Raw genomic sequence first — 1,090,252 nt, forward strand, 5'->3', positions numbered from 1 at the left:
ATAGATGGATCCTGAATTAAGTAGCACCAGGATAGCATCAGATATAAAATATATAGTCTTTCCATGGGCTTTTTCAGATTTAATCTGCGAGGTCCTGGGCTCATTTTTATGTTTCTTCATATGCCCCATTTTCTTACTAATCATCCTACCTAATTACCTACCTGGAATTTACAGGGAATTATCTAAAAAGGACTAACCATTCCGGGGGCTGTTGTGTTTCAGGCCACTAGAGCTCTCTGGGAAGTGACATTGTGCAATCCCAGGAAATCCCTCTGACTCCACTTTGTTCCAGTTTCCAAGATGGGACAGGCTGTGCAGATCTGAGGTATTTCAGAGAAACCAAATTTAATCCTCTCTACCGAGGTTAATTGATCAATATTTAGTCACCAAATTTATTAGTGGTTTAATTAATAAAATACATGTATTTTTTTTCCTTAAAAGTGCCTTGATATTTCAGTCTGATAATTATTAATTCATTCAAAATTGATGATCTGAACGTACAAAGAGACTCATCTATAAAAGGAATAAATAACTCTCTTTCTTCCTGGACTTTTTCAACATCAACTATCTATTATCTCCTTATCTATTCAATAAAAATAGTGCTTTTTTTTGGTATGAAACTCTTTTTTCCTCCCTTTTCTTTTTCTTTTATTTTGTAAAACAACAAAGAAGAACGTGGTGATTTTTCTCTTTGCTTTGGTTTGACAATAGAGACGTTTTCATTAGGCATAAAATGAACGACCTTTTTATACCTCTGAGACACTGCTGGTAATGTCACCCATAATATCTGGCTTGCCTTGGGTTGGAATATCACTTTCAGACAACTGCTACTAAGGATGGGAAGATGGAAGTTGCAATTGTGTATTACATCAATTGCACATTCCTCCAATGTCTATTCCAGTTCTGATTTCTATGCCCTGAGACATTTTCTCTAAGTATTCTCAGATTGGAGGGCAAAAGAATTATGTAGTTTTATCTTTTTAAAATGCCAGGCTATCATACTCACACTTATCTGCAATCTTGAAACCCAAAGTAGACTTCCCAAAAGGTCTATCTTTGATACATTCCCGATTTCCTCGATATTATACGTCAATTGTGTTCCATTTTGATATTTATATAAAATATTATCTTTAAATAAAAGTATTCCACTTTGACATTTATATAAAATGTTATCTTTAAATAGCAGAATAGAGATAATATCTATAGTGTAGAACTAGTTTATTGGTCTGTAAGTATTATATCAGTATAATTCTATTATGGAAAATATTCATACTACAAACTGAAATAAAATAGGTTTCAAAAAAATTAAAATCATTATAAAAATGAAAACTAGAGAGCATAATCCTACTATTATACTTTTCCAAGTACTTTGTTCAATGCCATAAGCTTATTATCACTGCGGTTCTACTTAAGAGTTGGGGACAGCTGGCACGAATTTTCTCAGACAGATCTATTTTCAGAGTACAGATATAACACTGCTATAATTGGAAGATGACTAGTATTCTCACTGTGAATGTATCTGAAGTCACTTTCTGCAAACACCAGATGTACATGATTCAGAAAGGGGTGGGCTTTTCCTAGAAGCTCACGAACCATTTCAAAGGATGTCAGTGTCCTGCTTCTCCAAGAGTATCTTTGTAAGATATTTTATTGGAGGACAGATAAATACATAATCTTTTCACTTTCTATTCTTTAATTGCAAGTACATAGATACAAAAATTGTTTTTCATTATCTCCTATAATTCTAAAAGTTAATCACAACTTTAATTTTTCCGACAGCACAAAACAATGTACCCTTAGCTCGCTCTAAGGCAGCTAGAGAATTCTCTGAAATACAATTGTTGCTTATATGACATTATCAGCAATAATTCTATGTTCTATAATGACAATTATATGATATTAATATAGCTGTCATATAACTTCTGCTAAAAGTCTTGAATGTAATGAAGATTACTAGTTTTAAAGATCTCAAAGACAAGCACATTAACTAATGTATTACTTTACTGGAGATTGATTTCTTTTATGTGTATGAGACTACTTAGTTTAACCTACATTGTTAGTACAAATATATTATTTCTGCTTCTCTCAGTACTGTATTCCACGGATGGTCCATGATTAGGATTTAGGAGTTATGTTTGCCCTAAAATCATTAGAATAACTAATTAAAGCTATATAAACTGTCTTGCCTTAAGAACTTATTTTAGATCAAGCTAAATTGAATTCTTGAATGGGGTTTTCATCTTTACATGCAATAAATAGTACATGTTCACATATGGAGGAGAACAATTCATGCGTTTGCTTCCATCCTCCGGAATGACACAAACTGGTCCGTATCTCTTTTCTAATTCCAGTAAATTTCATAGTTCCCAACACAGCAGACTTTACCAAGCTGGTATTGAAGAAGCTTAGGACGGGGAGCAGAAAAGTTGCATAATCAGCTATGCCAAGGTTGTGGTTCTCCACCTCCATATGCACCTTTTTTAAATTGTCTCGTAGCTTCCAGAGGACACTTGAATGTAGATAATTATTCATAATTGTGTGTCAAAAATATATGAACTATAAACACTAATATGCATGTGAATAGCAGTGTACCATAAATTTTAAATTCACGAAATAATGATGGGAACAAAAAGAATATTGGTCTTGGACCTATACCAAGAACTGACATTCGCAAGCCTACAAATAGCTGAAATGGAACAAGATTTTGGAGGGCTGTAGGTTGTAAGATAAAGCTCTGTTAAAAATTTCCATCATTTTATATATACCTAGGTATTTGTTATTGCATATTTCTGTTTTTCTCTCATCGGTCTTAAAATTTTTTTGTCGTTCTTTATTTTGTTCCTAAGTTGGTTATAATACAGGAATAAGGTATGATTTAAATTGTACGCCTTCTCTCTATTACTATATCAAACCCAGCCAGGTGCCGAGACCCTCCCATTTGTTTTCTTTAGGGCAGGTGCCCTGAAGTGTTGGAGGTTATGCACTTTCTCCCAATCCAGCAGAGTCTGGATGGCTGTGTGTGTGTGTGTGCGTGCTTGTACACAATCTTCTGAGACTTGTGCACGCTATTTGTGGGGCACATGTGAGGTGCCAGATCAACAGGGAGAGGGGTGTGCAAAGTGTTGGTGGGCTAGCTAGGAGCCACCTCAGGGGATGTGCCTTGCAAGATTCATGACGGGGGGCTTCTTGGTGGTCTGTGAGGTGGTTAGTAGAATCTGAGTGCTCCATTTGTTTTTTTTTTTTTCTTAATTGTACATTTATTTCTTTACTTTTCAATATATTAAAATTTTAAATGCAATTTATTTTATTTTTAAATTATTTATATCTTTCAGTTACAGTTGACATTCGGTGTTATTTTATATTAGTTTCAGGTGTAGAGCATGGTGGTGCGATATTTACCTAATTTATGAGGCTACTCACTTCGGTTGCTATGTGCCCCGTTCCTTTCCCCTGTTCCTTTTTATCTCCAGACTCTTCCTGTTGTGGTCCTGATGGGGTGGAAAGAAGTGGGCCTCTGGGCGGTGTCCTGCACAGCTGGAAAGCCAGGTGCTTGTAACGCTCTCGCTTTGCCCTGTGGGAGGAATCTCTTGCCAAAGGGCTCTGTCTTGGCATTGAGCTGTGCAGCTCTGGAAGAGGGGTGACACTGGTAAAAGGAAACTGGTATTCTTACCCTCTTGGATGTGTCTATTTTCAGGTATGTTTTGTTCCAATAGGGTTGTGGAACCTCTTTACTGGACTCCCAAGCTTTACAAAGGGCCTCTCGTCTGTGGGTGGTTGTCAAAATTAGTAATTCTGTAGGGACAGAGGGCTTGTCATGCAGGGCGGCCTGTGAGGTCTCTGGTCCCGCAAACCCACACAAGAACGCAGAATATGATGAGGCAAAAAAGGAACACCCACGGAGCCATAGATGGGGGGTCATACCACTATATTCTTGCTGGTGGCACTATAGTCTCACTGGAGGCTGGATCCACACTGTCTGCAGCCTGCCATCCTAACTGCAATCCGCGCTTGCCAGCCCAGCCGCCATCTTCTTGCTAGCCCCCATTTTCTGCTAGCGTAGCCACAGCAGTTATATTAGTGGCCAATGGCTCACTGGTTACAGCTGACGGCCAGCTAGCCACAGCTGATGGCCAGCCAATCACAGCTGATGGCCATTTACTACCTGAGCCAGCACCTTTCCATGTGAGGCCGAGAGCCTGGAAACTGCACTCCTGGCTCTGTCCCCACAGGGCTGCAAACTCCTCTTCTACCATCTTGCTGACATCACTCTTTGAAATACCACAGCGAGTTTCAAATGTAAAACTCAGCCAGCCACTTCCAGAAGCAGAGTCATGCAAGGAAGTGGCCCTTCAGCCTGACTCTCACCAGAGCTCTGAGTCAATCACGCAGAAACAGGAGCAATCAGAAGGTTTATTTGAATAAGTTCTTAAAATCAATCAGCACTTATGTGTGGTTGCATCCTTCAATTATTACTTCATGAACAGTTGTTTTTACATTTTATAGAGGTGAATTATCTATGTTATAAAGTCATAATTTGCTAATAATTATTACACCCAAGGAACCAAGCAGTAGCCACCTGTATCAAATACACAGTTAACCACATTTTTTTTTTTTTTTTTTTGCAAAATAAGAGTGAACAGAGGGTAGAAATTATTGAATAGCATAGAGATTAGTTTAAGTTCTGGGGGGCAGGAATGTAAGGCAGATGTTAATAAGATAAATGGAGTTGTACTTTTCTGAGTATCTACTGTGTGTCAAATAATGTGCCTGAACAAAAAGACCATATTCTTGCTCTCCGGTAACGGACAACCAAGCTGGCACATAACATTCAGAAACAGTATTCTTCTATTTATATGCTTACTCTAATACGTAACAAACAGGAATTAATTTCGTTACTGGACATATTTCTAAACACTGAAAGTGAGTTCTCAAGACTTGTGAGCTATATTAAATACAGATATAAGTATAGTAATGTTTCATTATAGAAAGATAAAATTCCTATCTGTGTAACACTTTATATAGGCAAATGAAAGGAAATATAAGTTTGCACAGTTAGGAGACATTTTAATATCCAAAGCTATTAAAAACCTGAAAATATCAATATGTCTAAAAGGATTTTAATAAATTCATGGATATTAGTTCCTAAAAGGTAATTTCAAGAAAACATTTTAGTACACATTTCTTTTTAAACTTTAATCTGCAAAAGCAGTTTTTGTTGTCCTTTAACTAAATGTCCTTTGATGATTCTAAATCTGACATGAAATATATTGATGAAAGATAAAGGAACTACCAGCCATGCTTATATTCTTAGAACAGTTTTCTTGTAAACAGATAATTTTGATTGCAGAAAAAAATTATTTTAAACCACACAGAAAAAAATACTTTCAACATTTTTTATTTCTTATAGGTCATTAGACAAAAATCTATTTATCAGTTTTAGCGAGTTAAGGACACGTGAAGATTTAACCATCTATTGAATTTTTTTTATTTGTGTTTAAATTACTGAAGTAATAGAAAAGACATTTTAATTGAAAAGTACATTATAATACATGGACATAACAGTTAAAGCTAAATCTACTCTTTTTCCTAGAGATTACTTCTGCTTTTATATGACACTCCAGAACATTTTATGCATTTATACACAAATGAATTTATACATAGGATATTTTGTGTGTAAATGTTGTGTATGCTTTACATAAATGATATATTTTAGGTGTTATTTAGCAACTTGCCTTTTGTGTTTTACTGAAAAATATATTAATTCTCTCTCCAAGTTGGTATCTATAGAATTAACTCATATTTTAATGTATTCAATGACAGGCAAATGCTAAAACTGGAGTCTTTACTCTTTTTCTAGATCCTTTCTTTAAATCTATGTAGCTACTGATAATAATTTAGGGTAGGCCACCTCTTTTTATTTTTATTTTTTAAAAGAAAACCTCACTTAGCACTGAGTATTGATTTTTCTCGTATTTTAAGGCTGTATTTGACAAGTCAACAATGAGCCATTCTTCATCTTTTAAAGGCATTACTTTATATTCGGAAAAACAAAATGAAAATGTTTCCAATAATTAATGATGTAAGGTGGGAGTAACATTTCTCTAGAGTAAAAGCAGAAAAGTGTTTAGGTTCTTACAACTGTGCTGTTGCCAGTTAGAAAAAAGCAGAAATCGTTTTTATACATCCACTAAACTTTTATCTCTTTGTCAAAGTCCCATCTTCTTAGAGTACAAATAAGGGAGTTCTTTGCAAGGAGCACAACTAAAATTTCACACAAACACAGAGAGTGATTTGGTTGCCTGTTATTTTACGTAATTTCATCTGAGCAGTGGGACAGAGTGGCCTCCAAAGCAGTGCCAGTTCTGGTCATCTATAAAAGGTACTGTCAAAGGTACCACTTTTCTTATCTCTTTCTCTCGTGTGCTCATGCCTTTTCACTCCCTCTCTCCCCCACGCCCACTCTCTCTCCCCCTCTATGAACTTTCTGAGTGTACGATTATAGAAATTACTGACAGAGTAAGCACTTCAAAGAATAAAATTGTGGTGCATTTTCTAGTTTACTACATGCCTCTGCACTTAGCCATTAAAGCAGATGGTTACTTGGAAATGTGATGGCGATCCCTTAGTAAATCATTTATTTAACTGTTTATCAGCTCCATTCTGCTCACTTTTGAACTTTGTGGAGTAACAATAGCTAGCATCAATTTAGAGTTCTCTATGTGCCAACTGTTGTCTCAGTAACCCCATGACTAGGTCCCAATATCCATAAATTATTGATTAAATAAATGAAGCAAACATTGGTTAAATAGCTAAACATTGGTCACATAGCTAATAAGTGATAAAACTAGTAGTTAAATTCATATTGTTTTTCTCAGAGACCACATTCTAAAACTTTGCATTTTATTACTTTACATTGGATATAACTAATGGAGTTAATTTCATAGAGACATTCCTTGGAAATCTGGATGTATAAATCTACCTTTTTTCTTCATGGGAGGACAATTTAATACAGGTTTAAATTTTTATGGAAATAGTCTCCCAGACTCTTGCCAGTTTAACAACCTAGGAAAGTCTTTCTCAAAGATCTGGGAGCCATTTCTCTGAAATGTAATCATCTGGGAAAATAGAGTCCCCTAACTTTGTGACAATTAGCAAACACAGATATCCTCACATGGAATACTATCCTGCAGTACTTTCCCATTAGCTCACCTCAGTATTTAAAATCTTCCTGCCTTTTCTTTCAGCAGCGCTAAATTCAGTCTCTCTCCCCTGTTGCAATAGTCTTGGCACATTGCAATAGTCTTAAATAAAGTCTTTCTTGCCTGTTTAACTCCATCTTATATAAGGTCCTTGACATCCGAGAACTTTCTTTTTGATAGAGAAGCTGGAACAAAATAAGGGTTCAAGTTGTCTGCTCTTTTCTGTCATCCAATGAGGAATCCATGAAATATTAGCAAATCCACTGGCCCCATGCAGAATGCATCTTGGCCTATATTTCTAGTACTAAAAATCCACCAAATTTTTATTATTTATTATTTTTTAATAACCTTTTTGTGTGTTTTTTTAAAAAGATTTTATTGGGGAAGGGGAACAGGACTTTATTGGGGACCAGAGTGTACTTCCAGGACTTTTTTCCAAGTCAAGTTGTTGTTCTTTCAATCTTAGTTGTGGAGGGCGCAGCTCAGCTCCAGGTCCAGTTACCGTTGCTAGAGATACAGGGAGTGCAGCTCACCATCCCTTGTGGGAGGTGAACCAGCAACCTTGTGGTTGAGAGCCCACTGGCCCATGTGGGGATCGAACCGGCAGCCTTCGGAGTTAGGAGCATGGAGCTCCAACCACCAGAGCCACTGGGCTGGCCCTATCCATCAAATTTTTAAATTCAAGGCTGGTGGAGGTACTAAACAGGTGCCTATTAAAACGAGTGTGGTATGACTTGCAACAGAATCACAGGTTTCAGGTCTATGAAATATTCTACTCTCCGAATTTCCCTTTTCTCTGCAGATGAATAGGGTACAAAACGTAGTCAACTGCCTTCCTGTGTAATATCCATTAATTGTTCATGCTGCCTGTCTTATAGGTTTTTGTGTCGTGAACTTTCTAGATTCCATATAGTTTCCCTAAAAATTGGAGTGAGGATGATATAATAGCCTTGTGCTGTAGATTATAGGTGGTGATAATAAAAGCTACCATAAATTAAAGACTCTTTCTGTGCCAGTCAAATGCTAAGTACTTTACAGATATTAACACATTTCATTTTCATCAAACCATGTGAAATAGACATGATCATTGTCCCCATTTTACAGATGAGAAAATGAGGTAGTAGAAGATGATTAACCTGCTTAGAATTACACAGTTAGAAAGTGGTCTTTTGGTGTTCACCAAGGTCTTTCTACAGAGGGTGCCAAAAAAATGTATACACTTATTAAGGAAGGAAAAAGCTGTATTAAAATTGTAATACTCAACATATACCAATAACAAAAGATGAATATAAGTCATGTGTATACACTTTTATGGGGGGCACCCCTTGTGTATCCATTGCTCTTGCAAAGAACCACTTCATTTCAAACCCTACTTGCCAGTTATTAAAGTTTCCTTGGGAGGTATTTAATCCTCTCAGTCTCATTTCTTTATCTTTAAATGTACTTTAAAAATATAGGATTTTTTTAAACTTAAAATATTTTATGCATGTTGTTAAGCTTTTAGTACTATAAGCCACCCAAATAAGAATCAATGTTATCATTTAACTTTTTAGTATTTTGGTTTATTTAGCACATTTATTCCAAAGTGCTATAATGTTTTCCCATACAACATTATAGGTCCAAGAGCTGTACACTGGGCCATGATCGTTCGCCTGACTTTCACTAACCAGAACAGGCTTTAGCACACCCAATATATAAATAAATCTTTTAATATTTGAGTTAAAGGAAGCTGAGTAATTTTTAAAATAAATTAATTTTTCTGAGAAGGTAGTCATGAGATAGTTAAGGTAGGTCAGGTGAAGGCTGAGAGGGTGCAGAGAGGAGATTGGGACCGAAAATCAGACGTAATCTAGTAGGTGACAAAATACAGCGAACCGTGTTTGTGGTCCCTGTTCCTGAATGCAAACGGCAAACTGCCTACCTTCATCAGGGATTTCCTTCTGATGTCGCTGAATTCCCATTGTTGGGTTTGAAGTCAGCTCAAACGGGAAGCTTCCGATACTTTAAGAACTACGAAAAAGTTTGTTTTCTTAAGAAGCACATGTCAAGCCTTTTGCTGATATGTGAATTCCAGTTTTTCAAAGCACACTTTAACTCTTCCTGTCTCCGTGTAGTCATTCCAGGGGAAATACTTCTGGTTTTCAGTGGAGGCTAAAAGGACATTCTGAAAGAATGGGGACAATGTTATTTCAAATAACATGAATATTATATCAGGACAGTTTTGCATAAAATGAGTTTTTCTCAAAGCTTTCTTTTCATTTGCTTAGGAATTAAATATATGCTTGACTTCACCCCACCTCCCCCTTTTTATTAACATCTGCAAGCGACTTCAATAATTAAATGTCCTTTCTTTGATTCTGTCATGTAGGAGATACTTGAAACTCAGCTGCAGTTAAATAGCACTCAATTTGCCTTGTGTCTGAGCATTGAAAGAAGTGGGTTATCACTGATCTAGTACAGCTATGTTCTTGTCTGTTATCCAAAAAATATTGTACAGAAAATTGTTTGAAAATGTCTTTAAATACCTTCAAAACATACATACAGCTGTTTAAAATAAACCTTTTATATACACACACGTAACGAAAGCAAGTAAAGAAAGTGAGGACAGCATCCATTCTATTCTTAACATCCTCTTCTGCCCACATATATACTCTATCTGACCTTGGCTTTGGTCTTAAAACATTAACTTAATGTTTGTACACACATATACATAATTTATATATACTTATATACATATATGTGCACATTTGTATATATATATGTGTGTGTTTATATATGATTTCTATACACATACATGGTTGTATATGTATATCTAATTTTTTAAGGTATAACTAAAAATGATTCCTTTTATTCACAAAAGTAACACATGTTTTAATGTAAATTCAGAAAAACAGTGTAATTTGTTAGTTAACAATACATTCTTTGGATTCTGGCTGCCCTCACACAGAGTTTCGCCTCTGATTTACACTAGCTGTGTGACTTTTAGAGTCACTTAACCCCTCTCAGTCTTAGTTCCCTCGTTAAAATGCAAATAACAACAGAACCTATCAAATATGGTTGTTGGGAAGATTAACTGAGACATTGTAATCAGATTACCAAAAAAATTATAGTATTTGATACATGTTAACTGTTTTAAAAAAAAAAATCACCCTTGATCCCATATTCAAGGGCAGCCACTGTTAATATCTGAGAATAGATATAGGTATAGCTTTGAATACAAATACAGGTATAGTGATAGATTGTTTCAATTGTATTTCCTTAGATTTCGTATTTGTCTCTTTGGCATCCATTCGTCACAGGGACAATTATATTAACTGTATTTTCTTCTTGCCTGTATTCTGATGATCTGGCATTTGTGGCCTTCCTGACTGGGGGGAGACTGCTCCCCCCAGGGCCAGCCAATTCTTAGAAAGATAGCAAAGGTCTAAACCCTCTGGCGTGTGTTGCATATGCACTCCAACCAATAATTGGATGTTTGGCCCCACGTTCATAATACCTTCAATACCTGTCTTCATGCCAGTTCAATTGGAATTTGAGCATCCGAGGCCATTTTCCAGCAGGCTTGTGTACACATGAGTGTGTGCTTTGCAATAAAGTCCCTTAGAAACTTAGGCTGCTTTGGGACTATTTACATCTGGATAATTTTGCAAGGGGTGGAGGGGGGTGGGGTAACAAGACCAGGCTTGTTGTAGGGATAGGCTTTGAAGATAGAAACAGGCCTTAGAGACATAAAATTTCATTTTTGATACAGGCTTCGTTCTTTATTATTATTATTATTCTTTTGTATGTTATAACAGCAGATATTTAACTTAGTGCTATTGCAGAAAGAAGTCCATACAGCATCATTTGTTTTGGAGAGGATCTCCCATAATACTCTGCACGACGATCTGGATAGGAAATTTATTTGGGCATTTTGACACATGTCACCTCAATGAATATACTCAATGAGCATGTGTCTGCCATCCCCTTCAGGTCCTACCACTGAGGAAGCAATCAGTGGTGCCTGGAAGCTGATGGAAGGCTAAGTTCCCAAAGAACCGTGAGATTGTAAGTCGTTTGTGCAGGCATGATTACTTGGAGCTGGTGACAGGGGAAGGACAGACACATTTTTACTTGTACAACTAGGATTTAAATAGGCCATAGTCTTTCTTTGGAGTTCATGAAAGAAAGTCTCTTTATTTTTCTTATTTTGGAATTCCTTCAACGAGTCCAGTAACAAGCAACTCATAGGAGTAGAATCAGGAATTTTGACTTGACAGCGTTTTAAAGATTCATACTTTTGTTTGTGTTGTCTCTATATTTGTCATCTACTTCTCCTCCATTCATTAAATGTGATCACTTGGTATTGCCAAGAAGGGGACAAAGTTGTAATTCAAAATACCTTGCGGAGAGATCAACCAGGATGATGTCCCTGGGGTTAGGTTTTTCTCACCGGTAACAGAGAGGTTTTAGCAAAGTACAAAAAGAAAGCAATTTCCTGTTATTTATTAACGTCCTTCTTCCACAAAATGTTTGAGGCGGCAGGCACAAGAACACAGACCCTGAAATATAACTACATAGGAATACAGAATCAGACTGAGGGCAGAACTAGCGATCTGGGAAAGAAGCACGTACATGCCAGCCATAAATTTCATAGGCTGCTGCAGCGAAGTTCAAATTTATTTTTGAAAAATGGATATACTATTATTTAAATAATTCACATTATCATAGACGAAGAAACCTACCAGTTTATCAGATGTCATAAATTATTGTAAAAGTACTGAGTCAGTTAAAAAAAAAAAGTAAGCCTCTGGCTGGGTGTTGGATTGACAAGATGGCATGAACAGTGCAGAACCTTCTGGAATGCACGACTCGAAGGTTTTGTCAGTAGGCTGGCACATAAACCAAGACAAGTTTTCACACATATCACTGATGCATTTTGGTTTTGTTCTTAATGAACATAATAATAGCACAATACCACCATCAAAAATACCCCTTTTTAACAATTAGTATTCTAACATATTGTTCTAAGCACTTTACATTTTTTAAATTTGTTAAACTCTCTCTCATAACCCTTGGATATAAGTATTGTTAGAGTCCTCATTTTATAGGTAAGGAAACGAAGCACAGAGAGGTTGCATTTCAGGAGAGATCACTCAGTTACTGACAGAGTTGAGATCTCAGTTAATATTTATTGCATCCATAATTTATAGAACCACTCTCCTGAAGATGTTTGACTTTTACAGAATGGAGAATAAAAGTGAAGATGAAAATGCATGTTATTGTTCATGTTACCTCTTGCTACTTCGTAAAACAAAATCTGAGTGAAGAAAGGTAAAGCTCACGTTAAGTTTAGGTGCCAGGGAGCACAGCTGGTTAAAGCATCACCTCAAAAATGGAGGGCTGTGTTGTGGGGTCCACATTTGTTTGGACCAGTTAGCTTTGTTTTATTTTCCAAACTGCCCAAGAAGGGGATTGCATAGAGTTAGTAAATGCCAGTGCAGATAGAGCCATCCCCAGCAAAGGAAATGTAACTTGAACTTCATGCCTCTGTATAAGTAAGGAACATCTTTCTCATGGATAAAGTGGCACATGCTAACTTTAAGTTTGTGTCTTTAGTGTAATTGCCCCATCTTTTGTCCACAGGTAAGCATTAGCTTTGTTACAATAGTGCTGAGACAGTGGGCTTGAAGCAAGTTGTAATAAGGGACAAGAAAATGTGTTTGTATCAGAATATTAAGGATCATTCTATTAATTAGCTTCCAGGTGGATCTTTAAATTTAAGAGAGATCCATAATACAGAGCATTGAGATTTCTGCTTCATTAAGTAAAAAGATTTGCCCGTCTGAGAAATGAGATTGTGAGTCAACTCACTTACCACTCTGCCAATAAGCAGATTATATAAATTATACATAATGCCTCACATTTAGTTTTCAACTTTCATTTTTCTTTTAATACTCTCCTATTTAAAAGGTACATGAGTTTATGGAATATAATATCACTAATAAATACTCATGATTTTGTCTTTTTGTCCTGTAATTTAAAAAGCAAGTGACATCTGGTAAGAAATTTTATAAATTGTGTATTTTTAGTACAACACTTTTTTTTAAGTGGTGAAAGAGGAGTTTATTAGAAGAGATAGTACACTTCAAAGAAATAGAAGTGGACCCGAGCAGTAGAGAATGGCTCAAGGGCCCAAGGTGGCATCATTAGGAGAAAAGTACACTCCAAAGAGTTTGAAGTGGGCCGAGGAAAGGAAGAAGCTCAAAAGGCCTACAACACTTAAGTCTTGTTTTTTATTTCACAGAAAAATAGTAGGTACTATGATGAATTAAAAGTATAAAATGGATAAAGTTTGGGGGAAAAGAAGATGCAAGTATTCCTCTGGAAAATGTTAACGTGTTGCTATAATTGAGCCCACAATTTGCCTCTTATCTCCTGTAGCTAAAGCAAAAATGGAAATGTAATTGCTTATAGAACTTATCTTCTTGTTTCCATAGCAACTTATGTATATCTCCAGCATTGAACTTATTGCATTGTTCTAAAATTAACGTTCTTAGAGTCTGTCTACCACTAGATTGAGTTCCTTGAGGTCAGAGACTTGGCTTACACAAAATAGTTTCTTAAAAAACACCCTGCATTTCCCCCACCCGCCAAAACTAGGGCCCTTTGTCCAGAAAGAGAAACAATCCAAGTTTTCACAGCAACACAGATTTTTCATGTACTAAAAATGAAGGGAAATTTCTTGCTTGGGATCTTATAAAAGGTCCATTGGGTGATACATCAAACAGTGTCCTCAACACGTTTTCTAGCAAATGCAGACGTGAAATGCAATTCTTTCCCATGGTGAAATCTGATATAATCTGAGGCGCTAACATTAAAACTTCCATCACCGTAGTGATTTTACAAGAAGCACGCTTAGAAGCTGCACACATGCAGGTGTCTGGCAGTCTTACGAGTTAATTCACAGCTGAAACAATGTATACCTAGAACTGTGGGTTATGAATTTGCAGTTGTGTGCCATGAACCGCGAGGGTGTTGCAGGAGAAAAAAAAACTGTGCTTCAAAGGATTCTGATGCTCACTGAGCTTTGGAACCCACTACTTTGATTATTTCCTAATTATATATTCTTTCTGCAAAACTGTTAGTGTCACAACCTCCACTGGTTCAGAGACAAGCTAATGTTTTGTGTTGAAGGAAGTTCACTGATAAATGAATAGCAGTGTATCGGTATGAGACCAGATATAAAGCAGGTATTAGTGGATATGTAGAGGGTCTATATGATCAACTGAATCAGTAAGTGAACATAAATCAACAATCTAGCTTATAGAAGATGTTTCATAGATATTTGTTGAGTTATTAATTATTTTACAAGTATGACTCAGAAGTGTGATTTCAAAATTTGCTCTACACGGTCATGCTATGCACACAGTACCATTACTTATTTGGGTTTTCATGATTTAATGGAGATGGGATAAATTAGGAATGGTTAGCATAGAACAATGGAAAAATAGGAAGGGATAGAAAGTAGGGACTCACTATGTGACTTTAAAAGAGTTCAGTGTGTCTGGTGAGTTCGAAGGCCAAGCATCATGTGCTCTAAATGTGGACACTTGTTACCAGGGGGAGAGGCGGTCCCTAGTTTGCTGGAGCTCATAGTCCAGGGTGAGTGAGTTAGGTAGGAAGGCGCAAGGATTGATTCAATCACTTCCTATTTACCCCATTGTTGAGGGAGGGATTCCTACACTCAACTTATGGGGATGGCTGACGCTAAACAGATGACGTCCACAGCTGTTTCTTAACCACATCTATTCATGGCCTGAGGAAGAGGGTCACCCGATGCCAGGCAGGGCCACAGTGGGGTTGCACTTGGGAACATAGAGAACAACCAGGCACTGTAGGGGGCAGGCTTGATAGCCTCAGGAAGGTGGGGAGACCATTGTTTCCTCAGGAGGATGTGATTGGCTTGTTTGAATAATTTCGTGGCTGGCTGGGATCTGAAACCTGCCTCTCCGAGATTAAGCAGGAGTGGCTTCAAGTCCTTTTGGGAGGAGGGCTGTTTTGCTGGGAAGCCTTGTATGGGGAGCAGAGTGAGGAGGCGAACTTGTGGTCAGGCCATTCAAAGCCCTCCCAATTTCACCAGATAGCAAAACAACACTTAATCTTGAACCTTAGTTTTAGGCTTTACAAACACCCCCTGATGATATAAACATTATCAAAGAATGAACACTTTATTCCACCTTTTTACCAATAAAGGAAACTGTCCTTTATCCTTTGGACAGAGGTGAGGTGAAGGGGAATAAAAATACCCTGGGACCTTTTCCTCTTGGCACTCCACACCCAGTAGACACAATGGACAGGCATGGGCCTTGCAGAGTAGGTTGATGGACAAAACAGGCAAGACATTTCCTGTGATACTTTCCTTGACTGCTATGTCATCCCCTTTGTTCTCATAGACAAGGGAGCCCAACTGGAAGAGTGACAACAGAATTCAGCTTTCTTTTTGTTGTGGAGTTTAGACGATAGCTGTAGGTCCAATTTCAGCAAAACCGAGAAGGAGGAGGAAGTAATCTTTAGCTTTCTTCAGCGTCCCATCTCTGGGCCCCTTTCACCTGTGGACATCTTCTTGAACTGTTTTCCTCCATTTTCATGCTATTTCTCTGGTTTACTTTGGCACCCTAGAAGGGCTAGCTTTAATCAGATGATTGTCCTTCCTCCAAATGCTGGTCCACTCTTTATGTTCCTCAGAATTGTGTTTTCTCAGGGTCAGTATCTTCCATTTATGTGCTGTGGTTGAAGGAGAGTTAGACTGTGAACAAACAGATCTGGACTCTGTTACCAGATCTGCTGTTAACTGTGTGAACTTAAGTAGCTTCCTTTATTTCTCTGGCCATGAGAAATATGTCAAAATAATTAGCCTGACTGTGATCTTTAAGGTACCTTTTAGTTCTTTCATCTCATGCCTTTGAATCTGCATGTCAGCTCCTGGACCTCAGTCCTGGTTTAAAAAAATGAAAAAGAAGCTGGCTCTTGTTCTATAAGAGTGAGCACAAGAGGCTTCCCTCCTGAGATGGGGCGTTATTCCAGTTTTGAAGTTCATGTGCTTGTGGGTAGATCTGCTTCTGATGACTAACTGGCCCTCATTTTGGGTTGCATTACTGATTTTTCTGTTGTGCCTTGGACAGATGCCAGGCTTTGGTGTTTCTTTTGGAATTGTCTTCTTCCCCACCCCTGCCCAGTAAAAAAATAAAATAAAATAAAATAAAAAAGATCTTGCCTCCTGGCTCAGGATTTTTTGGCACTCAGGTTAGGAAGGGCAACTATATTAACTGGTTGCTAGGAGGAAAGCCTCTAATTAAACCTTGTGGATTAATAGATCTTGAGTCAGATATAATTTGGAGTCACATTCCATAGGTGATTGCCTGCTTTGCTCACTAATAAATTCATTTGTACTGGCAGTCATTGTGGGGGAACCAGTTTTCTTTCTTTTTCTGCTCAATCACCATTCAATAAAGATTCCACTAAATAGTCCTGCTTGGACTAATAAAAACCATCTCTGGTGTCTTTTATCAGTGGTGGCTGAATTTTTTAAAATTAAAGTTTATTGGGGTGACAATCTATGTAAAGTTACATAGATTTCAGGTGTACAATTCTGTATTACATCATCTATAAATCCCATTGTGGGTGGCTGAATTTTACTCAGGCTTTGTGTCAAAGTAGATGGTTTCAAATGGGCTTGTACTTCTAAAGGAACTAGTCTAATTTTTTAAAAATCTTTCATTCATCTAGAGAGGAAGCTGAGCAAGGAAAAAACTAAACATGATTAAATAAATTCTCATGGGAAGCAATTTTTTAAACCACTTTTGATAGACTGTTGAGATTTCATTGTATGTTTATTTAATACTAGCTCATTAATATTGGTACATTGGAATTGTTAATTGTGTGTAAACAATTTAGTTTAAGATTTATCACTATTATTTTTCATTATTTATGAATTTAACAATGATTTAATACGATTAATGAAATAATATCATGATTTGATAATCATTTTCATTATTATTTATTATTTAAGCCCTCAATAGAAAAATTAATCATTGACTTTGAAGATTTTGAAGGTCCTTCTTTAAAATTTAAATCTAAGAAATGAACTAAGTTTTAATTTTCAAGGAAAATGAAAAGTTCTAGAAATACAGATCATTATTCTGTTCAGTACGATTCACAACTTCCTGTTCTGAGAGCGTTGTTTGAGCAGTTGGAGTACTTATTAAGACTCAGGTGAACCACAGGCAGGCGGTATTACAGGTATTAATGTCACTCAGAGTTTCACGTGAGATTCTAACTTGCCTATCTGACTTTGGATTGACCAGTGGCAAATGTACACGCATTTTGATTTCAGAACTATTCAGAATAATCAAACTCATGCTTTTCAAGGGAAGAACTAGACTCTTTCCCAGGTGCATTACAATTCCATTGCTAGTCTGCATTCTTGCTGAGTTAGCCCGGGGAAGTAATGGCTCTGCTTTCCTCTGACTCTTGACTGTGAATATATAACACCACTGTTCCCAGGCTCCAGCACAGTTATGTGGAGCTGGAGCTTTGCAGTTGGAACAGATGAGCATGAAGTCAGCCTTCTCTATGTGCTATGTGCTTTTAGAAATTCTGCTTGACTCAAGTTCTAGATATCTCACAAGCAAACCAAGGATAATAACACAGATCTGTATCATAAGGTTGCTGTGTAGGATAAATAAGACAAAGTGCCGTGTCTAGCATCTGCTAGGGCCTCCACAAACGGTAGTGAAGATTGTTTTAGTCCTAGAAATTCTGACGATGGTGCTCTTCCAAATGGAAAATGCAGTCTAATTATACTGTACAATCAGAATGATCCCAGCCGGCTGGGAAGCAATAATCTTAGCATGAAACCCTGCAGAATTAATCATCATTGCTAGATGGTTTTCGCCAATATTAGAAATTTGATCCCCACAATCACCTGGGGAGCATCTGAAACAAAGTCTGAGGTTAGAGACTCACAAGGCAGATTTTGAAAATGCCAAGTTATAAATTATAATGTTATAAATGTATAAAGATGAGAATATAAACAAATTTGAAAATACAACTATGTTTACTCCCTTGGCCTTCAGAATGTTTTATTGTAATTTAACCAACTGTGCTCCTAACAACAAAACAAGCTACTTTGCAGAAAGGGTGCTGGTTATGTTACTCTTTTTCTAAATGATACTATGATGTATGCAATATTAGGAAACGAAGAACCCACAATAAATATAAACATTCATATCCATTCAACAGACCATGATAAGAGCCATAGCCTTGTTAGACCCCTTTTAAATTACTATTTAAATATTAATTTCTGAGAAGCTGACTGTTAGTCTTTTTAAATCCAATGATATCCCATGGATAAAGCATCTACAATAAACTATTTGTCCATAAAAATATTAAGATGGTGACACAATGAAATAAAACACATTGCCAACTCTAGGTTATCCAAAATCTATTTTCTTTCTTCAAACTTTCCCTTAAAGAACTATTTTCTTGAACCAATAATTAGAGTACTTGAATGGATAGTGAATTTTTGCACGATACATAAATGTAAGAGTTATGCTGGGAAACATAATTTGGATGTGGAAGTATCAGCATTTTTAAGGATATTTCTGGCTCTCGGACAAATGCTATATAAAATAGTTTACAGCAAAATTATGCAGACATATTTGTTGCCGTCCCTGTTGCCGTCCCTTGTAGTCATAGAAATTTCATGTTCTTGTGGCTATCTTATACCTATACATTTTTATCTTTTGAAATTTAGGTTCCTGTCTTTTAAAAAAAAAAATCAATACAATCAGTGGCTAAAAATGCAGTGTTGAAGATCGTGATTTTTTCAGTAAGTGCCAATATCTGCATATTTCAAATGAAATCTTTAGTTCTAATTTCAAGGTATATCTGTATTTATATGCATATATAGGACTAAATCATATATATAACTAATATATATATAAATTATATATGATTCATATGTTCCTATACTATAGATATTTATTTATAATTTAGTTTCCAAAGTAAAAGGATTCTTAAGCATTAGAAAGCTTCAAATAGTTAATACATTTCATACTTGCTTATTATTTAATTTAGTAAAATGCTGTCCTTATATCTTTGAAATGTTAACTTGATTTGTGTCTAGGAATCACTAAAACTAAATCACTGACAAAATTATTAAAGAATGTGTATCACTCTATCATGGCTAACATGTAGGGAAATCATCATGGTCATCAGCTAGTGGTCAAAGTGTAGGCTAGTAAAACTTTTCTCAAAAGCAGTATAGCAGTATATATAAAAAATGTTAAATGGGTGCACTCCCTGTGATTCTTTTTAAAGATGTATTCCAGCAAAGAGTGTTGTTGGGTCAGATAGTGATATACACAAAGTAGTCCACCCTAGTATATCACTGGTTGTGCAACAAAAATTTGGAAAGATTCAAAAATATCAAAATGCTTACTTTATTTAATAGAATAATTCAAGGAAATACTATTGGCCACTTAAAGTCTAAATAGATGTATATTATTGACCTAAAAATGCTTACTGTGTGTGTGTGTATATATATATATATATATATATATATATATATATATATGATTTTATTGGGGAAGGGGAACAGGACTTTATTGGGGAACAGTGTGTACTTCCAGGCCTTTTTTTTTCCAAGTCAAGTTGTTGTCCTTTCAATCTTAGTTGTGGAGGGTGCTGTTCAGCTTCAAGTTGTCCTTTCCATCTTAGTTTTGGAGGGCGCAGCTCAGCTCCAGATCCAGTTGCTGTTGCTAGTTGCAGGGGGTGCAGCCCACCATCTCTTGCAGAAGTCAAGGAATCCAACTGGCAACCTTGTGGTTGAGAGCCCACTGGCCCATGTGGGAATCGAACCGGCAGCCTTCGAACCGGAGTGAGGAGCATGGAGCTCCAACCGCCTGAGCCACTGGGCCGGCCCTCACTGTATATTTTTAAGTAAAAAAAAAAAAAAATCAGGTTGCAAGCAGATTGTGTAACATGATTTCATTCTAAAAATTATTATTTTAATATTATTGTAATACATGGAGTGACAAGTTATTTCTTTGTGGTAGGGTTGGCTATAAACAATTAAGTTAAGTATAATGAGAAATACTCTAATTCCTATAGTGGACAATATACATCTCTATCAATCGTGATTGATCTTACTTTAAATTCATAATTTCCCGCTCAAATAGGCCCTATCATTCCCCCCCACACACACAAATAGGCCCTACCATTCTACTTGCCACTCAATTCACTCTCCCACTTTACTATAAAATTTTTGTATTGCATTGTTCTCATCAAACCTTCAACAGCTCCTCTGTCCTTCCCTGTCCCCCTTCTCTGCTGATAACCTTTGTTAGTTCATTAGAAAATATAAGCAACTGGAAAAGAACTTCCACCTGCTCCCTCCTTCAAATCCTCCATCATTACCTGCATCTGTACTTGTACACGCTGCCTCGTCTCCTATTTCAATGGATACACCATGTGTGCTGCTACCTAAGGCCAACTTCTCTGGGGTCTGTTTTGTAGCTTGTGACCTCCTTCAACATCAATTTTTCCATCAGGATTCGACGTGCTGTGTGATAGTTCATTGATCGCAGATCACTTTGCTGTGACCATCACACTTTCTGTCACGCTTGACAGTGAAGCTTCCTCAAATTGTCATCTATACTCATCATCCCCTCTTCTCCTTTGTTCTCTGGAACTCTCTTGAATCAGGCTTTTATCCCCATAGCCATGCTTGCCAAGGTCACCAATGACTCCCCTCTACCCCATGGACATTTTTCAGTCTTCATCTTTCTTTCTTAGCAGTGTTTGATACATACATCATTCCCTTTGAAACGCTTTCTTCATTTGACTTCCTGTACACTGCTCTTTTTTTGGGTTCCCTCCTATTTCACTGACAGCCCCCACTTAGTTACTATTACTAGATCTCATCTTCCTGCCTTTTAAATTTTGTAATTCTACAAGGATCAGTACTCACTTTTCTTTTCTTGTCTGGCCACAATTACTCTTAGATGATCTCACTCATATTATATTTAATTTAATATATATATATATATATATATATATATATATATATATATATACACTAAATTTATATTTAATTTAATTTATTCGTATTATATTTAATTTAATATATATGTGTATATATATGCATATGTACATTAAAGTTTCTGAGTAGATATTTTTAAAAATATGCCTAGAACATTAATAGAAATGTGGTGGGTGCTCAGTAATTATTTTTAAACAAAATTGACTAATATTATTAACTAAACATTTGAAGAATCACATTAAAACATACTAATATAACTAGAGAGCTATGAAAACAAGTGGTCTTGGACATGTCTAGAAGACAAACAGCAATAATTGTAAAGTTCCATAGCGTATTTTGAGCAGAGATCATACTTGGAAGACCCTAGCTGTACCATTCCACACATTTCTGGTGAGCTAGAGTTCATGCACTCAAAGATTCCTTGGGAGAAAAGTTTGGATCGGAGTCATGAATATAAGTTTATATACTTTAATGTGAAGAAAAGCAAACTTTGTTTTTCACTTTTCTGTGTAACTTACTATTGTCATTCTGGAAATATTTAGAGTTATTTTTGACCACCCCATCAACTCAATACATTCGCCAAAAAACTTTTAGTAAATAAATATTGCTTCAAGCAATCATATATTAATGGATGTGTTTACCTTTGAGCTGTGATGAATGTGAAGGGCTTATGATCTGGGCTGGTTGTCAGATGATTGATACTTTTGTTTGGGAGAAAATACAAATTTTTAAGGACAATAACACACCATCATTTGCAGTAGTACATCAATTTGAAATGCTGAAATCACTTGGAGGAATAGGTAAGCAATGCTAACTTAAATATAAAAACAGAATTGTGGAGAAGATGTGATTCAGTGGAAATTTATATTCATCATCATGAGCTAAAATTTACATGAGACAGAGACTAGAGGGATTGTGCAGCATCTGTTATATCCTGATTCCTATTTCTACATATTTGGCAACTAAGAAACTCTAAGTTAAACACGCCCTGGGAAAGTTTTGATTATTTTTATCATGTTTTTGGCTCACCAGTGTCTCAAAAGTAAACCTGGGAAAGTTCTGAGTGGTTTTATCTGGATTAGAACCCCAAATTCTTGATTATCTGCATAGGTCATCTTATTTTGTCCCTTTATGCCTTGTACATAATTCCGTGGTTCAACCACTGATGATTGTTCTTTAGCATAATTCAGAACTGTGCTCAGTTAATCTCTAAACATTAGCTAGGTCTGAGATCGTGAGCAACTTATTTCACTTCAGTGGAACTAAGTTTCCTTATGTGCAAAATGTGTATGAAAGTACGGGAGAGTTGTTTTCAGGGATGAAATGAGATTAATATAGTAAATGTTGAAATGGAATTAATGATGTTTTGCTTGACTTGAAGTAACTTGATATTTTGTATATGAGTCATAATAGATTTTCAATAAAAGAGTTAATTTATTTTCCTCAGAGTCCCTCATGGAACCAGAGATTCCAAGGCTAACAGCTGCTATCTAATTTTGCCCTTGGAGCTAAAATATTTTTTTTATTATTTTTTAAAAAATGTTCAAAACATACAAATTGGGTTTGAGTATAAGATGATAGAAAGCTATTTGGACCGATTTTTGCCTTTTCTAACTGCCTATGAAATGCTTAGGAAAGCACAAAAAGAGATCCAAGGAAACTTTTGCTTTCTACTATGATGGAATAATTGGTACTGGGTTAGCCCTATTGTCACAATTTCTATAAAACGGGGGAAACTGGAGGCTTTGGGCAATAGACAAAACAAGACTGTGATACCTGAGTGAAGAGAAAATCACCAAGTGAGTTCCATGATCAACCCGGATCTCTGTCCTAGGGTATCTTCCAAATGCAGTCCAGGGAGCTAGAACCGGAGCAGAATGCCCTTCTGACCTCGAAAAATCAGATTACTTGGCTGCTGAAGTGGGTGGGATCGATGGACTAGGGTACCAGAGACGAGTGATCTCCACTGAGGAGAGGACCCGGAAGTCTGTATGTAGGTTGGTTGACTTATAAATCCTTACTTGAAAGTTAGACAGTGCAAGAGCGATAAAGCCTACCAAGAAAGGGTTGCTACAGGCAGAGAGGCAAAAGGCGAGCCGGGAAGATCTGCAAAAATCAGTGAGCCAATATTTTCCAAAAGACCAGTGCGTGATGATACAGAATCATCCATGGGTAAAATGTCCGTTCCCTGTGCAGGATAGACCACTGGAATTTTATGTTATAGAGCATGAAAGGTTCTTTCACAGGGTTTCAGATTAAACATTACAAATACCCTTTAAGATAACTCCACCTTTGTCAAGTTTTGGGTAGTGGCAAAGAGGAATATCCACAATTATCGATAAGGGCTTTTTCTAACGACAAATTTGTGGACACCACAATTTCTTCATGTTGTAACAGGCTGGCTGCAGATGCAGGTATAGAATCCAGATGTCTTTTACGAAGCTAGACACAAAAATGTGAAGCTATTTTAAAAATTATTTTCAACAACAATATGTTATTTGTATAACATAAAATCCTTTTATGACTATGAGTTTGGTTTTATATTGAAAAAGTGCAATAGGCAAGTGCTTTAGTCTCATATTACATTGTGCCAAATGGATGAAACAAAATGACTAGAAGTTGATCTAAACTGGGCAATCACGGCTGGTTTTCTAATTTAACTCTGTGTGTTTCCACACAGCGCAAGCAGGCATATAACAAACAACTGACTGGAGGAAGGAAATGGATAATGTGTTCATTATATATTTATGTGATTTCATAAATATACAGTGAAAGCTTTCGAGTGCTAAGAACATTCATTAAATTTGATGACATATTAAGCCGCATATATAAAATCTTGAAAAGCTGAAATTATAAAGCCCAAAGTTACATATATCAATAGTACCACATTAGGTGTTTTAATATCCTATATGTAATTTGTGTTATTTATATGTAATGGACTCAGAAGTTTTTAAAGAAATAATAAACAAATTATCTTTTTTAAAGAATCTATGTGAAGCCATCTCTAGGATAGAAATATTTTGGGGTGTTTGTCTACCAGTTAGTTTATTGCATCTTAGCTCCAAATGCAAACTTTTTTTACCTGCTCTGTGATAAAGGCTAGACTTTCTTTAATTATTTCTCCTTTACAGTGAGAACAATGTCAACTTTCCTTAGTAGAGGTCAGTGGAGAGACTTTGCAGGAAGGAGTTTCTTTTGCTGGTACCAGTAGCTATACACTTGATCTACAGTGGGATTGGGAAGATACCTGCTGTGGCTGTTGCCTAAGCCATGTACCCACATGTGTGGTCCTTTAGTGACTTTGCAGCCAAGACCTAGCTTAATCACCTCCCTGCCCCCCTCAACACAGACAGCATGTGCTGCAGGCCTCCCACGTGCACTGACACATCTAACCCCTTTGCACAACCATGAGCCGAGGCTCACCTATACCAAGAAAGCTACTACAGACCAGCTCCGGCTCAGGCCACCTGGCAAACCTCTGTGTCAGTCAGTGGGCTGCAGCCACACCTTTCCAATAAAATTGGATCCCCATCTCTGGGAAGAGGGCCTCCTTTCACGATTTTCCTCCTTGGGTATATTCCCTTAGCTTTTGCATACTATACAAAGTTCTCTTACATTTAATAGTTACTCTTTTATCATAGTTTAATAATTCTTTACATTTAACCTTCCCTGTTTAAGGTCACCATGTGGTTTCTCTTCCCAGACTGGTACCTGTGGCTTCCTTGGTTATAGTATAATATTCAGTGGACTTTGTGCTGTGTTACTTTAACCACCAGCTTTTAAAAAACACCTTTATTGAGGTATAATTGACATATAAACATTTTAAGGTGTATAACTTGATGCTTCAATATGTATACATTGTGAAATGGTCATGACAATCAAGCTAATTATTATATCCATCACCTCCACATAGTTACTATTTCCTTTTTCTGTGTGATGAGAACATTTAATTTAAGATCTACCCTCTTAGCACATTTCAAGTTTACAATACAGTATTATTAACAATAGTCACCAGGCTGTACATTAGATCTCAAGAATTTACCCTCCATAACTGAAACTTTGTATCCTTTGACAAGCATCACCCTATTTCCCCTTCCTCCAAGTCCTTGGCAACCAGCATTCTATTCTCTATATGAGTTTCACTATTTTAGATTCTGCACATAAGTGAGATTATGCAGTATTTGTCTTTTTAAAGTTAGAGGCGAAAATGACCACTGTAATCATACATGATCACAAGATATATTTTGAATTAATTAACTCTTGAAGTTTATTTTCTTCTACCCCCTAACTTTCAAGTGGCTCCAATTTAATAATTTGCTTAGTTGGCAGGAATCTCAATTTTCACCTCCCACTATTTCCTACTCCAAATGTTGTGTTTAGGGTTCCTGGGGGAGGAATGGGCTGCATAGTGAAGGCTCTTATGGGAGGAGAGCTTTTACTCTTTTCTAATAAGGTTTTATTTCAATATTTTCATGACCTGTATGACATTTCAGAATTGGTTGAATATAAGCCCCTATTATTTTCAGTATTGTTCCTATAAAGAAATATGTGAATTTGGAACAAGCAGCAGGAAAGACGCTGAAGTTTAAATTTATTAAGATAAACCTCAAATTTGTGGTCAAATAATATCCAAGAAAGCCTAATGAGCAGTAAATGAAGGAAAAGAAAATATCTGTCCAAATGAACAAAATCTTATCCCATTGCCATTTTGAAATTATAAGAAATATTTTCTAAAATTTAGACATTATAAATAATCTGAGAAGCTAACATGTTTTCTAGTAAAATATTTTTAACTATCTCACAAGAACACAGAAAACCCTGACCTATACAACCAGGGTCTTTATTTATCCTTCTGAAAACGCCAAACCTCAAGTCCTTAGGATATAGTACTCAAGCAACTAAAAGAAAGAACAGCTGTGTTGTTTAGTAGAAAAACATTGGTGCTTGTAAGAGAAAAGTTACTGCTGATTTGCTGTCATTAATTCCGAAATTTCTTTGTCTAAAGACAGGAAGTAGAAAATAATTGATTGCATCATTTAGAATAAGATTCACAATCACCCATTATTATATCTTCAGATTGGATTACAGAGAGTCAGAAAGCTGATTCATAGGGAGAAACCCATAAATGACACAAACCTCTCTAACAGAGGAAAACATCAGTCTCCTCTCTTTCAATATTCAGATATTGCCCTTTGATGGAAGTGAAGATTCTTGTAAGTTAATAAAAAGTAAACAAACTTATTCTATTCGTGAGGTTTTCACTGAGTGCTTGAGATGAACTAAAGGATACTTTGTCACTGACATAAAACAACAAATAAATCATACACCCAGAAATAAAATGTACCTTCAAATAGTGTTATCTATCACACATATTGTTTCAGAAATCAAGATTGATGTTGGAAAATGTCAGCAGGCAGTGAGAAATGTACATGTTTTTGGAACAGACTATTACCCTTATGTTCTGCATTATTAACTCATATGTGCTATTTCCTGGAATTGTATAAATACTGTGTATTTGTTGCCTTGTGAATGAGGTGTCATCATGTGGTGTTCCATGAAATTCAATCTTACAGCCATCAGTTTCACCGCAGTTAGAGTAATAAAATAGTTTCTGCTACTTCTCACCCTACTGCTTTATTCAAGTGCATTACCAAAGGGTGATATGCCCCATTTATGAATTAATCCATTATAGAAGAAGCCATTAGCCATAGAGAAAAAATGTGTACAATCTTAGCATAGCCCCATTCATTCACTTCATGGGTTTTTAGGTAAACATCAAGCTGTTTGTTTCCCTTATACAAATAATTGTGAAGTTGAGAGAGGCAAGATTTTTTTTTTGTTACTACTGACACTTTCACAGAGTTGTCAATTTCTTAAACTTGCAGCACGTCCTACCTTCAAGGTAAACAATTCTGGCATTCACAGTGGCTTAAAAGAATGAATGGCTGACTTCATATAAATCAGAACCCTGGTCACCCATTCTTATACATATAACCATTACTTTCCTATGACACCACTGCTGTCAAAGACATTGGAAATATGTCCCCCTTTACGAATGTGGATTTTACAGTGCTTTGGAATTAAGCAGACTAGGATTTTAATCCAAGGCCTGCCACTTACGTGAATAGCCTCATTTTCTTTGAGCCTCATCTGTAAAGTGGAGAAAATGGCACGACTCCTACAGGGCTATTTTGAAGGCTAAATGAAATCCCAGGGCATGTGAAAGATACTCTCCTCCAAGCAGTGATGGGAAATTAGACAATGTGCATGTTTATTGGTTATATCACAATGCATGCATTATCTCTGAAGCAGTGAACTATAGCCAGTTGCCACAGGCCCTCTCTCCCATTCTTGTACTTAGTAGCACAAGTGTTTAGCATAAGTACTTAGTGTATTATGATCATTAGGATAATATAACTAGGAAAGTAAAGACAGGAAAGTGAGTTCCTACTGTGTGCCAGGCATTGTTTAAGGCTCTTTCTATTGAGTGCTCTTGTAATGAGCTTTCTGACTGTGCTGCAGAGACAGCACTGGCAATAGTTAATGCAATTTACTATCAAGAGAACTCCAACTGTTCAAGAGGGAGAGCTGCTTTTTATATCTTTATGGTCTTCAGCTTGTCTACATATGATATATGCCCAGAAAAGAGCCTGAAAAAGTCCTGGGGGTAAGAGGGATGGCAAATTTCTGGCTGGGCTCTCCTCTCCTCTAGAGAAACTTACAAATAGAGAAGAACCAAGGTGTAATGACCATGTGTGTGGGGTCAATGACCATGCATAACTCAGGTAAAGTTTGGCACAACCCCAGTGACATTTCTATCTCCTAATATTTGGGGGATCTTTTCATTGTTCATCTACCTTCTTGCCCTTGAATATCACATTTATATCATTGGCATGTATTCAAACATAATAATTACTTTGTGTCAAATTAGTGGAAAGGTTTATTTTTGGATAAAAATAACTATAAATCTTCCCACACTGTCTAATGTGCAAGGTGTGATAAAAAACTATGGTGAATGTTTAAATAAAAAATTTTTTTTGGCTTAAACAACAGAAATTTCTTTTCTTTTTTTAAAAAATTAAAAATTTGGGGGTGACAAAGGTTAGTAAAATTACATAGGTTTCAAATGTATAATTCTGTAACACATCATCTATATATCACATTGTATAAATATATGATGATGGAATGAGAAGTGACTCTTTCCATCACCATATATTTGACTCCATTTACCCTTTTCTATCACCTGCTCCTTACAGTAAAAGACACATTTCCATTAATCGCTGCAAAATACTGCCCCTCACTTTGAACACACTTATCCCATCGTTCTTGCCACTTTCTGAGGAAGTTCTGGAAGTGCTCTTTTGTGAGTGTCTCTAGTTGTGCTGTCCTGGCTGCCTCAATGTCCTGAATCGATTCAACATTTTCCTTTCATGGTCATTTTGACTTCGGGCAAGAGCCAGAAGTCACACGGTGCCAGATCCGGTGAATAATGTGGATGAGGACACACCATAATGTTTTTATTTGACAGAAATTGCCGTACCAGAAGTGATGTGTGGCATGGAGAGTTGTCATGATGGAGGATGAAGTAAAGACACATATGAAAGAGGACTTCCAGAACTGCTTCAGAAAGTGGTGCAAATGATGGGATAAGTGTGTTTGAAGTGAGGGTCACTATTTTGAGACGGATTAATGGCAATGTATCTTTTAATGTAATACTTTTCTTTTTTTAAAGTTTAAACATTCACCGTATTTCTTGATCACACCACATAGTTACAGAATAGTATACAAATATATATTTTTCCACATTGAATTCTGTTTCTTGGTTTCTATTACAAAAGGAATCTAAAATATAAGATGGCATTCTCATACGTTACATTGTATGACCACTACTGCTAACTGTTATTTACTAATAAATAATTGCTATTTACTAACAATATAGTTATTTAAAGAATTGATGGTTTAGTTTAAATTGTTGCATATGTTCACTAGAATGTGAAATAATAAATATGAATGTCTCCAGCAACACATAGGACAGAGCTAAAATGGCCTCTGTCCCATTACAAATAATAAAATGTTGAAGAAAAAAAAAAAATATATATATATAAAACCCCAAATACTTAAAATGTATAGATAAGTTGTAAAGAAAAAAAACAAGTTTTGAGTGCTAGAAATAGATAAGACACTCAACATCGAGTCATTTTATGTGAAATTTAGTTTTGAGGTTAAGTTTTTGTTTTCTAACTTTTTGGTCTGAACTAGGATTTTGAAAATTCTATCATGACTATCTACCTCACAAAAGTATAATTATATCTTTAAAAAATCTAATAAGTAGATTTTTAAATCTGATAAAATAGATTTAACAAGAAAAAGACAAGAACAAAAAAACAGAAATTACCTTTTTTCAGTTTCTTATTTTTAATGAGCTGTCTTAAATTTTTGTCTTAATCAAAAAATTCATTTATAATTTGCATTAGAATAATGCATTAAAATATTTAATTAAGTAATATATTTGAGTAGAAAATACTCAGAAAAAAATGTAGGAATTCAAATAACACAAAATAAATCCTTAGAATACATAAAATTAACTTTAATGGCAAAATTCAAATAGGCAAAGAAGTTAAATTGCCATATTTTTCAATTCACCATGAGTAAACTTAAGAATAGTTGAAAATGTAAAACTCAGAGACTACTTCATTTATAAGATTTTGTATCAAAAGGTAAACTTCATAAATAAAATATTATAATTTTTACATGAGGAATTTTCTCAATTTGATTTCTAAAATTATACAAGTAAATCATGCTTGTTTTTGTAATTCAACAAATATGGGAATATATAAAAATAGTAATCTCTCACTAATTTTGTCTTTTTTTTAATTAAAGTTTATTGGGGTGACAATTTCTAGTAAAGTTACATAGATTTCAGGTGTACAATTCTGTATTACATCATCTATAAATCCCATTGTGTGTTCACCACCCAGAGTCAGTTCTCCTTCCATCACCATATATTTGATCCCCTTTACCCTCAACGACCACCCTCCTTCCCCTTTACCCTCTGGTAACCACTAAACTATTGTCTGTGTCTATGAGTTTTTGTTTCTCATTTGTTTGTCTTGTTCTTTTGTTGTTTTTGGTTCATATACCACATATCATTGAAATCATATGGTTCTCTACTTTTTCTGTCTAACTTATTTCGCATAGCATTATAATCTCAAGATCCATCCATGTTGTCACAAATGGTCGTATTTCATATTTTCTTACCGCCGGATAGTATTCCATTGTGTATATATACCACAATTTCTTTATCCATTCATCTATCGAAGGACATTTTGGTTGTTTCCATGTCTTGACCATCGTAAACAAAGCTGCAATGAACTTTGGAGCACACGGTTCTTTATGGATAAATGTTTTCAGATTTTTTAGGTAGATACCCAGGAGAGGGATTGCTGGGTCATCCGGTAATTCTATTCGTAATTTTTTGAGGAACCTCCACACTGCCTTCCATAGCGCCTGCAACAGTCTGCATCCCAACAACAGTGTATAAGGGTTCCTTTTTCTCCATAGCCTCTCCAACACTTTTTACTATTTGTCTTGTTGGTGATAGCCATTCTGACTGGGGTGAGGAGATATCTCATTGTGGTTTTGATTTGCATTTCTCTGATGATTAGTGATGTTGAGCATTTTTTCATATGTTTATTTGCCATTTGTATGTCCTCTTTGGAGAAATATCTCTTTAGGTCCTCTGCCCATTTTTCAATTGGGATGTTTGTTTTGTTGTTGTTGAGTTGCATGAGTTTCTTGTGTATTTTGGGTATTAGCCCCTCATCGAAGGTACTGGTTGCAAAAATCTTCTCCCATTCAGTTGGCTGCTTCTTTAGTTTGTCAATGGTTTCTTTTGCTGTGCAGAAGCTTTTAAGTTTCATATAGTCCCATTCATTTATTTCAGCTTTTACTTCCCTTGCCTTTGGAGTCAAATTCATAAAATGCTCTTTGAACCCAAGGTCCATAAGTTAAGTATCTCTGTTTTCTTCTATGCAGTTTATTGTTTCAGGTCTTGTGCTTAAGTCTTTGATCCATTTTGAATTAATTTTGGTACATAGTGACAGATAGCAGTCCAGTTTCATTATTTTGCACGTGGCTTTCCAATTCTCCCAGCACCATATATTGAAGAGACTGTCTTTTCTCCATTTTATGTTTTTTGCTTCTTTGTCAAAAATTATCTGTCCATATTTATGTAGTTTTATTTCTGAGTTCTCAATTCTATTTCATTGGTCTATGTGTCTGTTTTTCTGCCAATACCATGCTGTTTTGATTATTGTTGCCCTGTAGTACAAGCTAAAGTCTTTCATTTCTTTTCTTTTTCTTTCTTTCTTTTAGAAAATCTTACTGGAAATATTTAATCTGCAAATTAATTTTGTCCTTTCATTTATATGTATTAACCAGAGTGATACATGATATATTTTCAAATTATTCCTTTAAAAATTATATAATATTCAATAATATAGAGCTACAGTAATTCTTTAACCATTTAAAAACTGATGGATAATCAGGCTGTTTCTCATTTCTTGCCACTAGAAAAATTTGTAATAAACGCCTTTATAGATTGTGCACGAGTGGAAAAGCACGGTGTCTCTAGATATTCTTAACTACAAATATCCCTTAGGACAAAGAGAATGAAAGAACAGAGAAGATTAATTCTAACTATTAAAACCAGAACAGACATGAACAAAAATAATCTCACTTTGAGAATCAAAATAAAACAAAAACAAAACAAAACTCTGCAGAATAGAAATAATCATAGTAATTACATACATTTTAATTGCATAGGGTCAGGTAGTATGCTATTTCCTAAAAATTGTAGATATGGGTAACAGCTAGAAAGAAAAATTTGTCTAATTGGAGATAAAAATTGTGGCATGAAAAGAAAGAACAGAAATTTTTATTATACATCTATTATGCACCAGACACTTGCACTTATGTGAAATTAGACTTCATAATGACCTAGAAAGGGTGGTATGGATAGTCCATTCTGGAGATGGGAAAATTACTCTAGGGCAGCTTTCCGATATCACACAGGCTGTGAGTATAGTAGAGGTAAGGTTAAAACCCAGTTCTGTCTGACTCCTAAGCCTTCTTCTTCCAAGAACGTGAGAGATCATTTGTAAAGGCCAATAGGATTTATTTAAGATTTAGAGTTTTACATTAAGATGGAATGAACATACATCTCAGTTGCCCAGGACAGTTTGGATTTATGCCTGTTGTAATTTTAAATAGTATTATTTTCATTCTCAAAGTCCTTAAATGAAAAGTGGTCTATTTGCCTTACCTAAGGAGGACCATCCCAGGTAAAATACCGGAATGAGAGAGAGGCCACTCACCTGGTGGGAGAGGGAAGAGAGCTCTGGATGTGACCACAGAGGAAGTAAGAAGTACTAAGCATGGAAGACGTACAGATTCTCTTCCACGTCACCAAGAGTGGCTCTTGCCTGAGCCTTTGGTTGGAAACTGCTCTTACTTAAGTCTGGGAAGGACAAATTGATTATCTCAGTTCTGAGGTCTCTAGACTGAGGCTGCATGAGTGCGGCTCTCAGGAGTCCAGTAGTAAGAGGGCAGCATGCACACAGAGAATTGTAATAGACCATAGGATTTATTTTCTTAGAGACATAAAGTAAGTATAATTGGATTTCAGCGAAAAAAGGGAGAATGTGTAGGTCATAGCTACCAAAAGACTTAGGGATTAAGGTAGAATTTTTGCTGAATATTAACAGTTCGGCAGGGTTTTGAAGTTAGGAGAAAGAATGAGAAAAAGAACACCAATCAAAGGCGGGGAGAGGGAGGATTAGATTTCTAACACCTGCATCAAAAAAATGAGCATTATGAACAAACTGAGGATTCCTGGACAGGGATAAAAAAGGACTTCTCTTGTGGGAATCCTGGATCCATCATATTGCTTTTCCCTAAATTTCACCTCCTCCAGATTGCAAAAACATGTGTCGCCCGACTCATTATAAATCTAATAGAGTGATCCAATTTGCTTAATACACTGCAAGAGGGAAAAGTATCATTTGACGATCAAATAGTTAAAAAATTCTTTTGCTTTTTGGGCTGGTAAACGAAGTGAAAGAAACTGATTCTGCTCAGTTAACTCCTTGAGTTTCATCATGCATAGGTTTCCTACACCTGATTGTAAGTACAATAGTGCCCTCTACATCCTATTCTCTGTACAGTTTTCCTGTGTTGAAAAACAAAATGTTCAAGAAGACAAAACTCTATCCTCTGATTTATGATTTGTATTCTCACGATAAATACAATGAGAAAAAATTATTCCTATAATCTTTAAACTACGTAATTCTCAATATTTTCCATTTTTAAAATAGCAATATCTTCTAGTCTTCTAAGAAGAGCAATGCCAGAGATAGGTCAGTGGAAAATTTTTGAAGCTTATATATTGTATTTTTGTATTATTTATGATATTTTCAAAGCCATATTTGAAAGATCAGAAATTTTAGAATTTCTTTATTGAAAAATGGGATCCCTAAAATTTGTCACTGCTTGAAAGTAATGGAACTCGATTTTTTGGCCTGCTCCCATATTAAAATATTTGTCTTTGAAATCAAGTAACTGTTGAGTTGCCAACTATTAATTGTTAGTATTCTTTACTTAATATCTTGATACATTTAGAAACTATACCCTTTTCTAAATGATTTTTCCTAATAAAAGTAACACAGCAGTTCCATTTTTATTAACACATATCCTCTTTTAACTCGATTTTTAAGGATTTTGATGTGTGGTGAAGAGGCTTGTTTAGTAGGACCAATTCAGCTAGTTCTAACTTGGTGCATTTTCACTGTGGCCTAATTTACGTATGTCCACAGAGATTAGATATGGAACTTCGTGATTAGAGATACTACTTCATAGCTAAACCTGTTGCGTCCTAAAGAAGCAGTTCAGGAATGAAAATGTTTTTAAGAAAAAGCAAACAAATAATTTATTCCAGATCATTTCTAGACACTTAATACATGCAACCACTTCTCTGGGAATTGGAGGCAGGGAAGTGAATAACTGAGAACATCGCAACACTCATTGGGAGATTAGAGGAAGGTGTCCAAACGATAATGCAATCAAGAATCACATTATTTTAGCACTTCCAGATGGTTCTGAGTACTCTGAGGCATTAAAGCATGTGACATGAGAGAGAGTTATGGGTTGAAATGTTGAGTGGATACTTCACATTGGGTGGTCTCAGGAGCCTTACCTGAAAAGGTGAGGAGGCATAATTATTTAGGACTACACCAAAGCCCATTAGCTACCATCACTAATGTGAGAAATTACATTAGAGGCAAATTCTTATTCTCTACTCTACAGGATAAATGCAAGGAAAAGGCAGGAACTGATATGGGGAAAGCTTGGGATTATAACTGGGTGTCATTTTTGATATTGTGCCATCAGATTTAACATTTGGCACCTAGATGAGGATCTAACAGAGAGAGAGACAGTGAGAGAGAGAGAGAGAGAGAGAGAGAGAGAGAGAGAGAGAGAGAGACCCAGCTATCATTTACCTGCTTTTGAAAAGTTGACTAAGTCCTCTGAAAGTAAATAATAACCAGATTTCTCACATCAGAATCACAATATAACATATATTACAAATATAACACATTTGTTTATATATTATGATCATAATATAACATACATAACATAATATAACATAGTTTTGTCAGATGTAAATCAAACTCTGAATACTTCTACTGGCCATGAAAGATTATCAAGGATTTGACTTATTCTCCACCTGTAAATTAAAGTCATGACACAATATGTGAAACAATAGTGCATGTCTAACAAAAGGAAGTTCAAGACTGTTACCCCTGAGAAAAGAAAAATAGCCATGTGAGCCTTATGATATCTTCAGTTTCCTGCTTAGAGGCAATCTGAATTTCAGGCATAGAAAGAGGATACTTAAAAATTTAAAAAAAAAAAAAAAAAATTACCCAGAAACTTCATCTGCATAAATGCCTGAAGACATCATCTTCAAAGTGCTAAAAAAAAATGCTGCCAGCTCATAATTCTGTGTTTCAAAAACCATCCATTAAAATGAAGGGAAAGTAGAGCTGAACCTCACTACATAAAATGTTAAGAGAAGTATTTTCAGGCAGACGGAAAATAATAATAGGTAAAAGTTTAGATCTACACATGGAATGAAGGGCTCTGAGAATGGTAAATATGTGGGTAAAACTAAAATAATTTTTCTCCCTTTTCAGTTTCTTTAAAAGACAGTTGACTGTTAAAACAGCCACCCCCCCAAAAAAAAACCTCAAAAAAAATCAGAAGTACTTTTAGATTTTTAACCCACGTTGAAGAAAAGTGTTAAACAATAATAGCATGAAAGACAAAAATAGAAGTATCTTGTATAATTTGAAGATAGACAGTGATAAGTTAAAGATAGATGTTGTAAATCCTAAAACAACTATTTAAAAAAATGAAACAAAGACATATAGGTAATGAGCCAAAATAATCCAAAAGGCAGAATAAGTGGGACAAAAAACAAAAAACAAAAACAAACAAACAAACAAACAAAAAACCCACCGAAAATAGAAGCAGAGAAGAGATGGGATAAATATAAATCAAATAGCAAGATATAGATTTTGAGCCATACACATAAGAAATTATATTAAGTGTAAAATGTTTAAACAACATAGAACAGGCAACTGGATAACAAAGCAAAAAGCACTATAGGTTAGAAGTGGAACAAAAAGATATTCCTCGCAAACCCTAATCAAAAGAAAGCTGAAGTAGCTAGCTATATTAATATTAGACTAAGTATATTCCACAACAGTGAAGATCATCCAGGATAAAAAGGAACATTTCATAATGATAAAGCAGCAACTCAGTACGAAGACAGAAAAATCTTAAATGTACATGCACCTAACAACAGAACTTTGAGGTACATGAAGCAGAAACATATGTGAGTAGAACTAAGAGGAAAAATAAATGAATCCACAATTACAATTAGAGAATTTAACTCTGATTTGTCAGTATGAAAAAGAACAGTGAAAAAAAGTAGGCCGTGAAAGAGACATAGAAGACATGAGTAACACTGAACCACTTTGAACTAATTGATTTTTATAAAACATTCCATTGAGCCAAGAACAATACAACTTCATTTCAAATAATCATGGAACATTCATCAAGATAAGCATTATACTGAGCCATAAAATAAGTCTAAAAAAATTTAAAAGGTTTGAAATCATACAGAGTGTATTTCTGACTATGATGGCATTAAGTAAGAAATAATTTAAAAAAATATACCTGGAAGTTTCCTCCAAATTTCTAAATTAAGTAACACACTTCCACTGAGAAAGCACAAGAAAAAATTTGAACCAAATAAAAATGAAAACACATCATATCAAAATTTGTGAAATGCAGCTAAAGTGACACTTATAGCGGTATTTATAGTTTTGAAATCTTATGGTAGAAAAGAAGAAAGATGTAAAGCAAATAATCTAAGTTTCTATTTTAAGAAGCTAAAATAAAGGATAAATTAAACTCAAAGTAGAAGGAAAGAAACCTTAATAAGGATAAAAGCAGAAATCAATGAAATAGAAAACAGAAAACAATAAGGAAAATCAATGACATCAATATCTGATTATTTGACAAGCTCAATAAAATATTAAGCTTTGGCTAGACTGATCAAGACAAAAAGAGAAAGATACAAATAACAAATACTAGGAAAAATTGAAGAAATTACTATAGATCCTGTTGATATCTACGGGATGGTAGGGAAATATGAAAATATGATAATAAGTTTCAAAACTTAGATGAAATGAAAATATTTCTTGAAAGATGAGAATTATCAATTTATTGAAAGTTGCTTCAGAAGAAATAGAATATCTGCCTAGTCCTGTATCTATTAAAGAAGTTGAACTCATAAGAAAACTCCAAACTTAGATGGCTTCATGCAGGAACTCTGTCAAACATACAAGGATATTCTGGATGTTTTGTCCAGAGAAAAAAAACGGATAAATCTCAAAAACATTATGCTGAATGAAAGACGTCAGACACAAAAGCATGCATATCCCGTGATTCCATCTCTATGAGATTCTGGAAAATACAACTGTGATCTATTTTAGTAAAAATATTTTAGTAAAAAGGTGTCGTATTTTAGTAAAAATATGACATGTTTAAATTTTATTTGAATCATGACGAGTTCCAAGATATTAAAACTCCTGATTTATCTGAGAGACCTTAGTGAGGGTAGGAGGAGAGAGCACACAAAAGATTTAAATATTTCCCATCCAAACAATCACCAGGAATTTCATAAAAGTTTAGAATTAGAATTTTTTAGCAATCTTTCAATTATCCATTTTGGGGGTGTAAAAGAATCCTTAACTAGATTATTAAAATCACATGTACATGGTTTCCTGAGGTCTTTGATTTATATTGAATTTGTGTGTTTTATGTAAAGTCTGATACCATAACATAGGTAAAGCTAGACAATCTAAGTAAAAAATTGAATGTGTACTATTTAGTCTTCTTGCTTCATCTAACATTTATGCTTAGCTTCAAAATAGTTTTTTATTTTTTTAACATTATTATAATGTTAAAAAACATTAAAATAATGTTGGAGTATAAAAACATTATTATAATGTTAAAAAACATTAAAATAATGTTGGAGTATAAAAACCCAATTAAAATTACTTGCTGTTGACCACACACACTCACTGGTCAGGTGGTTAGGAATGTTCTGTGGCTTAGTTGTAGACAGTTGCCTGATACCGGCAAAGTTTCTAAGTAAAGCAAATGGCTGCTTACAAATACAAAACTGCCAGATTCATGGTTTATATTCTAAGGCAATAGAAAGCTAAATTAAGCCATAGCGTTTATAACACATGTCGAAATGAAAGGTTTATAAAACTCAAGGCACAATCCTTTCATGAAAACCAATAATTTATTCTATTGTTTTCTAAGCTAATAAGAAAATGGAAGCTATTCTCCGACATAACTGTAACTCATCATGTGGACACTGGAAGTTTCAAAGGGAAGATGGATCCAGAATTTTCACCTTTACAGAGAGGATGAAGTTATCTGGATACTAGAGAAACTAACAAGGTAGATTCTGGTTTAAGAGAAAATGCATTGTTTGACATCGATATTTCAGAGGAGATGCTCTGTCACTGATAGAATAATTAAGTGAGACTTGATCTTATGGCAAAATATATTACTTATTTATACTAAAGATGAAGGCTATAAAATTTTAAGTTGAAAAACTTGCTGAGCTGATGTAAGTGATCTAGTCAAATATTCCAGTTTATTCTGTTCTATTCTCCTTTTTTCATTCCCTGAGACAAGGCTTCAAAAACTAATGGAATATAACGCCAATTATAATTACAGGATAACAATGCCAATTATATCTTTCAACTGGAAGACATCCTACTTCCTTTTCATTTGTTAAATTTATAAAAGAACAAACTTGTATAGTTCAAATAATGCTTGAACAGTAATAATTGAATTTCATGCTCCATCAGCCAGTCAAATTTAAGGATATTCCCAATTATTGTCCCCAGAGCACAAAGTGTGGATGTCATTATATTCAACATAGAACAATATCCTTTAGAGCTGCTGATCTTCTGAGCTTTGAGAGACTGAATAAGGACAAATACCTTTCAGAACAACTAAGCCTTGTGATGTAACAATAGTTGCTGGTAGAATGAAAGCATGTCCGCAATTCATCCTTCCCACACAAGATCTGAAAACCTTAAGATAAATACCTATATATTTTTAGCATAACAGGAAACTGGAGGTAAAATGGTTATGCTTCAACTCAACTCTCTGACCTTCCAGGTTGGTGTGTGTGTGTGTGTGTGTGTGTGTGTGTGTGTGAGGTCATTTCAGCTTTAGTCATCTTCTTGGTTCTCATGGTCAGAGAATCGATTACCTTGGAGCAGACAAAACAGGCTGCAGGCCATCCCACTGTACAACAGGAAGGGAGCAAGTCAAGGTCAGAGGGGAGTAAAGACTCAAGCTTTGGTGAGCACTGACTGGGATCTACAGGCTAGATTCTTGCAAATAGAATGGGACAGTTTAAATGACTAATCCCAAGGGGGTATTGCAGAAGCTCCCTCCCCACCCAGACAAGCTTTTATACTCATAAGACCCAGGAGACGGTGTGTCTTAGAGCCAGATAAATGCAGATAGCCCCGATCCACATTCCTATTTCCCCATCTCCAACCAAAACACTGCAGCCAATACCCTTCTTTATAACTTAACTTCAAAATATAGTTAAATGTTACCCTTACTTGTGAAAGTGTTCCCAATTCCCTCAAGCAGAGTTGGCCATTGTCCCTCCATGCTCTGATACTACGTGATATACACCTCTCTTACATCTACTTTGAATATTGCATGCAAATTATTTGATCATAGACTAGTTTTCCTTGCTAGAATGTATGCACATTTTAGAGAAGTCTAGAAGATGTTTTTCATCCTTATTCTTGTGACTAAGGATTTTTCCTGACCCGTAGTAGACAGTATTTATTTCTTGCACTGATTTTTTTGTTTTGTTTTGTTTTACTTTTAAGAGTGTTTCACATATGTTATTCACAATTCTGTGTGGTTTTCTGAGAAAATATTACGAAAGCAATCTTACTAACCAGAAAGTTGACTATATAAAAATTGTGATTTGCACAACCCAGCTCTTAAAACATCTCAGGCCCTTCGAGTGAGCTCACATTGAGTTCTGGCCTCTCTCTCCAACTGCAATAGTCTTGAAGAAAGTCTTCCTTACTGTTAAATTTCTCCAGTGCAATTTTTGCTTTGATAATATTCAACTTGCTTCAAGGCTGTTTGAAAGAAAGGGAAACTTTATTTATAATTCTCATAGAGGCACTTTAAGTCTTTATTAGATGTTATTATAAAGCATTTCACACTGAGAAAAAAAAATTTAAAAAAATGAAAGAAAACTGAGATTTCAAATGGGCTTTCCAGACTAAAATCTCAAAGATTTTGCAAAACCCCATGGGTCTCTGTGGTTTCAATTGCTCATGTACGCACACAGCTTTACAATTATTTAGCATTTGTTGCTTTGGCTCTGATTGTAATTCTATTTTCATATCCTCTTGTCTGAAAGTCTGGATTCTATTGCTGCCACACCTTATAGTATTTATCTTTGGTGTGTGTTTTGTTTTCATAAAATGCTGTTAGCTAAGTAAATACATTTCTTATATTGAAAGACTTACATTGTTTCATAAAACATTTCCTCATGGGTATCACTGATACACCCTAGCTGTTTGAGTTCCTTTAAGATATTACAGTTAGCTATTTTTTTTACCAACCATGAGGAGCCAAGTTTTGTTATGAATATGCCTCTATTTAAGAGAAGATGCGTTTAAGCTTATAGAGAAATGGGAGTCTGATGGCTTTTATCTTTGCTGGGAGAGGAGGTATGGTAGCAGTTGGGGTAAAGTTTTGAGGAAGGTTTATTGAGTGAGAGAGACCAGAAAACAATAAGAAGTTGAGAATAAGAGTAAAGTAATGAACCATGGGGACGCGCTGGCTAGGGAAAGGACTGAGGTAGGAAGACGTTAATGGGAAGGTAAAACAGGTGCTGGGGTCCTAGAGACCTCAGGGTTTAGGATTGATTAATTTGAAAAATAAAAACCCAAGGGATGATGCTTTTTCTGACTTTTATTATTAGCTAAATCTATCAGTGTTTTGTCTTCTTCAAACATCATTTAAACTCACTAGATAAGGAAGTTGCTTGTTCTTTTATGGAGGTTAGTACAATCACCCAGTATACAAGGCCTGAAAATTAAGTTCGCGAACTTGTTGCAATGATGTTGCTAACCTTTTTTTGATATCAGAGGGATTCTTCATTATGAATTTGTACTAACTGGACAAACAGTTAACCAAGTTTATTATTTGAAAGTGCTAAAAAGTCTGCATGAAAAAGTTATACGTCCTGAACTTTTCACCAACAATTCATGGCTCTTACATCACAACAAGGTACCAGCTCACAGGGCACTGTCTCTAAGGGAGTTTTTAGCCAGTAAACAAATAACTGTATTGGAACACCCTTCCTACTCACCTGATCTGGCCCCCAATGACTTCTTTCTTTATCAGGAGATAAAGGAAATATTGAAAGGAAGACATTTTGATGACATTCAGGACATCAAGGGTAATATGATGACAGCTCTGATGGCCATTCCAGAAAAAGAGTCCCAAAATTGCTTTGCAGGGTGGACTAGGCATTGGCATTGGTGCATAGCTTCCCAAGGGGAGTACTTCAAAGGTGACCGTAGTGATATTCAGCAATGAGGTATGTAGCATTTTTTCTGGGATGAGTTCGTAAACTTAATTTTCCATTCTCGCATTCTTTTATACCAGGTGTGGTTTATGTACAGTGTAAAGCATACCTACTCACTATCTTATGATGTTTTGAAAGATGTTGCCCCTGGATTTAAGAATATATTACTTATTTTGAAGGAACATAACCAAGGGTTAAAATGTCCATGACTAATAAAATGAGGATTCTTGCTTAGGATTCATAGATTGCAGAGTTCATCTAGAAGTGAAAGGCAGAAAAATAATCTGGGGAGAAATATCTAGAAAAGGAAGATGTTAGAGGTGTTGGGGAAATAAATCTCACCTACAAAGGCACCAAAGTAAATGAAATGAGAACTGAAGAGAGTGACCACAATTATGGCTGGGCTATAAATGTCTATTTTAAGTCTGCTTCATGTAGTTTAAAATGGTTATCAAGTTCCCTACATCATAAATTAGTACAGTACTATTATTAAAGCCTGTTAAAATTCATAGCCTTTAAAGCAAGAAAAGTAACAGGTGAATGTATTAAATATTCAAGTGTCAAGTGATGCATTTTGTAATAAGGGAATAAAAAAGCCTTTATTTTCCAAAAGTGCAGCTAATGTGTCATGTGATACAAAGGTCATAGTGATTATTCATCACTCCTACCATCTTCATCCATTGTTCACCTCCGCTACTGCTCACGTGATGGAAATCATAAAACTCTGTCATGAAATGTGGCTCCTCCCTCAACCTACTAATTCAGCAACTCCACTTCTGCTCCAACTATTCCATAATGAAAAAGAAAAAAACATTATTTTGATGATTTAAAAAATAGAATTAGCGGGGAGGGGGGTTGTCACTGTGTGAGAGGGATAGAAATGATAAATGTCTAACTATTGCATTGTTTCGTGCACCTGAAACTAATTTTTAAAATGTTATATAAAAAAAATGGAATTAAATACATTGTGCATGCTCACGCTCTCTCCAGAGTGTTTCTATCTCAAAGAGTTTCACTGTTGTATTTTCCATCTTCCTTCAACTTTCCTTCTCCCTTGCCTTTTCTTTGACACCTTTCTTTAGTGGGTTTAAGATTTCACCAGGACCCGTCCACATGACCATAATGAGCAGAGGGGAATTTCAGTGTGAACTAGCGTAGTAATAATAGTAAAAGGAAAAAGGGGGTATGGGCGTTAGAAGAATGTAAAAATAGTTTACAGAGCAGAAGGAAACATTTCAGAAAAAAGGGCCACTCTAGAGACATTCAAGAATCTGAACCAGAGGTTGACTGGATCCAGGACTTGCTCCTTCTGCTTCAGTTTTCTATTTTCTTATTTATCAGCTCCAGGTTCATATTCACTCCACCTTCATTCACTGCTTCATGTGGCAGAGGACACAGCTACCAGCAGCCTGGGGTCAGACAGATATCGTAGTAAAGATAGGTCTTTAGCACCTACTTCAATTACAAAATTCTTGGGGAAGGTATCTGCCTGTTCTGGCTTGGGTTATATGCTCAATCGTGGATGAGCGACAATGGACATAGGTGTGTGATTGACTGGGCCCTCCAGGATCTATGTGTTCGGCATGAAGAGGAGCAAAATACACCACCTCTTTGGCATATTGATTATTTTGAACTGCTTACTTTAAAGAAATAGCAGACACAGGAGGAAATGTGTCCTCTGGAAATGGAGAGGTTACCCTTTTGTGGGAGACCTTTACATTTACAATTACAAGGGACATCTCCATTTGAAAGGGTGTCTCCCTCTCCATAGTAGGAAGTGGAAGATGACTAAATCTCTAGAAACTCTTATCATAGTGGAGAAGGCTATGACTTAAAACTGTGTAACAACTATACCTTTGTTTACGGTGCTTTTCCTGGTCATCTATAACTGACTCCCACTCTGCAACATCTTTTGTCTGTAGCTGGAGATGGTATTTAAGGTGGTGGTTTGGGTCACTTTGGGAGTTAGTTACTCAGTTTTTTCTCAGTATGTTCCATGTCTACAGGAGGTATATGAGGTCTGACAATTAAGTTTGCAAACTTGTTTCAACGATGTTGCTAACTCAGGGGAGTACTTCCAAGGTGACTTAGTGATATTCAGCAATGAGGTATGTTGCTCTTTTTCTAGAATGAATTTGTGAACTTAAGTGTCTAACCCTTGGTCATGTTATTACACTTCTGTTTTTCTCCTGTTAATCTGTCTCTTATTACAGGGAGAATCAAGAAGGGTAGAAGGAAAATTATTTTTCCTCTCCTCCAGAAACGTTATAGTTACTCAATAAATGTGTTTTTTTTGTGTGTTTTTTTTTGTATAAATCAATGAATGAATGTAACACTCACTTGGCTGTGGTATGTAGGGTTAGGAGAAAAATGTGATTACAGAGAAGAAATTCAATAGGAACCTACTGATATTGTTAGCAGCTTGGAAGATGAATGAGGCAAAGACATAATTAAAAAATTGACTCCCCAAAGTGGACCCTGACGTGATATATGCTGTAGATGATGCAATTCTACATCATATCTCTAACAGTTCATCTTTCTATATAGCTTAGTATTTAGTAAGTAGGACTTTGATATAATAAAAGACTATGCTTAGCATTTATCCCAAGATTTAAACACATAGGTTTTATGTTTTTCCTTTTGAAATAGGAAATAAGGTATTGCATAAATTCTTATGCAATAATGATAAATAAAATATGAAGATGGTTTTCTTGATGCTTGACTTTCCTTGTATAAAGTTTACCTTTTGATCCTCACACCAGGAGATTTGAGCTGAGCTGATTGAACTTAGACTAAGGTTGTTTAATTCACTCCAGTTAACACAAAATAGCCATCTACTAAATTCTCAGCTTTGCACCACGTCAGTACAGACAAAGCTGAGTAAGACAATGCCAGTTTACTTCAAAGAACAGATAATCTAATTAATAGAGTAGAATGTATGTAAATTATCACATTGAAAGCTATATAATAAGCACTCTCAGGTTAAAAACCCAGAATTAAACTTGAAATATTCTGTCAATTCTGAGGAAATAAAAATTATTTCATCTTATGGTATAGAGAAAGAGTTAAGAATGAGTTAATAGATGAATGGAACTCTATCTATTCATCTATTCTATTCTAATAGAACACTCTCATGAAAACTAGAGAGATGAGAGGTAAAGCCTTTGCTCTTTTCTGGTTAATCATTGCCATCTCTGACAGTTTTGAAGTGCTCTAATGTATAAACAAGAATCAAGCTAATGTCTCATTTTCAAGTTGTGTTCAGTTATGTGAATCTCCAGCTTTCATTTTGCTTTTAGTAGCATAGCAGTGTCCAGTGATTATAATGGGAGAGCATTTCTTCAACTAGTCAAATGTCACTCATTTAAAGGAGCAAAATTTTTGCATAGTACACCTTCTATAAAAGATCTAAATAGATAAATAATTCAGGGAATATTTATGAGTTTACTCATTTGTTTTGCAAGTCCTTTTTTATCTATTGGTGAATTAACGTGCAAATTAAATATTTATAAGCCAATTTGTGTTATTGGTTGATTTTATGATATCCAGGTGTTATTTTTTTCCTCTTTGTATTCAGTAATGATTATCTGACATTCAAATGCAAACACTAGGTATAGTGTCATGCACGTATATCATTAAAAAATGAATAATAAGTCTCCATACGAAAAAGAATTTAACATATTGCTTCCTATTAAATAAGACAATACCACTGGGAATCCTATTTTCTACCTCAGAACAATTTTGTATCTATAACGTCTATATTTATGAAGGCAGCATTTTATAATGTGACAGTATTAAAACTTTTTGGCCTTGGGAATCTTTTTACATTCTTCAAAATTATTGAACACCTCAAATAACTCATTTTATGTGGGTTATATCTAAGAATTTTGGCTGTATTAAAATGTTATAAGTTAAAATTGGTAAATTTAAAAATATCAATTTATTTAAAAATAACAACTATAAACCAATTACATAAAGAACATGGTTTTTATTAAAAAAATAATTCTATTTTCCCAAACCGAAATAAAAATTGTACTACTGCTCACTAGTCAATCTACCGCAGACCGGCTTCTATTCTTAATATTTAGTTGCAACTTTTTATTTTTATTTTTTTAAGCAAACACAACAATTGGTCTCTATACTGACAAGTTTAACAGGCATTTCTTGTCTCTATGTCCCTATATTATGGGTTTTCTGTGTTGTATCTGAGGAGAAAAATAGTTGTTTTTTTCCTTTAAACAACAAATTGTTTTTTTTAATAATTTAGAACTAAGAAAAATTACCTGACAACTTTACCCACATACTTATCAATTCCAACATCCTCCATTCCTTTGAGTAAAGCTGCATTTTAAAAAACATTTTTATTAATTTTTTTTAGCCCAAAGAACGTCCTTCTATGTGTCTTGTGGTGCTGTCGGCAAATTCACTTTTGTCTGTGGTATAGAATTCTAATTTTCTGTGTTTGTTTCCTTTCAGCACTTGAAAGAAATCTTTTCATTGCCTTCTGACTTACACTATTTCTGATGGAAAGTCCTTAGTCACTATCAACTTTAATCCCTTGTACAGAATGCATCCTTTTTTCTGGCTGCTGTAAAAGTTTTTAAAAATTGCTTTCAGCAATTTGTGGTATGTGTCATAGTGTGGTTTTCTGTTTATTCACCTGGGACTTTGTTGAGTTTTCTGGGCTCTGTGGATTTATAGTTTTCATCAAATTTGGAATTTTTTTAGCTATTATTTCTTCAAAATTTTTCTGTTGCTCTTTTCCTTCTGGAACTCCAATTAAGGGTATACCGTGTTTCCCCAAAAATAAGACCTAGCTGGACCACCAGCTCTAATGCATCTTTTGGAGCAAAAATTAATATATGACCCAATATTATTTATATTATATTATATTATATTACATTACATTACATTATATACCAGGTCTTATAGTAAAATAAGAGTGGGTCTTATATTAATTTTTGCTCCAAAAGATGCATTAGAGCTGGTGGTCCAGCTAGGTCTTATTTTTGGGGAAACACCATATTAAACAGAACTATTTTGCTGCACATATCAGTAGGTTCTGGTCTTATTTTTTTTTATCCCGTACTTCAGTTTGGGTGGTTTTATTGACCCTTCTTCAAATTTATTAGTCTTATTATTTTATTTTTTTTCCCTATGACCTCTAATCTTTTACAAGGCCAATCTGGAGATCTTTTCAGTTCAGATATTTTATTTTATCAGTCTTGGAATTTCTATTTAGTTTAGTTTTATTGTTTCCATTTTAAAATTGTGTTCATATTGTCTTTAAATCCTTGAACATAGTTGTTGTAATAGATGTTTTAGAAGTCCTTATCTTAATTAATTCCATCATTTTAGTTAATCCCATCATCTCTGTTATTTCTGGTTCTGTTTCTATTTACTCCTTTTTTTTTTCCTGGTTGAGAATCACATTTCCTCCCCTCCCCCACCACTTCTTTGTATATTTTGTAATTTTTGTTGAATGCTGAACATTGTGAATTTTATGTTATCTTGTATATAGACATTGTCATCCTTCAATGTGTTGAGTTTTGTTTTGGTAGGTTGTTAACTTACTTGTGTATCAGCTTTATCTTTTCAAGTCTTGTTCATAAGCATTGTTAGGTCTAGAGCATCCTTTTTTCTAGGACTATGTTTTTCATGTAAGTAAATCCTAATTTTTGTCCAATTTAATGGACAAAACTTTTATAATATTAATTATTAAATAATAATGTATTAATTTCAATTGATATGTCAACTACTAAAATTTTAAGAATATGTTAGTCATATTTTATACGATATTCCTTGATTACTTTTGAAATGAATAATTTTTTATTTGCCTAATAGTCATTTAAAATTTTTTCTTCTATTTCTTGTTTGTAGGCTTCATAGTACCATCAAGCTTTGGTGATTTGGCTAGACTGGGAGAGACTGATTAATTCCAGATTATATGACCTGGTCACAACCTTACTTCATAAAATACCAAGAAAGTGTTTGGTTTGATAACCAACCATTACATATATATTTCATTCAGTTACTGGATTCAGTTGCCTCATTATAACAACTTTTTGTAATGAACTAGATACTACTTAGCTGTTTTCTGGTTTACATAACTGGGGCAAGCTGAGGTTTGCCTTGATTTTTCAAAGCTTCAGGCAGCCAACTAGCACTGACGTAGCTGTGGTTCAGGCCAGGTTACATTAAAACCTGAGAAATTCAACTTGGAACTATTTGTCTTTATTAGTCCATATTCTAAAATCATTCTCCACAAGGCAGACTTTGAGAAAATGTGGCAACTTTTGAGAAAAGAAAGAAATTTTATGTCCCAACAAGCAGAATGGAGAGTGATGAATGGCAGTTCAATACCATCAATGTAGAGAGCCCTTAAGAAATGTGGCCACACGCCCCCATCACTGAAATCATCGATGTTGAAAGCAAAGAGTTAGTTCTGCTTTACATATTAATATATTGTGTTTAAGTAAAAACACACGCTGCCTGTAAACAATCTAAATATTGATAACATGACAGAATCTATTTAGAAAGTCACTAGGTGGGAAGGAATAGTTGGTACGTTGTGTTTAAGCAAAATGAAGAGATTGAGGTCGATCTGGGATCAAATCTTCGCACTGGTGGTTGCTTAGTTGTACTTCGTAGGGTAAATTCTAACTTTTCTGTAAAGTAGTTTCTGCACTATAGATATTTTGTTAGAATTATATAGCAGAATGATACAAATGGTGATTTACAAAAACAAAACAAAACAAAATGCCTCTTTTTTATAAACGTTAAAAGATCAAGCTAAGAAAAGAAAGAAGTCCTGTGGTCTAGACACAAACACTACAAAAGGCAGCATAGTTACAAATATGTTATGTGATTACGATCTTTTCTCCTTTCAATATGTGTAACCAATAAGTTTGCAAGTGCTTATATCTGGGAAAATTAAAGTAAAATGAAAGATGAAAGTATCACGTGAATGTACAGACCAGATATTCCTACATAGCACGAGCTATTTTCTCTGCACTTTGTGTATTTAGAAGATCGTCTTTCATGGTATTGTTAAAAAACAATTTCTCAAAGATGAAAAGAAATTCTCCCAGAAGAGATCAGTGGCTTATGAAAACAGAGGAAGTCAAACCTTACCAAGTAAACACATATCAATTCTGGGGGTTTATCGAGTTACCGTATCATTTTTGTTCCACACGTTTAGTTATTTACTCTACCTTCAAATTTATCTTTCTGTGTGAACCCAGATAATCAGAAATTATGTGGAAAGAAAAGGTGATAATATGACCCAGGTGAAAGGGATGATTTAATTCTTTGGATTTTACAGTGTGAATAAGCATCATATAGTTGTACCCAAAATTGAATGATGTTAGGCCCTGTGAAAGTATATAAGGAATTTAATGTTATTTTTTCCCTTTCTTCAAAGTTCATATAATCTAAGAGCTAGAGTATCAACAAAGGTGAAGTTAAAAAGTAATAAATCATTAGATAATAATAGCCACAATCCTACACGTTTAACAACCTAGTGAAATTCCACACAGCCTTTATATCATGCTCTAAATAGAATTTTTCAAATCTACCAGTTAATAAATGTACAATGTGGGCAAGGTACATAAACTGTGCTTCCCTTATTTGAAAAATAGTGCTAGAGTAGTATCTGCACTTGGCATAGATTATTAATTTTTTCCAATATCCATCTCCTCATCTTTGTTTTAGTAATGGAAAACCACCCCTCTCCTGCTCTGCTCTTCCCTGCCTTAACCACAAAGTGTTAAGAAAGATGTCCACCCAGCAGGAGACTATAGTTTTTATCCTAGCCCAGCAGCTCTGTTTGGCCATGGCAGCTATGTCTGGCCACAAGACTATATTCTGGCCAATAGGATGCACACAAGTTCTAGGTCACATCTTAAATGTAGTAGGCTGACTTCTCTCATTTCTCTTTTCCTCCACTACTTACTCTAGCATTCACATACAGTGCTAGTGAGCTAGCTTTGTGGATAACGAATGAAAACAATCTTGATCCATGCGATCCAGTTTCATGGCTGTTGGCTACGTGTGGCTAATGAACGCTTGAAATGTGGTTAGTATGACGGAAGAAACTAATTTTTAATTGTATTTAGTTTTAATTAATCCAATTTGAAAAGAAAATGACACTTAGTTTAGCTGTTGGGAAACTTGTAAGTATGTTTCACACATTCACAAGTTGATCTATTTTTTCAACTGAAAAAATTATGAAATCTAGATGTGGGTCAAGTATTACCAGTGAAATTTAGCATCCTGAATGAGATGCTTATATTTTGGCTATGTTCGGTTAAATTCAATGTATTATTAAAGTTAATGTCACCCATTACTTTTTCAAAATGTGATTAGTAGAAAATTTTGAATTACACATAGGACTCACATATATTTCTGTCAGGTAGCACTGATCTAGGGAATGGAAGAGACACAAGATTAGAAGAAACCCAGGTCTTTGGATGACTTCGTGGAGCAGAACAGTGTGACTGCCCTGAACCACCTCCTACTTCTATGTAGGAGAGAAACACGTCTTCTAATTGGTTGAAGGTACTCTTATTTGGTTTCTATAATATTAAAGCAGCCGTACACTATTTTATTTAATAAACTAGTTCATGGAGCTGTTGGGAGGATTAAAGGAGTTAATGTTCATCAAGTGTTTAACATAGAGCATGCCACATACTAACGACTCAATGCTTGTAAGTTATTATTCCTATTACATCTCTCAATTGTAATGAAATTTTCTACCCTTGTAATTCTATATCATTTTATATATCTGTATAATATAGTGCCATCATCTTTCAATTTCATGCGTTTAAGTTGGAATTCTCTTTGAAGAATTTATCGGAAAGCTTATGTTCCTGTTCCACAATCTCTGTTAATCTCCTAGGTGATAAAGAACTGTTGCTCAAAGCTTAACTAACACACTGTGTACTTTCAACCACTGTCCCTTCACCTGTTTCTACACCCATAAGGAAACCACCATCGTGCTACTCCACAGCTCAAACCCTTCTCCGTTTTCTGTCGCTCTAAGGATAAACACCAAACACATTCATGTGTCCTTCCCACCTCCCAGGATAACGTCTCCCTGTTGGTTTTCCGGAATGTTCCATACTCTCACTTTCTCTTATTTTCTCAATTGGAATCACAAGATCTTGTGCGTTTGATTGATTCTTCCTTGAATATGCTTCTCCTCCCTCATAACCTACTTGGATGCTACTTATCCTTCATATTTCAGTTCATATATTAAGCTCTTTAGAGAGCTTCAGATGGTCTTCCAGACTGTGTTAGTCTCCTGCTGAATGCTCTCAAAACACCTTGCGGGCACCCTCCCACACCACTCTGTCCCATGTGTCTACTAGGATCTAGGATCATAATCTTATTTGAAATGTAGCATTTTTCACAGTATGAAAATATGACTCTTTTTTTCCTTTCCATTACTCTCTTTTCTGCTAAGTTGTAACTTCCTCAAGGGCAATGCTGACTGCATGTTTTGTACCTCCCCTCTTACATCAAGACAACTTCTAAAAAATGCATTAAATTGACAAATAGACTGTACAAGAATTGACAAATATTTGGTGTAAGAATTCAGAGGAAAGTAAAGATTGCTTCAACTTAGTAGTGGAGGTAAGGAAATATTTATGGAGCTACTAAGACGTGACTAAGATGTTCTGAGGTGGAAGTCAGGGTAGGGGGTTATAAGAGAGTGGACTCTAGAGTCAGAAAGGCTGGGATTCGATCCTGGATCTGCCACTTACTAGCTGTGTGACCCTAGGGAAATAATGTGACTTCTCTGTGCTTTAGCTTCTTCACCTGTAAAATGGAGATAGTAAATAGCTGTGTTATAAAGTTGCAGGGAGAATGAAATGAGTTAATATGAATCTAGCCTAGAAGAGTGCTTGGCACATGGTAAGTACTCAACAAATACTCCTAGTGGTAAAATGTGGGCTTTGGACTGGAAGAAAGTAGGAAGGAAGGCTCTTAAAACAGATGAAATTTCACAAGATATAATGCAGGGAAGTAAGAAAAAGTAAAGTGTACGGGAGAGAATGAGTGAATGTACTTTTGAGTGCAGAGAGGTCCTGTAGATGGTAGTAGGAGGTAAGGCAAGGGAAGGGTCAACTTAAGGACTATAATATAGTGGATGGGAATTCATTACAAATTTTTGGTCAAAGCAGTGGCATTCTCAAAATTATTTTTTGTTTATTTTTGTTTTGTCTGTAGGGGTTGCCAGAGAAAAGAATGATATAAAGAATTCATAGATTGTTATAAGCACATTAGAAGCATTGTCTCTTTTGTTATCATAGACCCATGAGTAGGTGTTATTACAATGCCCACTTTATCGCTGGGGGAACTGAAGTAAAGGGAAACGTGAAACAAAAAAGACAATAATGCTCCCTATTCGTAGGACTTCTATGAGGATACAACATATAAAAAATATTTAACACTATGAAATGCAGTGAGGATTCAATGAAAGAAATCTATAGATTGTATTGTTAGTGTTATTATCAATCCTAGGAGGAGACTAGTATCCTCCTGTCCCCTTTTTCAGTCCTATCTTATGCAGTATAATGTAAGAAAGCTTTCACATGCTTTCTAGAGAAAAATTGTGTTTGAATTTCAATTTATGTGTTTTACAAATGTATAAATTAGGCTAACGTGAAAATTTTTTTTAAAAGCATGAATTTCCACTAGGGCTGGAGAGCGTCAGTTTCATGCTCAGCATGTCTATAAATAAAGACTTAATTGTTAGGAGTTAGGACATGATGGGAAAACAAATGGAATGATAGTTAGAGAGCACTTTATGGCTTGAAACCCGTTTCCTCAGAAGTGGGATTGTTTGAGTCCTTTTGAATAGAGTGCTCGTGGTTGTCATGTGTGAGAAAGGGGTGGCCTGAGGATGACAATGAAGAGAGGGAGGTAGGGAGTTTTGTAGGATGAGCTCTGTATGTGATGGTTGTCTCAGCGCAGCAGTGGAAGAATGTGGGTGGGCGTATTTATGGAGGAGAGTAGGTGCCCAGGAGTCATGAGAAGATTTCATCTTTTTCTGGCTGAGGACAATGGGACAATCTTCTTTGTGGATGTAGTGACACTATTAGAGCAAAGAAACTCTACAGATCATTGAAGGAAATGGAAAAACAACTGTGGGCTCTTTGGAGCTTGACTTTTCTATTTTCCCACTGCTGTGTCACTTCCACAATCATCAGTCAACTCCACTGGAAAGCAATACAAAGAGGAGAAAGGAAAGGAACAAATGGTTGTCAAATCATCAAATATTTATATTTTTGTTTGTTACAGGCTTTGAGTGAACACCTTAATGGGGACAAAGTTGTAATAACTGGCCTAAATTAGGCTGGAAGTTGTTGATGGCTTTTGATAATCCACAACGTTTTTTCTGTTATTATTAGAGTGAAGTAAGAATAGAGGCCAGTGTATTCCCAGGTGATTTTGTTATGTGAATCATCAGTCTTTTCACGCTCTTTCATTAACATGCTTAACTTGCTTAATATAAACAAATAATGTTGATCAGCAAACGGTTCAATAGCTATAATCCCAAGGCATAAATTGACATTTGATAAATTCTTGAGAAAATGTGTACCTGGAAATGGGGCTCAGAAGTGATGGTCATTATGTATTTTTGGGTTATTTTATATCTTACTCAATCCAAAAAGCAAAAATTAATTCCTGTGTTACAAGACTGTGAATTATACTGTTAATATGCCTATGCATTTTTTTTTTTTCATTTCTACTCTAGAATGTTACTATTAAGTACCTAACACTTCACCCTGCAGATGAAAATTGTAATTGTCAGAGGGAAAGTTGAAACCCATTGTTTTTTTTACATTAAATCTTACTTTTAAAAAGCACTGATGTTTCAACCCAGATACATTACAATCATCTGTTAGTTAAGTCTCTAAACAAATAAAGGCATTGCATCCCTGCCCTTTTTACAAATAATGGAATTGTTTAAATTTCTGTGTCATCAAACAAGTACTTTAAAAAAGTCTATATTGTAAATTAGAGCAGTCACACATCTTTGATGATCAAGTTCTTTTCCATCACATAAAAACACAATCTAGCTTCAGGTATTCTTTTAAAGCAGATACTATTTTTTCACAGTACATGGATTTCAAGAAGTATGGATATAGCCTGCAAGTAAGTTGAAATTTTGTGAGAAGAAATGGGAATTAAATGGGAGTTATTATTAGCTAAGAGAGTGGGCTTTTGAGTGTTACCTGTCAAGCACTACAGACTGTCAAACAAATCTTGCTTATTTTATGATTACTAATCATTAACATTATTTTGATAGAAGCGTATCAGCAATCTTTGTCTTACTTATGTGTTTAAAACAACAATTTTGTTATTAAATACAAATTTAACATAGTTTTAGGTGGTAGAGTCGATGTAGAGGACTACTAATGGAATATAATTCTTATGTCAATATATCAAATCTTACAGTTTCTACATAATTCATTTATAAAGTTTCTGTAATACTGTTTCATGTATAGGAATTTTTTTTTTAATTTCACTTTTTTGTGTGTGATTTTTGTTTTCACTAATTATTTAAAAAGAGAGATGCTTTTAAACCTGTAGTCCCTTTAGGATTTATTTTTTTATAAATTATTACTCATTGTTTACAGCAGTGAAACTTAATCAAAAGCAGTTTTCCTATAGGAAAAAAATTGCACAAAGAATAATGTACTATATGTCTACTGGGTCAAAACATTCATGGGAATTTGTTTTTAAGTACACTGCATTCTTTGCAAATCTCACCTTTTTGTAATTTATATAGTGTTTTCTTATGTACAATTTTTCATGTAGGATTTAATTCTTTATGGAAAAAACTGCAATAAAACATTCTTATCTGTCAAACACAAACACTTAAAAGTGTTTGAATGTTGTAGCAATGCTTAAAAATTAAACCAAAGTAATCTTGGTACAGTCTTAACAAAAGCAATCTGTAATGCATAGGAAAATAGCTCACTTTATTTTAAGAAAAATCCATTACAACCGGAAACAATTAATACTACTAAGCTTATAAAATCTAAACTACAAAAGTTAGCCATAAATCATTTTCTGATTGCTTCATGTTTTCTCTATATAACTGTAAGTAAGTACTTTGATTTTATGAATTATAGTTTGTATTACCTTTCCCCCCTCCCACATTAGGCAAAACATTAAAAGATATTTATGAATGACTTGTTTGTTCGATTAGATGTTTGGTTTAATGTTTTTATGGAAGAAGACCTCAGGACTTTCTATTTTCAAATATTAATTTTTAAAAAAGAAGTTATCTTTGGTCTTTAGATTCAAACAGAAGTCTATAAATTCTAGTTTCACCATATAAAGCCATTTATTGTTAAAAATAATAGTATCTACATCATGACCCTATGTTATAATGATTGAATAAAATAATACATGTGAGATACTAGAACAGTGCCTGGGCCACAGTATGTGCTCAGAAAGTGTTAATTAGTATGATTATGTAACTTCTTTAAAACTGTTTCTTTATCTACTTACTGGGGAAAATGTCCTAATGTTGTAGGATTATTGTGAGGATTAAAATGTGTGCAAGTCCTGACCACTGTGCTGTACACCTAAAGCTGAAGCTGAATAATATTGCATGTCAACTATAATTTAATATATGTGTAGTCACGGGACATGGAGTACAGCATAGGGAACAGAGACAATGGAATTGTAATAGAGATATATGATGTCAGAGGGGCAATAGATTGGGGGAGCGGGGTTAACCCCCCCCAATCTATTGCCCCTTTGACATCATATATATCTATTACACTTTATGAGGGGTGAAATGTCTAACTATGATATTGATTTATACACCTGAAACTAATTAAAAAAAGGGAAGTTAAAAAAGAAATGTGTGCAAGGCACTTAGAGCTCTTAATATAGAGTAGACATTGTTATATATAGGTAAATGTTAATAGCAGGATCTTACTATGTAGTAAGCATTGTTATTTATAGTTAAAGACGATAAGTCTTAACTAGTACTAAATTCCGAATCCTGTACACTAAACTGATATAAAACTAACAATCAAGAATTATATCATGTGCTCTCTATGTGGTTATAAATAATTATAAATAATCACATAATTTCAGTAGAATTAGTGTTTCTCTCCACTTAAACCTATCCACCAGGGATCACATGTGAATTTAAATAAGAATTTCATAACTTTACTAACCATTGTCACCTTAATAAACTTTAATTAAAAATAAAAAGAATTTCAATCATTATGAATTCCTTGGAGGCATTATTTGATTACAGATAAAAGTAGTAAGTTCATCTTACCAGTATGTTTTAATATTCACAAAATATTTTCTTCTTTCAACTTATATAAGGAACAAAGAAGAAAACAATCTGTTTATATTTTTCAATCAACTGAGAAAGACGTTAAAAAAGATGCTTACAGGGAAAATTTATCAACTAACTTATCAAATGCTTCTGCTTCAGGTATGGATGTCATTAGCAAATGTTGATTTATCCTTTAAAAAATTCTGTCATCTACATATTTATTGAAGCAATTATAATTTCCTTAAGATCTGATCCTTTGACTTACTTTTAAAAGACAATTACCAGCTCGTTTTTGAAACAGGCAATCAAATAAGGTCTGTCTGGGACATCTTGAAGGGTGGATTGTCAATGGCATTAATCTAAAATGATTTGTTTTTGGTGAAAATTGTTATCCAATGGGATTTTAAAAGAAGGTGATGAAAAGGACTTGGACAAATGCTACTGCGCTTGCTATCTGTCCCGGCTTTTTAATATCTTTAATTTCCAGTGATTAAAACTCTATCCCATGGTCATTTTCTTTGGCGTTCTAGTTATTGATCTTGCTGTTTATTTTTCCTCTAGATTTAACAAAATGTTTTCTGCTACAAGTGGTAAATATTCTTCTGCAATACTTCAAATAAACCTCTGATGGTAAGAGTACAATACTGGACTTTCATCATCCTCATCAACTTCTTGACGGTTTGGATGGATTTAACTTAGAGCTGTCTGACCTCTCTGACTCTGGAGTAGTTACTGGTTGATTGCACAGACACCTCAAAATACGGTGTTAAAACAGGTGATTTTCAAATTGGTGTGCCTAAACTAAAGACTTAATAAATAATTTTGAGTTTACATTTCTGTTGAAAAATGGTTCATTTTTATTCATTTAAATTATCCAGTGCATTTTAAAATTGGTGTGATCATACATAATTTGCTTACTAATTAACAAAAAAATAAATTAAATTATTTTGGTTTGGGGAGATATCCATCAGTCAGGAAGATCTACATGGTAGCAGCTATGCCCACCTGTTTCTACATAGGACAGTTGCTCAGTAATGTTTACTAAATGAAATAATTACTTGAGTTATGTTTGATCCATGAATACCTGTTAACTGAGAAGTTGCTATCAAATTTAACCACTTTTTAGCCCTGAGTTTTCATCTTGGCCCATTCACCATTTTGTCCTTTTTCCAGGACATCTTCCCTTTTTAAACCAGCTCTCCAGTGGGCTAGATGTTGTTAGACTTGCAGGGGAATGGTTGACAGCCGCTGCAAATACTAACATGTGAGTACCCTTCTGGGACAAAGGAATGTGAGATTATTAGACACATGTTAAGCGAGAGGGGAGATGTCGATTGTGGAAGTTACATTTTGCTGGATATGATGTTTGCTGTATCAAAACCACGAATTTGTACCCCGAGAGAAATGCAAAAAAGCTTCTACCTGTTCCCTGGGTGACATATTTGTGGCTTACCTCGTCCTTTGGACAGGCTCTAGAAACTTTCAGGATCCGAATTCCCTGGTAGGTAGTACCATCACTTGGTTAGGCTGAATTATTAGGGCGCTGACTAGGAGTCCAGTTCTAGGATTAGAATCATTTCAACAGGACACAGAAAAGCCCACAGCGCATAGCAGTCTAAAAGACACTCAAGTGTATGAAAAGTTTTCTGAATATAAATTAGAACCTCAATCTGATAGAAGGTGAAGAAAGGAATCTTTTAAGAAAAGTCACATCCAATTCCAGTGTGATTCTTTTCAAGTCTTGACCTTTGTCACAGTAAAACTTTTGGTCATACGGAAATTAGCTACATAGCTGCAGTGTTTTAAAGTCAAGTTAATTTTACGGCAATAATTTTCATCGTAAAAAGGGATCGGGAAGTGATTAGAAAGGAAATTGAAAGAAACAGTCTGTGTCAGATGTTAATATAATTTAACTAGCAATCAAAAGAGAGAGCTAGTAGAAATTTAAACTTTAAAACCAAGAACTAAACATTTATGAGGAGAGACTGCTTTGCTATGTGGAAAAATGAAGTTTATTTTAACTGTTTGGTTATCACTGGGATTTTAATGATGCATAGTTCATAGCAGTAATCAGCATTTTATAGATGGGAAATGCAAATAGAAAGGCCTACGTAGTTTGTAGCTATTTTTAATTTTTATTGCCTGACTATGGCCCTTCATTTAAACATGCATAGAGCAATACTTTACTTTTAAAAAACTATATCTTATAAGACAATATGATGTATACTGTATGTTATACAAATTGTTACATAAAAATCAATTTATAAATCTTACTCCATTGTTTGGAATCCCATTGTTATGAGACTTATCCTCTGTGTGAGGAACCGATTGATTCTTGGTTTAAACAGAGAAAGAGCAGAAAGAACACACGGGCGATGCAAAGAGAAAGGATTTGAGAGAGGTTCTTTAACTTTGAAGTTTCCTCATTTTTGCCATATTTGAGAGTATGGGAAAGAATGTGATGTGGAAATAAAGAGAACCAGATCCAAGTCCTAATTCTACCGCTCTAAGGTGCCGTGAAGTTCAGTGAGTCTCTGTTGTCTGAAAATAAGAATGCCTGCTCCGTGGAACTGAAATAGGATCAAAAAGTTAGTGTGTGTAGAAGCTGAAACTGACACGGCACGTTCTGGCAGAAATGAGCCTTGTTGAAACAGAAGTGTCTATGGCATGCTTCTTACTTTGTTCCTCTTAGAACTAGAATCTTCGTTCAAATAGGCAATGGTTTTTCTTAGTGTGGGTCTCTGTTTATGTTACTACCTTATTAGGGCATGCCATCTCAAGGATCTGGGCTGAGGAAGAAGGAAGGGCGTCAGGACAGGGCAGGAGGGTGATATGGGAGCTATTACAGACCCCTTTAGTATAACAAGAGTGTTGCCCTCTGTAAGTGACTGCTTCTAAGGTCAGTCCATCTGTAGGGAGGAAGAGGAAGGATTTATGCCCAACCAGGTCTCCTATGGCCAAAGAATTGCACTGTGGTATATTAACTTCCTCATACGCAATGTTGGGACTTTGAGCTGATTCTATCACTTATCATGTCTAGCCAGAAGGAAGCCCCCAGGTTGGAGGTCAATGACTGCAGTGTAGGTGGGGGGTAATTTTCTGTCAGGTTGTGGGAATATCTGAGTGAAAGATCATGGTGGTGGCTGGACCTGAATGCTATCCGGAGGCCTTAGAGACAGAGCAAGCTGAGGGCATCTGAAGTGGCACATAAATGGTACCTGATACCATTTACATAAGAACACTTAAAGAAGTCCTTAAGAAATTTTCTGAGAACAAATAAAAAGGTTTCTTGAAATAACTGAACCCACTCACTCTTTGATTTCAGAACCCATTGTAAATACGTCATTGTTTGTTATATGTGGTATATATAGAGAAAAGCTCACAGTCTCCTTTCTATTCCCAATTTCTTCCTGTGAAACCAACTCTGACCTCACAGTGTCACCTAGAGAAGAGACCCCATAATGGTCCTCTCTGAATTCCTTTCCGTGGCTCCCACATTGTTCTTCTCTTGATCCATCTACTTGCGTCAAGCTGTTATTGAAAATATAAGTTTTTAGTCTTTTTTGGTTGTGTTTGCTTAAAGCACAATCTTAAGGTAGAAAACATTTATCAATAAATTTTTAGAAAAGGCTTTTTCTACCTCTTTCATGTTCTGCAAAACATTGTCTGTAGCTCTACACATGTGTCTATGTAACTTGCCCACTGGGAAGTCAGACAACTAAGTTCCTGAGCTTTCCACCATGTGTTTACATGGCTTATATGTTTTCATGATAGTAAGTGGGCAGTTTCTGGTTCTAGCAGTATTGTGTGTGTGTTGAGTAGATGGGAGCTGCTTTCAAATTTACTTTTGTTGGAAAAGAAATCCTCAGCTACTGCACAAAACAGTGGAAGCCATGCGATTTTCTTTGTAGAAATAATTCACTCTTAATCTGGAAGGAGCAATTTGAGTATATAATATTTAACTATTTCTTGCACAATCTATAAAATACAAAAATCTGCATAATCTTATCTCACACATGATTTTATTTATCTTCTTTCATATAATCCACAGAATTTCTGTATATGTATTATAGGTTTACATATGAAATAGCCCCAGTATTTACTGTCGTGGAGACAATCCTTCTCAAGAAAATGTATGAAATTATTGCCTAGGTAGAAACAGAAGCAGATGGAATATTTTCACCTGGTAAGAAAAAGCAAGAAATCATTTCTAGAAGCTAAATGAAATATATATTAGGAGACATTCAGAATATATATCAACGAATACTATTCTTTTTGAGAGAGAAATGTTCATAAGCCTTTGTGTTGGTTATAATTACAAAGCTTCCAGAAATCTAAAAGTTATGAATTGTGTTATTTGATCTTCCCTCAACACTTTTAAGGAAGGATATTTTAAAAATAACATCAGTGATTTGGCACCACTTTTCTTTCAGAAAACTCTCAAATTATCAAGACATTTCTGATTTTTGAAATTAGGTTAACAGTTACTATTTCTCTTCCATAAGTGGGAGTATATCAAACCTCCATGGCATATTAGTAGCCCATTATAAACAATATCCAGCAATCAAAACAAAGGACATGACTGCATTGCCATGCATTGTATTATTTGTTTCGGAACAAGAAAGTATCAAGCATAGATTTTTCCAAATTTTAAGAATCTCTTAAGATAAACTGATAAAGTAATTGAAAGACTGAGAACATTGCCTTCATCTTTACGTTAAATATATTCAGTCATCTCTGTCATTTACATATTGATATTGGAAAGTGAAAAAAACAACTTTCTAGTCAATATAGGCTCTATAGATAGCAATACACATAAGTCAGGATTAAAATTTAATTTCAACATATGAGAAACTAACAGAAAAAATAGGATTAAAATATAAAACATTCTTCTATCTTTACCAAAAATATCAAGCCATAAAAATTTTACAGATGTACTGGTTCTCTTTAATATTGAATGAAGAGAAAAAGAATGTGATCAATATACATTTTTTGGGGGGCGGCCGGATGGCTTAGTTGGTTAGAGTGCGAACTCTGAACAACAGGGTTGCCAATTCGATTCCCACATGGGCCAGTGAGCTGCGCCCTCCACAACTAGATTGAAGGACAATGGCTTGGAGCTTGGAGCTGATGGGCCCTGGAGAAACACACTGAACACACTCTTCCCCAATATTCCCCAATTAAAAAAAAAAAAAAAAAAATATATATATATATATATATATATATATATATATATATATATATATATTTGTTGTTGTTGTTATTGCTTTTTTTCCACTTAGGACCAAACGCATGAGTTGAAAAGACAGCTCAAGTTTGATAGACTAAGTCGTCAACCAAGTGTTTCTGATGCTGACAATGTAGTCACTGACATCTCCTTTAGGTTTTTTTTTTTTTTTTTTTTTTTTTTTTTTAAAAAGGAAATGTAGTTTTATTAAATTCCTAAAATGCTCAGCTATAAATGTTATTTACATAGTCATAATAATGTAAACAATTAATTAAATCTTAAAACGATTTTTTTTACTGTAAATTTCAAATTTTATTTTATTTTATTATTTTTTTCAAATTTATTTATTTATTTTTTAATTAGTTTCAGGTGCACAAGACAAAGCAAAACTTAGACGTTTATCATTTATATCCCTCACACTGTGTGAACCCCCCTCCCCCCATCCACTATCCCTCTGTACGTTCCCCAAATTAATTTTCAAACCCCCATGACCATCTTGTGGTTACCGACTATTTTTCAAAACCTCTCACCTTCCCCTTATCCCCACCCCCCCGCCCCTCTAGCAACCCTCTGTTTTTCCTCCATGTTTCCAAAACTGTCTCTGATTAGTTCATTCACTTATTCTTTTCTTTAGATTTCGCATATAAGTGAGATCATATGGTATTTGTCTTTCTCTTTCTGACTTATTTCACTTAACATAATGTTCTCTAGGTCCATCCATGTTGTTGCAAATGGTAAGATTTCTTTCTTCTTTATGGCTGCGTAATACTCCATTGTATAAATGTACCACAGTTTCTTAATCCAGTCATCTACTGATGGGCATTTCGGTTGTTTCCAGGTCTTGGCTATTGTGTGCTCCAATTTTGTTCACAGCAACAAAACTTCTTTAAAAGAAATCAATTCATTCCTCTAATAAATCTGGTCACTTTTTCCTTTTTTAACACACAACATTTGTGATCTTAGAGTGTAATAGTAGTCCTAGTTTGAGAATTCTATCTAAAAGTACCTGGAAACACAGGGTTTTCTTTAAAGTATCCCTGTGCTTGTAATACGCTTCCACTGCCAAGCTCAAATTGGCGTTTTATACGCATATTATCAAGTTGGAGACCTCTGCTGTGTATGTTATGTAATTTACTATAAAACTTAATATAACAAGATGCTTATTTACAAATATCATTTTGATCATTTGACATATATTTTTTAAATATACTGAGTAAATGAACTGAAATTCCATGATATACATTTTTTTAAAATTGCTTCCTATTTAACTTGTGTATTCTCCATGGAAATGAAAGCATGATTAGGACTTTAAATTTGTATATTCTTTTTCTATCTATCTATCATCTCTATCTATCTATCATCTCTATCTATCTATCATCTATCTATCTATCTATCTATCTATCTATCTTGTCTTTCCTGGCAACTGAAAATAACCCAGGCCAAGTTTATCTTTTGAATGGCTACTATCTTACTGATATTTACATTAGGGAGAATGATACAAGGAAATAGCAGTTACCTTGAAGGCAAGAAATCAAAGTTTAAAGTCAGAATTAAGAATTGTAGGCATCAAAATCAATGCATTTCTCTAGGCCTTGCTCTTGAAAAAAACAAAAACAAAAACTGTAATGCAAGAATCACAGCTTTCCTGAAAGGTAAGGATTTACCTGGAGGATGTTAGCACTACATGTGTAAATGACATGACTTACTGTATATACAGAGAACTAGAATATTCATATTCCCACTGCATGTGAAGCATTGTGTTCTGTGACAGTGCCTTCCAAAAAGAGGTGTTATAACCTTCTTCATTTCAACAAATGTCACGGTGACAATCTGGAAATATGCCTTGAGATCTGTACTTGTACATATACGAGTACACATGCGTAAACCTATTCAAAGTATGTGTATATGCCCCCAAATGCACTAGTGTAAATGATGATTCAATGCAGAAAAATTAATGCCTTTCTTATTTTCATTTTTGCTCAAGGGTCATTATTTAGTAAAAATAGCTGCAGCAATCCTTGGTATTGGAACCAATAATGTAGTTGAAGTGAAATGTGATAAAAAGTATGTTTCTTAATATATTCTCAATATATTTTAATAAAAATTAAAATAAAAACACATTTGATAAAGATGTTTTTAAGAGATGTCTACGCAAAAAAGTTCTACGCTTCATAGATTAAAATCCTGTTTTCCTATTATTTCAACTTTTAGCAAGAATACTCTCCCAGATTAGTTTCAATAAATTTTAACTAAAAGTTATTGTGAAAGAAGCACCAAATTTATACTATCCTATTGTTAAAATTTCTTTACTAAAATAATCTCATAGAAGTGGGATTGCCACCTGTTTCCTATTTTAAGTATGTTGAATTATCAATATATTGATGCTTCGAAATAAAGAAGTCAACTGCATTAGAAGTCTAAAAAGTGAAAATATATTTCCATATGTCTTGAATCTTACTTCTCAGAACTAAAAAATATTATAAATATTACATATATTTTGGAAGATCATTTTTATGCATATCAATTCTGTGTGGTATCTGTAACTTGCTTTCTTAATTTTCATTTGCCCTTCAAACATTTTTGAGTTAATTGACAGCCTTATTATATATAACATGAAAGCTAAATATTATCAATAGTTTTACACTTGAAATTTCTGATAGACAAAAATGATGTTTCGTTGTTTGAAGCAATGGAAATCTTCTAATGTACCGACCAGCTAATTGTACTCGTATGTTATCATGAATATACTCTTTGCTCTTTGCTCATTTTTTATTGGTATTTTATTTTATTGGCTTATAAGAAATTTTTACATATTTAGAAAGTTTGAAATATAAAATATATGAGTATAAACTATCTTACAAATACATTTTATAAATGTATTATTCAATACAGTGTTTATCTCAAGCTGTTTGATTTTCTATGTATATATAGTCCTTGCACATTTCCTGACAATCCCTCTCCCAGGTATCTTACATCTTTTTTACTATTATGAATAGGATATATTGTATTATTCACAATGATTAGTTTTTAAAAATAGGAACATGAATTACTTTTGTAATCACTCAATTGCTCAACATCTTATTTTCAAGTTTTTCAATAATCAATTTTAGGTATTTCAGGTGTACAGCCATATGTACTCCAATTAAGTTTTTCCCGTATTTTACTGTCTATCTACTCCTATCTATCTATCTATCTATCTATCTATCTATCTATCTATCTATCTATCTATCTTTCTATCTAATCTGTTTAACAAATAGATTATTTCTTTAGGAAAAAAATACTACACTATTTATGGTAGTGAGCATCCTTACTTTATTCCTGACTTTAACAGGAATGTGTCTAGTGAATCACCAATAGGCATGGTAGGTTTTAATCTGATAGCTGTAGAGAATAGAAAAATATTGACTATCTTTTTTTTTTCCTCAGAAATTTTTGTGAAGAAACATGAGGCCACCTGAATTCATGGCACCCTATTTCCCCTCCTCCTCAACTTGGATACCTGATTTTTCTACCTTGATGTCAAGAGGTCTTTATAATTAAAGTTTAGTAACAAGAAAGAAAGAAAGAAAGAAAGAGAGAAAGAAAGAGAGAAAGAAAGAGAGAAAGAAAGAGAGAAAGAAAAAGAGGAAGGAAGAGAGGAAGGAAGAGAGGAAGGAAGAGAGGAAGGAAGAGAGGAAGGAAGAGAGGAAGGAAGAGAGGAAGGAAGAGAGGAAGGAAGAGAGGAAGGAAGAGAGGAAGGAAGAGAGGAAGGAAGGAAGGAAGGAAGGAAGGAAGGAAGGAAGGAAGGAAGGAAGGAAGGAAAGCAGAGAGAAAGAGGGGAAGGGAGGGAAGGTAAGAAAGATTATCATTTTGTATCTTTCTCAGAAAGACCAGAATCTTCTGATTAGTAAATAATGCAAATTTTAAGATGACTGAGTAGTATAGTAAACATTCTTTAACTAAAACAATGTGATAATTAACATCGGTTTTAGGGAACTGAACATTTACCTAATGCCTGTTCATACAGCTATAAATAGCTTTGGGAGTTACTAAAAATGAATTTTTAAAAAATCTTGCACATCGTTTGTTCTTCTAGTTGGTAGAATTGGTATGTTTATTCAGTCATAATAAGTCAGTGTGGATTTGTATTTTTAAGGGAAAAGATGATTCCAGCTGAGGTACAGAAAAATACATTACAAGCTAAAAAAAAGGTGTGTTGTAGTTTCATATTTAGCGTGCAAATGCATCTTTATTATTTTTTTTACTTATTTTCATTAGTGGAAAACAACTAATAAGATTTTATTGATTATTTTACTTCTAAAAGAAGTAAATGTAGAAAGTAAATGTAGAAACTAAATGTAGAAAGTTTTTAAATAATATTAAAGTGAAATAATTAGGTAATGTTGCAGTATATTTTAATAATTTTGTTTTAGTTAAATATCAAAAGAAAAGTTACCAGGATATTTCTTAACTAAAGGAATTTGGTCATCTCTAATTTTGTGGTGTTCTTTTCCGAAAATAAACTCACAGAGTCGTAATAATAAATGAAACTCAGAAGCAGTGATATTAGTTTATTGTATGATGAAGCTTCTTTCTCCAATCCTGTAAGTACCTGTAAGTACCTGAAATTGTCAGGTCCTTAATGCCCTTAATCAGAGTTATCCAGCTTCCTGATGTACAGAAATGTAACGGTTAAGTAACAATATTAGCATTCCTCTGGGCTTCATGAGATTGTAAGAATGACTCAGCTTTTGTCATCACCTGGCCCAAACTCCTTTTTGTTTCATTACCACAGTGGGCAGCAGTGTTTGGGGCCTTTGACCCTCTCCGTGACGCACAGATATTCGTGACACGCACAGACTCTGGAAGCATGTGGACGTAAGTCACATCCGTTAGTCTGGCTCCTAATTTCCCTTAAAAATATGTATCCTATGAACACTCCTTAACATCTCTGAATTAGCATTACAGACAAGAACATTTCTCCGTCACCTAATTTTTATAATAAATAAATATAGAGAAAGAATAGTCTTATTTACGTAAAATTTTTTCATGGACTTAATACAGTATCATGGAAAGAAATACAGATGTATCAAGTGATTTTAAAAAGTCAAAACCTCTATCAATATTCAACCAAAAATGTAGAAAATCAAGTTCAAGGGATAATTAAACCCGATTTGAAATCAAACAATTTAGCCCATTACTCTAATATATGTTACTTGATTAATACCTGTTAAGGAAATCAAAACTTTTGATGCTATTAATTTAGTACGATAACTTTGGGTAAAAAATTCTTTGGCTTTAATTAGAGTTGGACAAATTTAAAGTTATATTGTATGTAGAGATTTTAATTACTATTGCCAAATTTGATGCCAACTTTTTTTTATCTTGTCTCTGAAAATTATACAGAAGGTATCTGTTTGAATTAATTAGGAACCGAAAACTTAATTGTGTCATGAATAGACAATGAGAATTCATAGGCGGAGATTTTAAAATGCATTATTCTTAAAAGTAGGATAATTATAGCCAAGTTTATAATTATCTAGCATAGCAATTAAATCTTCATCAACTTCGGAAATAAATTTAACTTAGGAAAAAGTAGTCGATGCTATTTAAAGAGAAATCATGTAAGAACACATGTCCTTTGTATCTGTTGTAGGCAGCGTGGGGAGGTGGATTGCTGCTGTCTAGAAAACATGCCTATAAACTCAGTGGCATTGAAAGGTGAGACCTGGGCCATTGCTTATGAAAGCAAAAGAACCTGTTTAGGCTTCTCTTCCGTTAATTAGAGCTGTTTTGTCCCCTAGAGTCAAGTCTGTGACCTGGAATCCACATAAACTCATGGGTGTCCCCCTTCAGAGCTCTGCTATCCTGAGTCAGGAAAAAGTAAGTGATTTCTATGTTTAAGTAGCGACATGCTGGATGTCTTGGTAATAACGAGCTTCACTGTGAATGTTTAAAACCAAAATAATGATGGCCTCATTGAATTAACATAGTGCAATACAATTTGCCCTACTGAGGAAAACTGACCTTCACCCTTGATCTCTCAGTGGCGGCCATTGGGTACAAAATCGAATGACTATAGAACTCAGGCAGTAAGTAACTCTGTGTAGACAAGATCTGGGGTGAGACAATGGACAGAATGAGGCCTGTGGAAAACCTGATCATTCATGTCTCACTTATTAAAAACACACGAAACAAACAAGCCCTCTCTTACGGGGTCACATCTGGCCTACTGACCAATTTGTCATCTCAGAGTGTAGGGCCAAAATTAGGACTCATTTTAAGTGTGGTTAACTATGAGTAACTGTCATATAGTTTTAGCATAGAAAGTACAAATCGATGGTTGTATGAAATTCTTTTCCACTTATATGTATGTATTTTATTTCCATCATGAGTAAATATGATGCTATATAACCCTACGATCTCCTACAAGGAAAGATACAATTATAAAGTTCAACTTGAGAATTCTTGTGTCTTCTTAGTTGTCAGAGATGCAAACACATTTTATGTAGCTATCATTTACAGCTTAGTTTTTGTTCTCTCTTACAAGTATTCCAAAGGGTTAGGATACAAAAATAAAGTGGCTGTCTTACTATTATAAACTTCCTTAGCTGGCCCTCCTGCTTACTCTTGAGTACTTAGTGCCCACGTCATCATCACCTCCTCAGTCTGAGAGAATCTTTATTCTCTTCCAGTTAAGGTCGTTCTCATCAACTCTGGCTAGAACCATTAGCTCCGCTTCAGAATTTGCTCCTTTGGCCTTATGACAGTAGCGTCCCTTCAGTATTCCATCAATAACATGGCAGGTGCCGTGTGTTGGAACCTGCATGTTAACAGGCTAATCCTTCCTCTCCACTGATGTGTGTCCAGCACCCAGACATTATAATGTGGCTGTGCTATTTTTTTTTTTTTTTTTATGAAGCGTTTGAGTTTGTTCTCTGTCCCCTGTGCTAACAGGTCTATATTCAACTTTCAGATTTCGGACACCTTTATGTTTAGGGCTCAAATACAAATTTGCTGCAGTCTCCCCTGATTTCTTCATCCATAATGAGTATGTTGAAATAGTACATTTCATTCTACCTAATGACTTATCATTTGTTTTTCAAAGAAATGAAAGCTTTTTGTTTTGTACTTCTTTTTGTCTTTTTCCTAAAGATGAACAGATGGTCAATGGAAATAGAGAAGAATCTCTAAAACACTAAGCTTTTACTATTTTTAAGGTCATCTTTGGAAAACAAGCTTATTTTGGTGTGGCCTTATATTAACTGGAGCATGTGACTCTTATCTATTAAGCCATTTTGATACCCAAGGTTGCATATAGCCCATTTTGACTCATGTCTTAGTGAGCAGTGCAAACCGAGGAAATTCAGTATCTAATGAACATGTTTTCTGATGATGAAAAGGCGATAATAAGTACATACATTTTGCTAAAATAAACTGATTTTAAATATCCTTTATTTAATTGTGCAAAGAGAAAATACTGTGTGTTTTTGGAATGAAATGCTAATCATATCAATCTCTGTCATCCAGAAGTACCTTTTCATAATGTAAAACTTAAACACATTCAGTGGCTTCTTACTGCTTTTAGGTTGGGGATTAAAATCTTCAACCTGGTCTACAAGGTGGGGAAGGTGTGGGTGGGTGTGTAGTTTCTGCATTCTCACTCCATCTTGTGCGTCCTTTTGTTTTTTGCCATTCATACCTGCGGACATTTTAGTTCCAAGAAGGTGTAGAGCAGCTCCCTCCCTTATGACCTTGCATTTGCTTCTCCTTCTGCGGATCAATGTCTGGTTCTACTTTCACTCCCACAATACCCTCCCCCCAACATTTTTCTTGTTTAGCTCCTACTGACATCAAGAATGACTTTTACCCAGAAGACTTCCTTGACCTTCAGACTAGGTGAAATCCTTGACCTTGAGAACAGAATATGCTCTTATAGCACCATCAAATTCCTTCATAGCATGTCTCACAGTACAATTTTACATTCACATATGCCATATTTTGTTTAGTGTCTAGCCCTGACCTTACCCACCCAACGTCCTGCAACAGATTGTAAACACAATGAGGGCAGAGCTCTTCCACTGTTTTTCTTACCGCAAGTCCACTGTCCCAGCACAATGTATGACAGACTGTAGGTACTATAAATATTTGTTACCTTAATGCCTAACTGTAGCTTAATCATCACATCAGAAATGATAGATAGTAGTCATATTGATTGTACTGTTGTAAAATATTTTAAGCAGTCTCCAACTCTTAGCTAACAAAAGATTAAAAGGGGAGTTTGAGGTAGACTGAAGAGAAAATATTTACATGTGTAAATAGGGCACTCAAGGCACATATACATGAAGTATTCTCCTTTTTAAGGTATCATTTTTATTCCATTTCCCCTACGACATAATCTGGTCCTCCTCCTAGATCCATAAACCTATCCTAAAATGATTGTGAGTTTTCTTGCTTCGAAAGTTGGATTTCCACAAACTCTTAAGAAAAATTGCTGGTTTGTTAGCTCTCGAATTCATCACTGTATAGATATATGATCTTGAAAATTACATAAGATATAAAAGTTTTAGTTTCTTCCATTTGTAAAACTGATCAAATAATAGTACCTGTGCTATGAGGTTTCTGTGAGAATCAAATGATATGTATTTGTGAAATGTCCAGCATATAATAAACACAATGTATTGTTACTTGCTTCTTATAGAAAAAGTTATGCTTGGTATATAGTTAAGCTCTACCCTGTCAATGCACACATTTAGCGTTCATTAGCTAAAGCAACACACCCTTTGAGAAAAGGGTCTCTAACTGAGTGATGAAAAACGTTTCTTTTCTCTAGTGATTATTTATCAACCACCTAAAGCAAATTTTCTCTTCTCCAATAAGGAGGAATGTTTTTTAAATCAACTATATGAGAGGAAATGGCTAGGAAAGCACACAATGAAATAAATTGATTATTTTATTCTTTACCTATTGTGGCTATCAGAGCAGTTTATTTGACTGGTCCCCAAACTGTTTATTCATGTTAGAGTTTAGTCAAAGCAAACACTTCTCATTAGCTTCAATACACGATAGTCACGTAATTTGAAAAGAACAGCAAAACTTCAAGGCTTTTAAGAAAAATTAAAGAAAAATAAAGTAGCCATTTAAATATAACACCTGCTGTTCCAGCTAAATTCAAACAATTATTGAATATAGTAAAATTCTAAGAAAGTAACATATTTTTATATAAAATAAACAAAATCCTATTTAAATGTACATGTCAAGGAGAAACGTGAATTGAAGCAAAAAATTGTGGTTTCTTCTTCAAATGTGTATGACTTACATATTAGATACACTATTCCTCTTTTAGGGTCTTCTGGAAGCATGCAACCAGATGCAAGCTGGATATCTTTTCCAGCCAGATAAACTCTACAGTATTGACTTTGACACTGGAAATAAAACTATTCAGTGCGGCCGACACGTTGACGACTTTAAGCCATGGTTAATGTGGAAAACAAAGGTAGGAATTGCCATCTCTTTTATTAGGTCCTATTTATTTAGATACAAAATATAGACTATTGTATTTTTTTTTAGCGTTCTACTACCCCCAAATTATAGCCTCATTATTTCCTAAATAGCTCTCAAAGAAAATGCAGTATTTTTAATTGCAAACAATGTGCATACACACACACACACACACACAGTAATTAAAACAAAAATTTCATGATAAAAACCTCATAACATATGAAATTCTCTAATACTTCCTACTTTACTCTATCTCATTTAAAGAAGAGCTGGTTGTGATCCACTGAATTAGTTCAACTATCCATTAAGGTGCTATGACCAGCAGATCAAAAGATACAGATAAGCTCATTTGGCCTGAATTAAGCCAGAACCTCAGAGAGCTGTGTACCTGAACTACTTTGTTTGGCCTTGGGTAAAACTGACTGGACTGATGAATTTTAAGTATTTGTATTTATTGATTTTATCCTTACAGCAAACATAAGGTTTCTGGGTTAGAGGAAGATCAATTATCTACTTACAGAATATCTCAGTATCAATTTCCCACATCACATTTCTCCCTTGGGTAAACATGACAAGGACACGTCATAGCATTCTACATATGCAAAGGGGATTTATACTATAGGAGAAGGAAATAGGACACTGGAATCTTATATACGAGCTGGGCCGAGAGAGAGAGAGAGAGAGAGAGAGAGAGAGAGAGAGAGAGAGAGAGAGAGAGAGAGAAGAGGTTTCTACCCAGAATGAAAGCATTTGACTCCTGGGGAGATAAGAAAGATTTCATTACCCTTTTGATGAAAGCAGATGGTTATACTACGCAGGAGGCCAGCAGCAAGTCTAATACCTCTAGAATGTGAAAAATAAATGGATATGGTAAAAAAAAAAAAAAAAAAAAGGACACATTTTTCGCCTTTAAGTTCCAAGACTCTTTGCCATTCATTCAAGTTTGACAGTAATTTTGCTCAGCAAGCTCTCATCCAGAAATATGAAAATATTTTCCTTACTTTGACGGAAGTGCTTCTAGGTTTTATTTCATTGACTGTTCCATGTTGAGGGACATGATGAAGACAAGCCCTAAAGAGTGAGCTAAGTTACTATGGGCATGTCCTTGAGAACCTTGTCCACTCCGTACACTTCCCACCCTGTGAATCTCAAGGGGCTTCCCTCAGGTGTCGGTGCCAGAGTAGGGACACTTCTCCAGAATGATTGGTTAGCTTTTTGTTGGATGGATATGGAACTCCTAGCACAAAATGCAAATGGTAAAATATGTTCTTTAACATGAATCACAGAGGCAAATTCATGATTCTTCTTTAGTGTATAGGATATTGGCACACATTTTCTCTTCTAACTTTATCTTTTATCAACTACTCTTTCCTAACCTTACTGTCACCCTGTTCTAATATAGGCTTTAAAAAACACTTCTAATAGTGTAAATACATTGATAACTCACCTTAAATTCTTTTTGGTAGTAAGGCATTGAAATAAAGACAACATCAACTCTATAAAATGGACCTACCATTCATTGAATGTCTATCGGGTTAGGAATCTTTATATGTTCTCTAGCTTATGTTTCCCAACAATTGTTTTGGGTAGGTATTATTATGCCTATTAAATAGGTAAAGAAACAGTAGCTTGTTGAGGGATGAAAACTAACTCTAAGAAGCAGACTTGGCCACTCACCTAAATCTAAAATCCATTTTGTTTCTATAAGTCCATATTGTTTTTCTTAATATAATTCATGGCACAACAGGAATGCCAAAAATTCACACAGGGTGATGATGAGAAAGCAGGCTCATCATCTTTTGCATATGGATAATATTTCATAAAAACAGGGCCTAAACAGATGTTATATATAAGCAGGGCCATTCCTGGGGCTAGGGGACAAAAACTCAGTGTAATGGGAATGCTTTTCCCACTAAAGAACGTTCCTATACACCAGAAATTACGTTCAGGTAAATATCCATGGCAGGCTTGAACAAGAGGAGTTAACTTGCAAGTTTGTAGTATGATGTATAGTGATTAAATATTTAAACATTTCATATGTGGGCCTCCATCAGTACTGTTGAGAAACTAATAGGCATTAGGAACAAAGTCTAGAGACAAATGAAAAAAATTATATTTTTCCTTATTTACTATAATTATACAATGAATAATTCATGGATGGCAGAAAGAGGAGTCATCATTAACGAAATTCACATTTCTTACAAACAAAATTAATTACATAAAATACTGTGATAGGTTACAAAATAATTAAGGAGAAAATCATAACATTAGATTCTACAAATTTTGATTATATATGCAAAAACAAATATAAGGCAAAAGTTTCCTTGTAGATGAATTTTCTACATGGGTTGGGCTGGCTTTGGATTCATAAAATGAATGTTTTGGCCATGAAAATGCTATAGGGAGCTTAATTGTCCAAGAGTCCCATCTGCTTCTCTTAAATTCATAATTACATTTGCCTCGAGGCTATGCTTCAGAAAGTTTTCTCCCAGCCAGTGGTTGAGCATGGAGGGATTCTAAGGCATCCTATTCCTGAGACACAGGAGACTCTTCTGATTGCTGACTTGGTGTGAAGATTCCCCAATGACTTTTCTGAGTCTTCCTTGGACCTCATGGTGGTCTAGGATGCTTCTATTCCATCTTCCTTCTTCCCCTTCACTTAGGGTCACACTATTCACAGTCTGATAGCTCTCCCTGTCTAACTGCTCTTCCCACTGTCTTTCATGCAGGTACTTCCACTAATAAAACCCTTCCACCTTTAATCCCATCTTGGTGTCTGATTTTTGGAGGATCGGGGCTAACAGAGTCCAATAAAGTTTAGAATAAAAGTACAATTGTCTTTACTATTCAATCTTTGTACTTTTCCAAGAACCTTAATTATGCATTCACAATAAGGACAGATGTCCTGATATTTTAAATTGCCAACTTAATATGCATGAATGCCACCAAAAATTCTATATGGAAGATTTGTAGAGAGTAATAAGCTCTATGGCTACCACTTCCGTGATCCTTAGCCCCACTTTGTTAGAATTAAGAATAAGAATATTCTTTATCGGTAATTTCAATTAAGTTTTCTGTAAGATTTTCTTGTTTTTTACAACTTATAGCTTCCCCTGAACCAGATTACCCTTAAAGAAAAATATTTGGCATAGTATAAAGTGATAAAGTGCTTATCTCAATAAATGAATGCATTGATATTTAATCATTCCTATTCTTAAGCATATTGAAGACTAACAATGCTTTTTCCAAACCAATATTTGTTTAAAATTGTGAGAGTTGACAGATCTGATCATATGTTTATATAATGAAAACTTTTTTCACGTTTTGATTCATATATGTATTTCCTGTGGTGAAACATAAGGCATTGAAAAAGGATAAAGAACAAAGGAGTACTAGGGGTAAGTATTTATAATTTTAAATAGGATGATAATTGTCAATAAATAGGTTATACTTGAGCAGAAACTGAAGAACATGAAGAAGGGGACATGCTGATATTTAGTTAGAGGGAAGTGCAGTTAGAGGGAAACTCAATTTAAAAGCTTTGAGATGGAAGCATGTCTGTTGTGAAGACACTACAAGGAGATCAATGCAGTTACTTGTAGAGTGGAGTGAGCTGGTTAAAACATGGAAATACTGTGAGAAAGGATATGAAAGCATTCCTCAGTTATTAATGTTTCCTAGAATCATTGCCTTTTGTCTCAGTTGGAAACAAGTTCTGATTTAAACAGAAAGTAAGGCCTCTTGGGGCTCTTAACATTTGGCTTATTGAGTTGTAGATACAACATTTTACCTTGTACTTGCATTGAGTGTCACTGAACTCATATATATTATAGGTCCAGTGGAATTCTATGCTCATTGTCGACTGCAAATGCTCTGTGTGCATGGAGTGGCCAAGAATGGAAGACATGTATGTTGCATCGCTTTAGCTGACATGCATGATCCATTATCCCATTAGATTTTATTTACAACATGCAAGTCCAAGATAAATTTAGCATTACATTAAGTATGAAACCCTTCTGAGTATGGGGCCCTATATGACTGTACAGGTTGTAGGCCCGTGAAGCCAGGTTTGATCACAAAGGCTTAAGTAGAGAGTTAATTGAGAATACACTGAAGTACCACCTCATATGTAAAGGCTCTACATTACGCAAGCCTAGAATGACTGTGAATGCATACCCTCACCATGGACATAGATGTGTGGAAAAAACAAAGAGATCATTTAGGAAGCAATTTCAATACAGCAGGAGAGAATGATTGGACTAGCATAGTGGCTGTGAATAGGTTAAGATATATTAGATATGAATTACATTTTGAAAGTAAATCCAATACAATTTGCTGAAATATCAGATGTGGAATGTGAGAAAAGGAGGAAGGTCAAGGCTAAGAAAAGTTTAATGTTTTTGGGCCTTAGCGAGAACGATAAAACTGATATATTATTGAGATTGGGAAGACTGGGAAAAACAAGTCTATACAGAAAAATCAGGAGGCCAGTTTTGGACATATCATTTTGAGATTTTGTTTTTTGTCATCTAAGTGGAGATTTGAGTAGATAGTTGAATATATGAGTCTGAGCTTCAGAGATGAGATCTCAGATGGAAATATAAGTGAGAGTGTCATCAACCTAAAATGCATACTTTTTTGAGCCACAAGACAACAGAAATCACCCAGGGAAAGAAGGCAAATGGAGACAAAGACTGGCCAATTTTTCTGTGCCTCAGTTACCCACCTTATCGGGTTCTTTTAAGCGTAAATTAAACCAAGTGTATAAAGCTAATATTTTAACAGTAACAATTGTTGAACTTCTGCTATATATACCAGGTATGTAGTGTTAAAATATTCTGTGCATTATATAAATTTAAAAATTTGTTCCACATACTAGACAGGTAAAAAATTCATATCAAAATATCCAGTAAACATTTGTCTAGGCAATGGAAGCTTAGAAAGGTTAAATAATTTGCCTCAAGTTCTACAGACAGTAGGGAGTAAAAGCAGTTTGAGGAGATAGAAATAAAAATGATAATAGATAACAGCTACTAGTAGTAAGATAATGTCATATTATTTATTAAAATAAGTACATTTAAATAAAGTTTAGGAATTCCTTCAATGTAATTTAAAGGAACTTACTTTAATGGAGATTTTAATTTTATTTGCTCAAATTATAGGGAACCTGAGGTTTTGAAGCACAGATTGACAGACATATGGAACGTGCAAAATACTGCTATAGTGTTTTAAAGGAAAAAGATAACTTTAAGCTTGTGTGTGATACAGAGGCAAGGACTTTTAGTTTTTTGTTACTGTTATTGTTTTCTTTATGACATAATTGTTTTTCTGAGTATTAATACCTGAATCTATTACCTATCTAATATTTTGAGATAATTTAAAAAGTATGCTTAACAGTTATCATGAATATTTTATCTAAATGCAATTATTTTAGATTATAAAACATTTTTAATTTAAGTTCTTTGCCTTATAAGCCAAGGGTCCAAAAGACTTAATTGGATGATTATATTCAACCTTTTAATTTTTAAGACAATGAAAACATTTGGCTATAATTGCTTTTTTGATTTCTCTGGCACTGAATCAAGAGTAATTTAATTGTTCTTAGATTTAGGTTTTGGCAATGTTAAAATATACAGTTGGATTTCTAGACAGTTGATGATATGACTCTGGCAGGCTTTACATTATATGATAATCTTTGGTAAATCGTTATTATGGCACTAAGTATTAATAGATATTAATGAAAAATAGTGAGATTGTTGCTAACATTATACCCATCTTACTCTTCAAGGCCCAGTAAGTATCAAATGCATGCATTAAATCATACTAATAAAAGTACCTATTAGGATATAAAGATGCTTTATCGCTCTTCTAAATTGTCTCCTTCTGACTATATTGTTATCTTAGTTTTTGTGAGTCTCCCTCAGTCTTAAGTGGAAACTAGATGAGAAGGAGTTTGTTTGTTTTTAATACTATATACATTCTCTGATAGTTAATTTTCCTCTCTGAAATGAGCTTTTATAATTTAAGTGAAATTTCTTATATATCTTTTTAAAAACATATTATTTTAATTTATTTTTTATTAAATTTATTGAGGTGACATTGGTTAATGAAATTATATAGATTTCAAGTGTATGATGCTATAATACATCATCTATATATACATACATATTTCATTTGCGTGTTTACCACCCCAAACCAAATCTCCTTTCATCACCATATATTTGACGCCCTTTATGTATGTGAGAGAATTGAATTCATCGTGAAAGCCTAGAGTAGATCAATTCTGTCCTTTGAAGATTTTGGAAATGTAAACCCTCCTATCTATAGCCCCAGCCATTACTTTAGTGAAGTTCTCTCCATTTTCCCCTGAATTACGATAATATTTTATTTACTAATATTCTTCTCTCTTCAATTGTTCTGTCCTCTAATCAATCATCCATACTCAACCTAATATAATCTTACACAAATATAAAACCAGAACCAACCTTATTTGTTTAAATATTTTGAGGAATGGTGGTGGGATGATTGGCTAAAGATGCTTTGAAGGAATTGATAGACCAGAGCATGGGGAAGGTGACCTACAGAGATAGGAAAATTGTTAAGAAATATAATAGGAGAGGTATTGGAGAAAGACAGAAGAGCCTGTGCTAGACTGGGCACTTGGTGAGGACAGCGACTATTTCTTTTATCTCTGTGTCCAGTGCCTGTCATGTATTAGGCCTATTTTTAAAATATATTAAACATTAAATTAATTAACATACTTCTGAAATAATTAAGGAATTAGGTAGAGCTTTAATGATACTTGTAAAATTTTAATCTTTGATCTAGCCAGAATTCACCAATATCTGCTTCTGGTACTTTCCACCAAGACTTAAACATATCCCAAAAGATTTTGCAAGAGATCAAGAACTCCAAAAAGTAAGTTTGTAAGTGTGTGTGTGTGTGTGTGTGTGTGTGGTGTTTTTAATTTTAATATTGCCCTTTAAATAATGTGTCTGGTTAGTTTGATTGGTCAGTAGATAGTGTTCATGTGGTCCTAAGCCACTGTTTTAGTACTTGTATGGAGCAGAGTGAAATCTCAGGATTTCAGTCATTTTGCACATTAATCCAGTCATCCTTTATATAACAGAACCATATTTATTGGGTTTTTTAATATGAAATCAGCTGAGTTTCCTACCCTTTGTTAATTCATTCGTCAGTTAATATTTACCAGTTGTTCCAGAGGTATAAAATGAATAAGATAGACTCTTAGTTCTAAGTTGACTAGAAGGCTTAGTGGGAGAGAAGACAGCTATAAATAATTTCAATTCCTAAGAGCAATAGCGGAGATACTTAGAGAAGTGTTATCAAACTTGAAATATTTATCATAAGGTTATCGAAGCAAAAATATGACAGACATTTTATTACAGATCAATGAACAACCCTGAAAAAAAAATCCAAAGGAATGTCATCTTTACCTTAATAATTATATTAAAATAAGGAGGATCACCACCAATGTATGATCTTTATCACATATATTTATTGTAAGTTTTTAACCTATCTTAAGCACGCATCGTATGTATACATTTTATAATATTGCCGTCACTTTGAGTTATGCCAGCATCACAACCACTTATCGCAGGCAATGTGAGAAACCCTAAGATAAGTTGAACAGAAACCATCTGATATCAGTGTTTAAGGACATCAGCTTTATATATCATCAGAAAATTTCACGAGGCACATGTTTATAGACTTAGCAGCTGGCTCCAGGAGGAACCAACTCCTCCACCAGAGAGCAGTCCCTTTTAGGGCTCTGCAAGGAGGCGAGGGGGCTCGGAAACAATTTAAAAAAATATTTCAGGCAGTAAAATATCCTGTGTATTTGTCCTGTTGTGGTCCTGTTAGGGAAGGACATTAAACAAAATGTCTGGCCATTAAAAGAGAATATATATATATGTATATTTGCTTCTGCATTGCCATTATGTAAGAAGTTAAGTAACGGGTGGCATCTGTGACATTTTAAAGGTAAATTGTGTGTAGAAGCAGAAGTTTAGAGAAGAGGGGCATGTTAAGGAGTTATCGAATGCGCTCCTCTGGCTTTCCCGCATGTCTCTTTGCCCTATAATAATGGCCCAAGAATGTGCTAACATGATCCACTGTCATGTGTGGGGTGTTGCTTTAGGAGCTGTCCAAGGCAAACAGGCAGAATATGTCTCTGAATTTTACAAAGAAACTATGTTTTATTGCCAAACAGTGACCTTGTAGAAAAACTCAAGATGTATTATTTCAAATAATGAAAATTATAATACCAAAGTATGCTATTTTTTCCACTCCCTATTTCATTGTATCTCTTTTCCAGAACTTCTATTTGAATTGCCATATAAATATAAGCAAAATGTCACATGACTTTCATTAATGCCTCTTAGCACACTTGCATATTTTACGAGTTGGTTAATTGTGAATCGTGGAGTAATGAGAGCTACAGTACAAAGATAGAGCATTCTGCTTTATCTCCCTGCACTAAGCCGTTTCTTAAAAATTATCCCTGGCTGTTTTAAATTGCCTGCAATTTACTTCAAGTTAATGATGGTTATGTAGCCATCTAGAATATTTACTTGTACAATTTCCTTTTAATAATATTTGCGTTTACACACAGATCGCTCCAAAGATTAAAGCACAAATGAGGAAGGCACAGCCATGATAAGCTACCAGCCGTGTGGGGGCAAAGTAAGTTTTTTTCAAATGGTCTTTTCCAATCTTGCCACAAGACAAACAGCTGTTGACCATTTTGTTGATAAAATTGAAAGGGTTGGGAAGGATTTATGATACTAACATATGTAGTTGTGTACCAAATATAAACACTAAATAAAAATATATCTACTGCTGAAGATAAGAAAGGAATAATATAGATGATATCCTCTCTTTTAGAATTTTTGATTCTCTCTTATCCTATGCTATCAAAGATGATGAAAGGGAGTCATTCTTTGAAAATAGATAGATAGATAGATTCAAGTTAGTTCATGTATTTGTATAAAAATATTGTAAATCTGTTAAATGTGAGGTACTTTTCTTGGTGTGTTTAGAGTGCATAAGTAAATATGAAAGACAAAAATCTCTCCTCTTGTAAAGAAAGGAGAATTTCCATTGTGGACATTTAATAAATTAACACATATTTACATTCTTGAATTAATTGAATTAAAACATATGGAATTGAAATAATTTTCAGTATCATATAGTAGTTTTCGGTCTTAGAAATGAAAATATATAAGATGTTTTTCTTTTTCAAACAAAAATGAATAAAATGTTCTGTATTTTGGAGCAGAGAGCGAGAAAAAGGAATGCCAGAGCCTAACATATTAGTCTTTTGATCCTGGAATTTTTATTTAGAAGGGACTATGGCTTCTACCATGCTGCTATGCAATGATTAAATTCATTTTTTTCCCTCTGAAACACCATTTTTAATGTCTCCAAAAATCAAAAGCAGCTACCTCCATTTACAAGTCTCCAAAAGTGTATTAGCTGTATTTCACAAAATGGAGTCGGGTGGCTCCACATTGATGAAATAATTCACGTTTTTCAGCGCCATGTTTGAGGTAATCATGGCTAACATGAACTGAGCACTTGCCGTGTATCAGATCGTATGCTTAGCATCTTAACCTGTGTGTTCTCAGTTTGTTCTCTTTTAATACTATGAGTTAAATGATTTATTGTCTCCATTTCATGAGACTACAATTTAAAGAGTTTAAATAATGTGTCTGATATCATGCTGCTGATAAGTAATAAAACCCAAATTTGAAGCCAGCCAGGTCTCTTCTCAAGTGTGTATGACAAAGATCTGCCAAATGCCCTAGCACAATTCACATACACTACGCATCAGTGGAGCCATTGTCAAATCACTTGCCTTAAGCAGGTGCCTTTCCTCTTCTCTGAAATGGGAATCAGAGTGGTGCCTATTCTGCAGGGTTGCGTGAGAATAAAATAAAATTGTTAAATATTTTTGAAAATTTGAACCATTCAGCGTGTGTTAGTTTTTTCTTTTCACAATGTATGCATACAGGTGCACCAAATCATCATGATGTACACTTTAAATATCTTACAATTTCACAGGTCAATTCATTATCACTCAATAAAGCTAAAAAAAAGACATTTTCTCAATGTGAAAAAATCAAATGATTCTGTTCTGTCAAGGGAAGCTGGAAGTAGAGAGAAATATAGGATTGGATTTAGAGAAAAGTATGAAGAGGGAAATAATTTAGTATTTGTATATGTAACTCCTCCTTTATAGCCTATGAACAATTCACTTCGAAAGAGGACAGACAAAGAGGAAGGTAGACCCAATGAGAGACCTACAGTCTTGGCTCTGTACAGACTCAGTGCATAATTAATGTTAATTTTGAATATTTAATTTTTTTACTATGTCAAATAGAACCAGGGATTTAAAAATATATACTAAGTAAAAAAGTTCCATAACTTTGGTTTTATCTGTATTAATCATTCAGGGTACAACCGAATATCATCATGGTTCTTCATTACAGAGGACTTGTACTTTCCTGTTCTCCAAGCTTTGTTGCATTCATTCAAGTTTAATGTGTGAATTCTATATTTTAGAAATAAAAAAACCCCATGAATTGGCATATTCTTTTCAATTGTTCTTCTACCAAATACATAAGACATTTCATGACCAGAGTTATTATGCTACAGACTTTGATAGCCTGTCTTTGTGAAATATAGGGAACAGCAGTTGAATTATCTAAGTGTAATGTATGCCTACATAAGAATTACTGCTTTAGTGAGGAACGTGATCTGGTTTGTCAGACTTAGGAACATAAATCTGTTTTTTCCCTATGCATTATGCATGATAGCCCATCATTACATAAAGGCTATCAAAGACAGATTAAACATTTCCTTATCGAAAAGTACACCTCAAGTTTCTTTGTCCCTATATTCATAATTTTAGGTATTGGTTTTATTTCTTAATAGACACTTTGAAATAAGAACATACCAAATCATGATACTATCTTAATATGTATATTATGTGGGTTATATAAACTAGTTAAAAGAATACTTTCTTCCAATATAAATTCTATATATTAAGCAAGTATATTTTTTAGAGTTTCTAGACATTTACAATCTGATTTATTCACTAGTGTCCTGTTAATAAGAAGGAATCTCTAAGAATTGTTCTCGCTATTATTTTGAGGTATATAGTATTTTCTATATATTTTCTATGTGGATGCCTACTTTACCTGTGGTTGAAAATTTATGACATTTAAAGACAGAATAATATCCATTTACCTATATCACCCCCGCCCCAATGTGGATTTTTTTTTTTAAGTTCATGCCAGTCAAAATTATTTTAACCACAGAACAGTGAACCCTTCCCATGTTCCCACAGCTGTGTTCTCTCAACCAAGGCTCTGTCACTGACCTTGTATCACACGGAATAATGCGTGAGTTTGCCTTCCATAACTTATGGGAATTCTATAACAACAGGTCCTTTCTGGCTGCTAAGAGACAGTTTAATCTAAAAGTCTTACAGGGATATTACTAAGTTCATTTTTTTTCTTTCGAACTGTTTCCAAACATAACACAAAATATTTTTACCGCAATGAAGAACATGCATTTAACCAACAGAGATAATTACCAGAGAGATTGTGTCTCCAGAACTCAGGGTACAGCAGGGTGAACCAAAAGAAGAAAACAATGTATTTTTTTAAATTTTATTTTCAATATAAAGTGCTAGTATAGAATTATGCACAACATATAGAGGGAATGTGAAACATGTATCTATATCCAAATGGTGTTCTGAAATATTTAGAATTTTTCCAGGCAGATAATGTGGAACGATGATAATCAAAGTTACGTGGAAACTGAGAAATGATTTAAATAAACAGTTTGATGTTGCTGGAGTAGAGTGTTAGGAACAGAGTTTTGTTTTAAGTGGCTAGAGAATTAGAAAGCCTTAAATTTAGTATTTCAATAATGTGAAAGTATTAAAGTGAATTTCATAGGGGGTAATATAATGAGACTGGTATTGAAGACGGGAAGAAAAAGACGTTGATTCTGACGGCAGTTTCCAGGATGGATTAGAGCAGGAGGAAAGCTTGAGCTCAGAACATTAGTTTTAGAGGCCATTGCAATATTCCAGGAAAGGATAAGGGCCTAGCAGTGCCAGGTAATAGAGAATCAAGAGCTATTTAGGCAGTAAAATTGCCAAAATGCACTGGGAAGATATAGTGCAGAGAGCCTGACATTTCTAGCTTGAGAGACAGTTAGATCTTACTGGCACAGAAATCCAAAAGGGGAGCCATTAGCACAATGCCACTGGTCTGTTTAGCTTGCATATCATAAGTAAACTGGAATTTATAAATTTATGGGGCATAGCGCTCTGGAAAATATCTCACAAGCTATGTAACTATCTGAGTATAAAGTAGAGATGTTTCATGATCGAATAAGCTCCCTTCTGCGTCATTAATGTAGCATCACACATTGCTTAGGGACTTCATATGTTAACATAGGTCATAGAGCATCCTGAACCAGCAAGAAAGGACCTGGGAACAAATTGGCAATTCCACTCAATACCTCTCTGTACTTTGTGCTTTACAATTGCTTATATCCTTGAAATTCTTAGTAAAGCTTAGTACTGGACCAGAAATCTGGTTCATTTCAGTTGATTTGACAGCCAGCCTTTGCATTGTCTCAATGTTTATCTGACCAGGAGACTGAGAAGATAGGTTTAAAGAGTGGTCTGAGTTAACCCCTTAAATATTTTCAGTGCAGCCCTGCAGTGCAGGTGCGGGCATGGAATGTGGAAAAGCTATCGTGGCACTGGGTTGACGCTAGCAGTCTGTCTCTTGCTGAGCCATGTTGCCCTCTAGCCTTGGATTCTTCACGTTTCTGTCTTAGCTCAGTTGGTCCCTAAACTCCATTTGATTGAAGAGTCAGTTTTTTGTTTGTTTGTTTCTCAAATGTCTGGTTTTGATATTAGTGCTTCATCTAGGGCACAGCTTTTAATGTTCATTTTGCCCAACCAGCCCCTTGCTTTTCCCCATGGGCTGCTCATCAGACCCTTAACCCCCAGCCCACATCAGGAGTTAAAATTATCAGCCCCAGTTGGGGGTGAGGCCTCACTTGTCACCTTCATCATTTGCTGCAATTTGAATGGTATCCAACTCTTTCCATCAAAAGTGCACCTACTCTACAAAGTTCAACCCAAAGCACCACCTTCTGGATTCTTTTTCCTAATCCAAACCCCTAGTATGGGATGTGGGTACAAATTCAATAAACATTTTACAAGAATATTGACATTTATTCCTCCAGTCTAATATGAGATTTCTTATCTCTAGGTCCCCGTGATAATTTTCCCTTCACAAACACAGTAATTAACGGACGTTAAATTTTTCTGATCTTAAAAAAAAATAAAAAAATTTTTCTGATCTTCATTCCCACTAGAAAAAAATCTTTGCAAGAAGCTTGATAAAGTTATGATAATGGCTATGCTGATCTGTTATTTAAACTTATATGGGAATAATAGATATCCCATTAAGCTGCATCTATATATTCTCAAACTAAACAACCATTTATAGAGAACACAAGGGTATGCCTTAAAATCTGTAGTTCACTGGATATTTAACAGTCTTATCATCACTCAACTTTTGCTTCATATTCCAAAATTTCCTGTTAAAATAACTTTTACTTTTCTTAAAGAAGTAGCTTTGGTACATCTAGTTGCAAACCTTACCATGTTTTTAATTATAAAATAATTAAATTAGCTTTGGTCAATAAATTCTACCAGTACTTTATGAGGCTACAGTCCTTGAAAAAGCTATGAATATTTTTGCTATTTTTACTTTGATAAAAACAAATAATCTAATTGGGTTCTACAACCTCCTAAGTTTACATCACCAGTAAACTGCATTACAAAAATCCTATTTAATCATTTGTTGAAAATGTGAGACTAACTAATAATACACTTCATCTTTGACAGCTATTTTCGAGTTTAAAATCACCTTGGCATAATTAATTTATTTTTGCTGATTCTGTTTTCTAAAGTAGGTATAGTTGCAAACTCGGTGAAAATAAAAAGTATAATGAAGGGGTTAAGAGCATGGATACTGGCCCCAGGCTTCCTAGGACCAGTGCCAGCTCCGCGCCTCACTAGCAAAGCAAATAAGGCAAGTTCCCTATCTCTCTGCATTCACTTTCCCGTTTTCTATAATGAATAATCATAGTACTTCCTCACTGGTAAATAGATATGTTTGTATCCATTAAGTTCTTTAAACAGTGCCTGGAATGTAGTAAGCTCTCAATGCATGTTAATATTATTATTTTTTAAATTTTTATTAAATTTATTGGGGTGACATTGGTTTGTAAAGTTATATAGGTTTCAAGTGTACATTTCTGTAATACATCATCTATATATCGCATTGTGTGAGCACCACTCAGAGTCAGTTCTCCTTCTATCATCATATATTTGACCCCCTTTACCCTCTTCTATTACCCACCCCCTGACCCTCTGGTAACGACTAAATTGTTGTCTGTGTCTATGGTTTCTGTTTGTTTGTTGCCTTCAGTTTTATGTCCCACATATGAGTGAAATCATATGGTTCTTGACTTTTTCTGTCTGACTTATTTCACTTAGCCTGATAATTTCAAGGTCCATCCACGTTGTCGCAAATGGCAGTATTTCATCCTTTCTTATGGCTGAGTAATAGTCCATTGTACACATGTTAATATTATTAATGCAACAATCACAGACTTTCAAAGTGGTTTTTGAGCTCCCTGTTCAAAACTCATATTCTTTCCAGTTTGTCACTCTGCTCTTCCATGTATAAAGACTGTGGTAAAGTCATGAAGCAGACGAAGTAGGCCATCATGGGTCCTGGAAGTCTGGGTAGAAATGTGGCAGGTGGCAGTGTCAAGAAAGTATGATCCTGAACTATTTTAAAAAGAAAGATGTAAAGATTTTGAATTACTTATGTGGAAAATATTTCAAATAATGTAACGAAACCAAAAAAATTGAAAAATTTCAATTGTATTCTGGCTCTATAACTTTAATTCCTAAGCACAAAAAACATTACCTTTCTGATAAAATGACCAGACTTTATCAGAAAATGTAACATTAATCTAGAAGGAAGAGACATGTCCTTATCAGGTAAAGAAGTTTTATATAAAGTTTAGCCATGAATTATCTTTGATCCATGGTCAGTTTGTATATATGTCTCTCATGTTGGCCTGCCCCATGAGCTCAGCGTCTACCAGTCTGAGATAACAGGAAGAATACAGGTTATTTTTGAGGCTCCTAGTACCTATGTTTACCAATATAAAGAGATAAATGGAGAAATTTATGAGAGACTTGGGGATTTTAGAGATAGCAATCAACACATTTGGATCAAAACAATAAATGCTAACGTTTGCTGAGGTGGGTCCTGTATTCCCAGGCAGATTGAATAAATCTTGGCTGCAGAGATCTCGCATGTATTTGGAGCTTGTACTTGGAACTGACCCATGATTTCAGATTTTCTCTTGGCAACCCTGCAATCCTGTTGGGGAGCATTTTACCACTGTGGTCCCTTTGGAATTTCCCATGACCCATTTAATATTTCACAGATAGTTAACACTATTTCCAATTCTCAGCTTTCTTATTTCCATTCATCAAGTCATTTAAAGGTAAATAGAAATAGATGTGAAGCCATACCCAAATTATCTTTAGTTTAGTCAGGAGCGAGAGGTATGACATAATTCAAAGTTTATGTTAATTCCCTTTGCTCAGATCACATATCTCAGGGAATCACTGGCATAATTAAAAGTGCAAAAATCTCATTCAACACAGTTCATTTGAGCACATGCACTCTATTTCAGTGATTTATGGAGAACTCTGAAAATCAACATTACTCAGCCCCTCTCAAGTCCTATGGATTGATCCTTGTATAATTACAGCAATTGCATTCAGTAACTGTGTTATAAATTAAAATTTCCTGTGAACAGATGATATATTATCATAATTCAACTGTGTTGGATTCTTGTTACAATGACTCAGTATTGAAAAATAAATGCCTCCAGGAAACGAGATGACAAAAATATGAAAATGCCAACTGTATGGGGTTGTTTTATAGCTTTGTTAAATTTGGCCTCTACTTTTTCCTTGATTTCCAAAATTTAAAACATTTCTGTGACTCCCCCCTCCCCCCGCCTTATATAAGAGGAACAACTTTGCATCACTTTGCTTTTATTTTTTTGCATACCTATCACTCCCTAATTTCAAGGCCACTAAAAGTGGAGACTTCCTGAGTGTTGTGAGGCAGGGCTCAGGCCAGGTAGGACATGTGATATGGCAGGGGCCGCGAGGGGCTGGATTATTAGGTGATTGATTCACACATTCACCTCTCCTCACAATAGTGCACACACCAAATGGGATCACGTACCAGTTAAAGACACTTTTGTGGGACTTGGCTAAATGTTGCTACTTATTGGTGACCTGTAGAATTTGTTATGAAAATCACAGTTATTTCTGTTTCCTAGGAATGGTATATGCTTCGTAGATGTACATGCTCTAAAATTGGCATAGGAAAACTCTACATCAAAGTATCGCAGCCATTCTGTTCACATTGAATACTGTTTATTTATTGCTTTCTTAATTGCTTAAAAATAATTGTTTGTATTATTTTAGCCCCAACAAAAACTTGGGATTCAGAGCTACAGAAGGCAATAGCTATTTAAAAGAAGACTGAAGATTTGAAAGTATTTAAAGACAGTATGTAATCAAAATACAAAAATCAACTTCATTTCTATTCACTAGCAATGAACAACCTGAAAATGAAATTAAGAAAATAATTCCATTTACAATAGCATCAAAAATAATAAAAATCGTTGGGAATAAACTTAACAAAAGGAATGCAAGACAAGTCTACTGAAAAATGTAAGGCATCGTAGAGAGAAATTAGACACCTAAAAGAAATAAAACCATGTTGATGATCAAAGTTTCCTTAATGGCAGTTATAATATCGGTAAAAGAGTAATGCTCCCTCAATCTGTAGATAGAACACAGACCCCATCAAAATCCCAGATGTGATTTTTTGCAAAAGTTGACAAACTGATCCTAAAATTCATATGGAAAAGCAAGGAACCCAGAACAGCTCAGGCAATTCTGAAAAGGAACTAGTGTCAAAAGTATTATCATGCCACGGTCCTTCTGAATTTTGGGGCTTAACCATATTTGTGACAGTTCTTTCACCAGGTGAATTCATTGCCGTGGCTTGTAACATGGGTAGACTGTGTATACTTTGTTCTGTGGGCAGAAACTTCAAGATGAGAAAAATGTTAGAATCCAAAAATTCATGATGGATTTATCCAAGAAGTAATATGAATTTTAGATGCTATTTCCATTGTGTTTGGGACAAAGATGTCTATAGGTGCTTCTATTGCTAAAAAGCAAAATTTTAAATTTTCTATTGATTGGTGTTCCTTATAGTAGAATCACTAATGATAAGCTATATGGTCACAAATAATAGACTTGAGCATGTTCAATAAACATAAATCAAGAAGAGAAATGTTACAAATAGAATTAAAAGAGCCTACATTTTACAACTAGTGCCACATGAAAATTTCTACTTTGGCAGAAGATCTGAAATATGAAAATAACGAGTCACAAAAATTTGGGGGAAATTAGTGTTTAATAGGATCCCATTAAATAGGCTTCTGACTGATTCTTCTCAGGCAAGGGAAAATAGAGAAGTTTGTGTCAGAGTTTCTCTCCTTAATTTCAAATGACTGACCACTCAGTGGGTCTTCTACATTTGTTGCCATGACAACAGATGTGTGGAAATAGAGAGACTATTGATTATGGCTCTTTAGAAACTCAGTCACATGTTTGATAGGATGATATAGCTCATAAAAAATGACAGTGCCATATATTGCTCCTTAGGCTCAGTGAGTTCTCCTTTAGTGCAAGCTGTCCTCCTAACCACCCCATCAATTTTTATGATATCAAACCCTGGTGAGTCATTTGCTCTCGATCCAGTGATCCTCATAGGCTATCGTTTCTTCAGACCACATAAATTTCCCCAATGTTCTCCACTGAAGAAGCTGCTGCTGTGCTCGGTACACATGATTACCAGTTTGATCGTTTTCCTGAAGCTTGTTTGTCTGCAGCAGAAGAGAAAGCTCTTGCTTACCTGACCTGTAGAGACAATCAACTGAGCTATGACTCCTGACTCTGTCTTTACGTATATGTCCCCACTGCAGCCGTTGATGACTCACAGGAAAATGTTTCCCAAAGAATAAGGTTTCCTTTAATCATAGATACTTCTTATATTCAGTACACTATTAGCACCATACGGACGGACTAGGTCTGGAATACCATTTCGTAATCAGTGCTAATGACATGAGTGTCAAGAATACAATTAATGTATGTTCACTGATTGATAACACTGAATACGTTACCTGCAAAGGATATGCTTAGAAAGCTGGCTCTCTCATTGGACAGTAACGCAGTCTGGGGCAGGGATAATGTCTTATTCTATTCTTGGCAAATAACAGGAGTATAGTGATGCCTAGTAGATTGAGGAGTGTCTGCACTCAGCTGTACGAAGGCAATACTTCAGGGTTTTGATAATACTATAGAATGGTGGAACTTAGAATTGTTGCTCGCTATAGTCTTCATGTAACATGTGTTGTTTTTCATCCCCTGTTCACAGTAGAGAAACGGTAGAGAAGCAGTTTAGAATAATTAAATACAAAGAGCATATACTACCTAAAACTGCACCTACATAAAAATTACATAAAATCAGGAGTGAATTCTTTCATTAATGGGACACAATCCTAAACAAGTCATGCAATATCCTGAATTCCAGGGGTTTAGGTGGGTGTATCATGAGGAAGCAAAATCAGACGTTATCTGATTACCTTCCACACATTATCTTGCAAAGGATTTTATGGTATTCTCCTTAATCACTAAGCAGTTTTCTGCACTGCGCTATTAGAGAAAGATTACTTGGCTGGAATTCAGTGCGTTAGGTGTTCAAACCTTTTTTTGTCTCTAATAGTTCTTTAACTCTGGGTCATGACTCCTGTATGTTGGCCCAATCTAGTGGTTTGCCAAGGGAACTTCTTTAAAAAATACAAATGCATAGACCTACCTCAGTCAAATTAAATCAGAATTTCTGAGGTTGTGATCAGAATATTGTTTTGTTTATTTTTTCAAAAGCATCCCTAGGGATTCTAAAATGCAGTTAAAGTTGAATCGCTGGCTTATAAGCCAATAAATTTAAATAGAAACGTCTGACCTCACTGAATTCTATCTCCAGAATGGCCTTCAAGAAATTGCTTAGTTTCTTGAGAGAATACATTTACCCATTTTCTGTATACGATATCTTGCCCTACCGCAACATTTGATGAAAGATCAAATATATTTACCCTGAGCCTAAATAAAGTATGCAATTGACCAAAAGAGCTCATTATCTGAGAATTTAATATGTTAATGCAGTCATGTGCTGGATAATGCTTCATTCACAGATCTTTTCTAGACCTACATCCTAGATTTGTTATATTTCTCTGTATTCGCCCTCTGGAGCCTCTCCCTAGATATAGGTGTCTCTATCCCTCTTCTGACTTAGTTACGGGACCCTGAGAACTATACTTCTTCAAGGAGACAGCTGCTCCTTTAATCTCATTCCTTTGAGCTATTTTGACCAGTTGAAAGAATTTACTGGGAGCTACCTTAATCCCATTTTTGATTTCAAACTAAATACAGTTCGAGGAACTTGTTAGGATAATGTCCTTCTATTTTCAAAGTGTAAATAATGAGTTTAAACTGGAGACACCTGAAATGTGTATAATCTGTATCTAATGGTCAAAACTCTAATATCAGGCCTTGAAAAAAGAAATATTTACATGAGATTTTGACCTCAAAATATACTGGACTTCTGCGTTGTTCAAAGAGTTAAATATTATTTTTTAAAAAACTGAAATTCTCTTGCCAAATGAAGTATCTTCTAGATATTTTAAGTAAGTAAAGCAAACCTCTAATAAATGATCCATAAAAACATAGAAATACAAGTTAATACTGGAGAAGAAGCGGGGCTTCAAATGTAGATTCTAGAGAGATTTAAAAAATCATAATAATATTCAAAGACAAACGAATGCTAGTAATTTTGAAAGACATATTACCATCATTTTCTCAAGCAGAAATAGAAAAAGAGACGAAAGTGAAAACATTAAAGGAATCTATTCAGTAATGTTGTTGCACTATGACTAGAGACGTACATCAGGCTCTGGTCATTTTGTAGATGGGTTTTACATATCCTCAAGGAACAGAGAGTCCCAACTTTGTACAAACTATTTTATCAGACAATGAGGAAAAAGAGAGATTCCCCAATCCATGTGTGTTGCTATTTCACACATTTGTTTTAATAAAACCAGAATTGAACAGTATGGTAAAATTACATTGTATACTAAACTCCTTTGTGAACACTAAGGTATATATCCTGAATGAAATACCATCTATGATATTTAGCAGTGTATGCTCAGCCAAAAGAAGACTCAATATCTTAATAAAACGAAAGACTCTTAATCTTTAAATGCAAAGCAGTTTCCATCAAATTCTCAACAGGTGTTTTCTGTTTATTCTTCAAATCCTCACAGTCTGATTTCAAACTTCTTCTAAAGCAGTACAGAGCCAAGAATAGCCACGTCCGTTTGAAGTACAAGCATAAGGAAGGAGAATTCGCTTTACAGAATGCAAACCTTTCTGCAAAGCTCGAGTAAGTCAGACAGTGGGGTACTGGAGTAGAATGATACATCACAAGATGACTAGAATTAAAAGTGAGAATTCATACCTATGTAATAAAAAAGTAAAAATGTGGACAAGCATGATATACACCAATTTTAGGATTAATAATTTCCTTCTTGAAAGGGAAGGAGAGGCATGAGATGGGAAATAATTCAAATGGTGTTTCAACAAAATACGGAAAGTCACATTTCTTTAAGTATTTATAAGCAAAAATGAAAAAAAATTGTTTATCTGAATGATGGATAAATGGATATTTGTAAAAATATCTTCTATGGGATTGAAATATTTCATAATTAAAAAGCAAATTACAAACTCATTTTGGTAAAGTTGAGGAAGTTAAACTGACAGTCAGAAAACTTGAATTTTAGTCCCTTCGCAGCCTTTAATTATCTATTTCTTGTCTAGCTGTCAGTTTTTTTTTCATTTATAAAATAAAGCCATCCAAATTGATATGTGGTTTAAGGGCACAGTCTGTGCCTTTACACACCAAATGGTAATGTCCCTGGCTGCTCCAAACCATGTCATTCTCAGGAATTTCAATGTGCTTTGAATTTCAGCTGGTTTATCAGTTAGCCTATGTCTGTCCAATAGGTGACTAGTTCTTAACCCCTCCTGTATATTCCTCTGAGGAGACAATCATGATGATATCATCAATGTAATGTACTAATTGACTCTTAATGTTTATCATTTCCAAGTCCATCCTTACTTAATCATGGCAAATGTCTATAAATTCAAAGACCCCTGTGGGAAAACAGTAAATGTATACTGGGTTCCATCCAAAAAAAGAATGCAAACTGAGCCTGGCTGGGCTCCGGCTTTGTATTAAAAAGAAGATCATAGCCAGGTCTATTAAGGAGTACGGCCCTGTTGATTTCTCTCACTTCCTGTACACTTTCCCATGTTCCACACAGCTGAAGCAATCAAAGACACCACCTCACATAATCCTCCATCCTCTTAATCCCCGGAGTATCTGCTTTACATGCTGACCAGACAGACAGTTCACAGGAGATTTAGTAAGAAACAAAACTCCTGCTTCACTTACTGTCTTAACAAGAGTACTGCTCTCTTGCTGTCCTCCAGGCAATTCTACAAGCTGACATTTAGCGTGGTCAGTTAAAACGGGGCACAAGGCCGGTGTAGACAATATTCCGTGAGAAAGGTAAGGGCCACATGACCACTCACTCACTCATGCATTTGGGGAAAGGCAGTGCACTTCAGAATATTTTTGCAGTTACACTTTCCAATTTGTAACCCAATCGACACCTTAATATTCTCTCCAACACAGAATCTCCATACTCTCCCTCCCACGTCGGTTATTGGGCCTCTCGGAATGCCGTCTCTGCCCCTCAAAGGATTATTGGGCCTTGGGCACCCATACCTGGCAAAACTAAAGCATTTTGTGTGTGTTGCTCCCTGGCTGCTTCATGCAAAGTGTTACATCAGACCTCAGATTCCCCACCTGGGGCAGGGTGGTTAGACGAGCAGACGTGGGCCCTCAGGCTTTTTCATATCCCATCGCTTTAACTGAGAGGGTAAATAAACTCAGCTAGGTGACTGGAGTTGCAATTGAGCTTGTCAGGCTTGGTTTTATTTGTTATCATGGCAGCTCTATCTCAGTTTTTCACTTAGTCCTAGGGCACGTGTCCTTCATTTTGTAGCTTGGTCCTTTGTCCTAAAACTTGGCCTTTCTGGCATCTCAACCGAGTGCTCAAGGCCGTCAGCAAGGTCTCGGCACTGAGCCTGGACTGGGGCTTCTTGTTGCAGTTAGTCCCATGGCAGCTGCTCTCTGCCAAGTCTCACCGAGTCTTCGTGGGCTCCTGTGTAACTCAGCTCGGGAGAAACCACGGGGAGTCCACACGCGAGCTTCTCCAACCTCCCTCGGCACAGAGCTCTCTGCTCTGCTACACGGTGGGTGACTCCCAGCTGCTTCAGTCCAGAACTTCAGCTGTGCCTTCACCTTGTGCTGCAGCTCCTGACACGGCAGCAGGTAAGCACTCCCGGCGGGAAGGGTGATGGAGGCGCTCTTTGGTTCTCTTCTCTCAAGGACCATGGTCTCACACTGCTGTGGTCAACGCCAGGGAGCCGTTGCCTCCGACGCTGCCCAGTGTTGTGGTTACTCTTGACTGGAGGACAAGCACAGTACCAATTACTCTGGCTGGCCCGACAGTGGACGCCTGACTGTCTTTTTTCTGGGACGATTTTTTAAAAATAAGCAAATCTGTATGTTTTCATGAAAGTACCAGCAGATGTCAGCAAAAGGCAAGGCAGTGATACATGAATTTTGTATTGGAATGGTAAATGTTTAATTTTCAGAGTCAGAATTTGGTCAAACATCTCAATTTTCTAAATGTTATGACTCTGCTTATAATTTTCTTTTCTTTTGTTGGTCGGGGTGTGGTGGAGAGGAGGGTGGATTGGTGGTGATGCCAAGAGGAATCTGATCTTCCAGGTAGCAGCAGATCTATCAATCACTCGATTGTTCTGACCTATTATATGACCCAGAATTCAAACTCAGAGGGTAGTCACAAAGAAATCTTCCGTTTTGAAGGGGCCAGTACCCCATGACATCATATGCCTGACCAAGTGAGCCTTATATGCCCCTGGATTTAATTAAACTTACAATAGGTTCCTTCCCCACTCAGCCCTGACCTTCCTTTGCTTAGGGTATTTACTTTAGACAACTTGGAAATTCTTTCTCTGTCGCTTTAAGATACACAGCTTTTTAAACCTTCTTGCCAGTTTTAGAACCCAAGACCATCTTTCTCAAGGACCTGGGATCCAGGCCTTTGAAATGTAAATATCAGGTAAGACAGTGCCTCTATCTCCCAGGTTCTGTGGGCGAGCAGGACCCTAACTTTGGTGGGCACCTGGCTCCAAGTTGTAAAACTACCTCCCGTCATGAAGATATAAGAATAGTTATCTTTCCCTTGGATCAGGCCAGTTAGCAAACACAGATGCCCTGCGTTCATCTCCCCACTGCAGTTCTTATAGAACTTTATTTCAGCTGAGTTCTGGCCTCTCTCTCCTACTGGAATAGCCTTGAATAATGTCTTCCTTACGTGATTCACTTTGGTGAAATTTATGCTTTGACATACCAAACCAGAATTTATTTAAAGATCTCTAAGTTATTTTTGCATTTGTAAAAAATATGGTATTCAGTATATTTAATATTATGTGCACATTCAAACGTAGGCTCAGGATTTTTTTATTTTTCTTTTGGCTCAAGATTTTTGAATGTGAAGTACTTATGTGTGAGAGAAAGTATGCGTTTTTGTTCCTACAAAAAAAAATTCATATAACCGTAATGATGGTTATACATATCTGTGAACATACTAAAAACCATTGAATTGTACCTTTTAAATGGGTGAATTGTATGCATGGTATGTGAATTATATTTCAGTAAAGCTGTTATAAAAATATAGAATGGCAGGAAGCTTCTAGAATCATAATGTTTGTCAGCTAAATTGAAGGCTAAAAAAGACAAGATAAGAACTCTTCTAGTGTTAATAAAATTCATAGTGTGTGTTGCTATTTCACACATTAATGAATTCCTTGTCTTTTAGGTGTTTCAAATGCTTTAGAAACATTGTTCAGATAATTATGCAACTCATAAAACAGTGATCACCGTGAAATTCCAAGAAAACTGAATTGAATCACTTGATTATGCATGCTAAGGCAGGAAGCTTACTAAGCATTCCTTTAAAGCACAGTGCATTTTTAAGAACTACAAAAAAAATCATAGTTTTAGCAGCTTTTCCAAAAGATCCTTGAACTAATATATATACACATACATATATGTACATATATGTATGTGTATATATACATATATATAATCTCCATATATATATAATTTTATTATTAATAGATGTGCATGCTGAAATATTTAGGAGTAAATGTCATAATAGCTTTATTTTCAATAGTTTTATCAGAAAATGTGTATATATATAAATATATATGTTTCTTTATTTTATATATGTATATGTTTACTCCTAATATATGTAAATATATATCAAGTAATGGAAACATGACAAAATGATAACAATTGATTATTCTATGTAAGGGTGTCATGTGTTCATAGTACTATACTTTCTTCTTTACAGTAGGTTTGAAAAATTTCAAAATTAAGATGAATGGGAAAAACAAGAATCTTGAACTGATTCTTGATGACCTCGAAAGCCTCAACTAAAAGACAGAGCTTGTGTGACTGAATTAAAGAGATGTTCCATTTTAAATATAAAGACATGGATAGGTTGAAAGTTTTTTACAAAAAAGAGGGGAGAAGTGAAAAATGATAAATTGGTCATTCACAAGGAAAACGTAACTTTCCTCGATGTGTATTCATCTAACAGTGGACCTTCAAAATACAATCAAACCTGATAAGATTTGAAGAAAAATTAAACCCATATACAATGATGCAATTAGAGTCTAAAATTTCAATTTCCTCTCAGTAATTTATAGGACAAGTAGACACTATCAATAAGGATCAGGAAGACTTAAGCACATTACCACCAATTTGATTTAAATTACATTAGTGGGATCCTCCATGCCAGAAGAAGATACGTGGATGGCAAATAGACACATGAAAAGATATCACCATCTTTAGTCATTTGGAAAATGCAAATTAAGGCATGACGGAAAACCACTACACACGTATTAGAATAACACACACAAAAAACTGACAATACCTAGTGCTAATGAAGACATCAAAGAACAAGAACTCTCAAAGGTTGCAAAGAAAGGTAGACACAAAGGCATAAAAAGTTGAACAATCACTTTAACAAACATTTTGGCAGTGTTTTCTGTTTGTAAATATGAAATATGATGTACCACTTCTACCTTTAGATGTCTATTCAAATCAAATGAGAATGTAGGCCCACAAAAAGCATCTTTGCAAATGTTTATAACAGCTTTATTCATATAATATTTTCAATAAACTGTCCACCAAGTGATGACTGGATAAATAAATTGTGATACATCTATATAATGGAATACCATTTAACAATGAAAATAAAAACCATCGATACATGCAGCAGGGTAAATGCGCCCGTTAAGCATTATCATAAGTGAAAGAAGCCATGCACAAAAGGCGACATGCTATTTGATTCTATTTATATGACATTTTCGAAAAGGAAAACAAAAATTGATAGGAACAAAAACCATAGCTGTGATTGTCAGGGCCTGGGGGACAAGCAGAGGGCACTGACTGAGGGGTGAAAGGAAAATTTGGGATAATACAAGTATTCTATTCCTCAGTTGTGATGGTGGTTATATCGTTCGATACACTTGTTTAAAACTGATAGAAATATATAAGGGCGAGTTGCACTTTGTATGAATTATATCTCAAAAAAACCTGAGTTGTAAAAAATAATGAAGAGAAACACTCAGAAGAGTGGGGGTTACCCCTTCTCCATTGCTGAATCTTCATGGAGGGGTCTGAGGATGCTACATGGCAGTCCAGCTGGGTACATCTGTCCTCCCCACAGAGCAGTGAAATCCATTCCCTGAGAGACAAAGAAGAAAAGAGTCCACAATACAGGTTCCACTGACATAGTCTCGAAAGCCCTGCTCAAGCCAGAGCGAATAGCAGTTTTCCACGTTTCCCATTGTTTTACTTTTTAACAAGATGTCATCTTTTCTCCAGAGTCTTTCAGACTTGCTTCATATTCTAGTCTATTTCCAAATGGAGGTCATACCCCACTTGTTGATGTCTTTGATTATAGAAATAGTTTTGTGTATGTAAAATTAAAGGGAAGAGAAATCGTTTTCTATTTATAAAAATTTCTACGGAAACAGAAGACCATGGGTTTTTGTGTACTATTTAATCAAAATTCTAATAACTGAAATAGTATTCAAAGGGTTGACATTTCTAGCCACAGAATTTAATTTCTCACGTTAATAAAATTAGAATATTAATACACTCCTTGCAGTGTTCTCTTACGATAATTAACTGATATTATGGATGTAAATTATCTGTGACTCAGAGAAATTAAGCAATTTACCCTGCATAAATGACAAATGAGGAATCTGGTACTAATTATTTGTAGACCTCGTGAGATATATGTAGGCAGGGGCTTAGATAGCATGGCTGTTAGGAGCTGATGTGTTTATAGGTTCAGTTGAAAATGTTATTTTACTGTGACTTCACATGTGATAATTTGCTATAATCCCTTTACTACTTTCCTAATATAAAACACAGATGATAATATGTGTGTGTGTGTGTGTGAGAAACTTTCCTTGCATTTATTTAATTTCTCCACCAGATGGCAATATTAGTCCACAGGCTATCAAATATTCTTGTAACAGTTCTTGTAAATTTTAACATCCTTTATTTGTGTGGAGTGAAGTAAAACTATCCCTTAACCACATTTGTACCCATATATTTGATGTTTCTTTTACCGTTTTCAAGTGAAACATGACTGAAAATTCCAACATGTTAAGTTGTTTTAGCCACGTTACCGTGGGTGAGGGATGATCGTAAGCCACTTGAAGTTCACAAGAGCGGCACCAGGGACCAGGAAAGAGTTTCGCAGTTTGGTCACCCCCAGCTCCCTGGGGAGAACTAAGAACACCGTGCACAGCCACTTAGGAGAAGCACTGGGATGGGTCACAAGGGACAGAGCAGGAGTGAGTTCTGGACAAGTCTTTCTGGTAGTTTCTGTGGGAGAGAAAGGGCGGGGCAGGACCCGCAGGTTTAGGATTGGCTAATTTGAATAATGTGCCAGCCTCTGGGGCACAGGGGCCAGCCCCAGTTGGTTGTCTGATACCTGGCCCTGGGGCCATAAGGGAGGTGGTTGAGGGGTGTGGACTTAACCTACAGGAAGGAGAACTGACTCACCTCTAGGCAGAAATCAAAACAGGGTCAAGACCACACACACACACACACACACACACACACACACACACACACACATTCTATAAGCAGCCTTTAAATTGTGTGGCAAATCTATCCATATTTCACAGGTGAAAGTCATGCAGACCTTTCTATCTTGCTGAAACTTGAGACTTTCTCCATTCATCCCTAAGTAACGTTCATGAAGGAATTCTGGCTGAGACTGTGCAGTCCCCTCTGTCCGGCAGTACAGTGGGAATGAGAGGGTTAGCCTGGGGAGTTTCCAGCCCCTGGGGTTGGCTTTGTTCCCATTTAGTGTGGGTCTTATGTTCCTTGTGTACAAAATTGAAAGGTTCAACTAAATAGCAAAGTCATGATGTCCGATGCGTAGAACTTTAAAGAAGAGCCCGAAAGAATGGTGTGGAAAACTCCACAAGTTATAACTGGTGGAAATCAATTAAATAACCATGTCATACATGATAAAAAGCAAATATTGTGGACCCAGCTAGCGAAATGACTAAACAAGGTAGCAGGGACATAAAAATTCAAACAAAGGATAAGTTCAGGCCCACGGGACACATAATAAAATGTGAAAATGGAAAGCCCAGAAGCAGTAGCCTAAGTCTCTATCAAAACCCTCAGGCTTCCTCCCCTCCTCCCCCCCAAATCAGAAATGGCCCCTACCCCAGAAAAAAACTGAATAATCTCCTGACAAGAAGGTCCTTCCTGAAAGTTCTCCACTCTGGCCATCACTGTGGTAAAGAGGTCCTAAGGAGGAGCAGCTTGTGAATCCGGCCACCCAAGATCTCTCAGGGATTTTGACCAGAGAAGCTCTTTCCACAGCAACTCTTCCACAGAAACAGCACTCATGGGTTTGCCTGAAGCATATCAATCAGGCAGACTGATTGGCCAATTCAATATGAGTTGAAAAGAAAGAATAGAGGCTACATTTTGGAGACAGTATTGTACTGGGAGATATTAGCAAAACAGAACTAGCATCCTCACAGCTTACAAATAGGAAGGTCGTCCAGAGCAGCAAAATAAGTCCAAGTAGAATGAATTGCACGACCATTTCCAGGAAACAGGTTAACTAGTAGCCTGAGAAAGTACATTAAAATATGCAAAATGCCCAGCTTTTCTACTGTTACTATAATTTTCATATTCCTTCCCTTTTAACTAGTTTGGGATGACAATAAAATTGGAATTTATTCTTCTCTAAATTGACATCTCATGTTTTCCAAATAGCATAACTGATTTGGGGATAAATTGTGTAGACTGGTGTTTCAACATCTATTTACATACAGCCCTCCCAAGCTTTCAAATAGAGCTAACTGAAATAGTTTTGAAACCCTCATTTTTCATATTGCATCTTAAAACCACTCTCCACCAACTCTCTACCTGCTTAGTTATCTCTATTAAAATGTATTACATTTTATTACAGATGTTGTTATGACCATGGTCTCCACTAGGCTATCAACACTTAATATACGGTCTTTTTATCATTTGATATATCTTAAGGCCTAGCATATTACATGGCATACATTGGGTAATTAATATGTTGAATGGATTAATAAATATGTAAATTTTTATATTCTAGGGAAATAAATGAGTATTGGGTAAAATATCGAGATAGAATTATCACTGAAAAACAATAAAAAGGACGCTGATCATTGCAATGCCCTGTCCTGGAATTTCAAAACCAACTGGTAGTAGAGAATAGAATGATTACTGCTCAAGAGAAGTCATGAATAGGTAGTTATAAATATTAAACAATAGAAGTTCTTTTTATCTAATTTTGGGAACTGTAAAAGCATTGCACTGAGAATAAAGCATAATTAATTGTCTTATGAGAAATAAACATAAGAGGAATCTTAGTGGAGTTCCCAAAACTCCAGGGAGAAAAAGATCTATAAAGAATATGTAGGGAAGAATTCAGTGATGGCATCTTTTTTGTACATTTAATTTTGTGTAGATTTCTACCTTATTTCTAGTATTTTTTTTTACGTTCACTTTTTAATTATGTCTCAGAATTTCCAGGTAAATATTGAATTTTTAAAGTCACTTAAAATAGTTTACCATGATTATATTCATAGATTTTGGTTCTGATTAGAATTTTTATTTTACCTTTTATATTTAGTGATCTTGTGATTTGAAATCACATAGAATGTATTTTCCTGGCACGACTGAGTCTACACTGACAATGCTTTCATAATGAGTATGGGAAAATATTCTAGACGCAGGCACACGATCTTACTTCAGTTGTAATTATCCAAATGGCAAAGAAAATTGTATATACATCTCAAACTATCTGTTAGCTTTCTGAGACAAGGATGTTTGTCTATTTTGTTCAATTCTTATCTGCACTGCTCAGAATTGTGTATGGCACTATTCGATCTTTAATACCTTTATTTTGTTGAATGCATTAGAACCAATTTTATTTGTGTATAGATTGCTGTTTTGAAGGAAGCAAAAAAACAAAAAAAACAAGGTTGAGTCACAGGAAATTTTCAAGAGCAAAATACATGCAGCTTCAGTTACATACAACAATAGTGTTTGGAGAGTGAAGACTATAGACTTCGGAAGTGGCAGTTGAAGACAGAAATGATTCTCAGATACGGTCTGCTCTAATAAAGAACAAAGATAACTGGCGCAGAATTTGTTAAGGACAGATTTGCTCAAACAGTTGAACATCAGTTCCTTTAGAAAAACCACTTGGCTGTTTGCTTCCTTTTTGTTTACCCATTGCCTGGAACAGTGGTACATGTGCAATAATGATGAGTGACTCAGAGGAGATTAAGGATGGATGCTTGAGAGGTTGCACATACATTTCAAATAGATGGCCCTTCACTTCTAAGTCTTATGCTGAGAGAAGAAGACGCTACTTGAAAACAAAGGATTGAGTTCATTGTTTGAAACTCACTGGCAACGTAGTAAAAGAACAGGACAGTAATGAAAGGGAGAGGAAAGTTTTGTTTGTCAATGAGCATATTTTAAAAATAATAACGGACCCATCAAGGGTATCTGACAATTGGAAATATCCAAGAAAGACTAGGATAGATTGTATATATTTCTAACTCATGTCACAAATTCCTTGGATTTCTTGAATCACCTATGATGATATTTTATATTTCATTCAGTATATCTTAATTGTCTGTCATTTCCATTTCTTCTAGATCTGGATATTTCTGTACTAGTGGTTCCTTCCCCCAATATCGTGACTGTTCTTTTCTAAGGCCAAGGTCAAGTTATACATGCATTTTTTTTTTAAAAGACAGTAGTTCTGTAGTTGCAGAGTAATTACTTTTCCAACTTCCATAGTAAATTTTCTTTTAAAACACTGTCTACAGTGTGAAATTGAGTAGACATCGGATGAAGCTCAACCCATTTATTTCTCCCCTCAAAAAATCATTAAGTTTGAGTCACACTGAAAGCTGTACTGACATTAAATAATGCATTCTATTGCTTTAAATTGCTTTTCTACCTACACATTATCCAGGTACAAAAACACCTCACAATCTTCCACATTTTCAGCTTGTGTATTTTAAAACACACACACACACACACACACACACACACACACACACTCTTTCACCACTTCATTATTAATAGATAATAGCAACACAAAGCAGAGAACAAATTGATTTACATTTTTGGCTTCTTAGGTTACAATAAGTAATTTTTGTGAACAGGGATGTTATTGACAATTGGGTTATTTGAGTGTTATTTAATTTGGGACTAATTCCCACAAACGTGCTTGCTACATTATACTTTATTTTGCCTTTTATAAAATTATTTTAATTATTCAGAAAATGTTAGCATAATGGTTGACTTTTAATTAGCATAGTCCAAGAAGAGAATTTAATCCAAGCAGGGATAGAAGAGTATTGATTTTCTGTCTTCTATGTCACAGGGTTAAGTATAATGTAGGTGCTGTTTATATTAATATAGATTCCTAGCAATAGCATTGAAATCTGTCACTATTATTGATTCCTGTTTTAAATAGCCAATGCCCATTGATTTGAGCAGAAAAATTATTGGGATGGATTTAGCACTTGCTTGATATGACTTATAGTCAATACCTGAGCTATTGAACAGGCATTCATAATATTGCACTTTATGCACACCCATCAAAGTACACAGCATGCAGAAAGATACAGTGGATGGGATATCAGAAATGGCTGGTAGATCAGCTGTCCGTGCTGGTTATTTTCCGATGGTTTTCCAGAGGGGCTGGAGGGAAGTTGTGCATACGTGTGTGGGTGTCTTGCAAGGTGTATATAGCAGAAGCTATGGTATCTGAAATATTATCAGGGAAGTATCTAGAATTTGTAAGAAAATTCCCAAGACACTAAGCGCATTAGAGTATAAGGGACTTTCTGGAGTCTTAGAGACAACCATAGAAGTAATGACAGTGTAGGCAGTAATGAGCATATGGCTAAGTTTGAAAATTCAACATATAAGGATCCGAAAGCTTATGAGATGGTAAGAGTCTAGTTCCTATTTCTCAGCAAATATTAGATTTTTATGAATTATTCTGAAATTACCTCATGTTTCCTAGGAGTTCAGATCTTGAAAGCAGAGATACCCTACATCTGGAACTCTCAAAAACTGCTCACTCAGAGTTACCCATGCTTTAGCTAGACCTTTAAATTCACTTAACACTAACCTCAACTCAGACTTTTCGATTTAGCCCTTGTCTTGCATCCCACTAACGTATTGCATTCTGTACTCTGGGAACTAACTAATTGTTTTGGCTTCTTCCTGTTTTCTGTTTTAACCCTGCCGATTTTACATAGCTTCTGCTGGGATGGCCTGTCTGTTGCCCACGTGAACCTGATTTTACAACTTCCTGAGATTTTCCCAGGGCAGAGAAGATAACATACGTCCCTTCTTCAAGAAGCGCACCTAAAGGTGGTTAAGAGGCAATCAGTGAACTTCATGTATCATGTTTTTATTCCCATAGCTCTTATGTTTCTTCTTGATTCTTGAAGGAAGTGTAATTGGGAAGGAAAACTACCTAACCTTGAGCAAGTCACTTTGTCTTCTAAGATTCATATCTCTAATTTGCATAATGATGATCTTAATTTAAATTTTCTACTCTGTGGAACTTCTGGTTAACTATATTGGTAGTTCAAACAAAATTGCATTGTGAACTGGGATTTCCAGGCCTGTGGTTGGAGGCAGTTTGGTGTCTGTGAAACGCTTAGGTAACTGGTTGATAAATAGTTGCCTTTGGCTGAGTGTTAATGCATCGTGTTCTCAAATATTTAAGATTAATAAATTTGGTTGTTCTTGGATAAATTTCACTCTGTGCATTCCAAATATAATAATCTTCCTGGTTTCACCCTTTAAAAAATGATCCTTCCTTTAAAAAAAACATGTGGGGACATTGATCAAAAGCTAGTCTCTGGAGTGAGGCAGCCCTGATTTAACCCTGGATTCCACCACTCAGTGACTGTGATCTATGGCAATCACTCAATTTTTCTAAGGATATTTCCTCATCTGTTAAATGAGAACAATGAAAAAATGTGAGGCTCAAGAATTTTTACATATTAAGTGTGTCACATAGTACATGTGAAATACTCATAGTCATTTGCCGTCACTCTTACCAGTATTATTATCATTACTATTACTACTAGCTACCAAGTGCCACCAAATTGTGGTTCAACATTAGTACTAAGTTGGCCACATATCTTTGCAATTTGATGGGTATTTCTGAACTCAAGTGTGTACATTCATGTCCCAAATGGCTCTGCCTGCCTTATTTTCAGAATAGGAAGGGATAAGGTCTATATGGGGCATAAAGCTAAACATATCTCCATAAGAGCATAAGAGCAAAATAAAAAAGACCTAGAAAACGACTGTAAAGTTTTGTAGGAGTCATAGAATAAGAATGTAGTCATTTTCTATGGCTGCATTGTCCCGTATTTCACAGCTTAAAACAACCACCATTTATTATCGCCCAGTTACTGTAGGTCAGAAACCCAGGCAACACAAAACTGGCTCTCCTGCTCAGGGTTTCAAGGGCCGAATCAAAGTTTTGGCCAGGGCTGTGATATCGCCTGGAACTCTGGGTTCTCTCCCAAGTGCGTTTAGGCTATTGGCAGAATTCAGTTCTTTATGGTGCAGAAGGTCTCCGTTTTCTTATGGTTGTCAGTTGTTGTTCTCCAACAGGACAGGCCCTGGGAGCCCCCTAGTGGAGCCTTCCAGAGGCAGTTCACAAGGTCGTGCTTTCTTGAAGGCCCACAGGAGCGTCTGCCTCTGTGTCTTACCTCTTTCAAGCACTCACCTGTTTAGGTCCCATCGAGGATAATCTCTTTTGATGAACTCAAGTCAACTGATTAGGAACTTTAATTCCATCTGCAAAATCTCTTTTGCCCTATAACTTATATTATCAAGGGAGTGATGTCTCATCATATTCCCAGTACCTGGGAATAATGGAGGGGAGGGCACAATCCCTTCCCCCCTATTTGCATGCAAGGGGAGGGGATTATGCAGCCAATGGGAATCTTGGGGGCTATCATAATTTACAAAGTTATAAATCAAGCTTACGAACCCGTAAGTCAAATATATTTGTTGATTAAATATTGATTCAAGAAATTTCTTATAGTCCATGTGACATTTAAAATGGTTTAATATTTGTTACTAAAAACAAGAATAAAAAAGAACTGGATGTCCGAAAAAGGAAAACTCCACTGTGTGTAGTAGCTCTTTTGAATATTTTATCTAACCAGCCGTCACTGAAGAACAACAGCCATTATAAGACTGTGAGATAGTAAACAAAAACTTTGCCCAATTTTTGGCGGGCCTCTATGTCCCTTGGAAGTATGCTACTGCAAAATTTGATGTCTTTATTAACATTTCTCCTAAGTGTCAGAGTGAGAGATTCAGTAGGATGTGTAGAAGAGTAAAATGGTTTTCAACCCAACAAGTGGCCCTCAGAAACGGTATTTACACCTATCTAAAAACAATAAATCTTTTTAACCTCTTTAGAAAAAAAAAATTCTGGTCATTTATTTAAGGCAAGTTTGTAATATATAAGCAAAATTTAGTTTGTATAAACACACCTATTTCTGCGGCATAATCAGCTTATATAAGTCATTAATTAGAGGGATGGATAAAATACCCAAACCTCAGATTTTATCCAAGAATACATGTACCATTACTGTTGTGCTGCTGACCTGTGGACGCTCAGTCATCCATCTCTGCCAGATACAAGAGGGTCCCCAATTCCATCAAGCTACTACAAAGTCAGTTCTCGGCTTCACTTAATGTGTGCTAATCATCCTGTGTAGACTCATCTTCTCCCATCTGGATCTCAAGGGAATTTGATAACTGCCTTAGTTTTTCTTGGTGAGAGAAAGGCACTTCACAGCCTCATGTAACGGGAAGCAGTGCATTAACACTTCTGGATGCTCATCACTTGGCAGCATTTTTCTCTTGGGCTATGAGGCAAGTACCCTGCAGTACCAGTGTGCTGATTATGGGTTTGCTGATGGTGCTGCATTGCTAGACACAAAGTTTCATGTAAGACATCAGGTCAGACAGCTTCCTTTCTGCGCTTTAGCAATTCTATTTTTTGTTTCAAGACCATTCATGTAATGAGAACTTATTTCAAGCAGCATTTTAGAAGAAAAACAAAACAAAACATGAAGTGCATTGTAAATAGCATTTAATTTCCTGCAGAGGAATAATAGCTCAAAATGGTAATTATCTAAATACTGAAAGAATCCAGCAATCATTAAACAGGTTTCAATCTTTTGACATGAAATACATGGACATGATCTAAATGACGTTAGAAATAATGAAAATTTTTATACTGGCATAACATTTTTGTTGTATCAATATTTCAAAGTTTCACAAAATATTACAAAAATCAAAATAACAAACTATGAACAATTAAGCTTGAAAATCATGAAAAGAATTATTACATAGCCACAACGATGGGGATTAAAATGAAGGTCATTTTACATATTTTTCACACAACATCCTTTGTTCTCTGGGCTTCGTACAACATCAGAATCAAAGTTTGAGAACATTTCTGATCGTTGCCAAGAATTGCTTTAGGATTTCCAATTCTCTTGCTCCTTTTATTTTAAGCAAGTAAAGAGAATGGGTTCTATTTCCCAAATGCTAAAAATAGTTCTCAACTACACGTACTCTACAGTGTTTACAACAAAATATCTAGTCTCTTTATCAAATACACAAATATTTAGTTTAATGTGGTGTTTCCAATTCAATTAAGAGTTTCCTGCAGGAGTAAACTGTCTTAGGAGTCAATTCTAATGCTTGCCCATTGTGTATTTTTGGTCTCAATATGTACCACATGGCAAGTCCTTTAAGCCTGAAATGCAATCATTCTGCAGGAAATTTATGTTGCACGTACTATTTGGGTCATATTCGTCTTGCTGTTGTATCACAAAAATGCTTTCAGAGTCTGATGAAATCTATGTGGATCTATGGATCATTCCCCTTGATAATGTACCATAAATGACAAAAATAATACATGCAACGTCAGCGGATCTGTTTCCTTTTAACTGAGTCCATTCACTTCAATTAAGGAGCACCAGTTTATTTTCCCCCGTGTATAGCAAATGTGAATTTAGCGTAAGCAAACAGGGAAAACAAGTGAAGTGTTAAGGTTGAAGTGTGATGACGGCTTCACCTGACTGCACCTCAGTCTGCTCTTTGGCAAAATGAGGTAACTGAATAACATGATCTTGGAATCCATTCCACCTCTGACATTCCACAATTATAAACAAAAAGTACAATGATGTTGATAATAACTTCTGTAGAGCAGATCCTAACTGCAACAGTTCCTCCAGAATTTGTTTACTACATTAGGCATCTGTGTGTGGTTTCACTTAAAGAATATATATATATTATATGTGTATATATATATATATATATAGTATATGGATGTGTGTGTCCTGTCCAATATGGTCGCCATTGGCCACATGAGGCTAATTAGCACTTAAAATGTGGCCAGTGTGACTGAGGAACTAAAGTTTAGTTTTATTTCATTTTAATTTAAATAGCCACCTGTGGCTAGTTTCTAAGATGTTGGATAGGACAACTATAGAAATTTCTGAACTAAATAAATTGGCCTCACTTTCTCATTACTAGCAATCTTTTGTTTTTTTAATTTTAGTCCCCCATTTATTTTGTATTTATTTTTATTTTTGATTGAGATAAACTGACATCTAACATTATATAAGTTTCAGGTATACACATAATGATTTAATATTTGTATATATTGTGAAAGGATCACCACAACATAAAATGAACAAGTCCTGAGGATGTAATATACAGCATGGTGACTATAGTTAATACTGGATGGTATATTTGAAAGTTGCTAAGATAGTAGATCTTAAAAGTTCTCATCATTAGCAATCTTTAAAGACCAGTTGATGCGTAATTAAAGTGATTATTTTAGAAGCAATTCAAGCATCAAATAAATAATTACACTGGGTGACTGAATTCTGTTTCGTAGTTAAAATTCAGAAATTCTTTTGCTTAGATTTTGAAATAGGCACGGACTGTAACTCAGACAAATCTGGTTTGAATTCCAGCTCTGCAGCCTAGTGGCTGAGTGTCATACCTGACAGCTAAGTTGCTAACACCTGGAACCCTCAGTGACCCACCTGTAACCTTTATTTCGGTGACGTGAGGACAATAATTCCAACCTCATAGGATTGCTGTGAGGATTAAAGAAAAGAATATGTATGAATTGTATAATGTAGTGCCTAGCTCATGAAATTGATTTTCTACAAATGTTATTTCACCTCTCTATATGGTTATATAACATGCCACTGAGACATGTTTAATTCATCTTTTGAAATGTACAAGTAAAATATGTCTTTAGTATTGAGGATGGGAAAAAACAACTATGCTACAGATGCTGTTAAAGTACAGTTTTACTTCTCCAAATGTGACTTTTAATTTGATGGCTAACTGTCCACCTATATACAAAGATTGGGGAAACAAAGATGGAGAATAAAGACTTACCATTATAGCTTAATATCACTAGTACAGTTTTGAATCGTGCAAACAATCCCACCACCACTAGCAATACCATTACCATCAATTCCACAATGTACTTGTCTTTGGCTTTGAAGACCTGAGTAGGTGTCAATGTGGATACACAATTCCTTCCTTAATTTGCATTCTTCTTTAGCAGGAATATATCAACTTTAGAAGAGGAGGACTGATTTCTGAGGAAGAGTGTTCAGGTGAACAGTGCTATGGTAGCCCCTGCCCAGAATCAACCCTAGGAGGACAGTCCCACTTTCTCTTTTTAAGTCAAAACAGATGTTTCTTGGATAAATTTCTGAGTAAGGAACACCAAAAGGAGACTCTTGTTTTCTGTTACCAAATAAATTTAGTGCTCTAAACATGACCTGATACCCACAAACTTGAGACTTGGACACAAATTTCCAGGTCATGTGTATTTTCCCCTTATTCTTGACAGTAAATTCCTGTTCACAGATTTCTGCCCTAAATGTGCTTCCGAGTTCTTCAGTTCTTTAGAAATTTTAGTCTAGGTGACACATTCCTACATACATGAAAAACCTGAATTTCCTTGTAGCTGAAAAATCAGAAGCCTAAGATGTAATTTTGTTTTATAGCATCTAATAATATACTTCTTTCCTTGGAAAGGATTGTTATTTCTATATTTTGGGGGGATAACTTCAAAACCTAAGTACTAACTTCTCCCTTGGGACTCTCTTTGAGAGTCCCAAATAAAACAGATTTGTTCAATGAATCTCAACAGCCTCACAAGACATTTTACTAGGTCAACAACAACAACAAAAATATGCTTGAGGGACTGTGCTTTTCAGAAGACTAATGAGGGTCTGAACTTATTTCACCACTAAAGATATATTAGTAATTAATGGCCTATTTATTGACACAGACCTTCATTGACATTTGGGACGGTGTGCCTAAACAACAGTTCCAATTGACTTCAAAATACAAAATGGCCTCACAGTGAATTACTGAATTATAAGTCTCACCTCCTCCACCAAGATGAATTTTATGTGACCATCTGGGCATCTTCTGAGGAGACTTGACCTACAGGGAACCTCCCTGTCTAATTCTGATGCTCTGCAAAACTGCATAATGCAAAGCCCTGTGCTTATTCTAAAAATAGTGAGTATAATTAGTCTTACAAATCAGTGTTTCCACTCATCAGGATGATAAAGTAACTTGTTAAATAGCATGCTTAATTTACATATCCAAGCGTCAACAAAGGGCTTCATCTACCATTTATTTGATTATATCCTTTTAGGAGAAAAAAAAATGTAGGTCATTGGCCGGCTGCCACTCTCCAAAATATAGGATGTAATTAGAACCATGCTGTTGTCATGTTTTCATAGCAAAATACAATGTGCTTTCAGAACAAATATGCCATTATCTTATCTGGGACTCTTTTATTCATAATTATTATGATATTTATGCCTATGGGTTAAATTCATAAAAATGGATTTCACATGTAATATCTTGTGATTAATTTAACAAATTTTTAGAACTAAAATAAATATTATGTATACATATGTGTATGTGTAAATCCTTTATTTTTTGTATAGTACTGTTTAACAATAAATGTTATTTTTAACATAATTAATGCCAGTGACATATCCCTAACGAATATTTTCAGTGATATGAAACAATAGTAATTTTCAAAAAATTACTGATACTGGAATTGTACCATTATTAAAATATTTAGAGGGCAACAGCCAAAATCTACTAATCTTATGAGAAAAGATGAAAAATTTTAAGAGAGGAACAAACTTATATGCCTAATACTTCTGTATTTCTACATTCATCTTTGGATGTGGGTTACTATTTTTTTATTCCATTTTAAAACAAAGTTCTATAGCATTTGTTTATTCCCCTAATGAAAAAGTAGTATTAATCTGTTTAGTTTTCAGTTATCATATCATTCTCAGTTGACTCAAAGCTTCCCCAAACCAAAAAACGTTTCGTGTCTTTAAAAATATGGCAGTTTTCCAGTAATAAATATGTTTGTTGAGGAACTGGAATACTTGAAATCACTGACACTAGTGCACTCTTTCCTTGTTGACAGACTTACTTGGGAAGAAATTCATTATAAGGAATTAGCTTTAGTAGCATGACCTTAGAGTCAAGGATGATAATTCTTTGACATCAGGATAAAGGGCATCATAATGTGGATGCTATTTGTAATGGAAACTGTGAATTTAATTACATTTAAAATCAATGAATGTTTGTTGAATAGATGCATTGAGCTGGCCTACGGTGATTTAGATATGACACTAAAGGTTGAAAAACCAGTGATGAATAAGACCAAAATGGTCACTCTTCTTGCAAAGCTTACATTTTAACAAGGAAAAGAGAGGACCAAAAGTTCATAAATAATTTACTCAAGGGAAATGAGGTACTTTGAAAATATCTAGTAGGATGAGCTGGGATTGTCCAGAGGTCTTTTAAGTTTTCTCTGAGTGTATTGAATATAAGCTAAAACCTGGAATGTTAGTAGAAGTTTAAGAAATAAACTTATTTTACTGTTGTTTCCCTTGGTTTAGTTAATTTTAAAAGTGTTTTACATTTAATGTTGTATTATTTATATATTGTATCTCCTTTATCCATGCATCAGTCCATGAATTACTCAGCCATATAAAAAGGTGAAATCCTGCTCTTTGTGACCTGGAATGACCTTGAGGGTATCAGGCTAAGTTAAATAAGTCAGATGGAAAAAGACAAATACTGTGTGATTTCACTCATATGTGGAATATAAACAAAAATAAAATAAACCTACAGAGGCAGGCAACAGATTGGGGGTTGTCAGAGGGGGAGGAGAGTGGAGGGAGGGCAAAATGGGTAAATGGGGTCAACTGTATGGTCACGGATGGAAACTAGACTTTTGGTGGTGAGTGCGATGTAGTACGTACAGATGTCGAATTATAATGCTGCACACCCAAAACTTATATAATGTTATAAGCCAATGTTACCTGTTTTTAAAAAGTTGCATTACTTTATGTTTAAATTACTATGTAGCTTACTTTTGTAAAATAATATATGACACAAATATTATTCCTATTTTACAGGTTCAGAGAACTTCAATTACTTTTCATAGATCACATAGGTAGGAATTGCAGTAAACAGGCTCAAGGAAATGAGGACCAATTATCCATTTCTACCTAACAGTCAGCTACATGTATGGAATTTTCACTATGTGAATGGTTCTGTAATAAGCTTGATAAGAAATTAGACATGAGTTACCAATATATTATGTACATTATTCTAATTATTATGATTATCCTTATAATTATGTTAATTCATTTTCCCAACAATCAGATTGTGCCTTGTATGTGGTAGGCTTTGAGCACACCAAGAATCTAAGCCCACAAGAAGCCCCACCACTCAGAAAGTCAGATACATAATAATTATATACATAGTTCAGGAACGAACAAAAGCTTTGTAATCTCATTTGATCCTGAAAAGAAAATAACGTAAATTGGAGAGGTATTTTTGTCACATTAATTTTAAAAGGAAAAGTTTAACTTCCCTATTGCCATGCATTTTGTAAATTATAGAAGTGGACTCCATGGACAAAGATTATAGGAACACACAAAGCCAGATGAAAACTATTGGAATTAGGTCCAAAGTCAGAATAAAATATAGAATTTCCCCATGGATAATGGTCCCTAATGCAGTTTCTCCCAATTTGCTACTAGAAAAACAATTAAGAAATGGAGAAGAGATGATCATTAATCTAAGAGTGGCAATTAGCTATTACCAACATCTGGGGTTGGAGGAGAAATTCATTAATTATGAGATGTGTGGATCCCAATTAACAATCGTAATCAGAAGTTATTCATTCATTATTAAATGTTTACCGTGAGCCAGACATTTTGTTCTTCCTTGAAAGAGATAGTATTATAATTTACTTTTTATCCCTACTGTTCCGAATCTGGTGATCACTTCTTTAGGTATATAAATGTTGAATAACTATTGTCTACATCTGAAATGAATATAATATTGTACGTTATCTATATTTTAATAAAACTCTTTTTTAAAGAGATAATGTCTCTTGTCATGCGGGGACTCAGCTCCCACTCCCTGTACAAGAACACAGGACATGGTGAGGCCAAAAAGGAACACCAACAGAGCCATAGGTAGGGGAGTCACACCACTATATTCTTGCTGGCGGCTGGGTTGGACATACAGGAAGCAGGCTCCACACAATGCGCAATCCGCTGTCCACTTCTCTGCCAACCCACCAACCCCCTAGCGTAGCCACGGCAGTTATATTAGTGGCCAATGGCTAACCGGTAACAGCTGATGGCCAAATAGTCACAGCTGATGGCCATCTACTACCCAAGCCAGCAGCTTTCCACGTGAGGCTGAGAGTCTGGACACTGTTCTCTGAGACTCTGTCCCCACACCCTGCTGAGCAGAAAACTGGGCAGTTAGTCCTTTCTGAGCTGCTAATATGAACACAGTCATTTTCGACTTCCCAGAGACTGGCAGAACCCCAAAACCAGAAGGGCAAAGAGTATTAATGTGCCTCCATTACACTGTGGGAGGGTGGGGGGTGGGGGGCAAGGAATGGGCACTAGTCAGCCCCAACTTGGAAGTGCCAGAAAGAAAGAGAGTGGAAGTAGAATAAAGAGCTGGGCAATCTTTGGTTTGTTTTTAACTCTACTGTTTCATATCATCTCAAAAACGAACAGTTAAATAGGAGATAACATTTCTGCCCAGCAATGTTTATCAAATTACATGCTTGCTTATCTACTTCAGCCTTGTAAATGATAAACTAGGGCCACCTAGCCCGGTACTACCATTTACAAATAAAAAGTCAACTAGGTTCACATCCCTCTTTCTGTTACAAAATTCGCTCAATTCCAGCCACACCCACGTGGCTATGAGCAGGGCTAAGGGGCGTTTATGTACCACGTCTCTGCAGATTGCTTCTTACTTTAGAATCAGTAAGCGCATACATAAAAATACCCTTCAGTTCTGCTGCTGCTTAAGAGGCAGAAAGCTTCAAGAGAATATCATTTCCCAAGTAGTAATGGAAGAAAAGGGACAGATAATCTACAAAATCATGTTTTTATTGAGCTAGTCAGAGTTAGTCCCAAGTCAAGTAAACTGAACCCCAGAGAGAATCAATCCCTTCAGTGAGAGATGGGGGAACAAGAACTGTTTATTTCAGAGAATAGAAGAAAGATGTGAATGGCATACAAACAAGTGAGAACAAATTGGCTAAAATGGTAACGCATTATGAAAGAAAAACGTGGGCTAGCATTGTTAGAATAGCTAGAACCCCAAGGTGTGTGTGTGTTTTGTTTGTTTGTCATTTACAGTTTCTTTCGCACAGCTCTCTAATAAGTGAATAATTTCCAGTAGGAGACTGGAGAGACCCCCTTGGGTGGTGCAGGTACGGAGGGGGTGACTGACTGCCGGTGGGGCATAGACTCAGAGCTCTACTCAATTCCCTTGATTATTCTTTACAATGAAGCAAAACCTTTAAAACCCTGGGACATCAGCAGCAATCACTCAGCCCCGAGGGTCTAGTTGAAAATTAATTCTGAGAAAGGAATAGGAGCAAAACCCCCTGCGTCTTTGGATGAGTGGAGAAAGCCCTGTTACTCAGGCTATAGGTGAAGATCAATGGTGTTTGGAGAAAAAGCTGCACCTGGGAGGGGGACGGAGCACCACCACGTGGTCAGGATTCTGCATCCATTTCAAGCAGGGCTCTGCTACCATTGGAGGAGGAGCATGAGACCCTCTCCTGCCCGAGACAAATCATAGATGTTTGTCTGAGCATGCAAAGAAAACCTCATCCCCACGGGTGGCGTCCACAGGGCCTGCCTAAGGTGGAGGCTGACCAAGGCAACAGACAGCCCAACGTGGCGCCACAACAAAGCTAGCTCTACGTGACAATGCTCCCTCTGGGAAGAAAGAAGCAAGAGCACGCCCAGAACCCGTGGCCCAGGTGTGCAGGGATGGCTGAAGGCTGAGGGTGGAGCAGGAAAACTGAGATAGACCCTCTATCATTCACCATGCCCCGCTCTAAGCACAGGTAAGAAGAGCTTGCAGCCTGTGGTGCATGAACTATCACTATCAACAAAGAACCCAAACCCAGATCAACTCCTGCTTGCTGAGTCGGATCTCTGTATGCAATCCCTTTCTGGCTGATTTGAGTATCTGCTGTTTTCAATACTTTTGGTTTTCAGCAGTTTGCCGAGGTGTTCTTGTTTTGTTTTGTTTTTAATTATGCTTAGAATTTGCTGAGATTCTTGGAGCTGTGGATCAATATTTTCCCTCAAGTTTAGAAAGTCTTCAACCATTTTATTTTCAAAAATATACACATGTATTCTCCGTGTAACTTATTTTGTCTCTTTTTCTTCTGGAAATGCAATTATAAGAATGTTGGACTGAAAAGTACTACACAACAGATATGAGATGCTTTTTTTTCTGTGCTTTTAAACTTTCTTTAAGTTTAGATTGACCTTCAAGTACTGATTTGTAAATAGTCTTCTGTTTAATCCACCAGATAAATTCATATTTGGTATATTTTTCATTTCTACCATTTCCATATGGTTCTTTTTTTAGAGTTGCCACACTTCTTCTCTAATTACTGTTTCTCTCTCTTTTTAAAAATGATTGGGAATATTGGGGAACAGTATTTTTTTCCAGGACCCATCAGCAAGTCATGTTGTTGTTTCTTGGTTTTTTTCTTTCAATCTAGTTGTGGAGGACCCAGCTCAGCTCCAAGTCATGTCGTTGTTTTTCAATCTAGTTGTCGTTGTTTTTCAATCTAGTTGTGGAGTTGTTTTCAATTCAGTTTTGGAGGGCACAGCTCAGTGGGTCATGCGGGAATCGAACCGGGGACCTGGGTGTTATGAGCACTGTGCTCTAATCAACTGAGCCAACCAGCCGCCCTAACTAATTACTCTCTTCGTGTATGTTATCTACTTCTTCCAAAAGATCCTTTGGAACTTTTTATCATAATTGTTTAAAGTCACTGCCATGATTTCAACAACTGCGCCATGTTTGAGTTTCCCTCTATAGACAATTCCTTGTCTGTGTGTCACATTTTCTAATTTCTTGGAAGTGTGTTTTGTGACTATATGCCAGCATTTTCATACAAAAAATGTGGATAATAAATCAAAGGATAGTTACTTTTGTCAAGCTACGGGGACTGAGTGAAAGGTTAATCTGATCTGCAGTCTACCTGGGTCTGGACTTTGCTGATTACATTGAGTTTGATTCAGTTCACCACCGACTTCAGCTATTTTGATAGTTGGGTGGAGACCTTCTGTCATCAGCGCATGGGGTAAGAACTGGTGGGATTACGCAATCTTGCTTGTGCTTCAGAGCTGAACCATCAGAGATTTTTTCCGACTTTACAGGTTGGCTGCTAAGTGTCTGGGAAGTTCTCTTTGCTCTCCAGTCCTTCTTGATTTCTGTGCCTTCAAGAGACATCTAATTAGTTCATTTGTTTATTCTTTACTTTAGATTCCACATATAAGTGAGATCATATGGTATTTGTCTTTCTCTGTCTGACTTATTTCAATTAACATAATATTCTCTAGGTCCATCCATGTTGTTGCAAATGGTAATATCTCCTTCTTCTTTATGGCTGCGTAATACTTCATTGTATAAATGTACCACAATTTCTTAATCCAGTCGTCTACCGATGGGCATTTCGGTTGTTTCCAAGTTTTGGCTATTGTTTATAGTGCTGCAATAAACATAGGAGTGCATAAATTTTTTTGAATTCGAGTTTTGGATTTCTCCGGATAGATACCTAGGAGTGGAATTGCTGGGTCATAAGGTAGTTCACTTGTCTCATTAAGGAGACCACCTCAGGGAAGATGTAGATGCCTGATCACTGCACTGTACACCTGAAGCTGAAGCTGAACAATAATGAATGTCAACCATAATTTTACATGTGTGTGTATATATATATATATATATATATATATATATATATATATATATACACACTTACAAGAAGCGGAGTACAGCATTAGGAATAGAGACAGTGGAAATGTAATGGCTGTGTGCGATGTCAGAGGGGTAGTAGATGGGGGAGGGGAGTTGCCACTGTGTGAGGGATATAAATGATAAATGTCTAACTATTACATTGTTTTGTGCACCTGAAACTAATAAAAAAATAAAATAAATTTAAAAATATATTTAAAAATATAAAAAAATAATAAAAAATACTGAAAAAAGAGACATCTACATTCCTGTTGTCCCTTTCTTCAGAAGGATGCCTCCTCCACTCTGGGATGGCTCTGAATGTCTCAGAATTTCTCTCAGATCCACTCCTGTGCCTCCAGGTCTTGATTTCTGGAATACTGGAGTGTTGCTAGGGGCTTTCTCGCAGTTTTCTTACCCCATCTCCAGACCTTGGTGATTAAAAGCCCTTATTCCTTTAGGTGGCCCCCTCAGTCTGCATATTCAAATTTCAGGTTTTGGTAGTTGAAAATCTGAGGAGACGGGGAGGATACTTTCTGAACATTCCTTCTGCATTCTTTTCATAACCCAATGCCCCGAGAATCTTTGATAGATTCCTGTTGGCTCTCCTGCCCTCCCACTACTCTCTCAAGGTGAGTGCTTTGCACTGGGGAGGCCACGTGCCCTAGGAAGAATCTTTCTCAGTCATCCTTCCATGTCCCAGCCTTTGACACACAACTCCCAAATATCTGGTGAAGACATACGGGAAAATGTTGGCGTTTGAGTGCAGACTCGCTCTGTGCTGGACATCTTTGTAATTCTAACCTCGCTTGCCAGCCCACATGCTGATGTTAAAAGTTTGGCTGTTTTCACCTTACCATCATCTATGGCAGATTCCTCTTCCACCCACTCTTTAGCCAGGGATAAGGTCAGTCATGGGTCTTACCTCTCCTGTAAAGGACTTGTCACTTTTTGCAATTTAATCTTTTAGGTTTCTTTGAGGCCTCGGCAAATGGTTGCTTCTGTTTCTTGTGCTTGCTATTGTACTCTGAATAGCTTCTTCTAACTAGATTTTTATACTCCATAGGCATTTACTAGAAAGTAACATTCAGTTATTATTACATGGTGACCCTTAAATTACTCTCCACCCCGTACCATCATATGCAATTACTACACGTCATATGCAATTACAACACACTCCAGCCACATTCTAATACCCTGTTAAAAATTGTTTTTTTCTTCATAGTCTTCTCACTGCATGAAATTATGTTATTTGCACATTTGCTTACTTGATTATTATCTAAGTTTACCCTTCAGAGTATAATCTTCATGAGGGCAGGATTGTTTCTGTTGACAGCTCTATTCCAGTGCTCGGGAGAGTGACTGACATAGGGTAGATGCCCAGTAAATAGGTTTTGAATAAATGAATGAATGAGTTGTGGGGGAGGAGTTTGTTTGCTTTGCGTGACTATGCAAAAGACCCACATCTTGAGATATGCTTGGAATTAGAACTGCTATTTCCCTTATTAAGTTGTGAGGCTGAGCTATGAGTGGTGTGCAGTAAAAATCACCCAACTCTAAAAGTCATCATCAACACAAATGAGGTTCTTAAACATATCACTGCTGCTCTCCTTGCTTCACTTGGCCAGTTGTGAACAAAAGCTGGAAATGACCGAGTTGGTACTGGTATTCAAATAAAGAAAACTGCAAACACAATTAAGAGATAAAAATATTTATCACATCTAGAATCCAACAAATATGATGGAAGGAGTTAAATGTAAAAAGAAGAGAAGAAAACAAAAACAAAAGCCTGAAAATTAATAGACGAAAATGTCGGGAAATTAACCTTATCACACGGAGACATTTCACACATAAAATGAGTGAGAACTTATTTTTAAAAAGATTTGGTTATATGAAAAATAAACCTTTTGAACGGGATCATCATAACCAAACTTAAAAGTAACCAGTTATTAGGAAAAATAATTCAATATACAAGACAACGAGTTACCCTCTTAACATACTTTATTAATAACAGTAAAAAAAAATGACACTTCGAATAGAAAATGAGAAATGGACATGAATGACCACAATTAAAACAAATAAAGGATAACAAGATTGTTAGTCACTAGTCAGTTAGCTAGTAAATAAAAAGGGCATCGAAGTGTATTATTTTATACCTTTGAAGTTGGCATTAAAAATTTATGCCAGCCAGTGTCATCACGTTTGCAAAGATATATTATATACTGTTAGTTGATCTGTAAACTGACTGGAAGTCCAAGATCAAGTTGTCAACAGATTTGTTTTCTCCTGAGTCCTCTCTCCTTGGTTTGCTGACAGCTCCCTTTTCACTGTGTCCTCACATGGCCTAGCGTTTTGTCATGTTTGCACACTCCTCGTGTCTCTTCCTCTTCTTATAAAAACACCAGTACTATTGGATTTGGGTCCCACTCAATGACCTCATCTAAAATTAATTACCCCCTCAAAAGCCCTGTCTCCAAATACAGTCTCATTGGTGGTTACAACTTCAATGTATTAATTTTGGGAGGGACATGATTCAATCCATAACAAATAACTTTTATTTTACTGGTCATTTGGATCTTAGAAGTGCTACTTCAAGTGTTTTGCCATTTTCCTACTTGGTTTTCTGCTTTTCTCTTATCAGTTGATAGTTCTTTATACATTCTGCATATTTGTACTTTGTTACAGATATGTGTCGTAAGTATCTTTTCTTTGTCTGTGGCTTGCCTTTCATTCCTGAATGCTGTCTTTTAATAAACAGACATTTTTAATTTTAATGTAGTCAAATTTATCAATGTTTTCCTATACATTTGCTATTTAAGAAATATTTGCATATGAAGTGAAAGACAATTTTCTTCTGTTTCTTCTAAAAGCTTTATTGTTTTATCTTCCTCATTTACATCTGCAGTCCATTTCGAATTGATTTATGTATATAATGTGAGGGAGGTATCAACAATAATATTTTCTATGTGCATATCCGTTTGATCCAACAACATTTTTGAAAATGCTTGTATTTTGCTTATTTCTTTGCAGTGTCAAATTTGTCAAAAATCAGATAACTATCTGTTTGGGTCTGTTTCTGGACTCCAATTCTCTTGGTTTCAAGGTTTCTTATTTATCTCTGTTTTAATAAATAATTTAAAATACATAAATTGAATGACACACTTAAATGTTAACAATATTTTAGAAATTTTCATTGCTTCACATTTTTTTGTTTCAGTTTTTCTATACTAATCACATACTACTAGTAATAGGGAAATCAATACTAAAAATATTATAAAATGTAAATTATTTCTTTCTTAGCATAAAAATACTATGTTTTAATACAAATATTCTCTTAAAGGATGCCATTATTAATTCCTGAAATGTGAATTCAGAATGGAATTTAATATTTACTCAGAGTTTGGTTATTGAAATATACCCTCCCCACACACACCTATATATGCATATACAACATGGTGGTGTAAGATAAACATGCTTATAGTTGTGGTGATTACATGTTAGGAGGTCCCCAAGACCACCCTCAAATTTAGTAATTCACTAGAAAGACTCACAGAACTCAGCAAAGGTGTTATACTCATGGTTACAGTTTATTACAAGAAAAGGATACATGGTAAGATCCATTGGGAAAACGTACATAAGAGCAGAGTCCAGCAGAGATCAGGTGTAGGCATTTTCATGTCCTCTCTCAGTAGAGTCACGTGGGCAGTGCTCATTTCTCCTAGTAATAATGTGTATCAATATTGCCACATCAGCTCCCTTCCAGGGATGCTCACCTGATCCTTACTGCTCAGAAATTTTATTGGAGGCTGGTTCCAATGACATGGCTGACTGCCCATGGGACTGACCAGCCCTTCAGGAAGTCAATCTGAAACCATGTGGCCCACCATAAATCACATCGTTAGCATAGATTATTTAGTATAGCCCACGGCCGCCTCCAGGTAAACAAAGATACACTTTTCGGGAAGGACATTTTAAGGATTTAGTGGTAACATTCCAGGAGCTGGGGGCAAAGGGCCAAAACCTTATTTTGGGCAAGGTTAATCTTTTAGTGCACAGTTCTATATAGGCATTTAATCAGGTTATACCAATTGTGTATCACATAGATATGCATGTTTATTTCTCCATCTTTTTGTGTGTGCTGATTCAATGATCTATAATAAACCCAAAAAGAGAAAATTACAGAAATAGGACAAATTTACAGAATGCTCGTAACTTCCTGATTTTTGGAATAAATTACCATTTAATTTCCTCATTCTTTTTATTTTTCTGCATTAGTTTCAAGCTTTCAATTAATCAAATGAAATTTTAACAAAATATAATTTTATTAGTGGAAATCTTGAAACCACTGCAGCAAAATACATTGGCAATCAACATTTAAGGGAAATTTTGCAGTATAAATAGTAACAAATGATGCTTGGAATTTATTTAGACATAGGTTACTTATATGAAGAATCCAGCAAAGATAGCCATTATCTTTCCTACTTTTTCCATTTGCATTAGAACTATTATTTATGACAATTAGAAGATAATGCATTTTAAATATATACAAATCATAAAAGATAATAAAATCTTTAATGTTGATGTCATTACCACTCATAATCCCTAATTTACTTATACATAAAGTTATTAGTAGTGTTAAAAACAAAATTCGATCAAGTAAATTTGAAGACCTATATGGCTTTAAGTGATTCATGAATCGGGCAGCGTGCCATCTAGCAAGAAGGGTGCTCAAAGGGGGTTGTACAGAATGGAAGGTTTTTATAGGAAGAAGGGTGTGATGAGGAGTTAGTAGCAAAATAAAAGAAAGGATTATTTTTAGACAGGACATCTGTTTGGAGGGGAAGGGATAAGCAAGGGTTTTACCATGCAGATTACCTCTTCTTCCTTTGGGTGATGGAGAGGGCCCACATGACAGTGCACCTCATTGGTGCTGACCAGACAATTCCAGTCTTGTTGAGCAAGATTTTTCTGGGAAGGTTTAAACTACAGTCAGGTATTAAGTCTAGTTTGGAATAATGGGCTTTAGCACAAGGGATGTCATTTTGGGCCTTGGTTTTCTGTTTGACAGTAGCTATTTTGGAATTTGATCTAATTTATCAATCATAAAGCACATTTTCTCAACTGTGAGCATTTTCCTATTATTTACATTTTATTTTATACATTTAAATCAGTGGAAAGAACTCTGAAATGAGAAGTAACCAGATTAACAGACAAAAAACTGTATCAAAGATTAGGGGATGTTGTTAGGATATTTAACAAAACCATTTCTAGGTTGCTTTGTCTTTCCCCAAATGTACTAGCCTACTTTGTGTGTAAATGTATAATGTCTCCTATGGCTATAGTATCATTCAAAATTCGTGAACAAATTTCAGGGTATAGTTTCACTGAATAAGAACTGTCAAGTCATTGTTTGCCTTCCAATTTCTTCAGTTAATGGAAAGAAATGATTAACAGATATTGCTTCCTACATTGGATGATAAACCTAATCTAAAAAAAACGAAAAAAAAAACAACCTCTTATGAACAGGTGTAAAGGTTAGGGAACCAAGAGTAAAATCAATAAAAGGCAAGAAGTATAGTTAGAGACATCACGATTAGTTGAAAAAAATCCTTCTAATGAATCTAGAACTGAAAACAGAGAGGAAGGATTATCCCTGGAATGCTTTTCTGAAGTAGAGGCTGAAACAATTTGCATGATAATTCTATCTAGGTTCTGAGCTGATTCAATCTACTTCAGTTATTTAATTTGTAAATATCCTACACCTCACCCATCCTTCTAAGAATAGCCTTCACCCTCCTGAGTAGCAGCACTATGGACTTAGAATTAACAGGTATTTAAGCGTATTATCACTAAAGCATGTATTACCTTTGGTTGAATAATCTGGAAAAAACAGTAATTTGAAAAACAAATTCCATTATCTACATAATACAAAATGTAAAAATTTATTTTATTTTTAAACAACAAAAATGGATATATCATCAATGAAAGATTGGTTGGGTAAAAGTCTTCTATGTGCAGGTAAGGGGACTGTCTCCTTGGAACTTAGAAGTACCAAATTTGCTACTTGTCATTAATCAGACAAATTCCAGTTGTGTTTAGAAGAAGTGTCAAGACATCTTCTTTATCAAAATATGGATATCTTGACTGCTGCTTGACTAAAAGGAGCCATAACCTAGGGTTTGTGAGAGTTTTTGCTATTTTAGACTTTTCATTATAATGGTACTTACTGCTATTGGTTTTTATTTGCATTAATTATGTTTATGTATGCAGAAGGTAATGTTCTTTGTGATATAAAAAGGAATCAATTGATGAGTCTGAGTCTACTGGTAGGGAGTAGTCTGAGATCAGTAATTATAACATTAACAAATGTGGAATGGATCACCTGAACATAAGCAAACATAAAACACCAGTAAAACCTCATTAATTGGTCAGACCCTTCAGAATTTATCATTATTTTAATGGAATGCATTAATGAGTACTTCTGATGAATAAATTCTTTCTTTACAGAGCTAAGTGTATAAACTAAATACTTGAGGGAATATTCTGTTTACAAGACCTTAGACACACTAATTTACATAAGTGGTACACTTAATTAGTTCATCCACAAGAATTTTTATTTTAAAGTTTATTGGGGTGACAATTGTTAGTAAAGTTACATAGATTTCAGGTGTACAATTCTGTAATACATTATCTATATCTCACATTGTGTGTTCACCACCCAGAGTCAGTTTTCTTTCCATCACCATATATTAGACCCCATTTACCCTCTTCTAGAGCCCTTCTCCCCCTTTACCCTCTGGTATCCTCTAAACTATTGTCTATGAGTTTTTATTCCTTCATTTGTTTGTCTTGTTCTTTTGTTGTTTTCAGTTTTATATACTACATATCAGTGAAATCATATGGTTCTCTACTTTTTCTGTCTGACTTATTTCACTTAGCATTATAATCGCAAGATCCATCCATGTTGTCACAAATGGTACTATTTCATCTTTTCTTACCGCCGAATAGTATTCCATTGTGTATATATACCACAGCTTCTTTATCCATTCATCTATCGAAGGACATTTTGGTTGTTTCCATGTCTTGGCCACTGTAAATAAAGCTGCAATGAACATTGGAGCACACATGTCTTTATGGATAAATGTTTTCAGAAGGAATTGTTTTTTTTTAATGAGAAGTTGTAACTTATTTCTTGTCCCTGAAAATGCTCAGATTTTTCCAATATTAAAATAACTACCCCTATTCTTATGATATCCTCTTGGATGTATCTTATTTCAATTTATTTTTAATTGGAAACTTTTTGAACTTCATAGTTTTGCTATTCGTTCTTCCATTAGACAACCACTACAACCCCATACAAGATGCACAGCATTTCATCTGGGACATTATCTAAAGGAAAAGAATTGACGAAGCCAAGAGAGTGAGGCAGAAAGATCAAGCAAATTACAAGTGGGGACTAGGCTCTTATGGGACCTCCTAAGAAGTAAGCAAGATCCTTCACTGAAGTATTTATCCAAAGTACAGGAGACAGGAGGAGTGTTATCCAACACCTCACACCTTAGTATTTGAAGGTTTCCCTGGGGGCCTATTCAGTCCCTTGTACATTTGAGCAGCATATGAAAGTAGCCTGAAGAAATCCTCCCCAGAACTTTAGTGAAGGCGAAGTTTAAAGGCAGAAAATGAAGACATGTATTACCCAATTGAGGTTATCACACTATCCAAATACAGGGAGGTGAAATACACTTACCGTGTTTCTCCGAAAATAAGACCTAACTGGAAAATAAGCCCTAGCATGATTTTTCAGGAGGACATCCCCTGAACATAAGCCCTAATGCATCTTTTGGAGCAAACAATATAAGACCCAGTCTTATTTTTGGGGGAACACAGTAGACCTGCCCATGGTATCCATGGCTAAAATTTGAAATTAGATCAAGGGGATGTGAGTAAGGCTGAAGGTGTTTCTGCTACAGTCCAAGTTAAAAATCCAAGAAATTCATGAAACCCATATGTTATAAGCTTCACAACACATTGTTATTGTTTTTGTATTAAAAAGTTAATCATATCTTAAAGGTATTTGAATAATATTTGTTTTCTTTTAATAGCCACCAATTTCCAGCTCTCTTCATTCCTTTGTGTAGATCTAGGTTTCCATTTGGTATCTTTTTCTCCTTCCTGTAAAACTTCCTTTACATTTTTCTAGTGCAAGTGTTTTTAGTGCTGAAGTCTTTCAGCTTTTGTATGCCTAAGAAAATCTTTATTTCAGTTTCATTTTTGAGATATCTTGGCTGAGTATAGAATTCTAGGGCGACGATTTTTCTCTTTCAGTACTTGATAGATGGTACACCACTCTGTCCTGGATTGCATCGTTTCCAACCAGATGTCCAGATGTCTTCATTCATTCTGATCTTTTTTTTTTTTTCCTGTACATATGTGTCATTTAATTTTTTCTTCTTTTTATCTCATCTTAAGCAATTTCATTATGATGTGCCTTGATATACTTGCCTTCAAGTTCATGTGCTTAGGGGACACTGAACTCCTTGGAAATGTGGATTTACAACTTTTATAAAATTTTAAAGAAAATTAGCTATTATCTTTTCAAATATATTTTCTCCCACTTCTTTGAATCTCCCAACTACATGTATAATAATAGCAATCATAAGGCTCATCTTATTTGTTTCCCTTCTCTTGGTGATCACTGTCCTTTGCTGACCAATGTTTAGTGTCTTGAAATTATCTTTGTTTCCATATTTTGTCTTGCTTCTTAGTTGTTTCCCATGAGATGGTTTATAAAGTTTCAGTTAGTCCATCTTAGTCAGAAAAGGAACATCTCTTGTCAGTGTTTTTAATTTTAGCCTTTCTAGTGCCTGTCAAATGTCTCATTATAATTTTAATGTATATTTTCCTGATGTCTAATGATTTTCAACACTTTTTATTGGCCATTTCTATGTTATCCCTTGTAAAATAGTTGTTTTTGCCCTGCACTTTTTTCAATGGCAGCATCTGGATTAGAGTGTAATCTATATTGCAGTGGATTTAGAGTTCATGTTTTACTATTTACCAAAAAGGTAAGCTCTTTTGCAACAACATAATTATATTTATTCCTAGCTGTTAATTCTAATGTAACATATTTTAAGTCTACACAACATGTAGTGTTATACTTTGGACATGAAAGATATAGCTGTCTTTTGGGAAAAGTTTAAGGAAGAGAAAAATAGTATATTTACTTACATAGTCAACATTTTTAATGCTTTTAATTCCTTCTTGCAGATATAAGTTTATTTCAGGTGTCATTTTCTTTTATCCTGAAAAGTCTTTATTTAGAATTTTTTGTGTGCAATTCTCCCAATTTTAATTACTTGTAAATATCTTTAAACTACCCTTATTCTAGGAAGATTTTTTTTCATTAGATATAGAATTGTGGTTTGACAACTTTCAGCACTCAATTCAAAAGAAGACAGAAGAAGAAGAAAAGTATCAAAACAAAAAAAGACAGATATAAAACAAATAGCAAGATGGTACACTTAAACTCAACCATACTAATAATCATATTAAATGTATATCATCTCAACACCAAAATTTAAAAGATAAGAGATTTTCAGATTGAATAAAAAAACTATATGCTCCCTTCAAGAAACCCACTTTAAATATAAAAACATAAATAGATCAAAGGTATATTAATAGGAAAAGATATATACCATGATAGCACTAATCAAAAGTTCGGACTGATAAAGGGGTAAATTTATCAAATGAATATAACAATAATAAATATTTATACATCTAATAAAAGAGTTATAAAATTTAAAAAGAAACAACTGATAAGAGATTCCAATACCCATATCTCAATAATTGATGAACAAATTAGACAGAAAATCAGTTAGTATACAAAGACTTTATATGGCATTATCAAGCTATTGTAATAGACATTTATGTAACACTCTTCCCAATGACAGCAGAATGTACATTCTTTTCGAGTGCACATGAAATGCTAACAAAGATTGACCATATTCTGGGTGTAAAACAAGACTCAATAGACTTAAATTGATTCAAATAGTACAAAGTATGTTCTCAGTTCAAATGGAATTTAATTTGAAATCAATTCTATAAAGATACATAGAAAACCAAATATTTAGAAGCTAACTAGCATACCTCTTTGGTTCAAAGAAATAATCAAAAGGGAAATTTGAAACTTTTAAATTGATGAAAATGAAAAGATAATATGTCAAATTTGTGGATGCCACTGTTCAGAGAGAAATTAAAAGCACAAAATATTTATATTTTATATTCAAAAGAAGAAGGAAATAATACATATTACAATAGAAATCAATGAAATAGAAAACATAAAACCAATTGAGAAAAATCAATGAAATATAAGCTGGTTCACTGAAAATATCAATGAAATTAATAAACCTCTAGAGGGGCTGAGCCAAGAGAGAAAACCCAAACCAGAGATTGAGAAAGAGGTCATTATAAATGCTACAGATAATCAAAAGCAAAATAAGGGCATAGTAAGGGCAACTTTATGTCCAGTTAGGTAAAATGGACAACTTCCTTAAAATGCAGAAAGTACCAAAGTTTATTTGTTAGTTTGTTTTAAAAGAAATACAGGGGCCAGCCCAGTGGCTCAGGCGATTGGAGCTCCATGCTCCTAACTCCGAAGGCTGCCAGTTAGATTCCCACATGGGCCAGTGGGCTCTCAACCAGAAGGTTGGTGGTTCAACCCCTCGAGTCCCGCAAGGGATGGTGGGCTCCGCCCCCTGCAACTAAGATTGAACACAGCACCTTGAGCTGAGCTGCCTCCCGGATGGCTCAGTTGGTTGGAGGGCATCCTCTCAACCACAAGGTTGCCAGTTCGATTCCTCGAGTCCCTCAAGGGATGGTGGGCTGCGCCCCCTGCAAGCAGCAATGTCAACTGGACCTGGAGCTGAGCTGCGCCCTCCACCACTAAGACTGAAAGGACAACTTGAAGCTGAACGGCACCCTCCACAACTAAGATTGAAAGGACAATAACTTGACTTGGAAAAAAGTCCTGGAAGTACACACTGTTCTCCAATAAAGTCCTGTTCCCCTTCCCCAATAAAATCTTAAAAAAAAAAAAAAAAAGAAAGAAAGACAGAAAGCATGTGCAGAATGGTGAAGTAAGAACCTGTAAAATTCTGTTCATCCATGAAAGCAATGAAATCACTGGAGAAAATTTCAAACTAAACTTTTTCACAACTCTGAAAATTAACCAGAGCCTTTCAACAATCTGACCAACAAATATTAAAGAAAACTGTTGAATTAATTAAATAATTATAAATCTGATTAACACAAAATAAGAACCTGTGTTAGATAATATTCTGCTTGCATGCTTATCAGTATGAGACCTAAACAATATTCCAATGTAACTTAACCCAGCATGTAATTTATAAGCAAATATTATAGGAAAGATCCTGTACTAAGTACTGGGAGTAAGAGTGATAAACAAACAATAATCATGAGCATGTATGTCCTACCAGATCACATCTGTATGTTTTGTGATCAGAAGCTGACTACATAATAAGGGCTGAAGTCCTAGCTGGAGTCATAAATTGTTTGTAATTCCAGTATAAAATAAATTGATTTGAAAGTCCTATAAGCTTCATGAAAAGTTGACATTTGAAATGGACACTGAGAGATGTAAAACATTCTGATAGGAAAGATCAGAAGGGAGGAGGAAGTATGTTCGACCTGCGAGATCAGCACAAGGGATTATAGCTCCATGAATTAAGCATAAGTATTGAGTAATAATAACCATACGCCAGGTACTATGCTGATCGTTAAAAAATATTGTGAGGAATAAATCACAATCCTTATTTTTCATGGCACTTACCATCTACATAAACGAGTAAGGAGATGATATAGTATTGCATGGCAAATGCAATTAAATGGGTATGAACATGTCAAAAGTATCTCATCCGGCTTGAGTGTGGGAGTGGGGGAAAACATGAGGGGGAAGGATTTAGGGGCCCCTTCCACGAGGAGCCAATATCTAAAGTGAGATCCAGAGGGTAAATGAAAATTAGCTAGGTGCCTGCTTGAGGGTCATGAATGCAGGGTGGGGGGTGACAAACAGCAGGGGCTGTAGGTAGTTAAGAATGTCTGGAGCAGGATCCAGCAGAAGTTGTGGCTGTAGTAAGACAGGCTGCTGACAAGTACTGTGGTCAAATCCTTTAAGGTCTTGTGAGCAGTACTGAAAAATATGTCTTCTTTTCTTGAAGATGATGGGGAACCATTAAAGAGTTCATAAGGAGTAGTGACGGTAGGGACTTGTTTAGAATTCTGGTTGTAGTTTGGAGAATGGATTAGATGGACCCGACTGGAGGTGGAGAGGCCATTTAGGAAACTGCAGATACCTAAGAGCAAGAGGGTAGTGACTTTTCCCAAGGGGGTGCCCAAAGGGATAGAGAATGGTGAAGGAATTCTGCAGAAATTAAAGTATAATTAAAGTGAACGTAATAACGGCTTATGTGGGAGATGAGAGAGTGGGAGAAGTTAAAAATGATTCAAGGTTACCGAGTTGGGTGATATTTTGTATGAAAGACAATACAATCTGTGGCAAGTGTTTTATGCTTGCCTCTACCTTAACCACAGGATTTTTATCTCTGAGAAGCTAGAGAAAAGGACATACTTCTTTCAAGGCAAGCTGAAATTAGAATTGTTTTCACTTTTCCTTAGCATAATTAAGCAATAGAGGAGTCAAGCAAGTAATCATAGTTTAACACACCATATAATTTAGTGTAACAGGTCACGGAGAAGGTAGGTCACCAGTGGTTAATGATGCTTTAGGGAATAGTTTTGTTGCTGAACTGGTGGTACCCCAGACAGCTTGTCCATCAGAAAGGTTTGGCTCCCAAAAGAGGATGGACCATGGGATGACTGACAGACAGATGATGCCTCATGGGACACTCCACCTTTCTCAACAACTTTCAGCTACCTTCTTGGCTATGTCAGACATTTAGTGCCCTATGTCAGGTTATTTTGATTTTGCAATTTGGATGTCCAAACCAATTATCATTTATTTCTGGGAAGTCCACGTGTCTAATCCTTTCACTGGCTTATCCACAAGAACAGGCTTGTCCTATAATAGTGAGACCGGGCTATTGAACTCTCCAGAATCATGTCTTGAATGTGAGTTTAAATATTAATGTGTTACCCAAGTTATATACAGATGAAGAGGATGTAGCAGCAAGTTCAAGAGTTTGCCATAGGAAGACTGTTCAGCCTGAGTTTTTTACACCAGTGACTAAGTGGAGAGTGGCAACATGAGTTGACAGTGAATGCAGGAGCAAAAACAAGTTTGGAGAGTGGGAATGAAGAAGGTGAAAATGGAATTCAGTGTCAGTCGTATTGATTCTTAGTCCCTGTTGGGCAGCCAAGTAATAATATTTTGCAAATGGATGGGTAGATAAATGTATAGATAGATAGATAGACAGACAGACAGACAGACAGACAGACAGACAGACAGATAGATAGAAGATAGGAGAGCCATCAGCATTTAGAAGGTAATTAAGTAATGGTAGTAACCCTATCTGTCCACCAATGAACATAGCATATGTGGAATGAAAATGGAGGTAACCGGGCTAGCTGGGGGAGGTTGGTCATGATCACTTCTGAGAGTCATTAAAATGTCTTGTAAATTTTAAACTAGTTTCAGATTCTGTAAAATCAAACCAACCATAAAAATTATAAGATAATGCATTTTAAAATTATCAGATTATGTAATTTTAAAAAGCATGTTCAAATTCAGACTAATTCCAGACAAGTTAGGAAAAGAAATTCATTTGGTCAATTTGTAGTAATGTTTTTTTTTCAAATTATTTTATTGTATACTATCAGATATTGGAATACAAACTAACTGGTAATAAATATTGTTTAGAATAGCAGAACAAATAGAACCTTATTGCAAAGGCCATATAATGAAGGGCATCCACTTTCATCCTAATAGTGTAATGATATACATAATGTATCTATTATTGGGTAAAATAGTCTCCAAACTTTAATTTATTTAGGAAATTCTGTTTTTTTAAAATAAAAAGTTTAACTCACGTCAAATGATTTAAACATCTGAAAAAGGAATTTTATTTTACACACCTTTAACCTGTAGTTTAGCAAGCAATATTTACATAAAAGTGTTATTTCCAGAGGAATCCATTATTTAAGTTCATGAATTTGTACATCTTATGGGAGGATTAGATAAAAACAATATGTGGCAATACCTGCTTCAGAAAGAATGACATATTTAGATCTGGGGAACAAGATTTCAAATGCAATACAAACATCTATGAATTTTTCTCAAACAGATGTATTTAAAATATTCATCTTTTTTTTGTGTGAAATCAAACAGGATCTAAGAAAAATCAGAACCTAAATGTACAGAGGAAGTTGCAGTTGTACCTAAGAGAAATTATTAATTACCATTAGACAGTTTTTTGACAAACATGCAGAGTAAAATATTTAAAACTTTTCTTGGATTTTTGTTCGTATGATCAACTTATATTCAAAACATAATTCTAAAGTCATCCATAGAGTTGCCAGAATAATGTGTGTATATTTTAAATTATAAAATGTAGGTTATAAAACGAATGTCTATTAGGATGTAATCAAAGGCGAATTTTCCTTTTTTGGGGGGGATTTTGGGAGGCAGTGAGAGTATGATATTTTAATACCATTCCTAGTGAGAGACTGAGCTAGATCAATATAGTCAAAAGCAAGTTTTTGACTGTGGATACAGAAAGCTTCTTAATGCTTATGGAATTCTATTTTTTTAGTTTTATACAATAGGAATGCCACTTTCATTGGCAAAATCAGCTACAAAACATGTTAAAAGACATGGCTCCTGATTTTAAAGAGCTTTTTTGTTACAATATGTGTAACTTCCAAAGTGCTGCCCATTGAAGATAGGACCCCTCATCAGTCAATAGTAGCTAAACAAAGAAATCGTCTGAAGATTAAATGACAACATGTTTGTAAGACAAGTTTTACTTGATAATAACCGAGGCTGCGCTGAGTTGCAATGATTTTAGAAGCCTCTTCACAAGAACCACTTAGGAGTAGCCAGGTACTGTCTAGTAGAAATACGTCAGCCAAATACTTGATTTAAAATTTTTCTAGTTGCTACATTGAAAGATAAAAAGAAACCAGAGAAATTAATTTTAGCACTATGTTTCATTAAATTCAATATCCAAAGTGTTATCATTTCAACTTGTAATCAACGTACAAATGATTAATTTACTATTTTACACTCATGATTTTACTGTTTCGACACCTGGGATGTATTTTAGGCGTACTGACATCTTGATTCACAGTAGGCACATTGCATGTTCTCAATAGCCATATGTGGCCAGTGGCTAAATAATGGAGAGTGCAGACTTAGATACGGAGAAGCACTAGCATTACCTGTCCTGTGGCAAGGTCAACGCACCAATATGGTCCTCAACACGTTCATTCTTCTGTCCCTCCTGGTACCCCCACACCTCTTCTCTTCCCTCTCCCATCCTGCGCACCAGTCATTCCACAATATTTATTGAGCATCTACTATACACCAAACACAAAGTGCTCTAGTCACTGAAGAGACAACAAAAAATAATGCAAACAAATTTTCTGCACCATCATGCTTACTTTCTACTGATTATATTGTTTTAGTTCTGATCAGTGTTTGTCAGAGAAGCAGAGCTACTGATTACGACACAGAGTAAGCTATTTGTTATAAAGATTAGAACTTACACAATGGTGGCAACTAGCTAAGAAGCTGACATAAAGCAGTTGTTTCTGCATCTACTGTTTGGCCTGACTTCAGCAGAGCTGGCAGACAGGAAGATGGGTGTAAACTGGGGCAGCACATGGGAAAACTGGAGCCCACAAAGAAAATATGGAATCATGAGGTCTACTTGGAACCCACATCTGTCTCTCACTGCTTTCAATCATGCTACCATGGGTGACAGATAAACCAGCACCGTTTACCTCAGAGCAGCATGTGCACTTGACTCAGGAAGCCCAGAATCCAAAAGAAGAAATCGGGCAGGTGCAGGAGGGCCTTGGGGCCAGCTGCTGTCCCACACCTGCAAGGTGACGGAGCACCCCAGCAGTGGTGTGAGTAAACCGCAGCGGCCCCTGCCTCACACCGACCGCACAAATGGCCTCTTTCACTTCTGCCTTCTAGTTTTCACACAGGTTCCCCTTGTGGCCTACTTTCACCTGAAATCATAAAGAAAAGGGAATACTGTGAAAAAGGGGTCCAACATAGCTAATTGGACACAGTACAAATCCATTACAATGTCTACCTCATGGGGAGTCCCACCATCTTCCTTATAAATATTTGCATGGGATTTTTTTCTCTATTTTATCCTTTCTGTTGTCTCAAAAATGTTTAAATTTTGAATGTCTGAAGAAAATGTCAGAAAAATAAGCATTTTGAGAAAACAAGACTTATGTACAGTAGTTTGTGTATTTTCTATAATAATTTACATACCCAAGAGTATTAAAAATAGTAATAGGACTTTGTCTAAACTGAGACCCAGAAAAGGAGCTGTTCTATAAAAGGAAACAATCCAGATATCGAGGTTACTCCATTAAACACATAAAAATTAATCGTTGTTTAATGAGGGTGTCAATTTTAGTAGTCAATTCTGTACTATAGTCATTGATGCCCTCAAGAGATCATATAGTCATTTGCCCTGACCAGTCAATAATGATGGAGTATGTCAAAGAAGGTGAAATTATTCAATTAAAAAATTATTTGTACACAGCTGCTTAGAAACTGAAAAGAGGAATAGCAAATAGGTAATACCTAAGGTGGCCGAGAAGTAGTTTTAACATTTTAAGAAATGGCACATTTGCTGATCTCTGCTTTTCTACAATACATGAAAAACTGAAAACAAGAATGGATATCTAAAAACAAGAGCTACGCTCAATTAATTAAATTTACAATTTCAATGTTCATTCACACCTTGCTGATGTGCTGGTTCATCTTTCGGGTGTGAGGCAGCAGCCATATTACATACATTCATATAAATCCACATGCACACATACACACATATACATGCATATAATACACACATACACAATACATACATGCAACACACATACACACATGCATATACACATGTATGCAAACACATTCATGCACACACATACCTACATACATACATCTTGAAGGAGTCGAAAGAGATATGACAATTAAGTGCAATGCATGAATGTGGATCAGACATTTTGCAAAAAAAGACAAAACTAGACAATTGGCAAAACTTAAATGAGGTATGTGGATGAAGGGAATATAGCTTTTCTGAAAAAATTATAATACTTTCAAAATAAAAAGTTAAGAAAATTTTTAAGACATTTTATACAGAATAAAATAGTCTTAATACTTTGAATACTGTAATTTGGGATAGGCAAATATACCCAACTTAGTGTGTTTTGAAATACAGTTTCCTATTTTACTATGTAATTACATGTTCTAATTATACAACGAATTCCTGTAAGCATACTTAAATAATTAAATGATATAATTACAGAGAGTAATTGCATAATTATTGTAATGACATAATTATAGTAACTACTCAATTGCTAAACAGTCAATGCACAAGTAAAACAACCAAATTAATTGCTTTCAATAAAATGTCTCCAAAAAAATCCATTTTGAATTTTAAATATTTCATCCACAGTTTAAGTATAGCATATTTTAAAATTATAATATATACATATAAACTTTAAAATGCACTTGGTTTTTCATTTTTAGTCACCATTTAAAAAATACAGGCCTATTGAAGAAAAATATTTTACATTATTTTTATTAAGTGTTTAAATGAATAGAATCCTGAAATTTATTAAACTGTCCAATCTAATATTTTCTAATATTTATTTCTAAGTATTTGAGTGGAAGGATGGAAAATGTTTTTGAAAGGAAACAATTTTTTTCTGTTGGTTCTTAACAATGAATTCTCCATGTAATCGGAGATTCATAAATATTTTTTACTAATCTCGGGGCAAATAGGACATTCATAGTGTGTTTGCCAAAGTGGATCCTAACTCTCATATTAGATAATTTATTATATAAATCACCAAGATGAATGTTCTCAAGAAGATGCCTGGACATGACATGCTGGGATGAATTTTTGATTTGGATTAACATCTGAGTGTATGTGTAACCGACCAATAATTTGGCTCTTATTTTACTTTTATTAATACATTATTTTGTTTAGTTTGTCAGTGCCTTCCTTTGCATGCACTTCTGGAAAAGTGTTTTGCACAGTTAACTTTAGACCAGCAAGTACTAAATATATTCATAAGAATCCCAGCTTCCTTTCTTTTTTTATTATTTTGTCTTGCAAGTTTGTGCCTTTCTCCTGAACTTATTAAGACACTTTTTCTCTAGCATTTGTTTTACTTTTAGGAAAATAAATGGTTTTGTTTGTTATGTCACTTTGATGTGGATTTAGGGCATCTTTTGTGGGAGTAAGTCCTCTTTCTACGCTGTTTCTGTCTGATCCTGCTACTCTATTTTCAGAGGTCAACATGGATGATGTCTGTTAAGGTATGCCACTCCATCTTTGTGCCGTAATTCACAGACATTCTTCCAGGGCTCTTGAAAATCATAACAATTTCCTTATATCCTATTTCTGTAGAGTTTAACATGATGTGTAAACCTAGTTACTTGAACATTCAAATTGGTCTAATAAGTTAGGTGAGTCTTCCTAAATTGTGATTCTCAGGTAACCTGTCTGGATTTGAAATGAAGATTCAGACTGTTGACTTAAAATGCAGACCCCTGGCCTCAGCTCAGGCCTGTGGAAGCACGTGGCCACAGGGAATGCTCCTTTAAAAACAAAAGTAAAAATAAATCCCATGTGACTCTTAACTACAAGACACGTTGAAATTATTCATTTAGATGGATTTTACAATATAAATGTTACCTAATGAAGCCCATCTATGTGTATTTGCCAAAGTTATTCAGTGAAAGAAATTGTTCTGAAGATTCCAGAATCCTCTTTCTTATACAAAGACAGTTACTTTCTCCATCATGATTTTCAGACCAAAAAAAAAAAAAATTACCATGCAAGGTGAAAACTGATATAATAGAGATATTAAGGGTGTGCTCTTAACCCAACCAAAATACTAAGTGACCGCCGGGCTGGGACCATGATTTCTAGTATATCATATATATTGTTGAAACAATACGAGTACACAACCTATTGTATTAATACTATCGTACCCGTTTTTATAATATAACCCCAAAGAAAATACTCTAGTTGACATTTTTCTTCCATGCCATAGTATTGTTTAGTATTTAGAAAAAGAATGGATACAACCTGCCAACTTGCATCTTGACAATAAATTTTGAAACAAAATAAGCAATCATGTCAATGATGCTTTTAATAACTACTCATGCTACAACAGAGCGTTCCAAATTATCATGAAGTAAGCACTTCATTTACATTTAACTAGGCATGGATTGTATACTAATTAAACCATCACGGTGAGGGATACATCATGTGTTAAAAATACACAGACAGTTCTTAATTGAGATTCTTACACAGGCTTTAAGAGGGGGAATAAAGATTGCATTTCAATTTTAAATTGTTTTGTTAAGATGTGTGGTATAATAGATTAAAAAGACAAGACTTCAGATCAGGGCTTGACAAACCACCACCAAATCCAGTCTACTACCTGTTTATGCAAGTACAGTTCTATTGGAACACAGGCACACCTACCCTGTTACTCGGTATCTGCGGCTGCTTTTACACTGTGAGAGCCAAGTTGAGTAGTTGCAACAGAGACTGAATAACCTGTAAAACCTAAAGTAATTGCTGGCTGGTTCTTTATAGAAAAAGCTTGCTGACAGCTGCTTTTGATGGATTCAGACCCCATTCTGTGATATCTTGTATGTTCTTGGATAGGTTATTAATAACTTTCATTGTTCCCATTTTTCTAACGAACAAAATGGGAAGGAAATAACCTAATGTCTGTTAAGTTTTTGTTATATATGAGGCATTCAAACTATTCTTAAAGTAGTATTTTGCTTACACATTCACTATGGTTTTCTTTTTGTTTTCCTACTTATTTGCCACAACTCAGATTTCACCTATTAAAATTATTAAATATTGTGTAACTATGCCACTTAGGTCATGATTACATTTTTAAAAATAATTTATAACAGGTGCTGAGTTAGAGCCTGAGGATACAACTATGAACAAAACAAACAAACAAAAGAAACATGGCCCCTGTTTTAATGGAACTTGCAGCCTTATAGAAAACAAAGGCAATTTAAATAAGCAACTACATCACAGCCTGTTAACTGCAATGACTGACAACAGACAGATGCAATAGGAGAATCAGATAATGTGGCACTGTGTTAGTGTGCTCGAGCTGCCATAACAAAGTACCACAGACCCAGTGGCTTAAACAATAAAAATTAGTTTTCTTACAGTTCTGGAGACTAGAAGTCTGAAATCAAGGTGTCAACAGGGTTGGTTCTTTCTGAGGGCTGTGAGCAAAAGATCTGCTCCAGGTCTCTTCTTGGCTTACAGTGGCCGTCTTCTCTCTGTGTCTTCACATCGTCTTTCCTGTTATGTGTCTGTGTCCCAATTTCCTCTCCCTATAAGGACACCAGTTATATTGGATTAGATCCTCCCCTAATGACTTGATTTGAACTTAAGAAAGACCCTGTATGCAGAGCTATAAAGACCCTATCTTCAAGTATGGTCCTATTCTGAGGTATGAGGAGGGCATAGAACTTTAATATAGGGATTTTTGATAGTGTTTTTAGCTTTTCTATATCCATATAGGTTTTTATGGCTATTTATTCTATCAATTTCTTAGAGACGGGTATTGAAATCTTCGATTATTATTGTGGATCAGTCTATTTCTCTTTTCAGTTCTATCAGTTTTCGCCTCACAGTCTTTTGCAAATAAAACTCAAAGCCAAGTATTACTATTGCAGAGTTGTTTAGTGAATGTTTACCTACACTTAGGAAATGTTCTGAAATATAGTCTGAATGAAAGCAACTACTCGGATAGCATGCGTTTCCTTGACAGGTACTGACATATTTCTAAGATGCTAGGTGAAACTCCAAATTCTGTTTTTTAATTGGCATGCAGTATACAATTTTAAAAAATCCATCTTCAGTTAAATGGATACATACTGGCGGTGCCAAAAACATGTTTACAAGTGGACACTTTGGTCAACATTGCTTAAGCTGTAGTTCGCCATAAGCAGAAGTGTCTGGACGCTGATGGTAACCACTTTGAGCACCTCTTGTAATTGCAGAAGTCAAATGTGATTTGTATCTTTTGTTATTGGTATATATTGAGTATTACAATTTTAATACAGGTTTTTCCTTTCTTAAAATGTGTATCCATTGTTTTGGCACCTCTGTACTTGGCAGTGAATCTAATACATGTCTCTGTGCTGTCCTACTACTTATTTCCTCTGATTGTTGTCCATTTCTACTCCTGAACTGCACATCAAGAAACTGATATTTTAAAATAAGCATTCTTTTGTATTTCATTTCTTTCATGGTTAATTTAGTTACACTGTTTTTAATGGAAAGAATTAAATCATCTATCCCCTAAAGAGCTCAGCTAAGTATAAAACCTTGTTATTTGACTCGATGAAAATCCAAGTCCTAGTGTCACATGAATGAAAGTTTCCCCTCTCTTATGCTTTGAAAGCTTCAGTTGTAACTAATGGACTTTATAAAAATAGAACATATGTTGTAAAATATCAAATTACTGAGTATCTTTGGAATATGTGTACTTTCTGTTTCCTAAGGTCATTTAGTACTTTAAATATTTGTTGCCACTTCCTTTTCCCCTAAGACGAATCGTTATCAACTTTTATACTACTAAAACAAATTAAGCATCGAGGGATTTTTTTTAAAGTGCTATGCAGTGAGGTGGTCAAACAATCTATTTGTACCTTTGTTTTGGGACATGACAGTACAGTGTTATTCACGTTCATTTAAACATTCCTAGTGCGCATAAATATAAACCCCCATGGTGTCTTAAAATATTTTGGCTTTTATCATGTCATAGCTTATTTTATTTACTCTCAGACCATAAACATGTATGAAAATTATAGCTTTCTAAATTTAAGTTAATTTGACACAAAAATGATTATAAAAATGTTTGTGAATTTCCTTATTCCATTACACATTTATAAAAAGTATAATTTAAAGAATACCAGATGGCTAAAAAAGTTATGTAGTGCTATCATATTGCATGATTTTATTGTATTTAAAGTCAATTAAACATAAGCCATTTTAACCATAGTATTAGTTACTGCACTCCTATACTATGATTGTTTTTAAGAAAAACATCATACAATTTTTCAATTAGAAGGTCAAAGATTGCAGTCTATGAATGCAAACAGTTTGCTCCACTCTGTTGCAAAGGCAAACACATGAGAAATGGAAACATGAACCGTAATCCACTGAGAAGTCTGTTATTTTCCATATTTTAATCCAGTAAAGCTAGTGATTTATAACTAGTGAGTGGGAATGGGTGGAAGTACACATATGAGAAATAATATTCATGTGAAACTGGGAATTGCTTTTCTCATGGAGCTAAATGGCAAGATTTCTGTTGTTTTGTTTTTTTAACTTACCTGGCTTTTTAGAAGATAGATGGTATAATTATTTGTTACTAAAATATCATAGAATTCTGCCAATAATAAAAGAAACAAAACAAATTTAACAATAACCGAGCTTTTCAGTTACGTTTTAAAAATTGGATTCGTAGTATTTTGTTATGTCTTCTGGTGGTATTTACTTAATATCTTTGTGTCATACATGAAACAAATGCATACATTTTAAAGGAACTAAACCGGTAACCATGTCTTTAAACTGATGGCCACGCCTGTTGGGATATCTGTCTCCTTTTGGCCTATCTTCATTGACAAAAAGAAACTCTTGGCACCAGAGAGTGGATTCTGCATATGACTAACTGATACTTAGGTGTCTCAGTTTTGAAGTCAGACAGCAAAGATATGGTTGGTCATCAAATTTAACCTCCATTTCAAGCAAAACAATCCAAGATTATTCTTAGTATATCCATGGAGAACGAAAATAATCAATCCTGGCTTATTTGAAATTTTTAATGGCATTTGCCAGAAGTCACAAAGTGGAAATCAGAGGGCTTCTCGGTAATATATAATAACTTGTTTCCCCAAAAATAAGACCTAGCCGGACAATCAGCTCTAATGTGTCTTTTGGAGCAAAAATTAATATAAGGTCTTATTTTACTAGTATAATAGAAGACTGGGTCTTATATGATATAATATAATGTGCTATATAATATAATACCAGGTCTTATATTAATTTTTGTTCCAAAAGACACATTAGAGCTGATTGTCCAGCTAGGTCTTATTTTTGGGGAAACACGGTATGTATCTTTTAAAAATATAATGTCAGGGATATCATGGTAAAATTGGTACTCACTCATTCTCACTAATTCTGGAGACGGCATATAGTAACAAACCTTTTGTACACAAGTTTGGTAAAATCAAACAATAATTCAAGCATGCTTGTAGCTAGTGATATCTTATCTTACATGTGACAATGAATGCCAAGCAACTAAGAATCTACACACATTATGTTGGTGTCTTAGTTCAGGCTGCTCTAACAGAATACCAGGGATGGGGTGACTTAAACAAAAAAAAACACATCTATTTATGACAGTTCTCAAGGATGGAAGTTCAAGATCAAGGTACCAGCAGATTGGATGTCTGGTGAGGGCTCTCTTCCTGATTTGCAGAAGGCTGCCTTCTTCCTGTCTCCTCTCATGATGTCTCTCCATCATGTGATGGAGTCTCACCCTTCTCATAGGGCACCAATTCTATCATAGAGACACCACTCTTTATTTCACCATAATTACCTTCTAATGGCCTCCCCCTTCCAAATACAGTCAGCCATATTGAAGATCAGGACTTCAACATATGAATTTTGAGGGGACACATACCTAACAGTTGGCTAGAGCCATACTACCTAAAATATTGTCCTTAAAGATTTAGGAACTATTTTGAAATTTTGGCAATGTACGTGATATATTCAAATTTGAGGAAATTCTATGTAGCCAATAAACACAATAATTAAAAAGATTTTGGAATATTATCAGTAAATAATAACTTTGAAAAAAATGATGTTTTATGAACTCTGGCTAAGACTGGATATGAAGTATATGAGGATATGGGCAGGAATTTAAAAGGTAGAAAAAATAAACTATTTATGAAGATACACTTGTGGGTAATATTTTTCTTTTTAAGAATTCATTTATTATTTTTAAACCATTGCTCCTCAAGCTTTAATGAGCAGATGAGTCATCTGGGGATTTGCTAAAATGTAAATTCTGACTCAGTAGGTGTGGGTAGAATAAGAGATTCTTGCATTTTACAAGCCCTCAAGTGATGTCTGTGCTGCTGATCTGAGTATGACACTTTCTGTAGCAAAGGTCTCTGTTAGCCAGTCAGGTGGAAATTGGGAGAAAAAAGGTGAAGCATTAATTTCTTATCCCGCAAAGACTCCACTCAGTTTTCCACTTGCAGAAAAATTGTTCTTTTGGCCACGATCTTGGGAAAAGTAGGCAGACAGTGAGGTAGTCTTTTCCTAATGATGACTAAAAGGTATGTTCTGTCAAGAATTTTGCCCATCTTGCTCCGCACGGTATCCCTGAGGCCTAAAAATGGTTTTGGCAGTGACAAGTGCTCAGTAGTAGTTGTCCATAAACAATGAACAAAGAGAAGTGGTTGATTTTCTTTGAATCTTAAACTTCTTTCTGGTACTGCAGTAGCAACTCCCCCTCATTCCCTCCGTGGCGGCCATTCCCCCATTTCTTTTGGCTGGGATCGCTAACAGACGCCTTTTTTTTTTCTTTTTCTTGTTTTTTTTTTTTTTTTTTTAGTTAAAGATGGTGTGAATGATAGTCTTTCCCCTCTTTCCTGATTTTTGCTTTTCCTATAAACCTTGCAAACAGAACTAGCACTGAAACCGGCTTTTACTTAATTGATACACAGTGTTTTCAAAGGGAAAGGAGGCCGCCTTTATTCTATGTTACCTGGTGGCAGGGACCTTGCCATTCTTGTTCGCTGCAGTATTCTCAGTTCATAAAATATTTCTTTCCCCTAGTTAGAATTCAATAAATATTTTTGGAATCAACAAGTGAATGAATTAAATACCAATTTGCCTTTAATTTTTTAAAATTTTGTTCATGATGAATTTTTGCATTAATTTTGATTTTTAAAAATATAACCTTAAATATTATTTATTATGATTGCTGAGTGTATGTGTGTGTGTGTGTGTGTGTGTGTGTGTGTGTGTCCTTAAATGTTGGGGCCTCCCTTGCCTCCCTCTAATTCTGCGTGCACCAAAAGACAGCATCTGCTATTAAAATGTTGCATTCTTTCTAAAGAAGCTTTTTGCAGTGATAAGTCAAAATGAAAGCATTTAGTGGAATAAATGTTTAGTTTCTGAAGGTGTTTGATAAGAATTGAGATTTCAATTTGTCACTTTGAACATGAGACAATATGTACCCTATTTTAGTAGCAAGAATGAGACAAAAACGGAGGTGGGAATAATAATTCAATAATGCCTTGCAGCTTTGAGGGGCAGATGGTACCGTTTCATCTGAATAGAGAAGTGCGGCAGGTTCCAAAGAACCTCAGCCCCGGGGCAGACAGGACCTGGTTCCCACTCTGGGGGCGACGCCCCTCCGTCCCAGCACTGCGCATGTGAACTTTCAAGAGTTCATTAATAATCTGTGAGGTGGGAAAACAAAATGAAGAATGATTGTTTCTACTGTGGTTTTCATGAGAAAATTTTGGGAGGGGGCTGCTTAAATGTACTTGATGAATCCGAAGGTGCAAACTAACTCTTAGATCTGGGAATTTCCACATCCCTCCAGCTTCCTTAGTCATTGCGCTTTCTCTCCAGTTTTTATCCCAGTAGCTCCTCCCTACACTCTGTAGGCTGATTTTCTCCTTAAATTTTCCCCTGTGGTAGACAGCTGTGTTACTTACAGTTAGGCGATGTGCAGAAGGATGCCTGGATTGCAAAGCCCAAATCCTGACCCCCAATTCTGCTAGAGTAAAGCTTTGTCATACTCAGGACTCAAATAACTTCAATGATTGCACAAAACTTTCTAAGCTCTACAAAACTTAGACAAAAACTCACAAGGCAATTAGATACCATACCTAATCCCAGTTTACTGATATAAACGTATGTCAGAGGTGTGAATGGGTGTGCATACCTGTCTAGTGCTGGCATGGAAGCTCTCAGGGAACACTTTTTCATAATTTAAAATCAAGAAAATTGTTGCTAGACTGTCAGCTAGATGTTATTCAGTATCAATTAATATGTTCCATGTTACGCTTTCTAATGCTATTTAGCATACATTTGTACATCACGAAGAACATTACCTATGATCGTACATCTGCCATTTAAAGTAGTTTTACATTACATAGTCCCTATGCTGAAAGTAAACATATTGATTCAAAATCGGGCTGGGGAGAGCTATCAAGTCATATTTGGATGTTAGGACATAGGTCCCATGCAAGAAATTTCCAGATGACTTCTTCATATACATTCATAGTGGCCCAAACACCTGGAGGAAAGGTCTCAATAACTTAGGGGTAGCCCTTAGACACACACACACACACACACACACACACACACACACACACACGTGCTCTGGGACCTGTAACTACCTCTGTATGTGTAATTGATTTTCATTATCCATGGTAGTTATGTTGTGTAAAGTCGCTGAGAAAAATGAATTAGTGAACACTGAACCATTACTCTCAGAGAAAACACCTATGAACTTCTGGTCCCAACATTATCACTGACCCACCAATACATGGCCTCGTTTAACGTGGGTTTCTGCTTAGAGACACCTTATTTAACACATACATTTGATTCATTAGCATTGAACTCATGGCCAACAGCACTGCACCTCTTGCCTGGAGGAAGCTCGTCTAACACGTTATTTTCTCCATCAGGCACATCACAGTCTTCTTGAGCTTAGGAACACTGGGTACACGACTTGTAGGGGTCATTTTAAATAGCGAAATTGCAAACAAAAAGGACAAAATCAGGAAAAACATAGCACTTAATAGATCATGAAAAGGACACTTGTTTATAGTGTTAAAGCTGAACTAAGGCAGAGTTGTCTTGTTTGACTTCAGCTGGGAACAGATATGTCAGGAGAATCAAGTCTTGTGCTGCTCTGTGTATATCTGCATATCCATAAATGACCACAAAAGCACCCCGGGCACATTTGCAAACACAATCTCTGAATAATGAGGATCGACTGCACATATTTATATGCATGTCCTATGATTAACTATCGATTGATATTGATATATTCTTCTTGGAGACCACCACTGATAGTCTTTAAAGAACAATCTAACTGCTCCCATGGATTCTAGAGGAAAGGTGCCAAATCTCCAAAATCAGTGGAAGAAAGTCAACCCTTCAGGAGAAGCAGCCATGCTAGTTTAACCAATGCCGACAGCAAACGCTTATGTTTGCAGAGATATAAATTGTGTAGGATGAGTTGAAAGGAACCTTAAAATGATCTAATTATTTTTTTAAAAATAGGAAAAGAGAAGCCCGAGATCACATGGTCAGTTCCCAGCAGAAAAACTGCCTGAGCTTCTAAAGCTCTGTCTTCTGAGTCTTGGGATTTTCATGCCAACAGCTTGTTGCTCAGCAACACAGACATATTCCCTGAGTGTCATGGAGAGATGTATGGACCATTAAAAAATCTGTGCTAGCAGTAACAGTGAGATGTAAACACTCTGTATTTGGCTGGTTTAATTCTCTAATGTGACATCCATTAGCAAGTAACAAACTTACTAACAAAAGTGGTAAAAAGTGAGGTTTACTTTTTGGCTATTTTAAAAAAGAGCTCTATAACTAGCAAATCATTTGCAAATGCAGGGATTCTATTTTGTATATCCACCAACTTATAATTAATTGATAAATTAAGTATGATCTTTTTTCTTTTTTTTTTTACACAGAGGAATAGTGTGATCATATCAGAGCAAATGAACACAAGCTTTTGTAATGTCACTTTTGTTTTTTCTTGGCACCCTAGGAGCCAGATTCTTTGTAACTTTCATCAGAGCTATTTGGAGTAACAGCATTTCTGATAAGAGTATAAATAACCAAGATTAATTGATCATATGGAGCAGGGACAATAATAAATTATGAATTACCTCATCAATTTGGATAAACAGCCGTCTTCAGACTTGGCCCTCATTTCAGTAAAAAATTAAGCCATTTCTTTTTCCTGTCTTTCCTCCTATCATGAAAATAATTCAATGTTTCATAAACTCTTACTAAAATGGGAGGCATAGATGTCACCAGTCCGAAACAATGTGGCAAATCATATTTGTCCGCAGCTAATTACTACAGCATTCCAAGCTGGATCCTTTAGTGTTCAAAGGAAATAACAGTAAGAAGTGCTTTTCTGGCCCAGAGCTGTTCCCACATGTCAAAAATCTGGATGCCACGAGCCCAGATGAAAACAATACGGAATCATTTCTTTTGACTTCCCTAAGGACAAAATATTTGCATCTCTTAAAATAGCCATGTCTCCAAATTGCACATCAACAGGAAACTGACTTTTCACATCCCCAAATACTGTAACTCAATTCGTCATCCTTTAGTTCTACAATGCAGAGCATCTGTATAGCATCCCCTATATTATCAAGCAATTATAACTCCTCCCTTTGAAAATTTCTGTAGTTCATTTATTCATGTGGCTTCTTCCTAAACAGACAGTAAAAGTCATGAGCACCCAAACAGGAAAAGGTGGCAGAAGGCTCTTCTGCTTTCCTTCTTTCCATAGGTGTGGTCATGTTGCTCCTAACCATTTGGGAGTTAAATTTGACTTTTTTCTAAATCCTAAAATCAGGGCTAGCTTCCACTTCTCACAATCAATCCGAGATTCTTCGTCAGTCTAAGCAGCTTAGATAAATTGTTAGCGCTGGATGTTTTAGCAGCTGTATATGTGGAAGAGAAGGACCACATTTCCTACTCACATGTCCAATGTATTCCTGCCTTTCTATAGTAAAAAAGTATCCTTGGTATCACTGATCTTTCCTTGCAATATTGCTTTCCTGTCTGTTTATCTTTTCCTAATAACAAATAACCTTCATTAGATTTATCTGGTGAAATTTAGCAATATTATCTTTAATACGTACAATAGAGATGGTAAACTTAATTTGTATCCTAATTTAAAGGGGAAAAAACCCAGTTAAACAAACAAAGCAACTCATGTCAACTAGAGTTACTCACATTTTCATGGAAGTTTTGTGAAATCAGGATCCATATGGAAAGTGACTTCTAAAACTCTTCATGATGATGATGACAGGTCCTTTTCTAACCATATTTTAAATTACTGAAATGTCTCAAAATTCCTGTTTAGATAATACTTCTAGAAAATATTATGATATAAATGTAAGGCATACTGTTTTTTAGTATGAACTCTTCTACTTTTAAAAAAGGTATTCAGGGTCTAGAAGGAATCAATACTTCCACTAAGAAGCACTCTAGTATGAATATATGATTATTTTATATTATTTTGTCTTATGCAGAGGCCTAAAGGAGAAAAAAATCAACAAACGACGTAAAGCAATGATATTGCAAAGGTCTTTTATTGAGTGTCAGAGGGACTTAGAGTCTGTTATTAGTTTTCCTGGTGTGTTCTGTCAACCAACCATCCACCATCAACACCCCACCTCTCCCCAAATCACCAGAAAAATCTGTTGAACTAGCAAAGCTAGGTTTACTAGGTTTGCTTCAGTAAGCGAGTATACTATCTCAACAGTCTGGAAGTCTCCCAGGAAGGGGACAGTGAGAGAGAGTATTTTCAAGGTTATAGGTCCAGGCTAGGTGATTTCAACGTGGGTCACGTCCTGCAAGGCAGAGAACTGGTGGGGATTGGTCAGTTTATGACATAAGGGCTTTGCATTTTAGGCACAAAAAAGTATGTATTGTGGAGTAACCGTTAATCTTGAGAAGCAAGTCACTTTAGTTGGCTTACAGTCTTATCATCCAAGAATATATATTTTCTGAAGAAAGGATTTAGGTTGTTTTGCCTAGTCCCAGTATTGCTTAGCACAAAGTCAGAAAAGTATGTACTGTCCCAGAATTTCTTAGGCCAGGAACAGAAAAGTCTATTGGTTCTCAGAATTGCTTAGCATCATACACACACACACACACACACACACACACACACACACACACACGTTAGTTTCAATTCTCAATTCTGCCTCTAAAACTTATTCTTCAGTAAAATTCTCCCATTATACAGATTCAAAAGCGGCAACAACAACTTGATGTCCACCTAATTAAGCTATTGGACTAATGTCACAGAACACCAAAGTCAGTGCTGAGCCATAATTCCTAATTCCCAGTGCACTGTTCTTTCCATTACTTTTACATAGAAGAATTGAGTTTTATTCTAATTTTAATTAAAAATCTACTCTAATTATAACTAAAATACAGCCGGCAATTATAATTTCGGCTGAAAAATAAATATCCACTTGTTTTTCCAGAGGCTGAGGCTGGAATTCCTCATTCTGAATATTTGCTAGGAGAACTTAAGCAATTATTGTGAAGGATTTCAGATAATTCTGCAAAAATTTCAAAGAAAAAAAATGAAGCCATAAAACTGTGTGGACTTATACATACAAAGGTACACATGGTTGAGGGAATACTGTAACAGGGAAGACAGTGGTGTGTATAATAACCTAATAAATGAAACTTTTCTAGGCTAGACCCTAAATCCAGACTCATCATTAGTCTCTAATGGGTCTCCGTGAGAATTAGAAATAGCTCTCTCCTTCAGGTAGACTCAACCCACCAAGTCTCTGATACTGCTGGCAGAAGGTAAATACTTGCAACTAGTTTGGAAAGCATGTTGGCAAAATCCGATGGTGATAACATGTACATAATCCCCCCATCTAGCATTTCTAAGATTCAATTCTACCACGTGTTCCCAGAGAAATGTATTAAGTTGTTAATTGGAGGACTGTTTGTAAAAATAAGAATTTTGAAGCATTATTTATTAATTGAATAGATATATTTTAAAACATTCAAACATTACTTGAATGAAAAGCAACTAAAATGAATTAGTTATATTTCCATATGCTAACATTTAATTTAAGGGTAAGTAAAAATGCAAATCAAGTAACATTTTAGAGACAAAATGTTTGTTGCTATTTATCATTAATGTGTTTTTTATATTCATACATATTCAGTATGAATATATAAAGATGTAGTAAAGTATAAAAATATATACTGATTAGTGGTTACTTTCTGATTAATGACTATATCTTAGCTGTAATGAAGCTGAATACGTTTGAGAAGAATTGAAAATGTACTTCAGGAACTATGACTTATTCTTTTATTTTGAAAATATTTGAAGCCAATACAGCATAATATTACTGTTTTGTTAAATGTGGTAGTCCATGAATGTTTGTCATATTGCTTCTTTATTTTCTGTACATTTTTTTGTAACAGAGAATTTTATATACAGTGTTTGACATAGTTTATTTTTCTAAAATGTATAGCAGCTCTTCCAGGCCTCCTTTAGAACGAGGAACAAAATCTAGGCCCTGTAATGTCAGATTTTCTGTGATCCTCAGTTTTACTTCAATTCCCTCCTAACATGTACTTCTTGTTCATTCACCATCAAGATGTCCAGAGTTTCATTAGAAATAGCTTTATTTAATTTAGCTCCTTCACTCCCAAGTAATAGCTCTCATATGCAATTTCCAGGCAGATGAAAATACCAGCTAATGAGAAACTGATGTCCAAGAAGAAAGTAGCTTCACTTACTTTCTCTTTCACTTAGAATATCCTCATTTTAATTTATAATAAAATACTTTGTGAAGGCACCATAATGTTGAAATGTAGCTATGGTTGTGAGAAGCTAATGGTCAGTTCGAATATAAAGGAATAGCTAATAGAATAAATTTTAACAAATATTTTAGCATAGAATGATATGAATTATAATAGGTATTGTTGATTGATTTTGCTATCGCTAGGTAGGGTGCAAAATAATTTACAATGCAGCTCTCACATGTGAGAGACTGAATATGCAAATGGTCAATGGCTAGACCACATAAAGATAGCAATCTGAACCCCAGTCTGAAGCAATGAGTCCGGGAAGTCAAACCATAATCTCTAGCAATCTGTCCCAAACAGTCAAGACTTCATCAACAACTGCCATCTTATCTCCTACTTTTTACCTCTCCTTCCAGTTTAAAAACAATTGGAGAAAGGCAATATGCTCCCCTCATCACACAGAACACCCCACTTCCTATTAGTCTGCCTCCCGCTTCCCCAGCCAGCAATACCCAATCCAGTCATATCTAAAATCTTCCCTTCTTCCATGATAAAGCTTTTCCATTCTTCTGCCTGCCTTTGAATCTCCGCCAAATCCAAGGGATGGTGGCTGACTCCCTTGCTGTAGCGACCTCTGCATAAATAGCCTTTGCTTGTTCTCACTTGGGTAGGCTTCATTGATTTCCTTATGTATGTGTATTATCAAATGTACTCCCCTTGAGAGCCCATTATAAAGAAAGGCATTCTTACTCCTCTGTGAGGAAAATGAGTCAAAGGAAAGTGTATGTAACTTGCCAAAGGTAACACACAAACATTAACTATTGAGCTGTGAGTTGAACCTATAAAGTACGACTCCAGAGCCTGTACTCTTAATACTATGAAGACTGTATTAAGGTGTCTTTATTAATATAAAATTAACTGTGTGTCTGTCAGGAAGGGGGAAAGCAGTGCTACAGTGATGCACTCATCTAAAGTCTAGACAGTTGAACATAACAAAGGATTAGTCTTTGCTCATGCTCCCCAATGTCTTTCCATCTGAAACCAGGCTGATCACATGGCCATCATGGTCAAGGGAAAGAGGAAGCAAGGCCAAACATGCTGGTTATTCAGGCTTCCACCAGGAGGTAACGCTGTCACTGGCCCAAGCATGTCACATAGTCACCTATTTTTAAGGTGCAGGAAATACAGTCTTTGCATGTACGTGGAAGAGGAATGATTGATTCAGCTACTGAACAAAATAATGTAACGTCTTTGTTGCTTAAATCCCTTTATCAGGTGATAAGTGAAAAGGTCTCTGATCCATCTTCAAAGTAGAGGTCACTTCATGGTAAAAATACAAACATTATCTCTGTCTTTAATTCTTAGTGTACTTAAGCCTCAATCTATGAGGAGATTTTCAGTAAAGTAGATTTGAGTGATTTATAGAGACAGTTTGATACTTGGATGAGAATAGACCTACTAATATATATCAACACCATAGAAATCCACGTGATGATTATAAACCTCACAACATGTTTGTGTACTTCCGTCCTTGGCTGGTCCTTGACTTAGTGGCGTCTGATGTATCAATATCACAATGAAGGAGGGACATGGAATTCCTCCTGGCGCTTCTTTTAATTTGGGTGACTTGGTTTAGAAAATTATTTTATCATTTTCTCAAATAAATAGTATAGGTCACTGAAGAAGAAAATGTTGATAAAATATTAAGTAAAGAAAAAAATTTTATACATGAAAACACTACCCAGAAGTAGTATCTATTAATATTGTCTATTTTCTGTGTGAACTTTAGACTTTTTCTACCCTGTATCAGTGCAATGCTTGTCATATAGTAGGCCTTGAATAGATTTCGAATGTATGAACAAATGAATAGCATATTAACATTTAAATATATTCATTTAAATAAAAATGGGAAGTTGTTCTTTTAAACATTATTCCTTTCTAAAATGGAGCTGTAAGTTTTAAAATGTGTTACAAAAAATAGACAATGAGTTGCTCTTAAAAACAAGCAAAAGATTGTTCTTTAGGCAATTTAATTTGGTATATTACATCAGCGATTTGAATATTTATAATGGTTAGTTATATATCAAAGCTTCTAAGTAGTCGTATATTAAAAAAAAAACCTGCTTAATGTTGGTGAACTCAGGATTTCCCAATCTTATTGAACAGATTTTTTTTTGCATATCAGCTTATTCTAGAAATACATATAATTTCCTTTCTTACATTCCCATCATAAAAATCTTGTCCTGCCCATGACCTTGAAATAGGCAATTTATGACTTCTTTGACTTCTTGTATCCTGCAGCTACCGCTTATTGGATTAATTATGAATTTCTGATTTAAAATAGACAAATCAGACACTGTTAAAAAATATGAGAATTTGGACATTGACATTCATTTGAAAAACAAGTGGAAAAACTTGGGGGCTGAAGTCAGTTTTTAAGGAGAACATGTAAGTAGGTAAATGAACTGAAAAACTGATATATATATATATATATATATATATATATATATATATATTTGATATATATTGAGCAGTGAGTATATATATATATATATATACTCACTGCTCAATATATATATATATATATATATATATATATATATATATATATATATATATATGGAGAGAGAGAGAGAGAAATGGAGAGTAGTTACTTGACAACAACCCAGTTCCCCTGAGCCTAATATTACATTCACAATTGAATTCTAAAGATTCCCTTACATCTTCACATTAAACATCATTTTTCAGTCAAGCTTATTTTCATCAGTAGTTAAACACAACTACTGCCATCATTCTTAATGAGTGAATAATGCATATTCCACTTGGAAGTACCATACTTTGGTTAAGCCAGCTCATACATTTGAACATTCAGATAGTTTTCTCACATACCTCATTCTGGACCAGTTCGGGTGAAAAAAGACCTAAACCTCTATGTCGCTCCCTTTTTCTCCTCTCTACTCCAATCAAGATGGAGCAGTTTGAGCCCTGCTGCCTTTTGTCCCTGGTCCCCTATGCAGCAAGCCTCAAGCACGAGTTGTCATGGGAAAATAACGCGTTACGGATTACCTGTGTTATCTGTAACTGCTGCGCTGAGTTCTGAAATGCTAAAGAAAATCCCCAGTCTCTTGACAGAGCTGGTTTCCAAGCTCATTGTCATGCTTCCAATTTAAACAAACAAACAAAATCTCATTTGATAGTCAGAGCTGAAAAGTGACTTCCTTGTTTTAGAGAGTATTCACTGAAACCTAGAAAGTAATTTCTTCAAAGGGGATAGAGGGTCGGGAGAAGGAAGCCTGTAAAACAATATTTACATGATATGGAAATGTATCTGGAAATGGTTTTTAAGTACTGTTTTCTGTTGTACATAATTTTAAAAAGTTTTTATAGGTTGTGTCTAAACATATTTAGACAAAAACACAAAACAAGTATGAACAAAATGCAAAGTAAGAATAAGAAACTAGAAAGTACCAACACAAAGCAGGCACACAGCCAAATAAAGAATATGTGTAAAACAGTAGAAGAATCTGTAGGAAAAATAAAATGAAACTTTGTGGGAGAAATACTGTACCGTCAGCCCTGTTACCAAGGGTCTGAATATTTAAGACACTGGCATACCGCTTTACAAGTGTTTTTTAAATGTAGAAAGAATAACTTAATGGGACTTGATATTCTTTATAACAGAATAGAGATATAGGTCCAAATGCTTTGTCAGCCTGAAAATCTTCAGAGAGAAGCCAAGAAAGGTTTTTAAAGCAAGGAACGTAACCCCAGGTTACAGTTACATTGTCTTCCGGTAAGATGTGTGCATGCTTGTGGAAAGCAGCATTTTATCTTCTACCATCATGAAAGTGTCAAGAGACTTGTGTTAAAAAATGCTGAAGCCCTGGCAGGCACAAGAATGAGATCCTTAAAGTCTCACGCTACTGTTGTATTTGCTTCTTTCAGCCTTTCATGTGCAGCTCCCAGAACGTTTTTTTTTCTCTCAGTATTTTGTAACCTGTTTTTGTGTCAACGTGAGCTAGTAACTCCTATGAATAAAGTTAGATTCAAAATAAATTTAACCTCATGCATCCCCTTGATGCTAGAGCTTGTTTATAACTTGGCCAGTCCTCTTTTCTGCTGTTTAGCTCTTTTCTTTTTTCTTTTCTTTTATTAAATTTATTGGGGTGACAATTGTTAGTAAAATTACATAGATTTCAGGTGTACAATTCTGTATTACATCATCTATAAATCCCATTGTATGTTCATCACCCAGAGTCAGTTCTCCTTCCATTACCATATATTTGATCCCCCTTACCCTCATCTCCCACCCCCCACCCCCACCCCCCTTACCCTCTGGTAACCACTAAACTATTATCTGTGTCTATGACTGTTTAGCTCTTTACAAACACAGGGGCAGGTGAAACCCTAAAAAGGTGACGGTTTGCCAGAATAATAAATTATCTTATGTCACGTGTGCCTGATTCCACAGAAATCATTGCACTGAAGTACGCTGAGTTAAAGAACCACGAGGCAGGTGCTTAACTTTATTACTGATGTACTGGGCCGCTCCAGCCTCTTTAGTACTTTAGCCAAATTACTTATTCATTCATTCTTTCATTTGTTTGTTCATTATTCGTTCACTTATTTATTTAATTTTATTTTCTGAGGAGAGTTGGAAACTATCACTATCTTCTTTCTCAGCTAAACTTCTAAGGCAGGTGAAGGTCTCCAGCATTACAGATAATCAGGGATGGCAGTCTCCAGATTCTGAAATTTGGAATTGAAAATATGTTCCTTACATATTTACTGAATTGGCCATGAGCTTACCTCTCTTCTGGAAACCCTGTAACTTATTTACAACTGAAATATACTTAACGTTTTAATGTAAGACTCGCTGACGCATATCAGTTTCAACCCCAGGAGGACATGTTGTAGGATGCTATATAAATATTAGCTTTTCATTCATAGTTTTAAGTGGCACAGTGTCTAGCTCATATACTATATTCAAGAATAGTAAGAATGCCCTTGCTGGATTAGAATTTAAGTACAATTTAAAGCCTGGGTATGACATTTCAAGGAATGTCCATATTTTAAAGCATCTGTAATCCATTTTGGAATCCAAAGCATTTTGGAATCCAAAATAAACTATTCTCAGCGCTAATAATTAAACTGCCGGAGGACACATTCTGAGCATTATTCCGTTTCTAAACTTCCTGATTCAAGTACGAAAGAGGAAATAGCTGAAGGGGACAAAGGCTCATGATTGTTTTGTATCCGTGATCGTGATTATTTCCCCCAAATTCAAAATGTTGTAAGAATGATAGAATGTGTGGTAATTCTAATTCCAATAGATCTGTGGAAAAGATTCAAGGTTGACACTAAACTTGGGGGAATATTTTAGAAGTTGCGTGAAAGAGATGAGAAATATAGGCATGAAGTTGGATTTACGGACCTCTAAATTCCTTTATCAAATCTAAAATTTGAATCAGCATTATTGTTTTGGTTTTTGACCCAGAATATGAATTACATTAACTTAACCATTAACATTTATGCTATAGGTGAACCTAAATGTGGGGATCAAATAATGCAAGTACAGTATTAAAGAAAAATAAAACCCACAGCTGTCTTCAAATGCAAGTTTTTAGGACACTAAGATTGATGGATTAGAGTTCACCTCTATAGGTAAATTTTAATATGGTTTTATTTTCTAGCTGAGTTGAATTAGATACCAAAAATACTAATGCATTGTTGATGTACTTTTAAGTAAAATTTAACTTTCCATATTAAAAATGTAAAATGTATTCAGGGTTCAGAATCATTTATTTAAAATATCTTGGTATACTTTAAAATACTCTTTCCACCTGTTCAGTTTCCACCTGTCCACATGTTAATACACCATTTAATTGATATAAATTATTGTCCTAATTTTTTTTACCTTTTTTATTTTTGGTTATCCTACAATTACACTTGGTTTTCCACGACAATAAAATCTCAGTTTAATTTTGAGCTCACATTCTCAGAAATATATTAAATTCAAGTGAGTTGAAGGATAATCTAAAAAGTAAGCATACCTCAGGTCATTGAGGTTTTTCTATGTTAGCTCCTAGGTGTTTTACAGTTTTGCATTTTACATTTAGGTCTGTGATCCATTTTGAGTTAATTTTTGTAAAGGGAGTAAGATCTGTGTCTACACTGATTTTTTTTTTGTTTTTTTGCATGTGATTGTCCAGGTGTTCCAGTGCCGTTTGTTGAAGAGACTATATTTGCTCCATTGTATTTTATTGCCTCTGTACCTGTGTCAAAGATCAGCTGACTATATTTACGCATATGTGGGTCTAGTTCTGGGCCCTCTATTCTGTTCCATTGGTCATTACATACATTTTTCTGCCAATACATGCTACCTTGACTACTACAGCTTTATCAACAGTCTTTAGTTGAGTAGTGCAAAAATCCCATCAATAACATTTTCCAATGAAAGAATACCTATATGCCATTTTTTATTGCTTGGAAGAATCAATATTATAAAGTTGCCTATTCTTATCAAATGAAACCACAGAGTCACTGCCATCTTGATTATATTCCCAACAGCTTTTTATGAAATTGATAATTTGGATAAAAATGAAAATTCAAGAATATGGACCTAGAATATCTTAACAAGCTTTGAGAAGAGAGAAGATGGTATGCCTCAAGGTACCATGTATAATGCAGACATTATAAAGCTATAGCAATTAAGGCAGGGTAATATTGGCAAACTGACTCACAAGCAGATCTTGGCATGTATGCACACTTGGCTTTGGGAAAAAGTGACTGTTAAATAGTGGAGAAAATGAATTTTTCCAATAAATGGTGCTGAGTCACTTAGATAAGCCAAATGGGAACAAAATTAATCTTGATCTCTACAGTACTCTCAAAATGCAGTTCAAGGTGGTTTATTGATCAGAATGTGAAAGCTACAACGATAGAGCTTTTAGAGGAAAAAAGGAGACTATCTATCATCATAGTTTTGGAGTAAGGAAAAAGTTCATAAACAATTAATCAACAAATTAGACAACATACGAGACAAAAGATTTACATTCAGAAGACACCGAAAACCTACAAACAATAAGAAAAATACAGAAAACAACTTTTTAATAAGTAGGCATTAGACTGGGTGAGATTAATAAAGGATATACACATGCCAATAATTAGGTGAGACGTGCCCAACAAATTATTTTTGTATATTGACCTCGTATTAAGCAAACTTGCTAACTATGCTTATAAATTAAAATAATTTTCTGTAGTTTCGTTTCTTCTATCCTGTTTTCTTCAAACATAATCATGATGTTTTATGGTACTTTCATTGCTTTCTTTTAAAATTTATTTACGATTATTGCATCCTTTTTTAATTGCCTTATTGGACTTGCTAGGAGCTTAAGTATAATATTTAATAGAAGTGGTGATAGTGGGCCTTTTTGTCTCATTTTTAACCACAAGGGTAAGGGCTTTCCATATATCACCACCAAGAATGATTGTTGTAGCTTTTCCTTATAAAATTAAGGAAGACCCCTTTCATTCATGATTTGCTAGTGGATATTCTTAAATCATAAATTGGTGTTGAAAATGTCCTGTGCTTTTTTTGCCATCTATAGAATTGTTAATATACTTCTCCACTTTAAATTAATGTGATGAATTGCATTAATTGATTTTTGAATGATAAGCTACATTTCCTTTCCTGGAATAAATTCACTTGTTTGTGATATATTATACTGGTGTATGTAACAGATTTGATTTGCTAATGTTGTTTTTAGAATTTTTGCATCTACATTCATATTGTGGATCAAAAAAACATCCTGGATCAAAAAAAATATGGGGAAAAGAATGAGAATAATTATTAGGAGCTCAACACCACCACTAAAAATGAATTATAAGTTCATGTCCTACCAATTTTTCTCTAATGATTTCATCTCTAAGTGAAGGAGACATCATCAATATATAAATAAGTGTAGATAGAAAGAACTCTTCAATGTAATACTATCTAGATGACTCTTCCTCCCTTATGAGCAATATGCCCATGGAGCCAAACAGCCTGTCAAGTATTGGGGTCCTCGTGAGGTTTTCTTTTTTTTTTTTTTTTTTCCCTTGTCACTTTTGTGGAATCAATTGTTTTGCTATGGTGTTTGACCATAGGGTCCTAGGTCTTTGTATCAATTGTTTACAGAGATGAGAAAAAAATCAGTTCTTACAGTTTCATTATGTATTAGAGGCATGACAAACTTCATAACATTAACCAGTGCATAGAGTCCAGTTGACTTTTCCTTCTCTCAGTAGCTTTTAAGAAACTACGTGCTACTAAACTACCTAAATACCTATACGATCTTATTACCTCTTCATATGCCTGAAACCACACTGAATTTTTTCTTACTACATTCTTACCATGATTTCTCTTTTGTCCGTGCTATTTCCTCCACTCTGAAATGCCTATCCTATTCACTGAATGTCTATATTTACCTGTCATTTAAGGTCTAGCCATTCCAGGAAGCCTCCTCTAGCGGGGAGTTTCTATGCCTTTGAATATCCATAAGGATTAATTGTCCATGTAGCCAGCACAGTGCTAGATCCTGGGCTGAATGCTCACAACACAGGAAATTTCCCCATCCCCATAGAGTTTGTCATAAAGCAAATACTAAACAAGTTAGTATATCGTTAATCACTTTCAGAACACTAGACATGAGTATTGTGATATTTACTTTGATTACTACTTTAACATGTGGAGATTTTGATTGTTTTCACTTTAAGGTTATCCTAAAGAATTAACCTCTATTACAAATGTGAAATTTTTCTGATAATCTTTTGTTTTTATTTATATACTTTATCATTCGTTAAAAAAAAAAAAAATTGTGCTTTTTGTACATCTACTATTACTTTTCTGCGTTATTTTCTTCCAAGCTATACTTTCCATGTTTGAGTGTACATATTGGGGATGGCACACTTTAAAAATGCTTTCTCAGTATTTACCTCATTTTATCACCTTAAATTATTCATACAGTTCTTTCGATTTTGTTTTCCCATAAGTGCTTCATATATCTCATCAATAGTTGTGTTTCCAGTGATATTTAAATTTTAGAGTTTTTTTTTTTTTTCATTTTAAATCTGGTGTTTATATATTTACCTACTAATTCTTCGATTATCTAAAAAATAAATATGGTTTTATACTATCATCTAACGTTATAGAATATTCCATTTTTTGTGAGTTGAGAAATTTTATCTGCTACAAATCCAATGTTTGTGGTATTTCTATTTTAAAAAATGTCTTTTATTAGTGTCACATTATTATTCTGTTAAATTGATTTTTTTCTACATCTTTGTCAATACGTTTTTTTCTCAAGTCAAAATTTCATATTGCAGATGGATTTTTGAACAAAGCAAATAACTTTTCTTTTTGCCTCAGTGACTTAATTTTTATCATGTTGTTAATATGAATTAGAGAATGATTTTCTGTGCGGAAAGCTAACTATTCGGAACAATGAAGAAAAGCAGGGTAGGTCATTGAAGTAGCTAGAGTCTCAGAAAGGCACGTGGATGGGGATTTAATGCTACGAAGAAAAAATTTAAAATTAATCAAATATGCTAGAGCATTGCCACTTTTTATCAGAGAAAGAAATCGTATAAGAAAAATGCAGTGAAGAAAACTAAATAGCTCAGTCATTTGCTTGGAAATTTATTATTCATGTGGAGAACGGTAATTTTTAAGTGAGAATGTGTATCGCAAAGCACTTCCTTTTAAATGCATCCCCACAGTGTTTAATATTTACTCGGATTAATAAACAAAGTAGATTGAAAAGAAAAGTAGCAGCAATTGCTCAGCTGCTATAGTTATATGAGATAAAGAGAAGAGATTATTTAACTAGAACAAATACAATAACAATAAAATGGTCATAGAATTAAACTAAAAATGCCTTTGTACACAATGTCTTATATGAACAAAGATTATAGAAGAGAGAGAAAATGCAAAGGTAATCTAAAGAGTAATTGAAAAAGGCTATTTAAAAATATTTTTCTAATTAAATAATTACATCAGAAATATTTTTCCTGAACCCAAGAAATAAATGTGGGTAAACAGGATGATTTCTTGAATGCATAGCACTGTTGACATTTGGGATTAGTTCATTCTTTGTTGTGGGGACCGCCCTGTGCGTTGAAGGATGCTTAGCAGCATCCTAGGCTCTACCCGTTACATGGTAGTAGCATCCCCAGCCCCCTGAGTTGTGATAACCAGGTATCTCCAGATGTTGCCAAATATTTCCACGGATAGGGCTGGGGGAGATAATGTAGCTCATGGTTGAGAACCATTGTTTCAATGCAATATTCAAATTTTTAAAAATCGAAACAAACCAGCTTCCTTAGCCCCTGTATTTCTACCTTAAACAAACAAACAACTCAGATATTGTCTCTGGTTTTAAAGCCTACAGGGGAGATAATCAGCGTTTACCTGTGGCACAGGTATTGAATGCTGGCATCCAAGTGTTAGCCATTCAATGCATATTTTACAAAGGAGAGAGTTATGAGAGCAAAGACTGTGCTGTTTGTCTATAACAGCTGCAGCAAGAGAAATGTCTCAGCAATCCAGTTGTAAGGAAATCTGTCTGCTTAGGTTACTCCTATTATCTTGTTTAAAAAGTCCCTATTGAAAACAGCAGTCCACAAAAAAGGTTAAGACAAAAATGAAAAAGTCTACTGGTAAAGGTTCCTGGAACTTTTGAACACTGGCGACTATAGCCCTCTTTGTGATTTTGTCTGCCTAGCTCTCATCTCGCCACTCTGCCTTCTCCTTCTGAGGGTGAGACAGGTTAGTTAGCATATTGTTAGGTAGACAGGAAGGTCCCTGGTGGAATAAACAAAAGACAGCCATATCCTAAAACTCCAGATTCTGAAGTAACTCATTCACCCCAGGACAAAATGTAATGGTGCCTTGAGGTTAATAAATTATCTCATAAAACCCTTTTGGCCAAACAAATGGAACAGATCTGACAGATCGGAATGGGTTCATTACTCCCTTTAGGGGGGGCAGGCAGAACAAACCTGATAGACAAATTCCGTTAGAAGGCGCCAGCTCCCTTCTCCAGCCAGGCAAGGGAAGATATAAAAATAAGAGCTTTTGCCTCAGTCATGGGGCACCCCAGTCGGGACCCCCCTCTCTCGTTCCGAGAGCTGTGACTCTTTACCTTTAATAAACTATCCTCTTTTACAACTTCTCACCTCTCCTTGATCCATGCTTCCATTCTTCGGTTTCACGAGACACAATCCCGGCACTCACAGGAAATTTTCTTCATCAGGGGTGGGATCTTCCAATTATGCTGGTTTCTATCTTGTCCTAGAACCAGCTGATTCTTGTTAAGAATCAGTTCAGATGTTGCAATAAAATAGGTTCGTCCTGTTCTGTCTAACCCCTCTTCTAAGTGGCCTGAACTAAATGTGTAGGGCAGTTGTTTCTCTAGACTTTTATGATCAGTCATGTACCAATATAAATTTTAAGAGCTTTTTATTCAACCTAGTATATAGTTATTTATAAACTATATACCAATATTGTTTTACTAATATAATATGCACATCATAAAGCATACAAAAATAGATATTAATAAGGGATATAATGACTGTAGTACTTTATAAGATATATTTTAATTTTTAATGGTACCAAATTTTTTGATCTCACTAAAAACGTTATTTATCCTAGTTCAGTGAAAGCAATGTGATTCAATATTTATCTTTGGAAAATCTTATTTAAATACTTTGAGGTACAGCAATTCAAATATCTAGTTTGAAGTTCAGTTTATTTAATATATGATTCATCATGACCAACTTTGAAAAAGATATTTTGCAATGGCATAATTTATAAAATAGAAAATACATACTTGGGACAAGTTTGCCATTATCAATAGTGAGTATAATTGGAAATAACATTCCTAATATTTTGAATTTTGGGCTAGTTTTGTCAAAGCTGATTAGTTTGCGATTATTACCGAGTACTGTGACTGAGGAAGAGTTTATACTAGAAGTAAAATTGACATCTCTGAGGAATCACATTATCAGTATTATTTTAAGTTCTTATTTTCTTTTCAAGGATGTATTTAAGCCACTTCATTTTCTGAGGATTAGTTTCAGTGAAAACTAGACAATATAATCCATAAATCCACTTACTTGGCAACAAATACATTTTAATGCTTTGCAAATTATGGAATACCGAGGAGGGCATTGTTGCATATATCTCTGAATTGTGGAACCTGTGCTCTTCCTTGAAGATACCACATACACTCCAGTTGATGTTGGAGTGCATGAAAATCAGTCTACATATTAAATATTAGCAAAATCCAGCTGTCATGTTAGATTGAAATGAATGGAGATGGAAGCGAGGCATGTCCTTCCTGCACATCTATGGAGAGGTGTGTCTTTTCCTTAGAGTTGTACATCCTCTGTAAGCCTACTGAATTATGGATTGTTCTCTTCCTAAGCTTTTCAGTTGTAACTTTACTCCTTTAATGCAATACAGCTATTTTCTATATTCCGTAAGCAATTAAATTGTTTTTTTATTGTCACTCAGCAAGGTCTTCTGTGGCCCATATTCCAAACAGGAAGCATACAAAGGTGGAACAAGACTCCATACTGACATAACATTTTGGCTGTTAACTAGACACTCAGAAGTCAAGGGTGGAAATGTTCTCTTGCTATGAATGAACTCAGCAGTTTGTCAAGATTCTTAGGGCCTGGAATTATAAAATTATTTTGTTGATGAACAATATAAGTATTTTAACAGCAATTACATACTTGAACAATTCAGAAGAATGTGCTGTAAATTACACTATTTTACGTCCTCAAGAAAATGGCAAAATCTATGTGTTCTGCTAAATCTTTCTTTCTGTTTTCCAGCATCATAGTCAATGACCATTAGGAAACATCAGTCTGAAGACAACTGATTCTACATTTACAAGTCCAAAAATTGCCGAGGTATTTAACCCCTGACTCAGTTAAACTCAATCCATATATGTTTCTACATTCATAGAAGTGTATACATCAGAAGCTTTGTTATGTTAGAGAGAAAGGGTTACAAATGAAGGAAAACACAATTACTCAAATTAAAAAGGGACAAACACATATGGAAGCAACGCACACAGAAAATAAGATTCATAAAGTTCTCACAGAACTATGTTCTTGAGACCATCTGTTTATTCCACTGTAAAGAAATAACAATGTATACAAGATTTTATTCTTATAATTAATGCGAGCTTGAATTGTAAAGCTAGAAGTTCTAGATGATAATTCATAGTATTTTGGGGAATGAATTAATATTTTTATATTTTTGTACAGTTGTCTTTGCTCAGAAGTCTTACTGATATGTTATAGAACTTGTCTAATTTTTTTTCCATTCAAATAATTTCTTTTTAGAGAAACCATATTAAAAACAAAAAATCGCTGTGTTTTTATAGACATCTATATTGAATTCTGCTCCATTTTATAATGCCTGTTCACTTCTCACCATTATCAATCTAACTTAGGCTCATCATTAATATGGGTTTTGATGAGGCAAAAAGAGTTAATAAAAGTAGTTCCGAAGGGGGCCTGCATCCTCTCCCCAGGAACTGTCTAGACTCATCCCCTAGAGATCAATCAAGCTGTCCAAACACCCGTAAAAAGAAGAGATAAGACCCTATGAGATTTAGCTGGTTTCTAACACATGCACAAACTGCTGGGGCCTGGGCGTTATGGGAACTCCAGCCTCATTATAACACAATTAACATAAGAACGTTAAGGCTTGTTCCCCACCTCAACTCTCGTCCTCCTGTGGGTTTTTCTGTATGCATTCTGGGTAAGAGCATGGCAGAAACAAACTAGTCATATAACCAACATATGTCAATCAAATGATTGACATATATGTCTATATGTCACATCTCCTGCTATAAACAAATTTACATACCCTTTCCTATGTAAGAAAAATCTAACCTAAAGGTAGGTGCAGTTGTCTACTCTAAGACTCTACCCTGGCAACTTCTATGCTGGCACCTTTCTTCTTGAATAAAACTTTCCTTGCTCTCCCACTTTTCTGAGTCTGTGAATACTTTCACTTTTTGTGAAAGACCAAGGGTTAATTCCAGTGACAAAACAGGTTTCATACTTCTCTGGGAACACTTTCATGGGTCATACCTTGCTCTCGCTATTAACAGTTTTAGGTGTTCCTTCTTTAGAAACCCTTTCAGCCCTGGGTCTGTCCCAGGCTTGTATTTCTGACCAGTAAGTATCATGCTGAGCTGTACTGGAGCTTGAGGCAAAAGGGAAAATCAGTAATAGTGATTTGTTTTATTTAAAATTTTGATATTTTCTTCATCATGGAAGTTTTGCATCCATTTTGATTTTTAAATTATTACATTAAAATACGATTTATTTTGACTACATTACACCCCCTTTAATTTCATGCTGGAGGTGAGTGTTTCACGAGCCTTTCTGGTCCCAGCCCTGCCTTTTACAATGCGCTGCTCTCATCTTGTCTCCCTTGTATAGACTGTGCACTTGCTAAAAGCAATGGCCAAGTGTTTCCATCTTTGAATCCCCAGTACCTGGCACAGCACTAGCATTTTATGAGTGTACGATAAACACTGACTGAATATAGAGTAGATATACATATACATGCATATCTTTAAGCCCTATGTGTGCTTTCAAAAAATTACTCTTCGTGAGTCCACTTGGTTTCAAATCTAATTTTTAAAAACCAGGAAAGACAGTCATCAGCTGTTCTTGACTTTCAGGAATAGCATTAATTCTAATATTTCTTTTTAAAATTCCATTTGCTATGACATCACACCCAAACCACATTGATTTCCGTTGTTGCAGAAAATTGTAAACTTTTCCCATAACTCATATTATTTTTAGCATTTTGCTAGCTTTTTGTCTGATTTAATTGAGTTTTATTTTAAATGCATTTCTGCCAAGGGTCATTAGAGCTTGATATACATTTCATAAAGGTGTGCATGAGGGCATGGATTTGGGCCACAGGCAGGAGGGGGAATGATGGCCTTGTAAAGAGGTAGCAAGGTGACAGTTAATGGGAAAGTTGTGCTAGAATCAGAAAAGACTTGGATTAAACTGGCATCTGAAAATGAAGGGATCAGTAGCATAAACAGGAATAAAATAGGTACACTTGTGATTGGAATTTTTCATTTTATTATTCTAGGTACTAATATAAGAAGGCTTAATATTTATTTTGGAAGAATTCTATGTTTTAGCATATAGCTTATAGTATAAAGCCTATACTCGTTAACAAAGGTGGTGAGTATAATTTTCCAAATCGAATATTTTGGTAAAAAATTTGGTTAAATAGGTCTCTACTAATAAATTTATTCCCTAGGATAGTTTAATAGATGATGAAATCATGTTCTCAGCTGCCCTTCCTTTGAGTTTGACTCCAGGATAGAGAATCTAGTAGTTTAATGATACTCTAACGTTTGTGCACATGAAATGAAACTAAGAAAGAGTAAATGCAGTTGCAGACCAAATCTTATATTTTTTAAGATAAATAAACACAATAGTTCTGAGTATTCTTTTTTTTTTTTTTTTTTTTTTTTTTAGTTTCAGGTGTACAAAACAATGTAATAGACATTTATCATTTATATCCCTCACACTGTGATAACTCCCCTCCCCCAATCTATTACACCTCTGACATCGCATACAGCCATTATATTTCCACTGTCTCTATTCCTAACGGTGTACTACACTTCTTGTAACCATATATATATATATATATATATATATATATGTATATATGGTTATAGTTGACATTCATTATTGTTCCGCTTCAGCTTCAGGTGTACAGTGCAGTGATCAGGCATCTACATCATCCCTGAAGCGGTCTCCTAAATAAGACAAGTATCCATCAGATACCCTACAAAATCTTTACAATATTATTGATTACATTCCTCAAATTGACTTTCGTATCCCTGTGGCCATCTTGTGGTTACCGATTGTGCTTTCTAATCCCCTCATCTTGTCCCTCATCCCCATCTCCGCCCTTCCATGTAGCAACCCTTAGTTTTTCCTCTATGTCTCTGAGACTGTTTCTGATTAGTTCATTCATTTTTATGCATGTGTCTGTCCAGGTTTCCCAGCACCATTTATTGAATAGACTGTCTTTACCCCACCATACATTCTTGCTTCCATTGTCATAGATTAAATGGCCATATAGGTATGGATTTATTTCTGGACTCTCTATTCTGTTCCATTGATCTATGTGTCTGTTTTTATGCCAGTACCATGATGTTTTGATTACTGTAGCCTTGTAGTATAATTTCATGTCAGGTATCGTTATACCTCCTACTGTGTTCTTATTTCTCAAGATTGCCGAGCCTATCTGGGGTCTTTTATGGTTCCATATAAATTTCAGGATTATATGTTCCATTTCTGTGAAAAATGTCCTTGGTAGTTTGATAGGAATTGCATTGAATCTGTATATTGCCTTAGGCGGTATGGACATTTTAAAGATATTAATTCTTCCTATCCAGGAGCATGGCATGTGTTTCCATCTATTTGTATCTCCTTTAATTTCTCTCTTCAGTGTCTTATAATTTTCTGAGTACAGATCTTTTATTTCTTTGGTTTAATTTATCCTAGGTAATTTATAGTTTTTGAAGCAATTGTAAATGGGACTGTTTTCTTAATTTCTCCTTCTGATATTTTATTATTGGTATATACAAATGCAACTTATTTCTGAATATTAATTTTGTATCCTGCTACTTTACTAAATTCATTTATCAGTTCTAATAATTTTCTGGTGGAGTCTTTAAGGTTCTCTATATATGTCATCTGCATATAATGACAATTTTACTTCCTCCTTATCAATTTGGATGCCTTTTATGTCTTTTTCTTGTCTGATTGCTGTGACTAGAACTTCCAGCACTATGTTGAATAGAAATGGAGAAAGTGGGCAACCTTGCCTTGTTCCTGATCTTAAGGGGAAAGGTTTTAGCCTTTCCCCATTGAGAATGATGTTAGTTGTGGGTTTATCACATATGCCCAAATATTATGTTGAGATATTCCCTCTATTCCCACTTTCTTAAGGGTTTTTATCATAAATGGCTGCTAGATTTTATCAAATGCTTTTTCTGCATCTATTGATGTGATCACGTGATTTTTATTTTTCATTTTGTTAATGTGGTGTATCACATTAATTGATTTGCAGATGTTAAACCACCCTTGCATACCAGGGATGAATCCCACTTGATCATGGTGTATGATCTTTTTAATGTATTGCTGAATTCTGATCGCTAATATTTTGTTGAGGATGTTTACATCTATGCTCATTAGATATTGGCCTACAGTTTTCTTTTTTTGTAATGTCTTTGATTTTGAGATCAGAGTGATAGTGGCCCTCGTAAAAAGTGTTTGGGAGCCTTCCGTCCTCCTGGATTTTTTGGAATAGTTTGAGAATAGGTGATAATTCTTTTTGAATGTTTTGTAAAATTCACCTGTAAAGCTATCTGGTCCAGGGTTTTTGTTTATTGGGAGCTTGTTGATTACTGATTCAATTTCCCTGGTGGTAATCAGTCTATTCAGGTTTTCCGTTTCTTCTTGAGTTAGCCTTGGAATGTTGTATGCTTCTAGAAAATTGTCCATTTCTTCCAGATTGTCTAATTTGTTGGCATATAGTTGCTCATAGTAATTTCTTAAAATTTTTTGTATTTCTGTGGTGTCTGTTGTCACTTCTTCTCTTTCATTTCTTATTTAATTAATTTGGGTCCTCTCTCTCTCTTTTCTTTGATGAGTCTGGCTAAAGGTTTTTCAATTTTGTTTATTTTCTCTAAAAACCAGCTGTTGGATTCATTGATCTTTTGTATTATTATTATTTTTTTTATCTCTATTTCATTTATTTCCACTCTAGTCTTTTATTATCTCCTTCCTTGTACTCCCTTTGGGCTTATTTTGCTGTTCTTTTTCCAGATCCCTTAAGTATGAAGATAAACTGTTGATTAGTGATGTTTCTTGTTTCTTTAGGTAGGCCTGCAATGCTATGAATTTCCCTCTTAGGACTGCTTTCGCATCCCATAGATTTTGGGTCGTCGTGTTTTCATTTTCGTTTGTCTCGAGATCTCTTTTGATTTCTTCCTTGATCTCATTGTTGATCCACTCATTATTTAGTAACATATTATTCAGCCTCCATGTATTTGTGTGTCTTCCAGTTTTTTTCCTATAGTTGATTTCTAATTTCATAGCACTGTGGTCAGAGAAAACAATTGGTATGATTTCAATTTTCTTAAATTTATCAAGACTTGTTTTGTTGCCTAACATGTGGTCTATCTTGGAAAATGTTTCATGTGCGCTTAAGAAGAATGTGTATTTGTAGCTTTGGGGTGAAATGCTCTGAAAATATTGATTAAATCCAAGTGGTCCAATGTGTCATGTAAGGCTGTTGTTTCCATATTGATTTTCTGTCTGGAAGACCTGTCCCTTGTTGTCAGAGGTGTGTTGAAGTCCCCTACTATGATAGTGTTACTGTTGATCTCTGTCTTTATGTCAGTCAATATCTGTTTTATATATTTAGGTGCTCCTGTGTTGGGTGCATAGATGTTTACTAGGCTTATGTCCTCTAGTTGGATCAATCCCTTTATTATTATATAGTACCCATCTTTGTCTTTTAATGTGTTCTTCATTTTAAAGTCTATTTTGTCAGATATAAGTATTGCAACTCCATCTTTTTTCTCATTTCCATTTGCATGAAATATCTTATTCCAACCGTTCACTTTCAGCCTGTGTGTATCTTTTGATCTGAGGTAAGTCTCTTGTAAACAGCATATGCAAGGGTCTTGCTTTCTTATCCACTCAGCCACCCTATGTCTTTTGATTGGAGCATTTAATCCATTTACATTTAAAGTGATTATTGATAGGTACACAGTTATTGCCTTTTTTTTATTTGTAGTTAGATTATTTTCATCTTTCTTCTGCTTGTAGAAGCCCTTTTAATATTTCCTGCAATGCTGGCTTGGTGGTAACAAATTTCTTTAGCTTATTATTTTCTGGTAAGCTCTTTATCTCTCCTTCAATTTTAAATGATAGCCTTGCTGGATAAAGCAATCTAGGTTGTAGGCCTTTGTTTTTCATTACTTTGAGTACCTCTTGCCATCCTCTCCTGGCCTGCAAAGTTTCTGTAGAAAAGTCATTTGATAGTCTTTTAGGAGTTCCCTTGTACGTAACCTGCTGTCTTTCTCTTGCTATTTTTAGGATTCTCTCTTTGTCTTTAACCTTTGCCATTTTAACTATAATGTGTCTTGGTGTGGGCCTGTTGGGTTTATCCTGGTTGGAACTCTCTGCACTTCCTGGGCTTGTATGTCGGTTTCCTTCACCAGGTTAGGGAAGTTTTCGGTCATTATTACTTCAAATATGTTCTCAATCCCTTGCTTCTTCTCTTCACCTTCTGGTATTCCTATGATGCGCATGTTGTTCCACTTGATGTTATCCCAAGGTCTCTTAAACCATCTTCATTGTTTTTTATTCTTTTTTCTTTCTGTTGTTCTGTTTGGGTGATCTCTGCTAACTTGTCTTCTAAGTTGCTGATTTGATCCTCTGCTTCATCTAACCTGCTGGTAATTCCTTCAAGTGTGTTCTTTATTTCAGTTATTGTGTTCTTCAGTTCTAACTGGTTGTTCACTATGATTTCTCTATTCTTCTTTATGTTGTCACTAAGCTCCTTAAACATTCTTATCATCAGTGTTCTGAACTCTGTCTCTGATAGGTTGGTTACCTCTATTTCATTTGGTTCCAATTCTGGAGGTTTCTTCTGTTCTTTTATTTGGGACATGTTTCTTTGTTTCCCCATTCTGGCTGACTCTCTGTGTTTGCTTCGATGTATTAAGTAGATCCCCTAGGGTTCTTGGTTTTTGCTGTGTTATCTTATGTAATATGTGTCCTTTATATTTGACTTGCACCACTTCCCTGTTCTCCTGTGCATGAGCTCCAAAGGTGACCTTTGTGTTGTGTATATTGTCCTGTTAAAGTTGAGCTTTAATTGCTTTTGTCTTGTCAGTAGGTGGGATTGACTCCTAGGCTAACTAGTTATGAGACCTGGCTCTGCCCACAGTGGATGATCTGCTGCGTGAGGGTTGACCGCTCAAATGAGGCTTTGCCCCTATGGGCTCTTGTGCCTGTAGAGAATTCCCTCTGGTTATGTCACTTGTAGGGAAAAGCCGGTAATACTCTGGTTTGGTCTGGAGTTGGCCTCTGGGTGTGTTGAATCTTGTGCCTCTTGGGCTGGGCCCTGGTGTAGGGTGATTTCAGAAGAAAGCAAATCACCAAGTACGACAACAACAACAAAGAAAAAGCTAAATATACTCACATGTAAGAAACAACCAATAACCCACACTCAACACAGGCAAAATTATCAAAAATACAAAAATAAAACAAAGCTAAAAAAGCAGTGCCAGTCTTGGCTTAAGCCCACCAAGTAATCTCCAGGTTGTCCCCTGCTGTACCAAAGAGTCCTCTGAGTCTTGTGTAGGCAAAGCCAGCCACCTGGTGCCCAGAGTGACCCTGGCACTGCAGTTCTAGATGAGTGGGGCTATGGGGTGTGGATGGTAGTTTTTACAAAGTCAGTGCAGTTTCTGCTCTTGCCTGCACATGTGCGCACTGAGAGTAGTACTGCCAGCCCTGTGCCCAGGTCTCCTGAGTCTTATGACACTTCTTCTGTTTGTGTGTGTGTGTGTGTGTTTGTGTGTAGAGGGCGCGAGATTCCTGAGCTGCTGAAAGCCCAGTGCTGCCTCTACCACCTGCTGCTGACCCCTGGGTATGTCTCCACAGTTGTAATTGCCCTGCCCTAGGCAGGCCAGAAAGGGTGGGGGCTTCTCTCTCCCCCCAGCAGTGTCACACTCTTCCCAGCCTCTTCCCTGGGTGACAGCAGCTGCAAACCGGGTCTTCCCAGATCCTGAGTGCTACTGCTCCTCTGTAGTCTGACAGTGCTCCTCAGTTCAGGGGCCAGCTTGAGTCTCCGGAAGACCGGGGATAGGATTGGTCTTCCTGGGGGAAAGGCAGCAGATCCTGGCTGCTTCATCCCTGAGGTCCTAGAACTGTACTGCTCAGCAGGACACGAACCCCAGCCAAGTTCAGATGCTGCAAGGATGCAGGCAATCATTTCATTTAGAAAGGACAGTAAGGTTTCGGTATCATTGACAGATTTCCTAAGGGTTTCAGCCATAGCAGAGGTGGTGAAAACAGATTTTTATAAAACTCAAATCAAGTAAATTAAATTGTGAGTACATTGTCTTTCTCTAGAGGCCAAGGATATGTCCCAGGGAAGAGAGATGGAGCAAGAACCTTAGCCTCATAAGCAACAACCGTCTGCCCCAGGACAGCCGGAGGACACTGAGCACAAGTATCAGAGGGAGCTGGATAAAACTTTAGGTGTTTTCCTGTCGTCTGGATGATAATTGTTGCATTTTGATGACAGCATGAGCAGCTTGACACTGCTGAGCTGTGTTGGGACATAAGTACCAGGCAATGCAGGAATCCTCCTCAAATACAAAGCCAAAGAACAAAACCTTCCAACTTTCTCTTCAAAACAATAAGGTATGGTGCTTAATGGAAACTCTGAGGTTTAGAACAAAATGATACTAAGTCCTAAATGTGAGTGAATTCTATCAATTATTAAATACAGAGAATGAGCAAAGACATACATACATAGTACATACATACATTCATACAATCAGTTATGGTTTAATCCAAAAGATTGTAGAAATCAACTAATTCAGTTCCCCTATTCATCAGTAAGAGGTTTATTTTATCTACTAAATATGATATTATTTATGCAATCTGCTTTACTAGATATTATGTGAGTAGTACCAGCGATGCTTTGAGAATAATAACATGTGCATTGTGGTGTTTCTTAAACAGAATGAAATGAATGGATGAGACATTGGGCGTTAGAGGTTGTACCATCTCCCAAATCCCATGGCCTCCGTTCAGCCCTGTAGCTTCCTTAATCTTCCATCTTGTATTGAACCACAAGAACACATTTCAAACACGAATGTTAGATGGCTTATGGTTGATCCTCAATAGAGTCAGAAGATCCAAAAGAATCTGTCAGCACCTCAAGACTTTATTAGAGTCTTTAGCTGTCACTCAATTTAAAAGTAAATAAAAGGCCACATAATAGACATTTCTGCTTAATCAAATGATAAATATAATAAATTTGCAACACATTGTTTAGCCTACTTTTTGTTTTTATATCATCATTATTATCTAGCGAAGAAAAGAGAGACCTAGAGAGCAGGTGAAACACAAAGGAGCCTTCAAAACTCGATTTTCCAACATCACTAAGGTGAGTTGAATCTCCCCGTAAAGTAATGAAGGTCAGCACCATCCTGAAAGTTCAGATTTTTTCCCCTGTGCTTCTTTGAGCTTCTATTATCAAGGCTGCCAGTTAGAATGTAAACCATGGTTAGTTATTTCAACATAAAAACAGATACTTGCATCTTTGAGGCTTAGGGCTAAATAACACTACTGTGCTAAATAACAAAGATGAGAAAAAAAACAAAAAGCAAAAGTTTATTTATCGCCACTGCTGCCACTAAGGTGTCATTAATATTGAAAGGCCCAATATCAATAATAAAAATGTCTTCAGCATTGGTCCCTAGACTGCCCGGGAAAACTGGCTTTCTGCAATTAAAGTATCATGTGAGAGAAAAAACAAAGCAGGACTCTACAGTGTCATTGGAAGAGTACACGTAATAAATGTGAGGAAACAGAAGATCCTAAGCATAAGAGTATGTGATTTACAATCCTGATGCTATGACGAGCATACTTCTGACCTCAGTATGTCATTATGGTTTTAATCTTGCCAAATCCATTTGTTTCATCAGTTGAGTGACTGCAGAAACTTCTTCCTTCTTCTCTTTCATGTGCAGTCTATATCCAATTCAATTTTACTGAGCACCCAGGGTACATATAAGAAGAGATTTACATTGACTCTAGATTTAATGAACTCTGAAGTCACCCAAATAATGGCAGCAGTCATCATGTGACTATTAGATTATGTTAGCCAAGGATAGTGTTTGATATATATTGACCAGACAGAAGTTTTTGAGTATTGAAGTGAAGGTACACTGGAAAATTAATACTAGTCACTTTAGGTCTAATCCTAATTTGTTCCATATTTCTATGTACAGGAAATTTGGATTTTTCTAAAGCCATCTTAGATAAAGTTTCTCATATTTTAAGAAGATAGAAGAAAAGAATTCTTGACTAGATATTTTATAATAGTTAAAAAGTTGTTCTCTACTTTATAAAATGTTTGAAAGAAATGACTAAGGTCTAATATCAGATATGATTTTCTATTTATATGGAAAAGAAACCAGTGATCATAGTCAAAGAAATAAAGGTGAGAGAAAAACCTTTAAATGGCTAGGTTTGCTTTAATTCTTTTTTTATCAGACTCTTTATTTCTTTTATTGATTTCTAAATTCAACTTTGGTTGGCTTTCTAACTTATCTATTGACTATAGTAGCTCTCTTACAACTCTGATCATAAGGTCAAACCATTTATATAATATTAACAAATGACATAGTCACATTTTACCCAAGTATCAGTTAAGTATATAATTAGGATCTCTTCATCAGAAATGAGCATGTACTATTTCCTGCAGTTGATTGTGTGAAGATTACCTACCAAATTCAAATTAAGGAATATGTAACAGAACTGAAACATAGCTCCTTTTAGCCATATATGATTCTTCCAATTACATATTGTGTGTAAGATATCACCCCAAACCTAAGTGGCTTAAAAAAGCTTTTATTATTCCCACATATTTGCATTTGGGCTATCTCTACTCAACTTTGCAATAGCTGGGATGACTCAAGGCCTGGAGCCTTACAGCTTTTATAAGCTTGCTCACTCATGCTTACAGCATGGGTTACAAAGGTTCAACAGCTGGTTGATAAAACAACAGAGCTTATAACATTTTAGAAGTTGTATTGTGAATGCTGTCAACCATTTGTTTTCTTGAACAAAGAGAGAGCATGAAACTGAGAGTATATACACCCACAGGGCAGAGGGCATAATTTGAAAACCCTAATTGAAGGTGCTAACTACTAGTGTTCTCTCCCTCCCCCACTTTTTCAGCATATAATTCAGTAAAATCTATTTTAATAGAAATGCTTCATCAAAAAGTCAGTAATGATTAGAAAGGAAACAATATAGGATAGAAAAATAAATATAATTCAGAAAGTAGGATAAAAGATACATAATACATAAAATGAGGATAAACATATATCAGAAAAATTGCCCCAGGGTTTAGAAGAAAATATTAAGGTATTTCCATAACTCATAGATTTCTTAGAAAAAAGAAAACTGAATTAGCTCAAAAAATAGATATAAAATAAAAAGACAGGAGATAGAATGTGAGTGCTGAACTTAGAAAATAAATGGAAAAATGTTACACCATTACTCAAATTAATGCTACCTTAACAGCAACAAAAAAAAAGTTCAATTGATAATGGTGAAAGTATAGATGAGGCTAGAAGGGTAGATGTGAAATAAATCACACAATTAAATTAAATGGAAATTAAAAAGATAACAGTGAAATGATAACAAAAATGAAATATATGAAAGGTGAAGAATAGGACATATGCATAATTTATACTGCTAAAGAAAATATAAGTAAACATAATTTTTTTTTAAAGGCAATTCTTGAAGTATAGGAAAACTAGAATTTTCAGGAAAGAGCATGATGCGTTTGAGGAAGAAGATGATATGAAATAATTACTACCAATATATATTATAGTGAAATTAAAGGAAAAAATCTTTGAAGATAAAGAAGGATCCAAAGGGCATCCAAAAAATAAATCATGTAACTTATCCAAAGGGAAATATCACATTCCAAATAGCACATTTTAATATTGAATCATATGTCCAAAGAAACAAAAGTATAATTTAGAAGTTTCATACTTAGTCATAAGCCCATTCAAATATTCTGACACATTCAAGAATTTGAAGAATAAAACAATTGTAAAGTTTATTAATAGGAAACAATAAACACCTTACCTAAATAAAAGTGACCAACAAAAAATGGATTCAGACAAAATAAGTAAAAATAAAAATAAGTAAATGGATAGAAGCCTTGACTTAGGACACAGAAATCTGTGAAGTGATTAGTTCTGTTTTAATTACAAGTTAAAGCCAGATAATTCATAAAATCATTAACTTCTCTTGAAACTCATGAAAGGCAGAGGTCTCAGGGTAACCAACTAGTTGTCAACCTAAAGAAAGATAAGGGCTCCTAAGGAGAGATGGAAGTGAGCTCTAAGTAACCTAGGGCAGAGCACAGAAAGAAGATGTACTGCCACACAAAATGGTAAAAATAATTCACCTACATTTTTCAATAAATTGCTAAAGGCCAAATGTAGGCTCCTATGAGAGTATAGATGTACTGGGAGCTACAGACACAAGGGAGTTTGCACCTGCTAGCAAATCCTTTTCCATGGATTTATTTCACCAGGTGCTGAAGAGAAAGAGGGATGGAGAATGTCACCCACAGGTGCAGGCTTTGGGGAATAGGACAGATATCTTTACCGGAAAACCTGTATCCTTCTCCCCAATGGAACAGGAAACTAAAGCCACTGAGGAAGGAAGGCAAACCCTGTTGTCCTCAGGGCACACATGAAGATCTACCACTGCAGCTGTGGGAATGAAAAGGAAAAAAAAGAAAAAAGAAAAACAAACAAAAAAAAAACCTCTGTGCTAGGCAAAGGGCAGAAAAATGTCCTGGACTCAAAACTTAGAGAATCCTTCTCATTGTGAGAGGGGTGGAATCACTGAGAAAGCCTTACCCTGAGGACCAGAGAACTAAGGCTGAACTGGAAAAACAGAGCACTTTCCCTTATGCGTTCATACTGTTGTATTAATTCTTCAATACCTAGATCAAATATCCCCAGGTTTTACTCCCTTCTAATTTCCTACCACCATAATCATTATTCGTTTATTCAACAAATATTTGAGAATCTGCTATATGTCATCAGACACAGGGTTGTAACAGTGAACAAAATAGAGAAACACTTTGCCTTCGAAGTGTTTGTATAGGGGATACAGAAATCACCAAACGAATTTATAATGCCCAGCAGTCAAGAAAATGGGGCTGTAAGAGGTTAAAGCGATAGGGAGAGTAAACTTATATGGGGTAATCAGGAAGTCCTCACTGAGGGATGACTTTGAAGCTGAATTCCAAAACCAGCCAGAGAGAAAGTGTGGAAGTTATCTGGGGAGAGAGCTCATTCCTGATAGAGTTTCCACCTTGAGATTGAAGAAAGTTCTTTCTACATAGCTCCTCCCTGAGTTAACAAATGATTAGTTTTGATTCTCCTGGGAGTACCACCTATGTCCTTTATCCAACCCACTTATGAAACTGGTTTTGGATCAACAAGAACCTCTGCTATGATGTCAGGACTATAGATTAGCTGACCCAGATGGCCAGCTATTTCCATGTAACAATTTTCATCTTGATACAATTTCCAAAGCAAAAATTGAAAGTTAAATGGAAACTAAAACTCATTCTGTTCTTAAAGAATTTCTGAATTTTTGGTTTGGAAGGCACCATGATTCTCTTGAAGGGGTCTACATTTCAGCAAATTCCAGTAGATTAGGGTCCCACCGTTAGTCTTCTGCTAAACCAATGGCAATCTCTCCCTTAATCCCCATTGCTCAGAGGTAACCAGTTGATCAAATAATCTAGTGTCCTAGTTAGACAACATAGGTGAAGAGGACAATATATTCCCGTATCATTAGTCAATTTCCTCATCTTCTAATAGACTGTTATCAGATGAAACCTATTTCGTGGAAGGTTTATTATTTCAACCTTCCACCATCCATAGGACTAATAATCAGACTCTGACAAATGTAAAGTTAATTCAAAATACAACAGATTCTGTGAATTTTTTTCCTCCCTTAAATTAGGGATTCACATTGCTTACTAGAAAGAGAAAAGAAGGTACCAGAGAGAAAAAAAGAATAATTTCATATATTAATGTCTGATACTTTACAGAATCAGGATTCTCAATGCATATTACAAAGGGAGGTCAGATAGTTTAGCTTTGATACAAGAAACCATTTTAAAATTCTAATTAGATGAACAAAGAATATGGTTTTTTAAAATTAAATTCTGAAATCACTTCAGTTTAAAATTTCCTTTCTGTTAAAAAACACACACACACATATGCAGTGTGCTAATACCGATACTTTTTTATCTACTATGTTCCAAACAACTGCAGATTAAAAGAATGAAATTTCATCATAATAGGGAAATTTAATGGGTTCTCATAAACAATTAAAAAGATTATTTGCATATTTTTAGCCTATTGGAGGAAAAACTACCAAGCACGAAAGGTTTAGCAATAATCACATGCTGAGAAGGAGTGGAAAGAGAAACACTAAGTGCCTGTCTTTCTTCCTGAAGCCATGGACAGCATTTCAGGAGGCTGATTGCATGCACTTGGAGTGACCTGGTTTACAGTCCTTTGCACTTAGGCAGGTGTTTATTACAGGTGCTCCATCTTTTGTATTTTTATCCCTCTAAGAACAAATAGGAATATAGACAAGACCCGTGCCTGATTATGTTCACTGTAGTTTATATTACAGCAGTGGGAGGAGGGAAGTTATACCCAAAGCAAAGCTTGAGAAACATTTGACAAGCTCTCTTTGGAGAGTCTATTTCATGGCATTTACTCTTTGTCACCCAGTTTCTGGTATACAGAGCCATCAAAATCATCTGTCCCTGAAGTCAAGGCAGCAACGGCAAGGAGTCAGAAAAAACAACTTTAGATTCAGAAATGATCAGCCACTTACTACCAAGTGACACTGACCAACTGATTTTTCATCCGTGTATCTGTAGATTACAAATGTGCAAGTTCACAATAACATCTACTTTTTGGGGTTATTGCGATGATCAGGGAAAATGCCTTTTTTGCCTATATATAGAAGGTACTCAGTGCTTGGCAGCTCGGGAATAAAACACTTAAATAATACTAAACATCCATTAGCAGACAAGCTAATTAATGGGGAGTATCTAAAGTATTTAGATACTCAAGTGAGTATCTGAAGTATTTAGATACTCAAGTGAGTATCTAAAATGTGGGAAACCATGTAGTCAGTAGAGTCGTCTTTGAGTCTGAAGACAAGCAATGATTTCTGTGACCCTGTACCTTCCATCTGCACCTTTATAGAACCCTGACACTGGAATATACTTCTTTCAATAAGGAACAGACAGACTGAAAACCCTGGCATGCTCCCAGTGGCATTTGATTTTGCTGCCTATCCCACAGCATTCCCTCAGCTCATTTTTATTTCAACCACAGCTCTGGTGGGCTATGTTGACTCATGCTGATGTCGTCCCACTTGAAAGGCAGCTGCACATCTCTGTTGCTGTTTGTTTGTTTGTTTTGCCTCAGAGCTTTCCCTGGAGCCACAATAGCCCTCTCAGACTACACAGGCACAGCAGCTAAGGGCAAGATGGGATGAGTGGGTGGGTACAGTCCATTGCCTCAGGCAATTTTCAACCAACAAGAGTAGAAGTCAGAGGGTTAATTGCCCAGACTCCTGTCCCATGGAAGGAACATTTTGGAAGGCATTCTTCATGCTTTGCAGAGGTCCCATCTGAATTGAGCCCCTGAGGCCTGCAGCAGGGATCTCTGTAGTGCATAATTGACTTTTCATTCTTTTCCTTCCTTTCTCCCCTACCTCCTCTGTACTCCCTGGCATCATCAGCTGAAGAAAATTCCTGTTTTAGGCTCTGTTTTCAGGGGTGCCCAAACTAAGACACTTTCCAAAATGGGATAGATATCAGGTGTAATTTAGACCTGGACACATTCAAAAGGCACACACCTTGTAACTCTGATGTATTATAATTTGAATAAAAAAGCAGGTATCACATTTTGGAAGTAAAATCATACAACTCAATTATGTAGTACCTCATATTCACTTTACTTGGTCTTATGTAGATAGAGGTAATTAACTCAAAAGATAGGAGAGATTAAAATCCAAAAAACAATCTTAGTTGAAGATGCTTTTGACAGTTTTTTTAGCTAATGCACTCAAGGATGAACTTTATATTTCATCCTTGGAAATGGAAAAAAATAATCTGTGAACATCTATACCATGAGTACCAGACTTTTTAACATTTTATTATGAAAAAAATTCCCAGATATACAGAATATAATGAATAATATAACAAATCCCCTTTACTATAACCCAGTTTTAATAATTGTCAACATTTTACTACTCTTATTTTATATATAGCTCCACTTTTTTCTTGAGTATTTTAAAGCACTTCTAAGATACAATTTCACTCACAAATAGTTCGGTATGCATCTCTGCCAAATAAGGGCATTATTTTACATAACCACAATGCCATTTTGTGAAACAAAATTAACATAAATAGCTTAATATAATTTAATATCCAGTACTTTTGAAATTCTCCGCTTGTCTCAAAAATGTCTTTTTATAGTTAACTCATTTAAATCAAGATCCTAAAAACATTTTAAATTTTTTTTGTTTACAAGATCCAAAGAAAGGTGATGTCATAAAAATGATGGTGTGAGGTGAGCCTCTTGAAATCTCCCCTGGAATTTACAAGAGATTGAACAAATGTAACTCCACAAAGGACTCCCTGCGCAGCAGACAGGCAAGACTAAGGGGCAATACTGAAATCACCTAAAGGTGCGCAAAGTGTGCGAGTGGGGGAGGAGGGAAGGAAGAAATGCAGAGACAGGATGTGGGGGCGCAGGATGCAGACCTAGTTCGGTGCTCCGAGCTCGCTGCATTCCGGAACTATCGCAGCTGCAGGAGAGGGAAGAACAAGGGCTCTGAATCTGGTGCAGGAAGAGCTTTGGAACTTCAGAAGCTCTCCACATACCCCATGGAGGTGGGGCCGTATGACCAAGGCAAACTGTTTACAGAGGAGAAGCCCATCTCCCAGGGAATCCCCCCCTTGTGTGAGAAGCCGGAATAGTGCAGAGAAAACATAAAACTACAGTGTAAGAGAGAATAAAAGGCTGCAGTCGGAGAGAAAATAAAACACTCTACCAACATCTACAGGAAAACAAAAGAAAGACCTCTTCCTATCAACCTGTTGCAGAACCCACTCCTGTAGATGTTTAGGAAGAGAAATAATAAATCATTAATTGCCATGAATAACCAAGGCAACAAGATAGCTCAGAAAGAAAATGAAAAGTCTCCAGAAAATGAACTTAAACATATGGAAATATGTGACTTAAATGACACAGAATTCAAGATAGCAGTTCTGAAAAAACTCAACGAGATGCAAGAAAACACAGACAGGGGATTTAATGAACTCAGAAACACAATCAAAGAACAAAATGAACATTTTACCAGAGATTGAAATTTTAAAAAAGAACCAAATAGAATTTCTGGAGATTAAGAACTCAATAAAAGAAATGAAGAATGAAATAGCCAGCTTAGGTAGTAAAGTTGAGCGGATGGAGGAAAGAATCAGTGACATCGAAGATAGAAACTTAGAAATGACACGGATGGAAGAAGAAAGAGACTTGAGACTTAATAGAAATGAAAGAACTCTACAAGAACTTTCTGACTCTATCAGGAAGAGCAATATAAGAATAATGGGCATACCAGAAGGAGAAGAAAGAGAGAAGGGAACAGAGAGTATATTCAAACAAATAGTCGATGAGAACTTCCCAAACTTGTGGAAAGAACTGGGTCCTCGAATCCAAGAAGCAAATAGAACACCTAATTATCTCAACCCTAACAGGCATTCTCCAAGGCACATTGTATTGAAGCTGTCAAAAATCAACAACAAAGAAAAAATCCTCAAGGCAGCCAGGGAAAAGAAGACGGTAACCTACAAAGGAAAGCCCATTAGAATATCATCAGATTTTTCAGCAGAAACTCTATAAGCCATGAGGGAGTGGAACCAAATATTCAAATTATTGAAGGAGAGAAATTATGAGCCAAGAATACTATGTCCAGCAAAGATATCTTTTAGATATGAAGGAGGAATAAAGACCTTTCAAAACATACAGAAGCCGAGGGAATTTTCTAACACACGACCTGCATTACAAGAAATACTAAAGGAGGCTATTCAACCACCATCAAAAGGGACAATTTGTGGCAACCAAAACATAATAGGGAGGAGAGTAAAGGCCTGAACTGGAATATGGGAATGGAGAAAGTAAGCATGATGAAGAAAATGGAATACTCTAAATATCAAACTTTCTTTTACATAAACTTAATGGTAACCACTTAAAAAAAAAATCCAGAACTGAAATATATAATGCAATAAAAAAAGAAACAGAAGGAAAAATCATAGAATACCACCACACGGAAATAATAGACAACAACAAAAAGGCAAAGAAACAATGGAGACACAGTATTACCAGAAAACTAAAGACAGAATGATAGAAAATCCTCATATATCAATAATCACCCTAAATGTAAATGGACTGAACGCACCAATAAAAAGGAACAGAGTAACAGATTGGATCAATAAACTAAACTCAACCATTTCTGCCTCCAAGAGACACATCTCAGCTACAAGGACAAACATAGATTCAAAGTGAAGGGGTGGAAATTGACATTCCAAGCAAATGGTATCCAGAGAAAATCAGGTGTAGCCATACTGATGTCAGATGAAACAAACTTCAGGATAAAAAAGATAACAAGAGACAAAGATGGACATTTCGTAATGATAAAGGTGACTATACAACAAGAAGACACAACAGTCATCAATAATTATGCCCCCAATGAAGGGGCACCGAAATATACCAAGCAACTACTAACAGAACTAAAGGGAGAAATTGACCAAAACACAATTATAGCAGGGGACCTAAATACATCATTGACAGTTATGGATAGATCATCTAAACAGAAAATAAATAACGAAATAGCAGCCTTAAATGACACATTAGATGAAATGGACATAATTGACATTTATAGAGCACTTCATCCTAAAACATTAGACTATTTTTTTCTAGTGTACATGGAACATTCTCAAGGATAGACCATATATTGGGACATAAAATTAGCCTCAGAAAGTTAAGAAGATTGAAATCATACCAAGCATATTCTATGATCACAAGGCTTTGAAATTGGATATCAACTGCAAAAAGAAAGCGGGAAAAAACACAAATATATGGAGATTAAACAACATACTTTTAAAGGATGACTGAATCAAAGAAGAAATAAGAGGAGAGATCAAAAGATGCATAGAAACAAATGAGAATGAAAATACATCCTACCAAAATTTTTGGGATGCAGTGAAAGCAGTTTTAAGAGGGAAATTTATATCATTACAAGCCTATCTCAAGAAACAAGAAAAATCCCAGATAAATAACCTCACATTACACATTAAAGAACTAGAAAAAGAAGAAGAAATGAAACCCAAGGTCAGCAGAAGAAAGGAAATAATAAAAGTCAGAGCAGAACTAAATGAAGTAGAGAACAAAAAGACAATAGAAAAAATTAATGTGACAAAGAGCTGGTTCTTTGAAAAGATTAATAAAATTGAGAAATCCTTGGGTAAACTAAGGTAAAAAGAAAAAAGACACTGATCAACAAAATCAGAAACGAAAGAAGGGAAGCTATCATGGATGACACAGAAATACAAAGGATCATCGAAAAACACTATGAAGGACTATATACCACAAAATTCAATAATCTAGAAGAAATGGACCAGTTTTTAGAAACACATAAGCTTCCTAGGCTGAATCATGAAGAATCGAAAAATCTAAATAGACTGATCACCAGTAAGGAAATTGAATCAGTCATCCAAAACTTTCCCAAAAGCAAAAGTCTAGGACCAGATGGCTTCACTAGTGAATTCTACCAAACCTTCAAAGAGGATCTAATACTTGTCCTACTCAAACTCTTCCAAAAAATTGAAGAAGAGAAAATACTCCCTAACTCATTTTATGAGGCCAACATTACCCTGATACCAAAACCTGGTAAGGATAACACACACACAAAAATTTACAGACCAATATCTCTGATGTATACAGATGCAAAAATCCTAAACAAAATTCTAGCAAATCAAATGCAACATGCATTAAAAAGATTATACATCACGACTGAGTGGGATTCATCCCAGGGGCATAAGGATGGTTCAACATATGCAAATCCATCAATGTGATACATCACATAAACAAAATGAAGCACAAAAACATATGATTATATCAATTGATGCAGAAAAAGCGTTTGACAATATACAACATCCATTTATGATTAAAACACTTAATAAAATAGGTGTAGAAGGAAAATACCTTAACATAATAAAGGCCATATATGACAATCCCTCAGCTAATATCATAATTAACAGTGAAAAACTGAAGCCCTTTGCTCTACATTCAGGAACATGACAGCACGGTACCCTATCACCTCTGCTTTTCAACATAGTGTTGGAAGTCCTCGCCACAGCACTCAGGCAAGAGAAAGAAATGAAAGGCATCCAAATTGGGAATGAAGGAGTAAAATTGTTACTCTTTGCAGATGACATGATGCTATATATAGAAAACTTTAAAGACTTCACCAAAAAGCTATTAGAAACAATAAACGAATACAGTAAAGTTGCTGGCTACAAAATCAACGTACAAAAGTCCATTGCATTCCTATGTACTAACAATAAAATCTCAGAAAAAGAAATGAACAAACAATTCCTTTGCAATTGCATTTTTAAAAGAAATTGAAGAAGACACAAAGAAATGGAAAGACATTCCGTGCTCATGGATTGGAAGAATCAACATAGTTAAAATGGCCGTATTACCCAAAGCAATATACAGATTTAATGCAATCCCCATCAAAACTCCAATGGCATTTTTTAAAGAAGTAGAACAAAAAATCATCAGATTTGTATGGAACCAAAAAAGACCCCAAATCAATCCTAAGAAATCAAGCCAAAGCGATCCTAAGAAAAAAGAACAATGCTGGAGGTATCACACTCCCTGACTTTAGCTTGTACTACAGGGCAACAATAATCAAATCATGGTATTGGCAGAAAAACAGACACATAGACCAATGGAATAGAATTGAGAACGCAGAAATAATCCCACATAAATATGGACAGATAATTTTTGACAAAGAAGCAAAAAACATACAATGGAGAAAAGACAGCCTCTTCAACAAATGGTGCTGGGAGAATTGGAAAGCCACGTGCAAAATAATGAAACTGGACTGCTATCTGTCACCATGTACCAAAATTAATTCAAAATGGATCAAAGACTTAAGCATAAGACCTGAAACAAAAAACTGCATAGAAGAAAACATAGGTACTAAACTTACGGACCTTGGGTTCAAAGAACATTTTATGAATTTGACTCCAAAGGCAAGGGAAGTAAAAGCTAAAATAAATGAATGGGACTATATCAAACTTAAAAGCTTCTGCACAGCAAAAGAAACCATCGACAAACTAAAGAGGCAACCAACTGAATGGGAGAAGATTTTTGCAAACAGCACCTCCGATAAGGGTCTAATATCCGAAATATACAAGGAACTCATACAACTCAACAAAAACCCCAAAACAACCCAATTGAAAAATAGGCAGAATACCTAAAGAGACATTTCTCCAAAGAGGACATACAAATGGCAAATAGACATATGAAAAAATGCTCAACATCACTAGTCATGAAAGAAATGCAAATAAAAACCACAATGAGATATCAACTCACTCCAGTCAGAATGGCTATCATCAACAAGACAAATAGTAACAAGTGTTGGAAGGCTGTGGAGACAAAGGAACCCTCAGACACTGTTGGGAATGCAGATTGGTGCAGCTACTATGGAAGGCATTGTGGAGGTTCCTCTGAAAATTAAGAACAGAGTTGCCAGAGGACCCAGCAATTCCTCTCCTGGGTATCTATCCAAAAAATCTGAAAACATTTATCCATAAAGACAAGTGTGCTCCAATGTTCACTGCAGTTTTATTTACAGTGGCCAAGACATGGAAACAACCAAAATGTCCTTCAATAGATTAATGGATAAAGACGTTGTGGTATATATACACAATGGAATACTTTTTGGCAGTAAGAAAAGATGAAATAGTACCATTTGTGACAATATAGATGGATCTTGAGATTATAATGCTAAATGAAATAAGTCGGACAGAAAAAGTAGAGAACCATATGATTTCACTGATATGTGGTATATAAACCGAAAACAACAAAAGAGCAGGGCAAACAACTGAAAGAACAGAAACTCATAGACATAGACAATAGTTTAGGGGTTACCAGAGGGTAAGGAGGAGGTGGGAGTGGGGCTCTAGAAGAGGGTAAATGGCGTCTAATATATGGTGATGAAAAGAGAACTGACTCTGGGTGGTGAACACACAATGTGGAATATAGATAATGTATTACAGAATTGTACACCTGAAATTTGTGTAACTTTACTAACAATTGTTGCCCCAATAAACTTTAAAGAAAAAAAAAGATTAAAAAAAAGGGTTATACCTCTTAAATATCTCATTGTGGTTCCTTTTCCACACTTAAGAAAATAACTTTGATAAAGTCCAATTTATCATTTTTCTTCTTTAGCTATAATGCTTTTAATCCTATTTTAAAAAAACTATTGCCTATTCTATTACAAAGTATTCTCTTATATTTTCTTACAGCTTTATAATTTTAGATTTATATGTATGATCTATCTCGAATTATTTGTTTCTTGTGTATGGTGTGAGATTGGAGTCAAAGTTCTTTTTCGTATAGATAAAAAGTTTCTCCAAAACCATTGGTGGAAAGTACTATCCTTTCTTCCACTGAATTAACTTGCTGCCATTATGAACACTTTGACTGCATATATGTGGATCTATTTCTGAACTCTCTATTCTGTTTCATTTAGCTATTTATCTCCACATACACAGTATTTAAACTGTCTTGGTTACTGTTACTTTATATTGATTCCTATAATCAAGTTGATCAGTTCCTCAAATTTTTATCTTCTTTATCGATGTAGTATTTTTGCTTTTTTAGGTCCTTTGCACATACATATAAATTATAGAATCAGCTTATTAATTTCTACATAATAGTCCACAAGATTTTTTATTGGTGTTGTAGTGAATACATACAGATCAGTTTAGGTAGAATTGATGTCTGAATATTAATATTGAATCTTTCAATCCATGAACATGGTATATCACTTTACTTAGGCTGTTTTTTACTTATTTCAACAATGTTTTGTAGTTTTCAGTGTTTGGGTCTTACACATATTTCATTAGTTTTATTGTTAAATAGTTAATGGTTTTCCATACTAATTATAAATAATATATTGATTGTATTTTTCAATTTTTGCTCATGTATAAAACTACAACTGATGTTTGTATAGTGGGTTAATGTACTGTAAGCTTGCCGAATTCACTTTTTAATTCTAGCAGAGCTTTGTTTTGTTTTTGCACATTGCTTAGGATTTTCCAAAATAAACAATCATGCCATATGAATTTTCATTGTTCTCAGATGTTATTAATAGAAATGAGCAAAGAATGAAACAATCATGTTATTGATTAATTGTTGTAAAATAACTAAAGAATGTGAAGCATATACTTTTCCAAAGGTGTTTCTCATTCACAGCACTACACAGATATTGTCAGAGTCTAAGTACAGAATAAAATGATATTTCATTGGCTTAGTGCTATTATCAGTAGGTTAACTCTCACCCTGTGGGGAGCCATGGTTGCAGTTAACTTTAAAGCCTTAACAGAATGGCTCAGTTTATACTTAACCTATTTCCTCCCACTGAGGCAATTGTCTCTGCCTGCATCTGGAGAGAGCTTGCATGCTGCTCAGGAATGTGGTGGGAGTGGCCAGTTCCCAGAACAGAAGGCTGATGCCTATCAGAGCTATTGATAAGATAATTACATTTGGGAGTTTCAGTAAATTTTGTGTCTCCTGTGTTAAAGTTAAAGATTCACTGTTAACTAGGTAATGCATTTTTGTACTTGTTAAACTGCACGTCCACAGAAGGTATAAATTCTGGGGACAGAATAAACTCAGCGTCTCCAGGAACACTGGGGTCCGCGATCGCCATCATCAAAGTGTGAGTGCCTTCTTTCATTCCCACTCCCCTTGTCAGGAACCGTTCGACTCGTGGCGGCTGGCCCGCTACACACCCCAATTTTAATTGCTTTGGATGGTATTTTAATCTTTTGTATTTTCTGTTTTATGCCCAAAGAAATACCTAAAAATATTATTATGATTACTAGCCAAGAAAAGAAAAAGTGATAAGGACTTGTCGTGCAGGTGTGTAACAAGCAAAGAACGTCCCCACCATGCCGTACCTGCATGTGTTGGCACAATGTCGTAGCATATGCTATGCATGACTATAGTTGTCAGTCATTTCAACAGAGCTTTTTGCAGGGACAGGAACAGAATACCTGATCTGAAATTGTCAACAGCTAGTAGAGGAAGTTTCTCATCAGTTGCCAATTCAGATAAGTATTGGGAAATAGAAAATTGATCCTGTAGAGACTATAAAATTTGCTCCTTGCAAGCCATTGGGATGATGTTGATGAGACTCTCTTTAAGCTTGTCATAAATCCCAGCTATCTAACCTTTAAGTCAAAGAAATGCACACTCCCTGTGATCACTCAGGTCAAGCTGTTCCTCTCATGAAGCACATCTCCAGATAAATCTTCCTGGTGTCAAGTTCTGTCTTGATTACCAGATAAGCCTAGTCACAATGTGTCCTCTGTGGCCAATGGCCTAGCAAAAAGTATATATGATATTCACTATTAATCTTCCTGTCATTTGAAAAGATGACATTGATGTAGCATTGGGGAATTAGGCTCCAGAAAGGAAAACAAAGACAACATTTCAAACATTTCAGAATGCTCTAAATTTTGTTTCTTGGTGATATCATTTCCAACTATTCTCAATTTGCAGGTACTCACAAGAGAGGGATACATCAAAGAATGCACATTTTCCTATGCTAAATTATGAATGACAAGCACAATATCTACTGTCCACTTGACGTGGAGAGATATATGAGCAAATAATTTCTAAAAATGAGAAAAGAATATCCATTTATTCCAGTTCTAGAGGAAATAAAATAAGGCATGAATTTTGTACATTATTTTTTATACAGTATTACAATTACCATCATCAATAATGGTAAAGCAAACCAAGAGATACTAAATTGTTTTCTTTCTCTCAGGAGGAACACTTTTTGCACTGCTTGTCACATGTAATAAACAACAGATGTATGGTGAATGGAAAAATGATTAATAGCTGGGCTAATATGGAATAGACATAGAGTCTGCCCCTCATATTTTGCCCTTTTATTTGAGAGATGAGGCTTATCTAAATTATGAAGACTAATAAATAGAATGAATACTCATCTACACACTGCCCATCTTAAGAAACAGAACATAACTAATAATTTAGTTATGTTCCTGTGAGCTCTTTGTGATTCCATTACTTTGTGATGCCTTGTCTCTCTTCCTGAATTGCAGGTTTGTCTTTGTCTTGCTATAGACTTATTTATCTATTCCTAAAAATGTGTTTTTCAATTTTGTTTACATTCCCACCAGAAGTATACATTTCTTGGCTCCACGTACTTAGGTATCGTCAGCCTTTTAAAATCTTGCCTACCTTACTATTGGTGGGATTGCAAATTGATACAGCCACCATGGAAAACAGTATGGAGGTTCCTCAAAAATTAAAAATAGAACTACTATACGACCCAGCAATTCCACTTCTGGGTATTTATCTGAAGAAATCCAAAACACTAACTGGAAAACATATATGCACCCTTATGTTCATTGCAGCACTATTTTCAATAGCCAAGATATGTAAGCCACCTAGGTGTCCAACAACAGACGATTGGATAAAGAAGATGTGGTGCATATATACAATGGAACATTACTCAGGTTTAAAAAAATGAAATCTTACCATTTGTGACAACATGGATGGACCTAGCAGGTATTATGCTGAGTGAAATAAGTCAGACAGAGACAAATACCATATCACCTCACTTATATGTAGACTCTAAAGAATAAAACAAACAACAAAACAGAAACAGACTCATAGATACAGAGAGCAAACAGATGGGAAGGATGTTGGGGGGCAGGGTGAAAAAAGTGAAGGGATTAAAAAGTACAAATTGGCATTTACAAAACAGTCACAGGGATGTAAAGTATAGTATAGAGAATATAGTTAATAATATGGTAATAACTATGTATAGCGCCAGATGGGTACTGGGTTAATCAGGGGGATCACTGCATAAATTACATAAATGTCTTACCACTATGCTGTACACCTGAGACTAATATAAAATAATATTGAATGTGAACTATAATTGAAAAATAAAAACAAATAAAATAAAATTGTGTTATTAGTTCCTGAGAGAACAGTGATAAAAATCTCCTACTATAATATAACTGTGGGATTTTCTATTTCCCCTTTTAGTTCTATCAATTTCTGTTTCACATATTTTGACTCTTTCTAGGCTCATAATATTTATAATTATTATGCTTTCTTGATGAATGATCCTTTCTATTATTATAAAAGAGCCCTTTTTACATCAGTAATATGCGTTACCATTAAGTCTATTTTATCATATAATAGCCTTCTTCTGCTATTTTTCTGGTATAACTTCTTGCATGCAGTTGCTTTTAAACTCACTGTCTTTTGGTAGTCTTTTGTGGAAAGCATATTGAGAGGCTTGCTTTTTTTCATTTACTCAATCAATCTTTGTCTTTTAACAGGAGTGTTTAGACTATTAATATTTAATATGATTATTGATGTGGATGGATTTAGGTCCACCATTTCATTATTTGTTTTCTGTTTGACTCCTCTGTTTTTTCGTTCCTCTGTTTCTGATTTCCTGATTTGTTTCAGATTACTGGGATTCTTTTTTTTGTTTGTGTTTCCTTTTAATTTATGTATTGACTCTTGGGCTGTATTCATTTGTATATTTTTTTTAGTGTTTGCTCTAGGGATTAAGATTTGCAAATCACTACATCCACATCTACTTAAACAACTATTCTTTACATAATAAATGCAAAAATAACAAAATATTAGCAAATCCAATCTAGCAATACATAAAAAGTATCACATAAGCTTTATCCCAGGAAATCAATTAGTTTAACATTTGAAAAATCCATAAATATAATTTACCATATTAACAAATTAAAAAATGGAAACCATGTGATCATCTCAAACTACACATAAAATACATTTGATAAAATTCGAACACATTTGGGGTAAAAGCTCCCAAAAGATTACTAACAGAAGAAAATATTCTCAAACAAATGAAGTTTGTGTACAAAAAGACCTACAGCAAAAATCATACTTAAAAGATAAATACAAGAAGTTTTTCCCCAGATGTAGAAACAACAAAAAATGATGCCAATACTCACCGTTTTTATTGGTCATTTTACTGGAAATTCTAGACATTGCATCGAGGCAAGAAAATGAAATAAACTGCATGATGATCTGAAAACAAGATGTGAAAGTATGAGTATTTTAAGGTGGCATAGTATAGAAATTCCTAAAGAACCTATAAAATAAATAAGAACTTATAGATTTAGCAAGGTTATAAGACACACAGTAAATACACAAAGTTAATTTAATTTTATACTAGGGACAATTAAATTAGAAATTTAAAAAATTTAATTACATTTATAATAGCACCAAAATCATAAATACTTATGGATATGTACAAGACCTCTACAATAAACACCATAAGGCATTCTAACAGAAAATTGAAGACATAACTAAAGGAAGAGCTATGTTATGATCACGGATTGTAAGACACAATATTGTTAAGAAGGGAATTTGTCCAAATGATTTATAGATGCAATCCCAATCAAAACTCCAGCTTGCTTGTTCATAAAACTTGACAAACTTATTCAGAATTACATGAAATGCAAAGGAAGTAGAATAGCTAGAGTAACTTTAAAAAAGAGCAAGAGTTGTAGTACATATGCTATCTGATTTAAGACTTACTGTTACGTTACATAATCAGGACAATGTGGAATTGGCAAAAAATATATATAAATAGATTAATGGAACACAATAGAAAGCCCAGAAATAGAACAACACAGTTATGGATAATTGATTTTTTTACAAAGTTCCCAGGACACTGATGTAGAAAGAAACTTTTTTTCACTAATATTACTGGAACAAATATATATCTATATGGAAAAAATGAGCATCAATATTTACCTTATACCAGATCTATGTAACTATTAACTTGAAACATAAATCTAAATGTAAAAGCTAATCATACGAAACTTCCTAAAGATAACATAGGAGAAAATATTTGGCAATATTGAATTAAGCAATGTTTCCTTATATAGGACACAAAAAGCACAGATCATTTAAAATTTGATAAAAATTATACTTTATCAAAATTATATTATTTTTCTCTTCAAAAGACAATATTACCAAACCCAAAGTGGTCAGTTTCAGAAGGAAAAGAAATTCAAAATATATGTTTCTTACAAAGAACTTGTATTCAAAATATAAAATAATTCTTACAACTCAATATTAAGAAGAAAAATCACTCAAGAGCTAATAAGGAAAAGATGCAAACAGCTCTTTAACAAGGTATAAAAATAACCAATAAGCACATGAAAAGATGCTCAAAATTATTAGTCAACAGGGAAATGCAAATAAAAAGCACAATGAAATATCACTACCTACTCCCTAGAACGGTCAATTTCTTCCCTCCCTCCCTCCCTCCCTCCCTCCCTTCCTTTTTGAGAGACTTAAATGTCCAATCGCTGGCAATCATGTAGAGCTACTAGAACATGCTACACTGCTGGCAGAAATGTAACATGCACTACCACTTTGTAAAATCATTGGTCACATTCTTAAAAAGATAAGCTTATTCATATAATTACCATATGCCATTCTCTAATGCATTACACAGGAAAAAAGAAGTGAGATACCTAAAAAGTACAAAATCATTTATACAAAATTCTACAAAATAAAAACTAATCTATAATGACAAATTGTGGATCAATTGTTGTTGTGTGGGTCTAGGAACAAAGAATGAGTTGTACTCCTGAGGATGATGGGATATCTTCACTATGTTGATTGAGGCAATGGTTTCCTGGATGTATACCCCCATCAGAGCTTACCAAATTACATGTTGTTAATAGCTGTAGTTTATTTTATATAAATGACCCCTCAATGAAGTTAATATAAGTATAATATGTACGTAAACCCAAAACAACTTTATAAATTAGTGATTAAAAATACAAATCTCACATTTCAGTAACTTTTGGTAGCATTAATTCTTTAACAATGGAGTAATTAGGCAGGATTTGCCCTTATCTACTTTTCCAGACTGTCTTAATTTGTTTATAATGCAACAGGACATGCCATAAGTAAGCACAATTCTTTAACCTTTGGTGAAGCTATTGCCTGCACTGGAATCTTCCTTTCTCTGAATTCCCTTAGAACACCCACTCATCCTTTAGGACCTGGCTATTCAGGATCCTCTTTTTAATTTTTTTCCTTTGTACATATTGGATGTTAACACCTTCTGCCTATAGATCTCTTTGATTTTTTGTGTGTCCCTCTCTCATAGAATTACATTTTTTCTTTGCATTATTCCAGAGGTATAATTGTGTGAATACCAACCTTCTTTACTAGACTCAAAGCTCATCAACATCTGACTAAGTGCCATGGGCTCTGAAACAGGCCTAGAACCTAAGGACAAGATATTAAATGTACACAAAATTGAAGTTAAACTTAGCAAGGTTGAAATTTAGCTAATTTAAAAATAGGACATATTTTCCTATTATAAGCTTCGTAGCTTATGCTGCCAAGTTACAGAAAAAACATTCATCAAGAAGGATTCTTTGGAGAGAAACTTCAAGTTCAAGTTACCTGTGATAAACATAAGATTTTTTTCTTCACTCAATTAAGGGGAAAGTTTCTTAGCTTTGGTCTAACAATTTAAATCATTTTTGAATAAATGTCTTTCCAAAAGAGGAACTATTTCTTTTTAAATTCTATACAGAGACATTCAGTCTTCTTAGAATTTCTGGGAAGAATTTTTGAAATTTCAGAAAAACTTTTCAAATATCTCAATTGTTTTTGGAATGTGTGGATGCCATTTTCAAAACCAAATTGCACCGGACCAATTTAAACATGGAAGGAAAAACTTTTTTCCAGGTTATTGCTATGGCAGAGAGAGAGAGACCAAAACTCAGTCTGAGCTTTCAAGACTTGGGATATGGAGATCCTAAGCGATTTGTGTTTGCTAAGTAGCTTTTCCCAAAGGAAAAGTAAACTTTCATGTCTTCATGACAAGAGGATGTTTTAAACTTAAAGCAAGTTGCCCAGGAAAGGAAGTTAGGCTCCGACCCTCCCACACACACTGGGGGATGGAACAATATCTTCCTTGGTGATTCCATTTCAAAGGGATGGCCCCAGTCCTTGAGAAAGACAGTCCTGGGTTGTAAAAGTGGCAAGAGGAGTTTTAAAGATTTGCATCTCAAAGGGCAAATTAAGGTTTTACAATGATAAGTTTTCTAAAAAGTTTTCTAATGCTCTGAGAAAAGAGAGCAGAGGGACCTCTGTGGTTCGGTCATCTACCTGGATTCTTGTAGGGGCCCAGGTGAAAGGGAGGTCAGGGGCCTGGAAACAGGAAGAAGCTTGTCTCAAGTACAGTCAACTTCAAGGAAATGTTAATGCCATCTTGATAGCCTTCTTTGGCTAACAATTTCATGTTCCTGACACAACACTGTGGAGCTTGTCCTTAAAGAGAGAATTGGTCCCTTGACCCGAGGCTCTAAGGGTATGCCATTTTGCTCTCTGCCAAGCTGAGTGTGGATGATAATATAGTTTTTTCCCCCCAATATTTCAAGGTCAGAGCAAGGACAAGGTCGCTTCAAGTGGCCTACTATATAGTTCTACACATACTACTTTAAGAGGAATAATTTTTTCCTAATTGATCAAGAAAATGCATCTTTCCTCCAATAGTAATGAAAATAGAATGGAGGACGCTTGCTGTACTCTAATTTAGGTCTTTACCATACTGTTTGCTGAAAATAATCCAGCATACATATTGTTAGGTCAGCTGCGGGCATGGTCAAAGCGGCCAGGAGCCAAAAATACCCCTCTGCCAAGTCAGACCCCTCCTCGCATGATAGAAACTGGGGCCCCTGGCATTTCCCAGAAAAGGCAGCAGACCGCTGGTGCGATAAACAACTCCGGATACAGCCGCTGGTGCCGGATCTGCGCTGGGGGGTGGGGGTGGGGGCTGCTCATCTGCCACCTCACTCAGCCAACCCCCACCCCAAAAATCGCATATATGCCTCCCTCCCTCTATCCTGGGTGTGACTTCACTGGCCCCGTCTGCGGACCAGTGAACCTCGCCCGATGGCGCAGAATAAAGCGCTCACTTAGCTCAACCCGCCTGACTCTCTCAGTCTCATCTCCCCACAAGCCTTACACACATTATTCTGGGAGCAGAGAGGTTGAATTTAATCAGTGTCTTTTGTTTTCTCGCTATTTGCTTTGATTGCTCTAGTTTAGCTGTTGGGCTCTGTTGAGTCATTATCTGTTCCTCCCCCTCCTTCCTTACTTCTCTTTGTTTCATTAGCATCTTTATTTTTTAATTTCTTTATTGTTTGAGTTGTGATGCTCAGTGTTTAAATGATCGCTTTGTGTCTAAATTCTTTTTTCATCAGAAAACTTTCATTTCAAACTAAAGTAGTTTGAACAAATCTGATGTCAACGTTAGAATTGTATTTCTTTATACATTTGTGAGTTAGCAGCATATGTATCTAAAGTAGCATAGTTCCCTGTAGATAGGATATGATGAATTGACTGCATTCATAGAACTATTTAATGGCCTCATTCTGTCCACACTCTTTGTAGTGTGATTTTGCTGCTACCCTCATCATCAAGTAGAATGTATTTCTTTCCTAATAAATGAAGCAGAAGCTTTTTTTCTGTTCCAAGCCTAGGAACTCTAGTGCATGCCTGCATCTCCCAGGAGAACAAGCCTGGATGAGCTCAGGGAGGATTAGAGACTGCACTGAGGAGCAACGAGTATTCTCATTCGAGGTTATCTTAAGGCAGCCAGCCCCCAGCCAGCCCCCAATGACTGCAGGCACATGCAAGTCTACTCAAATCAGCCACACCGGCCCATATCAGCAGATCCCCTGATTAATTCATAGACTCAGAGCAAAAATAAATGTGTATGTTTCCTACCACCAAGATATTGTGGTTTTGTTATTTGAAGGATATTAAGTAACTGACACATCAACTTTCTTTTTCCCTTTATGGTACACATTTTCTCCCACCTAATTATTTCAAACACCTATTGAGTGCCGTACTATATACTAAGGTACAAGAGTAAGTACTAAAGGCACAGAAATAAATGTTAACAACTCTTCTCTCACTTGATATGGTCACGCGAAAGACACAGGGGGAAACCAGACGACACTAGAGCATGACGTCTTCCATCAGAGAAGGACAGGAGCCCCCTCGGGGTATTTAACTCAAACAACACCAAGTGGTCTTCCTGGCAGTGACTGACGGGTGTGGGACCTGGAATGAGGGTGAGTAAGAGCTAGGTGGGTTAAGAAGATGTGACAGAAAAATATTCTAAGGAGCAGCAAATTATTGTCTGACTCACGAGAGAGCAAAGGGTATTGCAAAAATGGCAAGTACTTAAAAATAATGACATATGTGGGTTTAGCAGAGATGATTTGGGGAATTTAAGCAAAAAACATGTTACAGCATAAATACTCTAGTGTTCCGAAAGTTTGATCTTTATCCTGAATATTATAGAAAAGAATGAAGAATATTAACAATTAGTTGATGTAGTTATTCCAAGCAATTCAGGAGGTCTTTATGGCAGCCATGAAGGGGAAGGAAGTGGAAGAGGAAGAGGAGGAAGAAGAAGTATCAACATTGTATATGTAGAAGGAAAACCAGAAATTAAGCTAACAAATAGCATCTATTACACAGCTTGGCACCCTGTGGGAACTTCCAAAAGTTTCTGAGGGAGTAACTGAGTGACCAATGAAAGAACGAAAGAGGACCATGGTAGAAACTTTGAACTCAGAAATGTTTGGGGACTAAATGTATGCCATAAATTATGAATACATTTTAATCTCTTAATTATATCTTAATTATTGAATGTTTCTCAAAAGGAAGTAAATGGCAACTATATCCACAAAACCTCCTCTTCCTTCAGGAGATACCGTGTTTCCCCGAGAATAAGACCGGGTCTTATATTAAGTTTTGCTTCAAAAGATGCGTTAGGGCTTATGTTCAGGGATGTCATCCTGAAAAATCATGCTAGGGCTTATTTTCTGGGGTAGGTCTTATTTTTGGGGAAACATGGTAGAATCTTTCTCTACGCCTTCAACCTGGACAGCCCGTGTGACTTGATTTAACTGAAAAAAAGGCAACTAAGGATAAACTATGCATCTTCTGCGCCCAACATCAAGAGGTTTTAGGAGACTTCTTAGTCTTGCGACTCTGAGGCCACCATATGTTCAAGTCTCGGCAAGCCTGCTGGGGGCTATGAGATCACGTGGAATAACATTTCCTTCTACTTAACATCCCTTTTGATCCACTAGCCTCAGTCAGCCAGGGAGCTGGCCATAAGTACATTAGTGATCCCAGCTGAGACCAGGTGAAGGGCCTTCCAGCTAACCTAAACCAAAGTGCATCCCCAATGGAAATATATGGCTATTGTTTGAAGTAACAGTGTCTATGCTCTTCTTCTTTTTTCTCTTCTTTTCTTTTCTTTTAAAGCTGTAAACTTAAAAAAAATCTTTTCCTGGAAACTACTAAAAAATCTTTTCCTGGAAAGATGATCCCAGAATATCCCGGCTTCCAGTTGGAAGCAAGATATTGCTATTGTTCATGCTCTACATTCTGCAATAGTTTCTGCATATTGAATTTGTAACATATGAATATAAAAGCAAAGGAAATGAAGCTGGGTGGAAAGAAAATGATGACTCTCTACTTAACTAAACTAGGTAGAGATAAAATTGATAACCTTTATGGTTTGAATTCATAAGCCTATTTTACCCTCAATTTAGTTTTATGTCTTCAAAAGCTTCTGTCCAATTTTACAGATTTCATAAAAGAAATAATTTTCTTTTGAAATTTCAGAATTGCTTTTTGGTTCAATTAAACCTTGATGCCAGGGCAACTGAAGCTGTTACCAGTTGACTGTCCTGCGTATCTTGGCCAAGTGAATACGCTCTGCATTTTCCCTTTTTCTGCCTTGGATGAATTATTCATTGATTTAACTCACATTTCCAGAAACACAGGTGGAAAATGGTCTTAAAAATGTGCCTTTTAATAGAGTGTTCTATTTTTTTTCTCATTAAAGGTCTTTGTATAGTTAACTATCGCTTCTAATCAACCACCACTATGCCCTGGTGACTCATTCTCACCTGAGGTTCTTTTACTGTCCTATAATATTCTTTTTTCTATACCTGAAGTACCTGTGCAATCCTCATATTTAAGATCATATTTTTTATGCTCTTTCCTCTGGCAAATGAAAAGCATAAAATACAATACCTAGGACTGAGACAAATGCTCAGTTCCTTTCCTTTCTTTCTTTCCTACCACCTCTCTTCTTTTCTTCTGCTCTTTCCCAATTCCTTTCTTTCTTCTTTCATTTTTCAGAATACTCAATTATTATTTGCTATACTGTTTATCAGTTTGGCTTTGTATCCAATTTATTCCAGAACTTCCATCTCTTTTCGATGTTTCATGTTTTGAGTCCATAAAAATACTGTTTCTTTTCTTAAATTAAATGCATAGCAGCAAAAAGAAGCAATTTTAAAGTCATACATTTTGTATTTAAACCAGACTTCACTACTTTCTTACAAAGAAATGAGTCAAGTAACCTAAATGATTCTCACTATCTTCACTATAAAATAAGATAAATAACCCTATTTTAGAAGAGTGGCATGAGAATAACATTAATTGTGTATATTTAAAAAACACACAGGTGGTACTTTAAAACACTGTATAATTGCATGAGAATGTCAAAGGAGTAAAACAACAAATACTAAGTTCCTTAAATGAACTGAAGTAGAGAAAGGCTCTTCTTGGACTTAAAATTTTAAATGACCCTTGAAGGATTATAAAAATGCTATTTTTAAAAAAGAAGGGCTCTTCTAGGAAGAAACTTACCAAATACCTGGGTTCCTAATGTTAATTACTGTGGTCTTCTGAATACTTAAAATGGAAACTTTTGCATTTTTATGATTAATCTATATCTCATATTCCAAGACTGAGATCGTATGTATTATATATACACGCTTAAGTAAGTAGCAGCAAAGGCTATTCTCTTTAATTATGATATTTTAACTTTCATAAGTGAAGCATTCTCCTTATATAGAAAGAATATATATGTTTCTATTTCCATTTTCACAGCTTTTCTTCCATTTCCATTTACTTTTAGCCACCTTTTCACTTCACAAACTTGGCACATATCTTATGCAAGAAAGCATAAAGCATTATCTAAAGTACAAAGTCATATATATTGCACACAGAGGCTGAGTCAACAAAAAGATTAACTTGCCTTTTATCAACCCCATCCTCCATTTTTCTATTTGCGACATTTCTTTCTGTGTTCCTTGGTTACTGGGAAACACATCGTCAGTAAATTATAAGAAAAGAATGCATCACCGCATAAAGTATGTGTAATTAGGTGAAATTAAGATTCAACCTAACCCTCCCCTATTGGTTGTGTTACTTTAGATATTATTTATTATAAAGATAAGAGATACAGTTTATTTTCAAACTTGTAGCCTTAAACGTGGTTAGATGGTAGAATCACCTGGTTCGTATTTTCTATTCATGGCCTCTAGAGGGCAGCATTCATTCTTTCAATGCTATAAAACATTAATAACAATTTTATCTATATCTATCTATCTATCTATCTATCTATCATCTATCATCTCCCCTTGAGTTTATTATCTGTTTCTGGTTAGGGACAAGGAGTCCTCCACTAACAAAGAGGACTCGTAAGAAAGATAGAAATACTCTGTCTATTACCTCTTAAAAATTTTATTAGGGCCGGCCGGGTGGCTCAGGCGGTTGGAGCTCCGTGCTCCTAACTCCGAAGGCTACCGGTTCAATTCCCACATGGGCCAGTGGGCTCTCAACCACAAGGTTGCCGGTTGGAGTCCCACAAGGGATGGTGGGCAGCGCCCCCTGCAACTAACAATGGCAACTGGACCTGGAGCTGAGCTGCACCTTCCACAACTAAGACTGAAAGGACAACAACTTGACTTGGAAAAAAAAAAAAATCCCGGAAGTACACACTGTTCCCCAGTAAAGTCCTGTTCCCCTTCCCCAATAAAGTCTTAAAAAAAAAAAAAAAAAAAATTATTAGATACTTTTCTTACAGAATCCTTTCCAAGCAGAATCCTTACCTCTGAACCTTTCAATAATACTAAATATCAACTATGAATGATTTTACTTTCATAAGAAAAAATCCGTTTGATTTGATAAATAATTGAGCATTCAAATAAATGTGGAAAATTACCCTATTCCCTTCAAAAACAAGAAAAGAAGCATAGAAAGAATAAGCGACTTGTACCAAGACAAACAATGAGTTTTTATAAGAATACAGAGTGACACGGTGGCACATCCTGAGCAAGACGCAAGTCTCCTGACACGGCAAGGAAAACTGGGATGCGCCCTCTGTAGAAGGCTTTCTTGTTATACATTTACTTGCTTAGATCTTCCGTAAGTCAAGACCAATAAGTAACTAGTATTTATAAGCTGCTGGTGTGATTCTAACTATAGAAGAAGTGTCTGATATGTAATCATTTGGGAGTGAAGGGAGATAAATGTATGTTGTCCAACTAATGGAACTTTCAGTGACCTCCCTCTGATGAGCTGTTCGGTGAACAATTCAGAGAGAAGGTGAAGAAAGTTTTATTCCAATTTATTCTCTCTTAATTCTACATTTTGGTTTGTCATCAACCAAGAAACAAGATGGAACAAAATGATCATTTTCACAGAGACATTTCAGTTAATGGTAGAAGAAAATAAAGACATCAACCTTGAATTTAGCGTTAAAAATTTGAAGCAACTAGGGGAGATCCTGGTTAGAGAGAGAGCAGAGATCATGAATGGGACCATGGAGAAGGTAAAATATAGGCATGGTATTCATAATTATATATAAAATTGCAGTGATTAAATTTATTCCCTATACAATTAAAGAAAAATAAAGTTGTTACTGATGTTTAAAAATTCAAGGAATGGAAATGTATTATTTTGATATGCTATGGTTGCCCACTTACATTTTTTTCTGCTTATTTGCAAGACCTGGTCCCATAAACTTTCACAATGAGACTTATATTTTATGAAAGGGGAGCCCAGGTTTCTAAAATCTACTCACAAGAAAATTAATACTTGGGGGAAAGTGCAAACTGATTAAAAGATCTTCCGAACAAATCATGACATTTTTCTTTCTGGCCTTAGTAAATAGGAATGAAGCTGTATCTATGGGATTCTTCTTTAACATGGGCACTGTAATTTACACGCAAAATCAATTCAGGTGGAGCTATTCGGGGAGCCTAAGTGTAACAGGATCGCCATTTGTCAGAGATTATGACTCTAGCAGCCTCCCTGGGAGAGGCATAAATTTACCCTGAAATAACACACTGCATAATAAGAACTGGGAGCTTGTCTCTAATCCACACAAGCCTCACACCTGCTCAGAGGGACCTTCCCACCATGCGGAGCAAGCCAACCTGCTCATTCATGTGGCAACCCAAGCCCTTAGTTAGAAACTACTGGAGCAAAACCAGACCAGCAAATCACCCACTAACATGCTGTCTTTAAAGCATAGAGGGGATAGATCTGTTTTGTTTGGAAACCTAAATATTTTAAGAAGTACAGAATGGTTAAGTGGGAAGACACCAAACACTGGAGTCAAATAACCTCAGTTAAAAATCCCAATAGTTTGGCTGACTTACTAGTTATGAAGATCAGTGTTCTCCTATTGCTGTGCGGGGTGTCATGCAGAGTCTCTGGTCCTGCTCCCCGCATAAGAACGCAGGACATGGTGAGGCCCAAAAGGAACACCCACGGAGCCGTAGGTAGGGGAGTCATACCACTTTATTCTCGCTGGCAGCCGGGTTGGAGACACAGGAAGCAGGAGCGGCACGATTCGCAGCCCGCGGTTGGCTTCTCTGCCAACCAACCTCACTTGCTAACTGCAATCTGCCGTACTAACCGCAATCCGCCTCTCTGCAATCCGCAATCTACACTCCCTGATCCGCAATCCACGCTTGTTAGTTTAGCCACGGCAGTTATATCAGTGGCTAATGGCTAATTGGTAACAGCTGATGGCCAACTAGTCACAGCTGATGGCCATCTTCTACCCTAGTCAGGAACTTTCCATGTGAGTCCGAGAGCCTGGAAACTGCTCTCCTGGCTCTGTCCCCACACCTATCAAAACTGGGTATAATAAAGCTGTCCTCATAGGGTTATTGTAAAGAACATAACTGCTTTAGGGAAAGTGTCTAGTAGAGGGCATGCACACGTTGAGCATTTCTTTCTGTGTTGGAATCAAGAGACCTTTTATATAGTACAACTACAGATACTGTCCTTCACGTCAGGTGACAGAGAACCCCATGAGCAGTGTCCACCCCATGCTCTGAGCAGTAGCACTGACCCTCTCCTGTCATGTGTCCCTGCCAACAGTTAATTTATGGATTGTGGTTGATAAAGCCTGGGTGAAATAGGGTGATTGTGCCCATGGGACTGTAAGAGCTAAGTGACCTTCATGGGGTCACACTCAGTACCAAGTTCCAAATAACACCTTTCTATTTAACTAGTTCTTGAGCTGCATGTAAGGAAACTTTAAGGCAAAGATATCTCTTTAAAGGTAGGAGCAAACCTTGTTGTTGAGCACTGTTTTGCTTAATTGCATTATTAAGCCTTGGCACCTTTACCCATTTATAGTTTCACTGCCATTTTGTCATTTAGGAAGAGTGCTATGGGGGAGCATACTAATTTACCAAGCCTACACTAACAGTTGGTAAACATGGTTTTGCTAAAACTTAAATGAAAAGCTAAACTCAGAAATTTAATCCAAATAATGAGGTGCCAATTATTTTCAGGGTCTTAGAGCTCCCCCTTTTGGTTGTAAATTGCTGTTTGCAGATAGCAACTAGTCAGTCATTTCAATCATAAAGCCTCTTATTATGTAAAATGGTTTTAATCATTAAAAGTGTTTTGAGTTTCAGAAAGCCAGACAGCACTAAAATACCTAATAATACACTCTAAGTCAGTTACAATGAATTTCAACTTTGTCTGGTCCCAAAGAGAAAATTGACTAAAATATTTTTGGTGGATGAGTATCAGTGGGTTTCCATTGCATAGATTATTTCCAACAGAGATAAGCATATGGTTAAGCAGAAAAAAGAACTGACTGATTTGATTAAAAGTTTTTTCTTAGAAAACTATAAATAGAGATCATGTAGAGAAACATGGCAAGACTTTTCAGGACACTCTCATTTATAGGACATATATAAGAATATATATATATATATGTGTGTGTATATAATTAAATATATGTATATATAACTATATATAGTTAATAGTTAATAGTTATATATATATTATATATACATATACATATATTTAATTATATATACATAGCTATATATCAATGGAACCCTCATAAAGGACCTCTCATAAAGGAATAACTAATATTATAAAATATTTGACCCCCATTAAAGTACTTTCCTTAAATAATAGTTGTTTTCTTTGAAAAAATACCTTTCTTTTTTATTATTTACCTAAAAAAGCCCACAAATCAGCAGTAAATAGGATCATAATAAACATAATTTTTAAACAAGGAAACATGAATTGCTTAGAGAAGATGCCCTCATCCTAGGGAAAAAAACAATAGGGACATTTTCTAGGATTAGTTTTAGCTTTTACACAAACTCGCTAGTTCAAGAACAGAGAAGGATCCAAGGCTGCTTAGAGTATCTCCATATTCTGTTCATCCCGCCACATGGGTCAAGACTGTCAATATACACAGCAACAGATTGTCATGGTTTAGGCTATTTAACTGCAGCCATATAAAAAACATGTTTTGCTTATTAAACAGGTTAAAGACAAGAATATTATTGGACAACAAAGATCCCTTCCTCAAGAGAGAAAGGAGATCAAATATGAAGCATAAGAACATTAAGAGAACATCAGGGTCCACCTCCGTAACTAATTCTTCTGGGCTGGATGCTAAGTACCTTGCGAGGATCCATTCCATAATTCCATTATTCATTGCATGTCTATTGAGAACCAACTAGGGGGCACTCTTCTAGGTGCTGAGAATGCGACAGTGAGCAAAAGTCAATGTCCTATAACACAGTGATTAGGCATGAACCTTACCAAGTTGCCCACCCCATGAAGTCCAGTACCCATCTCATCACCATGTTGTACACCTGAAACTGACGGCCTATGTCACCTGTAATTGAAAAAGAAATACAAAGAAAGATCCATGTCCTCATGGACTTACTCTAATTACTATAAAAATAAGACAATAGACAAACGAATGAATTATGTCATAATTATAGCATGTAACAGTAACCACTGTGAGAAAAAAAATAAAGTACCATAATGGTAAAGAGAGTGGTGAGGTTGCTATTTTAGACAGGATGGACAGAGAAAGCCTCTCTAAGAAGGTGAACTTTGACTAGACAAAGAAAATAAGAAAATCAACTAAATAGATATCCAGGGGAAGGACAGTCCAAGCCTGGAATGGCAAACTCAATGGTCCCAACGTGGCATATCCTTGACACTTCAGAAGACCAGTGTGGCTTGGCATAGAATGATTAAGGGGAAGGACATAGGACATGACATAGAAGAGAGATGAATGGGACAAGTTGTGCAGGGACTTGGATTTTATTTTGTGATGGGAAAACATTTGTGGATTTTTTCACAGGGGAGCAACATAATGACATATTATAAAGCATCACTCTGCTGTGGTTTTAAATTTAAAGAAAGATTAACGAGCAAAGGTTGTCACTTTTCTTCAGCCAAGTTTATCTAGAAAGGTGCAGGGAGTAGGCTGATTTAGATTTAATTATGGCTGGTATTTTACCAGGCACAGAAACCTAGGGACAAGAGAGTTGATTTTAGGAGTGCTTTGTTTTTTTTATTATTGTGATTAAAATATACATAACATTCAATTTATCATTGTAACCTTTTTTTTAAGCACACAGTTCAGTGGCATTAAGAATATTCACAATTGTGCAGCCATCTCCACCACTAACTGACAGAACTTTCTCATTTGCACAAACTGAAACTCTGTACCCATTAAACAATAACCCTCCTTATTCCCCACTCCTGCCAGGTCCTGGTAACCATCTTTCTACTTTCTGTCTCCATGAATTGGTTACTCTAAGATCCTCATATAAGTGGAATCATACAATATTTTTTCCTTTTGTATCTGGTTTATTTCACGTAACATAATGTCTTCAAGGTTCATCAATGTTGTGGTGTATGTCAGAATTTCATTCCTTTCTAGGGTTGAATAATATTCTATTGTGTGTATATACAACATTTATTTATCCATTCATCTGTGAATGGACATTTGGCTTGTGTTCACCTTTTGGCTATTGAGAATAATGCTGGTGTTAACATGGATGTACAAATACCTGTTTGAATCCCTACTTTCACTTCTTTTGAGTATACACCCAGAAGTGAAATTGTTGAATCATATGGTAATTCTAAACTTAATTTTTTGAGAAACCACTATACTCTTTTCCACAGTTGCTGTACCATTGTACATTTCCACCCCCTGTACAAGGGTTCCAATTTCTCCACATTCTCACCAACATTTGTCATTTTCTGTTTGTTTTAATAGACATTCTAATGAGTATAAAGTGGTATCTTATTATGGTTTTGATTTGCATCTCCTGAATGATTAGATCCTTAAGGTGTAAAATTAGGTTATTTATTTGAGAGCCTTCTTTTTAATGCATTTACAGCTATAAATTTCCTTCTTAGTAGTGCTTTTATTGCAATCTATATGTTTTGGTATGCTGCGTTTTCACTTTCTTTTCTATCAAGATATTTTTTAACTTTCCCTTGAGATTTCTTCTTTGATGCATTGGTTGTTTAAATGTGTTATTTAATTTCCTCATATTTGTGAAATTTTCAGTTTTTCTTACACTATTTTTATTTTCATTCATTGTGATCAAAAAAGATACTTCACATCATTTCAATTAAAAATTTTATTAAAAACCTTTTTTGTGGCCAAACATATGGTCTGTACTAGGAAATGTTCCATGTACTTGAGCAAAATGTGTATTCTGTTGCTGTTAGGTAGAGTGTTCTGTATGTGTCTGTTAGGTCCCATTGGTAAATAGTGTTGTTCAAGTCCTCTATTTCTTCTTGTTACACTAGAAGTAATTTCAATTATAGACCATAAAATACAAGCTGGATAAGAAGGGACACAAAGATATGGGAAAGTTGAAATAATAAAATATGACCATGAAATGGTAGAAAAATTATTACAATCTAGAGATACGAAATAAAAAGATAGCAGGTGATGTCTGGAAAGCAGAATGGCTGAAGTTGAGATCACTGAGGTGTAATTGCTGATCCAGTGTAGTGCTTGACCATGTGAGATAGTTAGGGAGACAATGGGGAGAAAAGGAGAAGGTCAAAGAACTCAGGAGCGTTTAGTTTGGATTGATGATCTAAACAACTATTAAATTACTCAGAATCAGGACTAGAAAAATGGTGAGAAGATGAGCAATGAGCCAGGTACTAATGTCTTTTAAGGGAAGAGGGAGAATAGTGAAAAAAATAGAGCATCGTACCAAGATTGAGGAGTGGGTAAAGAAATCTGATCCCATAGGCTTCAAGGGAATTTGTTTATAGAATGATCTGGACATGACAATGAGATGCTCCTGTCTGGGATCCATGGTATAAGATGTACTTAAGAGAAAAGTGTCATTATTTGAGAGAGTTGCAGGAGTAATTATATCCCTAGAAAAGAAACAGCTTTCAGTTATAGCAAAAGCTTTCAGTACAGAGATTGAGGAAATAGGATGTTACTGATGAGTTGACTGTGAGTTGCTGAGCATACAGTGGAAGGATTTCCATGGGTCCCAGGAAGGGTGAGATAGGAATAGATGAAGTGATGTATGGGGACCACATGGGGGTTAGAATAGGAATGAGGAGGAATACTCAGAAAGCATATGTTTCTTGTTGAATAGAGGCAAACAGAAAAGTAGGATATATTGTGAGTATTCTACTAATGAATGCACATAATCTATTCTCTCATAGGCCCATTCCTTAGGGACAATGGTCTGCAATTTTATTTTCCTGTTAACATGTTTGGTTTCATCTTAGGATAACAATGGACTGCAGGGGAGATGGTGAAACATTTGCTCAGACAGGTGTATTCTCACCAGAAGCAAGTTCTCGTAAACCTTTCGGACCTGTGTTGAGTGAGGATCTCCATAAGACAGATTCCTAAAAGAAAAACTATTGGGTCTTGACATATGAACACTTTTAAAAGTGTGACTACTGTTTATGTAAAGATGATATCTGCTCTTAAAAACATTACTTAATACAGCTAAGGTAAAAACACAGAAAATACCACACAAATACCACCATTCATAAAATAAATACCTTACATAATATATAATTTTTAAGGATAGGTCTATGTATATGCAGTTAGAAAAAGAATTAGATATGTGTTTTAAAAACATTGTAATGATTCCTTACAGATTACATCTTAGTTTATAAAACCCAAATTTAAATTCATCAAATATCAGACAATAAAAGGAGTGTGAAATAAAGAAGAATAAACTAGAGCTTTTGATAAAAGTTTTTACACAGAAAATAAATAATTTCCTAAAACATTTAAGGTAATGAAAAATGATTATGAAAAACATTGCAAAGTTGGAGTTACCATTTTTTAAGTACACGTTTGAATTTCATTTATTCCCCACAAAGAATGATGGGAAATTTTACTGTTTCATTTTTTTCTCCTCAATTTCCTCAAATCTCTTAATTTTTACTAGATTAATTTTCATATTCTGATTTGTAACATTTACAGTTGACCCTCTGTACCAGCGGGTTTTGCATCCTCATCTTTAGCCAATCATGGAGCGAAAATATTTTTTAAAATTATGTTGTTACTGACATGTACTATGTATTTAGATCTATGATGCCTGTGTCTGTACTGAACTTGTACAGACTTTTTTCTTGTCATTACTACTTAAGCAATACAGTGTAACAACTATTTATAGAGCATTTGCATTGTATTAAGTATTATGAGTAATCTAGAGATGATTTAAAGTGTACGGGAGGATGTGTGGAGGGTATTTGCAAATATTAAATCACTTCATATAAGAGACTTGAGCATCCAAAGATTTTGTAACCCTGAGGGGTCCTGGAATCAATCCCCTGATGATACAGAGGGACCACTGTATATTATATATTCAGTTAACACCTTTCACAGAGTTATTTCCTCTTACTTCCATATTTAAATGGATTTATTGCTAATTACCTCTGCCATTTTATGTTTCACTTTGGCTGTGATTTTGTTTCATAAATTCTCTACACCGGTCTATACAGTCATAAGAACTAGAAAGAAAATGTACCCTGTTATAATATTCTTCTACATTCTTCATGAGTCCAGAATCACTCAACAAAAACAACTAACTACAAATTATTGAATTATGCATCAAACACTATGCTAGAAAATAAGATGGATTCCCTCCTCCAGGGAGTTTATTATCTATTACCTTGCTATGTCTACATCAAGACCCCCAACATGTCACAATATGGTGTGAATGGTGCCCCTTAAGTGTTGGGCAATACGGACTAAGCACGAGAGTTAGTACAACCAAAAGTAAATAGGTTCAAGTATTACTTGAGGTGGCCAATTTGATAAAGAGGAAAAAGCTCTGTTTTACAGCTTTTTCTATCAATCATGATTTTTCCCTAATAATAAATGAACAATTGTATATATAATTGGAGGTTTTAGGGGTATATATTTTTCTACAGAAATACCATTCTAACAAGCTTGCATCTGGTATGGGAAACAGAATCAAAAGCAAAGATGTCAGGTAAGGGGGTTGCCATCAAGAACCTACAGCCAATTTGTGATCCATCGCCTCGAAAACAGGACTTATTAGAATTTGAAAGATACATGTTTTCAACGTAATTTTTTTCTTCACTATTATTTTGGTCCTCAATAGAAAGATGAAAGCCTACCACTTAGAAAATATTTGTCTTAATGATTGCTTGTCTGCATGAAAACTTAACATACTGGATTTTAAAATTACTCAAGTTGCTCACTAAAATTAGCTAACTTTATTTCTGTATAAATATAATATGCCTATAGTTTTGAATAAGTGTATCCGTCTAATAACACTAATTACAGAATTATTACAATCTTGTCTGCCAAGAAAATGAAGGAAATTGTACACGAACTACTTTAAATGGACATATTAATGAACAAATTTTTTTTCTATCAATCATGATTTTTCCCTAATGCACTACGCAATTTGTGACTCCATTCATTCCTTTGAATTGTTTTGCTATCACTGGTATATTCAAATTTGCCAGACATTTGACTCTGGTTAGGGAGAAAGAATAGTGTTTCACATATTGAATGTCTACTAATGAAAATGCATTGAAAAAGTCATTAGTAATGAACGTATTGAAGTTATACAATGGCAGAAAGAGGCAATACAGTCAGTCAAAGGGGTAAAGCATTATTTCTGTTTACACACCAAGATCATAATGATCATTGAATACAAATAAAATGTAACAGGTAATTCCTATGGTGTGGATAGTGAGCATAGCCCTGTGTCCAGGCATGCAAAGTGTGAACTCATCTTCTGGGGCCATCCTTTGCAGGACTGCCATCATTTGCTTGGCTCACACACTCCCTTCAAAATAAAATCAGGGCAGTTTTATTTCTGGACAATGCAATTCTCATCAGTTGCAAATTCTTTAACTACACTGAATTAGTAAGAGTTTTAAAAAAGAAGGGGAAAATGGATAGGCCCCCAACGTTCTGCAACGTGCATACGGTGATAAGTGACACCTCAAGGGCCTCTTCCCTCTGTGTCCTCAGTTTTATTCTCTTCATCTCCTTACGTCTTGTCCCTGTTTACCTCTTTGTTGTTTTTCACCCACAAGACCTTGTGAGCTCCTCGAAGGCAGGACGTGCTTTAGTCATCATAGTAATCGCTCTAGTGCCCAGGTCGAGTGCCAAGAGTAGGTAGTGAAAAAATCCTGGTTACTTTGCTCTCGGGGATTCCTCTGTTCTCTGTTGATATGGTTTCTTCCCTATAGCCATGGGTTCTACCAGGAGCCTGCCTTCTACACCGATAAATATCTTTTATTCTTACAGTGTTTCATGTACTAGCGGATGTCTGACGTCAAGCTGCCATCCTCTCTCCAGGGTCCGTGGCGGCTTCATATGAACCTGGAGGTGTTTCCTGCTGAGCTTCTGGTGCAGTACCCACAGCTCCAGTGTGTCTTTGCTCATCTCTTCTTTGTTCTGAGGGCTGTGATTTTGCTACCGGGTAGGATTATTGTGACTTTTGGACTTTCTGTTGGATTTGTACAACTGGAGATACCTATTTGAAAGGGTTTTTCTACTTGAAAGTGTCCCATAGGAAAAAGCAAAGCCTGTTAATATTTCAGAGCTTTCCTGTTCTTGAGCCAATTAGCTCATAACTGTGGGGCTATATGAAATAGTCCAGCAGACTTAAATTATCTCCAATAATTCACATGGATTTAACATAAAACCGTACCCTAGAAATCCATAAGCAGCCCAAATAAAATACTTCTCCAGGTCTTTCTAAGCCCCACCTCTTTCAGGAGTCCAGAGAAAACTGGATGAGAGAGCTGCCTGCAGCAGGGTGAGCACAGAGGGAAAATGCTACCTGATGTGCGTAAAGGGAAGGAAAACATTGGCTCCTTATTGGACCATGATTTGGGCTGCTTCTCTGGCTGTACCACCATCATGCTGGACAGTACACACTGTTTTTAAGTGACTAGAATGTGAAAGTCTCTTCTATGTTTGGGAAAATCCCACTACGTGCCTTTTTGTGAGAAAGGAACCACTTCCAACAATAAAAGATGAAAATGCTTCTTTCTTGCCCTCGCTGACTCCTTGCAGCTGGGTACAAGCGTATGATCTTGGTCCAACCAGCTGGATGCTTTCTTAGCAGATTTTGAATTTGTTGCTAGTAATGAAATAACTACGGGTGATAGCTTAGTTATCTTTTGCTGCATAACAAACTACACCATAACTTCGTGGCTTAAAAGAATATTTGTGGTGACCAGAGTTACCCTGGGGGGAGGGAGGGAGAAGAGGGTCCAGGGGGGTCAAATATATGGTGATGGAAGAAGAACTGACTGTGGGTGGTAAACACACAATGCAATGTATAGATGATGCGGTCTAGAATTGTACATTTGAAACTTACATAATTTTACTAACCAATGCTGCCTCAATAAATTAATAAAAACTAAAAAAAAAGTTGTTATCTGAGTTTCTATGGGTCTGTACTCCAGGCACAGTTGAGCTGGGTCTCCTGCTTCAGCATCTCCCTTGAGGCTGCAATCAGGACATGGGCGGGGCTACAGCCCTGTCAAAGCTAAAATGGGGAGGTCCCATGTCTAAGTAATTCATACAGCCGTTGGCAGGGTGTGGGTCCTCACGGACTGTTGGACTGCGGATGTCAGTTCCTCAGTGCCTGTTCGCTGGGGGCCACTTTCATTTCCTTGCCACCTAGGCTTCTTCGGGGGGCAGCTTACCACATGGCGACTTACTTCATCAGAGCAAGCAGACAGGAAGCAGAGAGAGAGAGAGAGACACAGAACGCAAGCAAGACAGAAGTCCCATCTTTAATGACTTAGTCACAGAAGTAACATCCAATCACTTTTGCCACATTCTGTTCATTAGAAGCAAGTGACTTGGTTCTGCTCACACTGGGGGGAGGGTGGGACATGAGGACGTGAGTACCAGGAGACGCATCCTTTCAGGACCACCTGCCACAAAAGTATGGAATCCATTCTAGAGAGAGTGCCAGCAATCGCCACACCCAGCTTTAAAAGCCCAAAAGTACAGAAGCTCCGGCAGCAGTGATAATGGCAATTTTGTTCTGCGAAACCATTTCTGGGATGTGATTTTAAGTATTATTCCTGGCTGAGTAGCTTTCAATCCTGATTCTAGGGCTTTCTGAAAAATTCTGTGAACTCCTGCATGTCCTTGAATACGGCTTTCATCTAAAGTAGCCCATTTGTTTCTGCTGCTTGTAACTAAGGAGATTCACTGCGGGGGTGAAGCAAGGAAACCCCAGAATGGGGACACAGTCTTTGTCTTGCTCCCCTCCTTCCAACGGTACATGCCTGGCGGATAGTAGGCATTCCGTACATATTTAATAAATTATTGAATAAGTGAAAAGACATCAAGTCCAGAGGGCAAGTTGCATCTAAAAATAGGATCAGAGGTTCAAGCAGAGGATTGAATGTGGTTTAGGAGTTGGTCAGGGAAAGTAAGTCAGAGTGAACACCATGAAAAAGAGCCTGCTAGATAGAGGTCCCTTTAAGTGATTCATGGTGTGTGGCAGACCTGCTCTAAGCAGCTGAGTAAGTTTGGACAGTTTCCTATAAAACTGCAGGATGCCAGCAAAGGCAAAATTCTATGGAACGAAAAATACTCGGGCAGATCATCAAAAGAGTACATTGAATGAGAAGAGAAATGACAAGCAGATTGCAGCAAAAGTCACCCATTGAGAAGGGGTCTCAGAGATGATAAGAATCTTCTCCACAGACTGGACACAGATAACCTTTGAGCAGTCTCAAAGCTCTCCACATTTCATTCTTAATAATGAGGTAATGAGGTTGTCGTGGTTTGGGTTCTCCTAAGCAGATGCTGAGAAAAGAATTCAAATAAAAGTAGTGATCCCTGGACACACCACAGAGGAAGGGGGAAGTGAGTCAGGGAAAGGAAGCAGGCAGTTAGTCACTGTGTGGGAAACTGACGCTTCATCTCAGAAGGGAGTTCTGGAAGCCAGAGGAGAACAGACATCAGCGTTATTCCACTGGAGGGGTGACTGAGTTGGGATCTACACTAACCCCTGTTGGTCATTGTCTGAAGGTTGTCCCTGAGGACACGAAACAGGTTCAGGTGGCCAGAGAGGGCTCCAGGCAATGACTGCCATGGCTCACACATGAGTGAAGTGTGTGAGGCATGCCGAGCAGTTATCTTATCGTGCAGGAACCTTGAGAGTTAAAACACTGTTCATTTTGCAGATGAGGAAAACTGTGGCTCAAAAAATAGTCTGCTGGTGCTCAGTTTTCTCTAATTCTAAAGGCTTTATGGAAATAAAGTGGTACATCTTGACATAATGGTGACGGACACAGAGAAAAGGATAAAAAAAAATGCCATCAGCATGTCACACGTGCAGAACAATACCATAAATGCAGAAAGAACAAAAAAGCACTTCAGTGCACCAAGTACATATTTTGTCTCTCTGAGAATGTCTGATACAGCCAAGGACTGAGTACAGAAAAATTCATCTCTGGATTCCAGTGGTCTTAATCATTTGCATTTTTGCATTTCTTCTCCTCATAGGCAATCGTTCTTTCTGTTGCCAGAACGAGGGGGAAAAAAAGAAAAAAGAAAATACGGCTTAGTTGTGAGATATTTATTGGGGGAAGATGAAAATTGAATTTATAGTAGAATCTTTACTGGGTTGAATAGCATCCCTCAAAAACGCATGTATACTCAGAACCTCAGAACGTGGCCTTATTTGAATATAGGATTTGTACAGATGTAATTATTTAAGATAAGGGCCCATACTGAGCTAAGATGGGCCCTAAGGCAATGACTACTTTCCTTATATGAAGTCCAGGTGAAGACACGTAGGGACAAAGACCAAATGGACATAGAGCAGAGACTGGAATGCTACAGCTACAAACCAAGGGACACCATGTATTGGCCAGGAGCCACCACCATCTAGAAAGAAGCATGGCAAGATTCTCCCCTAGAGCCTTCAGAGGGAACATGCACCTGCCAACACCTTACTTTCAGACTTGTAGCCTCCAGAACCCTCTGTGGGAGAATAAATTTCAGTTGTTTGAAGCCACCTAGTTTGAGGTAATTTGTTACAGCAGCCCTAAGAAACCAACACAAGGGTGTTATGGGATTAATTGTGTCCTCCAAATTTCATGTGGAAGTTCTAACGTCCAGTGCCTCAGAATGGGACTGCATTTGGAGATGGGGTCTTTAAAGTGGTGAAGTAAAATGAGGTCATGTGGATGGGCCGTAATCCAATGGGACCGGTGTGCTTATAAGAAAAGGAGATTAGGACAGATGACGCACAGATGGAGGGATGACCATGTGAGGACACAGGGAGAAGTCAGCCATCTGCAAACCAAGGAGAGAGGGCTCAGAAGGTACCAAACCTACTAAAACCTTAATCTTGAGCTTCAAGCCTTCAGACTTGTGAGAAAATAAATTTCTGTTGTTTTAAGCCTTGCTCCACCACTGTCTGTAGTACTTTGTGATGGCAGCCTTAGGAAACGAATACAGGGGTGTGGGGTAAGGGAAAGATGAAAACACACTTCCACTTTTATCCTGACTACACCCCCTACTCATCCAATTTAGAGGTAGAAGACAATTCTGTGTGTGGCTTAGGGATCCTCTGAAGGAAAAGGAAGAGACTGAAACATGAAGAGTTTCCGATAGGTGGTGGGCATGAATTGTGCACTGGCAGCTCTGTGCTGTAGGCAAATTGTCTAGAGAGGGGGCAACTTTGAGTCTGGAGGGTCTTTTGTGTCCCCTTGGAGTGTTTATGTAACCATCTTTGGCCAATGTTTGCTTGCTTGCTTCCTTCCTTCTTTCTTTCCCTCCTTCTTTCCTTCCTTCCGCCCTCCCTTCCTCCCTCCTTCCCTCCCTCCCTCCCATCCTTCCTTTCTTTCTTTCTTGTCTAGGGGTATTATTTACATAGGACACAACTCTGATTTTAAAGAGAAAGAGGAGCAGCGATGTAATCAGTGGCTAGAAATAAGGAGATGGAAGCTTCCAGTAGACATACACTTGGGAATTTATGTGTTTAAGATTCTTGTAGTTCTCCCAATACAGAGCACTAGAATTTGATAAAAGACAGACATCCAAGAGAAACATTCAGTCTAGTAATAAACAATGCACATTAGGTTGATACCTCCCTTGCAATATAACTTTCCTGTACTTGAATCTCACTTACACAGTATAAGATTTAAGAAAGACTAATCCTCTGGAATTTCTATATTTCCAAACCAGACAGCTGTTGAAGCATAGAGGTTTTGCGACAGAAATTATTGTGCAGGACAAAAATATTACAGGGTTTTTTATGTTTTGTTTTGTTTTTAGAAATAAAGATATTACTATTAAAGAATAGTGAAATGTCTATATGCTATATATATTTTAAATTAAATGTGTCAGAATGTGTTGAAAGAAACAATGTTATGATGTGATTTTTTGGTTTGGATAAAAATGTGTCTCTATTTCAGGCACTACATAACATCTTCATACTTTCATATATAACAGAATTTTATTTGTTCAACAGACGATACAAGCTGCAAATGAAAATGACATTTCTCAATTTTTTCTGGATGAGAGACTTGTATTAGAGTTCCTTCCGGCAGCTTTGAGTGTATTAAGGACAAAAATATTTCAATTTAGAAAAAAACACCCACATATTTTTGGTTCTTTAAAAAGAAAGATAGTCCTAGAGAAAAAAAGTTGTGTTTTTTTTTTCTTTCTTGTTTAAGTAAACTCTTTACCCCAATTTTTTGGGCTTTAAAATGTCCTTAACAGCTACGCTTCCACTATTATATTTCTCCCAGGTAATGGCCAACTTATATGAGGATAAAATCAAAGTAAAGGTAATTTATTATCCACTAAAATTTTCATCTTCTGTCAGCATCCAAAATATGAGATCGTATACATGAGCTCAAATACAAATTATACAGATTAATTTTATTAAAACGCAGCAAGAAGCAGAATTTCCCCCCAATACAATAAATCTTTCAGATGGATTAGAGACCGTAAATTTAAACCTGTGATGTTATCTTGCCCTCTTAAAAATGGTTATAAAACTTATAGTTAATAGAGTTGTTCATAAACATTCCCATTTCTTCCTTCTAAAACCACAACGTAATATATTTTTTTCTTCAGAATCTCAGGAGTTAAAGAGTATAAAATATCAAACTAAAAGAAACTCATGATTAGAAATTATTTATGATTTCTAATCATAAATTTATGTAACAGTACATATGCTGTTACAAGTATGTTAAGAAAATTATATTTTCGAAAGCTTTCTAAGTAAGTCTTATAAAGCAGAACCTAAGTTTTAACAATTAAGATAAAAATGACAGCCTGCTAGCTCTCTCTATAATCACCAGAGACTCAGGCACCCTTCGGAGCTCACAACAGAAATTCTGTCAGCTCAGAAGCTGGCTGGGTAGCCCTTTCTTTGTTCTTTCCTCAGATGCAACATATATATATATATATATATATATATATATATATATATATATATATATATATATATTTTTTTTTTTTTTTTTTAATTGGGGAATATTGAGGAACAGTGTGTTTTTCCAGGACCCATCAGTCGTTGTCCTTCAATCTAGTTGTGGAGGGTGCAGCTCAGCTCCAAGTCTAGTCGCCATTTTAAATTTTTACTTGCAGGGTCGAACCGGCAACCTTGTTGTTAAGAGCTCATGCTCTAATTATCTGAGCCATCGGCCACCCTCTCAGATGCAATCTTGCAAGTGTCTTTTCACTTCATTATACCCAGAGTGTTGAGGCAAACAGGAGATTCTCAAGGGGCACACCAACCACCTGTAAAGGAGGACCTCTGTGCTAAGGTCTGGTCCTGTTGGTTTTCTCACAGCAGGCTTATGGTGGTGTCTCCAGTTTATTTGCTTTTTAATCCTAGTTAATGTTAAGAATAAATCCTCTAGGACTAGAAATTGTGACCTCTTTTGGCTTTCTTTGCTCAGCTATAATGCAGTGCTGCCATATACTTAAATTTGTGCACATTTAAGTTTTCTAGAGTTCTGCTTTTTATCTTCACTACTGGACAATCTTTACCCAATGTCCTTCTCAAGGCATTTTGAGAGAATTTTAGAGTCAGCCCCTCTATGCCTTTATGCTACCTGTTCAGAAACAAGTTATTTCGGTTTACTGTAGGTTCTTTCATTTATAGTCAATATAGAGAAGGTTTTTCTTGAGTTTTCTAATAATCAAAGCTGTACATTTTGGCCACATTACCTCCAATTTTTTCAAACTTCTGAAAGTCTTCATATAAAATAATAATAATAATAATAATGATAATAATAATAATAACAACAATAACAAAAATCACGGTATGTTCTAATCAGAAGTGGAATTACATAGGGTTCTAGAAATAGCCAACATTAAGTGTGGCTTTAAATTCTTCAGGCATACTGTTTTTAATATGTAAACAGGAATAAAAATGATAATGACATTCATAAACTGAAACAGAGGTCTCTGATAACAACCTTCCAGGAATGCCCACAGCCCTATGTGCTGCCAGACCCTCCAGCAGGGGTCACAGGTCACAGGAAAACCACCTCTGCTTAGATCACTGCAGCTTCCGGTTCCCATGGCAACTGCTCATCTCCTCCACTTGTCCTTTCTCTCATTACTTCCTTGAGGCCTCTTTCCTTAGCATATTAACTAACTAGTTGATATTTCTTGAATCATTCACTCCTTCCTTTACTTCTTACTAAAGAGATCCTAAGTACCAAATATAGTACAATAACACTAATAGTAAAAATGATAACTTATTTTCAAGAGTTTCCCCTCAATGTCAGCATTCTAGTAGGTCCCTGAACCTAAATATGAACTAAACAGTAAGGGTGCTATAGATGGTGATTGAAATAAAATAACAGACCCACTATATTGGACTGGATGCACAAACTGGAACAGGCTATTCCTGACTTAGGCACATTCTCATCTGCTGAAAGGCTTAGAGTTATATCACAGCTTCATTAAGATCACAATATAATTTCTCTTTTATTTGTGCAAAGCTTATTTTGTGACCCCATAGTCACTGTCTCTCTATTAACATAATAATAAAAATTAAAATATTATATTGCACTAAAAGGTAAATGTCAAAGAAAAAAATGTGGGACACAACTATTATGCAAACAGCATGGAGGTTCCTGAAAAAATTAAAAATAGAACCAATATGATCTGGGCATTCCCACTTCTGGGAATATATGCAAAGAAAATGAAATTAGTATCTTGAAGAGATATCTGCACTCCCATGTTCATTGCAGCATTACTGACAATAGCCAAAATATAGAAACAAACTAAGTATCCATCTACAGATGAATGGATAAAGAAAATGTGACATATATATAATACATATATATTATATATAATATATATTATATATATATATATATATATATATATATATATATATGTATCTCAACTACAAAAAGTAGGAAATACTTCCATGTGCAACAAACTAGAAGACCTTATGCTAAGTGAAATAAGACAGACCAGAAAGACAAATACTGTATGATCTCACTTATATGCAGAATCTAAAAAAGTCAAACTCATAGAAACAGAGAGTAGATTGGTGATTGCCAGGGCCTGGGGGGATGAGAGAAATGGGGAAATGTTGGTCAAAGAATACCAACTTTCAGCTATTAAGATGTATAAATTCTGGGGATCTAATGTACAGCATGATGACTATACTTAATAATACTGTATTTCATACTTGAAATTTGCTGAGAGAATAGATCTTGTCTTTCACCAGAAAAAAAAAAAAGTATATGAGGGGATGGATGTGTTAATTAGCTTGATTGTGATTTTGGTACACATTGTGATTATTTCACAATACATATGTATATCAAATCATCATATTTTACATCTTACATATATGCAAATTTTATTTGTCAATTATACCTCAATAAAGCTGAAGAAACAAGAAGATGATGTGGGAAATGCTAGAAAATATCATGGCTTCATTCCTTTTACTGTAAATACATCTATAAGCATCCTTGTCAGCAAATCAGCAGAGGGACAAAAATGGGAACAATGAGCTTAGCATAGATTTGGACATGAGGCCAGATGAGGCAGAAAAACATTTGCAGATCAAATGGGACTTGCATGGCTTGGCAAGTTCTACTGGGTTAAATGTGGGAGCAGTCAGATCAAAGTCAGACATCGAAGACTATCCCATGATCTGTGTGATTTTGTTAGTTGTGTATGCTCAGTTCCATACAGTACAATATTCACTTTCTTTATGTGCTTTCATTTAGTACAAATATACTACTATAATTTCACAATAACTTGACCACAAATTTTACATGATCAGGTTATTTTGCACTTCACTTATCAAATTATGGAGAGCTGTTTCTGTATTCCCATGGAAATTTTGTCGCCAGAAGATTCTCATGTGGGACCCTTCTGACATCATCAGACATATTATATTAGTCTAAATCAATGATTCATACCAGCACATGAAGTTTTTGTAAATACAGGGTAGGATTGTTTGGAAGCTTCCAGAAGCCACTTTGGGGAAAGACCCTTCTCTTCACAGGATTCTCAATCTAAGTGTAACATCTCCTCCAATGGGGAAACATCCAGGCTGTGGAGGCACAAGGAGAGAAAACAAACACAAGCTCTTTCCTTTGCAAAGATAATAAAAGTGAAACTCTTAAAAGGTAGGCTTTATGTCAAATGGCAGCCAACATTATTCATAATTTCATTACGGAACTCCTGATTTCATGTAAGAGTACTTTAAAGAAGCTTCTCTTCAGAAACCTGATAATTATATTTGTTTTTCTTTAAATGTGCACAAGCATGGGAGCCATGTATGGAGTGTATTAGGCCACGCTCACTTTCTGTCAATTCTAGGAATCCAAGATTAGCCATGCGCAGTTCATACTGGCATTGCCAAAAGACAAAATGTCACAAAGAAAAGGGAGAAATACTCCTTTCCTTTAAAATTTAAGTCATGTGAGATGTAAAATATCACAGTACTACAGAGAAAAAAACCAGAAAAGTTCCCAGAATCAATCAGCAAAAGATAATTGTGTTATTAAGAAACGATTTGACTGTGTATAGATGAAAAGCCATATTTTGTTCAATCTATAAAAGCTTTAGAGCGTATCTGAAACATCTAAATTACTTTTATTAATATATACATATACAGAGAGGGTGCTAAAACATATGTACAAATTTTAAAAAAGGAAAAAACTGTATTAAAATTGTAATACTCAATATATACCGATAACAAAAGATGAATACAAGTCATGTGTACACATTTTTGGCCCATTTTGGTACGTAGTAATTTGGGGAAGAATGCTAGATTAATTGCCTAATGAAGTAAGTGAATCCCATGAGCATCCTGTGCAAATCATTTTGTAAAAGGTCATTTTTATTACCGTTTCCCCGAAAATAAGACTAACTGAAAAATAAGCCCTAGCATGATTTTTCAGGACGACATCCCCTGAACATAAGCCCTAATGTGTCTTTTGGAGCAAAACTTAATATAAGACCCGGTCTTATTTTTGGGGAAACACGGTAGCAACAGTGGTCAAATCAAATATGTAACTTCTGGAATAATGTGGCACATAATGCGCTGATACCTTCAAACACTATGGATAGTAAACCCAACAAAACCTTATTTTAGGAGGGTAAGTATGAATTAAATTAATCTGAGTTATTTTGTATTTACTCAGAATTAACTTACTCCACAAACACTCACTGATGACCTACTGTGTGCTGAGCACTGGAAAGGATATAGTCACCTCTGTTGCTTATTCTGGCCTTTGCAGGCATGGAGGACATGGACACATAAGGTGCTCAATAAATGACTGCTATTCTCCCAGATGAAATACTGTGGACCACATACCAGGTACAAGTTACTGCTTGAGGTCTTGAGAATACAATGGTGGACAACACCTTAGCATCAGCTTCCTTCCCTATTAAATGAGTAAAGTACTACTTCTGTCATAGCGCTGTACAGAAGGTCATGTAGGATATTATACATTAAATATTTAGCACAGGTCCTGGGTTGAGAAGATTAGGTTAGGGTAATATACATCAAACACTTAGCGCAATTCCTAGAACCCAGTAAGAGGTAGAAATCAATAATTATCTTTCAAGACAAACTGGCAAAGTGTGACCAGGATGAAAATGAATGCCAGTCATTTTGTATCTATGTCATATACTGGGCAGGTTTGAACATCAGGTGTCTAGACTTTTAAAAGCTCAGGGCCCTTAGGAACTGGAGGAAGAAGTTAGTACCAAACAGAGGTGAAGGCACATTGGAAGACAACGATTGCCCCTAGGAAAGCAGATGGATTGTTCTGGCCAGAAAACAAGGGTTCTGGGCCAATTTCAGAAGGGTTTAGTGTCGAGAAGTCCAGTGAGGCCAGCATCCATAGTTGCACAGCACCGGGAGACCATGGAGTTCATGAGGACAGTTATAGGGTCAACTACTGCCAATTGATCCAAATGCTGTTGGCCCAAGAATCCGTTTACCTAATAACAAATTGACCCACATATTCATTATCACATTTTATGTTTGATATATTAAATATTTTTAAGTATTCTTGCTTTGTTATTACTTTATTTTTTGCTTTCCGTAGCTATAAAATGAACGTAATACATTAAAAATAATCTAAAAACCTATGAGACTATTTTAAATATTTTACTGTGGTAAATAATATTACAGTGCCTAACTTTGGATATAAAATTGCCTTTATTGCACTTTGTATAGTTTTTAAATGCTGATAAAGGCGATTAGTAGATCAATAGTTAGGAAGGTGTTTAAAATTTTTAATTCAACATTGTTTATTAAAATAATTGTACAATTTACATTCCCGTAACTAGAATATAGTATTATCTATTTAACAAAATTTGGATTAGATTGCTTAATATTACTTCAAACAGGTCTTGTTAATTTGATTTCCTTATTATTAAGTAAATGAATATTTTATTTACTTTAGTACTAAACATAGTTTCTTATTTATGAATTGACTGTCCATATCATTGAATCCTTTTTCAGCCTAAAGGACCTTATTGTTTTAGTATAATTGGGACAGACTCTTTTTATAGTGAAAAATCTTGTATTTGTTGCAGTTCCTCCAACTCATTTTTATCTTTTGCTTTTAATTATGTATTTTTGCCTTTTGAAACAAAAAAAAATCGCACCTAAATTTTAAATTATGCAACAGAACTGTCCAATTCTTTTATGTCTATATTGCTTTTAAACTAAGAAAGTCTTTCATTTAGAGATTTGACAAATACTATTGATACATGATTCCCTTTTTCTATAATTTAATTTTTCTTTTTTTTTTTTTTTTACAGTTTAGTGAATCTGAAACTTATTTCTTAGTGTGGTATGAGGTGAAGTTTCTAATTTCTGGCTTGGTATTTATAGATAAAGGACCTTAATTTATAATTCTAAATTGTTTTCTCTTTTTAATCCCTAGAGTCTTCACTTTCCCCATGGCCAAGTACAAAAAGAGATAAACGTTTACAGGCAGGTGTGAAATACTGTGATTGTTGTTTCTCTAATTAACATGGAGTGAGAATCTATGAAAAAGAATGACTTCTCTGAATATCTCCACATTCTGGTTAATAACTTGACTTATGCTTGTTTGTATCAAATGAAGGCATAAATTATGTAAATAGATCGATCAAAACATACATAAAATATTCATAATTAGGCAAAATTGAAAACAAATGTAAAGGAACATAGAAACTCAAATTTTGCTGGAATTTGTCATCTCAGAAAGGAAAATAAGAATGTGTAATTTTTAAATTATTAGGAAAACTGGAAACATAAATATTTTTAAGGAAAATGGTGCATGAAATGTTAGGCGTGAGCTGTCTATATTTGGCTAGAGTTGAGGCATTTGACGGTGATGGAGCAGGAAATGACCTTAACAAATGGCATCAACATGGGTTAAGCGGAGCTAGAAATAACAGGTGTCTGTTACTACTCTTTGGAGAGTTGACAAGACTGCAGTTTTAGGCAGAATAATCCATCAGAACTAATGAGGAAGGACTCATGTAAGAGTGCACATCCAAAAGGGACACCAAAAGGGTTTACGGAGAAAACACAGAAGGCCAGTGTCATAACTGTAAACATGTTAGTCTCCTAAGATCTTTCTCCAGTGGCCTTTGCTTGTATCTTTTGGCAGAAAAGTAAATTGGTGGTGAGAGGAGGGAAGCGCATGGTAGAACTGCACAGCCAAGACAAGCGTATTATTCCCAGGTCACTGACTAGAAGGAGAAGAAAGAGGAAGGGACGAGATTAGTATGGTTAGGAGAATTTATCTAGCTTTCAAAAAATGTTTTTGTTCATCTGCTTGTTTCTTTGCTTTCTTGCTTGTATATTTCTTGTTTGTTTCTTTTGCTTACTTGCTTGTCTATTTGTTTATGTGGGTCTATGTACCTACCAAATATTACGCTCAGAACCAAAGATAAGTAAGTCCAAATGGTCTGAAACTACATCCATCCACCAAATATTCACTGAGGTCCTACGATGGGCCATCACCTACTTTAAAAGTTTGAAATACATGCAGGAGCAAAACAGATATGGTCTCTGCCTTTATAGAAACTCTTATCTCTTTCTCTTGAAATATTTAAAGCATAGAAAACCGAATAGTATGTCACACATTCCTGTATCTTCTCAAGATTTAACAAATGTTATCATTTTACATATTTGCTTCAAAACTTTTATTTAAAGAAAGAAAATCATGTAGCTACAGTTAGAACTGCTTTGACTTCTAATTTCATTTCCTTCCCTCTTTTCAAGGACGTAATTAATTGTCCTGAAATTGGCATTCTTCCTCTTCTTTTCAAATACATATATTACCACATACATATCTCTTACATACATGTACCACATACATATTAAACATATGTAGTATAATTTCATATTTTAAAAATGTTGAAATGATGTTTTAGTATAAATGATAATATGTTTTTATACTTCACATCAGGTTTTTGAGATAATTCACTTAATATTGATTGAGTACCTACTATGCTTCAGGCATTGTTCTAAGTGATAGAATAAAGCAGTGAACAAAATAACCTAAAATGTCTGCCCTTATGAAGCTTATATGCTAGAGGGTGAACAGACAATGAACAGCAAAATATGAAATACTCTCTACAGACCGCTGTTATGGACTGAATTGCTCCCCCACCCCCCAATTCATATGTTGAAGGCCTAACCTACAATGTGCCTCAATTTGGAAAAAAGGCCTATGAGGAGGTATTAAAACTTAAATGAGGTCAGAAGGGAGAGGCCTTAATCTGATAGGGCTGGTGTCCTTATAAGAGGAGGTAGAGACACCATAAATTTTTCTTTCTTGTCATGCAGGCGGGGAGTAAAGGCCACGTGAGGACACAGTGAGAAGGTGCCATCTGCAAGCCAGGAAGAGAGCCCACCAGGAACCAAATCTACCAGCACTTCACTCAGGATCTTCTACCTCCAGAACTGTGATAAAATAATTGTGTGTTATTTAAGCCACCCAGAGTGTGGCGCTTTGTTATGGCAACGCAAGCAGACCAATCCAGCTGCTGTCTATTAAGTACTAACAAGAAAAATCTAAGTAGGAAAAGGGGAGATGAAGTAATGAAGGTCAGATTGAAAGCTGAAACTGAGTGTCCAGGAAGGTCCTAACTGAGAAGTTACCTTCGAGGAATGATCTGAAGAAAGTGAAGGAGACGTCATTTGCCTGAAGAAAACACGAACTGCCAAGTGCCAAGACTCTGAAGGAGAAGAGAGCCTGGTGTGTGCCAGGAGCTGTGAGAAAGTCTGGATGGCTGGAGTGGAGGGGGAGAGGGAGAGTGAGGAGGAGACGAGGGCAGAAGGTAATAGAGGCCAGATCATGCAGGAACCATGGGGGAGTGTGTAAGCAGAGGAATCGTGGGGTCTGACATTCATTTTAACAAATCGCTTTGAACAGTCCTGTCGAGAAAAGATGGAAAGAGGCCAAGGGCAGAAGCAGGCAAATCTCTTATAAAATGCATTTCAGTAGCAAGAGCAAAAGATGATGGGGATTTCAATCAGGCAGGTGGTAGGGGGGGTGAGGAGAAGTAATGAGATTAGAGAAACATTTTGAAGGCTCGGAGCAACTGTAAGAATTGCTTGCCAGTACTGAGGTAAGGAAGACTGCCTGAGGAGCAGACTTGAGGTCCCAGGACCCTAAGTCTAAGAAGCTAAGATGAAATGTTGACTATATGGGCTGTGAGATACAGAAATCTGGACTCCAGGGTTGAGATCTGGAGATATGACTTTGAAGTCATTAGTACAAGGATGGTAGTTAGAGCCATAAAAATGGATGAAATCACTTAAAGAATAAGTTTGACAGAAAAGAGAAATCCAAGGAGAAGTTATAGAGAATTTCAAGCCACCAGAAGGGAGACAGAAGGAGTGGCCAGAAATTTAGGAGGAAGATCATGTGTTACAGTCTGGATGCTAAATGGAGAAAATGCTTCAGAGAGGTCATCAAATGGGTCATATGTATCAATGTTATATATATGTATGTAGATCAAGGTATTCATTTATTTCCTGTATAGCTTTCTGTGATACAAATATAAATGCATTTTATTTATGCATTCCTGCAATAATAGTTTGGTTATTTATGATCTTTCACTTTTATCAGTAACGTAGCAATGACCAACACTGTCCATTGATGATAGTTGCTTTAAGGTATTTCCAGAAAAGCTGGGTTGTAGAATATGCACCCTCAACTTTTCTAGATATTGCCAAATTGTTTTTCAAAGTGACTGTGCCAATAAATGCTCACACCGGTAATGTCTGAGAGCTTACACATTTGCTCACCCATGGTGCTGTTCAATTTCTTTTTGACACATAGATGTGAAGTAATATTATGTTGTTTGAATTGGCATTTGCCCAATAGTACTACTGAAAAATGTCTTATGTGAAATGCCTATTCATAGCCTTTGCCCATTTTTCAACTGGGTGGGTTTTCAACCTTACTAATTTGCAGGCACTCCTTATGCAAAGTAACACCAACCCTTTGCTGGTTAAACACACTGCAAGTGAATGCTTCCTCCAATATATGGCTTATCTTTTAAATTTTTTTATAGTACCTTTAGTTATACATTTTGTAAAAATTTTAATGTATACAGCATAGTTGGTAGGAACTAGCTTTAGAAAGAGAAGATGAAAAACTTACAGATAAGTTTTAAATTTAAAGACAGAAAGTATAGTGACTTTTCCACCTGATAAGCTATTACATCAAGTAATCAATCAATTAATCAATCTAGTTAATTAATTAGTCAATCAAAAGAACATGTCAACCAGCCATATTTTGAAAGTGGAAGGCTAGTTGGCAGGGTTCTCTTGTGGAAAGAGAAAATCAAGTAACTACCTATGGAACTGAAAGAATTCTGAGCCTCGCAGAGAATGCAGTTGAGATGGAAATATGACTCTACAGTAGTTCCTGTCTATGTATTTGTTTGATTTTCTCAGGTTGGGTTTAGCATCTCAAGTGAAGGCACAGAGGTAGCACACACTAAGATTTTTCTAGCACTGAGGTTTTCTAGGTGTCTCTGAATAACAGAGGCCCCCCAAAAAACAAAGAGGTTTACATGAAGGTGGAGATGATTTAGAAGTTGCATGAAAGAATGAGGTACTGCTGCCCTCATCTCCCTATCCCGAGGAACACAGGGTGCTATAAACTGAAATATACCCCCCCCCATTCCTATGGTGAAGCTTGAGCCCCCAGTGCGACTATATTTGGAGAAAGGGCCAACAAGGAGGTAATTAAGATTAAATGATGTCATACGGATGGGGTCCTGATACAATAGGATCAGTGTCCTAATAAGAAGAGACACCAAAGAGTTATCTTTCCCTCCTCCTCTCCCTCTCTCTGTCTCTATCTCGGTCTCTCTCTCCCTCTGTCTCTCTTTCTCTCTCCCTCTCTGTCTCCACCATATGAGGACACAGCGAGAAGGTGGCCAACTTCAATCGAACAATAGAGCCCTCTCTAGACACTAACCCCACTGCGCCCTTGATGTGGGACGTCCAGTCTCCAGAACTGTGAGAAAGTAAATTCCTGTTGTTTAAGCCACCCAGCCTGTGGTATTTCGTTATGGCAGCCTAAGGGAAAATGAGCCGCTGCCATTTGAGAGGCCTCAGCAAGAACTGTACATAAAAGGAATAGTAAGGTTTCAGTGAAGGCAGAGAGAGAAGACATTCTCCATAAAAAGCTGAAGACCATAGGTCAGTTTGTTTCCCAGGAAACGGAAACTCAAATGAACATGGTTTTCTTTACTCCATAAGGGTGCCACACAATTACTGTTTTCATTTTTATTTTGAATTTTGGAACTTCATATTATTACAATATAATTTTTTATATTTAGAATAGAAATATTTTTTTAAATTTCGTGCTTGGAATTTTTGTATTTATTTTTTCCACTGGTTTATTTTTATGATTTTCATATTATTTTTCTAAATGACAAGATGTGAGAGAGTTTCTGGCTGCTATTTTCAAGCATGTAACATGCCAGGGGTGCTGAAAAAATGTATACACATTTTAAGAGATGTTATCTATGTATCAACGTTGCTCAAGCAGTAGTTGGTTGAAAGCAGGTGTCTGGACACTGATGGTAACCACTTCGAGCACATCTTGTAATTGAGGCCGTCAAATGTGACTTGTTATCAGTATATATTGTTATCAGTATATATTGAGTATTACAATTTTAATACAGTTTTTTCCTTTCTTAAAATGTGTATACATATTTTGGGCACCCTCTGTATTGTGGGAATCATTTTCTTTTTCAATTCCAATGAGTAAAAAACATAATTCAATAAAAATTTTACCACTTTTGTTTGTTTGTTTTCGTTACTAATTTTTGACAGACAGGAGGGCTATTAATGTGTTACATAGTAACTTTTATGTGATGACTATCACTTATGGATGTGGTAATGAGTATATCCCAAGGAAAATTTGCAGACTTTTCATTTTAGGCACTTTAACTTGTGTTCCAATATAAGTATTCCTTTTGCTTCTGTTTTTACCAATTGTGTTATAGGCACAAAATAAACATATACAACAAATAATAAAATTAATATAAAATTCAAAGCCATGGCGACTACTACATTAGCTATCAGTGTTCCAGTGAGGGACAATTAGAGCTGTGCTTATGCTGTGCTGGTCTACACTGGCTGCCAAGAACGCTAACTCATTACATACTTAGTGGTTTTCAAACTGTGTTTAAAAGAGAAAGTAATTGTTGGGATTAGTTGGCATCCAAACAGATATTGAAACAGATGACACTAACATCTTCATGTAAAGCTGACCTCGAGAACAACTTTTCAATGTGCTGAGGTCACAAACTAGCCTTATTCAAACATTTACATATTTAAATTTTCATCAGCATTCCCCTTGTTCCTGATGACAGCAGTGGTATCACACGGTATTTGTTGGTGTTAGCTTTATGTTTCTTTTACCCTGAGCCATGCTGTTCTACAACCCTGTTCACCTCTTCATAAATAAAGGAACGTCCATTGTTTTTAACTGTCATTATAACAGTACAGTTTGGAGAGGGCATTTAAGATTCCTAGAGCAGGAACATATATACAATCTCTGAGCATGTATCAGGAATATTTCACTTTGCTAGTGATTTTAGAACAAGAAAGTCTCAGTGTTACCTCATCCTGCAATGACAACTAATGAGCTCCCTGGCTATAAAAGTATAGTAAGACCTAACAATTTTATGTAGAGATGTTCTTCTCATTTAGAAGTTTGGCTTTTACTATCACAGTGTAAACCTATCCTCTATGATAAGTCCAGTTGCTCTTGAGAAATTGAATATTTCTCTGTATGCCTTGCAAATACTTTATCAAAATCAGGAGTACAATAATGATCTGGCAATAAATCTATTTTCATGTGCTGTTTATTTCATATTATGCAAACTTTTAAGAACTTTGAAGACTAAATAAAGATTTAAAAAATAATTTAGGGCAGAGTGAGAAAGAATAGCAAATAGGTTAAATAAATCCCATGTGCAATTTTTGAATTCAAAAATTTTGCATGTTTTTCAAAAGTCTGAATTGGTTTTTTCAGAGTAAAGAAGACAGACAAAATATTGAGTTGTGTATCCACAAGGAGATCAAATGGATAGAAAACGACTGAGTTTCATTTTCAGTACATGTTTTTTCCTTATATCCTTATTTGGAGCCTTTTTCTTGTTCTCTGTCAATGAAATATTAGTGTTACCGGCTCTTTATCAGCAGCATAAATTCCTTTCTATTCCATTTTGTTTGTGTTGCATTACAGGTTTCAGGAAGGTGTTTTGGCTCCTACAAAAGGCCTGTCAAAAGCCACGAAGGCAAAAAAGAATGTGGAAATTGCGGGCAGGAGACCAGGGCCAAGTTTGTTAAGAGAACATTTGCATCTGGCTGAGTGGATGACCTTTGGAGTGGATGTAGCTGGTGAACCTTGGGTCTACTGAGCAGATGTTCCCTCTCTAGAGATTTAAAAGACCTCTCCCCCCCCCCACCCCCTCCACCCACATTGCTCAGAAAATGAAGATGGAGACTATCAGAAGACAGGACAAATAAGCTTTTATGTTTTTTCCACTGCCTTTATTCACATTTTAAACACACTAGAAGACCGAATAGACATGCCCTTTTATTTCACCACCCCACACAGAACTGAAATAAATTCTGGCTCCATATAACTAACTTAGCTGTTAGAATCTGTTTAGTCACTTCACTCAGTAATTATAACCTGAAGGGTATTCCTTTCAGTTAAGAAAGTTCAAATACTAATTTCAATTTTAAAACTGATAATGATCTCCCAGTTAATATTATCATTGCAGAAAGTTATAAAGATATATTCTAGCAGTGCCCAATTAGATAATGTGCTTAATTAATGAGCATGCTTAAATGATTATGTTTTTAATACATGCAAAAAGTAGTGTTCCCACTGTCGGTCTTTAATTCCTAATTGTTTTGGCACCATCAGCAGTACATTTCTAGAACATTCTATCCCAAGTTAAAACGATCTATTTGATTTTTATGTAATTGAGGAGAAATTGACATTATTGTTTCCCATAAATATATTTTTGTGTGAATTTTCTTTTTCTGACGTGAAAGTCAAACTTTTTTTTTAAAGGAGGGTGCAGCTCACAGCTGTCCATGCAGGGATCGAATTGGCAACCTTGGTGTTATTAGCACAACGCTCTAATCAACTAGGCTAACCAGCCACGCCAAAGTCAAACATTTTTAATAATTTCAAGTTATTTTAAAAATATTTAAATATCCTATTCACTGGGAAGTGATGTTTTATTATCCTAAGAAAACAAATTGGATGTATGTATGCTTCTGTGTTTTTCAAGGCCAGGAAAGAAAAGAAGGACAGTGGTATGACCCCCCCAAAACCATAGAACATAGGCAAATACAACTACCTACAAACATATTTGTAAGTTATCAGTTGATTCATGAACAAAAATGTTGACTGATTCTGTGACAGATAAATTTGTCATGTGAGAAAAATCATAGGGAAGATGCCTGGGTACATTTTGAGCTTTCTCTTGTATTTTAGAGATCTTCTTCAAGTACTGGGAGAATTATTATGTGGCAAAATTAGACATTCATTCAAACCTCATGAATATATTCCATTTTTGGTATGGCAAATTTTTTTACATTGAAAGATGAATGAAAACGTTTGAAGAACACCTAGAAAAACTATCTATGTCCCTTGTGTTTCTTTTTTAATTGTGTTCTTACATAAGTCATTTCCTGAGATTATAAAGAAAAAGTTGGGCTTATCATGGAAAGACTTTAACCTGCATCACCAGAGCATTTAGTATATTTTATACTAAATAGAAATATCATCTCCAAAACATACGAGGTGTGATAAAAAAATACAGTGAGTGTTTAAATTAAAATAATATATTACAGTAAGACACATTGCCATTAATCTCCCTCAAAATATTCCCCCTCACTTTGAACATGCTTATCCCATCGTTCTTGCCACTTTCTGAAGCAGTTCTGGAAGTCCTCTTTTGTGAGCGTCTTTACTTCATCCTCTATCATGACAATACTCCATGTCACACATCGCTTCTGGCACGGCAATTTCTGTCACATAGAAACATTACAGTGTGTCCTCATCCACCATATTCACTGGATCTGGCACTGTGTGACTTCTGGTTTTTCCCCATAGTTAAAATGACCATGAAAGGAAAACGTTTTGAATAGATTCAGGACATTGATGTAGCCATGACAGAGCAAGTAAAGACATGAGGACTATTCAGAAAGTGGCAAGAATGATGGGATATTGTGTTTGAAGTGAGGGGGAGTATTTTTAGGGTGATTAATGGCAAAGTGTCCTTTACTGTAATACATTTTTTTAAAAAACATTCATCGTATTATGTGATTACACGTCCATATGATTAGACAATCATTTAGTAGCTCCAGGTTAACACTGGGTCTAATATTCCAAGCTCAGCTTTTCACAATCTACTACTAAGAGAAGAGAACTGGGAAAGCATGGAAAGCAATTATTTAAAACATTGCACTGTTGCCAGGACTTTGGAGCTCTGCTCCATACTCTTCTGGTGGCTCACCTTCCATTTAACCCAACTGATGGAGCACCCATGCTCTGTTGCCCCATCATCGTTTCCAGACTTACTCCCCTTCAGTAACACAAGTGCTTTGGCAAGCAGAAAGTCAGGAATTTGTCTTTATTCTGTACGGGTATAGCTATTGCTCTCTACCCATCAGCACGTTTCCTTCTATTCTCAGTGGAAGAGTAACACTTTTAGAGAAAAATGTTTTATGGAGTAGGCATAGGAAATAACACCGCGTACTGCATTTTGACAATTTGGTGGTGATCAGAATTGAAAAAACCCTAAGAGTGTCTCCTGGGTTTTATTTTTTTCTTCTTTTCCAGTTCGGAGTGAAAGAGGTTTAGAAAATGGAAATTGACAATCTCATCATCGTCCAGTAGAGTTACACTTTATAAAAGCCTAATAATAGACATTAAAAATCAGGCGAAGAGCTGTGCATATTAACTAGATACCTGGCCAAACCTCTGCAAGGGTATTTCCATCCAGCACTGAGATGTCTAGATAATGCAACCAAAGGCAAAACACATCCTTTGCCCACTGGCAAATGGTGAGCCCTGACAAAAGGCATCTATCTGAGGATGAGAAAATAAAACAGTAACAACAAAATAACAATAAAGGGATCTGTGTAAAGACACAGCAGGAAAAAATAAAAATGGAAAAGGAAACCTGTCATTTCAAAAGCTGAGAAAATGACACCAGGAACCAGAAATAATAATAATAAAAAGAAATTGCAATAGCTTTTTAGTCATTGTATGATTCAAAACAATACAGAGCCTATGATGTAGGTATGACAGACATAAAGAACAGGCTAATGTGGATAGAAGACAAGATAAAATGAAGAGGGAGGTGGCTGAGAAAAAAAAGACTAGCAAAAAAAATGCAATGAAAGAATTAAATATTAGATATTCAAATTGATTAAAAAATAAAATTAACGATAAAGTGAAAATCTCAATTATTGTTCCAGAATGAAAAAATGGCCAAGAAATTGAGTGAGGACCAAAGTAAGAAATCAGTGAGGTCCAAAGTAAGATGGAGGCAGAAAGAAAGAAAGATGATAGATGTCAAGAACAAATTATGGAAGAATAATAATATTAGATATTGTAAGGGAAAAACAATTTGAACATAAGTAAAATTTAAAATGAATAAGCAAAGAAAAATTTGATAATAAGTCAACTGAAAAATCACACCATGTTATAAATAAAGTAATTGAATAGTCCCATCCTTAGACATCCTTGGCAGAAGATGTTAATTAAAAGGTTAAAGAAAATATTGAAAGAACACCCAGAAAAACTGGCTGCCTTTATATTGTTCCTCTGCCTTACTAAGCGCCAGAAAACTTTGGCATAATATCTATGTTTTAAAAGGAAGAGGCTTTAACTAAAAAATTTCTTAACTAGCTAAACTGTCTTTCATTTGTGAAGCCAAGAAAAAATCATTCACTTACAAGCAAAATTTTCAAAGTATACTAATTATCTGCTCATCTTGGGAAAAAAATGATATAAAGTTATATTTCAGATGGTATTAAAATCAGAATTAAGAATTTAAGAAGGTAGAAATAGTGGTTGACACGGTAGAGACAAATTTGCATTTATTTTCTCCTTCTAGGAAATATACCAAGAGGAACTTATCTGTAATATGGGCAAAGATTTAAGCATGAAGAAACACATTATAGTACAATTCTAGCATAACTGTAAAAAAATTCCTAAATATTCAAAAATAGACTACCATGCAAGAATGCAACAAGTTAAGTTTATGGTACATTTTAATGATATGGGTTAATTGTATAATGAAATATTTATGTAAAGACTAGAGTATAAAATAATTAAGTCTATGAGTTAACAATGTAAAGAAAAAGCACATGTGACTTTTATCTATAACATTTTTATAGCTTTAAAAGAGCTGAAGTAAATATTAGAAAATATTAACTTCAGAAAACATTGGGTATATAAGTGTTTCTTTTTTTACTTCACTCTGTAAGTTTAGAACTTTTTTTAAAAAAAGCATAGAATAAAGATTATAATAAAAATTTCCAAATGAAAAAAATTCACCCATCAATCTTCAGAATTAAGAGCTTTTCAAAAAATTCTTACACCCACGAATAATTAGTTAAATGAAACTTAACCTCCCTATCGATTTTCTCATCCATAAAATAAAAGTTAACATTCCTGCTTCCCAGAGTTATTATGAGGATTATGTAATAAAATGCTCTGCAGCGATACATCTCCGTAAGAAGAATATATTTTGAATCACTATTGTTTTGGAAGACGGCTGACTTTGAAATTATTAGATTGGTTTGGTTTGTGGATGAGAGGCACAGCAATTGTTCTTGTAGTTATAATTGGAGTTAAAGTGCTAAGCGAAGCTCCCTTTAATATGGGGTGTTGTCCATTTCTCTTGGAACACAGGGTAAACCAGTGTCAATGTCATTCTGTGACTTTGGCAAAATTAAAGAGAACAATACAGGCAGAAGGAGAAATTTTGCTTTAGACAGGATATCCTGATTTATTCAGTAAGTCGGTACAAGGTTAAGTACAAAAACACCCATAAAAGCGAGTGGGTATAAAGGGTGTTTGAATTCATCTAAGGGGCAAGTGGTTGCAGCCAGAGGCAACAAGTCTCGGCCTGTCTAGTCATGTGATTCCACCCCTTTCTTCCTTAGTACACAGCTGCACTACATCTCCCAACGTTTCTTACAGTAGATTTGCCCTTGGGTCTGAGCTCTAGCCTGTGGCGTACAAGCAGAAGTTGTGTGCACTGCAAAGTGACGTGCTTGACCTATGAAACCTCCCATGAAAACCTTCATTCTGTTCTTCCTTGCACTCGATACAGATATCCATGGTGATAGCCTGGGCTCTGAGCATCGCACAAGCGAGAAATGTCTACCAATTTCTCCTGAGTACTCACTTTGGGTTTTTCATGAGTACAAAACAAATTTTGAGCGTGTTTACCCACTAGATTTTTGCATTGTACGTGATAGTGATTAGCAGTGTCCTAACTAATAGAGGTTTGCTCATACTACGGAGCAGCAAGTTAAAGATATAAAAATTGAGTTCCCCAAACCGGAGAGTAGGAGGGTAGAGGTGAAAAACCATGGGAGCCCTCCTAAGGGCTTTCAGATTTTGACTGAAGGCAGCAGAGTTTCAGTGAGGTCCTAGGGCACAGCAGGCATGGAACAGAGATTTGTTGATTTTAAGTGCCATACATTGATTTTAATATTACACAGAAACATGCCTAACTGAAAATCAAGGGGAGTGTTACGTAATATCTTATTACCATTAGCATACAAATATATCCTATGCCCCTATCACTTGAAAAACAGAACAGAACAAATGATAAAATGTTCTTCCCTCGATCCATATCTTTGTTTTAGCTGCCCTTCAATTTCTCTGCTCTTCTCTTCAGCCAAACCTCCGGAAGGAAGAAATGGCCCACGTGTGCCATCTCCCATCATTTCTCAAGAAGCCTACATCATATTCCCATGTGGTGTCTGCTGCCACCTTTCCAAAGGTCCTGCCGATGTGACCAAGACTTTCCCAAAGGAAAATCCAGTGAAATCTTTTCAGTCCTCATCAAACTAAAACTTCCATCAGGTTTCAGTAGAAATGATGGCTTGCTTTCTACTTAAAACCGTTTGTTGCCTTTCACTGAGCTCAGTTTAGAATCTAAGAATTTTTATCATGACCCAGGCGTTTCTGTGTAAGCTGCCCATTGCCTGCCTGATGTTATCCCTAGGCAATGTAATGGTTTAAAGCACAGGGAGTTTTACATTTATATCCTTGTTGAAATCTGTTTCAATTTTGACCTCTGCAAGTTCCTTACTTTCTCTCGGCCTCTGTTTGCTTACTGTGTGAAAGGGAGGTGTCATACTGCCTACATTACACAACTGTGTGAGGAACAAATAAGATGCAAATGAGTAAGAAGTGGTTAGAACCACGCCTGCCATAGGAAAAGCCCTACCCTTACTGTTATTCGTTCATGCTTCACACCCGTTAGGCATCTTCCCTCCACACTGCATTTCTCTCTGTATCTTGAGCCAATTTTGATTTCCGCTGTCTCCACCCTCACACCTTCCATACACTTTTTCCCTCCTGCAACGCTTATTCCCACAATCTTCCTGACTGGTTTCTTTTCATCCTTCCACTTGGAGAGGCTTGTTTTACCACCGTATCTAAAATTGCTCCTCATTTTCCTTTTTGAATGATGCCCCATTCTTTTTCTTCATGGTACACATAACAACTTGTAATTGTTTTGAAACACGCACACCCACATACTTAGTTTTCTGTCTAATTGAACTGTAGACTTCATGCTGGTCACCACGTAGGTTTTGTTCACTGAGGACCTACCACAGTGCCTGGGACATATTATTTTGTGAATAATTGTGCCCTGAGGGAATGGATACATGAATGAATGTAAGTGCTTCTTGGACTGGGTTCCAACCATCCCAGGTGGTGAGCAGGCCTGCCTCATATGGGGGCAACAGGTAGAAAGTGCTGTGGGCAAGGAGACAGAAAAGGCAGTGCCTACAGAATGGGAAACATTTCCTATTTAGAGATGATTATTTTTGTAGTAATCAAGAGCTAATTCATGTTCACATAATACGATATTTTTATGTAGCAGAAAGTGTGTATATGCACAAGATTAAATTCATAAGTCTTCACAGAATCTTTGTTAGATCTAGAAATGGTTTTTGTTTCAAATGATACAAGCTCATTAAAGGCAAATCTTAAATGGTGCCTACAACCAGGCACTGAATAAAGTAGATGCTCAATAAATACTGATTAATGACTAAATTAGTTAATAGTTCCCTTGAAGTGGTTGGGTAGTTGTAATTGCCTATTCGACTCTAAGTGACTTGCTTCTAATTCCATATTTGATTTGAGCAATCCTGCCAAGAGATAAATTGGCTGTAATCTCTGGCTAAGCTAAGCTTGCTTTAATATTTTTGGCTTTGCCCCAAAATATTTACAGTTTTTCTTTTTACCTTCAGTGATTTACTATACAACCATGGTTCACCGAGGTTAAAAGCAGCAACCTTAGTACATATACAGAGTTGCTGTCAGTGTCTGGAGCAAACTTGCTCATTGCAAGGATATGGCAAAGAATTTCCAAGCATAAATTATATGCCTCCTTCCACTTTCATTTATAACGCCCCCCCCCTTTTTTAATGAGAGCATACTCTATACCGGAAATGACCTTCAGAGAAGACTTTAGGGGTGTCATGGAGAAAGGCATGAGAAATGTGCCTCCATATAACACAAGAGCCTTGTTCTTGTTAGTGATTTGCTTGCTACAGATGCCTCTGGACTTGCTCTGTGAATTGTTTGAGTCTGCAGGACTTCGAAAGAGAAAAGCCCAGTGTTTCTGGTATAGAACATAAAAAATTAAGTAGTAGTGTTATTACCATTATTGATTAAAGTGATGTTAGGAAATCCTCTCCCAAAGCATATGCATCCATCTTCAAGAGTAGGACGGGAATTGTAGGACGAAGACTCACCTTTACAATGCAAGTTCCTTGAAGGGAGGGATTACATTTCAACTCCATGAAATACCAAGAGGTTTGGTTCTCCTAGGAACATGCGCATTTAGAGCTCAAGGATGATGAATACTATCTTTTTATGTGTTTCTTTCTTTTTCTGTCTCCTTTTACAATCTTTCCTCTACCTACTTGCTCACTCAACAGGTTCCCAGGGCCCTGTTCTCTCTCTCTCTGTCAAAAGTCTGAACATTGTATCTGGCAGACCCTAAAAACATATCTTTCCTATTTCCCCACCTTTTATCTCTGGATTCTTCCATCTGTTAAATAATAATAGGTGACAAATCAGTCAATCAGCTCTCTCTGTTATGAGTCCCAATCCTCGAGAAGGAGGGGGAGAAAGAAAGATTCTTAACGTCAAATCTTCCTTTTGCTCTCCTATCCCTTAATTTCTTTTAATTTTTGTTAATACTAACAGCTTTAGTTTCGAGTGTCCCACAGTAGCAATTCAACCCTTGTTTTCTAAAACAGATTAGAAAACTATAATTTTCTACTGAATTCTTTCTATCTCAAAACTCTTGTTTTAATCTATTCATTGCTTAGCTCTCTCCTCATTTCCATTTACTTTCTAATTAACCGCATCCAATTTCTTGTTTTCCAACTGCTGATACAAAACTACGCAGTTTGAATTTTGTTAGGTGGTAAAACATCTCCATTCATTCACTCACTCATTTATTCATTCAATACATATTTATTGGGGTTCAGTAGAGTTGGTTCCTGGGGATGTCAGAATCCTTGCCCCCACTCTTGTGAATGAAGAGGTACATGAAATATATATATAGTATTAATAGTTATTTGCTTAAATCCACACATGAAGTCTGAATGTGTATTAAACCTCATAGGTGTTTGAACATTTGCAATATCAAGTTGAGTCATATTGTTGAACTGTTGTCCAACTTGCTTGTGTTACAAAGAGAAGTGGGTTTTCTGGGTGTGTGTTTTGTTTTTTCCCAGTACTAATACACACAGAGACATAAGAAAGGCAGCGACTCTGAATTTTCTGCATCATGAAGACGAGATCCTGTATCTAGCACTAACATAAAATTTGCGGGTACATTAGTGGATTTAAGTTTAGGATTCCAAACAAAAATCTCCACTATTGATATTCTTATGACCCAGAATGAATCTTGGGTGAAAAAGAGTTACCAAGGTCCCTGGCAGCTTATGAAACCACTCCTTGGAGGTCTAGAATGAAACACAGGACTCTGATGTAAAGTCTGGGTACATCTCATGCCCGGTCTCCTGCTGACAGTAACAGCAAACCTGGGAGGCACGGACTACTCTGATAGAAGGAGCCAGATTCATTCCAAGGGTCGGGCCACCAAACTCGTGGAAGCCATCACAGAGCACGGCAGGAAGTGACTGCAAGCTGATGGTAAGTGTGCTTTTCTAGGCATGTGGAAGGGGTTTCATACTGCAGGTGCAATTACCACTTAGCAAAGAATCAGCACCCTCTTACTGAAATTAGAACACAAAATGAGTCAGGCTGGTGGAAAAATTGCAGTACGTGGCCCTGCTGTGTTACTGACCTATATTCACTTTCTAAACTTTGTATGAAGCTCTGTATCTGCAGCTAGCAATTTAGTGGAGGGTGGAAGGAAAGTAATGCATTCAAGGGAGAAACAAGGAGAATTCAGACGTCAAAAAGCCAGCTTAGGGTAGTGCAAGTAACCTCCACCTTCTAACTTTATGAATAACATCTCTGGGAGGAGCCAGGAGTGAGAAGATATGGAGAAGGCACTGGAACCCTGGGTAAGATGGTGAGAAAGGCAGAGCGGGGCACATTGAGGAGATGTAATGCCATTAAAAACGGGTAGGCAGACATCCAGATGTCCAAAGCAGAAAAGGGAAATGCCAGGTCTCAAGAATGCTTTTCATAGATGATATAATTTTAAGGTTTTACTGGTGAGATTTAGAATAAGGTTATGAGTTCAAGAAATTTCTACTTTTCTTAGACTGGTCTTCATCTGAATCACGCTGTAAGTGAAAAGAAGCAGCAAAATTGATTCCAACAGAAGTATAAAACGACCTTTAGCTGGGAGAAATGATTAAAGTGATATAAGACTTGTCTAGATATTACATTTGTTTCTTCTATATGGCATTACGTTTTGTTTTTATAGATTTTTTTAGGGGGGGTGTAGGGACCTTGTAAGTTATGAACATGGGCACAAAGTAAATGTAAAGGAAAAAGGAAAATACTGAAATGTAAAGGTACCCAAGTTCAGGTCTAATTGGAAGTAGTTAAAAAAAAAATTACCTCCATAAGAAAAGAAAAATTAGAGTACGAATTTTTCTTAATTAAAAATAATTGCTATTAACAGATTGATACTGGATCTAATAATAGTCTAGTTTTCAGAGCTTGGAATCTGATTAAATTTTACATATTACACTCATTCAATTCAACTCGATTCAATAAATATTTACTAAGTACCATTATAGACACCAGGAATGGACAGACAGCATTTTAAAGGGCTTTTTAAAAATGTCAGTATCTTCTGGTCCTAAAACGTGAAAAACTCTGTGAGAGCAAGGGCACGGTGAAAGATGTGAGTACAAGGGTTGTGTTCAAGGGACTGTGTTGTGACAACAATTGGAAGAGTTGATTTTCATAACACATTTGTAGGAGACCGAGTGGTCAGCATTGACTGAAGAAACCTAGGCCTGAGGAAGTAAGTCTACATGCACCAAGAAGGTCGTGTTGAGAAGTAAAGCATGGGAAACACTGGAAAAATCCTCCAGACTTTAGGAGCAGGGGAGCTGAGAGAAACATTGTAACATTTGAAAGAGATGAGGCAGAGTTGCTAACTTGGCAGCCAAATTTAGGGACCTTGAAGAAGGAAAGGTCTGCAGGAAAGATGGAGCAACACCTGTGGTTAGCTCTTTCAGGACACAAGGCGGTGAGGTTTGGAAGAACTAGAAGAGGACAGAAGCGTGATTAGCTGCGTGTGTGTGTGTGTGTGTGTGTGTGTGTGTGTGTGTGTGTGTGTGGTGTGCTTATGCTCCGTTTATTGTTTCTTTCTATTTAAGGTTGACATTTGGGTACAGAGAGGATGAAGCCCACAGAGTAGGAGATATACTGGAAATGGAAATAAAAGTGCAAACAGTTGCAGTCGTAAGATCCTGGAGAGGCAAAGATGCAATGGTGGCAGGAGCAGGAGCTGAAACCTCCATGGCGTGTCTGCAGTCAGCAGGGCAAGAGTGATCGTTCTTCAGACTGAAGGCGTAATCCTTCCTGTCCTCCTGGGAAGGGGTGGTGAGCGGGTTGGTGAACGTGCAGGACGGAGAGGAGTCCGACAGGAAATAGAGATGGTAAGTACAAGGGAAAATGTGGACTACAGCGGAGTTAACGGGGTTCACGTGTGATGATCTGCATTCTTTCTCGATAAAGCGGGAGGCAGGGATGTCAAAACCGAATTTCTAATTGTAGCCTAGAACAAAGGATCAATTTAATCTAACTAATCCAGAGAGAAGCTAGTTAGATTAATACTAGATTTGTTTTCATCATTATTTATAACACTGCTTTCTTCTTTGGGACATTTCATAAACTACATTAGGTCTTAAAGTCTCCCTCAGCCTTATAATATCATTCATGTTTCCATTATTATTTCAGAGAGTGAATGAGTACTTTACATGGAAAAATACATTTGATTTAATTTTTCAATAAAATGCATGTTCAAGGTGTGGGAGAAAATGAATGAAGCTAATGCTTATTTCCTAAGTTCAGTAGGAGAGATGAGATTCCCGACTAAATCAAAATGACAAATTACAATGAGAAACACATTAACTTATTGTTGGAGAACACTCAATTGTTTTTTTTAAAAATAGGATATTTTGATTAATAGCATATTATTTGTTCTACTACCCAAAAATCAAATGGAAGCTTTCTACTCATAGAAACTTGTCTGTCAGGAAGTTTAACTTGCCAAGTAATAGTTCTCAACTTTTGTACTGTGCACATGCAAGTAGCAATTTCACAGAATAATCTTATTTTTATGTTTTAGGTAAGATCGTACTTCCGTTTAAAATAATACCAAATAGCGGCATTTCTTCCCAAACTGTCATTACCAAGTAAAAATTCTAATTTTTTAGAAGAGTAAAGTCATCTCTGAAGTACTTCAAACAATTTACAGCTGATTTAAACAATTCAAATATTTATTCTTAAAAGATTTAGAGGGAGACAATTCTCTGCTATCCTTACGTAATAATAAGCAAAGAGATAGCAATATAGACTAAGTAGTTTTCTCAAGGTTATGATTATTTAACAATAGATAAAACTCTGTAACTTTCTGTAACTCCTCATTGAGTCCTGTATCCTTCCATCTGTGGGTACATAGTGCTTCTTGCTTCCAGAATTATGGTGAAGTCTAAGCATACGAGGAAATGTCTTCTTGGGGGATTTTGTAATGGTGTTTACATGGCATGGGCTTATGGGCTAACTGAAATAGACCATCATCCATATATGGCGCTATTTGACAACTGAGATTTGGAGGAAAGGGGCCAGAGGTGGGGACAGAAAGGAAGCTGGAAAATCATGACAGCATGTGCTCTAGAAATTAATGAGCATCTACGTTTTTGTTCAGTCTTAGATTTGTGCTGAAATTTTTTTGAAGATTTTTAAATAGAATTTTCTGCTGTTAGACTCAAACATAAATAAATAACAAAGCAACACTGCAGGCCCCTTCTAACTACCATGTGAAGACACAGCGAGAAGTCAGCAGTCTGCAATCTGGAAAGCTTTTCACCAGAATCTGACCAGCCTAGCACCCTGATCCTGGACTTCCAGCCTCCAGAACTCTGAGAAATACATTTTTATTATTTGTAGGCTTAAAAAAAGGAAAGCAATGCTTCACCTCAGAGAAGCAGCATGAGTTGCTTTCAGAGGTTATAGGAGCTCTAACTCAGCCTAAGCCAAAGACTTGGGCCTCCATCTGTCTGTACTGAGAATAGCAGCAGTGAGCTGAGAGGTGATGATGTGTGGTCAAGACTCTTTGCTTAGGTGTCAGTTTGCTGGGGCTGCAGTAACAAGTACCACAAACCAAGTGGCTTACAACAAGTCTTTATGGTCTCACAGTACTAAAAGCTAGAAGTCTGAGGTCAAAGGGTTGGCAGGGTTGGTTCCTTCTGAGGGTTGTGAGGGAAGGTTCTGTTCTAGTCTCTCTCCTTGGCTTGTAGGTGGCTGTGTCCTTCTGTGTCTCTTCACATTGTCTTCTCTCTATGAGTGTTTCTGTGTCCACATTTTCTTCTTTTAAAGGGACACCAGTCATATTGGGTTAGGGCCCACCCTAATGACCTCACTTTAACTTGATGACCTCTGTAATGACTCTATCTCCAAATAAAATGACATTCTGATATTAGGACCTCAACATATGACTTTGGGTGTTGGGAGAAACAATTCAACCCATAGCAACATGGCAATACCAGAAATACTGGCTTAAGTCTATTATTTAAAGTTATCAAAGTGGTTTGAGAAAGAACCAAAAATACTAACAGTGTGTGTGTGTGTGTGTGTGTGTGTGTGAAATGGTGATAAATTTGTATCTAGTAAAATACTGTAAAAGAAGATGACAACATAAATGACAACATAAGCCCCTTATTTGGAACAACAAATATAGCCAAAAGAAGAACTAAGCCTGGAAAACATTAAAAGTGGTTTCCTCTGAGGTCTTAGGGCAGAGGCAAGGGCAGGTGTCAATAACTTATTTTCATTATAGAGCCTGTTAAATTATTTCATGTTTAAAAAAGAAGCATATGTATTTTGACAATTTTCAATTTAAAAAATAAAGGTTTAAATTCCTTATAATGAGATTAATTGGCAATCATAAGAAAATAAGAATCGTCTTGGAAGATCAAGTAAGATGCTTTCACCTGCTAAGAGATTGTATGATGACCCCATGCAGGTAACGTGGCGATTGATAGTGAAAGAGGGGACCTCATAGGACTAGGGAATAGAGCTGCCTTTTTTCACCTCAGAGGTAGCACTAGGAGGAAAGCAGCGTGAGACAGAGCATAAAACTAAAAATACAGTTTCAGGATTAGAGGAGAGAGAATGAGGCTGGGAGTACCCTTGATTTTTTTTCTCAGACACATCACTCACTCCTTTTATGGTTTTGAATAAGAACACTTAACCTTTCTATCTCACAGCACATATATTTTATTGCCTGTAAAATGGAAGAAATAATCTTACTTTTCTTGATTTATCATTTGTTTTTCAACCATTTTATTTTTAAATAGTCTTTTTTCTTATTTGTGTATATATATTATATATATACACTTATTTTGTCAGGTGTAATAAAATTTTATTGCCATACTGTAAAAAATTCTCCTTCAAAGAACTTCTAAATATCAGGGAAAAACCCTGCTTCTGACTCTACACAGCAACATTTCTGTCATCTGAGTTGTGAATAAGAAGTGAAATCCCACAGCCCACGAGTAGGACTTCTAAAGCAACTTATTGGTTCTGGATATGGAAATGTTGCTAAGAGAATAATTTGCAATGACCCTAACTCTAACTGCTAATCAATTTAAGCGAGCTCCATATTGACTATGGAAAAAAACAAACAAACAATCACGTCTAAGCCCAATGAGACTCTACAAAGCCCATTCCTGCAGAGAGCCCAGAAATTGACTTGGAGAGCTCTTTTCAAACTGTAATGAGCCACCTGCCTCCAGCTATAAAACCCAGAGGAAGGATGGAAATTTGCTGAACAACAAGACGCCATTTTTAGCACTGTGCAGCAGGGTCTCTGAGGAGAAGAAATCTTTCGTATAATGTCACCAGCGTCTCAAGGAAAATGAGGTTATGTGTTGGGTTAGTTTATGTTCCATCATTGTTTTAAGTGTAATCATTTACTTTTTTTTATTGCCCTGTCAACTTAAACAAATGAAAAATGAAGGTGCAAATTTTCCTTTTTGTGAAACAGTCGTTAATTGTTTACTAAAAGTTAGTTACCATAGTAGGTATTATAGACTAAAGAAAAAAAGGTGGGGTTGGGGAGCAGTTAAGATATGGGAATCCTCGAAGTGAAAGGACTCTCCAGGCCAAGAAAACCATCATCATGGATCATTGGGAGAGATAAAAGGGTCAAATACACTATCTATTTTATGGACATATGTATTGAGGATTGTGTTTTGTTTTGCTAAACATAAAAGCAGTTTTCTGAACAAACTGCGAGAAGCCCTTTGGAAAGGGGAAGACAGAAAGCAAAATGTCTTTGCCTTTAATGTAAAGAACGACCTCCCCTTTTTTTCTACAATAAAACTACACTAGCCTTTTGCTATCACGATGCCATTTTTGTATTATTTAGTTTTCTTAATTCTCTCCATTCTCAGCATGATAAGATACCGACATGTTTCTCCTTAATAAGGGGAGACACCTTTCCATTTTAAGAAATATAGATAACTCTCATCGATTTGGGGGAAAATAGGAAAAGAAAGCAAAAGTGATTTTCAAAAGCTCAATTTTTATGGAGTGCGATGACTTTAAAGTATCTCATGGTAAAGGTAACGTGCATTGATTTCTTTGTCCTGGAGCTACCAATGCCACTGAAAACCCCTGCTCACCGTTTTATTGAGTAAGCTTACTTAAGGGACTTTTATTGTTGTTAGCTTATTGTTGTTGTTGCTGTTTGTTTTCAGCGAAGGAGTAACGTATTCTTTGGGAAGATAACTCAGGTAATGATGAGAAATTGATGGCAGTAAAACTCTTAGGAAATGGGATAGCTAGGCAACGTGACCTAGATAAGTGATAGGTATGATAAGATAGGAACAAATATAATATGCCTTCCAGGGTAAAAAATCAACAGAACCATGTTTTATTTATACCATTTCACATTCTAAAGCAGTAAGGCAAGCTGTGTCCCATACATTGAAGTGTTATTAATAATACAAGCTGGTTGAATAAGTGAATGCACACCCTTGGAAGAGAAAATGCTTTCGGACATGAATGAAGGAGTTAAAATTTATAGTATGTGGGGAGTGAGCCACAATGTGGCAATGATAAAGCTACAGTTTTTAGCCTTAGTGGCTGTTGGTATTGGGGTAGATCTAGGTCAGAGAAATGACACATTTATTATTGAGACTTGTTTTCATCTGTTTCATAATTGTTGATCATCTTGAGTGAGATACACAATTCTGGGAGCACAGGAACGTAGCACAGAAAGAGCAGACTACAGAGATGTGATGACTGAAGAATGGATATAGTTAAACCTGGTACTATAGAGACCCAATCCTGAGATTCACTGGGGAAAGAGTGCAGAGAGAAAAGAGGAGTGAAAGGAAGGGAAGGGCAGAAGCTTGAAGAACAACGTTTATACTGGATGAGAGTTATATGACTATCCAGCGACAATGGTACAAACAATTCTTTTTAACAGATATTATTTAAAAAACTGTCCCTCTCAGACACATGCAAAAAAATGAAGCTGGACCACCTCCTTACACCATATACAAGAAAACATTCAAAATGGATTAAAGACTTAAATGTAAGCTCTGAAAACCATAAAACGCCTAGAAGAAAATACAGGAAGAAACTTTACAGACATTACCCAGAGTAAGATTTTTACTTGGGCAAGGGAAATAAGAGAAAGAAATAAACATGTGAGATTACATCAAACTAAAAAGTTTTTTTCACAGCAAAGGAAACCATCAATAAAACAAAAAGGGATCTTACTGAATGGGAGAAGATATTTGCCAATGATATACCCGATAAGGGGTTAATATCCGAAATTTATAAAAACTCACTCAACTCAACTCCCAAAAAAACAAACAACCCAATTGAAAAATGAGCAGAGGACATAAAGAGACATTTTTCTAAAGAGGACATACAGATGGCAAACAGACATAAGAAAAAATGCTCAACCTCACTAATCATTAGAGAAATGCAAATAAAAACCACAATGAGATACCACCTCACCCCAGTCAAAATGGCTATCATCAATAAATCAACAAACAACAAGTGTTGGCGCGGGTGTGGAGAAAAGGGAACCCTTGTGCACTGTTGGTGGGATTACAGATTGGTGCAGCCACTATGGAAAACAGTATGGAGGTATCTCAAAAATCTGAAAATGGAACTACCTTATGATCCAGCAATTCCACTCCTATGTGTGTATCTGGAGAAATCCAAAACTCTAATTCGAAAAAACTTATGCATCTCTATGCTTATTGCAGCACTATACGCAATAGCTAAGACATGTGAACAAGCCAAATGCCTATCGGTAGATGACAGGATTAAGAAACTGGTACATTTATACAATAGAGTATTATGCAGCCATAAAGAAGAATGAAATCTTACCATTTGTAACAATATGGATGGACCTAGAGAACATTATGCTAAGTGAAATAAGTCAGACAGAGAAAGTCAAATACCATATGATCTCACTATTATGTGGAATCTAAAGAAAAGAATAAATGAATGAACTAATCAGAAACAATCTCATAGAGGGAAAACTGAGGGTTGCTAGATGGGGGGGATAAAGGGGAAGGTGAGGGGATTAGAAAGCACAATCGGTAACCACAAGATGGCCACGGGGATACGAAAGTCAATTTGAGGAATGTAATCAATAATGTTGTAAAGATTTTGTAGGGTATCTGATGGACACTTGTCTCATTAGGGAGACCACCTCAGGGATGATGTAGATGCCTGATCACTGCACTGTACACCTGAAGCTGAAGCTGAACAATAATGAATATCACTATATATATATATACACACACATATATATATATATATATATATACACACACACAAGAAGTGGAGTTCAGCGTTAGAAATAGAGACAGTGGAAATGTGATGGCTCTGTGTGATGTCAGAGCGGTAGTGGATGGGGAGAGGGGGGTTATCACTGTGTGTGAGGGATATAAATGATAAATGTTTGACTATTACATTGTTTTGTACACCTGAAACTAATAAAAATAAAATAAAAAAACAAAAAACTATCCCTCTAACATGAAACTACTAAATTGGTAACCCTTCCCCTCCTTTTCTTCCACAAAAGATTTCACTTGTCCTACTGTTTTGAAAAAATAAAATAGAAATTTATTTTTGAAGATGATGACCCATTTTAAAGGGAAAACATTAATGAAATCCTAATTGTAACGGAATGATTTTCTAAAAGTAATATTTATCCCAAATGCCCTTTCTTTGTGAAAATTATTGAACTATATTGGTGTATGTACTCATTTTACACAGCGTAACTTATTTTCTTATAAATTATGTTAAAATTTGAATCCTAAACTATTAGTGGCCATACAAATCTTAGATTTCTTTAAAGGTCCAAACCACTTTTTCTAACAGAAAGCTAAAATAATAATATAATATATATCTATATTGTATTAATATAAATAATACATATATTAGTTTAGGAGATTATTTAAATTAAAGCGTTTGAAATTTTATGAATTAACTTGATACATATGAAGAAAAAATGATGATACAACTTAAATCTGTAACGTTCATCATTTTATTTTCACACACATTGAAAGGTCAACAGTTAAAAATATAAAATAGGTTGAACAGGGAGGAGATTTTGAAGAAACTTACGCAATGAAAGGTGAAATCACTTGGGAAATGCAGTACTCCAGTTAGAAAAGGCCAGCCATTATTGAATGATAGCAGACACACCCATGAGGTAATGAACACTCGCAGGCGAGCCAATCCCATTGACTAACGTGATGTAATCGGGCTCCATGATTTTACAAACAGCTTGGCTCTGGCTCTTCCAGCTGACTAAACCTCTTATCATTCTGAGCTCTGCTTGGTCACTGTTGCTATCATACCTTGTATGCTTCTGTCTCAAAATGTGTATTTTTTATTATAAGCAGGCAATTATCTCCATCGTTTCAAGTGTCTATAGAAGGCCTTGTCCAGGGACACATGTAATAAGTGCAGGATAAATGAAAAGGAGGAGAAATGATGGAGAAACTGTAGAGTCTTACTCTTAACCAAAAAAAATAAATAAATAAAAAAAAAAATTAATTAGTTAAAAAAATACAAAGTTAAATAAGAATCTTAGAACATTAAAGCATAAGATTTGAGAGATTGTATAATAAACACTCCACCTCTGCCAATATATGTTTATAGCTGAAATTTCAGACAGGCTGAGGCTTGCTAAAGCCACCAACCCAGTCAAAGGCAGAACCAACTTGGCACTCTTTGTGTGTGTGTGTGTGTGTGTGTGTGTGTGTGTGTGTGTGTGTTGGGGGGAGGCAGTATTTTGGGGTCGGTGAAAAAGTAAGGGAGGGGCTGGAGGAATGGAGGAGATACAAGCTACGTAGCCCGACATTCAAATTAAAAAACCAAAAAAGAAAATCCAAAGACTCAATTCTCTCAATGCTTCAAGTGTTTTGATGTTAAGCTTGCTCCTATCTCCACTGAATTTCATTCCTCACAAGTAACAGACTAATCACAGCAGTATTCAGTTCTGTGCAATTTATCGTCCTGCCTGATGTTAGGATGCTAAACTGGGTAGGAAAAAACAGCAGAATATTCAAAGTTTTCTTGAAACAAAAGAATAAAGTCCACACTTTCTTTTTTTGGCATGAGAACACTCAGTTGAGATAGCACCATCTTCTCTATGACACACTGTGAATTTGCAGAAGGAGGGAGAAGATTTGGAGCAGGCGACAAGCTCCAGGGAGAAATAAGCCATTAGAGCGCAGGAGCCCATTTTCAGGTAAATGACCTTGCTAATGAAGGGAAGTGACACCGGAATGCCAGCACTGACTTAAACAGAATTCTCCAAAAATTCACTCTAAATTTAACTTTCTATATAAAGCCTTCCTCAAAGTTTTCCATCACCTATTAAAACATTTTAATGCATATCATATTGAGATGGAAGGAGGCCATTATCGTGAACTGCCACTGTGTAGGGAATTTGCATTCATAGCTAAAAGGGTATCAGTCTCTTGCTCCTTAGCAACTGAGAGTGATTTCTTACAAATTTATTTTTCCCGCTTTAAAATGACCTTGTTCTTTTCCTTCCTAATTAATAATCCCAGGGGAGGTTGGTCTGAGAAAATGGTTATAAAATAATGCTAGTCTCATGATTGTGTTTATTGTCAAACTAACATTCAGAAAGAGATGATTGCAACATTCCCTCTCACTCTCTAGGCTTTCTGAATAGGTGGTATTGAGTTTTGGAGATAACCTTGTCCTAACAAAAATTAGATAATAATAAAACACATTTGTGGAGCTCTTGCAATGTGCCAGGTGCTATTACAAATACTGCACATGTGTTAACTCATTTATGCCTCGTAACAATCCTGTGAGGCCAGTGCTAATATTATTCCCATTCTATATATGAGAAAACTGAGGCAGAGAGAGAGTGAAAACTTGTCTGGGGTCACATGACTACTAAGTGGTAGAACTAGGATTAAAATGAGGCAATTCGACCATTCCTCGCTTATGAGCCAGAGGTTTCTACTCCTGAACAAAACCTCGGTTCCACGGTCCAACTTGGCATTATTCGCCCCTGGGTAACTATGAGATTATATCAGCTCAGAATTTAGCAGCGTAATGCAATTTGTGAATTCTTAAATCCTGGAACATTAGAGTTCAAATGTACTCTCGGAATCTTGTATTCCAAGGCCCCGTTTCCATCTGAAGATCCTGAGAACAGTGACGAAGCCAGCCCACGAAAGAACTGAAACTCGTATACAGAACTAGAAGTTGTACTCAGATGCTCTAAACACCGTTAGTCCTCACTCTTTGATCCTGCATTGAATCTCTGAGTACTTGAGAGTTGGTTCCCTTATCACATACTCGGAAAACTTATTTGTGCTGGTACAAATAATACCCATAAATGTTAGCTACCAGACACCAAGGCCTGTCTGAGCCTCTGAGCTACCTGCGGACACGGTGGGGTTGGCTGAGTCTACTGTGGTTGCATGACAGTCCAGCTTCTCTGTCTGCCAATCCTGCTTCCTTTCCTTTCCTTCCCCCACAGGCGTGAATCCTAAAAGCTCCCCCCAGCAAACTCTCTGCAGGCTAAGCTCCATCTCAGTCTGCTTTTAGGGCCACTAGACAGGTGACATTTAACTATGTGTTTCATTGGAATTAAGCAAGAAACAAGAACAGGTCTATTTATAGTTGCAATAATCAAGAATACAAATGTGTATAAATATGTATAATATATGTTTATATTTTGTTTATATTTGTCTCAAATGTAAACAGAGAGAGACAGAGAGAGAGAGAGAGAAAGAGAGAAAGAGAGAAAGAGAGAGAGAGAGAGAGAGAGAGAGAGAGAGAGAGAGAGAGAGAGAGAGCATCAGCTACCTCTGTCTCTGATTCGCCCCTTGCCCAAGGTAGCAGATGCTCAGGACCAGAGCATCCTTCCTTGGAATGGACATGCTTGGCAATGGTGTTTTATGTTCATTGTTATTAGATCAGGATCTGCTATTGCTGGGCTTCCATGTTTCGTTACTTCAACTGTCCTTTGAATGGAAATTGTGGGGGACCTGGTCCAGTTTGAAACGTCATGTGAGCTGTATTTGTTTCCTGGGCTGCGGTAACACTGTACCACAGACTGGGTGGCTTACAACAGACATGTATTCTCTTACAGTCTGGAGGCTCTAAGTCTGAAATCAAGGTGTCAGCAGGACACACTCCCACCGAAAGCTCTCAGGGAGAATCCTTCCTTGTCCCTTCCAGCTTCTGGTGGCTCCAGGCATTCCCTGGCCTGTGGCTGCATCGCCCAGGTCTCTGCCTCCATCTTCACATGCCTTCTTCCCTGTGGGGCTGTGTCTCTGGGTCCTTTTCCTTATAACGACACCAGTCATTTGATTTAGGACCCACCCTAAATTCAGAGTGATTTTATCTTGAGATTCTTAATTACGTCTTCTTCCAAATAGTGACATTTGGAAGTTCTGGGTGGACATGAATTTTGGGGGGTATTATTTAATCCACTATACTAATGAAGAAAAAAACAAGTTATTCCCACAGCAGCCCCTCTTTCTGGCCCCTGGCTCTTTTTCAGTAATCTCACCTGCCTCTGTTCCTGTTGAGATCACAGTCAGTTTCCCACAAGAGTCTCTTCTCTGATATTGTCACATCAGAATTTGGGATTTAGTTATCATTAATTTATGTACTCATGGAGAAGTATCAGTCAGGGTTCTGCCAGAGAAACAGAACCAGTAGGCTGACAAGTATGACATAAAGAAATTTATTTCAAGGAATTGGTTTACATGATTATGGAGGTTGGAAAGTCTGACATGTATAGGGTAGGCCAGCAGGCTGGAAACTCTCAGACAGGAGTTGGTGCCGCAGCTCACAGGCATGATTTCTTAATCAGGGGAACCTCAGCTTTGCTCTTAAGGCCTTCACCGGGTTGGATGGGGCCCAGCCAGATAATCAAGTGAAATCTCCTCTCCTTACAGTCAGCTGCTTGTAGACACTGATCACAGGTACAAAATGCCTTCACAGTAACGCGGTGATGTTGGGTTGAGTGGGTACTACAGCTTAGTCAAGTTGACTGCTCAAACCACAGGAGGGCTGGGCTAACACTGTTTCAACTACTTTATCTGACTCTGGAAGGACCCTATTTGGCAATAGTAGGAATTCACGGGTTTGTCTGCTAGGTTATTATGGACTCTGTGCAAAACTGTTTTACTCATTGTGAATTTTTTTTTTAATTAAAATTTGTCCTATTTGAACTCTAACATTGTGTTTTGTTTTGATTTTTTATAGAGCAAGTGAACATAAAACTATTTTATAGAGGACAATCTACAAAACATAGGCTGAGAACTATTGTATCTTTATCCTAATGAAGGTTAGCTATACATAAAGAAATAGATTCTTCATTTGGCTACTTATCTAAGGCCCCAAAATGATGAACCGGAGCCCTTGGATTTGAACTCACGCCTGCCTGACAGCAGAGCTTATTCTTCCTTCGTATCACTTAAGCCAATAAGCAGAAAGGCCAGGGTTAGATCTGTTACTGCTGTCCAGTGTGAGTTCATTTTACCACATTAATGGAGTTCAATAATCATGAAACAGAGGCAAAATAACAGTGCCACATATGAGGGAGGGTAGACGATATAATCTCAAAGTTATTTTTTAGCGGCAAAATGCTATATTACATTCTAAGCCTTGCGTTCTTCAAATCTAGGCCAAAGCACATCTATTTAGGTTGACATAGGCTGGTGTGTCTTGTGTGATAACTGATAATAGCAAGAGAGAAGAATTACGTTCTGTATGAAAATCCATTCACCTACCCAGCTTACATGAGCTCAAAATTAGTCTTATTATGATTGTTAAATATTTACATGCATAATTCAATAAGGGGCTCAATCTTCTTTTATAATAAAGCTGTATTCTAAATTTTTTAGGAGTGGAATAAAACTGTCTTACAAACAAAGACATCAGGTCATCATGACTCAGGTCCTGAGAATTTCTAGACATGTACGCTTTTTTATTTGACATGTAAAAAAACTTTGTATTCTTCAACAGGTTTGCACAAGAAAAACATATTAAGAACTTCAGCCTACTGTGATGTATCTTTCATGGTCAGGTAGCTTTGTGAAGCAAACTGAAGTCGACTCTTATCAGCGTGGACATATTTTCATAATTCTCATTTTGTGTCTATTGTTCCTTGTTAATCTCCAGAGTTCTAAAATTTGACAGCAGCTACCTGAATAATCATATGAGTTGTTATCACAAGGAATACTGCTTACAATTTAGTGTAATTGTTTAGCTCTATCAGTTTCTATGAAGCCAATGGGATTTTAAGTGACCAGCAGGCATGGGTTATAGAAATTAGGGATTCTCCCAAATTTCCTTCTGTTCCTCTCTAGTCTGCAGAACTTAGCTAATTTTCATATTTGAAATTGGTCTCCATTGTTAAACAGTCATGTATGTCTAAGAATATTCAATGGCGTTTGCTTTCCTGATACACTTCATCCACAGTCCATTCAATCCGGTTTGTCCTAAAGGCTCAGGTCCCTACATTGCAAAGTACTGATGTCAGCCATGCCACCACTAAGGGTCATGAATAGGAATAGACATGCACATTGTAACTGGGTGTGACAAATCCAGAGGCAAAGCTTAAAGCTTATCTGAGTGAATAGTATCAGTAAGCATACTGCATGTTTTTAAATAAACTCATTTGAATAAGAAGTGATTCAGTGCAGTTGTTATAGACTCAACTGTTTCCTCAAAATTCATAGATTGAAGCTACAATCCCCAATGTGACTATATTTTGAGACAGGGTCTTTAAAGAGACAGTTAAGATTAAATGAGGTCATACGAGGTCAGACAACTAAGTTCGTGAATTCATCCTAGAAAAAATGCTTCATAGTTCATTGCTGAATATCACTAGTCACTTTTGAAATACTCCCCTTGGAAAGCTATGCACCGACGCCAGTGACTAGTCCACCCTTTTGGAAGCAATTTTGGAAGTCTTTCTGGAATGGCCATCAGAGCTGTTGTAGTATTACCCTCGATGTCCTGAATGTCATCAAAATGTCTTCCGTTCAATATTTCCTTTATCTTCGGGTAAAGAAAGAAGTCATTGGGGGCCAGATCAGGTGAGTAGGGAGGGTTTTCCAACACAGTTATTTGCTTACTGGCTAAAAACTCCCTCATAGACAGTGCCCTGTGAGCTGGTGCATTGTCGTGATGCAAGAGCCATGAATTGTTGGTGAAAAGTTCAGGTGATCTAAGTTTTACACGCAGGCTTTTCAGCACTTCCAAATAGTAAACTTGGTAACTGTTTGTCCAGTTGGTACAAATTCATAATGAATAATCCCTCTGATATCAAAAAAGGTTAGCAACATCGGCGCAACAAGTTCGCGGACTTAATTGTCCGATCTGGTATAGCTGGACCTAATCCAATATGATTAAGGTCCTTATACAGGGACGTGAGCACACAGAGAAATGGCCATGTGGGGACACAGTGGGAAGGCAGCCATCCACAAGCCACAGAGAGAGGTCTCAGGGGAAACCAACCCCACCAACACCCTGATTTTGGGCTTCCAGTCTCCAGAACTGTGAGAAAATAAGCCTAAGAACTTTCTCTGGGTGTTGAAGATGCTCTGGCCGTGTGTGCAACAGGCCAGAATGGGCAGATTAAGCTTCCATTGTCCACAGCCATGATCTGCTGTGGGCTTTTGTGGGCTTCTTTCAATTCTCTTCTCACTTTCCTACTCCCCTACCAGTGTTCCCTGGGACCATCCCTCAAATAAACTATTTCTACTAAATATTTGCCTCAGTTTCATCTCTAAGGGAGCCCAAACTAAGAGATGATTGCGGTGATGCTTAAATGAAGTTCTACCTGGAAAGTATCTATACAATTCAATGGTAGGCTCAATTGTCTTTTACAATAAAGCTCTAGTCTAAGATAATTTTCTTAGGAGAGGAGTAAAACTATGTCTTAGAAACAAAAACAGTAGTTGATGCTCAAGAGCAGTGACTCAATAAACATAGATTATTATAACGCATGGGCCTCCCCCAGGGAGATGACTTGGACTCTTTGCTCTTCTAGCCTCCATTCTATACTAAATTCAGAATTTAATAAGCATCTTTTTCCTCTGACCATATCTTAATGACAGCCGTCAGGGCTCAGCCGTCAGAAGAGCTCCTAAAGATGAACCAAGGAGCAAAAACATAGTATCCAAGGACTTCACGTGCTTCCCCACAGCAGCTGGAACCAGTTGCTGGAGTAGCTCATGCTGAGACCTTCCGATGGCCTGTGAACTGACTCCTCCAGTTCAAAAGGTTCCCATTTCACCAACACGGGATGTCTACTTTTCTGTGGCGTTGAGAACGCAATGTGATTGGACTGGGGACTTCTGAAGGACAGTATCACTCTGCATCAGAAACCTCTAAAATAATGATTATGCGTAACAACTTGTATAGTTGCTGGGCGTTGTACAAAGAACACAGAGCAGAGAGTCCAGACCCCTGGATTTTAGCCCTGTTACCAATTAGGTCTACCTTTGGTAAGTCATTGAATTTTCTCTGCATCTCAGATGACTCATGTGAACATCAATGCATACATTTAGGTTGTCGCAAAGGTTTCTTGAAGACCTAAAAGCTTATGTTTTTTTAAATGAATGAAGTTTTATGATACATTAATCTGCACGTAAAAAGAGCTGGTTCAGACTGGGAGTGGGAAATAACTATGAGACAACTCTAATTCTATCTTACAAATTTCAAGTTCAGTTTGTAAAGAACTCATACAACTAGGAAGTACATAGGGTTCCACACAAGCAAAACATTCTAGATTATTATATGTGTCACTTGAAATGGTGACTTTTAACAGTCTGATAGTGTCATTCAGAGGCCTAACCTGTGCCAGCTGCAAGCAGTGAGTCACTTGTGAAGAGCCCTGAGAGCTGTCCATGAAACGAGCCATGTGCCATGGTACCAAATACGATACGTTGTATGGATTATTTGACCAAAAATCAATAATCTGCTCTTTTCCGTGCTAGTGCATTGAAATACAAAAAGTGAAACTGACATGAAATCAAAATCAAACAGACTCACCTATTTCTGTTGACCTAGATAATTAAAGAACAGAATTGACCCAAGAGCATATAAGATGAGGAGTAAATGGGTTTTTAAAGATTTTTTTCAGCATTTCAAAAAACTTCATGTGTCTTTTCGTATGCCCTCTCTTCAGCTAGCTAGTGCAAACTTACTAGGAGCTTGTTCTAATCACCCAAACTTGACACCTTAGTGCTAGCTAGGCCAACTCCAGGGCCTGCAGGGAATATATGCACAAAAGATAAATTGAAAACGGGGGCATCCCATCCAAGGGGGACTGCTCACATCCTCCCTCACCAACAACAAAAAACTGACACATTTTGCACCCACACATGGTGTATTTTGTGTTCCGCTTTAGCATATTCTACTTTTTTCCTTTCAACCTCCCATGCTGATCTATTCCGTCACCAAAGCATGTTGCTTCTCATTTCTGACGTCTCTCGTGAACCTTTTCCTTTCTGTTTTACAGCCGTCGCCTTAATTAAGCCCTCGTCTCTCAGACTTCCACAACATTGTCCTAGGTGAAATTTTGTTTGTACTAATTTTCCTCCTTGAACAATCCAAGAACGTATCATCTGTTTAATGTTAAAATTACTCTTCCACTATAGGCTTCTGCTAAAAATGTGCTGAAGCTCTCCACCTCCAATAGGTTCCACTCCAGACTTGTTACTAGAGTATCAAGGTCAGTTGTTACCAGGAAGTAAACGACTTTCCAGTTTTATATCCAACTCCTCCTTATACTGTCCCTCCCAACCAAATAAACTAGTTTTTTTGGGGTAACACCGGGCTTCCCATCATTATGGTTTGGCTTATATTATTGAACTCTGCTCATCGTGCTTTTTCAGTCCCTCTACTTCATTTATTTAGCTCTTCCCAGACTGCAAATGTCCAACTCATAGAAAATATCCTTTTCCAGAAAATTCTCCCTTTATCCCATGACTCAAAATATATGTTCCCTTATGTGACATGTTGTGTCATGCATTACCCTTCACTATCATTAATTATTGATAATAATGATAATAAATAGTAACTATCTGCCATATTTATTAAATGAATTACCTTTCTGTATATGTTTTATATTATTCTTTCTATACATTATGATCTCTGACACTAGATTCCATTATATTTCCAAGTTAGAGAGAAAAATTTATCAATACACTTTTATAAATCTAGTTAAAATTTTTATTAAATCTCTGTTAGCACTATTATTAGGGATTGTTGGAAGTTGTGTTGTAGTAGACTGGTCACCTCACAGATCTCTGTTAACCAGATACATACAGGTATGTGTCAGAAATTAAAAGTGGAATATTTTGTAAACAACTTGTTTAATATGTATTTACAGATAAATAAATTCTACTTATTGAAATATAAAATGCATAATTAATCAATTTTTATTATAATAAATAAAACTATTATCTTATTTTGGATAATGGAAAGGTTCTAAAATTTATTGTGGTGATGCTTGCACAACTCAATTTAGTAAAAATATGCATTTAACACAGGTGAATTTTATGAGATCTATGATAATACCTCAACAAAGTGTTCAAATTGTAGTATCATAAATATTTTAATATATAGTTTCCTAAATACATGTGTTTAAATTATAATAAAATTCATCCACCAACACTGACCATTCACCCAATTTTCAGCTTATCACCCTCTTGAAATATTTGTCTGAATTACACAGTGAATGTTATACCCATTGCCATTATTTTCTTTCCTTCACATTTAACAGGGTTTAAGAACTATGTACAAAATGTATGTAGACCCCGCCAAATATCAATTTATCATATTTTCTGCCATGACCATATTGAAAGGCACTGTGAGGAAAATTAGAACAAACTCATTTTTATATGTTACACACACACCTACACGTGCACACACTTTAACACTAAGATCTTATAACCTTTACTAGGTCTTCCTTTAAATGTGCTGTGAAGAGATCACAGCAATTTCAGACAGAGTGAAGACAAATCTAAGTCCTCTTTTGACAAACAGCCATATTACATAGCAGTATCATTCAGAATGCCACCCAATTAACACTGAGTATTTCCCTCAGTCAACACATCTTAACTTAATTCCCTTCTAATTGAACTTCCTCTGTTCCAATATTGGCACCTTGGAAGTCATTATCACTCTGCCTCTGTGACTGGCTTCTGGTACAAGCCTGTTCAGAACCCTTCCATTCCTCCTCCCAAAGTGTGGCGTCACCAACGATGTCTCCTAAAGCTTAGACTATATCAGTGTATTCCACAATATCACATCATGTCATTATATAGTCAATATGGTAATTTACTGAAAGCAAACGTTTTAATGTAACTAAGTAAAACAAATACATCTGTACACACAAAGTCAGTTTTCATCAACACTCTGTAAGACTACAGCCTGACTCATCTAGTCAAGTAATTTCTCTGGTTTCAGCTTCATTTATCCCCTTTGGGGCTTATAACTTGCAATTTTTTATGTATCTCTTCCTTAATTTAACATTTCCCCCTATTCATAACATTTTAAGTTTCAGTGCTTGAGTGAAGGTGGTGCAATGAAAAAACGCAAATGATGAATTCAAAAGTTGGGTTTGCTTCTCTAACAACCTGGGCTTGAAACCTCAGACTCATGACCTGACTTTTACTTTCCTTGACCATCCAGAATGATCAGCTTCCCTTGCCTGTACAGTAGTACCTCAGTTTTTGAACGTCTCTGTTGACGAACATTTCGGTTTACAAACGCCATAAACCTGGAAGTAAATGCTTTGGTTTTCGAACACGCCTTGGAAGTCGAACATGTCACGTGGCTTCCGCTGAGTGCAAGATCCTGAGGCCTAGCTGTCAGCTGTTTTTAAACGTTTCAGATCTCAAACGGTCTTCCAGAACGGATTATGTTCGAAAACCAAGGTACCACTGTATATCTTCTTGCACAGACTAATTTGGAATTGGGATGGGGGAGTGGTGGAAGGACGAGTAAAAGAGAAGAAGTCCTAAAAAAACTGAGGACCACTATTCTACTTCCATTTCACTTAGCTTTCCTTTCATCATCTGGCATTTTGATCAGGTCTTCACATTGGGTGGTAGCAGGGAAATAATTATTCTAGATCTAATCAAAGATGGAGCTGTTGGGGCTTATAGTTAGTGTTCTTTAAAATTATGGCAGCAGACCAGGGGCTGCATTATGCCTCCAAAGAACTTGATTACAGGTGTTCGATCATACCTCAGATAAGAAAAGATGTTTAATGTTTTAAATTCATAACCATTGTTGAAGAAGTGCTGCAGAAATTTCAACAGAAAAAAAAGTACACTTGTAATAAAATAAACAATATATGTAACTTACAGTAATATGCATAACATAAAAACGGCATTATGTAATCTATGTGCAGGGAACTTTGGGTATATGACATATCGTTTTTCAAATCATAAGATGTATTGATGAAGCACAGCAAAATTGTCTCTTAAAATTATTAAGCTATATTAAAGATTTTCTATCAAATTATAAAACACATAATAAAGACAGATAGTTCTATTCTTATGACAAGGAACAAATATTTTGTACTGCTGTATTCTTTAAATATGTCACATTGTTTTAAAAAGAAAAGCATTCTACAAATTACAATGGCATTCATATCTAAACCCACTGAAAATTGCAGTTTGATTATCTAAAGAAATCAAGTACAAATGATAAAATGAATATACTTGTGTTTAATTGGAATATTGTGAAGGTTAATGAAATCAAACAACCTTGAAGGATGTAGGATATAGTTAATATACCACATTGAATTTTTGGATTAATATTAAAACAAAACAGCCTGATTCATTTCTGTTTATTCCAGTATTCAAACCAAGTGAAACTTCTGGGAATTATTAGAGAGACAAATTAAAACAACAGATGGACTTGCAGTTGCCTGCATAAGAATGTTTTTTCACAAAGCCTCTTGACAATTTCAGTGATTCTAAGGTGTTCTATTTCATTTCAAATAAAGAACGCGACATTTTCCCTTCTTATTAGGTTGTCAGTCTCTGAGGGCCCCAAAGAAATTATTTGAAAATATCATGAAAGCATTTTCTTAGGCCTTTTATAAGACACATCTGGTAACATATGTATAAGACTCACTATTTTTTAATGATAGAAAGAAGAAAAAATGTAAGCAGTTTCTATCTCCCAAAGTATGAATGTTTATTTTGAGTAATATAGGGCAGTAATTATTTTTATGGAATGTAATTTTGACATGGCTTTTAAAAAGAAAATACCCAATTTTGTATCATATCTTTATTTAACAGAATTAAAAATGTTATTCTTATTTTTATGGGTCACTGAATTAAATCAGTCAGTCAAACAGTGGCTATAGTAGTAATTGACTTTGTAAATATTTTGCTCTTAGAGACTCAGGTTTATAGACATGTCATTTTGTTCTGTATAGTCATTGAAGATGGTTTGGATAAATAAACATTTAAGTCATTCACTAACCTAACTTTTATAAGAAAATTTCAATTTTTGATAGAAGATTCATGCAGACATCACAATATATAATGGGGGCCTCTAGTGGGGAAAATGTCTGATTTCAAAGCATTTAATTGTATCGATTACACAAAAAGTCTATGTAAAGAAGACTATACGCTTATAAAATAAATTCTCAAAATGGGCCCCAGGGATTTCTGATTCCAGTAATTGCAGACTGACTATTTGCAGACCAACTCTTTTTTGAGAACAAGATAACCTGTTTTTTTTCATTTGTTATTTTTGTTTTTTAATCAGTCTGAAAGCTTCAGAGAGGTAAGAAGGGGCTTAAGGAATCACAATCCCCAAAGGAATGAAAGCACCCCAAGAAACAAGTCCAACATTAATCCCCACCTTTCTCTTTGAAGTGTATGTTGATTCTCAAGAAGTCATAGAGGTTGAGAAGCTGAGCTGAGCTGCTGGCAATGTTATGTGACTGGAAGCAAACAAAAATTTGAGTATATGGCCCACAAAGAGAAGGGAATCTGGTAAACACTCTAGACTCTCATTTGGAACTAATGAAGGACTCTATCATAATAATGTAAACAACTGGATTAGTTCTCACACAGACTGAAATCTGGCTTGAAATCAGTTCAATTCTTGATTGGATTAGGGAATCTGTTCCTAGCCTAAACGTTTACTAGAAGCAAAACTAAATACCCTCTAGACAAATATAACATCATTGTTTCTAAATGTTTTAAAAAGTTATATAGAGCATTCAGTAAAAATCCACAAAGCATTCCATGAGATAAAATAACAGAATGAACACAAAAAAGAAAAGGAAAACATAATAGGAACAAACACAAGAAAATCTACTGTGTTTCCCCCAAAATAAGACCTAGCCGGACCATCAGCTCTAATGTGTCTTTTGGAGCAAAAATTAATATAATTTATATTAAAATAAGACCGGGTATAATATAATACAATGTAATACAATACAATACAATACAATACAATACAATACAATACAATACAATACAATACAATACAATACATACCGGGTATAAAATAATACCAGGTCTAATATAATATATTATAATATAATAGCAGGTCTTACATTAATTTTTGCTCCAAAAGACGCATTAGAGCTGATGGTCCAGCTAGGTCTTATTTTCAGGGAAACATGGTATATATTTATCAGACATAGACTTTAAAATAACTATTACTAATATGTTAAAATATAGATGACATAATGGGAAATCTTATCAGAGAACTGGAAAAAATAAAAAGAATCAAATGGAAATTCTACGAAAACTAAAATAACCTAAATGAAGAATTAGTAGATGGGTTTAACATCAGATTAGACAAATCAGAGAGAGGATTAGTGAACTAGAAGCTAAGTCAATAAAAGATATAAATGAAACACAGAAAGTATAAAGGATGAGATGTCAAGAACACAGTAAAAAGGTCCATAGTGTGTGTAATTGGAGGAAATGAAGAAGCAAAGAAAATGGGGCAGAAGCAATATTTGAGGAGAGAATGATGGGGAAATTTTTGACACCAATGAAAGTTAGAACTCCACTAAGCTAAGAAGTTCTCTGTACAGAATCATATAAAATAAAGTACCAGAACTAATCTATTCTGTTAGAAGTCAAGATAGTAATTACTTTGGGAGAATAGAAACTAAAAGAATATAAGGGAGGCTTATGATTTGGGCAAAATTGTTTTTCTTGATTGGGGTGGATCTAGATGCAATGGTGTATTCAGTTTGTGAAAATTCATTGTAATGCACATTGAAAATATGTGCACTTTAAAGCAAAAAATGTATATTATAATAGTAATAATAAGTTAGCCTATAGAAAATCTGAACAGCACAATTATAAATTCAATCCAGATGTCAATTTTGACATATGTAAAACAAGATAGAGAACACATATTATTTTCAAGTACTCATATGATATTTAACCAAAATTGACCTAATCCAACTTTACCTAGTCATTTTATAAATGAGGAAATTGAACTGATTATCTCTGATGTAAGAGAAATGAAGTAAGTAGTTCAAGGTTATAATGATACACTATCGTGTTCGAATTTTTATCAGAACATAGATCTGGAATCTAGTCCTCTGGAGCAGCCTCCTCAACTTAAATGAGCAAGACCAAAAATATATTCTAATAAATGCTTTGTAACTTGATCTCCTGAATGCCTAGACAAGGAGCAGCTGCTATGAAGTTTGTACCATAGGCATAAAGAGAGAACTCTATTGAGTGTCACTTTCTAGTCTAATTAGTGGTAGAATGGTGTTAGACTGTAAGCAAATTCACTGTCATAAATACATTGAGGGGGGCTTTTGACTTATATTTGACATGACTAAGGTATAATGACCCCAAACATAGCTACAATAAGCAACTGTAATTTGCTCCTGCTTACTCGGGAGAGCATGCATGGTGAGGATGACTCCTCTAAACTTTACACCTCAAGCTACTATAATCAAGTGGAATCTGACAGTAACTAGGTTTTCCTGAGTATTTATTGGATGAAAGTGCCCCTTTGCCCTGAGTTTCTGTGCAAATAGAACAGACATAGAACAAACACTACACATTTTGGTAAAGGCTCTACATATAAAATATTAATATTAGTCCTAGCTGAGAGTAATAGTGACCCTTCTATGCAATTAGTCAATAAGCTGCCATTTACTGGATGCCCTCTATGTGCCAGACACTGTGTTAGATAATTTACATGTTATATTTAATCTTCACAAGAAAATTTCAAGGTGGGCTTTAGTCTCCCTTTTTAATTGATGGAGAACCTAGAATTTTGAGGGTTTAAGTAATTTTCCCACTGTCAACAAATTGAGTTGTGTTCATATCATGTCTATCAATCCTCAATGTCTACTCTCAGTCTATTCTATACTGCAGTCTGACACAGAAAAATAATTATTCCAGGGGAGACTACTACTGTGAAGGTAGAGAAGCATGTGGAATACAGAAGAGCAACAGCAGATAATGCAGAACCAGAGTATTGATAAGAGAAAAGCCCAAAACAAAAGCAGAGCAGACATGGGTCTGAGAGGGACTGAACATGAGTTAGAGAGACAAACCTGCATTATTTATACTTTGTACTGAATGTCTGAGTATCGATATGTGATGTGTGACAGGTGTTTAAGAAAGATTGTGCATCTTTTAAATTAACTGTTTAGTACACTGTGTTTTGTTTATTTCATAGTATGGTTATGGTTGTTTTCAATTAATCCTCTTATTCATTAATCCCCTAAGTCAGTAATTCTCAAACTTTGGCATGCATCAGAGTCACCTGAGGGAGCTTGTGAAGCATGGATCGTTGGGTCCCACCTCCAGAGTGTCTGATCTAGTATGTCTGGGTGATATTCAAAATTTTCCTCTTCCAACAAGTTTTGAGGTGATATTAATGACCTAGTCCAGGGACCACATTTGAGAAACAATGCATAAGGAATTGCTATAGGATAAACTGAAAATTTCAGGTAGGGATAAACAAATAAAGCAAGTGGTTAATAAAAATAAGACAATAATAACTGAGAAATTTTTCTTTTTCGGGCACTATGGTCAATACTTGATATCGATGGCCTCATTTAACTTCCATGACAACCCTCTGAAGTAGGTACTGTTGGTTTTCCATTTTATAGATGAGAAAATAGAAGTAGAAAAAGGATAGAAAACTTGCCCAAGGTCACACTACTGGAACCACTGGAACCCAACTGGTCTGACTCCAAAAGAAGACCCAAATCTACGCTCACATGGTTCTCAAATATTAGTGTGCAAAAGAGATCATCCAAAGCATTTTATAAAAATTCAGAGTCTTGGGTTCCATATCCTGAGATGCTGACTCATCATCTTTATAATGAAGCCCAGGAAACTGCCAACACATTGCTAACCAGCAACACAGTTTTAGATCTCGAATAAGCAGTAAAACATTCTGGTCCCAGAGCAGTCAGGCCAGGTAATCAGTAGAATTCATTTTATTATGTTGCAGAGTAAGGGTTTACTCTTGTCTGTGGGTGTTGGACACTCTTCAGAACTTTTTCATCTGTGTAGAGTATTAAATAAAGTTAGAATTTTAGCTTATTATTTATCTATAAATTTAACAATTCCATAAAGATCTAAATCGTGTGGGCCGTTATCTTTGGTAATTGTACCAGTTCACACTTCTATCTTCTTGATCACTTGCCTATGAAGAATCCCACAAGCATTGCGATCTAAGTGTTGTTTGCTTACTTTAATGAGCTTTGGAGGTTGTAATTCAGTAGGACCAGGGTGAGGTTCAAACGGTTATGCTTTTAAATGCATTCTAGGTGACTCATACCATCAGCCAGGCATGGAAACCACTGTTCCAGAGCATTTTCTGATTAGAGTTCCTTCCAATTGTAAAGGGCTGAATTACAGATAGCAAATTGTGCCTTTTGTTCAGCTGTTTTTGAGTATGTATTCTGCTTGAGCCCTTTCATTTTGTCGCCTTAAGGAGTCACAGATGGTGTTTCTGTCAGTCATTTCGGTCCAGCCAAAGACTAGCTTGAGAGACGGGGGAGAGGCTGAGCAGCAGAGGGGTTCTCACTCTTCTGACCCCTGATTCTGGTGCTCAGTTGGAAAAGTCACAAGTCATTACTTCACTGATTTTCTCAGGCAGTCAAATAATTTCAAGTAGAAAACCCACTCAACCGGTTTATATAAGTAGCAAGACTGTGAATATAGTTGTTGGAGCTGAAAAAAGGCCATCTGTTCATTCACCTATTATGTGCTGCATACCTAGTAAGTGCCAGGCACTATTTCCAGCATTGGTGACCTTGCAGGAAACCAGAAGACAATGCCTCTACCCTTGTGGTGCCTTAAACTGATTAGGTGACTTGGAAAATAAACAGCTAAAGCAATAAATAACCAAGCTTCCCAAAGTGATAAGCATTATACAAAAAATAAAACAACAATCTGAAAGATAATGACTGAGGATGACATGGTGCCCCTTAGATAAGATGGCTATGGAAAAACCCTGGGATGAGATGTCATTTGAGCAAAATTTTAAATGATGAAAAGTAGTTAGCCACGGGAAGAAGAAGAATGAGAGATAGAGGAAAGAACTTACAGACTATTTCTGAGATTGGAATGGCCTGCAGCATCCCAGGAACAGAAAGATGAATTGGCTGAAAAGTAAGAAAGGGCCAGATCATGGAGCATTTTTGGCAATTGACACAGGTCACTTGCATGAAGAACTGAATAAATACAAATGAAAATAATATTCCTATGTAGAAAGACTAAAAACCACACGGGGCAAAACTTTTCCCAAGAAATAAAAAGAAATTTTTTGTAACTTAATAAAGGCATTCTAAAATTGATATGGAAAAGTCAACAACAAATTAAAAGGAAGATCAATGATAGAGAAGTAGTCCTTCTGTGTTTTAAAACATCAAGCTTCAATAATTTGGAAAGTATCCTCAGGGATAATGTAGATGCCTGATCACTACACTGTACACCTGAAGCTGAAGCTGAACAATAATGACTGTCAACTATAATTATATATATATATATATATATATATATATATATATATATATATATATATATACATACATATATATATATATACACACACACATATATATGTATATATATATGTGTGTGTATATGTATATATATGTATGTATATGTATGTACTTACAAGAAGCAGAGCACAGCATTAGGAATAGAGACAACGGAAATATAATGGCTGTGTGCGATGTCAGAGGGATAGTGGATGGGGGGAGGCGGTTGTCACTGTGTGAGGGATATAAATAATAAATGTCTAACTATTATGTTGTTTTGTGCACCTGAAACGATTAATTAAAAAATGTTAAAAAAATAATAATTTAAAAAGTATTGTACTGGAACATGAATAATTTTTCAGCCATTATACTGAGTTATCAACAGAGCAGAATAAGAAGTCAAAAAATAGATGCAAATAGATACAGAGTTTTAGAATATGATAAAGATGACATTTTAAATCAGTAGGAAACAGATATATATCAATAAATTGTGGTAAGACAACTGGATAACCATCTAGAAAACAAAATATAGTTAAATCCACACCTTGTCCATAGTCAGGGGTAAATTAATATCAAATGAAAAAAAAGTTTATATTAATATGGAAATGCAAAATGGTACAGCTACTTTAGAAAACAGTTTTGCAATCCCTTATAAATATAGGTATACTTTACCATATGATGTGGCTGTTCTATTCCTATTCTCAAGAGAAATGAAAACATGTCCAGAAAAACAAACAGACATGGATATTGTATTGGATTTATTTATATTCACCAAAAACAGGAAACAACCAAAATGTCCTTCCATTGGTGAACGGATAAGCAACTTGTAGTGTGGCCATACTATATACGAACACTGCACAACAATTGCGGTATATAAATCCAATAGAAAACTATACAACTATTAAAAACATATAAATAATAGTTACAAGTATCAAAGCACATAAATATCACATACATGTAATAAATGTAAGTATCACATATATCGAACAAAAAGTTAATTGCAATAGGATACATGAATATGTGATATCTATAAATATTGAATTACGGATATCCACCACATATATTTTTAAAGATATATACATATGTGGAGAGGTCTAAAGAGATGCATAGTCTTGATAAATATCAAGTTGAAGTTCGGTGGATATATCTGGTGTGCAAGGAAATGAACAGAATAAGAGTTGAATACCTGGGGAGCTGAGACTCTATGGGTAACGTTGTTTATGTTGGGTAGTGGGTACATGAATGTTTGTTATTATACCCTTTATATCTTTTTGCGCATCTGAAATAAAATGTAAAAACAACATTAAAAATAAAATATTTGTTGAGGTTTTCCTTCAGAGGGATAGCTGCTTTAGGAGGCAAATAGGAATAATAATCACACCTGCAGCCCCATTACATCATGGGGATTAAATTCATTAATAGAGTAAATGTTCTTAGAGTGGAACTCAGTACATTCCAGTGTGCTAACTATACTAATATTGTAAGTGCTGAATAAATGTTTTCTTCTCCTCCTCCTTCTCCTCCTTATTGTTATTATTATATTCATAATTACTACTGAAATGGGGTTCATGTGAACAAAATGTCTGATCTTAGGAAACACGGATTGCTCTAAGAGCTGAGGAAAAAGCAGATCATATGCATATTAAAAAAACTGGTTCTTAAAAGGTTTATAAGGAAACATGATTAAGAAAACAATAGTAATACGCTATAGTAACTATTTATAGTTATTTGATTGGCACACTAAACACAATCTTCTGTGGAAGAAATCTCCTATGATGTAAATCTTGACTGAATTTGTCTCCTTGGAAGCCCAAAATAACCAGAACCTTCCTCTCCCTGCACTGCGACACCTATACTAGGCAGAAGACCCAACTTTTGCCAGTGGGAAGCTTCCATTTAGCACTTTGAAATTTGAGTGAATAAAAGAATTACAGCAAAGGGTAGCAAACCAGCAGAACTGGGGACTGATACACCAAAATAAGCAATAAAACTCACTAAAAAGTCAACAGATGTTTCACATGGATTTCAAAACTAGATCCTATAACTACTATTGTTTATTGATAGAGTCATCCATTTACTATGTAAATGTTAGGAAGCTGAGGATTAATTAAATGGATGTCCTACCATGAAAAAATTCAAAGTCTAGTCAGGAATAAAGTTATATAAATACAGTAAGAACAATGGCAGTGACAGCAACCACCATCACCTGACAGTGCGGTGTGACAAGTGCTATCCTGGAGGCATGTATCAGATTTGTACAACAGCATAAAGAAGAAATTGAGTCCATCTGCCTGTAAGGGATTGGGGAGAGGCAGAAATGGCTTCATCAGAGCACTGGAAATCGGATAGGAACTCACTCCACGGTCGCAAGAAGAAAGTCATTTCAGGAAGAATATTAGATGCAGAAGCTTGTAGCCATGAAAAAACCTCACAGTTAAGGAAATGTGAGTAGTTTTCCCAGCAGCCAGCACAGTACTTTTACATGAAACCTATTCAAATGTTAGGTTAATACATGACAGAGTGAATGCACGCATGAATAAAGCTAAGCTTTGGGCAAAGTTTTGGTAGTGAATAATTTACCACTTGATTTGTTAACCCATGAGCTTGAATGAGTTGAATTTCCTTCTCAGCTAAGCTTTTGAGAAAGTACAAAACTATTTTTTTAGCTGTCTGAGCAATCCATTAATGACGTTTTTACTTATGTTTTATTGCCAATTAAAATATAGACCCACAATCTTAAGTTTAAAAAAATAATTTTCATGAAATTAGTAGAAAATAAGCAGTTTAAATACCATATTAGGTTAACTTATTACGTTCTATCATTTTAAAACCTCACTAATTATAAATTTAATAATTCGCATAATATTATATTAAAAGGTAATATTATGTACAAAAAGTCATTTCTCTTTGGAGGAACAAAATGGTAAATATTAAAATACATAGTTTTTAAATTACTCTTTGACATAGTGGCTAGGAATACACAGGGAAATGATAGAATTTGTCAAATGCCCTCAAGATTTTTATGTTTTGTTTGTAAAATAAAAATCTTTTAAAAGTAAATGCATCCAAATTTTATAGGAATAATTAAATTAAAATATACCATCTAACATTTATTTTTAAAGTCTCCTAAATGGACTCAGTGAAGACAGATTAACTGGGTTTTGACCAGCTGCCTCGGTGAATATTTTCATACAGCCAGGTCTGGTAACACTTCAACTCCATTGAAACTTATGTGATCTAATATAAACTATTGAATCTATTAATTTGATTCTTAAATTTAAACCCAATTACAAAAGCATTCATAGTTTCTTATTTTCCTATTATTAAGTTATTGCTAAACTTTAGTGAGCATGTGTATGTCCCTATTTTGTTTGTTATTTAACATTGATCTTACCATCAGAAGAAAGAAGAATCAATGACACCTTATGACTAAACATAGTACAAGAGTTTTAAAACACATTCAAATGCTTTATAGTCTTCATAATGCAATGAGGTAAATATTGTCTAACTTCACTTATTAGCCTCATATCTGAATTCCCAGTCTTTCCTTTACGATTGGAGCCTTTCCTTCAGCTTAAAATATACTCTACCTTTCTTGTCACTTCACCTCTTCCATTTCTTAATGTTTCTAAATTCAGTTTTACACCCGATCCCATGTCATATTTTGTACATATGCAACTTCAGGCATCAACTGAATTTCAATGGTGGCCTGATCTAATGAGACTTTCACTGTCCTATGGGTAGCTGGCAGGCTCAGGGGTTCAAAAGATTAAAGAGTTGAGTGGTCTCTCTCTCTCTCTCTCTGTCTCTCTCTCTGAATCTTCCAATGCTGGCTATGGTTATGGGTTTTTATGCTTTTATTTACCTTTAAATCACTTATAAGCAAACACACTTTGTTCCTGAGATAATTTTTTTCTACCTCCATGATTTTACACTCTGCTTTTTCTCCTCACATTTTACAACACATCTGCCCTTGTTATGCTAATGGTAATTCTTTTGCGCAGTATTTTCAACAGATTGATTGAAAATGTTCTTGCTGGAGCCATGTGACGTGAAAGACCGTATCATCCAACAATGTCATTTCTCCTTGGGTGGGCAAATTTGTTAATGACCTCTCCTGATTTTATGTCTGCCGATATCAAGTACCACTTACCACCCTGCATGGGACAGAGACCTTACTGGTGCTGTTCACATGGGCACAAAGCCCACCCACCTCAATGATCTAAAACTGCATTATCTGTCTGCTTCCTAGGGTGGCCATAGTAAACTCGTGCTTATAAACCTGAGCTTCCACAATGCCCTTTATGTTTTTGACTCAGGTATTGACCTTACATTGTTTTAAACTCAGGAACATCTGAAGGAGGAAGATTGTGATAGCTTATCCAACATTTAAAGTCTTATATTTTTCAAAAGAAATATCAGGTTATCTATTCTGACATATTGCCCTGTTTTCCACATTCTGTTTTCATGTGAGAGCAAAACACACAGATGCACACAAAAGAATAATTGTTGGATGTGGTAGTTCTGGTATTTTTCTGGCCATTTCAGTATTAAATGCTTAGACGTAAATGAAGCTTTGAAGTTCAGATGATATACCCTAAAGTTGGCTCTGTTTACAACACTTAGTATTTACGGACAGTTTTAATCTAATGGTTTAAGCTGTGTTACAGTAGATTTCTCAGAGCTTGATGGCCATGTAGCTAATTGAAGTTACAGAGCTAATGCACTGACCCATTCACACAATGATTATCCAAGATTTACGGCTGTCACAGAGCAGCAAAAACATGCCAATTTACTCTAGAAATTTGAAACACATGGAAATGCGAAATGGTTCAATAGGAGACCATTACTGCTGTCTTAATTTCTTGCCTCTTTCCATAGCAGTACACAAAAATGATCAATACACATTTTCTCATTTATTTTTAAAAAACAGCTTTTCAAATTCCGTTAACAATGCACTCTCCATTTTCTTTTCAATTCCTGAATACGCCACAGAAATACAGAATTTCAAAGGCAGACTATCATTTATTTTCCAAGTTTGATTCCTTTAATTATTCTACACAGGATGGTCATTTTCAAGATAGACAAAAATAAGGAGAAACTGCAGTTTAAGTGATAGACTATAATGTAGGAATAAGTCTTACTAGGAGAGAGCTTCAGGTTGTAAATTACTGGATTGTAAACCACGAAGGGAATGTAAACCCATTCCTTGATCATAAACTAAGTTCCGCTTTCTCATAAATTTCTGGTAAATTAAGTGTAGTAACATATGTAAAACTGTTCTGAACATGAGAGAAAAAAAATGACTATTTACGGAATTAAATTCTTAGTTGATGACTGTAAAACATTAGGGATGTCAAGTATAGGTATAACATTTGCATAAATATATCATTTTGGATTAAATGAAACGCATATGATCACCTTACATTCCTAACATCTGATATGATGGCTATTATGTGGCAAAGCCAATCTCAGAAGAAGGAATGCAGTTGGTGAGGCTAAAGAAGGAAGGGGAGGCAGGGTTCCCACCCTGCTGCAGTGGCCAAAAGGACAAGTTACACAGATGAGTCACAGAGGCTGAGGCCACAGTAGCACCTACTCTCCCGGCATGCATAGTAAGTTCAGTGACCTGCTGAATACATGGGAGGCGCCCAGAGAGCCAAATGAACTCCTGGACTACAGTCAGAGTTGGCCCGGGGAAAGCAAAGAACGAGGGAAGCAAATGAAGTTCTCTCAACGCTCTGATGTAATGCCAGAAATTGTGTGGCTAAATAAAACCAAGGAAACCTGTGTTCGATGACTGTATACTGTAAGAGTTCTAGGCTTGATGCCTTTGTGATGAACTTGGCTTTCATATCTATTACTAAATGCTTGGGCTACCAGGCTCAAATGTAATTAAACTTAAAATCAGACTTTGATCCTGCAACATGTAGTGCAGTTTCCAAGACCTGAATTGCAGGCATTACTGTAAAATTGAAGTGCAGTGTTAATTACTTGTATATTACGTGGTTAAAAAGCATCACCGTTGAGATTCTGCTTTTATCACCGAGGCCCTAGTTGACACTCAGATGGCAGAGAGATAACTATTACCCAGGGTGAATTTAAAACTGATTTAATAACCTGCCTATGTGAGCTCTCAGCCCACAGTCCGTGCTGCTTGTTTGCATTTCTGTCATCTCCTCTTAATGTCGGTTTTTATACTGAATCACATGTGGTAATATTTTAGTTGTTTCAGTTTCTATTGACATGAGCTGAAAAATGATGCTCTGGTCGCAATAAACTCAAGAATTAGAACTGTCACTTATTGTGTAAAATTGTGTTTTGAATGATAGTGAGATCTCTATAGGAGAATTACATAAAAGAGACGCATGTGACTCTGTAAGAACGTCCTCAAGGTGAAATTTCAGGTTTCTGGGCCTGGGATGTGGAAAGGAATGGGTGATTGAGGGGAGTCATAGGCAGAGATCCCAGCAGGTGTGTGTGAGTGTGTGTGTGTGTGTGTGTGTGTGTGTGTGTGATCATTTGGTGGATGTTGTTGACTTTGGAAATAATACCCCAAGGCAATATGGGGCCATTTCAATTAGGTATAAATATGGCTATAATTAGGTCAATTAAGGAGCATTATTGGAAAGGAGGAATACTTTTGCATCAAGGATGTTATCTAACCAAGGAATTGTCAGTCAGAGAAAGTAGTGACCGTCTAGAGTGAATAATTAATTAGAGTTAATTCAGAAAGATGCACTTTAAGGAGAAAGTGGTATTTTATATTCTTTGTGCTATAAATATACTCTAAAAGCTGTGTGAGCCATTTCATCCTAATCTTATTTTTATCTGTTTGGTAAACAAATAAATCAACTTGTTATTGATTAAACTATAAGGCGCCAGAATCCTTCACCATTATTAATTAATCCAGTTTGCCATGCATCTTAGTCTTTGCTGCCGAACTATAGGGATCTTCTTATTCCAGAAAGCCGAAAAAAATCTGGGTGCTGAGCTAAAGTGACTAAGCTGCAATTTTTAAGATGGCTTCCTGCTCTTACGTATGACATCTGGGTATTACTCTTATTCATCCTCAATTGCTTATGTTTAGAATTACCATTAGATATTCCCATGTTATTTAGACCTTGATACTTCTGGGGAGAAAAAACGAGGAAAGAACTCCATAAATATATTCTTTCTCCCATATATGAAAGAATGACAACACTTGAATAAAATTCTTAACTGAAACCCTGCTGTTCCAGCCCCATGTAAGCAACACCCTTCTTGGCACACAGGAAATGTGCAGCAAATACTGTTCGATTAAATATGAGATGGAGTGAAAAGAGCACAGTGTCAAACAGACCTGGCCTCACATATTTTAGCTATATGACTTTAAGCCAGGTATTTAACCTCTCTGGGCTTGAAATTCATCCTCTTTTAATAATACCTACCTGACAAGGCTGCTGTGAAAATGAAATAAGACGACATAAATAAAGCCCATAGGATATTGCCCCCGACATAGTAAGGGTTCAATAAATATTAATTCCTTTCATCAGATGTCTTTGCTGTGCTGCACATATTGGTAAGTGAGCAGCTGCATCTCCGCCAGCATGACAGTTCTGGAATGGTTTAACCTCACTTATCTAATTGAAGGTAAATATGTGTGTTATAAAAAGAACTATGTTGTAACATTACAATAAAAATGGTAGATGGGTATATATGGAATAAATTCAGTGAAGCATCACTAATATAAACTTGCTTGATCGAGAATGGAAGTGAAATAGAAAGGAGTAGTGTCCAAGACTTGGGCTGCTATTTTCAGATACATATTTCTGGATAAATACATTGCCTAGGGTGGTGTCACACGGCACAATTGGTCATAAGGAACAGAGCTGACTCAAGCTAGCTAAAGCAAAGGAAGGCTGTATTTTAAGGTGACAGTGCGGTCCTAGGGAATTCATGCACAGGAATTCAGGTGACCCACCAGAGGCCCTGGACCTGTTAAGAAATAGGCCATTCACATCGCCTGTCTCTCTCATTCTATAGTCATCTTGCCCTTTGCGACCTAGCTTTTCCTCCCTGGACTTACTCATTCCTCACCCTGGGCAGCTCCCATCCCAACTTTCCATGACTTCCTTTTCTCACTTATCCAGCAGTGACTGGCTGAAGTGGCGGGGTGTCAATTCCAGGGTTTCGGGGTGCATCTGACTGTTCCCAAGACCACACAGCCGGGAAGTGGCAGAGCTGGGTCTCTAACACCAGGAGTCTAACTTCAGAGTCTGTGCTTTGAACAGCTATGCTAGTCCACCTCTCCATGCAATTGCTTTCACTACCCATAAACAAATTTGATTGTAGAGCTTGGGGCGCTGTAATAAAAAGCAACATTTCTAGGATTCCAAGGACAGAACTGTGTTTTCCTGACTCCAGGTCCTCAGGAGTAACAACCAGCAACTCAAAGCAGCTCGATAGAACAAGACAGAGCCCCCCTTTTCATGTGTTATCAATGGAAGGGAGTTACAGCCTGCATGTCACCAACAGTTGGTACAAAACCGGGGAGGAATGCACTCTTTTTGTCACTCGTTCATCAACAAATTTATCTTAGAGAACGCCATTTTTTTGGGGTGAATCACCTGAGGCAAACCACAGTTTTTCCTGCAAAGCTATAATAGATTTTAACACTATTAATATGGAGAGGTGAAAGGGAGTATTACCTATCAATCTTATCAGAATTCCAAGTCAATGCCTAACAGTAGCATGAAAATGTTGGCAGAGGTATCACTCACTTGTACACAATCTGCTTGGCCAATATTGATACAATAAGGAGGCTTACTATCCTCACGCAAACTATACGGTCTGATTACCTCTTTTCTGTCAAAATGTATTCCTCACGGACTGCTACTGCAAATGGTACTTTTAAATAAGAAAAACTCTTCAGGATACAGCAAACATCAAATCAATTTTATTGTACACATAAAACATAATTTTTAGTATCTCAGGTAATTATCTTGATAGAATATTAGTATAATAAGTGCACTGTGTAAAACAAAGGGAATGTTTATACTTGCTAATGATTTCTCCATAAGCCCTGCGTGTGTGACAAAATATTTTTAAAAGGCATGGTTAAAAATGTATCTTAGCAATCTTCGAGAGGCATGTTATAAGACTCCCGCTAACAGTTGTGTCTGTGACAGTAAAGAAAAATAAACTTCCAAATATTCATGGGCATGTTTGCTCACTTTCCAAACCTAGCGTGCAATTGCTGTATGTTGGAAAATCAAGTACCTGGAAAGTGGAGTAATTGACTGACTGTGATGAGGGCTGCACCAAAGTTTCTGAAGCCTTCTTGAGGCGCCACAACAAAACACATATAACAATGGCTGGTCACAACGCTAACACTGACAATTAAGTTTCATGAACTAACTGAGATTTGCAACCTTCTGGTTTCAATTTTACAGTTCAGTTCTGCCAGATGGAGTAGGGAGAAAATAACATGCATAATTAAAATCAATGAAGTTATATCAACCCCAAACACCAAAATACTAATAAAAAAAAAAGCAAACAAGCAAGAGAAAGGAATCCACATCATATGTTTTTTTTACATCTGTAGCCAAAGTTAAAAATCTACAAGTCAGAACTTGGAAACGTTAAAGAATAAATCTTAGCTATGATGCAAAAAGCTTTAAATATTTCAAATATATCACTTGGATCAGGATACTATATAAAAATAATATATAAGAATATGAACGATATCTGTTAAGGAAAGAATCACATATTATCTGGATTATAAGAAGGTAAGTAGTCATGTGGCTGTTTAAAATAATAATAAGAGGAGTTTCCAATGATAAAATTGAAATAGGTTAAAAAAGTGTGCTCATAGGACAAGAACAAACATACTGGTCAGTAGAAAGAAGAGATAGTAACACAGTGGCTAGAACTAGTAGGCCCTCAATGATCTGTACAATTAGTGGATTACTGACCTCATTAAAAAGCCTACTTTGAAACAGCATTTAATCTCTAATAAAGCATCATGAAGTAATGGGTAACAGACAAATAGATAGCTATTGGGAAGTGTGGGGAATCAAATTATCACATTATTTCTTGAAGTATGTCAGACAATAAATTAAGTTCAGATGAGGGAAATAAATCTATAAATTCCATTGACTTGGAATTGTGATAAGATTAAATATTTCTCAACAGAATAGGACTTATTATTATTATTTTAAGTTAAGAAGGGGACATACATGTTACTCAGCCTACTGATTGCACATACAATTTTAATGTTCTCCCCTGAAATTCCATTGAAATCAGAAAATATTAAAACAACAACAACAACAACAACAAAAAAACTCTTAATCAGACAAGTGTCAGACACTGATAAAATAGTAACAAATTTGTGGAAAATATGCCACTAATGAAAATAGGTGAACTGGCAACAACAGCTGAGGAAATCTCAAACTGATATCCAAGTGAGTCTGAAAGTAAAGACCCAGGTATAATAATCCTGAGAAAAGAAAATATGCTACATTTATTTGTAAACATTAAAGAAACCAACACCATTGAGGAAAAGATGACAGTAGGAATGAGAATAAAGCTAAGAAAAAGATATGAAAGATGAAAATCTTTACTTTATATAATTAACAACTTCAGTAAGTCAACAAATTACACAACACATGTACGAGGTGTGATCAAACAATACAGTGAATGTTTAAATTTAAAAAAGTATTACAGTAAAAGACAAATTGCCATTAATCTCCCTCAAAACACTCCCCTTCTCTTTGGACACACTTATCCCATCATTCTTGCCACTTTCTGAAGCAGTTCTGGAAGTCCTCTTTTGTAAGTGTCTTTAGTTGTGCTACCGTGGCTGGCTGCCTTGATGTCCTTAATCGATTCAAAATGTTTACCTTTCATGGGTATTTTGATTTTGGGGAAGAGCAAGAAGTCCTTGTACGGTCCCAGATCCGGTGAATAAGGTGGATGAGGGCACACTGTAACGTTTTTATCCGACAGAAATTGCCATACCAAAAATGACTTTCCCTTCATAACCACAAGATGAATATAAATAATATACCACTTACTAATATTTTCTAATATAAAGTTTCCATTCAACTTCCCCCATCATTCCAATAATATTATTTCTATTTTTGAAATCTAGCCCGTAAGAAATCACATATTCATCATATGATGTTTTTAATCACATTTAATTTAGTTCAATCTCCTACCATTTTTGTCTGTCTGAGAGATTGATATTCGTGAAGAGTGAAAGTCATTAGTCTTGAAGAATGTTCCACAATCTAAACTTGTCTGATTGTTTTCTTATGATTAAGTTCACGTTACATGTTTCTGACAAGGATTCTATGTAGGTGATGTATTTCCTATTGCATCATGTATAGACAGTATTTTGTCCCATTAGTGGTGATTTAATGTTTAATCGTTTCCTTATGGTTGTGTCCACATCATTTCTCCATTGCACAAGGGCCCTTTCCCTTGGTCATTAATAAGCAGTCTATGCAGTGATGTCGTCAGACAACATGCAAAATCCTGTTCCCCAAAAACATTTTGCCAATGGTTTTACACTTGTTGAAAATCCTCAATGAATCAATTATTATGCTGGATATTTGCAAAAATCATAATTTTATAATTTTTATTGATTTTACATTTATTATCTGAAATATTTCTGTAAAGAGATTTCCTTTTCCCTTCTTTTAAATTATAACTATGGATTACTGACTTATTAAAATTCATTGTGCTAAAATCCATTATAGTCATTACTATGTTCATGTTCAAACTGTCCACAATTGGGCTGTTTGGAGCCTTTTGGATTGAGTTCTGGGTTCTGTCGTTTGGGCATGGACTCATCATTTTCCTGCCATTATAATGCAACAAGTTCATGTTCTTGTCCTTTCTATGTCTACACCTGGGAACAAATATTTCTTCAAGGAGTCCCAAGTTCAGTTAGTGAGGTGGATATTTAGAAACCACATTCAGGGAGCGAGGTGGGCTCATTGTTAGATGGATGTTATCTGAGTGCTTCTGGGCCTTTCAGTGGCCATAGCTAAATATTATGATTTCATTCAGGAACTTCCAATTTAAATCCAACTCTATAGTTTTTAACTTGCCCATCATTCCACAATTTTATCTCTTTCCTAAAACATACTCAAATTTACTCATTTGCTTTATCCCACAATACCCACAAAATAATTTGACATTTACTATATTAACACTGCTAGCAACAATAAACAGACTGAATAAAGTCAAATATCTTTTTGTGGGTTTTGCTATTGTTAATTATTACTATTCTTAAAAAAATCCTCATTGAAGTATTCAGATGAGTGTATTCAAAAGCCACTTGAAATAATTGTTTTGTTTCTGTGTGACAATGTGAACTCTGTTTATGTCTTTTGCCAATTCTTAATCAACTTTTAATCTTGTCACCCTTTTTTACTCATTTTAAGAGATCATCCCTTTATCTGTGATGTGTTGCAATGAAAACTCCAAGATAATTTCTTGCAAAGACTCTGTAACCTTCTGAAATCTACCCTACTTATATCTCTTTCTCTAGCTCTTTCTTTCTCCTCAGCCTTACCTAAATGAGGGTCCCTTTCTTCAGGACTTTCTCTGGTAAAGAACAGACACACTTCCAGGGCAGAAAATAGGTCTATAACAGTTAAGTCAAAACCCTGATAAAGAAACAGGCAAAAACTACAAATTATGGGTGTTTCTAAACCTCAAGAAGACAGGCAGAAATTTGTGGCAGAATTCAGCATTTCGTCAGATTTTTTTAGTCCTGAACTATATAGATCTGTACCGAAGCCAGGTTATTTGTTTCCCCTCAGATGAGGAACATTGTTTAAAAGTAACAAGATAAGAAAGAGAAGATTCAAATGATCCATATATGTAAAAACAATTGCCTTGAGAGAGCAAGAAAAATAACACATTTATAATATAAGAAAATTGCAGATGTCTCTTTTTTGAAGGTAATTGGACAAAGATCTAAAATTATAAACAAAATAAAGAAAACATTAGAGTTTAGGAAACTTTTGAACAGTATTGTGGAATAGACTTAGCTAACGTAAAAGGAGACCTATCCTTTCATTATAAATATGCTCAAAATTGAATTAGAGATTAAGTGAACAAATTGAAACGAAAAATCACCAGGTAGAAAATATCCAGGATGTAGGTGGATATTTCCAATTTCCAGAGAGTCTTAAAACATTGACAAATATGAATTAATACAACTTAAGGCTATTTAGATAAAGTAACCAAGATTTCTGTCCGTAAGGATACTGTAAATATTGTAAACAGAGGAGCCACTGGAAAAACCAAAGTCCCATATTGGGTAAGAAACATAAGAACTCCAAACCTACCAACCATGTAACTGTAAGGGATATAACAGTACTTCAATAACAGCCTGTCCTTTCTTGCCTCTCAATTATAAAATAATAGACATCATTACAGCTTTATTATATATATGGTTTACACAGTATCTACCATTAAGCCAACTATGACTATAAAACATCAGATCCATCAGAGAAAAATATTTGAAAATACTTGAAAAACAATAAGGCAAACTGACTTATAATTACAACAGGAAAAGAGAGGGTAACAAGGGTGAGAGAGAGAAGTTGTGTCTTACAGTAACAATGACTATTCGTACCAGATTGTGAAAAAGACTAAAAAAGATGAGCTTCATGGTGTGTACACTAGGCTGTAAAAAGCTTGAGGTCAAATGGACTTTACTCGCTTTGCTTACCAGAGCTACTCAAGTAATAAAAATTTCTAACAACCCCTAAATTCTTTTCCAAATCCCAATCTGTAACTTTTATTTTAGGATTCTTAGAAGACTATCCATTTGTCCACCATGACACACTTCCTCTAGATTTAATAGAATAGGAATGACATAACAAATGGAACTTCTAGGTAAAACATTTCAGAAAGATTATTTTAGCAGTTTTTATAAATGTTCTTACACATGTTCATAGTATAACTGATGTAGACTTCTGAATACCTGCACTATTTATGAATCAAGAAATTACCAAGGAATTAACTGTTGTCATAGCACCTCTATGGGCAACAGAATCTGTAAACATAGGCACTCTACTCATTGTAGCAGAGTCATTGACTGTCCCTAGAGGATCGCTACAGTGGGTTGAATAGTGCCCCCCTCCAAATTTCATGTCCATCCGGAACTTCAGGATGTGACCTTATTTGGAAATGGGGTCAAGGCAGAAGTAATTCTTTAAGGTGACGGCACACTGGAGTAGAGCGGATCCTTAGTTCAAACTGATTCCTTAGAAGAAGAGAGGACAGACAGACACACAAAGAGGGGAAGACCATGTGAAGAAGAAGTGGAGACTGGAATGATCCATCTACAAACCAAAGAATGCCAAAGAACGCTGGCCACCACCAAATACCAGGTGAAAGGTGAAACGGAGCCGGGTATCCCTCAGAGCCTCTAGAAGGAATCAACCTTGCCGACACCTTGATTTTGTAGTGAACTGTGATACAATACGTTGATTTGTTTTAAGCCACTACGTTGGAGGTAATTTGTTAGGACAGTCCTAAGAAACTAGTATAATTATAAATCCTTCTTTTCGTGTGTGGATGAAAATTGAGACTTTGTTCACTAGCAGGCCAAGGCAAGAATCCTTGCCTCAGAGCAATTACAGGCCTCAAATAAATTAGTCAAAACATCTTCTGATCTTGTACATGGATCATTAAATCTCATGTTATTACACAGAGTGAACACCTATTGCTAAAAGAAACTACCAACATTTTTCTACGACTGGATTACTTATTATGAATTATTGCTCTGTTATTCTTCTCACAACACCATTCACTTATGTAACATTCTTAAAGCAGCAACTCTATAGAACGTACTCAATTTAGCAGAATTTTTTGTTTTGTTCTGTTTTTTGTTTTTATTTTGTGCCTATTCTAGGCATGGACAGTAACAGTTATTTTGGAAACTCTTATACCAAATCCTGACTTAATGTTTTTTGTTCATGGGTTTTATCTTAAAAATGAAAAATAATACCAGGCTGGTAAGCAATATCTAGCCTTTTATAAATTCTTTAAAAAAAAAAAAGTCTTTTATTTTGTTTTTAACTGGAAGCCAAATAAATTGAAATGGCAAACCTGTGGTCCTTTCTAAGGCATGTCAAGTATACCAATAGCTGGTATGTTTTTACAATAATGCACTCCTTTGAGATGTTATAGAAACAAAGAGGTCTCTCAATCTCCTCAGCTACTCTACAAAAACATTAAACAAATGTGAAATATGTGAAGCCTTGATGCCCCTCAAAACAATTACTGTCATTAAGCAAAGGCTCACTATGGATACTATGAAAATATTTTTAAAACACCTCAGAAATACTTTAGAAAAACTATAAAAATGCTTTAGCAGATTATCCCACGAAAGAAGCTGTTTTGACTTTTTTCAGAGTATAATAACCAATAATAATAATAACAGTTCCATAGAGAAATTAAAATACGATTTTAGGGGCTTAATTCTGATTCAAGGAAGGGAAGTTAAACACATGCATAAAACCTAATTCATTCTCATTCATTTATTTTCTCTATCTCTATCTCTATCCCTATCTCTGTCTATCTCTCCTGTTAGCTACAGAAGAAAACTGGAGAGTTTATGATGAAACTTGAGTTCAGCAGCACCAAATCAGGGAAGCTCAACTGCAGTGTTTCCAATTCATGGTAATAATAGCCCAGCAAGAGACCGTGACTGGCTTTGCGGCATGTATGGAAAATGTCTATGCTATCCAGGGTGTTTAGAAGGAACAATCTGATGCTGGTCAAAGCTCATCAATGATCCAAATGTCCTCTTTACGCTCAGAAAAGTTGTACGGGGAAAACAAGTTCCCTTCAACGTCCAATGTTTCCTTTTAGGATTCATAACCCACAGAGTAGGCTACAGTTAAAGAAGCAATGCCTTCCTAATCAGAGGATCAATTATTAGTTTAAGGAGAAACTGAAGTGCAGACCTACCAGGGAAATATCATTGACATAAAACCCACTGGAAAGGATCCAAATCTCATAAAAAGAAACACACTGGGGACATGAAGAAAACCTTGAACAGCTCCTTTTAGAAAATATTCAGGGATTCTCATTAGAAAACATTTTCAACCAGCTAGGGTTGAAAAGGAACACAGAGAGTCATTACTTCAACTCACTTGGCAAACTAAAGACCTTTGGAAAATGTCGTTCTTTAATTCAGAAACAACTGCAATAAGCAACTCAATCCAAATAGACATACTGATCAGTCTATTCCAGAACTGACGCTTCCGGAAGTGCCCTGAATGTCACTGTTGTGAATTACAATGAGATAGTTAAAATGCAACTATCCATTGGGATTCGTTTCATAAAAATAACATTGAAGATGAGTGAGAATTACTGTTTCAGTGTGAAAAATAAACTCTTGTCAGCCAAAGCATGGCAACAGTATGTTTTTAAAAAATCCATCTTGAGTATGTAATTTTCCAGTAAAATATGACAGATGGGCCTTGCTCAAATAAATGATTGCACTTGGTAAGATAACAGTTGAAATTCTGTTTCTCCTGGTGCGGTCGCATGGTCCTGCATCTCCACATATCAAAGGATTTCACCTTCGGAGGACATGAGGATGGATCGACTAACCGTCATTATGTCCCCAAGAAATACACAGCACTACTGAAGACTTTATATGATGCATAAAGCCATTAAGATGAGGTTTACACTAGTCACAGACAGACATTTCTAGGTCAGGCCCAAATTTCCATTGTCAAGCCTTACCAGGTACAGGACGAAGCTGTAAGAAATAAGATGCACATGGCGAAAAGGGGAAAGCCAGAGATTTCAATCCATTCTTTCTGCCCTCTCCCTCTCTCCCCTTCAAGTTTGGTTCCTTATCAGCTTGTGAAAAGCTGCTGAAAAGTAACAGAGATTTTGCTGTCAGGTCTGAACTGCAGGGGTGGAATTGGCAGAGTAGTAAAACCAAAAAGATTGAGCAAATAAAAGATAATATAGATTGTCTCCTGTTGTGTCTGTTTTCAAATTGCTGTGTTTAAATGAACTTCTTTTTTAGCAAACTGTCTTTAGTCTCTCTTTTCCTGACCTCCAGTGACCTTTCACTGATTCTTTATCTCCTTTGTGTTTCAAAGAATCTGCAACTTTGAGCTTTCTCTCAAAAGCTTCATGTGAATACACATAACATAGTTTTTTGTTTTGTTTTGTTTTTTGTTTTTTTTGGATAAACAGTTTGATCAGGATCTTTGGACTATTTGGGCAAACAAAATGTAATTCTACATTATACCCTCATTTGGTGAACTTATTAAAATAAAAATAATGAAGAAAGGGGGATTAAAAGGCAAACTGTAAATCTAGTGCATTTCATCTCTAGAAGAGGGTTGATAATACTGGAATAAGACTGGCTTTCCACGTGGTCTGTAAAATCAATTTCAGCTTGTTACAGTCACTTTTGAGATAGCAACAGGACTCTTTCCCACATTTGTATGATAAGGAACAATGTGCCTTCAAAGAGAAAAGCGACACTTAGAGAAGAGGAAATGCTCGACTCCAGTAAAGCCTCTTTAAATCAAATAGCATGGAAATCCAAATATTTGTCTGTTTTGAACAATGAAAAATGATAATATCGTATAGTTCAACCTAATAGGTGTCTCTGAGACTAGGCCGGAAAACGTGACTAATCTATTGTTCCACTCGACTATGGCAGGTACCGCTTTCTGTGACTCAATCTTCTCTTCAACTGGATTGTCAATAAAAGAGCTACATTAACCATTTAGCAAGGCTAGTGGCCGAAGAATTACAATAACCTTTGGGGCTCCCATTTTTGGAACTTTTGTTTCTGTATATACACCTTGACTCATCTCGTAATTATTTCTGTATAAAATACTTCAAACAGAGAAAGTACACGTAACCATTATCCAATAACTGCCAGTAAGTTAGCATTTGTTATCTGATTTGAGGAGATAAAAATATCGGAGATATGTTTGAAGCCTTCGTCACATCGTTTCCCTCTCCCCTTTGTTTCATTCTTAGTATTAACCACTAACATGAAAGTGATGGGCATCTTTTTTGACCATTATCTTGCAACGTTTACATTTATACAATGATACTGCTTTGCATGTTTTAATATTATACATAACTGGTATCCTGCATGAACTCTACTATGACTTACTTAGGAGTTCAAGAAATATTCACATGGGAATGAGATTTTTGTCACTCCTCCAGTCTCAATGCTGTCTCATTCGAGAACCCAGAGTCCCTCTGGGACACGCAAGGCCTAAATAGGAGTTTGAGCTAACTGTCCAGTCTCCTTCCTTCCATCGTCTCTCTTACTCACTGCACTCTAGTTGGGCTAGCCTACTGACTTGTGTACTATCTGTTTCCTCGCCTGGAATGCTTTTAAAATGGGTTTATAGCACTTTTCAATCCTGGTCATACAACTGAATCATTTCATTGACTGACTGACTGACTGACATTGCATCCCCGCAAGAATATAAGACCCCTGGAAGAAGAGACTTCTCTGGAGAAAGGGGTGTCACTGTTCTGTATCTAGAGTCTAGAACAAGGCCTGGCTCAATAATATGGAATGAATAAATGATATATAAGGTAAGACTCTATATTACTGTTTTTATAACCACAGTCAATCGTTTTAGCATCATTTATTAAATAATTGGTCCCTGCTTACTGATTTATTTCCATATGCATGGGGTTATGTTTCTAAGCTCTCTGTTTTTCATCGATTATCTATTTTTTATTCTTGCACAAAATTTATACTACTTTAATAGCTTCAGCTTAGTGTTTGGAAGGGCAGTTCCCCTCCTGCTCAAACAGACCTAATTCTTTTTCAAAATTGCCTTTTGCTATTTTTACCTCCTTACTTAGAATTTTTATTACAGTTGCATTGAATTTATGGAATAATTTTGGAAGAATTGACATAACAAAGATATTGAATAATTGCATTAATAAATAAGCATGTCTCTTTTATTTAGGTCATTTATGTGCTTTAATAATTTTAAAACTTTTTTTTCTATACAGACTATATTAGTTTCCTGTGGCTGCCGTAAATATCACTACAAATTCTCTGGCTTAAAACAACAGAAATGTATTCTCTAACAGGTCTGGAGGTCCGAAGTTCAAAACCAATATTTCTGCAGGGCTGTACAACCTCTCGAGGCTCTAGGGGAGAATCTATCAAGTTCCTTCAGTTTTTCAGCTTCCGGAGGTTGTAGGAATTCCTTGATTTGTGGCCTTGTGGCCACAACAAGGCCACAACACTGCAACCCCTGCCTTTGTGGTCACATTGCCTCCTCCTCTGTGTGTCTCTTAGAAAGACACTTACCACTGGATGTTAGGGCCCCCTGGTTAACTCAGGATGATCTCTTCCTCTCAAAATGCTTAATGATTACATCCCAAAGACCCTTTTTCCAAATAAGGTAACACTCATGTGTTCCAGAGACTTGACATTTGACATGGATATCATTATTTTGGGGGAGCGTGGCATATATGTATATATGTACACATGAGTTCAGACAATTAAGTTCGCGAACTCATCCTAGAAAAAGTGCTACACACCTCATTGCTGAATATCACTATAGTCACCTTCGAAGTACTCCCCTTGGGAAGCTGTGCACCGACGCCAGCACCTAGTCCACCCTTCAAAGCAATTTTGGAACTCTTTTTCTGGAATGGCCATAAGAGCTGTTGTCGTATGTATTCTTCTAATTAGATGACTTCTATTGTTTATCTTCATGTTCACCAATTCATTTTTCTGCCATCTCAAATCTGCTATTGGACCGTTCCAGTAAATTTTTATTATGATTATTAGTCTTTTAGATTCTAGTGTTACCTTTTGGTTCTTTTTTAATAGTTGTTGTTTCTCTATTGAGATTCAATATTTGTTAAGTCATTGTCATCTTTATCCTGCTAATTCTTTGAACACAGTTTTCTTTAGTTCTTTAAACATAATTTAAACAAAGGTTACTTTGGAGTCTGTCTAAGTGTAACATCTGGGCCCACTCCAAACTAAGTTCTCTTGACCACTTTTCTTCTTGAGTATGGATTACAATTCCCTGTTTCTTTGCATGTTGCATATAACTTCTGCATTAATACTGGCCAGTATATATAAGACCTTTTATCAATTCTAGATTCCAATATATATTTCAGAGTTTTTGTCTTATTATTTTTTTTATATAACATGTTTAGATTTCAACTTTGGAACGTGCTTTCCATGTAGCGGTTCACCTGCTGAGGACTCCACTCAGTTGTTTTCGTATTTTTAATTTTAGACGGGCCTTCTAGTGGTTTGCCCTATATCTGCACAGCTTCGCGGTCAATCAGCGATTTGGGCAGAAGTTGTGCTCAAACACCTGAGTCGGTCAAGTTTCCACCCGCTGCTGGTCTGTCTGAGCCGGATTGGGGAGTACCTTAACGACTGAGCTGTTTTTCAAGTCTCTCTGGCTTTTAATTTCTGACAGGCTCTCTTGGGTCTCTCTGCTTACGTAGTTTCCTAGAAGGGCAGGGGTATGTGCGGAGCTAATAATCCAGCTCATCTATGCCTGTCTCATCTCCAGGAGCTCTCTGTTAAATTCCTCATTGTTCTGTTACTCATCCCAACCAAGAGTACCACCTTAGGCCAACCAAGCTGCAGGGCTCCTCATTTCTTTCCTGTGTGTCAGATTTAGCCAACAATGTTACAGCGTTTGGCCTTCCATCCCAGATGAAATCCACCCTCTCTAGAAGCAAAGCTGCTGGTTTTTGCATCCAGACACATGCTGGTAAAACCATGATTCTCACCAGGTGGGCTATGGTTAGGGGATGGAAAGCACCAAACAAGGAATCCACAGACTCCCAGTGTTCTTCCCCAAAGAGCCAGCTGTCTTTAAAAAAACTAAACACATCAGTTTTTTTGTCTACCTTTGGTCAATCTCCAGAGCCCTGATATAGTTGCTTTTGACAAATTTACCAATTTTATATTTATTTTGAGGGGAAATAATTTTCTGACTTTTTCACACATCATAGTTGGTAATCACAGACAGTGGTATAATTTTAAATTATTTCTGATGCTCAATTCTACAAATTAACATATAGATGTAAAAATATTTCTATTTATTACAGATAAATATACCTACATATATAATCATATGCATCATACACACACATAATGAGAGTTCTGTATCGCTATTTAATATACAAGAAAATGGAGCTCACAAAAAGTGTGCTGTACATTATATGTGACTAAGTTGAGGAAGTAGTGGAGACAAATGTGAAGTAAGGTCTCCTGAATCCAAATGCTATGGTTTTTACAACACAGCACACTCCTTTAACTCAGAATCCCAATTAGAGACACGCCTGAAACCAAGGACTTACTGTGTTTAAATGGAGTAGATGGAGCTACTCAACCAGTAAACAAAAATTTTACCTTTTACATTGCCAACCTAACTGCTATGACCCAAGGACAAACATAGAACCCTGTGTAGGAAAGGGTAAATCTCTCTTTTTCATTGGCGTTTACTGATATGCTCATAACCAGCTTGCTTCATCTGTTCTCTCTCTTTCCTTCCATTATACCTCCAAAACATCAAAGCCATATGCAAATTCAAAACTAAGTCTTCATAAGGAAAAGTTCAGTACTAATTCAGGAAAAAGGAAAAATAAAGTTAAACTTACTTTACACCAGTGGCTTCACTAGTAATTACTAAAGATAAACTTGCCAATAGATTCCATAGTTCAACAAAAATACTGGATGGATAGGTGGGTGGGTGGGCGGATGGACAGACAGACAGATATAGAGTGAGCCATACTACAGATCAGTCACTGGTCTACATTCAATCAGAACTGTTTATAGTGAAACTAAGTCCCTGGTTTGATGGCGTTTTGTCTCCTGGAAGTATTAGAACTGTGGAACAGTCAACTTTTTAATTTTTCTTATATTATCTAACATCATTTTGGGCTGTAAATATAGTCTTTTGGCGAATCTTTCAGCCATCTTCATTTTTAGAAAGGCATAAAGAAATAATGCTCAGAAATAATTCCAAGTTCTGTACAGGAGTGAAAAACTAGAGATCACAAAATTTAATCATGCTATTCCATATCCTTCTTGTTTATTTAATAAAAGATCTTGATATCTCAAGGCTATGGGGTATATAAATATGAAATAATTACATAAAAATTTTACTGTCAATACCATATATGAACATTTGCACAACTACATGTTACTTGAACATAAAATCATTCAATGGGAAGGAGAGAGATGGAAATTTTATATAAATATGTACATCTTAATATAGGGTAGGAATACAGTCGATAAAATGCTGCACTAGACATTTATGTTTATTTTCATACCCTTTGCTAAGCACTCCCTTGTTATAGTGAGTTGTCAGTCTTTCGGAATATTTTTTAAGGACCTATTGCCATAACAACTAAGAAATTAGGAAACATGTGCCAGTAATGTCGCATAAGGAATGCATGTTTCACCATTAGAGTACAGGATGAAAGGCTTCAAGAATGAGAGTGTCAGACAGGCTTACGGATTGGGAGAGAAGAAAGAGATGATTTGGAGAAAGTTCAGTCCCCGGACTGCCTTGGGCTTGAAGCATCCTGAGGAGCCCACTCCATCCCTGAGGACTTGCTTCTCCACATCCAACCCTGCGCTCATTGGCATTGACTTGAACACCTGTTCCTGAGGAGGAACAGTAGATGAGAGCTGTGCAGGCATCTTCTGTCTAATTTGGCATCAGACAGGCAAGCTGCAGAGTGAGTGCTGATGTCAGTTTAGGGGTGAGCTGAGTCCTGGATTAACATCCTTGCTCCAAAATTAACATCTTTTGATGTATTTTTACCGCTCATTAGAAAAGAAGTATTCTCCATGGCTCTTGTTGTAAACTGTGACAAAGGTGCAAATTATGAAACCTTGTGGGATTCCAAGGCAATGTGAGCTCCATCTGTAATACATTGTGCTGATACAGGAAATAGGTGGAAGCAGCACGTGGCGGGGGACACACACTGTCCTCCATACATGCTGGCTGCTTCTCTCACCACCAATAACCCATTTTTAGGCTGTATGTTTTCTTCAAGCACAGCCCACAGTAAATCTTGTACTAAAGAAAGTATTATTCTGCTCTGACTGCTCCACATCGTCAATCTCTAATGAACTACTGACGTGAACACTGTGTGAGTCGTCTCACGTGGAGGGTGAGAAACATGTCCCTTTATGAACTTCCATGACGGTTATTATGACTTAGAATTTGCCATTAATTTTCAGATTGTTTTTAATTTATAGGACAGTTGACAAAAAATTGTCTTAAGTACTGAAATTGTTTGGTCTGAGCGTTTCTTTGTACCTTTTAGTTGGTAACTATAATTTTCAGCATGAATTGTGTCTCTCATTTGCATTAGAAATATTTTTAAATTTTTTAGTTCATCAAACATTTTTTCATCATTTATCAGAATGATAGAGTTACTTGGGTACATTCATACCAGCGTGTGTTTATATGCATGTGTATAACATAATGTAATACATAAATAACGTATTAGATAACATGTGTTAGGTAGATGCAGGAATTTGGGTTTTTTCAGTTTGACTGAAAACAATAAGAGTAAATTATAAGAACTTTTAGAATAGGGTTAGAGTTGGATTTTGTTGTTGTTGTTAATTTTTTTTTACTTAGCTAGTACCCAGTACAGTTTCTGCATAAGGTCAACCCCCAATAAATACTGATATAAATAATGATGAATAAGCACATAGACATATACATATTCACCACAGAGAGAGATGTAAAGTGTATTTCACCATGACTTTAGACATTTGAGAACACATATTTTATTATTCTAATTTAGAAAAGAACATTCCAGTTCTAACAAAATATGTGGTTTTTTTTTTCCTTTTTCTTTTTTTTTTGTAATTTAGATCACAGCAGCAAAAAGCATACTTGAAGTTACTGAAAACAATCCATTATCAGGTACTTAAACCTACTTTAAAATTATTTTAGGTAAGGACCTAAAATTTAAAATTATTTTAGGTAAGGACCTAAAATAAAATCTCATTTTAGGTAAGGACCGTATTTCATACTTATTCATGGATGGATGAAAATGTGATAGAAACAGTGAGCTAGAAGTAGAGTATTCTTATTGATATCTTTCCTGATATAAAGGATTTTTGACCAGATTTAAAAAACCCAGCTTGCAAACATCCTTCAGCCATCAGAAGAGTTGGAAAACCTCCCGAGAGCATGAGGTTAATTCCTATGATGCCAGTCCTCTAATAAGAAAGTATAACACAACAGGTTATTTTTCTTTCTTCCTTCATTCATTCACCCATTGAATCATTCATTCATTCACCCATTGAATCATTCATGTATTCATTCTTTCTTTAGACATTAGTGGTTTAATAATTAATTTATTTAACACACATTTGTTGAGTATTTACTATTATAAGCACCAAAGATTCAGAAGTAGATGAAATAGAGTCCTTGCCCTTCAGGAGCTTATAGTTAGTATAAATTATTATAAACATGTAATGATAACTCCAAATGCAAACGTAACTATAATGATATGCAACAATCTAATTTCAAACCCAATAAGGAAACCAAACCGGCTTTGTGGGGAGGAGCTGAGAGGTGGTGGTGAGGGAATCCTTCCTTAAGATTATTCAACTGTATTTAAGGGGCACAGTCTCTTTCAAAGAGGCCATTTAAGCAGAGGAAAAAACCAACCCTGTTTTGTTGAAGAGATCACATATCTTTTCCAAATCCCAGTTTCCACAGCAGTAAACTGCCAAAGTTGGACCTGATTCTGAATTTGCTTCTATTACAACATCCTATCGCACTAGAACAGCAGGCAAGGAGAAAAATCCCATCACCAATCCATGTCTGACAGTCCTCAAGTTTTCACTACAGTTTTGCAGCCACAGGTGGCTGGAGCAGTTGCCCTCTCGAAGCTGGAGTACCCAAGGTATTTAGGAAATTTTAAAGAGGTAGCACACTGTTTGGACACACACTTGTCAAATAATTATCACAACAATCACAGCCCAATCCAAATGAAGGAGGTGGGAAATAATCAAAATGCGTGCAGAGGAAAACCTTGCACAGAGGGAGAAGGTTAGCCTGACAGCGAGCGTGTCTCTCATGGTGTAGCCAGAAGCGTGAGCCAACTCTACAGGTGCACATGGTGGGAGCCGCTGGGGACGGAACCAGGAGGGGGTATGATGACAGCTCCAAATCAATGTGAGCCTCAGCCCACAGCCTACTTATCCATCTATTAGGCGGTGGCATATCCTTTTCATTAGTGATGTGTCAGAGCCCAAGCTACTCTCTCCCAGAGCCACTGTAGGAGTGCCAACAGAGAGAAGAAAATGAGGAGACAGAGAAGTTAACAAAGCTTATGCTCCTTGAATTGGAACCTCAATCTTTCTCTCTTCTGCACATTGGTTCAATACTAATGTGAGGAATTAAGTATATGTATGTGTATTACCTATCAATCACTTATCTGTCTGTCCATCCATCCATCCATCCATCCCTCCATCCATCCATCTATCTAGTCTTTATAAAACCTTATAGAAAATTAAGCAATCTTTCAAGATCAGGAGATATTTTTTAAACTTCCTTTTTACCACTGGTGCTTTTTAAGAGGTTCATTCTGTACTGCACTGAAATAGTCTTATTTGGCTCCAAATCAAGTTGCAAAATCACCACGTTTAATAACATTAAAACTAAGCTAATTTTGAGTGCACAATGAATCAGGGTGATGTCACATAGCTCATTTCAATAAAGCAACTGAGGGCAAACTGAGGTGCATGAAATCACAGAATTATGTGTTTTAGTTCATTAATACTTGCACTTTCTGGAATGCTAAGGATAGATACCAGAAACACTTTTCTTTCTTTTCTTTTCTTCTTTTCTTTTTTTTGCAAATTAGAATGATTATATTTTTTAAGTAGGGCTGGACAGAGAACAGAGTGCAGGTGGCTGAGCTGTCTCCTCTGTTAGCGGTTTCTCATCTGTGATGATAATAATAAAATCTCATTTAATCTGTAAATCTTTAATCATTCATTTATTCATTCATTCACTTGGTCATTCATTTAACAAATTGCTACTGAGGGCTTTCTGTGTTTTAAACATGATTTGAATCATTGAGCATTCAAGCATAAAGACAAAGCTCCTTGCTTTGAGGACTTTATCATCTAATGGGGAAAACAGACACATTTTCATACAGTATAATATGATAAATGCAAAAATGGAGATACTTATAAGTTTCAATGAAAGCAAGAGGAGGGAGCACCTGGGACTGGGGTGGGGTGGGGACAGGTCAAGGAAAACACTGAGAGGAAGTTTCACTTGGAGTAATACTTCGATGGGGATGTTTCCAGATGGATTCACCTAAGAAATGGGACTTGCATGTCTGATCGAGGGATCAACGAGGTGCAAAGGAATGGCAGAATGAGAGCAAGGTCAAAATCAGAGAAGTACAAATTGTTTGATATAAATGAGAGAGGAGAGGGGACTGATTAAATAGGTATGACACAAAGATTGAGGGACTTCTGTGTCTTGGTAAAGAGTTTACATGTATGTTATAGACTATAGGAAGCCATTGGATAATTTTGAGAAAAGGAAAATACATTATTAAGTTTAATTTTAGGAAAACTGTTATACTAGTTTCCTAAGATTGTTGTGACAAAATACCACCAACTTAGTGGCTTAAAACAACAGAAACTTAATTTCTCATAGTTTAGGAAGTCAGAAGTCTCAGATCAAGGTGTCAGCAAACTGGTTCCTTCTTAGAGGTTCAGAGAGAGAATCTCTTCCATGTATCTCTCCTAGTTTCTGGGGGTTGGCCAGCAATTCTTGCCACTCCTTGACTTGTGTCATTATAACTTCTTATAGGGGCACCCCAGTGATATTGCATTAGGGCCCACCCTAATGACCTCCTCTTAACTTGATTACATGTGCAAAGACCCTATTTCCTAATAAGCTCACATTCACAGGTCCTGGGGGTGAGGATTTGCACATGTTTTGGGGGGTGGGTGTGACCCAGTTCAACCCACAACAACCACTACTGCAGCTAGAAGACGGAGGATAGAGGTAAGATTAGAGTCAGTCATTAAGGAGGCTATTGTAATAGTCTGAATAGTGCCACTGAGAGCCTCAACCAGAGATGGGGAGATAAACCCGACAGCGATTACTCCTAGTTGGACTGGAGCCAAAAATAAATACTTGCCTTATAAACACCCATTTCTAAAAATCCTCTGTATTTACTACTTTACTTATAATTGGGATTTTCCATTAAAAGATTCTCTCAGTTATTGATTTTAGAGAAAGCATCACAATTCTGAAAGATTGCATGATTCTCACATTCCTTTAAGCCACTTTCCTTAAAAGGCACCCTCCTGATTTGAGTTGTCTTTCACCTTTCCTATCATCCCTACAGGTTCCTCATCTTGAATTATTTCTTCTCTCACAATGAAGTACATCAAGTCAACAGGGAAATTTGTTAAAATGCACAGTTTTGTCCCATGTCCAAATATTCTACATCATGAATTCTAGAGCGGCAATCAGGAAATGGCCTTATCATTAAAATGCACAATGGGTCCTAGTCGGACTTAAAGGACGAGTTCACATCCTTCCAGGATTAGGACGCCTCTCCAGCATGGCTCTTATTTTGCAAGCTCAAGAATTATTATTTTTACTAAACATAAGGACACTGAGTAATGTCATTCATTATTAAGGAATTTAGCCGGTATCAATTCAGAGATATCATTCAGTTCTACTGGGCTCTTATCCTCTAGTCTCTACAATAAAATACTTTTCTTGATGACATGAAATAGGTGTGTTTTGTCCTGTGCAAACCCCTCAGGAAAAGAGCTGTTCATCATTGTGCTATGTGCGCCTACGAGTAGTTTCTGTATCACAATACGCAAATCTTTCTTCTACGTAAAGTGTATCTATCAAGCTCAACATTTAAGATACTTAGTTGTAAATTGTAGTTGTCATTGATAAGTAAAACAGGGTGAAGAATAAGAGAGATTTTGTAGAATTAGAAAATAAATTAGTAATAGGTACAGATTTACGGGGTCAGATGTGCTTTAAGTGTTTCCACAATCAACAGCAATCTACCATTTCATCAACCAGCGTCCTAAATATGCATAGACCATACAGTTTTAGTTTTAAAAAAAGGAGAAGGGCTACACAGTAAATAGGAAGTTAACCTAATTTACAGCAGTTTATAATCTTATTAGTGATAGATTTTTTTGTAAACTTTACTGTGGTTAATGCAAATCTTTCTTATGGGATGCAGGCAATAGTGAGGCCGGAATTCAGAAAGGCTATTCACCTTACTGTAAATTTCTCAAATTTATGAACTTGCCATGTCCTTTTCTGTTCAACAAATATTTATTATTTGCACAATCAAGAAACCAAGATAGTTCAAGTCTTGTCATACTCAAATACTTAGTATACTGCTAGCGTCTAAGTTTTGACTATTTCATTATTTATTCACTGATCTGACAAATCGTTTTGAGGGCCCACTATATACTGCTTCTTTTGTTTGCCACTGTCATCTAATTGGAGATCTAAATAAATTTATGTCTTTATTTATATTCATGTATACCTACAACTGTAATGTATTAGTCTGCCAGTTCTGCGATAATGCTGAGTAAACAAAATTCTCAGAAACTCAACCTTTCTCTCCTTTCTCGTGGGTCTTCAGTCGAGCTACGAAAGCTTTATGTTGAGCTATGTTTCAAACGTGCTCTAGAGTCTCATTCTTCAACCAGTGGCTACTCAGAACATGCTTTTCTCTTGGCAGAGGAGACGCACAGGAAACCAAACTAGAACGTGTGAGCCCGTGTAAAACCTCTGCCCTCTTTCATTCCATTGGGAAAGATAAGTCACATGGTTAAGCCCCACATCAATACAGTGGAAGAGTATCCAGCAGTTCTAGGGGGAGGCACACTATGACACAGGACAAATGAGGATGAGAAACCATCGACGATCTATTTTTGTAGATGCCGGAAAATATTTAGATGCATTCCTAATCTTTCTACCTTCCTTTCAGCACCCCATCACCAGCCTCATTCCCTTCATGACCTCTACCCAAATCTCTGGTTGCCTCTCGAGCATGCGACACACACCACAACCTTATTTCTCATTTTCATACGCAGTACGTCCAGCCGTCTCAATCTTGCCTCTATACCATCCCACTGGCTGGTCTATATCACTCACTTCAGGCCATTTCAAGTAACTTTTAGCAATTTAGGTAAGTTCAGTAGTTTCAGGTCTTACCACCCAAATCTCCACTCATAGCTTTCCTCAAATATCACTGGAGTCCCAAACACCATTCTTCAACACTTAGCATCTGCTGTATACTGAATTATGTCCCCTACAAATTCATATGTTGAAGATCTATCCCCCAAAGTGACTACATGACAGACCCCATAACTAGGTAATTAAAGTTAAATGAGGCAATAAGGTGGGGCCCTAACCCAATGACTGGTGCCCATATAAGAACAGGAAGAGTTACCCCTTCTCTCTCTCCCTCTTTCCCCCTCTCTCAGTATCTTTTTCTTCCTCTCCCCCCTCCCCTCTCTCTCTCTCTCTGTCTCCACATACATACACCAAGGAAACACCAGGTGAGGATCTAGCAGGAAAGCAGCTGTCTGCGAGCCAGGAAGAGAGCCCTCACTGGGAATCAAATCAGCTGGTATCTTGATTTAGACTTTCCAGCCTCCAGAACTGTGAGAAAATACATTTTTGTTGACTAAGTCATCCTGTGTGTGGTACTTTGTATGGCTGCCCAAGCTGACTAAAGCAGGATCTGATTTTCGTTGTCTTCATGTCCTTTGTGAGCTTTCCTAGAATGCGCACAAGGCCAGGCCTGTTATGTAACCCACTTCTACTCATATCTAAATCCACCGTGTAACCTTTGCTTACCACTTCTAGAAGAGACTACATGTATGTAGGTTGTGTATACACTCACAATTTAAACATCTGTATAATTGTATTCTACTATTGTATGCTTCTATATGTCTACATACAGCCATTGTTGTCTAGAGTCAATAAACTTCTAAAGCTCAGTAATGAAAGCAACTATGGCTCTTACTAGACTTTAGACAATTTCTATGTATAATATTACATCTCTTTTTATCTTCACAACAAACTCACCAGGTAGGTTTTATTATATTACAGCCTTGAAAACTGAGGATCATATCTTGCTTGGGTTGTAATTCCTGCTGGAGCCAGGATCTGAATCTAGACTACTCTTTCAAAGTTAAGGGTAATGATTATCTAAATCCCAGTGCTCATTTGCTAGCAGCCGGTGGGTATGAAAACACATATTCTTATTCGTTTGGGGATGACAGAAATTATGACTGAGAAAGTATTGACTGGTCAGTTAATCTTGTGACAATTACATGCAGATTCAAAACAATGGTATGTTTGTATCTCTCAGTTGTATATTTGAAAAATTCCCAATATTCCTATAGCTTTACAAATATAGACATATAATTACTTTATTGATGCAAATTAAAATATCAATGAAGTTCATGTCTTATAACAGTATGTTTCAGGATACCTGAATATTGAATTCCTTTTTGCTGTTTGACAATGACCTTAATCTTGACAGAGATCTGCCTTCAAGCATTACAAGGGTCTGTTAAAACTGGCATTTAAAGAACAGATTTATTGTTTGCTGATGAGATATTTCCTTTTATGTGAGTGCAGTGCCTAGTTGTTCGTTTTTGACTTTTTGTCTAAGGTCAAATGTAGGATCAATTTAAAATTTTATAAGTCCCTGTCTAAAACTCTGTCCTACCATAACCATGATGATCTACAAGGCTGCTTCCATCTTTCATTTCAATATATGAAAGTTCTATTAGAATTTTAGGTGACAAATTGCTTGCAGCATGAAGCTGCAAAAAACAAATTAGAGAACTCCATAGCACTGCTGCTAGGGCATTTTCACTACCTATCAAATGGCAGAGTTTAAAATCAATTGGATTGTATAAAATTCATTTTTCAGCTCCAGCTCATGTTTCTCCTTTCCATGAAAAATAAGAAAATTGAATGCAACATGGATATGAAACAAGACTAGAAATAAAAAAATTAAAGTATTGAAGAATTGAAGACCTCATCTTTAAGATCTAAAATGTCAGAAATTTCTTAGCGCCATAGTTTCTGCCACTGTTACAAATGTGAGAAACACTTCCATTTTAGAAATGGGATGAAAGTTTACGGGAAAAAAGGTGAGTCATATTTTCCCAGTATAAAAACTAAGTTCAATTATAAGTAATATACATTTCACAGCAGCATTAATTCTTTGTAAGCAAAAGGTTTTCTTTCCCTTTTCTATTTTTTTCCACTGACTTACTTCCTAAAGATTAAGTACCTGACCATTTACTCTTTTTATTCTTCCTACCCACCCCCCCTACCTCATCGTTAATTTTATGCACTTTCAAAACTTCAACTCTAACATCTTCATGGATTATCCACACAACTCCAGCTCTAACTTCCCTCCCTATTATTAGCCTCATTTCTCTAAGTACCGACCTGCTCAGGTTCATGATATCCTGGATCCCTATGACACCTTAAGTTCAACATATCTAACATCAATATAATTCTGTCGCATAAGTATTCCTCCAAGAGACCCAATGCTACTCTGTTGTGCTATTATACCTCCAGTCTCCCGATAACAACTAGGGGTCATGCCTGACTCCATTTTGTTCCCTCCCTGAATTAAGTATACGCTTTATTGATCTTTTATAGTGTAAAGTTCCTCTCTCTTTCTTTTGTTTCAAATGCCATTCTCTTTTTTTAGACTTTCAATATTTCTTACACAGATTATTCTCATCATTTTTCTTTATACCTCACTTTTACCCTCTCCAACCCATCATACTTATTAATCATTTCTCTTGCTGCAAAAAACAAAACAAAACAAACAAACTGTGTGTGTGATATTGTTCCCATTGCTCTCTTGATCAACAGTCATTAATGTTTCCACACTTCTTAGATGATAAAGCTAATTATACTAATTACCTGGTCTACAATTCTCTTAAAAACACATTTCCTAGTATCTTTCCAACCTTTTCTCTCACTACTTCCCTATGCAATACCATTAGTTGATTCATTGTTTCCTGGACATGCCATACAGCAATAACCTCCCTTGTGCTGTTTCCACTTCCTTAAATTATTTTTCCTAATTTTTCCTAAGTCTCCAGCTCCTGAAACCCTTTACAATGGCCTCTCTAAACCCTTCTGTGATTCCTTATTCTCAATTTCTAAACCACTTACTGTCACATGTCTTCAGCACATAAAAGATCAATAACCATATACCTGATTGTCTCTCCATGAGTATTGTAATGGAAGAAAGACCTCTTTTATTTTTCTATTCCCTAACATGATATTCTGTGTTCTACATACAGTAGTCTTAATAAACATTTCCTTAGTTTTGTTGAAGATGATTATGAGAATGATATTGACTATGTACGTACATGGCTGTCATTAGAAACAATATCATGGTATGTAGTCTTGGGCCCTCCCATGTTCGTGTTCATCATATTTGACTTAAACCTGAGTTGAACTTTGCAAAATTTAAGATTTAGATAATCAGAGAAAAGGAGGAAAGAAGAAAGAATATTCCTAGGAAATAAACCAGCACCTACAAAGGCATGGTTGGACATTGGTTGGTGAATGGAAAATGAGCATGATCTGAGTAGAGAATATAGTTCACTTAGGAGTCTGGCCAGATTGGAATTAAGTAATAAATACAATAATAAGTATAAATGTCCAAGACTGGAAATACCTCAAATGTCCATCAAGCCAAAAAATAATGATATGCTCATAAAACGGAACACTATACAGCCATGTTTAAGAATAAACAGAATGTAAATAAATCTCACACACAAAATTGTACACCTCATGTTACTTCATTTATGTTAAGTTAAAAAAATAGAAAACATTAATCTATTGCTAGAAGATAGAAGAATCGTTACCTTCAGAGCACAATGACTGGGAGGAAGCATTAAAAAAAAATCTGCTGATATTCTGGAAATAGTCTATGTTTTGATCTATGTAGTGATCATATAGTTTAAACAAATGTAAAAACATTGAGCTATCCACTTAAGATTTTTTTCTCTTTACTGTTCAGTTATAATTTAATAAAAAAGCAAAAAGAGAGAATGTAGTGAAAAAGTAAGTTCTACGCCAATAAACTATTAGTGCCATTTCTTCTTATTTTAAACAGAATTCAGACATTATCAGAAAAAAAAAAAATAACTTCAACTATAGCTCTTTGTAGATTCCATGCATTCAAATGAACTTCAGGGTGAATATTCCATTGTGAGGCTGGAGTTCAAGGTGAACTTGTCTTTCCCTGAATTTTTCTACCAGGAACATTTAAAACAATGTGATCCAGAAACATAAGCCTCAGGAAATTTAATCATGCACTAGTTACGGTAAAATAGGATCATGAATGTTCCAGTGAATTAAATCTTTGATGATATAAACTCATTATACCCCCTCCTCATCATCATAGCACTGGATAAATGGTAGCTATTATTTCCTGCCAAATACTGTACTACATAAATGAATACATTATCTCACTTACCTCTCACCACTACTCTGTAAGTTTGGTACTACGACATCTCTATTTTAAAGATGAGGTAAATGAAATTGAGAAGTCAATTTATACAAATAGTATAATACAATAGTAAATGGCAGAGTCAAAATTCAAAACAGGTTTACCTGAAGTCAAAGCTTGTGTCCCGTTAATTACTACACTTGGAAATTAAAAGTCAATGTAGATGGAAGTACTTTGGGAATAAATGTTGGAATAATAGTGCTTTATATTTCTCTCCTACCTCTGTCCTTTCCCACATAAGGAAATAAAAAATAAAAATATAGAATTAAACTTCATCTATATTTATACACGTTAATGCGTAATAGTTAAAAAACAGAAATTTAACCACAGATCTTTAATGAAAGGAAATTTAAACAATGAACTTCTGAAAATTGCCCACTAAAGGAAAATTTAAACAGCAAACTTTAGAAAGAAGAAACAGCTCATCGCACCCCCACCCAAACAAAAGGTGAGCAGAGAAATTGTTTATAATGTGATTAAATATTTAAAACATTTATCAGAGAAAATAATAAAAAATGTTGAATTTAAGGGTAAAAAAAGATAAATAAAGATCTTGGACAACAATTTTACATAAGATGAGGGTGACTAGATTTAAAACATTCTATAGTCATAATATTGTTGGGAGGGGAGAGTACAATATTTAATATCATTAGAAATATGAAGTATTATAATTTAAGAGGATAAACTAAAAGAGTAGAGTAAGAGTGTATAACTTCCAAAGTAAAGGGAGAAAATAAATCACAGGAAGAAAAAAGAAAAAAGAAAAGGTTTAGGAAAAATAGAATCAATAGGAAATACAAAATGACAGGAGAAATATGGAGCCAAATACATCAACATTCATAATAAATATAAATGGACTGAAATTATTGATTGGAAGGACCAGATTATCACGATGGCAAAGACTAAAATATTCACCCAAATCCGCCTTCCTTTCTTCTTGGGTACAAAAGGCTCCACATCCCAGAAGTTTTCATTGATTATGTGTTATTATTGATTATGTTCTAGCTAATGAAATGTGAGCACAAGTGCCTCTGCCAGGCCTTCCCCACAAAAATCTCCCACACAGGTATTTCCACATTCTTTCATCTTCCATTATCTAACACAGGATAAAAAGGCCCTACAGAATGGCATGTGGAACAGAGTCAGGACTATTACATGGGAAATAAATAAACTTATATTGTATCCATTACAGATTTTTTACAGCAATCTAGGCCATCCTAATTGACAAAGTCAAATTGGATTAAAAAGCAAAATTCAATTATACATCTCTTAAAAGAGACACATCGAAAACATAAGGTACACAGAAGTGTTTGAAAGGAAAAGTATAGAAAAAGATGTGTCAGGCAAATATTGAAAAAGGAGAAAGCTGATAGAACTATACTAACATAAGAAAGAATGGCAAAGAGCAGTACTATAGATAAAAGCTATTGCTACAAATGATAAATGTTTCATTTCTTGAAAAAGACACAAAAGATCAAATTTTTATGTGGTCAATAAGTTAGATTAAATAAAATAAAACTTGTCAAAATTATAGGGACAAATTAATAAATTCCCAATTATAGTGGAAGATTTAAAACATATTTTAACAATTGATAAAAATCACCAAGTTTATAGAAGATTGTAACAGCACAATTATTAATATACCTAAAATCTAAGAGCTGAAAAATAAAAACTGTAACTATATTGCAAGCACACACAAAATCTTTATAAAAATGGGATTTTAATATGCTTTTAACATCCTTCAATATGCTGTTGAATTTGGTTCGACAGTATTTTCTTGAAGATTTTTTGCACTTACAGTCATAAGAAATAATGGTCTGTAGTTTTCTTGTGGTGTCTTTGGCTTTGGTATGAGCATAACGCTGGTCTCAAATAATAAGTTAGGAAGTGTTACCTCCTCTTAAGTCTCTGGGAAGAGTTTGAGAAGGATTGGTGTTGCTTACATGACCGGTAGAATTCACCAGTGAAGTGATCATATATAGGCCTTTTAATTGTTGGGAGGTTTCTCATTATTGATTCAATTTCTTTACTTATTATAGATTTGTTCAGATTTTCTATGTACTCTTGAGTCAGTTTTGGTAGTTTGTGTTTTGGGGATTTTATCTATGTTATCTAATTTGTCGGCATAAAACTGTTTGTAGTATTCTTATATAATCATTTGTTTTTTAAATTTTCTGTCAGGTCAGTTGTAATGTCCCTACTTTCATTCATGATTTTAATAATTACAGTCTTCTCTCTTTTTTTCCTGGTCACTCTTGCTAAATTTTATCAATTTTATCACTCTTCAATAAAGTCTTGAATCTTGTTTTTTCTAGTCTCTATTTTGTTTATCACACTGTAATCTTTATTATTTCCTTCCTTTTGCTGGCCTTTGGTTTAGCTTACTTTTCCGTTTCTAGCTCTCTAAAGTGAAAATTGTTTTGATTTGAGATCTTTCTTGGTTTTCCTTGTAAGCTTTTACAGGTATAACCACCCCTGCACCTCAGCACTGGTTTTTCTGCATTCTATAAGTTGTCACGTGTTTTCTTTTGATTTTCATTCCTCTCAAAATATTTACTAATTTCCTTTGTGATTCCTTGTCTTTGACCCATTAGTTGTTTAAGATTGTGTTAATTCCCACATATTTGTGAATTTGCCAGTTTTTCTTGTTATTGATTTCTACTTTCATGCCATTGCGGTTGAAGAAGATACTTTGGGTAATTTTAGTCTTGTTAAATTTACTGAGACGTGTTTTGTGGCCTAACATACAGTCTGTCCTAGAGAATATAAGCACTGAGAAATCTACGTGCACACAAGAAAAACGTGCGTTCAGCTGTTTTGTGGTAGCGTTTTCTATATATGTCTATGAGGTTTTAGTTGATTTACATAGTCATCCAAGGCATCTATTCCTTTATTGTCCTCTGTCTAGTTGTCTATCCATTATTGAAAGTGGGGTACTTTCAATTGAAAGTGGGGTATTACTGTAGAACTTTCTACTATTCCCTTCAATTCTGTCAATGTTTTCTTTGTATATTTTAGGGCGCTCTCATGCTATGTTATATTAGGTATATGCCAGTCTCTGCAAACTGGTTCTATGTTGGAGGCACTCTTTCGAAGCTTAGCCAGGTTGTTAATAACTCTGCGTTAGCCTTTACTTTCAGCTTGTGATGAGACCAGAGCTCAGCCAGAGGTCAAAGCTCACGGTCTTATCATGTCTTTTCTGTGCATGCATCCTGCCCTGAGCACATTATGTGGCTTTCTAACTTTCTGGTATAAGCAAGTGCTTTTCAGTGCCTTAATTTCTCAAAGGAACTCTCTCCCTAGCTTTTCCTTCCAGCATGTCTATTGTTTAACTGTAATCTTTTGCCCCAGGCAACAGCAGGTTGTGTATTGTCTTGCAATGTTTACAAAGAATACCCTCTGCATTGCTGCTCTTCTGCTTGGAAAGGATTCCAAGTTAAGTAAAACATAAGCAAGTGCCTGGCCTCAGTTCTTTAGATAGCCCCAGAAAGGTCAAAATAGAGGAACATTGTTCTTTGAGAATAAGATCTGTCTGATCCCTTCTGAACGGGGAATCATGACCCCACACTGGGAATGCAAGCTGCCATATTCAAGATCAGTTCCAGGCTGGGGATGAGTGTTGGACAGGCTAACTAAAAATACTGCAAAGCTTTCCTACTGTTTTTAAATTGCCTTTTTCTTGATTTGGCCTTTGCTTGGTTGCCGCAAACCTCTGTTTTCCAGCATTCTGACAAAGTTGATTCTCATACTTTTTGCTCAGTTTCTCAGTGTTGCTCTAGAGGGATATACCCTTGGAATTACCTACTCTGCTATTTTCACCCACATCCCAGAAGTATTATTTTGAATGCAGTACTTTCATGGAAATATCGAAGTTCCTCTACAATGAGAGAGTTTTTTAGTACACCCGGAAATGAATATCATGCTATTTTCCAATTCCATGTATTTATATATAAAAACCTTTATTGTGTATCTGCCATTATAGAAATATTTGCCAAATTATTCAAGCAGAAGAGTGGAATAAGAAGGTAACTAACTAGCTGTCCTGCTATCCAAAGTGAAGCAGTCTAATATATTGGAAACAACACTGACCTGAAAAACCAGAAACGCTGTTTGCAGTTGGAGCTCACAGTTCGATGAGCCGTGTGGTTCTAAGTCAGCCCTTGTCTTTCTAGATTCATCACCTGTAAAATGAAGTTATTGGATTAGCTGAAATGCAAAGTCTTTATTGGCCCTAAGTTTCTATTGAGTGTCAGAAGAGAGGATATAATTCATAGTTTTTAGCTGAAAATGCTTCCAACATATGATTTATTTGCGTGAAAACAGAGCAAACTTACATATAAACACAATGCAGCCATTTGGGGAGAAAAATTCACTCCATGTCATCTGAAGCCTGCTTCAGAAATGGAGTCGCATGCTTAATGTTGTCTTGAGTCCATTCAGCATAGTTTCTAATAGTTTGCAATAAATATTTAATTTGCAGTGTCAATATTAATTAAGACAAGTCAAATTTTGCACTTGCAAATATAAAAAAATACCAATAGCGAACTTTGGAAGATTTAAAGAGGTCAGTAATTTCTTACAGCTAGAACATCGAAACGTGTAAAGTGGCCTAATTAAAATATATTGACATACAATTGAAAAAGTCAGCAAATGCCTAATCACTTTCAAATTTTTCTTATTTGAAATTGAACATTTTATTCAGTTTCCAGAAGATCAAAATGATGCTTCTTAGATTTCTATTGACCTGTAAAACCTCATGTTTTTCTTTGATACTTATATTTTATCAGATAAACATGTGTAGACTCAGAAACTGAGATCTGATTCCAAAATGTTCCCGAAAGAAATGGGAGCTACAAGTAAAGTAATATTGAAGTTATAGAACTTAATAAGGATAATGCTTATTTTCAGAACATTTTCTGAAAATACTTGGCTCTTATATAGGTAAGATTGCACCTAAAGAGACATTCTTAAGGGAAATAGTTAAGAATTTGCATTCCGCATCAGTTTTGCTCATACTTGATATTAAAAATAAATAGCATCAAAATGTGTCCATCTATCTGTTACCATTTTAATACAAAATGAGTAGTTGATTAGTCACTGCCCATTTACCAAATTTGAGGCTTCTTTAAAGCACTAAATGGCTTCTAGCTGATTTAAATAATACGATTGTGCACAAAAGGTAATGATAGAGCTGGCTAAAATAAGAGCAATCACTTTTGTTAGAATTCCCACTATTGACAGGTCGTGTACTAAGTACCATAGGTATATTTTTACTGAAACCGCACAGAAACCAGCAAAGTGCGTAGTGTCATCAGCATTTTATAAATGAAGAAACTAAGGTTCCAAGTGGCCAATGGCATTGTATAAACTGTGGCAAATAGCACACAGTTTGATAGGAATAGGAGGGTAAAATGCAGAGAACCAGTTTGTAACCCAGACCACACTGGCTGCTGGACTTTTCAAAGTGACTTTTTCTTGGAGCCCCAGTTCAGTTTCTCCATCTACAAAGTGAGAGCAGCAGCATTTATATAGTAGAGTTGTTCTAAAAAGTAACTAAAATTTCCATGAATTAGTCTGATACATAAGAAGGACTTAGAAAATGATAGTAATTACTATCGGGGCAGCAGAGAGAGCCTTGAAACCCAGGTCTATTTACCCCCAAAGCTTTTCTTCCATATCCCATTTGCCTTTTCATTTATAAACACAACAAAACAAATGAACACAAGGCCCACTTTTGCTACACCACTACAAGGTCACACAGGTGACAGAGAGATCATTAGGCTTGCCTTTGGCAAACGTGTCCTCTTTTCTTCTGTGGGTCCTAAAGGACTAAAATAACTAAAATAACGCTTGAAAACTCAATTTCTCCCAAACACCAATCCTTGTTCTATAAAAAGAGGCTATAATAGGATTTTCCTTGGCCACCTAACAAGGTTATTTAGGCATGAAATAAATTTAAGAAATGTTAAAACATAGGTATATTATAAAATTATGGCAGATAGTATATAAAATAAGGAATAATTATAATTACATTATATAATTATATGATTATTATGTTTTCAGTTTATAAGAATCTCACAAATTTAACTTCAAATTTGACTGACTAAATATGAACTAATCAAATAAGAGAACCAAAACAGAAAGCATTTATTTCACTAAGTGACCGTGTTTAAGTATACTTAACTGGAGACAGTAATAGCAGCATGTATTAAGTATGTACATGTACAGGTTCTGTTCTAAAGTTTTTATTTGTATTTGTTCATTTACTCCTATGCACATATCCTTCTGTTCACTATTCTCTTATAAAATATTAATGAAAATTGGTAAGAACTGTATATTGTAGCTGCATTAATTATGCTGTTGCATTTAGGTAATTTAAGGAACCAAGAGTTGAGTCTGATTTATTAGTCATATTGAGGTTACTTTATAATTTGACTTCAGAGGGGTACTTTTCTTTATATGAGCCAAGATCCTTTTCACTCTCATTCTAGAGTCTGTCAAGATAGATGCTGACAGGTCACAGAAAGGCTTTTCCAAACGTACGAAGCATCCAGTTGGGAGCTCAGCCAACGTTCCCATTGAGGATTTATTTTAATAACAACCGTCTGGCTGAATGACAGTGAAGGCCTCATCACAGCTATATTTGTCTTCAGGACCCCAATCACAGCTTAAAATTTTGAGTCACTTTAAAAATATTAAGTTCTCCAATTTGATCAAAACTTATCAAATTTGATAGCCAAGTTTTAACGTTGGCTATCAAACATGGTTTTTATAAGTTCTAAGGCAGCTTGGAAAAATTATAAATGTACTTTTCCATAATTATAGAGGATAGACTTACTTATTCATATTTATACAAGTTCTTGAAGGTCATATGGCCAGAATTTAATCTGCTCTGATTCAAGGACAGGGTATGATTTACTAAATTTTTAATGGGGGGAAAATCATGGGAATCTTTCCTCATGATGCCAACTAAGGCTATACTATCTTCATTTTTGCTGTATTAATTTCCTCTTATTCTTATTTGTTCTTTCATTCATATTTTGGATTTTCATTATGTGCAAGATCCATGCAAAGATCTAAATGTTGAGAGGTTCAGAATAAAAACAATTCCTTGCCCTGCCTCTTCAAAATGTGGTGAGGCATGGAAACACGTGGCTGCAGTACTCACTGGTTTCCTTTATGATGTGATTTTGCAGTTCTTCAATATGAGTGCAATGTTCAGAATTCTAACGAACTAAAAACCATGGCATATTGATATTTAATTGTTTTGCCTAATTAATAAAATACATCACTCCTATGGCTCTTAACATTTTCTCATGTCTTTGATACTTACTTATTTACATATGTTAGTTCATCTATTAAACTGCAAGCACAAGCTGATCCATTTTTGTATTTCCTAAAACAATTACCCCAATGTGCATTGGAAACACTAAAAAATGATTACTCGATGGAAGGACAAAACAAAAAAAGAAAATGACTGAATTTCAGGTTAAATTTATTGCTACTAATAGATTATTCCTTATGCCTACTATTTACTGCTTCAAAGATCATTCATTTTTTAAAGTACATAAATTGAGATTCTAATTTAATAAATTTTCTTAACATCAGGATCTAAGTATTAAATATTTTCCTAGCTTGAGTTTACAATGCAATTATGACCAATTGATCAAAAATACATATATTGCAAATTTGGAAAAATAAATATTCTTAAGAGTAAAAATTTATTGACAATGCATCTACTTATGAGATGAATGGGAGAGTTATAGTATTTAGATAATAGGAGACTTTCTTTAATATTTTTAGTTGTGCTTTTGTTTGGTATCTTGTTACTCTGAAGCAACATGCCCTAAGACTCAGAATGGATAGCAGTTATGTCTTTCTTTTGTTTTGTTTTTCTGTTTCATTTTTTCTCCCACAAACTCATTTTATTTAAGGCTAATGAGTTCTTAAAAATAATTTCATACAAAGAAAGCTAATAAAAATCGTTGTGAGAATAATTGTTTTAGATGGGACAAACATGGTAAACAATAATACATAAATCTGGTTGACTCTGAAGGTAAAAATCAGAGATCTTTTCATTTAAATTAAAAAGTAGATTTTTTTCCAAAGCCAATTCATTTATTTTTCTCATTCTTTCATAAAATTAGAATTAATTTTTCCTTTGGTTAACAAGCAAAATATTACCCTGGAAATAATGACCCTCTAAAACATTCATAGGTGCACCTGCTTTCTCTTTTTGACGAAAGGAAATGTGGAATTATTTTGTAGCACATTTTTTATTTGATAGTTTCCATATAATGGCATGCTGTAGAGGTAGTTACAAAAACATGCAGTAGAAATATCTTTGGGATGATGCTATGACTTAGTAAATACTGCGTTTGTTCAAGGTAGTCATGTGAAGCAAGCCCAGTATCATAGTATCACATTTTCTGATGTTAGAAGTTAGACATAATTTTAATAACTATTTGGGGCAAAATTATTGTGCCTCAAACTCTTTTTTCATTTGTATGTAGTACAGCATTTATTTTTTCCTAGTTTTATTGAGATATAATTTGCATATAACATTGCATAAGTTTAAGGTGTATAACATGATGATTTGATACACTTATATACTGTGAAATGCTTTCCATAGTAGGGATAGTTAACACCTGAATCCCCTCACATAATTACTATTTCTTTTCTTTTGTGGTGAGAACATTTAAGGTCTACTCTCTTAGCCGCTTTCAAGTACACAACACGGTAATGTTAACTATACTCACCATGCTGTACATTAGATACCCAGAACTTATTCATCTTATAACCACAAGTTTGTGCCCTTTGACCAACATCACCCTATTTCCTCCACATTCCTGTCAAGCACCCTTCTACTCTGTTTCTATGAGTTCAGTTTTTTGTAGATTCCACATATAAGATATTTCACACAGTATTTGTTTTTCTCTGTCTGACATTTCACTTAGCATAATGCCTTCAAAGTCCATTCATGTTGACACAAATGGCAGGGTTTTCTTCATTCTCCTGATTGAAAAACATCCGTGTGTGTGTGTGTGTGTGTGTGTGTGTGTCACGTTTTCTTTATCCAATTATCCACAGATGGACACGTAGGTTGCTTCCATGTCTTGGCTACTGTGAATAATGCTGAAATGAACATGGGGGTACAGACCTGATTTCATTTCCTTTGCATATGTACCCAGAAATGGGATTGCTGGGTCATTGTTAGTTCTATTTTTCATTTTTCAAGGAACCGCCATACTGTTTTCCATAATGGTGGTATCAATTTACATTCCTACCAAAAGGGTACAAGGTTCCCTTTTCTCCAAATCCTAGCCAACACTTGTTTATCTCTTGTTTTCTAACAGATGAGAGATTACATCTCATTGTGGTTTCATGTGAATTTTCTTGATTAGTGATGCTGAGCATCTACTCATGTATGTTGACCATCTGTATGTCTTCTTTGGGAAAGTGTCTATTCAGTTCCTCTGCCCACATTTTAAATTGGATTGTTGGGTTTTTGTTGTTGTTGTTGTTATTGAGTTGTATGAGTTCTTTATATATTTTGGATATTAACTCTTTATCAGCTATACGATTCCCATATTTTCTCCCGTTCTGTAGGTTGCCTTTTCATTTTGTTCGTTATTCCTTTTGCTGTGTAGAAGCTTTTTAGTTTAAAGTCTTGAAGACTTGTGCTGTTGACTTCAAATCTGAAGTAAGAGTCACCTCCGCCAGTCTTTGTTGACTGAATTCTAGACAGAAACACCTTCCATCCACTCGGCTAGCAATTCTGAGGCTTTCTCAGACCTTCTAGGAATAAGCTTGCTCTATACGTCTTGCTCCCTCCTATGGTAGTATTTTAAGCTTGGATGCTTTCTCTTGATTTTGCAAAACACCAGGCCATATGCCCTTTTGCTTCCTCAATGGGAAAACCAAAGCTCAAGTCTGTGGTCTCTCCCTGGACCCCCGAGTCGGCTGGCTTTGTGAGCATGTTTACTAGGCCTCACCCAAAGCTTGCTAGGGCCACCATCAGGCATGCGCAGAGGGAGCTGGCCACGGGGTAGGAGGGTAGTGTGGATATGGGTGTGGTACACAGAGCTTTGGGAGTGCCCGTGTGCCATTTGGGGGACCCACAGGTGAGGCATCCCCAGCAACTTGCTGGTGGTCTTCTTGATAGAATGTGTGACACAGCTAGTAGGACCCCTTTTGTGCCCCTTGCGAGTCCTATCTGCCATGTTCCCAGCCTCTTCCTGTCCCCCAGGCATGCAGCTCAGGACTCAGGACTCTGAGTGAGGTGAGACAGGATGGGCATCTTTGCCCTCATCCTGCACAGGTGAGCTGCAAGGTGCTCACTCACGTGCCCTCAGTTTCCCTGTGGGAAAAATCATAGGCCAAGAATGGCTCTCTAGTACTGAGCTGTGCCGCCTTGGGAAGGGTGATGCACATGAAGTGAGTTGGCTCCTTTTACCCCTCCAAAGTGTCCAAATTCATATTTATTTTTGCTTCCACGGTGTGCTAAAATGTCTCTTCTGGAAATCTGGACTTCCACAAAGGATCTCTCTTCTGTGGGTTGTTGTCCAAGACATTGTTCTCCAGGGTCTCCCAGACTGTGGCCCCGGGGCCAGAGCTGGTTTGTAGCTACTGCAGAGTCCATAGCTGTACCCATGGTTACCAAACACAGGGTTGGGCGAGACTTCTCCCAGGTCCCTTGGTGTGTGGCGCTGGGTCGCACAGCTCCCAGGAAGGCACTTTTGTCCCTGGGAGGATGCCACATTGCTGAGGGGGATACAAGCAAGGAACATCTTATTTGGCCATGTCACTGTATGAAAGCTCATTTATTTCTTCAAGAGACATGGCTCATACAAATACGGACAAAAGAATGATTTGTGTGCAAGTGGAGAACATGTCACAGAGGGTGGAGTGGGTGCTCAGATAAGGGTCTCATGAAGGTTGAGCCTCATGGTTGTGGTTCCTCAGCTTTACAAGATCAGGGATGAAAGAAGCCAATGAATGAGGCATTCTGCTGTGTGATTTGGTAACTTACATCATTTCATCCTTCACAACAAACCTGTAAGGGAGACGTTATCTCAGTGTGTGCAGATTAAGAATCTGAGATTCCTGTACCTGGCCTGTTGCCCAGATTATGCAGTTAGGGGAATGGACGATTTGGGAGAGAAACGTGGGCATATCTGACACTAAAGCCACTGGTTTTTGTTTTGGTTTTTGAAAAGCTGTATGTGTATGATTTGTCTGGGGTAGAATGTGCTCCAGGGAATGGATGTCTTTTGCCTATTAAGAAGGGAAAAAAAGGACAATCACGTAGACAAACACCATTCTGAGCGTGTGGATTCCTGTTCCTGGACTTCTGTACCTAGTGGTCGCAGTCTCTTTTCTGGTGATCAGCTCTGGGCCGCTGACGTTGGGACTTTATAGCAGCTATTCTGCATCTGGGTTTTCCAGTTGCATACAGATTCATCAGCCTCCCATGCTGACTGGAGTTTTGAACCACATCGAAAGAAGGCACACATTTTACTTCCTAATATTTAAAATCCGAGGAAGTATATTTAACCTTTCTCTCTACTTTTATTTGTGGAATGTCACAAATGCCATCAGAGAAGCTTCAGTGAAAACATCCAAGATCAGAAGAATTATTTCTACAGAATGGGCAGAAACTTAATTTGTAGCTATTTCTTAGCAATTTAAAAGGAGATTTTCTAATTTAAACCGTAAGAAAAATTGGATGCAGAGAATTATAGTCCACGACATCTTGACAGCCTTTGACAAGCATTTTCCCCATCTAGTACAGAACCTTAGCTTTTAAAGTAGAGAAATAGAGTTTTTGAAAAGCACTGTGATGTCCAACATAGAGAGAACTAATAGGAAACTTCATTGAAAGATTTTGTGCCAATTCATACTTCATCTCAACACCCAGAGGAAAAAGAAAAAGAAGATACAACCATCAAAATTATGCACATGGGTGCCCTCTTAACCCCAAGCAGTGGAACCAGAAAGGAAGACCAACAGTTGCAACGATTGAAGAGTGACAAAGATGCATCTTAAAATTAACAGACATCTACTATGGTTTGCCTTTTTCTACTAAAGTCTAACCTCTGTGTTGCTGCTTTCTCACTTCTTTAAATAGCACTTGCAGTGAGTGATAATATAACAAGACAGGGCACAGTGCGAACAGCCAACAAGAGAATCATTTAAACAAACGGATTTGTAAAACATGATTGTTTTAAGCCTGTCCGTGTCAGGACTGCAATTTGAATTAAACATAAGGTGACTCCTTTCACTGAATCAATAAGTGCAAATAGCATTGCACGCAACCATGTTTTAGTTCACAGACAAAAATGGTTCTTAACAACCTTCTGAAGGCTACGCTTCAGCCACCTGCTGTTAAAGTTGTTTGCTTTTTTTTTTTTTTTTTTTCAAAAATGTGTTCTTTTGCAACATTAAAACAGGCAGACTTGCAGTCAGCTCACTTGGGGATGGAGTCCAGGGATGTTGGAAAGGCACTTTTCTTAATGAACGCCGTAACTTCCTGTCCCCTGCCTACAGGCAAGCCAGAACAGTAAGAGTACAGGGGTTTTTCCCGAAGCTATTTGCCTCAACTTCTTACTAGCATCAGCTCACTTGCAATCAGAGGCAATTTCTGCCACTTCTGCAGCCTTCTCATGTGGTCCGTGTGAGTTTAGGACTTCTACAACAGTTGTGTTTTTTGGCACGAATACATTCCATAGTAATCCTGGTTAGTGAGTAATTAAGGACCTGGATGACATTTACTGTTGATTGTGGTTTTGTGACACAATAAGCAGTTAGAGAACCACTCTAAGCTGTGCCCAGATCCTGACCCATGGAAACTGAAATAGTACATATGTGTTGCTCTAAGTCACTAAGATTTTGGCAATTATGCAGCAATAGAAAACAAACACGATTTTATACAGGTGCCTAACTATCCTTATATGGTCCATCTTCACCTGTATCTCCCCTCCCCTCCACACTCACATTCATACAATAGAACTCAATTTAAATGCCTACAAGATATTTTCAAAGGGAGTTATTTTAATAAGTGCTGGAAACTTTGGAAGGCATCAGCCACAACATGCAAGACTTAAGAAGAAATACTACATGAGCTTTAAGAGGTCCTCCCATATTCAAAGAAAACAGTAAAAGAAAACTTTCAGCTTTTCTTCCATTGAAGGAAGTGCACTGAAACTGGAAAGAAGGAAAGAAGATGTAAACATATCTCTTAATTTGAATGACAAGTGCTGAAAGGAAGGCAGAATATGGGGGCGAGGGAGTGTTATTTTGTCACAACAGTAGCCAGTGGGGACACCAAACTTGGGAATAATAGGTCTTCTCTGGCTTACTCCTCAGACTGCAGAGATACTAATAATACACAGTAAATTAAAAATTATATCAATAAAACAGGAAGGCAATAAGCAGTTAAACTAATGTCATCTTTAAAAGATAGTAACAGTAATGCTAACATTATTATCTTAAAAAGGCTGTGATACGTTTAACTATGGGAATTAAATACTGCATCTCATTTGTTGCAGTGATGTTTAATAAACAAAGATAAGAAATGGAAAAATTAAAAATATGATGAAAATGTTCTAAATAATTAGATAGTGTTAAGTGAAGGAAAACACAGTTTACATAGCATAATACATAAATCTAAGAAATCAACTGTAGATACATATTAAAGTGAAAAAATAAATAAGATGACAGAATAAAATTAAATGTATTAATTATGACAGTAATCCTGAGTAGCTAAACAGGTTATCTTATATAATAAACAGAAACATTACGAGATTATGATAAACAAGTAATTAATCAAGTCCAATTGCATGGGATCTAAAAGAGATGTCTAAAACAAATGATACAGAAAGTTTGAAAATAAGGTAACTACCGTAGATATTAGATAAAAATCAAAAATAAACTAGAAGTTGCTACATTACTTCTAACAAAGAAAAATCTAGCTCCAGACTGTTTCACTAGTATATTCTGCCAGACATTTAAGAAAGAAATAATCCAATTCTACACAAACTCTTCAGGAAAATATGAGAGGGAGTACTTACCAATTCATTTTATGAGGTAAAAATTACCCTGATCCCTACAAAGCCACTGCAAGAAAACTACACACTAATATCCCTCATGGAAACAGACATACAATTTCCACAAAATATCAGTAAATTGTTTCTAGCAATATAAGATGTTGGGATATAAATGAAAAACTTTAAGTAGAATTGAACTTTGTTAAATTGAAAAGTTGGTTTTTGTGAATATATCCCAAAGCTGATTATTTGGGAGATAAATAATAAAAGAGAAAAAAACAGGCAAAAATAGAGAGAAAAGTCATAACTTGAAAATTAATGTTATCAATGAGGAAATAAACATAAATTTGCTGAAATAATTTATGTCTTCATATATATAGTCACATGAATATATTGATAAAATTCATGACATACAATCAAAATTAAATCAACAGCAATTAGAAACACAAATAGGAAACTAACCATGCTAGATATAAAAGAAGTTAAGTGATCAAAAAACTCTCTCTAAAATAGTATTAATATCAATTTTAAAACAAGTTATTGTTAATCTCCATATAATCTCAACATAACTGTTTCATAAGACGAAAATACTGGAAGTTTCAAATCATTGTTAAAATCAAATATGACCAGTATATCAGAAATTTATAACTCGGAAAATATAGAAAACTGCAGACCATTCTGATGTCAGTAAAAGTAAAATCCGAGCAGCATTTAACTAAGAATATGACTATATGGGCCCATGACCAAAACCCTTTAGCAATGCAAGGATAGTTTGAATTTATTACATCATTAGGTAAAGTAGAAAATAACGTTTTCTTTTAAGGAACATTGGAAATAATCTTGATGAAGTAGAAGTAAAAAGACTGGATCCTAGGAAAATTCCCAATACTACCTCAGTTCATTTGAAGAGTAAATGTGTAAGTTTAGCTAAAAAAAAAAAAAAAAAAAAAGTGTATGAAGTCCATTTAAAGTAGAATTTATAACATCAGGAATTAAATATTTTTGTTATTTAATTATAAAGCTATGATAATTAAAATAGTGATGCATTTATTTGTGAAAACCAAATTAAAGAAAACAAATTTTATAAAAGGATTTTATAGCTGGAAAAATGAATAGGAACCATTTTATATATGTGTGTGTGTGTGTATATATATATATAGATATATAGATATATATATATATACACACACATATACACATATGGAACTATAGGTTTATTTAATAAATAAATAAATATACAACTACATGAATAAAATAATACAGTCTTGAGCTCTGCTTAATATTTGAAAAAAAGAGTAATAATTCCTGATATTAAATGTTAAAAGTAAAATATGAAACCATAAACGAATATATACATGGCCTTTTAACCAAATTTAAAGGCCGAACATAATTTATAACAGAAAATAGGCTTGAATTTTAGAACCTTTTACTCAAATGTATTGAATACCTAAAAAAATAAACAAATCATAATTTGATATAAATATTTACATCCTACGAGAAATATGGCAAAATGGAGCTCACTCAAGTGAAAAGAAACAAAACATGAATCCCAAAAGTGGGAAAACACTTCGCAAATCTATTTACAGGACATTCACAAAAGAAGAAATACAAACTATAAATTAATATTTGAAGAACATTTATGCTCAGTAGCATTCAAAGTGATGGGAAATCAGACAGCTTCTTGCATATTTATAAGAGTGATAACTCTCCATACTTCCACCATCCTCTCCTCTCACAAATTGCAGACATTATTACTATTTGCTTGTGACTAAATGTTTAATATATGTAGCTGCGATATTTGCACATGGCTTTTTGAAAATCTAAAAGTTACATGTATTGCACCTTCCTTTATTCCTTTCAAAAACAATAGTATCAGTAATAATTACTTATGTAAAGTTTAAAACAGAGAACAACATAACATAAAATTTTATAATAGAAAGTGATTCTGTGTATATTTTCCTGATGATTTTGTGAGATCTACTGAATATCTATCTGGAGGTATGTATGTACTTTGAAATGTGTTTTAAAATGTGTTTTTATATATTTTTCTGCAATTATCATATGCATTAAAAGAAAGTATCAATTTCAACTTAATCAGGGCCCCATGATCATGACTTGACATGATCACACGATGAATTAAGAAATATTTCTGTTACTACTATTTTTAAAAAAAACACCCTGCTAAATACCCATTAAGCATTGCCCAAACCAAACCATTACTTTTACATGCCATAAATATGTTTACATGTGAATTTGACTTTATATGTCAGTTTTTTTAAAAAAAGAAGACATTTGTCCCCACTGAACAAAGGAAAACACAATCATCACCAGAATAGAACCACTGCTTATTGTGTTCAGATGAACCAGAATCTGGTTCTACTTACTACAGATTGGTGCTAAACACTTTTCTGAACCCCTCACACTCTTATGCTTAATCTGAGACCATCAGCCAACATGACCAAGTCAAATGAAATGGCTGTTTGAATATTAGCATCGAGAAGAAATAGACTGATTCAAGAATATAGCATTTAAAGATTGTTTTCAAATAGTGTTTGTGCCATCTGGAAGAATTTCCCATGTCCACCAATCTAAAGTGAAGTAGTCCAACAGGAATTCTGTCACATACTTTGACTGTATTCATAACTTTACTATTGAATATTTTCTTATTATCTATTGAACTGAATATAAACTTCAAAAGGAAGCTTATTAACGTCCTGTTTGACACTAAACAGCGCTTAGCACACGACTAGGGCTCAATCATTATCTATTCAATAAGTGAATTTCAGTTATGGTATGGAAAAAATATCTACTTATATATGACATACCACAGATAGATCAGAGCATTGGAAAATTGAGCCAGTATGATACAGGTTACAAATTGGAATTTAATAGATTGTCAGGCTGAATGCAGCTCAAACTGCTGGCTAAGTTGTTTCACTCGCTTTCCGTTTAACTGAATGGAAGACACTTCAGCTATTTATTGTTACACTTAATAAGGTACAGGCCACACTGTCAGCACACCAGATCCAAACCTGGTTCTGTCAATAAAAAGTTAATGTCTTTGAAAACAAATCTTCACTTCCTATAGTTTCTACTTCCTCCTCAAAAAATTCCAGTGAAATATAATTGTCTTTCTTAACTTGCAATGCTCCACAAAACAACATCCCCTGACAAAATAACTGGGAAACCCATACCATAAAGCTTCCTATTAGAGATACTCAAGTCATATTTAACATATTAAAGGTCTTGAGAAACCCAGAATAAGGTCACTTTTAATTTTTGTTAACCTCCAATTATCCAAAATTATTTAAACATTCAACCTTTTAGTTTTCTTTGGAAGACCTCTTAAACCCTCCAGAGAGCTGGTCAACACTCTTTGGTAGTTCTGGACTAGACAGGTTTTTTTATTCTTTCAAAGACTTTTTCCATACAATCTGATAAATATATGTCACAGGCAGGTCAGAAGCATTTAAAAATTTTGACAAGATAAGTAGTTTTATTTGTATTAATTAATAATGCAAAGAACTAAATAGCATATGTAATAAAGATATTTGTCTTTGTACAAATGTCATTGAAATACTTTCGAAATATTAAAGTATATTATTCCATAAGGAAAAATTTCAATAAATTTCATGGGAAGTAAAACAGCCCCAAATTTACAACTAATATGAAACAAGACTATAAATTAGTGACAAAAATTTAGAAGAGGAAAACTCTTTGACCTGAAATTTGGGGGGATATCCTCTTTAAAAACTCTTGATTCAAAAAAGAAAACAAAATAAAAATTACATAATATTGGAAATGGCTAAAATTGTGCACACAAGAAAACACAAAGTAATTAAGAAAATGCGTGGGGGGGAAAAGGAATTAAATATTCCACACAAAGAAGTCTGAAAAAGAATAAGCACATTAAACCAAAAGAAAGTGAGTGGCAGGACAGAAGTAATAAATATGTAGGCAAAAAAAATAAATAATTTTAATGATCTATTCAGAATATTTTTATTTGGAAAAAAAATCAATAAATAGATAAGCTTAATTTAAAAATCTAGGAAAACGTAAAAAAAAAAACCCACAAAATTAAAATTGGAAATGAGAATAGATAAAAAGGAATAGAATAGATAAAGAGGAAATTAAGATAACCACTGGAGACTGTCTCAACGCTGGAAATACATTTTTAAACCTGAACAAAGTGAATGTCTAAAAAATATAAGCTATTAGAAAAAGAGTGCGAATGATCAGATTAAAACAACAGATGTCTTTTGTTCAAAATTCTAGGTTCACAGGCATAGTCTAGATTTCCTGATATAACTTGGGTGATGCTCAAAGTTTTAAAAATTTAGAAAATAACAGAAAATAAACTATGAGCTCATTCATGCTGGTTCAATTGGTTAGTTTACCAATATAAAACACAGTCACATCAAAATGCATTTTAAAGCCATGATTTAACTATCCTTAGCTAATTGTGTTGAGCCTACAAAAGCAAGCAAGGGACGTAGGACAGAAATAACTTGAAAGTCATAATATTGGGGAATTAGTGGTGCCTTAATTAAAGGATGAAATGCCGCTTATAAGACTCCTATTGTCAGTCTCCTGACTTCGCCATGCTGTTCCTCTGTCTCCATTGCTCTACAGCCAGTACCTACCCCTTTGCACTGTCATTATGCCTTTCGATGGATGTCTTAAGTCACTGTCCCTTGAAGTCAGTGATTATCTTATTTTACTCTGCATTTCAGGGCCCTGCCACAAAGTTCGGCTCATAGTAAGGATTCAGATTATTGAATTCATTCATTCATTCATTCATTCATTCATTCATTCATTCATTCAATCAACAAATATTTTTTGAGTTTTGACTGGTTAATAAAAGAACTGTTCGTACGATCCTCAAGCCATGCATTTCTGTGCAGCTGCCCTGCCTTCAAAGCCTTGTGATCAGTGTGTTCTTTGTTGCAGATCTCCTTGTGTCAAGTGACAAAAACTTGGCGAAGCATGGTCACTCTGTAGCTTAGATCATTTGGGGAAGGATGTCCATTGAGATGCCAAAACAATCAGAAGAATATCACATCTAGAGTGAATTGTTGGTCATATGAAAGCAAGGGGTCAGTGACAGAGTGGATCACAAGACGAATGCTAGGGAGAGGAGCCTGGTCTAGCCCATTGACAAAATCTCCTCCAAGAAATGGCCAATACATCTGGAGGTAACAATAGTATGGCCTCAGAAAGAATCTCCTCAAGATTGGAGATGCTTGTTTCTTCAGCATACGGTTTCTCTTTTTGCATGATAACTAATATCTCTTTTAAAAATAAAACCCTTCTCCGTATGGCTCACTCAGTCCATCAGGAAGAGAGATGTTCTTAAGTCTAAATGACTTTCTCAAGAGAGGAGTCTCCGAGGGGGTAACCGGTGCAATGATAACATAACTCCCTCAGCCCTTCAGATACCATTTCCACGGCCCAAAGATTGGGAACAATATGAAGGTCTTACCTAGATTGTGCACAGACTCAATAAGTTGCTCCAAGTCTGCAGCGTAAATGATGAAGAATACCACTGATGCTTCAAATTTCCTTATCCAATTGGTCCAATGTCCTTCCTAACTGGGGATTCTCTGTGAGAGAGCTCCATATGATTCATTAGGAAAAGACAAAAAGCTACAGAAAACATTCTTTCCCCAGTCCTGCTTTAAGATGCAGCCGTGCCCAGTGACTCACTGTTATTCTAAGTGAAAGAACAGGGAAGCCATCAGTCTACTGGAGCCCCCATCTGAACACAATGCATTTCCCCAAAGATCTAGCTAATGCTCCCTTACCATTCCTTTCATCTTCCTTTTATTCTTCGATTCCTGCCATCCTTGAGTTTATCAGAAAGTCCCTTATGCAAAATTTTTAAAAAATATATAATACTCTTATTATTTTATTCAACGCACCCTAAAATAATCCTTGAGACACAAAATTCATTTTTAAAAGTAAAAAAAATATAATGTAAATATAGAATTATATTACAGTTGAGCAGTCACTGTTCTGGCATGAAAAAAGTACTCACTAAATGTTTGTTGAATGAATGAATATTAATTTGTTGGGAAATCAGCTGAGCTTTTCATATAGCCTTTAAAAAGTAAACAAAAATAAATGTCTCTAAACTTACTTGATATTTAAATGTTATATCTGTTTGTTTGCACGGCAAAAAAGAATATAATGATTGTGACATCTGTCATCCCCAAATGAGGTAGATTTGTAGGGCACGTTGCCCAGAAACGACTTTATTTCATTTTGGAAATTAATCCCAAGGTAGCTGCCACCAGGAGTCACCATTTACTTGATCATCGTGGTCTCATTTTCCTGATGGGACGTGAGATGAGGTTATCTCTAAGGAGATGCTCAATCATAACATCCTATAAAACTATTTGGCATACGCCTTTATAATGAAAGTCAAATACTTGTTACGTTACATTAACTTTTTTTATACTACCACGTAATCTAGTGTGAGTGGGGTAAGAGCTTTTTCTGTACACTGACACCTAAAGCATTTGACTAACCCTTGGCTCACTAAGGAAATACATGTAATATGCATTCAACGAATACGCGTATCTGTTGACAAAAAGGAGGAAAGAGGAAGGAAAGAGAAGAGGAGGAATGGAATAAAGTAAAAGCAAACTTTCTCTCTGAACTTGAAACATCTCCTACGCACCTAAACTGTAAGGGCACACTAAATTATGGTGGGTCCCTGGAAACTAACAACCTTTGCAGTTTGTTTTCACTGGCACAGAAGAACACCTGCGCTCTTCATTCTAGTATATCTTTTCTCTCTTTAAATTATGGGGGTGATGTTTTCTTTCCAATACTGGTTCTCCCCTGTGCTCTTAAGTACTGCAGTTATTCAGCATAATTGACTACGTGACAACTTGAGATAGAAGTAATGTTAGGTCAGCAATCTAAGTCACATATCAAACTAAGATGGTATTATGGGACAAATCACATTTTAATCAGTCGGAGCTTAGATAAATGCAGGAATATTGATAGCATTTATGATTTGCCCAACAGCCTGTGGTGTGACAGAGCAATAGCATTTTGAAATATAGTCAGTGGATGTTAATTAACAGTAAATCATAATGGAACTCCTGTAGTATTACACGATGTCCGTGTGAATTCTCAAATAATTTATAATGCTTGATGTGATCCCACAGCAGGTGACAAGAAGTATGATTATTTGAAGCTCTGCTTGATATGCAGCATAAAATTTACTTTGCAGGCGATGGGCTATGTTGCTGATACACACCTCTTATAGGAGTGCTCCTTCTATGCAGGTGTTTCCATTCTTCCAGAATCAAGACATGGCGTCAAGTGCTCAAATGAAACATAATTGTACAGCGATTAAACATCATCTTTCAGGAAATACATAAATACATTTATTTCCAGGAAATAATAAGTGGAAAGTCGTTTCTTAATTACTAGTTCATAGCTGCCTGGTCTCACACGCCATGCTTTTGAATCCCTAACACTCTAATCTTAGACTAATTGCATCCTTGACATCTAATTGTTCTGTTCCAACTCTGACAGCCACACTGTGTTTTCAACTGCTTTTGGGGTGTTTTTTGGGGGAGAGGGGGTGTAAGAGAGGAAAGAAGAGACTTGTAATAGCAGACTGAAAATTTTAAGGACACTTAGCCCCACTTCCAAAATGTCTCAAAGCCTTTACATTTCAAGCGTACGTAGAAGAAGCATGCCACATGTTAATGATACGTTTCCTCCACGTTATTAAAATGCTCCCACCAGTGTTGTGTTAGGTGACTGATAAATGAGTCAAAAACCGCTAAAAAATGCTAATTGGATTCGACTGGCCTTTTTTCCCTCTAATTTGTACCCACAAATGAACTTTTGTTAATCTACTTGTAAATATCAGTTGCAAAAATATGAGAAGCAAATGAACAGTCTTCAAGCAAATGATGCATACTTCTTTCCAGAACCATCTTTCCATTTTCTTGTCCACTTACCCATACATTGAAATTGGCACTAGAGAGTGAAATGCAGAGAATTTCAGCTGGTGTGATTTGCCTCTTTCTATGCAAAACCAACAGACCCTTAGCCTGTGGGGGAAAAGAGACAAATTTCTTCCTTTTGAAAATATCATAGAAGCAGCTGCTCCTCAGCTATTTTGAGTGGCTTTTCTGAGAACAGCTTGTAACTGCAATATTGTATATGGTGCATGGTTGGCAACAGCCTGGCTGTGGGAGGGTAATAAGTAAAACCTAAAACCAGTGCAAGCTCTAGTAACTGACAAATGGGCATCTGGGTTGATGGAGACAAAAGCCACGCCCCCAAATGGAAGAAATGGATGGCAAGGCCCAATTATCACAATGGCGACATTGTTAGCCTTTTTATGTATCTAAATCAAGCTCAACACTGTCAGTCTGTTAACAGAATTTTAAGTGAGAAATGACAGAAATTAGTGGTGAAGACAACCAAAAGAATCTAAAATAATAAAGGAAGATAAATAAATTCTAATGTAAATGAAATTCCACACTGCCCTAAGGCAATAGGTAAAAACAACCTCCTGCCTTCGCACTGGGTCCGGTGACCACTGGCACAGCAGGAGCCCATTGGCTTGCACATCTGAGCTCTGGCTAAAGGCTAAAGGGTTTTTAGGTTCCTGCTCTGGGTTATTGTTACTAATCCCTGTGTGCGTCAAGGAAACATGATTAGCCTATGGATCCTGAGACAGAAACCAGTGTCATCAGAAGAGCATCAGTATCTGAAATCCAGCTGAGAAAACAGAGCCTCTCAGAACCCATGTTCTTAGTAATCAGGCAGGTTCAAAGCAGCAGTTACTTTGAGGCTTCTACAAAACATGCTCATGACAACCTTATGTAGTATTCCCCAAATGCTATAGGCTTTTATTCAGACACCTATTCTCTCGATCGTAGGTACTTATAATCTCAACATCTCAAATCTAGCTCTGACCTGGATCCTCCAATAAAGAGGTTTTTGTGTTCATAATAGGTTCACCTCCTTTTGTTTCAAATATTTAGACATAAACAACTCTTCTGACTGACTCATACAGGAACTCTATTTTTGATATTTGTTTCTGATTAACTCCTTACCCCCGCCCTGAACTGTAGCTTTCACCACATGTACATATTTAATTTTTAAAAAATCATAGACTGATGAGTCATATGAGGCAAATAGAAAGTTCCAGTTTTCTGAATATTTTGATACATAAAAGATACCCCCAAATCATGCATTACTAACACTAGAAGAATTGTTCTCAGTGACACTGTCATGACCTCTAGTGCTCTGGAAATCTGCGATGGTGTTTTGGTTATCACAATGATCAGTCTCTCCTGAACTTTAATGACTCAGGGTCAGGGATACCAGGTGTCCTGAGTGCACTTACAGTTTGATACAATTGAAGAATTGCTCTGAATTCTGTGAGACTTTCAGATATCCCATAGGACATTCTTCGACATGAAGTCCCAGTTTATAACTTCCTAAATCTATAGCATAACTCTGTTTTAAGTATACACATAAGATATTTTTTGCATGGGCTTGCTATACATTGACTATTCTAGGAACGCAGGTACTGTGTAAATGAAAGAAGACTGTACTTTCTTTGGACTTTTACCAGGAGTTGATTACCAGTTTGTAAAACCACAACATCACGGGGATGTCATTCATGTAATGTGAGTTGCAATACACTGCCCCCCAGATTACCTCTGCAGCGATCACACTCATGGCAATGCCACACGTAGGTGTGAATGGGGACCACTTCATTAGCTCTCGCACTGTAGTCATGACTAAATATTTGCATCTTGGAAATACAGATTTCCTTTCCCTAAAAGGAACCTCACTAGACTGATTGTAGGTGTGTCCCTAATTGCCATTTACTTCATTTGAATGAAGCTTTTCTTATGGTAGCGTAATTGCCACAAGGCACAGGGTCTCTTTCTTGGACCACCATGAGCGAAGCACGTACGTGCAACTTGGACCAGAAGCCTTAACTCTCTCCACTGGGTTCAATGTCTACTGTGTGCTTTGCCGCTCTGACTCCTGTAGTCAAGTTCTGCCACTTTTCTCTTGTGTTTTATTCTCTCTTCTTTAGGTGTGACTGGCAATTTTTCTGGAATTCAGTCATTTAACTCTCTATGTCCACTCGCTAAGCTTGGCACGTCCCCCCTTCCAGTCCCAGGCAGAACAGGCAGACCTCATTATGTTGCACTCATTTTGTGCTTCACAAGGATTGTGTTTCTTACAAACTGAAGGTTTGTGACAATCCTGCAGGAGCAAGTCTACTGCAGCCATTTTTCCAACAGGCTCACATAATGGTTAGCTTTTCTTAGCAATAAAATATTTTTAATTAAGGTGCTCGTATGTACATTTTTTAGACCTAATGCTATTTCACACTTAATAGATTACAGTGTAGTGAAAACATAACGTTTATATGTATTGGGAAACTGAAGAATTTATGTGACTTTCTTTATTGTGATATTCACTTTTTCACAATGGTCTGGAACAAAACCTGCAATATCTCCAAGGTATGCTTGTATATAATTCTTGCTCTTAGATGATAAAATTATCCAAATCAGAATAAAATATTATTCTTTTTCTTCAATGTGGTGGATAGATATATAAAAACTCAGAAGTCTTACCCTTATAGCAAGTAAGTTCCTATTGTAGAAATGTATATATTATATATCATAGTCATTAAAACCAGTCAATTGCTTTCCCTTTCTCTAACTCAATTGGTTCTAAGTAACTTGCTATATTTGACTTTCTACATAGAATTTCCTACAGAGGTGAAACTGAATTGATGAATGGGCACAAGTTTCTGATACTCTTTGCACTTATATTAACCATTACAAATCAATAAATTGACATTCTTATTTCTATGTAAATCTTTTGTGAGTTTAGTTGCCCTATTCCATTCCCTGGGTCCAATTAATTCTGGGTACGCTAGCAAAATAATTCATGGATAAGCAAAATTGAGAACCAGACCACAGATCAAGTATTCACCTTCATAATTATGTAAACAGCTAATTTCCAAAGGAAGAACATCCAACGACACAGAGACAATACGCTGTAATGGAGGAAACTTAAAATGCCAACTTCAGAGTAAGAAATACCTGGAATTGAATCCATGCTTAGCTATTTATTACTGTATGACATTGAAGAATTACATGTTCTTGAGATAGTCCCCAACACTTCTTTTAAATGCTTAACACACACACACTTGCCCCCAACACACATTAACTTGGGATTTGCTGTTTTCAATTATTAGGTGGAACATGCAACCTGCTGTTTGCACTAATAAGAAGGGGCTTTGTTAGAAATTACCCTGGTTCTTAGAACTAAGGGAATGTCTAAGTAAAGGATATAGAACAAGGGCTTATTCTTTGGATGTTATTCTACCAGTTCCCATGCTGCCCTGGGATGCCAGCCACTATTATGATGGAGAGAACCAATCCTAGATATTTCCTTATGTTTGAAGTATAGCCAGTAGCTGACTTCACTGCTGCTCCCTGCTTTTTGCTTTCTAGCAGGGAAATAGTTGTATGACATGCTAAGATGTACCCATGAATATGGCATCCACAGGACATTTGAGTAGCAGCCACTATCCTCCCTGAGTTTAGCAGAGACTATAAGAGTGACCCATATGAAAACATCCACCATGCCTACAGGGGTCACAAGAGCTAGGGACCAGTGCTTTATATTTTAGCTGATTGCCAGTGAACCTGGCAGATTCTATCTTGTCATGGTGGGCACTACCGAGGCCAGATGCTGGACCATGGATGGCATGACAAGATGAGAATGCCAGGTGACACTCGAAGCCTACCAAGCCACCACAAGCCAAGAAAAATCTCTGCTTGAAACATACGAGGTATGATCACAAAATATGATGAATGCTGCATCTGAGTGCCATCCAACAGAAAGGCAGGGACCTTCAATATGGGAAGCGGTACATTAAACCTTAGTGACAGTGTGTGACAAGTTTCAACTTGTTCAGTGCAGTCAGTTGGGTGTGAGCTACGGTTGAGAGAAAGTGTGCTTTAAAGTGTGCCGTAAATCATCCTCCATCATGACAACGCTCCGTGTTACACATGGCTTCTGGTATATAACAGTTTCTGTCAAATAAAAACATTATTGTGTGTCCTCATCCACCTTATTCACTGGATCTGGCACCGTGTGACTTCTGGCTCTTCCCCAAAGTCAAAATGATTCAGGATATCGAGGCAGCCACAACAGCACAACTAAAGACAGTCATGAAAGAGGACTTCCAGAACTGTTTCACAAAATGGCAAAAACGATGGGATATGTATGTTCAAAGTGAGGGGGAATATTTTGAGGAAGATTAATAGCAATATGTGTTTTACTGTAACAAATTTTTTTAAAAAAAATTTAAACCTTCACTGTGGTTTTTGATCATACCCTGTATGTTATAGTTTTAGTTAAAAATAAAGCTTTTTCATTGTTGAAGTAATAGACAGTTGGAATTGTTGTGTTTGCTTTGGGCAAACCCATAGATCTCGGAGTGAAAGGAATTGATCCAACACTGTCAATACTTTCAGGGCTGCAATTCTTACAGGAATCCCTCTAAGACTCATTAATTAAAACAGGTATAATATTAGCTACCTGATTGTGAGAAGTTGGACATAAAATACATAAGGAATATGCACATAACAGGAATTTCAGACATGATCATTTTTAAACTCATTATAAATTAGAAACAGGTCAGGACTTTCCACCATAGTTGGGGGAAAACTATGACTCATCCCAACAAACACGTACTGAAGAATAAAACTCACTTTTTTGGTCACAGTTTCATTGTGGGAACTTTCCAGAGACTATTCACATAAGGCGTCTTGTAAAGCGTAGCAATATTCTACATTCAGAAATGCAAGTATGCTATCTTATCTGCCAGATTTTAAGAAAACTTCCAAAGAATGAACGGCAAAGGAGTCCTTGTGTTCAACCTGGGCTAGCACAATGGAATTGATGACATTCTGTGGCACTACTGGTGGTGTGCTGTTGAATCAGCATATACGGGGCCATCATTTCACAGGTTTGCGAGACTGAGGATGTTGAAGGGAATGTGCACTTTGGCCTCCGTGGCGTTAGCAATTGTGAGGAAAAGGAGGCAGTCACAAGAGTATGTGAATGTTGTGCATGTCACTCAACTAGTTTCATGACCTTCAGCATGTGAAGGAGGGAAAAGTCTTGAGTGAGCAAATCCTGAGCATATGCATACTGAATCCATGCAAAGGAATAAATGTCGGTTGCTTTGCTGTGGTTGTTTTAGGATGTGCTGTCATTAGAAATATGGGGGTGAGGGGAAATCCTGCAGTGTGCATTCTCTGAGGAAACAGCACAACACTCTAGCCAGAACTATAATATGATACCCATCAATCTGCGAAACATTTATGTTGTGCTATATTTAAAGGTAAAGAACCTTGAAAGAGAAAAAAAATGCCCTTGAAGGAAGGATTTTAGGATAAGGCATCATCTTTTGGTGAGAAACAAAATATAAGAGAACTCATCTCATAGTATATACACTCTGTAGTTTTTAAAGAGAAAAAGAAAGAAACTAGACTTTTTATCTACTGTTTCAACTCCAAAGGGGAATTCCCACTTTCAGCAATGTTGGAAATCTGACAGGCTGACATGCATAATGAAACAGAGTCAAACCTATAAGGGAATACGGTAATTAATACTGAGAGAATGGGAAGAAAATCACATATTTTGTTTCCAGAAAAAAGAGTACAATGTCAGAATAAGAGCCATTCAAACAGATAAATATTATGAGATAAAATCTAATGAGAGGCAGATATAAGGAATCAAGTAAGAAAGTACATTTGGAGATGCATGTTTCTTTGGAATTATAAATATATCAAATAATTATCAGGAGAAGCCTAAAAAAGAAAAAAATATTTGAACTGTTCCTTCAGAAATATTACATAAAATAACTGTAATAGTATGTAGTGTCATGAAATAAGCTAATCACCTGTTTTTGTTAATGGATTTTATTTTTTAGAGTAGTTTTAGGCTGAAAGCAAAGCTGAGTGGAAGGTACAGAGATTTCCCATCTACCCCCACACCCACATAGCCTCCTCCATTATTAATGAGTTTTGAAATGTGTATGTGGGGGTGGTGGTGTAATCATTATTACTAAAAGAGAAGTCACGGGTGTCCACAACACTTGGAAATACGAGAAATCCACTAATCAATGGGGTTAGCCATTGTATGAAATAACACGAGGTTTTCTGAAAACATGTCATAGAGAAGTCTATGAAAATACAAAATAAAACAGGATAATAACCAAAGCATACTGTGATCACAACTAAGGGACCTGGAAAAAATTCCCTTCACTTTTTATGTAGTCTTGCCTCCTACAACGGATAGGATATGACTTCATGAAATTTAGAAAAAGAGGGTGCCACAGAAAAAGGATTGATCAATCTGCCTCTGACACAAACTGAGGGAAGTCCCCCCAAACCGGGGGACTCAGGCATTTGATGAGTAAACACATTTCTCAAACCCATTACGTACTCCAAGTAACTTCTTTTGGCTCCAGGTTTAGCATATACACCTCTGTCTACAACTGACTTCTTATATAGACTGGGAGGGAATAAACAGACAATTCCACAACAAACAACTTTTGAGATCACCTATATTAACGTTAATTATTTGAATTCTGGTTAAAAAATAAATTGACCTTTTTCACCCAAATTCTAAGTGAACGTTATCTGTAGTCATAATAACATTAGACTTTAGGTACGCATTTGAAAACATTTTATAAGGGGGGTGGGGGATAGGAGATGAGGGTAAGGGGGATCAAATATATGGTGATGGAAGGAGAACTGACTCTGGGTGGTGAACACACAATGGGATTTATAGATGATGTAATACAGAACTGTACACCTGAAAACTATGTAATTTTACTAACAATTGTCACCCCAATAAATTAAAAAAAACATTTTAATTAAAGGATAAGTTCTTTTTTAATATCTGCCATTGATAAAGTATTGTTAGCTGACTAGTCTCTGTAATTTTTTTAAACCAAATACCTTAGAGGTGTTCTAAAATAAAGCAAGTCCTTAATGTGTATATTTACTATTATAAAGCAGTCAACATAAGGAAAATTAAGATGAGTGTGACATTTTTTTGACATCCACACATTTATAATTATGTGAAAAGTTAAAAAACAAAAACAATGTGTGTTTTACAAGAAATTAAAGTAGCAACAAAAGGAGTGAAAGAAGTACCTGATGAAATGATAAGTTAACTAAGTGGTATAAGACATGAAGTAAGATTGAAGTTCAGATTGAACTTGGAGAGGCCAAGAGGAGACAAAAAATTCTTAAAAAAATATATATATATACTGGGGGTGACAAAAAAATGTATACAAGTTAACACTGGTCAATGTTTCTCAAGCAGTGGTTTGCCATAATCAGAAGTGTCTGGACGCTGATAGTAACCACTTTGAACACCTCTTGCAATTGCAGAAGTCAGACGTGACTTGTATTCATCTTTGGTGATTGGTACATTTTGAGTATTACAATTTTAATAGTTTTCCTCTCTTAAAATGTGTATACATTTTTTTGGCACCCTCTGTATTTATGTTATGTAAAGCAAAACAACATGAAAAATAAACAAATAAAAACAAACCCCAATAATGCTGTTCTTTCTAAAGAGTGGCTCCTATTTAGTTTGAAAATTTTTATTTAAAAATATTCAAAGTTTATTTTTAAAAGGCTACATTTCTCTTCATGCTGAGCTTTACAAGAAAAACACTGCTAAATATTTATATTAGTTTTATGATTTGCAAAGCTCTTATACATGTGTTTTCTCATCCAATTCGCACAACAGTTCTGTGGATTAAGTATTAGTTTCCTCATTTATAAATTGGAATGAGGAGGCACACAGCAGTTAAATGCTTTTTTTTACCTATATTTAGTATATCGTAAAATCATACTTAAAATAAGGGTTTTTCAACCCTAAAACCAGTGTTCAATATAGTTTTTTTTGTTTGTTTCTTTTCCTCTGTTGCATATTTAAAAGAAAACAAAACATTATTGACAATTCCTATGGAAATTACTCATTGAATAGTCTAAGGTTTAGTCCTACTATTATGGCTAAGGACTTAGAGATTTGAGACTGTCTTTTATGCATATAAAAGCATTTTCTGTGTAGAAAATCCCAGTGATTCTACTAAAAGACTTAGAACTAAACTATGAGTTTAACAAGGTCATATACAAGGTCAAATACAATAACTGTATTGCCTACTAGTGCGGCTGGACCGCTTGGGGGTTTCTGCTAAACGCACTGGTTGTTTCACCTGGTCTTTCAACTTCACCTTATCAGAACCTATCATCGCCCAGGTTTGGGATCTCTCAGAATTGTTCAATTTAGGGTTTCTAGGTTTCCTCTCCGCTTTCTGAATGTGCAGCTTAATATTCAACAAAAAAACTCAAAGTAACCCTTGAAGATTCTGGAAGCATTTTCCTGAGTAGCTTTTTCCTGTCTGATATTCTGCACATTTTTCAGGCCATTTCAGCCATCCCAAACTTCTGTCTCAGTCTCCACAACTCATCAAATCTCAGGGCTCTGCTTAAGATACCCAACCCTGAAATGAAATTCAGTAAATGCTTCAAAATAGAAAGCTGGGATGATAGTATGGCTCACTTCATTTTCCCCCCTTCTCTTAGGGATTACGATTATTCACTTCTTGCTGTCCAGTGTTCTAAGCAGTTATTTCTTATTTTGTCCAGTTTCCTAGTTGTTTATGGCAGGGGGGAAAATCCACTCCTGATTTCTTCATCATGGCCAGAAGCCAAAGTAGAAACTTTAAATAGCTTATTAAACAGACCCATTGCACTTTGGTGCAATATTTACATTAATAGTAAAACACAATATAAGATTTCAATGACATTTAATGGCCATGGTTATTATTGTTCATTTTCCGTTCTTATTGGACTACTGGAATGGAAAGCTTGAGATACTGACTCTGCTGATTCGTTTACCCTAAGGCCTTCCAAGCAGTGAAACCAAAAAAATGGTACACATAAACATATGCATAGCTTGGGTATTTTAACATCTTTTTATACTGAAACAGTTTCAAATGAACAGAAACTACAGGAGGGTAGTACAAAGAACACCTGTTTATCTGTATTCGTTTTCTATGCTGTGTGACCAATTACTACAAATTTAGCAGGTTAAAACAGCGTATATGTGTTAGCTCACAATTTATGTGAGTCGCGGGACCAGGTATAGCTTAGCTGGATATTCTGCTCGGTCTCTTAATCAAGGTGTCAGTCAGGTAGTGCTCCTTTCTGGAGTTTGGGGTCATCTTCCAGCCTCATGTGGTTGTTGGCGGAATTCAGTTTCTTGCAGCTGAAGGAGTAAGGTCCCCCTTTTCTCGCTGAAGATCACTGTCAGCTGGCAGAGGTCACTTGCCACTCCTTGCTGGGTGGCCTCCTCACAGACCTTCTCACAACACAGCAGCTGACTTCTTCAGAGCTGGCGGAAGGGTATCTCTGACATTTAGACTCTGGTATGTTTAGATCAAACCCACTTAAGATAATCTCCCTTTTGATGAACTTAAGACAATTGATTTGAGATCTTAATTGCATCTGTGACGGTCCACCTTTGCCAGATAATTTAATCACGGGGCAACACCCTCCTAGTCACAGGTCCCACCTACACTCAAGAAGAGGGGTTTATATAGGATACATGCGATGGCAGGTGGGACTTTTCAGTCATTTCAGAATCTAGCTAACATAGTACCCTTTACACAGCCCCCCTATTTTAACATTTGCCACATTCACATCTGCTTTCACTCTCTGTGTGGACGCGTATACATATGTGTGCATGTGTGTAAATACACACCACGTGAGAGTGTGTTGCACATATCTTGTCCCTTTACCACAGAAAGCTTTAGCGTATATTGACTAACAGTAATATTCTCCTACATAACTATAGTACACTTTTCAATCATAGGAAATTTAATATTGATATGTAATTTATAATTTTCATATAATCTACAATTCATATTCCAATTCCAATCAACTGCTTCAATAATATATTTTATTTTTGCAGTAAGAATGTAGTCCAGAATTATCACTGAATTTAGTTGTTCTGTTTAGTTTCCCTGTACCTGAAACAGTTCCTGGGCCTTTCTTTGTCTTTCAAGCCATTATTTTTGAAGCATAGAGCACAGTTTTTCTCCAGAACAGGGGTTGACAAACTACATCCTATAAGCTAAATCCAGCCCTTGACCATTTTATGTACAGCCATAGAACTAATAATGGTTTCTATATTTTAAAGGGTTTTAGAACAAAACACAGAAACTGTGATAAAAACTGTATGTGACCATCCTCCCCACCAAAACCTACAATATTTTGTACTGGGCTTTTTATAAAAACAATTGGTGAATACCTGTTCTAGAATATATCTCACTTTGGGTTCTTTGATTTCCTTATGATATGATTATATGATGTATTGTCTGGAATACTATCTAATTGATGTTGTTTTTAATTTATCATATCTGGAGGCACATGGCATCTATTTACCCCTTATTGGTGCTATTAATTTTGATCTTTTGATTAATCTGATCTTTTGATTAAGCTGTAGAGCTACCATTTTGTTTTTGGGTAATTAACAAGTAATTTGTGGGGCAATACTCTAAGTCTATGAAAATATTATCAAAACTTATCCTTAGACATAGCATCTACTGACAATTCCTATCTGAATCAATTTTTACTATGATGGTTGTAAAATGGTGATTTTTCTGACTCCATCATTCTGTCTACATTTGTTAGTTGGAATTCTATCCATAAAGAAGCACTTTACTTTTCCCTTATTTATGTGCTCAGTTAGTTATTTGCTTATCTATTATCAGCATAGACTCACGGGTCTTATTTTACTGAATTGGCTGTACTCTCTGAGTGCCCTTATTTATTTTGGTGTTCAAATTTTCCTGAAATTTTCAAGTGAGAAAGCCTTCAACATGGCTCCTGTCTTCTTCTGACATGTCCCCATCATTGTTTGGAGTATTTCCCTATTTTCTCACACAAGATAGATTTTCTCTGTTCCAGCTCTGAAATCAGCCCTATCTCCAAGGAACTTAGCTTCCTTCTAGTGGGGAATGAGATGCAGAATTCAAGTTATGAGTGCAGGTCATTACTGAGCTGTCAGTGTTTCTCGAACACAACAGGCCACGGTTTGATAGAGGGAGGGGAAAGTGAGAGCACTGAGGCGTGGGTTACTGTAAAAGTTCGCAGGTCACCTAGAATAATGAAGTGCAAAGATTCTCAGGATACAGGCCACATCATATTCTGGGTGTTTTGATACCAAAAGTGAATGAGGGAGCATAACAAAGACATAGATCTTCCATTTCACCATCTTTCATTCAGTTGAGAAATATTTTGATGTCTACCCTCATGATGTCTAAATTTGAAGGAAATGCAAATTCTAAAAAAACTAATGTGTAGAAAGAAATTTTATAGAATGCTTTTTACATGAACAAAATAAATTATTTACGTGACTCAAACATATTTTATACTTGGGATGCTTTCTGTTCCTTGCAATTAGCCATGATGTTAAGAAATCATATATTTCATTAAAAGAAGACATAAAATCTCTAAAAGGGCAACATTATAGAAAGCTGGGAGAATAAAATCAAGAATGCACAGAGAGAGTCAAATAAGTTAATGTATCAGAATTTTTCTCACTGTGACCCGGAAGTTACTACAATCAACCAATGTCAGCTACGGGTGGCAGCAGGAAGGCTCAGAATGTGAAGGACGTAATGGCAGCCTATGGCTTCAGGGCTGCCATGATTTTGAGGCTGCTTTGCCATTTACATCTGCTTGTGGCTTTGGGGGAGTTATTTAGCTTCTTTGAGTCTCAGTTTTATCCTGTTTAACATATAAATTTAGCATAAGGATTAAACGAGATTATGAATCTCAAGCATCTTGTACACAGAAGCCACTCCGAACTACTGTTGATAGTGGCTGATATGCTGGCTGGGGATATGTGACTTTGTAGCTTTAATTTTTAAAATAATAGTACAACAAGTAATTGATAGGATTTGATGCTTAACTAAGAAATCTTTAAGTATGATAATGATATTGCCAGTTGACTGTTAGTTCCAATCAAGACTTTCAAGGCATAGACAGAGCTGATGTTTGTATACAAACACTCAGAAGTGTGACCGAATCTGTGAGTGAACAGCTGATACAATAGCAACCACTAACATGTCCAATCTGGGAAAATCTTTCCAACTACTGCAGATGTTCTCAGATCAAATATGATTTCTATGAAAAATTGTGTGAAAGAGTAAAAAATGAGGCATAAAAAGGAAGCTAATATATTTGCACCATTATTTATGACAGAATCAAGAGATTATCTGAGAATCTGATAACTTCAAATATCAGAGAAAAACATGCCTAATTGGACTGAATAAATGTTGGTATCGAAACTATAGGAATTGCTACGAAGAAAATCTGTGACATTACAATGACTGTCAACACCATCTCACACTGAAGTAATCTCACTCAGATACAAAGAAGCATTTTGTAAAGGAAAAAAAAAAAGTAAAACTTGGTTGTTGCAATGCTAATTAAAGTACCTTAGTGTTAAGGAAATGATCATTAGTTTAAATGAAACCCTGCCACTGCTTCGTATCATTTTCATGAATACAAATATACAATCCCAGGATTGTAGCAAGATAATTAAAACATTTAATTTTTAGTCAACATTTGCTTAAACCTGATGCCTCGAAAAGCTTGATGATGTTTAAGTCTCACTAACAGTTGAGAAATACAGACGCTGTTCAAAAAGTCCTTGCCAGCTGGTATCAGTTGTGCTGACTTAATCAACAAGCACGTTATTTGGTGACAGCAGAAGGAAAAGCGTATGAGTTATGGTAGAAGTTAAAAATCAGTATTTTCAAAGGTACTTTCATCATTTCTGCTTTAATAATAGTATCAACGTGCCTTGCCAGGAGGGAAGACTGAAATGGAATATTTACCCAGGGAGGACGGCTCACCAGGCAGCTGAGGCACATTCATAGTCGCGGTGATTTACCCACAAACAGTCATAGACCTTCTCAAATGTTCAAGCTCCAGTTAAAAAAATTCACTGGGCACGGTTAGAGGCTGCATTAAAGTTTTTAAAAAGGGTTTATGGTATGATGGGAGAGAGGAACTTTTTATTTAAATGAATATTCATTTCTCAAAGATTTTTAAAGCGCTGGACTAAAATTTAGCAAGTTTCTCCACAATTTAGGTTTGATCTGAAGTAATGACAAGTGAAACCAGGCTGACTCATGTTTCATAACACTTCTCCATCTGTCCCTTTCGTTTAGGCCCGACTGCCTATCGCCTAGGCTGACACCTGGATGCCTGCAACTGTGGGCGACGAACTTGGCAGTCATCGCACGTGGTTTTTGAAGACAAAGACACAGGTGAACCATTTCCGGTGGAAATATAATGTGAAGACAGGAGCTGACCCAGAAGTGAACCTCAAGGATTGCAGTATTTTTCCTAGAGAGGATGATGTTAGGACAGGAACCTGGGAAGGAATAGCCGAAAAAGTAGGTAGAAAGCCAGGAGACAGGTGGAAAACAGGCTGCAACGTCACAAACAAAATTTTCAGAAATATCCATAGGACTTGATAACATAGATATCTTTAGTTAAATTTGCAAGAATAGTTCTGGTGAAGTGTTGGAGGCAGAAGGCAGATTGAAGTGTTTGAAAAGTGAAATCTTCATGAGAAAATTAAGAATGTATATGCATACAGCTCCCTTCAGGGGACAACATGGAAAGAGAGGTCCAAACAAGTAGAAGTGCAGTGTCAGATATTAGGACACGTCGAAACGATGAGGGAAAGTCTAGGTCAGGGTTAGCTTTTACATAAGCACTAGATGCAATACATTAAAGGAGGCTGCAGAAACCCCACTAAGAAACTCAGGCTTTATTTTGTGGGTGACGTGGTGTCTTCTGTGTCCTCCTTTCCGCCTCCTGCAACACCCTCGTCATGTTGATGGTGTACTGGTAACTGCTCAGGCGGCCTCCCTCTGGGGTCTCGGTGACACAAAGCATGGTTATGAGTACATAATTAAGCAGAGTGTGTTGCTGACTATAAAATGTATACTTCAGAGTATCAGAGGTCAAAACACAACGTAAACACTTTAGTATAGTTAAGGTTCTAGGCATGTGGAGAATGTTTTGGAATTTCACATAATTTTCCCTTCTTGTGGAGGTTTGTTTTGCTCTTTGACTTTACGGTGGGGGTTTTGTTTTCCTCTGCCAATTATTCCACATAAAACAGTTCCGTGAAGCTCGTTACCCATCTGAAAAGGAAAATGTATACAGCCAAAGCAGTGAAGTTATTCTAGCCTTTATCAGGCTTTTAGAAATCCATAATGACTTTTTATGCCAAGCTTTTAAAGAGAAAACTCTTGATTTCCATACTAAGAACAAATTATGGAGGATTGTGCAAAGAAGCCATGCTGAATTGGGGGGGGGGGAGAATGTTATTTAGGTTACTTAAGAGAAAGGTCTAACCCTGGGATTATAAGTGGAGAGAAGGGGCAGGAACGTTTGAGAAGGAAGAGTCATGGTCACCAATAGGAATTGAGAGACCAGTTGAGATGAAATAAAAACATCCAGATAAGTTTAGGTGAATCTGAGGACATCAGACTGATGTCTCTTTTATGCAGGTCTAGCCTAGTAGGTCTTTCAGAGGAGTTTGAAATCTGAAGCATGACACACAACATGCTATGGATATGACCGAGGAGAAATGGCTGATTAAGGTTCTCAGTGGGTGAGGCTGGAAGCAGCCGTACCTCTCTGGCTTTGTGCAAGAGCAGTGATCTGACCCCAGGGTATGCTTGCCACTGAGAGTTCACATGTATTTCCCAAGGGTAATAGTTTCTGATGGTTTAAGTAAAATTAATTTCCAGATGCTCAACTTCCAAATGTACTCCTTCCCAAACTGTACTTGCCTGAGAACTCACAAAGAACTCATCCCTTACAGTCCTTTCTCCATTTTATAAAACAAGGTTATAGTCTTTTTAGCAGCTTGCCCCAATTGTAAATACTTATAGGACACAAAACAAAGAGACAATTTGAATGACTGGTATTCCTGCTGAGAAAGTAAATGCCTCTAATAAGTGGGTTATAAAAATTATTTTGTAAATCAAATGGTTATCCAGTCTTTATGTTCAAAACCTCAGGTAGGGTCCATAGAGCTGTCACTGTTAAATCATTAAAAACACTCTTGATTATGGGCCACTGTGAAATGTGGCATATAACCAGGGAAAACAAAACAACCGAATGGCATTGCTATAATTAAACCAGTCATTCCCATACACTTATGTATGGGGATAAGATTTCTGAACCCTTACATCTGTAAAACAATTTTTAAATTTATAGACTTATTAGTCTTGTTTCACTCAATAGTATACAACATTCATCCTTAAATTCCTAAAATAATTGGAAAAAAATCTTCATCTCTCTTATAAAATAGATATTCAATAAAACTTTACTCTTCTATTTATATTCATTAAATTGTGTAGTATGTTGGGTTCTTTGGATTAACTAGGTACTACTAATAATGGGATTGATGAATACGAAGAAAACTTTTATTATTATTATTATTAATAATATGGTCATAGAAACCAAAAAGGAATTTAATCTTATTTATAGAAAAGTATGGTGGAGTGAATCGTTAGATTTTACTGCACTAATGCTGCATAAAAAGCACACCAAACCTCAGTATCCTACTGCGATACGGCGATAAGCATACTGTTCATTTATTTGGAGCAGCTGGATGTTGGCTGGTGACTGTTTATCTTGAGTTGGTCTTGCTCACACATCTGAGTTGTCTGACTGTTGACTGATCTATGGGAAACTCAACTCTGCTTCAGGAGTCTTTCATCCTCCAGCAGACTCACTGACAAAAGCGTAAGAGAGAGGGCAAGCCCAATCGCTCAAGAGCTTCCCAAGCCTCTACTTACATCACATTTCCCAACATCTCATTGGCCGACGCAAGTCACAGTGAATTCCAGAGTCAACTTGGGAAGATACACAGTACAAAGTTACATGCGAAGGATGGTTGGCGCATTGGAACCAGTTCTGCAACCTACACAGGGTGATAATTAAAAGACTTTCAAGCACTAAAATATGTAAGAACAAATTCTGAAGGGGAAGTGAAATACAAATATAAACTGTAGAGCTAAAGGACCAAGATAGAATTTGTGACTTTTAAAAAAAGAGCTTGTTCAATGTTTTTTAATATGTATGATGGTATCAAATCATTATGAATTCAATTACATTGGAAAGGTTTTTTTCAAGTGATGCAGCAGTTCTATTTTAAAATGTCAATATTTACAACACACTAAACTTATATCCGTTGCAACTATTTAAATTTATGATGAAACTAAACTAAAAATGTGTGAATAGTGACTGAATAGATTTTCAAAATTATTTTAGGGAGTATATAAGCGAAATAGATTGAATTCTACTGATAATGAATTTCCAGAACCCAAAGGAGGTGTTGAATTTGTTAAAAACTGCTCTGTGAACTGGAAGACGCCTGAGTCAGATCAAAGCTTATCACATTTGGGAACCTCACAACAAGAGGCAATGACAGCAGCAAGGCCCAACCGTATTTTTTGTTTAAGACTTGGATATAAGATCTCTGTGTCATATAGAGCGTCCCTAAATGAAATCAAAAAATTCTAGGCCTTGTGGTATATCTAGAAATCCAATACCAGAAATTCCTTAATTCGACCTCACGCCTGGGTACACAACGCAAAAGATCATTTACAAGATCAAGGATTGAGATAGGAAGCGGATTGCACGGCTTCAAAGATTGATAAAAGAGAAAATATACACATAAGGAAGTCTCATCACAGAATCATACTTTATTAAAGATTAAGAACTGTATAACTAGTATCATTCGCCAAATCATATAGCAAACTTCAGGCCAGTTCACTTCGTCAAAACAGAAAAACAACAATATATAGTGCCAGGTGGGTACTAGACTAATTGGGGGGATCACTGCATAAGTTATATAAATGCCTATCCACTATACTACACACCTGAAATGAATATAAAATAATATTGAATGTCAACTATAACTGAAAAAAAATAAATAAATAATTTTAAAAAACCACACAGTACAGAAAGGCATTGAGCGAACAAGCCAGGTCACATTACAGTGGATCCAATAAGGACCCAGGACAATGGCTAGAAACCAGAGGGAGTAGTTTCTCCGGCAGAGGGGAGCATGAAGACCAGATACAAAGCCAGTCTTCCCGCGCCAGGAGGCTGTAGTAGATTGTCCCTGCACCCAGGCAGGGTCTTGGCAAGGAGGCGGGGCCAGGGAGATTCCTTGAGAAATAGGCTACCTTCTGAGTTATGACCCACAAAAGACTATTAAAGGAGAAGAGACTGAGATGTTTTAATTAAAAAGATGAAGAGGTTTCTGACAACCAAATGAATGTGTGCTTGAGAGCAAGATGTAATCCGCTATAGGAAAATTCATATTTTGTACATCTAAATTATAGTGTCCTTACGTTGACTTGGATACAAATAACAATAAAATTGGTGAATACAGAGACCTATGTATATTATAAAATGCCAAGCAAAATTTAAATAGTCTATTTTAAATAATAATTTAGAGAATTTAAGATTACTTGTATAGTATTTTCTTTCATATCTATTAAACCAATTCAGTCTTTGATACAAAAAAAGGGACTATGTGGACTAACTCAAAGAAAATGTATCAATGTAAGGTAATTTAGGAAAAAAATACAGATTTAGGGGTAAAAACCATCCACTCAGATAAGAAATTTCTTATCAAGTCATTATAATCTATATTGTCTAGGCTGTGGATTTCTTTCATCTACTCATTTTATGAATGCCTCGTGTCTCGCTTTGATGGAAAAACTAAATTACACAAGTATCAAGATTTAGTCCTGCCTGAAGCAAGCAAATTAACAAAATGATTTCTTAATTTTCCTTCTAAGTCCTATGATTTAATGAGGCTGTGCAAAAGAGGACTAAATGTGTGGAACTGCTGTCAACATTGAGTGTTTTCCTTTAGAGATATGGGTGGCTTCAAAGCCTTGATAGTAAGGGAAATGTGACCTTTTATCGAAGGACTGAGACTCATTACATGTATTCATGAGGTATTTACCAAAACCCATTAAAGCAATTGCTTAGGCCTCTCTGTTGTGAGATCAGAAAAACAGGACAGAGTATTTGGTAGGACTGGCTTCAAGAAGAGACCCAGGAATAGATATGCAGGGATACATGGCTACTGGGTGTGTCAGCCGCAATCCAGTCAAGAGAGAAATCGTAACAGCTGTTGTAATAGAGAAGATCTAATATACTGAATAAGGTTGGTATAAAAAATTGTTAACTATGTTAGCTGAAAGGGCAAAACCAAACCAAAACCCTGAGACGCGATGGAGGTAGCACCTGCAGGAAACAGCTACCACACCCTCGCTGAGAAGATACCTGGGAGAGGGTCTCCAGAGCGTTAAAGATCAAACCTTTCAAGGGCTGTCAGGTACAGGTGTCTCTGAGGCTAGTTTTGCAAGTGTTACATAAATTCCAAAATGGAGTTAATTGTTGTTTCCCCAAAGAACTCTTGCTGTTGGAGTGAAGAAACAAGACTGGGGGAATTGGGAAGATGTTGTTTAAGGATACAAACTTGCAACTGGGAGATAAATAAGGCCTTGGACCTAATGCACAGCATAGTGGTTACAGATGACAATACTAGGTTATAAACTTCAAAGTTGTTATTAGACTAGGTCTTAATCATTCCCATTACAAAAAAAGAAATGATAATTATGAGATGATAAGGTGTTAGCTCACTCTACAGAGATAGTCATGTGGCACTACATCAATGTATTGAAATCAACACGTTGTGTACCTTAAATATACACAATGTTATATGTCAATTATATCTCAGAAAAAGTACATTAAAAAGAAGAAAGAGGAAACAAAATAAAACAAGTCCCTTTTTCCTTCTCTAGTTTTGCAGTCTCCCTCTAGCACTGTTCTTCACAGTCCTGCAAGGACTGCAAAGCATAAATGTGGTTTTCAGAGTCACAGCTCCAGCAAGATGAAGCTGAGTACAGAAGTGTGAGTTTGGAGCTAAAATAAAAACCAATAGGTTAATAATTGGAAAAGGCCAAAAAAGATTTTGTCAAATCTGTAGAAAACAAATCTATGGAAGTGTACATCCAAAAGGCAAACACAAAAACATCCGAAAATGACTGAAATAGTAAATCCCTAACATTTGTATGACAATATCTTTGTAAAGAATATATGATGTTGGCTTCTAAAAATGGGACATGCTGCTGCTGATCAAATATAATATCCTACATTTAATCAGAAAAAAGATGCCTATGCGCAGGGGTGAAAATTTAAATGCTTTGGGCTCAAAACTTACTTGGGGCCCAGACTCGCTCTTTTGGAGGGCAGAAGTAAGAGTGATGCTGACAGCACTTCAGCCTTGGCTCTCTGAGATGGTCCAGCTCAGGAGGCATTTCGTTAGCACTAAGAGGCAGCACAGACAGAAAATCGTTCTGATTGTTCAGGTCGGACCTACCGAGCAAAACCACCCTCACTGAGCCTCTCAGAAGCCGACAACCCAGCCCCAACACTTCATGCAAGTGTAGGACTCCTGCAGAGCTGTGCTGCCAACTCATCGGTGATTGCTCTCCTTAGAAATACCGCGGTGCCCACAGGGTACACAGGGAGTAGGAACACACGAGACTGTGTGCTGTGTATGTTTTCCAGCTGATGACTCTCTTTCACTTTTCTCTATTGTTCACGCCACAAACCACATGCCCAATAAGGTTACAATCAAAATGAAGATCCAAACAATGAATAAGAACATTGCTCTAAGAAGACGCAAAGACATTCTTTCCAGACTTCCGAAGATATTGAAAGTTAAAGCATTAAATCTTCCTCAACTCATAGACCTACAGTAGGACAGAATTATAGAATCCCAATTCAGGGACCCTTAATCCACAGTAATTTTTACTACATAATGTCACATCCTTAATATCAACATAAACAACGTTAGTGGTACCATAATGCACACTGCTAATGAACTGGAATTATTTCTTAGAATAAGGCACAAACCAAATTGCATGTTGTCAAGACACGGGCCATTTCCATTTGTCCCCATACCCAGAGGCCAAAGAAAGCTGGCTAAGAATTAGACCAGATCAGTTGTTGCCATTCTCAATACCACATGCTTCACTCTGATTCAATTAATAAAAATTGACTTAAAGAAGGAATATTATTAAGTGCCATTTTCAGGGTACACAGGGAGTAGGAGAACTTTTACTTCATTTAATAAAACTATCATCAGATTCTAAAGTGCCAGGCACCTGGGACATGGTCCCTATTACCAAGGAATTCACATTTTAATTGAGTCGTCACATCCGATAAAGATGATCTGTAAAGTATCAATGGTTATATCAAGATGGACACAAAATGCCATGAAATGACAGAGGACACGAGAAAATTGTGCCATCCTTAGACAGAGACTAATTCATCTTCTACTTTTTTCCACTTGTAATACATGCCACATCGATGTTTATCCCCATAGTTAGACACCATAAAACAACTCCAAAATTATTAGGGACATTTTTCTTTAGTTCAATAACAGCTACTGTAGTTTCTAAGAAAAGCAGCGGGCTTTCATAAACAGACTAAGGTTCATATACAAGTCTTGGAATTAGTTTGGGTGAACAACTTACAATAGAGCAGCCTTTACAGGGCTTTCTCCAAAGTATTTAGAAGTACAAAATATACTGCAGCCAGATCAGCGTGTTTTTGTGTGTGTCAGAGAAGAATCAATGTGCACTTCTAAGGCCTGAGCAAAATGCAGTGACATGACCAGTTACAAGAGAAAGAGGCTCACACAAAGAAAATAAGGGAGAAAATGAGAACAAGTGACCTGTCAGGAAAACCCTATATACTATTGTTTTTCATCTACATGCCAGAGATCTAGGAGTCATGCTAAAAAGCAAATGCATGGTAGGGAAAAAAATTAAAAATATACAAAATAGTTATAGAAATTAACAATCAATTTAAGTAATCTCTAAGCCCCATTAAATAGATATTCTCAGTATAGGACAATTAAGTTGTCTGACAATTAAATTCGCGAACTTGTTGCAAAACTGTTGCTAACCTTTTTTGATATCAGAGGGATCATTCATTATGAATTTGTACCAACTGGAAAGTTAACCAAATTTACTACTTGGAAGTGCTGAAATGTCTGTGTGAAAAAGTCAGATGACCTGAACTTCTCACCAACAATTCCTGGCTCTTGCATCACGACAATGCACCAGCTCACACGGCACTGTCTGTGAGGGAGTTTTTACCAGTAAACAAATAACTGTATTGGAACACCCTCGCTACTCACCTGATCTGGCCCCCAGTGGCTTCTTTGTTTCCCGAAGATAAAGGAAATACTGAAAGGCAGACATTTTGATGACATTCAGGACATCAAGGGTAATATGAAGACAGCTCTGAGGGCCATTCCAGAAAAAGAGTTCCAAAACTGCTTTGAACTAGGCACTGGTATTGGTGTATACCTTCCCAAGGGGAGTGCTCCAAAGGTGACCATAGTGACATTGAGCAATGAGGTATGTAGCCCTTTTTCTAGGATGAGTTTGTGAACTTAATTATCTCACCTCATATACTCAAAATTACAATAGTCTTCATTGCTTCTAGATCTCTCTCATCTATGTCTCTATCTCTCACTCTCTCCTATCACTCAAAGTGAACCATTTTAACGCAAAGTACAGAGCAGCCTGAAGTACAATTCTGCAGTTTGAAATGCCAGAGTAGCAACAGGAATAAGGCTATTCCTGTTCTACACCAGCATATCAGACCTGAGCCTCTGATTTTCAAGAATCAGAAACAGGATTATTTCCACCAGGTTACATCTGAGCAAGAAGGACATCAACAGATTCCAAAGAGAGACACCCTGATAATTTAAGATCTGTCGGTGAGTCAGACCCTAATTACATATTCACAAACACACCAGGTTGAATCCTGGGCAATTGCTTTCTTGATTCCTGCTTTCAATAAGCTCTTAAAGAATTCATTTATCACTTGGGCCATTTGGTGATAAATGGAGTTCGTTCAGTGCATCCTCTAATTAATTAGTTTGCTTTCCGTGCTATTAATGGAGCACAAGTACACCCATTAGCCCTTGGGGATTCTCTTGCACGCAGCCTTGGAAAAAGCCACGTTTTGCAGCCCAGGACGGTGCTAACTCTCGGTAATGCTGTTTGGGCTTCAATAGGAAGTGGAAGACCTTCCAGGCAATCAAGTTTTCCTCTAATTCAAAAGGGAAAATAAATATCCACAGGATTGTGCTTCTCTTGAAATGGCTTATAGTTTCACTGCAATTTCTACCCAACGAAACGTGCATTTTGTCAGGCTGAGGTTCAGCCGTTAGGTTGCTAATTAAGTTACCAAGCGCTGTGTGCAGCTTAATTTGGCAACAAGCTATCCTACAGACTGTTCAATAGGAAAAGCAGCATTTCTGTAATGATTCTGTTTTTAAGCTTGGAATTAAGTTAAAACTACAATGATCCCTATGAAGGGACATACAATGCAAGTGTTCAAAATACAGAAAAGGAGAATATACTGTTTCGCACGTTGGATACTCATACCTTTTATCTGCAGATTTACTGCTCAGCCTAGCTGAAATAGGGGTAGCTACCTGTGTACATTTTTAATTCATTAGAATTCAAATAAAATGTGTTTCTCTGCCCAGCTTCCTTCTTGTAGCTGTCATTTCACCCAACTGCAAATTGACTTTTAATAATGAATTTCCATTGCAGTGGGCTAATTGTAGGTGTGATTTATCCTCTTTTTATCCTCTGTTGATTTATCTCTCCTTAAGTTTCTAGTGGCTAAAAACTAATTCACTGGTGTATTTATTCAATAAATATTTATTGAACATGTATTGTGTGCCAGACATTGCACTAGGTTCTAAGGACTCAGAGGGGGGAAAAATATGCCTAAAATGGCATCTAGATAGACATTCCAAAAGAATAATCATGTTTATTCCATCAAAGAAAACCACAGTTTGGGAAGGAATGTACTGGACTAAGATCTTGGAGACCAGCATTTAGGTGTTTGGTATATAAATATACCTAAACTCAGTCACCAACCAAAGAAAGAAAATAAAACAGGCAAGTTGTCTAATCTCTATGGGCCTCATTAGTTTCTTTATAAAGGGGAGGACTGGTCCATTTGTTAAAGTCTCTTATAGATTTATTTTTCCTTTATAAAATTTCTTTTATTGAGGTAAAATTGGTATATACCATTATATATGTTTCAGGTGTACAATATTATACTTTGACAGGTGTATACACTAGAAGTGATCACCGCCAAAAGTCTAGTTACCATCCATCACCATACAGTTGACGCCTTTTGCCTACTTTGCCCACCCCTATAACCCCTTTCCCTCTGATAAGCACCAGTCTCAGCAGAGTTCTTGAATAAGCCAAATTCTCTCAGGACCTATCCTCAAACAAATACTATTTCCTCAACCTAGAGTTCCTTTCTCCTTCCTGTCTGCATTTGTGTATATTAAAAGACTACTCAATAAAGTCTGTAGTCTACTTAATTGTATTGTATCAATGTCAATTTCCTAGTTTTGATTAATGTACTAGTTATATAAGATGGCATCATTGGGAGAAGCTGGGTGATGAGTACATGGGATCTCTCCACACTAATTTTGCAACTCCTTAAGTGTCTGCAATTATTTAAAAATAAAAATAAAAATAATTTTTTTTTAAAAAATCACCATCTACCTCAAAAAGGAAATCAAAACTGAAATCAATCTATTCTCCCCTTCCCTCTAGTGTAACATTCTGACAACATTATAGTTACAAGTCTACCTGCCTCTCTTGATTTTAAACTGAGAGAACTGCAGCATATTTATCTTTGTATCCTCCACAGACCTTAGAATATTTGCTTTTCTAACCCAGGTTCACTCAATTATAAATTCAACAAACCCAGGTTCAAAATACTGGTTAAAAACGTTTCCTTACATCTCTTATCTCATCAGGGAAGCTCTGCCTTACATCCTGTCTTCCCCTTAGTGGCATTCAACAGAATCTGTATGCAGAACATGTGTAGCTATACTGTTCACATACTCATTTTCTCAAGGTGCCTACCAGTAAAATGTGCCTGGTAGAAACACTCACCTGGATACCAAGGACAAAGAGAGCTAATTAACCAGTGATGGCAGAGTATACTACATAAATAATGGAGCATGATAGAAATAGGGGTTATGTTGTGTAAACAGGTCCTGCAATATCCTGCTCTGGATTTGGATTTCAAATAGAAGACAATTAATATAAACTACACTTCTATTTAGTTCTGAATGTGTTTCTCTAAGACTTTTTGAGACCTGTGATTCCAACATTAAAACATACATACACAGAGGTGACATCATAGGAATGGCGTCAGCGGGGCACACTTTTTGAGTTCTCCTCCGGATCTTATCACAAACGGGACATTTATAACCCATCAAAGGACTCTCCGCTTATAACAAACAGCTAAGAGACTCGTGCAAGGGTTACTTGAAGGTGGGCAAATTGGGCGAGCAGGGGAAGAGGGAAGGGAGCGGAGTGGAAACGCGGCCGCATCTGTGGCTATGGAAACACCGACGGCATCTGCAGCTGCAGAGACGCAGGGGATCCCAGGACGGAACAGAGAACACAAAAGCCAGGAGGTAGGCTCTTTCCCTGTGTCCCACAGATGATCTCTCCCACCGAAGGGGCAGCCAGTTGGGCCCTAGGTCAGACAAAGGACACAAACTCCATACAAAGGACACAAACTCCATACCTGGACCCCTCTCCCCGCTCTTCCGATCCTACCCCCGTCCTTCCAGAGATTTAAACTGGCCCTGAACTGAGGAATAGTGTCAGACTATAGAGGAGCCTTAGTGCTCAGGCTCTGGCAAGACTGGCGGGAGGCTCTGACCCAGGGAAGAGGCTGGGAAGAGTGTGATTTTTGCTGGGATAGGAGAGAAGAGACTCCTCCACCCCCAGCCGCCACCTTTTCTGGCTTGTGGGAAGAGTGTGACATGGCTGGGCTGGGAGAGAGAAGACCCCTCCATCCCCAGCCCCCACCTTTTCTGGCCTGCCTAGGGCGGGGCAATTACAACTGCGGAGGCCCTCCCAGGGATCAGCAGTAAGCGGCAGACGCAGCTCTGGGCTTTCAGCAGCTCAGAAATTTCCCGCTCGCCACACACACACACACACACACACACACACACACACACACTCACGGAAGAAGTGCCCTAAGACTCAGGAGAACTGGATTCAGGGCTGGTGGTGCTACTCTCAGTGCACATATGTGCAGGCAAGGGCAGAAACTGCACTGACTTTGTAAAAACTACCATCCAGACCCCTCCGCCCCACACATCTAAATCTGCAGTCCCAGCGTCACTCCGGGTACCAGCTGACCGGTTCTGCCTGCACTATACACAAAGGACTCTTTGGTACAGCAGAGGACAACCTGGAGATTACTTGGTGGGCTTAAGCCAAGACTGATCAGGGGCTAACATCACAAATTTATAAAAAACTCACTAAATTCAACTCCAAAAAAACAAACAACCCAATTAAAAAATGGGCAGAGGACATGAAGAGACATTTTTCTAAAAAGGACATACAGATGGCAAACAGACATATGAAAAAATGCTCAAACTCACTAATCATTAGAGAAATGCAAATAAAAACCACAATGAGATACCACCTCACCCCAGTCAAAATGGCTATCATCAATAAATCAACAAACAACAAGTGCTGGCGCGGATGTGGAGAAAAGGCAACCTTGTGCATTGTTGGTGGGATTGCAGATTGGTACAGCCACTATGGAAAACAGTGTGGAGGTATCTCAAAATTCTGAAAATCGTACTACCTTATGATACAGCAATTCCACTCCTAGGTATCTATCCGGAAAAATCCAAAACTATAATTCAAAAAACTTTATGCACGCCTATGTTTATTGCAGCACTATACACAATAGCCAAGACATGGAAACAACCGAAATGCCCATTGATAGATGACTGGATTAAGAAACTGTGGTACATTTATACAATGGAGTATTACTCAGCCATAAAGAAGAAAGAAATCTTACCATTTGCAACAACATGGATGGACCTAGAGAACATTATATTAAGTGAAATAAGTCAGACAGAGAAAGACAAATACCATATGATCTCACTTATATGTGGAATCTAAAGAAAAGAATAAGTGAATGAACTAATCAGAAACAGTTTTGGAGACATAGAGGAAAACTGAGGGTTGCTACATGGGAGGGGGGTGGAGATAAGGGGGAAGGTGAGGGGATTAGAAAACAGTCAGTAACCACAAGATGGCCACGGGGTTTTGAAAATTAATTTGGGGAATGTAATCAATAATGTTGTAAAGATTTTGTAGGGTATCCGATGGACACTTGTCTCATTGGGGAGACCACCTCAGGGATCATGTAGATGCCTGATCACTGCACTATACACCTGAAGCTGAAACTGAACAATAATGTCAACTACAAGTTTGTATGTATATGTACGTATATATAGATGTATGTATACATGTGTATATGTATGTACTTACAAGAAGCGGAGTACAGCATTAGGAATAGAGACAGTGGAAGTGTAATGGCTGTGTGCGATGTCAGAGGATGGGGGGAGGGGGTTCACACAGTGTGAGGGATATAAATGATAAATGTCTAAGTATTACTTTGTCTTGTGCACCTGAAACTAACAAAAAACAATAACATACATACACAATGTGCATACCTGGAGATTAGTATCAGGAGGGGTCTAAAGGTCATTGCTACCCCCCTATGCCTTCTACTTGTAAAAGTTGGTAGCAGTTGGGTTCAGCCATCTGCAGCTGCTAAGATAAAGGCAGCTGTACCTATATATCTTACTACTTGCTAAATATAGGTGATTGCAAATTATTAAAACGTTAATTTCGGTAAAATTAAAATGGAATTAAACAACTAAGTCAATGGCAACAACTGTTTGAGAACACACGTAAACTTTTGAAAGAAAGAAAAATAAATTTCCAGAAGAAAAAATTGTAAAAGGTAATAGAATTTTTAAAATTGTTACACTGTATAATTTAAACTGGTATTAATACTTGATCTTGCCTATAGAAATAATTGATGAATGTCTTGAAATGTTCCAAGCATGTATAAAGGGATAGAATATAATTTCTAATGGTTATTCATTTCCACAAAAACCTTATTGAGTGTAAATATAAATTCTTCATCAAAAATTTAAATAAAAGCTATAAAAATATTTTAATATTTATGTACTTTACTTGACTGACAGTTAAATTTTGTAGTTGTTCTGTATGCACAATCTTTCCTCTATTTGCAATTGATCTGACTATACATGTATATATGTGGATATATATATACATAAATATACATATATATATAATTTTCTCATCTGACAAATTGAACCAATGTGACAAATGTGGCCAAGCAAGTGAACGTAATTAAGTTCATCAATTTCCTTTTAATTTTGAGCTACTTTGGAGACCTTAATAAAATAAGGAGCTACCATACTGGATGTACTACTAAAACACAAATGTGGATTGTTTTGTAAATTAAGATTGATATTACTCATACCAGAAAGCTAAAGAACTAAAACAGAATGTCTTTATATCAATATCAATAGATCACAGATGACACAGTATAATCTCTACCACTGCAAGTAGCTATTTATATAGAAGTCATGGGTTGTCTGAAAAGCTGCTGTTAAAGTCACAAGCTATGTGTTGCTATGGTAGGCAGGTTAATAGCCACCCCCTAAAAGATGTCCATGCCCCAGAACCTGTGACTACATTATGTTATATGGCAAAGGGGAATTATAATGGCAGATAGAATTAAGGTTGCTAATGAGCTGACTGAAAAATAGAAAGATTCTGCAGGATTATCTGGGTGGGCCCAATAAAATCAAAAGGGTCCTTAAAAATAGAAGAGGTAGACAGAAGAGTCAGTGTAAGTGCTATGTAATAATGTGAGAAAAAGTTAATCAGCCATTGCTGGTTTTAAAGATGGAGGAAGGGGCTACAATCCGAGGAACGCAGGTGCCTTCCAGAAGGTGGAGAAGCAACACAGTGGGCTGTCCCTAAAGCCTTTGGAAGGAACACTGCTTTGCTGACACCCTGAGGCCAGCCCAGTGAGACTCCTTTCAGACTTCTGACCTCTAGAACTCTACGATAATAGATCTGTGTGGTTTTGAACCACTAAGTTTGTGGTGATTTGTTATAACAGCAATAAAAAAAACTAATACAACTTTGCTTCCAGTTCAGAAACTGGAAACTCTTCAGAAACTCTTCTCCATGTAAGGAGCTTAGAAGGTGCCGTAACAGCCTCACAAGTGAAAAGCTGAACAGATCGAAATACAGTCACGCAGCACACAATGACATTTCAGTCAACAATGGGACACATACACGCAGTGGTCCCATAAGACTATAATGGAGCTGAATTTCCTGTAAGAAATGGAAGGATATGTAGTTCGGAGGAATTCTTTTCATTGACGGGAGTGATATCTATAGGGCTTGGCAATCGATTCCTTCTCACAGCACCTCAGTTTGAGTGCAGAGATTATAATCCAACCAGTCAGGCCCTCATGTTTCAGCATGGTGGGGCCTGTCCCTCAAGCCCTACATGCTCAGAGGGCGCCACAGCCCTCCCAGGTCTAGCTCGATGGTCTTCACAGTACACTGCCATAAATTGTTTGTTACAGACCTAAGATCCTGTACAAGGACACAAGTCCCCAGGAGTCACCTTAACAAGTATGAAGTGCCACTGCCCCTTTAGTGAAAGCTCTCTGTGGCCACTTTTCACTCCCTCCTGAAAATCATTATTAACGATGGTCGACTTACCCAGCCAGTTACTTCTTAATATTTCCAATCAGTCCAGCCCATATCCCTGTTCAGGGAGCAGCACTGACAGCTTCCATATTTCTGATCCTATCGGAAGGAAGCAGGGACAGGGCTTTGGGGACAGTGCTTATAAAGTCTGCAGTAGTGCACACAAGTGTCCTGGGCCTTCACATTCACTCACCACTCACTCACTGACTCACCCAGAGCAACTTCCAGTCCTGCAAGCTCCATTTACTGTTATAGGTATGCCATTTTTATCTTTTATGCTGTATTTTTACTGTACCTTTTCTATGTTTAGATACACAAATACTTACCGTGTGTCCCTGAAAATAAGACCTAGCCAGACAATCAGCTCTAATACATCTTTTGGAGCAAAAATTAATATAAGACCTGGTAATATATTATATTTATATATTATATTATATTATATTATTATATTATTTTGACTCGGTCTTATATTATAGTGAAATAAGACCGGGTCTTATATTAATTTTTGCTCCAAAAGACGCATTAGAGCTGATTGTCCGGCTAGGTCTTATTTTCAGGGACCCATGGTAATTCCTTTTTCTTTTCTCATTACACTGTCTAGGATTGCCATTAGAAGTTGTGATGGGACCATTTTGTCTCATTCTTGATTTTAACAATAACGCTTTTGACAGTTACAAATTGAGACTGATGTTTGCTCTTGTTTATTATAGATAGTATTTACCGGGTTAGGGAAGTTCCCTTCTATTTTTAATTGACTAAAAGTTTTGTGTTGAATGAGCAATTTTATCAGATGTTTTTTCCATCTAATGGGATGATTACATAGCTTTTCCATTTTAATTGATTAATGTGATAACATTCATGGATTTTCTAATACACACTATTCTTGTGTATCTGAGTAACTCATTTATTCATGATATATTGTTTTTATATATACTTGCATTTAATCTGATATTTTAAGATTTTTTTTGTGCCTATAAATTAAAAAGTGAAATGGACTGAGCTTCTCCATTTTTATACCTTTTTTTGTTTTGTTTTGGGATAAAGCTTGTACTGGCCTCCTTGAATGAGTTGAGAACTGTTTCTTCTTTTTCTATTATGGAACTTGGGAGAAAAATAAATACACATAGATGTATGCATTCTTATTTTTAGAATTGAACAGGGAATCTCTTCTAGTCATTACCTTGGGGAAGAAGGATAAAGATTTAGGGAATAAAGAGATGATGAGGGGGAAGGAGACGTCTATTTTCATTGTAATCTCCCCAGGCTGTTTGGTTTATTCATCACATTCATATATTATATTATATCTTAAGGAAAAAATATTGAAGAATGCAGTTATTCACCACAAATATAAAGTAAGCGCATCCCATCAACCTCTTTATAGCAGTACTGGAGGCAGCCTGCAGGGTACACATACAGAGGCCAAGTTAGATGCCTGGCACTGGCTCAGCAGTTCAGATTTTAACTGCATCTCTCCTGTGTCTTATCTCCACATAGAGATGTTTGGTGTTTGCTGCCCTGCTTCCAGTGCTCACCGGCCTGATAACCAACTCCAGTTTCTATCTGGAGCACTGAGAGGGGAAGCACTGAGAGGGGAAGAGGAACCCCAAACTCTTCCACTCTCAGTGCTTATGACCACGGGGGGCTCCATGCTGGCTTTGGGGATGGTTCACATGGCTCAGTCCCAAGGCAACCAGCAAACCACATGCAGCTGTCTGATGACCTCTGCCTACCCAATCCCATTGAGTCTCAATATTCCTATTGGGAATGATGGGCCAAAGAAACTCTAGTGTCTCCTGGGTGTACAGAACGTAAGGCCTGGAACCACTCCATGTATTTTGCTACCATAAGAGTAGCACACTCTTGGGTGCATACGGCGAGACAGCTGGGAGACGTGCAGAAAGGAGGAGCCAGGGCCCTGGTGACATGACTGAAGTCTCTGAATTAATCTGTCTCTGAAGCTCCAGGCCTACCCATTGACTATTCCATTACTTGAATAAACAAGTCTATTTTCTGTTTAAGTCAGGGTGCATTGTCCTTATTTACTCACTACACAAAGTTCCTTAACTGTCAGCACCGTCCTATGTCATAGGGGGAATTTGCCAACCTATTTCCATGCCTGGGAGAAAGAAAAGTACAAGCAAAACAGTGCTTACACACTCAGGAAGAAATATTTACCACAAATTAAATGCCTGTACTCCAGAAATCGTGGCCTTTTCAAATTGGTTATATCGCTTTAATGACTGCATCTAGATTGTAAACTGCTGAGACACGTGGGCTCCTACGCGGTAGAGACAAGAGAGCCAACTAGAAAGTTCCGGACACCTGTTGGAATCTTGAAACTCCCTTGGGGATTAGTCAACCATCTTTGGAACTTAGTTTCCTCCACTCTGGATTGAGCATAACGCGTTTCCTCGCAGGGTCTTTGTATGAGATCAGAATGGCCTGACATACACAAGGTGTTCAGTAAGTCACAGAACACTGTGGTATTCGTTTCATTAACAGAAGCAGTATGTTTTACCTCAAAAAATCACTATGTGAACTGAAACGGTCTGAGGCTTTACTCGTCTGGGGTAGTTTATGTTACAAGTTGGACTTCATTATTTTATTTTTCATTTGGTGTTTTTCCCCTTCTACATTTCCTTCCTCTTCTAGAATAGAGACCCGAGAAGTATGTCTCATATGCACTTGTCATCCTGTGAGGCTGCTGCTTGGGCTCCCTCACTCCCACTGCTGGGACCCCTGCTTCCCCTGAGGGCTCCTTCACTTCGGTCCCTGCTTACACACTGCCACCAGGCACGTCTGAGCGCCCTTGTGGCCCTCTCCGGGGTGGTGTGGGTGACAGAACTGTTCTCTTCCTCTGGGTCATCACCCCATTATTTGCTTTGTTCATCTGTTGGCCTCCACTGCTGTTTGTGAGGTTTGGTTCATAGCCCTTCCAGCGCCTGTTAGAAGTATCACCCTTGCCACGTCTCACATCTGTTTCCAGCTGCCTTGCCTTTGTGCCACAGCCGACGCTCTGTTCCTGTTGCCCACCCCCACGCTGATTAATTCTATTCCATAGCACTGGATAAAACCCACAATGCCATCTTCTCTAAGCCTCTACTCCACGTTTCAATTCATGATATATCAGTATGCAATCTTAACAAAAGAAGCTTACCTAGTCTCAATCACTAAAACAGCTCTAGGAAATATTTCTCTGTTTGTGTATTTCCATTCGGCATTACAGCTTTCTCCTCTAATATAGCAGGTGGTTATAAAGTAGTGGGTACAAATGTGGTCCAATTTATTTTTTCATGCAATAAGTATGGATTTAATGTTTTATTATAAATTGCTGCTAGTGTAAAAATTTACTTCTTATAATAGCATACTTTATTATTTCCGAAGTTGTCACAGTGATCTTTTTTATTTTATATAGTTGATAACTTTATTTTGCAATTGACAGAAATAATTTCAAACTAGGATATGCCATCTCCACAAAGCAAATAAATTGTATTTTCATGCGAGTAAAGAGAAAAATAGGCCTCAGATAAAAGTGGAATAATAGAAAGGATCATGTTTCAATTTTATAGTCTTTCTGTCCATGAGACAACATTTGACTTGTAACCTTCCTTTTATGCTCACCATCTGCATACTGCTATGATACAGGAAATGTGAGCTGAGTCCAGGTCGTTTGGACCTATAATTTTCACCACGAACATAACATCTGAATAAAATGAGCCTGGTCTGGGGCAGTGGACTAGAAGTCATAATTTCTATCTCCCAGTCCCTATTCATTTGTTATGTCCTTGAGCAAATCATTTAACCTTTCTATGCCTCAGACTTCTCTAGTAAATAAGATAATACCTATTCCATCACAGGCATTTGTGGAAAAAAAAAAATCAGAATTAAGACTGTCTGGCTTTTTACATAAAAGGGCTTTAGAAAAAAAAGGATTCCTGGGCAGTAATTTGCGTACTGGTTCTGTCTTCTTCAGCCACCACCTTTATACATGCAGATTTGTTGTTAACCTCCAGCGAGGGAGACAGACACAGGTAGCAGGGGGCCAGACTAGCATAATAATAACAACACAGCAAGTACTACTGCATGTCAGGCGCTGCTCCAAGTGATTTATATACATTACCTCTATTAATCCTCGCACTAACTATAGGAGGCAGACACTCTTGGTAGTTCCGGTGAGGGCAGTGAGTTTGGCAGTGGAGGAAAAGCAGGCCACGGGAGGCTAGACAGACTGCCCAGGGCTACGCAGCCGGCATGGATGCAGCCATGTCAATCTCTGTGGTCTGACCCAGAGGCCAGGTAGTTAGCTACCCTCCTGGGGGCACAGCCACCCTCACTTTGCTGTCATGCCTCCCAGGATCACAATAGGCCTGTGCTCACCTGGGGCTGGATGGGCTCTGTTTGCCTGAAAAACTGAGAACCAAGCAGGGGGAAAACTCACCCCAACGGAAGAGATGACCAAGGTGCACAGATTTGCATGAACACTGTCAATACTGGAAGAGACAGATGAGTTTGTGTTTTACTTCATGATGTTTACAACTTGGAATGTTCTTTAGACAGACTAGCCACTCGATTAGTCAATGGATAATTATTGAGCACCTACTATGTTCCAGGTACCATGTTGCTGCCGATGAAGCCATCAGTGAAAAAGAACTAGAGAGTGCCTGTCTTCAAAACAAGTCCTTCCTACCGGGGCTGGTGAGAACGGAATACACAAGTAATAAACAAGCAAACAAATCAATAACTAGCATCATATCAGATATTAAAAATTGTATGACAAAGACACACAAAAAAAACTTTTTCCTGAATCCTAAGGACAGCATAGAAGAATAAAATTAAAGGGACTGATTTTTAGAAAGCCATTAAATACCATTAGAATCAGAGTTTGTCATTTTTGTACTAGTGGTACGAATGAGAGTTACGATGGAGGCAGCAGAAACACAGGAGCCTAAACCACAAATTGGACCAGCCTTCATGTTTTCATCTATACTGGAGAGTAGGCACTGTTCTTTATCCTCACAGAAAGATGGGCAAAGAACAAGAATAAAGAATTTACCAAGAAAAGTACATGTAATAGTATACATGAAACAACAGAAACATGAAAATAGATCTCACTGTAATTAAAGGACTGAAAATTAAATTGCAATCAGGTTCTCTTTTAATTAAGTTGGAATGAATTTTTAAAAAATATATCTAGTGTCAGAAAGAGATGTGGGAAACTATAAATTATTTTACTTAATAACAACTTTTTGAGTGCTTACTGTGTCCTAGGTATTTTGCGAGGCACTAGCGAAATACACATTTATTTAACAAACATTTACAGAGCATGCTGTGTATGAAATGCTTTGCTGAGGACTGGGGTTTCCTGGTGGGCAGGACAGATATGGTTCCTGTCCTCTTGGAGTTTACATGCTAGCAGAGGAAAGAGACAGCAAATCACATGCTTAAAATAGTGACAATTGCCATAAAGGAGACAGTGTGGGTCCTACAGGAGTTAATAATATTAAAACTAATCTAGTTAGGGCAGGAGAATTTTTCTTTGAAAAATTGACATTTGATCTGAACCCCAAAAGATGAGTAGAAATTAGCAGGACAAAGAAGGGGAAGTACTTTCCAGGCAAAATCACAAATGAACAAAAGCGGGAGGCGAGGTGGATCAAGTGTGTTTGAAACACTAAAAGAAAAACCAGTGTGGCTGTTGTAGGTGAGTAAGAAGGAAACAGCAGGGGTGAGGTGGAGAGGTGAAAACGGAGTGGACTGTGAGGATGATGAGAAGCCACGACAGAAATGGTAGACAAGTGACATGACCAGACATAGTGGTGAAAACATAGACCAGGCTGTGCCTTCAAAGAGCCAACACTGTAGTGGGGGAGACAGGTATTTTCAGATGTAATTGGGGGAAGTACAAATCGGTATAAAAATTTTGTTGGTCACTCAGGCAATATCTCTAAATCTAAAATACATTTGCAGGTAGCAACCCTTCATATTCCATAGAAATCCTTGCATTTGTACAACGATGTTAATATTGTTGAAAATTAGAATCAGTCTAAGTATCTACTAAAAAGATATCAAACTGATACTACATAATATACCCATAAAATGAAATATAATGAAGCTATTAGAAAAGAATAAGATGAATCTGCATATATTATTACCCAGTAAAGATGTTTTTAAAACCACAACATTAGGGGTTATAGGTATAGTTCTGTCCTAATTCTCTTAAATTAACAAATATATATATATATATATATATATATATATATATATATATATATATATATATATGGCTTTATACTATAAACACTCCTATTTTGCACGATTTCATTATAATAATTATTCATTAAAATGTAATATTTGTCAGTAAATATACTCAAATATATAATAAATGTATAGGAGATATTTTAAGGGAGTATGCATTTTTAATAATAAAAGAATAGAAAAAGATATTTTGGAAAGCATAAATAAGACAAATGGACAGACACAAAGTTAGATGCTTGACATTTTTGGTCAGAATGCTCCTCCATTAAAAATTAATGCCAACCATTAAATAACATAACCAACTCAAGTTTACATGGGTAGATAAATTCCATTTCCAACTTTTAAATTTGTAATTGCTTATTTTATTAGCATTTTCAATTACCAATATAGTATGAAACATTTGCAAGTAGTAATGTTTCTATTTGTTTTAGACCCTCTAAGCCTTAGAACAATGATTGGTTCATTGTAAACATCCAAGATATGATTGTTCAATCTGTAAAGACTCTTCTAAAAGCTGACTTCTGCTCCCTTAAACTCCGGAAATCAGCCTAGAAAACTGAAAAATGGCGGAGGCCATATGAGAAAGGCAATTCCTTGTTCAAGAACCCCAATTTGCCATCTAAAGAGAACATTCAAACTGACTGCTAACAAAAATGATCATAGCTGCAACTCAATCTGATCTGAAATGGTATTTCTCCTGACACTGCAGAAGACTTCCTTTAAGGATAATGTCACAGCCGAATAAAATCTCATCAAAGACCTCTAATGCCTATTAAAATCATTTTAAATGCTCTCAGCTGAAAAGCCAGCAAATCATCATTTAATTATGCAGGATTTCTGATTGCTTGTCATCAATCCTTTTCTCATTCAGCTCTTCACCCCTTGTGCATCGACTCTACGGAGAGTCCCCGTCAATCTGAATAGCAGCTTTTTGTTACAGACGATGTGAGCAGGTGAAAGAGGGGAAACGGTTAGTCAGAGTCTGAAAAAATTAGACAGTGAGCAGGTCTTTTTTTTTAAATTCCTATAATGTTGCCTCATTCACCAACTTGTTTATCTGATGGATTTACAAATTTTAGATCTCACTTTTTAACTGGTAACAAATGTTAATATATTTCAGGTAATGAGACTTACAAAATAGTTATATGTTTTGGAATTAAAAGGTAATGTCCCATAGATTACTGATTAAAAGGGATTTAGAAATACATTGAAAAACAATTTTATAGTCTTCGTTGCATCGAATGGAATGAGAAGTCACTTTAGACATATTTCACAGGAAACATGCTTTATGTTTCAACATGAAAAATAGCAACTTCACTATAGAACAATAACATAACTTATTCTATGGGGATAACACTGACTTATATGATTTCAGACGTTCCTATCAATGTCACATGAAAGCCATTATGTCAACACTCATCCACTCTGGTTTCATTCTTTCAGGTTCTATAAGGATTCCTAATTTCAACAGTCTTAGCATATTGAGATTAAATAATTCAGAAAGGCAAAAAATATATATTTAAATTGCTTTAAACCCACCCAAAGCATAATTGCTCTTTAGACTGGAAAAGGAACAAAAGATGCACATAAATCCTCATTTTCATTTTTCTGTTTCTGTGATATGGGGCATGTCTCCTCCCATAAAACAATGAAGGACAACAATGGACAAGCCCATTCAGATAACTTTTCAAGGAAACACATTAGCTCTGTTTTCAGGAACGTTCCATTGGAAGTCATTGACAATTGATATTTGACAACCTGAAAGCACTTCCTGATTTGGAGCAGGTGCAGGCTTCAATTGGCATGCTCCACCGACGGAACAAGGAAGCCCTCCTGGATGTGATTACACTTATTATTTGGTGATTGCTACTTCCTGATCAGGGATACATTCAGTCATAGAAAAGTACTATAGAATTACCCATGGATTATGTATGAAGTTGGTGGGGGAAGGGAAAGAGCACAAGAGAAGGCTCTCCAATATTTTCAGTTGATGCAGGGTGAATGACAGCTCCAGGTGGAATTCTGTACAACAGACGACCATGATTAATACATTGTGTTTATTTAAAAGAAAATGGGGACATGGAGAATAGCAGAATATTTTTGAAGACACTGTTTGTGGTAAGGATAAACTGGTATAAAATATGAGGCCCTCATTATTTGAAAATGAATCGTTTAAAGGATGAGACGCTGATAGGACTCCAGTAAGAATAGTACTCAATTTTGCTATGAACCTGAAACTGCTCTAAAATGTAAAGTCTGTCTTCACAAATTAATTCATTAAAATGGTGCAAAAAAGGTCAAATTATAAAACAAGATGCACATGTGACCCCACTGTAAATACACACACATGCACACACAAAAAAGAAAATCAAATTACCGACACCAAAATATAATGCAGAGGTGATAGGATTAGGGGTGAATTTTATTTTCTTCTTTTCCTAATTTTCCAGAATACTTTCCTTATATTTTTTAAAATAGGAAATGTATCCAAAAAGTGCATGGTCCCCAAACTCTGTAATTCATGTTCTTCTTGATGCCTCAGAGCTGTGAAATGTCATGTGTCTATGCATTCCTTCGTCCTGTCCCTGGTTCTCCTTTCTTGCTGGTCCCCACTGCTTCTTTAGTATGACTCAGAACCAATATAGTGAGCATTTAAATGTTTACAGAACCACCTAATACTTTCTTGTTTCCAGAACCCAAAAGAACCAGAGAAATTTCTAGAATTATGGGGAAGGGATAAGAAGTGTGGCAGGTCACTAAGTAAGGGGCAGTTCATTATCTTTCATTTCAGTCATGTGGCATTTCCTGAAACAGCAATTTACTTTTTGCATGGCGCTATTAGATGAATGTCATCATTTACAAGTGACATCACACATTGATTTGGAGAACTACGCTGTTAGCCTCAGGCCTTCATCAAACAGTGGGTCTGCATTATTCTCCTCCTCTTCAACCAGTGGCATATTTATAACATCTTACTTTTGCAAATGGCTGTTCTTTCCCTTTTATGAGCATAAACACAAGCCAATATATATTATGGTGCTTTGATGACAACACATAATGTATTTGTCCTTGAACTTCTTTTACCTTTTTGGCCAATACAGAGAAATCGCAACTATTTTATCTAGTGAATTGAGGACTTTTGTTTCATTTCATTTTTATTTTGTACTAAATAGTATCAAATGACCTGAGTCTATAGCTACATTTTGCATGTAGAATACCTTTCCCTCATATTCAGAGCTTCTCAAGTGCCTGCCACAGCAACGACCGACCAGTAAATCTAGATCAAAACTACCAACTATTTCTGCAAAGTCTTAAGATTTCTGCCACAGTCTCTATCCCATTACTGTGAAGGAAAGTCCACACGCACCTTCTCTGTGAAGGAAAGTCCACACGCACCTTCTCGGTGTTTAACTCCCTCCACCAGCGTCCCTTTCCACCCAATCACCCCACTGCTGCAGAATTAGGGATGCCTGCTCTGTAACAGCCAGACTGTCTACTTTGTCATCACCATGACATCCACACTCCATCCTATTTACTCTTGGACAGGTCCTTTCTGGAAGTCCCCTGACCCTCTCTTTGCATGATGTTGAGGAAGTGCTCCTGCGGGGATGGCAATGAAGCTGAGCCTTGATCTTAACTCCTAAGTATATATGTTGCTCCCCTTCCCAAAACTCAACAGGGCGAAGACAAAGATTAAGCTAGAGGCAATCTGGTAATTGAGTTTTCACATTTTGAGAAATGCATGAGAAGGAGCAACATTAATATAAGATCTTTGAAAAACATACAATAGGGAATTCTAAATCATAAACCACTTTGCTTTCTCTGACATGTGTACCTCAAAGTATTAAAACCCCCTAAATTGACCTTACAGACTAAATGCAGGCCTCATTTTTCTTTTCATGAAATAACTGTACACCAAGAAATTTCTTTGTGGTATGTTTCAACAGATATTTAATAGGAATATACAATTATTTATAAGGACTAGTTGATGCATAGCCAGGGGACAATATCCAGACCTCTAGTTTGAAGATGGAATACATTAAATAAACAGTGAACTGCATTATTCTCCAACCAATTGGAGGGTGAATTAAAGTCCAGTCGAGTCCCCTTTTGTGCTTTCTGCTAGGGTACCAGTTGCATAAGACTTTATGATGTGGCCTAACCAACTGGGGAACCCATGTGCACTTGGTGGCTGTGCTATCAGAAGAGTGAACCTATTTCAGGTACTTTTATTTAAATGTAATTAAATGGATTCGAGGACTAAGAGTTTTCTATTAAAAATATTGGAAAAAGCTACCTTTTATCTTTGAAATGAACTGTAGGTGTCTGTGCACAACCACACAAACACAGCCCACAAGAATATACAGAGGTATTTATAATGAATATGCAGGTTTGGTGTTAGCTTATAACCTTTCCTGTAGTTTTTCCTATCCTGGTATTTGCAACGCCCATAGTCAAGTGGAGATAGGGTAGATTTCAGTCATTTTTTCCCCCAATTCTACACTAATAACAATAATAATAATAATACATATTGATCACTTACTATATGCCACATACTATTCTAAGCTGTAAGTATCTATTAAGAACTAAGTATTCTAAGACCTAAGTATGAGGCTTTCTACTCATTTAATTCTCACATTAATTCCCCATTTTACAGATAAGGAAACTGAGGCACTTACTCTAAATCTTCTTGGAGACCCAGAAACTTGTAGATGCCCACAGTAAATTCATGGGGTCTCTTTCAGGCCTACTTATTTCTAGACAAGATCTTGTAGTCTTTACTTCGGCTGCCTTGCCATGCGCGTGCCGGGGGAATTCTGACAGAAAATTACTGCACCCTCTGGCTTCATCTGGAAACAGTTCACACAGCTCTGTCTAACCCTCCCCACCCACCCACTCACCATCAACATGCATATATTAATTACTCAATAAATGTGGGCTGAACAAGTAAAAACAATTGACTAAATATAGATTAATACAGGGTGGGATTCAAATTTCTGAATCCAAACTTCAGTTTTCTATGTCTGGAAACCATAGAATACTAAAAAGGGGTGATAGTAAGGTCACCACTGAGAAAGCAAGTGTTTGAGAAGCAAATTTACCCGTGCCTCATTTTTTCCAGAGTTCAACTCATTAATCAGTATCAATGATTTATCGCCTAATAATAATGGAAGCAAATCTAACCATTATATTATAATTTTCAAGGATCATCAGTAACCCAACACTCAGTTTCTATAATTGCTATCACTGAGACTAAGAAGATCGTTCTGAATGTTTTATGATTATAATCGACTTTTATTGAATTGATTCCTAATTATGTGACCATGTTTATTTTTATTCAGTATGTCACTATACAGTTTACATAAGCAAATAAAAACTATGTTAGCAGTAAAGTCCCTCAGATGTCACTTTTTAAATAAAATAAGAGGTATGTATAAGCTGATCACTTAAAGTACTGCTAACTTTGGAACTAGACTTGATTTCACCTAGGAAGAAAAAAGAGAAGTTCATATAAGCCAATATAAAGTTAAGTAGCAAACTTTACTATTCTCAAATGCTGATATTAAATGTGCAACCTGGTCACAGCACAATTCTTAAAGTCTGGAAAGGCAAAAAGAAAAGGTTGCTTATATCCTAGGCAGATATATTCAATCCAAAATAAAATAAGTACACCACTTTCTCTAACAAAAATATAAGTGAATGTGTCCAACTTCTCTACCCAAATGATATTCTGTGGGACTCTAATGGTATCACGAGTTCTGTTAATATCTATGGTATGTTTCATTCAATGTCTGTGCATGCAAGTGGTACAGAAAAATGATGAAACACATTAGCAAACAATATGGAGAAGTATCTCGAGAACTATAACATAGCTACTGTTTTACGGCAATGATCTTGCTTCTGGGGGAACCAATATTAAGAAAGTAATTATACAAAAAAAAAGAAAGCTGCATAAAGTGCCAATTACAGTGTTGTCTGCAATGTTGAAAGAAATCGCAATGTTCTATGGTTGATGAACAGTTCAATCAATTCTGGCATAGTAGTAGCTCAGTTGATGTAATAGTATCACTTACCCATTATAATTGTATAATTATAAAATCCATGTAAAAACAGGAAACTTTAATAATCAATGTTAATTGAAAAAATGCAAAATACACAATAGGATTATAGTAATGTTTAAAAAAAACTTAAATCCAGAAAAATTGTGAGGAAGATTCTATATAAATAGTACATTTGGTTAAAGCAATGAGAATAATGTTTCATTTTTTTCACAAAATAATCCTTTACTTCACTAATTTTCCATATGATCAAAAAGTAAAGAAAAATAGAGTATAAATTCCAGATAAATGTAAAATTAATTTGAAACAAAAATGTCATAATTTTTCATAAGCAAAAGGTAGAGCAAGGAGTAGTGATTTTCTTTTAGGCTCAGTTCAACCAGATAACCTAGAGTTATCTTGCAAACTATTTGTACAAATAGAAAAACAGAAAGATGGCCTGCTGCATATTCTCACCTGTTAAGAAGATTGATCAGGATATCACTATGTACTTTGCAAACCATCGATAGTAATATTTAACTTGGAATAACACAATTTGCCACAAAACACATTAAAATGCCAGCATTTTACTGAAGTGTGGCACTGGACATTTCATTATCTTTCACACAACTTACTCTAAACGCGTCTCTTAAGTTCCTTACATTTGCTTTATCACATGTGACTATAAGACATCCTTCCATTTCGTGGCAAATGCCAAGAATGAATCATTACTAACACTGTAGCAAATACCTAAAGGCCACTGTGAGTTTATAGTTATAATAAAATGTTTTATCTCATGTAGAATTTGAGCACTTTCTGGTGTCCCTCTAATACTAAAGTGATAATTGCGCCATTGGGCTGTTTTATGAGGCATTTGTTCACTTCCAGAGTAGATAAACCAGAAGAATGAAGATTAGAAATTTCATCCTAATGGTAGAACTGGGTTATGACTTAGGAGTAGCCTGCCAAAGAGTATTTGACAGAATGCTTTGCCTAGATTTCTTTTCTGTGTGTTTTTACTGGCCACTACATTAAAAATTACAGTACAATTACTGCAAAATTAATATTGCTTAAAAAATACAAGAAGAAATTTCCAGTTGAAAAATGAATCCCAAGTAAATTGTAAAATATGAATATATAGCTTAACTGATACTGTGTATCAAATTTAACAATGTTAAATCATGGATTTCTTTCCCTTTGTAGGTTTAATTGTGTCCCTTTGTAGCCCCTGCTTAATCAATTACAGGAAATACCAAATCATCCTGACTTCTTCGTAGAATTAGCAGCAACTAGATTGAACAATTGGTATAAAACACGTATCAACATTCTGAGTCTGTTGGGTTGTCAGAATTTCACGTGAACCGGCTCTTCACTGAAATGTTCACAATTCTCAGATGGAAATTTTCGAGAACAGCAAGCTGAAGACACCATGTGAGTCAGAACTACTTTCTGTATCACCTTTTTATTTTGGAATTGTTTCAGATTTACAAAGAGAATACAGAAAGTTCCTGCATGCCCCTCACCCAAATGCTTCTGTTGTTAACACCTGACCATATACATTTGTCAAAACTGAGAAACCCACATCAGTTCATTGTTATTCACTGAACTGCAGACTCGGTCTGGATGTCACCAGTTCTCCTAATGACGGTATTCTCTGTTCCAGGAACCGATCCAGTGCACCACATTGCATTTAGTGCAATTACTTTTATGTAGGAAAAAAAGAGGTGCATATAAATTATTTAATTAGAAAATAACATTCTCACATCACCATTTTTCCTTCCTCGTTTCGCCTTTTCCCAATTAAACCTGTTGTAAACTCACAGTATGAAATATCAACCACAAACTGAAAAGTATAAAAAACATATATAGGTTTTTAAAAAAATACACACCGTGTTTCCCTGAAAATAAGACCTACCCAGAAAATAAGCCCTCACATGATTTTTCAGGATGACATGCCTTGAATTTATATAAACAAAACTTAATATAAGACCCTGTCTTATTTTCAGGGAAACACGGTAGATGTTTGTATAGCCCATGTGTACTGCCCAGAACACCAGGGCCAATTTCATTACTGTATTTTATTTCACCAAATAAAAATTGCTAAGTTCCAGAGTACAGAACTAACTGGCATATCCTGTTACCTCCTTAATTAGCACTTCCCTGCACTTTCCCCAACACACTCCCAGCTTATATCCATTTCAATGTAGGAAAAAGCCGGTTGGATTTTTATAGTCAAGAGAGCGCAGTGATGTCTAATCAACGTCTTTTGCCGTACTGTAGTTTACATCCTTCCAACATTGCAGGTAAACATGTGCTTCCTGGGGCTGAAAGCTGCTGAAGGGCCACCTTGGGAGGTGAGGGTTACTGCCCAGGCCTCTTGATAACCTTTAACAGAAAACAATAGCTCGGCCTCAGATCAAATTGTTCCAGGTATTTTTCCTGATTCCCAGGAGCCATTCCCCTATTCCTGAAGCTTTCGATTTAGGAGCCACATAGCCACTCCACAAGGCAGCAGACATTGAAAGAGCACGGTCTTAGAATCATTCTGAATTCAGGCTCTGAGGACCTCGAGGTTCTGTCCTTTAGTCACTGGACTCATTCATCTTTCCCAACCCAGGCATAGGAACCCCCTCCAAGGCAGTTTCTATTGCCTGCTTTTTTTTTTTTTTTCCCATGTGAGTCAGTGTTTCTTTTCTTGTCTCCTAGTTTTTGCTGAAAACTCGACACATTAGATACTACGGTATAGAGACTCTGGGTGCTGACCCAGCTTCTCAGACGTGTTATTGCAGGCGCTGTTGGTTGGTTGGGATAAATCTCTGAAGCCCATTTCCCCAGCCGCATCCAGCCTCCAGGATCCTGGCTCACCAGTGTTTCCCTTGTTTTCTCCTTTTGCCAAGCTTCCTAGTGTTCTCCCCTGGGTCCGCACAAGTCACTTTTTGGTCTAAGTTGGGGCTTACGTCCTCTTAGCCAGGTAGGTTGTTAGCTTTTCCCATTGGATATGTGTGTAGTGTAGAGATTGCTGTTCTAATTCACAGACTTGTGATTTTGACTGATGCTTAGCCAGGGACGAGTAGCTCAGAGGTTCTCTCCCCAGTCGTTACTTTGAGAGAGCAGCCTTGAGCATGCACGCTGTGCTCCAGGCCACCAAGGATGAGTGTCATTTTATCTGTAAGCCTAGCTCCTTAGAAGTCATCCAGGGGCCAGAGTCGCTTGTTTTTCAGCCACTGTTTGGTCTGAGTTGTTCGTAAGTCACTTGAGCCACAAAGGCTCAAGGCCCTTTGTTGATGGGCCTGTGAGGAACGAGAGGAATGCTTTCAGTTCTGCCTCCCTTTCCACTCTGATTGCTCCTGATTGCAGCCCAGCGTCTATGCCCAGCCTTCCGGACCCATGGGGCTGAGTGGTATCCCAAAGGGATCTTATTCTGGTTCTCTCTGTTAACTTGCTGGGTGGTCTGCCCCTTCACTTGTTGCTACAAGTAGCATGGAGCTACCAGCCCCCCTTAACTGCTCACCACCAAGTTCTCCACCATTTTTTCAAATTGCCCTTCGGCATGAACTTCTCTGTGCTCTATTCAAAGTCAAGTCAGTGTCCTCAGGCAGAGTTGTGGGATCTCGGTCCTACGGCCTGCTTCTCTCCCCAGGGAGAGCCCCCACGACACTGTGCCACTTTGGGGGCGCAGGGATGCCAGGCAGATTCTCAGGGTAACACCTCCCTTATACAGGTGGTCCCAGCAGTGGGAGGATGGTAGCCGCTGACTTCTCACCCCTCCCAGAACGGAACCTCCAATTTATGAGCAAGCTGGAGTGGGGCACCTGGAGCCCAGTATGGCCTGGGGTAGAGCTCCCACCCTTGCAGTGAGGGCGGGGCGGGTGGCAGCAGGGAGCCCAGCGCTCTTGGCCATGCTTGCTTAGAACAGCTTCCATAGCATGGAGCGGGGGGAACAGGTGGGGAGATGAGTGATAGTGATGGCCTACCCTCCTGGGATTAAACTGTGGACTTAGACTGTGAGTTAGGGGAGAGACAGTCTCCATCTTCTTGGCCACACACTCCAGAGGAGAGCAGCCAGGACAGGAAGTGCAGGGAGGGGGAAGGTGAAGGGCAGCCCGACCTTGCTCAAAAGCAACAGTTAGTTCATTTTTTTGAACAAATATGTCTCCATTTGCTGTATGCCCTTATGCATTTTTCCAAAGACTTTAAATGGTCTTTGCTCTTGTTTTCGTTGTTGTTGCTTAATTATTTTCATGTTAAATGAGTCCACTGAGATCCTTACACTCTGGCTGTCCTCGTATTATACGCTGTTTTGATGGTCCATACCGCAATTTTATTTTTCTCTTTGGCAAGAGTTATATGAGAAATAACTGTGCGCTTTGTTTTGTTTTTAAACTTCCAAAAGATTGGGCTTTTATTGCTTCACCTTTTAATTTCACATATTGTTATTAATACTCCATTCTATTTTACTGTTATTTAAAACCATGTGTTTTTTTCTGAAATTAACTTTAGGTCTTCTCTGTCATCTAGTATATGATTATATTTGCTGTATTTGGAGGCGGGGGTTGGGGGGGCGGTGAGGAAGATGAAAGTGAAAAACAAGTTGTCCAAGAAAGAAAAAGAACATCCAAGTTGGAAGACACTCACTGATAAATTGGCTTTCGTGCTAACCGCAGGTTTCATCACAAACTAAATTTAAGAAAATTTTAACAAGGGCTTTGCTTTGCTAACAAAGCCTCACCAAGAAGCAGGTCATCTCTGAATGACACAACATCAATTTTGTAGAATTTATGGTGTGTTAAATAGTGAAAGATAATTTTCTTTCTAGCCTTCATTATTACAACACTGAAGCACAAACCCATGGAAGAAGATCAGAAGAAAGGAAAAGCCATGCATTGATATGTAACTTTTTTGTACCAGTTGAATTATCACCGCTGATGATACAAATGTGCTTGAGCTGTCATGTATTATTATTGTCTTATAATACACCAAAGGATATTACTGTGCAATGTGAACTGGTATTAGAATATCCATTATATCAAGGGAGTCGTAGAGCAAGGTAGTTACAATGGTGTTAATAAGCATATTATTATGTATATACAGCTTTTCATTCAAAGAAGACAAAGCAGAAGGAGTCATCTCACAGAGCACTAAAAAATTGTTTATCCTTCCTTCATTTAGCGCATTACGAAACTGCGTGGCCTTTCCTGTGTTTAGAATTATTGTGCTCTTGAGAAGAACCGGGTAGGAGAGATTGGCAGTGTTTTCCTCTGACGGGGTAACCAGGGTCCACTGTTCCACATTATTGTTAAAGATGAAAAATCCTTTGAACCAGAAGCTCCATTGACCAAATTGCCAAGGAAATAAGTTTCTCTTGAGCCAAACAAAGGCATATCCCTGAGAGCGGGAAGGAAGGGTAACCTAGTAATTGACAAAGTACTCCTGGGTGTGAAGGGAGAATGCTCAGGATTATCTTTTATTGCTCATCTAAGACAGAGCTGAAGGAAAATGATTGTCATTTTGTTTCATAGATCTCAAAATGAGAACAATGAAAGCTTAAGTACTTGCTAATTCATATAGTGAATATGGAAAAGAAAAAATCTGAAATAAAATCGGCAGCTACAAAACCGAGCAGAGTAACAGCGGTTCAGAGCTTAGGTTTGGGGGGTTTAACTGTGTCAGTAACATGACTTCATCCCTCATTCACAGCGAGCTAGCATAGGAAGGTTAAGGAAACATCCTCATGCCAATTTCTTTGAACAATTCTGGGAAAACGGCAAGTACTCAATGAATCCTATCTGTCAGCATACCATTGTCATTGTTACTACAACACTTGATCAACTACTACTAAGACCTCGCTTTCATTAATTAATCAACCTAATTTTTTTAACCAAAAGGTGGAAAACATGAAGCGAATGTCTGCCTAATAGAACTACATGTAGGGAAAGATTTTCAAACTCATATTAGAGCAGAACAATCATTACATCTATCGAGGAATCTCTCAGGGTAATCATCTTGGAATCCATAAGTCAGTCTAAACTTAAACACATAGCCGTACAAAATACCAATGATACATTGAAATTAACTGTGTCTTAAAATTAAACAGTCCCTGGTATATCTGACCTCCCTCAGAGAGCATCAATAGCAAAGGAGGAAGAAGGGAGAATCCTCCTTTCTTGGTTGAGGTTTTTCTCCTTATTCATAAAATACAATAATAACCAAGGCCTCAAAAACATATTTAAAAATATTATCATGCAATACTCTAGAGTTGCCTATAGAAATATAAGCAAACAAGTATAGAAAAAGTCATGTAGGGATAAGTCTACCTGTCCTTAAACAAAAAGATTATACATTCCACATAACTTTCTTCTTTCTACCTGGTTCTGTCAAGTGTTATACACCATCCTTCACCACCCTCCAATCCACTTAAAAAAAACATGGTGCTACATCGAAAGTAAGTCACAAATTATACAAATATTATATGTTCCAGAATTCCTATGGAACTCTATGACTTGGTCTTTTTGTTCTGGCATTATCATTCTTGGGCTTCTGAGGGATTAATCTTAAGGCCATCTGGATCTTTGTTAAATCCCTCTCAAGACCTTCAGAGTCCAAAGGGCCTGAATGTAATCCAGGTCTCAGGTATTCCCTCAGATAGGGTCACCTGAGCTAAGCTGATTAGGCCATATCCTTTGGGATCAGAACTGCACAAGTACGGAGACCACCAAATGAAAACCAGGAACAAGAAGCTGGAGATGAGCCAAGGGGCTGAGCAAGGAGGTGCAGGTGGCCCACCCAGAATGAAGCTGCATCCATGGACGTCAAGAACATCATAGGTGGAGGGTCAAGGGGAGAACTGCTGAAGGTCCCATGAGAATGCCCCACCAGAGAAAAAAGCCAGTCCTAATGTTTTAGGACCAGAGAGTGAGAAGCCAGATTGCCAAGGAATTGCTTCACCAAAGACCTCCCCACTTCTTCTGTCCTGTTCTTCCCTTCCCATTTGCCAGTCCCAGAGGGAATGGAACCTGAAGAAGCCAGAATGGGGAGGCAACGATGAGAATCATACAAGCCAATCAGCCCCACTACAAGCTTCCAACCTGAAACAGGCATGGATGAGGGAGGAGAAAAGATTTTGATGCCATATCAAGCTTGGAATTTTGAAAAAGATCAAGGACTGAACATTTTAATTACATAATTATGATTATGTTTATGACTGAATATTAATCAAGATCTCTCTGTTACCTTCTACAAAGGAGGAAAGTCATCAGTCTGTAGGAGCATTTAGTAAAGGGCCGGGGAAGAATACCCCCATTTATTAAAAGTCAAGGAGCAACTAGAGACAAGAATTAAGTTGTATTTTGATTAAGTCATGGGTCATATCTGTACAACAACTAGATCTACGTAGGTCAATGTATTACTGTTATCTTTGGTGGAGAGTGGAGTTGTGGGCAAAGCTGGAGCTCACTACTCCCTACACGCCCTCTCTCTCACCTCTCTTTGCCCCTGAGCACCACCCATTAACTCCACATGGTTTTTCAGAGCACAGCTTGAAGCTAGTACTCTGGGTAGCTCCAGTGAACCTCTCTTTTCACCTTATGCAGATGCCTTCTAAAATCCCATCAGTGCAATTTACATCTATCTATAAGTCTATCACTTCCAAATATCTAGATCTTTCTTCTAAATTTAGAAATCTAGCTAATTGCCTGTTGCTAATCTTCACCTGGATATACAATCAGCATCTCAGATTCATTATGTCCTCTTGAATTCCTTTTTAAATTTGTGTCACCCAGTTTCCTGTGAGTCATCCTAGAATGTGGGATATACTGTCTCTTTGAACTCTTCTTACACAATCCAATTCAGCAGTAAATTTAAAAAATTTTCTTCTCTAGATGTTTCTGAAATCTATTCTTTCTTTTCCAGATCCACAGTTTACATTAGGTAATAATCAATTTTTTCGTAAACTTAAAATACCTCCAATAGATGTTCTATCTGGCTGCCAGGATATGTCTAAGATAAAACGCTCGTATCACCGGTGAAATTACCTACAAGCACCAGTTACAATGAACTGTTTTAAGTTCCTATAACAGTATTTCTCCATCTAAAGCATGCAGTGAAATCACCTGGAATCTGGTTACAATGGCAGATTTCCAAGTTGGCATCTAGTGACTTAGATCTAGGAATGCTGATGTGATGTCTGAAACTGCATGTCTAACATCTGTCACGAGTGGTCCTGATGCAACTGTTCTGAGGACCGACTATGTAAACCAATGTTTTAGACATGTATGAGTGTGTGTGTGTGTGCTTAAGAAAGCCATACTTTATCATGTTGCTTTCATGCATTCTTGAATGCCTTTCCTGAGTCCATCCTTTAAGACATGAAGGTCATTTACTTCCTGAAGATATTACTAATTCCTCTTCAATGTGCTTTAAATGAATCTATTATCAGAATATTTTGTTCATCTTTTCATTACGGCATTCATCCCTTGTATTATGTTATTTATTTACATACCTTGTTTCCAACTAGCCTGAACTTTTTGGAGACCATAACTCTACCTTATTCATTTAAATGTCTCTGGACAAAGCACAGTACATGGTATATGAGACATTAACATAATAACTATTCAATGAACAAATTAGCAAATGACCTTTTCCTTCTTGGGGTCTTTGAGATTCAGGACAAGGAAATTTACATTCAGTACTGTTTCTTCTAACTGACTCTTCCCTTTTAGCATTTTGTTTCCATTTGCTAATACTCTTGATCACCATGTTAAAGTGTGAAGACAAGAACATCGCTTGTTGTCAGGAGACCGCAGCAAGCTACTGGGATCTGAGAAGTCCCTAATAAGATCAACCATACAGGGAAGAAACAGGATATTGAATTGACAATGCACTTGAAACATCTAGCCCACGCAATAAGAACTAGCTCTGATAAGGTAACCAGCAAGCAGGGGGCTTTCTTTCTTTGTCTAGTCTGCATTCATATACTCTGAGCACAATATCTATTTATAACCATATCTGTACTCATCCTCAGAATTTGATATGGATTTTTGAAGGACGAGTTGAGAAGGGCTGAAGTAAGAACGATGAGTCAACGTAAACATCAACTGCACACAAGAATAACTACAGTGCACAGTTCTAATATCTGTCTAAAATGCTTCTTACTGAAGAGCAGATTGATGATAGAAAGTGGGCAGGGTCAGGAAACTATCCTTTCTGTTTGCTGTGTTCTGAATTGCTCTCCCTTTAGAATCTAAGTCCTATTGGTCCTCCACACACTTTTTTGTTTCACACGGTTTTGTGCAGGGATAATTGCTTCCTTATGCCAAGCTCCTTATTACAGAGAATTCTTATTCTGTGAGTAATTGCCTCACGTTAACATTTTCGGTGCATGTTTTCATTAATTGTATTTTAAAGAGTTTGCCTTCTATGCTGGCTGAGTACCTGCCACCATATACTTTTAGCTCAGTCGTGACATCTTTTTCTGTTTGCTTTGCCCTGGAACTCAACACCTTATCTGTGCGTGTCTTGTCATAAACCTCTTTCCCATGCTCTGTGCTCTACCCACACAATAGAGAGAAGAAGTCACTTTCTTTTTGTCAGGAAACCTAACTTCCATCGATATCAGACACATGGACACCATGGCACTTCTTGTAAAAGTCTATTAAATGAGAATTTCATGCCCATTAAATATGCAAACTGCATCAGGCCCAGCAGATCTACTAATTTGATGTTTGCCTTTTGAGATTAGCTAGCTGACTTAATAGTTCTGACACCATAATTTGGAAGCGTTAACCAGTGAAAGGAGCTTACATGTAATTCGCTGTAAACCGGGGCCCTAGCAGCAGAATTTGGGGACACTACATGACCACAGCTGCCCCTTTTAGAAGGCAAATCTGGCAGTGGTAGATAGACGGGTTCAAAACGAGAAGACCCTCAAGGTAAAAAAAAGACCAGTTTTAAAGCCTGCAGCCAGAAAGAATGGCGATGGCCGTGGTGTTCGCAGATGTGTGAGTCACAGGACATGAACCTCCGCCTGTAACACTCCTCGGCTAGCACGATTTACAATGGTGTATTGAGTTCTCATGCTAGTCGTCACGGCGATGCAGAATTCAGAAAGCCCAGCCAAGCACAGCCTCCATTCTCGCTCTGGCCATGCTCCTATGATCTCACTTTAGGCTTCTCTTTAGAAGAGCACACGCACAGTAATTCAAATCAGCAGGTAATCTGCATGTAGACTACCACATCTAAATCGGAGATCTAAGATGATTTCTTTTCTAAAAGGGCAAAAAGGAAAGCTCCACAGTGCCGCCCGTCCTGTTAATGAGCATGAAATCACAGCTCCAGGTTCGGTAAAACTCATTTAGATGTGTCAGCAACAGCCAGAGCGGTATTAAAGGTCTAAACCAGGGACAATAATTAAGAAGGCTCAATGCCAATGCCTTTTCATCTTTAACTGCTGCTTACGGTTCGTACACAACAAATACTTAAAGGTCATCAGAACGCGTTTTATAATGACTGCATATTTATATTCCCCAAATTTTTCCTCAATAACAAAGGTAGTGATAATGTGCTGAAAAGAACTGGATTTGGCTGTGGGGGACAGTCATAGCCAGGGATAGAAAGAAAGCGAAAGCCCAAATGCAGGCCACACAGCAGAATATATACTCTGAAAATCTCTGAGAATCACCCCCCACAAGGGGCAGTTTACACATCATTTAGAGGAAATGTTCTTAATAACAGGAATCAGGTGACAGTGTTTATTTATATCCCACTTTAGTCATTTTCTAGCTGTGGAGACTTGGAAAGCTACATATCCTCTCAGAGTCTTGTTTTTCTCCTCTATAAAATGGGGGTGGAGTAACATCCAGTTATCTTTTCCCTAGGATTTATCTCCTAGGCTTATTATGTTGATCAAATGAATTAACTCATGTGAAAGTGTTTTAAAGCATTACGGACTACCCTAACAGATAACATGCGAGCTTTAAACCTTCTCTCACTTTCATTTTCTTCCTCATAAAAAATGATTTCTATTCCACAGTAGGGGATACCTTGGAGAGTCTTTCTTCAGTAGGAGAGGACTTGGGCCGGTTCATCCATGCCCGTTGTGATGACTGAAGAACATCCGTGAAATTATCTGTGTGGACAGAGTTATCGGTAACTAGTCACTGATGGTTAAAGTTACTGCTGAGCTAGGTGTGCAGTTACTCACCACGAAACCAGGAAAGCTGGCACTGCCATCCCCGCCTCACCCAGGTTCATGAAAAGGTGGGTGGCTTTTGCCTATTGTGCAGCCAACATAATCTTCTATGAACTGAGTCTATGAGTATTCGCTTCCAACCATCTACTATTTGTCACCTGGGCTACTGCTTCATCCGTGTGCTTTACGGGGATGGTGGCCATTCCTCGGCCACCATCCAAAGACATATTTTCAAAACCTACGTCCCCGAGCACCTTCCACTCACACTACTCCAGGAATACCCTTCAGCCCCATAGCATCATCGTCCCCTTCCCTTCCACCTCCTGCACCTCATCTCCTTCAGTGCTCCCCTTCTTTCATCTGGCATTATGGCCAGTGGCCTTGCTTTTCCTTCCACGTGATGAGCAAGCTCCAGCTGAAGGGCCTTTGCTCTTGCCAGCCCTTTTTTCTGAAATACCCTTTCCCGATTTCAGTCCAAGAGTCAGCGCCCCCCCCCCAAGATGGCTGCCCTAACTCTCGGGGTCTGAAGTCGCACTTGCCGCCTGCTGCTCCCCCTCAATTCACCCTGTCTATTCCTTTTATAGAAATGACCCAAATCACCAGGAACTGAATATACTTGTTTTTCTTCCTCCCTCACTGAAGCGTAAGTCTCACGAGGGCAGGCGCCTTGCCTCCTGATTCACTATGGGGTAGAAACATGACTGGCATAGAACAGGCGTGTGGCAACTATTTGCTGAAGGAGTGAGTTCTAAAATAAGAAGTAAATGAGAAATGTTTTCTTAACATTGCAGCATGTTGAAAAATGTTTTTCTTTTTAACATTTGAACAGTGTTGGTTAAAAATAAGACCCCCTTCTGCAAGGAAGATCTGAGAAAAGATTAAGACAGCTGACTACTATGAAGTTATATTTTTGTGTCTCATATATAGATGTCTATGTAAAAGAAATAGAACTGAGTGAAATAAGAAAAACTATTAAGTGAAATGATTCCTAATTTGACGCTGGAATAAGATTCTAAATCTGCAAACAACGACTGCCACCACTACCACTAATGCGTAGAAAGGGTACTAATAACAGTCCTGCCACAAGTAAATCGTAGCTATTATTAAATCGCCATCATCAGTAGTCGTACTGCCACTCCTACAGGTGAATAGTAACCAAATACTTAATATGTGGAAAGCATTTGGCACACATTTTATAGGTATTATCTCATTAAAACAACAGAACAATTCAAAGAGGTAGGTGTTTCACAGAAAGAACGTAAGTGACTTCTTCCCTTGGTCAGTAAGTGGCAGCACGAGGACTCCGATCTGACTCCTGCGTATTAAGGATAAGTACCTACCCTGCTGAGAAGTCCCCGTGTGTGTAGAAAAGCATTAGAGCTGCATTTGGTTCTCCCAGAATGTAAAACAAAGGTCTGGTTTTCAATCTCCAGACATGTGTACAACATAATGACTTTATATATAAGTTCTCTCAGCATCTGTGAAATAATGACTGGAAAGTGTGGTCCCTTTAGGTAAAGAAATGGGCAGACCACAAATAAAATTGTGCCCTCTGCTACCAAAGGACAGTTTCAGTTCCCTGAACATAATGTGTCTAGGTTAAAAATAAGTTTCACTTCATTTTGACACCAAAAATAGTATTGAATGAAAAAATCACCTCCCAATAACGTTCTTACTATAATTACATTATTTTAGGAAGGAATTGTACCTTTCCCTTGATACACAGCTGTATTTTCTTACATTGCAGTGAAAATCTTAACAAAAATATTAGAAAATTCTGGCTTTAAAAGGAGGTAGTAAGAGTTCCCAAATAACCTGAAACTTGCCTTGTGGTTATTTTATTGGGTCCTGGAGACTTTGGGATTTTCTACCTCTTGTTGCAGTATTAACATGCACATTTGGCTCTCTCCTACTAAAGAAGATGCTGAGCCTCTGAAAGTTAGGCATCTTTGGCGAGAGGACTTGTGATTTCCATCACAGTGCCCTATTCATGGATTTTCACAGCCGTACGACTCACCACAGAAGTATATTCTGATGGGGTGATCAAGTGAATATTAAAGAATCTAGATTTTCAAAAACTATTTCAAGAACAAACACACGAAAAGTGGCCACATCGTAAACATACCGCTTGATGGGTATTTCATAAAGTAAATATATATACCTATTGGTATCCAGATGAAGAAGCAGAACTTTATCTGTACCCCGGAAGTCCCCTTAGTGCACCCTTCCAGTTTCTCTACTTCTCAAGAGTAACCACTCTTCTGACTTCTAACATCTTGGATTAGTCTTTCCCCCCCCCTTTTTTTTTTTTTGAGCTTTGTATGGAATACATATTCTTTTGTGTTGGGCTCTCACTATAGAGATTAATCCATGCATTGTTGCGTATACTTGTAGTTTAGAACACCAGATTCTTGAAAGCTCAAAACAAGGATTCTACAGATGACTCATTTCACTGTCATAAACTCAGTTGGTGATTTTCAGTCAAGATCTATACCACTCCCCCTCCCACTATAGATTAATAACTTCTCCTGCCCTTGCTGACCCGAAACATGAGAGATTTTTCAATGTATATTAAATTAAGATTTAGGACACTTTGTGTCCCCTCAAAATCCGTATGTTAAAATCCTAACTTCCAATGTAATGGTATGAGGAGGTAGGGCCTTTGGGAGGTGATTAGATCGTGAGGGCAGAGTCCTCACGAATGGGTTTTTACAGAAGTGCCCTTATAGAAGACATCCTAGAGAGCTTCTTCACCCTTCCACCTTGTGAGGATCCAGGGTGAAGACAGCCATTTGCAAACTAGGGAACGGGGCCCTCACCAGAACCTACCCATGCTGGCAACCTGCTATCAATCTTCTAGCCTCCAGAACTGTGAGAAATAAATCTCTGTTGTTTATAAACCACCTAGTGTGTGTTATTATGTTATAGCAGCCCAAACTAAGACAATGGTAAAAAATGTTCTTGGGCCTGTATTCTTATCTTTTGCTCTTCCAGCAAACAACTGACAAGAAAAGACATAGACCAAATATTGGCCTTTACTAGAGATCCCTCTTATGTTTCTCTATTTTCAAGGGTTGCTAACAACAGAAACATGTGTAATCTCCCCTTAAATGTCAATAATCTTTGTGTCACAGATGGAACTATTGTATTTTCCCTGAGTCTTACTGTAAGTCCTTTGCTGATATATAAATCTAAGGTCCTTTGACGGTATCAGAAATGCACATTATGACCCTGCGTGACCCATTTCTACATGCGGATCTCTGTTTGAGCTGAAATGTACCAGGGATCCGGGCAGGAGCAACACACTCAACCAGGGCACATTGGAGTGATTTCACAGCTGCGATGCTCATGAGCACAATTTACTCCACTACGGCTGGCGTTAATCTAATCTCAAAATCCTTGTTCCAGTTCAGCCTATTTGCGAAAGCATCACAATTCCAAGATTTGCTTTTTAGCCAATTTGTCCCACTTAGTGAAAAACCATATCCCCTTTGGGGGGATCTGTTCCACCTGAAATTTAGAAGTCATGCTCATCTAAAGGCCTTTATTTTGGAAGGTTCTAAGCCTATCTGCAGATTTGCAAATATATGCAGAGGATTTGGGCAGCTCTTTCAACTAGGCAGAAGCTGTATTTTGGAAATAAATATAGAAGCCTTCACAAATGTTCACTGTCCCTTGATATAAACAAGTGGAAAATGATTGTTCTTTGAAAAGTAATATTCTGATGTAGATTTTTACTGTGACTTGTGAGAAACAGACAGACCTTTTGGCAATACAAAAGAGGTTGCATTTCCATAGTGCTTCCAGCAAATTCTTGAGAATGAAAAATCACCACAAGAATATAAAACATGTAGACCACAGACTTATCATAAGCACTGCAATGAAACTGACTGCTCAGCAATCCACATAAAAAAGTAAAATATGCAGAGTGCATTTCAGAGAAACATCTTCGGTCATGCCTCCCAACGGCCAAATGAACCAGACTGTTTGACATCTTCCATACACGTTCCATGTCGGGTTTTTCCCAGTAGCTACATTTGTTCCTACCCTCTTCACTAGGAGCCCATATCCTACCCCTGATTTAAGAAATATCTCCTATTCCGTACACTTCTTCTGAATCTTATTAAGTGAACACATTATTAAGCAAACTTTCTTCTCAATAATTATAACAATAACTGCTATGCTCTGAATATTTGTGTCCCCTCAGATTTCATGTGTTAAAATCCTAATGCCCAATGTGATGGTGTTAAGAGGTGGGATCTTTGAGGTGCTTAGGTCATGGCAGTGGAGCCTTCATGAATGAGACAAATGCTGTCACCAAAGAGACCCCACAAAGTTCCCTAGCCCCTTCCTCCATGTGAAGACACAAGGAGAAGCCGGACCTGGAAGAGGGCCCTCACCCAACCACGCTGGCATCCTCCTCTCAGACTCCCAGCCTCCAGAAGGGTGAGACATAGATTTCTGTTGTTTATAAGCTACCCCGTCTGTAGAATTTTGTTATAGCAGCCCGAACAGACTAAGACAATAATTAAAACAGCAGCACCAACACTAGAGGCTTCCATTTTTTTGAACTCCTGGTATTTTATGTTACCTATGGTCATTCTCACAATCCCCGAGTTTATGACCCTCACGTCACAGGAAAGGAAAATGAAGCCATGAAAGGTTAAGTAACTTGACTTAGGTCAAGATAACTTACAGCAGAGTATGGTCTACGTGACTCCAGTTCATTTTAGGTTGCTGCATTGACTCTGTATAGATGTCTGAAGAAAAGAGGCAACGTCTCCAGATGTGCCTCGGTAAGGAAGGCCCTTCTTAACTTGGAAACATCAAGTAGATTTTCCTCCTTTCATCTTATTCAAACTGGTTCTTCTTTTAAAAAAGAAATATTGCAAATTGTATACACTGATTCCATTAACTAAATAGTTTAACATTATATCTTGTAAGTAGGTGTTGCATGTTGTCCATCAGTTGTTATTCATGCAGACATGATTTGATCAGTGTCACACGACTGCTATATTTAATGTCTTCCTCAGTTCCTCTCTTGTCCTGTTTTGTCACGTGCTTATAGTTGTGAATGCATGTAGGTGATCCTTTTCTACAATGGTTTAACATCTAATAATTTATTTTTTATCCAAGCTTTGTTTTTCTTTGCTAAATACTTTATCGAGTTCTGTTATCTCTCTATCAATGTTTTTACTATGTTTTTATTTTTCCCCCTACACATTTCTCTCTACTGTCATGCACATTTTTCTAATCTTTTTTCCCTAGGAGAAAGAGGCACTTCTGCTGTTGCCTCGCTGCTCTTGATGTCTTGACTGGGTCTTCACACACTCCTCCCCATTTCCAATGGTTTGTGCTTGGAACGGGTTCAGCTGCAGCTGCCCATCACCGGGTTTCCTCTGGTGACCACTTTCCCCAGTTCTTTTTCAATCCATTAGTTGACTTCAGGGAGCGACATTAAAAGCATTCCCTTGGAGTGTGGAACGGTTTTGAGGTTCACCTTTTAACCACCTCTCCAAACAATATAATTTTCTATTCATTTTCTCTCCAGAAATCAAGTTACTTTAGAAAAAAAACAACTGGTTTTCTGTCAGAGGACTTTAACCATTCTTTCCAAAAATGAAACAAACCCAGATTTTAATTTGTGTCCTAATTTTCTTACTGTAACGATTATTATGCCTCCAATGATTCCCAAACTGTCCCTGAAATGTGTTGGTGACTTATTTCTAAGGAAGTAGCATTTGGTCTTTAATTCTTTGCTACTTAATCATATGTTATGGAAAGTCACAGTAAATGATTGAATTGGTCAAGTTAGCCAAAATTAAAGTAGGTCAATTTTTTTTTTCTGAGTTGTTAGGAAATTGCAAAGTTGCTGATCTAAATAAATGGACTGAATGTTAAGTTTATTTGAAATGCATTACACATTAAGCATCCATAAGCACAACCTGATTTATTATGACATCACCAATATTCTAAATGGAAAATTAGCTTAGATATTCAAGGACTTGCAACATAAAACTGTGATATGATAATACGCAGAATTAAAGAGCAAACTAAATAAAATGAAAGAGCAAGTTTGACCTCTAATTCAGGTAGTAGATTATTCAAGTATGTGCTGTTAGGATAAACCACACCAAACAAGGTTAAAGGAGATAATAATAGATCTTATAATCTGGATCTTGGTTAGGTAGAGAGGCGCCATTATCACAGACAGAACTTCAATGTTTCAGATGATTAAAAACAATTTTGAGGCTCAATGAACAACGTGAATAACTCCACAGAAGGGAATATTATTTTGAATACAATAAAGGATTCAATGAATTGTTCAATGGTTTTGAACAAAACACCATTTTTGATGACTAGTGGAGCATGAGTTATTTGTGAAAGAGAAAAACTTTACCTAATTCATCCAAAATATCATGTTCCCTAGACATGTATTGCTTCATATCACTTTAAAGCAAAGAAAGTACTATTTGAAAAACCCTGGTGCTTGAAAATTGCCATTCAACTTGTTAGGATGACTGTCATGTGGGAGACCCTGCTCGCTGCGCCATTTGTCGTGCAGGAGACCCTGCTGGGTCTCTGCTCCCACTCCCCACACAAGAACGCAGGATATGGTGAGGCCAAAAAGGAACACCCACGGAGCCATAGATAGGGGAGTCATACTAGTATATTCTCGCTGGCGGCTGGATCCACACTGTCCGCAACCCGCCATCCTAACTGCAATCCGCGCTTGCCAGCCCAGCCGCCATCTTCTTGCTAGCCCCCATTTTCTTCTCTTCCTCTGCTAGCGTAGCCACAGCAGTTATATTAGTGGCCAATGGCTCACTGGTTACAGCTGACGGCCAACTAGCCACAGCTGATGGCCATGCAATCACAGTTGATGGCCATTTACTACCTGAGCCAGCACCTGTCTATGTGAGGCTGAGAGCCTGGAAACTACTTTCTGGGGCTCTGCCCCCACAATGACCAATGTTATTACTGAAAAAAAAAATCAAAAAGCAAAAAACCAAGCTTCCTGAAAACGGGTTCACACTGAGAAGACAATGATGCAGAATTTTGAAATCAGTTGCTTCGACCTCAGACAGTCTACAGTAGAGAGAAATTTTTTTCTCCATTTGGAAATTGTTAATTTTCTTAATGATGATTTAACAATCAACACCGTATTCTGTGAGTAGTAAGTGTTTAATGCAAGGCTTTGTATGGCTTGACTTTTCTCAGCTGCACTGTATTACACCTGAGTCGTTTGAATTGCAGCTGGGAAAGAAGAAATCAGTTGGTTTCCTCAATTAATTTTGCATGTGCATGGCTTCCCAAGAAAAACTAATGCTCTTCCAGCTTATCTAAATAAAGGCCCGTCAACATGGCCCATTGTGCTCAACACTGCATGCTGAGAAAAATAGAACTTGTGAGTCTTAACAAATAAGAAAACCCTGTCCAACAGTTGTCTGGTAGTTTCAAAAGAATGTTTCTGAGATATTCAAAAGCCCCATGACATAGTCTAAGAAATTTGATGGACCCATTCACTGCATCAGTGGAACAGTGGATCCCACCTCAGCTGCTACAACTATGTGGTTTACAAATTCTTTCTTAAAAACTATATTTTGAAAACCTAAAGGTCTGGAACAAACATAAAATTAAAAAAAATATATATTCCGAGCTGAGAAAATTTCCCTTTCTAAACAAACATTGGGAGAATAAGACAACATTTTAAATAACTGGGAGGATGCAATTAATTTTTTTAAATGTGATTAACCAAAATCTCCTGCATATGTAAACATCAGATGCTACTGTGGAAGTTCGCTACTAACAGGAAAATTGTTATTATATCCACATCAAAGAGAAAAGCTGTAAATAAAATTTCTTGCTAAAATTACTTGAATTTCAATCTGATTGTCACTTTTTACTACACATTAAAAAATAAAACTAGCATTTTGCCAGTGCTTAGACTCACTTCACCATAAGGTATTTTGCAATAAAAGAAAAAATATATTTTACAGTGATACAATTTTGTTGACTGGCCAAATAATTCTCCAGGTAACCCACCAAAAGAAAACAGTTTATTCAGGCAAGGAAAAAGAAACGGAACCACCAAGGAGTCAAGCACCCTGGCAGCCTTACCGCCTTCCCGCCGCCCACGTGGAAAAAGGAACCCAGTTCCCAACATGGCTGCTTCTTTTACTCGCTTCCCTCTCCCAGAAGTTACCATAGAGTTCAACAGGAAGTCAAGACTAGAGAGTTAACAAAGGGCCTAGCTCCACTCATAGTCCTCCCAGCTCTATGGTTAAGAATCTTAAGATGCCAGTTCACTTTTATCAATTTGTTGAAAAATATTATTTTCGCCATTTAAAAATAATAATCCCATGCAATCTATTTTTTCACTAATTTTCCAAAGTCAACAAGCAAGTCTAGAACCGGTTAGAGAAAGAAAAAAAGAAAGTTTCTCAAAAAATAACCTCTTCCATGTACTGATAACCATTTTTCTTTCCGAGTACATTTGTCAAATGATGATGTAGTCCCTTTGTAGTACAGAGGGTCCCCGGCTTATAATGGTTTGACTTACAATTTTTTGACTTAGGATGGTGCAAAAGAAATATGTATTCAGTAGAAACCGTATTTCAAATTTTAAATTTTGAATTTTTCCCCAGCTAACAATATGCAGTACAGTACTCTCTTGTGATGCTGGCAGTGGCAGTGAGCCAAAGCTCCCAGTCAGGCACAAGGGTAAACACTGATACTCTACAGGATACTATGTTGCCAGCATTTTTTGGAACTGTGTTTTGTGTTTTCCCATCCCACCATGTCTATAAAACGCCCATCTGTGTCTCCTGCTTTTGGTGAGAAGAAGAGGAAGGCAATTAACTCTTGAGATGAAACTCAGAATAATTGCCCAGCTGTAGGCTAATGTAAGTGCTATGGGCACATTTAAGGTAGACGAGGCTAAGCTATGATATATGGCAGGTTATGTAGTAAGTGCATTTTTGACATGATATTTTAAATTTACAATGGGTTTATCAGGACGTAACCCCATTGTAAGTCGAGGAGCATCTGTAAATTACATTTGTAACACCCTGTTCAGTTGGTATTTATTTCAGTGCCCTTATCTTTATAATTATATTGTATTATTGAATGATACTATGGTGTTTTCTAATATGTTCTTACTTTTATAAAACTCTAAAAGACCTCCAAATACAGTAACTATGTCTTGTTAAAAATATATAAAAATGTAATTTGCTATAAACAAATAGACTATATTACCTATTGTTTGAAAACCTAAATGAGAGATAAAGAAAGCAAGTACTCTTTTTAAGTGTTAGACGCTCATAAAATTGTTGTCTGAATTAAATGAAATGATATAAAGCACTTAGCATAGTCCCAGAAATATAGTAAATATTCAAGATATTAGAGTTTCCCTCATTCTTCTTTTCTATCTGGGCAGAAATCATCTCTCTTTCGTATGTGCTGACATTCTGGTACTTCAAACATTGCATGACACATAGAATGTACTGAACAAATATTTGTTGAGTCAGCAGTAAATACCAGTTATCTAAACCTCTAGGGATACAGACAGGAAAGAAAAACAATGTCTGCCTTCCGTGAGCCTTGCTTCTTGCCATATTTTGGGTGTGGAAATACAATGAGGCACAAATACAAGAGTCAAAGTATTAATGGATCATGTTTTAGTTCAAGTTTGAAGACAGGAGAAATCAAAGTCCCAGCTGGAAGGCAGTGAGACAGGAGGAGTTCACTTTACTTAAGGGAAGGTCTGCCTTTTTGTTCTATTCAGGCTTTCAAATTGATTGCATGAGACCACTCACATTAGGAAGGGCAATTTGCTTTCTTCAGTCTACTGATTCAAATATTCAAATGTGAATGTCATCCAGAAACACTCTCACAGACACACCCTGATTAATGTTTAACCAAGTATCTGGCACTCCTTGGCCTAGCCAAGGTGAAACATAAAATTAACCATTACAAGCAACTCTTTTTTCTACTTCTCAAGTCTTATTCTTCAGCTCTTCCCCTACGATCTCACTTCTATATCAATCAGGTCACTGAATTTCAAGGATGGAGGCTCCAGAATTCCTTTTTGTCTCCATTTCAGATCTGAAGCTAATAAAGTTTTCACTGTGTCTAGTTGAACGCATGGGAGACATTCAGGATGGTGTTTTTTAAACGTCATTTCTGGTCTTTAAATAATTTTATATGAACTAGATTAAAATAATTGCCCTCAGATATCAAACACCAGATTAAAATATGCTGATGATCTATTGCTAGGGGCCTACATGTCTCAACACAAGACTTGCATCAATGGAGGAGAAAAAAGTTGGGCAAATTCTCAGGGAAGCTCTGGTAGTCATATGTACTGGTACCCATCCAGCTCTAATTCACTGTCTTACACCGGCCTTCACTCACATCCCTACTGAAGGGGTAAGCTTGGGTCACCATTTATATTCCACATGAATATCTGTAATTCATCCTTTCTCCTGTACTTATACAAGCACAGCTCACTGAATCAAGGAGATTCAATCCACTGGTTTGTCATAACCAATCATATTCTTTCTTGAGATTTTAACTAAGAAAGTACAGAAAGCTGTGGTTCTTGAAAGGAACACCCTTGAAGACTGGGATCCAAGTGGTTTTTCATGATCGATAGCAAAAAAGTGGCAATGTGTCCCCAGGAAGAAGTTCACCTCCTTAAGTTAGCTTGCAGGGCCTTCTAAGATCTGTTCTCTGCCAAACTAGTCTTGGTAGTTCAGACCAGTACTAGCACCCTTGCTATGTGCTCACCTAGCATACATCCCCTGTAAACATGTATTACCTCTTTAGTGAATTATTTAATGTTTTTATTCTTTCTTGTTCATGATTTAATCCCCATCAAGCAACCAACTGAAAGCAATAGCGGTGGTCTACAAATATTTGGTCAATGGATAAATGAGTGAATAAATAAGAAATGAATACTAAGCTGATTGACAGAGGTGACAAAAGAAGAAATTGAATGAAATGTGGACCCATACGTATCAGCTTGATTCTTGAGCTTCCTGGTTCCCTGGGCACCAGTGTCTAGTGAGCCTAATGTATTTCATCTGATTGAGATGGTGTTCTGTACTTATTAAACAACAAGGCCTTCTCTACTAGTTTGGGTTTGTTTCTGTGCTTTAAACCAACATTCCTTGGCCAAGATATTAGGTTAACCAGGAGGCAGAGTTTACAAAGAGTGGCCAATTATTACATATCCCTCATTTTTCCCCTAAAAGGAAAAAATAAAAAGTTAGAAAGGACCAAAGGTCGGCAGGCAAATACTTGGAAAATCTGACATGTGTGAAAGGTGATTGAATTTTTTCTCCCTCCAACAAGAATACTATCTGGATAATACATGTTAAACAAATAAGCACACAAAAAAGAGATGAACCTCTGAAAACGTACTTATTACTTTTAATTATATACTCGTTTCAAGGCAGCCATGAAACACTTTCTCAATAAGAAGTCACAAGATTCAAGACACAGTGAAGAATGAGTTTAGAAAATGTTATGCCAGAAATATTCTTTGCCTGATGTGGATTTACCAAAAGCAGTCATTTATACAGACAAATCTTTCCTTTTTTACTATACAGTACTTTTTTGAGGAGACAGAGCTCAAATCGAAAAGGAAGAGCATTGGCATAACATAGGAACAACTGGTGATCTTCACAAATATAGGAAAATGGGGTCAGAATCAGAAAATGAGAAGCAACAAGAAACAGAAAATCCTTCCCTGCTCTGCTTCTACATAGACCCTTAAAATGTGATAAAATAATATAATAAGGGTGAAAAAAATCTGACAATATAGCTTCCTGGAGGTGAATTAAAAATTCCCCGACGCTATTCTAATTCAGAATATATGCAAAGCAGTAATCCATTGAGAAAATCAGTTTTAGTCCAATATGTCAAGTTAATTTTAATTAGAATGTTTTTTTCTTTACTTTCAAAGGACAGATACATTTTCTGCTAGCATATGTATATCCTTTTTTTAAACAATAACAAATGTATACTTAGAGAGCTCTAGAAGAAGCAAACTGTAAAAAACCTATTCAAAGAATATCTACTCTCACATTGACCGAAGATAACAATATTGGCAAGGATAACAATATAATTTTCTGGAGTATAATACGAAACATGTTATACAAATATATCACTTACATGTGTTTACTGTGCCCTATTAGTCTGCATTATACTGCCTTAAATACCTAAGCATCTTAAAAACCTATTATGGAAGTGCCTTAATGCAGTATCTAAATGCATCGGTCCCATTATTAATTGTTTTCATACTTTATTTGCAACAAATAAGCATATATGCTATGTAAAATACTTAGGTTACCCTTCACATAATTTTATTAAGATCATTCGCAATGAAATGTAGTGTATTGAGTTTCAAAAGCTGTTAGGAAAATATTCATAGGCACTAGAGGCATTAGATTATTTCTTTCCTTTAGCATTATCTTATGCACTGTTAAGATGAAGAGATATTAGAATTGCTACTCCCAGTGTATTAGGTTTAAATATTACAGTGAAAGATCTGAGGTCTAACACATTCTGGGAAATCCATAAATCCTGCTCTAACAGTAAGTTGGTACATTAGGGAACTATAAATGCATGATTTTATAGTATGTGGAGTATTCAAATGAGAAATAGATCAAGCTTACATAGGTCCATTCATATGAGAAGCTCAGTAGACATAAAAATATTTGGAGCCATATCCTTCCTGTGTATAGGATACTCACTAAACACCAATGAAAACTTTAGAAATTGCATTATCTGTGTGGGATTATTAGGATGTCACTTAACACATTGCAGCCATAATATTCCAAGAGAGTTCTCTGATGTACTGAAACAGTGCATGCATCTTTTACATGTATTTTTGTTCTATTTGTTTGTTTTGTTTTAATTCAAGTGTGTTGAGGTAACGATTGTTAGTAAAGTTACATACATTTCAGGTGTACAATTCTGTAATACATCATCTATATATCACATGGTGTGTTCACCACCCAGAGTCAGTTCTCCTTCCATCACCATATATTTGACTCCCTTTACCCTCTATTTCCATCCCTCCTCCCCCTTAACCTCTAGTAACCACTGAACTATTGTCTGTGTCTATGAGTTTTTGTTTCTTCATGTGTTTGCCTTGTTCTTTTGTTGTTTTCAGTTTTATATACCACATATCAGTGAAATCATATGGTTATTGACTTTTTCTGTCTGACTCATTTTGCTTAGCATAATATTCTCAAGATCCATCCATGTCATCGCAAATGGTACTATTCATCTTTTCTTACTGCCTAATAGTATTCCATTATGTATATATACCACAACTTCTTTATCCAGTCATCTATCGAAGGACACTTTGGTTGTTTCCATGTCTTGGTGAACATAAATAAAGCAGCAATGAACTCTGGAGCACATATATCTTTATGGATAAATGCTTTCAGAATTTTTGGGTAGATAATCAGGAGAGGGATTGCTGGTTCATACGGTAATTTTTTTGAGGAACCTCCACACCACCTTCCATAGCAGCTGCACCAATCTGCATTCCCAATAACAGTGTATGAGGGTTTCTTTTTCTCCACAGCCTCTCCAACACTTGTTACTATTTGTCTTGTTGATGATAGCCATTCTAACTGGGGTGAGGTGATATCTCATTGTGGTGTTATTTGCATTTCTCTGAGATTAGTGTGTTGAACATTTTTTCATATGTCTATTGGTCATCTGTATGTCCTCTTTGTAGAAATGGCTATTTAGGTCCTCTGCCCATTTTTTAATTGGGTTGTTTGTTTTGTTATTGATTAGTTGTATGAGTTCCTTATATATTTTGGACATTAGCCCGTTATCGGAGGCATTATTTGCAAAAATCTTCTCCCATTCATTGGTTGCTTCTTTATTTTGTCAACGGTTTCTTTTGCTGTGTAGAAGCTTTTTAGTTTGATATAGTCCCATTCGTTTATTTCAGCTTTCACTTTCCTTGCCTTTGAAGTCAAAAATTCATAAAATGCTCTTTGAACCTGAGGTCCATAAGTTTCGTACCTATGTTTTTGCAGTTTATTGTTTCAGGTCTTATGCTTAAGTCTTTGATCCATTTTGAATGAATTTTGGTACATAGTGACAGATAGTAGTCTATTTTCATTCTTTTGCATGTGGCTTTCCAATTTTCCCAGCACCATTTATTGAAGAGGCTGTCTTTTCTCCACTGTATGTTTTTGGCTTCTTTGTCAAAAATTATCTGTATATATTTATATGGCTTCATTTCTGGGTTCTCAATTCTATTCCATTCATCTGTGTGTCTGTTTTCCTGCCAATACCATGCTGTTTTGATTAGTGTTGCCCTGCAGTATAAGCTGAAGTCAGGGAGTGTGATACTGCCAGCATTGGTCTTTTTTTTTTTTTTTTTTAGGATTGCTTTGGCTATTTGAGGTCTTCTGTGGTTCCATACAAATCTGATGATTTTTGCTCCTCTTCTTTAAAAAATGCCATTGGAATTTTGATAGGGATTGCATTAAATTTGCATATTGCTTTGGGTAATATTTTAACTATGATGATTCTTCCAATCCATGAACATAGAATGTCTTTTCTTTTTTTGTGTGTCTTCAATATTTTTAAAAATGTGTTATAGTTTTCAGTATATAGGTCTGTCACATCCTTGGTTAACTTTATTCCTAGGTATTTTATTCTTTTTGTTGTAATTGCAAAAGGAATTGTTTCTTTTATTTCTTTTTCTGAGATTTCATTGTTAGTATATAGGAATGTAATGGACTTTTGTACATTGATTTTGTAGCTGGCAACTTAACTATATTCGCTTATTGTTTCTAATAGCTTTTTGGTGGAGTCTTTAGGGTTTTCTATATATAGCATCATGTCATCTGCAAAGAGTGATAATTTAACTTCTTCATTCCCAATTTGGATGCCTTTTCTTTCTCTTGCCTGATTGCTCTGGCAAGGACTTCCAACACTATGTTGAAAAGCAGAGGCGATAGGGGACAGCCCTGTCGTGTTCCTGAACGTAGAGGACAGAGCTTCAGTTTTTCACCATTAATTATGATATTAGCTGAGGATTTGACATATATGGCATTTATTATGTTGAGGTATTTTCCTTCTATACCCATTTTTTGAAGTGTTTTAATCATAAATGGATATTGTATCTTGTCAAACGTTTTTTCTGCCTGTTAATATAATCATATGATTTTTGTCCTTTATTTTGTTTATGTGATGTATCACATTGATTGATTTCCATATGTTGAACCATCCTTGTGCCCCTGGGATGAACCCCACTTGGTCGTGATGTATAATCTTTTTAATGCATTGCTGCATTCGATTTGCTAGAATTTTGTTTAGGATTTTTGCATCTGTATTCATCAGAAATATTGGTCTGTGGTTTTCTTTTTTTGTGTTATCCTTACCAGATTTTGGTATCAGGGTAATGTTGGCCTCATAAAATGAGTTAGGGAGTATTGTCTTTTCTTCAATTTTTTGGAAGACTTTGAGTTGGACAAGTACATATTAGATCCTCTTTGAATGTTTGGAGAATTCACTAGTGAAGCAATCTGGTCCCCGACTTTTGCTTTTGAGAATGTTTTGGATGACTGGTTGAATTTCCTTACTGGTGATAGGTCTATTTAGATTTTCCAAGTCTTCGTGATTCAGCCTAGGAAGGCTACATGTTTCTAAGAACTTGTCTAATTCTTCTAGGTTATTGAATTTGGTGGCACATAGTCCTTCATAGTATTCTTGGATGATCCTTTGTATTTCTGTGGCATCCGTGATAATTTCCCCTCTTTCATTTCTGATTTTGTTTATTTGTGTCTTTTCTCTTTTTATTTTAGTGAGTCTAGCCAGGGATATGTCAATTTTATTAATCTTTTCAAAGACCCAGCTCTTTGTTGCATTAATTTTTTCTATTGTCTTTCTGTTCTCATTTCTGCTCTGATTTTTATTATTTCCTTCCTTCTGCTGACTTTGGGTTTCATTTGTTCTCCTTTTTCTAGTTCTTGAAGGTATAATATGAGGTTATTTATCTGGGATTTTTCTTCTTTCTTGAGATAGGCTTGTAATGATATAAATTTCCCTTTTAAAACTGCTTTCACTGCATCCAAAAATTTTGGTAGGATGTATTTTCATTTCCATTTATTTCTATGTATTTTTTTATCTCTCCTCTTATTTCTTCTTTGCCTCAGTCATTCTTTAAAAATATGTGGTTTAATTTCCACATATTTGTGTTTTTTATGGCTTTCTTTTTGCAGTTGATATCCAATTTCAAAGCCTTGTGATCAGAGAATATGCTTGGTATGATTTCAATCTTCTTAAATGTGCTGAGGTTAGTTTTATATCCCAATATATGGTCAATCCTTCAAAATGTTCCATGTACACTAAAAAAGAATGCGTAGTCTGATGTTTGAGGATGAAGTGCTCTATAAATGTCAATTATATTCATTTCATCTAATGTGTTATTTAGGGCTGATATTTCTTCATTTATTTTCTGTTTGGATGATCTATCCATAGCTGTCAATGATGTATTTAGGTCCCCTAACTATAATTTTGTTTTGGTCAATTTCTCCCTATAGTTCTGTTAGTTGCTCTGCATATTTCAGTGTTCCCTGATTGGGGATGGTCTGATTTTAAAGAAAGGAATGTTTTATAAACCATGAGAATCTAATCAACCCCTTATCTAAATAACTTTTACATTATCCAAAGCCTCTTCCAGAGTGGTATTAACAGTACTAGTCTTATTGTCAATTATTCTCTATTGAATTAACATTGATTAATTAGTTTAAATTTTATATTTCAGTTATTCAAATACAGTCTCCATTTGTCTTTGTCTCTAAAATGATGCAAAACCTGAGGACACATTTTTTAAGAGTATCATTAAAAGTTACTAGTACATGATTATATAAATTTCTTGTTTCAGAAGTCATACTTAACAAAGAGTCATTTCTGGAGAATTTGCATTTTCCTTAATATATTTGTAGTGAGAAATTTATTTGCCTGCAATGGTATTGGCTAAAGTGAAGTAGTAAACTAGGCCTGGCACACAACAGGACTCTCAGGGAAACTGACGAGGCTGAAAAACTCATTTAACTAACAAATATCCCTAAGCACATAAAAAATAATTCTTAGAAACATTAGTCTTGACAAGAATGCAGTACTTATTTATCCCGTAAGAATACGACCAGGATTTTTTTTTTTTTTTTACTCAAATTCAACAATTGTATGGACTTGGCTTTAAATATATTTCAAAAGAGAACACAAAGCAAAAGAATAGACTTTCTACTGTCGTGTGTGTTCATTCACAATAGTCGTAAACTTATTCGAAATCATCAGTTTGGATAACAAGTAACTGAAGTCTGCAATGACTCTCTTTTTACCACACTCACACGTTTTTAATTGAAGCAACTATGATTCAAAAAAAGAAGAATTTTTGTGGAAAGTATAAGGGGATGAAAATTTCTAGAGAGAATGTAGGAACAGACACAGGTAAACTTTATAAAGCATCTCAAAACTCATGAAAATTTTTTTCTTTGCCCTTGAGTATTTTGGGAGATTTACCACTTCAATACTAAATGTGATATATAAGTTTATCTCAGTTCATACTATTTATTGCTTAAAGTCTAATAGAAAATACTGGCAAATTTGCTCCCTAACACCTAAAAATGTATTTTAAATTATCTTAAAATTGCATTTTACAAAGTAGATTTTGTTTTCTACAAAGTAGCCTAGAATCTTTATCCAAAGCTTATTTTGCAGCAGTTAAAAAAGCAAAATTTCATTTCTGTTACATACCAAAAAATAATATTGATATATAACTATGTAATAGTTATATACTTACATATAACTATAAATAAATATATCTATAAACTATATAATAGTTATATATTATATTAATATATAACCACAAATATAACATTCAGAAATACATTCTTTTGCTAAGTTTCATAATTTCAGGAAACACAGAAAACTTTTACTAAGCTTGGTCTTATGAAACAAAATAGATAAAATTTTAAAGTTGGAACATCCTAAAAGCCTCAGTTCACATATATTATATTTTAAAATATGCTCAAGCTCAGAGAAAGTCCATACTTGATGAGAGTCACACAGATTGTGGCATATCTAGGTGATGTCAAATCATCCACTCATTTGCTTGTCAACTGTGACATAAATCAGACACTGCTACAGATACTGATCTCATGGAATGTACATTCTAACAAGGCGAGACAGAAAATAAAAGAGAGACAAAAAGAAAACGTAAATACAAACTATGTTAAGTAGCCACAAGAACTATGGGAAAAAATGAAAAAGTGAAACATAAGTTGAAAGAGGAATGAAGAGAAAAGAAGTTTGTCATCATAAATGTTGATCAGTACAGACAGCATTGGAAGGATGAGATTTAAGCAAAGAGTAGGAGGAGGTGAGGGAACTATCAGAGGAACAAATGCTACAGGCAGAAGAAACACCAGTTCTAATGATTCCAGGCGGAAGGAGGCCTGGGGGTTTGTGCAACCACAAGGAAACCAGGAAGGATGGAGCAGAGAGAGAGAAAGTAGAAGATGAGGTCTGAGAGGCTGGTTGGGTCCATATCAGATGGGGCCCTACTCCAGTGAGGTAGAAAGCTGTCGGAGGAAATAGAGCAGGGAAGTGACTTGATATGAATTTCATTTAAACGGGATCCCTGTGGCTGGTGTATTGAGAAGAACTTCAAGAGAGGCAAGGGAAAGCGCAGTAAGATCAGTTGGGAGATAACTGCTGTGGTCCAGGTCAAGCATTATGGCAATTTGAACCTAGCTGGTAGCTATGGAGATGGTGACACGTGGTTGTATTGTTCCTAAAATGGGTGGCGCCAGTGTGAAGGGAGAAGGTTAAAAATCCTGTTCGGGGCACATTAAGGTTGCTGCATCTGTGGACTACGTGGATGCCCGATAGGCTGTCAGATGTATAAGAAATCTGGGTTGGAGACATAAACTTGCGAGTTCTTAGTGTAGAGGTGGTATTGAAAACCATGGTACTGGACAGGTTGCATCCAGGAGATGAGCGTACAGAGGAGAGAAGGAGCCCGAGAACAAGTTCCAATGCATTTGTGTTAAGCATCTTTCATACCCTGGACCACATCCTCTCTGCCCACCTCTTTTTCCAGTCATTGCTGCAGCTGCTGGCCACACAGGAGCAGCCCAGTGGCACTGACTTCATCTCAGCTGCACTGTGTATCTTTTGGGTTTTTTCTCTGGAATTGCTCTGTGGAGCCTGGGAGCCTGTGATACCTTGGTTGGCCATTCCAGTGTATGATCACACCAGAAAGTTTGAGGCAGTGAATAGCCATGGGGGAAAACCTTGGCCAGTGGGATACATAAACATTCCCTTCAACAGCCCCTTAATTGGACTCTCACTAGGTTAATTTTATATGGTTTCTCAGAAAGCTATAGAAAGATCGAGTTCCAGCTATCCACAACAGTGATAATCAACTCAATACATCACATTTCACTTGCCTTCCCCTCCTTCCCTGATTCATGCTTTTCAGTCTACCTTCTCATTCTCTTTGTAATCACTTGATAAAATTAACTACTTGCAAGCAAGTCTGTGTTTCAGGCTTTGTTTTGGGGTGGGGGTGGGGGAGACTTAAGCTAAGGCAGCACTCTGTTAAGGGCTTGTGGAAAAGATGGAGAACTAACAAAGGAAAGTGAGAAGAGGCAACTAGTGAGGTAGGAGGAAAACCAAGCGAGCATAGTGTCCAGAAAGCAACATGAAAACAGTGTAAGAGGAGGAGAGGTCACCACTATGTCAGATACTGTTTCGTGTTCAAGGAAGACGAGGAATTAGGACTGACCATTGGATTCAGCAGCACAGATGACATCAGAGATGTTGACATGAGTAATTCCAGTGAATAAAAGTGGACGCAAAAGCCTGAATAGTGAGGACTTAGAAGAGAATGACAGGAGAGAAACTATAGACAGTTGGTAACATCAGTAGGTAGCTGGCAGGTTTAGTGGCTTCAGGAAGGTTGGTTTGTTCATTTGTTTGTTTGTTTGTTTGTTTGTTTTTGTTTGTTGTTTAAAGAGGGGACAAATAAGAGTGGGTTTGTGTGCTATCTGGCATGATCCAGTGAAGAGTGAAAAGTTAATGATGAAAGAGGGAGAGGGGAGCAAGGAGGCTAGAATGGAGCTATCAAATTCCTGGGCGGTGGGACTGGCTTCAAATAGAAGAATCTGTGAGAATTTGGGAGAAAACAAAATTTGTGGGGCAGATGCTAGTCAGTGAGGAAATGCGAGGGTTGGCAAATGTGGAAGTTTTCTTCTGATTGATTTTGTTTCCTCAGTGAAAACAGGAAGGAAAATGATCAGTGTAGAATGAGAGAGGAGGAAGAGTGTTGAGGAATTTGAGGAGAAAGACGATATAAAATGGAAATTGATGAGACACGTACACAGTCAATGGGTTGTTCTTCTAATTTATAGGGAGGAATTTCTTTGTATTATACCAGGTGTCTCCCAGATAGAGAGACACCCCCCAACACACATTTTCATGATGAGTCAAGTTCTGTCCAACATTACTGCTAGTTCTATGCATTAATAATGCAATGGGGAATGTCAGAAAGGCATCTTAGAACTTAAATTGGGAAATACGTGAAATGCTGTTTAGATAGTAAGACGCCTTTTGTAAATAAATAATTCTAGGTACAGCACAGGAAAGTCTCTCATCTTCATTTGTTTCAAAATCTCTCTGCCGCTTTCTTTGATATGCCCAACTGAATACGCTCTGTAGGTTGAAGACGGCAGCCCTGGCTGAACTACTTAACATGCACAGACAGGCCACTTGACGAGGTAGAGCGCGCCTCCACTGCCGGCCCTCTGCCTCGCCTCCTGTTTTTGGAGGAGTCCTCTCACCCCCACTGCGGGGTCCATGCCTCATGCCTGCACATCATTATACAAACTCACTTTCAGTTCCTTCATTCACACTGAGGTGCAAATAACTAATAGAGCCCTGTGCCACCATCCACGGTGTTATCTGCTTTGTAATGAAACAATGGAAGAATTTGGGACACCAGTCAACAGAGAGTCGTGGTTTGAGGGCCCGCTAGAGCTCCTAACATTACACTATGCAAAGCATTGTTCACTTGGATCACCCTACCCAGGTAAAATGCCTTTTATCTCCCTGTACAAAACTAGTCATCCTCTACACTTATACACAACTCCAGTGATCTATAGAGTTTTCCTATCGAGATATACAGCTGCTCAGTGCAATACTCCCTCTAAGAAATATGTATGGTGGTGTCAGGATCCCAGTGTGGTCTAAGGCAGTGATTCAATTCTCGAGGTGCAGACGGCTATCCCCGAGGAGAAACTCGTGCTTTTGGAGACATGACCGGTTTTTACAAGGTGGTTAAATATAACGAGTTCAAGCGATTACGGGTGAGCCATTAAGACCCTGATGTGAAACAGGTGCCTTGTGTTCTTCCCCTTTTATGACACAATCATGTTGGCATGAGAAACAGAAAAGGAGCCCTTTTCTGTCCCCTCAACGTCTATAGAATTGAAATTCTTCCTGCAGTTTAAAACAATGTTAGTTACAAGCTTCTATTTCAAGAAGGAAGACTGGGCACAGGAGTTTGATTCTCAAATTATTGAAGACCTTCCAAAATAAAAGAAAGTATAAATAAATAATAAAATAAACCTATAACTGCTAAGAAAATACAAGAGGTGTGGTCACCCATGGAGGAGAGATTGCCATAAATTTCCAGAAGAAAGAATATGGACAGAAAAATGTTGGCAGATAAAAAAGGCAAAGAATTCTGTAACCCATAATATACTACAAGAAGGCCACCTGGAATGTGAAGATAAACCCCCTGCTGGGCAGAATCCTGATGGCAGAATATTAAGCTCAGAGGTAAGCTCAACAGGTAAGCTTAGCCTCTGAGGTGAAAAGCGGAGCCCCAGATAGTGCGGGGAGGTGAAGAGGGACAAGGAGGGGGACTCATTGAAAGTCTGTTCATGCAGGAAGATGAGCAAGAACAAGTGAGAGCAAGAACAAGGGGAGTTGAAAGTATGTAATAAAAATATTGGAAAGAATTCAAAACTATTTATCGTCAGAGGTATGGTTAATTATGGTATGGTTCATTTTGAAATAGCGATGGTTGCCAACAGCAAAACAAATGCTTATACAATATAGTAAAAAGAAAAAAAAGTGATCCTCAACTTTATATGGAGAGGCAAAAGATACAGAATAGTCAACACAGTTTTGAAGAACAAAGTTAGAGGACTGACACTTCAAGACTCACTAGGAAGCTACAATAATCGAGACAGCCTGGTACTCGTGAAAGAACAGACAAATAGAACAAGGGAAAGAATAGAGAACCTAGAAATAGATGCACATAAATATAGCCAACTGATCTTTGACAAAGATGCAAAGGCAATACAACGTCTTTTCAACAAATGAAGCTTGAACAAGTGGACATCCACATGCAAACAAAGGAATCTAAACACAGATCTTACACTCCTCACAAAATTAACTCAAAATGGGGAGGAGACCTAAGTGTATAACATAAAACTGTAAAATTCCTAGAAGATAGCACAGGAAAAAAATCTATGTGACCTTAGGTATAATGATTTTTTTAGATACAACACCAAAGACATGATCCGTGACAAAAAGGAATTGATGAGCTGGACCTCAGGAAAGTTAAAAATGTCTGGTGTGCAATAGACAATATCAAGAGAGTGAACAGACCAGCCACAGACTAGGAGAAAATATTTTCAAAAGACACATCTGATAAAGGACTATTTTCCAAAATATACAAAGCATTCTTAAAATTCAACAATAAGAAAACAAACCACCTGATTTAAAAAATGGACCAAAGATCCTAACAGACACCTCATTAAGAAGATGTACAGATGGCAAACAAGCACATGAAAAGAATCTCTATGCCATATATCCTCAGGGAAATGCTAATTAAAACAATGAGGTACCACTCCACACCTATTAGAATGACCAAAATCCAAAACACTGACAATAGTAAATGCTGGTAGGGATGTGCTCATACATTACTGGTCGAAATGCAAAGTGGTTCAGTCACTTTGGAAGACACTTTGGTGATTACTCACAAAATTAAACATACTCTTAGTATATGATCCATCAATTGCACTCCTTGGCATTTACCCAAAGGAGTTGAAAACATGTCCATGAGAAAACCTGCACACCAGTTTTTATAGCAGCTTTATTCATAATTGCTAAAATTTGGAAGCAACCAAAGTGTCCTTCAGTAGGTAAATGGGTAAACTGTGGTATATCCAGGCAATGAAATATAATTCAGCACTAAAAAGAAATAAGATGTGAAGCCGAAAGACATGGAGGAACCTTAAATGCATATTATTAAGTGAAAGAAGCCAGTCTGAATAGACTACACATTGTAGGATTCCAACTATATGACATTCTGGAAAAGGCAAAACTATGGAGACGGTAAAGATCAGTGGTTGCCAGGGGTAAGTGGGACAACCCCTTACTTAGATTAATTTTTTCCTTGACATATTTTCCTTGATATTCCCCCTGTGAACAGGTAGAAAACCGAGGACTTTTTAGGACCGTGAAAATATTCTGTATGATATTATCAAGGTGAATACATGTCATTATACATTTGTCCAAATCCACTGAATGTAAAACACCAAGGGTGAACCCTAATGTAAGCTACAGATTTGGGGTGATAATGATGTGTCGATGGAGGTCCATCAACTGTACTGTGTGGACCACTCTGGTGGGGCTGTTGACAGTGGGGGAGGCTATACGGGTATATTGTGATTCACTTTATGGCGCATCACAGATGTTGGGTATTTTTTACAAATTGAAGGCCAGACCCTGCTCCAGCCAAAAAGGATAAGACCTGTTTTATTGCGGTGGTCAGGAACCAAACCCACAGTATCTCCAAGGTCTGCCTGTACATATGTGGGGACAGGGGTATCTGGAAAGTATTAAATTAAAATGAAAACACAGTTAAATCTGAATTGTGTTAAAATGATGTTTAATTCTTGCTCATTGCCCAAGTTACCATTGCAGATGAGCAGAGGTACTCATCGCGGAGACTAGATGACTAAAATGACTAGAAATGGAGACTAGAAATGACTAAACTAGAATAATATGAAGTTAGTCAATACTGTGAAAGATGCCATTAGACCAATGTTTTCCTATGTCGTTGATGCAAGTGTGCCTTGGTAAAAAGCAATCTGTCTCAGAGACGCAGGCTGAGAGAACAGCCACCATCTGTGCAGAAAGAGAGAGAAAGCTCTAGAGAATCGCATGTCAGCAAGCAAATGTCCCAGCCAGGAAGTGACGCATGACTTCCACTCAGAACTCACTGTTCTGAACCAGCTACACAGCTTCATCCAACTGAACCAGGCAGCAAGGATAACCCTGCCCTGACCCCGGGGGCTGAGAACGAAGGACTACCTCAGATTTGTACATTGATACGCAGGAGCTTCCAATTTACTTGGCTAAACAGAAAATATGAAGGAACAAATGTATCTAAGTAAACTTTCATGGACCTTACCATTAGACTCATTGGGTATAATCCCTCCTCTCTTCTCCTTTCCTCTCCTCTGTTCTCCTTTTTCTCTCCCCCACCCCCTTCTTTCCTCCCATTTCTTCCTCCGTCCCTTTCTTCCTCCCTTTCTACCATACTTCTTACTGGTAGCATATAACCAGAAGATACGATTGTTTATGTAACAGAAGCCTTGGCCTTATTAATTGATTGAATTTTATGTTGACCCTATTTAGTGATTCTTCTCACTGTCACCTGAGCTGCCTTCCGTCATTCATCAGTAGAGGGAATGAGAACTGAATGTCACTACTGATAGTGGAATGACATCCTCAATGTGTAGTTAAAGAGCTCGTGGTTGTTATGTGACATTTAAGAAAAAATTTAAATATATTTTTTGTTTTAAATTTAAAAGATATATTATCAGACATGACAAAGATGTCCCTACCTCCTATCTTCTGTCTCTATCTTTCATTCTACAAAGTACTGCAAAATTAATCTTCTTAAAGTGCAGTTCTGATCATGTCATCACGGCACTGAAACTATTTCAACCAATCCATATTCCCTGCAGAATAAATCTGATTTCTTTTTAAACAGGAAAGATAGATAAATATTTATTGTGGCAAAATATCAGAAGACCTGAAGTAGCAATAGGGTTGGAAAATAATATGATGGTGATTCTTTCTTTTAAATTTATTTTTCAGTCACAGTTGACAATCTATATTAGTTTCCGGTGGACAGCACAGTGACTAGATGTTGATACACCTTACATTGTGGCCTACATGGCTACCAGCAATCCCAAGTATATACCCTTTTCTCCAGAAATGGCACATGCAGTTCACTCCTCAATTCTGGCCCTGGGCGGTCCGCCCCTGTGTGCCTTTGGGCCACAGCCTGTTTCCCTGCACCTAGCCTGGTCCCCGGAGGAAGACACCCCAGCACTCACTGCTGTGACTCGAGTGCTGTGGAGGGAGGCATTGACGAAGACTGGGGTTTGCTGATAGGTGGCGTGTGGCGTGAGCCAGCCAGGCTCTGTACAGACAAGCCTGGGACGAGGGGCCCCTGTCACCCAGGCCCCCAGCTGTTTCTCATCCCAGGCCTCCCAGGGGAGCCCCTAGAACTTTCCTATGCCAGATCGGGCTCCCTCTGGGAAGAGTGTCAGTGGTGGCAGCAGCACCGTGAGCCTGACTCCACCATGCTCAGTGCACCCCAGCCCCTCCTCTCCCTGCCCCTCGTTCAGGAGCTCCACTGACACCCTCCCACACACCCAAGCCGGGTGGTCACACCGCACACCCTGCAGGCTCCAATCCCACCCTGTTTGCCTTCCTGGGAAACGCCACACTCCACCTAGTGCACAGGCCAGATGTCTCTTTGGACACTTGTTCACTACCTGACAGTATTTTAGGTGCCAAATTAGGCAAGGCCAGTTTACATTACAGAAATGGCAATTTCATTTACTCTCTGAAATTATCAATAAAAAATGGTATTTAAAAACTTCTCCCCACAGGACCCTAGTTACTGTACAATATTTCTTGCTTTACTCCAGTTTCACTGATGTAAAGAATTAATGAGGCACAGCTCACAGATTGATGTTCCTATTTATTAGTTTTTGTTCTTTTGCTAAACATGCCCAGTGTAATCTTTGATAATCACTCAAGTTATTGAAGAGAAGTTTGAACAGCCTTAATATTTGCTTATTAATCTGTGACAAACCATAAAATTTGACATTTTCACCATGACTACCTCGTGAAATGTTTCCACTTTGTCTCTGATCAAGGTAGCAACACACTTGTAATGCCAACAACTTTTAGAAGTGTTTTCTTGGGGTGATGTTTCTATATGAACATCACCTTTGTTTTCACTTGAGATATCCAAACGACACGGAAAATGTTCTTTGACAACATAATCATACCTCAGCTTTGATTTGAGGAATTATGTCTAATGCCTATTTAATCCTGTCCTGCTAATATAAAACACCAACATATCTGACACCTACTAGTACCAGCAAGAATCTTCTAGAGATAATGTCTATGCTGGAGATCCAAACTATGTCTCCAACTGAAGCTAAAACTTCCTTTAAAATTAACAATATAGCAGTGGCTTGAGAATATAAATCCTCAATTTGATAGAGCCTGGCTGTACTTTGGCTATTGTGAATTTTACCCGAGGAAGATCAGGGTTGCTGAACACCCAAGCAACTTCTTCCATACAGTGTTAAGACCACAAGTTAGGTAAAAACTGTTATTTAGATGGCAGTCTTTTCACTCATCCATCCACCTGAGACAATCCTATGTGTTAACAAGTTACTAAAAGAAAATAGTAAAACTTTGCTAGAAGATTCACTACTTAGACCTCATTCTACACTTTAGTGACTCTACTTTGATTTTAATGGTTAATTTTTATTTCATATTCTTTATGTTGTGACCTTATTATCACAGGATGATGACCTCTGAAACCTTTGTGATGTAAGACAGGAAAGCTCTGAGCCCAATAACAAAGCTCCTGAGTTAGAGGTTCTCAACAATGAACCGCTGAGTTAGAACTGGCTCACGTTGATGCATATATACTCCCAAGAGCTTTCATGTTTCTTTCATTTTCTCATTGTAAATATCCAACTCATGTGCCACCTCCTCTCGAAGCGTCCACCCAGAGGATGTATCGACAATGTACAAATGAAAAATTAACAAGCAATTCAAGGCAGACTATGGCTTGTACTTAAATGTTCGTTGATCACATCTGCAACAAAGGCAGCCCAATCCAACTTTCACTTGTTCTGTCTCAGCACGCTATCATTAGTCTCTACCCCATACAGAGATTTGGTTTTTTTATAACACCTTAACATTCCATGAACTAAACTTATTAATTCATATTTTATCTACTCCCATTAGACTGTAAGCTTCAGGGGGATAAAGCTCTTTCTGGAGGCCCTTTCCACTGGAAGAGGAAACACAGTCATGGATACATTCTCAGTGCCCAGGACAAAGTGTGGCACAAATGGAGAGCTCAATAAATATTTGTTGAGTGAGTCAATGTATAAGTGATGAATGGAAAAATAAGAGAGTATCTATGATGTCACTGACTAAACTCAGTTATTATGAGGAGAAATAATGCCTCATGTCTTCATATCCCCAAAGCACCAACAACAATGCCGAACCTAACTTTGCTAACACACTAGAGTTTCTTTACATCTCCAATATACTCCACCCCTTTCCTTGGACAACATTTAGAGAAGTATCACACCTCAAAAGATAGATACCCTGCCCATACACATGCAGAGCCTCCCTATTTTTAGTATCATCCTTTAATATCTTCTTTTCTAGTTTCCTAAGGTAGAAGTTAGATCATTGGTTTTAGATCTTCCTTTTTCCTAATATACGCATTCATTGCTATAAATTTCCCTCTAAACACTACTTTTGCTGCATCCCTCAAACTTTGATAAGTAGTGTTTTCATTTTCATTTAGAATCAAAATGGTACATTTGTTACAGTTGATGAACCTATATTGAAAAATTATTAGTAGGCAAAGTCATAGTTTACATTAGATTTCACTCTTGGTGCTGTTAAATTCTACAGGTTTGGACAAATTTAATGACATCTGTCTACCTTTATATTATACAGAGTAGTTTCACTGCCCTAAAAATCCTTGTGCTCTGTCTATTCATCTTTCCTTCCTCTCCAATCTCTAGAAACCACTGACTTTTTACTATCTCTATAGTTTTGCCTTTTCCAAAATGTCATTTGGTTAGATGATAGAGTATGTAGCCTTTTCAGATTGGCGTTTTTCAACAAATTCCCGTTCTTCATTGGTGGTATATAGAAAAATAGTTGACTTTTGTATAGTAACCTTGTATCCTACAATTTTGCTATAATTTATTGTTAGTCCTAGGAGGGTTTTTGTCAATTCTTTTGGATTTTCACATAGACAATCATGTCATCTGTGAAAGACAGTTTTGTTTCTTCCTTCCTGATCAATATACATTTTGTTTCCTTTTCTTATCTTACTGCATGAGATAGAACTTGCAGTATGAATTTGGAAAAGGATGGTGGTGTTCTGATCTTAGCGGAAAAGTTTTCAGTTTCTCACCATTAAACATGATGTTAGTTGTAGATTTTCTGAAGACGAGTTTTGAAGTCTACAATTATAAAAGGAGGTTCATCTATTTCTTTTGCAGTTATCTCAGTTTTTGCCTCACATATTTTGGTATATATTTCAAAGTGGTTTCTTCCCCCTCCCCCTACCAGAAGGGCAAGGGATGTTTCTTCAGTATTTACAGTGAGGACATGATGGAGCTCAGGGAGATAAAATCATAAAAGTATGGGGGCCCTACGACTTGTTCCCTCTAGAGTTTATACAGCTCAGACTTGTTCACACTAAGCCTCCAGCAGTTCATCAATTACAGTTCAGGCTTTCCTATTTTCCTACCCCAGCAGTTGTTTCCATGGAGGTTTCTACAGAAGAGTTTCTGCTCCAATAAGTTGTAATTATCTGTATTAGCCTTTCTGTATCTCTAATTTTGGTAGCAGCAATTGTCTTATGACCTAATTTGCACTATACATATAAAAAGAATTGACGGTTTTTCAGTTTTTTCAGCTTTATCCTTGTTGTTAGTCAAATTCTGTTCTCCGATCTACCTTGAATGTTTATCTTCAATTACCAGTGTTTAGAAAACAACACAAATTTTGTGTTCTAGAGTTCTTCAGGTTCTTAACCATTTTAGAGTCACAAACTGTTGAGAATATGACAACCTACAGAACTGAATTCTAGAATAATGAATAAACAACAAACAACGGCAAAAACAACAAAACAATATAGTTTCAGAGCAGTTTATGGGTCAAAGGTTTAAGCATCCTGCTCTAGAGTTTTCTGGCCATCAAGCATTGTTATATTAGTCTCAGATAACATACCTTTACCTAAGTGTATTATGCGGGAAAATATGGATTTTCCAAGTATTTGTAAGTACTTGTTCCCACCCTTATCCTGGAGTTATTACATTACTCTTCCCTCCCTTACCCCTTCCAGATCCTCTACACATCCTTTTAAGGTGAATCCAGTCATATCTATTTCCCTCAACAAAAATCCAAGGCTACATCTTCTAAAGTCTCTGCCATCTCTACAAATATCACACTCCACAAAAAGCAGAACCCAAAGGGAGAAGAAGAAAAGAGGAGGAAAAAACTCCAACATATACTATCTGTAGAAACCTACTCCAACAGCAGAACATTCAAGAACTAATAAGAATTAGGAGCCACTGGCATCCGAGACTTTCTCATTTTGAGACGCATCTTATTTTCACTTGTAATAACAGCAGTTCTGTTTATTTACAACAGCAAGAATGATAAAATAGATTCATACTGTTGATCTGACTAGCACACTAAAAAGGCAAATGCCTACTGGAGTTTTGTGGTTTTGTTTTTGTTTTTAAAATCTTCGTCTGCATCAGTTCCATATTGAGACAAAATATATTGAAACACTGTTATTTCTTTTTCCTCTACAAGTGGGAAGGAACTGAAGTCTGTCACTATGTATTAACCAGATAACATTACTAACGCCCTAATGCTAAGGATGACGTTTTGGCTTCTTTTATTCAGTCATCATACATAATGTACACGCAGATCTTAAAATTCACTTTAAGAGGAACTTTTGCAATACTGAAAGGATTTTCTAAAAGGAAAGATATATCTATGTAAAAATTCCCAGTCCAGTTGCCCCACATGCTTAAAAAATGAGAGATTAAATTGCTAGATCTTTATTGAAAGAAAATGCATTTTTCCTTCTTTGTCTGCTTTTACTAAAAACAAGCTTTCTCTAAGCAATGGTTATCATAAGATGGGTGAACACATCTGTGCTTCACGGCTTATGATGCCCCAGGGTATGTTTATCTCCACTCTGCTTTTATGGCTCACAGCACTCCAGGGTGCAGAAAGCTCCTAATGGCTCTAGAAAGCACAGCCAGTAATTTTTTACCACTTAAGTCAGTTACTATCCCAGATGATGATTACAAGTTGGATGGGATTCTGTGCTTCCTCTATATTGCTTACCCCAAATTGTTTAATAATTGTATGTGGTATTACAGTTCTGAGAGATATATATTCTGACCAGATGACAATTTTTATATCAGTGAATATACCTAAATGTTGATATTTCATATTCAAATTTCATAGTTCACTCATTGTAAGTTGAGTGCCAAAATATGACAAAAAGTAATAAAAAGCAACACTTCTCTCAAGATCTCAGTGGAAATGGCAATGATGCTTAAAGTGTAACAACAACAAAAAGGCACTGTTAAGATAAAAGGGAAAACACCTGCTCAAATTAGTGTTTGAGATTGACAGCAAGACAAATTATTTCTTTTGTGTTTCAATTTCATTATATAATTCTATGGTACAACTTCAGTGGACCATCTCATGAGCTTTCTTATATAAAATTATATTTAACATATGTACACATGTTACATACATTTGTATATAATATATATATATATATATATATATATATATATATATATATATATGTTACACACATAAGCAGATATATTATTTTCTAGGCAGTAGTTAGAGTTTAACAATAATAGAGCAATAGTACACTATAATGGCAACTTATACAACCAAAGGATTTATTATATGGCTACAGATTTAGGTGTGTCACAAAATTTATTTTCAGTGAAATTGGTGTCCCCAAAGCCCTCGAGATAACCAACTTGAAACCTTAAACTTCAGTGATTAAAGCTTTAAGGTATTTACATTTTTCTTCTAATTTATAACGTAAAAAAAAGTTATCCAACTTTTCCAAAATCTCTATCTTTTCTTCCAAGGTAACTGAATTAACAATTTATTCAACTTCACATTATTTAAGCTAAGAAAATTATCTATTATAACAAATGCCTAGCCTGCATACTTACTATCATTAATAAGTACACATTGGTGCCCAATACATGTAAATTATATGCTAATGGACACATTTATGCTAAAGGATAAATTTCTAAAATATTAAACACCTGCAATTTAAATGGCCATTGAGTCTAAAACTTGAGTTTCTCAGTCACTTTCTTATTACTCATAGTGCACACTGTAGGAATACGAATAGGTCTGAGTAGTTGTGAATTTCCAGTATGATAGACAGGATTTTTAGAGAATCAACTCTGTGGCCAGTTTAGAGTCAAATATGGTAATGTACTCATCAAAACCAGAACAATGTTAGACTTTTCTGAAATTCAACACAGCATCCAGTATTGGACATGTATTGACGTAAATATATAATTTTTAATCTGATTGGTTGACGAATTACTTGCATAATGGAATTGACTATGGTTGAGAAAAAGTTAGCAAAGAAATGATTACCAACAAATGAAGAGTGAATTTAACTGTTTTAAACCATTACGGTTTGATGGCTGAAAAGACAGGTGTCCTTAGAATCCATGCTGTGTCTAGAGCTTTGCAGGCCAAAGAAGCAAAAATAGGAAAATAGGAGAATATGAATAATCAAAGAGAGACTGAAGATCATTATTAACTCACATTTGGAAACAATTTCATGGAAGGACCCCAGAATAATAATATCCAACATCATATTCACCTAAGTACGTCCTTTATCTAATACACAGACCATGTAAGAACTAAGAAGGTACACATTTTCCCAAAAAGAAAAAAAATATCTAAAATAAAAAGCTTACCTGCCTATCTCATTGCTGGTAATCAGGTAAAGAAGGAAATTCTTGGCAGCCTTCAGATATTTTAGAATTTGAAGCAAAGCTGGGATGACCTATTTAAACCCTGTATGTAGGTGACAATTACTCAGATTTAATTTATATATAGTTCTTGTTATCTATCTCCATGAGTGTTGACTGTTTTCTCCCTCTTCTATCAGTGTTATTCTTTTTTCCCAGACATACACGCCAGTGCTCCTTCATTTGACAAATACTAAATTTCAAAAAGACGGTAAGTCAGCACAAAAGGAAGAAACAAACAAACCCAACAACTGCACAATGCTTGAACTCAAAGACTATTCTTATAAGGAGAAAAGTGAATAGTTGCTGCTAGAAAGAGAAAAAAAAAAAGAAAAAAGAAGAAAATTGAGTCAGATCGTTGGTAGCACTGATACGTTTTCCACTTTGCCAACATATAATCTTACGAGGGTCACACTGCCCTGTGGGTCAGACCCAGTGGGAACACAGCCCGAGGGGGTGCATTTTGCCTCCGCTTCAGGAAGACTATACTAGCACAAGCAGACTGAGACCCCAAGCGAAGCCTGTTCTTTCCCTGGGGCTTTAATATCCCCGGGCCAACAGCCAAGTGGCTATCTGCAAGTGATATAAGGATGGGTAAAGTGCTCATTAAGAATTTGTCTGAACTGTTTCTTCCCAAACAGTGCACAAGAGAATTTCTCAATAGTACAGAGCCATACACGCGTTATGTATCAATAGAGTCCAAGTCGCTTAGTGGCACTTTTGCTAGAGCACTTCCCTTTATGATCAATAAATTTCACAGAAGTGGGTATTTTCACTTAGGGGACTTTTCCCAGGGAGAGAAACTCTATTTTTATCAGCTCCTTTTATGTATGTACATAAAGAGAGATGTTTGTGAGTCTATAAAAATTACCCTTGATCTTGGCCGATAGACTGTGTCCCCCTCAGAGTGAACAGGCTTTCAAGTGGGTGACTTTGCATTGCAAATGAATGACAATCTGTACGCCAAATTCCCTCCCCAGCCACAAAAGTAACAGGATGAGAATTGTCTTTCTGGAAAAGGATTTCAAAACAGGTCAGTTCTCATTTACTCCTCAGCGGGGGCTGCTAAAACACTAGAGAAAGTAAGAAGACGTAGCCATTAAACAGCAGACAAAACAATACGTACATCAATCAAGAGCTAGCAATAGGCTCTGAAATGTTATTTATTACCTGTTTTCATCACATATGCATTACTCCAATGATCGGCATATTATGAAGACAGGCATTTTAGAGACAAATTATAGGACGGACTAAAAAAGATTGCTATCACCTTGGCTGAGAAGGGTAGTTTAATTTTTTTAAATCATATAATTGTTATGGAAAGAATCTGTATAAATCAAGCATTTCAGAGAGACAAGATTTGTATCCGTCATGGCAACCCTCTCCAACTTTTCACACAAAACCATGTAAAGATGCATAATAAACTTTAGACAGCCACAGTGAAAAGCATGCTTTGTTAGGGAAGTTCCGCTCTATTTACTTGGATGATATTGGTGTGAATAGATTAAAAGTACCAATATGAAAGAGACTCTCATCCCTGTTTTCAAAAGTATTTTTAGGTTGGCACCTGGAGGGTTGCAGCAGTTCTTGAAAAGTCAATACAGAAACCTAGTGCAAGTTCTTCTTGCCCTTCATTAGAGAAATTGACAGCTGAGAGGACCCCTCTGGTCATCTGACGCCTGTGCAAGTCATGTTAACAGAGAGTTCTCACCAGAGGCAGCCACAGGCAGCAGAGCCTGAAATTCTCAGTGCCACTTGTAAGTGATGCGTTCTGTCGATACTCTTCTGTCCGTTTAAATTGTTACAGTAAACCTCACAATTTGTCCCATGTCTTCTGTTCTACAACCACTTCTGTGTTCAACGTTTTACATGGCAAATTACATGCTTTTGTGTGGGCCAAGTACATGGTCCTATTCAGAATCCTAATATTGATATGCATTTTGTTCCACCAGCTAATGGGTAGAACTAGTTGTTGAGAATTAACAGATTCCATGCCTTGGATTTGGATCTTACACTCCTGATCAGTCATGCAGTGTTTGATCTCTGAGTGAGCAGACTATACCCAGATAGAGGATAATATGCCTAAGATAGGAAGACAATGGAACAGCTATCAAGACTTCCAATGGGGCATTTTTGATAGAGGAAGGAGGCAGGTGCTGGAAGAGATTTTAGGACTGAACAAAAATCAAGACAAGCAATAAAGAGAATTAGCACTGGAACCTCCAGCAACCAAAGGAAGTGTGACAAAAGAATGAGAGAAGACTATGAAAAAAACAACAAGCAAGGAAGAGGCTCATTCAGAAGGCTTTTAAAAAATGGCACACTATTTTGTATATATGTGAAACAAGGAAAGCAGCAATTTTAGCAAAAATAAGTCAGCAGTTTTTCTTTCTTGCTATTATTATTTAGTAGACATGATTTATTTTGTAATTCTAGGTATTTTGAGTCTCCAAGGGTCTAGATGATCGTAGTAAGGCTCACATACTGTGACATAGCTACAGTTACAGGGAAATAATTGAGATACATATGAGGCAACTAGAGTAGTCGGGACTCCATCTTACTCCCCATTTTATAGTGAATGATCTCTAGACTGGTCAAAACCCGTTTGCTTATTCTTTGTGATGTTGTTTGTGTTATATTTCCCTCATAGTTTTTTTGTTACTTAATTAAGCCTTCCATAAAGCCCAAAGTAAATTGGAAAGATCACTAAAATTGGGTCATTAAGGTAACTTCTACGTAGAAGCAATCTGCCAGAATTGTGAAGAAAAAGCCCAACTCGAAGATAAAAATAAAAAGGAGAGGGAAATTGATGTTCCGTTCTTGGGGAAAAGAAAGTCCCCTTCCCCTACAAGGAAAGAGAAAAGATGGTGAAACAGAGGTAAAGTAAAAGATGTCTAGCTATTCAGAAGGCTGAGGGAGGATTAATATAAAATTAAAGGACCTATTCATAAGTTATCCATGGAGTCCAGAGGGTTCAAAACAATTATATTGACATACATAACCACATTCCAAGCACCCTTGTGACACAGAATAATTGAACATGCATTTAAAGAATGGCATAGGTAAGTACATACTGTGACATAGCTACAGTTACAGGGAAATAATTGAGATACATATGAGGCAACTAGAGTAGTCAGGACTCCATCTTACTCCCATTTTATAGTCAACTGCACAATACAAACAGCTAGCATTATCTCCCCAAGCAAAACTCCAAAGGCTATTCTCTGAAGAAATTAAAATCAACATTGGGCGAAAGTCATCGTGTTGAGCATCCTTTCCCCCTTCCCTCTCCCACTGAATAAAATGCTGTTGATGTTGACTTTGGGTTGGGAAACGGGGTCTACAGCCTGTCACATAGCTCGACCTACCAAAGTGTCCCTATACAGAGCTCCATTGAGAAAACATCTAGAAAAGCACCTTATCTTCTTGGCAGCATAGAAAACCTATATACTTCTTAAGCATGAATGCGGAAATAGGAAATGCCAGGTATGTGAAGAAAACTAGCAGCAAACAAAAGAAACAACAAAATAAACAAACATTTTAAATGGTTTTACAGAAGGTTAAGAAAATAGGAAAGGATTCGGAGAACTTTGAATGTGTTCAGAGTGATCAGAGAAAAGTATTACATTTATAAAACAAAAATAAAGCTATGAATAAGGAATAATCAGAAAAAAGATTCCAGAGATTAAACATATTGCAAAATTGAAGAATGACTGGGAAATAAGGTTGAGAATATCTCCCAGAATATAAAGCACAAAAGCATAAAGGATCAGAAAATATGAGAGAGGAGATGAAGAATTGAAGGTACATCCCGCTAGAAAGAATTCTGGAAGAAGACAGCAAGAAAGTGAAGAAGGGTGGATGTCAAAATAATAATAGAAAAGAATTTCCCAGAGCTGAAGGAGGACACATCATCAGATTGAAGGCAAATAGAAACAGAGTCACCAAACAGATAAAAATAGGCCCATGCTCAGTACATAAAAATTGCAAAACGTTAAGAATAAAAAGAAGATCCTAAAAGCTTCTTTATAGAATAAACTAATTGCCTTCAGAAGAAAACAGACAATCTGGCATCAGCTATCTAATCAGCTCACTGGATACAAGATAACATTGGAACAGCAACGCCTGGAAAACAACACAGAGGTTCCTCAAAAAATTATAAACAGATCTACCATACGATCCAGTAATTGCACATCTGAGTATTACACCCAAAGGATATGAAAACAAGATATCGAAAAATACCTTCACTCCCATGTTTATTGCAGCATTATTCGTAATCACCAACATATGAAAACAGCCTAAGTGGGATAATGACGATGTGTTGCATATTCACAACAGAATGTTATTCAGCCAAGAGAAAGAAGGAAATCCTGCCATTTGTGACAACATGGATGGATCCAGAGGACATTTTGCTAAGTGAGATAAGTCAGACAAAGAAAGACAAATAATGTATGGTACCACTTATCTATGAAATTTAAAGAAGACAAACTCTTAAAAACAGAGAGTAAAATAATGGTCACCAGGGGCTGCAATGTGCTGCACAAAGAAAATACATGCATTAAATAAGTTTCCTTCAGGCAAGTGCTGTTGGTCATAAATTCGATGTTAATGAATTAGCATTGTTGATTATATTGTTAATAATCAATAAATGTTTTATATAACATTTATTATTTATATATTAAAAGGGGTCTTCAAACAGAAATACATATAAAATGAGGTTATGTATTGATCAGTTTATTTTAAAAAAAATGGTTGTGACCACATGAACCTAATCTCATATTTCCTCCAGTAGCAATGGTTCAGTATTCACTAATTCAGTGCTCATGGCAGCCTTATAGAACATAACTACTGAGAATAATGAGGATCCATTAAGATAGATGATAGATGACTAATAGATAGATAGATATAAATAATTGACTATATAAATAAATATATATAAACACACAGCAAGCAGAACAAAAAGTAAGTGACAGCTGTTGAAACCGGAAGAAAGGTATATGGGAATTCCTCTTCCTATTCTTTCAACTTTTCCTTAAGTGTGAAGTGCTAACCAAAATAAAAATTTGTCAAAATGCATAATGGATAATAAATTATTATAAGATGCTCTTGCTTACAATAGATACAAATTACTTTCTTTTTTTTTTTCCCCTGGACGTCTGAAATCATATGGGAATGCAGTCATCTGTGTGGTATGCCATGGACAGTTAAGGAGAGACAGATACTGGTTTAATAAATTCCAGGCACCAGAAGAAATGGGCTGTTTGTGCAGGGAAGATGAAGAAACCACAAGACACAAAGAGAAGCGATGACTTTTTTAGTTGGCTATTGGAGCTCAGGGAATATGCAGCATGAACAGGACACAGTACGACACTGGCCCTGAAGAAACTGTGCTTCTATTGGAGACCTCGAAGGGCCAGGAGAGACTGTCACAGGGAAAAGGCCCACGTTCTTAGGAATGATGACAGCCAGTCTGGAATTCTCTGTAGCGTACACGTAAAGTTAGCTTTGCCCTACTGAAGTGTTCAAACTGGCTTAGACTGAGGACGCCCTATTATGCTGAAAGGAGCTCTCTTTGCTCATTGCTCCTCTCATTCCTGGTGGCAACCGTTCAAGTACTGATTGCAAATAGGCTGCGAATTTGACTTTTAATTAAAATATGTTCCTTATATCACGGAGCCATTAGCTCCTGACATTAGATTCTACCACTCATTTCTAATATTAATGGATCTTGGCTCTTAATACTTTTAGTTATAATTTTAACATTAAGGCTCATATTTTCCAACCTATCCTTAAAAAACTTAGCTTTACAGTTACACACACACATATGTATATAGTTCCTATGATGTCAAAAATTTGACTTAAAAAAAGAAACCCAATACTGCTATCGTTTCCATTTATTGTTTTCACTTTAATTGATTATTTTAATAAATATAGCTCAGGTCATTTCACACATATTGATTTTACTAATTCTTAAAGGTAAAATAAAAAACTAAAATAATAAAAATGTATAAAGTCATTCATTCAACTTAAATGAAAAGATAACTGTTTTCTTGAGACCACGGTGTTAATATTGTAATTGAATGAAAGACTTAGGACTCGATTCAACTCAACAAATGTTTTTGACACTTGCTAGGTCCATACTGGAAGGTCCCTGTCTTCAAGGAGCTCACAAAAGATATACAAATACTGTTTCCCCGAAAATAAGACCAGGTCTTATATTAATTTTTGCTCCAAAGGACGCATTAGGGCTTATGTTCAGGGGATGTCATCCTGAAAAATCATGCTAGGGCTTATTTTCCGGTTAGGTCTTATTTTTGGGGAAACACGGTATATAAATAATCACACACACACAACTGTAATCAATTAGGTTGTAATTGACAGAGGCTGTAGTGAATACTGGGGGAAAACACTAATATTTACTGATCACCTATAACATGCTTACCACTCTGCTAGATCCTTTCATCTTTACAAAAACCTCATGATGTCATGTTTTACGGATATATTTTGAGACTCAGAGAAGTGAAATCATCGGCTCATGTAAATGGCAGAGCTAAGATTCAAACCCCTATTTCCAATGTCTGTTCATATCTTTGTTTTACTTTATTTTTAAAAATATGCCATAAAAGTACAGATGAAGGAGTAATCATTCTACTATGACTTAAGGAAGGCTTTCAGAAAGAAGTGGTGTGGAGGCTTGTCTTTAAAAATCATTGTAAGGTCAGTGACTATGGAGATATTAGATATGTATTCCTGAGGTAGAATCAACTCACCAGTATGGATTTGGTGGACTATGGGTAATTCTAAGCTAATTCTGAGGTTTCTAGTTCCAGTGATATCATTCATCAAAGCAACAATCACAAAATGCAAACAGGTTTGTGGCGAAAGATAGTTCACAGAAATGACTGTTTCACAGCCAATTATAACATCAAGACATTATCTTTACCTGACATTAATGGTCAAGGAGAAGATAATTGGGCAGAGGAGGAAAAGAGAAAAATATGTTTTTGTCGGCTGAAATACGTGTAGACCCTTGGGAAAATCTGAAAACTCTATAATGAAATGTTTTACAGTTAAGGTGAAAAAAGCAGTTTTCAACAACACAATTATTTAGCCAAAATTGTTTTCATTTTTCTTCCTTTTTCCCACTCCATACTGGCAATTAATTAACCCCTTTTGAAGTTGCAATCTTTACAAACCACAAGAAAACATAGTGGAAAACACTGTGATCCAAATAACAAATTAATGTGCCCTCAGATTTCAAACCCGTTATTGTTTAGGATGTCTAAAGTTGTCCCACTGGGGTGTTGAGAATTTTGTAGATACTCCCAAAACAACCCCTTCTGACCCTGAGTTAACTGTCAATCTCCTGAGGCTGGCTCTAGCCAAGGAGAACTGTGGGTGACATGGAAACAAAAGCTCTCAACCAGGGTTAATACACCAGCGTCTGGGAAACTGGGATCCAATATGTTTACAGGTGTCTTCCCACCCCCCACTGTTTTGACAGCCTCCCATTTGATTAGAGGGTAACCAACGGGGAGAAAGTTTAAAAAAGAAAAAAAGGGAACATGAAATTTACTAAGGCAAAAAGAATATAAAATTACTATTCTAAGTCAGCCTCATGTTTTATTCAGACTGTCATTCTTTAACCTGGAGAAGTAACAAGTAACATTGGAGGAGGGGGATATACTATTGTCCTCCCCACAAAAGAACAATCTTATGCCATCAGGTGAAGAATGCTAAACATCGCTCGTCTGTCTTTCTGAAGATTCTAGAAGCCTCTACTGCCTTTTGAAGTAATAAATTCTGTGGCTTTCCTGCCCACTATGTAAAGCAGTATTTTCTTGTCATTGTCTAAAATTCACTCTTCTAGGTTTCAAGAAATGCCTCTTAGATTTAATATTCCAGGAACTATCAAAGCCTGCATTCACCTGACACTTGGACTTCAAATGAACTTTCCACCTACATCAATTCAGGTTTGACTCTTAATTATTTTACTTTCAGGAATGACTCTACAATTTACCAGGTATGTGACCTTGAGCTAGCTACAATAACTTATCTGTGTCTCAGTCCCTTCATCTTTAAAAACATTTTAGTAGCATCTATCTCCAAGGATTATTACAAAAATTAAATTATTCAATGTATAGAAAGACTTTAGACTAGTGCCTGATTTCTATGGTCAGTGTTCAATAATTCCTAACTAATATTTCTATCATATATATGGACAATGTCTTAACACACTGAACAGTTAATGATGCTTACCTCTAGGGTGAAAAAATAGAAGAATTGGGAGGGAATATGAGAAGAATGAACTTCAACTTACATCTAGCCAATAACAATAATAACATTTTATATTTATATAGCACTTACCATTTATCAGGCACTGTTTAAAGAGTTTCGCATACAGTAAACCATTTGGTTCTATAACTCTATAAGGTATGTGCTGATATTGTCATCACCACTTTACAGATGATGCAACTGAGGCAGAGGCAACTTAATAACTTGCCCAACGTCACACAGCTAAGTGGCAAAGTTGCAATTATCCCAGGAGGTCTGCAGATAGATTCCACAGACTTAACTACTATTTAATACTGCATCTCATTACAGTCGCTGAATAAGTATTAGTTATTATTTCGTTAGTCTTATTATAAATGTTCCTACTTCCGTTTTTGTTGACCCTGATCCTTTTAGAAAAATCCGGCTCAGGAGAATGATAGGTGAGACAATGAGGCTGGGTATATCATTCGATAATATCATGAGCGTCGAGAGGGCAGGAAGCCAGGTCTCCTCACTCAACAGCGTCAGTTAAATTGAGGGCAGAGGGTTGGATATGGACAGGAAGTCAGACTAAGTTTAGCTCTCATTTTGACTGAGTGTGTATTCACTCTCTCAGTGACAAAATAGTCGTGAGAATCCTCTTTTCAACAAACTGCTCTGCAGCCCTCAGGTGTATCTATGGAGAATAAGGTGTGATGGGGAGAAATACAAAGAATATGTGGGTCAGGGCAGCGGAGTGGTTGAATGGGAGACATCAGTGGCAAAGCAAGAATCCTTTTGTGAACCCTGAAAATGATCTAAAGTATTTTAAGGTAGCACATGAAAAGTACTACCGAAGTTGGATGAAGAGGTGGGACAGTGCAGGGGTGGCAAATGATGGCCTGTAGGCCAGCTACAGCCTGACACCTATTTTTGTGTAGCCCTAGGCACTAAGTAAGAATGATCTTTACTTTTTTGAATGGTTGGAAAAAAAATATATAAGAATACATTTTGTAACACATGAAAATTATATAAAATTCAAATTTCAGTTTCCATACATAACATCTTATTGGGACACGCTCCCCGCCCCCCCACCGGCCCATTTGTTTATGTTTTGTCTGCGTCGGCTTTCTCTCTACGACAGCACAGTGGAGAAGCTCCAATAGCGACCGTAGGGCCCACAAGTCAAAATGTGTCCTCTCTGGCCCTTGACAGAAAAATTTGGTCAACCTCTGACATAGCACAGTGGAAAATAACTTAGTTTCTGCCAAAAAATATTAGTTAATGGCATGTGGATAAAAATTGCTACATTTCTGTTGTCTCAGGTGTTCACACCAGGAAAATGAGAGCACTGGCCTCAGTCACAGTGGTTCTCAAACTAACCCCTCAGGAACACTGGGGTTGGCCAGGAGTGCTCATTGAAGAAGAAGGCAACAGGGAACAGGGAGGACCTTTGCCCTCCCTATGATCCCCCTTATTCAACCAGAACCGTGACTCTTGTTATCTGACTTTCTAAAGAACATTTTAAGAATGGTCTGCAGTGCCAAAAATAAAAACCAAATCTGACTACCACTGAAAAGGCCTCTCTGTGGGTTAGGCCTCATTCTTCCCGTCAGCTTCCCTATCTTGTGCCCATTCTCATGGCAGGTGTAGCTCTCTGGGTTTCCACTTGTCCAGGCCTGGCCTGGATCAGAGCAGGCGGGTTCACTTCCTCCACTGTAAAGTCTGTATGGTCACGAGTGAAAACTTTTAAGTCCTTTTATTCAAAGCTTTGGGTCTATACACTAAGGGTACAATTTTGCTCCTTGGAAATACCCAGAATAAGCTCTTGTCTAGGTTATTCTGGGCTTTAAAGTTTCTAAACACATTAGCAAGAAACACTGGATAGTTTCTGAGATAGGAGGGAAGAACAGGGAAGGGGACGAAACAAAGGAATTTGCCCCTGAATTTCAATCCCTTTCAGCAAGAAAGAATTGAGCTACCTCAAAAGTGAAAGATTTCATGACAAAGTTGGTTGGGAAGAGAAATGCACGCATGACACTGAATAACCATCTCACCCCTCCCCTTTTCTTTTCCTTTTCGTTGATCTGATAGAACCATAAAGTGGCTGGTTGTTTGCTTCACTGCCATGATGCTAGCTTTTCACAAATTCCGTTTGTTTCTGGGGGACATTAAAGAATGGAGCAGCCTCTGGCAGATGGATACGCTTTTGCTGGCTGACAAAAGAGTTTAAGATACATTTCTTTCCCCTCTTAGAAATTTTGCATTTAGGAATTCTGTATATGTTAGTTTTACAGTCTGACTTCTACTTGGAGACGGCAAAAACGCAACTTTATGGTTCAAAGAGAAACACTTAACATAGCTTATAAGAAACGTTTAGGTCTTCTCCAACATCAAATAACTCTTCAAATACTACAGCTTGGTAAGCTAAGTGTAAATGAAGTGGAAACACACTCAAAACATACCTGAATTTAAAAATTAAAAAAAGACCCTAGGTTAAAAAAAATAATAATAAAAAGGTATCACAATCTTGCAAAACCCAATTCATTTAGAAAGTTATTAGAAACATTTTGCTAAACACACCACAACTAGTACTTCTTGTCCCTTTGGAATGCGGCGGGGGGGGGGGGGTGTCTAAATGTGGAGAAAACATAATAGTTTGGATGCCATCGTTTCAAATTGAAATAGTCTGCTGTGCTTCCACGGGCTGCTCTGACCTGGTAAACACTGGCCGTGGCAGAAGCAGCTGCATTGCACTGGGGTGTGAAATTATCCCTAAGCATATGTGATGGAGCAGTGAAGTTTATTCATTGTCATCACAGAAGTAATTGCAAGGACAAAATAGCAACTGAACAGACCTGGTGTCATTTGGACACAACAAGAATTCCTTGTTTCGCTTTTTGGAAATATATATTGTGCAACAGTATTTACAATGGAGTTTTTCTATTAAAATTTTTTATCAAAGATGTAGAGCTTTAAGAGTGTTTAGAATATACTTTCAATTTCACTCCTCTCTTACCACGTTTCTCATCCTTTGTCTCTAAAAATTGACCCGGGTGTTCCCATCTCAGGGGCTATCAGCAGACATCACTTAAGCATTCTTCAGAGAATGGCTTTACAGTCAACAGACTTGGGGCATAATTTAAAAGCAGACGGAAGTCAGCTACGCAGATTTTAACAAACGGTTATGCAACTCCTACCATTGTAATTCCACCAAGAGGCAGAGTTCAGGGTCCGAGAATGCTGCAAGTGTGGGGTTGACCTGGAGTTCAACACGGAAATTAGAACAATGGATTAACCCCTTGAACGGAAATTACCCTTATCTACAAAGCAAGAATAACCATAGAGAAGTGTCTCAGACAGTTGGAACAGCCTTTTTTCCCTGTAGTGAGTTTCCTATTTAATAAGTCCTTGAAAAATACAAGTAGGAGGAAGCCAAAGTTGAGAAAGGAGCCTTCGCTCTGACCCAGTCTCTGGTTTTCTTTTCTCACCTTCGATAATGATCACGCCCTGGTCCTCTTGACTGTGAAGTGTTTAACCTGCTTTTATTTTGTGCTACATTTTTCTCTTGACACTTTCATTTAAATGTATGTAAATATATGTAAAGTGACTATCCCAAAGCTCAGTGCAATGACTCTATGTGCTGATCCCCGCACCCCACAGAGCCTGAGATAGAAACAGCATTTCTCCCATTTTGGAGGAAAGAGGCCCTGCAAGGCTAATCAACTTAAGTGGCCCAACCCATGTTGGAACCAAATCTGACTTCAAAGCCTGCATAAATTCTTCTAAAACAGTGGGTTACACATAACCCTGAGAACTACTGAGGGGCTTCAGAATTCTCTGTATTTTTCAGGGTTTTTATGATTTTAAAAAAAAAGAAGTGGTGGAAAATTTGCAATTCTCCCTACATACTCAATCAATTTACGTATGTTTTGAATTTGTGATGACTGTCTTATACGTTAATATGAGCATACTGGCATGTTGTATATCACCCAGCTGACAAAGTAAAACGAAACATTGCCACAGTTTCAGGGTCCACATCTACATTCCCGTCTTACTCCTTCAATCTCATTCTCCATGTAGTGACAACGTTCAAGAAAACAACAATGTGTATCCCCTAAACACAATTCTCCAAGGACTTCTCATTGCCATTCAAAGAAAATCCAAACTCCTTGCCTCGTTTTATGAGACACATGACACGGCCCCTGCCTACTTCTCCAGCCTGGTCTTCCATCTCTTAACCCCTCACTGCGCCCCCACTCAGTAAGCTCCAGGAGGCTAGGGCCTTCCCCTGGATTTTTGTTTTTCTCCCATACCTGTAACAGTGCCCCAAAAAACATAACACACAACAAATACTTTAGAGTAAATGGATGCTTATGTTGGCCCGAGGTAATACCACTCTAATTGCTGAGAGCTTAAGGAAAGAAAACAACAACAAAAACCAAAAAATAGGCCGACCTAATAAGTAAATGATGTAATAAATCAAGAAAGGCCAACTCGTGGTACATTACACTGCCTGAATGAACATTTCTCAGGAATCTAAATTAAAAAGGGTGGATTATGTGAGTCATGCCACTCAGTGCTCTGACATGCTGAAGACAGATCCTGCCATAATCACTATGCAAGTATTGCTTTAATTCCTCAAAATGGCATCATCAATCACATCAAGTTCAACTTGCTCATTTGAATTTGTTTTTATACTTTCATTTAACTCAAATTCAAATTATATTATATTAAAATTTTATAATTTTCTATTGTCACATACATTTATGCTTATTTATATGTATTGTATATGCATTTATATATTTTAATATTTATATATAAATATAAATTATAATCTATTTGTAAATTAGAGACTCATCAGTTACATAAGCATAATGAGCTTCCACCCAGTTTCTGACAATGTAAACGAGCATTATTCCACCAGTAACTTAAATGGATCCATATATTACTCAAGTCTGGGAAACTGTTTTATTCCATGCTGTCTCCCATTTCACATCTCTAAAATATCCTTTGAAATCAATTAGTTTTTAATTAAATATTAAGTTTGAATTGTGATTAAAGTATCCAGCATATAAATTGTGACAGAAAGGACTTGAGTGTCTCAAAGAGTTTATGCTCATACTTCAAATAATTTATGATAAAAATCCTAGCTGGGAGAAAGTTTGCACAATGGATTAAATCAGTGCTTTCAAAGTGTGGTCGTAAATCTAGAAGCATCAGCATCTCCTGGGAACTTGCCAGAAATGTACATTCCTGGGCTCCATCCCAGACCTACTGCACCCAGAAACCTAAGTGTGGGAGCCAGTTGGCTGTTTCCTGGCAAGTCACCCCTCCACCCCCCAACCCTGGTGGTTCTGATGTCCCCTAATCTTCACATCACTGGGAGAGATAATGACCCTGATAATATTAAGAATTTAGCTTTAGGCCAGAGAAACAGCTTTCCCCGGAAAAAAAAGCTTACTTATTAATAGGTTTTTTTATTTTAATTTATAAAATGTGTTTCCCTTTCATGTGCATCATATCTTTCTAGTGGGTTTTCTCTTTCGTTTTTCTTCTTTTCTTGAGGCCTCTAAGGTCAATGCCAGTTAAACACACAAAACACCTTTTAGATAAACAGGCCATGTTTACAAGATTCCAAATCACGCAGTAATCTTGATCACTGCATGCAGTTAAACACAAAAGTGAAAAAGGAAGCCCCTCGGTCTTCCCAGTTGCCTCTGACGCAGCGTAAGGAGAGAGTAAGCCTCACACATGATTCCAAGTCAGATGGTCACACTCGGCAAAGCCATCAGACGCGAGGTCTGGGAAGAGTCCCAGAAGCTCGCGTGCGGCTCAGGAGTCTGCATTTGAGTCTCATGCTCGAGCCACGTCCATGCTGCCATCGTCCTTTGTCAGCTGTGCCCCCTAGAACTCTGAGGCCTGTGATTCTCATGGAAGAAGCATCTTTAAAGCCAGGATGCTTCCAGAGGGAACGAGCTGCCTTAAGCTGGCAAACCCATTTATCTTGAATTTGTCTGTGGGAGAAATGGAAATGCAGTTCCCTTGAGAAAGATCAGAAAAAGGCCATTATCCCTCTTAAAAATACCATTTCAAATAATAAATTGTTTCCTCACAAACAAATTTCATTGGCCCTGGAGCATGTTTCCCTATTGTTTAAAACAACAACAGAGAGTCTCCTCACTAAAGAAAGTCTGCACGTGACCCAATGAGCACTCCAGGAAAACAAAGTAACCTGGTGGTTCATCTCAGAGGCTGGGTCCCTCAGCGGCAGGGGGCTTGGCACTGAGGACCGCTTTTCACACCAGGTCCCCTGACAAAATTAGCAGCTGGGAGAGAAAAGCGGTTCCTGTGGTGCCCGAGACCCAACACAGATAGGAATCCAAAGCAGCCTCTCAAGGCAGCTGCTTCTGGGAGGAAGTCTTTACAGAAAGGGAAGGAAGTGGAAGAGAAGAAAAGGAAATTAGATCTGAAAGGAAGAGTGTCTCCGAGAGACACTCTATACTGAGTGATATGCGTCCTTTTCTTGGCTGTAACCTGTCTAACTACATAAAAAGCCCCTACGTCCTCTAATTCCAAGGAGAATTGATGAATACGGATGCTGGAGAGCAGCCCTCTGACCAATCTTCTCTGAGCCGCAGCAGTTGGAAGAATCAGCATCTACTTATTGAAACTGTGGTAAACGTGTTTATCTCTGCTAAGATCCCTCTTTTCTTTCTCTATTTCTAAGACAACTTATCCTAGAACCATAAATTCATTTCAGGATTCATGAATTCAAAACCTATTATAAGTTCAAAAGGTTTTCTTTGAACCAAAATCTATAAAAGGTTCAATACTGGGAGAAAACCTATATTCTTTACTAAGACAAAATGTTATAAGAAACAAGATCATTGCTGGCTGTATTTGTAGTGGGTAAGGTATAGTTCAAGGTGACCATATAAGAAGTAAAAACAAAATAGCCAACCATGTCTTAAAGGGTCCAAATGTTCAACACACATTTTAAGGGGAAAAAAAAAAATTCTGTCTTTTGATGGTTTACATATAAATTCAGAAAAAAATGTTCTCTAAGAATCCTCAAATCTGAAAATCACTTTTTGGCACTTATTTCACCCATTTGGAGCCATCCTCTGAAAGTCAAAGTAGCATTCTAAGAAAGAGCATTGGTCTGAGTTTGAGTAAGCAACAGTATCGCTCAAGCCCAACTGAACTGACTGATATTTATTTACTTAGTGCTTCCTATGTGCCACTTCTAGGTTCTTAGCCAACAGAAAGGAACAGCCAAGAAGTTAGTATAGCTGGAGGTGAGCAGTGTGGGGAGGAGAAGACAGACAGCTAAGGCAGAGCCAGGCCACACTGCACCCTGAGGCCATAGCAGGCAAGATAAGGTCTCTGAGGGTATTCCATCAGGGCAGAGACAAGCTGTGCTGCAGGTGTCAGCAGGGCCCCACTGCCTGCTCTGCGGAGGGGCAGCCAGGCAGGTTAGGAGTCTGCTGCACTCATCTAGGTGAGTGATAATGTTGTTATGAAAGAGGGTGAGTGGTCACTTACACACTTTGGATCTACTTTGAACGTAGAGCAAGTAGAGTTTGCTGACGGGTTCAATAATGGGTGTGAGAGGGAAAATAAAGAAGGCCAAGATTTGGGGCCTGAGCAAGTGGAAAAACAAAGCAGTCATTAAGTGAAACTGTGGAAAGAGCAGGTTGGGGTCAAGAAAAAAAGTGAACTATCAAGAGCCCAGCTTTGACAGATTAAGCTTAATACCTGTTAGATATGCTACCAGACATAGGAAAGAGAAGATGTCGGGACTAAGTCTACAGGGACTGCATCAATAGAGATCAGGATAATGAGAAGGGGGAGGGAGACAGGGAGGGAATAAAGGGGGAGGGGGAGGGGGAGGGGGAGGGGGAGAGGGAGAGAGAGAGAGAGAGAGAGAGAGAGAGAGAGAGAGAGAGAGAGAGAGAGAGAGAGAGAGAGAAGAACAGTTGAAGAAATATGTTAAAAAATTAGGAGTGATTTTTTTTTGGAAGCCAAGTTAAAGAAGTGTTTCAAGAAGAGAGTACTGCACTGTGTGAAATGCTTCTGATTTCACATCAGATGGAGACTGAAATTCAAGCATTGGATTTAGCAACGTGAAGACCGTCTAACAATGATCTTCAAAGGTCAACCCTTGAGAAGAGTGGTTTCAATGAGGTGGTAGAATGGGGTCCTGACTCTAATGGTTTCAAGAGAGAAGAGAGAAATTGGAGTCAACAAAAGTGTAGAATCTCATTCAAGTTTTGCCATAAAAGGAAAGAGTGAAATGGGGGTAAGTAGCTAGAGAGGAAAGTAGGGTCTAGGGAGAATTTAAAACTTTGTTTTTAAGATTGGAGAGATAACAGCATGTGGTAGACTGTTGGAAAGTATTCAACGGGGGGGGGGGGCAAATTACTGACACAGGAGAGAGGAAAGAAAATTGCTCGAGGGATATCTTTGAATAGACATGGGAGGATGGTACTTAGTGCACAGGAAGGGAAGCCTTAGCTGGGAACCACTCACTCTTATAGGATTGGCAGAGAACGTAGAGTATATTTACTTTACCGGGGGTGCCAAAAAAAGTACACATTTTAAGAGATGTTATCTATGTATTACTTTTCGAAGTTGAACTGAATTATCAATGTGTAGTATGACGTTTGCTCAAAAGATGGCGTTAATCAAATAAATGCTAGAGTCATTCATTGTATTACAATTTTAGTACAGTTTTTTCCTTTCTTAAAATGTATATACATTTTTTTAGCACCCTCTACATTGTTACAAAGTGAACAAGGGAGAAAGAGGACAGGATGTGATTTAGTCCTCTAGCAGAGTGAAAGAATGAAAGAAGTAGAGAAATACACCATCGACTGCCAGACACCATTCAGGATCAACTGAGGTCACTGGATTGCGAGCACGGTGTGTGATTGTCTCCTACAATGTCTGCCTGCCTATGTGCTGGGGCAGAAGAGGGGAAGAGTTAGGATTAGCCAAGGGAATTGACCAAACAGGTGAGGGTAGTGCAAGGGAGGCAAGAGTGTGTGCAAGAGAGTGGTTACAGACACTGAGCATAGAATTTGCAACAGGTAAAGAAGGACGCGAAGTAATGAGGTGGGTAAAGGATTGTGAAAAGGAGGGTAGGACAGATAGATTGCAGACGGGAGTAGATGCTTTAAGGGGGGATAATGTATAGATATGAAATTCAAACGTGCATGTTTATAGGGAGGACATATGGTCTTGGAATGTCAGTAGGAATCAAAGAGGACACCCACCTTACCTTCAGACATAGCGGCGTACGGTATTTGGGAAAGAAAGCACCTGCCCACCCCTTGAGAGGGCTTCATGGTAAATCACGAGGGAAGAGCCAGGTTTCCATTAAAACATGAGGGTGAAGGAAACAATCACAGCAGACATGGAGGATATTGGGGATGGTCAGAAGGCAATTGTGAAAGGGGTTTAGCAGGTAGAGACAGATGGAGAGGGGGTTAGGGAAGCTGGTACTTGGAGTCATGTGGATATTAGGTATTAGGGGTGCGAAATGACCTCAGGGGTCGGGACCTCGCTGAATGTGAACCAGCCATGGGGAGATTAGCTCATAGGACCCCTACCCTCCCCTCTGTTGAGGACGTGGGGGGTGGGGAACCTGAGAAGAACAGCATGGCCAAGAGCAGTGTGTTATGGAGTCTACCTGATCCCGAAGAGGTGATGTGACCCCCTAGTGGGCATGTGATATGCTAATGACAAACCTAGTTCTAGTTACTGAAAATAATAAAACACTTTTTAAATGTTTATTTTTCATGTCTTCGCCTGAAAATAATAACACACTTTATTAAAACTATTCTAAAAATCAAATTTGCCTGAGCTGTGTGAACTGTCATTAGTTTAACTTTGGCTCCAACTGGTTTAGATGGACCTCTTTTATAAAAAGAATATTCCATTTACTGTGTCATTCTTTACCCCTATCTCTTGCGCTTTATGAATTTATTGTATTCATAGACCTGTCAACATTAGCTGCCTGAGTATTAGCAATTTATTCAAGTGAGGAATTGGCGGTATTCAGGAAAAGCATTCATGCCACATTGGCCAACCGCATGCAGTTTTCCTTGGTTTCTTCACATCTCCTTTTTGATGCTCCTTTCTCACGTCCTGGCTCCTGCTGTCCCGTGTGCACATACTTCGTTCCCTTTACCGTCTACTCCTGCAGTTCCCCCCTTTCTGCCTGCTCAGTCCCCTGCATCTCCTGCTCGACAGAATAATTTCAGTTAGGTGTTAGGAGACTTTAAATCACATTAGAGTAATTAGCTCTAAGCAATGAGTGATACAAAGGTACAATGGGTACTTTCATCAAAAGAGAGAAAAAGAGCTCGTTTACTCAAATACACTTTTACGAGATAAAAGTATGTATGTCATTTAATTGAGGAGTTATAAGGAAGGGCTACTTCATCTGCTCTGAACTAGAACTCTTCCTGTTTTCATGACTCACCCTCGTGTGTCCATCACAGCGTATACACCACACATACAGAAAATCAGGAGCCGTGACACGCCCATGAACACCCCAAACCAGGAGTTACAATATGCTATTCCATTTCTAAAACACTATTTCCTGTAAGTAGAACAACCATCCGCTGTTAGTTTTTTATTTTTCAGAGCTGCTTTTTATTACTGGGAAGAACACTTTTCTTTTTTTCTTTAAAGAAAGTACCATCAAACATTTGGCCGTATTAATCTCCCATCTGTAAAACATACTTTACTTGGATTATCAGCAGGGTATGCGTCCTCTCTGAATTTGTTTTCTGGGGAATGGGAATTTATTCAAGTAAATTAATTTGCAAACAGATACAGCTATTGCTGGATGAATGGATTTTCTCTTGGCACTTTGAGGTGTACCTCTGCGGGTATCTGGGCTATTGGCACTCACTGAGGTTCTCAGAGTGTCTGCCAGAACCATTCCTTTAATGCCGTACGAAAATATATGTGACGATTTTGCAGCTCAGAACACAACTTGGCCCTCTAGCTTCCAGTTCTATTTGAGTATTTAAATGAATTCTGGAAACGCTAAGATTCATAAATGTGACCATTCAGTTGCTCTTTTTTTTTTAACTTGTTAATATAATACTTTCACCATTTCCATTCCGTGCTTTAAATATTCTCAGGGTTCTATCTCAGGAAAACAAAACCTCTCGAGATTCAGCAATCCACGACAATCCATGCAGAGTTGGCCAATTCTGGAAATTCTTCAAACTAGAGAAATTCAGAAAACACTTCACTATCATATCCTATTGCTCTGAACACAATAAAACGAAGTGTTAGTAGATAGGCTTCCCACAGCCAAGTCTAAATAAATGGCTAGGCAGAGCCTTGATATAGCAGTATCACTTAAAAAAATAAAAAATAAACAGATGTAAGGCTTCATGGCAGTAATTTGCTTTGGGTTTTTTGTTGTTTGTTTATTTGTGTGTTTGTTTATTTTTAATTGTATCCTTCGTGCTTAATGGAGAAACAAAATGCAAGCAAAGGGACCTGAGGTAATATTAACAAATGTGTATTAATCAATCCACATAGAGAACTGTGGTAGAAAATAAGATGTCCCAGAAAGCCTCCCACTGTGGTGTAAAATTCTCTCTCACAAAATGTTCCATGAAGTCAATAATATTATGACTCCTTGAGCATCAACTCTCTGAGCACACTCAGATTTGGGATAACGTCGATCATGGTTAATCCGTGTAAACAAGAGCCAATAAAGATCCAGCAAGAACAGTCCTTAGTTTACACGATGAAGGCTGAAAATAAGGACTTTGGTGCCTGTTTCCTGAAACTGATTTTACAAGCATCCCGGAACGGCCTTGGGTGCTCAACCATTCTGGGTCTCAGTTTCACCATCTGTAAAAGGAGGAGGCTGGAAACAAATGGACTTGATGTTGTAATTTTATGCTTCAGAGTTCTTCTCTAATATTTGATTTTCAGTTTAACTCCTTGTAAGAAGTTCCCTTAAATACCCTAAATTAAAATTTAAATGTGATAATTAATTCACAAATTGTTTTATTTTCCTAAAGCAAATGTGCCTGTGTCTCTGAGCTGAGTATCAAAGGCCTACAGAAAGTATATTTTACCAAAGGAATGTTCTCTCCCTGGGACTTTCATAGTTCAGGAAGAGGTCATCTTTATGCAAAGAGTTCCTGGAGGGGAAGAAAGGCAGACACTCCTGAGTAATCAGAATAAGTGGAAAGAACCGAGAGCAAGTTGAATACAGAAAGGCCCACTCACAGCAGAAGGCAAATTTGCTTTCCCCATTAACTGAAAAACCTGTTAGAGATTTTTCAGGCAGGAGGGAAAAGAAATGTAGGGAAAGGAAATTGTTTTTCCTGGTTTTCCATCTGCCGGACTCCTGTGCATGGGAAGAAAAATCATTGAGAGGAAAATGCTAGACTCTAAATAGAAGTAGCATTGACTTTGCGCCTGCCCTTTTCCTATGTGTAATTTTCCTGTACTCTTTAAGAATAAGAGTATTCTTGCCTCTTTTTATAGTTTATAGGGGCGAAAAAAAAAACAGAACTCCAGGGAACTTAGAATTAGAACTGGTGCTGGTTTGTCCCCTACGAGGAGAAGTCTCAGGTGCCTATAAAGTAGCTGAGTGGCAAAACTGACCATCGCTATTCTCTTCTTACTGGTTGGTTCCAACATAATATTTCAAATGGCCCCTCAGGGGGAAAAAGAAGCTGAAGGAGGCTGTAAATCAATATGAACTGCAACTCTTTAACAGTCAGAGTTTCTGTGATAGTTAATGTCCCCTCCTTGTGGGAGAGCAGCTACTCAGATTCTTGTTATTAAAGGAAAAACTGTAATACTCTCCACAAAATGGATCTATTAGTCAATAGCCAGATGATTTGTCTGTGTTTACTTTGGTCATGTTCTATGCCTCCCCCAAACTGAGAATTACTCTTAGGATTCTAAATTCTTCTTCTTTAATTATTTTTTTTTTTTAAGTAAAGGTAAGTTTGTTGTTACTCTGTAAACCATGGGTGGGGTGTGTTCATGTGTGAGTGAATCTCCCAACATTTATTTCACACACACACACACACACAAAAAAAATCTTCACTTGTGTTTTTGTGTCTTAATTCTGAATACAATTTGTAAAACGGCTGGGAACGTTGACCTTGTCTAATGTGTATATACCCAGAAAAAAAGAAGCCTCAGTAAGGTGTTACCTGTATTTTACCTGGTTTTTCCCATTTTGAGCAGCAGACCTTTGACTCCAACAGGCAAGGAAGCTCTACACCTGTGCTGTGAGATTCAGTAGCCACTGGCCACATGAGACCATTTTGATTTACACTCATAAAAATTAAATAAAATAAAAAATGCAGTTCTGCAGTAGCCCTAGCCACATTTCAGTGGTTCAGGAGACACATGTGGTTAGTGGCTGCCACACTGCAAAACACAGATAAAGGACATTTCCCTCATTGCAGAGGGTTCTACTGGACAGCGCTGGTCCACACAACGTGTATCTATGCATCGTGCTGCTGCCTAGAGAGGTTTTGAAACCAAGCCTTCTAGAAAGTTAAAATATTTTGGAGAAAATTACTGATTTCCCTCTCTGCAAAACAATTAACGTATGGTTTATTTGAGAGGCAGTCCTTGTTTTTGAGTAAAACCACCATTTGACACCTTATGCAATGGTATCTTCTAACTGCCTTTCCTGGGTTGAACTGTTTTTCATATGGCTGCTGGCTCGTGAGTATTCACTTAGCTTTTCCTGCCTGCCCATAGTTTAGGTCACCCTCTATCTCTACAGTGGTTTGGGCGATCATTTCAATATTCCGCTAACTGGTACTCTAACATTTTATTTAAGATGATGAGAAAATACAATGGTAGTATACACCCCAAGATGTGCTTGTTGCATAGCTGTTCCACAAGTAGGACAACAAGGAAGTTAGATGTACCCAGAGGGGTAGCCTCCAGCTCAAATTGTAAGTTTTTTTCAGGACAGAATGATGTAATTGGGTACGTCCAAAGGGGCGTACAGGTGGATGGTATGGGACGAAGACAGGGCAAGCTCAGTGGCATAACTCAGTAAAGGTGACTCTGGGATCCTGGCAGTAGCTCTGCAACTCAGCTCCTTTCATCATGTGACACCACTAACCACTATGGCTGCACAAGAACAGTCAGAGGACCTCTTGGCTTACGAATCTTTGAAGCGCGTTCCAACATCCAGAACTCGTGCACGAGGTGCAAGAAAACTTGGAAGTCTAGATATTCTCACTGCCTGTGAAGAGGAAATGTGCATGACAACATGTCCCACTGTTTCTGCCACAGTCTGCCCTATGACAAATACCCAGGCATCTTCATTTGATTTCCCACATATGGAACTCAGTCACCCGCTCCCCAAAGGAGAAAACCCATCTCTCCTCGCATCCTGCTTAGGGTCCAGGATCTCAGAACACATGGCATCAGCCTCCAGATGGTCTAGATGTGGGACCTCTCAACATGGTAATCTTTGGGTTAACAATGGAAGGTTTACGCTGCCTCGATACGAGTATTCTCCCAACATAAAATACTGGGGCAAGGACAGAATTCATCATTCAGAGGAGAAGGATGCAGACAGGAAGCAGTCACTGCTTCATAGTAATTGTGATACCCCTCTGGCAGAATTTCTGAAGTCTGCCCCTCAAACACGGAACAGGACAGGTTCCTAACGTAAGTCCCGATCCTGCTTTCCAGGGGAACATCCTGGGCTACTGTAGCTTCTGGCTCACATTTCAAGAGGCTCTTCCTTAGTCATTATCTTCCTTGGCAATATCTGAAATATGAGGGAGATGGGAGGGAAAACATATTCTACTTAGGGGCCATTCACAGCCTGTCTCTCGCTCATGGAAGGGTGAAGGCCCAACAGTTGTTTTAAGTGTTGAACAAAGGTTTCCTTCATAAAGACTCATGGATTCTTTGCCAGTATAATTCTCTTGGTAGTAACTTAGAAGGCTTCCCATCTATTTGCCTCCAGCCTGTTCCGTGTGCCAGGATCTATAACCCTAATTAGTTCCCGATGTAATGGTGACTACCCTGAGGTCACATGAAACAATAATTTTAAAAAAAAAGGCCACATCTTAACCTGACCTTTTCCCTCAGTCACTGGATTCAACTGAGAAGATTTACGGGAACTTTGTCACTCAAAGCCTTTTTAAAAATCTCTAGAAGCAATAGGTTTTCCCAAAATTCAAGGCCCTGAAACTCTCGAAGCTCTATCTTTTTGTGTATGCTTACCAACCATGTAATTCTCCTGAATACCCTGCCAATTCAGCTAATGCACAACTGTACAACTTGTCGGCATTTGCAAGGACATACTATGACAATTCTGTTTTCCGGATTCTTCCCCGAGAGCTATAAGCTGAGAAGGTGCCAAGCCTACTTCTCGCTATATAGTAGATGACAATATCTAAAATATCTCCCATAGCATGTGACACTATCTTTGCAGCCTCCCATATCTGTTTCTTTACTGCTTGTCATCCAATTGCTAAGCAACCGCTAAAGATTTCAGGTCATTGTTACAGTAGAACCTTATTTCCGGTATCAGACTTTTATCAGTAGGGCTTGATCAAGTTCACAGAAACCTTTCTGGGAGTTTCAGGTAAGAACAGTGTCATTATAACACTGAAAAGCGGGTGAAATGCAGATCGGAGGCCAGCTAAGGCACCTGGGCAGGTGTCACCAACTGTGAATACCATCTTCACAGGACTGAGCTGGAACCTACTCCCAGGATGCACTGCGCCCCAGGCCCTGCATTCTGCTCTGTGCTGCACAGCTAGCCAGTCCTCACGTCTGCTCTCGCTGAAGATCAATCAGATCTGACAGGGCTGTTTAATGCTGCAGCTCTGTCTCTTTCCCCAGATTTCTCTGCCTGCGGTCTTCTCTCATCCGCATTACTCTGCAAGCTCAGCATTCCCCTGAACTGGTGGCTTCTGGTCCTGAGGAAGGACCCCCATTCAAGCAGAATCATGGCACGTCTTGTAGGCACATCACTAGTGGAAAATGTTATATGGGTCACGATTTCAGAAATGGACAGAAGAAAGGGATAAGTTCCCCTTCCTGATGACAGAAATTGTGACTTCAGCGGAAAAAAAACAAACTATTTTCTTCACATTCAATATGGCTCCTGCTGGATTGTGGCTGTTTAGAGTTCACAGCAATACAAGCTCCAGAAAGTCTAGTACTTTCTAGAGAAAAGGGACTTATGAATAGAATAGAAAGCTGATGACCCAGGCTTTCCTCTATTCCAGCCCCTCTATGCCTTTTACAGAAGATTGAGCAAGAAAGAGTGAAATACTATAGGGGTCTTCTTAAAAAATTTATTTTTAAAAAATGCCATGAAAGGACACCATACAATCTTTGGTTCCCATATCTTAGGAAGGTAATAAAATACCCAACCCTTTGTTCTACCATGACAGAGTCTTTAGAAGTTGTGGTTAAAATTCAAGTATTAGGTTGGTGCAACAGTAATTGAGGTTTTGCAATTTTAACCTTTCAAACCGCAATTACTTTTGCACCAACCTAATATATTTCAATCATAAGCTTTCCTTTGCCATCTTCCTCTGTACAAAGCTATAACCTTTCTGTTCGTGCACAAACAAAAAAAGGAGCATCATAATCATTTTACAGGCAGCCAAAATTTTACTAGGAAAATAAAAGACATGGCATGAACAATGAAACATCACGGGGGACACCTAATGGTAGTTGACGACCTGCCAGAAGACAGAAGAGACATTGTCCAAGATAGAATTAAAAACCAGCAAATAGGCTGATCCGCCACAGTAACTGCTCAAGCTTCCCAGAAATAAATCTTAATTAACACACAATTGTTGTTTTTGATTTTTGTTTTTTCCAGAAGTAAATATGAGAGAGGGTGTTTATAACATTTCTGCCTTTTAAAAGAACATTGATTACCCTCCCTCCTCAAAATGCAAACCAACAAAATTTTAAGCATGAAAATAAGAAAAGGGATTCCAAACAATGAAGGGCACAGTGAAAAAGAATGAGTTTTTTTTTCCTTTTGCCCTCTTCTAGAATATGAGAGCAGAGACACACTCAATGAAATTAGGCAGTCAATTTAGATCTAATAATAGGTAATAATACTTCATTAGCTGGGTAGATGGAATTCTCTGCACCAAGAGGTCATGAGATGATTACAGTGGCTGGATTTTTTAAAAGACTGGATCATTTTATGTCATTAATAACTTCCTGAGTTTGGGAAATAAAGATAATGAAAAAAGGTAATCTGACCACTTGCATCAGGGTACAAACCAGTTGCTTCAGTCGGTATTTGAAGGAACTGCTTCCCTCTTTTACAGGACACTTTATAATTGAACGAACATATCACATTTCTATATCTTCCTTTGAACCATGGGATTTTAAGTCATTTCTGGAGAGAAGATTCTAGGCCCACTGATTCCATGTTCAAATGCATAGAGCATATCACTGTAGGCCACAAACTTGGGATTTACTCTTAAATGATGTAAACCAGACATTTTTAAAATTGTCTGAAATCACTGGGCGTCTTCTTCATTTATCATCGGCCTTCCAGTCGTGAACAGAGCAATGGAGCCATAGCTGGAAATGTGCAGTCACTGAGGCAAAAATCTCAAAGATACAATCAGCCTCCTTCATATGCAGCAGCAGTACGTTGAATAAGTGGGGGACAATGGATGCTTCTTTTGAATCTGTATTTACATAAATGCAAACCGTGCAGGGTGCAGTGCAAATGAAGCAGCACAGCCTGTCCTCGCGGAGCTTAGAGCACAAGGGAGAAGGCAGATACACACTTTTAAATGCCCAAAATGAAGTGTTTCTTATTTTCTCGTCTTAGTGAAGTGAACGACTAATTCAGATGTGGTTGCTAACCCAGTCCCCTCTGCAACAACTGTGAGGGAGGGATAATTGTTCTGATCACCCAGTCTTTGTTGGAACCTGAGTTCATCACATTAAACATCAATGAATTATAATGCTGAGACTAATACTATCCTCTGGCTACCGAGGAAATCCTTTTACCTAGCAAGCTAGGTACTTCAAAATGCTTCTATAAGCAGCAGATACTTTTTACTTGTGTTGATAATCGCATACAATCTTGTCCCACTGCATATGCAGAAAATAGTAGAGCAGTTTGCGTAGTTAGATCCTAAATCCATTCTTTTTTTTACTCACTAAATAAGCAAGCATTTATACTTAAGAAGAGTAAGGACCAGGGCAGGAGGTAAGGCCAGAAATGGAACCAGGTTGTGAAAACATAAGAGAAATAAATAGAGTGTTGAAGGCTTTATGCCAAGCCACAGGGTTTAGAATTTACCCTACAGGTAATAGGTAGCACTGAAGGTTCTGAGCTGGGCAATAGCATCATTAAATATGAACCCCAGAATCTCACTCTGATGGGAGATCTATCCGAGAGGGAAAGCAAAAAGATTCGTTGAAAAACTATTTCAGGGCCTAGGAAAAATGATGAGGATCGGAAATATAGTAATGTCAACGCAAGAATAAACAGAAGGTAATGTCTTCAAGACTGACTTGAGTCATGTCACCTTCAGAATGTTGGAACTAAGTGAACACAGGGAGGGGGTTAAAAAGAAGAGATGCTTAGAGCAAGTCCAAGGGATCAGACCATGCCATGATCTGAGACATGAAGATGGTTCTTTAATCTATTGATATGTCACAATTCCCTGTGGAGTTTTATAAAAGTACGACGCCCCTGACCCAACCCCAGCTATTATGAAATGACAGGACTGGAGTTGAAGCCAGGCACTTGCATTGTTTTACAAGCCCCACAGGTGAGGCTGCCGGGCTGAGAAGCACCGTCTCAGGGAATATAGGAAACCTCAGGTTTGGCCAGTGGAGGAGAAAGATAACTTTCCTTTCAAACAGAGTGCAATTCAGTCACTAGTGGAAATGACAGACCCTAAGTGGGGGGGACTGGGTCTCTTCTACGTTATGTGCCCAGCCCATGCCCGGCACACAAGGGCATCCCGTAAGTGTTTATTTAATTGAAGGAATAAATACCAGTGGGCAAAGACGTGGGAATGGATGTTCAAGTAAATGACACACTGCGACACAACGTATCACAATGGGATGTAGACGGGCTTTGCAAGCAGGACAGGACTCCAAATTCCAGCTCTGCTACTCACTGGCTATGTGGCGCTGAATAAGACACTCAAGTCTCTGACATTCAGTTTCCTAAACTTTGAAATGGAGAGACTAGCACCGCATTTTCAATGCTTTCAGAAAGAACTAAGTTAATGTACATGAATATATGTTATACAATATATATTATGAACATATATGTATAGCTATATAATGCAATCAAGATAAATCACCTTAGGTTGAGTATGTCCTCAATAAATGGTCATTATTTATACACAGATCGTTATCCCTATATGGACTCTGAAGTGAGTGAGATCTTCTAGAAAGGTTTGTAAGTCAAAGAAGAGGGACAGTAACATAACCTGTAAGTACATGAACAATAAAAGGGAAGATAGGAAAACAAATGAAAATAGTAAGAGGTGGTGATAAGAGAGGAAAATCCAGACAAGCAGAGTTTCAGGAAGGAAAGAGTGAAACCAACAGTGCCAAGCCTCAGCGGAGAAGCCAACGGTATTGGCTGAAAAAGGACCGCTGGATCTGGCATCTACGTGAGTTGCATAACTACAGTTACACTGGAGTTAATTGGGCTGGATTGAGAAATACATATGAGCTGAAGCAGTACAGACAGTGACGTGGTCTGCTCTCTCAGAAATGTAATGCTCAAGAAGATATTGAGAGTAATAGTTAAGAGCTGAGGATACACTGCTAGGTCTTAAGCACACACAAAATATATTGTTGGGTTTTTTTGAGGCCAGGTTATCTGTTTCCTCCCCAGTACGTGGAATACTGCCTGCCACATATTAGTTCTATTGAGTGTAGTTCTTGAGCGGGTGAATGAGTAAGATATCCAGGTGAGAGGGAGACAGAAAGGTATTATAGGCTTAGGAAGGAACTTAGCTACAAAGGATGGCCCAGGAGTCTTGGAGGACAGAGGAGGGAACATGAAGGTCAGAAGCAGTTCCAGTGTCATCTCTTGCCACCGTGCTGGGTTCATTTTTGCTTTTAGAGAGTTTGCCTAGGACTTCCACCCCAGAATAAACCCATGATCCCAGGGCAGCCTCTTTATGGACCAAGAGAAAAAAACACCTTTATGTTGCCTCATTCCACAACCTCCTTGTTTGCTGATCTTCCCACCTTCCTCCCCGTGGCCATTTGCACGCTCCCTGATGGATTAAGTGCAGATGGGGGCCTCCAGCTCCAGAGGGAAGCTTGTTCACCTCTTATGCCCCTAGCACTTAACACAGAAGCCTAAGTAATCAAGACCCAAAGAAGAAATGCCACATCCCAGTGCTGTTACCTCAGAAAAGAGCCATCAAGACCATGGATAATGTCAGCAAAGGCAGAGTCTAGCTCTCATCATGTCACAATTCCTAAACCTGGAGACTTATCTGTCCACTGATGGCAGGGGACAAACACTTTAAGCGTAAATACAGAAGGAGACAGAAGGCTCCCAAAGATACTTTTATAATGGAAACAATGTATATACAGAAATTAGAATGCACACACACACACAACATGCATACACATGCGTGAACACACACAGCATGCAAGCACACAAACTTGCCCCAAACCACCATCTCCTCCCACCAGGCTTCACCTGCATGGCCTTCTCAGACGCCCACCTGGTGGAGAAGCATCTGCTCCATTACTGTTTGCTTTTTCAATTTCCCGTTGGCTCAGGGTCTCAGCATAGATAATACAGCTGATGAATTGATTTAAGTTTGATAATAATCGCCATCAAGTGAAGTGATTGGTTCTTCCAGGGAACACATTTAAAGTAAACGAGGTTGCCGGTCACACAGAAATTGGGAGAACCCAGTCAGGAATTCCAAACACTTAAGAGTGAGAAGACGCCCGGGGCAGGAAGACTGGGCACATGCCAAAGACATGGCTATGGCACCCGCTGCTCTCTACAGATGAACCAGGGAACGTGAACACTTTGTTTGACCGTTATAAGCATTCTGCCATGAATTTAGGAGACATGAGAAAAGAAAACTTGACCCACTCCTACTAATCTGAAAAATCTTTTTCCTGAGAGAAAATTACAGGAAGAATTACTCCCCTGGGGTTTTATCAAGTCTCTCGTGGTTCCTCTCTGTTCTCATCAGTCTCTGGCGAGAGAGAGAAGAAAAGGCAAGTATTTGAAAGCGAAGCATGCTGGATATGAATCTGCAAAATACTGAGATGTTTCTTTAGTATGTTGAATTCTCTCAGTCTTCTTTCAAACTGTTTTGCTGCTAGCCGGAAGATTTTTTTCGGGGAAATGTATTCAGAATTGGGTGGGCACCAGAGATAAAATGGTAGCACCAAAACAAAGCGTTTTAAGCAGAAAAAGAAAAAGTGAAACAATAGAAGGCTTTGAACTGTTTGCACAGCTGCAGGAAACACGTTCACAAAACAGCCTGGCCATCGGTAAATGAGTTATGAGACCATGTTTGGCTTTGTGTGTAATGAAGTAGCTCTTTAATGTTAAAACATAAAAATGAACATTTTAAGACTTTCATTTTAACACAATCAATGATCCGTTTCTGCAGGACCTTCCCTGCCCCGGGAGAGCCTTAAAAGTTTGGATGGATATCACAGAACCAACTAGCTAGAAAGGTCACCTTTTGCCTTTTCCAACCCTCTTTAGTATTCACTGCTCTGTCTTTTCTTTCCATTGGGGAACTTATATTTAGCCAAAAGTTCTAGTCTTCAGAAATTTTACCCCAATTAATCTCACAAATTCATTTTCCTGAACCCTCAAGGTTTCTGCAAATAGACATATGGACATCACTTTAATATCACAGGAACCTGTTAAAAGCAACCTGTTAAAACTTTTCTTCCTGTTTCTACATGACACAAAACAAGCAGTTTTACTGTAAGAAAGTTGGAACAATGTCTGCATGTAAATATACATGTCCCATTGCATTCCGCAAGCCAGGCACAGAGAGAGCAAAGCAGGCCAGTGTGGTTATTTGATCTCAATTGAAGCTTAAACTTATCCTTATATGTCAACCTATTAATTAATTGTTCACTAAGTCATGAAGCCATTTTAAAATAAAACGAGTTTGTAAGAATATATCTAATATGTTGAAAAGTGAAAAGCTTACGATAACTAATTCTAAAAGGCAGGTCTACACAGTCAAGAAAAACAGAATATTTACCAAAGAGCAGGTGATTGCACTTGTACACACAAAACTCACTCTCACACATACACGTGTGTATATATACATATACAGAGGGTGCCAAAAAGATGTGTACACATTTTAAGAAAGGAAAACCGTATTAAAATTGTAATAATATATACCGATAACAAAAGATGAATACAAGTCACGTTTGACTTCTGCAATTATAGGAGGTCCTCAAAATGGTTCCCATCAGCGTCTAGACACTTCTGATTACAGCAAAATACTGCTTGAGCAACGTTGACCAAAGTGTCCATTTGTATACATTTTTTTTGGCACCCCAGTATAAATGTGTGTGTATTGTTTCTCCAAACACAGAGATCAAATACATATTCTTTAGCTTTCTTTAGTTCTCGCCATGCCAGTAATGCTTAAGGTTGTCAGGGCAGACCATAGCCCAAGAAGTAGATTCAGGTCGTTGTCCACCAAAAGCATTAAGGTACTCAGAAAAGGTCAGAGAAGAGTCCTCTCGGGGAGCACTCCAGCAAGTGTTCAGGGTCACTCAGCTTCACGGCTAAGAGACAAGGTACCCACTTCCATAGAAAAGAAGTGCCGAGCCCCACTTTGAGCTCCCTGACCGCACAGAACCAAAACCTGGCCTCGGGCAGCCTTCAGTGCGCGGCCATCAGAACAACTGCGTCCTGCTTGCTGATCCCCCTTCTGGGGGGTTTCTCAGCATTCAAGGCCATGGCTTCCTTTTTCATTTTTCTTCCAGGTTAGTCCAAAACCGACGCTCATTAAACTAGCCTGTGTGCTTGTTTCAGCAGGAGGACTCCAGCGGAGAGCCTCGGGCCTCAGTGGCTGAGGAGATTGAGATCTGCGCCTCATATGTCAGGTCTACCAAACACTGACTCTGTGGCCTCATGTGAGTTGCTTGACTTCTGACCCTTATGATCTCATTTTTAAAATGGGGATGATAATAATTGCACAGTTGTTTGAAAGATTAATTTATATACGAGGTCTGACAATTAAGTTCGTGCACTTGTTACAACAATGTTACTAACCTTTTTTTGATATCAGAGAGATTATTTATTATGAATTTGTACCAACTGGACAAACAGTTAACCCAGTTTACAATTTGGAAGTGCTGAAAAGGCTGCATGAAAAAGTTAGACGTCCTGAACTTTTCGCCAACAATTCATGGCTCTTGCATCACGACAGTGCACCAGCTCACACAGCGCTGTCTGTGAGGGAGTTTTTAGCCAGTAAACAAATCACTGTATTGGGACACCCTCCCTACTCTCCTGATCTGGCCTCCAATGACTTTTTACCCGAAGATAAAGGAAATACTGAAAGGAAGACATTTTGATGACATTCAGGACATCAAGGGTAATGTGACGACAGCTCTGATGGCCATTCCAGAAAAAGAGTTCCAAAATTGCTTTGAAGGGTGAAGCTGGCATCAGTGCATAGCTTCCCAAGGGGAGTACTTCAAAGGTGACCATTGTAATATTTAGCAATGAGGTATGCAGCACTTTTTCTCAGATGAGTTCACGAACTTAATTGTCCAACATGTCTATGCATGTAGCTTACATGTATAGTCGGACATGTAATCTACATGTATGCTCTTGCCTGGAATAAAACTCAATAAATGGTAGCTATTATTATAATAATAGGTTGCCCATTTATTATCTGATGAGATTTTCCATATCAGCCTTAGACTGATTTAAAACCAGGTTAAATCAATGCTCCCATAGTAAAAAAGATCTTGATACCTGAAAGATCTCTAGAAGCAATTACCCTAAACATTCTTATTCCTTTTCAAATTGCCTCTAAGAGAAAGAAAGAAAAGGTTGGGTGACTAAGCACCACAGATTAAAACAGGGGATTGCAAAGTAGGACCTACGGACCAAATGTTCCCTGTACTTGTTTTTGTAAACAAAGTTTTACAGGAACAGTCTCACCAATTCATTCAGGCACTGGCGATGGCTGCTGTGGCACACGATGGCAGAGCCTGTATAGCCTGCAAAGTCTGAAATATTCCCTCTCTGGCCTTTTACAGAACAAGTTTGCCAACCCCTGATTTAGAACATTTATTTAAAATCCTTCTTTAGAGAAAAGAAAAACTTCTATTACGTTTTGGCCACATCTGAAATTGTAACACTTTACCAATACGGAAGTCACTTGCTGGTGTTAACGCTCAGACAGGCATTTGTGGATGGATTGGAAAGTGAAGGTCTCCAGAGGAGTCCAGAAAAGACAAAACATCTGGCAGCAAAATGATCATGTGGGAGGAAGGGAGAGAAAAAGATGGTTACTTTGATGTAATAGAAACCTAGTGCTGTTCCCCTGGAAACTTAACTGCTCCAAACAGGGCAAAGGACTAGGGTGAGACTAAGACGCTCATCTCAGGCACAAAACGTAAGGAGGGGCCAAAATCCTGACTCAAGATAAATAAAATTTTACAGATTTTTAAAACTCAAAATTAATCCAAATAAATCCATGATGAACAAAAGATCAGAATGTTAAACAAAGCAAGGTCGGTATTACAGATTTTTTCTGTTGCCTCAGGCTCTAACATGGCACCACACGGCATTGGACCAGCTTGATGCACTTGTAGCTGAGTGGGCCAACGTCTTGTAAAGCAGGATTCTAAAAGGATGAGCCATAAAACAACCAGAGCCATTTGGGCACAGGTCTTTAGATATTGTAGGCAACACAATTCCTGACCCAACCAAAATGCAACTTGTTTATCTCCCACCATCCTTACAAGCTTTATTCAATGTAACCTTCGGCTGCCCCAGGATGCAAATCTCAGCAGACTTGTGACTTTTCTGCTCATTCTTAAGTATCAGATAGCCCTAAGATCTTCTCGGAACACAGTCTCATTCAGAAATGAGAATGACCAGTCTCACTTAAGAAAAAACAACAAAAAAACACACACTAATTAATTAATTAATTAAAGGGCAACAACCCTCTCTTGGCAATTCACCCTGCCTTGGGCTAGAAGTCTGAGAAATCAAGGCTTTCCCTTCTTGATTTCTCTGCCTCGTGACTCTGTAATCCCCCTCTCCAATCATCCCTGTTTGCTAGTCTGTTTCTTATCCCTACAATGAGGTGCTGGAAGTAGGAAGAGCTGGAAAGACTCTACTGATACCACTGAACACAGGCTCTGTGCAACCTTGGCCTTGCAGGTTTAACGGAGATACTGTTGTATCAGTGCAGGCTCTACGAATATTTCCTCCTTGGTCTCTCTGACCTCACTTCCCTTCACCTGGGTCAATGCTGAGAGCCAATTTGTGACTTCTTCCTCAGCCCCAAAGGATCCAGCACTGATTTCCAGGTTCCCGCTGTTGGGGGCCCTCTGTCTCTCCAACTGGTACTATGTTACTGGGCCCACGGCAAACCCACCCATGCTTCTCTTAACCCACATTTGGCCCATGAGAAACACCTCCTCACCTGTTGCCTTAACAGACACCAAGAAAGCAGGGAACCCAAGGCAGCCACCTCTTTCCTTCAGGCATAGGAGTAACAGCCCAACCGTGCACGTGTCCAAGCCAGAGGTTCCATGGGAGCCCCCTCCTTAGACAGGGGGTGAGGCCCAGCATCAGAGCAGTGACTGGACAAGCAATCCCTTCACAAGTCCTTTCCTCCTTCCACTCTGACCTGTGTTCACATCCTGAATCTGGTCGAGGGATCCAAGAGTCATGGAACAAGTTCTGTACAATTCCCCTTGGAAAGTCTCTATCTGGAGGGGGAGTCTGCTGCCCACTTTGATATTGTACTGGCAACCCGGTAAAAACTGAGGCAGTCAGTTCCACTTTAACATCCGATTTTCCCATGTTACAAAGAAATCCCAACAAATTCAGCTGATCCCCTAGGTTTGATCACTGCAAGACCAGAAATTTGAATTCATAAGGGAAGAAGACTGTGTTTTTCTAAAATCCAAATAAATTCATTTGTTTTCCATGAATCACATATGAACCTGTGACCAAAAAAAAAAAGTATGCGTCCTGCAGCATTTGAGGGATTTCTAGAGGTGCCGGGAGAGAAAATCTGCTCGTTTGGTGGCTTTCCATGAGACTAATTGCCTGGGGAATTGATTTAATAACGCAATGACAGCAGGCTGTGCTCGATATATCGCACTTTTAGTGCAGTTGGGGAAACCGGAGCAGCAGCTTTTGCTCGCTTCTCAGCTTAAGGAATTAAATTTTTCCTCAGTTGGCAACATTAATGATCAGAGTATTTTGTTACAGAACTTTGGAATTTAATCTACCCATATGGATCTTTTGGAGGTGCTTTTCCGAGTGCTTTAAATCTTGATTCCTAAATGCATCTTCAAATAACAGATGTTAAAACATGTACGATACGTATAGAACTTCCACCTGCCTGCACGTTGACAGCCCTGCGTACATTTACTAATGCCACTTCCATGCCTTCTAGACCTACATTCTCCGTATACTTACTTCCCATGTCATTAGGCTTCAGTCAAGCCTGTTCGGAACTGGCCCTCAAACAGATACTCCACGAAAACACTATGCAAAGGAATGCGTGGGACTCGCACATTTGCTTCTAACTCGTTTTCCTATTAAATGCTTTGGTGTGATTTGTGTCCCTTTCTTGATCACGGGGGAGCTTTTGAGGAGTTTCTCATGTGAAGTTTTCAGGGTCCATATCATTCATTGTCTACCTTTTATGATTATCATAATTAAAGAGAAACTATTCAGCCATGAGTGACATAATCAAAGGGATGAAAATGAAAGTGGTAAGAGTGAGAAATGCATTGTGACTTTTACTCCAGTTCCTTCCCTTTGATCCCTTCACACCACTTTCTCTCCCAAACTAGTCGTCTCCATCACTGGAAGGAGCGGTGACATAACTCAGTGCCCTGCACCATGATCTCACAGCCTCCTCTAAATATCCGGGTCCGCAGCCCAGACTTTCCTAGGTAACTCTTACATTGTGGTCTCCACCTGTCTGCCTGGAGCTATAGAGAATTCCATACGGAATAAGCATCGTCCAGCCTAATGTGCCCAACACATAATCCAGGAACATCCTGGAAATTCCACTCATTCTGCAATGACACTCAAATATAAAAGCTTTGCTGCTGTTACATCTTGGTCTCCATTTCCTTAGTCAGACGTGTTTCTGATAGCTGTTTTGTTATTTCTGCCATCTTTTAATTTCAAATATAAACGAAAACAATCTGGAAGGCAAGGACAGTAAAAGCCTTGTTAAGAAAAACAAAATCCACTTTCAATACCTAGGTGGCTTTGTTAAATCAGGAACCCTTCTGAAACAGCTGTATGGCCATCTTCCATCCTTCCATCTCTATCTTGTTTGCTCAACAAACATGACCTCCCAGGAGTTAGTGAGAGATCTCTAGGAGCTCAGAAGGGTCCCAAAAGTGACGAAAGAAAAAAAATAGGATATGAAGATCCCGTCACAGTCTTTCTACCCCATATCCTAAAATTAGTATTACTAACTTCCTGATTTTAAGTTAAAACCCTTGGGGGCATCAAAATTTACCTATTTCATCCTCAACTTTCTGTGAACTTGACTCGGTGACTGTCGTGCGGGATGGCCTGCGGGGTCTCTGGTCCCGCTCCCCACATAACGCAGGATATGGTGAGGCCAAAAAGGAACACCCACGGAGCCATAGGTAGGGGAGTCATACCACTACGGTCTCACTGGAGGCTGGGTTCACTGGACGTGCGACCTGCTGTCCCTTTTGTCTGCAACCCACCGACGACTCTCTTTCACTCTCCTCCCCTCTCCTCTCCTCGGCTCTCCTTCGTAGCCGAGGCAGTTATATTAGCGGCTAATTGGCTAACTGGCTACAGCTGACGGCCAATCAGCCACAGCTGACGGCCATCTACTACCCGAGCCAGCACCCCTCCACGTGAGGCCGAGAGCCTGTAAACTACTTTCTGGGGCTCTGTCCCCACAGTGACAATGTTCAGAAACCACAGAATAGCTGGGAAAAGGGAACCAGAACAGCAACAAAGACTTCTAGATACCAGATGTTTGACGCCGCGCTGACCAAGCAGCCAGGAGATTTCTGAATTCCATCCATGTGCTTTTAACTCATGCACTCTCACACCTGACCCCTGTTTTCAGGTGCTCAGAAACATAATTCTTTGAGATAAAGTAATTCAAGCTGTACTCCTGACATACTGTCTTTCCTTCCCCAGTCATCACTTCTCAGTGAACTAAAACACATGTATACTCTTCTGAAAGGAATTTTCCCCAAAAATTATTATATTATTTACAAAATAGGTACAGGATACAAATGCTCTTTTGACTGAAGAGCTACATAACAGAGGAAAAAAGTAAACCCTTTATTCTTTGGAATTTTCCCCTCAGGATTCCCAGTCCTGGTTTCCTGCGTCTGTCCTCACATTTACCCCACATGAAGCAGGTTGTGAAAGCAGCTTCTTGAGAGGATGTGGGTGTGGACAGAAGATTCCCTGGGCTTACTTGTCAGCTCTGCAGTCTCCTATGAGCTGTGTGACTGACACAGGTGGGAAATTGCTGCATTACATCAAGCTGTTAACTCTGCAGCTTAGTGTTAATCCAGGACTCACTGAAATTTTCCCTATAACCTCTGGGTGCTAAGCTTACTGGTAGGGGATGGCTCCTTCCCCTCCAACATTCAGGACCTGGATGTCTGCACCACGAGTTTCACCCACAACTCACGGACTCCTGGCCATGATTACTTTTATGTGTTAAGCCTGCTAAATTCTAATGCTCTTAACTCCACAGCTGTCTCCCCCAAACTATTAGGTAATCAACCCAAATGCCAGCTGTCCAGGATTTACTAAAGCCGTCGTCAGAAATGATGCTTTGAGGGAAAAGAAACAGTAGAGAGCACTGATCTCGCAAATGATTAAACTAGCTTTCTGGTATTATTTTTTATTAGTCTTGTCTTCATTACTTTTGTCACGTTTTCACTGAAGATAAGCATAAAAAGCGGGATATTTTTCATTCTAGGCCTTATGGTTTCACATGAATAAGTTGCTCAGTTGAAGGAACGTAATCACAGTGATAAAGGCAACAGTACAAATAGAGGGATCTGTTCTCTAGTCAGAAACAAAAAAAAAAAAAAAGAAAAAGAAAAGCTTATTGGATGATGTCAGCCTAAGATTTTTGAGAAGTAACAGATCTTTATGGATCAGTTGGTGGCAGGGGAGTGAAAACGTCTGTGTGTGTGTGTGTGTGTGTGTGTGTGTGTGTGTGTGTGAGAGATGCAACAGAAATGCTGTTTCCCTTCTTTCTTTTATGAATTCATGGCAATGACCTTAGAGCAGAAATATCGTATCGGAAGTCATTGCTGGAGGACTGGCTGAGACGGCACGATTGATCAGCACTCCATCCACCCTCGTCTCCTTCCAGACCAGATCTAACAAGGTGCTTCTTCCCTTTCTCATGCCTTTTAATTTTGCTCAGTTATATTACTGGCCATGTGGCTGAATAGATTTATTTATTCACTTGATGATTTCTTCTTCCGTTTTTTTTTTTTTTTTCCCATCCTCTCAATCCAACACACTTTTAACATCATTTTAAACAGAGCCACTTTGGGGTGTAACACGCATAAAACACTCAACATAAGTAATGTCCTGGTTGACTAATTCTATCCAAGTAGCTGAACACGGACATTTGCTCAGCCACAGTGTGGATGAGGGTTCTCACAGGTAAGTGCATATAAACAGCACCTGAGTGTGAGCTTGGGGGAGGGCTCTGGACATCGCACTGTGCTCAAGAATTCACTGTACGAGTAAAAGTTGTGGGTAGGTGTGCCAAGGGGATCCACAGAGTCAATTCCAGGGCCTGAGAACCCACTGATGGAAGCAGCGATGCTTTCGTCACGATTAGACCACCAGGAAAATGTTTATCTTCTCTAGGGCTGCTACAGAGAATTTACTAAAATTGCCCAGGAATATCTACCCAATACCATTTTTGAAAAAGCTCTGCCCTCCCCCCCTTCTGAGACCCACTCTCACTCCTACTCACCAGCAGCTACACATTCGCAACATTATCAATAGAGAGTTCATTGCCAAGGCTGCGGGTAGTGAGGAAGGAGGGATGAAGGCAGTCCTCCCTTCTGGGGTACAACAGCACGCAACCTCGTTACACCGAGTTGTACCTCGGATTTCACTTCCTTCCAGAAGCCACGTTAGTGCTGATGGGTACACGTAGTCAAAACAGTACTCCTGGTATAATACGTCCAATAAACTGTGAGTGACACAGATTTGCTGGCTCAAGTGCAATTTTAACCTTCAATAATTTTATTGTTTTCAATAGGAAACCAGGTTGCCGGTTCTAAATAAAGCTTTTGGGGAGGAAAGGAAAAAGCATTTGTTGACTGACTACATTTCGGGCACTGTACTTAAAAATGGCCTTAAATACAAGTGTTATTAGTCTCAATTCGTAAATAAGAAAATTGAGCCTCAGAAAGGCTAAGTGAATTGCCCAATTTATCATCTCTAAGTGCTGGAGTAGAGATTCAAATACAACCGTGTCTGTCTACAAACCACATTACTTTCCAAGTCCCCTGACTGATAATTTCAGAATCCAACTGGTTCACAGATTGGAAATGGCCAATAAAAGAAGTGTGATCATGGCTTTATTTCGCCATTAACAAAAATTAAAGCAAAAAGAACATATCCATAATCCTGCCAACAGAATAAGTCAACTTTTTTCCTTTTCCTATACTCCTTTCGGGCTTGTTTGTGTTCAAATGTTGACGCAGCAGCTCAAAAGCCACAAGACCTTTGGCAAATTATGTAATTTCTTGATACCTCGGAGTCTCCACATCTGTGAAAACGAAGGCGACGACAGTACCTTCACCATAGTATTGCTATGAGCATTCACTTAGGTAATGTGTGCATCCTGCCTGGGATGGTCCCTGGCATATGACGTGAATTCAGGTAGGTAACGCTATTATTACTGTGATCATGGCAGAGATTTACAGCAACGTAGCTACCTTCTCTCAGTCAGCTTAATTCTAGGACTGACCTATTTTCCTGTGAGCTTCCTCCAAATCAGTAGCAAGAAGAAAAATGTAAACTTGACAATTAATAAGAAGTTTATGCCTAGTCAGTCAGTATCTTCCAGGTAAGTCTTCTTAGATTTCCCTCACGCATACCTCCATCACCCACTGCTCCCCAATATGGTGTTTGAGGTATGGGGGCACTCACATGCCCGTGGGGCACTCTAGACTTGAGCCCACATGGTGACTTCTGCATCACTGCTGGTCTCTGCAGAAGGAAGGCAGATCTGCTTTATTCCTTGGGTCCTGTATTAGTTTCCTATCACTGCTGTAACAAATGACCACAAATTCAGCGGCTTAAAACAATGCAACTATATTAGTGTATAGTTCTGGAGGCTAGAGGTCCTAAAGTCAAGGTTTGTGTTCCTTCTGGAAGGTCTAGAGGAGAACCCATTTCCTTGCCTTTTGTAGCTTCTAGAAGCTACCAACATGCCATGGCTTGTGGCTGCATCACTTTGGCTTCTGTTTCCACCATCATGTCGCCTTCTCTGGCTCTGCTATTCCTACCCACCTTTTTCACCTTTACAAGGGCCGCTGTGATTACATAGGACTCACAGGAGAATTTCCATCTCAAGTCCCTTAACTTGTCACACCTGCAACGTCTTTTTTGCTAAGTTAGCATATTTCCAGGTTCCAGGAATTGGGATATGACATCTTTAGGAGGATTCTGCATAACAGAGGCCCCCGACATTGCTGTCCACTAAGCGGTGCATGTGTGACTGTTCATTTGCCTCAGACTGAGTATGACAACGCACCCCTATTCCTGATACCACCTTGGGGCTCACGCCCCTTGGTCTCGGTCACAGCTCGGACGTAGTTCCTGGGAGAACTGAACCTCCCCTGTCAAGATCATCTCTGCCTCAAGACAAACCTTTCATAAAGGACTCTCATCTCAGCTACTTTCTTATTCCCTCACAGTGCCTCCTGCACATTCTCTCACTTGTGGACCCGTTCCATGCCAGGGGGAGCGAGTGATGGCTTAGCAGCTCCAACAATCAAGTGTCTCTCCGCCAAAGCTCACTGTGCTCCGACTTTCATCCTGCTGGGTCTTCATCATGAGGCTACAAAGGTACTCATGCATGGCAGACCTGCCCTTTTTCCACCGGAAAGTGGGACACAAATGGCTCTTTGCTTTTGGCTTCCCCATCATTGCATCTAATAGTATCTACTTTCTCCAAGCTTTCAGCTGGGGGGAGTAAAGCGGGGAGACAATGACAGGGTGGCCTCATTTTTCACTTCCCTTAACTCCCTCTCTGTCTCCAACTAACCACACTCACAACAGTGGGAGGGGCAGGGAACTGGTTTCCTTCCCCTGTCCTCCATGTCATTTCCTTTCCTTTCTGAGGAGGCATTTGCCCTGCCTTGTGTCCTAGAGCCAAAACGGTGGGGGGATAAAATCTATTGATAATGAAAAACCATAAAACAGTATGTTTGTCACAGGGACCATTTCATATTCTGTTTGCATTATTTGCTTTACCATACCGGCATTTTTTAGTTGACTAAACAATCCTTATAATTATTATTTGTAATGACTACATAATATTCCTTCACAGAAACATTTTAAAGCATTATAGTAGGGTGAGGCATATGAAAGTTATGCAGTTATCATTTTCTCTCTGAGTTTTTTTTCCTTAGGATAAATAACCTTTATCTGGAATCACTGCATCAAGAGCATAAAAGTTTACAATTCTTAAACTATATTTTCATAATGATTTCTATAAAAGTTATTCTCATTTACACTGAGAGCTGAAATATGGGCACATGCACATTTCACAGCATGTTTTTCAGCATATAGTATTATGATTTTTCTTTCAATGTTGGGATGATAATAACAACAACAACAAATAAGCATATTGAGCCTTATTTTCAGCCAGGTGGTATTTCAGCAAATTTCACATACCATTAATATAGGCATAAAAATACATTAGATGCTCATAGTATCCCTGTGACATATTTTTACCCTATTTAACAGATGGAAAACCTGAAGTACGGAAATCAAGTGATTTTCCAGGTTCGCACAGCTACACTATGAGGTAATTTCAAATGATGCTTTAAGTTTAATTTCTTTGTAGCTTAGTTGGATATTTTTTCATATGCATGCTAACTAATTATATCTCTTCTTAATTAATTCTTAGGGGAGTTTCACTGTTTTTTTAATAAAAAAAAGTATGAGCTTTTTATATAATATATGCTAAGCTTTTAACTACTTTTTAATATTATTTTCACAGTCTATTATTAATAACTTTTTATGTGTTTATTCTACCTGCTATCCTAAAAACATTATTATTCATATAACCTTTTCCTGGTGCTTTGTTTAAAGGAAAGAATGAATATACGGGGAAATCTCGTAGACCGGTTTCTAAAAAAATTAAATTAAATTAAAAATAGCCTCCTGGGACTTCCTAATACTCAAAATTACACATAATATCTAAAAGGACATTTCATCACATATAATATTAACTTTAATTTATATCACCTGGCACGCGATGAGCCATATTTCTTTCGGAGGCTAAGCTCTTGCCAGGTTCTAAATTAGGCCCCTTCTGGAAGCTATGTTAACTCCTTTAGGACAGAACTACACAGTGGGACAGACACTGCACTGGGAATGGCTGGGAAGTGGCATGTGCTGGAGAGAGCAAGACCTCAGTCAGGGGAAGCCATGGGCACAGTTGCTGGATGCCTGCCATGCAGACAGGTTGCCTGCCCCTGGGCGGAAGGCAGGGGCTGCTCTCAGTTCAGCTGTGACTGGCAGTACAGTTGGCTGACCCGTTGACTCATCAACACAGTACATACCTGAGAGCTAAACGGAGATAGGAAGCTTAACAAAGTCCTGATCTGTTCTTGGCAGGATGATAAAATGTGTAAAGCTTGTTTATTCTATGACAAAGCATCTCTTAGTTTTCTTTGCTCCGTCCTATTCCATCACTGTCAAATTTCTACTATAGCCACATTCCTACCTAACTCATCAAATTCAGACTCCACAATTGATTCTAGAATAATTTACCCAATCAAAATATTAAGCACCTATTATGTGCTAGCAGTTGAAACTACAATAGTGGTCAAGACACAGCCCCTGCTCTGAAGGAGCTTACTGGACACCTTAGTGTGAATTCAGTCTATGTGCTGGCTTTCCAAGAATATTTGGAATTAAGCCTTATTTCTTGTAAACTGGATTTCATGTATCAGTAATTAGATGCTGGTAATAATTTAAGTGACAAAAGAGACTTCCTGGTGCCCTCTCAAATCTCACTCCCCTCCCTCCTCTCTCTCTCTCTCTCTCTCTCTCTCTCTCTCTCTCCCCCCCCCACCGCCCCATTGTATATCCATAGACACATTCTCAATATCTATATAGAGACTTCACAACGCCAATGTTTTCTTATTTGCTGTACAAGGGAAAGTATATCGAGTGTCAAATTCACCATACTACTTATCCAATGAAGAAATCAATAATAAAGTGCTTTTCCAATGTAAAACAGGAGTGGCATAAAAATGAGGAATATCTAAATGAAAACAGAGACAGAACAACATTGTGGGAAATAATATATTTTGAAACTGTATGCACACAGTGAACAACTTAATGATGACTACAGATCGTGCCAACCTTTATCTGTGGAAGGGCGCAGTTCTCACAGCCACGTCATGTAGATGAATTATCACTGCTCACTGGTGAAAGCAAACGTGTCGGTGTCACTGTGGGCACTAATCGTCGTATAATATCACTCGGCTTTTATTAGAATATTTGTGCTGAGACAGTTGGGGAATTTAAAAAGATGTCCTTTATATGCATCAAAGAACCTTTTTATTACAAGGGAAATGAAAAAGAAAGAAGCAATAAAAATACGAAGAACATGAAAGAGGACAGTAGGGAAAGAGACAAAAAGTAGGAGAGAAACAGATAATAAAACTCTACTGAGTGGTTGGCAATACTAGGTTTTTTCACATGAATTACCTCATTTCATATTTGTTTTTTACCCATGAAATAAGCATTTCTTATTGGATTAACCTCTGTGTTAGTCAAAGAAACCAAAACAATAGAATATATGTATGTATATATGTAATTATAGAGAGAGGCAGAGACAGAGACAGAGATAGACAAAAAGACACAGAGAGAGAGAGAGAGAGAGAGAGAGAGAGAGAGAGAGAGAGAGAGAGAGAGAGAGATTTATTAAAGAATTGGTTCACGTGGTTGTGCCAAGTCTGAAATCTGAAGGGCATGCCAGCCAGCTGGAAAACCCAGTGTGTGGATATTGTCTGAAGTATTAAGTCTACAGGCTGGAAACTCTGATAGAATTCCTATGTTGCAGTCTGGAGGTGAAATTCCTTCCTCTTCTGAGGACATCAGTCTTTTCTCTTAAGGCGTTCAACAGATTGGCTAAGGCCCACCCACATTAAGGAAGGTCATCTGCTTTACTCAGAGTACACAGTTGAGATGTTAACCGCATCTTAAAAATACCTTTACAGCAGCATCTCAACTGGTGTCAGACCAAACAGCTGGGTATCAATGCCCCGCCAAATTGACAAATAAATTAACCATTACCTCTTTATTTCTAGAAATGGGAAAATGGAGGCTCAGAGATGTTAATAACTTCTCTAGGGGCACACAAGAATTGTAGCTTATGGGAAAGGAATGGTGCATAAGCCTTGGAAAAATGTCTATGAATGCATTCCCGCTCCAGAAATTACCAGCTGTGGCAACTTGGGCAATGAACACACACCTGTGCCTTAGTTGCTCCATTTGTAAAAAGGATTATTGGTCATATTTTCCACGGTAGTTTTAAGGACTCAAGATAACGTGTTTGGCTAATATGCATGGAATACAAACAGGCCTGCGACACACATGTGCTTCTCCTTTACCATCAGGACACAGCCCGAGTCAAATTCAAGGTCGGCTAGCTTCAAGCTAATATGCTAGTTAATAAAACCCATGTCCCAATGGGAATTTTTTCACATAGAGCTATTTGTCTCACATAGAGCTATCACATGCATAGCTTTATGCTATGGCTTTAACAAACATTGGAATATGTGATCCACTGGCACCTGAAGCCTTCCATCAGGTTCTGAGAAGAGCAGAAGGGCAGAGGGCAGAAAACATAATTCTAAAAAAATCAGTACGACAAGGTCAGTACCCTCAGAGGAGTACACAGTCTACTCTGGAAAACAGACATGTTTGCATCACAGAGAGTCCGGAACCGAGCAGCTCGCAGGGCACACTGGAGCCCTGTTCTTAGAGCAGATGCCACACTCAAGTATCCCCTCATCGGAGTGATTGACGCCAATACAACGGAACAATGGGTTCAGCACCATTTCCAATATTTTTGCGGAAGCACAGACTCTGCAGGGATATAAGGACCATCTCAGTAAGGTAACTACCACGTACATGGCATATGAAACTGTTAGGCCATATATACGTTCGTGACACAATACCAATAACCTGAAGGAATTACAAAGGTTAACGATCAGCTTGCTGTAGCATCACTGCCTGCTTTTTACTTTGGACTGTTAAACAGCAAACACTAATTACCAGTCATTATCTGTGCTGTTGGGATGATTATTAGAGAAAGCATACTTTTCGGTGTATATCATTCAGTACCAAGGTACAACTCTGCAATAAGCAATCTATATTTTTCACTCTTTTTTTATTGGTTTCAGGTGTACGAAACAACATAGTGATTGGACATTTATATACCTCACCAAGTGACAAGCCCATTACCATATCATCTCACTTATAGGTGGAATCTAAAGAACAAAATCAATAAAACAGAAACAGACTCTTAGGTGCACAGAACAAACTGACAGTTACTAGATGGGAGGAGAGTTGGGGAGCTGGGTGAGAAAGGCGAATGGATTAAGGAGTACAAATTGGTTGTTATAAGAGTCACGGAGGTGTGAAATACAGTATGGGGGATGTAGTCAATAACATTGTAAAAACTAGGTATGGGGTCAGGGGGTAGTAGGCTTATTGGGGGGTATCACTTTGCAAATGATATAAATATCTTTTTCATTCTTTTGTTTAAAATAATGCGTATCATAGCAGTGCCTTTCCTCCTTTATGTTTTGATCCACCACATGCACAAGAGAAGAGAGGGAAAAAGCCAGTTAAGTACAAATTTACAAAACTCCCTTTTCAAAATTCCCTCCGAATGACAACACAGTACTCTCTTCTGCATTGTAAACACCTTCCTACATCTCAGAGGTGATCAACATATTAACTAATAATCTTAATTCCCAGGCGCTGAGATACAAAGTAGAATTTAATTCACCAAATGCTTATGTTCCCCTGGAGCCTAAAACTGTAATTTATTGTAAGTAAATAACTATTTCAATGCAGTCTGTGGCTCCCCACTCTTGCCTACTCCGTTATCACCCACCACCCCTCTAGTGAACTCATATTTTAGGAGATTATTTAATTATTTCCTCTTCTACAAAGTCTTTCCTGTCAGCTCCCCCTGTATCCAACCAAATGGTAGTATTAATTTCTCTCTCCTGTGTACCCCTGTGCCATTTTAACAGGGTATGACACTTTATAGCACTCTTGTTATGTGGCTGATTCCTAGCAGACTGTATCCTTCTTGGAGCCAGGGACTGTATTTTATCCATCTTCTATTCCCAATGCCTAGAGTATACCTGGAATACATTAAACAATTAATAATATTTGATGAATAAATGAATGAAAGAGAATATCATCATTGCTCTCGAAAGTGCTTTGAGCTATAATTTTTGCACTGGAGAATTTGTCGCAATGAATGTGAGTCTTGGAATCAGAACATTAGAAACAGAAGGGATTTCAAGAGCCATCCAGTGCCTTGTTTTACAAATAAACAAAGCTTGTCTCACAAAGATTACTTTTCTAAGGTGACACAGATTGTAGGCGCCAGTGCTAAGATCAGCATTTACATCTCCAAACAAATTGTCAGATGTTCTTGACCTGTCCATCATGCAGTTCCTCTTGAAAACAAAGTAAAATGCATTTCCTTTCAAATATATTGTATATTGATATATCTATTAATTCACAATGGCCTCTTCTGACTTATTCACAAGCAGTGAGCTTGTTATTATAGTATTAATTCTGCTTTTCCCAAAGATTGTCACTTTCTTAAAAAGACTCCTGTGACATAGCTTCTTCAAAAGATATATTCTGATTTTAGGGTTGCTGTTTTTAAATACAAATATGGAGTAAATACATGAAACGTCATTTTTCTAGGTAATAAGTAATATATACACATTACATACACACACACATTTACACACACACACATTTTACCAACGTAGGGCTTTAAAAAAAAGACCACTAGTACCTCGCCTGTGGTGCTCACTTTACACTGTACACTTAGGGGAACCCTTTGTTACTCTCAGCCTCAATCATGAAAATAACGATTTCAATGAAGAAAACTTATCTGCCAGAGGGTAAGGGGGGGTGGGGTGGGGGGGGGATCGAATATATGGTGATGGAAGGAGAACTGACTCTGGGTGATGAACACACAATGGGATTTATAGATGATGTAATACAGAATTGTACACCTGAAATCTATGTAATCTTACTAACAATTGTCACCCCAATAAATTTAATTAAAAAAAAAGAAAAAGAAAACTTATCTGCACAAGTAGAAGTTTGTCCAGTTTTTGAAAATGGAGTCTTTTATGATTTAATAGCTAAAAGAATCATCTATAGGTCTACTAATTCCACTCAGGATTTGAATCATATGTGTGCTGCTGAGAGCCAAAAGCGGCACACAGGTTCACCTCAGCAAGAACAGTCAGAGATCTCGAGATTATCAACAATGGGACGCCAACAGGATTCTTGCTTTTAAGGTGTTTAAGGCACCTTTTAAAATCTGAATGACCCATTTCAAGAGAATACTTCAATTGTTTTGTTTATATTTCCACATTTGCTGAGGTTTAACAATTTATGTTAAGTCAGCTTACAAATGACAAGCAACAGTTGGCCTTCAAATGACAAATTAAGATGCAGTTTGGAGTTGTTAGAATGTCAGTCATTTTGACAGATAAATTTCAGTGCTGAGTTAAGTTTTAAATTTCCTATCAATCTGACTGCCAGCTGGAGTGTTTAATGTAGTCTCCAATTCTCTAAAACAGCCGTTTTCAACAGAGGATCAAAAATGCTGTGTGGCTAGTAATGGTCGGCATACCCGCCTTAGATTTTCCTTTGGATCACATGTCCTTTCATAAGAATAGCTGACCTTCCTTTCACTGAGTTCAACAGAACATTTTCACTCTGAACACCAACCGCTAAGAAAGCACTGACATAAAATTGTACAGTGTAGCCAGAAGCTAAAAGACAAAAGGAACCGTAAAAATGATCCAACACAATCGCAAACATATCACACGGAGAAGTGAACTGACAGATCGCTAGTTAGTGCCAGAACGAGATCAAAGCCCAACGTTCCAAATTCTCATCCCCTCATGTTTCCTACTCACATCTTTTTCAACATCCATGCCGTCATATGACAATTCTTTCCTTAAAAAGTCTTAGGTGTAATTGCTCTTTAATGATTTAGTAGCATCTGTTTTAAGTGAAGGAAACAGCTACATCATGGACCCCAACATAGAATTCAGACATGTGACCCCATGCCATGTTTTGTGAAAGACTTCTGTCAAAACAGTCCCAAGACTGATAAGTCTTGGAAAGCAAAGCCAGAATAGATTTTACTTTTTGACATATTTGATGACATCCATGTGTTTGTCACTCACAGTAAGGGAGACTGTTGAAGTGGCATAACCCTTGGAAGAACTAGAAGGCAGGGTAGTGGCCATGAAATGAATTCCTGTCAAAAACAGATCTCGATCATCTAAACATTAATGTGCTTGTTTATAAAGCAACTAGAAGATAGCCTGTAAGTATGACTAGGAGAAAGAGAGGCAAAAGTCACCATCTATGTCATCTGTGTCTTATTTTGGGCTTCAGAAAAATTAAAATGCTCAGCAGAAATGTAGAACTATATAGTACTTATGTATGTAAAGTTAACCTCAAGTTATTTTACGGGGGGAAAGGGGAAATTTGAGCAAACATTTTGCACAGGTAATTTACAGAATACACCCAATTAGAGGATAACCGTAAGAAGACATGCTCAGTCTCATGAGCAATCAGGCAAAAGCAAAATAACCAAAATAATATGCACTTTCTCATCCATCTTACTGCAAAAATTAAAGATGGACAATAATTGCTGTTGAACACTGTATGGGAAATCTGGCTTTAACTTTTGGAGAGGCTGAACATGTAAATACGTAGGTAGAGCTCTTGGAGAACAATTCATTACCATCAGCCCCAATGTTAAAATGTACATGACCTTCTGAGCAAGCAATTACACTTCCAGGAATCTCTCCTTCAGAAATACTCACACGTGTACAAAGCTAGGTCTTTGAGAATGGTCGGTACAGCACTGTTAAAGTAAAACTGTAAAAATACTCTAAATGTTTACCGATAAATGCATCACTGGGCACACCCACGGAATACCAGGAAGTCAGTACCAGGACTGAGGAGGGCACATGGGCAGATGTGGAGAGACCAAAAAGGCAGGCTAAGCAAAAACAGCAAGTCACAAAATAGAATCCCATTTACATATTTTTTAAAACTGCACCTGTATGATCACATCTGTGACTTCAAAATAGTGTGTCTATGAATACAAGTGTATAGCGAAGGTCCTAGAACTATATACAACCAAGTATTAACAGTAATGGCTTTCTGATGAAGGAAATAGGTGTTGAATGTGGAAAAAGAACATTTACTTTTACTATCATATAAAAATAAATTGCTCTAATTTTTTTTACAACAAGCATTTGTTTATTTATTACTTTTATAAATATATATGTATATACACATACACTTAAACTGTATTAATCACGTCCTGATTCTGCCAATTAAGTTATCAGTAATTAGCACACAATTATTCCTATGTAACAAGGAGTGTCCAATTGTCAGAGGGTGCTTAAACAACTTTTCTAACAAGAAATATATATATTAGGTTGGTGCAAAAGTAATTGTGGTTTTTTTCAATTATTTTTAACCTTTTAAACCACAATTACTTTTGCACCAACTTAATATATATACTATATACATAATATATGTTATATGTATATATTATATCAATTTGTTTATATAAATTAGACTCATAACTTATATAAAGGATTTGTGAAGTATAGGGAAGTTTCTATTTAAATCTTATCATCATGACTAAAAGTTCCAAATTATTAGAGCCAAGATTAATGGGAATTTACTGAAATGATATAATTTGTACTTCTAGATATTGGTGAAACATAAGACTTCACCTCAGCCCACTTAAAATATTCACAGCTATGAAGGTTCCTCTAATATGAATTAAGCACATTCTGATTTTTAAAGTTATTTGATTCTCTTGGGACTTTTTTGTAATGTCCTAGATCAAGAAGTAGTCAGACTCTTGATAGCTGACCTTTAATTATTAACCAAAAAAGACTAAAAACATTTAACCTAGTAAGAAAGAAAAAGAACAATATAAATCAAACTAAATATAGAGAAAAGTCTTATAATTCTAAAATAGTATCCAAAATTAAGAAAAATTTTAAATCTGTTTTATTCATTATGTAACGAAACCTGGCTCTTGTGAAAGAGTAAACGCACAGACAAACAATAGATGTGATAAAGCGACAGGTAAAAGTAACATATTTGCAATGGATGAGAAAAAAGATAAATAGTAATCATATGTGAAAATGAGCACAAAATTAGGAAAAGATAAATAACCTAATAGCTTTTAACTGGAATTTTTAATGTGAGTTCATTTTTGGCCTAGAACAAAGTCATCCTCTCCCCGCACTGTCCCTCTGCTCTCCCTTGTTTTACAGCTGTCCATCTTCTTGGCCCCTAAAACAACTGAAGTTCGTAATCCTGAGCAAAGAATATGTACAGGTAATTTTTTAGAAGACAAATATGAAACATAAATAAATTTTAAAAACATATATTACTTGTTACTCAACAATTTGGCAAAAACAAAATTACTGACATTAACTGACGTTGGCATGGTTGTGAAAAATAGGGAATTCTTTACTTTGTTATACCAGTATTCTCTTTTTGGAGGACACCAAGTCAGCATTTATTAAAAATTTTACATGTACATCCCCTTTGACCCAGAGAGTCCACATTTAGATATTTACCCCTAGGAAACATACAAATTCACAATGATATCAATCGAAAAATTACTTGATGACAGTTAAAGATGGGAAATAACTTTCACGTCCACCGAGAAAAGAGTGGTTAGATAAGTTCTATAAAAATGAAACACTGAGTACTGTTCAATCATGAAATAGGATTAACTAGATCTATATTACTGTATGGGGAAAAGAAGTTGCAAAAAATATGCACAGTACAATCTTACTCTAAGAAAACAAACCTAGACAACTCTGTTACAAACACCATAGCGATCAGCTGGCGAATCACAGGCCCTAATTCTGCTGGCCAAGTTAATTTGCCAAATATGAACAAATGACCAGGCTCCTCCAAGTACCTTCCTTTTATGCAAATAAAAGGGCTCTTTAAAAACTACAACCCACTGGACATATGAAAAGTGACTATTCAATTGGCCACAAGGGGAAAAAAAATGAAAACCACAATACAGTACCATTACACACACAGGAGAATGGCTAACATGAAAAAGAGGAGTAATTTTTAAATGTTGGTGAGGATGTTAAACAATCACACATGATGGTGGAATAAAATTGATTCAACAACTTCGGAAACTTGTGTGACAGTGTCTACCAAAGCTAATCACTTACACGTCTTCTGATCAGCATACATCCAACCAAAAGGAGCCCTCTTCCAAAAACATGCACTAGAATACTTATAGCAGCACTGTCACAATAGCTCCCGACTGGAAGCTATCCAAATGTGCATTTGCCAAGGGTATAGCATATAGTGTTCAAAAGGAAATCTATAGATTTTAAATATTAAGTCGTTTTGATGACCATAGGAAACAAAAATTAAAAGGTTATGTGTTTATTTCATTCTGTGGTCGACTTATGTAAAGATAGCTACATAGCAGACAGATACACTTTAAGGAAATCCAGAATCATAGTAATAAATAATTAATAATGGAGGATTCTAGGAGCAAAGCATATAAAAATCACTTCCCTCCCCCTTCATTTTCCATTTCTTTTCATCTTTTTGTTGTATGTTCTCCATACAAGATGGCAGAGACATTCTAAGAACTTTGTTGCCTGTCAACAATATCATGCATCAATGGGCAGACTCAGAGTTTTCCAATGTCTAAAGGAAATAATACGGATGAAGTAATCAGAGAAGTTCTTGGCGCACATAAATATATAAAGCATTAGTTGCTCTTCTCTTTCCTATGCTAAGATATGGTTCAAATAAGAATTTTTGGATGGTTCCATTAGATTAGTATTATCTTATCTAACCCAGTTTCATCAGCCACTGAAGGATGTACTCAGCAAGCTGTTTGCTTTCTGCCCCCAGAGGATTTGTCTCACCTTGTTATTCCACAAATTAGCCTCACCTGCAGACTTCCAGTAACGTACAGGAAACACCTGTTTTTTCTGTGATGTTTGCACTGCTAGAGAACACTGAGAAGGAGCAGGGAACAGATTAGGGAAGTGGCTTTATGCAATCTACATGTACTATTTTGTGACTTAATCCTAAATAAAGCAACCCATTTAATCTCACACTGCATGATGATAATAACCGTCTTTATTTTACAATAGGAAATGAATATTGCATTAATTATTGTTACTTAATCATTTTAGGATACTATAAATGTTTCAGTAAAAACTGCTATGCTGATCAAAATATTTCCTGTTTCATTAAAACTATGAATTCCCCCTCCCGACTGTAAAATGAGCAATAAAGTTTGACAGGATGGCACAATCAAGACTGCCTATTGGATTAGGGTGATTTTTCTCAAAATGTGTTATACGAACGTATTAAATATTTGATGGTTAATAAAAGCAAAATAACATCCCTTTCCACTAAGCTGCTTCAAATATCAATTACATAAAAAAAGATTTGCTAAGCTAATGATTTTCTAAGTAGCCACAAATGCTTTAATTCTGATGCGTTCTTCTTTGTTCCTCAGAATGAATGTGAGTTGTTGTTTCTCATATTTGGTGGCATCACTTTTTTATAGCAAGAATTTGCTTAACAAGCCTTTTTGTTCTGTCGTGAGTTCATTCTGATGCTTCTAACAATCAGTTATCAGCGAACACTCCCCTCGGACAGGAAAGCAGTGACACGAAACCAGGACTCCTTGTACCTGTCCATTCTAATTATGTGAACTCTGGGCTGGTTTGTCTTAATCATATTTGAGGACGTCACGGTATTTGTAAAGAATATAGCTCCTAGTCTACTGTTGCCTGCCAATGTCACATTCCCTGAAGGACTCACTTCTCCTGGTGCCCACACCCTTGTGCAATCCCCTCCCTCAATGATTCGGGGATCGGCTATGTGACCTGAGGCCAATGGCACATTAGCAGGGGCAATGCAAGCAGCTGGATAAGTGCTTGTGCATTTAGTTAACTTTAGGGCCTCAGCTGCCAATTGGAGAGATCACAGGAAGAAGAACTAAGGTGCCTTGGCTCACAGCCCCAAGCAACGGTCAGATGTGTAAGGGAAGCCATTCAGAAGAAGCCAGCCTACCTGCTACATAACCACAAATGCATAAATGAGTCCAGGCAACACCACACAGAGCAGAGATGAAACCATCCCAGCTGAGCTGTGCCCCAATTGCTGACCTGCAGAACTGGGAGCAAATACCGTGTTTCCCCGAAAATAAGCCCTAACCGGAAAATAAGCCCTAGCATGATTTTTCAGGATGACATCCCCTGAACATAAGCCCTAATGCGTCTTTTGGAGAAAAAATTAATATAAGACCCAGTCTTATTTTCAGGGAAACACGGTAGATGGTTCTTGGTTCAAACCATTAAAGGTTACTTAGCATCCACTCAGTCTTTCCCTATTCCCGTGATCCAGGACAGGGACATGAGACTGATAAGCAAGGCTCAGTCATGTGCAAGAAGACAATTTCTGGAGGAAACTTTCAGGACAGAAACAAGGGGTGTTTTATCTGACCAGGATAGAGCAAACAGTGGGTGGCGGGCAGCTCACTTGGGGCCGGGCCAGTCTGGCTAAATGACGACTGGTATACTAACCACTGAACACCTGTCAATATGTCAGCCACCTGAAATTAAGTCTAACTCAGTGGGGATGACACCAATTTGTTTTCATTGTTTCTACCAGCTGAATCAGCTCTCAAAATAGAAATCAGGCTTGAAATGATAGTTATTCTTCCTTGTACCCTTGGTTTATAGGATACTTGTACAATTAAACGTGTTTATCAATGCCTGATTGCTATAAAAAAAACAAAAAAAACAGTTATGGGAGGACATACAATTCTTCGTAATCCCCATTACGCCAGCATATAGTTGATCAATTACTGACGTTATTCACTGACCCTGACAGTGTGCTATCTTTTCTCTTCATTAATCCACACACTTCGCAATTATTTACTGAGTGTCTGTCCTGTGCCCAGCACTGAGCTAGATACTGACAGACAATATAAGCAAGGTTTCTTCTCCCAGAGGAGACAAACAGAATAACCCCAAAGAACATTTAAAGAACAAGATAACGAAAAATCATGACAAGCGTTCTGAAAGAATGAACAAAGTGATTTTAAAAGGGAAAGTGCTTAGACAGAAACAGGGCTTCTTTAGATAGGGTGGTGTCAACAGAGACCCGTCTGAGGACAGGGTAGTTAAGATCTGAAGAATGACAGGGGGTCATCAAGGAGTGGTCATCACAGATCACAATGGGTCTAAACGTTTCTGTGACAATAACTACAGATCGAATGTGGCCTGACTTTTACATACTGTCAGCCAACAGTGAACTTGGCAGGGAAAGGCATTATCCTATTGCTATAATCAATGCACTTTGGCGATTTATTGAAAAATATTTGTTATTATGTAGATCAAATTAACTGGTTGGGATTTTTTTTTTTTTCACTTTTCAACGAGTTGTGATGAAGTTTTACAAAAATACAAGTCTATCTTAATGTTGCTATGTTACTTCTACTCAGCTGTCTATTCAAATGTTATTTATGATAAAACCAGGCCTGAGCTCTAAATCAGTTTGCTTGCATGGGTCCTTCTAATGACTTTGAGTTGATAATATATAGAGATGTCTATTGTACTGTACCATTTTGCAGGAAAAAAAAAATCAAGTACATTATGAAATGCCAATTCCAGAATGAGGATTGGCGTAGGTTTGTTTTGAAGATAAAAAGAAGAGTCTAGAGCTCTGGGCTTCTAACATTCAAACTCATTAACTGGAACCTTTTCCGCGTACTCTTCTTAAAAGTTTTAGTTTCACCCTAGAGAAGGATGTTATATTTATATTTTGGATGTCAGAGAGAATTCTTATATAAATTTTTGGCTGAACAAGGTTGATAGAAAAGAAACATCTCAAGCATAAAAATAGTGTGTGGTGTAAAAGTGAGCCGTGTACAGTAATAGCTATTTCACACTTTCAGCAAGTTGATTCCAGCATGGTTTGCAATTATAGGAACAGAGAGAGGTAAGCCAATTAGTGATTGAGTCCCTATGTTTTTCTTTAAGGAAAGCCATCGATCTCTGCCTCAGAAAGTTCTTTTTATACAGTCACATGTGGGTGACAAACTAGCAGGTGACAGACCACCTGCGGGGTCCTCGTTTCAGCTTTGGTCTTTGAAATGAAAATAATCCTACTTTTATTTACAGGGAGTTTTGAGTCTTCCCAATACTCTGGAACAAGACTACAGTGCCCAAGTGAACCATATTTAATTACCTATGGCTAATTATTTGTGTATCACTCAAATGTATTTAATAGCACCATTTCAAAGCCATGCGGGAGGGCTTCTAACTGGGTCCCTTTAAGTCTGTGGCTGGAGTTATGTGTACTGTTGCCTTCAAAATGCTGATGCGAGGAGAAAAATCTGATAAGAAGGTTTAAGAAGAAACATATTTGGCCACGATGAGCTTAATAAGAGATTACCTCTGCTTTAACATTGAAGGTACTTTTATTCTAATGTAGTTAATTTGAGACCTTATGGATTTCTAGTCCAAGGATGCATTCATTATCTTAAAAATAAGATAGATTAACATATTTATACATTCTGCAATTTGAATTAAAATAGAATTTTCTTATACGCAATATGTTAATGCACTTGATTTTTAATCCTTTTTTCTATTATATTACTAAAACTTCTCACTAATACTAAAGGCATAGCAATTATTCATTAGGGTGTCCTTGGAAGTAGAGTTAGGGTTGGGATCTCTGACTACTATGCCTGTTGATCAAGGCAAGATTGTACACGAGCCCCGTTACTTACCCTGGTATTAAGAGTCAGTAGGAGAAGGCAAAGAGAAAAGACCCCTTGCACTACCGCTGTCGCACTTTCCCCAGAGTCTCACTTTTGCTGCCTGCTGAGCCCTGCAATGGTGACAGCAATCTCTCCCAGCAGGAGGAGGCCCAGGTCATTGTCCCACCCCGGCTGCATGGGACCTTAAGAGAACATACCAATTGCCAAAGAGGCATTTTATAATGACCCAGGGCTTGTACCATCATTGCTGCTCCCACAGAAATTTCCACTCATTTCTTTTATGGCCCAGAGTTGCTTCTTCAGTGTTCTCATTAGGGAAGTGCAATGAAAGGGAAGGAGTCCTCCTGCAGGTCAGACTGGGCCACTAACACCCCTTCTTATTTGGTATCTTTTATTCAGCTGGATGGGATTGAAACACAAGCCAGAGGCCTTCCTGTTCCTCCTCTCAAGGGAGGAGATGGGTGTCATGACATAAAAGCCTTCTCAGCATCTGGCAAGGCTGTTATTCTAATTATCCTCACCCTCCCTGGAACCAACAAGATGGACACTCCAGTCCCACAGATATTTAGAAACGTTTCTTGAAAGAAAATTTTTAATCTGCTTCTCAGGCTCTTCCTAAGCTTACGTGCCCTCCAAACCAAGTTTCCTTTGTTTAGTTCCATCTCCATTTTTCATGGAATCAAGTTTATTAAGCAAGTTATGGTGTGGCTGAGAGGTAGCACCTTCACCCATGAGATATAATGTCATCTCTGTAAAATATGTCAATATGTCCCATCCTAGAATACCACAAACCCTCCCCCCTTTTCTAGTCACTTTCTTGTTCCCACATAGAAGTGAATGTTCAATAAAATAAATCTTCTTCGACCTGTTCTCACAAATACTAGTAAGTGTCAGAAATTGGCAGAAGCCTCTAACAGGTAATATTTTCATAACAGATTTCTTCTTCTTCCCCCTACTCCAAACCTACATCCTTCTTCACCTCAGTGGTCTTTTCTTCCCTCTACTTGTTCACACCGAAAACTTTATTCTTGTCTTTCACATTGCATGTCAACCCACTAGCAAATCCTATCGCAGTAGTTCTCCCTTATCTATGGTTTCACTTTTGGTCAACCATGGTCCGAAAATATTAAATGGAAAATTCCATAAATAAACAGTTCGTAAGTTTTAAATTGTGCACTGTGCTGAATAGTGTGATGAAATCTCATGCCCTCCCACTCTATCCCACCCAGGATGTGTCTCATTCCTTTGTCCAGCATATGCTCCCCGCCCATTACTCATTTACTAGCCATCTCAGCTATCAGATCGACTATCAAGGTATGGCAGTGCTTGCGTTCGTGTCACCCTTATTGTAACTTAAAACCACGTCACAATTACTATGCAATTCGTCTCACTTCATCTCATCACGTAGGCGCTGTATCATCTCACATCATCACAAGAAGGGTGAGTATAGTACAATGCAATATTTTGAGAGAGAGACACCACATTCACATAAGTTTTATTATAGTATATTGTTATAATTGTTCTACTTTAGTATTAACTATTATTGTTAATCTCTTACTGTGCATAAGTTATAAATTAAACTTTATCTTAGGTATGTATGGACGCATAGGAAAAAACAGTCTCCGTGGAGTTTGGTACCACCTGTGGTTGCAGGCATCCACTGGGATCTTGGAATGCATCCCCCAGGGATAACGGGGGACAAGAATACTCCACCTTCAACGTGCAGCCCAAATCCAGCCACTTCTCCACCTCCACTGCCACCCCACTAAAGAGCCTCCATCCTTCTACCCTCAGTGCTCTACACACACACACGAGAATAATCTATTTAAACTGTCAAGTCACATCATCCCTTCTCTCAGATCCTTCATGTATCTTCCTATTTCACTAAACTAAAATCCCAAGTCCCTACAGTTTCTTACAGCATTCTTGAATGCCTTTCGGGTCTCATTTCCTAAATTCTCGCCCTCTCTCTCTCCTGTCCTGTCACAATTCCTGTCACATTCCGCTAACACTACGTGCCTCTGTCTGGAAGGCTCACCCCTCACCAGACGTCCACCAGAAAGCTAACCCTCACTGCTTCATGGCACTGACTGAATGTCATTTTCTAAGGGAAGCCTATTCATAACGCCTTCTTCTACACTGCAAATGGCCCCAGCCCCTCGCTCTGCCATCCTCCTCCCTCCTACCCCACTCTTTTTCTTCTCCAAACGCCTATTTCTTTTGACCATATTTAGTGTTTGTCACGTTGCACTAGAACAACAGTGCAGGGGACAGGGATCTTGACTGTGGGCACACGAGCGATGCCTGACACACAGCAGGCATCTCACAAAGGTCTACTGACTGAACTGTCCCCGTATGTGGCTGCATCCTAGCTTGAGAAGTGTCACCTAAGTCCCTGGGTGGAGTCTGTGTCTCCTGAGCAACTGCAGGCTGGGGTGACTGCAGCCTTCAACATGTCCACTGGAAGTTAGGACAGGGTCGCACAAATTGAGCGCCGTCTTTTCAGAGTTCACGGGAGATGTCAAAAAACATATAAATAACACCCATAAGACTTGGAAACACCTGCAATCTCAGAAGTACACACAATCAGTTTAGCAGCCTGCAATCTGAGCAGAGTTCTATTAACTAAAGTCTAGACCGAAAAATCTCGCATTTCTGTTTGGTGACAATGCCCATGAGAGATGAGTCACCTCTGCAGAACATTCTATTCGTGCACGTGGGATAAGGCACAGTTCCTTGCCTCGTGGCGTTACTCTAGTACGGCTTGCTCCTCTGTCCTGGAATTCACTGGGGGAAACGAGAGATGTCTCTGCGCAGAATTATTCTCCCTCCTGTCGCCAGGGTAACCCACAATATAACATGTGACCCTCTAAATTCCAGGCCCTCCTATTCTCTGTGAAACTAATCTGTTCTCTTCTGTCAGGACCTCTCTACCAGCATACAAAGTCTGACCGACTCTGCCATTCGCGTAAGTGTAACTCTTGTTCAGAAGTGTTTTCAGCTTGTAATTTCCAATTACTAGAGGGGACTCACCCCTTTACATCCACATTTGAGTGGAATCCCTCTCCACAGTCTTCAGAACTTGGCATTCCACTCTTACTTCCTTCTAAATTTGCGCCCTAAGGAACCATGAGAAAACTGGGATACTCCAGCTGTTCTCCCAAACTCTACTTCCCTCAGCTTCAAAAGTCACTGGAACATGAGCAACTTTTCCCATTTATGAAAATGGGAACATAAATATTGTTAGCTTAACCTCTTGTCCAGCTGCACTGGTATCTGACCCTACTTCCTTTGGGGTTTAGGCCACTCAGATGTTACCGTACCCTTCAGATCAGCATTGTAAACTTTAAATCATTCAAGTTCGAGGAGGAAGAGCCCTATTTTCTGAATTTGAACGTCTCCTAACTCAGCTTTCACTTTCCCACGGTTTCTGTGTTAAATTCAGTAATTTTTTTTTTTTTTAGTAGTATTTTTTTTAATGATCTGGTTTCCCCCTGAATTCCCAGAGATTTCCTTTCAAATTCCAAGCAACAGTTTTGTGTTCATAAGCAAACAACCACACTCAGAGGTCAAGAAAGCTTTTACAGTGCCCTCTGGTTCTAGGAACTGGGTTTGCTCAGCAGCATGGAACCCCAAACTTTGGTTCTTTAAAGACCACTTTAGACTGTAAATTGTAAAAATTGTAAATAAGTCAAGAAAATTCCCTTTATAACTAAATTCCCCTATGGTTGACACTCTGGATTCCCAAATTTGGGTTCCGATAATAAAAGCTGAAAAACATGCCCACCTCTGACCTTTGGCTAAAAGTCAGGAAAACAGAAAAGATAATCCAGGTTAAAGGAGGAATACCAGTCAGTAAGTCCAAATATATGCACAGTGGACGTTTCTTGGTTTGGGTGTGAGCCCGCTCTGGACTTGAAAAGAAATTTCCATCCTGGCCAACACTAGACTCTTCCTTGTTCTATGCGGGTTGTTAGCCAGCAGACATGCAGCTGCTCTTGCAGACTCTGTCCTGGCACAGACCTGAATTTCTGTCCCTGCCAACAGGAGCTTCTCCCTATCCTTTTCCAGCACAGGCACCGCGATCCCTCCAAGGGGAACATTGTCCATAAGATTTACGGCTGTTCCTGCAGTTTGAAGTTCCCAAGATTGCTATGCATGCATTTGCCTTACTCTGTCAACTTGTGGCACTCATTTGAATCTCTGACTCTCTTACCTGCTCCAAACTGTCGTGGGCTTGTGCAGAGGGCATGCAGGATACTGACCCTGTTTATTGCCACTCATCTGTGACCCCAGAATCAATGTACAGAGCAAGCTGGTTTAAACCAGAAGTGAACCATGAGACTTCTTGACCCTTTACGTTTAAAGCGTAGACAAGAAATAAGCAAGGTCGTCACTTTGATCTCTTCCTAGATCTTATTGGCGTTCCTAGCCTTTTGCATCTCATTATTCTGGTAGTGAGAGACATAGATACACTAGCATAAGCAGAGTCAAGTTTATCACAAATTAATCCAATTAAGCGGCTCCTTGGAGCCTCACTTATGTAAGGGTAAAGCTAGATTTCAGACATAGAATAAGGTAACCATAAACATCCCCAAGAAGGCAGATTGTTGTCCATGAAATTGTTTCCATTTCACTCCTTAAGTAGAGTTTATGTTAATTCTGCATATATGCATTATATATTTCTGAGGGGAATACAGATCCATCTCTGAGTGGACAAAGCTACAATATGAAGTTAGCAACATAGTTGAAAATTTGTACAACGTACAGTGAAAACTTACAACCTTAACCTTTTCTCTGTGTTAACTGATTTCCAGTTTGTTCTCTAAAATGTGTCAAAAATCCATAGAAAATAATTACAGTATTTACAAGTAAATACAGTTAAGGTGCTATATTTTACTTAAAATAAATGATTACTTTAAAGTATAAAATTGTCCTATTGTTATTCCTTCTTGAAAAACACAAAAATATGGAAAAATGTACATCTGCTTTCCTAAACTCCCTTTCTGGAACACTGAGCTGGTGGGGTGAAGTCGAACGCCGCAGTCCGCGGCATGGGAACATCATTTGGCTACCGACGAACATCGCAGCACAAATGTTAAGACTAGCGAGAAGAGACAAAAATATAGTATGATCGTGACTTCCTTGAGCATCATACTTACATGCCTTTCAGCTACCGACGTGGAACATCTTCCCACTCTCTCCGCAGGCCTTGGCTACTCAAACCGTGACTTGTTTGTTTAGTCATCTTTATCATTCCTCTCCTCATCCCCAAACCTGAATCTCCATGTGTGTTTATTATTATGTTTAATAGCATCTCTGTGCATCTACTCCATTGCCCACACTAGAAACATCAAAACCTTGATTTCTCCCATTCAACAGTTTCAGCTTTGATCAAACAATTATTTTCTGAGCGCTATGTTAGATGCAAAGACATATATATATATATATATATATATATATATATATATATATATATGAAAAAGAACTTTCCAGAATAACACAATCAATTATTATAACACAACTGAGACAAGGTACTATGGGAGCACAGAGGGAAAATGGCTTAACTCTGCCAAAAAGAACAAGAAAGACTTCTCAGAAGAGGTGACATTTTAGGTGGTTCCAGAATGCGGAGTTCAACCTACAGCTAGGGGATACTTGCCATCATTGACAGAAGCAAGTATCTGGCAAACGCATAGAAGCGTAAAACAGTACGAGACATTGGGGGAACTATATCAGCTTGATTCTGGCATAAGTCACAGTGGTGAAAAAGTGGTAGATGTGGAAAAGGTAGGCGGCAGAGAACGGCGTTGGGTACTATATAGTGAATTTAAATTTGATCTTACTGGGACTGAATAGTTTTAATGAAATCTTTAATAATAAAGTGACTGAAATAATATGCTCTATAAAAATCACTCTGGTCTTATTATGGAAGGTAGAGTAGGTTGGTAGAGACGAGAGGCAGGGCCTGAATTAAGGCAGTGGGAATGGGAAGCCATTCTGAATTGTAGGAGGGGTGCCATAGTCCAGGGGCAACTGGTGCAACTAATTCTCCCCTGAGAATACATCACCACTGAGGAAAGCAGGAAAGAACGGTCACCCTACCACCAAGCAAAGACTGAAGAATATAAATTGATCTGATGGCTCACATTCCTCTAAAAGTCCATCACAGACCTTCTTCCCACCATAAATCTGCCAACCTTCGTTACTCTGTAGACTTCAGCTCTGACCTCCCTCCCATAGTACAGATGGAAGAACTGCCCCCAACTCCTCGAAAGAGAAAAATCCCTCCTTGTCCTCTAGATCCCACCCTCTCCCACCAATCCATGAACTTCTATAGTTTCATCTTTCACAACTGCATCCTCAGTTTTTTCCCATCTATCAGATCATTGTTTTCAACCTACGAACATGTTGCAAAATCTTTTTTTTTTTTTAATTTTTTACATATATTTTTGTCTAAATCGCCCTCCAGGTATGTCAATCTTCTACTTTTCTTCCCCCAAAGACTTCTTTTAAAAAGGTTTGGGTGGTGAACACATAATGTGATTTATAGATGATGTAATACAGAACTGTACACCTGAGATCTACGTAACTTCACTAACTGTAGTCACCCCAATAACCTTTAATTTTAAAAAAATAAAAAGATAAAAAATAAAAAGGTTGTTACACTGTTGTGTCTAATTCATCTCACACTTCTTAAAATTCTGAAGTAGGTCAATAAATAAAACATGATCTTTTACCAGTGCCCGTCCGACCCTCAGTCCTTGGGTCTCACCCCTCCCAATTGCTTAAGTGTGTCAGATACTCTAAAGCCTCCATGGTATTGTTTGTTTTGTTATGTCAGCACAGAAGGTCTTTTTCAACTTTCTTTTCCCATGAAAATATCACTAGTCATTTAAATTGTAATTTACAAACCCACTATTCCATAACATCTTTCTCAGTCTCTTCAGTCAGATTAGTAATTTTTCTCTTCACTTCCAGTATTTATCTCTGTTTTTACATCCTTATCTACTCTGCCTGGAATTACAGTTAATAATTCAAGGTTCAAGGACATGTTTCATAATTTATAATTCAAGGTCATATGTCTGACACCCAAAACAAATTATTAGCTTTGTAAAAGGAGGACATATATCTTCAAATTCCCCACAGTAGAATCTAGCATGGTGCCCAGATTATAACAAGTGATTGTTTACCTAAATAACTGATTAAATATATTAAGAGTGAATCAATAGAAGGATGAAGATACATAAATTAATAAATAAAATTGTTTTTGCTCAGACTCCTGGATTTAATACACTAGATTTTCTATATTAAAATTGTTTTCTTCCAAAGGGTCCTAGACATTCAATATGTCAAAACACCTGATCAAAGTGTATCAACTCCTTATTAACCAGATACTACTGGCTAAGACTGAGCATAAAAAGAGAGGCTGAATATAAAATGTTATTCTCTGAGGAAAAAAAGAAAGAGATTGATTTCCAAATAATCAACTAATTCCCCAAAAGTTTTAACTCAGCAGTTTTAAGTCCAGCAGGTCACTAACAGGTCACTAACATAATAATTCAGTCAATTCAGTGATATCTGGTACATTTAAATATAATACTTATTTCTCAAGATTGATTTTATTTTATAAGTTTAAGTGGTATATAAGTTAGCTTTTAATGCCTAACAAACCAAAGCCCAGTGGCTTAAAAAAGTCAATTGTCTATTTATTAACAGTTCATGATTCTGTGAGTTGGCAATCTGAGCTGGGCTCAGCTGGGTGGTTCTTCTGGTTTAGGCTGGGCTTAGTCACGTGCCTACATTCAGCAACCAAGTCAACTAAAGACTGATTGGTCTAGGGAGGCCTCCACCAGGAAGATTCGTGTCTGAGCCTCACCTGCAGAAAATTGGCCTAGGCTTATTCACAGAGAATCTGGGTAAGGAATGAACAGAGAAATTGAAGTTTGCAAAGTCTCCTGAGGCCTAAATACAGAGATAATACATCACTTCTGCCACAAAGGAATCACAAAATCATCCCAGTGTCTAGGAGAGAGGGCATAGACTCTAACTCTAACAGAGGGTACTGCAAAATCACGTTGCAAGGGGTGTGAATGAACATAGGGAAGGGTAAAGGCTTACGGTCATTTGTATCCAATCTACCACTAATAGGCAAAATAAGTATATAATGCACATTTAATATGAGAGTGTCCTTGACTTCAGTAAAATATAGTCTCGTGTGGGAGATAGACAGATATTCGCCAGGCAATAATGTAATAAACGGGGTATACTGTTTCTTCTGCTTGGAACACTCTTTTGTCTATTCTCATAGTACCCCTTACGATCTCAAATAAACCTCACACCCTCTGGAAAGCCATGACAGGGAACAATCTTGTCCTGGCAGTCCACGTTGGCTAACTGGCTATTTCCCATGTGACAAACTTTTTTTATCTGTGTCCATATTGAATTGTCACTTAGAAGGCGTGGTGCATTGAAAGGCCATTCTATTGCCAGAAATCAGTTGTAAAACATGATAACAGAAAGAAAATGAAAGCGTAAAATGTTCTTCATCCTTTACGTCATGTATTACATCATGAGAATTTTCACATTTGTGTCACTTGGGGTTATCACTGTTAGGGAACAGATAGAAGGCATACAGGGGGATGTTCCCCAATCAGATTTGCATATTTGAAAAATCACTTGTACTGTATTATATGCAGAGATCCATTTAGAAGCTAATACTATAATCTCCGTGAGAAATTATGGGGATACTTAAGGCCGAAAGAAATTGCAAATTTTGAGATCTATGTATGATGCTGAATCCACGCAACAGGCCTGGATGACTGAAGGTTGGGACTAAGCAAAAAGCAGCAATGGCGATGCCCTGCTTCCTAGCTTAGGACACTGGGACGAGTTCGGCCCCTCAATGGAAGGGGATTTAAAAAGACATGTCACTTGAGAGAATATAATAAAGTCTTTCAGAAGGGTTAACTTTCAGATTTGGGCACTGGATACGGGCTAATGAATCTATAGACAAAGTGTGGCTTATTATCATCACCACGATCCTTTATTGGTGAACAAGGGTCCTAAACCCTTTGGGGTACAAGACCTTTATGGAACTTGATGAAAACTACAGACTTTATCACCAGAAAAGACAAAATATCATGAACCACACAATTTAATAAGTTCACTAGCCCCCTATACCCTGGACCAATGGATCCTATGGCAAAATTACCTGTTCAGTAAATTAGATGTGTGAACAACAATCCAGGCTGGAGCCCCTCACAAGAAGAGGACACACATGAGTGAAATGTGAGTAAATTGACCCTATTCAGCCTAGTAGTTTTATCATCTAACAGAATTTTTAAAAACTAAAAATATCCGAACTTATGCTTAATGTTTTCTCATTTACTTCATTTTGGTTAACATTTATAGTGAGAATTTGACTCAGAGATTTTTGTTTAAATGATATTTGCCCAAATGCATCTGTCGAAGTGAGCCTCTGATTCCATCTGCATGCTTAATTGCCCCCAGGCTCCCCTCCACACTGAAAAAGCATTTTGGGGTCTGTAGATTGTCCATGCATTGAAGAGTTACACAGGGGTGAAAAAGGTGCTAGCAAACAGGGCAATTTATTCTCTTAGCTTGAATAAGAATGCTAAGGTTAAAGTAGTAGGATTTAACTCTAAAAATTCAACATCTTATTTAGCATATTAAATCCCTTCAATTATGTATTGCATGAATAAAATAATTACTTTTCATGTTCATGATTTGGATTCCCACCAAAGCACAGCATTATAATACTAATAATTTTAAGTTGGACATCAAGAACAAACCAGCCTTGGAAAAATAATACAATTAATGAAATGTAGAGCCACTCTCTGACAAACAATACCTGGTCCCAAAGTGAACAATACCCTGGGTATGTTCAAGCAGAACTCACATGAAGTCGATATTGATAATCAGGCCATTAAGCAGGTAACCTGAATAGTGAAACTGCAGCTTCTATAGTGCCAAAGACACTGGGGTAGCTCAGTTCAATATTTTCTAAACCAGATCACAGATGGGAGCTTCAATGATTGAATCAATGTGTTGGAGGAAGAGCATCCCATTTTAAAATTATTGCTTTATCCTACATACTTACAATGCTTTTCCTTTTCTGTATATAAACTACCATGATGCCGTATCGCAATGATTTAGTCAAGAACAAAGAATGTTCAAATCCCTCCCTTCTGAATTTCTATGTAACGAATAATGAAAATACAGTCATTTTTGTTTGATAGCTATTTCATGTTCTGTTGAATGATCTATAAGGGAATTACTATATTTATGGTCTTATTTTTTTTCCAAAAGAAATTGCTCTTCTAGAGTATATTGTTATATAGTAAAGGATTTTATTATTGGATTTTCTTTTTTCGACAGAACTGATTTCTTTATTGACTCTAGAAGTGAAAACAAGTAAGTAGAATCTGGTATAAAAGGAATATTTGTCCATATGGTTATATCATTTTGTATAATCTGAACTCAACTGGAATACTAATAGCTTTTGGCTTCTCATACAGATGTAAAGGCACATTTACAAATGGAAAAGTCAAACAGGTATATAAATCCACTCCAAGAGTCACTTGAATCTTTGAAGAAATTATGCAAAGAAAAACCAAACAAGAGATATGTGCTTGGCACAATTAGCAACATTCTGGCTTGGAGAGAATTACAATATAGTACAAGGAACTAGATTCAGCACCGTTCCCGTCTGCTTTTGTCATATGGCTTAGGACTAAAGATAATAAATGATATGGCAGAGACACTGGTTGGCTAGAAAACGATCCAGAGGATCCAAAGACCTCTGTTCATTTCTGGACACAGAGGGAATGCCAAGATTTCTAACAAACATGTATATTTGGTCATGAGGAAAACAGGTTTGGAGACTATAGATGTCTCAGTTTATCTGTATGATCAGTATGAGAAAAACAAAGGACATTAGTTGTGCAATGGAATTTGGAGGGACATGTCCAACCTGATGAAAACCAATCCCACTCCCCGGCTCCCAGTTTGAAATGAGTCTGGTCTGCTTGTCTATTTGGCACAATCCACTATTTCCTGAGATTGGTGATGATAAATCTATTTGTAATCCTGTGAACTCTTTCCTGCATTTTGACAGGCAAGCTTTGAGTTATTTGAGGTGATGAGGGTAATGATTTACCACTGACATTTCACTGTCTGTTAAAGAAAAAAATGGCACTGTACTTACATGAAGCAGACATGAAAAAGGTGCAGCTTGTCGAAGACTGACAGAAGAGGTCTCATAATAAATTAAAGATGAGGCCAAGATGCGTTGTATTGTGACTGTATGTTATACGTATTAGTATTGGTATCACTACAAGATTTCTTTGTCTTTGAACTATAATAGGCTCTTATAATTCTGAGACATGTCAACCTGCACTGTCATATGTTTTCCTCATAATGACAGTTATTAGCAAATATTAAAAGGTTCATTTACAATTTTGACATGACGCTGTAACACATGAATTTTGAGTCACACACCTGTTCTCTCAGAAAAATTAAAGCCATTTTTGAGTAGATATGCCCCTGCTTAAGTACACAGACAGATTCTTTTAAAAAAAAAAAAATAAAAACTTCAGTAAAATTTCAGAGGGGTACCAAGTTAGATGAAAGAGAAATGGGAGGAAATACATTTTACTGAACCAAATAACAAAACATGTTTTGTGTTTGTTGGGTTATATTGAGGGACCTTCCGTATTCACCAATAACTGGTCTTGTTGATTTAAATGATGACTCTGAAAACAGGCAAGAATATAACTTCCTTATTCTAATAAAAGCATAATAAATATTAATCAACAGCAGTCTCAGATAGAATCAGTACTCAGAGAATTCACTCCCTCTGAAAAGCTATTCACTATCAAGGTTAATTCTGGGGACAAAGGAGTATTTGAAAAGCAATACAAAGCCATACCCCTCTCAAACACACACCTCTACTTGAAAGATGCTAGTGTACTCAGATCCAATCATCCCCAACAGCCACGGTTCCTTACAGTACCAGAAAACATAAAACTAATACAAATATATTTGCCTCCCCAAAGCTTAGAAACCATGGTATCTACTTGAACTCCACTATACTATTGAAACAATGTCTGAGGACAACCTGGAACAAGAAAACTAAACCTTCATTAAAAATTCATAAGCTGTATTATTCCGTTGCCTTCTTCATTCTCCCTTTAATTGGTTCCTTCTATGCCCTGGGCTCTCAGAATACAAAAGGATCACAGCATGGAGTTTCTCACACCCCCATGCCCTCCTATCTTTTGTTTTTCCATGACTGCCAATATTGCCAAGTATTAACAATGTTTCAAAGAGCCCATGTTTTCTAAACCCGTATGTTAGTAGAGTTAGATTCATACAGGAAAGATGCAGAAAGAAATAGAAGTTACTTTTTAAAAAATAAACTGTTGACGTAATAAATGAAAGAACCAGCTAGAAGAATGTTTTGCAATAGTATGAGCACTCAAGCCTATTTTACCCTGAGTAGAAAATATCCAATGATTAATAAAGTAAGTACAGATGCTAAGGGTTCACCTGCTTTTGCTTTTCTGTGTCCATATGAATTCACTTTAAATAATAAATCGCCTTTTGGCCTCTGTGTTATTAATACTCCTTCTTTTTTGGTGTGAATCTAGGCCATACAAGGAGGAAAAAGAAGGAAATGAAGAGGAAAGAGAAAGGAAAGGTTGTATCAAGGACACATTTCCATACTACCAAAGCTATCAATTATTTCGAGGGACTTTAGACCAAACAGCGGTGAATATAAGAGACAATAAGTCTGTCCAGATGATCCACAAAGTCCCAGGAACTAGCTGTAGGCTCTAAAAAAAATGGTTGTTTTTAAAAAAAAAAGATTAGCATGGACTCCCGTGCATACCAGTCATGATGACTTTTTGACATAATGATATCCTCAGATAGAAAACACATAGATTTGGAGTCATGCAACTCTGTCCTAGAGATAACCCAAATGTTTTAGAACAGAGAAATCACCATCTCTTTACGTTATTATCATAACTTAAAATAATGTGGAAGACAGTTTGTTTGTACGAGATCACGTAGGTCTCAATATTTGAAAGTAACTATTTCCATTCATGAACCAAATTGTAAATAGCATTACAATTTTATTTGAGTGTTGACCTTGCCAATCAAAACCTGTCCCGGATGTGCCCAGATGTGGCACTGAGTTCCCAGTAAACTCCCCTTCTGCTTTGGCTTTGAGGTTTACCAACAGAAACCTGTAAGAGTCCTTCCGGGGATTCTGCTGGCTCCATCAGCCCCGAAGCCTAAGCAAGCCAACTCCTAACTAAGCTCAGTAAATGCGCAGACAGTACATTTCATGGGCAGAAACAACAATCAGGTTTCAGATGCTAGAAAAGGGTCCTGAATCTTCCCTTTACTTCAGAAAACAATCTGCATGAAGGACAGGATCCACAGAGAGCATTCTAGGGCTCAGATTGAACATCTCTAAAGTAAAACTATCTGGATCCTCTGTCTTTCCCCCCCACTGATTTACTCTGGTTTGTACCACCACCCATCAAATCAGAGGAGTATGCAATACTATACATATTGGGAACATGGGGGAATGAGGACCAGAATCCACAGCCCCGTCAAACTTTTTAGTCAACTTTTAATTCAGTCTTTTCAACCGCATAGCACTTTTCATCATTTGGGAGATTTTCAGCTTTGCTCGCCAACCTTCAGAGCACCTCTAGAGCTTTCTTGACTGTTTCTTTTTCTTTCAACTCCTACAAAGTATATTCTTTTCCTCTCAAGCAATAAAGTCATTTTTCCCTCTCCACTGAGAAGTTTTTTTCTCAGTCTTTATAATCACAATGAGAGAATTTTCTCTACTGCTTACTTGAATTCTACTTCTTCGTCTTCTTATGATACAATAGCGGCACTAACCTTTAGAATAAAAACAGTTCAGAGTGGGCCCATCTCTTTTGATCTGGAAGTTTCTTTCAGGCCAATATGATCTAGAGGTCTTGAAATAGGAATAAGCAGCATGAAAATCAGGACTTTTACTTGATCAGATATGAAGCTCCTTGCCCACTTAAGTTTTCCCATAATCAGTTTCAAATACCGACTCTCATAAAGAGCATTACAAGCAGCCAGTTCTGCACATTCCCAGAGTTGCTGCATCGCCCTGTGGTTGAGTACCTAATTTAGGAATTGTATCCAACCACAGCAGACTGTAGAGAAAACACTCCCATCAAACAGGAAGAACATTCTAGGGCCACTTTTCACAAATAAGGTTAAGACACCACTGTTTTAATTTTCAAAAGGAGTCTTACTTCTCCTTCTTACCAAGCAAACATATATACATATATATCATTTTAGACAGTTCTTCAATAGAGCAGTAAGGATTGATGTCTTTTTTCCGGTTGACGGCTTCATAGATTAACTGCCTGGCCCAAATGTCTTGTTGAAAAGGTTAATATAACCTGCTCCATCATCATGACCACTCATGGAGCTTCCGTACCTATTTCACTCGATATCCGAGAAAGGAATCACACTACTTATTTCTGTAATTCAGTAACTTCAAATATATAGGCTACTCTCTCCTCCCGCCCAGAGACAATTTGGGGTGATTACTAAGACTTACTCACATACACTACATGAAACTAAATGTTACTGCATATCACAGTCAGGGACGGTGAGACTATAAAAGTCTATGCCCACACCAGGAGAGACGTTACAGAAATCGAGTCTAAAACTACTGACCCAAAGGACTTGCATGAATTTGTGATTTACTGAAAATCACAAAAATGATAGTGTAAGTCAGGAATGTATTACAGGAATTTTACTGTTGTCATATAACGAGTGTTGATATAAGTAAACACATTTGAGATGCATCAAAATATTTTCATTTTATTTCATTTATTCCCCCTGAAAGTTAGACAAAGATCAACGGTGATAACAGGAGCTACCTATCTGTCTATCTATCCATCCATCCTGGGTCAAAATTTTTTAAAAATAAAAACTTTGGTGTTTTTTGTTTGTTTGTTTTTGTTTTTGTTTTTCTTGTAGTTCTCCTTCCAGAGCTCTTCAAATGCCTGCTTCTGTCTGCACTGGTGGCTCTTAGCCCTGTTGCACTGTAGTATTCCTAGGATTTCCCTTTATGGTACTGACATCCTTGGATGTCCCTTCATTGCTCTCCTGTGTTGGGTCCCCTTTTCATTTATCCTCTCACTTTCTTAGTTTATTCCTTATTCTGCTGAAGTATATCCTCCAATAACTTTTTAAGAATGTGCATGCTAAAGTTACAGGCTTTGATTTTTCCCCATGCTTGAAAACTTCCAAATTCTTTCAATTATCTTTGATGATAATTAAAAACAATTTTCACTGTGAATCCAGTAACAACTGTTCCATTATTCTTGCTTCCAATTTCGGTGTTAAGAGATCCTGTTCTATTCAGATCCTTTTTATGTGGACTATCTTTCCTCCTTCTGCAAGATTAAAGATTTTCTCTTTATCTCTTAAGAGACTAAAATTTCATGATAATGTGGTTGAATGTTGGCTTTTGTTTTCAGTGTGCCAGATCTGTCATTTAGAGACTTATGTCCTTCACTTCCGGAAAATTTTTCTTGTATTATTTTTGCCATAACTTCTTTCTCTGCTTTTACTGTTCTTTGTTTCTATAGTCCAATTAGTAAGACTGAACCCCCCAAACTTCTCTTCTGGTGTTTAGTCTCCTCTGTCTTTTTGGATTTTTTGAAATATTTCTTTGACCTTATCGTCTAACTCTTTTAATTTTAGCTATTCTTTGCTTTTAATTTCCAAGAGCTCTTTTTGGTCGCTTGAATGTATCTATTTCATAACATTTTCATTTTGTTTGCTAATTTAGTATGTTTCATTTATCCAACTTAGAATATTCCTTAAAGATAATTTTAGCTGTTTTTTCTTATTCTCTACATTGTCGCTGCTTCTTACAAATTCCTAGTTTTTCCATGTAGGTAGGAAGCTTTCTTCAAAAGTCCTGTGATTATTGGTCATTCATTAATTTTTAACCTGAAGAACTAATAAACACATTAAATAGACACTGAAGGGGTTGGGGGAGGAATTTCACTGCAGGGATTGTAAAGTTTGTTTTTCCACTAAAGGGACATCCATAGTACAGTATCTGGGGGTCTATTTTCAGGGGTCTGTCAGTTCTCTGAGGATAAAATCTCCATTTTGCTGTCCAATGAGGATATATATGCCTAGCTACAAGAATCCTGCAAGCAAGCCTACAAAAGCCCCCACCATTGGCTAATTCTTAGGTCCCAAGGTTCTGCAAGGGAAATCAGCTGTCTTCTTATTAATATCTCCCTCTAAAACCCAAAGCATTGCTTCCTCTATTTTGCTCATCAGCTACTACTTCTACATGTGATTTCCATGTTTAAAAAAGAAAACTGTTGAGACCCTTGTCTGTTGTTATCTTCCTTTTCACTCCATAGGTCCTATTGGACTTGTAACTTTTTATCTCTTCACTGTCATTTAATTAAATAAGTGTGTATGAGCAATTGACCATATGTACTTACCCAAAAGAAATACTGTGGTTTTAATATGTTCAAATATTTTCTAAAGATATTCACTCTTTTTTAACTGGAATCCTGAAATCTCAGGTTAAAAGGGAGGGAGACAGAAAGAGAATGTATTTTAGCTTAGAGCAAATTTAACTAATGTAACTTACTGCTTGTTCTGTGCCCGAATGAAAAATTAAAATGTAAAGATAGCCCACTGAGTTAAAAACATTTAATTTTGTATCAGATAAAAACACAACCATCCTGAATCATTATAGCACTTTCTCAAGCAAGATGACATAATTAACACACATAAGATACACATATAAAAATGTATAAAATCATGTGGTTATAGCAGTGAAGTTGTAGAAACAGAAAGTTGGACAATGCATTACGGTATATGCACAAGATGGAACACTATATAGCCACTGAGATGGGCAAAATGTTTAAACATTGCTCTTCCAAGACAATGTTAAGAAAATAAAAATGCAAGCTACAGAGTGGGAGAAAATATTTGCAACACATATATGATAAGAGTCTTGTACCCCAAAATAACAATAACTATTACAATTCAATCAGAAAATAAGTGGCTCTATTAAAAGTGATCAAAATATTTTAACAAACACTTTGCCAAAGGAGATATACAAACGACAAATAAGCATAGGTAAAGACTTCTGTCATTAGTATTTACTAGGGAAATGCGAATTAAAGCCTCAAGAGTATATCACAATATGTCTGGACAAATTGAATGGACAAATTACAAAGACTGATAATACTAGTGGCAAGGCTGTCATAAACTACTGGTAGGAACACAAAATGACACAGACACTTTGGCAAACATGGGGGAGGTTTTTTTGTTGTTGTTTTTTTGTAATGTTAAATATATAACTACGGTAAGACCCAATAGTCCTGCTCCTAAGTATTTATGAAAAACAAAGAAAAAATTGTCCGCAGAGGATTTGTACTCCAATATTCATAGAAGCTTTATTCATAATACCTGAAAACTGGCAACAACCCAAATATCCTACACCTGGTGAATGAAAGCAAAGTGTGGCCTATTTATACACTGGAATACTGCTCATCAATTCAAAAGGGATACTACTGGTACATGCAACACCGTGGATTAATCTCAGAATCATTATGCAAAATGGAAGACGTCAGACACAATAGACATCTTGCATGATTCCATTTACATGAAATTTTTTTTACAAAGCAAAACTATAATGACAGAAAGTTGGTCAGTGGTTATAAGAGGCTGGGGTAGGAAGAAAGAGTTCGCACAAGAAAATTTGGGGAAAGGGTTAGTGGAAATGTTTTATATTATAAATGTGGTAGTGGTGACAAGCCTATAACTAGTTGTCAAAACTCATCAAATTATATACTTAAAATCGGAGAATGTTACAAGGTGTGATCAAAAAATATGGCGAATGTTTAAATTAAAAAAAAATTTATTACAGTAGAAGACACATTGCCATTAACCCCCCTCAAAATACTCGCCCTCACTTCGAACACACTTATCCCATCATTCTTGCCACTTTCTGAAGCAGTTCTGGAAGTCCTCTTTTGTGAGTGTCTTTAGTTGCACTGTCGTGGCTGCCTCGATGTCCTGAATCAATTCAAAACATTTACATTTCACAGTCATTTTGTCTTTGGGGAAGAGCCAGAAGTCACCCCATCCCAGATCTGCTGAATAAGGTGGATGAGGACACACTATAATTTTTTTTTATTTGACGGAAATTGCCATACCAGAAGCGATGTGTGACATGGAGAATTGTCATGATGGAGTATGAAGTAGACACTCACAAAAAACTTAACACCTTCACTTCCAGAACTGCTTCAGAAAGTGGCAAGAATGATGGGATAAGTAAGTGTGTTTGAAGCGAAGGGGAGTATTTTAAGGGGGATTAATGACAATGTATCTTTTACCGTATAACTTTTTTAATTTAAATATTTACCATATCTTTTGATCATACCTCACATAATATGCTAATTATTCTTCAACAAAGATGATAAAAAATATAATGCAGGTCTTATAATATATGGCCATGGAAAGTCATTTAAAATATATTAACAAAGTAAATGGATTTATCATTGGACTGTCAAGAAATGGGTACTTTTGTCACACGGTTTAAAAGAAGAATTCCACTTGATGCTGGAAGAACTGAAAGGCCAACTAAGGAAAGATAATCAAACCAGACAATAGCAACATCTGAAAGTCATTACCACACCTAAGGCTGGGAGAGATTTGAATAATAGAGATGATAGATAGATAGATAGATAGATAGATAGATAGATAGATAGATAGATTATCAGATCTTAGGAGGAGGGCCATCCAAGAGGAGCCAGAATAATGGCAGGGTTTGCCCAATGAGAACACCACAGTGGATGGTGGTCTCTAAAGGGATCTGGAACTACTGGCAGAGATGATGACCCTTTGACAGGGAAATATGGCAAGAAATAGCCTAAGTCTCTCCTTCCTCTACCTGCCCACAGGACCTTCCTTTGGGTAACACTAGCAGAAGCCATTTGTCAAGAAAACCAAAGAAACAGAGTTTGCAGGGTGGGGGAGGGGGCACCTATCTTACACGATAGAGCAGAGAAAGGATGGTTTGGACATACATAGCAAAGACTGCAAAAGTATGGTCACAGCCATAATTACCTCTGGTAGAATTACGGCAGTGCTTTGAAAAGGAAAGTGCTAATTCCTTTCTTACAGTTTTTTGGTTTTCTTTTTTAATATACACTTTTTCACAGTCAATAATGAACAAAGTTAAAATTGAATCAAGTTTAAAGAATCTCTGTATTTTGACGGGATCAAAAGGGTTGCAAAAAAAAGCATCCAAAGTTTTCCATAAATTTTATGTTCTCCTCTTTAAAAATGTAGAGAAGATGAAGTTTCTGGGTTCTGCTTATACTTGACTCTAGTCGGTGAAGGCGTTAAGTCTTCAGTCATCCCTCCTTAATGACGTTATATGCAATGTTGTCTTAAAACGTTCCAGCAGAGCTTGGCATATGCAGCTTTTCCATCCAGCCAGCTGGAAAGACCACCATTCCAGAAGAGAGCCAGAAAAAGCTGCAAACATGAGCAGGGGAATCACATGGGCAATTCACCCAGAGGCCAGATGCCTTTCACAGTTTAACCGAAGACACCAGGTAAAGATGATTAATTGGGGGTCAACCAGACTTCATGAAACATATTTGGGTAATTTTTGCAGAGATTTCTGAAAACGATCTTCCCAATTTCACAAGAAATGACAATTGTTCTGAGTATAAAATACATGTTAAATGAGATCACAGTATTATTTTTAAATCCCAGCGCATCAAAGTTCAACCACAGAAATAGAATCAGTAAGAGTACAGATAGATAGATAGATAGATAGATAGATAGATAGATAGATAGATGATAGATAGATAGATCGATAGATAGATAGATAGATAGACAGACATATCTACATACATGTATGTATACACACACACACACACACACACACACACACACACACACACACTACAGATAGAGAGATTTATTACAAGGAATTGGCTTACAAGATTGTAGAGGCTGGCTAAGCATTTCCGAAATCTGTAGGCAGGCAGTCAGGAATGCAAGAGCACACGCAAGCTGGAAACCCACAGGCGCAGGCTGACGCTGCTGTCAGAAACAGGAAGGAAAGGCAGAGCCAGCAAAGGGAGAGGAATTGTTGACCCAGCTGCTGTTGGGAATCTCTTTTGTCATAAAGAGTCCAGTCCCTTTTAAGGACTTACCTGATTGGGTCTGACCTATCAAGCATAATCGCCGTAGTTTAAGGTCAATTCATTAGGGACTTTCATTACCGCTGCTAAATCCCTTTACACAGGCTCCTAGATTAGTGTTTGAATAACTGGAAGAAAATGTGTGTGTATGCAACAACATGGCTGCTGCCCTCTCCTTTGTTCCTATTGGTTTAGCCTAGATAAGTTGACACATCAAAAAACTATCCCACTCAGAACCACATGTTTAGGAATACATGCGTTACCATTTATCACCATTTTAAGACTCTAAATATCTCCCTACTACCAGAAAGTATCTGTCTTCTTAATTGTAAGTTCCAGTGGGGTCTGGTAGGTGCTCAATAAATATCGAATAAATGATATTTTCTTCTATAGGTGCTACAAAGTCAAAATACATGTTAAGTCCACTAATTTGAAATTCATCTTATTTTGAAAACAAAGTAAAAATTACACTATACAGATATGAAAAGAGATAGTGGCATAAAGAATGACATTCGGATAGCCCAGAAGACTTCTCTGGCCTTCCCGCCTCATCCCATCCCCTCCTGTTTCACCCCCTAAGGCTAACTGCACCCCATCCAGCATGGCTGACAGCACTGTGCTCTGTGTAGGCTCTAGAGTGCTAGCTTGAGTTTTACAGGCAGATGACTCATTAGTAAGCTTGTAGCTTTGCCTTCATTCCTTTCAGGACAGGAAATCTTTCCGTAAAAAGGGGTGAGCTGTCTCTAAACTTACTCTTACTGTAACTTTTATCAAGCTCCGTTATAATTGGCCATTTACTTGTGTATCTCATCTTCCTCTATTGTTCATTCCTTGTCAAGCCCAAGAGCCAAGTTCCTGGAACATACAGGGAGCTCACTGAATGAGTGCTATACAATGAACAAAGAATGAACTGTGCCCTTGCCTTAAATTCCTGAAGAACACTAGATTCTTGAAATTAATAAGTTTCTGAGTAAACCCTTTCCTTTTCACCTCGGTCCCAGCAATAATCCTAAAATAGGGGGACAAAAATAAAACTCAATTGTCAATGGATATGTTATTGTCCAGTAATAGATCTGCTATTTCTCCAACGATTATGTATATTCCTGGGAATTTGTTTTAAATGTTTTAAATTAAAACGTTCTCATCTTGACGAGCTCTGCAGACTCGGTGTGGAGAAGTTCAGTGCTGATCAATGGAGGTATTTAAGTCTGGGGGAACACGGTCAAATAAATAAACTCCAGGACAGACTCAGTAAGCACCCTCATATATCAAGGACGATCTCTTGAGAACTCACGCCTGGATTATGAGAGGTTTCATGCTTGTATTCCCCGTCATACACTCGATTTTCTCTCAGGAGAGCAATTGGAAAAAAAAAAAAAAAAATCTCAGGGACAGAAAAAACAACCTATAATCTATTTCAGCTTCTTAGTGAGAAGCACAAGCTAGCAAGGTTTATTCTGCCAATAAACTACTGCCAGCATAAAGCCAGGAAGCTGCCACTTTCAGCATGCCAGTTCAATGCATTTTGCCCTAGAACATTTTTAGACTAACCAAGTGAATATTTTATTAGAATTCCCAAATAGGATCACTTCTGGCCAGTTTGTTATAAAAGCTTAAGTTTCCAGTCACTAATTTATAAATGAGCCATAGAATGCTAAATGTGTATGTCTCCTCTTTGGCTGAATTTTGGGGTATCTCGTACATGCGTTAAGTAGTGAAAGCTGCTAAAGTCACAGGTGGAACATTTTAACAAACAGACATGTTATTAATTTCATAATTAAGGGATCAAAATGCCCTCTTAGGCTAACCACTGGTGAAAAGCTTGCCTGTATGCTCAGACCCTAGCGCTAAGCTCTCTCGGCTCCCTGCTCCCACCTGCACTGCTGGTCCAGACTTCAGCCTCAGTCATGGGAGATGGGACACTGAATACGCAAAGCGAAAGCTGACAGAGGGGAGACTTCTAACACAGTCGCCCATTCTTTGAACCTTGTGGAAAGACCGGAGGTGGCCCTTTATCCTCCACCTAAGAACAGTGATTGTGAAGAAGCCCAATGCAGCTTACAAACAACCCAAAAGAGTAGCTATCACTCCATCACAACAGTACAACCAAGTACAGTGGTTATCGGCTGCTGTGTAACAAATTACCACAGCCAATCAGATGGTACATTTTCTTTATGATCTACATAGAGTCTCATCTCCTCCATGAAACCTTCCCAGCCTTCCAGAAATCTAACACTGTGTTATATGGCATCTAAGATTATTGCTTAATTGTTTCCCCATAGAGTTCTCATTTCCCAAAACTAATTATAAGCTCCCTGAGGACATGGTACATAGCATCTAATCCTTCTGTGTCTCCCAAAGCCCAGGGAAGATAGTATCTTCCTAGAGTATAAGCTCCAGTATAGGTATTAAGAAGTCACTTTAAAACTGATGACTTGATTTTACTTAGAATTAGAACTATGCTGAGGGTGTGAGAAGACAGATTTTAAAAGTAAAGGGATCTCGTGGAGAAACAAATGACCAACACAAAGGGTTTGTATGGATCTCTTGTTTTACCGCCACCGTTTAGCAGTTCTGAAACTGTCAAATGTGGTACGACATGGTACTGAGAACAAAGCAGTCTTCTGGGAATCATTTCCTTTGGCACCTGGGGGAAGAAATAATTTCCAAGGAAGTTCAAGGTCTAGTTTCTAGGTGTTAATTCGTTTTGTGACTTTGTACAAATCCTTCAGTCCTTTAGGCTTTATGCCTCTGCTGTTGAAAAAAGAGAGGCTGTCCTGGATGATTTGTCTGTCCCATACAACAGTACATTTCCAAGCTAAGGATTCCTAACCTCCTCACAGTTTGGAAACTTGTACCTGAAGGGCAATTAGGGTGCTTTATGGGAGATGGCACGCAGACCCCTGATGAGGGTTCCCCCCTATACTTCCCGTTCTGCTGGGCGTTATACTTCACATGACTGCCCACAGAGGCAACGAGATGCTCTTCATTAGCTTCCTGAGAACCTGAGGACCACACTGAAACTGGGAAAGCTTCTCTTCGCTTTCAATAGCCTGAATAGTTTTTCCTTCCTATTCTAAATACATCTGCATAGGGAAATTTCAGTATTTAAATGGGTGTGCCTCAACTCTAAGCATACCATTTGCTTAAGCTAGAAAATGCAAACAAATAATGAGAAAAATCCCAGGAAATAGTGACGTTTTAAGGGAATGAGAAACAACACCAAATTGAAAAAAAAAAAAAAAAAAGATTAGAGGCATTATTTACCATCCCACACAGGTCTATACCTCCCTGCTTTGAAAAATGTTCCAGAAAGATCCTTCTGTTCTTGTCTTTGCCTCTTTTCCAATCTTGGAGCAGTTCATCTGACATTCGACGGTGTTATAAAGTGTCACAATTTAACTGATAAACACCTGTGTCAAACAGAAAGATCTGCGACCATCACTTAGAATCGAGAACTTAGGGGAGAATTTTAGAGATTACCAAATAAGTCTCGGGGGGACATGTGGTGCAGTGAATCCTTAAATTTAAAGTGAAAGAGCAAGAAGCATTTTATTATGCCTCTTCACTTTTAAACCCCTGAAGAGAGATTAGTGACAAAGTAAATACACATAAAATATATGTGTATCTTTACTATCTAGAATGCAGTTGTGATAGGGGACAAGTTCTTAAAATTCCATTATGACATAAAGTAGCTTTGAAGTTGCCTCTGGTTGGCATCAGTAGCTCACGGCATAAAAAGCCAAGGACTCGCAGGGCAGCCGGTGACTGGCCTATAAAAGAAAGGAGCATCTTCTGCTGGGAAAACAAACACTCGATAAGTAGAATGTTGACTTGGTCCTGTGAATGGCCTCAAGCTTCGTCTATTTATAAAAGAGAGGCTATTTTAGAACAAGTCATACATGAGCTAGTTGCAAGGATGCGGGTGGAGATGGAAACGGATAATCTCCCTGAACATCTGTCATGATTACACATAAAACCTTACTACAAAGTCAAATGCAATCTGTTTGGTACTTTGCACTGTTAAACCTCAGCCATGTGAGTGAGCATTTGCAGTCACGGCTATGTGTTTTATCTGCTTTTATGACGCCTATCACCATAGACCCAGGCAATCAAGGGAGGCATAACCTACATCATCAACAGGTCAATAGAGAAGATGCATTTGACCCTTTCAGTCAGAGAACGAGGCATGCATTATCATATGCTGTCTTGTTCTTTTCTAAAAGGAATCAGGCAGGGAAGTAAACATGCTCGCCCTTATAGCAGCTGCCAATTTACTATGCCTTTCTCAATTGATGAAGCCACAGGCCACCGTGACTGGGAATCTTGTCAGCAAAGACGGCAATGGAAGAGCGGCTGCGGCAGCCTCCGCAAACACCACAGCACAGAAGGGAACGCATTTCCCCCACAGAGTCGGCACGTTTGGTGCTAACTCAGACCCCAGCACGGCTCCTCCAGACTTGGCTGCCTACTGCACAGTAGGGCCTTTGGTAATTTATTTAGATGCATATTGCTCTTATTTTCTTGGCACTGTCATGTGAGAGGATGTTCTTTTAGAGGATTTGGGGGTGGGGGTGGGAGTGCCCAGCACTGTCTGGCTTTATCCTCTCCTTTGAAGTCGCTGCCAGGGCAGAGCCCTTGGTCATCTCACCCCTCTCCACAGAACAACATCATCTATGCTGGAGATGGTACTTGCAAGCCTCCCATTCGTATCAGAACTTTAAAATGGAAGGCGGTACCCAGTGAAATCTCTGGGTATCATTTATCACCATTCAGACATGAAAAACCGAGTAATGATTTTATTTTCTTAAAGCGTTTGCTAGCCAGGTTTTTTCAAACAATAAATGTGCCTGATTTCAAAATAATTCTCCAGAAGCAAAAACCCACAGACATTTGAAAGGAAACAACACTGTGATTCTTTTCTTAGACAAAGACACCCTTATAACAATGAGTTTTAAATGGGCGCCACCTCCACACTTGTAAACAGACGTCCCTTTGGGGATCATGACAGCTTGCCATTGTTTGCAGTCGGTATATTACCCTTTGTTAATCCATTGAAAGACATTCAACAAATACCTGTTACAAAGACTTACTTCCCTTATGATTTTTATTCTTTCATTACATGATGCCACAGCTTAACCCTATAGGTAGTGTTAAAATTCAACTGTGCTTCTTATCCTGTATTCTTATATATTCAAAATGATAATGGTTTATATTTAAAGTATGGCAAATATTTTAGTACATCACAAACTGTCAATGTCTACATTTTGATAATACTCTTGGACTAGGACACGAAAGAAAGACATATATGTGTGGTTGACAGCAAAATTGAATGAGAAGTGTCAATACTATGATTCAGTGACATAGAGTTGGAAGGGACCAGCTAATTCCTAATTCCTTCATTTCCCCCACAAGACACGGGAAAGAAAGTTGAAATAAACTGGCCAGAATTACATAATTAGTCTTCTGAATTTGGCCAGTATTTTATACAACACTGAACCACGATGGATGGCAGAGCCAGAACGAAATGTACCTGTTACATTGACTCCTAACTGGAAAATTTTAATCCTAGCCCATTATATCCCCCTCATCTCCATTGTTGCTCTCAAACTTCACACTCTTTTGTTTTTCTTCATTGGTCTTATCAGGATGGGAAATGATATTACATATATTCAGTTGCCTGCTCAATGTCCACTGCAACAAAAGTGCTATGGTGGCATGAATCATGCCTTCCTAAGTCTCTGCTCTATTTCCATCACTGAGAAGAATGCCTGACACATAAAAGGCACACAATAAACACTTGAAACACTGATTAATCAACCCACGGCTGAGATTTTGGAAGGCCAACTTGCATTTCATTGACACCAGAAATCACACAGCAGCCCCTATGAGGAAGTGCACACGCTCTTAATACCATCACCTTGATGGTCTTCAAAGTCTAGCTTTTTGTCCACACTGATCTAAGCTCGACTCCGCCCAAACTTCTGCCCCTGCTACGCTATTGAAACTGGGTACTCAGAAGTTTCCCCGAACATTCTAATAGCCAGTCACCTTGTCTCCTCTTAGTTCTCTTTTGCTCTCTCTCACAGCATTTGTCATGTCGGAAATTTTCTGTGCCTTGGCTCCTCTCTTTTCTGAGTGACTTCTGCTTTGATTTTCATGAAACAAAGCCAGTTTTCTTCTCCTTTTGACTCTGCCAGTTAGAGTTACCACCAGTTCTCACTGCTTCACTCTTCCCTCTGTGCACATAACCCACGATCTCAGTTTCCAGTCCTATCTTCTGCTGTAAGATCTAGAGACTTGTCTCTGAACTTGTACACGATCTTTCTTCTCACACATACTGCTGTTACATCAAACTCACTGTGTCTAAAACTAACCATCACTGACATGTACTTATATGGAAATTCATATATCTTTTCCTCCCAAGCAGATAAAAGGATAGGGGAATTATACCTGTTTGGATTCCTATATCAACAGACAAACCTAGTGTCTTGGGCTTTCTAAGTCCTTAATAAATATCTGTGCTTCGCAAATACCAAGCATGGTCACTACTATGGTAGAATCGTGTCTCCCAAAAAAGAGATACTAAAATCCTAAATCCCAGGACCTCAGAATGTGACCTTATTTGGAAATAGTGCTGTTGCAAATGCAATTAGTTAAGATGAGGTCCTACTGAGGTAGGGTGGGCCCTTAACCCAACATCACCGGTGTTTCTATTAGAAGACGAGAGAGACACACAGGCTGAAGAACACCGGTGACGGTGGAGGCAGAGACCGGAGTGATGCATCTACCAGCCAAGGAATGCCAAGGAGTGCCAGCAAATACCAGAGCCAGAAAAGACAAGGAAGGGGCCTCCTCTGTGGGTCTCATCCGGAGTACGGCCCTTGGATTCAGATTTCTAGCCCCCAGAACTGTGAGAAAATACAATTGTGTTGTTTTGAGCCATGCAGTTTGTGGTACTTTCTACAGCAGCACTGGGAAACCAATACATGATTGAGAGGAAGGTTTTGGGATCAGACAACTCTGAAGTCAATCCCAGCTCTACCATTTAATTATGTGACTTTGGGAAACATCAATTTCTCTTGTGTCTCAATTTTTTTACCTGTAAAACGAGGATTTTTGTAAGAGTTACATTTGTAATGTATATTACAAACTTGACACAGAACTTAGCACAGAGTACGTGCTCAAAATTAATATATGGTTTGCCCTTTGCATTTTGAAATGAGCCTTTTACTTACAGTAATGAGTGTACCCATTCAACAAATATTTATTGAATGTCTTTTTGAGTGAGGCATTGCTCTAGGCATTTGGGATACAGAAATAAAAAACAACAACAGAAAGACACTTCTTCAAGGAGCTTACCTATAATAAGCCTATGTTTTTCTCTTAATGAATGGATGATGAACTAAAACTGTCACTACATGTTACACTAAATTCTGCTTCACAGAATTGTTATAAGAAAAAAATGAGTGGATTTGGCCATTAAGCTACAGTAGATCCTTTTCAAGGTATCAAAGTACTACGAGCCATCATTACGTGATACCTTTCTTGCCATGGTATAAAGCAATATAAACCAATATTATCATTCCATTTAAGATATATAGGGGGAAAGTTTTATTACTTTTCTTAATGGCAACTCCACATTTTAATGAGACGTTATATGGAAACAATTAAATTTAGCATATACAAAAATTTAAAAGGTTAAACTGTGATATGTAAAGACATTTCCAAGTAAATTTTCACCATTGAAATGGAAAAAAATATCTTCAATGTATTTTTCAATTGCAAAAAACTCTCATGCAGTTATAATGATTTTTATCATTTTCTAAAATGTATTTAAATGCATGAGGGGAATGAAAAAAATTTTAACTAAGTGCTGCTGAAAATGTAAAGCAGTGTAAGTAACAAAACAATAACAAAAGAGTTCTTAAGTTTTATTATATTAAGAAAGAATGGGGGCGACCGGATGGCTCAGTTGGTTAGAGCGCGAGCCCTTAACAACAAGGTTGCCGGTTCAATTCCCAAATGGGATGGTGGGATGTACCCCCTGCAACTAAAGATTCAAAACGGCGACTGGACTTGGAGCTGATGGGTCCTGGAAAAACACATTGTTCCTCAATAATGCCCCCTCAAAACAGAATGGAGAGGATCAGCATACAGGCACACCTCATTGTATCATGCTTTGCTTTATCGCGCTTCACAGATACTGTGTTTTTCACAGATTGAGGGTTTGTGGCAACCCTGCACTGAGCAAGTCTATTGGTACCATTTCTCCAACAGCATTTGCTCACTTGATATCTAAGTCACGTTTTGGTAATTTTCGCAATGTATTAAACGTTTTTATTATTATTATATTTGCTATGGTGATCTGTGATCAGTGGTCTTTGATGTTACTATTGTAATTGTTTGGGGGTGCCACAAACTGCTGTCATATAAGACAGTGGTATCTTAACAGATAAATGTGGTGTGGGTTCTGACGGCTCCACCCACTGGCTGTTCCCCCATCTGTCTCCCTCTCCTTGGGCCTCTCTAACTCCTGAGACACAACAATCTTGAAATCAGGCCAATTGCTGTAATAATCCTACAATGGCCCCTATGTGTTCAAGTGAAAGGAAGAGTCACACGTCTCTCACTTTAAAACAAAAGCTAAATATGATGACGCTAATGAGGAAGGCATGTCAGAAGCATACATAGGCTGGGACCTACGGAGCTAGGCCTCTTGTGTCAATCAGTTAGCCAAGTTCTGAATGAAAGGAAAAGTGCTAGAAGAAAGTTAAAAGTGTTATTCCAGTGAATGCATGAATGATAAGAAAGCAAGACAGACTATTGCTGATATGGAGAAAGTTTTAGGGGTCAGGATAGAAGATCAAAGCAGCCACCACATTCCCTTAGGCCAAAGCCTCATCCAGAGCAAGGCCCTAACTCTCTTCAATTCTGTGAAGGTGAGGAAGGTACAGAAGAAAGGTTTGAAGCTAGCAGAGGTTGGTTCATGCCACCTCCATAACATGAAAGTCAAGGTGAAGCAGCAAGTGCTGACGGAGAAGCTGTGGCAAATTATCCAGAAGATCTAGCTAAGATAATTAATGAAGGTGGTTACAACTAAACAACAGACTTTCAATGTAGAAAAACAGCCTTACCTTGGAAGATGTCATTGAGGACTTTCACAGCTAGAAAGGGGAAGTCAATGCCTGACTTCAAAGCTTCGAAAGAAAAACAAGTTCTTTTGTTAGGGGCTAATGCAGCTGGTGACTTTAAGCTGAGACCAGAGCTACTCGGCCTGTGCTCTCTAAATGGAACAACAAAGCCTGGGTGACAGCACGTCTGTGTACAACATGGTTTACTGAATATTTTAAGCCCACTGTTGAGACCTACTGCTCAGGAAAAGATTCCTTTCAAAACATTACTGCTCACAGACAATGCATCTGGTCACCCAAGAGCTCTGATGGAGATGTACAATGAGATTAATGTTGTTTTCACGCCTGCCAACAGAACATCCATCTGCAGCCCATGGATCAAAGAGTCATTTCGACTTTCAAGTCTTATTATTTAAGAAATACATTTTGTAAGGCTACAGCTGCCACAGACAGTGATTCCTCTGATGGATCTGGGCAAAGCAGAGTGAAAACCTTTTGAAAAGGATTCACCATTCTGGGTGATATTTAAGAACATTTGTGATTCATGGAAAGAGGTCAAAATATCAATGTTAACAGGAGTTTGGAAGAACTTGATTCCAACTATCATGTATGAATTTGAGGGGTTCAGGATTTCAGTGGAGTAAGTAACTGCAGACATGGTGGAAACAGCAAGAGAATTACAATTAGAAGTAGATCCTGAAGATATGACTGAATTACTGCCATCTCATGGTAAAACTGTGACGGATGAGAAGTTGCTGCTTATGGATGAGCAAAGAAAGTTGTTTCTTGAGATGGAATCTACTACTGGTAAAGATGCTGTGAAAATTGTTGCAATGACGACAAAGAATTTATAACATTACATAAACTTAGTTGATAAAGCAGCAGCGGGATTGACTCCAATTTTGAATGAAGTGCTACTGTGAGTAAAATGCTATCAAACAGCATCACATGCTACAGAGAAATCATTCAAGGAAGTAAGAGTCAATAGATGTGCAAACTTCACTGTTATTTTCTTTTAAGAAATTGCCACCGACATCCCAGCCTTCAGCAACCACTACCCTAATCAGTCAGCAGCCACCAACATTGAGGACAAGACCCTCCATCACCAAAGAGATTACAAGTCCTAAAGGCTCAGGTGACGGTTAGCATTTTTTAGCAGTAAAGTATGTTTTCATTCAGGTATGTACACTTTTTAGACATAATGCTATTGCTCTCTTAATAGACTATAGTATAGGGTAGACATAAGTTTTACATGCACTGGAAAACCAAAAATGGGTGTGACTTGCTTTATTGCAATATTCCCTTTATTGTGGTGTTCTGGACTTAAGCCTGCAGTATCTCCGAGCTGTGCCTGTAATTTTTTATCTCAAAGTCAAGGAATCACTTTATAGATATTTGCTATATTTACCAACAGGAAGGATGTCAGACTGCAGATATGTGGTTGGGGTGTCTTAGGAAGCATTCCCAGTGTGGCTTCTCTCTCTTGTCCCACATTTCTCTGCCTCTGACGGGTCTCTAGGGCTTTGCTGTAGGGTAGCATAACCACGGTTATGCAGGGTTTTACAGTAGGGTAGCATAACCACGCCCACGTGTGGCCAGTGAGCACGTGAAATGTGACCCGTCCAGGCTGAGATGTGCTAAGAGGGCAAAATGCACACCAAAATTTGAAGACTTAATATGAAAAAGGAACATACAATATATCAACTATACTTTAGATTGATTACAATTTGAAATAATATTTTGTCCATGTTGGGTTAAATAAAATATATTGTAAAACTTCAATTCACCTGTTTTTTTTCCTTTTATAATGTGTCTACTAGGAATTTAAACTTCCGTACGTGGTTCACATCTATAGCTCACATTATATTTCTATTGGACAGTGCTGCTCATGTTAGGGACTCACAGTTGTGGGAATGGCATGGGCTTGTTGTAGTAAATATCAGGAATCAAGTGATTAATTAATTTCTATGACTAGCTGATTGATCTAAGCTTTCCTGGGTATGAGCGTTATTCATGCTATTAACCAACTATGGACCAATGTCCTCCACATCGCAGGAAATACAGCAACACATTTGCATTCTGACATTGTAAGCCCACCATTACTGAGTAACTAACCTGCCCTCACTAGTCCCACAAACAGAACTCAGGAAAGATCTCTAATAGGCCTGGCTTAAGTCAGGTGCCCAGCATGAGGCCAATCAACTGCAGCCAAGTGGGTGGGACCTATAGGAAAATGCAACTCTGTGCTAACCATGGGGTTGGAGTGAAGGAGGAGAGTTCCCATAAGAAGGGTGATAATGCCCCTAGAAGTAAAGATACAGGGTGAGGGGTTTAACAGATATCCATCATAGCATGAACGTGTGGACAACATAACAGAGAAATCCTTCCATTGTGCTTCTGCTTGTGAAAGGCACATATTGCTGCTTTGACCCAATATCCCTTCCTTTGCAGAACAAAGTTGTTCTATTTGGAGTATTGTCCTATTCTAAGTTGTTCTAATGATGACATCAGTAGCAGTTCATACCCCCCACCCCTACCCAATGGACAGTGGGGAAGTGCATTTGAATCAGACTTACTCAAGCATGGTGTCACATTCCCCAGGGCACGACTACTGTCCTAAAGGTGAGCACATGACTAAAGGAAGACCAATCACATTCCTTCTGAAACTGGAAGGTTAAAATTTAATTTCCACTGTGATTGACAAAGGAAAAGAATGGGACCTGAGACAATTGAGGGATATTTTCCCAGGGTGCACAAAGGAAGACCAGCATCAATAATACAGAACAAAGACAACACAGAGGGAAGCAAAGCTGATAGAGAGGGAGAGAAAAGGAAAACAAGAGAAAGAACGGAAGAAAACTGTGTGAGCCCTGGAAGCCGGCCATGCCTAAAGCCTAAGCAATCATGGATTTCCCAGTTGTGTGAACCACTACATTCCTTATTTGCTTGAGCTTCCTTTGAATCTAGATTAGACCTTTTGCATCAGAAAGAGTCTATGCTGATTATCTCAATGATCAAATCAATTAGATTTCACTTTGCATCTTGGTGTTAGTGCTAAGCTATCCTGAAAATTACAGAAAGCTTAAAATAAATCAGGAGTCATTAAATACAGACAAATTCTATATACGGCCAGCAAGCTTAAATGAGACCTTCCTTCCCTTGAGATAAGCACACTGCATATAAGCCAGTGTGCCTCATTTGTGGCGTGCCCACGCATCTACACAGCACTCAAAAACGTGATGGCATTTATTCATTTACTTGTCCATCTCCACTATTGGACTTTAAGCCTCTTGAGGGCAAGACATACTTAATTTATCTTTCTTTGATGACAGCCTCGCATGGTGCTAGGCAGTGAATGCTTGTAGAAAAATAGAAAGGAATTAAAATGGACAGAGAAAAGATACTGTACACAGCATATGCAAGCACTTGTTTAAATTATGCTTTCACAGGTATAAGACAATTTTTTGTTGTTTTTTTGTTTAACTATTGGTTTGTACCATAATATACCAATGGAGGGTTGGTCTGCTCCTAATGAAAGAATAATATAATAATCATAACTATAATACCACCTAACATTTTCTGTGTGATTTCTGTATTCCAGACACTCTACTAATTGCTTATATCTTTTCTGCTCAAAATGCTGAGTTTGGCAATAAGAAGATGAAAATGCTTTAGAATGCTTTATGCTATGGCATTTTATAGTACTTGATAGTTTTCAGAATACTTCCACATATATTTTCTTGCTTGCAATTCTTTGAAACCCAGTGAGGTATGCGCAGATGGGAAAAAATATTAATATCTGGCAATTCATATGAAAAAGGCCTCAAGAAGTTAGAAGTCTTTTCTTAAGTAACCATATGAGTAAATCAGAGTAAGAATCCAGGTCTCAGGACTCCGTACTAGTACTTGCTTTGCAATAGAAAGAGCATTTAACATCATTTCAAATTAACCTAAAAGAGTCAGACACCTGGAGAATCTGTGAATCATAAGATAATGGTTTCATTGGTGCCCCTTACTTCCCATTTCCCAGGCATTTTCAAGCTTAATTTCTGCATTAAAATTCTCCTCCTCTGACTCCCTCCCTTCCTCTTTTCTCTTAATAAATCCACTTACTGGAATGAAACCAAGTACCATGATTGCAACTACTGGAAGGTTTTGCTTGCCAATAGGAAGTTACAAACCTTTCTCTAAAAGTAATGCCTGCTTCTTCTAAATAAAAGACAATGAACCATGGCAGGGAAAACTCCTTGCCTCATAATTCAAAGAAAATCTTTCCTTGATATCCTTGCTGGGGGGGGGGGGGGGACTGGTTCTGATTGCAACAAATAACATACATGCTCATTCTGGCCTCAATATACTAAGTAGGAGAAGCTATAGTATAAGGACAAACTGTGCCTTCTCATTGCTGCCCTCATTTAATTCTTCAGATTAGGTACATTTTCACCTACCTAGTGGACGCATCTTAAAATTTCACACATATGCACAGCACACACACACACACACAGAGAGAGAGAGAGAGAGAGAGAGAGAGAGAGAGAGAGAGAGAGAGAGAGAGAGAAAATCGAATATGTAATTTGCAGTTAGTTTTATGTTGAAACTGGAATTCTATAAAACAGTGGGACTTGATTTCATTCTTTATGATTTTTATGATTTTTTTCATTTTTTATGATTTTCTTTCATTTTTTAATGATAAATTTGAGAGTCTTTATATAGCTGTGATAACTTGCCAGTCCAAATATTTCACTCAAGGGCAGAAAAAAGAGAGGTAGCACTTGAAGAACTCTACAATAATTTCAGAAGATCTATATTCATTTTTCCCCCCAAAATTGTAAAAGAATGGGAATTCCATTTTAGCCTGGTAGGAAAAGAAAGCATAAGAGTAAATTCTGGGAACAACTAATTTTTTTGTTATCTTTCTATAAAGAACATTCAGACTGTCAGTCAAGGAATATTAATTGAGTCCTACTACATGCCAGGCCCTGTGCCTAGGGCTAGATTTATCATGGTGAATACAAGACACCTCCCTGCCTCCTGGTGTATCATTTAGCTATTCATTCAACAAACATTTATTGAACATCTTATATGTTCCAGGTACTACATGCAAAAATGCAGCTAAAATCCACACTTGCATGGAACTGACATCCCAGTGGTGAAAAGAGTTAACAGGCAAATAAATTTTAAAATAGACTATTTACATTCAGAAACTGGTACTGGTTTTGATGAAAATATGAAATTCAGAGTGCTGTGAGGAGAGAATTCTATTTTAGATACAGTGATCAGCAGGAACCCTTTAATGGGCAATGCTTAAGGGGAACCTTGAAAATGTGAAGAAGCAAATCACGTGCAGATCTGGAAGGAGAGCGTCGGAGGCAGAGGCCACTGTGCACAGGGCCGTTTGACTCAAGTGCACGGAGCAAGAACAGTGGGAGGGATAACATTGGACCAAAGGGCAGGGGCTGAGGAGACAGTGGAACTAACAAGAATTTGGGGCTTTTTTCGAAGTATGATGCATAAGAAAAGCAACATGCTTGAAAAAGCCCACTCCAGGTACTGTGTAAAGAAGAATCTGTAGGTTTGGGAAGTGGAAGCAGAAGGAGCAATTTGAGGCTCTGCAGTAATCTAAGTGAGGGGTAACAGTGGCTTTGACTGGAGTAGTCATGGCAGAGACAGTGACCGTAATACTAATACAAATACCGTAACACGTCATTCACTATTCTACTGGACTTACATTTATTTCTTAATGTATTTGGACTTCCGTGTTCAATATTTGGATCATTAGACAATAACCCTGTGAGATAGGTACTGCAATTATGCCCACTTTACAGTTATAGAGAACAGAGCAGAGTTAATTTAAGTAGCTTACTCAAGACTACACAGATAATAACTGACGGGGGATGTAAAAGTTTAGCACCTGAAAGTTAGAGGGAATAAACCACACATAAGACCACCTTCGCTTCTGAGAGCAACTGCAAGTGCAAAGCTACCCAAGACCAACTTGTGGTTCCGTAAGTCATAGGACTCACAGACTTCACTGAAAGTTGTTATGCTCATGGTTATGGTTTATTACAGGGAAGGGATACAGATCAAAATCAATCAAGGGAAAATGCATATAGGGTGAAGTCCAAGACAGTACCAAACATGGTACCAGATGTCATCTCCTGTGGAGTCAAGACAGCATTAACTTGTTGGCAACCATGTGTGAAAATACACACACAGTATTGCCAACCAAAGCAGCTCACTTGAGCCTCAATGTGCAGAGTTTTAATTGCCACTCCAATCCGTTGACATGACTGATTTCCCAAGTGGTTGGTCTCTGTCCCTAGTCTCTCTGGAGGTCTACTAAGACTGCATGACTGAAACTCCCACTGTCCCCTCCCCCAAATCACATGATTGGTCCTTTTCTTGTGGCAGACCCCATGCTAAAGCATATTGTTAGACTATCCCGACCCAAGGTTCACAGGCAAAGAAAGACACTCCTATACAGCATGGCATACCAAGGGCTTAGAGATTAGCTCCCAGAAATTGAAGGCAAAGGCCAAACCTATGTTTCGGCAGGCTGGATTCTGCACTACACAGGGGAAGACATGGATGAGGGGGGAAACGAAGAGTTCTTTTTCAGCCATGTTAAATTTGAGGTATTCATTTTATATCAAACTAAAGATGTTGAGTAACAGTTATATAAACATACCTAGGGATCAAGCAGGAGAAGACTGGACTGGAAATTCAAGTTTACATACTGTAGCCTATAGATTATACATGGTATTCAAATGCCATGGCATGGAATCAGATGAATTAAAAGAAATTTTAGAGAAATGACAAGAAATGAGGGCTGAGCCTTGGAACACAGCCAAATATGGGAAAAGAAAGAAGATCTACATAGTAAAGGAGCTTGAGAAGGAATGACCACTAAGGCGGGAGAAAAATGAGGAAAATAAAGCAGAAAGTGCATCCCAAAAGTGAGGGTTATGTAGGAAAATAATCCCATATTTTGGAAATATATGTTGGCGTATTTATAGATAAAGTAACCCAATATCTTCAATTTTCAAATGTTTCAGTAAAAATTAAAAGATAAAAATATATTTATGCAGCAAAATATGTTGAAATTATTGAATCCAGGTACAAAGTGTACAGGGGGAGGTTCATTGTATTATTTCCTCAACATTTGGTATTTTTGATATTTTTTTCATAATAAAATGTCAGATGTGAAAAGAGAGGGTGGTAATGACCAGTGCCCAAATGTTCCTGAGAAATCCAGAAGGCAGGGGCAGACAACAGACTCTTGGCATCTGGAATTTGAACTTCTGGATGTGGTCAAGGTAGAAGAGAGAGAATGGGAGGCGAGGAACATGCAAGGAGGCTTTCTGTGAAGGAAAGCTGAGAAATTGGGCAAGGGCTGAAATAATGAAGCAAGGACCCTAATCCAGTGGTGGAAACTGAATGGGGACAAGGGTGCAAAGGAGCTGATGTTTGAGCTGTTTGCCAGGATTGGGAGGCTTTCGTCACAGTGAAAAAAAAGGAGAGGAATTCCAGGCAAGAACAACATGTGGAAAGGCATGAGGGTGTGAGAAAGGTGTCAGACTACAGTAGTTTGAATGTCTACGGTTAAGCTAGGACAGAAGCTGGAAAGATAAGTAAAGGTGACCCCAAAAAACAGCCAGAGTTCCTCCAAGAAGAGTCTGAAGTTCCCTAAATTGAGAATACCCTCAATGGGGGCAATGGTTAAAAATGCAGATTTACACACTCAACCTATTAGGTCAGAATCCCTGGGGGTGGGACTCAAGTTGGGAACTGGAAAAGGAGGACTTGTGTGTGTGTGTGTGTGTGTGTGTGTGTGCGCGCGCGCGCGCGCACACGCGCGCGAGAGAGAGAGAGAGAGAGAGAGAGAGAGAGAGAGAGAGAGAGAGAGAGAGAGAGAGAGAGAGAGAGAGAGAAGGTCTTCTCCTAGCATCACATGTCCTTTCTTTCGTCTCTACCATATCTATAGTTTTCTTCTCTTTCTTCTCCCCACCCCCCACCCCTGTTGCCTGTTTCCTCACAGCTTCTGCTCCCAGAACTTTGGTTTACTTGCAGCTTCATCTTGCATGTTTTGGCACAAACTTCCACCATAAACTGACATCTCCATCATGATATCTCTACACCTTTTAGTTCCTATTACGGACAGAGAAATAGATGGGGAAAGAATGAGGAAAGGGGGAGGCAGAGAGACCAACTGTTGCCCAGAGCAGGCCACAGGTCCACTCTAGCTTCAGTAAGCAGTGACCAGGGGCCTGTCACATACACTGGGGGGAGGGGGCACGTTCTCCATGGCAGTGCTACTCAAAATGCCAATCCACGGTGAGAAAGGAGCTTGTGCCGGAGTGTAAATCAATACCCTGCTTCCTTCATCAATAAAGTCTTGCTATGGAAAAACAAACAAACAAAAACAGTCAGCTGAACTAAACAGAGTGCTTAGTGACACAGTTCATTTACACCTTGGCACCAGCTCTGCATCTTATGGAGCCCCCGGAACAGCTCAGAGACCTCAGTAGATCACACATGGAGGAACGCTGCTCTAAAGGGAGCTGTGGATATAACAGGCATTTAAAATAACACAGGATACAATATATGTTGATGGCAGTGATCAATAACCAGCAACAATGTCCTCCTAGCCAACCCCTGAGAAAAGCATTCCAACGAATACACGAAAGTGGAAGACAGACTTCACCCCAAAGCATTAGACCATAGTTCTGAAGATAATGAGAAATAAGCTTAAAATGTAATTCACCACTGAAAAGCACTTGGACTACTAGTAGGGAAGATGCATGTTTTTATAAAGAAAGGAGCATTGGAGGGAGGTCTTTACAGCCGACTTTTCTTCCTCCCCACCAGGTACTGTCACCAGAGTGACCTGAGAAGCATGAAAGTCAGAGAACATTTTTTTGAAACTCTCTTCAAGGCTGTTAGGAGGTATAAATACACACCTTGAGTAAAATAAATGTATGCACCTTGAGAAGGTAATAAATCACTTGTAGCTTTATTGCTGTCAGTCACTGGTTCTTCAAGGGCAAGCTGCACTTGATTCTGACTTGTTCTTTGCTTCACTGGTCAGCAACTTCTCTTAGAAGTTACAAGTCTGCACTGTTGACGACTCGGGGATTTTATTTTTTTAAATCATATAGAAATATGTCAGAGAGAGAAAGATAAATACCGTATGATTCCACCTCTATGTGGAATCTAACCAACAAAATAAATGAACAAACAAAACAGAAACAAACCCTTAGATAGATAGATAGAGAGAATAAACTGATGGTCGCCAAATGGGAGAAGAGTTGGGGAGCTGGGTGATACAGGTGAAGGGATTAAGTATAAATTGCCAATTATAAAAATAGTCATGGGGATGTAAAGTCTGGCGTAGGGAATAGAGTCAATAATATTGTACTAACTCTATCTGGCATTAGATGGGTACCAGGCTTGTTGGGGTGATCGCTTCGTAAGGTCTAACCACCATGTTGTACACCTGAAACTAATATAATATTGTATGTCAACTGTAACTGGAAAATCAATTAATTTTTTAAAAGTCATAATGTCATTTAAATATTATCTCATGGCCATATTGGTAGGCAATTCAATTCTACAAACTTCAACTGAACACTTACTCTGTGCTGGGAACTGCTGCCTATCTGCTCTGGGGGGAATGCAGAGAGGAATAAAATGTCATCCAAGAAGTCATAGGAGCCCTTGGGGGAGACCAGTATGTGTACACCTAACTGGAAATTAAGTGAGGCTCCCATTAGTGCTATAATTGGGCAAGAAAAGGGAATGATTAATTCTGACTATGGGGATGCAAGAAGACTTCACAGAAGTCCTTGAAGGATAAGTAGACTTTCAAGAGGAAAGTAAAGAACATCCCAGGAATAGGAAAATAATTGGCCTTGAAAGAGTGAGGATCATTCTGGAAACTTCTAGTAATCTTCTAAGACTAGTCCATAAAATGTGCAGGGGAATGGGCAGACAAAGGGAATAAATAAGGGCATGCAGGCTTACAAATGCAAGTTGTGCTCATGGAGCTGTGAGCAGTGCGAGGTTACAAGATCACAGAGGTCGTAAGAAGAATGGCAGGCACTGAGGCTGGGAAGCCACTTGGACTAATTACGGAAGGTTGTGAATATCATGCTGAGGAATTTAGAGCAAGGAAGAAATGACACAAGATTCATGGCATTGTAAAACCACCGCTATGGTAGATTATAATATTTGAAATGTTTCATTCCCTCCTTCTCTTATAATAATTTTCCCTGCACCACTGCCTGTGGCCTCAGTCATGTGACTGGCTTTGGCTAATGAAGTAGTGTGTGGGCAGACACACGCTTGATCATACTCAAGTGAACCTTTTGAGGGGCATTGACGGTTTCTGCCAGACTATTTACTATTGGTCCTCTGCCTCGGAAAGAGTCTGCCTCATTAGCCTGAGTCTTAGAATAGAAAGAATCATGGAACAGAACTCAACTTCTGTAACCACACACTGGATAGGTCTAATTCCAGCTGACTGGCAGCCACTAACATAGGTAAGCAAAAAAAAGACCAAACAAAACAAGCATCTGCTGTTGAAATCCACTGAGATTCCAAGACTTTTTGTTACACAGTATGAGGTAAAAGGGGACTAATTCACCTTTCTAAAATAAAACTTGGTATTTTTATTATAAAAAATACTGAAATTTTTAAAGAAAAATAAAATTACCTATAATCACAATCTCCAGAGAAAAATCACAGATAGCATTTTGATCATACCTTGCACTAAAGAGTCATATGTCCAAATAGGAAAAGCAGAATAATGAAGTTTTTAGAAGCAAACACAAGAAAGTATCTTCACTACCTTGCAGTAAGCAAAGATTTTCTTAAACAGGACACAAAATGTGCTAAATTAAAAGATGGTAAAATTGGACTACACTAAAACAAAAGACACCATCAAAAGAGTGAAAAAGCAAGTCACAGCAGAGTGGAACATCATCATATGTGCAAGCTCTACATCCAATCAATGGCTCATTTTCAACGTATTCACACCAACAGAAAAATGGTCAATACACTTAAACTGGCGCTTCAACCAATAATAGTTTACTTCCTGTTCTGGGTTGGTTACACTGGTGTGTTAACTTTGTGCAAATTACTGAAGCTATATGCTTATTATGATTGTGTTTGTGTGTGTATATATGATGTATGTCATACCATAATACAAATATACACTAAAAATGAGAGTATCCAAATTCTTAGGTTTAGATTTAAAATCTTAATAAGCACCTTCTCAATTAAAAGAGGCAGAAGCCTTTGAAAGTATTAATGGCAGTTTCTTCAAGAAATTCTCCGGTACACAACATACTCTGCTACAAACTGGTAGAGATTCCTGCAACACTTCCTAACTGGCAACATAATACTGGTTGTCAGAAATCTTGACACCTTACCTAACTGATTTTAATGAACATAATTTTTGGGTCTGTATCACCCTTAAAATCTTGTTATGACTAAGACTAATCCTGCACAATTCTCCAGTCAGATATTAACAAATAAGAAAAATAAATTTCCTTTTCATGTGTCTCATCCTTCCATTAAGTACCATAGAAATCATATTTCAATCAATACAGCTGATCTTTTCAAATTAAATTATCTTCTTTTAGACAGCCAAATAAAAGATGTTTTGAATAGATGAAGCAATTTGGTTTATTTTACATTTTTGTAATGAATTCTACTTAAATGCAATTCCTTTGCCAATTAAATTATGTCACTAGTTGTTACTAGTTGTTAATCTCTGGTTTTAAAAAAAATGAAAACTACAATTCAAAGTGTTATTCCAAGACTTTATGACTTAATATTTTAAAAAATAAAAACTTTTCAGAAAATAAAAAACATTTTTGATATATACTATTCAGGCTGCTACAAATTAATTCTTACACTATTTCACTCATTCGTTACTGTCTACTTTCACATCACTGGAGATACTGTAAGTGTTAGTCACAGAATGATTCATTTATTCAAAAAATATTTATTCAGTGCCCACTCTGTGCCAGCTCAGATCTCAGAGTTGGGAGCCTAGAGGTAAACAGAGAGATAAGGTCCCTTTTCAAAGAGTTTACGTTTTACATGAGGCATATCATTAGGAAACGTGGAAAGAGGGAAACAGGATGTGTGAGGGAGGGCCTGAGAGGGGCTAAATTAAACTGCCTGGACAGAGGAGGTCCACTGAGGAACTGGGATCTGAATCACAGACGCAGCTCTATTAATTTGCTAGAGCTGCTATGGCGAAGTCCCACTAACTGGGTGGCTTAAACAACAACAATGGATTACCCCACAGTTCTAGAGCCTAGAAATCAGAAATCAAGGTGTCGGCAGGGTTGGTTCCTTCTGAGGCTGTGAGGGAGTGTGTTCCGTATCTGTCCCCTGGCTTCTGGTGGCTTGCTGACTATATTTGGTTTTCCTTGGCTCTTAGAAGCATCACCCCAATCTCTGCCTTCATCTTCACATGCCATTCTCCCTGTGTGCATGTCTGCCTCCGTTTGCAAATTTCCTGCCAAATTTCCTGGATGTCCAGCCTCTAGAAGAGTGAGACACTACAATTCTGTGCTTTAAGCCTTCCAGTTGGTGGCATTCCGTGACGCAGCTCTAGCACATTAACATGCAGAACAAAACCAATGTTCACAATATTGTGTCATTTTCATTCCTAGTTTAGGGATTGCTGATGAAAACTTTAAATATATTACCATCTCAGAAATGTCTAAAAGTTACTGTCTAGAAGCAATTTCTCTGAAGAGTAAATAAAAAATTCTTTTGAAGAAATAGCCTCTATATTTTAGGTTCCTCAAATAAATAAATACTTGTGATTGTGTGGATGGTAAGATCATCTATGTTCAACTTGTATTCAGATACTTTGATATCAATGTAGACACATTCTGATTGCATATTTTATAATTAGCCAAAGTTAGTGGAATCACTTCATTTCATGTATTTGCCAATTGCAAATTTGGATATTGAATAAAATTGTTATTCTTCATCTAAGGCTTTTTATACTAAATAGACATATCCCATTGGCCACATAAAAGCCATGAACAGTTTTTAATACCTCACTGCCAAAATAGTAGTAAAAGAAGCCAGTGGTGGCACTGTCGTCTGTCAATTGAAAAGCCAAATTCTCTTCCTTATCTCTGAAACCCAACTCTACTTATCACTATAGAAAGTTCACAAACAAGGTTGAATTAAGAGGTTATTAGTGCTATTTTCCTTGGAGCAGACAGCAGTCAGAAGGCAAGGTAGACTCATGACCACCCTTTAGCCTGTAATCAGGAGATCCTGGATCTGATTCATTAATAACAAAATGATTATTCTTTCCAACAAGCTACATGATGCTTTGTGTCAACCAAGGTGGAGATTTGCCTCAGACACTGGCCCTAGGGCTCTCGAAAGCCAGGTGAAAAAATGACAACAGCATAAGAAGTGCCAGAGAATTTCCCCTTTAGACTGCCCGATCAATATGTCTGTCACCTGAGTTATTCTAAAAAATGAAGGCTCATGAACCTTAGGTAACATAATTACCTCTCACACCATTCCGCTGACTTACAGTGGCCACGACTTAATTGCCTTTAGGGTTTGAACATCTTTGTCTCTGAATGGAAGGAGCAGGTAGGTCTCTCTCTTCATTTCTGACTAAAATTCTTTTGTCTTCTGCTCTCTGTGACAAAGGCTGCTCTTCTGAGATGAATAGCTGAAGACAGAGCAACAAATTAATACAAATGAAGTCATTCCTGAGTGACTCCATCTGCTTTAGAAATAAGGCTCGGACAATAATGTGGCCAAGATCCAGATAATTAGGCTGGACTCCAAATGAAGGCACACAGGTAACTTATAGCTTCATTAACTCTCTTCAAGAAGGCAGACATCCAAAAACTAACCTTAATAGAGGTGCCATATGATTCATTGACAATCTGTTTGATATTAAAAAATGAACTTTGTTTTTGCAACGTTGCATGAACAGTAGGCAAAGAACCTATGCAACTCAAACTACCACAGACCAAAGTATGGTTTAGCATCCTAGATGCCACTCTGGAAATTTAGAGAACAGAGACCTTAATTTTTGTTTACAGAATTGAATCAAAAGAAATTAATAATCGAGCAACTAAGGAAGGCACATAAGGTGTCTGCAAGTGCCTTTTCTCTGTAATCAACAGGAAAATTATTAGCTAATAACAAATGTTATTCATCTTCATAATGGCTAAATGACAGCCTGTTTAAAAATAACAAATGACTATACTCCTCATTGAAAATTACAGAGTGAGCGCCGTGACCTTCAGGTATTTTAAGCAAACAAGTCCTCTTTTCAAAGACTTCAGAAGTACTTTAATTGATAATGATGAGATGTTTTATATTTACCAAGGGACGCTAAACCTTTTAAGATGCTATTTAAGTTGACATAATTTTATACAGCCCCCTGAGTTACAAGAGACCCTGAAGGTCTTACACTGATTTTTTTTCATAAGCAAGATATTAATGAACCACAAATGTAATTAACTATACACAGAAATGTTATATAGAAATGTTTCCTCTATATTCTTTCTGATTTTTCTATTGCACAACAGACGAGTGTCAAGTCACAGGCCCCAAAATAAATACATACATACATACATACATACATACATACATACATACAAGGTTCTATAACTAGAGTTTTAAAGATTTGCCTGATTTCCTTTGAAGTACAAGCATTACATGTCTCTAGTTATTGAAGACACAGGGATCCCATTGAAAGCTCTCCCTGGCTTCTGATAGTTTTGACAATCGCACCAAGGCATAATCTACAAATGCCTCTTACGATATTGTACATTTTCAGCTTCACACATCTCCCAACCAGCACTTTCAGCGACATTACATGATCAGTTGCTCCAGTGTGACATAGCAGCTGTGACATGCAGAGACCAGTTGGAGAAACACTGGAGGATACATAACCGGCAGCCTTCCCGACACATAACTGAGTACACAGCCATTGGGCCTGCTGCCATTGTTTCAACATCATGGGCCAGAAGGGACTGTATACCACCAGCACTAGTTGGAGACTTTTTCATTTCCCAGAGTCCTGTCAGAATAGTGGTCCCCCAAAGATGTCCAAGTCCTACTCCCTGAAACCTGTGACTATGTTACCATAACGGCAGAACAGGTATTGCAGGTGTGATTAAGTGAAGGATCCTGTCTGACTTATTTCACTTGGCATAATAATCTCAAGATCCATCCATGTTGTCACAAATGGTACTATTTCCCCTTTTCTTATGGCAGAATAGTATTCCATTGTGTATATATACCACAATTTATTTACCCATTCATCTATCGAAGGACACTTTGGTTGTTTCCACATCAGACAGAAAAAGTCGAGAACCATATGATTTCGCTGATATGTAGGATATAAAACTGAAAGCAACAAAAGAACAAGGCAGACAAATGAAGAAACAAAAACTCATAGACAAAGACAATAGTTTAGGCATTACCAGAGGGTAAGGGGAACAGGGTTAAATATATGGTGATGAAAGGAGAACTGACTCTGGATGGTGAACACACAATGTGATATACAGATGATGTGTAACAGAATTGTACACCTGACACCTATGTAACTTTACTAACAATTGTCACCCCAATAAACTTTAATTAAAAAAAAATACCATTAAGGATCATGAGATGGGAGGAGGTTGAAGTGCTGTGCTTTGAGATGGAAGAAGGGACCTGGAGCCAAGGAATGCAGACAGCCCCTCAGTGCTGGAGAAGGCAAGGAGACAGATTCTGCCCTGAAGCCTCCAAAAGGAACACAGCCCTGCTGACATCCTGACTTGAAGCCTGTTGAAACTGATTTTGGACTTTCAACCTCCAGAAATGTAAGCTACTAAATGTGTGTTGTTTTAAGCCACTAAGGTGGTGGGAATTTGCTGCAGCAGCCATTGGAGACTAATACACCTTTGGAATCAGAACCTAAAAGCTGGCCAGTGGCCGGTGCTCCTGACAATAAGCTATTCCTCCTTCTCAGTAAGGAAACCATCGCCACATATGCAGGTAAAGCAAAGGCAGAATTCCATGCAGGAATTTTTTTTTTTTTTAAGCAAAACATTAAGCCAGTCGTTTCTTTTCTATTTCAGATGTGTAATTTGAAGGGTCACCAAACTTTGCTTTGGATGCTGGCGCCACTTATACATGTATTATAAGAAAGAAGGATTTTCTCCAATCACAGGCAAGATATTTTATACTTTAAGCCACCATCTCCTCTTTTGTAAACTGACAGATTCAACTAAATATTCTCCAATTACATCCTAGCGTACCCCAGAATCTTCTGCTAATTTCTAAATTGTGCAGATATGTTTTACTTTTACTTCACAAGGAAGTAGGTTTTCTTTGTGCTTTATTTGATGACTATCCTGGTTATTTCACCTCGGGTCCCATTTCCTCCAAAGGGAAATTTTTGCTGCAAATCAGCAAAGGTTATTTATCATCGACCTGCCTTTTCTCTGGGACTGAGTACATACATTGATTTTGTAACACAGTTATCAAATTATCTTCATAAATCAGCTAACAGCCGAACAAACAATGTCACAAACAAAAAACTAAAAAAAAAAAAAAATCTTGGTCTTCAAAGGAAGAGGTGTGCCTTTATTTCCAAAAAGCTATGCAATGTATACCAACCACCATAACTAAAAGCATCTTTAAATAAAAGTCCTTGTCACAAAGAAACCAAAACTCATAGACACAGACAACAGTTTAGTAGTTACCAGTGGCTACGAGGGAGAGGAGATGGTAGAAGAGGGTGAAGGGGATCAAATATATGGTGAGGGAAGGAGACTGACTCTGGGTGGTGAACACACAATGTGATATACAGATAATGTATTATAGAAATGTACACCTGAAATCTATATAATTTTACTAACCAATGTCACCCAATTAAATTTAACCTAAAAAAAACAAAAAATAAAAATATGAAAAAATAAAAGTCCTTGTCCTGTATTCTCAGGACAAACTGGGAGCCTGTCATCTTCAAGCCTGTGACTTTTCTAAATGAATTTATGTAAACGGGAGATGTGGAAGGAGTGTTTTCTGATAAAGCCTGAGGCTCATAGTTTAAGTTAACGAGACATGGCAAGAGCAGGTGGGTAATTCGATGTTCACACACTGTAATGGGCCAAAGGCTAATTACTATTCACTGTAAAATGAACATAAAAGTAGCAATTATGCCTTCATCCTAGTGGATGTGATGTATTAAAAGCTATCAGCTTCACCTTCTGTAATAACAGCTTTTGTCTGTTTGTACCAGGATGTGCGAAAATAAGACGGAAATGGAAAGGGGTGGGGGTGGGGTGGCTCTGTGACTTTCTACAAGAACAAACATTGGATTCTCACTGTCCCTCCTTCTGTGCTCAAGACACAGAGGACAGATGAAGCCCTGTGGCTTAGAAACATCCTGTGTAAATATGATGCTTTTCTTCCCTGGCTGTGAAATGCTGCCAAATTAACTGTTCACAGAAAGACCTGCCCTTGCCAGCTCCTCAGGCCACCTGTGAACCCCAGATAAATGCTGAGTTCACAAGGGGAAAGTCTCAACCACCAAGTTCAAACTGTCAAAGTTAAGAGTACGGCTGAGTAGCGCTGGCAGGCTGAGCGGAGCGTCCGTCAGCTTCGTCTTTGCTGAAACATCCAACAAATGGGGTTAAGTGATCTCCTTGTTATATAACTATTGAAAACCTGTGAGAAATACATGTAGAAGATATAAAAAAGAAAGATAAAGAATAAGGTTCAAAGGTGCCAATATTGTAGAATACTTCACATTTGATACTAGAATGAAAAGCTTAATCTTCTGACAGAAAAGAAAACCCTGATCTCCTAAGTAGAGGGAAAACGATGATGAACATCTGAACGTGAATCACAAAGGGAATTCTTATTTCCAGCTCAGGGAAATGAAAACCAACTTTGACCTTGTCTGCCAGCAGCCTACCACTGGAAGACTTCTGAGAAATACCTATTTAGTGAGTTTGTAAGGAGATGTGAAAGGACTGCTCTATGCAGCCTGGAGACCACTCCCATCCTCCACTCTGTCTCAGCTTATTCTGTGATTAAGCCTCTGCTTTTCACCCGCAGCCCATCACTGGGTTCCAGAGAACCTCATACACCAGCACCGCTGGGAGGGAGGGACCTGCCAGCTCCTTGTCATCCCCAGCGTGACCTCAGGCTTGAGTGCTGCCCCCTGAGTAGCTCAGGCACACCTAGCCTGGGCAAGATATCTTACATTTTAAGTTCAAAGCCTCCCCATGTGCCAGAGGGCTGGGTACGCAGCAGATATCAGTGCCGCACATGAAATGCCAACTCATTTACGATTTGGGAAATACACATATTATGGTATAGACTACTCGACCTATGTACGCAGTCAATGCAATGCTTTTCATGTAGCCCCAAAGCTGGAATGCCCCAAACAATGTGAAGATGATTTTACAGGAAAACAAAGCCTTATTCTGGAATTAAAACATGTGAGCCTAGAGCAAAGATTCCGCCCAGATTATTTTTATCTTTGCTTCCATCTACACTTCTCTGGGACTCCATTTTCATGGCCAAATTATAAAAGAAAAGTCCGACTGCAGTTTGGACTGCAGTTGGCCCCTACTGAGGGAGACGTAGATTGACAGATCTTACTCTCAAAGCTTGCAGGGACTTCAGAACAGCTCCTTACAACCTTGGTTTTGACTTAAAATGTCCACTCGCAGAGATAACGTGGGCAGAGGGCTGAGTGAGTTTTGAGTAAGAAAAATATCAATGCCAACTGTATCTGACCCACCTGGACTTAATGAGTTCTGCCCAGCAGGCCTCCTTGCCAAGAGGTGTTCCAAGCCGTTATGCAGCTGAGTCCCAAGTCTATCCTCAGGATGGACAGAGTTAGAAAATGTGGCGATTCTGGAAGCTTCTCACACATACACCGAAACCCCCACTATTTTCATTTTGTCACAAGCAAGACAAGTTGAGAGGGTTGTGAATACATCTATGGCACAAATTATACCCCAATGTTCTAATGCATTCCACTCTATGAGTGTTGCAATCCAATATTGATTTTATTTAGAGCAAAAAGAATCGTTTGATGACAGAATTTAAATTTATACTACATAAAAATTCAATTTTTTAGAAAAGCTTTACTTCCAGATATATTACAACTACTCTGCAGCTACCGACTTTCTTAACTCCTTCGTGGCAATGATCTGACTCCCGGATGCAGTTGATGACTACTTTCCATTCTTTAAAACAATGCTTTTCCTCATCAAGATCAAGCTGGAGACCACCCAGTATCTCCTGACTTCTCAGGTCTAATTATGCCGCGTGGTTTTTCTTTTATCTGTCTGCTTTAAAATGTGTCTGAAACTGGTTTTACTGCATTTGTGTTCCCATCAGTCTTAGCTTGCATCCTGATTTTATTTACCCTTGTCTGCTCAAGGAGATTACTAATGTTACTGATGTGTTTTTAATGTAAATATTCTCCCTTTGTCATGAAAAGGGAAAATTACAAAGATGTCAAGTAATACTGAATGTAAATCAGCCTTGCACCTCAGCTAATGCTGAGTTTCTGTCACTTACTAAATAACCTGGGATCAGAGTAGGATGAATGCTCACAGTGCACTGCAGATCGCTAGTGGGAGGCAGGACAATAAAGCAAAGACTACAAAACACTAATGACGCTTCTGGGTGTTGGTATAGCTTGCTTTCCATGGGATTCATGGAATCTAAATTCTGTCTTTTCGCTACTGACATGGCTATGGACCATGAAAACACAAACACTGGTAACTTAAAAAAAAAAAAATTTTTTTTTGGAAATTAAGTAGATGACCCAGATGTTAGCTGTGATTCTGAGCCTTGCATTTTCACCTTATTCCCAGAAATGTAAAGGCACTGAAGGGTACTCGTTCCTTCTTGGCCAGCCATCACGAGCAACTAAAAGCTGGTGAGGGGCAGACAGATGCTGAGGGTAAAAAGACGCAGGCCGGTCAGAAGTTAAAGGCCAGGGGAAATATGTCCTAAACCAGGGGTCAGCAAGGAATCAGAAACTATTGTGTGCAACCTGCGAAGTCCAAAAATTGACTATGTGGACTCTGCCTAAACCCTGTTCTAAACACTCAATCGCAAACACGGAAACTAGTTTCCGTGTATCCTCCAGGCTGCAGGGAACTGGGGACATTCTGCAGAGTCCAAGCCTGGGTGTGTGTACATGCCTTAGTGGGGAACCCAAAAGCAGATATTGAGAGGACAGTGTACGTACAGGCGTTATCTTAAGGAATGTCCCAGGAAAAGCCAGTAAGGGAGGGGGAAGCAGGACAGGGCAGGGAAAAGGAAGGAAAGCAAACGGGAGATTTCAGGCCCAGCCTCAGCATCACCCTTAGGAAGCTCAGGGGTGTCAGTTACACTTCAGGGCTGGCCCCATGTCCAGGTAAAGGAGACGGGCTTCCATACTTATGCACCAATTCCTGTGTGAGGGTGGGGGGTTGGGGGTGCTGTCTGAGTGTGCAGGAAAAGCAGCTCCATGTCACCAAGGGCAGGGCTCTGACGACATGTGTGAGTCATCAAAGGGCAGCACGTGGGACCTGGACAATGGCCATGGGAGCCCAGGGAACCTGAAAAGGCAACTGAGGATCTGGCCGGGGCACGGATCCCGCCCGACACCAGCTGTGTGTGCAGCGGCGCATGCTGGGATGTGACACAGAAGAGTCAGTGTTCAGTGGCCAAGGATTCTCTCAATGACTGCGCTTCTCAAGCTCCTTTAGGGGCCTCTGTGCCATCTTGTCACAGCGGAGCACCTCTGTCCCCAGCCTGAAGCACAATGATAATACAAATGAATGGTCAATATTTACTGAGCACTGTCAAAATGTGCTGAACTCTTTGGGTGCGTCATTTTATCTGAGCCCCATAAAAGCCCTGCAAGGTCGGCAACATTGTCCCTTTTTTTCAGGAGGAGGAGTACAGGGCTCAAAAGGGTCAGCGAAATGGCCCAGAGATGCTCAGAAGGGAAGTAGGAGACATGAGATTCGGACCCAAGTCAGTGTGACTCTAAAGCCCTTAGTCTTTCCCCTCTCTGCCTCTTAAGCTACTTAAAAGGGAGAATATGTCTCTCCCTAGAACAGCCAAAAACAAATCTCAACAAGTAAGCAACTCTGTGATATATTACATGTGAAAATCTCACAGAATAAAAGCACAAGGAGAGAGGAAATGGGGGGGGGGGGGGGAGAGGGAGAGGGAGAGAGAGAGAGAGAGAGAGAGAGAGAGAGAGAGAGAGAGAGAGAGAGAGAGAGAGAGAGAGAGAGAGAGAACGAACACTGGTTACACCATTTCATTCAAGAGGGTGTCTGGGCAACTGGAATGGGGTGACCTTACTGTAGTTTAGGGTTTTCAAACTATTTTTAACAAACAAAACTTATGTCTTAAATAATTCATCTTGCAGATTTGTACCAGATCCTAAGGTAAAAGGCCTGTGTGTATTTTAGAGCATGGTTCTCAAACTTAAATGTACTGCAGAATTACCTGGGGAGTGAATTTCAATGCACATTCTCAGAGAGTCTGAGATTCTGAGATTCTGTTTCAATGTTTCAATGTGTCTAGGTGAGGCCCAGGCACCTGAATTTCTTACAGAAATTTCCAAGCAGATGGTCCATAGATTGCATTTTGAGAAACATTGCTTCAGAGAAATGGGCAAGAATAACAAAAGGAACCCACTCTACCCAGGATTCTCTGCCTAGCATGGTATTATGGTAATTTCATAGATAGAGACAGAGATAGAGATATATACATAGTTATCCAGTCTGACCAGGCAGGTATGACAAGAGTTTTTTCTTACACATGAGTTAGCCATATGTGACATCTTTGTATGAAATCTAGATTTGAAAATTAAAGTTGTGAACTTCTGATATCAAGTATAATGGCCTAGATCCAGATATATTTTTGAATATAAATATGTGCACCAATCCAGTGTGATTCCCCCCCGCCCCCCAAGAAATTCCAAAATGAGTAGGAGGAAGAACAATTTGGTGCTGGCCAAGTTCTATTCTGGGGTAATTAAAACCTGCCTACTTGAAATTCTTTTTGTAAATTTCAGTAGCGACACACTGCTTCCTCACTTCCGGTTCCCAAGGGCCACAGAGCGTGTCATGGTTAGCTGACCCGCCCAGGTGATGCTCTGCGGCTAATGCAGGGGTGGCCATGTATAAATTCAAATGTGAATTAGATGAGCCAATAATATCAATGTACTATATAGAAATATATTCAGGTAACACGTCCATGTTTGGCTTGGATTCCAGGATCTTTAAAAAAGCGTATTTCTACTGTTATTATATTCAGATCTTGTGAGGATAGCTTGATATAGCCAAGTACATTCATACTAAATTAAAATACATGATTTATTGAGTGCATCTCATTATCTAGATAAATAGCAACTTGTCATAGAAAGGGCAATCTTGTGCTGTTGTTTTTTTTCTTCCCAGATGATTCCACGGTGGCCTTAGAACGTTTATTCAGAATAAGAGGCTTATGTCCCTTTTCTTTCTAAGGACTTTCAAATACTTTGCACACAATAATGATTGACTCTGACAATGCTCTTAATAAGATTTAAGTGGATGAGAGCAAAATAAGTGTGTGTGTGGGAGAGAGAGAGAGAGAGAGAGAGAGAGAGAGAGAGAGAGAGAGAGAGAGAGAGAGAGAGAGACTGACTGACTACATGGTCCACATGAAGAGGAAAGAAAAACTGCCACCAGATGGCAAGTGGGTCAATAGCCGCTTGCAGCTGTTAGAAGCAAAAGCATTCACTATGATTTCTGATATTGTATTTCTGCCTAAAAATGGCGTTAAAGCTTCTTTTGACTGGCTTTAGCTTTTGTCATGCAGGAAGGAACCGTTTGGCAGAAGGAGAACCCATAGAAGAAACAGAAGGCAGGATCCCAGAGGGACTAAACGGGTCTGCCCAATGAGAAATCAAACAAAGGCAATAGATTTAGATTGCTGATTTTGAAATGCTACAGAAGGCTATCATGTATTCTAGAATAAAAATTCACAAAACCTTCAAGACAGAAGCAGATTTTGTTTCCACTGGTTCAACTTATTCCACATGTTAGCAACAGGCTTATTTCAACCAACACACTCAACCAATATGTGACTCTCCAGAAAACAGCCTATTGCTCTCCTGAGCCCTATGTAAACCTAAGCTTTTCAGAAATCTGACCAAGGATATTTTTTAAGCAACTCCGATGTTTAAAAATCTAAGCATACTTAATATCAAAATAGACTATTCTAATCTAAATGTAGATAAACATAAGACCAAAAGAAAAGTACATTTAGAACTCAAAGAATACAAAAATAACGTTAAAAATACAAAGAATACCTTAAGTATCTCATTTTATTCATTATTTGCAGAGTTTTGCATTTTAGAGAAATCAGTATTTTTACAAGAAATAACGCCATCGAATCCTAGCAAATCCTAAGTGTTAAGAAAATAAAAAGGTTGAATAGAGGACTTCTGGTTGAGAAATAGGCAGCTTTTTATTTGAAAATTCTCAGTGATGTCTTGGTTGATTGAAATTGGTAATCAAGGTAAAAGATGTATGATTCAAGCAATTACCGAGCAAATATAGTTTCTTATTTTCAAGACACACCGTGGATGCCTAAGCAGGATTTTGATGAACATTCTGAAATACTTACACCTTAGATGTTCTCATTTACTGTTTCTTCTTTCTTCCTTCCTTTCTGTTTTCCTTTCTCTATTACATGATTAGCTAGTTATAACTATAATACCATGTCCCCAATTTTGTACTACTCCTGGCACATATTAGGTCACCAATAAGCCTTTGGTGCATGAGTAACAGGTGAATGAATAGATGGTGGATGATAGGATAAATAAGTAAACAGATAAATAAATAGGTGCTGTCTCAGGTCAGGTGTGGTGGGATAGACTCTGAGAAGAAGACCTGTGTGGAGATTTATTGGGGATCCCCACTCATAAAGGAGTGGGAGGGGCGGCCGGTTAGCTCAGTTGGTTAGAGCATGGTGCTAATAACACCAAGGTTGCTGGTTTGATCCCCACATGGGGATAAATAAATAAATAAATACATACATAAATAAGTGGGAAGAATGGGGTAGGAGGGGGAGGAGAGAAATGGTGATCCATCTCAACAGAGGTCTCCTCAGTAGATCCACTACGAGCTCCGGAGCAGGGACAGCCCTTCAGAGTTGTCCCACCTGGAGGCAAAGGGTGTGGGCCTTTACACCTTGCACCCACCGAGAGGGGAGGGGGCACTACTTCAGATAAGGCAGGTCTTTCCGTGGAGGATGGATCCCAGAGAAGGACTCAGCTGACAGGAGGACAGGGTGGTGCCCCACGGCACCCCCAGAGCAACCCTACTTCGGTTTTTCCCAAGTGGCCTTAAAAGTTACCAGGGGAGGCACAAATGAATACCCTAGAGTTAGCTGCATGTTTAATTTTCCAGGAGCGACTGAATGTTGGCTTTTGAATTAGGCAGTTTCCAGGATACAGTATCATGGAGAACACACATTTACGTTTCAGAGTGAAGACTTAGCTTTTATTCCCAGTTCTGTCACTTACAATTCATGTGACCTTGAGAAGTTATAAAAACTTCCATAGTCATGGTTTCCACAATATATAAAATCAAGATAACTTGGGAAGGTTTGTGAGAATTGAATAGGGCAACATATGCAAAATACTTATAATCGTGCTTATATAATATTTACAAATGTTAGTGCAACTGCTTACACCATCATCTATCAAAACGCCTCTGTTTCATGAACAGGAAACCACTAATTTACTATCATCCCAGACAGAAGCCTGTTTTATTATATAATTGAGATTTATTGTATCATTGTCTCCAAGGAATATATACAGGCTATATATATAAAACACCAGGTAGATACAAGGAGACGATGGATACAATGTCTATTTTAAAATAACTTGCTAGAAACTGTATGTTATTTAATGACATACTTCATCTCATTCCAAAATATTTGGGGTGGACTTCAGGAAAGCCATACCATAAATACATGTATACATTCATGCAAGCAAACTTACATATATTGGGAACAGATGACACATAAATTAGGATGGCAAATACGGACAGAATAAGAAAACTACAGATAAAAGACTATAAAATCTTTTAGCTGAGCCACAAATTACATGTAATTTTATAGAACAAGAAACTGAAGTATAGAGAAATTAAATGACTGACATATGATCCAGCTACTAAAGTTTTACATTCATGATTCTTTCCGTTTATCTCTAATTGTTTAAAGGGGAGCAGGGACTTGCTGTGTACTTGAACTTGTGCAGATAAAAAGTCCAGGGAGTAGTTTTAGGCATGAGTGGATCCACAGCTTCATACCATGTCATCAGGACTTGGTATTTTTCCATCTTTCAGTTCTGTTTTCCCCTGTTTAGGCCATATTGGCAGTCTCTTCACTCGTGGTAACAAAATGGCTACCAGCAGCCCAAAAGTCATACCTCACCACTTTAAATAAAACAGAAAAGAGTTGATGCCTCTCTTGTTTCTCTGGAAGTACTGAGATTAGTTCTAATTGAGACATATCTCCATCCTTGAATGAGATATTATAGTAAGTTGGATGAAATATTCTAATTGGCCAAAACTCTCTTCACATGGAAAGATAGAATCAGCTCCATTCTAACCACATCAGCTAAGGGTAGAGTTGCCTAATGGATACTTAATAATTAGATATGCTTCATACTTGCAATGGATATGATTTCCAGAAGTGGGGGAATAGGTACATAAAATCTACAGACACTCACTTTTTTTTTTTTAGATTTTATTGGGGAAGGGGAACAAGACTTCATTGGGGAACAGTGTGTACTTCCAGGACTTTTTTCCAAGTCAAGTTGTTGTCCTTTCAATCTTAGTTGTGGAGGGTGCTGTTCAGTGTCAAGTTGTTGTCCTTTCAGTCTTAGTTATGGAGGGTGCAGCTCAGCTCCAGGTCCTGTTGTCGTTGCTAGTTGCAGGGGGTGCAGCCTTGAGGGAATCGAACAGGCAACCTTGTGGTTGAGAGCCCTCGCTCCAACAAACTGAGCCATCCAGGAGGCAGCTCAGCTCAAGGTGCTGTGTTCAATCTTAGTTGCAGGGGGTGCTGCCCACCATCCCTTGTGGGACTCAAGGAATTGAACTGGCAACCTTGTGGTTGAGAGCCCACTGGCCCATGTGGGAATCGAACCGGCAGCCTTTGGAGTTAGGAGCATGGAGCTCTAACCGCCTGAGCCACCGGGCCGGCCCCCAGACACTCACTTTTTAAAAAGAGTAAATGCTGAAGCTTGATCTCTACCTCAGATTTATCTGACTTCCAATTTTATAATCAGGTTTAATCACATTCCTACATCAAATTCAATAGCAGTTTCAATAGTTAGGTTTTAAGCATAGAGTCCTGAAAAACTCAGATAGGACCCCAAAATGGAACTCAGTAAAAGCAACTGTGTGACCTATACATGCAACTTTCTGAAATAAGTTCAATCTTAAGTCATGGATGTAGTAAGTGCGTGCCCTTTAAAAAAATGTCCTCAAAGGCCGGTACTCTACATCATGGATCCAGGATCACAATCCAATTCTGTATACCTGAGAGCCAATGAATACAAAACAAAGAACAGTATCACTCTCCACTTGACTTTGATAATAGCTTGGCGATTTAAGGTTCTAGCTTTGCCAGAGGCCTGGATGAAGCAGCTCTATGCTGGTGACCAAAAGCAGATCCACAAACTCTCATAGGCAAACTCTAAAAGAGTAAGATAGAAGTTCATGAAAGGACACAGGAATCTTACCCAGCCTCCCACCTGCCTGGATGGACAAGAAGTACCTACAGGCAAATCCGAATGTTTCTCTAGAAACAGTTCTACATCCACCCTGCTTCTGAGGTGAATAAGCCCTCAAAATTCAGAATGTGGCAGATGATTTTAGTCTGCAAAGGAAACTGTGTCTTGTAACCCCATATAATTGTGGGAATAATGAGGACAGCACAAATTAGTCCGATTAGTAACTTTCTTCCCCACATCACTGGTTGTCACTGATGATTTGAAGACATGGTTCTTCACTGTTCCCAGAGTCTAAAGATGATGCACCACCAGAAAGCAAGCACCCTTACTGCAAATTATTTAAACCATATATAAATATATATATCATACATTATATACATCATATATAAAACATACCTATATAGTAAAAATATACAATGTTTTAATCATAAATGTATAATTGTAATTTTTAAACTGTGCTTTATAAATCATTACAGTTTTAAGTAATCAAACAGTAGTAAATATCTACCAACGACCTTGAATCTTATATCTCTCTACAAACCCTAGGTTCAGATGGACACTCAAAAGCTATTGCAGGCTAAAAGTAAGAGACTGCATCTTCAGCTGCCAGGGGCTCCCTAGGTTTAGTTCACTCCAGCACGAAGCTGTACCCCTCCAAAACAGGAAACAGACAGATATTTTTATAACTTGTATTCCTAAAGGTCTAACACACCCAATATCTCCTAAGATAATCAACAGAGAGAATGGAGAATGGAGTGGGGGAAGGAGGGACAGAAAGAAATTCCACAGATCCATATTAGGTTAGATCTTGTACCAATCACTTTATTATAACTACACTATTCCTAGAGACACCTGTGGTGATGGGAGTTTGTCCCAATACAAAAATCTTCTCAGCACCTAAAAAAAATCCATCATTCACTATTTGTGAGCACATTAATTTAGCCCAGATATGAGCCTGCATGAATTATACCTGAAGTTCTCATTAGGAATCTTTTTAACAGGGAAATAATGTCTCATCGTATATAACTCTGTGGGAAAATTAAAGTCCTTTGAGCTACTCGGTACGCAAAGGCAGCCCCAGCCTACGCCATGAAGGCCTGATTTACGGATGACACTTCTCCCTGCACTTCAATTCTCCTAATCACTACAAAGTCCACAGGAGCCTAAAGTGACTGAAGTCTAGATTTTTAGTCCAACACCATCATGGTCTGTTCATCAACCTTTTAATGGAAATTATTATATGTGGGAAAACATTATCCCTGAATGGGTTCCATGTTCCTGTGTGTCAAGTGATAAATCTGATGGCTAACATCTTTCCTTTTCAGGTGATATTTACTTGACATAACATTAAAATGCAAAAGTGATACCATTGCAGAAATGTCATAATCAGGATATATATTCATTTTCATTCAAACTAACTTCAATCCTGGAATTCTGTGAAAATCTAAAATATGATGAAAGATTTACTTTTAAAGTTGCTAAAAAGAATGAAAACTAATAAAATAAACTTAACAAATGCCAACAATTTTGCTTAAATCTTTAGGCTATCAGAGATTTTTTTTCCTCTGTAAAATTGCCTATTTTATAACATTTTATAGTCAAATACAGATAGATAATTCACATTGGACTATAATAAAATTCTTCTGAAAATACTTTTGAATCCACTATCATCTCAAATAAGCTATTAATGTCACCACTGAGAATTCTAAAATAAATTATCACAAAAGATCAAATCAGTGTAAATGTCTTTTATCCTTCAGATAATCTAGCTAGCCACATTTTTTTTTTTCCTGTTTTAAAATGTAATAATAATTAAAGCTTGGTAGAGTTCCCCAATTTCCAAATTGATACTTCAAAGAATGCCATAAAGGTTTAATATTATTGGCAATAGAAAAAGAAATTGATGGTATTATTTATGATTAGTCTCTTTATCAAATAAGTCAAATATAAATGTTATAGGTTTGTGAATTCATTATATCCCTCGGTCTGTTAGCTTTAAAATGTCTTTTATAGGTAGATGGTGATCACTTGCTCATTTCTAACAGCCAAACAAAACAGTCATCTGATTATTTGCTTAATTTAGAAGCACCTAACTCACAAACGGCGGAATTGTATTTCAAAAGAATGATTGTAAACTCCTGACTTAAGCATGAAAGCAGAGGATAGAACAGTGGTTATGAGAGTGGATTAAGAAGCCACACTTGTTGGATTTGAATCCCATCATGGCCGCCGATAAGATGTTACCTTTAAAAGGTTCAACCTTTAAAAAATTATTTAACCTCTTGGCCTCAGTTTCCTCATTGTAACATGGGATAACAGAACCTGCTCCACAGAGTTGCAAGGATGAAATGAGCTTGTGTATGTAATGTTTTTAGAAAATCACTTTGTGATCAGTAAATGTCAGCTACTGTGCATACTCTTTAATACAAAAAAAATAAAAATCTATTCTACTTCAATGCATCTGACTGGAAAAGTCAGACTAAAAACTACACATGAAATCATTGACTTTATTCTAAATGTATGCAACATTGTTGCCTAATATTCAATAGGAACCAATCAAGAATGACTCAATTCTGAATTTATTCTGAGGCGGTTTCCAGGTCCCAGTAACGAGGAACATGTCAAATACATTATGTGTAAGATTCAGTCTTGTCCCCATTTAAGTAATTGAGCTTCTGTCTTCTTCCCAAGTGTGAGTTCTTGGCTTCATTCAGGTCTGGAAGGCCCTGTGTCCCGCCAGGCCTCCCACAGAGGACAGCCATAACGCTCATCAGCCCCAGCTCACTTTTAACTCCTTCCTGATATTCTCTGCTGATTTCTCCTGGCATTAACTTACGACTTCAACCATCAAATGTTAATACAGCATGTATTATGTGAAAGAGACTGGTTTAGACTCGGTGGTACTCAATGGTAAAGAAGCCTACGCAAGGGCCCAACCTTTTCCCGTGGGGCTGTGCCCTCCTAATTAGATACCTACTGGGTACTACTGCCAGATCTTCCTACTCTGATGGGCTGCGTCGAGCCCTTTCTTGCTTGCTTCTGAGATCTGTCTTCATCTGTCCAACTGATTTGCTGCAATTTCTCTAAGAAGCCAAAGCCCCCTTCGATGCCCAGGATGACCAGCAATAGACTCCATGGGAAATCAATATACCTGAGAGGTCAAAGGAGACTTCGATTCTGCACCCAGGCTTCTCAGACTTCCTGGAGTTTGGGACCAGGGCATCACCTGCTTAAACAGGAATGTAATCTGCCCTCTGGCCTGCGGGCACCAAATCGCCCCAAACCTCTGCCTGCATCCTACGTTCCTCCTCTACTCTGCATACCTGGATACTGATTACTCATAACGGAGCCATCACCCATCTGCCTTCCCCTGAATCCCAAACCCAATGAGGTCCCCATGATTCCAAGGCCATCACTATAACCCAGGATCGTCTGTACCCACAACGACATGTCTGATGAAGTTGGTCACCTTTGTCCTGAGCTCAACTCTACAGACCACACAGGGATTCAGAAGAAGGGGCCCAGATCAAAAAAAACCATGCATTTTGTGGCAGTCACACCAACAAAAGAGTCTTTCCTTTAGGGAGCCCTTGTTTCCTGTGGCCCACACAACCCAGCAGAGAAATGCTGTGCATCCCACAGGCAGTGAGCATGGGAGAGGGGGTGCAACATGCGGGGATCAGCTTTTACTGGAAACACAAAGCACAGGGCAATGGGATCATGCAATTCATGCGTAACCTCCCTCAGTCCTCCCAACACTCTGAATTACACAGATCAAGCCGCATTTTATTGAGGAAATAAGCCACTGGTCAAAGCTACATAGATCCTGAATAGCACAGCTGGCTTGCTCCTTCCACAATATACGACCATCTCCCAGGAAGAGCACAACCATGGGGACTCTATGGGGCATCGTTATGCAGCGACGATGAGTCAGTGATTAACTCCAGGATGAAACCAGAGGGAGCTCTGACAGCTGCATGGGAAAAGAAAATAAAGAAAAAAAACTAGGCGGTTCTGGCAACAGGGACCTCAAGAGTCCTTATCAGCTTCTGCCTGAGTCAGGCAGAAATCATGACCCACATTGGTCCTATCTGACGAGAAAGAACAGAAATAACAACTCCCAGGTTCTGCTCTGCTCCTCCGTGAACGCACACAAGTCTTGGAAGCAGTTTCCTCCTACTCCCACCGCAGCACTGGCCCTCGGTTCTCCTTCCAAAAGGAGTGCCTCTTCAACTTTGTGTGCACTTATCAGTTTAATAGTCAGCAAGTGTTTTAAGCCATGAGATGGGTAAACAAGGCTAGTCCCCTGCCCCCAGTGAGCACAACAAGCAGTTGAACACCTAAGCTCGGCATCATTCGAAAGCTCTTAGAAAAGGTGTGAGCCCCGTGGCATCAGAGAGGGATGACAGTTGGGCTGCAGAAGGTTTCACTGAGGAGGTAACATCCCAGCACTCTGTAAAGGATAAGCGATGTGGCCGATTGTTAATTTGGTCTTTTGATGGAGTTTACGATTCTGGTGATCAGAGAGAAATCCCAAGCAAAATGGCAAAGTTTTCTTTATGAATGTTTATAACATACTTCTTATCTTGAACTGAATGGAGCTGTTAGTGTTTTTCTTCTGGCATTTTTCATGAGCACTCAATCTTATCCCAAACTCTGAAATATACTCATCAAAACCTGTAACTCTGGCTAAGGTAGCATTTGGAATATCAGCCTCAACAGCCCACACAAATTTAATCTAGGCTCCAGCTTGGCATACTACTACTTAATTCCAAAGCATATTTATTTTCATAGAGTTTCCAACTTAAAAAAAAAAAAAACCTAGTTAGGGCAGTTTTATGTAGCATACTCAAATAAAAAAAAAATGTCTTTTATCTGGGTTTGAAACTTAAAAACAGACTGGCAAATATTTTCCGGCTAAAAGATAACATTCCAAGTGTCAGGACAATAAATGCAAAAGCTTGAACACTACAACCTATGTGATTAACCCTGAGTCCTTAAGAGGGTCTTGGAATGGCAGCTGTGGGGTCTGTATTATCTGCAGATCCCGGAGGTAGAAAGCAGACTTCAGAGTGCTGAAGACGGAACGATTACATTTTGAAATCACCGTGGAGCTTTCCTGGAAGGCAAAGTAAATTCTTCCATGAAGAGAATATATGCAGATTTAGCTAGTTTCCAAATGGAAAGATGAGCTGCAGAGTTTTATACCATTTGGAGGTTATATTTGCCCAGTGGGAAGACCAGTTAAAGGAGAATTACAGTAGTTTAGGCTTGAAAAAAGAGAAAGAAAGGGAAAGCAATGAATCAACCCTCTTAGATTTTGAGCAGTGCTTTTAGGCTTAATGTTACAGTACATTCTTTTCCCCCCAGAGGAAAAGAAAGATTTTAAATTATATTATTATTGTGATTCATAAATAAGAGTATGGCTCTGAGTTATTTTAATCTGACACCGATGCTACCTGCAATTACAGTTTTCCATTGCAGCAGAAGGGGGTACTACAAGAGGTAAGAAAAAGCAGGCAGGCATAATGTTAATTAACTTGTGTTTTGATTAAGTCTATTTTAAAAAGGAATTAATAAGAACAAAATTAATCTGATCAGTAATGATCCTGATATTCTGTATGATGTCCTGTCTACTTAAAGACAATATTAATACTATTTGATGTGTATGTTACATGGTGTCTAATAATCTCATTACCAGATTAAAAGTTCCCTAGGGCCAGCATGGTCTTGCATTTGTGGTTGTTGTTGGGTTTGTTTGTTTGTTGTTTTTCTTTTTACTTGATAGCATTTGTTTGGAAAGAAACAAGTAAACAACTTGATGGTCTCAACAAAGTCGAGAGTTAGTAACTTTAGGGTCTGACCCCACATTCGGGACAAAGGTTCTAATCAAGCCAGAGATTTCCAAGTAAAGTCAAATTCAACACAGTTTTTCAAAGTTTGAGGACTGTTCCTGTTCCTTTGCTTAGCATCCTGGTTGACTGGTTGTAAAGTTAGAAACCAATTTTTATAGACACTGAAGATGCAGTTATAAAACCAAAGTGAACTCTTATCTTGAAATCTATCCCGCATGGGTCGGGTAGTTTGGCTTTCAGGGTTTGTGCAAAGTTAACATCATAAGGTACTTTTAAGTACACTCTGTAACCAGCCTGTTCAAATTCCAAAAACTTCCATATCTAGATTACTTAATACGCTTTTGTGGATCATTTTTATCAATTCTCCAAAGAAATAAATGCTATCAGTTATCAGAAGGGTGACTCATCCTCCATAATGTAAATTTGATCAATCTTTGAATCTATTTCAATAACTGGAAGATTAAACGTACACAGTTCATCAGTTTCGTCAGCATGGTGGATATTATTTCAAGGAAGAGGGGTAATAATAGAGGTATGCCCACACTCACTCCTGTCAGAGTAGAGAAAGAAGGGAAGAGATTACTCAAAGTCAGATTAGGAGACTTCACTCTCATGGTAACCACCACTGATGTCATTACAAAAAAAACCAGGATTATCCAGAAGTAAATGTGTCACCAAAAAAGCATTAATTACCTTTGCTGAAACAGACCCCTTGTTTAGTGCACGTACTGTGGATGAAATAAACCTCTTTAGACAATGAGGAATGTAAGAAATCACATTCTAAAAACATGGTTTGAAACTAAAATATCTGTCCTGGTCTCAAATGGACTATGTCCCTGTTCTATTTGGCTAAGAATCCCCAGTGTCTAGCCCAGCACAAGTAGACATAAAATAAATGTTTATAAATAAACGAATGAACTACTGAAATAGGCCAAATGGGTCTAATTATCTAAAAGCAAATAAGAGTTATACAATTAGAAAACAACTTACAAAAGCCTGGGATGTTTTTATTTCTAGTTGTTTCACTTTATTCTATGGCCCTTCATTCATTTTTGAACTGCTCTAGTCTGTAATTTCTCCTTCTGGAAAATAGTTGGCAAATCCATTATAGCAGAGATACCCATGACCAAAAAACCCTCCAAAAAACACAGGTTCTGTACCTACTAAAGACCACACCCCGAAACCTGGGAAAGGTGTTCCAGTAGACAGATATCACAACTGTGAATATGGCTGAATACCAAAATACTAAGCCACAAAAGAACATTTTTAAAAGAAAAAGCTTTTAACAGTTTTAATTACATATATACCTTGTTTATTTTATTTTACTTCCCTAAACAACCCCTCCATATGAGGGCCCACAAAGAGCATATCCAGTGTCTTTGGAAAGGCCAGCATCCCAACAGCCTCACAGTCTGGATTTACTAGACAGTCTTTTCCCCTGAGGCCTTGCCATCGCCTCACAGTCCTATCATGACGTGAATTCTACTCTTACGACTCACAGCTATTTCTCATTCGCCCACTTTCGGGGAAACTCTCCCTTCTTCTCTCCCTCCCCCCAGAAGAATGCCCCGTCGATGTTCCTTCTCTGAGATAAACAGTAGTATTTCTTCAGAGAGCTTTGGCTTCTAAAACAATAAGAATTGCCCTTGGTTTCAAGCAATTCCTTCTTTCTGCCCACCTACTTTAAACTCTTCCTGAGGGAAAGAATTGCAAGGTCTGGATACCTGCTTGGAAAAGTAGGAAGGAAAAATGTAGTAAGAAAATAAGTAAATTAATAAATATCGTGGGAACAGCCACAGCGTGCCTATTTCTCTCATCTCTGCAACACCTACCTCTGTTCACCCAAATCAACTTTCCATTCATTCATGTATTAAGTACTTCCGGTATACTCAGCGCTGGGAAGCGGCCCATACGTGCTTCAGGCCATCGTGGTTCCTGCTCTCGGATTCTAGCGTCGGGTGGAAGACAGAGACAGGTCAATGGGCAAACAGAAGACAATGTGAAAGTGTCGTGATGGGAAACATACAGGGAACTGTCAGGGCCACAGAGGGGACACTGAAGCCAAGGTGTAGGGACGGGGACCAAAGGACGCTTCCCAAAGGCAGTGACATGTAAGAAAGCCCTGAAGGAACACGTCATGGAAAGGAAGGCAGGAAGAGAGAGGAGGGCAGAGGCAATGAAGACGGGAGATTTCGGGTTTTAAAAGAGGTCTGTGTACAGTTCAGAAGTAAAGAAAGAGGAGCCAGATATTAATATTTAGAAATCAGTTCAATGGGTCTGGAGAAGAGAAACCAGGAGACACGGTTGTAGAGGAAGCAGCGCCTGTGGCCAAGTGAAAACATTTGGGCTTCCTACTTCAGGAGGCAAAGGAGCTCTTAGGGGCTATGAACAGAGAGGGAAAGCCTCATCTACGATGTGGGGGACGCCCTGCAGAGGCACAATAGAATCGGGAGTCCACAAAGAAGGCAGTTACAGCTGTCCAGGTGACAGATGATGAGGCATAAAGTTGAGAAGTGACAGTACAGATGGTGTGGAGGAGGGGGGTCTGAGAGAAATGGAAGAGAGAACTGACAGGTCTGGGAGCCTGGAAGTTTGGGCAAAGGGGAGTGGGGTCAGGATTAATCCACCTTTAATAACTATTCACTGAGCACCTACTATGTGCTAAACACTGTCCTATGTGCCAAGAATACAGGGATAACCAGAAGAGTCATACTACCTCACTAAGGTGTTAAAAGTATTCAGAGAGTTACATACTAAATCTGTGACTACGAAAGAATTTATAACCAAAATTCATATCAAGAGCTATGAGGGAAAACTAAAGAACATGGTAAGAGACCACAATGGGGGATGGTTTAGACTGGAAAATTAAAGAAGACTTCTCTGAAAGGGAACCTTTAAGCTGAGCCCTAAAGGACTGAGCCAACTGACAAGCAGGAGGAAGAATGCCCACGGCGAAAGAAATAATGTGGAGAGAAGCAAGAGTACTGAGATACACTCAGAAGGAGAATCGAGACACCTGGTGACAGATGGCACGTGGGACTGAGGGAGAAGGGAGCCTAAGGGATGATGACCAGCTTTCAGGCGTGAACAATAATCACGTTGTGATTAGCTCTTTCCTCACCATCTCTGTTTTGATAACAAACAGCCCAAATGCCAGGCATCAGCCATTGCTTCTGCTCGAGGCCATTCTCTGCCCTGTGAAGCAGCCCCTTGTCTTCAGATAGGTTGGCCACACTCAGAGTCAGGAAAAAACGGGTATGGGATCTCTTGTGCTCACATGGGGGACTCATCCTGTCTTTTCAGCTTTCCTCCTGAGTTTGGCCATGTCACACGCAAGGACCGACACCTTCACCCCAGCTCTAGACACTTCTTAGCCCTACCTGGGAATGATTCTGACTAATTGGTAATGGCCAATAAGATATTAGCCCTTTCAAATCAGTGATTTACACTTCAAAGGGAATATTCATGCCCTAACCTATGGATTTTCACACATTTTAAACAGTAGGATCCTTTTTATCAAACTTACAAACTTATTTCTGACAAAGCTCAACCTAGAGAACAGATGAAAAGGGAGCTACTGTGATGGCCCCAGGGTTGCAGCTTCCTGAGCCCCACCCACTCTGCTCTCGCCCCCCTCCCCGCCCCAAAGCGATCCCTGTGGAACCTGAAGGTTTTGCCTCCATTCAAAGTTAAGTTGGGAAAATCAGCAGGAAAGTTTGGGATCCAGCAAAAAACCAGAATTTCTCAAATTCTAACATGAAAGTTAGAAAGGAATAAAAGAAAAGGAAACCCGATGATTCCTATGACCCTTTTCTCGTTATGAAAATAGTATTTTAAATATTCATTTTATTTTCATGTGCTAAATGACAAACAAAGGAGACAGGGTATCATTCAGGGTTTGACAAGAAGCAGATGGGCCTCGAATTAGGTCATCGAAGGACAATTTAATAGACGACTGGGTACAGAGGTGTGATGGGCCACAAAAGGTAACAGGGAATCTCATGAGACCGAGCCTAAGTTGTGAAGAGAGGCCCCCAACAAGAACAGGGTCCTCAGTGAGGGAACAGCCAGCATTGGAGGCCCTCGGGGAGAGAGCCGAGGAAAATACTGCAACCACACTCAGGTTTCCTTCTGCCCTCCGGTCACCAGAAGCCAGAAGGCAAGAAAGCCTGAGACAGCCCCTCAGAGCTACCTGAGGAAGGGCAGAAAGGGGATCTGGAACAACAAACAGCAAACACGCAGCACAGATAGTTGGCCTGATCTGTAGGTAAATGAACGTTTTAATGTAATTTTCATACTTGGATTACAGTAAAATGTAAGATCACTTAGCACATGACACAATGTAAAATGGCAATTTATGTGAGGTTAAGTTCAGGGAAATGATAGAAGCTCCTAAGTGCTCAAAATAACACCTCGGATATCACAGGACAATGATTTGGGTTTTCAAGTAGTTTTCCCTGGGGTGTCTAGCAAAAATTTGTTTGACCTTTAGTTAAAGACCATCCATCTCAGGCAGAAGATTGATTATATCTGCGCTGAAAGGTGATTCTGAAGACAGTTTACCGCCACAAGGGCTACAAAGGAGCTTTTCCTTCAGGTTTTTCTTCAAGTGACTTGGTGAAAATATTCAGGTGACAGCAACATGGCCAAATGGCTCCAAACCTCCCCCTCCAAATTGTGAGGGCCTTAGTACTTAAGCTGCTTTGTGAATGCCTTTATGCAGCCAGTATCTTCCAGAGCCAGCACGGACAGACACATGGAATTGGCATACTGACCAAGCACATTGGTGGACACAATTAAAATACAACTTATTTTTTTCTTTGCCAAAGTTCCTTTGGATTTGCTCAGTGGGGTGATCCTCACCAGCCCTGGAGGAAAAATCGAGAGGACCAGAATTTTTGATACATGCCGAGGTAGTAGGCAGTGGACCATCTCTGAATCCTTTCTCGCCTCATTTTCACCCCACTCACCACGGTTTAGATGGGGGGTCGGGGAGGGTATAAGGAAGGGATTGAACAGGAGAGGCTTACTGGCTGAAGACTACTTCTGTGATAAATGGCCTTTGAGCTCACTGTCGCCAACAGCCATTTGAAGGTCACTCTTCCTCCCATGGGAGCTTTCAAGGGATTCTTGAGATGGTCCTAGCTAGGCCCCTCTGACCAAGGCTGTCTGTCCTGGAGTCTGGTCCGCTGTGCTAACAGGCTCTGGTCGCTGGCATCCCCCCATTCACAGTGCTCTTTCAGGGCCTGCAAAGGCTTCCACTCTCCTTCCACACACCCACGGGGAGGGCTCAGGGAACACTTCCGGGGTGGAGGTACTGAATCCCCAGGACAGCCCTCTCCCCACACTCTCTTACCGTCACCTTCCCCTCCCTTCCCTCTCTCCCTCCTCCGCCCTCTCCCCTTCCCTTCTTCCTCTACTCATTTTCGACCCTTCTTACACATATACCACATTCCACTCTGCCTTTGGTTTCTCAAATCTGAGTCTGGCACCAGGCTCCAGTGTCGCCAGCTCCAGGAAACTGGGCTTTTCAAGACGTCCCTGCGCTCCACTTAGGATAGGAGGCAGCACTGTCACAGATCGTAACAGCTCTCCAAAGAGATCCACTCAGAAATCCTCCTCTCCACACTCTCCACCCATAAGTGTCTTCCTCGTGGAGTTCTCAGTCACTGACACTGAAATTTCCTCTTGGAATTGAGCACTCCGCTTTCAAATTTCACATCAATTCTATTTTGGCGTCCTGGACAAAACTTAGCAGTTAACAGACTATGATACATTCTTATGTACATTCATGTTTTCATCTCTATTCTATTTTACACTTTTTATTTTCACAGCTTTAGGGATTAGATAGTTCAACACTGGGACTCCTCAAACTATGAACAATCACTGTCTGCGCAGGTTTTTGTACAGTAAACAGGAGCAAGGCTAAAACATGCCACCTATTTACCTATCGTTTCCGACCCAAGGAATCTGAAGAGGGCTGCAAATAACGTGATGACATGATGTTAATGGATAAAATGAGAAGGTAAGCATTCACAAGTCATTATTCTGTACCACTGGTTCTTTCACATGTGTAAAAATCACATGGAGGCCATTAAAATTAAGATTCCAGGGCTTCTTTCCAAACAGCTACATTTTAAGAAAGTGATTCCGATGTGTGAGTTCAAAGACACATTTGAGGGCCAGCCCGGTGGCTCAGGCAGTTGGAGCTCCGTGCTCCTAACTACGAAGTCTGCCAGTTCGATTCCCACATGGGTCAGTGGGCTCTCAACCACAAGGTTGCCGGTTGGACTCCTCGAGTCCCGCAAGGGATGGTGGGCAGCACCCCCTGCAACTAAAGATTGAACACGGCACCTTGAGCTGAGTTGCTGCTGAGCTCCCGGATGGCTCAGTCGGTTGGAGCACGTCCTCTCAACCACAGGGTTGCCCGCAGAGGATGGTGGGCTGCGCCCCCTGCAACTAGTAACGGCAACTGGACCTGTAGCTGAGCTGCGACCTCCACAACTAACACTGAAAGGACAACAACTTGACTTGGGAAAAAAAAAAAAAGTCCTGGAAGTACACACTGTTCCCAATAAAATCCTGCTCCCCTTCCCCAATAAAATCTTTAAAAAGAAAAAGAAAATCACACAAAGCGAATTAAAAAAAAAAAATTAAAAAGGACACATTTGAGAAACTCTGTTATGTGCCCTGGTAAAGGGAAAAACAGACTCATTGGTGCCTGTGGGCATGACACATGGACACTGTGCTTCCATGCCCCTAAAAAGAGCCCTCTTACCTGCCTGTCAGTGTCCAGACCACTCAGTTGAGAGTTATTTAAAGCTTCAATCACAAAAATCATTTAAAAGATCTAAACTTTTCTGTAATTTAAAATATGATATATATTTCTTCACCAATCTTTTTTATGGGGTTAAGCCTTTTATGTTTATTTATTTGTTTACTTATCTATTTATTCATTCATTTATTTATTTGAGTATGATTCTTTTGATAGATGTTCTAACAGACCATTCTTCCCTAAACCACACCCCTAATGAATTCCCTGCAATTCCCAGTTATGGTTTGTTTAAAGTCAGAACCTAAACACAAAATGAATGCACAATCCTTCTGGATTTCCATTATTTCCGTCTAGTGCTTTATAGTTATATCCTGCACACCGAGTTTTACAGCACCATACATTAGCTACCCACCCCATGCCTCTACAAAACATTCTACTTAGTTTTCATAAAGACATAATCCCAAATCTCACTTTTTTATTGAATTCATATGACATTGGTTGATATAGGTGCAACTAGGTTAAATGATTGCAATACAAGAACAGCTGGCACAAACAAATTTGGGAAAGGAAACCACTGAATCTTCAGAAAGATATAACTCACCATGGGAAGCAGAAGTGCAAGGTTGGACTAAAGCAGGGTTGGCAAATCATTTCTTAGAGGGCTCCATAGTAAATGCTCACTCACCTATAAAATGGGAATAACCACACCTCTTTCAGTTGGGGGGGTGGACTAATACTTGTCAAATACTGCATTCTTTAGAGCTCTTATCTTGGATAGAAGAGGCTGAATGCATGATAGCTATTTATTAAGCATCTAAAATGTTCTAGGTAATTCCAGCTGTGTCAATTTCAGAAAACTTGCTCAACCTCTCAAACTTATTTATCTGTAAAATAGAGATGACATCCACTGCTTATGGTGTAGGGAACCATAAAATAATATAAGCAAACTGTATTACTTGTTATTTGGTGGGCACTAAATTAATGTTAACTGATCCTAAATTATTCTGTATATTTGCTCATAGACAAGAGCTCAGTGAAATTACGTAGTCTATTCCTATTAATCCTCATATAAAGTCTCTAGTTTCTTATAGCAAAGAAAGCATTTTGAATGAGTTTTCCTATTCTTGAGAAACCTGCCAAAACAATTATTACAATGTGAGTGATAGGCTAGTTAAAAATCCTGCTGGTCACTAATACTTTGCAAATGTTTTGAGTCATCGTCTGAATAATTCATTGCTACCAAAACTTTTTAATAACAGCAAATCAAACATTTGGTTAGATATTTACTCATCTATATTAATTTTAAGCAAAGAATGTAGAACAAATGCTTTGAAACAAAAGAAACTTAAAACGTTAACAACCAGTGACTTAAAGATGGAGGAAAAAGATAACAGCGTTTGCTAACCAGGCCATACATCATTCTGCACAAAACCTCAGCTTGTCCTCAGAATATGAGGAAGAGAATTATCACAGTGTTAGATTTTTAGACTTTGTTCATATTTAAACAAGCCCCACAATGTCCATTGATCTGCATTTAGACAAGTTCTGAATTTAGACAAGGGCCAGCGTCTGGGCGGAAATGAAGAATCATGAAACAGTAAATTATATTCCCAAATTGCATAACTTCTGTTCTTTGGAGCTGCAAACGAGTACAATGAGCAATTACATGTCCATCAGATGCTAAAGATAACAGACGATTACTAGGAATCAGGGAGATTAACTATTTTGTTGAATAAGATCAGACACAGAAATTTCTAAACGAAGAAGGATAAAGACCAAGGCTTTGAAAGAATAAAAGAATACACAAAATCCTAAGCCATTTAAAATATTGACTAATTTTTAACTCTTTCAATGTCATTTGGATGAAAACTGAAATAATGAAACGGCCTCCTCAATGTAAGAGCTTAATAGTATAAAGCAGCAGTAGAGTAGGTGGGTAAGTAGCACTGAGGAGGCAAAGGAGAAACTTAGCCCCGGTTGGAAAGCCCCTTGTTGCAGCTCCTACTCACCAAGACCCCTGGCAGCTGCCCAGCAGGACTCCAGGTTTACATATACCGCTGAATCGAAGAGATATGTTGTTAGAAGTCAGAGAAGGGGGGACACAACCTGTTTGTCAGGACCATCAATACCTCACTAGCCCAACAGGATTCCAGGTTTTCACACACCCCTAAGGGATGTGTTTATTCATCCCCTGAAATCAAGGGCGTGTGTTTACCAATACCTCTAAATCAAAGAGATGTGTTTACACATGCCCCTAAATCAAAGAAATGCATTGCTCAGTATCAGAGGACTAGGCACTGCATGGGGAGAAAGAGAGATAAGAGAAGGGAGAGGGGGAGGCGATTCTGCCCACAGAAATAAAAGCCTTCATGCAATGTAAGGCGAGGCTGCTTCCCTCTCTTGGGTCAGCCCGCTCCATGTCTGGGAGGAGGGTACTGTCTTTTACTAATAAACTCCTGCTGTTCATGCCACACAAATTTCTCTCTTGATTGAAGTCTTTCCTTCAAGAAGACGAAGACCTGAGGTTTTTAACATCATTTTCCCCATAACAGCAGGATTAAAGGTGCAAACTCTGATACCCAGACAGAAGGGTCATATTAAAACCCTACATAAAGGACAGCAGGGAGGTTATTAGGGGCAAGGGGGTGGGGTGTTAAATGGGGGATATACAGCTGCTTTTTTCTCAGGCCCCAATGCTCTAGCTTCGAAGTTAAACAATACAAAAATATAAAAACTTCCTTTGTGTATGTGACACAAAGAGGCGAAATTAAAAACTGTAGATCAGAAACACAGTCATTACAAACTGAATTTCTCAGCCATGATGGCTTCTGTCTTCCCAGCACAGAACCTCCTCTCTCTGTCCAAGCCAGTAGACTCTACTTTGGATATTCCCATCCGGTGGCATGCTCTTTCATCTAGGCCTCTTTGTATGAGCAGGAACGTGTTTTAAAACTCAGAAGCCAATGATAACTTTTGCATTGGAAAATATGCGAGAAGCCACAACTCTGCATGGATCTTCCTCTCAGCCTGAATAAACTTCAGACAGGCTTCTTCCGGACTCTAGGCCCGACTTCCCTTTTTTTAGAGCATTTACTTCAGAAAACGTGTAATTGTGAATTTCCTTCTCTGACCCTTTGAAATGTAGATAAATCTTTTCCCAGCCTCTTACCAGTTTTACAACCCAAGGATTTCTTTCTCAAGGACCTGGGAGCGAATCCCTTTGAAATGCAACCATCAGTTAAAAAGGCGCCCCTCTCTGTGGCAGGGGAAGGCTTCAACTTCAAGGAGAGACAATTAGCCAACACCTGGTGAACTAATCCCACTGAACAACCTCCTTCCTGATGTCCTCCTGTGCACTGGCTCCCTCCAGAGTTTATCCCACCTTTTGTTTCAGCAGAGTTGAGTTCAATTTCTCTCCCCTATTACAATACTCTTAAGTAAAGGCTCCCTTGCCTGTTTAATCCTGTCTGTGCAATTTTTCTTTGACAGCATACAAGATTTCTAATGAATCGTTTTGAGGTCTCCTGTCCTGTTCGAAGAGTCCATAAATAAGTAAAACAAAAATATTTAGGATACATATTCAATAACACATTTCATGCCCATATTTTAACAGTCAAAATCATATTAATGTATGTTGAGAAAACTCACAATCACAGCATGGCAGAGATGATCAGTTGTTTATCAGACAATAGAGGAGTTTCCTATCGGGAAAGCTAAGGGGGTAGAGAAATTTTAGAAAAGTGGAGCGGTCAACAGAGTCACATATGCAGAAACGTCCAGTAAGATAAGACAGAAAATGACTGCTGGGATGACCTTTGCAAAAGCAATTCCAGTTAAACAGCGCCATTGAAGATTAGGGAGAAGAGAAGAAAAGGAAAAAAAGAAATAAGCCAACTTCCCATGAAAACTACTGAATTAATGAGAAATCCAGTGTTTTTGTTCTAGGTCGGTAGTGTCGGGAGGAGAGTGCCTGGAATATAAGCCTCACACGGGTAAACATAGCACATACTTCCAGATAAAGCATCTAATAATCAAAGTGTAATACTGAGAAAGGTTAGTTAACATGTTGTTAGGCAGACAAGAAAAGTTCCTGGTGGAATAAACAAAAGACAGACATATTCTGAAACCTCAGGTTTTGAAATCACTCCTTCGCTCCAGGATGAAATGTAACAGCGCCTTGAGGTTAATCATAAAATTCCTTTTGGCCTGACAAATGGAACAGATCTGATAGATAAGAGTGGGTTGTGTTGCTAATCCCTTCAGGATGGGCAAGCAGAACAAACCTGGTAGACGAGTTGCTTTAAAAGGTGCCAGCTCCTTTCCCCAAACAGGCAAGGGGAGGTATAAAAGTAAGAGCGTTTGCCTCAGTCACTGGACACCCCCATTTGGGAACCCTTCCTGCTCGGGAGCTCTGACCCTTTGCTTTCAATAAACTATCCTCTTTTTAAAACTCCTCACCTCTCCTTGGTCCGTGTTTCCATTCTTCGGTCTCACGAGACACGATCCCGGCACTCAATCTAAAATCTCCTACATCAATACTTTACTATCCCTTCCAAGCCAGTATGTGGAGGACAGAGACAACAAAACATTGGTTAAACAACTGAATGGTATGGAACCGGGCACATCCAAAAAGGATGTGCTATTAAGGCTAATAGTAAAATTTCAACAGATGGTAACAGAAGAAAAAAACAACTGCTCAACTCTATTGCTTACGATTGTTTCACAAAGGAGATCAATCTTCATAGTGATACACTGAATAAACACTGGTAAGAGGGAAATGAAGCTCATATTCGGTGAAGAGATTGTTGGAGAATAGCTGAGCATTCAAATTCTTTTCCCCATTGAGTGACTCAATGGGGACCTAGTGACTCTGTTATGGCGAGTGCAAGCAAACATTTTTGAAAAATCACAAACAGGAGGAGTTGTGGAAAACACAAAGGTAATTCTAATTTCAAAAATGAGCAGAAGTCAAAATATCACAGAGTTGTTTTGTAGTACAAATCAGGAAAGGTACTTTTACAGTGGAGCAACTTGGTGGCCACCACTTAATTAACCAAGAGAGCAAATTAAAATTCCCACCATCAGCTGTCCCCTCACGTAATGTGCTGAGCAGGACACACCACCTATGTAGTATTTTTACCAAAAATATTTAACCAGAATCTGATCATGAGGAAACAATCATACAAAACTAAATTGAGAAACATTCTAAAAACAACTGGATTGAATCTTCAGAAATCTTCATTACCGTGAAAGATGGAAGGATGGAAACTTCTAGATTGAAGAAGATTAAAGAGGCATGACAACTAAATGCCACATATCAGCCTTCTTTGGATCCTAAAGATGTTCTAAAGAACGTCACTGTGATGATGAGGGAGATCTGAATATGAACCGTATATTAAATAATACGTTAACGACGAATTGCTTGAGAGAGAAACATATTGTAGCTATGAAAAAAAAGTTTTTTGTGACTATATTCCTTACTCTCAAACAGTTCACAAAAATTATACATATGCATATTACACATCATAATCTTAAGCAAGATTCTATTTAAAAATTAGTTAGCAAGCACTTAGAAGAAAAAATCACGTTTACTAGCAGCCAGCTGCATGTTTACTAAATTAAGTTACACTAATTTTTTGAGAGCTTGGAAGACGAGATCTATCAGGAAAATGGAACAGAATTTAAGTTTTTGTCTTCAAAATTCAAAAAAAAAAGGCAATTAAAGTCCATCTTGATATCATGTAGACAAACTGGAAAAAATTATGAGCTGGTCATATGGCAAAGTGAATTCAATCTTATCTGAATGGACATAATTCAAAGGGTTGACATCAGCCCAGAGGGATCTCTCTAGTATTTAGATAAAGGATTCTAGCCATCAATTGTGTAAGAACACGAAAGGCATGCTAACAAAATTGGTTAGTGACAATGGCAAATATTCTCAGTGACACAGTTATAAATCCCAAAGATCTCGATGGACAAAATGGGTCAAAACAAACATGATATTGAATGAAAATTATGTGAAATCCCATTATTATTCATTAGTCAATATATGCATTTTGAACATGTGCCAAGAATTGGGAATAGAAAGGCAAACAAAGGTCATAGAATTCTTAAATCTTGCATGAAAATTATACATTTAATTAAATATATATATACATATATATGTATATAATATTATAATATAATTAAATACACACACAGTGTCAAAAAAGTATACATATTTTAAGAAAGAAAAACTATTAAAATTGTAATACTCGACATATACCAATAACCAAAGATGAATACAAGTCACGTTTGACTTCTGTGATTACAAGAGGTGCTCAGAGTGGTTACCATCAGCGTCCAGATACTTCTCATTATGGTGAAATGCTTGAGCAACGTTGACCATCTCTTAAAATATGTATACATTTTTTGGCACTCCAGGATGACTGATAAATAGGCAAGAAATCAATAGACAAAACTCAAGTTCTTGAACTAGATAATTAATAAGCCTTCTTCCAATCCTGATTTTCCATAATTCTATGACACTGCCATTTCTATTACACTGGCAACATACTAAAGAGCTATTCAGAATATTCTAGTAGAAAGAATTTGGATAGGGCCAAAACTGATGAATCTATTTTAAAAAAAGGTATAATCAATATCTGTACCACAAAGTTAAGACCGAATCTTAAAAGTAACTTAAAAAAGAAAAAAAAAAAAAAAAAACCCTCGAAACGTAAAAGAAAGGCACAGCTCATTTTTGACAGGAAAGCTGCCTCACCAAAAGAACATGGACTTTGGAGCAGACCTATGTGGCCTTGGGAAGATTTCTCAGCTTTTCTGTGTCTTAGTTCCTTATCTATGTAATGAAGATATAATTGTAAAAAATACCTGACTTATAGGATTGCTGTGAGAATTAGTGAGTGAACGAATTTAAAGTGCTCAGAACAGTGTTTGGCACACAGTGAACCCTACAGAAGTGTTTGATACCTGTGATCCATCACAGCAGTGAGAGAGATTCTGAGGTGAAACTTGGACTAAATCCTAGTTGCATTGCTAACTAGTTAGGTGACCTTTCCCTCTCTATGAAATGCTGATGGAAGTGTCTACCAGCCAAGGTTTAGTTTTGAAGGGAACAAAAATTTGGCCATCCTGAAGGTGCCTTTTGGGGTATTGATTCTAAGCTGTTTGTTAAGGAATAAGACTCAGAAAGAACCTTTGACACGATTCCCTTTCCTGCCCAAGAGATTCACACAGAAACGTGCTCCAGGAAAGGAATCTTAGAATGCTGCTTCAGCCTAATTTGAATTAAGTTTGATAAATAGAAGAGCTTCCAGCAGGCATTTGTTAGCTAGGTACCCCCTGTGCCCGTTATTTCTGAGTTTCCCAGTAAGAATGTTCCTATGATGTATGTTCCCCTCTTCCTCAAGTACCTATAAATCGCCCATTCTCACTTCTGAAATCTAATACCCTTTCCCCCTCCTTTCTCCTTTGTCTACAAATGTCTTATTCTCCCAATGTTGCCTCACTGTCTGGAATTTTCATGCCGATGTGAATTCCCCATGCACATTTATTAAAAATTTGATTGTCTCCTATTAATCTGTCTCTGTTAATTTGATTATTAGCCCAGCTAGAAAAACTTACAAGGTGGGAGGAAAAGTAATCACTTTTTTAGCCCCCCCCAGTTTCAAATATCAGAAACCATCCTGGCTAGCATTATCAGAAGACTTAGTGCAGGGAATCAGGAGTTTAGAATAAAGTTTGTGAAGGGCTGAAAGAGCAGGTTCCAGACTGAAATTTCAGAAGTGACACCTCCCAGAACAATCCCACGTCACCTGCCCTCCTTAGGCGATGCTGTCTCTGGTATAATTTGGAAACAAGGATTTGGGAAGTCATTGGTCCAACTGCTAATTTAATTACACACCACTTCTGCTCGGATCCAGAAATCCAAAACTGCTACCACAACTGCACGCTTGCAGAATACATGCCCAGAGCACATATGCCTGCACTCTACCTCTTACAGCCACCCAGTTAGCAATGCAGCAAAACAACAAATGGCCCACCACAGTGCTTGCAGAAGCTACAGAATACGGACCTTACCGCATGTCTGGATTCTAAATAGCATGGAGGCACAACAGTTCACACATAAAAACCTGAGTTGTTAGGAAGTGTGAGAAATGTAGACTAACTTTTCAACTCTAGCAGCAATATAACATTCTAAAAGGGAGATAGAATGGATATAAAAAGCTAATCTACAATATCCATCATCCTATCTCTTAGCACTAGGGTGAGAATTAAATGGGACAGAACGTCTGTGTAGTGCTTAGCCCTGTGTCTGGCAGGCAGTAATCACTCAGTAAGTTACTAGCTGACTTCCAGCATAAACACAACTGAGTAAGAATTACCTTTCCACTTCTCATCCTAAAATGTAAGACGAAAACATGAAAACAACAACTTAAAACTCTATTTTCAGTAAAACTAAGAGAAATACATAACCCGCTGAGTCATAAACATTCATAAAGCCTTCCAAAATTAGCAGAAATAAAACAAAAGGCACACAGGAGGTCACACAGAAAGAAAATGCTAAGAGTGCTGACAGGGCCAGTGATACAGATCATATAAGGTGCTGGGAGAAAACAATTTTTCTTAAATTAAAAAAAAAAAACTTCCTGCAAGTGAAACCTCACCCTGAACTACAAACACTATATACCTTGTTTGTGAAAATGGGTGCAGAAATGGAAGTGAGAAAGGTGACATAATGAACTCTCCTGATTGAGTTTTATTTTATTTTGAGAAACAGAGAGGAAGGCAGCCCAATGATTTACTTTCAGGGGCCATAGTTATGGAAAGCAGTCTCTGTGGCAACAGAGCAAAAGAGAGCCCAATGAAACTCGGAAAGCTGCCATGGACCCACCCTCCCACCCCACCCCTGACACCACACACACCCAAGCCCTATAGAAAGAAACAATTCAGGAAAATTTCAACTAATTCAATGAGTAATTTCATAGAAATCCGCACAGGATCAATATGAAAACACTATAAGTAAAAAATGTGGGAGAAAAAAGTAAATTTCACCATTAGGTGAAGAACAATTTCTAGAAAATGTAGCCAAAGGAGCAGACACAAACATAACTAAATAATTTGACAAGAATTTAAAAGAAAATAACTCAACAAAGTAATCACCTGTTACAGACTGAATCGTGTCCCCTTCAAAATGTATATGTTAAAGTCCTAATCCCCAGTACCTCAAAATGTGACCATATTAGAGACAGGTCTTTAAAGAGGTAAAGCTAAATGAGATCATTGGACTGGGTTGTAATCCATTAGGACTGGTGTCTTTATAAGAGGAGGACACAAGGACACAGACACGCATAGAGGGAAGACCAGGTAAAGACCGAGGGGGAAGGGGAAGATGGCCATCTATAAGCCCAGGAGAGAAGCAATCAACCCTCCCAACACCATGATCTCAGACTCTGGCCTCCAGACTGCGAAGAAATAAATGTCTGTTGTTTAAGCCACTCAGTCTGTGGCACTTTGTTATGGCAGCCTCAGCGAACTAAAACATCACCTTTATGAAGAAAGATCACAAAGTAGAAATGCAAAATTCAGGTGAACGATGGTGAAACAGAAGAAATTGCAATGTGAGCTGACACACATTTCAATTTAGGGAATAAGTAAAAGACAGGAGGAAAAGCCATCAATGGAATAACCAAATAACACTGAACAAACAGTCCCTATGGAAAACACTGTTAGGGACATAAAAGACAGAAATAATAAACTGAACAAAAAGGCAGAAGAAAGAAGGAAAACATTTAAAGGGATTAGAGGGAAAATGAGTATGGAAAGCAGTCGAAGCAAATCCAAAATATGCATAATCGGAGATGCTAAAGAAAACCAAAACCACTCAACAGAAAAATTATTTAAGTACACAATTCAAGAAGTTTCCTGAATCTCCAGACCTAAGGGCCCCTCATGTCCCCGTAGATATGGTTAACAGCAAGACACATCTGGTAAAGTTATTGGAATATAAAGATAGAATCTTTGGGCAGCCAGGCAAAAAGATTAAGTTGTTTACAAAGGGAAATGTCACAAAGTGGTCTCAATTTCTCTACAGAAACATACAGTACCGGAAGTGCGGCAACACTGAAAGATAGTCAAGAAAGAAAAGTGTAAGTCAAGGATTCAATATGCATCCACCTATGGAAGCTTCAGATACAAAGCTCGACAAATATTTGAGCATGCAAGTATGCAAGGAAGATGACACTCATTGGTTCTTCTTGAGCTCTCTACTAGAAAACGAACTTTAGCCAACCAAGAAATACCTAGCCAACCTAGTCAACCAAGAAAATGGTAAAAGAATGGGCAACGAGATAAGAATGTGCTTAATTGTAAAACTAAGACTAAAACAAGTGTGACAATGAAGGTGATAAAATGAAAATAGTCTATCTCCTCACAATGTAGGACTCATACAACGATTTGGAGAAAAAAGAGGTTAAAAGTTAGGATATAGAGGATGTTTATTTTTCACCTGTATAGTTAATAGTCAAAGAATTTCATTCAATAATCATTAAAATGATAAAATATAAGCATAGGTTAGCAACACAAATGTAAACACTAAGAAAATACGAATAACTAAAATTGAGTTGTAAAAAAGAGAAAAAGAAAATGGAAAAGAAAACATGGTTGTTCACTGTAGAAATCAATACATATTGACTAAAGAAATACAAGATTAAGGTTATTATTATATAAAGATTTAATTATAAAGGTAACTACTAGAACAAAAATATAAACTTCTCTAAATGCCATAAAAAACCATACACAAACACAAACTAATAGACCAAAAGGGATCACAGTTAAGACTGTAGAAACATTACAAAAATAGAAAATATTACATAAAATAATACAAAAGGATTAGGATCAAATACAACTTATGTTAAATCAGCAAATGTACATAAGTTTAATTCACTTATTTAAAAGAAAAAAATTAACACTAGATCACAAAGGAAAACCCAACTCTTGATTTTTATAAAAGAGAAAACAAAGACTGAAAACAAAACAACGGGCAAAGTACATGGGAGATGAACTTCTAGCTGTAGCAGGGTGAAGAGGTCAGCAAATCTTCTTCAACATAAATAAACAAACAAGTGTAAAACTGTCAACATTGTCAAAAACAACTATTTCAGGGCTCTGGAAATAGACCTAAGGCAGGCAACACTGGAAAGTAAGCTTCAGGTGAGCACATGTTGCCTGGGGTTGGTCGAATACCCAACCCCAAACTCAGGAGACAAAAGTGGTCCTCTTATCAGAGATTGTTGGAAAACCAGCCACTTTGATCTCAAGGGTCTTTATGTGGATTTGCGGTCGGATGGGGGTGGAGGTGGATGTGGGGGCAGGGACAACTCATGGCTTTCAGCTAAAGGCAATGGCCTTGGTAGGAAGCAGTCAGGAAGAAATTTCCTGAGGTTGTGGTCAGAGTTGGGGAAAGTGCTGGAAATGAGACCGCCACAAAAGGGCGGGGAAAACCCTCTACACATCCTTGGACTGCAAGACACATGAATGTGCGGGTGACCCAAGAAAGCCCAGCGGGAAAGAAAAACCAAGAGAGACTAAAAATGGCTGAACTTGGACTACACTTCCAACCTCAGCAGAGGGTTGAAGCCGGACGGGCTCAAAGTGTGTGAGTGCAACCTCTTCCCAAGTCACTGGCTGACCACGGAGCTATGCAGACACAGGAGCAACCCCTGGGAAGCTGGCTAAAACATAACAATAGGAATAAATAAACTGACCAGAGATATAAGTGGCTGCACACAAAGGGGGAAACAAGATCCCATAGATGAAGTCCGGGTAATTTTCAAAATAAACCCAATCAAACATTCGTTTTCCCCAACTGTTGTCACATCCCTTTTTCCTCCCTAATCTTGATTGCAAAGCACTCAGCAGACTTGGCTACACAGGATTATCCACAGAAAGTTCTTCACCCAGACTGTCCTAGATTTGAGGATGGAATCCAGACATAAATATGTCAATTGAGTTATGAGCAGACAAGTAAAGGAGAAAATGGCTTTGGCCTAGAATAGCATAAAACAGATCCAGAAATTTTGCAAGGATGGTCTTTGTACAGATTTAAGAGCTAGATTTATATGAACCCAAAAGTTATTTCCTAAATAGTTCTACAGATCATAACAAGTGCTCTAAAAAATGAGTGGCTGTTTTTTCATAGCAGAGCTATAATTTCCCAATATGTCTCTGGCTTCTGTTATTTATGTATTTAACCCGGGCTCTCGATAAATATTTGCTGAATGGTAAATGAATGGGTGAATGCCTGTAGGTTTGATCAGACAGATTATAGCAGTCGGTCCTTTCATGGCAGTTGACAGAGACAACAATGTTGTTTTGAATTATTTTAAGACCACATCACCGGAATTATGGATAGGGAGGCCCCAAACCTGATGTGCCAAAAGACTGCGCTGAAGAATTGGATCCAGCAGTTTAGTGAGGACGTCCGCAGCCACACATCAGCTCTGGCTGTGGCTGAAGCTTACTGAGTCCGAAAAGCAGAGGTGTGGGTGGTTCCTGGCCCTACTTTAGCCTCTCACTACCATTCCTGTATACAATTTCCTCCTGGCTCCCCTAATAAACATAAGCTACCTTATTCCTAAACCTATTGGACTTGCCACTTCTCTCCTTTTTTTCAGTTTTCTCTCCCCTAATCCCTGTTTTACTTATTTCCATGTGAAAGTCTGAATCGTCTCTATCTTCTCCGTCTGTAGGATCTTTGCTCTGCTCTAGGTCAGTTGGGCATTTGTCCATCCTGGGGGGGGGGGGGGGTTCTTTCCACTGTATAAATTGCATCATTGGCCCACAGCTATGGGTTTCTGCTTAGGCCTCCGGCAGCTGGTCTTCCCAAGTCAGCCCTGGTGTGATTCCATGGTCAACAGGACGATTGGCAAGCAAGACAGTAAGAGGCTAATAACTGAATGAATAGCACATGGGCCCAAACGATGCACCATTCTAAATGTGAAAATTCTGAGCAGAACATCTAATTAATAATTAAGAACAGATTATAAAAGCCTCATGCTGACAGTATAAAGCTTTACTTGTTGGGAAAATATCTATTGATAAAATACCTGTTGACAACAGACCCTACCTTGGAAAACTTCAGTCTGCCAACAATCTCTTCTTTTTTTTTTTTCTAGTTAACATTCATTGCCACACCTAATTACAAATGTTTTCTCCTTATAATAAGGACTTTTAAGATCTACTCTCTTAGCAACCTTCAACTATGCAATCGAGTATTATTAACCAGTCACCATGCATCCCCATGACTTACTTACGTTATGACAGGAAATCCCACGCACACAGGAAGACACAGCTACATACTTCTCCAATGTCAACAGGTCACCCTGTACTTAGACTGCGGAACAGTGGTAGGTTAGTACAGCAATTAAGCGGACAAGCTTTACACCTAGAACCTGGGTTTGAACCCCAGTTCTGCCACTTACTTGGTGAAATTACTTAATTCTCTCTGCCTCAGTTTCCCCAACCATAAAATGGAGATGATAACAGCACCACTTAAAAGTGTTTCTGTGACATGTAAATGAGTTCTATATGGAGAGCACCCAGAACACAGCTTGGCACTCAGTAAGTACAGGAGTCTGATTCTGTTCAGCAAATATGTATTAAGTACGTACCACAGAGCAGCACTGTGTGGCAGTGAATGGAAAAATAATAAGGAACAAGACACGATGTTCTCCAAAGCTTGTAGTCTATGCACCTTAGGAGATCATTCTCCTGTACTAAAATAATATCTAAGCACCTGGCAATATGTCATAAACTCTGTAACTATTTTCTAGGACACCCCGACCATAAAAGATATTTTTCAGAGGAAATCTTAAAAGCAAATGGGAAAAATTGCAGCTATTATTTGGGGCCGTCAATAAACGACATCATATTTCATTTAGACCAAAATGCTTTTCACCTAAGTCGCTCAGAGAACTTTCTAAGTCCCTACTTCCTGAGGCACGTCTGAACCACGCTGAGGGATTCAGGGGCTAATTCTCTACACTGCTGCCAAGCTTGCATTACCCCTAAACTGGTAAGAAACACAATGTGATCGGTATGTCAACGCAAAATTTGTGCAGAGAATAAAAAAAACAGAGATAAAGTTTCACATAATCCAGCTTCAACAGGAGAAACCCCTAGATTCAGACACAGATCCCTGATGAACACAGTTATAGAAAGAAAGTTACTAAGTTAAATCAGAGAGGATGACATGATGAAACCTCTGCATCCAGCACTTCCTTCCTTGAAATTATAAAACTGTAATTATAAAAATGAAAGTGACTGAAATCCATTTATCTTCAGGGATTGGTTTACACATTACTCCGTAATAGGCACACCAAGTGATTGAAGCAACTCAAGTTGCAACAAAGTAGTATTATTACATAGGCTTCTCACCTGAAATCTCCAGAGAAGCTATAAGAAATCTTGACCCTTTTCTATGTCTTTCAAATATAATAATGTCCATATTTGCTAAATTTGTCACAAAGGTTAGTGTCTGAGAACCCGGTGAATAGGAAGACGAAATCGTGTTCCTCAGCTCCCTCTCCCTGCCTGCAGAATTAACACATTTGATGTAAGAGATGTGGGAATGCCTCCTTCACAGGACCTGTCCTGTAGAACGCAATCCTTTTGTAGGACCAAGTCAGGTGGGCGGTTCTAACCATGATGGCCGCAAGCCGGTTCCAACCTGCCTAAGAATTCCCTATGGGAATCATCAGCAGTAGAAATAGAGAGTCTGTAGCCTAAAGGGGAGTGTGGTGGCCTTGGGAGTAGAGAGGAAGGTGCACCTACCCCTCCAAGATAAAGGCGTGGGGATCCAGAGAAACACTCAAGACTGGGGATGAAGGAGGGAAACTGGCCCATTGCTCCCAAGCTGACCACCTGTAGAGGACGGCCAGCCCTCTCAGCTCTGCCATCAGAGCAGAAGACAGCACCAGGGCTCTGGAGCAAATATCTGAACACAGAGACACACGTGTCCTCTTGTCTAGGAAATTTTGAAGGGAGGCAACAACCCATAACAACAAAACAGAATGAGAGGGCAGCCGTGGGTCAGTCGAACTCCTACCTTGGAGTTTGGCAAGGAGGGTTTTGTTTCTTTGGGGCCAGGGAAGTACTTGGAGGGCAGCAGGGCTTGGGCCATCGCTGCAGAGAGCTCATCCAGTTGGGTGAGGATGAGGAGGCCACACAGGACGAGGTTACAAAACATGTTGCAAGGGGCAGAAAACAAGCGTGTTTGCAGAAGATTCGTTAACCAGAGAGTGTGAATCAGTATTTTGGAAATGAGCAACGTGGCGGTCTTTGGAAGGACTGCCAAATTACGCAGCAAATCACCATGCCCCTGCAGGTGCCCACAAGGCAGCCCACTACGGGAGGTGTCCTCCCCCACAACAGAGCAGCGCCACTTATGTAACCGTCCACCACCTCGTTCCTCTCATCGCCTACCCTCCCAAACTCAGAAAAGCAAGGAAAACAAGGAGGAGGAATGAAATATAATAGCACATACCTTCTCCCCACTGCAGAGAGTAGAGATTCTGTCAATTGCATGCGATAAATAATGTTTTACTTAGACTGAACTTTTTTTTAATATTAGAAAGAGTCACAATTACAGAACAGGAACTGGTCTTCATTATAAAAAGAAACCAGAACATTATACAATCTGCCTGAAATGTGATCACAGAGTGGAGAACATCTTAGACAGGGATTAAAAAAAATAGTGCCACTTTCTATTAGTTGTCCAAGATATTCAGACTGTCCAATCAATCAATCAATCATCAATCAATTAATCAGGAAGCTTTTCTTGAACACCAGCTATCTGTGCTCCCACACAAATAACTTATAGCGCCTTTATCCCATCTGACAAATTTGGGTGGGACAGTGAATGGAGCTGCACCGCCTAGTGACAGAGATGTCCCCTTATTCTGTATCTATGTCACCCTACCCTACGTAAACAGGAAAGGACTCTGGGAGGCACATGCTAGACTGGTATTTCTGAGGACGAGTACAGTGGCTGAACCTAACGTCCCTTCCAAAGACAGCAAAGTTTAGGTTAAAATCAGTGATAAATATGGTGGAAAACAAATAGCTGATGGTAAAAGAATAAACAAATGGATTCTGTAACACAGGAGATCCAAAATTACACTGGTGACTTGAGAGGGGGTCCAGAGTAAGGAAAGTATATTACCTCAGCACAATTATACCAGGATGAAGTCATATGTGTGCCAAGACCACCTTTGTTTTTGGAAACCGACGAGGTCTAACGACAGCCTGCAAAGCTGAGTGGTATTGCTCTCAGAGATACGAAACATTTGGTCACACCATGTGATGACGACCTGGAACTTCAGTATTGTGACAATGTCTTCTGACTCTTATTTTTCATGTTACATATACTAGAAGTGATATTACTTGGGAAGAAATTTATGATAACTAGGCAGTGTACAACTCCTGGCAGACCGATCACTGCACAACTGTAAAGCTTGATGACCTGATGCTTAGAAAGGTCCCGGGTTATGATGGAAAAAAGCAGAGCAGCGCCATGCATGACGTGCCACGGTGTATACAAGTACATCACTACTCTCGTTTTTTGTGGGTGGAAAGTTAGTAAATAGAATAGAAAAAAAATGGATTTCTAATGAGAATAAAGCATATTTTTTAAACTATGTTCCGTATTTGGAAGCTCATGATGAACAATTCTCCAGTTCATGCATCTTCCCTAAAACAGCACTGAAATTTCTTTCTGTTTTGCATGTTGATAAACTGTGAATTTTATCTTTCATTGAACCTAGGTTCTTTTATTTTTATAGATAAAACCCACAAACACAGTCCTCCATTGACTGTCACATTTTTATTTTTTGAAAAAAGTCACAACTTGTGCATGCACATGATAGAATATGTACTAGTATAAAAAGTGATTCCACCACAAGCTGTCATCAAAAGCATCTGAATCATTTTTGTTTGGCTGTTTGCCAAGTAGCTAAAAATGTTCTACACGGACATTTGATTTCTTAATAAAGCTTCTAGTTATATCTATGACAAAGCCCTGTACATTACTTGGATTATCTGATCCAAATTTGCCTGATGCTCTAATCATACTAAGGTCGGCACCTTGAAAAGATTTTTTGTCACCACTGCTATCAGTCTTTTTTCTGACTGCCTCCTAGTTTGAAGAAATTCTTTCTTGGCTCTCTAACTCCCAAATCCAATACTTTGAGCTGTCAAAATGCAGACCTTCCATAGATATTTCAAAAGTTTTTTTGTTTTTTTTCCAAGAATATTCTGGTTAACTTCCTATAGAAGTTTTTCTTCTGTGTTATATATGGGAAAATATAAAACAGGAGTGAAGAGGAACAATAACTCTCGCAGGCAATCGATTGAAGAGTATTTCTCCTGAGAGAGCAGCAAGCTCCACTGAATCCTCTGATGTGCTTCCTATTTAAGACGTCTTTCAGGGACCTACTAGTCCTCTCGAGTTCAGACAATTAATAAGACATGGATGAGCGTAAGCCAGCTACCTAAACAACAGACTGGAAATTCTAGAGTTACTGGTTCTCATTACTGTATTCAAATATTGCAATCTGGTTCAAGTCCTATGATCTCCTTCTGCTTTTGTGTGCCATGGTGTGACTCAGCGTGACACATCGCCAGAAGTACTAACCTATCTCACTGGGTTGCATGGAAGATTATTAATAAGGGAAACTTCAAAGAGTTCCCTCAGCAGAAAGCATTATACCCATGCTGAGTAAAAACACAGGAACGATTATAAAATACCGTGGTGAAAGTGTGCAGTAGTAGGGACTAGAACAGCCTCTCACGTGTCGTGTTTACACTGGTAAGAATGACAATGTCGGTACATGATCAGAGTGAAAGCAACAACCGGAGTCAGCCAAGGGCTCGCCTTGGATCTTGAAGCAAAGCGGGATGCCTGGGGTACTTCAGAAGTTGGCACTCTTGGGCTACAATCCATCTCTAAGCCCAGCAGATGCATTTAACTTGTATGAATTAGTTGAAATGGAGTGAACGTTACCTGAGACTTTGCCTAATTGTGTGATTTGCTCTGCTCTTTAGGCACCTGGCACCTGACAGATTCTAATTTCAATATTTTCAAATCATTAGTAAGATTGTGCTAAGCTTTCATTTCAAACGCCTTTAATCACTTGGTATAACCTGCCTCAACAAAATTTTTCTATTTTTAATACTTTTTGACTGTAAGGAATGAGTAAGAAGTAGCTTCTTTGCCCAACATTTACCCAGAGCTTCTTTCATGAGAAAGAGAAGAAAGCTGAGAGTAAGCAAGCATAAACAATTGAAAACAACAAAGCTACATCCAAAAAAAAAAGACCTATTGAAAATCTAGGATCAGATCATTTTTTTACATCTCAAATTCTTCTTCAATACCCCCTTCTGGTTTCTGAAACTTATAAGTGCAGAAAGCATTTGATTCTGAGCTGTATCTGTACAGAACGTACTTACTGTGAATGATGCTTTTCAGTCACCTGACGGTCCTTCCAAGGACTCCATTCCACTCACGCCCACTCTGCAGACTGCATCACTGAGGCACTCAGTCTCAGTAGACATCCATGCAAACAACGTAAATGCAGAAAAGGGGGCAACATGAGCCTGCCCGTTCACAGCTCTCTGCAGCCTCACTTCCTCCGGGAGGGGGATGTCCTGCTCATTCATCATCAACAACTTGCAGCCATGATTCCACACAGCCAACATACACTCTTAACCCAAAAGGAAAAAATGAAAATTGGATTCCCTCTAGTCTATATACACGTGTGCATAGTACAAACATATTTGTTTAAACATGAACATACATAAGCAGGAATCCCAATTTAGTAAGAGGAGCAAGAGTCTGAGGCAAAAGTTTAACCGGTACATTTCTGCAGATGTTGGGGTGCAGGCAGGATCCTACAGGGAAGAGGAGAAGTATTGCAAGAAGTAAAAGGGAAGCAATTTGTGGGAAGGCAGTGAGTTTCTCCTCCTGGGTACAGTCACCTACCCCGAAAAGCCTGATTTGACCTAGAAGCACGACTTAGCACGTAATCAAGAGTCTGACTCCATGTTTGATATTTGGCACCATCAGTCCCTCTTCCTCTCTGTTCCCCATCTGACCAAACCAGTGAGAATCCGTGGGTGCCCCCTCCACTGGTGCCAGCGTGAAGTTCCCACACGTAAGCCCCATCCCGGGTGAGGGAACCTTCGCCCCAGCCCCACCCTCCAACCACAATAAAAGCCAAGCCAATGTCCTTTCCCCGCCATGTCCAGTCCTGCTTGCAAGCCTGCCCTGCTCTGCCAGAAAGCCTCAGCTTGCGAGCGACAGACCTTTTCACGCCCTCCTTGGTGCATGGGTAGCGTGATTGGTTTTCACATCGGAACTAAAAGTGGGGTAAGTGGTCCACCCTGTCTCTGTGGGGACCAGAACAAGTGTCGTCTACACTACACATGGTCGTTAATAATTAAGGAAACTATTACCAGGGTGAACTAGGATTAGAGTCATTTCTACTTTCACTCTCAGGCTGGTGTTTTCATTTGTCAGGGAAAAACTGGCAACAAGTACTTTATAGCATTATCCATGTAAAAATGATTGTTACGCTTTTATCAGAAGTGACGATGGGAGTAAGGGCCCTACTTTGTCTACGGGGGTGTCACAAGTCCCTCAGCACAAGCCTCTGCCCAGACATCTAGAGAAACATTACTGGGCGGCCCTGCATTTTGGTACCAACTTCCTACATTGTAAACACACAAAGAATAATGCATAAGATGAAAGGTGTGGTCAAACAAACTTTAAAACCAATAGTATATCGTATCATCCCGTATCAAAACCTATCATGTTTTTCTACACCAATTATTAAATTACTTCCCAAAAATAAAAGGTCTTGATTAAATATGGAGATCATTTAGGGCTATTGAAAATTAAGAAAAATGGGCTTTTATGAAAATCTCAATCGGTTTCTATCTTAATAAAAGCAGAAAAAACTAAAAAGACTCAATAGGAGAGGCTTATGAGACATGCAGTAGCGCTTGCTGGGTCTCAGCTTCGAGCGTTTACAAAGAAAGAAGGAAAAGGCAGCGCGAAACTTGAAGAGCTGACTCCAGTACTGCCCCCTCCTGGCGGAGGCTAGGATGGCAGAAGTTACCTCCCTTTTGAAAACCTGAGGCGATAGTGGTATTAAATACGCAAATCAGACAGTAACAAATAACTTGCGGTTTTGATCATCACACACGTTACGTCCTGAAAGTGCTTCCTAAGCCTAAGCACTGCATAACTAGAAGTCAGTTGTGATAATGTCCGTCTTTGTACATCCTACACAGATCCCTTAAGTCATAATTCACGGCATAAAGAAAGTTTGGGTTGGTATGACTTCTTTTTATTACCGTTTCATTTGTCCTCATGAATACCTACGCATATTTAAAACAAGCAGATGCTGTATATTTGTCAAACAGAACTAAAAATAATAAGTTTAAGGGGTCGATTCTGTCTAGTTATGAGAAAGGACTTTCTAAAAAGAGCTGCTCTATGAAGAAATGGGTTTTCTCAGCAAAAGATTGAACCTCCAACCCCTGGAAATACTCAAGTAGAAGCCATCTGTCATTGGGTTGTAAACAGCATTTCTGCATTGGGAGAAAGATTGGAATACATGACTTGTAAGGTCCCCTTCGACTCCCAAAATGCGATGATTGATTGATCATGTGGGCAGGAGAAACATGTTGTGAACTTGAAAACTGTTTTGTCCTCTTAAAATTTTTTTTAAATTTCTTTTCCAAAATGATGTTTCTAAGAAATGTGATGTTGATGGTCCCCTAGAGGAGAGTAAAGACAACTACCCAACCTTGATTTCTCCTCTCTAAAACATAATGTCTGATTAAGAGCTGGGGGTGGAGGGATGGTGGGGAAAATAACATAGTTAATAAACCTTATAGCACAGCCAGCACCATCAATCCACCAACAGCTACATACTCAGTAGCTTTTATGTTGCAGGCTTTGCAGGAGATAAAGGATGTAGAAATACAAGGTCCCTGGTTTTAATGTCCTTAAAATATGTTTAAACAAATAAGACATAAAAAGTAAATGCTTATAAATAAATGAAGAGGTTGCAGACTAACTACCAGGGACCAGATCCAACCTGCAATCCTCATCTGGTCAACACACTGTTTTTAAACATTTTAAATCAGAATGCCATTAGACAGGATATGCAGCTCTCTATTCACTGTGTCACCACGCCTTATCTTATTCTCTTGGCCCAATACACACATTAGGCACATCAAATACCTGACCCCTACAGGCATTTGCATTTCTGACATCCTGACCTACAACATAAAAGATTAATAGAAGCAGTATCATAAGGTGCTACCTGGTTACTTTTAAAGAAATGTCACAAACAAGAAATACTAGAGGGGCTTTGAGGAAGAAAAGGTCCTGAGCCTTCTCCAAGACTTCACGGAGAAGGAAAAATTAATCTGAGCTTTAAAGAACATAAAGGACTTAAGTAAGCAGAAAGAAAAAGAGAAGCCATCCCAGACATGGCAATGACAGGATAAAAGTCAGAGGTGAAAAAGCATGAATTGTAATTGGAAAGACATGTTGAGAACAGTGGAGAGTAGAAGAAAGAGATGAGAAGCAAGATTTGATCAAATTGTAGAAGGATCTGAAAGCCGTCATATTAATCAGAAATCCTGACTGAAAGTGACAGAAACCCAAACCAAAGTAGGTTACTCAAAAATAGGGATGTATGGCTTCGCCAGTTGATCAGTAAAGGATTGAACTAAATTCAGATACATCTGGATCCAAGCAATCAAATGATATTGTTGACTCTTTTTTTCTCTTCCCTTCTCACTCCTTTCACTCTTGCAATCACTTCTAATTTTTTCTATGTGGTTTTTTAGGGGGAGGAGTGGGGGAAAGGGGTTGTTTGTTTGTTTGTTTGCCTTATTGCAGATGGGCTACCACCTGAGGCTGAGCTCTTGGCCTTCACGAGATTCAATTTCTCCAGCTTCCAAATACAGCACAAAGCAAAAAACTTCCTCTCGGAATATTCATTCATGGGTTTAAGGTAAGGAGTCCAGTCCAGGGAAATGGGGTCCCAGATCATGTGCTAACCACTGTGGTCCCAGAAAAGCAAGTCTGTTAACAATAATGGCCTAAGCACACTGGGAAGCCACAATAAAAGAAGGTACTGAGATGGCTCACCAGGTGCCTTCAGGCTGGAAATCCATTGAAGGTTTCAAGCCTGAAAATCACGTGACCAAAGCACGTGACCAAAGGCTTACATGATGAACTGGAGGGCGAGGCAAAGGAATATGGGGAGGTCAGTTAGGAGGCTCATCCAGTAGCCTCGGACTGACTACACAAAGCTTAGACTAAAATGGAGAAGAACAGTGAAAAACAGACAGATGCAAGAAATATGTAGGATGGGAAATCAATAGAATATGAAAATTGATTGGATACGGAAGAGGGAGGTTTCAACAATAATTCATTCAATAAATATTTATGAATGTTGATTCTGTTTTAGATCCCGTTCCAGGTACTAGTGAATATGGCAGACAAGATGTTTGCATCCTAGAGCTTACGTTCCTATGGGAAATAGGGAAGCAATACACATAAACTGAGAAATAAATAATATTTCCATTGCTAATAAATGCTCCGAAGGAAAAAAAAAAAGTGTAATTGGCATAGAGAGTGGTGAGCAGAAGGTGCTACTTTAGACAAGGTAGTCTGAGACGGCCTCTAACAGGGGGACACTTGAGCTAAGAGCTGAATAGTGAGAAGGAAGCAGCCACGTAAGGATCTGGGAGAGAAGTGTTCAGGGAGAGGGAACTGCAAGTGAAAAGACTCTGAGACAGGAGCAATCTTGGCAGAGGAGAGACACACAAGGCTCACTTTGCTGGAGAAGTGTGGACACGGGGCGATTGAGAGGAGAGGAGATCAGCGTCAGACAAGGGCCAGATTTGGTGGGGCCTCCTCGTCCATGGAAAAATGAAAGGATGTTTATGCTAATTGCAATGGCAATTCAGTGGAGGATTTAGAAGAGACATGATCTCATTCAGGGTTTACACAGACCTTCCAGGCTTTAGTGTAAGAATAGACCATAGGCCAGAGTAAAGCAAGAAGAGTCATTGTTAGCTTATCAAGATCCAGACATAAGGAGATGGCGGCTTAGGCTGGGATGCTGGCAGCAGACAGGGTGTTAGACTGTCGAAATCAAGATTTTGTGCTTGAGTGAAATACGGCATTATCACGAAGAGAAAAACAGAAAGGCTCGAAGAATTTTTTCATACTTAAATCTGAATACAGCTAGTACTCAGGAGATGTCTAAACGGTTGGAAGATATTCCCTGTCTGTCCAGGAGCAAAAGCCCATTAGTGCTTCCTTCCAACTCTGTAGACGGGGAAACCTGTGAACTTGTGCCTAAGAACTGCTCTTGACTAAAACTTCTAGCCAACAGTGCAAATCTGTCGACAATAGCTATTTCTGATATGGGAAAAGCCCTAAAGGATGCCCCAAAGAAAGAGAGAGGATGAGAAAGAAATATAAAAAATAAATCAAAATGAATTTTTTAAAAGAAAAATTACTTTACAGAGGAATCCTTGAAAACTTCATAAAAAATGAGTTCCTTTGGCCTCTGGCTTTTATAAATTTTGTACAACAAAAAAGGCATAATTCCATCCCTATTCTTCACTTTCTTGTTTCTATTGAATTTTCAGTGAGTTTTCAGAACAAAAAATATTAAAGAGACATTTCTGTATATTGCTGTTGAAACAGTAAATATCTACAGATTTTTCTGAAGGGGATTTTGGTAGAATGTATAAAAGTAAAATACATTTGTATCCTTTATTCATCTTGCTAGTTAGTTTTAGAAATTAATCCCAAAGAAACCTAAGTATGTAAAAATTTTTATATAAAAAGTTATTAATTACAGAATTTCTACACGTTATCAGTTAAAAATCTGAAATAATCTAATTGAACAAAGACAGGGGATTGACATCAATATCATAGGTAAGTTTTCTGTATCTTTATTGTGTTGAATTATATGCACACATGGGCAGGAGGGGAATCGAGAAATCTAACAGAAAGGGCTCTGGAGTTTCACTGAGTAAGGAAAGCCCTTCGTCTGGCCCCTGGTCCATGAACCTACAGTGGCAGTAAGAATGTGAAATTCTGGCTTTGTCAAAAGAAATCCCTGGACCATTTGTTATTTCAGACCTCAAATTTCAGTTCTGAAAGGAAAATAGCCAATCAAAAAGGACCATAAAAAATAAATTAAAAAATCTTGTAGAACTATAGGTTCATCACCTTGGGACTAAAGATGGAGCCGCTCTGTCAGTCACAGTTGTTGACATTTTGACCATAGAGTCACCTGTGTTTTGCAACGCTGCTTTTCTCATGGTCTCTTTGGCCTTATCGGATATCTATTGCTATTGTTCCTTGAAATGTCTAAAAATCTTTAGTCTCAATTTATCAAGTTTAAAGAAGGGATCCGAGGTGCCACAAGAAAGAAGATACAAAGAACTGGTTGTCACTGAGAGAGAGAAAATGAACAAAGGGATCCAAAATGAACAAGAACATTCTGCAACTGTGGCAATGGCTGTCTGTGACACCAGCACTCCCATCTCCTTTGGGTCACCTCTGAATTATTTTTTGCAATTAACGGAAGAACTAAAGAAATAAATGGCAGAAAATTTAACTGCAGGTACTAACCCTCAATACTTGAGGCACAGAATTTAATCTGATGGCTTCTTGTGCCGAACCAAAAAAATAAAGAAAACACCATGGGTTTATATTTTAACGATTTTCATTTTTAATTAGTGACTTCAAAGACTCCTCCCCCCAAAACTCCGGTTCAAGCCATTGTTTCTCAGTCTAGCTGTGTAGGACATAGCTCCCTGGCCCATGCTGGTGTTATGAGCCTTGCGCTCCCCCAGCTGTGGCAGTGGGTCGCTGCCCGGCCTCTCACAGCTGCTCTGAACCGGAGACCTCAGCGTTAGGAGCACAGGTCCAACCACCTGAGCCACCGGGCCACCCAACTTCAAAGATTTTTAACAAACCTGAGTGTGGCCCCTCAAATATCATATCATTTTTAATTAGTATCCAGATTTCCCCAGTATGTGAAAGAATGCGTTCAGGGCTTATTTTCTTTTGAGTGACAACTGTTGTAGTACACTGTGACAAAACCCACTTCAGAACTTTTTAAAACACAGGTGTGTTATAAATAAGATCTACATTTTGGTGACTCTGGTTTAAGATTTATTTAAAGGTAACCCTGTGCTCTTGACGACGATGACACTTGTAGCACTTATTTGGCAAAATTCTCCACAGAGATCATCTATGTTTAAAGAAACACATTTGGCACAATCAAAGCTGTATTTTAATGTCCTCATTTGTAGTATTGTCATATAACATTGGCCTCTGCTTTGAATGCTGAGAAAAAAGAAACAAACAATCCAGATCTTTTTTTTTTTCTGCTTCCTCTGACATTTAGTAGTTTTCCATGAGTGCAAAATATGACTTTTTGTTCCTTTATACATGATGATGTTGGGCCTTGCCTGGAGACTTTTTACAGCAGGCAATAAACACATAAAGAGAGAGGAAATACATTTTGTATTCCTCAAGGAAGAGTGAGAGGACTAACACCATGAGAGTGGACACTGGGTGTGCCTGCGCGTTTGAAGGGACATTTCCATCCTAGTGACAAAAATGCATCCAATTCTTACATGAAAAGAAAGACTGAGCTCTTCCCATAAGTGGCTAGAGGTGACCTCTGAAAATAGTTCACTATTCACTTGACCCAGAGAACCCCACAAAATCATGTAAATTGAGAGGTTCAAATCTATATGTCCATTTGAAAAACACTCATGAAACTGTCCAGGCCATCAAGGGTATGCATATCCGAAAAGCCACCACGTATCTAAAGGATGTCACGTCACAGAAGCAATGTGTGCCATTCCATCATTACAGTGGTGGAGTTGGGAGGTGTGCCCAGGCCAAACAGTGGGGCTGAACACAGGGTCAGTGGCCCAAAAAGAGTGCAGAATTTTTACCGCACATGCTTAAAAATGCAGAGAGTAATGCTGACCTTAAGGGCTTAGATGTAAAGTCTCTGGTCACTGAACACAGCCAGGTGAACAAAGCTCCCAAGATGCTTTGCAGCACTTACAGAGCTCACGGGAGGGTTAACCCATGCATGAGCTCCCCCTGCCACACTGAGACGAGAAAGAGCAGATTGTTCCAAACCAGAAGAGGAGGTTGCACAGAAGAAACAGATCTCCCAGAAGAAACTGAAGAAACAAAAACTTATGGCCCAGAATAAATTCAGCATCAAATAAGTGCTAATAAAAGTTAAAAAAAGAAAAGAAAAAAAGACTGAAATAGCCAAAGATCTAAGTTCAATGAGAAACGTAGTCATGTTTTAAGCTATGTGAACAATCACCACCAATGTGACAGGGACACTGATGACTTGATTGGTTGAAGAAACCATTATCCAAAGGTCACATTGCCCCCACGGAATCAAAGAAATAAACGCACCAGCCCAATGTGCTAATAGTTTGACATTGGTGGAAGGATCTGAAACTTCCATAGCACAGCTTGAGTGTATTTATTTTGGAAAACACAGTAGGGACTGACCGTGGCCATTAGCTTTTTTTCCTGTTGTGATCTTCCTTTTTTCATTTTGTGTGAGATTAATTTGTGACTGAGATTTATTAGCCTAAAGGAGGCTGGGGTTGATGAGATTTTGCTGATATACTGCATAGAACACACATCAAGTCAAAGAGAAAAGATGAAAAATTGAAATGATAAAGTTGCATTGCTAGCTTGTTGCTGAGGTAATTGAAGTAGCTTGTGTTGTGCTGTGTTGTGATGGGTAGAAATAAAATATGTACAAATTTATCTAGATCATCCTTCTGAAGAAAAGGACCACAAAATATATTCCCTCTCTCTTTATGTGCTGAGGAAATCTCCCAATTCTTTCTCGACAGTGATATTGAAGCAAACGAAAATGAAGGCCATTCAGAATAAGCTCCAGAAGTGAAGCCAGCTCTAAGTTATCCACGGAAATAGGCATGAGGGTTAGCATAGATAATTGAAATATGAGCATAATGTAAAAACAGCATTTTGTCTATTAGGTGAAACCACAACTCCATATAATTTCCTTTTTAACAGAACTGAAATAGCAAAATGAATTCAATTTTTTTAACCTGCCCAACTTTCCCTCTGATGGAGATTCTAATTATCAGTGAAATGCCTAAAAAATACATACTCACCGGAATATAAAAAAGGCAGTAAAAATGGGACATGACACAAAGCACTAGAGTATCAGCTCCACAAGAACAGGGATCATTAGCTCACTGATGTGTCTCACGTGCCTGGAATTGTGCTGACACATGACAGGTGCCCAGCGGACCTTTGCTGAATCAATCCAGTGCACAGTTAGTCCTCTGCTGCTGAGAAGGGACTCGTTGGCGTGGGCAAGATCACAAATACATCTTCACTTTCGAGAGTTGTTTGCCATATAAACGATCACGTGGAAATCTGGAGCACTGTGCGTCCACCAGAACACGACCCTGGGTCGAGTGGGCATGGGTTTTCCTTCAAGGCAAAGTGAACTGGGGAGGAGACATTTCCACACACCCTCCACCTTCAGAGTTGCAGAGTTTTCAGAGTGAGGGGACTGGCCCTCTCCCTCTACAGCCCACGATGACATTCCAGGACTGCCCTACCCCACCTCCGTTATTTCGTTCTTTAATTCACTCAACACTAATACTGAGCAGGCATTACAGGTCCGTCACAGAGTTGCACTAAAGAGAATCCAGACATCACTGTCTTTCCCACCCTTTTCTAACCTAGTATTCTCACACAAGTGAAATGAGGTTTAAATCAGCAGAGTGACATACAAGGAAAAAGAAAAGCACAAAAGGAAACATTGGGGGCGAGGTACAAAAGCGAGCGTGTTTCATTTTGGTGAAAGAGGGCTACATGAACTGACTGCACGTATGACACTCCGGGTTTTGGAGGAGGTGCAGGGAGAGGTCTTTCCTATTCCAAAGGGAACCATTTCCTTCTACTTCACACTGCCCTCCACATAACCCTGACAGGAAAACCAGGGCTCCTTTCCCCCAGTGTGTTTACCAGCTGCGCCCCAGGGAAATTTCTGACTTTAATCCTGAGAAGCATCTACCTCTACATCAGTGCCCATTTATTTACGCTCCCCTCTCAGTAGACTGTGCTCCAAAGGGCACCGGGACATACTTCACATTTCCTGAATGAAGGCTCAGCCGGCACCAAGGGACCCCGTTGTGGCCCGTCTCTCCCCCAAGACAGCTCCCATGACCACAGGGATACCTAAGACCCTTTTCTGCATCAGTCTTTGGAAGGACGTCACAGTCTCAAAACGCCCAACACTAAAAAGCTTCTCGCCAACCGAGGAATGGCTAAGAGCGCTGGTTTTGGAAATTTATTAGCTGGGTGATCTTAGGCAAGTCACCTGATTATTGTGAGGTTTATTCTGTTCACAGGTGAAATGGGAATATAACAGAACCCACCTGTGAAGGCTGCTGTGGTAATTCACTGTGTGTAAGTTACCGCAAAGTACTCATACCTGCTACCATTTAGATCAGTCTGGAAACATTACACTAGTGCAGACACCAGTCACAAAGACCACCTACTCTATGGTCATTCACATGAAAGTCCAGAATAGAGAAATCTATGAAACAGAGAGTAGATTAGCGGTTGCTCAGGGCTGGCGGTGGGGATGATGGGAAATGAGGGGTGTAGCGAAAGGGTTCAAGGTTTCCTCTCAGGTGATAAAAACGTTCTAGAATTGACTGTGAGGGCAGTTGCACATATCTGTGAATATACTACAAACCACTGGACTGTACATTTTAACGGGTGATTTGTAAGTATGCAAATTATACCATGTTTCCCTGAAAATAAGACCTAGCCAATCAGCTCTAATGCATCTTTTGGAGCAAAAATTAATATAAGACCTGGTTTATATTATATTATATTATATTATATTATATTATATTATATTATATCCAGTATTTTATATTATATTATATTATACCCAGTATTTTATATTATATTATAGTATACCCAGTCTTATATTATAGTAAAATAAGACCAGGTCTTATATTAATTTTTGCTCCAAAAGACGCATTAGAGCTGATTGTACGGCTAGGTCTTATTTTTGGGGAAACAGGGTATCCCAATAGACATCCCAAAAAGATATTTAGCACAGTGTCTGTCACCTATTTAATATTGAAAATGTTCATGTATTAATTCATTCGATAGATATGCATTAAGTTCCTATTATAAATCTGGCACTATTCTTCTTGTTCTTGTTATTATTATTTGTATACCATTGTTACATTTTAAACTTTCTATGTGTGTGAAATAGGCATAGGTTTTAATAATGCAGGTAAAGTCCATAATGTTATTGTCACGGAAATGCCTGACTTGAAATAATAAAATTAATTTAGGTGAATAAAATGTTTAGTTGTAAAGTTTTCACCTGAGAAGTCATCACGAAAACCCTGAAAACAAATAGGTATCTCGAGAACAGCAACAACAAAAAACTTCATTTATTCAAAACTAGAGTTAATTTATAGTCAACTTAGAAAGCTTTTCCGATGAGAAATACATAATTTAGTGACAGCGGAGCAGTTCTGTGTTTCTGTGGATTTGATCATTTCACATTTAAGAAACATAGAAATGAAATTCTGCATTGAATGGTTTAAGCCAAATGACAAACAAACTCTAAAAGCTATATTTGAATCTCGGAAGACATTAGACAATTATTCTAAGTAGCTCTACAAACAACACCATCCCGCCTCTATTTCCCATGACTTTTATAGAATAATCAAATTCTACTTCCTCTTGTCCTTCTCTCACCTTCAATCACATTTATTTCCATATTCCACCAAAGACTGCAGATAACAGGTAACATAATAGATTTGCAACAACAACAACAAAAAAGATTATAGAAAAGAGAAGGAAAAATTAAGACTAAAAATCTATGTCCAAATGGGAAATTCTTTTACAAAAAACCATTTGGATCTGCTTCGGCAAGTGCAAAGATTGAAATGGTGTTGGGTTATGCCAAGTCGGCGTGCGTGCCAGCTCAAAACTGGTTTTAACCGTTATTGCGGCCCTGAGCACAAGAGTACCAGGAAGCAAACTACAAAAACAAGGCAGCCAGCAGCCACCTCTTCCCACACGATCCCCCTCCGTGAATCCTAACCCTTGTTTTTTTTTTACTTCAGATCAGATAGGCCGCTCTCCAGAGCGCTCCCTTGACTGTCTAGTAAATTCTCGGAAACCCACAGAAGCATGGAAGGCATCTGTAAAACCCAATTTCTCCTAGAGACATGCTGATATCTTGGCTGCTGGGGCACCAGGGGCTGCTGGTGAGTAGTTTTTATTTTAAAATAATGCTCTCCTGATATTCTCTCTTCCTCCATAAACAGTCCATGTTCATTCACATTGTTTGCTACACTACGGAAAGCTATTGAAAAAAGGGGGGAAACTGCCCTCAAAATAAAGTATCCTAGGAAGTATTTTTTTCATTATAGACATATTCAGGATTCCTTCACAAGCATAGATTTTGAAGCAACCAAAGTAAAACAACAAAAAACAAAACAAAACAAAAAAAACCGACAACCGAAAAGACTAAGAATAGGAATTTATTCAAGTCTACGGACAAATTTCCATGAGGTTCACACTCATTTCTCTTCTTGAACATATGGCTAACTTTCTAAGCCTGCTGCATTAATAACGTGGTACATTTAAAAACATTAGAAATTTTTAAATTCTTTATAGAGGCAAACTGTTGGCTTTATTTTTATAGGTAGACCAGCCTATGTAAAGCAAAATAATAATTATGATCCCAAGTGAGTTTTCCTCCTATTGAGATGTAATTCTTTGACAAATTGGATTTCCTGTGTTACTAATATAACTATGCCCTTGTAAACAGAATTTCACTGACCTTAATACAGTTATTTGTCGCGAGTTCTTGACAAGTGCCCACTTGCTATGGTTTTAGCCTGATGATAACTTGCTAGCTCAACCTTAAGTTTCTTGAGGAAAGTGTTTCTTATTATTTATTTTTATCCCTCTTACCTCACACCCTGTCTGACACATAATATGGATTCAGAAATTGCTTGTGAAATAAGTGAATTACCACTTGAGTTACTAATGGATACACGGCATCATTTTAGAGATCTATAACCAGGTAAGGCAACTTTTCTCATAAAATAGCAGCCTAAACTATTACAAATTTTCATGGACTGGTATCCAAACTACCCCTGAGAAGGGAACTTCACCCTGAACTTCACCTTGCTTTTCCTTTCAGTAGGTTTTGATAGTTGCTGGGAAAGAAGAAGGTCGTTCATGGTCGTTTTATTCCATTTCAGCAAATATTTCCTCTTATTTGGGGGATTAAAATATGATAGGAATATCCCAGTGGGTCTATTAACTTCTCCCCAAATTGTATTTGCCCACTATTTCCCAAGATCCAGAGCCCCACCCTCCCAGGAACCCCGATCAGGGAAGATAGATACACGGACACAAGCCCTCCTCCTTGTTTCAATCAGAGTTGCTGGCAGTGAGCCTGGGATGGATGGGATGCATGCCCAGGGCTCCTGGCAGCTGCCGGACCCATACTCTGTCTCACTTTTTCTTCCACATGCTTCATTCTTTGCTTTCTGTTAAGAATATGTATTGACTTTGTGGAACCACTGCAACAAGCTGTAAATGATGCATTTAATGAAAAATCCTTGCCTAGCTCTCTGAGACAGAACACAAACAATGTAGGACAATCACTGCTGGGCAGTCATGGGTGTTGTAACATCCTGTACCTCTGCTTCACCAGCAAGACACATACACCAACTGGCGATATTTCAAGGGTATATAGTAAAACAATATTAACTAGTATTTTAATCAGACTCATTACTTGTTTCTCCTCTCCTTTCATGGCAATCCTTTATTCTTAAAGGTCGGAGACTCTTTTGTCTAAACATCCCAAATCCTATCTCCTGAAAAGGATTTTGAATGATTACTTTTTTGGAGGAATTACATTAAAATTTTGATTTCTGTCGAGCTCTGTAGTTATTGTTATCATCCTTGCATTTCCACATTGGACCTCAGGTTATTGAAAAGCTTTTCTTCCAGTTTCTCTTTCTTTCTCTCTATTTCTCTCTCAAAAAAAAACCAAACCAAATAAACAAGATTTGCCCTTTTCCAATGACGCCTTGGAGGTACAATCCAAGTGAGAAAATCCAATCAGAATAGGCACCTGATGGTGACAGAGGATCTGGATGGCAGGGCCTGGCCTGCATGAGACTGGACATGCTTCCCACGGCCCGTGGCTCCTGGCCTGTCTGTCGCTCACACCTCACAGTACCAGTGAAGGAAAGTGCTGTCGCTGCATTTCACATTCTGCGGGATGGCGGCCCTGTGCCTCGGCATGCTGAGCATGCATTTCCCACTGCAGCCTGACTCAGCAGTCCACCAACTGGTGTGTGAGGAGGCGCCCCCATTACTGAACAGCCCTGAGACCAGAGTGACACGCACGGCCAGTACTCTTCCAGGGAGCTCTTCGACCTACATCTGTCCTGCTGACCTGGGGCTCTGCAGGCTCGACAGCAGACCTGGTTTAGTGACCACAGTGGCAGGTGCCATATGTCTGCTCACCCCCGATGGACCAGGCTGTCTAGATGCCCCCTGCACTTACCGGAAGTCATAAACATACTAGCTGCCTTGTGCTCATATCACCTGAGGCCCATCCCCCTGGAGACAGTATCTTCCTGTGATGCTCTAGTTTTCAGCTATTTAACTGCTCTGATAGTCTGTCCAAACTGCAGCCCAGTGCTTTTTCTTTACATTCATTACTATTTGCTATATTAATTAAGGGGCAAAGTTCCTAGTGTTTTGCTTTTGTTTTTGTTTTTTTTGGCATAACCCAACCACACTAAAGCTCATTTCCAAGTAAAGACAAAAATACTCTCTATACGATACCTAAAGATTTGGCCAATTCATGGGGGGGGGGGGCGGGGGGGGAATTAGTTAACCATGCTCATGGTCTGCCTGTCATATAAATGAAATAACTGGTTGGCAGGATTTTATCGTTGTTTGTTATTTTGGCTTGACATAGATACAGTATGAGTTATAAAAATGGTCACTCATTTTTTTCTATTTATGTCTAACTTGGACAGGTTTCCTGGAGTCTCCAGAATGGCATGCTGCATCTCCAGCCAGCCTAGTACATACCTGAGCCTTCAGAGAAGCCCAATTAAAGCTGTGGTTAGAAAATCTTACTTTCAAGCATATCTAACCATAGAAATATCATCATGAGGAGATCCATACAGGATGACAAGAATCCTATTAATTCCAAATATTAGAGGATTCCTCATATTTATAAGGTTATTTTATTTAAATGCCTCCCTTAATTTCCTATCACTGAATAAATTATAAAAATAATTCATATGCAATTTACAGATGCATATTTTCCCAAAACTATGTTTCTAGAAATACGCCATATCGATTTCCTACAAACTCACTATGCTCACGTCCCACTTTGATTAAATCATCACTTGTTTTATCTTTATTTTTCTATTTGCTTTATCCATTCTATTAGTACTTTTGGAGTCTAATAAATTACTCATAGTCTCCCACATTTAAGTTATGCCAGGCTAAAGAGAGGTTATCACCTCAAATCTTGTTCTGTTGCTCTTTCTCTTTCTCTTGAAAAAGAACCTTCTACTTGCCTCTTCTTTCCCTGATTCTTGTCTGCTTGACTCCAAAAATATTTTGCTGCATGATATTTGGGGAGACGAAATGTGTTGTCACTTCCTCCTGACGTTTGCCCTGGGTGAATGGGACCTTCTCAGGAATATTATATTGGCTTTATGCAGAAACCTGCTGTAGAAAACACTGCATATCACACTGATACTCTGCCCTGGCTTTTCTATTTCCTGAAGCTTTTTAAGGATGATCTGAACGTTCTCACTCTAAATCCCTCAATTTCTGTTTTATAAGTACAAATCTTCTGTGACACTTTTTTATGAAACGTTGCTGGTTTTCCCGGTAAGAAACTCAGCCTTTATCTCCCCATTCCATCATCTCCCTCACCACGTACCCCTAGTCACCTGTCTCTTCCTGCTTCCCAAAACATTTGTTCTCCTGCAGACACTTCTTTCCACCAGGCAGGTGAAACAAGAAGCTTGCCCCCCAGTTATCACATTTCACTCTCCTAACAGAGAATCATACAAAATCCAGTAGCAACTCGTCCCTCCTTATATAGCCTGTAGCAAAACGTGTCATTCAATTTACCCAGATTTTCCATAGGGTGCAACATAAAATTTTCCAAAAAAAAAATTTCACATGTGTTCTCTAATAATGGTTTGTGAATATCCAATATGTATTTTTTTCCTACATCTTTATTTCCATTTCTATTTCATTTTGTCTCTTTTGCCACTCCAAACTACATGCCCAAATGCTTACTGTCCTTGCTCTTGTTGAATGCATTTTTAATACTTGCCATTTTCTTATATTTTTAGGATTTTTTCTCTTTGGTTTTCCTGGCATAATTCTGACATGTCAAACACTGACTCTTTTTGTTCTGATTACCAGTGGGGCATTGTCTGCATTTGTTAATGTGGGGTGTAAACTACCTGATGTTTATTTTCCATCTTTACAATCCACCAGCCTTAAATGAGCTAACTGGTTATCTCCCTGGTTTTTTTCCCCTAAAAAAAAAATCTAAAATCCACATGACAAGGGCTGTGACACACCTATTATTCCTGCATTTTTTGTCCTCTCCACCATTGAGAATAATAATGGATTCCTTTCATTTTTGTGTAGACTCTTCATACATTACAGTAACTTGGCTGGCACCCACAGTTTTCAATGATCTTAAAGAAAAAAAGAAAAAAAAAACTGTGTTTGCTGGATTCAAACGTTGTTTTCAGTCTAAACCTAATAAAATTCCCTCCTCTGGCACCTTCGCTTGTTTTTTTCCCTAAGACCAACATCAGTCATCTGTCATCTGCCACATAAGGATCTGTAGAAGTACTTAGAAACCTTTTAATACGCTTTGGTATTGCCTAGCTTTCCAGTGGGCAGAATTCTCCCGCATATTCCGTAATCAGCATTCGAAATATCAATGAAATCAAGGTGTAATACCTGCCTTCTCCTCCTTTCTACTGGTCACCCCACTCCTCTCGCATATTCCATAAAGAACTTTGAATATGTGTTCACCCAGACCAAAAATGCACGAAGAAGCCCTCTTCGCTAGAATCGTTTGCCATCCCTAAGAACTTGATCACATTGCTAACTCTGAGCTGTGACGCGAATGATATTTCAAGATACTATCAATAATGTTCTTTGTAGAACTATTTCAATGACAGGAAACTAATGGGCTTCCTTTAACACACACACACACACACACAGTTCTTTACACACTCAGACCCTCTTAGCTTATTCTCTCTTGGTGACTGCGCCTGTCCTATCATAAGCCTGGATTACCCAGGCTTCACTTTATGAAGTGAGCTGGGCTTAACCAGTGAAAACAGGGGGATGACCAAGAGAACCCCCAAATAGCAGGCATCTCTCAAGGGACCCGACACAGGGTGACAAGGTCCAGCTCACCACCCCGCTCCTGAAGCATCTACCTCTTGCCCACTAGCAGAGGTGGAAGGTTTCTTTTCCATTAACTGCTTTCTGTCTTTGGTCTTTCTTCTACCATTTCTCCACATCCTTTAATATCAGAGGGTAGCTCTTCCTGCTCTGGAAACAGTTCTTAAAAAGTACTTCATTGTTCACATTAGCTCTTTCAGCCCCGTTTAATCTGTTTGGTTTCCTCTCCAGTCAAGCACCCCCTTTTCTTCTTACATAGCAGGTGGCTTTGCCATTGCTTGACTTCTTTCCCTTCTCTATCCCCTTATCCTACATACAAATTCATCCTTTGTGTCTTCTTTGATTTGTTGTTCATGACCTAATTCTTGCACTGTTTTCCTAGACAAATAAATTTCTTATTGTAAAGGCTTTAGTTTCATCCCCCTCTTGTAAGCATTCTCTCTCTTGCTCAGTTAACACATGGGCCACCCTTGTACGATCTTTATAAATGGAGTTTTGGCTTCTATCTTTTAATTTCAATATACACTAAAGTGAATTTAATCCTCTACCACAAATCTTAACTAAATTTTCCTGGTTCTACAAATTTATTTGGCCATTGAAAGTACAAGGAAAGGAGCAGTATTCATTCAGATGTTAGGAAATGTTTTTCAAAAAAATTATTTACTATCTCTGTCTGGTAGATGTGGTACTGGGCATTTGGGATATACAGATGATGAAGGGACCTACGGTCTACACTCACAGTTTCAATATTTATTGTGGAGCTAGGTGTGCAAAAAAAATCTGCATCCAACGAAGCACGTGCCACCTGGAGATAGGTCCAGGAGCTCGCCATTGGTAGCAAGTGATGAAGGAGGCCCCAAAAGAAGACGTGAATTGTTGAAACAGGAGCTAAAGTTTGCCTATCAGCAAGCCACCGAGCAAACGGGAAAGTAGACAGGAGGGGGCGTTCCAAGCAGGGAAACAAAATCATGATCAAAGTCAAAGAGTAGAAAGTGATGTATTTAGGGAACTGCACGTCTAATCGCTTTAAAGCCAATTACACAGCCAGCCTGTTAGAAACAACAGCCCACATTTATGGAAAGCTCAGCAGTTTGTGTTATCTCATTTAATCCTAACAATTTTGCAATGAAGGCATTATTTCCATTTTATGGATGAAGAAACTGAGGTTCAAAGATTTTTTTTTTAAAGTTTATCCAACCTCAATCATTAATAAGTAGTGGAGTCAAGACTGAACCAAGCTGATTCTGATTACATAGCCCATACTTCTCTTACACCAGTGTCTCTTCCAGATATCATTCTGTAGGTGTTGGAAAGTCAGCACAGTTTTACATAGAAGAGCAACTTGTTCAGGTTTTCCTTTGGGAGAGGACTGGTTTGAGAAGAGCTGAATTGCAGGTAGGGAGTCCTAAGACTGTTTTAATGTTTTAATAACTTAGGAAAGAGATGATGGGGACCTTAATTGGGTAGGTCATTGTAAGGACAGAAAAGAGGGTGTAACTTCCATAAACAATTAGGAATTCAAATGCACAGACCGTAATGACTGGCCAGGCATTGAGAATGGCTGACAGGAAAGCATTTCGGGAGAGTCTCTTGGATTTCTGACTTGTACAACTTGGTGAACAGTTGCGTCATTCTCAGAGATAGAGAAAAATGGGTGAGGGGGGTAGAAAATGTGGGTGATGAATTTGGTTTCTTTATCCAGACTGGCTGTGGAACAGGCTAAGGTGTTCATCAGGCAGTGAATGAGGTGAGGGGTGGGAGGGGCTCAAGACCGAGGCCAGAGCTAGAGATAAAAAACTTAGGAGTCAGTATGTGTGTGAAGACATGGGCATGCAGGGTGTTGACTAGGGAGCATACGCAGTGTGGCAGGAAACAGACACATAAGGATGGAGCAAAAGGGGAAGTTATCAAATGAGCCTAAAAGGCTACCATCAACATAGAATGAGAAAAAGAGGAAAGTGGAGTTGAAGACACAGAAAGAGGACTGATTACTAAGAAACGGGCCATGGCCCTGGTGGTAGACAAGATGTTCCCCACTGATCCCACCTCCTGATATTCAAGCCCTTGTGTAATTCTCTCCCTTGAGGGTGGGCTCAATTTGGCATCTTGCTTCTAACAAAAAGAATATGGCAAAAGTGAGGGAGGTTAGGTTATAAAAAAAAAAAAGACTGCTACTTCTATCTGGGGCTCTGTCTCTTGATGTCTCTCTTGAATCACTCAGTCTGGTGGAAGCCAGCTGCCATGTCGTCAGGCAGTCTTGGGGAAAGCGACGCCAGCTGCCATGTCAGGCAGATTGTGGAGATACCCATGTGGTGACATAGCGGGGCCTGCCAGCAGCCATGGAGTGAGCTTGGAAACAAATACTTCCCCAGGAGAGCCTTGAGATGACTGCCGCCCCCGCCAACAGCTCAACTCTCACCTCAGCAGAGATTCTGAAACAGAACCACTCAGCTAAGCCATTTCTGGCTCCCTGATGTACGGAAACTGAAATAATTATTGTTGTTTTAGGCCACTAAGTGTGGGATAATTTGCTGTGCAGCTATTGATAATACAATCACCCTGAAAATGCAGCCGAGAACAAGAATAAGGCAGATAGGACCAAAAGGACCCCTGCTTGCTTTGCAGTCATAATTTGTATTTTTTGTTATACACACATCTGTTGATTTTGAGGGCTCATTCGTCACTTTGGTAATATATTTTGGCTTGTAAATAGGTACATAGGTGCACACTGAGAAGCAGGGCAGTGTGGTAGTAAAGGGCATAGGCTCTGGAACCAAAAGACTTGGGTTCGAATTCCTATTTACCTCTTATTCTCTGTGCAGCTCTGATGCCCTCGTTCTTATGAAGGATACTGATGGCTTCCCCTGTACGGCGGCTGGGAAGAATACATGAGTTAGTGCACATACTCTCTTAAAACAGTTCTTGGAGCACTCAGTCGACAACTATTATTATTGGGGTGGGGGGTATGTACAGAGAGAAAGAGAAAGAGGGAGAGAAAGCTACTTCAATCCACATCCCCACACTAACTAAATGTTCGTCTCTATCAGCCACTCTTTATTTTCAATTCTATCACTTTTTTTCCCCCCTGAGATACAATTCCTTATTCAGTAAGTTTACAAACCTGACCTTTTTCTTCCTTGGTTGAAGTTCATTATCATGTAACTTCCATTCCAGACTTCACCTCACACACCTTTAGAACAATCATTGACCTAACTCTAACCCCAAACCTAACCAGCCCATCCCTCATCAAACCGTCACCCTATTGACAAGTATAACACCACACATTGAATTTCTAATATGCAGGAAAGCCCCGACTGACCCTGTCCTATTCCACACCTTTGCTGCCTACCTGCCCGAGTCACCTGCCTTACGATTGTGGCAAAGGGGACTATTCTTAGATCCCAACGCTTCCCCCCCCCCTTCTCCTGTTTACTCTGTGGCACATCCTACTGCTCTTGTCCTTTAGTCTTACCTCTGGGGTCCAGGTCCCACATTCTATAGATTGAGCATTCTCATCGTTTTGGGTCTCTCCAGATCACGACAGTTGAAGGTCCCTCTGACTTTTCCCACTGTCCTTTCTGAGGCAATCGGTTCTCATCCCATTTGTTCAGCCGGAGCTTCGTAATGCACTGTTGCTGACAGCTCTTCTGGCTCGTCTCTATGGTGTTTGCGACCCTTCACTACTCTCTTCCCTCCCCATCAACCTTTTATTTTTCCCCTCGCATTTTCTGTGGCCCCTCATACTATCTCACCTTCTACCTCTAGGTGGCGCACTTGCATCGGTAAGGGCAAATGGCACCAGCTCTGTCCTTTCCTGTTCATTCCGGACTGCCCTCCAGACAGCTGCGTGAACCGCCGTTCTTCCTCATAGAGACTCTACACCATCTACATAAAGAGATCATTGCTGTGCCCTTGTTCTCCACACCTGAAAGACTTCCACTAACAGCATATTTACTGGAATAATTTCTTAAAGTGCATCTATAATCCATTTGTCTTTGGACTCTGGTAAATCAGTTACTCTCTCTAAGCCCCACTGTCCTCATGTGTGGGGATAATGATAGTAGCCACCTTAAATTGTGGTGATGCAACTGAAATGATATAATGCATGCAAATATTAGGTATAGTCCCTGGACCACAGGAAACAAGCAATAAATGCTAGTTATTGTTGGTGGTGTCAACATCATCAGCTCTGCCATATGCAAATTGCAGTCCTTTGATCTTTGGATGAAAAATTCCTGGGATGAGGTTTAACTACATCTTCCCTGGGGTATCCCTCTATCTCCCCAAATATGTTCTTCTTTTCTAAAAATATCACCATACCCAAAGAAGTCCCCATTGTTCAATCCTACTGTTTTATTTCTGGAAAGAATGGTGAGAATTTTTTATCTTAAATATGCTAAGTAAAATCTCAGCAAATTTCTTCTAAGAGTGCTGTCCCCTCTACTCCTGTAAGATCACCAAAATAAATCCATTTTCTCTATTGATCTCAAATCTCCTACTGGGAAGAATTTGGTTTACTGAAAAATATTTCCCTTGGGTACATCCTAATTGAACTGCAAGTCAGGGTGCCCAGCCATGTAATTTCTTGTTGAACAGCTGTTCCCGTCCCTTGTAAAAAGAATCCTCGCAACAAATGTGCTTTTGACGACACATTTATGGTGCCCTCATTCTCTTCCACAAACTTCCTAGATTTTCTTCTTTATTTATTCTATTCCTTCCCAGTTATAAACTATATGAAAGGCAAACTAGACAAAGCCGTCACTAGGATTGCAGTCAGGACCTTCCTTTCCCCTTCTCGTTCTCTTAATCCTCACCCTCACGTAGCTCTTCCACATTTTGTGTCTCTTCTCTTCCAAGCTCCCACTGAAATGGATTCTAACCAGGCTAAAAAGTCATTTTCAAAAGCCTCTGTTCCACAACAGGCCCTCATGCAGATGACTGACCCCAAGAGACTGCAAAAATCAGACCCACCTCTATCTCTAACTGCCTGTGTCTACTTCTCAGGCCATTTTTGTGATTGAAGTAACATCTGCAACCTCTTAACGGTGTATTTCCCACAGCTAAGTCTGTTTTGAGCTCCTGACCACCCTGGGAGGTAGTTTGATCAGATGTCCGATTAAGATGAGAAAATGCAGGAACTTGTCTAAGGTGAGTAGAGAGAAACACAGATACATTCACAACCCCCACCACTTTTTCTATAAGAAAAAAGGGGGGGAACTTTCCAAATATTCTCAATAGGATGGCTCAGTGCCCCCCACCCTTACGTGAAAAACATTCCAATTTCCATTCCTTTGTCCCTCTCCCCTCTGTACACCCCACACTGACAAAGCTTCCCCCCACTCTGCAAGAGCAAGAATGAGACTAATGGGCTTTATAAATTTGATTTGGTTCACAAATCCATGTATGCACATGGAGAGGGAAAATGGTGTAATTTTGGGCAAGTTCCTTTGACTCACTATACGGACCTGTTTTCTCAATAATAAAACGAGAGGGCTGGATTTGACCATCTCTAAGATCCCTTATATATTCAAAATTTCTGTGATTTTATTATTTTAAGAATAGTACAAATAACATTGAAGAAAATACTTCAATCGCCTTTCCTGACAAGGATGATATTAAAAAGTATAGAAACACATGAATATTTATAACTCTTTTATTAATAATGGTGGCTAACCTTTAATGTATGCTTACTATGTGCCAGCAGGTGCTAAACAACTGTCATGGATTATCTAATTTAATCCTTATAAAAACCCTATGAAGGAGGTTGTATTATTTATACCCACTTTACAGATGAGGAAATGCAGGCACAAGATTAAATAACTTGCTCAAGGTCACTGGCGAATAGCTGAGCCAAGATTCAAACTCAGACAGTGAGACTCAAGGGGCAACCTCTTTAGCTCCTAGACTCTGCTTTCGCTTTCTTAAGCTTTTCAACGAGAGAAAAATATGTAATTAGTGGCTATTAATTTTCCACTGTTATACAGCACTAATCCTCTAAATCATCTACAAGCTTGCGTTTAATAGGTTATCAATACACATATTTAGAGTTGATTCTTGCAATTAGTTGTTGCCATAAGGATTTCAGAATAATGTCAAGAATAACAAATAGTTTTTACTTACAAAGGGACTTGCAAATTGAGTTCCTTTCATCTGCAAAACCTCTCTACATAAAATTAGTCATCCTCTTTTATACTTTATTTTTAGGTTGCTTTATGTTCTCTTAACATTTGGTATAGTTGAATATCAAAAACTGCAGCAATTCTATCTGCATGTGAGGACTCACTTACCAGAGATTCAGGTTCAAAAATTAATTTATAGTCCATGCTAATTTTAGGAATTAGTGTATTTTTAAGTAACGTGTACCTTGCCCAGCTTTTAAAGGTTTTGTTGAATCAGGAGTGATCATTATGCACGTGTGTCATGCTGAGTGTACTTGGCAGTTGCACAGTGAATATATTTCAGACATTTTTCTGCCATTTACTCTATTCTGTGATAAAGCATCAAAACTAAATAATAGGCCAAACCTTTATGTTGCTAAAACACAGAAATTCCTACTCAGTTACTGACAGCTTACATTTTTTTTATATGAAGATACAACATTTAATATTATTAATCATTTTTGAATTATTAAATCATCTCACATGGTATCTGTAACACAAATAACAATAACGCAAGTAAAAAAGAAATTATTGAAACACATTCTTCCAAAAGATATGCCACTTTAAAATGAACTATAAAAATTTTGAAATGATTGTTTTGTTTCAGTACAGCACAAACGGCTGACTCAATAAATACGGTTATGAACAAGCATTGTGATTTTTGTGTGTTCATGCTGTGTTTCACAACTCTGGAGATGCTGGCGCCCTGTCTACGTAGGAGAACTGGCTAAGGGACGGCATAGGGAGCTTAATTTAAAACCATCGGCCTCCTCGTTGCACACAGTGTGACATAATCAAAGAACATACACTCTGCCTTCACACCACTAAAGCGGTTGTGTATATTATATTCAGACCAAGATTTGGAATTTTATAACAAAACATATTTCTATAGCTGAAACGGGGACATGACCCAACCATAGCTCATGTGGTTTGGGATGTTATGGACCCTGACATATACTACTAATAAAATCCAAAACAGTAAGCCTGCTAGTTGTCCTTCTGTATTAGCTTCCTGTTACTTCTGTAAGAGCCTACCACAAATTGAGTGGCTTCAAACAGCACCAATTTATTATCTTATAGTTTGGGAGGTCATTGGGATAAAAACCAAGGTGTGAGGAGAGCTGTGTTCCCCCTCTGGAGGCTCTCGGGGACATTGTGTCCTGGCCTTTTCCAGTTCCCAGAGGCTACTCCCATTCCTTGGCTCATGGCCCCTCCCGCCATCTTGAAAGCCAAAAATGGCCAGTAGAGTCCTCGCAGGACATCACTCTGCCGGAGCTTCTTGTCTCCCTTTTCCACTCGTAAGGACTCTGGTGACTCTACTGAGCCCACCCTGACAATCCAAAGTAACCCCCCTAGTAGAACGTCAGCTGATGAGCACCCAGAAGGCCCCTTTGTCTTGTAACCTAACATGGTCACAGGCTCTGGGGATTCGTACGTGGACATCTTTGGGGGACCATTATTCTGTGCACCACCCCTTCTCCATGAGTGAAAGGAAACCTGGATAAAATGTCCTGAAGTTCACATGAGAAGTGTTTTTCAGACCTCAGAGGAGGTATGTTCCAGCCATGAGGTTTTCCAGCTGTGCCCACCATCAGCTTCACCAATTTTTTTCATCTTCTCCATCATTTCTATAATCAGAAATCATCTTCAACTTCAGACATGCTCCTTTCCTTTTTCCAATGCCAATTAATAAGACACATAGGAGAATTTTTGTAGTTTGCCTCACAAATCCACTACTAGGCAGGATCAGTACTTTGCAATTCCTCATTTTCTCTGATGCCTACATCCTTTGTTTTCTATGCCATTCCACAGAACACTATCTAGTGCCAACAGGACGCCTGGCACTGTGCTAGGTGCTGCAACACAAGGAAAACACTCGCTGTGTGCATACTGCACACGCAAGTGTGCATCTGTGTGTGCATGCATATTTGTGTGCAGTGTGCACCTCTGTGTGGGTACTTTTGTGTGTTCATGTGTGCGCATGTGTGAGAGAGAGAGGCAGAGGCAGAGTGAATTGTTGAAACAGCAGCATCCAGGACGAGCAGAAAACCGCATTTGAAATGTGTAATGCTGACACACTGATACTTTTCTACCTCTACCCCCTTTCCGGTCCTGGGGCCACATTCCTGGTTCAGGCTGTTATCACATCTCCTTCAGTTACTGCAGGTCTCCCAGCTGCTTCTTGTCCCTTCAGTCTCCCACCTCTGAAATGTTCCGCACTCAACTATAAACCCAGCTGTAGTTGTGTCACTCCCTGGCTCACTGCCTATGGATTAGCATAAATGCTTCTCTACCTGGTATCCAAGGCACTGTGGGCTCCCTCCCTTTCCAGTGTTGTCTCGTTTGAATGTCATGTGTACTGGGGCTGACTGCAATCACATCAGTCCCTCAAAATCATGCTGTGCTTTCCCGGGTCTCTGTCTCTGACCCCTGATGGTCACTCTGCCCTTTCACCCATATCCAAATAATAGCCATTCTCCAGAACCCAGACCAACCATCACTCCTTCCACGGAACATTCTCCTGTCCCTTCTCCACTGGAAATAATCTCTCTCTGCTCAGGGCTCCCACAGCACTTCACTTTTAATCCTTTCATAGAGACGATCCATTGCTGCCTTGGATCCTTTACTTTGCTAAGTGTGAAGGCCCGTCTTGCAGATTATAAACCCCTTGAGAGTAGTCACTGCCTTTATTTCTCTTTGAAACACCTACAATAACCACATAGCATAGCCTGTAGCAAGGGCAGTGTATTCAAGTTTGTCAGATTCAACTGACTCGATCAGCAGCGTCAACTTCCAGAATTTGTCACAAGCACCAGATGTTTCTACGGCTAGTTCTTTTTGGAGGTGTTAGTGGTGGGGAGCATTTTTCTGTACTGTATTCACAAACACAGTAAAAGAGATAGGAATTCACGGACATCAACAGTAAGGGAACTAATTTCTTTTGAGAATGCCTGAAAGGCACTGATCAACCCACAGATTCAAAGGACAGAATGAATGTACACATTACACAAAAACAAAAGCAAGGTAACAGAACTACAAATGACCTTAGTAAAAGCTGACTCATACATCAGTGCTATAGAAAACAAAGAATCTAGAGATCAACAGGAAGTCCCACTTTTGTGAATGTGTGTGCATATATTTTTAACCAAAACAACTCTTCCATTATGAATATTTATGGTAAAGACAGGCTATGAAGCCACAAAGTGTTTACAGTGTGTCATTGTCATCAGTTCTACTAAATAATTATCATTACAAATCCAAAAATATCTCGAATGGATAGTACTGAATAATCTAGATCACGAAATTGCATTACAAGTGTATTAGCTGACTAATTATAACGAGGTATTGAGCTGCTTATCGCTCATCTCAATTGTAAAACCATAAACCACATTGCATGGGCAGGAGATGCCAATCAGGGTCAATGTGAGGCAGCGAAATTAGCTTTGAACAAGGGTCAGGAGCTCCAGCTCTGCCGTTCACTCTGTGACCTTGGGAGCTCTTAATAAAGATCATCCCATAGGACAAAAGCAGATCTCTTCCTAGAGAAACACGGCTATACTAGCAGCTGACGCTGCCCATCCACAGGAAACAATCTTAAAGAGGAAACAATCTTAAAGTGCAGAAAGATTGCACACACACATGCATGCACACACACACACACACACACACACACACACTCACTCACTCACTCACCTTTCTCAGACTAATATCTTCTTGCTTAATGGGCCAGTTTAGTATTACTATTAACCAGATGATTATTATTTGAGCAAGTGGTATCCATCCATGTCCTAAATAACAGTAGCTGACATAAAAACTATCAAACTGCTTTCTCACTCATAGAATTCATCAGCCAGAGGTCAAGGTGAAAATTATTATAGTTATTTCTAAATCTACTTTTGAACAGTAATAATAATAATAATAATAATAATAATAATAATAATAATATCATTACACGGTGTTTCTAAATTTCCAAAGTGCCTCCCACGTACTTCACTTAATCCTAGTAGCCCAGTAAAGGGACACATTTTTGAAACTGTAGAATTGGTGTTGGTGGGCTTTCTGAGTGCCTCCCACTAAGCTAAATTTGGGGAGACAAAAATGAGTAAGACAGGTTCCTCACTTCAGGTTGCTTTTGGTTAGTGGTAGAGACAACACATTGTGTTCTAAGTATTTCTTTATGCATCTGAGAAATCCCAGGGGAGCACAAAGGACAGGACTGTGTCTTTCCTAGAGAAAGAAGTGCATGTGGGGGGTGGGCGTGGGTAGAGGGAGATGTCAAAGATGGCTTCACTGAGAAGGTGACTTTGTCACGGAATCGAAGTCCCTGTTCTATCTGTACCTAGGAGAAGCTCTGTGTGTTACTGAATCTCTACGACCCTGCCATTCCCCATCAATTAAATATGGATAACAATGTGACTCCTAGGTTCCCTGAGGGTGGAACGAGAGAGCAACCTGTAGTGGCAAAGCACCTAGTAAATATGGTCATGATTATTTGCACTTACAGAGGCGCTAACTTGGTTCGCTCCAAAGGTGACTGTCTTATCCAAGATTGCCCCACACACCTACCCAGGGAGGTGCCCCACTCAGACTCTGGCGGTCCCTCCCCCACACACACACACTGCCCACTGAAACTCTGGAGCACATATGGAAAGCACCAGTCTTCATAACGTTTCATAGGCTCTTGAATTACGTTAACATATTCATACATATAAACATCCCAACATTTGAAGACTTTTCTGTGAAATGTTGCCTCTAAATCCTAAGAGGATACTCTCCATAAAAGAAGGATCCAGCAGAGCATTGTAAGGGAGGGGCTGTGATGGGAGCGCCTTAAATATTTAATACAGGGATCAAACACTATATACTCTTTTTTTACAAAGGGTTTTTAAACTACTCAAAGTTTCAGAGAATAAAATATGGCAGATCCTCAACTGTTTTAAGTGATTTAACCATGAACTTCAGTAGAAAACATTTCAATAGAAATGTGCCTTGCATTTAGTAGGTACTCAACAACTGTTGAATTCAGAGATTTTACCTGACCATTTTTTAATCCCTTAAGTTGTAATACTAAAATGTCTCCCCTCCTGTGATATCATCTATAAATCTTTCTTTAAGCCAATCTATTATAGTCCACTTTATAGTTCTTCAAAGATACAATGTCATTTAAATTTGATTATGTCAAATATATAAAATTGTTCCTCCCTGATTAATAATAAATAAGTCTGAAAAATCTTAAATAGGAAAAGTATATTTACTACATACTATGTACCAGACAATGTGTTGGGTGATGAAAATATTCAGATCTTCATGGGAAATTCTCAAAGAGTAGTATTTCCTCAATGTATCTATCTGTATCAGTCAGGGTTCTCCAGAGAAACAGAACTAATAGGAGCTAGGTACAGAGTAAGGAACTGGCTCATGCAATTATTGAGGCTGACAAGTCCAACATCTACAGAGCTGCAGGTTTTGAGCCAGTTCCAAGGCACCAGGCAGGAGAATTTTCTCTAAGGCAGGGGAGGGCTGGCCTTTTGGTGCTATGCAGGCCTTCAACTAATTAGATGCGGCCCACCCACATTGGGAGGAGCAATCTGCTTTAGTCTACCAATGTAATGTTAACCTCATTCAGAAGCACCCTCACAGAAACACCCACAATAACGTTTGACCAGATATGCAGGCCCCTGTGACCCAATCACATGGACACAAAATGAATCATACCATCCCCCTAAAAAATAATTCTTTTCCTCTAAATTTCAATAAGAAATTAATCCTCAAGGACAAGTAAGTCAGTTGAACAAAACACTAAGAGACTGGTTCTCTTTTTAGATAAGGGAGCAGTATCGGTTGCCGGTGACCTGAAGGCTCTAGCATATTGATTAGGCTGCTTTGGGTCAAAGTTCACCCCCACCACTTATGAGCTAGGTGAGCTGGACACACTACTTACCTTTCGGAGCCTCTTCCTCATCTATTACAATGGGGAAATGATAACATATGTGAATATAGCAGGAGTTGGCAAGATTAAATGAGATGACTTGTAATGCATGTCTGTCACATAACAAGTTCCCAATAAACATCAGCTGCTCTAATATTAATAATTTCTGTTGCAACTGTGAGTCCCAGTTGTAGGCTTTGGTGAAACCTATTAAAATGTGGCACAATTGCCTTAACCAGGATATTTATTTCTATGGCACGCATTTGAGGATTTTATCAGTTACTTACACACATCGTTTTATCAGTTGTTTTATACACATAGACCATTTGGCCACAAGCACAAGTAGAGCATTTATTAACCAAGCAATTTAATCAAAATAACTTTTTGTATTTAGAAAATTAGTGATGGGGGAGGAAATCCTAAAAGCACTGCACGTGAAGATTATAAAGGGAAATGTGGGTGTACAACTGGGTAGCGAGGGTCCCTCTCTACCCACTGGCTAAAGCCAAGTTATAATCAGTAACCATGAAGAACTTGGCCTTGTAGGGTCGGAGGAAGGACGCGAGAGGCTGTGCCCCTATGGACCTTGTCTGTCTGACCCCAGAACAGAGAGGTTTGGACTCCCGTCGGAAATGCCTTGAAGGGCGGTGTAACCTGGTCTGCTCGCTTCACTTCAGCTTCCTCCTCTGAAACTTCTGACCTCTCAGGTACCTCTGCTCCATCCCTACTTCACCCAAAGTCCTTAAACTCTGTAGTTTGGCTATCATGGCAAACGAAGGAATCTGAGCATTTGGAGAAATTCTTACAAAGGAGCTGGGTGATTGGGGTTTTCTTCTCCCTCTGCCATCTCGCCTCACCCCTTCTCTTGGAAATGATTCGAGTCCTCTGCATCCTCAAGGTCAAGGTTAAACCTCGGCTGATATCCACCTCCTTTCTGATCCTGTTTGCCTGTCTTTTTCTGCTCTCATTAACTTGACTGCCTCTTCCAGAATCTATAATCTAGGCGGAATAAGTCACTTCAACTTCAGGGGAGTTTGGGGGTAAATATGCCCCTCCTAATTCTACCTATCCCCTTGCCTCTCTTTCCCTCTTAACGTTTCCTTACTCTCTCAGCCAATAGAGGAGTTTAAACATTTAAATGCAGTATCTAAACTGCATTTAAAGAATTAACCCGTTTTTGCCCCTCACTGTTCTAAACCACAGGGTGCCAACTGGACGCTAATTGCTTTCATCTGGTGGGGTTCCAGACAGCTCCTCAGAAGGAAGGAGCGCACATTCCTGGCACCAATTGGCTAATTCAATCTACTTCACCGACATTAGCCTCTGTCAGAATATTCATGAGCAGGGGAATGAGGACCCGCGGTACAGGCAGGCTGCAGCCACTCGGGCTAGGGAAGGCGCAAGGGACAGAAAGAGGACCGCGCGCTGCGCTCAGGGGACAGTGACCAAGACGAGGCAGCTCTTCTCCCCGGCTGGGCCCAGCGCAGGGGGCCGCGGGAGGGCGGGGCAGGGCTTTGGCAGGGTGAGCGCGCCTGGCATTGCCACCCAACTCAGGGTGACCACACAGAGACTTTGCAAAAGATCCGGAGGCAGAAGAGCTGTGACACTTTTGACAGAGGGGGTAGGGGGGTGGGGGGCGGGGGCAGCGCCGTGAGCAGGAGCAAAGGGACCCAACGGGACACCGGCTGCCCAGTGGGGGAGGCAGCGATGTAAGCTGGACGCCTGCCCCGGAGGAGTCTGGACCGAACGTCCCCGGAGAGTCGCCGGGCCTGCCAGGTAAAGCAGAGAGCTCGGGTGGGGCCCCGCGCGTCTGTCCTCGGGTTCCCGGCATCTGGTGCAGGGCGCCTGGAGCCCGCTCTCTCCGGGAAGTCACCCCCAGGCGCTGCGCTCTCTCCGCAACTGCCAGCTTGCGGACTGGTCGGAGTTGGACTTCCTCGGACTTTGGGAGGAAGGGGACGTGAAGGGACTGCCTGGGCTGGGGAGCTGCTCTCCGGGAGAGGGAAGCTGGGGCGCAGGGGCTGGTGGAGAATGCGGAGCACTAGCATCGGGAGCTGCGCGCTCCAGGGGATGGAGACCGGGCAGGAGCGCGGCTTGCGGGGCGCTTGGCCCGGCTTCGCCCTCGCTTGCCCCGCAGGCTGTGGCGCCTCCCTCCGGCTACGGATGGAAGAGGGCCGACTGCGTCTGTTGCGCGGGGATGCGCGCCGGGAAGGGGAACCGGAGACCCCAGGCTCTGGGGAGGTGCCGGTGCCTGTGGGGCCGGTTCCAGTCGGCGCATAGCGCCGCACCCCCACCCGAGCTCCCGCCTGGAGAAGAATGTGGTGGTGACTTGTGTCTCCGCCACCTGCCGGACATTGCTAACTCCCCGGATTTCCTCTCTCCGGGCCCTGGCGCTCCCAGGGAAAGCTCTGAATTGCTGGATGGATTGCGCTCGGGTTGTTTGGGCTTTGCACGTCGTAGTTGCCGTGGGAGGAGAATGAGAGTGAGGGGGTGGCGAGGGGGTCAGATGGGGTGAAAGTTGCAGATTTGTAAAGGAAACGCCACTGTGGAGTCCCAACCTGCCCTTAGCAACAGGAGAGACAGTGAGCTGACTTAGGCTGAAACAGGAACCTCTGCCTGGCCATCCACCTGGGGGCGGGGTGGGGGCTGGAACCTGGAGGGCAGCCCGGAGGCAGCGCCAGAGCCTTTTCTTCTGCTGAGGCCAGGCAAGGAGTAAGAGGGCTGGCAGCAGAGCAGTAGGGGGCTGGTCTGCTGGTAGATTCAGAGTTCACTGTTACCATTGCCATTACGATTACTATTATTAATGCTGTTGATGTTGTTACTGGCACGAATGCCAGGACGGATTTTGTCTTCTGGTTGTTAATAGAGGGCCTGGAAACTGAGTCTGCCCCTCCCCAAATAAAACGTCCCTAGACCCCTCTAGTCTCTAATGTATCTCTTAACCAAAGGAAATTAGAGCTGTGACAGGGACCCAGCTAAGGAATTGGGTCTACCTAACCACAGGAAAAACAAAAACAAAAAAACAAAAGTGGCAACTGTTCATGTGCTCGCACCAACGCCATGGATGAGGAGCACATTTCTGCCGGATTGCCTTGCTCAGCCTCATCGGGCTCAGGAACCGTGGAGGCATTGCCAGTCTTGAACCTCACATTTGGCCCAGCTTGTTCCTCTCATGTATTATACAATCTGGAAATTAATTCTTTTCTCTTCCTGTGCCCCTCGCATTCCCACGGGGCATGTTACCCGGCAGGGGCAGGCTTCAGTTCCCAACACCGGAGGCAGCCACAAGGGCACCTGCGGTTGCCTGGTCTTGGCTTGGCCCCCAGTCAGAGCTCCTCCGGGGCACAGGTTGGCCAGCGGATGACGCAGAAAATAGGGCAAGAGTGTGGGCGCACAGCCTGTCAGAGGTAAGCCAGTGTCGGAGATGAAGTCAAGCCTCCTTGCTGGCCACATTCCCTCCTGCCAGGAAAAAAAAAAAAAAAAAAAAGGAGAGACAAATGAAGAGCAAGGGGGAAGTAATATAAATTGGAAGCAAGCTCTGGGAGTCTACTGAGGCTGTCGCCACTGACTTTGGTGTGACCTTTCCTTCCCAGCGCCGATTTTCCCTATTTGCCAATGCACAAGTAGCCATGTCTTTCTAATAGAACAGTCGTCTGAGATGATCTATTTTGTATCCAAAAAAGTGCTTTGAACATCCTGGGAAAGGACAGTGTATAAAATATGCATTTTCACTGTTTTGTGAAAAGTTTGCTGCACGGCAGGTTAAGGAGGTACATTTTTAGTATGTGTGCCATGTGGCAGTGTAAAATTAAAATGGAAAAGGAAAGTACAAACATAAAAATGACTTAGCATTCTTGACATGCTTGTGCATATTTGTAGAAAAATTATCTTTCATTTGGGGAGTGTTGCCCGGGAATTTAATCAGAGTTTCTACTACTGAAACGCCCCCTGCTACCTTTCTCCCTGTAAAATTTTATGACCCAGTTCTCACAGGAAAGGCAATGTGGCCGCAGTAAGTGTGGGGGCTGAGAGGCGGGATCAGAGGGATGTTAGGGGAACCGTCACATAGGGTTTGGGAACTGGAATGGGAAGAAAGAGGCCATCATCCCTGCAAAGCAGGAAAATGCTCTTTTGGAGAAAAACAGTTGAGCGGGTTAAGGTAATGGGACCCAGCATTGGCTGTTGTCTACTCTCAGATCCAGGAAGGGGACTCGATCAGATGGTTCAAAAAGGACTAGCCACGGTATTTTTCCCTCTTTCCTTTGGTAAAGGCATTGCCTTCGTCTTATCTTTGGATTGGTGTTAACTTGGCTCTCCCTGTCTATACAGGGCAATAGTTTTCCCTGGCCATTTCAAAGAGATTCAGACGTACTCTCCCAGCCCCTTCTATATTTGTAAATATTCCCCAAGTTCTGAAGCTTCTCAAAGATGTGCAGCTGTTGGCGAATTTAAGTACATAGTTGGAAGTAATCAAGAAAGCCACTGAAAAGTGAATATGTGTTCCCCTAGCGGAGAAGTTATTGACTGCCTTTTGAGCTAGAAAATTAGCAGCTTAGAAAAGCAGGAGGGATTTCCTGGACTTCTCTCTACCCATCAACCAGTAGTTGTTTTCTTCTTTCCCTCATAGTAGTGAGTACTGTTCGGTTAAGTATTTTTCACAGTTTTGGACTTAGAATAGGGGTTTGCCTGGTGGTGTTCTATGGAGAAATGTAAAGAGATACGGAAGGAAGAGCTGCAGTGGCTAGAACATAAATCAGTCAGAATATATGGGGGAGTGATGAGAATAGGTCTTTTCACCCTAAAAAAAAAAAATGTCCACTTTGGAAGAAAAAGAAGTCTGCTTATTGGCATCCAAGGCTGAAACCAAGGCAGCTGATGCGGAGAAGAGCCAAAGGGCAGTTCTTCTTAGTTTAGAAACAGCAAGACAGCCTCTGCCAAAGATTGCTGTAAACACGGAATAAAGATTTCATTGTGGGCTGGTGTGACTAGAATAATTAGACAGTTAATTGTTCATTCTGATCTGGTGGTGTTGTAATCAGTAGTGCAGAGCAGCAAAAATAAGAGCAAGGGAAAAACAGAAAAGTAACACATCACTTTTATCTTTAGTTGTTTCGCTTTGATGGTACTTTGGAAAATCCTGGTAGTTTTCAAAAAAAAAAAAGAAAAGAAGAAGCATTCTGTATTCCTAGAACAGGGGAGACCTGAGACCCATTTTTCTCCTCCAAGTTCTACCCTGGATATGGACAAAATTTCTCATCTTCTAAAACAGCATGGAAAACTATAGTATGATTTACGAAATCCCAATATTAATTAATTAAACCTCAGTGTCAAGTCAAACTATATGCAAAGAGCACCAGATTTTTGCATTTCTCCAACACTGTTTTTCACAGGCATTTAAGGTTTAAGAAGTAAATATTCCATTTTTAACCTTTAATTATTTTCACAAATTGCCTTGTGATTCATCTTTCACATTGAATTGCAGAAACAGCCTCCCTATATTGTCATATGAATTTAGAGACAAAAGAAAAATGTATTTTAAGTAATAAAGGTGATTTTAACAGTGGAGCATCTCTAGTTATTGTAGGCAGTAAACTGGGACTTATTATTTTTTACTAAAAGATGGCACTGTTGTAAATTCTTTCTGAAATGACTTGTGCAAATGAAGAAATGACTAAGGAACTATACAAAGCACCGAGGACATGGTGTCTGGGGAGGGGGAAGGAAAAACCATGTATTCATTCTGTTCGAACCCTCCCTGAATCCTCATATTGACCTGGAATATGGAGCAAGTTTTCATTATTTGAATTAAGAAAGGAACATTTTTAAGTGTCAGTGTTAAGTAGAATTGTTCTGGGAATAAAAGCACTATGTTATTTTTTTTTAAAGGCATACTAAATTACCTAAGGTCATAAAGTCTCATAAAGAGGAATACTTTGTTTCTCTAAGATATTCATTTTGTCTCAATGTGTTTAAGAGGTACAAAAGTATCTTTACTAACCTTTCGTTTCTTTTATTCACCATGAATCAAAAGGGATAGCCCATGGGCAGGATACTTACTGAAGTGATAAAAAGTGTAAGTGGTACAAAATTATGAAACTCTCTAGCTTTCAGAAGACAAAATTCTACTTTATAAAATTGTCTTCAGCAATTAAAAATAGAAAATCATATTGCGACATTAAATTATGGCAACAACCCATTTTCAAGAGAAATTTGGCCTTTTATCATTTAGTTGCTATTTATGGTTTGCTAGATAGTTTTTCAGAATCATCTGCCAATCTCCCGCTAACCAGGACTGTCTAGTTAAGAACGTTCCTAATTACATATGGATTAACTTAATTTTAGAATCCTCAGAATATTCAACTCAAAGTATAACTCAAACGCAATGCAAAATGGAAATGATCCAATTCCCCTCAAGGTATACGTAATATTTTTTAAGTTTAAAGCATCATAAAAGAGAGAACATTTGGTATGGAAATTCATCAGTGAGTAACTACAATAAAGGCGTAAGGAAAGCTATAAAGTGTGGATCTTTTAAAAATATGCAAAGTAGAGTTAGAACAGTATCACTCATTTTTCCTTCCAAAGCAGTAAGAGCTGGTCATGTAAAATACCATGAAAAGTACAAACGTTAAAGAAATGTCCACCATTGCCTGAAATGGGGTATCTCTGCTATTTCTAGGAATGTTTCACAATCTAATCAAAAGGTTAGAATGCCATGACCGTGTTAAGAGTAAAGGGGTATCTTACATGGAAGAGACATTTCTTTATAGTCCTATAGTTCCTCACTAGAATCTTACACATAAGAAATTCTCAATAAATAGGTGTTGATTTGATTTTTTTATAAAGAGAACAAAATTGAACTGATGGAATTTCCAAATGAGATGAATTTATATTTTAAGTCAAATACCTGAATGGTCTTTGTTACTTGAAATTCTCTCTAAACTGACGAAATATGCCTGATGAGATAGTAATAATTATTGGCAATAATCTGGTGTGGCCATGAGGGAGGTAAGAAAGTGGGAAAACTTTAAAGACTCTTTTTTTTTGGAGTTTTACCTAAATAGTGAGTATGTTTATGCATATGTAAGTGGTTTAAAATGCACAGTATCTCTTCATAATGAAGATGGTATTTCACTAAATGGTTATTATTCACAAGTTGTCACACAGATTTCCACCTTTGAAGTACAAATGTTAGACCAATTATGACAAAACGGCTGCATGTTCTCTGCTGTATCAACTAATTAAAGGATAACTAATAAAATAATAATTGCATTCCATGGCCATGGCTACATCTGGTTGTCATAGAAGTTGTTTGACATTTGGCCAACTGGGCAGAAACCCAATCCTTAATACCTCACGTGGAAATTACTTGCGGCCAATACACTTATACTTACCTGGTCCTTCACCTGATTTACAACTGAAATAAGCTATGTGGACCTTCCTCCAAAATGGAAAACAGGTGCTCATCAGGAACTGAAATGTCTATAGGTACATCATCAGCCTGTTAGTTCCTTTTAGGTCTGACCTTAGTTGAACGAACAACATGGTCTTAGGGTTTTGCTAGGAACAGTACATGCATTGGCATAATTGGGAGCTAGCAGTCAAGAGAAAACCAGGATAGAATTAGCATGAAGATTCGATTACACCTTGTTCCCAGAGAGAGTTGTCCACTGGGGTTAGAATTAAGGTGGTCAAGGCCAACATAGCATAGAAGGATGTGCGAGGCTGCATTCTTGTTCTCTAGCTCATGTCTCTGGATGGAACCAAACATTGGTGTCCACTTTCCAGCAATAAATCAAAACACAGTTGATTAAATAGTAGCTTATTCAAATCGATGGATAGACATTTTAAGTGTGCACCTGAGCATAAGCTTTATAAAGTCAGTGGCTAACGCTATTGTATACAGAATGTTTTCCTGAAGGAATAATACACAGTTTATATCGTATTCATTTCCACTTTGTTACATATTATACAGTCAGTAGCTTTGAACCTTTTTCAAGTCCTAATTTGGGTTAATTTGTAGATATTAGGAATAATCGATGAACTTAACATCATTTGTTTTTAAACTAACAGAAGTAGTTTCACTTAGTAATGTAACTAGAAATTGGCTGAAGAAATTTCATCTGGTAATAATTTCTAAAGACAACTAAATACATGTGTTTTAATTTGAAAGATTATTAACACTGATAAGAGCATCAAAACAGACGGAAGTGAACACTCGGTCTTCGCATCTAAGACTTTTTTCCAAGCGAATGTTTTCAACGAGACATGCAGTGGGCAGTATCCCCTACTCCCCACCTTTAAGGTCTGGGCGAAAACCATTGGCACATTACAGTTGTCTCTACGCCCACCCACACAGCCTCTTGGTTTCCCGTATCTTCACTTTCTAATACAAGAAACAATACGAGTTCCCATCTCTCTCTTTCATACCCCTTGACGCCCTGCACCCAACACCTCATCTACAATATGAGTTTGCAAACGCACAATCCTCACAGCCCTGAAAGAACAAGCCACATGTGCGAGCGCATCTTGTAAGCTCTTTTTTTTAGATATTAAATAAGAATCTAAATCTGTGCCATACTTGGCACAAACTGGTGAGAATTCCCAAGGCTGCTCCTCTTATAAGTACATATCTAGTAACATTTTGTGTGCTTTCATTGTTATCACTACAAACTGTATTGAGAGCAAATAGTACCTAGCAATCAAAATACAATCTCCGTTAACACTGTAGTTTTGAAGTGTGATAGTTGTATGTAGCTTAGCCCATGTTCTCACCTCCATAATCCTGACAACATTTATTTCAGTCTAAAAATCTGAGGCATGCTTGTATTCGGAAATAAAATTCTCGAGTACTCATTACAGAATTAATCCATTTAGCAGTTCAGCATCTCAGTGGAAAACTTCAGGCAGCTAAGCACAGAAGATATCCTCTGATTCCCGGGACTGAGGAACATGTGGAGATCGAATTGCTGAGGGGTATTCTTTAAACACAGGAAAATAGCAGATTTCTTCATGATACAGGAGCGCTGTCCATCTCTTTGGATACATCTACCTAGTTTGCTTGTGTCGATTAAAATGTGCAGCATTCAAAGAGAAGGCAAACAAAGCAATAAAAATAACCATCATGTAGTCCTGCCTCTGTGCCAGACACGTGGTGAGCGCTTCACACGCGTGACCTCATTCATCCTCTGTGTGAACTCAGTGTCCTTATCATCTTCAGGTCGCAGAGGCGGAAACAGGCCCAGGGTGAAGTGGTCCCCATGGGCGGCTTTCACAGCCAGGCCTCTCCAGCTCCCATGTTTGTAGCCCTACGATGCAGTCACACTGCCTCCCCCACAGCAGGGGTTCTTAGCCTCGGCACTACTGAGACACTGGGGGCAGATAACTCTTAATTCTTCATTGGAGGAGCGAGAAAGGAGTGTCCTGTGCATTGCAGGACATTTAGCAATATCCCTGGTCTCTGCCCACGAGGTGCCAGCAGCATCCTCTCAGCTGTGGTCACCAAATATGTCTCCAGACATCGTCACATGTCTCCCGGGGAGCAAATTACCCCTGACCGAGAACCACTGCTACGGAGCAAAGTTTAACCTCCATGTACTGCTTATTAAAGCACACGTTTTTGATTTAAAGATTGGTCATCCATCTTTCAAAGAATAAGATAGATAATTCTCCTGTTATGTGAGCCACACTATAGATAATTTGTAAATATATATATTATTATATTTATATATATATATGCATATGTGTATATATATATATATATATATATATATGACAAAACTTCGGGAGAAAAAAATTATTAAGTCCACATGCCTTCGTTAATATCAGGTCTTTTCCTACTAGTTTCCCTTGGGGCTCAAACAGGGTGATTAAGAGATTGCTATGATTATACATTTGTGCCAACAAAGACTATATAATGGTTGAAAATTTGTAAACCACAGTTTAAATTGCCCCAGATGCCAATTACTAGATTGTGCACTAGATCTGGGTGCTAGCAGGATAGTGATGGGGACTCTTGCTCATCTTGATGTCACCGAATCCGACACTGGGCCCAGCACATAGCCGGTGCACAATCAATCCTCCCTTGTCAGTAAATGACACTATGGCTAACCTAGCACAGCTTTCAATATGGTCGCCGGCCTCTGTTAGGACTTGACATGTACTACATTTCGCTTAAGCAGTGGCGTGGATGTGCACATAAGGGTATGCCAATCGTGTTTATAAATGTAATGACACCACGAGGGGTAAAAATACATGAGGTGAGGAAACAGGATGAAAAAGGCTGATAGGATGGGCTAGATCTAACAAGAGGAACTTGAACACGAACAAGTGCCAGTGGAAACAACAAACCACATGGCGGCTGAGGAGTGTGCCCCAGGCCTCTCTCAGCCAAGCAGAGGCAGAGCTGGGGCTCAGACTCAGACCGCTTGATACCCACTCTCTCCAGGGATGAGTTGGTCCTGGCTTTGCTTTGTCTCGGTCAGGGCGCACCCGAGATGTCCTGTCCACTCTGTGCTGCACCAGAGTTGTGTCTGAAGCAATAGCCACTGGCCTATGAGGGGCTCAAAAACATGCCAGACGACAGAAATGGTTGAAGGTGTTCAAAATGGCAGACCTGATATAGAAAAGACTTAGAGGGACCACAACAGTCATCTGGAATATCTTTAGGTAAAACAGAAATTAAATGTATTCTGCACTACTGTGGAGAACTGGAAGCTACAGAGAAGCAAATTTTATCCCAGCGCTAATAATGAGCTTCCTAATGATGGATTGTCCTACAGTGGAGCAGGCTTCCCCAGGGAGGGCTGAGCTCTCAGTCTTCAGAGGGGAACACGAGGATGCCTGGCCTGTGGGAATCTGAGCCCAGACAGATGGGGGAAATTACCAGAGGTTCTCCTGGGTGTTTTCTAGTCCCCAGTGCACGTGACTTCTTTATAGGCTGTTACTGAACTTGTAAACTACTCTCTGTAATTCTGTTGATAAAAGCACAATCTGTATTTTCTCTAATCCACATATTCAGAGTCACAGGGGTAAATAAAATAGAATTAGCAGGAGAGAACCTCACTGTATGCCATATGGAATAAGAATCACTTCCGATGTGCCAACCACTGTGTACAGCACTTTATCAGCATTATCCCATCTATTCCTGAGAAGAACCCCATGCAATTTTGTAGCTGAGGAAACGGAGTCACAGAGAAGTTAAGTAACTTGTCCAACATCACACAGCTAGGACTTCCAGCCTTATTATTTGAACCTGAGGCGGTCTAAAGTTCCAAAGTCCATTTCATAACTACTACCATTGCATCCTTTCTGCAGGGATACGCTATTCTGTTTGGAATGTTGACAATTTCTAGAGTTTGAGACATAGAGCTCTCTAAATGCAGATACCTAAAACATCTTCCAAATATTAAAATACATCACTTTAAAAATTATTTGCAGTTTTCTATTATTCATGATGTTGCTCCCTTCAAATAGTGCAAATTGCTATGAGTTGACGTTAAGTAAATTTTTTAGAGTTGTTTTTTTTTAAGTCTGTAGAAGAAAGATTGATAATGAAATCTCAGACACTCTTCTGTAAACAAGGGAACTAGAACCCAAGCCTTGAGGCGGAAAGGGCCAGCGTGAAAGCAAGAGTGGTAATTTTCATTTCCACAAATTCAGGAAATTCTAATGGTCAAGTTGTTCAGACAATTATATCATTAGAGACTGTGCTCTCTTCCGATCAGGACTATCTTGTTGGAGTATCTTCTGCTTTACAGTCAAGTTGTTGGATATTTCATAAAACCAAACTGATTGTTAAAACTCCTTTATCGGCCTTTATGACTTCAGTGCCAAAAAGACACTGAAAAGCTCTACACCATCCTGCCACAGAGCACGGGAGTCAGCCTATCTGTCACTCTGATTTCATGGAAGCTCACTTAAACTTTGCAGATTTAATCCAGTGACGTCTTCTTCTCAGGCAGTGCTGCTTCCTGCCCACCATTCCAGCCAATAGTCAGCCAAAGACTTAAAACACAGGGCAGCATTTGCTTTCCAAATTTAACGCTGCCCTGGTCCTTACATGCACTTCAACGCTTCCTGAAGCCCATAATTCCATGTTTATCCTCATTGGAAAGCATCCAGGCATGGCAGGAGGGGCCCAAACACTTATCACAGGATTTAAAATGGCATCTTATGCAGGCAGCTAGGTCTCTGTGGGGCCATGTGTTGCCAACAGGCAGAGGCTTCGCCCAAACGCCTGTTCTTCATCTGTCGTTGATGGGCTCCGGGCCGTCTACTGCTAAAGAACAGGCTCGTGCTTGCTGTGTGTTCACAGCCCGCCCCGGCACCTGTCTAAAATAACTCCCTTGCTGAGCCTCTTCCCATAACATTGACTCATCGGGGCACCACTGTGTCCTGTCAAACTGTGGCGGGAAGAGCGTTTATATGACCTCAGGACGTGGGATGGGAATCAGCAAGTGTGCTGATTTGGGCTGTGTTATTCACAGGTTTCTTCCTATGGTTTTACATTATTCCATACAGCAAACCTTTATAAAAAGAGTGTTCTCGATATCCTTTCTGGAAACAGTTTAAATCAAGAACATCTCCTAAATGAACGTGTCACGGGAAACATCTAACTCCAAGAAGCATCGAGTGTGAAACCATGAAGGCACTCTTCCATCACACGTGAGCTACCAGAAGGCAGAATCTGACAGGTTATGCCAGGGATTCGGACAGAATAAATTAGGAATTGACCTGAGGTAGAAACATCTTATGAGAACTGAGGAACGTACAAGGCAAGTGCTGTGGCCAGTACCTTGACCGTGGACATCTTTGAGTCGGTGTGTGTCAAAAGCCATACAGGACTTATCTCTACCCTCGCTCATGGTTCTGAGCACATAGCTGGCCTTACGTGATGGCACCTTTAGAAGTCACTGGCTACGGGATCTGAGTAACTGGAGCAGGAGGAAGTGATGTATAGAGGTGAAAAAGAATGACCGCTAAGGCAGGGCCTTGTTTATCATAAGGGGAGAGAGGAAGTCTGTCATTATTAAAAGCTCATTTTATGGTGATATGCAGCCTTTAAGCAAAGAAATCTGTTACCTTCCCTTCTCCATCCCAACCCCACCATTATTTATGTCCTACGGAAGATACCAAATACACCTCTTGCATCTTTGAGATAAAAGGAAACCTTTCATACCCTTGGTGATGCGTAAAAGAAATATTTAAGCCAAATTGAAGGCATCAAAAGTAAGTAACTGCACTAAAAAGTCAAAGCCATATTGAACAATAAACAATTTATGGAAGAAGCCCAGAAAAAAAATGTTTTTTTAAAAAAATTGAAAAGCATAGCTTCTGACAAGTGTGCTTTATTTATGAGTATAAGTAGAATTTTTCAAGGAACACAAAAATACTAAAATAAAATACAAGTTTGACACATATTTTCTCTTTGAGTTTTCTCAAAACAAAAATCTAGGTAGATATGAGGTTAACTGCATAGTTTAGTTCAATGATCATTATCTACACTAATTGAGAGAACGAAAGAAGTTGGGATTATATGAAATTGTCAATGGCCTTTGACTTGAAGACAGGTAAACCCAGGGATCTAGCAATTCATTCAGCCTTTAAAAAGATAAGCGAGTCTCATAAGTGAAGTCCAGATGCCCATGCTTGACAATTTCTCTTGTTCCCCCTCCTCTTAGCTTAGCTCACCCTACTTATCCTGGGGCGCTGATGGGCCATACTCATCAGATCAGAGCTGGGCTTACTTTCTGCTGGTTCATTGGTTGAACTCTTGCTTTCTGTTCCTTAGAGCACCTATGATTTTATAAATGCATGGGGGAGGGGGACAGAGATTGGGAGGAGATGCTGAGAAGGTTAACCCAGGAACGTTTTGCCCCAGATCTAACAGCCCCAAGACTGACTATTACCACTATCAAAAACACACAAACAAAAATATCGTCTTTCTTAAGCATTTCTCTGGTCCCAAGGAAAATTGGGATATGAATTCGTTCAAAAGGATTCTATGCGTGCAATGCGAATAACTGTCAACAAAGCTATAATTAAGGAGATGAGATGCTGTCAATAAACTTGAAATAATGATTTTCCTTGGAGCAGCCACATTATGTCTTATCTCCTCTCTACCGTTTCCCCACATGGCTTCCTTCCAGGATAATCTAGAGTTTTCTCAATATAATTTAGGACGGGAAAGTCCCTATGGAGGTCTTTATAGACTTTGAGGAATTCATAAACAATACTCTTCTTCCTTTTCAGATGGACATTTTGCTAATGTTTTCTTAAAATTCATGATGTATTTTTCTCCAGTTATTAACTGTCCCCCCTCCAGTGTTCTATGCATCTAAAGAGCCCAATATAGCTTCGTTAGTTGGTAACTACAGCAATAGAGGTACCCCTGGTGTACACAGCCCTGTCTTTGCAAATCAGTTTTGCAAGTGCTACTTCATGTTTTCAGTGCCATCTGCCAACAGCCCTTCTGGCTACACTTGATTTCATATTATTTCTTTGGCCCACTGGAACATTTTAGGTCTCAACAAATGTTTGTAAATAATAGTATGGACTTTCCGTGCCAAAAAAGTCACTTTTCTTACTCTCACTCTTAGGAACTGTTTCTGCCACAGCCTTGCTTATGTCACTCACACCTCTTGAGGAAGCCACATTTCTTTCAAACTATCTCTGATTCTTTTTTTGTCTCCAAAAGACGGCTCAAAATGTCTCTTCCTGAACAAGACCTCAAACAATTAGCCAGAGATTTCTCAGCCCATCCCCAAGACTCTGATGTTCTTCCCTAAATTAGATGGTGTTGCACCAGTGATGGTGGTTGTCTCAGGTGGGTATTTTCTCACCCCCCAACTGAGTCATAACTTCTTCAAAGCAAAAACAGGGTGTGCTCCTTTTCTAAGGTACAGAGTTCCCCACCCTGAATGGTGGAGGCTCACTGACACCTATGGTCTGGTGCTTTGTGACATCCCCGAAACATTCTGCTTTGTCAGCTCGATGCTGGGGCTGTTCTAAGTCACATCCCCATCAGCTTGTGGTCTGATCTACACAGACACAGAAAGGTGGGAACTCCAGCTGGTTATGGCTATGTTGGGACAGGGGGCTGCAAAGGTGGAAAGTGGAGGGCCAGAGAGCACAGCTAGAGCTGAGAGAGGAAAACAGAGTTAGGAAGGGTGTTGTGAGGGAGTGGTAAGGCAGAACTATGTAGAAAAGAACAAGTGTTCAGCTTTTTAAAAATATGAATAATGACATTTCATGTTTACTCCTGGGAAACTAAGTGTCGCTTTGTGATATGTTGGGGAACGTAAGCTTATTTTTAAACGGCATGTGGGCTGTGCCTTAAAGGCTGAAGACTGTGGGGGTTGAAATGTGTACTCCTTAGGAATAGCTGTGAGAACATCAGAAATTACCAGAACAACGAACCATGGTCTCCATCTTGGAATTCCAGGCACCAGGTGCCATTTTGGCAAATCTGTTCTCTGTGCCTTACCAGCTGAAAAATCTTCTGTTTGACTTTTGCCATCTGCCTCCTCCTAACAAATCCAACCCAAATCCACGTGAACAGGTGGATTTCGGTCCTGGAGATTGGCACTTTCCAGGGGAAAACTAGAGAAATTCATTAACTGTTAGCAGTTTGAAATACTCATTTACAAGTTGAACCCAAAGCACAGTCATTCTCTGAATGTGTCTTCCCAGGGTGAGATGTATGAATCTGAGACCTCCATGGAATATGGTATTTTGGAAGGAATTTGAGTCCTTACTGAATGTTTCCTACAGATCCCATAATGACTCCACCCTGTGTTTGCCATGTAAAGAACTATGCCCTTTTCACAGTCGCTAGCATGTGCTTTTTAGAGATTCACGCCTACACAGTACAGTAACAATTGTTTTTCCATGGAGATCTACAGATTCAGCACCTAGAAGTTCTGCACTGAGAATCAGAACATATTCATTCAAGCCATATCTCTCCAAACCAAGACTAAACACCAAATGCAGCGACATCCCAAATTAGGCAAAAGTGCTATATATAAATTCCTAAATTGCTACATGTATGTGATAAGGGAAGAATAATGTAAAAATTGGATGTTTTGATCAATCTCACATTATAGCTTGCCACAATGTAATTTAGTTTATAACTCCACAAGCTAAAATGAGCTGAAGACTTAAATGTATGACTAGAAAGATTCAGGGCAAAGGTGGTGTTATCAGTCTGCTCAGGCTGCTGTAACAAATAGCACAGGATAGGTGGCTAAAACAACAGAAATTCATTTCTCTCAGTTCTGGAGACTGGAAGTCCAAGATCAAGGTGCCAATAGCATTAGTGCCTAGTAAGTGTCTCCCCTTGGGTTGATACGGCCTCGTTCTCAAAGTGCACTCACATTACTTCTTCTGTGTGTGTGGGGGGGGGGGGGGAGGAGAAAGGGAGGGGGAGCGGGAGAGAGAGAGAGAGAAAGAGAGAGAAGGGGAGGGGAGCTTTCCTTCACCAGAAGCCTACCATATGACCCCAAACTAACAGCAAGGGAGTCTGGGAAATGTAGTCTTCCGGTGTGCCCAGGAAGAGGAAATTGGACTCTCATTGGCATCTGGTCAGTCTCTGACACAGCTCCCAATTTTTTCTTCTCTACCAACAAGCATCTTGGTGCTTAGGTGAACTCATCTGGTTCAGTGGCATTGCGGATGGGGAATGGGGGTAGAAGAGCACCAAATAATTCTGAGTAATTCCATTGTAGGTATAACATGAAATGCAGAGGAGGGGAGGGGAGGGGAGGAAAGAAGAGGGAGCGATCTGGTGTCTCTTCTTTTAGAGACATTAATCTTATCAGATCAGGGCCCCACACTTGTGACCTCATTTAACCTTAATTACTTCCTTATTCCAAATACAGTCACAATGGAGGTCAGGGCTTCAACATGATGATTTAAGGGGGACACAGATATTCAGTCTGTAGCAATGGCATTGCAACCAATAAAGCTTATTAGTTAATGTATTTGTCACATTTAGATTGACGGAGGCTCTAAGGAATCCCTAAGTGCTGTTTGAATCCCGAGTTTAAGTGACCTTCCCAGAGCTGAGGACTCCTTGCCATGGTTCTCGCTGGCACTGTGCCAGTAGCGTGCCCCCGCCCTCCCCTTCTCCCTGCCAGAGTGCTTCTGTGTTGCATAAATGGCACTGCGTTTCACGTTGGTTAGCAATGTCTACTGCTGCCTAGTCTTCAGAAATATCCAAAGCATCTAGGTTTTTCTCTCCATTCTGCTGCTATGCTCTGGCCCTTGTCATTTTTGTTTAAATTCCTAGCATAAACTCATTGGTGGTATCTAAGCCTCCATTCTCTTCTCCTACCACAACACTTAACTTTCTACAAGACCGTACTCTCCTCAATTAGCCCCTCGGTTCTAGGACTGAATCCCAGGGGCCCTGAGTTGATCGTCAGGTAGTTATGCAGACGTAAGTGGAAGTGCACGATTCCTTCTTCAATCCAAAGGACCACAGGTGCGTGACTGGAGCTTGCGGTGCATTGGCAAGAGGAAGGGTGCCAGTGAGGGCTCGAGGTCATTACTGTAAACGGCATGTAGGGTAAGATCTGCTACCGGCTATATGAAAAACACCAAATGTCAGTGGTTTAACACAATGATAGTCTACGTCTTGCTTACATCACAGTTACGATTCATGTCAGGTGGTCCTTCTGAGTATTTTTCCTCTAACCAGTGTCCCAGAAATTCAGGCTGAGACATCTGTGGCTCTCGCTCCCCTAGGGGCAGAAAGCTTAACTCAAAGTCAGCAGAGGAGCAATGATGGAAAGTGTGGAGGATCTTTCAGAATGTTGTATAGTTAGTAATGCAAATGGTGTATATCACTTCCAACTGGCTTTCCTTGACCAGATCCCTACCATATGATCCCAAACTTATAGCAAGGAAGTCTGGGAAATGTAGTCTTCCTGTGTGCCCAGGAAGAGGAAATTGGCATCCGGTCAGTCTCTGACACAGCTCCCAATTTTTTTCCTCTCTACCAAAAAGCCCCTTGGTGCTTAGGTGAACTCATCTGGTTCAGTCGCATTGGGGATGAGGAATGGGGATGGGAGAGCACCAAATAATTCTCAGGAATTGCACTTTAGGTGTAACATGAAATGCAAACTCCTTAACAAATGCCAGGAGATCTAACACAGCAGTACTGTGTAATGGTTACGTGCATTTTTCTCAGGAATCAGACAATCTGGGTACAGCTGATGCTGCTGGTCCCAGGGTTATACACTGAGAACCACTGTCCCTAACCCATCCCACTTTCTATGGATGTGGTTGTCACTCTCCCCATCTGATGACTCGCTGCTATAGCACTGGTTGGAGGCTTAGCTACCAGACGTTGGAGTCTGGCTTCAAATCACTGTTTCTGATTCTTCCTGAGCAAGTTACTTAAATTCCTGGACAAGTTACACACTCTAAGTTCAGTCATTTGAAAACTTGGAGTAATAATGACGATCTCAAAAGAATTACATTTGATTATCTATAGAAAGCATTTTGCACCTTCTCTAGCACATAGGACACACAATAAATGCTGACTACATACATCAGAAGAAGATAGGGACTGTATGTAGTTTGCCTCTGTGTTACCTCTATCAAACAAACAAACAAAATCACTGCAAAATCAAATTTTTTAAAAATATTAGGTGGTGTGAGGTAGTTTAAAAAGCAGCAGGTTTGCCTAAATCTATGTACAAGCTGTGTGACTTTGGCCAAGTAGCTTCACATCTTTCTTTAAAATATATTCCTATTTCCTACGTCACAAGATGGATGTCATGAGATAACACGTAGAAGCATCTAGCACAGTTCCTGTGACATAGCAGTTACTCGATGCATGTTGAGTAGCAGTTGCTCTCAAAATGGTTTTACAATGGAAAGTAATTTTTCAAACCATGCGAAAGAGAAAAGGCTGTCTTATTAAAACATGTTTTAAGAGAATAAATGGCTATAGTTTCAAGTACATGCTTATTAGGGTGATTTTTTTTAAATCTTTGACCTTCATGACCCCCAACCCTTCTCTATTGAGTAGATGACTTCATTCAAATGATAATCACTGTGCAAAAACTCAACACCTCTCCATTCAGGAATATACAGTGCACATCTCAATAAACCATAATGAACTGAGGATGTGAAAAATAGCTAGATAAACAGGCCCCTCTCTCCAGCTGTCATGTCTGTTTGTAACAGTACCAGTATTTCATTGTAAAAGATGCTAATTTCAATCTGAGCTGTGGTAGTGTTGAGAGGCGCATAAAAGGAATTCTTGATTATCTGTATCCGTACCTGTGGTCCCTGGGGATTCGCTCAGAAACTTCAGATCATGTCAGGCAAGAGGGCTGTGATAAAATATGCATCAGTGAAGCTTCACTATTTATGATAATAAAGAAATGGAAAGTCTTGCCCTCTACGGTAACTATTTGTGGCTGGTACATCTCTCTTTTTACTGTTTCTGGAAGCTTTATAAATGACACTTGTACTAATTATGACACCAGTCTGCATGTACCTAGACCACCATCTCGCTTCTGTAACTGTTCTGTCAAACTTCTGGAAGTTTATCAAAATACTGTTTCAACAATGATAATTTTCCCGATCTAAATTTGAGAAATAATAATGACCTGAGCTGCAGGATCCCATTAGCTGCCTCTCAGAGTTACACAAACACTAATTACTGCTTATCAGTACTGACATGGCTACAGAGGAGAAAAGGGAGGTCGAGGTTCTCAAAGACACAGCACACGTTGTGGGGGCAGATGGGTGAAGGGGTGAAATCAGGGCGGCCGCTATCTTTACTTAAGAATGGGCCATTCTTCATTTTAAAATTGTGTTCTTCCTATTTGGGGGGCAGAGGGGTGTTGCAGTGACCTTCTCTTTTACATTAAATCGTGATCATACTAGATGATTAGGTTGGAGGTGTTTCCTATTCTTACTTGGCAAAATGAAAAGTTAGCAACTCTGTTTTGACCCGTCCTTGAAATCTCAAAATCTGGAAACCACTTGCACTCTTCCCTGTAACATCCCAGCACAAAAGCCGTAGGGGGTCGACGGCTTCCTCACCATTTCGTAAGGTATCTGTTGCATTTGTGGAACCTCTCATTAGTAAAATGTACTCATTTTATTGATCCAAAATCTGTCTTCATATTTTTGCAACCCTATTTTGGTCCCTCTAGTGCTGCGAAAAAAAATAATTTCCATTCCTTTTGTTGTAAAGAAGGCACATGGTCTCCCCGGTTGCCTCCGCTCGGTAGCGCCTCCTCCATGGTTGCCCTACTAGCAGTTGCTCCCTCACTTCCAATCACCCCATGATGTGCGCCCCTGCAAAAGATGGGTCTGCTACATCAATTCCCAACTTAGAAACATCCACTGAACTGCCAAGAGAACAAAGCCCAAAGTTTTTAGGCTGACATTAGCTTCTCCACCATCTGCTTCCAAACAAGCTTTCTCTCCCCACAATAGTCTCTCGTGTACAACACACATACCTACACACCCTTCTCTCCATTCTTACACTTTTCTCGCCCTGGACCTTCTTTTCATCTAAGTGCTGATTTCTATCTTAAGTGTGACTACTCTCCAAAGCCCGTCTCTTTCACCAAACCTTCTCAAATCCACAGATCGATATTCACTTCTCCATCCCCTAGATTCTTATAAAATGGACTGTATATTGTCATACCAGCACTAATGATTTATTTAACTGTGTGCCCATTGGTTTCAACAGGACATTATGAGATCTGTACTTGCACAGACAGCCTTACTTGCTTTGGAATACCCTATCGTGTCTACTATAGTGCTTTGCACGTAGTGTAATGTTCAGTGCAATTTTGTTCGGTTGAATTAAATGCTCATAACCTATCAAGTGCCCGTCGATCAGGATTCCCCCAGTTGGCCAACCCCAGCGCCCACTGAGATTTCTTGAACCCACACTGTCCAATACTGTAACTACTAGCCACACGTGGCTATTCCATTTTAAGCTCACAGGAATGAAAGTGAAATAAAAGTAAACCTTAGCTCGTGAGTCTCACTAGCTGCATTTCCAGGGCCCATTCGTCACATGTGGCTGGCGACTACCTCCCCAGATAACACAGACAGGGACCATTCCGTCGCTGCAGACAGTGCTTTGGAGAGCGCAGGTCTAGACCCTACAACAGCAGCAGCAGCACCGTCCTCACTGTGCAATTAGCCGCATGGCACTGTTGGCACATAGCACGCAGGCTTCTGGCTAATGAGAATCCCCACGTCTTTTTTGAATGAACAGCTTTTAAGCTAGACTTCCCTCATACTGCACTTAATTACTTTGGGAGATCTAAAGGTAATCCACCCCTCCCCCCACGCCCCAGTAAACCCTAGTACATTTTATCTTTTCTATTTCTAGCCACCTGTCCATCTTCTCAAGAGCTTCATGTTTTAATTCTGGCCTGTTTCGAGCTGTCCTATCCTAGGCGTGAGTGACCTACCTGCACCTTTCTAAGTACCTCGTCTGACTTCACATTAGTTGTTGATAAAAACATTGTCTATACATAGGGTGGCTATATAATTTGCCATCCGGTCCAGGACACATTGCAGAGTGAAGTGGAATGCTCTAGAAAATGATGCTGAGACACTGAATGGGACAGCCTGAGGCTACCCAGGATGGACGGACCCTTTCCCACCAACGATCACACCCAGAACTACTGCCCCGTCACTAAAGGACATCCTCGAGGTGAAAACAGAGCGAGTGTTCAAAAGTCTGCTCAAGTGTTGACTAAGTTTTATCCAATCGTGGACCCTACGACTCCATTGAATTCATGAGGCTGTCATGAGGAATGAAATATCTTAAGTCCAAATCATCTCCCTGTTTCCAGCATTCAATAATTAAACCAACACAGAATCCTTTTTCAGAAAAAGAAGAAAACATAATACAAATGAAAATAAAACATATATGCGCTAGATAAATTGGAGCAGGATAAATGAATTTACAGGATTTGGATAGAGTATGTTCCTCATTGTTATATAAGGAGTCCAGACATTCACCGAGAACAGCCTTGTATGGGAGCGGCTAACAAAGACTTGAGGCTCCATTTTAAGATTCAAACAAAAGAAAAGGACATATGTAGCAATTTTGCTTGGAAAGTTATTCAACATGTATTGCTTTCTTTAAAAGTGTCAGTTTGGAGGAAATCTGCAGTTTAGAGCAGTCATTAACTATTACTTGCCTTTCATTTACGGCAAAATCCTGGCCAAATCCTAATCCATAGAACACGTGCCCTGTGTTTTAAAAAAGGAAAGACAAAAACAAGTGTGGATGCTTTAAAAATGGAAAAGGTGATGTAGCCCTGCCAAATCCACATAAAAGTAAAATGAAATAAAGATTTATGTGGAGTCTGTTTTCATGGATTTTATATAGAAAAATATGAAAAAAATTGGACAAAAAGTCCCATAAATTAATGTTGCTGAAAGTCAAATAAAGGCCATAACATAAGACTGAAGGGAAGAGATGAAAGAATAAGATGAGACAATCCTGGGGGAAGGGACCAAGTTCTGGTTCTACGTCTAACCAACCCCCTCACCTTGGTCAAGCCCTTCTCCAGCTTCACACTTGTTTCCTCCTTCATTCAGGAAACAATTCTTGACTCCTGAGTGACCCGGCCGCAGTAAACAGTGGCCCCACCCCTCAAAGTCTACACGGACAGACTTGAACCCAAGAATTCTCAAGGTTTAAAATTCTGTAATGCTACATCTAAGTTTAAAAGTAAATACTTAAGGCTTCTTGTACCCGTGAAAATATAGTTCTCATTTATAATTAAAATAAAATTTTTTTGGAGTTGTCACTTATTTTTTGGATCTCCACAATGTGTAGTAAGTGTATACAATCCATCTTTTCTACTTTTAAGACATTTTTTAGGGTACTACATAATATTATTCCACGTAAGTCTTCCACTTATTTTTCTTTCATGTTTTCATCACACAGATTATTTTTCCTTAAACTTGAAATCAAATACTTGTAATGAGGTATTTATAAGTGAAATATTACTTCAACAAAATCTTACTTCTATTGACCTATAATAATACTAAAATAAAGATTATATTATTTCTCAAGAAAATACTTATTTTCTCTGCAGCCTAGATAAATAGGGAAAAACAACCTTCTAACCCATTATTTGTAAGTTAAACATGTGTTATCACTTTATTTCTGTCCTTATTTTCATTCCCAAGCTAATATAATAGCAATTCACAGGCAGTTAAGAAACCCAATTTGATCAATTTTCCCAGTCCCTCATTAGGATAATTCTTAAGGCAGGTGGCCTTCAGTTGGTTTGGCAGACAGCTCTGGCTAATGTTTTAATGATCCCTAGCGAGGAAAACAAAAACGAGAAAAAAGATAAGGTGGAGGGAGATTTACAATGGTGAGGATGAACTAGATCAGGCGGGGAGACAGAGTACAAAACCGCTCATTAACTCTCCTCATTGAAACATCTGCAAGCTCAAAGGAGACACCCCAGTACCCCTGTAGTGCAGATAAGTCCTTTAAGTATTTGCTACAAAGAGTAGTCCCTAATCATATATCCCAGACATGTAGGAACCTGTCAAACAGTCTAGCTAATAATACTATTACAACATCTAATTTTTGAAGTTGTAACTATACCAAAATGTTTGTCGTGAAACAAATGGAAGGAACATCATCTCTTGCAACAGCCTTCTGACTCTTCTCTCCACTTCCGTCTTGCCTCTCTGCTGTCTAGTTTACATACAGCAGACAGAATACTCTCCAAGAATAGACTAGATTATATCACTCTTTTGCTTAAAACCCTCTAAAGGCTTCCTCTTGCAATGAGAATAAAATGCAAAAATCTTTACTGCGGCAAATAAACCCTATATGATCCGGCTCCTGACCACGTACACTTCCAGCTGCATGAGTTAGAAACCCCAGTATCATAGCGTAAACAACGCAACACTCAAAGCAAGAGATATAAGCACTTTACTCTTAGCCAAGTAAAAGGCTTATCATTTTTGTCCCATGTAACAGTCTCGAGGTTGAAGGCTGGTACAGCTGCTCAACACAGTCGCTAAGGAACCAATTCTCTCTGGCCTCCTGCTCTGCGTTCCTGACGTGTGGCTTTTGTCCTCATAGATGCAAAATGGCTGCTCTAGCTCCAGGCACCGTGTCTGTATTCCAAGCAGTAAGGAAGAGAAACAGCAAAAGCTGAAAGGACTGCATGCCAGCTGAGTCTGTGACTTCTAATCAGGAAAAGAATCGTTTTCCCCAAATCTCCACCTAGTAGTTATCACCTCGTCGTTCAGGAAAAGGCTACAGCAGCCTGAGAAAATCGAGTTTGTGGTGTTTTGCTTCTTCACTTCCTAACCGTACCACTCCATTCTCCATGCTTCAGCCATCCTAGCCTCTCTGTCCCTCAAACACTCCTTTCTCATTCCCTTCTCTTCATCTTAGCGCTTGTGGTTCCCTTTGCCTGAATTGCCTGAATTTTTCTGCAGATGGCTGCATGGATCACGCCTTCACATTATTTAGACCTCGGCACAGACGTCCACTCCAACAGACAGCTTTACCTGATCCCTCTGTCATCGCCTCCATCCCATCTTCAGTCTCCCTCTAGCATCCTGATATTTGAAATATCTTATTGTTTCTGTTGATGGGCTCACTGTCTACCTGCATTAGAACATAACCTCATAATAACAAGGTTTCCCGGATTTTCTCTGCCTCCTCAGGGCCATGAACAGTGCCTAGAGCAGGGCAGGTGCTGAGTTAATAGCAGGATTGGGACTTATGGAGTGGATAAATCGTTTTCCTGACCTAGCCTCAATTTTTAACCCTTCTCTTCACTGCATGCTTATTCACTCATCTTTGACAATGAAATGAGTCATAGCATAATAGTGTTTGATTCTATTTGAAATTTTCATTACATTTCATGTTTTCTTAAATTTCCGTATTGCTTAGTTGGCCATTGTAAGCATGATTTTCTTGGTCATCAAATGTACTTGAGGAAATGATTTCTAATTGTTTGGTATATGCATTGGAGTCCTGCATCATTTATAAGCCTCTAATTTTAAATATTATAAATATTTGTGTCATGAATAATTTTTTTCACATTTTCTGAGTGACTTTCTGTATTCTAGAGACTATGATGCAAAATCAGTCTTGCACCCTTCTTTCTTAAAGTCCAAGAATATACAATAAACACCTCCTCACACATATCTCTAGATCCCTTATGAAGTAAACAAAGCATATTCAATATTCACATTCTACTATTAGACAAATCTCTAAGTCTTTGAATACAAATATTTTTGACACTCTGATTTTTGCTCCTGATTTAAACTTGGTGTATATAGTAAATGAACTTGATGTAACTTTCCTATTCCACCTCCTTTTTGCATCCCCCCCCCCCATGATACATTCTGCAGAATACTACAGAGGGACTCAATTTTCCTTATCCCAATGATTTAACATTTATTATGGCTCAAAGCTTCTACAGATTTTTCTTTTTTGCAGAGATTTTTTTTCCTTATATTCATTTCTCCCACTGCTGGGACAAAAAACTAGGAGACAGGGTGGTGGGGGGAGAAAGAAAGGGGGGGGGAGAGAGAGAGAGAGAGAGAGAGAGAGAGAGAGAGAGAGAGAGAAGGAGAGAAGGAAGGAAGGAAGGAAGGAAGGAAGGAAGGAAGGAAGGAAGGAAGGAAGGAAGGAAAGAAAGAAAGAAAGAAAGAAAGAAAGAAAGAAAGAAAGAAAGAAAGAAAGAAAGAAAGAAAGAAAGAAAAGGAAAAAGGAAAACAGAGAAAGAAATGTACCAAGCTTAGAAACCTTTTTCCCTTTCCCTCATGGGCATAAATGAATACTTTCATTTTTCTGTTCACTCTAACTTCCCTGAATGAGTGAGGAGCATGCATTATCTGGGTAAAGAAGAAGTAAAAATAGTGCTTAACCAAGACATGTCCTCCCTGAGAAGCCCGAGGCATGCATGGTACATTAAAAGAAATCATCCAATTGTCCATCCCTGAGGTTTCTTTCTAAAGGAGAGTTAAATATGCATGAAAACAAAGGCTGCTCCTTACAGGTGAACCAAACCTGACCTTACTGGCCTTGAGTTCTAGTCATTGGTGATCATGCACCATCCGTCATTACAGCTGTTTTCTGGCAGCCCTGACTGCAGGGTGTCCCTGCCAATGCCCTGGGCTTAGCATCAAGCGCTGTCTCCATCCCTGTGCACAGAAAGGCCGCAGACACAGGCAGCTGCCCCTGGAGCAAGATAAACTCTTCCTGCCTCTTATGGAATAATCGTTATCAATGTCCCAAAGAAAGAGTGGCTGTCAAGTTTTAGGGTGTGCAAGGATCCCTGGAGATCTTGTTGAAAATGCGATCATTTTTCCTTTTCACTCTACTTTCATGGAATAAAGGTGGCAGCATAGATTATCTGGGTGACTTTCACTCTACTTTCATGGAATAAAGGTGGCAGCATAGATTATCTGGGTGACGTAGGAGTAAAAACAGTGCTCAACTAAGAAGTAAAAATAGTGCTAAACTAAGACTGGTTATTTGCTAGATGGGATGCAGAACCTGGGAACCTGCATGTAGCAAATTCCTCAGGTGGTTTCGATGGGGATGGTCTGTAGGCGACACTTGGAGAAAAGGTGACCCAAACTATTTAAATGGACAAAAGGGAGGGGCATGGCTCAGGCCTTTACAATTATGTCATTGTCCAAAATTGACAATAATAGATATGAGATTGCTGAATACAGGGAGGAAGAAAGAAAGAAAAAGCATGCATGTATGAATGAATAACTGAATGAATGAATGAACGAATGAATAAATGAACGAATGGTTTTATTCACTAACATTTACAGAGGGAATACAAACTGAAAGAAACAAACCCTGCCCTAGAAGTGCTCAGTCTCTTGAATGATGCACGAGCAGCCACCATCCCCAGTGGTAAGTGTGTGACGGGACACTGCAGGGCAGGTGGCAGGGAAGGGCCGGGCTGAGATTTACTGAGCACCGAGGCTTTGCCCAGCACTGTGAAGACAGGTGCCTACATGCTCTGCCTGGTGGCACTGAGTCAGGCCTCAGAGGGGAGAGGGCACTTGAAGAATGAATAAGAATTTACCTGGGGCCTAATGGGGAACGTTACAGGAAGAAGGAACAGCGAGGGCCAACGCACAGCCAGGCAAAAGGACCCAACACTTTTCCACGTCTGCTTGCCCCCAGGCTGGGCACAGGGAGTAAATGGGGGGGGGGGGGGAACCATTTCCTTAAGTTGCCATCAATACCATGAATGTGTTTCTGCACCCAAACTTTCTCTTATGGGTCAGCTGTAATTTGCAGAAATCACCCCACGTTTGCCACACTCATGAGAGCCATGGAGAAGCCGCCATGACTTCTGCCGCAGAATTTTCAAGCGAGTCCGCTTGCTCAGTCTCAACCTGGGTCCGCAGCACTGCGACATTAGGTGGACGATTTGATGAGCATTCAGACGGACTATTTCTCTGGCTGTCACTAACAAGCCCTGCATGGTGACTCCAAGTATTTCGATTAGTTTGCAAAAGCAAATTCCACTCTCTTTCCCCATTGCTTCATGGCTACCTCTCCTCTGAGTTAGAAGCATGCTGCAAGGTGCTAGCTCCAGCAGCTTGGAGCAGGAGCCGAGGAGGAGAAGGTAAACGTGCACTCAAGGACGTCCCCCACGCCACATCTACCAGATCCCATTGTTGTCACAGCTGTACACTTGAATGACATTTTACAGCAAGGGGATAAACTGTCTTTCTATAAGGTTTATTTTCTGTCGGTGCCTTTATTTCTACTTTTCTGTTGGTTCATACTTGATTTTTGTTCATGAATTTTATCGTCTAAGTCAATTGGCCTCTTGAAATAGGTATATACACAGGGATACTGAGCTAAGAACAGAAAATAATAATTAAAAAAATACACCTCTCTGATCAGTCACTCACGGGATATAGTAATCAAACCAGGAGAAGAATCAAACCAGGTCACGTAAGTGCCAGCGAGAGCCATTCCCTGACCAAGTAAGTGTAGCAATTGCAAGTACGCATTCATCAGCACTTAGAGCAATTTGACAGAGAAATATTTTTGTCTATTGAATCTAAAAACAAATTTTAAATTTGGGCTTGCAGCGTCTTTTTTTTTTTTCCATTTTGTTTTTCTGTCAGGTCACTTTTATTTGTATTTTATAAAAGCATAAGAACATAATAGATTAGAAAATAAAACAAGCCAATCTCTCAGCACAGATGGTTTGATGTCTTGATCTAAGATATTCCTTAGAACTGCAATAATTACAATATTAATTTACAGTTGCACAGAGATTTATGTTTTTCAAACATTCCCTTGGTAGTATTCTCTTGAAAGCAACCTTGCTAATTACTAATCTCCATGTTACAGAAGAAGAAATTCATCTCTAGAGAGGTTAGCGAATTATCCAAAGGTCACATAGCAAGTCTGAGGCAGCCTTAGGAGCAGGGCCCATAGCCCCTTACTCCAAGAAAGGTTTCCTCTCTCCTTCCATGACTCAAAACTATCACTTAAAAAAATGAAATTTCAGAAAATCTACCAACATTAGGAAGAAATATTTTTAAAATTTTCTAGGGCAAGGTTCAATGTAATATTTTAAAATTATTTTCTGTTTATGGATCATTTTATGTCAGCTGATACATTAAGGATTCATAACTCACACACCTCTCATCCTATTACATAGAAGTAAAAAAAAACAGAGGCTTAAAAATATAAGTGTTACTTATCAACAGCCGAGACTAGATAGGTGTTAGGTCTCTGGGCCCAAGGTCCTTTCCACTTGTAAATACCGCCTCTCATTAATTTATTCAACACATATTTACTGAGTGACTACTGGGCACGAAGTTGTTAATGATACAAACAAACAAAAATCCCAGCCTCTTGTAGTTTATATTCAGTGGAGACAGACATAGATAATAAATATAAAAAGTAAGTAAATTAAACGTGCACTATGCAGATAAAAAGAGAAAGAAGGGGAGCATGAGAGTGAGCGGAGCAGCGATTTGAAGTAACTGAGGTACCAGCATGAGTGGTCTTTGCTCAAATATACAAGTCTACATTATATATGTAAACATGTCATTTATTTATCCCGAGTTTCTCAGGATAATGATGAAAGTGCTTTCGGAGTAAAATCATAGTTCAGTGACCTTCACAGAAGGCAAAGCCTTTGAGACAAGAGACTTCGAAGATTTAATGGCCCTGAAGAAGTCCTATGTCCTGTTCTTACCATCTTCATGATCCAGGGGACAGAAATGAAAGAGCACATGCATCTTTTAGGATTAATTAACGAGTGTTTATCCTGCTCGCCTAACGTCCTGGATCTGTGCTTGATTTGGGGAGAAAACATAAAGAAGATATTCAGCCCTGTCTTTGGGGAGTTTACAACCTAGCTTGGGTGATAAAAAAAGAACATACTTAAAATCTCCCAAGGGCCATGTGGGATGAAGGTAAAGCAGTAGTGACTGTAAGATGGAGCAGGGCTTCCAGGCACGTTGAGATGCTGCTTACAGAAGCCTGGGGTGAGTCTCTTTACTGGGCAGCATACTTTCTGTGCAACCCCAAAATTCTCCTGCTAAGGACCTCCACCCTCCATCAAATAATAATGTGACAAGCATGCTGTGTATATACCATCCTTTCCCTTGTAGCTAATGTATAAGGGGGAGAGAGAATTTCTCAAGGAGAAGAACTAAGACTAAGAAAAGATGAATATGAGACAGCTGAAAAATTAAAACAAAGCCTTCCTTTAATGCACCTGATATTGTTTTAATTAACAGATGAAAATGCAAGCTTTAATACATTTTAACTCTTTTTGTTCTTTTCACTGAAAGAGTGTTAATCTTGCATATTCAGGTGGCTTCAAGGGGTGCTAATTTTCTGGGCTTCTGCTACATGTCACAGAGAGAATAATGACTTATTGTAGATTTCTGAAGAAGGTCTATAAAATTTTATTTATTTTTTTTTTTTTAAGAAATTTCCTTTTTTTTTTTTTAAGATTTTTTATTGGGATAGGGAAACAGGACTTTATTGGGGGAACAGTGTGTACTTCCAGGACTTTTTTTCCAAGTCGAGTTGTTGTCCTTTCAATCTTAGTTCTGGAGGGTGCTGTTCAGCTTCAAGTTGTTGTCCTTTCAGTCTTAGTTGTGGAGGGCACAGCTCAGCTCCAGGTCCAGTTGCCATTGCTAGTTGCAGGGGGCACTGCCCACCATCCCTTGGATGGGAGTCGAACCGGCAACCTTGTGGTTGAGAGGACTCGCTCCAACCAACTGAGCCATCCGGGAGCTCAGCGGCAGCTCAGCTCAAGGTGCCGTGTTCAATCTTAGTTGCAGGGGGCGCTGCCCACCATCCCTTGTGGGACTCGAGGAATTGAACTGGCAACATTGTGGTTGAGAGCCCACTGGCCCATGTGGGAATCGAACAGGCAGCCTCCGGAGTTAGGAGCATGGAGCTCCAACCGCCTGAGGCACTGGGCCGGCCCAAAATTTTATTTTATCTTACTTAAAACAAGAGTCAATGAATTGATCCCACCGGATGATAGGTAGTAACAGCCTTTTATTACATCAGAGTTGATAGATTACAGAGGAGGAATCGGCCTTCCATGGCGTATAACTTCATGACCTAAATGAAATGACTCCTCCCCTGAGTGATTCTTTATATTGTTGTTGCTTTTTTAAAAAAAAACAGACAGAAAGAAGGAGAACAAAGTATTAGTAAAGCTCACTTGCATACAACGCAGTGCTGCGGAGACCCTTCAGTGTAGTGAGATTGTGTTCCAGTGGCTTAGCCCTGAACCTTTCATCCAGCTAACAATGACCATCTCTACAATTAATTTAAATTAAAACATCTTCAATTATATTTGAGACACATTAACTGTTAGGCAAAACAATATAAAATAAAAACAAAAACACGATAAAGCTATGGATGGCTACAGGAGTGTTTGGGGAACGAGTCAGTGTAAATAGCTAAGCCTAGAGTTGAGATTTTCTATCTTTAATCTTTAGGCATCTAAATTATTTTCATTATTTCACTTTGGCTAGAAATCCCATTTTCTTAACTAGAAAAAGCCTGTGCTTCCAGAGTATTTTGTCTCCACTCTCAGGGCATATAACCTCCTCTCTAGAAATTCCTTCCTTTCACATCTGTCGGCCACCCCAGTAGATAACACATGCACGCATCGGGAGCAGGAAGTGTGTTTCATCCCCCTGTGCTTTGCACAGCGGAGGTGATCAGTGACCTCTGTGCAATGAGTCAGCGGTGCCCTCACCACGGCCACTACAGAGCCTTCAAAGAGCCGCTGTCAGTGAAGAGTCAGGCAGCATTACGAGCATCCGTTACTGAGCTGGACTGGAACACAGGTTCCTTCGGGTTCTACTCAGGATTGCAGGACTGCTGCCTCTATGCTAACTGGTCCCAGACGCTGTGGGTTTTCAATTCCTATTCCAAGTTTTGGAGATCTAGCTATTTCTAATCTGCTGGGAAAACAGACCACCACACTTTTTTTCAGATACCTTGGCATAGAAATACGTTCCCAGTGGTAGTCCCAGGAGTAAAAAGGGTCCAGTGAGTAAAACTATAAGCTCTAATGAAAGAATTGCGTGAACTCTCTCCTGACAGCTCAGAACTGCAACGCCCACTTTTTAAAATTTATCTTTTGGTTCTCAAATATGTATCAGAGAGATGAGGTCGTTGATTGTATAGTTGAGATACTACGTTTTCCAAACCTAAAACGCTTGTAGCACTAGCAAGTTTACAGATTCCTGGAAATCGAGTCCCTTAGCAGGTACTATTTTCATGGAACCTGTGGATTCTATCAACTTCAAACAGTAAAAGTCACATTTCAGTGCGACACAATGCTTGGCCCCCCACTAGATATCGCGAGTCTTCAGTCTTCTTACAAAATAGAATTGACCTTCCAGGGTTTACATGTTTAAAATTTTAAAGTATTTAAAACTCCTTAGGTAAAAATTTTGGGGAGAAATATTCGTTTTATTGTTATATTTATAACTTAAAAAAAGATAACACTACTGGTAACATTGCACATTTTCAGCCTCTTACAGTATTCATGTGCATTATTTAATTTGATCCTCATGGTGGTCATTCATAAATATAGGCTATTGTGAAATCTTTATCAATTAATCTCTGATACTAAATTCTCAAATTTCACTTGCTTCTAAGGCTGGTCTCCTGAATTCTCTTTTCCTAGATATTATTCATTTCTTCTGTAAATGTCAGGGGCCAGAGAAAAATAAACTCACACTGTGCCAGTTGGTGTGAAGCAAGGAATCTAAACCAGTATCATTAGCACAGTATGTGTGGTAAGCACTACAAATACTGAGGGTGCTTTTTAAAGTTGGAAGGAAGGGGCTTCTGCTTCCTCTATGGTTTTCTTTTGACCATTTTAAGTTGCCTTAGACTTTATTAAAGTGTATCAGTTATGTCATCAAAAAATGTAATGTTTAGAATATGAATGTGGCATTATTTCTCTAAGATATACATTAAATAACTGGACATGCCCATAAATTCTTTTGTTTTTTTATTAATAGGTATTTAATGTTTTAAAGAATAACAGGTGGCATAAGTTACAAAAATAATGGGATTTGCATTTCTTAATTTTTTTAATGTAAGATTAGTTTATAATAAGTAGCCAGCATCTCTGATTCAGGCATGCCTTAATTATTTAATAATGTTTGTTATACAGCTTATTCTAGAAAAATTTGAACACTACTTAAAGATTTATAATGTTGCTGCACACGCACAACACACACACAAAACTTTTCATAATTCCTTTTGCTAATTTCATTTCCAATAGTGAAACAAAGTGGAGAGGGTATACCAAAATTTCTTCTTGCACAGCTGTATTTCACCTAAAAATTGTCTATTAACACGTTGCGTACGGTGGGGTTTAAATCCCTCGTGAAGATTCTCGTGATCCGTATGCAACGTGTTAACTGTTACTTTATACAATGCTACATTACTGTGAAAAAACTTTGGAATTATAGAGGAGTCTTGTGGGAATACAGAATGAATATATTAGGACTCAAACAGGCAAAATCAATTCCTAATTCTTAAGATAGGAGTAGTCATCTGTGGTGTAACTTAAGAGGTACATCCAGGATTGAAAAGTCGTTACAGACAAGAGAGGAAAAAGAAAATGCGTCTATTGTATGCCTTAGTATAAAGGGCTTCTCCAGCCTTTTTAGAAAAAGTACACGTTTTTAATATTTCTTGTTATGTAGAGCAAGGAGACATCCTAAAAGAGTTTGTAATTCTTAAGAAAGTGAGAAGAGAAGCAGTATGACAAGTTCCTTTAAGAATGTTTTACATGTTCTCTAAAATAGCAGACAGGGGAAAATGAGCCCAAAAGCTTTGAACCCACAAGAGAGAAAACCAGAACAAAAGGAAGCCAAGCAGAATCCTAAGGAAATCAGATTTCATACCCAAGAGAAATTCCACTCACTCACTGTATAGGGTTTCTATGGTTGCTGTAACATATTACGACTTAGTGGCTCAGAACAACACACATTTATTAGCTTACAGGTCTATAGGACAGAAATCCAAAATGAGTTTCACTGGCCCACAATCAAGCTGCCGGCAGAGCTGCATTCATTCCTTTCTGGAAGTTCTAGGGGAGAATCTGTTTCCTGGCCTTCTCCAGCTTCTGGAGGCTGCCTGCAATCTTGGCTCGTGGCCCCTTCCATCTTCACAGTCAGCAGTGGCAGGCCTCGTCTTTCTCACACTGAATCCCTCTATGCCTCTTCTGCCTCCTTCTTCAGGAGCTTACAGGAGCTGAATTAGTTTGCTAGAGCTGCCAGAACAAAGTACCACAGACCGGTTTCCTAAACACAGAAATTAATTGTCTCCCAGTTCTGGGGGCCGAAAGTCCCACAGCAGGGTGTTGGCAGAGTCTGTTCCTCTGAGGGCTGTGAGGGAGGGATCGGTCCCGTCTCTCTCCTCAGCTTGTGGATGGATGGTGGCCGTCTCCCTGTGTCTCTCATCATCTTCCCTCGACACCTGTCTGTGTCCAAATCCCCTCTTCGTATAAAGACAGTAGTCAGATTTGATTAGGGCCCATTTTTAAAACCTTATTCTAATGTGATAACCTCTGCAAAGGCCCTCTTTCCAAATAAGGTCATATGTTGATGTAACAGGGGTTAGGACTTCACCATATGAATTTTTTTTGGAGGGGGCACCATGCAACCCCTGTGATTCCATGGGGCCTCCCTGGATGGTGCAGGACAATGTCCTTAACAACCTGACTCCATCTGCTTCCTAATCCCACTGTGCATTATAACAACCCATTCACAGTTCTGAGGGGAAGGATGGGGACGTCTTTGGGCGGCGGGGGGTGTAATTTTTCTACCCCCTTTTCTCAGGTATTGTACTTTCTTTTTTATTTAGTATCAAGAGTTTAGTAGGAAATCTGGCACACTTGCTGTATGTTCATTCCTCAGATAGTTTAAATAATTGATAAATGGTGACTATTAGAAAGAACTGCTCTTTCCATGAGAGGTGAAGCAACCGGTAAATGTAAATAGGGGCAAACTACATTTTAGGGTTAAATAGATAATTCCAGGAATTAGAAAGATAGATGTAGTATATTTTTTAAATAATTTAAAATTTAAATATTTGTGGACATAGCCAAAAATCCTGGAAGACTACTTGATGTTTTATGTTAATACTATTATATCTAAATATCAGATAATATTTTTAAAAATACTGTGTTAATATTACATATCAGATCTATTAATAACAAATTAGTAACCAACTGCATTTAAGGTATAAGTGCACTGTTTAAAAAAACATTACTTCTGAAAACATTCTTCTGGGAAGGCAAACATTTTCTCAAATGACAAAAAGGAAGTAAAATTTATAACCAACATAAAGCCATCCTGGTAAAAATAAAATAGGAACTCGTTCTTTTCCAGAAAACAATAAGTTCCAAATTAGTTGGGAGTGTTGTAAATCACGTTTTCCCATTGTAGTCCCACAGAAGAGCTGTGCCTCACATTTAATAATTTAAAAACCTAATTTCTAATAAATAATAACTTTACTGAAAGTAAGTCATAAAATACAAATAGTTCCTTAGAATCTGTAATTTGGGGTTTGGGTTCAAACAAAAGAGTAAGAGGGAAAAGTAAAGCAGCAGCACTTATAATGTAGGCTTACTATGCACGGGATCGATACATACATTTCAAATGACAATGCTACACGGTAGGTAGTATTTTAAAACGTGGGAACTGAGGCTCAGAGAAGTGGTATGACGTACACTAGCTCAAACAACTTGTAGGGGCAGAACTGGAATTTGAACGCAGGCCGATCTGACTGCACAGCTCACATACTCCTCCATGCTGCTTGCCCAAATCAGAAGAAAATAGACTGTATGGATTTCCAACATCTTTAGTTACGGGATATATTTTTAATGGGAATACCTAACTCTACACATAATAGACTTTAAATTGAAGTATTCTCTTTAAAAATATCCAGCTCATATGTCAATGATTATATGCTGAGCCTCGTAGTTTTAGGTAACATATTTTTCAAAGGGATATATAGCCTATATTTAAATTTTCATTTCCAAGAGTTGTCTCTTATTGGTGAATTTGCATTACACAGGAATTTTGCTCTCATCAGGACAGTGAAAATGTTATGGGGTGCTTGATCTGTTGTTTTGTCCACCTGATCTTCCTAGTAAGTCCTTTGTGCTAAGGGAATAAAACAACGCGAAGTCTCTCACCTTGAGTATCTTGTTTACAAGGGTGCTCTGAAGTGTACACAGTGCTTGCTGCCTGGCCGGTCCCTTTTCCAAAACGGATTTCGGTGGTAACTGATTTAATTATTGATTCAGACTGTTTAACAGTGGTACATCTATGCTTTGGGTCCAAGTAAATTGAATCCCTACTGAAGGTAGGATAATTTTCATAATATGTTACATGATCACCATATTACTTTTCCAGGATTAACTTTTGCTTTGCAATAGTAGCCACTCCAATAATAGATCAACATCAAAAGTATCTGTTTTAAAAAGTATGATTATTCAATGACAGATCAATTTTCAACTTGAAAACCATAATCAGGACATTCTTTTTAACATTACCAATGGAATTTTCTCCAACTAGAAAAAAATTAGACAAAGCTGATAGTTCCAGCAATAATTATTGATGGGTAATAAAATCTTCTGAACAACGAAAGTGCCCTTTAATACAACTCTTTATTGATAGGGCTATGATCTCAGATCAAATCTTCTGGATTAAGAATGAATTTTAAAAACAAGAAATGTTCATTGAGAAATTGTCTTTTCTTGCATTTGTATTTTCTAGCTTTGAAAAAAAAAGGAATTAGTAAACTGCAATTAACCTGCTATATCTGTGCCCTTCTCATTAATCAAAGTGCTTCCCATTGTAACCAATGGGATCGAGCATCAAGGCCATATTTCTTCATTAGTGCTGCTTGGCTTGTTTTGGTTTTCGTTTCCTACTGAAAAACATACTAACTGGTGATAATGAAATGGTGCCTGTCTTGTTATAGGTGTTGTATAGTGATGGCTGTAACCTTCTTTGGGGTTGCTATCCATATTACGGGAACATGGCATTTACTGAGCTGAGGAGACCAGAGTAAGGGAAATGAGGTCACATATATTTTGTAATCCATTTATATGCGTGAATATAAACTATACCTTTCCTTGGATATAAGGAGAAAAAAAAAACACCTTTTTAATAGAACTAAAGAGAAAAATGAGGTATTTTCTTTCCAAAAATACCCGTGCCCTATGTGTCATTACACACTAATGATTGACAGCTGCCCAGAGGGCTTAGTCTCAGGAAAAGCTAATAAATGGCCAAAAGAAAATAGCTCGTTAGGAGCTGGAAAGCAATGACTTTTTATATCCTACAGCTAAATTTGTGACAAATATGATTATTGGCCTTACATTTTCCAAATGGTTTCCCTTCTTTCATTACGGAACAGGAATACACACTACTGCAAGTCAGCATGTCTTCAGCTGGTTCCCGCAGACGAGTGCTACCTGTAAATAGCTTGGCTACTCGGAGCTGTACTGACTTCAAGAACAATATTTCAATCGCAGTCATTCCCTCCTCAGACTTGAAGGTCATGTTCTTAAAAAACCCCGTGGGAGTAAAATTATAAGTTGAGAAACTATTACTGTAGGAAAAATGAAGTTGAGGTCACAGTCAAGAAAGGATCCATAAAAGCCCCTCTACTTTTCACGCACTAAATATCTGTGTGGGTTTAAGTAGTGCACACTGAATAAAGGGAACTAACAAACATGTTGCGCTCATTTTAAAATGTGAAATAAAGGGTATTACACTATTAATTTCCATTTGTATTTCCTAGCTCTCTAGAAATTTTTCAGGATCTCTTTTTCCCATGATTTCCATGTCGCAGATTTTGTTTTGCTTTGTTGCACGGACTACCCATGCTAAAATGTTTTCTGTGTCTGTTGATCTGTTCAAATGTTCAACTCATTTCTAATTTGATAATGCCTAAATGGAAAGGAAAATGTCTTATAATGAAACAGCATGTATTTCAATATGTAAATGCTCAAGAAAGACTTCACTAGAAGACAAAAAATATCTCCTAAAATTTCCCAAATGCTGCCTAAGGGACAATATATGCCCCAACAAGAACCTCTAATGTAGACCACAGGTCCACAAACTATGGCTCACTCCTTGTTTTTGCACAGCCCACAAACTTAAGAATGATTTCTGCATGTTTAAATGTTTGGGAAAAAAGGAAGCCTAATCTGTGACATTAAAATATTGGGAAATTCAATTTTCAGTGTCAATAGATAAAGTTTTATTGCAACTCAGCTATACTTACTTGTTTATAGCTTGTCTCTGGCTGCTTTTGTGGTATAAATGCAGAGCTGAATAGTTGTGACAGACTAACTGGCCCACAAAGCCGAAAGTACATACTATCTGACTCTTTACAGAAAAAGTTGGCTGAACCTGATTCAGACATCCCCCAATATATCCAGTGAGACCTTTTGAGCTCTGTCTGCCATAATCCCATGACCAAATCCATGTCATCAATCCCTGTTCACTGATATAATGTAATTCTAAGGCAAGATTTTACTTTGTGTTTTTTTAATCTCGCCCCAACTCAATTTAATTCTGTTTTGGGGTTTTAGTACTTTTGTTTTTGTTTTGTTGTTTTGCTTTGTCTTTTAATTCTCTCCAATAGACTTTTATTGTGCATAAAACCTATATATTCCTGACCCAAAAAGATTATGTTTATTTTATATCTAATGACTATTTCGTGAGATTCCTTGACATAACTGCCAGAAGTTAGTTACATCAGATTCTCCCACCATTTCCCAGGCCACTGCCCTCAAGAGCTCCCTAGTAAGTTCTTGGGGACTTCCGTTCCGCCACAGGGAGTGCCCTTCTGCTGACCTTCCATGGTGACTGCTGCCACCATGACTTTCAGTTGTTGACTACTTTTCTCCTGGCTGCTCTTTCCAAAGCATAGGACAGACTCTGATCCCCCACAATCTATATGAAACCAAGCCTTTAGTAAAGGCTACGGGATGATGGAAAAAAACTATAACACAAAACATAAGTGACGACTGCTACTAGAATGGCTCCTTCTGAAGCCCATGGCCCTAGACTTGCTGGAACCAGAACCACCAATTTCTAGGGAATCACCACCCACCTCCTTGCCTTGGTATCTGGGACCAACCGAACCTTCAACAGATGTGGAGGAAGTTGTCCTTCCTAATCCAAGGTCCATTCACATCTTACTCCATGTCTGGAGAGATTAACCTTCTTCCCAGATATCCATTCCCCTCATGGGAAACCATGTCCTCAAAGACTAGGGACTGATGTGACACCATGGCCCAGACATCACAAGTCCACGTCTGTCAGTACAATGTCCCCAGTATCTGAATTGTCTTCCACTCTCTGCCACAATCTTTTCTCTAAGATGAAGTGACAAGAAAATCAGGTGTGCTCTTCTATCTGAGTCCTGTCTTAACTCATGATCCTAACTAGACCAAATCATAAATTTCAAGTATTGAGGATCTTTATTTAAATTTAAAGTGTGTGTGTATGGAGGGGTAAATTTTTCATAACTCATACAACCAATCTCCATTATTTAACACAACTCTTAATACCTCATTGTGAAGCGTCTTTACTGACTTGTCTCGCTGTCAAAGCATCCTGTGAGTAAAGGGTAGGGATTGGTAGGTAGTCATCTTATATCTGCATATCTAACAATGTCCACCATAGTGGATCTTCTAAAAATAAAAGACAGTGTGTTCCAAATGAAGGGAAATTCATGTAATTCTTTAAAAGATGATTTTTCCATCTAAAAAAAGCCAAAAATCAAAACCGTAAAACTTTAGGTCTAGTCCTTTGAAAAGAAACTGTAATTGAAATCATTACTATTTATAAAAAGGTATATAGATGCACATTAGTGTATATTAGGATGTCAATAAATTGAACTCCTTGTTGAAGAGGAATTCTTTTTATATTCTGCTTGCATTCGCTTTTCAAAACACTAAGAAGAGATCAATTAGCATTTTACACAACATTATCTACCCACCCTTTTTCAAACCCATGCAAAATTTTCTGTTTAAACCATTTCTAAATACTTGCAGACATTTTCAATTCTTGTGGACTTGAATACTTTGGCTTCTAATTATCTCTTAAAGGTTTAATCATGTCCTCACAGTTTCAGACTGTGGTCACTAGGGACCTGGCTACACAGAGCAAGCACAACTGAAAAACATGGGTCTTACGCATTTTGTAGACGGCGCTACTTTCCTGGTCTGTCCACTCTGGGTACATCTTATTATGTTATTTATCAGTTTTTCCCACTCAATTCAGGTGTCTCCCACAATACTAAGAGAGGCTATTTTAATGTTGGCCTTTATAAAAACAGCAAAAACATTAAATGAGTTGAGAATGACTAAATCCATAGTATAGGATAAACACTGTATGATTTATTAACAAATACTTATAAGTAAATGTAAATCAAGTAATATATAAATTGGTCAGACACCAATAAATACTTCCTCTAACTCTATAACCTCTATTTTTTTCAATGAGGAAGCCATCTGGCCTCAAATCAGACCCAGAGGAACTAGGAATAATCACCTGTTGACTTAAGAAAAGTATCTGCTGAAAATATGATTCATTTGATCATATAGGGAACCATACAACGCACATAAATATATTTTTGTTTTTTGACCTGAATACCAAGTATCATACATTAACAGAATTTGTTTTATATATACATATAATGAAGTTCTGGAATGCAGTTCTAGCTGGCAAATATTTTTAAAAGAAGCTTCATAATAGCACAATGACATGCGCCCTCGTCCCTAAAATAGAGTAGGGCCACCAAGATTCTCTGTGGGCCAGTCACGAGGTGTGAGATCAGCTCACCTCCAAGACTATTCCAGGAGATCCTGTTCACACATCACAGGAAGGCATAGATCTACACAGCAGTTTGTTCCTTGTCCTGATTTTCCTGGACAACTGGATAAGAGATACGAGGCAACACAGCTCAGCTCTCTTAAGACAGCCCTTTTATAAACCAACCACTTCCATTCTAAAGAAAAGGAATTGTGGCTGTCTAAGCTGTGTTGAATTTTTACGTGTTTATTTTTCTGGGTTTGGGTTTACATTTGGCTGTGAAATATCCTCATCTAGCTACTATTTTTACATGAGAAAGTCACTTTTCCTCAAACCACCAGTCGTAGTGTTGGTATTCTCCAGGAGACAGATTTCTAGCATTAAATATGAAACACAAATGGATAGCTTCTTAGGTATTGATTCTCTTTAAAACAGTTTTCTAATCCGATCTTTCCTTCAAAAAGAAGGTACCTTTTATTGGACTTGTGATTTGCTGTCCTAATTCATTATTATTAAAACGCATACAGTGTGTGTAAGAGACACAGAGACAAAGAGACAGAGGGAGAAAACGAGAATAAGGAGAGAAAATAAACATGGTGAAAACCTTAAGCCTGGAACTTTATTGGTAAGAAAAGTTATTCTGTAGACAGTTTCTCTATGAGTAAGGTAAGTTTAGCATATATACGTTTCTCAAATATCTCCTTGGAGGTGTAGTTTGAACTTATTCACAAGGTTGTGTGTATAACGTGAGAGCCATTTCGAGGAGTAACAGATCCCGAAAGATCAGCAATTAGAGAGATAATGGTTAGGAATAAGTATGTATGCAGGCTACTGGCATATTCTACCAGGATCAGATTCAATACTTTTATGACTATTCAAAATTCAGTCTTAACACAATAGGATTATGAAATAGCTTCATTTTCAAAATCATGTTGACTTGGGTTAGCTGATGTGTTATTCAGGGTTCTCCAGAGAAACAACCGGTTGGACCTAATAAAATAAGAAACTGGCTAATGTGATGGTGGAGGCTGAGAAGTCCCAGATCTGTAGTTGGCAGACTGGAGATGCAGGAGAAGCAGTGGTGTAAACTCCAGTCTGAGTCCAGGTCTGAAGGCGTGAGGCCCGTGGACCAGCTCGGAGACACCCTGGCAGAGAGAAGTGAATTCCGCCTTACTCAGTCGTTTTGTTCTCTTCAGATCTTCAGTGCACGGGAGGCCGCCCGCGATGGGAGAGGCAATCCGCTTTACTTGGCCTGCTGATTCCAACTAGCATCTCACCCAGAAACACCCTCCCAGACACACCCAAAATAATGTTTCACCACGTATCTGGGCACCTGGTAGCCCAGTCAAGTTAACACATAAAATTAACCATCGTGGCTGGTGACTGTGCTTATTCTCTTTAGTAACAGATCTGAATTAGATCAAGTCTGACCAAAAATACCAGGTAGATAATGAGGAAAACAGGTTTTTTCTTTCTTTGCTTTTTTTCTTTCTTTCTTTCTTTCTTTTTTAATTTCTAAAGGACTGGCATTTGGCACTTCAACTTAGGTGTGACTTGGGATATATTTTAAGGAAACAACCGTACTCCAAGCAGAACGAATATGAGACACTCAGGGCCATTTACCAGGAATAGAATATATACTCCAAATAGTCTCAGAGAGAAAGAACATGGAGCAGTTTAAGAAGATCTTGTGATAAATTTGGATGGTAGCCTCTTTTCCTCCTCAGTAGTTTTCCCATAGTAGTAAACGCTTTCTGAGATAGCTATATAAATATGACGTAAAATAAAAAAATTTAAGACTAATACCCACAATTAGGTTTTCTTCCCTTATAAAATAATTTTCAGGCTTTTAGACTATCTGTTGAAATGATATATAAAAATGATAATGATTCAGATAGTGTAACAGACAATCAGTTCAGATAATTACGGCATAAGAGGGAATTTCTTTTACTCCAATTGGCTATTTTAATTGATCAGATAAGCCTAATAATCAAGCAATTTCTACTTAATTTGTGCTGGGCATACGTAATTCTAGCAGACCTGAAGCACCATTATGCTCCCTTAAAATTTTTGTAAGGCTCTTTGGGAAACTTACATGTTGAAGTTTTAATGGCTTCATCAGGGACACCAAGCCTGAAAACATTCACAGAAAAATCCCTTCATAGTATTGCATCGGTTTCTGTGGTTTTAAGATATACACAAACTTAGCCACTTTTCTCTTTCTACTCTTCAGGCTCCCAGCATAAAGCTTAGTAAGAAAAAGGAAAGACCTACGAAATGTTCTCTAGGACCAAAGAGATAGACTGTCTATTATTAACTGACAGATTTCAGCACTGTAAGCCAGTTCCCAGTGTGAATCCCAAAGATACCAAGTGTGCGTTAAGTAGCTAAGGAAACATCAGAGGGGAAACCTGGCCTACAAGGGAGACTGGTCTGCCCCCTCGGGTGTCTTTGTGCCTAAAATGGTGGTTGTTAGGAGTATCCTAATGCTGCGTGCTGACTCACCAAGGTTCTTGCTTAAATGAGATAACCATGACCGTGGAGAAGGCTGCCAAGAGGGAGAAAGCAGGTGGGTGTGCCTTGGATGATTTCATTTGGATCATGATGTCAGGAACCATTGGCCATCAGACTCGAGGCCACATGTCTGCTCTCCATCTGCGGCTGGACGAGGCCGTGAGCAAAGTGCTTGTAAGGACTGTCGGCTCACAGCTCACACCAGCAGGGCACCCTTGTCAGGAGGGGTAATGCTGGCAGACCAGTGGATGTTTCTTGGACGTCATTTGTTCTGACAGGGCTGTCGATTTGGAGTTGCTGCTACTGTGGGTTAAGGGAAGTACTGGAAGTGGCTGCAGGCAGAGAGAAGCCCCTACAGGGGGCTTCTGGGGAGGAGGGTCAAGATGCTGATGAAAAAGTGCTTGGATTTAGCCACAGTTAGCTTTGAACTTGAAAAATCTAAAGTGAAATCAAAGTGTATTTCCAGGACTTGATGCAATAAAGAAGTAACCATGGCAATTTCCCTCATCACACCGGACTGAGGAAAGGAAAAAGGGGAGTATGGTCTCCAAGTGAACGTGTATTATAAACACCTCAGCAAAATTAAGTATGAAAAGTGTTGGAAAACGTGAAGTATGTGAGGAATAGATGACAAGGTATTGCTTGGGGTTTTTCTTTTTTTGGTTTTTTTTTTTGGTTCACACAAGTAGAAACTAAAGTTAAATCGTATTTCTCTATTTCAATGTCTGCAATTTGTGTTTTAAGAATGAACGAGACTTGGCTCGGGAAGAATCAGCACGGAAGTATTTCTTGGTCAGTAGGTGGCACGTGTTCCTGAAGGAAGATAAATGGCGTTTGATTTTGAAAAGCAATTATTCTGCAGAAAGAATACAGCCATCCCTCCCCTTAGTGTGATGAACAATGTGTTTACTATAAAATGCTAATTAGCCCTTAAAGTTATTAATGCAATTATTGTTCATCTTAGGACGTAAATCTGACAGCCCCTGAGGACAGGACCATTGCTCATTTTGAAGAAGCAGACTTACAGCGCTCTTTGCTCACCTATTTGTTTACTTTAAACTAAATTACTCTTTAAAGAAAGAAGAAAACAAAATATCACCAAATTACCAGTCATTCTAAGAGGTCTGGGAGCTGAAATAAGAGCTTAAGAGACACACTGACATTGGTGTTCATAAGTAAGGCCTTATTTCTTAGGCCTAACAGGAGCAGGTCATGGAATTAAAAGTATGTGCTGTGAATGCCTCATTTAATCTCTGTTAGGGCATCTTACTTTGAGTACCATCAGAAAGAGTTGTTTGGGCAGAGAAGAAAATGAAAAACAGTGCTGCCTTGTTCATAGGCATAGAAGGTGTTGGAGGGGTCTGTTGATTTGTACTTCTTACAGAACTTCAAAGTTACAATATTGCTATCTTCACTGCCATCTTCAAATAGAGAGGCATCACTCTAGCTGTCCAGAGAAAATAAAATTACTTTACTACAAAAATAAAAAGCATATTAGAAATTCAGCAATCATGTTCAAAACTATTTAACTGGAAATAAGGTTAGGGTCTCCTCATTAAGACAGAAAGGAGAAGGAAGGCTTGTTGCCCAAATTCCCGGCCTTCTCACTGTAAAAATTCTTTGTACTGCATGTAACAGAAAATCCAGCCTAACACGGCTTAAATAAAAGTAGAGAATGACATTTCTTTTATAACTGGACTCCCCGAGCTCTAACCAGCTTCAGGTCCAGTTTGATCCAGAAGTCACCATATAATCAAGGCTCCTGCTACATTTCCTGTGATTCTCACGAGTACGCCCTGCTCTGTGGGTTGTCTCTGTCCTCGGTGCACTCCCCTCAGAGCAGCAACACTGGCTGCAGCCAATTTAGAAATCAGAGCCACATATCACATGGTCTACAGGAAGAGTGTTTGTGGGTCTCTTGGAAGAGCAAGCAGGTGGATTGCGGGGAGCATGCCCCTGCAAAGTCTACTTATGTCTTACTGAGTCACATGCCCAGTGCAAGAGTCTCTGTATGATGTCTATCCAATAACCGACCCCCTTGTTCCTGGATAATAGAACTTTGATTTTGTTTAAGTATGGAGCAGCAATGGGCTCAGGGAAGAGGGCCACTTCATCAATTTTAATAATGAATTATAACTGAATAAAGTCCATCATGGTAATATTACATCTTTCTCCAGTGACTGGCTTAGGACATGGGCAATTCTGCTCCATAGAGCTTTTAGAGAAGGCGGCTGAAGGCCTGTGGAAAAGGTTTTCTTCTTTAATAATAGAAGGAAATTTAGGTAGACAGCTCTGCTCCCTCTGCCCACCTTCGGATATTGTTGTATAAGGACGTGGTATCTGGAACTGTGGCAGCCATCTTGTGAACATGAGACTCTTAGAAAGGCTAATCCAGACACTGACTTAGCTGAGTTATGGAAAAACCCTTGGAGCCGCCTTCTTCCAGGGACCTTGTTGGGGGCAGGGGGAAATAACGTCCGGCTTCTTATGACACTTTTACTCAGACATCCTATTACTTGCTGCCCAAAGCATCCTAACTGATAAAAGTCAGTCCTGAGGAGTCAGGAGATGGATGTGATGATGTGCTTCAGGCCTCAAGGCTTACCTGCTGAGCAGAGGGTAGATTAGCCCCGTTCACAGAGCTCAGCTGAGAATGGACAAAAGGAGTTCTCTAAGGAAAATCTGAGTGATTTCAAGAACAACAAAGGGAAGAATGGATGCTGGAAAAGCAATCCAAAAAATGTCTGATGCACATGGCAATCCACCTTCATCAAACACATCATTCAAGTAGCTCATCAGAAACCTGTGGAATCTCTGTGAACTTAATCAGATATCAGACCCTCATTTTCAGATGTCTGCTGAATACTTCTTCCTGAATGTCCCACAAGCTCATCGCACACAAATATTTAAAATGAAACTTACCTTCCCCCCGAAAAACCATTCCATCTTTTATATTCCACATCTCAGAGCATTGTAAGATCTCTTTCACCAATTCAGAATAAACTAGGAACTGCATTCCTGACCCTTCCTTCATCACCCTCCCCCAATACGGTCATGACCTCTGTTCATTCCATGTCCACAGTGTCTCCGGCGGCGTCTCTTGCTCATCATTCCCGTTTCCCTGCCCTAATCCATGTCTCACACCTGCCCGCCACAGTGCCTTGTGGGACTTCTGTATTCAGGCACATCCATCACCTCCAATCCATCATCTCATCGCTATTAGAATTACATCTATCACTGCATAATGTTGAAAACAACCCTTCAAAAATGTCTTAAACTGTTCCTAACATGAGGCCTCAGACCATTTTGTTCTCTAAGTCTACAGTTAAAATACTTCAAAATATACCATAGTAGTTAAGCTTACAATAAACAAGATTATTTAGGTAGAAATAACGTTTGCTAAAGAAAATAGAGTAATACTTAGGGCAAAAGAGTAGAGTGAGGGAAGCCAGGGCTTTGGAGGCAGGAATTCATGGAGCTGAGTTGTGGCTTAATACCTGAGTGGAAACTGGTCAAATCTCTTAACCTCTCAGAGCCCTACTTCCTTACTCTATTAACACGGGGAGTAGAATCCCCACTTAGGGAGCTGCCAAGGGCTGGAAATGAGGTAACAGAGATTAAGCATCTAGTGTAGAGACAGCACATTCTCAACAAATAACTGCTATCATTGTTGCTCTTATTACTAGGCACTTACAAAATATTGGATTTTCTTCCTTGTCAGAAAATTTTCTTCCTTCCTATGGCAGACATTTTTTTTGTTTGTTTTTGTTGTTAAATCCACAGTCTCACCTACTAATGCTCATACGCTTTTCTCTACAAGAGCAGCCTAGGTTCGTACTCATTGGCAACACACGATTCTAATAAGCTATTTTATTCTGGTTTCCCAAGCCCATATCCAATGAACAGCCACAACTGAAGAGTGACAATGGACAGAAATAGTAGATGACAGCAGGGAAGCTTAAGGAGTCACCTTAGCATATAGATGTAAGAACTCAAAATGCACAAAAGCAGAGCAAAGAGCCTGCACGAGCCGGGAGGGATCCACTGTGACAGGTACAGAGAAATAGCGTCACGTGGTGCTTATGGGCGCAGATTCTGAACCCTGATGCATGGGTTTGAACCCCAGCTCTTCTGCTAGCTAGCTGAAGGTCTCAGACAAGTTTCTCAACCTCTCCCTGCCTCAGTTTCCTCTGTATCACATGAAGACAATCATTGTATCTATGTCATAGAGATGCATGTAACTATGTGGAGAAGTAAGTAAGACAGTGCTGTAAGGCCCTGACCCGCTGTGAGCAACCACAGAAGCGCCCGCCATCCTTCCTACAACATGGCCTCTTCTACAGTGCTGATTGCAAAGGCTGAATTGTCAGATATTATGCCTTGTATCCTCAGTAAGAAGTGGAGAATTAGTTCAATCAAAACTGTTCCATTCTTAAAAAGGTCTGGTGCTTATGATGGTAATGTTTAGGTATCTGAAATATTTACTTATCTAGAATCCCACTGAGAGCAACAGGAAAATGAGATACTGCATCTCAATTCAGAATTTTTAAGGGGATGTTATTTTTGGTACATTACAAGAATTCTGCCCCACCCCTACTCCCACCCCCCCGCCATGCCTTCAGAATTGAAAAGAGAGACGGAGAAAGACAGGGGCTTTTGAAAGGAGTTCCTCAGCAGGACCCTGGGAGGGCAGAGCCTAAGTGGAAGCTCCAGGGTGGAAAAGACCTGGACATGATTCAGACGTTTCTAAGTGAGGGAAGGTCTCCGCCTTGGGGTTTGTGAGATTGCCAGATCTCGGGACCCGGCTCCCTGCCTCGCACACAAATCTGTCACAGAGGCATCTCTTCTCTTTCCTGAAAAGAAACCACAAAACTAAATCCTATTGCCTTAATCAAGAGAAGTAGGGGCAGTGGTTCTTGCATTTTTATAAAGAATGGGTGGAAACTGCTTACTAAATGTTTGTCCCTATATTGTCTCCGGCTAGTAGGTATCTCCATTTTAGAGACTGTTTTTTTAATAGTAAATCAATCAAAAAATGCTGCACTTAATTTTCAATCCAAAAGCAGATTAAAATCATTGATCATCATCATTCATTAACTTTTTCATCGTATCTCATCAGGAGAAAGAAACTTAGAGTTATATTGAGTAATGGTCCTAATTCCGTCTAATTTTGACAGTAAGTTAATATAGTCTTCAATATTTCAAGCTTTGAAATAAATCTTCTGAAGGTGGCCAGAAATGCCAGGCCTCTGCCAAGAAAACTAAAGTTAAGAGTCAGTGTGCTCTCTCATGTGTACCATCTTTTCTCATTTAATGACGCCCCATAAATCTTAGAAAATCTGGACAAAAGGGTGGCTAGGCCTTTGTGGCCGAGAACATTGCCTGACACGGTCCTTCAACTGCAGTTGTGAGCACTAAATAAATATCTGACAAGTAAATCATTGAGCTACTGATCCTATTTTCTTCCAGAATCTTCAGGATTCTCTCAGCATTTAGGGCTTAATTCCAAATGATCAACTGCTTAAGGTGGTAATTTCTAGCTGAAGTATTGTTAAAAGACCCCTATTAACATCTGCCCTTAAACAAAAAATCAAGAGCAAATAGAATTTGTGAGCACGTGTAAAAACATTCCACCACAGCCAAGTACTTTATCCCATCAGTATAAGAATCTATTAGTAGACAAAGGGTAAATTCGGTATGATTTGCTTGGTAGACATTAAAAAGGAATTTCACAAAATTCCCTTTTTTTCCTAAGAACAGTAAAAATAAAAGCTAAAATTGATTGAACACCTCCTAGGAGCCAGGCCCTATGTTATAGCTTAGATGCATTATCTCCTTTTCCCATCTCATCAGTCCCCTCCAGAAGATGGCATCATACAACTCCATTTCCAAATTAAGGCTCAGAGATGCTGCAGAGTTTGCCGAAGACCTTATTTCTAAACCTTGGCTTTAATTCATCACAATATACTACTTATACTTAGTGAAAAAGGAATATAAGGCAACAGTCTTGATCTGATAAACTGTAGCTACCTTAGGCCAACAGGCAACATCATATTAAAGGCAAACAAGAATTTGATGCTTAAGAACATTAAGAACCCACACAAAAGACTTCAACAATTTATAGAGAAAACATAAGTAGACAAGTACATGAAAACAAATATCAACTTTTTTAGTAGTTGAAAGAGTGTAATTTTTTTAAATGACATACCCTTTATATTTATCAAAGTAGCAAATATTTCAAATAAAAATTCAATATTTTTTTAAATGTACTTGAACAATTACTTGTTTAAGGGCAATGTCTCTAACTTCTCTGGACAGAAATTTATCAATAAATATAAAGGCTCTTAGATATTTCATACCTTTGTTCAAATAATTTATATATACTATGTAGCCTAAGGAAATAATTAGAAAATTGGACAACAATTTATATAGAAAGATATCCTTTGAAATGTTACATCTGACTTGGAAAAATTGGAAACAGCCTAACTATTGAACAATAGAGGAATGGTTAATTTTAGTTCATCCTTGTCACAGACTATGAAGCTAACTTCTAAAATGTTGTTTGAATATTCAATTAACTTAAAAATTATCTATATCAACATACAGATATTCAACGTTAAATGAAAAAGGATATTTTCATTGCATTATATATAGACTATATCTTATACGATCCAATCATGTTTCTATGTACTAACAGAAAAAAGACGGAAATTAAACACACTACAATGTTGGCAGTAGTAATTTATGCGTGAAAGGTGTATGGTGGATTTTGATTTACATCTTCACACATCTCTGCATTTTCCAAGGTCTCTACCGGGAACCTGAATAACTTTTATACTTCTAAAAACATGTTAGAAAAACAAGAGGGTCTCAACTAATGGTATCCTATAGGTGGAAAATTTGAAACTATCTCAGTTTTTGTCAGCAAGAAGCTCCAGTATTAGTACCTATTGTCATCCCTCCTTCTATTCCGCTTTCATAAGGAAACTGCTCCCCTCACACTGCTGATGTTCATTAGAGTAAACGAATGCCCTTGACCATCCGCGTGGTCCCACAGCGAGCGCGCCTCCCGCTGATCTGGAGTCTGGTTCTGACTGTGGCACAGACTGTCAATCCTGCCTAAAGAAGCAGGGAATGAGAAGTGGGAGGCCAAGTAAACAACTTCCAAGGTTCATGCTTGAAGTGTAAGCAATGCATTCTTCCATGTAATGATGAAACTGTCACATGTGTCAACAACGTCTTCCCAACTGAACTCCACATTTATTTATCCACAATGGGGAAAGCATTAGAATAAATTATTTCAGATTCTAAACATTGACTGCGTCTGGGGAATGGATCAATGAAATGATTCTTTTCATTTTAATTTTTCTGCGTTTTCCCAAATTTTCTCTCATTGAGTATATAGTACTTTAAAATGTGTAATATTTTCTGCCCTTGCAGAAATGAAAACCTGGAAAGGAGGACAGAGTTTTACAGCTAGCAATAGGACTGTATAAAGAGTTCTACACTCACAGGCAAAGTTCTCGGGGAGCCCCGAGGGGAGGGAGAAGATTAATTCTTTCCAAGAAGGAAGAGAAGCTACAAGGTTGAGGGAGCCTCACAGGGAAACAGCCAACGAAAGGAGTCTTGAAGGATAAGCAATGTTTCTATCTGATCCAGAACATTCCACGGGAGAGGCCAGCATGAGCGCACTCAGACATGGAAGCCCAGAACATGCTCAGAGAAGGGCAGTTAACCTGGTGACAGCCCTTATTTGATGTGGCCACACCAACTGTCACCCTCTTCCAACCCAATGTTTAATCTTGATTAAGTTTGAACTCCTTAATATGCATTTGGTTTAAATTTAATTTTTTAAATATGTTCCCCCATTAAATAAGGCTATATGCTTCATCTATATCAATATGATTATTTTAAAAGTGAAACTGATTTCAAAATTAAACAGATTTAAATGTTCAGTCAATTCCTTTCACTTGTATTTTAGCCATTTCTGTTGAGAAGTTACAATGGTTCCTCACAGCTCATTATTTCTTAGCAATTCGATTAAAGGTTCTGTAACTTAGCTAATTCAAGTGTAGGAAAATATATTTAAGTGCTTTCATGACGTATGTGGGGATGAGCAGCATAATATAAGTACACAGTAGGAGTTTCTAACAGAAATCATCTCAGATAGTTTAAGCAGCGACTCCAATGAAACAACACAAAGCCAATTAGGGGAAGTCATTTGGAAGTGACTAAAGGACTGCTCGGACAAGGAACGGAAAACTGAGCTCTACTCCCAGTTCCTCCGATAACCAGCCATGAGATTGCAGCAAACGATGAACTCTGAACCTCAGCTCCCCCATCCGGGACACAGACATAGTAATACTGTATATTTCTTACTTGACAGGATTATTAAAATCACATCAGGACGCGCATGTCCTCAGTTCTGCAATTGTTACAGCCCTTAGAAATGATCTTATTCGGTTTCTAAACTTCGCTCCAAGAAGCCCAATTCAGGGGCACCGAACAACAGGACGGAGGGAGCGTCAAAACAGGATGCAGGATACTGCTGCCCAATGGATAGCCTGCTCTTCCACACCCCATCTTCACCTGAGGAGTCCTAGATTATCTGCTTTACATACTGGGCTCCAGAAAAGTTTCCATTGGAAGAAAATGGCCAATGGTTTAAAAGGATTGAAAACCATTGATTTATGCCAACGGCCGCATTTTACAAGAAGAAAAGTAAAACCCAGATAAGTCAAAGAACTCCCCCAGCTTTAAGTAACTATGCAGTGGCTAGGTAGATAGTTTTAAACCCAAACCTCTGTTTCTGAGTCCGATGCCTTTTCTGCTATACCACATAGAATAGCTAAATAAGTATCACATACTGACATGGAAATATTAAGAATCAGTGCAAGTTTATATAGGAGCTACAACCTCATTTGTACAGTAATGAACATTCTGGTCAGCAATATAAAACTGTAGCTCATTCACTAATCTGTGTATTTACTCAGTAAATAGTAAGTGTCAGATATGTGCCCATATAAGCACTGGTTTCAACACTGTACAAAATGCAGTTCTAAACAAAGAAGTTATAACACCCAAGCTTAACAGTAGAATAAAACAGTCCATTTTTTGCTACAATGAATGAATAATAAGCAGAGTATTATAATTACTGCCCATCCAAAAGCACCTCTTTAATTTCAGTAGTGAAATAAACATTAATTTCCTTGTATCTGGGCCCACCTTCACTGAATTTCCTCTTGTTCCTTCTATCAAAAGCTAACATCCATTAAGTACATTCCCCCTACTCTTACTGTCAAAGAATTGGGACGTGCAGGTACCTCCTCCCTCTTCTGTGTAGGTCATTTTGCAGCATAAAAATATACTCTAGTGTCTCCCATATTAAAGCAAAACCTTCTTTGTCCCCAAGACCAACTGCCACCCAGTTTTCTTTCTTCATTTCAAAGTAAGTATTTTTGGAGAGAGTTGTCACAGCTCCTGTGGCTTTCCCACCCGTGCCCCCATGCGCATCTGAGACAAGGCAAGCTCCATTGTCTCTCCCCTCTAGAATGTGAGAAACAGGACACCGTCCATTCACTGCTGTATCCCCAGCACTTGGAACTGCGCCTGACATGTGCGTAACTCAGTAAATATTTGTTGTATGAATAAATCATCTAGAACCAATAATGAGTTAGTGAATTACATAAGTAGAGCTTGCCAATTGCTCATATATTTCTGAAGGATGGGTCCAATATATGCTAAATTTTATTTAATCCCAAATTAAATTATTTCTACTACTATTTGAAAAAATTTTTGTAATGACCCATAATGCTAAAGTTAATCTATAAATAGAATTTAATCCTTACCAAAATCACAATAGGATATTTTTGTATAACTTGACAAAAGAATTCTAAAATCTATTCTGAAGAACAGGTATTTTAAACTAATTACAAAAATTTGACAAAGAAGTATAAAATAGGCAAAATTGTACTACCAGATATAAAAATTGTGTTGCAAAATAACGATTAAAACAGCATGAATCTGGCATTAGAATGAAATCTGAACAGAATACAGAGTTCATAATTGAGTTCAAATATATTTGAGGATTTTATAAATAAAAAAGCATTTCAAGTCAGGGAAGGATACAGTGGTTACTCAATAAAAGGTCCTGGGACAGCTGCCTGGGTATTTGCTAAATAAGAAACCCTCCCTTACTCCTCATACCGAATTCCAAATAAATTCAGAAAGTACTGGGGAAAAAAATTTATAGCTTTGGAGTGAGAAAGGCCTTAATTAAGTATCTCAACAAAGCTAGAACCATAAAGAAAAACAGTGACTAATGACAGACTCAGCTACTTAATAGTGAAAAAATATAGATGGCAAAAACAAAGCAAAATAAACTAGAAAACCGTGTCAATGAGATTAAACGGCAAACAAAAAACTAGCAAGCGTGTCTGCTTCATACATACGATAAAGGGTTACAAAAGAGTGATGTTAAATCAACAGGGGAAAAACATCCCAATAGATAAATGGGCAAAGGACAGATGTAAATGGTCAGTACACAAGTGAAAAGATAGCCAGTCTCATTAGCAGTCAAAACAATGCAACTTAAAATGTTAAATTTCCTTTACCTATTATCTCAGACAGCTAAGATTACAAGTATTGACAATGCACTAGTTTGGCAAGGGGATGGGACTGAATTCTTAGGCACTGTGATGAGAGATACACTGATACACAGTTCCTGGGAGTTAGTTTGGCATGAAATGTACAATATCCATTAAGGGAATAACCAGACAATTAATACATAAAGGGTGTTCTCTGCAGAGTCATTTATAATTGAAAAAAAAGTCCATCAATATGTCATAATCGATCTGTACAAGAATTATTGAATATGTCATAATCGATCTGTACAAGGAACTACTATGGAGACCTAATTACGTGGACCTACATTTCTGAAATATATCCACTACACTTTTGAAAGATATCCACTATATGTCAACTAGAAAAAGCAGATTACAAAACTATTCTACCTCCTAAATTTCTTGAATCAATCCCATCTTTCACCTCCATCTTTTCTCTGGCACAAGCTAACACACTGTCTTTCTTGGCCCCCAGCTTCCTCTTGGCGAATTCCCACCTGTAGCTGTGGGGGAAGTGATAGAATGCTAACATCTGGTCGTCTTACTCCTCACTGAAAAAGTGTACACCTCGCTGCCGGTCTGGTCCCTGCGGACTCCTCCAGCGGTCTCCTGCTTGCTCTAGGTACCCCAACCACAGGGGCCTTCTTTCAGTTCTGTTCCCCCAGGCCACCCACCCTTGGTCCCTTTCAGCCCACCCCACACCTCCATCTGCACATTCTGCTTGTTTCAGCTCTCGGCACAGACACAACTCCCTAGATTGGCATCGCCTTTCTAGACTCTCATGGCTCTTTCTTTTACCTTGATGACCTTACCACCATTTGCAATTATATGTTTGTGGATTATATCATCATGATCCATCTCCCTCCACAGGCTGAAAAGAAGGACCATGTCTGTTTTCGTCATCATTATCACACCACCGACACGTAGTAAACACAATTTAGAGACTGACACATGAGGCACTGAAATATCTTATGAGTGAAGGAAGGGAGGGTCAAAGGAAAGAATAAGGATTCAGCACTCTGTTACTTGAAAATCAATGAAAATAGCAAGAGTTAAAACAACTTCATGACTATTATAATAAAAAATGTGTACATCCATCACAGATTTTGAACCATAAAAGTAGTAAACAGACACCTCACCAAAGATGATATACAGAAGGCAAATAAACATATGAAAAGATGCTCCATATCATATGTTATTAGGGAAATACAAATTAAAACAATGAGTTACCACTCATTGAATGGCCCAAGTTAGAATGGCACAAATCCACGACACCGAAATACCACCAAATGCTGGCCAGGGTGTGGAGCAAAAGGAACTCCCATTCACTGCTAGTGACAATGCAAAATGGTGCGGCCACTTTGGAGGACAGTTTGGTGGTTTCTTACAAAACTAAATATACTACTATCATACGATCTATCGATTGCCTTCCTTAGTATTTACCAAAAGACTTGAAAAGTTTGGTCCACACAGAGACCTGCACACAGATGTTATAGCAGCTGTATTCATAATTGCCAAACCTTGGAAGCAACCACAATGTCTGCCAGTAGGTGAATGGATAAATACATTGGGATACATCCAGACAATGAGATATTATTCAGAGCTAAAAAGAAATGAGTTTCAAGCCATGAAAAGACATTAAAGAAACTTAAATGCATATTACTAAGTGAAAGAAGCCAATCTGAAAAGGCTACACACTGTATGATTCCAACTACATGACATTCTGGAAAAGGCAAAACTATGGAGACAGTAAAAAGAGAGTGGCTTTCAAGAGTTGGCGGGGAAGGGAGAGATGAATAGGCAGAGCACACAGGATTTTTAGAGCAGTAAAACTACTCCATATGTCACAATAATAGCGGACACAGTCATTATACATTTATCCATACAACGTATAAAACCCAGGGTGAACCCCATACAATGTACGACACCAAGATTGAACCTTAAAGTAAACTACGGACTTTGGGTGATAATGATGTGTCAATGTAGGTTCATCACCTGTAACTAACATACCACTCTGGTTGGGGATGGGGACAGTGGGGGGAGGGGGCTATGCATGTGTGGGGGCGGGGGGTATTTGGCCAATATCTGAACTTTCTGCTCAATTTTGCTTTGAACCTAAAACTGCTCTAAAAAAGAATCTCTTTCAAGACAGTAGCAAGTGTTTTTCCTGCTGTTTGTCCTTCCCCAATCAGAGGACCAATGGCATGCTGTCTGGCTACTGTTCCTCACTGCCACAAGCAAGACGGCAGATTCATTTCCAGTGGTGGGATCACTGTCTGGGTCAAGTTCACCGGACCTCAGAAATTCTCACACCAAGAATCAGACCTATTTCCAACCCAGAGTCCTGATTTCCTACATGCTATCAACAAAAGCTAGTTCTATTTTCCGTTTCCATACAGTAAGTCAGAAATTCTATGTTGCATCAATGATTCACAATTGCTACTTCTCTCTCCTTTTTTCCATGGACCTAAGATAGTTCCCCTTTCTTGGGGAAATTTCACTGTAAACGCAAAAGGGAAAGACTAATTAATTTCCTCTTCATCTTCTCTCTTTTCCTAGGCTTCCCACACCATATACCACAATGCCCACCAAATCCAACCATAACGACGTATGAAACTCAGGACAGACACTTTGCTCCCCACAGTTATCACGTTTTGTTCCATGGTTCCCAGCTCAACATTGTATTTTTTAAATCTGAAACTGTGTTAGCAATAAGCAACGTCAATCTGTCAATGAAGTAAAGAATCCAGGTCTATGTGAAGAGCCCAGCCCATTGTTCACCTAGAAAGATGAACGATATCAGGGAGAAGACGAGTGGTTCAAGGTACCTACTGGTTTTACTTTTAAAGGACTCAACAAATACTGTGTATGTTGGCATCAAATGCATATTATTTAAATTGTGCATAACTGTAGGCAGATTGGCACCTGTGGATAGTGGGTGGTTGAAGATTTATAGTCAATATTTAGTCAACAGCTCAGTCACTTTGTTCTAGATATAAACGTCTTTGACTTCTTTGAAACATTATTTTCCAGTGTGTTCACAAGCTCAGGTAATCTTTTTCCTGCCCAGTTACATAAAAATCACTTTACATTTCAAAGACATTTGACATGGTAGAAACTAGGTCTGCAAGTGTGTTTATATACATAGTGTAATTGAAAGAGTACACTTACGGTTGGTAGACCTTCAGCAGATCATTCGACCTTTCTGGAAATAAGATTCCTTGCCTGTTTAATTAAAAAAAAAAAAGCCAATTTAGCTCCAAGGACCCACTCCCCTCCTCAAATAATCTTTAAATTTATGTCACGGCCTGCTTGCATCTCACGTGTAGCATTCATCACATCCTACTTGCATCTTAGTTATCTGAGTTTTTCACACTTGATCTACTCCCTCGACCTCCTCCAGGTCCAGGTCCTTGAAACCAGGGATGTCTTCTCATTTGCCTGTATGTCCCTGGCTATCCCTAGCAAAGTATCTTCAGTGCTCAGGTGCTCAGGACAGATATTAAATTAAATGGGAGTGGCCAGGAAAGAGCAGTGCTCCTGACACCCACTGCTATGGATTGAATCGTGTACCCCTCAAACTCATATGCTGAAATCCTCAGGATGTGAACTTACTTGGAAACGGGGTCGTTGAAGATGTAATTAGTTAAGATGAGGTCATATTGGAATAGGGTGGGCCCTAACCTGGTATGAGACAGACAGAGAGACAGAGAGACAGAGAGAGACAGAGAGAGACAGAGAGAGACAGAGAGAGAGAAAACACCATGTGAAAATGAAGACAGATACCAGGGTGATATTTCTACACACCAAGAAACACCCAAGATGGCCAGCAAAGCCCCAGAAGCTAGGGGACAGGCATGGGACACTCTCACTCACAGCCCTCAGAAGGAACCAGCCCTGCCAACACCTTGATCCTTAATTTCTAGCCTCCAGAACTGTGAGACAATACATTTGTTGGTTAAGCCACCCAGGTTATGGTTCCACGTTACCACAGCCCGAGCAAATGAGCACACTCACTGGCAGTTACTCATACAAACCCCTCAGGACCTCCACAGGTGTTTCCCACAGTGGCTGCCAGAAGACCCAGATCTCTTGGCCGTTATCACCAATATCCTCATCTCCATACGGTCTGTGCATCTGACCACCGCCCTCACCCTGCCTACAGGCTGACCCTCCATTGCACCTTGGACGTTCCCATATGCTTTACCTTTTCTTAGAGTGCTCCTTCCGTTCCTTGCCTTAATGGAAAACCGTGCTGGCTAGAACCTGCAACCATCCTAAGTGGAGGCTGTTTTGTCATTCATACCCCGCAGGCCTCAAGGCCAAGAGTTTGAGTTGTCCAGGATCACTTCTGCCTCTTTCTCTTGCAAACCCTCCTGCTTCTTTAATGGTCACACTATACCCACTAGCCTCCTGGTCCCCGACATGATTACACCGTTCACTGATGCAGCAGAGCAAGGCGGTTTACAACAGAGGTGCTAGGGCCAGGCTGCCTGGGTCTCAGAACCAGTTCTCACTCTAGCAATGTCACTGGGGCAAGTTCATCCATCTTTGTGAGCCCCGTTTTCCTTATCTATAGACTGGGAGTAATGATAATATATAAAGCTCGTAAAACAGTGCCAGGTACTCAGTAAACACTGAATAAATATCAGCTATCATTTATCAGTTTTTAGCTCTGAGTTACCAACTTCATCTCTACCTTGGTGACCGTCTTCTTTCTTGGTGCCTTCTACATTCATGCTGATGACACATCCCAACTCTGGACTTTTAATTCCTTGATCTCCTTACTCCTGATGACCTTCTCCTTTACACCGTCAGAGCCAATCATGCCCCCCCATCACATTCCCACCTCATCAACTTTAAAATCTGAACTACCTCCAACTTCTGAAATCACAAAGACCCCACCCTCTCCTCACAACCTCCAATCTGTCCCGCTTGCTTGTTCAGGTGCGCTCACCATAAAAATCCTCCTACCACCCACGACTTCCTATCCAGTGATGCCATTCTCGGTATGTATCAACCCCTCCTGTCTTCATTTGCCTCTAGCATCTTCCTCTCCAGGCCAGTACTCAACCAGGTGAACAATGCTAGAGAAAATTATAAAACCACTTAAACTGGCACAATGGGCTTAACCTTTTTAAATATGTCCCTCCCTCCTGTTAGTTACCCATATAACAGCAAGGTTTTTCCTTTTAAATCCACTAATGGGCTTGGCTCTGTTGACTCTCACATAACTGGGTGTGTGAGCAGCTGTCTCCGGCTGCTGAGTCCCAGTCCACCCCTCCTCACAATCATTAATCCTGATAATGGAAGTCTGTTTCAAGCAGCAAGTGGGCACGCTCCAAGCCTAACTTCCACTCTCAGGTTCTTTCCTGAGACCTGCCCCCCAGAACACCTTGCATGTCTTCATTGCAAGATGTGTGATTTATTTATGGATATTCCACAACAAAATGTTCATTTCTTTTTGTAAAAGCAAAGCAAAATTAAAAACAAACGAACAAAAAAAACAGATACTTTCCCAACAGTCTTACAAACCACCCCCGTCTGCAATTATGCACCAGCCTTGTAGTGTATGCTGGTTTCCCACCCTCTCCCCAGGCATAGTATCTGCACTCGTGTGTGTGTGTGTGTGTGTGTGTGTGTGTGTATACATGTGCACTTGGAAGGGTGCATCACTGGCAAATTAGAAGTAAGCAGGACTGAGGGGATATTCAATTCACTTTCACCTTGACCGTCAATTCTTAGAGAGGCTAAAGAACAGTGCTCTCACTTCAGCTGGTACAGCTAACATCGCCCTTTCTTTTCCTCAAAGAATAACTAGAAAAATCACAGTCCAACTTAGAAGCCAGAAGAGTCATTTTCAGAACTCCCCTTTTCTAAGTATCCTTTCAAAAATCAGTAACTTAATTTATTAAAACTGTAAAATAATTTTTTAAAAACCTCTAAGGGTAGTTTTACCTACTCTCCTTATCTTCTAAAGACCACTTTTTTTTTCATCTGCCCAGAAGGTTTAATTCATTCTTGTACTTTTTCAAACTCAGTCTCATCACAGTCCACTGATATTTCTAAGATCAACATTGACTTCTGCAAGTTGACTGCATTTCTGCTCGCAGTTCTCCCGTGGATTGCCTCCAAATGATGTGGCGTTAATCTCAGGGTTTGTAATCAGCCCACAGGGTGGATATTTGCTGCAGGTGAATTTTCACCAAACCTGGAAGATGCCTCCACAGGAAGCAAATAGGAGGCTCACTCCACAAACCCAAATGTGTGAGAAACTAACTTTGTTTTCCATTATTCCACCGCCATTCTGAGCCTCCATACTGTGGGGTAGTAGACAGTTAGTCCCCAGCACTTGGCAACTCCACATTTTCGGGGTTGGCCTCACTTTCTGGGGAGTGGGGAGAACTTCCACAGTAGCGAGGCGTTGCTGAGGGCGTTCGCCATTTGTTCACAGTCTCCCCGTGACGACCCTATGGCTGGCTGCATGATCCCTTCAAGGCTGGCTGTTCTCTCCACTATTTGTATTCCTGGGGACCCAGGGACTGCTTGGCTTTGGTGCCATGCTGGGACACCAGGGTCTCTGTGAAGCCACCCACGACCCCATTTGCCTAGCTCTAACACACTGCTAGTTCCTGTGGTAAGGAAGCTTATTGTTGCTTCTGTGGCCATCTACCCAGGACATAGGAAACAGATGGCCCCTGATCTCAGCATCTTTGAGTTTCTTGGTGGTAGGTCACTCCCTGTCATGCGGGGTCTCTGCTCCCGCTCCCCATACAAGAACGCAGGATATGGTGAGGCCAAAAAGGAACACCCACGGAGCCATAGATGGGGGAGTCATACCACTATATTCTCTCTGGCGGCACTATATTCTCACTGGAGGCTGGATCCACACTGTCCGCAAACCGCCATCCACACTTGCCAGCCCAGCCGCCATCTTCTTGCTAGCCCCCATTCTTCCTCTCTCCTCGGCTCTCCTTCGTAGCCGCAGCAGTTATATTAGTGGCCAATGGCTCACTGGTTACAGCTGACGGCCAACTAGCCACAGCTGATGGCCATGCAATCACAGTTGATGGCCATTTACTACCTGAGCCAGGCACCTGTCTATGTGAGGCCGAGAGCCTGGAAACTTCTTTCTGGGGTTCTGCCCCCACAGGGAGTCAGCCCACTATATTCTCGCTGGCGGCTGGTTTGGAGATACAGGAAGCAGGAGCCACAATCCACCTGTCTGCTTCTCTGCCAACCAACCCCCCACCCCCTTGATAGCCATAATCCACGCTTCTCTGCCAACCAACAAACCCCTTACTAACTGCAATCTGCTGTGTGCTTCTCTGCCAACCAACCCACCAATCAACCCCTTGCTAACTGCAATCCGCGCTTGCTAGCTCAGCCATGGCAGTTATATCAGTGGCCAACAGCTAACTGGTTACAACTGATAGCCAACTAGTCACAGCTGATGGCCATCTACTACCCGAGCCAGCACCTTTCCACGTGAGGCCGAGAGCCTGGAAACTGCACTCTGGGACTCTGTCCCCACACTCCCCTAAGATTACATCTCCATCCTCCTACTTCCCCTCCATATGCTTTCCCATTCCCATCCGTACTCCCCATATTCCAAGAAATCTTTTTCTCATCTGGGAGAATAGTTTCCTCTGTCTCATAACGTTTCTTCCAGTTACTGTGTGGAGTCCTGTTCTGGCCCACTCCCTTCCTGAGGCAACAAGCACGTGACTGCCTGTTCGAGCTCCCTGACCCCTACTGAGGTCCTTGAGCACTTGACCTTCCCTTGGTCTAGATATTCTCTCAGCCCTCTGCTTGATTGGCCCCTTCTCACCCTTCCAGCCTCAGTATAAATGTCACCTCAATAAAACCTTCCCTGATCACTCTATGCTGCCACATATTATCTTCCATCTCCGTTTGTTTCCTTCATAGCCCTCTCACAACTCGACATTTCCTGTTTCTCCTTCATTTACCTGTTTGTTGTCTGCATCCCCTATGGAGGATAAATTCTAGAAGAACAGAGATTATATCTCTTTTGGGATTACGAGCATGGACTTGGGAGCTAGCCTGCCTGGGTTCTAATCTCAGCTCTGTCACTTACTAGCTGTGTGACCTTGGGCAAGTGAATCAACCTCTCTGTGACTGTTTCCTCATATGTATAATGAGAGAACCATACCTCATAGAGTTTTTATGATAATCAAATGAGTCAATGCCTGGCATATAATAAGTGTTCTCAAATGTTTATTAGAGAAAGTACCTGACACTTATTATAATGCCTAATAACTCATATGAGATGCTCAAAACATTTATTGAATGTGGAAATTAATAAAAGAATGAATGAATGAATACATACCATGTTTCCCTGAAAATAAGACCTAACCAGAAAATAAGCCCGAGCATGATTTTTCAGGATGACATCCCCTGAACATAAGCCCTAATGCATCTTTTGGGGCAAACCTTAATATAAGACCCAGTCTTATTTTCTGGGAAACACGGTACATACATACATACATACAAGTTCAAACTATATACTATAAACTATTCATCCTACAAGTTTAAAAATACAAACAGTCTTACATCTGTGACTAACTTGCTGTGCCAGCTGAACCATAGTACAACAAGATCAAGGTAATTTGCTTAAATCCTAAAAACGGCTGCATAGTTTATCGTTCCATAGCAACTATATCTCTAAGCCTGTGTAGCTGTCTAGCAATTGAATCGTGCTGTTTTTAGCTATTAGAAAAAGAAAGTCTAAACAGGTCAATGTTTGTCACAGTTAACATACAAATGATACAAAGGACGTGTCTTCCTTACTGTAGTTTCATAGTTTCAACTGCCTTACAAATGAAAGCACTTGTTTTTAATCATCCTATAAAAGCTGTGTAATTTTGCCAATAATCCTAGAACTTGAAAAGAGTAATAGCAATTTAAGTCTGATCCCCTTAAAATTATTTATGTATGTATAAAATTAATGTTTCTATAGATACAATTTACCTATACACTAGGTTATATAGATCAAAACTTAAGTCATGTATTTGACTCAAGGGATAGTCCACGAAAGTATCCGCAAACCTTTCTGCTGATGTTCACGTTGACATTTTTCCAATGTCCATATACAAAACAAAAAAAGGAAAGGAAAAGCAAAAAAAATGTAAGAGGATGCAAAAATGATCTGTAAAGATGAGTCGTTACAATGAATTTAAGATTATCTACAAAGCAGGGCGTTCTCGTGCTGCTTGCTCTGTGGGCCTTAATGCCCCTGCATATGTACTTCTCTCTTTGCTTTGCTTTCCCTCTGTTCATTCCAAGTCACTATAAAGGAATGACTGGCATAGTGAGCTGGTCTACCACCACATCAAAAAGAACATTTTTCTGATATTAGAAACTAGACATGAGTTAGAAGGCTGTGCTTACGATGGGAAGATCCAGACTACACCGTATGCCCTGGGTGGCCAGCACCCATCCACCAAGGAGGACATGATGGTCCTCTTGACTCCCTGACGAGGGAAAGATACACTATTTCCCCAGACCTGATACATTTTCTGCTTTTGAGGGGAACAGGGCTGTCATGGGTAAGTGAGAGTGCATTAATCTGTCTATACAGCATGCTTGAAATTTAGTCAAGCATGGGGAATATGAAACTTTTATTTACACAACTAATGGTATAAAGACATAAGATAGACACATTTCACTACAACCAACTTGTCAGATCCTGACCCTACAGTCATTCTGAGTTCACTGCTGACTCATGCCAGGTCCTCAGCTGCATTCACAGCACTGGCAGTGGTATACACCCTTTTGAGTAGAACATCTGAAAAGTCTTCTGTGATTAATGTACTAACAGCAAAATGTCCTATACTGCACCACGAATTCCATGACATTCTCAAGTAACCCAGCTTCTAACACCTCTCTTTTCCGCTTTCCTTGGGTCCCCTGTCCTAATTTTAAAATCTCCATGGCTATAAATCCACATATAGAAAGGCTATCTCCCTGTTACACTTGATTTTGTGCCAATATCATGATTCATTTTATATAGGCAGCTCAATCTAGCATTTCTTCTCCAGCCTAAAACTTCATCGTGTTTTGTTCAGCTCACTGGATCTAAAATGTATTGCCATATCATTTTCTCTGCTGGAAAACATACTTACTGTCATTACTTCTTTTGGTGGAAATCAGACTTTATCTTTTGCACACTGCTCATCTCCCCCACCGATGCCTCTCTCTACCCTGCCTCAAATTGTTCATCATTCCAGTAAACTGATATATTGGAATGGAAAAAATTTGGTTTCAGTCTCAAAGATCAATTTATGATAATCTTAAATAAGCCTCATTTAAATTGATGAGGCTACTGCAAATTGCATACTTCAGTTTACTCTGTAAGGAATACAATTAAACTAAGGCAAAGCTGGTTATGACTCATGTATAATGAAATGAAAACAATATCATCATTAAACACCAAATATAGCCATTGATTCCATGTATTACTCTGTCAGTTTTAATTGAATTCCATTTTCCCCCTTTCCGTTCTTAATTATGCAGTTCATGCTGAATCTTTATTTTTATGCTCAGAACGGGATATGTTCTCTTCCTCCTTACCTTAGTGTCTGAAAATACAAGCCTGGTGAGAACAGAAAAGTCTTTGTTGGTCTTAATTAAATCAAAACACCTGCTTTTATCCTGGGAGCTGAATGTGTTGCTGTACTGTGACTGTTACCGAGGAAGGGGACAATAGGGCTGCTTCCTCCTGCATGTCCCTCTCCGCGACCTGTGGTCTCAGCCGCTTCGCAAATTCTATCAGGAGAGGGAAAGTGTGACATCACACTACCCACCAAAGAAGATCTGGGGACCCTCCAGCCTGCTAATGAGCATTAACTCTGTATGGACTGTCGAGTCCAGACAGTACACAGTGAAGTAGACATTGTTTAACGTGGCGGGAGACACGCTTAGTGAGATCAGCTGAAAATTCCTTCTTTTCTTCAATTAACTTGTGAAAGATGTAAAGGCAAAATCTGGACTCTCTGTTACGATATGTGCCACAGAACTCAGAATATGTGGAAGTGAAAATGATCAAAGGGATCTAGAGTAAGGGTAGAAACCTAGATTTGAAGGAAATACTACAATGTAATTCCTTTAATTCCAAAAAAGCAAAGGGAACACAATCCCTTTCTCTCTTCCCTTCAATGAGTTTCTCAAGTGCTTCTGCCGGATTCAAGTACACGCATCACTCTAATACCAACACAATTTTATTTAAGATTCCATTCACAGGGACCAGATGTTCTTGTCTAGAGGTTTCCAATGACAGTGAGTAAAGAACAAATGATTTACCTTGGGGCGTGTGATAAAAGCAACATTATCTGTTTTCAGCCAGGACAAGGTCCCAACTGTTTAACCCTAGCTTGGTGAATAAATCTGAGCTGAGAATCAAGGGGCAACCTGGGATCAGTCTTTGATGTCTCAATGACCTTCAATACGGCTTCAGTAAATGAAGGTTGAGCGATTATGATCACAGTTCAGAAGCCCAGGTAACCAGGGCCCGAGTCATGGGAGGAGGAAGTAGCAGCCATTTGGACAAATCCTAAGAGTGGAGGGACTGGCTTTCCTGGGCTCAGAACATTTGATCGCCATTGAGGAGCTGGCTGTCCCTGGACTATCTCCTACTCTGGCGTATCAGACTCTGCCACCCACGCAGCTGCGTCTCCAGTATCCACGCTAACAGAGGAAGCTGTCTTGAAACGAGAAGAGTCACTAATCCATCTTGTGCTCATTTTACCTGTGTTGACACCCGTCTGCCAATACTCCCTGTATGACATGCTGCACAGCATTCTAATAAGCTTATTCCAATCCCGTCGCCTTTTCATTCCCAACCTATCCATTGACTGAAGGGAGGGGAGACAAGAAAACGCCAAAAAAGGAGAAGAGAGATGTAGGATGGGCTGAGGGAACTCACATTTACTGAGTTCCTTGTGAGTTATAGGCACTGTTGGGTTTTGTTACATCAGTGACCAGTTTTGTTTTTGTTTTTTTGTGGGGTTTTTTTTTGGTTTTTGTACATCAGTGATAAGTTTTTAAAATATCAGCTTATATTTAGGACAACAGGGAAACAAGGTAATGTTACTGAGACAGTGGACAACCAAGGGTTAAATGTAGATGTGGGGACATGGGTCTACATATTTAAAAATATTCCTGACTCAGATTCTACAGTAATAGGTAGCTGGTAAGTCTACAAATAATGTTGATTTTGTATGTTCATTTTTCCTAATGTTGCAAACTAATGCTTATGCCACAGTAACATTTATTTCAAATCAATTTCTTGAAAATGCCTTATACAACCACATTTTTAATTAATACATTAAAACAGCATATTTGGACAATGTATTTTTTTGTTCTGCAGAAATTTGCAGAGATCCAAAAAGATTATGAAGGAGATAAAATTGTCGTCTACAGAGACTCTCCTTCAGAAGGACTTACGAAATTATTGTTTCACTATGCAAAATGGGAAATCATAAAAAAAAAAGATTATAACAAATCTTTGGCATAAAGTCACATGAAAACTGCCTGCCAACATTTTAATTAAGGAGAATAGGTTGGCTTATCAAATATTGAGACAATATTGAACAAAGGTTAGTTTGTCTAAGGCGCAGTGGATAGAACATGAGGTTCTAGACATGGCCTCTCTCCCATTTCCCCTTGACAGCCTTTGAAAAGAAACATTCTCCTTCACCTTGCCTTCCAAGAAGAGCTGAACCAGTTAAATCACAACCCCCGGCTGGATCTGACAGCCAGGTGCTAGGGAAGTATAAAGCTTCTGATGCTGAAGGAACTTTTTGAAGGCAAGACACCAAAGGGATCTCCAGGCCTGCGGGGAATCAAGTAGGATTGCCATGCTGGAGGGGTTCCTGCTCAGCCTGCTATAGCTGGCTCCTCAGCAAATGGTCTGATAAGATTTGCTGAAGTGCTTCTGAATGCACGACGACCTACAGTTACCCTGCCAGCACACAGGAAAAACTAACTTCTTGAGATTAAAACAAACAAACAAACAAACAAAAAAACACATATTCAAGGGAAAAAAATGGACATCAGCTGACAAAAATATGTCATGAACTATATCCCTTGATTTCTTAATGTCATCCTCTTTCTAAGCCAGACTTTCTCATGGCCCTAACTGCTCCCTGATTGTAAATGAAGCATCGTCTGAATAACCTGCTTGACACGATTCTAGTGATCTAAGGATAACGTTTAACTATGAACAGTAAATAGGATTCCAGGTACTGGGAAGAGTATGATCAGGGTACCTTTTAGCAAATTCTATTTATGTCTTATACTAAAGAAGTAACTCAGGTGATGGAGGAATCTGAGCCAAAGAAGAAACTGATGTGAAAAGAATCTGTCCCCTGGGCTGGGGTGTTTTATGTTTCAGTATTGAAACTTGAACATTTTTTTGCATCAGAAAAGTTACCCTTAGTTGTCGGCAGAGTAAATCCATGTTTTCCTGCATCCTGAAGCAGTTCAGCCAAATCTAATTAGAACATCTGCAAATTGATGCAGCTTTCTGGATATTACAGTCCCTACCCTTGTGAAATAAATACTTCTCCTCAATCCTTTATTTTTACCCATCTCAGTGTTAATGAGACTAATATGGTGTAAATCTGAACAACCACTTCTGTGGTCCCAGGATGAACAGTGCAACACGAGGCTAAAATAGCAAGGCCTTAGAAATAGTGTCAGTTGTGCACTGGATTTCAATGCCTTCCTACTGGCCATCGATTGTGGCTTTGAGAAAAGGAAACCATGATGAACTCAGTCATTGCTTTGTTATTAGTTTCTCAGAGAGCGTCAAGGTGATCACACATTCCTGGGATTCTAAGCAGAACCACCTTGGTCTCGGTGTCTCGTGATAGAGAATTCATTGAATCATGTAAGCAATTAGACCAAAAAAAATGCAATTTGAATTTGCAACTTAAAAAAATTACTCAGACTCATATAGAAAATGATATCAAAAAGGAATGCTTTGCTAGAGTTAACTTTAAAATACTCCCATCCTCTTAGTAAGCAAGTCTGCCATCTTTGTTGGGTAACACTGCCCACTAGACACTTTACTTTACCTTAGGACTTTTATTTTTTGAATATTATCCAGCCTCTGTGTCAGATCAGGCTCACCTCAATGTAATGAGTAATTTCCACTTTCGTCTTATAACAGCACCCCAAGGTGTCAATAGTCTTAAATTAAAATGTTTGAATTTTCTCAGGTTGAGAAGCAGGATAGTGAAAAGAGGCCTAATCCTGGAGTCAGACAGCTGTATTGAAATTCCAGTTTATCACTGCCCAGGTGGGGCCTGAGATGGGGAACATGCAAAAAAAACACACAAAAAAAACAAAGACCTTTCTTTCTTCTGGCAATTAAAAAAAAAAAGTAACATTTGTTGAATTTTAAGAAAAAGGCATTGTCTACTCCCAAAATATTGTTATAAACAAACTCCATCGGCGTCTTCTAGTCATGCAACACTTTAAAGCAGCACTGCCAGGGATGCCTGGGTCAGCAGCAGCAGCACTTGGAAAACTGCTGGAAATGCAAATTCTTGGGCCCCACCCCAGGCCTACCAAATGAGAAACCTAGAGGGTGGGGCCCAGCAACCTGTGTTAAACTGACCCTCCAATACTTGCTCAAGATTGAGGAACACTGTTTTAAGCCATCCTTCCGATGTCAGCATAACCCCTAAGGCTTCGTCTATGTGAAGATTCCTAGTAGATATGCTAAGTGATCTGAATCCCCACTTCTTCCCTTTGGCATTTGTCTCCTGTTCTTTCTTCAGGACTAACTGATCTTCACACTGGTCAGTTAGTCAATGCTACAATTGAAATGGCCCAGATGCATCCAGAATTAACACGAAAGGTTTCCTGAAATGTTTGCAAAACAAGCATTTGGACTTATTTTTATACAAGTATGGAGGTATATTCGTGTATTACATTCGTGTGCTGCTTCCTCCATATAATGATTGTACATGTTCATTAAATACAAACACTGCTAAAACTAGTTTGTTAAGAATGCCAAGTTGAAAAGAAATGTAATAAAAGCAGACATTTATAAATATCTTCCTTACACTATTAGTTATATTACACGTATAACTAACTTAACCAGCTGACCATGCCTATCTTTTCATTCATTCATTCATTTGCACATTCCACAAATATTTATTGAGCACCTATTAGGTACCAGGCACTGTTCCTAATGGGAGATTCATCTGTGAACAAAACAGATGAGTTGGGAGTTGGAGGAGTCTCTTCCTCCTGGAATTGATACTCCAATGGAGGGAACATACTATTTAAAAAAAAAAAAAAAAGTCAACAAATCAATACATATAATAATTACAGACTGCGTTAAGCACTCTGCAAGATTGAAATAGAATGAGGTGATAAAGAGTCCCTCAAAGAGTGGCTTCCTTAGACAGGATGGTCAAGAAGGGCCTCTATAGGGAGATTTTACCTGAGCTGAGTCCTGAAGAATGGAAGGAATCGCTAATCTAAAGAGATGGAGGAAGCTGGAGGATTTCAGGCAGAGGTTGGTTACAGCAAGTAACAGCTTGGTGTTTTTTCAAGACATGAAAGAAAGCCATAGCAAGTCAATGGAGTAGAGCATTGGGAAAATATAATTAAAAACAAAATCTTCTCCCAGTCCAGAAAACCTCTTCACAAACATAGGAGGGAAACAAAACAATTTTATTATTGAATAAGCATTCAGCCAGATGTGATACTCATTACAGGCAAGCCGCTAAGAGATTACAAAGACTGAAAGGCACCCACCCTTTTATATAGCCGAGCAGATACAACCCTGTTTTCAAAATAAACAATAACTAGTCAGCTAAGAGGACTTGACAGCACCATTTGTCACAAATAGTTCTTCCTAAATTTACTTAGGAGTTGGGGTGACCATCTGTGTTGCCTAATTGGCTGTATCCAAAAGAAAAACAAACTTCTCTTTATGACAAGAGGCAGTTTTGTAACTTGGAGTGAGGCACCCACGGAAGTTAGGCTCTGACCCTCCCACAGACACTGGGTGACGGGGGCTCTGTCTCCCTTGATGCTGACATTTCAAAGAGATGGTTCCTAGGTAGATTTTGAGAAAGACATTCCTGAGTCCTAAAGCTGGCAAGAGTCTATTTAGCTTTAGAAAGATATGCATGCGTTTCAAAGAGACAGGGAGAGAACTTACAAGTTTTCTAAAGTAAATGCTCTAAGAAAAGGGAGTGGGACAAGTCTCTTTCTTCCCTTGTTTTCAACAGGGAGAATAGAGGCTCTTAGTTTTCATTCGTATTCGGTCTTACAAGAAGCACGAATTAAACTACACAAGAGACTAGATTCTGAAGGGTCTTAGAAGAGTTTGTATTTTACTCAGAGAAATGGAAACTCACTGAAGTTTAGTGACATGATCTAATGTATATCTGTACTAACACCCCCGATACTATGTACTGAGAAGGGCATTACATCATTTTGTAATAATTCTTGCCAAAAATAAAATGCATAACCTCATCTAATTGTAGAAAACTACAGAAAAACCTAAACTGAGCATTCTACAAAAGAACTGACCAGTACTTTTAAAAAATGCCAAGGTCATAAAAGACAAAGAAAGAGTGAGGACCCATCACAAACTTTAGGAGACTAAAGAGATTTGACAACCTAAACATAATGTTGGATTCTGGGCCAGAAACATAAGTGGGGGAAAATGGTGAAAAAATGGAAAAAATAAGGTCTTTTACCTTAGTTAACAGTATTACATCAATGTTAATTTTCTAGTTTCCATAATTGGTTATGTAAGATGTACATTAGGGGAAGCTGGAGGAAGGATATATGGGAACTCTCTGTACTATTTCTGCAACTTTTCTATAGGTCTAATATTATTTCAAACTTAAAATATTTTAATTTTAATATTTTTTAAGCTACTGAGAAAATAAATCGATGGGGTGGGGGGAAGAATTCAAAGTGGTGGGGCCAGTTAGAGGCTAATGAAAAAAATCCAGGGTGACAGATAATAGTTTGAAGATGGTGACAGCAAAGATGGAGGAAATTAGGACTCAAGGTGCATTTTTGAGATGGAATTGACAGTATTTGGAGAGGTACTGAGTGTGAGAAGTGAAGGACAGCGATCACTTCCAGGACTTGAATGTGCGTAATGGCTGGGGTATGCCACTTGTTCACAAAGAACTAGGGAGACACGGGGTTTTAGACAAGATGCTCTGTAGTTCCAACCTCTCCTCTAAAATGTCGCCTCATAAAATCCAGCTCTGCGAATGAGCAGAGGACATAGATCAATGTTCTAATGATCAATATATAACTCAAATGTTATTCCTCATAGAGGCGGCTACAGACACTTCAAACCCCAGACCCATCTACGAAGCACAACCTACACTTGTAAGACTTGTTTCTTACCAGTATTTAGTTTGGAATTCATTTTTTTCCCTCCACACGCCCCTTGAAGTACTCCTAAACCTGAGACAGCAAACAGTAAGTAGTAAACAGGTAACTAGAACCCTATATGAACATTTTGGTTCTCTTAATTTAGCCAACTGGAGAAGCCAAAAGCAAATCGCCACCTGTTTTTTATTTAGAGTCATACTGCACCAGGTGGACTCACCTAGTTTTAACGAAACTTCATAAAATTGACAAGTGCAGGCAAAAGACAATACTAGCAAGAAAAATGACAGAACTGACATTTATAATTCTAGTATCAGCTCTTCATCTGCCACATTACAACTTCAAAGTAGCACAATTAAGTCAGACAAAGCAGTAACATACTACTCTGCATTTTAAAAAAAAATAATTACAACCTACCCCTTTCCAGATAAAGATGCCTTTTTACAGGGACTGAGAATGTTACTTTTCACAAGAAACTTACTATGCCTCCATAGCATTTTGAGCGTTCTGAAATGCGTGCTTAGAAATGGGTTCATTGAGACATGATTCTGTCATCAAAAACAATGCAGGTTCCCCAGAGTTCTCACTGTGAAGAAGTGAGGTCTCCCCAGTGCTTCCGAGGCAGCATTCTCACCCCCACTTTTCCAAAGACTATAAGAGCCTGACTTTAAAAAAAAAAAAAAAAAAAAGATTTTATTGGGGAAGGGGAACAGGACTTTATTGGGGAACAGTGTGTACTTCCAGGCCTTTTTTCTAAGTCAAGCTGTTGTCCTTTCCATCTTAGTTGTGGAGGGTGCTGTTCAGCTTTAAGTTGTTATCCTTTCAGTCTTAGTTGTGGAGGGCGCAGCTCAGCTCCAGGTCCATTCACTGTTGCTAGTTGCAGGGGGCGCAGCCCACCATCCCTTGTGGGAGTCGAACCGGCAACCTTGTGATTGAGAGGATGCACTCCAACCAACTGAGCCATCCGGGAGCTCAGCAGCAGCTCAGCTCAAGGTGCCATGTTCAATCTTTAGTTGCAGGGGGTATTGCCCACCATCCTTTGTGGGACTCAAGGAATTGAACTGGCAACCTTGTGGTTGAGAGCCCACTGGCCCATGTGGGAATCGAACCGGCAGCTTTCGGAGTTAGGAGCATGGAGCTCTAAATGCCTGAGCCACCAGGCCGGCGAGCCTGACTTTTAAAGGAACAGACAACTGTTTTTGTCTTTGCTGGCCTGGCCCTGGGGCGGACTCCTTCAGCGTGTGTCCACAGCCATCCTGGGGAAAGGACAGCAGACTCAGGAGACCCTCTGTGGAAGCACTTGGACTCAGAAGTCACACTACTTGGATTCACAGCCTGGTCCAGCCACTTACTAGCTATGTGGCCTTTGGGCAAATTGTGTCCCTCCTTGAGCCCGCATTTTTCATTGGAAAGTGGAGGTTGACATAATGGTTCCCTCATAATGGTGCTGAGGGGATTTAATAAGCCAAAGAACATAAAACTTTTAGAACAGAGCTGAATAAAGGTTGGCTGCTATTATTCTGGTCTCCTAGTGGTAGGAAGTTCCTCAGTTCTTGGTTTCAGAATCATCCTGCTCCTGGATCAACCATTATGTTCTCCTTAGTCAAGGCATGAGCTGTTACTGAACATACATATCCCCTAATACGAGCACATTAAACTGAACTGAAAATATTTAAAAAGCATTGCAAAAATGAATAACGGTATGAAAAATTGGGGTCAGCCTTACCAGTAATCAAAGGTACATACAATCAAATTTATCAGAGAATATTTTTCATCTATCAAGTGGACAACTTAAAACTATATATAAAGTATATGAAATACCTATGTACAAGTACTAGTAAGGTGAAGTGAAGTAAGCATTTGCATAAACTGTCTGTGAGAGTGTAAACTGGTACAGCTTTCCTGGAACCTTCAAACCATGCATATAATTTGACCCAATAATTTCACTTGAGGAAGCAAGTAATGTCTTTTTCTTGCTTCCATATGCAAGACACGTTATAAGGCTATAATAATTAAAACAGTATATTATTTGAACAAATAACAGACTAGAGAAAGAAACTGCAATAGATATGACCATTTGATGGATATTAATTTGATATTTGAAATGAGTGACAAAAGATGGTATTGAAAAAAAATGGTTGGAGACGATTGGAAATTCTCTGGGAAAAGAATAAAGTTAGACCCCCTCCCTCTCCTCATAGCATTAAGCAAAAACTAATTTCAAATAGATTACACATCTAAGCAAAAAAGCCTTAGAAAAAACTAGAAAATTATTTCATGACCTTTCTGCGCAAAGGCATAAAACTGAGAACTCATAAAGAAAATTATTAAAATTTGGACTACTATTAAAAATAATTGTATGGCAGGGAGATCCAAGATGGCGAAGTAAACAAACACTGTGTGTGCTTCTTTCTGTAAACACATTAAAGTTATAATTAAATTATAGAATAATCAACCTGGAGAAACAGCTGAAGTCTGGCTGAACAGAAGCTTTATAACAAAGGACATAAAGAAGAAGCCACGTCAAGACTGGTAGGAGGGACGGAGAAAAACAGGCGCCACACCTGCATGTGGTGAATGAAAATCAGGAGGGATTACTCAGCTTTGGAAGTTCCCCAGGAGGAGGGAAACACCCAAGCCCCCAGCAGGCTCCCCAGCCCAGAGTACTGGTGCCGGGAAGAGCAGCCCCACAACATCTGGCTGTGAAAAACAGTGGGGATTCCAACCATGAGTGGGACAAAAGGCTGTGGGAAACCCAGGCATCCTCTTAAATGGCTTATGCACCAACTCACTCGCTCACAGGCACTCATCTTGGACTCCAGCAGAGGGACGGTGACTCAGGGTGTGTCAGAGACATATGGGGCAGAGTGAGGTGTGTGGCTTTAGGACAAGGGCTAAAGGACAGTCGCCATTATCCCTGTGAGGAATCTGAGCAAGCAGTCAGCAGGCAGGTTCCATCTTTCCTGTGTTGAGCCCTCCCCCTACAGCCAAATCTGAATCTGATTGGTCTGGTGAGCTCCACTACTGATTCACCAGGACCCCACCCCACCCAACTCCCCCAGAGGCACTTTCTCCCAGAGCAGCCAGCCTGGCCCACATTGCACTCTTTCTTAGAAAACTGTGGGAGTTCATAGGCCCCAGGTGGACGGTGACCAGCCTCTGTGTGCTCTGAGACTTTTGCTGAGTTACTCCAGGCTCAGCACTGGCACCAAATCAGAGTCTATATTAACCTGGTGACTACAACTCTTCCCACTCTAGTGACTCCCTGAGACCCTGTCTCACCCAACCCACCTACCACACAAGACTTTATCAGTGGATGAACCTTAAGGGAGCCAGCAGGTGGCAGCGGGCCTTGGGGTGTCCTGGCTTTTTGTGGAGATACCCCAGGCCCAGTATTGGTAACAACCATCCTCAGTTCACAGTGTAGCCACTCCCATGAGCCTCCAGGTTTAGCACACGCAGCACATTACTGTGGATCACTTTGTAGCTCCTACCAGGTAGTCCCCAGCTAGTCACAGGCAATGGGTAACCTGGGCCTGCACTGGAGCCTCTCCCAAGAGGCCCCAGAACCAACATACTTGGGTGGGCAGAGCACCACCCAATGAGCCCCACAAGCAGCATACACAAAGGGTGGTCTCAACAGCCACCAGAGCCCACTGAGGTGAATCCCACTCAGTGGGGTAAGCCTCCCGCAAAGCAACCCATAAGCTTGTGGACTTGGCCAAACCCAACAGCCAATCAGCCTGAGGGCCAATGCCACCCACTAACATGCTAATAGTAATCAAGGCTCAACTATAACAGGAGGGCACACACAACCAACATCAACATAAGGGACATTCCTGGAACAACTGGAGCAGGTGACCAGAGAGACTATGCCAGGGCCCCACAGGGCATCGACTACATAAGGCCACCTGGCCAAGACTAGGAGACACAGCAGATCTAACTAATACATAGAAACAAACACAGAGAGGTATCCAAAATGAGGAAACAAAGAAATACATCCCAAATGAAAGAACAGAAGAAAACTTCAGAAAAAGAACTAAACAAAATGGAGGCAAGCGACCTACCAGAGACAGAGTTCAAACCAATGGTTATAAGGATGCTCAAGAAACTTAGTGAGAACTTCAACAAAGAGACAGCAAGCATTTAAAAAAAGGACACAGAAACCATAAAAAAGAACCATTCAGAAGGGAAGAATATAGTACCTAAAATGAGGAATGCACTAGAAGGAATCACCAGCAGACTAGATGAAGCAGAGGATCGAATCAGCAATCTTGAAGGCAAGATAGCAGAAAACACCCAATCAATCAGAACAGCAAAAAAGAATCCAATAAAATGAGGATAGTTTAAGAGCCTCTGGGACAACATCAAACGTAACAACATTCACATTATAGGGGTACCAGAAGGAGAAGAGAGAAAGCAAGAGATTGAGAACCTATTTGAAGAAATAATGACTGAAAACTTTCCAACCCTGGTAAAGGAAATAGACCTACAAGTCCAGGAAGCACAAAAGGTCCCAAACATGATGAACCCAACAGGCCCACACCTAGACACATTATAATTAACACAGCAAAGGTTAAAGACAGAGAGAGAATCCTAGAATCAGCAAGAGAAAGGCAACTAGTAACTTATAAGGGAGCCCCCATAATATTGTCAGCTGATTTCTCAACAGACACTTTGAAGGCCAGAAGGATTTGGTACAAAATATTCAATATGATGAAAAGCAAGGACCTACAACCAAGATTACTCTCCCCAGCAAGACTACCATTTAAAATCAAAGAACAGATAAGGAGCTTCTCAGACAAGAAAAAGCTGAAGGAGTTCATCACCAACAAACCAGTATTACAAGGAATGTCAGAAGGACTTCTTTAAGATGGAAAAAAAATAAGATCAAAATTATGAATAATGAAATGCGAATAGCTACATACCTATCAAAAATTACTTTCAATGTAAATGAATTAAATGTTCCAATCAAAAAAAATATGAGGGCTGAATGGATAAGAAAACAAAACCGTTTCACATGCTGCCTACAAGAGAATCACTTCAGATTGAAAGACACACACAGACTGAAAGCAAAAAGATAGAAAGAGTTCTTTCACAAAAATTAAAACAAAATTCAAAACAAAACCAAAAAAATCTGGAGTAGCAATACTTATACCAGACAAAATAGACTTCAAAACAAAGACTATAACAAGAAAAAAAAGAAGGACCCAGTAATCCCACGTCTGGGTATTTATCCAAAGAAACTGAAAACACTACTTTGAGAGGATGTGTGCGTCCATATGTTCACTGCAGCATTGTTTACAATGGCCAAGACGTGGAGGCAGCCTTGGTGTCTGTCGATGGAAGAATGGACAAAAAGGAGGTGGTACACGTACACAACAGAATATCGTTCAGCCATGGAAGGGAATGGGTTCTTGCCATCTGCGGCGACGTGGATGGACCTGGAGGAGACTGCTGGGTGGAGTATGTCAGATGGAGAAAGACAGATGCAATGTGATTTAGCTTGTGTGTGGAATCTGAAGAACAAAATAAACAAAACAGAAACAAACTCATAAAAAAATAATTGTATGGCAAAAGAGAACACAAATAAAACTAAAAGATAAATGATAGAACACATTTGCCATATAGATAAAAAAACAAAGGGTTAAAAGTTTCTATACATCAATTAAAAAGATATAATTTAGTAGAAAATACACAAATGATTCAAAGAGAAAATGATTCACTGAAATCGAAATACATACAATACACAATAAACACTGAAAAGATGGCTAATTTTTTAAATTACTAAGGCATTAAAAATTAAGTTATATGTGCACCTTTGCATTTAAGAGTAGTAAAACTGTTATTTATAATGCTCAACAGGGTGTAGAAAATGGGAATTCACACTGTTGTTGGGGGTGTAAATCTATAATTAAATACAGTCATTAAAAATGATGCTTTAGATTATTTATTTAAATAGGGAAAGGTTCATGGTATACTGTTTAGAATGAGGTTATAATTTCATATGTTCAGTATGACCTATTTCTGCAACAGACCCACACCAATATATTAACCATGGACATCACTGGGTGGAGTAAGAAAGGATGTCCCAAGGTAGGCTAATTTATCCTTTTTATTTGTATTTTCCAAGTTCTTTAATAATCACAATTGATTTCTGTAGTTAGGGAAATAAAAATTTAACAACAAAATGAAGTGTTGGGAGAGACAGAAGATTTCCTGAATTAAGGCAGAGTGCTTTATTTTCTTTCTCCCCAAATCCCAACTACCTAAAATGAAATGCTTTCTGTTCATTTCATGCATCAAGTACAAAGTGTTTGAATTTCATCTCCAAAGCGTCTGTAATGCCATCCACACTCACTTCCATTAATCGCTGTTTGGGGAGCTGCAATTTGTATGGCGGGATCTGTGAAGTCTAACTTCTGCTGTCAATCTTCACACCAGGAGTTTCAGAAAGTGGAATGAATGAAAGGTCGTAACCCTGGCCTTGGGACACAATCGTTCCACAAACATGTTTATTTTTTATTTTTTAACCAAAGGATGAATCCATGTTTCAGTGACTATCTATAGAAATATTCACTTTTCAATATGAAAGCTCAGCTGTAATGGGAAGAGACTATAATGCATTGTAAGAAAAATTTTAAGTTATCAGCTTGGGTGGCCATGCATAAAAACTCCTAAAAACTGACCATCCGAAGGTTTCTCTCTGAATGGGTCTTTTATTCCAGTGAGTTGGCTCAGGAAGATGCACTGTATTGTTCTGACATCACACCAGCGTGAAAACACACAGTTCTGTTGACATCAATACAATGCACTACAATAAAATTCTTATATCCTCTGTAGGTGTTCTGAAAGGAAGCCATTGGTGGAATGTTTTCTTTTCTTTTCTTTTCTTTTTAATTTCAGGAAAATTCGTGCAATTAATAGAGCACAATAGCATTTCAATTTCCTAGGAAAAACCAGTCTACTTAGAAATGTGACAGTAACATTAACCATACAAATAGAAAGAAATTTCAAAGGGAACATATAAAACACGTTCCCTGTGTCACAGTTCATTATGCAAACTTCATACATCTAAGTATAATGCAGCATGCTTAAGAAAATTAGCTTATCAGGAAACTTGCTCATAATAAACCTCAGCAGATCAAGAGAAACTTAATTTTTATGTGGACATGGTTTAATCTCTCATTCTGCTCTGTGTTCTCATGCCTCCTGGTCTTAATCAAAATTACCTTTATTTGAATTCTTATAAATGAGTCTTCTTGTGGACTTCACGGCTACTCCATCAAATTCCAGAAACTAAAATATTATTAAGGTGGGGGTGGATGGTAATATGGATAGTGTGGGATGAAATTAAACCAGTGGGAAGCCAGACAAGGAAGGAACAGATGCCAAGTTCGGACTCCAGTGGGTCTTGGATACTGAATATTCAAGTGTAAGAAGAAGAACTCAGAATCTCATTATGCGCAGCTTGACTCAGAAACTGGAAAAGCACAAGCTACTCAGCAAAATCAATTCATTTCAGCCATACTCATATGTATAGTAGTCTCCTACGACCCTCCCCTGGTACAAAACAGTAGCTCCAAAAGAATTATGGGAATTAGGGTACTTAATCATTTGCTAGCTTAATGAGATATTACTTATAGATATATAGAGAGGGATTAATGTAAAATATAATACAGTGTGCTCAAATTGATATGGGCTCCATTGTATACAAGTGTCAAAATGAGTGATTTAGGGTTCTACATTCCGTATCTATATGCTGGTTCTATATGTTCTACATATCTATTCTTATATGAGCATATTCACATAGTACTATATTTTTACAATAGCAATTCTGCCCCAAAACATGTAGAACATCCAAAATAAAGGCACAAGTAAGAATGAAACCTTTTGTTAATGTAAGCATTCTACTAAAGGCAATTTGAGTTTTAATTTGATTAACATACATGATTGCCAGAAAAAAGGAGGTAAGAATTCTTTTAATTTATTATTATTTTTTTAATTTTCATTATCTCTTTATTCATCTGTAAATTATTTGTAAACCTTTCCCAAAGTGTGGGAGGTACACCACTGGTCATTCAGGAGGTGATTTTAAGTGCTATATACATATGGCATGAAATAATACTGAATCACTGAATTAACAAATCATGGTGGGGGTGGATAGTTATTGCTTTTTTCAGTGCTTTCAATTGGGATCAAGGAGAAAATCGTTAACATTTTTCTAGTATTTGCTATTTTCCCTTTTTAGCCAAGTGAGAGAAGCTTTTGGGCTTCGAACTTCAGTTATCAACAGTATATATCTGTAGTTTAATTAAATAACCTTGTTTTTCTTGTATGTATTGTGGTTACCATCTGTTTTCGATTGCTGATAAAGTATTGGTTACCTATACAATATCCATTATTCCCTTCTTCTTTACTAAAGGAATCGGTTATTTGGGAAAGGTTGGGCTGAAGTGAAGAAATCATGAAAGGAGATGAGATCATAGAGGTGAACTGAGGATGCAGAGACACAAAAGACTGGTTGCTAAGTCCAGGACTTCTAACAGAATTGTAGAATTCATACATAAAAACACACTTAGACACCAGCTAGCTAGCCATAGGGTCATAAACTCAAGAAATTAAAAATTATTTTAGAAACAATCTTTCCCATTGAATAGGAGAATTCTTTTTAAAACAGCTTCGGAAGCCAGTTATCTAAGCTCTGTTTCAACCCTTCCAATGACGATGAAGCAAAGAATTAGCAACCAATTCCATTTTAAAACATTTCTAATCCTAAGAAATGCTTCCTTATAGAGAAATAAAATAAGCACTCTAATACAACATACCCTGTTTCCTCTCTGGAACTATATAGAAAAAGAAATGTAACAATTTTTCCATGTATAAATCTTCAAAAATTTTATTTCTTCACTTTTACTTATTTATAACTTCCACTTACTCATTCTTATTCCAAAAACCACTTGAATAGATTTTTATATAAAAATTACAATTTATACAAATAAAGAGCCCCTTTGACCCTCCCTAAATCCTATAAAGGGGACTATTATTTTCTGCTTATTATGAATTATTCTGGATCTTCATTTCTTTATGCACATAAGGAATGATTTGTATCGTTTTGTGGGTTTTTTCCATAAATTATAATACATACATATTACATTTAACATGCTTTTTTTCACTTAATAAATCTTGATATTTTGCATGTCAGAACCCGTAAATCTGCCTCTTTCATTTTTAACTGCTGCATGGTATTCCATAATTGTATGAAAGATACAACCTAACTATGATAAACCCTTAGGATATTTCCAATTCAGGGCAATTAATAAAACTGCTGGAGTAATTACCCTTGTAAATTTCTCTGAATGTGTATCTGTGTGCCTATGCACTAACACACAAAACTTCTCAATTATCTACAAATAAATGCACATTTTAATAAATCCATCATTCCAATTTGCCATGCAACATAACCATTATCACTTCACACCCACTAATAGATTACAAAACTTTCTATTTCCTCACATTTTCACTAGTACTAGATACTATTACTAAGCGCATCTTTTCCTAATCTGAAACAACCATTTATTTTTTGGACGTCATATGCAATACCTCTAAAATCTCTTTTTCCAAGCCTAGCCCTCCAGTTCCTTCAATCCTACCTTTATAGGTCATGGTTTTCAGACCTGTCACTATCCCAGCGTCCTGGAGCTCTTCAATTTATCATCATCTCTCTTAAAATGTATTTCCAAGAACTAATTATAGTGGCACAAGTGTACTTTGACCTGATCTGTGTACAAAAAAGGACTGTTGCCTATCTTCTTCTGAACTGGTAGAATTTAATGTTTTGTGAGTCACTGTTCTCATTAAGAATAAAAGGTATAAACCCTTTCTCTTAAAAAAAACAAAAACTAAAGCCCACATATGTGTAACACGCATACAATGTCAGAGATTCGATGAACCACAGACCCAAGGGCCATCATTTATTGATGCAGCCCCAAGTCACAGGTATATCTTAGTAGTCACATCACATTATTGTTGTTTCACATCGAGTTTGCGATCAACTACGTCTCCAGTCTGATACACATTATATTTTTAACTACTGGAAAATCACATCTTTGTCAGCCTATATTTTTTATACTTTTGGAACCTGGGTGCTGAGCATTTGCCTTATTCTTTTAATATTTCATCTTTTTACTTTCTATCTATTCCATCGGCCCACTGAGTTCCTTGTGAACTGCAAGTCTGCTGTCACCTAATTTAGGAATGTCTTCATTCATTTCAATGGAAACGAATTAAGTAAGAACCCAACAACGTGGCACAGAGCTGCTTTCCAGGGGCTTTTTTTTTTTTTTTCAAACAAATATTTTGAGTGACCACTGTGGGCCAGGCCCTGAACTAAGCTGCGACCTAACACATACTTTTCCTCCCCCAAAAGATATCATGTAAATCCAGGTACACTTCATGCACTGTATCCTGTGGTCCACTGAATTAGTAAACTAAACATCAAACTAGGAACTGATTATCAGTTGGCATTGCCCTGATTTGTTTATTCTCTCAGAAGATTTTCTGAGTGTTCTAGGTGAGAGGTGCTGCCCCAGGGCTGGAATGACAATGGCGCACACAGCAGAAAGCTGCCTCCCTGGCGTAGCCTGTGGTCCAGTGAGGGACACCAAGGCTCATGCTGGCTCCAAGTCACCCCTATGTCCCTTGCTGAGTGTTCAAAAGTTCCTGTTGAATAATCCATTCTAAAATTGTACCCACTATAAAAAACAAAGGGTCACGGGTATTACTTGATGTTTCCAAACTTAAATAACTAATTAGTGACTACGTTTGGCATGATTTGATCAATAATAAGAGTAGTGAGATTATCAAAATGGTGTCTAGGAAAACATTCAAGAATCATCTTTGTAAATGAATGAAACAGAGCAGGAAAAAAAGAGGCGAGCAAGAACACTGCAGCAAACTCAAAACATTAAAAAGTAGTGTAATCTAATCCATTGAACGTAAAGATAAATTTCACTTAATGAAATTCATAACATTGTACCTTATTATCGTTGCCAACTCACTATCATCACCAGAGTTTTAACTTCTACTTGCACATCCCAAAAGTGGAGTCCAGGATCTAAATCTGAGTCTATGGTAATCAACCTTAAATGTTTCACCGCTTCCTCATGTCATCCTATAAAAATGCCCAGCTCTGTTCCTGGATTTGTCGGTCTCTCACAAATATAAACCATCATAAGTGTTGCTTCTTCAAAGGGGCACATGATACAATAGAAGTAACAATTACACTGGAAAAATTGAGTTTGGTTTGTTTAGTGTCGATGAGTTTGAAAAAAATAGTAGTTTTCATCTGAATAGTCACAAATTCCATTTTCAATAGAGTTCACATCATAAAATGAGCTCATTCTCCAAGGCACTTTTCAACACTCTAGATACTACCACGCTTACTGTGCTTAATATCCAAAACAACAAAAGCAGCATATTGATTTGGGGTTAATATGGGTTTAAGTCCATGCATTCATGGCGTTAATCAGGAGGGTAACACAAAAAGAAAACATTCATGAAGCGCAATGTTAAATTAACACAAGTAGTCCTTTAGCTCCATGGGACAGAAAAGTGTTTCCTACATAAGCTTAAAGACATAATTAAACACATATTTCATTTCTCTTTCAAGAATATTCTTTTGAGCACGTCTGATACAGCTGCAGGGAAAGCAAGTGGCAGCTTCCAGTCAAAAAGAAAACTACTGGTTCTTTATAAGCTACTTTATGGCTTTTCAAGTTCTCTTTTTGTCTCTCCACCTTGTCCTCCTCTGCCTTGATGTTATTTGTGGCATTAAAAATTCGTGTTTTACTGAAAAAAAAAACCAAACAAAAAAAACGTTTCTACAAGTAAAAAAAAAAAAAAATAGCCAAATTAATGAAAATTTCTGATTGCTTCCTAGTTAGCTAGGCATTTCTGTGGACTCTTTCTCTGTGTTTTTGAGAGAAGCTGTTATTAGAAGAGTACTACATAGTTATAACTGCAAAGTACATTAAAAAAAAAACCTCAAACTATTTTTATATCTCAGAGAAATATTATTACTCAGCATGGGAGCCAGGATTCTAACAAAGATCATCATGCTGTGAGCTTTTGATTACAGGAGATTTAATGGAAATTATTCATAGCATACATCGTAGAGAAGAACAAAAATATATATTTGTTCAATGTTCTATTTATATAAATATATAGCAAATATATAAATCTATACTTATAGATTTACATATTCAATATCCGAATATATTTGAATATGTTTATATAAATGGCCATGCTTTAGAAATAGAATTAGTAAGTGTGAAAGGCCCTAAAATTCCTAAGTAAAACTGCCCGTGACCCATCAATTTCACATAAACTTACTCTATGCAACAGTGGGGGAAATATGTTCCGACAATTATAATGTTTGCTTCTGACTATGTTCAGATGGAAAATCTCTTTTGCACAGAGAGCAATGTGTTTTCTTTTACTTTTGCTTATGTATTGTCCTGAGTCTGTAAACATTATCAATTAGCAAAGGAGGAAATATTTTCTGTAAATTTAAAACATTTGCAATTCTTTCACTTCTACTAGGCAAGTTAACTTTCCTTGAAGTAACAGGAAAAAAGAGAGGGGAAAAAATACAGTTGTTAATTTTGTAACTTAGGATAACTCTTGTGGATAGGCGACTGGCTTACCGACTAAAAACACAACTTTGTCATTCTCCTCTAGTTTTACTGCTTCCTGATCTTTCCTTTTATCCAACTTCACAATCAGCATTACCTACTACACACAATGGTTACCCACAGGCTCCAGCTTAAGCAAAATTATGAAATTGACAATCATGTTTTTACTTTGGAAAACATGTGAGTGAGCCCAAGCTTAGTAGGCTGGGCAGCTGTTAAAACTAAGTCATCAAAGATGGAGGGTATCAATGGCTTCGTCCACTGGGAGAAGTAGGAATGAGCGAATCCCGCGAGGAGTGGACCATGAAACATGTGGTCAACAGGCTCAGGTCTGCATCAAAAGAGCAGAGGGAGGAGGATTGTTTGGGGACGGGCCCCTTTCCCCTCAGGGTCCCTCTTGTCAGCCCTGCCAGGGGAGTCTCCATCAGGGCACTCAGTGTTGGTAACAGCCTGGATCCTCTTTCACCTTGAACCTCTCTAAGTGTGACTGAGGACTCCTTCCTTGGTGTGGAGAATCCCACCTGTCTGCTGTGGCAGACAATCCCATGAATCTGTCCGTCAATCTCTGCTCCCTCCACGAGGACCAAGGCCTGCCTTCCCTCTACCCTCACTCCCCTGAATATGACATCACAAGTTTGAAGATCTCCTAAGTCCACACTGATTCTCTCCAGAAACTTCTTTTTCATTTGATAGACCTATGCCGCATTATAACATCTAGCCATTAAGAGCCACTGTTGAAGTCATGATGTGTTTCAGCCTTCCCAGCCCCTGCTCCTTCTTAGGCATCTCTCCGTAAAATTCCTAAATGCTAGGCTTCGTGATCTAGTTCTATAAATCTGAACTTCTACACATCCTTTTTCTTACATAAGTTGTCTGTATTTCGCTTCCAAATGCCAGAAAATAGGCCGCCTATATTTCGTTTCCAAATGCTACCTTAAATTCTTTCAACCTGGCAGTGCTTCATTGTTTCCTGAAGTACTAAAATTAATTAAAGGATGCAACATACGTACAGAGATGATGATATCATTTTCAAGATTTCAACCATTTAAAAGTTTGTAGTTATTCTATCTTTCTCCTGTTCTCAGGCACGCATACCCTTTTTAGCCCCGTCTTTCTATACTCTTATACCAAAAACCGGTGGGCAAGACAACTTCCAGAACTGTATCCAGTGCAAATTCAAGTGACTGCCAGGGTCTTTCAAGCCATGTTTATGTGCAGTGTGCTAAAGACCCTGAAGAATACAGCATTTACTAAACGGGAAGCCAACTGAAATTTTAAAAATCTCATCTCTCTGGGCATTGAGCAACATGGCAGTATTAGCACTGATTATTATTTGTGTCTAAAGTAGACTTATTTGCTCTAGGACAGGGAAGGGACCCTCCCCAATCAGTACAGTATCCATCACACTATGGAAGCCTATAAAACATACAGTGATTACTGCGGTTTCATCCATCCAGACTTTTGTATATACTAATTTTATTTAATGTCAAATAGCATTGATTTAAGATTAGTCCGTGGAGTCTGCGAAGAAAACATTTCCCAGAATGCATATTTTTGACATTTGCTTTGAAGTAGCTTTCTTAGTTATCACTGGAAATATATTGGAATCCAACCTGATATAAGAACCTACCTTCTGCTTATATAATTTTAAGTCACATACGGGCAGACCTCAGATATTACAGGTTCAGTTCTAGGCCACCGCAATAAAGCGAGTACTGCAGTAAAGTGAGCCATAATCTTTTTGCTGGTTGAGGGTCTTGCCTTCAATCCGTAAAAAACACATCTGTGAAGCATAATAAAGCAAAGTGCAATAAAACGAGATATGCCTATATTTCTTCCTTCAGTATTTTTGCTTTCCAACAGTAAAAAGAAAAAAAAAAGTGATACAAGAATCTGTCCCTTGACTGCAAACCATTTTGGGGAATTCCTCAATAGTCTCACCCCAATTTTTTAACAAGCAAAGAAAAAGTCAATCAATGGTAGGGTTAATAATTATATTCCAAAATTTCTGAAATATCTCCCATTACTCAACAGCCCCTTTCTCTCCCTCTTTCCCTTTCCCTCCCTCCTTCCCTCTGAAAAACATCTTACTGAAAATGCAAGACAAAGTGAGGATTGTATTTCTGAGTGCAAAGCCAGATTACTAGAGATGGTTATGTCGGGCTGTAGGGTCTGTATTTACAACTCCCCCAACTCTATTATTCAGATTTGTTGTCAAGCAGAGGAAGATGGACAGGAAGTGGCGGGGACTCCCAGTGCCAACCCTGTCATTGCCCCACAGAATAAAAGTACAGTCCTGTACTGTCAGATCAGAAGCAGCTCGGAAGGAGACAGAGAACAAGGAAGAGGGGCGTAAGGGACAGCAGAGGGCCAGGGGCCGAGGGGCAGCCAGTGCCTCCCTCGCTGAGCAGGTGACCCCAGCAGACACCTGCCTGGGGCATGTTCGCCCCCCACTCACTCTAGTTGTTAAGCCCCCACTTAACGTGGGGATACAGAGAACCTCGCTCCCCGGGTGACTGAGGGTAAAATGAGCTGACATACAGAAAGCTCTCAGAAAAAGGCCCAGCACACAATAAGCCGTCACGAAATGGATTTTTAAGAAATACAGTATTACATACAAGATGCCCTGGGACACAAAATTTAGAAAGAGTTTGAAAATGATTTTTCAAAGTTTTGGGGTAGGAGAAAAATTGTATGAGGAAAACAGTGTTCGTTACCTTCTCAACGTATAGAATATTTTAATACACCTAATGAACAGGCGAGGGGGCAGGATTTTTATTTATTTATTTTTATTTGCCTGATTTATTTTATGACAAAACAGAAGTAAGACTATCTCCAGTCTTACCGGTAAATCAGGCAGAATCTGAGGAGAATTAAAACCCTTGCCCATCGTTTCCCATGGTCTTTTGTGACAGCTCCACATTGCTTGTCCCACAAGGGCTGACTTAATGGCCTGTATCAGCAGCATATTGTGTGAGTCCTTTTCTTTGCAGGAAAGTCAGTCATCATTTTCACAAACATTTGCAGTCACTGCTCATCTCTGCTGCAGTGTCCCTGTGACACGTCCCCACTGCTCTGTTAAGCAGCAGAGTCTCTGTGCCCCGTCAGGATACCAGTTAGCCCTGCTGAGCTGCGAGGACTCCAGCAGGGAATAAAGCCCCTGAACATGGGAGGGCAATGGTTTGGTCTGTGATCAGGTAGGCAGAGACCTGGCGGAGACCACAATGACTGAGACACGTTTGAAGAATAAACAGTGTGAAGGGGGCGCAGAGCACATCAGAGGTCAGCACCCAGTGAGAAGAGAGCACGCGAGAACTAAGAGAATGTTACTATTGTTGGTGGAGGGTGATTTGGGACAGAGAGAGGAAACGGAAAGAAGCATCTGTTGAGATGTGTGGGGAACTAGATCTCCCTTTGAGTAGCCATGGAACCTCAAGCAACGTGCTTCGCTTCTCTGAGTCTGTTTTTCATCTGCAAAAATAATCATGGCCAATAACTGTATAACATTTCCTATGTGGCAGGCCGGGTTCTAACTGCTTTACATGTGTCCACTCAGGCATCTGTTGAGATGTGTGGGGAACTAGATCTCCCACAACGACCTGACAGGTCGGCACTAACAAGGGTGTCTTCATCACAACCCACGTGACAGAAGAGAAAACTGAGGAACAGAGGTTAAGTGATTTGCCCGGGGTCACCCGCCTAGAAAGCTGAGGAACCAGGATTCCCATTTGGGCAGCCCAGCTCCAGGACCCACGTGCCCAACCATTATGCCACACCGCCTCTCTGAAAAGGCAGAGAACTGAACTTTGTATGTCTCTTTCATTTGAGATGGACAAAAAGACAGACCTTTTTGTTTCTTTCATTTCCAAATATGAAGTACTAGAAACATGAGCACAGGACTGGATGTCCCTGCCATGTCAAATTACTATAAAAGTTTCTACAGCAGACGAATACAGTTCCCGGACCAGCACTGGTCCCCACCCCACCTTGGGCAGTGCTAAACTAATGAGCTCTAAATTTGAGCTCTGTGGTTCTGAAGAGCAAATTTTGAAAAGCTCTCCAGGTCTCCCCCTCCCCTACAAAAACTTGATTCCAACAGAGGTTAAAATTTAACCTAAATAAAGCGCCTACCACAGTGCTACGGTAGGTTAGATATCTCCCATTCCTTTACAAGCATCTGTTGGGCACCTGCTATATTTCTGGTGTTGCATCAAGTATCAAGGACAGAAGGATAAAGATACAGTGCCCTGCACAAACTCAGACACTAGAAGGAAGGACAGAAACATAGATCAGATGCTACAAGATTGCCACAAGGGCTGATGGCATTGAAAGCCATAAGAGCAAATAGAAGAGATGTTCTTTCCTCTCTCCCTTCAGCCCCTTGCAAGGAACAAAAGGAACGAAACCTGTTTAGCACGCCATCCTTTCTACCAGCTGAGTTAGGGTGGGGAGGTGTCAGGTGGCATAAAAACGGAATGTCCAGGCAAGTAGGGGCATGAAATGGGCTCTGTCCTTCCCGATGCTACGGCAACGCTGACCCCCTCTGACCTTGACGTTACCACCAAAGAGGTCTGGGTGGGCCCAGAAGGTAGTGTCTCAGGTTACTCCATTACGGCTCCTCTTGACACCCATGGGACATCATGAGCCGTTTTCCCACATCCCTCTGGTTCATTGTGGTGATGTCCCCTGCACTGCACATAGGTAAGCGACAGCTCAGCCACCGGTGGTCACTAGTCTCCTGCACCCGATAATGATGGTCCTGCGATAGGGTCAGGAGTTCACTTCCCATCACGGTAGGAGAGCCCGTCAGTGCTGACTCCTGGCATCTCAGCGTCTCTGCTCTCCTAGCTCTGACTTCTCCCAGGTGCTTCCTCATTTCCCTCACACAGACGTCGAGCCTCAGTTCACAGGGCTGCAGCTGGGTGCACAGCAATGGCTGCATAAAATCACCGCAGCTCTTAGACACTAGCCCATGGCTCACTGAGATGTGCATGGCTGAAATGAAATCATCCCAGGTCCCTTAGTTCTTCCCAGTAAAACAGACCCATAATGGGCCTACTCACCAATCCTGCAGAATTGCCTGATACAGGCTGACCCTAGAATACCTGTGAATATACCTACGGCTCAACAGCAAGGCCCTGCCCCTTCTCTTTAATGATCACCATTTGTTTCCGACACAGTGATTCCCTTCCACAATAAGCCTTCACGAGTAATATATCTCAGTGCAGGCAGTGGAGAGTGTTATCAGGGATTTTCCACGTGATGATGGGGGTTTTATCCGGATCTCTGGGAGGGAGGAGGGTATGCACAAAGCCACAAGGTCATGACCTGTTTGCTACACACAGGCAAAAAAGGGAAATTTTTTTGCAAATCATAACATATTGGATTTTTAAAATGCTAATTCATATGAGTATGTCTTTGACTTTTGTTTCCCCATCGATCTCCTACCAAACACAGAGCATTGCACTGGGTGTTGATTTTGCGACTACGTTTGGGAATTTTGCAGGATACTGCCTGTATCTTAGAGTTGTATTTCCTCTCAATTGTTCTAATTACCTACAAACTTGGCTTTCGAGTAAGATATGGGTTTTTTTTTTGTTGTTTTTTTTTTTTGCATCTTCTGCCTTTTAAATTGTTTATAACCTCCAAAATATCACAATTATCATGTTTGTTATTTGAATAAATAGCAAGTCAACTCAACATCTCCTATGACTTCTGCTCTGAAGGGAAACCCTGTTTTTTAAATGCAGCTACAACTTAATTTAAATTTTTTAGCTTTTTCTAAATTCGCCTAATCTTTTCCAAACCACCTTAAAGAAGTGCAGAGTGCCCGTCCCTCCTCTGCTCTCCTGAACACCTGGGTATTCTCTCCTCCAGATTCTCTCCAGCACAGAATTGTTAAACCACCCCGACAATTCTAACAATGTCTCAGCAACATGCCAATCAAAATCAAGAGCAGAGAGAAGCTTTAAGGAGTTCATTTGGACAAGTAATTCTTCACTAATCCTTTCTCAGATAAAGAGAGATGGTTTACAATTATTATTTCTTATTTGGAATTAGAGTTACACTTCTCTCTCTTACTTCAACAGACTTATATTCCTTAGTTGCTGATATTTTGAACAAAAGACTATAGAATGCTTACACTTCAGCTCCTGTTTTCTGTCACATATCATATATGGAACTGTGAGGAAGCTGTAACTTCAGGTGTGACCCACACAGGTGTCCTGACAGCACGGGGCTCCTAACAGGACTCAGGAATGACAGCAGGTCTCCCAATTATTGCCCCCTTACTCCTAGGTACCCCCTTTTTTCCTTCCCTCCCTCATCCCCTCCCTTCCTCTTCCCCTTCCTCCCTCTTTCCCTCCCTCCCTCCTTCCCTTCCTTTTAGGAAAACGCCTGTTGTTTTGCAGATTGGTGTGCTTACAGGCATAAATTTCACAATATCTAAATTGTAAACTCTCCGAGACTGGGAGCATATCTGTTTTTTCTTTTGATAGTGATGGGTATAGAATGAGTTCTCAACAACTATCACTCAGTTTGATTGCAGAGGTAAACCATGAACAAATCTCTCAGAAAATGTCTGAAACATGTCTGATAAAGAACTGAACTTGCTGCATTCACCTAGTAAATGTTTTATTCCCCCATTTCCATTGGCTACAGGTCCCCGGGCAAGGTTTGATCAGAATGTTGGCTCTCGCCTGAGTGCAGGAGAGGCTAACAGTAGCCAGGTTTGCGTCTACGCGCTGCCCCCCACTTCTGCCGCCCTCCTCCCACCTGGGAACTCCACTCCCGCTTTCCGCGCCTTCGGCCCTTTAGATTGGAGGCTCGGCTGTTTGACCAGTCTAGCTGATACTTTTAAGGCTCTTTACACATTCTGCCTACTTGTCTTCCACAAAGGTTGTACCAACACTCCCACCGACAGTGCCAATTTTCCACTCACCAAAACTGAGTACTATAATATAGGAAATAAATGGCGGGTGAATGGTAGAAGTTTCTCACTGTTGGAATCAGAGGTTACAGATAAGCAAGGTGAGAAGCAGAATGGATCATGTGGTACTGAATGAGAATCAGAGAAATAAATATGAACTTATATTTACATTAATAGGATAAGTGGATACAGACAAATAATTACAGATATATAGGTGCAAATGAGTTAGCATATACACATATATTTTCTAGCTGTGTCTCCCAAGAGGGCCTCGAAGAAACAACAACCCAGTAGCAACAGGCACCCCTAGGGCCCAGATTATGGTCCCAAATACCATTCTCCAATAAAAGGAACAACGGTTCCTTTAAAAACTGGCGGATTCTGGGTCTGGGGCATGAAATACAGAAGATGTGCCTAAAGCATCTTATAGTGCCAGAAAGTAAGAAACCTGTCAGAGGGCCAAAGAGCTCCCAACGGCCAAAGCTGGAATGATTTGAACAACAAAAATATATACAGAGGGTGCCAAAAAATATATGTACACATTTTAAGAAAGGAAAAAAAACTGTATTAAAATTGTAATACTCAATATATACTGATAACAAAAGATGAATACAAGTCGTGTGTACACATTTTTTGGCACCCCTGGTATATAGTATCAGATTATAGCCCAAAGTATAAGATAAATACCCGTAAGTTCATACTGATAGAAATTAATAATTAAATAAATAAATGAGGGAGAAGAGACAACTCTGCGTGCAAGAGAATTCCAAATAATTTACGTAGATGCTCCACCCTCAAGGAGGTGGAGCATAACTCCTCCTTCTTTAAGTGTGGGCTTCATAGTAACTTCCTTCCAAAGAATACCGTATGGAAAGGGGAGAAAGCTGACAATACTGCAGGTGACCAAGGTTGACATCAACAGGGATAAGCCACGTGGACAGTATGTGTCCTGGATACGATGTGGTGAGCATGTTCCTTCACCTCTGTGGTCTTCCTCCCAGAAGGAAACCCATAGCGTTACCCTGTCTAACCATGAGGAAAACATCACACAAACCCAAACAGAAGGATATTCTACAAAACACCTGACCGGTGCGCCTCAAAACTGTCCAGGTCAAAACCAATGACGTCTAAGAAACTAAGGCGATGTCACGGTGATTAAATGTAATGTGACAGCCGGCATGGAATCCTAGGACAGAAAAAGGACATCCTTAGGTCGAAACTAAGGACACCCAAGTAAAGTATGGACTTCAGTCAACAATAATGTATCAATATTGGTTCATTAGTTGTGACAAATACACCATAGTAACGTAAGAGGAAACTGAGTGAGGGGTACATGGGAATTCTTTGTAATATTCTCACAACTTTCCTGTAAATCTAAAACTATTCTAAAATAAACACTTATTAATTTTTTTTTCTGTCCTAGAAAGTTCCTGGTAGCTCTATTATTTTTTAAAATGAATTTTGCCACTTTGAAAAGTGAAAGGAAATATTTGTCATTTTAATTTAAATGTCTTTGATTACTAATGAGGTTAGACTTTCTTTTAAGTTTGTCTTTGTATTTTACATTTATGTCCGTTATCTGGTTTTTGTAGCCTTTATTCTTCTGATTTATCTGGCTTCTCTAGGCTGATCAAACTTCGCAGTTTGTCAGGGACACTCCTAATTTATGTCTGCTGTCTCAGCTAATGATTAATATAAACCCCTTTAATTTAGAAAGATAAATTATATGGTCACCTTACGATGTCCCATTGCTGCCCTCATGTTTTTTATGTGTCCTCTCTCCCACACAGCCGCACTACCACTCCAGCTGCTAATCCTTACTGTGTCCCTTTCCACTGCTAGTACCTTCCTTCTTAAGTAAACAGCGCAAATTTTTTCATATCTAATAGTCTTCTGCCAAAAGACTTCAAACGTTTTGCTAAATGACTATACTTTGTAGAAGAGATGGTCTTCAGTATAATTGCAACTTGGTTCAGTACCAACAGTTCAGGCCACCAACAAGAGGAAACAGGATGGTACAGAGCTGTGCACAGCAGAGGAAGGCAGCCTGCCCTCTCTCCCTTCTTTCCTCCCCTCACCTTCCTTCCCCTCCCCTTACCTTACCTTCTTTCCCTTCCCTTCTCTTTTCCTTCCTTCTTTCTTTCGTTTTACTTTGCCTTTTTCTTTTCTTTGTTCTTCCACCTCCTTCTCCTGCTTTGGTAAGGGGGAGTTCTTTAATGGTTCAATCTATTTCCCCCCTTTCCCTATTATGCAAATAATTTCATTGAAGAAAAATAGAAACTACAGACAAACTAAAAGAAAAAAGTTCCACCACCCACAGATAACAATTACGAACATTTCTGTTTCTTTCTCTGTATCTGTTAGGGGCAGTGTACCGATGCGCAAAGCACTGTTGCAGGCAAGCGCTTCCTGGCTCTCACACATTCTGGCTAAGTGACCTTGAACAAGTTACTTAACCTCTACAAGCCTCAATTTCACGTCTGTAAAATGGAGATAACTGATGTATTATTTATTATTATAATGTACCATGTTATTATTTATGTCACAATTAAACAAGGTAATATACGTAAACCAATTAGCACTGTGCCAAAAACTGAATAAGTGCTCAATAAATGGTAGGTGTTATTGATAATACATGTTTTGTCAAACATGAGATCATACCAACATTCCACATTTGGTAGCTGGTGTTTTGCTCAACAAAGTACAGAACTCTTTGTGATTAAACATAGATCTGTATTATCATTTTTGGCATTTATTCCTCTGTATTGCATTTTTATTTCGAAACATAATGAGGAAAAATATTACATAATTAACGGACATTGTAGATTACCACCACTTTAGAAACTCCTTGAGGATTATCATTGATTTCCCTGTGAATTATCACGACTTTCATTTCAGTCTCACACATGAACACTGATGTCTTTGGCAGCCCCTTGTTCTCAGGAGCAGCAGCTCCTCAAACCCATTCGCCATCAGGAACTGGGGCTGTAAGAGGCTCAATGAATTCCAAGGAACAACCTTACTTAAATACAGTACTGACCACCGAAGTATGAATTCAAGGTGGTGTTTTCATAATTCTGCTTGAGCAAGTGCCTTTTCTGGGGCTTGCTGTTCTACTTGGGGGACTCCTGCTTGTTTGTTCTCATTGCTGTTGTTGTTTGGGTTAAGAGCGGGGCTTTGGCTTGTACTGGCTTTTGTATGAGAAATAAGAAACCAAAAAAACTAGAAAGTATTATTTCTGTTTACTCCTAGAAAACAGAACCTTTAAAACAAATTCAGGGTGTAGAATCAATACAACACAAACAGAAGCTTTCGAGTTCCTCAGTATTTGACTTGATTTCCCCTGGAGGAAAGTCTGAGAGAGCTAATTATTTGGGGACACATATCTGTGCATGTACTCTCTTAGAGCGCCAACATGACAGCAGTAACAGCCCTTTCCACCATGACACTTGATGTATTTCATAAGTGACCTGTATGTTTCTGAATATATTTTCATGTAGCATTCTGTGTTAAAAAAAGACATGATCTTTCTTTATGAATCAGTTAAAGGACGCTTGATGATATAAATCTTGTCAGTTAACTGGTCCATTTCATTTGTTAGGAAAAGTCCCCAATAGGGACAGCTAGCACTGTCTCTGGGATAAGAGGCAATGGTAAATATCTGTTGAACTGATTGGAAGGGATGGTGAATTGCTACGAAATGTGGTATGGAACTCTGTATTTGGTTTACAGGTTATGTGGAGCAAGTGTCTTCAAAGTAGCTTTCAGCATAAAGCACATTTGTGAAGGGCCTACTAAGCACCAGACACTGTAATAACTGTTTTCCATGTTGACCTCAGACACTGAGAAGGGAGCTATTATGATGACCCGACTCTTACAGACAGGAAAACTGAGGACTGGAGAGGTTACAGCGCCTAGAGGCCGCACAGCTAACAGGTGGCAGTGACATGAAAGCCCCTCTCTTAACCACTGTTCTCCACTGCGGTCCGTGAACTTGCGGTACGTGAACCTGCGGAGCAGTGGCCAGGACCCAGGCCAGGCACCCAGAACCAGACCCTCCTTCTAAGTCTGCATGTGTCGTGCAATTTCCCTCCTGCAGCTTACCAATTACTGAGCTAAAACTGACAAAAAGCATTAATACAACACAAATTAGAATCGTGATGGAAGCGGACACTTTGGCTCATACAGTGACCCGTAATTGAATTTATTCCGATGTTTATTCAATGGCACTGTTCTTTCAGGATACTGTCTCTTAGGTTACCAAGGCAAGGACTGAGAGAAAACAGTAGTTCCCATGCTTACCCTCTACTGTCCTAGTGTGTAGGGACAGGACTAAAAGTTAAAATAATAGCATAAAAACAACAATAGCAAAGCATTCTCACTGTATTACAGACAACTTTATATACATTCTCATATTTTCACAATTCCTCGAAGTAAGCATGACTATCCTTTTTCTACAGATCAGGAAACTGAGACTCGCGGATAATTATGCAAATTACCCCGCTGGGTTCACAGCCTGGCTTCATCATTTACTCTCTCGGTGACCTTGAGCTAAGCTGACATTCTGCCCCTGATGGTGCCACTGTATACTACACACAGGCCAGCCACAGACAAAACGTAGGCAGGATGCCCTCGGATGCCCTCGGTACCCCCGTTATATCGTTCCTTCTCTTGTCCCTCTTTGCAATGCGCCCGTTTCTCACCCTGTCCCGGTTCTCCTTGGCATGGAGAAATTCACATAGTAAAGAGGGCGTAATATGGGCCAGGCATGATGCTGAATGCAGGCAGACAGACATGAGTAGGAAGCTGGCCCTTGCAAAGAACAGACAGCACAGCCAGGGCACACAGGGATGCCATTATCCTAGAAAGAGGAAATGGTGGGACAAGCTCAGTTTTTAAAAATACAGAGAGTGCCAAAAAAATGGATACACATTTCAAGAAAGGGAAAAACTGTATTAAAATTGTAATACTCAATATATACTGATAACAAAAGATGAATACAAGTCATGTGTATACCTTTTTTTGGCACCCCCGGTATACATAACAGTTTTACTGAGATCTAATTCGCATACCATGTAACTCACCCGTTTAAAGTGTGCAATTCAATGGTTTACTATATTCATAGCGTTGTGCCATCATCACCACAGTCGGTTTTAGAACATTTTAAACCCCCCAAAAAGAAATCCTGTACACGTCAGCCTACACTCCCCATTTCACACACCTCCTCTACCAGCCCTAAGCCACCACTAATCTACCTTCTGTATCTACAGATTTGCCTATTCTGGACATTTTATAGAAATGAACTCATATAACTTATGGTCTTTTGTAACTGGCTTCTTTCACGTGCCGTAATGTTTTCAAGGTTCACACATTTTCTAGCACATATCAGTACTTCACTCCTTATTGCTGAATAACATTCCTTTTATGGATAGACTACATTTTGTTTTTCCAATCATCAGCTGACCAACATCTGGGTTGTTTCCACCTTTTGGCCATTAAGAAAAATACTGTGGTGAGCATTCATGTACAAGTTTTTGTGTGGACCTGTTTTAAACTCTCTTGAGAATATACCCAGGAGTGAAATTGTTGGCTTCAATGACCACTCTGTTTACTCTTCTGAGGAAATGCCATTCTCTTTTCCAAAGTGGCTGTACCTTTCCATTCCCACCAGCAATAGGGAGGGGTCCAATCTCTCCATACCCTCACCAACACTTGTTACTGCCTGTCTTGTTATTGTAGCCATCTTAGTGGGTGTGAAGTGTACCTGTCTCATCACCTTTTTCTTTACATTTCCCAATGATTAAGTTCAGTTATACACACCTTGAATTTGAGATGCCTGTGGGACATCTAGAAAGCTTCTGGAAAAGCAGCTTTACGTTTAGGAGAAAGTCTGAACTGAGGATAGGTGCTGTATTTACACGAGAAAGTCATCAGTGTCATAATCCAACAGAAAGCTTTCTACTCGTGAGATCGAAGCACTGTGGCATTAAGTGGAAACTACTGAGACATGGCGTTCTCCCAAGAATTACGATTTGTACCACACAGTAACTACTAACTCTATTCACATCCAAGATGAGCCTTGGCTAAGCAAAGCAGAATCTGCTTTCCCTGTTTGGTGGTATGTCTAGAGACTTCCTGATGGCAGAGGAGACTGTGTACCAAGGAGTTCAAAGCTCGGCCTGAGGGTTTCGATCCTGACTTACACACTACAAAGCTGCATCACTTGGGACATTTTACTTAACTTCTCTAAGTCTGTTACTTTCGCTGTAAGTGAAGAAAAACCATGTGTACCTACATCCCAAAGTTATCGTGAGGAATAAAAAAGAAATAGACCATGGCCTGGCAGATAGTAGGCACTCACTAAATAATGGCTGAATGACTGAAAGAATGAATGAATCAATGAATGAACAGAAATGAACGAATGCATGAATCAAAAGTACTTAGTACAGCGTCCTGCACTTTGTACGGGTTTGACAGTTACTATTAACACTCGAGTTGTGCCAACAGTAGAGATTAACGTGCAGCAAGGGCAAACATTCCATTGCTACCACCATCCTTTGACCAGAACAAGACATCAGTGGTCGATGTCTTTATACATTTGGCCCAGCTGGCAGGTGGCTCGCTGTGGGCCTGTCAGACAGAAAGAATCCATGTCCACAGTCACTCAGCAGTTTCAGCAGAGTGACCCTGACCTATGAGCTGCCATGCTCATCATCCTCTTCCATCAGGCCACTTATGGCCCTTACAATTTCACTCTTGAGGAGAATGCATAAAATGCTATTGGCCCTGCGTGCTTACTGTATGACATATAGAACTTACAATAGACATTAAATACTGTTAAATGAAGGGCTGCACAGACACACTACAATGACTGCTGTTGAAAGGATCCGTGAACCCCACTGATGCCATAGAAAGTGACTGCAACATTTCCCTGATGCCTCCTTGCACAAAAATCATTGCTAAATGGATCAATGGGGGCAAGCAGCAAGGAGTGTCTGAGGTAACAGCACTAGCCCAGGGGGCAGGGGCCTGGGTTCAAATGCTGCCACCAGCATTCACATTACCTTGAGCAAGTCACTTTCCTTCTCCGGATGTCCGTTTCATCTACAAAATGAGAGGATGGGCAGTATGTGTCTAGGTTCCTTTCCAGCTCCAGAGTTCTTTGATTCCACAAAAATATTCAGTGCAGAGTTTCTTTCTACTACTCTTTTCCCCCTTCACTGAATTCTCTATTCACATTATTCACAATGTTTTCAGGTTGGATTGGATGAAACATTAAACACAGAGAATCTCAAAGAAGAATTGCTTAAATTGGGGGATATATGCGCCAAGCAAGCACAGAGGAGTTGGGAAGTAGAGTGACGTGTATGGGTGACCAAGACTAAATATTCTGAAGCAAGAAAGTAGGATCAGTGGTATCGCAACAGGTACCTTTCAGCTCGGCTGGCAGGTCTCCACCTCTGCTACAGTCAAACCTGCTTATCTCTGTGTTCCCACCTATTTCTGTGCCTGGGCTCCACACCAGCTCTCCGTCCTTTACTGCATGTCTGCCTGCCTCCCTTGCTTGCCTTCCCCTCGATTTCTCTGACATTGATTGCGCCCAAGGGACAAAACGGATTGCTTTCCTGGCCTTATCTATGCTCAGGTGTGTGGATGGTGACGGGAAGAAGAGAGGAGCTGATTCAGAGAAGACAGGGAACAACTCTGAAGTGGGCCCTGACTCTCTCCCCCGCACACGTGCTTTTCCCAGGAGTGCCCCAGCACATCCGACACAGGAACGCAGGCAGACAGAGGTCACCTTCGGGGGACAAGTCCTTTGGGCAAACTGGTCACAAATACGTATAGCACTTCATTTTCTTTCAATATGCTACTTCAAATCAGTTTTTCTGATACATGGTCACAGATATTGAGATACTGGTATATATTCATTTTTAACAAAGAAGAATGATTTTTGTGACTGTCATACTTCCTGTATCATTAAGTGGCAGTATTCACGGGAACACCAATCAATGAAAGAAGCAATGTTCATAGTAAACCCCAAAAGCCATGTGTCGATTCTAAGACTTGCAGATAGAGGAGTGTGACATCTCACAGACAATAAGGTGTTTAGAGACTGTTTCTGTGTAGACTGTTATGTCAATGGTAGAGTCCTGCATTTCTATAACAAAATGAATGCATTCTCTTATTTAACTATTTCAACTCATTTTACAGTTCAAATTAAAAAACATTTTAGAGTGCATATTAGCCTGCACTCGCATATATGATGTTTTGCTGATGCTACCATTTCTCAGAATAGAAGAAACTTAGTTTCCTGTTTTAACAATACTGTAAACCTAAGGAAACCTCACTAAAGAGCGGTAGATAAAGTTATAAAACCAAGAGAAAAAAGAGGACCGTAAAACCAAGAGAAGGAGAAACACCACATAATACTCAAACGTAATGAGCATAAAGAGGAATTGACAGGGCAGCTGACCAAAAAAAGTGAAAATACTCTTAGCTCACTCCTATTCCAAACAAATAACATGTTTCAGGAAAAATACATTCCACATTCATAGTACCAGCATATTAACTGCTACAGGTCTTTAACAGTCTCTTTTGGCTTTTTCTGGGGCAAATTATTGCATTAACCAGTTGCAAGAAGTATTTCAGAAAACACTTTCCCCATTTTGCCTTCTGAACAGTTTTCTCTGTGGCTAATTATTGTTCCCAATTCTTTATTTCTTTCCTGCAAACGGCAAACATCATTCATTCCCTTTGTCACGTGACTTTCCAAGGCCTCTAATGTCAGTAAACTCGACCTGGCCACATTGACTTTTGGCTTGGTCACGTGACTTCCTTTACCCAATAGCATGTCAGTGAAGGTGATGTGAACAAAGACTAAATCTGCTTACATAATTTAGCTTGACTCTAATGTTTCTGCCTTGTGTCATGAAAAACCCACGACCTGAGTAGCCCCTGATCCCAGAGTGAGAGACACAGGGAGGAGTCCTAAACCCTACCCTCAGCCTGGAGCAGCCAACCTTGAATCTATGAGGGAAAGAAAACAGAAAAATAAATATTATAAACCACTAAGATTTGGGAGCTGTTATAGTTTTACTGCAGCCACAGCTGACTGATACACTCCCTCTGTACCAGCCAGTGTAACAAAACGACACAAACTTACAGCTTAAAATCAGCTGGATAGTTCTGGCCTCAGCTAGGCTAAGAGGAACTTACTCATGCCTCTGCAGTCAGCCTCAAGCCAGCTAGGAACATTTTCTGACTTTAGTTAGACTCTTCAGCGTATCTGGAAGCTTGGCTGGGGCAGATGGGCTTCCTCAGCAGCACCCCACAAAGTCTCTCATCCTCCAGCTGACTAGGCTTGTTCTCATGGTCAGCTGAGTTGTGGGGTAGTTGGGCGGGGGGGGGAGGGAGGAAGGAAACACACAAGGTCCTGAGGCCTAAGCTCCAAACTTCTGTTTGAGGCCACTGTCACTTCTGCTGCATTCTACTAACCAAATCAGGTTGATGGGCGGAGCTGCAGTCACATTGCAAAGGGTATGGACACAGGAAAAGGTCGAGCTTAAGAAAAAAACAAATTAAGGGCTGGAGCTCATCTAGGTATTGTCTGTTCTTTTTATGAGGTGAACCAAGCAAACGACAAATATGAACTTTGTACACAGAAGGTGTTCAATAAATTACACTGAAGATAGTAAGGCAAAGAAACACTGAATGGTTTTTGTGCCCATAAAATCCAGTCAGGCTGATAGCAAAGGGACCCAATACCTTTTTCAAAGCTCCCTTCCATTAAGTATTTTACAGTACCCAACTCTGATTACTCCTTTATTGTGTGTCTTGTCAACATTCCTTTATTCTGCATATACTATAGAATATTTTACATTTAGTGAAAATGCTTTGCTTTTCATTTACACGAAGTATATGATCTAGACTGATTATAATGTGATTTTGAAGTCTTTCATGCACACAATTCCACATTCTCTGCCAAGCCACCTCCAGTTAGGGTCACCATTCATTTGAGTGGCGTTTATAATCTGTATTGTATTTGCATTCTCCCTCCCATCATGTCTTGCTTAAAACTCTCAATTCATTTGGCTTCAGATTGAAGAAAAGATGATCCCAGCTCTCCTCCCATTCCTCTTAGTCGAGGAGCCATAAAATCTTATAATATTTTACAGAAAGTAAGTAAATAAAAACAAATAAAATGCAAACAAAACTCAGAAAACTCCAAGTAAAGTGCTAGTCATGGGGATTTGCCAGGCAGGGCATCTGTCTTACAATATCACAGTGGTTTTCCAGAACTTTCTTGAAGTCTGGCTAAATGAGGTTGTCCCAAAATCAAGTCTTAGGCATCACAAATACTTATAATTTTCAATTTCAATTAGTATACTTCCTATGGCACAGGAAAACACAGTCAAGGCTTTAAACTGATGAAAACACAGCAACATGAAATCTGACTAAAATTAGAGACTACCGTATGCTTTCAGAGGAGTCAGATCAAACACCACTTTGTAAAATTTGTGACGATTAGAGGGAGCAGTGAAATGAGAATATTTGTAACAAGAAGGTCGTTGAGCCATTAGAAAACCAAAAGGCACTTTCTAAAGCAGTACTTTGATAGACCCTCTCTTGGGAAAGTTCACAGTAATTCATCTCCAAGCAGTTAGCAAGGCCGCGCAGGGCTGGCCCTCAGAGACACCCTCTTACCCCTCACTGATTTACCCTCAGGTCTATAGAGCCAATGGCTCCCCAGGTTCCTGGGAAAATGGAACCTGACAGACAGGAGCTGTGACTGCTGCGCATGAAAGAGCACATGTATATTCATCCTTCCTCCTCTCTCCTCTCCCAATCTCATCACTGAGCGGCTTCACCACAGTCAATTGGGAGGGCTTTTGTCTTGAAGCTTTTCCCTTTTTTGTATCCTGGGCTATGTCTGCCCTAGCTTCCATTCACTTAGGTTTCACAGAACAGCCCAGAACAAACTGACAGGAAGGCCAGTCGTAAAAGCAGAACTGAGTGCAAGCATACGATGAATGATAGACACAGCATAGCTCAGGCCACTGGGAGGATCTTACGACCCCTAAAGCATAACCAGAGAAGACCAACATGTATGGTAAGACTAGATTCTTGAAAAACACCCAGGAGGTCAAAGGGAAAGTAGAACACACAAAGCGATAGGTGAGGAGCAGCCAGTGATTTGGGAGGAAAACGTAGAAAGTGTGGTTTCACGGATGTCAGAGAATTTCGAGAGGAAACGGGTTTGTCACATGCAATACATATTCATGAATTGCCTTTGTATTATGGGTTCATGTTACAGCAATGAAAAAGGTGAGCAAAGTCTGTGCCCTGTGTGGTAAACAGACATTTAATTAGTCATTGTGCACATGATGAGCTAAACCAACGATTTTCTTTGGGAAGAGAAGTGTCATTCTAAGTTCGCATCAGGACTTTGGTAACTGTCGCCCGCACGGCCACTCTGCAGCCGTTCTACATGCTCACACATATCTAGGCCTACTCTTTCACGCCCAACCTGCTCGCCCCAGGAACCTTCGACCACCCCAACTTATACTTCCTTCCTGCCTCTGTAACACAGGTCCTGAGCGGCCGATTCCCCCCCACGGCAGTACTTCCCTTTGCTGTCCTCGATTCCTCTCCACCTGGCTGAAATCCAGGCTCCACCGCTTACTAGCTCCATAACCCTGCGCGAGTACAGACCTCTGTGCACTTCCGTTTTCTCAGCTGTGAGATGAGGGTGAAACTACCTCCGTTCTATTGATATTGTGGGGCCTTAAATCAGATAATATATGTGAAGCACAGAACACAATGCTTGGCCTAATGCTCATAAATGTCAAAACAAAGCAAAACAAACAAACAAAACAAAAAAAAACAAAAACAAAAACAGGAAAAGAAGACCAGGGATGTGTTTAGGACAGTTCAGCCTCCCTTGATTTAGAGGGGAAGCTATAGAGGGCCCAACTCTCCCCCATCACACTATTTAAGGGACTAGTAGGTCATGAATTTCAGCACACTTCCTCCTCTCTCAAATACAACAGGAGGTCAAATAGTACAAACCTGAGAGGTGTCGACGCCTGGGCAAGAACACCGTGGGTGAGTTTCAAACGCCATTTCCATTGACTAGAGAAGGAAAAGCCAGATACCACTAGGCGGCGGAGTGAACAGGAAGTGAGACTGTGAAAACTATGAAGTCCCCTTTCAGGAAGTGGGGCTATTGCAGGAATGAGAAGGAGGCACTATTTAATTATAATTAGCTTCTACAATAAGCTCCTATAATCAGCCTTCTACAATTAGCTCCTATAATTAGCTTCTACAATCACCTGAACTATCCCTAAATAGGTCTTCTTGGTCTTATCTGAGTGAAATCTCATTTAGTTTTCTCTCAGATATGGAACGAGTTAAGGTTGTTTGAAATATTCATCCTGTTCTAATGACCAGCTTTCTTTCCTGCCAATTTGATGACATTTACATATCAGGAGGAGTGGCTAAGTCTTTCTGGAGGTATTTAAGAAATGGACAGATGTTACAGCTCAAATGATTAAATTTGGGTTTAAACTAGTTGACCTCTGAGGTGGTCTCGTTCTCAACAGCAGAACTTAAAGCTCTTTGAGTTCCTCTATCTGAAACCAACTCTAAGTGGTCATATAATTCTCATTACTGAGAAAGGACTGATATAGTCTTACACAGCATTCCGTTTCTGATGATATCAGCTGTACACCGTGACTCCATGTACTTACAGAGGCTACGGATGGCTTTCAAGTCCATCGCCCCATTGATATTTTGTTTTGCTGCTAAAAAAATGTCAAACAAACTATATTCACGTTTATTCACTTTTCTCATTAAAGCCAAACATGAGCCTGAACCCCCCACCCCCACCTTTACCACTCAAACCAATAATGACCTCATTTAATTCCAGCACAGAACAATGTCTTTCACTTAAAATTAATGTCTTGTCCACATAAAATTGAAATACAGAATGCAGCCTTCCTGATGCTAAGTAGAGAACATAAAGGTGACATTTAAGGAGATAAATTTATTCTGTCAGGGAAGGAATAAAAACCTTTTCTCCTCACCTATGGCTGGACTACTCCTAAACAATGAGTTCTTCCCTTATTTGTAACTAAGTACAATCTGTCACTCAGCCTTCCCTTGCTGTTATGTGTTCAATTAAAATATGTCATTACTGTATACATCTGTTCTGATCCTCACATGGTTAGTGGCTCTGCATTAAAGACCAGGCAGTGCGTTGGCGTCCAGTGGCCACGCACACAGAATAATACACTACACAAACGGATAGGTAGTAGGGAGTGCGGCACTTTAAATTACTTAAAGCAGCGTAACTGTATCACCTCCATTTACAGAGAATATCAAGTAAGGCAGTACAAATTGTTAAAGCGGTAATGGAATAATAAAGAATTACGATGATCCAATAGAGATTTATGGAAATAAAATATAGAAATATTTGTGTTGTTTAATAGACAGTCCAGATTTCAAAATGGGAAACTATATTGGATAATGGAGAAGGGATAGTCTGTGAATCAAAATCAAGAGCTTGCATTCAATCTTCGATCTGTTTTCTAGATGTGACCTAAGATAAATCATGCTGGCTATTCTCTCAAAGAAAACTTCCTCAGGCTGTGTTTTTGTTGTATTACTCTCAGTGTAGAGGCACCTATCATCTGGAGGGTACTTATTAGGGGTCAAGTATTTAATTTAATCCCCACAAAAAAGCTTCAAGGCGTATGTTCGCTGCCTCCTGGTTGTGGTCGTCACTCCATTTTGCAGATGAGAATAACAAAAAAGAACACGTCTATGAGGCAGGTACTACTGTTATAGCCATCAATACCATCACCTCCCAGAAAGAGAACCTGAACAACAGGACATCTAAGCAGTTGGTTCAAAGTCATCACTAAGTTCTTGTTTGTTTGTTTGTTTTTAAGTTAGACGTTTATCATTTATATCCCTCACACAGTGACAACCCCCTCCCTCATCCACTATCCCTCTGACATCGCACACAGCTATTACATTTCCACTGTCTCTATTCCTGATGCTGTGCTCTGCTTCTTGTAACCATATATATATATGGTTACAAATAGTATATATATATACTACATATACATATACTATATATTATACTATTATATTATTTATAATTATACTATATTATATATATATATATATATATATATATATATATATATGAAAAAATTGTAGTTGACATTCATTATTGTTCAGCTTCAGCTTCAGGTGTACAGTGCAGTGATCAGGCATCTACATCTTCCCTGAGGTGGTCTCCCTAATGGGACAAGTGTCCATCAGATATCCTATAAATTCTTTACAAAGTTGAAAGCAGTGATTAAAACTATCCTGCCTCTCAGATAAGGAAAATAAGGCTCAGAGTGGATCATTATCTCAAGCTAGGTCACGAAGAGAGAAATGAGGCTGAAATTCAACGCTCCCTCTTTTTTAAAAAATGTTTCCCTTGTATTATGGGAATTTTCAAAATAGATATCCAACTAGAGAGAACGGTATTATGAACCCAAAACAAGACTTTCAGTTCCCAGTCTAAAGCCTTTCCTAGAACAAGTTTTATCTATGAGACGAATTTACCACAGCAATTTTTAACTGAAAGAGCTTTATTGTTATCTGTAATTTTAGAGGTAATACATGTTCATTATAAAAACATTCATTCAGAATAGAAAGGTTTGCTCCTAGTAACTTGTACATATCCTTCCAGACTTTTTCTATACATGCATGGGCATGTACAAAGATAAATTGTTTTTATAAAATGTAATCGTACTATATACATTTTTAAACCCTGCTGACTTTGCTCTTTAAATGTGCGAGGGACACATTTCCATTACAACAAAGATGGATAACATGGATCATGGCTTCATTCTTAATGTTTACACCGTATTCTGTTAAATCAATGAACCACCATTTACTTAACCAATCCCTTGTTGATGAACATTGTTTTTTCAATATTTTGTTACCATAAATACATGGTGGCAAATCTCCTACCTCATGTATCTTTGTATGCTTCTAAAATCAATGCTTAGAAGTTCCTGGCACATAACAGGTTCCCAATAAATTTGCTTAACTAAATGGATGAATGAAAGTGAAATGTCTTGGTCAAAGAATTGGTAAATCTTATGTTCTGATATGTATTGCTAAGCTGCCCTCCAGAAAGGCAATTAATCCATCTTCTGTTATGTACATCTTAATTTTTCACTTTGTTTATGGTTTCAATATTTCAGACAACTTCAAATCTTTTCCCTTGTGGATCTGTCTTAAGGACAGGGATTTGTAGAAGAGCCCAGCGATTCATAAAAGCCAACTGCCGAATTCTCAGAAACTCTGAGAACCAGTTGTAAAATGTAGCCATTATTAAAAAATTATGGAAACTTACAATTATATAAATTCTATTTAAAATAAAGATAGTAAATGCTCAAAATGCATTACTTCCTAGTCATTTCACTAAACTTTACTATTATCTATGATCTTGAAGTCAATCATGACTATCATATCTGGATAGTGGCGTGCTACCCCACATCTCTTCCCAAGTCCACGTTTAGTGACTGTATGTTGGTCACTAATGGTTGGTGGCGATACTTACACCACAGAAATCAGCAAGTGCTATAAATCAGGGCTTGATTTAGTGCTGAAGCTGAAAGAGTCTTTAGTATAATTAATAATTCATATGAAGGTTAGAAGAAGTTTAACAATAAACCACATGTCAGATTTCATGACAATTAATTGGGAAAAGAGTTAGCATACTCAGATGCAACTCCATTTGTCAAGTCATGGCTAAATATTGACTACACATTTAAAGTTAGAAAAAAAATCAAGAAAAGCTTTCTGAGAACATTAATTGACTACATGGAATTACATTTATTTATAATAAAGAGTGTGTATTTTTACATGCTTTGCATGTGGGATTTTTACAATTGTTTAATTATTATTTATCACACATGTTTTACCACCAGTTAGAATTGGGCATTTCAAAAATGCTGTATTAATGGACTCATACAGTATGTAAGCTTTTTGAACTGGCTTTCTTCACTCAGCTCAACAGCAAAATTCTCTGGAGAGTCACCCAGGTTATTGCACATATCAGTGGTTCTCTTGATTGCTGAGTAGTATTCTATGGGGTGGATGTTTAACCAATCTGTTTAACCATGCACACATTGAAGGACATCTTAGTTCTTTCCAGTTTGGGGCTATTATGAGTAACGTTACTATAAACATTCATGTACGGGTTTTTGTGTGGACATAAGTCTTCATTTCTCTGGGAGAAATGCCCAGGAGTGCAATTGCTGGATAGTACAGTAGTTGGATGTTTAGTTATTACCAAACTATTTACCAAGTAACTGCCAAACTATTTACCAAAGTAGTTCAACCATTTTACATGAGTAATCCAGTTTCTCCACATTTTTGCCAGCCTTACAGTGTTGTCACAATTTTTTACTTCAGCCATTCTGGTTGGTCTACAGTACAATCACATTGCAGCTTTAATTTGCATTTCTCGAATGGCTAATGATGCTGAACATTTTTATGTGCTTATTTGCCATCTCTGTATCTTCTTTGGTGAAATGTCTTCATGTCTTTTACCAATGTTCTAATTTGATTGTCTGCTTTTTGTACTTTTGTTTTGAGAGTTCTTTATGTATTCTAAATACCAGTCCTTTGTCAAAATCTGTGGTTTGTAAAATCTTTCTCCCACTCTGTTGGCTATGTCTTTTACTTTAGTAACTATAATAAAACCTCACCTTAACAGAGTAAGTGGAAATCCAAAAAGTTCTATTACATAAAATGTGGAGTTGTGAATTGCAAGATTAATGCAAAACAGCATTTTTTTTGTCAGCCTTCCATTACCTGTTTATATAATGAAGAGGGAGGAAGAAAACTGTTTTCATTTATTAGACATGTAGGAAAGAGAATGATTATTGAAAAGAAAACATGCATTGTACACTGAGACAGTTTCAACTGAAAGAAAGAGTCACTGCCTACCTTACCTCCTCAAAAAATAAAAAATGTCTGCCCTCAGCCACCTCCTTCTAGAAACAAGAGAATCAGGACCATTTGCCAATCACGTTATTTGGATCTCATATTTTACCTATGCTTTTATTATAAGCTAACTTAAATCATCTGGAAAAAAATTCACACAAACCCAGACCAATAGGCCTTCTAAAAAAACACCTAACCAGTACTTCAAAAGTGTTACTATCATGAAAAAAAGGAAAGCTCAGGAAACTGTCACAGATTAAAGGAGACAAAAGAGACACAACAATCAAATGCAATGTGGGATACTGAATAGAATCCTGGAATAGAAAACAGTGGAAAAACTGGGGAAATCTAAATAAAGTCTGCAGTTTAGTTAATTAAAACGTAAGATTGATGGGTAAAAGTTTTAATAGGATAGCTTGCAAGATAAAGATTCTGGAGCCATTAATGAAATTATTTTTTGGGAAAGAGGTCAACTCTTCTTTTTAAATGTGAATATGCATACTTACATAATCTTAAAATGACACAGCTTTTGAGTAATTTATTCCATCTTTTGGGTTTCTTTAATATGGCTCATTATTAAACCACTGTAAGGTCATATTATTCTCTTAATAATATTCTTTTGGCCACATTATCATCTTCTAAGAGATTCTACAAGCATACAATTATTTCCCAAATGTGGGAATGCAGAGATATTATGAGAACTTGAGTTAGACAAGCAATAAAAAAAAACATAATTTTAACAGAAAGAACTACCACCATATAATTCTGTGCTAAATGGCATCGAAAAGATGACCCTTTAATTTTTATCTCAAATTAACATTTGGTACATAAATTGTACTGTTATCTCCAGGATGAGCATCCCTTTCAGGAAGTTTTTTTAATAAATTACTGAAAAATGTTTTAACAGAGGCATGTAAGTTAAATTCTGCATCCCTCTTCACTATAGAATTTACCCTACAGAGTTCTAAAAAACGAACTCCAATAACCCTATCATTTAATAAGCTCACAGCATGGAGTGGTCCCATTCCACAGCAAACTGCTAACCTCAATCCTCTATCCTACAGCTTGGGTGGCCCCATTTTTCCGTTTTGCTCCTAGGTGGGTGTGGAATCCAAGTGACTGGCAGATAATAAGTGTTAGTACATTTGATGGTACTAGGCTCAAATGTTTTCTTTCCTTCTTTCAGGTTATCAAATACAAAACACGACCTGGGATTCTGTGCTCTGCACGGGATTTGCTAACTGCCTCTCCAAAGTTTTCCCAGACCTGTAATTGTCTTTATCTGTTGTTCCTGCACAATACCACTAGATGACGCACTTCTCATGTTTGGCAGTTAACACCTGCAAACCACATCTCTGCCCAGGCTTTCAAGACTTCTAATCTATTTTAATAGAGTTGATGTCAAGTTTAAAAAATAAAAGCTATTCATGGTTAAACAGAACTATATAACTACGTAACTATTTTTTTTTAAAGTTTGGAAGAAGAGGTTTTGAGAACACGATAAGTTTTAGCCACAAGAACATAGGTTTGCATGGGAGACATTTTGCAAGGGGAACAGATTTTTTTTTACAATTTCAAAGTGTGTTTGATTGTTTGGGTTGGAGGAGGGGAGTTGTACAGGTTTTATAGTGACTCTGGGAAAGAGAACAACTGATAAACATTCTGTATATGATATTTGCGACCCTGAGTTCCTTGATAATCTTTCAGAAAATCTATTTTTCTTCTAGTGGTTAATTACTTTGCTCCTTTTTTTTTTTTCTCAAGAGGGAAAAGAATCGTCATGACCTCTCGGCCAGTGAGTACAGATTAGAAACTCAGTAAGGTGCACATCTAGTTTCCTTGTTCTCCAGAGTATCACCCACATACCACCCAGGTCCCCTTCCTCTTTCGGAACGCCCAGCTTCATCGGTGGGTTGGTTTCGGGTCAACATGAAGGATGAACATGGAAAGGAAATAATAGTGACTGAATAACAGAGAGTCCTCTGAGCTCCAGAGAATGTTGGTTCTATTCAGTCTTTTTTTCCTTTTAATGAAGTCCACGCTGGCTTCTTCTGTCCTCCTCCGGAAACAGATTATCTTTAAAAAAGAAAAAAAAAAAAAAAAAACCTTGATTAATGAAGCCATTTCCAGTAGATCTTCTTCCAGAAATTCTCCTAAACAGACCCTTGTTCTGCCTGAAATTCTGTTCTTTCTTCCACTGTAGAGCATCAGTCTTGTTTTTTGAAGCATTCCCAGAATCTGCAAAGAGGTGGTGACCTCTGATTAACCACCGATGCCGCAGTGCTTGCCTAACCACAGTTTATGCTATGAGCTGTGGCTGTGAACCCAGAACACCAGCTCGGAATGGCACAGTCTCCAGTAACAATTACAATAATAATCACTAGCATTTAGTTAGCACTTAAAGGATTTTGCAGACATTGTTCTAAGTGCTTGCTGTACTATCTCATTTCAACAACACTGAAAGTCAGGTATTCTTATAATCCTCATTGAACATATAAGGAAATCAAGGCAGAGAGAGGTTAATTTATTTGCCCAAAATATCACAGTGGCAGAGAACACTCCATGCTCAGCCACCATCAATACGAATCACTACTTCTCCTTCCAAACGGGGTCATTTTCCCCGAGCAATCATCCCGTCTTACTATCCTTATACACCATCTGAGCAGATGGCATCAGTATTAATGCCTGTCCCATTACTTTACAGACTTGGTGGGAGATCAAATATGACTGGAGGGGCATGTGCTTGGGCTTTGTTTTTTCTTCTTTGGAACTGTTATAAAAAATGGAGAATATAGGCTATACAACATATGTGGCAAGATCTTAGCTATTTCGGTGGGAACTGAGTGCTTTCTAGAGTCAAACCAACACTGAAAACAGAGGAAGCTGAGCATTCTCCATCCTCTTTGCTCCCCCCCCCCCCCCCCCCCCCCCCGTTTGCATCCAGTCAGGCCCGGAGCCTCCACTGCCACGGCAATCCACTGTCATTTCCTGGTCAATCTCACTACTGCTGCCTCTTGTCTGTATGTTGTATTAATATCTATTTTTTAAATGCAGATTCTCCAATGAACAACCTGGGTCCTCAGTAAGCTCTTTCTATGAGCAAAGGAACTAGCCTTCCTTCAAACATTTTTAAAGAAAACCCACAGAGCACAGCACAAGCGTTTAATCACACGCGACAGCACGTCTTTCTATTCTGTTGTTTCCTCTGCTTCTCTGTGTCTTCTCTCCATGTCCGTTTCTCTTCCCTCCTGTCTGCCTTGTTGGTGCTGTGAGACCTGCAATCTGGTTGCTTCTCCTTCTCTGCACCCTCTTCCCTTTGCCCCTCCATCCCCATTTAGTTTACTGTGATTATAACACTGAACCAATAGATCACCTAGTATTTACTCTCTCTTAGAATAGGGTTTTGCCTAGTTAGGGAAATAGTGAAATATTCTAAACACCCATATCCTAAAAAAAACTCCAAAACACTTCAAGTTGTTGATGATTTAATTAGCCCTCAATCATAATGTACTAGTCCCATTCCTTAATATTCAGGGGACAGAAGATCAGGAGAGTCGCCTGTTAAAGAGACGTCTTGGAAAGCATCTTCCCACATGAGGCTCACCACAGCCACCTCCCTTTCAGAGCAAAGCAGCGGGGTCTGGGCTCTGCCAGACGATACGCAAGAAAGTGTTCTCCACAAAACTCTTGGATTCTAAGTACATCAATAAAGCATCCTTCTGAGTTGGAGAATCAGCCTGAAAGGCTCATGTGTGCAACCTATGATTCCTTCGGGATTTGAACAGAAGCTAAAGGGCCCATATGCAGTGACTTAATGTGAATAGATCGTCCACGGCATCTGAGAGAAGTCAGCCCTACAACGGTCTGTGAATTAATGAAAGCAAATTAGCCCAGGATTCGTGTTTGGTGTGAAGGAAGGTGACGGCAGGTTTAATCTTCCAAATTTAAACATACTTTATGGTAACTGCATAAAGTAGCATAGATCTGATGCTTTAAGTCTCATCCACAGGGAGCTACAATAGGACTTGCTGATTTCCTTCATTATCCACTAAAATGACTCCAGTCCTTGTTTGTATTTACTCGAGAAGCACAGATCTATTTCTGAACAGCTTTACAACTTTAAGTGTTTTAAGAAACTTCTTTTAATACCACCTAGTTAACTGTACCATGATAGCTCCTAAGTGGAACATTATGTCTATCAGGCTTAAGTGCTGCTGTGGCTATAATAGCTGCAGTCATGTTATCATACTTTCTTTTATTTAGAGCACTTGGAAAGCTGAAAATTAAATATGCCGCCATCTGCTATCATTCTATTACTTACCTTAGTGTTAAGTAAATACTGATGAAACTCTACCACCTCTGGTAAAATTATATTCTGAATTCTTTGATGACACATCTTTCCAGGTACACATCTGTCCTTGCTTTCCCTCACTCCACTCAGTTAAAAATGTTTTCTCTGTAATGGCAAGTTTCCGTATACACTGATTTTTGAACTTCCGTTTAGTGCATTTAGTGGGGAGAAAATTAGAATGAAGGAGAAAGGGTTAACTGTGGAATTACATTCATGTGTGGGAGACACTGCTCAAAGTTAAGTTTTAAATGCATTCAACATACCAAGCCCAGAAACGGACGGGTGTTAGGAGAGAGATTCGACCAAGAAAACAGGCCTAAAGCTAGACAGACCCAAAGTGGGCCAACCCTTATTACCCTAGATGTGGTCCACCAAATAACAGCTGTTTACAACACCTGTGAGATTTTTAGAAATGCAAAGACTCAGGTCCCACCTCAGGCTGACCTAATAAAATCTGCACATTAACAGACCCTTGGAGGATTCCTATACACTGTCTACTCTCCACTGGGAAGATGGGAAAGTCCACCTTGATCAACCTCAGGAACGAACTAGGAATACTAGCCACTCTTTGCAGAGAACGGTGCTGTAGATATAATATTAGGTTGGTGCAAAACTAACTGCGGTTTAAAAGGTTAAAAATAATTGCAAAAACTGCAATTACTTTTGCACCAACCTAATAGAAAGAAAAAAGCTGTAACTAAAAATTCAAACCACCCACTGATATCTGGTGGCCTGGGAGGGACAGACAGGGAGGAGGGAGAGTGTCACACACTTAATTCCAACCAACTGTTAAAACAAAAAGCTCTTGTAGGAACTATTTTACCTTCCTCTCTGCATGATGCTGTTGATTTTCTTTTCTTCTAGAGAAACACACATTGGAAAAAAAATGACCTAAATTCAGTATTCCATCCAGATGCTTTCAATTTGGCAGGCGGGAAGCAAGTTTTACATAGAGACTGAGCTCCCTGAAAGGGATTAGAATTTTGCTGCAGAGTCCAAAGGCATTTTAAAGTCAAGAAAGTGTTTAGGAAAAAATACAAGTGACCTTGATATAATTCTGCAATGATATCCACATCTCAGAGCCATCTTGGAATAAGCTCCTCTGGGTTCGTTTGCTTTGTAACTAGTCTCCTGGGCATTGAGTTCAAAACAATATACTTTATGCGAAATTTCTCTCAGGCAAGTGAAAAAGAGTGGGAGGTGTGGTAGGATCCAAAACACTCCGGACTGACACCGCGGGCCGATGTGGCAGATCCACCCTTCTGGCCTGAAGGTAATCTGTAGGGTCAGACGACTCTGATCTCAAAATGAGTTTGAGATTTTTGACATCACTTGATCATACGGTGCATTTACTGCATAAGCAATTTTGCAGAGTTTCCTTTTCCTTAGCCATTTGTGTTTTCCTCATGTTTTTGCCATTTTTTCACTAAGTAGATATCCTAGACACGAGTAGCTGCTAATGCCAGATGATATTTAAATATTTTTCATTTTCAAATAATTTATTGATTTAACAGTAAACACATCTTTCAATATTTTTGAATCAGAATCTTATTTCGAATATCTCCGGTAATAAGTGCTAAAGAACTGCAGGGCATTGTTTTTTATATTTTTTCACTAAGATAATACAAATGAATGTTTTAATTAAAAAAAAATTAGGAACTTTGACATTTTGTGAGAAGGTAAATTTGAACCACAGTATAGATAGACAGACAGACAGATAGATGGATGGATGGATGGATGGATGGATGGATGGATGGATGGATGGATGATGGATGGATGGATGATGGATGGATGGATGGATGATGGATGGATGGATGATGGATGGATGGATGGATGGATGGATGGATGGATGATGGATGGATGGATGGATGGATGATGGATGGATGGATGGATGGATGGATGGATGGATGGATGGATGGATTATATAAAAGTTATACAAGTGGCCTATACAAGTAGGGGATTTGGACTTACTGTGGGGAAAATGTTTGAGTTTCTTTAATGACTATAATGACTATCCCATCTCAAGCAGGAATTGACAAAACTAATGAGCTCATTCAAAATTGGGTCAAAATGATTACTAACTATAGAAAAATAGTTAAGCATGATATACTAGTTTCCTAGGCAGCCATAACAAAGCACCATAAGCTGGGTAGCTTAAAACATCAAAAACGTATTGTCTCACGGGTCTGGAAGCTGGAATCCAAAACCAAGATGCTGGCAGGGCCACACTCCCTCCCAGCAGTGTGTGTGGCGAGGGTCCTTCCTGGCCTCTTCCAGCTTCCGAGAGCCCGAGGAGCTCCTAGGCTTTGCGGCAGCATCACTCCAACCTCCACCTTCTCATGACCACTTCCCTCTCTCTCTCTCTCTCTTTTCTTCTTATGATGACATCAGCCATATTGGACTAAGGGCCCAGCCTCATGGCCTGATCGCCACTTGATGACGTCTGCAAAGACCCTATTTCCACATGAGGCCACATTCACATGTGCCTGGGGTTAGGACTTCAACATAGTTTTTGGAGGGTGACACAATTCAACCCATAACACGAGGCTTAGCATTTTCTCAGTGACGCAATATAGCCTATAACTTCACCAAAATAATAGTATGATTCTCTCTCTCTGCTCCAAAAATTACAATTTATTTTCACTTGCCTTCACAAAAGAAAAGAATTAGAAATCAAGCAAAGTTGCTGAGTTACGAGTAATGTGTGCAGCAAGTATTTGATAACGGTTCTTACAAAAGAGAAAAAGGCATCCAGGGAACGTCAGTGATGGCTGCACTAGTGGTAGGAACGAATGACTGAAGATCCTTGAGATTTTTCAAGTAACTCACCTGTCTGGGTGGCACAGGGTTTAAGAAAACAAAGTTATGATACGGTCAAAAGACTCATCAGGGGAAGGGACAGAAGTCTGTCTAAAGTCATTCACTCCATAAGGAATTTCACATGGCAGTTCTGTGGTACCAGTTGACTACTTAGAAAACATAATTTGCAGTAAGTCTTGTGCCATTCGTGATGTAACATATTGTAGTAAACATCTTCTTTCTGTTGTTACAATTCTGTGCCTGTATTTAAATATGTCGCTTTCTTCCCTGACAAATATTCCCGGCTTCCCCTCGAGTAGGACTTCAGGGGCCCTTCCTGTGGTCGTCCCCCCGCTGTCTGGGCCCCTGCTACTCCGCCGGCACTGTGGCCACCTCACAGGCGCCCGCCTCAGCAGCACCCCCTGCTTGCTGGTGTCCTCTCCTGTCCACCGCAGCTCCCACTCCTACGCTAGTGTCCTCAAGACACACTCACGCTTCTCAACCGTGAATGCGGGATCGTGTTAAAACGCAGATTCTGATTCAGTATGTCTAGGGTGGGTCTGCCAGCCTCCATTCTCACAACCCCCCCTCCATGGTGCCCATGCGGCAGTCTCGGGCCACACGCAGTGTGACAAAGCTGTGCACCCTGCCTGCCCGGCGTCCAAGGACTTCACTGTAATGCCCACCATCTGCCCACTGGCCTCCCTTCCCCCACAAGCTCTCACACTTGCAAACGATCTCTTACCACTACTACCTGCCTCCTCATATGGCTCCCGTGGCCTGAAGCACATCTCAGGTGAGCAAATGAATAAGATAATCCTACTAAAGAACAAATGGCTGATACACTCCCCTTCATCGCCTCCCCTTCCTCCCAGACGTTTTCCTTAGCAGTTTGTGTGAATCTCTAAATCACGTAGTCTTCACTTGAAGTGTCAATACTGGTACATTTTTCTGGGGAGCAGAGTCAAGATTGTTATCAGACTTCCCAAGAATTCCCTAATCCCAAAAGATAAAAAGGTCACATTAAATAGCAAATGTCAGGCACTGTCAATACACAGGTCGCAAAGGCGTGAGAGGGTTGGGGGGTTGGGGGGGGGGTCTCCCCGTCAAGCACACACTTGGACTTCCTCCTTCCTTTGGTGAGGCTGTTCCTGGGACCGCAGCGGGTTTCCTACTCACATTTCCTCAAGCTCAAAGGAGGCATGGCTCAGGTTCTGCTTCCTTCTTCTCAAACATACATCCCCTCTGGAAGCTGGAGCGCAGATTGCAAGGTCACCTCTCAGCCCTGAGCGAAACTCGCAGGTAATCAGATACGGAGGGGAAATGCTGTGTCCTCATTTTGTCCATCTGGGGCTAAGATGCCAGATACGGCCCAAAAGTCCAAACTCCCAAACTGGGGAGAGGGCAAAGGTCCCCGGACCCCCAGGAAAACATGTGCCCAGTTAAAGAAAAAGGAATCCTGCATTTTCTGAAGGGCCTGGAAGGGCAATTCACCACCCTCCACCCACACTGGACCCTGGAAATGCCGCGTTTAGCGACACATTAAATGAGATAACACATGTAAAGCGCTCAGCACGGAGCCCAGCGGACATTAGAGATTCAATAAATATCAGTTCCCTCCCTTATTAAAAGTAACGCCAGCTTCACTGTTCGTGTGATTTGCTTGCCGTTATTACCATAGAGCACAGTAAGAAGGGTGCGTGTAATTAAACATGTACCACTATGGTAATTTTGTTTTTAAAATTTTATTGATAATATCATTATACGCTTTATGTAAGCTCAGAGTTTTTCTGCTTATGCAGCATGGTCATCTGTTCCTAACTTTCAAAAAAAAAAAAAAAATCCAAGAGAACATCTGAGGGAAGAACAGTTGAGTGGTTTAACAAGGTAAAAGAAGTCCAACACCTTCCTGCAGTGTGCAAGTCACTTTCCTCACTGCCCCTCCGGTCCTGCACCCCGCACTAGCCTGCAGCCTTCTACTTCCACACCATGCTCCCTCCCAGCGCCCTCATTACACTACTAGGAAAGCCAGGCCATCTCCAGGAAGATCGCCTTCCATCTGTTTCTGGATGCTTTGATTAATACGCTGTTCCACCACAGCAGTCTGGGGACAGCGCCAGGGAGGAGGATGCTATGGGAGCTGACCGCTGCCTGTCAGAACTACAGAACCCGGACCAAAACACCGGCTGGGGGTGAATGTGGGCTGCACCTGCTGTCACAGGGAAACTGAAAGCAACCACACCCATTCATCAATATCCGGGGCTAGAAGGACACTGTAGCATCAGAGAAAAACAGCCAGGTCTCTCACACTTGAATGTACACATTAGTGAACCAAGCGCTGAGCTCAAGCTGAGGTGGAGGTTGTGGTGAAACCAGCTGGAACCCTCCATCATGGTCTGGATGTGAATTATTCTTACAAAAGAAAGAAAGAAACTCTATGGAGCCGTTGAACATATTTAGAAAACCCTCAACAGTACCTAGCATGGTGTAACACTCATCTTGATTCATAACTAACTGCCGGAAATGACAATATCCACAAATGGAATCAATGATTTCAAATTGCCTTGTAACTGCAAACAACTCCAACTCCCAAGTAAATCCTACCAAGTATTTTAAACGTGCTCATCACAGAGCTCACCAGAAATAAACGACTTGGCCTGGTTGCCCAAGAACATCCCCTTATATTTTTGTAATTGATTGAAAATAGGTTCACTGCCAACAAGCACGGGCACTCACTACTTTCCACACATGCGCTTCTGTAACTACTAAAAGGCAAGGCATGGAAAACACAGAACAGCACCACATCTATTAGCTCTAGCCCTCCTCCAGCCCCCTGGCCTCTCGCTACCATAACTTCACACCTGATTGTTACAACTGCCACTTCTTACAAAGACTGGTACCATTTCTATCTTCTAACTGTGGACCTTTTGCTAGTAATGTACACATTTCCCATCACAGTGAATAAAATGAAGCAGATACGTCAATAAGAATCCAGGAGTTGGTTAGAATTACCAGGTTTGCAAGAATGAGTTGATATTTGATCTCCAAAATATTTTTAAACTTTCAAATTTTGGAAATAAAAAGATTCTTAACTTTCAGAAAAGAGTAATGGTCTGGAATTTTGTTATCAAGCCAGGTGAGTTTTAATAGCTTATTTCAAACAATAACATTAGAATGAAATATGAAGGTTGAACAGAATAGATCAAAGGATCCAGAAAATAGATGGAAGGGGGATATTTGTGAGCACAGAGTCAATAAAACTATCTTCATGCTAATTTTACAGAGAACCGTAGTCACCCACCCAGATACGAGGACCTGCCCTGGGAAGCAAGTGTACCCCTACCCTAAACAATGTAAAGCTCAATGAAAGATTCCTTAGGCGAAGCAAACAACTTCTCTTCACTGTTTGAAAAGCAACTCAGTATTTTTTAAAATAAATACAAATATAAGATTTACAATAGATAAATTCTGGGAATAATCCTCCACCCACCTTTTTACCAAAAAAAAAAGAAAGAATTCTCCTTTGGTTTTCTCACAAGTGTTCCAACTTAGTTTCTAACATTTACAATAGAAACTTACTATTTCACTTATCACAGTGAATTTCCTTAAAAATTAGTATTCATAAATCTTTCCATGACATGATGCTCTAGTCATGCAAAGTTATGGAATACGCAGCTCATGACGTCACCACCATTTCTTCCGAGGCCATTCTTGTTATGACTCTACCTTCTGCAATTCACCTTATTAATAAATGTGTTCAAAACAATCTAGAGGTCAGGAGAGAGGATAACTCTATGAAAATCTTGAAATTATTTTTCCCTGGGTCCACATCTCGGACAAGTTCTCCGTGAAATAGATACAACGCCTGCCAGTAAAGTTTTGATCTGAGGGAACCAAAATTCCCTCAGGCTGGTTTTAAGGCAAACGAGGAATGGCTACAGTTACAGAGGAACCTCACCGAGTCTGAGGGCAGGGGGTTCAGTTCAGCTTCCTGGGCGACGGGAACTGGGAAGAGCCTTGGCTCTTGCTCTGCGATTCCTCCTTGTGCGTCTCTTCTCGGCCAGACCTCCTCTGAGCTGCGTCTGCAGACAGCACCCCAGCCACCCCTGCACATCCTGAGGCCACATTCCCAGGAAGTGCTGGGCCCAGCTTGACTCAAGCATCCACCCCTGTTCCACACAGCTTCGGCCTGGGGAGGGACAGAGTCCTTTATTACAAACAAGGCTGGAGGAGCCTGTCCTATGGGGGAGGGGCAATTCTTAGACAAGGCAGGGATATGCTGCACAGGCACCCCAAAAGGTATCTGGGCAGTTTCTAGTAAGAGGATACACACATACATAATGGTGATTCTGCCATCAGGCAGATATGTTGCTAAGATATCCCCCGTTAGATTCTATCATCAAAATCATGGGCAAATTATTTCATTAACTATACATTTCATATCAGTTCTATATTTGGAGAGACCTGTGTGGCACAGTTTTTCTTTCCCTCCTGAGAACCTGACAATTTCCACATAGTCAAAATGAAGAAGCATGTTTCAGTATGTTTTCCCCCCCAAATATGTCAAGAAAAGTGTCCTTCTGACAAGCCAGGTAGAATTTTACTTCCCATTACTAACAAGCTTCCCACTATGCTGGGAAGCTCCATTTCCCACTATCCACCACATACAGGTTTGCAACTTCAGTAGCTTTAGGGAAATCGCCACTGCTGGCCGACAACTGATGGGAAATCCCAGGCTAAGAAGTACTGCCCCCCAAAAGCATGGAAGGAAAAGAGCCAGTTACAAGAAAAGGCTAATATTTTAGTTTGCACTATAGCAGTTTTTTCTCTTACTTTTGGAGGGAGTTAAACTTTCACTGAGCACCTGTTACATTCCACACTCTATGCTTTGCATGTTGCATACATGAGATGATTTAATCCTTAGAGAAATCCTGCAACTCTGTGGATTGGAAAAACTCTCTGACCTTCAGAAAGATTAAACAATTTGCCAAAACAAAACGCCCAGAAGTCAAATCTAAACCAGATTCTGCCTGATCCCACAGCCTGTGGTGTTTCTCTCACCAGCACTAACAGCCAGTATTTACGGAACACGGACTGAGGGCCCAGGCCCAGGTACCAGTGCTTCCCACATACTGACTGAGGCAGTAGATTTATGAACCGAGTGAGTTACTATCAGCCCCATTTCGCAGATGGGGAAAGGGAAGCAGAATGAGGTTTAGTGCTTGTCCAAGTTCACACAACCTGTAAATGGTGGAGCAGATAAGGACCCAGGTAATCCAGCTGCACGGCATGTCAAAATGCACCCACTGGAGCACGTGATTCCGTAGATAACGCCCCCGGCCCTTCTTGGTGATAGCGCTCACTGCCGAGTCGATGTGCCTCACTGTGTCTGTGAGAGCAGCCCTGATCTCATCACAAGTTCAGTGTGAAACTGAGTTGAAATTGTACAGCTCGTCTTTTTGTTGCACGCATGCAGAACAGAAACGACAGTCTTGGTAGCCAGGATACTCAAATCCTTATTTCACCCTAAAACGGCTCTTTTTCCTTATATCCCCTAAAGATTCAAGACACCAATGTGTATGCTAAGGATGTTATGAGTGAAGGAAATCTCTTTTCATTTCTACGTGCAGGGGTGTGTGTGGGTGTATGCATGCGTGTATCGTGTGTGTGCACGCGTGTGCGTGTGTGTGTTTGTTGGGGGAGTGAGAGGGCACAGTAGAATAACATTGGTAACTATCTTCTAAGAAATGTTTTCTTTATCTCTCATTTAAGCATAAGCGAATTTGATTTCTCTCTGCTATGAGACCTTTAGTAGACTCTAGTCCTCTAGTGTCTTTATTCGCCCTCTTGCTCCATTAAAAGTCTTCCAATTTCAAATCACTACAGTGCAACTGGCTTAGATAATGTACTATGAGCCATACTTCATACATTGTGTCCAGGGGACTCGCCTTACAGTAAATGTCATTTCCATTCCAGGGAGCTGGCCACGGCCATGACCTATGGGGGCCCTGGGGCCGTTTACTGTAAACGGTAGCTTGTGGGTGATGCTACTGAAGTTCATCAAGAAGCTACATGTGCATGACTTCACATGTCGCTGTGTCTCCTTTAAAATTGTTAATGAAAGACTGGCAAACGTGTCCTTTATTATGAATTTGTTCCCCCATTTTCCTTGTCCCTTTCTGTTCAAGAGAAACCATTTCCATTCATCCCACTACAACATATTCCTTTATGACCACCAAAAACCAAACACTCCTCCCCTCAAAAAAAATCTCAAAAACCCAATGTGGTAATTGCCTCCAAATTTGGAGCTCTGTATGCAAACTGTTTATGATATTCACAAAACTGGGAAGGAACTGCAATAGCTCTGTGATTCTGGAAAGATGAAGCCAATTTCAGAATTGAATTTTCAAAAGGAAATGCCATGTTTGTTTCATGTCAGCCTCTGCTTCAGATCAGGAAAAAAGCCAAACAAAGCAAAAACCGTTGGTCTGGCTGGTTATTTCCAGGCGAAGCAGAGGGCAGATGGAAAGCCATTCGGCTGGCTGTAGTGCCCTGTCTCTCTACCTCCAGTTGCTCTGGAAGCAGCTGAGCGAAGCTGAAGCCTTACTGAATGAGAATTCACACACGCGCGCACACACACACACACGCACGCACACACGCGCGTGCTTATTTAAATAGCACTATTAAAAATATATAGGCTGGGATGTCACACGGACAGGTGGTCTGACTGCTTCAGCAGTTCTCACACCAGGCTGGCTGCCCAGTTTGCTGAGGGCCCTGCCTCCCAACCAGCCTGTAGTGACAGGACAGGACACAGCCTTGGTTGTACATGTAATGCTCGAGCCCAATACGTCTCTCATTAAGGTGGAAGGATTTCTGGAAGTGAGCCTGTGGTATTCTGTAGACTTAAAATCAACGTATGGAGTACGGAAATAATTATACATATACATATATATACGTATATATATGAGAAAATTATATATATATATATGAGAAAATCACGTCTGCTATTGTATCTGTCTGCATTTACATTTATGTATGTACATTAGTTTCCAGCTACCTACATACATGTGGAATTACTGAATGACTAAAAACACGTAGATACACACACACACACACAGACCCCAAACACAGAAAGGGATCTAAATACACTGCAGATATCATCTATGAAATATGTCAATGATTCATAGAGATTCTGATAAAAAGAAAAAAAAAACTGTGTAGGAAAAAAGCATAATTGGTTTTTAAATGAGCTTCTTTCCCCGGTATTCAGCTTTCTTACCAAAGACTATTTTTCTATTGCTTCCTGGTGAAAACAATGAGTGCTGCCTCTGCTGCTTTCCACCAAACATAAACAAACAAACAAACAAACAACAAGGAAGCCAAGCACCAGTTAGTGCGTCCATGTGTGCTCGTCTCTGCTGGCTGGCTGTGTACGAGTTCCAGTCGTCCGCTGCTGGCTGTTGTACACGCAGACGGTTAATACTGAAATGCCCAGGGGGTGCGGGGAAAACAAGGCTCCGTTCGCTTGTGATGGTGGGGTCACAGCTTATCACCCCTGTACACAGTATGTCCCATGACTGTTGTCTACAACACGAGTGGGCACTGGCTGTATCCAATCTATTGCTACGCTGTATTGTCATTGGTCAACAATGGCCTTGTTCTCGCATTCCCTCCATTTTCCAACTGTAAAAGGAAAGGAACCGATAAGCCTGAGCTCAATTTGTTCTGGCAATTATTGCAAAGTTCCAACTGTGAGGGAGGCCCTGCCCACTGGTGTGGAATGATATGCAGCCATCCAGCGTCCAGACAAAAGGAGCCCCTGCTTTTCTCCAAGTGTATTCAGCCATGTATAGACATATTGGCCGAGATGTCTGCCCATTCACATCTTAATGGGAAAAAGACAAGAATCTTGGGGGGTGGGGGAGATGGAAAGGAGAATGAAAGCTTATCAAGTGACAACAGAAAACAAAACATGAACTTGGTGAAGAAGAAAGGAAACTATTTCAACCACAGGACAGCATATCACTGATACAATGTAGATGTATATGTTTTAGTACCAGCCAGCTAAATTATGCTTTCATTACAGATAAAGGTTACTATACTGATACTGAAATGTGAAAATGAAGAAAGTTAGGCTAGAGGATTATATGAGCCTCTCTTTTCTATGATAGCTCTCTCTCTCTCTCTCTCTCTCTCTCTCTCTCTCTCTCTCTCTCTCTTTCTGTCTCTCTCCGCCCCACTCCTTCTCTAAGGTACAGCTGCACATTAATTCAAACAAGTGAAACTGTTAGGATGAAATACTACTGAGATGCATTCTAAAGTGTAATTTCTCTGAAAGAAGTACGTAACTTTATAAAAAAAAAAAAGTACCAGTCAAAAGGTGAGAAAATATATTACATTACGATGAAAAAGAGGTCATTTAAGAAAAATCTGAAGTACTTCTTTTTGAAACGGCATATGGAGGCTTTTATATCACTGGAAAAAAAGTGATTTTTTTTCTTAATATTTGTCCTTATTCTCTGCTCATGAACAAAAGGAAAATATTGAAGATAAGGTCACTAAATTCTAGGCCATGGCACACATTCCTCTCTAGGGCCAAATGCCCTCCTCTTCCCCCAACACACACACACCCTTTCAACTATATGTAAAGGTAATTGTTCTACCCGTCCAGCAACCTTGTCTACCAGGAAAACAGTTGACAAGAAATAATATCAGAGTCACGTCCAAGACATACCAGAAATCATTTCTCCCAGCACTTATTCCAAAGGATAAGTAATGAAACGAACAGGGAAAATTAAGTTAATTTTAAAATCTGTTATTAGTTGCTTCTCTTTAGTCATAATGGAAATAGAGGGGAAATTACAGATTCAATAACAAGCTTTTTTTTTTCCATTATGGAGAATGGCTAATTCAATGGATGAATCATTAGAAAATGATCCCTCTAGCATTGTGGAACTCCAGACACAGAAACCAAAAGGAAGTTTAAGATATGAAATATACTGTAAAATTGTTGGGAAAAGTGAACTACAATCCCCAATGACATTACCTCTTATGGCAATTAAGAGCCTGTTTGTTGGAGCCTCAGGCAAACTCAACAAACCCATTCCTGGCTGCCAGTAATGACAGATTTCTTAGGGAGTATTATTTAATTAACAATAATTTGAAACAGCAGCTCAGCTGAGACACTGCATTTACTTACTGGAAACACTAAGCAATGGTAAGTGAAAAAGACGTGCAATTTGTTAGCCTTCCCATTCACTTTTGTTTCTGAAATACATAAGTAGCTGATAGGTATTTGCCACTAAATATTTTCAGCTGTCTGTAAGGCCAACCTGTCCAAAGAACTCCGGCTCCCACTGTAACTGCTAATAGTCCTTTGCCGTTTGATCCTGTTAAGAAATCCCCCAGGGCCTCAACTGTTCAGGGACAGCATTCTTTGTCCTTCCCCCGCTCTGCACAAGGGCAACTGCCAGCCCCCTTCCTTGTATAATACGCCAGGCTCCCTCTCACCCTCATACAGCATTTGCCGCTAATCACCTAACATAAGCGATGCCTTTTGTTCTCACTCCCTTCCCAAGTAGCTTTAGGTTGCATCAGCAACTTGGTGGCTAGCTGGGTCTTATCTCCGCCAAGAGTTTCGTTCTGAGCCCTGGCAGAGTGGGAAGAAAAGCCTTAGCCGGGTGCAGACTTCTCCCCTCAAAGTTACTGGACTAAATTCCCTACATCCAACGGCCTCCTTTAGAGCTGATTATCATTTAAAGACCAATTTCAAACTGGCAAAGGGAGGAAGGACCCCTCTAAGTTGTTCTGACATACAGTGGGAGCTGGCAGCACGAAGTGAACACCACAACCAAGTGACAAGCTCAGGAAAATGCAAAACTAGTACACTCCATGGAAGGAGGAGAAAAGTAAGTTACAAAACTTTTCATGTCGTCTGTTATTTCTATGACATAGCCTCACAAAATCTGGTTTAAAATTGATCAATGACATAGAGAAATGATTGTGTCTTGGGAAATTATTGTGTCGACTTAGTTCCTGTGGGAGCCAAACAAGGCTAGTAGCTAAGTGAGTCATTTTAAATTGTTACTGGATAGCTGTTAATTGTAGTCACCAGTGTCCACTAAAATTCCTGCCAACAGAAAATCTTTATCTTGACTTGATTTGTGATAAGCTTAGAAATGAACAGTCGGGGTGGAACATGGTTACTAAACAAAATCAATTTCTGTTCATGGCTTCTGAAAAGACCAATCTGAAATCCCAACCAGTTAGCATGTGCTTACATTCGGGAGTAGATTAGGATGGGGTGTGTACAGAACACCAGCCTGCACAGTGGATTAAGATGGCTTGCAGGAGCTAAAGATTTTTCTCTTTGATTCTTTGGAATCCAAAGTAGCTTTCATTCAAATAATATCAAAGGCATCTGATTAAACTCATCTCCCAGCAGGATTTTATCAGAAGGCATGCTTTATTATGTACAGTATAATCAGACTGATATAATATGGCAGCCAGTCAATACCTTGTTTTGAAACAACTTGTGGAAATAGATTTTTATCCCTTTCTTTAATCCTAATTTGATGCTATTAACCAATTCCATTATTTAAATTGACTATTAAGATTGGAATCAGTTTGATTTATCAGAATGTATTTTCCATTAATAAGGCTTTCTCTTTAACTTCCTTCTTTAACCTTCATTTACTTTTAATACTTTGAAGAGAAACATTTGCAAAATCTTTTTCCGCAATATAATTAAAGTGTGTGGACTGGTTCCCGCTAAGCTATTCTTAGCCTTACAGTATAAGAACAAGAACTTGTGGAGTTTGTATGGGTTTCTTTTAATGAGTCTTTACTGTAGAGGAAAGATGAAAGGGATTATAGGAGAAAGAAATAGTAAATTAAATTTTGAAAAAGATAGATGAGAGCATTTTCCATTCCAAAGAAACCCAATTCCTTCACCAACATAGAAAAGAAATATACAGGAATTTTAACTGCTAATGCAGTTTCCACAGTAACATTTAAACATCTTTACGGCACTGCTATATGGTATTTAAATCCCAGAAATGGGGGAAAGTGCCAGCAGAAAAGCACGGCGGGCACAGTTTTTCCAGACAGCAGAGCTCACGACCCATCTTGCCGCAAGTGTTACCTGAGATCACTCAGCAGGCCACTTTAATTTTTTTTCTTCTTTTACTGATACTTTACAGCAAGTAAAAGTAGAAACAGCCAGAAGCAAGCATCATCATCAATTGATTGCACTTGAGAGAGAACCCACTAACTCTTTTCACTGTATGCTTGTAAATTCAGCATTTTTCCTGGGCAAAAATGAGTGAAATGTTGTAAACGCTTACTATGATGTAAAGTCAGCATTTGAGAATCTCGTGGATTCACAGGATTTTTAAAAGCCCTGAAGCCCCTCTGGTTCCATCCCCCGCCTTTGGCAGACCTACACTGAAGTCAGTGGGAAACTTCCTCCCCTGCAGTCTGTCTCCTGCTCTAGCTTCTCCCCGGGCCCAAAACAGGGCAGGGGATTTCTTCATCTCCATAAGCAACCTGTCCCACTTTATAAACTTCCCTGTCAGAAAAGCCATCTTTGCTTAAGCCTCCCGGCTACGGACTGAGGCCCTGCTCCTGCCCCCGGGTCCGAGGAGATGTCCTTCTGCAGGGAGGATGAACTGTTGAAACCTGTCATTATTAAGGTGCACCTTGACTTTCGTCTTCTAGCCTACACAATTCCTTTCCTCAGCCACTGGAGGTTGCATCTATAGGGCGCTCTGGACTCTGCTGTACCTGCTCCAAGTTTCCACCCGCAACCCCTTGTGGGCTGTAGGCCTCAGAAACTGACAAAGCTCTGGTGAGGGCCCCGTCCCACCTGGCGAGTCCTTAGGATCCTGCTCTGTTACTATTGCCACACAAGTGTCACGATTCTCTTGGAATGAGAATATGATACGGCTGAATCATTGTTCACTTTTTACTTAATTTATTAGTAATTCTATTCTAAGTTTATGAAATGCCTGTTTGGTGTTGACACTGTGCTAATTCTAAAGATACAGTGGCCAGAATCAGAGAATTCCCAGGCTAGTGGGGAAACAGACCATGTGGCTATGCCGGCCTAATGGACAGAGTGGCATGGGGACACAGAATGCAGTCCTGGTAACTAAGAAGTGCTTCATGGGAAAGAGACTGCTAAACAAAGAGCCTGGGAAAGGCATTCGTGCCTGAATAAAAGCATGAAGATGTTAAAACATTGGGTCTGTGGTTTATTTTGATGAACCAAAAAAAAAAAAAAAAAAAATGTGAGAGGGCCCGAGACAGGAGATAAGGCTAAAATGGTACGTAGGAGCCAGATTGTGTAGGTCCTTAAGTGCCTTGTCAAGGAGTTTAGATTTTATCAGCTAAGAAATGAGGAGCCATTAAAGACCTTTTAGCAGGTGAGCGGCCTGATAAGATAAGATCCGTCTGGCTGATAAGAAGAAAACAGGTTAGCACAGGAACACCAGTTAGGAAGCGGCTGCAGTGGTAAAGGTATGAAATTTAAAACACTGGAACTATGCCAAGGGAAAGAGGAATGGAGGGCAAAGAGAAATTCGAGAAAGACCTGGAGGGTAGAATTGGTAGAATTGGACAGGTTTAAGTAACCAGACACGGGGGTGTGGGGCAGAAGGAATCTTACACTGACTTCTGGGTTTCTACTTGTACGGCCAGCACTGCCATTTATTCCCCAGGCAGAGTCGGCAGAGCCAGAGCCCCAAAAAAGGAAAAAATGAGGAGTCAAACGGGAAGTAAGTGGTGTCCACTATGACCCACCAATCTTAAATTTGTTCAGTGAGTTCTCATTCCCAGCTACTAGTAGCTTTTATTTTATTGCTCTGTTTATATTCTAATACTTCTCCAAAGGGCCATGTGTCTAAAGCCCAGCCACACCCTTTATCACCATCACTTTGTTCCACTTCATTAAAATCTCAATGCTTTGTGATCATTGCTTTCTTGTGATCATAAAATTATGAGTGAATATTAAACACTTGATACAGAACTTACTCCTACAAAATATCACTTATTGCACTAAAGTTGAAAGTGATCCATTGATAACAATTCTCTAGTCACTCAGTACTGAACAGATAGAACTGTATTTTCTCATTTGTTATGTCGATTAGGCGTAATCAAAAGTTTTGTATGTGTAGCTTATATAGAACTCCCTCCTTTAGATACACCTTCTCTGTCACAACATAAATGGAAATTAGGCCATTCGGACAGAACTTGTTCTATGTCTTTTTAAACCAAAGAAGAACAATTTCTCTCATCCCTTTTCTAAACACAAAATCTTGCCTTTTCATCCCTGACAGGTATTGGTCCTTTGTTACTCTGAGATTACAAAAATCCTTCCACAGTGAACTCAGCTGCCCCGGATGGCTTGGTTGATAGCCCGTGTCTGGCAGACTAAGCATGGCCACAATAGTATCTTCCACCGCACAGGCTCTCCTGGAGCCCAGCCACTGTCCATCAAGAGGCAGAGTCTAGTTCCTTTCCCCTTGTGTGTGTGAACTTGTGAATGGCTTGCAACCAGCTAAATGTGGCAGAAGTGAAGTTGAGGAGATTCTGGGCTAAGTTATAAAAGGTGATGTAGCCTCTAGTGCGAGAACAGGAACACTCACGCTGGAGCCCTGACCACGTGTGCAGTCCAGCTGCCCTCATGGAGGCCGCCATGCTGTGAGGAAGCCCAAATTAGTCCCCGTGGAAATCACACATAAAGGATACAATGAGACCACGCAAAGGGACAGAGCTGTCCCAGCAGCCCCCACCTGCCCCAGTCTGACTGCAACTGCCTGAAAAACCCCACTCCAGAACCACCCAGGCAACATACATCCAAATTCCTGACCCACAGAAACTAATAATTGCTGTTCTGAGCCTCTACATTTTGAGGTAATTTGTTTCATATCAATAGCTAGCAGAAAACAGGAATTAGTGCCCAAATGTGCCAGGATAAGTTCAAATGGTCGAGGTGTGGCAGATGGTATTCCCATTGCTCAATGAGTGGGACATCTGTGCCCCTTGATCCAGGCCTGTCTCGCTGGTAAGCTTGACACCAAAACTGACTGGATTTGGATGAGACAAAGTGACAAAAAGATCCTGGACTCAGAACAGTACTCACCCCTTGTTAACCACTGGTCCCTTCTGGGACCCATGACAGCTCTATTTTGCCTGGAAGGCCCTAGTTTGGGACCAGTTTGTCTTGGGTTATTTGGGAATCTCATTTTTCATAAATCCCTTGTTAACATGGCAGAACTCCTCAAAGGAGAAAACAAACAAGTATACGGGCAATAATTCTACCAGAGGCTAATTGGACCAGACTTGTAGGGGGGAGGGGGACTCTGTTGAGGGTCCAGTTAAGACCACGGCATACACTTGCTTAAAAGGTGGTTCCAGTTACTGAGCTAGAGAACACTACTGAAGAACCATGAGGGAATAAAAACAGTCCAGAAATATGAGAACATTTAAGCAATCTCTGCCCCACAACTGTATTACTATGACATACTGGAGGCAGGTTGCTGCTGCAGTGTGTTGATCACAAAACCACCCTTGTCACATGCATATGGCTGGGCATGACCTGTGGGGGGAGAGCCAAGACAGCAGTACCACGGAGAGAAAATACTGAGTCTCAGACTTACAGGCTGTCTTCTACAATCACCGCCTATAAAAGGTAACTGGGATCTATAGATAATGGACAGCATCAGTCTCGGATCAGCTCATTCTAACATAACATCTCACTGTGTTAGTTCATTTTGAGGGGATTATAGAATAGATTTCCCACTTTCTGAAGGGGCTAAATTCTGTTTCTCCACCTGAAGGCTGGGTGGCAACAATGAGTGAAGGAGGGGTAATAAATGGTCTTTTGAGAACGGTGTTAAAATCAATTCTTGATCTTCCTTCAAAGAGCGAGTTGCATGCTATTCCTTTGCATGGGTATATCACAATTTTTCAAATCATCTATTGTTAGAAATCTGGATTAGTCTAGTTTTTTGCTATAATAAGAATCCAGTGGTCAAAACAGAACAGACTAACAGGAGAGGATGAGGAAATCAAAAGATCTGGGAACTAGAGCATTAGGTCAATTCACCAGCAAGATGTACAAATTGCTTGTATTTACACTGTTTTTATGAAACAAGGGGAATAAAATGGATGATCTATTTTAAAAACGTAAGCCGTTGTATACCTCTAATTTTTTATCTGATGAAATGAGCAGTTTAAATTCTGTGAAACAAACAGCTTTGTAAAGTTAAAAAATAGGAATACTACAATAACTATAAATACATTTAAATCAAATAAAGTATATATCATAATTATTTCTTAAGACGAATTGCATATTCATTTTAAAGGCATGCCACATATTGCAAATTGCTTTCAAGAAAGCTTTTGTCAACCTACACTCCTATCTGAAGTATATGAGAATGTCCAGCTCCCCACATTCTCAGCAACGTTAAGTTAGCTTACTTTCTAATGTTCTGCAATTTAATAGGTTAGAAATAGCTTGTATTCTTCAGCTAATTGTGAAAGTAAAATGATTATCGTATATTATAGGCAATTTTATTTCTTTTATGAATTTCTCTTATTATCATTTGATCATTTTCTATTGGAATGATCATGCTTTTTAACAATGAACAAAAAGAGACCAAAGTATGTTAAGAATAATTTCTTACGAATGTTGCCTGATTGTTATACGTAAAAATATAATAATTTTTAGTAATCACTTAGTTCAATCTGTCAACATTTTCCTTCACTACCTTTGATAAAACTTTGGGAAGGTTTCTTCAACCCAGTACTATAAAATTAATATTCACCTACATCTTCCCTTAGTATTTATTTTATTTTTCTACGTGTTCTACTAATTTGCATGGTTTAACTTTTCCCACTTGACTCTCAATGATTAAAGAATGGAGGTGGATGGTAAAGAACAGGAACATAGCCTTTTGCCACCCACACTTAACAACTTACTGAAGAAGTCTGCCTTGCCAAATATGTAACACAGGTTAAGGTGGATCTTAAAAGGGGGAAAACAGTAGTAAAGAAAGGGGGAAATAAGAGGAGAGCAGAGTCTAAGAATTTTACCTTGAAAGGGCTGCAGAACTTCCAACACCTAGAAGAGTAGAGTTTTGAAAAACCCTACACTAAGATTTTCCACTTCCTTGATCCTATGAAACCACACTTAAAAGACACCAGAAATAAAATGATTGCAAGTTTTGTTTGGGGGTGGGGAGAAAAAGCACTAGTACATTAAGTGCTAATAATATAAGGACTTAATAATATTGATTGTTGTAAGATCTATTCTGATCTCAGAAATATTTAACCGTTAAAAAAAAAAATAAAGTCCCCGAAAATATAAAATATACTCATTAGGTCTGCTTGGAGGCTTTCTGTTCTATTTCAATTTTTTGTTTATTTTAAAATGTTCTTGTGAATGTTTAATCAGTTTTAACTTTATTAAAAGTAAAATATTTGCATTGGTCAAAAACAAACAAAACATGGTACTGGAAGACATAATAAAAGAAAACCCAATCCCTTGCTGCAACCCCAAAATCTAATCGCCGAAGGCAATCCCGGAAGCTGTTTCTTCAAGTATTTGCCAATGTAATTCTAAGTAATGTGCTTACACAGTTACTTCTTGAAATATCTGTTCTAGACATTAGCCACTGACTTCCTAGCAGGATAGTTGAGGATCTAGTTCTCTCTAAATATATTCTCACCCACTCACCTTCTCAACATAGTTATATTTCAATTATCACTAAAAGAATAGTCAATGTTTACCTTATGAATGAATGTTACTTACTATCAAGCAAAGTTGTACGTTAAGATTTTAATTCCTTTCCTCTGGAACATATTTTTTCTGTGTTAACGATTCCTTAGTCTTTTTCTTTCTCCTTTTCTCTATGTATGTCACTGTTTTGTTTTTTTCAAATGCTCAAAAGAACTGTCTCATGCCTACCAATAATTTTTCCAAATATTGCAAGAATTTCTCAAACATTCTAGTATCGGTTTCACTGGGGGTGGAGGGAAACCCTGCCTCCCCCAGGCTGGCTTCTGCAGTCAAGCCTGGTATACAAGTTTATTCCGGGGCTTCTCACTGCCACTCTCCTACGTTAAATCCCCATTATCTTTTTCTTACCTCGCTCTATCATTTTGCTAAAATACACTGAATTAATTTCTCAATAGCAATACTGGCTTCCAGAAGACAGTGGAGCAATTTTCATCATAGACTTATATACATAGCTAAACTATCATTGAAATATGATAAAATAAAATAAAATTAAAAAACATTTTAAAAGCATATGTAAATATAGTCATATGGTAAGGATTGAACTAATAAAAAGGATCCAGGTTCAAGAAAGGAGATTATCAAAGGAACAGATGGCGGTTATCTTGAAAAGAATTAGAGATAAAAAGGTCTTTTCATATCAGCCCCCTTACCCCAATTAAGGAGATAAAAAGCTAAACCACCAGTGGTAACTTCCAAGTCATATCCTTTTAACTGAACAACTAAAAAAAAAAAAATCACATAATTTTAGACCACTGTAATTTTTCAAATCCTAACTCCCTCATACGGTTTCCAAGCATCTCTACACCTTTACGTGACTAGAAGTGATGCCGAGGTCCGGGAGCACTTCTGCCATGTAAGCGTTTATCATATTTGCTATCCAAGAACAAAAACATCATTTGTAAAGACTCACTGCTTTCTTGACTTTTGTTGCCTTTATAGTGTTTGATTATCCTTGCCTCTTAATATGTTGCTGGTAAGAAAAAATATTTCAGTATGGAAAAATATTAATTAAATCAAAGTAAAAAGCTTAAAAGCAGAAAGTATTACATAACAATATCAAACTGTTAAATGACGTTTTTAAAGTTTACAAATACATTGGCACTCATTTACTATTCACTAAGCACTAAGTATGTGACAAACAGTGCACTAGGTCTCAAGGATACATGGACAAAACACACGATTTGTGTCTTCAAGGAGCGTACATCTTGGGGAAGAGAGGCAACAACTAGAACTGAATAATGAAGAGCCATGGCAGGAAATGCACAAAACGCTTTGAGAAGACAGAGGAAAAGGGAAACACATAGGAAGTAAAAATGAAGCAGAACTTAATCTGTAGTATTAGGTCATGATAACCAATGATCATCCTGTAAAGGAGATTATTATCTGCACAGTTGAGGCTCAGAAAGGTTAAGCAAATGCCCAGTGTCACACATCGAGTGGCAGAACTGGAAATAGTCTTAAACCAAGATGCTCTGACTCCAAATTAGGTGCCATTCTCCAAAACAGAGATTTTTTTTTTTTTGAAAGCCTGTATTAGAGGACAAGTTTCTATTTTCCTTTAACAGAATAAGTATCAATGAGATTTTTGTTTTGTTTTGTTTTACCAGGAGTTTTCTTTTCCTTGAACAGATTATCTACCCAGTGTCAGCTCTGTGTACATTCCTTACACATTACTAGAATGAAAGACAAAATACCCCAGGCTCCAATGCGAGGCTAGGGGTTGGGTAAAAGGAACAGTATCTGAGGTCAAACAGTTGCTAGCTGAGTGAAGTTCAGATCCATTTCCCCAAGTCAGCCCCAGTCAGCCGTGTCAGCCAGCGTCAGCCAGCGAGCCCGGATTCAGTGTGTGTGCTCAGGGCGGGGAGAATCGCTGTAAGGGAGAGGAAGGAACTCACATTCTTTATGCCCAAAGCTCCTTTGAAGTTTTGGGCTAAAAAGAGAAGGAAAGTTCCTGCCTCGCCTCTTTTAATAATCAGGCACAGAAGGATGAATTTTTTATCCCTAAGTCTAAAAGCGTATTTATTGCCTCGCCTCTAACTAATGCCTCCTCCCAACTTCCTGCAGTAACCTAGGCACAGAAGTTTCCTTGTCATTGTTTCAGCTTTTCTCCCCAACCCACACTCACCTTCCTTTATAGCTATTCAGTTTGCAAATGTTGGAGACTCTGCCTCCTCAAAAGAGTTCCGACATCTCAGCAATCTTTCCACCCCCGGGAGCCCTGGTACGTTCTCCTCACCAATGTGACTCTCAGCTGATTCTCCCCACCCCCACCACACTCCTGTCCAGCCACACTACCAGGTGCGCCCACATGCTCACACACCTTAACTGCTCGCGGTGACAACTGAATACATTCAAAACACTTCAGGACAGCAGTATTCAAAGCTCCTACCCATGGGGGCCTGTGTTTTCTGCATCATCTCATCACTCTCCGGGATGGGGCCCCTTCTCCCAGGCAGGCCCTTTGCACCTGCACCTGCACCATATCACAAAGATCCGTGTGACACTCAGTCGTGTGTGAAGCACATGCTGCAGTCACTCCTGGGGAACAATCGCAGTTCATCCACTTACTTGCTATGTAACGTTTGCCAATAGCTGTGGTGTAAATACACCACTGCCAATTTCAAGGACTTGGGCAGAGATGCGCAAATCGGCTCTCGTGAGAGCTGGAGGAGCCCATCCCAGCATACTCCCATTAGTCCATTTCTTTGTGAAATGGGAAATGAATACCTTTCATGGACCTCTTGTAAAGAGTAAATGACAAAGTAAATGTAAATTGCTTCCCACAGCCTGGCACAGCGTAAGCACTCCACGCCATTGCTTCTGCTGCCATCATTTGTTACTCCCGCGCTGCTCCAGCACTACCCACTGCTGGCGAGGGTACGCACGCCGACGCCTAGTCCTACCGCTATTTCTACCACTAGTATTAATGGTAGTACCGCCGCCACTGAACTGTAAGCTCCTTGAAGGCGAGAAAAGGAACTACCACCAATTAAGCACCTATAACTTTCCGAACACAAGGCTTTCACCACCTGCCAAACACCGGGCTAAGAGCTTCATATCTATTTCCTCACTTCATTCTGACAGTCAGCCTGTGAGTCTATAATTACCTCCAGTTTGTAGATGACAAACAGACTGAAACAATTACATCTCTTGCTCACGACGGCACAGATAGGAAGTGGGAGGGCTAAAACTGAAACTCAATTTTGTTTGGCTTCACAAACCACTTTTAGGTTAAACATAGCTAATACTCAAATATTTACCAAATTAAGACATTAAGTCTTGATTTTAGATAGCAAATGTTTGCCAAAAGCTCTTCTTCTTAGGGGTTAGTCTTTATGGTCCAAACACTCTACAGAATTGTCCCACCTTCCTACATTTCTGTACAAAGGCAACGTTGTAAGAAAAAACACTGAGTAGCAATTACTTGCAAGTTCTCATTAAAAACTTTAGCCAAAAAAGTACATTTAAAGGACATGCTTCTTTGAAATGAAGCACAAATTTAATGCAATTAAAATGTCATATAAATATCACATAAGATTAGAAATTAGTGAGCATGTAAGGCAACTCTGAAAAATCAAAATTCATCATTCTTACGTAACTAACTGTACTCAGAAACTGTCCATGGACTGAACTGCAGTCGCATTTGCTTGATTAAAAGAGAAAACAGGAGGAAGGATAAAGTAGGTCAAAAACTTCCTGAGTCCTTTAGGATAAAAACATTTACTAGATACTGTGTGTGAAAGGATCAGTAAGAATCTATTTCCCATTCTTGGAGGATATGGAAAGAAAGACTGGGTACCCTCAACTGGAAAAATTGATTATAATGAGAATGAAAAGCAGAGAGGAATTGGGCGTGAACTCTAGAGAAAGGATTTCTGAAGTGGAAATTCCTTTATTTGTGACACAAGCTAGGGAATTTATAGCTAGAGGGTCAGCGTATATACAGGACACACACAGCAGGTTTTATTGTGGGACCAATCAGGGTTTTCTAAGCCAGCTCTTAATTACATAATTCAAGCTTTCTTCCAATGTTTTGTTCTACTCCTCTCACCCACACGTGGACACACACACCCCCCTCTACCCTTATATAAAACCAGATATTGTTCCCAAACTCTTCAATTAAACCACCCTCTTACCTCCCTCTCAACCACGTCAACCCCACAGTTCCATTTTTGAATCTCAAAAACAGCAACCCCTCTCATAAGCCAGTTTGGTTGTGGGAAGGAAAAGGAGAGCAACAGGAGTGGTGAGAAAGGGAAGATTTCAGAGTTTAGTAATAGCTTCAGGAGCACTGGTAAGAGGTGAACCTTCAGGCTCAGGATTTCCAGTTTCTGAGGAGCTTGGAATTCACAGGAATATAAACAATCAAAATTAGAATAAGCAAGAGTGACAACCACCTTGTCTAAGAAATCTCCGCGGAAATTAAGTAGTCTTTGTTTTTCTTCTGTTCAATTAAAACAAGAAGGTAATACCCTAATTCCTCAATTCCAGTCACACATTTGTTTTACAGCTTCTTTGAGGGGTGGGGGAAGGAAATCTGACCACGTTAAATGTGCACACTGATTTTCAGATATATCCCATTCAGCGATGTGAACTTTGGGGGTGGAGGGCAATTGTCACCAGGCAGCTGAGGTGTGGGGCAGGGGAGTAAAAGTGAGAGCATAACCCAAATGCAGGAAAGCTGGTACCTAGACAACCTCTTCTGGCTCTGCTGAGCACTGGTCACCTCCATAGACAGGTGGCTTTGAGCAGGCTGGTGAGCTGATGGCCACAGAAGAGAGATGGAGCTTCTAGCCGTGATGTGGAAAGTCTGTAGTAAACGCAAACAGAGAACTGTCTCATCATTCAGCATAGAAGGCCATGCTATACACCCTTTCCAAAACAGATCCCAGTGGTAGGCTTTGGTCAGTAGCCCAGACATACACATCCAGATTCAGGGATGTTGCAAGTTTTACAAAAACACGAGATATTTTCCTTATGGAATTCCACAATGGGAATTTTGCTGTGTGTGATCGGTACATATTCCAAGATATCGTCAATGCTATGAATTGTTCACTCCAATTTATACCCACACCACCTGTGTTGTTCTCTGTGGGTTCTGTACTCTGTACTGAAGAATTCTAGCTCCTAAGGAAATGTGTTTGTATTTCGAGAGAGACTCTTGCTGGAGAGGTGGGATAATGTCGACACTGAGTTGTGTTCCAATTCACTGTTGATGCATCTCACGGTCCACTGTCATGTTTCACGGGAACACCCAGGATATTCACAAAGTTTCCTCTTTCTTCTTAAGTGCACTTGGGAGGCTCTTTCTGTCAATAAAGGTGACAGCTCACGGAGTTTAGCTGCCTGAAACCACGACACCACTGTCTACGTTTACCTCTGTCACGGCACGAGGCCGCGCGAGAAAATTAACAGCCCCTCCTTCATAGGGAGTCACTGGCAGAGGCAACCAACCTTCTGCTCCTGTACAGATGTCGTTTGAGTTCACTGAGTTGTACTGCCATTAACCATGAAAAGCTCAGGAAAACTGGAATCATGAAGAAAGAAATCAGAGGGAGACCATAAAAGCCCAGTTCATTTTACAAAGAACGAAGTAACCATCCTTCCACCTACATTTTAAATATCACAGCGAATTCAAGTAACAAAATAAACAATTCACTGAGAGCACAGTTTATGTACAACTTTAATTTCTTCCTACTGTGTTCATTACCAAGCTATTTGCTTTCTTTAGGCAGGATGGGGGAAAAGACTCATTTAACACAGAAGTCAATTTCCACTAATGTGGTCTTTGTGTGGCGTATGTGGTCTTCAAAATAGATCTGTATATACAAATATACATATATGAGCCTCTTCCTTTCTAAGAACGACAGACATTAGCCCACCTTCAAACACATCATTGCTATTCTCATCCCACAGGGAAAACCATGAGTATGAGAACCGTATTTAGGACAATTGCAAACTGGTTAATATTTCTGAGAGAACTGATTTTCCCTTCACTTGTATAAAAACAGCTCTGATTGTGAAAAGAACAACATAACATTGTATACCCCAGATTTTACTTTCTAAAAAGTTAGGCAGGAAGTATTTTTCATGCACTGTGCCACGAGAAAGCAGGCCTAAAGTGTTTTTCATCAACTGTCACTACAAGTCATTTAACACAGGAAGTTTACAGGCACCGCAGGCTTCAGGTCTTCAGGTCTGTAAGGGGGGACATAAGAGGGGCACATGGGCCACCAGAGCTTTCACAGGATCACCAAGGACTCCACACTCCTAAACATCCAGAAGCCACTTCTGTATGTGTTCAGTGAAAGGGAAGAACGCGAGGGCTTTGCACTAGAGTGCACGCGGTCCAAGTGCGCCTGAGAGAGAGATGAAAGCAACCAATCTGCCTACAAAAGACTCATCACAAAGATTCCAAAACTGCCTTTTTTTCTTGAGCTCTTCAGATCACACTTATAAGTAAATATGGGGGTCTCAGCTGGCAAGAATGCGTGTCCAGTTTGTAAGAGATGGAAGACTATAAGGGACAGTATTTGAAATCCCTCAAAATTCCCTCAAATCTCCTTCTTTTCATAAAATATAGCCACTAGAAGCAAGACAGGGACATCTGCACACCCCGGCCACACACATGCACCTGCACACTTGGAATCCAAAGCAAGATGCTAAAATTAGCCAGAGAAAATAACCGAAAATAATTCTTGAGCAAAATGTACACATATGAAACACAGACATTCAAGGAAATATATTAGAGTATATATATTGAGTTCTATCTTTAATAAATGCAACCCAAAAAAAGAATTTTCTATGTTCTATACAGTTTTCTAATAGCTGGTCCTTTGTTCAATTTCCTCATATGGAGAAACAATGTTTGGTTATTACAGAATTAGGCTGGGCCAGACTCTACTGCCCAACAGTACTTATCACAGATGTAGAGCTCTGTGAAATTACACACACACACACACACACACACACACACACACACACACGAAGCCCTTTCAGAATTTTCGTCCACAAATGCCCAGAAAATATGCTCAGGCTCAGCTTCCTACGTTTTACACATGACCCAGGTCTCCTTATGTGGCCGTTCAAATGTCAGCTGGCACGGTACTCATTTGCAGAGCACTTCCGCCTGTCTCATCCCCAAAGATCCTCACGGCAGTCCTGTCGGGTAGGTGAGAGAAGCACTATCATTCCCTACTTAACAGAAGTGGAACAAAAGTTCATCGACGTGAACAAGTCAGAGGTAATGAAGACAGAACCAGGGGCCAGTGTGACTGATTCTTAGTCTGGTGCTCTGGGGAAATTACAGATAGGTTTGGGTCTCACCACATATGAAATATTCCCTTGGCGGCTACCAGTCACAGTATTCTGGCAGTAGCTTTATTTTTGGTAAAGCCCTCTGGTCCATCTTCTAGATCCCTACAACAGCATAGCCATTTCTCACCAATCGTTTCCATTAACTCATCTCTGGGTTAAGGTTCCTTCTTCCAGACTGTCTCCCCTTAGATAGGGGTCAGAAAGGCATGAGCTGCGTTTCTGTCTATTGGTGCAGAGAGAGAGAGGACCGCCAATACCTGGTAACCGACCTTCTGGTATACCCGTGCTCTGTACTAACAAACACGCCACCCTAAGTAGGTGCACTTGGCTTACTTTTACTTAACAATCAACCTGCCTTTAGAGCTAGAACTCAGAGGCACAGCCTCCCACTCTGCTACAGAAATTCTAGAGTCTCCCTCAGCTTTTTCGTGCTGATGGTGACAGGTGGAAGGTGGTAAGGAGCTGGCATCAATGCTGCATGTGAAACCACCAGTAGAAACGGAGCACCATTTAGTTGCATGGGCCTGAAAGCCCCAAATACACACACGTTCTAAGAGGATGACAGCAGTTCTCCACATTAGCAATGAAAATATTAAGCCCACAGAAGATGTTTTGGTTGTTTTGACAGTGGCTTAAGTGCTATGCCACCTCATGAAATCCAGCCGAAGAAAAGGTTGATGAGGTCACAGCACAGGAGTGAGGTCACCCACTAATCTGACTTCATAAAACAAAAGTTGTCTGACCGATGAAAAGGGGTCCCCCAGGGTAGAAGTCAACATCCCTTTGCCTAAATGAGTCTTTCAGATCAGGAAAACAAATGTGTTGACTAGACGCTCTTAGCGTGCCCACAGCGGCATGTGACTCACAGCGCTCTACAGTCTCCTGTGAACCATCGAATGATTAACTGACCATTCAAATCCTAGAAAGGTCACATTAGCAGCCCCTATCAATTCCTCAGAGCCGAAGCGTGTGAAGCTTGATTCCACCGTGAGCTCCGAGAACAATTAGTCAGAAGTGATCTATGGCTGCTTATAAATGAAGTCCAAGATTCCTAACATTATTAATAATGGGACAGACACAAGATAACTGTGAGTGGCAAACAAAGATAGTTAGATTTTGCTTTTGGTTTTTTAACGAGCCAAGAAAAGCAGTTGGGTTAATGAAAATATTAGTTATTCGCTGTAAATTTTGGAAATGAGTGCCATTTTTAAGAGTTTAGGAGGCTGTCTGATCATAAATATTTCAAAGAGCACACTATTAGTTCAAGCCAATCAATAATACAGCATAACCCTCCAGCTACATTTCCAATGAGGAGACATTTATTCATTAGCTTTATTCCCACTCAAATCCATATCCAAAGGTTTGGAATTGATTATAGCAAGAAAAACTGTCCTCTTTTTATCGAAATATTATTTATTACTCAAACAGTTCTAAAGCAATAACATATTATGACTCTTTCATTTGTTGAGTAGAAAACTGAATATTTACTGACATTTCTTGAAAACTTGCTAAAAGCTCACAGGAAAAAATTTGACATCATTACTCTGTGTTTTCCTTAACTTGACAGGAAGTCAACTTCAAGCAGATTGACTGGAATCAGGATCTCATTCGGGAAGCATAAGTTATCCAATAAACTGCATCACTTTTTTTTTTTTTTTTTTTTTTTCTCATTTGGAAAATACTCAAGATTCAGTGGCTTCACCCTGTACTTCACTTTCTGAAAACCTGGCAATCCCACGTGGACTTCTGGTAGAATGAGCAATGCAAAGAGCTGGCTTGGACTTGCCATGTCCTTGTACTTCTGGGGACTGATGGACCTTGTGACAACCGTTCTATCGGGCACACCTACACCACCAGGCAGATTAGAAGCGCTCCTGTCAGACAAGCCACTGTCACACTCGCGGACAAAGAGGAGCTGGGTTTGGAACCAGTTTTTTGTTCTGGAAGAGTACACTGGAACGGATCCTTTGTATGTCGGGAAGGTAAGAATTGCCAAAGAGAAAGATAAATTATCAGGATACTGAATACTGAAATTGACTATGACGATGAATTGAACAGGAGAGATCACCTAGAGAACAATTGTAACTAGTGGTATGCTACTTGACAGCGAGGTGAGTCTAATTTTTGCTGTCAGAAAACCAGTCAGTAAGGAATGATTTCTCTCCTTGTTCATGCTTCTGTTCTGAGCAGGGGAAAACAAGGAATTGGATTTTGGAGGGAAAACCTGGGCCCCTCAAGAGCCACTCAAGTCCCAGAAGAGGTAGCAGCAGCCTTGGAAACGACAGATGAGAAAGAAAGAAATGGGAATACAAAAGGGGAGGCAAGGGGCTTTTTGCTTTTTTTTCCCCCCAAAAGCATTTCTACAGGTATTGCCTGAGGCCCAAATTTAATGGAGAAAAACAAAAAAAAGAATAAAACATTCTTCATTTCAGAAGATCCTAGCATGCACTTTAGGATAGCTGGAGACAATCAATGAATATATTTATAAACTTTATACTCGAATTCCCTTGATTTAGCTATCATTTCATTTTTAATCCAGGCTTTCTATGTTTACTTTATTTGGTTGTTAATCAGAGCACCATTTTATGAAAGCAACCAAGGGAGAGAAAATGGGAAACAAGGAACTAATTAGAAAATAAACAATTCATTCAAATGATAACTTAGACACTTGTATAGCACAGAGGCTAAAAGTATGGGGTTCAGAGTTGAACACAATGTGGGTTCCAAACCCTCTGCCAATTGCTTCCAGAGTGACTTTGGATCGATCACCAAGTCCCAATAGCCTCTGTTTCCTCAAATGTCAAGTGGGGATAATAAGACCACTACAACTTCTCAAGAGTTGTCTGTATAAACTCTTTCAACTCCCACCTCCTTCTTAACCCCATTATAACTTCTGTGCCCACCACTGCTCTAAAGCTGTTTTTCCGGTGCTCCTAAGGGTTCCCCACTCCCAAAACCAATGGTTTCGTTTCACGGAACTGCCCAACGGCGGCTTAGGACATAGCGGCCAGTCCCTCCCTCCCAACTCTGTCCTCTCTCAGCTTCATGACCTTCACAATCCTCTTTCCTCCTTCCTCTCAGCCTCTTTGCTGGTCCTCTCCCTCCACCGGACGCCAATCAGTCTTGTAAGTTCTGCCCTGGGCTTCTTCTCTACACACACTCATTCCCTGGGTGGATTCACCACCCTATGGTTTTAAACTCCACCTCTAAACCAGTGATTCCAAAACTTCCATCTCTGGCTCAAACCACTCATCTGGGCTTCAAATTCATACCCTACTGCATCTGTGACAGGTCCCCATTTATGACCCAACAGGCCCCACATGGAGTGCATCCAGTAAGGAATTATTGTTCCTCCCAAACCAACACTGCCCCCAGTCTTCTCTGTATCAGCACTGCCATCACCCACTTCCTAAAACCAGAAGACCTGTGACCATCCTTCACTTTCTCTTGCCCCCGACATTCTCTCCACCTGCCAATTCTGTTAGTCCTATGCCAAGATCAGTCCCAAATACTTCACTTCTCTCATCTCCACTCCTACCGTTATCTCTCACCTGTGCACATACCCAGACTCCAAGTTCCCTCACTTCTACCCACACTTCCTTCCAAACTGTTCCCCACACATGACCTATTAAAACGTGAGTCAGACCACGTCAGTCTGCTTACATCCTTCGACGTCTTCCCAGTGTACTTGGAAGCTTCCAGACTCCCCCACCGCAGCAGCTCACAAGGCCGTTCTCCTGACAAGGCCGCATCTGGGCCTCCCACCACCTCCCACGCTGCTTTCTTTTCCTCTCTCTCCCGCTCCAGGTACATAGCCTTGTGTCAGTTCCCACAACTTGCCAAGCTTTGCCTTATTGTTCCCTCATAATGAAATGCCCTTCTCCTGGCTTCTCTCATGGCTGCATCCTCATTGGATCTAGGTCTTTCTTGACCGTTCTCTAAGGTAGGCCTTTGTTATCCTCTCTCATTACCGTTATTTTTTTTCCACAGTTCTAATCACAACCTACAACATATAATTTATTGGTTTATTTACATGTGTATTGTCTGAAGCCCCAGACTAGACTACAAGCTCAATGAGGGCAAGGACATTGCTTCCATTTTATCCCCAAGGCCTCACATAGCACCTATCACACAGAAGATGCTCCTAAAAATGAATGAATAAATGAATGACTACCTCATGGTGTAGTAAGAATTAAACACGCTAACACATGGAAAGCACTCAGCACAGTACCAGGTCCAGAGGAAAATCTTAATAATCGTTACCCTGTAGTAACAGTAGTAGTAATAGCAGCAGTAATAGTAGCAGTAGCAGTTTTCCTTGACATCTCCCTCCCCTTCTCTCCTTCCTTCATTCACAATCAGCCACCATAGCCTGTCAATATCCCCTTGCCACTTTCTCTCAGATTCACCTCATCTTTTCCAGGCTCTGTCATTTCTCTGGTCCCTTTGTTCTTCATGGTTAGATTAACTAAGCAGGGGCTGCCACCCTCCCTGTACAGACTCATCCCATCCCCCCCGCCCCCCCAGGACTCAAGACATTTCTCTCCGGGAAGCACCCTTTCCATCATGTTGCTCCTCTGATTAAGAAAGTGCCGTAGCTCTCCAGTGCTCATCAGAGCTCTTAGCATACAATTCAAGAACTTGAAGCAAACAACTCTTCCTCCCTTACCGAGTCCTCCCCTACAATTCCTCAACTCGAGTCCTGATTCCAGCTAAGCCGGGTCTCCTCACTGGCCACGACACACATACCACGTTTGTCCCTACCCCAGACATGTCCACGCTACTGCCCTGCACGAGACATGCTGTCACCACCTCTCTGTTCAATCACATTCAGAATCTTCAGGGTCCCAGCTTAAAAGCCACTTCCATCATGAACACATCTTCTGTCTATTCAGAATTCCGAAGACTTCTAGCTACTCGCATTTTGTAAAACTTGTTTTCCAACTAGACTGACGTGGCTACTGCTAAAATAAGTTTCAGAAAATACACTGGTATTCAGTGATTGCTTTGTATGCATGTGCAGCTTAGAGCTCCCTTCCCTTCTGCCACGGGGAGAAACTGAGGCGCCACTCCTAGCCTTCCCTGCACCTCCGCAACCCTGAGACCCCTGCACAGAGCTGGACACACGGAAATGCAGAAAGACAAGGACGCCTCAGATCTCACTGGGCTACCACAGCGCTAGGTGAGCTGCATTCACGTAACAATGCAGAGAAGCGTAATTCCCCACCGTCAGGTCATCAGCCCAGAGAACATGGCTCAGAGAGGTTATGTTACGTTCATGGCCCAAAGTTACATAACACGTAACAGGAAAAGGTCACATCAAACTACGCAGTGAATGCCGCCCCTGAAGTGATCGGCGTTCCTTCCCGCTGCGCTGCAGGCACGTGGCCCCGACTTTGGACTTAGCCCTGAGAGGTCCCCGGGCGCGTCAGTGGCGATGGGGTGGACCGGGAACCTGACCCAGCCTGACTGCTTCCTGCTGTGGGCGTTACTCAGCCTGCAGCACCTTCTAGGACTGGCGGGTAGCGCTCCGCCTTTCCTAGTCACCCCGACACAGGGCACCCCGTGCGTCCCTACAGGGATCCTGCGCAGTCCACACACCAGCAGCCAGTGGGAGGTTTTAACCTGCATTGGGTGTGCTACGTCCGCGTGAATAGACAGCTACACGTTCACTTACTCAGGTACTTTACCCCTTCACTTTCTTTTGAAACAGAATTCATCCACCTTTCATTGTCCTTACCCCACGGGCATTCAGCTTGTCACCTGGAGCTGTGACAGATGTCTGTTTACAGAGCTTGCCTGAGTATTTGCTTATTTCAGAGAGGAGTGAGGCAACAATTATCAGCTGTAATTGGTACGGCCTTACAAAATCCACACCGGGCTTTCCAGGGACAGGCAGTGTCAGTGAAAGCTAGATTATACTGACATATGCAAAGCCAGGATGCCGAGGGCCTGGGCTTGGGCACGGATCTGAGGTCAACACGACACAGAAGCTGCCTAGCCACAGACTGCATTCCTGGAACTATATGAGATGACAGATGACAAAGGACTGAAACTCACCCTTGCTTTTAAAATCCCAAATCAACTGAGATTTTTCATCATCCGCATGCACTTCCCATCATGCAGTACTCCTTTGGCTGACACCTTGTAGACTACAGAATTAGTAGGGTAAGTAGGGTATCCACTGTCTTCCTCTGCCTAGGAGACTGGGGGAGGGAATGTTTCCCCCAGGTGTATACAACTATGTGCTGCCAACTCCACTCTAGAAGCCCCTCAGCTTCCTCCAAAGACCTCATGCTCAGTGTTGGCTGAATTAAATATGGATAAATATAAAGCACTTTTATTACAGTGCCAATTTGCTGAGTGACTTAGCGAAAAGCTGTTAATGTCTCGTCTTCACCATTTTCACAACCACATGTGTGCCGTATGGCGGGTAAACGCTGTTAACCAGGTATCCGCGTGCTGGTTACTAAGCAGTGTCTCTCAGCTCTGTGCTGCCGGGGCTGGGACTCAGCGAGCCGCAGTTTCTCCTTTTCCAACCAGCTCCCCAGTGGGTTCTGACAGTAGAATGTTCTAGAGGGAGAGCCACCAGAGGCAGGAGGAGGTGGAAGAGACTTGTGCCATTTCCCAGGCCAGCAGTTGATTCCAGTTTCTGGGTTCTTTCCACACTCCCAGCACCAGGCTCGTCACACTCCCTCAGAAGTCCCAGCACCACTGGATGGCACCCCTTCTCAGAACTCTCAGTTCTGGGGGAGGAGGGTGCTAAGCTCCTGACCCCTCGCCCCAGGGGCAGCACTTCCTCCTCAGAGGTTTCAGGCCCAGCCTCCTCCAAACATCTAGGTTCCAAGAGCCCCAGCCTCAGCCAGAGGGGCATCCTGTGTCCCTCATCCTGTGTCCTGGAGCTGCCCTCCCTCCCCATCTGTGAGCTTCCCTTTTTGCCTTTTCATATTCAATTTGCTCTGCTGAAATAACTGGTGTAGGCTTCGTTCCCTGACTGGATCCTGAACTGATGCAATTCTATCGCACAGAAATCAGTTCTCTGTGAGCAGCTCCTGGCCCCTTTCGTAGCTGGTACTCTGCACGCTCATGAGAGGCGCCCGGCTTCTCTGTGCATGTCCGCTCGCTCCCTCCCTCCCTCACTCCTCTCCTTCCCCTCCCTCTTTCTTGCACAGACGTACTTGCAAACACTCTCAGAAGCTACTTGAAAGATGCTTGCTAGCTCTTTTCAAACAAAGGTAAAATGATTTCACAAAAAGCTTCAACCCTAATCCCACACGATCCACCATTCTTTCAAAAAACACATCAGAGCCTTTATTGCATGTGAGGACCCCCATGAGGATGAAAGCAACATGGTTCCTGACTTCAAGACACTCGGTGGAGACAGTCCTTCCAATCCTTCCAATTCGTCTGTATTAGACGAAAACAAAGGCAACAGATCTGAGGTTCACCCAGACTCTACCGACATCAGCCAGCCAATGGCTACGAAGGCACCAGAACCTTCTCCACAGGACCAAAGGTGTTTACCTAAGTCCAGTTAATTATTCAGCTCTCTCCATGAGCAGGCATGTAAACTCAGACTATAATGCCCGTAAGTAGGCTTAGCGCTGGAACGGTTCATAGGACAAAACTTTCTAGGTGACAAATAGAACATCTCAAAACAGTCCTGGGTTCCTTCTTTTTGTCAGCTTCTGTTTTCTTTTCCCCCTAATCTGCCATGCCCTAAATTAACCTATTTCAGTCTAAATGACAGTTCTATGATACATGCCTTAAAGTTACATGTGTCTATATGTATATGCATATTTATATATACATATATACAAACACATGCACACATATATGCATATCTACTTTTTAATTAAAATTTCCTGAGATCCCTGTCGTGCTCCTCCTAATTCCACTTCCTGGGAACACAGTTCCACATGGAATGGATTTTCATTTCTTTGTGACCAGTTCTGACTAAAATGGCTATTTTATTCTACACAGTAAGAGGTGGGCATCTCTGCTTTTTAAACTGCATAAATAAAAGATCTGGATTGCAAAAAAATACTACTACTGTACATGGAATGAGGAAATGTGAGTACTTCATATTCTAAATAGAATTCTTTAAGTAGAAAAAAAAATCCACAGCTATTTTTTCGGTCAATTTTATCATTTCCCTTCCTGAGATAAGACACAGCTGAATTCCTCTAGGCGGCAAAGCCGGGACCTGCGTGGTTTGGCCGTGAGTCGATTTGAGCTGAGCTCAAAACCAGCCACAACCTCCAAACCCATCCTCGTCTGAGGCTGTTGTGGATACATTTTCAGGTGTCTCCTTGGTGACTATGCCATGTAATCCTCAGAACAGCACAGTCCCAGCAATGCCTCAGGCAGCCTTCTGAGGCTTTACCTCTGGGCCGTACCTAAGTAAAAGCCAAGAGGTCGTCTCTGCGACACTCCTGAAGGTTTGAAGGGAGCAGAGAAGAGCGGCCGTGTTAATATCCTTTTCTCTATGCGTGTATCTCATCATTTTAATCGGTGCCATTTATAGCATTCCTATTATGGGAAACTGTGCTAGATGCTTTACATACATTAATCTCTAATGATCCCAACAACCCTTCAAATAAGTATTAATATTGTTCTCTACATTTATGAGAAATTTGAGAGTTATAAACGTTAATTTGTCAAGGGCACTCAATTTCAAACTGACATAGTGTTCGGGCCAGATGTATCTGCCTCTTTGGCCTGAGCCTAACGCTGGCTGTCTGTTTTATAAACTGAATCTCATGAACTTCCTAGCTGAGCTATGCAGAGTACTGATGATCCCAGCAGCAACAGAGCAAGTGGTAGCTGACTGACTAACAAATGTAACTCATTTATTGTTCCCCCTTTAGAGAGACTTACCTATACAAGGCACAAAATTCCAGGGTTCTTGCCACCTATATACATTGTCTATAGTTAGCGATGCAGACATTTATTTCTCGGCATTTAATATAAAAATAGTGACCCTGGACTCCTTTCAAGAGTCATTACAAAGTAATTTGGAAAGAAATATAGTTGGATGAGCAACTAAAAGCATGTCCCTAATGGAACCATCCACATATAGACTTGAGTGAGACAGCTATGAGTCCAGGAACTGGGCCCCCGAAAGGAGAGAGACACTAATGAAAAGAAAAATAACCAGTAGTTAAATTCAGTTTTGACACTTGACACATACAAAAGCATAATCCTACTGGGACCACAGAACGAGAGCATTGCAAGAGCCCCAGAAGTCATTTAGCATTTCCAGTGCAGTAGACATAGCCTATTTATTAATCATTTCATCAACTTTTCAACCAACTTAAAATTGCCAAAAAGTTTTTGAAACTCCAAAACTTAATTTACATCAACACTTTATTACTTTAAAATGTCTAGGCTTGTATATTTTTTAAAAATTAAATGGAAAGGCTGTGTTCCTTCTTATGAGACTTGCTCCTGTTCTCACGTTGGGGATCTACACTTTCCAGAATTCCTGATTTCTATACTTCTGAGGAAGAGGAACTTTAAAAATAAATAAAGGTAGTACGCTCAGGATACGAAATGTGATGTGGAAAAACTTTACTTATTCATCAACCTATGTTGGCTTTTTTACAGTCATGCTCAATGAATATTAGTTCTTTTTAGACAAGCATTTTAAACATGAGTGAAAAAAAATTATTCCTGTTTGAAAGGCGGTCATAAGTTAGGGCCAAACTGAGAATCAGTTTTTTTTCTCACACCTGTTCACATCCGTAATGAGATTTCGGTCCTTTATTCCCTTAGCTCCATTCAGACATGGACAGGGGGGATGGGTCCATCAAATACATCCTCTCAGGAGAAGGTGCCGGCATCGTGTTTACGATCGACGACACCACAGGAGACATCCACGCCATTCAGAGGCTCGACCGAGAAGAAAGGGCCCAGTACACGCTGAGGGCGCAGGCGCTGGACAGGAGGACAGGCCGGCCGATGGAGCCGGAGTCCGAGTTCATCATTAAGATCCAAGACATCAACGACAACGAGCCCAAGTTCCTGGACGGACCTTATGTTGCCACTGTGCCAGAAATGTCACCAGTGGGTAAGGGCAGATTCACTGATTCATACAAAGAGGGATTCTTCTATAGAAGATCCTCCTCTAAACACGCATCTCCTTCATAAAACTGAACCAAGTGACAGCCAAATCCTTAGGCAGGAGAGGACTTAAACACTGAAATCAACCATCGTAAAAAATAATATTAATAATGAGCCTACTGTTGTTATTCAGTTCCCGTTCTTCAAAAAACGAGATAGAGAGAGAGAGAAAGGAAAGGAGGGAGGGAGGGAGGAAGGGAGGGAGGGAGGGAGGGAGGATGCATGTATCATAGGAAGAAGCATTTTGGTATAACCAAAAGAGCAACGAAGAGCCAAAGGGCTGTGTTGTCCTTACTAGTTATTAAGAATTCAAACTATAAATAACTCTCATCCCCACTAAAGAGGTACAAGACAGGAGTATGGAAGCGGGACCTAGAAAGGAGCCCTCCCAAGGAAGCAAACATAACATTTGCAAATGCTTTAAGACTGCCCATTCAGGACTGCATCCAGCCTTTAGCAATTCAACGTGAACAGGTGTCCACCATCTCTCTTCTCAGGGACCTCTGTTATCCAGGTGACAGCCACAGATGCCGATGACCCAACCTACGGCAACAGTGCCCGGGTAGTATACAGCATCCTCCAGGGCCAGCCATATTTTTCTGTGGACTCCAAAACAGGTATTTGATACAACAGTCAAGTCAGGGGTGTTTGCTTTATTCCCTGATCATTTGTAACTACTATGATGGCAGACCCAGCTCCTTTTCAAGGACTCTCCAGGGAGTGTCTTAACCAGAGAAGATTGTTATACCGTCTGGGATTAAGGGAGCAAACTAGCCCTGCTCTGGTGGAAAAAAAGCAGTGCTGCGTAGACAGTGAACACGGTCTGGATGGAGAGGCCAAAAGGCAGCTACACCAAGTAACTTCTCGTTAGCCTTCAAAAAATCCTATGGTTGTATTAATTCCCAGGGACTGAGTCGTTTATAACTCCAAGAAGGCATGAGAGGATTGACACTGGAACCTGGACTCACTATAGAACTAGGAGCATTGATTTTGAGACTAGAAAGAGCCTTAGGGGAATCACCTAGTCCATCACCATTCGTTTAATAGCTAAGGACATTGGGAACTGAGACCTAACAAAGTGCTTCTAGCTGTAGGGATGTCCCCCACATGTGCTCTGATGTTCTTCCCACTGAGCCAGCCTGCACTAAGCAGAAGAAAAGGCCAGAATGAATAGATGCTGGGACAGACAGGCTTTGATGAGGGGGAAAGAGCACAGAGCATGGCGTGTGCCCCCCCGCCCCCACAAAAGGCAGGTGCTGAGTGGGAAGCGCTAACCGAAGGGCGGCACAGAGGACTGGATGGGGAAAGAGCGATGCGGCAGAAAAGGACACATCAACGGGGCCTGGATTTGTTTTTCATATTTTGTTTTGTTTTCAGTTTTTACCTAAGAGCTTTCACCACAGAATTTAGGTTTCACCTCTGAAGAGTTCCCTTTAATACTTCTGAGCTGGGCAGAGTGATGATTATATTGTCCTGCGCTTGTGCCAGGCTTTCTCCCTTTCAAAATACTTTCTCATACACATTACCATATTTGAATCTCCCAATATTCTTGTGAACTCGTGAAATATATGCAAGTATTGTTATTCCCGTTGTACGTACAGGAAAATCGAGGCCCTACGGGTAATTAACAAAGAACCTGAGTTCCTTGTTAACTAGAAACTTCCAGCCACAGAGAGAAAGTCAATGATGAGTGCTCAAAGTCACCTACCTATTTGAAAGAGAAAAAATGCGTTTCTATTAGCAACCTGATAATTTTTTTCCCAGAAGTCCTAAGGGGAACCAGGCATTCAGAAAATTATATCATAAAAGTAAAAAGTGAGGGAGTGTAAATTACTGGGAGGAAAGAAAAAAGATTTCAGTTAGGGACTTCTATAAAACAGTAACCTTAACAATTCTACAAATGGGGGGAGGAGAAGAGGGTGCCCGCAGGGAGGAAAAGTACAGACAGGAAGAGGGTGATGTGTCCTTTATATATCCTCAGAGGCGTACATTATTTTGACAGCTCCCAGGGGGCATCTTTAATGTTAAGGTCAAAAAAATGAAAAGATAGTTATTGCTGTGCCCATAGGGCATTCAAAAAAAGATGCTGCACAGTTCACTTCAGAATGTTGTTACTATAATGCAGTACGTACATTAGAGGAGTAAACTGGGGACAGGTTTGTGGTTCCCAATGCCTTCCTTTTGCAGGCAAAACATCTATTTAGCCAAAGGTCATGTTGTAAACTTGCAGTAAATAAGTCTTTAATCTTTGCCTCGAGTGTACAGAAGTCAGCTTTTCTAAGTGGAGGGGTTAAAAGGGGGATAAAACATTACCGCATATCCTTGGTAGGATCAAAACGCATTTCACCGGATTTTGCATTACACCCCTCTGAGCGAACCGGTATCACCACACTGCGATGCTGCCACTACTGTCTGCGGAAGTTCATCCCTTATGCACGTTCAAAATAAACAACTTACAGAGCATCAGAGCTCATGGAATTCAGTGAGGCACAGAGATAAGCAGAGCCTAACAAAACCAAATGAATATGTATCAAAAGGGAAATCAAATCAGAATTCCAACCCTGCCTACAGGTATGGGGGAAGCAGGAAAAAGCAGAGTAGGAGTGAGTTACCTAAAGAAGAGTCATTTGTGCTACAAGGGCTCCAGGGGCTGAAGACAGAAAGAGCTGACAGAGAACTGGTCTCACATCCCAGATTTGCAGACAGATGAAGCTTTGTTTTCTGGGCCCTAAACCCTAGTTTTCTTCTTTTCTTTAATTGTCATTAAATGTATTGGGTGACATTGGTTAACAAAATTATAGTTTTCAAGCGTACAATTCTCTACTACATCATCTGTATATTGCACTGTGCGCACACCACCCAGAGTGAGGTAGAGCAGCTGACAGGGCCCCGACTGCTCTCCCCAACTCCGTTCGAGAACCACTGCTGCCACCTCCTGTTCGCTCTCAGTTATGCTGCCAGAGGAAATCAGCCCTTGGAGCTCTTCCCACTAGAACTGTATTTATTCACCATTTGTTGAAATGCAGCTCTGTTCTGAAGCTGGGATTCTGACCTCAAGTTTAATCAAATACAGATGGCCTGCATCTCGACTCTGTACAGTGACAGAGCACCAGGGGAAACCTAGAACCCAATCTTAAGAACCAGACTTGTGTTTCTATTTTGAAAAACCAAGTCGTCTCTACCCTCTAGGTGTCATCAGGACAGCGCTCATGAACATGGACCGAGAAGCCAAAGAGTACTACGAGGTCATCATCCAAGCCAAAGACATGGGCGGGCAGCTGGGGGGGTTGGCGGGGACCACGACGGTCAACATCACCCTCTCGGACGTCAACGACAACCCACCGCGCTTTCCCCAGAGTAAGTATCTCACCAAGGAGGGGGCAGGTCTTAGGCCAGTGGGAGGCACCGGCTACCGAGCCGGAGGAGAAAGCTCGGAGTTCCTCTCTAAGTTCAGTCATGCATGAGTCCTTTCCTGCATTCATCACGCAGCTCTCATATCACCATGTCCCCTCCCGGTCCCAGCTAGCAGCACCGCACCAGTGTTTCTCACAGTTTTCATCACTGCCTCACTATGGAGCCCTTTTAGACTTTCTTTCTTAATCGCCATGCTCTACCCCCTTCACAGAATTAAATATTAAGGAATAAGATGTTGTTGGGAAATGTTCAACTTTAGAGCCACAAACCGTTTTATAATAGCTAAGATGTTTTTCACCTCTCCCCCAACAAGACCCAACTTTTGCCCCCTAGGGGGCGATACTGCCCTTGAGAATGCATGCATGGAAAAGACATCAAAGCAGTGACCTATTTGGCCACCTTAACCAATCAATCCACAAGCAGGTACCTGCTCTGTTAGGGCACTGGGCATGAGGGAGGGGCGCAGGATGCTTGAAACCCAGTCCCGGCCCCTGTGAAGCTTAAAATCTACTTGGGGAGTACATCTTCTATACTCCTCAAAAGTTAACCAAGGCAGGCATGCACTGTGCCACTTGGTTAGCGCAGAATGGAACCTTCACAATAAACTAAGGTGAATGAGGGCTTCATAACAGGATGAGACTTCAACAGGAGGCTGACGAATATAACGGATTTAAGTAGACAGACAGGAGAACATTCCAGCAAGGGGAAGCCACTCATTCATTCAAAAATTACTTGTTTCAGGCACCACGCTAGGTATGTGCTACAGAGCAGTGCACAGAACAAGTGACATCCCTGCTCCCCGAGAGCTCATTCGAGTAGAAACCCAAATGTAAGAACCATATATGGAAATAAAGTTGCAAGTGTAATTTTATGTTTAAAGACCCCTAAAATGAAGACCTGATAGTTAGTGTTTCAAATGTGTATGTCTAATGAAGTCACTAAAAAGTTTTTGAGCAAAAGCTAGACAGACAGCAAGTCTAAGCCAACAGCCATGCAGGACTGGAGACAAGAAGCCAGGAGTCCCTTAGGAGGCTTTCTTGAGAGTAGTCCAGATTTGAACTAAGAAGTACTTAAGGAACTGACAGGACGAGTGGAGTGAGACAAATAAGAAAACATGGATTTATGCCTCTTGAAGTTTTGGATAAGGGAACCCAGGCAGGGGGTGGAGTCAAAGACGCCGCCGAGGTTTTCAGTCTGGGTGGCAGGGAGACTGGCAGTACTGATAGCAACAGAAGATGCATAATGGAACTCGTGCCACGCAATGAGCAGGACAAATTCAGATTTGACCATGAAGTTACCACAGGACAATCAGAGGAACTGTCCTGAAGAAAGGTGGAAATACAGAGCTATGACTGTGGAATGGAGCCCAGGAATGGAGACATGAATTTACCAAGCAGATGCCTAAAGGGAGCAGTTGGAGAAGTGAGAGAAGGCAGACACAATTCCAGGTGAAAGGCTTCACCAGGGAAATCAGGCTTAAAAAAAGAAAACCAACTAAACTAAAAACAGGGAATCAAACCTGGCTATCAGCTGAACAGCTACATTTCGAGTCAGCCAGACTAAGTAACTACCTATTTTATCCATGTAAATACAGCAAGAGAGCTCAAATACTTACATACAACTGGTCTATGCAAAGTCTCCATGAGATTTCATGAAACAGACAGGATACCAGACACGCATTTCACAAGTGGTGCAAGCAGGTAGGTTACTAACTTCATTGGTTCCACAGTACACAGAGAATGCTAGTGCGTCAAGGAACAGTTTGTAAAATCCTACTGGTTTCCTAACCGCTTTGCTGACCCTGTGGGCTCCATGTTTATTCCTTCATGAATAGCTCACATCGTGCCCACTTGTAGGCTGCAGATTCTTAAACACCCTTGAGTACCCTATTTGGCTTTTGTAATGTGACACTAGACAGTTATCTCTGGTGAAGGTGGAAAAAGCAGAAGAACAAAATTATTACACTGCTCATAGGTATGTATATTTCAACATATTGTCGGAAAGTCCTATCACCCCAAACATGGCAGCTTCATAATTGTAGAACACGATGCAATGATAACGGGGGTGTTAGTCCTGCCCCACAAGCCAACATCTAACACCATTCTAAACCACACATCTGAATTGTCACCTTTTCTAAGTAATGGAGAATCTAGGAAAGAGTGGAATCATGGAATATGTTTGCACGCAAGACAAACTGGAAACGTATAAAAGTAATCTCCAAGCATTCTTCACACGTTATTTCTGCTTCCTATAAAATAGTCATTATTTTTGGACTGTTAAAAATATTTTCTTTATCCCACCATCAAGTATTTCCCCACCTATTTGCTAAAACTAAGTTTAAATGACCTCACTAGTCCATAAACCTACCTTAGACAAATTTTTCTGCATTATTAATCTTCTGATTCTTCGTTCTAGGAATTCCATTTTCCTCCTTTTTTCACAAATATTACCATAACTGACTATGGGATTTTGACAAAAATGACATACCTACTATTTTATGTTGAACAAGCTCAGTCACCTTTAACTGAACCAAATATAATAGAATATTAAAACCTCGGGCTATTTATTTCTAATATAATGCATTACATGTAGAAATTGAATGTATGTTTGTTTAAACACAGAACACACAGCTTTCCTGCTGTGGAGAAAACTGTAGGCAGATACTGGTTTGTTTTTCCCAAAAGTTCTGCAATAGCAAAGTCTAATCCATCACCAACTTTGGAAGGGAAAGGAAAAAGATCACGAAATCCAAACGCCTGCAGCTTAGTACAGACGTCAGCACTTTCCTGGCTCATACTGGCATCATTTCTTCTCCTGTGCAAGCGAGGGTGCTGAGAGCTGGCTGGGTGCTGTCCGCCTCCCCAAATCTTTGTGAAATCAAGCCCTCACATCCCAGGCTTCCTTGGAGCTTGCAGTGCACATTAGAATAAAAGAGACCACGTATATATTGAAAATGTGACTGTGTGATTTTCTTTGTTATTTAGTCAGTCACATTACGATTGACAAGATAATGAACAATGTCAAACAGTTGAGCCCCAGAGAAGGTAAGTAAGTGAAGATGTAATTCTATGGTGATGAAAATGAACCAAATTTCATTGTGAATTCAGGATATTGCGACGGAGAACATTACAAGGTCTTCATATGTGAGAACTTTGGGGGTTTCCATTCTGGAACAAGAGAACATCAGACATCCGTCCATGAAGAGGCCATCAGTGGGCCGTCCCAGAAGCAAGGACACGCTGACAGACCAGCACACAGAGCCGGTGGGCTGCTCTCTGTGGCGGTTCCTCCTTTCCAAGTCACTGGTCACCATCAAATGTGAGCAGGTGGTCGCAGAGATGGACACTCAGTATACTGGCCAGGGCACAAAGGAAAGGGGGGCATTTGAAATGTGAACAGAATAAATAGGTACTTTGCGACCACAATGTGTTTTTTTCCATCTTTCTCAAACGAAGTTAACATTTGGGGAAATAGTTCATTAGGAAGGACTGAAAGGTTGGAAACCAAGGTACTTCCTGCTACTTTGAAGGTAGATTCATTGAGATAAGGAATATTTCTGCTTTCACCCTGTCCCACTCTTAGGATGACGGTCAAGCTGTTTGGGCCCCTCCTTCCCAAACGTCCCGTACAGGCTATGACCTAACGCCACTGGCTCAGCCTCTTAGATCTCAGTTTTCACCTGTAAAGCTCACGCTGTAATTGTTGAACCAGGAGAAAGATGTTTTGCACAGCGTCCCGATGCGATGTGCTGCTGACCGGGCCTGTTGTACAGTGACATGAGCAGGGCGCGTGTTCTGCCCTTTCCTCCCAGAGCACTACCAGATGAGCGTGCTGGAATCGGCGCCGGTGAGCTCCACCGTGGGCAGAGTGTTCGCCAAGGACCTGGACGAGGGCGTCAACGCCGAGATGAAGTACAGCATCGTGGACGGAGATGGCGCGGACGCCTTCGACATCAACACAGACCCCAGCTTCCAAGTCGGCATCATCACCGTGAGGAAGGTAAGCCGACCCCTCTTTCCAAACCGCTCTCATGGAGGCTTTGCAGGAACGAGGTGTTCTGAGGGCTGTCGTACTATTGACAGGTATCGCTTCAAACCTTCTGATAATGCTCTTTCCTACTATTTAAAAAACAAAAAACTCTTACTCTTTGTGCTTACATGTAAACACTGGCTGTGTCATCATTTTACTGAGAGGGTAAAAGGTCATGACAAAAATATACTGCAAATATGTCATTTCTCCTAGCTCACTACTTAGCTACTTAAAAAACTATTATATCTTAATGAATTCCCTAGTTAATGACTTACTATTTGCACTTGAATAATATTCATTTTTTACCATCATATACCATAAACAACAACAAAGCAAGCTATAATATTACTTAGGAAACAATAACTAACAGGCAGGGATTTTTTTAATTGCCACTTGAAGATCCACAGATGCTAATTAGGTGTGGACAGGCTTTATCAGGTGTAACTGCGGAGTGACGGTATCACTTGAGACTCCTTTGCTTCATGATAAATTACCTAGTTTTCTGAAAGTAAGCTATCGATTCTTTTTGTGGCATAAAGCACATGGGAATGGACATACTCAGATGGAAAATAAACTTTTTTGAAAATTACAGTTTTAACATCCTAGTAAATATATATCTGAGTAAATAACATTAATTCAAACCCTCATCAATTTAATCTTCCTTCTCTTCTATTTTAAATACATTTAAAAACCCAGGATATCTTAAATTCTTTATTCAACAAATATTTGTTGAGTATCTACCTATGTTATTCTAGGCATTTAATGAAGAGAGTAAATAAAGTAGCCAAAAATCTCTGCCCTTAAGGAGCTTACATTCTAGCAAGGAGAAGACGACGATAAAAATGGCAAGTGAATAACGTAATGTATTAGAAAGTGGTAAGTGCTATGCATGGGGGAAAGGGTAAAACAGAACAAAAGTGGTACCAGAAGAGACAACATGACTTCAAATTGAAATTGGGTGGTTGGGATTGGCCTCCCAGAGAAGTGACATGTATACAAAGACTTATATAAAGGGATAGAGTTACAGCACTGAGTTGGGAGCTTGAGAATGAACCACCCAGGAGGTGACCAATAAATGACTTTCAGTGAGAACTGTGTGTGGCAGCCCTGGAGACGAGGGAATGGGCATGGAGATATTAAGGGAAGTGTTCCAAGCAAAGGAAGAACCAGCGAAAGGCCCTGAGGTGGGCCTCTGTCTGGTTTGTTTCAGGAACAAGGGGGTTGGTAAGACTGAGTGGAGGGGAAGACTAATAGGAGCTGAAAACACTCAGAAAAGTAACAAGGGGGCCAGACTGTATGACTTTACAGACTGAAGTAAGGGCTTTGGGCTTTACACTGAGTAAAGTCGGCAACAAATGTGTGACATGACTGGACTTTCATTATAAAATAATTACTCCAGGTTCTGTTGGGAAAAGACCGTAAGGGGGCGAGGATGGGAACAGAGAAACCAGCTAAAAGGCTACTGAAACAACACAGGTAGGAGACTACAACGGCTTGGACTAGCGTAGTAAGAACGGATGTGGTGAGAAGCTGTCAGAATCGGGATGTATTCTGAAGGTAGAGCCAACAGGATTTCTTAACAGATTAGATGAGGATAAGAAAGAAAGAGAGGAGTCAATTTGGCAACAAGAACAGAGTTGCCATTAACTGAGACGGGAAAGTCTACAACTAGAGAAGCTGGTAGAGGGTGGCAAGTATTAGAATTAAGTTCCGGACATAGCACATTTGCAACGTCTATTAGACACCGAAGTAAAAATGTGTAGTAGCTACTGGGTACAGGAGTATGGAGAAGAGTTCTGGGCTGGAAATGTAAATTTGAGAGTCATAAGCATATAGATGGTACTTAAAGCAAATAAAACAGGATGATATTCCAAGGGACTGAGCGTAGATGGAGAAGACAGTGAAAAGAGCCCTGCAGTACCAGGGTCCAGGAGAAGGGCACGGACAAGCGAGGAGACTGAGAAACACAGACCAGGGAGGAAGGAGGGAAATCACAGGAGTGGTGTCCTGGAAGGATGACGAAACTGTTTCCCAGAGAAGGGAATGAGCGCCTGCAACAAACACTGCTGGAGGTCATGTAAGAACGCTGAAAAGGAACCACAGACTTTAGGAACACGGAGGACCTTGACAAAAGCAATAAACTCATAACTTAGAATGTGGCACAAGTTAATCTGTTTAATAACTTTATTCTATGATGTCCCACACAGTTGAATTAACACTCCTTTAGAAGGGAAGAGTCATGTTTGTCCTGTATTTATTTAAGGTGCATCAAATACAGCTAAAGAACAGATAAATCCAGCATTCCACCAATCTTTATACCACCACACAATGACCTCAAAACAGTGCAAAATGCTGAGAGTAACTTCTGAATCATCAAATAAATCTGGATATAATTTGAATATTGCAGTTTCTTATTTTATTCTCATTCTTTGAGAATAACACATGCTAGAATTATAAAAGGGGACTGGATGTAATAATACCAATTTGGTTTATGACATAGGATTAAACAACATTCCCTTATTACATGGTATGCCTCAAATTAGCAGTTAATACATTGCTTATCCTGACAGATAACTGTAAACAAGGTAAATAGTCAAAGTTTTAGATAACTGCGGATTCTTTAATGCAAAAATTCTCTTTAAAAAATTAAGCAATCAGAAAAAGAGCTTTTGGGATTCTCAATACATTTTAAATTTTATTTTATATCTTAACGTATAATTCTAAATAATAATATTAGTTTCTGTCAAATTATTAGAATATAGCTTAGGCCTTATTATAAGCCATTCATTTAAAAAAATATTAACAAGTACAATTTTGTATCTGAAAGGGACCTCAAAATGTCGTTTCTCCAGCTACCTTTCCTGGAGAAAGATTAATCCTCACAAGACAGAACATTGCCTTTCACTGTCATTACTAAAACTATATCCATGTTTAATCAAAACAGACATCAATTTTGCCAAGGTCATTTGGGTTTCTCTTCTGAACTTACGAGGTGACAGAAAATGGAATTAAGAAAGAGGTCCGTAAGTTGGGTAGAGGGACAAGTCGAATGTAATAAATACTTTAGAGGCTATTGATTGCTGCTCAGTCTATACCTTGGGAATGACATTTATTCAGATGCCTGATCCACACCCATTTCCCTACTTTGTCATTACTAATGTCATATAAAATGGAAACAAAAGTTCTGCTTTTGATTTATTTCCCTAAGGCCTATTATTCATCTAAAAAGCACATACCTTTTCAAAAAGAGAAATTAAGTTGAATTGATAGAATTGGGACTTCATAAAACCATACTGATTACTATCCAGTACCTTGGGTCTTTTTGGCTTTTATGTAATCAATCAATTGATTTTCAGTCTCTTAAATGCTTGAAAGGTAACTTGAAATATACATATTTTCAGAATGTTCTTTATTCTATGAGCATGCCATTATGGCATTCTCCAGTTGTGAGCATGTCTTCCATCATACAGTAAGCAATTGTTTTGAAGTCTCTTCTGTTAGGCAGGCCACAAAGAACAAAACGTCTGTATTTCATCAAACCTAAGATGCCCATGAAATGGAAAACCCATCGTTGTTTTATATACCCACTTAAAAAAAAAAAAAGAACTCTTGCCATTTAAATGATACAATGCTTTCTTATTCCTTAGCTTACTTTTTGAGACAGTTCTTGGAAACACAGCCATATTGCTTCACTAACATCACAATTACTCCCTGCTGTTGTTTCCATGCCATTCTGCCTACACAACTTTTGTTTCAATATAAAATCATAATATCATTTTTAAGACATTTTAGGAGGCAAAAAAGTTCAACACGTAGTACCAGCAATGTACAGAACTCAACTAAAGTACAATGTGAATAGCTTTAACTAGGTCTGACTTACACCGAGACAATTGCATTCTATCTCCTGTTGGGCCCAAAGGCTCCATCAATTGGAGAAGCAATCCTATTTCCAAAATATGAAAAAATGTACATCTTAGACCAGTACTTGTTAATACACTGAAAAACTGTTTTTCACTATTCAATGTAACAACATTTTCTGCTGCCTTTTGTGTTTTAGGCCCTCACTACACACCAGGGAATAAAAATCTGACTAAGTCATAATCTTTGCCTTTGAGAGACCAACATAGCAACACGTATTTGTAATACAAAATAAGAAGAGCCATAATTGAATTATCAGAGTGCTATGGGAAAAGAGGAGGGACTAATTAATTCTGCTGAGGGGAGTGAGCTGAATTACTATTTTGTGCCATAATTTTTTCATGACTGAATTATCAAGATTATAATAACATTTCATTTTTATGTGCTCCAACTCTAGGAAATTTCTTGAATTTGGAACTTGAGTTCTCAGACATTGCTACTCTTTGATTTACTATTGTGAATATGAAAATAAACAATTTTTTTTATGTTAAAGTAAGTACAAAAACTTTTGGAAAAAGAAAAATCAAATTCACATTTTTTGTGGGCAATTCAAAGCACAGGGTATTAGGACAATGTTTTCTTTCAATTTTAAATAATACAATTATTGAAATGAGCGAGACAATAACCTTAAATAACATAATGATCACTAGATAACTTATTTTAAAAGAAATTTTAACAATAATTAAAAACTCACTTTAATCTCTTCAACAGATGGTACTGAAACGATTGTATATCCATATTTAAAAAAAGAACTTTAATTCATCCCTTACAAAAATAAATTCAAAATAGATCACATTCCTAAATGTGAAAATCTAAAACTATAAAATTTCTAAAAAGAAACATAGAAGAAAATCTTTGTGAACCTGATTAGGCAAAGATTTCTTAAGTATGACAACTAAATCCCAATCTACAAAGAAAAAATGATAAAGAAGACTTCATCAAAATTAAGAGTTTCTTCTCTTCAAAAGACACTATTAAAAGGATGAAAAGGCAAATAACAGATTGTGAGAAAATATTTGCAAATCACATGTCTGATAAAAGACTTAACTACAGAATATATAAAGAACTCTTCCAAAAGATCTATAAAAATGCTCAACATCATTAGGCGTTAAGGATATGCAAATCGGAAAACACAAGGTATCGCTTCGCATACACTAAAAGATACTAAAATCAAAAACACTGACCAAATGCTGACAAAGACGTGGGGCTACTGGAGCTCTCACACGCTCCTGGCGGGAGAGCAAAAAGGTAGTCACTGTGAAAACTGTTTCGGAAGTCTCTTATACAGTAAAAGTACACTTAACCATACAATCCTGCAATCTCATGCCCAGGTATTAATATTTACCCGGGTAAAATGAAAATCTATGATCACACGAAAACCTGTAGGCAAATGTTCACATGGGCTTTATTCAAAACTGTCCGATATTGGAAACAACCCAAAGGTACCTCGAGTGGAGAATGGATAAACCAACTGTGGTACATCCATACAATGGAATACCTCTTGGCAATACATAGGAACAAACAACTCATTCACACAACAACATGGATGAATCATGCTAAGTGAAAGAAACCAGACTCACAGGAGCATATACTGAATGATTCCATTTATAAGACATTCTTGCAACAGGAGCAGAGCCCAGATCAGTGGCTGCCAGCAGGGCGGGCTTTACCACAAAGAAGCACGAGGCAGTGGGGCACGGGGTGTCTGAACTGTTCTACTCATACACCTTATCACGGTGGGAACATCACTGTTTACATTTGTCAAAATCTGCAAAACTTTACCCAAAAAAGATGAATTTTAATGTACGTAAATTAAATCTTAAAAACAAATACAAAATTCACACCAAATTAGAAAAATTCCTTAGAATTAAGAGAAAAACAAACTTTACCTAGCTCAAACCTAACATCAACAACAGTGCCCACTTTGGGTTTCCTGTATTTTAAGGAAAAAATTTTAAGAGAATTTAATTTACTAGGAAAGATAAATATCTAGATTCACAGAGCAAGTATAAATGAAATAAATGGATAAAACTATTCCTTCAAATATATCACAATCTGAGTGGCAGATGTCCCTGTTATGAAAACTTTGCCTTTTGACTACGAAGTAGAGAGGCAGACAGGCCGAAGGAAATGGCTGCTTGGTTCCAATGAGAACGCTGGACGGCATGAAACAAGAAACAGAATATATGGTGCTAAGTAAATACAGAACACGTAGGAACCTAACCACAGCAACAAAACAAAAAACTTTGTGTTAAAATTTGAAAATAAACTTAAAGCAACTACCACTGTTTCTCAAAAGCAAAGAAGTTGCTTAAACGGACACAGGTTTCTTTCTAACATAAAATGTGCTTAGTTCAGCATATTTTATGAAAAAAACCTTGAGTGAGTATTTAGCACAAAAATTGGTCATCACCAAGTTCAGAGGTGACTTTTAAGCTTCAGTAACTACTTTGCTGTCCTTTATAATTATTGTATAGGACTGAACTTCCATATTTTTATTACTATTGATGATGTTTTGAGGTGATTGTTTTAAAATATTTAAACATTTTTGTCAGTAATAAAATTATTTTTAAGAGATAGAATTTGAGTTCACTTTCTGCCCTGAAGTGCTGTGTTCATTTTGACACAAAACATTCTAAAGGTAGGGATAGACTTAAAAAAAAAAGAACCACCAAAAAAATCAGATTTTATGACACAGAATTTTATTTTGTGGATGAGCTCTGAATGAGGAATTTAAAAAATCCAGCCAGCATTTCTACTCTAACACTATGTAACCATGTTACTTTAGTCCAGTCCTTGAGCTCTCTGGGTTTGTTTCTTCAACTTAAATGAGGCATTGGATCACATTTTTAAAACAGATTTTTAAGAGCTAGTATATGGTAAACTAAATACTCAAATACTAATCTGGCACAGTGCCCTAAGAACCCATGTGAGGTGGGAAAAAATCACTATTGGCTTCGTACTCAAGAAGAATTTTTTTTAAGGAAGAAAACAAAAAAGGCTAGTCATATGGATATTCTGAAACAGAACTTGAACTCTCTCTTAATTATTATGACATCTTTTCAAATGAACAAACATCTGTAAAGCCCATGTTGATTAACCATGCTGATTAAAGAGTACACACGTTAAAATCAGCCACATCCACCATACAATGGCTTTCTTAATCAGCAAACTGGTTTCCCTCATTATCTCTGAAGCATCTAGCACCTTCCTTACCACCTTTACCCAAGTTGTTGAAACTGACATTAAGACCAAGAACCACAGAACAAAAGGAAAATTCATTCCCCTTATTTTGCCCCTTGCTTATTTTCTACGATTTTAATGAGTCGGGGAATCTACCCACCAACCATCAATGCCAACCCTCCTTAGAACCTTGACATACAATGTTTCCCCGAAAATAAGACCTAACCGGAAAATAAGCCCTAGCATGATTTTTCAGGATGACATCCCCTGAACATAAGCCCTAATGCGTCTTTTGGAGCAAACCTTAATATAAGACCTGGTCTTATTTTCAGGGAGACACGGTATGCTCCTGGCTAATCAGTTTTCCTGCCATTACTTTTCAGCCCCTGAGTTTTGAAAGCAAGAAAAGCTACACCTTGAAAGTTGAGGGAGCCAATCCTCACCTGGAGATGCGCTTTCTGAACCTGGGCCCGTTCCAGGACACAACCACAGTACACATCAGTGTGGGGGACGTGGATGAGCCTCCTGTGTTTGAACCTGGCTTTTACTTCGTGGAGGTGCCTGAAGACGTGGCCATCGGAACAACCATACAGATGATTTCTGCCAAGGACCCAGACGTGACCAACAACTCAATCAGGTTTTCCCACAGATTTCGCTTTTGCCTTATGTCCTGGAATCATCCCTTCCCTTGTATCTAATTTTCTAGCACTTTTTCCCTTTGCTTCTTCCATCTCTGGAGACCCTCCTACTTCTTTAATATTTTCTATTTACATAAAATGGCCTTTTCATGTTATTTAGAAGTGAAGTATCATTAGGTCTACAGCTCACTGTCAATTGGTTCAGCGACACTCACACCCCTTTGTTCTCAATTCCGGCCCTATTGACACTTTGGGGTGGATAATTCTTATTGTAGGGGCTGTCCTGTGCTTTGTACAGTTTATCAGCCATCTCTGGCCTCAAATCACTAAATTCCAGGGGCACCCCAAGTTGTAACCATCTAAAATGTCCCCATATATTGCCAATGTCCCTGAGGGAGGGGTGGGGTACAAAATTACCACCCCCCACCATTGAACACCAGCAATTCAGATAAAGCATAGGCAGATACACAGATGTGAAAACATTAAAAACTGTAGACTCTTAGTGGCGAATATAAAAGTGATCACTGCACATTCTTTCAATTTTATGAACCTTTTCAACTTTTAAAAAACGGGGGGGAAATAACATATACAATAGCTATTTCTATCATATACCATAGAAAGAACATAGAAACTACTCCTGTTGTCAGTGGCTTCGAAGCCATGGAGACCAGCCCAATAGGGCTTGCTGTGGCAAGCCGATGTATCCATCTCTCCAAAGTGTGTCTTGAACTTAAAGATTCTAACCAAGATGCTTTCCCCTCAAGACGGGGGACGAGAGCTGCTCTTACAGCCATGGCCATTTCCCATCAACCCTGGACCCAAACTGCAAACAGGTGGTGGACAGGCTGACACCTCAACCTTCCAGAGCAATTGCCAAGCCTCTGAAGCTTGTCACAAAAGGTCAGGATTCCAAGGCTGTTTGAGGCCATCTGTCACAATAATTGTTGAAAGCCACACAAATGAATCTGGGGCTTTAGTGCAGACAACACATTGTAAATATGCCCCAGTTTATGGAATGCCTTTTCTGTCAGCTACTTCCCTCACCTGGTGCTTTTTTGTATGTAATGAAAATGGGCTTTTGCAGTTTAACGAAGATGGTTCTCTCCGGAGAATAACTATACTGGGGGAAATCTGCTTCCGAAGCTTGAAAAAATCAGGTCTCATTTCTAAACAGTCAATTAGAACACTCAGTGGCTATTTCCACATCTTCTTTCCAAATTCTGACTCTGGACTCCTACATGGGAAGCACTGGAAATATGGTTTTGTTAGGAGTCACATTACTAAATGACAAGCAAAAGACTGAATGCAGTCAGAACACACACACACCCAGAGTGAATGTGTAATATTCAGGACTAAAGTTGTTATCTCAAGACGTAGCTAGAAGGAAAGAGAAACACCAGCAGGCCTAGATCCAATGAAGGAATCCTGTTTGGCTAACAGAGAATGGCGCGTCAGATGATGGGCCGCTGAAACCACCCGCTGGCCGGTACAGCGCGCAGTTAGCGCCAGAGAGGTGTTTAATGGAATGGCTGCCTGTTCCCATGGATCCCAATGGGGGAATCCAAGAGTGAACAGGCCAGAGGCACAGAGCAGGGTCTGCCGGGCTTATTCGGGTGCAGGACTGTAGGTCCTGAGACTGAAACTGGCAAGAACAAAGCAACAGCCACAGGCTTGGAGGTAACAGACAAGGGTTCCGGCATAGTGACAGAGCAGAATTCTACATACCAGGACTGGGAAAATTCTCCCTCTGCATTTCAGTTGCAAAAGAGCAGAATTCATAGTGCTAGATATATGGTCCCTGACTCTGTATCATCCCCCAGGAACAAAGAAAGGCCCCTGGAACCAAGCATAAAATCAGGGGTCCTGAACCCTCAGAGGGAAAAAGCACGTAAAAGTCAAAAACCTCTGGCTATCATAATAAACCCATTTGGGAGTTAGTTTCCTATGTTATCTTTCCCCAAATTGCTCACTTTATCCTTATTTTTCCTACAGAAGCTATTTTCTTTTAAAATAATTTGCATATGTTATATGCTACTTGGTTATCTAATTCATCTTCTGCATTTTTATTACAAATAAATGAGATTTATATTCCTAAAAAGAAAATACATATTAAGTCACCCCAAAACCAACATATCACCTAAAGTTGAAATGTTATAAACAGCCACTTAACTTTTTAAAAGATTATTAGGACTTTTTATAATCTCCTTTCTAGGAAGTTTATGATGTGTTCAGGCATATACGTGTGAACTGGTCATCATTTACCAGTAAATCCCAAACCAAGTCTCCAGACTCAGTTTTTATATATATAAAAAGCAGTGTTCATATATATACATACATATATGTATATATACATATATGAAAAACAGTGTTTGGATCTCCTAAATTTTTAATAATTGCTCAAAGAATTTCTGGCAAGCACGAAACTGAACCATTTGGCAGCTGAAACGCTTCTGCGTGTGAAAACAGCCTGCCCTCCTGTGCCATCCTAGTGTGTGTATGTGTGCAGATTCAGCGTGCCTGCCCAGAATGCCCTGCCTCTAAATCACTCCCAAGTTCAGAGAACGTCCTGAGCCAAGCAAATAAGCAGGGAGCCCAAAGAACAGCTACTGTTCGCTGAAGGGAGTTTTGTACGTTTATGTTACGCCTCCTCTGTCCATAGCAGGTGAGAGTATTATGGTTAGAGAAAGGAAAACCACCTACATCATTCCCTAGTGTGTCCCAATTCCCTCATTTTCCATCTGTAGCTACACCTTTAATTTGTTCTCCTGCCTCCGGAAAATTGGCCCCGTGTCCCATTCCGAGTTATGAATGCGATTAGTGGGCAATCGGACAGGGACCGCACTTGATGAGGGAGGCTTCTCTGAGGCGGGCTCTCGGTGCTTCCTCTCGGCCTGTCACCAGGCAGTGCTGTCGTGGGCCCTTGCCGCTAGTTATTTCTATCGCTCCATCACCCATACCATCTGTGACATCTGCTGTGGCACTGTAAGTTTGAGTGCACAAAGCTGGTTCATCACAGGCTGCCTCTCCCTCGGCGTTATGCCTCCAGCATGGAGCGCTGCCATCAGGGTGAGGGCTCTGCAGGCCAAATGGCTGGCTTTACTCACGTGTGGAGAGCTGAAAGAAAAGGCTGTCACGAGCCAACCAGGATCTTTTCCCCAAGACAAATCAAGTCTTAAAATTGCCAGTAAACTTTAAAACTAAATTACTAATTAAACCTAGAAAAAAAAAATGCCCCAGTTAATTTTCAATGAACTTTGCAGGCATATGTTTGTTCTTTATTAAAATGTCAACTGTTTGCTATCATGGCTTAATCTATCTTCGTGAAGAGAGACGGTTTTGTTTCCTTAAACAATCTCATGCATTCCATGTGCAGTAAGGCAGCGTGGCCTGGTGGTTAGGAGCAGGAGCCTGAAACCCAACTGCCTACACTTGATTCCAGCTGTGAGATCTCGGGCAAGAGACTAACCTCCCCATGACTGTTTTCTCACCTGTAAAATGGGGTGATAACAGTACCTTCCTCATAGGGGTATTGTGAGGATTAAGTGAGTCAGTATAAGTCAGGTGAAAAGCAGTGCCTGACTACAGTAAGTGTTCATTAAATAGGGTCACAAGCATATTTTCTCTAATATTACAAGACATTAATTTGCTTCCTTAAATTTCCCAACTCTTGGAGAGTTATAACTGAAATGATTCCAACTTTTCTAGCCCTTAGTGGCCACCTTTCGTTTTAATTCCTAACTCTCTGAACAGATATCCTGAATCATGGCAGGAAAAAATACATATCTGAAATAAAACATTTTACCAAGTAATACATATGTATACATATACTATATACATATATATATTTACATATATACATATATATTTACATATATTTGAAACAAAAGTTTTACCATCAATATTTATTTACCCTACTGCAGGGAATAGTCTGGCATGCATATATTCTATTCTATTCATTTTCTGTCAATACTAGTCATAACCCACCATACTGATTTCACTAACCTGAAGTTTGAAAACCAATGCACTAAAGAAACTGCTAACTCTCGTCAAAATGGCAGTTTCCCAGTTTCAACAACTTTAATATATAGACTGTAATTGCTGGCAACTTTAAATAGAATTTTGAACCCAATACATCAGTGTGTATATGTGTATTTTTTTCAAATCTTATCTCTGCAAATTACTAGCTTCTCTAAATCTTAGTTTCCTCTTCTGATAACTGAGATAAGACCTACCTCCTAGAGATGTTGTAAGAATTTAAAAAGCTATAAAGTGCCTAATATTCAATAAATGGCAGCAATTATATTTACCGGCCATTCCCAAGGACTCCATAAGGTTCTCAAGGACAGCTCTCAATCACGGCTATGTGTCAAAATCCCTTATGGGGGGTTTTAAACATACATATGCCTGAGCCTCCCTCCACACTTACTGAATCTCCCAAGATGGGGACCAGGTGAGATAATGCAGGTGAGATTAAAAAAAAAGGGTCGACGGCCAAATCAGACTCAACAGAATCTTAGGTCCCAGTACCAAGTACCAAGGTAAACAATGACACAAAGGATGCAGACAACAGCAAAATATAAGTCAAGCTCTCCTCGGAGAGGTCTGCAACCCGCATGCACAGGTACTTGTAAATACCCTTCTTATCCTATGGAAGGATGCATGTTGGTCCACATGCACCATGAAAGTGAGCAATGGATGTTGCTGTTCAGTGCACTGCCTGAACACAAGAAGCTGTTTCGGTTATGACACATGTGCTTTTCATACTCTCTTAATTACACAGCTCACGTGACATTTTCCAGCAAGCTGTGTCCTATTAATTCATAAATTCCAGGCTTATTTACAACAAGCCACTTAGACAGAGCTGGTCCATCCTGCTAAAAACATTCGACAGATACGGACTCTCCAGCTAGGAAATACATTATTGTGTTTGCCAAAAGGTGGGTCATTAGCACATTTACAAAGGACCTGACGCACATCTTTTCTTCTCAATAGTTGACACTGGTTACGGGACTAGAATCACTGAACTATACATTTTCCAGCACCAATTTAGCATTTCAGAACTTATGTGAATAAGTTTCATTTTGAACAAAGATATGTAGGGGTTGATATTGAGAGTGTCCCAAAAGCTTTGGACAGTTTTAAGTTTTAAATAGCTGAAACTGATCTTTAAATAGCTTACAACTGCCCTAAGGCTTTTAGCACCCTGTTTTACTTTATTAATCAGGAAATTAAAGCAATAATAGTTTGTTGTTGGTTTTTAGAGGTTTTCTTCTTCTTTTTTTTGGGGGGGGGGTGGTGTTAGACATGATAAAACAGCAAACTCAGTCTTCCCAGGGTCCATAACTCAAAACTAGTAGAGATGTTTCTCATGCTATACCCTCAGTTCTCCTATGTAATGTGCTGTAGCACGCTTATCCAAATGAAACAATGCATTTAATCTGTTTTCTGCAGATATTCAATTGACAGAAGCAGTGACCCTGGAAGATTCTTCTATGTTGACATTACAACAGGTGCCCTAATGACTGCAAGACCCCTTGACCGGGAAGAGTTTTCATGGCATAATATCACTGTCCTTGCTATGGAAATGAGTAAGTAACGCAATTGGTCTCTGTATAGTGACAAAATACAAGCACTGTAGAAAACAGAAGTTTCTAGAGCTTGTTAAAACTAGAATTGTATTCTTTAGAGGAAGAAACAGAAATCATAGTTCAAGTGAGTGAATACATTTAGTTCAAATATTTGTTGAGCATTTCCTATACACCTAGTCTTGTGCTAGATAAAAAACAAATAAACATGCAAAAGCAGTAAAAAAAAAAAATATATAGTATCCTTAAACCAAGTAGCTAGTCTTCTATATGAGGAAAATGGACAGTTCCTAAGAAATCTTAGAGGCTTTCAATCTTTAACAAGCTTAGGAATGCACAAATAGTATAAAGTATTATTACTGGATGAAACGAAGTGTTTATAACATACGACCCTTATTACACACATACATACACACAAGAGTTTGAGACATCTTAAAGTAAAATACAGACTTATTAACAAAAACTCAAAAATGGAATGGAAAAGTAATAAAATTAAGATTAGCATGTTTATTATGAACTTAACAAAAATTAGATTATTTACTACTGCATTCAATTCAATGTTTCATAATATCCACTGATAGTAAAGATTCAGTGACGTGGCAGACCCTAATATATTAGAAGATGTATGTACAGCTACTCAGGAGGGCTATTTGGCAATTAATCTTTTATATTAAGATTCTCTAAAACATTCATACTTTTTCTCTCAAGAATTTCACTTTCAATAATTATCTTACGAAAATAATCATAGATATTGACAAATAGTTATACACCAAAATGTCTACTGCAGTGTTATTTTAAAATAGTGGGAAAATGGGAATTGCCTAAATGGATAATAATAGGAGTTTGACTAAATAAATTATAGTACAACCATACAGTAAAATGAGGCTATCATATAGACATTAATACCCATGCTATCAAAGCATATTTAATTGACACAAGATATTCCTGCCATAAAATATTAAGTTTAGAATCCCATTTTTTAAATTTTGCTTACTGCAGTGTGTGTGTGTATCTCCACATTTTTGGACACGTATGTAATATTACATGTATCACATAATGGATATGTCTACTTGGACTGTGGATCATACTTACCCTCATGTTTTCTGGAATTTTCATATTCCTTCTATAAACAAGTACCACTGTTATAATTTTTTTAAATTTTTGGTAACCAAGCAATAGAAATATTTAAGGGGGAAACATAGTAGAGCATACTTTTGAGAAAGAAAAAATGAATCAGAAGAACAAGGCATTTTGAGATTTAATAAAATGATTCACTAAGAATAACTTCTGTCTTACAATTTCTACTTTGTCTTCTCGGGGTGGTGACCAAAACAGAAAAAGACAGGAGGGGAACCAATGGGGCTGTGAAATTATCTTTGTGTGGTAATGCCAAGCAAAAGACGGACCAAAAAGACATTTCCTGATGCGTGACTCTGAGTAACTTCTCCTGCCCTAGCCAAAGATATGGATTCGGTGTGTGTTTGATCCTGTAATATCCTCTTAGTCCCTAAGCAGACATAAATGTGCAGTATTATCTGCATTCTTGTGAATAACTTGAAACCTTCTGAAATATAATTCAAAGAACTGATTATTTCACAGTAAAAAAGCCAAGCAATGACACACAGTCTGCCTCCGGTTAGAAATAGGCTATTTCCATGCCCAGAATATAGAACTGACCTCCTTTAATTCTAGAACCTTAAGTATGAGCCAATGAGAGGTTGGAAACCGCTTTTTAAAGATTCAGTTAGTGATACGTGCTCCCCCTGGAGTCTGGCCCTTCCCCTCATCCTCCCGCTACCACACACACTCTCAGACATAACATACACCTCCTTCTGTCCAGGCTTCCGTGTTCTGCCACACTGTTACTAGGCAACGCATGCATCCTACACTTGTGTTGTCATTTCCACGTACTTTATCCACTCCTTTAAAAACCTGACTGACGAGGTAAACACCTGACCAGCAAAGACCGGCTTTCTTGCACTACTGAACCCTCACCTTTGGTTTTCTTTTGCTCTTTAGACAATCCTTCCCAGGTTGGAAGTGTTTCTGTCACAATCAAAGTCTTAGATGTGAATGACAATGCTCCAGAGTTCCCCAGATTCTATGAAGCTTTTGTCTGTGAGAACGCCAAATCAGGACAGGTAAGGCAGCCTATGAGGCACACACCTTGGTTAACCCCAAACATGTGGAAAATGACTGTTACCCATAATCAAATCTGCCATCAAAGAAACTGAGACTCCAGCGTCCCCAATTTCTGTGTGTCACGTTGCAACAGTTTATCTGTTAAGACAAGTAAATGGAGCCTCCATTACATTTTATGATCTAAAGAATGCTTTGCTGATGGTCTGATTCACGGTCCAGCCTTTAGTCAGGTATGTACCCACCTTGTGACTGAACTGCATAGAACCAATTGTCGTAACATGTGCTCTGGGCCCTGGAGAGACCATGGTGATCAGAAGAAAGAAGTAGCTTCACTTTTCCTCATTTCACCACTAATCCATGAAAATATTTACAGTAGGGACAGTTTATTTTTCATATCTTCCCATTTCCCTTTCTTAACTTCTGGCAACAGGTACCTTGTTAAGGGACTTCCTGCCTGATTCTCAGGACGCTTCGTTACCTAGAATTACCTGTCCCCTCTCCTCCCTCAATCGAAACACCCATTTTCTTAGTGCTGCTCATGTCAGGGAAGTTTGGAGAGGAAAGGAACCTGAAAGAACACATTTCTACTTATTTGAAATAACTTTAGTTCCATAATCTTCAGGAATATATTTGCATATTTTGTAAAGTCTGTTTTTAAACCTAGATGAATATTTAGTTGATGAAACGCTAAGTGCTGTAACTGAGAAACATCCGGAATCCCACTTGGAGTGGCCATACATTAATGCACATTTCGGGCAGTCACCCACCCTGCACCCACCCTTCCATACCTGGTTATAGGTTCTCCCCGCTTTGGCTCCTGCTTTTGTAAGACGCTTTCCTCCTCGACCTATAACCCAACAGATTCCCTAACAGCCCTAAGTTATCCCCCCGGAGTACATTCTGTGGTCCTATGGATGCTGGCTGGGGGGGAGGGAGGCAGTGCAAACGGGTCAGAATCGTTTTTAATGTGAAAGGTACGAGTTTGTGACACGCCTATCTACATGGCAAAGACTCGTGCTTCGGCAATTCAGGCCTCCCACCTGCAATGCAGCTTTTGCTTTCACTTCTCACTCACCTGCAATGTCACCTCCAGCATCCTGCTGCTCAGAGAGACTGAGTCTGTACAATCTCAACTTGTATTAGCTTCCTGAGCTCACCCAAGATTGACTCAACACATCTTTACCGTTATAATAGGTCAGGTCAAAAAGTGATTCCCAACCCCCAGGGGGAAAAAAAATGTGTCCTGTAGTGATATTGATCTAAATTATCGTATCCACTGATTCTTCACACTCCGGACCAAGAATTTTACACCCCCAAAAAATCTTTTCAACAAGTCTAGGATAATTCTACTTCCACATCTATTGAATTTCTAGTGTAGTAAGACCTGGACTATTGCACAGCTAATAAAAGTTACAATGAAGACTTTATTGCATAAGAAATGATCCGTGTTATTGTAAGTAAAGAAAGGAGGTATAAAACTACATGTACATGCTTGCAGTTACGTAAAATTATGTCTGTGTGTGACACAGACTGGCAGACAGGTTGCAAAAATAGCAATAGTTACTATATCAAGGTAGCTGAGTTTTGAGTGAAGGCGTTGGACCTTTATTCTAATAATTTTTGTTTTACATTATGACAATTTATATTACATGTAATACAAAAAATTTTGTTTTGTATTATGTAAGATTGTGTTATAATATGACAAATATATAATACTTTCTATGACAATATGAAAGAGGCTAATTTTTATCTATAATATAAAGACAGTGATAAGTAGCACATTAACCAAACTCCCTCTCTCCCCCAAAATTAAACATTTCCTTTCTTAAAGGGCTTCAGAATAGGAGAACTTGCATTCTGATAGCTCAATGGCACTTTAACTGCTGTTCTTGTTTCTGGAGCACACAAATACATCTTTTAATGGTCTATTATACAGTCCTTTGAAGCACAGTTTATCTGTGACTTAAAATTTAAGTCATGAGCCACAAGTCTGTCATATGTGTCATCATTAGCCCAAGATACTAAAAATCCTACCCTTTGATTTTGGCTCTGGGACATGTTTTGAAGATTTTCAGAAGCACGCAGCTCAGTAGGAACGTCTGGTATATAAACAATCAGGCTTCCGTGGGTTAGACTTGTTGGACACTCGTGAGCAGCCATGAAGGAAGCCCATAAAGAAATCAGACGACATACTTGGTGAAGGCTGAGGGAAGAATGAAAACTGTTAAACAGAAAACGGCGTGGCAAGTGGGGCCGAGGATGAAATCTGGCCTGACAGGCGAGTGGGCCGCAATGCTCCCGCCTCATTCAGCCAGACAGTGTCTTTGCTCACTTGTCTGTAAAGCCCTGCGCCCCAGTCCTACTCCTCAGGCCAACCTCAGGCCCCACCTCACCAATACATATACGATTTCAGAGGTCGGATGCTCTGAAATGATCTTCCAACTGTGTTTGCCAAATTGTACGTAATCACCTGTTTACTTGTATAACGTGCTTCAAGAAGGATGTCCTTATACGTTTGGCACCACAGGCAAAATGGAAGGTACAGGATTTGTCTTGGCAGGGATGGGGCAGTAGGGTGACCCTCAGGTATGAGCAGCACTAACGCCAGGCTAGACTGTGGGGAAGGTCACCCTCCGTGGCTTTTCCTGACCCCTCTCCTTGATTACAGCAGCATCCCCCCAACTTTTTGTCTCAACAGAGGCCAGGTGGGTTCTCCAGGAGGCATGTTCTGAGATGTTCTGAGATGGTGCTCCTTAGGGGTGCCCTTGGGGCCAATGCCTGTGGAGCGGAAGGACTTTTGCAGAGCTGGGCAAAAGGAGAAGTCCTGCTGCAGTGCGGACCCACGGACAGCATGGGGGACTTCGCACTGCGCTAGAACTAGACTTGTCCCGAGCTGAGATGGGATGGCCACGCCTGGGTACCATTGCATCAGTCACTGATGTGGGCTTCCCTGGAAGGCTCTGGTGACTGTAGGTGGGTGGCTCTCGGCCACTGAGGCAACTCCTGAAGAGACCGACAGGTGAAGGCTGGGGCATCCAGTCCTTCACTGACGGGGGAGCTGAGCAACAGAGGGTTAACCAGAAGGCCCCCTGCTGGAGCTTCCCACTCTGTCATTTCATCTCCAGGGTACTGCGAGGGTCGTATTACCTCCCTCAACTTACAGATGAAGAAATAAAGACTAAGCAAGCCCACTTGGACGCCCCAGCTGACCTCTGATGTCCCAGTTTCTACCCTGGCAGAAACACAGCTGCTTTTAAATAGCGGGAATGCTGTGTCTCCAGGGCCAGGCCCACACGGGGTGGGAGGAGGCTGAGCTATTGGTTGATGGAGAAGCAAACACACGAAGCAGACTACCCATGCAATGCTTTTCCTATATTATCCCCGGCCCTCCCCAGTCAGCCTGCGGATGGTTCAACTATGTATTTCACACTGCTTTTTTGGTAGCGTTGCCATCATGGTCTTCGTAACCACAAGGCAACTTACTACTTTGAAAAGCACTGTGGAAAGGGCGGTTTTGGCCCAAGAGCTCCAGACGACGCCAAGCCACTTCTCCCTCCCCTCGGCCCCAAGCTTTGCTTCTGACTCTAATCTGCTCTATACATCCCATCCTGGGGTCTTCTTGTCTAGCGCCCCCTTCCTGCCAACAAATAGTAACTTCCGCGTGACCCATTTTCTCACATCTATTTTCCATTAACCTGACACAGCCAATGTTTATGTGTCTGTGTATTCCCTTCTAGGTACTGGTCATTGTTACGTAGGACCTCTCAAAGGTAACAATTTGACCGTGAACTAGTAACCCCAAAGTGGGGTCAATGAGATGCAGTGGAAGGACGACAAACCGGGAGACAAGCAGGACCCTTTAGCATCCCCCAGTTCATTTACTCCGAGTCGTCCATTTAGACTGTCGGAAAATGGCCGGCCTTGGTGTGAGAATGTTATGCCGAGGCCTAACCTCTGAGGTATTTAGGTACCATTCACCCCGTGCCTGTGAATGTACTCAGGCCCAACAAGAAAGCAAAGCTAAACCCTGACTTGTGTGATGGCGTGAAGCTTAAGTTTCAGGATATCCTTCTCATCAGATAAAATCATCTGCTATTGGATGTCAGGGTTTGGGCCCTGAAGCTGCTGCTTTTGGCTCAACTCACCTGATTTGCTGTCCTTCCCTCAGCTGATCCAGACAGTGAGCGCGGTGGACCAGGACGATCCACACCACGGTCAGCACGTCTACTACAGCTTGGCTCCTGAGGCGGCGAACAACCCCAACTTCACCGTCAGGGACAACCAAGGTAATCAGGCGGATAGTTGGCGACAGGTGCTTTTCCACAGCATGGGCTGGCTCCTCGGGGTGACACCACGCCCCCCCGTCAAAGGCCGCCTGCTCTTTCACAGCAGGTAAGACATTAGTGCTGAGTTTTGTTTCAGAACATAAAGACTAAGAATGTCCTCCGCTGATTCTGCAACTTTGACTCAGTCCGTTCACGACGTCTGAGTGCTGACTCTGCCCCAGACACTGTGAGGCACACAGGACACAAGCCTCCTTCCTCCCCATGGACAGCAGCCATGTCAGCATGTTCTGTGACGATGGGAAGAATCTGAGAAGGATCACAGAAACTGAACCAGATAAAGACCTGAGGGAACATATCTAAGCAAGGATCACAGCGGGAAACAGCGAAAGGCTCCCAGAACGAAACAGAGGCACAGGCTAAGTAATAGAGACAACAAAGGGCAAATATGGGATCGCAAAGAGTAGTTTGGGCACTGAAACAACCTTATTACTTTAGAATGATTTAGAAAGACACAGCCGGGGCTTCCCTATTCCAGAAACTGGTCCCCACTACAGCTCTGCAGAAATGGAATTCTAGACACTCTTCTCCAATAAGCACCAGATCAGCTAAGGGTTTTATAGATCTAGTACACTCTCCATTGCGCACAGATGGGAAAAAGAGGAACTTCTGTCCTCTAGCCAGACAATTTTCAAAGAAAGATCAGAACAAGTGAAAAAATAACTTAAATACATCAAGTGAACCTGTCGCTAACTCTGCTGCCAACTAGCTCTCTGACCTTGATGAGGAAGGTCATCACGTCTCTGGGCTGCAGGAGGCTCATTTTTATTCCAGTTCTAAAACAGTAATTGGCATTTACAACAATCTAAACATAGGATAACAAAAAGTCATGATTAGGCATGCCCGGTCTTAGTCTCAAACATCAACTATTTGAGACTTAAAATATTAATTCCACCCCACGTGACATTCTGCTATTAAAAGTTGAGAATATCAAACCTGTGTTCTCCTAAAAGGAAAGCATTCTTCCAAGTCATCGCTTTAACTTTCTGCATGTTATCATAAAATCACTATGAAAATTCCAGAAAGGAGGGTAGTACAAATTATAATAGAACTAGTACAATTAAATATTCGGATTTTTTTCATTGGGTCAAATTTTGAACTGTTCATTTATCTGCTTTACAGGGAAACTTCCTGCAAAAAAATGGTTTCAGCCCCCTCAGGCTTGGTTTTACAATGGAAAACCTGGGGAAAGAAATAACACATTATGCTGTTTTCAAATTTTCTGCTGTGTCACTCTTCCTTCACACTGGTATTTGTCAGAGTCAACACAGAAAGAATATGCAGCAAAACGGTGTAATTTCTTAAAGATGATTTTGGGTACCAATTCCTGGAGCCAGTACCTTAAAAAGATGGGCCACCGGAACATGATGACTATAAAAAGAAATGACTCATCTCTCAAAAGGTTTTCCAAAATGGGAACCAGCACATCTTCAATTAAAAAAACAAACTCTTAATTTTTTCACAACAATTTATCCCATTGAGTATCCTTTACTTGAGGCTCATTTTTAAAAATGACTAATATCTGATATGGCAGATCTACTGTCAAGCCCCCAATTCCCATGACCACAACATGACATCCTTTTATGAACACAACAGAGCACTATTTCAAATAAAGCGTTCCTTACTTTTTTTTTACTCCCCAAAGCATTATGAAAAGTATTGTATGTGTCTATGGCACTTCACAGTTTCAAACGCTTTGCTCTATTTGATGTTTATTATAGTACTATAAGGCTTTAAGGAAGTTATTAACCCCTCTGATTCTCATTATCTCATTTGGTAGATAAGGGAGAAAAAAGCAAATGGCCAAAAATCAGAGAGTGAGTAAACATTAAGATTGGGACTAAAGTTGGGTGTTGGGTCCTGTTTTAGACACACACACACACCTTTGTGTCACATTAGAAACAAATACTTTTCCTAAATGGGTTGCTAAAGCCCGAGTTATCATAGTCAACAAAAATTCTACAAGGGGTTACTATATGCCAGACCCCTTCTAAGACTGACTCAGAAATGTGATACTCTGATATTTTTCTTTAATCTTAAGTAATTCTGAGATCAAGAAACATATGGTGTGTAGTAGGCACCATGTAACACGCTTATAGAATTCAGCTCTGGTCAAACTTTCTAAAAGTCTTATGCTCTAGCCTCAATTAAACTGAAAAATAAAAAAGATTTCTGTTTCGGAAAAACTTGGTTTCTGAAAAGACCAAATTAAAACTGTGAAGTAGAGTTAACAGTACTTAGCTTTTAAATCTGGAAAACAGAAAAGTGTGTAGGTTGTATGGTAGATGGAAATATGAATATAATCCTCAAGTTGCCAACCAACTGCTATCTTTCTCCACTGAGAAGGAAGGAAGAGGAAAGGCCTGTACCAAAACAGGAAGACATTTCAATTAGCTGAATAATTTTCCACAGTTAATGTCATAAACTAAATCAGCAGCTACAGAGCACAATGGAAGGAGTGTAAATTTGCAGTCAGAGAGACCAGAGTTCAAATCCCAGCTCTGGTACTAAATTAGTGACTTGGAACAAATTATATCATCTCTCTCGGCCTTAACTCTTATTATAAAAGGGTGAGGTCAGCACTCTCTCTCCAAATTGTTGTGAAGGTTAAATGAGATACCGCATGTAAAGTCGAATTACCTGGCACATAAGTATTCAGTGAACAACTACTACCATGAAAAAGCAGGGAGAGAAGGTAGAAACCCCAATTAAGAGGTAATATATTAGTCAGAGCAGGCTAGGTTATGCTGCAGGAACAAATGACACCAAAAGCTCAGTGGCTTAACGTAACCAAAATTAATTTCCTTCTCACATAAAACCAATCTGGGGTCTGAATGTCCATGTGTAGCTGAATATCCCAGGCTGCCTGGGTCTCCATCTCAAACATTCTTTCATAACACCACACCAAGGCAGGAGCACGCAGAAGCACATACCAACTATTACATGTTTCTGCCTGGAAGTGACATGAATGACTTTTGCTCATTTTTCATCATCTAAAGCAAAGCATATAGACACGCCCAAATTCAAACGAGTAGAAAAATATAATCCTTTCTTATGTCCAAGCAGAGAAGGAGAATCAGAAATACTGATGTTGATATTAATAATGTTTACTCTGGTTAGGCTCTCAGAGTTTTTTGTTAAGTTCTAGACTCTTCCCTGTGACCTGTGACACACATCCATGTTGATATTAGCTTTGCCAGTCACTGCTTGTATGTCCTACCACAGCTCTCAAAGTTTTCCTCTGCTGAAAATGATCTGAGCTTTGCAAAACAATGTACATGATTTATCATTCAAACCCACTCAAGGAAACTTGAGAACATAAGATTCAAAAATTAAAAGATCCCAAAACATTACATTAGGCAAATATAGTATAAACACACATACACACCACACACCACCTTTGTGGAAACGCATCAAATAATTTCCCTAATCCCCTTTAAAACTGGAAGAAAAAGAAAAACAAACTCGTAGGTACTGCTGATCAGGAATGAATTTTCCCAAAATTCCTATTAACTGCTTCACCTTAGACCACCAAGGAGGGGAAATAACAGGGTATGTCACATGATCAGGGGATTTCAACTAAGCTTCTGCTAAATGAGCAGGTTCTTCAGAAAGTCACAGGAGGAACTGGTGACTGCATTTCAGAGGCATAAAAGAAAAGCGCACAAGATGTGAATTCCAGCCAAAGTGGCAAAAATAAGTAATGTGCCACAGCCCGGCGGGCTCCGCAGCATTCTTTTCCTGGAGGCACAAAGCAGCACCAAGCCTTGCAAAGCTGCTGAGCTGGAACAAACAGGGACCACAAGTCCCTGGCGATTGTTCATTTCTGTCAAGCTCTCCCAGGGACATTTCAGTTAGATCTGAAGTCTGACAGTTCGCCCTGGGCATTTTATGTCACCAAGGGTAAGAAATAATCTCAAAAAGGGTTTCTCTCCTAGGCCTCAGGGTTTTGCCTAGAAGCAAGCAAAAAAATCTTGGCTTCTGCATCCAAATGCTGATCCAGGCAAACCTGACAGTGGCTGTGGCTGAAGGCTGCCGGAACGTTCGACTCTCCTTCTCTCTCTTTCCCACAGCTCGGTCCGCCCCCTTGCACTCCTCAATCCAGGAGACTAATTCACTTGCTGGTTCTTCCATTTTCCTCCTTCCCTCTCTTGTGTCCTCTTCCCTGTTTCAATCCTGGAATTCCTGTCTTCTCCAGATAACACGGCCCGGGTCCTCACAAGGAGGTCTGGCTTCCGGCAGCAGGAGCAGAGTGTCTTCTACCTGCCCATCCTGATATCGGACAACGGGCAGCCGGTGCTGAGCAGCACGGGCACGCTGACCATCCAGGTGTGCAGCTGCGACGACAGCGGCCACGTCCTGTCCTGCAGCCCCGAGGCCTACATGCTCCCAGTCAGTCTGAGCAGGGGCGCCCTCATCGCCATCCTGGCCTGCACCTTTGTCCTCCTGGGTGAGTGCACAGCTCCCTTCTTTTCCGGGGGGGGTGGGAGTCTGACTTCGCTATCAGTCCGTGATTACCCTAACACAGCTGTTCAGGCCTGGTTTTCCACACTGTGCTGATTAAAAAGGTGGTAGAGTAAGGTTGAGAAAAAAGCAAAGAGATTGGAGACAGTCTTTTCCTAGGGGCCAGGGATTTATTTATCAAGCATCTAATACGAGCCAGGGCACCATTCTAGGTGCCGGGATTAACAAAACAGACATGCCCCAGCCTTCACAGCGCTGACTTCAGAACAAAGCAGTTCACTTTGCCATCACAGAACCAAAATGACAATTTGGGACGTTGTCAGGATATGATGATCGTCACTTCGTCTAACCCCTTCATTTCAGATAAATACCAGCTAAATCACAAAGAGGCAGTGACAGGCCCACGGCCAAATGTCACAGACAGAGGCAGGACTGAATGCAAGCAGGCCCTACACTGCATCCCTGTACCTGAGCATCACGGCCCATCTCTGACATGCTCATCCCAGATTCTGGAGGTGGTGTTACAGAGAAGGGAGAGGGACAGCGTCTCCTGAGGAGACAGGAGACGGGCAGGTGCCATTTTAAACAGGGTGGTCAAGAACGCCCTCACTGATAAGACTTTTGAGCAGAGATCTGAAAGCAGTGACGAAGAGAAATCACATGGTTATCTGGAAAATAAGCTGTTTGGGGCATCAGCTCCCTTCCTCAGCACTGTGTCCATCTAATGAAGAGCAGGTGGCCTTTCTCTCTGGTGGTGAAATTTAAAAATCTGTTGACAGGCCAGTGGGAGAGCACTGGTGGAGTATGGGATCCTTTCTCCCACATCTCAAGGCATCCCGCTCCCTTGGACACAAGGCCTATCGTGTCATTCTTTTTGAACTCTACACTCAAAAACAAGCAATAAAACACCTAAACCATCTCTTGAACCCAAGAAAATATTTGCACATATACCCCAACTCTTCTGATTGAATTCATGCACAGCATACACATTTTGCTTAGAGAAAAGCAGACTTAGTGGAGTGTAATTATTTAATATGAAAGCTATCCTAGCATTCTCTGAGAGAAAAGAGTAAAGCACAAGGGATTTAAATTAGAAGACACGCAGATAGTCACATACCCCCTTGATTCCAGGTTTATCTCGACACCAGGAGACTTAGACCAAAGAGAGAAGGTCCTGACTGCAAAGTGTTAGCACTTGATTGAATTGTAGGTGGGTCTGTAGAATATGCTTCTCAAAAAGGAAAACTTTAAATACAATATGTGGTTTAATTTTGTTTTAGTTCTGTGCTACCGGGAGAGAGAACATAAATAAGTAACCTTTCTGAGTCCTTGGATCCCAGGATCCCAGAGAATCGCTGTTCCTGGTGCTTGGCAGTCCTGACAAATAAAACCTTCCTGCGATTCCCTGAGTGTCCATAAGGTGGCATTGGGAGTCCTGGAGTACACAACAGGGTAACCTGCAGGAGACCTTTGATGAAACTTGCTCTGAGCAGAAATTTCCAGGATGTCCTTAGTTCTATCTTTGGAAAATGTTCCCCCAGCCACAAAAAGTAGAGGTGCCATCATTAAAGAAAGACTGATTTAAAGAGACTGGCACAGAGAGGCTCTCAAGGTGGAAGCGTGTGCAAGGGACAATTTACCTCGTGCCTCCCAAACCCATTATGTCTTGTCTTTTGAATCATACAGAATAAGTACTTTTCAGAAGCTAAACAGAACAGAGTAGTCATAAAATCCTCATAGTTTGAGGAACTTTTACTTCTAAGAATGCATATCCCACATTAAAGATGATTCATAAAACGAAGGAAGATTAAATTGCAGGTGGTTTATCAAAATACATGTTGTGGACAACTAAATAAACATACGAATTTTGATTTTGCAGGATATTTTTTTCACATCTCAAGTATGTATCTAGTTCCTAGAAAATCTCACAGGCCCTATACGCCGTGCCTATAGTACCTAAAGAATAAACAGCCCTAGAACCGATTCTGTTCTGTTACAGAAGCCTTTCAGCTAAATAGTCAAAAGACAAGACTACAACCATTTTTTTTCCCCAAATCCGGTTTTGCAATACTTGTTATTTATATCAGATTACCTAGAAAATAAGATACGTAGCAATCTTTATTTTTCAAGAGATGGACCATGAACTGCCTAATTCATCACCATCAGAATACCCAAAGACTTTCCCAATTTTGCTTCCTGGTATTTTCTAAAATACCACTCCCGTGTCACCCGTGTGAAGGTTTTCCCAAGCCCCTAGGAAGATTAACCAGCCCTGCCCCTGCATTCTCTTCAAAACACTTGTAACCCTACGACGGACAGTCCTGTCACTGCCTGACTCGCACTGATCATCAGTGTCTATAATCTCCTTGGACTGCAAGCTTCTAAGAGCAGAAATCATATTCAATGTTTCCCCATGGATTAGCACAGTGCCTAAAAAATATCTGAGTTTAGCAACTGTTTACTGAACCCCACAAACATAGCATGTTCACTTACAATCCCTTTTCGCCAACCTGCATCCATCCAATCACACCCCAGCCTCCGACACCCAGCTCAAGCCTCCACTTCCTTAGAAGCCTGTTAGTCCATTGCCCAGAAATCCCAGTCCTGCAATCCATGAGCCATTTTTTTAAACATAGAGGAAATATACAAGAATATATTATTGTTTCCTGTGTGTGCGTTTTGTCACGGAGGCTATTTGGGAAAATATTAGGTATCACCATCATTAATTGCAATTTACAAAACGCGCACTCTACATCCAAATTTTAAAAGTCATTATGGTGAGTTTTTTAAGTCTGTCCATTATCTTACTGGGCATATGACTATACTCGTTTTTATCCCCCATGGATAAACTGGGGTCTTATTTTGCAGCGTTGTCAAGTTATCACTGTTCACCAGCTGAAACAACGCACACCAGAAAAATAATCGATAGCAATTCTACAGCTAAAACCCCCACACACTTCCTGGAAAACATTTTCAGGCACAGATAAATAGTCCAATGGGATTATCTCCACCTCTCCTTTAAGCCTCAGTGAACACATTCTAGGGGGAAAAAATACGTTTGTTGGGATAAAATTTTATCCAAACCTGCAAGGGCACATCTAACAATGTGGCGTTTCTTTGCTAACAATAAATTACATAAAATGTCACTGCTCATTCCCTCCTTTCCATGAACATCATTGGATCCAGAAAGTCGCAACCATCTCTCTAACTAAAGAAAGGCTTTTCTGATTAATTGAGTTTATTCCACAACAGTGGTCACATACGCTCTCTTATCTTCTGGAGGAGGTATTAAAAGACTAAGACTTTGGCTGATACTTAACGTATGAGTCTATATGCATTAATATATATTTACAGAGTGGAATACTTACCACTTACATTATAAGATTTCCACATTATAATAAGAGAATGTCTACTCATCCTTCAATAGTCAGGAGACATGATCTTTTCCTTAGTATAGACTCCACTGCAGGCCGCAGTGCTTTGTCAGTGGGATCTGATGTTGGGTGACTGGGTGCAGGCACCCACACTCGATCTCAAAGCGTCACGTCGATGCAAAGAGACTTCATGTGCAACTTCCTCTAAGCGAACCCCCTTGGAGACAATATAGGGTTTCCTTTGCCTACAAACTCACTCCGAGAGGGCAGAAGGAGGGGGGACGCGGGAGGCAGACCCTGGGGTTTAAAACACACAAACGCTGCCTCTGCGCTCACCACTCAGAAACCCCTGCCACACCTGCGGTCAATGAGACCATGTCACGTCACGGCACACACATGGGATCTCTTCGGTAAATGTCCCGTCCTCTCTTTCTGGCAGTGCTGGTGCTGCTCATTTTGTCCCTGAGGCGACACCGGAAACAGCCGTACATCATCGACGACGAGGAGAACATCCACGAGAACATCGTGCGCTACGACGACGAGGGCGGCGGCGAGGAGGACACCGAGGCCTTCGACATCGCGGCCATGTGGAACCCGCGGGAGGCGCAGGTGGCGGGCGCCCCCAAGTCGCGGCAGGACATGCTGCCGGAAATTGAGAGCCTGTCCCGCTACGTGCCTCAGACCTGCGCCGTGAGCAGCACGGTCCACAGCTACGTGCTGGCCAAGCTCTACGAGGCCGACATGGACCTGTGGGCCCCGCCCTTCGACTCCCTCCAGACCTACATGTTCGAGGGGGACGGCTCGGTGGCCGGCTCGCTGAGCTCCCTGCAGTCCGCCACGTCAGACTCGGAGCAGAGCTTCGACTTCCTGACGGACTGGGGGCCCCGCTTCCGGAAGCTGGCCGAGCTCTACGGGGCGGCGGAGGGGCCCGCGCCCCTGTGGTGACGGAAGCCGGGAGGCAGGTGCGCGGCCAAACCCAGACGTTCCGGGCGGTGCTTCGCGGATGAGGTGCCAGCGGCCATCGAGCAATACTGGGCTGGAGAGTGAGCATGGGGTGAGCAGGCAAAGAAAGAGAGCTCTCTCTCTCTGGATCAGCTTTACTACTTGGTTCGATTAAGTACATAAAAGGAAACGCAAGAAGGGGGCAGAATCTTCAATCATCTCTTTTACTTTTTAATTTTTGTGACACTGTATTCAAAGGCTGGGAGTCCAAGGTTAAGGATGGGAAGCTTCCCTTTGCTTTGCCTTTCACCAAGGCCTCTGTCGCTTTTCCACCACAGAGAGGCTCTGATCTTAAATACAAAGGTGGCTAATGAAAGCCGACAGAAAGTGCTCCTCTCACATCCTTTTTATTTTATGTTATTCTCCAGTTAAGAGTTTTGCTGACTCGTCAAGCCACACAAACCAACCCACACTAAAAGAACACTGGGAAAAAAATGTTACGAGGTGAATTGCTGTCCCAGGATGGATGGAATTTCTTTTAACCCTTTGGAGACAAGGTTAAGGCAAATTGGCCTTGCATGGGGTGGGAGGGGTGGGAGAAGGAAGAGGCACTGACTTTGCGCTCAAGTTTAATGGCGGAACCAAGGGTTGTTGGCATTAAAAATGCAACTCCATGGAGTTAGAGTACTTTTGTTATCTCAGCTCTTTCACTGTGCCCCGGCAAAATCGTTCAGAACAAAACCAGAACATCTGCCTCTTTTGCACTGTAGATGTCTCTTCCATGTGCCAAATGTGAAGATTAGATGCTACAAATGAAAGCCAAATAAAAAGAAGTCTCTGATAAAAGCATGGGTTAGAGGGCTTTCCTAATCTGTGTGAGGTCAATCCAAGGGATGTTTACATACTGTAGATAACCTACTTGAACAAAAATCAGTATTATAGAGAATAAATGGATGTAAGAAAATTACATGTATAAGTTTTGTATATTTGTTAATAATTTTGGTAATAAATATGATGTACTGCATCTCAGTACCTTAGCACTTCTTTTAATAAAAGTGAAATAGAAGGGAATGTCTGTTGCCAATTTGTTTAATTGCTGAGCAGCTAAAAGGTGGCGTGGTGAGCCTAACCCAGCCTCAGGTTCTTGGGACTGGGGCTGATTCATAAGGCAAAGCCAACCGCAGAGAAGGATGAGGCTGTGCATGCTCTTTCAGTCACTGAGCAGATGAACGCTATGGTTCAAACTGTTAAGCTTTTCAGGAACGTTCTTTATTCCCCCATCTCTGAAAAGACCAAAAGATGGTGTGAGAACATCATCCGATATAGTGGTGAATTTTGCCCATATTTTTCACTTTGTGAGAAGTTTTTACACATAGCCACCAAGGAGGCAGGCCACTGTGCTACTTTCATCTCTGTTCTATGGGTAAATCAAAGAGTATGTACAAACAACTATGTATAAATATACACCAAACACGTACAGCTCATCAACACTGGATGAGTTCACAGAAGGCTGGGACCACATTTTATTCATCTTTCCTTTCCCCACAGTAGCTAACATAGTCCTTTGCATATGGTAGGTGCTTAATAAGTGCACAATGGGTACATGGTGAAAGGGATCTCTTTCTTGGCATCCTATTCTAAAAGATATTTTACACAATTGTCCTTACAACTGAGGACAAATTGTGAATGAAATCGTTTTCTGTGTGTCTCCGTTATAGCAGTGATTCTCAAATGTTAATGTGTGTCAGAATCACCTAGAACTCTTGTTAAACAATAGCTTGTTGGGCCTTCCCCACCGAGTTTCTAATTCAGTTGATCTGGGGCCATTTGCATTTCTAACAAGTTTCTGGGTGATACTGATGCTGCTGGTGTAGGGACCACACTTTGAGAACTCCTGGTGTAGAGTCTCTCTCTCTCTCTCTCTCTCAAACATACAAAGCTTAGATTATCAGCCCTTTTGCACTGGGACCCACCACATCCATAGAGTGGTGTTATGAATCTCTTTTCCAATACAAACAATTTGGCAGAAATATGTGAGAAGGGTGATGATGGTCTGGGAGCCAGGAGGACGTGCTTTATGCCTTTTACAGTGACAGCCTGGCAAATTCTCATCTTCAGCGTTTAGCAGCTCTGACACAACCTCTTTAAGGGTAAGGTGTGATGTAAAAATAAACTTAGCAAAGAAAAAGCATGAACGTGAATCCAAATTAGGCTCTAAAAAAATAAGTTATTTGAATATGGGCAGATTAACCCCTATTACATTCTGTCACTAGGCCTGAGGATAATTTTGTGACTATTTCACTTGTGTTGCATGTGTTAAAAACTAGAAACAGCTGTTATCCTAACCACAGGGGGTTATCATGCCCCACATCCTGCAAGTGTAGTACCCATGATGCTAGGCAAGGAAGTGATTAAACAGAACTGCCTGCAGCTTCTGGTCCCTGGGAGGATGTCTAATGGTGTGATACAGGAAGTGTGAGAGAAACACAGAATAGGAGATCCATTTTAGCTCATATTCTGAGGTGAAAGAGACTCTTCCCTCCAAATGAGTTTTAAATTCCTTTTGCATTGCCACAGTTTACCACAAATGCCATTCCCTCTGAAAACACCATCCCCACCAGACAGAATGAAGAGAGCGTGATCAGGTTAGGCAAGAGAGCTGTAAAATTATTCAGCCATTTCTTTGTTAACAGGTAAAGCAGCTAGTCTACAATTTACGTGTTGGAGGGAAACAGGAGCATCTGCAGAAATCAATTAAGACTGTCTGAAACTGTATTCTCAACAAGAACTAAGCAAAGATAAAAATTAGCAATGAATTTCCTGAAGCAGAAAAGCAGACTATCCCAACATGGCAGATAGCAAAGGCAAATCGGAATGGTTCACACAAAGAATCTGTAAATCCTGAAAACAAAACTCAAACAAGCCAAAATCAGTGCAAGCACATTGATTAAGGGTAGTTACTAGTTCATTCATGACCCAGAACTAGACCTTGATGTCAGAATTCACAGTACATTCTTTACAGTGCTGGGATTATATGAACAATCAGATGTACTTTACAAGTAGTTTTTTTTTTGCAGATGGACTCATTCCCAAATTTATTTGTCATCTCCATAATAGTTAAGGAACTTTCAAGATATCTGTATGGATAAAAACTTGGATTTGGGAAACCTCTGTTTGATTCTAAGGATCAAGATTCTGATATAGGGAGTGGACAAAATTAGATCAAGGAATCCCTTTTTTAAAGTGATCTACTAAAAAGACATACGCGTGTCTGTCGCTTGTGATTCAGCTTGTGCAAAAACCAGGAGTATTAATTTATAGTATGTGCCGTTAACCACAACATTAACCCAAAACACAATTTTTCTCAAGTCTTTCTTCCTGGGACAGGAAGCCGGCAAATCTTGCCCATGGGTTAGACCACACTCTTGGTTTTATAAGGACTGTCAGGTGACTGATGATGAGGGAGTTTCTACTTCCATTTTAATACTTTAGTTACTGTAGTCACCTTCCTGGTACCCATGATGACAAGGGCTACGTCTCATCCCAGAAAACCTTAGACCACTTCGCCAAGAATATTCACTCCCAAAAGCCAGTAAAACGACCTATAAAGCTTTAATTTTTCAAGAGGCGGGATCCTTGCTTTTCTTTTACTATTTCTATTTCTTCCTCTTTCTCCCTATTACCTGTTTTGTTACCATTGCTACATAAAAAGTCACTTCAAACTTAGTGGTGTAAAAGGACAACCATTTTGTTGTGCTCATAGATTCTGTGGGTTGAAAATGCAGGAAGGATATCTCAGTGACACCTCTCTGCGCCCTGAAGTCAGAACCTTAGCTGGGCCAATTCAAAGGGTGACTCATCCAAAGCCTTGCTCACTCATAGGTCTGGTGGCTGATGCTGGCTATCATGAAGGCCTCAGATGGAACTGTCAACAAGACCTCCTCATGACTGCTCGGGCTTCCTCACATCATGGGAGCTGGGTTCCAGGAATGAACCTCACAAGAAAACCAGGCAGAAGCTGAATCACCTTTTATAACTTCAGAAGTTACATAACCTTACTTCCACAGTGGTCACAAGCCTCGCCATATTAAAGATAAGGAAACTTATCTTTAATATGACGAACTTATCTTTAATATTACTCCACTTCTTGATGGGAAGAGTGTCAGAGCTACATTGTAAGAAATAATGTGCCCGTTGTTGGAAAGTACAATCAGCTTCACCATCTGTCCCTGTTTTCTGCCCTGCCTCCTGCCTTTATTCCAGGAATCACTTTGGATCCATTCACTATTTCCTTTCTCTCTTCTACTCCTCCTCTCTATAGAATACATTCTCGTTTTATAGGTCTATTATTATTCCCTGAAATTCAGTGTTATCCCTATTACCCAGTACGTTGAGAAGTAAAGGAATATTTCATGAAAATACCTAGTAAAATATCTGACATAAAACAGTCATATATTTTTATTGAAGTATAATTAACATACAATTAACCACACATATTTAAAGTATACAATTTAATGTTTTGACATATGTACACAGCCGTGAAGTCATCACCACAATCAAAATAGTGACTATATCTGTCATCCCCAAAAGTTTTCCTGTACCCCTTTGTAACACCTCCCTCTTATCCCTGCTTGCCCACCCCCCAACTCCAAGCAAGCACGGATGTGCTTTCTACAGATTAATGTGCATTTTGTAGGGTTTTATATATATGAAATCATACAGCGTATATTTCTTGTACAGGTGGTGGATATCTGGCTTCTTTCACTCAGCATTATCTTGAGATTCATCCACGTCATTATGTGTATCAATAGTTCATGGTTTTTGTTGCTCACTAGTATTCCATTGTATAGATATGCTACAATTTGTGTATTCATTCATCTATTTGTCTGCTTGGGCTGCCGTAACTAAATACCATATACTGGGTGGCCTAAACAACAGAGATTTGCTCACAGTTCTGGAGGCTGGGGGTCCAAGATCAGGGTGCCAGCACGGTCAAGGTTCTGATGAGGACCCTCTTCCTGGTTTGTAGATAGCTGCCTTCTTGGTGTGTTCTCACGGGGGGGGGGGGGGGGGGGCGGAGAGCAAGTGAGCTTTCTAGTATCTCTTCTTATAAAGACACTAATCCTATCATGCTAGGGCCCCACACATATGACCTCATTTAACCTTAATTACTTTCTTACTCCAAATACAGTTCATTTTGAGGGTTAGGGCTTCATCATACGAATTTGAGGGAGATACAATTCAGTCCATGGCAATTCATATGTTGTTGAACATTTGGGTTGTTTGCAGCTGTGGGCTATTATAAATTGAGCTACGATGAACATTTATGTATGAGTCTTTGTGTGGACATATATTTTGTTTCCTCTTGGGTAAATACTTACGAGTGAAATGGCTGTAATCACATGGTAGAAAAGCGTGTTGTCTTTTCAACAGCCAAACTGCTTTCCAAAGACTTTTCACCATTTGACATTCCCACCAGCACTACATGAGAGTTCCAGTTCCTCCATATCTCACTGATCCTTGGTATGGTCAGTTTTGTTGTGGTTTTTTTTTTTGTTGTTGTTGTTGTTGTTTTCATTTTAGTCATTACAATATGAGTGTTACAGTATTTCAATGTGGTTGTACTTTGTAATACCCTAATGATGACTAATGTTGAGCATCTTTTCATGTGCATATTTTCTATCCATATATCTTCTTTAGTGGACTCTCCAGATGTATTTGCCCATTTTTAATTGAGTTATTTGTATTCTTATTTTTGAATTTTGAGTTTTATTTTCATTTTCTAGATACAAGTCCTTCATCGGGTATGTGCTTTGCAAAAATTTTCTCCCAGCCTCTGATTTGTCTTTTCATTCTCTTAACAGTGTATTTTGAAGGTAGGAGTTTTTTATTTTGATGAAATCCAATTCATCAATTTGTTCTCTCAGAGATTCTGCGTTTGGTGTCATTTCTAAGAAATCTTTGCCAATTCAAGGTCACAAAGATTTTCTTCCACGTTTTCTTCTAAAACCTTTCTGATTTTAAGTTTTACATTTAGATCTATAATGCATTTTAAGGCTTTTATTATTATTATCATTATTATTATTGTTATTATTTATTTATTTATTCATTTTTATAAACTATTAGTTGTGAATTGAGGCTCCTTTTTCTTTTCTGTTTCTCTTTCTTTTTCTTTTTTTTTTTTTTTTTGGCCTATGGATAGCCAATGTTCTAGTACCATTCATTGGAAAAGGTGATCCTTTTTTTTTATCTTTGAGCCTTGTTGTGAGTTGAATTGTGTCTTCCAAAAAGATATATTCAGGTCCTAACCGTAGTACCTGTGAATGCAACCTTAGGTGGAAATAGGGTCTTTTTGAATGTAATCAAGTTGAGATGAGATCATAGTGGATTAGGGTGGATCCTAATGCAATGATTGGCGTCCTTATAAGAAGAGAGAAATCTGGACACAAAAACAGAGACACACAGGGAGAACGCCATGTGGCAATGAGGCAGAGATTAAAGTGATGCATTTATACGCCAAGGAGCATCAAGGATGGCTGGCAACCACCAGAAGCTGGGAAAGAGGCCGGGAACAAATCCTCCCTCAAAGCCTCTAGAAGGAACCCTGCCCGCACCTTGATTTCAGACTTCTAGTCTCCAGCATTGTGAGAAAATAAATTTCTGTTGCTTTAAACCACCCACTTTGTGGTAATTTGCTATGGCAATCCTAGGAAACCAATACAAACCTTCCACAGTCCAGTTTTAAAGATCTATTTTAACATTAAAAAAAAAAACAACAACTATGAATCCTTTCTATGGCTGTCACTTTGGCTGGATCTACAATACACACTCCCGTTTACTAATTAATTAATTAACTAACTAACTAACTAATTAATTAGTGTGCTCATTTTTGTGGGATTCTTTATTTTATTTTGACTCAGCCATTTCACATGTTTTGAGTGTATGGAGAGGGCCTCGGAAGATGCCCTGTTGTCTGGCAGGTGGCAGGCAGCAACAGTCCTCTCCCGCTGACTTGGCAGGCTATGAGCAGCTCTCACAGCTCCAGGCAGGGGGTAGGGAAGAATGAATCACCAGATGGCTGAGAAGAGACGCTTCCATTCATATGACCCCATTGCTGTGGGCGGTGCAGGGAGGGTACTGAGAATGGAGAAAGGTATGTGCTTGTTGAAAACAGCACTAAGTCATTGGTCCTAAGGCACCACAGCAAAAGGACCACATTCAGAGAGGTGCCTGACACTCTGCTGCCATATGGAGTGGAGGTACCATGCCGGTGAAGTCCCCCTTTCTGTAGGTGAATTAACCTTCAAAGAACAAGAGACCTTTTGTCTCTTGTACTTGACATTCCCCGGCTGCCCCAGGATCTTGACACAGTCCTCTCTGTCTCCCTGCCAGGCCCATATGCAGTGAAATTCCCTTATTCTAATTGCTATTCTTCCCTGGCCTACTGAGGGGCACTAACTGTCTGACCTGGTACTCACTTCCAGGATTAGCCTCATCAACCTACATTTTTATATTTGCCAATGACTTCTTGGGACTTGACTGTTGGACTGCATGATGGTGAGGGATGAGATTCTCAAATGAGGGGCATTAGCTGAGGATGAATGTTAATTACACCCAAGAGGGAACATAGGGCCTGATCACACGCTCCAGGCTGGCATCGCTGTAGCTGAGCTACAGACTGTAGGAAAGGGAAAGGAGGAGCAAACTGCCAACTATGCACCACCTACCATGTGCAGACACTGCTAGGCGCCTTCATGCCAACCATTTCACACACGTTGAAACATGCAAAGCACAGACCTAAAACCAGCAAAAGACAGCTGTATGCGAAATACTCACCTCAGATGTTGGTGTCACTGGCTCCTCTGGAAATCATAACATACAAAGAGCTCTGCACACATTCTGAACCATTCTTCAGTGTTGCTATCCCGTCTACACCTTAAGCCCTGGAGGTTCAAAGCTGGCCTTCACAGTGCGTAGTAAAACCTAGTAAGGACAGCTCACATGAGTCATCCAAGACATACTGAGTAATTGTGTTTTCAAAGTGCCAGTCTTCTGTTCTGTCCGGAAATCCTAATTTCACTATATGTGCAAGGATTTTGTGAAACTAGGTGTCACTGGCTAGAATTTCATTATCAGAGACCTTACATAACCCAGGTTAATCTCCTCTCAAAGGACCAGGAGGCTATTTCTGGAGGACGCTGGCATGCTGCCATATTTACAATGTGCCCCTTACCTCCAAACTGGGTAGAAATCCTCTGTAAACTCGAGGCCACTTACCACATCCAGACGCCCACATAAATCTAAGCATATGCCATGTACACTGCAGGCACACTCAGAAAACCGATTATTTATGGGACTTGGCAGAGAAGTCTTTATCAGGGCTTTTAGGCACAGTCTCTGTGACAGCACCCACTGTGACAGAGAGCAGGTAAAGTGAAAAATCATATATCCAACTTGGAAGGTCAATTCCTGCTCATATTTCTAATTATTAAGTACACCATTATCGAGAGCCTCGCCATAGCATCATTTCCTACTGTGACGGTAGACTATTCGTTATTCCAAGTTGTTCTTTTGTTGCAGATGTATAACAGCACAAGTAGAAATTGCTCGAGTGCAATCCCTTTATTTTGATGAAAAAAAAAACACAAAATTTTAGGCTTACTAAGATGGAGGCTAGTGCTTATTTCTCCTCTTCTCCTCTCAATGCCACTCTCACGGTTAGAGTGCATTAGTAAGTATTGAGGTTCCCTTAAAATAGAACTTGATTAGGGATCATCCTTTAGCATCGCCTTAATTGGTTTGTTTCCCTCCTGGCGAAATACTTGCCTATGAAGGAAAAGAAAATAATGGGACCCTCCCATTTTATCTCACAGACAAAAACACAAAGACACTTGAGGTTGCAGAAATAGGAACTCACAAAATAGAAGAAGACTCTATAGGCTCCTTCTAGCCAAAGATAGACTAGATTAAAAAATGCCACCATGGCAGAAATGTGACCATCTAAATGACAGTCACATCCATTGTACTACTTAACTCTCCTTGGCCAAGTTTTCCAATAAGGCCTAACTGAATAAACTAGATAAATAGCAAGCTTAAGTAGATAGATTATGTTTATACTCTCTATATTAACTAGCACACTGAGGAACCTAAATTAGTAAATACCAATTATAAGACTATTCAAAGGAGGACCATATATCCTTTGTCCTTCTCTAAGTCTTTGCTGATAAACAGCATTATCACACATAGCCATGTTCTAAGAGTTTGTTCAGCATTATATTCGGTTGTTTGGCCAAAGTTCCATGCTACATGTCAGAATTCTCCCTCTCAAACTGAAAAGAATTGTGAGGTCCACGTGTAGGAACTCTGGAGCTGAAGAAATCCTCGTCTCCATATGGGAGACATTGAGGCCGTTCACAAATGTGCCGGCTCTCTTCCTCTCGGGAGCACAGTAGGACTGCTCTTCTCCACCTTGTTATAGTTAGACCTGCTTCTGTGACTGCACGGAGCTAATGAAACCGCAGCAGGAGCCTTAACAGCCAACGCAGGATTTGCCAAGTCCCCAGCCCCTGCTACAGTGATGTTTAAAGTCTGTGCCAAGAGGGCGCCTCTGTCTGCTTAGGTCTCTGAGTGTCTGTAGTAAGTAGGGTCCTCCTGCTGGCTTGCAGCCTGGGCTAGAGATGAGAGCGGACATGCAACAGACATCAACTGTGTAGCGTTAAGCCATTGAGATGTTGGGGTTGCTTATTACTGCAGTATAACTTAGCCTACCCTGACTAGTACAACAAAAACGAGCTTCCCTTAAGGAGAGAAACTAACCAACTGGGATGAACAGAATGATGACTACTGACGCTTCATCAAAAACACACTTTTCATAAGTCAGACAGAGAAAGACAAATACCACATGATCTCACTTATATGTGGGATCTAAAGAAAAGAATAAGTGAATGAACTAATCAGAAAGAGTTTCAGAGACATAGAGGAAAAACTGAGGGTTGCTAGATGGGAGGGCAGGTGGGGATAAGGGGGAAGGTGAGGGGATTAGAAAGCACAGTCAGTAACCACAAGATGGCCATGGGGATACGAAAGTCAATTTGGGGAACGTAATCAATAGTGTTTAAAGATTGTGTAGGGTATCCAATGGACACTTGTCTTGTTAGGGAGACCACCTCAGGGATGGTGTAGATGCCTGATCACTGCACTGTACACCTGAAGCTGAAGCTGAACAATAATGAATGTCAACTACAAGTTTATATATTATGTATATAGTTACAAGAAGTGGAATACAGCATTATGACTGTAGACAGTGGAAATATAATGGCTGCGTGCGATGTCAGAGGGGTAGTGGATGGGGGGAGGGGAGTTGACACAGTGTGAGAGATATAAATGATAAACGTCTAACTATTACATTGTTTTGTGCACCTAAAACTAATTTAAAAAGTATACTTCTCCCAGTTTTGTTTTGTTTTTTACATAACAAGACCAATTCACCTTCTTCCATTTCTCCTCAAAATTAAATGGCACACACTTCTGAGATTACAGACATAAAGTGGCACGGTGCCTGAATGGACAGGCACACAGGAATAAGGCCACATGACGATGGATGCAGATTGGAGTTATGCAACTGCAAGCCAAGGAACACCAAGGAAGCTAGAAGAGAAGCATGAATAGATGTTCTCTCTGAGGCCCAAGAAGGAATCAACCCCACTGATACCTTGACTTTGGACTTCTGGTCTCTAGAACTAGGAGAATAAATTTCTGTGTTTTGTTTTGTTTTGTTTTGTTTTGTTTTGTTTTTTGGGCACTTTCAGTTGTGGGCACTTTGTTACAGCAGCACTAGGAAACAAATACAGTGACTTTTACCTGCATTTTCTACCACACCTCAGCCAGTTGGGCATTTTTACAATGAGTCTTTACATGACGGTCCTGCACATCCCTGCATTTTAAACCTTAATGATTTTTAGGTCTCTTCCTGAAGTGAGTAAAATAGGGTATGGGACCTAAGTGCTTCTTTCTCCAAATAAACTCCATCCAGATCAGAAGAAGGTCTTGTTCGTCTTTTAATCTTACCTCTGCCCAAACCTTCTCAGAGCGGAGCACACTACCTGGCCCACAGCAGGGCCTCCAAAATATTTGTTAAGAATATTATAGAACAAACATTGGATATTACTCCTATTCTTTCTGCACCTGTCATCACATCACACACAAAACAGTGATTTAGGACAAGTGGCTCATTAAGTCTGTTAGTATTGGCTCCCTTCATGGCCAATTACCAAACAAGAAACTGGGTTTCTTTTGTCGCCACTCTAAATTAGTCCATCCATATATGGGTGCCAGCTATTCCATGGTCTATTAATGCCGTTCCCATCCATGATTACCTCAGGGCAAGCAAAGGAACAGCCCGTCACCAGAGCCAGCCTTGGAGTGTTTGAAGGACCAGGACATCATTAATCACTGAGGGTACGACAGGGAACCTAAGTCTTAAGAGTCAAAAGTAAATGTTCATCTGAAAAGGGGAGACTCACGTGCATACAGCCATGTCATCAATGATTGTATATACATACTACATCCCTCAACAGGAATTCTGTTTATTCATATGTTATTCATCTTAATGAGTTGGCTCATGGGTATGATGTCTATTGGCTTCCACAGATACTTGACTCTCTTTCCAAGCCTAAGGCAAAGCCAACTTCTCATTTGGGCTTGGGAAGGAGTTCTAATTACCTGAGAACCAGCACATTTCATTCTCTGGGAGAACTAAGTTTCACTGTATTGAAATGCTAACCAATACACATATTTCAGTCTCACACACAGAGAAAGCCTTCTTAAGGTCTTCTCCCAAATGACTTAATGCCTAGGAGGTTCTCCAGTCAACTTTATCATTTGAAATCACATCCTTACAGGCAAACAATGGCCCTGGAAGCATCTTTTTCATGATGAATCTTCCCAATTTGTGGTATTTGGGGGATGTTTTAATTAGCTCAGCTGTTTTATTATTCCATTAAACATTTCAAGGTATCTGCTGGCTTCCTACAGGTCTCAGGAAGACAGACTCCTTCCCTAGAGGCGGGTAGGAAATTTCCACTTGCCTACAGGCACAAGAGCCCATAGGGGCGAGGCCTCATTTGAGCGGTCAACCCTCACGCAGCAGATCATCCACTGTGGGCAGAGCCAAGTCTCACAACTAGTCAGCCTAGGAGTCAATCCCACTTACCGGCAATTAAAATTCAACTTTAACAGGACAATATACACAACAGAAGGGTCACCTTTGGAGCACACACACAGGAGAATAGGGAAGTGGTGCAAGTCAAATATAAAGGACACATACTACATAAGACAACCCAGCAAAAACCAAGAACCATAGGGGATCCACCTAACACATGGAAGCAAACACAGTGAGTCAGCCAGAATGGGGAAACAAGGAAATCTCCACTTGCTTTTATAGTTCTGTGGCTTTCTGAGACAAGCAGTTCATCTTCTTATTTCCTTTCCACCACTAATCATTAAATGTGGAAGGCCTTGGCTAATTCTGAGCACCTTAATCACAGCAAATCTGAAACAAGAGAAAATCAACTGAAAACTAGATTGTGCTCATGTTGGGAGTGGACTGGTCACCCAGGTAGAGTAGCTGACTGTCCACACTGAGTTCCAGAAGCGGTCTCAAACTTCTCAGCACTTCTCCCACAGATGCTCTCTGAAAATTCGGATAACCCAAAGGAGATAAATCCTCTTCATCGAGACACTTTTATCCACTGCAGCATCGATCAGGGTACCAAAGTGATGACAATTTTTGTAGAACAGGAAGAAAGGGCTCTGATGGTGCCTGGGTAGCACAGAATACAGAGCCAGAGAGGAAGCAGAGAGTGGAACATAGAATCCTCTGTCTCTGATCAGACAAAACACTGTTACCCCCATTTCAGAAAGGAGACAGCTGAATCCCTTAGAATTAAGAATGGTACCCTGCTGAACAACGAGAAGGTACGAGTTACTTGAAACATTGTATGAGTAAAGGACAGAAGAGAAAAGGGCAGTGGGACAATAACTTAGCTGGCTCCTTCACAATAGTGCCCAGAATTGTGCACAATTTCCCCACCATATGAAGATGCCAGAGCCATCCGCGAAAGTAATACATTAAGCCGTCACCAGTGAAGGCTCTAAAGAAGCAGGACATGAAAGAGAGGGTTTTGCATGAAAGAAGGGTGTCTGGCCCTGGCAGCACTGACGGGGGTGAGAAACAGGGTAGAGAGGCAGGGACCCTGAGAGCTCTGGATATCTGCATGAGGAAGCTGAGCAATGGGCCATAGCAAAGACCAAACTCGTCTCCTTACTGTTGGGAGCCAGCGCTAGCACTGATTTTATTCCTGTGCATAGGAGAGATTGTTTGACGAGGGGAGAGAGTGGCCAGGAGGAAATCAAAGCAGGAGCAACAATGAGCAAAGCCAAAGATTTTGTGCGTAAAATCCAGTGTTCCAAAACCTCGACAGTACTATCTCAGGTTAGAGATTGCATAGCTACAGCCACACAGTGACGTACGTGGCCGTGTGTCAGTAACGAGTCTGTCTCTGAGTCACAGAGCATGTACTAACAATGGCAAAGATTTCATTTTCTCACAAACAATGACTCCAATGGTGCCTCGGTGACTTGGCGGTGTCAGGGCCAACGTTGCCGCAATTCTCAGGTTGTAAGACAGCAACAGTAGCTCCCAGGAGCAGATCAAATACGGCACGCAGAGGCAGGATGCTGAGGACAGGACTACGACAGGCTTTCTTCTGGACCTTCCTCTTGCCAGGGAGGAAAAACCTTTCCTGAAAGGTCCCAGCAGACTTCTTCCATTCCTGTTGACCTAAACCACATTCCCGCCTTTAGATCAGGGACTGCTCCCAAGTTCCCTAAAATGGGTAGATCCCCATCAGATGCCTGTCCAAAATGGGCCACCCCTGCTCCTTCCTCTGAGTGTGAAGGAAAGGATCAGGGCCCTGAGCCCTTTGGCGGGCTCTCCCTCTATGGTGGATGAGACCTGAGAGTAGACCGAGCGCTGCTGCATCAGAGCAGAGCCGTTAAGACCGGCAACAGCAGGAGACGGGAGCTGCTGGGACCCCCAGAAGAGAGCAACGCGCCGGTCCCACGCAGATTTCCTCTCCAAATTTAGAAGCAAGAACTAGCCTTCCCAGAGGCATTTTTGAAACTGTTAAGAAATTACAATTAGACTTTGTGCTTCTGCTAAGTCTTTCATCCCCAGGAGCTCAGGGCACTTCCTTGCATCATCTCATTAATCTTCACAACACCATTCGAGGCAGCTGGCACCTACTGTCATCTTTATTTTCAGGATGAAGGAACTGAGATGTAGGTACAGGTTAATGACTTGCCTGATGTCATTTGCTCAGTGAGTCACCAGCCAGCTGGGGATGAGACCAAAATTCATAGGGGAAAATAGCTACCTCAGCTCCCTGAAGACCCTGGGCAAGTAGGTGGGTCATTTACGTACCCAGGTTGGATGGAGAGACGTCAGAGCACTGGGCAAAGAGACAAGAGGAACAGAGTGCAAGCCGTCACTTCCTGTCCAGGCACCTTGGGTAAGTCCCCTGCACTTTCTAAACACTTTCCTGATTTAAAAAATAAAAACGGTGACACCTACCCCGTCTAATTCATTGAGTTATCCCGAAGACAAAAGGAATGCTTCAAGTGAAAACATGTGAGCTAGGCCATGTTGTGAAATCTCAGTCAATTGTGGGAGTTGATAGAACCAACGTTGACAACCGGCCTGCTGCTCTTGGCTCCCAACAATCATCCTAAACGGCAAGCAGACAATTATACAGGACTCTTCCCAGATGACCAAGACGTTCCTTTTTGCTATTCAATGTACTATGAGCCTATTTTCAGCACATACTGTATGGAATATGCGAGGCAGGATGCAGGCATAACCGGGAAGTGACCCGCGTCCTCTAGGAAATACAATCTGGCGGAGAAGGCAGACAAATAAACCACTTATTTCACTGGACGGTAAAATCAAATCAGGCTCACAATAAACAAGGAGGCCAAATAGGGTGGATGGCGTGGCGTGGGGTAGGGGGTGGTCCAGAAAAGGTTTGGGTCAGCCAGAGAGCTGGGGGGGAGGCAAGTGATGGGTGGCAGTGCATAAAAGCTGAAACAAGAAAAATCCTTAGCTCTTTTTTTCCTTCCCCAGCGTCCATCATTCTCCCCTTTGAGAAAGGCAAAGTCAAGATGATAGAGCAGCAGAGGCTGAAGGTCGGGTTTGCTTTGTTTATACCTGAGAGCAAGGATACTTGCAGTGAAAACATTTCCTCCGCGCCCCTCTCTCTGCGGGCAGTATTACTTTCGGCCACAGGAGGGCGCTTCTTCTCCTCCGCTGGGCTCGTTGCAGCCAGCTCAGCCCAGCCTCCCAGCTGCAAGTGTCTGAGGTGGGTTGTGTCTCCAATACCTGCAGTCTGGAAGCACTGCCCGAACAGCTGGGGGACCTGGAAGACAGGGTCACAGGCATGTCCAACTTTCAACATTTTATCTTTTTTTTTTTAATTGAGCCAAGAGAGATGTTCAAGAACAATTACTCTCTCATCAAGCAGGTACGCTATGAGGACAATAATCTCTACAAAATGCCCAGGGAGCTATTGGAAGACTGTCTATCAGAGAGAAAGAAGTTCAGATTCATCAGGAGGTGGAAACAATATCTCCAGCCCTAGCAGAGAGGTTTCCCCATCCCAGGTTTAAAGTAGGGTGGTAAACAACTGACGTAGCAGGACACTGTCCCTTCCCAGGGACATCCAGTGTGATGAGGGCCCAATAAAGGAGAAGAAAGGGCTTCCAGATCTGAGACACAACCAGGGAGGGAAATCGGTCACCTTTCATTTATTTTTGCTTTAACAATTAATTGTTAAAATACCTGAAGGAAGGAAATTCTTCCTGCTGGCTCTGCACCAGGCAAGAATTCCTAAATTGCACTAATTTGGCTGCTCCCCAGTCTCTTTGTTCTTTCCACACCCTCGTGTAAACATTCCCATCCACCACCACCCTGCACTATTGTCTCCAATGAATCAGAAAGATTTTACGATAAGGCAGGATGACATGCTGACAGCCAATCAGTAGCCTTTTACTTAAAACTCCCTCTCAGAATTAATGGAGACTGTCTTGTTTGTTTGTTTGTTTGTTTGTTTGTTTGTTTGTTTTTGCCTCCTAAGAATAACTAAGTCCACAATTTGGGGTTAGCCACTAGATTAGAGTGGCTTCTGGGGTAGAAACAGCCTAAACTTTCCTAAACTTTAAGACGAACAAGGACTATCACAGCATGTAGAAACCAAAATTACCAACATACTAAAATTATCCACTTCTCATAAAGGAAAAAGAATCTCAGATTATGGAAAAGATGTTTAAAGCACTCTAATAACTACATATAACACCCAAAATAGATATCAAATTATCCAAGAGATGCTTGACCTAAAATCCCATAATTTGTTACAGAATATTTGTCAAGCCACATGCCTAACATGTATACTGTATATGTTCATAGGTGCTGTCACATGAGTGGATTATCACCATCATCTCCACCACCACCACCACCATCATCATCATCATATGAGTGGTTTATCAGCCAGAGGCAGGTTCAGGGAAAGCCCAGTCCAGATGCTGCCATAAAAGCATTCTGTAGCTGTGAGTAAGGTTTATAATCTGTTGCCTTTGAGTAAAAGGGATTACCCTTGACAATGTGGGTGGGCCTCATCCAAGCAGTTGAAGGCCTTCAGAACAAACACCATAGTTTACTGGAGAAGGAATCCTATCTCAAGACTGCATCATCAACTCCTACCTGTGTTTCCAGCATGTTGTTCTGCCCTATAGATTTGAGACCTCCCAGGCCCTACAATAAAGACACTTTCTTAAAATAATTCTCTTTGTGTGTGTGTGTGTGTGTGTGTGTGTGTGTGTGTGTGTGTGTTATTGTTCTGTTTCTCTGGAGAACCCTGACTGATACAGATTGCAACTGAATCTATTTTATTTTTTATGCTACCTAAGTTAAAACAATGAAGAAACCCTCATTAATGCTATTTTACGTATTACACATAGCACAGACTTCTGATTTTGCTTGGGCACCCAGCCCTTCCCAGTAGCCCACCCACCTCACTGGATGCTGACCTGACCCCCAGCTTCAGGGGTAGTCCTGATTGGTCTGAGGGTGAGCCATCTCCTTGCCAATGATTGGCTCAGGGAGGGTCATAGGACTTACTCAGGGCCAATGAGATATGAGGTTTGTTGTGGACTTCCAGTAAGGTTTGGCTCAGGCTTCTGAGAGACTTTATAGAAGCAGCATTTTCTCCCCGCTGTTGGTGGAGAATAAGGAAGAGGTAGCCCTGGATTACTACTGGCAACTGCCCTTTGGTGGGAAATAACCTGGGTCTCTGCTGATGCTGTTGAACTGGTTGGATCAGCCAGCCCTGAAGCCTATACTGACTCTGGGTTTCCTTTTAAGTGAGCCAATACAGTTTTTACCGTGCAAACTAGTTCGAACCTGGCTAATTGTTAGTTGCTGCCAAAGGACCAAGTTTCCTTGCCCTTAGTTTCTTACCGATAAACTGAGAGAGTAGATAATCTAAGATCTCCTCAAGCTCTCAATATGTGTGAATTGCATGTTTACGCACTGGCATTAACTGTATTTGTGAAATACTGTTTAAAGAATCTATTATTATAGGTATGTTTCTAAATGCATCTTCATTTTTAGAAACAGTAAAATGGCATGTGAATTTTAAGTCCTTAAAGTATAATTTGATACAGTATTTTCCAGCAGCGTTAACCCTAGTCGAGCTCTGTCAGCAACAGTAACTTTCACCAATGTTTTGAATATATAAAAAGTCTAAAAAATGAACAACACTAGAAAAAGAGCCTAATGGAAATGGGGGAAGGATAAGAACACTTTCCAGCAAAGGAAATACAAATGAATCTTAAACCTCTGAAGAAATGTTCAACCTCCCTCATAGAGAGAGAAACAAAAGTTAAAATGACAGTGAGATTGTTTTTCTACTCAAAAGGTTGGCAAGTTATCAAAAAGTTTAATAAGACACTTTTGGAGAAGAATAAGAAGACAGCAACATTCATACCAATAATGAGAATTATTACTGAAGACATTACAGGTACGGTAGAAATGGTACAACTTTCAAGAAAAGCAATTTGTCATTATCTGTCAAAATTACAAATGCATATACCCTTTGACCCAGCCATTCCCCTTCTAGAACTTTATGCTACAGTTATACGTGTGCATGTATAAAATGATGTTATTTGTAACTGCAATAATTGGAAACAAATTAAATATGTATCAATAGACACATACCATAGATATACACAATAAAATAATTCCCAGCTGTTAAAGAAATAAGACAGCTCACTGTGCAGTAAAATGAAATAATCTCTAAATTGTACATTAAATAAAAAGAGCAAGATGAAGAACAATGAGTATTGTATGTTACCATTTATATATTTTAAAAAGAACAACTAAATATCTGTTATGTAGAAATGAACTACGACACTACACAAGAAACCTGGAATTGTGGTTATATCTAGACATTGAAACACGTGACTTTTCCTTGGATATATCTTTTATTAAAAGAATTAACATATGAATGTATACCAGTTATTTTAAAATTAATAAACTTAGGGGGAAAGCAAAGTCATCATTATAAACACATTTCCTGATTTGCTATAATGATAGTCATTTTGATGCTAAGTTACAGTTCTTATATTTTAGATAAATGATCATTAATGATCAGCTATAAAACCATAATTTGGTACATTTGTTCTCATTTCCCTTTCTGTCTAAGTAAGGACAGTAGAAAAGGATCTTGAACTAGGGAGAAGAAACGAAATTTATAACATTTGAAAAATGAGCTTGGTAGGCGTTTGGCTTTTCCATGCATTCCAGCCCTAAAGTGCCTTTCCTACACATCTCATTCATTCATTCATTCATTCACATCCACTCATTCAACGAATATTTACCGAATGCCTTTGGTGTGCCAGACACGGGGGCTGCAAAAGAGAATCAGACTCAGACAACTGCTGTCTTCACGCACTAAGTCTTTTCACTGTTGTCATCCTTCAAGCTGGATGGAAAGAGCGACGGTATAATCAACGAACTAAGAGCTGTAGATTCTAAGACACGAAGAACCCACCAGCAAAAAAGACCAGCATCTGGGAAAGAAGATTCTCATTCATGGATAACACTATGGGACCATAAAAAAACATTCCAGAATGAACCTTTTCCATTCCAGGGTTTGAAATCCTCAATAAATGTTCATTTTAGGAAAAAACATAAGAAAAAATAAAAGGAGGAAGAGGAAAACAAAGGAAAGAATAGGCCCAGCTAACAAAAATAATCCAGGAGAAACCACCTCTGATCCTGGGATTAACAGTCAGCAATTCATTCACTTCTTAACAACTATTTACTGAGAGAGAAACACTAAATACGTAAATGTATAATGTACTGGCAGGAAATGTACTTAGGAAATTGAAGAATCAAGAGGCAAAGATGTGTGAATGTCCTCATGGCGTTTAGAAAAACATAGCTGAAGAACAATGTCAGTGTCTCTGCTAGAAAACACACCCAGCAGTTATGTAACTCCACACAGACAGTCGTGGATCTTTAAAGCAGAAACAGAATCTTACTCAGAGACAGGGTAGGAGTCTACTCACATGGGATGGTGTCAGTGACACTTACGAATTGCATTCTGACTAAGAAACACTTCCCCCCACAATTTCTCAGCCTCAGCTTTCCTTCTGTAGGAAACAGCACTTTGTTTGGGATTCACATTTTGAGGTGAGCGTCCAATTTTTAAATGCCTTGGAAAGGGAATACGTAGACTTGAATTCATACCAAGGTAAAAATAGCCATTATCTGACACTGTTGTGAGCTGTATAGGCTTTCTGAATTCAGGGGAGGACAGGGCATTGAAAAAAAAGTAAACACATGCAACATAAAGGCTAGAAGCCCCCAAATCAAGCTTCAGCTGCTGTGCTATTTTCTCGCAGACAATCGCAGAACAGAAATACTCTTTCTCCCTAGAGAGAAAAAAGGTATTTCTGTTAAGCTTCCATAGCTTGTTAGAAATACCCCTTAGGAACATACAACTCCCTTTGGAGTCTAATTATACATTCACCCAGTGGTGTTCTCATCTGAATTTAGTTTCCTGGGAAATACCCAGGAAGAGAGTGCCATTTTCAGACAGGTGCACTAGGGAATGACACATTATAAATTAATAAACATATTCTGTTTTATATAATTTCAACTCTGATGAATTTTGCAAGGATGATAGAGCCAAAGACCCAAACCTGTGAACCCCTTAGGTAGATTTTTTTTTATTTGATAACTAAGGGATTTGATAACTAAGGGAATTCACTTCCTGGTTGTAGACAATGAAAGGAAGAATCCATTCCCAAAAGATGTGGGCAAGCAGATGCTGTGGGCTAAGTACAGGATTTCTGAGGACAAATAGGACCTGCCTCTGTCCACGTGGGGCCCCCCACGACCAGCAGTGAAGCAGACGGGACCAAAACCTCCAGGTGAGTTAAGGCTCACATTCAAGATTCTCAGTTCCATTTGTGTCGTTGTGTCAGAGGAACTGCTCCTGGTGTCACTGGAAGACATTGCATTTTATAGCTTCAGAGCTGACCTCTTTGTTCTAAACACGTCCCCAGAGTGGCCCTTTAGCAACTTAAATGTCAATCCTGTATGCACGTCCTCAGGTAGGGTGAGGGTGGGAGGTTTGCACAAGGAGCACAGGGCCTCTAGGGAGGAAAGAAATAGAGACCTCTACCCCTTGTTAAAATTCGAACTGGGGTACTGCATTCAGAGTTCTCCAGCTGAGGCCAGATGCCAGCAGTAAAAAGGCAGTTCAGGATGAGAAGCTCAGCAAAAAAAAAGAAGAGAGTTCTAGGCAGGGGGCCTGAATCCAAATACCCAGGCCTGAATGTTTGAATGTCTACTGGTGCCAATAGTGGTGTTGAACCAGCTGATGTAGCCACATAATAATGAACTAGTAACCAAGAGGTGAGTGTTAGGTGTGGGGATGAAAGAGAGGGGGAGAGGGAGAGAGGGGGAGCAGGAGAGAGGGAGGGAGGGAGGGAGGAGGAGAGGGAGGGAGAGAGAGAGAGAGAGAGGGAGGGAGGGAGGGAGGGAGGGAGGGAGGGAGGGAGGGAGGGAGGGGGAGGGGGGGAGGGGGAGAGAAAGAGGAGAGAGAAGCAAGCTATTGGCCTGGAAAAACTCATACTAAGGACCTTTGACGTCAGGTCTGCTGACAAAGCAGTATATGAGAATGCTTTCATAAAAAATGCCCAAAGTTACTGCAACAAGAATGGCAGCCACGTGTGAAAAGGAAACACCCGAGAACCATAGGTTAGCATCTCAGCGTCATTCAGGGGCTCCGCTGCCCATGCGAATGTAAGCCACTGCCCATACCAGGCTTCACCTTCCAATGCTCCTGGCACAACAGATAGCTGCAAACCACAGAAGCCAGCTGCATTCACCTAAGCACAAGGACAGTTATCGGAAGGATGCCAGGTGGCACACAGGCTCAACGGGATGGCTGAACAACTGGACTTGGACAATGGTCAGGAACCCAGGAAGGCTGGGCAGCGGCAAGAATGACTCTAGGACAGGGCCTCTACTGACACTCAAGGCCAAGGGGACACAGATTATCAGCAGACCCTGTGTCTTCGCATCACTCCCTGGAGATTCAGCCCTAGACTTAGAGGGTCAGCCTAGCAGAGCTGAGTCCTTTCCCTCAGGCCGGCTGTCAAGGGGCAGGGAGGGAGCTCTCCCAACTTTAGGCTCTGCGGCAGGAGGAGGACCCTGCCCCTCACCCACTGTGCCCCCCACCCCCACCCCACAAAATGCAGGGTGGGGAGGAGGCTCTGGGAACCGGGTGTGGTTTGGGGCAATCAAAAACTGACAAGAGAGGCAACCAAGAGGAACAAGAGGAACAGACTCCACAGACAGCTAACCTCAAAGTCCACACAATTCATACAGCCTGTCTTTAAATGTCTGAAGATGCTGCCATAAAAAGAATGATTCCAGCTTTGAGAGTAACCCTGAGGAATAATACCTCCTTGGTTAACTGCAAGAGATAGCTCTGCAGAAAAACCAAAAATGGCTGTTCAACCTGCCCTTCACAGTGTTGTTGAGAAATTTTGAGACATAGGTTATCCAAAGCACATTTCAAAGGCAACTCAGAATTATAAGTCAAACAAATTTAATGTTAATTGTATGTTTCATACAGCTAGCATATTAGAAATGAGTCAAATTTATGATATAGTAAAGTTATATTTTTAATGTAGTTACATTCTGTAATATATTAGTGTCTATTTTAAAATCAACATACCCAGTACATTTATGGTTGTTTTATGACCTTGAACACAATTTTACTATTCATATGATTATAAAGACTTATAGATATTGTGGATTTTTTTACATAAATTGTATATTCTTACTCTGGTCCTTAAATCCTGTGAAACAAGCAAGTAACCTTCAAATCATTTAAGGTTGACCCTGCCTTCCACAATAATCTACTTTATAACATAGTTTCCAGGGACACAGTGAGAGCAAAAACTGAGGCCTGGCTATTTGCTGTACTTTTGTATGCAATTTGTTTTTATTATCATAATAAAATGTTTAGGCTTTTTGGCTGGATTTCCTTTGAACCTATAACTTTACGAAATTATATACATCTTTGGATGTTTTCTAAAGTATACATTTTCCAAAATAACATGTTCTATTAGTGTCTTGGGGCTCCAATGGGCGTTTCTACCAGCCGACACAGGAAAAGACTGTAATGAGTATGAACAAAGAGAAGGCCAGGGGAGGACATCCCCAGTGCGCTACTACACACTGGGTTAATGGCGTATACCAAAGCCGACGAAAACGGAGGATTGCGTAATTGGTCTTTTCCCAGCATTGCTTGCTTCCCATGCCAGCCCCTCATGCCTACATCCTGACAGGTCCCTCTGAACTGGACGCTCTCCTCAGCCCGTGTTGTGCCTTTGGCATGAGGTGAGGATACATGTGAGTTGAGGATGGAAATTATTCTGAAATAGATACCAAACTCATGGAAGGAAAACATGATTTGCATTTTCATGATGGCAACAATCACTCTACATCCTGGTATTGTGGGCTGAATCACGTACCCCCAACATTCATACGTCGAAGGTCTAACCGCCAGTACCTCAGAGGTGACTATGTTTGGAGATAGTCTTTAAAGTGGTGATTAAGTGAAAATCAGGTCATTCGGATGGGCCTTAATCCAATGTGGCCGGTGCCCTTATAAGAAGAGGACATTAGGACACAGCCACACACAGAGGGAAGACCATGTGAGGACATAGGGAGAAGACGGCCATCTACAAGCCAAGGAGAGAGGCCTCAGGAGAAACCAACCCTGCTGACACCTGGATTTCAGACTTCAGCCTTCAGAATTGTAAGGAAATAAATTTCTGTTGTTTAAACTACCCAGTCTGTGCTTTGTTACAGCAGCCCTGGAAAATTAAAACACTAGATCAGACAATTAAGTTTGTGAACTCATCCTAGAAAAAGTGCTACACACCTCACTGCTGAATATCACTATGGTCACCTTCGAAGTACTCCCCCTGGGAAGCTGTGCACCGATGCCAGCCCCTAGTCCACCCTTCAAAGCAATTTTGGAACTCTTTCTGGAATGGCCATCAGAGATGTCGTCGTATTACCCTTGATGTTCTGAGTGTCATCAAAATGTCTTCCTTTCAATATTTCCTTTATTTTCAGGTAAATAAAGAAGTCATTGGGGGCCAGATCAGGTGAGTAGGGAGGGTGTTCCAATCCAGTTATTTGTTTACTGGCTAAAAATTCCCTCACAGACAGTGCCGTGTGAGCTGGTGCATTGTCGTGATGCAGAGCCATGAATTGTTGGCGAAAAGTTCAGGTCGTCTAACTTTTTAACGCAGCCTTTTCAGCACTTCCAAATAGTAAACTTGGTTAACTATTTGCCCAGTTGGTACAAGTTCATAATGAATACTCCCTCTGGTATCAAAAAAAAAAAGTTAGCAACATCGGTGCAACAAGTTCACGAACTGAATTGTCAGACCTTGTACTTGAGTAAACTTTAATAAACTCATACTCGTCATTAGCATCAGGTGCAGGGTCAAGTCCAAGGTCCTCAGCAAGTCCTCACAAGCCTTTCCAGTCTGAGTGGGCGCCCCAGTCCTCCCACCAGTCTCCCCCACGCACCCACACTTCAGCTCGACCAAGCCCTTTATATTCCCTGACACCAAAAGTAGAATGGCCCCTTGGAGCCCATATTTCCACATATATTGATTCAGAGATTCAGGCTCTTTCTATCTTATGCACCATCATTCTCTAGACCTTGATGTTCTTCAAAGTAAGTAGAACAGGGAAAGAGAGTGGATGTAGAAGACACTCATATCTGTGTGGAGGTGACATCATCACTTCCACTTACATTCCATTGGTGAGAACTAGTGCTGTGGTCCCACTTGGATACAGGGATTGCTTAGCAATGCAGACTCTGGCTGGGCAGACACCTCTCAGTGACCGTGCTATGGAAGGGAATGTGACCGTACTGGACAGCTGGCTGCCCTGCCACATTTCCTTTATGCCTGATCAGACTGTCACCAGCAGCTTAGCCTGTCCTATTCCACCACCTTCCCACTCCACCTATGAAGCCTGTCCAGGCTGGTGGGCATGGCCTGTTCTGACATCAGCCTCTTTAGGATCTTGAGTGTTCAGGATTCACCCTCCCACCACCATACTTGGGGGTGTTATTGATGTCTTCCCTTCTTCTTCTTCCTTCCCTTATTGCAAATTCACCTTGTAAATTCTACTTCTGAATTCCGAAAACCCCAGGAATTTGTCACAGTGAGTCCCCAAAAGGCCTCATGGTATGGCCAGTCCTGGGAATGATGGGGAAAAAGAGCAGAACAGGTCCCTTGGTCTACATTTGTCATTCATGTGGGGGCAGGAGGCTTCTCTCAGGAGCTCCAGGTTGGCTCGACCCATCCCACACACCCTGAATTCACATCCACTCTCTGTAGGGCTGGTGGTAAAATCACAAAAGAGAGATAGACACGCCAGTGATTTGATGAATTCTTCCTCCAACGGAAAAGATGAACTTTTAAGCACAATTACAAGGCAGTGTAAAACACACCAAAACAGAGGTTTAGAAAGATCCACAAAGACAGATGAAGCGGGATCTAACTTGGCCCAGAGTAGTGTAAGGCTTCTTCTAGGAGGCATCATTCAAGCCAACGATAAACAGATGAAAGGGAAAGGATGTACATTTCAGACGAAAGGTTAATATCTGTCAAGATACGGTTGTGTGAGTAGCCAAAAGCTGCAGAGCTCAAGTGTCCATCAACAGATGAAGGGATAAACAAAATGTGGTATACACAGATGATGGAATATGATTCAGCCTAAAAAGGAAGGATATTCCGACCCCTGCTACAACAGGGATGAACCTTGAAACGATTATGCTCAGTGAAACAAGCCAGACACAAGAGGATACATAGAGTGTGATTTCACTTCTATGAAATCTTTTGAATAGGCAAATTCATAGAGACAGAAAGTAGATTTGAGATTATCCAGGGCAAGAGGCAGAGACAATGGAGAGGTATTGTTTGAGGGGCACAGAGTTTCTATTTGGGAAGATGAAAATGTTTTGAAAATCGCTCATGTTCATGGTTACAACAGACACTGTGCCTGTAATTAATGTCATTAAGTGGTACACTTTAAAATGTCTAAAATGGCAAGTTTTACGCTATTTATATATTTTACCAGAATTTTAAAAGAAGACATGGTTGAGTGAAAGGGTACAGGGAAAGGGAAGGAGTTTCTTGATGACCTCTACTTTTAAACATCGAAAAATCTAATCAAAAATCAATTTGGTTCTTGGCTATGGCTTGCAGCTTCCCTTTCTTACACTAAAAGGGGAAGAATGGAACAAGATCAGAAAGGAAGCCACTCTCAGTAATTCAACAGCTGGGAGGGTCTGCAGGCCCCTGAGACACTGCTTTCTTTTTCGTGGATTAGCCATCGGTGGGAAAAAGAAAAGCCCTGTGTACTTCAACTATGATTTACATGTTCTTTTTATTAGACAATAGTCCATTAAATTATATTTAATTAAAGCTGATTTGATTGATGGACGAAGGTGGCATAGTCTGTCTCTCCAAAGACAACGTAGGTTTGCGTCATTGATCTAAAACACCCTCACCTTTTGGCAACCATGTGGCAAAATAATTTATATCCTTGGTAAAAGTAGGTGATACTATTGATCTACAGAACTATCATTTCAGTCATTCCTGCACAGCACAGGTTCTTAACTGTTACTAAATCAGCTGTTCATCAGCTGACACATCACAAATTGAAACTACACACACAAATCGCATGGCTGAACTTGAAAAGCCAAACCTGTTTTTATTGCAGTGTGGAAACTAGAAATGGGATTTCATTCTGCTGAGGTTATCACATGGAAAAAAAAATGCAAAACATCCCTCCTTTTAAAAATAATAAATGGCATAAATCATCTTGACAGCTGACCATTACACTGTAACATTGCAGTGAGTTTTGCACTAATAAGAAGCTGAATTAGATTAATAACTGCATTCTCCTGAACATTTCAAGGAAATTTAGCCTTCACATGTCTGAGCAAATTGCTTGGGAAACATTAACTACCTGATTCTTATCACCAAAAAACATTTTCTTTACACCTATTTGCACATGGGGCTTTGCTAAGCACTTTCTAAGCAATTCAAACTGATGGATTATATGATCTAAAAATGCAGTTTTTCTATTAAAAAGACAACCTGGAACTTGTTTAGTTAAGTGCCAAGCAGCACTGACTTTTTTTTTTTTAAGTTGGATTATTTCTGATTATAAAAATGTAGGGAGGTCTTATTTTATACACAGGATATATCTTACATTATCTTGTTTAAGTTGAACTTGCATAATTCAAGAATGATTATTATCTCAAGGGAATAAATATAAAATAAGACATGTATTCTCAGAGCACATTTACAAGTTGTACTATAGTTTTGCTTTAAAGCCACTTTTCCTGGTTCCAGCGTTATAGCTAATATTTCACATATTAACTATTCCGTGTTTCATCGTGGCTATTTGCCCTTCTTCTTGGCATCTTAATACATATAACTTTTTTTCAAAAGCTATTGATTTGGGAATGCATTTTTTCAGCATAAGCATGTGCACTGCTATTTAATGAATACGGTAGTTCCCGTTATCTGCAGAAGGTTACATTCTAAGACCCCCAGTGGATGCCTGAAACTGAAGGTAGTACCAAACCCTATATATACTGTGTTTTTTCCTGTACATACATACGTACCTTTTCACTTAAAGGAAGTATTTTATGGCTTCTGTTTGGCATATCCAAATTACCAGCATCACTATTCTTGTGCTTTGAGGCCATTATTAAGTAAAATAAGGGTGACTTGAACACAAGCATTGTGGCCCCCCAATAGTCAATCTGATAACCCAGATGGCTACTAAGTGACTAACAGACAGGGGGAAGCATCTACAGCATGGAGAGGCTGGTCAAAGGGATGGTTGATGTACTGGGCAGGACAGAGCAGGACAGCGAGAGATTTCATCACGTTACTCAGAATGACACACCGTTTAAAACACATGAGTTGTTTTTTTCTGCAATTTTCCATTTCATATTTTCAGACGATGGTTAACCATGAGTCACTGAAACTTCGGAAAAGCAAAACCACTGATAAGGGAGAATTACTGTACTTGAATGACACTGTTATTGGGTTGTAAAAATATTTTACATAATAATAACAGTGAATGTTGAAATAATAGTGTAATAGTAAAAAAAAAAATTACTTGCAGCAGTTCCATGCATATAAACAACAATATGGTTTAGAGGATTGTGCAAAGCTAGGTTGGTATTTTTGTTTACTAGTTTAAGTGGCAAGTCATATTATAAAAGGATAAACAAGGTTTGCAACATTCATCCTGCCTATCATTTTGAGATTGCAAGATTCTTGACAATTGTTTTTTAGTGTGGCAGGATTGACATTTTAATCTTTGAATTAAGATTTTATTGAAATTTTTACATGGATATTTTCACATTCACATGCTCCATAGGTCTTCCCCAGGGGGTAGTGGAGGAAACTGGGAATGGAGTGTTTCATTAAAGCTCATGGTGGTCAATGGACAGACAGGTACAGAAGATGGAAGAGACCCACCATCAGCTAGGAGAGAGGATTTCAGCTCATGTCATGTCTACAAGGCAGGAATTACAGGGCTCAACTTCTCCAGAAGATAAAGATTACTCACAATCCATATTTACCCTCAGCACCTTCCTCCTCCCACACTCTGAGAAGGGGTATGTATTTCAGGTGGAGAAATTGGTCTGTGCATTAGTCCTGGCTTGGTCATTGCTGCCCAACCGAGGGGAATTAAGTCCCTCCCTCTGAGCTCAAGCTTTGTGAGAGATGCTGCTAATGTCCGCCATGCTCCTCCCTGTGAGTGGTTGTAAGTAGCAGCTGAACTCACTGCAGCCATTCTCAACAGAGGGAAGCACGCCAATCTAGGTCCAAGGGGACTTGTGTGGTTTGATAAAACATATTCTTTCTTAAACAGAAGAGCAAAAATGGAGGTACCACTAGAACTGAAAATGTACTAGATTATTTTAAAATAAACTTATAGAAAATGTAAAAAAAATTCCAAAGAACACTGAGAAAAGGGCAAAGAATTCATTATTCCATTACTAAGAAATAAGCTTTCTAAAATTATAATGTACTTTTTTCCTTCCTTATTTGTGCCTTTATTTTTTATATTCACAAAACATATATATCTAATAAAGAGCTTGTATCTAAAATATATAAGGAACTCTTATAACTCAAAGATATGAAGACATATCACACAATTTTGAAAAGGGCAAACAATTTGAATTGACATTCACGAAAGAAAATAAATGGCTACTAAACACATGAAAAGATTTTCAACATTATTAGTCATAAGGAAAATGAAATTAAAACTACAAGATACCCATATCTACCTATTAGAATGGCTAAAATTAAAAACATTGACAATGCCAAGTGTTTTAGATCACCAGTATATACACAATCAAAACTCAATGAAGCATACCCTTTAATGTATGCAATTTATACTAATATTGAATCTAAATTAATGTTTTTTAAAGAACCTCAATGGCTTAAAGCCATAAATATGTATTATGGGCTAATGAGAGTCCACTGCTTTAGGCTGCACTCAACTAAGCTCGGCTGGGTACACTCATTACCTGTCTGCAAGTTACCTGTTTACAGGCAAACTGTTCTAGTTTACAGGTAATCTGCTCTAGTCTGGCTTTCCTGAGACCCCTTAGCAGGGAAGCTCTGGTCTATGTCTCTCGTCTTCTTCTTGAGACCAGAGGGCTAGCCTGGCCTTGCACTTCTCATGGCAGTGACAGAAGCACAAGAGGCAGTAAATGGTAATGCACACACACACTCTTGAGGAATAGGCGAGAAACTTGCACCAGGTGACACAGCTAAGCCCAGATTCAGCAGGGTGGGAGGAAGAGTAGACCTTGCCTCTTCAGTGAGAGAAAATGTAAAGTCATGTGACCTAGGGTGTGGATATTAATCAGTCAACCTCAATGTCCAAATGGAGATATCACGTGGGCCATTGGAAATGCATGTATGGAATTCAAAGATCTGGGCTGAAGATGTAAATTTAAGGGTTATCAACATAGAAAGGTAACTGAGGCCATGTTTTAGATGAATCATTTAGAAAATACATGTTGATAGAGACTGGAAGAGATTCAGGTTGGGGAAACAAAGAAGCAACAGTAGGTACTGAAATGGAGTGCTGGTGAAGTTGGTTTAGGGTCAAGAGAGAATAGTATTCTAGAAGACAAACTAAAGACGTGTTTTAAAAGGGAGAAATGATCATTTGTGTCAATTACTGCTCCATGAACTACATAAAACCATTTTTAAATGCTGCCTGGTTCTTCCTAAAGAGTCATGTCACTGTTGGTATATTACTGTGTTAAACTAGGACAAGTTTGCTATTCTAAACTTAGTTAGAATCTAATAAAACAACCTGCCCTACCATACCCACTTTACCTGCAGACACATAATTGAGGCAGTCACGATTAGTTGAACCCAACCTAAACCAGATCTTTTGCTACGTTCATTCATTGATAGATGCCAGAGTAATGTCCAACATTAGCAAGATCTGTAGCTTAATTATTTATGTAACAAGCACTTATTGAGGACCTAGTTTTGTCATACACTGCTCTAAGCAATGAGGCTATAACAGAAAATAAGTTTCTAGCTGTCACAGAGTTTATATTTCAGTGGTAGACATAAACAAAAAACAAACAATTGATCATATAAATTAGCAAGTAATTTCAGATAATGTTGTGATGCTATAGCAGAATAATGATGCTGGGGAGGAAAAAATTTTCCTCTACTATTCTAGGTTCCTCTAGCTGATCTAATAATTATATTAACATGAAACAGATTAACAGGAGAAAAAACAATTTAAATATGTATGTACGGTGGGGGGGGGGGGTGGGGGGTCCATAAAGACAATGAGACCAAGGGTAAGTTGAGGCTTATAGGCTATTCTGAGCTAAGGAGTAGGATAGGGACCTGGGGTTTCAAAGAGGAGGCGGGTAATTCACAGGACAATAGGAAGAGCAAATGTTTAGTAGTTAAATGTTTGTCCTGCCATACAAATAGGTCATTCAGATAAAAAATTGTCTCTTTTTCTGGGCCAGGCCCCCTATCTAAATTCTTTATATAATTAAGGGAGGGGTTAAAGTTTTTTTGAGTTTGCTGTTTGCCTTAAGGCTGAAATAGTCTGCATAGCAAAGCAGCACGTATGGGGATGCTTGTTCTGAACCTTTTCAATGATTAGAGAGTGACTGGGGGGATTACTTTTGATCCTAGGGTCAGGGAACTCTTCTCCAAGAAGATGATAAATAGCTGAGCTATGAATCATTCAAATTAGACAAATCCTCAGTGAGTTTCATTATAGCTCTTTCACCTTCCACTATTCCTGGGCTGCTGCATAGAAAGGGGAATCCAGCATCATCTCCTTTTTCCTCTTGCCTTCCCCACAGTCCCCTGAGAGCTGTAAATAAAAGAGGGGAGCAAGAATGCCAGGGAAGGTATACCAGATGCCTGTTGTACAATGTAACCGCAAACCCAGTCTCTTCTGGCCAGACAGGAGCCCATTTGGAGAATCGGGTTCAATTAAAGCTTGTTGAAAGACAGTAAAGTTTCATTTGATTCCGCAGCTGTGCTTTCTCTGTGGCAGAAAAAGAAGGCATTAAGTTCTGCCGAAGGGAAAGTCATGACTGGCCCAAAGCTGCTTTGACTGGCCATCTCCATCTGGCATTCTGTTATCAGAGAAGGAAAGAAGGTGCTGGGTGATACAGAGACCACATTTCTCTGAGACTCATCAACACACTAGGGTGGGAGGACTCATTCTTGGAATAAAGGCACTGGCTCAGAGGGATTCGAAAATTTACTCAAGGTCATCTAGTTTATAAAAGACAAAAACAGAATATGAACCGAGGACAGTTTGTTTCCAAAGCCCATGTTCTTTCAACTAAATGACGCTGCCAGGCTGCCAAACTGGACATCAGAAAATATAACCCATTACAAGACACAGGGCAGAACCAATTCATTTGTAAAATTTTTCTAAGGGGCAAAAACAGAGAAGGAAAGAGATCAATAATGCCGTATTGTATTTTTAGTGATGGGCAGCGAGAACAGACACAACAATTTATAGAAAAGGAAGGGAATTTGTATTCCCTGGGGCTGGAAAGTTGTTAGACATTAATAGCAAGAAAATTGTTAGGAAGCTGACAAGAGGTAAAAGGAAATGTCCTTGCTTTCTCCCCTGCAAAAACCTCTCTGTAGGAAAAGTGGAAGAGAACACAGAATTGAAAATTGAAGCCAATTTGGGAAAGAAAGAAAAAAAAAAAAAAAACAGGAAGAATATATAAGAAAGTTTGGAAGGAAACAACATGACATGCAAGAATTTCAGAGTAAAAAGAAAAATAAGCTTAGCTGTCGTATGAAGAGCAGGGTGGTTAATTAACAAGGGAGATAAAAATGGCCTGCAGATAATATTTATCATCCTTCCCAGTTTTCCTGTGGCTTTATTTGTGCCCATCTGTCAGCTCAGTCTTTTCCAAGTGTCTGCTGCCACAAACACAGCCCATCAATTTATTGAAAATCTTACTGAAATTAGATTGCTTCTGGCCTTCCTATTGTTTTTAACTTTTAAAAAAAAAATGGGTTTATTTATTTGCCTGTTCGTATTTTCATTTGGCAAGTAGGGGTTATGCCCAGACTTGAAAACAGTCTTCCCAATCCATAACAAAAAGAAAACATAGAAAACTTTGCCATGTTCAGAAGTGCTCCATCTAAATTTGCAAAACAATTTTGCCAAATGTACCTGTACACACGTCCCTCTTCCTCTGGGGTGAGAAATCTAAATCTAAAACATTCTGACAAAAACAAAAGCAATGGCAACATGCATTTATTTGCCTTAGCAAAGAACATAGCTGAATGGTTCTTAATACCAACACATCCAGTTTACATTAAAAAAATAAAATAAAATAATCCATTACACTCCTTGAAGAAATAAATAGGTGTGCATTTAGATTTATCCATTTTTATTTCAAAAACAATGACAAAGAGACTTCCTGTCAACTGTCACAGGCTGACATCAGTCACCCCACATGAAGCCACTATCAAAGGAAGATAATAGTGACATTTTTAGTGTCACATAATCAGATTTTTAAATCAGCAACTGAATGTGTATTACCAGAGTCATGAAGCTTCAACTCTGCAAAGGGCCTGAGGCCTTGATTTGATTTCTTTAGCTTCCCAAGGTTGCCCTCAAAGAGCAGACAGGCCACCCAAATCCTCCAGCCTCCAGCCCCAGGATGGTCGGCTGCAAATGTGAGCTGCCTGTTATCTCTCCTTCATTTCCCAGGAAGTCTGGGTGGGAGAGCTCCTGTCTCCTGATGGGCGTGATTCCCTGCCTCTTCATATCCCCTTCTCACGCTGAGCAACTTTTTAACTAGAGAATCCCAGCTGCTCTTCAGCTCCCGGTTCACTGGCTGGCAGTCTGGTGTGCAAGACAGAACGGGGAGAGATGAAGAGATGAAAGAACCAAGTGGCTTTGGAGGCTTTGCAGGGGAGAAAAAAATTCTTTTTCTCTCTATCCATCTTCAGTTCTTTGGCTGAGGCCTTCTAATCAAATGATAAAAGACAGATTAACAAGAGAAAAAAAAGGACAGATTTAATTAAGAGTGTATGCATGGGATTTTCACAAAGAAATACGACTCAAGGAAGTGGCCAGATAATTGCAGTTTATATACCCTCTTAGGCTAAACAAAGGAGAGGGGCTTTGCGGCTTCTGGAAGCGGGTGGGTGGGGCAAGCTATGGGAGGGTGACAAGTAAAAGTATGGGAAAGGAGGGTTGTTCAGTAAAGTTTGTTATGCAGATTTAAGTAGGTGCCTTCTCCATTGATGAGAGTTACAATTCTCCTTGTTTGGGGGGAGGAAACCTTTACAAATGAAAATTTGTTTATAAATGTAAATGTCATTTATAAAAGACAACTTGTGCTTTGTTTTAGAACTTGCCCTGCAACTACTGATTCTTAATGGCCTCTAACTCAACATAGTGTATATGCCAAAAGAGGTATTTTGAGGTGTCGTATTCTGGTATCCTTCAACTTACTTTTGCCTGAAAACAAATATTTGAAGGAGAAAAAAAAATGTTTTAAAGACTGAATGACTGAAGATTAAGCAACTCGTTTCCACAAAATAAAAAAGTATGTATCTGTAGGGATTCAGAATGAGTTACCCCAAGATGCACCTCAGTGGTATGCCGATTGTTTTGAGCTAAGGCAATGCAAAGATGACTCTGCAGGCTCAAGAAAAACACCTGCGCTCCCCACCCCCCCACACACACAACTACACAACTACCTAAAAGAACTTGAATTAGGGGCTTTGCCCATAGTAAGAGATTATCACAGATAATCTTTTTTGACCTATATGTAGGGCAAACTTCTAAGTATTAAACGTCTGCTTTTCTCATCATTCTGCAATGACACTTTGAAGCCCCCAAGGCATTTTACCTCATCCCTAGCTCAGAATGTCTTATATACCCACGTTCCCTTTCTATCTTTCAACCTCTCCTGCATGTGGGGGTCTCTGACTCTGTCATGTATGTGGAGTTCCCATATGTATGTATGCAATTAAATTTAATTATTTATTCTTGTTAATCTGCCTCATGTCTATTTGATTATTAGACCACCCAAGAGAATCTTGAGAGTAAAGGAAAGTTTCTAACTTCCCCACATATATCGATTATAAAAGTTCAAAAAAATTTTGAAGTGGCAGAAGATACCAGTTCCAAAACTAAAAGTGGTTCTGGTGGAAGCAGTCAGTATGTGCAGATGTAAAAAGAGTACTAACTATAGGATATGTCACTGCAAAATACGCATCTTTGGCATCAGGATTATTATTCGTTTTTGTTAAGGAGGGTGCAGCCCACAGTGGCCCATGTGGGGATCGAACTGGCAACCCTGGTGCTACTAGTACCACACTCTAACCAACTGAGCTAACCAGCCACCCCTGGCACAAGGATTATTTTGAGTTGATTATTTAAGACTCAGTAGATACAAGAGAATCCCTGAAGACGTAATTCCCTTTTGGAAGGAACACTTACATATCTATCTATCTATCTATCTATCTATCTATCTATCTATCTATCTATCTATCTAGATAGATAGATAGATAGATAGATAGATAGATAGATAGATAGATAGATATGATCTCCGTTTATAAGAGTGTCTCCCCCTTTATATCAGGAAAAGAAGGATGACTCGTAATTACAAAGACTCATCAATGGAGAAGGTACTGACTTAGACCTGTATAACAACACTGATCTTTCGATCATTCTTTCCTGGCCATTTTCCATAATTTGCCTCCCAACCCAGAAGCCCCCAAACCCCTTTTCCTTTGTTGGTACTATAACCTGTGAATGAAAAAGGAGTTCTGTAATAAAACTGACAAGTCCAGTGAGGGAAATTAACCTCTCAGGGTGATCTGATCATATATTCCTAACAGGGTAGGTCATGGTGGGTAGTCACATCCAGGCATGTAACCTTTTAGTAAAAGGTTTATCTTTGCCTTAAGCCAGCCCTGTCCATTGTTTCTGTGCATCTAGGCTAACACAGCTTTGAAATACCAGAGTAATCCTCTTTTTTCAGACCCCTCACAGGCGTAACCATCCTCAAAGGAGCACATAATCTTATCAACTATCCTGTAATCTAATCTCCACCTTTCTCCTACTTGCATAATATGTTCCCTTCTTAATTCCAAATGCATGAAAGAAACTGTAAACTGTCATTCTGGGAGGCAATTTTGCTTCCAGGTGTGTCCTCCATTTGGCTCAAATAAACTCATAAAATTTCTCTACAAGTTTGGACATTCTTCCACTGACAAACCCAAGTTCTAACTACCCCTTTGAGTTACTCATATCTGGTACTCCCATGTGCTACTTGCATAAAGCACATGTTGATAAACTTCTACTTGTGTTAATTTGCCTTTTGTTATAAAGCCCCAGTTGAGAACCTAGAAGGGTACGTCAAAAACTGGACCCTGCACACTGAGTAAGTCAAAGAAGAGAGATGAATTTATTGCAAAGATTTCGACCTTCCAGCCGGGAACCTCAAGATTACAGGAGCAATGCTTTCCAAGTTGCCAGCAGACTGAAAGGTTGCTATGGGGTAAGTGCGGAAGTTATTTAGCTTTTTTTCAGCTGATTGGTTACCTAGTGGTCTTCTTATTTGGATCAGGGTAGCTGAGTCAGGGAAACAGGGAGTCCAAAAATGGCATGAGCAGACTTGGCGTTTGGGGATTGGCTGACTGAATATACTGCTTTCCTGGTCCAGAAGAACATTTATAGGGACACAAAGGTTATCTAAGTCTTGGTTTGCTGACGTGGCATTCCTGGCAGGAGTGGCTCCATCTTGGGCCTATTTCAACAGGTAGAAGGAAAAAAAAAATCCCTCCCCTATGGAACCAAAGGAAATAAAATGAATTTCTGAGCTGTGGTCGTTCTGCAACCCCACGCTTATTATTGTCTTTAAGGAGGAAATTCCCCCAGAATGGATTCAGGGCATCAAAACTCTAAATTCATCATAGTAATTGCCTGTTAACAGTCCTGAAGAGGCTTTAGGAACTGATCAAAGACTGACAACCAGCTTAGAGTCCACAGGGTGACACTCCAATCAGCCAAAGTTCTGAACTTTAACAGACGCTTCTGATGGACTTTCCTAGAGGAAGAATTTTGATTTGAGCCAAGGAAAGAATTTATTCAACAGGGAGACCAGGAAGCACTGCTCAGGTTCTGGCACTAATCCTTTTCGATAGAGCCCAGGTCTCAACCTGGCTGCGCATTAGGACCCTCTGGGAAGCTTTTAAAAAATGACCTCAACCCACCCAAGATGAACTAATCTGAATATCTGGGAGAGGGGCCCAGGCATTCCAATTTTAAAACTCCCCAGGTGATTCTAATATACAGCCAGCTCTAGGACAAGTCTATGGCGTCTAGGTTACCCATAGGACAAGGATGGGTGTCCTCACTGAGCCTGAAGCACTCTCTCTCACGTGGTCTGATTCGGGCTGCAGGTGTGCTGTTAGAAGGTGATGCAGTTCTGTTGAATAGAGTGCACTGAATAGGCCAGAATTCGTTGCTGCAAGGGTAAATGGTGAAATTTTCTTTGTTTAATAAAATGGAGGTAGGTGTCTGCCTCCCCAGCCCTCTCCTTGAGGTGTCTCCTTGAAAACACAATAGCTCCAATAATAGGTTTGATCTTTTGATTTTACAATGTAAGGTTACAAACCTTCTGACCCTTGGAATTGCAAACGCATACGTCTGAAATTAACTCAGGAGTCTCTCCAGAGGAGTAGAAGAGACTAACACAAGGTCCCTTCTTTTGTCTCTGGAGGAGAAAAGAGACGTTTTAGTTGTTCTTTCTTCTACTTTACTATATAAATTTGCATGAAATTCTGTGCAGGTAGTCATCGCTCACAGATTGCCAGTATGCATATAACCTGATATGCATACTCAAAAATAAATCTTGTTCTCTCTGTAGCTCCTATATTGGTATAAAGGAGTCTTTTTGCTGGCAGGATTCCCCACCCCAACCCCAGTGCTCAGGATGGGAAGTGGAGGTCAAGATAAGGATACCAGGGAAGCAAAGGATGAAATAAGGGTCAGAGTCACGGATTAGACCAAGTCCAAGGGCACAGACCTGTTGGAAATGGTCAGTGGCCAGAACCAGCTGTGCTCTCCCATCTTTTGCTTCCATTTTCTCCCCTTGCACCCTCATATTCTTTGATGCTTGGCAGGCTGCAGGGTCTATCTTGCCCCTGGTCTCTGGAAACAAGTAGCTTCCTCGCTAATAAGCTGGAAATTCCCGTCCTCTTGGTGCTATCAAGACAAGCTTACAGTGCTGGCTGAAGCCCAGTTCAAGAGGTGTGCAAAGAAAGAGGAGCGAGTGATAAGACAGGGCAGAAAACATGGGCTGTGGTCCAGATGTGTGGTCAGACTGGTGACAGAAATTAGAAGGGATGTGAGACAAAAAGTAGACTCAACAGGACCTGGCCACCAGTTAAAGATGAGGAGAAAAAAGACTCAAAACAAGACTATCCAAGACTTCAGATGTGGCTGACTAGACCAACAGGGTCACTGAGTTCTGGGCAGATGAGGAAGTCAGATGAGTGAGAAGTGGGGTGGAGGTCATCAGAAATCAGTTTAGGTTTAGACATAGTTAATTGAAGATGGTGGTAAGACATCCAGGCTGAACACATTCTACAGAAAATAAAGCTGTTAGACATGCCCAGGAGAAGTTCAATTTTGAAATTCATTCCCTTTGTGTTGAAGTAAAGGCTGAAGCTTAGAAATGAGTGACAGGACCAAATGGGTAAATAGAGAACCGCAAGTAAAGTACAAAATCCTGCTCAACGCTTAGCATTAGGGACCACGGGGAGGAAGAGGAGCCCGAAAAGGAATTAGAAATTGTCAGAGAGGGGGATAGAGAACCAGGGCCCTGCGGAATTACAATACATTTCAGATTCGTGTATTAATTGCCTAGGGCTGCCATAACAAAATGCTATAAACTGGATGACTTGAAACAAGAAATTTATTGTTTCACAGTTCTGGGGCTAGAAGTCCAAAATCACGGTGTCAGCAAGGCCATGCTCCCTCTAAAACCTATAGGAGGATCCTTCCTTATCTGGTGCTTACCAGCAATCCTTGACTTGCAGTGACATCACTCTAATCTCTGCCTCCACTGTCAAATGGCCTTCTTCTCCCTGTGTGTCTCTGTCTCTTTGTTGTATAAGAACAGTAGTCATATTGGATTAGGACCCAACCTAATGATATCATCTTAATTGGATTACATCAGCAATGACCCTATTTCTAAATATGGTCACATTCACAGGTACTGAGGGTTAGGACTTCACATATCTTTTTGAGGGACACAATTCAACCCGTAAGAATTAGCAATCTCAAAGAAGGAAAAAGTGGCATTAGATGCTTTTAAAGAGGCAGGGACTGAGAAGATGGTGCTTTTTAAGAGCTGATGAGTGGATACATTTCAATAAACGTTGGTGGTGATGAAAGCTATCTGTCAAGAGCTGAACAGTAAAGTAAAAGAGGCAGCAAGAATAGCCTGCCATTTAGAATGTGGCTGGTGAAAGTACTGGGCTAGGACTAGGGGCATGAAGAAATTAGTCTTCACTTCCGGTGCCACTGCGGCCCGGACCCCAGAAGTGCCCCTCGCTAGGTTCCTCCTACATTGCTCTGTCACTTTCCTGCTTCAAAGTCTGTGCCCTCTTGAGGGCCACCCACCGACATCCTATTTCCTGTCTGAAGGACACCCTGGCTCCTCTGCATGGGAGAGAGAAAGGATGTGTCAGTGACTGATGAGCCCAGGGACCCAGCCACCTCCCTTTTCCTGGAAGGCTCTCTGGGGACTCCCTGCTCACTTCCCAAACAAGGTGGCAAGATTTTCCTAAGATGATTAAATTACATTATGAAAGTTTACACGTGAGAACTATGTAACTAAGGGTATACACTTTTAAACAGTAGAGCAATTTAGCCCAAAATTCCGATAGTGCATACAAAGGGAGCTGATCAGATGTACAAGCCCAAGTAAGGACATTTAGGAGGTGACCCAGGACACAGAGCAGAGAGAATAAAGTAGGACACACTGGCGAGCTCACTAGTGCCTGAGGACTTAAAGACAGCAACGGAATCCAGGCGAGGAAGACAGAGCCAGGGTCCACAGGCTCGGGACACACTTTTCTCCACAGAGGGCCTTCCTCTAACATTAGAGGGTGGATTACAGTACAGAGTCAGTCCCAGGACAGTCTGTCCTCTGCCCTGGTTTTCCTCCTCTGTGACCTGATTTGCTATATGTCTTTCTCATTCTAAAAGAACAGTCCTACTGATACGCTGTCCCAAAAATATGTGCTTATTCTGTCCACATAACATAAATATATGCTAATAAGGCAAACATATATGGTATATGCAGAAGACTCAAAAGGGAAGAGCTTTAAGCTGGATCAAATCCTGCAGACCTGTAGGTACTGAAGGGATCAGGAAGGAGCCACTGAGGCATAAAAATTATTTTGAGCCGAAGGCATTTGAATTCCCGAAATCCTTTATCTGCCTAAAAGCAGAGTCTTTCAAAAGTAGTCAATTGTCATAAATCCCTCCCCAGAATAACTCTAATCTCCTCTTCTTGGAGAGAAGTGGCACCACACCCAAAAAGACATTGCCACAAAAGTATACTATCTTCCACACATTCTCCTAAGGACTCATTTATCCTTCCAAAAAGTCATTTGATTTTCCGTAAGTTCCCTTTATCCCAGCCAACCCCCAAGAAGTCATTTGTTCTCCCAAATGTGCCCCTCTGCCTTTCCTCATCCCCTGTTAAGATGGCATATAAGCCCCAAATTCTAACCACCTCCTTCAGTCACATTTCTCTGGGAATTCCCATGCACATGTATGTAATTAAATCTATTTTTTTCCTCCTGCTAATTTCTTTTGTCAGATTAATTTGCAAGGCCCTCAAGCACTAAACCTAAGAGGGTAGAGGAAAAGTCTTTCCTCCCCAACAGTACTTTGGAAACATACTTGCATCTCAGACCATAATGAAAGAGGGTTACTCTTGGCTCAGGTAACTCCAGAGGCAGAATTAAATCAATTTAGTGAAAAGCTCAGGAGCTGATCCTCAGAGTTGATCAGTTTTCCCTCAGGAAAAAAGGGCATGTTACTACCACTCTTCTCCAAGAGGGACCTCTAGACCCTCTGCTCTTAAAGCAACTGTACATGATGGTTCATCAGCTATCTTGGTTAATGATACAATGCTAGGCTGCATCAAGACCCCCAAAGATATCTAGATCCTAAGCCCTGGAACCTGTAAATGGTGCCTTTTATGGCAAAAGACTAAGTAAAGGCTCTTGAGATGGGGACATTACTTGTATTATCCATATGAGCACGGAATGCAATGTGTCCTTATAAGAGGAGAGGCAGAGGATAATTTCACCACAGAAGAAGAAAGTAATGAGGATGGCAGCAGATTTGGAGTGATTGTAGCCTCTAGAAGAAAGAGGCAAGGAACAAATTCTGTCCTGGAGCCTCTAGAAGTAACCAGCCAACATCTTGATTTCAGTTCTGTAAGATTTGTTGCACACTTCTGACCTCAAGAACTGTAAAACAATAAATTTGTGTTGTTTTAAGCCTCTAAGGTTGTGGTTGCTTTTTACAGTAGCAATAAGAAACTGATACACAAATCAACCTCATACTTGGAGGCCCCCAAAGTCATCCTTACACGTGATCACTTGACCCTGCAGATTTCTGTTAAACGCCAAAAACGTCTGGTGTTCTCACTCTTGCCCTGGTGGAGTCTTCTCCTTCTCCTTCTTCTTGTCTCTTTCTGGTCCCACCCCATTTGCCCTTCATCTCTTTGTGTGCAAGAGGTGAAAAAATCGGTAGAGAATAAGGATAGCAGGTAAGGACAAGAGAGAGGCAGAGTAAGTTGCCTTCAGGATGATATGAACCCAGAGGGGATGTGATTAGTAATTAAGGGCTTACAGGTAAGTGTTCTGGCACATTAGTAAAACTTTAATACATCAGTTAATGTATTAAGTGCCGTGTTTTATGGTGTTCGTAAGGAGGAGTGCCATTTGGACTTTGCTAGGGCCTCTTTTTAAAAAGCTGTAAGTTTTTAGGATTTTGAAAAAGGATTCTCCCAAATTTCCAGATAAAACAAATTGAAGAAAACAGCTGCTCAGCTACCTGATATTTTGGTTTCTATTCACACCTTCTGGATTTATAAGTTTGTATAGAGGCCTCAAGAGTTAACATCTTAGGCCCGTATTAGCACCGGTTAAATATTAGTTGTTGTTGTTGTTGTTATATTTTCTCTGATGACGCTGAATTAGTTAAATAATTACCTGCTTCTTTCTAAAAGAATCTTCATAAATGTTAGAAAATCAAAGAGATGCACAAAAGTCTAACTGGGCTTTGCTTCTCTTGGGAATTGCCTCCTGCTTCAAATACAATTTTTTATATATGCATCCTGCACTATATGGGATTTTCTTTCCATCTTCTCCCATCTATCAAAGAGCAAATTAAATACATCTGTTTCCCTGTCAGAACTACTTAAGTTCACCTTGGCCATGGATTATTCCAGACTCTTCCAAGTTACCTGCCCTGCCCACAGGCAAATCCGAAGGACGGATTTCAAGTGCAGAGATAAATGTGATGGAGATTTTGGAAATTTGTCCCATAATCCTAGAGGGAAAGCTTAAGAAAAAATGTCCTTCTCTTGCTACATCCAGGATCAAGAAAAATTGGGACAAAACCCAAGTAGCCCGGCCTCACATGTTGGGTTTGACCTCACACCTGATCAAGCTTTCTCAGCCTTTTGTATTCCACCCCCACTTTCTGCTGGCACTGATAATTTCAGGATCTCCCCTCTCTCCACACGCTCCCTTTCACAGGAGTCCTGATTTTCCCACCTCCACAGTAGGGTTCTCTGTGCCTTGCCCATTTTCCTCTGAATGGAAGGAGTCTTGGAAAAAGGAAAACAAACAAAGCTACAAACTTGGGATTCATTTTTGATAACTGTACATTCATTTAATGCATATAAAATCAAGGCACGGAATAGAGTCAAAAAGAATGATTTTCCAAGTAAATTGCAGCATTTTCTATGGCTCAAATTAACTTATAAACTACAAAGAAATAAACTGTGTTTTTCATCCCTTTATCTTTAGTTGCCTGGGTGTCTAACAGCCAGCCAACATGTAATGTGAAATTTTAATGCACACAGATCATTTCACGTTATTAAAGGACCTTAAATTTATATGCGAAGGCGAGAGTCTTAGCAGTCAGTTCTTTTGCAGCCTTAGTCAATTTCAGTCACCTTTCCCTTGGAGGTTCTGATAAAGGCCAGCACTCCAGCCTGGAAATGTAATGCCAGCTCATGATCTATTCCAGCAACTATCGTTGCCCTCCCAGAGCACACCAATGGGAGCAATTACTTGTATTTCCAAAAAACCATATTTGTCTGAGAAATCTTTACATCTGTTTTCTCACTTAAAAACAATGAAAATAAATCTCGAGTGGAGAAGTGACCACCACGTTTCAGTCTGCATTACCCACTTTATGTGGCTACATACTTCACTCAAGCATGACCATTACAAGTGCTGTTTCCAGGTTTGTAGGAAGCACAGTTGTTTACTAGCCATAACTTTAATGGTGAAGAAAACTAGATATGAGACATAGAAACAGCCAGTCACTAATCTGGCCGTTCCATTACTTCAAGACAGGGCGATAAAGTTCACTCCACAACTTGCTAATGCAAAGTGTTTGCAGTACTTGGTACACACTAAGATATTAGACGCCTGCCTGGTTTGAACTAGCCTTCTCCCTCCCCAGTATGTCTGTATCTTCTGAATATGTATATTATTTATTAATAATGGAGTAAGCTGAGTAAGCTATCCTTAAGTCTAATTTAAATAAAGCAGAAGGCAAATGAGCTATGTCCTTGGATGTTGAATAAAAATAATGTACAAAACTTCAGGAATACTGTTAAAAAGAAGAATGAACACACATTCCCAAAAAAAGAATCATGGATGTCCTTGACAGTCATCCAAAAAGATTAACCCCAAGACTCACCTGTCTTCGATAACTCAGCTCAAGAAACCCTTTATCAATTATCTACCATGTGTACGTGACTTGATTTGTCATTTCAGGGGGCATAAAGATGAATAAGACATGGTACCAGAACTTATTCATTTCTTAGCCATAAAGGTATTGACACCTTTTTAGTACCCGATTTTATTTTCTGTTCCAAACAAGACTTGGCATTAGATAGAATCATGCCCCATGTGGCATGCATTCAATCTGTACTGAAAACACCAAGCTGAAATAAAGAAGGGGGAAAATACTAACAATTTTCCCTAGAAAATCAGTTGCGTTGATTGGAATCCCTTTTCTCTGAGCAATTTCTATCCCCAAAATTATTAGATGAGTTCTCAGAGGTTTGTTCTCACTATCATTTTTCTTTTGATTTGCTCTAAGACTGATAGGAAAAAATCTTATGCTTTATTGCACAAAAGCAAGGGAATCTAGCTGCCTTCTTAGCAAAACACAAAAACAGTGAGATTAGTCTGTTGAAAGAATCATGATTTGTGTGATTTAGAGAGTTCCTCTTAAGCTGAAGTTTTGAACAGACAAAATGCTGAATAGGTAATGCTCAAAAACAACCGATTTTAATGAACCCTAAGGAGATCTAGTGTTTGAATTGGAATCAGCCTTGTGAGATAGAATTTTCTATCCATATCAAGAGAGCTGGGACCAAAAAAAAAAAAAAAAAAGAGAGAGAGCTGGGACCAGAACACACAGCACCTCGAGTCCTTTGCCCAGTTCAGACAATTGCTCAGCCTAATGCATTGTCATATGAAAAAATTATCTAGTCTAAGTTTGGACTAGCTTGGAGGCTACATAAATCCTAGCAAAGCTGTTGACGTGTAGGGGAGGAAAATAATTTCCCTTCTATTTTTCTTCATTCTCAGCTGGGGCCACTATAACAAAAGACAGATTAACAAGAGAAAAACAAACAGAAGTTTAATAACATGTATACCTCATGTATACGTAGGAGATACCCAGATAAAATGAGTAAATCAAAGAGGTGGCTTAGAATTCCAGCTTAAATACTATCTTCAGCTAAAGACAAAATAAGAAAGGTGTGGTCATGGGGAAGCCAGTTATGGACAGGTTGCCAGGAATAGCATGGTAAACAAGGGTGAGGTTTGTTACTTAGCTTTTTATCAAAGCCACCTTCATTGATAAGATTCTCTTGTGATTTAGAGCCATCCTTCTCTTACTGATACAAAAGAGGAAGATAACCCCTAAAAATGGAGATTTACTTTATAAGGGTAAATTTCCCTTACAAAAGGGTAACTTCTACTACGTTTTCAGAGTTTTTTTTAATTGCCTGATGATGATATTGATGATGATTGAAATGATGACAACTATGAGAAACAAACCTATTACAACAGACAATCCTCTGCTCATATGCTATACGACATGAAGTGCAATCAAAAGATATGGTGAATGTTGCTGCCGAGTGCCATCCAACAGAAAGGCAGGGATCTTCAATACAAGAAGTGGCACATCAAACCTTAGTGACAGTGTGTGACAAGTTTTCCCCCGGGTGTGAGCTATGGTTGAGAGAAGGTGTGTTTCAAAGTGGGGTAAATCATGCATCATGAACAACACATTAACATAAATGGGCAAATGGTTTCATCCTCCAGCATGACAATGCTCCGTGTCACACATCGCTTCTGGTATGGCAATTTCTGTCAAATAAAAACATTACACTGTGTCCCCATGCATCTATTCACCTGATCTGGCATCATGCGACTTCTGGCTCTTCCCAAAGTCAAAATGATTCAGGATATCGAGCAGCCACGACAGCACAGCCAAAGACACTCACAAAACAGGACTTCCAGAACTGCTTCAGAAAGTGGCAAGAATGATGGTTTTTGAAGCGAGGGGGAGTATTTAGCGAGGGGTTAATGGCAATATGTCTTTTACTGTAATCGATTTTTTAAATTTAAACATTCACTGTATTGTTTTATCACATCTCATATCAGTATACTTGATCTAAGGTATGAGTGTGTGGTAAATTTTTAGTGGCCACAAATTTCTTCCAGCCCAGTATGCAAGTCCAGTTTGCAATGTGGCATTGATGGAGACACTGACCTAAGATGGTTCCCTGCCACGGGGAACTGACCTAAAATGGTGGCCAGAGCAGAGAGAGAAGTCCCCAGCCTAAGCCCAGCCCACTTCCACATAACCCCCTCCAAGTCACACCCCGAGCCAATCACCAGACCACACCTATCCCTTCCCCACCTCAAGGAAGTCCCCAACCCATAAAAACCTGCTCAACACCTTGCTAGGGGCTCAGTTTTTTGGGAAGGATCCCGCTGAGCCCGCTGGTGTAATAAAGCTGACTCGCCTAACTCTCTGCGTGCCGCTTGGGTTCTTTCCAGTCCTGGTATCGGTAACAGCATTGCTACTCCTTACTCCTCCCATCAACTGTACAGGTCTTGTGATTATTTTTTGATCAACTAAATGTGATAAAGCTGATACTGTGTGAATTCTGGAGTCTAGGCCTCCAAGAATGGAGCCTCCACATTAAAAAAACAAAAAAACAACCAAACTCATTTAGTGATAAGCTGCTAAAGTGCAAGAGTCATATTCTATTGATGTTTGGGGGTTATTTCCTCCATACTCCAATCCTACTCCATGGCACTAAGTCAAGTCCACAATGACACAGCTGGAGTTCAATTAACGAAGACTGAACTGAATGAAATACTACCAAGAAAACACTTCCTAGTTGAGATAAGCTAAATAAAATACCTCCCAAGCTGATCACTGGAAGATTTAATCCTTTCAGTGAGGCTCTGAATTTTAATTCTATTAGATGGAGGCTACTATACCCGTCTCTTGGATCTCAGCAAGAAGACCCAACAGCTCTGTCTCAATTCCAGGCCTGATCATTTGACCAAGATGGCAATAGACCCACCTCCCATCCATCTTTCTTCTGCTAAGGTAGAGGTTTTTCTCTTTGTTTTTGTTTGTTTGTTTGTTTTGAAATTTAACTTGCATGGGAAAAGCAGACTACATGAATAAAATTATGAAGGCATGGATGGGTCCAGAGAACATGATTTTTCTAGTCCATTGTTTTTCCCAAGTTTATATAGTATCTTGGTTGGCATGACTTCAAAGATACTCAGCATTCTCTGGGGAGGAACACCACCCTAAAAGCCCTTTATTTTACTCCTGGACCTTTCCTTCTTCTCTCTCCACAAGACACCCTCTTTACCCCACCTCTCCACTTCAGCTGGACAGGGTAGTGCAAAAGCACAAGATTTGGAGATGGTTCCCAACCAAGGTCCCTGGAATTCCGTAGGCACGTCTCAGATGGATACCCAATTTGAAACCTGCACAATTCTTTCCTCTTCCTTGCTCAGCCTCATTACAGAGCTCTGAAAGAAGAAGAGGTCATCAATAGAAACCCCAGAGAAAGCATGACATACATCATTCTCCTTCTCCAGTCTCTCTCCAGGTATCACAGAGGTAGTGGGAACTAAGAGAAGTAAAAATATTATACATGTTGAAGAACAGAGTGAAGAAATAAAAGAAACTCAGTATAGTCAGGCTTCTAATTTACTAAAATCAAGTAGGTTGAGGCATGAGGAAACAATTGTATTCTTGTTCTAACTAGTCTGGGAACTTAAACTTTTTGAACTTTCCAGTCCTTCATCAATGTCTGGATATATATCTGGATCTCCAGATAACCTCTGATTACCTCCTGAAGTATTCACATATCCAGACCACCTGATATTCACCTGACATCCATTATTCTGACCACCGGACATGTCCAGACCTCCTGGCACCCATCATCCAGACTACCTAGCATCCATCACCCAGACCACCTGACATCTGACTATAAATGTCCTGGACCACCCACTTCTAGGGCTAAGAATGCAGGACTGATAATTCTCAAGAACATAGTATTTTTACTGAAAGAACTCTTAGCTTTTCTTTCTTCTTTGGAACACTTCTGGGTTTTTGCCTGTGTTTCCAGTATGCAAACTTTAAGGCCCTTGACTAAATCTTTTTCATTTCTTTCTAGCCAAAGCCTCTAGACTTTTTTGACAATGTCAGGAATTTGGGTGACATCTTTTTGTGTGGGTGTTCTGCTTGGGAGCTGCAATTAACACCAAGGATAGGACAGGAGGGGAAACAGGGACTGGAAATATGAAATGGGCCCAGAAGCTCCTGTGCGGCACAACCCCAGTTGGCACCATTCACATTGACCCCCAGAGTTAAGCAATAAGGACACATTTGTGCTTCTATGGAAAACTATGCATTGTCTCCACTTTAGAGGACTTCTCTCTGAATTACACGATTGCATGGAAGCTATTTGAGAACCCTATGAATTATATATAACTGATAACAATGCAAAAATAATTCTTAGCTATAGACACGTAAATTCTGTCCTAGTCCTAGAGGTTCTATTGACTTCCCCCTCTTAATGTAAAAGCTAGGTTGGGGTGATTTTGCACATTCATTTCAACATTCCTGTACTCCACAGTTTGCTGCCTTTTTTTTTTTTCTTTTACTTTGCCATTGAACTGGTTGTAACACCTCAACAGTTGGAGTTAAATAAAGTCTTTAGCATTTGTTCATTTTTATATCTGTATGAGAGTTGTGATTTTACTCTTTTATTTTGTTTTTAATTATTCTTAAAGAGTCCCGAGTAAGAACGTGCCTGGGTTCTTCCCTGTGATACAGCCACAAACATCTATAATGTGACAAAAGGGAAACCATAGCTGAGAACTAAATGCTCTCGCCAGCACAGGGCATATTAGCATAATAATAGATGTTTCTCTCTGGAAGCCCAGGCTTTTTTCCTTCCTTCATAGAGGGCTCTTCAGAGGTGAAACCCTATTACCCTAGGGATGGTGTTTTAATTCACCTCTAAATGACTAGACCACAAACTGAGTTTGCATCCTCAATTCACTGGAGACTGGACTCATTTGCAAGTAAATAAAATTTAACTTTCCCTTTCTCACAGTCTTATGTCAGTGACAACAAGGAGCTACTGTGAAATTTTCATAACTAAAGGGCAAGTTTTGGCTTTGAATGCTAACTAAGGCTTTTTAAAGATAAAAATCAAAACCCGGGCCCTCTTCTTATAGTATGTAACTCCCAACTCTTCTTTTTCCGCTTCCTGCCTCCCTCCATTGGAAAGCACAATATTCTTTGTATATTCATCAAATCTATTTGCTCCCCAAACAGCCAAAGCTCTGCCAGGAATCAGCCTATTAGAGCTACCTGGGGATTCCTGGGTCTTTTATTTTGCTGAAACTCAGCAACTCAGAGGAGATAATACAATGGATAAGTGGAGAATCAGGATCTAAAGTTAGTGGTTTCAAATTCATTGTTTTTTGTTCCTACCACATCCTGACCCTAGGACAGTGGTCTCCAGAATAAAATATAGGAAGTAATTACATAAATTTGCTTCAAGTTATTTTTATCTTTACCTTAAATTTTTATTTTATTTATTTTTGCATATTTTGTGCATATTTTACAATTAATATAGCAGAACTATAGTATATGTGTGTAATTTATAAATGCATGAATAAATGTCATGGGTATATGCTCAAAAAACTTATGATAAGGATGACCAATCAAAGTAATTCAGAGGCCTTTTCTTCAGTGATGATGTTAAACTTTAAGCCCTGTGCTCAATAAAAGCAGAGATCGGAGAGGAATTCTCCCACCCTATTGTGTTTCCATAAAATACAAAGGACCACCAAGGTAAGACCCACCTCTTCCCTCCTTCAATGATTTAGGGCCTATAAAATAATGGTTAGGGCCAACTGGAAACAATTAGAAAAATTTTAAAAAGCAAAGGCTGTTTCTGAAGCAATCAAAGCTGGTTGACCCTTGGATTGAGTTATTTATGGTTATGAACTGAATTATTACCCTCAAAATCCATACATTGAAGCCCTAACCCCCAATGTGACTGTTTTTGGAGAAAGGAACTTTAGAGAGGTAATTAGGGTTAAATGAGGTCATAAAGTTGGGGCCCTAATCCCTATAAGAAGGAGAAATGCCAGCTATCTCTCTTCTCCCCCTCCCTCTACCCACACACAAGCACAGAGGAAAGGCCATGTGAACACACAGTGAGAAGGTGGCCATCTGCAAGCCAGCAAGAGAGGTCTCGCCAGAAACCAGCCTGAGGGCACCTTGAGCTGAGACTTCTAGTCTCCAGAACTGTAAGGCAGTGAACTTCTGTTGTTGAAGCCACCCAGTGTCTGTGATATTTTATTATAGCAGCCACAATGGACAAAGACTACCCAATGCTTAATCCACAGGAGTGCTGTAGGGATTAAGAAGGAGGTCAGAAGCCTTGATGAAGTGGGATTTGAAGTATGGGCACTCGGGAAAGATAGTTGGAGATGGTATCAAATGCCATCTTGGCTGGGAAGTCCAAGATCAAGGTGCCAGCATGGCATGCTCTGCTAAAGGCCTCCTTCCCGGGTCAGAGCCAGGGCCTTCTGCACGTGTCCTCACGGAGTGGAAGAGGCTAGGGATCTCTATGGATCCTCTTCTCTAAGGGCAGTAATCTCACTCATGAAGGCTCTACCCTCATGACTTAAACACCCCCCAAAAAACCCCACCTCCTAATGCCATCGTCTTTGGGGGTCAGGATTTCAACCTATGAATTTTGAGGAGACACAAAGGCTTTTTATTGGCCTTGTGATTCCAAACAGAATCGTTGCAAACTAGAGAGAACATAGCCACAAATGGTGCGAGAAGCAGACTTAGCTCAACCACTGTATTGCCCCAAGGTCAGTCAAGGTCTGGGCTTCTGGGTGACAAGAACTGTGAGCGGGTAGAGGTACTGGAGAAAGGGGATGGCCCTCAGACTCAGCCAGTCGCTCTTCAAACCTAGCCTCTCTCCTCCAGTAACCTCACTTTCAAGGATGGTTTGATGTCCATTTTAGCAGCACTCAGGGCACTGATCCAGGCCTCCTTTCTTGTAGCCCTTCTTGAGCCTAACACTCACCATGTCTCTTCCTTTAGATTACACTTTTCTTTAGTCCCTAAAGAGATTTTCTAACACCACTATAAACTATGATGGGCCCACACCGTCGAAATACTGGCAACTCTGGAAAGATGGTGATACGAGCAGCTAAAATCTAAAATGAGAACCAGATGTCTCACCAGGACCCCTCTTGGAGGAGTCACACCTGAGTCACAAGACCACACTGTGGCTTAAGCTTCTTATCCTTAAGAAGGGCACATTCACTCTTGAACTGGAAGGAATTTTATAGGCTTGGCTTTGCAAAGCCAATTTGAAAGGGCTATTAATTTCCCCCTGTATGCCCAGTACACATTAATGCTTGCATATGGCTTTCAGTCTCAGGAGCCTGGCTTTTCATAGCCATTGTTAACTGGACTGAAAACATTACCTGGTAGGACCTATGAGCTTTGCACTGAATTTTGAGCTTCCGAAACGGAGGCTGATAAACCGATGCTGAAGAATCATTAAGACATGCTCAAGAATCTCCATTCCCAGTTTGCAAGAGATGCGAAAGAAAGAACCTCCACCTGTTGTATTCTGTCTCCTTTCAACCCCCTCCCTCGAGATGTGTTGTGAAATAGCCTTTGCTGAAGCCAGACAACCACAAAATGCAGCTGCTGCGATTGCCATGACCTTAATTACTATTGCCTATTATTCAGAAACATTCATTGAGTCATGGTCCCACTGCAAATGGGACTTAACTTGCTGTTTTAGTGTTTTCCTAGGCACTGCGAATAAAAAATAATGGCAGTTGTAATTAACTCAGAACCACCTATATAACCTGCCCCTCGGCACATGAAGGATAAAAGTTCAATTAAAAAATAAAGCTAATAACAGAGTAAGGTTTGGACACACATCTGTCATACGGAGTGTGACAGTTCACAAAAATCACCCCCTGCCCCTAGAGAGAGAACTTTAGTTTTTCGCTTTCAAAGATAAATAATTCCATATATTAAGCAATGAAAATTATCCCATGTATAGAGTCATATGATTGGTCACTTTCTTAAAAAAGTCTAAATACCAGTGTTTATCTTAGAGCCATAAAAGGTATAATAGCAGTAAACTACAAACCTAAAAGAAAGAAAAGGTTGACGATACAATGCTAAAAATATAAGAGCCTCACAGAAATGTCTGCAAACTACCCAAAAGGTTAGTTATGACAAAGCTTCAAAAGATATTTGACACAATGAGATACTGCTCACATCCAGTAGGATGGCTATTGTCAAAAAGCAGGACGGTAATAAGTACTGACAAGGATTGGAGAAAATTAGAGAGCTTCATATACTATTAGTGGGAATGTAAAATGGAACGGTCACTTGGAAAAGGGTTTGGTGGTTCCTAAAAAGTAAAACAGAGTATCCAAATGACCTAGCATTTCCACGTCTAGGTATATACTCGAGAGAATTAAAAACATATTTCCACACAAAAACTTGCACACCAAATGTTCATAGCAGCATTATTCTTAATAGGCCAAAGTGAAAACAGCCCAAATGTTTACTGATGGAGGGATGGATAAATAAATGTGGCCTATCCATACAATGGGATACTATTCAGCCATAAAAAGGAACGAAGCTACAACATGGATGAACCTGGAAAACACTATGCTAAGTAAAAGAAGCCAAACAGAAAAGGCCACACATCACATGATTCCATTTAGGTCAAAAGACCAGAATAGACAAATCTGTACAGACAGAAAGTAGATTGGTGGCTGCCAGGGGCTGAGAGATGGGGCATAGGTGAGGAAAAACCTTTTTCATGGGCTGGGCCCACAAATCATTGACAAAAGATGGATTGACAAGAGAAAAAAAATTAATTACACACACACACACACATATATACATATATATATATATATACACATATACATACAGGTGTTTCACAAAGAAATCTGACTCTAGGAGGCAGCCAGATGATTGAGGCTTATATACCATCTTAGGAAAGGCGGTTCCGGCTTCTGGGAAGGGGACGTTATGGGAGGGGAGGGAAAGGAAGAAAATATACGGCAAATAAGGGATGTTTTGTTATGCTGATAAGTCTCTTAGATGATAAGCTTTATCTCTAAGAGAAGGTCTCTTGCTGGAAGCACCTTTAAATTATAAATTTACAAAAGGAGAAATGTATACTTTATTTTTAGGCAGAAGAAGATGGTAAAGAACTTTTTCTGCTGGTTCTCAATTATCTTTAGCTCAAAATAATCTTTATGCCAAAGGGTACTGACATTAGTTGACTTATTCTTCTGTTGATCCAATGGCCCCTTAATGCAGCTTCTCTCTTTAGCACAGACAGCGACGGCCTGCAGGAAGCAGTGGACAGCAGCAAAGCAAATGATTGAGACAACAAAGCCACAACTCAGAGTGAACCACAAAAGAATTGATATAGGCATGACTCCTGATATATTTGTCTGGGTGTATACATTGTATTAGGGTTGTAAACTTTAACCCACATATAAAGGGCAAGTTCTTTATTTCTTTCAAAAGTAATCTGGCATCCCTCCCGTGATTTTTATGATTTTAAAAAGTTTCACTAAAGGTCCAAACCGGTTTAAAACTAAATCCAATCTGATAATGCAAACAGTGCTTTAGGAAGTGTCCAGTAAGTCTGGGATAAAGATGCTTAGCTCTCAGGTAGCTGCAACTTGCCCCAGCTTCTCCCCCATAGACAATGCCCAGACATTTGCGGGAGGACTTGGATGACTTCTGGCTCTGCTAATATTCTCCAGTGAATTCTGCAACTAGTGTAAATTCCAATCTGGTCTTTCCTGGTGTGGGCACTGCTCTGATAGTATATTCTGGCTCCCCCCCACACACACATACACACACCCAAACTCACTAAACCCTCACGCATTGCTATAGACCCTGAGCATCTGGCACTTCCTTCAGATAGCTGCTATTCTGTGGATCCTCTGTGCTTACACACCTCCACCAATTCCAGCCTCAGCTTGAATGTCCCTTTACCCTACCAGGCGTGGAGAAGGCCCATGGCTCTCAGCTGAACGTCGTGCCACGTGGCATGCCAGGTATCCAGGGCGAGTTCATCCCCGGGCCTTCCTCTCTGCTGTAATGGGCACAGCTGCGTCCTTGGTTCAGCTGGGCAGGTCTGAGAAATGATCCAAAGAGATTTTCAGGATCCTAATGAGCGTATTGGTTTGACAGCACCCTTCCTCTGCCCTTGGCTTTTCTCTCTCCTTACTCGAGCTAAAGCCAAATGATTCAAGAATCTAGGCATACAAGCATACTCTTGGGTGCCTACCTCCCTCTTCATGCCTCTTCACAATTCCCTGGGGCTGAACGAATCAGGCTTTCCCCCTTCCAGCATCTGGCAATAAATCTTGCTTTCATATCGTGTCTACCCTCCCCACCAGGAGAACTATATGGGCTGGGTTGTCCAGGATTGGCCTTACCATGTTGAAAGGGAGAGGGGAGTGGAAAGTGGGACAAATTGGAAAAATCTCTTAATTCTCCTTTAAGTCAGAGGCCCAATGCTATCTCCTCTCTCCCTGAACTCACACTGTAATATGCTGAATATTGCAGGCCCGTACACTTCCCTCCCTTGTCCCAAGGCAAATGACAGCCTAGGGCGCAGCAGGCCAAAGCCTGGTACTCAGAAAGACAAAAGGGAAATGCACATGAATATTTTTCCAAACTTTTCCCTTTGCCATATATGTCCACTCTGTTTGATGAGGGAATTTAGTAGTTAAGAATATTAAGGAATCCTGGAATCGTTTTGAGTACTCAAATACTCAAAAAAATGATACCATATGTATCATTTTTCTAGTTTAAAATGCGCATTTTATTGTGCTAACAGCAGATATTCTTGCGCTCTGATGAAATACAGATGTGTATAGAGGGGAGGCATGGAATGTCAGGCTCCATAAAAGCGCTCTGGAACCAGCCTGGATTCAAGTCCTGGCTCTGCCACGTACTTTGGGCGAGTTGCCTACCTTGTGCCTTTTGTTTTCTCGTTTGTAAAACAGGGGTAATAATTTATAAGGTGTTTGTGTTAAATACATAAAATAATAAAGTGCTTAGAATGGTTCCTAGCATACAGTAAAATGTAATAATTATTGTTGCACGGGTGTATATAATTATTATACGCATGTAATTATGATACGACTCTAAGTCCCAGATATATCCCAATAAATATGGGCCAGGTAACGCTCAGCACTGAAAGTTCAATGTGTAGAAAACAGACACAGTCCTGCTCTGTGTGTGTATCAGAGCTGAGACAAAGAACTGCACGCGCTCATTGTATCTAGACAAGATCGAGGTGTTCTCTCTTAGGGAATTCCTCCGTTAGCCAGAGTGGTATGGCTTCTCAGATGCCAGTCAGGCCACGTCTTCTGAAATGTCGTCCCACTTGGCATGTGTGTCCTTTCCCAACATGTTTAATCAACGGCCTTTCAGCTCCATGCAAAGCTTCCCAAGGTCTTTAGTTCTTCCCAAGTGTGTGACCAGCCTGGCACTGAGTTGTTCCATCTATGAAACACAAGGGGGCAGTAGTAGCACTTGGGCTTTAAGGTGATGGGGCTCAAAATTGATCCCTAAAAAGAAAAGAAAAGTGATGGAAGGCAAGGAAAGGAAAGGGAGGAGAGGGGAGGAGAGGGAATGGGAGGGAGAGGGGAAGGAAAGGAGCGGGGAAGGAAAGATGCAGGGAGGGAAAGAAGCAGGGGAGGAGAGAAGAAGGGAGGAGGAAGGAAGAAAAGAAGTGCAGAGCTCATGACACATTTTAAAGTTTTGGCCCAGGTCCTTGCTCCTTTCTCATCATCAGGCAAAGCATGGGATTAATGGGAGAAGAAGGTCTGATGTGGAGGGAGGAGTGAAGGGCCATTGATGCTGGAGCCCCACCTGAGAGGGCTGGCTGAGCAGCCCTGGGAAGGCTCTCCACCCTCAGGCCCCTTAGAGCCCTGCTCCTTCATCACCTTGTTCTTCCTTTCCACTGGTCCCAGGATGTAGCCCACATTCCTTTCTTGCATAAAGCTGCCATCTGTCACTCTAGCCTTAGAGGTTTCCTCTATCTGAGCAGCTGCAGAGTGTGGGCGGGTGTCCCAGCTACCACACCCTGCCCAGCCCGGAGCAAACTACAGTCCATTTTCTTTATAAGAGATTTACTACCAGGAAACAGATAAGAGGTAACAAAAATAAGCAGAGCAGGGAATTACAAACATAAAGGCAATCTTTTACAACCCCTGTAGCGAACCTCTAGTTATTTTCTTTTTAAAACTAGATTAGTTGCCTGCTTTGCTTTTTCCAAGAGAGTTAAGGTGACCAAATGTCCAGGTTTGCCCAGGACCGAGGCGAGTCTTGAGACAGGAGATCTTCAGTGCTAAAACTGGGAGAGTCCGGGACAAACCTAGGAGAGCTGGTCACCCTGCAAGGACCTCAAACATGCCCTTTCCTCGTCTTCAGACAAAATTTCCTGACTTAAACTTGTGGGAAGAACCCTGGTCAGGGCTGAACAAAGAGTGGGAGTTCCAACTCCTCCAGGTGCCTATTGTCTCAAGACCATTACTAAGGAATCATTCTGTAGGTGATTCTGTCTCCTAGGACTCCACACTGCATGAGTGCTTTCTCCTGTTCAGCTTCCTCAGCTAGATGGGAAGGAGTGCTAGGGCCAGATTCTTCTGGGGTGCTCACCTGGCCATTTTTAAGAGAGTGGTCACTTTCTCAAACCCAGGAAACCCTCCCATGTCCAAACCTGCCAAGAGCATTTTGCAAACTGCTATTTCCTGGAAGACCATCTTATAGAGCATCTCAAAGTTACATCAATTTTTTTTTTTTTTTCTCCAGGACTTCCAACATGGTAATATGCTAATGAACACCATGCATTTCCTAGAGGGACACAAATGATGCAATGCATCCCCCTCCCAAACAAAACCATAGACTTTCCTCCCTTTTCTTCAGGGAGTTACTATAACAGCCTCTGGGACCTGTGTTCAGAAGAGCATATGACCCCAGAGCATTTGTTTGATCCCACCTAAGCAGTTTTGGGCCCTCTCCTAGTGATACCCAGCACTATTGAAGGGGTTCAGAATGAGCCTCCCTAAAATGTGTCACTTTAGCATGTGGATAATTTTGAGTTGAAGACAATCAAGAAAGACTCAAGAAAAACTTTATCTCTCCCTTGGCTGCCTACAAGAATTTAGATGGGTAACTTGGTCTAGAAAAAGATCTATTACCAGAGATAAGATAACTTTATCTGAATGACCTATCTATACAAACATCTAATTATTAAACATTGGCTTTTCTTATCACTCTGTGAATTACCCTTCTCCTCTTTGAGGCCCTGGGGCCTTATCCCATTCCTTATCTCAGGATGGCATATAAGCCTCAACTGCTGGACTTATCCTAGGGTCTCATTATCTTTGTGGGGTCTCTGTATGCATGTAATTTATTTTTCTCATGTTAATCTGTGTTGTGTTAACTTAATTATTAGACAAGCCAAAGAACCTAGAAAGGTAGAAGGGAAATTTTTTTTCTCCCCCACACAGTTTTCATGGAGAAATCATTCATAATACTGAGGGAGTTTCACTGAGGTGAACACACTACTGCCTAGCTATGCCAAGTGTGCAGGATGTTTGTGTGCGTGCGTGCACACTTCTGGCAGTCTGCCCTACTTGGTTCTTTGCATCTCAACCCAGGTTGCACAGCCATTCTGCTGGCTTGTGGAATGCTGTTTAAAGTCTCTCTAAAGGCTGCTGTGTCTGCAGGACTTCTTACACTTCCTGAAAATTGTTGGGTCTTGGGCTGGCCCGGTGGTTCAGGTGGTTGGAGTGCCGTGCTCCTAATGCCAAGGTCACTGGTTTGATTCTGATATGGGCCAGTAAGTTATGCCCTCTATAGCTAAGATTGTGAACGACAGCTCTCCCTGGAGCTGGGCTGCTGTGAACAGCTGGAGTTTGGTGTGAGCTGCCGTGGGCTGCTGAGAGCTGCTGTGGGCTACCGTGTGCTGCCGTGGGCTGCTGTGAGCGGCTGACTGACCAACGACAGGTGACCGACTGCCTCAGCCGGAGGGAGCGCAAGGCTCATAATACCAGCATGGGCCAGGGAACTGTGTCCTACACGACTAGACTGAGAAACAACGGCTTGCACCAGAGTGTGTGTGTGTGTGGGGGGGGGGGGGGGTGGAAGAAGGGGGAAAAAAATTGTGTGTCTCAATTGGTGAATATCCCAGCCAATACAGTTCTTAGGTCATCCCCTCATGTACCAGCATATGTAGGATTCATGTCAGGTCACTGTAAACAAATGGTAAGTTTTGTTATATTCTTGCTTAAATGTGCTATTATATATGAATCTTTTATGTTTTCCGGTAGCATTGATGACTGTTAAATTGATGTTAGTTAAAACCAACACATATGTAATAGGTTTATTTCCCCCAAATGATACATTTTTTTTCACTTTTTTCCTGCTTTTTGTTTTGTTTTGTTTGTTTTCTTGCCATTTAGGAAATGGCAAAAAAACCCAACAAGTGCTGATGTATTTACTGAAGTAAATTGGGAAATGGAGTTTGAGTTTCTTAATTTATTTCTTTTCCCCTCATGCTAATGTTGCTTGTTTGTTATTTAGAATCTGAGTGCTGATGAAGAAAGAAAAAGGGGTGCCCTCCCAAGGGGCATTTGTCACCTGGAAATTTCCATGAGAAACTGTGCCTCTAATCTCTGAATCAGTGAAAGGCACAGCACGTGGCCTTTCACTGAGGTGACTGGAGCCTAGGGGCTTTGCAGGTTCAAACTGGTAAACTCTACAGGCCACACTGCTGAGCCCCCTGCACAGGGGAGAGGCTCCTCCATGAGGGTTCCACGTGCAATAGTCACCCGCCACCAACAATCCAAGTTGTTTAATTAAAGGACTGCCCGCTCCTTATTTCCTAAGTAAAACAGTATGGTAAGAGTACCCGCTGTAATATAAATGATGGAGAACAGACTTCTCTCACACATCCTGACGAGGGAAATTGCTCTTAGAAGAGTTGTCAGCCGAACCAGTACAGCCCTTCGGCTGAGTCTCACACGCATGTGCTGTTAAAGCAGATTTCTGGCAAGTGGCATTAGTCGTATTTGCTTAAAAGAAGCCAAGTATTTAAATTGAGTGAAAACAAACAGGCCTTTCACTCTGCTCTTCCCAGCCTGCAACCTTCGGCTCAACCTTCTCTGAGTTTTGTTTGGAGTTTTAAAAGTTGACAACTCCCTTTGATAAATTCCCTCTTTCTGTACCAACTGGTCTCAGCTGGCATTGGACATGCTGAAATGCCAAAGAGAAGGTAGAAGCTGTCTAAGTGGCAGCTTCCTGAGAAAAATTAACCTCCCTTGGTTTCTTGCCTGGGTTTTAGACCAATTGACGTCACCTTTTAAAGGACAACCTGTCCACTCTTTCCACCTGCAAATGAGGGTGGTTCCCATCAGCAGCTCACGTTACTAACTGGGCAGCAGTTCTCAGGGGCCTGGGTGTCTGGCTGGCCTGGGGACAGTTGATCAAGTGGAGGATGAATTTCAGAGAAGGTGACCATGGAAAAGATGAACTCCTGTGCTTTCCTGAAGAGGAAGCTGAGGCCCAAGGCCTTAGAGCTGGCTGATGGTGGGAAGGCGAGAAAAGCTACAAGGCTGCTTCATTCCTGTCATCTCTTCCTTTGGCCACCAGACTTATCCACCTCCACATCCCCCCAGCGTGGATTTCTTTGTTGGGGGCAAAGGGAGTGGGCAGCGGGGAGGAATCCTAAGGGGAAAGGAAGACAAACTAGTCTTCCAAATGGCAGCAGGCATTGTAGGGGGGGACAGGGCAGGACCAGAAACGAGTCGCGGCTTAAAAATGGGTTTTCTCTGCCTTCCCTTTCATTTTTACTGTCTTGGACTTATGTGTAAAGGTTTCAGTTAGTTATGTTCCTCATTTCATGGCACATTATCATCTTTGTCCTCTCAGTGACACACCGTTGCTTTATTCTCTTTATCTCCAAATGTCATTCATTTCCCTGCATAGTCATTCTAATCTGTTTACTGTGTATCTTTTTGTTTGTACATGTTCTAGCAAAATGGTATTATTGTGTGATATGTATGGGTATGTGGATGCACAGATAGATGGTGGATGGATGGATGGATGGTGGATGGATGGATGGTGGATGGATGGATGGATGGATGGATGGATGGATGGTGGATGGATGGATGGATGGATGGTGGATGGATGGATGGTGGATGGATGGTGGATGGATGGATGGATGGATGGATGGATGGATGGATGGTGGATGGATGGATAGATGGTGGATGGATGGATGGTGGATGGATGGTGGATGGATGGATGGATGGATGGATGGATGAATGGTGGATGGATGGATGGATGGATGGTGGATGGATGGATGGTGGATGGATGGATGGATGGATGGATGGATGGATGGATGGTGGATGGATGGATGGATGGATGGATGGTGGATGGATGGATGGTGGATGGATGGTGGATGGATGGATGGATGGATGGATGGATGGATGGATGGTGGATGGATGGATAGATGGTGGATGGATGGATGGTGGATGGATGGATGGATGGATGGATGGATGGATGGATGGTGGATGGATGGATAGATGGTGGATGGATGGATGGTGGATGGATGGTGGATGGATGGATGGATGGATGGATGGATGGATGGATGGATGGATGAATGGTGGATGGATGGATGGATGGATGGTGGATGGATGGATGGTGGATGGATGGATGGATGGATGGATGGATGGATGGTGGATGGATGGATGGATGGATGGATGGTGGATGGATGGATGGTGGATGGATGGTGGATGGATGGATGGATGGATGGATGGATGGATGGATGGATGGTGGATGGATGGATGGATGGATGGTGGATGGATGGATGGTGGATGGATGGTGGATGGATGGATGGATGGATGGATGGATGGATGGATGGTGGATGGATGGATAGATGGTGGATGGATGGATGGTGGATGGATGGTGGATGGATGGATGGATGGATGGATGGATGGATGGATGGATGGATGAATGGTGGATGGATGGATGGTGGATGGATGGATGGTGGATGGATGGATGGATGGATGGATGGATGGATGGATGGTGGATGGATGGATGGATGGATGGATGGTGGATGGATGGATGGTGGATGGATGGTGGATGGATGGATGGATGGATGGATGGATGGATGGATGGTGGATGGATGGATAGATGGTGGATGGATGGATGGTGGATGGATGGTGGATGGATGGATGGATGGATGGATGGATGGATGAATGGTGGATGGATGGATGGATGGATGGTGGATGGATGGATGGTGGATGGATGGATGGATGGATGGATGGATGGATGGATGGTGGATGGATGGATGGATGGATGGATGGTGGATGGATGGATGGTGGATGGATGGTGGATGGATGGATGGATGGATGGATGGATGGATGGATGGATGGATGGTGGATGGATGGATGCAGCAGGCCATGTTAGGTCTTCTGAAACTCTATTCTCTCATTGGGTTCCTTTGAACCCTTTAGAATATCCAAGGAAGAAAGCCATGAAATATTCAAAAGGTCTTTGCTTTAAAAAGGCACTTTTGTTGCCAAAGCTGGACGACATTGAGGGGAAAGTTTAGGCAGGCTGGCAGAAGGCAGCTTCTGCAAGGGGCAGGGCTGGAGCAGCAGAAGCAGGTACTGAGGAGTCTGATTCTGTCCAGGATATGGTTTCTAAAATGAGCCAGTTCCATCCATCATTCATTTTTACTTCCCTAAACTGTGCCATCTCATTGCATCTCACCGTACCTTCCCTGAGAGTCCCTGAACACACAGCACCTGGCTTTCCAGGCCACACGTTTGAGCACACTCATTACACAAACCCTACACTAGATGTGCTGTGGGGATGTGACAGACATAGAAGCCCTCATGAAAGAAGCTCCATATCTACTTCACACCAAGAAAATAAAGAAGACTCCATCTATATACCCTTTGCAAATTAAGATTTTAAAATAATGTGTTTTTTTAAGTTCTCTCTCTTGAAAAAGATTAAATGACGTGAATGAGAATACTTCAGACCTACTGCAAGTCTGGAGAACTCAATCTAATGTACATGTTTTGGTAAATAAACCTCTTTTTATTTTATTTATTTATTTTTTTGTTTGTTTGTTTTGTTTTTTTAAAGATTTTATTGGGGAAGGGGAACAGGACTTTATTGGGGAACAGTGTGTACTCCCAGGCCTGTTTTTTCCAAGTCAAGTTGTTGTCCTTTCAGTCTTAGTTGTGGAGGGCTCAGCTCAGCTCCAGGTCCAGTTGCCGTTTTCTAGTTGCAGGGGGCACAGCCTACCATCCCTTGCAGGAGTCGACCCAGCAACCTTTCAAAGTGCCGTGTTCAATTTTAGTTGCAGGGGGCACTGCCCACCATCCCTTGTGGGAGTTGAGGGATTGAACTGGCAACCTTGTGGTTGAGAGCCCACTGGCCCATGTGGGAATCGAACCGGCAGCCTTCGGAGTTAGGAGAATGGAGCTCTAACCACCTGAGCCACCGGGCCGGCCCCCAATAAACCTCTTTTTAGAGGCTGTCTTTCAACAGTTTAACAAGTATGGATTGCCCATTAATTCAAGTCACTTGGTGGCTGTATTTTTTAAATAAAATATTACTACTGAACCAAACTAAACCATCCCTATATACATGAAATTTAAGGTTCTGTATTAGGCTTGATAATCTTGGGGTGGGGAGGAAGACTTCACAAACAAGACCTGAAATTCAGAAGCTATAAAGGAAAATGTGTAGAATATATAATGATGTTTAAAAAGCGTCTGCCTGGCAACAACAAATACAAGGCAAACAAAATCAAATTAAAATACAAAAGATAGACTGGGAAAAGATATTGTATCATGTATAGGACATTAGGTCAGTGGCCTTACTATTCAAAGGCTTTGTAAAAACCTAAGAAATACCCAAATAGTTAAAAAACAAAAAAACAAACAAAAAACAGGGGAAAAAAAGTTTGGGGGTTAGGTACAGAGAATTCATAGAAGAAATATAAATGTCAAAATAATATGTGGAAAAATAGTCAACCTATTAAAGAAATAAACATCTAAAATATAATGTTTTTCTTCTCACACTGATTTAAAAAAAGAGTTTAAGTGTGTGGGGGAAAACTGGACTTTTTATAGACTGTTAATAGGCATATAAATTGGTACAGAAGTTTTTTGGGAGGCATTTTTGCAATGTCTTTTAGACTTTAACATATGTACCTAGTAACCTAATAAGCCCACATCTGGAAACTTGTGCTAGTGTAATGCTTGTATACATAAGCACACACACATACACGTACAAGGAGGGTCATCAAATCCATTATGGCATGTCCATTCAACCAATATTCAGTGCCCCATAAGAAGAATGGAGTGTCATCGTAAATACTGACTTGAAGAACGCCTGCGATATATTGTTAAATGAAATAATCAAATTGTGGAATAAGATATACATGGTAATAATTTCAATAATGTAAAAAAAAATTATGAAGATAGATAGGTGAAGGGGTTTAGAACGAGCCTCTCCAAAACGTGCCACTTTTGCATGCAGATTATTGTGACCTGAGGGCAATCAAGACTCAGCAGAATCAAGAAAAACCTTTATCCCTCTCTTAAGCACCCAGACAATTTAGCGAGGGGGCCTGGCCCAGAAAGAGAAACAACTTCTTACCCAAAAGACCTGTCTGTATGGCAGATTATAACGGAGCTGAATTTCTTGTAAGAACTGGAAGGATATGTGGTTAGGAGGAAGTTTTTCTCTAACGAGAGCAATATCTGCGGGGCTTGGCAATAGATTTCCTCTCACTGATGTTTCAGCACTGAGGCGCCCCCCATACACACCCAGCCCTACATGCTCAGAGGGCGCCACCGTCCTCCCAAGTTAGCTCGATGGTCTTCACAGTACACTGCCATGCATTCTTTGCTGAGGACCTAAGACCCTGTACAAGGACACAGGTCCCCAGGAGTTACCTTAACAAGTATGAAGTGCCACTTCCACTTTAGCGAGAGCTCTCTGTGGTGGTGTGGAGCCAGCCTGTCCCTGTACTTGGGAAATATTTCCAGGTTGTAAGGATGTAAAGCATAGATAAGATTTTTCTCCCATTAGTTCAATGACAGAGAAAGCCCTTTGTGCCAGACAGAGTCAATAAAACCAAAAACAAATAACCAAAGTCAAAATATTGAGTCTTCAGTTCTATACCCTCCCTCTTTTATATGAATCCCACCAAGTTCCTTAATCTGACCACTGCTCCAACATGCGACAGCCCAAACCACGTTGCCATGACAATCCCCTATGCTCCTTTATCTCACCACCTTGATTTCTTACTCGTCTTCCTGCTGGACCTCAGGCCACCTTTCACTCCCTCCTGACACTCCGGAGGTGTGGGGATCCCTGCCTTACCCAGCCAGTTTCTCCTCCATATTTCCAATCAATCCAGCCTGCACCTCTGTTCAGGGAGCAGCACTGACAGCTTCCATGTTCTATTTCTGACCCTATCGGAAGGAAGCAGGGACAGGGCTTTGGGGACAGTGCTTATAAAGTGTGCAGTAGTGCACACAAGTGTCCTGGGCTTTCACATTCACTCCCCACTCACTCACTGACTCACCCAGAGCAATTTCCAGTCCTGCAAGCTCCATTCACGGTGGTGCTGTATACAGGTGTATCATTTTAAAAATATTTTATATCATATTTTTACTATTCCTTTTCCATGTTTAGATACACAAATACCATTGTGTTACAATCACCCATTCAGTATAGTACAGTGACATGCTGTACAGCCTTGTAACCTGAGAGCAATAGGCTATACCACATAGCCCAGGCATATAGTAGGCCGTAGCATCTAGGCTTATATAAGCACGCTCTATGATGTTTGCACAATGACGAAATCACTGAACAACACGTTTCTCAGAACATATCCTGTGACTTACCCTCCTCCCCTTTGACGCTCCAGGCCTCTATTCCATTCTTTAGCTCAAAATAGCAGATAAACCTTAACTGCCCAAATTGTCCTGGGGTCTCACTGTCTTTATGCAGCCCCCATATATGCACAATTAAACTGTTTTTTTCTCCTGTTAATCTGTCTTATGTTAATTTGATTATTAGCCCCGCCAGAAAACCTAGAACAGCAGAGAAAAAGTTTTCTCTTCCTAATAATGGCAAATAGACAAATAGGTGATAGACTTACCATACATGAAGTTAGTCAAAAGGAAGGATACATATCAAGAGATTAAGTGGTAGGACCACCAGTTTTTCCACGTTATTTTATAGCATAGACTTTCCATCCAAGGACCTGTTCTAGGCTTCTTAGAGCAGCACATAAGCCCACAGATATTGGAGCAAGCGCTGCAAAGGCATGATCTGGGACATACGTCACTGTATTCCCAGATCTAGCTCAGCGACCGACATTATGAGGCGCTTCGGTAAACGCTTGTAGGCAAGTCTAGGGCTTCACACTTCCACTCAGCTGCGGAGGGCAATGTGGCTTCATCATGATTCAAAGTCAGCTTGTGTCTACACTCAGAGCCACGCTGCACAACAGTTTGGTGAAACAAAAGCATAAGGGGACAGAAAACTCCCACTCAAGTCTGGTCTGGCTTCTCCTCACTACTGAGGTAGCCTGTACTAGTCTGAAGGCTTTCATCTCAGTTCACACGGAAAAGACCAGAAATGGAAGGCCCAGTGGGACACATGACTATCTGGTGAGATGGGTGGGGCCAGGGAGGGGGCAATATTGGGGACAGAGAAGCAAGAGAGAGGAAACAGAGAGGGAAGAGAGACAAAGCTAAGGCAGGCAAAACCAGGAGGCATTAGCTGAGAGCAATCAGAAAGAAATGCACATTATAGACTTACATATAGAACAAGTCACAAAAAGGCCAGATGACCTGCTGTAGTCATAAATCTTTGTTTGAAGATGACCACAAATAGACAAATCTTTCCTAAGTAAGAGATCACACGCTAGTAAAATGAACTCCTCGAAAAAAATCTCCAAAGTGGATTTTCAAGCTTTGGCTCACAAGAATGCACCTATCTGCATGCTGGTTCTTCAGACGTGTGTCTAACACCCAACGACTTGTCCTACTCTTGGGTCTGTGTCCTATTACTAAGAGCTAATATTTGTCAAGGTCTTACTAAATGCCATTATTCTAAGCTTTGTGTATATTAACTCTTAATCTCCATAACTGTCCTCTTAGGTGTATAAAGTAAGAACCTCACTTTATAGCTGTAGATGTGTCTGTGTAGTTAAGTAATTCATCCAAAATCACTGGTAAATGTGGAACCCTCAGACAGTGCTTCTCAAACCCTACTGTGCATTCAAATCACCGGGCATCTTATTGAAATGCAGATTCTGACTCAGGAAGTCTGAAGTGGGGCCTGGGATTCTGCATTTCTAACAAGCTCCCAGGGAATATCAATGCCGCTGGTCCCACAGACCACGCTTAGAGTAGCAAGACTCTACAACTCAGGCCACTTTAGTTCTACCTTCAGAGTCAAGCTGCAATACCCGCTGTGTGCTCCAAGGACTTAGATCAAGCTCTCTGTTAAAAAGGTAAGATTGGAAGATGATCTCTGGATGCTGTCCAGCTCTACAATTTAATGATGATTGCAAAATCCCAGTAGAAAAAGTCTTACCACCACATTCCTGGGCCACACTCAATCCCCAGGCCCCAGGTCATATGCCTCTAGTAAATGTTTATTGGGGTATTTATTGCACTGGGCCTAGCAGCTGTGAGAGTTAAGAAGCTCATCCATGTCACCAAGGAGATTACAGGCTTCTAGGGGATAAAGAGTGTAGCCCCACAGTGTCAGATACTCTATCACAGAGAAAGAACAGGGGAGACAATGCACAAAGCTTCCATCGAAAGTGACATCTGAATACTCCGTTCCAGAGTATGACTCCGGCATATGGCTTATTTTGAACTAAAGGTAATTGAGAACCAGTAGATGTAGAAAAAGCTTTTTACCTCCCCCAAGTGCTAAAAATAAAGTACTATTTATTTCCCCTTTTGTAAAGGGAAATTTACATGTATAAAGAAAATTTCCATTTGTAAAGACGTCTGTATACCAGGAGAGAGCTCTCTGGAGACAATCCATCATTGGAGAAACTCTTATGTGCATCACGAGACAATCCCTATTTGCCATACATGTCTTCCCCTCCTCTCTTCCTTACTTGCCTTCCCAGCCAGCAGCCCAAAACCTCTTTTCCTTTGTTTAGTCTAAAATGGTATATAAGCCTCAATCATCTGGTCATTTCCTTGAGACCCATTTTCTTTGTAAAACTCCCATGCAAAGTATATATAATTAAAATTGTTTTTCTCTTGTTAATCTCTCTCGCTTTTTTTTTTTTTCCCCCAGTTTGATTCGCAGGCCCTAGACATTGAACCGAGGAGGGTAGAGGGGGAAAATATTTGTTTCCTCCCTTACACATCTAAGCTGAGACATAATAGGTAGCCAGGAACTAGCCCAGTGAAGGTGGATGGGGAAGACAGGCAGACAGGAAAAAGCACAAGAGAAGGCCCAGAAGTCAGTAAGGCATTAAAAGGTATTAAAAGAAACTGTGATCAGCCTTCAGGAAAGAGAGTGAGAGAGCTATGAGAAGGCCCAGCTCACAATGTATCTTAAAGGCCCAACTTCTTAACATGGCCAATGGTCTAAGGCAGGGGTGTCCAAACTGCGGCCCATGATCCATTGTTAATTGGCCCGCAGCAAATTCCAAAAATATATTTAGTTTACTTAAATAAACCAGGTGAGGCAATACGTATTTCACCTCGAGTGAGTGACCCGGCTGTTTGTGTGTTTTACTGCATATGGCCCTTGGTGAAAAACATTGAAAAAAGTTTGGACACCCCTGGTCTAAGGTGATGCAAAGCCTTTGAGGAGTTCTAAGCAGTAAAGGGATAGCATGGGCCTTGCAGTTTTAGGAGCTACAGTGTGTAGAACAGAATGTGGGGAGGGGTGGAGGCACTATGTTGGAGATGGGGTATCAGTTAGAAGCCTGTTGCAGTTATCTACTTGTATGTGAAAAATGACAGTGACTAAACTGGGAGAGCCTCAATGGGGTTGCAGGGAAAGAGACTAGTTAGGGGGACATTTAAAGAGAGAGAACAGAGTGAACAAAATTAAGGATGAGAAGCTACGAATGAAAAAAGGCAGTGTTGAAAGATAATTTCCAAAAAAGGAAAAAGGTGAAATCATGACTCATAAAGATATAAAACGAACACATGTTGAAGATTTTATTTTACTTGTAAAGGAGGAATCAGGCAGATGTTATAACTTGAAAAAAGACACATTTATAGATGAGGCCTATTGCAATGAATGTGCAAAAGGAAGCACAACTAGCTTCTTCCATATTGGGGGAGAGAATTCAACTGAACCTCTAGAAAGACAGAATGGAATTTGCACACCTATAGCTAAGCATTATTTTGCATTTTACCAGTTACATACACCTTACAGAGCTGTACGACAGTCCCCATGAAATCAGAGCACTCATTTTGGAGTCCTCTAGACAATGCATAGTCTTCCACAGAAGCACACATTTTTCCTTGCAGCAGGATGACTTCATGATGTCTGACTTGGACACCCGGGGTGATGGCTGGGACACTCACTATATGGAGAATATGGGGAGAGAGGAGATTCTGGGGGCTGAGAGAAAAGTGAGGATGATAAATTGACTTGGTCACATTTCCGTAGCTGACACTTCCCTGATGGAGGTGAGGCTGGGCAAATACACAGGGTGCCAAAAACATGTACATACATGTTAAGGAAGGAAAAAACGATTAAAATTTTAATACTCAATATATACCGATAACAACAGATGAATACAAGTCACGTTTGACTTCTGCAATTACAAGAGGTGCTCAAAGTGGTTCCCATCAGGGTCCAGACACTTCTGATTACAGCTAACGACTGCTTGAGCACCACTGACCAAATTTGTATACATTTTTTGGCACCCTCAGTATTTGAAGATATTAAGGGGAACCTGCCCTCTTATTGGGGTTCAGAATGAGTCACCCCAAGATGTACCTCTGTGGTACGGAGATTGTTTTGAGCTAAAGGCAACTTTAGCCGCTGGCTCAAGAGAAACTTCTGTCCCTCCTTTAACTACCCAGAAGAACTTGAATTAGGGTCGTTGCCCGTAAGAGATGATCAGAGATAACCTCTTTTGAACTATCTTTAGAGCAAAGCAAACTTCTATTTACTAAACCTCTACTCTTTGTATCATCCTGCAACAACCCTTTGAAGCCTCCAAGGTACCTTACCTCACCCCTAGCTCAGACTGTCTCATATACCCACGTTCTCTTTCTATCTCTCAACCTCTCGTGCATGTGGGGTCTCTGACTCTCTCCTGTACGTGGAGTTCCTATACATGTGTAGGTACTAAATTTGGTTATTTTCTCTTGCTAATCTGTGTCATGTCTATTTGATTGTTAGCCCAGCCAGAAGAACCTTGAGGGTGGAGGAAAGTTTGTTCCTCCCCTACACTCTCAAAACGGGATGCTGTTCAAAGGAAGGGAGAGACTGAAACTGGATAGGCATGCAAGGCCAAATATCTATGGCTAGTTGCTCCGCCTTGGGCAGGGTTGGTCCTGTTTTGATTTCAAGGGTAATGTAGCCTGAACACAGTGTCTTCGGTTTGGGGAGGTATTGCTCTAAAAGCCTTCCAGGTTCTCAGTCACATTTGACATCTATTGAGCACCATTTTACAGAAAGTTCTGTGCACAGCACTATGGTGTATTCCAAAGAGATCTTGCCTGGAAGGAACTTCCTGTGTGGCTGTTTTCAAAGTTGGAATGCATTTTTCATTAGGAAAACATGTCCCCCATGTGACCACTTTCCCAACCCAACAACAGTACTCTTTTGGAAGACTCTGCAATACAGGAACTGCTTTCCAAACCAAAAAGTAGAAAATGTGAAGCGCAAAGGATTGTCTTTAATTTGCCGATTCACAGGAAAGAACATATAACAATTATTTTTAAAAAAATAAAGTTGGTTTTAGGACTTCCATGTATTGAAAACAATAAAGTCAATTGCAGCTTGGGGCTGCCCTGGACATTACAGAGCATATGGTTAGTAGACGCAGGATATAGTTTTAATAGCATCTATTAGATTTTTTTGTATTTTACTAGGTAAAGCAATATGGCATACTAGTAGTAACTACACATAACTAGAAAACAGGAAGATGAGAAGAGAGTAGCAGTTGTTTGTGCCGACTCTGGAAGGAATTCTGGGTTTCTCAGCGTCTGCTCCTCTCTCTCCATTCCTCAGAGCAAGTGACATCTGTCCCTTGCTTGCAGCCCAGTCCTCCCTTCAGTCTAGGAAGCAGTTAAACAGAGGTGTTGGGGTGCTTTGAGGTGTCTGTGATAGGTTCTGGGCCCTGAAACCTGCCACATAGACCTGAGCTTCCGAGGGGCTGGAATTCAAGGTCCGTAAACAAGATAAGGTCCGTAAACAAGACCTGCCTTGCTCTGGTCAGTCCCCTTCTCTGAGCCCAAGCCCAGAGATCAGGACCCTGCTCCCTGCTGATGCCAGTCTGGCTGGACTTTGAGTATCTCCACATTTTCTGCTGTCATGCTCTGCCTGCCTGTTGGAACGACCTGACCTCTGGGGGCAGGCCCACCCACTCAGCCCATGCTAAGTGCTACCAGGACTCTGGCCCACATTTGTATCCTTCAGCCTCTCTGTCCTGGACTCCATGGCAAACCTCAGCCTGACACCAGCCGCTGGACTGGCACCAAGCAGTGTCACTGCCACGGCAATAGGTCCCAGGCCTGGCCCTGTCCAGCCCTCTTCTCTGTCCACACATCACCGGGCCATATTTGTCTGCACTCTGAAAATCTAGTTAATGCCTGGCTGCCACACTGTCTAAATTTACATCGAGGGGTGGGTGGGTGGCTCAGTTGGTTAGAGCATGAGCTCTGAACAACAGGGTTGTGGGTTCGATTCCCACATGGGCCCGTGAGCTGTGCCCTCTGCAACTAGATTGAAGACAACGAGCTGCTGTTGAGCTGCCAGAGGGGGCGGCCGGATGGCTCAGTTGGTTAGAGCCCGAGCTCTCAACAACAAGGTTGCCAGTTCCCAGAAGGGATGGTGGGCTGCGTCCCCTGCAACTAAAGATTGCAAACAACTAAAGATTGAAAATGGCAACTGGACTTAGAGCTGAACTGCACCCTCCACAGCTGGATTGAAGGACAACGACTTGGAGCTGATGGGCCCTGGAGAAACACACTGTTCCCTAATATTCCCCAATTAAAATAATTTTTTTTTTTAAATTTACATTGAAACTGCATCTGCCTTTCTTCTTAGGTTCACATACCAGGGAGACAGAGCCTTTGGCTCAAGTTCGCTTATTTGTTACCCAGTCATCCCTTCTGACAAACTGAAATTTTCGTCTCCAGAAATTCTCCCGCCACCTGCTCCCCTCTCCTGCTTCCACTCTGAGGACCCCTGCTCGCTCCTGCACATCCCCAACGTCACAAATAGTGCTAAGTTTTACTTCCCGCAGTTTGTGTTATATAGAAGCTGTACTGTTTCGTTTTATAAAAGTAATTTTAGACCAAATATTCACCCTTCTTGCCTCTAGCATTAAAAATCACTATCTCCCATGTACAAATGTGTGTGTGCATGTACACGTGTGCTCGTTGAAATAAATTACATTGGGGGTGTAGTGCATCTCCCCTTGTTTTCCTTCCCATAATAATAACAGGACACACTTACTGAGCGCTGACACTGTCCCAGGCTCTGTGCTACGGACCTCATATGCATTCCCGTTCAACCCTCCTAGCAATCCTATGACAGAGGCCTTTGATTAGCCCTAATCGTTGGATGAGAAAATTTCCAAGCTTCACAACGAGTGTAGTGGTGTAGAGAAGATTCAAATTCAAGTTGGCTGACTCGGGATGTTCTAACCTCAGCGTCGTCTTTGCATACCAGCTCCTGGCACAGAGCAGGGAACACAGGGCCCTGAATACATATTTGGTGAGTGAATGAATGCTTACCCCCTCCCTTAGTTAGGATTCAACACTGACTAACAGATTACTTATCTTTGCACCAGCCACTGAAGAAGCAGTTAATGGTTCATCTAAGATAATATTCATAATTACAAATTAAGAAACAATTATCACATGGCAAAACCAAGTCCAGAACAGACTTTTTTCTTTTAATATGTAAAACTGTATCACTGACTCTTCTATCAGCCATAATGACTCAATCGTCCTTGGAGAGGGAATGACAAAGTGGGAGAACAGGATTCCTATGTTAATGTCACTGAGGAAAACTGAAAAGGAAATCAAGGAGGACGGGTAGTAACCCACAGAATGTTAGAACTGGAAGTGATTCAATCCAGTTGGGGTGCCTGGGAGGAAGTTGCTTTTTCCTCCGCCGGTGGTAGGAATGTCCCTCCCCTTGTCAAAGCACGGGTGATTAGCGATCACACCACAGAGTGGCCACCACGGAGAGCCACAGCCCAGAGGACTCAGGTTACCCAGTTGCCGGGAGCCTCCCTCAGCCATCTGAGGCGGTGGCCAAGGGCTCCAGCTTTGAATCCAGTCCCACCTGGGTCCAGATCCCACCTCCACCACTTGCCCGACCATGACTTTGGACGAAGGACAGACAGTGACACCCACCTTATGAGAATATGTCTAAAATGCACTAAGCGTAGTTCTTGGCATTCAATATGTAAAGCTATTATATTTGTTATTAATTATGATGATTTACTAACAAAATATACCATGAAATTTAAAAATCATTTTGAAGAGAAAGAAAGCCTCCCATGGAAGTGAGCTGGCAAAGACCCATTATTCACAGTGCACTTGACATACTTGCAGAAGCAAAGAGAAAGGAGTCACTCCTAAGAGGTCTAAAACCAAGAAATGAACATTCCTACCCAGATATCCTGGGGCAGGTCAATATGGTGCAACCAATCAAACAGACAAAAATATCCCCAGACCTGGAGGAGAAAACAATTTCCAGTCCAGAACTGTTCCCTTGCTGACATTAATTAAGAGTTTATGCCAATTCCTTAATGAAGAGGAATTGATATTTATACCAGAACTCCTTTTATGTTTCTAATCATCCATCACGTATAATATAAAACCTATAAAGAATCACTATTACAGAGTGTGGCTTTAGTCTCTTCCAAACTATTTCCCTATTTGTATAAGATCTGGAGTTTAAAAACCCCCTCCAGGTATTTATTCTGCCAGAGAAACCTCCTGTGGAGTTGATTTGCCTCTCCCAGTCAAGGTCCCAGAGCAGAGTGGAAAAACTAGCTCAGCTTATTTCTGCCTGGAAATGAGACAAGTTGCACAGTCATAGGAGAAAGGTCATCTGAAGTGAAATTCACTAAGCAGTCGGGGCATAAGTAAGAGGGGAAAGAGTCATTTTTTTAAACCTCCTTCTCTGTGTTTTCCATATCCAGTGTATCAACAGGTCCTGTCAATTTCCCCAACAAATTAGAACTCGAATGCTTCACCCTCCTCCCTCCATTGCTCCATTTTTATAGCAAACCTTTCTCCTCTCTTGGTTCCCTCAAATCAATTCTCCACTCCACAGGCAGAATGATCCTTTGAACCCCCAGCTCCTCTCACTGCCCTGCTTTAACTCTTCAATTAGTACAACTCCGGAGTCCTCGCGTGACCACGTGGCTCCTGCTCACTCCTGTCAGTCACCCTGGACTTCCTTCAGTTTTTCAAACAGGCCACTCCCTCCGAGGGCCTTCACATAGCCACTTCCCTCTCCCTGGAATTCTTTTTTCCTACTTTGTAGGCCCTACCCATCCTCAGGTCTCAGCCCCCAAGTCACTTCTTTAGGAAAGCCATTCTCAGCCACCCCAGTTTCAAGGAGGTCTCTTATTTCCTTTCCTTCGGATCATTGATCCCAATTTGTAGTTTGTGAGCATATATGTATATATGCATCTATATGCATGTATGTGTATCCATACAATATACACATGTGTTTCTGTCTATATAAACATTTTTAAGTACCTGTCTCTGCTTCAAGACTGTAAATTCTATGGAGGTAGGCACCATGTTCCGGGGTTACCACTACGTACCCAGCACGTGGCAGAATCTATAAGATGTAAAGGGAGTCAACAATACGTGTTGAATATTTGAATAAATTAATGAGCATAGTTGACATGAAAGAGAGAAAGGAAGAGGCAGGGATGAAAAGTTCCTAGAATTCACCACCAAGATAATGATTTTTCTAAGAGAGGAGACAATATGTAACCAGTTGTCAACAGATGCAGGAAAATTGAAAACCAAGTTTTTTTTTGGTTGTTGTTGTTTTAAAGATGGCACAGCTCACAGTGGCCCTTGCAGGGATCAAACCAGCAACCTTGGTTCTACCAGCACCACGCTCTAACCAACTGAGCTAACCGGCCACCCCAAAAACCAAGTATTTTTACTTGAAACAGAAATTCTATAGACTCTCTTTAACTGGTTAGTATATTTCTCACAATAGAGCGCTCAAGAGAACACTTCAATGAAGGAACGTCATCACAATTCACAGATGAAAATCCCTTTTGTGCACATTCCTAATGCTTATAAACTCAAGAGGAAAGAATTTGATGGAGAGGACAAAGAAATTGCCACTGAGAAACAGCCACATGCTCTGGACGTGCGTGTTTTTGAGCTTTCTCAGGGACAGTGCACTATTTTTACCTGAACTTGTGAGCGCTAACCTACCTGTCGAGATTTCACTTCTTTTAAATGTCAGTTTGTTGCTAATTTGCCTTTCACCCCTTTAACGGACAGACTTGGAAGTCAGCAGAGGTTCAGGCAGTGTTTAGGATGCAGGAATGAGGCCCACTGAGGTGATAATAGCAAAAAATTCCCTTCCAAGAAGAACCTTAGAAAAGGGAGACTTCCTTCCAAAACCCCTGCCCAGTTGTTCTATGTTCCAGAAGCTATTCATTTCCTCTGCTCCCACCACAGGAAAATGTTTGGTCTCAAGGGAAATAAGCCAATGAAGCAGTTGCTTAAGGGTAAAACCAAAATAAGTTAGGAAACTTGAATGGAGCCTCTAACTGTTCCTCCTGAACTCTAATGAGGACGGCAGTCAGATGGAAATTTGGCAAATACCCTCGTGTCAGCCATGGCATGCAGTGACATACAGCCTAACACAGTTCAGCAATCTGAGGTCAGGGGAGGTCGTTGCCCTCTGATAATGCTTTGGGGGACAGAAGCTAGCAAACGTCGTAAGCTGCAGAGGGCACGTTAGGTAAACCTTGAGCCCTTGGGCTGTTGGAATCCAGTAATCCAAATTCATTCATCTGGGGTCTCTCAAGGTGAGGGCTTTGGCCCACTTCTGTTTGATGGAACATTCTTAACTGCCTGGACCTCTCACTATCTTTACCAAGCCCCTGGAAGTCCAGCCCTGCCCAAGCTCTGCAGGGGTTAGGATCAAAGTGGTAGGATATGTTCAGAATGTGGTGTAATAAAAGCAGGTCAACTTTCTAAATATTCCAATGAAATGGAAAAGAAAATTAAAACTTTAAGCCTCTTAAAATGTAAATGGTACCAGCGTGACTTGCAACTTAAAGACTCTTGCCTGTTAAAAAGAAGAAAAATCCAGAAAGCTGAGATGAAGTACTAAGAGTATGAAAGTAGAAATGAGGGAAATCATGATTCGTCCCCAGTGTGGCCTTATTAGCTTCACACCGCCACCCTAGGTCCCACTGTCCTCACTGGGTTTAATGTCACCCTTCCCCCCTCTTTCCCATAAGGTTGCTCTGAGTTCAAATGTTACTGATGACCCTAAAACTCTCTTGAAAGGAAAGAAGTACTTTTATAAATGCAGGATATTAGCTTACACAATTAGCTCTCTACTCAAAATGGAGGGACAGGAAAGAATCATTTTTGTCAGAGTATAATGTTCCAGGACACTTCCACCCCCTACCCCCACCCCTATCTAAAGAGGCATACACTCACTGCTCTCACTTAAGTGAGAAGGAAAACTCTTATGACGGGGCCCCTTTCCTTGGTTGGTGACCACATGTCATGCCATCCTTGACTCAGTGATCCTTTCTTGCTATAACCAATCTCTGATAGCCATGTGGTCCCGTGGTTTCATCTTACACAGAATAGGTGCCCTCCCTCACCAGCGTGCCCACAGAAATCATTAGAGGCAAGCTCAAGTATCCCCACTTGTACGTAGCCCAGTCAGAACTAGATGGTTCTTCTGAGGCAGCTCTGTATCCCGGAGCTGAACATCCATGCCCCACACATTTCTGAGTCCTGCTAGGCTGGGGGACCCCAGACACCCAATATGATGTCTTCCTTGACTTTGCTTCCCTCAGTTTGATCACCCAATGTTTGGCACATGGTAGGAACTTGATCAAATATTCCCTTAATTAAACACACTTTTTTTTTTTTTTTAACACAACTCTTTTCAGTTCTAGACATAATAGCTAAAAACAATTATTCTGTTGCTTCACAATCAGAAAACTGGAAATTTGACACTGAAGTGAGCAGAAATTTCCACAAGGTTATTTTTCTTCTTTGACACTAGGAAAGCAGTGTTTCCTGACAAAATACTATTCTCTTACGTGATGAAAGAATCATAGAGCTGGAGCAGGACTGTGTGTAGGACAAACATTTGTTATTGTGATTTTACACAAATCAAAGGGACTTTTTCAGTCTCTCTAACCCAGGTGGCTTTCAGCTACTCACATGATTAATGCTTGTGCAACCAAAACAATGTAGCCATTTTGTTGCTTAGCTTTTCCACATTCATTCAACATTTACGTGACTTCAAAAGCTCTTATTCATTTACAAATAATAAATTGTTGATGAAAATCTCAGGTAAAAATGAAATTAGACAATGTGCAATACCATTTGCCTGTGGTTGTTTATGAATAGAATAGGTTTGGAAACATCTCAGCCATCAATTAGGTGGGAAGAGAAAAGGGAGAGGATTATGGGTGAATTTTGCTTTCTGATTTATTTACATACTTTTTTCTGTGTAATGATATTAAAAACTAAGATAATTGACAACATAACATGTGCTAGATACTGTTTTAAGTGTTTTACAAATATTGACTCTGTGAGTTAGAGTTTTATTATTAGCCCCATTTTTATAAATAAGGAAACTGAGTCACAAAGAGTGTGGGAACTTACCCAAGGTCACAGTGTAGTAAATGGCAGAGCTGTAGCCTGACCCTGTGGTCTGATTCCAGAACCCAGACTCTTAACCATTATGCTATATTGCTTCATATTCAGTACCGAGCATTAAAGGCTATGAAGAATCACTGAGTTTTAATAATTCAAACATTTTCGCTGAGCCATGTGACCTTGCTTGGGTCCTTCAACTCCTCAGGACAATTTAGAATTTAACAAGTATAGAATGTAACATTGCCCAAAAGAAGTCTGGACTTTGCCCTGGGCTTCTAGGAGGTAATCCCTACAGGAGTGATTTTGTTTAGAGTCGGGGCTGGTCACGCCAGAAAGACCAATGACCTGATTTGGGCTGGAGGCTTTAGGTCACAGCCAGAGCGGCTGGAGGCTGGACGCTGAGACCCAGCACAGGGGCTATCAGTCAATCATGTCCATGTAATGGAGCCCCAATAAAAACTCTAAACCTCAAGATTTGGATAAGCTTCCCTGGTTAGCAACACTCTATGATGTGTCCTGACTCCATAGGAAGAGAACAACAGAAGCTTTACATTTGAAACCCTCCAGGGCTCTGTCCTATGTGTCTCTTCCTTTGACCTTTGTCACTGATCTGTATCCTTTCCTGCCCTGTAATAAACCACAGCCATCAGTATAATAGCTTTAAATAAGTTCTGTGAGTCTTTCTAGCAAATTATTGAATCTGAGGGCAGTTTAGGAACCCCGCCCTTGCAGTTGGTGTCAGAAATACAGGGTGGTCTTGTATGGAGACTGTCTCCTCTAACCTCATAATTGGCCCCAGCTCGTCACACTTCCTCAGTTTCCTCATCTGTGACACAGTGATATTGCAAGACATGATCTTTAAAGTTTCCCACAGAGCCTAACAGTGTTATTCTGTCAAGGGTATTTGCATTTTAGTGAGGCTCTTCCAGAGACCAGAAGCCTTAACCCACAGGAGCCCATGGTGGGGAAATGGAGAGATAGGTAAGAATTTGAGACTGAAGTTTCTCCTCCATAAATCACACTACCCATGTCACTTACAGGTAAAAGGAACTGCACAAGGATGATGGTGACGATGGGAAGGGATGTGAGGGTGGGCACATCCTGTTAGTTCTGAGTCTATTTCTATATTGAAATAAATTAGCCAGTGGGTTCTGTTCTACTGCAGGCCATTTGATTCAATGGAGTCCATGTACCCAGAACTTATTTCTGCTTCAACCACAGAAGTCAGAGACTTGTGAGAGAAATCAGACTCAGGTCTCTCAGGCTTCTAACAGCCCCACAGGCAAAACCACCACTTGGAGCATTACTTGGAGGCCGGCAGGCCCCACACTGTCCTCTAGGCCTGCATGTGGCTATTCCCAACCTCTTGGGGGAACTCCACAAAGGAGTCTCTCAGCATGGATGCTCCGTTCAACTTTTCATAGACTCTCCAGACAGCTTTTAGGCATGCGAGGAAATGGTCTTGTTGTAGAGTAGAGTTGGAAAGCCCTATGTTTTTCCAAGTCCCAATTCTCCAGGTCCAGGTGGTTGCACCTCACTTGCTATTGCTTTGCTTACTTGCCCAATGGGGGCCCCTGTCATTCACTTCAGTCCTGGGTGGAGACCATCAACCCCACACTCATCTCCTCCAGATTCCAAGGCCATTCTGTCACCTTAGTCCACGACAACAGCTCTTGGCTCAAGTCTTAACCAACAGAGACAAGAGGAGCAGCTACCTTTGCTTTTCCAGGAAACACGGTCATCACATTGATTCTCACAATGGCTCAATATATGAGGTATAATTATTTGCCCATTTTCTAGAGCAGGAAAGTGAGAGTTAAGGAGGTTAAGAAATGAACCCCTGATAATATAGTATGGTGGACAGAATAATGCTCCCCCAAAGAGGTCCATGTTCTAATCTCCAGAACCTGTGAAGTGTCACCTTCATGGTAAAGAAACTGCCAATGTGATTCACTTAAAGCTCTTGAGATGAGGAGATGATCCTGGCTTATTCAGGTGGGTCTGATGGAATCAGGAGGGTTCTTATGAGAGGGAGGCAGGAGGATCAGTGTGTCAATGGAAGCAGAGCCTGGAGTGATGGGAGGAAGGGGTCGCAAGCCAGGGAATGCAGGTGGACCCCAGGAGCTGCAAAAGGCAAGCAACAGATTCTCTTTTAGAGCTTCCAGAAGAAATGTCTCCTTGCTGACACTTTATTTTAGAACTCCAGAACTCTAAGATAATACATTTGTGTTGTGTCAAGCCACTAAGTTTCTGATGATTTGTAATAGCAGTAAGAAGAAACAAATACACGCAGCTATCCAGTGATTGATGGGGAGGCAGGCATTGAACCCAAGCAGTCTGCCTCCCAAGATCAGTTCTTACCTCAATATCTTCCTCCCGAGTCATCAGCTGCATCAGATCTGGAATCCCCACTACTGATATTTTCAGCATCCAGTGGTCCTAGCTCCTCTTCTTTGTAGGTTACAGGGAGACACACAGAGGTGTGGAGTCCTGCAGGAAGTACAGAGACTAAGCACTCAGCAATGTAAAACTGGCCAGCAGGTTCAGTCCTGCTGGGCCTCAGTTTCCTCACTTGTGAAGTGGGGACCATGATGGTGCAGGCCTCACAGGGACTTTGAAAGGATTCAATAAAATAGTCCAAATAAATCACTGAATGCAATGGCTGGCACAGAAAAACACTCTGAAAATATATTATTCCCCTAAAACTTTATTGAGTGCTTAATATTACCTTCTAGCCTTTTGCTAGGGCATTTTAACTTCAGAATTTCAGATTTGCAATAGACCATCACAAGGTTTCATAAATAGAAAAACATTATTTCCTCGTTTTTATAGAATGCTTTAGATTGAGTGTCCAGTTATTCGCTGTTATTTCTGAATAAATGACGTAGTGGGTGTAGTGAGTTGAATGATGTAGTGAGTTGAAAATTTCATGTCCACCCAAAACCTCAAGATGTAACCTCACTTGGAAATAGGGTCTTTGCAGATGTAATCAAGGTGAGGATTGAAATTATATCATACTGGACTCAGGTGGGCTCTAAATCCAATGAGACTGTCTTTATAAGAGACAGAAAAGTACACACAGAGACACACAGGGAGGAGGCCGTGTAACAATGGAGGCAGAAACTAGAGTGATGGAGCCACAAGCCAAGGAACGCCAAGGAGTGCAGGAAAGCACCAGAAGCTGGAAGAGGCCAGGAAGGATTCTTCCCTAGGGTCTTCAGACATTTTGATTTCCGACTTCTAGCCTCCTGAACTGTGAGAGAATAAATCTCTGTTGTTTTAGGCCACCTAGTTTGCAGGAACTTGTGGTGACAGCACTAAGAAATGAATACAGATGGTGATTTTTGGTGCTGCTCAAATCACCCCCCTTGTGGGAGGGACCGCTTCATCTACTCCTCCAGGCTCACTCCCTCTTTCTGCACAGGAAAGAAATATTTCACAGGGGAGAGTCATAGTTCTTCCTCATCTCCACTTTGCAGCACATGGACTGCAGCAAGAATACAAGGAAAGCAACACAAAGTCAGTAAGGATTACTCACCCAGTGTATAAAGCACTCTAGCTGGCAGAAGAGTAGCAGAGTGTTTCCCTGCTACTAATGAGCTGTGTGACCTTGAGGAGGTGATTTAACCCTGTGAGGCTTCCATTTCCTCAAAGTGAACAGGTTGAACGAAAGAGCTTTACATTCCCTAACATCAGAAAATATTTAGCAAACGATGTCCTGAAGACCAAAGGGAAGACAAACAGGAGAACATGAAGAACCCTGCGTCCCTCCTCCCCAAGGGAAAATGCTGAGAACCCATGCACTGCCTGGGGTCTCCATCATAGCATGATTTTGTGCCTGCAGCTGCCTCCTTTGCAGTATTGCTGCAGTATGTAGGTTCTGACAAGAACCTGTCCATTTCAATGCAGATGCTCCCCATAATTTGGTAGATCGCAATCGTTCTTAGGGGTATTCAGGTAAACATCAGCATCTCAGGAAAAAATGCACATGATATGTTTGACTCTATCTCTCTTACTACACAAACACGCAGCCCTTGGTTCAGTAACTTTTGCTGCAAATCATGATCTTACAGGTCTCTCCCTGCCTTCCTGGGAATCTACACACAGCAGGTTGAATCCTGCCTACTCACTTTGCAGGTACTCAATACAAGGTTAGAGGAGATTTAATTAGAGAGAAATTATAATCTTTCAATCTTTAGATTGCATATCAGGGATCAAAGTCTCCAAAAACTCTCGCTGGCCGTTTGCAATTTTGCATTGGCAGTCAGGAAGAAACCACGGTTAGGTAGAGCTAATTTAAGTTCTAGGCTACATTAATATTTCTTTCCTGCTCAGTCCAAGACCTTTTGCCTCTGTTTACTTCTTGTGTTGCCACATCATTACTCCCTTTCCCCCAAATCTCTCCGTCCACAGCAGCCGGTGAGCTGTGCATTTTGCTTTGTTTATATTCTTTAACAACCTGTGTCACGTTCATTTACATGTTCTACCCAAAGGATTAGTTGAAATCACCAGCATATTTCTTCCTTGTAGATCTTTACAATTTTGTCTGTAATACTATATTTTCTATTTCAGGAAAATAATCAACAATGTGCCTGCTTACATGGAAGGAAAGGGAGAGAGAGAATTGCTGTTTATAAATTTCTCCTAGTAGACCGGTGTGGAAACCTGAAGACTCTGGAAAAATCACATGAAGGAAGACTTAGAAAAGGGATTCAACTCTTATTCCTAATTCTTTGGAGTTTTTAACCAATAGGTTAAAACGGCAAACAGGTTCATGTAAAAGAAAAATATGAAAATAAATTATCTAACAAAAACACTTCAGAGGAAAAATATATAGTGAGTAAAAAAGTGACAACTACTTCTAAGTGAGAGTGGAGGTGGGGGGAAGTTTGGAGCAGAAAGTGCCCACAATGGAAGGGGAGAAGAAACTGCTACAGAGGTCACGATGCATCATTCTTCAAGTGTTATTAACTAAACAGGGATAACTGTAAAATATCCTCTCTGGGAGCAGCAAGAGCCCCACTGACAGGCAGGGCCCCACGCAGCTCCCTCTTTCCTCTGGAGATGTCCCTCTTGTGTACAATTCAGAACCAGCACAGCCTTGTTCAGCCTAGGCCATACTGAAGCTCAGAAGAAAGCCCAGGTTACAAAAGACTCCTGCAGCCAGCTCTCAAGTCAAGATGCCAAAGTAGGCCATTCAGCAGCCAGCAGTGACTGGTGACTAATTTATCGGAGGATTATTTTTGAAGGTATAAAGGAACGTCACTCTTTGAGCGCCAGAGCACAGCTCACCGAATATGAACCATTGTGCTAATCCAGCGTAGGACTCAATATGGTGTGGGCTGTATTATTTGTCCTGAGCCCCAGGGAGAAAGCAATGATATATTTAAAGCAGCTGTGGTTTCAGAGAGAATATTAACACTGAATTATATGGAAATGCTAATGAAAGAACAGTGAAAGTGACCTTGAGTTCTGCAGTTCACACTAGTTCCCTGTTAGCTAATAGCCAAGCTGACTGAGAACATCAGGAGCAGAGGTTGCAGATGTTCTGTTTACTAAACAGAAAACATTAACAACGTGGTTGTACATTGAAACTCAGTAAGACATGAAAATAAGCACAGGGCCAAGGGGAAAAGTTCAGTGAATTTTCCTGAGCATTTCTTTTTTAGTCTCATCTCTGCCCTAGCATGTTTTTTCAAATATCAAGCAAGGAAGAAATTCATAGGACGACTTTTTTTTTTTTTTTTTTTAGAGCTCCTTTTGGCCCTATGCGGTTGACAATTTCAATGCAATCCACTCCAGAACCTGCCAGTTGAAATATAAAGTTACAGGTCATACCTTGGAGTAAGGCAGTAGCACATTTCATCCTTTGGGGAATAGCAGAAATGCAGATGATTAGGGCTCTAAGGGATATTTCTATTTTACAGGAAAAGAAAGAGAAAAATCAAGAAATTGAAGTGACTCGCTCAAGATATCGATGGAGATAAGTCTAGAGCTTAGACTCCTGTCCATGCCCAGACCTCGTGTCCTAAAGCCATGAGTTGTCAGTCATCACCTTTATAAGGCTCGGGCTGGTGTAGAGAAAATGGAAGACTGTCATTGCAAAGTTACCTCTGAGTCACTGGAAGCATGCTATACCAATTAAGTTCCAACTTCTGACAAATATGGCTTCCAGTCAGTCTTTACTGCTTATAGGACTTACATGTTATTTACACATGTGACTAAAGGCTCCCACATGACTTAACATCATCTAGTGTGCAGGTGCAGTTGGCCCCACCCCACCCCTTCATCCAGAACCCCATAATTTGACCTATACATTTCTCTCTGCTTGACAATGGGCTCCATTCTGTGCACTGGCTTCTGTGTGGTTCCCTAAGTTCCTGTGAGCCTCTTCCCCTCTCTCTGTTGGGTGATGCCCACTCGACACACTGCTCACCTGTGGACAGGTTAGGCAAGGTGGGCAACCTCTAGCTAGGAAGATTCGGTGTTGATTAAAACACGATCTCGGCCCTCTAGGAGTTCACACTCAGCTCTTTGGCCTTTCAAGGAGAGATATAAATTAGGCTGCCTGGGAGGCCTAGAGTGACAGCCTCTGGATGTCAGCAGCTGGAGAAGCAAAAGCTTTTTTTCCATGGATGGTCATAGTTCCACAGAAAAGACCGAAGAGATTCAGAAGCACTGATGACATGTTGTGGACTTCACCCTTTGACTTAAAAAAGGTCAGAAGAGAAATCTGAGTTTCAGTCTACTTTTCAATCTATACAAAGCTCATTGTTAGAGTTAAGCCAAGAACTAAATTCTAACAATTAGCCAACATCTACCCGGAGCAGATGAACTGCAGAAATTGGTGCCAGTGATGCTAATATCTAGAAGAAGGTCATCACTAGAACAGGCATTAATGGTCTAGAGAGGTTTTGCAGAGGGTTGTATGCCTTCCATATAAGCCCAGCCTGGAATTTGAGAATCCCAGCATGTCAGATGCTTGGTTGACCTCAGAATGCTCCTAGGAAAGGAAGGTGATTAGGCCCAAAGCAGAACAGGCCCACAAGCTTACTTCACAGTGGTTTCAAGCAATTATGCCTTTGTGGTCACAGACAAAAGGAATTGTATTCCCCTGGTGCCTTTAGGAAAGGAAATTTTACAGCATTCCACATTGGTGCTACTCATTAATAATCCTCTACACCTAAAAGAGAGGGGAAAATTAGGATGGGATCCACTAGCAGACCTAGGCAACTTGCCAGATCTCCAAGAGGAAGACACTGGGAACCAAGAGGCTTGGATTACATTCCCAGTGCTGCTTCTGAGAAACTACATGAGCTTAGGCGAACCCCTGTGCATCAGTTTTCTCATCTATGAAACGAGACTATTACTTTCCTACTCACCTCATGGGGCTAGTGTGCGGCTCACAGAAAACCTTCATGTGTAAGTGTCTTGAAAGGCTTCCTGTAAAGAAGAAAAAGACTTACTTTAATTAGTGATAGACTGTCTTCCCCTCTTCTCATTGGTGAGTCTGTGGCACCATCTGAGTCAGCATAGTCATTACTCATCTCTCCAGGACCTGCCAGTTCCCAGAAGCTCAGGGATCCAGGTAAACCAAGCAGCTGCTGAGCCAGGAAAGTATGGCTGCAGAAAGGACATTTCCTTAGGATGCTAACACTCAGAAGTCCCTTCTGTGAGCTGGAGATGAACTGAGGAGCTGGCACACATTTCCTGTAATTAAACAGCGAAAAATCTCACTATGACGTGAAAACTTTCACGTACCTCAGAAGAGGACCCTGCTGCTTTCCTTGTGTACTTGCTGATTCAGCCTCTAGGCTTCTGCATAGATCAGGTGGGTCAGATTGTGGAAACAGAACTGTGGCTCATGCAAAAATCAGGTCAGCAATTAGCAACTGCAGCCATGCACGAGGCACTTCACCAGGCTGCATTCAGCTATGTGATGAGATTGAGTAAGAGCTGACTCTTACCTGGACTTAATCAGACTCACTCTACCCTCTTACGATGCACAGGTCTAAGTATTTCACCCCCTCTGTATTCGTTCTACTGCTGACCTCTGTAGTGAGAACCTGAGCTATGGAACGAGGAGCTGGGTACTGGAGAGCTCCCCTTTCCAAAGAGGTACTTTGAATTGCTTGCTGAGTAAAAGACTAAAGGCGATCTGGAGAGGATGAGTTCTTTTGAATGGATGAGTTGTCTGTGCTTGGATTGGTTACAGATGCTTTGAATCCTGCCCTGCTGCAGCGATGAGTTCTTGAAGGATATGTGAGCAGAGGTGACATGCAAACAATCCATACACAAGGTTTTGGCCACAAATCCTCAGCTGGCTCTGACCTGATGAGCTGGCTGGGACTATGCGTGAGCAAAAGGCCCTCCTGCTTAGATCAGATGAAGGCTGAAGCACGCATTCATCCTGCACGCCGCCTTTTCCTGGACATGCCCACGAGGAATTTTAGGACAGAGGGCTGCTGCCAAGTAGAGGGAGTCCCAGGCCCAGCACAGAATTAAGGAAAAGAAGGGGAGAAAGATAGAGATAGAGGTACAATATATTGTGTTGAGTATATATATGATATAGAATTAAGAAAAATAAGGGACATATGTATTTCAGAGTCTGATACCCAAAAGATGACATTCCGCAATGAAGCAAGAGCCTTAAACTTCTGGTCCTTTCCCCAGCTGCTCCACACCTCAACTATCATGTAATTGTGTCCTTAATCCACATCAGAGCTTCTAAACAGAATTCCAGAGAGGTGGAGGGATGGTGGGGTTCACACTGCGAGACCCTAACTGCTGGACCAATTTCCAAGGATAGAGGAGCCCTGAGCAGGCCAAGGAAGATTATTTAGAGTATTTAGAGCAGGGGTGGCAAAACTTCTTTCAACGTGTTTTACCAAGCGCCATATGCAGTAAAATACACAAACAGCCGGGCCACTCACTCGAGGTGAAGTATGTATTGCCTCACCTGGTTTATTTAAGTAAACTAAATATATTTTTGGAATTTGCTGCAGGCCAATTAACAATGAATTGCGGACAGCAATTGGCCCGCAGACCACAGTTTTGATACCCCTGATTTAGAAGGACAAAAGTGACCAGCTATAAGTGGCAGCTCCAACTGAAAGAGCTCTGACGGAAGAATCAGCTGAGAACATCAATAGAACAGAAACAGGAGGCCTCAAAGAGATCTAATTAGGACATAAAAAGATTTTGTGAAATGAAACAACATGTGATATTAATTTACATTTAAGAACTAAAATTTTTAATTTAGTCATTTAATAGACAATTTATAGAAGGGAATGGTCACAATCGAGAACCAACTCAGAGGCCTGGAAGAAATACATCGTCACACAGGTAAAATACAAGAGAGAGAAATCACAGGATAAAATAGAGAAACATGAAGGCAGATCCAGGAGACATTACATGTGAAGAAGAGGAGATGTAGAAGCTAAAAGAAGAAACAGAGAGAGCAGAGTTAATAATTCAACAAATAGTAGAGAAAAAACTTCTTGTCTGAAGAAAGACTTGGGTCCGCAGATTGAAAGGACTCATTTCGTTCCAGGTGGGATGAATGGGGACATGACAGAGTTCCTGGTGAAATTCCTAAAACCTAAGAATAAAGATAGGGGGGTGCTCATTTATTTCTCCCAAGGACATTGTTTCTCAAGGTACAGTCTGTGAACTTGACACCTTAGAACCAGGACACTTCAGAGTTACAGCCTTTGGTAGGTTTGGAGAAATGCAAATAGTTCATGGTGAGTAGCTGAGGGCAGAGGGTATTGGAGTAGCAGGAAGGGTCCTCTTGAGAAATGTATAAGTACCGAATGAGAGGCAGGGCCACCTTATCCAATGGAGTCTAAATGCTTTTCCTCAGTGGAATGTTGCAAATTCTCACACAAATACACACAGATACACAAAGTAAGACAATGGCACTGAGTAGTGTTGATCTGTTTGGGGGAACCAGATGGAATTGATATGAACAACTTCATAGCTCTTTTTCCTTTGTTTAAAAAATATTCCAACCTTGGCTTTGAATTTTGTAAAGTAAATGAAAAATGTAAAGCTGAATTATCTAAGGAAACCACTTTCCTTACTACCATTTACCATTCATAGAGAATGCAAAGCCTGGGTAACTGCTAAGCAAGTTCAGTCTGATTCTCAAACGGGCAGTCACACCATGAGGTTTCTCTAGAGAGAAGTTCGATTGAGGAAAACTTGTAGCTACAAGGTCTTCCCACAGCTGTCTTCTCTCCTGCCAAAGATCATCAGGGCTCAGGAAATAACTGCGGGTTTTTTTTTTTAAATAAACTTCGGTGAGATATAATTTATGTACAATAAAATGCAATAATTTAAAACGTACCTGCGAAACTACTACCACAATGTACATACAAACAATTCTATCATCCCCAAAAGATTCCTTGGTCCCTTGGTAGCGGATCCCTCTCTCCAACCCTAGGCCCAGGCAAACCCTGATCTGCTTTATGTCACTATAAGTTAGTTTGCGTTTTCTTTATATAAATGGAATCATAGAGCGTATTGGTTTCCTAAGCCTGCAGTAACAAACTACCACAAGGTGGATGGCTTAAAATAGCAGAAGTTCATTCTCTTACACTTCAGGAGATCAGAAGTCTGAAATCAAGGACCTCTCTCCCTTCAAAGCCTCTAGGGGAGAATCCTTCATGGCCTCTTTCAGCGTCTGGTGGGTCCAGGTGTTTCTTGGCTTATGGCAGCACCATTCCCATCTCTGCTTCCATCTTCACATGCCTTCCTCCCTGTGTACCTGTTTCTATGTCCTTTTCCTTATAAGGACATGAGTCATTTGATTTAGGACCCACCCTAAGTCCAGGGAGATATCATCTTGAGTTCTTTAACTTAATTACATCTGCAAAGACCCTATTTTCAAATAAGGTCGCTGAGGAGGGAAAACCTAGTTCTCCCCGTTTGTCCTTTACTCTCACGTCACCACCACACTCACAACCCACTGACAGCAGATGTGTGGGATTTCCCCCCGCACCAAGTAATTTTCTGCCATACCAGCTGGGTGTTGTATAATTTAACTCAATTTTAATACTATCTACCTGGAGATAGTGTCAGATCCACAGGTTAAGGGTTCAGCCCTGCAAGACTGTTCCCTCCCCATGCGCTGACATCAATTGCAAGTTTAGGTTGTCACCTGTGCCTCTGACCAATCAGCTATAAATCAAAGCTTCCCTCTTCCTTGGGTTTGATTCATTTACTAGAGCAGCTCACAGAACTCACCGTTACTTACTGCTTACCAGTTTATTATAAAAGGATACTATCATGCAGAGTATCAGGTGGGGTCTCTGGTCCCACTCCCCGCATAAGAACACAGGACATGTTGAGGCCAAAAAGGAACACCCACAGAACCATAGATAGGGGAGTCATACCATTATATTCTCGCCAGCAGCTGGGTTGGAGACACAGGAAGCCGGAGCCACACGATCCGCAACCTGCCATTTGCTTCTCTGCCAACCAACCTCACTTGCTAACTGCAATCCGTGCTTGCTAGCTCAGCCACCATCTTGCTAGCCCCCACTTTCTGCTAGCATAGCCACAGCAGTTATATTAGTGGCCAGTGGCTCACTGGTTACAGCTGACGGCCAACTAGCCACAGCTGGTGGCCATCTAATCACAGTTGATGGCCATTTACTACCTGAGCCAGCACCTTTCCACGTGAGGCCGAGAGCCTGGAAACTGCACTCCTGGCTCTGTCCCACAGATACAATAAAGGATAGAGATGAGCATCCCCGTAGAAGAGCTGTGCAGGCCAGGTGTGAGGGAAGGGGCGGAGCTTCCCTGCTCTCTGAGCGCAGGGCTCTCCCAGCACCTCCACTGCTCCCCAACCCGGAAGTTCTCTGAACCCCATACTTTTTGGATTTTTATGGAGATTTCATCACGTAGGCATGATGATCATTAACTCCATTTCCAGCCCCTCTCCCTTCTCTGAAGAATGGGGGAGGGGGGGTAGGCTGAGAATCCCAGGCTACTAATCATGCCTTGGTCTTTCTGGTGACCAACCCCCATCCAGGAGCCCACCCGGAGTCATCTCCTTAGAACAAGAAGACATGCCTGTCACCCAGGAAATCCCAAGGGATTCAGGAGCTCAGTCAGGAACCAGGATCAAAGACCAAATATTAGAACAAAAGAAGCTCCTAGTGCTCTTATCACTTAGGAAATTACACAGGTTTTAGGAGCTCTGAGCCAGGAACCAGGGGAAGAGACCTATAGTATGTATTTTTTTTCCCATTATCTCACAGTCATGTTCACAGGAACCAGGGGTTAGGGCTTGGACATAGCTTTGCATGGATGTACCACAAGCTAATTATCTATTCATCAGCAGGTAGACATTTGGATCCTTTTCAGTTTTTGACTATTACAAATAAAATTGTTATGATCATTTGTGTACAAGCCTTTATGTATACATGTGCTTTCATACCTCCTGGGTGAATGTGCTTTACCCAAGTGCATATCTAACTTCATATAAAACTGCCAAGAAGTTTCCATGATTGTACTAATTTATCTTCCCATGAGCAGGTATGAAAATTCTACTTGTTTCACATCCCCACCAAAACCTGGTGTTTGACATGTCAGTCTTTTTAAATTGAAGCCATTTCAGTGGGTGTGTAGTGGTATCTCAACATGCTTTTTATTTGCATTCCCCTGATAACTAATGATGATGAATATCTTCTCATGAACTTACTGACTACTCATATATTTTATTTTATGAAGCATCTGTTTAAATCTTTGGCCCAATTTTAATCAGGTTGCTTGTCTTATTATTGTAGACACTACTTTCTGAAAGCTTTTTATTTTCCTAATAAGTATGAACAAAACTATTTTAAATTTGGGCTTAGAAAGCTCTGCCAAATGATTGACAAACAAGTCAGCAGAGACAGTTTCCAATCCAGGCAGCACTGTGATGAGAGACTGCCAAGCAGAGACCAGAGAGCTGGTATACAGCACCTGTGCTCTTAGATTCCACAATCCTAAACAAGTCACATACACCCTTGGAGCTCCATTTCTTCATTTATAAAATAAAGAGATTACACCAAAGTAACCCAGCTTCCTTCAAATTCCAACATGGAGGTAGTTCCTTCTGATAAACCGTTAAGATAGCCACCAAGATCCTTCAAAATATACCATGTTTGAATGCTCAAACTTTTTCTTTCTTTTTTTTTAATTCACTGGGGCCCCTGAATTCTGAAAGAAAACAAATTCAGGAAAGATGAAAGAGTTGTCCATGTGAGATGGCAGATATCAACATGTTCAAACGATCCTTGGGAAGTTATTTTCTAATGAATAGCCTCATATCAGTGAAAACATCAGCCCAGCAGTTACAGGGTCTCTTGCAGCCCTGTGACTACAGCACAATAATGCTGATTGTCAAGCCACTTTACACACAATACCCCAAATAATAGCGGCAGCAGCTTTCAACATGAAAATAGATGAATATATACAGTGCAGGAACGTGTCCGTTCAATATTTCTATTTGTATAGAATTTATCCTGTGGCAATATTTCTGAACTCTTTCAATAATACTGTCAACTGTTAAAGCATTTTATTAAAACACTTTCCTTCTACAAGGAAAATGGTTTGCTACCTGATGAGCTCATATACACCTAGAAGGTTAATCCGATCAAACATCTTCCCATGGTGATAAGTCAATTGTTTTTTCCAAAAGTAGTGATAAGTATGTTTGAGATAGACTTGCTCTCAGTTCTCCTGTGTCACAAAGGGCACAGCTGCAAATGATAATTCTAGGATCAGGGTGGTTTGGGGGTCATTGGGTAATGGTTTTATATGAAGCAATGGACCTGTGAGATGATTGGATCCATAATTCTGATATCAAGTCAGAATTATACTACTTTAGGCTAAAGGCCATTTGGCCCGCACGCCTTGCGTTTCATTAGTGCCATGCTCTGGTCATCAGAGCTTGCCAACTGAAACTAGAAAGTTAGACCTTATGTGATGATAAAGTGAACGATTTAAAACACATTTTCCCTGATCAGCAGATCAGGAAATCGACTTTCTACTATGGCATTTAGACTCAATATCATTTCCTCCATGGTTTGGGAACCTGTACTTTTGGGATGAATTTAGCTCCTGTCTTAATTTTGGTTTGAAGGGCAAGTACCAGAAAGGGGTAAGACTATGCATACCTGTAGCTATAAGAATGAAGCATCAACTTCAGTCTTTAGAGGTAAAACTTTTTAAAAGTTCACACCTAGATGTTTCTCCAAGAAAATTTGAGTGACAGTGTCTTCTCTGGGTTTGCTTTGCTGGTCTAGGTCTAGAAGGATTATTTCCTTCATCTCTGTCTTTATCACCACAACCCTCATTTTTTTCCCAACATTGTACTACGAAAAATTTCAAACACGCAGTAAAATTGAAAGAATTTTAGTGCACACTTATATACTTATCACCTAGATAATATTAGTACTATTTTACTCTACTTGCTTTATCATGTATCTATCCATCTAGCCATTCCTCTATGCAATCTTCTTATTTTTAAATATATTTCAAAGTAAACTGAAGACATGAGCCCATAATTCTCATTTTTAACTCTTCTTTTGTTCTTCCCTGTCAAGTTTTTGTCAGTTATCACTGACAAAGAGTTTTTCCCCCTCTATGAATAATTTTTAAAATGAATTTACACAGAATTCCAGATGGAGAAAGTTCTGTTCAGGCAAATTCAGGTTCTCTATTTTTCAGTAGGTGTTTTCCACTACATATTTTCTCCTCTTTCTCTCTCACCCAAACGAACGAGGTTCCCCCCCACATCGACACTTGAATACTTAGATTTTTCAAAAACTGTAAAGCTGAATAACCTTCAAAAGATAAAAGAGTCCGCCATCTGTCCTTGCTATTAAAATCTATTTATATATCTAAGAACATTCCTTGTCAAACAATAGCATGCTGTTTCTCTCTTTATTATTTTTTTTACCCTACTTTTGGATACTCTCCATACCACTTCATTGCCAACATCAATTTTGACATAAAATTAGAGTATTAGAAAGACTCTAGAAGGTTAGTTAAGAATTCTATTTAAATGTGGTAGACTGGCAAAAAAAAAAAAAAAAGAAAAAGTGTCTCTGTCTCCTCCTGAAATACCATCAATACATAAGAAAAGGAATAAAAAAAAAAGATATAAAGTCAGAAGGACAAAAAGAGCAGGAGCAGGGATGAAAGCCAATAGTAGATGTCACCAAGTTTGGGAAGATTAAAAATGGATAGAGGTGTGAAACTCATTTAGCCAAACAGAGAAAGCATAAATCCACCTGCCCTGATAGGAGGCAATGATGAGAAACAAGTCAGTGTGCTCTGCAAAACTCAGGAAAGATCAGGGCTTGAATGTACAGGACATCGTGGAAGCCCGAGGAATTGCTTGGAGCTAAAGACCCACCGGTTAGTGAGAAGGCAACATTTGGGTACCCCCAGTCCATCCCCTTCCCTCACCACAGGAGATTGCAGAGTTATTCTCTGAAAAAAATGAATCAGAGCATCACCTCTGAAGTGGGGAATACCAAGCACAATGGAGAGAACATATGAGGCATGATTTTGAAAATAGGGACATTCGATGAATGTCTAGATAATAAATAGTGAAATACCATTTCTCTCTTTCTCTGCCTGCTCTCACAATGCCTGTAGCTAGGGATGCTTTAGGATTTGCTCTCTGGAGAAATCAAGGTACCAGAGAGAAAAGGCTTATGGATGCTGTCATTTGGGGTTTCCACAAAGGAAAAATCAAGTCTCTGTCAAATCATTTTATGTATAGCCTACCTGCCAATAACAAAAATGAACACAGACACACACACACACCCTCCAATAAAGCTTTTTTTTATTACTACTCTTCAATATGAACTGAATGCCAAAGATCAGCAGAAATTTGAAGAAAGTCTGTAATAAGAAAGGCAAAAACCAATAAGAAGAAACAAAGAATACCAAAGAAACATAGAGGGAACAGAGAAAGCTTCAAAGAAAAATCTATCATTAATATGAAAGATAAGAGAAAACAGTACATCTATAATAAAGAACAGGAAACTACAAAAAAACAATAGTGAGAGACTATTGTTTATTAAAATATGATGGCTGAAATAATAAATTTAATAGAAGCATTGGAAAATAAAGCTATAAAAAAAAATCCCAGAAAGTAGAACAAAAACAAGTCAATAAATAATAAGCAAGAAAGATAATAAAATTAGAAGATTAGTCCAAAAAGTCCAATATCTAAATAATAAGAGTTTCGTAAAGAGAAGCATAAACAAGAGAAAGAAGAAAACTATAAAAAAAAAATCATATAGGAAATTTCTTTTATATTTGAGATCGAAAGCTCAAAATTGGAAGAGCCCACATCAGGTATACCAAGCAAAACAAAACAAAACAAACAAAAAAAAACAATCAACCATTAAAGTTCAGTTCATTAAGATAAAGAAAGGCTTGTAAGAGCTTCCACAGAGAAAAGGATTGAGCCAAATACAGTAGAACGGGAACCAGAATGGCATCAGACTTCTCAGTGGTAACACTGAATCCTAGAAGACAGTGGTGCAATGACAGCAACATTATCAGGGGGAAATTATTTCAACTTGGGTTTACATATATATAGCCAACAGGACCAGCTACATAACTTGAGAGGCACAGTGAAAAATAAAAAATGTGGGGATCCTTGTTCAAAAATTAAGAATTTCAAGATGGCAACAACAGAGCATTGAACCAAGTTTGGGGCTCTTCTAAGTGGGAGGCCCTACGTGCCTGCTCAGTGTGTACACCTATGAAGCTGGCCTTGCCAGTCGATTACTGGTCATGTGCAAGGGTAAAAGAAAGACACTATCCGTACACTCTTACTTGGAAGATGTGCTCCATCAGGAGAATGAAATAAATCGAGAAGGAGGAAGACAGGACCCAGGACAAAATGGCAAAAAATCAGTGCCAGGAAAACAAACATGCACAGCCTAAGGAGCAAGCAGTCCAGATTGGAATAAGAAGGTGACGAGGTTCAAAAGAGTTTTACGGGATGTGGGAAGAGTGAGTAGACATGGATTCATATAACATTTGAAGTTGCACTTGAATATTTGGAAAAATTTTCAATAGATGTGTGATATCTGTTGGAGCATGTGGAAAACACATGGCAATATGCATGTAGAAAACTGGGCAAATAAAAACAAAAACAAGAGATAACTCCAAGAAAAACAAAAAGTTATATGAGAAAGGAAATATAACTATATAACGTCTAACAGTAAAAATGTCTATGTAGTTTGATAATAACGTAAATTCTTCCTATTGATTTTATCTAAATTTTTTTATATAACATTATAGTGAAAAGAGAGAAGAGGGAAAATAAGTAGAAATGCATAAGAAACAATATCCTTAATTAATGAAATGTAGATAATTAATGAAATGTACATAATATGTAAAGTTGATCTCAATAGAATATAGTATGTATTTATTAAAAAGCATATTATTTATTCGTGTGAATTGGAAGTTGTTGCCTCAGGAGAAAGGATGAGTGTGGGGGGGCAGGGGGGCAAGAGTATACCAATGCTCTTATGCATTTTCTTATACATTTTTAGCACCATTTAATAAAAACTGTTTGTATGACTTCAAACATTGTAAAACCATCATTGTCATCATCCAAAAAAAGCCAACTCGTTCCTCTGTCCCGCTTCCTCTTTTCATTCTCCTTTAGGACTTTCTTACAATGATAGCAGATTTGCCTAAATTGATATGGTCCTCACAACTGATCAATGTCAGCACCTCACTTTTGTTTCCTTAAATTAAATTTAAAACACAGTCTGATCCTTGGAGGAAGGGTTGTCTGCAAGAAGTGGAAACTGTTGAGAGAACCTCGGTAACCTTGCCCTTCCCTTGAAAGGCACACACCAGGATCCTTTGAAAGCTGGCTTTCATTAGGAATCTAGATTTTCCCCATCTCTCTTATCATAAAGGGTTTTCTATGTTATGAGCAAGTAGAAGAGTCAATGTGTTCCTTGAACAGAAAAACATAACCTAATAAAGGTTTCAAAGGTGGTAGAGATCTTTTCTTAAAAGAAAAATCAAAATACTACTTAATAAATTTTGTTTAGTGTTAATAAATGAAGCACATGCCCTATTACCAAAAACTAGAGTGCTTCTAAAAACAAAACAAAACAAAACAAAACTCTATTGCCACTAAGAAGTCATATAGAAGCCCATGAATTAAGACTTTTTACAAAGGAGGAAGGAAGCAAGCAATCCTTATGACTTCTAGCCTGCATGTCCTCTGGATTATGTATGTGTCTCCATATCAGTGAAGAAAGGGTAGGCTTACCCCACTGGATGTTTCTTCTTAGCTGACACTACATGTCCAGCACAAGTCAGCTAAGAGCTCATGTCTCCTTACTCAGGACCCAGGCTGGTGGAAGAACTTTAGCAGATAGAAGGAAAGGGAGCTTTGGAGTTTCTCACATCAGCAATTAAGTGCTCCAGGCTGGAAGGGATGCATGTCACTTTTGCTTGTAGCTTTAAGGGTCAGAACTGGTTGCACTGAATACACCAAAATCAGGACGTGCAATCCTAGCATATATTTTCTCTGGCAAAGGAAAAACATTGATTCCCTCACTGCCTAAAGCCCGGGGATAAGGAAGGTCTTTTCATGACAGTCAAGAGCTAAATTCCTCAAGGGGATATAGCAATCCTAAATATTTATGCACCTAATAACAGAGTTTCAAAATATACGCAAAAAAAACCCGATAGAACTGCCAGAAGAAATAGACACATCCACAGTTATAGTTGGAGATTTCAAGAGAGAATTGACCACTGGTTCAGGTACTGCCAGCCTCTCGAGAAATCCTGGAATCATCAACTCTTACAGATTAATATCCTGCACAGATCAAGAAATTGATGGGCCTCTCAGACGTGAAGGAGATCTGAAAGAGAAAACCTCAGGAAGGGCTGGACCAAACACACTCAGTTTTCCCTAAAGTCACCCATCAGCCAGCTCTTCCACATGCCAAAGAGAGAGGATGACATCCCTCTCCATGGAAGCACGTGGCCAGGGAAATGAAGGTTCTCCCATGTTGGCAAGACTTCATAGCTATGGTTTAAAATTCTGTATGTAAATAATGACAGTTGGAAATGAGTTTGTGTGTGTGTCACTCCTAAAGTCAAACATGTATTGAACATCCACTGTGTGTAAGGGAACATGCTCACCACTGTGAAGGTAGAAGGATACTGTTAAGATGAGCATAGAATGCGCTACGAAAGCTTAACTGGTATCTGGCACGAAGTTTCACAAACTCATTCTGGGGTAATGAAGCAATTAACATACCAGGTGGTAGTTTTATCCATTTGGATTGAAAAGCAGGTTTTCCTGTTTCCATTCCAGGGTGGAGATTTTGCCCGTAACTCTCAGGGTACATGTCCTATTTCTATCCGTGCTCAAGACCACCACACTTAGCGAAGGCAGTAAGGTTGGAAAAAGACATGAACATGCCTTGTACTCAATCGATCCCATCTTTTCATTTAATCGCAACTCTAGATTAACTTTTTTCTTAATTATTTTTCTATTTTTCAATTATACTTGGCATACAATATTAGTTTCAGGTGTACAACATAGTGATTGGTTATTTATATAACTTACGAAGGGACCACCCTGATAAATCCAGTACCCATCTGAATACCATGCATAATTTTAACATTATTGACTATATTCCCTATGCTGCACTTTATGTCCCCATGACTATTTTGTAACTACCAATTTGTACTTCTTTATCCGTTCTCCTTTTCTACCCATCCCATCTGGTAACCGTCAAAGTACTCTATGTATGTATGAGTTTGTTTCTGTTTTCTTTGTTTGTTTATTTTGTTCTTTAGATTCCACATGTAAGTGAAGTCATATTGCATTTATCTTTCTCTGTCTGACTTACTTCACTCAGCACAATAACCTCTAGGTCAATCCATGTTGTTGCAGATGGCAAGGTTTTATTATATTTTATGGCTGAGTCATATTCCCTTGTACATATGTACCATCTCTTCTCTATGCATTCATCCCTTGATGGACACCCACCCAGGCTGCCTCCATATCTTGGCTTTTGTTAATAATGCTTCAATGAACATATGGATGCACATGTCCCTTCAAAGTCATATTTTGGGTTGCTTCGGACACATACCCAGAAGTGGGATTACTGGGTCCTTCTTTATTTCTTTTTATAGTCTTTGTTAAAGTCTATTTTGTAAAAAGTAAAATGTAATACCAGCCTAGCAAACATCCATCTCAAGTTGGCCATCTCTTTCTCTATACTTGTTCTACATTTGGTTTTAGTTTGCCTGGTGAACTTTACACTAAAAGGTGTGAGAACAGCAACAATATTCTATTTGGAGAAACAAAGCAAAGAAATCAAAGTAGCATGTAAGGTATATAGAAAAAATTGGCCAGTCTTTACTGCTTCAGATTGAAAAAAAAAAAAAAAAAAGTGTTGAGACTTGAAATACTGTCTCAATTTCAAGCCCTGGTAGCTTATGTAACTTGGGTGGATGAATTTACCGGGGATGGTATCCTGGTTTATCATCCATAGAGAGGTAATTTTAAAAATCTTTGACCTTGTCGGTTTGGGGGTCGCTTCAGGTTGGAAGTGTTGTATCTGCTATGTCTCCTCCAATTTTCAGGACTCTGTCTTGTCATGAGATGTTGACCTTGCAAATTCTCAATATTTATTGCTGGTAGTTTTCTTCCTACTACATACAATTCTTCCATTCCTTTGAATCTTTCATCCATTGTTTCACTTGTGAAATACATCGTATTTTCCAGTACAGGGGCTTTACTTTTAAATAATACTATAGAGAAAAGAGAACAGGAACTAACATTTATTACACTTAGCGTGTGGTCAACAATGCCCTAAGCACTTCATATGTAATCTCATTTAACACTTGTAATAATCAAATATGCAGCAGTAGTCCATCTTACAAATCAGCTAGATTAGCAACATACCCAAAGATACTCAGAACAGAAATGTAAGCCCCGATCCAACTGCAAATACTTTTTATTAGAAAGCTTTTTAAAAAATCCACATCACACTTGACATATGAATATTTCCAAATTAAAAACCTCATAAAAATATATATCTGTACTGAAAATAGTTTATAGTTTACACTCATAGCAAGGTATTTTCCTTTTATAGATGAGTTTTCCAACAAGCTCAAAGAAACTGCCTAGGGTTAGGAGCACCAAACCAACTCCTTGAGAATTTAAATCTTAATTCCCTTCTTGTTCCTTCAAACTGAAATATCCACTTCAGGGTCTACTGTAGACTAAGTTGTGTCACCTCAAAATTCGTATGTTGAAACTGTAGCTGTCAATGTGATGGTATTTGAAGATGAGGCCTTTGGGTGATAATTTAGTTGAGGTCATGTTGGCGACCCAATGGGTTTAGTGACCTGAAAAGAAGAGACCCAGAGAGCTTTTCTCAGTGAGAAGGTGGCCATCTGCAAGCTAGGAAGAGAGTCCTCACCAGAACCTAAGCATGCTGGCACCCTGAGCTAGGACTTCTAGCCTCCAGAACAGTATGAAAGTAAATTTGGTTGTTTAAGCCACTCAGTCTATGGTATTTTGTTATGGAAGCCTGGTGTGAGCAGTTAATAGCTGAATAAAGGGTTACTGAGATTTGGTATTCATACATTTAAATTACTGCTTTAGTGTTTACTAATCTATGTAGTAATGCCAATGGACTCCAAAGAGCAAAACTTGCAGCATGCATGTGTCTACATAGATACATAGAATCAAAGACATTTTCGGAAAAGATACTTTGTTACAAGTTTTGAATCGGCCATCGTTTTTAATTGTTATTTTTGCTTTAGAAAATAATTTTATTTTGAAATATTTGTAGATTCACCAGTGATTACAAAGATAGTACAGAGAGGTTCCACGTACCCTTTACCCAGTGTCCCCCTTGGTGACACCTTACATAACTATAGCACAATATCAAAACAAGGAAATAGACATTGGTATAACGTGTGTACATAGTTCTATGACATTTTATCATGTGTATATTTGTGTAACCACCAACGTAATCAAGACACAGAACAATTCCATCTGTACAAAGAGCTCACTCATGCTTCACATTCACTCCCTCCTCCCCATCATCCCTAACCCCTAGATGACCTAATTCGTTCTCCATCTCTATCATTTTGTCATCTCAAGAATGTTATGTAAATGCAATCATACAGTGTGTGGCCTTTTAGACTGACTTTTTTCACTCGGCATAATGCCTTTGAGATCCATGCCAGTTGTTGAGTATCTGTTTCCCATTGTACTATAACAAATTACCAAAAATTTATAATTTGTGACTTAAAACAAAACAAATTTATTACAAAATGGAAATTTATCCATCCACATGCATGTGTATTTATAAGCTTATATATAAGCATATATGTGTGCCCCCCTTCACTCCAAAATGTCCTTGTTCTATCGCATCTCATCATTACCAACTTTTTCTCACACCTGGAGAAAGCAGAGAGAGAGGGGTCTCAGAAAAGATAAAAGAGTAGAGATGGAGGAACCAATCCAGGCAGTCTTCCACATGGAAGCTCTTCTCCATGGATTGATATTTTGTCACAGAAACTCATTGGGTAGAGGTAACCTCTAGTAAACAAGTTCATTTTTCTCAGAGTATGTTTTCAGCTCTGATCTTGTACTTGTGACTGTCCCAAGAATTTATCTTGAGATAATGGAGGTTACACTTCAAAGCTCCACCAACAAGACTTGATTTTTCTCCAGGCAGTGAGAATAGTGGGTACCCTTGGGTTGACTGAGTTCACTCTGCTTATCTCTACTGTTCATTTAAGTGTATGACAGGGTTAAGTAAGTCCCCATTTAGCTTCTCAGCAACATCTATATATGGCCAGGGAGGAGAGTTCATTTTTAATACCCTACTTCTCCTAATCCATTATCCATGACCATCCATTGTGTCCCCTGGATACTTGACCATCAAAGCAATCATAAACCTCTTTTTGAAGATCAAATGGCTCTTTAATCCATTTACTCACAGCATCCTAAGTTACAGAAAATTAATCAGAAGTGTAAGTGGGCTACTATTCCAAGTTTTGCATGGAGCCTGTTAACAAGGTAACAAATCGGTAATGGCGTATGTGCCAGGTGGGTCACAATGTGGAACAAATCACCTTGGTTAGTTGCTTTCCCCTGTGTTCTTCATTCTAACTTAGCTCTCCCTGACTCCATGGCCTGCCTGTCTTCCCAGAATCCCATTGGTGAATTAACAAAACTCAGCCAGCCTGAGAGCTAATTGGACTTTAAACTTTCCAGTGAGAGTGCCATTAATTCTCATCTTTCCTTCTGCATCAGGTTAGTTGAAACCATTTAGGGAAATCACCCTAGGTCTTTCAACTCTCAAAAAAGTAAAAAAGCAGTAATTTTATTAAGCAAAAGCACCGTGTTCCAGGCTAAGTTTCCCTTTGTCATTATTCATATCCTCATTACTAAGGGACTGCATCAAATTACCCCCAAGTGGCAACAGGTATGTGGCCACTGTGAAGACATTTAGCCTCAGGAAAACCCCAAGGTCATTACTAGAGCTCCCTCTACATTTTTCAGTTACTGAGTAAAGAGAAAGGATAGTCATTTCTGAACCACTCAATAAAAGAAATTGAGGTTCCACATTAACTAGAAATATTACATTGCTATTGTCTATTGTCCTTTACAAGGATTTTCTTTTGCCAGAGGAGGTGGAGTATTTTGAACACAGAAAGATCTCCTGACTATGATGGCAAGAAGAGGCTTTTTTTAATTCATTATGCATTCATTATGTATTCTTTGGTTAAGGAAAAAAAATGCCTTCTTCTAAATAAAAATGCATTCAAAGGACAGATGAAAATCTCTGCAATTTTTATGTCCTCCCTGAGTGTCTACTCAACATAAGGTGTCTTCATGTGAATTATATATATATAAGTACACTTATAATGGTTGAAACATCAGTCAGGAGACTAGGAGAAAGACAAAGAATAATCAATGGACCCATGGACCCGAGGAGAAGGAATAGTAAGAGGGCACATAGCACAAAGGGAAGAAAGAATGCTGCAGACTGAGCAATGGAGGGGGCTCACCAGGATGAACTGGCTTGTGTGTACTGGCACCAGGACAGGTATTGTTCAGAGCTGCTGCTGCCTGCCAGGGATGGGCTCAGTCCAGCTCAGGATGCAAGCAGCTCACAGAGAAAGATGAATGCTGCTTCCTCAGCAAGAAAGACAGTTATATGACCCTCCTTGGGGTTTAGTAGAGAACTAGGAGAAATCAGATGCCCAGAGAAGGACGAAAGATAGGAAGAGACTGTTGTTTTGAACTGAAGGCTTATACCCCACTACCCCCAAAATTCACAGGTTGAAACCTAACCCCCAAGGTGATGGTATTAGAAGGTGGTTACCTTTGGGGGTTGATTAAGTCATGAGGGTGAAATCCTCATTAATGAGATTGGTGCCCTTTTAAAAGAGACCCCAGAGAGCTCACGCGAGGACACAACGAGAAAACCACCGTCTGTGAACCAGGAAACAGGTCCGTACCAGACATCAAATCTGCTGGAACCTTAATCTTGGGCTTTCCAGTCTTCAGAACTGAGAGATGAATGTTTGTGGTTGAAACCACCCAGTCTACGGTATTTTTGTTCTAACATCTTGAGTAGACTAAGACAGCTGGGCTTGAGGAGCTGGATGAAGTATGCAGCCCTTAAGAACGTCTACGTCAGATTCCTTCACCCTGAAACTGGCTATGCCCCCATTTGCAGACCTGGGCTGGGCTCCTAAGAGCCACTGTGCTCACCAGGGCTCCTTACATTGAAGAAGGGATTTTGTTACACCCTAAGCATCAGGCCTGAAAAAGACACTGACTCTTCCAGACTCAATGTTTGTGTTTGTCCCAAATCCATAGGTTGAATGAAGCCCTAACCTCCAATTTGATGGTATTAGAGATGGGGACTTTGGAGGTCATTAGGGTTAGATGAGGTCATGTGGGTGGGGACTTCACGATGGGATTAGTAATTTTCTAAGAAGAGGCACCAGAGCGGTGTCTCCCTCTCTTCACCATGTGAGGACATAATGAGAAGCAACATTCGGCAGGGCCATTCAGGAACAGAGCTCTCACCAGAAACCAGACCCTGCCAGAACCATAATCTTGGACTTCCCAGCCTCCAGAACTGTGAGAAAATAGATTCATGTTGTTTTAGCCACCCATTCTCTAATATTTTGTCAGGGCAGCCCAAGCTAACTAAGACAATGGCTCATTACTGACAAGGGGTCATGGGACAGGGGGCACATGTGGTCATAGCCAAGGAGGTAACACTGCAAAACAGTATTAAATTAAATTAAATTAAATATTTTCCCTTCTACACACATTCTGGCTAACAGGAAAACCTTTGTACAAGGCTTATTCTTCACATGTTTAAACTCCACTCCAGGGAGCAAGACTCAGTGAACACATTCATAAGGGTAAAAATCAAAGAGATTGATGATAAGCCTTCAAGAAGAAAAGTGCAGGCCTAAGTTTACCTCATGACGTTGGTCATCATTCTCTGTTTCTACACGAGCCCCCAGACAATCGGCAGTCACAGTGCCATCGCTCACGCGAGTCCCTCCTCTGCTCCCTGCCTGCCCTTGCAGGGGGTTCCAACCACCTTGCTCTTTTTTTAGCTCCTGCCACTACAACACCATCCAAGACAGTGCTTCTCTATCCCTCTGTGACTTACAAGGTTCTGATTTGGACCCTAGTTTCCACCGTTTACTTGGGTGAGATGCTTAATGACATCAATTTATAAAATAGGTTGTAGCACCTTCCTCTTCAGCGTGTGGTGAGACTTTAAGGAAATCATCTGTAGAAGACAACTGGACACAATGCTTGGCAGACTGCTCATGTGACGACCCCAAAAGGAAGAAGACATGGAGTGTTAGTGCGTTACTGGGAGTTGGGCCTTCCTAGGGGTGGAACGGAAGCTCTGGAAGATAGTATAGAAGAGTAACATGGTCCCTCCCTCTTTTGCAGTGAGATTTCAGCCTCATCATGATGGCCATTCCTTGTGGACCATTGCAACACCTCCAGCTGCCCGGAGCATGTCTGCTTCTCCTGTTGATTAAACAGTCAGGAGAGGATATTCACAATAAGCATTTTCTAGTGTTTGCCTAACAGCAACAATTTTTTATTATTGCTACTTCCCTTCTAATTGCTAGTGTTTTTAATGAATTGCAATAGTAATGTATAGTTATGTTGTCCCAGGGTGATGGGCCTCTACGACTGACTAATATCCCCAGATCCTATTTCTTTTATTAAAAAACAAGTGGGACACAGGCTCCTCTCATGAATATTAATGAGATCAAGATTGTTACCCACTGGAAAAATGTGTTCTAATTGAGTCTTAAGAAAGTGTGCCTTGCCACATCAAACAAAAGGAAATCCATAGCTTTCAAAGGATTAGAGTTCCCAGAGGCTGGGTGGCACAAGAGAACTAATACTATTTTATCAAAATATTATTTTTGAAAAAAAATTTTTTTCAATAATATCTCCTTCCCTATATTGGAAGGGTTCAGTTAAGCATTTTATTTCTTCTTGTCAGTGAAGTGTCACAGTGATTTGATCAAATGTTGACTGAACACTCAATTTCAGTCTCATTACACACATTCTGCAAGCTTGCTTAATGATCACCGAGGTATTTTCCTTAAAGACTTGGCATCTTCCTAAGTGGGAATCAGGCCAGGGTATTTATTTAATCTTTACAGACTTAGTTCTCCCTCCCATCCAACCCCTCTTCTCTCCCAGCACCAAGTGACATGCTTGAGTGCCCCATGCCCTTTGTCCTGTGCCCCTCGCTAAGGAAAATCAGATCCCTGCTTCTCGTCTCTGTCCTCCCATCTCAGCATCAAGAATGGATCCCTGCAATTTGTCTTGATTAGGCAAAAGGAGAACAGCCGTGGTCAGAGTGAATAAGCAAATGTTCCCCATGTAAGACGGACAATTCGGTGACTCAGACAACTGAGCAGGCACTTTGCCAGGATACGAAGTGAGGTACTTACATTGGCTTATTAAAGACCACATCTCACTTTCCAATGGAAACCAAGCCGTAGCATTGCTGCCTGCAGAATCTTCATGCTACCTGCAAATGGGTTGCTCTGTTAGCCTTGACCTTTTGACCCTATGAGAGAAGCAAGTCAGAGAGGAGAGGATTATGCACTTGCTCAACCAGCGTATGCTTTGAGCACTTCTATGTGCCAGCTACATGCTGCCAGGTTTTCTAGAAGAATAAAACCAAGTCACGGCCTCCACTGTACACGGACAGCCTCTTGTGGGCAGAACAATATTTGTGCTGTTCCTCTTGACCACCAGACAGGAAGGTGCAAATTACTAAATGTTGTATTGTTCAAATGACGGCACTCAGAATTTGAGGTAGGAAATTCCTTTGTAGCCATTGAGATGAGTGACCAGATGTGAAGCCTTTCTTTATTACACGTTTCAGCTAATTATTAGCATCAAATTACCCAATTCTCTGATACCCCATGAAAACATTTCCAACTGGCATCCTGCTCATAAACAAAGGAAGTAGTTTGAAAACCCAGCCAGAGAGCTGCAAATAAGAGTGACCAGGGTGCGTGGAGTTCCAGATATGACTATGGCTGGACCTGTGGATTGGGAATCTCCAAACCATTCACAGCCCCTTTCCCCTTGCCTTCCTCTAGTATAGAGGCTGGAAAGATAAAATATTTTATTTCCTAGGCTTGCTTGTAGCTGTGTAACACAGTCCTAACCGATGGATAAAACAAAAACTGGGCAGGGCTTTCAGGAAAGTTTTTTAAATGGACAGGCTCAGCCAGCACAACTCCTTATCATATTGTATTTCAGCCCCTCTTCCTCCCTCCTTTCATTTCCTAGAACAAGTGTGATACCTGGGGGTGCAACAGCCCTCTGGAGACCATGAACATGAAAACAACTAGCTAAGGATAGAGAGGAAGAAGATAAACAGAATTGAGTCCTTGATGGCATTTAAAATTGCTCTACTTGTCCAGGATCCACTACCCCCATTTGGCATGCGACAAATAAATATGGCACATAAAACCTTCCCTTGTTTAAGTCCTGTCAGTTAGGCATCCTGTTACTTGCAGCTAAATGCAATCCCAATGGATACACTTACTCTGAGCAGTCAATGCGTGTGAAGCTCAGTTCTGTCCTTCTGCCATTTATCTTCGGGACAGGTATTTGTGACATTCCTACTGCTGTCATATTAGACAAAATCTGTCTTTTGCCAACATTTTTTAAAATAATGAATCGCCATGATTCCTCCAACTTGGTTTGCTCTTTAAATACTAAAATCTTCATTTTTTTTTCTATTTCGTAACTTGGTGAGATGTAGTTTGTGATTTTTCTGGGTTTATTATAAACCTCCTTTTCTTCCTAAGACTCCACATCACTTTTGTAAACAAAGTGCTTACAATTTCCACCAGGAGACTGCCATCAGCGCCAATTCCATCTCCTCTTTCAATCACAAAGCGAAGATATCTTTAAACACCATCTTCTACACAGACACCTTTAAAAGGCAATAGTTTTCATTCGGAACGCTTATAATAGACTCCGCAATTTAGCTGAAGGACAACAGCTCCTGCTAAAGGCCCATAAATATTTGATGGTCTGATCTTAACTGTTTCTAAAGATGAAAACCACTTTGTACAGTATCAAATTGTCCCCAAGGACTCTTCTGTCTGAATTGTTGGCTCTCGCCACTTTACTTATCACTTGTGGCATCCCATCTTCCCTGAGAAACCCAACATAAATCAATAGGAAGCAATTTGTCAAACATATAACATGCAGCTTATTTGTAATTATCTTAAAACCACTGTGTCCATATGCTATGTGTGTGGAACTGACTGAGAAGCACCACTGCCTAAGACTGTGAAGTCATCTCAGAGAGAAGTTGGCCATGGCCCCTGTGCCGCCCACGCCTGTCAGAAATACCATCAGCAAAGAGAAAGAGTAATAATAGCTAACAGTGACATGATGTTACCATAGGCCAGGCCATTCTGAGCACTTTAAATATAATAACTCATTTAATCCTCACAACAACTCCATAAGGTAGGTACTATTATTACCCTTGTTATACAAATGAAGAAACTGAGGCTCAGAGAAGCGCAGATACTAAATGATGGAGCTGAAATTTGAAAGCAGACACAGAACTCTAACATCCAGGTCTATATTTTACTGTCTGTCGTGGACAGATTCTAAGATGAGCCCCCATGGTCCTTGCCTCCCGGTGTCCACGTCCTCGTGTAATCCCCTCCCTGTGACTGTGGACTGGACGATGGACTTTTTAAAATCACTACAGTATGGCAAAGGTGAAAGGATTTGCTTCCAGGACGGCATCACTTAAGGAACTGAAAATAGCCTCTGGCCAACCAGCAGCAAGGAACTGAGGCCCTCAATCCAACAACCTCCGGAACTAAATTCTGCCGACGCTACAGGACTTTGGAAGTGGGTACTTCTCCAGTCAAACTTTCAGGTGAAATTGAAGCCCTAGCCCACTCACCTGCGAGAGCTCCTGAAGCAGAGGACCCAGCTAATCCAGGCCTCGACGCCTGACCCACAGACACTGTGAAATAATCAGCATGTTGTTGTAAGTTGCCAAGTTTGCGGCAATTTGTTACACAGCAATAGATAACTTAGATACCGCCTCTTGCTGGAGGTAACTCTTACTTTGAAATATAAATCTGGAGTAGCAGAAGTTATTACTAAATGAGAAAACCAGGGTACCATTGTTTCTGGTTAAAAGGCTGGGAAAGGGGACGGAACTGCTGCAAAGGGAGTCTAGGTGGAGGGGTAGAATCAGATCAGTGCTCTGGTGTTCGTGAGAAGGGTGTTGACTGCTTCCAATCAGAGCACAGCCCTTCTGACCTCGTTAATGCCTGACCTTGCGTCTATAGAGAAAACTACTACAAGAGAGCAGACCACTAAAGGGATGTAACTTATGTACTTTTGAAACAATTTGCAGCATTTCAAATAGTTGACTAAAGCTTGACTTTTAAGAATTATATGATTTTTGCTGTCATGTTATATTAGGTACAATGAGTGAGCACTTGGGATCTAAGAGATAAGAAAAGAACTGACAACCCGGGAGGAGGGATAAGCACAGGAATAAGTAACCCAGGCCCAAAGAGGTGTCAGCTGAGGCAGGAGCATCTGAAAGTAGGGCATTGGGGCAGAAGTGCAGGATCTGGGCTAGGATCAATGGGTCAGGCAGGTGTCAATGGTTGAATGAAGCCATCGGTTCAGAATCCGGGGAGAAAGTCATTGAGTGGGGGACAGGAAGACAAAGAGAGTAGGCGACACAGGGACGAACTAACCAGAAACATTATCTAGCAAGCCCTGCGCAGCAGCAGAAGGAAAGGCCTTCTGACTAAAAGCTCCCCTTGTCTTCAGCCCCATCGATGGCATCCCCTTTGGGCCATAGCAGGGAACGGTCCTCAAGCAAGGCTGGCTGAGAGTGTTATGGGAGAGAGAAATGAGAGCCCCTAACTGGAGAACAAGTAGGGGAGAGGAAAGAGGGGTGCTATTGATGTTTTGCCCACGGGCTCCACCATATTGCTGATTCACAGGATGATCTTTCTGCACAGTGCTTCTCCAGGACACATAGGAAAGGGGCAGAAGAACCAAGCATAGACTCCTCATGCTAGAATGGATCTCAGGGGTCATCTCACCCTATCATCCCACTTGACAGACTAAGAGGAAGCGGAAACCTGGAGAAGTTAGTAACGTGCCCAAGCTCACAGAGGAGTTGGTGGTAGTGTCAGAGGCAGGGCTACAGCCCCGTACTCTTTCTTCAGTGCTACCGTCGCCTATTAATCAACGGGGATTTGAGAGCCTGAGCACTCAGCACTTTGCAGACAAGTGACACTGTGGAGTTAAGTGCTAAATTGCATGGACAGGCTGTGAGCACTAGAGGAGTTCAGAAGATAAATGAAAGCGTGCCAGGGTAATTAGAGAAGGCTCGTGGAGAAGGCTTGATGCAGCCCAGGCCATGAAGAATGAGGGGAGCTATGTGCTTTTCTAAGCAAGTCTGAATTTCATCAGAATCTCTGACCTCCTCCTCATCAGACAAGGACCTTCAACACTAAAACATCTCTCCAAACTTCCCCCACTTCTCATCTTCCATATGTTTGTCTAAGATAGTATGTACGAGAGTTTTAAAATATAGGAACAATTAGCTTATTATTTCGACAATCTGACATGTTTTAACAATTTGGCCCCCATTGCATCTCCACTGCATGCCTTCTGGCTTTATTTTCTTCTTTCTGAAGCATATATCATTCCATGGTTCTTTGAGCAAGCGTCTCTGAGAATATCCCGGCTCTTGTGTGTCTGCCCTTGTCTATTTTCCCCTCACTCCTGAACGATACTCTACCTGGAGAAAGACTCCTTCTAGCAATTACTCTTAGTGCTGAAAAGGCTGCTGTCGATCTAAGGGCCGTTTTTTTCTGTGGGTGAGTGGGTCTTTTCTCACTGCTTTCTTGTAGGATTTTTCTCTTTGTTCTCTATGTTTGACACTTTTATTATATATTCACTTGGCTTTTTTGATATTTGCTTTAGTGCCACTCACGTTCTTGAAAGCCTCACAGCCAGACTGGGTGAGCATCTTGGGCAGAGTAGGAAGTGGGGTTTGATGATGCAGGGTCAGGTTTAAAAGCACCCCGGGAGCCTGACAAGGGGTTTGACTCTCTTCCTAAAACCCAGAGCTCCAGGGATTGGGGACATGGGGATTACGTGGTGGAAGCTGTTTAAGCCGGCAGACTTAGCAGTGGAAAACTAGAGGCCGGGCATCCGCTAGGAGTAGATGATATAATTCCTGGTTTGCCCTGGACAGTACAGATTTATGTCTCTTGTCCTGGTGTAATTATTTACGGCATCCTTTTCACTTTCCACATGTCCTATTTGGATGATAAACTACCAAGTCACCTAGCTAGAAGCTTGAGAGCATGAGCTTCTTGAGGGTAGGCCCAGTGGTCTCTTTGCTTTTGTGCCTTGAGCACACAGCATCTGACACATAACAAACATTTCATTGGCAAAAAAAAAGAATGACTCTGACACAAGAATCAGGTAGAGCAGTCATTAAGGTAGAAGAGATTGAAGGTAACGTAGTATGTATGAAACCAGAGCTTCAAGGAGGAGGCTGTGCATAACAAAATCTAGTGTTCCAGAGAAAGCAAGAAGACGAGAAGAAATCAGTGAACATGAGCTTCCTGGGGACATGGCTAACCCCAGGTCTGGGGCCAGGAAAGCACAAGATCAGTGTGAAACATCTTGGGCCAGAAAGCAAGAAAGTACTGAAGGACTAACCATGCCTCTGTCAAAAGCTGCCTCAAAGGGGTTCCCACTGGCCACATTTGTGCTGATTGGAGCATCAAAAAGAGTAATGATGGCTACGGGTTACAAAACAGAAGAAAAGGAAACTTGAGCTCATACAGGTAATGAACAAAAATGAACTGGGAGAAGCTCCTTTTTACATAAGAACACCAGCCAATAAATGTGGAACGAATTAGAAGAGCGCCATTTTGCAGCTGTCAGTGCAATAATGGGGGAGGCACAGGTAATCAGTGCTAAAACCACGGGGTAAAGTGGTTGGGAACAGGAGATGCCTTTACACGGACTCAAAATCATACTCGTTCATTACAAATGGATAAAAGACACTTTTACAATGGAGAGATGTGGCAGACAGCATAGCTACTAAGTGACTAATGGGACAAAATTGACAGGTACCTCCTGATTGGTGCAACTGGAAATACACAACACTATTTATGTGGTATTCTTGACAAAATGGAAAATAAATCAATATTTAACCTGAATCTAAACATGAGGAAACAATCAGATCAGTCCAGAATGAGGGACATTCCACAAGAAGACTGGCCTGAACTCTTGAAAAATGTCAACTATCATGAAATTCCACAAAAGAGGATGGAACAGTATAGAGTCTAGATCAAGGGAGATCAGAGAAACAAAACAATCAAAGACAATGCATAAAATTTATTTTGGCCCTGGATTTAAAAACAACAAAAGTTCAAAAGACATTTTGGGGGACAATTTAGGGTTTGGAATATGGGCTATTTACTAAATAATGACCTTATTGAATCAATGTTAGATTCCTTGAATAATTTTATAGGAAATACATGCTTAACTATTTAGAGTAAAGTATTCAGAGGAAAGCATTTAGGTAAAATATGATAAATACAACCTTTTTTCAAATTGCTCTGCTAAAACACATGTACACACACACACACACACACACACACACACACACAAAGAGCAAGGGATTAAATATGGCAAATTGTGAGCATTTTGTGAAGTAAGGCAAAGGATAGGTGGGTCTTCACCGCATTATTCTTTCAATTTAACTACGGATTAGAAACTTTTCAGAATAAAAAGGGAAGGGAGAGAGCAAATAAAAACAAAAGAAAGAAAAGCCTGAAGGAGAAGCCATGAGGTGACAATGAAGAGGGCGTCTGCCCAGCTTTAGAGGGACTGTTGATTGGCAGTGCTAGAGAGAAATCAATTGCCACAGGTCAAGGAGGCAACATAGAGAGTAGAGGTAAAAATAAAGACTGTCAATAAGAATGATGTTGGAGAAATAAGACAGTAACCGAAGAATACAGGACCAAATGAAAGCTTTTTGGCTGTGTTTTTAAAAGCAGGAGAGTTGTGTCATGGTTTCGAATGGTGTCATGGAAACGAAGTGGCTGATGACAGAAGCATGCGCAGGGAGCCAAGTTGGGGGAACATCATCTCAGACAGTGAGGAAGTCACTTAGGAAACCTGAGACATTCTTTCGCTGCGACTAATGGTGGGATGCCTGTTCCCTCTCGCCAACTCCCACCCCTAAAAATATACACTGGAATTTCCACCATAGATTTGGAGAAGCCACTTCTTCCTCTGCAGCCACCTCAGCACCCATCTTCTGCAGACTGCGACAGGAGTGGATGGGAGACTTCCACAGGGCTTCACTTAATGCGAATTTATTAATTCCCTGAGAGGCCACTTACACCGGAGCGCCACTGAGGACACCTGACACTGTTTCCCAAGTCCCCATTTCAGCTCACATGTTCTTCATCTTTCCCAGGCAGCCATCAGTCCCCACACAGTGTCCCCAGCACCAAATCCTTATGGATATTCTTTCTGTTCTACAACTGTGAGGCATGATGGAAAGCGGCAACCATAGGGAGTGAAGGCAGGTTGAAAATGGAGGCGGGCACATGTCCAGCAGGGAATTTCTGATTTACGTATCTCTGAGAAGTAAAGGCCTGTTGCCATCTTCCAGGGTGTGTTCTACAGGCTCCTGATGACTGACTGGGTCATACGGAAGGATTTATCTTGAGAAAAGGGCAAAGGTAGGAACAGGAGGGGTTTTTTTAATTTAAGTTTTTAATAAATAACTTACCCAAAGTAATATATGTAATGATACACGTGCATAGTTTAAAAAGGCAAATAGTAGCAATAAGCTTGTGATTAAAAGAGGGAACACTCTCATTTCCCTTTCATTTCCACTCCTGATTTCCAGAATGTACTAGCTGCTTTATGTATTTATAGCCATAGTCTTAATAATACGCTTATGCTACTGCTTCTTCCTTAATTTTTCCATATTATTCACTCATTTCCTTCAGTTGAAGATAAGCATCTAATGATCTTACCACCACCACCACCGACCACACAAACACACCAAATGCATTCTTCCTCTTCCCGTTCTCCCAATATAGCTATATCACAATTTCCGATTAAATCAATAGACATTGTTTACATTTTTATTTATTCCATTATTTCCCAGAAAGCAATCTGTAGTCTGTCCTATAGATAAATTTTAACCTTGATACATGAATATACCCAAAATTAGCTACTTATTTTAAGACAAGTGCACTAGAACCAGGGCTTATAATTATTTTTCATAGATCCCACAGCAGAGGGCCCATCCTTCTGGAGCAGAGAAAGATGTTATTTGTGTGAAGTGCCGGTGACTTTCTCAACATTAGTGCATGAGGCAGATGCATTGTAGTGTCTAACTGTTCCAGAGGAATTCACTGGAAATTGTTCACAGAATATCAACTGGGTGGGAAGTGACTAGCTCACTGCACTCAATTACTTAATAATAAGGGAGACAGACAAATCATTTCCCCAACCCTTGGGGAACATCAAGTCTTCTTGTTAGTGCTGTAACTTGCGCAGAAGCTACTGATTATACTGGGTTATATAGTGTCACCCCCAAATTCATTTTCACATGGAACCTGTGAATATGACCTTATTTGGAAATAGGGCCTTTGCAGACACAAGCAAGTTAAGATGAAGTCATACTGGATTAGGGTGGACCTTCAATCCAGTATCATGGGTGTTCTTCCAAGAAGACCCTAACTGGGACACAGAAATACAGACACACAGGGGACCAGATCATGTGAAGACTGAGGCAGAGATTGGAGGGGTGCACCTACAAGTCAAGGAGCTCCAAGGATTTCCAGTGAACACTGGCAAGGAAGAATTCTTCCCTAGAGACTTTGGAGGGAGCCCAGCCCTGCTGACACCTAGATTTTGGACGTGTAGCCTACAGAACTGTGAGAGAATAAATTTCTATTGTCTTAAACCACCCAGTTTCCCGGCTTTGTTCCAGCAGGCTCAGCCAAAGCACACACTGACCAGTCACAATCCATTGCCAACACAATCTCATACTCACTAGACTCAGCTCCATGAGGGTAGGGACCATGTCCATCCTGATCATGATTGTATTCCCACCACTTTCAACAGCACATGGTACCTACACAGCACTCAGTAGTTTGGCTGAACCCAAGAGGAATGTGTTCATTTGACCCTTATAGTAGCCCCTAAACTAAAAGGCTCACAGCAAGAAGTGAGCAGGTCCAGGCCCAGAGTCTAGCCCTGCACTCCCAGCAAAACACTTTTTCACTCACAAGTGTGCAGCTGATGTCCTGGCCCACAGTTTGCTGCACCAGGCCTGTAAGTTTCCCAGATTCCACAAGTGTGACGTCAGTCCTCTTGGGGAGTGTCTCGAGCCTGTGGGAACTTGACCCGATAGAGCAGAACCTCCTTAGGTTGGATCATTGGCCTTTCACACCAGTTTTGGTCTGGCAGCTACATGGGAGCTCCAAGTCACCAAATCAGCAAAATTCCTTGGGAAATCAAGTAAATGTGGTTTCTTACTCTTCCCTAAACTGAAAGTTCAGCTTATGTTTGACTTCATATGGCTCTATATACATGATAGGAGAAAACCAGTAACAAGTGGACACACTGAGCTGACCTGCTCAAGAATACGTGGTAAAGGTCACACAACAATCCACAGCAGTGGGCAAGACACCTGAAATGTCGCCAGAGACACAGGTGAATTGCAATTTTAGACAATAAGTATCTATGATACAATCTGGAATTATTGTCCAGATTCTTAGCAACAATGGACCATTTAAAACGTTTCAGATTGCTATGGAAACAGAATCACAGTGCCAGTTGTAATCAATAATTTCTTACCCTGAAACTCAAATCTGGCTCTGATTTCCATAATTACCTAGAAATAATTCTGACATGTGCTCATAAAACCCAAGGATCTTGTTACGCTAAAGGTGAAGTCAAATTTGAATGATCGCTCTCACTCTCTATACCTGCCTGCATAGGGTGCCTCAGTTTGTTCTCAGGACTCCCATCCAGGACAGGAAAAGGTGCTCATTGTGCTGCAAATAATGCTGGGAACAAAGAGGAAGGATTCCATCACGTGTTAGAGCCAGGGGACCTCACACTCCCAGACCAACCTTGCACTGTATCAGAGCTGGTTCTTAAAGGGCATGAGTGACAAGCAGGCAACTCTATATCCTCCCAGAGTCCTATGTGACCCATCCCTGTGCTCCATCATTTAACATTGACCTAAATGTTAAAGGAAAATATGCCATCAAGACTCTTCTTTCCTCCAGAGTTCTCCATCTCCCTTGATTCCTGTGATGAGGAAATTCCATATGGCTCTGCATTAGGACGCGACATCCCTTGGCCAGAGCATTCATCTTCCTTCAGCTACCTTTCTATTAAGGCTCTTAGTATAGCTCTTTCCCCTCCACTGATACACTTCCTCAGATCTCTGTCCCCAACAGTAACAACAACCCTCCTTTGACCCCACATCGTCATCTAATTCTCACCCTCTCCTTTTCCTGTCTTCACAATCAAGTATCTAGAAGTGGCGGTGAGTGCTTGCTTGCTGCCGCCTCACATCCAATTCCCGAGGCCACAGGACCACCACTTCCCATCACTGCACTTAAATTACTTATGATAACATGACTGTGACTTATGGCAAGGAGTGTAGTGGATTCTTCCCAAACCTTACTGTTTTCTCCAGCTGTGTGTAATAATTTAGATTATTAATGATGCCTTGCTTTAAATTTTTTTTTATTTAGGTTTCACACTATGATTTATCTTTCTACCTGTGGTCACTTGTTCTGTTTCATTTGCTGATTCTTTTTTTCTCACTTGTCTCCCATATTTTAGTGTTTCCTTAGGTTCCATGCTCAGTTTTGCTCTCCTATCCTGTCTATATATCCTGGGTAATCTCATCCATACTCAAGGTTTTCTGTACTAAAAGACAGCTTTGTCAACTACACACAAACCTCTATTTATGATCGTCTTTTCTGGGCTCTACACTCATTTAATCATCTGCCTATGGGAGGTTTCCTCTTAGATGTTGTATGTACTCAACAAAAGCAATGTGTTCAACGCCAAATGTTTCCTTTCCCCAATACTCTTCTTTTTATATCCGCTCTCCTTTTTTTTATGGTAATACTAGTCAAGTCACAACCTGGAATTCTTTTTTGACTTCTCCAACTTTATCTACCTCTCACCTCCCCCAAACTGATCACCAAATTCTACTTTCTAAGGTAGTGAACTCATCCCTTCATGGCTGCCTAAGTTTGGGCCTTCCTGATTTTTCACCAAAGACTGCAACTGCCTCCTAATGGATTTCTCTATGTACATTCTTGCCTCTTCTAGTCTAGATTGCCACTAGGACTTTATTTCTAAAAGTGCCCATTGGTTTATATCACTGCTGGCTTTAAACCACTGAGCAGTTCACTTCTATCACCAGTATACATTTCAAAGTTCTTAGCATGATTCCAAAGACCTTAGCATGACTTGGCACTTACTACTTCGGACTGCATGTCTCAACATCCTCGAATGCACCTGCATCCCATCCAAACAAGATCTACTACCCACGTCTTTGCATCTTTCAACATGCCCTCTATCTGGGATAGATGCCTTGACCAGTTCCTCCTGGCCAATAATTAGTGTCTTTTAAGACTCAGCTCAAGCATCACCTCCTCCAAGAAGCCTTTCTTTTGACTCACCCCCAGGATAAGGTAGCAGCCTTTTCTTTTTTCTAGCTTTATTGAGATATAATTGACATATAACATTTTATAAGTTTAAGGTGTACAAAGTGTTGATTCGATTCACTTATATACTGCAAAATACTTACCACCATAGCATTAGCTAACACTTCCATCCTGTCACATGATTCTCATCTTATTTTATTTTTTGTGGTGAGAACATTGGAGATCTACTCTCTTAACAACTTTTAAGTATATAATATGGTATTATTAACTATAATCACTGTATTACACATTAGATCCACAGAACTTATTCATCTCATAACAGGAAGTTTGGACTCTTTGGTCAACATCTCATTTCTCCCTCCTCCCCAAGCCCTGATAACAACCATTCTAGTCTCTCTTTCTGAGTGCGGCCTTTTTTAGATTCCACATATAAATGATATCATACAGTATTTGACTTTCTCTGACTTCTGTCAGTAGGAGCAGCCTTTCTTATAAAACCCTATCATCACCCATATTATGAAATAGTCACCCTACACTATAATCATTGTTTATCTTGACTTTCTTCCCTCACTAGATTATGAGCAACTTGAAGGCAGAAATGATATTTTGTCCATCTGGCTAGCCCAGAGCTTGGCACAGAGGGGTGCTGAATAAATCTTTATCGGATACATAAGCAGAACAAACAAAGTAAATATGAAGTGTCAATAGCTGAGAAGACAGGCAGTACTGTCCTAGAGACTATAAGGAAACAAATAGAAGTTTCTATAGAAGGTTATGTTTAGAGAGGAGTTTAAAGTTCAAGCTACTAGACGTAGTTATAGAGTTTGTTACGTAAGTAGACTGTGTAAGATCTCAGTAATAACTACATTGATTGGCTTCCATTCTATACATACATAAACCTTAATATAAAAATCAGGCAGGCACTGTGGCAGGACAATGAACAAAACAGATAATTCTGCCTTCTCCACCCCACCCTGTTCATGCAATTTACAATTGATTCTTTCAATACCCACTATATTCCAGGCATTATCTTTAGTGTTTTATAAGCATTTGCATTGAATCCCCACAAAACCCCTGTGCAGTTGATGTTATTCCCATTGTATGGAGAAAACCAAGTCTCATGGAGGTTAGGTGATTTGGTAAAGATCACACAGAGCAAGGATTTAATCCAAGGTTCGTCTGATTACTTTTTCCCGCTCTTCATCGGTACACTCTAACAACACAAATTTAATTTGAAAATCACTTGTCTTCTTTTCAGATACCTGGTTGTTGGAGTTCCCATAGAATTCTAAAAGTTATGTAGGAAGTTTATTTCAACTGTCCTTTTATAGGTGCTGCCATTACGATGGGGAGGAGGATTTGTAATAAAAACTGATTCAAGAAAATATAGAAGTTTTGCAAGTGAACATTTATGTTCCCAAGCCATGAAAGTATGACTATTAGTGTGATTTATCACCCTCTCCTGGTCGTTGGAGGCTGGAGAATGTGAGGCTGGGATGGTTTTGAGAGGTAAGAACCTTACCTTCAGCAAGTGCTCTGCCTTTTCTTTCTCACAGGGTGATGATATTGAGAGACAGCATGAATATGACTGGTATACAAGAAGCCACTTGCTACTTGGGGCAGCAAAGTTATTCAAGGTGTTCAGAAAAATAAATCTGTATCCCACTGAAGTTCTCTTTAACAAATGAGTTCTGCAGGGGGAAAGGAGTTTTACTGCAGTGTTCACTTTGAGAGTAGAGACAGAGCCAGAGAGAGAGAAAAAAAAGGCAGCAGCATAATTTGCAACCACAGGCAGCTGCTTTTCAGTGTGGTTCCAGGAAGCCTTTCCAGAATCCCCAGGTAGGGGAAAGTTTGTGTTTCAATGCAAAACTAGACACTGTCTATAGCATGGTTATGATCTGATTCTGATTCTGTGGAAACTGTTTTATAACCGTGTAATGTGTGGGTACCTGAGAACAGCACAATATAATTCTCGTCTATAAACATGCAAATGAAATCTTTCTGATGGAAGGACGCCCTTCCCCACTGTAGAAAAACCAATTTTGCCTCCATTTGCACATTCATTTCAACATTGCTTTACTCTTTTTATTTTCTTCTTTCCCTTATTCCTCACTGGTTATAACATCTGTCTGTTTTTCTCATTATAAGTAAAATAAAATCTTTACCATGAGTTTACATTTATATCCTTTTGAGAATACATCCTTTTTATATCTTTTTGAATTTATCTTTATGCTGGAGATTTCACCAGGGAGGCCCTGTCACTGGAACGGCTCTTTCCTCCTTGATCCCGCTCTGAACTGAGCTCAGAAGTATGAAAGTTTGTTCCCAAGCACCAAGCTTCAGGTCATGGCTCTTGAGCTTAGGAGCAGATAATGTTCACCCTCCGCAAGCTGGAAGGCCTCCATGCCACACTCACAGGTTGACAAATGTCTCCCCTTTGCGGTGTCAACTGATGCTCAGAAAGGCGTAACAGTTTAATCAGCTTTATTAAAGTATAACTTATAGACAATTCACTTCATCATTTTAAGTGTGCTGTTTGATGAGTTTCGACAACTGTGTATAGTTGCCTACCATCCTCACATTCAAGATCTACAAGATTGGGCGATTAAGTTCATGAACTCATCCTAGAAAAAGTGCTACATACCTCATTGCTGAATATCACTATGGTCACCTTCAAAGTACTCCCCTTGGGAAGCTATGCACCGATGCCAGCACCTAGTCCACCCTTCAAAGCAATTTGGGAACTCTTTTCTGGAATGGCCATCAGAGCTGTCATCATATTACCCTCGATGTCCTGGATGTCATCAAAATGTCTTCCTTTCAATATTTCCTTTATCTTCAGGTAAAGAAAGTCATTGGGGGCCAGATCAGGTGGGTAGGGAGCGTGTTCCAATACAGTTATTTGTTTACTGACTAAAACCCCCTCACAGACAGTGTCGTGGAAACTGTTGCAATTGTCGTTACGCAAGAGCAATGAATTGTTGGCGAAAAGTTCAGGTCGTCTAACTTTTTCACGCAGCCTTTTCAGCACTTCCAAATGGTAAACTTGGTTAACTGTTTGTCCAGTTGGTACAAATTCATAATGAATAATCCCTCTGATATAAAAAAAAGTTAGCAACATCGGTGCAAGTTCGCGAATGTAGTTGTCAGACCTTGTACAACATTTCTATGCCGTGTACCCCTTTGCAGTCAATTCCCTCTCCTACCTACAGTGCCCAGCAGCCATTGACCTGCATTCTTTCACCACTAGGTTCGCATTTTCTAGAACTTCATATAAGTAGAATCATAAACATTTAGTCTTTTGTGTCTGGCTTCTTTCACTTAGCATACTTTTGCAATCCATCCATGTTGTTGTAGGTATTAGTAGTTCATTCCTTTTGATTGTTGAGTAATATTCCATTGTGTGGGCTGACCACAATGTATTTATCCATTTACCAGCTGATGGACATTTGGAGTGTTTCCACTTTGGGGTTCTTATGAATAATATTATAATTAGTGGGATTACTGGGTCATAAAGGAAGTATATGTTTAACTTTAAAAGAAACGTCCAAACTTTTCCAAAGTGGCTATGTCATTTTACATTCCCACCAGCAGTACTGGAGAGTTCCAGTAGCTCAAAACCCTCACCAATTCCTAGCGTTGTCAATCTTTTTAATTTTAGCTTTTCTAGTGAGTATGTAGTTGTATCTCATTGTAGTTTTAATTTGCATTTCCTTAACAATTAATGGTGTTACGCATCTTTCCATATATTTATTTGCCATCCATACATCTTCTAGGTTGAAGTTTCTATTTAGATTTTTCTGTCCATTTTTTAAATCAAGCTGTTTTTCTTATTATTACTGAGTTTTAAAAGTGCTTTGTGTATTCTGAATACAAGTCCTTTATGAGATATGTGTTTTGCAAATATTTTCTCCCAGTCTGTGTCATGAGAAAGCCATTACATTTTGACAAACAAGAACTTTCTAATTCAGAATCCCTGTCTGTCAATGTCTACAGAGCAGAAGCCAGCCTACGAGGAAGGGAAATAAACAAAGGAAAGTCCAAAAATTTGGCCTCAAAAGAAGCTGCTCTCGGCTTCCACCCCGTCTCTTGATTTTTCTTGTTTTATTTATTCGAGTTAGTTTCTTTCCTATGTGACTGCTTCCTGTAGCTATTGCAATTTTAGACAGAAACATTTACATGGAATGTCTGTCTTTTTCTTTCCTGATGAAAATGAACACCTTAGCTTCTGTATTTCATAGTGAGGCCAAAATGTAATCTCAAAAGCAACAAAGCTGCTCACATGGAAATTGTTCCTAATCGCTCCCAATTCAACCTCTAGATGTCATACCATTATCTCTAACTTCTTCTAGAGACCAGCTTCCAACTTCTTTGGTCTTTTGGGGAGATAAGAAGGAGAACGTTCCTTCTGAAAGGAAGCACTATGCTATCCATTGTTTAATACAACATTGACCCCATAGTAAAGAATTTTGCTGGAAATACAAGGCAAGGTCCAGTGCTATGGGGAGGCAGGCATCCCAGAGAGACCCCAGGGTAGCACATTTATTACGGCTTTTCATCACATCTGTGAGAAAACAGGGGTGGTTTTCTGATGGCCCACTTGTAGATGAGAATGCTGGATGCTTATGTAAGAGAGGAAAAGCTTCTTTTCCTACTATTCTCCTTGGTTCTCTGGCTGGGGCCCCATAAATTGGACTGACAAAAGACATTAACAAGAGAAAAGCATACAAAGTCATTTAATGTAAGTTTTACATGACACAGGAGCCTTCATAAAGAAACAGAGATCTAAAGAAATGTTTAAACCTGAGTGTTTTTAAATTACATTTGATGAAGAGTGGGACATCATGAAAAACATGATAGAACAAAGGTATGAGCCAAGAGTAGAAAATGGAGATGGGGTGGGGGTGGTTAGCAAGGCCTGTCCTTCCCTACTCAGTTCAGTGTCCCTCGCTCTTCAGTGACAAGTGTGCTCCTTTCCTCCAGGTATAGGGAGGGCACCGCCCACATGAGGGTCTTACAACCTTCTTCAGGGGAGTTAGGGGAAGTCAACTCCCCCACCTGCCATATCTCAATAGGCCATGGTACCCTCTTTTGGGGGAGCGTGTTGTGATCCCTGTCACCTACTCAATATCCACCCTCTCATTCTTCCTTACTAGAGAGGCCTCATTTAACTTAGGGTAGGAATGCACCCAGCTGAAGAAATTATACTTCCTGACCTATCTCACAGAGAGGGTGGCCATGTGACACAGCTCCGACAAATACAAGGGAAGCCAAAGTTACTGAAGGGGCTTTTGAGCCCTTGTCGCTCCCTGAACAAGGCTGCCTTCCTGCAGCCACCATCTTGTGACTGCCCTGAGGGAAAAGCCAGAGTCACAGATCCCTGATCACTGACCCAACACCAGCAACTATCTGCTTCTGGGCCTCTCATGAGAAAAACAAACCCCTATTGGTTCAAGATGTTCTTTTTCTTGCCTGATCTAATCTCTACCTAACAACTTGGGTTCTCGTTCCCGCCTCTTTTACTGATGAGCTGTGAGATCTTGGGCAGATTACTTCCTCTCTCTTATCCCTGGGTTTCTTCATCCCTCAGACAAAGAGCTGAGTCCCGTACACATTGGCGAATATTCTGTAATAGGTGGCAACATGGATGGACTCTATGGGTATCATGCTAAGTGAAATAAGCCAGACACAGAAAGGCAAGTACTGCATGGCCTACTGCTATGAGATATTTAAGAGGCAAATTCATAAAATCAAAGAGTAGAATGGTGGTTACCAGGGGCTGGGTGGGGAGAGAAAGGGGGCATTTTTAATCAGGCACAGAGTTTCACTTAAGGAAGAAGAATAATCTCTAGAGATCTGCTGTACAGCCTTGTACCTACACGTCAACAATAATGTATTGTACGCTTAAAATTTGTTAAGAGGATAGAGTTCGTGTTAAGTGTTCTTACCACAATAAAATTTGTTTTAGTTAAAAATGAAAAGGAGGTAAGGCATAAATCACCTTAGTACCACTCCGACAGGAAGGTTCCACAAGACTAAGACCTCATTTCATAGTCAGTATTTCAGACAAAGTTTTTCCGGGTCAGACATCTCTGGTGACAGGAAACTCAGGCTTGACTGAGTTCGGCAGATGTCCCATATCTTTCTGACGGCTGCTCTGGGATGGGCCCCCTTACTCAGTCCCAGTTCTTACTCATTTGATTAAATCAACAACTAAAGGACAATCCTTTTTTGTCCTGAGACAATTCTCAAAATTTCAAGAGGGTCCCAATTTTCAATATATATTCCCTAGGGCTCAGAAGTCAGTAACCAAATAAATCATCTGTCTCTTTCAATGGACTTCTACTTGTCAGGCCATGTGTTGAGGTTTTGGGTTTGGATCTGGCCTCTTGCTCATGAGAATCCCACTCGGCTCCACTCTAAACCCTGGCCTACTCTATTGTTCTTCTCCCACACTCCCTAGTAAAAGAAGTGTATTTGGTATGTCTGTTTGGCATCACTTTAGGTTCCTCGTGGCCTCACCTTGTGCTCCAGCCATTGCCATGGTGACCATGTCCCCTGAGGCTTTGCCCAGCTTCCCATAGACACAGCCAGAGAAGGCTTTGTCTGGGGCCTTCTCCCCTTAGCTCCTGCTCCCAGCCCTGGAGCTTCCCTGACAAGCAGCTGCTTTATCCTCACACGAGCCTCCCAGAGTGGGCTGGGAGTGAGTGGGGACTGGGCCTTTGACAATTCGGCAGGACTCTTAGATAAATACACCCTGCCTTGGCCCCATGGGCAGTCAATTCCGAGAGCATCCCATGCAGTTTCTCAAAAGGTTCCAGCAGGATTGAGCACTGGAAGGTTGCAGCAGTGAGCAACTGAAAAATGCATCTTTGTTTTGGCCTCCGCTGCTCTGATCCCTTGCTCTGGTTCTCACTCTTGCTCCCTGGGGTCATGTACACTCCCAAATAAATTACTGGCAGCAAGGCTCTTTTAGGCTCTCCTTTGGGGAAAATCAAGCTAAGACAGAAGATGTTAAATAAATAGGCAAATAAGTGTGCATGTGAGTGTGTGTGTGTGTGTGTGTGTGTGTGTGTGTGTGTGTGTGTGTTTATATGTATACAGGATTTGTTTTTTCCTACCCTTCTAATTTGAGGTTTAGTTACTGACACTGATGTATTCCATCCCAGTCAACCATCCTGTAGTGAAATGAATACCTACATTCCAGCTTATGCAATTGTTCCCTTCCAGGCAGTTTTGCACACTCAGATTTTGCATAAGTCAAAATTACTGCTAAGTTATCACCCTGGATTTTAAAGGTGCAAAACTTATAACACAAACATTTAGGTGTATAATATAATTTAAAATAGCATTTACTGTTGAATTCATTCAAATGGTTCACATGTAACGAAAGGCCTCTGGCTCCTTCCTAGGGGTTTACATTTTATTTTTTACTCTAAATCAACTGTCTAAGGCTTACATATGGCCCTGCACTCTTGTTCTCTCCTGGTGGCTTTGGGGACAAGACTGGAAGGATATAAACGTAAAGACACAGACACCAGAAACAACATAAGTTGGTACCTTGAGAAAGGTGCCCCATAAACCTGAAAGCAAAAAGCCTTCTCTTGGGCGCTGCACCTCTCCTGAGCCTTCCTTCATGGCGTTAGTCCATGCTGGAGCTTAATGTGTGTTTTCATGCATAATGCAACCTTTTCCACATATCTAGCATGCTATCAGCACCTTCTGGAACAATTTGTACAGGTCAGATTTGTATTAGTCACAGCTTGTGGGACCTGGGAGCAGCTCTCCCTGATCACAAGGAGAGACTGGAAGCCTTGTTTTGAGTCTCCACCTCTCTCTGTGATACGAGAAAGGATTGGAAGTTACTTATTCCTAGGAGTTTTCTGATATTTATGAATGGCCTTGTGAAAAAGCATCCATTAGCTTGTTTATTTTTAACTATCATATTAAAAATTCCAACAGAAAAATACAAGATCAAAGACCCCAAAGGTCAAAAGTCTGCTTCCTAGTTGCAGTTTCAGAACTGCTTAGAAGCTTAAAGCCACCAAATCCCAAGGCTTTAATATCCTGAGAAAGCATGGAGTATGCCTGTCCCTGGGAGATCCTTTCCTGGGTTTGAAGGCATTTTGCATTCTATCAGGCGAAAGGAAACACACATTAGCCAAATATAGGCAGACTGCTCAGATGCTATAAAAGATTCCCAATAGAGCTCCTTAAAGCTGTTCTGACTAAGCTTCAACTGCAAGGTTATGGCCAAGCCAACTGCACTGGAAGCTGATGTGTTTGAATGGAGTTGACAGCTCACTAGAATCAAACCAGTACGGACCTTTGACAAATCTCTTCCATAGGCTGAGAAATGAGTCACAGAGCTTGGACTCAAAGTGTCTAAACCCTAAATGGACTCCCGGGATGCCCAGCGAGGTCAGAGGCACAGGGACAGGAGGTGAGGAACCGAAGGAATTGATTTCCCCTCTGCTGACTGCCACACACTGCCGTTCCTGATAGTATCCCAACATTCCCAGCTGAAATGTAAGCAAAACATCAGCATTAAATGAAAAGGGTGAGATTTTGATCACATGCCTAGAAAGGTCATTACCGAAGAAAACATAGTGCTCTGACCCTTTAGCTCATCTCCGTCTACAGTCTCCCGAGACATTATACATATTCTCGCCTCACAAATCCCTTAACATTCGGGGGGAGGGGGGGGTCACAAAGTTGCTGGATTGGCTGAGAAAGAGGGCCTGGGAACAGGTCCTCAGATGGCTCACGGAGAGACGCCGCCTTCTCCCTTCTCCGACAGGTTTAGATGGAGAGGTGTCAGCAGTTCCTGAAAGCCTCTGCTCTAAAGGACTTCAGACGGGAACAGAAAAATTAATGGACTTTGGACGATTGTTACCAGCAGAAGTCTGGAAAATGAGCAGGTCAGGTATTTGCAAAGCTGTTTAATGAGGCTGCATGAGCAATAAGAAGAGCTTGATAGGGTTTTAGTGTCACTGAGGTTTCCAGGGTGAATCAAAGAGAGCAGGGAAGTAAGAGGAGAGTGGATTTAAAAATTAACCTGTGTGCGAATGTACTATGTTCGGAACAGGAATTAAAAAGTAAACAAGGATTAATAACCCCTCCTCCTCCAGAAGCAGGACACCGGCATTTCAGGAGCGAAACTGGTTGAGAATACACTCTGCTGGGTAATTAAACAAGGAGGCCAATCAATACTCAGAAGCTGGGATTTAGATACCCATTGACAAGCTAACAGAGGAATCCTGAAGGGAACAGAATCCGCTCAGGCAATGTAGGAACTTAAGTTTTATGAGAAAAAAAAAAAAAAAAAAAAAAGTGCCTCTCTTGCTTTAAAAACTCCTTTGATTCAGTAGTTACACAAGCAAAAAGAAGGATTCCCCACTCAGAGCATTTTTCTTGCTAGCAGGTGACAGAAGGGCCAAATTTGTGATCACATGGCTCACTTATGCAACTACAATCAAGCTGTCTGTTACGTTCGCATAGCTGAATAAAAAAATTACAACCAAGTTACTTATTAGCTACCTTGAACCTGCCTCCTAAGAGCCAAAGGGTTGGTGAGAGCCAGTTTACAGGTGAGCTGGAGTGATCCGCCTTGCTATTTGCTGTAGTTTATAAAGCAGATGGGTCATGAGTGTCCTGTGTGTGGCACGAGTGTCCTGTGTGTGAGAGGTCTCACAGCTCATCAGATTAGAAGGCCCACGAGGACCTGCCAAGACGCTCAGCTTCTAATCAGAGAAGGCTGGTCGAACTCTACTGCAAATAAGTGATGGGCGCTGGGCCCTTCTCTTCAGCACCCACCACGTGAAGGTGGGAGGTGTCAGGCAAATGACAAAGACAGAAGCAGAAAGAGCATTTCTTCCAAGCATGTGGAGGGAAGCCCTGTTGTGATGGGGGAGGTGGGGTAGGGCATTGCCAAGGCTGTTTCATTTGTTACTGTTGTTGGTTGATCCTGGGATTCTCCAAGGAAGAGATGGAGTGGAAGGAAAATCGAGGGGTCACAGCTCACATTTGGGCCAGTGACCAAGGTCACCTCTCAGACACTCATTTGGGACTTCCTAGATTCCTGGGCCTTCTGGGAGGAACCAGTTTCTTCCACTCCTTGCTTGTAAACCCATGGATTTCTCTAGATACATAAGCAGTGTGTCTTTCTGGCTGGGAACAGTGAGGGAGAACATGACCTTGGGCACTGGGGCAAAGGGCACTTGGAGACACAAAAGGCTAAAACACGGGAAAACACACCAGAGAAGGCAATTGATTTCATCCAAGGAGAGGGAGCTATTTGTAGAGTACGAGCAAGTGATTTGTCTCTTGGAGGATCCAGTTATAAATTTCTAGAGTCATTCATAGTGACAGAAAGTAGAACAGTGTTTACCAGGGACTGGAGAGAGGGGGATGGGGCCTTAGTGTTTAATGGGCACAAAGTTTCGGTTTGAGATGATGAGAAAGTTATGGAGATGGATGTGGTGATGGTTGAACAACTGTGTGAATGTACCTGACGCCACTGACCTGTACACTTAAAAATGGTTAACATGGTAAATTTTATGTTATGCATATTTAACCATAATAAAAACACACTAAAATCAGTGAGGACAGTGTAACTTCCTTTCGCAGAAACACATAGCCAACTACTAAGTTTTCTCCATGTTTTTTAAAAAAAAAAAAAACATCGCTGAGGAACAAAGACCTCAAGCTATTGAAGATGCTCCTCTACCCACTCAAGCTCAAGGCGTTCATGGGAGCCATTTCCCAAAGACACGTCAGCGCAGGTCCCTGTGTCCTCAGCCTGCTGCCTATGCACCTGCCTCTGTGCCCGCCCCACATCCAGGCAGGCTCCCAGCCACCGTCCCTTCTGCTCTTCTTATCCAATCACCTTTCTCGTTTTCTCTCCCGATTTCAGGAAAGGATCTAATACATTCATTCACACTGAAGTATAAGGGTAGAAGAATATTTATACAGGCCACCTAGGAATATTTACATTTCATTTAGAAGCTTAGTTTCAGCAAGATGAATTAAAATATAGAAACGGGAATAGAGTTTGCAATCTCTCCAACTCCTCCCCCCAAGCTGTTTCTTATGCCTTAAAATCAGATTCTGCCTGCACCTCTCAGAGAACCTTGGAGATTTCATTTCCAAAGTCTCTTTTCCTGGTCCATATCTTCTTCGTAAACTACTTTCAGAAGCCCTGACCATACTCTTGCCCACCAGCCCTCTTGGCCAGAACCCCATGTCAAGTTCAGTTGTTCACTGGGCTCAGAAATGTCTCCCAGCACTTTCTAAATCTGTCAAGGCCAATTTAGAAGCAGAGGCTGAGGCCAAATGGAAAAGTTGGGGGGCACTTGGGGAGCACAGAGCTAGCCTAGGCTTGAAGGCAAGTTATTACTAATGTGGTGAGTGGCTTCCACCAAACGAGACAACATGGGCGTTGGAAAAGAGCACAAGGAAAGTTCTATCTTCGCTCAAGCCTGTAGCTCGTCCTAGAACAAAGGAGCAAAGGTTCCTTAAACATAAACACAGCTGACTCTCTGGAGGGAAAGACAGTCCCTCTTTGATATCAGCAACACCAGAACCAGCAGGGGCCAGGCCGGGAGTCTGTATTTTTTAAAGTCTCCACAGGAGAGCTGATGGTCTAAATTAAAGAGATGACAAATAAAAAACCAAAGTAAGGTGCTTTGTGTTAGATTTGGTTCTACGGTTTGTGAACATCAGCAATAAAGAATGTGATATTTATCACATTTATTTACTTATTTTTTGAAACAGCAGGAAGATGCTGAGATAGGAGGCTGTGCTCAACAAGGCAGCTCTAAATGACCACAAAGGACCTGTTGTTTCACACGCTAAGAGTCACCAAGTGTCAACAGTGACAGTTCCAACCAAAATATGTTCTGTGGCTTTGGTTTCCCATTTCTTTCCCTTGCTGCATGGAAAACCCGTTTACCCAAACTAAGCTATAGGGCAGAAGGGCCCTTTTGTTTCTTACTGGGGGAACATTTGAGGGTGAGACAGAAGGCTCCAAACAGAGGGGGGATGCAAGGAAGTCTGCAAACTGGAGAGTAAGCTCTAGGGACACGCTGGAATCCTGTACAGAATTGCCCTCGGATTTGGGGAAGAGGCTGACGTGGGTGGACAGAGAAGTGGTGCCCCTCTCCTGGGCAGAGCCCATGTCAGCACCCATCTTAGTCCGTTCAGACTACTGCCCCAGAACCCCACCGACTGGGAGACTGATAAACAACAGAAACCTACTTCTCACCATTCTAGAGGCTGGGAGTCTGAGACAGGCTACCAGCATGGTCAGGCGAGGGCCCTCTTCCAGGTTGCAGACTTCTCGTGTCCTCACGTGGTAGAAGGGACAAGATTGCTCTCCAAAGTCTCTTTTCTTAAGGTACCAATTGCATTCATGAGGGCTCCATCGTCAGGATCTAATCACCTCCCAAAGGCCCCACCTCCTAATACCATCACTTTTGGGGTTAGGATTTCAACATGTGAATTCTGGGAGGTCACAAACATTCAGACCATAGCAGCACCCATCACATGTGGGAAAGGCCACACCTGTGAGGGGCCAATCCACCCTCCATCTGAGGGCAGCTACCCCACCATCCTTCACAGTCTGCTTCCTTTCACTGCTTCTCTTTCCCTTGATCTCAACACTATTTGCTTTCTTTCCCAACCTCCTATTCCTCCCAGTCGTCCAGCCTCAAAACCTTTGAGTTGATGAGGTAGAATGAAAAGAGAAATTGACCTGGTATTTGAAAACCTGAGTCTGGATCTCAGGACTGTGACTTCTTAGTCATGTGACTTTGGGCAAGTCATGGGCACTTTGACACTCTGTGCCTCAGTTTCTAATTACTGCCCAATCCACCCCTCTGGGGTGTTGGGAGGACCAAATGAGCTATATAAGATGTACTCTGTATATCCCTATGTACATATGGTTTGTTTTTGACATACCTTCTCACTGGCCGCCATATTCCATCAGTCACCAAATCTTGCTGATTCTAATCTCCTTTGGGTCCCTCCTATACATGTTTGCTTTTCTCTTTTCATCGCCACCGCTGCCCTCCTAAACTACACGTTCAAGTCAACCTGAACCAATGGTCACTCCCTGTTGCGATATCACATTCTTAGCCTTCTGTGGTTAGAGGGAGTGAGGGTCGGAAGCCTCTTCTCCCACCACCTCTCAATCAGGTTGCCTGTTACCATGAAAGCAAGTCTCAGACGGCATTGTGACACACAGGGATGCTTCTCAGCCAGCAGGAACAAACGTCAGACCACCTGGTTTGTAAGCTCAGCAAAGTCCCAGCTCTCCTGCCTTTCACTCAAAGCAGATGTCACAAGACACTCGCAGCGAGATTCGGTTAATTGGTCGGATGACAGAATTCTCCTTAAGCAGGTGGACACAAGATCTACTGGAATTAAAAGACTTGGAGGCCATTCCAAAGGAGATGAGCCTCTTACACCCTGCTCAGGAAAGGTGAGGGTGCCTACACTTGTCTAACCAGTCTAACAAACATCACTCATTCCACCGATGAGAAACTAAACTCAAACACCCAGTATGCTAATGAATACACCTTCTGATGTTCACTGGAAATAAATTCACCTGACGTGTTAGTGTCAGGTACATATAATATATATTATGTATTCCTAAATAATTCCTAAATAACCCGAGTACTAGGAAACGTCAAATGTTAAATAACTGCTCCTCGGGTAGCAATTAAACAAATTTAAATACACATCACCATCATTTGTTTAAACAGAGTTCTTGTCTAGAAAAAAATTATACATAATACAGCAATGCTATGCATAGACTGCCACTTGTCAAACGGTCCTTCCTTCCCCCCTTTGAACATATCCCTTAAGCGTTACTGCTTTTCTCCTCTTCTTCTGACCTTATGTAAGGCCCTATTATCTGTAACAACCCTTTATCTCCTAAATGATGCAAACATAACTTTTCCATTCACTTGTTCAGTAAATACTTGAACGCTTAGCACAACAAAAACTCATGCAAGCCAGAGGGGAGGGGTAAGTCAAACAGTGCCCTGACTTCTGGGAGCTCTCTGAGGAAGAGACAGACACTGGAACTGACAATGATAATACAAGGCAGCAAATGCAAGGTCATGATGAGCACAGGTTACAGTGGAAGCACGGAGGAGGCACTCAGGAGAGGGAAGGTATCTGAGGAAGCTTCCTTCCAGAGGAGAATTGTAATAACTGAACTAGAGAAAGAATGGATGGAGAGTTAGGCTGTGCATTCTAGGCCAAGCTAATAATAGCTAAATTCAAACTCCTGCTCTATTCAACTCCAAGCACTTTTCTGTGTATATCGCCTTCGTCATTTCATTTACTCCTCACCACTAACACAAAGATGGACACTATTCCCATCTCCATTGAACAGATGAAAAGCCGAGGCTTAGAGCATTTAAATCACTTACCTAAGGTCAGGAAGTGGCAGACCCGGGATTTGAACCAGGGCTTTCTGACTCCTAGGACATTACACTGTATTTGATGCAAGCAACTAAGGGTGCCTGAAACTTAAGTTCAAGATAGAATGGGGCAATCAATTTAGAGAAGTAAGTCAGCCAGAACCTAGGTACATGGTTCATTTTCTCACCAAGAATGTTAACTACCTGAGTGAGTTATATTTCTCTCTTTCTATCACAGAGTTAAACACACAGTAGGAGCTCAGTAGCACTGAGTGACTGAATTTAGAGGGAAAGAATTTCCAGACTAGATCGCTGCACCAACCACTGGGTAGTGAGTCACTCCTTCTTTACAAAACGAGCTATTTTTTTTTTTCAAAGAGGGCTTCCAACACGCCCAGCATCAAGAGATATTTGAGTGCCTTTCATGAGGCATGCACTGAAATAAGCAGTGGGGATTCAGAAGGGAATAAAATAGACAAGGTCCCTTCTGTTAGAGAGTTTAAAACAACTTCCTCCTAATTTGACTTCTGGTTCCTGGAAAATGCCACAGAAATACCATCCAGTAGCCACAGCAGCTCTGACAGTGGGCATCTCCAGAGGCCGGCCCTCCCCTTGCCTGGCCCCAGCATCCTGACCCCACACTCAGGCCCACCTGACCCCTGCCCGTCCCTCCACGCCTCTCAGCACTGCTAGATCCCCACTGCCAAGGGACTTAGCAGTCACTTATCTGGCTTATCCCCTTGTCCAGGGGACGTCCTGGACAAGGTGGCCCAGCCAGCCAGCACCTGCTGATTCAACACTGCTGCCCAGAACACTGTGTGCTTTGGCCTAAGAGCTCAGCCTTAGGCAAGGCAGTGGGATTGTTCCCCTAAGAAGAATGCACCTCTATTTGAACCCCACTCTGCAGAAATGCCCAAGATGCTGGGAAGGGGGGCAAGGGGAGGAGGAGGGCAGATTCAAAACAGCACTGTGATGTGGATTACGGTTGTCAGATCTCACAGTCTTTGTTACTCTGAACCCCAAACAGGCTGAATGTAGAGACTAGAAACATTCCCCTGGTTATGTGTAAACAAATGTGGGTCAGGCCCAGAGAAGGAAGGAGTCTGGAGACTGGAGGTTCTCTCTTCCTTCCCAGCAGCCTGTGGCAGGGACAAGTGAAGAGGCCTCAGACAGAAGGCAGGGTGGTGGCCATTTGTGTGGGACCTTGCGTGGTGTGATATAGGATCTACTCACCCAAAGCTCAGGTCTCGGCAGGAAGTGGCCTGTCTCCCAGGCCCATCCTGTGCGATCAGCTTGCTGAGCTGCCTGAGGCCTCCATCCCCACATCAGTCTCCCCTCAAAGTCCTCTCCCACCTCCAGCCCTGCTTCCCATCTCTCACAGCACTTACAGATGGTGACCTTGTCCCCAAGTGCCCTACTCCTGCTTCTCCCACAGGCGGAGACAACTGTCCCTGCCAGGGATCCCTCCTGGGGCTTCTGGGGGCAGAGGAGGTTGCATCCCTGCAGCACCAGCATCTCCCCGCCTCATCCCTGAGACCAGGGCTCCTTTCCCTCCCTGGATCCTGCTCTGTGGGGCCACGGTGAGGATGGCTTCATCCTGAGGCCTGGCTTGGACCAGACACATTGCCGGCTTAGGAGCACCACTGTGTCCCTGCACCCAAAACTGCTAGGATGCTTGTGACACCCTCCCCAGTCTCCCACTGTCCTCCCAGATGGTGGGGTCTGCCAGCATACTTTCTGTAAATGATCTGAGAGCCAATATTTTAGGCTTTGCTGACCTCATACAATCGCTGTCACATATCCCTTGGCTTTTGAGGTTTGTTTTTTGTTGTTGTTGTTTTTTTTTATCCTTAAAAAATATATAAACCATTCTTAGCAGTGCCACAGGCCAGATTTGGCCCATAGTTAGCCAACACTTTCGTGATACTACATAAGTCTTTCTCAAATCCAGTGCAGTAGGAGAATGATCTCCTCGGGAAGTTCCCTGACTTTCCACAAGCTGCTCCCAGGTGGTGGCCTTGCCTGGGTTATGGCGATGCCGTGATCCAACAAAGCAAACATCTATGATCACAACTAACTAAGAGAGACGTTTAACCAAAAGGGAGTGGGATTTCCCATCCAGCTCTTCTTTATGATAAATGGAATTTCTGATCAAAACAGACAAGCCTGGCAATTTAAAGAATAACAGTACTCAAGAACCACCACCACACTGATCACAGTTACCAATCACTGAGGACATACTAAGTGCCAGATTCCATGGGCTGTGATTTACATGTGCTTTCTGCTTTGATTCCTGCATCTGCCTTCCATGTAGATACAAATGCATCCAGGGGTCGGCTGAAGTTACTGCATCATTTGAGGCTGAAATAAAATTGGCTTCACGTCTCTATCTTCAATTCTGTGGGAAGGCCAAGATTCTGGCAAGTTCTCGGGCAGTTCCAGTGAGTTCCCAAGACACTTCTGTCTCCATGCTTCTACTCTGTCTCTCTCTGTCCCTTTGCACAGCTCTCGTCTTGCCCCCAGCAGCTGTGGCTCAAGACCTGCAACATGGCTCTTTGCTGTGATTCCCTTCCAAATACATTCAAGCAGTCGCTTTGTTTCAAAGTCGACTTCACTGAAAGTTTAAGACAATGGAGAGATCTGGCCTTGAAGCAGCACATTGTCAAATTACCAGGATCTAAAATTGAGCATGAGTTACCCATTTTCCAAACCTTTTGGTCAGCCATCAAATATCAGGGTTTCCCAACGGCCACATTTCTCCAGAGTCTTCCTCCTTTGCCTGATACTCTTCGTTCCTTCATCTCTCATCTTCTAAGCTTACCTAAATCCTTCCTCCCAAACTCAGTGCAGCCCTTACCCCTACTTTGGGCTCTTCCTGTCTATCCATGAGTATCGCCAGGAGCGAAAGCACCACTCCAGGTATCTGAACTGGTTTACCCTCGAAATTTCAGTCTTTTCTTTCTTTTCTCCAGCCATGGTCAATGAGATGGAGTGGTTTAGAAAATATTTTTGCCTTTGATATGAATGATAATATCTGCTTTAGAAAGCAGATGTGGTGAACGGCAGTTTTCAGTCTATTCTTACATCTTTTTCTCTCTGTTCAGCTCACACCCCCATTTACCAATGAGAAAATTGAGGCTGCTACTCAGGAATTTACTCAGGCTACAAAGTGGCAGAGCTGCCGTTAAAATCCAGGCCTGCCTCACTCTGGTCCCCTACATCCGTGATTCTCAAACTTGTGTGTTCCTGAGAATCACATGGCAGGCTTGTTAAAATCAAGGCTGGTGGGCCCCCTCCTCTTGGAGTCTCTGATTCAGTAGGACAAAGGTGGAGGCTGAGAACGTGCATTGCTAACAGGTGATACTGGTCCAGGGACCAGACTTTAGGAAACCACAGCAATCGACCCTCCACGTTCTTAAGCCACGATGTGTGTTGGGGAAGAGGATTTGGTTGTAAGTGGCAAATGCTTGCATTTTCTTCCTTAACATCTGCACTCATTATCTCTAAAGAAGAATTTCATCTTGGAGTCTTGTGGTCTGGTGGCCTATGTTGCTTCATACTCGTTTATTGTCACACCAGGGGTTGACAAACTACCACCCCATCCAATGCACTGCCTGTGGTTGTACATTCCATGAGCTAAGAAAAACTGGTTTTACATTTTTAAAGGCGTGGGGGGGGGGAAAGAGAAGAATAATGTTTGTGATACACGAAAATAATATGAAATTCAAATTTCAGTGTCCGTCAAATTTTACTGGGATACAGTCACATCCATTCACTGACATATTGTCTATGGCTGCTTTCTGCTCCAACAATAGAGCTGAAGATTTGAGACAGACACCCTGTGACCCACCAAGGCTAAAATATTTAGAAAAGTTTGCTGATCTCTGGTCTATATACTCTTCTTTCTATGCTATGATTTCCCTAGTAAGATAAATCTAATTCTCTGGGGTTTTGTACAGTCATATGACTCTGCGTTTTTCTATTTACCTTCCACTCATTAGAGCAGCTGCTTGGTTGTCCTCTAGCCACATTGGGACATTGCTTTTGACCCTGGAATGTCACTTGTAGGCACTAGGGTACATTTACCTGTCTTTTCCTCACTCAAACTTGCGTGTCCCTGAGAAGCTACCTTGCCTGTATACAAGTTTGGGAAGCAGACCTTTCAATCACCTTGTTTCTGTACAATCTGAAATTGAATACAACCATTCCTTTGGCAACCAGAGACCTTTAACCCAGAGCCTAGCATCAGAAACAATTTCCTCCAAAGCACCTGCATCTCTTCCTGTACAAAAAAATTTAACCCATAAATATGACATAAATGTGAACACACACAAACACACACACACACACACACACACACACACACACAATCAATGTCTCCAAACAGACATTCAGAGGGCCTTTCAGGCATTCATACCTCTTCCTACAGTTTAATAGAATTTCAAAACAGAGTAACAAAACTTTCTAGGAAGCTTAGAACATCTGCAGGAAATGTTCAGAGTTCATGTTCTTCTAGTTCCTACTCAAGAAAGCATGTCCACCAATATGTCTCCTCACTCAGGAAGATGCTGGAGCCCAGCTAGAATTCAGAAAGCTTCCTCGGCCTTCTGGGCAGAGTATCTCATACGCTTTATCTAGGGCCACTTAACAACCAGTGCAAAGGCACAGACTTTTTGCAGAACCCTGACAATAATCAGTCATTCTCTTTTCTGAATAGAAGACAAATTTCTTTGCCTAATAATTTTCTAGCTGCTGTGTGAATTCCTGGGGCCATTGTTACTCTTTTCTGGGAGGCCTCATGCATAGGCATTCCCCAGCAAAAGAGAACAATGGGAGGCAGGTAATAAGTTGGAGCTTGTAATAAGAGGAAACAAGTGAGCATTCAAAACCCTCTTTTGAATAACCAACTACAGCTGTACAATCCCAGGGCCAGGATATGTGGAAGGTTGGGATATAGGAAATCTGGCCATTGTCTTATGGTGGGGAACTGCAGTGTTTATATAAAGACTACGCTATCATGTGCTCTCAGAATGGATGGTTTGGGCTCATGTGGAAGTTATATGAGCTATATTTAAAGGGGCAACTGTTTTCCCACTGGGGGAAAGAAGAGAACAAATTCCGTGAGAAAGCAATGGGCAGAAAGGACAGCTTTGGAATAAATGCTTTGGAGAAGCTAGATCCTCAGGGGCGGGTGTCTGCAAATAATTGGTTTAGTACCTTGGTAATTAGCTGCTACAGAAAAACTGCTAGAGAATGGCATTGCACAGCACATGAGTGGTATAGTTCTTAGGTGACAGCTCTATTTCCCTTGAAGCCTATAAACCCACTGTATTTCTTGACAGCCAGGGTCCCAGCAGGGAGGAGGTGAAGCATCTCCTCCCAGTAGTCTTTGGAGTTCTCAGAAATCAGCCTGGACTTGTTTTTCATTTTCTTTGAGATTTGGCTGTTTGTGTTTTTTTCCTGATACAGCCAAGGTTGGTCCTGAAGTGGATTCACGACTGTAGGCAAAAGTTCACAGCAAGCCCACCCCATCTGCTGCTACCCTGAGGACCCTCCTGATTCAAACCCCAGTCAGGGTATCAGGCACGGTTATGGAGTGCAACCCCTGCCACCTGGTGAGGCAATTTCCTCAAAGAGAAATTGGCAAAGAGCAAATTCGCTGTCTGAGGACATAGTTCTGGAGCATGGACCACTAATTCAATGCCTCTTTGCTTTGCTGATCTAGTGGCTAATTTTACTTGTGAAATCTTATCATGTGCATTTCCTTCCTAAGCCTCGCTCATTGACTGTCCGTGTAAAACAATTCTCCTTATGCAGTCATTATTACCGAGGGGCAGGGAGCCTTGCCACAGCTGTAGTAATATAGCTCGGGCTGGTAAACAGGTCGGAAGAGCAAAGAATGGGAACATATCTCTATGGAGCATTAGAATGTGCCAGGCTGTCACTTTATGAGCATGATGTCATTGAGTCCTCAGCACCTCCTTCCGCCCCCCCTCCAACCCAGGCACAAGTTCAAGGTCACTCAGGAACAAGGATTCAAGATACAGAATCCCCTTTCTATGTCCCTGCCAAATAAAAAAGATGCACCTTTACCAAATTTACTGTAAAAGCAATTATCAGTCCCTCCATTCTCAGAAAGGTTATAATGGAGCAAAAGGTACTTCGGAGGAAGAACAAATATTTTGCAGACATTCACAAAAAGAATTTTCTTCAGCAGTGTTTTGCACATGTGGAAATTGGGGGCTGCGGATCAAACCACAGTTTGTTACGCTGACAATGATGCCTTCTCCTGCTACTTGCCGATAGCAGCTTTAAAAGCAGGAAGAGATGGCAAATAGTTGTAAAGCATGAACGGAAATAAACCCAAGTCACCTTAAGTGCGTATGATGTGGTCCTCACAACTCTATACACTTCACGTTCTTAACTCATTTAACCTTCACAAAAGCCCTATAAGCAATATTAGCAGTCCTATTTTATGGATGAGGAAACTAAGGTGCAGAGAGGATCAGCCAGCTGCCAAAGGTCATAAGGCTGGTGAGCGGCATAGCCAGGATTCGAACCCAGTCTGGCTGCAGGGTCCACGCTCTTAATAACTATACTATTTTGCCCTCTACATAACTGACTAAGCAATTACACCATAAAGAAATACAGAGCTCTCAACAGTCCAAACTGAACAAAATAGGGCAGCTTCTGCCTTGTTCACCTTCCCATGTCATGGCCAAGAAAACCCAGAGGAACTGCTGTCAGCACCAGGCGACATGTGAGACAAGTGCCTAATTACTAAACAAAATCTATTGTTTAAACCCAGCACACAATTCTCTTTGCAGGTTCTATTAACTTAACAGGAAGCCATTAGATCGTGATGGCCCTAACACTTTGTATCTACATAAGCAAACTGAAACCTAAGCCTGTAAATATAGCTAACCCGAACTACATTAGGTTAAGAAATTGAAGCCTGAGGATACCCAGTCACAGCCAAAGAGGCTTTAAGCTACAGCCAATCACATAATTACCTTTCTTTGTTTCTGCACCTTCTCTCTATGCCTCCCCTGGCTCCTGGAAGAGGGCAGCTCCTAACTCACAGTTTGGTGCTACCCGAGTCTAATAGATTTTTGCTCAAATAAATTCTTAAAGTTTTCATATGCCTCAGTTTACCTTTTAACTGTTCTAAATATAGCTGGGTATAGGTTCATATTTTAGTTGGAAATGACCAGAGGCAAAGCAACTACTAAAAATAACTGGAATGGGGCCAGTGTTGAAACCCTTTAAATTTCATTGGATTTCCTTTTTTAGAGGAATACAGGAGCTACTGCTGAGGTCATGTAGTTGAATAAATGTTGATGTTTGCTCACCCGCCCTGTGAAGGGAACGATGCCCGAGTGAAACGTAGAGCACCCTTAGTTGTACTCCAAGCACCCAGCAACATCCAATGACATCCCGTCAAGACTTGTTCCAGAAATGGAGTCTTGCTCTCCAGCCACCACACTGACTGGGAGTCTAGACATGCATGTGAAGAGGTGATGGGCAACCAGATACACAGAGGGACTTGCAAAATGTGCCCAGGGCACTGCTAATGCATCCCCACTCCAACACCCTTGTAATATGGAATGATCTCCCCCACTTTCCTTCTTGAGCAGGGAAGCAGATTTGAGGGACCAGTGACAGACCCTGGGCAGGATATACTCCGAGCAGGTAGGTGGAACTGTTGGAATTTTTCATTCCTTCCTTGTTGCTGTAGACTAAATGTTTGTACCCCTACCAGAATTCAAGTGTTGAAACCTAATTCCCAATGTGATGCTATTTGGAGGTGGGGCCTTTGGGGGGTGATGAGGTCATGAAGATGGAGCCCTCATAAATGGAATTTGTGCCCTTATAATAGAGACCCCAGAGAGCTCCCTCACCCTTCCGCCCTGTGAGGACACAGTGAGAAGCCTGCTGCCCATGAACCAGGAGCTGGGCTCTCATCAGACACCGAATCTGCTGGCCTTTGATCTTGGACTTCTAGGCTTCAGCACTGTGAGAAATGAATGTTTGTTGTTTTAGCCACCCAGTATTTGTGTTACAGTAGCCCACTGGGGGATATTATTCAACCCCTAATGTCTGGATAACTGGGAAAGGGGTGTGGAGTGATTTTTGCATGCAGACTCAGCAACTTGCTGCCCTGTCATTTAACCTCCCTGGATTGCAGCTTTCTTACTTATAAAGGAAGGAGTTAAATGAGACAGTGTCTTCCAGGCCTAGAGGTTTGGAATCTGTTTTCTCCTCTGATATTTCCTCTGCTTTTTCCTTTGATTCAAGACCCGAGGCTGCTACCCACAACTGCCCCTCCCTTTCAGTCTGTTTGCGAGTCTTAGAGTTGGCGAGGATTTTTGTTTGGTATTCCGGGTCCTTCCCTCAATTTCTGGTGCAACGACAGAATAAACAGCCTCCGTGTGCACGCAAAACTCCACAGCTCCGTCCTGGCCTGGCAGCCGCGTACGAGGTAACTCATCTCACGCCTTTCATCAGGTTTCTGCCCTGACCAGCCTGTCTCCCTGCTCCTTTGATTTATTTCTTGTCCCATTCTCTGGTCTCACCTACACACCTGGCTTCCAGTCTCTCTTTCCATCCATTGTTTAGCTGCCAGTCGGCTTAAGCACTCTATTTTCTGCCTGTCTCCCCACAAAACCTGTTTACATAACACACAACGAGTTTGGCATCTTGTCTACAGACAAACAGTCTGCAGGCCGCAGGTGTGGTGGCGTGGGCTCCAGGAGGAAACACGAGGACAACGTTTTTACCACGCGGGGCTCCTGCTGGTGTGACGGTCATTGCCCTCGTGCCTCAATTTCTCCTGTAGACGATGAAGGACTGGGACGCGATGGGAGTAACAGGCACCAAATAAGCAAACAAGGGTGAGCAGGGGATTTTTGATATACCCTCCGCCAACCTCATGTTAACCCACTCACTCCAAACTAACAGGCACAGTTTCACATTTGTGGTTCCTGGGACTGGGGGACGGGGAGGGCTGGGCTTATTTCTGATTATCCAACACATTCCCCAAGCATCCAAATAAAAGCTACTCAGTATGCCCACCTCCTCCCCGCCCCCCCCCCCGCCCCCAATCAGGTTTTTCAGAATCCTAGGGCTCAAACCCCGAGGCTGCAGGCGCTCTGACTCATCAATGCAGACCCCTGCATTGAAACAGAACTCAGGCCACCTATTCTGACTCTAAATCATCGGAGGACTTCTGTGAGCTGCTGTGTAAACTGCACGAGAGAATGCTGCGTCATGTAAAGCGGTGCAGGCAAGATCTCTAGGCAGAGGCAGTGTTTACCCTTGTTACATGGGCAGAAGGTCAACAAAAATGGAAGTGCCTGCAGAGCCTGACAAGCAAGCTGAGAATAAGGGAGGAGAGGCGGTGGGTTCTGACCACTTTCCCAGCAAATTTGTCCGGGAAAGGAGGGAACCGTGGTTACCTTGGTGCCCAGGTCCTATGCTGGGCCCTCACGCGCATGATGTCAGTTCAGCCTCATAACTCTTGCGGGCATTCTTATCACTGTTTTTGGTTTCTGTCGTTGCTGAGAGAAGAGAGAGTGAATCACAGCGAAAGAGACCGCGAAGATTTGAACGTGACTTCAGCTCATGCTGTTCCTGACGTGCTTCGCTCTCTGTGCAGTGTGAGGGGAAGGACAGCAGTGTGCTCATCTCCAAGGAGCAACACGGTGCATCAAACGATTGTTTTTATGTTAGGAGAGAATGTGTTTGCTGGGGAGGAAAAGGAGCTAGAGGAAGAGGAAGAAGAAAGGGAGAGGAAGAGGAAGTGCCTTGCACTTGGACCTTGCCACCACCTCAGACAGGCCAGTGAGATTTCGCTGGCTTCCTTGCTGAGTCATGGCCAAGTTTGCCTAGAAAAGCTCAGATACGTATTACTGACTCAATGTTCATGCCTTTCTCCCTCACCACCCGCCTTTGCTATCCCAAGTGAAGTGTCCGTAAGAAAACAGGGAGATCAACAACATGCAAACAGAAAGAGGGCATAACCTGGACCAATGTTAGTATGAAAAAGTTGGGGAGATATTCCACTTTTGGTTTTGATTTCTCTGCCATCAGTGGTTCTTGGTCATCTGTCATGCAGGGTGTCACACAGGTTCTCAGCTCCCGCTCCCCACATAAGAACGCAGGATATGGTGAGGCCAAAAAGGAACACCCATGGAGCCATAGATAGGGGAGTCACACCACTATAGTCTCGCTGGCGGCTGGGTTGGAGACACAGGGAGCAGGGGGCACATGATCTACAACCTGCTGTGCTGGCTGCAATCTGCCCTGCTAACTGCAATCCGCCTCTCTGCAATCCTCAATCCACACTCCGCAATCCGCGCTTGCTAGCTCAGCCACAGCAGTTATATCAGTGGCTAATGGCTAACCGGTAATAGCTGATGGCCACCTAGTCACAGGAGATGGCCATCTACTACCCGAGCCAGCACCTTTCTACGTGAGGCCGAGAACCTGGAAACTGCTCTCCTGACTCTGTCCCCACATCATCCTTACAGCCCCAAAACGACACCTTTTATTACTAAGTCTCCTACACACAATGCTAGATATTATTAGTTCCACTTCAGAGGTAAGGAAACTGAGTTAGGGAGAGCAAGCACCAGACCTGTCTGAGCTCAGTGGAGACAAACAGGCAGAGTTGAATAACAGCCTCAAAGGCTGAATTTCAGTTTTCCAGCAATGCGCTAAGGTATATTATTTTGTCTAGGGTAATAAAAATCAGGATTTTAAAGTGTATTCTCTTACTTACCCTGGAGGGTTCAAGAATTCTTTTTCTTGCTTTTTATGACTCTGGTTTTGCCTATAGAAGTAAGTGGCACTATAAATCCCAAATAGCTTCCTACCTGTGGTTCCTCCCCACTGAGATTTGAAGTGATTACTAGATATGGTTTTAGGCTCTGTAGAATGACAGGAAACTTTAGAGAGCTGTTTTTCTGCTCAGGTTTACCAGGGAGAGAGAGTCATTTAAATGGCATTTTATTATCTCAAAAGTGGTGGCAGTAAATATATTGTTACCAAGAACAGATACTTAACTAATTTCAACGTTCCTGGAGATCTTTCTATTGGTATTAGGGTAAAACTCCCAAGTTCAAACACTTTGCCTTTCCTGATTACACAATCGTGTACTAGCGCATTGTTACTCTTTAAGACCAGTAGCAGTTGGAAATTATCAATCCTGTGAACAATGGGTGGACTAAGGAGGGCCGCCTGCCCCTTCCAGAGGAGAAAGAATTGGTTGACAGTCTGCAAGTTGTCTTTGTTGGGAGGAGGAGGGTTAATATTGCTTTATCACATCAAAGTTTCAGGTATACAACACTGTAACTCAGTATCTGTACACAGCCTAGTGTGCTCACCACCAAAAGTCTAGTTTTCACCTGTCACCTTGACACCTTCTACCCATTTCATCCTCCCTCTACCCCACTGTCCCTTTGGTAACCACCAATCTGCCGTCTGTATTTATTAGTTTGTTTTAGTTTTATTTTGCTCTGTTTTGTTTCTTTGTTTTATATTCCACATATGAGTAAAATCATACAATTGTTGTCCTTTTCCACCTAACTTCTTTCATTTAGCATAATACCCTCAAAGTCCATCCATGTTGTCGCAAATGGCAATTTTATCTTTTTAATGGCCAAGTAGTATATCTTTCCATATATAAATACATATATACATGTATATACATATATCTAATGTAATCTACTTCCCTATATTGTTGTGAGGAATATATATATATATATATATATATATATATATATATATATATATATATATATATGGAATGGAATGTATGTTACATCTTCTTTGTCCATTCATCTAGCGATGGACATGCTTAGGTTGTTCCCATATCTTGGCTATTGTAAATAATGCCACAACTAACACAGAGGTGCTGTGGGGACAGAGCCAGGAGTGCAGTTTCCAGGCTCTCGGCCTCACGTGGAAAGGTGCTGGCTCAGGTAGTAAATGGCTATCAACTGTGATTGGATGGTCATCAGTTGTGGCTAGCTGGCCATCAGCTGTAACCAGTGAGCCATTGGCCACTAATATAACTGCTGTGGCTACGCTAGCAGCAAAATGGGGGCTAGCAAGAAGATGGTGGCTGAGCTAGCAGGAGGGAATTGCAGAGAGGCGGATGCCGCCAGCGAGAATATAGTGGTATGACTCCCCTATCTATGGCTCCGTGGGTGTTCCTTTTTGGCCTCACCATGTCCTGCGTTCTTATGTGGGGAGTGGGACCAGAGACCCCGCGTCACTCCCTGCATGACAGGTGCATATATGTATTTTTTCAAATTAGTGCTTTCATAGTCTCCGGATAAATATCCAGAGCGGAAAAGCTGGATCATATGGTCGTACTATTCTTAACATTTTGAGGAAGCTCCACACTGTTTTCTGTAGTGGCTGCACCACTTTACAATCCCACAAGCAGTGTACAAGGTTTCCCTTTGCTCCCACATCCTCGCCAACATTCACATCATCTTTTCAAGAGAACACCACCTGCTCCAGGCCCCAAGTTATTGAGAAGTACACTTTACACCAGAATCTCGGTCCAGCTGTCCGACTTACAATGACTGACAGCTGGAAAGTCTCATTATGCACTTCTGCAGGATGGCAGCAAAGCTTTGATTAGTATTTAGGCATTCGCATTTGCAGACACAGCATGTTTCTTTCTCTTAAAGAATATTTGGTAACACTGAGGCCCAGCTTTGGAACTCTGTAACGTGCTGAGGACGAGGCCAGTAGCATACAACACTAAGGTGTGTTTTGGTTTGTTTCTCTTTAATTTCATCCTGTCTAGGTCAACTCTGGTTTTCCTTCTCTTGGACAAAGAAGGGATTGAACAGAAGTTATTCAGCCTGCAATTCGTGCCAGGATATCACAGATTTGGTCTTGACCTCTGAAAAATCTTTCCAAATTCTTACATGTAATAGGAATGAATGATGAAGCAGGCAGTCTTAAAATAAATAAATCAAAGTGCCATCTTTACTTGCACCCAAGAAAGCTCATATGTATATATTTGGTTAAATAAAATTCCACAGTTGCAAGAAAATTAGCATGTAGTCAGCAAGGGTGTTTTCACAGAATCTTGACTTGATGTTCAAAGTCATTGGTGACTAATGGTGACAAATGAGATTTTTTCCCCCAAAACTATTACTATAGCAGAACATATGGTGCTATTGTATTATAAGGGCCATGAGTTCCACTCATTGGAATAGTCTTTGGAAATCGTGATTGTGCTGGTTACTAAGCTGTTGCTTTTCTGCTCCAAACCCATTATTCTATATTCTCCTTGGTGGTTCTGGGGCTGGGATGCTGCAAACCCCATTTCTATTTTGTTCTACTCTCTTAAAATAGCCTTTAACTAATACGGCATTTTCTTTTACTAATATGTATTTCAAATTTTAAAATATTTTTGAAATCTATTATCTGGAGTGTTCATTCCTATCAAAATTCTTCCAAATGGGGCATTTGATGGAAATGAAATGTGTATGGAAGCCTCTGGGATCAAGGATCGCACTCTGGGTCAGGCTCCATCAGTGATACAGAGCACGAAGTAGATGGAAAGGCAGCAGTTCCATCGGAGAACGTCCTGCTCTTTCTACCAGTATCTCGTGGAAGACAGATCATTACAGAAAATTATCGCAAACCTCCACGCCTACATGAAACTACCTATCCGCAGCAATACCCACCTGCTATGGTCTGAATACCTGTGTCCCCCCCAAATTCAGATGTTGAACTCCAAACCCCCAAAGATAATGGTGTTAGGTGGTAGGGCCTTTGGGAGGTGCCTAGCTCATGAAGCGAGGATGGAGCCCTCATAAATGGGATTCATGTCCTTTATCAGAGAAGCTCCAGAGAGAGCTGTGGACCCCTCCACCACATGAGGACACAGGAGTAGGTGCCAGCTCTGAACCAGAACGGAGACCCTCACCAAAATGAAATCACCAGAATGTGGTCACGCTGACACCATGATCTTGAAGCCCCAGGTCCCAGAACTGTGAGAAATATGTTTCTGTTGTTTATAAGCTACCCAGTCTGTAGCATTTTAGTTATAGCTGCCTCAATGAACTCAGACACTACTCCAGCTAACCATTCTGGGTTAGGAAGAAGTAACCACTGGGAAATGTAGAAGCCTGCAGGGCCCTGAGGAATCTTTTTAAAAGTTTTGCACAAGGGAGCAAGTTCCCAGGTCACTTTTGTGACCCAAACCAGAGCCCTCTGCATATTCCTAAACAGGAGAGAGGGCAGTCCAAGAGCCTCTGGTGACTCAAATGGCCGAGAAGATGTGAACGACCAGGAGATCAAATTCCATCTTCAAATCCTCCAACTGAAGTTGTTCATTCCCATGTTAGCAACTTCTAATATAATGACATTTATGACAGACACTTTCTGAGACTTTCTCTAGTTCCAATATTCATAAATACTACTGATAATTGGCAGGCCACTGAAGCATATTCCCTATATAACACATAAGAGAAAACACAAAGAAACGGAGCCACACTGAGACTCAGATGCTTGGTAAGCCACTCTGAATGTGGACACAGGTCCCACTCCCCAGCCTCCTAGGTAAGAGATTCAGGTCCTGTGTCAGCATTTTAAATCCCTAAGTCATGGCTCTTCCAGGGCACTTGTTAATGGTGCCCAAGAATAGTCTAGCATAGTCAAAGCCAAGTTAAATCCTCAAATGCCAAGGGTCTAGTCTGTATATTGACCTTACCTAGTCTCTTTTGATTAAAATCTAGTAATTAAAGTTCATATAAAGTGAGAATACAGCATAATGTATTAGAAACAGAATGAAATTTGGAGGGTAGGTTTTCCATATAAGTCCTCAGGCACAGCATTTGACCTCCCTGAGCCTCAGTTTTTTCATCAGTAAAATGGAGCTAATAATGATATCTACTTCCCTATATTGTTGTGAGGATAATTGCAACATTTCATGCCAAAACACTCTAACACAAGGACACCTTCTGATCCCAGAAACCACTTTAGAGCTCTTGATAACCCCCATAGCTAACACAGTATTTGGCATGTAATGGGTGTTCAAGAAATGTTTGTTGACTGACTGAATGAACGACTGCATTCCATGATTTATTGAAATGTCCTGCTAGTACCTCTGTGCTATGAAGAAGTTTATATAGCTCTTAAAGGAGTCCATGTCAGGGGAGAAGCAACCCTGAAATTGAAAGGATCTGGACCATTTAAAGTCTTAGATTGCGTTGTAATTCATTTAAATGGGATCTTTCTTCTGAGAAGCTTTAAGAACTTTCTAAAAATGATATCATTAATCACAAATCCTCCTGATAAGAAAGAATGCAAGAAAAAGGTATATGACAGCTGCAACATCTGTATGACAGCTGAAGAAACTGACATACAATCAATTTACCCTGATCAGCTATCCTGGGCCCTGTGATTTCTGCTACTCAGAGATTGACTCTGCAGAAATCAAGGATAAAAAAGAGCAAAAACCTGTCTTTTGGTTATAAGTAACCTACGTACATTCCTGCTGGCAGGCCATATTCTGATTTCTTCTCTCCTCCTCTGGAAAGGAGAAAAGAAACTGATGCTCTCCACTGACTCCTGGTATGACTAACCTGGAAGTAGATTTTGCTCAGTAAATACAGATGCATGTTCTGGCTTTTCTGTATAACATCCTCAATATTTAGATAAAATAGGGCATGGAAATCATCTGGCCAAGAACCACTTAATTCTCTTATTAACATCCGTGGCCTCAGTGCCATGCTTCTAATGAAAACAAGACCCCACCACTTAGACCCTGCAGGGCAAAGGGAAAGTCTGTTTGGTGCTGACGCCCCCCCACCCCCACCCCAGCTCTCTTTTACTACCACTCACGAATCCTTTACAGACCAGATGGATTTCCCAAATGCTGTCAGTGAAAATGTCCAGGAATCCAAAGATTCTTTTTATGTTGCTGAAAGCACTGGGTATTACACTTAAACGTTAGGCAAAGCTATACACAAAACTCAAGCTTATTTATATGTGGCATTATTCCTTCTGAATCTTCTTCCTAAAACACCAAACACCACCAAACCTCTCACAGCACCAGGAAAGGATGGTCCAAGTCCCACCAGCACCAGAGGCTACTCAGGAGCATGAAATGACGCATCAAGGTGATTTGTTGTTGGAAATAGATGGTAGTAAGTAGTCTGTGATAAAGGAATTGCAAAAAAAGATGAATGTTTTCTCTGACCAGCCAGAATGCAATCAAGGATGCTAAAAATACTAGTTTGGGGTTCTGTCCTATAGTCAAGAGAGATTCTACTGGTTCCTAATAATAGAGATTCAGCGGTTCCTAATAATACACGAGTACTAAATCTGTGACTGAACGTACCATCCTAAGTGAATTACAGTGAATTGTGCAGGTGCCTGTCACTTTCACTTGACCATGAGCTTCTTGAGGGCCTAACATAGAGTAGATGCAGGGAGAATAAAAGGAAAATTTAAGTAACTAGTGTAAGGGTCATGGTAGGGAAGACCCTGGAAGTCTCTAAAGGAAACCCTCTGCTGAGGGTACAAAGGACCATCTAACAAACGGAGGAGAGGACTCTGGGAGGGGCAGAGGGAAGCAACAGTCGGGGTACATTATCAAAGGTAACCAGTCCCTTTGGAAAAAGAGCTCAGAAGTCTGCTTGGGACAGGGCAATAAATGACAGAAAATTATGTTTATGTTCAACAAATATTTATCACTTACACCACCATTGTCTTAGTTCGTTCGGGCTGCTATAACAAAAATACCACTGACTGGGTGGCTGAAATCTAAGATCAAAGCACTAGCAAACACATTGGGTGTCTGGTGAGAGCCCGCTTCCTGGTCTACAGATGGCCTTCTTTTCGTTGTGTCCTCTTGTGGCAGAAGGAGTGAGCGAGCTCTCTGGAGTCTCTCATATACGGGCATTCATCGCATATGTGAGGGCTCCACCTTCACGATCTAACCACTTCCCAAAGGCCCTACCACCTAATACCATCACACTGCAGGTTAGAATTTCAACATACATATTTTGGGGGGGGGACACAATCATTTGGCCCATAATAACCATCTGTTCCCTTGGCCGTTCTAGACCTGGATGCTTTCTTTCACATCTTCTTAAGCGGAGCAGTGACTGAAATCTGGGGAGTACCAGGGACGCCCAGATCTGCCATTTGCTAACTGTGGGAATGTAAAGAAGTTACCTCATCTCCTTGAACTTTATTTTGTCACCTGAAAATAAAGATAATAACAACTACCTAGGAATTCTATGAACCTTAAGTGTCCAAGGAATTCACTATCATAGTTTGTGGCACTCAGGAACTCAATTAAAACACACACACACACAACAAAAAACTATTGTTCCTGTGCTATATTCTAGCAGCCTCCTACTGCTATGGGGCTGACAGCTGTCAGATTCTGTAACATGAAGTGTGGCCCAGAAGAGTTGAAAAATAGGGATCACTGAAGTAGAGTATATATATCATCTAAATACCCACACCGCACCATACTTATCACTCAGCGAGTATTAGTTTTTTTCCTTCCTCAAATACAATAAATGATTATAGCCCACTATGACTTTTTAGGGTCACAGAGTGGTGATTTAATGGAGCAAAAGACCCACAAGTACACAAAAGCCCTGTTTTTCCTGTGAAAATTCAGACCAAAATCTGGCCATTTCACGTAGAATAGACAAATAAAGATGCAAAAGAAGCTTCTCTAATCTATATGCTCATCACTTAATCAAATGATCGCAATGGTCCCTTTAGAAGCACTGCGGAAGCACTGCAAGGGTCTGACGAGAATCCTTCTGTGGGAAGCACCAAGTAACAGTGTGGACGGGAGACCAGAGGCACAGGTTCCCAATCTCGCCCTGCTTTTACTGGCCATAGAACTGTAGGCAGCCTCCTAACCTTGCCTCAGTTTCTATCTCTGTAGAATGGGGTCATTCACGTATACTTTGCAAGGCTGTAAGGAGACTTCAGTGAGATTAAGATCATCAAGCCTCCTCTTGAATCCTTCTTATAATGGCATAACACGGGTTTATGCCATCTCATGAATGATTAGCTTATTCCATGCATTCTTATATAAGCTGATCATGTGTGCCTTTTACTTAGGGGCAATGCATGTCATTAGACAGTACACAATTTGTCCAAGAGAATTAAAGCGATCTGGCAATGGTCTCAACCGACCTTCGATGAGATAAGCTACTTGAGCACAAGGAAAATGTGTTACGCATCTTTACACCCCCGGAGTGTCAAACACAGTGCTGGTCATGTGGCACTGCTCAATAAGTATTTGCGGGGACTGGTCAGTTTGTCGCAAAACATTCAGATCTTCCATTTCATTAGTTCTACATGGCATCCCCAAAATAGATCATAGAGCGTCTCAGTATTTATAAGACACAACTTGTTCAGTGGTTCCCACCTTGAGCTTTTCAACTCTTGGATTTCCAAAGGAATCTATAGAGGCGAGAAATTTGGGAGCCATGATGCCATCTGTTTGTTCCTTTTCCTTGTTCTGTCCCCCGCGTTGCGCAAGGCAGGGAGTAGAATCACCAGCTAGTGTCACAGGGTCCCAGGTCCTGCCATTTTCTATCTGGGGAACTGTGCACATACATCGTCAGATTATTATTCTGATCTTATCCAAACTTATTGAATTGAAACAAAAGGGCTGGCTCTATCATTCCAGGGATAAATGTAGTACTTTCTCCTTCTGGTTGTACTCAGCCTGGCAGAAACATTTTAAAGTGTAGATTAAAATGGTCAGTGAATATAGGTCTTTGAAGTGTTTCCTCCAGCCCAACTCACAAAGGAATAATTCCTTATTCTCACTAAGTTGTCCAGGCTTCCACAATTCCCGGTACTAGAGAGAGACTCATTCTGCAAGGCTAAAGCATTGTGCATCTACCACCCTTTCATTCGATGTCAACAGTCAGTCTCTTGTCTTACAAATTTCCAGAACCAAGTAACAGATACATCTTCCTTCAAGTTTTTGGAGGCACTGGGCACTTTTAGATCTACCAGACTTTGAATTTCTTTCTCCCTACCTGGAAAACTCTTTCCTACCCATCATAACTGCTGTTGTCACCCCCGCTCCACTTTGCCCAATCACTCCCACTTCTTATCCTACAGGTCCGCTTTGCCCCAGAAAGCCCTCCCTGCCTTCTTCTGTGTTCTCATAGCACCTGTTTGTTTCCCTGTCATAGTCAATTACTAGCCAATGAAACAGGAGCTATTCACGGCTATGCAGGCCCCATTGCACTATAAGCCTCAAGGGACCAGGGACATAGCTGTCTTATTAGTTATTGTTTCTCCAGAGCCTGCCACTACCCCATTTACCATTTATAGCACCCACACCCATCAATGTCCATTTTAAAAGTATCTCCATACCAAATTACATATACTAAATAAAAACTTATTTTGGTCTTTGCATTCATCAGTGACATAAGTAAATGTATATCAGCCTCTGATCAGCACAAATTAGTCTCCTTTGGTTACAAGCAGTAGATACTACGATTACAACAATGGATTGGTGGGATACCTGATGGCACAGTTACTGGAAATCCAGACCTAGAAACTTGGATCTATGGCAGGGGTGGTGGTCAGAGAGTTTAGATCGCTATTTATAATCTTACCAGGGTGCTGCCTCTGGAAACTATGGGTGCCAAGTATTTTCAGACTTTTTCTCATTCCCCTCAAAATGTAAACTCCAGGATAGCTTGGTCCATGATCCCAGCTAGGGGAAGACAGGATATGTTGAGTAACAGCCTCACCAAACTCCATTAAATGGGGAGGAAATAATTCCCCCAAGGGAACTGAAGTACTATCACTAAAATAGATACTGGATGCTAGATAGCTAAAAGTATTCTTACTTTCCTAAAACATGCAGGGTTACCACACCCAGTCAATTAAGTTAGAATCAGAAGCAAATATATTTAACAGGTTTTTTTTAGCCTGAGTAAACTTATGATGGATAATTGTCTTGAAACAAAAACTTATTTTAATGTACTTTAAATTAAGTCTTGAAAAAGAGTAACTGGAAAAGAAAAGAAAAAAGAGTAACTCAATAGGATACTGGCAGAAAACGACTCTATTCTTTCCATTTGAGCTGTTTCTATCCCATACCCTCTTGGATGAACCCTTAGGGGCTTGTTACCACATCTGTATCAGGAACCCTTGGATAAGAAAAAGTTCTCCAATCACTTTTAAGACCAAGGACAGCCTCCATTCAGTAGCTAGAATTCCTCTCCGATGTAATAAATAAAACTGAGCTCCATTGAAAGTTCTCACCTCCACAAATTCACTCTGCTCCTGGCTGAAAGCCTGAGGGGGACAGGGGTTGCAGGGCTGACTTCTTCCCAGTTCCCCCGTGTTTCCCTTCCTCTCCCATAGCTGGGCAGCCTAGATATATGAATCCTTCAGGGTTGAAGCTTGAAGGTAGGACTTGGGGGCCAGCCACTGGGGCAAAGGAGAAGCCCCGGAAAAGCTTACTTGGCCTCTACCATCAAGAGCTGCTCAAGTGTTCCGTGACTATGGATGATTCCTTGCTGACTTGCTCTCATGGGGCACCTAGTACAAAAACCCACCTGCAGCTCTCTTGACTGAAAAGGCAAAGGCTCCCCTGAGCTGTCTTCCTGTGACATTCCTATCAGCTTCTGCATCCAAAAGAGCACCTCCAGCTTCTTCCCGGCAGGATGCCACCTTGCATGAGCTCTTCTCTCAGTGGCCTATGTTTAGTCTATAGGGTACCTCTGCCTTGCCATCAGCAGAAACCCAGCCTTCTCACAAGCGTATCACTTCAGCGAACGGAAAACGCCATAGCATGTCAACAAACTCATCCATAGAAATTCTCCCAATGTCTTCAACCCCAATCCTTTTGAACACTTAAGGGAACAAGATAGGCTTATAGAGACCTCACTTCCAAGTCCTGCAAAGGTGGTCTAGCACCCCACTTTGAAACATGAGGGTACTTCCTATCTATTATTTTGTTCTGAGTCTTTGAGAGAGCCCATTTTTAAATGTTGATGTACAAAGACCTATTACATTTTTTGAAAGTTGATCACGCCTAGGCACTGCTAGTTTAATGGGAATCCAAAGATAAGTTAGCTCTCTAGCAGGTCTTAAGATATACTTTAAGGTATATGTAAAAAATATAATTATGGTAATCAAACCTTCTTAGTAAATATGATCTTGACAAAACAATTGGTCTTTTCCAATCCTTTAAAATCCTTTAAAAATGAGGGGCGGGTTCCTCAAAAAGTTAAACAGAATCACCATCCGATGCAGCAATTACACTCCTAAGTATATACCCAAAAAAACTGAAAGCAGAGAGTCAAACATATCTGTACAGCAATTATTCACAAGAGCCAAAGAGTAGAAACAACCTAAGTGCCCATTAACAGATGAATGGATAAATAAAATGTGGTTTATATGTACAATGGATTATTATTCATCCATAAAAAGGAATAAAATTTTGACACATATGACCACATGGATGAACCTTGAAAACATTGTGCTAATTGAAATATTCCAGACACAGAAGGACAAATATTATATGATTCCACTTATGTGAGGTACCTAGAATAGTCAAATTCATAGAGACAGAAAATAGAATGGTGACTACCAGGGACTAATAGGAGAAAGTAGTGAAGAATTATTGCTTAATGGGTATAGAGTTTCTGTTTGGGATGAAGAAAAAATTCTGGAAATAGATACTGGTGATGCTTGCAAAACACTATAAATGTGTATAATGCCACAGAATTATATGCTTAGAAATAACTGAAGTAATTAAATTTTTAAATTTAAACTATTAAAATAATTTTTAAAAATTGAAAATTTTATGTGATGTCTATTTTATCACACACAAAAAATGAAGGTCTGGAAATGAGAAACCCCCACATTTCAGTTGGATTGTAACTTTAAATTCTCTAAGTATGGAAATTGCTACTAGAGGAAATTATTTTTGGTTGATTACATATAAAGATAAACGTTCAAATTCTAATAGGGAAAAAGGAAACTATCTATCCATCAAATTCACCTCAACCTTAAAATGGAGAGGTGGGAAATGGAGTCAGATGATGAGGCAACATAATTCTTATTCTCAGGAACCACAGCTGTCGGGGAGCTGCTTAATTTATTCATTTATTGACTGTGAAAACCTCGGCTAAATGTCTGAGGTGGAACTTCTCATCCAGAAAGTTCAATTACATGGTGTGAAGAATAGAGTGAAGCAATGTTTTCTGCTGGAGGATCATGGCAAGGGAACCAAGTTTTAAATGGGTTTTTGGACGGCAGCAGAACTTGGAGAGTGAGACTTATAAGCTGAAAAACTGAGAATGTCACCGAGCTGCCACCTCGGGTCTGGAGGATTCATTGGCATTTTATTTTCAAGGAAATTTCAGGAGACAGTAGATGTGAGAGCCCAGGAATTCGGCTAACCATAATAAAGCCTGAGGTTTTACCACCGGGGATAACGTCCACGACTGGCGGCTTGGCAGACTTCACTGACACTGAATATTTCACAAGTCTCGTTTCAAAACATACGTGTGTTCAGGCCACAGTTTTGTGAAATGTCACACCTCCAACTCCTCAGCGGCAGAGTCAGTTTAAAAGAGGCAGTGATTGGAAGCAAAATGGGCCACAGAGAGAAAGGAAAGTGGAAAATGCAGACTTCTGACAACAATACAGAATAAGGCCTGCCCAAAGAAAAAAGCATTTGCCAAGTTTCTAGCAAAGCATGCCACATCAGAAATCTCTGCTTCTTGCTGAATTCTTATGCCCTAAATCACCTCTGCTAAATTGTTTTTATCCCAGCTCACTATTGAGAGATTAAATTCTGAAGACAGCTTTTCTTCTAAATGAGTAATGTTAATTATCTTTGTCTGAGAGTGGGGGGACGGGGGAACGCCTGCATTGATGAACAGCCTTATCTGTGGAGAGCAGCCTTTCAGGACAGCAAGCAGGATTTGTAGTCTGTCCCTTTGCAGTGTCAGCTGGGTTTTGCTGGGGACGGGCTCTGCCACCTCATACCACGTTAACAGCATTACTCACCAATGTCACGCACCTTGGAAATCTTGCATGACCCTTTCGTTGTATGTCCACTTGCTTACTCACAGACCATGCTCTATTCTATTCGTTTTGGCCACAGGTTCTCCTCTTGTTGAGGCTGCACATGTCTTTTTGGACTGAAAGTGGCCTCCATTTTCCTTAACCCTGTTTTCTCTCCCTTGGTAATGTGCCCTGTGCAGTGGCTGCAGTGACAGTGTCTATACGTGTTGGTGGAAAAGAGGTATCTGCCTGAAGGACAACTGTATTTCAATTTTCTCCACCTGAGTTAGCCTTTAACACAATTTTGGAACACAAGTGTGAAACAAGAGAGTTGGGTTTGAATTCCCATTCCATCATTTGCTACTTAACTTGATCAAGTTACTTAACCTCTCTAAGATTTAATATTCATGTTCTAGAAAATACAGTAATAAGACATATCTCAAAGGATCACTGAAAGAATTTAATAAAATGATGTATGTGTGAAATGCCAACAACAGATTAATACATAAATGGTACATCAATCTCCTTATCAGTCAAGGCTTTTCAATATATTGCTAGCCTTGGCGATTATTTGAAAGATTTTATTTTTGTTTGCTTGGCTTTTTTGCTTTGTTTTGTTTTTTTGTTTTTTAGGATCGTGGCTAACTTTTATTTTCTTTTCAACACTTTCTGTATTTTTCCAATATTCAAGAGTCAGCATGTATGATTCTGTTATCAGAGATCAATTTTAACCTAACAATGGTTAACCTTTAGATTTAGTATTCGGATGTAGGACAAATTATCAATATAGAAGTTAGGAGAGTCACCATAGTCTAATGCTTTAATATGCTTTGCTTTTTTAAATAAACGTTGGTACCATCTTATACTCCCACCAGCAATTCCAGTTGCCCCACATTTTTGTGAACATTGCTATTGTCATTTTTTTTTTTAATTTTAGCCATTCTAATGGATCTGCAGTGGGATCTCATTTTGGTTTTAATTTGCATTTCACTGATGACTGATGTAGGCAGCCTCTAAGAAGGCCTTCAATGTCCCCCACCTCCTGGTAGTCACACCCTTGTGGAAGGGACTGGACTTAATGACTTGCTTCTAATGAATCCACTACTACAAAATTGATAGGATATTACTTTTGCAACTAGGTTACAAAAAAACTGTGGCTTCCATCTTGGGTTGCTCCTCTCTTAAAAGCAATCTGCCATGAAATATTCTCAGGCATTATCGTTTTATATATTTCCTCTGTTCCCCCCCTCCTATTTTTTTCACCTCCCTTTCTGGAATTTGGAGGAAATATTAGAACTTCTCACTTTAGCTTCCATGTATCTCAACTTCTTTTAAATATTTTCAATCTCTTTGTTTCTCTCTGCTGTATTCTAGATCATTTCTTTGAATCTTTCTTCCAGTTCATAATTCTCTCTTCAGTTGTGATTACTCTGCTTTGAAACATGAATTTCTCGATTACAAGGACTTTCATTTCTAAGGTTCTATGGGTTCTTTTTTATTTTAAATTTCTTGCTGTTTGTGCATGTTTTCAGTCCATTCTTTTATGTCTTTAAACATTCAGTCAATTTATTTTCTGTATCTGATCATTCTAACATCTGAAGTAGTTTTATACCTGCTTCGACTATCTGTTACTTCTGCTAGCTTGCATTTGTTGGGCTTTGTTTCCTTGTCATTTTGTAATTTTTGACCATTTACTCATATTCCTTAGAGCTGTGGCTTAACCAACAGAAATTTACTTCTCAAAGTTCAGGAGGCTGGGAAGTCCAAGATCAAGGTGCCAGCAGATCTTGTGTCTGATGAAGGCCGTCTACCTGGTGTGCAGATGGCTATCTTCTCGCTGTGTCCTCATGTGGCAGAGAGCAGAGACTGCTCACCTCTCTCAAGTCTCTTCTCATAAGGGCACTGATCCCATTCATTAGGGCACCACCCTCATGACCCTGTCACCTCCCAAAGGTCCCACCTCCTAATATCACCACCTTGGGTACTGGGCTTCAGTGTATGACTTTTGGAGGAACACAAACATCAGTCCATAGATGGCTTATGGTTTTCCAGTGACATTTATGTGGTTTGATCTTAAGCAGTTGTACACGGAGCTCTAAATCAAGAAGATGCAAAAGGTAAAGGGGAGGTAGATTGTGCTTCTTTGCTCATCTTAAGTAAACCTTTCAGGAAGATACTACTTATACTCCTCAACCTCTTCCCATATCCATTCCCACCCAAATAGACTATTAGAATATTCTCAGACATCCCTAATCTGGATAGAATGACCTTTGATCCCTCTGCTTTGCTAAATATGAATCTAGCTAGGAAAATATAAAAGGTATTAGTCTAAACATCTTTAGACAGCTTTATAAGAAACCTGGCTACACAAATCCTCAAAAGCTCTTTTAGGTTATGGAATCAGAGAGGTTTAGAGCTGGAGGTCATTACTCCGACAGCTCATTCATTAGCTAAAGGGGTTGAAGTCTCAAGACCTCAGCTGGGAGTAAACCTGCACATTGTACATTGTCTAACTCACAGGAAGCAACGGGGTTTGGTCAAATGGCCTGAATCCCGGTCCTGTTCTCTTCCCATCCAGCCCTGCTGCTAACAGCACTATTCACACAAACTGAGACTCACTCTCTGAAATAACCTTAGGAACTTTGTAATGGAATTATTCCCTCTGAGACACTGCTTTCCGTAGCCTAACAACACACATAGAAATATTGTTAATTTATGCTTTAAAATGAATTTCTGCCTCTATTTTAGGTCACATGTTTGATTTGGCCATTTATAATTTTTATGTGCTATTTGTGCATTTTATAGCCCATTGGAAGCCAGTTGTATAAAATGCACAGTGCATTTATGTCCAATTTATAGGCATTACTATTTTAATTAATTGAAGAGGTTAATAGTTCTGTATATTTGATTTTATAGCACATATTTCGCATATCCATTATTTACTTGATATTGCATTCTGGATCAGAAATGTAATCCCCGATTATAATATGGTTCCCATGGGAAAATATAGCTTGCTTTATGACAGTCACTTTATGACAACAATTTCTACAAATGAATTATTGTCTACCTATAATTTGTAGCATCAAATTTATGGGTAACAAAATCAGAACTTGTGGCTATAATTTGAGGGGCAGTGTCATCAACAGCTGAATTTTGACACTTTTCCACAGGAAAGCCAAGATTTTATGGTAATTTGGTGGAGAGGAGATTGGAAATAAAGCATTCAAAGAAAGATTACTCATTATTAACTAATGCAAGATAAAACTATTTCATCCCTCTAATAAAGAATGCTGACTTTGTTACCTTATAGCAGGGAGTCTTTTTCCTAGGGAATAGCAGTATTGATAGTTTTTTTTCATGGGAGGGGGGACTGGAAAACTTCGCTTAATTATACAATTTACAAAGCAACTTTAGAAAAGGAATAGTAATGACTCAGATGTGGATCTGTTTTAAAGTAGAGAAGGTACATTCAAGATTGAGGATGCTGGAAAACGTCAAACGTGAGTTATGGAAAAGGACACAATATAAAAATAAGCAGAATCATAATTCAAAGGAATTCAGTCAAATGCTGACATAGCATTAAATACTTCCAGAAGTTTGTATTTGATTTTGCTTCTTTTCTTGTATCCATAATTCTAACAAAGACTTCTATTATCATATAATATTAACAAATCATTGAGCAAACATAATGACCTGTTATGGTCGCCCATGTTTGCTTAGTCAGCTGCGAAATTCTTAACACGCAGCATCTGTGAGAGGAGGTGGTGATAGATGAGCTCTATGTTCCTTGAGCAGCAACTTGGCCTCAAACAGTGGTAAGCTTAACCTGGAAATATTGGCAACTGGTCGTCATCATATGAATAATTAAAACCCATTCTGACCATCTAGTTATCTCTTAATCTGACTAGTACTGCTCACTACATTCCTAAAATAAGTCCCGTGAGACTTTCTCAGTTAAGCCTAGTTGATAACTAACGTAATATTATTAATATGGTGGCCGAGCAGGTTTATCTGCTTCTTTGGGACCATGAGCAGCCCAGTGATGGACGTGTCCAAGAAGAAGATGGAGGATCTCTAGAGTCCCTTTCAATACTACGCTTCTCATTCTCTGAAAGATGGTGTACATGACAATAAGCTAGAGCTGGAGATACTCAGATGGCTGGAGAGTGTAGGACACAAAGAGCAATCGGAGTTGCAGATTGCCCCTTTACGTTGAAGCAAATTCAGCCTGAAATTGCTGGTCTCGCCAGCAAAACATTCATCCATCGCATATAAGGAGAAAAGCATTGGTCCAAAAGTCAAGAGTTCTAGGTTCCAGTCCCAGCTCGGCCAGTAAATAATTGTGTGCTTTTAAGCAAGTTTCTTCACCTTTCTGGCCTGAGTTAGGACTCAATGATCCTTGCCAGCCTCAACATTTGCCTAGTACTTGCTTGTTTAGAGTAAACCAACCTATTTCACATTATTCAAGGAGACATTTGTCCGCATCAAGGCTCACCATCTCTCTCAGAGGAGAATTCAGGGAAGGTGTTAAGAGCTATACAACCTGCCTGCAAAGACTTTATAATCGAACCCATAGATGAGATGCTTCTCACCCACAGGGAAGTCAGAACTAACCTGTACACTGCTAAGTATAAAGAGTCCAAGGCTCCCTTCTTCTAAAATTCAATGCATGTGTTTTAGTCCCTACCTGGATGGACCACCAGGCAGCAGTTTATCACTGACATCCTCCTCCTCCTTTAAATTGTTTCTGTCTCACCACACTCCCGATTTGTCTGCTCCCTCTCGGTCTCACTCCTCCCTCCCCACTTGAGGCTCCTTCACGGCCAGTCTTCCTGTGTGCATAAGTGCTCCCCACCCTTTCCATCCTGGCTTCTCTTTTGTTCTCACTCTGCACACTTTCTGAGTGACTGCATACACGCTTTGGCCTCAGTTACCACCGTATGCTGACAATGCCCAAGTCAGCATCTACAGTAGGAGCTCTCAATCCAGAACTTTACACTCGCATCACTAGCCTTCTGGACATCTCCACTTGAAGGTCCCACAAACATTGCAAACCCAGCATGTTCAAACTCAAGTCCAGAGACTTCACCATAAACACTTCTGCTGCTCTGATGTTTGCCGCAAACACTTCCACCATATAACTAATTGGCGTTAAGGCAATTTTGCCATAAAAGATAAAATAACAGCCTGACATGTTGGCTTACATTTGGCAGACTTACAGTTTTTTGTCAGTCTGGTTTCCTTTCCCCACTGTACTCCTTTCTTGCAGTACTCCCCTTTTCATGTTATGTAAATCTTAGCCGTCATAATGGTCTATACAGCGACGAGTAGACATGGTGGCCTTAACATAGTGGGTGATCATCACTACGTATAAAGCCAGACTGCACACGGTACTAGGAAATGACCACATAGCAGTTTGCAAGTCCATCATGAGCATCGTCACCCCTCCCACCCACCAAATCCCCAAGTGTCCCAAGCTATGGCAAATAGAAGAGGCGGCTACTGATTCACGAGTCTTCAAGAGCATTGATTATAAGTTTTGTCAGTTGGAAATTGATACCTCTCTTAATGAAGGAGGAAATTTTAGGGGGAAAAAAAGTGCAATGCCAAACGAGGAGACAAACCAACAAGCAAAAAAAAAAAAAAAAGAAACAAAAGTGTAATACTATGAAAAACTGCTAAGATGATGTGTTTTCATTTTTGCAACAGTCTTTTTATTAATCTTTCCATATTCTGTTATGTCCTCTTTAATGTCCCTCTTTTGTTTTCCATTCTTTTATCTTTTATAGCCAATTAGTTATGCAGCTAAAATGCCGGAAGCACATTTGCTTGTGGCAAAAATGTTTACTGTGAAACTACCTAGAAACTATGGTTCAAACTTGAACTCATTTTGGCCCCTCCCCCCACACACACACACCAACTCCTCCTCCAATGTGCTATTTGTTGAAATGACAGAATTACTATTAAATTCCAAACCAAATAATTCACATTATCTTTTACTTCTCCCTCTCTCTCATGCCTATTTCCCATCAGTTATAATCATGTCGATTTACTTAGACCTAAAGGGAAATTGGAAAATCCCCAGGTTAGGCCGGTGCTCCTGAGAAGAAGCTTTATGATGCTCTGCTCATCCAAGAGGCCATTGAGAAGCTTACCAGTGCGTCAAAGGAAATGTTTTATCGGCAGTATTACCTGTGAACTGGGAAAAAGAATTTGAATATTCAGATGATTGACAATCACTGGTAATAAATGTTTGGGAATGATGTAGTAACCTGGTGTCGCGTATGCTCTTTAAAGTCTGCTTTTGAAGCACTTGGATTGTATTTCTTGTAAAAGTGTGTATTTAACATTGGCAAATGTGACCAGTTACTTCTAGAAGCCTCAGGAACAACATCTGTTGTTAATGGTAAGGCATCAGTTGCCATGCCCCAGAGCCCTGATAAGTAGCAAGGAGGCAGTCCGCTGGAGTTTGCCGGGAAGGGCTGGTTGAGACAGTCGCTGTCTCCTTTTCCAAACCCTGTTGGAGGCTGACTCAGATTTTCAGGGCCCCTTGAAGCTCAAACCCTTGGCTCACTCACTTCAAGCTAGAAGTTCCCTCATCCTACCCTCCAAGCTCCTGCTTCCCAGACTACTTGGAGCAATGAAGCCATACAGGGAGTGATGGCAATAAAATTCATGAAACACTGTTGACTAGTGAATCATCTTTGCTGTGACTGAAACCTCTTAAAGGGTGGTGTAGATTGAACTGTGTCCCCAAAAGATATGTTCGAGTCCTAACCCTTGGTACCTATGAATGTGACCTTATTTGGAAAAGGGGGTTCACAGATGTAATCAAGTTCAGATGATGTCATATTGGAGTAGAGTGTGTCCTAGTCAATGACTGGTGTCCTTGTAAGAAGAGAGAAATTTGGATACAGAGACACAGGGAAGAATGCCAAGTGAAGACAGAGGCAGAGATTCGAGTGATGTGTCTACAAGTTAAGGACCACCAAGATTTGCCAGAAACTACCAGAAGCTAAGAGGGAAACATGGAACAGATTCTTCCTTAAAACCTCAGAGGAAGCCTTCATTTCAGACTTTTGGCCTCTAGAACTGTGAGAAAATACATTTCTGTTGTTTTAAGCCACCCAGTTTGTGGCGCTTTGTTATAGCAGCCCTAGGAAACAAAAACAATGGAAAATCCCGGGATGGGATAGAAACAGGAGCCAAACGGGAGGCAGGCCTCCAAAACCTCCAGCACAGATTTAAATGGCAGCCTAACCAATACACTATATCCTAAATGGCTCTGAGGTTCAACCAGTTCTCCCAACTAGGCCTTCATGCCATCTTGGCTGGATTTCCTAAGTCTCCTAATTGATCTACCTACTCCAGTCTTACACCAAGCGTTAGGGGAAACCCTCACAGTAATAGTCAAATTTCATGAGAACTACATCCTGGACACTGTCTGAAGCAGCTCACATAGTATATAAAAGTACAAGCAGAATCCCAATGAAGACCCTATTCCTCCTTTAACTTCATTTCCACACCAGACCTCTGTGACGAGTAATACTGTAACTACTTGGAGCCATGTGGGGCATGGGGAGACTGCAGCCCAGGGAAGTGCAGTAATCAGCCTAAGGTCTCCCAGCTAGAATTTCAGCTCCGGCTGGGCTAACTGTTACTCTTGATTGTGATACTACTGGATTGCAGCGCGGGTCGGGGGACCACAGTCCAGGGCTTGAAGGAGCAAGCAGAGGCCCAAAAAGAGATGGAACACCCATCTTGAACAGTTTTTTCAAACCGGGAAGAGGCAGCATTCTTATTTCTCAATGGAGACGCTGAAATCTGAGATTTGCCTCACGTCCTGGTGTGAGTCAGAACTTGGACCAGAAACTCCACTTTCTACATGTTCTCTCCATCTACCAACCACTACTTGTTCCTTCTTCGGGCCCCCTCCAGCCTGGGCTGTGAGTAGAGCCTGAAGGATCCCAGGGCCCCAGCCAGCTGCTGACAAGCCTCCAGGGGTGAACCCAGCTCTCTCACTCAGCCAGCGTGTTATCAGTACCTTTCCCAAGAGTGCAGTGAGAGTTAATGTTTATAAAATGCTCTGAAAGCCTCTGATAAAAGGCATCAAATGGCATTAATAGAACCCATTCTGCAGGCCCCATGTCTCACTGAGGGTTGATGGATACGCGTCCCTCTTGCACAAGTAGGTGGACTCTTCTTCAGATGAATTGAGCTCATTAATTAGGATACTGCCTGCAGTTATTGTGAAAGATGTGGTTATTACGGTAATTAGGACCCTGAGCCAACCCTCAGACTATCTCACTGTAAACATATGGGGGGAGGGGGAATGTCTCCTCAAACGCATTGTGCTCATAGTGGCTAAATTCAAGCCCATTATCTTGCACAGACAGGCAGCCGAGGCTCTAGAAAAATAAGGAGATCGCTGATTTCGACAGTGCTTTCTCAGACAATTGGCATTGGAAGCACAGTAGTGATGAATGCATGGCTTAATAGTGCTTCCCTATTTCCAGACATGAGCTCAATTCTGGACCTGTAACACCCCTATACATCATTTCCACTCAACATCTAATAGACATTTTAAAGTGAAACCAAGCTTTACCCACTTGCCATCAAGGCGCTAGTTCCATTAGCCGGAAAAGCTGCAGTACCTTTAAGGCAATCCTTCACAAAACTAGCTACACACTAGAGGCCTCTAGGGAACTTCTAAAAATACAGATGCCCGGGCCTCAGCCTCGGGAATTCTGATTTATTTGGTCTGGGGACCAGGCATCAGTACATCAGTATTTGTGTGTGTGAGTGTGTGTGTGTGTGTGTGTGTGTGTGTGTGTGTGTGTTGGTACCTTTCTTTCTTCCTTCCTTCCTTTCCTTCCTTCCTTCCTTCCTTCCTTCCTTCCTTCCTTCCTTCCTTCCTTCCTTCCTTCCTTCCTTTCTTTTTAATTAACAGACTTTATTTTTTTAGAGCAGTTTTAGGCTTCCAGAAAAACTGAACAGAGTTCGGAGAGTCTCCACATACCCACATACTACATAGACTATATGTCTTTTAAATACTCAGAGTGATTCAACTGTGCGGGCAGGGCTAAGAATTCAGCTTTAGTGCAATCATTACCTACACAGATGGAATTCAACAGTCTTTTAACAAATAATTCCTGGTCAAACCACAGACCAAACTCTTTCAGATTTTTCTCAATACTTTTCCCTAATGTAACATCCCACGCTTGAGAATGTGACTGGCATCCATTCAAATGAAGATAACTCTGTTCACCATCATGGTTTGTACCTTCAGACTGTATAACAAATGGCCTCAGCGGCTATTACAAGTCTTGGAGGGCTCTCTTCCTTGTTAACAGGAATCTACATAGATACAGTACAGGCAGTGGCAATCTAGAACTCTTTAGAATGGTTGATGACTTGTAGACCTTAAGCAAAATTAACATATTCCTTCTAAAAAGGAGTTATTTGTGTATTTTTTAACAATGGTAGTCATGCTGGAAAGATAATTAAGTAGAGTGAAGGCAGTGATCCTTTTGATAAAAAATAGAAAATATGAAGACATGTTTTACAGTACCCAAAAGGGAGCTACACAATTAACCAAGTCTTTTCATTCATTCATTCAACAAGTATCTATTGAACACTCACTATGTTTCTAGGTGCTATGGATAAACAATGAATCAAACAGGCAATAAAACTGCTCTTACAGAGTTTACTTTCTGGTGGCGTGTGTAAACAATAATATAAGTGGAGTCACTTCAAAATGGAGCCAGAGCTGCCAGGCCAGAGGAACTGCCTTGCACGTCTTATACCTCAAAACTTGGAATATTAAACACAGGGCAAAATAACCATTGGAATGGGCATAAGCCACCTTATTTCCCAAAGAACTGTTTGCAAAGATAACAAGAAAGTAGTTATGATGACTATTGGAATGAAAATGAAGACCATAGTTTAGAATTAACATCACTATGTTATATTCTCTGTACCAACAGAAATGCCTTCCTTCTACTGATGTAATTGTTCTTCTTTTCTCATAAATGCCCATTGCTTTTGTCTCCTGTTTAGAACATTATGTGGGCTTCTGCCTGAATTAATGATTCCTGAATAGCTATTCTTATTGATCTCAATAAGCGCTTGTTTGCCTCTCACTTTGAAAGGCCTTTTTATTTTAGGTCAGCACATATTAGAATGTATACTCTTCCATTTATCCAAATACTGTTGAAATTGTCTAATTAACAACAGTTGGATATTTTTGGAAATGTGAAGTATTATGTAAATTCTACATGTTATTAATATTGGCATCAGTATGGCCTTTCATTGTACTGACATCAAGATACAAACAACTCTAAAATTAACTATGAAATACTCTTAATTGTTGAATTTTGACTTTATAGAAAGTCAATATGCTTTGATATTTGGTGTCTTGTAACAACTGAATTGCTGAAGTATAGATCATAAATCATATAAAGTATAGAAAAGCAACAAATTCAAGTTCATTTATAAGGTTAATAGCTTATGGGTATGTTGGGTCTATTTAAGTTGATAGACATATTTTAGAATCCTGTTAGGAGGAAATAGTACCTTTGTTCATTGAAGGGCACTGGTATCTATCAGTTAGCTTATGCTGCATAACAAACTTGCCTGGAATGAAGTACCTTCAAACAACTACCATTTTATTTAGCTCGCAATTCTGTAAGTCAGCTGGGAGTTCCTTCTAGATAGGCTCAGCTGATCTCTGTTGGGCACTCTCATGTGCTATGGTCCACTGCTGAGGAGACCTCACTCCCATGACTAGTGGCTGGCAGACTGGTTGGTTTCGGGTCCTCCAGCTGGGATGGCTCCTCTCTTCTCCATGTGGACTCTCACCCACTCTAATAGACTAGCCAGATTCTTTCACATGGTGGTCTCAGGGTTTCAAAAAAATAAAAATTAAAAAAAATGGGAGAGTAACTCCCAACGCTCAACCCATCTGAGGCTGTGTACCATTGACCAAAGCAACTCATGTGCTTAAGCCCAGAGTCCATGTGGGAGGGGACTACTGAAGGGCAGAGAAGGGAATCATTGTGGCCATTTATGCAAATAATCGACTCCAATGTCCCATTGCTAGGGTACCGGCTTTTACGTGAAAATCTCCCAGAAATTGCTATTTCATAAAAGAAGTTCCCCCTTTGGTCCCAGGCCCCATATCCACTCAGGTCTAGGTGTTCCCAGTGAATGCAGCCCAGGGAAGGAGGCACCTGGCTGCATCACTACCCTACATGCAGTTCTGGGCTCTGGAGGTGCACACTTCTGTCACCCCCTGGACTGTATGTACTAAGTTCCACTTCTGGGACTGTGCTTGCCTATCGCAAAGTGGCTTCATAAATTTCATGTATACCCTTAATCTCCATGAGGACCAAACTCCCACATCTTTAGGAGAAGAGAAATATGTTTGTGATACTGTTGTGAATACCTCTCTCAGGACTCAAACCCAAACTATCTTCCTCTTCCTTAGGCCAAAACTCTGATTGAATTATGTTAGAACCACTTATGGGTTCTAGAGAGTCGGAATTCATAGGAACCAGGGCAAGAAAGAAGCTCGGGAAAGAGAGAAGAATATCCTACGTCCTGAGCTGACTCAGCACAGAGCTCTTCCCTCAGAGACGAGAGCACATGGAATCAGGAGGAGAAAGCCAGAGAGTTTCTTCTAGCAGCTGCACCTCCTCATTTAGAGTTTGATAACATTTATTAAAACTTTTCTTCTGTCTGGGCATTGTATACATGAGCGTCTCCCTATACTGGTGCAGGAGGTCGTGTATCACGCGGTTAGGAGAGCAGACTTTCCTCAAGTCTACTTCCACCACTTACTACTTATTACCTGTGTAACCTTGAACAAGTTAGCCTATGTAAGCCTCAGTTTTTCCAGAGAAACAGACCGATAGGTATAAATATGGCTATGGATATAGATATTTTATATGTGTGCGTGTGCGTGTGTGTGTGTGTGTGTGAGTGTGTGTGTGCATATATATATATATATATATATATATATATATATATATATATATATATATATATATATATATATATAAAGAGAGAGAGAGAGAGAGAGAGAGAGAGAGAGAGAGAGAAGGCAGTGCAGATTTTAAGGAACTGGCTCCTGCAATTGTGGGAGCTCACAAATCTGCAATCTGTAGCACAGGCTGCAGGTGAGAGTTCTGTTAAAAATGGACGTTGCGGTCTTCAGTCAGACCTCCACAGAGCAGCAGACTGGTCACTCAGGCAGGCGTTTTATGTTGTGCTCTTGAGAACAATTCCTTTTTCTTTGTGGGGGGGGCGGTTCAGGGCTTAGTCTTTGCTCTTAAGGCTTCAACTCACTGGGTGAGGTCCAAATTATGGACAATAGCTACTCTACTCAAATGTGCTGATTTAAATGTTAATCACATCTAAACAAATACTTTTGCAGCAACACCTAGGCTAGTGTTTGAGCAAAGAACTGGGCACCATAGCTCTACCAAGTTGACACATAAGAGTAACTATCACACTGTCCGTTAAAGGGAAGAAAAATAGGACATAAACCATAGAATTGCGATTTAACGAAGCAGACAAAGCAGTGAGAGTGGATCCTAGCATTCATCTCAGTGGTCATCATTCTTATCCATACCCCACAGACACAGTGAAGGTTGGTCATCCATGTACATTAGGGCTGTCTAGTTTGGAGAGCAGAAGGTTTGGTGGATTGTTTTATTCCTTATAAAACCAGGGCACAGCATGGGGGGGGGGGGTTCGTTTTAAATTGATGTTTGTTTTCAAAAGAAAAGGAATTTAAAAAAGAGCTCTGATCCTTTAAGACTGAACTGTTGCTTTAGAGACCCATCACCTAGCAACAGGAAGATAATACCTTCTCTCCTCCAACAGGTAAACCTCTGGCTTATCTAATTGAAATTTCAGGCTTCCTGCCACACTCCTGAAAAACTATCACTTTAAAGGGATCAAACCATACAAGCTAAACAAAGTCAGATTTGACTGTGCTACTTTTCAAATGGCAGACTAATGAGATTTTCATTGGGAGAAGAGATTTGAAGCTTTACATCTCATAATTTAAGTAGCTTTGTTCCACTGGCATTCAGTGAATATCACAAAAAGTGTCTGCACCAAAATTCCTTTGTTGACTCCTGTCTGGGGAACCAAGGGAAGTGTTAGAAGCAGAAACAAAGTATAAATTGTAAGAAAATTAAGAATTATCTAGACTTTTCACTAGGTTGAATTATCTCTTACTCTTTTTTCCCCGATCCCCAGACCCTCCCGTCTCATAGTCATTACAAATTCTACTCCTACAATGACTGCTCGTTTTGCGCATTTTCATTCCACTAACACGGCGTTTCAGGGCTCCTAATTGATCTCCCTGACCAGACAAACTCTCCCCAATCTAATCTACTCTTTACACTGTTGGTCAGTTTACTCATTTTAAGACAGAGCCTTTCCTCATTCTACTTTTCTGCTCTAAAGTTTCATTAGCTACTATTGCTTTTTTTTCAACAAAGTTCAAACTCCTTGGCCTGGCATTTAAGACTCTCTGTGATCTGACCTCAAATTTTCTTAGTTAACTTATTTCCATTCTTTATACCCAACAATTCTTGCCAAACACAAAATTCTTGTCCTCCTTTTGCATGCCCTATGTCTTTTTGACTCCATACCTGTTTACATTAAAATCTCCTCAAATGCCCTCCCCTTGAAGTCTAGTAATTCATCTAGGCCCAGATCAAATGCCATTTCTTCCAAGAAGCCTTCCTTGATTTCCCACCTCCTAAGTTCTACACTCTCACCTTTCAGTTACATCTCTTGTGATATTTATCATACTTAGAGATGTCAACAGGGCACAGTAGTTAAGAGCACAACTTTGGAGACAGAGATCTGGGTTTGAGCCACATGCCCAGTCTAGATGGGCAGCCACTACCACCTGCTACGTAGGACAGTGGGACCTGTGTTCCTGGAAAAGTTACAACTCCAGATATTTGTAAGAAAGAGCCAGATTTTTTTTAATATTGCAATTAAGATAAACAAGGTTGCAGGTCAAATAAAACAGTTTCTGGCTGAATTGGATTGGTACTTTGCAACTCTGACCCAGGTCAGCACAGTGGGGAGCTTGAGAAAAGTACTTTCTTTTCCTTTCTTGGGAGTCTTTGCATTTTAAACAACTCTAGTTTTACTGTACGCAGAATGTATTTAACCCTGACTAAACTGATAAGATATAGTGCATTTACTTTGCATAATTCTTTAATTTTGAAGAGGAAATTTAAGATATTCCTCCCCCGCTCATAATTTTGCTCTGTCAACAATAATTGTCCTGAGCTGCGGCCACGCTGGTAAGAGCTGTTGAAGAGGGGTTGGCCATGATTAATTAAACCCTCTTTGCTGAGAGCAAATGGCAGAGCCCTCAATCACGCTTCACGTGTCTTTGGCCGCCTGAGGAGGAAGCTGTTGTCCTGAATTATAAAACGGCATTCCTCCCCATTTATTTTATTTTTGTTTTAAACTGTGGTAAAACATACACAATATTTACCATTTTAACTATTTTATGGCATTGAGTACGTTCACAGTGTTGTGCAAGCATCACCACTATCCATTTCCAAATCTTTTTCATCATCCCACACAGAAACCAGGCACCCATTAAACACTAGCCCCCCATTCCTCCCTCCCCCCAGTCCCTGGTGACCTCTATTCTACACTTCCTGTCTCTGTGAACTTGCCTAGTCTACATACCTGGTATAAGTGGAATGATACAATATTTGTCTGTCTATGTCTGGCCTATGTCACTAAGCAGAAGGTTTTCAAGGTCCATCCATGTTGGAGTGAACATCCCATTTTTATTTTGTTCCTCTCCCCATGTTTCCTTCACCCCTTTCCCTATTTTAGTGGTTACTATATACAAACATGATAACGCTCTTCACTTAACACCACCTATGTACACATCATTCAGAGCTTTAATTCTCTTTGTCCAAATCTATGGTTTTCAGACGACCTGGACCTGAATCCCAGCACCACCATTAACTACTTGTACGGTTCTACGAATGTTATTTAACCTTTCCATGCCTTAGACTCATCTGAAAACCCGGGATAGGAATAATTCATCTGTGTGCTAATATCCAGTGTTATATGTAACATGTGTATACATGAACACAGTGGCACCCGTTTATTCAAAAAACTTTTAGTAATTATATTTTCTTGAAACAATATAATTACTGAAAGTTCATTTTATATATATATATATATACACACACACATATGTATATGTATATATTTAAATAATTTATTAAAAGAAGTCCTTGTTAGTAAATACAGACTATTTGCTAAACAGGGACTGATCAGTGACCTTGGCCTCTTAGTGGTAAGAGACACTGCTGCCAGAGCCCACGCATGTCTCCCTGTGAGATACAGGGTGGCCCCATCCCCACTCTTCACAGTGAAGTTTGGGAGCAGAGGACACAGTACACAGCAGGATCACAGCGACATCTCTCATAGGGAACGTGACAGAAGTATGTAGAGGGAAAAGAGGAAAGAAGGAACAGTGGGAGGAAGGGTAATAAAAGGAGGAATCCAATCCATGAATGGGGCCAGTCAATGTAGGGGCAGAAATCCTGACATACCTTTTATTAGCCCTGGAGAGCATCCATTAATCAGGAGAGGGGCAGACTCAGGGGTCTGCGGTTTTTGAAAGAGCACAGTTGCATCAGTGAAGAGGATAAAAAATGGGCGGCAGGGATAGACCAGAAGGCAGGGACATTAGCCAAGAGTCGACTGGAATCTCCTGGTGAGCATCTAAACTGGGCTATGAGGATGTAGAATAAAAATAAACAGATGCAGTTCTTTTATTATCCCTCACAGTCTTTAAAGTCTTTCTATTTAACAGCTATTTAACGAACATTCAAGGTTCAGTGAAGCATTTCTTTAACACATGATGTATTTTAAAGCTTTTTGAAGCATTTTCACAAGCTTTATTATCTTGCTTCATCCCCAGAGTAACTATGTGGGGTAGTAAGTTCTATCACCCCCATTTTACAGATGAACAAACTGAGGTTCAGAGAGATGACCTCATTTTCCCCAAGGTTACACAGATAACAAGCTGCAAAGCCTAAGCTTAGACCCAAACTTTCTTACTCTGGTCCAGGTGACATCATAGCTCAAAACAATTTCCCTATTTATGCGTCTGCAGGAAATGAAATCTGCTTGGCAATGGGTTATTATGAGTCAGGGAAATGGAAAATTTCAAAGAAAGCCTGAACATTTACCAGACTGTAGAGATCTCGGAGTCATTGATCTAGACACAAATGTCCCAGCCAATGGGAAGGCATGCAGGACTGTTTCCAGTTTGTTGTTTAAATAAGCAGTGAGCCGGCTTATCCATGCAACTCTGGCACAGTTAATAAGGAGGATTTACCGGGTGCCTGACAGGATGCCTTTGCCTCCTTCCTGCTGCCAGGGTGAAGTCTGTAAAACCTCTTCGTTAGGGGGAAAGGCTAATCGACACAAGGATCCGTCTTGATCACCGAGGAAAACCAAAGAGCATCGGGTGGCCCATTTAGGCTTAATTGCTTCTAGTTTCCTCTGCCATCTGTGGGAGCTGGGAGGTGAGCTTTGTTCTGTCCATTCATACACACTAATTTTGTCTGGTGTCTCCATTCGCCTGCGTTCCAAACACAAGGGCCTTCAAACACGCAAAGTTACATCTTCCACCACTTGCTCAGTTGTCATTTGTTCCCAGACCTACAATGTCTTCCACGCTCCCTTAAGAGTTAAACTTGGCTGATCTGGCTACTGTATGTATGGGACTGGGTGTGCATTTGATCTCTGTACAAAGGGATTAGTCCTGCTGTAATAGTAATAACGTCCACTCAGAGAGCATGTTGGGCTGAGAGGCCTATTCAACCACAGGGATCTGATGCTGCTTTTCTAAAATCAGCCACTTGTCCCATCGAACTTTGTGAAAATGACAAATGGCCTCCAAGTGCAACCCCCACAATCACCTGGTAGGACGAACAGCCTTGAAGAAGATGATGTTGGCAATTTGTTTCCCGAACCCCCATGGGAGACGCTGCCCAAACCTCGAGTTTAGACCCATATGAGAGACCACCGACCGGATAAGCGGGGAAAGATTGGCTGGAGAAAAAGTAGAGTAGAACTGAAAAGCACCTTAGAAATCACCAAGAGTGTTTTTCAAGTTTATTGCTGCCAGTAGAACTCCTTTGACCAGATCAAATATCTGCTGACCTGCTGATGTGGCCTCAGTCTTCACATACCCGCCCCCTCTGCTGGTGGCCCCTGGCGTTCCCAAGGGACATTCTTTGAAAACCTGTCCTGCAGACCAACTTTCTCATCTTCTCAGATAAGAAAATAGAGATCTAGGGAAATCTATACATTTGGAAAAAATGAAGTTTTATATATATTTATTATTATTATTTTTTTAAGAAATGAAAGAAAATGGAGGTCTAGAGAGGCGAAGTGACCTCCTCAAAGGCTAAGATCAAGTGACAGGGACAGTGTGGTGTCCTAACAGGTCTCCTCAGCAGAGATGGGACTTCAAAGGAGGAAGAGGGATGGCATACTGGTTCCTCTTTTATCCTTTCGATGTTAGTGTTTTCCTCCTGCGTGGGAACCGACAGAAGATAGGTAGTTTGGGTGCCTCTCCAGTTTGTTCCTTCCTGACCCCCTGATAGTGGGGATTAGCATCTTCTTTTTCTTTTTCTTTTTCTTTTTCTTTTTCTTTTTCTTTTTCTTTTTCTTTTTTGTCCTTGAATACTGGTTAACATTACTAGAGACCTTCCAAGGACCTACAGAATCATCCACTCCAGAGCCTTCTCCTTTGTGAATCACAAAATCAATAGACATCCGGGGGACAGAGCCAGGCCTCTGGGTGCCCCCTCACTGAGCACAGGGCCCCTCTCTGACTGTTCCATCTTCCATCAGGGATTTCTGCTTTTGCCGTGTGTCAAATAAATAGGCAAGCAGTGTGAACCTAAAATGTCAGCATCCAAGAAAACTGTAAGACCAACCTGCTTAACCAAGCATTTCTGGAAGGGAAGAGTCCTTTTGATGAATGTTTTCAGACTGTTTGCTCGCTATCCATCTATCACCACTCCTTGTTTGCCAACCCCTAGCAGATCATTTATATGTGCCCAGAATCCCAGGGTAATGGGCATGCTGTAAAAATAAATGGAATAAATAAATTAGGGCTGGAGCTTCTCAAATAAATCCAGTTGAATTAGATGTACCTCAAGTCACTCAGTCTTGAAGAGCAAAGTGGAGACTGGAATGGAATAAGAAATGGACTTTTTGTTCCGGGAAAAGCAAAAAGAGGGGAGAAACCTCACTCAACAGGCATGAAAAAACTCAGAAATAAAGGGAGTCCTATTTGCACAGTTAGTCATTGTTATATTTGAGGTAGTGCCTCCCAAATGCCTTTTTCCATAGCCTCAATTCACCTTATAATTTCTAGAAACTTCCATTGAGATTTGCATTCAGGTCTTTTCAAAAGTGGAATCAGTGACAGTTACTTGACAATTAATATAGATGCCCAAAGAGAAGGTAAGGTTGTTTCACCTCAAACAATTACCCCTCAGAAAGGAGGAAGTAGCTCAAATTTTCACATCCTTATTGTCTTTCCTAATATGGGATTCCTATACTTGGTTCTTCTTGGGTTAGATACATGAGATAGAAACACACACACACACACACACACACACACACACACACACACACACACACACGCTCGCATGCTCACACTTAGCCTCCCTTCCTTCTGCCAGAGCTGGGACTGGGGTGAGGTGGCTGAGGCCTCTCAGAGAGGGAGCCCCTCCCAGAGGCCAAACTTGCCTCACCCTCATCCAGGCCCTGCCCCGTCCCTCCTAAACACACACCACATACCACAACTAACTATAACAAAATAGAAGTGTGATCGTGTATTCAATTGAACAGACTATTGGGAACGCACAACATCTGGAGGTGGTCAAAGTGAGAGGGCCGGTGTAGACTTGACATTAGTGAATTCTGACTAACAAGCAAAGTTGCCAAGCCAGTGAGCTTGAGAATGAACATTTTGAGGAAGAGGAAATGACTTTATCGCAGGAAGACAGCTGAACAGGAACAGCTCATTAAAATGGGTTTGATGGGCAGGCAGGAGAAAGCAAACCATTCCCCAAAGCAACAGCAAGAATCTAAGGGCAGAAAGTGATGAGATCTGCAAAGAAGAGAGCCCCAACCACCCAGGTATTCCAAAACTGCCAGTGCCTCCAAAGCTGACACTCCTGAGTTATCGCAGCAGACAAGACGACGCACACACTCACTCATTCAACAAATTTTTACGGAGTGTCAGTCACTCCACTGGGTGCTGGGGAAGGCCATGGTGAGTGCAAAGCATGGCTGGGTCCCAGCCTCTCAGGAACAGACCCCAGGCAGTATCCACAGGATCTCCTGTCAGTGGTCCCCAGTTCAAAACCTCTTATAAGAGGTCTTTCCCCACTTAACCCCACATTCACTCATTCTGCTTCTCTTCAAAATGTACATATTCAGTCAATCCTTTTTTTTTAAAAAAAAGCAAAACCCCATTTGCCAGAATTATATAAATTGAAGTCATGCTGAAATTAATAGTGGTATTCATAAAAATAAAAACCACCAAATATCCTCCTTACAAAAGACTAGGGGAGCTGGGCTGAAATTTTAGGAGGTGCAACCATTTTATTTTGGAACTAATGTTACCTTTCTGATAGTTGGAGGATGGGGTAGATGAACGTGGGATAAAATCGGGACAATTTCTTGGTTGCCTGACATGAAGCTAGGAAGGAGATTTGATTTGTCCTAAATGGTGGGGGCAGGGGAAGGTAATTTAACAGGGAACTGAACTGTGCAGTGGGGACCATGTAATATAATAGAAATTCATAGGAGAGCCTGCAGTCCTTACGTAGCCTATATATTGAGCATATTTGAAAGAAAATATTACAACTATTGATTTCATTCCATGAAATTTATATTTCTATTAAAGTTATGTTCTATGAAATGAAGAAATTATTATTTATGTTTTGCATATGTTTATAAATTCCTTCATTTGCCTAATCCCCTAGCAGTGGTTCTCAAAGTACTGCTGGGGGGGGGGGGGCAACAGGTCTTCCTCAGGGTTGTGCCCACCAATCCCAAAATGTTTTCTTAACTGCCTGAATGAGATTAACTCATTAATAACTGCCTACCTATGTTTTGCCAAGTTTGGTGGTTTTAAACTAAAATGAATGCTTTTTAGAGTTTAAGCATGGCTCCAAGTCAGTGTTTTACTAATTCAGTGTTTTACTACTAACACTGCAAGGCTCCTACTGCACATGGGCATATAGCACGAGTATGCAAATTGTTGAACTCCTACAATGTGGGAGAAAGACCCGGATTCATTATCAGGACTGCCTGGAATGATCATGTTTTTTAATTGTTGCTCTTCTAGCTTCTTAATAGCAAATTACTGTTAGTTCTGCTCATCATTATCAATTTAGTTTGTTGTGTGTTGTTTGTAACGTACTAATGAATATTTATGAATTTTTAGGCTATAATTTTCCAAAACAACTCTGGTATATATGCACTGTGCTCAAGTATGAATCATCCATACCCTTATTACTAAAGCAGATGTTACATATATCCCCCTATAATTTGCTAATGTGAGAACATTTCACTAGTAATGTGCGCAGTGCATGGAATTTCAGCATGCAAATCACTTACAATCCACCATCAAGGTAAATCTAACACAAGTACTGGGTTATTTTACATTTGCATGATGCTGTTTTAAAATAAAGAAGCAAACATATGAGCTAATGATTTAATCTCATGACATAAATAATAAGCACTTAATGCATTTTTTTGCCAGATTTTATCTGGAGAAAGTCAAAACTATGAATTATCATTCAGAATTAATATTCCCCAAACTGTGTTCTACCAAATGTTAATAGGTATTCTGCAAATAATGGATTCTTTACTCAGAAAAGTTGGGGGAAAGTGATATGTAATATGCTCCTCTTTTAGAGATTTGCAAGGCCCTTTAGTATATTGTAATAGTTGAATATATGTGTCAACTGGAAGAGGTCACAATACGCAGATATTTGGTCAAACACTAGTCTGGATATTGCTGTCAAGGTATTTATTAGATGAGATTAACAATTAAATCAGCAGACTTTGAGAAAAGTAGATTGTTCTCCATAAAGAGGGTGGGCCCATTCAATCAACTGACGATGTTAAGAGAAGATTGACCCACCCACCCCACCCCCGGAAGAGGAATTCTGCTCACATGCTGCCTTTGACTGAAGCTGCAACATCAACTCTTCTCTGGGTCTGCAGCCTACTGGCCTCCTCTGAAGATTTTGGACTTGCCAGCCTCTACAATTAATTATGTGAGCCAATTCCTTAACATAAATCTCTTTATAGATGATTATAGACAGATAGATGATGATAGATAGATAGATAGATAGATAGATAGATAGATAGACAGACAGATGATAGATACCTAGATTGACAGATACATAGACATATAGACAGATATAGATATGTATATGCTTGTACACTATGTATGATGTACTCATATGTATATACGATAGAAATGTATACATGGAATATATATATGTATATATGTGTATATATATATATACACACACTCTATGTACACATACACATATACACATACGTAGATCTCATGTATATACATACATACATGGGGGGCAGAGAATATACCTACACACAAACACACACACACAAACACACACACACACACCCTATTGGTTCTGTTTCTCTAGGGAACTAATACACATGATAAAGCACTGAAAAGTTCTACAATTTAAAATATTACCTGTTTAACTCAGTGCTTTCCCAGTTTATTTAATCACAAAACATTTTTCATATGAAACCCCTACTGATATCTCAAAATATAGCTTGGGAAATGCTTTCCTCAGATGTACTCATATGTATATACGCCTTACGGTGTCTCCCCAAAAACAAGACCTAGCCAGATCATCAGCTCTAATGTATCTTTTGGAGCAAAATTTAATATAAGACCCAGTATTATATTATATTATATTATATTATATTATATTATATTATATTATATTATATTATATTATTATATTATATTATTATTATATTATAGACCCAGTCTTATATTATATTAAAATAAGACCGGGTCTTATGTTAATTTTTTTCTCCAAAAGATGCATTAGAACTGGTAGTCTGGCTAGGTCTTATTTTTGGGGAAACAGGGTAGACAGAGGTTGCCCTGTAGCCTATGTCAGCGAGATCAGACTCTAAAGTCCGTTTGATTCAGAAACTAAGCATAAGTATTGAAACCAAAGATTCCACGTGTCCTTTCTCTGCACATGACGTATGCAGAGGAAAATAGCCCCGTGTTATGCAAGCACAGTGAGCTGAAATGCCCACTGTGGGGCTCATCTCACACAGTGATGTCTGATGAAAATATGTTCCGGTGAAATGGAGCCATACTGTGCTTTTGTAAAACGCTCCTTTGTGGATATTCTTGGGGACTGGCGAGTCATACTGAAATATCATCCATTGCAGTGTCACATGGCACAAGGCAATGCCCGAATGGCAGGGAGCCGAACAAGGAAAGCCAACTCTGTCTCCTAAAAGCCCTCCTGCCTCCCTTGTCTTTTATTGTCCCTTCTTGAATGTCTTTCTACAAATGGTCCTCACTGGCCCCAATTTGTCCTCCAGATCTTATGCTAGAAGCCACTTCCTCCAGAAAGCCTTCTCTGACTGACTACATCCCTACCCTGAACCCACCAGGTCAGCTTGCCCTCTTCCCTGTTAAATGCATTCAAACACCACGTATCAATCTCTGCATTGGACATGAACATCGTTTAGTTATTAATGCCCGTCACCCCTACAAGAAAGACTGTGAGGCCCATGAGGACAGGGGACATTTTTGTCTTGCTGGTCTCAGCAGCCCAAGTACCTGGTGGTCAGTGGGAACGCTTAGTGATTGAAGGGGAACTTCCTTGTCTCTAATTGTCCTCATGATTCTAGAGAGATACTCTGATCTCTCTCTAAAGATCTTCACTTTTTCAACCTTAAAAAAAAAAATCTGTGCCAAGAATCCATGAAATGTTCACGTGTATGTATACACACACACACACACACACTTATACACATGCACACACACGTACTTCTATACATTCACTTACTCTTGCAAATAATAATAGTAAAAGCAATCACTTATGAAGCACAACAGTGTGAAGAAAGATGGGGAATGCAGGGAGCAGTAGGGATGTGGAATGAGAGACTGATTTCAATTACAGCTCTATCATTTTTTTGGGTCAAGTAAAATTGTGCAAAAATTTTCCCACCTGTAAAAAGCAGAAGCTCCGTCTAATTCTAGGACCAGTTCCTCTCCCCTCAGCTGCCATTTATCAGCCTTCATGCTACATTGTGTACACCAAAAATGGGCCTCTCTTCCAAGAATTATCACTGGAAACAAAAGCATTCAGAAAAAGGAAGGCTTGGCAGATAGGCAGACTTTCATTTCAAGAAATTTGGCTGAGTATTTAGAGGGGGTGTTGTATACGTAAGGACTAAATGTGAAGGTGACACGCAATGGATGCTGGGACTGGCTCCATTCACACACCCTTCGCCACCCCACTCTGGACTTTCAGCTACTCACACTCAGGCCTCCTTTGCAGAGAGGGGCCAAAATGGCAATGATCTTGGAGCTGACATAAGCTCACCCTCTCCTTTCAGCCCTATCCCAGAAGCAGAAAACCTGTGCCATCCAAATAGAATGTCATCTGAAGAAGTGGCCAAAGTGGGTTATCCCCAGATAAGACACATATGTAGGGCTCTCCCATGATGCTCTTTCCTTTGCCCTGGCTCCCATTACGTCTACAGAGATGCCTCCTCCAATCTAGTCCTGGAATGGAGCAGCTAAGACCTGGAGCAGCTAAGCCATCTCTAACGGGTAGAAAAGCTCAAGCACGAGCAAGCAGCTCTCTAATAAAAGAATCCCTATCCAATCACTCCCACTTCACTTGAGACCAGGGAAATCCATACCAGAATTTCTAAAATATGCTAAATAAATTTTCACTTTCAAAAATCTGGACACCCTATTACAAAGCTTGCTTTTTGGTACAAGAAATGCATATTGAATACAGTAACCTCTCACTTTTTAAACCATGGGGACTATTTCTTTATTTCTCAGAGAGTCAGAGCGTGCCTATACTAGCACCCGTGCACATTTGATTATTAACCACTTCGTTAGAATCAGGCCACCTGCTAAACTGAATTGAAATTCCTTGAGGTGATCCAGAGTTATTGAAAGACCGGATCCTTTTATTTAAAAAAGGCTCTCCAAACCCCCGTCCCACTAATGAAAACCATTTATTGAAGGATAGCTTCTCAGACTCAGAGCCAAAGCAGGTCACACTGCCTCTCACGACACATGCATAAAGTTGTTCTATACTCAGTATGAGATGGTCCACCTGGGGCCTGACACACATGGTGTCATTTCTAAACAGTGGAGGATAAAGGTAGGGCCACCAGAAGCCACAAATACATGCTTGGGCTTCCTTGTTACAAATGAATTCTTTGGCTTCTCAGAGGAGCCACTTGAAGGTCACCTCCACTTAAAATCCTTGGCTCAGGAGCTCCTTGTTGCTTTATTATCCTAGTCTATTAAAATTCTAAGAGTAGCTGACGATGGAAAATTCCAGTCAATTTTTTTTGTTTTGTTATATCTCATGGGGTGGGGGAAATGGAAAACCAACACGTGAGTCTATTTGAAATCATTTTATGAATTTTAATCATAGCAAATGTGTTTTAACAGTAGTCATAAAATCAACATTACCACATATACAAAGGACAAGACACCAGTTTGGCATACAAAAATACCATATATTAAAATTGGGTTCATTGGAAAAACTCAGGACTTACTAAGACACCGTCTACAACAGAGAGAGCAAGCAAGAATGCTTTTTAAGACATTCAGATTTATAAACAGCGGCTGGATATCCCCCTTATGAAGTCAATATTTGGCAACATTTGGACAATATTTTCTACACAGCCCAGCAGCTCACTTATCTGTAGGGCAGTTTGGCCCTTTAAAGGAAAAGTTCCTAAAATAAATAATCCACATAATTGTAAATGAAACACATCAAGGACTTGAGTTAACAGCCTCTGAGCAGCATAAATCTAGCCATTTGACTGGAACATCAGTTATCCACAGGGCCAGGGAACCCACCAATGGAACCCTAGGAATGGCAGGAACCCTGTTTAGCAGCTGCATGGCTTATGCTGGGAGTTTGTAACATCCCAAGCTGAAACCAGCCTCCCCACCTGGAACTGTCAAGTGAGGCAAACAGAAGCAAATGGTGGAAGAAAAAATATAATAAATGACAACAGCAAGGATAGAAACGGAATATTCTTGAAAGAGTCTTCCCAATAGTGTTAACCTACTCAAATCAAGATACATCCATAGGCATAGGCGTGCATTCAATGGTTAAGAGGATGTTATTGGAGTTTGTAATGATTCAGCAACCAACTCTAGAGCAGGCTCTGAAATTGCCTAGTGTGCTAACAACACAGTGGGGCCTCATGGGACCCTTTCATCAGCAAAGCACATTCCCTGTATGTCTTCAATTTAAACATCTTGAATTGAATTTGGTAGGCCATACTGGAATGACAAATTATGCTTGGCCAAGTTATTCCCAGTTGTCCTATGCTTCTTTCTCCAGCTCCTATACAATTTGTTTTGGAGCTATAATCCCATTACAGATTTCTTTCCCTTTTATGCAAGTATCTTCTCACTCTCTGAGCAGATCCACCCATCTGTTGCTATCGACCCAAAGCCACGTCTCCACCTCTCCTACACAGGATCTACTTAATAGTTGGGTTGTCCTTCAGCCAGGAATTTTATGAAACACAGTGTAAGATACCAGCTACTCCATCCTCCCATTATTTAAATAGAGATGACACATATGTCAACTTCTTCCCCTTTCAGGGTCATTTGCCTCATCTATTCCCTTCTTCTTATATCCCATGCTCCTTCACTACCATCATATCCAACATTCTACTTCTGGATTCTCAAAAAGCAAATGTCAAATTAAAAACTGAGCATACCTTTGGAAAACTCTTGCTAGAACAGCCCAATAACTCACACCTCCAGGAGACCACAGAAGACTTTCACATGGGCTACTAGCCCTACACCCTGAGGTGATGAATTTAGAGCAGTTCTAGAAGAATAGGAACAGCTATAAGGGAACAAACAAAGAAAACACATGCTGTTGCAGACTTCAAGAGACCCCTCAGTACATTGCCACAAATATTAGTGATTGTCCCTAAAAAGGTCACTATGAATAGTATCAAAAACTTTACACTAGAATAATAAAGTCTAGCTAACGAGATGAGTGTTTTCAAGCACCACTACATCATAAATGAAATATACATAGTGGGTTACCCCAGGCAGTGAATCCTGAAAAAAAGAAAATCATTGACCTGACTGTGCAAGGAAACTTGAGCAGAAAAATCAGAGCCATATTGTAAGAGTTCAGGAATAACGGTGATCGACCATGACCACTTAAGCAGAGTCAAACAATAAGCCATTTCAAAGACAAAAATTAAATGCCCCACCCACCTATGTTCTTCAACCATCAATGGCTTTCCAATAAAATGCATGCCAACCCACCTCTTCATATATTTGAAAAGTCTCAAGAGTTTCGTTATATGGATATTCCCCAAATTGGTTGGTTGGACACAATGTATGCAGCCTATAGAATTTGTTAAGGTCTTAACATCTAAATTCAACATTATATAACCCACAAATTGGAAAATGTGTAACAACATTTTTATTTGATATTTAACCCCTATTACTGATAAATTATATATATATATATATGATATATATATAGGTATATGTGTGTATATATATATATATTCAGAAAAATGAATGGCTTGAATTTCCACTTATTTTTAAGAAGTGTTTCATGTTTAACAAAATTCAGCAACTAACCATCACTTTTGAAATAGACTATTTTCAAAAGTTATTGAATTATCTTGACTATCTCATTCTTTTTTGGAGTTTGTTTTGGTAAGGATTATTTTGTGAATGATATTTTACTGAGAATGATGGAAATGATTAGGAACAGCTTCTTTCTTCTAGGTCACGGATGATAGATCAACTGACTGATTACATATCTTGTGTGGAAACAAAATGCTGACTGGTTAGCAGCATCATTTTTCTCAGAGAAGATAGAAATTCAAACCTTTTGCATATCACTCCTCTCATACTGATAAACTTTGGACTTCTAACTTCCTTGTAAGTCCAAAGAAAAACTACTATTTTGGCAAAAAAAGTTTTTTTTTTTAATTTTTAAAGACAAGCTGAAAAGAACAGTCAGTACCCATCCATGAGTTTTAGGAGGGGGAAAAATAAACTCAATTCTGCTAAATTGAAGCAAATGTATTTGGCTTACATTACATTTAGAAACAATGGGAAGCAGACTAACCAATTTTGACACAGTATGGGTTTTCAAATAAAGCTATGGCAACTCTTTAAACCAAAATCTAGACGGGAATAAATACTGTACTATCAGGAAGAGTCTGATCTTTCCATGAATATATATATATATATGTACATGTAAAATCATATATATATATGTAAAATCAAACTGAATTTTCAGCTACTCTTTACTCACTTACAGAGCAATTTTAGTAACTTTAACAACCCTCAAGTCTTTGAATTCCATGGGCAATGTTTTTTAATGTTAAAAAAAAAATGCCTTTGTGCCAGTCTGCAAATTTCAATTCTTTCAGTGATAATGAAAAATTTTAAAAACCGAACAAGACTAAAACAATGTCAAATCTCACCCTAAAAATAGTACCTATGTTTTAGTCTGGCAAATGAAAAATGATGCCTACACCAAACACAATGACAAGCTGGCAGACTTCAAGGGCAAACAAAAACACTGTCTAAGAACATTGCAAAACACGCTTGCTCTTATACTTCACACCTTCCTAATGCAGCAATGAAGTCTGGGTAAGATGTTGGAAGTGAAGAGGGATTTCATTAGGCTTTTTTTTTTTTTTCTGGCCTAAGACCGCAAGACAGACCCTAAACACATTTTCACAGCACAGGTCATGCATAGCTTGCAAGTCAAACGTTTTACAGCTACTGTCTAACTATTATTTTTGGACAACACATTCACATGCAGCTAATGATCCCAGAAAAGGGGCTTCATAAAGCACTCCTACAGCTTCACTGATCATTCCTTGGCCCAAAGTGTGTAAGCAGTAATCCCAAAGGGCAATAAATAAATTTTTACTGACATACTTGAGATCACATACTTTTTAAACCCAGAAACGATTATTTTTTTTTGTTTTCTGGGTTTTTTCTTTTAGCCAACTGCATGTTACTAAACCACAAACTGTCTTCTTACAGTTTGATGCTACATCCCATTGAACAACCATCCAGAACTGTGTGGTCCAATATGGTAGCCACTAGCCATGTGAGTAACTAAATTTAAATAACTTCAAATAATAAAATACAAAATCCAATTCCTCAGTCGAACTAGCGCCATTAGCCAAGGTGGCCAATGGCTACTGTATTGGACCACATAGGTTATAGAATATTTCCATCATCACAGAAAGTTCCGTTGAACAGTGGCCAAGCTAGAAGATCCCAAGGGCTGCATCAGCACACGGTTTAACCTTCATGGGACCCACTCTTCAGTCATGTACAAGATTAAACTTAATTATATTCTTAAACAAAATACCTTAAAGCTTTCTGATCATAAAGTGTGACTGGAACTGAGAACTGATTTGCCTTTTCATTACCACTTGTGCCCCAGGTCATTATACAAAAATTTTCCAAAGACAATGCTTTCTGACAGCATACTTGGCTCTATTTAACATATTAAGCATTCTCTTGCTTATGTCAAGATCATTAATAAAGATGAAAATTCATGCTTATAGTTTACTATTTACACAACACTCATTGTCCTTTACATAAGGGGGCGGGGGGAGTCGGGGAAACAAATGGTTTGCAATTTCAAAAATTCAAATTACATGGTTTTCTTTAAAAGTCTATATTCATCCTTAAATCAACCCTCCTTTCATTTCCCAGAGGTAGACGCTAACTAAAATGAATACGTAAATCTACCAAAGAAAAATACCCAAAACTTTAAAGCAAGAGTTGAGTTAGTAAAGGGTATTCATCTACCCTGAAAAAGACCATAGCCCAATGGAGGTGTCTACAGGCCTCGGAGGGAGCAGGAGGAAACTGCAGTGCGAAGTCCTTGCCTCCCTTTTGCTGAATGACAAGCTGTCATGCACCTCTGTGGGCCTCAGGGGACTCGTCTACAAAATGAAACTACCAGAGGTTGCTTTCAGCTCTAACTTTCTGTGCTTTCAGTTGGGATTTTTTCATTGATGTGCAACTGTGAATTCTGGCCAGTTGTTATCACTGGACTTTTGTCACATGGGGTAGGTGAGTTGCTAGTGTTATGGGTTAATGCCAGAAGAGACCAGAGCAATGGGATGCAGATAACATTAAAACATCATTAAGTCTATACAAATTCTATTAGGCAAGATGAGACCTCTCTCTCTCTCTCTCTCTCTCTCACACACACACACACACACACAATGCACACTAACAAACAGCTACACAAGGAACTGCAGGCAGAATTCACATAAATAATGTTTCTTATGTCAGTAAGACTCACACAAAGAACTCTGATTTTCATTATTGTTACCTTACATTGTAAAGTCAAGAGTCTAGCATAGAGCTGATTAATTTTGCACTGCTGAATTGCAGCTCCAGCATGGAATTGTTTTCAAGTACAAGTTACGTGGACTTTTTACACTATGGTTTTGCACGAAGAAACACAGGGCACTGTGCTGTCACACACATTAGTGTCTGTGTATAACCTACTTAACAAAGAATTCTATCACATACTATACTACATGGCCAGTCATTTCATACTGTACATGAACAATATAGGTATCATTTACAAAATTAATTTGAACATGGCATGTACGTGAGATGTATTCTTAATGCTATATTTCTGTCGGGTATTTTTTTTTTTCTTACAAGAGAAATAGAAATTAGGTCAGACATGTGTTACGGCAACCTGGTTGAGTCTGAGAAATTGACACTAACCCAACAGTATATTATGTTATGTAACAGAGGATAGCATTCAGCTAATATGATACCTAAATTATTAATACCAAATAAATCCTAGATTTGTTGTATAATGCCCAATAGCTTACACAACAAAATGGCATTTTAATCTAATTTCTAGTTTGAGCTTTCAAATACATTTCCTAAAGGTCTTGTGAAAAAATTAAAAAACCCAAGTTCATATTTTTATATTGAATCCTCACACCAATGAACAGTGTTACCTTTGGATTCTAGTCATTATAATGTCATTTTATCTCATATAATTTCCATCACTTTAATGTGCATATTTTGTGTGCTTGAAGGTAATAGTTAGCATATAAGTAAATTAAATTATCTCCATCTTACAGGGTTATTTTGAGCCTTGCTTTTTGGAACCAGTCACTGCTTACCTTTCTCTCCCCTATTTTCATGGATTCAATGGAACATAAATAGATATATTTATGAGTGGGGTCCTTGTCACATACCACTTATTTCATGACATAAATTAGAAAATAACTGTAAAGCTCGCAGCTATTTCTGAATGCACACACATCCAGGCATAGAAATTTATCACTGAATACTAGCAGATCTTTCTTCATGCATATCTACAATTATGCATTTAAGAATATTTGATAATTTAGGAGTAACTGGTCCACTTAAACTGGGAATGTGAGCCATTGGTTTACCTTGCCACTTTCCTCAATAAAAGCATGTTTCAAAATACAAGACATATTCTTCGTTATACAACAAGAGGAAACTGGATTGCTGAATGATTTAACTCTCGTGGAACAATATGTTTCAAAAAATAATCATAGACTGTCTATTAAAATGCCAGCCCGGGTTTGTCATCAGTGAAAAATACTCATGGTGATTACAATACCCCAAAATTGGGAGAAAAGACCAAATCTTCTGTTATTCTCCATTTGTGCCTCACAGAATACAGGACTTGAATACACAGTAAAAGAGCAAGTGTTGGAAGTGATGAGTATGTGACATCTTAGTGGGTCCTGATGCCCAGGATGTCACCACCATTTCAGACCCTGGACCCATTCATGTCCCCAAAGTCTTACCCCCAGGATTCTTCTAAAACATTCAAAACCTGAGGTAAATCAAATTACACACGCACACATGTGCGTGCACGCACACACACGAATACACAATATTTACATTTAAAATTCTTATTTTGTGAGATGGCTTGAAAATTGGCATACAGTTTTCCTGTGGGATCAGGCGCTTCTCATTATCACTGCTCATTGCCCCCTGTTGGGCTTTCATTTAATAAACACATATCGAGCTCTAATTACAAGGGAAGAAAAATGAAGGTACATGACAAAAACACAACACATTGGAAACATTCAAATGTTTTCTTCAAAAATGACTGTCTGCTTCACTTACTTTAATTTGGGTGCCATTCCAAAAGTGGAAAAAGCCTTAGCAACTAAATGAAGACGGGTTTCATTCTTAAAAAAGGAAAGAAACCAGCACTGCATGTCATCGCTGAATTTGTACACGGATTTCTCAGGTTTAATTCTACTTGTCTACATAGCATCTTTGTTTTAATCTACCACATTTAGAGATCACATTGTATGCACTTGCACAGTTTAACGTCTAAGTACTTTAATGTCTATCTCCTAACATGATTCTGAAAAATCATAAATTACAGTCCATTGAATAAACGGCTATGAGGATGCATGCAATCGTCTTCGAAGCTGCTGCCATCAGTACTCAGAGCGATCCGCCTGGTACCTTGTTGAGACCTCCCATTCTGCCCTTCATGTTTGTCTTGGGTCCATCAAGGGGCAGCCCAGAGGCCAGCGCTCAGCACCAAACGATCAGCATCAGCGTCGCCCCCATCTTCTCACCTCCATCCCATCACCAACACCTGCTCGGCCCCTACGTGGCACCCACAAGAGCCTTCCCCGCCGCCCTCTTCAGCCACAGGATATCACAGTGAAGCGCTTCGAAATGCAAGACATGTTGTGGAGCACGATGCCCAGAAGGAAGACCAGGACACAGGCCACCAGGATCACAGTGCACACGCCCGACCAGGTGGAGCTTTTCACCACGCCCCGCCTGTCTGGCTCCTCCTCCACCGCCTCCGGGGGAGCCCCGCCCTGCAGGGGTTGCTGCTCGGCGGGGATGGTCACCACGGTGACAGGCTTCTGCTGGCTCCCGGGCAGCAGGCGGCAGCCCATGTCTCCCGGCAGCAGTGCTCGCTCCTTGGAGATGGGCAGGGGCAGCATGTAGCACCCATTGCTGGGAAGTTTGATGAAGACGGGGGTGTGCTCAGAGGCATGCGGGATGGCGATGACGGCAAGGACCTCGGGGTCGTCGGGGAGCTGTGACACGGAGAAGCCTGGGGGCAGCTTGGTGATGCCCCGGCACCAAGGGCACCTCACGTCCTTCTGGCTCGTCCTCATCTGCTGAAGGCACACCGAGCAGCAGGTGTGTTTGCAATCCAGCAACTTGGGCCTTCGCCGGGGGCTGTAATAATTGAAACAGATCTGACATTCCATCAAAGAATCTTGGGAGAGCGTCTCCATCGTGGTCTGGGAGCAGGGAAGTCAAGGCCCAGGGAAAGAAGCTCGTTCTCAGAGTCCACTACTCTGGCACCTTCCTTCTTTGAGTCTTTCCAAAGCCGTGAGGTGATCGGAGAGCTCACAGGCGTCTAGCACACTCAGGTGTATTCATTTCTGAAGGAGACAAAAAAATGCACACAAAATTAGTTACTTCAAACAAGCTGAGATGTCAACATAGCCGATGGATTTATGCCACTGCTCAGAAGTCTTGACACTGGGTCAAAAGTGTAAAAATTTCCCACTCGTGAGACTGTAGAATTCCCGTAATGTCCAAAGGCAGGTGAATGACTTGTCTCAAATAGCTTGTCATGGCGAATACTTTGCTCATTTCTAAAAAAACGAATATCTCTGTGAGGATACACAGTGCCCCTATATTTCGTAAAGGGGAAGTCTGTTGTTTCTGTTTTGTGCATTTCAGTGGACCTGGATTATTCTTCTTCTAAATACACCGGAGAAATGATCTAAATACACCGGAGAAATTATCTTGCTTCCAATAAGTCTGTAGCACTTTTAAAAGAAAATGTCTTTCCTTCAATCTTCCGACCTTCTTTTGCCGATTCTACTTACCCTCCTATAAGCATTCATTGCCAGATGCCCGTGGCTTTACAATCTAGGTACTTCATGTAACTAGTTCGCTCATTTTATATGGGTCAGGACTGTTCCTCTCCCATAGGTCATGAGAATGACGCCACCAAAAAAGCATACACAGGCATCCGTTATCTTTTCCACCTAATCATGTGAGCCGAGGTAATTCTTGTCAATTGGTTTTAAGAAACAAAAATGAAACAACAACAAAACCACCAGCAGCAATGAACCTTCAGACAGTCAGGCTCACAGAGGCACACAGGATCGTGAATATTCTTCAGGCAGTTCTTTTAATTTCATTACTATTTAGGCTTGCACCAAGTAACATCACCACAAGCAAAGACTATGAATTAACTGGTCCTAACCAACTCCTATACAGTGAAGGGTTGTGAGAGAAGACTGGCAGCAGCCTTCACCACAAAACAAACAAACAAAGAAACAAACAACAAACAAACAACCGAAAAACAGGAATAGTGTTAGCCTCCTGGTATTGACAGGAGGCAGAGAAACTTAATTCAACTTAACTGGGGACCTCCTAGAGCTCCAGTCGTGTTTCAATAAAAGCTGCCCAACTCTGTTTCCTATCGAAAGCACCCAAATGATGTGTACTTGGATGGAGCCATGATAACGCTGAGAAGAACTATTCAGCCACTATTGTAGAAATAATTGCTAGTCCTAGAAACTCACCTATACCCAGAGGCAGGAGCTAACAACATAGAAAAGCTCCTTCACATTTTTCTTAAAAGGCGAACCCTCTTTTTCTTTCTAATTTCCTTTGTGAAACTAAAAATGCACCCCTCCCCAATGATATATGATTTGTTAAAGTCAAAATTAAGAATGCAGAAAAAGTTTAAAATAAAAAATAATAATCAGTGATAAAAATTAATGACGATCAAAAGAGCAACATATTTTTTAAAAATTTTAGCTGTAGTAAGAGCCCCTAAATTCAATTATTGAAAGTAAAATATAGTAACATAGCATTCAGAAAGCTCATAGCATAATCAACTATTTATCTATCCACTTGTTCAAGAAATATTTATTGAATAATCGAAATTTGCTATGAGTAGAACTTAAATGTTCTCATAAAAAAGATAAATAAGCGAGGTAATGGATGTGTTCGTCAGCGAGGTGGTAGGGAATCATTTCACAATTTACAGATCGATCAAATCACCACGACATACACTTTAAACAATCTTACAATTTTATTTGTCAATTATACCTCAATAAAACTGAAAAAAATGAAAATAATAAAAGGAATATCTATTGAGTATCTATCATGCACGACGCTAACTCCTGCAGGATATAAAGATGAATCAGATCCAAATCCTACTCATAAGCAATTGAAAGTTAGGTAAGAATGAGTAAATATATTTTCTCTTCCATTCGTTTGTTCATTCATTTTCATTGAATAGTTACCATGTGTCAAGCCTTGTGGTATGTGTTTTTATCCCTCGTAACAAAGACCTTGTCACTGCCCATAAGAAACTCCCAGCTGAAGTAAATAGTGGAGGGACTTAAACAGCTATTATATAAATACGAAGCCATACAAGAGCTGGAGGAATCAGGACAGCTCAGTGACAAGCCTGGATTATGGGGGAGGATTTAGACATGTAAAATCAGAGGGCAGGTTATTTTCAGGTCAGAAATCAGCATGAGCAAAGGTAAGGAAGTGAGCAATTACAGAATTATTTCTATGGTCTAGCTGTGACACTGGCTAGAGGATTTTTTCTAATCCAAGAGTAATTTAGAGATGCCTTCTCTAAAGTTTTATAGCTTTAGCTCTTACATTTAGGTTTTGGATACAGATGCCTTCTACAAAGTTCTCACAGAACCTGCCAGCACCTTCCCACAGGCCCAGCCAGGGGTGGGGGGAGAGGACCTCCTACAGGAAGTGGGGAAATGAGCATAGCCAGACACAGGCTGTGGGCCAGAGACCACAGACCACAGACAGCCTTGAGTGCCAGGCCACAGATATGGGATGTTCTACTGGGCAATGGTGCCAGTTCTCTACTCCTGAGAGTATGGGAGTGATTCATCAGGTAGCTCTATTCAGGAGAGATTCCAAAGGCCTGCTGGGAAGCTATTATAATATTAGACAAGAGTGATGAGTAGCTGAAGCAAATAGTGGCAATTAGCTTGAAGAGATACAAACTATGGAAAGGTCTTCCAGAAGTCCAGTGGGATCTGGCTGAGTGCTCTAATGAGGCTGTGAGAGGGAAGACGAGGAAGACAATGAGTTCTACTTTGGCTATCTTGTATGTGAGGTGCTTGGAGACAGAAGAAACACGTTACTCAGGAAGACATGAGAGAGTCAAAAAGAAGCTGAAAACGGGTTGCTATTGCAGAGAAAAGTCAGGACTGGACCCAAGAGATCTAGGGACCATCCACCGCGAAGAGATATCAGTCAGAAACAGTCAAAACAGAAAAGAGAGACACTTAGGGAACACTCGTATTTAAGCCCCATGGAAAGGAAGAAGGGGGCAGAGTGGGAGGAAACCAGCGACATGTCCCAGGCAAGCGACTTCTGAGCAGCATAAGGTTGTGGGGGTGAATGCTGAGGAAAGACCTCAGGGTTAGGGGACCAGGAGGTGGCTCGTATTGTTGAGTGGTTTCAGCAGGTGTGATGGAGACTGGAGGGGGGCTAGAATGTAAGAGCCCCCTCACGATGAGAGCCCCCGTGAGGCAGTGTGACGTAGAGCAGGACAACGGGAACTCAGAGGGAGGCGAATCAAGAAATGCTTTTAATGCTTTTTATTTTCAGATTAGAGAAATCTGAGTGACAAGGGGCAGAGGAGGCAGGCTAGGGAGCTCAGAGACAGGTGGTCTGGCCTCTGCTGTCCAGCACAGTGACCACCATCCACAGGTGCAAGCGAAGGTCGTGTGTGGAGCTTAGAAGTGGGAAAGAGCGTGGACCGCTGCCATGGTGAACATGGGATGGAAGAGCAATCCCAAAGGTGCTAGCGACGAGGCGTAGAATTCTTCTAATATTATAATCATACTGACTTTATTTTTGCATGTTGGTTTATTTCTTAAAAGAAAACACAGGGTTTGCTGTGGAATATTGGCAAGTTCTCTTATCTATCCTTATGTTCAAGCTCCTTGACAGAGGCTGGGCCATGATCTTAGAGACTGTAGCAAGATGGGCATGTGCCTGGGCGGGAAGGATTGATCACTTTGAGCTCCAATGGCAGAAACGACAAAATTGGGGATTTCCTCCAGGTTCATGAATTGGGAGAGAACTTTCCTCAACAATGGCACTCAGGATAACAACCTTCAAACTAAATGCAGTTGAGAAACAAAAAATGTTTTGTGACACCAATATCAAAACTGTGACTGTGACCACGGATTTATTTCTTAACCTTTCTTCTTTCCATATTATTTTCCTTCTTTCCAAAAAAAAAAAAAAAAAAAAGCAGCTTTGCAAAATGGGAAGAATGAAGGTTTTGGCCTCAAAGACTCTTGAGTCACATCCTTGCTCTCTCACTACCGGCTGTGACACTGACACAAGTCAGACCTCCTTGGAGCCTGCTTCCTCCCTGGCCAACTCTGCTTTCCTTTTAAATTTAATGATGGAGTTGTGGTTGAAGGTCACGTGAGTTCAGGGTTCACATACTGTCAGGTAGTGAAGGACTCGGTGCCAGTTCTCTGCTCCTCCCCTCGCCCCACACTGTGGTGTGTGCTCTGCCCGCAGGCACTTCCAGGCTCTCAAAGAACCGCCATTTTGAACAGCGTGGGAGGGTGCACGTGTTCTCCGTAGCCCTGCCCCACGACATGCCAACACCATCATTTTTCAAGAAAAACAACATGCAATTTTATTCACGAATTTATGTTCCAAGTAATGTTCATTTAATTGCTGCTGAGCTCCCTTTTAAACATTAGATTATACTACTCGGTTTCCAGCTCCATCCAAGTAAGCTCTAGGCCTTACAATCCAGGGGAACACAAAATGAACAGCAGAATGCTAAACCAGTTCCTATTTTCTGAGCTCAGCCACTCGAGCTATTGTGACAGCAGCCTCTCCGATTTATACGCCGATTTGTTCTATATTAAGCCAGCCTGTACTGCATTCCAGTTTACTTTCTGGAGCATAACTAGTAATGATGACGACTAGTTAAGTAAAGAGAAGACAATTTATGTGGCTATAGACCAAAGCTAATGATGAATCATTCTTTCTCCCTTTCGTCATCAACTCAAAAGATGTGCGTCAATGATAGAAGAAAGGGAATGGAAGCAAGGCCCACATTAGGTGGAAAAGAAAGTCAGAATCCCTGGTCAAATAAATGCACAAGCACACACTGGCAACTGCTTTAGGCACCTGTGTGTTGGCAGGACGTGATGCTCAAATGAAATACTTATTAAATTTCAAAGGAAAGAGTACCTTGCTGGAATGCATAAGAACAAGCATATACTGAAGTACATTGGAACAATTTTTAACTGTCACTACAATTTATTTTGAAAGAACCTAAAGCAAAGATCAAAGAGAAAGACCACAGAAAAGAGGCACAGTGGCTAAGGGAGGGCATTCTCAAAATAATTATGGCTTACAGGATAAAATTTATACGTTCAAACACATCTTCCTAAAATGGTACTTAGTTTCATATATAACATCAATTACACAATCTGCAGATAAAAGGCCTTGAATAATCATTGAAAGTGATACTAATGCATGTCTTGGTTTTAAAATACTTTAAAAAATGGACTGAGATTCATGTATACGAGGGAAGTGTGATTGTGGGGGAAAACTGTCAAAACCCAAAGGGGTGTGTGTTTTGCTGCTGTTTGGGGGCAGTGAATATTTCGTACTTTATAACATTGCTATATCTTCACAAAATAAAATTTATTTTTTTAAACTATATCATTTTAAGCATTTTTATAAAAGGTGCGGGTATGATAAAGTACTCTCCTGACTTTAGTGAGTGGTAAAATCACAAAGGGCGCCAACACTGAATTTTTATAACCCCAGTTGCTTTTAAAAGTCCAGGCATGAGGATAAAAAAGCCAACGAAATAAATAATCCAGATAGTTTTACTTTTAAGACTCTTCAGACTCGTCATATATCCTCATTTAGATTTGCGACAGTGGCATTCATTATGGAGCCTCCCCTCAAAACTGCTGCAAGAACGGATATTGATTACATCTATAATTATATCTGGTTGACCTTGAATTGGTCCATTTGACGGTCTATGTGAGGATCTTAAATTTAATGGTTGTGTTGAGAAAAATCTCAAAGTCAGAGATTAAACTAGACACTGTACTGCATTGCTTATTCTACTGAAATAGCATGTCTTTCTGATGTAGTCCATTTACTTAATTCTTCGAGAAAATGTAAATATCGGAAATGGGATTCAACAGCATGAGTACAATTCCATTTAATTTGGTATTTCAGCTGGCAAGACCACTTAGTTATATTGGATCTTACCAAACACTTCCATTAGTGGCAAGAATGGGAACGGCCTGGCGGTGACAGATGTCACAGACTTGGTCCCCTGGTACAAAGAGCAATCCTTTCAGGACACACCTGCCTAATACACGTAGAGTTCAATTGATGTAATTACTGCCTTTCTTTTCATGGAAAAGGCAGTAGATTCCAGGATTCTGACAAATCTCAAATGAGAATTTCATTAGCCCAACCTCTGCTATTGGCACTGATTCCTCCAATGGGCACCCTGGTTTGCTGTATTTGATGGTGCAAAGAATCTGGAAAGTGAAAACGGTCACTTAAAAGTCTTGGGTGACCTAAGGGGATGGAGCAGGGGGTGGTGACAGTGCTGGAGGCAGACTGGCCCCGGTAGCTGAGGCAGGTAGGGTGGGACAGAAAGATCAACGGGTTAAACAGGCAGAGCAGCAGATCAGGTAGGATGCCACGGTCAGCCCAGGGCCTTGCCACCCTACCGAAGGTCTGGCCCTGCCAGCACTGCCCGCTGGGCCAACCACGGGCCCCATGGACCTGATCACAGTGTAGGTGCCATCCCTGTCTGCACATGCCCATCCTGGTGCTGCAAGAACCCAAGTCAGCAAACAGCTGAAACTGAACCACGGTCTCCAGGAGCATTTCATTTACACAAAAGCATTTAAGTTACGAAATAAGATATGTGGAATCTAAAGAAAAAAATAAATGAATGAACTAATCAGAAACAGTCTCAGAGACATAGAGGAAAAACTGAGGGTTGCTAGATGGGACGGGGGATAAGGGGGAAGGTGAGGGGATTAGAAAGTACAATCGGTAACCACAAGATTGCCACGGGGATACAAGTCAATTTGGGGAATGTAATCAATAATGTTGTAAAGATTTTGTAGGGTATCTGATGGACACTTGTCTCCTTAGGGAGACCATCTCAGGGATGATGTAGATGCCTGACCACTGCACTGTACACCTGAAGCTGAAGCTGAACAATAATGAATGTCAACTACAAGTTTATATATATATTTACAGGAAGCGGAGTACAGCATCAAGAATAGAGACAGTGGAAATGTAACGGCTCTGTGCGATGTCAGAGGGGTAGTGGATGGGGGGAGGGGGGTTAGCACTGTGTGAGGGATATAAATGATAAATGTCTAACTATTACATTGTTTTGTGCACCTGAAACTAATTTGAAAAATGTTAAAAAAAAAAAAAAAAAGATAAAGGAATTTGACCCACCCACAGTATAGTGATACATATTTAAAATCAAAGTATATTGGAATCAAGACATTTTAAGGAATTAAAGGCAAATTTCAGTATTGCCATGTGTGATAATAACTACTGGTTTTTGTTGGTTGGTTTGTTTTAATATCTATCAGATAATTATTTATATTAGGAATCAGGAGGTAAGGATTTTAGCTTTAATTCTGCCCTTAAGTAGATGGGTTACCTTAAGCAAATCACCGCTCCACAAATTTCAGTGTCCTCACCTGCGAAGACACTGGACTAAATGATCCCCTAGAGTATCTTCTGGTAAAAATAATTCTACGACCTAAGTAATTGCTAGACACTCCTGGGTTTTTGACAGCAAGACAGAGCTGTCAAGCTGTTTGTTCTATGCTTATTATACCTGACAGGCAATTTGTAAATATTATCTGCTAATGCTCTCATAAGAACGCACATTCACATGAGATAGTAGGCGTCTAAATAAATGGGAGGCAGCTTACGCTACAAGTTTCTTCCTTATGCCTTTGGTCTAATGAATGAGTCTAACTAGAGCTAACACCGTAACAAATGCCACAACATTGTAGTAACATCAAAAGAATAACTATTTGATGTATAATCAGTAATCTTCTCAGATCAAGTAAGATATCCCTATAACCTAAACGTGCTACCAGGTGAAGGTGGTTCCAACTCTTCTTTGAAAAGAAGCCGGCATGGCTGTCCCGCTCATGCAGAGGCCAAGGTTCACACAGGCATTAATCACACACACTGCCTCAGCTTGTCTCGCTCTGATCACCCAGTGACGGTGAAGAAAAAGTTGCGGAGACTCACAAAAGCAGCGAAGGGATAAATATAAAAGACTGTCAGGGGATCCCCAGGCTCCCTGGAGAGAAGGGGTGATAAAAGATGCCATCAGACAGACAGGTAGGCAGAGCAAATGATCAGTTACCCCAACTCCTAGAATTCTGAGTAGAGCTGAAGGAACTGACAAGTCAGGCACATAAGTAAAGCCAAAGAAATGGAAAACAAACCAAAATCCGAAGTCGTCCCAATGGTTGGACATCTACTAATGCAAAATATGTAGTGGGAGGACAACACAAATTACTGTGAACCCACCGTGTGCCAAGCATGGGCCAAGGCACTGGGGACACCGTGCCAAACAAGTCTCTGACCTCAAGGGGCTTGGATGTGCAACCTGCAGGAAGAGCCGTGTAAAGAGCCACTGGAAGGAGGAAGGGGAGACAGGGCACCGAAAGGAGACTCTTCCTCTAGTGATCATATATTTTCAATTGATCACGCACAGGGCTTAGAACCACTAAGCAAAGCACTATCATTATTTGTTAGAGCTGGAAAGGGTATTGGAACCCAAGGAACCCGCAAGCTGGTCCCAGAGACCCTGGAACGCAAGAAAAGTCAGAGGGAAGGACACCGAAATTTCCTTTATTTGATTAAGCATCACATCTGACCAATGTCGGCACCATCCTAGGCAGCAAAATGGGCTCTGACCCTCTCTCATGGGGGGTGTCATGCGGGGTCTCTAGTCCCACTCCCCACATCAGAACACAGGATATGGCGAGGCCAAAAAGGAACACCCACAGAGCCACAGATAGAGGAGTCATACCACTATATTCTCGCTGGCGGCTGGGTTGGCAACACAGGGAGCAAACATCTGCCAGTACCCCAACAAGGGGTCTTCTTGGCCAGTCTCGCTGGCGGCTGGGTGAGACACAGCAAGTAGGATCCACACGATCCGCAATCTGCCGTCCACTTTTCTGCCTGCCAACCAACCCCTGCTAACTGCAATCCCCCGTTCTAACTGCAATCTGCTGTGGCTAGCATAGCCACGGCAGTTACATTAGTGGTTAATGGCTAACAGGTTACAGCTGATGGCCAACTAGTCACAGCTGACGGCCATCTACTACCCGAGCCAGCACCTTTCCACGAGAAGCCGAGAGCCTGGAACCTGCTCTCTGGGACTCTGTACCCACACCTTCAAAAGATACAGAAGTTTAAGGTGGTATCTCAAGGCCATCTAAAGACAGTCCAATGCCAGAAATGCACAATAAGTCATTGTTGTGGAGAAGGGTTTGGGCACTTGGGTTGTGCATTAAGGACTGAGAACCTGGTAGGCGAGCTTCCTGGACAGGACACGCCTCTCTACTGCGGTCCCCACTACCCTGCTTGTCATGTGCAGGGCACAGAGGACTACTGAAAGCCCCAGACAAACTTCCAAGGTAAATATTTGCATTTTCATAACAAGAACCATGCATGTGCAGTCCCCACTCCTATCTTTTTACCCAACCACAAATTCTAGCACAAAGTGAAAACCTTAAGGAGATTTGTTTTTAAATGTTTTCTTGCTACATTTTATCTACATCAAGGACCCCACAACCTTTTTCCGTAAAGGGGCAGGTAAGAAGTATTTTAGGCTTCACGGGTCACATAGGCTCTTTCACAAATATTCAACAACTCTGCCATCAAAATGTGAAAGCAGTCACAGACAACAGACAACGTGTCACTGCAGTTTACAGAAACAGGCCCCAGCTGGATTTGGCCAATAGGCCACCATTTGCTGACCCCAGATCTATTCTCATCGGCCCTGCCCTTAATCCCCTAAACTCAGTACATTACTCTGGAGACACTGATCTTCAAATTAGCATATTGCTCTAACATTAGTCATCTTACCTGAGTTTCCTGTCAAGCTACAGAATGCAAAATACTCTTGTAGTGATTTGGGGGAGACCAGCTTTTACAGATGCAGCATCTTTTTAAATGACTGTTTCCAGGCAACTGGAGGAAAGAGAGTTGAGCAAAGAACATTAAAAATCACCACCATTTGCCTGTCCTGCCAACAGCAAGTACTAAGACCATTAGTAAGAACATACAGATAGACTTCCAAACTTTCTTCACACTTAAAAATGTGGATCTATTACTTCAACAACACGATCGATGACTCCAGAATTCATTATGACAGCTCCCAATCACAGGCCATCCTCCACTTGATGGAACTACAGAGACGTGATGAGACTGCCTCCTGATAGTCTGAACTCTGGATACAATTCTTGTGTTCATTTGACTAGTTATGGCAAGCCTCGACGGAGCTGAACAAATTTACCTTTGGCCAGGAGAACCTCAGCTTTACCCAGAATAGACATTGGGTCAATTCCCCATAAGGAACATTCGTTCAAAAGTGCCTCAGAATGTGTATTTTTTTCCCCTCAAGATTCTTCAAATTAACTGGAGAATATTCTATATTAAATACTTGAAAAGAATGGTACATTAAAAACCTGGTGGGTTTTACAGATCTTTCTTTGACTAAGTCTATTCAAACATCATTCATAAGATTATTCTCTCTGAGCAGAGTGTTTGTTGCTGCAGTCTCCCCACCTCCCCTCCAAATCCATGATTCATCGCAGGAGTTCAGCCTCAAACTGAAGTTGCAAAGATTTCCTAAAGGCATCCATACTAAAATTAAGCGCCGAGGGGCGTCAGCTGTCACTCTGCTCATTACTTCTGCTTTCTCTTCCTTCCAGCTGCAGTAACTCAATGAGGGTTGATTTTCCATTTAGGCAAGGTAGGAAGAAAAAAACTACAACCCCCCCAAACTCGATACTGAACAGTGGTGCAGCCAAGTGCCATCAGTCATTTCTCCATCTTTCCTAACCAAACAATAAGTCCCAAAGATTTCTCTCTTGCTTTCTTATATTTAAGTCACCTTTAATGTAAAGCTTATCAACAATAAAATGCACATATTTTAAACATAGAGTTCAACAAGTTTCAATGAATATACACCATGGTGTAACCACTACGCCAATCAAACTATTTCCATCACCCCAAAATGTTCCTTTGTCCATCATTCCTATCCCCAGCCCGGCCCCCGTGGGTGGCCTCTGTTCTGCTTTCTAGCTTTGAGTATTTAAAACCCTACCTATGGGTTTTGGTTTAGGGGGAAGTGGCGATATTCTGAGTGTACTGTCAGATGACCTGGGACCGTGTTTTTGGAAATAAGGTGTTCGTTCAACTTCGCCTTCATATTTCCCAGAGAAAACGCTCGAGTAACAAATACTACTACGAATGCATTCATACAAATATGTATTGAGTACGAGATGCCATTCTAGGTTTGGAGGAATCTAGAGAAAACAAGATGGGCCCTCCCCTGAAAAGACAGCCATGCTAATAACTTCAGCACAATATGATTTGGGCTTAAGATGGGGATCAGGTAGAAGTGAAAGAGAGAGCACCTGGGTCTGTCTGGAGATGCCAGGAAAGAGTTTTCAGGGAAAGGCGGCATTTTCACTTCAAGGGTGAGGACGCAGCATAAGCAAAGACAGAGACACCTGGGTGAGGCAGAGCGAGTATGGTTAGGGGCAGGGGCCAGAGCTGTAGCCTCCGGCAACTGACACAAATAGCTCTGTGGCAGGGAACAGTAAGAGTACCCACCTCGCAGGGTGTTCAGAATAAAATGCATTAACACGGGGTAAGCACTTAGAACAGTACCTGGCACCCAGTTGGCTCTTCCTGGTACAATCACCATCCGATGAGACGGAAAGAGAAGGCCAGTCTGCCGTGCAGGGCGGTGGGGTTGGAGGGTATTAACTTATCAGCCAGTGAAGCACAGCCCTTCCTTCCACGCTCCCAGCCCAATGGACAGGCAGGTGAAGAAACACGTGGAGGTTAAAACATGGCCTGGGCGATGCTGTTCTCAAGCAACACTGGAGGAAACAGCTGGGTCCCAAAGCTGAAATGGCACTTCCTCCTCCTTCACATTCCAGTTCTAATGAAGAGAACAGCTGTCCCCGCAGGCTGGGAAAGGCCAGGTCACTAGGTGGCAGCAGGGGCGGACAGCAAAACCTGACCCCCAAGGAGAGCAAATAGGCTGGGGGAGCAGAGAGGGAAAGAGAGGACGGAGAAGGAGGAAGGTGAGGAGGAGGGAGGAGAGATGAGGGGGAAGAATGAAGCCAAAGCAGGGCCCTTTCCCCTCCTCCTTCCAATCCTCAGTGAGAGGTACTAGGGCCAAGGGGTACTGAGCAAGGCCAAGGGGTACTGAGCAAGGCCAAGGGGTACTGAGCAAGGCCAAGGGGTACTGAGCAAGGCCGAGGGGTACTGAGCAAGGCCGAGGGGTACTGAGCAAGGCCAAGGGGTACTGAGCAAGGCCGAGGGGTACTGAGCAAGGCCGAGGGGTACTGAGCAAGGCCAAGGGGTACTGAGCAAGGCCGAAGGGTACTGAGCAAGGTCGAGGCCCCCAGGAAATGGCAGACGCAGCTCTTACGTTGTGGGAAAAGGTGGGAAAGAATGGAAGAGTGATTCCTATGGGGCAGTTCAGATTTTCTCCTGTAAACAGTAGGACCTGTCAATCATAACTACAGTATCATCACTTTTTTTCAACCATTTAAACCATTTGAAAGTGCACGATTCAGTGGCATTAAGTGCATTCATAATATTGTAACTATCACCCCTATTCCCAGAACTTTTCATCATCCCTAATAGAAATTCTGTCCCCATTAGACAGTAACTCCCACGTTCCCCCTCCCCCTGGCCCTGGTAGCCTCTATTCTGCTTTCCATCTCTCTGAATTTGCCTGTTCTGCGTCCCTCATATAAGTTGAATCATACAATACGTGTCCTCTTGTGTCTGGCCTACTTCGCTAAGCATGTTTCCAAGTTTCATCCATGTTGAACCATGTATCAGAGTTTCATCCCTTTTTTATAGCTCAGTGATATTCCATTGTGCATAAATTTTTAAAGCTCCTCTGGCAGCAGAGTGGAGACCGATTTGGTTCAAGTGAACAGGAGGGATGGGCATGGCTGGAATGAAAGCAGTGGGGGTGGGGGGCCAGGGGGGTGAGCAAAGGATCAGTGAGTGAGGGAAAGGTCCCAGGTTTCTGGTTCAGGCAACTGGAGGAGCACAGCTCTGATGAAGTGTATTCTAGCAAGGGGTCTGAAGGTTAGAGTTATCCAAAACACTTCTGAATCTCGAAATTTCCTATCTACTGACGTCTTGACTTCTATGTGAAATTTAGATAAATATTGGGAAACCAGCTTTACCACATAATTTTATTTATATGAAGTTATATTTCACTAATAATTAGACAACAAAGAGATAGATTATTTTCAGTAATAGGACTTCTAAAAAAAACAGCCGAGGGGAAGAGACTGAATCACAAATGTTTAAGTTTATAGCTATTCAACCTTAACAGAGTTCCATTCTTACCTCTGAAAAGCTACAGTAAATTACTTGTCAGACATTCTGTGGTTCCATGCTAGAGCTATTAGGTCATCACATTGTCAAACAGCCACTATCTCTAGGCCCACAGCCATGTCTTGCCTTGTAAATTCCTTTCTCTCTAATCACTGGGCTGTGATTACAGAATCAACAAGGGGAAAAGCTAGATTCACCATCTTTCCCTTTGTTACGGATTCAGTTTGAGCTCCTTCCTTATCCTCAATCATATCCTTACAGATGAATGAAGTTTGCTGACCGTGGTAGGTGGTACATAGCGGGCACTCACTTAATCAATAGCACCTGGATAAAAGTGCATGCCTGCCACTCACTGTTATTATCTTGAAAATAAGAATATTCAGCTTTCCAAGAATCCCCAAACTGAAAGGTGAGGTTATGGATTATCGCCAATGTTTCTCCCCATGGCTATGCACAAGTATTTAAGCTGCAAGAGGAAAAAAATTAAACACTTTCAGACACAATGCTTATCCCCTACTCTCAAGTTTTCTAGAAACAAAAACACTGTAAAAATACAATTTTCACGTCAGACAGAACGCCATAATTCATTGTATTAAAGATCTTTACATGTCAATGACCTCTATAAAAAATGTTTTCTTGTTAAATATTAAAGCTTAAAGGTCTCATCATCAAATAAAAAACAATTTACTTCCAAAACATTGTATTTAGTTATGTAACCCTTGAGAATACAAATACATATTCTAAATATACTAGTGTGGATATGTGTATAGTAGATATGTGTCATGATCTGTAAGTATATACATATAGACCACATAAAATCTAACTTTTTTTTTTTGGAAACTAAGAGATAGACAATTTCTAAGTCTTAAATTGGTTTTGTTATGGAGTTACTGCAAATATTCTTTATAACATCAAATATATTCAATTTTAGGGGAAGTAAAATAGCTGTCATATTTTTAAACAATTGAGAATCACTTAAACATCAGAATTAATCAGTCAACACTTAAATAGTAATTTCCACCAATGCAAAAGGTTATTTTATTCTATTTCTTTTTTTTTTTTTTTTTTTTTTTTTTGGTTGGGTTAAAGTCTTTCTAAAACATTTTGGATTTGGACCAGAAGGAAAATCTGCATTGTTTTTAAAATATATGGATACTTAATTTTTGTATGGATACTTAATTTGTGTGTTAAATACACATGTATACACATCTTAACTAAAACTACTTAAAACATAAAAGTATCTGTCTTTATAGTACAGAATGTTTATTTGTTCTAAGCTAGTATTTTCAGTTAAATAATTGATGTCTTATTTGTTGAAAACTGGTATCCCAATTCGGTAGGGCAAAAATATTTTCCCAAATAGCCATATAGTACACCCTATTAAAGCACTACACCTTGTTTAGTCTACCAATCACTTGTTGAATTTCAACTTTCATTTCACTTGCAAAAAATTCTCAATAACTTACCTTCTTAGAATAGGCACAAAACGTGCCCACTAATACTAAGTTCATATTTTCTAAATTACCCAAACCCTACCTTTGAATTTAAAACAGTCTGATTGAACGGAGCATGCATTTTGTAAGTAGAATGTAAATGAAAACAGTCCTTCAAGCCAGTAGACAAAATTGATAGGATTTTAGAAATCATCCCAATCTAGAGCTCGCCTGCCTGATAGGAAAAATGTGTTTTCAACTGCCAAATAGAAATTTGCTATCGCTGCCATTGCTGAGCCTTTGTCAGTGAGCTCTCATTTTGTGAGTTCCTCTAATAACACAGTAAATCTATGCGTATCTGCTGAATTCAAAATTTTTATCAAGGCAGAAGAAATGGTGAAGCACATCTCAAGTCCGTGTGTCACTAACTGGATGGCAGTGACCTTCCTCCTATTCCTGACTCAATGTTGCTACTAAAATTCACTGATGTTTACCAACAGACAAAAGGGCCATTTCCTTGCTTTATGTATATGCGAGCACTTGTCATAGCGACATAGCAATAACAGGAGTAAAACAGCAAATACAGATTGAAATGAAAATAGATTTCTCACAAAGCATTAACTGAGAGGTAGGTCACGGGACTCGGATTAAATTGGCTTATTGAGACAGCCAGTCTATTTCAGAAAAACAGTTCTCTGATGCTCTTGGTTATTGAGTAACTTAAAAGAAGGTCAAATTGCACCTACTTTAAAAGGGGAGAAGAGGCAGCAAAGCCTCCAAGAAATTCAGATCTAAGGTGATTCACAGGGCCCCACTGCTACAGCTGCAAATCCAATCCCAGCTTCCACCAGGAACTCCCGTCCTTCAAACAATCACTTTAATTGTTGAAATTCTGTTCCCATCTAATGGAATGTCAATGAGACCACAGACGCTCTCACACACGATTTCCTGAGGAAGTGATTCTAGAGCTAACATCTGTCTGTTATCTTGTCAGTTTGTTTTTCTTTAGCTAAAGGGAAAGACTCCTCGGGCTCTAAGGCCAAAGGGGCTATGCATTTTTAAAATTCCATCTATCCCTGAAACTGGATTATAATAAGCAGATAAAGAGACAGAAACATCGTGACAACAATTTGAAGAGATTTTTCTTTCTGTCCATCTATCCAGAATGGGGCGATACATCAGGCAGGTGACCGTCCTCAGTTATGGCTACTTTCATAATCAGATTGTTATTTGCATTAAAAAAAAATTCAGTTTTATCTACCAGATAAAATATCAAATACACTGGGAACACCAACTCCTTCTATTGTGAGTGTGGTTAGGAAGCCACCACTGCAAAACTGCTCTGTTCCACAAATCAGCAAGTTGTCATTCATGCACTCAACAATCCAATGCCATCCAATGATTTATTGAGCACCTACTATGCACCAGGCACTGGAACCAATAATGTGGCCTCTAGTTACTTTCCAATCATCTTTTTGTCATACCCTGGCTTGAATCCCATGCTCCAGCCACTCTGAGCCATTTGAATGTCTCTAAAAGCAACACAACATGCCTCTCTCACCTCTAAACCTTGGTACATGCATCATTCTCTTACCTTAGAAATGCTATCCCTCCCTTTTTTGGCCTGGAAAAATTCAGCCCCAATGTTCACCATCAACTCTTAGAAGTCTGCCCTTACCGCTCTAGCTGGGTTAGACAACACTAGTGTGATCTCTGCAGACCCCTTTCTATAATGATCATATTCTGATTACTTGTGTCTCCCCCACTGGAAAAAGAGTTAAGGGCAGAAACCTACACACACACCCCGTGGTTAGCCATCTGAGGGGTTTAATGGACTCCTGTTTCCCTGCATCTCCCCCAACGAGAATGAAGACGCTAAGGAGCAGGACCGATCTGTCTTGTATTTTTTTCCTCGGTACCTAAGCAATGGCTGGTATTCAGTCAGTGCTCAATAAAGGCTCATCGAATGAAAACTAATTGATATCAGGCCATTTGTAAAAAGTTAAGGGTATATGGTCACCAGTATTTGTAGGTAATTCACAAGCATGATAAAGTTCATACATTAACAGTATGCTTTGATTTACCTCCTCCTGGAATGGTAAGCTTGTTAAAGAAAAGAGTTACTGTGTAGGTAACTAAATATAGATGTTAAACTAGTACTTCTACAAAATATTTGAATCCATGACTCATAATGTCCACTGAAGACCAAATAAATCAGTGCCTGGGGCTGAAGTCCCAACATACATATCAGCAAAAAGCTCCCTGAGCAATTGTGATGTCAGTTGAGAGTTGAGAGCCGCAGATAATTCCTTACTCTAACTAAAAGGGCTCTGCAATCTACCCCCAAACAGACACTCTCAAATGTTGCTCTGGGGGAAACAAAATGGTAGGAGGAAAATGGGTCATTATCTAATAAAGCGATAGCTAACTTTGCCTGTTGACCCAGCAGTCCTAGGTATTCATTCTGGAAATACATCTCCATAGATACAAAATAACATATCCACAAGGTAATTCATTTCGCTATTACTTGCAATCACAATTATGCTGGAGTGAAAAGGAAAAGCCTAAATTCCCATTCACAGAAACTAAGTGATATCTGTCCACGCGATAGAGTAGTTAGACTGTGGCGGCACAAAAGAATAAAGATGTGTATGAACTGCTTTGGAATGACAGCTTGGTTATATTGTTAACTGAAAAAAGCAAGGTGAAAGGAAGGAGAGTGAGAAGATATATGTACTTATTTTTACAAAAATAAACGGGGGACAAAGCAATTAATGTAAATAGTCACCAGTAAGGGGGTGGGTGGGAACAGTGAGGAAGGGCATGGGACAGGCCTCTGTCAGTACACGTTTTATACATTTGTGGCTTTTGAGTCATGTACACAATTTAAATAGCTAACAAAAGTTAACTAAATCAAAAAGGATGAACAAAATCAAACAGAAACAGAGACAAGTAAACTAAACTCAAGCTGACAACATAAACACGTTCCTGTAGCTTTTGAACACAAGCAGTCTGCACACCCGAAGTGGGACACATTCTTTAACGGGAATAATAACAAAAACTTCCCAGCAATCTCGAACTTCACTTAGTTGCCTTGTTGTTGGTATTGGTGCCAGTGCAGTAGTAATTCTGAAACTGTTCTGTGTATACTACATACCACAACAAATAAGCAATTATATTGACGTTGTTGGGAAACAAGATTTTCTCACTGTGGGAGAAGGAAAATGAAAATACTGGAATGAAGGAAGGTGAGAAGGAACTTGTGTTGAATTTAAATTGGAACCATAATATAATCATGACTTACATGTAGATATTTCTAAGCTTTGCCCACTGAAAAGGCCTAGAAACAGTGACAGTCCAGCAATAGTGAGCATGCTTAGTTCCTAGATCTTGGTTTCTAAATACTGTTTCTCACTAAAAGGAATCCGAAATCCTTCGGAAATGGTTGGTTCCAGGTCTGGGGCAGGGAAGATACAAAGTGAGCCGGAGTCGTTCTATAGCACCATCAAGTAAGGAAGACGGGGACATGCCAAATGGCCACAGGAGATAGGCGTTAGCTTGAAGGTACTTGCACCGTACAGGTCAACTTTGGCAACATTGGAACATAGAAAAGAATGATGGTGCTATAGACTAAATGTTTGTGTCCCCATACCCCCCCTAACTCACATGTGGAAGCCCTACCCCCCAGTGTGATTGATGGTACTTGGAGGTGGGGGCTTTGGGAGGTAATTAGGTTTACCTCCCAAAGGTCATGATGGTGAAAACCCCCACATGGGATCAGTCTCTTATAAGAAAAGGAAGAGACCAAAGCCCTCTCTCTCTTTCTCTGTCATGTGAAGACACAGTGAGAAGGCAGCCATCTGCAAGCCAGGAAGAGGGTTCTACCAGGAACTGAATCTGCCTGCACCTTCATCTTGGACTTCCCAGCCTCCAGCACTGGGAGAAATAAACGTTTGTTGTTTAAGCCACCTGGTCTGTGGCATTTTGTTATATCATCCTGAGCTGAATAAGAGAGAGGTAATGTTTTATAAGACATTGTATGAAAAACAAAACAAAACAAAAAAAAACCCATCCCCTGGCTCCACAGTGATACTGAAAGGGAAAAAAAAAAAACATAGAAAAAGAAGGGGAAAGAGAGGGAGGGAGGATTTTTCTTTATTAATTGACGACTGCTAGCTTATGTATGAAAGACAACTAATTAAATTTTTAAAACCACCATTTTGCCATCTCCAAATGAAGTGACTGATTTAAGTAAAGATCATCCATAGATGCTTAAATTACTGGGTGAAAGGTTGTTAAAAGACAGGACATTCACTTACTTCGAAGTATCAGCTCACAAATTGCTTATGAATTGGTAAAGAGAAAAGTCATCTTTACAGTGGAGACCTGGCAGATATCCCCTTCACCAAAGAACAAACTGAGCACCGCCCACTAGTGGAGCAGACCGAGGCTAGGTGCCTCCAGCAGTCCCGCGGTGGGGAACACATAGCATCACTTACGATGTTCATTTTGAATTTAATCATGAGGGCATGAGACATGTAGGGCTGGAATGGGCTCCTCAAAACTGCCACTGTCAGGGAAAGAAAAACAAAAAGAGCAAGGAGACTGCTCTAGATGATAAGAGACAGAGGAGATGGGGTGACCAAATACGATGCATAAACCACAGTGGGCTCCAGGGTGGGGTTGGGGGATCTGCATACTAATAAGAGGTTTTTGAATATGGACTGTATATTAGATGATATTATTGAATTAAGGGTTAGTTTCTTGGGTGTCATTGATGATGTGATTTTGTAGGAGAATATTCTCAGATTCATGCTGGAAGTGTTCTGGGGTAAAGTGTCATGACACCTGCAAATGGTGCAAAATGTTAAAACTCATCTGCATTCCATCTGTTTACTTATTTCTTCTATTTCTAAGATTGCAGGTGTGAGAAAGCTTCAATACAGCTAAAGTAAGCCTCTCACACATCTAGAAAAGCTGCCAGTCACCCTTTAAACACTTGGGAAAGGCTCTACAAAAACGAAATGTTCCATTATGGGCTGAACTGTGCCTCCCCAGAATCCATAGGCTGAAGTCCTGTCCCCTCGTACCTCAGACTACCTCAGACTATGTATTTGGCAACAGGGCCCATAAAGAAGTGATTAAATTAAAATGAGATCATTAGGGTGGACCCAGATCCAACATGACTGTCCTTCTAAGAAAGGGAAATTTGGACAAAGACTAGTACAGCGGGAAGACCACATGACGACACAGAGGGAAGTTCGCCACCTGCAAGCTGGGAGGTGGCAGAGGAAACCAACCTACCAACACCTTGGTCTCGGACTGCCAGCCTCCAGAACTGTGATGAAATGCACTTCTGTTGTTTAGGCCACCGGTCTGTGCTACTTTGTCACGGCAACCTGAGCAAACTATTAACTGACTTTGTGCTTTTCTTGATTAATTTTCTGTTTTGCCAGGCAGAGTGTCTGGCTCACAGCGCCCAAATGCAGGCGTCCCTCCAGACCTCACAGGGGCGGGGGGCACGCAGGTCTTTCCACCCCATTCATCGCACAGGCCCATCTCCCATGCCCATGCCCTCCCCTTGGTGCCAGGACACCCTCCACCTCCTGGTTCCTGGCCGCTGTGCTTCAGTGCTCCCCCCATGTACCTGAAGGCTGCCCTTCCCAGCCCTTACACAGCTGGAGGCTCCCTCCCCCTCAGTCCTCAGCCCTTTTCAGCCGCTGTTAAACCACTTCCCATGCTGGGTTCTAACTGCTTCTTCACTCACAGTCCTCTCCCCAGACTTCGGTTTTTCTAGAGCAGGAAACACATGTTCCTTATCTTTTTTTTCATGTTCCTTATCTTTGTAAACCGCAGCACTTACGCACATGCTAGGCATTCATATCTTTGGTGAATTAAATTAATATGAAACACAAACAATCCTATACACTCGATTTCAGACTCCCCTGCTGGCTTTCCATCTACTCTGGCATGTTCAAGGGACCAGAACAGCAATCACAAAAACGACTCTAAAGATGAGCCGTATAACTAAAGGCACAGGAGTGATACTTAAATCATTATATTTCGGCCTGTACTTCGAGCCAGCATGATTTTCTAATGAATCTCAGAGAACCAAAATAAAATGAAATGCACCTCAGTGTAAGCTTAAACCAAACTGTCTTTCTAGAATAAACTGTTATCCTCCTTCTGGAGTCCCTGGCACCTCCCCCCTCCCCCAGCCAACTTGGTCCCAAAACATCTATTGATAGCCACAGAGCATCCCCTGACAGCACTAACAATCAAGGCTAGGAAGAGAGAGTAGAGACGCCAGGTACCAGGAAGGCATTGGGGGACCCAGCGAAGGACAACACAGACGGATGCACGTCTGCTGTTCAAACCCCACTCCAGACCCCTGCTTTCACCCCCACAGCCAGATCCATCAAAGTCTTGACCCCTCCCTTTCTCATGACTCAACTCCCTGCCTCCCATTTACTCCCTCCTAGGGAACCTTTGGCCTTTTTGTAGGTTATGTTCCTTTATCCTAAACTGATACTTCCCATCTGTTCGTTGGTCCTTCTTATTCCCATTGGAATCTGCTTCTCTGCTGAAGACAAGATAGGCTGCCAACTCATCCTCAACCTTCTTCACTTGACTGGTATTTGAGCTGACCTTTGCCACTGTCATCTACAACTTCAATAAACATAATGATTACCTATAGGACCCCACCTTGTTGCAAACAACAAATACCTTTCTCCCCTCCCCAAACTACTTGATAGTAAGTTGCAGACCTGAGGTCCCATTATTCCGGTATGCTCAAAGTATTTCCTACATAACCGCAGAACCACTCGAATCAGGATATTAACACTGGTACACTACCACAGACTCCACAGTTCAAACTTCACCAAATGTCTTTAGAATGCAAAGGGACGGAATCCAGGGTTACACGTTGCTTTCACTTGTCACGTTTCTTTATTTTTCTTCCATCTGAAACAGTTCCTCAGTCTTCTCTTGACTCATAACCTTGACAGTTTGGAAGCTGACTGGAAGTTATTTTGTAGAATGCCCCGCAATTTGAGTTTGTCTGATATTTTCTCATGAATACATTCAGGTTATACATTTCTTTTTCTTTTTCTTTTTTTTGGTGGGGAGAAGGTAGACATAGAAGTGATGCTGTAATTTTCTCATTCCATCCTAGTAAGTGGTTGTGTTATATTAACTTGATCACTTGTGTTTCCGGGGTTTCTTTAATCCCCGCTCTTTTATATTTAAAAACTATTTTGTGGAGAGATATTCTGAGGCTATGTAAATATCTTGTTCCTTATCAAACTATTTGGCCCACTAATTTTAGCATGCTTGGAAATTTGTTGTCTAAATTAATTATAACATGATGGTTGCAGAATCATGATTTTTAATTGTACCCTCTCTTCTACATTTATTAGTTGACATTCTGTGGAAGGTAGAATGTCCTCTTTTCCTTATTTATTTTATTCATATTAGTACAGACTCAGGGATTTTATGTCATTCAATGAATTATAATCCATTACTGCTATATTTATTTTGATGCTGAAAATTGGGAGCTCCTTTGAGGTGGCTCCCGCATCCTTCTGACCTGTGCTCATCCCTGTCAGCACTTCCTTGTGGCAAAAAAAAAAAAAAAAAAAAAAAGACTTAAGCTCATCTTATGCTTACCCTGCCCCAGGCCCAGAATCAGTTATTAACTCCAAGGAATTCATTCTTTTTAGTGCAGAATGGCTTTTAAAAACAAAGACCTGGGTAATAGGTGTGCTCGTGGCCGTTAGGTATCACTGCTCCCAGGCCCTGTCAAAGAACCCAGCTAGGAAATCTATGTACCCTCTGAGCTCCACCAGAGACATGCAAAGTCTTGTTCCCATGAAGCAGACAAGACTCAACATCAGTAGAATCTCCTAGGACCCTGAGACCTGGACTGGTCTGTCTTTCCTTCTTAACCCACAACCCAAGGAGCTGTGCCTGCAAAGAGGGGGTCTTGTCCCGTCTCTCACAGCTTTTCCTCCTCTTCCAAAGCCTCACGCAGTGCCCTGGGGGCTCCTCGTTCCATCTGTTGTGTCACCATTGATCTCGCTCCTCACCATATTACTCTCTATGTGTGCTTCTAACTTCTTGGCTTCATAGGTGGACTTTCAAAGTGCCTGGGTCCTAGGCAGCCCGAGAGCCAGTCCTGCCCTGCACACAACTCCACCCCAGCTCCCAGGACCCAGGACCCTGGGGACCTGTTTGTCCCCAGAGGAGAACTCCCTCTTTAAAAAAACAGAACCAAAAAAGGATTTACATTCTTAACAGTGTAGTCCAGCTTACTCTACATTAATTTCTAATGGATAAAGGAAGTTTTTGGTGGTGCAGCAAAGTGACACGTACCTTTTTAGGTTTGTGGGGGTGATTTTTGGTCCCAAGGTCGAAAATCCTCAGCTAGTTTTGCTTTTCTGAGCTTCTTTCCTTTCTCTACCTCGGACACCCGTTTTCTACAGGCATCAGTGTTATTCTTCCCTACTGATCTGCCCAGCTTCCATTCCCAGAAGCAGGTATGCATCTAGGTAACCTAGAAAAAACACACACGTCTTCTGGTTCCTACTACCTACTGCAGGAGCCAGATATGGGGTGAAGAAGTCCCACGGTGTCATGAAACAGCCATGCATGGGAAAGACGATCAGAAGTCAGCCTCAGACCATTGTAGATTCCATCTTCTGCTTTTTAGAAATTCCTACAGGGTTCCGGTTCCGGTTCCGTAAGTGATGGATGTTTAGTAGTAACATTGTCAGTCTAAGGAGCAGTGATTTCTAGTGGGTACTCATAAAAAGTGGACCTTAGAGCTTTCATTTTTCCAAGGTGGGAGAGGCACATAATAAACACCTCCAGAACCACAATGTGATACAACACTAGCTATTACAGCTCAAGGAACCAATATCCATGACATAGTCTTATCCACTAATAATAGTTACAAAATGGCATATCCCAGAGCTGTGCTGTGCGACAAATCTCATACTCTCTATATAAGAATAAATAAATAAATGAGTACAAGAGGGCCTAACATTTTTTTGATGTAGGGTAGTGAGACCTTTGTAACCATTCCTTTACTAGCCTAATGATTCTTAAGTTTTGGGGTTTACCAACCATTCTGAGAAAGTGATAGGGTACCCTCTCTGAGAGGGTAGAGGTGCAAAAAAACTACACATATGTACACAAACAGAATTGTGCCCGTGATTTCAGGGAGTTCCATCACTGAAGCCCCAGATGAAGAACCTCTACGCTAGGTCACTGCTTCTTAAACGTTAATGTACCAGTGAATCACCAGTGCCACTCTGAGTGGCATAGTTCCAGAACAGAGATGAACACACTTTTTCTGTACAGGGACCGATGGTAAATAATTTAGGCATTGCAAGCCATACAGTATCTGTTACAACTACTCAACTCTGCCCTTGTAGCAGAAAGCAGCCATATACAATACACCAACGAATGAATGTGCGTGTGTTCCAATAAAATTTTATTTACACAAACAAAAGGCAGGTTGGATTTGGCCTGGGGGCAATACTAGTAGGCATTACTTTAATGCCAGCACAGGGAATGTAACAGCAAATCACAGCACAAAACTCCGTTCTCATTTTTCTTACGGGTTCACATTTGTTTTCACCACAAGTGTATCATATTCACTTTGGTATATACTTAACCAGAAATTCCCATTACTACATTTTTTTTCCTACTGAACAGTTTGTTTTGAACAAGCCATTGTTCCACTTTCCAGCCGACACAACGAGGGTCAGAATAATCCCACATTATAAACATTTCCTGAAAGACCCTTTGTGGCCTAGTTTTCTAACTCACAGCACAGTTCCATTAACTGACAGCTGACCACATGCCAGACATAAAAGCAGAGCACATTCTCTTGTGTTCCAAGCAGCCCGTTTCGCTTCTGGAGGCCGTCGTCATTTTTTAACAAGCTTGGCAGCTGTCAGACTCAGGCCAACAGTCACATGGGCTTTGTTTTCCTGGAGACTTGTTTTCTCAAAAATTAGGACCTGCACCAGGCTCTCCTCTGGTCTAGCCCTTCCTTCCTGGCAAGAGGCCAAGTGCTTGCCTTTCGAGCGCCTTCCTGGGTGAGCTTCACCGAGTTGCTGTTTCCTGACTGGTTCTGGCAACTCACTTCAACCACAACCATGTGACTCCACAGAATGGAAGTGGTTTAGGTGGGTGTCCTCCCAGGGGTCCTGCATTTTAAAGTTCAGACCTGGCGAGCTGTCTGGTGACCTGCTCTATGGGAAGGAATGTAGAATGGCCCACGAGGTCCCAGGGGCACGTCGACAATCATTTCTGAGTGATTGAGGAAAACTATTTTCTTTTCAACTCATGCACACCCTAACAGGAAAGCCAGCTCCGGCTTAGGTCAATGGTGTGTTTTTTCCAAGTCAAGCCTCACCAAATTAGATAGTCACTTTCTTCAGGATTGTCAACTGTGGTTCAGAAACCTGTGGTACCTCGGTGTCCAAAATGCACAAGTGTAAAAACTCTACAAAGCACAAATGACGCTGATCACTTTGCATGAAAGCCTAAGTCAAAGTCATGAGCAAGCTCCTTTCATAAAACCTCATACAACTAGTCTGAAGCGTTATGAGTAATAGGACTTTGGACATCATAAAAACATACCCACTGCCGACCTTCACTAGGACACTCAACATGTCGATCTGGAATAAGTCACATGGGCCCTTGTGGTTTTTGTGTATTTGTTATTGCTGTGTGTGCATGAGAAACACATTCGGGACCGCAGGATAGTCACAGCACCATTTTTTACCTCGAAGGTAAGCTTCTTTTTCTAAATCACTAGCACAAATAGTCCAACAAATTATTCATCTTTCGTCTACCCAGTAACTTTGGGGGTTATGAGAGAATAAAAGTAATGCTCAACGGGTCTGTAGGTCACATGTGCTTGAAACTTGTATCTCCAGTGAGGTCAATAAGATGCAATGAAACTTGGTTTCTTAAAGGAATGTGCAAAATGCATTTTATCCTAGTTTTTAAAGGCTCTGATGACCTTTAGAAATTCATGGTGGCCTTGAAAAAAGGCATTTATTCACCTGCTCAGCCGAGTGATGACCGATTTATGTAGGGCAAATAACAAAGAACTTATTTCATTCATTTTATTCCCTGTTCCTCCTGAGGGCCATAAGTGGATATGAGGGCAGAAAAATGTTGGTGACCCTGCAGGGTTTTCACACTAGTAGGCAGGCTGGGTGAAGATGATTTTATTATTCACTTATAGAGGTGACAGTGTTGGCTGCGCTGGACAAGCGGGGGAACGCTAGGGACCTCAGCTAAAACCTGGTTAGACAATGAAGATGCTCTGGGTGCCAGACCTCTCGCCAAGCCCACATGCCAGCTCATGCCAGTTGGGTACACAGTGCATACCATTCAGGCTGCCACTCAAGCCAACTGGGCCACCTGGGAGCTTCTGTGCTAGAAAGCATCAACCTGTCATCGATGAAGGTGCTAAAGTTTGACGTTTACAGTCAAAAAGGTTTCTTCCCTTACAACATGTTTGGAGACTTTTCCTAGCATTTCATCTTCAATAGGGGGGCACATTCATCCTTGAAGACACTGCCCAGCGTATGTGATTCACCATCAAATACATGCACACTCTCCACCCTTCGAGAAACTGGCTTCCCACAGCAGAGGCCACCAGCTGTCAGTCCTCCCAGTGAAAACACTCCTCCCAGCAATGACTTCCATGTGGGGAACCACATACCCTCTCAGACCTTTCGCCAATTCTCAATCCAACCATGCATGCTTGCTCTTGTTCTGGGCTTTTTCCTAACCTTAAAAAATTAATAATAATAAAAAAATCCCCCCAAAACCATCTTGGAGAGTGGCTATGGTATCGTGAAATAAAAAGTCAAAAGTACGACAGTCTCCGTCCCAAAGAGTGGACCACTCTATGCACCCTAGACCCACTGACTTCCCTCCCCCTGCCCACTGCCCAGTGCAACCTCATCTGCTCCAATCTCAGCCTGACCTCGTGTCGTTGTTCAAGCTCTTCCTGCTGCCAAGAGCCTTCCTCCTTCCGTCCTTGGCTGGACAACTGTTTGGCTTGGAGGTTAAGGTCGGATGGTGGGGGCCCCAAACAGACTGATGCACTCCCCTCCTATCCTCACACTTTGTTCCCATGTAATTCCTTATTGAGTGTTTGCTAGAGCCTAAGCCCCCGGAGGATTTACTGCCGCCTACCAACACCGAGCACACAGCAGGCTTGCACCATACATTCCAGTAAATTCATACCGTGTTTCCCCCAAATACGACTAGGTCTTATACCGTATTTCCCCCAAAAATAAGACCGGGTCTTATATTAATTTTTGTACCAAAAGACGCATTAGGACATATTTTCAGGGGATGTCTTATTTTTTCATGTACAACAATTTGCATTTATTCAAATACAGTCATGTCATCTTCTTCTGGAACATCATCAAAACATACTAAATGTGTCCGTCCGGCTGACAGTCTTAACTGGGGCTTATTTTTGGGGTAGGCCTTATTTTCAGGGAAACACAGTACAGACATTTATGAGAGAAGCTGGAAGCAGAAGCTTCCTCTTCTTCAACAGTAGGAAAGTCAGACAAAGCAATGCACCAACAGCTAGAAGCACTAGACTGCCTGAACAGAGAACTTTGCTTGGGCAGAGCGGAGGGCCTAGACCTTGGAAATTCATTAATGCTCACTAATCCATACTGGAAGCTCAACTGTTGTCACTCACTAGCTACTTGACCTTTTGCAAGTCACTTAACCTCCCTGGGTTTCAGTTTCCTCATCTGTTAAGTAAGAACAATCACACCTTCCTCCAAGTATTGTTTTAAGGATTAAATGGGTAACTAGCAAGGAGTCTAGCCCAGTAGCCGGCACATAATAGCTGCTCAATAAACACTGGTGATCTTTACACACACACACACACACACACACACACACACACACGAGAAAAGCACAAGAAAGAGGTACCAGAATAACATTTAAAAGAAAAAAATCTAAACAGGCGGCAAAGCTTTGACACACAAGCAAATTGGGACTTTGCTAAACGTGCTATTTCCATTTGCATGAGGTCTGCTTTGGTGGCTGACTTGAAACCCTCATTGCATAATGCCATAACACGCAGCTCTGCTCTAAAAAAGGTTTGGTGCAGCTATAGTCAGAGCTGGTAAAACAGTGCCAACAGTCTCTTGGCTCAGAATAAATTCCCACAAGTGTCCTTGAATCTGTTAACTATGCAAAGATGGTTTTTGCATCAATGGAAAATATAGGCATTGTATATTCTGCCTTGAGGCTTACTCTCAAAATCACTACAGCCATGGTGTAAACATTTCTTTTTCTTAAAACACATCTCAGAGAAAGCCAGCCACCAAGCATGATACAATTTGAAACTCAAAACTATCACTCAAACATTCACAAGTAACACATTTGAAATCACCGCTGGGGTTTCCTGTAGACTTAGCAGAGTTAACCTGTCCAAAATGGAATTCTTGGTCTCCTCCCAGCCCACCCCAAAGCCTGCTCTTCCCAGTCCTCCCAGCTCAGTTACTGGCAACTTCCAACAGCTCAGCATCACTCATGACCCCTATCGCTGTCATACCCCATAGTCTTCCTACCCCATCAGCTTCGCCTTTTCAAAAATACCTCGAATCCAATCACCTTTCCTTTCTCCTCTGCCTCCACCCTGGGCCAGGCCACCACCCTTCTCACCAGTATTGGTGATATTCTCATCTGGCTCCATGTCCCCTCCTTTGTCGCCCTAAAGTCTGCCCTTGGTACTGCATCTAGAGTGTTATGACAACAGAAGTCAAAGCAAGCTATCACTTCCTCAAACCTACAATAACCACTCATTTCTTAAGAAGTAAAACCAAAGTTCTCACCTCTCAGATGTCGATGTGCCTTTCCTCTTCACCTCCTACAAGTCTGTGCTCAAACACCACCTTCTAAAGAGCCCTTCCTTAACCGCCTTTTCACAAACTGCAATACCTCCCAGCATCCCCTCTCCCCTGTCTTTGGTTATTTTTTCTCCAGACACAGTCATCTTCTAACACCTTGTGTAAGTCATCTATTTTATTTTGCTTGGAGTCGACCTGTAAGTCTCCAGAACATGAGCTCTACGTGTTGTATTTGGTGTTGCTTCCCCAGCCTCTAAACCTACCTGGTACATACCGTGTTTCACCAAAAATAAGACCGGGTCTTATATTAAGGTTTGCTCCACAAGACTCATTAGGGCTTATGTTCAGGGGACGTCCTCCTGAAAAATCATGCTTGGCCTTATTTTCCGGTTAGGTCTTATTTTCGGGGAGACAGGGTAGTAGACACTTGATTAGAGAACCACTTCTGGTCTTCCATCACATTCGCCAACGAAAGCCTTGCGAGGTAGCAGGATGGCCAGGCTTTTACTGACCCTATTGCTCTCCACCTCCCACCACACCAGTTACACTTTTCTAGGTTTCTCTATATTTTTGCATCCAATAGTGCTTCCGCAATTTTCCTGACCATTCATAATTACACCACATTTGACCAATTCCATATCCTAAAAGAGAAGCTTCTATGTCAGATAGAGTCACAGAGAAAACATGAATACCACTCCTGTGCCATCAGCTTCCCCACTAAACCTGGAAGTCAGTAACGGGATAGCACCACCCATACGCTCAGCGCTCTTCCACACAGGAGTCAGGAGGCGCATGGCCTCAGGGGACTCAGCTCTGTTTTCCTAGGGAGAATGTGAAGAGAGGCTAAGGAAGGGATTGTGTGCAGGTCCGTACAGGGCTGAGGGTCCTGTCAAGGCCCCCAGGCTTTAGCAACAGCAGAAGGCCCCTCCCAACCCCGGAGCTGAAGGGCAAGAGAAAGAAAGAGCTGTCACTGGAATCAGTAAAAGCTCACACCTTGGATGGAACAGAAGGGCCTGCCCAGCAGGAGCTAATAGGGAGGAAGGGAACCAACCGGGCTCAGGCAGGGAGGGAGCAGAGATGTGGGAGAGGAGAGGAGTGAGTGCTCTGACCTCTCCCTCCATCTCCTGCTGGGGGCCAAACCCAACCTGAAGCCAGAGGGCAAGTGAGCCAGGGTGATGCAGCCCAAGAAGATCTGGGAAAGAGGCAGAATGATCTGGAGGGTGAGTGGGGAGTGTCCAGCTTGCCCTTGTTAGCCAATGGAGGTTCTGGACTCTTGACCAGGGAAGAGCTTGAGTAGGGGTCTTGAACAGGGCCCGTGAGCTTTCCTTACTTCCTCACTGTTACCTGTTGATCTACTAGGATTTAGAAGAGAAGTCTGTGCCAGGAATTCCTGTGGGGGTGGGGGAAAGAGGGGTTAACATATCAAAACCTAAGTGCTAACTCCCTTGTCCAAAGCAAATGGTCTCCAATACCCAACACACAAAAACTGAGATGGGATTGCTCCCTGGTCTGACCAGAGAGTTTCCTTTTTAGAAAATTATCCATTTCTGCTACCTTGAGGTTGACCCTGAGAAATTTCCCTAGACCCCTGATCACAGTTTTGAGAACTATGCTCTCTGCCAAAGTTATTAAAAATGCATTTTAAGTGGCCAACCACTGAGCAATTGATAGCAAATATCCACAGAACTCCAGGTGCCATTAGCACCCACTCTTCCCACCAGCCATGCAGAGGAAGGACGCATCACCGAGTTGAAGTAACCTGCCCTGAGCAACCACGGACCTCACACCAAAGCCTGTGCAGTTTTCCAAAATATGAAAAAAAGAAGTTTTAGAATCTGATGCGAATTGTTAAACCTCTGGTTTCAGATTGCCCAAAACAAAATGGATCTCTCCTTCATTCATTCATTTGAGTTGATGTGGATTCTGCAATTGTGTAGACGGAGTCTTTGTGGAAGGAGTTTGAGGAGAACCTGGCCTCTGGATCAAATTCCATTGATGATTTCCTTTGTGACCTGAAGTGGTTCTCAATTTCTCAGCAGCTCAGTGAACCTATCTCTAAGATAAATACTCATCCAAACCTGTTAGGGACGTATTAGGGTGAATTAGCTAATAGATCCTTCCTGTCTCTTTTAGAGACTCTTCGCTCCCAACCTCCTACCAGTGGATTTTGCCCAAGGCAGTCATACAGAAGTGTGGAAAGCATGTCTGAGTCAGACCCATCTGGAATCACATGGTAGACCTTCCACTGATGAGCCTTTTCAACTTAGACAGTTTATCCAAACTCGTGCCTTAATGCCCCTCATCTGTAAAATGTGACCACTAAGGAAGCATGACCCCACAGGGTTGCTGGGTGATAAAATGACAGTATGTGTGCAAAGCCCTCAGGAGACTGTCTGACATAGAACAACCCCTGGAAAACAGAACATAATCCTTGTCATCATTTTTCATATGCAGTTCTAAGTGGAATTGCTGAAAGTACCGAATTTCTTTGAGCATTCTCTAGAATTATTCTAGGTCCTTAAAATAATTCTCTTTTTTAGTCTTGACAAGAGTTGAAAATACCATAATTGGCTATTACGATCACCCTCAAACTTGGTTAATAGCTCTAATCACTAATAAAACCCAACTTATTGAAAAGCAGGGCCAAGCTACATAGACTTGATTAGAATACAAGACATTTGTACCCAGGGAAATCTTCAGAAAAGGGGATTTCATTGTGGACCATTTTCTATGCAAAAGGTATAAATTCATGAAAGCAAAGTAAACCTGTTTGTGAATGGTACCCCTAAAATAGGCTAAAAAATAAACAATTTCATGAACCATAAAATACCCAAAGTGCTTCTTTGAGCTCAGGGATCTAGTCCAAGTTTCCTGAAACCTCTACTCAACATTCGCACCATTAAGTACCCCACACTTCCACTGTGAGGCCTCCAGATTCTCGGGAAACTCCATCTGGGCAGGGACCATGCACCCCCGACAGCTGGCATAGCAGCAGGCATCTAGAAATGCCCAATCACCACCTGTGCTTTGACAGATGATTGGTTATGTGGCCAATCAAATCAGAACCACGTCTACCCCCAGGGGACCACATGGTACCTCAGCAACATGCCAACAACCGTCCTCTGGCTGGTCCCTAAGACCATCTGCTGATATCTACATGCAGAACCATCTTATGATCTTCCTCTGGCTGGTGCAGATAAACCATGTAGGGTCTCACATTTCTGACCTATCAGAAACAGACAGGCCTGATTCACCCAATCCCTCCTGATCACCACTTTGTGTTAGTATTTTAAATTAAACTTTTAAACAATTAAAGTTCCGGACAAGAGTGTTTACTTTGCATAAAAATTATATCCATAGTGTAGTTTCTAGGGGTAGTAGGTGTCCAATAAATATTTAGTGAAGGGAGGGAAGGAGGAAAGGAGGGAAAGAGGAGAAAAGGCTTATCCACTCCTGCTCTGCCTCAGAGTCAAGGGTGAGGAAGTAGAAGAGTAGGGCTATGGCAACACACCCAGGATCGGTGCCTTTGCTATTCCTTACAACAGTCCTATGAGATGGTATCTTATTCGCCCATTTTACAGATGCGGGAAACTGAGGTACAGAGAGGTGAAATAGCTTCCTGAGTGTCCCCCAGAGAGTAAGTTTCCGAGACAAGATTGAAACTGAGACAAATATGATCCAGAGCTGTCCTCAAATACTGCCCTACTATCTGGACGCCCAAATTTGCCCAAGGCACCCTTAAGAAAGCCAAGCATTATTAATGTTTCCATTAATAGATGAGAAAATTAAACCCAACTGCTTAAGTGACCAGTTAAGAAATCTCATGCCATCTAAAGGTACCTGAGCCAGTGCCTCTGCTTGGTCACTAAGAACCCTAGAAAATAAGGACCCCATCTGTGTGCATACATAATTATAATAAGCTTATTAAAAGCTCAGGGTTTCTATCATCTTTCTAACCTCAACCCAGAATTCCCACTGAAAACACAACAGCAACACCTGCACAGCATTTTGTGATTTATAGAAACACTTTTATTTATAATACCCTCCCTGTCACATATATAAGGCAGATAATGTCACCCGCCATCAAAGGCCAGGCGCTCTTAGTGACAGGTGGCCCAGAGATGCCCTTGGCAGCATACTACAGCTCCAAGCCCCCAGGGACACAGGGAGGCAGCGAGGGTGATTTTCAAAACCCACAGCTTCTGGCAACAGCAGTTCCAAAGGAAGAAATTTCAAAATGATCATTTTCTCCTCTAGATTGGAGACAGAAGGACATACAACATATGTAAAAGCAATACTTATTAAGTCTCAAGAGGCTCCACCATTTGAAGAGAAAGTCTCAACGTCTTCGTCCCCTCCTGTGCCCCACCGACGACTGCTTTTAAAAACCTTTGGGCAATACGAGGAGAAAAGTGTTTGTTTATCGAAACTGTGTGTGCCACCAGGGTACCCCAATCACTGCTAAACATCTGAGGCGGGTTGCCTAGTACTTTTTATTTCTTGCCAAAAATAGACCACAGCTCAGAAGCTGATATGTTAATACTGAAAGATATGACAGAGTCCTGGGCAGAGCATTTTGCCCCCCCACCCCAAACTCCAAAGAAAATCTAGCTCATCAGACTTCAAAGAGAATTGACTTGAAAGCTTACTTAGCAGACACAACACACTGCAATCACCTGGCAAGCTTTAACCAAATACTGATGTTCAGGTTCCACCTGCAGAGATTCCAACATCATTGTCCTGGGGTGTGGCCTGAACATTGGACTTTGAAAAGCTCTCCTGGCGAGTCTAACGAGCATCCAAGGTTGAAACCCACAGGTACAGAAAGTAAGGCACACACCTGCCTGCTCACGTACAAAGTGACTCACAGGCGCCAATGACCATAAGCAAGTTCACAAATAATTATTTGATAACGTGGGTTTACATTTTCAGACACAGTCTGTTCGCTGCATAATGGAAATGGACTGAGGATTGTTCTTCTGGTTGGTCTTCCTGACGTGTCTTGACCACCTTAACCTGGAAACGCAGATGACTATTACAATTCATTTAAAAAGTACTAATATCTATGTACCACTTTGAGATTTATAAATACAAAGTCACATTTAACCACTCCAAGAACTAGGAGTATTCGTTTCTTATTGCCGCTGTAACAAACTATCACATGCTTAGTAGCTTAAAACAACAGGAATGTATTCTTACAGCTCTGGAGGCTAGATGTTCGAAATTATTCTTCTTGGGCTAACATCAAGGTGGGGACACGGCTGCGTCCTCCTGGAGGCTCGGAGGGGAAAATCTGTTTCCTCATCTTTCTCAGCTTCCAGAGGCCACCTGCATTCCTCGACTCATTGCGCCTTCCTCAGATTCCTCTGCTCCCTCCCTCTTATAAGGACCCTCGTGACTATAGTGGACCCATCCAGACAATTCCAGGATCATCTCTCCATTTCCAGGTCCTTAATCCTTTCTGCAAAGTCCCTTTTGCCAAGTCAGTAACATTCACAGGTTCCAGGGATGGGGACAAAGACATCTCCGGGGGCCATTATTGCCTCCCACAGAGGAAGGCAAACACCACCACCAGCATTGCCATGACGCCCTTGCCCCTAGCCCACAACCTCATTTTTCAGTTGAAACTGAAGGTCAGGGTTGCATGACTTACCCAGGTCCCACGTCTGGGACAGGGCTGAATTTAAACCTGATCTCGTAACTCCCTACTTTCTTTCCAGCACTCCTGTGGCCTCCCCATGATAAGGTGGTATTTGCAATATGATTTTCTTTTCCAAGTTTTCACCATATTTAACAAGAAGTGTTTTCACTTTGCCCCAATCATTATCTCTGTACCTCAGCCAACACATGCCAAGTGGAAACTTCTAGTTCCATGCCCCACCACTGGTTAACCTGTCTCAGACCAGACCCCTTCCCTATGGCCCAGAAGAGCCAGCAAGCCCACTGAAGCAGTAATTCATCATACAACTATCTGAGAGCTCAGTCACATAGGAAAGTACATGGGGGGAAAGCAAGCTTTCAGTTTTAAGAGAGCAAAATCATCTTAACTTACTAAAGCTTATACACACACACACACACATACAGTGACTGTCTCCAGGAAAATTTGTAATAGGTGCTGTCCGTATCCTCCATGTTTGAAACAACCGATACAGCATTACATAGGAAACTGTCCTTTCTCTCTTCCTCTCAATTGAGGGAACTCAAGAGGGCCAAGAGGTGGTAATTAGAGTCTCAGTTAGTGATCTTCTGGGATGTGGTACATTTAGTGGTGGGCAAGGCTTTCTATGTGAAGGGTATTCTAATACGATGGTCAAACTTCGATGGGTGTCTTGGAGTTTCACATCTCCTCTGCTCGAAAGGAACCTGGTGCTGAATCACAGCCACTTAAACAACAGGAGAATTTAAACAAGCCAAGCAAACCTCACTGCCAAGCTTGTACCATGTCTGAGTCTGTGTTCAGTCTGATGTGAAAATGGTGAGGAAGAAAAAAAAAAAATCAATGGCTCATCAGAATGCAACTGGTACAATACCAGCAACTCATCGACTCTGTCCACAAAACTATAAAATAACAGCAAACAGGGCTTTTAAAGGTCATACAGAAGAATTCAGACAACTAGAATATTATACTATAAATATTAAAAATAAGCTCATGTGATGGGGAGAAGGGGCAGTGCTAGAATATATTTTGTGGCTTGTGTCCACGCCAAATCCATGCTCTGAAGCTATAATTTTATATAATTATAACCAATATTTGAAATGATTCTAAGGGGCAGCAAGATTCCCTGACATTGAAGAGTCAGTTTGGGTCACTAATTCAGAAAAGCAAACCAATGCATCTGGTGAAGCTTTTCAACAGGGTAGCATCATAAGGGAATTCTGGTTTACCAGGACTCAACCAAAAACATGTAACAAAATTAGGATATTCTAATCCATGTGATTCAATATTTTGGTAATACCATAGCCTCAAACATAACCTAGCTAAATGAAGAGATTCCCTCTAAGCACTCCTTACTCTATACTTAAATGTGACCACTCGATGTTTCCCTGCCTCCAGGTGGTGGAAGAGCCCTGAGTGCTTGTCCTGGCTCTGCCATTAACTCGCTGGATAACCTAAACCAGTCATTCAACTTCTCAGAGTTGTCATCAGCAAAGTGAGAGGGCTGGACAAGAGGACCCCAAGGGCCCCTCCAGGTCTGACTCTTGATGCTCCCAAAAGATCCATCACTGGCTGACTTGTGTCTGAAATTAGATTCCAACTGAGCTGGTGAGTAAAGTGAACACAAGCTGATGTTTGAGACGCTTAACAACTAAGAGCTGGAGAACACACACACTGGAGAACACACATATGCTGGAGAACACATGGTAAAATACACAGTGGGTCCCTCTCCGGGGAAAGCTATTCTACTATGCCTGTGGGTCCCAAGAGTTTGTTTCAAAAACCCCTGAGGGTCTTACACTAATCAGCAGAAGGTCCTGCACTGTCACGCAGCCTCCAGCACTCAGAGCCCCATAAGTGCAGGCACCGAAGGGATGAGTGGTGTGGGGGTTATCCTGGGGGTGCGGATTCCCCAGGGAGCATTATCAGAGGGCCCTTCTTGCCACCAAGGGTTCATCACAGCGCTTGAGGTCCCTCTGATCCAGGGATGGCCTCTCACTGGAGCTGGAAGCTGACTATCTAAGGGATGTGCTGCCAGGGGTGGGGAAGGGGGACAATAGAGCAACTTTGTCCTCTTAAGGGTCCGCAAAATTAGCCACAGAAAACGGAAAGTGGATTCACAGAGCAGTTGAGCTGTCTCGGGACTCAGATCAATGAATAGCTGGTTCCGTGAAACAAATGGGCTGGCTAAGTGGGAGCCCAGAAAACAAGTGACAGGAAAATTGAGAACTCTCTATAAAACTCATCTTCAAAAAGCCATAATTATCACAATAGTGTCACCTAAGCATTATTTACAAACATCCTTCTGCACAATTCCTCCTCTTCAAACAGCCCTCATCTAGATTATAGTGCTGTTACTCAGGGTAACATTTTAAATTAATTAAGTAGTAAAACAAGGAAAACCCAGCATTTTTCAATCAAAATTCTGGAGTGACTATAATTAAAATAGATGCAGGGGAGTAGGCATAAAAAAGAGAGAATCTGACTTTTTACCTTTGCGCCAATAATTCCTATATACCAGTTGTATAATATGTCAGTTTTCAAATACTGTTGTGTATATCACTCACTGGATAACCCCCAACACTGTAAGAGAGAAAGTGTAGGAAATTCTTCCATTTTGTAGATGAGAAACTGAGACTTTAAGGAAAGTAAATGAATCATAAACCCAAGTCACCTAATTCCTTATTTCAATGTCTCAAACACTGGGTCCATGTGGTTTTTGTTTTCATGGTGAAACTGAAATAATTTGTATGTCAAACGCTGTCATGTATTTTGGTAGGGCTTGCTTTTGAACCCTCAGGGTCTCAGAAGACTCTGGGTTGAATCCTGGCAAAATGAAGCAAATTTTCAACAGTCACGTAAATGGAGTTTCCTCTACGAGCAGAGACAGACAAGAGAGTGCTTCTCTCAGTCTGGCGTTACGACTGCAGCTCCCCTCCCCTCCTCACCTGCTGTTACTTCTTTTATATGACCACACCTTATGGGTCATGGCCATGTTCTGATCATCCAGGGACACAAAAGTAGCAAAGAATCCCACACTCCACTTCCACGTCTTCCAGGTTCTGGCCAGCAGTCAAAGCCATGACTGCAGACCTTTGTTCATTCTATATTTGGATAGTACCATATCACCAAAAACCTCTCAGCCTCAGCCCTGTTAATCAATAGTCATTGAAAGTAAATTTGTCGTGGAAATGTATAAACATCTACGTTCAGCAGTATTTTCCAAAATAATGCATTCGCCCTGTGATTATAGATAATCAGATAACTAAAACAACAGCAGAAGCAGCAGCAGCAAAAATAACTCTCTAGTCTGTGCTGAAGAGGTGGGTATGAGTTTAGCTTTATTTTGGGATCTTCTCTGAATGTATTGAAATAAATGCAGCGCAGCTAAAACCCTGAGAGACCCTGCGAGGGGCTGGGCAGGGCAATGGCTCCGTCCCCAGCATGGTCTGTCCCAACCTGGCGTCAGGCCGCCCAGCCCTCATTTCTTCCACCTGGAATCCCTTCCCCCCACCCCAGTTTCTAGGACCAGCCCTAACCTTAATGAAGGCATCTAGGTAATTTGGGTGCAACCCTCCAGGACCCCACCCAAGTCCCTTGACTGCCAGCTCGGCTGTGACTTCCTGTCCCAGGCACCTCTACCTTCATTTGAGTCCTTTCTGGGTTCCTTAGTCCTCCAGGCCTGAAGCTCCTGGCTGCCCCTCCTTCCCCCAAGCCACCTGAACCTGCCCTCCCTCCAATCCTGTACCCTAGGATCAGGCGCCTATCCCTGAGATACCACCACCTCTGCAGATATTCACCAATTCTGTCCCCTTCAACATCCTACTGCAACTTGTCACGCCAAGGGGATGCTTCAGCCACCACCACCCCCAGCCCTCCTGCAGTTCCTCCACTTAATCTGCAGGGGGGCGTCCACCCAGGGCTCCCACCAGGCAAGTGGACAGCATGCCTTCTGGGCCTGGCCAGGCCCTAAAAACAAGACCAGCAGCTCCTTCAGCGACCCACCGCATCTCTGCATTTCAGACCTTGTTCTTACTAAACTACCTGGGTTCAAGCCTGTTAGATGCTACTGTTCACTCGTGGAGAGAGCTAGCAAGTGGCTGTCCTCATTCTAACCCTCACTGTTTACTTGAGGTCTGCCAATGGCTGGCAAACAGCAACCTATTAATTGCCTTGCAGACATCATGATGCAGCAAATTTCACTATTCTCACACAGAGATGAGAAACCCAGGATCCCTCTTATGAAACGGGCTTTTAAGATCAGTCGGTGAGACTGGGGCAAAACCAGCACTAAACTCGGGGTCTCCTGGCTTCCTTCTTACTGAACCCTATTTGGGGAAAGTCATGTTTCTTATGCACCAGGTAATGTCAATTACCGAGTGTGAGGCCAGACGAGGAACTTTCTAACCCCTGTGGGCTGATCTGACGTCCCTCGGCCACGACCCCATATCACCACCAAGTGTGAGGGCTCCTGGCGTCCCAGTCACCTGCTTGCACCACTCAGAAGCCACCGAGTGCTCGCACCACATCACAGAATGGGACAGCATGCATTTGCTCAAATTCCCACCTCAGTACTTCTGATAAAAGCAATTGTTTCCAATAAACCTGGAAGGACTTTTGTACTTCCCAGCGGTACCATCCAAGCTTCTTGGTTTCAGGCTTAGTTGACTTAAGTGAAATGGGCAGCGGAGCATGAGAGGGCCATTTTGGTGCTAATTCAAATTCTGAGTTGCTTCTGGAGTGCTCCTGACTCTCACAGACCACGTTCCCAGGGGCTCCATGACAGTCATCAGAGGCTAATGTCACGGCTACCAGTTCCAGAAAGAGCCAGGGGGCTGCATCCCTGCCCAGGGTGGCATATGCTGCCCTTTGAAAATGGGCCTGAAGCTGCAGTGTGAATATCAAGCCACCTAAGAGAGGGGGGCAAAGGGGCAGAGGAGGATAGTGGTGACAGGTTGAATGGTGTCTCCAAAACAGGTATGTTAAATCCTAACCCCCAGTACCTCAGAATGGGGCCTTGTAGGGAAATAGGATTGCTGCACGTGTAATTAGTTAAGGTGAGGTCATACTGGACGGGGCAGGGGGGCTTAATCCAACACGAGTTGTGTCCTTAAGAAGAGGAGAAGTGACACGTGAGGAGAGAAGGCCATATGATGACTGGCAGAGAGCAGAGCGCTGCATCTACGAACCAAGGATGGCCGGCAACTCCGGGAGCTGGAAGAGGCCAGGAAGGGTTTTCCTCTACAGATTTCAGAGGGAATGTGACCCTGCTGACATCTGGAATTCAGATTTCCCGCCTCCAGAACTGGGAAAGAATGCATTTCTGTTGTTTTAAGCCACCCAATGTGTGGTACTTTGTTAGGGAAGCCCTAGGAAATTACTACAAGGGGGAAACGAACAACTGAGGGATCATAAAAACCTCCTGATGCACAGACTAGGAAAGAGAAAATACATGTTTACTCTCAGAATGTCATTCACAGCATGGCCGCCTGCCTGGTTTGACCGGAAGAAGAAAGACAAGGCCCTAAGTTCCTCTCGAACACGGCACGGCCCTCCCACAACAGTCACCCTGCACTTTCAGAGAGTGAGAGGCTGGAGCAGCCACGGACTCATGTCCAACAACCTCTGATGACTGAATGAACCCCTTCCACATTTGATAAGGGGGAAGAAGGCAGGGACAGAGTGGGGTGGCAGGTGTCCTGGGAAAGAATAAGACTGAAAGCCTTACGCTGGGAAGCACTGAGCACAAGAAACGTGGGGGAAGGGTTCTCACTCTAATCAGCTGCCTTGTCCATACATTTGAATCTTTTCCATCTAGAAAATACCCAGTCCCTGCTCACCGACAAAACTTGATTTTTCATGTCCCAACACCTGCAGCCAAGATGCTGGGCGCATATACCTCCCAATACCTACCACTGAGCACTCTGGGAAATCACACCTACAAAATGACGTTCCACATTTTGTCAGCTTGAAAATATTAAACACCACTGACCAAAAATTGAAGGTTTCTTTTTCAGATTTCAATGTCTACTTATTTCAAAATGAATTAGTAGTTCTCTGGGCTTCATAATGTTTAATTCATTAATGATAACTACAGCTCGAAAATCTGAAAGGAAATTGCTTCCAGGATAAAATTAAATGCGAAACGCTAAGCAGTGATTCATGTCTGCTCCTATCTGAAGTACTAATCCATGTGACAAACCAGGTTGGCAGCACACAAAAAAGCAATACCATTTCCTCCACTGCCTTTTATACTTTGCTGAATTGTTTTGCAAACTGACTAAACCCAAGTCCCAGATAATCCCCCGAGAGCAGCCTCCATTGCATTGTGGGATTTAGTACTTAGAGCCTCTCTTTCCTCAGAAAGGTTCATAATGGACTAATACTTTGGTGCCTCAGAAAAGAGTTTCCTCCACATTAGAGTTCAGGCATAGAGTCGAATAGATTGTCAAGGAAACGCATTTTAAATGGCAGGCACACATCCCCATGGTATCTGTCCACACCTCCCCGAAGAAACCTGCAGGAAACTCTAAAAATGGGCCTTTTCTTTCAGTTTGCAAGGAAAGCTAGTCAGCTGAGGTTCAATGTCCTATCTCCCTGTTAGCACCAGAGTAACATGTCATCCGAAAGACAAGATCATATAATGCTTCTGAAGTTTCATCAAGCCCTGGTTATTCTGCCTCGTACAATTTCTCGTAGGTCTGTTCCTATAAGCACCCTACGCTCGTGGAGAAGCAGGTAGGGATGTCCTGACCGTGTACCCCCAACTCCAAAGCTCAGAGGATACTGTGTCCCACAGGGCACACCTTGCTGCAAACTGGAGCCAGACCACACAAAGCCTGCACACCAGGTCCCTTGTCACCAGTCTCTCCCTCACTCCAACCACCCCGAAACTGCTCCGAAGTGGTAAATCCTATTCCCACGGGTCCTCCGGAGTGCTGCTCCAAGCTGGGGCTTTACATATGATGACTCCTTGATCCTTGGGATAACTCAGGGAAGGCGCCCCCATTGTCCCCAATTGCAGATCAAGAGATGGCAGCAAAGATGTTCAAAACACTTGCTCACGTTACAGAGCAACGGATTCTCATGCACACTTCCTGCCTAATTTCCCAGGCCTTGAACCATTGGATGATGCCACAACACAGCTTTGAATATTCTTCCCACTTCTCATTACCGATGGAGTGCGGTTCACAGCCCCACCAGGGTCTGTGGGTCCTCTGGCGATTGGCTTACATTTCCATCTGACCCACACCCCACTCCAGCTATTCCAAACCCGGGGCACATTCCATTCACTCTGCCTCTTCTCGCAGAGAGTTTTGCAACACCCTCGGGTGTCTCCGCTCCCCCCAAGCTCCTTCAGTGCCACGTTCATCCCTTTGGTCCACCATTCCCTCCTTTCTACTGAGACCAGGGGTGCTCATGTGTCTTCCCCTCAAGACTGTGACCTTCTCCAAGGCAATAGCTCTGGCTTTTCTACCACTTGCCTCTGTGTCCCCACAGCCCAGCAGGGCCTTGGTGAGATGGTCTGCAATCTTTGGAACTAATGAATGTGCTCTAGCAAAGCAGCAGTGACACTTCAAAAAACAAGAATAAAACCAAATGACAGACTTGAGGAACTTGTCCCGACACAGTTGGGTCCCTTATGAGTGGGGACGAGAAGATAGAAAGGGTTTATGTGCACTTTTTAAAAGCCCTGGCTGTCAGGGACTTTTTCTTCCACCAAGCATTCAGATGTCACCACCACGGGAGGGGACAGCACCTAGATATCTGCTCACTCGCTAATGGGTTTATGAAGCAAGGCTGTCTGGGATTTAAAATTGGCCAGAGATGATCCTCAGAGTGGGAACTCAAGAGTGACCCATGCAGGACAAAAGCAAGTGATGACAAACCGAGTCCACAAGTCACACTGGTTTTTATTGGTGTTTCCTGGCAGCAGGCGGGGTAGCAAAGAGATATTTGAAAGAAATTCTTTTTTTTTTTTTTTTTTAAGGAGGGTGTGTACTCACTTCCTGTAGCTCTTCTGTGCCCCCCCCCGCCCCCCACGAGGTGATCAGGCCGGACTCCCCACAGCACCATCCAGGCACCCATTGCTGACTGGGAGCTCAGTGCCAATAAATCCTGACACCAACAGCAGTGCAGCACGAAAAGAAAACAACTGTAACTCATGGTAATAATTTAAAATGTAAAATAATGCTCCTAAATTCCATAAAATGGTTATAAATGTCCAGTGCATGCACATTCTCTGAGGAACCCTGCGGTACTATAAAAATACACAAATGCACCAAAAAATACAGCTCTACTCTTATGCAAATTTAACCTTAAACTAATACGCTGCCTAAAACAAACCATATATTAAACCAATTTTGCTCACCTTCTTAGAACCTAACGAGCCCCCAGGGGGCAGTTTGAATGCCTGGGCCTCTTTCTCCAAACCTTCCAAGGCAAGTCACGGTGAGGAGCGGGGGCCGGCCCCCCCCTGTCTCCCCCATCCTCCTCCTCACAGCAGCAGCGGCATTCAGAACAGCTGCTGGCTACAGAGGCTGACCTTCAAGTGTTGTTGAAGGCTTACAATACATAACTGTTATGTTCTGGGTGTTTCTCCCAGAAAAAAAGCATTTAAAAAATGTTTTCCAATATTTCTTTTTTCCTCCCAGTTTATTCAATGTCTCCGAGCAGCCACGCCTGCTCAGTGTCAGCTCAGAGACCCAGGGAAGGAGGTACGTCCAGCCGGTCCCCGTTAGCTGACCCTATAGGGCACTCACTGCACCAGGCACCCAGAAAGGCCACTTCAGGTCACGAGGATCGGGACAAACTTTAGAAGCAACTTCGAAGTCTTCCACTAAATGAATGAAAAGCATAAATCAGTAGGTGGCCCTATAGTTATGCAGAGGAAAAATGCAGAGCAGAAAAGTGTAGGAATGTAGGAGCAGGCATTACTAAGGCCAGTTCATGAAAGGGCCAGCGACATACAGGATTCTTCACAGGGGCCTGAACATCAGATTGATAAAGAGTTGCCCAGACTGGAAGCTCGAAGGGTTCCCACCACGTTAATGATTACATGGAAGAATCGAAATGGATTCGTCATTTGTAAGGACACAGGTCTTTCACAAGCATTTGAGGTTCTTCGAAAGATTTTTAGAACATTCTAGCATTTTGCAAATAATTTTGCTTGTTCTGTGTCCTAAGTGCTCCATTTCTTTGTTAGTAGGACTAGGCAAAACCAACCACAGCCATAACCATGTCAAATACCACAAAATTCTAATTCGTGAAATACATACAAATGGGAAATTTCTATTGGCAAATTTCAACTGCTCACACTACGAGCAACAATGATATAAAGACAAAAAAGAATATGAGCAAGTTTATATAAGCAGGTGTTTTGGACAGAAAACCATGAGCATACTAGTGTAATTAGGATTCACTATGAACATTTGTATTTTCGTATATAGATGTAAATGTTGACCTTGTTCACCCTGAATTCAATCCAGGAAACAAAAGCTGAGCAACTCCACTGACTCAAGTTAAGCATCACCATATTATCTTGTCAAATCTTATCGCTCTATTTCTCCCAAACCTCCCCCTCTTGACAAAAAAATAACTTCAAAATATGGAAATATTATTTTATGGGACCCACATTTAACACTAATCCCTTGCTGTTGGGATTATAAAGAGACTGGAATGGGTGGGGGTGTAGAAAGCATGCAGGAAAGCTTTGGTGGCCAAATGTCACCGCAGGCATAATGTGGCCTATCCACTGCAAAGAGAAACAGGCGTTACTGGTCAGAGTGTCTGAGGATGGGATTCGTTGTTGCAAATACACAGGCACAGCACTTTAAAAACAAGCTTCATGTCATACATTTCATCTCCTTGTCTCCCACATAGCTTTTTGATACCAAACACTCTCGGGTGCTCTGGTTTCCTTCCACCCAAGGAAAAAGGGGTGGAGAGCACAGCTTCCTTTCAGGTTCCCACCATCTGTCCCCTCACTCCTTGGTCCGTCCCAGCTGACTTGATCCCCTTGAGAAATCCCTGCCGATTCCAATGCTCCCACATCCAGTCCAGTGTTTGTGTCTTGGCCAAGTATGACCCCAAATCCCACTGCCTTTAGGTTTTGCTTCAGGACATTGCTGTTCCTTCTCTCACGTGCGCATTTTATAAGGATGTGGAAAGAAGAAGAAGAATTCTTTTAAGACAAACCAAGAAAGAAAAATAATCAAAGTCCTATTTTCCTACCAGTGTGTTTATAGACCTGGCTTCTTCAGATCCAAGAAAAAGAGAAGTGAAGGCAGGGTAAGGGCTGACTCCAGCGCAGGGAAAAGTTCCAGTTTACAGGGTGCCCCCCATCTTCCTGTGTCCATGCCTTCTGCCCCATTTTTAATGCTCACCCTACTACTCCCACCACCCGGGGGAGGGGCCCTGCCACCGCCCAACCCATGTCTCAGCAGAGCCTAGAAAATGTCACCACCTCTGCTCTTCTTTTTCACATTCCCTCTGTCAGACCCGCCCCATCTGCACTTGCTCCCCTGAGGGAAGGGTTAGATACGGGATTCAAATGATTAGCCTTAGGGATGTAAATGTGTTACCCTTCACAGGGGCACTCGCATTTTAGCAAAGGACTCATGGACAGAAAACCCTAAAGGAAAAGAGAAAGGAACTCATTTATGCTGAATTGTCTGTATACCAGCTTTTAATTTCTCTGGGGCTGCCTCCTGTTCCTACCTCAGATTATTGTTTGAGAATTGAACGAACTAACATATACACAATCCTTAAAACAGCAGCTGGCACCTTGCAAGGGCTCCACGCACAACAGTTACCATTATTAACCTTCGCTGTGACCTCCCGAGACAAGTACTGCTGGTCTCATCTTAAATGAAGTCATTTGCTCGGGAGTCACTTGCTCAGGATCACAAGGCTAAAAACTAAGTAGCAGAGTGGGGACACAAGCCTCAGTCTACCAAGTGACCACAATTCCTGCTGTTTTCACAGCACAAAGAATGAACCTCTAATGGTAAAACCACGGACACGGCTGCCCGCGGGGTGAGACGACATTGAAGGGATTCAGTGGTACGCCAGTGGCGTACTCTCAGAAGGAAAGGCTGGGGTGGGCAGAGAGGGGTTGCTGGGGCATGACCCAGTTGAAAAGCTGGCATGTTCTACCCACCTCTGAACTGCAGAGATCGTGGACTATCAATTCTCCTCATCTAGTCTCAGGTGTTCTGACTATAAAATGGGAACAATCTCCTCAGGACATCGTAAGCTCCTGACACCTAGAAATATTCATGACAAAAGCTAAGATGTCTTGCAAGGGAGATTCCAGAAAGGGATCCTGCAGTAGGGAGGGTGGTAAACCTGGGGAGGTAAGTTACTTCCAACAAGACATGGAGACTTCACAGGACCCGCTAGAGATGAACAACGCTTATTAAAAACAAAGAAACAAAAAAACTTACCACCAGAGCCAAAAATAGTGCTGGTATCCTTGTTGGGTTAAAAACTCTGAATTAAATCTGGGCAGTCTAATTTTTAATCTCCAAAGGATTCCTGAAAACTCACCTGCTTCCATTATATATATATTACAGCTCCATAACTAGGCCTCCTTCCTTTCTGGCTTGTCCTACATTTGAAAAGTATTCACTATTCTACTGAAGCTGACTTTCCTCAAAATAACCTCAGTATTCTATACTTACACAATTATGTCATGGATATAATCACTACCATCATGATTTCAGCAGCTATTTGTTGCACTATAATTTCCAGATGAATTTCTGGTGTGGAAACAACATAGCCACAATAAGATAATTAATTACAACTCTATTATGACTAGAGCACAGGGTGAGTGAAATTAAAACTAACATTTTTAGGATTTCATTTTTAATATCATGTTCATCTTTGTAGCCAGAAATTAATTACTACACAGACGCTTATTGTTAGTGTATTTTGTTTCTGATAAAAGTTTCTTCTTCTCTTTCTCCTTCTTCTTTTGTACTTTTCAACAACTATTTCTGCAAAGTTTGAAAGCCCACTGTACTAGAATGAGCTGATAGATCTGCGCTACTAGAGATCAGATTTGGGGTTCCCATCCCCAAAATCACTTGGTTTTGCCACTTGGCACCATAACCTTGAGCAAGCTCCTAAGCATCTCTGTGCCTCAGTTTGGTCATCCAAAAAAATGGCAATAAAAACAGAACCTACTCCTAAATTATCCTGAGAATTAAATTGGGTAACTTATATAGAGCTGCACAAAATGGTTTGGACTTACTGCCAAGTACACATTAGCAATTATCTAACTTATAAACTCAGTTCAAAGATATTCAACATTTAAATTTTTACTCAAAAGTTTACAATGTCATACTTAAAAATGGATAGGCCTCATATCTTACAGTGGTGGGGCTCCCGTCACCATTTGCTTTTTTTTCTGCCAATGTACTAAACTCTGATTATTCAAAAGTCCGGTATGAATATCAGTCCACCTAACACATTCTCTGAAGGAGTCCTTTTGCCATAATCCATAAAGAAAGGACTTATTCTCTGAGATAATGGAATGGGCCAGAGAGGATGACAGCCAATTCTAACTAATTGGTACTAATTACTAGGGGTCTTTGGAAGCTGACAGAACTGAGATTATATTAATAAACAAGTCTCATGGAAGGAAAAGGAAAGCCACTGCACTCCCTAAGTATTTTCCTAATCTGTTTTAACAGGCATACTTTCATTCTGTTTATTCATGACCATTCCTCACACCATACTAAGTGAATTTTGTCTGATTAATATAATTTCAGAAATATAAAACCCAATTTTAGGCTTTCACTACTGTTTTACCCATTTGGGCTCTGAGTGTATTTGGGTTCCTGAAAACCTACCTCCAACATCTTCCATGAAACCAAATGCAAAACTCAGGGCAATTTGCCCCAAAATGATCTCCTTGCTGCCAGTCTCACAGCGTATTAACTGACCGAAGAGAAGAATCCACCACAATAGCCAATATGTCTTTTGAATAATAGACAAATACAAATTAAGCCGATGGTGGTAACCAACATACTATACTTCTGACTACAGATACAAGAGTCAGTCACCAAGACGCTGTGCCCCAAAGAGAAGAAAACCTCCTAATGTTATGTCCTTAACCGATCAGTAGCATAAAGGTACCATAATCAAAATAGGGCAGGTGATTAAAAAAAAAAAGCATCAGATCACTGCAGTCTTTAAGGAGATTAAGAACCAGTTAGAGTCATAAGATAACTGTCATGACAACATTTAGTGGTGACAAGTCTAATAAGCAGGGTACCTGGGATACAAAGTTGCATAAGGCAGGCACAGCTCCCAGGGAACCCACATCTATGGGGATGGTCAGCAGTTGGCCATCCCCAGGGTCCACAGTAAGATCTGCGAGGTGTAGGAGGTGGCAAAAGTCATTTTCAGCTGCAATCATCCATAATTCAGAGATGGGATTTAAGTAGGGTATTAAAGGAAGAATCAGGATTCAAACAGAGGGAGGGGAAGAGAATGCAGGCATCGTAAAGGAGCCCACAAGGGGCAGGCAGGCCAGTCCCCAGCATGTCTTGGGGCTGATGCATTAACAGCCAGTTCAGATGAGCAGAGAGTCTTCCAACCAGATGCCCAATATTCCAGGCAGGGTCCCCTATGGAACATTCCTCACACACAGTCTGTAAAACATTTTAAATATTTTAAATCTAGGAAAAATCATAACCAATTGGGGGGATAATAAATATAAATTAAGCGATACAAAACATGAAGTCACATTATCACTTGTACTTTTCCATACATGCAAGTGACCTCTGCTCCAAAAAACAGATTTTTTCCTTTATTCCTACCACCCTTTTGGCCTATGTCCTTTCAACAACCAGCTCTCTAGAGAGCTCTGTCCCCCACTTGGCAACGTGGTTCCACCTCAGAATCATAATGACCGTCTGGATGTGGATTACTCTCGAAGGCACAGCTTTGACCTCTCTGCTAAATGCCATTTCCAAAGTGAACTCTAGATTTCTCCCAAATCTGGTCTTTTCCATGCAATGTTATATTTACTATTTATTCACCCAGGACCTCAGACCTGAAAACCTGTTTACCTTCCACCTCGCATTCAATCAGTCTCCAAAATTCTACTAATTTTGTCTCTGAAATGTCTCTTGCACCCATGCATCCTTTCCATTCCTGTCGCCTTCCCCTGGGGTTCAGGTCTTCTCTGTATCTTCTCTGAACCTCAGCTGGTCTCCCCACCTTCGTCCTTTCCTGCTCCAATCCATATTGAGGCCTGCCAGATTAAGTTTCTGAAAGCGCAGCTTCTTACCCACATCCTTCCCAGCCCCCAAACCACTGCTGGCTTCCTGCCAAACAAGTCCCAAAGTCCCCATTCCCACCAACCTTTCTAATCCCTTTCCTGCTGGTCTGGCTCACAGCTCCAGTCATAATGCATTATTTGTTGTCCAGAAGACAAGGTCCACCCTCCCTGACCACCTTGCTGCTTCTGGAATGTCACTCCACCTGCCCACGTGTCCAATGGCACCGTCAAATGCTACTTCTTCCATGAGGCCATTCTACAACCTCTGGCAAAAAGTCGCCTTTCCCCCTAGGAACTCCAATAGCATGTCATCCAATACCACCTGGCATCTGAGTTCCTCGTGTACATGTGTTCCTATCCCTACAGGGATAATGGCCTCAAGGAGCATCTCTATAAAAATAATCAAGCCCATGTTGTAAGTTAGGACTTTGTTACAAGAAAGCATTGAGCCAAGAGTTATGGAAAGCATAAGAGTATCAGCTGGCAGCTAAATTGGGGAACTATGTTCAAACCATGCAAAAATCAACAATATCAATAACTTTTTATTCATTGTATATAATGAAGTCATTAAAATACAGGACATCTCAGAGAAAGTGCATCTCCTTAACAGAATGAAAAATCTCAGGTAGCATACCACAGTGGCTTATAGTTTAACTCTGGAGCCATTTGGGGCTGGATTCTAACCCCAGCTCTGACTTTTACCTACTTTGTGACCTTGGGCAAGTCAGTTAGGCCCTTTGTGCTAAATTTCTTGTAAATAAATTAAAATAGGATACTAATAGGATCTTCCCCATAAGACTGTGTGAGAATTATATACATACTGTATGTAAAATACTTAGACCTTGGCACATAATTAGTGCCATTGTTAACTAGTCTTATTATCATTATGAAAATCTTTTATATGGGGAGAAAACAAACCCCACAAGAATCAGATATTTGGTAATTAGGATTTTACTAGAGAGACTTCACCATCTTAAAATTGTCAATCCAGATTTGCTCTATTTCCTGACAGGGATCCTTTGACTGACAGACAGGTAGGGTAAAATTCACTGGGGGGTGGCTCTTTGTACAATGGATTGAATGCTATGCAAACGGGGCAGGCTCCAAGACCACTGAATCAAACACAAAGCTTTCAGACATCAAAGGGCACACCCACAAACAGCCATTGTTTCCCACAAACAACCCCATTGTTGTCATCCAGATGGGTGACAAATGTAGCTGTTTGACTTACGCATTTTGGTCAGTGGCTCTGCGTGGACACAACCACAAATACAATTAATTGCGGCAAAAGAAAACTAGAACTATGCACTGAATTTAGTCTGATAAGCAAGGTGTTGAGTTCAGCTGTTTAAAGGACACTAAGCCACAGCATTTGGCTATACTAAGAATATATGAGTCCGTTTCAAAGCCCATCACATCATACAGTGATTTATTTATTAGTGGTGTGGGGAACAGCTGTGGCTGTAGGGTATCAACATCTGCCATTTTCCCAAAAAACTGTTTAAATGCATTAAACATAAATTGCTGCAAATATCTCAACTTGAACTTGTGTTGCAGACACATATCCATACATAGTAAAACGAAACCTGCTTGGACACTTGATGTTTTATTACATTTTACTAAAATTATTTATAGCTCAAAGCTACTTGTTATGTCAGAATGATCTGAGTGATAGGATAACAAATTCACATTTATCACCATCTTATTTTCTGGTAAGATATAGAAATTATAAGAATTATGACAATAAGACTGATGCTACACAAGAACAAACCAAAAAAATCTGTCCCTTTTTCCAACGTTGGAATCTGTTTTTATTCACTACTTAGAATACAGGCATGGCTGCTTCAACAAGTTCTCTTCACCCCAAGTGTGCGAGAAGATTAGGCTAGGTAGACTGACTATCAAAATAAACACCCCAAATTTCATTGGCCTAATGCAATAATGGCTCAATCTCCTGTTCACACTGTGTTCCAGTGCAGCTTGGTAAAGGGGTTATGCTCCACAGGGTCATTCAGGACCCAGGCTCCTTCCATCTTGTGGCTCCATCATACCCTAGGGTTTCAGAGTTCTCTGCTGCACACCTACAGCTGGCTTGCAGACCAGAAAGAGAGTGCAGAAATGGCACCCAACTTTTAACTGCCTCTCATCTCCACACACATCCCATTGGTGAGAACCAGTCTCATGGTCCCACCTAGAAAGTAGTCTAGAACAGTGGCAGACTCTTGGGGACATTCAGCAATGTCTAGAAACATCTTTGATTGTCACAATTGGGCAACTGGCATCTATCTAGTGGGCAAAGTCTAGGAATGCTACCAAATATCCCACCATGCACAAGACAGTCTCCCCAAAACAAAAACTTATCCAGCCCCAACCATATCACACATCAATGCTCAGGACTACTACCACTCTCCACTAACATACACTCTAATTAATCCCAACAAATCCATGATAGCAATAGGTTGTTCATTCATTTGTTCCTCCATTCTTTGTTCCTCCATTTATTCATTCATCCAAACTCCTAAATAAGAAAATGTCCCTACAGTCAAAGAATTCACAATGGAGCAGGGACTCAACCATACACAGCATTATCATACACAGAAGTAAGTAGAATTAATAAAAAAAAAAAAAAAATGGGAGGAAAATTAATTCTTCCTGAGAGTTGGAGGAGGATCCATAGGGCAGGTTCAATGGGAAGAAAGTCTCGAAGGAAGCGTATAGTATTCACAGCTTTCCATCAAGATGCTGTGGGGGGTGTTTTCTTTTTTGGGGGAGTGTGGGCGGGGTGGAGAAAAGGCGTTCCAGGAAATGGGAACTGCATGAACAAAGGAAAGGTAATATAAAAGGATATGATTTATTCCACTTTCTGGTATGGGGAAAAGCAGTAACTAGGGGAGGAGAGGTTATAAAAATGCGTTTTTGCTCAAACATATTTTTTAGTGGCATCTTCAGCTCTCAGCATCTGATCAAATGTCTCGCACACCGACAAGCTCGTACACTGGCTTTCTGTCAAAGTGGTCCTTCAAGAAACATTTCACACCACCAGACTTCACAGAAACTTGTTAGCATTGGGCAAAGCTGAGGTACTAGCAGGAAATCTCACTGCAAATTTCCCAACAAAACTGTCACCAACTCTTTCAAACAACACCGCCTCAAAGTCAACATGAAATCGAGTCAGGCAGGTGGTTGACCAAAATCATCCATCTTTGTTCCTGAAGACAGGACCATGTTGAAGTCAGATCTCTTCTTAAATTACGTTACACTGAACCGGTTTTGTTTTTGTTTTTAAAGAGTTTTCACCCCTTTCGATTCTTAATCCCAATTGTCAATGCAGCTCCCAGCCTGCAGTTAAGAGCCCAGATAACCCAGGTCTGGCATATCCAAGCTCTGGCATAAACTCACCACGTGACCTTGGATAAGTCACCTAACTTTCTAGGCTCAACTGCCTCCAGATAACATGCTTAAAGCACTTAGCACTGCGCCTAAAGCATATAATAAACACTATTATCTTTCTACAATAGTTAGCTCTCCCAAAATTGTCGTGAACTGTGGATTCTGACATAGTTTGGGAAAGAAAATACCTGGAATGATTTCCATGTCATTTTTGTAGAACAATATTAAGAACAATTTCAATTTGCTTTGGGCAAGATGTTTTTAATTACGAAGCCAACATCAGCTTGTAAAAAAAAAAATCAAAAACAACAGTTGTTCTTGATTTTGAAGCTAAAATTGAATTTTAAAAAATACCATATACCTACAAAATAATTTACCCTCATTATTCTCTTTCCTCTCTTGTTCTCATACTGTTGTCTCTCTCTCTCTCTCTTTTTCTTAGCTGTGATCAGCTTTGGGAAAACAAAGTATATTTAGCTGTTAAGCACTATAGATTATATCAAACGACACCATCACCTAGCACTGAAAAAAACCTCATAAAAGGAAGAAATTTGTTTCTTTACAAGTCAGAATCTCAAAGGAGAAGTTAAATGAGGGAAGCAGACTCCAGAACCCAGAGGAGTCGGCATGCTCGGAACCACTTCCTCCTATGGTGGGGTGAGAATTCCAAAGTGCAGGAGAGCAAGTCCTTTATTTCTAGGGTTTTAGTCTAAACGAAACCCCATTCACCTTTACTACAAGTGGAAACAGAATCTAATGGTGCCGATCTTTGCAATAAGTCAAAGGTAAAGAATAAAATGAAAGCTGAGGCAACTAGAGGAACTAGGCTGAAACACATTTAGACTTCAAATCAGAGTGCCCTCCAAATTTACACGGAATTCTAAATTGTCTAGACAGTGCCTCTTTTTCAATTCCCATTGCAGACTGGTCTTGAGCCCAACAGAAAGTTCTTCTAAGCAACACGTTCAAGAAAGGGTTTGACAGATAGATCCCACGAATAAGGTGAAGTAAGTCTGGGGTAAAATCTGACATCTTCTCTTTAACTTCTTAGTGAAGACATTTTTTGTTGTAAATCAACAAACCTCTTGTAGGGAAATACAACGCCAAGGGGATGCAATTCTCAAATACTTTATTATTTTGTCATAAAACCAAAGTGTATACATGATTAATTTTTGATAGACCTGACTCCAATGTTGGAAAAAATAAGTAATCTATGGACTCTGCAAAGAAACACTAACTCTTTGAATTAATATTTAGCATTTTGTATACAGAAATAGAAGTAATTTATTAAATGAATTCTGTTTGCCTAAGATTCTCCTTCTATAAACAAGCTATTCACCTTTTTCTTAGATGAAGTAATAGACCACGAAGAAATTTGGCTTATCAGGAACATAAATGAATATATCTTGGTATACATAATGATTACAGGGAAATCTGACTGAAAAGGTGATGTAGATGTATAGAAATTACCTTCGGGTGCTATGGGCACGGGGTTTACAAAACTGGCAACCAGCAAGCTAATTACTCTTCTGGTGATTTGCTGCAGGTCCAGCTGGCACCAACCTAACATCCCCAGATAAACAGAAACAGAACACAACGGGTTATTATTTGAGGCATCAGCTAAAGAATGGAAAATTCAGAGACTTATCTTAGGGCCTTATCAGTTGCCATTGTGGAAGAGAAACAAACTTTCCTCCACCATCATGGTTCTTCTGGCTGGCCTAATAATCAAACAGACATGAGACAGATTAGCCAGAGAAAATAATCAAATTTAATATATACGTACGTATGGGAACTCCACATACATGAGCGAATCAGAGACCCCACATGCACGAGAGCTTCAGAGATGGAAAGAAGGATCTAGGTATGTGAGACATTCTGAGCTGGGGATGAGGAAACGCACCTTGGGGGCCTTCAACGGGTCATTGCAGGATGATAACAGCATATGTTTAATAAATAAAAGTTTGTTCTACCATACAGATGGGTCAAAAAGAGATTATCACTGACAACCTTACCATCACTGACAACCTTACCATGGCCAAACCCCTAGTTCAAGTTCTTCTAGGCAGTTAAGGGAAAGACAAAAGTTTCAGGAACTTGAAGCTAACATTGCCCTTAGCTCAAAACAATCCACATACCACAGAAGCACCTCTTGGGGTGACTGGCTCTGAACCCCCACACCATCAAGTCCACTAGTTAACGATTCAGAGAGAAGGAATACTGACAAATTGGAGCTAGGGCTTCACATTATTGCCACTCAGGAGTAAGGAACCGGGCCTGGTTCCTTTCCCAAGCCCTACTTGGCATTAACAGACTCATTAGGAAATTGCTCCCATGTCTTTGGGAGGAAAGCACTAGGCACCATGTACACAAGCGCCCCCGTCACCGTCTGTACTGTGCTCACGTTTGCAACATGGTCCAGAAGCATCCAAGCTGCCAAAAGATAAGGCAACTCATCTGCTAGCATCATGTGGTTCCACCAAGAAGGGGAAAAACAGTCAAGAAGAGCATAAGCTCATACATCAATACCCTCCAGATATCAGTGCAACAAGGAACCCAGAACAGAGCTAGGTTCATGCATTTTCACATTAGCTATTGAAGGGCCCAGACGGAAATCCTACAAAAATCAGCAATCCAGCCTGAACTGGACCCCAGCTCTCAAAGTCATTTCTGAAAAATACATTGATTCCACCATTCCTGCAACAAGTATTTATTGAGTGCCTACTGTGTACCAAGCCCTGTGCAACAATCCTGCCGGGCACAGCAAACACCACTGATTAAGTGGAATTTCTTTAAAGATCTCATTAACTCTACATTTAAAGCGTATAACCTAGTTTTCCTGCCTTTATTAAAGAGCTCTCTTCCTTAAAACAGTCGTCATCATAACAATGCCATCCCAAAAAGCAGATTCATAAATACAGAGACTAACAAAGCTACACTGCCTCCCCTGTTCTCTCCTGCCTCTTCTCTTGGGGTGGCTGTATGTCTAACCGTGTGAGACGCCCACAAAACCTGTTTCAGGACCCCGAACAACAATCACAGAACAAGGACAGAGCTCCTAAGTAGGGTGACCAACTTGCCCCAGCTGTCCTGGGATTGTTCTGATTTGGAAGCAGGAAACTCCCTCAATCCGGGTATCCTTTTAGTCCTGGACAAACTGAGACGGTGGCTCATCCTACCCCTGAGAAACCAGACCCGAGGAAAGGGAGGTCCATTACCGGAGGTCCTTCACTTGCTGGGGAGGAGTGAGGCAACAGGCGGAAAAAAGCTGCTGTCCTTTAAGGCAGGCCCCGGTGGCCTGGGGCTGTCTCAGAACCTCCCAGCTTTCTCTGGCTTCCTCCTGAGAAGGCCTGTCATCTTCAACTCTGGGCCATTTAAGCAAAGCTTTCCAAAGACTCTCCAATGACAAGACTCTAAGGACAGTGACATACAATAGAAATCCTCATAGAAACGCCAAAGGCTGTAGTTATTTGGATGTGATTATTTCTGTGGCTAGTTTCAGAGCTGCTTCTGTTTAGACCATGACTATTCACTCTGAGATTTCCAGAATCCAGCACAATGACTGGTGGATGGTCGACACTGAATAAAATGGACATTAATCACAGCTGCCGTTATGCAGTGCTTATGACGGATAAAGCAACATTTCATGTAAATGACCTCACTCTCACAATAAATCGGGGGTATTGATTGTCCCCCATTGTCCAGATGCGGAAACCAGGCATCAGTCAGACCTTATTTACTCAAGATTGTTATGGCAGAGCTCACATTTGAACCCAAACCCATTTCCCTTTAAAATGCTTTTAACCACTCCACTGAATTAGGATTGAGTAAGGTGGGGATATATGTATATAGTACAAGATCAAGAAATGAGAGAGAAAGTATCAGATACATTTCTTTTATTCTCTGCCCTTTTAGCTTTGCCATTGTCTAAAAAGCAGAAAACCAAATTAATTATGAGTTAAGTTCACACATTAAGCTATGGCAAGGCAGGAGTTTTAGTCAGAATTTTGTAGAATTATGCTGGGCAAACAATATTTGCACTCAATATTTGAATAAATTTAATAAATACAATTGTATACCTAATATAGGGTTAAGTCATCAATGTTCAGTGTTTCAAAGGCTATTTTACCCACCAGCATAGGTGAAAAGACGGATTTCTATCTTCGATTTCTGAAGTGTCAGTGTGATGTAGTAAGAGTGGATGGACAGGTACTTAGCCCAGTCAAAAATGGCTCTACCTGCATGGCTGACTTAGCTGTGACTTAATAAAAATGAGAGTAATCCTTATGTCTCAGGCAACAAAGGGGCAAATACTCTACACAAAGTACAGCCATCTAGCCGTGGGCTCTCCAAGCACTTTTAATTTCATATCAACCTGCAAGGAAACAATTTGCAAACCTACCCCAGAGCAATACAACTGCAAAAGAATATCACACTAAATGCTTTATTTCTGAGACATTCATCTTAGCGCCATTCACTATTCATCAAGCTGAGAACATCATTTTAATGTATTCTAGGCCATTTTCTCCAAGCAGCTGAACACATTTCCTCTTTCTTAATAACACTATCCATAATGATCGAGCATTCGGAGTGTTAAAGAAGAGTTTCGATCATGTGGATGAGTATTCCAAAATCAAGAAGTGAGGTAAACCAGATGTCTGTCACAAAGACACTTATAGCCACCAGTTAATTATTCAGGGAGATGTGGTAGCTGGTTGTGGGCACTAGCACCCACATGTGTCAAAGCCAAACAGCAACGTCTGCTCCTTGAGATCGTGGGGTAGTCTGGGGGGGTGTAAAGTTCTGATCCTGCTTGCCGTACGTCACCAAGGAGAGAATTTTTTGTTTTGTTTTGTTGTTGTTTTAGAAGAAGCATATCGGGGTTGAAAAACAGACTGTCAATAATAACTCATTTTGTTAGAATGCTAATCCTAGGTGAGAACGTTCACCTCCCCACCATCGGTATGCACATTGCAATCTGGCCACTGTAATTTGATTCAATTCTTAATCATTATTAATGCAAGCAGGCAAAGCTGTTAAAAAGTTTCTCTTAACTTCATTTAAATCTGTAGGCCCAAAGCATCTATAATTCCTTTATCGCAGTAGGTCAAAAGCATTTCTGTGTCGTCAATGATTGAGTATTTACTGAGCCCTGACTTTGCGCAAACATGGGGGTGAATATGAAATTGGGTTAAACTTCATCCAGTCTTTATCTTTAAGGAGATTTCAAGGGACCTGAGCTCCTGCTTGTCCCCATCTCTACATGTGACAGCTCACAGGCCCACTTGGGGGGACTGTACCCTTCTCCCCCAGCTGAGTAATGACTGTTCTGCTCACTGAGAATCTTGTGACATGTGGCTTGATGACAAAAGATGTCCTGGAACGTCTTTTCAATACACCTCCCTTTAGCTTGAGTGGGTTTCTGTTCTTTGCAATTGAACAGAAAGAAAAAGACATGTCAATCTTAGGTGGTAATTAATATAAGGCAATCTATGATGAGTGCCCTTTGAATGAATGACTGTTGAATGAAATGAAAGATGGATTTTGCCGAAGAACTTTGGAGGAGTGAAGGCTTGCTAAGCACTCAAGTGATGAAGTTAATTTTTTAGAAGAGTTAAGAGCTGAGTCCACCTTTAAATATGGGCTGTAAGGAGAGGATATTTTAGGTCACAGAATATTCCAAAATTAAGAATAATACTATGGAAACCACTTTTGAGGAATAGTGAGTAGGTTAACTATCCCAGCTAACAGGGCATTTTGAACTCGGGCAGAGAAAAGCCAGGGTTGGAAACAAAGTCTTTCTAGAGTTAAGCTGGGGGAAACTTTAAAGACTAAGCAATATGAGCTTTAACACAATCCCCTCCGCCCCCAAAAACAACAACAAAATCAGAAGCCACTGAAGGTTATTAAGCAAAGGAATGAACAATTACAACAGCCTATGGTTCTAAAGGTGAGGGTGTTTTATAACATGGATTTGGGGTGGGAAAGCCAGGAGGTGAGGGTACCCACTCTAAGAGCCCAGAGAGAAATAAGGTTCTCAGCTAGGATGTGGCATTGGGGGTGCAAATTAAGGGAAAGGTGGGAACTGTCACTGAGGAAGGACAGTTAGTCTGCTTATAAACAGAACGCCAATAGCAATAATGCTCCCTATTTCCACAGTAACTGTCAAAGCTTTTATCAAAAAACTCATCCATTCTTGGAGATCCTCAGTGAGGAGGAGCGCATCTCGTGTCATTATCTGGCTTGATAAACGGGACTTATTCCAGAAAAGTTACATTTCCTTGGTAGGTAAGAGTCAGATGGGGGTAGAAAGGAGTAGAAAGAAAACGGAAGCACAGAACAGATTTGTAGTTTGCACTTACTGGGACCTGGCCCCTACCAGTGGCACGTCCGCATTTCATCAATCCCCTTTTTCCATGAAGGTCTGATATCCAGGAAGCCCATGTGATGTTAGAATAAGTTTCATCGTGTAGGATGTTTGCAGTGAGTTTAATCGATGCAGGAATTCACAAATCGAGTGGCGATTTTTCTCCTCATCCCCTCCACTCCCGGCAGAGCAGAGGCCGCCCCCCACAACTGTACAAAGAATGTACTCCAGGTCTCAGCAGACATCCAGCTTCTAGGCCAGGAAATCACAGTTCTCAAGAACCGCCCAGAGGAAGTGCAAGTCACACATACACAACTCGAGGCCTTCCTCTTTAAATCTTACAATGACAGGAGGTCGACCAGAAGTCGAAAATCCTTAAACATAAAATAAGTACTTATTTTATCCAGATTGTGATGTCAGTCATTGAGGCAGTCTCCTGAAACACACAGTGACGCTCACAACACCATGAAGGAAGGAGCAGGAAAAGCAACGCCTTCCTCCCTTCCGGCATCTGTGACACAGACTGCCGGTGACAGGAACCGCGCTGACTCCACAAGGGTCCTCTACCTGGATGGCTGGCTTCATTATGAAATTAAGCGGTGGGGAGTCAGAGGTCAAACAGAATATGGAAATGTATTTTGGAGCTTCCCACATATATTTCAAGACTAGTCCCCCATGGCTTCATTTTCCCTCTCAGTCTGGGCCTCGCTCTCGGCCCAACCGAGGCACCTGGCACTGGCTCCTAGAGGCCAAGGAGGGGCTATTATCTCGTTCTCCCTGCTGGTTTCTTTGCTGCTTATCTCCCACTGCAGAACTTTCTGGGTGCAATACTTTGTCACTTGAAAGGAAGGACCCGAGGGTGGCCTCTGTGTGCTTGGGCCAATACTCATGTCCTCTAGTCCCTGTGACACTGGGGCTAACAGTGTACCATGTCACCTGTCTATGGAAAGCTGTCTTTATACAGATGACTTCAGTAAGGTGACTATCGAGTCAGAGCAATACTATGTAGTTAAATTCCATGCTTAAGCTAAAAGTACTCATCAAATCCTAAAAATTCTAATCCATGCATGCACGTATCACAACATGAACAAACATATTTGAGGCACCAGCACTTCCCAGGGCAAAATCTCTGTACAAGCCACCAAGTGCTTCATCCAAAGCCCGTTGCAATGCCTGTTCCATAGCACTCAACTATTTTTAGGGCGAGTATGGCCAGGAAGGCTTGGAAACCGACCACCATTCGAGTTACCATGGTTGCTGATGGAAGCCTGAGTGCCCCAGACTCTCTGAGTATTCTATCAGTCTTGTGACCAGAAAAAACTTCTCACTCAAATCACTTTTACCAAACATCAAAGGACCAAGAAAGAAAGCCAAGGCTATTCTACACACATCCCTGCCTTGTCTAGGTCCTATCTGTTGCCCTGCAGTCCTGCTGGGCGAGGCCACCTCCTGGGTGAGACCAGGCCCATTGCCACTCTTTTCCTACAATAGACTGTTCCAAACAAACTCAGGAAGTCTTAGACAAGAGGCAGATGGTGAGGAAGAGAAAGTCTGTAAGTAACACCTCTCTATTACATAATGCTAGCACAGAACCTCCTAGAACCAGCCTAGGAAATATCTCCTGGCTTAGCATTTCAGAATAAACAACTACTCAAAACAGGTAAAAAGAGAGAAAATTACAATTTTTTATTTGATGACCAGTGTACAATCATATTAGTAAATATAACACCAATAGATCAGTAAGGAACGGGTTGGGGTGGGACCAGATTCTTTAAGATATTTATCATTCATTCATTCAGTCAGTACTCGTGTAATACTGAGTATCTACAAAGCACTGAGCTAGGCCTGGTGGGAACACACTTGCTTCCGGTGGGAACACACTTCCTCCCGGTGGGAACACACTTTACAACCTTGCCTGGGCCACATCACTTGTGGACATCATCAGTGCTGCTCACCTATCTCCAGTTCTCCCTTTTCAGTACAAGAAATACTGAACTGCGGCTAAATGGAAGCACAGGACTGGTTCTGGCTGATGCAACATTAGTCACTTCTGGGTCTGTTCCGATGACTAGAGCGAGACCTTCAAGCTTCCTTCCCAATGCTGCAGTGATCTTGCAGGTACATGGAAGAGCACACCTCCATCAGTCTGGGTCCTTGAGAGACTTGGATGAGCAGGACCCACCTGCTGACCATGCTGGACACACAGCGTGGGAAAGAAAACCACTGTCTTTAGCCACTAAGATGTGGGGTTTATTTGTTACTGCGGAATAATCCAACCTATCTTGCTGATACATCACTGACTTAAAAAACGAGAAGAACCTGCAAAGCGCCCTCCCCATCTGTTTTCTAAATCAGATTATATAGAAAAGCAGAATTTGTTTCAAAATTCAAATGCAGCAGAGACTGAATAATACCTTGAAATGTAGAGGGTGCCAACATGATAGACAGGTTCAAACAACACTGAGGGAGGAAGGAATGAAAACAGAATGACCTTTCAGTAATGGTGAAATCTAACCATTTATGTGGAATTCCGCTGAAGAGTCTCAAGACTATGAAGAAAAGGTCACCTTGTAACAACAGGTCCACTCATTGACAAAGTAGTGAGCTCCCCAATGAAAGAGGCATTCAAGTAAAGGCCAAATGACAGTATGCTCCCTCCTCAGAAGTCTAATACCACTCTTTGTTACTCTCTTGAGCTTCCATTGAACATAATTAGAATCAGATCATCATTTCTCCATCGCCCCTCTAAGCTCCCTGAAGGTGGTTCATTTTTGTGTCTCCACACTCCCCCACCTCTTGGCCCTTATAAAAAAGCCCAATATATGTCAGGTGCCTGATAAACATCTGCTGAATGAAGTAAATGAACATTGTAAAACCAGCTCTGGTAGCAAAGGTTTGTTTAATATCTCTAGGGCTCCCCCAACCTAAAGTTAAACACTGCTGCAGACATCTGGGGGTGGGTAGCTTTCACCTAAAAACAAAACAAAACAAAACAAAACACACACACACACACCATAAAACAATTGAAACATCAATACAACACTTTATTATAATTCCTGACTGTACACAATTTAAAACCACAATGAAATCTAACATTGTACTGTGGCCATCTTTGTTCCTGGACGTGCGTTTACATGTGCAGGCAGCTGTTTTCCCATGTGGAATTTTGTGTGTGAGGTATTTATTTTTTTCTATTTAAAAAAAAATACAACCACACCCTTTGTTTCTATTGCATTATTACACTCCTTATAAGCCCATCCCGTGGTTTTTCTTCTTGCAGGAACACAGCACACACCCTGCATTATTGCTGACAGAAAAATTACTTGTCAAGATACCTCTATCTTAACAGCATTACAAATCTAATCTTTCCAAAGCCTTGGCCTTTGTTTCAGCTGGGACTAGATAATTCACCTACTTCTAGTGATTCCTGCATGCTTTGAGAGTAGAAGGAGAAATGCCAGTGTCACTTGTTTTGTTTTGTTTTTTAAGTCACCTTTCAAAACAAAAACTACCTTACAGGTGAATGACAAATCTCTCAAGTTTTTTCATTTTATTTTTTAAGGGATTTGGGGATGGGGGTGGTGGTGAAGACAGCATCTACCACAGGCACTGCTGCTGCCACTGCTGCAGTGTAAGACCAGCATCGCCTAGGTCCTCAGCAATCCCTCCTCCAAACGAGACAACCCTGGTGCATTTCCATAACCATTCTTATCCCCTGCTACCTTGTGTAGGACGCCAGGACTCAGCCCTTCAGGAGGGAACAGCAACGCCAAGGTGTCCTGATACGCCTGAAGGTTACGTTTTCATTGAGCTATATCACGATTAACCCCTGATCTGGTTGGGCTGACATCAAAACAGAACTATCCTTGGAAAGAAAAGAACAGGCCAGAGTTTTTGGAAAAGAACCAAAAACCTAAAGATAAAATGCAGACTGAGAACCTAATGGTTCACAGCTATATAAATGGAAACTTAACGAAAGCTGCTTTCTGCTGCCCCCACAGCCTTCCCTTCTACCTCCCAGTAACTTACAGCTGGCATGTCCCTCTTGATATTGCAAACACTATTACAAGGAAGGGGTAGGGAGAGAGACATTATTTCATAAGAAAGTCACTACATTTGACCAGGGCCCTAATTGAGCACTGGTCAAATTTATAATCAGCCTTACAACGATAGCTTTTCAAACAAACAAACAACAACAAAATAAACACTATCCCACTTACAGACTCAAGCCAAAATATATTACTACAGATAAGAAAGCAGGCATATTTCCAAACCCCAGAATTCAGATACAACTGCCTATGTATTGACTATATCAGAATTATTATCACAGGAAACCAGGTGGAATTTATACAACACGAAACGCACCCTGCTCTCAACGACTTCTTCAAAAAGAAGGTTTAAAGTCACGGGCAATTTCTTTCTCAGAACCAGGAGTTTCAGAGGCCCCCACTGCGCCTCCACACAGATAGGGATGGAATGGTGATGCAGAAACCACCCGAACCGCCCGTGCAAGCACTGTTGGCCCAAATGACCTAAAGACACCCGGGCGGCTACTCAGGTTATGGGGGTTACCTGAATGTGTCACCGAGTCCCTTTCACCCCCTCCTGCGTGATGACATCAAGTGGAAATGGTACGCGTTTGGGAAGCAAGAGGCTGACAAGCAGGAAGCACAATTGAGCCCGAGCTTTGTTCAGCCTGCAGTGAAATACATGCAGTAAGGGTTAGGTACGCGCAGCAGAGAGCAATCCAAGCACCTCCTGGCCAGCAGCGGCGGGTGGGTGCACTGGGAAGGTGGGAGAAGGCGGCGGAGGTGCGGAGGGGGCGGAACGCTTCCTAATTGTCTCTACAGGATAAATAACCACCTCCCCCCACTCCTCTGCAGTCTCCCCCGCCCCCAAGTTCTCCTCTGGTGGTAGCGCGTCTGCTAGCGACTGTAATTCCTCAGAAAGAGATATGAGAAGGCGGTGAATAACATCTTGGGTCAAATACACACTAGCAATATTTACTAGGTAAACCTGGTTATGTGGGAATGTGGGGCGCCAAGCCACCAGCCCGGACACACACACCAGAGCTGCATTCGCAAGCATCCTTCCTTCTTTCACCCCGTCGGCCACCTCATCCAGTCACTGTCACTCTATTTTGCCGATTACTCTACTCTGTCCAAAACCATGTCATGCTCCCCTGACCCACCCACACCCTAGGCGGGATCAGGGGACGCCGCTTCCCGAGCAGCGTCCCAGGAGTCCAGCCTGCTTTGTCCTGCTTTGTCCTGCCGCTGCCCTTCCAGGAACCAAGAGCCCAAAGCGCGTGGGTCCGCACAAAAGACCCCCACCATCTGGCCCGCCACTGCGCCTTCTCCTCCTGGGAGGGGCTGCTGGGCCGCCGAGGGGCAAGCAAGGGTAACTTCTGCCGCTGGGGAAGGCGCCCGGCAAGGGGCTTTCGACAGGACCGACACAGATGTGTGCGGGGTGGGGGCGCAGCTTGGGCGCGCGCGCCCACGAGGCGCGGGCACGAGACGAGCAGCGTCTTAGGACCACAGCTCCAGGGGGCATCCGAGGACTCAGCAGAGCCACTGACAGCGCCATCCCCCACCCCCGTCCCCAGCCGCCAGCCCAACTCCACCAGCGCTCCGGGGAAATGCAACTACCTCCCTTGCGCTCCTGGGCCGCCCGCCGCACCCCCCCGGTCCCCAGGACCCCGGCGGCCCTGCCACCCCCATCCACCCGCCCTTTTACACCAGGCAGTGGCTCCCCTTTCCCGCTTCTCTGCTCGGCATGCGGCCGCTCACATCATTTTGCACCCCTCTCGCCGCCCGGGACCCAGAAGGGGCAGAGCAGAGAAACAAACCGAAACTCACCGACCTCTCTGGGCAGCGGGCTCGGGTGCTTCCTACAGAAGCGGCAGCATCACAGGGTGGTCCCGCCGCGCCCGCCACCAGCTCCGCCAGACGCGCGGCGCGGTTGCCTGGCGGGCGCGGAGAGCGCGGCGTCAGCGCCTGCAGCCCCAGCTCCCTGCTCCGCCCTTCGGGAGGCGCCCCACCTGCCCCGCCGCCCTCCACGCTCTGGGCCGGACAACGCCGCCAAGCAGCGAGCGGGAGCTTTTGGTGTCACCGCCCAGACTAAGGCACCGAAGGGGGTGGGGGCGGGAGGACGGGCTCCGCTCCCCGCGGCACCGCCCCTCCCCCGCGGCTCCACCTCCTCCAGTCCCCCCACCTCCATTTGTCCCAGACATCGATCTGTGAGTCTGGAATCTCAAAACCCCCCGGGGGTGAGGAGCTGCCCACCTTCTCGCGCTCCCTCGGCCTTACCCTCAAGTGCCCAACCACGGCAGGGACCTCGATGTTCTTTTCCACGCGTGCAAGTGGGAAAGGAGCTGGAATCAGGTGTGAAAGGAGGCGGAGCTCGGCCAGCAGGAGGGCGTGCCGGAGGTGGAGGCCAAGGCCGCGGGAACCAGTCGGCTCTCAACTTGGGAACCTATCGAGGGAGGAGTTGAGGTCGTCAGGTTTCCAGACACTGCCCTGGCTCAGTGTCACCGCGGAGACTTCTTGGCTGACCCTTAGAGTTCACAGTCCCGCCAGGACAGGTCCTGCTTTCGTGGCCCGGACGCAGGGATGGATTGCCCCACTACTTGGCACCCTCGGATGGGTGCTGGGGAGAGCCGGGCAGGGGGGTGGAAGTCCTGAGGGTTCTAGAGCAGCGCGAACCCCCTGACCTCGGGCCCACCGGATTCTCCACCTGAAAACCTAACTCAGACCGCAGGGGCGTGCTTAGAATGTCTAGGTCTCCCAAGGAAATCGAAAGACGTGACCTCTTGCTAACAGCAAACCAGGAGAATAGAAGAGGGAGGTGGCTGGTGGAGGATGGTTGCCAGGCTCTCCGTGGTAGAGGAGGGTTCCATGCAGAATGAAGATCCAATCCTCTAGTCTCGGACTCGGGTAAAGTGAAGCCTGCCAACTTAACTGGGGCGCCAGCACTAGGTTCAACGGGGTGTTCCCTTAGTCATCCAACAGAGGAGTGTGCAGCCTTTCCCAGATACCCGCATGGAACTCTCTTCATGTCCTCCAGTCTTGTCCAAAAGGAGAGAACTGCCATTCGAATCTCTCCCAGCAGCTCACTGAAGTGCTCCTGCCACGATGATGCAAAGGAAACCTGATGAACCCAAGGGGGCTCTGTGTGACCTACCAAAATTCACAATGTCCTCAACTGACTATCCCTGTCCCACGAATGAAACCGGTCAGCGGTGTCTCCAAATGTGGTGTCACTCAGCACATACAGACATTGGCCACGAAGAGACAGATAAAGCCTGACGAGGGTCACACCGCTCCAGGATTGCAATTACAGCATTCACCTGACTAATCCATGTGCTTTTGTTCCCTGAAGTTATAACCTCTACTGTACACTTGGCAGGAGTGAAAGCTACATGTGTTTCAAAAGCCTAAGGTATTCTTGGAGGAGAAGACTTCAAGAATCTTTATTTTCGGCCTCAACCGTATGGCAGAAAAAAACTTTTTTTTTTTTTTTTTTCAATGAGAAGCAATGAGAGTATTGAAAACTCTGATGTTGGCTGGGAACTTGGAATAGGATGGTGAGTTATAACAACCCAAGATTTTACTAGGTAAATTTAGCCCAGAAATATTATGATTATACAGGAGGGACTTTAAAGACTGCTTTTAAGAAGCTAATTTCAGGGATCAGTAATTATTTCAAAATGTTTAAACTCTTTTTTTTCCAGCTGCTTTCAAAGCAGTTCTTTGGGAGGATTCAAGCGTTCAGCATGGTGTGGGGTAAACGTTTCCATCGTTAGTCATTCATTCCCACTGGCTGGTATTTTAATTCACATAGCATCATGGGTGTTCTGCCTTCTGTCCAGTCTTGTAAGGCTATCACACAGAGGAGGTTAATTAACTGGGGCAGACTGGGATAAGCCAATTCTTAAGACTAGTTGGGGACCAGTGTGGGGCAGGCAACAACAGGCAACAACACGTAGAAACAGATTCTTCAAGGCGGCAGTTCCAGGAGCAAGGCAACTAAAACCAGGCAGTGTTCTGAGCTGCTAGCTTGTGGGCTGTGGGAGCTAAGCTTCTAGAATCACACTCTAGACTAAGGCACTGCCCATGCTCGGGGTTGAGATGGGATCCAGAAGCATCCCAGGTCTTGAAAAAGTAGATTGTCAGGATGGGGTCCCAGTGCTGGGAACAAGATAAGGGTCAGGCATTCATGAATTCATTCAACAAATATTCCTTGAGTTTGGACCATGTACCAGGCCTTAGGGTTAGGACAGAGAAGAAAACAGACCCAAATCCCCACCCTTGCAGAACTTCTATTCTAATGAAGGAAACAGAGACTACATCACATAATAAATAAGTAAAATAAATTGTGTGTTAGAGAGTAGAAAAGGGAAGGGGAGAAAATCAAGCAGGGAAGGGGGTTATGAAGTCTCTGTGTTGGAAGAGGGCTGAAATTTTAGCTCAGTGAGGAAGAAGGTGGTTTTGGAGCAGAGAGCTGAAGGAAGTGAGGGAGCAAGCCACGCCTGTCAATAAGGGAAGACTCCCCATTATTAGATGGGGTACAAGACGAGATCTGTACAGGCACGCCTCAGAGATACTCTGGGTTTGGTTCCAGACCAGCACGATAAAGCGACTCGTAGTCTTTCTGTGGAAGAGGGTCTTGCCTTCAGTTTGTAAAAAACAACAACAACAACAACAAAAAACGCAACATCTGTGAAGCGCGATAAATTGCAGCACAGTAAAACGGGGTATACCTGTATTTCCCTGAGGGCAAAGGTCAAGACACTAGAACTGGGTCACAAGGTCAGTCCGACCAGTAACACCGATTGATACTTAGTCACCTGAAGTTAATTAAAGGTGCTTAAATTGGGACAAGATGAATTCTTATTTGTGTATCCACAGCAAGGGGCACAGGCACCCAATAAACGCTTATTGAGCTGAACCCTTACATTTCCCAGGACCTGGGTAGACTGAGGTCAATGTGACCCCCTTAATACTCGAGACAGCCCTTCTGTCGGGGATGACACTTCCACAAAAGTATATCTTGATGTCTTTCATCGCTTTTCGTGACTCTCTTCCTGATCAGGGCAGGGATTATCTTTCCACTTGTACCTAGTACAATAAGTGGGAGGGAGAGAGGGAGGGATGAAGAGAGGAAGACGAATCTGGACAGGGAAACAAACAGATCCTATCCTGCTCCGTGTGTAAGACCCTAAAGATCGTAATCCAGCCCAGTAATGAGGGTTAATGATGGTGAGTTTTCTGTTTAACGTATTTGAGGTTTACATGTTAAAACTGCATCTTGAAGCCGAATTATGGTGACAGTTGTACCCTTAAAACAAGTGGATTTTATGGTACATAAATGATAGCTCAATTAAGTTGTTTAAAAACATTGAATCAGGCGCCTATGGTTAGACAGCTTTCACGTGCCATCAATGATAAGCCAAAGAGGCATATTTAACCAAACACATTATCATCTTTCCTAATAGATGTTTAACCAGATTGATTTGTGTGGAATAAAAGCATATATTGGTCTCTTCCCCTGGTTCCTGGCGCAGAGCTCCTAAAACCTTTGTAATTTCCTAAGTGATAAGAGCGCTAGGAGCTTCTTTTGTTCTAATATTTGGTCTTTGATCCTGGTTCCTGACTGAGCTCCTGAATCCCTTGGCATTTCCTGGGTGACAGGCGTGTCTTCTTGTTCTAAGGAGATGACTCCGGGTGGGCTCCTGGATCAGGGCTGGTCACCAGAAAGACCAAGGCATGATTAGTAGCCTAGGATGCTCAGCCTCCCCCCTCCCCCATTCTTCAGAGAAGGGAGAGGGGCTGGAAATGGAGTTAATGATCCATCATGCCTATGTGATGAAACCTCCATAAAAATCCAAAAAGTATGGGGTTCAGAGAGCTTCCGGGTTGGGGAGCAGTGGAGGTGCTGGGAGAGCCCTGCGCTCAGAGAGCATGGAAGCTCCGCCCCTTCCCTCACACCTGGCCTGCACAGCTCTTCTACGTGGATGCTCATCTCTATCCTTTATCGTATCCTTTTATAATAAACTAGTAAGCAGCAAGCAACAGTGAGTTCTGTGAACTGCTCTAGTAAATGAATCAAACGTGAGGAGGGGTCCAGGGAACCTTCGATTTATAGCTGATTGGTCAGAAGCACAGGTGACAACCTGGACTTGTGATTGGCGTCTGGGAGTGGGGAGCAATCTTGTAGAACTGAACCTTAACCTGTGGGATCTGATGCTACCTCCAGGTAAATGAATAGAATTATAGGACACCCAACTGGTGTTACACAGAATTACTTGTTGTGGGGGGAAAAACCCACACATTTGGTGACCAGAAGTGTCAGAAGTGAAGTGTTCTGTGTGAAAGTAAAGGAGAAAGAAATATGCAGGAGGAAGAGTGACTTTTTCTTACTCAATTTGAAAATTTATTTTTCCCTTATGTAGTATTTGCCACCTTAAAGTATATGTAGTCTTTTTAAAAGTCTGAAAGAAAGTCTTCAAGCACATATAGTCTAAGATAGTTTATGAATGATTGCTAAAGGTAGTACACATTTCAAAATTGGTTTTTATTTTAGGGCCCTACTTAAACCAATCCCAACAGGCCACTTACTCTGATAAGGTGTTCTAAGTGAAGGAGGTACTACACGTATACATGACACAGTGTCTAATATCTTACCTATTCAGAACCAAGTACTATCGAAAGACAATGAAGCCTCATCTGGAACAAAATCCTGAAACATTCTGGAAACCCCAAAGGATTTTCCCATGAGTTATATTCAGATTGCTTTTCTAAAAGCGGTGACGGGCTGAACAAAGCCGTCTCTCTTTTTCTTTAATCTTCTCTTTGATATGAACAACGCGCATTGCAAAACAGCTGGCTAGAGTTCTGCGACCACAGTCAGGTGTGATGGTCAACATGTCTAACAGGCTGTGGGCAGAGGCATCCTCCAATCCTTGGGACGACGACCCTGAACAATATGGCCATTTTGGTGTGTCCTGGCTGATGTCAGCTTAGCCTATGATGCCATAGTCCTTGGGACACCTCCTCAACGACAGGAGTCTGCTGTTTTCTCATCGTATTTGTGCAGTGGGGGGCTAAGTTCCCCACACCCACTGTAAGTTGCTAGTGTCTTTGCTATAAGTATGGTAGAGGGAAGTCATTCTAAACTCAACTCCATTCCTGTACAATCAACGTGAGACACTATCCTCATTGCCTAATGGCTTGGAGTGACCCCCACACACACCAATCAGCCTGGGAAGGCCTGGAAGGTGTAGCCCCTCTCGTACCCCTCTGTTCCTCGCCTCCATCGTCTGTCCTATTCTCCTTCCTTCCAGGTCTACCTCACCTTCTATTCATCCATGCTATTCCTACTGTCCTTTCCATCAGCTGTCAGGATCCTGCATCCACTTAGCTCCTCACCTTCTTTGGCCACTAAATCTGCTGCTGCTCCAGCTGTCAGAGAGTGAAATGGTGCATCTTTGAGACAGAGAAAAGGAACAACAGAATGAGGAGATTCCACTACTACTTTTTAAGACTCAAGTCTGAATGTAATGCCATTCCTCACTGGTCTCCAGCAGCTGGCTCCAGTTCCTCCAGAATCCATTCCTACCTAGCCTGCATCTCACCCAAGTTGACCTGGCACCCCTGTACCTGCTTCAGGTGCAGACCTGGCTTTACCCAGCTGCTTCTCCCCACCGGCTCTGCCCTCAGCCACTAGTAGCCACAGTCATTCCAACAAAAGGGAACAAACATCTGTTTCTGTCCCTTCTGGATCCAGAGGATCAAGTTAGGGCACCCTCTAGTGGTCAGGAGGAGAGATGGCAACCTCTGGCATCACCCCGAGGTCAGACCCTTGCAGAGGTCAAGGAAGGGCAAAACCTAACAGGCCGTTCTCCACATACCTTCTCCCTCTTCTTGGTTTAATGCCTGAGGTCTGCTATTAGTTCCCTTCCCTTCCCAGTGGGTGGAGTGTGCTGGAAGGGGGGATGGAGTAAAGCACCCCCATTTGATTCTCAACCTTGTTCCTTTAATTTCTTCATATCTCTTCCTTTACAATGTCCACAGCAGTTTGTCATGTTCACATATTAGACTGTTTTAAAGAACACAAATTATTCTGCTACAGGGCAAGGGGACTTCAGAATATCAACCAAGCCCCAAACCAGTAAATAACGATAATTTCTTTCCTGTTAGTGAATGGTGTTGAGCCTGTGCAGCAGATAGTGTTTCTCACCATCACCTGCAGTATTGCCATGCATCCTCGCAAGAACCTTAGAAGTAGTATGACCATCCCCATTTTATAGATGCCTAGAAAATGTAAGTACCTTGCCCAAAGTGCCATGGCCAGTAAATGGCACAGAAACGTGACCCAGGTCTGCTGAACCCAAAGCCCTTCCCCTGAGTCACTGTACCAGGACACCTCCCAGAGACCTCAGCTGGCAAGGCAATGCTGCTTGATGTGGCTCCAAGTCATCTCAGTCTCTCCCAAGACTCTCCTATTGTAGCGCAGGGTCAGCAAGCGGCCTCGAAGTCTGGCATGTGGCTCCCAGTACTCCCCTGTCCCAAAGTTACTCAGAAGTTCAAGATCGGGACGACAGAGCATTAAAGTAAGTGTGGGACCCTTCAGAGCGCAGGGCCTGTGTGACTGCACAGGTCATACATCCATGAAGCCAGCCCTGCCAATTCTTGTCGTCCTCAAAAACATGAGAGCTAGTCATTTTACCATTTAGTAACGATGCCTTTACAGTCATCTCTTAAAGTTTGTTCAAGAACCACTTAAGGTTGAATTTGCTTTGTGTACCTCTTTGCCTTGGAGAATACAGAGGCAAAGAGATGGAAAAATTAAAGGTGTCATTGGAGATTATAGTTAACTAAAACTCATCATTTCTACGAGCTTCTAGATGGTCAGCTCCTTGATTTCACATGCCTCTGGCTCATCTTTGTATTTTCTCCCAGCACCAGGATGGTGCTGCCATCTGATCAGAACTCAAACGTTCGCTGGCTGGCTGGCTGTACTTAGGAAATAGAAAATAAGTTAGAAAAGTAGTTTGGGGTTTCAACTTGAAGATGTCTAGAGTGGGTGGACTTTGTTAGGAAATGAAAATCAGGATAGTTTTTGAGAAAACGTGTGATTTAGAAAAGCTACTTTGGCCCTGGCGTGGAGCAACACTTAAAGACAGAGATACTGGAAACAAGGGGCACAGCTGAAAAGCCATTACACTAGTGCCCAAGAAGTGATCAGGACGAGAACAGAACAGATGGGTGGCAGTTAGGGTACGGTCATCATAACAATAGCACCTAGTTCTTGACACGTATTATGCCTTTTCATACCACTGTTTCATTTGCTCCTTCAATAATCGGGCTAGGAAGGTTTTATCACATTCTGTAGAATTGCAAATTGAATCTCACAAAATGTGAATGATTTCTACAAGTCATAGTAATTAATGGCCAGGTCAACACCAGATGCCAAGGCCATGCCCACCTGTGGACACCACCAGCTAGCTATACCTTAGAATCACAGGGTGACCTTCTAAACAATAAGATGTCTAGCCACCCCCTTACCTTGAAATTCTGATTTAATTGGGCTTGAGGAAGGCCTAGGCAGGGAGTTTTCAAAAGCTCCCAGGGAATCTCATCAGCAGCCCTGTAAAGAACCTCTGCTCAGCAGCACTAACTAGACCACTTTGGGTGGTTGGGGAAGATTTGACTGAAAATGGGAGACCATGGGAGGCAGAACTGATGAGACTTGACAACTAATTGCAGAAAGATACCATTGTGATAAGTCCTTTAGCCTGCAGGACTAACCTCAACAACCGCATCTCACCAGTCTCCAATGGATGCCTTACACCCAGGACAGCTAGAATCTAGGTTAAAATAAAAAGAAAATTGTTCCTTGTGATCTAAAGCAGTCATCACAGATAGTAACAAGTGCCTGTATGACAAATGTGTGTGTGTGTGTGGGGGGTGGCTAACTATAAAGGTAGAGACGTGGCCAATACTTCCTCTCAATTAAGCCCTGAACTTCCATTTAGTGGCACTAAATTTTTTCTTGGAAATATTCCACAAGAGAGTTTTCTTTTGGATTCCCACAACTATCCCCAGATAAATGGCCCATGGGAAAACAACCTGGGTGGTGAGGATTCTAATATCATCATTTTGTGACTGAATATCCAGACCCTTCTGCAATTTGGGCTCTGACCCTGCTCGAGTGACTGAGCCACACTGCAGTTTAAATTCTGGCTCCATCTCCCTGATGAACTGCATCTGTATTGTCTGTTTCACCACAAAACTTGTTTTACTGATTTATTTTGCAGACTCCAAGAGAAACTGAGTCATTGGCCCCTGCCTGTGACCACCCTGCTCCCCTGCTGACCATGTCTTATGACTCCAACTGTTGGCCATGAGTCAACCGAAACTACCCATTGTTCTCATCTCACAACCTCACTTGCTGACCACTGAGTCAGCAGACCCTTGAAAGACCAACTGCCCCCACCAATCAGAAAATGAGTGATGCAAGTTGATGGTCTTGCTTCCCTAACAAACCCTCTCTTAGACTCTGGCTTTTAAAACCCTGCCTCATTTTTTCCCACCTCAGATCGTGTCTTCAGTTCATGCCGAAGGCTACGTTCTGATTTGCAAATCATATCAGAATAAAACTCTCTTCAATTCCTCCATAGAGTCCTGTGAAACTTTTGTTTACAATGGTGACGATGGTAGCAGTGCGATCCTTGAGATTTGAGGCAGTCAGTGAAGGAGGATGGCTGGAGGGAAAGATGCATTTAGCAGCCAGAAGTATTTGAGGGCGGCCGGTTGGCTCAGTTGGTTAGAGCGGTTCTCATAACACCAAGGTCACCAGTTCGATTCCCACATGGGCCAGTGAGCTGTTTCCTTCACAACTAGATTGAAAATGATGACTTGACTTGGAGCTGATGGGTCCAGGGAAAACACACTTTTCCCCAATATTCCCCAATTAAAAAAAAAAAAAGAAGAAGAAGAAGAAGTATTTGTGATGCTGGTAGCGTATCCAGTGGAGAAGATCAGCAAGCAATTGGGGATGTGAGACTGAATCCCTGGAGTTAGGTCTGGGTTATATTTTAAAGCAATCTTGGTAGAAATTTGTTAAAACCACAGATGTCAATGAGATCACCAAGGAACTCCACGAAGAAAGAGAAGAGGTCCAAGAACCAAACTGTTGTCCACAAATTTGAGGGAAAACAAGCAAATTACACCACGTCTGAAAAATTAAATGAAATAAAAAATAAAAAACCCACAAATTTAAAAAACAGTAAAGTATGCAACAGCAAATACAGAGGGGGATTTAAATAGATTAGCATTATAAAAACTCTTAGCAAAGTGGGAATAGAGGCATTATATCTCAGCATAATAAAGGCCATGTATGATAAACCCACAGCTAACATCATACTCAATGGGGAAAAGCTAAAACCATTCCCCTTAAGATCAGGAATAAGGCAAGGTTGCCCACTTTCTCCATTTCTATTCAACATAGTGCTGGAAGTTCTAGTCACAGCAATCAGACAAGAAAAAGAAATAAAAGGCATCCAAATCGGTAAGGAGGAAGTAAAATTGTCATTATATGCAGACGACATGATACCATATATAGAGAACCCCGAAGACTCCACCAAGAAACTATTATAACTGATAAATTAATTTAGTAAAGTAGCAGGATACTAAATTAATGTTCAGAAATCAGTTGCATTTGTATACACCAATAATAAACTATCAGAGGGAGAAATTAAGAAAAGAATCCCATTTACAATTGCTTCAAAAACAATAAAATACTTAGAAATAAATTTAACCAAGGAAGTAAAAGACCTGTACTCAGAAAATTATAAGACATTGAAAAGAGAAATTAAAAAAGATATGAATAAATGGAAACATATACCATGCTCCTGAATAGGAAGAATATAGTTAAAATGTCCATACCACCTAAGGAAATATATAGATTCAACACAATCTCTATCAAACTACAAATGACATTTTTTCACAAAACTACAGTATATAATCCTAAAATTTATATGGAACCATAAAAGACCCCAGATAGCCTCAGCAATCTTGAGAAATAAGAACAAAGTGGGAGGTATAACGATACCTGACATCAAATTATACTACCAGTCTACAGTAATCAAAACAGCATGGTATTGGCATAAAAACAGACACATAGATCAATGAAACAGAATAGAGAGCCCAGAAATAAATCCATTCCTATACGGTCATTTAATCTATGACAATGGAAGCAAGAATTTACATTGGAGTAAAGACAGTCTATCCAATAAATGATGCTGGGAAAACTGGACTAATACATGCAAAAATATGAAGCCGGACCACCTTCTTAGCCATATATAAGAATAAACTCAAAATGGATTAAAGATTTAAATGTAAGACCTGAAACCATAAAACTCCTAGAAGAACATATAGGACGTAAATTTTCAGACATTACCCTTAGTAATATTTTTACTGATAGATCCCCTCAGACAAAGGGAAGTAAAAGAAAAATAAGGAATTATATCAAACTAAAAAGTTTTTTCACAGCAAAAGAAAACCATCAATGAAACAAAAAAACACCCTACTGAATGGGAGAGGATATTTGCCAATGACACATCTGATAAGGGGTTAATATCCAAAATTTATAAAAAACATATACAACTCAACACCAAAAAAACAAACAATCCAATTAAAAGAGGAACAAAGACATGAAGAGGCATTTCTCTAAAGAGGACATACAGATGGCAAACAGACATATGAAAAAATGCTCAATGTCACTAATCACCAGAGGAACACAAATAAAAACTATAATGAAACTCTACCTCACTCCAGTCAGAATGGCTATCATCAATAAATCAACAAACAAGTGCTGACGAGGATGTGAAGAAAAGGGAACCCTCATGCACTGCTGGTGGGATTGCAGATTGGTGCAGCCACCATGGAAAACAGTATGGAGGTACCTCAAAAAATTGAACATGTAAATACCTTATGACCCAGCAATTCTACTCCTGGGTATCTATCCAGAGAAATCCAAAACACTAATTCAAAAAGATACATGTACTCCTATGTTTATTGCAGCTCTATTCACAATAGCCAAGACATGGAAACAAGCAAAATGCCCATCGGTAGATGACTGGATTAAGAAACTGTGGTACATTTATACAATGGAGTGTTAGCCACAAAGAAGAATGAAATCTTAACCATTTGCGATAACATCGATGGACCTAGAGAACATTACGCTAAGTGAAACAAGTCAGATGGAGAGAGATAATTACCGTATGATCTCACTTATATGTAGAATCTAAAGAACAGAATAAACGAACAAACAAAATGGAAACAGACTCAGATACAGGGGGAAAAAAACTGATGGTTGTTAGATGGGAGGGGGGTGGGGATGGGGGAGAAGGTGAAGGGATTAGAAAGTACAAATTCATACTCACAATACAGCCACGGGGATATGAAATACAGTTTGGGGAATATGATCAATAATGTTGTAAAGATTATGTAGGATGCCGGATGAGCACTGGACTTATTAGGGAGACCATTTCATAGATTGCGTAGATGCTGACCATTGCATTATACACCAGAAGCTGAAGTTGAATAATATGGAATGTCAACTATAGCTATCTATATCTATATCTATATCTATATCTATATCTATATCTATATCTATATCTATATCTAGATAGATAGATAGATAGATAGATAGATAGATAGATAGATAGATAGATTATCATTACACACACACACACACACACACACACACACAGTCATGGGATGTGGTGTACAGTAAGTATAGGGAATATAGTCAATGAAATTGTAACGTAACACATATATACGAGGTCAGGGGGTAGTAGATTGGGGGGGTTATCACTTTGCGAGGGGTATAAATGTATAACTATTACATTGTTTTGTACACCTGAAACTAATAATAAATAAATAAATAGATTAGCATTGACTTGGATATGCGATTCTCATGCCATGTTCAACTTTATGCTAATACGTTTCAAAATCTGGCAGTTTTCTGAAAAATGTAAATTTCCAAAATTGAAACCATATATAAAAAATGTACTATAGCAAAAACAATAAGCTGAAAAAACTATCAAAGAACTACTTCCCCAAAAAGAGGCTCCAGAACCAAGTTATTTCATTAATAGAGTCTTTCAAATTCCCAAGGAATAAAAGTTCACATCCTCCATAATTTGTTCCAGAGCATGTAAAAAATGGAAATCACTCCGTTAATTTTGAAATCTTTCCCTTCCGCTTTGTTTTCCTGCTATCTCTCACCATTGATTTCTTTTATTGGTCGTTTACGTTCAGCTAACCTCATGTGCTATCAAACTTGCTGCCTCACAAAAATGGTTTAAAAAGTGTTTTTGCTTCTAAGGAGTTCGAATAGGCTGCGAAACATGTTTATAGAGAAGAAGTAAACAGGAAGGTGTTTTTCTCATCCTGTTCAGAAGCCAAAATTACAATCATAAATATCTACAACGTGGGTCTATCTATCCTGCTTATTCAGCAAAGGCAAATGGTGTGTGATCATTATCCTGTGGTTTTGTATTTTAACTTGAATTAATTTAATTAAATTATTAACATTTTTTGGGGGGGTTTAGTTTATTTTAGTTTAATGTTCTTTCCTTTTAAAATGTCTGCTAATATTCAAAAGTCAAGGCCAAAATCTTCACTTTCCAATTCTTCCATTTGCAATGATTTCGTAATCATGAGCATGGGCCCTCACTCATTTTCTTTTATTTCCTGTATACCAACTGTTTAATGTTCAGGATTGGGTCCTCAGTAAACAAGTCACAGTGATGAGCCAGTGACAAAAACTGAGGTGTGGGGGCCGGAAGTGAGTGTCCCCAGAATGTGCCACCCTGGCATGCAGATTATTTTGGACTGAAATCAATTAAACTCAACAAACTCAGGAAGAATTTTTACTTCCTCTTTTTCTTAAAAAGATTCACATAGAAAAACGTGCTTCGGGAAGGGAAACTTGGCATAACCACTTCAAGCATTTTCACCCTAGCATCAGTCAGGGAGACTCCAAGCACGGTGGCTGGATTACCCCGTGTCCCATTGTTTCTGAATTGCCTAGCAAGAATATGTGTGTCACGTGTGTCCCACTCTTCCTCAGTTACTTGTAAATCACCCATCTTCACTTCTGAAATCTAATACGCCATCCGCCAACTTTTTGTCCTTTGTCCAAAATGTCTTATGTACCCAATGTTGCCTCACTGTCTGGAATTTTCATGCTTCTGTGAATTCCCTTCGCTGACGTATTAAAAATTGGATTTTCTCCTGTAACTTGCTGTATGTTGTTTAAATTCTTTGACCAGCCAGAGGAATGAAAGAGGTAATGGGAAATGTTTCCCTGCCCCAACAGTTGCCACCATGCTTGGCACACTTGCTGGAACCTTGAACAACCTGGAAACCTCAGAAATAGTTCCAATTTGCAGAGCTGCATTCACCAAGTTCAAGAGCAAAACTAGTGAAAGAAAAATTTTGCTCCGATAGTTCCCTGTTGTGCCTCTTCCATGGGGGTGGCAGGAGGACATTCTCCATCCATTCACAAAGATTTGAATCGTTCCCAAAGGGAAGGGGCACAGTGTTGCTGAAAGTTTTTATACTTAATTCAAGGCACCGAAAATCATATATTAATACTCAATCTGACAAGCGCGGGGGGTGGGGGGTGGGGGGGTGGCGGGGGCTGCATAGCAGGCATACAAACCAGGAGACCAAAGTAACCAGGCAGGGTGGTCTGAACATAAACTTCCTAACCAGAAGGGTCATGGTGGTACTGACATCCCACGCCTGTAACTTCCTTGACAAAGGTCAATCTAACTTTGAAACTGTCTACTGTCTTTGTGCATCTTGTTGCCTGAATACCATCTCTATATGCTGTAAATGTTAGCTGCCCTGTACCTGCCAACGTAAAAGAAGCATGTGTCTCTTTGAGTTTCTTTTTACCCACTCTCAGAGCTTTCTCCCACTTCCCTAATCTACCACCAGTGGATTTTCTGTAACCCTCTTTACCTCTCTTGAATTCTAATGTATAAAATAAGCTGTAAAACTGCCATTCTCCGGAGAATTTTCTCAATCCACTCAGATTTTGCTTTCAGGCAATTGTCATCAGTTTGGCTCAAATAAACTCTTATAAGACTTTTTCTTAGGCTGGACATTCTTTCGTGGACACATTAAAGTTTACACACACACACACACACACACACACACACACACACACACACACTAGATCTCTAGATGCCTGAAGGGAGGTACAACTCAACTTTTTGTCCCCCGGAGCCTACCACAATAACTAGCACATAGTTTGCACTTAATAAATGTTATTTGAAACTAAATCAAATCAAATTGAATTGAATCTAGATCAAATAGAGGTATAAAGAAAAAACTATGGGAGGAACAGAGGAAAGCAGTTTCTAATTCTGCCTGGGGGAAATTAGGAAAAGTCAAAACAAAAATAACACAAAATGTGTTTTGAGGAGTTACATAAACCATTTTGACATGAAATTTAATTGCGTGGAGCAAACATTTATTTAATTTTAATAATAAATGCTTACACATTTTTTACGCAGCATTGTAATCTTTGAAAGCCTTCCAGGCGTGGAATAATTGAATTTTCTAGATTATATTCTTCAAACATCTTCCACATTGATTCCCAACAGAGTAAATGAAAATATAAACAAATTAGAGATAGCACAAAGCTCAGAAATAAGCGCCTGGCCATATTATTCAGACCACACACTACCCTGGAGGTTGTACCAAGAAGAGACAGGTGGCCCTGATTCTGTCTCTGACAAACGGGAACCACTCGTGTCAATGAAGACACCGATGTCACCTTATCACGTGCAAAGGGAGACAATCGAAGAAGTCACTCAGATCCTCTGGGCCTTACAGCGTAAAGTAACAGCACCCGAAGCTCAATATTGACCATTCTCTCAACACTCCCCAGCAAACAACAGAATTTCTAGGAATCGTGTTGATCTCTGATCACGTGAAGTTGCTACGTGGGACTCTATCTGTGCTATGACATAGGTATCTGTAGAAAGACGTGTAGTGGGGCTTTTCTTGTTGTCACCTATTGGGAGTACAGCCCCAGTGCTGAGAACAATAGGAGAAAAACCCCTGTAGTCCACCTCCAGTTCCTTTAAGAAAGATTAGAAATAGGAAAGAGTCATTGGAGAAGGTTATCAAGTGGCGGAATGACAGCTTCCTCCCACTCCAGGCCTGCAGCGGGAAGCCACCAAGCTCGCGGCTGGGGGAGGCAAGGTCTTCAAGAAGACGATGGTGGGCAGGAAGAAGGGTGCGGGAACTGGCCCTGTCCTGCTGGGTGAGGCCCAGGTGGGAAAGAAAGAAGCTCTGGATGGAAGAGGAGACTCAGCTTTTGATTTAAGTTAGGGGACCTCTTAACATTTGACAATGAGTCACGGCCACCAAAGTGAGATTGTTCTTAGAACTGAAAGCCACCCAAAGCAATGAGACCTGCCCACAGCGCTGTCACAGGTCAGGGAACAGAGATCCGACAAAGCTGCGAAGGGAAAAAGAAATAACGCCATGTCCTGTTTGTATCCACTGAGCTCATGCCATTTAATAAACTGGTTACATAACCTTAAAACATGACCTCATTTGTCCTAACATGGCCAAAATAAATATGCTATTACATAGTCGATTCTGTTAGCTGTTGTAATGACCCAGTTGGCTTAACCACATGGTATTCCAAACAATTGTGCAAAAATCAAATGAAATAAACAGCCACATAGAAAGAAGGTTAACTGAGTGGCCATATACAGCTACAGCACTAGACTTGTCTTCCTTTTTTCTCATAATACAACCCCCAATAAAACGGAATAATAAAATTTAGATCAAGCTGTCATTAACGTGACATTATGACTTGTCTGGACAATCAAAACCTGGCAGACATTCAGTGTAATTGTTGTTTTAAACAAACACTTCTGGTTTTCCACTGGGAAACAGGCCAAGGGGCTAACTTCCATGATTAATAAGGACAAAGTTTAGCTGGAGAAACAAATTTCAGCCAAGCCTTCTATGTCCCACGCTTACACTACTTTTTGTAAAGACAAGATGCTTAAGTGACATAATCCAATCCTTGCCAGGTTATTGTGGAAACGGCCTCTTGATTTTGAATCACTGAGATGCTCAAGTCTCATTCATCACCTGTAAGAACCTGGAAACATTTTCCTTCACTATGAACTGCTTTCATTTTCACCTGTTGGGTCACTAATCCTGACCAAATGAAATTAAAATAAAATACTGATCAGGAGATGGCTAAATAGATTAACTAATAAAATTTAGAATGCTTTGTAATTGCGTGGTAATGATAGAATCTATAACAATAAAACGGCCCACAATTTAAATTTACAATCCCTACGTACTCCACAAAGCCCTAGTATTTTAGAAGCGAGAGTATCTATCCACAACTTTCCTGCCTAACTCATGTAAGAGGATTCTATCATGGGTAAGCTGGAGACAAAAATGAGAGTTTTAATATTATTATAGGTCAATGATTTTTGAATTGTTAATGTATAAAAGACCCAGGAGGCATATGCTGAATATGCTGTCCGTGAAAGACAAAATTAAATAAACAAAATACAATTTATAACCTGGAAAACATTTTTTAGTTCTCATGGAGCGTTATAACACATGTCCTATAGCATCCAACTTAACGGGGCTGAGCTGACACCGCGGAAAGGAGGCAAGTACATTCATTTTGCTTCATAGGCCCAGAACTGGATGAAAATGGTTTGTGGCAAAGCTTTTAAAAATTGAAAATATGAACCGCGGGAGTAAACATGATTTCTGAGGGCATGGAAGCTGCTCAGAATGAGATTCATCCTAGTGATAAGATAATGAAAATGAGACATATTTATTTATGTTTGCTGTACCCTACCCACTTCGAGAAAGGGTTTGCAGTAAAAATCCTGGGGAACACAGGGGTATTTTCCGTCTGGATCAAGCAGTGTTTTGAACATATCTTCAAGGCCATCACAGTATGGTACCTGTGAGAGGTCTAACACGCAGTGTCCCCTTTCGTCCTACAAGGATGACCTTGGCCATGATAACTAACTTCTCTATTTTGTTGACGATTGGCCCTGTAGTTGCTCATTTAGGCCATCGATTTCTCACTCTAAGATGCCTATCTATTAACAGCAGTCAAGAGGAGAGAGGTGACCCTCCCCATCACGGTCACTGCACATTCATTGTGGAATTGCTGGGCAGAAACACACAGAACTCTGAGAAACTTTGTTCCAGCTACCCTCTGGTTAATGGTTTAGAAGCAGGAGACACCGCTGAGTTGGGTTACGAAACTTATCAGAAATGGTCAGTATAGGCTGTCAGATTCTCTGATTCTCTGCCACCATCTGGGTGTCCAACAATTCAATTCAATTCTGCCACTGGACTACCCAGAGTTAGCATCCGATCCCGTGGGCGTCAGGGCTCAGGCCCCCAACACGGCTCTCCCTTCAAACGCCAGTCTCAAATGGGGTGCCCAGGCTGCTCGGGCTTCTCTCCAACTGGGCTACACATTCCAGGGTTCCCACACCTTCTTTCAGGTTCAATAATTTGCTAGAACAACTCATAGAACTCAGGAAAATGTTTACTTATGATTAAAGTTTCCTATAAAGGATATAAGTGGACAGCCAGATGACGGGGCACGTCTGGAAGGGTCCCAAACACAGGAGCATTTGTCCTTGTGGAGTTGGGTGCATCACTCTCCTGGCACATAAATGTGTTCACCAACTTGGAAGATCCCTGAACTTCCTCATTTGGGGTTTTTTATGGAGGTTTCTTTAGGTGGGCATGACGGACTGAATCACTGGCCACTGGTGATTGAACTCAAACTCCTCAGATGTCAGGGAGTGAGACTGAAAGTTCCAACCTTCTGATCAGGGCTTATTTGGTCCTTCTGACCTCTACCCCCTATCCTGAAGTTATCTAGGGGCCCCTGCAAAGCATCACCTCATTAATAAAAACTCAGGTATAGTTGAAAGGAGCTTGTTATGAAGAACCTAAGATGGTCCTACCACCTCATCACTGAGGAAATTCCAAGGGTTTTAGGATCTCTGTGCCAGGAACCCGGGACAAAGACTAAATACATATTTCTTACTATACCATGTAGGCTCACCTCGCATTAAACCTAAAAGGCCTCTGTGAGATCCTCTAATCCAAACCAACTGTCCCATAGTAAGACCAAATGAGGCCCAATTCTTTTTCACCTCCAGGAGCACAGAGAGTGGTGCTTTCAATTTCGTTGCATAACCATTTCCTCTAAGGCTATGACGAATGTCAGACGCTGCCGAGAATAGGAGAGGGCGAGCTGAAGTTCAGACCACTGGCTGGCATTTATACGGCGCGGCGGAGAGACCCCTCTCTGCTTTATCCCGTTCAATTCTGTAACTAGCCTGTGAAGTAGGACCCTTTTTATAGACGTGGAACCTGAAATGTAGGGACGTTGAGGGCACATGCTAGTGAGTTACAGAAATGTCATTTGAATTCAGGTCTGTCTGACTCCAGGATCCTTGCCCTGCACGACACTGCCTCCCAGCCACCATGAGAGAGCGGACTGCTGTCTCAGGATTAAAATAAACGGCACTAATCACAAATAACACGAGTCAGACAGGTCTTCAAACATGATGCCCTGCTAGTATGGCCCTCAAGGTGACAGCTTTGGCTCCCATGAGCGGGCACTTTCAGTTGTCACAGATATCATGGACGCAAGCACAAAAAGACTGCTACGGAACTGAAACAAAGTTTTTTTAAAAGTAAAGTTTCACTCAAAATGAAATCTTGTTAATTCAGACGCCACTAATTCATAACTAGTGTTACATTAAGAGGAACCAGGCTGAATTATACCTTGCCAATCCTTTCCTAATAAATCAAGAAATTAATGGTATGGTTATGTGAGATTTATATTCATTATTCGGTTCCAGAGTACTTTATTATTTTCAATTAAAATTCTGCAATCCTACTTTGACTATTATCATCATTATTATTCTGAAGCCATACTTGCAAAACCCAATAGAAAGGCAAAATATAGTTCCTAGTATATGTAATATAGAGTATAGATGTTAGAAATATTTATACAGCAAATGTTTGCTTATTTTTCCAAACTTTACATAATCAGTTTAGCAAGTTTATGTTATTTAAGGCATGTATAAAGAAAAATCTATACTTTTGTGGTATATTCAATATAATCCTTACAAAGAATGTGGTTATTTCCTAATGACATCATTTATAATAAAAACCAGAACTTCTAAGATTTGGTAGCATTGAGATTTAAAAGTTATTTAACAATAAAACTCTAGGGATACCCTAAGGATCCTTCCAGGATATAAAATATGTTCAATTACTTCACTAAAAGAATTTTCCCCCTTATTTTAGGTTCACATGAGATGTGAGTTTCTAGGTCCATGTTTAGCCCATAAACCACCTGTACATCAGTGGTCCCCCTGGAAGAGTTGGGCCTCTAAAGACCTGAGATGAATACAAACACATATGAAGTCAGCTCCCTGTGTGAATTTTCCTGTTAAAACAAAACAAAACAAAAAAACAAACAAAAAACACCCTCTGTGTTAAAAACTTGCCAACCGTAGTGATGGAAATAAAGTTGGATCCCATAATAATCTACTAAAATGGAGGCAGGTTTTGTAAAACTGAAAATACATTTTAATATCAGTGGTTTAGGAATGAAAGAAGAAAATAGAGAACAAATTTTGGTGGGAAAGGGGGCCCCTTTTGAAGGTTTGATGGCTGCTATCAGGAACCCCCCTGGGCAATCCCATGGGAACCTCCTGTGAGGGCTGATGCTGTCCTTCCTGTAGTCAGCTCAGACCCCCATTACAGAAATTCAGGTTCAGCGAATCTGGAATTTGAGAGACTTCATGAATCCATAGTGTTAACGCTGAGGGATCTGAGCAAGCACCTTATCTAATCTTATTTCACAGATGGTACAGAAGAGAAGCTGAGGGCAACAGATGTTGAATGACTTGCCAAGGCAACACAGCAGGTTCCTGAAGAGAACCTTCTCCTGCCTGCCACCACCTCACACTAGGTTCACAGTCACTGCTGGGGGTTGAATTATGTCTCCAAAGCAATATGTTCAAGTCCTAAGCCCGGGTATCTACGAGTATGACCTTATTTGGAAAGAGGGTCTTGACTGCAGATGGAAGTTAAGATGAGGTCATCCTGGATTAGGGGGGGACTTATCCAGTAACTGATGTCCCTGTAAGAGGAAGAAAATGTGGACACAGAGACACAGAAGGGAGAAGACCTTGTGATGACAGAAGCAGAGACTGGAGTGATGTACCCAGGAAGGCCGAGGACAGCAGGCCACCAGCAGCAGCAGGAGCAGGCGAGGAAGGACACTGCACTGGCAACACAGAGGGTGTGTGGCCCCGACACCTTGAGTGTTGACTTCCAGCCTCCAGAACGTGAGCTAACAAGGTCCTGCTGTTTAAGCCTCCCAGTGTGCGGTACTTTGCTATGGCTGCCCCAGGAAACCAATAAAGTCAGATTCATGATAAAAGCACCCAGACCCATTCTTGTGCTCAGATACTGCACAAGGACATGAGCCCCCAGCAAAGAGTCACAACTAACCACAGTTACACGCCACAGAGAGCATATGCATTAAACAGTTGCCATTTTCTTCAGTGTCACACCTTATTAACCTCATTAAATCCTCCTAACAACACAGTGATGTCTAATTCTCCCCATTTGAAAGATGAGGAAATAGACGCTTAGAGAACTTCAAGGAACTTGTGCAGAACCAATACACGAGTACATGCTGAAGCTGGGAATCAGATCTGGGAACCTGTGCCTAGAAAGCCGCGCCTGTCGCTCTCCCTGGGGCTGGCTGCACGCGGCGGGTCAGCCTGTACACTGAATGCACACAGGCTGTGCAGTTTGGCAGCCCTGCAGCGGTCACGGGAATGCACCCGCTGCAAGCAAGTTTTCTCAGAGAACTTGCCAGGCACGTCAGAGTCATTTAATAAGCCCCTGAAATGTCAGACAGCAATCGGGTCTAATAGGTGCCTTCCTACCAAGCACGCCTGTCATGCAGGGTCTCAGCTCCCCGCAGAAGAATGCGGGATATGGTGAGGCCAAAAAGGAACACCCACGGAGCCATAGATAGGGGAGTCATACCACTATATTCTCAATGGCAGCCAGCTTGGAGATATAGGAAGCAGGAGCTGCAATCCGCCATCCACTTCTCTACCTACCAACCAACCAACCAACCAACCAACCAACCCCTTGCCAGCGTAGCCACGGCAGTTATATCAGTGGCTAATGGCTAAATGGTTACAGCTGATGGCCATCCAATAACCGGGCCAGCACCTTTCCACGTGAGGCCGAGAGCCTGGAAACTGCTCTCTGGGACTCTGTCCCCACAACTCCTCTGTAGCCAGGCTTCCTCTTCCTCTTCCTCCCTTCTTCCCTTCCTAATAATAAGCATGCACCACATGACCTCACACACCAGCCACTGCCGTGAGGCCTTCAGGGGCCGCCCAAAGAACAAAACTAGCTTGGACCTGACAGAGCTTATCGGGAAGTTGTGGTTGAATTTCAAAAGACTTTAGTTCGAGCCTGAAAAAGAGTCAGAAAACTTCCCTGTGGTTTGCAGGCTCCAGCCCTTTCGTGAATTTAGAATTTTCCTCTAAGTATTAAAAATGTAGCCCAGGAGAGGCAGGGCAGCAGACCACTAATGAATTTCTCCTCACTTGCCCAAAGGCCTGGGGATGAAAGCTCAGATCCGCAAGACTGAGACAGAGGAGCACATTTCCCAAGCATGCTCTAAGGAAGACAAGATGAATTAGGTTTCATGCTCTGTACAGCTAGATTTTTCGGCAAGTGAGTAGATTTCAACAGGCACAAGAGGTGTAGTGGAAACAGCAAAATGCAAAGACAGGAGGCAGGAAAGTTCATGGAGTGTGTAGACAGGTATGAGGTTAATGGAGCGGGGCGGAGGGGAGAGAGACTGTCTGTGCTCACCTGCCCCTAGATACATGCACAGACGAGCACTCACTCGCGGTCACAGAGGCAGTGTTGGCTGGTGATGCTGGAGGGGTAGATAGGAGCAGCTGAGCTCAGGTGTTTACCAAAAGGGCACACAGAACAGGTAATTTGGAAAAGAGCAGCTTAGAGGAGTGGACTGGGAGGAAGCCGTCATCCATAAACATTCAAACCTGCATTTGAAAGAGACCCAGCCATGGGGGCTAAGACTAAGCATTTTCTAGCTTCACAACAGTTTAAATAAAGAGGCTACAGGCTTTCCTATGAAGCTGATGCCTGATGCCAATTACCATCACAGCCTTGATTTTAAACCAATCACTCCCCTCTCCTGCAGGCATGAAATGAACAGACCGACCCAAATATAGAGAGCTTCACAACTTTCACAGCCCTCCCCCAGATTTTCTTTAGTTAAAAAAAATTCTCCTACTACAAAATTAAAATTCCTTTTATTGGGATTTTTTTTTTAATAGAAAAAGGATTTTTCCCCTATACGTATCCATGTTACAAACTTCCACAGAGACTAATTTTGTGCAGCCGGAAGATTACCTCTAGACTGGAGGGTGGCAGACATTTTCTCTAAAGGGCCAGATAATAAATATTTTAAGTTTTGCAGGCCATACGGTCACTGTCACACCCACTTTGCAGTTGTCATGTGAAAGCAGCTCTAGACAATATGTAAATAATAACACACTTATAGAGTCTTTGGAGTTTATGAAAGTCTTTGTACAAAGTATGGACAGGCATCCAAAATGATGACCCCCTAAGGGGACAAGTCTACAGAGAGAGAGACAACAGAGGGTCTCTTGTATTTTAAGATTTTCATGAAAAGTATAACTGGGAATTTTCTCTGCCCTTTTGAGCAAGAGGGACACATCTCTCTTTACTCAACTCTACAAAATACGCCTAATCAGATAAATAAAGAATATGGTTACCATTCAGCTCACAGAAGCAGAAGAATTCATGATTCAGAATCTCAGAATTTAAAAAGTACTTCAGACAGTGGGAGATCCCAATTATATGTGGGTCTCTTGAAATAAAAGAACCTGAGGGCCACATTAAAAATACAAAATTAGGAGCAAAAGTGAATTTTGTTTCAAATGCGAAATCTTCACAGATATAAACTTTAGAAGCTGAGAAATACTACAACCATTTTGTTGCATAAAAACAGCAAGAACCGAGAAACTCAAGCGGCACGCAGAGATCAGGGAGAACACAGCTTTATTACACCTGCAGGCTCAGCAGGATCCTTCCCAAAAGACTGAGGCCCTAGCAAGGTTTTGAGCAGGTTTTTATGGGTTGGGGACTTCCTTGAGTCGGGGAAGGGGTAGGTGTCATCTGGTGATTGGCTCAAGGTGTGGCTTGGAGGGGATTATGTGGAAGTGGGCTGGGGCTTAGGCTGGGGACTTCTCTCTCTGCTCGGGCCACCATTTTAGCTCAGTTCCACGTGGCAGGGAACCATTTTAAGGTCAGTTTTCCAATAATTTTACATCAGATTACCTTTCGGTTTCCACTATGATCCTTTCTTCCTGCGTATTTTAAATTTTGGCTATGAAAATTGTGCAAAGGTACTACAAATTAACCTAAAATCAAAGAACACACAAAAGCAACTTAATGCTTTTATAATTGCTGCTACATTGAAAGAGTGACATATAGTGTTATCAAATTACTCTTAGTGTAAGAGTTTTGTCACTGGAACTTCTTTTTTGACATTGCCACTTGGTTTTTCAAGCTATTCTGCTGCATTGGTAGCAATTTTGAATGCTATTTCATCTGAAACCACCATACTTTGTCAAGACAAGATGTGTCAGATAGTCTAAAATTCAATCCAATATGTTGAGATGCATAAAAACCCGTAACTCCACACAGAACTGTGCTAATTTGCAGCTCTGATACACGTGTGTGTTACCTACAAACCCTGGAATTCTTATAAATTGTGTTTCAAGAAATTTCCAGAAAGAAAATGAAGTTGCAGTGGAAACAGTGGTCTTAGTCAATTGCGATACAAAGATCTGCACATTTATGGCCATGTATGGCCATGCAAGCACATAGCTGGGCTTTGAAAGGGGCCTATGCAAGAGATGGACCTGAAAGTGTCACCCACATTAGCTTGACGGTACATCCACCCCTGACCTTCAAAGTCACTTAGGTTAGGCCTCACATCAACCACACATCCCTGGTGGTTAACCAGCCTCCGTGTAACCACTGAGTTTATTACCTCCCAAGGCAACCCACTCCATTTATAGGCATTGTATTAGTCAGGCTTCTCCAGAGAAACAGAACTAATACAGATGTGAATTGACTCACGCAATTATGGAGGTCAAGAAGTTCCACGCCTTGCTGATCTGCTGTCTGCAAGCTGAGAACCAGGAGCACCCATGTCTGAGGGCAGGAGAATGTGTATGTCCCAGCTCAGAGGGTGACATCGCCACCCCTCTGCCTTTTTGTTCTATTCAGGCCCTCAATGGATCGGAGGATGCCTGCCCACATCGGTGAGTTACCTTCTTCACTCAGTCTAGGATTCAAATGCTAATTTCTTGTGGAGACCCCCCTCACAGACACACCCAGAAATAATTGTTTTATCAGCTACCTGGGCATCCCTTTGCCCAGCCAACACATAAAATTAATCGTCATAGGCATTTCCACAATTCCTCCTTTTGCTAAACTAAACTAGAATCCACATCCTGATAAGCATTATCGAGGTGGTTCTAGGGAACACTAGTATGGGAATGGGGAATTGAGAGGAAGGGAAGTCACCTGTTAAGTGTGTGTTATCAAGCCAGCTGCCTCCATAGACACCGTGAGCTCAATCCTTGGGCAACTCTGGAAGCCAGTGTAGAACACGAGCCTCAGAGTTATCCTACATTAGGGTGAGGGAGCTGGGGGTTTATACACCAACCCCCATCCGTTACTGACTGAGGGCTGCTCATGAGAGATCAGGCTCCAGCTGCCAGAGAAAGCCCTCAAGCAAAGAGATGCACAGGCTGGCAGCTGGCATTCAGCCAGCCTGCATTACCGTGGTAAAGCCCAAGGATCTATGGACAGTGCATTCTCCAGGTTAAACTGCCCTGGGGTCTTCACACAGCACAGCTAGGGGACCGACCCGTCCATCCTGTCCCATCAGATGGTCTTGCCTTAACTGAACATGACACGCCACGTGTGCCCTTCTCGTTCCCCAAATTTCTGGTTCCAGAAAGAACATGCACAAGGCAGAACAGGCACCATCCTTGATTGAGGGCAGAAGAAAACATAATCGGGGTCAGCCATGAAAGCCAGCTACTAACAGTAAGCATTTAAGCAAATTTGACCACCAGGGTGTGGCCTTGGTGTGGCTCTGATGCAGCTTATCTACTGGGATTTTAAATGGCTTTTGCCAGAACCATCTCTAGGTAAGCCAACTGGGAAATCCTATTTTCTTTAAAAATATCAGACAGATTCATTATTTCCCAGTCACCCATCACCAAAAGGGTGTTCTTTAAGGCTCTGTTATGTTAGCAAGATCAACTTAAGGCTAAATGATGGAGAATGCATGAAACAGCTTATGTTAGATAATGAAAAAAAGTAAGCTGTGTGGCCCAAAGTGACAGAATTCTTTCCTGGCATTCATGACTGTGGCAGCTTTAAAATACGTTCACAACTCGTTGCTACTCCTATCTCAGAAGGTGGATCCCAATTTCCCTCCCCTCCAGTGTGGGTGTACTTTGGTTCTGACAAAGAGAATATGACAGAAGCGACCACGTGAGAACTGAGTGATTCTCTTAAAGCATTGTAGCTTCCGCCTCATGCCCTCAGGTCACTCTACAAGGAAGCCAGCTGCCATGCTGTGGAGAAACTCCAACAGCTTTATGGAGAAGACCACAGGGCCAGAATGGTCGGCCTGCAACCAATAAGAGCAGTAGTCATGAGTCATCCTTGGAAGCAGACCTTCCAGCCCCAGCCCAGCCTTCATGGACTGCAGCTCTGCTTGACTTCCTGAGGGTAAACCCATGAGACCCTGCGCCAGCACCACCAGCAAAGCCACTCCTGGATTCCTGACCCTCGGAAACAGTGTGAGGGAATACATATCTGGGTTTGCTGTGTTTTGTGGTCAATTTGTCTCGTAGTAATCGATAGCTAATATACGGAGAATGCCTGTGTAACTAATTGGCCTTGTTAGATAATCAAGAATTGTCCCCATTTTTACCTGAAGTGGCAGGATTCTTTCTTGTGATTCATTGTCATGAAATCTCCATTTTTCCTCTAGTTCATAATAAATTTCTAAATCATCTATCAATAGCTTTCCATTACCATTTCTTGGATTGCACATGTTTTTACCTATCTCACCTCCCACCCCAATCTCAGCAACGTAAATACTCTAAGACTGCCTGTAGCTGCACCACAGGACTTAAATCCATTGATGGGTACCCTTGCCAGCCACCCTAAGAGCTGCGGAATACATTTCGTAACTAGAACAGGGCAGAGGCAGGGGATAGCAGGGCGAGGCTTTACTTTGATATGTTTCATTAATCATCTTTCTTTTCCTAGCCCCTTTCCCAAACGATTTTACAATACTGTGTTTCCCAGAAAATAAGACCGGGTCTTATAATAAGGTTTGCTCCAAAAGACGCATTAGGGCTTATGTTCAGGGGACGTCCTTCTGAAAAATCATGCTCGGGCTTATTTTCTGGTTCGACCTTATTTTCAGGGAGACATGGTAGCAATGCATGAAACCCACCTGATTTGGCTCTGGACCATAAAGAATGCCTTCCTGTCTTTGGTGCCTTGTGAGCAAAACTGTAAAAAAAGCCCAGCCAACCCCACTGACTGGCCAATGAGTGCTTCCGCTGAGAAGTACCTTCCAGACTACTGTGGGGAAGTAACAAAACAGTGAATTAGGGCTCGGGGGAGAGCTAGTCTTTGGTCCTTGCTACCACATCACTGGCAACAGCCATTAGGCTTCTCTTTGCAGTGGACTGAATTTGCCTTGTGTTCTTTTACCCCCCAAACAGCTGCAGTGGCAAGGTATTGCTTGCCAGAACTTGTTTTTCTCATATCTGTTCAAACATCTATGAGGGAGGAAACGCTGATGGAAGGGAACGGATTCTTCACTATTGTCAAATTATAAATGACTAAAGAATTGAATTCATCCTGACACCAAGATAGAACCAAGGATATGTTTTCCTACAGTGATGGCAGAACTAGAGAGTGAAACAAAATGCTGGTTGTGGGTATAAATATATATGAGATGCTCGTGTTCTTAAAATATACTGTGTGTGATTTGGAACTTCCAAGTCAATTAGAATATGGCTCATGGCTCATCACTGTTATTGTATTGTAATCAGCCTTCGAAAGAAACACACGTTTTCGCTGGTAATACAAGTTCTCAGGGTGAGTTGGTGAGTTCAGGAGTGTCTCAGGTGGTGAATTTGCTCCTCTGATCCTGGACTCTCAGCTGCACGAACCAGAGGCCACTACACTTGTGCTCAGTTTGAGCCTCTTCCATTTGGTGGGTCTTTCTTGCCTTCCCAATTTACACTAGAAATGGAGATTCCAGAAGCCAAGCTCAAGGGGTGCATTTCAAGGGTTTATTCCAATCTCTTCCATTGTTCTGTACTTAGGAGTTAGGTCCAAGAGGATTCAGCATCTTGTGCCAATCCTGCAGTTATTCCAAATTGCTTTTTGGGGAGATGAGTATTAGAAAGTCTGGCACACAGTAGGCACTCAATGTTTATGGAGTCCTGGTGTATATACATGGTATTTTTGTTTGTTTGTTTTACTGAGATAATTTGTAATTTCAATAGACAGTAGAAGCAAGATGTTCCTGGCACGTGATACACTGACGCAAAGTCTCTTTGATAACAGGGATCACTTAGTTCCTAGAAAGGGTGAGTTTTCCCAGCTTCTTTATTACCATATCATTTCCCACACTTAATTGATTGCCTCAAAGAGCCACAGATATTAGAATAAATATGCTGGGATATATAATATATTAGAAAAAATATATAGTTCCGTGAGGATACAGAATTCAGTAGTCTATCCGAGACTTGTCACTATTTGAGTGGTAAGGGCCCTTGTAATACAACTCCTTGTGTGGACTCAGGTACTGGCATGAGAGCTTGGCACTAGGGGTTTTCTTTTAATAAAATGAAGGAAAAAGAGGGGGAAGGAGCGAAAAGAGACAGACAGACAGACAGAACTTCAACCCCAAACTCAGTATATTCACATGAGCATCTAAAATTAAAAAGACACAATGCCAATGCCAAAATTAAACTTTTAAAATTCCATCCTAGGAATGGTGTGTTTGTTTGTTTGTTCTCATGGAATAAAACTTTCCCATCTCTTTAATTCTGGTGAAAGAAATGAGAAAGATTGATGAAAGCACCTTTCTTTCAAAAGTCCTCTCTGTCAGTTCAGAGCAAGGAAGATTAAAACACCAAATAAATTCATCCATCATGATATCCTCGTGTCTCCTTTCCATCTTTCTTCTACTTCCTGCATTACTCCTATCTTAGTAATTACTCCTATCTTGTTTCCACGCCCTGTCTGATGATGAGCATATTTAATACTACTTAATACTTGCTGTATCTAAAGATACCGATGCTTTAGTACTTAATATTTGCCATATACACAGGAGTTCAAAGAACTTTATGAATATTAATTAGGTGTCTCAAGCTATTTTAGAGAATTGAATAGGTAGGGAGAGAGAGCTTTAGAAAATCAAAAGAATAACTGTTGTCTCTAGAAAAACCTGAAGATCTCACCTAGACACTGGGGCCCCCTATCACATGTACGCATTGGCTGCACGACTGTAGACAGAGTATCAGTCTGTATAAGTTAGGTTATGTTGTGGGAACAAACAGCCCTAAAACAGCAGTGGTTTGTACCAACTAAAGTTGATTTCCCACTCACACCACATGCTCATCCCTGGGTGGTCACGGCTTGGTGCCATGTCACCCTCGCTCTCAGGTCTGGGCTGAGGGAACGGTTTCTATCTTGGACCTGGCCAGTCTTGTGACAGAGGGGAAAAGCACATGGGAAATAACACACTGGCCCTTAAAGCTTCTTCCCAGAAGCGGCCCATGTTACTTCCACTCCCAGAGCAAGTTTAATGGCTCTGTCAAGGGGACAGGGACGCATAATCCTCTCGCAAGGAGGGAAAGCCAGTACTGTGAACAGGGAGAGGCCTCCGTTTTCTCACTTGTGAAAACATTTGGCCTGAGTTATCTTCCAGATAAAGCTTAGGATGTAATAAGTCTGAAAACCACTTGGCAATAAAGTAGGACGGTATTATAATTACTGTCCATACCTGCCCGCTGTGAGCACCATAAATGCAATGATTCCTCACAAAAGCAACCTGCAAAGTTAGGAAAGGCTTCTAGCTCAAGTTGTGGTCGGTCCAGTTTTTCCGGAAGACGCTTATCAGCATTGACCAATATATTCTTTCCACCTCCAAATTCCATGGTACTTTAACACAGAAGGGGGGTCAACGACGCCCAGGAATTCTGTGAAAACACTCTAGCCAGGATTTTCTTTAAAATGTATCTGCTTCATAATTATACTTAAAATTTCAAAGTTGTAATCGTAAGTCTTCTAAGTCTGTCACCAGAAATCTTTGGCCCTGAGCTGACTTTACCCAGGAGGAAGTCTTGTACAAGGAAAACCCGGGGGCTTCTGGTTCCTATTCATTTCACATTGAGAGAGTCACATGATTTGCCTGGCTGTACTAAAATGGGAAACTGAGCGGTATAGTCAGAATCCTAAAAAATCCAAAAATAGGTGTTGGGAGAAGGAAAGGGACTAAAAGTTACTAGCAAGTGATTTACATATTACAGGTTCAGAATGCCTTACCTGAAATCCTTGGAGCCAGATATATTTCAGAAGTCATCATTTTCAGGTTTCAGAAACGTAATAGAGTGCATATAATATGTATTATTTAACACTTTCATCAAGCTATGAGGCTGGACCCATAATCAAATATATTAAGTATTCTAGCATCAAAAATGTATCAAGTACAAATGCACATAAGTATTAAAAAATAAAGACAATAAATAACTTTGTATGTGTTCAAATTTGATTTTTTTCCAAATGAGTTTGCTGTAAGCTTATAATAAAATTCTGGGTTTTCAGAACTCTTGACAATTTGGGAATTGTGGATAAAAGTCTGTGGACTTGTATTTTATTTAGTATTTAAAATATTCCTTTCTACTGATCTGCAGTATATATATTAAGTAAAAAAGCAAGGTTTAAAAAACCATGGCGAGTATACTGACTTTATCTGTGGGGCGGTATGACTATTTGCTTATATTTTTAAAATGTGCTTCTACTAAGGAGAAGGCGAAGAGGAAGAAGAAAAGCAAGATGAAGGAGGAAGAGAAAGAGAAGGAGAAGAAAAGATAAACCGAAAACTAAAACAATAGAAGCAAGGGGAACAGGGTGGAGAAGACTGGGATAATAGTTATCCTTCCCTGAGTATATCTTGAACTTAAAGCAAATTTAAATTTTAAAAATTCTTAAGACTCTAAACCAAAATAAAACAAATGAATAGCCTAGGGGAGACTCAAACTGGCAGCATAACCACACTGAGAAGGAGTACTTCAATGACTCTGAATCACAGAATTTAAATGAATATCCTTTAGTGAAATATAACTAAGGACAAAAAGAACTACTAAGAAATTAAACTGTTTTCGGTTATCACATTGTTGGTGGTAGTCTTGCAATTGTTATTCTGGGACTGTTGTTTGTGTATTTTGAGATAAAGCTAATGAGTAAGTATTTACTCATTTGCATGGGAACCAGGATTTTCAGCATCAGAAAAGGTGACGCAGAAGTATTATTGAAATGGTTAGGAAAAAATACTGAGCACCTGAATTTGAGTTGGAAGTATCAATGTGAACTCAACAACCAAACTGAAAGGAGAGTACACCTAAGGGGGGAAAAAATGAGAGGGGAAACCAGTACTAAAAAGAAACTTAAAAAACATGTCAATCAATGATTTATACATGTATTTCCTTGCTCGAACCATTGATAAGAACCTAGAAACAAAGACCAACTCAGAAGCAATGAGCACTGAGAAGTGACGAGATTGTGGTCCCTAAAAGGAACAAGGCTTCTTGGAGACACATGGTCAGTTCCAGGTTTGAGACAGGAAATGTGTACTATAGGCCTGGACCTCTTCTCAGCCCCAAAGGCAGGTAGATCACTAGTGTTCTGTCAAAATAAGTCAGGGGTCAACCGGAATAAGCTCTCAGTGGCCCAAAATGGGACATTTTCAATATCAATAAAAATAACTACAATTTGAAACTAATCAAGTATGTTTACATCTATGAAACAAACTCACTGGTCACTTTCAGAGGATGCTAACACCAACACACTATTTTTGAAAACAGGTAAATAAAAGGAAATAATCAAGCATTTACTCAACCTTTCCTGAACAATCTATCTCTGGGTTACCAAACAGTCGATGAAGAGATATTTCTCTTTATAGAGAAAAAATTATCAAGCTAATAAATAAAGAAGGAATCGTAGAATTAGGATATCCCTAATTATGCAATCCCTAATTAAATAATGAGTTTGCCCATTGCTCTCATCATTGGCTGCTACCGTAACAAAAGAGATAATTAGATAGTATGTTCATTTTGGAAGTCACAAAAAATAGAACTTGAATCCAATCAAGCCTCCAAATTTCATTACCAATTTATAGCAAATACAAGGGACAAAGAAAGATATAAAATGACATTGGGGGATGCAACAGGCCAAGTCTTGTGTATTAAGCATGTCTTTTTATTCTGGTCTTTTGCCATCTGGGGCATTACTGACCCTGGGAGCTCGCCTACCCCAGGGCTAACCTAACAGTGGAGGACTCACCTTTGAGCATGCCTTCCATATGCAAACTAAAACAAGAGACAACACCCCACATCCTCCATCCCTCTTATAGTCCAAGCCAATATTCCCCTGCCCTAGTCACCCCAGGGCCAGGTACCAGGTAACTAGAGACAGTTCCTAAACCCGCTGAAATTAAACTAGCCAATCCTAAATTTCTTACCCTGTCCTGTCCTGCCTTTCTCACAGAAACCAAAATAAAGGCTCCTGCCCGTGTTTTCCTCCGTCTCCTTCTACAGCCTGACTTACCCCTCCACACCCCCACACCAGGGCTTGCCCGTGTTCCCTCCCTCCCCCTCCTCTTGGGAACTGTGAGTTACAAACTATCTTTTCGGTGGCAGTTGTCTCCTGACTGTTGGCTTCGCCATACATGAACAATTACAATACCTGCATTTTAAAACATCTTGACTGTGGGAAACCTCTATAAGACAAGTGACAAACTGCAAGGGAGTTTACCTCAGTACAAAAAAAAAAAAATAGCAAGGGGATAAAATGAGAGGGAGAGAGAAGAACCTTTGGTTAAAAGAGCTGTAAGAAACACAGCAACCAATTGCAATGTATGGACCATATTTTACTCCAAATTTGAACCAATTCGTAAAAATTTTAGGAGATTAATGCAGAAATTTGAACACTGACTGGGTAGCTGATATTTTATATTATGAAATTAGTGATCATATATTTTTAGGTGTGATTATGGAATTGTGACTGTAGTTTTAAAAAGAGACATCATCTTTTAGAGATTCGTGATGAAACAGTTATGGTTTAAATGACAGGATGCCTGTGAGTTACTTGAGGATAATCCGGAGAGGGGATGATGGGTAAAAGCAGAACGAAAATAAGATTGGCTTAAAGTAATAGGTGTGGGAGTAGGGTTACGAACACATGGAGGTTATTATGTGCTGTTCTATTTAATTGTGAAACCTTTGAACATTTTCATAATACAAAAGAAAAATCAGAACCTCCATTGAAGAATGCATTCAATGCCCCTCCCCCCTTTTTAAGAAAAGGTAAGTGAATTCAGAACGACCAGAAAACTTGTTCAATTGCTTATACACGGTCCACACCCATATACAGAATCCACACCCAGGTATGTCCAACCGTCCAAATTCCTTTCCCTCCAAGATCAAAAGCAAGGCCAGCAATGACGGCTGGCCCCCGGCTCATCCATAAAGATCCTTCCTTAGTACCTGGGCACAAGCCAGGAGCAAGTGGGACCCCTGTGCTTCTGGCAGCAGCAGCCTCAGCATGGGGGTGGTTTTCTGCTGGGACCCTATTACTTGGTTTCTCTCGGTTATACCCCACTCCTCACCCCCCCAGCTCTCCCCACCAACATCACCCTCCCTAATTTTTTTTAATTTTTTTTATTTGCATTTAAACATCCCATAGTGCCCACCAGAAAGTGTACCAGAATGTACACACATACAGCAGGCCTGTCACCTTGAACACGCAAGGGAGTTACTCCTGAGATATTTTTGAAGCTTTGTCTTTTCCAGTAGCTTTTCATGCAATACCTTTCACTCTCAGCTTATGAACCACATCCAACAATCTCACCATTTTTGCCTGCATTTTGGGCTCCAAAATGCCATGTCTTGGCTTAAGTACGTTCCTTATATTTCAGACTTCCCTTTAAATTACTTTTGGCGGCTTGCAAAAATCAAATTTAATATCAATAATTGTCAAAACAAAAAGCCACAATGTCTCCCTCTTACTCAAGCTTCAGAATTGCACTAAAGTGCTTTACAATATTATCCCTGTTTATCCTTAGAATCATCCTGCAAAGGATGAAGCTTTGCCAGCCCTGAGCATGTTCAAAGACAGAGAGATGCTGGGAAGGGATTATGGTGGCCCCAAGGTTTGAATTAACCTTAGCCTTGACAAAGGATTTAGTAGTCTTGACACAAATATGAGTCTTTAAATACCACTTTGTCCTCTCATTTCAAATTTTTAAGATCATCCTCAAAGAAAAAACAACCCTCTGGATATCAACAATCTGCTCTCTCTAATCTCTTCTCGATGACCACCATCAGATAACACCAATAATTCTTTTCCTGAATCCAACATTCTTTACATGCATAGAATTTGTTTAAGCATCACATGATATATAAAACTATTTGGGAAAGCCAATATATTCAGAGCTCACAAATGCTTCCCAAATTTCCCCACGGGGTTTCCTGCATGGGACAGAATTATGAGGACATAAAAATCACCTGGAAAACTTTTTTTCCCCTCTCCAAATTCTTCTTGCCTCCTCCCCATGCCAGGTCCATCTCTGAGTGTTTGCCACGATTTTTCTTCAATCAAACATCAAATTTCCACCGAACACATCAACTGTAAATGTCTCAAACCGCCATGGGGCAGAGGGAGTGCAGCTTTCTCCTACTAGAGTTTCACCTTCTACAGACTAAATTTAGAAAGTTATCAACAGCATGAAAGGGTTAGGGAGTTCTCAGATTCAATTTCCTCGTTTCGGGCTTTAAACTGTTTCCTAGTTCTGGTGCATTAAATCCTGGGCCTGGAGAAAAATGTTTGCAGTCGATGTGAGTTTTGGAAAGAAATACAGGTATGGCTTGTGAATCCCTGTTTAGGAGACAATGCTTGTCCACTTCTTAGCCAACCAGACAGAAACTATGACCGTAAATGATTTTAATCCTTCTAGCTTGGTCATTTTCATTCCTCACCACATACAACAGCACCAGGTGTCACATTCCTAAGACCCGTGTCAGCTCTCACACTCCCATGTCAAAATCCAAGGCACAAGCAAATCTTTGAAAAGTAACATATTTTTCTTTATGTGCTGTACAAGTGCTATTCTAAACAATTCACTTAATAAATCTGTTTTTCCTGTTCAGTGCTTATTCCTCTTACCTATAAATGCTACCATTCCTGCATTTATCCTTTAAAACTCATCTGCTCCATCTTTCTTGATTAAACCCCAACTCCTGACTCATTCTTTGGTCCTCAGGCCTTAACCACAAACGTATCATCAAGCTTCAATCACTTAATAGCAAGTTGCTTTTGCATATGTTTATTGCTTTTATTCACGTCTTGTTAACTAGATTGGAAACTCTCCAAGGGCGGGAATTATTTTGTATATTATTTTATCCTCTGGGGCAGGGCTTAGTTCTCAATAAATGCATAGTGACTAGTTAACTCTCAGCAATTCATTATTTGGGCAAATGGCAAACTTATCGAGATGATGGTTTAATAATAATCACCTGCAGTAACGACAACACTCATAATCCCATTTAAGTCCTTGGCTAACTTCTTCTAGACAACACTTATGAATTTTGCATAAGACTGCCATCATTTTGACATTACTGTTTCATGAGATTTATAATCTTGCAAACCATTTGTCACCGAAACACTGTGGAAGATAAAAGTAATTTCAGTAGTACATTGAAAATGTTCTGTTGTTATGTTAGTACAAACGTCCTATAAAATGAGAAGAGACATGTTTTTGGAAACCTTTTAAGCTAGTAATGAGATTGGATATAGAAGGAAATGCCAGCAGGCCCTGTGCAAGAGTGTAAGTAACTTACAATAAGCCAATTTTCTTAGGATCCATCCAACTGAAGATTAACTGGGGCCCAAGAAAGACAAAGGTCTGCCTACTTCTCCCTCTCAGATTCTCTGGGGGCCTGGGCTTGAGGGTGGTCACCAGCCGAGGATAACTCCTCCTCAACCAGACCTCTTGCTGGGTAATAATCTGTTACAACAAGTGACATATACTAATTTTCAGGACCAAAAAAATGCCAACAACCAGGACAGCAGAGGGGTGTAGCACCGCTACAAAAACCCTATCACAGCAGAAACATGACTCATTCATTCACTTATTCATTCCTTCAACAAATATTACCTACCATATGCCAGACACACCCTTCAATATCTCACTGTCTAGGGTCAGAGATGGGCATAAACACACCCCAGGGCCATGGAACGTGCACCATGATGTAGTAGGCATTGGACAGAGTCCCAAGGGGAGGCGCCTCCTGCCTCAGCCCAGGCTGTGCCCCTTAAATCAAGCTCAGAAGCTTCAAATATGCTTCAGCATGAAGCATTTATTTCCCAAGTAAATCAGAGACACATCCCCACCCCACCCCCAAAATGTAGATGGAATCCTATAATACGGCATTGTCCTAAGTGTCCTCCACTACTTGTGCAGAACAATAATGGCTGTTATCTGAAGGAAATAGAAAAAGGAAAGAGAGGGGAATTCCTGGTCACTGAAGTCTGGAAACTGCTGATTTAATTAATGCAGGATCTCTTGGCGCCCTTAAAATGTTCATGTGCATGATGAATCACTAGGAAAAGATACAGATGCAGTATTTCCCAGAGTTAGCTAAATGCAGAATTCTTTTTTCAGTGACCATTTTTCTCATTGGACATACTCAGAAATACTCCTCTAGAACTTTCCCAAGGCCCATTCCTCTCTGTGCCCCTCCTAGAAGGAAGACATCGGGCTTCACAGAAGCATGGTACAGAGCAGAATATCAGGAGAAGACAGGAAAAGACAAATAATGCTGGGAAAATAGAAGACAGCAAGAAAAGAGGAAGACCAAATATGAGATTGACTGACTCCATAAAAGAAGCCACAGGTTGAGTCTACAGGAGCTGAGCAGGGCTGTGAGGACAGGGCATTGTGGACGTCACTCATTCAGAGAGTCACCAGGAGTTGAAGCCAATTTAACAGCACATCACACACACAAAGTCAAAAATCAAAATGTTTGTTGATCTCAGTGACAAAATATTAAGGTCCTCCAGAAGGGTATACATCCATTTCAAAGATCAAGTGTCGTACAGGGTGTCACATGGGGTCTCAGCTCCCGATCCCCGCACAAGAGCGCAGGACATGGTGAGGCCAAAAAGGCCACCCACAGAGCCATAGGAAGGGGAGTCATACCACTCACTATATTCTCACTGGCAGCTGGGTTGGAGACACAGGGAGTAAACATCTGCCAGTACCCCAACAAGGGGTCTTCCTGCACCCCAGTCTTGCTGGCGGCCGGGCAAGACACACACACGAAGTAGGATCCACATGATCCGCAATCCGCCGTCCATTTTTCTGCTGCCAACCAACCAACGAGCCAACCAACCAACCAATCATCCAACACAGGCACAGCAGTTATATTAGTAGCTAATGGCTAACGGGTTACAGCTGATGGCTAACTAGTCACAGCTGATGGCCATCTACTACCCGAGCCATCACCTTTCCACGTGAGGCTGAGAGCCTGGAAACTGCTCTCTGGGAAGCTGTCCCCACATCAGGAAATGATGGTTGATAGATTTTTAGAAATGATTTCTTCCTAGTTCAAATATGTGTAGCCAAAGTATTTTTCCCAGCCCCTGTCTATGGTCTAGGGTACCCTACTTTAGGTTTACAAATTGAAACACAAGCTTGGTTTTCTGTTTCTCCAACAGAATTCAGAAATAAGTTGATGGAGCTTAGAAAGCATACACCATAACTCAGAGGCATGGGTAGATGACCTCTGGGTAGATTAAAGCAGAACTTGCAAAACTTGGGGCAATGGACATGGGTTCTCAGCCCTGGCTGCATATTTTAATCATCTGGGGAGCTTAAAGAGCCACATGCCAATATCCAGGCCGACCCCAGCTGAATTAAATCAGATGCTCTGGAGGTGAGGTCCGAGAATTGTTATTTTAAAAAAACTTCCTGGGTATTTCTAATGTACAGCCAGGATTGAGAAGTACTGCCCCAAAAAGTCCAGCTGGAAGTCACAACAGCCAGCTGCCACCCTGCCTCATTTCGGACTTTCAGGGTGTTACATGCATGACCTCAGGCTGTCAGAACAAAGTACCGTGGGGGGTTAAACAACAGAGATGTATTTTCTTACAGTTGTGGAGGCTGGAAGTTCAAGTTCAAGGTGCTGGCAGAGTTGGTTTCTGCTGAGACCGCACTCCGTAGCTTGCAGACTGCTGCCTTCCCTCAGCGTCCTCACGTGTGGGTCCCTGGCGTCTCTCCCTATGTCCAAATTCCCACCATCAGATTGGATTAGGGCCCAACCCAACCCCTCATTTTAAGTTAATCACCTCTTTAAAGGCCCTATCTCCAAATAGTCACATCCTGAGGTCCTCGGGTTAGAGCTGCAACATCTGAATTTGGGGGGAGACCCAACTCAGCCAATAACAGGTGTGATAGGAAACTCCAAAGTTTCCAGGAAATGTTGCATATGGTCAAATCCACAAAACAGACACTTTTTCCTGCTTCCGTTGTAATTCAGCACATGACATAACTAACAGAGGGTAAAAGGAAATCTTTGCCCCTTGAGATAAACCAAAAATAACAGTCACCCTTCCTCGTTGTGGCCCTCAAGATCATGAAAACTTGAATAGGTCCTAGAAACCTTAAATCGCTTTTAAAAAGGCAGGGTGCATTATCTTTGATTTTTATAATAGTGGTGACTATAGGTATAATATAAACTTTGAGAATATGATGATCTTGTGAGAAATTATTTTCCCCTTATGAATAGACTAATAAAAACTAATATAAACATAATATAATATGAACATAAACCAATATGCTAAATTTAATAATCTTATTAAGTAGTTTGCCACTAACTACCTGTTGTGTTTTCATTTGGCATATCGATCCATTTGCAGTCTGACACCGTTTCACTTTGAAAGTGCAAGAAAAAAATACATGTTTTTCTTTTCCCAATGTTTTGGCCGCTAAACCTGAAGGTTCCGGTGAGGTTTATCTGAGGAAGGGGCCTCACCTGGCAGAGCTGCCTAAACGACTTTACCTGAGAATGCACTTACTTCACATGCTGTGTGAACCAAACATGCCTTTTCTGGGTTTCCACAAAGAATCTCATGCAGCAGAAAGCTTTACTACCACTTTAAAAGCTTACTGAATCTATACCTCAGAAGAATCAAAAGAGTTTAACTTTCAGGTAAATTAATAGCTTTGGTTACAGGTTGTAAGATTTAAAACAAGTGCTAAGAAACTTCATTCACAATTTAAAGAATTTCTAATATTTAGTTTATAAATATATGTTTATGTTAATCACCTCTTGAAAAGTCCTATCTCCAAATCCAATCACATCCTGAGGTACTGGGGGTTAGAGGTACAACATCTGAATTTGGGGGAGACACAACTCAGATATTTATAAGTATAAATCTATTCAAAAGTTCAAGAAATAGACTTGTTCAAGGTGAAAATTTTAATTCAAAGCAATTATATTTTGTCCTCATTTTATAACAACACAAAAAATAATATTCTAGTTTATACAAAACTTGGGGTTTTGTTTATTATTTTAATCATGGGAAGCCTAAATAATCTGAATGCTTTAAAGCTTTATGAGACAATGAAAATTTTATTATTATAAAAATGTAAATATTTGTTCAACAAAATAAAAATATAATAACTATTGTCCTTTAAAAGGTTTAATCTTGTTAAATGTTTATAATCTATATATCATATATACATATGAAAGCCTATATCTATAGGAAATCCCTAGTTTTTAAATTGAAGTGAAATTCATGTAACAGAAAGTTAACCATTTTAAAGTGTATAAGTGAGTGGTATTTAATACATTTACAATGTTGTACAACCATCAACTTTACCTAGTTCCACAACGAGATGGGGTTTTCATCACCCCAAAAGAAGACCTCATAGCCATTAGGCAGGCAATCCCTATTCCTCCCTTTTCCCAGCCCCAGGCAACCACAAGTCTGCTTTCTGTATCTGCTTTCTGGATTTACCTGGATATTTCATATAAATGGAATCACACAATATACAACCTTTGTGTCTGGCTTCGTTCACTTAGCATGATGTTTTTGAGGTTTATCCATGCAGTATCCTATGCCAGTACTTCATTCATTTCTGCAGCTGAATAATATTCCATTGTAGGTATATACCACATCTGTTTATCCATTCACCGTGATGGATGTTTGGGTGTTTCCACCTTTTGGCTTTTGTGAATAGTGCTGCTATCAACATTCTTATACAAGTATTTGTTTAAGTACCTGTTTTCAGTTCTTTCAAGTATAGACCCAGGAATTCTATTCCTGGGTCATATGGTAATTCTATATTTAACTTTGTCAGGAAAAATCAAATTGTTTCCCACAGTGGCTACACCATTTTATGTCCCCACCAATTAACTTTAAGACTTTGAACTAATAGTGAATTAAGTTGTCAGTATCTATCTTATACACCTGAAAACACTAGTTTTACTATACTCTTGCCATCACTTAGCAGGTTAACATGGATGTACAACTTTACTACTTTAAGAATTTTTTTAAAAGATATATTTGATTATAGAGAGATATGTATGCAAGATGATAGATGTAGTTTGTTTGTTTTGTTTTAAATAAAATTGTCTGGTTGTGCTAGAAAATGAAAGAAGGTAATAGAGAACAATTTGAGGATATACCACAAATACAGAAAGAAATAAAAAGTAAACTTAAGAGCCTGGGCATATAATGCCTGCATATAGTGAACTTGAAATGAGCAAAAAAATATGTTAAAAATGTCTGTAAGTTTGGCTCAGTGATAATTGATTTTTTATTTATTCATAAAGTGAAAAGAAACTTGTGCATTCTTTGCTACAAATTGCTACATGGATAATAATCAAAAAGAATAAAATAGGCAATTGGGTCTCTTTCTGTTAAAGTGACAAATTGATCCTTGAATATGTAGAATGTTCCTACCAAAAACAAAGAAAGAAGAGTTAAGAGAAATTTTTCGTCCACGTATCAGTGGTTCTCTCTCTTACTAAAATGCTCTGTAACTCATTGTTTTTGTCACACTTTTGAATCAATTTTAACAAACATCTTCAGTTTTGAAATAGAGTTCCAAATAATTGTTTTTATGTATTGTTGTGTTTCCTTTAAATATTATCCGAAACTGTTTCTTATCTTCAAACATCTATGAGTAATGTTTACAGCGTGTCTCCTCTGATAACTCTTTTTGCCAATGCCTTTCCCAAATTCAGAACTGAAAATCAGAACTCTAAAACTATAAAGATATCTAGTCCACCTACATTATCTTTGGAGTTTCCCAGATTTCCATTGGGGATCACAAAGATTTGATCTCCCACCTGTTAAAATAAGAGATGATAAAAATAACCTCACAATACTGAACATTCCTATGTCCACAATATGAAAAACCAGCAAGGCAAAAAGCTAAACTTCTCTGTATTCATTATATAAAAATAAAGTGCTGTTAATATAAATGTTTTGGAAATTATGACATTTGGTGTCAGAAACAAACATATGTTCACATATGAAGATGGGCAGAATAACTGTCAATAAATACATTAACTTTACAAAGAGACATTTTCATTTTCTGTAGAAAGACTTGTCAGTTGATGACAACGAGAAAACACTTTATGGGATAAATTAAAGACTCTGGAGTTGTGACGATGCCCCCACTGTTTATAACATGTTCTTCCCCTCAGGATAAGCATTAACTAAATCCTTATAAATTGATTGATTATCACACCTCAATAGAGGTTTCGACTTTTCTGCATTCTGGTATTCTTGGTTATTATAAATAATAAACCAGAACGTCGAGTCTTGTTATCCACAAGCATTTTCTGCTTTTCCCTTACACTCACCTAAAGATCCTACAAGAACAGATGAAAAATTGAATCTTCTGGAAGAAATACCAAACCAGCTTCCGTAAAAGACTGAAGCAGAGAGCGGTTGAAACCCCAAGGACTAGACTCATGGGCACAGGCTTCCCATTATAAGGCGACACTTCTGTGAGAAGATCAAGTGACCAAATCAGGATTCCTACAACTTCCCCCTCCAGAAGCAAATGACTTCTTGGAAATAAACTGCGGAGTCTGAGAGCAACACAACACAAATTAATTCCCTAGAACTAAATGAATGGAATGAACTGAGTTAATTGTGGCCAGCGTTCTATTTTCAATGCACATGTGAGCAAAACGTGCTTCTTAATACAGCACTGACCTTCAATCTCACAGGCTACACTTGTTCAAACTGGTCCGAAACCCTCTTTAAATAGTATCTTGTTCCAACTGAACCCTCAGGATTTGGTTGGGTGGGGAAATCCTATGGAAGATCTTAATATAGATTATAAACTGACAAATCATGAGGGACTGCTTTAAAATAATGACTCTAAAAACAATAAAGTAAAACAACGGCAATGATGGTTAAACATTATTCAAAGTGACTTTGCAGAGTTCCTTCTCTCTCTGTCACCATGGAATTATCTGCAGAGGTGCAATAAAAATGTGTTCTTCTTCCAACCAAGGTACAACTGGATAAATCAAATCAAATCAAATCAAATCAAACCTGTACCATGATGATGCCAGAAATCTCGTCTAATTAAGTACGACAAGCCCACGCTCTAACCTCCACCTACAGAACAAGGCCTTCAGTGTCCTCCCAGGCACTGGATCTGCAACCTGCGCTGCCTCAGGGAACCCCCGCCTCACAGGCCGGCCTGGAAGGAACCCTGACAAACAAGAATATACCAGGAACACATCAGACCCGGATACACGGCGATGGTTCATTTTATGTGTCAACTTGTCTGGGTCACAGGGTGCCCAGACATTTGGTGAACATGATTTCTGGGTGCGTCTGTGACAGTGTTTCCAGATGAGATTAAACTGAGTAAAGCAGATCCCTCTCCCCCACGTGGGTGGGCCTCACCCCGTCCGCTGAGGCCTGAATTTGCCCTCTCTGCCTGACTGTTTGAGGTGGGACACTGTCTCCTCCTGCCCTCCTACTGGGGCTCACACCATCCGTGCTCCTGGTCTGCGGAACTTAGGGCTCAGAAACCATCAGCTTCCTCCAATCTCCTGTTTGCAGGTCGTGGCCCTTCCCATTCTCCATAATGATCTGAGCCAATGCCTTATAATCTATCTGTCTATCATCTATCTATCATCTATCTATCTATCTATCTATCTATCTATCTATCTATCTATCTAGCTATCTATCTAGCTATCTATCATCTATCTATCTAGCTAGCTAGCTAGCTATCTGTCTGTCATCTACCTGTTTTCTATCAATTTCCTATTGCTTCTATTTCTCTGGAATAATACATACATTCAAAAGTTAAAGATACCACAGGCAAAGCCCGGGAGAAGTAAATTTGATCATTGTTGGTTCATGATCTCAATGGACAAACTGACAAGGAAAATGAAATACTTCCAAGACTTATACTTCCAACTCTTAAGCCTTAACATCATGTTGCTCTAGCTTTTTTAAAACATGCACAACAAGAGGGTATGTATTAAACATTTGTTACTCTTATGACAATAAAACACATCAAATAAAACACCATACTAACGATACTGAATCAGGAAATCACTAACCATCTTCTGTGGATGAATTTACTCCTGAGGCCACAAACTTGACCCGAGGAGGGACTCCGGAAGCAAAACAGATACTTTGATCTGCTTCCATTATGATTAAGCACATGACACACCGCAGTCAGGAAACAGGGAAAAAAAAGGATTTGCACCCTGAGGTAAACCAAAAATAATAGGGTCACTCTGTCTATGTCTGGTGCACAAGATAATAAAAGCTTAAGCAAGTCCTACAAACCTGAGCTCCCTAAGCCAAATATAGCTTAATGCCGACTTTCACAGCGTCAGTGGAAGCAGGTAGAATGATCGTGTGAAAAAGTTACTGTTCTCCACCATGAGCAAAAGACTATAACTCTGACCAATGTGTCATCCTGTGGTTTTCTTCCTTTATTTGGTTCTTTACTTGGAGGGTCGGCCCTTTTGAAGCCTGATTCCCTTCAGCGCTTTGCACGATAACCCTTTTCTTGTTTCTTTTTTCTAAATGCTTTTGTCTGTTGGTTTATCAAAACCTTGAAGAGAATCACCACGTTTGCATAACCAGGCACTCCCATCAATGAGGGCTCCTCTCTCATTCGGGGCATTTTCTTCATGAGGAGAAGGGGCTGCCCTGCCTCCCAGAGGCACCAGCGCCACAGGCTGGAGTGGTCACTGCAAAGGGTGCAGCCATGTCACCTCAGCTGAGGGCTAGCTCGCTATTTGGTGATTTGCAGGGGAAGGACTACGGGAAGGGAGACCTGTGTATTTCACAGGTACCAGATGTTAGGGTCGCAGCCTGTTTCACTGCAGCATCTGGACACTTGGTTCTGTGCGTCCTTCATCTCATTACATTTCCATAAGCCCTTGTCCCAGTTATGATCAGGAAGCACAGCCCCTGGTCCCCTGCAATGTACTAAAGCGGAAAAGAGAAAAACCGCCCTGCTATTCTGGGGCAGCCTACCAGCCAGGAGCCTCAGATTCTCCATCAAATGAGAGATTCCATTGTGTGAGGTCACCAGGTCACAGTGTCCCCGAGAACACTGCTATGCAGAGCCACACGTCCTTCTCAGAAGGGTCCTTAAAGTTTAATAACAGCAATCCATTGCGGTGAGACCCGGTGAGCACACAATCCAAAAATGAGCCTCTGTGATCTGTCTGCTGCAGAGGGGCTCCCGCCCACCTGTGTGCAATTTTAGATCAGCAAAGGTGACACTGAACGCTGGCTACTACATTTCAATCACAGCTTTAACCACCCTGTGATTTAGCCAAGAGCAGTTCTGTGGCTCTTTGGGAACAAAAGGCCACCTTCGCAAGGCTGGATGGAGGAAATGCTTACGCTGCAGCGGGAAGCAGAGAGACACACACGGTAAAAACCGGCAACGTGGGGAGTGTTTGCTTCGTTGCGGTGACATGACGCGGGCTTTTGTGTCCCTCAGACCACTGGCAGATATTTTTCTACAAAACTTCTTTTCTAGTTTGAAATTTTACACATTAGGATAGCCGTCCTCTGTGACAATTAACAGCAACCTCAGTATAAGTGAAATAAGTACCCAAGGCAGGGCAAAGCACATCCCCCAAATTATTACCGACCAATCCCTCCTACAAAGATGAACCTCAAATACATAATGTTGAGTGGAAAAGGCAAGCACAATGAGATTCCATTTGTAGGAAGCTCGAGAACGGGATTAACCCCTGATGAGGGAAAGGACCTGGTTGCCTTTGAGTGGCATCACTGACCCTGAGTCCTGGGGTTAAAGCAGTAGTGGTTGTTTACATGAGTAGATGCATATGCAAAACCTCATCAGATTGTACTGTGTGTAACTTTACTGTATGTTACGGTCTGAATGCTTGTGTCCCCCCCCCCAAATTTATATGTTGAGATCCTGACCTCCAAGGATGATGGTATTAGGAGGTGGGGTCTTTGGGGTGTGATTATGTCCTCAGGATGGAGCCCTCATGAACGGGACTCGGGCCCTTACAAAAGAGACCCCACAAAGACCCCTCGCCCTTCTGCCATATGAGGACACAGGGAGAAGGCACCGGCTGTGAAACCAGGAGAGAGCTCTCACCAGAAGGCACCTGTGCTGGTGCCTTCACCTTGGACTTCCCAGCCTCCAGACCTGTCAGCCGTAAATTCCTGTTGTTGATAAGCCACCCAGTCTGCAGTATTTTGTTACCGCAGCCTGAATGGACTAAGACACTATACAATGTACGCTTCAATGTTTAAGGTTTTAAAAACGCGTTACCTACATCAGGACTAAAAAACACCCCTCTTACTGCTAAGGGCAAGTGTGGGACCCCGTTTCCGGCCCCTCCTCTCACTGAATAGGCCCAGTATGGCCCAAGGTCGCTTGCTGCCCCTCACAGCAGGTGTCTGTCCTCCTGGTCCTTTGGCCCCTCTTTGCCCTGTACTGTATAGAAATGCTGGGATACAGACAAGGGGCACACTTCTCTGGATGCTCACCCAGCGGACAGCATATTTTTTCTCCTTGTGATGAAAACATTGTGGGGTGGTTGACATCCAGATGACGGGCGTGGTTTGGCATCTCCCGGTAGCCTTGTCCCTCGCCACATTTCCAATTAGAAGTACCTGCCCCAGCGTGGGACAGTCTGACCTGTAGGCCACTCACCGTTTCTGACTCTGCAGAGTCCCCTGGACACTGGCATGAGCCACACCCCCTCTGTTGTCTGTTTGTTCGTCATAACATCCATGTGCTACTTGGTGCCCCAGTCAGGAGTCACAGAGCGTGATGGGACCTGAAGCAGGAGGGGAATGCAGAAGCCTGGAACCCAGGGCTGCTTCTCCTCAGCTCTTGTCCCTGGGCTGTGGATAGGTAACAGCCGCCCCCTGGACTGGTCAGTGACTCATGCTCTCCGATTTGATTTGCTTTCTCAGTGATTGAGTTTCCGTCTGTGCGAATCTAACAGCAGAGGGATGCTATCAGCCATTAGCCATTGAGATTAGGATACTGAAGCAAAAAAAGAGGTAAATTTGAAGATGTCCTTTGCCAAGCTCTACTGGAGGATAAGCACTATTATAAATTTTCACTTTGGGGGGGGTGACATTTTTAAATGGGAGCAGAGAAATTTTTTTCCATCGGTTTCTTCCTTCTATTGTCAAGATGCTTTGCAACAGCTCTGAAGTATGAGGGAAATAATCACCTGTGTTTCAGCAAAGGAAATCTGCATTTGCATCCCCGAGACCAGATAGTATTCTCTGAAACCTGGTTTATACTTTCAGAGTGCTGGTACTGGGCGTAAGTTTCAAAATGATATTTTTCTCTCCCAGTAATTGTCCTCATCTATGCTCAGTCAGGGGTTTTTCTCTCGTATAGCCCCAGATTTAAATTAAAATCCAAACAAAAAGGCAATACTGCTCATTTTTAACCACCTAACTAGAATAGCTTTCTGTGTCCACCTTAATTCCATTCATAGGCTATGCAGGGTCAAGCAAATTATTCTTTATTTCTATCAGAGTGTTATATTTGCAAACATGATTTACACTATTTTAGCTTGTTAGCTCCTATGTCATCCTTGAAATTCAGAGCAGAATGATATTCTCATTTCACAGGTGAAAACAAACAAACAAAAGTCAAGGTCATTTAGCAAACTCGAATCTGAGAAAGCATTTTAGAATCCAGGGCTTGAATTTCCAATTCATGTCATCATTTCTTATGTTGTACTAGGATTTCACATCCACTGTTTCCCATCAGCCACTCTGAAGCATTGTTGGGAATGTCACTCACCATCCATGACTACATGGAAGCCGGAAGGGGTGGTGATCCTCCTGGAAGCCCAGGGTATCTCAATGTGGCCGCAAGGTTCCGGAAAATAAACCCCCTGTGATGGTTCAGCTTGACTCAGTCTGTGGGGATCGGCCCTATCACTGGCATTCACAGACAGTGATTACATTAAATTCAGCCAAGCCCACAGTGGTCCTGGGCTGTAGGTTCTTCGATGCCACTAGCCAATTCTTTTTGCTGTAACCCAAGAAAATGTGAGAACTCATGGCATTTGCTGTCTCTGCTGTATATGGGTAAATATAATAGACATGGGACATTTTCCTGGGTACATAAATACTGATTTCAATTAGAGATACCTGCTGACTTTCCCCAAAATATTGTCTCATGGTGAAGCTCCAAAAATGCTGCCAGGTGTGAACATGACACTATTCTCAGTGGCTTTAAACATGAACCGGCCCCTCTGATAAAAGGCGAACTGAGCGCTGTGTGGAGCCAGCATTGCATTGAACAGCCAGTCACCTCTTTCTTGATCAGAGAAGGGCCCACACACTGTTGTGTGAAGAGACAAATTCCATCAGCTCAAAAGTAGGCTGGAGAACTGGTCTGATTCCCAAATCTTTTTTTTTTTTTTAACTTGTCAGTTGGTTCCAAGACATTACCTGCTGCTATTACGATTACTAATAGGGGTGCTTTCTGCTACACAACAAATGAACTAAAACTCATGAGTTGGTTTCATTTCCTTTAAAGTCTGCTCATTACCAAGAAGTACCAACCCTCCGGCTTATTAAAATCAGAGTGTGGGCTGCTTATAACCCGGGGCGAAGTCAGTTTACTGTAAGAGAACTCCATTGGCCCCTTCCTCCAGCCTCCAGGGATTTTCTTCACCTCTTCCAGGGAGCTTCTGCAAGTGTCCCACCCTCACTCAGCCGGAAGCCTTGTTACCTGAGCTCAGCAGACACAGGGGTGGGCAGGACGGACCCACGAGCCTTTGCGGCTGCACACTCTCCCCAGTCTCAGCAAAAGCGGGCCTCCATCCAACTGCCCCGAGGCTGCCTCCTAAAGACAAACTCTGCCCCACTTTTGAAAAGTTTGTTTTAAAGCAATTGTAGTACGTGCAGGACGCATCCCCAAAATAATACCAGCCCCAGATCCCCAAAACTGTTATTCTTACAACCAGACAGCTCTGGCCTACTGCTACTGCCATGAGAACCATTATGGGGCAGAAAGAGACATAAATGTGTGAGCTTTTAGAGACTCTAAGTCTTTAGAGGAATGAAAAGCAGGCAGTGTTTTGAGCGGTTGACGCCAGGAGAGAGGTGTTGGTTAGACGTAACCCGCCCACACCTTGAATGCCTTGACTGGCTGAAATTACCCTCACTCATACCACCTAGAAGAAATATCCACTTTCTACTGTTGATAGATTGTAAGAAAACAGTGGCTTTGCACATATCCACGTGGGCCGCACAGGTGAGACTCCACTCACAGCTTACCTGAGAGTTTTGGCCAAATGCTTTGTGATTCCCCGGGGAAGGCCTGGGAGGGCTGTTCTGAGGCCCTTTCCTCTCCCCTCCCTGCCTGGGAGTCTGTCATGGGGCAGTTTCTCTTCATCTCCCAGCTTCCAAAGAGGCACGAGGCTTCCTTGCTTGCCCCTCGGAATCAAGCTACAGATTAAGGCCACCTAGCTTCCATCTAGGATTCGCTCTTCAGCTACCGGATAGCTCACAGCATGTTGGAATCAGTGCTTTCATTTTGGTTTCCTCCTCTCACGTGCGTGGAACTAGGTCCATGGGGAACTGGCCCTTCGGTTCATCTTCCTTCCACGCTCAATGTAACTAATAAACTGTCTACACCAAAGAGTGTCTCCTCGTATCTTTGCCAGTCCAACCATTCAGACCTTGGCCTTCACCTTGCCTCGCCTTGTGTGTGCCTGTCACATATTCGTTACTTAAGATTCATCGGGGTAAGAGGAAATTCCTTTGAAAATCCAAATAACCCCAGGACCACTGTTATTCACTTTATGGGGGGAAAGAGGTGTAGTTCATAGATCCCTCTCTGAGAATAGAATATTTCTAAAGTATGGATATTTTACTTCAGAAAAATGTACCCGCACACACATTTGTGTACATTTTCTGGAAGTGGATATGCTGCATGCACATCAGGCAAAAAGCTCTGTTCTAAGGGGATTAAGGTCCTATCAATCACTCATACCGTGGAATGAAACAATATTCTCAGACAGGGCTCCTCATATTTCTTAAGGGTCCCCCACATGCAGGCACAATGCTAAGCACCCGGGATGCAATGATGGGTAAAGATTATATTCCTTCATGGAGCACATGACTGGTCAGTCTCATGTGGAAGACAGACGTTAGTCACACAATCACAGACAGACATATGAAATGCAAGTGTACTAAGCAAAAAGCAGAGGTACACGGTACCATGAGGATTTGGCCCATTCAGGGAGATCAGAGAAGCATCCTCTGAGAAAATGAGACTTGACCTGAGAGCTGCAGGATGGCAAAGTCAAAGAGGGGGGCGTGTGCCAAGGCCCTGTGGCAGGTGGCCGCAGGGAGTCTGAGGGAATGAAGGAAGCCAGTGTGGCTGGAGTGCAGACAGTAAGGACAGCGTGGATGAGATGAGGCAGGAGAGGTCGGTGAGGCATGGGGCCTTCCAACCCTCAATAAAGAGTTTTTCCCGTGCCGTAAGAAAAACAAGAGGACATGAAGTTGGCAACTGTGGAAGGAGGTGCTGGGTGGTGGTGACAGGATTAGATTTGGGTTTCAGACTGTGACTGCAGTGTGGAGAACGGGCTGGAATGGGGAAGACACATGGAGGATTATGACAGAAGACACACTGAGATTTGGGAAATGTGGTGGAGCGGGGGTCCGGGGGGAGGGGCACAGCTGAAAGCTAGTTAGGAGATAAAATTGGCAGGACTGAAGCGAGACATGCTGGGCAGGTCTGAGCGTTTTGGGTGGGGAGGGAAACTCAGTAACTGGAGCATGGAACACTCTGAGCTCTGGGTCCCAGGAGAGGGGCCAGAGTAGAATGAGGAGAGTGTACGAAGAATGAATTCCTTTCCTGTTTTTAGAGTAAGATTAGCTTTGAAAAGATTTCAGAATGGCTGAATGTTGCCTTTGCTGCTCTTTCTACAACCGTCCACTGTCCAATCACTCTTCATTCCGATGGTGCCTGCTCTCATTTCTCATGGGCTGTGGAGTCTAGAATTAGACAGAAACAAATGGCCCAACCTAACATCTTTATTTTCAGCTGAGGTTCAAAGGTAAAAACACTGCCCAAGATTCTTACTGTTGTTGTTTTGAATAAACAATAAATTAATTCCCCCCAAATGTGTCCTGTTGAACACTACTAGTCCCACGAGACACTCTTCAAACGTTTGGGAAAATAAATTGGTCAAACAGCGCCTATGATAGTCCCCTTTTGGATATTCATAATGCTCATTAGCATATTAAAGGCTCAGAGAAGTCCTGCATCAAAGAATCTTCTACGTCTAGTTTGCCCTAAGTGAACTTTCTTGTCCTAGTATTTGCTAAAGTATATACCTTAGGAAACCCATCCTCAGACCTATACTGTTATTTCTGTATTCCAACTATATGATGGCCTGGAGAGGTTTCTTGGGTCTGTCCTCCTTTTTGGCATTTCCCCTTGAATCTTAGTCCCCAGGGTCTCCAGCTGCTCTCCGGTTCCAACTTCAGCACCCAGCCAGGGCCATCGCATCCCCTCAAATTGCTCCAGGCTCTGATCCCCCAAGTGCTCTTCAGTCTCTTTTACATCCCGAGTCTTTTGCCTCAGTACAACCAACACCAGCTATAAGAGCAGAAAAGCAACTGGCATTAACTGATTCCTGCTAACACACAAACGACTCACAGCTTGCAACAGCCCCCTGAAAACACATCTTATTCCAAACAACCACTCATCATTGTGGTCTTCAGTGAATCAACACATTTAGGGCACATCGGGGGAAGAGATTTTAGGGCAAAAGAGCCACCATATGAATCAGACCAACCCTGGAACTTAATTTCTAAATGATTTCTCCTCTCCCCAAATCGTTACTTCATCTACTCTTGAAGTCATGGGATCTATAGGATCTCCAAGTTTTCCCATAATTTAGTCACTCGCTGCCCCAGCCATGCCAATCTGGGTGAGCAGCAGAGATAATCATTCCTCTTGTGCGGGTCCCATTGTCCCTGGTGAGGAAAGCCATCAGATGAATGGATGAACGATGAAGTATATACATACAATGGAATATTACTTAGCCATAAAAAGGACCAAAATACTGGTAGGTGCTACAACATGGAAAAGTCTCATAAACCTGTGCTAAGTGAAGGAAGCCAAACACAAAAGGTCACGTATTTTGTGATGCCATGTCCACAAAATATCCAGAATAGACAAGTCCAGAGGAACAGAACAAAACCTGGTGGTTGCCAGACAATGGAGGGAGAGGGGACTCAAGAGTGACTACTTACTGGGTACAGGGTTTTGCAGTGGAGGGTTGGAAATGTCTTGGACCTGCATAGAGGGGACTGTTGTATAGCGTAGTGACTGTACTAAATGTCACCGAATCGTCCACATTACAATGGTTAATTTTATATTATATGAATGTCACTTCAATAAATTTTTAAAAAAAGGTTTAAGAGGGAAATTCATCAAAATTTCCAACTCTCCTTCTATTAGGTTTTTATATGCTTCATATCTGCCATTCTCTTGAATTGTTTCCTAAGGAAAGTTTACATTTAACTTAGATACTAAGCAAGGAGAGGCCCTGGATCGACCTCTGAATCTTGAGTACTACGAGTATCTCGGTGTCCAATAAAACAGCCCTAATAACAATGGGAATAATAAAGTCAGCCTATGAGTCAGTGACAGAGCTGGGAATGGATCCCAAGGAGCATTATCTTTGGTCTCTTCTAAATTCCGCTGCCACCGTCCTTTGTCCCTGAAACTCCTGACATAATTGAAGATGACTTGTCAATGATGTCATCCACTCCAGCAGGAGAAAGCGCCCGGTGGAACCTTGAACATAGGGTACCGAGCACCGTGTCCTCTGGAGGCTGCGCATTCGGATTCAGCTTTGTCCTTGGCAAAACTGCGAAGCAACGTAAAATTGGGCTGGGCTGCCCTTCACTCACTCTGTTCTCCCGTAGGCACCGAGAGAGCGCTTCCCTCCTTCATCTCCCCTTTTCTTACTCTTCCATCTACACCGATATTTAGAAAAGGGGTTGACATCCTTCCTTCCCTCAGAGTGAATTTTGCATAAGTAGTATCTCCAACTGATATTGCTGGAATAGCTCCACTCTAATACAGGACATTTTTGCAGGGTTGCTGGGTGTTCTCGGGCTCTGCATGTAGACTTCAGAGACAGTTGCACTGGGGTAATTCACTGCTGGAGATCACTGTCAAGTCTGTTTGACGTCTCCGTACCTTTCAGTACCAGAGAAATAGAGAGATACTACAGTCAGGGCAGCTGGGCAAGTAAACTGACTTTCGACAAATTGAACGGTAGAAAATTCTAAGTGTGTAAAAGTGATTAGGATTCTAGCTTTAGCTTTGCCCAGAGGCCAATGGCTGCATTTCTATACCTAAAAGGATCAAAAAGAACAGTTGACTCAATGGTCGAATTTGGACTAAATCCTTTTTAACTAAAAATAGTTTGCCCTCAGGAAGTTTATGAGTCATTCCTCTATTTTCCTCCCCACACCATGTAGTGTCCACCTATAACCACATGCTCCCAGGTTATCCCTGCTTCTCAAGGTCACAAAGATGGGCACCAGGTGATGGGCATTGAACTATAATCAGAAAAACAGTAACTCTGTGCTTACAATAATCCGGTTGTAGCCCCTCACTTTGTTGGCCCAATCTTTTATTGCAACTTCCAAAGCATTAATTATTATCCATTTTCAAGGAAGCATACCCATTTGTAAGTTGTTTGGTATTACTATGTACCTAGGGGGACCCCACTTTCTAGGAACATGAGCCGGTAGCAGAGTCAGATGATACAATTAGTGAATGTTCTGGACTGCTGGTCAACCAACATGTCCTTGGAGCTTTGCCAGCTGTTGGGTGCCTCTTGGGGACTTCAGCTTGCTTTGTACACTGTTCATTCCCATCAGGTCACAACCATATACCAAAGCACCAGAAGGTTGAGCAAAAATATTTAGGCCTACATCTCACTCTTAATTTTCATGTGTTTTCAAGGCAGACTACTAAAATCTACAAGAAATATTAGTAAAGTAGTTGTGCAAAGAGGCCTTTTCAGGATTCTTATTCTTCCAATAGAACTTATAACACTCTTCTATATATTTTCCTAACATTTTGGTTTGCTAGGTTTTCACTGAATATCTGGAACTGATTTTTATAAATCCTCTGAGGAGTGGGGACTACATTTTTCCCCCTCATCTTATTTTCAATATTTGTTTTTCCATGTGGAATTCAATCTTTTGGGGGAAGTTCCTTGGTCTTTCTTTGGGAAAATCACTGTTGGGGTTGATGCCAAAACTCTGGGTGACTTTGAAGTCCAGACAGTACCAACCTACGCATGGTCATAACCCTTTGCCACTATTTGTTCAGGTGTCAGTTACATCCAGTGCATCTAGGCAGGCCCAGGGAATCTTCGGAAATTACATTGATCCCAATGAGTAAATTAACTCAACAATTCAACACAGATAAAACCAACATGCTTTTGATAACACTCGGATGAATTTTTGTAAATACGCTTTAAAATTTTCAAAATAGTATGGGCCAAAGAGGTGAAGTAAGTCATTATTTTAAAATCTTTATTTTATTTTTCAATTACAGTTGGCATACATTATACTAGTTTCAAGTGCACATAGTGATTAGACATTTATATAACTTACAAAGCAAGCACCTCAACAAGTCCAATACCCGTCTAACACCACACAGTTATTACAATATTATTGACTATATTTTCTATGCTGTACTTTGCATCCCTGTGACTTTTTATAACTGGCAATTTGTACTTCTTAATCCCTTCCCTTTTATCACCCCTCTCCCTAACCCCCTCCCATCTGGCAACCATCAATTGGTTCTCTATGTACCTATGAGTTTCTGTTCTGTTCATTTATTTTAGCATTTAGATTCCACATATTAGTGAAATCATATGTATTTGTCTTTCTCTGTCTGATTTATTTTTCTTAGCATTAATACCCTCTAGGTTCATCCATGTTGCCACAAATGGCAATATTTCATTCTTGTTATAGCTGAGTAATATCCCATTGCACGTATGTACCACATCTTCTTTATCCATTCATCTATCAGTGGACACTTAGGTTGTTTCCGTAGCTCAGTTATTGTAAATAGTGCTGCAGTGCACAAAGGGGTGCATATATCTTTTCAAATTAGTGTTTTCATATTCTTCAGATAAATACCCAGAAGTGGAATTGCTTAGTCATATGGTAGCTCTAGTTTTAATTTTTTTGAAGAACCTCCATACTGTTTTCCATAGGGAGTGAGAGGAGAGTGATTCAACAGGGAGACAGAAGACACCATGTCTTTTATGACCTAGCGCGGAAGTCACAGAGTATCAACTGTCTCTCAGGCCAGACCTGTTCTCGTAGGGGGACGGGAGTTGGGGTGGGTGTGTTACACAAGATGTGAATGCCAGGAGGCAAGAACCAGTGGGGACATCTTGGGGACTGGCCATCACACCTAGATATGCCCAGCCATGTTGTCTTGGGCCAGCTGGAATGTTGGGGGCGTTGGCAAGGCCTCTGTTTTCTGTGGCCTCTGTGACTTGTCTGCTTCCTCGGGCCTATGCCTGGTGATGTCTCCCTGGCTGGCTGCCTGCTTTGTGTCAAAGGCTTTGAGAAGTTCTCCTACGACTGGACTCCAACCATAACACTTCCAGGAACCAGAACATGGCAGAGTTGGAAAGGCCAATAATTATCTGCTGCAATTCCCTCTTTTTATAAGAAGGAAACATCATGATTTATAAGACCAAGCTAAGAGGGTTCTTAGGCAAGTTACCTGTGATAACCCATACCTGTAGATCGAAGTGAGGGCTCTGGAAATTTCCTTCAGTGACTTGCGTTACTAAGCTCCAGAAGATTGAGGGTTAAAGAGTTACCTTTACATGGTTTCCCTCTTTATATCAAGGCTTTGCTATCTGAAACAATTGCACATTCCCCTGTATGCCTGGGCCCTCGTGGTCGTATGAATTAATGAACAGAGAATCATTTTTGAATAAGGAGGTGGAGGAATTGTTTCTGGCCGTAGATGCTGCCAGGGGCGTAGAGATGGCAAAGGACTAGCGGGAGCTTGGTGGCACCTTTTCTCAGTTCGGCCCACTGTGGGCGGGAATGTGAGTCATGCCAACCTCTCCTCCTCAGGCCTTCACTGTCGCGTTTCCAAACCAACTGTCTTCTCTCAAAAGGGGCCATGGAGTCCCCTGTTCCTTACTCCCGTGACTGTTCCTGAGTGCGTACCTTCCAGCAAGGCCAACCAAATGAAAACGGAAGGCATTCCTTTAGGCTGGAACCAAACACGACTGGCAAACTAAAAGACTAACAATTATATTTCTTGAGAGGACAAGACGAGAGCAGAGAATCAGAACTAAGAAGGCCTTTGAGGCTTTCTTTTCCAGAAAGGTATTTATTTTTGGACTGGGCCTTTCCCCTCAGGCTGCATTTTGTAATTACATATATTAACACTGCACCCAACGCCAGCACCGCTCACCTCATAGAGAACCCGCAGCTAATCGACTGACTAATGAGCTCTGTATGCTCTGTTTGGGCCAATCGCGGAGACGTTTGAGGCAGCGTTGTTCCTGGGGAAGAGCTATAAAATTGCTGGTGTGGATGATTTACACCTGGAATTCATTAACCTGGTCTCCCCTTCCATATCTAAGCAGTACAGATATTTTTCACCCTGTTTTGCTGGCATTTTCCCACCCATGTGGACATAGGCCAGAGGTAACCCCTCTCAAAAAGAACTGTGAAAACCCGACTTGAAATAATGCAGACTTGCATCACTTTTAGCTGTTTGGCAAAGTGGCTTGAAAAATGTGAGCACTTAAAGACTTCAAACTGTTGGCAATAAGAGGATCTTCTGTTTCCAGGAAAACTGTCAGGCTTTAGATCTTGTCGTTCTGCTTAAATTATCCCAGATACGAGCAGTACTTCTAAGAGTTTTCTAGAGTGGGGCCTGAGACTGGCTCGTGTGTGTATGTGTGTGTGTGTGTGTGAGAGAGAGAGAGAGAGAGAGAGAGAGAGAGTCAGAGTGGGTTTTCCTCAGGGGTCGATTGCAGCCCCTGAGGAAGATCTTAGAAGCAATTGGCACTATCTTCAGAGCATCAGAGATTGGAGTGAAAAAATTAGGTAGAAGTTGGTTGAAAAGTCAAAAAAGCTTATAGGAACAAAAAGCATGAACAGTGAGAGGCTAAGGAATATTATCCAGTGATAAAAGGAAAGAAACAGTCTTATGAAAAACAACAGGGGACTCAGACAACCAGCTTGGTGGTCAAGAGTTCCTAACACCAAGAGACTGGGAAATGTCTTTTTCGGAGAGAGGCCATTGGCTTAGTGTGCAAAGTGGTCCTGAAGGTGCTTCTGAGGCTGTGACCCTGGGCCACGACATCCTGTACGCGACCCCCCTCCTCCTCCTGCCCCTGCTTGTTTCAAGAGAACATCCAAGGAGTCTGTGAAGCAAAGGTTTGGTGTGCGCTCAGCAAAGACCCCGTAGCTTTTCTCTAATCCAGCTGGGCCAAAAGGAAGCCCCAAGAAACCTAGATCAACTGATTAAGTTGGATCACATTCATGATTGCCTTAAGGAATGAAAACACAGGCTAAACAAAATGAAAATTCCAGGGATGTGTGATGGAACCAAGTGAGGGAGGGGATCCACGTAAGATGACGTATGCCACCAAAACAATCAGTCCATACTAGTGAAAGGCGAAGATGACAATGCCTGCCTCGTCCCAGATTTAAGGGAAAAAAACACTCTGGACAAAGTGATACAACCTTTTCTATTATTATGGAGCTACTTCATGAATATCACTTTTACCTTCCAGAGTGTTTTAAGGACTTCATAGAAGGAAGTGTGTCACAGAAAGGCATGTTTACGAATGTGTGATTCAGAAACAATCTCGCACCTCAGGCCAGGCTGTGGAAATTTGGGCTGTTTCCACCTTTGAGCTATTGTGCTTCCCCTTTTAAAAATTCTACCCCTCTGCTCCCCACTCTTCCTCACACATACTCCAGATATTAATTACAATTTAATACCCTAGACCCTATTCCAGCCCTGAGCAGTTGTTTTTCTTTTCCATTGTCTGTGTGTGTGTGTGTGTGTGTGTGTGTAATTTCTATGTTATTTAAAAATCACCTCTGGCTCATGTCCAAATAAGAAGCCCCAATTCTCTACTGCAGATCAGAAAACAGACACAGTGATAATTTTGACACTGAAGAAAGATACAGTTGCGATCTTTGCTGAAAAAGATATAGTAGCAATCTTCGCTACTAAAAAGATATGGTAACAATCTTTGACAGCTTCATTGGTAATTCTGTATCTCAAAAACCTGGCATCAAAATCCTATGCACTCATCCTGAAACTAATATAAAAAAAATCAAATAAAAACAAATCCTATGTGTTCTCTCCACATCCAGGGGAAGCAGGCAAGTGGCAGAAGGAGTCCATGTGTAGAGCATTACATCTGTTCCTGGGACAGAGCACGGCCAGCAAACCGCGGAATCTATTGGTTCATAAGACTGAAATCAGCATTTAAATTCCTTGAGGATGAAATAAAAGAAGTCATTTTAAAAAGGCATCTATCTAAACTACAGCTGAAGTGGTTGACAAGCCAGCAAGATCTGAAACAGTGATTTTCAAAATAAGGTCCCCAGACCTGCCACACCAGCAGCGAGGTCCCTTGGGGACCTGTTAAAACTGCGTATTCGGGGTCCCCACCCAAAGCGACTGAATCAGAAATTCTAGGGGTGGAGCCTAGTTGACTGTATTGCAGCCATAACTCCGGGTCATTTTGACGCATGCTGAAGTTTGAGAACTAGTGATGTGAAAATGAGTGGATTGCTCTTGACTTGATACCTGGGCTCTTAAAGTCATGATTTGTGTACTTATTCAACTGAAGGATCTTCCTTTCATCAGGAGTGTTTGAATGTTAGAAGTGGACCGACAGACCCTGCCAAAATGATCAATTGTGTTGACTTTTTGTTACCGAGGACTAAAAGTGTTTTCATAAGGATTTTTGGAAGAGTAAACGTCATCAACACATTGTGAGAAGGAAAGGAGCCAAACAAGTCAATGGGGCTGGAAAGGGCTTTCCCGCTGGGACAGCGGCCATGCAGTGTTGGCATGTTAAACGTGGCCACTTTGTTTGTGGCTCAGCATTTGCGGATGGCGAAGAAGTCCAGAGGGACGTATCCCAGGCCAGAGAAAGAGGCTTATTGTTCCAAGTAGGGAAGATTTTTAGAGCAGGATTCGTTTTCATTTTTGTTTTTGTTTAATGTATTCATTTAAAATATACTTTATGAGTAACATTTTGGAGACACTTAGGAAAATATTAAAAGTAAAACAAATACCACTTTTTCATACTCTCACTACCCAGTTATAACAACCTTTCCAACTTTTATGGGTTCCTTTAGTCTTCTTCCTGTGTGCTTCTTAAAAATTTAGAACACTTGTTTTTAAATGTGTAATACACTTTTCCAGCTTTCCTGAGATAAAATTGACATATACTACCATGTGTTTAAGGTGTACAACGTGATGGTTTGATACAAGCATATATTGAGAAATTATAACCACAATAAGGTTAGTTAACCCATTCATTACCTTGCAGGGCTTCCAGTGTGTGTGTGTGTGTGTGTGTGTGTGTGTGTATACTTTTAAAATCTACTCACTTAGCAACTTTCAAATATATTACACAGTGTTGTTAACTATCGCCATTGCGCTGTACATTATGTCCCAGAACTTATTCAGCTTATAACTGGGAGTTTGTACTCTCTGACCACCTTCACCCATTTCCCCCACCCCCCGACCCCTGGCAACCATCAGTGTACTCTCTCTGTTTCTGTAAGTTTGGTTTTGGGGGGGGTTTGTTTGTTTTTTTAAAGCCAACATATAAGTGAGATTATGCAGTATTTGTCTTTCTCTGACTTATTTCACTTAGCATAATGCCCTCAAGTTTCATCCATGTCCTTGAAACTGGCAGGATGTCCTTTTCTATAGCTGAATAATTTTCCATTTATATATATTACTTTTTTTAATCCATTCATCCTTTAACAATTAGGTTGTTCCCATGTCTTGGCGACTGCAAATGATATAGAAGTATTGTGGCCATAAGCTATCAATTTCTGTCTGAAACAATATAGGCAGAATAAATAACCCCACTCAGCTATGGGGATCAGAACAGTAGATACAACAAAAAGGGGGGCGGAGCTAGAAAAGAAGAGAGAAATATGTTCTGAAAGGTGAGCAGAAAAGAAACCGAGAAGAGTTATGACCATTTCTGAAGTTGTGGTCCAGGGGCCAATGTCAGATCTTTAGGAAACCTTGAAGCCGGGGACAGCCTTAGAAGCCCTGAGAGACAAAGTGACGGCACAGGACTTCAGAACAGTACGAGACAGAAACTCAGGTTAGCCCAGCCCAGCGGAAAGTGAAATAAAAGGAGAGAGTCAGTTCCTTTCATCATTTTACCACTGGTACAGGTGAAAATATCTCCTTTAAAAAAAAAAAAATCATATAATCAGCAATGGTGTTTACATTTCATTTACCTGGACCCATTCAATATTTCATCGAATAAGGTGCAAAATACAAAAGAATCATTTATCCCTTTTCAGCAAGTAGATTTTAAACTCTATGCTTATCTCATGAGTCACACTTTTATTTTCAATGGAAGACTCATGTTCTCCATTAAAAATATTCAGAGATTTCATCTTCCTTCTTTCCCTGTGTAGATTCTCTAAGGCTATGAGAAAATCAACTCTCGCCATGATTTCAATCCTTTTCCTCCTGTCTCAACATTTTATTCTATTCAATTGTACCATCCCCATCAGACTAAAAAAAAAAGTGTTTACACACACACACACACATACACACGCGCGTGCACGAATCTAAAGAAAGAAGCTGCATGGATATTGCCTCACCCTCCTCACCTCTTGTGATGCTTTCTAATATTTTTCTCTTCTACTCAGTTTCATTTCATTACTTTTAAAAGGCTGTCACGACTCACTAAATTGCTTTTATGACCCACTGATTGGTTGTGACTTTCAATTTGAAAAACACCGGTCTGCAATATTCTTGTCAGAACACTGGGAGTTAAATAGTTTTGTGTGCTGGCCGGGAACTGTAAACATCATTGATAACATTGCTTCACTGCAAAAATATATTCCAATTTCCAAACAACTGGATTAGAATCCACTTTGGGGAACTCAGGCTGTGGGTAAGCGGGGGACTGCCAAAGCCTAAATCAGGAACATGTTTATATTAGGAGTTCATTTAGATGAAAACAAGGAAAAGCTGACAACCTTCCTAAAGTCTTCCTGAAGTAATTCTAATAAACTGTCTTCTTGGGAATAGAGCTTATCAGGAAGTAGTCAACCTTAGCATTTATGCAACTTCTTTTCCCTTTGGAAAAGGACTTAATTTGAATTTCTGAAGACAGCACAGAGGCAATTCATTTTCCCCATAACACGTGGATTAGAAGTGACTTTAATGTGTTTGCTACAAAATAGAATTCTGTAGTTGCCTGGAGGGTTTTAGGAAACTTACCAACTTTGGTTCTTATAGGTCAGCTCTACCTTAGGCAAGACCTTTCACATCTTCATTGGTCCTGATGGAAAGGATGGGGCAGTTTAGGAAATAGTTCCCCACGCACGTACCCAAGCGTCATCAAAGCTACATTTAGGAACTTTCAGAATATCATTTAAAAATGACAGAGCCGGGCCTTGTTTTTAGGGGTTTCCAATCTTTTTACTCGATTTCATGTAAGTTTGAACAATACTCGAATCCAAAGACTCTGAACCATATGCCTGTCAGTAGTTATCTTCAGGCTTCTTCTAGAGACCAATAAAGTAATCACGGGATGAAATTATTTGTGGAAACATGGGGGTGTGGAAGTACAATTGTTAGCCTACCAATTTTTATCACTTTTAAAGTATACGCTATCGTTTACTTTTTTCTACTCCTCAAAAACGGAAGTTAAATATTCCTTCAAGATAGTAAACACGAGGATATACAGCATCTGTCTGAGGTTGCAACACCGAGAGATGCAGAGACGACTGCTTCCGGAGCAGCCGAGGGATGAGCCAGGAGGCTGTAGGCAAAGCCAAGGCCTCTCCTCAAGGAGTCCCTGCTCCCCAGTGTCCCCAGACAATAGTTATCCTACGTCTTCTGTCCTGAGTCACCCATGGGAAAGGTCCTATACGTGACCTGGGTGGTGTGAAGCAAAGGTTTCAAGCATCTAACATCCCCCCTTTTAATCCATCATTAACCCTTTAGGCTTTTAACCTGTGATCATGGGCAAGTTTCTTAACCGTCTAGGTAAGCTTCAGCTCCCTCATCTACCAAACAGGAATCAATGTATCCACACACCATGGGGACAAAGAGAATCCAGTTAGCAGGTATGTGAGAGGGCCTTATTGTAGTGTCTGATACATGATAAACCGCTCAACAAATACTAGTTCTTTTCCTTTCCCTTTTTCGTTTAAAGACAATTTCAAAACATCTATTTGTTGGGGCTTCCAGTTCAAGGGCACTGAGCCCTACTGTTTGCTTCCTCTCCTTCGCTCTGCCCCTTTCTGCCATGCCACTCACTACCCTAGAGGTCCCAAGCAAATGGGAGTGAAGGGATAAATCCATTAGAGCAAAGAGAATAGAAGAGGGACAACCACTGGACACTTCAATGGAGGAAAGACCAGCTCTGACTGGCTACAGCCTCTCACCGGGCTCCAGGATCAGAAAAGGGACATAGATGAAGTTGGGAATAAAGCAAAGATTTAACTAGGAACATTCTCCTCTGACGGGCAAAGGACTCATGACTTCGGGCTTTCAAAAAAGAGACACAAATCCTAGTACACAGTGTTACGGCACATTATTGTTTTTCAAACTTGAAGAAGCCACTCATGAAAGATTACAATATAATTACAGAATGAAATGTGGTGTGACCCTTGACGTAGGTTATAGGAAGAGTGGGGACACTGAGCTACACTGCCTGGAGTGAAATGCCAGCAGCTCTGCCTCACTGAGGTGACTGTTCTGTAAAGACTAGAGTGAGTGAGACATGTGCTCCTCTAGAGGAATGCATTCCAGGCAGCAAGTGCAAGGAAACTGAGGCCGGAATAAGCCTGGTGTTTGAGGAGCAGGCCTGTCCCTCAGCAGGAGAGCATAACAAGATATGAGGCCAGAGAGCATGCAACTGTGGCTATAAAAGAAAATGAAATAGTGTCAAACTTCAATAGGGATGAATGAATAAACAACGTTTTTGGATGAGTCAAGAAGTAGCATATTATTTAAAGATGTTCAAGTAGCCACCAGAAGAACTAAAGATGAGAACTGTTAAAAGTAGCTGACTCTAGGAAATTGTACTGGGGAGCGGAGGAGAGGTAATGGTGCACTATATTATTAAATCTTCTGTACCAGCACAACAACAAAAAAAAGTGCAAAAAAAAACCAAACCCATGTGCAAAAAGAAAAAAGATAACCCATGTGTCAAAAGAAAAAAAAGTGTGCATTTAATTTTACTTTGATAAGAGGGAAATGAAATTAAAAACTCTCCAAGTGGAAAAAATGTATTTGTCTGCAATGAAAGTGATCATAACAGAATTTGCCCCTGAAGTAATTCAACAGCAAGTATGTCCCAAGTGGACTCTCTACCTTTGAGAGTTTGCATATCCCTGTAAAAGCCTTTCCATGCTTCTGCTATTTTCTTGGGAAACAGATTATGCAAATTACTTGAACACTTCTGCCGGTATAATTCCATAACTGTCACATTTTCTGGCCTGAAACACTTGGGCTCTCCATTCTTCAGAAGCCACAGAGCAGACTCGGTGCCGCTGACCCAGATGCCCATGGAGAAATGATACAGAGGAGCAACTTAAGAGCCCAAGAATAAAAAGAAAGGTCTTCGAAGGACCCCTGGGCTCACAATGCCCAGATAAGACCAGAAGAAGGAAACCACTACCTCTGGTTAACTGCGAGGCGTCTTCATAAAAACCCAGCCCACTCATAAAACACTACGGTTTCCAGAGGCTGCTCATCGTACAAGTGTCACCATCTTTCTTTCATAGAACATACAAAAAACAGGTGAGTTATTGTACTAACAATTAATCAGAGAATTGCTTCAGCGTTAATAGGAGCCAAGCTAGATTTCCCCATTTGGTTCACATCTAAAGATCTATTTGCCCAATATGCAAGGGGAAGATAAACCCAAAATTCAGAACTGTGCTTAAAGGAGATCAGACAGAGATCTTCTAGATAGAGAAGGGGAAGGAGGTTGATGCAATGTTATTGTCAGTGCCAGTTCTTAGGTGAGGTGGTGGGGTCACAGGAGTTTATATTATTGTGCATTATTATTTACATATAGAATACACACATTTTGTATGTGTCAGATATTAATACATTTTTAAAGAAAAAATATAAGTTGACTGAGAGTCATCTATTGCATTAGCCTATAATAGCATTCTAGTTCTTAATAACAAAATAACTTATTAAGTTATATCATTCTTACCCATCTTTCAAATTCTTCCACGAACATTGCAATGCTTCAAAAACTACGGTGTAGGTTATAGCAGAGGAACGGAGATTTAGAATCAAACCAACTCAAGTTCAATACCTGTAGCCTCTCCAAGTCTCAAGTCAAGTTTCAGCTGTTGATTGTTATTATTACAGCTGCTTTTCCCCCCATTTCACTCAGTAGGAGGCTTGGCCCTGATTGTGTCAACAGTTCAGTTTTTCACAGAAAGGCACCGTCATCTAAACTCCAGCTTGAAGAGTGGGATGTTCTGCGGTCAGAACTAACCTCATGGAAACAATCACTTCTGCCACAGGAAGCCCACAATCGTTTCCCATGGGCAACTGCACCCATTTCTACACTGAATTTTAGCTTGGAGCCTTAGTATGGCCGTCCCCTGGGCCTCTGCTTGCCCAGCTAGGCGAGGTCAGCATGGACGTTTCGGCTGGCTGACATTCAAAGACACGGCTTGAAAGTTCAGAAGATCGTCAGTGAGAGAAGTCTTGCTAAGTTCTAGACGGTGCCTTTCGCTAAGGTCACTAATATAGTAAAACAGGCACGAAGCTCAGGCAGCTGCAGCCCTTGTTGCATCCTGACTCCAAAGTTGCACACTAACAATCCCTCCAAACCCTGTGTGTGCTTCTTCCTCCTCCCGCAACAGGTGGAGTCGGTTTCCCCCTCCTAAATCTAAGCTGGCCCTGGAATTTGCCTGAACCGACAGAACACAGCAGAAGTCAATGAGTGGTAGCTCTGGGCCCCAACCACAAAATATCGGACAGCTTCCACTTTCACTGCCTTGGAAACTTGAGCCTCCACAAAAAGAGGCCCAGCTACTCAGGCAGCGATACCACATGGAGAGAGAGAGAGAAAGTGTGTGTGTGTGTGTGTGTGTGTGTGAGAGAGAGAGAGAGAGAGAGAGAGAGAGAGAGAGAGAGAGAGAGAGAGAGAGAAAGAGAGAGAGAGAGAAAGAGAGACAGACAGACAGACAGACTTGGTCCGTCTCAGTTCTGGAGGCCACAAGTCCAAAATCAAGGTGTCCTGAAGGGTTGGCTCCTTCTGGAGGTTCTGAAGGAGAATCTATTCCTTGTCTCTTCCAGCTTCTCATGGTTGCTGTACTTCCTCGGTGTTCCTTGGCTCCGTCACTCTAATCTCTGTCTCCGCTGTCACATGCTGTTCTCCATGTGCGTGTCTACCTGTCCTCATCTCTTCTTATAAGGACACCAGTTATATTGAATTAGGGTCCACTCTATGGCAGCATGACCTCATCTTAACTAATGACAGCTGTAATGACCCTCTTCCAAATAACATCACATTCTGAGGTTCTAGGTAAATGTGAATTTGGGGGAGATACTATTCACCCCCATACCGAAATCATCTTGAACGTTTCTGCTCCAGTCAAGCCCCCAAGACCACTGCGGCTGCCGGGGAGCCTCCAGGGGAGATGAGCAGGACGACCCAAATTACTTTTTCTTTTGTCTGCCCAAATTGCAAAATCATAAGCAAATGAACTGTTGTTTTTTGTTAAGCCACTAAGTTTTGAGATGGTTTGTTACACTGTAGTGGTAACCAAAACAATCCTTTTGAAACATTAGGGAAGTGATTCAACTAATTAGTAATTCAAGTAATTGACTTGAATTACTAATAAAATGTCATTAACACATAAATTACCAATTTATTACTAATTACTAAATTACTAATACTAATAAATTACTAATAAATTACTAGTAAAAAGAAAACGCTAAGATTTTTGCAAAAAGCTACTGTAACTTTCGTGAGATGTTCTATACAAGATTTCATTAAATTGTTTTTCTTGACCCAAGGGTTTCTGAGAGGTGATTTCCTGCTTAAAATGAGAGGGGGAAAAAAGGGTGGTGATGGGGGTGGTGTTTATGCCTCAAAATAACCGTAAATTGTTGAGTAACATGGAAAGAATGTGAAATGCCCTGAACCAAAGAAGAAAGATTTGTTTCCTGTGAAGGACAGTGGATTGTATATCTGATGGCCCCCGGGGAAGAAAAAGGAAAAGAATTGATAGTGTTATAGCTGACATCCCAGTGAGTAAAGTTTAGAAAGTGAACAGACCTAAGGTGTGAATAAAAGTAAGACCTGACCTTGACCAGGTGTTCACTAATTCAACTTTCATCTCTCCAAGTTCAAGTCTGCATCTCCTGAAAGCCTTGCATCAAACCAGATAAAGAAAGTGATATATTGCCAATTTTCCATGACAGCATCCAAAAACTATGTAGGATAACAAATGGCAAATGTTAGTCTCCTGTGACCCCAAAGGAGCAAGGCTTGATATAAAACTGTTGAATAAGAAAATATAACATTGGGGGGGGGGGTTTCCAAAAGGGGAATGCATCGTAACTATCAGAGTCTACTGGGAAAAGAATTATACATCTTCATATAGGGACAAACACATAGTAGACTCGAATTTATGTCAAAAGACAGGGATCTTTTCCACTTACTAAGCATGAGCATTAGGAAACATCCCTGTGCCATTTGACATTTCAGATTTCTCGTTTGGATAAGGGAGATAATACCCTATTTTTCTCAAAAGGTCGTTGTGAAAAAACATGAAATTATAAATGTGAAAGCACTTTGAACACTTCTGTGGGGACAGAGCCAGGAGTGTAGTTTCCAGGCTCTCAGCCTCACATAGAAAGGTGCTGGCTCAGGTAGTAGATGGCCATCAGCTGTAACTAGTTGGCCATCAGCTGTTACCAGTTAGCCGTTGGCCACTGATATAACTGTCGTGGCTGAGCTAGTAAGCGGCGGAGTGTGGATTGCAGATCGTGTGGCTCCTGCTCCGTGTCTCCAACCCAGCCGCCAGCGAGACTATAGTGGTCTGATTCCCCTACCTACGGCTCCATGGGTGTTCTTTTTTGGCCTCACCATGTCCTGCGTTCTTATGTGGGGAGCGGGACTAGAGACTCCACATAACACCCTGCATGACACCTTCAACCAAGAGAATGTTTATGATTAAACATCTATTTAAGCACATTCATGGGAAAAAGTACCAAATTCAGATATGGCTGATTCAAAGGAATTGCTCAAGAAATCTGTGGAACAGTGGTGGTGATGGCAGCTACAATCTCAACAGGAGGTTGAGCTCTGGTACTTCGGACTTTCCATTTTCAGCCCTGTCCAGGAATTCCAGGACTTTCTACTTCAAGATGCTTCCTCTATCCCCTATTCTCGTGTATTTATCACAATGATAATTATTTGTAATATGTGAGCTTCCAGTGAAAGTCCTCCAGGAAAACCACTCTCCTGGAATCTCCACACCAGATTCACCTGTCACCTCCTATTCACTGTCAACTCCAATGCAGACCACTGCCAAGACGAGGCTGGTGTCTGCAGCATATGTTTTCTCATTAGGGTCTTGATTAACAGCCAGTTTGGCATCTTAGGAGCTGATGAGAAGAGAGAAGACTGAATGTATTGGTGGTTCTATACCAAGCATGAAGTCTCCTGACATTTGGCTTTCCAAACAAATCTAAAAGAAACGAATGAAATCCTGCTACCTATGCACTAGACAATTTACAAAACTGTCATCCTTACAAATATCTTCTAAGATCGATATTATTATTTTCCCCATTTATAAATGAGATAGTTCAAGGTCAAATCTTCGGGAACTTGCCGAAGGCCACAGAGTTAAAATGCAGCACAGCCGGAACATGAACCCAGGTGGTCTGACCCCAGAATTCAAGCTCTTACTATTACACAACAGCTTGCTTGGAACCCGTATGTAAGAGACGTAGAATTGACGAAGCTCACACGTTCCTTCCAAAGTTGGCAGCTACTGCACTACAGGTGAGCAGACAAGCTGAGGCTTGTCTGTGTTCCTTTGGTGGAAATTTAGTCATCCAAGTTTTACCTCTTTTGGCTATGATATATATGCATTCTTCTCCACCCTCCCCCCCTTTTTGGTAACTAAATTCATACTATTAGTCCTTCTATATTCAATCTAATGATTTCTTCAGTGATGGTTACAATGAAAATCTCAATTCCTAAGTAGACATTCAAGACTCTCCACGAGCTGGTCCTCTCCCATCTCCCCTTATCTTTACTCACTTGCTCAAAGCACTAGGCAAACCATATCAAAGGATCATAACCTGTGGGTCCCATGTCTACGTATTTTCTTATGATGCACTTTTCATGTACAATAATGTTCCCATCTAGGATGAATTCTTGTCCATATTTCAAAAATCAGCAATAGAAATTAAATAGTTATCTGGAATAATAACTTCATAGGCTAACTAAAATATTCAGTTTCTTGGCTTTTGCTAAAAGTACTGACTCAGCATGGGAATACCGAGTACCTTGTTTGATTAGAAACTCTGATTACCAGTAATGCATGGCTTTGCTATCCAATCGAGAAGTAAAGTACCTCTTGATAAATGCAAATATTTTTAAAAAGACAAACTGTTTTTGAAAACAACGTGGGGGAGGGGAGGGGAGAGGTGATAAAAGTGTTCCTTGGTGCTAGAAGGCTGAGGAACAACTCCACCTACAGTTGTCTTTATTCTAGTTTACTCTTTCATACTGAAATCATTCACATTTTTGGCATCTCATATACATGCTTCTTCCTCCATATTATCCAAAAAAAGCAAGGCTGGGTGACAGTAAGGCTCTCAGTGAAATTTCACAGTCTGTTTCTGTCTCTTGCGCACACGTACAGATCAGTCTAGTTCATAAATTAAACGATGAAAGCCGGTGATCCTAACAGCCTCCTCATCTACATATCAATTAGAAGTAAACATTTGCACTGAAATATTATTTGCTAGATATCGATTGAGCTTTTAATTCAGATAACGTAGGGTACTGTACAGAGAATTTTATATTTGCAAATCTTGAGCTATTTACTTTTGAAAATTAGGCCAAGGAAGGAAGAGCATAGAGATAGGGAAAGAGGAGGAAAAGTCTACTCAATACTGACTTCTCTTGTCTTTGTCCTTGGAAGATACCATAGTCTTAGTGAACCAATCAAGTTTGGCTAGATAGGTGGATGGCGGATGGACGAGGTAGCAGTCAACTGTTACTACACTGACGCTGCATAACAAACTACCCCAAAGCCTCAGCACCACATGACAATATATATTTATTGCGTTCACACGGTTTGGCTGGGTGCTCCGCTTAGCTGAGCTAGACTCACCCACGAATCTCTGAAAGTCAGCTGGGCATCAGCTGGTCTAGGCTGGGCTCAGGCAGCCGGAGTGGCTGTACTCCACATGCCCCTCATCCTCTTCCTGGGAACAGAGACTTGCTCTTCTCATGGCAGTTGGCAGAGCACACAAGACCAAGCAGAAACATACCAGGCTTCTTAAGATCTAGGCTCAGAACTGCACATTCTTGCTTTTGCTGCCATATTGGCCGAAGCAAGTAGTACATCCCAACTAAAGTCAACAGGCAGGGAAATACACCCTCCCTTCTTTAGAAGAGGACTTAAAAGTCATATGGCAAAGGGCATCATTATAGGAAGGGGTGAAGAATTGGGGTCAACGAGGCAATTCTACCATGTCTGGAGATAATGGCGACCTACACATAAATACTGACTTAGAGTTTACGAAGTATATTCACAAATATTTTCTCGTTTAATTCTACAAGTAGGCCAAAAGGGCAGAGCAGATATAATTATTCCTACTTTACTGAAGAAAAGGAGGGAAACTTGGAGAACTTAAGTAACTTGCCCAAAATATACACTGTTAAGTGACTGAGATGGATATTCAATCAGAATGATGAAGTATATTAAAAAGATAGGTGCTGTTAAGTGATTCAGAGAGAATTCAAACCCATACTGCAATAGTGCTTTGTGGATTACCACATATAGTTCCACTGTAGGCACAGGGCTGGTGGTTTCAGCAAAGGGTTAGTTCAATTCGAAAGAACAACAATATTAGGCTTTATCTTCAGGAACAAAAACCACACCCAAAGTTTCTGGGAAGTGCGCCCTGGCTGGTTTCTGGGTCACATACATGAACGAGTATTACTGTTTGTTTTCACATCAACACATTAATTTGTGAAGAGACTGAGCTAGGAGTACGAAGAATGATGAAAACCCAAATTGGTGGCAACACTGACATGCAAATAGCATCTCACCCTGATAAACTGCTTATGGATTTTCTGTCTTCAACTGATTGGGAAAAAAATACTAGAGTGAGGTGATGAACTGTAAACATGTTGGAAGTAATTGGTTTAGTAAGGAAAGGATGTTAATTTAGAAATATCAATACTACTCCCCTCCTGGTAGATTAGACAGAGACAGAACGCAAGCAGAGCTCCATGGTCGTTCATTGTTTCATTTACCATCATATATGTCTCCCAGACATAGCACTCCAAGTAAGCGGACATCTGCATTTCGGCCAGAGACACTGGCACCCTGCTATCCACTCAGGGCCATTTATATACAGAGGGAGAAAGCATGAGTCAAGGTCACGTAATGAAACAAGGACTGGGGGTAGAAAATAGAAGCCTAACTGAAGTCCCCAGTAACTTTCCAATAATCCTACCAATAACACATAGTCAACTTAACCGTTAGTGGAAACCATCCACGAGGCTCCCCCACCCGCCCTCCCCGAGGTTAGGACGCGTGTCATTTGATCTGGGAGCGTCCTACGCTGTTCTTTGGTTGCTTTATGTCAATTGCAATGCATTCTGTATTCAATTTGTTATCGCCGTAACGCAGGTCGCATCTCAGACTGGAAGCCGTATGAGGGCAGATCAGCAAGTTTCTGGTTCATCTTCCATTTCCTAGGACCTGGAACAGTGCTTGTCACATAGTAATCACTCATTTGTCAAGTGAGAAATTGATCCCGCATAACGGATTTTCACCTCTTCTACCTTCCTCCAGCACATTTTCTGTGACCCAGAATGGGCGAGTGTCGGAGAGAGACTGGGGGGACATGCTCTTCATTTAGTGCCCCACACCCCTGTCCAACGGCTTCGCCTTGAGAGTAAGACCAAAACCCTGAACACAACCCAGAAGGCACTGGATGGTCCTGCGCCCTCCGCGCTCTCTTTTCCTGCCTCTTGACATCTCACCGTCAAGCCCCAGAGCCATTGCCCTTCACTGCTTTCTTTTGGTTCCATGAATGCACTGCAACGCGGCCCCTGGGCCACTGCACACACCGCCTTTCTCTCAGTGGAGCCCTTGTTCCCTCTTAAATGACTCCTCTTCCAGCTGCAAGTCAATCATCACCTCAGGGAAGCCTTTCCTGACACCCAGACTAGGGCAGGGTCCCATCAGTCTCTCTCCTAGAATCACATATTGCTGCTCTCCTTGGTAGCACAACCCACAGTTGTCATTTTTCATTTGTTTGTGTGACCATTTCATTACTGACGATGTTGCCCTTGGACTGTAAGCTCCACGAAGACAGGAAATGTGATGGTTTCTGCCTATCATCTAATACCCAGGGCTTAGCACCATGGTCACAACTCAATAAATATGTATTGAAAGAACCAGTCAACAAAAGAAACACACACACACACACACACACACCCCTCTTCTGTCTTCCTTAGGGATGAGTACCCAGAAACAATAGATCTGCTTCTAACAATCACTTTCTATTGGTATACCAACCAATAAATTTGAATTCAAGTGACCTAGGTTTTAGCCAAGAAACAAGTCCCAACCAATTGTCCATAGTTTCTTTGCTAATACATGGCAAGAATTTTAACTCACCACAGGCTACCCCTTGGGGATCTTTCAATTAAAAAAGAAGACACCGAAATCTTGCCTCCTTAGCGATAGCTTCATTTAAGGTATCACTTCTTTCTATCAAACCAATCATTAGTGAGCCTTCTCTTTATAACTGAGACATTTATCACAGTTTATCGCTTATATTTTAAAAACTCCTTCTACGTGCACCCTACCCCATATGGCCACAGCTTGTTTGCAAAGAATGCTGATCATGCTTTCAAACAAAACTGTTCCCATATGCTCGTGATTCATTTCTGCCTTCCTGCCTTGCTTCATTTGTTTTAGAATTGGAGTTTAATTTTGAAACTGTTGCTATGACAGGAAGTGACTGGGGAGAGGAAGAATTAGACGAGAGGGACTACAGAGCCAGGGGGATGAATGAGAGGCATGTGGCTTGTTAAACCCACAGCCGGGATCACAGACTGTTGGACTGGAAACGCCCTTTGAAGGAATACCAAATTCCCACTTGACCCCTTCTTTCCAAAGTACGGGAAGGGGGAAAACACAGAAACGGAGAAACCGCCTCCATTTCTGGAATGCATGATTGTCCTGTTATTTACATTACAACTGAACCCAACATAAGTTCAGTTGCAGACCAGCGTGACATTTGGAAAGTGGGAGCAGACTGACTCCAGAGAATATTAATGAAATCAAGAAACTAGTTTGGTGATTGCTTATCACAACTCAATGCATGACCTTCTAATGGAGTAAAATGTCTGTAAATATAAAACTCATTTGGCATTCACGGATGACTTATTCCTTCAACAAATACTCTTCAGCATCCATTATGTGCCATAGCTCTTCTAAGTTTGGGGGATACAATGGTGAAAAAATTAGATAGATATCCTGCCCTTGCAGAGTTTACATTCTAATGGCGGCAGAGAAACAATTGAACAATAAACAAGAATGTATAGGTCAGAATTGAACATGCACTATGGAGGAAGTACAGAAGGATTGAAGATTAGACCATACAAGTGAGTGAGTTTGGGGGGTTGACACTTTGAAGAGTGGTCAGAGAAGGTCTGCTCTGTCAGGTAAAGAAGTACGCCACGTGGCTCTGGGGAGGAGGGGGAGAGCAATCCAAGCCGCCGGAATAGCAAGTGCAAAGGTCCTGAGACAGAGACACCTATTAAGCTTAAGGAAAACCAAGGAAGCTAATGTAACTAAAGTGGAGCACAGGAGGTAAAGTCAGGTAAGACATGTAAAAAGGGAGCCAATACAAATAGAGCTCTGTAGTCTATTATGAGAATTGTGGACTTTACTCTGCGTGAGATGGGAAGCAACTGAAGGGTTTTGAAAAAAACAAGGGACCTGATCGGATTTACATTTTTAAAGGGTTACTCTGGCTGCTGTGTTGAGACTGGACGATAGGGAGTGGGGCAAGGCCAGAAGCAGGGAGACCAGTTAGACAGGAGGCTACGGCAATAATCCAAGCAAGAGACGACGGCGCTGTGAAACAGGCCTGATGCAGGGGAAATGGTAAAACGTTGTATGGGTTTCCAGTGGCTGCTGTAACAAATTACCACAAATTTGGTAATTAAAACAACAGAAATTTATTCTCAGTTCTGGAGGCCAGAGGTCCAAAATCAGTATCACTGGGCCCAAATCTAGGTGTCAGCAAAGCCGTGTTCTCCAGGTCCATTCCTGCCTCTTGTCGCTTCTGGTGGCTGCCGGCATCCTGGACTAGTGGCCGTGTCCCTCTAATCTTCAAGGCCGGCACCTTCTAATGGCTCTCAGCTCCGTCCTCACATCCCCTTCTCTCTGTGAGAATCAAATCGCCCTTGGCCTCCCTCTTATATGAATATGTGTGATTATACTTAAGTCTCACCTGGATAATCTAGATAATCTCCCATCTGAAGATCTTTAATTTAATCATATCTGCCAAGAGTCCCCCCACTTTTTCGCCATATAAGGTAACGGTCACAGATTCCAGGGATTAAGATGTGAAATCTTTTGGGGGGACATTTTCAGCCTACCATGGAAGTCGTAGTTAATGGATATTTTTTAAAGGCATAACCAATGAGTTTTTCTGACAGATTACTTGCTGGGTGGAGGAGAGAGGAGTAAAGGTGATCCCAAGATCTTTGTACTGAACACCTGGCTGCTTCCTCAGAGGGATATTCTGGAAAGAACAGGTCAGGGAAGAATATAAGCAGCTCAGTTTTTGGGTATGTTAACTATGAAACGCTTATTAAATATCCAAGTGGTGATTTAAGTAGGGAGTTAGACATAAGTCTGGATCAGAGAAGGCCAGGCAGGAATTACAAATCTGTGAGTCATCAGAATATGGGTGGAATTTAAAGCCATCAGTCTGTATTTTTCTAATTATATCCTTTTGACTATCATAATAGCCTTTTGAGGAATAAATATCTTAATTTTAATGCAATCCAAAACATCAATATTTTCCTATATAATCAGTGGATTTTGTGCCTATGTTATCTTCTAGAAGCATCGTGGTTTTCCTTTTCCTCAAATTTACTTAGAATTGATTTTTTTTTTTTTTTTATGGTATGAATAGGAGTCAAGATGGATGTTATTCCCATATGGACACCTAACTGACCCAATGTCATTTATGTTGAAAACTTCCTCTCTCTCTCTCACTGCTCTGTAGGGTCACTTTCATATATATTAAGAGTTTATTTCTGAACATTCTGTTCTTTTCTACTTCTATATTGGTTTATCTTGTACTAACATCATAGTAATTACAGTTTTAGAATAAATGTGGAAATTCTGGAAAGAATTTCTTCATCACAATGGTCTTCGCTATTGTTGACCTTTTGCATTTCCATACAAGGTTTAGACTCAGCTTATCGATTGCTACAAAACGACCTGCTGGGATTTTGATTGGAATTGCACTGAACCTGTACATTAATTTGGGAAGAATTACAAGTTTCATTGTCTCTTTACAATATTCTGTCTTTCAATCCACGGACACAAATCCTTCCATTTATTTGGATCTTCCTTAATTTCTTCTAATAACATTGTTGTTCTTTTTTCATTTATAAAGCTGTCTTTAAAAACTTCTAGATTTGTTTCTAGGCATTTCTGGTGTTTTGGGTTGCTATTGCAAATGGTATTATTTAAGTCTCATTGTACCTCCAGCACAATGTTGAACAGAAGTAGAGAAGTCAGTATCAGGCATTCCTTTCTCATTCACAATCACAGGCAGGGCACCTGTAATATTTCACTCTTAAATATGGTGCTGGCTGTAGGTTGCTGGCACTAATTTTCACCTTTTTCTCCTCTACTAATCTTCCTTCTTCTCCTGCATCTATTCTCCATTTTCTATAAAAATTTCTCAAATTCTCTTGCCTGCTTTTCTCATCTCTTATATTCTTTGTCTTTGTGGGTTTATACATTTTAAAATTTTTTCTTTAGTTAGGTTTCAAGAAGGAATCAAGATAAATATGTGTTCAATCTGCCATGCCTAATTAGAAGTCCCTCATGAGTAGACATGAAACGATCTATTTTTAAATTAAGGTACACTTAAACTGTGTGAAACTTCTGCTGTGTTTCCTAAATTGGCAAGTTTTTATCAAGTTTTTTTTTTTCTTAAATCTCCACAGATTTGAAAAAAATGTGGGAAAGAGAAATATGTGATGCACATAGAACTGTAGGTTCCGAAGTGCTAAAATAATAAAGAAATTTTATTTCATGGTAATTAGAACTTCACTTTGAGGTGCCAGAAGCCACCTTTATCCCAAATGATTTCCTTTATAAATTAACATTCTGCTTTTCTGCCAAATTCCACCCCCCATCTCCTACAGGAATCCCCTCAGACATCCCTGAGTAATGACCATCTAGCTTTTGCTTAAATACCTCCTACTCTGGGGAGCTTATCACTTCTCCCACAGGCAGAAACAAATATTTATCTCAATTTCACACTTAGGTTTGCATTATACTGAAAATAATAGAAAACCCAGCTAAATCATGGCTTAAAGAAAGCAGCGGTTTGACTCTTTTCCTCCAGGAAGGCGTGCAGAGGCAGGCTGTCTGACAGCCTTGGCAGCTCCAAGGTGCCACCAGTAACCCACCGTAGGTCCCGCTGTCTGCGCCTTCATCCTTAGACCTTACATGGTCTTCGGCCCCATGCTTGTAAGATTCTCCCTACACACACCTCCAGGCAGCGCTTCTGCATTCCAGGAAAGGTGAGAGGGCCAAAGCCATGACCTATTGAGTCAGCCCCAATATAAAAAGCCACCCCAGGCAACTGGCTCTTACGTCTCATTGGCCAGACTATCTCACCTGGCCACACCTGACGACAAAGGTGAAGGTCAGTGATTTATTGGGCCGCCCTGAACAAACATGAGGTTCAGTTAGTAAAACAGACAAAGATCACTGATGTTGGGTCAGCAAGCAACAGCATCTGCCACAAGGGCTTAGCTTCTTTCCGCTGATTTATCCCTTTCTACCTGGAGAGAAGAGTCAGAGGCTTTGGCAGCAGCTCAAGTCCCAAGGAGCCCATGCTGAACTGCCTGGGAAGGAATGTGCAGAGGGGACATAGTCAAGCACAGAGGGATGACTGAGAACGTATAGAGAAAGCAGAGCAGACTCCTGCTTCCCTGGGAAAGAAGGAAGCTTAACAAAAGCACCCGGGAGGCCCCCTGGCTGGCCTGCTGGTGGAGCTGGGAGGCAGGCAGTGGGAGAGACACAGCTGTTGGCTGCACTTGCCAGCCCTAAGGGGATGGCTTATGCACATTCAGGAACGATCCCAATTCCATGAACGGGTCAAAATCATTGCCTCCTTCACTTTTTAAGTGTTTAGAATAGTTGTTTTCCTAGTTAGGCTTTACACTCAGTAGGGCTCCCGTGGCTGTCAGCCTGCACCTGTAGAACCACCACGCTTGGTACACACCTGGCTGTAGTGTTCCTGACTGCCCACTACTCCAGGAGTTTCACTTTTTTGTGGCCCACTACACTCTCCTACCTTGTGCCAGCCCTGGGCTGAGCGCACTGCTTCTTATACCACGTATCCTCATGAGGACCTGAGCATGACTGCAGTTCTAAAGGTGGGAAACCTGGGACTCCAGACGGAGCAGTTCTTTCTCTGAGGTCCAAGGCCTCACAGAGTGGAGGTGGCAGGGCCAGGGTTCAAATCCATGTCTGGCGGCCTGAGTCCGAAACTACATGCATGTAACAAAAGTCTTCTACTTGCTGTCTTGAAGCCAGAAAGAGCACACACGCGCACGCGCGCGCGCGCACACACACACACACACACACACACATGGGCCAGGGGTGACAAGGACCTGCCCCAGGGGGACAGTTAGGAAGGCAGAGTGAGGATGGGAACCCAGTCCCCGAGTCCCTTCATCCCACTTCTTTGACAGACTTGGCATCTGTGGAACACACCTGGAGTGTCCCACGTGGCTAAGTTCTACTGTTTGCCAGAGACGGACATCCTTTTCAAACGTTAATGTTCCTTCGGGACATTTCATTAACCACGTTAAGGTTATTTTTTTTTTTAGACTAACAAAAAAAATAACTGAAAAAAAAAGTCACATCCCAAATGTAAAGAGTTAGGGGGACTTCCCGGGAAGTAGCTCTAGACACATTTTAGTTTTTACAAGTTTGATGAAAACCGAACAACGTGGCAAAATGTCATTAAATCCATCCTCATAACCTTTTTTCCCTTCATCTCAGAGAAGCGAATGAGGAGGCTGGGTGACCCCCTGCTCTGCCGCTTGTCACCCCACTTGCCATGCGTTCCTTAGGGAAGCCTTCCCTGACCTGCCTTTCTAAGTGAAATTCCCATTATAGCACGTTTGGGATTCTGCTCCCGGCCGTGGCAGAACCACCGGTACTGCACTAGCTCTCCTTTAGCAAACAACTGCAACACTGGACAAAATATATGAAATTACCGTTTTCAGAAGGTGGGCAAAAGGCAGAACCTGGTCATCCCTAAGAGATGAGTCTCATGAAACCCCTTCTGACTGGGGCACTTTCCAGATTGTGGCGCAGGGAGCAAGCGAAACAGCTCAGTGGTCTTGCTGAGCTGAGGACACAGAAATGGGGAGTTGGAACTACTGATTATGGTCCCAACAAGGCCGACTGCAAATATTACCTCTGTGAAGTTCCCCCCAATCCCTCTACCTTGTCAAAAGTTACCGTTCTGGGCTTCTATACATCTTGGGGCATATAAGTTATATCACATACCATGTTTCCCCAAAAATGAGATGGGGTCTTATATTAATTTTTGCTCCAAAAGACACATTAGGGCGTATTTTCAGGGGATGTCTTATTTTTTCATGTACAACAATCTCCATTTATTCAAATACAGTCATGGCATCTTCTTTTGGAACATCATCATAACGTACTAAATGCGTCTGTCTGGCTGACGATCTTAACTAGGGCTTATTTTGGGGGTAGGTCTTATTTTCGGGGAAACACGGTATGTCGTGATAGCCCAATTCTCTGTATATATAGCTCTGTAATTCACCAGAATGTGAGTGGCACACAGTAAGAGTTCAGTAAAACTTTGTGAAACGAACAAACGAAAGAATTATACAGACTACTTATATAATTAGGAAGAGTATTCTGGGTTCCAGAAATGTGAATACTAAGATATAAATGACAGGGTAGTTAATGCTATTCTATCCTTTTTCAATACATCATTTAAAAGTAGGCAGAAAACCAAAACAGAGCAGCCATTGTGAACAAGATCCAGGATTATAAAGTCTTAAGAGCGGTACACATTTAAGCAATCTTAGCCCTCCTTGACTTTCAAAAGCAGGTGAAGAGTTTCATTCTGTGTCTCATTACACAGACTCTGCGACCCCAAGAACTAACCAATGACATTATATGGATGCTGGCACAAGAGCAAAGATGCATGGTAGCCTATAAGCCCCTCTTAAAAAGTCAAACCTTTCAAGTTGGAGAATATTCGACTTTTAAATGTCTTACGTAACAGTTACATCAAGTTTGATGTCTGTTATTCCTTCAACATGTACCCAGTACGCTTTCCTCACATGGAGAATCCCAACAATCTTCATAGCTCTGGGTCTGCTACTGCCACTGTTAAAAGACATTGTAGTCCCCAATTTGCTTTGGGGACTTGACAGGCACGTCAGAAGTTGCCAGAGAGGGAGGAAGGAGGTGGTATCTTGGTCATCACAGATCAAGGTGGAACCATAACTACTGAATGTGCAAATCAGTGTGGCCTGGGAAGGATTTTCCCCGAGGGATGAGCTTTTTAAAAGAGAGTAAGATGATAAATAGTTATTTCTAGTTAAATGTACCTTTTCCCAATGGCACATATTACATTCCAATGTCACCACTTAAACTGTGGTCTCCTGCAGCCAGGCTGCCGCGAGCCCTGGATTCTACAATCCAGAAAGCTCCTACTGGACGGCTGGCAAGTTCACTTCCAACTCTTCCCCTTCCTCCTAATAATGACACGTTGGTGACAAGAATACCTGACAGTTGCAAGGTACTGCATGTGTCTATGTACCTGGTCCTCCTGGGGGCGTCCCTCTTGGCTGGCGGTGACAGCCGAGATCCAAAATAGTATCAAATCAGCAGCGGGATTCCACTGCATTTACTCTCCTTCTAAAGTGTCGGCAACTCTGAAATAATAAATCAAACCGTTCTCGTAAGACAGGCTTGGGCCATTTAGACCATCTGCTCTCAAAAGAAACACAAGTAATTAACAGGCTTCACAAATATTTCAGTTAAAGGAAATGCCATTACTAAGATGGTCATAGCAGACAAAAACAAGAAAAAGTCTTCTTGATACAATCTTCAGGAATTTTCTCCTTTAAATTTATAGGAGCAAGTTTATACAACTTCTTGTCCATATCGTGATTCTAATTATTCACACTGAAAAGCCTTGTGCAACGAAGGATAACAATTCTGAACAAAATGCCATTTTGAAAATGATCTTCTGTATGAAAACCTACAGAGTCACTGGAGTTTTCAGAGTAGATGTCACTGTTCCTTTCATAGCATCTGCCTGAGTCTGTTTTCTCAGCTCCTTAGAATACAGAGCGAACAAGGCCCAGGTTTTGCGTTTGCTTCCCAAGTAAGGAAGTTAGGAGAAAGGAACAGACCCCATTCCCAAAAAGCAATGTGAGGCGCTTGTCATTTGGATCAGTAGATGGGCGCCATCACCTCTCCATGTGAAAAACAGCACAGACTTGACACAGCCGTAAGTGGTCGCCAGAGGCAAGGCCATGGAGAGTGCCAGCACCACACAGATAGGGACGAGCCACCGATGGGGTGACCTGGAGGCTGCCAGTGACCTCGCCGAGACCACTGCCATGACCCTTCTATGGCACGGTCTTCCTCCACGGCGCTGTCCTGTGCAGTAACACAATTTTGACTGGGACAGAAAGGGGGCAGTAGGAAGCACTGAGGAAGAAGAAGGAATGTTCCATTCTTCTGATGGCTTTAGACCACTTTTCATTTTTCTCTGTCCCTGTTGGGTAAACTGATCCAGAGAACTCTTTGGATCTCAACCACTCTTCTTTTTTTCTCACACTCCTGCTGCTAGCCTTCCTGTCGACCTGCAAAGCCTGAGCAGAGCGTGAGGGGTGATGGAAGGATGGTTGGGTAGATAGAGGCATGAAAGGAAGTGAGACTTCCTTTCTTGAAGGAAGGAAATTGCATTTGCTCTGTGGGCAGTCGGTTGAAGTAGCTCAGTCTGAAAAAGCTGAATTTGATGAGGTGGGGAGCAGGGTGTTTAGTACTGATGACTGCTATACCCCAGGATATTTTGAAGGGCAAGGCCAGAACTTCAAATTGCCAGTCATAAAAGCTGGAGGCTGGGCATAGGGGACGCGCCACTAGGAGAGGGAAGAGAGAGCAGAGTCCTGTGCAGGACAAGGTACTAACTGGCCTTTTCTTAAACATCTGACACACCAACAGGTGCCACATGCCATCTGTAGTTCATATCAAAATGCTCACTGCATTTGGGCCAAACTCATACAGCCAAATCCGAGCTTCACCAGCTTGGCCCCCGGTGTCAGCAGCCCCCTGAAGGAGCGAGACCACCAGATAAAATCATCAGTGAATATCCGACCACACAAGCTCTCAAATGCAGA

The 1,090,252-nt window shown here is 39.6% G+C and overlaps 3 protein-coding genes, 1 long non-coding RNA gene and 1 pseudogene across 16 annotated transcripts; 3 read left to right on the forward strand and 2 right to left on the reverse strand.

Annotated features, from left to right (window-relative positions):
- Positions 1-51,525: 51,525 nt before the first annotated feature.
- LOC109446200 (glutamate decarboxylase 1-like) lies at positions 51,526-79,407 on the forward strand (annotated as a pseudogene).
- A 51,811-nt stretch (positions 79,408-131,218) lies between these two features.
- LOC109446175 (uncharacterized) lies at positions 131,219-928,527 on the reverse strand. Of its 2 annotated transcripts, XM_088798027.1 has the most exons (10): positions 928,303-928,527; positions 844,211-844,271; positions 839,190-839,318; positions 813,693-813,829; positions 775,726-775,933; positions 711,675-711,796; positions 632,156-632,209; positions 300,317-300,408; positions 188,376-188,451; positions 131,219-132,386 (listed from the first exon to the last, which is right to left on the reverse strand). In XM_088798027.1, the coding sequence occupies exons 3-8, from the start codon at positions 839,256-839,258 to the stop codon at positions 300,405-300,407; spliced, it is 594 nt and encodes a 197-aa protein (XP_088654153.1). In that variant the 5' UTR covers positions 839,259-839,318; positions 844,211-844,271; positions 928,303-928,527; the 3' UTR covers positions 131,219-132,386; positions 188,376-188,451; positions 300,317-300,404. The 2 variants fall into 2 exon arrangements, 1 of the variants encoding a protein (XP_088654153.1); XR_012498724.2 differs by lacking the exons at positions 131,219-132,386; positions 188,376-188,451; positions 300,317-300,408; ... (3 more) ...; positions 844,211-844,271; positions 928,303-928,527 and adding exons at positions 680,641-685,105; positions 833,224-833,339.
- CDH20 (cadherin 20) lies at positions 577,085-761,531 on the forward strand. 3 transcript variants are annotated; one of them, XM_019729299.3, is made up of 12 exons: positions 577,085-577,241; positions 715,871-716,285; positions 724,081-724,375; positions 724,926-725,045; positions 727,618-727,785; positions 731,654-731,841; positions 739,356-739,609; positions 745,062-745,198; positions 747,215-747,336; positions 751,506-751,623; positions 755,879-756,130; positions 759,958-761,531. In XM_019729299.3, exons 2-12 carry the CDS (start codon positions 716,058-716,060, stop codon positions 760,461-760,463), a joined length of 2,388 nt encoding a protein of 795 aa, XP_019584858.3. In that variant the 5' UTR covers positions 577,085-577,241; positions 715,871-716,057; the 3' UTR covers positions 760,464-761,531. The 3 variants fall into 3 exon arrangements, with proteins under 3 accessions (XP_019584858.3, XP_019584859.3, XP_088654151.1); XM_019729300.3 differs by having other exon boundaries at positions 577,108-577,241; positions 715,991-716,285; XM_088798025.1 differs by lacking the exon at positions 577,085-577,241 and adding an exon at positions 699,834-700,090.
- On the forward strand, positions 897,878-903,031 carry LOC148758439 (uncharacterized). Of its 2 annotated transcripts, XR_016021186.1 has the most exons (4): positions 897,878-898,109; positions 898,338-898,521; positions 898,736-899,331; positions 902,451-903,031. It is a non-coding gene; the product is annotated as an uncharacterized LOC148758439 (long non-coding RNA). The 2 variants fall into 2 exon arrangements; XR_016021185.1 differs by lacking the exon at positions 902,451-903,031 and having other exon boundaries at positions 898,736-899,909.
- An 8,926-nt stretch (positions 928,528-937,453) lies between the features above and the next one.
- Positions 937,454-1,010,315, reverse strand: RNF152 (ring finger protein 152). Of its 9 annotated transcripts, none has more exons than XM_074339877.2 (3): positions 1,009,735-1,009,994; positions 955,308-955,412; positions 937,454-945,526 (listed from the first exon to the last, which is right to left on the reverse strand). In XM_074339877.2, exon 3 carries the CDS (start codon positions 945,374-945,376, stop codon positions 944,765-944,767), a length of 612 nt encoding a protein of 203 aa, XP_074195978.1. In that variant the 5' UTR covers positions 945,377-945,526; positions 955,308-955,412; positions 1,009,735-1,009,994; the 3' UTR covers positions 937,454-944,764. The 9 variants fall into 9 exon arrangements, with proteins under 9 accessions (XP_074195978.1, XP_019584863.1, XP_088654152.1 ...); XM_019729304.3 differs by lacking the exon at positions 955,308-955,412 and adding an exon at positions 1,008,445-1,008,568; XM_088798026.1 differs by having other exon boundaries at positions 1,009,731-1,009,994.
- Between the last annotated feature and the right edge of the window lie 79,937 nt (positions 1,010,316-1,090,252).

Source organism: Rhinolophus sinicus, chromosome 4, assembly GCF_057876585.1.
Source record: "Rhinolophus sinicus isolate RSI-liver-muscle chromosome 4, RSI-T2T, whole genome shotgun sequence".
Lineage (NCBI taxonomy): Eukaryota > Metazoa > Chordata > Mammalia > Chiroptera > Rhinolophidae > Rhinolophus > Rhinolophus sinicus.

Coding starts and splice junctions, on each gene's coding strand:
- CDH20 (XM_019729299.3), top strand. CDS start 716,058: ATGAGCAATGCAAAGAGCTGGCTTGGACTTGCCATGTCCTTGTACTTC. Junction 731,842..739,355: donor GCATCATCACCGTGAGGAAG/GTAAGCCGACCC, acceptor ATTACTTTTCAG/CCCCTGAGTTTTGAAAGCAA. Junction 756,131..759,957: donor CTGCACCTTTGTCCTCCTGG/GTGAGTGCACAG, acceptor TCTTTCTGGCAG/TGCTGGTGCTGCTCATTTTG.
- LOC109446175 (XM_088798027.1), bottom strand. CDS start 839,258: ATGCTGAAAATATCAGTAGTGGGGATTCCAGATCTGATGCAGCTGATG. Junction 711,797..775,725: donor GCAAGTATCCTTGCTCTCAG/GTATAAACAAAG, acceptor CGTTTACTACAG/ACTTTCCACATCACGGCTAG. Junction 632,210..711,674: donor AGCCAGAAGAGGTTGTCTAG/GTACCAGCTTTC, acceptor TTAATTAAACAG/GCAAGGAATCTTATTTCCAG.
- RNF152 (XM_019729307.3), bottom strand. CDS start 945,376: ATGGAGACGCTCTCCCAAGATTCTTTGATGGAATGTCAGATCTGTTTC.